General features: G+C 36.7%; 3 protein-coding genes, 3 long non-coding RNA genes and 1 pseudogene across 11 annotated transcripts; 5 read left to right on the top strand and 2 right to left on the bottom strand.

Annotated features, from left to right (window-relative positions):
- Window positions 1–19,713: 19,713 nt before the first annotated feature.
- Window positions 19,714–44,376, bottom strand: LOC144382539 (uncharacterized). Its single transcript, XR_013449608.1, has 3 exons — window positions 44,254–44,376; window positions 43,009–43,156; window positions 19,714–20,854 (listed from the first exon to the last, which is right to left on the bottom strand). It is a non-coding gene; the product is annotated as an uncharacterized LOC144382539 (long non-coding RNA).
- Window positions 44,377–44,812: 436 nt separating this feature from the next.
- FHIP2A (FHF complex subunit HOOK interacting protein 2A) lies at window positions 44,813–79,049 on the top strand. The gene is made up of 17 exons (XM_036075726.2): window positions 44,813–45,262; window positions 51,555–51,633; window positions 56,064–56,233; window positions 57,911–58,015; window positions 58,460–58,582; window positions 63,608–63,901; window positions 64,091–64,287; window positions 65,345–65,459; window positions 66,033–66,109; window positions 66,192–66,384; window positions 66,564–66,733; window positions 67,108–67,251; window positions 68,142–68,232; window positions 70,293–70,436; window positions 75,049–75,189; window positions 75,548–75,651; window positions 75,753–79,049. The coding sequence occupies exons 1-17, from the start codon at window positions 45,218–45,220 to the stop codon at window positions 75,856–75,858; spliced, it is 2,298 nt and encodes a 765-aa protein (XP_035931619.1). The 5' UTR covers window positions 44,813–45,217; the 3' UTR covers window positions 75,859–79,049.
- A 56,497-nt stretch (window positions 79,050–135,546) lies between these two features.
- On the top strand, window positions 135,547–178,557 carry TRUB1 (TruB pseudouridine synthase family member 1). Of its 2 annotated transcripts, XR_013449606.1 has the most exons (9): window positions 135,547–135,873; window positions 139,085–139,183; window positions 146,666–146,721; window positions 156,298–156,379; window positions 168,360–168,432; window positions 169,905–170,044; window positions 172,096–172,152; window positions 172,518–172,677; window positions 172,881–173,002. XR_013449606.1 is itself a non-coding variant. In XM_036075729.2 (8 exons), exons 1-8 carry the CDS (start codon window positions 135,588–135,590, stop codon window positions 173,138–173,140), a joined length of 1,053 nt encoding a protein of 350 aa, XP_035931622.1. In that variant the 5' UTR covers window positions 135,547–135,587; the 3' UTR covers window positions 173,141–178,557. The 2 variants fall into 2 exon arrangements, 1 of the variants encoding a protein (XP_035931622.1); XM_036075729.2 differs by lacking the exon at window positions 172,518–172,677 and having other exon boundaries at window positions 172,881–178,557.
- LOC144382538 (uncharacterized) lies at window positions 168,441–217,944 on the bottom strand. Its single transcript, XR_013449607.1, has 3 exons — window positions 217,269–217,944; window positions 175,085–175,231; window positions 168,441–168,887 (listed from the first exon to the last, which is right to left on the bottom strand). It is a non-coding gene; the product is annotated as an uncharacterized LOC144382538 (long non-coding RNA).
- A 2,590-nt stretch (window positions 217,945–220,534) lies between these two features.
- ATRNL1 (attractin like 1) lies at window positions 220,535–1,060,415 on the top strand. 5 transcript variants are annotated; one of them, XM_078077077.1, is made up of 29 exons: window positions 220,535–220,707; window positions 301,079–301,162; window positions 302,569–302,682; window positions 307,575–307,703; window positions 310,265–310,473; window positions 328,123–328,297; window positions 332,980–333,067; window positions 338,284–338,539; window positions 368,028–368,211; window positions 397,978–398,132; window positions 422,173–422,257; window positions 423,700–423,908; window positions 424,981–425,099; window positions 428,628–428,760; window positions 432,798–432,979; window positions 440,900–441,113; window positions 443,170–443,358; window positions 453,380–453,598; window positions 480,526–480,663; window positions 497,842–497,935; window positions 531,897–531,949; window positions 560,355–560,449; window positions 584,828–584,906; window positions 586,983–587,140; window positions 629,951–630,012; window positions 661,315–661,393; window positions 821,179–821,286; window positions 959,205–959,319; window positions 1,058,199–1,060,415. In XM_078077077.1, exons 1-29 carry the CDS (start codon window positions 220,586–220,588, stop codon window positions 1,058,321–1,058,323), a joined length of 3,972 nt encoding a protein of 1,323 aa, XP_077933203.1. In that variant the 5' UTR covers window positions 220,535–220,585; the 3' UTR covers window positions 1,058,324–1,060,415. The 5 variants fall into 5 exon arrangements, with proteins under 5 accessions (XP_077933203.1, XP_077933205.1, XP_077933204.1 ...); XM_078077076.1 differs by lacking the exon at window positions 220,535–220,707 and adding an exon at window positions 262,562–263,188; XM_078077079.1 differs by lacking the exons at window positions 220,535–220,707; window positions 821,179–821,286; window positions 959,205–959,319; window positions 1,058,199–1,060,415 and adding exons at window positions 262,561–263,188; window positions 737,257–737,583.
- Window positions 249,202–261,207, top strand: LOC118525170 (uncharacterized). Its single transcript, XR_004912009.2, has 3 exons — window positions 249,202–249,275; window positions 260,640–260,739; window positions 260,845–261,207. It is a non-coding gene; the product is annotated as an uncharacterized LOC118525170 (long non-coding RNA).
- Window positions 732,410–732,533, top strand: LOC118538393 (U4 spliceosomal RNA; annotated as a pseudogene).
- Window positions 1,060,416–1,083,719: the final 23,304 nt, after the last annotated feature.

The following is a 1,083,719-nucleotide window of genomic DNA, read 5'->3' as shown; positions in this document are numbered from 1 at the left end:
CCTTAACCCACACTGATCTCCTGGTTCTCTCAACTTCTGTAGCCTGTATTTTCAGAACCACCTATTTTTACTTAATACAATGCTATGTGTTGCTATTGAACGGTTTTGTTATATGTGTATCCTGTCTCCCCAACTATTGTAAGTTCCTTGAAATCAGAGACTAGGATAGTTTTTTTTTAAGATTTTATTTATTCATTTGACAGAGGGGGGGTTGGGGAGAGCACAAGCAGGGGGAGCAGCAGGCAGAGAGAGAGGGAGAAGTAGATTCCCCGCTGAGCAAGGAGTCCGATGCAGGGCTCGATCCCAGAACCCGGGGATCATGACCTGAGCCAAAGGCAGACGCTTAACCGACTGAGCCACCCAAGTGCCCCGAGAGACTTGGATAGTTTTGTTGAATTGTTCTGGAAGTATATTACAGAACATTTTGATACCAGACACCATACTCATAAGATAGGGAGGTCCCAAAATTGTGTGTTTTTCTATCTTCATCCTTTAGTTAATATCCAGTCCTTTTCTCCAACTGCCACAACAGCTCTGGTCCTTAGAACCTCACACCAGAAATACAGGTACAGTGCAAAAGCCTCATAATGAACAGATCTTACTCTTATCCTTAAGGTGCTTATAAAAGACTAACACACTCCTGTATATAATTATAAGTCTGAAATAAGACACCTTACACAATACTGTTAGACACACAGTTAGTACTCAGTACCAAATTGACTGGCAGCTTGGGAATTTGTAAGTTTGTTGTAAAAGATTATCTTTGACTAAAGAAAGTTTGCCCTATGAGTTTACCATTAGCCTTTGGGTTATGTATCAGTTCAGATTTTAAAATATATATGATGTGGGGCACCTGATGGCTCAGTCGGTCATGTCTGCTTTTGGCTCAGGTCATGATCCCAGGGTCCTGGGATCAAGTCCCGAGTCAGGCTCCCTGCTCAGTGGGGAGTCTGCTTCTTCCTCTCCCTCTACCCCTCTCCCTGCTCATGCTCTCTCTCTCTCTCTCAAATAAATAAATAAAATCTTAAAAAAATAAAATATATATGATTTGCTTATATTTTGGAGCTATGATACTTTGAAATGCAATCAATCATGTCATCCCAGAATCTCTTCCTATAATCTTAGAAATCTAAAACTAATTCATCCAACCATAGAGCAACCAAGTTCCTGTTAGTAGCTTAACATTCTGACAAATTTCTCATCTAAAATAACTGATAATACTTTACAAATCATTGTAAAAACAAAATGTAAGGTGCAAAGAATTTTAAAAGAAAAATCGAGCACTACTTTTTTTGAGAGAGAGAGAGTGTATGCACTTGCTTGAGAGAGTGCACTTGCTTGCACTTTTTTTTGAGAGAGTGTGCACCTGCACTTTGAGTAAGTGGGGGAGGGATGGGGGGAGGGAGAGAGAGAATCTTAAGCAGGCTTCCACACTCAGCATGGAGCCTGACACAGGGCTCAATCTTATGACCCTGAGATCATGACCTGAGCCAAAAGCAAGAGTTGGACACTTAACCACTCAGGTGCCCCTAAGTGTCAATTTTTAAAGTCAGAAAATAAAGTATATTCTATTGGTTGCAATTATAAAAAGGAGTTTATATAGACCAAAGGGAAAAAACACATTTCAGTCTGTGTTTGAAAAAAGATAAGTTACTATTTGACTCTTGCCAAAAATACCCTTTCAACTTCTAATGAAAGGAAATTCAGTGTACATTATCAGTAATTTCTATTCTCTATTGATTTTTTTTTAAGTTTTAAATTTTAATTCCAGTATAGTTAACATACAGTGTTATATTAGTTTCAGGTGTACAATATAGTGATTCAACACTTCTATACATTACTCAGTGCTCATCATGATAAGTGTACTCTTTAATCCCCATCACCTATTTCACCCATCCCCCACTCATCTCCCCCCTCCTAACCATCTTCCTTATTGATTTTTTGAATGACTGAATATGGATTCTTACTCCCACAGCTTCTTAACTGCTGACGCACCATCATTTCTCACTCTGAACCTAAACTTCTCATAAGCATCATGACAATAATTCTGCTTTTTGCATAACTTCAAGTTAAAAAAAAAAAGGTAGGCTGAGCTCCTCAATGACTTTTCAGCAAATACCTTTGTAATATATTCCATGTAATAGCCAATGAGGAAGGTATGGCAAACAATTAGATAAAGTCCCTGTCCTCATAGACATTTGCATTCTAGTAGACAAATACACAAGCTGGAGAGGCTAGACCTAAGACTCTTAATTAAGCCAGGCTACTAAAAGGGGTTAAAATGATCCCACATTAGTAGCATCCCTGGCTCCCAAGAGAAGCAAACAAAAATCCTATTTTGATAAAAGCATTCTCAATTTAGACCCCCTGGATTCCATATAGGGTCAACCAAAAATGAGGTCATAATCAAAAATTACCAAATACACAGGGCACCTGGGTGGCTCAGTTGGTTAAGCATCCGACTCTTGATTTCGGTTCAGGTTATGATATCAGGTTGTGAGATCAAGCCCTGCATCAGGCTTCATGCTGAGCATGGAGCCTGCTTAAGATTCTCTTTCTCCTCCCTTTGCCCTTCTCTGCTCACACGCTCTCTCTCTCTAAAAAAAATCTTTCTTAATTTAAAAATTAAAAAAATAAGGGATGAAATATATAAGGTAATAAAATAAAGTAATAAAAGATATAAATCACAAGAGACTATAAAAAATGACCAAGTAAATTTCAAAAAGAGCCAAATAGAAGTTTAAAATATCAACAGTTAGAATTTTAAAAAAATTCAATGGATAGGTAAAACAGAAAATTAGTTGGAAAAAAGAAAGAATTACTGAAACGGAAGGTAGATACTAAAAATTACTAAGAATACAGCTCTGTAATATAAGGAAATGAATAATACAAGAAAGGTTAAGATATATGGAGAACAGAATGAGGTCTAATGTATAATTATAATTAATAGGAGTCCTACAAGAGAATAAAAAACATAGAAGAGAGATACCATTTGAAGAAATAACAGCTGAAAACTTTATAAAAAGACAAATCCATAGATAAAGGAAATACAACATATATCAAGCAGGATGAACAAAAATCACATTGCCTTAAACTGAACAACACTAAAAACAAAGAGAAGACCTGAAAAGCAGACTAAGAGAAAAGACATAGCCTACAAAAAGATAACAGACTGACAACAGACTTCTTGATGGGAGTGATGAAAACCAGAAGACAATGAAATTCTGATTAGACTATAACTAGCCATTTAATAAACAACAAAAATACCTTTCAAAAATGAAGGCAAAATAAAGATACTTTCAGATTACACAATTAATGATTTTTCCACTAAAGTATTTATGAGGAAATGATCTCTGTTAATAGGGGGAGATGAACCGTGAGAGACAATGGACTCTGGAAAACAAACTGAGGGTTCTAGAGGGGAGGGGGGTGGGAGGATAGGTTAGCCTGGTGATGGGTATTAAAGAGGGCACGTTCTGGATGGAGTGAGGTGTTGTGAACTGAATTGTGTCCCCCCAAAATAAATGTTAAAGTTCTAGTCTCCAGTGTGATGGTATCTGGACAAGGAGCCTTTGGGAGATAATTAGGCTTATTTATTTATTTTTTAAAGATTTTTAAAAATTTATTTATGAGAGAGAGAGGGAGAGGGAGCAGGGAGGAGAGGGAAAAAGCAGTCTCCCCCCCTGAGCAAGGAGCCCAACACGGGGCTTGATCCCAGGACCTTAGGATCATGACTTGAGCTGAAGGCAGATGCTTAACTGACTGAGCCACCCAGGTGGCCTGATAATTAGGTTTAGATGAGTCATTAGGGTGGGCTCCTTACGATAGGATTAGTACTCTTATAATAAGAAACACCAGAGTTTGTTATCGCTCTTTCCTCCTACCATGTGAGGACACAGCAAGAAGACTCCCATGCATCAGCCAGGAAGAGAGCCCTCAGCAGAAATCAACCACGCTGGTACTTGACCTTGGACTTGGTCTCCAGAACTGTGAGAAAAATTCTGTGGCATAAGCCACCCAGTCTGTGGTATTTTGTTATGGCTGTCTGAGCTGACTAAAAAAGACCCACAACTCTGTGAACATACAAAAAGACAATGAATTTTACATTTTAAATGGGTGAATTGTATGGTATATGAATAAAGCTGTTTTGAAATAAATCACCAGAAGCTCTGGGCTCAATTCCAGTCCTAAACTTCCTGGATGGGAGACCCTGGGCAAGTCATTTAACTTCCAAACTTAATGATTAACTGCTTAGGATTTTTAAATCCTGGCTCTCTCACTTGCTGCTCTTGCATCCTTAGGCATAACCTCTGTAAGCCACAGATTTCCTCATCTGAAAAATAGTTGCTTCCTCTTTGGGATTTTTAATGAATTAAAAGAGGTAATGAATGTTAAATATATCACCATAATCAGACATATGGTAAATAGTCCATAAAATTAGCTATTATTTGCTGGGTTCACAATGGACATAATAGGGGCTGCTGGCTGGCTCAGTCAGTAGAGCATGACTCTTGATCTTGGGGTCATAAGTTTGAGCCCCACATTGGGTGTGGAGCCTACTTTAAAAAAATAAATTACGGGGCACCTGGGTGGCTCAGTCAGTTAAGCCACTGCCTTCGACTCAGGTCATGATCCCAGGGTCCTGGGATCGAGCCCCGCATCGGGCTCCCTGCTCAGCGGGGAGCCTGCTTCTCCCTCTGCCTCTGCCTCCCTCTCTGCCTACTTGTTCTCTCTCTCTCTCTCTGTCAAATAAATAAATAAAATCTTTTTAAAAAATTAACTAATTAATTGATTAATTAATTTAAAAAGGTTATTGGGAGAGGAAAGTGCAATCATGTATATGAAAGAACTTTTTAATATAGACTATTGGACAAATGGTAATTATTTATTTGGTTAATAATGAGCATTTCTTATGATTCCTACACCTCTACACTCCCAGTAGAGTCCTATTTTTCACCTAGGAAGCTCCTGAACTAATGAGTGAAGACATCAACCCGTCTACCACTTCCTTCTGGAATCTTTGTTCAATTCATCTCAGCCTCTAACTGTGCCCACGTTTCAGAAATTTAAGTGATCTCATGCTTAAAATGGCTATTGGGATGTGAAGCTTACTGCTGTGTTTGATGTCAGCCAGTTCCTTGGGAACTGTGTTCTGAATGGGATCTATTCTATCCTTCAGTAAATAGTAAATGCTTTACTTACCAGTATGTGGGGGGCCTAACATAATGAAACTGTTAGTTTGAAGCAGACGGTTAGAGGCTGGTCACGCAGCATGCTGGAAAAGTTACGCATAAGTTGGCAGTAACTGGGGGGAAGTTAAGAGAAAAATTGGACCAAAAATGGAGAGATAAAGTCAAAACAGAGGAATGAGTAATTGAGTCCAGATCCAGGCCAGAACGTGAAGCTTGAAGGGCCTTTAATTTAGACATGAGGGCCAGTGACAGAGTGGAGATGTTAACTATTTCAGATGTAAGCTCTCTCACTAAAAGAAATCAGTACAAGGGAATGAAGGCAGAGGTAAGAAAAGATTTTTATTCTCTAGCAGGAGTCAGGCAAAAAAGTACAAGTTCTCCAAAGGCACTCACTCCAGGGACTATTGCCCTTAAAGGGGGAAAAAAAAAAAAGCCCACAACAAGAAGCGGGGTATTCACACAGCCTAAGAAGGGATCTGGATGTTGAATGGGACATTTGAGGGATGGGGAGTGGCAACTGGCTAATTCTAACCACCAGGGATGACGCATCTGCTGCTGGCTAGTCTCTCCTTAGTTCCAGAAGAGAGGCGAGGCACCCAAACAATGTATAACCGGATGCTCCTTCTAAACACCACAGATAGGCCAGAAAGGACACCTTAGCCACAGGAAGTTCTCGCTGTTCTGCTTCACTTACGACAAATCTATGAGTGTTGAAGACACACATTGACAAACTCTCTCAGTCATTATTTAGATACATTAAATCACACCAAAGGGACCTACAGCCCAAGGATGGCACTGCTGCTTTTAACACTGAACTGACTGAACTGTTCCATCTCTCTTCACACAGCAAGTGCAGGAAACTCATAAGTGACATGAAAAAAAATGTCCTGGTCTATAGCTTGTAACTAAACTCCAAATCAGATGTGTTTTTTTGTTTTTGTTTTTGTTTTTTAATTTTCTTTCCTTTTTATCTTTTTTTTCTTCTTTTTTTAATATTAAAAAAATTTTTTTTTCTTTTTTTCTTTTAGTCTTCCCTTCTTTTCTTTTGTTTTTATCTTTTTACAAACCCTTGTGTCGAGGGCTGACTTTCAATAGATCGCAGCGAGGGAGCTGCTCTGCTACGTACGAAACCCCGCAAATCAGATGTTTTTAATGGCCTAAAAAATGTTCCTAGTCAGGGGCACCTGGGTGGCTCAGTCGGTTCAGCATCCAACTCTTCGTTTAGGCTCAGGTGGTGATCTCAGGTCATGAGATCCAGCCCTGTGTCGGGCTCAGTGCTGGGTGTGGAGCCCACTTGGGATTCTCTCTCTCTCCCTGTCCCTCTGCCCCTCCATCCCCCTGCTTGAGTGCATTCTCTCTCTCTCTCTCTCTCTCAAAAATGTTCCTAATCACTGAAAATCAACATCATATGTTACAAAAATTAGAGTAAAAGCTTGTAATACAAGTAATATTCCTGATATACAGGCAGAAAGTTCTTGCTAATAGGGTCAAAGCAATGTCAACTCCTGATGAGAAGATCACAGTGATTCTATGATTTGATTGCAGAGTCCAGCCCATGGAGTACAAAAGTGAACATCACCTTAAAGGAGTTTAGAGCTCCAGTTTATACAACCCGACATAGCTGATCTTAATGTCACATATTTGCAAAATCCCAAATTATGTAATATTCAGAGGGTGTAACTCAGAGTGCTGAAGAGAGTTTCAGAGGACCTATAAATAGTCGTAAGTATGAGATGGTGGACAATAAATCCATATTTGGTGCAGGTAAGATCATTAGTGACACCTTATGTAACATTTTTTTCTTTCACCAATTTAAAGATGTCATTCCATCATCTTTTTCCATAGTTTCTGTTGAGAAGGCTGCAATTAGTCTTACTGTTGTTTCTTTGAAGGTGAATGTCTTTTTTCCTATTTTTAAGATTTGTCTTTATCTTTCTCGGTTATCATCAGGTTGGCTATGACATACCTATGTGTGATTTTCTTTTCTTTTACCCTGTTTGGGGTTCAGTAGTCTTTTTTTTCAATCTTTGGGTTAATGGTTTTTGTTTTTGTTTTTGTTTTTTACAAATTTCTTCTGCTCTATTCTCTATTCTCTCTCTCTCAAGTAATAAGTAAGCTAGACTGTTTTTAGACCACTTGTGTTCCACAGGTCTCAATGCCCTGTTCTCTTTCTTTTGTAACTTTTCCTTTATAGATTTCAGTTTGCATGATTTCTGTTGACCTGTCCTCAAATTCACTAACTCTGCTTTGCTTTGTCCTGTCAAACTCATCTGAAGTGTGTTTTACTTCATGCAGTATATTTTTCATTTCTAGAATATGCATTTGATTGTTTTTTATAGATTCTAATTTTCTGCTGGACTTCTCTTTTTATTCATTTTTCCATATTTTTGTTAACTTGTTAATCATAAATATATTTATATTCATATAAATATAATCATAATTATATTTAAAGTTCTTGTCAGTTAACTGTAATACATAATCATCTGTGGCTTTGCTTGTATTGTCTATTTTTTCTCTTGATTATTGGCCATATTTTCCTACCTTTTCATACATTTTGTAATTTTTATTGTATGCCAGACTTTGTATACAGGAATCCAGAGGCTGCAGATGATGTCATCTTCCATTAAATAGGCAGATCACCTCAACCAAAACAGGGATATCTTTGTCCCTATTCCTCAGGTGTGGCCCTCCTGGCTTTTGATTGAGAGCCTCCTAGGTCTCTATCCCTTCAGTTCTTCAGAATCGGTTCTGTCATTTAGAGGTTTTGAGTTTAGCTTTTTGCCTTCTGACCCCATGCAGCTTCAATATTTAGCAAATGTTTTAAGGGGGTAACTGACTATATATTTGTGCCAGGATCTCTCCTTCTGGTGGGACTTTGTCTCCCACATTTTGTGAAACTAGGATACTTCATTCTGCCTTTTAGAAGCTCCTAGCCAAGTCCTCTAGCATCCAGGAATCCACAAATGCTCCTTTGTGTTCAGTTCTAAACTAGTTTACAATCTGTCAAGCCAGCCCCACACAATCACTAATAAAAGCTCCACTAGTTTCTCTTTTCCATGGAGAGGTCCCTCTTCCTAGGCCATGCCTAATTCTTAGTCCTCACCTAGAACTGACAAATATCTCCAGGGAAGAAAATGGCCAGAGATTATCAGCTCATTTAGGAAGGGCTCTTCCCTCTCTGGAATTTCAGTTCTTATAGTCTTACCGTGTCCACAGTTCTCCGATGTCTTTAAACTATGAATTTTGTAACTTACCCTTTTTTTTCCCTTACCTGTTGCAGCAGGAGCACTGGCTTTTCACGCCCTAATATACTCTCCCTAGAAGCAGAAGTCAGAAACCAACCTGCAGTTTTTCTTCAAAAGTTATTTGTCAACGTTGAGACCTCTTACATAGAATCCCTTGACCTGTCTGAATAGGCAGGTTGTTTTCAGTAATCTTTCCATGCAATACTACAGAATTAAGATCACCTTTCGTTGTCACTATCTTTCCAAACTGGTTACTCTTTACTTCTCCCAACACTTCTTCCCTTTCCCCATTCCATTAGCCACCCAAACACATACATACATAAAAACATACATACTACATTTCAGCAATACCAAACTACTGCAGTTCCCTCAGATAAACTGTGATGTCTCCTCTGCCTGGAATGCCCATTTCTTTCTTATTTTCATAGGTAACTCTTCCTCATCCTTCTAGAATCTTCATCTCTTACTGGAAGCTTTCCTTGTTTCCAGCCATTCCTTTCTTCTATAACTCCATTCATTGTTCTGTATTCCTATCACAGAACTAGGTTGTGTTGAAGTGACCTGTTTACTGATTGATCCTTCCCTCCACCACACCCCCTATCACACAAAATGGGATCCTTAAGAAAATTTGCCTCGTTGGGCTTTTTGTCTCCAGCACCCAGCGCAACGGGTGGGCATTAATGTTGATTGAGCTGTACTCTCTCCAGTGTGCCCTAATGCATTTTGATCAAGGATGACTAGATAACAGCAAAGCCATTAGAAACCTCATCTCCAAGGCTGTTTGAAATTGATTTTTTTAAAGGTACATTTCCTGAGGTCTCATCGGTGCCAAAATATGAAGAAAGTAATAATTTCTCTCTGACTAAAGTGGGACAACTACTGATTTATTCTTTACTTAATCAATAATACTAGCTAACATTTACATAACTCATACGAGGTACCAAGCATTTTACATACATCATCTTATTTCATCTTTACAACAACTTTCTGAGGTAGACACTATCGTTACCCCATTTTACAGAGGAAAAATCTGAAGCACAGAGAGGTTAAATAAGTAGCAGACTATACCCGAATATAGGTTCTCTGGCTCCAGGGGCCATAAAATTAACCACTATACCATAGATTATGTCTTCTTGCCCTCATTTCCCTCTTGTTTCTTTCTCTTAAATGTTCACTATAGAAATAGCACATTAGTACATTCATATGTGAAGAATTCAAAAACAAAGCAAAAGTCCACTTTAATTTCCACCCAAGTCCAGACTTCTTCTGCAGAGGTACTCACTGCTGTTTGTTTGGTGGGTATCCTTCTAGACCCATTTTTCTTTGCTTACATACAAATATATATTGTGTATACACGTACGTAAACACAGAAAAATATTTTTCTACAGATCGCCGCAAGTTTCCATATCAGTATTTGTAGATCTATTTTATTCTTTGAATGCTGCATAGTGTGGATATATTCCATAGTATGGATGCATTATAGTTTAGTTAACCATTTTCCTTTGTTTCTGATTTCACTGTTACAAATAATGCTGCAATTGAATATCCTTGAATGCATCTCTTTATGATATTTTGCAAATATATGTCTAGAAAAAACACTTAGAAATAAAAGTGCTGGGGAGGAAGATTGTGTCAACATCTTTTTTTTAATGGCAACACACAAGAGGCCTTCCAGTGAGATTGTAAATTTTATTTTTGTCATTCACAGATAAAAGGGGTTGAGGCTGCTGTGTTTCCAGGAAATCAGTTCTGTATATAAACACTGTCACTCTCTGACACATGAAGGAAAGCCCAGGTCTTACCTCTTAACCACTTCATCTTCAGGAAGAAAGGGTTTTGATGTAGGTTGTAGTACAAACAGAGTCCTTGAGAACACACAAGGGGTTTCCTGAAAAAGGAAGGGGCAGGCCAGAAGGAAGTGAATTTTCTGTGGGAAAAAATAAAGTGGGTCACAGCTTTCTTTCTCCTCTCGAGTTTCTCTTTTCTATATTTTATGACCTGTATGGTAAGACCAAGCCAAGGGCATGTCCCTTTACCCTTGAAAGGCCACATTGGACAGCACAGGGCTCAGGGTTTAGAGAGCACAGAGTGAACAGTTCTGGAAAATTCTGCTCTAATCCCCTAAGGAAGATGAGGGCAAGAGACCAGAGAGGATGAAGACTGAGAATTTAGCTAGAAGCAATATGCAATTGCCTGGAGGTTCCCCTGTCCACATATCCCTCACAACTCTAGAAAAGTCACAGAGGTAGTAGCTAGTGATTGTTATTGGCATCAGAATCACTTCTCATGAGACAAAACCAACAAGTATTTAAATGAATTTCTTTCTTGAAATGGCTTTAAAATTTGATGCAAGTACTGGTAATATTTTAAATGTTATTTATAATGTTATCTTAAACATTATTTATAATGTTATTTTAAATTTTATCTTACTTGAATTTACTCCTAGTAGAGGAAGTTGATAATCCTCTCTGAGGCGCTTTTTTAAAAAAAAGAATCAATGCAGTTCTATCCTTACACTCTGGCTGCACGCTGTAAGGATAAACAAGCTGTACTTTTAATGTAAGATCAAAGTTGCAGAACTCTCTGATAGCAAACTAACTGGCTAAATTTGTAACCATATAACTAGAGCATATTATTATCACAGTCTAACTTATCATATTGCCAAAATCCAAATATGCTCTTTCCATATGTGTTTGATCAGCAAAAAACAAAAGGTATTTGTGGCTTAATACTTTCATTGGTGCTTTTTTCCTCTTGTCCTATTCCTATCAGCAATTCTAGCTCTTTGTCTCATAAGTACGTATTAGTAATTCAAGGGCATAAATACCAGGGAGGCTCTGCTTAAGTAAGGCTACCCATCTGTGAAACTAGGAAGCGAGAATATCCTGAGTCTTCATACTTCAGGACATGGATCTTTATTCTGAACTCTGGAATGCTAAAAATGAAATGAAATGAAATTTTAAAATAGCTGTCCCCCTCCCCCCAAGAAAGTTGCCATTTATTTAAGCCATACTGTGCATGAGGCCTTACGCTAAGAACTTCTTAGTACTTCTTTCAGTATTTATTTCTAAAAGGTAAATCCTTACTTATGTAAGTTGATTCCTTCATTCATTCAACCAAGAAATAAGTAGGGGGCTGAGATAAAGATAAGAACAATCAAAGGGTAGATTTAAATTGATTTAGCATTAAAGGAACAGTAAGAGTTAACCATAAAGAGAGTGAGGAAAAGATCATTTTAGACAAGGGGTGCATATACAAAAGTTCTATATGGGGGAGGAGGGGGAGGGGACTTGACCTGTTCAAGGACTAGGAAACCAACCACAGTGAGCTTGAGCAGAACAGAGTGAACTTGAATGATCACATTTCAAGGTGGACAGGTAAGCAGGGACCAGTTCACAAAACTGAAATTTGATTTTTAAACTAAACATAATGAAAGACCACTTAAAGATTTTAAGCAGGAAAACGGTGATCAGATTTACAGTTCATGATTACTTGTTGCTGCTACATGGAGATGGACTGGGGGGTAGGGGGGGAATTGAAGTTCAGAGATCAGGTGGAGGCCGTTATAGGCATTGAGCTGAGAGATGAGGGCAGCCCCAGATGCAATGGCAGTAGAAGTGAGGGATAAAACCAAGAGCCAAAAGATATTTTGGAGGTAGAATTGATGGGATTTGCTGCTGGATTAGACATGAGGATGGACGTGGAAGAACCGTGGATGATGTCTGAGTCCTCAAGTACATGGTGGCTCCATTTCCTGAAATGGAGATTGTTGGGATAGAGAAGACAAGCAAGGGAAAGGTTTCTGGAATTCAATCTGGAACTTCACTTTGGCCATGAGTTTGAGATGTCTGTGAGACACCCAGGACTAGTTTAAATAAATAGCTTGATGTTTGAGTTCGGGCCTTAGACGGGAGGTCTGGGCTGCAATAATCTGACATCAATCAGCATAATGGTAGTATTTAAACACATGGAAATTAGTGAGATTATTTTCTGAAGGTAGTATATGAAAGGAAGAAGAGAGGGTCCAGGACTGACTCTTGAGGAATGCTAACATGTAGCCATGGGATAGAGGAAGAGCCAGCAAAGGAGAAGATAGAAAAGCTGAGATGGGAGAAAAACCAGGAAGAGTGGCATGGAGTAAACAAGAGAAAAGGCAATTCCGTGAAGGGAAAAATGAGCACATATATGCAGGCAGTGTGAGGGTAAATGTTTAACAAATGGCTATGGGGGGAAAGGCTCTGATTTGCGGCATTTGCTGATTTCTGTAAATGCTCCCATCATGGTGAATTTCAAGGTACCAACATGTCTTCACTGAACTTGGAATTGGAAAAGCCACACATAATTACTGGTCAGGTACCATTACTATTGGGCACCAGGACAACACTGCTGCTGAGAGGGGGCAAGAGATGAACACAGGAAAATGTGCGTTGACTTCGACAAAATGAAGGTCATTTGTAACCTTAATAAGGGTTGTTTTCAGACTCTGGGGGCAGAAGCGAGTTTTAAGCGGGTAGAGGAATGCAGTGAAGGTAAGAAAGGAAAGACAACGCATGACTTTGGTAAAGAAATGGATGGCAGCTAAAGAAGGAAAGGAGTCAAGATATATATATATAAAAAATTTAAACTCAACGAGATTAAGATTTTTGCCCTAAAAAGCATCAAATAAGTATAATTGGAAGGGATAGGATTTGAACCCAGCTTTGTTTGACTCCAAAGCTTATGCCTTATTTAGAGCTACCTGGACCTTAGAGAAAAAAATTGTGTCAGCTATCTAAATACATAGATGATTTTTAAAATACTTTTCTGTATTTTCCAATTTTTTATTAACAGAATAAATTACTCTTATAATCATTAAAATACTTATAAAACTATAATGGATTTTATATTTGCAGAGTAACTACTGAGATACAGCAAAGTACACGAAAACCATTAGCTAGTCGTTCAACATAAATAGCCTATTACCAAACAGTGCCACCTAGTGCAAAGCTTTCTTCTCAGATAAATATTTAAACTTTAATTCCATTTTACAGCTTATAAATCAACACACATTGAAATATCTGCGAACTAAAATACCTAAAGGTGCGACCTTCAAAACTCATGATTTCATAGATTCTAATTCTGAAATGGTTTCACAACATTAGATATGGGAAGGGTCCGTGTCCTGTGTTTTATATAGTAACCAGAAAGTGATGTGGCTTTCTGGAAAAAATTGAAGGCTCTCGCATTGAAATTCAAAATAAATTATAATTATTTTCCTCTAGAATACAGTATGTAATAATGGAGTAAGTTATTTGAGGACTTGGATTTCATGAGGATGTTTTTCCTTTGGCTTTGTAAGAAGACAGATCTCTGTGATCAGAGTAAGCATTCTTAGAACAGCTAGGGGGTTGGGGCATGGATGTAGATGCAATAGACAATTGTGGTGCCATTTTATAATTGTATATCATATCATTCACGGGTAAATACAAACTATAAGGTTATGTTGTATTTTTAGATTATAGTACTAAACTATGATAATAATAACTTTGAGTGAATATAAAATTTCATACTAATAAAAATAGTTTTTTTTCAGATTTATTTATTTACTTGAGAGAGAGAGAATGCACATGAGCATGCAGTGGGGGAGGGGGAACAGAGGGAGAAACATTAGCAGACTCCACACACGAGGAGCCCAATGTGGGGCTCAATCCCACCTCCCTGAGATCGTGACCTGAGCCGAAACCAAGAGTTGGATCAAGAATCAGACACAACTGACTGAGCCACCCAGGTGCCCCTAGAAATAGTTTTTTAAGAGCATCCATATAATCATTTCTTTTTCTTTTTAATATTACATTTAATAGAGTTACATTTAGTTTTTTTTTTAAAGATTTTATTTATTTATTTGAGAGAGAGAGTGAGAGACAGAGAGCACAAGAGGGGGGAGCGGGAGAGGGAGAAGCAGACTCCCTGCTGAGCAGGGAGCCCGATGCGGGACTCGATCCCGGGACTCCAGGATCATGACCTGAGCCGAAGGCAGTCGCTTAACCAACTGAGCCACCCAGGTGCCCCACATTTAGTTTCTTTATAGTAGAAAAAAGAAATTGATTGCTATTTTCTTAAAAGAGAGAAAAGTATATTACTTACAAGAGTATTTACAGTAACACTATTTGAACTATAGAGTATGGTCTAACACAAAAATAAACATACAGAAATCAATAGCTATCTTACACATCAGAAGTAGTGTGTTAGAAAATATAAGGGGAAAAGATCCTATTTACAGTATCATGAAAATCTACAAAATTCTCAAAATATCATTAGAAATACAAAAGGCACTGTTGCCCACTAGGATTGGCCCACATGTGCATTTAAATCTGATGGTGAGCTGTGGGAAAGTTGAGGATGGACTTATATTTAGTTTTGAGCACCTTCAAAATTTATCTTTCTTTGATGAAAACTTACTTTATATGAAAAATGAAGGCTAATTTTTTTTTTTTTACTTAAAAAATAGCCTTATTAATAGATGGATAGATAATACAGTATTACACTAGGATTTGCTAAGCGGCTCCCATGAAATTATTTGATCAGACTGCCACCTACCGGGCACAAGAAAAGCAGAGAGATGCTAAAATATCACCTACCATGTCTCAGGCATCCTATTAAGAAAAATGATAGGGTTGCGAGACAAATACAGAACTCTAACTTAATATTGCTTTCAGTTAATTACCAATACTTTCATAGTATAAGTGTGTCCCAAATATTGCCCGTGACATACTGATACTGAACATTTTTCATTGTTTATCTGAAATTCAAATTTAACTGGGCATCTATAGTTTTATTTGCTAAACCTGGTGACTTTTAAAATAAAGATAATAATGTTGACCACACTCTGCCGCGTAAAACCTTTCACTGGCCTCAGGGGAAGGTAGAAGCATCTTAACATGGTGTGCAAGAACCTTCAGGTCTCTGCTCCTCTCTCCGTAGTACCAGCTTCCCATCAACATCAAAATCTGTCTTTTGCTTAGGTACTTTGCTTGGCCTAGAATATGAAGTTCCCTGCTTTGTCTGTCTTTTAATATTGCTTATGATAATTTTATTATGTAATGACATCTTGCCTCATACTAAGGGAAAGTCACAATTATCACAGCAGATTATAATTAAATAATATATTACTTCAAGATAAAAACTAATGAGAACACGTAACTTACATAAAAACGTTACCTTGGAAAGACACACTGGAAAATGTTTTACCTCCCGAGAATTTTTGTGTTCTTATTTAAATGCTAATGAAACAAAAGTCCTATTGAACTTAAATTGTATGTTTGTGCGTATCTGGCTGTATAACTTGCAGGGTCCTGTGAGACATAAAAATGTGGAGCCTCGGGGCGCCTGGGTGGCTCAAAGCATCTGCCTTTGGCTCAGGTCACGTGGCTCAGTTGTTAAGCGACTGCCTTCGGCTCAGGTCGTGATCCCAGGGTCCTGAAATCGAGCCCTGCGTCGGGCTCCCTGCTCAGTGGGAGGCCTGCTTCTCCCTCTCCCACTCCCCCTGCTTGTGTTCCTGCTCTGTCTCTCTGTCAAATAAATAAATAAAATCTTTAAAAAAATGTGGAATCTCTTGTTCAAAAATTATTAAGAATTTCAATATGGTAACAGCACAACATTAACTCCAAGCATGCGACCCTTATAAGAGCAGGGTTCTGAGTGCTCAGGTCACCTGCTCTGCATACAATTTTGCCCCCAACTGACCATATTTAGAACTGAAATTTCTCTAAAGGGAGTTCCTTTTTGCTTAAACTAGAAGGATATGAATAATTTAAAACTCATAATGTTTTGAAGATCTTGTTCAATGGACCTACGAGACAATCAAGAAGAAAATTAAGCCTATAAGAATGTGGACTTTGCAGGTGCACCTGGCTGGCTCAGTCAGAGAAGCGTGCGACTCTTGATCTCCAGGTCATGAGTTCGAGCCCCGTGTTGGGTGTAGAAACTACTTAAAAAAATAAAATCTTTAAAAAAAAAAAAAAAGAATGTGGACTTGGCAGTCAATCCAAGGCCTGTTTTCATGGCTGCCTGGTGGGTTTACTGGTTGGCTTTAGGGATCCACAAACTCCCTCTAATTATAATCAAAATTGGGCGTGTGCATGTGTGTGTATGTGTGTGTGTTTACATGTGCATTTTTTAGGGGAGAGCTTTCATCCAATTCTCAAAGGGATCAACAACTCAAAAAGACTCACGAACCACTGTTCTACGAAATTATTTCTCTTTATTTTGATGTTATCTCTATGGCTAAACATGTTTTGCTTAAAGAAACCTCTGCTGGTAACTGGTTAAAAAAAAAAACAACTTTAAACAAAAGGGTTGGTGCAGATTTTTAAAACTATGTTTATTTTAAAATATAGAAAAAATATAAAAAGAGAAATATAAGGAATAAACAAGTACATCAGGATCCCAGTCAGAGAAATGAAATCTGCAAGGATCTACATTAAACCCTTATATCTTAGCTACTATCATCAGGAAACTTGAAAGATAGTAAAATTGATCTTTAGTTACAATATTTATTATGTAATAGTATGTAATACTTACTGAACACTTATCATGTCTTAGGCACTGTTCCAATTATTAGCTCACTCCATCCTCTTACCAACTTTATACTCCCCATTGTAGAAATGAGGAATCAAGCAAACAGAGGTTAAGAAGTGACACACAATGGATGGTAGAGACAGGTCTTGAATTGGCCACAAAGTCAATATTCTTTATAAGCTTCATTTTTTTTCTTCATTATTTAGTAGGCCCACTTAGCAAGATATCAATACTTCATAGAACTTTCAATTAGGAGGTATCAAGATTAAAGAATTAGAGCACTGAAAATGTACCCTTCCAGAAAACTTTTTTCACTCAGCTTCCAGGACACGACTTCTCAGTGGGTCTCCTCTTGTCTCTGCCTGGCCACTCCTTCTTCAGTATTTGTGTGGGATTTTCCCCTTCTCCCTATCAGGCCTTGAACCTCTTCTCTCCATCTATACACCCTCCTTAGGCAAAACTAATCTGGTCCCATGACTTTAAATGCTGTCCATATGTTGATGACTTTCAAATTTGTATTTCCAGGTTGGGACACTCCTTTGAACTCTAGATTCATATATTCAGCGGCCTTCTCAACCTCTCCACTTGGAGTCTAATCAACATCTCAAACTTAGCCTGGCCAAAACAAACTGCTGATTCCTTCCTTCAAGACTCTCAGTCTCCCTAATTCAGTAAATGGCAACCCCATTCTTCAGTTAGAACAAAAAACCTGGGAGCCATCTGTGTCCCCTCTGCCCCCCTCACACCCCATATCAAATCTATTGGCAAATGAGGTCAACTTAACCTTCAAAATACGTCCAGATGAATAGAAAGCAAAATCCATGTACTTTCTTAACCCAAACCACCATTATCTCTCTTATCTGGATTATGGCAAAGTCTCTGTGATGGGCATGAGAATATGCCTCTCAGAGCTCCCAGTGTGGAAGGATAATTGACTGGTGGTCCCATCCATCACTGAGTTCACATGGAGGCCGCACGTCCCATGGACTGCTTCTAGCTTCTGGCTGATTAGGAATACTGGGACAGGTCCATTCCTGGGAGACGAGTGCTTTGCTTGTGGGTGACTTTGGCTCAAGGACTCTCTGTTGGCCTTACGACATTTTCATAGAATTGCACTGTAGTTTCAGGCTGCCCCATCTGACCTTCCTGCCCCCCATTCTGTCCCTTATCTGGGTCAGACCTACATTACAGTCTGAGGGCTCTTAACATCTATTCTGGCCCCTTTCCATGTGCCCTCTCAGGTGTTCCTCTTAATGAATCTCTCACACATCTAATCCCAACATGGCTTCTCAGAGGACTCAGACTAGCACAGTCTGTTCATTGGTCTTCCTGCTTCCACAATTACACTCCTAAAGTCTCTTTCTACAGCAGCCAGAAGGGATCAGGTGAAAACCAAACTCTTCACCTCTGGCTCTGGGTTCTACACGATCTGGCCCTTGCTTTACCCATAGATCTCGTCTCCCTTCTGCTGACTCTGCTTCAGCCACACAAATCTCCTGGCTATTCTTAACCCTTTAGGTGTGGTTTGTTTGCCCTTGCACTTGTCTTTCTGTCTGGAATGTTTGTGCCCCAGACATGTACATATCTTGATCCTTCTCCTCATTCAGGTCTGTCACTCTCTATCCTCTTATCCTGCTTTATTTTTTCTTCATGGCGTTTACTCACCATTTGACATATTAGATATCTATTTTGTTCATTTGCTTGTTGACTCCTTCTCCCCACTACAACACAAGTGCCATGAAAACAAAGACTTTGTATTCACTCCCATATCCCCAACACAAATAAAAGTGTCTGGCACATAAGTACTTAATAAATTTTGTTGAATGAATAATAATTTTTTTTAGAAGGCAGGCAGGGGCAGAGGGAGAGGGAGAGAGAGAATCTTAAGCACACTCCATGCCCAGTGTGGAGCCTGACATGTGGCTCGATCTCACAACCCTAAGATCATGACCTGAACTGAAATCAAGAGTCAGAGGCTTAACTGACTCAGCCACCCAGCTGCCCTTGAATAATAAATTCTTACTAAAAATCATGTATAGGGTCATAAAAATCAAAGGAATTTACAAAGCTTAAGTTTGATTAGGAACATCGGAGTTTTCTGAAGAATGAAAACACAACTAGAAAAATTAGTACCATAAGTAATTAAGGACATACATTTTTGTTTTCTTTTTTTGCTGATTATTAAAAAAATGCAATTTTTTTTAAAAAACAAAACTCACATTTATCACTAATCTATTTAACATAAAATATGAAGTAGTATTTTATTGTAAGCAAGCTCAAGTCACACTTAATTAGCTGGATTATAACCAGGAAAGTGCTAAAATATCAAGGGAGTAAAAGCTGTCTTTCTATGACTTTTGAGAGAGTAAGTGATACCAAGGAATAGTTAGAAATCTATTTTTTTTTTCACGCTTAGAGAGAAAAATATATAGGAAAACATTCAAGAATCTCCCTAATGCTGGGAATATATGACAGCAAATTATCTTACTGACTGTAATGGGAAGTAATTGGAAATATATCTGAATTTCTGTGAGATTTAGTGAAATTGGAATCTTGAACACACTTGAGATTAATTTTTCAAAAAAATCCATGTTGTCATGAAACTCAAACCTACTTTTCTACTTTTCCCCTGTTTTTCTCCTTTTCCTCTACTTTTCTAGCTGTATTCTTAAAGGAAAAATAAAATCAAAACATTATTTAATCACACTTAGAAAATCTGAGTCCCAAACTGTAAGTCAACAGATCACGCAAAATTTCTCTGACATAATAGTTATGTGCATCCAAATGGCAGACTCCATGGCATGGAAACGGAAGCCACAAAGTGCCTTTTTTGCAATCTGCCCTTCTCTGAATATTACATTTAGGGACGACAGACAGAAATGCAGACGTAGATCCTGCCATTGATTCACTGTACAGGAAGGTCAGAATTCTTGAAGTATTTAAATGATAGAACTACTATCAGGAATCTATGCCATCTTTGTCAAGTGATTAGAAATTACAGTTCTGGTCTTACCACTCAGCTATTGCACACACTTGAATTAGTCCTCTCAATCCTTCCAGAAATTATGGCAAAAGATGTAAGCATGTTTTAGAAATGCTTATGTATTATTATGGGGACAAAGAAAATTTTTACCTTACTGAATTTTATTCTGCATTCCATGAGGAAGCATGATCCAGTTTTCTTTCTTTTCCTTTCTTTCTTTTTCTTTCTTTCTTTCTTTCTTTCTTTCTTTCTTTCTTTCTTTCTTTCTTTCTTTTCTTTTTCTTTCTTTCTTTCTTTCTTTCTTTTTCTTTTTCTTTCTTTCTTTCTTTCTTTCTTTCTTTCTTTCTTTCATTGATGAAAAAGCAAAACTGTGATCCATTGAATGTTTTTTAGGTAGTGCATGTGTTCAGTACAAAAGAAGTCCAAGATATATCAGAATACAGCATATCTAACAGAATATTGAGTTGAGAGCCTGCAGCTCTCTGTTCTCATTTTAAGTTGGACACTAGCTTTCTGACTATGAGTAAGTTTCAAAAAGTCTCAGAATTATTGATCTATTGTTAACAAGTTACAATGAACATGTATTATCTCCCAGGTTCTGGGAGTGGGTTCAGGGGTGGCTTAACTGCTTCTGGCTCAGGGATCCACATGAGCTTGCGACCAACATGTCAGCCAGAGCTGCAGTCATCTGACAACTCACCTGGAGCTAGAGGCTCTGCTTCTAGGCTTGCTCGCATGTCCAATGGCAAGAGGCTCCAGTTCCTCTCCATGTGGGCTCCTCCATGGGCTTGCTCATGAGATGGCAGCTGACTTCCTCCAAAGTGAGTGATCCAAGAGTGAGAGAGTAACAAGGCAGGTGCTGTGATATCCTTTGTCACCTAAACTCAGAAACAATTACCATCAGTTCTGCTGTATTCTACCGCTCACATAAGCTGACCTTAATGCACTATGGGAGAGGGAACGACACAAGGGTGTAAATAGCAGAAGATGGGAATCACTGGAGAACATCTTGAAGGCTGCCTACCACACTCTCTGACCTCATTTTCCTCATCTATAGAATGAGGTCTTTTAACTAGATGACCTTTAAGGCTGGGACCTCCTCTCTCCCCAGTGCCACTTCCAGACCTTGATTTTCACTCTCACGTAGAAAATCCTGTTCCTATCACTCAGCCATCAAAAAGAATGAAATCTTGCCATTTGCAATGATGTGAATGGAACTAGAGGGTATTATGCTGAGCTAAGTCAGTCAGAGAAAGACAAATACCATATGATTTCACTCATCTGTGGGATTTAAGAAACAAAACAGATGAACATAGGGGAAGGGAAGGAAAAATAAAATAAGATGAAAACAGAGAGGGAGGCAAACCATAAGAGACTCTTAACTACAGGAAACAAACTGAGGGTTGCTGGAGGGGAGGTCGGTGGGGGATAGGGTAATTAGGTAATGGGCATTAAGGAGGGCACTTGATGTAATGAGCACTTGGTGTTACATGCAACAGATGAATCACTAAATTCTATCCGTGAAACTAATAATAAAGTAAAATAGAAAGGAAATCCTATTCCTCTTAGCTTTAAGCCATATGGCTGTACCAACCTCCACCCATCCATGTTGCTGTCATTTATAGACTTCCTGGTCACCATCCTTCATCTCTGTAACTTAGCACCTGACCTACAGTTGTCCTTTTCACTCCAAGTCCTGCCATTATTCTAAGACTTCCATGTCCTCATGGGTGACCCATCCTTTACCATGGCCTTCAAGTTACTTAACCTCCTCATCTCCAATGCCCTTCCCAGCCACTTCATTTCAGAACCCATTCCATACTAATACCCTGAATTTGTCATCACCAAAACTGTTCAACTTTGTAAACAATAAATGCAATCACCTTACTCTCTCACTATAACTTCCTGTTTTTCTGATTCTCTAATCAATCGTCCCAAGATGGGTCCCCAGACCTGGATGGAACTTCCAGGAAACTGTCATATCTACTTTCTCTGTATCAGATCTCTCTTGTCTTCACTTCATATTGGATTTTAAAGTCCATCACTTGAAGAACCACTCTCTGGAGAGATTCCTCACCTCCTTTGTCTCATGATTTTTCTTTCACATCTGCCCGGGAAAGCCTTAGTCCTGATTGCTTTCAACTGACTATCTTACACCTTCTCTATCACCTACAACCAGGCAACTGAAGGCTGCTGGAGAAAAATCACATGACTGTTGGCTAGATAGATGGTCCTCACATTCACACAGGCTTCCATAGCTGTCCACCAGTTTCATAGTCAAGGTCCCCTAGTCAGCACTCTCTTCCAGTCCCACAGAGACTGTTTCGAATACTCCCCACCTTCCTCAATACTCCATATCTGCCCCTGCCACCTCTTCCTTCATCCTCATTTGCTCTTTTACTTTCCAAAGAAAATAAAATCCATTAGCTGAGACTCTTTGTATCCAGACCCATTCTTTCCTCCTTTCCTCTTACAATGAAAGAAGAGCTTCACTTCTGATCTGAAGTCTGCCTGTGCCTAAAATTCCATTCCCTCTCACCTCCTCAGAAATGCTGACATTTTTTTTAACCCAGTGCAATCTCACGCCCACCTTCCCATCTTCCCTGAAGTAGTCCCTTGTTTTATTCTGTTGCCTTCTTCTTTTGTCTGAAACTACTATCCACTATGAAACCATTAGCCCCATGTAGCTGTTTTGCACTTGAAATACAGCTAGTCCCAAATGATAAATCCTCACCAGGCTTCAAAAACTTAGTATTTAAAGAAAAGAATGTAAATTATCTCTTTTATCACTTTCCATATCGATTGCATATTGAATGTATAGCTTTCTGGAGGGCAGAACAGGATAGCTAGATTAGCCTCTAATTCCTAAATATTCTATTCTGTGACCTGGCATTATGAAGTTATCTGGTCCACTTTATCTGAATGACATAACACATTTTCCTCTGTATATATACAAAGTTAAATTCCTCACACTGTTGAGCCCATTATAAAAAAATGCTATCTCTATTCATGAAGTAAAAGAAATTAGTTATCTGTTACTTTAATATTAACTGTATTCATAAAGTAGATAACTATGTAATGACTATTTTTTTCCAGGAAAGTTAAATGTGACTATTTTCTCCTTTATCTCCTTTATATAATAATATACTATGATATGCTATATTACATACAGTGTATAGTCTCATACACTATACTATGTGTGGTATTTATATGTAAGATTAATAATGCTGCAGATGCTATTCATACTTGAATATAGGAGTTTTTTGAATTTTAGCCCACTGGAGCCCATTCCAGACCTCTGACCTCAGAACAATAAGATAATAATTTTTTATTGTTTTAAGCTACGAAGTTTGTAGTAAATTGTTAAAGCAGGAATAAGAAACTTATACACTAATTTTAGACTATAAAGTCCTTTTTTAAAAAAAAATGCTTTATTATTACATAGTTTCTGTGGACCAGGAGTTGGCAGAGGTTTAGATTGGTCCTCTGCTCAGGGTTTTACACAGAGTGCAATCCAGGCATGCGCCTAGCTATGCTTTCTTGCTGGTTTTCGGTCAGGGGCTGCTCTCAGCTGCTAGAGGCCCCCAAAGTTCTTTGCCAGATGACCCTCTCACAAATGGCTATTTGATTCTTCAAGGCTAGCATGAGAATCACTCTGACCTCCAAACGCTGCTTTTATTTTATTTTTTCATCATGATAAGTCCACTCTTTAATCCCCATCACCTATTTCACCCACCCCCAAACACATATCTCCCCTCTGGTAACCATCAGTTTGTTCTCTATAGTTATAAGTTTGTTTCTTGGTTTGTCTCTTTTTTTTTCCTTTACTCATTTGTTTTGTTTCTTAAATTCCATGTATGAGTGAGATCATACGGTATTTGTCTTTCTCTGACTTATTTCACTTAGCATTATACTCTCTAGCTCTATCTATGTCATTGCAAATTGTAAGATTTCATTCTTTTTTATGGCTGAATAAGATTCCACTGTGTATATATACACCACATCTTCTTTATCTATTCATCTATCAAGGGACACTTGGGCTGCATCCATAGTTTGGCTATTATAAATAATGCTTTTATACATATAGGGGTGCATGTATCCCTTTGAATTAGTGTTTTTGTATTTTTTTGGGTAAACACCCAGTAGTTCAATTACTGGGTTATAGGGTAGTTCTATTTTTAATTTTTTGAGGAAATTCCATATCGTTTTCCACAGTGGCTGCACCAGTTTGCATTCCCACCTACAGTGCAAGAGAGTTCCTTTTCTCCACATCCCTGCCAACACTGGTTGTTTCTTGTGTTTTCGATTTTAGCCATTCTGACAGGTGTGAGGTGATATCTCATTGCAGTTTTAATCTTTTAGTTTCTACATCATTTATTTCTGCCCTAATCTTTATTATTTCCTTCCTTTGCGGGGTTTGGGTTTTGTTTATTCTTCTTTTTCTAGCTCCTTCAGGTGTAAGGTTAGGTTGATTAGTTGAGATTTTTCTTGCTTCTTGAGATAGACTCTCAAGTCTTTTGACAGTTGTTACCTATCAATGAGTTTGTACATTATGTCTCTTGCTGAGCAGAAATACTTCATTTGATATGGTAAAATCCCTCAACGTTCCTCTTTACGGTTTGCCTTATGGAGTCTTGTTTAAGAAAATCTTCCCATTCTATAGTCTCTTACATTTTCTTCAATTTATTTATACAGATTTACCTTTCATTTTTACGTCTGTAAACCATTTGGTATTTGTTTTTATATATATTGTGAAGAGACCTAGCATAAATTTTTTCCTTATAGCAATCCAGATATTTTTCAATAGTCTAGATTGTTAAATTGGTTTATTAGTCTCTTCCTACATTATAACTGTGCTATTTTATTGCTTTGGCTTTACAATTGTTCTTTTTTTAATTGAGGTAAAATTCACATACCATAAAATCAAACATTTTAAAGTGAACAATTCAGTGGCATTCAGTACATTCACAGTGTTATGCAACCACCACCCCTATCTAGTTGCATAAGTTTACAGTTGCTTTTAATATTTGGTAGGATATGTTCAACTTTGCCTCAGTTTCCTCATCATTAAACAAAGACAACAACGTAACGTAAACTCAGAGTGGTTATTAGTATTTTTTTAAAACAGTATATATTAAGTCCTTAGAATAGTGGTTGGTAGGTGCAGTTGGTTAAGCGGCCCGACTGTTGGTTTTGCCTCAAGCCATGATCTCAGGGTTGTGAGATTGAGCCCCACATTGGGCTCCATGCTCGGTGCAGAGTCTGCTTAAGACTCTCTCCCTCTGCCCCTTCCCCCGTGTGCTCTCTCTCTCTAAAATAAATAAATAAATCTTTAAAAATAAAAGAATAGTGCTTGGTCTTAGCTAGTATAAATATTATATCATAGTATTGCATTATGGTAAACAAACACACACACACACACAGGCCAGGATGATTGATGTTAACATCCTTTGCAGGTACCTCTGCCTCTTCCCAGACTCTGTATCTTGATGAGCACTGGGCTTATTTCTTCAACCTCTTCTCTACCCTATCTACATTCATCCCATTGGTGATTGCAACCAGATTCGTGTACTTAAATTTGCATGTAAGCCTTGACCTCCCCACTGAGCTCTACACTGGTATATCCAACTGCCTATTCAGCACCTCCACTTGGAGGTCTACTAGACATCTTAGAGACTGAAAGCAGAACTCTTGATTCCCCCCTCTGAAAGTTCACTTCTCCTTGAGTATTTTTCATATTTAAAAATGACACCATCATTACAGTCATTCAGGCCAAAACCTTGGTGTCCTCCTTGATCTTGCTCTTCCCTCATTCATATCCAATTTTTCAGCAAATCTTGTCTGCTTTACCTGTGAAATGTATCTAGAGTCCAACTACTTCTCAACATTTCCTCCACCAACAAGCCACCATTGCCTCCTACTGGAATAACATGAGTCTCCCATCTGGACTCCCTGCTTCTATTCTTGCTTTCCCTTTATTTTCCACATAGCTACAGTCAGAGTGATCTTTTTAAAAATGTAAATTGAACATTTCTGTTCAAAACCGTCAAATAGTTTCCAGTTTCACTCAAAATAAAATCCCAAATCCCTATGCCTTTGCCCTGTGGTAAGATCCTCTGGCACTTGGTCTAATTGAGACAACCATAACCTAGCAGGTGTTTTGGAAATTCATGGAGGACTATAGCAGGGAACAGTACTAGACATCCTGCAATATATGGGATATTCCCATAAAAGAAAGAATTGTCTCTTGCTCTATAGGATTCTTGAATTTCTGGCTGGATATTTACGTAGGTGAAAAACCCATTTACTATTAGTTGAGAATTTAATATGTAACACAATGTCCAGGAAAGCACTACTCTGTAAATTAAGGGGAAGTGGCACACTATTTTGTTTGGAACATTACCAACAACTGCTCACCACTTTGAAATCACATTATTCTTGGCAACACCTTTGGCTATTTGCATTACTTGTATAATACACCTGAACAAATTTATAGCTATCATCTTCATGCTGATTCCACATGTAGATATAAACATCTTTTATCCTCCTCTATTGTAATTGAGTCTCTGCACTTATATGTTAAAACACACATAATTCTATTAAATTTGGTCCAAATCCACCCTCCTTAACTCCACTTTCTGGTGTAGGTCTAGAAAAGGGAAACTGTTATTTCCCTTTACCAGGTAACGCTGTGCTCACTTGTGCCAGCAGGGGGTGCTAGAGGGAGGGTATGAGGCAGAAGAAGAAAAGAGCCTCTTCTGTCCTGTGTGGTTCCTGCCATTGTGACTTAAACAACACTACTTTCCTCTGCTAATGGCAATTGGCTCCAGTCTTTAGCTTCTTTGGCACTTCCAAATGAGCCTTAAGGTGCCCCCCTTGCAGTACTGGTATGAGCAGGACAGCACCTCTTTCTCAGGGGACTAAGCCTTAGGTCTATGTGGTCCCTCTTCCAAGCCTCTAGTTTCTGAAAACACCAACCTCTTCTCTTTGTTCCTCTGGCAGGTTATTGTATATGGGCCTCAATGTTTGCTTTTTTAGTCCTTCAAGCTCCATTGCAACACATTTCTTATATTATTTTTTTAAGCTTTTATTTTATTTATTTGACAGAGAGAGACAGCGAGAGAGGGAACACAAGCAGGGGGAGTGGGAGAGGGAGAAGCAGGCTTTCTGCCAGGCAGGGAGCCCGATGCGGGGCTCGATCCCAGGACCCTGGGATCATGACATGAGCCGAAGGTAGCCACTTAAGCGACTGATCCACCCAGGCGCCCCAAGCCTCCCACTCTTGATATCAGCTCTGGTCATGATCTCGGAGTCATGAGATCGAGCTCTGTGTCAGGCTCCATGCTCGGGAGGAGTCTGCTTGAGATTCTCTCTCCCTCTCCCTCTGCGCCCCCCCCCCCCCGCCCCGCACACATGCTCGCTTGCTCTCTCTCTCTCAAATAAATAAATCAATCTTAAAAAATTCCTCTGCTGAGATGACTGGTGTGGTTTCTGTTTTCCTGACTTCATTCTAATGAGTACTTGGTGCCAGAGCGGTTCTGGGAAACAGACCCTTGAAGATGGGATTTGGGATTGTTTGGTTATATCCTTAACTTTGCAATCACCTGAGCTCTTTGCTAATAGAAAATTGTTATCTGGTTATCTGTGGCCATATAAGGCATCATGATTACCTAAAGTGTCACCTGTAGTTGATTGTGCCTACTGAAACAAGTGGTCTGGGGGACCAAGTGGTGGCTGCACTTGGTGATGAGTTATGGTAATAATGATGACTACAAGAACTGTGGGGTCAATGGCTGCTTCTGACCATGCTGGAGAGCTTATGGAAAGGAAAGAACAAGATCAGGGTTTTAAACTTTCATCTCAGGTCACAGCCAAGGGACTAGAGAGTATCTATGGCAGCCCTAAGATTATCTACTATTTCTCAGAGCAGCAGGGTCAAACTTACTGAAAATCATATCCAAAATTTAGTTGTCTGAGTTGTAAAATAATAATTTAAGTTGAATTCACAGACTATGCATGTCTCTTATGTTAAACTTATGGCATTAAGAAGGAGTAGGCTTGAATGGGGACTTCTGATGGAATTGAACAAAGATGAGAATTTGAACTCCCAGGTCTCTCTGAGCCCCCTCTTGCCAGGATAGCCTGCTCTCCCGTGTCTGAGGAGACTAGATTCACTTAAAGATCTCCTGTAACCTCACTTTAGGGAAGTCGCCTTGCAAAGACATGCCAATCATTCTCAAGACGCACCCTGACCATCCCTGAATGACTCTAAACTCAAAAGTAGAGTCCACTTGGCACACTCCAAGGAGATGAACACAAAGTTTGGCCCAGGACGACATAGCTATACTCTCAAAGAATTTCCAGATTTTTCTAACAAACAGAAAGATAAAAACTTATATATAAAGACTAAAATGTTGGAAATGGATTGAAGAGTATTACTCCAAGGAGGAAAGAATACAAAATAGGATCAGGGCAAATGTACTGATATAAATGCCCTTGCAAGAGATTCCGGAGATAATGTGTAAACTAGCAAACTTACCAGCTTCCCACCACACTGCCGGAACTGCTTGATGGCCTGATGATTTCAAGGCAGAAAAATCAAAACCCTTTATTACTGTTTAAGCCAAATGCAGGACTAAGATTATTACCTGACAGATGCTGTTTAACAGCTCCAAACTTCAGGCTGAGGTCCTTACTTTAAAAGGGACTTTTCTTAGGAAGACTTGTTTCACAGTTAAAGTCAGCGCTGTTAGTAGCAGACCTACTACTTCTATTATCCATACCACGGCTCCTTCCACAGTGTCAGCGCTGAGCCAACGGTTCATAGTGTAGATCCCACTTTTTCAGTTCACACTTGTCAAGTCAGTTCCTACAACTGCAGTTCTGATTAATCCACAAATGGATTAATCCACAATGTATGGGGACCCAAAACATTCTCATCACCACCAACATGGTTTCATGACAGCATGCAATGAATGAGCCAGACTCATTTGAAGAGAAAACAAGATGATGACCACTATAATACCATGTAAAAGAAATATAATCTAGCCTTGATGCATTTCCGGGTAATGAAACGAAGCACTGTAGACCCTCTCAAGTTGCATCTTAGAAACTTTAATGAAATTGCAAAAACCTATGAAATTGGTTTTATAGAGCATGAGTGGGGGGAAATAGGAGGATGATAAGGGAAGGAAAAATAACACTCCTTTAAATACCATTTTATATAGGTCTATATCAGTCAGGATTCAGTCAGAGATCCAGAACCATTAGGATCTCTCTCTCTCTCTCTTTCTCTCTCTCTCTCTCACACACACACACACACACACACAGATTTGTTACAAGGATTAGACCTTATGCTGTGGTGGGAGCTGATAAAAACAGTCTCTGTAAGGCTTTGTATCTGATGCTAGACCTTGAAATCTGCAGGCTGGCAGTTGAAAAGAGGGGTTGTCAAGTGGTGACTGGAGTCTGTGTCAGTCTCACTGTCTCCAGCTTTAATGATGTGGGTATCATGCAGGAGAAGCTGACGCCCTGTGTCCCAGAGATAAGTGCACATCTGCAGGAGTCAGAGAGCTGAGGGAAGATCCAGGGGAAGGTGAAGCAGCTGCGGGCTGGCTGCCCACACCACACCAAGGAGGTGAGTCAGCAGACAAACAACAATGTGCATGAGCTGCAGAAGCACCCAGAGACCCTTACCCAATCTTCTGAGCGTAAAAAGATTACATGTCTGCTGCTGCATGTTTGCGCTGCACATCTCACACAAAAATGTCTCTTGTGGCACACCCTAGCTGGAAACATATAGGGGAGGGAATTATGGGAGATGTAGTTCAGCCCAACCTATTCGACACACTACAAAGCCTCTGCAGTCGATGGATTCCCTGTCAACTTGGCACACATACACATCTCTTTAAATTACACTTAATTTCCAAATGAAGGCAATTAAAAGGTCAAGTTTCCACCTAATACGTACAATTATCCCATATATAACTAAAACCACATTAATCATATTCCCAAAAGAGGCTATGAAATCTCTTTCTCATCTTTGGGCGATGTTCATTCCTCTTTGAGCTAATTTATACTCTCTCTTTTGTACCCTATAATTTAACTACTGAGATGATAGGGGAATAAGAAGGGGAAGAAAACAGGTTTTTGGTATATATATAAAAAAACATAAATATAAACATATTCATATAAAATAAGAATTACTCATAACGGCTTTAGCCCTTATTTCTGCAACTGGTCATATGGTCATAACTTGTATATATACCACCTTCTACTACTAGTTTCATATTCCCCTTACCCTCAGCCAGTGCCTCAGCTGGGTGGTTTCTTTGGTGACTCAAATGTTTGTTCCAGGAGAGTCTGGGACATTAGCAATACAGCCTAAATTGGGTTGTTGTAGTTTTCCATTGACTGTGATCATAGGACCTGGAAGCAAGACTAAGAAGCAGCCCAGGGGATATCCTGCATTCTAGACATACTCCTCCTTGCTCCCACTGAGTAGTAGCAACCCAACTCTCCTTGATGTCCCCTCCATGATGAAAACAGTGCAGTGGAATCAAGCTGCCACAGGAAGCTGACTTATGCCCCTAGGGAATGGTTCCACATCGGGTGCTCAGTTGGTCTCTGCAGTTGGCAGGTTGGACACTCAACAGTGGCTTTGTTGTATTGGTCTTGGTGAGTGGAAGTCCATGTTTCTTATCCCATGCTTAACCTCCCATCCTTGCTGAGGTGGCCATCTTGTGAGCCCACTGGGCAATGATACGAGTGGTCGGGGAAAGAGGCTGATAGACATCCACAAAATGGGTCATCTTATCCAGCTGATTAAAATTCTGTACGTAGGTTGCCCTCTGAAGAGCATTTACATGGGATGCAAATATATTTATACTCTGTTCCCACTCAGAGGGCTCTATCCACATACTTCTTCTTCAGACCTCCTTGTCACCAATTTTCCAGTCACGTCTTTCCAAGTTCCTGACCATACAGCCAAACCATTAACCATATCTCAGGAATCAGTGGATACCCATATCTCTGGCTACCTCCACTTTCAGGAAAAGCAAACAACCTGGTGCACTGTTGTACATTCTGCTCCCCGGAGGCTTCTCTTCCCTGTTTTGCAGGGTCATCTTGGAACGGGGCCATAGTGCTGTCCACATCCAGGTGCTACCAGTAGATCATGCAAAACCATCTGGAAACCAAACCAGAATTTTTTTTTTCCTTAGCAAACTGGTCAGAGAATTCTTCATGAGGCCACAAGTGATAACCAGGGGAAAAACTGTTGTAGAAGTAGGGCCATGGTCATCTGGACCACTTCCTTATGCAACTTACTTGCATCTCCAGAATCTTCTTGAGCCCAGTCTCGCATATATGAAGTGCGGCTGGGCATGCCTGACTTAATGGATGACTTTACGAGTCACACAACACCAGGTCATTAAGCACAGCTTAGGTCTCATGGTAATGTGGTGGTCCACTGTCAAGCATTCAGTGTACACTAAGGCCACATGGTAAGTAAGAAGCTGCTTTACAAAAAAAAAAAGCATAGTTTTATATATAGAATTTTATATGGCTTTGCTCCAAAATCCTGAGAGTCTGTACTGCAGCTCTTGTTTAAGAGGTTTCCAGGTGCTCCAGACAGTAACGCTATCTTCCCCTCAACACGTCATACACCGTTGAGTCTGCTGGGTCATAGGGCCCAAGTGGCAGACCAGCGTATACCACAGCTGAACCTGCTACAAAACCTTCTATTGTTTGGAGACCCACTCAAAATTGGCAGCTTTTTGGGTCATTTAGTAAATGGGTCAGACTAGTGGACAAAAATGAGGTATATATTGCTTCCAAATTCCAAAGGGGTCTACTAGGTCTTCTACCCTTTATTGGTGGTAGCATGGGGCCAGATGTCACAACTTGTTCTTCACATGGAAAAGATATCTTGACGCGCCCCAGACCTCTGAATCCCTAGAAGTGTCTCCAAGATGGCAAGCCTCTACATTTTTGTGGGCCTTCTTTACCCCTCCTGGCCCATATGTCTCTTAATAACGTGCATAAAGATGTTAATACTTCCCGCTCAGCAATCAGCAGAATATCATTAAGGTATTAGACTAGCATGATGTGCTATGGAATGGAAGGGTAATCAAGATTTCTGCAACCAGATTATGACAGAGAGGTAGAGAGAGAGATCTTTCAGCTAAAACAGTGAAGGCATATTGCTGGCTCTGCCTGCTGAAAACAGACTGCGCTTGATAGTCTTTTCAAAAGATCAGCAAACCATGGCCCAAAATAAAAATCTGGCCCACCACCTGTTTTTATAAATAAAGTTTTATTGGAACGCAACCCTTTTCATTCATTTACATATTGTCTATAGATGCTTTTGCACTACAATGCAGATTTGAGTTGTTGTGACAGAGATCTATGGCCCACAAATCCTAAAATATTTACCATCTGGCCATTTACAGAAAAGTTGCTGATCTCTGATAATGAGGAAAATACATTTGCCTTATTAATAGCTATGAGCCAGGTGCAAGAGGATATGTTGATTTGCTTCAGCAATGAAAGCACATCTGGAACAATGGCTGCAATCAGAGTTACCACTTAATTAGGTTTACAAAAATCCACTGTGGTTATACAAGTTTCATCTGTTTTCTGTAAGGTAAATAAGCAAGCTGAATGGAGATGTGGTAGGATTCACCATGACTGCATCCTTTCGGTTCTTAATAGTGGCACGAATCTCGGGAATCCTTCCATTAATATGACATTACTTTACTGTTTTCATAAATAGATGCAGTTCTAGTAGCTTCCACTTGGTCTTTTCTGCCATACTAGCCTTCACTCTATGAGTCAGGGAATCAAGGTGGATTCTGCCAGTTGCTAAGTGTGTCTACTCCAGTTATGCATTATAAAACTGGGCACACACCCACAGGCTAGATTCAGGTACCCACTGGGACCACTATGAAAAGAACCTGAGCCAAAACTCCATTGATCACCTGACAGCAATTTTTTTAAGGCCCTACTCTGACTGTTGGGTTACAGTGACATTCTGGGTCTCTAAGAATTAGTTCAGTTCAGAGCTAGTATCTAGGAATCCCTTAAAAAGTCTGACTCTTTCTCTTTCCCCAGCACAGAGTCATCCTGGTAAATAACAACACATCCTTTGGAGGAAGGCTAAAAGGAAGACCAACAGTATAAATATTTGGCAGTATGGCATGGTCCTTTCTCAAGAGTACCTGGCTTCCCCTTTATTCAAGTGACCCCAGATCTGTGAAATGACTCAAGTCTGGGAAATGACTGAGTAACTGAGGCTGTCTACTTTGGTGATTCAAGTCAGACTTTTCTGTTCATTAGATCAAGTAAGACATTAGTGGTGACACGCATCTGCTTTAACTGTAGGGACACTATGATTAACTAGCTAATGCCAAAGATCTCTGCAGGTTAGGCTACTCTAATTACTGCTTTGCCTCTGTTGCCCATTATGGTAACTAAATTTACCTTGACTTTGGTAATTAAATGCTGCCACTTGGCCCCTGCCATCCTATGATCCCATCATCCCCATCCCCATTTAAGGATCCCAGTTCAGTGGTAGCAGTTCCCAACTGCAATTACTTGCCTAGAGAAGAGCCACCACAGAACTCTTCAAGGATGCTGGGACTTCCCTCGTGACTCTATTTCTCACTGCTTTGGTAAAGAGTGTATCCCGTGGGTCCTCCTGAATATAGTGGGAGGCTGGGTGAGCAGGTCTTATATGATTAATCCACTAATATTCCAATTTCCTTAAACCATACAATTTCCTGAATAGCTTCCTCTATAATGTATGAAAAAAGTTTGGCATTTCTACTTCATGTAATGAGAGGTGCCTTTGGGTCCAGATTTTGGGTCAACCAATCAAACAAACCATTAAATCTATTCCATGCTCATTCAACACACTGAATCTGGAGTCTCTGATTAGTGAGCCAATATTTGGCCCAATCCAACTTTATATTCCTTCCATCCTGATCTTGCATCCTTAAGATTTATTCCCAAACATATTCTCTAAGTTTCCTTATAAATGGGCAAAATCATGCTGGGGGACACATTACCTTTAAGAAAGCAATACTAAAACTGATAGCTGACTTCTCAAAAAAAAATGAAAGCCAGCAAAATGGAATAACATCTTTAGGGTACTGAAAGAAAAATACATACCAACCAAAAATTCCAGTGAAATATTATTCAACATTGAAAGTGAAATAAGTGAATAAAGAGATAAAGATAAAATAATACATAAAGGTAACAATATCTTTCAAAATAAAGGTGAAATAAGGATGTTTTCAGGCAAAAAAAACCAAAAAACAAAAAACAAACCCTAAAACCAAAAAAACAAAACTCAAGAGGCACCTGTGTGGCTCAGTCAGTTAAATGTCTGACTTTGGCTCAGGTCATGATCCCAGGGTCCTGGGATTGAGCCTCATGTGGAGCTCCCTGCTCAGCGGGGAGTCTGCTTGTCCCTCTCCCTCTCCCTTTGCCCCTCCTCCCACTTGGGCTCTCTCTGTCTCTCAAATAAATAAAATCTTTCAAAAAAAAACAAAACTCCAGGGAGTTCTTTAGGGCAGAAGGAAAATGACCTAGAAAGAAATCAGGAATTGAAGGGAGGAATGAAGAACAGAGGAAGTAAATATGTAATAAATATAAATGGATACTTGCTGCTCATAATAATAATAGTAATATCTTGTGGGGTTTAAACTATATATATATTCCATTTATATAAAGCATCTGATAATAATCCAAAGAGCAAAAGGCAATTAATCAAATTAAGATATTTTAAGGTCCTAGCATTATCAGAGAAGTGATAAAGGTAATAATTTGTATTAAACTATGTCAAGGATATATGTTATACTCTCTAAGCTAACTGTTAAAAAGAAAATAATGTACAGTTATCAATTTTTAATAAATATATAATAATATATAATAATAAATATAACAATATTAAATAATAATAATGAATTAACAAATAGAAAAAATGGAAATAAAAAAATCTTGATTAATCCAAGGAAGGTAAGATATGAATGAAAAGGAAACAAAAAACATAAAATAGAAAACAAATAATTAGATGGTAAACAAAACCAAATATATCAGCAATTACATTAAAAGGATTAAATATTCCAAAAAGAGAACTAAGACTGTCAGACTGGGCAGAAAAAAAAAACCAAAAAACAAAAAAAAACCCATATGTTGTTAACAGACATGTCTTATTTTTTAAGCACATAAAGTTGAAAAGTAAAAAGATGAAAAAATGTACTGTGCAAACAGCAACCAGCTATATTACAGGAGACACAGTAGAATTTAAGGCAAGAAGCATTATTCTCATAACAGGGACATGCCTAAAGATAAAGGAGTCAATCCATCAGTAAGTTACCAAAAGTCAAAATCTGAATATACACATAACATAGCTTCAAAATAGAACAAAAATTGGCATAATTAACAGTAAGAAAAAAAAAAAGCCATAATCCTAGCAGATGACTTCATCACATCTCTCAAAAGCTGACAGAACAAGCCAATCATCACTAGGGGTATAGAAGATCAGAACCACGAACTTGACTTTTAGAACACTGCATTTGAAGATGACAGAATACATATTACATCATTCCACGAATATGAAGTTCAAAATGAGGCAAAACTAATGTATGATGTTAGAAGTCAGAACAGCAAGAGCCCATGGCAAGGGTTGGGGACTGGGAATGGGCATGAAGAGGCTCCTTCAGAATGCTCTTTATTGATGTGAGTGCCCACTGTCCCTGCCATTCACTTTGTGATAAGTCACTATGCTTTACACATACGAGTTTTCTGTTTATTATACTTCTATTAACATTTTTACATGAAGAAAGGGGGAAACCTTTGGGTTTCATAGCATTGAGAATTACTGCTTTCCATGATCTGACTCCTGGCCACCTCCCTAACTGCATATGCATTCAACTGCTTTCCTCAATCACCTACCTACTCCAGCCACGCTGCCTTCCTCACATACGCCAACGTCTTTCCCATCAGAAGGTATACGCACTTGCTGTTGTCTCTGCCAGAAATGTTCTCTCTCCTCAGCGCAAAGCTAATTTCCTTGCTCTATTATGTGGCACCTCCTCAGAGAGGACTTCTTTGTCCACTTGATTTAAAATAAGACTTCCCCAAATCATCTTCTCTCCCCTTACTCTAGTTTACTCTTTATATAGTGGGCCTTTGGTCTTTCCCTAGGATGTAACGTGTGTGTGTGTGTGTGTGGGTGTGTTGCTCAATAAAGATTTTATTACAGAATGAATATTGAGTCTTTGGAATTTCCTTAGGCTTCCTTTGTGCCTTGGTACATAATCAAATTTTGTGAATGTTCCATGTATGCTTGAAAATGTGGTATCTTTGATTGGTATAAATTTCTACATAACTTTTAGTTCAAGCTTGTTAACCATGTTATTCAAATACCCTGTATCTTTTCTTATTTTCAGAGCTTGATGTATCTGTTCACGTTAGGGGTGAATTAAAACCTCCAAGTACTTCGGGCGCCTGGGTGGCTCAGTCGGCTAAGCGGCCGCCTTCGGCTCAGGTCATGATCCCAGGGTCCTGGGATCGAGCCCCGTGTCAGACTCCCTGCTCAGCAGGGAGCCTGCCTCTCCCTCTCCCTCTGCCCTTGCTGCCCCCCCTGCCTGTGCTCTCTCTCTGTCAAATAAATAAAATCTTAAAAAAAAACCCTCTAAGTACAACAGATTGTCACTTTATCTCTGTAGTTCTGTCAGCTATTGCTTTCTATATTTTGTGTCTATACCATATATTTTGTCTATATCAAGTATATTTACAAACATAAAAATTATGTCTTCTTGATCCATTATTATTTTGCCAATATATCTGTTTTTACCTCTTGTGGTGTTTTTCATCTTCATTCTATTTCGTCTATACTTGTTACCCTGGTTTTTCTTTGTTTCATATTTCTAAGGTACATTTTTTTCTATTCTTTATTAGAGCCTATCTTTACCCTTTTGTTTTAAACATGCCTTTTCTAGAAAATATGGTACTAGGTATTTTTAAAAATCCATTCTATGCATCTCTGGCTTTTAATTGGTGAGTTTAGTCCATTTCTGTTTATTATAATTAATACAAAAACCTATTTTGTTTTCTATTTTTCATGCTTCGATATATTTTTTACCATATTCCATTGGATTGAGCAAAATTTTTTGTACTGAACTTGAAAGTTATACTTTGTATTTTTATTTTTCTAGTGGCTATTCAGAATTAAACACTACATTTCCCAACCACCAGATGTGGTCATGTAAGTTCTGGCTGATGAAATGTTAGCAGAAGTGTGGAACTTTCAGAAAGAATTTGTTAAAAGGGAAGAAGTAGACCCTTTTCCCCTTGCTTCCTCTTGCTACTTTTCCCAAAATTGGAAACTGGACATGTAGCACCTATGTGGGACCACGAAGTGATTTTGAGTGTGGCAGTGATAGATGGTATACAGAAAGTTAAGAGTGTATCTCTATGATAATGTCCTAATACTAGTCCTGGCTACTGACCAGGCAAAATTCTTTTACCTGAAAGGGAAAGAAACTTTTTTAAGTCACTGTTATTTAGGATTTTTTTTGTCACGTGCAGCTGCCGGACCTAATATGGCATGGCTCAATTCCAGGAATTATTTCTTTTATTGTAATTAATCTCTTAGCCTATGAGATGAATGTGTATCTCCCTTGGTATACACCCAATTAATTTGTGGCACTTGGCCTTTCCGTCTGGACTTCTTCCACCCTAATTCCCACACACAGTGGGTTTCCTCAAAAGTAGAGCCTGAGATGAAGACTTGACTGTAAGTGGTTTACTTCAGATCCTGGGAAGTGAGGGTGTAGGGAGAATAAGAACGAAGGAACAAAGGCATAAGAGGGCTATTGAGGTCACTACTGTGGTCAGTAGGTACTTGATCCTACTGGGACCTCCCGAAAAGTGCTCAGAACACTTCCTAGAATTGTTTCCCACCACAGAGACAGGACACTGGAGTATTTACCCACTAGATTCCAAACCCTGTTGGCTAAGAGTTGTCCTCATGGGTTCAACTCCACCATGCTTTTGGAAGGAGCAGGCTCCCCATACAGAATTTTCAGGGGCAGAAATTCTAACGAGAGTAGCATGAGACTGAGATGAGAAGCTGTCACCATGAGGTGAGTCTGAACTTGCACAGAACTGCGCACCACAGCTGCAACCGCAATCAGAAATGGGCAAAGGGAATGCGGCAGCGGACACCAGTGGTACGTGCTATCCTGGCCAAGGAGTTTTCACAGTTGCTATGTAAGTTTCTGAAATCTATCGGCTTCCTCCTCATTTCTATGGCAGCTGTAGAGCTGAGTTCCGGAAATGAAGTGTGTAGCCTATGCAAATTCACCATTTTATCCTGAACCAAACTCCCAATTTTAGAAACTCACTTCTCCCTGAGCTTTTTCACAATATGTTTTCCTATCTCTTTGACTGCTTTTTTCCAGTGAATTCCTCTTCCCTATTCTGGCCCTTAAATGCAAGGAGTCCTCATGTTTATATTCATTCTTTTTTCTTTCACTATACTATCTCACTGAACTATCTCCCTCATTTCCGCATCTCATTTACCACCTATAAGAGATAACTTTTCCAATCTTTATTTCTAGCCCAGATCTCTCTCCTGATTTCTAATTCAAATTTATCACCCCATACTAGACATGGTCACACAGATTCATCATACAGGTAAGCAAATCTAACATATTAAAAAAAAAAGATCTTATCTTTCCACATCTCAATTAAAAGCAATCTCAGTCTTCACCTAACCTCATGCAAGCTAAAAACTCCACAACATCTTTGCTTTCTTCTTCTTTTCTCATATTTAATCATTTACAAAAGTTGGGTTGCTCTCACCACATCTTTCAAGACTACTCTCTCCTTTCTATTCCCATAGTAATTAACCTTTATAACCTTGTCTGAGTTTTTTTTTTTTTAAAGATTTTATTTATTTATTTGACAGAGAGAGACACAGCGAGAGAGGGAACACAAGCAGGGGGAGAGGCAGAGGGAGAAGCAGGCTTCCTGCTGAGCAGGGAACCCGATGTGGGGCTCGATCCCAGGACTCTGGGATCATGACCTGAGCTGAAGGCAGACGCTTTTAATGACTGAGCCACCCAGGTGCCCCTTGTCTGAGTTTTTAAAGAAGTACCAAAAATGGTTTCTTGCCTCTAGTTTCTCCCCTTGCCAAATAAAAGGCATAGTGTTTATACCAGTATATAATTTAATCAAGAAGTTTTACATGGTTTGTTATGAAAGCCCCTATCCTTCCTCCAAAACTCCCAATTTCCTGCTCCACAGAATCTCTTTCAACACCTTGAGCAAACTCTTATTTACTTCCTTTCTTTAAATAATATGCCCGTAATTTCACTTCATGATATTTCTGTTCTAACCAATATCTAATGTTTCCTCATGATAGATGATCAGGATTTAGCTTCTCTCTCTCTCTCTCTCTCTCACACACACACACACGCCCCGCCCCCACTTCCACCACATATCCATCCTTTCATCTTCCCAATATAGCAGCAATAACATAACTTTAATTAGATCAGTGTTTACATTACTACAGTTATATAGACATATTTGTAGTCGAGCCATGTATGTATTATGATTACTTGTTCCTACAGAATATTTTATTTTCCTTGGTGTTCATAATGATCTCATTTTTTTCTTTGCTTAGTTTTCTTTGTATTTATCACTAGTTCAACCTCAGACTCTCCTATCTTGTAAATCTCCTCAAACACATAGATAATCCATCTGTAAGTTTTATCTTCTTGAGGACATCTCTTCTGACCTGTTCCAGTCTGGACTGGTTGGTTGGCTGTCCCAACTTGCTGCATAGTTATCCTGGAATTCTGCTTCACCAACACCCTAGGAATTTCCTTCACCTCCTTCTGATGATGCGCCCTCTGATCTGATTCCTTTATCCCTTTTCCCTTTGGTTTACTCCCTGAGGTTTCATGGAGCATGTCTTCTGATAGCTTCTTGAGAGTGCAAGGTAGGAGAAATTTTCAATACCCTGCACAACTGAAATGATTTATTTTATCCTCATACTTGACAATTTCTTAGTATAGAATTTTAGATTAAAATTATTTTCAGAATTGTAAAGGCATTGCCCCAGTGCCTTCTTAGTTCCCATGCTGTTGTAATTCTTAATTCTCTGTATGGACTTTTCTTTTTTTCTCTCGTTGGAAACTGTGTAGGATCTTCTCTAAACTCAGTGTTCTGAATTTCACAGTAACATCCACTAGAGTGAGTCTATTTTCATTCATAGTTCTGGCATTTAATTGAAAATTCATGTCTTTCAGATCTGTAAAATTATATTGAATTTTTAGTTCAATGATTTCCTCCCTCTGTTCACTCCAATTATTCAGATGTTGGATCCTGGATCAGCACTCTAATTTTTGAAAAACTTTCCCATTTTTCATCCCTATATCATTTTTGTCCTAGTCTCAGAGAAAATATTTCAAATTTATTTTCTATCCTCTTTACATTGTTTTTCATTTCTGTTATCATATTCTTGATTTCTAAGATTTCCTTTTTGTACCCTAAATGCTTTTTAAAATAGCATACCATTCTTGTTTTAAAAGATGCTGTATCTTTTATCTGAGAATATTAATGATTGTTTTTAAGTTTTCTTCTCCACCTCTTCCTATCGACTGCCATTAATTGTTCCTTCCAAGTTTCTTTTTTGTCCTGACTTTTCTTTCGGTCTCTATCATTAACTTTTTTCAAATTGTTGATGACCCAGACTCTCTGATCCCATTTACGAGAGGTGCATGAAAAAACTCAGTGGACGCTCCAAGCATGCGTACAAGCTTGTCAACTATAGGCTGCACTGTAGTGTGGTATGGGTTCCCTCTTCAGTACCTTTAGGTCTTTTCCCTTAGACTCAGCAGATTCTCCAGAGAGGACCCTACCTATCTTCTTGTGGGGGAAGGGAGGGTGGTGGTCAGCCTGATGCTTTCATTCTGGGGGCCAAGAAGAGGATGAGGGTTGGGGATATGTTCAGTATACACAATTATCTACCTTCACTTTGATGTGATTTGAAGGTTGGGATCGAGAGCCAATGGCCAAGAAAGAATTCTTGAGATGTCTTCAGTGCAAAAAGGTGGTTTTATTAAAGCACAGGGACAGGACCTGTGGGCAGAAAAGAGCTACACTGGGGTTGTGAGGTGGGGCTTTGGAGGTGGGGGAAGTAAAGACAAAGGGAGGTTTCCAAAAGGACTTTCATATACTAAAGGAGACTCACAGGATCCTGGAGGTCTACCTATTGTTAGGAAAAGGTCATTTATTACTGTTTGGTAAACCCTCAGTCATGAGACCCTTCAGATGTATATCAGTGGGCCACATGCTTGGAGGATGATGGCTGTAACTTGGGGGTAGAGATAAAGGAAGTCTCCAAAGGAACTTTTGTATTTTAAAGAAGACTTACAGGATCCTCCAGGTCAGGCTAAGGTTGCCTTTTGCCCTTAGCAAAGTGTCAACATCGAGGCAGTTGAGCTCCCAGAGAAAGGTCACTCTACGGGTTTCAAGGACTTGCCAATGGGCTGTAGGCAGTAAGGAAATTTAATTTTTTCTTTTGCCTTTGATTCCCACATCAACTTTATCCTCCTCTTCCCTCCTGACAATATGAAGCCTCAGATCTTTCCTGGAATTAGTCTCTAATCTGAAACCAGGGTGGAGAAGGGGAAGTCAGCCAATCTTGTACCTCGGGGATGATCTATCTACTTCTAAACAAGCTTTCAATCCATCCTGCTATTTTCAGTCCCACTTTTACCTCTATTTCCAGAGGTACTTATTGCTACTGACTTCAAAGTCATTGAGAAGGTTCTGTAAATGTATTAATATATCACTTTGGATCTTAGTTTTCTTAATTGTTGCCTTAGGATTCAGCTTTCCTAAGGCACCATATCAGTTATTCCCTTTACCACTACTTTCCAATTCTCAAAAGTTTGTTGCCATTTCCTCTCTTAATTTGTTTGTTCTTTTGGGCTTATACTCTGAGAAATCCCTTTACTGTAATTGTAGTAGCATTTAGGGAGGAAATGTTGCTAAATTCAATCTTATCTATTTAACCAGAAGTCTGCCAAACTTTGGAAGTAGGTATCATCTAACTCTCTGTCCTCATCCAAACTGAGTTTCAGTTTTATGGATTTTTCTGTGACCTTGCTGATTAAACTTCATTCAGTAAAGGATTTAGCAAACTCATTCACTCTGAAGTGTAATGAATGATAGAATTTGATGTATTTTCTCTCTCAAGGGTATTTTAATTTTTAGTGGGGACTAAATTTCTCATTTGACTTAAGTCAAAGGAATAAAAAAATAAAGTGCTAATTGAGGAATTTCAGGTTCTCATATCTAAATGGCTTGGAGGCCAGGGAAGCCTGTATTATGCTTTCTCAAATCACACTTTGTTGTGGGAGGTCCAACCCTGCCCATGTGTCACTACAAACTTTCTAGGATGAGAAGAGTATCTGCTCAATTATAGTTCTAGCCCAACTTGTATGTCTTGGAACCTAGATATCAGGGAGATGAATCATCTTCCTAAATATTGATATTAATCTTGAGCAAAACATTTTTTATGATGTTCATAATAAGTATACAAAGACGGGCATCATCAAATGCAAACAACTCTCAATAAGCCTGCGTTAAACAGACCCTCTTTTACAATTAGTGGTTGTAAGGCATTATGAAAATACAAAATGCCACATAAATGTATTTATTAGGTCAGGAAAATAATTATGGTTAATAATATGACTAACCACCTCAAGCTGTGTGCATGATAAAAAATATGTCCTCTTGGTTGAAGCAGACACAATTAGCCAGAATTTGGTAGGGCACATTTCAATTTTTAAGCAAACAACAGAGGGTGCCTCCAGCATTCTGGAGACTAGTACACAGAAAATTAAAGTCACATTTATTTACCTGCATTGCGAGGATATAAGCAACAGAAACAGAGGAGAAAAGACAAAACTACAGACAGTTCCCAGTTTACAATGGTCTGACTTACGATTTTTTTGACTTTATGCTGGTGTGAGAGCGACAGGCATTGAGTAGACACCGTCCTTGGAACTGGATCTGTTCCCAGGCTAGTGATACGCCGAAGGGTGCTCTTGCGATGCCCGGCGGCAGCAGCTTCCACGGCTCCCCGTGGGCCGCTAGGGTAAACAACTGATGCACTTAAACTCATTGTCTGTCACTTTCAGTACAGTTTTCAATAAAGTACATGAGGTATTCAGCACCACTATGTAACAGGCTTTGTGTTAGATGATTCTGACCATCTGTACGTTAATGTTAAGTATTTGTCCTGAGCACATTTAGGTAGACAGGTAGACTAAGCTATGATGTTCTGTAGGTTAAGTGTATTAAATGCATTTCGACTTAAGATATTTTCAACTTATGGTGGAGTTATGGGGACATAACCCCACTGAAGGTCAGGGGAGATCTATAGTTAAAGTGTCCTCCTTGGGGCTCCTGGGTGGCTCAGTCGGTTGAGCATCTGCCTTCAGCTCAGGTCCTGAACCCAGGGTCCTGGGATGGAGCCCCGCACGGGGCTCTCTGCTCAGCAGGGAGTCTGCTTCTCCCTCTCCTTTTACCCCTGCTCCTGCTCTCTAATAAATAAATAAATACAATCTTTTTTTTTTTTTAAGTGTCCTCCTTAAACCTTGATTTCTGGCTCTACCATTTTGTTAAATACTACTATTACTACTAATAATAATGGTAATAACAAATGCCAATGTACTGCTTACTATGGACTGGACATGGTTAAAGTATTTTACATATGTTAATACATTTCCACACAACCTCTCACGGTAGGTGCTATTCTCCCCAATTTCACAGATGAAAAAACTAAAGCACAAAGAGATTAAAAAACTTGCCACGGTGAGTGGCAGAGGGATTTAAATTCAGACTACCCACCTCCAGAGACTAGCTCTTACCACTCCACACCGCTGCTACTTTTCTGCTTTTTTTCTGTTCAACAAACTCAATTACAAATCCGTATTTTCATCACCAGTTATGCAAAACTTACTCCACCCTCACCTTATCAAGAACTTAACGGTCCTTTTGATAAAATACCAATACTAGCAAAAACAAACACAAAGTTCTCCAGGATATGAACATTTTCATAACTTGTATCAACCCAACCTAAAATTTACCACCGCGCCCTGTGCTTCTTCAAAGTTTGGCGAATATACTGTTGCATAGTGTTTTTAAGAAGCCTCCGCCCAAGGACTTACAATGTAGCCCCACTCACCTGTCGTATGCGTTTAGCAGAATCCCTCCAGATTCTTTCCCTCACTGTTTTCCAGTATCATCTGATAAACAGAATAGAAAATACAATACTGAATGCCCTGCACCTATCAAACAAGTTACAAACTATTGACTGAACCATCTTACTATTTGTCCATTTGGGGCTTCCTGTTTTAATGGTGAATAATTAACAATTAATAATATACTTTCCAGTTAGCAAAGCCATTTCACCAACATTAATTGATTTGTTCTAATTCTTAGCATTTAAATGCACGGACCATTTTTGCCTTAGGAATACTGTACTGTTTCTTACGAGTCTCCCAAATCTGCCCTTAAAAGACGAACCTCGGAATATTATGTACAGATATGGCTACGTTTCCCTACAAAATCGGCCTGTTACTGCCCCCGCAGAAACAAAACTGGGAAGCCGGCTGAATTTTTCAAACGTGAGACGACAGTGTCCGAGGCGCGCGGGAGCAGGGAGAGGGCGGCGCCCGCACCCCTCCGGTTCCCGCCCCCCGCCCGCTGCGGCCTCTCCGCGCCGCTTCTCCCGCCCCCGCGGCATCCAGCCGCCCCGCCGCTGGGCAGGCCCGGTCGGGGCCTCCCCGGGCCGCGGCGGCGCCCCCTGCAGGCCGCGGCGGGCAGAGCGGGCGGAAGGAACACGAGCCGGGCTGCCACCGTGTCCGAACCGGAGTCTCAGCCGCCTTCGGAGCGTCGCGGGGTCCCGAGTCCGAGCCGAACGCCCTCCTCGCCGCCCGCCGCGTCCCAGCACCCGCCGGAGCCGCCGCGCCGCCCGCGCACCCCCGAAGCGGCCGGGCCCGAGCCCGCCTCGGCCCTCTGCTCGTCCTCCCCGCCCCGCACCGGCCTTCACTCTGGAGCCGCCCCGGCAGCCGCAACAGGGGCGGCGGCGGCGGATCGAGGAGCTCTCCAGGTCGTCCCGGGAGAGGCTGCTGCAGTCCCGGGACAAGATGTTCTCCAAGTTCACCTCCATCCTGCAGCACGCCGTGGAGGCGGTAAGGCCGCGGGCAGCGGGCTCACGACAGGCCGGGGATGGCGGCGGCCTACGCTCCCTGCGGCCTCGGCCTGGGCCTCGGCGGCCCGGTTCCCGCGGAGGGGCGAGGCCGGGGCGGGCGCTCCGGGGCGCGGCGGGGCCTCCGGGGCCTCGGGCCTGGCTCGGAGCAGGCCCCCTCCTCGCCGTCCTGCCCCGGGCCGGCGCGGGTCCCTGTGCGTCCGCGGGAGGGTGGGCGGGGGTGCCCCGGCAGGACAGGCGCTCCGGGCCGGCGCGGGGGTCGCCTGAGTCCTGGATGGGGACGGGGGGTCGGGAGCACCTGGCGGGGCCGCAGGGCGCACCCCCGGACTCCCGGACCGTTAAGCTGCTCCGGATAAAAGGTGGTCAGCGTGGAGCAGGACAAAAGAAATGGCCAGACTTGGCTGGGGCTTGGGTCTGGCTTGGTGTTGTGTTGACTTTGGAAGGTGGGGTGGGCAGGAAGGTGTGCCCCTGCTGGGGGTGGGGGGTGGGGGGTGGGGGCGACTCTGGGAGGAGGCAGCCCTCTAGACCCCGTTTCGTAATCCTGCTGGCTTTGCCTCCGCAGGCCTCACGGCCGAACTCGGCTGCACTGTATTGATTGTTGTGAGATGGGAGTTTGGAGGGGTCTGGTCGAGTATGGTCTAGACCCTTCCAAGCCCCCGGCAGAGCAGCGAGACCATCTGTTTCCTTTCTTGTCTTCTCTTCCTGGACACTCTCCTTTGAGGGTTTTAGACACCAGCACAGAGAGACATTCAAATACCCAAACAGACTAACAGAAGAGAAGTAAAAGAAAATGCCTTGCTCTGTTTTCATAATAAGAGGTCTAGTTTGCTTTACTTTGGTTGTTTCTCTTTACTCAGGGAGAGTTGCCCAAATTGGAAAACGCATCCTGTGGAAGAAACCAGTACTTTGCTAATTTAAAAAATGTCATTTTCTTTCTATGTTTAGACTGTGTGATATAGCACCTTGAAATCCACACACACACACACACACACACACAAAGCCAGCTGCGATAGAACCATTTTTATGGTCAGATAAAAATAAAATGGATTTTTAAAATTAAATATGAAAACAAAACTTTAGTACAATTGTTATTTTAAGTGATACGTGGGAAATGCTTAAAAATCATTTAAGCTCTACCACAAGTTCTTGGGAAAACGTGTATCAAATCAAAGAGAGGGTTTTCATGAATGAAGAGCAGTACTACACATGGAGATGACAGTTTTAGACTTTAGGACAATTTTTAATTTTCCCTTCTTATACACAATCTACAGCAACTTTATGTTAAAAGAATTTAACCGAAATTTATAAAAACAGCGGCATTTACATTTTATATTATTCTTTAACTTAAAATCCCTTAATTTTAACATTGAGTACAGGTTAATACTGAGGTAATTGGGAATAAAAAATATATTACATTATTTACATCCTTTACCTATCAGGTTGATATTTACCAAAGTAAGTACTTAGAAAAAGAAAGATAGCTTTCATACTCTCCCAGTAAAGACTAATTTTTATCCTGAGGCTTGTGTTTTCTGTCCTCATTATCTTTTTATAACTGTATATGCTAGCATCTGCCAAATTACCCATGTAAATTGTCTGACTCTGGCTCTGTAATATCCAGCTTCTTTACTTTGCTGAGGTGAGAAAAAATTAAGAGTGGATTATGTTCATCTAGTCCTAGTAACTGATCCATAGCATTTAGAAAACTAATGTTTTTATTTGATTAGAGTTAATGTTTTCAGCTGTGATACCTTCCAGTTTACCTTGATAGGTTAAATCAGAAAAAAATTTGGCAAACTTTTTCCTTTTTACATTCTCTCTTGGGGATGAACTCATACATAACGATAAATAAGCCATTCTTGTGGTATTTGAAGAATGTTTTTGCCTAGCCCAAGACTGGTTTCCATTTTTTCAGTTCTATTTATTTGCCTTGCATTTTCTTCTGTAAACTACTTTTATCATTCATCAGTTCATTTCATTAGCTTTTCTCTCTACTCCTTTTAATTTGTATGCCCAATTAGCATTTTCTGATAGAGTATTGCAATTAACATAATTATCTGGATTTTTCAGAGGTGGGACTTTATCCTGTGTGCAGGTGCTGACATGACCTGAAGTGTCACTGTTTTCAGCCACTTTGATACTATTACTTTATAGGTTTCTTTGTACAATTGTGGTTCAGCCTTCAAATCTTCCAATGTTTTTTTTAGGGTTGACCAGATAAACATTTTCATTTAAATGAGGTTTACATGTAGAGTTTTCCTTATTGTTTAATTAATAGTTTCTTCTTACTTCCTGTTAACTAGTAAAAGGAAAAAATGTATAAGATTTTCAAGATTAGTACTTGAAAATGTGTTACTGAGCTGACCGATTACATTTTGAGTTTAGAAGAGAAATTCATACCTTGATCAAAAACAAAAACTGTAAGGTAACTCTTGCTTCCCTTTTCAGAAGTGAGTCTTCCCTCAGAATAAAAATGATTGGCCAGTAAGTTTGCAGTGAATCCATTTTGTTAATCTGTTGCCACATGTCATAAGAGTGAAATCTTGTAGTTAGTTCCTAGGTCGGACTAGATCATGTTAGCACAGTTTCTCCAAAGTACGAGTAAAACACTTTCCATTTAGTACAATTAAATATTTGTTGAGGGCCTAGTCTGTCCTAGGTAATCTGCCAGGAGCTGGTTCTTTCTAAATTTCAGCCAGTTTCACCCTTTGAGGGCAGATTTATCCCAAGAGGATAAGGGAAGAAAGTTTTATCTACTTTAACTGGTTAATTCAGTGGAAGTCATCCTTCAGAATTTGAATCTTTTCTTTTCAAATTACAGTTAAGAGTTGATGATTGTTGGGACCGGCAGTTTTTTAAAAGCTCTTCTGTCCTGGGAATTAAAACCTCAAATCATACATATGTAGTGTCTTCTTAAGTGTATTCTTTTCTGATGGGATCTCAAACTTTTCATCCTTTAGTCATTCAGCTAATGTTTTATGAGCCCACCACGAAAGCGTGGCACAGTGTGGAGCAAACGGTATACCTGCGTCCTTGCTCACAATGCTTACAGTCTAATTTGGGAGACGAAACAAATACACAAGCTAAAAATTAAACAGTGCACAAGAGTGAGCCCTAGCCCCCAGAGCCATCCAGAATAAGGTTTCAGTCCTGCAGCCGTCCCTCCCTTCTACACGGGAAAATTACTTAATCTTTGTACATTTCAGTTTCCTCATTGTAAAATGGAAATAATTATACCAATCTTATAGGATTATTGTGAAAATTAAAATGAGATAATATATATGAAGTGCCTAGTGCAGTGCCTGGTACATAGTAAGTGCTTCATTAATGTGAACCATTGTTATTAATTTTTGGATGATTGTTCAGCCAGTGAGTTCTGTGGGGGCAAGCAGTTAGGATTGGAGGGCTTGGAGAAGGCTCCCTGGAGGAAGGGAGGCTTGAGCTGGACTTGGAAGAGGGTGGGGAGATAGGGGGGCCTTAGGGAAGTTGGAAGGAAGAAGCACATTTGAAGATCAGGGTGTGGACTGTTCATGAGACACGTGAGAGAGTGAGCAGATGGGGCTTATGTGGCAGATGTCTGGCTCTCCTCGGAGTTACTGCTGTAGGTCCTTCTGTGTGGTAGGCCTTCTGGAGAAAGACAGTCTGGGTTTCTAGTTACAAGCAGTGTTTCCCCTTGGGTGAGGCAGTTAACTGGCTTTGGCTCTTAATAGGAGTTTGGGGAAAATCGGAGTTTATTGTAAGATCATTTAAGACCATACAGGAATTGTCAACTTTGCAGCACTGTGCCTGGCACATAAGTACTCATTAAATGACAGCAACTGCTGTGTCATTGTATTAATCACTCAGTGAGTGTCACCGAATGCTTACTCTGTGCCATGACTGAGTTGAAAACCAACCGGGAAGTCAGTGATGAAAGAGACGACACGATCCCAGCCCCTTGTTGAGTTCGGGATCGAGTGGAGGAGATCAGCAATGACAAATGTGGGATAAGGGCTAAGAGAGCGAGCAGGCTGGGAGAGGGTGCCACAGAGTTTGTGGAAAGGACTGGATCCTCGGCAGGAAGTCTGGCAAGGCTTCTCAGAGAAAGCCATGCCCAAGGTAGGCACTCAGGTCCAGTTTTGGTTGAGAGTGTGATTGCATGAATTTTCAAAAATTTAATCTCTGTTTTGCAAAAAGTGAACTCAAGTGAGAATCCCCTCATGCTGATTCACACACCTCTTCCTTTTTTTATTTTTACCCATCACATGAGTGTTTATTTTATGCAATGATAAAACAGGTAATTTGCATGTTAGAATTAGTAATGAAAGACAAATTTTAGTAGGAAGTTTTATATAAATAAGGAAACTTACTCATGTTTGAACGAGATTGTTATTAAGTTGTTAGCAATTTGGAACTGTCTCCCTGTCTATTTAAATAGATTTCTTACTTAAATCAAACTCCTGGAAGAGAGGTATTCACAGGTAAGCAACACCATCCTGCTTTGAGTTGGACTAGAACAGCAAAGGTCCTAACACAAATCCTGTATGACCTCTGATCTAGTGACTTAACTTGGAAATGGAGTTAAGTCCCACAGGTAAAATAATCTGGAGCAAGGATGCTGTAATTCCTCACAGACCAAGGAGATACCCTCAGAAAAATTTAACAAATTGCAATATTTACACTTAAGAAATTAGGTAGTTTTTTCTGAAACGCCAAATTTCATTTGAGTTTATCCCAATTGTTAATACATTTAACTATAGAAAGATGGTGTATAAAAAACCAGGTCCAAAAAAAACAAGAGCATTTTGACATATTTTGAAGACGATCCTAAAAACAAGTAGCTGATTAAAACATTTTTTTAATCTGAAAGTTTTGGGAAGATAATCCATCTTTCCAAGGTAACACTTTCTAATTTTCTTTCTAATTTTTTTTCTCAGTGTCTCCCAAATAATTTCTCTGCCATGTTCTTCTTGAAGGATAGCAATCCCAAAGGCTTTAACTACTTTTAAAGATCTTAAAGCCTTTTTGGAAATTTCCTAGCACTCTATTTGGAAATGAGGTGGATACTTAGATCTCTTAACCCAGTGTGATTCAGAGCAGTGCACACAGGCAAGCACGAGAGCGAGCCTTAAAACATTGGCGATTGCCACGAAATGTTGAGGTCCACTTCTTCCCTAAGGACATTTCATCGGGATTGAAGGGCGTAATGTGTCTATGACCAGTGTTTATAATTTGTCCAATAGTTTTGAGATTGTTTTATTAGGATTTCAGACTTTGATCTCTGCTTGAGGACACAAAAAATCAAAATGGAACACGTAGAAGGACAGGAGTAACATGATTCCCGAGGTCATCAGTTTAGATGAAGTATCTGGGAATGAAAGATGACTGTGCCAGGCTTTAGGTTGCCAGAATAGAAACCTGGTTGTTTTTAAGTAAGCTGGATCCACTGTGAACTTTCTGACCAGTATTTATGGGAATAGTAGGACTGGGAGAGCATTCTCTCTCTCTCTCTCTGTTTAAGGAAAAGACAGTGTTGTGGAAGGTGCATCTAGGTCTTTTATCTGTTTAACACCACATTTGAAATACTTGGCAGGTTGGCTATGAGATGGCTGAAGGCATATAATTTTGGTCTTAAAATTTTTGAAGTAAATTTTGAATACTTTGAAGTGAAACATTTTTGGCTTTGTGGAATTTAAATTGGTAGTGTCTTGTTCACATAGGTATTTTGCTAAAAATATGCACTGCCTAATCCAGGCTTAAAAAGAAAAGGTTTACATCTGTATGTCACTGAAAGTAGGGAACAGTTTTAATCAGATTACGTGGTTGACTTTGGTATATGTTTTTGTAATGGTGACGTGTAACTAATTACATAGCAGCTTTTTACTGTTTTGCATTTCAAAGTCCTAGGTACAAAGATCCCTGGTTCCTGATAATTTCATTTTACTGATAATTTAAATAGGATTTTGCATCTTTTCACTCAACACCATTACTTTTGAAATCATGTATAGTTAACCAGTTTCGGGGAGGGAAAAAAAAGTCCCAGTCCTTGTAGTTTAATAATAATATTGATAAATACGTTTTTCCTCTTTCTTAATAAATCATTTTTACTTTCTTGATTTTGACTCCTTTTGTTTTTCTTTGATATTCTGACATAGAATCAAATTAAAGCTCATCCCTTATTTTTATGCTGCTTTTGTATTATTAGTAGACAAATACAGAGTTATACTTTATGGGAAACGTTTAATGCCATTTTCTTAATTGTTGTGGTCTTTTTGTGTGTGTGTGTGTTTGTGTAGCTTGCACCTTCTCTTCCTTTGCAAGAAGATTTTGTTTATCACTGGAAGGCAATTACCCATTACTACATAGAGACTTCGGGTAAGAAATAAAGCTAATGTTAATTAAACAAAATTTATGAAATACTAAAATATATTTCAAATTAGTTTTCAAAGTTATTTTATATTTAAATTTATAAACAAGTTATTTTACTTTTAATTCCTCTTTTAGATTCACTTTAAAAATGTATCTGTTGAGCACCTACTATGTGTAGGCATTGTTCTAGGCACTGAGCAATAGAACAGTAAATCAAACAGACAAAATCCCTGTCCTAATAGAGCTTATATATTGACGACGGAGACGCGAGCACAAAATAGACAAATACACATAGTGTGTCAGATGGCAAGGGCTGAGGGGGATATGAAGCGGGCTGAGGGGATAGAAGTATATACATGGGGGAAGGGGGGCAGTTGGCTTTTGTAGGTTAGAGAAAGCCTCATTGCCCGAGCAGACTTCTCAGTTGGAATCTGAAGGAAAGAGGAAGCAAGCCTGGGGGGTTGGTTTCAGGAAGAAGACCTAGTGTAGAAACTGTGCGGCTGGAGCATACAGCATGCTTGGCATACTCCAGGAACTGCAAGGAAGCCGGTTTGGCTAGAGTAATGTGAACAGGGAGAAAAGTGTGAGGAGGTGACATCAGATGGAGCCAGATGCAGTCACAAAGGGCCTTATAAGCTATTATAAGGGCTTTCACTCTTACTCCAAGGTGGGAAACCATCAGAGGGTTTTGGGCGGCATATAACATAATCTGTTTTAGCTTCTGTGAGAAAAAATTAGATTGGAAAGACGCAGAGGTGAAGCTATGGACCGTTAGGGGACTATTGCAGTGGTCTGAGCAATGATGGTGGCTTAAACCAGGGAGCTGGTAAGATGAGATTGTATTCTAGGTGTATTTTGCAGAAAGCTTTGTTGGCAGATTGGATGTTGGGTATGAGAGACTGAGTCAAGGAAACTCCAAAGTTTTGGGCTTAGGCAGTTGGAAAATAGAAAGGCCACTTCCCAGGACAGGGAGACTGCAGGAAGAACAGGTTTGTAAGAGTATTCTGGACATGTTAAATTCGAGATGCCAACTATATGTCCAATTGGATATGTCAAGTAGACAGTTGGAAATAGGAATCTGGAACTTAAGGTGGAGTTCTAAAGCAGAGATTGACATTGAAGTCATCACATGTAAGTAGGATTTAAAGCCATGAGACTGGATGAGATGTTGTAGGGAGTAAGGATAGATGGAAGAGAGATGTTCAGAAATGGAGCCCTCGGGCCCAATGCTCAGACATTGGGATGATGAAAACAATAGCAAAGAAAACCACTTTTGCTAGTGGGGTAGAAGACAGCCAAGAGAGAATGGTGTCCTAGAGGCTAGGAGAGGAGACAGGGATTGATTGTGTCAAATGACGCTGATGTCAGGTTAATGAAGACTAAGAAAGGATCTTTGGACTTAGCCGCAAGGAGCTCATTAGTGGACTTGATAAGAGCCCTTTTAATGGCAAGGAAGAGAGAGGAGACCTGATTGGATTATGTTTAAGAGAAAAGGACACAAAACCTTTATAGACAATGTGTATGGACTGCTCTCTCAGGTCAGTGGGAAGGGGAGCTGAGAAATGGAGCATCAGCCAAGGGGAGATGTGGTTTCAAGAGAGGGTTTTATTTTAAGTATCTATTTATCTATTTACTCTCTATAGCCAGTGTGGGGCTTGAATTCACAACCCTGAGATCAAGAGTCACATGCTCTTATGCCTGAGCCAGTCAGGTGCCCCTCAGGAGAGGGTTTTACTTTTTTTTTTTTCCCAAGATGGAAGATATTTTAGTTTGTACTTTGATGGAATGATCTAGTAGAGAGGGAGCGGTGGACAAGAGTCAGATGCAATCATTTCTGAGCAATACCCTTCAATAGGCAAGGGGAGTGGGGTCTAGTACACAAGTGAGGGCTGAGCCTTAATAGGCATGTGGACAGTCCATCCGTCAAAATAAGGTGTGGAAAGCAGAGCATATACGTATAGATGAAGAAGGAGGGTGGATGTGGTCTACAGAGTCTTCAAGAGTTCTTTTTCTGGTTGCTTCTATCTTTCTCAGTGAATAAGAAGTATGGAGAGTAAGGGGAATGTGAAATACATAGGTCAAAGGTTGACAAACTTTCTGTAAAGGGCCAGATAGTAAATATTTTAGGCTTTGTGGGTCCTGTGGCCTCTCTTGCAACTGCTCGGTTCTGTTGTGCAAAAGCCGCCATCCACAGTTTGTAAAAGAATAGTGTTTCTTTGTTCGAATCCAACAGAAACCTGTAGTAAGGCTGGATTTGCCCCATAGGCCAGAGTCTGGCACCTCCTGAAATAGAGTATTCAGGCAGTCTGATTGGGGAAGCTGATGGGGTCGTAGGTGATAATTCCTTAAAACAAAAAATCCTTTATAGTTGTATAATAAGTAAAAATTAGACACAAAATATATGTATACCTTTCCACATAAAATATAATTTCTACCTTAATTTGGATATTTAGACAGCAGATCTGTAGGAAAGTTTTTTGAGAGGAGCTGCCTTTTCAAATGACTATTCCTTAGCCCAGGTGAATTTTTCACTCCTCCATAGCTTTAAGGAAATACTTTAAGGGAAAGGCTTTAAGTTCTTGCTTTAAATGATTTTTTTTTTTGCAGTTTAGTAGAAACAAGTATGTACATTATAATAAAGTATGGGACGAATGTGTGTATATGTGTCAGGCACAGAGAGAACAAAGAAGGGAGAAATAGAAGAAGGCAGAGTCCATAACATGGGGTTTAAAGGATGATTAGGTGCAAGATCCAGGAGGAGGAAAAAGGCATTTCAGGTAGAAGGAAAAGCATATAGAGGCACAGAGACCTACATGCAGCTTAGGAGTGAAGGGGGTAGAGGGCAAAAACTACGTCTTGCCTTCTAGGGAGCTAGGATTTTAATCCTGTCAAGTCACATTTACAATTCATTTGTCTCTCAATTTACAAAGCCTTTCTGGTCATTTTTCTCCATTGATAACTGTAATCAAACCATACTTGAACATTCATTCTTTCCTGGAGTATTTATATAAAGTCTGCAATTAAAGAGGAAAAAACATAAAAAAAAACCCCAAATTTCAAATAAATTTACAAATTATCTTCTGTTAGTGGCTGGCCACTCGTTTTAGAAGAATACAAAATGAAACATCAAAAGTTAACATTTCTTGAATTCTTACTGTGTGCGAAGGCATTGAGCTTTACACACATGGTTTCATTGAAATCATATGACAACACTTCCTAGTGTTGATTACCCCCATTTTACAGGTGGTGGTGACGGAGGCTTAAATAGTTTGCCAAGGTCATCCAGCTACAAGCGACAGAGCCAAGATTTGAATGCAATTTGTCTTAACTCCAGGCCCCATGCTTTTAGTACCTGCCGCATTGTATATCAAATTTGGTACATGTGTCATCCTTGGAAACAAGGGTGACCCCTGTCTTTCCATTGTTCTCTCTATAGGGCTTAGTGTTACGGTTTACACTGTGCGTGTGTGTGCGTGTGTGTGTGTGTGTGTGTACGTACATACATGTGCACACATACAGGCAAAGCAACATCATCAAATATATAGCATACTAGGATTGTGTTGCACATAGTATGGAGTACTAAGGAAATTATAGTAGAGACATAAATAAGAACTTGGCATTTCCAAGTGTATTTTGTATTTAAACATTCTATTAAGAGCAATTTAGCCCTCGTACAGTAAGGGTAAGTTGATAAAACCATGTGATTTTTAAGTCCCAATTGTGAACTCGAAAAAGTATCAATGGATTTTTATCTTAAAAAATCAATAGTGCTTAATAAGAATTCTCCTGAGGAGAAGTTTTGGCTTTGGGAATAGTTGTCTGTTCATGAGAGATGCCAGAAATTGTTCTTTGGGCTCCTCATGTTTTCACAGATGGAGATGAATTAGGGGCTGTAAGTGTCTGACTTCCCAGTCTGATGACATGATTCAGTAGCAAACAAAAACAGAACCTGCCCTTTCTGTGTATCCTACCTAATTCAGCTTGATGTTTAAGGCCAACCTGTTTCTATATAAAGAGACTTAAAATTCAGATCTAAAAGTTCAGAACTTCTGAACTAGCTGTTTGAAAAAAAATTGTTTTTAATTGTAAGTGTATAAAAAATTTTGATGTTATGTGTATTTTTCTTGATCATGTCCCCATTTCTGTATAAATGGCTCTTATTTTGAATTATACATAGACATTAGTTAATAGAATATATTTCAGAATACTGATTCCATTTTTGAATAAGAACATGGCAAAAAGAATCACCTACATCCTGGCAAAGATAATTATATACCAAAGATAATTACATACCAATTATACACCACTTTAGTGTGTAGTTCAGATTTTTCTCTCATTTTGAATTGGAATAGAGAAATATCAAGGGCATTTTAGGTACAAATAGGCAGTTTTAAATTGTTTGAATGTTTGATGAACTTTTTTTTATTATTATTTAGATGATAAAGCCCCAGTGACAGATACAAATATTCCCTCTCATCTGGACCAGATGTTAGGTATTTTGCTACAGGAAGAACGGGAGCGAGAGTTCGGAGTGACAGGGCCGTGTATGGAATATTTGCTTCATCACAAGATCTTGGAAACGTTATATACCTTAGGAAAAGCTGATGTAAGTTCCTATCCACATGTTCTTGGCCATGTAATACATGCATTAATGTCTTAGAGGTAAAGAAGCTGCAAGTACTAAATTTAATTACAGAGGTATGTGTTAAGCATGGTGGGATCCAAGTCAGGACTGTGAGAAACAGAAAACGTGCAGCCTGCACAAATGTGACTGTCCAGAGAGCCAGCAAAGCCCCCAGATGCTCTAGGCGACAACTGGTCCTCAGGCTGCTGAGAATTACAGTGTAAACATTTATGAAAATACGCTCAAGGGCATGTACTCAGAATCAAAGGACGTGAGAAGGAACCCAGTGTAAATTGGGTTAGGAAAATAGGGCTTATTTTTCATAATCTAGAAAGAAAATGTCACTGATTATTCTGACGTTACTTCTACCGATGAGTGGAGCCACGTTAAGTTTTTAGGCCTCATGAATCCTGAGAAATCTTTGCAAAACTGGTATTTATGATATAAATAATATTCTGTACCAGGAAACTTTAAAACTACATAAAAAGGCAAGTTTCAAAGCCTGTGGGGGTGCGAGGGAAAGGGGAGAACTTTGGAGTGCGGTTGGGAGGCCTGGTTTTGCCACTAATACACTGTGACCTTGAACGTCCCTTTGGTTAACCTTTCTCTTTTTAACAATCGAACAGGTGATCACGAAGGGCCTCCCCCAAGTCTCAAAATCTGTGCTTTTGTTCTGTGAATTTCTATAATATATGTGAAAATCAAACTGGAAAAAAAACACGTTTGAACACCAAATAGAGTTATGAATAGTGGTATTACGGAAAGTTTCCTTTTAACTAAGTCTGTAGTACTCCCAATTCATTTTAAGTTAAATTCATGCAATTTATATTTTTGAGGCAGGGTATCTGCTCCCCTATTGTGTGGAGAGAGGGACGGTACAACACTAAGTTGAATACAGATTATTTTTGAGTGAAGGTCAATAATTGTAGCACCGGCAAATTAATTTTTATATGGTGATTGTAAATATTATGGGTTTATCTGAATAATGCAAAGTATTTGCTATCTAAAAAAAATACTGTGCATAAGATTATCGTTTATACCATTTCCAGATAGCATGTCTATGAGGATGCTGTGGAAATGCTCATTTTGTGACTGTATTTTAATTGCAAACAGTATAAGCAGGTTAGTGATAGAACATATAACCTTGTTAGCTTGTGCTCTCTTAACCCACAACGTAAGCAGTCATCAGGTTTACCTAGTTTTCAGCAAAGATTTAAAGCATGGCATGTTATAAAAACTTCTTTATTGAATATTCATTGTTTATAATAATCATAATGTAAATAATTTTGCAACTAATGCAGAACAGCCATGGAGTTAACCATAATAGTTCGGGGTTACCTTAGCATTTAGAATACAAACAGGTTGGTGTTGCCCAAACCAAACTCTGATTTCAACAGCGTGTCGTTACCATGCTGTCTGTCATTACATCGGCCTGCGGTTCCGTTGGCTGTATTATATAGTCCCAGATGTAATTTTATTTCTAGAATACCAGTCATTAATATTTGATGGAGAATTTTATATTGAAAGACTCATTAATTGGCTGGTTGCATTGACTTTTGAGGGTGAAATACATTCACATTCCTATTCTTTAAGCTTTTTGAGTAAGTGTGTTTGTATCGTCTGTTCTCCCTTGTTTGCTTTTCTGTTCTTTGCGCCCAGTGTCCCCCAGGGATGAAGCAGCAGGTGCTGGTGTTCTACACTAAACTCCTGGGGAGGATCCAGCAGCCGCTGCTCCCGCACGTTAACGTCCACAGGCCAGTGCAGGTATTTTCTTCTCCTTCTCCAAACAGCATTGGGTTCCGTTTCTTTTCGTGTATAAGTAATTTAATGTGATTGTTCTAAGATGAAAAATAATAAAGGAAATTATTCCGAAAATAACGTGTAAATTAGCAAATACTTGAGCTTCTGGTTATTATATGCTCTATTTTTCTCTTAAAGTTTTATACGTTAGTTTTTCCTTTAACTTATCTCTATGACATCTCAAGGGGTTTATTGTGTGCTTATGAATTTTCTAGGGTAATATATTTGAAAAACTTACCAGTAAATCTCTTTTGTTAGAGGTGATGGTAAATAGTGTTCTGTCTGCAGAATGCAAGGTATTTGCATTATATGAAAATTGTAAATACTCTTAAGGCAAACAGATGGCTATTTACATACCTGTAAAAAGTAACCCACGTTTGAAACATTAAAAAAAATTTTTTTTAACAGAAATTAATTCGACTATGTGGTGAAGTACTTGCAACACCAACGGAAAATGAAGAAATCCAGTTTCTCTGTATTGTATGTGCAAAGCTGAAACAAAATCCCTATTTGGTAAATTTTTTTCTGGAGGTATGGTACTTCTTCTCAACCTTCAAAGCATGCTTATATTAAAATTATTTTGAGAATTGAATTCTATAAATAATATTAGAAGGAATTACATTTTGTGGGTATCATATGGCTTGTTTCACTTCCCAGAATTATTTTTCGTTGACGATCACTGTTTTGTTTTAACCTGAAATATTTTGAGGAGGCCAGTTTTCAGAGAAAGTAGTTGAGCCAATCTACAGGGCAGTACAGGGCCTGGACAAATACAGAGTCAAGGCTTAGCAGGGATGCAGCTTGAAGGGGAAAATCAGGGAGAGCGAGTCACAGGAGCTTATAAACTATCATGTTATCAGCCAAGTCTGCTCTAGCGTGGAGCGCGGGTAATCTGGCCTGGGGTCCGTAGGGATGGTGTGTGCGGACTGGGACAGGATGCGCACAATCCCGAGTGACCTCTCCAGCCTGGTACAGCAGTCGCAGTCGCTCTAGTGTTCCGCCCTGTCTTTTCTTAGCCATAGTCACTGGATCATACTTTACGTATTCCATCAGTCGATATTTTGGGTTTTACTCCCAGTTTTAAATTAGAAAATACTTTATGTACTTTCTTCTGTCATTCACTTCTTTTTTTCCTGCAGTGAAGTCATTTAGGAATATAGTAGAAAAATTAGTTTGCAGGGGCGCCTGGGTGGCTCAGTTGGTTAAGTGTCTGCCTTCAGCTCAGGTCATGATCCCAGGGTCCTGGGATCGAATCCCTCATCGGGCTCCCTGCTCAGCAGGGAGTCTGCTTCTCCCTCTCTCTCTTCCCCTTTGCCCACTTACGCTCTCTCTCTCTCAAATAAATAAATTCTTTTAAAAAAAAAGAAAAGAAAAAATTAATTTTGCTAGGTTTTTAAAAAAATCTTTTTGGTTTTCTTTTTGTCTTTCTTTCCCTAGATTAGGTACAAGTGAGGTCCAGTGCAATTTGCTCTCTTTGGTCTGTAGTTCTCTGAGTTTAACAAACCCACAGTCATGTAGCCACCACCACCATCAAGCGACCCAGCAGGTCTGCCACCCTCCCGCGGGTGCCTTGTAGCCCTTCTCACTCCACCCCTGTCCCCAGCAATCACTGATGTGCTTCTGTCCTAGGTTTCCTCTTTTATAGAAAGTCACAAAAATGGGATCAGCTTTCAGGTCTGCCTTTTTTTTTTTCCTTAGCATAATGCATTTGAGATTCAGAGATGAGTTTGGTCCCTGATACTGTTGAGTAATATCCCGTGGCGTGGATGTATCGCAGTTGTTTATTCATCCATCCGTTGAGGGACGTGGGGTTGTTTCCAGTTTGGGCAATTATGAATAAAGCCACTATACACATTCACATGCGGTTTTTTTCTGTGGATTTAGGTTTTCACTTCACTTGGGTAAATACCTAAGAGTAGGATTGCTGGATCCTGTGGCAAGTATATATTTATTTTCATAAGAACCTGCCAAACTGTTTTACCCCTTACCATTTTGCATCCCATCAACAGCGTATGAGAGTTCCTGTTGTTCCCCATCCTGTCACAGTGAGTGTTGTCAGGGTCTTGTTTTTAAAAATTTTAGCCGTTCGAGTAGGTGGGTTTGTTTTCCGTTTCACTCTATTGACTAAGTCACCCAAGATCCTCTTCTACACTCTTACTGAAGGTAGGTGAGCAGCCAAGCTGCAAAATTGCATGCATTTAACTTTTTAGGTAGTGATAAAGATGCTGAATGCCAGTTTTTCATGATGGGCATCATATTTTGAAGGTTTGTTTCAAAATGGCTGGAATACACTTATGATTTCAGATTTTAAGGGTTTATTACAGGTTTTTTTAGGTTTTGATATAAATATATCAAATATCTCAATCTGGCTAAGTCTGAGATTTTTCCTCTCAAAGTTCACGTTAGTTACTTAAAGTTTTCTTAGATACCTAGTTACTTTCGATGCATGGATTTTTGCCCACGCTTGAGCTTTAAGGACTTTTTCTCAGAATCCCTGAAACTCGTTCAGAAGGACACAGCCATCGATCAGAAGCAGAGAAAATTTATGGGTGTACATACGCTGATGGAGAGATAGGTGTCCTCTGTTTCCCTGTCTTCACAGAGACAGTTACATTTAGACCTCACTACAAAGAACGCCCAGTTTTAAAACGCATACTTCTCCACAGCCTGAGGTAGTAGGCATCTCCGTTTTCTCAAGACTATTCATAAGCTTTTAATGTGGTTGTTACAGTCTCCCTGTCATTAGAGTTATTTAAATGTATTTTATTTTCTCCTGCTGGTCAATAAGCTCCTTGAGGACAAGGACTGTTTCATGAATCTTTGGGCTTCCACAACTTCTCTAGTATCCAGTATAATGTATAATAACTACTTAATTAACACTTAATGAATCTTCAGAGAAATGCAGCTATATTACTTGTAAGTACAGAGAGTAATAAAAGTACTTTGCAGTTCTCAGGCATGTATCCCCTGAAATCTAATCTCTCTTTTCATGTAAAGCAGCTACTCTGTGCATCTACTATGGTTTAAGTGCCTATGATAAATGAGTTAGGAACAGTCTTTGCCCTAAAGGAGTTCATAGTCTGGTGACAAGGGTAAGACTAATATTCAGGCTATAATCTGAGGTGGAGTAAGGTGAGTATCCTAAGAAGGGTACAAAGTTAATGTGCCTTAAGTCTTCCTAGGATGAAGGGATTACATCTGCTCTAGGTCGTTGGGAAAGGCTTCATAGAAGGGGTTATCTTTTATTTGAGCCCTGACAGATGTTCAGATAAGAATGGGTGAACATACGTAAGGGAATGAAGATACAGAAGTTTGTGGTGTGTTCATGAAACAGTATAAAATTAGGATATGTGATAAGAAAAGGGCCTGGAGAGATGGACTAGGATCAAAACCTTTGAATGGCAGGATGAAGAATTTGAACATACTTGAAGTCACTGGGGAGCCACCGAAGGTTTTTGAGCAGGGATGCTATTACATGATGGTGTCTGTACCTTAAGTCAGATTGATGGCAGCATCTTGTCCAGTGGATTCCTTTGAAAGGAAAAAGAAAAGCAGAGGAAACCAACTTGGAAGCTGAGGGAGTAACCCCGACGAGAAGGGGCAAGGACTATAAGTTGGAGGCAGTGAGATGGAACGAAGTGAATATATTCCAGAGAGGCCAGAGGTAGGTTCTGTGTGGTCTTGTGCAGGAAGTAAGAGAAAGGATGATGAGTGCTTGAGTTTCTGAACCAGGAAGGTTGTCGCTAACAGAAAGAAGGGAGCCCCGAGGGAGCTTATGTTGAGGGAAAGATGGTAGTTACAGTTCTGGATGTTTTGAGTCCTCCTGGTATCCTGATGGAGATAATTGGCAGGCCTTGATCTTGCAAATCTGTGATTTGGGAGGGAAGTCTGGGTTCAAGAGATTTGGGGGTTATGTATATGTGCTGTGGCTATCATTAAAACCCCTGAAGTAGAAAGGGAACAGTTTCGGTAAGAACCAAAGTGTAAGACAAGGCAGCAGTTCCTCATCACCTGGGAGCTTTTTAAAAATGCAGATTCCATCACGACATTGTACACCTGAAATCAATATCCAGAGATGACCGTGACTCGTTTGTCTTGAGTCACACTTTGAGAAACACTCGTCTGAGAAGTGAATGCTAGTCCAAGGTTATTCTTCCTTTGCCATTCTTATCTGAGGTACCATTTCCAACAATATTACTAGTATTTTAGATGGAATCGAGTGTTCACATTCGTAAGGACTGTGATATGCAACTGATTTTATAGGAAATTGGGAAGTTGTTTGGAGTAGTTGTTTTCTTTTAACATGTGCTGTGGGCTCAATTTCTCAAGAAGACTGGTCCAAACTATATCTTTTTTTTTTTTTTTTAAAGACTTTATTTATTTGAGAGAGAGAGAATGAGAGACAGAGAGCATGAGAGAGAGGAGGGTCAGAGGGAGAAGCAGACTCCTTGCTGAGCAGGGAGCCCGATGTGGGACTCGATCCCGGGACTCCAGGATCATGACCTGAGCCGAAGGCAGTCGCTTAACCAACTGAGCCACCCAGGCGCCCCGGTCCAAACTATATCTTTAACTGTAATAAAAGTGATTTATAGTAACTATAATATAACTTTGGAAATAGAACTCTGAATTCATTCAGTACTGAATGCACCTCTGTGATGGGTGAAGCACGGTGAGAGGCCCCTGAGGAGAAGCTGGTTTATGATGACTTCTAACCTGTGTGTGTGGTTTGATTTTCGCTCTTAGGTTCAAATGGAAAGCAAAACACTTTTCCCCTGAAACAAATGATTTGCTTTGGTTACAATTCCTTTTTTTTTTTAAAGACTTTATTTATTTATTTGAGAGAGAGAGCACACACGAGCCGGGGGGAGGGAGAGGGAGAAGCAGACTCCCCACTGAGCAGGGAGCCTGACGTGGGACTTGATCCCAGGACCCTGGAATCATGATCTGAGCCAAAGGCAGATGCTTAACCAACTGAGCCCCCAGGCGCCCTGCTTTGGTTAAGATTCTCTTTGTGTTTGTGTGTGTGTATTGGGGAGGTGGGACCGACATTTCAAGTAAATCTTTTCTCATCAAGAACACTAATAAAAAGGTCCTGAAAGTATTGAGTTCTTTTTATAAAGCAGAGGTACAGGGGAAACAGAAAAATCATCTTAGAAAACTGATCTTAGAAGAATCAACATCGAGGTTCTGTATTTTCAGTAGCCCAGTGATGAGAAGACGATTAATTCCAATTGAAACCTCCTGAATCTTTTTTCCCCACTAACATCAGTTGTTTTTAGCAGTAGTCATATAGTTATCACTAATATTGTTCATTGCTTTCGGTCATGGTAAACCGTTTTGTACTTAGTGTAAAGAGCGTTATAAATGCCTGGGCAATTTGAAAATACCTAAAACACAGCTTGTTGACGTCTGAGTATTTTCATTGGTCCTAACACTTTTATCTATTGCCACATTGGCTAGACACTGAACGTGAGTTATAGAAAAACCGATAAAAATATGATTTCTATTTTATAAGTCGTTTGATAGGAATCTTACAGAACATGTGTTCTTTTTCAGAATAAGTTGAAGTCATTGGCTTCCAGAGGCACACCAGATGTAATTTCAGAAGACTCCCTGAAAGGTCAGCACTCCTTGTCCACAGACACGGGCCAGTTGTGTCAGCCAGAGGAGCTGTCTGGTGCTGTGGGGCTGGAGCACGCAGAGGCGGAAGATGAGCCTCCTCAGCAGATGGATGAGCTGTCCGCCAGCTTGGAGAACCTCGCCGTCAGCCCGCTGCCTGAGGCCACGGCTGTTCATCCAAACCAGGATTACAACTTAGTGAATTCCTTGTTAAATCTCACTAGGAGTCCTGTGAGTCTTCCTCACTCTTGCCCGCTTACCTGATCACAGTTAACGTGCATTTGCAATAGAACAACAAAAAAAAGAAAGTCTATTCTTCTTTTAGTGTAAAACGTTACATCTTTTTAAGTTGAATTTTTTCCACACAACTTGACATAAATCTAATTCAAGAATTGAAGGGCTCCGTGTGTTTTCCCCCAGGATGGCCGGATCGCTGTGAAGGCCTGCGAGGGCCTGATGCTCTTAGTCAGTCTGCCGGAGCCCGCGGCTGCCAGGTGCCTCACGCAGAGCACGTGCTTGTGCCAACTGCTCACAGACAGACTCGCCTCCCTGTACAAGGCCCTGCCTCAGTCCGTGGACCCGTTAGATATTGAAACAGTGGAAGCGATTAACTGGGGGTAAGGACCATTACTTGTGTTTTCCCACAGAAGCGACTTCTTAACACCTATACCTGTAAATTCGCTTCTGTTTTGCGGGGATATAAATCTTTAGTTTTGGAAAATGTGACATTACTTGTGATCATTAAATGGGAGTATTTTCTGAGGCTTGTTTTAAATGTGTTACCAGTCAGGAGTGAACTGGTGTGGGAACAGTCCAGCTGTTACATAGTTAAGCTGTTTTTCCATTGTAATGAATAATTAAGACCTTAATTACATTAAAACCAGTAACTTTGATTTTTTTTTTTTTTTTTTTTTTTGATGCCTGAAAGAAGGAACATCCTTTTATAAATATGCCTCTCGGGCAGTCTCAGTGTTGTGGCCCGCGTGTATGGACTCTCCCCTCGTACCCATCTTTTGGGGGTCCCCTGATTCTCATAGGAAAATGTGATTATCGCAGAACATTTATAAGTTTATAAGCAGCATGAGGAAAAGTACCCCAAATCCTATCATCTATAAGCTGCCTAATGTTTTAGTGTAATAACCTGTTATAACTTTTCTGTGTATTTTTAACTCTTCCTTGGTTTTTACTAGTCTTTTTCCACCCGATATTCTGCCAACATCGGTAGGGCAGAGCCACAGGTTAACTTTACTGCTGTCCGGTGTTTTAAGGCAGGAAGAGAAGCAGGCCACTTGTTTCTTTCTGCACACCCTCCTTTACCCTTTCTTCCACCCCAGCAGCTGAGAACCTCCCACGCTTCATTCCTGCCACTTGGTCAGATTTACGACGGGAGCATCAGGAGCTGTCTGTGTGGTTTTTCTGCTGCAGTTCCATTCTGTGTTAGTCTCTCTCTTCCCACTTAATGAGTGGAAGTTATTTACAGCTTTAATTTGAAAGGTTTTCTCTAATCCTTGGCTTACTTTTATAAAACCTGCTTCTGGTGGTCATCCAGCACTGCCTATATACATGTATCTTACTGCATAAGTTCATTCACGGGCCTCCATTGTTCCATATGCACTGAACTGGATTAACGCTTTGGGATTACTTTGGACTAAGCATTTCTTCTACGTCCTACAGCTTGGACTCATATAGTCATAAAGAAGATGCTTCAGCATTTCCAGGAAAACGAGCCTTAATTTCATTTCTTTCCTGGTTTGATTATTGTGATCAACTTATAAAGGAAGCACAAAAGGTTTGATTATTTTTTTGTTACTTATTGATAATTTTAAAATGTAAATGTCTATTAAGTAAAATTTTCTCAGTTTATATCCCTGAATATGTCTTAATTATCTTAGGATAGCACAGTCAGTAAAATAAATACAACCAAATAAGACAAGAAAACGTGTGTGTGTGTGTGTGTGTGTGTGTGTGTGTGTGTGTGTGTGTGTGTGTAGTACAACTCTGGAATAAATCACAGTTCAAGTTCTGCAATAGAAAGTTGTATTTACAATATTACAACAGAAAGCTCCATAAGGTGACATTGGCCTCCCTCCATTTCTCCTCTTTGGGGAGATGTTAATACTATATGGGATTGGGATAATATTTTTGTCCTGTTCACCTTGTTCTTGGAAATGTAGATAAAATATAAAGGACCCAGTAGCTAGCATCTAATCTAGGTTTATATGCCATTGACAGTCTCAATAGGCAAGTTTGTTTTTCCACATTAATTCAAATGGAGAATGCAAACTGACTTATTGATGTTACAAATTAATTTCTCTTTTCCGTTAAAAAAGAAAAAGATAGCGATGCTCTTTCCGTATTCTAGACTGCTGCTATTACTCTTGCCAAAGCTGTCCATGAAAGGTTTTTTATCGGAGTTATGGAACCTCAGTTGATGCAAACGTGAGTGGCCTTTTCCCTTAAAAAACAGAAAGTTGCTATTTCATGTCATTTTCCCCACTAATGACCTGTTTGTTGTGCCCAGTTCTGAGATGGGTATTCTAACATCAACTGCTCTGCTCCATCGCATTGTTCGGCAAGTAACCTCTGATGTTTTGCTTCAAGAAATGGTATTTTTTATCCTTGGAGAACAGAGGGAACCGGAAACTCTGGCAGACGTTAGCAGACACCCTTTAAGACATAGGTTAATCGAGCATTGTGATCACATATCTGATGAGGTAAGCTATGTAAGATTTAGAATGGGGCTTTGAAGCGTAATTTTAATGTACTTGTGAGGTTTTGAATATAGCTTCTTTCTTGATGTGGCTTTAAAATCAAAAGCATGACTTACAGGATGGCAAGAAGAATCATTTATTCAGAGATGTTTTTCAGTTAGCCTTTATCATTTTGGTTTCAGATAAGCATAATGACGTTAAGAATGTTTGAACATCTTTTACAAAAACCCAACGAGCACATTCTTTACAACTTGGTCCTAAGGAATCTCGAAGAAAGAAATTATACCGAGTATAAGCCTGTGTGTCCAGAAGATAAAGATGTGGTGGAGAATGGATTGATAGCAGGAGCCGTGTAAGTCCCCACCGAGCCGTGCAAGCTTAGCATTTCCTACAGAACTGTCATCTTCTCTCTCCTTCTACTTCTGTCCCTTATTCATAAAAAAAAAATGCCTCTAAAGTTTACAAGATTTTTGAAAATAAAATTTAGATGCCATGATATCACCATACCTTTAAATCACAAGTGGTATTCATTAAACGGAACAAAATCAATATATTCTGGAGTTTGATGTTCGTATAAAATGTTAATTTCCCTATAAAATGTAATTCTTTAATTCTTTTATTAGCAAAACCATGTAATGTTTTCTAAGAACATGACAGAGAATCTCATTGGTTTAGAGAAATGTAATAAAATGTTGTCTTTTTTATACATCATTAAATTAAACGTAGAGATCTGGAAGAAGACCCATTATTTACTGACATTTCGCCGGATAATACTCTGTCAAATCAGGAGTGGCTTAGCTCTTCACCCCCTGCTACTCCAGACCACCCCAAAAATGATGGGAAAACTGAAGTCCATAAAATTGTAAATAGGTGAGTTGCCATATAAATTTGACTTACATCTCTTTTGCTGTTTTTATAACCCATAATAGTTCTGTTCTTAGATTGTTACAAAGATATATTGTAAATTCAATCTTCCCTTCTTTAATCTAAATTATATCTGCTTTTTGTCACGTTTATATAGCAAGTGACAGCCTCGGGGCAACAATCGATAGCAAAGAGGGAAAGCTCTACTTAACATAGAAACAAAAATGGGTCATAGTGGTTAGATGAACCTTTAGATGGCCCTGCTTTTTTTAACATAAATAATTTTAAGTCATTCTCAGTTGGAACAACATGGAGAATGTCCAGTTTGACAAATTGCACTTCTTAGTCATGTCTCACATGTGCTAAGCATGGGGCCATTCCCTTTTGATACTTGTGGTTTTACTTTTTTCTTTTTCTTTTTTTTAAGTGCCCTTTCTCTGGCAATATTCTCTTTCTCCCTTGATGTTCTCTTTCTTCCTTCACAGCGCTGTCACTGATGTGCCTGGTTCTGGCAGGTGACTTTAGAGAAATTGCATGTGGCTCAAGATGCAAAATTAGGGTGCATAAAAATCTTCAATTACTTAAAAGCCAGTTTCCTGACGTTAACAGATATCATGGCAGTCTGTCATTGTGCTGGAATGTAAAAGATCATTTTAGGCTTACTTCTACTTTAAGTGGAATGAGTGGTTATTAAATAAAACCTTTGAGATATGAAAGAGTAATCAGTCAGTAAAACTGATTCAAGATTAAGTACTTAAGAATGTATCATTTCATTTTTCAAGTTTCCATTTGCATCAACACTTGGCTAAACTGAAGATATCATTCGATAGTTTAAGGTATAAAGATACTGAATTGTGGGAGTATTTCTGTTATTGACTATGGCTTTCTCATTTAAGTTTTCTCTGTCTGGTACCCGATGAAGCAAAATCGTCCTACCATGTCGAGGGCACTGGATATGACACCTACCTCCGAGATGCTCATAGGCAGGTAAGTGAAGTAGTTAATTTTTGGAGATGAAATCTAATGAGTGCACATACACACTTTGTCCCATTGCCCACAGTCATTTCTCCAAAGGTTTCCCTCAACGAGACCCGAACTCCCTCTTGTTACTTTAACTTCAGGCAGGTGACCTTACTTTGCCTTTTACTGACTCTGTCTCAAAATTTCTTTATGCTTCTCCCCTTCCTTTTTCTCCTTCCCGTATGTCTCCCTCCCCACCTCTCCCCTTCCCCTGTGTCTCCCTCCCCACCACTCCCCTTCTCTTCTGTCTCCCTCTGTCCCTCTCTGTCTCCTTCTTCCCTTTCTTTCTATACTTTAAATTCTGTCTACCCCCCTATCCTTTTCCCTACTGATCCAAAACATAACTTCTAAATGATTCTACCCACCACTCACCCTTACTCCTAGTCCACAGGCATTGCCCTGTACCCTTCTCCACCTCTTTTCTCACCTGAACAGTTACGTACAAGTGCCTCGCTCCCTCACTCTGTGCGCTCACTACTCCCTGCCCCCACAGCTTGCTACCTCCCTGATAGGACTCTCTGAAAGGTCTCCTCTGAAGTAGTAACCTAAATGGCCTTCTCAAGGTCTTCTTTCCTCTCCCTAGCATTTTACAGAAGTCCTAATTTTAAAATGTCTCAAGTCAGAAAAATGCACATTTAATTTTCATTTAAATCCTTGAGATTGAAGTGTACAGTTCTGTATAATTAATTTGCATGGGCCTGTAGCATGAATGCGCACGTCCAGATGACTGCACGAGTGACTAGAGTAACTGTAGCTGGCGCCTTCAGGGACGAGAGAGTGAAGGCAAGACAAGTGGTACCGATCTCAGGAGTATCAACTGGATTTTTCGTTTATTCTTTCTGTAAAGTTCCATTTCCATTTTCTACAAATGCAGTTATTATGGATTGTTTCAGAAATATTAGAAGACAGACAAGAGGGATAAAAAATGTTTAATTTCTAGGTGAGAATTTCAGACATGTTAATGGAAAAATGCTTTATTAAATATTGGGGTGTGGTTTAGGATAGAAAACTGCTGAAAGCCAAATTAGTTAAAACTCACAAAATACTGAACAAGCTGGCTTTTTGATTGTTTTAAATATGTTTTTCTTTTAAAAGTTGAAGTTAGTGCTTCATGGTGAGAATATGATTTAATTTCAGGTAATTTCCAAACTAGAGAGGTCAGAGTAATGTCGCTTTATTGAATAAGGGGAATCTGAAAAGGGAAAGAATGGGGAAGAAAACTGTGTTCCAAATTTCTTTTGTTTAAACTCAGGTAAATTATGTGTTGGGGAGGACGGTTCAAATTTATTTTTATTACGTGAGGTCTTGCACTTATCAAAACCCATGTTGTTTGTCCCAGTGGTAAACTGTGTAGTGAAGGACCAGTTTCTTATTATTTCCAATCTGTCCCAGACAGATTACACTTGGGTAAAATATAATAAAAATGAATTACTAGAAAGATGAAAAAAAAATACCACCCCTGATTATTTTATTAGATTCAGCAGACATAAAATTTGCTCAGTTAAATGCAGTCAGGGTTCTAATGCTGACTCTCAGTTTTGCGCTCCTCTCACTGCGAGGGAAGCAAACCTTCTGCGGAGCACGCCCCATGCAGCACGGATTTCTCCCGCGCCGGGGCGTGGTGGAAGTGCGGGGGCGGCGAAGAGCCAAGCCCGCCTTCCTGACAACATGCATCTGTTCATCTATTTGCATGTAACGTTTTCAGATAGATTTGATAATGTGGCTAGGGCTTACTTTGCTTTTTAAATTTTCTCTGAATCTGTGATAAAAATAAATAGAGTTAAATTCCTCTAAAGGAAAACACATGCCTATGTTTTCATCAACATACGTTGGCACTGGTGATCATAAGCTTACCTGTCCCTCTCCTTAGCCTGTTCCCTGAGTCCCTTCCTCTCCCACGGGCGCCTCCCACGGAACAGACACTTGGCACTCATGTGCGTTCGTATATGCCTGTTGGAGGAAATCATTTCTGTTTGATCTCAATTTGTTCTGGTTTGTTCTTTAATGATGCAAATGCTTTTCCCTAGTTCCGGGACTACTGTGCTATCTGCTTAAGATGGGAGTGGCCTGGGTCTCCAAAAGCATTGGAAAAGTGCAATTTAGAAGCTACTTTCTTTGAAGGTCATTTTTTGAAAGTTTTATTTGACAGAATGGGAAGAATTCTTGATCAGGTAATAAGCTTTAAAATACTAATTTTCACATTATTTTGTTACCATTCACCATGGGTTCATCTCAAGTTTTAGTTTAGATCTTTAATAGTTTTGTTTTTTTAGTTTTTCCACTAGATGACTTTTTCGTAAAGCTTGATTGCCAGCGAGTGGTGCGTTTCTGATGCGTTTGTTATGTTCGAAACCTTTATTCGGCCTGATGGCTGTTACATAATCATATATTTTACTCTCATTATAGACCATTCTCTTAATAACCTTCACACATTTTGGAGGTGATTAGAATGCTTTCCTTGTATGACATAGAAAGCCTTTTCTTTTATTAGTACAGTTAGTAGAGATACAAGTCGAGTCAACCTTATAAAGTTCAATTCAGACGACCTTAAATGTCATTTCAAATTGAATCCTGAGCACTCTGGTCTCATTAAAATGACAGAACAGTATTAGATGAATCTGCTTCTTCAGATAAAGAACTTATGAAAGATACTCATTTTCATAAGGGGGAGGTGAAATGAAAAAGGTAAACTTACTTATTCCAAGGTAGATAAAAAGCACCATCAGCTGGTATGTTGCTGTGTATGTATGTGTGGCTGTCAGGAGAAATGAATTTGGGATTACAGAACCCCTCCCTCCCTCCCTCTCTCCTTGACAAATGAACAGAGTGAGGATAGAGCTTTGAAATGCTTTACACCATGGGATATACACTTGAAATAAAACCACCTGGCGTAATACTTGCCTCAACATAGAAATTTGACTTAACCAATTCGGAATTAATTTAAAATTGTATATTAAAGTACTTGTTCTTTTTTAGCATTTTAGTTAAATATTTATGTGAGCATAGGGAGTTGTAAAAGAAATTTACTCCCTAAGCAGGCTGTCTTCAATTCCCAGAAAACCAAATAAAGAAATTATAATTTAAGAAGTATTTCACAGGGTTAGACTTCAGTCAGTGCTGTTTCTGGTAGTAATCAGTAAAGAGAGAGAGTAAGTCCTTTTTTCTTTTAACCTCTTAATAGCAAGTGCTGTATTTCTCGTGTTTGGTTGGTTGGTTGGTTGGTAAATCCAGCTCTTGTAGGCATTATGCTGTATATACATCGTGCACATCTTGGCTGTGGAAGCCCCCTGGGTAGCGGGGTCCATCAGTTCACTGTGTTCTTTGTGCTGGTTTGCTAAGCTTCATTTGGATCGCGGGTATTTTTCCCTTTAGTTTGTGGAGTGCTGACATAAAAGGATCCTTGGAGGCAGAATATCCTGAAATGCTTTAAAGTTCTTTTTATTTTAGCAGCTAGCACGTCACAGTGCAGAGCTGATTCATGCACGCTGTCTCAACCATTCTTCTGTCACCCTCAGTGCTGGGCAAGACTGACTTCTGGTCATACTTTGTCAGGGAGGATCCCTAGTTGCAGTTAATGTGACTTACAGCTGGTTCACGACAGGCCCCAGCCTCAAACCTTTGGTCTTAAAACCCTTGATTTTCCAAGCCTTTTTTGGTAAGAACATTATGTAGTCAGATCTCAAAGACAGTCATGAGTCCTGGTGTGCTAAGCGTGCTTGGTTTAGTTTCATTTTCTCTTCTTTTCTAAATGTGTTTTGTTGAGGATCATGTTTGCCTGTGTTCTCTCAGTATAGAAATAGCGTCAGGGTAACCAGCCTGGGATTAAACATTTACTACAGATAATTTAGTGAAGTAGCTATTCTCCTGCATGTATAATTGAGAAATTATGAAATTATTATATATAATATATATGTATTATATATTATATGCATTATTATAAATGAGAAATTATTCATAATACTATTGTGTTGTCACAATGTTAATTTTCTGAAAATACCTTATAACACAAACATTTAGTAGTATTTGTGATGATTTTATAAAGATAGTAAAATGCTGAGGTCCATAGGCAGAATGTAAAGAACACCGTGAAAAATGTAGGGAGGTAGGTCCAGCTTCTCTCTGCCCCAACAGGGAAGAGTATGATCTTGGGCAACTGTGCCCCTTGTCACATTTTCTTCTTGTTAAGGTGAAGCTGATGTTACTTGCCGTAACGTCCTACTTAGATTTGCTTGTAAGCATTAAATGAAGAAAATGATTTAAAATACTTTAAAAAATACAAAATCTTGTTAAGTACAGGAGTTTTTAGAAATTTCAGAGGCTATCATAATTTTGACTTAATATCACTAAATCATATTATTTTGGCTCTCTGTAAATTTAGCCTTTTAGGACAAGGGTTGAGACTGGAGTTTGCTGGTGACATCAGTATGTATGTTTTTTTGTTTGTTTGTTTTGGGGTTTGTTTTTTTTTTGGTCATTAGTATGCTTTTAAGTCAAAGTTTATTGTCCTAAAATTCAGGCCTTATATTTAGTGTGAGCTCAAAGATGGGCCAAGTCCATTTGATATGTCAGAAAAATCTGGTTAGGTTTCGTTTCAGGTGAATACTGTATGTAAAAGTAGAAAATAAAGAAATCCAAAATAATAGATATAAGCACTTACTGTTAACCCAAGAAAGGGTTATTCATATTAAAAAAGGCCAACTTGTTTTAAAGTTATTACCATTATGAAGTAAAGACCATTTCAGAGAGAGAACAATTTCTGCGTAGCTGAGATTTGTTTTCATTTTCACATTAAAATATAATCTGAGTCAGCCTTAAACTTCTTAAACAACCAAGGACATAGATTCTTGCAGATAAAACTAAAAACCGAAGTAACACCCTATCAGGAAAATACAAAGTTTAAGGGGCAACTTATATCCCTGCTGAAAGCCAAATTCTGTTGACTTATTGAAGCTCCTATAAATGGCGAATTTAGTGACCTAAATATCTGAACTATCAGAAATCAAGTCACATACAAAACTGTACCAAAGTTGTATTTTAAGTGATTTTGTTCGCATGCTTTACCAAATGCATTCTTCTTAAAGATTTTTAAAAATGTTTCCTCTGTGCCTAAAATACAACTTCATGTGAATTCATTGTTTGTTATGAAGTGAGTCCTGGAGGCTATATTCTGTTGCACATATTATCAAGTTGGAAAATACGCTCTTCAAACTATCCTTCCGTAGGAATAGTATCTCCTTTCATTTGTCTTGCTTGAGGCTTGATTGTGAATAAGAGTGACTTAGGGATCGTTTTTCTTTGTTCAGAAAATCCATGTTCACAAATCTCATGGTAAAAAAAACCCAAAAAACAAACCAACCCGCTGCACTTGGACTTCTAACACAGGACTTGTGGTTTCTCCATGTAACAGCACTTTTGCTATCTTTTGGCACATGCCCTAGCATTTGTTGTCTTCCAAGTGCCAATGTTCACTTCTTAATTGGTGTTCATTGTATCAAGGGTTTATTTTTATTTTTTTAAAGATTTTCTTCATTTATTTGAGATAGAGCAAGAGAGAGAGCATGAGCAGGGCAGAGGGGCAGAGGGAGAGGGAGAAGCAGACTCCCCGCTGAGCAGGGAGCCCGACTCGGGGCTCCATCCCAGGACCCCGGGATCATGACCTGAGTCGAAGGCAGACCCTCAACCAACTGAGCCACCCAGGCCCCCCATATATCAAGGGTTTAGCAGCTGCTCAGTGAATGGAGTGAAGCAGGCAGAGTCTGTGGTTAACATTCACTCGTCCCGAATCCCTTTTCTCTTCCCCAGCCTCAGCGCGGGTTCCTCCCTTGCCCCCAGCCCTCCCACGGAAGTCAGTTTTGTCGGAGCCACTCGGTTTCCTTTGGCTGCTTAGAAGAAAGCTGGAAGGAATGAGATTTCTGTTGAAAGTTCTAGGCACGATGACAGCAACTGTTTTTGTACAGTGTGCCTTTTGCTTTGACTTTGATACAGTCTGTAAAGCATCTCCAAGCTGTTTTCTATGTGGAGTAAACAGATCAAAAATAAAAAAACTAGAATTCAAGTAAAATGTGATACAGTGTACAAAAAAATGTATGAGGAATTGTACCCAGATGTATAAGTGTTTTGGGAGAATTAATGCTCTTGTGTAAATGAAATGATCCTTGTCTGTAATCACCATTTTGAACCTTTTCATTCCCTGTGAGGCACGTGGTGGTCATTTCTATCCCCAGGTACTCTCCTTCTGCCGAGAAGGTTCTGTGGTGTATCTGACTTTATTTTATTGTATACATGCTCTTGATAATTGGCAGTAGTTGAATCATCTAAAAGATGAAAAATATCATTTCTAAAATTAGACTACCATATTTTGAAAGCTCTTAATAGTTCCCTTTCTATCTTTGGTCTTCTATTCAGTGTGTCCTATGTTGCTGTTATTCATGTTACATATGACACTTCAGTGAGTTTTGATGACCTCTTGAACACTCATTAATTAGAACAACCTGCGTAAAACAGAAGCATTATGACTATGTTATATATTAGTATTTTTCACGTATATATATGCATGCTTTTTTTTTCCTCCTAAGTTTTAGCACTGTGATATATGTACTTTGACTAAGACGGTGAGAGCCAACTTAGTTATCAATGTTTTCGTTGTAGAAGAGCGTGTGGAGGGAGGAATAAGATGGAATATTTTCCTTTCCTGAAAAGACACATTGAAATGGTAAATGAAGTGCTCAGGTATATACATTATAAATAATGTCAAATGTCTTTTTGTTTTTTACCTCTTCATAGCCATATGATGTAAATTTACAAGTCACCTCCGTGTTATCTAGACTTTCCCTCTTCCCTCATCCACACATACACGAGTACCTTTTGGATCCTTATGTAAACCTTGCTTCTGGCTGTAGATCCCTCTTCTCTGTCATCGTCAGGGTGAGTTCTTAGTTCTGTTTATGTTCTCTAGGATTGATGAAACCTGTGATACACATGTCCATTAACATCCTTACCATTGTATGTGCTTAGTGTCACATAATGGGAAATACTACTTGTATACTGTCAAGAAGTCATGATTTTACTCTAGCATGTGGAGAAAAAAAGAAAAATCCATTCTTTTAAATGGTAATGTTTATATTTTAAGGAACAGGTGTGAGTCCTCTGCCAAAGATCGTTATGTGAATAGCGAAGGGTGACATTCTTCATTTAGTAATAGGAAGTTGAGTGTCTTTTTTTAATCCTGGAAATCCCTGTGTAGTTGGTTTCAGGAATGCAGTTCCTTTTGTCTCTGATGCAGGTTGTCGGAGACCTGATGGTCCGAATCCAGCGTATTCCAGACTTTACTCCCAAGCTTCTGTTAGTCAGAAAGCGATTGCTTGGCTTGGAACCTGAAGGCCCTATGTAAGCCAGTGTTTTACATGTTTTTGATCTAAACAAGTCACCAAAACTTGATGAAATGGTAGTATCTTGAATTGACTTACTGCTTGCTTTCCTTTTACCAGCATTGACCACATCACTTTGCTAGAGGGTGTGATCGTGTTGGAAGAGTTCTGTAAGGAACTGGCGGCAATCGCGTTTGTGAAATACCACGCTTCCTCCACACCGTAATAGCGTCCTGCAAGGAACTAAGGGAGCAGAACTGTAGTGTACATTTCATCAAAAAAGACTCAGCTTCACCCAGCCGAGAGGATAAAAAGCCTTTTTAAATGAAGTACTGCTGTAAACTGGACAGGACCATTAAGAACCCATTGAGCGGACATTCTCAGTAAAATGTTGTATGATGTTGTTTTCATTGGCTTTACCGTAATGGTTCTATATGTAAGATTGCACGTCCTTGAATCCAGGATACAATCAAAGGAACTTCAGGAAAGAAGCATTTCTAATGCCTGTGTGAAAAGCTGCAAAATTTCTGATGTCATGACTTTGATGATATTTCTGTTATTTTAATATCCTTTTAGGTAGCAAGGCATTTTGACATTCTCTGGGACTCAAATGCTTATATTCTTTTGGATTAATAAGTAGCAAAGAAAAAAAAATGAACTAATTTTATAACTTTTTAAGGTCAATTCTTATCAAACAAAATATGGAAAAAAACTGTAAATGAGAAAAAATACAATTCAGAAACCATCAAATGAGTTAATAGATAAAAATGTGTAGAGCACCATTAACTTTCTTCAGCTTTTCTAAGAATAACAATTTAATATGATAAAGAAGTTCTTGATTAATATAATATATATTTTTTAAAAAAACGTTCTTTTACTCTTGGTGCACATAGCCATGTTAGTGATTGATTTTCACGTATGGGTCCCAGTATATTTAAACTGTCATTTTTGCAACAATGTTGAATTTGTGCTCACCATTGGTAATGTTTGCTGAAATAGTATTTTTTTAAGCTAATGAACTATATTGGGTTGAGAACCTTTTTTTTCCTTCTGTCCCTCTCTGAAAGTTGCTTTATAAAAATTGCTTTATAATTTGATTTCTTACTGAAATGCATGGTAGTGTCTAGGCGGGAACGGATAACCCTTTGGCAGCAATCAAAATGCCAGTGGGCCTCCTCAGTGTTTACAGTTGTTTGTTTTTTGTTTTTTGTTTTTTTTCCATTTTGTTCAGTCTTTTGTTTTAAATGATTCTAAGGAGATTTAAAAAGAAAACCAGTCTGTCCTGTTTACGTGTTAAGGAATTTGGGTAAATTGGGTCTATATGAAGGACTGTGTGTGGTAGTTCAACAGAACTGCGCTGTGCACGGCGTGCTTCTCCTAGATTTACAGAATGCTGTTTGCTGATCCACTTTCTACTCCTCCTTTAAGTGATGCTTGTCACTCAAATGTTGCTTTTAAGCTTTCTTCTTCCTCTCCTCCTCCTCTTCCCGTTGAAATGTTAAGCAGCAGCGCTTTGTGCTTTACCTCTCCATTTACTGAAATTTGCGGGGAGCGGACTATCAAAATTTCCAGCTTGGAAGGAGGTGTCGCTGCTCCTTGTAAGAAGTTGTTTTATGTAGCATGTTTGCGTTATGTACATCATGTGGCATGTGCATAGAAGCGCGTTTTACACCTTCTGCTAATTTTGTTGTATTTTTCTGATTTATAGTTAGTTTTGGCTATTTATTAAGAACAAAATAGCAAAAGATTATGAATATTCTTGTCTCTAGAATGCTTATCAATGTTAAGACTACGTTTCTAATTTAATGCAAATCTTTGTTAGCTCAGTCTAAGCACATTTATTAAGCGGAACAAGGAAAAAAACAAAAGTGGGAGATGGTTACTTTGTGCGTGATTTTCTTCAAATGATTTTTAATGATGGGAAAGCATTGTTCAGTGCTCTGTATTTATTGACCAGCCCACGCAAGAAACACTGCAACATTTCCATTTTTAGACATAGCTGTAGTCTACTTTGATGTAGGTTTATTTAAAATAGGGCATTAAGAGCTAGTAAATACTTCTTAATGTTTTCGTAGTGCTCAATGGGTGTATTAGCAATTACCTCTCAAGCCAAATACTATTTTATCCTTGATTTCGCAGTGGGACCTTATAGCTAATACATGACACCAAGCTCAGAAAAGCTTTAACTTTTATATTTGTGTGTGTGTATGCTGCTTCTTAAATTTCCTAAGTTATTGTAATGATTTTGATCTGTAGTCAGCTAAAGCTTAAGGTCTAAGTTGTTTCTCTTCTAAGCTTCTCTTTCTTTCTTCTCTCTGTTTAGTTCAGACAGACCTAGAGCCAGCACAAGTTCTCACAGTGAGTTGGATTTGTCAGTGAAACAATGTGCTACTAGTCTATTTCGTACTGTCTTGTGAAAGCTGAATATTTCTGTTACTCAGTACTTGCAAAACAGTGACTCAAATGCACTGTGTTGGGTGGAAAGTAGCACCTTAACAACCGATTGCCATAGCAAGTTCCAAGCTGAATGTTAGCCCTGCTTCACATCAGTATAAATAGGTATGCACATTTTTTTTTAACTTTCGAACAGTATAGTCTTTGACTTTATTTTTAGTAATGAGCCACATTCTTCACTTGCTAGAACTCAGATTTGTCCTCAGCCAATTATCATTGTAGTACTCACATTCTAACTATGTAATGTTCTCATAATGTATCTATCTGTGCAATATGGAAGCTATGAGAGGATTCATAGCCCTTTGGTTTAATTGTACATTATTATGTGTGTGTACATGTGTATATATGTGTGTATATATATATATGTATATATATATACACACACACACACAAAAGGACCAAAATCCTTAGCTTGCTTACACTGTTGCTAGTGTAAAGATTGTTACACTTAATTTTACGGGGCACAAATTATGGAATTCATAAGTCATGGTGACATATTGCCATAAATTATCACATTAATATACAATTCCCATTTAATTATGAAGTTCACAGGTGTTGACAGAAGTTGCAGTCAAGTGCTAAAACCACAAATTATATGGCCGTTATATTTTGGGTTGTATAATTAATCAAAATATGCATGTCATTGTGACACTTGATATGTTAAAACATGATAGATAATCATATTTCTGGGCCCTGTAAAATAGTGTTACTATAATACTCTGGCCTCCTGCCTTGTTTATATTAAACAAAGGATATTTGGTAAATTTTTCTATTGAACATTGTGTAGGTTCCTGACAGTATTACCAAGGCCGGAATTCTTGGGCCATCTGTGAAGAAAAACTCTTCAGATGGTGATTGTGTACCTATCTCTTCAAAAGGAGGTTGTGATTAAGTTCAACTTTTTGTGCTAATGATGCATGCAGGACTAAGAGGGATAATCTAAAAATAAATAATGTAATTTAAGCCAAGTGTCTTATATTTTTATAGAATTCTAATTGAAAACATTGTATTCACCGATAAGCCTAAAGCAGTAATTCATCATGCACAGCAGGGTATGGTACCCATTGGGGCGCCTGGCTGCCTCCGTGGGTGGAGCATGAGACTCTTGATCTCAAGGTCGTGAGTTCAAGCCCCCACATTGTGTATACAGCTCACTTTAAAAAAAAAAAAAAAAGGTGTGACACAAAACAGTTCATGGGTCACTATAGCACTGATTCCAGGGAGAGAACAAGAAGGAACAGAATCAGAATATTTGTGGCAGGGGAATGTATAGCTTGAAAAATCCCCCTGAGTGAGCCTCATTATATACCCTCCACCCCATTCCTTAATAACCACATCCTTAAAGGAAGGAGTGTGTATACAAGTCTTAGAAAAACAATTCATTATAAGCATTATTTCTTAATATATTTGTAACGCATATAAAAACTGTTTTCTTTAACTGACACGTAAGACAATTAGACTCTAGGCTTATTCCATTCATTTGAATATTTGCCAAAGTGCCCTGATTGGAAACTGGAAGAAACACGTAATACATAGCATAGCCAGGGAGAGAAAAAGCGTAATTATTAATCCCACCTACCCAGGATCTTTCAGCCACTGCTTTTCAGAATAGTTTTAGAAGGACTTAAAAGAGGAGAACAGGTTGAAAGGATGTAGGGAGGTAGGTTTAGACATTGAGGAGTTGAAATTACCCTTCTTGCCTTGAGCTGCTCTCAAAGAAAACTGCATTTTAGGGATGTATAATCAGATCCCGAGTCCAAAAACCTGGTTCAGACTGCTATTCATTAAGAAATTTGCAGTATTTCATCTGGAAAACTTGTTATCTCAAGGGAATTTAAAGAATTGACATAAAATTGTTAAAGTCAGAATTTTGGGAGAGTAACTCTCAAGTAAAAGTTACACCTCTTTCTCAAAGCAAAAAACGAGCCAGCAGAAGCACTGTATGACAGTTTGATGCCAAAGGATCCATGGATGGAAGAAGTGGAATCGGTTTCAGTTGGTCTTAAGCCAGTTAGGAAAGTTGTTGCTCATGGGCCCCGCTCTTAGGAGACTGGCTTTTAATTTTACTTGATCTATACCTGCCTGCCTATCAGGGAGATCCATCAAAGCCTGTTTCATGTACACTCACTGCTCACGGTTTGTTGTGTGCATCAGAGGTTTTTCTGTGTTATAATAGCATCTCTAAACATGTCAAAAATACGCTGTCGAAAACAAAACAGTAATTTGGTTATTCAACAAATAACTTATTGAGAACTTGGGATGAGCCAGGTTTTAAGGTGCTAGAAACACAAGCAATTTCTGTCCTCAAGAAGTCACAGTCACAGGTGAAGGAATTCTGGTGAATTCCAGCCCCCATTGGTGAATGCTGTGCCCAAGTGTTGTGAGAGCACAGGGAGAAAGAAGTAGTGTTAACCCTTGAACAACGCCAGGGTGTTAGGGATGCTGATCCCCCCCCCACCACCATGAAGTAAAATCTGCATATAATGTCACAAAAATTGTCAACAGATATTTTCTATGTTATGTGTATTATATACTGTATTCAGTATATAAAGTAAGCTAGAGAAAAGGAAATGTTACTAAGAAAAGCATAAGGAAGAGAAAGTATATTTTCAATACCGTACTACAGCCAAAAAATTCATAAGTGGATGTGTGCTGTTTAAGCCCGTGTTGTTCAAGGGTTTACTAGTGTTGGCGATCACCTAAACAGAACTAAAACTCAAGTCTTGACTGAACTACATTCTTACTCAGAACTAGAGATATGCTGGATATTGTGGGAAGTCATAACCATAAAGTCAAGTCAGCGAGAAATGGAACACGGTCCTCTGTCCTGTTACGTTTATCACAGTTAACTGTTTTGTTTGACCTTCTTCATTCTGAGATTGGTATAAAGCACCAGCCCAAACAGTTGTGCTTTGGGGCCCATATTTTCTCAGTTGGTGAATAGTAATAAACTGTTCTGATTTAAATGATATCTTTCTAGAACTATTACATAGAGAGAAGGCAAAAAGTCAACTGAAATCTTAAAACCAAAAGATTTAAGTAGGCTTAAAAAATGACCTGAACATTAGGCATAAAATTTGGTTTTGTAAAATATTTGTAGAACCAAACGTTTCTCCTTGCTTTAACTCAATGCTTCCTTGACCACCATTCTTTATTGGGGCACAAGATGGTTGCATATCCGGGTGAGGACCAGCTGGGGTTGACAGAGACAGGAGAGGTGAATTCAGAAGCCACAGGCTGGAGACAGGAGATGGATGAAATGTCTAAACCTCCGCTGGTTCTCATCTCATAACTCCCACTCCTGAAATTTAAGGCTGAGGTCAGGCTACAAGGCAGGACAACCTAAGGGTCATACCTGCCAGGGAGCAAAATGAAGAGACCCGACATGTTTCCCTTCCTACCCTCAGTCATCTGGAGGTAGCCTCAAGGAATTAGCTGGTCTCCCAAGGGTGAGTCTGAGGAATTGAAGGAAATTCAGCATGTTTTGTAGTTTTATATTTTGATCTTACTCTTTGCTCTAATTAGACTAGTCAGTATATCAACCAATAGAAATTTTCTTTTTAAAAGGGTAGAGGAGGGGGCATTTAGGTAATAATTCTCCTGACTTTTTTTTTTAAGATTTTATTTATTTGAGAGAGAGAGCGAGCGAGCATGAGTGGGGGAGGAGCAGAAGGAGAGGGACAAGTAGACTCCACGCTGAGCGCAGAGCCCAACGCAGGGCTCAATCCCACAACCCTGAGATCATGACCTGAGCTGAAATCAAGAATCAGATGTCAACCTACTGAGCCACCCAGGCGCCCCAAATTCTCTTGACTCTTGATGACTAACCAAATCCTGACATGAAAGGAGGACCCAGTAGGACTGCCAGAAACTCAAGCACTACCATAGTTACTTTGCTCTCATTTGAGGAGGTGAGGGCGGGGAAAGAAAGAAGACATCCATTGACGTTTGTAGTTGTTTCCTGATGGTACTCATGTTGTTAGGTGCATTCCTTTGCATGGTGATCATTCTATTAATCCTTAACAAAATGTTTAATTCCAATAATGTGCCAAGGGCTTCAGGGATAATATTCAGGTTAGAGAATCCAAACAAGCCAAGAACACATCCTGGGTCTAATAGACCACTGTTTTTCAAAACACATTTTTTAGGTTGAGAACTATAACCAGAATTGCAAAGCTTGAAGAGCTAGATGTGGTTCAGAAAAAAAGCAGGTGACACGCCCAGCCTGTGAGAGTAGGGAAGACAAAGCAAAGGCATCTCCAAGCCTGTTACTGCCTCAGGCCTGTAATTTATGAGTTAGGAATCATAAAATCAATTTCACGATAATGCAGACAGATGAGATGGCATACAAATTCACTATAGTCTGGATGAAGTTATATTTCAAAGCCCTGAAGATGAGACTCATTTATGTAATAACACGAGAAATGTATTTCTCATGCCACTCACAAATGGAATAGCATGTTGGGTTTTAATTGATTAGACTTCCCCAGAGAACCATGTACTACTGAAGATTTCTAGAGGGAAACAAATTAGCCATTCCTTAAACATTATTCTTCCATGTTTAAAACATGCTTTCTTTCTTAAATCTCTTTATCCTGTTGCTCTTATCAACAATGTAGCAAGTCCCAGAGCATTTGATGGCTCTCAAATCTTTGTTGGCTGCTTCAATTATTAATGTCCTGCAATCTTTATTTCCATTCTGTTTTAGAAATTATTAAACACTCAATGAGATACTACCTCACACCAGTCAGAATAGCTAAAATTAACAAGTCAGGAAATGACAGATGTTGGCGGGGATGTGGAGAAAGGGGAACCCTCCTACACTGTTGGTGGGAATGCAAGCTGGTGCAGCCACTCTGGAAAACAGTATGGAGGTTCCTCAAAAAGTTGAAAATAGAGCTACCATATGATCCAGCAATTGCACTACTGGGTATTTACCCCAAAGATACAAAAGTAGGGATCCAAAAGGGTACATGCACCCTGATGTTTATAGCAGCAATGTCCACAATAGCCAAACTGTGGAAAGAGCCAAGATGTCCATCGACAGATGAATGGATAAAGAAGATGTGGTATATATATACAATGGAATATTATGCAGCCATCAAAAGGAATGAGATCTTGCCATTTGCAACGACGTGGATGGAACTGGAGGGTATTATGCTGAGCGAGATAAGTCAAACAGAGAAAGACATGTATCATATGACCTCACTGATATGAGGAATTCTTAATCTCAGGAAACAAACTGAGGGTTGCTGGAGTGGGGGGTGGGGTGGGAGGGATGGGGTGACTGGGTGATAGACACTGGGGAGGAGGGTATGTGCTCTGGTAAGCGCTGTGAATTGTGCAAGACTGTTGAATCTCAGATCTGTACCTCTGAAACAAATAATGCAATATATGTTAAGAAAAAAAAAAAGAAGATAGCAGGAGGGGAAGAATGAAGGGGGGGAAATCGGAGGGGTAGACGAACCATGAGAGACGATGGACTCTGAAAAACAAACTGAGGGTTCTAGAGGGGAGGGGGGTGGGAGGATGGGTTAGCCTGGTGATGGGTATTGAGGAGGGCACGTTCTGCATGGAGCACTGGGTGTTATGCACAAACAATGAATCATGGAACACTACATCTAAAACTAATGATGTAATGTATGGGGATTAACATAACAATAAAAAAATTTAAAAAAAAATTATTAGACAATAGATCATCTTTTTCTTAAGTTGAATTGGTGGTGGGCTCCCACACAAATGGAAATTGAGGAGAAGACATGTACTTTTAAGATATAAATATTAACCCAATAGTTCATGTACCTTTGGACTCCTTGACAATAAACAGGTTCCATTTTATAAAGACTTGCATTCTCCCTAAAATGATCCAATGTGATGCAGCTACAAGTAAACTTTTCCGTGAAAATACTGTTGGCAAGAGCACATGACTCATTGGAAGTTGGGTTCAAAACCACATCCTAAAAATAATAAGAGCCATAAATGCAAATGTGCATAGCAATTTCTGAGTGTTTTTCTTTGGAATTTGACCTTGAAATAAAAATAATTTTGCATGATTCTTAATGGTTGGAGTTTTCATGCATAGCGTATAATACAATTGATAGTCATTGAGTTGGGTGTTTCAAAGAAAAAGCTGATATATATCTTGCCAAGTAGTGTTGCTCATTTATTATCATTTTTATTTCAATAGAAAGAAAAAGATGAGGGAAGTGTAATTAATTTGACATAGATAATTCTGGGCTGAGTATTTCACTATCAACACCATTCTGAGGCCATTATGAAAAGTTCTTTGTCCTCATACAGTATGCCACTGCTATACTTTGTGATACGAGCACATTGTATTTTGGTCTTTCCTCCAGTAAATTATGTGATCACGCATTCAGCTAATGCCGTTAACTCCTTAGAACAGAGATCCTCACTAGTGGCCTGTTTTGGTTAAGAAAGATGTTGGACAGATGTAAATGCTGAGTTTTTCTCCTGGTGTCCGGATTATATTTGGAAAGACCTTGCAAGTTTCTCAGACTCTGCATTATATATATATATTTTTTTTTATCTGCAAACACTTCAGAAATCCCCACATCACCATGGAAGCTGATCCCTGCCTCTTACCATGATTAAAAAAGGAGAAAGTATTTCGCAGGGGTAGGTAAGCTGCCCTCATTACTTCTACTCATCAGACCACTGACGGCAAGAGGCTACTCCATCTAGACAAAGGCAGAGCTCTGCCTTCCTGATAGAACTTTCCAGAATGATCCTGCTTGGCGTGGAAAAAACTTTCTAGCTAGATACATAAAACACTATAATCAGGTGCTATGTTTGTAAATATTGAGGTCTGAGGTCCAAAAGAGATTGTTTGTCCCAGGACTATAGTAACATCATCCACGGAGCTCAACCAGTGTTTATTAAAATCCTGCCTGGCTATGACAAGGAATTTCAAGAAAGTGCCTGTCTTTGAGAGGTTTGCTTTTCAAAGTAGAGGTTGATAAGGCAAGTTCTGTGCAGGTTATCAAGCTGTTGTCCCTCAGTTCCAAATCTACTCTTCTAATCCTTTTTATGATGCTGTGCTAGGATCCCACAAACTAGATTTCTCCTTTACCAGCCGGCTTTCTACTCGGTTTTGTCGATAAGGGTTTCTACAGGGAGAAGGGGAAACAGGAGGAGGGGGGGAGGAACTTTGAGTTTGCTTGCTGTTCCTGACCTGTCACCTCAGCACTGGGTTCAGCCTCTGTATTCTTTAAGCTCCCCTGGAGACAGCACGGCAGCGCTTCCCTCAGAGGCCCGATTCTCAGCTTTCTTTCCAGGGGCTTCCTCCACGCTACCAGGTGTGTAACCCCTGCCTCTTCCCTTTGCTGTCTCCACCCCGGGTTCCTGTTTCCTGGGTTAGTATTAATGGGTGAACTCAGTGAATGACCCTTTTTCCTCGTTCAGCCCTCCTAACCTTACCACCACTAATTCCCATATTAAATTCCCTCTACTGAAATGCCTATGACATAGTTTCTATCTTCCTGACAGGACCCATCTCAGTATCTTCCATTATCAACCCCAGCCTAGGGATGATAGTCTGCGCAGAGCTTTTCAAGGATCCTGATGCTTCCCTCATTAATAATCTTTCTTAATAGTTTAATGAAGACCTTGCCACCTGGACCCCATCAGGAGCTATGGTTGGGTTTTCGTGCCCTACATAAATCCACATCCCTATCTCCCCTAAGTCTTTGGATTAGTTTTCTACATGACACCAGGAAACTATGGCGTCTCAACTCGTTGAATGTAGGCCACTAATGAGAATACATTTCATTGAATCAACTGAGAAAACCCTTCGGGCCACTTGCGGCTGGGTGAACTAACACACTCAATCCAAATTCAGGTAAGTACATCCAAGTCCATACATTTGACCTGACTGAAAGTTCTATTTTATCTTTGTTTGACTCTGTTCCCAATAAAGCCATGCCCCACCTCTTTCCATACTGTCCTCTTCGGAAGCAAGTGCATAGCCCACACTTTTTTTTTAAGTAAACTCTACACCCGACTCTACAACCCTGAGATCAAGAGTCACAAGATCCTCTGACTGAGCCAGCCAGGTGCCCTTATAACCCACACTTAAGAAATGGGGAGATATATTCTATCTTCTTGAGGCTGGAGAGGCTACATAAATTATTTGGAATTCTCTAAGGAAAATTTGCATCCCCCCTCCCATTTATTTGTTCAATCATTTGTTCAATTTATTTAGAAAAGACTTTATTTATTTATTTTTGAGAGAGAGAGAGTGCCTGCATGCACACAAGTGGGGGGGAGGGGCAGAGGGGGAGGCAGAGAATCCCAAGCAGACTCTCCACCTAGTGCGGAGCCCGAAGTGGGACTCAATCTCAGGACCCTGAGATCATGACCTGAGCCAAAATCAAGAGTCAGACACTTAACCGACCGAGCCACCCAGGCACCCCTATTTGTTCATTTATATCAATATTGACTCATGGATATTTATTTTATACTTTGGGTTATCCAATACTGCTTCATTGGTTTGTTGCTCAAATTATCCTGGTCTGGCCATTGGGAACTCTTTCAATTGGCTCTTATGCCCCTTTGACATCCCCTATCCAGGAAAGGGCTTCTGTCTGTTTTTGAACATGTCCTTACTTACTGGCACTGCAAAATGCTCCAAGCTCATCTCACCCATTTCCTGCCCCAATCCTGAAATCAGCAGTTTCTTCAAGGAGCACCAAGGCCATTTAAAAAATTGAGTTCTGCAGCAATGCATTGACTTGGCATGGGGCTTTGGGTCCAAATAGCCTAAGAGAGGCTATTGGGCTAGATGCAGGGTATTTGTAAAACCCTTCCAACCTGAGAATTCTTAAGACAGGCTAGAGGACATTGATATACTATCAGAACTGTTTCAAATGGGTGACACAGTGGGATGAGCAGCAGAGTTTAAGAGTGTCCACGTTCACAGCACAGAGACCTCCACAGTCACCAATATTATTAGCTGGAACATGGCCACACAAAAGATTTCAATTTTAGACTTATGTTGTTTCCAAAAGAGTCATATACTGACGGGATCAAAAGAAGTTTTTCAAAATACGGCTTTCTACCTGTATCCCATTACCTATAGTGCCCTGTGAATTATTACTTCCTACAAATCCTGTCATAAGTTTGTCACTAGAACAATTACATTGCCTGATATCTTTTGTGTTAAAAATATTAAATTGCTAATGATAATCATTCACAATCAACTAAACTTTTATGACTTTATTTCTGCATTTCTTCATTTTACAACTTCTGGGAGACAACCTCGGCCTCTCTAGGCCATGGAGGCCTGTGTATATAGATTTTTCCGTTCTTCTGACAAAACTGGTTTGTTTCAATCTGTGCAGATGAGAACACAATTATTGTAAAATAGGAAAGCGCACATCAGCTTTGTATATTTGTGTTTGCTCTGTAAAGGGCAGCATTTATGTATCTTAAGCTGTATGTTGAAAGCTTTTCTGTCTCGGAAGCTCGCTTGCATTAAACATGAGACGCTGATAAGTGCTGTTGCCACAAGAATTACAGGTCGCTCTTGGCGGCCCGGGGATGATCTCAGCTCTGTGGGGAGGGCGCTGGCCGAGGAGGCTTGGGGTGGAGGCTGTGCGCACCACGGGAAGAAGAAAGGTGTGGGTTTTGACTGCAGACAGAGCTGATTTTGATGTTTTTCCTTACTTAAACGATTGATTGTTCTCCTTTACATCCTGTGAGAGAGTGTGACATGCTGTGCGGACATGCCTTGGATCTGTGATGGAAGATAAAACTCCTCCTCTGTGGGGTGCGGGGAAGAGAAGGAACAGGAAGAAAGGATGTGGGAGAAGAAAGGAACATGAAAAGACCCAGAAGAAAGAAGGGAGCTCAAGGGGAAGGGACTGTGGGAGGACGCGGAGGAGACCCGGTCCCCCATCCTCCCAGCTCAGCAGCGCCCTGCCTGGCCTGTGCTTTCTGCAGTGACTGCTGGTTTCTGGGCCCTGCCTTGTCTTCCGAAGCTCGACCTTCTGTTCCTCCCTCCCCCCATCTCCACTTTACCCCCAGCCTTTCCTTTCCCACCAGCATAGGTTTGGCATCATCCCAGAGTCTGGGGCCTTTCCTCAAGGAGAACAGAAGGTCCGAGTTCTGTAGACTTGGCGTGCAGGTCTGTCCTCTGTTGGTCTTGCTCTGACTTTAGGCACTGGGTGGAGCAGTTAAGGCTTTGACTTGTTCTTGTGACTTGTTCCTGTGATCTGGTCCCTCCCACCCCCACCTGGTAGTCCAGTCCTGGTTTCATCCCTGCCCAGCTATGAAGCTTCAGGCACCTAATGCCGCCTCCCTGAGCCTCAGTGTCCTCATCTGTAAAATGGGAGTGGTACCATCTAGCTCAGAGGATTGTTGTAAGGACTCAGTGAGGGAGTAATATTTTAGCACCACGCCTGGAACCCTCTACTGCGTCTCAAAATCCCCTGAGATCCCTAGGCCAATTGAGTCATAACTGGTGGAATGGGCCTTCACAGAAGCCTTCTGGACAAGCTTCCCAAGTGGTTCTGAGGTGCAATTAAGTTCTCTTCACACAGATTAGTCTTCCCCCACATGTCAGCTCCAGGACCTAGGTGTGTAGTCTGGCCCATTGTCCCTGTCCATCCTGGTGACACTTCCTCTCCTCAGCTGTCCCCTCCCTGCAGTGTACCCCACCTACCTCTAATTTCCAGCCCACACTAGGGAAAGAACTAAACTGAATATTCTTAAGAGTTCCATTTGCTAAATATTTACATTTTTCCTCCTTCCCATACCCTACAACGGTTGATGTGATTTTTTTTTTTTTTCTATAAAGTTACAGGAATAATTCTAGCTCAGCTCAGCAGAAAGCAACCCTGCAACTTTCCTCTGCAACTGCTAATCCTTAAAATTAAGGACTGGTCTGGAAACTCTGTCCCAGGTTTTATGGTTCCAAGTCTGTTGCTGACCTGTCAGAAAGGGGCAAACATATTACTAACTCGAGGGAGCTTTCAAAGGGAAGGCCCGTGCCCAGCCAGACATTGGTTGAAAGGAATGCAGACCCGATTGGAGGCTCTGCTAAGCAAGAAAGGTTCAGGAGAAGCCTTTGGGCCTGTTCACGGAGAAACCATCAACGGGAAGAAGGGTGAACCCAGGCCTGGCTAAACAATTACCAAGTACTGCCACTGGAGGGCGATGTCTCCAAACAGTCTCTCACCACCAGGAAAGGCACTGCTCAGGGGGTGGGTTCCAGCCCGAGTTTCCAATTCATTCAATTAGTAGGGCATTTGAAAATCATGAAGCTCCTTCTGAAATCCTAACAAATATGGATATATTAAGCTTTAGACAACGAAATAATTGAATATAGAATTTTGTATTCAACTAGGTATTCAATTAGCAGTTCCCAATCCTGCCTGAAGATTAGAATCACCTAAAAAGATTTTAAAGCTATAGCTATCTGGATCCCACAAAAGACCAATTAAATCAGAATCTCTGAAAGATGGAGCAATGGTATTTGCATATTGTAAAGCTCCTCAGTAATTCTAATGTTCACTCTACAAGATTCTAGTTGAGAGATTGGTAGCAGACATCAAGGAAAACTTTATGGGAGAAAAATTTAATTTTAGAAAATTCTATTATGTTTTCTCCTACAAATTGGGAAATCACTATAGATATTTGACTTTGGGGGTAGAACTGATTAGCCTAGTTCTGGAAGGAATCAATGGTTGAGAACAGCTGTATGAAGTCATCTTGCCTCTGGAAGCCCATTTTCAATAACACCGTTAAAGAGCTAACAAGTTATTAACACCTATGTGCAAATTAGCTTATCAGGTATCAAAAAAGCTAGGATTCTGATAGAAATGAGGCCAGAAGAGCTTAATCTTTTAAAGAAAAGGGGGAAGAAAATTTACATTGGCTTTTGCCCTCCATTATATAGACTTAACCTGAAAAGTCAGAAAGTATTAAAAAATAAATAAAATCATTCAGAACCCCTCTCTCACTATTGACATTTTTATGTATTTCCAGTATTTTATGCACATGTATTATTTTTTTTAACCTATGAGGACTACATAATTTTGTTTTATCCTTTTTACCTCAGCAATATAATAAAAACATTTTCTAATTCTTTAACAAATAAAAATAAATAAAAAAATTCTTTAGAAGCATTGTGAATAGTCGCGTAAAATCACACTGTATGAATACGGGTCAAATCCCCATGCAGCTACAGTGGGAGATGAGAGTGTCTGTTTTATACCCATACCTTGTTTTTATGCTTCTAGTAGGAAATAGCTGCACTCTCTTGTAGGTTTACATATTCTCTTCCCCAGAGTCCTGGAGACACTGGCTGGAATCCCTTGGCCCCAGTTACAAATTCCCAGGACAGGGACTCATTGGCCAAGCTTGGATTGGGTGTCCTCATTTAGTCTGACCAATTATGCCTGGGTAAGGGGGTGAGGGTAAGATCACACTGTTATGGGAGCTGCTGGAAGCCCACTTCTTCTTCTTTTTTTTTTTTTTTTTTTTAAGGCTTATTTATTTGAGAGAGAGCGAGAGCACAGGTGGGAGGGGCAGAGGGAGAGGGCGAAAGAAACTCAAGCGGACTCTGTGCTGAGCACGGAGTCGATGCCAGCACTCTATCCCCTGATCCTGAGATCATGACCTGAGCCGAAATCAAGAGTTGGACGCTTAACCAACTGAACCACCCAGGAACCCCAGGAAGGAAACTTTATAGATGGATGGTGGCACCAGGATAACCCTTAGGAAAGGAGAGCCTGGACAAGTGGCCCATGGGTGTCCTCTATAACCTGTCCTTCCTCCTTGACTCTCTTGGCTTTTGCTCATAAAAAACTATTATAGGAACTATGCAGGAATCAAAGGACTTTGCACAAAGGAGCTTAAAATCCAAATAAGGAAACATAACGTGTATGAAATGAGAAGTTAAATTACAGTAATATTTGCTACTTTTTACTGAGCAGATATTTTGTGCCATGTTTTATGCATTTATTATATCATTTACTCTTCAGAATCATCCTATGAGCAAAACACCAATATTCCAAAGCTACAGGCCAAGAGAGAGAAGGTGACATTTATTAAAGGTAGACCAGAACTTGAACCCAGACAGCCAATGCTCTCACGATTTCCACAATGCCAGGCAATCTCACGTAGCTCATAATTATGTAGTGACCTGTTCTTTATTCTCATTTTACCTCTTTCCCCTGGGATTTGGCTTAGGTAAACCCCAAAATCAGTTTACAGAGGGGAACTGATCTCATCTATAAAATACTAGAGCCAGACTAAAGCGTATGTGAATAAATTTTTATGGAAACACACACACACACACACACACACACACATACACACACACACACACACACTGGGATACTAACACTTTTCTAGAAAGGCAACGATGCGGGAAAAATCGCCTCTGAAATAGAGAATTGTATAGTGGTTCCCAAATACCTGTGTGTACATTCCCTAACATCAGAATCACCAGAAGCTCTTGCCCAGATATCTGGAGCCCACACAAGATTTACTGAATCTCTGGACCCCGAATATCAAGAGATGGTTCCTCAACTGCCTTGTAAGGAGCAGGAAACACGGTTAACTGTGGGGTTTTGGTTTCTCTGAGTCAAGTTTTGCTTGTCTCTAGTTTTCTGAAGATATAGTTCACATACCATACAATTCACCCATTTAAAGTGTATAATCCAATGGCTTTCAGTATCTTCACAGGGCTGTGCTTCCATTTCCACAGCTTTATAACATTTTCATTATCCCAGAAAGAAACCCCACTTCCCGGGGCTCCTGGGTGGCTCAGTCGGTTAAACATCTGCCTTCGGCTTAGGTCATGGTCCCAGGGTCCCGGGATCGAGCCCCACATCGGTCTCCCTGCTCAGCAGGGAGTCTGCTTCTCCCTCTCCTCCCTGCTCATGCTCCCTCTCGCTCTCTCTCTCTCTCAAATAAATAATCTTTAAAAAAAAAAAGAAACCCCACTTCCCTTGGCCATCACCCCTAACTCCCCCAACACCACCCCAGACAATCACAAATCTACTTTCTGTCTGTGTGGATTTGTCTATTCTGGACATTTCATATAAATGGACACACACACACACCATGTGGTTGCTGAGCAAAGTTTGCAGGTTTGGGGCAAGAGCAGATTCCCGGCAAGCAGTAGAGCCTGGACAAGGTGTCCACTTAACACCAGTTGTCTCTCCTCTAAATAAGTGTTGAATGCGGTATTTTAAAAACATTGGCTTGAGGGAGGCCAAACACTCGCCTTCCCAGGACCCCTGCCGATCTAGACCTGGATTACACCAAGCAGTGGCCAAGGGTCTTTTGCTCACTAAACATCCAAGGGAAAGCTCCCATCTGCTGTTTTTTCGAAACTAGCTGGGCAATTGAATCACCTGAAGAATCCTGGGCCTGTTCTTGGATTCAGTGTGTCCTGTATGGGATCCAGGTAGCTGTATTTTAAGGGAGTACTCTGGAGATTCTGCATGTGGGGCATCAGACAAGCATTCGGGAACCATCTATAAAAGGCTGTTTCAGTAAAAAGACAAAAGCTGCCTTTGCTCATACACGCCCCTTTGTCAATCTGTCTTTCTTTGCAATAGCTGCAACAAGGACTTTACTTCCACATGAGGCCATCTCAATTATTATATGGAAATTCCATTCTTATGGAGACCAGAGGAAACTTGCAAGTATAAAAACAACAGAAATCCCTGGAAACAATTGCAAACTGCTGACCCGCTGAATGTTACTGATTTGCTGGAAGATGGCTTAGGGACTTCAAACAATCATTGTGCCTGAACTGATGTGAGTGTTTGGGGAGCTTAATGTGCCTAAAAGTTCCCTTCAGCCTCCCAGTGCCCCTTCCTGGGCCTAAAACTCATTCTCCCAGTGAGCGGAAATGCTTCCTTAGCTGAGTCCCTTTTTATGACTTTGATTTACAAAAGCTTCCCAACAAATAAATACAAGTTGATTACTAGGTCACAGCCTCCAAAGAGCTTTCCAGAAGCCTTCAAGGGTAAGGAAGATAAACTGGAACAATGTTTGCAAAATAATCCCTTTTGTTTGTCTATCACTTCACCAGGGGCTGAGACACTGATTATATCAGGGCTCCTCATGATCATCTTATAAGGTAGATAGGGATTTTTAAAACTACTTTTTACAGATAAAGAAAGGAGATTCAGAGAAGAGATTTGGCCAAGATTACCCAGATGGCCCGTGGCAGCCTCATCCTGGGCCTTCATCCCAGATCTCCAAGCCCCTGGGCTTACCATGTTGCCTCCTCCCGTAAATATTATAGAGAAGCCTGCCAGGATGTAGGAGACTTCAAAGATTTTCGTCCCAGCTGTTGAGCCACAGAGGCTGGGTTTACAGAGCCACTAATTTAGTCTGGCAGTTCCTTGTGGTCTGCAGAGCCTCAGCAAGAAGAATGAGGAAGATCTGTACATTTCAAGCATGGCTAGCCCAGCGGTTCTCCCCAAATGCCCATTCTGGGGCATCTTACAGCTCTGCTAGACACACAGACACACACACACACAAAGAGACACACACACACACAGACACATATACACATACTTACACATGTACACACACAGAGACAGACACAAACTCTCTCTCTCTCTCCTGGAAAATCCAAATATGACCTGTTTTATTTGTAGGTTTACTTAGAAGCCCAACAGCCAATCCATTTCCCAAAGAGTCAAGACCTAATGAGTCAATCACATTCGTGAGCACATGCACACACATGTGTGTGTCTGTATGGGTAATTTATCTGTTTGCAACATCTTTTGTGTAATGAGGCTGTTTACAGCTCTTCCTGTTTGGCCTGAATGTGAGCAGCAAGCTAGGCTTCGCCCGGGAACAGAAGAGATGCTCAACGGCTTGTTCTGAGCAGCCGCAGGCGGGCAGCAACTGCTCATCACCTCCCGGGAACCAGCAAAGCTCCAGCAGCAACCTCAGGCATGCACCTCTAAGCAAAGGACTGGGCAGAACTCAGCCTCTAGCATTTCTGTTCCCTTCATAGGACAGGAAGAGCTCAAGTGTTTGAAGAGCCTACTACGCGCCATGCTCTTCACTTGCATTATTTCCTTCTGTCGTCATAACAACCTCACATGGTACACACTCCATCATGCAGATGAGGATGCAGGCTCCGAGAGAGGACATAGACACTAATTCCTACTGGTGCAGTAAGGAGGACAAAAGACATGCCAGGCGGTGCTGCAGTGGTGTTTAGAAAGAAGATTTGGTCTAACGGTCAGAAAACACCTCCTGAACAAGTCCCATTTAAGCTGGATCCAGAAGGATGACTAAGGGATGGTGAAAGTACAAGGGTTAGGGCAGGAAGGAATGGTCCGAGGGAAGGACGAGGGAGCACGAAGCTTTTGACAGAGCAGAGCGTTGGAGGCACAAAGAAGGCCAGGCTGATATAGTTGGTGGACAAAGTAAGGAGACCTGAGAGATTAGAAGGGAGAGCAGGATCCAGACTGGGGAAGGCCTTGGAGGCTAAGGATTTGGGATCATTTTGTGATATTACAGGGTTAAATCATTTTTTTAAATGATACCTGAAATAGCAGGACCTTTAGAACATTCTTCATATGGGGAAATAGTCCGAATTTTACACGATCTATTTTCCAAGAGACATTTGGAACATAACCAAGCAATTGCTAAGCTGTGGAGTGTCTCTACCAATGGTGCCAGTTCTCATCTTTTCTTATCTGTGCATCTTATCTTCTTATCTACAGTGTAATTCCTTGGTTTCAAAGACATCATGCTTTTTAGAACATTCTCCCCCCAACACACACCCCTACAGCCCTAATTATTTACTATTAGAGTAAGCAATTGTTGATAATGCCTCTCTTTGAGAGTAAAAGAGATAAGGCATCTGATTGGTCTGTATTGGATGAAAATAAAAGGAACATTCCATCCCAGCTCGACACATTACACAATAGATTTTCTAACTCTACAGGTCAACTTATACTTCCTCTGAAATGTGTGACAAGTTAGTGAAAAGATTGGTTTCCTTCACACACAGAGATTCACCTGATTACAATGGCATCACGTACAGAGTAATATGTTCATCTTACTTCATAATATGCCAAGAATGAATGAACGCCCTGCCCTATCATTAAAATTTCAGTGGGAATGAATTGGAATACATTAGGTTGCAAGTGTCAGAAACTCAACGTGAATTCACTTAAGAAAAAAGCCAATCTATGGGAAGGTTCCTGGTATGATGAGGAGGGCCAAGAAGGTAGGCTCTGAATAAAGATGGTAGCTCCCATGTGGTTAGAATGAGCCCTTCTCAAGAGAAAGGAGATATTGTCTTGACAAAAATTAATGGCAACTACATGTGTCTACTGTTTAAACTTTGGGGCTTGTTCTATAATATTATCAGAAGAACAAAGTACGGTAAAAAAAAGAGCGTGACTCTTTGGGGTCAGACAAAATGCGTTTGAAGCACTAATCTGCAACTTACTAGTACTGAGATCTTAGCAAATAACATGAACTCTTTGGACTTGCTTTTCTTCAGCTGAAAAAGAAAAGACCATTTAAAGATGTAAGGAGAGTGTGTATAAAAAAAACCCAGCACAGTGCCAGAGACTTACTGAGGGTTAATAGTGTTAGCACCATTCTTCTCTCTGTTCACTGGGGAATGAGGATTAACCACTGTGTGTGTATAAAGTGCTAGGACAGTACCTGACACATGGCAAGAGCTCAATAAATGTAGCTGCAATTATCATCATTTTGATGATTGTTTCCATTTCCCTATAAGAATACCCCTAAGTGAATCCGATGGCTTCCCATACTGTCCACCTTCCTGGGGGAAATCGACATGAGAAGATGTTGACCTTTTTTCTTGATCTTCTTTTCATCTTAATGCCAGGAATTTTTCTTGCTCTGCAGTGCCCAGCAGACTTTGGACACTTAGTCAATATTAATTAATGATGGTGGTGTTGGGTGCCAGCTCTTTGACACTAAAAATTTTTATGCCAACAGAGCTAAGGTAGAATCCAGCAGCTGTACTGCAATCTTGTCTCAGATGTAATCACCATGCACTTTGGTCCTATTCCCCATGCTGTTCGTGCCACTTAATTAGCCCAGTTTTATTGCCTTTATACTGATTGTCTTGATGTCCCTTCGGAAGCCCCTTCAGGAATAATCCTCCCTCATTCTTCTCTTTCTGTAGCTGTGGGGATTGCAAGACCCCACCTCTCCCTCCACTAGGGCTTGCATAAAATCTGTGGCAAAAAGAGTGTAGAGAAGGCACCAGGTTTTGCTACCATGGTGCATGGTGGGGGGGGGGTCTCAAGGCTTTGTTTATCCTGATAGTTTACCTGTCGTTATTGGTTGTCAAAGAAAACGTTCCTAGCAACATAAAAAGATGGCATGGACATGGTTCCATGAAAGGCGTTTCTCAGGTCGAAGACAACATCATCTTGATGTCCGTGATATTGCATAAAGCATCAGTATCTCCTCTAGTACTTAATTTAGGGCTTTGATCAAATACAATAATAATAACAACAGGAGGGAGAGCCAACACTTACTAAGTCCTTATGGATGCTAGGCATTATTCTATGCACTCCACATATTATAAATGGCTTAAATTTCAAAACAGCTCAATGACATAGTCACTGTTATCATTCCCACTTTACAGATGAGAAACTGAAACACAAAGAAGTTAAGTAACTCGCCAAAGGCCACCCAGCTTTCAGGTGGCAGTCCTGGCTCTCCAAGCCCCAGCAGCACACTTTGAATCTGTGATAGCAGACACTCAGGAGATACTTATAGATGGATTATTTTTATTTTCATTTTGTTTTATCTGTAAAATGTCCTTTAGGGGCTACTGGCTGGCTCAGTCGGTAGAGCGTGTGACTCTTGATCTCACGTTGGGTGTAGAGCCTACTAAAAAAATTTTTTTTAAACCCATGTAAAGTGTCCTTTAACATTTTCTCAGAAAAAAAGAAAGGAAACATTCATTGAATATCAATAGTGGATCAAATATGGCATTCAGTGTTAACTTTATCTCACTTCATTTTTTGAGTAACTCTACAAAGTAGTAACCCTGCAATTTTCTATTCTAACATAGGAGGACACCAAGGACCAGAGAAGTAAAGGGTGTTGTTAAGATTCTATAGCTAGTAAGGAAGGTAGGGATGGGATTTGAATACTCATAAGACTGTCTGGCCCAAAGGCCATGATTCCATGCGTTTCCTATAGCAGCTGGCTTTGCATCACAGATGGAATCCATGGAGTCATTTTCTGTAAATTTTTCACAAAACTGTCCATTTGACAGTTTATGCTCACCAGTTTATGTAGATACTTTTATATATATATGTACATTGCCACTGTGATTATACTGTGTGAATACCGGCCAAAATATCTAGAAACACCTCTAGAAGCACCTCAATACTAGAAAAGCAGCTCCTTTTCAAGATGGACCACAATTGTAGCCATAAATACAATACCAATAATTACGACATTTTACATGTTTATATTATAATTTCATTAATAATAAGCACCTTACGGGCGCCTGGGTGGCTCAGTTGATTAAGCGACTGCCTTCGGCTCAGGTCATGATCCTGGAGTCCCGGGATCGAGTCCCACATCAGGCTCCCTGCTCAGCAGGGAGTCTGCTTCTCCCTCTGACCCTCCTCCCTCTCATGCTCTCTGTCTCTCATTCTCTCTCTCACAAATAAATAAAATCTTAAAAAAAAATAATAAGCACCTTACTTTTTCATGATGCTTACTATATGCCTGATATTATTCCAAGCATTTCACATGTATTAAATCATTTAATCCTTACAAAAACCCATGAAGTAAGTCTAATATTACTTCCATTTCTGTAATGGGAGACTGAGGCACCAAAAGACAGAAAACTTGCCCAAGGTCACCCAGTTACAAAGTGGTGAAGCCAGACCTGAACCTAGGCAGTGTTGCTCCAAAGTCTGAGCTCTCAGCCATGCCCTACACTGCCCCTCATTAATTAATTATCTCAGAAATGGTAGTTCCATTCCTCTGTCCATACCTTAGGCAATGGGGATTAATATGAGAATTAATCATGTGTAGTACATGACCTAATTAAGTGTACTAAATGAGCTAAATGTTTGTTTAGCATAGTGCTAGGCCTGAGAATGCAACATCTGTCTTCCAGGAACTAAAATAAGGAAATCAGCAAACACAACACCATGTGATATAGGACTCCAGTAGGAATGTTGGCTGTTGTCTATTTTCCATCTATTCTCTGCACCTCTCTGTCAAATACAATGTCCCAGGAAGCTGACCCAGGCTTTGTTGCCCTCTGACTTCTGGTGAGGTACAGCTTATGGGAGGAGGACAGAGAAGACAGTATATTTATTCCCCAGCCTCCCAGCACTGCCCAACCTCAGTTCTGGCCGTGTTCTCATCCCCTGTGGCTGTACGTTCTGTTGGGTGACTACTCTTCCATGGCCCAGCTCTCACAGGGTAACACCTTTCTCTCTCTTTGTTCCTTCAGGTTTTTTTTTTTTTTTTTTAATTTTTCTCCTTCAGGCTTAAGGGTAGGAGCTTGGAAGTAGCTTTATGATCCCCCGTTGAATTCCTTAGCTCTTGAGTGCACATTTGTGTCTTGCAGGGAGGCTGATCGATACTAGATGTGAGCAGAGGATCATGGGAGGAACATACAGAAAGGTACCTGACCTAGACTTGGAGGGAAAGGGGAGGCTCCTCAGAAGAAGCGAAATCTAAGATGACTTCTAAGGAACGAGTAGGAATTATCCAGATTGGGAAAGAAGAGACAGGAAGAATACGCTACAGAGAAAGAATAGCAAGTGGAAAGAGAAGAAAGCTAGGGTGTAGACACTCCTAAGAGCCACAAGCGGCTGCTAGATACCGTTCACGATGAAAAGCAGTAAAAATTAAGCCTAAGTAAGCAGGTTTCAAATCACAAAGGTGGGGATTCCCGATGAAGTTTTGCTGTATTGTTCGTCATGTAACCATTCCTTGCATTTCCTTATGGAGCAGTCAGCAAAATCTCTATGACTTACCAAGAGCTCTAGAATTGGGTTTGAGGGAGCTGAGTGAGCTGAAGTGCTGAGTCTGGTTTCAAGGAGAGCATGAGGGTAATCTGGCAATAGGCTTTGGATCGCTCTGTCAGATTCTGAAATTTATGAGGCCACACATACCACTGCTGATGTGTACCTGTGGGCATGGATAATGGATGAGACCCACAAAGTTCATTTAGGACAAATGATTTGGACAGGAAGAATCAGCAAAGGAAAGTTCTGAGGAAAACAGGCAGTAAATGCTCAAATGTTAACAGAAGAAGCCTTGCTCTCTGCCTTTATTTGCATAATCCCTAGTGTAACATACCTGAATTATTGGTAAATACCATTTAAAACTAACACTGAGTTCTGATGAGGAGACATGAGACAGTCTCTTTCTCCTACTATCCCTCTATTCTTGCCTCTTTTTTGGTTACAAATGTTAAGCAACACCCTTGTTGGCATCTTGTTTATTTTATTTACCTACGGATACCATGCCCTATTAGTTATTTCCATAATTTTTCACAATCCAGCCGTCTTGGCTGCCCTTTCTACCTTGCTAGTTATGAGCGTAATTATGGCCTAGTCTTTGGTGGATAAGTGCTATCACCTAGCCTAAGTACCTTTGGGGCCCCATCGCCCCTATGAATATACACAAGCCCAACTTTGAGACCATCTTTTCTACCATCCGAGAAACACTGCCACTGAACTTGTTAGCAATGCTGGTGTCCCCTCACCAGCACATTCCTAATGGTTTTGGTAAATGACATGTCCTCTGGGCCCTCTGAGGATCACAATCCTCTGATGGGTCTTCTAGCCTTATACTTAACAGCCATTCCATCATGCCTACTTCTCTTAGCCTCTGTCTCTTAGCATCCCTTCCTCAAGCATTGGTCAGGGCAACTCTGGCATTTCCACTTTCTGAGTGTTGGTCATTGCTTTTGCCAGGCTTCCAAGAACCACCCAGCCGTGAGTTTGCCCCATCCCCTGAGGTTCTTGCTAGGTGTTGTGAAATAATAGAAAAATGTATGTTGGTCTCTGCCCTCAGCTCCTGGCAGAGCTCCTCAAACCCTAGTAATCTCCTAAGTGACAACAGCACTAGGAATATCTTCTGTTCTAATATTTGCCTTCAGTTCCTGCCATAGAGTGCCTAAATCCCTTGGAATTTCCTGGGTGATAGGGGCATCTTTTTTTCTAATGAGGCAACTCTTGCTGGGCTCCTGAATAGCTTCCAGATGGGGACAAGTCACCAGAAAGATTAAGCCATGATTAACCTGGAACTTGGAGCCCCACCCCTTGTCCTCCAAGAAGGAGAAAGTAGCTGGAGATTGAACTAATGATTGATCATGCCTACATGATGAAGCCTCCAAATTATTCCAAAAGCCCTGGGTTCTGATAGCTTCCAAGTTGGTGAACACGTCTATGTGCTGGAAGGGTGATGCATCCCAGTGCCCCAGGGACATAAGATCCTGTGCTCAGGATCCTTCCAAACCTCACCCAATGTATCTCTTTATCTGCCTGTTCATCTGTTTCCTTCATCATACCTTTTATTATATAATAAACTAAGAAATGTGTTTCCCTGAGTTCTGTGGAGCCATTCCAGCAAATTACTGACACAAAGAAAAAGTCACGGGAACCCCAATTTATAGCCAATCAGTCCCAAGTATATGTGACGACCTGAGGCTTATTGATTGGTGTCAAGAGGGGGGCAGTCTCGTGGGATCTGATGCGAACTCCAGGTAGATAGTGTCAGAACGGAATTGAACTGTAGGACACCTGCCTGGGCTCACAGAAGTGCTTCGTGTGGAAAACCTACATATCTAGTGTCAGAAGTGCTGTGAGCATCACAGTAGTGTCAGAGAAAAAGAAAACACTGTGTTTCCCCTCCAGAGGTGTTAAATCCCACGTGCTGGGAAAACGCCCCCAAACCAGTGAATTCTTGCTTTTCTAGTTTAACATTCTGTCCCCTCATCAGTCACTCTCAAAATTCATTCCTTCTCCCAGGACATTTTTCCAGGTCACCACAGTTGAAATCTTCAGCTCATGAGCTGCTGCCTTCCCAATAGATGGTGCATATCCCACCCCCCAGTGAGGGTGACGTGTTTATCCAAAGTCCTAAAACTTTGCCGTAATACTTGATTCGGAAATTCAACTTCCATGAATCGATCCTAAAACAATAAACAGAGATATATGCAAATATTTAGGTACAAATATGTGCAATAAGTCATTGTTTTTCATAGCATTAAAATATGTATAATAATATTAATTCTAATAAAATAAAAAGGAAAGCAGGGAGATAGGCAGGCAGGCAAGAACACCAAGAAGGAGGAAAGGGAAGCTGAGTATGTGACAATAGGAAAAAGTTAAAGAAATTGTGTTACACATACAGATACAGATAAACACAGTATTTTTCAGCCATTGAATGAGACTATATGATGGATGGCAAGGAAAGATATCCAGGACAATTAATTAGGTGAAGAAAGAAACTGAAAAAGACTACCAGGATTCTTATTTGTGTTTATTTGTATACTTTTACGGAAGCACAGAAAATGAGCTAAAAAGATAAGCACTAAACATTCAACAGCGATTATATAGTGGGGAGGTGGGTGGCTTATAGATGATTTTAATTTTCTTCTTTTTATGCATCTACATTTTCTAAATGTTTAGTAACGAACCTGTATTACTATTATAAAAATTTTCTTAAAATCTTCTATTGAATCAACAATCCACTTCTAAGACTGTTTCCTAAGAAAATAACCAGAAGTGTTCTCAAAGACTGGTTAGGATGATCATTGCAGCATTATTTATAAGAGAAGGAAAATTGTAAATAATACAATTATCGCCATTATTCCACAATAAGAAAATGATTAAACAAATTATCGTATTGAGAATACAAATATTTCTCCTGTTCCTAGAAAAGTGCTTTTCGTCCTGTACTCCTGGTACCGGGTACTGTTATAGCCATTTTAAAATCCCTTCTACGATTCTCCGCAACTTGGTTCAGCGACCCTGCTCTGGCAAACCAACCAGTAAGCGACAGTCAGCCAATCAGGAACGAAGTTAGGCCAATAAATATGCTTCTCAAAGCCAACCAATCAACAGTGGTCTCTCTAGAATAGCCATGTTTCCGGAGTTGATGTCAACCTATTTATGCTCCTGAAAAATCTGCCAGTCCCTGACCTCCACATTTCCCCAAAACCCTATATAAAGTCTTCACTCTGTTAGGATCCTCGAGCTTGTGGCTGGCCAGCACATTTGCCCCTTACCATACAGCAGGCAACAAATTCAACTTTGTGTTGTGCTGTGTTGTGTGTGTGTGTGTACTTTACTATAGTATTAAATTCAGCTGTGTGCATGTTTAAGTGCACGTACCTATGTGTCTGTGTCTGTGTATACACAACCCGAGGGAGCACACATACATACATACATACGTACATACAGACGTTTGATGGAATGCCATTCCCTGTTTAATGCATTTGTTAACAATTTTATTTTCAGGGCGCCTGGGTGGCTCAGTCGTTAAGCGTCTGCCTTCGGCTCAGGTCATGATCCCAGGGTCCTGAGATCCAGCCCCGCATCAGACTCCCTGCTCGGCGGGAAGCCTGCTTCTCCCTCTCCCACTCCCCCTGCTTGTGTTCCTTCTCTCACTGTCTCTCTCTCTGTCAAATAAATAAATAAAATCTAAAAAAAAAAAGCAAAACAAATTTATTTTCAAAGACTGTATACTGGCAAGTAAAACTGTTCAAAATACATTATGCAGAAAAGATGAAAACAAAACTGTGTATTGTATGACTCCAATCAGAGAGACAGAGATGGAGGGAGGGAGACAGAGAGAGAGAAAGAGAGAGAGAGAGGCTAGAAAGAAAATACGCCAAAGGTGATTATATCTGGGTCGTGAGACTCTGGGTGATTTTTATCTTCTTTATTTTTTTTTCTTTTATTTTCCAAAAAAATCTATGATGACCCTTTTGTCACCTTTACAGTGAAGGAGGAAGACGGTTTCTGAAAAAACATCTTGGTTTAGCATTAAAGTACGAAACCAGTTAATTTTATTTTATTTTTTATTTTTTTATTTTTTTTAAAGATTTTTATTTATTTATTTGACAGAGAGAGAGACACAGCGAGAGAGGGAACACAAGCAGGGGGAGTGGGAGAGGGAGAAGCAGGCTTCCCGCAGAGCAGGGAGCCCGATGCGGGGCTCGATCCCAGGACCTGGAATCATGACCTGAGCCGAAGGCAGACGCTTAACGACTGAGCCACCCAGGCGCCCCCGAAACCAGTTAATTTTAAACGCCATCTGGAAAGTTTAGGACCTCCTTATGCGCCCTTTTTATAAGATTCTTTCATTGATGAAGCAAGCCAAGTTATGAATGTAAAGGCTGCATTCAACAAATATGTATTGTTTGCCTCTGCACCTGATACCAAATTAGGCACTCAGGTACAAAGGGAGTACCCCACTTTGATGATGTAACACTTTAATGATGGAAAGGACATTTTCATAAATGGCACTAGCATCTGAAATTGTGCTTTTCCTTTTAGACACGTTCAGCTGCTTGTTACTAGTGCAGACCCTCAGTGTAGCAAGTGAAGGCAAGAAGAGAAGTGTTAGGCAGGATGGGGAATAATGATCTATGAAATGTGGAACAATTAAAAAATGTCAGTAGTATTAGAGAGTGCAAAATAAATTGTAATTTCTCCTACTGTCTTTTTCTTTATTTTGGAGGAAGAGAGCCCTAGCTTCTTAATAAAAACTGTGTCAATGTCCTAATTGCATTTAATTAAGCCATATGTCTAGTGCTGAGAATGTGGAAAGATGCACTAGAGCCTGCTGGTCTCCATCTCCTAATTCATGCAAGCAGCTCTTAAATGGGTAAGAAATGATGATTGAATATTGTGAGCAAGCACAATAGTTAATCTCGTATGAATAGGCAGTAGGAGGGGAATGTGTTTGTCTTGGGTTTGTTAGAAAGGTTTTCATGATCAAACACTGAAAGAGGATTTTCCCCATTTTCTGCCTGCTGACAATGCATCACTGATAGTTTGACTTAATGAGGTTCTTAGGTTTAATAAAATAGGAAAAGGCAATGAGCCATTTCCCAAAACGACTTGAAAGAAATATTTGGCAAAAATAATTGAGATTCAGAGATTACCAGTACAAAGAACTCTATCAGTTTCTCCCACACCAGACTATGTCCATTTGCTCTGTGTTTCCTGCTGATTTTAGAATTACCGCCATTTGCTGCCAGGGGGGCAGCAACTCCCCTTAACAGAGGCCATTCCTCATAAACTATGAAGTGCTAAGGGATTAATCAAACTTATCAGTGGGTAAGCAGTAAATGGAGAGTCTGTACAATCCTTTATAACGATACCCTACCCTACCTTTATAAAATCTGCTGGAGTTTACATAGTGCTTTCATAGACGGTTAACTCATTCAATTCTCGTTCTAACCCTGTGAGTTGGGGACTATTATCCAGGTTTTACAGCTGAGAAAATAGAGGCTCGGAATATGTAAGTGAGTTGCCAAGGTCTCACAGTGAGAAAATGTTAGAATTCAGACCTAGATCTTGTGTTTGATCCGGTCTACTTGAACTACCACACTTAAAGGAGCAGAAAGGAACAGTCAGATCTGAGGTCTGAGGACCTGGGACCCTGCTTCTTGTTAGCAGGTGACATGAGTCACGTCGATCAACCTCTCTGAACTCTACTTCTCTCACTCGAGAAACTGAGATAATCAGGCCAGTTACCAATTTATTATTATCTCTTGGCTCCAAATCCGCCCTTCATTACCATGCTAAAAGATGAGACTGCTATTTGGCCATTCAGGTCCTCTTACGCTACTGGTCCAATAGCAGATAAAGATGTTGCTTCACTGGCTGAATCATGGATCCCAATTGCCAAGGGGAAAGTGAGTTGTTGCTACAGAGTGTGGGTGAGGAGGCCTGTCTGGAACACAGAACTCTCTAGAGTTCTTCTTGATATCTCCATGCTCAATAGTAAAGGTTAATAGAAAACTATAGTACCCAACAAACAAAAAGCAGGAAGATTGAGGACGCAGACTCTGAAGGAATGAAGGTTTGGATCACTTCACCAGGTAGAGAACCCTGACCATCTAAGGTTCTTCCTGAGGGTAAAGGGCTGCGTCCATCTGGAGGCTCTAAGGGAGAATCTGCTTCCTTGTCTCTTCCATTTACTAAGAGCCACCCACACTCTTTAGCTCATGACCCCCTTCCAGAAATGTCATCATTCCAACCTCTGCTTTCGTCATCATATCTCCTTTTTTGAGTAATCTCTACGCCCAGTGTTGGGCTTGAACTCATGACTCCGAGATCAAGAGTCACATGTTATACCAACTAAGCCATCCAGACGTTCCCATATCTCCTTTTCTTGACTTTGACCTCCCTCTTTTAAGGATGCTTGTTATTACCCTGGGCTCACTCAGATAATCCAGGATAGCCTCCCCATCTCAAACTCCTTAAGTTCATCACATCTTCAAGATCCCTTTGCCATGTAAGGTTCAAGTTCACAGGTTTCAAGGATTAGGTCATGGACATTTTTAGGGGGGGCATCATTTAGCCTACCATTGAACATTAAAAAAAAAATGGTCGAGACACCTGGGTGGCTCAGTCAGATAAGCGTCTGCCTTCAGCTCAGGTCATGATCCCAGGGTACTAGGATGGAGCCATGTGTCAGGCTCCAGCAGAAACCCTGATTCTCCCTCTCCCTTTGCCCCTCCCCCTGCTTGTACTTTCTCTCTCTCTCAAATAAATAAAGTCTTTAAAAAAAAAAGGTCTTGCATTATTATTGTGTATATTGTATTACAATATTACAAATACTATTGTAATAACAATAATGAAAAATTTAAAGTTACCTATTTAATGGAAATGTTTGTCTTTTGAGCAAAAGTATCTCTAACTCAGAGTATCTCTATCTCTAATTCTGCTTTATCCTGGGCGAGGAAGGATACTGGGATCTCAAGCACATTTGTTTCTTCTGCCGAACTGATATTGCTCATTCTTTTCTTAAAATGTACTCACTTTGAGTTGTACATGGCCCTCCGAACAGTGTGGAAAAGTAAAAAAAAAAAAAAAGAACAAGGAAAAGAAAAATTTGAGCAAGATGCAGAATAGAAGGTAGACAAAAATTCAGAAGCAGTTTGTTAGCATGGCTTCGGAAAGGGAAGGGAAAAAAAGGGAAAATGCAAAGACATATCCAAAATATTTACCATTCTCATAGAATGGAAGGAACTTAAGTGAGAAGGTGTAACCTCTGACTTGGAGGGCTCCAGGGGCCAGGGAAAGCTTCTTTCATCTGACCACATTTCAAAACGATACAAAGCAAGTGAGTGTCTCTGAAAGTAAATGGCAAAGGGGATTGATTTTTAATTACTTTTAAATCATAAAATACCACAATTGTAACAGCATTTTGGGTAGTCATCCGGCAGTATACCAGGAACTTTGTTGGAGAAAAAAAATCCAGGAAGACATTTCACAAGAAGCACTCATTAATGCATGTCTCTGTTGGATTGGAGCGGTCTTTTGTCCTTAGTAACTGAGTTTTCACCGTTGAAAAGGATTATTTGTGAAAGGTGAGCATTTGAAAAGACCGCCATGAAAGTCTAGTGGAAAGCACGACATTTTATAAATGTTTAAAACCATATATAAAAGATGGCTGGCTGAGGGTAGACGTCAAGATTTTCTGCAACTTTGATAATTGGAAGCTTTAAAATATACCCATTTATTTCTCTAAGCAGGTTGTGTTTTTCTCAAAAGGTAGAGGCTTGAATTCATTATAAATTTTCAACATTTATGTCAGTGTTCTTTCTTCTTTAATGGAAATCGAATCACTTCTGGGTGAATTATCTGAAAATCCATTTGCCAAATGCCAGTTTATAGAAATCCAATACGCTCAATGACAATTTACCAAATGAACATCTCCAAATTTATTGAATTTACTGATTTGTAAAAGAAAAACTTAAAAATATTTCAATATTGTTTCTTATTTTTCAAACACTAAGTAAACATTAAATTATCCCAAACAAATGAGAAGGGGATTATACAATCCTGCCATATATTAAATGCTGCAAGTTTTTTTTTAAGAGTTTATTTATTTACTTGAGAGAGAGCAAGAACGAGAGAGAGCACAGAGGGAGAGGGAGAAGCAGAAGCAGTCTTCCCACTGAGCAGAGTCCGACGTAGGGCTCGATCTCAGGATCCCGAAATCATGACCTGAGCCGAAAGCACTTAACCCACTGAGCCACCCACGTGCCCCAAGTGCTGCAAGTTTTATTTCTAACCACCAAATTTGTATACATAGACACAGTAGCAGTTTGCAGAAAGACTCCCAGTGTGGTAAAAGGAAAATTATTCAACTGAGTGGAAAGAATGCTAACATAGTTAGCACAATGTACTGTATGATTAATATTTCAAACTTGAGTTACCTTAATCATAAACATGAAATTGTAAAAGAATTTAAAAAGAGGTTAAAAATCCTTAAGAGGCTAAAAATGGAGAAATAGACCAGAAAGTGACAAAAGCAAACACATCACATAATAATTTCAAGCTACAAATAGTTGAATATAATAAACATTGATCTGTTACTTGAAATAATGGAGAAAGTATCTTGAAAGTGCAAAAATATCAGAAAAATAAAATACTTTTAAAATCTCATTAACAAGATTAGAAATCAATGTAAACATAAAACATTGTTGAAGTATCAGCTATGGCTAATTTTTTACATTAAATGTATTCATAAAAGACTAAACCACTCAGGAGTGGTTGACCAGCTGACCATTCCATAACATGCTGCTAGGGAAACAAGACAGAACCAGTCAACCAAAACTTCAAGGAATCTTCAAAAGCTGTTAAAACTATCACATCTAATTTGAGATGCTACAAAGCTGGGCTGATAAAATCCACTACATATTGCTCTAAACTTTATAAATAATTTTTTTAAAACAAGGTTCTGGTAAATGGGTAAATTTATTGAATGGGTCACCTCAGTCAGACCATGATTGAAATCCCCCAGTGGTTTCTCATTGCCTTAGAGAAAACCAGACTCTTGACTTGAGTCTCCCTCAGTCTCCCAGGTCTTCCACAGTAAATTCCCATACTTCTCATTTCTCATCTAACTTCAGCCAGGCAGGCTGGCTTGTCATGTTCTAAAAATTTCACTTCTATTCTTCCTGGCTTCACGAACTTTGCTCTTGATAGTCAACCCCCCCCCCCCCCCCCCACCGCCTGGAAGACTCTTCTTTCACTTCTGACGACTGTCTCATCTTTCAGGTTACAGCAAAAATGTCATCTCCCCAGGTGATCCATGATCACCCTATATAAAGTTTCTTTCCCCAATTACCTTCCAATTACCCTCTTCACTTCTTTTTTAAAAAAACCTATCACTATTGGAAACAACTAGGCTTGTTTGTGTTTTGCTTGCTTATTATCCATGTTCCATAATAGAATGTAAACTCTATGAGGATTAAAGTTATACCTCAAACCTAGCACCTTTTCCTGACACACAGTAGGTACATTGTAAATATTTGTTGAATGAATCAAAGGATAAATATATATATACTTGAGAACATGCTTCTTTTTTATTTTAAAAAATCATTTGGCTGGGTCTTTTAGTAATGTGAAAATAGAGCAAGGAACTTTTGGAATAGAGACTTTTGAGACAAAGCATCTTGACCAATCATCCTTACCCACGTCCAAATGAATGGAAGATTCCCTTTCCCCTTGAGGACCGTTTCCCCATCTCGTGGAAAAGTACTCAACTCTTGAATGCACTGACTGCAGGGATTTGGAAGGATCTATAATAGGCTGTCTATGAAGGGTCCATGGAAGAATGACTCATCTTGAAGAGTTGTCACTGAAGACAAATCTGTGACAGTGTAGAAGCATGGATCAGCATAAATCAACCAATGGCTCATCTGGGAATTGTGTCTGCTTGTATATGTCAATACCTTCTTTGGGAGGTTTGGTTCCAAAGCATACTTTAAAGACAACAATATTAATCCTTGGAATTGCTTCAGAGGAAGAGATGAAAGGAGTCCCATTACTTTTGCAACTTGTGTGCCCCAGGCAACCTCTCTGACTGTTTTCCCTTCCCACTGAACTCTTGTTATTGAAGAAAAGCTAATTAGAAGTCAGAAGAAGGTTAAAGTTCCCCCAAAGACAGCATTTCAAACAGAAAATTGTGGAAAGTTTTCCAAGCTTGACAATAAGAAGGGTTTTGATAGCTATTAAGGTGACCTCAAGTTCACCTTCAAACAAAATTTTGAGGAAACTGGTGTAAGCCTCAATCTATTTTTACTCAATGAACTGAAAGAAAAAAGGGAAAGACTCTAGACAATGTGTTGCCTGTCCTGGGTAAATCAATAGGAATGCTGCTCTTTTTCGAAGGCTTGTGTGGGCTTAATGATCATCAAATCCTGAGCTCAGAATTCAAAATATATATGTATATAATTATTGCAAATGTCACTCAGAAGCACTAGTTTAAAATAAAAGACTCGATGAAAATGCATGTGGCAAGCTGACTACAAATTACCATACACATTATTATCATCTATTCACATATTTATCTTTTCTGGGGACTATAAGCCCATGGGGATTGGTAATGAGATATTGAGCCTTTTGCCATTAATATTCCATCTCAAATTGAGCCCAGCTTTACAAGGGAAAAAAAAAAAACACATTGTTGTCATCTCAGTTTTCACTGGCTGCTCTTTGTAAAGGGGTAGGAAGATACTGTCAGAACTGGCTCCGCGGGAAAATTGCAAAGATGAGGTCAGTTTCCACTCTCATTTCACTCTTATGTGCCTCTCATTTCCTTGGAGTCTTCCTATTATCCTCCCACATTCCCGAGAGTTTGCAGTGTACTGTACAAGATAGCCCCTTCTCTGGGACCTTTACCTTTCTTCCCTCTGACCCATCTGAATATACTCTCTCTGCTCTTGTGAAGGCAAAGACACTAAAGGAAAACAAAATCCCTGTAGTGTGGTGTCACTGTGTCCCTCAAAATCTTGGAAATAAAGTTACCCTCTCAGAGTTAAACTAAATGAATTCCTAATGGGTCAGTGCAGAGATTATTAAGTACCTTAACAGGACCAAATGGTTCCGAAGGCAGCAAGAATGGACATTAATCTGATTGAAAATCAGGACAGGGAAGGGTTTTGTCAGCCAAGGAGGTGGAAATCACTTGTCAAGAGATAAGAATAGCTGTGTCATCTAAACACAGATTATAGATGGGGTCCTTCTAATTGCCTTCTTATTGTTGTTTTGGGTGGATGCCACCAAATGCCCAAATTGTAAAATTTCTGCCTCCCACCCCCACCACCCAGCTTATTCCATTCTTTCCAAAAAGTGTCTGATAACTTGATTTCCACGCTTGATCTTAGCCAAAAGGCCGAAAAGCAATTGATAACTTGATTCCCCATGTAGCTTGCGTACATGGAAAAAATGCATTGATCAGGTCAATAAAAATATTCAATGTGTTTAATGATTATTTTTCATATTAAAAATATATAATCAGGTGCCCTGATTATATGATAGTGTGAAGCAAACTTTACAGGCACATCACCTCTGTATCTCCATGAAGTTTCTGAGGCTACCAGGCAAGTATGGAAGGAATGCCTCAATGGGACAACCCACTGTGGTCCACCATGCCTGGCAGGTGGAAAAATTCCAGAGAGAGATGTCGCACAGTCTGTACTCATAAGAAATGTAAATCGCACACTGTTATGGGTTGAATTGTGCCCCCCCAAAGGTATGTTGAAGCTCCACACCAGTACCTCAAAATGTGATCTTATTGGGAAATAGGGTCATTGTAGATGTTAAGTTAAAGGAGGCAATATTGAAATAGGGTGGGCCCTTAATCCAACATGACTGGTGTTCTTATAAGTAGAGGAAAATTTGGACATAGACAGAGATGCAGAGGGAAGACCACCATGTGAAGATGGAGGCAAGACTGGAGTGATGCTGTCACAAGCAGGGAACATCAGAAACCAGAAGAGGCAAAGAAGGATCCCTCCCCAGAGCCTGCTGACACCTTGATTTTGAACTTCTAGCACTGTCAGAGAATAAGTTTCCTTTTTGTAAAGCCACCCAGTTTGTGGTAACTTGCTATGGACCCTCTAGGTGATAATACACATATTTAAGAAAGAGTACCTAATGGCTTCAGAAGCCCATGGTGTCTGAAGTGAAGCATTCCAGGAGGAAACAGTCTATCAGAACTAAGGCTGGGTTCAAGGAGAACTTTGAGGACAAGAGGGTTTGAGATGGAGAAGTTGGTGAAGTCCCCTCTTAGAAGGAAAATCTCAGAGCGAGGAACTCATCTGGGCTTCCATTTATCATGACTGGATGGAAGAAGGGAACCAGGAATTGGAACTTAAAAATTCATAATACCTGTTGTGTGTGTGTGTAATTAGCAGGGAAATCCTTAAGAGCTACAGAAGTAGCAAGAGAGAGTAGATGGGAGGGGCTCTGGTCCTGAGATTTAGGAAACTGGAAAGACAGTTGCACACTGTAGCCTGGTTTGGGGAGAAGATTTCCAAAAGAAAGAGATCATGGAGATTGGAAGAGAAAACAGAGTATTGTCTCATAGTCTCCCACTTGGCTGGCTTCCTTAGAGGGAGTCCTGGAAAACTACTCGGGAATGCCTCAGTGGGATAGCCTACTGTCACTTCATTTACCTCATTGGCAACCTTCTCTTCCCTGCCCAAGTCTTACCCAGAGATGTAACTTATATAACTACTCCCTCCATTTCTCAAGCCAGAAATCTACGTATCATCCTCAATTTTTCCCCTTCCTTCACTGTCTCATCTCCACGTATCAGGAAATCCTGGATGGATTATCTCTAAATATATTTCCTTTACCATGTCTCTGTCCTTTACTCACCAGTTCTCTTAGTCCCTTGTACCATCATTTGCCTGGACAACACAAGGACCTTCTAATTAGTCTTCCTTCTCTAATCCATTCTTCACTTGATAGCAAAAGTGATCCTCTTAAAACAAAAATCTGATTATGTAATTCCCCTGCTTAAAATTATCCATTCGCTGAGAATAAAACCCCAACTTTTTACAATGGCTTACCAAGTATTTTACTGCTGTATCCTCTTTTTCTTTCTCTCTACTGTTCCTTGGTTCTAGCTGCACTATTCTTCCTTCAGTTTCTCTACCTGGTACTCTTGCCCACCACAGGGCCTTTGCCCTTACAACTTTTTAAAGCCAGAATCTCCTACCTACAGCAGCATGGCTAGCTAAGGCCTATCCTCAGTTTCAGCTTAAATGACTCCTTGGAGAGGCCTTTCTTGGCAACCACCCATTTCTATTAATCTTGATCTTAGCACCTCATTTTTTCTTTCATCATAGGTATTATAACTTGCAATTACTTGTTATCTCCTCCTCTGCACACACATATACCTCTTTCTCTCTTCTTTGTCTCTCTCAAAAATGTAAGCTCCAGGGGCACCTGGGTGGCTCAGTCGTTGGGCATCTGCCTTCGGCTCAGGTCATGATCCCGGGGTCCTGGGATCGAGCCCCGCATCGGGCTCCCTGCTCAGTGGGAAGCCTGCTTCTCCTTCTCCCACTCCCCCTGCTTGTGTCCCCTCTCTTGCTGTGTCTTTCTCTGTCAAATAAGTAAACAAAATCTTTAAAAAAAAAATGTAAGCTCCATAAAACTAGGGACCATAACTGGTCCTGTTTACCGCTGTATTCCTAGCTTCTAGCACAGAACTATAGAATCAATAAATACTGTTTGAGTGACTAAATACTTAGTGCAACCACAATCCAACAAGGCCCCAGGACTGGAAGTTGAGGGGATAGTTAGAACCATTTGCTGGGAATAGGAATTTTTTAAATGTGCATATGATCATTAATTTTATGTGTCTACCTGACTAGATCAGAGGATGCCCAGATATCTGGTCAAACATTATTTTTGGACATATCTAAGAGAGTGTTTCTGGATCAGTTTAGTATTTAAAAATTTTCTTTCTTTTAAGTGGGCTCCATAGCCAGCATGGCACTCAACGTGGGGTTTGAACTCATGACCCTGAGATCAAGACCTGAGCTGAGGTCAAGAATCGGATGCTCAACCAACTGAGCCACCCAGGTGCCCCCAGATCAGATTAATATTTGAATTGGGAGACTCAGTAAAGCAGATGACTTCCCTAATGTGGCTGGGCATCATCCACTCTGTTGAGGACCAGAATAGAACAAAAGTCAGAGGAAGGAGGAATTTTTCCCCTTTTTTCTGCCTTGTTTCTGCAGCTGAGCTATCTCATCTCATCTCCTGCCTGGGATTTACATCATCAGCTCCCCTGGTTCTCAAGCCTTCAACCTCAGATTGAATTACAGCACTGGCTTTCCTGGGTCTGCAGCTTGCGGATGGCAGATGGTGGGACTTCTCAGCCTCCATAATTGCATGAGCCGATTCCTCTTACTCAATCTCCTTTTATATCCTGTTGGTTCTGTTTCTCTGGAGAACCCAGGCTAATACAATGCATGAAGGATAATTTCACTCCGTGTGACAGTAGCTGTATTTGCAATCCAAAATGCTGGGGGGAAATATTATACTTAAATAACATTCATTGGGGCGTTATTTATAAGAGCAAGAAAGTTAAACAGTCTTTTGGCTACAAGTGGACAAAAGGGCATATTTACTAATAGTCACCATATGGAACTTTTAAAACAATCAAAAAAGATATGGAGAAACAAATCTCAATGTGATCTTTATCTGTGATGTTCATCTGTCAAATAGAAGGTCAAGTTGTGCATGTGCATTTGTGCGTGTTTTGTCTTTGCAATTTAATGGAATAACAAATTTGTCTTCGGTTAACGACAATATTGTACAAAAATCCTGATGAAACCTAAAGTTTGGAAATATCTTTCACAAAAAATACAACTGGATTCAGAGGTTTTCAGAGGATTTTAGTGGCCCAAACACATGCGACTGCCTTGCAGAAAGGGGAGCCTAGTGGCTCTAAGATGGCCTATAGCAGTGGTACTCAGAGTGTGCTCCCCAGACCAGCAGAAGCAGCAAACTCTCAAGCCCCTTCTCAGACCTAATAAATCAGAAACTCTGGAGTGGGCAATGGGAGCACAAAGACCAGCAATCTGGGTTTTAGCACTTTCTCTAAGTCATTCTGACGCATGCTAACTTTTGAGAATTAGTGGCTAAAGCCCCAGTCTGGTTACCAGTTCTGTTTCCAGAGATCTGCCAAAGGGATGAAGTTCTGTTCTTGAGCAAAGGAGCACGTCTCCTTGTGGATCCTGACCAAGTAGAACAGCCCCACATTCCCTTCACCTTGGGCATGCCCAAATCCTGCCAGGAGTGGTGAGATTCTGTACCCCATAAATCCCCAGATTTGGTCAGGGATCCCCTCCTTTCTTGCCCACTGGGTTTTAGGGGGATGAGAGTCAGTAATAAGTTTGCTTTGCTTTATCCTTGCTCTGTGAATATGTCTCTGGGTAAAAAGCCACTTATTTAGGGGGATGAGCTGCTTTTGACGCCTCCTCCGGAAGTAGAAAACTAGTTCCTAGTCTAATACACTCCCTGTATTAGGACTTGCATGAGATGGAACAAAATGGGCCCTAGAGTTCCTATAGCTGAAACAGAGAGTTCCTGTAGCTGAAACAGAGATTCAACACACTCCTGTTATACTTTGTAACAAAGGAGAGCACAGAATCCCAGAGGGCAGACTTCTCTGAGGTTATGGAGTTTGTAAGGGTTAGACCTCAGACTAGCCCCCCAGGGTTGCTGCTTCTAATTCAATACTTTAATGGCTGTCCTCAATTCAGTTCCCCCTCAATTTCCAGATTTCCTCAACTTGGGAACAGGGCCAATATGAATACTCAGGCAGCTTTATAATGATCAGAAAAGCGCTGCTGAGGGATGCAGGCGGAGAGCACAGCCTGAGCCAAGCCCTGACTCCTGGCTCTGGGCGGCGTTTACCAGGAGAGACTCCTTTACAAATTTGGAAGCCCTGCTGGGGACTCTTCCAATCCTGATGTCTGGGCCACACCTGAGATCAATTCAATCAAAACCTCTGAGAATGGGGACTGCCATCCATGTTTAGCTATTAGCATTCATCAGGTGATTCGAATGTGCAATCAGTGTTAAGAACCACTGTTCAAAATTATTTCCAAACTTCCTTTACCATGCTATTTCTTTTTAAGATTTTATTTATTTGAGAGAGAGAGAGTGTGAGTGAGCACAGAGGGAGAGAGAGAAGCAGGCTCCCTGCTGAGCAGAGGGCCCGACACGGGACTCGATCCAGGACCCTGAGATCATGACCTGAGCTGAAGGCAGATGCTTAACCAACTGAGCCACCCAGGTGGCTATTTTTTTAAATTGAGGTACAAGTGGCATATTGCATTATATCAGTTTCAGGTGTACAACATAATGATTCTTGCTATTTGTATATATTACAAAGCGGTCACCACAATAGTCTAGTGAACATCCATCACCATACGTAGTTACAAAGAATTTTTTTTTCTTGTCATGAGGACCACACTATTATTTAAGTATCTAATCTTAACCTTGTCATCAAGGAGACACTAGAGATTTGCTCAATAATTGAAGTTAATATAATGTGGTCATCTCCATACAAAACAGCACTGGTTGATGAAATTAAATATTTCATCCAACACTCAGCCATCAATTCCATAGTGTATTTATAGGATCTTAAAAGCAAACTCTCTTTTAAGGATAAAGACTATTTCTATTTCTCTACCTAAAGACGGGCTACTGGAAGCTGAAAGATTCAATCCCTGGTTTTGCAAAGCAATGAGATTTGGGGGTCATAGGGGATCATTTTCTCCTTGTCCTGGCTTTCCAGCCATGGCTCATAAAGTAAGAACTTCCAGGCTCTTGGAAGTATTGGATAGAAGCTTCTGCCTTCCTTCTTTTGCTGGCTCCTTCCACTGTGGGGTTGCTAGAAGAGTGTTGAGCTATTGGCATCCATCTTTTCTCAACTAGCCTTTCCAGGGTTACATACTCTTCACCTCAGATGACAAGCACAAGGGCATCCCTGGCCTGCTGAGGGTCCTCCCTCTGTGTGCAGCTCAGGAAAGAACAAGAAGTCTGACTTAGTCATAGGTGCTAGCAGCTTACTCTAATCCAGCTTTACTGGCAATAAATTTCATATTTTGATCTTCATTTGACTTCTGGGTCTATTTTTGAACTGAAAGAATAAAGACTAATTAGTCCACTGGAGCAAAAGAATAAGACTAATTATTCCACTGGAGCCCTAATACGTGAATCTCCATGACCAAAATGACCAGCATGACTGCCCTATTTGTGGTGTTACCACTAACATTGTCCTACAGAGTTGATATACTCGCTGCAACATTATCGCTCCAGCTTTCAATCAAACCAACTGGTTTTGGCTGAGAGAAATGTTGGTGGACTAGGAGAGTCTGAGAAGTATTGGTCATCCTCATTGTCCTCTTGTGTTGATGAGCTGAGGCTGATTAATTCAGTAGAAGGCTTCTTTTGTCATGTTTTGTAATGATTCTAGGATAAACACAGCCTGAATTGATTTGTAGCTGCCATGAATTGACAGCATTAGTTTGTGGTTGTTTTGGGATGGAGGAGTTAGGATCGGTAGAGTCAGGACTATATAGGAATCTTTGTAACATTTACAGGCTGAGTTTCAATGTTATTCTTGCTCTATTGGAAAGATGTATTTGCTACCGTTCTTAGAAAAGGGCTGGGTTACAGAAGTTTGGGGTTTATTGATAAAGACAACTAATTTAATCTTTTTTGTGCTAAGATGTTTCCAGTTGTCAAATAAACTTTTACTGGCTGAGTGATCTTATAATCATCGTTACCATGGGACTTAGGGTACTCACTAGCCGTAAAACTAGTAGAATATTAATGAAACTTTGTGTCCAAATCCATAAGGTGAGAATTTTAAAACCATATATAACAAGCCTAGGTGATCTAAGTACAAAAATAGATTTAATTAAAGATATTACCTTGATTCTGAAAGCCACAAATTGATATTTAAAATACCGATTCACTTTTCTTCTTGGGAAACTGATGTGACTGTAATGCTTAATAGTGGGCTCGAGTTTGGATCTTATGATGGAGCTCAATTTTTTTCAGATTTTGAATTCTGAGGACTTCACTCTGAAGAAAATTGAATGTTTTCAGCCACAATAATTGGTTAAAAGATATTTCTGGGAAGAGACTATATTGATAGAATTATGTAGTCAAAGATTTAGGTAAATTTATAGGCAAAAGACTCTTTAATGTCCTCAGCATATGATTAATAATTTAGAGTCAAATTTAGGGGCACTCCACCTAAAGAGAATTACATTATCCAATTTCTGTTAGGTTATCCTGAAGTGTAAGCAGCAAGCTCATTAAAAATAAATGAGATAATCAGACAAATTCTATGACTATGCATGAGCTCCTCATTAATGTTTCACTAGACAGCATTAAGAAAGGACTAAATAGACTGCACTAGATTTAGAAGTAATAAATGGACTTCAAAAGCAAAGCAACTTAATGACCTTCCAGTAAACACTAAAACTTGAAACAGAAAGGATGAAGGATTTTAGAAGCCTATCAGCTACACTTTTGGCTGCATCTACAATGGAAAACATGCAATAGAGTATGATCAATTAGCTGCTTAATTTGTTGAATCAAGAGGCCAGGTTTAAATACTACTTTGGAGCCAGAAATCACTGATTGGAGTGTCATTAACAGGTTAAAGTGCCTAGTTCTCCCTTCACTAAGTACTGTTTGACCACAGCTTGGTTTCTCAAGGGCAACACTATTGACATTTTGGCCTGGATAATTCTCCGTGCTAGGGCGTGTGTCCTGTGCCTTGGAGGTTTAGCAGCATCCCTGAACTCTATCCACTAGATGCCAGTAACATCGCTCAGGTGTGACAACCAAAAATGACTCCAGACATTGCCAAATGTCCCCAGACGTTTGTACTCCACGCTAGTGACAGGAGGCATACCTGTTACATAGAGGCAGAGGACTCCCAGAATACAAATAGCACCTTTCCAATCAGTGGGAGCTTCGACACAGCATTAAATGGGAGGATTAACTTGCAATTATTTGGTCAACTTGGATTTCACAGACAATTAAACTAGTTAATTCAGATAAAATTTCTTCTCCGAGATTTGACTTACCAGAATCAGCATCAACTCAGTTAGGGACCTAACTGCTAGGTATGTGTTTTATTTTGACTTCAGGTTTCGGGCCCAGAAATACCGCAAGTGCAAGGATCAGGACTAAAAAGCAGATGGGGCTGCGCTCATCAGCATGATTCTATTTCTTGGGCCTTGTTACTGTGCACACACACATCCGTCTGCTAGGATTCTGGTGACCTGGTTTTTGCTCTGGAGTCTGCACTGCCCCTCTCCCACCCCATCCCTGCCTAAGCAGATAGACCACCCCAGCTTGGCTCACCAGATAGCTGGATAATTAAACGTATGTACTTTAGGGCGAGATAAAACTGTGTTTGGATTTTGACCCCATGATTTATCAGTCTGTCATCATGAAAAAAAAATGAGATCAGTCATGATAATACCCCCAAGGTTGTTGAGGCAGTTACATGAACTGGTTAGGATATTAATGCTTCTGCCAAAAAGAGAGACCCGACCACAGTGCTAAAATAGAGAAGGGTTAATTTTTCATGTAGAAGTTGAGATGGAGGCAGGCCTGAGCTGGTATGGATGCTCCAGGTTGTCACCAGGAACCAACACACTTCCTTTATTTCTGCCCCGCAATCTTGGGTGAGTGGGTTCCAACCACCAGGTTAAAAGATGGCTGCTGGATGATTTCCTCACTCCCAGCAGAAGGGAAAGCCCAAAGAGTAAAGGAACTTTTTTGAAAGTGCTTCTCAGTACGTTATTTTTATTCTCATTGGCCACATGGGTGAGAGACAGGTACAGAGTTCCCCAGGAATTCAAGCCAAATATTTCCTCTTAGACCTAAGGAAATGCAAATCTTCAACACATAAGGTGGGCTGCTTTATCTGGAACAATGGGTGGAGACACATACAATAGGGCACACAAACAATGCTATTATTGGGGGGAAAATAAAAGAAAATGTTACATTCATTGATCAGTTAATGTCCTTAGCAGTTTAAGTGGAACATCCAATAAAAATGTATTTTCATCTATGTGGGATAGATGCAAATTATTTGATGATTATTTGAAGTTTAGAATAATTGGGACTTTTTTCTTTTCCCCAGTGCGATTGTAATGCTTAAAGTGTAACACTTAATGAGTACTGATAGTATTCATCAAAAAGTACCGTTCCTTTTATTTTTCTCCAACTAGAGAAAGAGAAATCCGTGCCTGTGTGTTAATGTTTAATGATTCATTGTCTGATATCAGGCTTGTATTTTGCCCTTTTGAAAGAAAATGCTAATTAAGTAATGAATGAGGTATCATGGAATTTCCTAAGTATGTACTGCTCAGAATAATTATAAATCTGTGTTTTATAAAACATAGAATAAGTGTGGCAGACATCTAGCCAAAAGTCATTCTCCCCACCGCCTTGACTTTCTTTCTTCTTTGGTAGCTGAGCCCTGATTTTGTTCAAGTATTTACCTTCTCACATACTCTGCCCCAGAAGGGAATCACTGATTCATTACCGTAAACCAGTTTTTGTAATTCCAGTACGCTTGCTAATGATTGGTGTAAGCATGGGCACGTGATGCCCAGTTAGTCAACTGGGAGGTTTCTTCCCTGAAGAGACACAGATGAGAACTTGCCCTTTTGAGGGTTTGGATGTTGTAATGTGAAGACACAATGCAGCCATTTTTTTTTTTTTTTGGCTACAGAGAAAGACATTGTTGATATATTTTTGAATGGCATAACAGAACGTTGGAAGGTGCCCAGACCTTGATAACATCCTTGAGCTTCTGAAACAACCCTGCACCATTCTAAGTTTTTAGGATAAAATTTACTACTTAAGCTCCTTGTTGGTAGGTGTTTTGTTATTTGCATCTTGACCATTGAATGACGTAAGAGAGACTTTGCTGTGGTCTCTTATGTGCTAGCTGCCTATACAATATCTGTTGCCCATTGTTTATTATTAACAGAACCATGATTGTATTCTTAGTAGCAACTGACCACATTTTCCAGCTTCCCTTGAAGCTAGGGCTCAACTGAGATGTAAACAAATGGATGGGCGTGTCTTCTAGGATTGCTCCCTAACAGGCACTAACTCAGTTCAGATGCTCTCTCTTTTCCCCTTTTCTCTTTCCTCCTTTTTCTTGCCAGGAATATGGATGTAAAGGGTGGTACTCTAATAGCCAAATTGGACTGTGGGTAGACTTTAAGGAGGAAAGACACATACAAACGATGGTAAAGAAGGAAGAAAGAAGGAGCTGTGGTCTCTCATAGACCATGGGAATGCCCTGCCAGCACCGGATTATTTACCTTTGGACTTTTTCTTGTTTAAAGCCATTTTTATTTGGGATCACTAATATATGCAACCAAACCTAATCCTGACTGTTGCAGCTGCTGAATGGAATTAGAAGCGATACTTTTTGGAAGAAATTAAGAGAGAAGCAGAGTCTTATTTCTTAGAAGACAGATTTTTTTTTCAAACTTAAAAATTGCCAGTGAGTAATTTTGAAAGATCAAAGAGTCACTCAAATTGTATTTGATAATTCTATTATGTATTTTTTTACACAATTATCCTAAAAAAATATTTTCTTTAGAAGCTGATTGAGAAAGCAAGGAATAGACACCATTATAATGTTTTGTTACTATGTTTCTGTGAATGCCCAGAAAGGAGTCCAAAACTGGGTCACCAAATTCATTCAGGCTGCACATATTTATTGAGCACATAAAATAGGAGAGGCTCTATGTTAGGCACTGTGTGTGTGTGTGTGTGTGTGTGTGTGTGTGTGTCAGAGAGAGAGAGAGAGAGAGGGAGGGAGGGAGGAGAAAGAGGGAGGGAGAGAGAGGGAGGGAGTTGGAGGGAGGGAGAGGGGGACAGAGAGAGAAAGAGAAAGAACTAGATGTAGACCATACATTCATAGAACAAAATGAAGGTTTACTGGCAGGAAAGAATATAAAAAAGATAAGACCAATTTTTTAAAAATCAAACATCAAAATGCAAATAATTGCCTAAAGAATGGAAGGAAATAAGCCAAAATGTTAAAAGTTCTATGTCTTATAGTTTTTATTTTCTTTCTCATATTCTTTTCATATTTCCTGTAAAGAACATCCAGGTTTTAGTCAGAAAAAAAAAACTTCATAAAATATTTTATTGTTAAAAAAAATGTAGTTGTTATAAGCAAGGAACTTGGAGCCAAAGTCCTCCACCCATTATGTCCTGGGAATTCTCTGCTTTCTGCATTTCTCTTTGGTGGCTGCTTAAAATTCTTTAGTTGATCAGAGTGGCTTTAGTTGCAGGTTTTGAACCCATTAAAATGCAGATTCAGGGGAAGGTCAGTAATTCTTAATCAGGAATACTCAAGGTCTTTTAAGAAATAAATATTCCTGTTCCCATTCCTAGCAATACTGATTCACTAAGTCTGGAGTAGAACCAAAGCAGGTGAATTTTTCCTCCCCGTGTGATGCTGATGGGCACCGTGGGCTGAGAACCATTGCTTTAGGTTGTGATCAGTTATTTGAACCTTCGTATAAATGGGGATCCTAAGACAAGTTTGCTAGGGAATGAGGGGACATACAAGGGTAGCAGCACCTAGCATACAAGGGGCAGTCAGCGTTGGAGAGAGCGCCAAAGCCTCCAACTTCACCCTTCTCCCAGCACCTTGCACTAAGATTACAAAGAAACAAAATGTATGAAAACATACCCTTTAAGTATTAACTTACTGAGACAATGAAACAGCGAAGCCTTTGTCTCAGAGCCACGAAAGGCAATGAAGAGAAAGAGAAATAGTTTGGATCTTCCGATACACAATACAAAATCAACTGGAATGTGTCTCATTTTTGAAGGCTTAAATCAGGACCAAAGGTCAGGAGACGGTCACTGGAGACAAATCCAGAGAGTGTGATTTGGGTGTCTCCAGATATCATTAAAAATTGGGAGATGATGTTAAACATAGGCCACTGCTTCCTTAGGCGATTTAAGGGACCCAGCTGGGGATCATCACAGCTTCAACACAGAGCCAAATTCTGCCCCAGGGTTTGCATAAATGACTCTCACTATGAATGGCATGTATACATGCCAGGATGGGTCTTGATCTCCATCTTTGTTTATCACCGACAAAGGAAAATAACTATAGGAATCATTTTTCTCTCTCATATCTTGCCAGAACAAAAGAAGATCCATCATCGACCCTAAATAGCCAGTTGTTTATACTGCTAATTTTTTGAAAGCTCTTAAAGCTCTGCATTCCATTGTGTTACAGTAATTTCTTCCTCAATTCTTAATTAGAGTATTACTACTTGAAAAATGAACATATTTTTATTGCAAGTAGAATGATAATAAATCTTATAAATTTAAACCAGGAATCAAAGACCCACTGAATTAGGAGGAAATCAAAGGACTATAAAATGTATCTCATCATTTTCCCCTGGGCAATCTGATTCTTCTAGTGTCAGGCTTTGCCTGCTTTCTTGTCCTGGTGGGCTGAAGGATGCAGCTATTCAAGATGAGGCATTACATTCTACATCGCTAATCATACACGTAGAATTTTGATGCTTACAAATGTTTAATGCATCAAAGAGGAAAAGACCTTTTTTTTTAAAAAAAGATTTATTTGAGCGAGAGAGAGAAGGAGAGAGAGAGCAGTGGGGAGGGGCAGAGGGAGAGAGAGTCTTAAGCTGACTCTGTGCTGAGTAGGGAGACCAACATGGGGCTGGATCCCACGACCCATGAGATCACGACCTGAGCTGAAACCAAGAGTTGGACACTTAAAACTCTGCCACCCAGACACCCCGAAAAGACTTTTATGAAGGCCTTCATTTTGTTTATTGAAATTCTAGGACTTATCCTCTTGGATTTAGTCGGAAAGGTTTATCCAACTGAAGAATTAATGTTTAAAAAAAATCAAAATTTGGGGCGCCTGGGTGGCTCAGTTGGTTAAGCGACTGCCTTCGGCTGAGGTCATGATCCTGGAGTCCCAGGATCGAGTCCCACATCGGGCTCCCTGCTCAGCAGGGAGTCTGCTTCTCCCTCTGACCCTCCCCCTCTCATGCTCTCTGTCTCTCATTCTCTCTCTCGCAAATAAATAAGATCTTAAAAAAAAAAAAAAATCAAAATTAAAGGCAACTAAAGAACTTCCTAAACTCAACATGATAAAAATCAGAATTTCTTGTAGGAATGGAGATGAATTCTTTAGTGCCCTGGAAGCCTATCTATTTTCCTTTACCTATCCCTGGAAATAAAAGAGAATCACTTCAGAGACAAGAGGCCATTGTCAATTCTATCCAGAGAAGTAAATACCATATTATGTATTCTTACAGCATAGAGCATTGCTGATAGGGAATATTTTACATTAGCTTCAGTAAAACTAAAATCTTCCTCTTACTGGAAGTACCAAGTTAAGTACTTAAAACAATCACAGGAACGCTTTTTTTGTTAAGCGCAAGAGAAAAAGACATTGTGTTATATACTTCCAGGGAATATTGGAAATGGTGATCCTTTCTTTGGAGGAATAAAATGTAGTTTCTCCAAAGGCAATTCTTCCCTACAAAAGAGGAGCAAAGAACTGGCTGTAGTCTTAAAATAAATCATTGAACACTAATACCCAGTTACAGGTTTTATTACTGTAATCATAAAAGGCCAAAGACCAATATCATTTCTATAACAGCTGCGGCCAGTTAACAACCATTTAGAAAAGACCACGTTCCAAGAACACACACCAAAATAATTGACGTCATCTGCAAAAAGAAATAGTACTCTGCAGTCTCCATCAGCAATCCTAAACTGTGGCGGTTATAAATAACCTCACTTAGCCCCCACTGCCACTTCTGTCTGTGAGGCAAGCTCTGTTCCACTAGATCGACCTTCTGAATAATGATACCCAACTTCAGTTACACATTAGAAACCACTGACACACTTTCTTTGTATTTGTTCACAAAAAACTGCCAAGCCTGGCTCTTTCTGAAGCTACGGATAATTTCTAGTTTTCAAGATGATATCAAGTTATGTCATCTTTCTCCCCCCCGCCCCAATTAAGTAGGTGTGTTCCAAAGTCACTCCACCTCATGCTCTGCATGCCTAGCACAACACTGGGTACATTGCTCAGTGGCACTGTGGATTAGCCAGAGTGGGTGTCCGATGCCAAATGAAAGGTAATGACCCTACTTTGAACCCTCATTGGCTACAAACCAAGGAATTTACGTCTCATCCATTCCAATTTCTGCATGTTATAATAAAGCACCTTCGGAAACTCATGAAAAGGAGAGAAATCTTGATCTACCTCTGCTGGCCGTGTCCTCCTCCTTTGCTTTCTTTTTTCTTCCCTTCCTTCTTTCTTTTATACTCACCCCCTCTGCCCCTTCCTTTCTATTTGACTCCCGTAAGCATTTATGGTTGGGTATTGAGCTAGTTGCTGAGGCATATGCATAGAAATGTGTTTTTTGCCCACAGCCTGCTCAGAGGAGCCCCCGGTTTAGTGAGTTACCATTCCTAATAATGATAGGTCCATCTGTTGCACGTGGACTTCATTCCTGGGGTGTTTTAGGCATCATTGTCTTCACACTGATCTTGAGAGGAGGTCATCTGACAACCCCATTTTACAGATAGGAAAAAAAGCTCAGAGTGGTTAATTAACTCACTAAAGGTCACACAGCTACGAAATGACTGGGTTGGTATTCAAGCTGGTCTGTTTGGATCCCAAGCCAATGTTGATTCCACAATTATATTCTGTTCCTAGGGAGGGGGTTGGGGGATATTTACCACTGCACTAGCGAATATGTGATCTTTCCTCTTCTGTGAAGAGATGTCTCTGAAAATATTTGCATCACAGTTTGCTTACAATTCAGAAAGCCACACACTTAAAGCATGTAAGGATATTTAAAGCGCAAAAGGCTATGATTTAGATCAGTGTTACTTCAAGCCTGATCTACAGACCAGCACGAGTAGGTGAACCATGTTATCAGTCTGTGATGAGATAAACCCAGAAACTGGGAGTAAGCATTTAAGAAATTTTATAGCAATTTGGTAGAGTCATGATAATAATTATATAATATAATAATATACAATAATATATCCTAATGATGATGATATAATAATAATAATACAATGTAGCATTCTATTTTGGGATCTTTTTAAGTTTGCTTTTTCTAGTACTTCATTTTTATTGTATTTTAACAAAGTTAGTCTGCATGAATTCAGCATTTTAAAAAACTGATCCTTTACCATAAATAGTTTGAGAAGCCCTGGTTTAGGTCACCGTGAGTATAAATAAGTGAAATTTAGCTGCTATTAATAAACAATCAAATGATTTTCCAGACACACCACTAGGATACCCAGAATAGATCTTTTCTGTTCCCTGCACAATAAACCACTAGCTGATTCCTGGGCCTGTTACTGTGGCCTTTGGGAGGATCATGCCACTCCAGGGCACATCTGCCCCAGAGGTCCTTGGCAGGTGCCTGGAACAAAGAGAGGTTTCGGGAGGTACTTGATAAATGTTGACTGGAACAATTAGTGACCGGTGACCCATGAGGTAAAAGTCTCTTCTGAGTTTTAACTCATATTTCTTGGTGAAGAAAGAATTGAGTGTTGACATAGTGGTGAACCTTCCAGTAATTTTGATCATGGGACTTAGTGACAGACATTGAAGATACTTTTAAGTGGTGCCATTTGCATATTATGTTGATTGGGAGTTGTGTTCTTTGCCTTACTTTGGTGGAGTATTTCAGGGAATAAAACAAGGCTACAAGATGATCTCAGGGCTCTTCTGTGGGCAGAATATAGACATATAATTTGGTACTTGGAAGAGACATCCTGGACAATTTATGTACCCAGGAATCAGAATTGGCTTATTCATGGCTTCTAAGGGAAGTCATGCATTTAAGGAGTTGGTTATTGCAACTGGTGATAAAATGATGCTGCTGGCAGAAAATGTTATTTTATGAAAGCTTTTAAAAGAAATCTTTCCCCACACCCTGAATGATAATATATTTAAGATTTCAATTGCATGTGTCACTTCCCTTATTTTCAGAGCTGTGTCCTGGCCATGAAAACATCTTCTGCTTATAGTGACACCTTAACTGAAGTTGATAGGGTTGCTTTTCTGCTGGTTGGTGATACGCATGAATCCTTCATGGAAAAATCTGAGCTATGGGGTTGTTGCATGGCTTCCCTGCCCCCAGAGACCAGCAGTGAGCGCACAAGACTGCTCTTGTATCTGTGACTAAGGAAGCTAACAGGATGACTCAGAGGCCAGGGGAAAACATGCTCTAGGGATTTCTTCTTTTAGACCCTGAAAATGGGAGGAAGATTAATGGCAGGCAAAGTCACACTGCAGATTATAATTCTCTCCAGGCAGGTTAGAAAGGTGTACTGACAAAGGTGCACTGTGAGATGGGGGGAGATGAGGAAAGGGAAAGTCTTAGAGCTGCTTCCAAAGCCATTTATCAGAAAAGAAAGCATCTCTTAATAAAATGACACTATCTCTAAAAATTCTTACCTGACATCGCTATCTGTTATATGCCACAGTGTCAACTAAATATGCCTTCATAGTAATCAGAAAATAGAATTTATGCACAGGATATATGTAAATGTTAGATACATGTTTAATAAAACTAGCTGGCTTGTTTTAAACACTGAAATGAAGAAAGGCTAAAATTTCATAGATGGGTGTGCTCATCTATTTGATGAATTACACAGACTGGCAGCTTTATGAATACTCTAAGTACCCTGGCTTTCTGATAAAATATGGAATATTTATTGTATAATATAGATAGCAGGATCTCAATATTATTCCAAAAACTATATGTAAGAGGGAGAGGGAGATGTTTCCCCTGGAATAGTTATTATCAAAAATAAATTTGCTGGTATGAGGGTGTTCAGGATACGCTACCCCCAAATATGGCACCTTGGCATATTGAATTTCTTAAGCTGAAGGAATTTGAGAAAATGGCAGGTGCAGAAATGTTGCTCTGACCTTCCCCTGCTCGTTCTCCTTTCCTGAAAGCTGGAGATAAATCTCCCATGTGAAAAGTGCCCTCCCTGAACCAAGAGGAAGGAAGACATTCTTATCACTAGAGACAGGGAATTTGGGGCTGAGAAATATGTACAAACAAGCCTTCTTAAACTAACCCTTATCTTTCTAGCTAGTTCTTCATTATTTACTACCTCTAGCCCAAATCCCTTTGTCTTGTCAATTTTTCACAAATTTTTTGTTTTTTTGTCTAAAAGGTATAAAAGCTTCCTGTTCTGGCCACTTCTTCAGGCATTTCTTCTCTTGTGAAGACCCCTCTGTACACGTAAAAATTCAATACACTTTGTAAGCTTTTTTCCTGTTACTTTGTGAGTTTAATTTTCAGATCCAGCCAGCAACCCTAAGAGGATCAAGGAAAACCTTTTCCTCCCCTACAGGAGGGATATAACCTTTAGCAGGATAAGCTAAACTAAGTCAATTCAACCACTGACAAGGTATCATGATCAATTCACAAACCAGGTATGAACTAGGCTCCTGTGTTACAGCTTAAGAAACAGATCAAAGCCCAGCAACACTGAGAATGATCTTAACTGTACTAAGAGAGAATTGCTTTATTTCCTTTCAGAAATTTTGTAAAAGAGACGTAAATTTTATTTTGGGGGAGAATGACCAGGGTGTTCATGGTTAATTAGTGTTTGTTCAAAGTAGAGGAGTAGAATAGGAAAAAATAACATTTATTGTTGCTAGAAGATGTGGATGCAGGTCAGAACTTATTTTTGAGGTTCCTACAATAAAGTTTATAGAGTAATGAAGGTATAATATATTATGTGTAATTCAATGTTAAATAGTAAAAGGTACTTTTAGAATTTCATACTCAAGCTTCACTTGTTCTGAAATGTTTTTTCCATACCTAAGACTAACCACAAGAGTCAAGAAATTTTTGGAGCTAGAGCATATCTGCATAATCAAGAAACGTAGGCAGATATGCCTTGGCTCCAAAAATGAGAACATATTTTTATTTTCTAACTTAGCCAAAACATTAAGATATTTTTTAAATTGTGGAATATATACCAAATCACAGATTAGGAGGAACATATCCAAACATTCTCCAGCCCCGCCCCCCCAAAAAGAAATCAATTGTACATTTAAAAACCTGTAAAATATTTAAAAGGAAGATCATGATTTTCTAAATTCAATTAAGTAGTAATAGGAAAGGTTGAAGCCTTCGGGAGTTTTCAGATAACAAATGACAGGGGGGTAAATCCTTCTTCCTCTGCTAGCTTCTAAGCATAGTCCGGGCTAAATAAGAGGCTCTTCATTTAACCTGTTAATGGGTAACATCCATCACCTCTGAGTCCAGCCTTAAAATGGTCCTCAAGTGGAGACCATTATTAAATGTTTAAAGAAAACTGAAGTCACAGAATGACATTTCTCCAGCTTATGATAGCATAGATTAATCAATGAAGACAATTTGTACATTATCTTTGGAATGTGAATATAGAATGGTTTTAAATATTCCAAATCCTCAGAGTCTACTTAAAAACTGATACTGATGATACTTTCTCCAAGCTGTTTATAAATGACATTATTTGCAGCAGTGGTCAATATGGACATTATTTCATGTGCCTATCACAGAGCAAATGCATAATAAACATCCGTCGTACAAACAAATGAACAAATGAATGTTAAGCAACATAAAAACAATCAGATCTACTGGGTTACTTTGGCGGCATTAAAAGGATAGCATTTGACCAATCCCAGAGTAGTTTATTCTATTGTGTTTGTAATTTACCTACTGTATATAATCACATACATTTTTTTACATTAGACTGTAAATATTTATATTATTAATGTCATTTGATACAAATTCAATATTTACAATTGTGTCTATTGGTTTAATTTGAGAATTTATTCAATGTCCTTAATGTATCTCGATATGGTTTAATTTGAGAATTTATTCAATGTCCTTAACGTACTTCGATAACATCATATACATTGTAGGGAATCAATTATGCCCTTTGAATGAATGTTCTGAGAGCTCAGGAGTAATTACAGGGATTTTTTGTGGACCTAAAAAGCAAGAAAATGTCAAGTACTTTTATTGTATACATTGTAACATATTTCTATCATCTCAAGTCTTTCTGTATCATGTCCTCTCTCTTCCATCTCTTTGCCCTTAAAATTTTTCACATTTGTTTAAACTGCTACATTGCAGGGAGGGAGGGCATGTGGCTTCTTTTTGCTTATTACTGTGAAAATGTGCTTTTTTGATAGAGAGGTCCTGTGAGCCAGCTAATGCACTGGCAGGTGAACTAACTTTTACTGCCAAATGAATCAGCTGACATGGGAACATTAATTTATTTGAATGGACATGAATTGACAATGCCATGAAGGGGTATTGGTATAGCTTAATGGAACAAACTGTCAGGAAAATGTAGGTTGGGTATGATGTGATTGGCAAGCATCAAGAACGTTTCCATATTCACAAGTATCTCCCTTTCCTAATCTGGACTGTTGTCTCTTGGATACCTCCACTAAATTGCAAATACCCCCAGAGGAATGACACCTTCAACTATCATCAGGTGTTAGTATTAGATTAAAATTGCTGATATTCAGATGTTCTGACCTACATAAGTAGTACTTCTATTTGATTCAACATCATACCTTCTTAGGGAGAGTTCATGAGATTACCTTGTTATTGAACTGAGAAGAGAGAGGACAAGAAATCTCTGAGAGAGGGAAAGATCTGGAGTATGAAGTATTGCCTAGAGTTGGCTGTGTTATCAGGACCCAGGACACCTCCCTCATTCTAGACATAATGATTCCGTTATTGCTTCCAAGAGTCTATGTCTTTTATGGCCATTTTATATTCATGTAAAGTTTATAGTGCACTCATGTAAGACTCGATGTAGACTGAAATCCCCCAAACTTTTTCATTTAGGTTGATTCAAAGCCATGTTTTCTACGACTTGTCGCTGAAAATTGGTTTTTAACATCTAGAATTTAATGTTCACCTCTATAAAAGTAATTTCAATTCAGCTTAGTTCTCTAGCTTCTATAGTCTGGTTAGTGGTTACTGAATACTGGTTAAAATTATGGACTTTGGAGTCAAGCAGACCTGGATTCTACTAAGTCTAACTGCCACTGTTAGTTGTTGGACTTTTGGCAAGCTGCTTACTCATTTTGAGCCTTAACTGACTCGCCTTTACATGCCACTCATACTTCTCAGAGTCGTTAGACGACTTACATGTGCATTAGATGAATTATTGTGCTAATACTGCACGTTCCAAAGAAAAGACTAGTCCTTGACTGGCTCCCGGGAGATAACCTCTCACCCCTTGGCATATCCTGCCTGAAAAGAATGTTTTAGGATGCCTGAGGTCTTGGGCTACACTGTACCAGGTGGACAAGATAGTTTATGCTAACAAGAAGACTTAGGGCGAATGCCTGTTCTTGTATACCTGAGGTCCTGGACCACATGTTAATTTGTTTTCTGGGGGCTAGAGACTGAGCAGCTAAGGTCAGTCATGCAGGTACTGTATGTCTACATGACAGATCCCCAGTTCAAACCCTGGATCCCAAAGCTCAGGAGAGCTCCCCTGACTGGCAACACTTCACACATGTTGTCACATTTTATTACTTGGAGATTCAAGTACTGTCCTTGTGACCCCACTAGGAGATGATAACTGGAAGCTTGTGCCTGGTTTCTCCTGGTGCTTTCATCCTAAGCGCCTTTTACTTTTGCTGACTTTAATCCGTATCCTTTCACTATAATCAGTGGTGACCATAAATATTATAGCTTTCTTGAATTCTATGAGTCCTTCTAGAGAGTCTATTCTGAGGTTGGTCTTAGGGACGCCCACACATCCGTTTATGCTCTGCTAGCTATATATCCTTGGTCAAATGCTCTAACCTCATTTAATTTCATTTTCTCATCCGTAAATGGGGATGATAATAATTATAGTAGCTACGTTGTAGTGAAGTTCCGGGACCCAGTCTATATTTTATTTTCTCCACAAGCATTACTTGAGAGTTACTATAGAAATTCCAGGAAAATGTAAAGTGCCAGCACATAACATAACACACACACATATATATATATATTCTCTTAAGCAATCTCTTTTGCAAGTGCTCATATCTTCCCTCTCCCCTGGCCCCAGATATCATTTCTGGGCTAGAAGATCTAACCTCAACTACTGCAGAAATGTCTTCTTCCAAACTCTTCACCGCTCATGGACCTAATTCTCCTCTTATCAGTGGCTGACTTTTCCCATTTTCATCCCCAAATCATCTCCTTGATGGAGAAGTCAGGCAAAATAGGAGCTTTGTCAACTGATTGGCCTCAAGCAGTAAATTGATCTTTCTTGATCTTCTTTAAAATTTCCTTTGATGTCTCTGGAATTTTTTCTTTTTTTTCCTAGTCCCAAATCTTTAAGACTTTAACTTCTCTAGCCTTACTCCTTCCTACATGTTTGTGATATTGTCTATCTCTTCTTTAAAAAAATTCTTTGCTTAATTAAAAATTTTACATTATTGCCACTATTTTTCCTTAATTATGAAACTTATGATCAAAATTAAAACATTAAAAATATTTATACCTTAGAAAATAAAACTTTGTTAAAGAAGTCTAACTCTAAAGAAACACAAATGTATTTCCTTTAAATAACTTGGTTCACAGCAGAGGTTCTTATGCAACCACTGGCTTCTTTAATTACCTTCCCTATGAGGATAATTTCCTTCTCAATTAGGATAATTTGAAATGGCAGAGACAGAAGATTTTTGGGGGAGGGGGAGAGTTTTTCAGCTCTCTCAAATTTCATGTAATGAAACATGCCCATCTGTTCCCTGAACTTTTAAAAAAATATGCCTTTCTCAAGGCCAGCTCTCCAGCTCTCTCTTCCTGGTTATCAGGAACACCCTTTTGTGCTTCAGTTTTAAAATGAGGGTCTTACAGTATATGGTCTAGAAGTTCTCATCAAGCACTATTTTCTTTTTTTTTTTTAAAGATTTTATTTATTTATTTGAGGGAGAGAGAGAGGGCATGAGTGCAGGGCAGAGGCAGAGGGAGAGGGAGAAGCAGACTCCCCGCTGAGCAGGGAGTCCAGAGCAGGGTTCATCCCAGGACTCCAAGATCATGACCTAAGCCGAAGGCAGATGCCTAACCAACTGAGCCACCCAGGCGCACCCAAGCACTATTTTCTATGCTTCTATTGTCTATAGGAAGCTATATAAATGAGCGACAATAGGAGAAGCCTTTGTAAAGAACAGCTTTCCAAGGCATACATGCCTATGGCAAGGATCAAAGAAGTGCCCCAAGAAGGCAACCATGGTAGAACCAGTGGCAGATTTGGAATCAAACCTGAGAGTATTATCAACTTTTAGGTCTCATTAATTAACAACCTTTGGAGATGACTGGGTAGTTGAGGGCAGCATGGAAGCTGGTCTAGAAAGTTGGGGCTTTATAATATAGCATGAAGTGATCATATTTTCTCTTTGCATCAGTTCCATACATACACAAAGATGGAGATAAAAGCATTGAGGCTGCACTTGGAATATACATCTGTTATTTTATGTATTCAGCACTCTACTTTTCTGGAAACTGTCACTAACTCTCCTGTATTTACATGGTTTCTGCTGGAGCTGCCATGTTTATTCATTCAGTTATTCAACAACTATTTATTGAGTGCTATGTGTGACACTCTTCCAGGCCCTGGAGACAGCCATGAATAAAATATACAAAAAATTCCTCATCCGGAGCTTACGTTCTGATGGAGGAAATAAGACATTAAACGAAATAAGTAAATATTTGGTATGTCACATAAAACGTGCTATGGAGAAAAATCAAGCAGGAAGGTGAAAAAAGATGAAGGGACAAAGTGAGAGGAGCACTATGTTCTGTAGTTGGCCAAGACAGACTTCATCCAGGATATTTTTGGAGTTAGATCAAAACAGGATGGTTTAAACCCAGACTGTGGAATGAGGAGTAGAAAAAAAAATCCTGTTAGATGCAAAAGAGAAGCACGAAGACACAATAGAGTAGCAGAAAAAGAGGATGTGGGTGGAGAGAGAGGACCTGAGAGAGAACTTTTCAGGTTCTGCCTAACATTCCAGTATACTTCTGATAAATCCTTTTTCTAAAATCCTTCTGATACATTTTAAACTGGATCAGTTACTGTCACTCCAAACAAAAGAATCCTAACTCATAGACATATTAAGTAAGATAACTTGTAAATTCAAGGCTTGATCGATGTGGGAGATGTTGGTTACCTCAGAAAATTAGAGCTCGATGCTTCTGACGCCAAGAGTACAGATTTGATAGCAGAGTAGAATTAATTTTTCTGTTCCCTAGCATTCCAGAAATAAAATGTGCAAGAAATATCAATTTTTCTGGGTTTTTTTCAAGTTTTTATTCATATCTAGTTGGTTAACATATATGGTAAAATTGGTTTCAAGTGTAGAATTTAGTGATTTTTCACTTCCATATGACACCCAGGGCTCTTCCATTTTCTTTTAATCAAATTAACTCTGATTCTGCACTGGCACTGTGGAAAATTCAAATGGAAGCATTATATTTCACCTCTATTTCTGTTCTCCCACCACTCTCTCCACCCTGGAGTCACAAAAGAATTAGGGAAGCTTACTGATGTCTAGACCCCTGGGAAAAGGCTCTCTAATCTCCAAGTCGCTATTGTTCAATCCTGCTTTAAACTTTCTCTTAAAGTCCCTGGCTCTCTGCTTCTCACCAAGAGGAGAGCACAGAAATCTGTGCTGAGGCTAACGGATGCTTTGCTTCACAGCGTGCAGTCCTCCCTTCTGAAGTTGTGGCACCTTCCTGGAAAAGGAAAAATCTTGAAACAGGCTCAAGTATCCGCTCAGGTAATCACGGGACTTGCAAATCATTCACTTTCTCTCACTTTATTCTCAAAACAATTCTATTCTCTTCTGGCCTTCAACACACCCCCATGCATAATATTTTTATTTAGCTTAGGCTTTTAGAATAGACTATAACATTAAGTGACTTCCATTTCCAATTCAGCTTTCCACCTTGCAAAAACTCCCCAAAGATTTTTTTGGCTTTTCTTTTTGTAGTATAATATACATAACATAAAATTTTCCATTGTAACCATTTTTAAGTGTATATTTCTCTGGCATTAAGTACATTTACACTGTTGTGTACCCTAAAGGTTTAATGAGAGTCTGGCGATCTGACTAAAATGGGGAAGGATGAAAATACAGAAATAAATACTATATTTGAAACACTGTTTTTTGGTGTATTTGTTGAATAAATGGGGAAAGTTCCATAATTGGGAATTTTGAGCAGCAAAGAGGCATCATTAGTATAGTAAGCTTTAAGGTGCAAGAGGATGATGAGGAGAAAGGGTGGCTGTAAGGAAACTTGGGGAAACAATGAAGCCAAACTTTATCTGTCCCACAATACTCATAATACCGTTTAATGTATCTGAAACAGAAGTAAAATGAAGACTTTTTCTCCACTCTGCCTTGTGTCAGGATCAGAACAATGTTCCTGAATTTTGATGGGGGTATAAATAACTTCCAGAGAGAAAGTCTCAAATCGAAAGTAAAGTTTAATTTCATGAATTGCAATAATGCCTTTTGATATGTAAGCAATGGGTTACTAAGGGATGCAATCCACAGAAGAGTTAGTATTAAAAATCTTTTAAGTATTAAAAATCTTAAGACTTATTAAGAATTATAGTGGGGGTAGTAGGGGGTGGGGTGTACAGGAATGCATCAAAATAAGCTCAAGTGATTTAGCATTGGCTTGGCCTAGAAGTTTCTTTTGGGAATTTGAAGAACTCGTATCCATTTATTCATTCTGAAATATTTAGTTAAACGCCTACTATGTGTAAGACGCTGGGAATACAGCAGTGAAGAGGTAGTTTCCTTTCTTTAAAGAGCTTACATTTGGGTGTATTGGAATTCTGAATCGTGAATCCAAGGGCACGATAAACCGAATAAAGCAGTGAACTGAGGGAGCCATGATTCTTCACAAACCGCAGCAAAATCAGTATTTTAAGTTTTCTATTTTTGGAAGCTGAGTGCTCTTTAGTTCTGGAAGGGGGGTGGGCAGGTGGGATGTAAAGAGATTGCCCGCCAAAGATATACACAGACTTCGTGTTTGGGTTCAGCAGTTTAGCACTGGAACTCCAAATTACACCTGCAGCATCGAACTAACCCGACCTAGGAGGCAGATAGGATTCCAGGAGAAAAACTACTCCATCAGAACCTTCAGAAGGTACAGCCATCTCAGCCTACAGCAGAAGGCCATGAACTACAATTCCCACACGCCCTTGCGACAGCCCCTCCCGCCAGCACAACTTCGAAGTATGAGAAAGATGGAGGGACGTCGGGCGCACTCCTGTTGCGTCATTAGAGTGCGACTCCAGATACAAAATAGGTCTGGGCTACTAAAGTATGGCAGCTGCTGAGGCGGCGGTGGTATCGTCGTCATCTTTGGAAACAGACACAGCCCTGGTCCCTGAAACTGCAGGAACAGCCGCAGCAACGGCCGGCGCCTCACCAGCGACGGCTGCAGCCGCGGCCGTCGCGGCCGCTGCCAGAACCGGATCCGAAGCCAGGGTCTCCAAGGCCGCTTTGGCTACTAAGCTGCTGTCCCTGAGCGGCGTGTTCGCCGTGCACAAGCCCAAAGGGCCCACTTCAGCCGAGCTGCTGAATCGGCTGAAGGAGAAGCTGTTAGCAGGTACTGCAGCCCGGGTGGGGACCAGGCTGAGGCGGTCGCCGCGAGAGCGGAAGCCGCGGAGAGCCAATGGGCTTTTTTTGCGCGCTTGTGGCTCGAGAAGTAAAAGGAGGGGAAAGGGAGGATGACCACTGAATTAGCTCTGAACAGAAATCTGGGGCATCTCGGGCTTGGACTTGCCCTGACGTGAACTCCTGTAGCCTAGTTGGCCGTTGTCGTTCTCAAGGGAAGAACAAAAAACAAAACACAAAATCCCCACACTTACACAAATAAACCTCTTCCCTTGGGCAGACAAACTAATATTCTGTAATCTGATCGCCCAGGAGCCTTTTGTTTGGCTCAGGTTGATAAACCCCGCCTGGAGGAAGCACTGGCTCTCTACCCCCAAAGTTGCATTCTTAAAATAGTTTGGAGATACAGATCTTACTCATTTAACCAAGACTTCAATGCAGTGATTTTCACATAGTGGACATAAGAATTATTTAGAGTCCCTTGTACAAATGCAGATTCCCGATCCCTGCCCTCCCAGAGATTGTGATTTTGAGGTTCTGGGGTATTTTTTAGGGAACCATTTTTAAACTGTTCCTCCACGTGATTCTGGTGTTAAGTGGCCTTTGGGCCACATTTTGAGGAACACTAAATATAATTTGAGAGCATTCTTTTTTGTTTGTTTCTTCATGTACACTGGGAGAGTATTAGAAAAGCCTGGAGGATCCCTCAGTTCGTCAGCCCAGTAGATTATTTCGCACAGTGGCATCAAGGAACCTTAGATTTATTGGTCACCTACAATAGCCAGATCTAGCCTATAGGGATGGGAAGATGAAAGATCCTGTCTTTTCTCTTAACTGAGCTCATAGCATAGAAATTTCTGCAGACTTTGGTGATAAAACTATTTGCTACATATTCAGGGCTCTCCTGAATTTGGCCCTGGCCTGTCTTTCCATTAAAAAACAGTCCAGGAACTTTTCTTCTCCACCTCCCCCTCCTCCTTCTTCTTTTTAAGATTTATTTATTTTATTTTATTTTATTTTATTTTTTTTAAAGATTTTTATTTATTTATTTGAGACAGAGAGAATGAGAGAGAGAGAGCACATGAGAGGGGGGAGGGTCAGAGAGAGAAGCAGGCTCCCCGCCGAGCAGGGAGCCCGATGCGGGACTCGATCCAGGGACTCCAGGATCATGACCTGAGCCGAAGGCAGTCGCTTAACCAACTGAGCCACCCAGGCGCCCAAGATTTATTTATTTTAGAGTGAGAGAGAGAGAGAGAGAGTACAAGCAGGGGGAAGAGGCAGAAGGAGAGGGAGAGACTCTCAAGCAGACTACCCCCGCTGAGCATGGCTTTCTTCTAGAAGCCTCTCACTCAGATGCAGATATTCTCATTACTCCATTTCTATGTTGCTTTGACTGGTCTAGTCTATATTTTATGTTAGCTAGACCAGGCTACCTGGGAAGGTTCTAAAAGATACGAATTTCAAGGCAGCACATTCTGATGCCAGCCAGGTTTGACACCCACTGGTTTATGCCACTGTTAATGGTCATAGCCTCTATTAACAATTCTGGCCTTTCCCTTTATTGATTCATGCTATACTAAAATCCTTGCTCTTCTTTGTCTATCTGAATCCTTCAAGGCCCAAAACATCAGAATTTTATAGCCAGAAAAGACCTTAAGAGATACTCTTCCATAAATGTTACCAATAGGATGAACCAAATTCCAATATAGTAGAGGTGGTATGTCTTCGAACTTGAAAGAGGTAAATTTGGACACAAAGGGAAGAAGCAGGTTTGTGGGCCTTCGTACTCCAAGGAGTGTCAAGTTGAAAAATACAGAGAGTTCTCCAAAAGTTTTCTATAAATTTATAGATGAGAGGTCCATAATGAATTACCAGTGAAGGGTGAAAGGTTTGAAGCCTGGGCCTGTCCTTATGGTTGCATTCTTTTTTTTTTTTTTCTTTAATTATTTTTATTATTTTTAAAAAAATTTTTTTATTGTTATGTTAATCCCCATACATTACATCATTAGTTTTAGATATAGTGTTCCATGATTCATTGTTTGTGCATAACACCCAGTGCTCCATGCAGAACGTGCCCTCCTCAATATATGGTTGCATTCTTAAAAATGGTTTGGAGAAAGCAGGCCCTTCCACGCACGGTGATATAATCAGAGAGTGGCATGAGGACTGTGTTCCAGACAGATGGTTTTCTGTAATTACGTGGTCAGGCCAGGCAACACAGCACATCCTTTTGGCCATCTATTCTGGCTTCTCCATTATTGCTCTGCTTCCTTTCTCTTCTTTTCTGTGTCCTCTCTTTTCATTTCTTTTGCTCTATTTTTTATCTTCTCCATGTCAGTGGTTATAAGGGAAGTTTGATGGGTTTGGGAGTTGTAGATCAATACAGCTGTTCTTTCCTTTCTCATTTGAAGTTCAGTAGCCAATATTCTGTCAATGTATTGATATATATAACAATAATAATGATAGTAATAACAATAACTTATTGAGTGCCATGTAGTTTCCAAAGCACTTTCAGATAACATTATTTCAATTTATCTTTACAATGGGAAAATGAGATGGCCCAGGTTGGCATTTTCTTTTTTTAAATCTAAATGCTTCAGAGTTTAAGAGGCAACTTAACTGTTACCTACTTCCCACATAACCTTTTGTTAAGATTAACTTCTTGAAGGAATTGAGGGTTTTGATTTGGAGAGAAGGGCAACAAAAATAGATAATTTGGGAAATTAGTGTTCTTAGAGGTAGCCTTTTGAAAGGTATGCTGGACATTAGGTAGCTGGGGGTACCAGCAAAGAATACCAGGAAACAAGAGAGAATTAGAAATTAAATCAAGAACTTTTAAAACTAGCTGCCTATGTAAAAACTAACTTCTTTTCATCATTCTCTAACAGCCCACTACTCCTGGGAATTTACTAGGTTTTTCAGGGTTAGCCTGGATATTTGCTCACGTTTAAAAAAAATTTTTTTTCCCCTTAGAAAATGAATTCTACTTTCTACACAACTAATTTTGGAATACTGTTTCTTTGTAGTTTAGGGAGTATCTGTATATTTTTAAGTCTGTTCTCTGCTAATAATGTTATCTTAATCTGTTAAGTTTGTACAGTCCTTTTTGTTTTGAGTACTCCATCCACCCTCCCCCCACCTTTATGTAGATCTTACTTCATTTGTCTTGCTAATTGCCATTTTTCATCCAATTACTCTCATAGAAGCTGGAATGCCTTCTCCAGAATGGACCAAAAGGAAAAAGCAGACTTTGAAAATTGGACATGGAGGGACGCTAGACAGTGCAGCCCGAGGAGTTCTGGGTAAGAGATATGAATGGAAGTTTGATGTAACTACCACATATTATAGAAAGAAATACTGATTGAGAGCAGATAAAGCCATGCCATTTTCAGTCTTTTGGAGTATTTCAGATCTACTGGATTTATAACGCCATCTTCAAAAGAAGCCCTTAAATGGTACGAGGTATACAAAGCTGTTAGAAATAGCCACTTTTTTGTGTGGATGGGGCTTTGAGACAGGATTTGTATCTGTGAAGAAAAGAGTTAACGTAGCAGGCCTGAAATTGCTATGTTTAGAAAGGCCTGCTTGCAAGGCTCGCCCTTGGCAGGTATCTGGGGGAACTTGGATTTGAGAATGTTCCCACCCTTCCATATCTGATAAGGGTGGTTTGCTGTGCCTCATCTGTTGGTGTGAACAGTGTGGTGTATGCTGAACACCTGCTTTCCTTTTGGAGTCTGGAATTTTGTCCTACCACTTGGGCAGATGTGTCTGGGTAACCATCCTCACCCCCCCTCCCCCAATTAAGAACTTTGGGCACCGAGTTTCTAATAGGCTTCCCTGAGTAGGAACATTGCACATGCTTTTTACATGTTGGAGAAAGGAGCATGCTCTAGTGTCCCCTGTCATAGGAGGAAGAGAGAATAAGGAAACCTATGTGTGGATTTCTCCAGTGTCTTTTTACCTTTATGATCCTACTATGTAACGTTACTATGTCACTGTAGTGAGTCTTAGCCATGTATGAATCTTCCAACGTGGAGTGTCGTGTTGGGGATTCCTGACAAAGTATTTGGCGCTCTTTTTTTTTTTCTTTTTTTTTGCCTGTCTCAGATTTCATTTCTGAGATCAGCTCTTTTGAGAAAGTGAGCCTTATGGTTCCTGAGAGGAAGTCACACTTTCTCTTGGAGGTACAGTGAGCATTATTGCTTGTGGAGGCGGATTGGTATAATTGACTGACAGGAGAAAAATCACTTATCCCTTTTTACTCTTTTTTTTTTTTTTTTTTTTTATGCCTCTGGTAGAGGTTCTAAAGTTTACAGACTGCTAAAGTATGTATCCACATACTTTACAAATGTTTTAGATGTTTAAATTGTTTTACAAACTTTTTGTATAATTCTGTCCATGGTCACAGAAATACATATGTTGGGATTCGTGTCCCCGTATCCTAGAAACATAGTTCTGTAGGACAATACTTACTTTTTTACGTGGTCTGGTGTTTTGTACTTTATTCTATTTCATTTTTTTTTAAGTGTTGATAATCCACTAATGATTTTTGTCATGCATTAATGGGTTGTGATTCACGGTTTATAAAATACTGTGCTACAGTGTCCAGTCCATTTTATTAGAGCTAAAAAATTAGTTACAAAGAACAAACCTGATCTAAGCTGTCCAAAGGAAATGAATGATTATTTAGAAGAAAAGGATAAAGTTGGTGAAGAAAATTCTATTTTTCAAGAAAGTTAGAAACAATGTATGATTGTGCACTTTCAAAAATTAGTTTTTAATTCATTTGGAAAAATAGCTTTACTGAGGGTTTAAATAGATTTATTATTATTATTTTTTAAGATTTTTATTTTTTTTTATTTATTTGAGAGAGAGAGAGAGCATAAGAGGGGGTGGGGTCAGAGGGAGAAGTAGACTCCCTGCCGAGCAGGGAGCCCGATGCAGGACTCCATCCCGGGACTCCGGGATCATGACCTGAGCTGAAGGCAGTCGCTTAACCAACTGAGCCACCTAGGTGCCAGAGGGTTTAAATAGATTTAAAAAAACACACGGAAATCCATTTTCCTGAGTTAGAGAACTTGAATAGGCAAATTCTGACCACTTAAAGTTACTGTTTCTTACCGTAACTAATGATAATCATTTAATGAGCAGCGTACTATGTGTGAAGTCTTCAGCTTAGGGCATACATAAATTATATACTTTAATCCTCTTGTAAACCTATAAGGTAGGTGTTATTATTCCTCATTTTACAGAAGAAGAAATGAAGACCCCGAGAGAGAGTGCACTGTCATGGTTTGTGGCAGAGTCAGAATTTTGAGCCAGATCTGCTCAGTTCCAGAGCTTCTGCCCTAACCTGGTATGGCAAATACTTGGGCCTCCTGCCTTCCTGCCACGCCCATTGCAGGGTTACCTAGCAGTCATAGCATTCTTTGTGACTGGTCCTGAAAGTGGCTTCACAGTTTTTATTAGTTCAGTGCTCCTGGAGTTGAAGCCTATTCGTTGTAACCATTCTGTTCTACTGTTTTCCACGGCACAGCACCAAGAATATGAGAAGAGATAGGATAAGGTCTGCTGTTTATTTATGAATAGACGAATTGTATTCATTTCTGGTGGTTTTTACTCACTGGTATGCAGAAAATAGTGATATTGAAGGCAGTGAATAAATAAGTTTATTTTTTACCCTAAAGCTAAGGGATCTTGTTGAAATTTCCATTTTAGTATTATGAAAGGCTGGCATTTGGCTAAGATTTGTATGAGTGGAAGAAATTGCATTGGAAATAATTTCCTATTTGGAGGCTTAATTTATATTTGATCACCCAGGAACTTTTATGATGATATAATCTGTGCATATGTCACATTTATTAATTTGTTTTCTATTACCTATAGTTCCCAAGGAGGAATAAGGTAAAAAAAAATGTAGGTATTTAGTCACAGAATAAAGGGTATTCATTGTTTAAATTAGTAATTCTGGAGACTTAGAAGTTGATTTTTGTTGTATGGTGGAATAAACACTGGGTTCTAGTCATCATGAGTTTGTGAACCTAGCAGCTTTACTAAGTACACACAGCCTGGGAAAAATCTATACCCTCTCTGAATTCCATTTGTTTATCTCTTGAAAGGGGTAAGTAACATCTACCATAACTTTCAGTAGATTTATTGAAATATCAAATGAAATATCTATAACCTACAGATGTATGCTATACTCTGTCAAGTGCTTTATAGAGGTCTTTTTTTTTTTTTAAACAAAACTGGACCTGTATGAAAAAATATACTTTTACTTTCAACATGTAGACTGTTTTTGCTGGGACTTTTTTCCTTTGTAATATTAATGGTACAGATTTAAGAATTTAGTTGACAATTTAAGATGTAATCTGAAATTTGGGTTTATAATTCTATTAACCTATATTATATATAATATATATGACATATAATTCTATAAAGAGGGCTTGTAAGATTCTTAAAAATCCTATGGTAAGTAGAATAATGGCCCCCTAAATATGCCTGTGTCGTAACCTCCAGAAGCTATGAAGATTCTATCACAATCTATGTTAGGTTCTATCACAAGAAGAAATTAAGGTTGCTAATGAGCTGCCTTTAAGATAAAGAGATTATCTTGGAATATCCAGGTAGACCCAGTGTAATCACAAGGGTCTTTAAAAGTGGAAGAGAGAGATGTGGCATTGGAAGCAGTGGTTGGAGTGTTGTGATTGCCGGCTTTGAATGAGGGAGTCACTGAGCCGAGGAATGTCAGCAGCCTCTAGAAGCTAGAAAAGGCAAGCAACCTCCCATAGAAAGACTCTAGAGAGATTCTTCCATAGGGCCTTTAGAAAAGACTGCAGCCATGTAGACACCCTGATCTTTAGCTTAGTAAAACTAATTTCAGACTTCTGATCTCCAGAACTGTAAGATAATGTTTGTTGTTTTAAACTACTAAGTTGGTAATTTGTTACAGCAGCAATAGGAAACAAATACACCCATTTATTATAAATCACCTGAAATGGAATCTCAGTTTCTGTCACTTCAAAAATTATTATTTTGGGGGGCGCCTGGGTGGCTCAGTAGATTAAGTGTCTGCCTTCAGCTCAGGTCATGATCCCAGGGTCCTGGGAACAAGTCCCACGGCGGGCTCCTTGCTCAGCGGGGAGCCTGCTTCTCCCTCTGCCTGCCACTCACCCTGCCTCTGCTCTCTCTCTCTGACAAATAAATAAATAAAATCTTCAAAAAAATTTTTTTAACTTTAGAGGTTATAAAATTACTGAAAAATTTTAGAAAATATAAAAAACAATAAAGTTAAAAATGATCTATTTTCCACCTTCAGCAGTAGTCACTGACATTTTTGTTATATTTTCTCCTAGCTTTATATCTCTGCAAAATTTTTAAAGTAAGCTGTTTTATTGTATGTACATTTGTATTCTTTTTTTTTTTTACTTAACATCATAACATAATCATTTTTATGTTAAAGAACTCTCGGTAAACATTTTTCTTTTTTTAACTTTATTGAAGAATAATTGACAAATATAATTGTGTATATTTAAAGTATTGAAATCATATCAGGTATATTCTCCACCACAGTAGTATGAAACTAAGAAATCAATTACAGTAGGAAAGCTAGAAAACTCACAAATATGTAGAAGTTAACACACTTTGAACAGCCAATGGGAAAGGGAAAATCAGAGAATGTCTTGAAACAAGGGAAAATAGAAACACAACATACCAAAACTTATGGGATGCAGGAAAAGCAGTTCCAAGAGGGAAATAAACATTATTTTTAAGGGTGACATAATGTTCTGTCCTATCAATTGTATCAAATACAATTATTTAACCATTTCCCTATTGAGATCATTGATCTTAGAGTTTTGTTAGTAGGACTGATTTTGTGAGGAACATCTTTATGAATAAAACTCTTTTTGGTTTTGGATTATTAAGATAGATTTCTAGAAGTGGAAAGATACAGGTCTTTTAAGATGGTTGCAAGGGTGTTAGAGAATTAGGTAAATGGCAATAGAAACTTCCAACTGCAAAAGCTTTGGAATTACATGTGTCATATCCTTGCCTGTTCTGAAGTGGCTTTCATCATTTAAAAAAGTCTATCTTTATGATTTGAGAATAGAATACTGGGACATTTGGATAGGTTTGGAGATAGTGGATTTTTTTACAGGGAGACATTTGAGCACAGAAAATTTGGGAGATGGAGAAAGAAAGTAGTCACTGTGAGAGTGCTTGGCAAACCCTGTTATTCATTCATTCTCCCAGTTCTTCCCACTTTTCAAACTGTTGTGTCTCTGTTCATGCCTTTCTTTTCAGACAAACTGCTCATCTCTGTCTTCTTTAGTATTAGAAATCCTACTGACCTTTCCAGATTTGGCTGAAATGCTCTCTCCTACATGGGTAGCCTGTCCACCTTTGCTCTTTTATGTTGCTAGTGTAAAATTTCATTCTATTCTAACATTAACTCACTAAGGGCTGAAACCAGGTCTTACTTATTTCTGTGCCTGTGTAATAAGTACTGAATAAAATGTTCAATGATTGAATGAGAAAAAGCTGAGTAAAAATTCTGTCTAGTAAACTGTCCCTTGAATGAAAAGCCACTGGTTGGTTGGGCCTCAACTCCAGATAATCTTTCTACATACCACTTTTGTAGTAGTCTTCCTAGAATTCCGCTTTCACTGATCACCTAACTTCAGTGGGCCTTGGTTTTCTTGGATATAAAATGAGAAGATTAAGCTGGATAACTTTAAAATGCCTTCTTGTTTCAAATTCTATCATTCTGGATCACTGACCTAGCAGTGAAATCAGTGTTTCAACCATGATAAAGTCAAACATGTCAGCCTCTTCTAAGACACCTGCACTCTGGTTGATAAACCCACTGTGCTCATTCTTGCATCTGAGTATTTGTGCAGTTTGTTCCTTTTTTAAAACATGCTTCTCTCTTCTCTGTATGTTCAAATTCTAAACATCCTTTAAGGCCTATCTCAAGCTCTGTTTGAAATGCTTGAATGAGCATTATCTGGCCTCTAGCAATTTAGAGTACTCCCTTCTTTGACCTCCTACAGCAATTATTCTGTGTTCATTTTGACTCTTACCCATATACTGTCTTATTGCTATTTAGCATTACTCACTCATTAATTCATGCACCATTTTTTTGAGCACTTGCCATTTCCCTTATCTGTATTTTATTTTCCCCATGAGGTTATAAACTCTTTCAAAGTCAGGAAATGTTCTGTTCATTAAAAGTATTGTTCCTGGGACTGTGTACATAGTAGCTGTTCCAGAAATATTGACTGGGGATTCTTGAATGGAACAAAATTGCGTTGAATCTTTGTTATTATTATATAAAGTTTTTTTCCTGGACAGTAGCAGCTATCATTTGAAAAGTATGTTGCTCATCCTAGGATACTAAAGGCAGACAGTTGTTTTTATCTTAGTCTTTGAACTAATATGACTCTATCATAGAAGCTTAGGGGGGGTTTGGGATGACTTAATGTGGGGGTTGAGATTTTGAGCTGGGTTTCGAAGGATGGATTTTGAACACTAGAGAGTTGGTACTATAGGCATTGGGCCCCTATTGAGGATTGTGGGGCTTTGTAGTGTGCTGTGCAGGTAATCAGAAATGGTTATAAAATGGTATGAATCGAAAGGGAAAGGGATCGAATGTAGAACAGTCAGGTTAGTAGTGGTTTAGGCTAATTTAGGCTTATGGCAGTGGGAAGAAAGCCTAGATGAGTAAGGTGGCAGAAGGATAAAAAGGAAGGGGGTCTACTGTTAGACTGGTCTGAATTTTGACTCCACCATATACTAGTTGTTAGATGCTGGGCAAAGTTCTTAGTCTCTCTCTGTCTCAGTTTCCTCATCTATAAAATAGGGATAATTGTATTATTTTTTAGGGTTGTTATAAGGATTAAATGAGCTAATGAATGGAAAGCATTTAGAGTGGAATTTGATACATGGTAAACTCAATGAATGATATCTGCTATAAATATTCATGATAATTCTTTTAGCTGGTCAGTCATTTCTTCTTGTTTTTTCTTGTAATTCTGAATTGTGGTGTTTATACTGTGTTCTTTTACGAAATCGTATCCATTGATGAGAAATACTTCAATTCTTATAAAAATTTGCTTTCTGTTAAGTGAAGAAATGATTGTAAACTCTCATTCTCGTCTGGTGAAATGTATTGTCATAAGGATAAAAAATGTTTGAAGTTGAAGAGATAGGCGGGGCATTGTTGTACTTAATATGTGGTGTATGTGAACATACGTTCTCCAAGCTCTCATTTTACCTTGTATTCTTCTTTGTGTTTGGTTGATCTGTTATGCTTCTGTTTTCTTGATTGTATACTGCTGGACACTAATCATTTTTAAATGGTTCATTAGTTATGATGATGGTTTTTGTTTTGTTTGATAATGAACTTTATCAAAAGGCTTTATCATACTGTGGTTAAATTGTACCGTGTATTTTTCACTTATCCATATATAAAATTCCAGTTAGTCCTCTGAGATTGTTCTAGAACTTTTCATTATGTAATTGTCTGGGTTGAGGTTTCTCTCATGTTTAACACTTTGAGAGAAAAAAAAAAGAAGTGTCCCTCCCATCCTCTCTTCAGAATTTCTAAGTTGCATGACAAGTTCAACTGATTGGAGTAATAGGAACCCTCTAGTTATGCTAAATATATGTTCTTTCCAACTTTATGTTACTTGTGCCAGGAAATTATGACCAAAATATATAGATATTTCAAAAATCTAGTTTTCATAATAGAGTGTCATAATATTTCTTTCTTTGATTTATAGTGGTTGGAATTGGAAGGGGAACAAAAATGTTGACCAGTATGTTGTCAGGGTCCAAGGTAAGAACACTGGAATACTTTTCTTTTTCTTTTCTCTTGAATGTTTTTCTTAGTGACCTATGTTCTGGATTTTAATCAATTAAAAAATTGTGTACATTGCATTTACAGGTGTTATTCCTGAGTATTAACTGCATTTGTCCTGATAGCTGAGATTCAAAATATTGAGACTATAAATTGGAAATGCTTCAACAAATTGATTTATAGAAGCAAAAACTCTGCAGTGCTTATCATTTTAAAAATTATATTGTCTTTTTATGTATTTCTTAGATGAACTAGAACTTACAGATCATAAATTCTATTGGCAGATTTTTTTAAACCTTGGAATTTTTATAGAAACAATGCCATTAAAAAGAAAAAGAAACAATACCATTTTATAACCCATACACTTTTCAGCAAAAAGACCTGCTATGTTCACTGGTTACAAAATGTTTACTAAAGACAAGTGAGGCTTCTTTAGGGATGATAAGTTACGTCATTCATCTGTGAGAGTAACCTTGGCTGAGTCAAAAAGCACTTTTTAAGGCACTTGAGGAGAGAGAGGAAGGTTTATGCAGGGGCAGGGAGAGCTGTGGATAGCTTCAGGCAGTCAGTGAGAACCCTCCTGCAAAACAGCAGGGTAGAAGGAGCATTGAAACAGAGGTCAGTGTGTCAAAGGGGTTAACCTCTGTGGGCCTGTCAGTTTTTCCTTAGGAAGAATGATTCGATCCCCTCTAGGATCTCTTGCAGCTCTAAGAGAGACAATCATATCTGAATTCTAATTGGCAGTGAGGTGCTGGTTATAGTATTTGTGGCTAGGGACCAGTGAAAATGCCTACGCAGGAGGTAGAGAAGGATTTCAGCAAGTTCCTGGACTAACTTTATTTATTTATTTAATGTTATGTTATGTTATGTTAATCACCATACATTACATAATTAGTTTGTTTTTTTTTTTTTAAAGATTTTATTTATTTATTTGACACAGAGAGACACAGCGAGAGGGGGAACACAAGCAGGGGGAGTGGGAGAAGGAGAAGCAGGCTTCCCACGGAGCAGGGAGCCCGATGCGGGGCTCGATTCCAGGACCCTGGGACCATGACCTGAGCCGAAGGCAGATGCCTAACGACTGAGCCACCCAGGCGCCCCACATCATTAGTTTTTGATGTAGTGTTCCATGATTCATTGTTTGCGTATAACACCCAGTGCTCCATGCAGAACGTGCCCTCTTTAATCCCATCACCAGGCTAACCCATCCCCCCACCCCCCTCCGCTCTAGAACCCTCAGTTTGTTTCTCAGAGTCCATCGTCTCTCATGGTTCGTCTCCCCCTCCGATTTCCCCCCCTTCATTTTACCCTTTCTACTATCTTCTTTTTTTTTTTTAACATATAATGTCTTATTTGTTTCAGAGGTACAGGTCTGTGATTCAACAGTCTTATACAATTCACAGCGCTCACCATAGCACATACCCTCCCCAGTGTCTATCACCCAGCCACCACATCCCTCCCACCCCCCACCACTCCAGCAACCCTCAGTTTGTTTCCTGAGATTGAGAATTCCTCATATCAGTGAGGTCATATGATACATGTTTTTCTCTGATTGACTTATTTCGCTCAGCGTAATTAAAACCCTTCCTCTAAGTGGGATATGAATAGTTGGTCAAGTGAACTTGTCTAAATTGTTTCTTAAAATGTATATATGGTCAAAGACCATTTAAAAAAAACTTCCAGCTTATTGCAGACTAATGACTTCTGTAAAATATAATTTAAATGCTATGGCAACATCAGATTGCTAACAAGTTTCTAAACACCCTCATTTTCTGAGCTTATCTCATCGCGGGTGCTGGCTCATGGAGCACACTTTGAGTGGCAATGGTCTGAGTACACTTTTCTTAAAATAAAAAGCCCCCGAGAACATACTGTCTTTGACATCCCATTTTAGTTATCAATTGGAATAGAAACCTGTATCTTTCAGTTGGAAAGGATCTTAATACCTTAGATAAATGGAAAAATTTCAGTGTGTCTTGCTGTGTAATCTTTAAAATGTTGGTGTTGAAAAATCACAGAATACAAGAATTGTGTTAGAATGGCAGGGTTGGACGTGTTTTGCTAAATTTGTACATTGTGCTTAAGTACTTACACATGGAGTTTAGAGTTTTTCTTTGATACAGGGTTTTGCCATTTGCTTAATATTTGTTTCTTCTTAATATTTGTTACTTCTTCCAAAGTATAGACAGTGGTTACATTGATGCAGAATTATGGATGATTTTTATTTTCTTTCTTCACATTATTTAGTATTTTCTAAAATCTTGACAATGAACAAATCACTCTTATAATAATAACCAACAAGATATGTTTGCATTAAGGATTTGTTCTTTTACTCCAAGATGAAAGATGTGACATTCATTGGAATATTCATTATTCACCTCTCCCCTCCTCCCAAAACCACAAATACACCACTCTATTGAAAGGTTTTACATATAAATTCCAGGCATATTTCCAGAAGTATGACCGGAAATGTAAATACATCATTGGCTGTAGTTTAAGCTTTATTTATCACGAACCATTTTGGTATTCAGCTCGGAAAGCTGAATGTCATACAGTGAAATCACTGATCCTCGGATGACTGTATCCTAAATAGAAAATCCCAGGTGCATCTTATTACAGAAACCTAGTTCTTGGATGCTTCACATTTCAAAAATAGGCATTTTTGTCTTGTTAGCCATTTGTTTTTTTTACACTTTTAATTTTAGATTATGTATCTTTAAAAAATTAAGTCATTTAAATTTAACTGTGGAATATTACATTTTTATCAAAAGTAGTTAAAAATTGTTAATGAATTTTTAAAAATAGATTTTGTCTTTAGCACTGGAAGGAATCTTAGAGACTGCTTCCAAAAATTTTTTGACCAAGACCCCTAGTAAGAAATTAATTTTACATTGTGACCCTATATACACATACAAAAACCAAAAATTTCAGGGGCGCCTGAGTGGTTCAGTTGGTTAAGCTTTTGGCTCAGGTCACGATCTCAGGGTCCTGGGATTGAGCCCTGGGTTGGACTCCCTGCTCAGCGGGGAGCCTGCTTCTCCCTCTCCCTCTGCCCCTCCCCAGTTTGTGCGGGCGCTTGGTCTCTCTCTCTCTCTCTCTCAAATAAATAAATAAAATCTTAAAAAAAACAAAAAGCAAAAATTTTGTCAAAGAGCCTTAACCCTATGTACAATGTACTCTTGATATTTTTCCGTCTACTTCATGAAAAAAAATTGGTGCCTGCAGCCTCCAAACTAGGCACGGACCTACCAGACCTACCATTGGACCTAATGTTTACTCCTTCTCCACTTTCTACTTTTACAGATGAATTTTATTTACATCACAATGCCACTAGAAAAATTCGTCTTATAGTATGTGTAGGGTAGAGTTACCTCAAGGGTAGAATTATTTTGTTCTTGGATGGCAGATATTCAGTGTTCCCATTACAGCCATATCACAGTGCATCCCTCCCTCACCATCCAGTTCTGATTAGAGACATTGCTAATTGAACATGGCCTAACACTCTTTCCTGCTGAACCAAGAAACATCCTTAGAATTCATTTCAACATAATGCCACTTCATACAGCCACTACCAATTAATGGGTGGAGTGCTGACCTTTTTAATAAAATCTTTATGCCATCAGATGATTTGGTTCCATTCTTTGAAGACCAGAGACCATTTAAACCACCCAGCTCCTTTCTTGCATTCCTTCTGATTGAGATCAGTGTGTGATCTAAGAGTCCCGCTCTCTGTTCTTCACTGCTTCTTCGCCTCTCTTATAGTACTCTTTGCTTTGCCAGTGATCATGTTTCTTTTGAGCCATTTTTTTTTCACTGCATGTTCTTTTGAGTTACATTTATAATGTGTATAAAAAGCATCTAGGTTTTCTATATAATGCCTTAAGTACAGAAGTTGATCGATAAATCCTATTAAGAGTTGACCCTTGAAAAATGCAGAAGTTAAGGGTACTAACCCCCTACACAGTCAAAAATCACCATATAACTTTGGCTCCCTAAAAATTTAACTTACTAATAGTCTGTTGTTAATCATAAACATTACTGATATCATATATAGTCAATTAACACATACTTTGTATGTTATTTGAATTTTATACTGTATTCTTAAAGTAAGCTAGAGAAAAGAGTGGTATTTAAGAAAATCATAAAGAAAACATGCACTTACAGTACTGTACTATAAAAAATTACATATAAGTGGACCCACACAGTTCAAACCCATGTTATTCAAGTATCAGTAATACTCCTATTCCCAAGTGTTTTGTGTATCCCCAGATCTCTCTGCTGAGTTCCAGGCCTATTGGATCTCTCTAACTACATGTTCCATAGACACTGGCATTTATATTATCTAGGCAAGTTCTGTTGGAAACCTTGAGTACAGTTAATTACATTCCTTTTTCCTATCTATTTTTTCTGGTAGCCTAGGCAAAACATGGCACTCATCAGAAACAGGAAGCATCACCTGCCAGTTCTTTAGGGAGAAACAGTTTCTCTGGGCGTTAAAGTGAGAAAGAAATTTCTTAGTGTGAGGGAAATTGCATGACAGACAGTGGTTCTCAAAAATAGTTTTATAACAGATACAGAAGTGGATCTATATAAAATACAACTTAGGTAAGATAATTCTGAGAGAAGTTAGGCTAATGTGTCCCTTTGGCCTAACTTGGTCTAAATACCTAGAAGAAGGCAGTGGTTGCATGGTCCCTCTACCAGCTTCCCTAAATTATACTTTCTTTGAGCCAATCACTAAGCAGATGTACTTAGAAGTAACAAACTTTGATGAGATTTTGTAGTACTACCTTTATTAGCTTCCTATATTGCTGAATAAAGTCAGTTACTTATATGTGCTTTAGAAACCACATGAGCAGATGGAAGGGTTGATGTCCGATTATGAAATCACTGATGCCATATAAAGACTAACTAGCGTTTTCCAAATGTAAGGCCACTCCCCTATCTCTGTGGAGATAAACCGAAGTGGTACCTATAGGCAAAGCCAGCATTTCTTCAGAAAGCAGCTTTGTGTGCCTCCAGCAATTGAACAAATATTATTGTTGGGGTATCCAAACTTTTCCACCCTGGATGTGTTCAAAAGACAGTAACCTTCCCCCAACTATACAGTAGCGTTTTGAGGGCAACCAGTCAATGGCAACTCTGAAGTGTGACTTGCATATCGCTCCTGTGCAATACAAGCCAACTCTCCAGGACTTGCGCGTTTCTGTTGTTTTCTCCAGAGGCTAGGCCAGTTTGTACCTTGTCTTTACGCTCTATTAATATTCATACATTTCATAAGTACTATATTGAAAATTTGAAGGGCTTACACTTATGATCTGTAAAGAGCTATTCCTTTTTTAATGAAGACATTTGAAGTCACATGTTCTTGGTTTGGTAGGTTTTTAAAAAAATGTTCTTCCTCATCGTAAATAATATTCCTCTGTTTGTGAAACTTTGATCACAAGCTTTCAAACCAAACCTCGGAAAAAGCAGTTGCCTAGTTGAGATGGAAATGGTTATGTATCCTTTCTGTAATATAAAAATATTTTCCTTTCTCCTGAAGAGTACAGAAGCCAGTTTGCTCTTAAAGCTGTCTAGCTAGTATCTTGCTGTGGGGTTCAGGGAACTTGAAGATGAGTAGAGAGTAGAGTGGTACTAGTAGCAGAGAGAAGCCATGAATCCCAAAGAGCACACAGTTCACTGGAAACTTCTTTAAGAATTCCATAGGCCTTCCATTTGTTTTGTTGTAGTCAAATTATGTTGTAATGAATACCTTAGTAGAATTCAGAATTACCAAGTATGCATCCTGTCTCTGTGTAGAATTTAGGGCAGTAAACAGAAATACTTTAGACCCCATAGGATAAAATGGTGGTGTGTGTATACACATTCCCATGTCTTTTTTCTTCTAACCCATATCTTCCTGGTGGTGAGGTTTTGTTTCTCTTGGAGGCTTACCTGTCTGGGCGGATTTTTCTAAGTAGCTTGTGGACCATTTTTTTTTTAAAGATTTTTATTTATTTATTTGACAGAGAGAGTGAGAGAGGGAACACAAGCAGGGGGAGTGGGAGAGGGAGAAGCAGGCTTCCCGCTGAGCAGGGAGCCCGAAGCGGGGCTCGATCCCAGGACCCTCGGATCATGACCTGAGCTGAAGGCAGATGCTCAACGACTGAACCACCCAGGCACCCTGCTTGTGGACCGTTGACTAGAATTAAAAGATTATTATCATTAGATGCCAAGACAAGGGAGAGCTAGAAAACAGCTATGATTTAGATCAGCAATTCACAAAATATGGTCCAGGGACTTCTGAGGCTTTTTCAGGGGTCTGTTGAAGTCAAAACTGTTTTCATAGCTTTGCAGTCTGATGAGCATATTGTGGAGTTTTTCAGAGGTTACCTGATTGATAGCATGGCTTTGATAGTTAATGGAATGTGTGCATGTATATCAGTGTTTTAAACATTTTTGTGTTTTAATTTCTAACACAATAAGTATCAACAGGTAGAACTCATATGGAAAAAAAATTGTGCTAAGATTTCTAAATAACTTTCAAGTGTATATAGGGGTTTAAAACCACAATGTTTGAGAATTGCTGATTTAGGTATTATTTCCCTTAAAAAAAAATCCAGCATGTAGCCAGATTTCAGCATAAGCACAGAACCTGGAAGGATTTGAAACTTGGCAGATACAATCTGGATGTTCCAAACTATGGTGAAATGTGAAGAATTGCACAGATAAGAACTTCTCCAGCATGTATATAATTCTATCAATTTTTTATTAAGTGGCTACCATGTTTCCATTTAGTAAGAAACACAATAGAACAGCAATGCAAAATCCAAGCTAGCAGTTTGTAATTGGAGAAGATAAGGATCAATATATATCTTTGTATTTCTCACAAGCACCTAGGAAAATAAGTTGCACATTCACAGTCCTTAAGAAACATGATTGAATGAAAGCACACACTAATGAATGAGTGAATACATGATGTGGGTTTGATATAGGCCTTCATTCTTATATAAGAAACTTGTATTGAGCACCTACTCTTAGCTTTGCTGCCAGCTAGGTGATTGGAAGTTGAGATGAATTAATAGGGTGGCTTTGAAAGAAGAACAGTGGGTAGGGTTTGATTCTTAGAAAAGAGAGGAAGCTCAAGGCTAGGGAGGTAGCATGTGCAAGAACCCCTGGAGTCCGGAGTGGAGAATGAACATTGCATACTTGGAAAGCATGTTCCAAGATTAAAAGATTCCTGGTTAAAACTTGTTACATAGGATAGTACAGACATTTTCAAGGCATAGTATACATGATTGCATGGTTTTTCTCATGCAACAAGATAGATGATTAAGGCAAAAATCAGAGTGTTTTCTTGCTTTACTGTTGCTTATGGGAACTCACTATAACCACTGTTACTGTAAATCATTCTGTATCTTTTTTTTTTTTTTAAATAATAAGGATGATAGTATTGTGCAGTGTTGCTTACCATGGCCAAGTATTGTTCTCGGCTCTGCCCTCCTGAGGTACTATTATCATCTCCATCTTAAGATAAGGATAACAAGGCTCCAGCAGGAAAGACTGCCTTAACCTACTTTACTCATGTGATGGAGTCAGGATTCAAACCTTTGAGTCCACACTCTTCCCATTCACCCTGCTGTATGTACTACTTCTCTCCATGGTACGCTTAATCCAGGTGGATTGTTCCAAAATATGCAAGCAGGAGTGGAGCATCTCAGGTGATGAGACTGAATGTTTAGTCACAAGAAACTAATTTTTATCAATACTAATGGAATTTTAATAGTTAACATACAGTGTTATATTAGTTTTGGATGTACAGTATAGTGATTCAGCAATTCTATATGTTACTTAGTGCTCATCACAAGTGTACTCTTTAAACCCCATCACCCGTTTCCCCCATCCCCCCACCCACCTCCCCTCTGGTTACCTTCAGTTTATTCTCTCTAGTTAAGGGTTTGTTTCTTGGTTTGTCTCTTTTTTCCTTTGTTCATTTGTTTTGTTTTCTTAAATTCCACATATGAGTGAAATCATATGGTATTTGTCTTTCTCTGACAATACTAGTGGAATTTTTAAAAGTTAATTCAAATACATTGGAACATTTCCTCCTGTATTCCATTGTTTTAAAAAATTACTTTGAGGGACACCTGGGTGGCTCAGTTGGTTGAGTGTCCAACTCTTAATTTCGGCTGAGGTCATGATTTCAGGGTCCTGAGATCGAGCCCCATGTTGGGCTCTGCGCTCAGTGCAGAACCTGCTGGAGAGTCTCTCCCTCTCCCTTTTTTTCCTCCCCCTGCTCGTTCTCTCTCTAAAAATAAATAAATCATAAAAAAATTATTTTGAGCTATATAAGAGAAGATGATTTCATCAGTGGGCACTTAAGCTGGTATAAAATGCTTGTTTATGGGAATATGAAGTTTTAATATTTTTCTCATTTTTGTCTCTGGTTCCTTCACTAGCGTAATAAACTTGTCATTAATAAACTTACGTTTCTGCAAAGTACTTTGAGCTTCCTCTTTAAAAAAATGTCCACATAACTACAGATTATTTTCAGTGGGAATTATATTCCTTGCATTTTTCTCACTGCTTCATGTGATGTTCCAAGTAAAACTTGAATTTAACCAAAAGAGAGCAGTATAAAGAATATATAATACAGGGGCACCTGGGTGTCTTAGTCAGTTGAGCGTCAGACTCTTGATTTCAGGCTAGGTCATGATCTCAGGGTCCTGAGATTGAGCTCCACGTCAAGATCTGCACTCAGCAGTGGGGAGTGTGCTTCTCTCTCTCTGCCCCTCTCCCCGCTTGTGCGCTCTCTCTCTCAAAAAAATAAATAAATCTTAAAAAAAAAAAAAATGCAATATAAGTGTGCCCTGAGGTGAGAAGTAAAATAGTCCTCAGTTAACTATGCATGCTCTAATTCTTCACTTATGAATAAATGATCAGTTCTTAAAAGTGACTTTTTTCCTTTCAGAGAACTCAAGAAGTAGCTATTTCTCTATTAAGAAAACACATGTAGTATTAAGTACAGTACCTCCACTTTACTAGTTTGGTCCACTTTCTACATATTTAGCTTTTGTTTAAATATCTAATCAAGTTACTGAGATTAGTCTTAGTATTTCATATAAGAAGTAGTAAACTGATTTTATTTTTAAATTAATTTTAATTGTATGTGTGGTAAAATTGTTGAGTCTTGTGATGGCCAGGTAGGAATTTATTGTACCATTCTCTCTACTCATATTTGAAATTTTTCCTTCAGAGTCAAAACTGCCTAGTATAAAACTGGTTTTAGAAATATGTTTGTAATAACTGTGTTTATAAGCCATAATTGTCAATAAAATCAGGCTTTTCTTTGTCATGTTGGCTTGTGTGGGAAGTTTGTGAATGCTCCTCAGTTTACACAAGCGCTTCCCACATATCAAAAATTAACAAAACAGCTGCAGTCTCTTATTTTTGCCTTTATTTTGTGTCAAGTTGGTAGCATTAGTGAAATTGTGTATAAAACTTTAAGACATACGTAACAGTTTTTTTCTTTACCTTATGGCCTATTTTTCTCCCTTGCTTCTCTTCCGCTAGAGGTATATTGCCATTGGAGAACTGGGGAAAGCCACGGACACGCTAGATTCTACTGGGAAAGTAACAGAAGAAAAACCTTACGGTATGATGTTCATCTAATGTAGTTGTCTTTTTTAACATGTAGAGAAAGTTTCTGTGAATTCAGAATTTTAAAATAAATCTCTCACTGGATATTACCGGTGATTATTACAGTTCTTAGTACATTTCCTTGGGTTAATAGGATTGAAAGTTGTTAATCACATTTTTACTTATTTGGTATGAGTTTGTTAATAAAGATTTATCATAATTGCCTCTTTTCCTGTAATCAATTTTTTTAATGTTCAGAGTTCTTCCAGATAATTCTCTTGCCAAAAAAACATTTATAGCTAAGAATTAGGGATTTTACCTGTGTCTTGTCATTGTTTATTGACTTATTTTTTTACCACTACTTCTTAGCTTTTGAAATGTACCAGGTTTAGTGCTTTACACCTAATCATGTTCCTCTGCTTCTGGAGTATGTAAAAAATGTGACGGAGGGAAAACTATTTCTCTGGAAGTAAAAAAGAACTCACGGGGGCCTACCTTAATTTTTGTACCATTCCTTCTTTTACTACTTTAAGTAAGGATGGATAAGTGAAATGGTTTCCTAGCAATTCTCAGGGTACGATGCTCTTCCCAGTACAGCCGTTGCCGTTCGGTACAGTTGGCTCGCCTACATGTTTATGTCATCAACTGTGAATTGTTTGTAGGCTTTCTGGTTGTTGTTGTTTTGTTGTTGTTGCTTGTTTTGTTTTTGCCTGTATTTAATGTTACCTTTTTATTTTTTAATTTTTTAATTTTTTATTATGTTAATCACCATACATTACATCATTAGTTTTAGATGTAGTGTTCCATGACTCATTGTTTGTGCATAACACCCCGTGCTCCATGCAGAACGTGCCCTCCTCAATACCCATCACCAGGCTAACCCATCCCCCCACCCCCCTCCCCTCTAGAACCCTCAGTTTGTTTCTCAGAGTCCATCGTCTCTCATAATGTTACCTCTTTTTAATTTAGCCAGTCCAGCATCTGGCTTTCCTATGTTTTTGTGTTGAGTGTCCTGAATATATATTACATACCAACCTTCTTCTTGGTCATAGTAGCTTCACTTGTCTTGTTAACATTTATATGTAACATAGTATCTTACTTGATTAATCAAGCAACATAATCAAAAGATAAATCATTGATTTATGTTGAGTTTAAAAAAAATAGATGTTGAATTATCTTTGAAATTATTGTTATTAGGAAATAGTAGCAGACCTCACTTAATAGAAACCCAACCATAATTTTCAACAGAAAGCTTTTAAGGGATTAAAGAGGCATAGGACAATAGAAGGATGTCAGAAATTTCCAGAGTATGCTAAAGTATATGCCAGTCCCTATATAATCAGAAGAATGGTGAGGAAGTAAAATTGGTAAGACTGCTCGATGGGATGGGGTGGTGAGGGAGAGGACGCTGTCAAACCTGACCCTAGGTTTCTAGGTTTTAAAGTTGGTTACGTGATGGTGCAATTCATTGAGTAGGGGATACTAGAAGAAGACCAAGGTGATGAAAATACAGTTGACCCTTGAACAGCACAAGTTTGTCTTGTGTGGGTCCACTTACACATGGAGTTTTAAAATAAATACAATGGAGTACTGTAAATATGTTTTCCTTATGTTTTTTTTTTTTTTTAAAGATTTTATTTAGAGAGAGAGTGTGTGCTTGTGAGCAGGGGGAGGAGAGGAAGGAGAGAGAGAATCTCAAGCAGACTCCGTGCTGAGTGCAGAGCCCCACGCAGGGCTCAGTCTCATGACTCTGAGATCATGACCTGAGGCGAAATCAAGAGTCAGTCTCTTAACCGACTTAGCCTCCCAGGTGCCCCTTCCTTATGATTTTCTTAGTAACATCTTTTTTCTAGCTTACTTTACTCTAAGAATGTAGAGTAATATATATAATATATATAACATATATATTATATATATAATGTAGAGTATATATATAATATACAAAATATGTGTTAATCAGCTGTTTATGTTATTGGCAAGGCTTTCGGTCAACAGCAGGCTATTAGTAGTTAAATTTTGGGGGAGTCAAGAGTTATACATGGATTTTTGACTTCATGGGGCTTCCGTGCCCCTTAACCCCTGTGTTGTTCAAGAGTCAACTGTACTTAAATATTCCCTTCCTTCCTGCCCTTAAGCATCTTGGAATTTTAAAAAACTCTACTTTGCATTGTGCAATTTGTAACATTACTTACTTACTTTAAAGGAAACTTAGTTTGTTAAAATCATCTCATTATATGTTGAAATAAGTCATGGAGAAACCAAGTAACTTTCTTCAGGCCGGAAAGGGAGACTTCCCTATAGTTTATTGAATAGTATTTATAGTCCCAGAAAATGAAAGCTCAGAGAATTTTGCTTATTGACATGAGTTTTCTGTGTGATTTTAGTAAATTAGCGGATGTTTGTCATCAATTTAAGCTGCTGTAGCAGGTACCAAAGGGAAGATAAATAAGTATGAGACCTACCCTGTGTCCTTAAGGAGCTTCTGTCTAATGAAGAAGTAGGGCCTATGTTCTCAACCCTCTGAGACCCAATACTGAGACCTGTAACCAGTATTTTATCATGCCTTCTTCACTGTCTTGAACTAAAATTCAGAGATACTCTCCCCTACCTACATGTTAGAAAAAAAGTCAATGTAATACAATAAACAGAATATGAAGAATAAATAAAAGTAATTTATAGTAAAATAGGTATGTTGCTATGTAAATTCACAGCTGTTACTGCACTAAAAGTTGTAATGAACTAGTCAGATGTTGACACAAATATGAATGCCGCAAGTATAAAGGCAGACTGATACAGGTAGGTTGTATTAATGACTCAGTATTGGAAAATTCAGTATGTGAAAAACAGTACAAAAAATACTTTGTGTTTCAGTGGAAAATGGACTTAGATTCTAGCCTCAGGTGATTATAAACAGGCTTTCATCCACATGGATATCTGGCAGACATCCAGAAGTTATGTGGTACACAGAACACTTGATCATGCTGTCCCATCCTGCATATTGTAGGACATCCAGTAACTGGGAAATGCTGCTGATGCTGCCACCCCGCCCAGTCACTGTAACAGTAAAAAAATGCAGTTCTTAATTGACCTGTTGCGGACAACTGACAATATGGGTAAGGCAATAAGGCAGGATGCAGTAAATGGCAAAGGGATGCTTTTCAGTCATTTTTGTTCTATCTAGACAAACACTATTTTTAGCTATTGTTTCAGATACCTGAAAGCTCAGAAGAATAAGAAAATGAGTCTGGCTCAGTAGACTCAAAGCTCAAACCATATTAATAGGACCCTTCCTTTTATTCTGTTTCATGGCACCTTCTTTTATTTCTAAATAGCTTTTCACCATTTATAAATACACATTTGCATGTTAATCCCTAAGCTATGGGGCTGAGACCATGTCGCTTTCGGTCCTCACTATATTCTTGATGTCTAGGACAATGTGTGGCATATAGAATAAAGCATGGCCTATGAATAAATAAGGCAGGAAATAAATAAGCATGTCAGAGATGACTGCAGCTAAGTCACACAAAAGGCAAAGCATCTTCCTACCTTCTGCTGCTCTTTTCTTGTCCACGTCTAGGTATTAAGTCTCAGGCACAGTTGCTGGCATCTCTGCGGACACTTGGCTTCATTGTGCTCAACTGCTCTTTGCTGAGCTCAGGACATGAGTGCCGTGGCGTCCCAGGCTGTCCTAGATGTGGGCCAAGCTTCTGGGAAGGCCTCACTGCTTCTGTGATAAGAATAGGTTCTCTCTCTTTTGTGGCTTTTTTATTGGGAGGCAAGAAATGTAAAAGGAAGGTGGTATCTCGTGCTAATCCTCTCTTCTAAACACTGCAACCCCCCGGTCCCAAGATAAGATGTTACCAAGGTCTTCTCGAGTGGATGTAGCTAATGTATCTGATGGGAGTGGCTCTTTGCGCTTTGGCTGCCCACACTTCCTGGAGGAAGCTGACGAGTTGAACTGGGTCTCGAATTGTGACTTAAACAAATAGGGCACACACTCTAGTAGGCCTGCTGTGTACCTGGGTATCAGTCATCTTATGGTGCATTTCATTTGTATTTAAACCTTTTTATTATAAAGTGTTACACAAATAAAAGTGAGGGAAACTTAAATTTACAGCTCAGTGAACTATCACAAAGCAAACCTCCTTGCAGCTACCAGTCTAGTCAAGAAATAGAAGATTCCTAGAGACATCTTTCAAGCCCCATCCCATATATAACAGTCTTATGTTGATACACATTTGGGTTGACCCCAGTTTGAGGCTTTATGAATAAAGCTGCTCTGTGTATTTTGTACCTGTTTTTTGGTAGACACATGTACTCATTTCTCTTGGATATACCCCCAGGTGGAATTGCTGGGTTATAGGGTAATCCTGCTGTACTGGGAATTGTCAACAGTTTTCAAAGTAATTGTATAACTTTGCATTTTCACCACCAGTAAATGAGTTCCCCTTGCTTGGACAACACATGGTATTAACAGTGTTTTTAATGTTGGCCATTCTGATAAGTGTGTAGTGGTATTTCGTTGTGATTTTCATTTGATTACTAATGAAATTCAGCATTTTATCATATGTGCTTTGGCTTCTTAGCCATATTCTTTTTTGTATTGTCCAGGTCTCTTGCCTCTTCTTTTGTTTTAGTTTTTGGTTTTTTTTTTTTCTTTCTGTATTGAGTTGCCTTTTTTGGGGGGGGGGGAGGTAGATCAGTATTTATTAAATATTGCACAATAAGCACGAACTACAAGAAAAACTGAAAATTGAAACGTTAATATTTTAAGTCTTTTGTTCATTGGATGTCATTTTTTTTAATTTGGTTGATTTTTATTAATACATTTAACTTTATTTTTTTAAATTTTATTATGTTATGTTAATCACCATACATTACATCATTAGTTTTTGATGTAGTGTTCCATGATTCATTGTTTGCGTATAACACCCAGTGCTCCATTCAGTATGTGCCCTCTTTAATACCCATCACCAGGCTAACCCCTCCCCCCACGCCCCTCCCCTCTAGAACCCTCAGTTTGTTTCTCAGAGTCCATAGTCTGTCATGGTTCATCTCCCCCTCCGATTTCCCCGCCTTCATTTTACCCTTCCCACTATCTTCTTTTTTTTAACATATAATGTATTATTTGTTTCAGAGGTACAGGTCTGTGATTCAACAGTCTTACACAATTCACAGTGCTCACCATAGCACATACCCTCCCCAATATCTCTCACCCAGCCACCCCATCCCTCCCACCCCCAACCACTCCAGCATTGAGTTGCCTTTTAAAAAATAGTGACTTGTAAGAGATCTTTGTATACTCTGGATATATGCTCTTTTGTTATATGTCTTATGGATATTTTCTCCTACTCCGTGGCTTATCTTTTACCTCTCTTAATTGTGTCTTGGAAAACAGAAGTTTTTAGTTTTAACTTAGTCTACTTTATCAAGTCATTTCCTTTCTGATTAGTCCAGTCGTTTTGGTGCCCAGTTAAAAAAAAAATTCCTACCCCAAAAGTATGAAGATATTTTCCTATATTCCAGAAGTTTTATTGCTTTGCCTTTCACATTACACCTACAATCCACCTTTTTTTTTTTTTTCCCCTATATGGATATCCTGTGTGGCCCAGCCCTTCTCCTGCTACATTGCCTCCTTAGTCACATCAAGCACCTTATAGACATGGGTTTGTTTGGAATCTGTTTTGTCACATTGGTCTGTCTGTTCTTGTGGTAACACCAAACTATCTTAGTTCCTATAGTTTTAGAATAGATCTTGATATCTGAAAGAGCAAGCCTTTCTTTTTTTTTAAGATTTTTTCTATAGGTTTTTTATAGCTTTCTTATCAGAGTAAGGAAGTTGCTTTCTGTACCTAATTTACTGTTTTTTGTTTGTTTGCTTGTTTTAAATAAGCTTTATCCTCAACGTGTGGCCTGAACTCATGACCCTGAGATCAAGAGTCGCGTGCTCTACTGACTAAGCCAGCCAGGCACTCCAACTGTTGTATTTTTTTTTTTTTTTTTAAAGATTTTATTTATTTGACAGAGAGAGACACAGCAAGAGAGGGAACACAAGCCGGGGGAGTGGGAGAGGGAGAAGCAGGCTTCCCGCGGAGCAGAGAGCCTGATGTGGGGCTCGATCCCAGGACCTTGGGATCATGACCTGAGCCGAAGGCAGACGCTTAACGACTGAGCCACCCAGGCGCCCCTCCAACTGTTGTATTTTTTTTAAAAAATCATGAGCAGACATTGAATTTCATCAAATACTTTTTCTGTATCTGTTGATTTTTCTCCTTACTCAAATATTAAACTAACTTTTACATTTCTAGAGTAAGCCCAAATTGATCACGATATGTTATCCTTTATATAAATTGTTGGAATTAGTTTGCCAAGATTTAGTTTAGGATTTTTGCATCTTTGTCTCTGAGTAAAGATTACCTTCTATTTTTCCTTCCTGTTAATGCCCTTGACTGGTTTTGATACCAAAGTTATGTGGACTTCATAAAATGGGTTGGGGACTATTCGCTCTCTTTTTTTTTATTCCCTAGAATTTGCGTAGATTGGCATTATTTCTTTTTTCTAATGTTTAGTAGAATTTACTGGTAGATATCTGGAGTTTTCTTTGTTAGGAAGGTTTTTAATTATGGATTGGGCTTCTTTATTAAATGTCAAACAATATTTTTTATTTCTTGTGTCATTCTAGATAATTTTTACCCTAGGAATTTGTTCATTTCATCTAAACTTATTAGTATAAAGTTGTTTATACTATTCCTTTATGACCTTTCTTTTTATTTTGAAATAATATCAAACCTATTTTTGTAGTTTTAAGTATGTAGATCTTTCACTTCTTTTGTATATGAAATCCCTAAGTCCTTAATATTTTTTGATGCTATTATGAATTGAATTTTAAAAATTTCAGTTTCTGATAATTCATTCTTAGTATAGAGAAATGGAGTTAATTTTTAAGTATTGGTCTTATGTCTTTTAGCCTTGCTAAACTCACTAATTTGAGTCGCTTTTATGTAGGTTCCTTGTTAGGGGGGTATCTAAAGGAGACAGTTTTCTAGGTCTACATTAGCCCTACTCCTCAGATGTGGCTTCTCTGAGGTCTCAGTCAAATGCCCTGGGTATTCAGCCAAGTTTCTTCATTCTGGATGGTTGTAAGAGCCCACCTTGTAAGAGCTGTGGTAGTAGTTCTTTGATTAATTTTGTGGCAACTCCCTGTATTATGTGCAGCTTGGAATGTAGCCAGTCTCCAGTGGACCCCTGTAGACATCTCTTTGTCTGTGTGGTTCTCTCAAATTCCAGCTGCTTCTTCTTCCCCAAGCTCGAATTTTTATTCAGTGAAATTGTTACCAGTTGGTGGATTGTAAAATTCCTTGGTTCTTGTCTTCTTGAAGGAAAGAATTTAGTTGAGAGACTTGAGAGAGAATTAAAGCAGCAAAGGTTTTATTTAGCAAAGGGGAAGTACACTCCAGAAATGTTGCAAAACAGGTTGCTCTATGGGAGATGGGGTGGTCTCTGGGTGGAGACTGGGTGGTCCCTGGCAGTTTCCTATCTACCATCCTCCTTTCTCCCCTCCTGCTCATGTCTGTCTATCTCCCTACTCTAGCAAGATCATAGTGCTTTTTTGGGATTCCCGTCCTTGCACTATGGTTCAGAAAGCATCTCCAAGTGAAAGCAAGTGATCCTCAGAAAGGCCTTCCCTGTTTCTTTCCCTTCTCTTAGAGATTACAGCCTTTGCTGTCTGTTGTCTTATGTTTGGAAACAGTTGTGTACTATATATTTTTTCCAATTAAACAACTGCTTATAGTGGTAATGCCTGTCTAGTACCATTTACTCTACCATGGTTGAATATTGCTTTTAACTCCATAGTTCAATTAAGTACCAGCTATCACGATATAAGTAGAGTCAACAAATTTTAAGCAAATAATAATGTGTGACATGATCTTGAATATATTAATTTTATGAGAATGACTTTTTAAAATCAATTTCAAATTAATACTGGCACATTGATGATTTATTAGTCCCTAAACAAATAATAATTACCCAAGTCCTATGACATTTTTATCATACCCATCTTCTTTTATCAAATTTACTTTTTTTGGATAGTTATTGGCTATAATTGCTTTAGAGATTTTATTCTCCATTTCTTTTTAAATCCTTTGTAGGTAGAGTCTGTATTCTTTTTTTTTTTTTTAAGATTTATTTATTTATTTGAGAGAGAAAACACAAATGGAGGGAGGGCCACAGGGAGAGAGAGGATCTCAAGCAAACTCTGCACTGAGCATGGAGCCTGAGATGAGGCTTGATATCACAACTGTGAGATCACGACCTGAGTTGAGACCAAGAGTCGGACACTTAACTGACTGCGCCACCCAGGTGCGCCTTGAGTCTTTATTCTTCTTATTAATTATTATTTGGGTTGGACTAATACCACATTTTAGAGATAGCCAGCATGCTTCACTACATACTCATGTAGTGAATATAATGATCATATGATAAAAAATAATCATGTTTTATTCTATTCTATTATATTCACTTTTATTGTAAAACAACTTGCTGCATAGGCTTTCTGTCCAGTGATCCAAACATCAGATGAATGATTGGCCTAGGTGACTTTTAAATGCCCTTTGACCTTGACATTCTATCATTCCTCAGCTAATTCAGCAGAAATGTCTTGAGTCCCACTGTAATTGTGTATATTACATAAGAACTGCCTTTGTCTTTAAGGAGCTTGGAGTTTCATTGGTAAGATAATATCTGCATACATATAGTAGGTAACAGTTAAAAATTGTGTATGATTAATTGCAGAATGAACAGCACAAACCAGAAATGCCTGAGATGTTAAGTCAGAGAAAGAGACACTGGCAGAAGTAGAATGACAAAGAGCACATCTTGTCATCTTGTGTTGGGGAGTGTCAGGAAAAAAGAGCCACTGAAGCAGGAAAAGGAGTATACATTGTCAGGAATGTTAGCAAAGAGACCAGCCTAGCAGAAGTAGAAAGCCGTTTGGTCTTGTCTTGAAAATGTATTGCTAAGTTATGAAGTATTGCAGTGTTCTCAGCAATGACATTTCTTTTTTTTTTATTTTTAAAAAGTATCAAATTTATAAACTGCTGCTGTGGGACTGAATTACACTGGTCAATATCCCCATGATTTCCTGGCGTCTTTTTTTTTTATTATGTTATGTTAATCACCATACATTACATCATTAGTTTTAGATGTAGTGTTCCATGATTCATTGTTTGCGTATGACACCCAGTGCTCCATGCAGTACCTGCCCTCCTCAATACCCATCACCAGGCTAACCAATCCCCCCACCCCCTCCCCTCTAGAACCCTCAGTTTGTTTCTTAGAGTCCATAGTCTGTCATGGTTCATCTCCCCCTCCGATTTCCCCCCCTTCATTTTTCCCTTCCTACTATCTTCTTTTTTTTTTTTAACATATAATGTATTATTTGTTTCAGAGGTACAGGTCTGTGATTCAACAGTCTTACACAATTCACAGCGCTCACCATAGCACATACCCTCCCCAGTGTCTATCACCCAGCCACCCCATCCCTCCCACCCCCCACCACTCCAGCAACCCTCAGTTTGTTTCCTGGAATTAAGAATTCCTCATATCAGTGAGGTCATATGAGCAATGACATTTCTTTAGCAGTGGTCAGCTTGGTGGTAGCATTGGCTGTCTAGATTTGGAAGTTTTGCATCACTAAGGTGCCACCAGTAATTGTTTTAATGTTGCAGTAGAATGAAAATTTTTCATGAAAAATCTCATCATATCATGAGCTACATCTGTTTGAAAAACAGTATGAAGAGAATACCCATCTGAGATCTGTCTTTATGGACTGCTAGATGTTGGAGAAATTCTGAGTCCTGTAGATCTTCTCTGTTTGAGTCTAGTAGATTCTAGTCTTTTGTTTGTGTTTAACTTGAGGATCCAGGTTACACTGAGGTTAAGACTCTTGTGTTGATATTGAAACCTGAATACAGTATTCCATGCTGTCTTTTAATCTCTATTCAGGTATTACAATGATAATTCAAAGCACATTAGTTTTTTAAAATATTTTTTAATAAAACCAAATGTAGCATGTATGTATTAGAATAAAAAGTTAACTAAATTTCCTACAAAGTGAAAAAGAAGCACTATGGGGCATCTGGGTGGCTCAGTCCATTAAGCATCTGCCCTCAGGTCATGATGTCAGGGCACTCTGCTCAGCAGGGAGTCTGCCTCTCCATCTCCCTCTGATCCTCCTCCCAGCTTGTGCTGTCTGTCTCGAATAAATAAATAAAATCTTAAAAAAAAAAGCACTGTAATTTCTTTCCATTGACTGTGACCTAAACAAGTTAGAGAATATTACTGTAATTATTGAATATGAAATATATATAGTCATCTATAAATACCCAAATATTGAATTCCAGTGTGTTACAGTTTTCACTTGCTAAAATTATGGAACTATACATTAATATTATAGTAATAATATTTTAGAGTTAATAATATAGTTAATATAGTTAATAATAATCTGTTGGAAAGAGTATTAAACAAAAGCTGAAAACATGACTAACAGACACTGAAAGCTTTATGTCTTCATTCAAATTTTCTAAAATCGTTGTTTAAAAAATGCTTAGTAATCATGGTATCCTTGCTATGTATATTCCTTTTTTGCACTAGTTTATTTTTAAACTCAGACTCCTGGGAGTGTTTGTTTAAAAGAACAGAGAAATTCTAAGAGCAGTGAAGGGATGGAAGGAGAGAAGTAAATACAACTTTACTTGGGGACAGAATTGAATGTGAATGTGTCAGTTTTATGCCATACCACAGAACAGTTTTGTAATCTAGCAGGTGAAGTTTTTAATGTGGTTAATACTTAATAATCTTTAATACTGCATTAAGTTGTTCATAGTATTTGATGCCTGGAGAAACTTGAGCAACTTACGGATATTTTTCTTTTCTTTTCTTTTTTTTTTTTAGATGTTATTTTTAAGTAATCTCTATACCCAAGGTGGGGCTTGAACTCAACCCCAAGATCAAGAGTCACACACTCTACCAACTGAACTAGCCAGGCGCCCTCCCCTTTTAAGAATTTTTTTAATTAAATATTTTAATTGATTTATTTTTTAATTGAAGTATAGTTGACAGTCAATATTACATTAGTTTCAGGTGGATAACAGATATTCAGTGCTTACCATCTGTCACCATACAAAGTTACCACACAATATTACTGACTGTATTCTCCTATGCTGTACTTTTCATTCTCATAATTTATTTATTTTACAGCTGGAAGCTTGTACCTCTTAATCCCCCTCACCTATTTTGCCCATCACCTCTTATCATGGTGAGCACTAGGTAATGCATATTGTCAGATCACTATGTTATACACCTGAAACTAATAATAACATTGTATGCCAACTATACTTAAATTTAAAAAAAAAGAACTGGGACGCCTGAGTGGCTCAGGTCATGATCCCGGGGTCCTGGGATTGAGCCCCATATCAGGCTCCCTGCTCTGCGGAAAGCCTGCTTCTCCCTCTCCCACTCCCCTGCTTGTGTTCCTGCTCTCGCTACCCCGTCTCTGTCAAATAAATAAATAAAATCTTAAAAAAAAGTTTTAAAAAAAAGAACTTATATTTCTCTACTTACTTTCCAATCTCCTCATTTTTGAATACTGCAGTACTATTTCTATAGCTAATGCAACATTTTTCTCAGGTCTTTTAAAGGCTGTAGTAAGAACTAACTAAATGTATATAAGATGACTGGATCAGTTTTGGAGAAAATTTGGAGAAGAATTGAAGCAAAAGAAATTTAGTCTTAATATTACACAATATAAGACTTTCTCCCCCTTTTATCTCGTTAATGTGTATTTTATTCATCTCAGCAAGGTAGAATTTGGCATACAAATATGTTTTGTTAGAAAATTTTTTAATTGACTTTTTGGAACTTTCAATGCTGTGAAAACAGCACGTATACTTCTGTGGTTGTTTTAGTGTTACATTTTTTTTATTCATTTTTGGCAGATAAAATAACACAAGAAGATATTGAAGGCATTCTACAGAAATTTACTGGGAATATAATGCAGGTACCTCCCCTGTAAGTTCAATTATTGAATTTGAATAAATGTTTAATTTTTATTTTTCAGTGTTTAACATCACTTTAATGAGAAAAAACGGGGGCTTCCTTTTATGTATGTTGTGAAGCACATTTTAATCTGACATAACATGTGATCAAGTGAAGGTGAGCCAGACTGAGACAGGTTGCAGAGCTTCCAGCAGTCTCTGGGGTAGTGGAATGTGGTTTCCTCTGTCTCTGGATGTGGTCACAGCCTGACCTCTATGCTACTCCAGTGTGGATCGGTTTTTCTGATTCCCTCTGTTTACCTCAGAGCAGTTCTGGAGTGCAGAGATGTCAGTTGTCCCGGAATTGCTATGAAGGGACCAGTCCAGGCTAGTATTGGTGTCAGAGCTGTGATTCATAGTCCAGTTGGTACTTTTTTTCAGGGGTGGGGACCATTTTTTTAGGCCTAGAATCTTACGCTTCACAATTCTCTGCAACAAATGAAACAGATGAGAGTTATAAATTATTAAAAGTATAAGAATATTGAGTACCACTTAACCGTATTTTTTGTGCACATTACCATTTCAAGCAGATTGCTTTTTATTTAAAAAAAATGGCTGAATCGTTACATGTCAGAAGTTACTGACAGTTCTTTTAGAGTTTAGTATTTATTTACTTATTTTAAGTAGGCTCCATGCCCAGCATGGAGCCCAATGTGGGGCTTGAACTCACGACCCTGAGATCAAGACCTGAGCAGAGATCAAGAGTCGGACACTTAACTGACTGAGCCAGCCAGGCATCCCTAGAATTTAGTATTTATGTTTTACTTTAAAATCTTGATTTTTTTTTTTCCAGGAACACTGAAATATCTATAGGGAAATGTGTCTTCATAATTTTGCCTCAAATGAAAGTTTTAAAAAATTTTGCAGGATATGAATAAATGTTATTTTTTGATCATTATTGTTAAAATAAATTACACATTTGTATCCATTTATAAGAGCAGTTTTAGAAATTTTTTCTGTTGATTATTCCAAGGATTTTGTGGTCTAATAAAATTTTATCACACAAAGCTTAAGATCTGTTAAGTAGATTTGCATTTTAGAAATATTTTGTTAACTTTTATGTGAAAATGAATATTATTGTAATGGAAGTTGTTTCAAGGAAATATAGTGGAGACCACTGTGACCAGAGGCCTTGTGCCCTTAACCCAGAACCAGGACCAGTGAACACATGAATAGACCATCTCCAGAGGGAAGGTTAAAGTGTAAAATTGACAATATTGTTCACTGGGAAGCAGATTGAGCTTTAGCTTCAAAGGTATTTAGGAACTCCATCCCTGGTACCATCATGGAGTAGATTAGAAGAAAAAAGTAATTCATGTTTTAGAAAGATTCAATTTAAGGGCTGCCTCCTTTCTTTCCATGATGTAATCTGAAGTTATTGTGTCTCATTCTTTCTTAATCTTTTCTCTCTCCTTCACTCCCTCTCTCCCTCTCTTATCTTGCAAGCTATTCTGCATTAAAGAAAGATGGACAGAGACTTTCAACCTTGATGAAGAGAGGTGAAGTGGTAGAAGCAAAACCTGCCAGGCCCGTTACCGTATACAGTCTCTCCCTTCAAAAATTCCAGCCACCATTTTTCACATTAGGTAAGGTGGAAAAATTTGAAATCATTTGTAGTTACATGTACCTTTATTCCGCATTTGGCTACTTTTGGGTAGTTTAGTGGATCCCTAGTATATTGGAGATGTTTAAAATTTGAATTTAAGTAAGGTTAGGATTTATTAATACTTTTTTGATAACACATTTAATGAAAATACTGATAGCTACATGGAAGTTCGGAAATACTTTTCTAAATAGACTGAGTTTTTTATATATCATATTATCTTCTAAAGTTGGAAGTAACATACCTTTGATTTCTAATGGCAAAGAGTAGATAAGGGGTATATACTTTCAAAATTTATATTTTGTGTTTTATTATCTTAGGGATGCTTGTTTTCCCCCTTTTTGGCTAGTACCTGGTAGTTTACATTCAGTTTTAAAATTTAAATTAATTTGTCCTTTTAAAAGAAAGTATTTTTAGTCTTTGGACAAGAAATTCTAATAGCAGAGTGATTATTTCTCCCCTTTCTATGTTACCTGCAAGTTACTGCCAAAGATCCTGACAATATGGAAATAATGGGTAAGGCAAAAATGTATTCTTGGACATGCGGTAAATTTTAATTCAGGTTATCAGTTTGAATTTATCTATAAATCTATATTTGAAATAAATTTAAAAACTAAAAAGTTTGTTTTTATGGTTTGGAAATTTTATGATCTCCTAGTTGCAGAAAGTAGTAGCTGAAGTCATGAACATATATACGAGCTGTGAAGAATCAAAAACTGTAGTTCTTCTAAATTCCCAGGCTTCCTTAAACTGATCCTGCTCTTAATTTCACAGTGCCTACTAGATAGGATTCCCTTGAGAAATAATTTCCTAAAACTTTTTTTCCCCTAACTTCTGTTGCTTTGACATACTGTTTAATGTATATAAAGCTCCTATAGAATGTGGTTTTTGTACAGTTAAAAAGTGAAGTCACTTCTTTCCTTTAGTGTCCTGACTCTAAAATGTTTTGACAAATAATGAGAAAAACAAACTAAAAAGTGCTTCATTCCATGAAAATGCAGCAGCTGGGTTGGCACAGTTGATACTATCTATGAGAGGAAGAGAAACTTGAATTTGTCCGATTGCATTTAAGTTGTAAATACTTATTTTGTTCACTTGGAGGTTGTAACAGGCCGAAAGAGCTGTGTTTTCACCAAAGTCAAATATAGTGCAAGAATGTTAATATACCTGCTTTGATCCCAGTGCTCATTTTTTTATCTCAGCAGTGGCCCCCAGCCTTGAGCTGATGGGGAAAAAAAAAGAACTAAAATCCCCAAGTAGTGAGTTTTGGTTAATTCCCTCAACTTTTTTTTGTATGATAAGACTATAAACAGCAGGAATATAGTCCTTTTGTGTGGAAATTCAGGATATCTTGTGGATGAATAAAAATAATCCAGAGTCTTGCTCTTAACCAATAAACATGTAAGATACTGTGTTAAGATGTTTAGATATGCGTTCACTCTGGAACATTGTGTAATTTTAGTTATTTTATGATTTCTTTAGGAATATTTCCAAGAGAACATTTAAATAGACTGAGCTCTCCATGTAGTATATTTGCCCAAACATAATTACTGTCCCTGATAAGGGGTTTTTGTTTGATGTATTTTTTGAGTGTGTAAATCTGAAATCTCTTAAAAATCTACAGCTCCTGATAGCAAAGCTGAGATATCCAACTATTTAAAACCAATTAAGTGAACAAGGTGTACAAATCAGAAAATATTTTTTAAATGTACAACTCATAATAGCAAAGCTGAGATTTCTTAACTATTTAAAACCTATTAAATGAACAAGGCTGAAGTATTAATGTTGGTGTGACTTGCCAGTTAATTTAAAATGTGTTCATGAATTTCTGCTGTTTGCTTTCTCCACACTCTGACTTTTCAATCTCACAAACACATATGCTGTTGGATGAATAATTTATGTTTTAGCGCATAAATATTTTATCACTCGATTGTTTGCATAGTGCATTTTTACATTTGTTTAGGGGCATCATTTCTATGTAAAGTGGATTTCATAGGAGGTTAGCAATTTACCATGTCACTGTTAACATTCCAGATGTTGAATGTGGAGGAGGTTTTTATATAAGAAGCTTGGTCAGTGACATTGGCAAAGGTAAGCATAAAGATGAATTAGGAATTATCATTTAGAGAGTAATATTCTTTTTTGATGGGAAGAGGGAATTTTCTATTTTTCATATCTCTGACTGCTGGCCTTAGGGAACTGTACTCTTGCTGCCTTCAGCTTCAGAAGCATTGAAGGTTTATAGCATACAATTATCAGCATCAGCAGCTGCCGTGAAATGCTTATAACAGGAGAGAAAGAGGAGCAGGAAATGAAGATGGGAATAATCAATGTAAGAACCAACATTATTTCAGATATAAAATATTTTAACTCAAAGGGATAAGATAAAAAGATTTATCCTTCTAAAAGTTACTTTCATTGATATAAGTAAAAAAAATTTTTTTTTAAACTGGAAGCCACAGTCTTACAAACAGAAAGTTGTTGGCAGCTCTGGCACCGGACAGGTCAGATTACCTCATCTGCAGATGAGGGTAATAGTTACCTCACGGGCTTGCTTCATGGCTAAATAAGAAAAGTATGTGCCGGTTCCTCATAGATTTTAAAGCAGTTTATAAGGTGAGTTACTAAATATTATTTTGCTGCTTCATCATTTCTTAATCTCAAGGCTCTTGGTTCTTAGATTAGACTATTATAGTTTTACATTTGGGGTAGTTTGGAGAGGTTTGAATCAGGATCTTCTGTCATTTGAACATGATCATGACTATGAAATAATGAATCATTTGTGCTGTGGATTTTCTTTTCCCCTTTTGTTGCTATAGAACTCTCTTCCTGTGCCAATGTCCTAGAACTGACCCGAACCAAACAGGGACCATTTACGCTAGAAGAGCATGCCCTTCCTGAAGACAGATGGACGATTGATGACATTGCACAGTCTCTGGAACATTGCTCATCTCTTCTCCCAGCAGAGTTGGCACTTAAAAAATCCAAACCTGAGGAGTCTAATGAACAAGTTTTGAGCTGTGAATATATAACTCTAAGTGAGACAAAGGGAGAAGATGATGTAATTAAGACATCTTAAGATTGGTTTGGGATTGTCATCATTTCTTGGTTGACATTTGAATCCTGTGTACAGAATGACAAGCTACGTGCAAAAGACAAACAACTATTTCATTTTTTTTTCCGCATGATTTTTGTGTGTGTGTGTGTGAAGAAAAATGTCCATCATTTACAGTTTCTATGGTGTACAGTTTATCTGCTCTACATTATAAATAGCCTTGCAGTTAGTTGTTCAGTTCTTTGCCTTACTATGAAATGTTCTTTTAGGATGTTATTATGTTGTTAGATTGGATTCAGGAAAATCAAATCTTCTGATTTTGATCTTTCTTCAAAGTCTTTTCCTTGAAAAAGTTGAACACATTTTCTAATCAAAGAATAAAGAAACACGAGCTACATGTTTCTTTGGTGTCACAAATGTGAATGTAAATTAGTGTTGCTTTGACTTTATTTTGGCTTCCTAGTGGCTCTATTGTATTGAAATTCTTTATGTTCGAAAAGGCCATTATTTAACTCATGTTTTGAAGTTTACAATTATTAAGAACATTTATTTGATAAGGCTGTACAACTCTGGTGATAGGTATGTTTGTTTAGATCTCGGAAACTAATAAACTTTTATAATAAATATTTGTAAATAAATTACTGCTGCTACCACTAACAGAATGTAAATAGAAGACTGAATATTTAATTAGCTTCACCTCTACCATGAGGGCAAAGGGCAGCTCTGTGGCTTATATTTTGGCAGCTATGTGAACTTTTCCTGATGATTTCATCAACACAGTCAACCACCCTGTACCAAGTTATTAAATAGCATAATTTTTAAAAAGTAAGCTAAAGAATGTATCTTCAATTTAGAATTTCTTTTCTCTATTTTTTAGTATTTATACCTCTACAGGGCATTAATCCCCATGACATTGTTTTTTTTTTATTTGTTTTGATTTTGGTTTTTTTTAGTTTGCTGTTTCAAATTCTATTTATAGATGTTGAGATAGCTGCCCTACATTTCTAGTTAATCTCTTCTGCTCTAAATATTTTAAAAGTTATTCTCAAACGTTTTCTTTTTTCTTTTTCTTTTTAAAGATCACTTTCATTTATTTGAGAGGGAGAGAGAGAGCACAAGCACAAGACGGGGGAGGCAGAGGGAGAAGCAGACTCCCTGCTGAGCAGGGAGCCCGATGCAATGTGGGGCTCAATCCCAGGACCCCCGGACCACGACCTGATCCGAAGGTAGAAGCTCAACCAACTGAGCCACCCAGGCGCCCCTCAAACGTTTTCATTCAAATAGCTTACCGAAAGTTCCAGGTCCCTTTTTAACATAATTTTGAAAATGTAGTCACGTTACAAAATGGCAAATTTCATATATAATGAGTGCTTCATATTTTTGTTATGGGAAAGCAATATACTATGTGGCCAATCTTTAGAAATGTCCAAATCCTGCTTTATTGATTCAGATCAATATAGTTTCTAAAGGAAGAATAGTTGAAAATTTCATAAATAGGGGTTTCTAGGTTTTTATGGATTGCTTTTCTTTTAAAAGTAGTTGTCTCAACCTCTAACTCAAAAATTTAAACATGTAAACTAATGTGATTTGGTTTGTAGTTAGCCTAATATAAATTCAATATAAAAAGTTATATGCTTCAGTAGAGCATTTTTATCATATTGACAACATATTTATTTATTTATTTTTATTTATTTATTTTTTAAGTAGGCTCCATGCCCAGCATGGAGCCGAACGCGGGGCTTGAACTCACGACCCTGAGATCAAGACCTGAGCTGAGGTCGAGAGTCGGACACTTCACTGACTGAGCCGCCCAGGTACCCCTCGGCAACGTATTTTAAATGAAAATATTAAAACTAATTCTAAGTATGACACACGAAACTGTAAGGAAAAGAGTTTGCTATCTTGATACAGTAACATATCATACCAAACACATGAAGTTATAAGTTGAAAGTTTACAATTTTACTTACTCGTATCTCGGTTCGTATCAGCTGGAAGTGGCGGCTCTGTCTCTGTCTGTCTCCTGGACCCGCCCGGCTTCTAGTGTGTCTTCCTGCACTTGCCCGATGAGATCCAAATGGAGGAAGACTCCGGGGCGTTTGTGCCCTCTTTCTCAGCTTAAAAATTGACATGTATAATTTGCTAATGGAGAAGAGTAGAGATTCTATCTTTTTTTATATTGAAAATACTGAAGGAAATTATGCCAAATGGAAAAATGACCCATAATCCTCACCATCCTGATTCAGTGACCTCAGAGCTTTAATTCTATGTTCCGGCTTTCCCGGTTTTTTGTTGACATGATTACAGTCTTGCCACCTAGATTTTCTAAAAATTGACTGTTTTTTCATTTCATGATGTCAGACTTTATTTTGTATTTAGTTTTGGTAGTTATTTTAATCATATTATTTCATATTCAGTTTATTTAAGCCAATTCCTTACTGCTGAACACTTAAGTTATTTTCAGTTTTATTAGGATCAGTTCCTGGGGGTGGGATTATTAAATGGAATAATAAGAACAGTTTTATGGCTCTTAATATGTTCGCCTTATTACTTTCCCAAAGAGTTACAACATTTTACATTGGCACCATTTGAGTTCATTAAGTTTACAGCTTTAGGTGGGGGTTTTATATGTTGTTGCAATTTAGTAAGTATAAGAGTTCAAAATTGCTCTTATTTGCTTTTGTGTGACTTTTTCGTATACTTTGTTCATTTATAGAAATAAATGTCTTAATGGTTTCTTTATACATTTGTATGAGTTATTTATGTAGTAAGTATTTGGTAGAAGTATTTTCATGGCCTGTTGTGTTTTTAATTTTCATTTCATTTTTCATTTTTGCTACATTTGCTAATTAATTTTAGTAACTATTCCCCTTTTATAGTTGTCAGATTTATGAATATGAATAGTTAAAATTTTTTAACTTTAAAATATTCTTAACTGTCATAAATAGCTGAAACTGATCAGGATGCTCTGAAAGGTTCAAGACTCATCGATAAAACAAATTCGTTTTCTTCCAAGAGTCTAGTATTTAAGTACCAACTGTTTTGTTTTTTTCATTATGTAGTTCTAGGCCTAAAGTTTAATCATATGATAAAGTTGTTTTGCTTGTAAGAAAAAGAACTTCCTGAAAATGTGTCAACCTGGAACATACCAAATTACTTAATTTTTACCGTTTAGGTTTTTTTATTTCTGAAAAATATTTTTGTCTTAAAAGTCATCAAAAGTGGTCCTAGGATTATTTTACTTATGATTTTTGAATTCACGAGCATTAAAATAATACAGATTTTCTCTCTGCTAATTCAAAATTATAAAATTTGAATAAGGGCTAAACTCACATTTTCCTATACTGACTGGATCTTTTCTTCTTAAATACTTGAATTAATACAGGCTACTAATCCATCATCAGAAATGATTAATTTTGTAAAATAAAATAAAATAAAGAATGCTTTATATCAGGTCTTCAGTACATTTTATACTCCTGACCAGTTTGAAATTTGTATCAGACTTAAAATGGGCACTTAGAGGTTCATTTCGATAGTGAGTTTTATTTTAAAGGAAGAAAGTAATTTACCTTCTGTCATTATGTATATAATAGAGAAAATGTAATTCAAAAAGCACTCTAAAATGTTGAAAAATTTAAATAGAGGAATATAATAGAAAGTTTATGTATTGAAATCATTATGATGGCCTTGTAGTCAAATCTGTAGAACACTTGTCTTAAAACTATTTCTTTACATTATGTGCGGGCAGCCCTAGTCTGGCCTAATCATTAAGTATCATTTGTTAAACACTTACTATGTGGCGTTTGAATCAGGAATGCCTTCATATTTTCAATTTGAATTAAATTCTATGAACAGGAATATTTCAGATTGCTGTTGTAAATGGTGATACCAGCAGGAAAGTTGAAGTCAGAAATAACTATTTTCTTCTTATCTGTGACTCTTAAAGTATAATATGTTAAGATCATTTTTGTCTCTACTATTAATCAGCTTTTTGATCCAGGCAAATCACTTCAATCTTTTGGGGCCTCAGTTTTCTTATCTTTGAAACAAAGGGGCGGACTAGTCTAAGAACTTTCCCAGCTCTGAAATAGTAGGCTTCTGAGTCCAAAATAAATGTGTATTTATTCTGGTCAGAAATTTATACCTTGTAACCTGAATTTTCATGTTGTTCATCAAATTCTCATCCTTCGTCTTTTTGAATATTGCATCTCTTCCATCCAGTTGTTGTATTAGATTACGTCTTATCTTCTCATTTTGTTTTATGTGTCTAATTACTCTTTCATATTTTCTCTCTATCCCTCTGTGCTGTAGCTTGGGGATTTCCTTGACTCTTTTCCAGATAATGAATTCCTTCTGCTATTTTAGTTTACTGTTTACCTATATATTCATTTTAATGATTATTCTGTTTTTAGAAAAGTTCTAGAATATCACCTTTTTTTCAAAATCCCTCTTGTGTGTTGTCTTGTTCTTTCATCAGATTTTAGTTTAATATACATATATATTTAAATATAGTTTCAATATGCATTTTTTTACTTTTACTGGTAATATCTATACAGAAAAGTGCATATACCATAAATGTATAGCCTGATGAATTTTCACAAAGCAAAAACATATGTAACCAGCAACCAAATCAAGAAACAGGACGTTACTAGTCCACCAAAAGCCCTCCAAAGTTCTCTTCCAGTCACTAGCCACGGACCTTCACCCTGCCACCAAGGGTAATCACTTCTAACATAGATTATTAATTTGCTTTCATGCTTTATATAAGTAGAAGTGTGCAATATATACTCTTTGATGTCTGACTTCTTTTGCTCAAAACTACATTTATGAGATTCTGCCACCTTGTAGCCTATGGTTGTAAGTTACTCATTCTCATTATTGTTTAGTATCCCATTGTGTGAATATACCACCCTTTATTGATTCTACTGAATGATGGACACTTGATTAGCTTTCAGCTTTGGGTTTTTTTTTTTTTTTTAGTATTACATTATATTTCACTCATTCTATCTCATTTTTGGCTTGTTCTAACTCTTTTAAAAATGTCTTAGTGTTTGCTGTAGGATTTATGATATACATCTTCAATTTACCGCAAATTACCTTCATTGTATCACCTCATGTATTATGTAGAAACTTTATAATAGTATGTTTCCATTTCCTATCTCCTATCTTTTGTGCTTTTTTCATATAACTTACTTTAACATATGATATAAACCCTATAATATATTGGGCTTTTGTTGTTGTTCTTTGTTTTTACTTTATTACTTTAAACCATGGTTCAGCAAATTTTTCTGTAAAAAATGCAATTGTAAATATTTTAGAGTTGGCAGGTATATGGTTTCTCTTGCAGCTACTCACTTTTGCCACTGTAACATGAAAGCAACCATAGACAGTACATATAAGTGAATGGATGTGGTTATGTTCCAATAAAATACATTTACCCTCATGCTGTAGCTTGCTGACCTCTGCTTTAGACTGACGGTTATCTTTAAGAGATTAAAAATTGTAACCAAAAAAAAATCTTTCATATTTCTCTATATCCTAGTGTTCTTCATTTTTCTTATATAAAACCAAATATTTACTGCTGTCATACTTCTTCCTCCTGAGTAACTTCCTTTAGTATCTCTTCTATTTTTTTAAAGACTTTATTTATTTATTGAGAGAGAGAGACAGCACGTGAACAGAGGGAGGGGTCAAGGGAGAGGGAGAAAGAATCCCAAGCAGATTCCCCACTGAGTGTGGAGCCCAATGCAGGACTCAATCTCAGGACCCTGAGATCATGACCTTAGCTGAAATCAAGAGTCGGACACTTAAAAGACTGAGCCACCCAGACGCCCCTAATACCTCTTTTAGCACAGGTCTGACAGCAATGAATTCTCTCGGCTTTTGTCTGAAAAATGTTTATTTCACCTGCATTTTTGAAAGCTATTTTTGCTGGATATATAAATCTGGGTTGGTTAACCATTTTTTTTCATTCAGCACTTCAATGATGTCATTTAATTATCTTCTGACTTGTGTAGTTTCTCTGGCTGACTACAAGGTTTTATTTTTTGGTGTTTAGCAGTTTGACTGATGTGTCTAGGTGTGTTTTTCTGTGTATTTACCTTTTGGGCCTCTGAATTTCTTGCATTTTCAGTTTGTTTTCTTTCATCAGTTTTTTTTTTTTTTAAAGATTTTATTTATTTATTTGACACAGAGAGAGAGAGAGAGAGAGAGCATAAGTGGGGGAGTAGCAGGCAGGCAGAGGGAGAGGGAGAAGCAGGCTCTCCACTGAGCAGGGAGCCCGATGCGGGGCTCGATCCCAGGACCCCAGGATCATGACCCGAGCCAAAGGCAGCCGCTTATCTGACTGAGCCACTCAGGCACCCTTCTTTCATCAGTTTTGGAAAATTCTCAGCCATTATCTTTTCAAATATTTATTCTACTCCATGCTCTCTTTTTTTCTCCTGGGACTCAAATTATTATATTCAACCATTTGGTATTGGCACACAGGTATTGGATGCTCTGCTCTTTCTTTAAATTTATATTTCAGTTTGGGTAATTCCTAATGACCTATTTTTAAGTTCACAGATTGTTTCCTCAGTCCAGTGTGCTGATAGACCTGTTAAAGAAATTCTTCATCACTGGTATGTTTTTAATTCTAGCATTTCGATTTAATTCTTTTTTTCTGGTTTTTATCTGTCTACTGAAATTCCCTATCTGTTCATGTATGTTGTCTACCTTTCCACTAGGTCCATTAACATATTAAAGTTATTTTAAAATCTTTGATAGTTCTAACATCTGGGCCATATCTAGTTCTGTTGATTGCTTTGTCACATAGTCTTTCCTCACTTGTGTATGTGTGTTTCATATTTCTTGATTGAATGCCAAATATTGTGCATAAAACAGACTGAGCTACATAGTATTTATATCCGGAAATGGGCACACATCTGCTCTCTAGCTGTTAGTGTGGGGCGTTGAGGCACTCTAGTCAGTAGTTGAGATAGGTTTGGGTTTGTTGTTAATCTTACTATCCACATACTAGCCTTCTAACTGCCGCTGCTACTTTGTTTAGTGGATGCGTGGATTATGGAAGGATTTTTCTGTTTTTCCCTGCATGCTCACATTTCAACAAGTCCTTCCTACCTATGCTACAGAAGGAAACTGACCCATGCTTTTCACCCCCCCGCCCCCGGCCCCCGCAGGGGGAAACTGCTATTGCTTGTTACTCGGTGGGCTTCAAGGAAGTGGTTCTTGGTTTCTCACTCCAGCCTCACAGTCTTAGGCCTTGTGCTCCTGGACTTCGGGGGTGGAGTTTTTCAGCAGTTCTGCCCCTTCACCAGTGGTAGCAGATCTCTGCTTTGTATTAGTGCAGGATCCTGAGCCAAGTTCATTTTTGACCCTTCCTGCAGAGGCAGGCAGCTTTTACTTCTGCCCTCCCCTCAAACGCAATGGATCTTTGTCTGGGCCTCTTCTCTCCCCCCAGAGTTTATGGCTTTTGCTTCACGTGAGGGAAGGGGTCATGTAGGGGGTGGGTTTCATGCCTTTGTGCCACCCACAGGGTCTCTCTCAGGTCTCTGCCCTGCCCCCAGTCTTGCTTATATATGGAAACCCATGGTAAAGAACTAGGAAGTGACTTCCTTTGTGTCAGGGACTCCCTATATTCCTAAGCTGTCACTCTTGGCCTTCAAGAATTTATTATAATTTCAGTTGTTTTTATCTTAACCTGCTTTTCTGATGACTGCCTCTTCTCTACCATGCCAAGAGTGAAGCAATTCATGTTTCCCATCTCTTGTCAGAGGAGCTTGTCACCCATTTGAATTCATTTTACCTCTCAGATGGGCTCAAAAAGTTGTCCAGCTTTTTCTCACTCTTAGGGTGGGATTGACACTCTTTTGAAGTTATCTGTGTCCTAAGTGCAAGCAGAACCTTAAATGATGCTTTTATATTTTTCCCAGCATATGTAGTTGCAAGGGTTTTGAGGCTATTTTGTTCCCTGTTTTTGCTAGAAACAGAACTCCCCATATCTAAAGAATAGTGAGGGAAATGAGAAATGAGCTGCAGTACTCTAACGTTATAGTTAATTTTATATGCTTAGAAAATAATCTGTCGATCCATTGACTCATGGCAAGGCATTTAATAAATTAGCATTCACGTGTAGAGGGTGCTTTGAAATTATTTGACTTTGGATTCTTCCATTGTAGGTGAGAAAATTAGGGCATAGAAAAGTAACTTTTCCCAACTCCAAATTAATGACTTAGTAAGAACAGAACTTAGAGGCCAGTTATCTTAATTCATTAATAATCTTTTGGCTCTTGGAATTGGCCATATGATCTAAAGGTGACGAAGAGGTATTTTGCTTTATATAATTTAAATATGTCACTTGTCAAATATGAGTACCTTTACATGGGGAAACAGTGTATAGCATACAGAAGAAGTCTTGAAGACATAATCTAGGCCTTTAAAAAGCTTTCACTTAATTACTCTGCTTACTGACTACATACAAAAAGATAAGTATGGTACAAGAGAGTACATGAGTATCCGTGAGTGGTATTGCCAGAAAGTGCTAGTGCTGTTTAATGGAGCAATAATTAGTTCTGCAAACATCTGTTAAGCTCCTAATGAGAACAGAGGAGGGAGAACACAGGATGTCCGGTGATCAGGATAGGTGCATAGAGGATGAGAGCCTTAAACAATAGATAATTTTCAAAGAGTTAAGAAAGGTGAGGAATTCGGGGAGGAGAGTAGTTCCAGCAAAGGGGGCAGTGTACAAGGCATATGCAGTGAGGAAAGAGAAAGTCCGGTGGAGAGGAGCATTTGCGTGAAGATGTGGTTGGCATTACATTGTTTGGAACCTTGAAAGCCAGAAATGAGTAAAGCTTCAGAGGATGGACTGGTTTATATGGAAGCTTTATTTTAAGGAGATTAATCCGGCAGTGATGTGTGGCAAGAACTGAAGAGGTTGAAACAGGAGGCAGAGAGCCCGATTAGAACTGAGTCTGGTGCACTGATCCAGGAGTGAGATGATAAAAATTTCCAAACCAGAGTATCATCAGATAATGGATGTTTGAGTGAACGGTTTAAAGGAAAATTGACATTATTCAATTTATTTATTAGATACTTGAGGGCCAGGGAATTAGAGGGCAAAATGATTAGCAATAGCCATCAAGTAGTTTATCTAAAGGGAATGAATCTGAATTTTTGTATAAGAGTAGTATTTTCTTGGGAGTTGAGTAGTTGGTATAATTGCCTATGCTAACAACAACCATTGTGCCTTGTTCCTTTTTAATCAGCCATGAGCTCCTCTGTGAGCAAACAGCCTCCTGGAAGAAGCCATGCCTTCTCACTTACTCTCCAGTGTCTGGCACTAGTAGGTTTGTTGAATTTCATCTATAGTTAAGGATTCGCAATAATTATGTGAAATATTTAATCATGCTCATGGTTGCAGGTTTTCCAAACTCTACTGCTTTTCACCAACTATTAACTTTAGGCAAGTTAATTAGCTTTTCTGAACCCCAGTTTCCTCATCTGTGAAGTGGGGATATTAATAGCGTCTACTTGATAGAATTGTGAAGTCTAAATTAGGCCATTCAGGTAAAGTGTTTAGCATGACTTAGAACTTAATAAACAGAAACAAATGCCATATACCTGATTTCTATGTAAGAGAAGGATAAACCTGAAATTCTCATGGCTTATGAATTCAAAGTATACATTTCAAAAAATGCTTTGTAAGATACTGTTTTGATAGGAAGAATTGAGCTGAAACAAAGAACTTCCAACAGTACAGATGATTAAATGATGCAATAGGCTATTGATGCAAGTAGAAAAAGTCTTTGGAGAATGTAGATGCTTACCTTTTGTATATTAAGTGTATATTAAAATCTATATATTTACACATACACACACAAACACACGTGCCATTCAAGTTAGTAAACCATTTGTATCATCTTATTGGACCCCCCAACAATCCTGGGAAGTAGGAAGGATCAGTTTTTACTTGTCATTTAGGTGAAGAACTTGAAGTGGCGCTGAGGGTGAAGTGACTTGCCAAGAGTCGCATACCCAGCGTGGCAGAGCTGGGTCTCTGTACTCTTCTGGTTCCAAAATACTGTTTATATTACATCTGGAGAAAAGTGATCTGAAGCACAGATGTTTAGTGGGAGGAATGAAACACATGCTGTAATGCCAAAAAATAACTGGGCATGAAAGCAGAAAACAAGACATTTGTTTCTGTTATAATGTGACAGAAAATAAGGCTCTTGTGGTTTGGGATTGAGCATTCAGAGAAGAAATGGGGAGCAGTTTGATTTGGGTGACACTGCTCTTGGAGCGCTGCATCTGGTTCTGGGCTACTCATTACCAGGCTTATGGAAACCAGCTGGATGAGGTTCAAAGCAAAGCTCCAAAATGATTAAGAGGTTGATGGCATTGATTAATAAGGAAAGATTAAAAGAATTAAATATGTATAGCTTAGCTAAGTAAAGACTAAGGAAAAACAAGCTAAATGTATACAAATATCTGAAATGTGTAAACATTAAAAAGGAAGATTAATTACTTAGCGTGATACAGGAGTATAATATGTAGTAATAGGATGAAAATTTAAGCTGAGTATAAAGAAAAATTGCTTGATAATCGATTAAGGCAGTCTGTGGCACAGCCTTTCTCTAGAGAAGCAACAGAAATCTCCAGCCTTAGGACTTCTGAAACTTTCCTGGAAATTGGGAATTAGATGATGTGAGAATATTATTATTCATTTGGTCAGGTGTAATAATAGTGTTGTGGTTATACAAGAACATCTTGCTTTTTAGAATTATTCTGAAATATAAAGGTAGAATCACATGATGTAAGAGATATGCTTAAAAATACTACAGCAAAGAAAAGAGGAGGGAAGAAAGAACAGGAAGGAAGGAAGAGAGGGAGGGGAAAAAAAAGATTAAAGGAAAAGAGTTGAAGCAAGCGTGTCAAAGTGCTGATAGTGTTGAATCTAAAGGAAGGCAACGTGTGAGCTCATTTTACTTTTTTTCTTTGCTTTTATGTATGTTTGAAAACTTTCATAATAAAAAAAAAAATTATATTTTCCTGAACAAAACTCAGTAGCATATTAATCCCTGGCCTCCCTGAATAGAAAAGCCTTCCTGCCACATAGGCAGACTTCTGGTTTACCAGGACCTGCAATGTAGGGGTAAATGCCTCCTGTTCACCATCTTGCTCTGGCATTGGAGATTGAGCTGCGCCGAAGGACTCTGCAACTGTAAATAGAAATCCAAGAAAATTATTCTACTTGTAGGCCTCTAGTGGTAACTTCAGGAGGTGGAATTTCTAAGGCACAAGAGCAGAGAGTAGGATTGTTGAACCATTAACAACTGACCTCTCTGGTCCCTTGTTCATGGAAAATACTGGCCATTGAGCAGAGGTCTAGGTGCCTTGGAATGGACAAATCTTGTTCTCTTCAATGAAGAAACACTTTTCCCTTTTGTTGGTTGAGTTTGAAAAATAAGAAGAGGGGTAATTCATAAAATGAAAGATTTCAAAACCTAGCAATCATCTATGAAGCTGAAGCATTAAAAAAAAAAAAATTTTTTTTTAAACCATCTTCTCTCCCGTAGCTTCTCCAGGCAGATCTGAATGTTTAGGGCAGGGAATTTAGGAAGCTTTTGGAATGTATGCCCTCACTCTGCTCTTTTGTTTATAGAGGAATATAAATATTTTATCTGAATTTCACTAGTAGCAATCAAGCATGAACACAGACCTGGCATTTGAGGACCTGTCATGTCTGAATTTTTCCAGAGTGCACAACTAGGCCAGCACATGGCAGTTGGAATGAGGCTGATCCCAGCTCAGCCTAAAGATGGATCCTGTAACCACTGGGGCTGTCTGAAAATGGTGGACATGTTTGGTTGAGTCCATCCCATGACCAGACATCCTTTCTCCATCCCAGGGTCACTGTCTGGCCCTTATCATGTCTTACTGGGGCCATTGCAGTTGCCATAATTGGGCTTCCTTACCTCCAGTCTCTTCCTTACACCTTTATCCTCCACCTTCCTATCCAGAGTGGCTGTTCTGAAACACAGCTGATTGTGTCGCTGCTCTGTTTAAACTTTTAGCACTTATAGGATAAAGTATGACAAGGACCATATTTTAGTTTTTACTGTTTGCCTGGTGCTTCACACCTTGCCTGGCATGTAGACATTCTTTAATGAAGATCTGATCCAATGCACGCAACCTCAATGCCTCTCCTCTCCCAGTTGCCTCTCTGTGCCTTTGTACTTAATCTCTGCCCAGAAGGTGGCTATTTCCCTTGTCCACCCAGCAATTTTAAGACTCAACCTAAAGTTTATAATAATGAAGCCTTTTTTGATGGCCCGGTCAGAATGAATCCATCCTCTTGATTGTCATAGCACCTCATATATACGTTCATTACCATACTTAGCACCCCATTTTAATCATACCCGCTTTCCCCACCAGAACTGTGGGCCCTTTGAGGGCAAATACTATGTTTTCATCTCTATTTTCCCACTGCCTGGTACATTCTAGGCACTCATTATCATCAGATAAACCTTGGGAGCTATGGTGTTCCAAGGATGGGAAGATGATGGGCACTCAACAAGTTTGAGTGACTAAAGTAAGGGGCATTTTTTCAGCACATATTTACTGACTGTTTACTTTTTATCCAGGCTGCTTTCCTGTCTGTAGTTCAAGGAGAGCATGATACACAGAACCAGAGATCTAGCTGACCTCTAAGTTAACCTTGAGCCTATTGCTGGTCCTTGAATGAAGAAATATTTCCCCCCCCTCCCCATTTCTGTGTCTTAGGGACAGAAGGATGATTAAGGATGAGCAGTGATACATGCTCGAGATATTTATTCCACTACCCTAAGCTGCCTCTCCTCTCAACTTTATGAATTTATGAAAGAAACAAGATGATATGTAAAAGTCCTTATCCTAATTGGTGGTAGCATTGTTTATTTGTTTCCTTTTTAAGGAGGAGGTGGAATTGGATTGTTTGTTTGGTTTATTCCTCAATAAGAGGCATCTTAATAAAACTAGTCTGGACATCTGTCCCATTTTCAAAAATTACAAGTTTTGATCATTGCTAAATTGTACAGATCCCAATCTGTCTGCTCTGCATACATTTGCATTTATAAAAGCAGAAACAGACTAAAAGTCCTTCTAATGCAGTTCCCTAAATGCATGAAGTATTAGATTGTTTGCCCCCATTGGTTCATGCATTGCTAAGGGCTTAAAAGGATCATTGATTTGAATTATTTAATGTGTACAGCAAGTTGAGTTTTTTTTTTTTAAAGAAGCTTTGGGGACATTGCTTTAGTTTTTTAATGTTAAATCTCATTTTTCTTCGAAAATAAGAAGTTAAAGCTGTATTCACATAAGCTCCCAAAGTGCCAGCTTTTCATTGTGTTTTTAAACCATCTAGGAAATGTTTGATTCTAATGAACATTTCTGCTGGAAATTGGACTGAAATTGCTGAGCTGAAAATATAGTTCTAACTCCATGTTATTTTAATGTTGTATTATTTTTCCTTTTCTGGAGCTGATGCAGATGAAATAAAAGAGGGAGAGATCCTGTGTCTAATAAAAAGCACCCCCTGGATTTTGTTGTTTTAAAATTTTAAGCTGGTTTTGACTTAAATTCAGCCAGCAGAGACCTGCACTTTCAATGCTGAACATTTTTACTGTGTAATTGAAGTTTTAGTTCCTACTGTTTGGGGTGGTTTACTCTTTCCCGGTGGGAAGGCAGTGGTGGTGTCGGCACAACTCGGGATGGTTACATCTGGGGGAACGGATTTATTTTAGTTTGTGTTACGTTGGGAAAGCTTGCCAGAAATGGAGCCTTGTTTGTGATGTCTAGCGTGGCTCCCTCACAACCAGAGGGTGTTATTTCACCCGTCTGTCAGGACATCACACAAATAAGAGAAATGGAAGTCCATCCACGTAAGGCAGTCAGGTGATGTGAAACGTTGAGGTGGAGAGATCAATAGGGTGACCATATAACTTATCATCTAAACCCAGGGAGTGAGAGGGGACTGCTAAATAATTAAGAGACTCACTTGATCTCCAGTAGTTTGGAAACTGGGACCGTCCAGGACAAACCCGATGCCACTGTCACCCAAACTGGGAAGCTTGCCACTCCCATTAAATTAAGGTCTCATTTACCGTGATATACAGCACATTCTTCTGGGATTTCTGGGGGTTTGGGTAAGTCATTGATGCAGCTCTGTGTCAAGGAGTGATTTGGTAGGAATTCTGACACATCAGGCAATACGATACTTCCTGGATTTGCAGCAGGTGAGAGACATGTTAGGGCAGAAGACAAAGCAACTGGGACTTAACAAAAGGTGTAAACATAGTCTAATAAACCTGCTACAGCTGATGGTAAATTATTGGGTAACCATCTTTCTTAATAAATCAGATGCACTTAGTATGGAGGAGGGCACAGAAATTGCCTGCCTACTGGGAGAGCTGGGATTTGGGTTGCCTATGGCTTTGATTCCAGAATCAGAAACATTAGCCAAGGACGTCAGCAAATGAAATATGTTTTCACTGTTATATGCCACAAGATGCAGCCACTGTCCTATTTTCACTTACAGTAATTCCTTCTGAATTCATATACCTTAAAATAGCTGCAGCTCCTCAAATCTGTAAGAATGGTATATGCTGCTTGCCACAAGTTCCTTTTTCCTGAAGGTTTCTAAGGTCTTTCAAGAACACAATTCAACTCAGCAAATATTTGGGGGACCTAATGTGTGTAAGTCACTGCGTAAGGTGCTTCTAAAATGCAAAGGGGAGAATGACCCCTGCCCTCAAGGTACTTTTCTATAATACAAGGAAATAAAGTGAATAAATAAAAGCATGGTACTACATGGCAGGTACCATTAAAAATGAACATACATTAAAGCCGGGTGTAGGAATAGAGATACCTATAACATTAGTCTATAATAATTAACTGCATGTTTGAAATATCTTATAATTTAAAAACATCTTGGGGGTGCCTGGTTGGCTCATTTGGAAGAGCACAGGTCTCTTGAGCTGGGGCTCATGAGTTTGAGCCCCATGTTGGGTATAGAGACTACTAAAAAAAAAAAAAAATCTCAAAAGGGATCTATGTCTATATAGTACCATGAAGATTTAGAGAACTGGGAGATCACATCTGGTTACAAGGATCTGTGATGACTTTCCCCTTTCTGCCACCTTCCCTGTAACTTGGCTTTCTTAAAACCTGTCTTATGAAAAGAGACTTCTTTCTCACACACCTATTCAATCATAGGCAGCCAAACACACATTCTTTGGGGTCCCCAGGACATTCCCTGTTGTTTTGTCCTTAACAGCCTTTGATGTCCTCTGCCGTTCTCTCTTAACCTTGCCTGTGTCACGTGCATTGTGTTTTGGCACTCGGCTCCAGGAGACCTTCCTCCTCACTCCATCACTTGCCAGGAGGATATGGGGATATGCCCACTGCTCATCTTTCCTTTGCACAACTCAGTCCAAGCCACACACGCCTCTTGACTCCTGCAGTGGGTTCCTTTCTCTCTCTTGTGCAAATCTGCTCTCCACACAACTGGCAGAGAGGAGACTGGAGGAGAAACAGGTGTGAAAATGTAGAGGAGAGCAAGACTGTTGTGCATAAGCTGGTTTGAGAAGTGTTAGACAGAAGTGTTAGATATCCATGAGTTGGCAGTCAGATGAGTCTCAAGGGAGTGATGGGGGCTGAAGAGCTGAGATTCTGGTGTATGACAGGTGTTTAAAACCATGGGATAGGATCAGGTTGTCAGTCTTGGGAGCGCATAGATGGAGAGGCTCAACCGCTTCCGAGTCCTTAGTCATTCCAAGTCAGTCCGATGCAGTAGGAGGAAAGCCCATGGACAATGGAATCCTGAGACTGGAGGGGTAAAGTTCTTCAAGGGGGGACTGGTCACCACTGCTGTGGGAACTAGTAAGACCGGACAGAGAGGTGGTCGTTGGACCTGGAGAACTTGAGTTTGTTAGCAATCTTGAAAACCCCTTAAAATTATATGCAAGATTTGTTGGATGTGTGCAAGAGAGACCAGAAAACCAACAAGTCCTTACTGAGTGGTTCCTACTTGCCTGGCACTGTATTACTCCCATTGAAGTTTCACAGAAACCCTCTGAGTTCAGTACCATCGTCCCCAGCTTACAGATGACGACACTGAGGCCCAGAAATTAAGTAGTTGGCCTAAGGTTACACCAGCTGATTAGTGCAGAGCTGGGATTTGAACCCAGGGAGCCTGACTCCAGAGCCCACGCTCTTAATTATTAGACTGACACAGAAGACAATGGCAGAGTGTGCGCACACCTCTGGACTGGAGAATTAGGATTTATTCACATGGGAGTAAAAGTGAAAGCTGTCAGAGCAGGTGAAATCAGAAAGTAAGAGTGAGGAAACCCCCCCCCCCCCACAGCAGAAGTAGTGAACTTTTCACTGGCTGGGGTTAAACCTTAAAATTATATACAAACAGAGACAGGTTTCTTAGACTCTTAAAAACTCACCTCCCCTTTGATGAGCACAAGACTTAATATCCCCCCTTGAATATTATTTATAATCCAAGTCATATTAAAGATTGTGACTGAAATCAAGGAAAGGGGACAAAGTCCTGCTTTGGTTTCAAATTCTATGTCCATTCCCAGATTCTGACATGTATCTATACACAGACTGAAAACACACACACACGAATGTCTCTGATGTGACCGGTGGGAGGAGAAAGTCAAACAGAATGAGCCATTAAAGAGAGAGGCAATCAGAGATGGAGAGAGACGAATGGGGAACAGGGATAGGACTTTGTCAGCAAAGCGCCAGAGGTGAGATGTCTTATCCAAGGAGAGAGTGGCCACACTGTTGGAGGCGGCAGGACGCGATTCCTTTGGGGGCTGCTAAGCCCATGCTCCCCTTACTACCACCACCAGAGCACATGCAGCAGTGTCAGGAAAAGAGTATTGTGACAAGCAGAAAACTTGGTGGGGGAAGCACATTTTCCATCCTCTAACGGATGATAGAACAACAACAAACCTCAACCCCCAAATCCATTTTCTTGCTTTCCTGAGAGAACTGATCATTAGAATTGCAGGTGACCTTGAGGAAGGAAGGGAAAAAGCTCCCCTGAAGCCAGGCTCATTTTCAGCTGTCAGCGGAAAAATACAGTTCTGCACTAGGCTCCACCAAACCTCTCAGGCTTGGCCCGTAGTTGTTTTCCAGCTCCTTTCTGTTACCTTTGTAATCCAAACATTTTTCGACCCATGGTTTTCTGCTGTGTCAGCACTGATCAAGCTAAGTGCGAGAGTTTGCACCATCAAGATGCCACAGTTACTCACTGTGTCCCTGTCTGTGCAGGTGGGGCATGTGCACAGCTACTGTAGACATTGGACCAGAGGGGGGTTTTGGAGGGATGTGATAATAGCCGCATTAAGTTGATCTGGCCTTAAACTAATGGGCAAAAAGAGGCATCTGACCCTCTACTTGTAAGGGATAGTAACAATATAATAAATCACCTTTTTTCTGTGTCAGTTTCCCACCTTGCCCTAATTTCATAGATGAAATCACATGTGTAGAGCCGACTTTGCAATTTAGCTCTGAAGTCCAGAATGGCTACACGGGAGAGCACCATGCCTTTTTATATACTCGTTCCCTGATGTGTTAAATCACCCAGAAAGCTGGAGGGAAATGCTCCCCTGCCTGAGCAAGTTCAAGAAGGGTGCCATCTGAAGGATATTCCAACATTTTACAGTTGAAAGGATGTGGAAGATCTAGGGGTATTATTAATAATAACTATTATCTTTTATTTTTAAGCTCAGATACAGGAAGTTGCATTAATTACACTCCTCAGTTTGTGGCACATTTGCACTGTTATGTTTTCCAGTCCCTGCTCTGCTTTCATGTATTTATTCCTCATGCCTGCTCTCTCACTGACTGTTCCCCTTGCTACCCTGTCTCCCCACAGGTAATTGTTCTAATGCACACGTATTTAGTTATTTGCATGTATTCTTACAAACTGTGCCAACCTGTATGATCAATCTATATAATAGCATTGCACTATAGATCTTTCTCTTTCTTTCTTCACTCAGCTAGGTTTTAAAGATTTATCCTTGTTGCTCTGTGTATTTCTAATCTATTGTTTCTACTTGCTGCAGAATGTTCCATGATTTTTCTCTCTTCACTGGGTGCTTATGACATGCCGGGTTTAGAATGCAGCACTTTAGGTGCATTATCTCATTTGATCTTACCAAGAACCCGGGAGCAGGGGAGCAGGGTACTGTAGTTTTGGCAGTAATCCCAAACTGAGTGAAACGAGTCAGAATGACAGCAGGGGATTCAACAGAGTGATACACGGATGTGCCAATAGCCAGGCAGTCTTTGCTCAGCATACTCAGGCTGTGCTGGGGCCTTCTTGCAGGTCTTTAAACACTGCTGATCTCAGCTCAATGGTAGTTCTTTTCTTCCCTCAGGCAGTCATGTTGCTTTGGGTCAAACAGCAAATGATTCTTTGGAATCACCTAGTACCCAAAGACAAAGGAGCTACAAGGCGCTGGGCATCTATGTCCATTCTCTGGAGAGACATTTTATGGAAGGCTTCAGTGCGTCTTGAACATTGTATGCTCAGCCCAGGCCCAAGCTTCGTGGTTCCAACAGGACATCAGAGGAACTCTGAGCTTCAGAGCAGGATCCACATCTTCAGTGGCCTAGGTGGGATGGAGAGACGCTGGGATTGTCAGTGGGTGCTGCCCACCCAAGCGTGCACCAGAGGCTGGAAGCTCTGACTGTGGGTCACAACTGTGCAAAACTTGATTCCTCTTCGTGCAGAATATAAACCCCTGTGTGGATATAGCTCAAGCGCTGGACTTTGTGTCTCTATTCCTGCACGAATCTGGTAGAATAAATGTGCTCTTGTTCTTAAAACTTTTTGTCAACAATTGCACTCATAGCACTATACCGGGGAAACTTGCAAATCATACTGCGTGAAAATGCTCCAAAACCCAACATAGGGAGATTTTTTCTTCCATGTGTGACAAGAGAGCTTGCTTCAGTGTTGATATTCTTTAGAGAAGTATTTGATTATGTTTTCTCAGATCTTATATTTTGTTTCTCAAGCCTCCATTTCTATCTATTCATTTTGGAAGTAGTACATTTAAGTAAGATTTTCAGCAATTGAGTATCTTCAAAATATTCTCTGGTTCCTTTCTTATTCTTGCAAAAATATATTCAGTACAGCTGATACTGTGTTTCTTTCAAGTTACTCATTTTTCTAACTTGGAATTTAGAGCCACAGATCTAATTTTTATTGACCAGTCTTCACTTCTTGTCATCAAGCTTCTGGTCTCCTATTACCTTGTAGGTCTATTGGCTATTCTAATAAAGAGCTTCTAACAGTTTCTTTTTCTAATATGTCTTATCTTTTGATGACATGCCAGTTACAACAGACTGTTAACTGTTTTGATCTTTTATAATATTCCACACTGCATGCTGACTACTCCTCTCTTCCTGAAAGTCGTAAAATCATGTAGTACCCAACCAACATGGACATAGCAAAAATTAGGAGGAAAGAGGCCCCACTGGACCTGAGCAATGGATGGAGACTGGACCTAGTCTCCAAAAGGTCCTGAGGTGAAATAGACCGAGTTGTGAGCGTGAAGCATAGAGGAGCAATGGGAAAGACATGCCTGCTGAAGCTTGATCCACATTGGGGTGGAGGAGGCTTCCTGTAGGAAGCAGCCTCTGAACTGCTAGCTGATGGAGAAATTCTAGGTCTGCTCTTCTGGCTCTCTGGGGCAGCTTTCCCACATCCATTCATTGGCATTGCAGTTTGACCCCCTTCAGGGACCCACAGATGTCAGATCCTCTTTGCAGAGGAAACCAACATGGAAACGGAATCCTAGGAAAGGGCTGTCACCATCACCTAGTCAGAGACTGGTTCACTGGAAGGACCCATGGGCCACTCAGTCCATCCTGACCATTTTTATGAGAAGGCCTTCTGACTCCAGGGGCCCATGGATGTTTCCATCTTTGCCAGGTCTACTTTTCTCTTTCTCTTTCTTAGAATCAGAGTTTGGAGCACACAGTGTACTGGAAAGTCATCCTATCCTTACAAGGCAAGACACAGGGGCCTTTCCTAGCAGGAGGGAGAGGGAGAGGGCAGATGAAAGTTCATCTTCTTCCTGCGGCAGATAGACTCTCTGACACCTGGAAGGATTTGACACCCTCCTGGCAACCAGCTTAACAGGAAAGGCATAAATACCTTCCTCATTCCCTCCTTCTGTCCATCTGTCCATCCGTCCATCCCTCACTCCCTTCCTTCTCTCCCTTTTTCTGGGCTCTGTACCTTCAGGACCTATTTTAATTATGCTATGATTTCTGTCTCTCCCTCTTCTCTGTTGGAAATGGAAAGACATGGAAATCACTTACCTTTTACTGAGTGAAGTAAAAGCTAAATATTGATCATAAAAATGAAACCATAAGTTAGGTAGGATACTAGCAGCAATGAAAAGATACTTAAAAACTGACAGGGGGAAAAAGGGAAAAAGAAGAAAGAGAAACAAAACAACCTAGACGACCTATTTTTAGAAAAGCAACATCAGAGAAAATAGATATTGTTTCTACTCATGTATATTTCTATGGAATAAAATTTATAGAGAGATGTTTTATGATCATTTCTGAGTAATCAGAGCTGTGAGTACAATTAAGAGGAGATTCAAAGAAACCATGGCAGGTGCTGAGCCCCCCTGGAGTGGTTGCCCAGCTCCTCCAAACTATGAAGAGTTTTTGGTTCAACTTTAATATAATGAAGATATTATGAAGACAGAATGGGGGGAAGAGCAGGCAAGCAGTTCACTGGCAGAACACTCGTGATTTCTTCCCATTCACTCCCCCAAATCACAACTGTCTTAGATAAAAAAGAACAAAACCACTCTGTTAAAGAGAAGCTTGGCGCTATAAAAAGTTTAAAATGTGCTCCTGAACCATCTCCACCATTCTAAATCCTTCCCAGTGTTGTACAGCAAAAGATCCCGATCCTAAGAAACATTAAATCAAATTTCTGTAATGGAAAATATAAAATATTAAAATGCATTATGAAGTGACTGACAGTAATTAAATCAGAACTGCTGCAGGAATATACCAGCAGACCAGTGAGGCAGACATCAAGTCCAGGAATAGACTCAAATGCATAGGGTAATTTAATGTATAATAAAGGTAACATGGCGAACCAGTGGGGGAAAATTGTTCATGCCATAATTGGTATTGAGATAACTGGCTGGTCACTGGGAAAGAAATAAGCTTATGCCCTACCTAAGTTCTTATACTAAATAGAGACGGATATAAGATTTCTGTGTATGCTAAATATACTGAAAAAATTTTTTTAGAATATCTGCTGGACCCAGCCATGCCACTAATCAAATAAAGATGCAGAACTGTAAAACAGACCCACTTTTCCAAAGCATATTTATTTTTTAAATAATTTTATTTTTAATAAATTCTGCATTGACTCTCTGAAGGAGCATTACCATGGGACTTGGCTTATCAAATGATGAACTCAACCTTCCCACTCAGTGTAGAAGGCTTTTATATTTAAAAAATAAGTGGACTAGTCCTTTTGGCTCCATGAAAACTAAACCTTACGTAAAGCATCAGGTGGAGGTAGTACTTTGCATAGGGGAACACGATTAAGGTTGAACGAATTCTGACATCCATTAACACAAAATAAAATTAGTAGAGTACACCTGTTTAGAGACTTTTATGATTAAACTTGTTTACTGAACCAACAGATGTGGTTTATATTGGGAATTTTGATTTTGATAAAGATGAACTATTTTATTCAACAGGCTGGTTTTAGTTTTTTAAAAAAATATGTACACAAACACATTTTCAAATTATATTAAAATTCAGTCCCAAATGTCAGGACACAAAACTATATCCTAACACCAGCCATATGTGTAACATTTGTACTTTCGTGTTTCAAAAATTACTAGTTAGGCGGTACCTGGCTGGCTCAGTTGGTAGAGCATGTGACACCTGATCTCAGGGTTGTGACTTCAAGCCCCATGTTGGGTGTAGAGATTACTTAAAAATAAAATCTTTTTAAAAAATTACTAATAATAGTTTGATAATAATTTCTTGGATATGAGACCAAAAGCCCAGGTGACAAAAGAAAAAAGAAGACAGCTTGGACTTCGTGAGAATTTAAAAGTTTTGTGCATCAAAGATACTATCAAGTGAAAAAGTCGACTCACAGAGTGAGAGAAAATGTTTGCAAGTCATGTATCCAATAAGGGATTAACAACCAGAATATATAGAGAAGTCCTAAAAGTCAACAACAAAAAACCCAATTCAAAGATGAGTAAAGGAGTGAATAGACATTTCTCCAAAGAAGACACACACATGGCCAGTAAGCACAGGAAAAGGGAAAAGCAAATCAAAACTACAATGAGGTACCATCTCATACCCAGTAGGATGGATACTATAAGAAAAAGAAAAAACAGAAAATAACAAGTGTTGGTGAGGATGTGGAGCAATTGGATCTCTTGTTCACTATTGGTGGGAATGTAAAACAGTAGAGCTGCTGTGGAAAAGAGTATGGTAGTTTCCAGCAAAATTGAGAATAGAATTACCATATGCATCTGCACACCCACATTCACAGCAGCATTATTCACAATAGCTGAAACGTGGAAGCCATCCAGGGGTCCATCGGCAGATAAGTAGATGAACGAAATGTTGTACATACAACGGAATACTATTTAACCTTAGAAAGTAAGAAAACGCTGACATTTGCTACCACATGACTGAAGCTTGAGGACATAAGCCAGTGAAATAAGCCAGTCACAAAAGACAAATACTGTATGATTCTACTTACTTGAGGAACTTAGCATAGTCAAAATCAGAGACAGAAAGTAGAACTGTGGTTGCCAGGGACGGGGAGCGGGAGGGGAGAATGGGGAGTTATTATTTATCAGGTACAGAGTTTCAGTTTTACAGATGAGAGCCTTCTAGAGATGGGTGGTGGTGATGATTGCACAAGATGAATGTACTCATGGCTACTGGAAAGTGGTTAAGTACATTTTATGCAATGTGTATTTTACTACAGTAAAAATATTGGAGAAAATTACTAATAAGAAAAATATCAACAGTTCCACAATCAGTCATCCCAATTACCTGAGGGAAGAATAACATGGTTAAAGACTCAAAGTGGCCTCCTGAAATATATACAAAAGGACAGAGTAAAGGGAATAGTCAATAAATAAGGACTTTGGGGTACAGGCAAGATGAAGGCTAGGAAATGAATAAAGCAAAGGATAAGACTAACACACAAAAAACCCACAAATTAATAGTTGACATTCACTGAGCTCTTATGAAGCACCTGGCCTAAGCACTTTACATATATTCACTCATTTAATCCTCCCAGCAACCTCTGAGGTAAGCACTATTTTTTTTTTTTTTTGAGGAGTACAAATTAATTCACTAGATGAAGCAGAAAAGACTATGCAGAGTGGGAAGAACAAGTATGAAAGCAAAAAAATATATAGCAGAATGTGACCATATAGGAAAAGCTGAATCTTGTTTCCTCTTCTGTTTTTGGCACAGGATGAAGGAAGGGTTCAAGTTGTACTTATTTCTATTTTGTTTTAATTTTCTCTCTTCTTTTTTACCACTGTCCATTCTCTGTTTGCTTATTTGCTCAATCCCAGGACACATGTATAGTGGTGTCAGAATGTTAACCTGTATTCTCATGGGAAACAACTTTATTAACTACCGTCCAGTGCTTCTATATAGTTCTTGTAGTCCTTAGTCTTATAGTCTCTACTCATTATCTAAGTTTTGTAGGCAAATTTTCCCCCACTCCCTTTAATGAAATTGTGTCATATATCTGTAACACAGTTGTTTTTTTTTTAATTTTTAAAAATAAATTTGTACCCCTCTCCCCATTTCTCCTCCTCCCACCCCCAGACCCTATTGTCATCCCATTTTACAGATGAGGAACTAACATGTGGTGGAGGTGGGATCTGAACCTAAGCATTGATCTGGAGTCCACGTTCTCCGTCGCTGCCCTAAGTGACTACAGGTGCTATCAACATTGACAGAGGTGGGCCACAAATCTGACTCTGTTTTCCAATAGCGAAAGAGAAAGTGTGATCAGACCTTACTTTAAAAAGAAAATCCCAAGGCAGAGAAATAGAGTGTCAGGATGAACATCTCTGCTCGTGTGTATTCATGTATAATAAAACTGGACTCATTTTCCAGGTGGCCCATGCATTTATGCTCTAATGTCTTACCGAACAAAAATAGCTAGAGTTAAGGTGTGGTTTCTAGGCCCTCCAGTTAGGACAGAGTTTCTTTGCTTTTTTAAAGTAAGTTTTCTTTTTTAGAACAGTTTTAGAGCTACAGAAAAATTGAGTAAACAGTACAGAGAGTTCCCATATACCCCACACCAATGTCCGCCATTATTAGCTTCTTACACGAGTGTGGTACATTTGTTATAATTAATGAACCAATACTGATACATTATTATTAACTAAAGCGCATCCCTTACTCAGGTTTCCTTAGTTTTTACCAACATCATTTTCTGCTCCAGGAAGCCACAGGACACCACGTTACTTTTGGTTTTCATGTCCTTTTGGCTCCTCTTGGCTAGGACTGGGTTTTAATCTGCTCTCTGGAGAGTCTGAGGACATTAGCACTTTCCTTGAAGCATTACAGCTCAATATTTTCAAGCGCTTGTACAAACAGCCTAATGTGATGATGGCTCATAACAGTGTTTCAAGGTAGTAAACAGCTCTGTTTTCTGTGCCAACCCAAAGAACTGCTGCTTGCTCTCCTACCAGATGACTAATTGGGTGCACGAGAGCAGTCTTCCAGGTAAAGCATATTTCATGGGATTTCTTAAGCTGCAGCCTCATATGCAATAATTGTCCAATTACGAGACTTATGTTCACAGTTCAGCCACTCTGTGTTCACTAACTATATCTCCAACTTTGAAAAGTAGGGCTTCAATCACTCAGAAAATTTAACATGACTATAATATTTTTCACCATCAATTTCGCCTCCATCAACTCTTTCCTCTTTGCCTATTTGCCTATAAACGTGCTCAGGATTCTCCCAGGCTTTAAAAAGTGAAGAAAACAGTTTCTTACAGTCTAGTTACTGTCTGATTCCCTGATTCCGTCCACTGCTGGAATTCTCGAAGGTTTGGACTCTGTCATTATTTCTACTTCTTCCTCATCCTTTTATTCCTTAATCCAGGATAATCAGGGCCCATTCATTGCTATTTAAAACGTCTCTCTGAGGGTGGCCAAGTACAGTGACCTTTTCTCAGTTCTTCTTAGGCTTTTGGAGTGTTTGACTGTGTTGGTGATTCCCTCCTTTAAAATGTCTCTCGGAGCACCTGGGTGGCTCAGTTGGTTAAACGTCTGACTCCTGGTTTCGGCTCAGGTCATAATCTGAGGGTCGTGAGATGGAGCCCTGCATCAGGCTCTGCGCTTAGCGCATGGTGGGGAGGGGAGTCCACTTGAGATTCTCTCTCTTTCTCCCTCAGCCCCTCCCACCACTTGCACGTGCATTCTCTCTCTCTCTCTCTCTCAGATAAATAAATAAATAAATGAAATCTTAAAAAAAATAATAAAGTGCCTCTCACTTGGCTTTTATGGTATAAAATAATGCTTTCCCTCTCCAACCATTTCATTATCTTTTTAGCTTTCCTCCTTCCTCCCCTCCCCTTAAATGTCATTGTTTCCCAGAATCTGCCTCACCTCTGACTTCTCGAAGCTATCTTGTCTACACTGGTCTCTATTACATTATTATATCTGTGTCAGTCCCTCTGGTCCTTCTCTTAAGCCCCACCCTCCTATTTCCAAATGTCCCTAGACATTTCCCCTTGAATATCTCTCCAATGTGTTTAACCTGCTAAAAATCTAATATATAATGTCTCCCATCAAATCGGTTCTTCTTAAGCTCTTCCTGTTTCCTGTTCATACTACCACACTTCTTCCAGGAGCTCAGACTTGAAACCTTGACGTTTTTCACCACAACTTCTCTCTGGTCCCCCTAATCAATCAGCACATGCTATCAATCATTCCTTCACAATATCTTTCTATAGGTCCTTCCCTGCTATTATCATTCATTCATTCATTCAGCAAATGTTTGTCCAATGCTTACTGCATGCCATTCTACCAGCACAGTTTTGTTTTGTTTTGTTTTCCTGTCTGATCCCTGCCGATTAATTTAAAGGTGAGCCAGGTATATATTCAGAATATTCTATTCCGATTTTGTCATCTCTATGCTTGCAAACATTTATGGCTGCCCTTTGCCTACTGCAAAATACAGGGTACTCTGTAGGGCCCTAAGGGTTCCATGGTGTTCCTTAAAGACACCAAAGTATGTGAGCGTAATGGGAGGAAGCCCTACAGCCTAACGAGCTTGGCTACCATTTCATAATAATTTTTTTTAAAACTAAAACAAGTTTTAAATTTTTAAAAAAATTTTTTTAAAAGCTAAAAACAAGTTTTTAAAAGTACTGTTTCAGGCTTAGCCTTACACTTAATGCCCTCTTCAATCAAACCTTAAATGATTCTCCAGCCTAATATGCTACTAGCCAGCTACAGGGAGTCCACTTTTTAACCAGACTGTCAGAAAGTGGAAATCAAGTACACCAGCTCTCCATGTCTCTGCTCACACCATTACCTCTTTCCGCAAAAGGTAGAATTTTCCCATGGACTCATCTTCTTATGTCGATTTCTATAACCAACTTTTAAAAGCTAGTTCATATTCCAAAAAAAGCTTTCCTTTTTCCTGAAAGTCTATGAACTTGGTTGCACGAATCTTTCAGGATCTTATTACAATATTTGCTTGATTTTGTTATTTGTATTCATGCCTTATATGCCCTGAAGGAGTTTTAGACTCCTTGAAGGCAATGAGGATGTTCTAAACAATTTTCTATTTGCCACAGTAGCTAACATAGTACCTTATCTATAGAAAGCAATGGATAGGCATGTGTGGAATAGCTGGGCAAATATGTTTTCCAGGGTCTTGTCCTGAAAGGGTCTGCATGAGTTCCTGTCAAAAAGAGAAAAAAAAATTGCACAGTCAGTTTTTTGTAAATATCCATGTAAAAGGATCAAGAGAAAAAAAAAAGGAGGGGGCGCCTGGGTGGCTCAGTCGTTAAGTGTCTGCCTTCGGCTCAGGTCATGATCCCAGGGTCCTGGGATCGAGCCCCGCATCGGGCTCCCTGCTCAGCGGGAAGCCTGCTTCTCCCTCTCCCACTCCCCCTGCTTGTGTTCCCTCTCTCACTGTGTCTCTCTCTGTCAAATAAATAAAATCTTTAAAAAAAAAAGAGAAAAGAAAAGAAAAGGAGGAACCAGGAAAAGGAAGGGCAAATAAGAATAATACATAGAAGGGCGCTTGTGTGGCTCAGTCTGTTAACTGTCCGACACTTGGCTTCAGCTCAGGTCATGATCTCAGGGTCATGAGATTGGGGCTCAACATGGAGTCTGCTTGAAATTCTCTCTCCTTCTACCTCTGCCCCTCCCGCTCATGTTCTCTCTCTCTGAAATAAATAAATCTTAAAAAAGAAAAAGAAAAAAGAATAATATGTAGACAAAGCATACTTTCTTACTTACTCAGTACGACCCAAGAAGGTAAAAAAGGTAAGTAATAATCTTTCTTCACTTGGCATTTAGTTCACTTTCTTTGCACCTTAGTTTTGATGAAGTCGCAAGAGAGACGTGAACTTGTTAACGCTTCCAGTAGCCCTGGAGATAGAAGGGCTGCCATGTTCATTGTATAAAAGGGGAAATTCGGATCATCAATGACTTAAACAGGATACATGACATAGAAATACAGTATAAACTGTGAGGTGCTAGTTACAGGATTCTGATTCCCGGCTTGTGACTCTTCACGTTTTGTCACTCTCCCCAAACTTATGATCTTTTTTTGTGTATAGGAAAGTCATTTTTATTCCCCGCCGTCCTTAGTATTATAATAGCTGCTTTAAAGCCCCCTTTATACACTCAGAAACATCAAGTTAGTGTTCTTTGAGCACTTACTGAGTGTGTATCATTATATACACACACAGCTCCCACTTTAATACAGAAAATCCACAGTGCCAATATTCTCAGCAGATGCCACCAAGAACCCAGCTGAAGCAGGTGGCATGAAGAGCTAAGCACTGTCATGCCAATCTTGAGTCCTCGGGGGATGCAAATGATTCTTTTAATCACTCTTTGCTGGCTTGTCTCTTTTGCTAATGGAGGAGTGGCTACTGCATCCATTTTATATCCATGTAGTGTTGTGCTGTTAACATCACTTGGCTTTTTCCAAGCAGAACTTATAGCTAATGACAAGCTATTGCTGAGAAAATGAATATTTTTCTGAATTCAGTTCTGCATGGGAACAGCTGACCAATTTCCACTGCTGTAATGTGGCTCTTTTGCTCTTGGTTGATTTTGAGTAATCGCTTCCCTTCTGTAGAAGAAAGATTCTATTTGAAGTCCATTGAGAGATTTGGTTCAACAAACTGGACTACAGGTCTCAGAAAAAAGTCTCTTTTGAACCTTCCAATAATAGATTTTCTCTTCTGTTATTTCTGGAACACTTTATCCTTCACAGTCAAGCATGTACATAGTTTTGTTGTTCGCTGTGTTCTGTGTTTGCCATTATGACCCACTTTTTCGACTTGAAGAACAGATAGAAGAAAATTCCTTTTTTATTTCTAATTAATTGTTTGAGTTCCACTTTCCCTCCTCAGTAGGAAGTCCAGTATCTTCTTGAGAACTTCCTCTTCCCAATCTGGGAGACTGAGTACGTGGTCTGTAAGGTGTCAGTCTTATATCTAAATATCAGGGAGAGAAAGATTGGAACCGTGGTCATCTGCATAAGATGTCACTTTCAAAAACTGGTCCTGGGTAGATCTGTGGACCTTGTCAAGCCAGCTTCTTGCTCAGGCTGCAATTATGTCCCGTTTAACTTACTCCTTACAGGGGAAGAATGAAGGGGGGGAAATCGGAGGGGGAGACGAACCATGAGAGACGATGGACTCTGAAAAACAAACTGAGGGTTCTAGAGGGGAGGGGGGTGGGAGGATGGGTTAGCCTGGTGATGGGTATTAAAGAGGGCATGTTCTGCATGGAGCACTGGGTGTTATACGCAAACACTGAATCATGGAACACTACATCTAAAACTAATGATGTAATGTATGGTGATTAACATAACAATAAAAAATTAAAAAAATAAATAAATAACTTACTCCTTACAGCAAGTGTGATAGCAAAATATTTAAATATTGGTAAAGCATGGGCATCAAACAATTAGTACAAATTCTAGCTATAAACATCTGGTGGACATATAGAGCGTCCCAGCTGACTTTTGGTCCTGGGAAACAGTCCTTTTGAGTTTCTGTGCCCACGGTCAGCCCTGTTCCCACAAAGTCCCCGCACAGTGTGGAAGTGGCTGCGCTAGAGGAGTTTCCAGCCTAGACCACATGCTGCTCCAGAGCTAGCCCCCCTCCGGAGCTGTGGATTATTGGCTTACATTTCTTGACACCTTCTTTCTTCAGTGGATGTTATTTCAGGGATATTTTTACTTTTATTAACTACAGGGATGATTTAGAATCTTGGGGAGCAGAGGTGGAGTTCCTTTCCTTCCAGAAGGCCCCTGTATTCATTTCCTAGGGCTGCTATAACAAAGTACTACGAACTGGGGGGCTTAAAACAACTGACACGTATTCTCTCACAGTTCTGGAAGCTGGAAGTCCAAAATCAATGTGTTGGCAGGGCCACGCTCTCTCTGAAATCTGTAGAGAGGAATCCTTCCCAGCCTCCTCCTAGCTTCTGGTGGTTGTGGCCAAGCTTGGAAGTCATTGGATTGCAACACTTTGGTCTCAGCCTCCACCATCTCCCCTTGTGTGTCCGTGTCTCTGTGTCTTATAAGGACACCAGTTATATTCGATTGAAGGCCCACCCTACTCCACTCTGACCTCATCTTAACTAATTATATCTGCAATGACCCTATTTCCAGATAAAGTCACATTCTGAGGTCCTGGGAGTTAGGACTTCAATGTGTCTTTTGGAGGGACACAGTGTACCCCCAAAACAGCTCCTATACTTGCTTACAAATAAGTACACCTCCCCTTCCCAAAGTTCTGCACAGCTGGAGGCAACTCTTTAACAAGAGGCAAAGTACCATGTTATGTAACCTTAACTTAGGATAATAGGTCCCCACTTGCCTACATTTTTATAAGCTACAGAACCACCCAGGAAACTCATTAACAAGACAAAAAAAAAAAGTCTTCTCCAAGGAGACCTTGTGTTACCGCCTATACAGGATTTCTCTTGGGAGAAAACAAACTAAAGCCTATCATATTTGGTTGACCAAAGAAATTAGCTACATGAAGGCAAGAACTCTGTGCTCCCATGTCATATGGGAGCTTTTCTGTTCCAAAAGAATCGAGGGAAATTGTCACAACTCTTGTTTTTAATTAAGAAAATTAAGATTTAGAGAAGTGAAGTGGCTGTCCAGTTTACTCAAATGGTAAGTGACAGAACTGTGATTAAGAATCTTCACATCTACATAGCTCTGACTACCGGACCAAGCTGAATTCCATCCGTCTTTCAAGACTCAGCTGTAGACCCACAACTTTGAAGACAGTATTTTTTTCCTTCCACTGATGGACCATTAATCTGGGAAAGTGAGATTAGAATGAGATCATACAAGGCTTGAATGAGAGCCAGAGGAGTTTAAATCTTATTTATCAGGCAGCAAAGACTTTTTTAAAAAGAAAAATGGCACAATCAGGATTGAACTTTTGGAAGATTAATCTGTAAGGTATATTCAAGGATGATAGAGGAGAATTGGGGACCCAGCAGGAAACCAGTAGGAAAGTCCAGGAGAGGATACAGCATGAGACAAGAACATTGGCAGAAGGCAAAGATGGTTCCAAGGTTTGAGCCTTTAGAAGATAGCACTTCTTTAAAAATAGGGGACACAAAAGGGGCTCATCTGGGAGGGAGGGTGAATTCAGCACTAGAAATACAGAGCATGACACCCTGGTTAGGTGTTCTAAAGGAGATGTCCCATTTATGCTATATGCCTTTTAAAATGAGAGGATTGAGTTTCTAAGTTTGGTCTTTAAAATGCAAAGCTGGTAGCATGTGTCCTGTGGCGCATGTACTCTTGTCAGATCTCTCTTGTGTTGGGATCTCTCCACTCATTGAGTAGCAGTTCACCAATTTTCAGGAGCTGGGGATTCAGAAATGACTGATAGCATCCTGGGTTTCAAAATAATTACAGACCATCTCCTGGCATGAGGGCAATGACAGAGATAAAACAGGAAGTGATGGAGATGGAGAGAAGGTGGTGGGACAAGGAGATCCAGAGAGGCTTTCAGCGAGGCATCTGTGAACTAGATTGTAAAGGAGGACTCAGAGTTGTGTTGGAGGAGAAATGAGTGAGGGTTTTCCCCAGTAAGGTCACAGCAAGAGCAAAAGCAGAGAGGGAAAGGATATGGATGCCTGGGTAATTGTAAGTGGGCCCACAAGTGTTCAGCACAGGGGATAGGGAGGAGGTGGAAAGGCCATTTTCACAATGAGAAAAAAACAAAACAAAACAAAACTGCTCCAGTCAGAGTGAGGAAGTGGGAGACCAGGAGGGAGGAGCGGGGATCAAAAATAGAATTTCAATCTTAGAGAATATGAAGTTTTCAGGCTTGTAGGAACCATCAGAGACCATTCTGCACCAGCCACCTCAATTTATGGATAAATAAATAAAGCCCAGAAAGCTTCGATGGCTTGCTCAAGGTCACACAGATAAGCTAGGACTTAAGCTCCCAGATCAATGTCCTGGCTCCTGTCTCCTCAGTGAAGACTCAGAACGGGAAAGTGGCTGCTCAAACCCAGACACAGCAATGCCAAGGCTTTGGATTCTTACGCCAGCGCTCCTTCCTCCACCCAGAGATCACTGCTGTGGACTCTGTCCCTCCAAACTTCATACGTTGACACCGAATCCCCAAAGCGATGGTATTTGGAGGTGGGGCACTCGGGAGGTGATTAGGACCTGGGGGAAGGGCCCTCGTGAGTGGATTAGCACCCTTACTGAGCACTCCTCGAGCTCCCTTGCCCCTTCCGTCACGTAAGGACACAGGGAGAAGACACTCTTCCATGAACCAGGAAGTAGGCTCTCGTCAGGCGCCGAGTTTGCAGGTACCTTGATCTTAAGGCTTTTTAGCCTCCAGAACGGCGAGGAATAAATTTCTTTTGTTTATAAGCCATCTAGTCTAGGTATCGTTGTAACAGCTGGAACAGACTAACACAATCACAGAGGTGAGGCGGCTGTGAGAAGCCACGACAGCCATGCTGTCATCATGGCAGTGATGTGACTGACAGGAGGCCAAGATAAAGGTGGTGAAAAGTGAAGAGTTTGACCCACTGTGAGCCAGGGTGTGGGAAACATGATTAGCAGGGATGCTGGAAGTCTTCCAAGGCACCAGCAGCGGAAAAGGCCAGGACCCAGGGTCTAGAATCATCCAAGAGGATGAGGTGTTCCAGAGGCAGAAGAGAGTGGGGGCTGGGTGGAACACGCTGACGATGAGGACTCACTCTCCAAGAGCAGTTGTTATTGCAAAACAGAGGTGGAAGCAGAGCCTGAGGGGGTGGCGAAAGTGCGTTCCCCTAGGGTCCCCTCTTCCCTACAGGGGTTTTGACAAAGTGGTCATGGACAGGACTTAGAAATCACAGTGATGGAAAAAGTGAATTCCTCAGGACATAGAGTATGAGATTAGAAGTTCTACCTAGGGTAGTGTGAGGGAAGGTGCTGTTGAGCCAAAAAGGAAGGAGAATGTGGGTGGCAGGGACAGGAGATGGGGGTTTGAGGGCAGGATGGTGATTTTCTAATGTACAGTTGAGGGAGCAGAATTTGGGGAGCCCCTGGAGGCCTGTGCTTATTATGGCCAGTGAGACATGATTAAGCACCTATTATAGGCCAGGCACTGGGCTAAGTGCCGGGGATGCCTGTCTGCCAACCCTTACCCGATCGCTCTGAGGTAAGTAGAGTTGTCCTCATTTTATTTTATTCTTTTATTTATTTATTTTTGTTTTTTATTATCTTTTTTTTTTTTTTTTTTTTAGAGAGACAGGGTGTGTGTGCACACACGTGCAAGCAGGGTAGGGGGCAGATAGATAGGGACAGAGAGAATCTTAAGCAGGCTCCACACCCAGCACAGAGCCCAACTCAGGGCTCAGTGTCCCGACCCTGAGAGCATGACCTGAGCCAAAATCGAGAGTCAGATGCTCAACTGACTGAGCCACCTAGGCGCCCCTGTCCTCATTTTATTTTATTTTTATTTTTTTTAAGTTTTTACTCAAATTCCAGTTAGTTAACACCAAGTGAGTTGTCCTCGTTTTATAGATGAGGAAATTGGGGCACAGAAAGTTAAGTGACATACCCAAGGTCATGTAGCTGATGAGTGGTAAAGGCAGAATTTGAAGTCCATCTGGCTCCAGAGTCCAACGATGCCTTACATCCTCCACAAAAGGGGACAGCAGCAGGAGAGGAACTGGGGTAAGGGCCCCTTCCAGCCCTGAAGTTATGGTAGGGTGTGGTTTCTGTAAAACTCATTCTCTTAGAAAAAGGTATCTTGAAAAAGAGAATGTGGGTTTGCATCCCGTCTCTGCCACTAGGAGCTTAGTGACTTAGGATAAATTACTTAACCTTACTGAGCCGACCTTTGCTTTTTATAGAGATGCTATAATGAAAGTAATAATCAAGGTACCAATTTTAGCAGAGCATCCAGGGTGTTCCTATTAAAACATAAATCATATCCTGTCATCGCTCGGCTCAAACCCATCCAATAGCTTCTGAACTTATGGTAAAAACTGGTCTTTACAGTGGCCTGCAAGACCCTAGACCATCTGGTCTTTGAACTCACCTGCTGTTCCTGGCTCCCTCCCTCCCTAGCTCCAGCGACAATCAGGTCTCCTGCTGTTCCTTGAAGACACCAGGCACACCTGCGCCCCAGATATCTTAGTTCACTCCCTCACTCCCCTAATTTGTTAATCAGAACTCTCCGTGAGGGCTTCTTTCTCCCTCACGTAAAATTGTTCTATTCTGCTTCTCCACTGCCCCAGTTATCTGTTGCTGTGTAACAAATCTCCCCCAAAACTTAGTGGGCTAAAACATCAACAAACATTTTATTTCTCATAGTCCCTGAGGGTCAGGAATTCTGCAAGGGCTCAGCTGGAAGGTTCTGGCTTCTGGATCTCTCTCATCTGGTCATAGTCAGATGGTGGCTAGAACTGGAAGAATGAAGGTTTCAAGAAGCTGGGGCTGGCCAGGTCTCTCTTTCTCTCTTCACAGTCTCAGGTCCCTGCAGGTGAACTCTCCATGTGGGCTCACTTGAACTACCTTACAGCAGGGGGGCCTCAGGGCAGTGGACTGTTAATGTGGTGGCTGAGCCTTCACAGGTGAACATTCCAGCAAGTGAGGTGGGAGCTGCATCTCATACAAGCCACATATTCTATTGGTTGAAGTCACAAAACTATCCCATTTCAAGGGAAGGAAAAAAAGAACCCACCTCTTAATTGGAGAAAGGTCAAAGCCAAACTGTAACAAGAGCCCATGGGATGGGAGATACTGTTGCCACCATATGGGAACAATTCAACCTGCCGCACCTCCTTCACTTCTTCCTCACCTCACGTGCCACTTACCTGACATTTCTTTTCTTTTCTTTTTTTTTTAAGACTTTATTTATTTATTTCTTAGAGAGAGTGCATGCATGAGCAGGGGGAGGGGCAGAGGGGGAGGGACAGAAGGAGGGAGAGGGACAGGTAGGCTGTGCTGAGTGCAGAGCCCGACACAGGGCTGCTTCATCCCATGACCCTGAGATCATAGCCTGAGCTGAAACAAAGAGTCGGACGCTCAACCTACCGAGCCACTGACATTTATTTTCTATGTTGTCTGTCTTCCTGCACTAAAATGTCAGCCTGATTTGTTCACTGCTGTGTTCCTAGGGCCTAGAACAGAGTCTGGCACACGGTATTCAATAAGTACTTGCCAAATGAATGAATTATGTCTTTTAATCCTAACTATAGGTCTTGAAGTTAGATATTAATATAACTATCTTATAGATGAGGAAAGCGAGGCCCAGGAGGGTTTGGTAACTTATGCGGGATCCTCAGCTGCAGAGTGGAAGAGCTGGGATTTTGACGTGTGTCTTGCCTTTTCCACTATTCCAGGCTGCTCACCATCAGCAGCCCCTCTCTGGACTCCCCTCTGCTCGGTACTCCCAGCCCTGCCCAGAGATACACACTGCCCCGCGCAGACCACAGTTCAATTTTGCCCCTAAGCCGAGAGCAAAGCAATTACACTTTAAATCCCCTTACGGCAGATATTTCTGAGCATGTTCAGGGGTAACCAGCACATTTTGCGTTCAGATTTTATTTCTGATTTGCTGGGAAAAGGCAATTAAATGAAAGGTTACGCAGCTTTTTTAAATGGCCAACTCAAACTTTTGGCTTATTTTTTGCCCTGCTGTCTTTATAGGCATTTTACCAATATTTATCACTACCTCCCTCAGGGAGCCCTCAGATCTGTGATATTTGAAATAACAAAGCCTCTCCGTTGTGGGCCCTTTAAAAGGTTCACGGTAAAACTGCACCATTAACATTCACAGTTCCTCATTTATGAGGCCGGATTGCACTTATTTCCATATTCCTCACTGTTTTGCCAATGAGGATTTCATATAATAGTGTTTGAAGGCTAAAGACTTCAAAGCAAATTCTTTACCATCTTTATCTTGAAAAATATTCAATATTTGTATAATTAAAGTGAAGTCTTCCTAGAGAAAATGACAATTCAAATAATCTTAAATGTACCTCCAAGAAAGAAGCTGTCAAAATGACATTTAGCTGTATGGTCACATTCTCCAAGACGGCTGCTTCTCCTCCTGATTTCTTGTAATCTTTGAAGGTTATGTCACGGCTGACTTCAGATCACTTTTTAAATTATTACGGTCTCCCTTCAGTGTGAGTTCTGAGGGTGAGGGGCTCTGTCTTCCCTTTGCTCCACATTTTGTCTCCTGCATTGTTACCAGCCTTTTAAAACAAAAGCCAAAACAACAAAATCTTCCTTGACCCAGGTTTTGCCCCTAGTTACTATCCTATTACTCTTTTCCCCTGTACCAAAGCTTTTCAGTAAATCTGCGTACCTGTCTTCATTTTCTCATCTCCTAAATACATGGCAAAGATTTGACAGTGACCTCCAAGCTCATTAGCAATTAATCTAAGGGAATTTCTCAAGTTCTTTTTTTAATTGACTGCCCCCCTGTCTGCCTCTCGGGTTTTCACTTCACACTCCTCACTTGGCGCCCTACTCAGTGTTCAAGCATCCCTTCATCTAGGATGTCTTCAGAGTAGCTCAAGAGTTGGTATCATAATCCATACATCCTTGTGCCTGGGGCTGGCGAGGACATTCAGGAAGAAGAGGAGGAAGCTGGAAGGAGCTCAGGAGAGGGCTGGGGAACTGGGTCCATCTTGGGGGGAGGGGGACCTCCCAGCTTTAAACTTGGTGTTCAGAGGGCCTTGGAGAACTTGACCTGGGCCAAAACTAATTCTTGAGGTCCAGTCCAGTGGTCAGTAGGGATTTCCAGACAGTGCCTCTACTCATTCAATGAAAATTCACCAAGTGTCAATTCTGCGTTACGCATTGTGCTAGGTGCGGAAGATGCTAAGGTCCTTAAGTTGCTCACTGGGGAAGCAGACAGACAGAAAAGTAAACCCACAAGTATGAAAAAAGAGTATAATTCAGCAATGGTGTTCATATCAATGGTCATAGAAACAAATGTCATTGTCTTTATTTCATCAATTGCTCTTTCGAGAGTTTGATATGGGATGTAGTATATTGGAGAAGCATGATAGTGATTGCTTTTCACAATCGGGCACATGAATAAATAAATACGATGCTTTGGTATTTTTATAAATAGCTGTTAAGAGCCACCAGAAAACCTGGAAACTCTTAAAGCTTTGCCATGCTACCTCCTCTAGAATCTTGCATTTTACACATTCTTTCCCCACGCAAACACCTGTTTTCTTCATTGCTTAGTCTGTTTAAACCTCACATCCCTCCACCATCTCTTATTTAGTCCCATCCATTAATTCTCCTGTCCCAAATGAAACAAAAATGACAGACTGTCTAACCAAGGAGAGTAGATTTTCAACAGGCAGTATTTCACAAGTAGGAGGAAAGAGTCAAGACAGGTATGATAAACAAAATAAGCTAATAATGTTATAGTGTAACAACTTTCAGCCATACATTCCAAAAAAATTTAAGACCTTAAGAGACATGTCTGCCATGGAAGAAATAAAAACTTTAAGAGACGATGTAGAAAATAACAGGAAGAGTGAATTTTTCAACTTATGGTATGTGGTCAAAGCTTGCTCATTGCCAAATTCATCATCATAAATGCTTTCTATTATTTAAAGCATAGGTTTTAGGTTTAGTTAGACCTGATCCAAATCCCGATGCTGCCACTTGCTGAATGACCTTCAATGACCTTGCCTCTCTCAGCATCTGTTTTTCTATAAGTAAGGTGGAATACTGATGGCTTGCAGTGAGGAATAAACGTACGGAAAATGTCAAGAATAGCATCTGGTATTGGAGTAGGTACTTGACAAGTCGTAGCTGCAAGTGAAGATTTATTTAAGAGTTCTAGTTTTGTCCTACAACTATTCAATGAATTTTTAAAAAAGGAATACATAGATTTTCTCAGCTATTCAAGAGCTTTGAAATGATAGAAATGTGTCATACCTGTCTTCATCTAAGAAATTCATCTTTGTTCACTTATTTTGACTTGCTGTGAGTGTTTCTGGCAATTTTTAATTAAGCCCTCACAGATTTTATACCATTAGTTATGTGGTAAGCCAATTATTTGTGAAAATAATATTCTTGCTTCCTTTGGGGGAATTTCCTCCATAGAAATATACAGCATCCAATTTGATGTGCTACAATTTCAGATATTGAAAAAGGACTTTAATTTGAGAAGGGGTCCGTTTGGATTATTGAGATTCTACGACCTGAAACTGCTCTGTTAGTTCTGTTGTTCTGGCTTCTGGGAGAGGAGGAGAGGAGGAGATATGAATTCAATTAGCACCTTGGTGTTTTCTTTATCCTTCATTTCAGTACGGGAGATGCTTCATATGCACAGTGGTGTCAGGTTACATCAAAAGAGGGGGAAACAGTTTCTTGATTTTTAATTTGCTACCAAAAAGGAAAGGCACCCATTTTGTTCCGCTCTAATTAGTATGGGAGCTGGTGCATGACTTTGAGGGCAGGCAGATGCTTCAAAGGCGGTGTAACCGAGATCTTTATTAATTTCCATGCAGGGTTTTTGCTTCTGCCGAGTCTAGGCCGAAGGTAACAGCCCAGGAAGATGAGCAATGCAGAGTGCTAACCAACCTAAGCCAGGTGTTATCAAGAACAAGTCACGGTGGTGAGAAAATGGCATGTTCACAGTCTCCCACTTCCTTCTCCATCAGAAATACAACGTTGATTATTTTATTTAGGGATTCGAAAAATTATTTTAAAGTCAGTAACAAGTCTAATTATAAAGACATTTGCTGTGAAGGTGCTGGGATTAAGGCTAGTTTGCCACCCCCTCTTTTGGAGAAAGCCAGAATGGAATCATGCAGAATGTTCACTCTGCCACCAAGTCCTGCTTTTCTAATGAGGAAACAGAGGCCCATGTGGCAAACTAAGGATTAAACGACTAGTTAGCGCTCTGGTCCTTTCATTAAGCACTGAAATCTTGATCCAGTAATAGATTTGTCCGGTAAAAGGAGCTTCCCTAACTAACTGGTTCTCACTCATGTTCTTCAAAGGGCCTCTGCGGTCCTCTACACACCTCCGGAGGGGACTTCGCCTCCACTGCTGAGAGACCAAAGCCTAACCTGTTACAAGTGACATTCTGCAGCTCATGTCCCAGAAACACTAGCATGCCTGAGCTCCAGCAAGGCTGCCTGGGTGGTCAATCCATTTAATTCAGTGAGCACTTCGTTCTAGTTAGCTGAGCATCTACTTTGTGGCAGGCACTGTGGAGGTTCATAGATGAGAGAAACACTGAGATCCTACCCTAGCCTATAAAAACATCATGTAGGGAAATGTTTAAAATGTAGGTAAGCTCCGGGGCTTCCTATAGGCTAGACGTCAAACTGAAATGCCTGCAGAGGCCCAGCTGACAACATAAATGAGTGATTTTGGCTGGATGTGAAACAATTTGGGTTTGGGGGGTGCAGTGCTGTGGGCTGTTTCCAGCTGGAGAGTGCACTCCTGTTTTAAAGGGACAGCCAATTGTGTTCCCATGCAGAAATGCAGGGCCAGTCTGGCCAATACTGAAGATTTCTCAGGAAAAGCCAGAAAGCTCAATTTTTGGGTAAAATCCCTCAAAAGGACTGTGCAGGCCAAATGGACCCAGCCCAGTTTGCTGTCTCCCACTTAGCCATGTGCAGAGCGGTCCCAGAGAGCAGGGCGCAGTGCCCTTCAGAATCCCCATTCTTTTTCATCCTCTGCCACAGCTTTCCTCGTCCTTTCTTCTCCCCCAGCCCCCTCTGGCCCAGGCTCGGGTTCAGCAGATGTTCCAGAGGAACACAGAGCATCGGTCATGGGCTCAGTATAAACAACCTTGAGCAACACTACTCTGGGGTAAGCACCTCACTGTAGACTTGCAATTTTTTTAAAAAGGCAATATTTATGATTTTCCTCTTTCAGGGAAGAGCTGTATCCATTTGGTAAGCACTTGGAGGCTGACACGGGTTAGCGCTGTACGAAGATGCACAGTAGAGACCTCCATTCTGCAATGAGTGAAAACGGTGTCAAATGCCACGTGAAAGTCACTGCCAGAAACATTACATTAGTGTTCAAACTGGGTTAAAAAGTTCTAAAGGGACCAATGGGCCAACCATTAAAAGACCTGCGTGTGACCCCTCTATCTTTCTCTCCTCTCTTTTTTTAAAGATTTTATTTAATTAAGGGTGCTTGGGTGGCTCAGATGGTTAAACATCTGCCTTAGGCTCAGGTGATCTCCTGGTCCTGGGATTGAGCTCCAGGAGCCCCATGTCTGGCTCCCGGCTCAGCAGGGAGCCTGCTTTTCTCTCTCCCTCTGCCCCTCCCCCCCCCACTCATGCTCACTCTGTCTCAAATGAATAAATAACATCTTTTTTTTTAAGATTTTATTTATTCATTTGACAGAGAAAGAAAGAGAGCAAAAGTAGGGGGAGCGGCAAGGAGAGGGCAGGGGAGAAGCAGGCTCCCTGCTGAGCAAGGGAGCCATGCAGGGCTGGGGCTTGATCCCAGGACTCAAATGACTGAGCCACCCAGGGACCCCTTCTCTCCTTCTCTTCAAGAGATAATGTGAATATCAGAACTATAAATGCAGACAGACAGTGCCTTACCATATTTAAAACACTGCCTATGATGCAGGCGTCAGGAGCTGAAGGTTAAGAATGTCAGCCGAGGGGAGCACATGAGGAGTTAATGAGAGATGGGTAACAGAAGGAATGAATGGGATCCGAGGAGAAGGTTCGAGTTACCCCCAAGGAGAGTCTAGAAAAGGGAAGGAACAGACCATCAGAGGACATGGCATGTGTATTGGAAGAGATGACCCTGGAATGCAAAATAGGAAAGTCAAAAGTCAATAGGGGATGATGGACAACAATGAGGTGGGAAAGGATCCGGGGTTATGCTATAGATATATGTAAACATGCACAATGTTATACTGGAAAATGGCTAACCACTGGCCCTCCTGGGGTGGGGGGAAGCCTTGATTTGTAGCATTTGCTTATCATGTGATATAAATACTCCCACAGTGACTAGTTTCAAGCTATCGACGTGAAGGCATTGAAAGCAGAGCCGGGAAGGGATGTGCACGGTTGGGCCCCCGCAAGGTGGAAGGTAAGGAAGGGGACATAACGAGGTCCAAGGAAACTCAAGATCCAGGGGTGCCTCAGCTATGAGAGGTAGCGAAGTCTAAAGAGTGGCTCGAGTAGTGACGGCAGAGGTCCTGAAGCCGGAGAGGTGCACACAGAGATTAGAAGGAGCCCTCCAGCTAGGAGGGTGACTGTGGAGAAGGGGTTGGAGGATAGAGTTTATGATCTAGGTCCTGAAGCCATGGAGGGCAGTGTGACATTGGCTCAAGGTCAGTGATAAAAGTCACGGGATGTTATGCTCCATCGTCCATTGCCAGTTATTGAGCATCTTCTATGGGCATGATGCTGTGTGGACACAGATAAGACAACATTCCTATCCATTTAGTAGGGAGATGAGGCCTGGACACAGGAAATACAGTGTCATGTGACTGGTACAGGTGAAGGACGCTATAGATTAAAAGATGAGGCTCTTAATATTAATAATAGATACCACTTATTTGAGCCCTTACAATGTCCCCAGCATTGTTAGGTACTTTACCTGCATTCCTTTTAATCTTCAGAACAATACATTTAATAGACGAAGAAATGGAATTAGAAATTTTAAATAACTTATCCAAGTTCACACATCTGGCAAGTGGCAGAGTCAGGCTTGAAACCCACATCTTTCTAATGCCAAAAAGCCTGTCCCCCAACCACTGTGCGTACTAGCCCCCTCCCCCTTAAAGACAAGGCTCTGATGGAGATGAAGGAGAGTGTAATAGGAGATTTGGAGTTTCTTTTTAAAAAATTACTCAGCTTGCATATTCCTAAAGAGTCAATTCATGTTAAGAAATAATTTCCCTTGTGCTCGCATGTGACATGTATTTTTAGGATCTGCTGTTAGCAAGTGTATTTTTGTGTGATTGAGTGGGAGAGTGGGAAAGTTTTGCAGAGCTGTTTAAACCAGAATGCAGGGGGCACAGCAGAGACTTTAAAATCTCTGTCATCTAATGTCTTGGAAAAACCACAAAGAGATGTGTTCTCAATTTATTATTCTATGTACATCCCCAGATGAATGACTAGTTAAAGGTATTGTTAAAGCATTTTAAATGACCCACTTCCAGCAGCGAACAAAATCACTTACTGTGCCAAGCCAACTGGCATTTCTGAGATTATAAAACCACAAAGTGAGGAAAACGTTAAAACTGCTAAAGCAAAAATGATACACAATAATGGAGAAGGATAAAAACTGAGCTTTATTGTCTGCATAGGCAGATGGCTGACCACTAGGTGGGCCTCAGTGTAATGTCCAGGGTAATTGGCTGCTGGGGTTTTTCTGGCGAGGAAGCTTCAGACTTCAGCTTGGTACACAAAATCCTGGCGCATTTCTTTCCTATGCCCTGCTCCCTGCCTTCTCCTCACGACTAGATCTGACAGTTGATCCCAGCAGGCAATTGAAAACAGAAAGCTACCTTTATCTTAAAATGCTATTCTGGAAATAACGACATGAAAAGTAATTAAGGACCGGATTTCCTATCCACCATTCTCTTCTGCATGTACAATTACCCGCAGATATAAAATTGCCTGCTTTGATAATTATACCCTCCAAATGAGGGGCAAGTGGCTAATTATGCCCACATGTGGCCGATTGCACTCTCCATTAGCCAATTATGTGCACGATTATTTGTGCACATAAATAATTGTACTCATGGAAAATAGCCGACCTCCTTTCAAATGCTCCTGCTTTGAGTGGCTGATGGAGCGACTGTCACACTGGAAATGTGTGTGAAAGAGTTGGGAGTGAAAGAGTATCTGATACCAGGAAACGCACAAGGGACCAGAGCTTGCGGGTGGCGCTGAAGCAAATGGCAGTGGGAGTCCAGGAGAGCAGGAAGGACCACAGGACGGAAGGGCTAGCCTGTGGGTGAGGAAGGTGCTTCCGATGTTGGCTGAGTGGCTCACGTGTGGTGACCTTGGGCAAGTCATTAACCTTCCCTCCGTCCTACTGGTTCTGCATACACAATGAGGATGATAATAATGCCCAAGTCTCAGCTCTATTGTAGGATGGATCCGACAATTCAAAAGGATTTGCAGTCTACTTCGGATAAAAGCACTACGTAATATGAGGCATTATGATGTGGATCAGCACGTTTCCAATTGCCAAGGAAAGGTAATGACCCTCCTTAGCAAACCAGGACCTCTGGCTTGGAGGGAAAGGAGGTGTGATAAGGACAGGAAGCTTGATCCCCCAGGGCACTGATGAGACACCAGAGAATGACGTAGTCATACAGAATTCATTCATTCATTCATTCATTCGCTCCTTCAACAGACAAGAGTCAGCCTTTCACATGGAGCTGCTCTGATTAGTAAATGAGGGGAACTTTTACTTCACGCCTAGGAAATCTGGCATGGGTTTTCGCAGTTTGATTGGCAGGCAAACTCAATGCCAATGAATGCTGTGAGGTAGGGTCACTTTTAACAACGCAAGAACTTTGGTTTTCATGCCAATACTAACAAGCAGTAGATGTCACAGTGTCAAGGGTAAGGCCAAGAGGCAAGATAGCAGCTTTGCTACCTGCCTGTGCTCCCATCTTCCCTTTCACACACAGTAGGAGGAAGTATTCTGTCTCATGGGGGGAAGGAAAAAGATTCGCAGAGGCAAAAATGCTAAGTTAGTTTTGAAAGAAGAGGTGTTTGCCAGATGGGTGGGACATAGGGGGATGTGGTCATATTATAGGAAACCAAGGTATAAAATTGCCTGGTCTAGGGTTAAATGTGTGGACTCTGAAACCAGACTCTGCCTGGGTTTGAATCCTGACTGTGTGATATTGAGCAACTTACTTAACCTCTCTGTGTTTCTGTCCACTCTTATAAAATGGGGATTATAATAGACTATGTCATAAAGTTTTGTAAGGGTCCAATTAATACATATATAAATAGAAGTATTTAGAGCAATGACTAATGCAGAAGAAGCACTATCTGGCATTATTTTAATTACTAGACTAAAAATAGACCAAAAAGTCCATCCAAGAAAAGCAGTACTAGTGGTTCTCAATCTTTAGTATATCTAAAAATCACATGCATAACTGAGCAAATAAAGCAAATTCCTGGGTTCCATCCTCAGAGATTCTCACTCACTAGGTTGGGCTAGAATCCAGGATAGCTTCACTTCAAACAAGCATCTCCCGAATCCCACCCCGTGTGATTCTGAGGCAGGTGATCTGCAGACCAGGCTTTGAGAAATAGAATCACACAGAAGTGGCTCTGACCACATCCCATTTCTTACCTGGCATATCTAACATGTGAGAAGGAGATTCTAAGGCCTTGTGTTGAAGGTCTTTTTCTGGGATTTCTGCTTACAAGAGCCTCTTCAGGAACAGGCAGTGAGAACCCAGAATGGCAATAACAAGTCTCCTCCAAAGCAGAACTGTGTCTGCGCTGTATGGTCAGATGGGCACACTGGCAGCTTCGTCCTCTAACTCTTCTGTGTTTTCAGGAGACGGGATTTTTTTAAAAAAAAATTAGTATTATTATTATGAGATGAATCTCATGTCTCTAATTCTATAAATAAGGAAACCAAAGCATAAACATCTGCACTTAGGGGAACAAGTTACCAAAGCCAGATTGCTCCCCTCTCCGGGTGATTCCCAGCAGTGGGAATGAAGGTGGACTTGCCCACAGTGCAAAATATTGACCTGTGGCTGGAGGCTCTGCATTTGCCAGAAAGAACTCGTTCTGCCTGCGGTGCGTCAATGCTTAAGGTAAGCGGTTCTTCAAGAAGCTGGTTTTGAAAGCCTGGCTTCCCTAAATAGGAACATTCTAATGGTAGCAAAAATGAAAACGTCTTCTGAGTTGAAAAGGGACCCGCGGCATAATGGTTATCACACACTCCTCTCCCTGGGCGATGAGCAGATGGCTGGCTGGCCTCCACCCCCAGGGGCCGAAGGCTGAAGCAATCGTAGACAAGATACCAGGGATACGGGACACTTTCCAGAAATATGTTGTTGGCATAAAAAGAAATAATTGATTCATGATAATAAAAATGTTGTACTTAAATCCTATCCCCCAAAAAGAAATTTGCTTTCCCCATATCTACATATTGAAACTTCATGAAGACACGTTCCCCTAAAAACCCACTAGTGCCGGAATGTGTGTTATACTTTGTGATGTATTCACACAGATCTCATAGACCCGGTCAGGAATCACAGATAGTAAAGGTCATCTGCTCCCTGCCTAAAGCCTGAACCCTCTGCATTTCATCCCTAAGAACAGCCTCTCCCCTCTGCTGGAGGGTGGATTTAGCGGCCCGCTGTCCTCAGCCCTGCTCTAGCTGACATTTTCATCCCCAGCTTCCAGATGAAAACATCGGAGGCATGCTTATCTGGAAAGAGCCCGTCAGGCCGGAGGGAGGGACTGAATCTAACAAGATGATATGTGATAATGATAATCGTGAAGCCGAACTCCAGACCGGAGGAATTGAGTAGCACATTTTTGAGAACAGTGGAGATGAACTCTGGTGGCTGGGCACTTCTCTGTCTCTCTGCCTGCCAGAGAAGCCCATTCCATCTGGATGGCTCAAACTGTTGGAAAGCTCTTCTCCACATGGTGCTCATGTACCTTCAATCCATTCTTACGGTCGTGGGGGCCTTGCTCGCCCCGGCTTCCCCTATCTCTCCCTTATGTGTTCCCCTTCTGCCTTACCCCCCTCCTCCTGACTAACGAGTGCCAGCCACCCCGGGGCCTTTTCTCTGGTCCTTAATGGACCAAACCCGTTCCTGCCTCCAAGTTCTTACACCTGCTGTCCCACCTCTTCGCAAAGCTGCCTCCTTCCCGTCCTTCAGACTCAGCCCAGATGTCTCCTCGCCCAGGGTCAAGTGAGGCCCCCCCTTCCTCTCACTCTCTGTACCCTGTTAACTCCCTTCTAGCACTCACCAACATTTATATTTGCTTAAAAATGTAGCTATTTGTACACTCTCTCTCCTGTCCCCCTCGTTCACTGCAAGTCTTCATAAGCTGATAATTTAAACTCAGTTCATAGATATCAGACCTGTTACTCCATTATATATCATTTATGGTCCATACTGTGTTGATAAGTTTATTTTAATTGTATTAGGTATGAAGAGAGCAAGGGTATTTGTTCACTTGTTCTTACCTAGGGATGTATCTAAAAAAGATTTAAAGTAGACATTTTGAGGGCCAAATATGTGTGATGACAAGGCGATCTTCTGTTCCTAGATATCTAGCTCTTCCAGCTCACTGTCCCGGCCTGGGCATGTCAGGCCTCGGGTCCCCTTCAGACCACGTGGTCTCTGGAGCTGTGGCTCTCCGTGGTTGGCAGGTGGTGCCTGAGTCGGCCACAGGGATGGGAGGCCGGTTGCACGGGACCGGGTCAGTCCTGACCTGGCCGGCGGGCCGGAGCTGTCGGGAGCCGAGGAGGTGGGTAGCTGCTGCTGTGAACTCCCTTCTCCCGAGACTGCCAAATGGCCATCAGACAGTGATAATGACTTTTGATTTAGGTTTGAACAGAGCAGTCCCTTGGGCCATTTACTGTGCTGTATCATCCTTTCTGGAAAGTGCTCTCTAAGTAACTGCCCAGCAGAATGAGGAAATAAAATGCTCACAGAGGGGGAAAGAAAAAAACAAAACACAGAAAGCCTGACTTTTCGTAACACGGTGTTTAGGTCTAGAACTGGATCGTGAAAGGGGCTTAAATTTTCTGTAATCATTGCAGAGAACACTCAGTTATCCCCTCCCTACCCTTCACACCTGCCTGCCTCTGTCTCTCCATCACATACACACACACACACAGTCATTGCCAATAGTAATAGAGTTGCTTCTTTACCTCTTGGAAAGAAACCTCATTCTGATGAAGACCGTGCTGACTAGCCTGGCTCGTAATTGTGGAGACAATGCTTTATGCCGATATCTTTGCACAGCTGAAGGGCCTGGTGGAAGCTGTCCTCTAAACAAAATAAGATAGAAAGATTCCTGCCAAGGGTTGGCAAAACTGCAGTCTTCTCTCCTCTCCCCAACGCTCACAGCTTCGGGCGGGGGGGTGGGGGGTGGTGACAAGCACGCGTGGGCAGGGTCCCCTGAAGGGAAGATGGGGGAAGAAATATATGTGGAAGTCAGGCTGGCTGACAGAAAGAATCTACCCCCGCTTTGGTAACTGCTCTGAAATAACTTGGCAGAAGTTCATAAGGACCTATTGCAGGGACTAGAGGAAGCCCTTAAGGCTGAGACATTTATCCCTACACAGACTCTTGAGAATGTACCCTGCACAGTGGTCCGTATTCTTACTCTGACAGTGCTAAAGAGAAGGACTGCAGGTCATGTCTCTCCTCCCACGATTATGACAGAAGGTGACATCTTCTGAGGGTTCACCATGTGCCAAGGGCTGATCGAAGCGCTTTACTGTATAATCACATCCAGTCCTCACAGTTATCAGAAGGGAGTGGGTATGGAGCAAAAACCAGTAAGGGTGTCCAGGAATTGCTACCCTCTCTGGGCCCCTGTAAACATAGTAATTGTGTTTTCTTCTCCAAATGCTATGCATTGCTTCTATTGCTGAAGTATTCACTGTAGAAAGAAGACAGAATAGTAATGATGTCAAAGGGTGCTGGTCAAGACAGCATCCAACTGCGGTGCTCACTGAAGGCTGAACCCAAAACTCCAGCTTCTCGACCATCCCAGGATGAAGATCGCTTGGTTCAAGGACAAGCCAGGTAAATGGCTACTCTTCCTTATGTAAATGAGCAGGCTTCAAGAAAAGTGTAAAGAGATCTTTGTATTTTCTGGGATTCAAAAATCTGCCTCACTCTTTGGGTAAAGGGTGGTGGGTAAAGGTCACCCAGATAAGGGAGCCCAGTACATCTGGTTCTGTAAGGTAGCAGACACTGAAATGAGATCCACACTTGGAGCCCATATGCCCCTGGCTCTGTTCATGAACTGCAAGAGCTAATCACGAACAGCTGTAACTTTGGAACAAGTGAAACATCCTTGGCTAAGGTTGGCCCCAACAGAGAGGGCTCTCGTCCTGTAGAAACCCATTGCATATGTGCTTTCCTCTAGGCTGGAAAAGGCATGAGCAGACTAGTAAAAAGGCATCATGAAAGGGACTGTGACCTCTTGTGGAAATGGCGGTCTAGGTAGCCTCCGTTTCCATTTGGCATTGGAAGAAAAAGGACCCATCTTTGTGCTCAGCAAAGCCTAAAAGGCCTTGGGAGAAGGAAGCCTTACAGAGGAATGGACTGCACTTTCTGGGGTGTTGACGAGGGAGAGAGGAAGGGCGAGTGCTGCTTCAGGCAGTCATTCAGGAACCTGGCTGATAGCACATCTGCCATTTTTAACATTTGGTTTCCAAGGTTATTCCGGTCATTGAAGTCTCTACTCCAGTCCACATGAAAGAGGCTGGCTTGGAGGAGCACAGATGGGAATTTTTATGGGCCAGACATGAAATGTGCATATACCATTTCTGATCATACCTAACTAGAACGGGGGCTGAGAAATAGAGCTCCAGGAAGCAGATTTTGTGGATAGCTAGCAGTTTCTGCCACCTAAGACAAGGGGGATCCAAAGCAATTAATTAGAAAAATATAATAAAAAATGGTGATAGCTAACATTTATTCAAAACTGACCATATACCAGGTAGCTCTCTAAGTGTTTTCATGGATCAACTCATTTAACCCTGACAATGGCCCTGTGAAGTCAGTGCTGTTATCATCCTCATTTTATAGATAAGGAAACTGAAGTCTGGAGGGGGTTGAGTAGAGAAGTGGTTGTAATTGTGCCCTCAGGCTTTGAGCAGTTCCTACAAGTATCACCTGGAATCTGATGTGAGAAATGCTCAAACAAGGTGGGAACAGGAGCAGAAGGGCACTGAGACTCAGTTGCCCAGTTGGGGATGGATGGATGAATGGGTTGGGCTTGAAGTTTGATAGAGAAGCTGATGCTTGACAACTTTTGTGGAGCCTTGAAGGGTAAGAGGTACATCACTGGAGAAACTGGTGGGTATGGCAGGCAGGAGGCAGAGGAAACCATACCACCACCACAGAGACACGGGAGATACCACAGCATTTTTAGGGTCTTAAAGGATAATTCTTTTAAAGGTAAAATCATGACCTCATGCAAATATGAAATGAACACATGTCAAAATTTTTTAAATTTATTAATTAATGAGGGAACCAGTAAGATGTTACAACTGGTTCAAAGGAGAACTCAAAGAACCACGCAGTAGGCAATGAGGAATGCTGAAGTGAGCTTACAAGTAGATGCAAAACGGGTTTATCCACAGAGTGAATCAGCTATATTCCACTAGACATGATTCTGGTGCATTTCCATGCATCATTATCAATTTTATAAAGCAGGCAGAGTTGTAAAAGAGCTCAATGACAATGAGAGGCATGACTAACCCACAGGGTATGCTAGACAAGATGCCCCCAATTTTTTTTTTTCTCATTTCAAAGTCTTTCACAGTTTTTTTCTGATAAGGACTATCAGTGATTCCGTGTGGCAGGAGGCGAGACTGTAAAGACAGTGGAGCCCAATTTTAAGGGGTAATAAAAGTCATGCAAAGGCATATGGACACCATCCTCCTGGTCAGTAAGCCTCACACTATTAATAGAGTGGATGAGACACCTGTCGAGCTTGTTCTCATGCAATTCTCAGGCCCAGCTCCTAAAGGGTCTGATACACTAGGTTTCAGGTGAAGCCTGATAAAGTACAGGTGTATAAAAAAGCCACCCAGGTGATTCTAATGCACTTTGAGAAACATTCATGGAACTAGTAGAGAGCCACTGAAGGTTTCTAAGCAGGGTAGAAACCTGAAGACATCTGTGTTGGAGCAGAGGAAATTTGATTAGGAGGAAGAGAAACTTGATGGTCCTAAAAGACTGCAAAGCAATAGCAAGAACAATTCACATTTTGAGTGCTGATGGTGGTCCCTGAATGTATAAGGCACGTGGCATGTTTTAGGTATGAGAGCAGACTGAACTAATTTAGTGTCAAGGGGAAGAAAGGAGGGAGCAGAATTAAGAGAGATTTTCACTACAGCCTGAAATCTCCACCTCCTCCCAAATTCAGACCCAATGCTGCACCCGTGGATGTGCGTCCAGCCTCTTCCTGGGCCCACAGGGACTGGCCTAGGCGCCTGATACATAGGGAGACTTCCCACCAATATAAAGTCTGGACTTTAGAACTCTCTGGATGTGATTCATGCTTTCTAATAATAATGGAGATCTGAACCATAAAAAGAATCCAAGTTCCTCAACTCATATAGCCGCTCATCATTTGGAAGGGGTAGAACACTGTCACTATTTTCAGTCATCCGTGAAATGAACATTCTGGGGAGATACAGTGAGTTGATGCACCACCCTTGAGCAGGGGGCAAAATGAATGCTCACCGGGGATACTTGGTATTTTAAGAGGATGGCAAAGGGAAGAATAGTGGGGGTGGGGCAAAAACTGAAATAGACTTCCCCCAATCATCTATTACAATAGAAGATAATTAAATTATAATCTTAATTGAGTACGCATTCATGGGTCCCCTATTATTTGAATTGCCTCCCAACTGTTCATGTACAAATATGATACTTTGAACCGAAGCTATTTTAATAAAACATCCATTTTCAGAAGCTGTAATAGGTTCTCCCAGGTCAGATTTGATAAGCTATAAAGAATAAATGCCAACTCATATTTTTCTGTGGTAATGGGAAGTAAAGAGAAATGAGTGGTTCAAACCAATAGTTTAATTTTAGACAAGAGTTTGACTCCTTCTCTCCTGTCCTTTCACCAAAGCTGTTACCAAGTAACCAAGCTGGTTGGCTTGAGTCTCCCTGTTCAGCGTTCACCCTTCCTCCCCCCGACCCTCTGTGCAGACACTTTTCATCTGTTAAATGAAAGAGTGGTTGTATAAGGGGCTATCCTGAGCTAGGATTCCTGAGGCCTACGTTCTGATTCTCTCTTGACTGCTAAATCTGTGAATGACCTTCAGCGAGACGCCTAAGGTCTGTGTAGGACGGCAGGCTTGTCATCTCAAAGGTGGAGTTGATGATCCCGTCTCTTTCTTGAGCTCACACTGAGAAAAAGATTACATGACAGCAGTTATTGGAGAGCCTCATGGAAAGATGTCTTGTAAATATTATAATTAATGTTATCGTGAAGTATTGCTTTAGTGCAGATCTCCCAAGTATAAATATCAGTGGAGTAAGAAGTCAGTTTTCCCCGAAGCAAAACTGAAATTTGAAAATGCAAGTTGGAGGAGCTTATTTTGCGATGGATGATTCCAGAGGTTCTGCAACACATGTGATTTTTTTCCTACATGGACTATTGATGACAAATTTTGACTTAAAATTTCTTGTTTCTAGGTCTGTCCAGAACCTTAATAATAAAGCCCCATGGGAGGGTTCTAAAATATTTTCATATAACAGTTTTCATGACCACTGAATTTTCCAGATAATATCAGTCTATACAAAAGCTCAGCACCACTATGTGTTTGTCAATTGATTAGAAGAAAATATACATTAATTATTATAAATGAGAACATTAATTTATTATATGTAATAAACATTTACAAATATATATACAGTATCATCCTTTGGCTAGTTTAGAGGTTAGAAGAAACTAGTGCAATGTATTGCAGTGGACAGAGGACAGGATTAGGAGTCAGGACACCCAGGTTCCTAGGAAGCACTTAATAAGGCTGCATGGTACAGCTTAGGGCTATTCCAACAGTGGACCAGCCTGGCATCATGGGTACCTACCCAAGGAGCTTGTTAGAAATACAAAATCTTGGGTCTGACCCTAAATCTACTGAATCAGAATCCCTGAGTGTGGGCTGTAAAATCTGTATTTTAGCAGGCTCCTGTGGCATTCTGATGTACGGTAGAGTTTGAGAAGTACTGTGTAGTTGATCCTGACTTAGACTTACCAGGGATGTGACCTTGAATAGTTACATAATCTCACTGAGTTCGATTTTTCTCATATTTAAAATCTGCTCAATAATGTCTACATTATAGGTTTGATTAGAGGATTAAACAAGAGGTTGATGTCTGGTCTAAGGCTGACATTTAATAAATGGTAGTTTCCTTGCTTCTCTGCTCTTCCGTAGACTAGCTGGTTAGGTGTGAGCAAATAATGAAGCTGTTCTCTGTTTAGTTTCTTCATTTGTAAAATGAGGGAGACATCCATTATATTCTGTTCACGAGGTGGTTACAAAAATCATTTGAAATTATGTGTGTGACAGCTCTTTGTACACTTTTTTTTTTTAAGACTTTATTTATTTATTTGACAGAGAGAGACACAGCGAGAGAGGGAACACAAGCAGGGGGAGTGGGAGAGGGAGAAGCAGGCTTCCCGCCAAGCAGGGAGCCCAATGCCGGGCTCGATCCCAGGACTCTGGGATCATGACCTGAGCTGAAGGCAGACACTTAACGACTGAGCCACCCAGGCGCCCCTCTTTGTACACTTTAAAAGGATTAGACACATCTAAGAGATTAATGGGCCTGGGTTGGTGATTTTTAAGCTCAAGAGGGTAGTAAGATTGACCCTGTTTTGTGTCCACATAGAAACTCTAAAGAATATGCACATTTGAAACAGAGGGGTCATCCAGGGAAGGTGATCTGTTCATCCAAACTAGTCCACACAGATTGGTCTTCCAGTGGTGGAATGCTGGAGCTGGCCTATACCAGCTCATGAGGGCCAACTGTTAAACCTTCAGGAATCTTGTAAATTGGTTGTTTCAACCAGTCATTGTTTAAAATTAAGTTATATAAATGAACTTGTAATAATATTAAATAAATTTAAAACAAAGGTAATAATTACTCCACACTCTTCCCTTCATAATTATTTTACTATCTATACCTTGAGTTTATTCACGTTGCTTGTATATATATGCAACAATACTTCATAATGTGTGCTGTCTCCTCACTCCAGAGAGACTGACACTGGGCCAGCAGCTTGAAATTGGCCATGGTGGAAGTGTATTTGCACCATGGAGATAGGCCAATGCTACAAATCCAGGTTGTTGGTTTTTTCTTTTTTCTTTTTCTGGAGAGCTGTCAAAAATTTACCAACACACCACTGGTCTTACCTTTGTTAATTTACCACAGCTCAAGTTCTGACTCCAGCCTTAGAAACTGAGATTTGTCAGTATGCTGAGAATAGAACCATTTCTATGGGAAGGACTCATTACCCAGGCTCACAGACTGATATATATGCAATCAGAATATCCATTTATTAATTTACAGCAAGGGGAGTTGCCATAGGACATACCCCAGGGAAGGCAAGAAGAGCTAGTTACACATTTTCTTTTTTTTTTTTTTTAAAGATTTTATTTATTTATTTGACAGAGAGAGACAGCGAGAGCAGGAACACAAGCAGGGGGAGTGGGAGAGGGAGAAGCGGGCTTCCTGCCGAGCAGGGAGCCCGATGTGGGACTCGATCCCAGGACCCTGGGATCATGACCTGAGCCAAAGGCAGACGCTTAACGACTGAGCCACCCAGGCGCCCTAGTTACACATTTTCAATGTTTAATGACTTTAGGCCAAGATGCCGTAGAACATCCTTCTCCACAACAGGGACACCGGTTGACTTAAGGGAGGGACAAGCTGAGTCCTTGGGCAGGGTCATCCTCTCCTTTGGACTTTAGATGGGCACTATCCACTTTGCCCAGGGACTCTCCTTCCTTGACATGACTATAGTTGACTTTGCCTTTCTGCCCTTACTGACGAATTCATCCTTTCTTAACACATGGCAATGATTCCAATCAGATCATAGTCAACACCTGGCAGCTATTTTTCATCTTCAAGGCACTGTCTTCCAAAGACAAGTTCAGGGACCATATGCATCAGGATCATTTGAATGTGTCTTAAAAATGCAGATACTCAGGCCTTCCCTACAGCGGCTACATCAGAATCTCTGCCCGCAGGGCCCAAGAATCTGTATTGTCAACAAGCTACTAGGCGATCTCTATACACACTACAAGTGTGACAACCACTCCTTGAAGTTTCTTTGCACATTTCCACTCAATACATAAAAATACTAATTTCTGAATTTTACTCCCAAGACACTTGTAGCTTCAAGTTCCTGGGGGCACCACATTGCAGTCCCCCATACCACTCCTACCACATCCGTCACGAGAGAGACTGCACCAGACAGTGTGGCTATATTAATACAAATTCACCCCCATTCAGGAAAACTAAGTTCTAATCCTGACTTCCGGCCAGTAGCCACCTTTTCAGTCCCTTTCATTAAGGCGCACCCATTATTATTACCTCCTGATGGCAGAGTGAGCCGTGCAGGAATGGAATTTGTTCTATGTGAAATCTAAATGGACACAGATGGAGGTGCATGGGTTTTGCTATCATCTCTAAGAAGCAAAAGGAATAAACTTTGGTGAGTAGCACATGATCAGAATCATTCTAGCTCAGTGGTTCTTAACCAGGAGTGAATTGGACTCCAGGCAACAGTGGCAATGTTTGGAGACATTTTTGGGTGTCACAAGTGGGGTTGGGGGTGGGTGAGGGGCTGCTACTGGCATCTAGTAGGTGGAGACCAGGGGTGCTGATAAACATCCTACAAAGCCCCGAACAGTCCCCCCAACAAAAAATTATCCAGCCCCGGATGTCAATAGCTCTAAAGTTGAAAAATCCTGCTCAAGCTTCCTTTTCTCTTTTACATTCTAGTCAATTGTCCTTTCAGCTTTAGGATTCATCCAACAGCTTCTTGCCCCTGCAGTTTCTGGAGAAGTTTTAAAGGGCTGAATCATTTTAATGTCACAAGAAAAAAAATAAATTCACAGTAAAGGATGGGTCATTTTGTTTAATGATGTTTTGCCTTTCACCTAGCAGGAGCTCAATAAATATTTTTTTTTAATTAAATGGATGAATAAATTAAAACATTACTTTCACATGTGTTTTAATAAATAACAGGAAGATGGCTTCATATACATATATAACTTGTCCTGGTATTTGAGTGGATCATCAAATGCAGGCTACGTGCTTTTCCCCTTTGAATGAATCCATAATAATGCTCTTCAAAAAAGAAAGCAAAGTGGCTGTGATTTCCTGAGAGTGTAATGCTAATAAAAGCCAGCCCTGAATCCAACCCCCTAGATCTATTTAAGGAATTCAAAGAATGTCAGAAAAGCATGTGGCTTCAAGGTTAATGTGTAAAATTCACAGAAACTTGAAAAATCACTATGACTAAAAAGAAAGTATGAGCACTCTGCATGTCTTTAAATTAGAATGACAGCCAAAGCCAGTTAATTATAAAAACAGCTAATTTAACAAGTTTTTAAATTTCCCTCCTGCCCCACCTCACATTTAATCAATACGCCTTAAAGAGAAATAATGAAGAAAGGGGAGCTCTAAACCAAATTTGCTTGATTGTACACACCCAGGTCAAACACTGGGTTTTCTATCTGCAACTTGGGTGCGTCCGTAGTTTACTTAGTCAGGAAGAAATGCGAAGAGAGGAAGAGCTATAACCCCAGAGTCGGACTTAGTTACAGAGCCTGACAACAGCAGTGAGTGATCTGGGAACTAGAGCAAGAAGGTAAAGGAAGAGCTAAAGGAACCTCATCATTGTCACACTATAAAATCATGGACTCTTGGAAGTTGACAGCCGATGTGATTAGAAATTTAGAAATACAGTTTTTTTAGTTTTCATCTGAAAAAACAGATGGCCAGAGAGGCTAAATAATTTGTTCAAGAACACAGCACACAGACCACCCTAGAATATAAACCCCTTAGCAGAGCATACCAGGCCTTTGATCTCCCCAGTCAGAATAACTAGTATTTTCCAGGGTCTCATGCCTGCCTCTCTTTAGCACACTTGCCAGTCTGACTAGTTTGGGAGTTGTTTCAATATCTATCCCTTCTATTGTACCATCATCTCCCCATTCCTCTTCATTTCACAATGCCTTGGACTCAATATATGTTGGTTAAATCAAACTGAGTTGAGCCCAGGTCTGCTGATCAGTCTGGTGCACCAGGAACTGGGATAGCATATGATTTGTCTTATTTTTTCTTTCTCTTTTTTTTGCTCATTTGCTTTTTCCACATGCAGACTTTCTACAAATGTTATTAAAGTCTGATACAATGCTACATCTGGACTCTTGTGATTAGATTTCTCAAATATAGCTTGGTAATCTCTACACATCAAGTTGTTTTGAATTTTTTTTTTTCATTCATTAATTTTTAAAGTAATCTCTACACCCAACATGGGGCTTGAACTCATGACCCAAAGATCAAGAGTTGGATGCTCCATGCACTAAGCCAGCCAATGTCCCTGTTTTGAATTTTAAAATATAATTGGGTGAAGCTTGGGGGTAGATAAGACCCCCAAATGTATTTTTGTTAATTTTTAATTTTTTTCTTTTGTTCTTTTTAAATAACTTTCTTCTTATTATAATTATAATTCCTGTTCATTATAGAAACCTGAGAAAATAGTAGATAAAGAAAGAAATAAGATAAAAATTACCCATAATTGTACCAGACATTTTTTTTAAGCCCTAGGTAAATGTTAGGAATACAGTATAGCCTCAAAGGTTAAAGTTTCTTAATTGACTTAAGAAATTATCTAGGCTGGACAATTCTTGCTGGGGTAATTTTACAGATGACATTATTGAGAGAATAAGTGACTAGCCAATCTCAGACAGCGAGGATGGGGCTTAGGAGGATATTGGAACTGAGATTTCTAGTTTCCAAGGATAGTCAAGGGGGAAGTGCTAGAAATCTAACAATATGCCTCCGGACGGACATTTATTCTATTACTACAGTAAGCCACATGGTAAGTCATAAGGGGCATTTCATACTTCTAATCTGTCTCTACTGTATTTAGAATCTGATAATACCACTATTAGAATTCATCTCTTTAAGAATAAAAGGAACCGAGGAACTAAAGAGAGGGTTGCAATAATCCATTAATTATATCCGTTAAGCTTCAGTTACAGCTAATAAGGAAGATCACATGATCACGATGCGTGCTTGTTCTGAACAATAAAGAACATGAGGAAAGATACGATTCAGGACAGAAATGTCCTTCAGCGCTATGTAGGTAGTGGCAATGAAAGTCATTAAAAGAAAAATTGATTGAGGTATTTTAGTAAACAAAAGAATTCACTGCTTACCGATCAGGAAGTGTATTATTAAGATAGTGCCGTTCAGCCTGTTGGAAGAAAATGTTTCTTCATGCTTCTCTCTTTAGCTAATTCTTATCCTGTCACATTTCAGGCAAAAAAAAAAAAGACAAGATTGAAAATGATGGCCCTATTTTATTTGCTTCAAAAGAAACAGGCTGTTGCATTGTGTTTGGAACAGTTTACTCTTGGCCTTGACATGTGAAAGGAAGACCATGTAATTGACTAGACTGTCTCTGGGGAGGCAGCAAATATAGTGTTAAGACGAACAGGCGTGAAAACAATGACTGTTTGATAAAAGTAAATAAATTCTGCAGTGAACATGTTCCCAACATATTTTCTTTGATACTGATTTGCTTAATAGGACAGTAACAGAACCGTAAGTAACTTGTGGGCATTGCCTTTCTGATATTTTTCTTTTGCATTCTTGAATTTATAATGACTCACATTTGTATTACCTTTGGGTTATACTGAGGACCTGTAACTTTTATTAAAATCTGGAGCATCCAATACCTGACATATATCTTTATTTCTTTGAAATCTTAGGATTGAACTAGAACATTCTTGTGAACATTGATATATTAAAATAGGAGTTTTTGTCAACTGAAGACATGAATGGCAGACCACCATACAGGATTTAAAAAAAGGTGTTGGGGGGGTTGGGGAGAGGAGAGGGGGAAAAACCCTTAAGTAATTCACCCATGATAAGAGTATATAAGGGTGGAAGTTGGAAATCAGGAAGAGAGCATTTTTGGAGAGGGGAGTTGGTTTGCTATGAATGAACCCTGCCCCTCCCCCAGTGGAGATAGCCTAGGGGAGGTCTGTCCATCCCTTTATGCGTGGTTGGAAAGGGCCCTCCACAAAACCACTTCAAGAACCTGCTATGGGAAAACTGTTGCTGGGGGGCATAGTCCTCAGGACTCTGACTCTCAGGCTAAAGGGGGAGAGACAGTTGGGCTGGCTGCTTTGATGGTGGAGTCAAGATTACCCGCACTGGACAGCCTTGTGGGGGTCACCGTAAGTCTTGTCTGAGAGGTGCCCCTGGAAGAAAGAACACAGAGCTACTGAGAAGATGGGGGTCGCTTTGGAGCTGAAGGAGAAGTAACCAACCAATTGGGATTCATTCATCCTGTGGAGAGAGTGACACAAAAAGATCCCCAGTGATGGGGGTTGGGGATGTCTCTATAAATGACAACCTCTGCCCCATAAACACCCCAAAAGCAGTCAGTTTTAAACACATGCTGAGTCTTAGAAAACTCATATACTAAATCACCACCAGGATATCTGGCAAGTAAGAACTTCCCCGCTCCCCTTATCTCTTCTTCCTCCTTGTCCTCTAACCCTGGGGACTCCAGCAAGATGAGCGGGAGAGGAGCAGAACCCCTGGGCGGGAAACCAGACCAGAAGTTTGCCCCCCTTCTGCAATTGCAGGTTCTCCCTTGCCACTGGCCCGAGCTGGGGGATGGAAGGAAATGTTCCTTTTAAATTGAGAATATAACGTTATTTCATTTAAAAGCATTTATATATTGGGACTGGATATTTTAATTATTAAACCAAGACTGTGTTTGGTAGCTTAAAGTGATAAGAGACTTCTTTTTATTACCTAAGAGCATCCAGAAAAGTCGGGGGCCTGCCTGAGTGTTCATGCAGTGACAGGGGAAGAATGAGGTCCTAGGGCAGATTTTATGAGGGTAACCAGAGCCGTTATGGACTTGTTTAATGTAGTGCTTCCATATGCAGGTTTGTGTACCATTGGTTGTGCAAGGGGGAGAAAAAAGGGCTGTCTTATATTTTTCCCATTCCTTTTTAGAGAGGAGAGCTCTGCAAGCGTAAAAGCCCAATTCAAAACCCGATGGGTATATTTGCATATTCAAGTCTAAGACAAATCACGTAAGAACTGAATTATGGCATTCATTATTTCAAGTGACAAGCTGTGGTTTTTTTTTTTTCCTTCTAATTTAACAAATTAATTTTCCTTGGAACCTTTTGGTTTGGATTTTAAGATTTTAAGCTTTCATCACGAAAAGATGACAGCGTTGAAGATTAAAGTATGTGGTTCTTCCCAAGATGTTCTCAGCCCCGCAAAGAACTCTGTGCATATTCAGGCTTCCTTCCTCTCCCATAACCTGTATTTCTTGATATTCTCTTTACATTCTGGAAGATTTTTTTAAAAGAAAAAATCTTCTGTGGCTGAAGGACATTTCAAAGAATAGAGGATACAGTTTTAAATCAAAGGAAGTTTTATGATATGACTTTAGTAGCTCATTTGACTTATGGTGCATCCTTTCCTCATGAAAGTGTTAAATAGTTCTGCACAGTGAGGCTGGTAATCTTTCTGCAAAATACAGGGTTGTTTTCTTTTTTTCCTGCCCTACAGAATGTATTTTTCAAAATATGAATATCAACAGTTAGAAAATAGTATATTATATATATATAATATATATATAATATGTATGTATTTTTTTTTTACTACTTTTTCAAGGTCCTTGAAAACCTATAATCATGAATATTTTCTCTCCTCAGTATTTTTCCCCTCCCAGAAACTTTGAAGTTTCTTTGCATGACAAATGTCTTTTTAAAAATTATTATTATTATTATTTTATAGACATGAAAGAGGGTGCTATATCCCCAACCAGGTATAGGAAATTCTGAAGCCCCCTATTTTTTACTTTGTTTTGCAAAGAGGCCCTTCTCTTTAAGAAAAGTAATTTCTTATTCACAGTTTCCTTGTCCTCATATTATCAAGGGAAAAATTGTAGAAATTTTAAAGAAAGCTCTAGGCAATGTTTTCATCCCTGAATCTTTGGGGAGTTATGAAAACAAACAATTACTGAACCTACAAGAGAAACAATTGTGAAGTCATTACTTTTAAGCATAAGCAAAATCTCCTCCTGGATCATTAAGTTATAGAAGAATAGAGAGATTGCATTTTGAGATTCTGATAAAGCTAGGTAACTTGTAAGTCAAACAAGTAAAATTTTACAATTCAGAAATATTGACAAAAGTTGAGTATGATATACTTCTCACATTCCAAACATAAAGCTTCCTTCACTGAGCTAATAGAGGTACCACCACAGTAGATATTTAAGAAAAAATAAATAGAATGAGTCAACAATTTAAGACTAAGATGTGTTTTTTATTCATTCTCACTCACATAAAATTTTTAAATCATCATAAGAACTTTGAAAGAAGGAGGTGGCAGAGAAATCACCCACTTTCCTTCTCCCCAACTGTCTCCTTCAAATGTGTGCCTTCTCCTCAGATTGAGGCACCCCAAAGAGGGAAGTCTGGGCAGCTCAGTACTGATCAGACCAAAACCACTGACCCTCCAGCTTCCTCAGCTCCAACCTGTTCTCAGCCCTTGACTTTTGGCTTTGTTTTGGTTCAAGTCCTATGACATGATTTGGCTTATCAGACTGAATAGGTTAATGCTCCTCCTTCCCTCGTAATTGGTCTAGCCCTATGGTGGGCCCAGATCATTCAGAAAACATAGCCATTCACAAGGACCTTGGTAAATTTCCTTCCAATGTTTTTCCAATATCTCTTTCTCCTTCGTACAGTAGTACACCCACGCACGTATTTGAATATCTTGTGTTTTTCTTTAAATTACTTTTTAAACATTTTATGTCGTGTCTGTAATTGTCACTTCTAAGATAATAAAATACTCTCCAATTGATATATAATAATTTATTTGGTCATTCTGCCACAGTAGTAGACATCTGTTGTTCTTCCTGCTCAGCATCATTCTTTCCTTTCAGGAAATGAATGCCACTCGCCCTTTGTGTGGGATCTGGATGAGACTGCTGATCACAGTGTTTTCATTCTGCATTTTATCTCAGCAAGGGGCAAGCAGATGACCCAAGCCAGGCCAGTTAGATATGACCTCCATATCATCTGCTTAGAGAGTCTTAAGCATGGTGTCACCCCACTCAAAGTTTGGTTGATAAGCAGAAGGTGACTGAAGCTGGGTCATTCTAACACAGTACCCCAAAGAAAGACTATCCATGTGACCATTATATGAAAGTCCCTGGAGTTACCCTGGTTCCCATCCTTCCTGATGTCATTGATTTGAAGAACTACCCAATCTTTCCAATGTTCTCTTTTGCTAGAGACAGTCAAAATTGCCGTCTGTTCTTTGCAACTAAGGAACTCTAAATGATAAACTTGTTGCTAGACATTTTGGTTATTTTTACTATTTTGGATACTTCTGTGATAAACATCTTTGTGTGTGTGCTTGTGTGTGTATAATGGCTTTTTATATATTTTAAATAATTTCCCAGAAGCATAATTACTTAGTCAAAAGATATGAACATTTTTCCGATTCTTAATATAAATTGCTCAAATGTTTTAAAGAGGATTATGTGAATTTACATTTTCTATATTACAGAAAGCATTTATACTAAAAAATACTACAAAAATCTGCCTCTCCGTTCCGAAGGACCTTGTAATAGATGCTGTGTTGAATGTACTTGATATAGGAACAGAGTGCTTTCAGTTTAGCTTTAAAATAATTTCACTGGGCTGTTCATAAGATCTTATGGAGTTACGGCAAAACAGGCATATTAACAGAGGTTAATTTGCACCAGACCTAGGCTAGTAAAGAGATTGTGTATTCAACAGCCTTAAATCTGTAATAAAAAGCTGATACTCAGTGGATATTGAATAAACACGTTGCTAGTGTGTTTGCATTATTCCATGAAATCCTCAAAATGACCCTACTGTTATCCCTATCTTATAGGGAAGGAAAAGAAGACTTCGAGAACTTGATTAACTTTCCCAAAGGCTGTACTGGGACTAGAACCCAAATCCACGTGCCCCTTAACCCTCATTGTAAAACTATATCCTAGTCATCTGTTCCTACAGAACTTGGGGTCAGAAAGCCAAGCTGGACTCCTGACTCCACCACATAGTAATTGGATAACCTTGGAAAATCCACTTAATTTCCTTGAAAATTAGTTTTCTAATCTATAAAACTAAAATAATAATACCTACTCTACCTGCCTCATAGGACTTCGTGAAACACATAGAGATAATGTGGGAAAGTGCTATACAAATGTAAAGTATTAGCATGATGACTTAGAGTTAGTGAACCCCATGGGTAAATATCTCTGACCTCTGTAAGAGGTCATAAAGAACACTGGGGCCTTGGGATACCCATTCCTCTCTTTCTGCCTTGAGTTCTGTCTGAGGTATTTGAGATACACACACAAGCCCAACAGATGAGCATGAAATATATCAGCTGGATTGGGAATGTGGTTTAAGTGTGTGGCCACAATGGGCTTCCTAATACTTCATGACTGAATAAGGAGATAGAGTTACCCACCCCTTGCTGACCGAGCTGGACCCTTCATGTCTCTCCCATAGGGCAATCTTTTAGTGCCTGACAGTGGAGGAGAAAGTTGGCTGAAGACAGGCTACTCCAAAACACAAGCATGAATGGCGCTGAGCCCACATGGTCAGGTCCTCCTTCCTAAGTAAACAATCACATCATTTGTCCTAGACAAAGGTACTGCGGTGGCATGGAGAAAAGGTCACAAGACTCCCAAGGTTTACTTCTCTGAGAATCTTTATGGGAATATGGAGATATGAGGTTTGAGAGAGTAAAGTTTCCCTAAGCAGTGAAGAAGCTCTATTGGTAACAGGAAAACAAGGACCACGGGGAGTCATTCTTCAACTCTACTGCCTCCCACTTGGCTGAACTGAAGGGAGCCATCTGTGGCCGCTACATACAATTTTGTCAACTTTGTAATTCCACACCCACTCTTTAATTTCTCACCATGTGGCCATAAAACTCCCTTCATATTATTCATTTAAAAAATAAAATGTGTTTCCTCTCCTATAAAATACAGCTCATTGTCAGCACTCTTGCATTGTTTGCTGTCTGATGTAACCCTTTCCCACCACTTGGGCTGCGTGCTCTCTGTGTCTCTGTGGGTTCTCTCCAGGTCCAAGTGTGTGCCAGCCTCATTTGGGCAGCAGAAGCCCCGTGGAAGGGCACCGGGAGACAAGAGCTAATTGGAGTTTTGTGATTAGCTGTCACGGATGCCTGGTCCTGTCAATAGTGCTCAATAAAGCCACAAGGCCAAACATTTCCTTCTGCATACTGATTGCTGAGTTGGATTTCTCTGTGCAGAAGCACTTTCCAGGCAGTCAATTTTAGAAAATTAGTCTTGGTTCTTAAGTGGTTAAAATCCAAGTCTGGAGAATTATTAATTATGGCTGAGATTCTGCTATGATATTTTTGTCTTAAAACCTTTCCCCAGTTTCTTAGATCCCTGAATCTTATATCTGATTAACTATCTCTTTCCAGGCTCCAAGAGTGATAAGTGCATATTCTACCAGACTTAGGGGATAGGACTTTTAAATGTCTTTCTCCTTGTCCCCTTTTCCTTATTGCCTCCCTGCTAGTCCAGGCCCTTATTCTTCATCTACGCTATTATGATGACCATGAAGGAGGTTTTCTGGGGCTACCCTAGTTCCTGTCCATCCAGAGTTCTGTTGGTCAGTTCTTTCTTCAGTCCAGTGAACTGCCTTGTCACTATATTTCTATTTTGACGTAAGTTGGCCAGAGTCTCCTTGTAACCAAAGGACCAATAAAACACCAGCTTGCAATGATCTGTGTTGGTTTCAAACTTCTCCAGTATTTCCTGTCTAATCCACCTACTGATTTTTAGTAGTTTCTTCCTTTTATTGGGTAATTATCTATTTGCGTGCATATCTTATCTCCTCAAATAGAATGTGGTCTTCTTAAGGGTGTTGGACCATGTTCTCTCCATCTGTAGATGCCTTATAGCACCTAGTGGTGCCTTTCACAAAGAAAGTCCACCATAGATATTGATTGATTAATTACTCCATTTTCTTCTTCTTTATCTCCAGCTCCTCCTCAGTCATATCAATCATCTCCATGGGGGTACCAGAGGAAGCACTTTGCTTTACCTGCAGCTATGGGGTTCTATCCCCACAGTAGCTATAAGAGGACCCAGAGAGGCAAATATAACCCTGCCCTGGTATCACATCCTCGGCCTTCTGGGGCCCATAGCAAATAGCAGAATGTAGGGGCTTACCGCTTGATCAGCTGCTCTCCATGGGGACTAAGTCTCTAAAGTAAAGGGGCCTGATTAGAGAAAATCATTATTTTATTAAATAGTACCAGTATAAATACTGAGTATTCTGGTGTGTGTTTTTGATAAACACATCTTTGTGTGTGAGAAAAAGAAGAGTAAAAACTAGATTATCATTATTATTATGTATTAGTTGTAACACATTAATGTATTATTCAGAACTCTTTGATTGCAAATGACGGACACTCAATTCAAACCAACCTGAGTCAAAAAGGAAAGTATATTGGCTTATGTAATCTTACCACAAACGTGTCAGGGTAGGTGGACTCTCGGGGACAAAGGAATGGGATATGAGGATTAATCCAGTGTGAGTCAACTGCCCATCCGAGAGGTGGTAGTGGTGATACGGAGTCTTAGTAGAGGAAGGGTGTGTGTTAGGGAGGGGGGAGTGCTGAGCAGATAAAGATAAGGGCCAAAAACCATTTTAAAAATGGTTTCCTTTGATGTCTTCCTAAATTTTGCAAATGCTTTCAACCAACAGGGGAAAGAACATGGAGACTATACTAGTGGGTGCTATGCTTGTATCATGAGCCCCATGCCTGCCTTGAAGAGCTTACTCATGCCTGTACCCGAGGCTGTAGGTGCCCTGTGAAAATCTTCTACAAGGCTGCTCCCAAGCTGGGCTCCTCAAGTGGTTCTGTTCCTTCCCTGATGCTCCACACCAGTGATCTCCCTCCTCTCCTGACCTCTGGGACTGATGGCTTGTTTGCATGGACTGCCTAGATTTTATTTATTTATTTGAGAGAGAGCACCTGCACACATGAGTGGGGGGAGGGGCAGAGGGAGAAGCAGACTCGCCCCTGAGCAGGGAGCCAGATGTGGGGCTTGATCCCAGGACCCTGAGATCATGACCCAAGCCGAAGGCAGGTGCTTAACGCTTAACTGGGGCTGAGCCACCCAGGTGCCCCATTGCTTTTGTTTTCATTCTGGTTGACAAAGTCTTCAGATTATCCTAAACCTGATAAACTGTAGCCTACTGTAGCCAATTGGAGGAGGGGCCAGTTTCCCCCTCCTCCCTCCAACTGGGCCATGCTCCTTCACCCTAGCTTAGGTCAAGCACTCCTGGAAAAAGAAAAGGCATGGTTCACAATAGACTTTCTAGAAATGGATTGTTTTTGACATGTTGTGAAATTTATTCACACTTTGGAACCAAAGCATTTTCCCACTGAAAGCAACACCAACCAGGCTGCCCCTGGAATGTAAGGAGGCCCAAATATGGGATATTCTGGAGAGCTGTATTTGGGGCATTTAACATATTCTCCAAGAGATTTGCTTAGGGCACAGCGCTGAAATTACCACCACTAGGTCTGTCATGTCCATGGAGTTGATCTCACGGAATGCAGCCTCAGAAGAGAAGCCAGCTCTTTGGTGTGGCCAGCCTTCCTTCCCTCAGAAGTCAGCTGTGTTTTCTGCTGATTCTCCCCAGGAAAGGCAGTGCCTGAATCCTCACACCATCACCAGGCGTAGTAAGTACTCCTGACAGTCCCAGAAAGCATCCAGCGCTGGAGCCCCAAAGCTTGTGATAGATTATGAGAGAGAAATGAGAAAGTGGAGTTCTTCAGATAAACCTTTCTTTTTACAAGTCCCCTAATTTTACTGCATAATTATTTTGAATCCACGGATAATTTGTACAATTTTCCTATAAGTCATTCACACACAATTCCCTCTCATGCCACACTTGGCTTTGTTAATACATATCTATTAATGAGAGCTGGGCTTCTCAAGTGCAAATGCTTTATAGATCTTACGGCTCTCAGCTTACATGTAAAGGGATACTGAGTACTACAGTACCAAGATCTTTTATTTACGTATGTAAAGAATTCACTGGATTGGCTGAAATAAACTCATCTGTCAGTTTCTGTACACACTTGTAACAAAGAAGTCATTAGCTAAGGAAAAAAAAATACAATCCGTGCAATTAAAAAAACAGACCGACTTTGCCCAACACAAAAATAAGACAAAAGAAATTGCGTGAAAGACAGTATTTCTTTAATCAGGTCATTGAGAGTCTATTACAAAGTATTTTTTTCTTTACGGCGAGCACTCTCTTGACTCAAGTGAGCAGTGATGAGCTCTTTGGCCTTTTGTGTCTACATAGGATGGGGGCATTGCCATAAAACTCTCACCTGGCACAGGTACTGAGAAAGTGCTCAGGCTTGCTTTTCAAAGCACTCCAGATTGCGTTTTAGTCCTTCAGTGAACGAACGGGAGTAAAAAAAAAAAAAAAAAAAAAAATCCCTCTGTTAGAACACCTCCTCCATTTTAGGGGAAGTCATTCTGCCGGGATTCTATCTGGTAGTTACCTTTTCCAGTTCATTTAAAGCTGTCCAAGACCCCAAAACTGCTAATTTTTCTCTCATTTGTGATCAGTTTAAGCACGGGGAATTACATATTCAACTTCTTGCCCTTCAGGAGATACTCAGCCTTATTGCGAAGACATCCTAGGGAAGGAACTTAGATTTTTGCAGAATCTGTATCCTCCCTGCCGTCACTCAAGTCCATTCAATTGTTCATTCTGTCCACGGACTCTGGGAAACGGGCATGAGGAAGGTGCAGCACCCTCCTCCATTCTCCGTGTGGGAGAAAAAGCATGTGTGGCCAGGCTGACCTTACAAAGGCACATTAACGCTCGATGACAATGAGGACCTTCTCTAGGTCATTCCTCTTAAGACAAACTACACACATGCGCACACACTCACACAACATCACTGCAAAGCAACTGTGATTGCAGTTTGCGTGCTGAGGCCGCTGTGCCCCTAGACTGTTTTATCCAACTTCCGCTCCCGACAGTGGATGCGGAAGACTTAGGTTGGAAAAGTGCATTAGCTTTTGATTAAAGGTTGGATGAGGGCCAGTTAAATTTTTAAATCTGAATGAGCTTGCTGACTCAGACTCCTTAGCAGCATAATGGACAGACAGTCCTCAAAGCTTTCATTAAAAGGGTTTCTGGTAACTGATGTCTAGAGAAATGAGTTGAAATATAACTCACTGAACGACTCCGCTTTCATCTGAAACAGAATATGTAATCTCAGAGAATCCAACTGGTCTCTTGAAATTTTCAGGTAAAATTAAATTGAAAGAAGCTCAAGCATAAATATTTTGAAGAAAAGAAACCTCCAGCAGCTTTGGGACTAAATCATTTTATCCTTTAGAATCCTGTATTTAATTCTGTTTATTGCATTTTAAGCGCTGCTGTAGTCACCAATCTGCTGATAATAAAGTCTGGAATGGTTTGTGGGAGGTTCTCAGGATGTATCAGAGACTGATTTGATTTGAGTTTTATTTTTAATTTTGGGTCCTCTCTGAACTCTGCCTTCTCATTTTTGTCTTTTTCTCCTTAGTGGTAGGAACAAACTGTATCTTTGCAGAAATCTCCCAGGAAGCCTGGCTATAACCTTGGAGGCAGTCTCATCAGGACCAATAACTCTCAACCTTTAGGCTGTGGCCCAAGATATGCCCACTGTCCTTTTGCAACGACCCTAGAGGTGAAGGTGCTCTCTCTCCTGTTTCTCATGAAAGGATGTAAATTATAGATTTTAGTTTCCTTTCCCAGTCCAGTAATACCTTGTTCAATGTATGAGATTGTATCAGCCCCTCCGGAAGGGGGCAGCAACAATGGCTACTTTAAAAAAATGGGTGCCGTCTCTGCAGTCAACTCTGGGTTGAATGCTTCATGTGTAACTTGTCTTCCCAATAAGATTGTGAGCTCCTTAAGGCAGGAATTCTATCTTTTATTCCTCCCAGATCTCCCCAGCCACTCCCATGCCACAAGATTCCAATAATCAGTTGCCAAGCCATTTGAATTCTTTTTTTGACATGTGTAGTAGACACCTTTTAGAGTGTCTGCCTCGTTCCCAAAGACCACTGTCCTCTCTTGAAATCAGCCCCAGCAGCCATATTTGTGCGATACGACTCTTTCAGAGATAGTAGCTGAATGGAATGGTGATAGACAATTGCCGCTAGCTGGACCAATCATATTCTCTTTATCTCTTTCTCTACCTCCCTCTCTGGAATTTCAAATTGAGATTCAGAAACAGCCATTTTAGTCTCTGCATGTGGCTAGAACTGTAACATATGAATTCAGGCTGTAGGGATGCAATATTCTACCAAGTGAAGAGAGACTCAGAGGAAGCCAGCCTGAACAGAGAATGGAAGAGCAGAGAAAAGCAGACATGAATTTAGAGAAGCCTGACACCTCTCTAGTTAGATTCCAGTCAGTTCAGAGGCCCAGATGCATCCCTATCCAGGAGCATCATGACCATCTTTTGTAAATCCATAATAAATCCCTTCCTACCCTTTTGCTAGCGTAAGTTCTTTTGCTCTTGAAACCAAAAGAGTTCTAAGTGATATAAAATGGCTGTCATACAGAAAGTAAAATGGTGGTTGCCAGAGGCTGTGGGGTGGGGGTCATGGGAGTTGTTTAATGGGTATAGTTTCTGTTTTTCAAGTTGAAAAAGTTCTGGAGATTGGCTTTACACTAATGTGAATGTTCTTAACACTACTGAACTATATGCTTAAATATGCTTAAGATGGTAAAATTGATGTGGTATGTATTTTACCACGATTTTAAAAAGAAAAAAGAAACAAAAAGTATCTGTTACGGTAGACTTCCTATGGTTTCCACTGCCCTATTCAGGTTCCATTGCCCCAGGTGTAGACAACTGTAGTTACCAAACTGGTCTTCCCACTTCCATCTCCTTGGAAGTTGGTCCCCAACTACCAAGCAATCTGCCTTGCATACATGGAGCCATTCATCTTCCTAGCATACAAACCTTTTCTTTCCATACAAACTTTCATGCCACCCACTGAATTCAGGATCAAGTACCACTCCCCAGCCTGGTATACAGAACCTAATAAACCTTTCCAACCTTCTGATCTACTGATTGCCAAAAGGAAGAAGACTCTGAAGAAGACCCTAGCCAGATTGTTCTACCTCATCCCCAGAAGGGTACTTACTAATGCTATTCTCCTACTTTGGATAACTTCCTTTTGCTCACCATATCTCATCTCTCTTTCAAAGTCCAGTTTTAGGTCCACCTCTCCCAAGGAACATTTTCTGACCACTCTAGTTCTCTAGGGACATTTATTATTTGAATTACACTTGTTGACATTTAAATATACACAGTTTCCCATGCAACTGTTTCTTATTTTGCTAGTTTACAAATTGCTTGATGATAGGGACCGGGTCTTATATTCTTTGATTTTTTTTCCCCCTAAATTGCCTACTAAGATACTATACTCTGAGGAGGCTCTTATTAATGCTTGTTGAATGAAATCAGAAACAAGGAGGGGTTGCTTCATCAGCTTGCCTCTTCAAGACAAACACTTGCAGAGAAGTAACAGAAACATATATTGAACATTTAGTATTTGCCAGCTACCATGCCAAGTGTTTTACATGGACTATATACCTCATTTAATCACCCCAACAGCCCTATTAAGTAGATATGACTATTACCGTCATTTTACAGATGAGGAAATTCAGGTACATACAGTTAAATAACTGGCCCAAGGTCATCTTGACAATAGGAGGTAGAGTCATAATTTTGAGCTATCTCTATTTGGCTCCCAAACCTTTGTTTTTTCTATTGTTTATCACCACACATTCCCTACTCTATTGATACTGCTGGCTTTCTTGCCTGGTTTTCCTGTGAATTCTAACTTCCCCAAGGGCAGGAATCTTGTCTTAATATGTGGTAGAGGCTCACTAAATATCTATTAAAGAAAGGGAAGACAAGCTCTCTTTCTGTCTCAAAAAGGAAGGGAAGGAAAAAAGGAGGGAGGGTGGGGGGGTGGGATGGGTAGAAGAGACTTTGGGGTAGAGCTTGTCCCGCTCCGAAGCTTGGCATGGTTCAATCCTGCAAGGGGCTTGGCTAGAAAACACTGGCTCATCTTTTGGAACCACATTCCCAATGTCATTGATCCCTTTCCTCTGGGGAGTTATTTAGTCACGTGTTCACTGTGTGGAGGAGAGTTGATGATGAATTTTCTCTTGCTCCAGTCTCTTCTGGCCAGGGTTCCTTGGCTCCCAGCCTGCTCCTTGCTTGTTTTGAACAGATAGTACATAACCTTCTTTTCTGTCTGGTAAATGCTGAACTCTGGCCTCTCTTAGCCATTAGGTCTCTAGATAAAAAAAAAAATATGGGGCTCCCTGCCCAGCTCTACCTATTTTGTACCCCTGCCTGGTTATGCATGGGGAACTACAGAATATTAGGTGGTGACATAGGTTTAAGGTTGGATAGACAGACAACCCCTAACTACAGTTCTTGAAATTATACTATTGGGGATTATTTCTTTGTGTTACAGAGTTTCCTCCTTCTCCTTTCCCACTGCCACCCTCCCCACCCCCATATCTCAGTTTCCTACCTATAAAATAGAGATATTAGGGTTGTTGTAGTAAATGAGTTAACACACGTATGTGCTTAGCACAGTACCCAACCCCATGAATAGTAGCTATTGTTGTTGTAATTATTATTAGTAGTAGCAATAGTATTAAGATGGATGATAACCTGGGAAAAGTAGCTCATTAAGCCAGGATTAGTCACGAACTACCTCAAGGGAATTAGTTTACTAGCATTTTTATGCTACTTCCCAAAAGAATGGTTCATTGAGATGAGAAACGTGTAGAGATAACTCCCTACAGATTTGGAGTCTGGAAATGAGGAATGCTGTGTATTCAGGTGCAGTGTGAGAAGATAGGAGGGAACTGGGGCAGGACACAGTAGTGTTTAGTGAAAACTCTTTGGTTTGCCAGGAACAGAAAGCTAACTCAAACTAGTTTAAGCTATAAGAGAACTTTTCAGAAGGGTACTGGGTAACTGCAGGGACCAGGAAGCAGGGTCCCCCGCCCCCCCTCTGTTCACTCCCAATTTTCCTGAATTCTACAAGGCTTTAAATTTTTTTTTTTATTTTTTAAAGATTTTCTTTTTATTTATTTGAGAGAGAAGAGCGAGCGAGCACACACACGTACACACACACACACACACACACACACACACACACAGGCGGGGATGGGTGGAGGAGGGGCAGAGGAAGAGGGATAAGCAGACCCCTGGCTGAGCAGGGAGCCTGACAGGGGGCTCCATCCCAGGACCTCAATCCCAGGAGCCTGGGATCATGACCTGAGCCAAAGGCAGACACTTAACCAACTGAGCCACCCAGGCGCCCCTGAATTCTACAAGGCTTTATTCTCTCTTTCTACAAACAGATTTTCTCTCCATGGTGGTGATAATAACTGACATTATCTCTTAGGTCTCTTTTCAGCTCTGTAACCAAAACTGCAAAGCTTCTTCCCCTCCAGCTTCAAATTTTTAAGAGAATCCCAGGGCAGAGCATGTATTAGCTAGGCCTGGGTTACATGTCTACCCCTGGTCTTCAAGTCGAGAATCAGAAGTAGCATTGGTCTCTGCACAAAACTCACAAGAATGGAGCAAAGTAGAAACTAGTCAAACAGAAAACAACAGATGTCCACTGATTTTATAGTATATGGGTCTGAGAAAATAGACATCCTGAGACTAGATGGCCTGAACATTTTCTTCTAGCTAAAATTTTTCCATTCTCTTTGTGAGGAGTTTCCATGGAGAGGCTAGCTTCATGGGATAGAGCTAGCAAGAAAACAGCTCATGCTGTTTCTCACTGGAGTACATCCTTATTGCTACTTCAGTCCAGTCCTTCCCATGGCTCACACGTTAGTCCATACTCTTGTGGCTTATGGGCTTTTTCTTTTTTCTTTACATGCTGCTCATATTCCCTTCCCTAAAAGCTACTCTATTAAGAGGGAGATTAGCCAAGTGGGCTGGTTTGATTATGTGCTGATTTAACTCGTAATCAAAGACCTGGAAAAGAAAATGTCAGACACACTTTAATAGCTCAGGATGTAAAACACAGAGTACAAAGCAAACTGCAGGCTTTCTCGTCGCTGGAACTGTGATTCTACTGGAGCAGGCAAGGAAAGAACATAGTGAAGAATAATATTTAACATCAATTGTGGCAATGTCCAGTTTTTGTTTGGGAAGACCATGGCAGTGGGGGATGGAAGGGGATGACATTAAGTCTTCAGAACAGTGAATATATGCTTAGAGCTAAGGTTAAATGATGAGAAAAAACAAATGAAATACAATTTCACTGGCTATCTGCTTAGGCCTAGCACGAACTGTATCTGTTGCGGCACTATTAATTTGGAAACATCGGACATCGTTCTTCCCTACTTGGTAAGGACCTGACTGAGATGGAGAGAAACAATCATGCTTTTGCAGTTTACAAAGCACTTTCCTATAAAATATACCATTTTAGGGTGCCTGGGTGGCTCAGTTGGTTAAGTATCTGCCTTCAGCTCAGGTCATGATCCCAGGGTCCTGGGACCGAGTCCTGCATCGGGCTCCCTGCTCAGTGGGGGGCCTGCTTCTCCCTCTCCCTCTGCCTGCCGCTCTGCCTACTTGTGCTCTCTCTCCATCTCTCTGTCAAATAAATAAATAAATTCTTTTAAAAAAATAAAATAAAATATACCATTTTAATCCAACTAGGCTGGGGGAAGTAAAGTTATTCCCATTTCACAGAGTGAGAAACTTGGGCTGGAGCCCAGAAACTTGGCTGATGAGTTTGAAAAGTTGAGCATCAGTGGTTTTTAATTTTAGGGCACAGAAGCAAGAGTCCATGTCCCAACGTCCTAGATGACACTGGCGTGCACTAGAGAACATGAATTAGAAGATGAGGCAGCACAGTGGAGTGGGGAACAGCATGGACCACACGGATTCACTAATCTAGGGGGAGAGATGATGGTGGTTTACACTTGGATGTCAGCAGCAGAGGAGATAAGAGGTGCGTTATGGATATGTCTGGCTGATTCACTCTTATATTCCCTATGCCTAGGTATAGAGCTTGGCACATAGTCGGGCCTCAATAAATATTTCTTGAGTGAATAAATGAGGGGAATTTGGGTAAATTTTTTTTTTTTAAGATTTTATTTATTTATTTATTTATTTTAAAGATTTTTATTTATTTATTTGACAGGGAGATAGAGAGAGAGCACAAGTAGGCAGAGCGGCAGGCAGAGGGAGAGGGAGAAGCAGGCTCCCCGCTGAGCAGGGAGCTGGATGTGGGGCTCGATCCCAGGACGCTGGGATCATGACCTGAGCCGAAGGCAGACACTTAACCGACTGAGCCACCCAGGTGCCCCTTTTTTAAAGATTTTATTTATCTGACAGAGAGAGACACAGTGAGTGAGAGAGGGAGCACAAGCAGAGGGAGAAGCAGGCTTCCCGCTGAGCAGGGAGCCCGATGCAGGGCTCGATCCCAGGACCGGGGGATCACGACCCGAGCCGAAGGCAGATGCTTAACAACTGAGCCACCCAGGTGCCCCAAATTTGGGTAAATTTTCTAAGGCTCGGTTTTCTCACCTCTGAAATGGGGGTGGGGGATGGAGATACTAATAGTATCTCTCTCTCAGGGTTATTGGAGGGATTAAATGAGAATAATTTCCATAAAGTGCTTAGCACAGTCACGGAAACATAATATAATGGTAAGATGTGTTTATGAAACACATAAATATAAAACGTTTTGCAAAGAGTTTATCTTTGGAGAGATGGGGGGGTAGACTTTCACTCTTCACTTTTTTTTAGAGTGGGGAGGGGCAGAGGCTCCACTCCCAACTTGGAGCCCCATGTGGGGCTCCATCTCACAACCCTGAGATCATGACCTGAGCTGAAATCGAGAGTCAGATGCTTAACCAACTGAGCTACCCAGGTGCCCCTTATTCTTCATTTTATACTCTAAAGAAAAGAATGTTGGAAGTGTGAGTCATTTTTTTACTTCCTTTTTGTGCTTTTCACTACTTTTTGAAATTTTTCTCTAATGAACTTGTGGAGTAAAGACAGAAATTAAAGGATAAGATCGCTCAGAATTTCAGGATTTTATAAAGCATCAGAAATGTGAGACTTTTTTCTGCTCTTTCAGCATGGCCCATTTCTCTGACTCTATGAATGTGGGTATTATGCTTATCATCCTCCTCTCCCCGTCTCTTTTAGGTTCAGAGTAAAGTGAGCTTTTGATATTACAAAACAAGAACAACAACCTAGTTCATCCCCAAGGTCCGGAGCCTCTTATTCCTTCAAAAGAATAAACACATCTATTTAGTGGTTAAGAATCCCTTGAGCTGAAACCATTCATCAGAGTAACTATACTCCATCTGTCTGAGGTATAAAGAAATGGGGCTCCTTGTTGGGATTTACAAATTGTGTATCCAAAGAAGGGATCTGATGCTTTTTAAGTGGGGGCACCAAAAGGTAAAAGTAAGATGTGCAGTTGGAAGCATAGGGAAGGGCAGAGGTCACCAGGAGATTTGACTGTTAAGGCTAACCTTAGCGTCACCTCAAGAAATAACTATACTAGGATGAGCTCTAAGATGCAAGCTCTTTAGCATGTCTCCTCCTGCCAAACACGGAGAGGTCCTCCTTCTTCAATTTCTCTGGTTCTGCTAGTCCTCAGCACCTCCTCCGTTTGCCTTTCTAGTGCTGGTGTGCTTTTACGTAAGGTTTGCTCCCTGCTCACCTTCAGCTGTTGTTGCTAAGATCAAGCGTTCAGTTGTTCTCAACCCTGGCTATACATTAGGAAACTCCTGGGGAACTTAAAAAAAAAAAAAAAAAAAGGGTGCCAGGGCCGTATTCAAGACCTGTTAACTTTAAATCTCTTCTTGATGGATCCTGGGTATTGCTTTTTTATTTTTATTTTTTCCCTTAAACTTTCCAGGTGATTCTAATGCGCAGCCTGCATTGAAAACCACACAGAGAATTAAAGCTCAAGGAGAGACACTTCCCAGGGAAAATTTACTTTTCTTAGAAATCTAGGAGACCAGGAAACTGTTAACACACAAAGGCATGTAATAACACTATTCACAATAACAACAATAATAGTAATGATGTTATTAATATTGATAGCTATTATTCATTGAGCTATAAGTGTGTTAATTTAATTCTCAACAACTCTATGAGGTAGTTACTACTATTAATATGCCCATTTTACAGATGAGCAATCCAAGGCGCCAATAATTTGCCAAGCAAGAGTGCTGAAGCTGGGATTCAAGCCCAGGCAGTCCAGCTTAGTGCCCACAGTCTTCATGACCACACTCTACTGCCCACTTGCACTGTTGAAATCACAGAGGGGATGGTATTGCAGACACAGTGCTAGCATTCTATCTCCTCCTTCTTAGGTAAATCCATTCATGTTCCAGGGGACTATACTTTAAAAGCAGGATATGGATAATATACGCAACTTCTCTGATATAATTTGAACTAACCAAGAGACTCCATCCTGTTTTTATAGCAATGTAAATTATTAACCAGCCTTCTGTGATTCCATTTGGAATCACAACTGATTGGCATCGGCTACTATCATAAGTTTTCTATAAATTGCTCATTAATCAGTATGTGATATAAGATAAAGCAGTAAGAGTTTTCCTCCAAAGAGTGGTCTTTCTGTTTGTGACAAATTATTCTTGGCAATATAATTAACCAGTGGGGTTATTGAAACAGATGGGAAATGTTTCTTCCAAAATTTGAGAACTGAAATGATTCTTATTCTATCTTGTGATAAATGCCAATTAAAATAGTTTTCCTTTCACAGGAAAAATTAAGAAAAAAATAGTTTAAGGAAATATCAACCCTGATTGCCAGGGGAAATTTGTTTCTGCAGTAAAACAAGCAAAACAAATCAAATCCCTTAAAATTAGGAACAGACTGTCTTCTGAAGTGAAGTTCACATCTGGAGATTTTTATAAAATTTATTGGAAAAGTTCCGGTTATCTCTATTTTTAACATAACAAAAAGATTCTTGTTTGTTGAATTTGATCTAAAATGTTACTTTTAAGGCAAGTCCTGACACAGCTTGTACATGGTTGGAAAATGTTCTCTGTGTGGACAAAGAGGCAAAGATCTTAGCTATTCAGGCCAAAGTGGACTGTTCATCAGCTGGATACTCAAATAGTCTTTCTAAATTATATCTAATGCCTATCACCAGCGGTGTGAGCAACAAGCAAAGAGCGACAGTAAGTAGCAAATTTAAAGAACTGTGTTTATTAATACTCTTCAAATACATGCATTTACAGGATGCTACTTATATTAGGCAGTTTGGCAAAGATGTTGTTTAACTATGGTATCGATTTTTAGAAATACTAGTTAGAATGTATTTAAAAGGACCCTGGTGGGGCCGTTCAGTCAGTGAAGCATCCTACTCTTGGTTTCGGCTCAGGTCATGATCTCATGGGTCATGAGCTCGAGCCCTCCATAGGGCTCTGTACTCAGCATGGTGTCTGCTTGAGATTCTCTCTCTCCCTCTGCCTCTCTCCCCACTAAATAAAATAAATAAATAAAATCTTAAAAAAAAAAAGAAAGAAAGAAAATGACCCTGGAATGACTAAATACTCACCTGTGTAAATTCAAAGTTCAAAAAATTGAAATGTCATCCTAAGCACAAGATATCTTTTGGTCATATAGGAGTTTTCATGCTAAATTTTGATTTTTTAAAAATCCATGAAAAATCTGTTATTTCACAAGTAAATTGCCTTTTTTCTCTTCATCTTGTTCTCTTTGTTACAGTTGCCATTTATAATTTTTCTTCCTCATAATTTCAACCTTCTCATAAATTGAGCTCTACCTTTTTTGCCCCTTCTCTACCCAGTAGTCTCACTCTTTCTGCACAAATTTTCAACTTGAATTTCTGCTCTTGATTGCTTAATTCTTTCTATATTTCCTTTTTTTTTTTTTTTAAAGATTTTTTATTTATTTATTTGACAGAGAGAAACACAGCGAGAGAGGGAACACAAGCAGGGGGAGTGGGAGAGGGAGAAGCAGGCTTCCTGCAGAGCAGGGAGCCCGATGCGGGGCTCGATCCCAGGACCCTGGGATCATGACCTGAGCCGAAGGCAGACGCTTAACGACTGAGCCACCCAGGCGCCCCTCTTTCTATATTTCCTAATTCAAATTCCCAAAAGTGAGAATTTGATTGCCCTAGTTCATTCCTGTTTGATTAGAGCTTTTGCGCCAAGTCACCTTGCAAAATTGTGGTGAGCCTAAGGTTTGGCTGCCCCCAGATTGGCATATGCCTCTGTGCTAATTATCTGTGGCAGAAGAGAGCAGAATCATGTGTACAAAACATGGCTGCCTAAGTAGGCTTTATCAGTGGAGGATATGGAAAGGATAATTTTCCTCAGAAGGAGTTACGGGCTTATCCCTCATAATTATGTAGTGCAGATGGTAAAGGGGTAGTGGATTATTCAAAATCCATAATCACGGAAATCTGTAAGTACTTAGACATTTTACTTAGGCATGTAGATGAACATACCAAAGGTAGAAATTTACCTTGAAATTCTATTATTTTATACACAAATAATGAATCATTGAACACTACATCAAAAATTAATGTTCAGTGGCTAACTGAACATAATAAAAAAAATAAATAAAATCAGAATTTTAAAAATCTCAAATAAAATAAAATAAAATAAAGTAGATAACTCCTAAAGACAAAAAAAAAAAAAAAAAAGAAATTCTATGATTCTAAGGCATCTCAGAAAGAAATAATTTAAACAATACACTGTGGGTATTGAATTAGGTCTAACCCTTTGGAAAATATGTAGACACCATCACAAATAGTTCAAAGAATACAGCTTAAAGAACAGTGGTAATCAATAATAAGAAACTAGCCTGGTTTGTCAAAAATATTGTGATCAATTTTTGTTCTTTTTTACAAAATGCACATTCTAATTTTGAGTGGCATGTTCCATGTACCTTCTTCATCTCAAAAATGAGACAGATAAACAATAATTTAGACAAGGTCAGATAAAATAATTATAGCCAATGGAGCAATCTAAAACCCAGGGGTGAATGAGTTTTTAGTTGGGGTAAAAAGAGTAGAAATCTGATAAGAGCTATAAAATAATACACGTTAAAGACAAGGATAATTGGACATTTTAATTTATATTTTCTAATAATTCAGGACTAAAAGGACACATGATAAAATGAAAAAGCAGAAAAAATTTAAACTAGTATAAAAGAGTCTTTTTTTTTTTAACTTAACAATTAACTTTAGAAACTTAAATCATAGGATAATTGCTACAGATAGTTTAAGATGATTCAGAAAGATTAGGTATTCATATGAATGAGGATAGCAGTTGCAGCAACAGACTTAGAATAAAAATAATGAGCACTAGGAAGTCCTGAGGCTTTAGGGCATATACTGATCATAAGCCAGGGGAAATGTTCCCACCTCATATAACATTGTAGACCCGCCAGAACTGTTGGGCATCTACAAACCTTGTGAGCATGTAGGGGGTTAGCACTGGTTTCTTTGGTGGTTTCCCTTGAGTTACTGCACCCTCAACGGCATCATACCACAATATTGCTGCTTTGCTGTTTATTCATACATATTTTTGGTGTCTGGCTAGCTCAGAATCGCCCATATTTTTTCCCTTTTAATGAGGTTGATTTTTTTCTTCTTTTGAGTGATCATTTCCAGTTTCACCCTTTCCAGTCTTTCTCTAATAAGTTTTCATTTTGACTAGTCTGCATGTTTAAAAGAAGATCAGTTGAGCCAAGAATCTGTCAGTAATGATATTATTATTTATGAGAAGAGTCTTGGAGTGATCTTAGTGATAGACATTTCCCTAAGCATCCTCCTAGCCATTAAAAATAGTCAGGGCTGTTGCTGATGATTCCTGCCAGACTTGGGTTTGGGGAGGGTGCTTCCTAGTGAAGACCTAACCTTTCATTCTAATTCTCCCCTTAAATTCATTCATCGTGTAGTCAGAGATGCCAAAGTCCCATTGTAGCCCAATCTCCACTTGGAAGTATGTAGCTATCCTCTATAATTGACTTGAGGTACATGTCAAATCTTTCATCCAGGAGCTACTCTGTCTAAAATCTCCCCATCAGTATTTAATTCCTTTGTGTTTGTTCCTTCATTGGCCTTCTTTGAAAAATAAAAACATTTCTTCCGTGGACATTATATTCTACTAAATCACTAAAGGGTGTTAGGACTTCTAAGATTCATTTTCCTTTGAACAGGCCAGGTAGTAGTCAAGGAATATTCATATTAGGTGTGTGCTGTGTGTGTCCTGGGGTGGGGGGCGGGTTGTTGGGGATGGCAATGGAGGTGATATATCTTTATACTTTTCTTATATTCCTTATCGATCAAAACTATTCTCAGGAAATAGGTACAGTCATTCATGTTAAGATGTTAATGACTGGTACAAACTAAGTGTGTTAGCTCTTTAAAAACATTTGCAATATAACAAATCCTTAAATTAAAGGACAAAACCACTGAGTTCCAAGTTTTCCCCAGAGTGCGGTGGTAGTGTGTTTTGTTCTCTGGTCGCCGTGGTCCCCCCACACGTTGGTCACTAACCTCATCTGGCATAAGGCAATGGGCTGTGAAGTTGCTGCCACCTGGGAAAAATGTGATGGGCATCAAGATGCAGAGGAATTACTAAGCTTGCTCTGTGGCTCTCTAGGATCACATGGCCCCTCTGGGTCCTACAACAGGGTTCTCCAGGAAGAAATAAAAGCAGGCACCATCCAGTAGAGCTTCACAGTTTTAAAAAATAACTTTAACATTTTACATCATTTGGCATTTTAATCCTCCCAACAGCATTCAAGGAGGGCCAATATTTCTTGCTATTTTACAAACGAAGGAACTGCGGGTGAGTGAGGCATATACTGTTTAGTTGTGGAGATTGGGTCTCCTGGCTCTGAGTTCTGTTCTCTTGGCACAGTCTTGTGCTACCTTCCTAAACTGAAGGACTATGTCCAGTGAGAAAAAACATGGCCATAAAATATTTTAAAAATGTCTGCTATCAAGTGGTTTAGGTAATTTAATAAACAAAATTCTTGCACATGCTTTCTTGTTGTGAATAAAACATTTTCTCTGTTTTTGGAAGAGCCAGTTTTCCTAGAAAAATAATATGTCCTCTTCATGTGCAAAAAGACTTTCAGACTACATTCTAATTTAAAAAAATGGAAAACTTGGGGGTCTTGCTTAAAATCAGCAATGTTCATGTTGACTTTTTTTCATTTAATTTAAAATTTCACATCAGCTTTGCAGAGGGACATGGGTGAGGGACTTACAATAAGAAGAATTGTAAGGCTGGTTTTAATTTACTTGTGTACATTTTCAAAATTACTGTGCCTGGAGTCTTCCAAGACTGATGTTTTTAATAAGTAGAATGTCGTGTTATCAGGATTTGTGGGGCCTGGCTATCATTTGTCAGATATTTTTCTTTTTCTATATATGTGCTGTTTTGCAGTTCTTCTTTGTCTCTGAGCTCTATTCAGGGAAACCTCGCTGCATCCTGATGCTTCGTTTCTCCTGATTAGAAGGTCCATAATTCTCTTTCATGCTCTTTTCCTTGTAAACATAAACATATTTTCCTGTGTCAGGACCCCAAGCAGCTTTCTAAAAGCTAGTATGTTGTTCTTATGAATTGTTTATTTTGCTCGGGAGCTTTTGTTTTTTAAGTACTTCCTGTTTCTCTTACTGTGCCTGCTTTTTCTTCAGAGGGAACATGAAACAAACCTCAGCTTCACCAAAGGTTTACAGAGATTCTACCTGTTTTATCTGTACGTGGGCGATGCCTTAGGAGTGTGATTGTAGCAGCTGGATTTTTTTCACAACTAAAAGAATCCTTTCTGTTACTCAAAATCACAAGTACCTCCCTGTGTTCAATGACACTACTTTCCAGGGTATGACCCCGTTTAAAGTTGGCTTGTCTGAATGTAAGATGCATGATGCAGCATAGTGGAGTGATTACTAATATTAGAGTCATCTTGAGAAATTAGAATTACCTATTTAGGGAAAAATTATGACTTCTGAAAATAAAAGAGTGTGATACTTCCTTTTTGTTATCTGATTCAAATTGGACTTTTGTTCATTTTTATTGATAGAATTGTATTTTTATTTTTTTTTAAAGATTTTTATTTATTGAGAGAGAGAGAGAATGATAGAGAGGGAGCATGAGAGGGAGGAGGTCAGAGGGAGAAGCAGACTCCCTGCTGAGCAGGGAGCCTGATGCGGGACTCGATCCTGGGACTCCAGGATCATGACCTGAGCCAAAGGCAGTTGCTTAACCAACTGAGCCACCCAGGCACCCCATCAGAATTGTATTTTTTAAAAAGAGTTTTGTTCTCCCTTCTCATGAAGGAAAGTGACAGCAAATGATTGCCTGGGCGTAGAAGAGAGAAAAGGTCTCTCACCTTTTTAATCTTCTGGGTGTCCTCATTCCTTTCAACATTACCCCAGTGAGGAGAGGATAGGGAAGCCTCGTAGGTGTCTTGCAATAAGTTGGAAAGTTCCAAATTTAGGCATCCCTTCTTGACACATTTTGTCAGGCATTGGGCCATGCCTTTTCTTCCTCTATTTTCTTTTTTCTTACATCCTCCTCCTGTTTGGTAAATCAAATTCTTACATCTCCATTTTCAAGAGGAATTTTGCTGCTGGTTTGGCTTGTCTAATTGCATTTTTTTTCAAAATATGCCTATTTTCTTTTTGGCTTTTCTCTCCATACTCAGGCAGGAAATTTAGTCAACAAGTTAACGGGTATTAATTGATAATTTTTATGTTGCAGACTCTGAGCTGAGCTTTCAATATATGCCATTAGCTCTGCCAGTTAACTTGCGCTTGGTTCCAGGTTTCAGGTTCAAGGTTCATTCTTTGGCTGTCTGTCCTTTGTTCAGTTTAGTTTTGCCTCTGCTGTCACTAACTTGTGTGACATTGGGCAAGTTACTTTGCAGAGCTTTGGAAGGCCTTTCTGGAACTAAGAATGGATGATAAATTAACCTGAACATGTCTCCCATTAGCCTGAATTATGAGGTATAGGACAAAGAAAACGGCATTGCATTCCAGAAGAACTAGGATTTTAGACTTAGCTCTGCCACTGTGTGAGTTTGGATAAGATACTTCAATTTTCTGGGTCCCAGCATCTCATTTGTAAAATGGACTAGATCCATCTTCAAAATAATGAGACTTTCTTATAGCTCTGACTGTTTCTTTATGTTTTTGTATTTTTTATTTTTGTGTTGTATCAAACTTAAATCTCTTTCAATTCAATTCCATGAATTCAATCCATGGATTAGAATGAATTCTGTTCCTAAGAGTAGTTCTTGATGAACGTTAAATATCAAAGTTTGTATAGTGCTTTACCATTTATTGTGTGCTTTCATATTGTCTGTTTGGACCTTCATGTGAGCTTGGAAATGGACATTGATGGGTAGTTTGATTTTCCCATCTTATAGGTGGGAAAACTGAGGCATAGAGGTTAATGGGTCATGCAAGAGTAATCTATATATAGGAGGCAGAATTAGAAATCAAACCCAAGTTTTTGTCTTAGGCCATATGCCACCTTTTAAATTTTTTATGAACCCACATTTTAATTAATTTATTATGATTTTTTTAGAAGTAAATTTTAATTTTCAATCAAAGAGTACTAAAAGCCTTATAATAAAATGCTGCATCTTCTGCCCCTATTCCCTATTTCCTAAGACAAAGCAGCTTTCAACTCTTCAGTGTAGTATGATTATACTGCTAGTTCTAGATTGATCAGTGTTGGACATGCAATTACTTCTTATTAAGTAATTAAGGATTTAACCCCACCCATCTTTACCCTTCTACCATTTTTAAAATGTAGACATATTATAAATTTTTGATAAATCAATAGTGTTTATATAGTAAATATTGTTTACTGATAAACCATCTTGTACAAGTTTCCTTTTTTTCTTAGTCAATGATTGCTTCATTTTGTTCATTTACTTGGTTTTCTGTGTGCTTATTCCATTTTCCTCCCAAATACTCCAAGAACTGTCACATATTATTAGTATTTTTTTTCCCCACAAAGCTCAAACTGTTCTAAGCACACATATCTATTATTTTCCTAGTTATACCTCCCTCTCCAGCTCTGATCCAGGTTGGACTGGTTGCTCTGTTGGTTTGAGGCACAGCTGTCTGTCATTCTAGGATATCTCTTTACAATTCTTTTATGTTCAGTCTCTTCTCTCTTTACCATTCTCCAGGAATTTTCTAAAGAAGGGTACCCTACAAGGTAAGTTTTACAAATGTTTGTGTGTCTGAAAATGTCTTTATCCTCATACTTGATCAATAGCTTGGCTGGGTATAAAATTCTAGGTTGACAATAATTTCCCTTCTGTCTCTGTTTACTTTAGCCTCTAATTTTGCTGTTGAGAATTTCAATGCTATATATAATTTCAATCTAATACATTCCATTTGCCTTTACCCCCTTTTTTTCCATTTGTGAATCTTTAAATTCAATGTTTTAGGCTATAGTGGGTCTTTCATATGCAGGCTCAGTTCAGTTCTGGGAAATCTTATGTTGAAGATGATACAAACAAATTTTGTTTTCTCCTACATAGGAGTTGTGCATTAATGTACTATCACATTAATAAACGTACTATATTATAAATTCTTAATTTAAGATAGAGTCTATTATGCATAATCATTAGTGAATTTTTTTCCTCTAGTTTTTCCCTCTTTGATAAGAGGAGAAACTTTGTCTTTTTATTCTAATTTCTAGATTTCCTAGACTTTATTTTCTAAACTTTCTTTTCTTGTATTTTAATTTTGGCTACCCTATTTTCATTTTTTATTTTTTGTTCTCTGAATGTCCTTTGTTTATTAAAGAGTATCCAGTTCTTTTTTTTTAAAAGGTTTTATTTATTTATTTAGGATAGAGAGAGGGAGAGAGAGAGAGCATGAGTTGGGGCAGGAGCAGAGGGAAAGGGAGAAGCAGGCTCCCCACTGAGCAGGGCTCGACCCCAGGAACCCCGAGATCATGACCTGAGCCAAAGGCAGATGCCCAACCATCTGAGCCACCCAGGTGCCCCTCAAGGTCTTGTTTTATGATTGCATAAATATTCCCTTGTCACTTGACTGTGTTTCCTCTAATTTCCTTTTCTGTTTGTTTTGGTTTCTTTTATATCTAATGATGAATCCTTACTGTTTGTATTTAAAAGAGAGTCATGAAACAAAAAAGATTGGGTGAGACTTATTGACTCAGCAGGCTTCACTATGGGGTGAGCTGGAGGTTGGCTTGCCATTTGGCTTGGAGACCCCCAATTGACAATATATTTTCTCTTGGACTACTCAATTTCTGCAGATAAGTATCCTTCAATTTTCTGCCTGGGGGTTATTCGGTTGGCTGCAGGTATTCTGGGAACAGGTAGGAAAAGGTGGTAGGGAAATCCCCCATTCAATATATAGATTTTTACCTAATTTCCCCATTTTCAGCTGTGTACCTCACTCCCACTCCTTCCTTCCATTATGGCTGGTGCTCTAAGTCTGGAGCCTCTAGGATTCAATTTCTTAAGAGATTTAACCTCCTGTCAAGGTTGGGTCTGGGGTCATCTTTGGCTGATTGGGGTGAGGAAGGGGACCATGGGCCCTTATATTTCCCTCAACTATTCTCCCTGTTTTCATCCTTGAGCCTTACCTCTACTTTTTATGGTACCTCTTACCTCTGAGTCCTGGGCTCTTCAGGCTTTTTTCTTACTGTTATTCATCTCTGTAGGCATAAATGCACTGACACTTTCAAGTGCATTGACACCTCTTATCAACTAATTGGTTCTTTTCTCATTTTCTCATTTTCTTTGTTATTGTGAGTTTATATCTTTAAAATTAATTTTTAATTTAAAAATAAAATTTTTAATTTAAAATTAAAAAAAAAAATCTTTCCTGTCAAGTTGGTAGAGTTTGGAGCAGAGGTAAATGCTCATACTTAGTCTACTATGTTTAACAGGAAGTCCTAGCCCATATTTTTATTGAATTAAATTTCATGAAAGACAAATTTCTGCAACTGACTACTAGCAATAATGTTTTTTGGGGTAATAAGTCTGAATATTTAGGATGAAAGTTGAAGTATGTTCATTTTATTTCCCAGTTTAAAAAAAATGTAATAGGGTGCCTGGGTGGCTCAGTCGTTAAGTGTCTGCCTTCGGCACAGGTCATGATCCCAGGGTCCTGGGATTGAGTTCCATGTCAGGCTCCCCACTCAGTGGGGAATCTGCTTCTCCCTCTGCCTCTGCCTGCCGCTCTGCCTACTTGTGCATGCTCTATCTCTCTGTCAAATAAATAAAATCTTAAAAAAAAATGTAATAGCCCTGCATTGTGAATTTAGAATCTTTGGAATTATTTCCTTGGATTTACTTATAACAATATGTTTGAAATGTGTTAAGTAGAAAAATTGGCAGGATCAGAGTGTATGTGTGTTTTTGCAAGTGTGACAGCAAGAGAAACTGATAGAATCCAAGAGAAGAAGAAAAGCAGAGTGTTAGGTTTTGGTGGGGAGAAGGTTGGTATTTCAGCACATAGCCACATGAATATTTTTAATACCATCAATAGTTTTTTAATGAGTACCTAAAGTTGATTTTTTCTTTACTGTCTAGTACCACAGACCATCCATGCTCTATCAGTGTCTTAAAAAAACTGTCCCAAGGGGCGCCTGAGTGGCCCGGTTGTTAAGCATCTGCCTTCGGCCCAGGTCATGGTCCCAGGGTCCTGGGATCGAGCCCCGCATCGGACTCCCTGCTTGGCGGGAAGCCTGCTTCTCCCTCTCCCACTCCCCCTGCTTGTGTTCCCTCTCTCGCTGTGTCTCTCTCTGTCAAATAAATAAATAAATCTTAAAAAAAAAATACTGTCCCAATTATACTAAGGATTCCTTTGAACGAATGCACTTCTGGCTCTTGTGGCCAGGCTATCTGCAGCTCTCATTATCTTGGCTGCTTTCAGAAGCCTCACATGAGCCAAATGGTGAACAATAGAGATCATTCTTTAGTCAAGCAACTGAGAAGGGGCTGCTTTGGTTCATTAGTCCAAATAGGATCTTTAACTTTTTGAGTTGCAATCAAAAGATCAGTGGAACTGTCATTTCTCTTGTTCTTATAAAATCATGTGAATTTCCTTCAATTTGGCAATGTGAAGTCTTAGCTTCTTGCCCATCATTTTATAGTACCATTGTTAGGTGGTATGAATGGAAATGAAACACATTCCCCAAATATCTAAAGGTCCTGATATAAGGCTAATTGTGGAGAAAACAAATACGTTTTTCTTATCTCTTCCCCTTGGAGAAATTGTAATAGGTAATTCCAATCTTAATAGTTTCATCCTACTTCAGTAAAACTGATTTTCCCTCCACTACCTCTTTGGAGTAAATTTTCACCTTTCTGCTGGATTTATGACTGCTATTACCAATACTATGAATTATTATAGTGTCGGATAGCACTACTAGGATGCTGACTCTACTTTTTTAGAAAAAAGAGATAACCATGTTGGAGCTTTAAAATTTCTTGATCATAGAAGACACTGAAACATTAGTCCAGATTCTAGGCAAGCTTTATCATTGACTTTTTGTGTGATTGTTGTAAATCACTTAAGTTTTCTGTGTCTACATTTGTAAAATACGTGACCCTTAACTGTATAAGGAACTCCCAATCTACTGAGCCTAATAGGTAATAGATAAGCTTATCCAGGGGTGAACCTCATGTTTTATTCATCTTTGTTTTCTCTTCCTTAAATTCATTAATAGTTACTCAGTAAATGTTGACTAAAAGAGTATATGAAAGAATAAAAATAGGATATAGGGCAAGTGGTAATCCTGTGAGATCCTCATGAGAGTAATTTTATATAGATTTAGCATATTCAGCTTGATTCTAAAGGCAAAGTTGAGAGGAAGACTGTGGGGTTGCATGTTCTTCAGTGTAACGTGAAGTACTGAACTGATTATAGTGGTTACGAGATTAAAAGATACATATTTTTAATGGGCAAATCTTTTGCTCGAATATAGGCTACAGTCAGTATGTGGCTGAGCAGTGATCTTTCTTGTTAGAGGGGTTCCAGTGTACCCTTTGAATTACCTTCACACTCACTGACTGTTTTAAGAGCTTGGCTACCTTCCACATTTCTGAAAGCAACTGTACATTAGATGTGAGAAAGATGTGGCTCACTTTAAACTTTGGCTGGCATGAGAGAAGAATGGAGAAGGCAGTAGAAATTGTTATGTATGGCCACTACTAGAAAGTGTTCTGGATTTTATAGTCATGGAAATTGAAAGGTGTGATCCAGAACAATATCGTCTTTTAATTGTCCCCCCCCCCCCCCAATGTTCTCTTCCTCTTCTTCCTTCATCCCAAGTAGTCTCTAAGGAACATCCTGATATAGAAAAGACGTGAAAGGAAGAAGGGTCTGTCCTCATTTTCAGGTTTGAAGATGACATTTCTAGTACTGATATTATGAGAAGGCAGCAGAAATTGTTCATGTATGGCCACTACTAGCAAGTGTTCTGGATTTTATAGTCATGGAAATTAAAAGGTGTGATCCAGAACAATATCATCCTTTTGTTTTTGTTTTTTCCCCCCAGAATGTTCTCCTCCTCTTCTTCCTTCATCCCAAGTAGTCTCTAAGGAACATCCTGATACAGAAAAGATGTGAAAGGAAGAAGGGGCTGTCCTCATTTTCAGGTTTGAGGATGACATTTCTAGTACTGATATTATGGGGGAATTGTGATTTGTTTGTTATATTAATGAAAATCATGTTTTTCTTTTTTTCCCCTTTTCCTTTCAAAGGAGCCACCTCTTTCTGGACCTTTGTTTTCCCTTCTTAAGTCACTGCTGAGGTATTTGCAAACCAAGCCAACACTTACATTTTATTCAACAAAGTAGAACAAAGCAACTGCTAATAGAAATAGCCTGGTAACTAGTGGAAAAAGACACAGGACTGACGGAAGTCACAGGACTTGTGTTTAAAGCTCCGTTCATTACTTACCCCCAACTTGCCATTGACAAATCTTTCAACATTTGAGTCCCTCTATCCTCATCTGCAAAATGGGGTTAATGGAGGATTTCATGGGCAAAGTGGGGATAAAAGAGATTAAAAGAGATGACGTGGGTACATTATGCCCAAAATAAACATGAGTTGAATCTTAATAATATGACTGTGTGATTACAACTAAAACTTTTTCTCCTTTTGCTGTCAGAAATGCCTTCGGTAGATTTCAAATTCTTTTTCATACTGTCTGCTCTTCTTTGGTGGGGATCCCATTACATTGCTTGTAACTCGAGTATACGTGGCTGCAATTTGTGTTCGGTTTCCTTTCTCAAGGGTTGAAATAGGCTTTTTAGAGAAGGCACAAAAGTACAAAGCAAAAATTTCAGCACATGCCATCAAATCTTGGAAAGTCATCTAAAGGAGGAAAGATTGCAGCTGAGAAAGGAAAACGGCTCTTTTCTGGGCATCATTTCTGCTCTTCTGAAAAAAAGCCCAGATGTTGCAATATTTTTCAAGGCAGAATATTGTCCCAGATGGAGGAGGAAACACTGACAAGCAGAAAAGGGAGAGATACCTGGGGTTCCGAGGCAGCCCGGGAAGGGGTGGCGCGCCCCAGGCTCAGAACCTCGTAGCTCTTTGTTGGGGGCGGCGGAGTCATCATTTCCGCGGAAATGGCTCCCCCTTGGAGAAGTCCCTCCTCTGCCACGGCTCCGCGACCCTCACGGCCCCTAACCCCCGCCCCTCCCAGTTCTTGCGGACCCCACAACGTGTCGGACTGCGGTGCCTTTAAGACTTTTGCCTGCTGCACATGCTCAGCTCTTTGTGTGTTGTTGGAGTTTTTCTAAGAAAAAAAGAAGAAATAGGCAGGAGGATGGGGCGGAGGAGGGGAAACGCGGGGGGGGAAAAGCGCTGCACTTTTGCAGCTGTAGACGGCCGACGGGAAAGGCTTCTTTTTGCTGAAGCTGCGAAGCCGGCCGGGTCAGCTCTCGTTGGTGGGGCTCAGGGGGCGCGTGGTGCGAGTGGGGCCGCGTCCCCCCCGCGCGCCGAGGGGAAGGGCACCGCGGGTACGCGGGCCACACCTGGGGGGCCAGTCTCCCCTCAGCTCGCGGGCCGGGCCGGGAGGGCGCGCGCGGGGGAGTCCCCGGTCCCTGTCAGGGCGGGGCGAGACCACGGCGCTGGGCCTGTGGGGGGGGGAGCGTGGGCAACGCGCGAGTGCGGGCAGGCGGCCCAACACACCGCGGGCTCCAGCTGCAGCCCTGGTTGCCCGGCTGACGGCACGGGAGAGAAGATGGCTGCTGGGGGGCCGCTGGCCGCCTGCCGGGCCGTGCGGGGCTGAACCCCGCTTCCCGAATTCCCCTCCCGCGTTGGGCGCGCCCACCTCGGGGCTCCCGCGGGCCCCCGCCCTCCCTGGCGCGCGGGGCTGGAGCCGAGGCAGTTGGCGCGAGCCGCGGGCGAGGCGGGGCCGCGCGCGGGGTCCCCTCCCCCTCCCGCAAGTCCCCTCTGGAGCGCTCCGCGCCGCCCGCGCCGCCCGCGCCGCCCGCGCCGCCCGCTCTCCGCCTCCGGCCCGGCCCGGGGCGCCGCGGCGGTGGGCTCGGCTCGCTAAGGACAAGGTCGAGAGACCGAGAGGCGATGCCCGAGTGCGACTGGAGGGAGCCGAACGGAGGCGACGGCGACCGGGATCTGTCCTTCCTGACCGGGGAGCGGGACTGGGGCAGGCGCCAGTGAGGAGGAGGAGGAGAAGCGGCGGCGGCGGCGGCGGCGAGGTTTTCTCCGGCCGAATACCGCCCCCCCGGAGCATCGCTGTCCGCGCTCGCGAGCGCAGCCCGGCTGGGCAGGGGCGCCGGAGAAGATGGAGCCGGGGGGCCGGGCCCGCATTGGCCCCCCGCAGCCGGCGGCCCCCGGGCTGTGGAGGGCTCGGCCGGCGGGCGGCGGCGGCGGTGGCGCCTCCTCCTGGCTGCTGTACGGGAACAGCTGGCTGCTGTGCTATGGCTTCCTCTACCTGGCCCTCTACGCGCAGGTGTCCCAGTCCAAGCCGTGCGAGAGGACCGGCTCCTGCTTCTCTGGCCGCTGTGTCAACTCCACCTGCCTCTGCGACCCGGGCTGGGTGGGGGACCAGTGCCAGCACTGCCAGGGCAGGTTCAAGTAAGTGTCTTCGCCGGACCGCGCACCTCAGCCCTGCCCCGCACCCGTCGCGCCCCCTCCCATCCTCCGCCCCCACCCGCCCTCACCCGCCCTCAACGCGGCCTCGGGTCCCCGGGGCTGGGAGCCGCCCGCAGCGCGCCGCCCCCCGCGCCCTGCAGCCCCGGCGCGGGGAGCACTCGGCCGCGCGCGGAGCCGGGACCGCCGGGCACGCGAAGCCGTCGCGATGGTCCAGGTGTCCGCAGCGGCTTCTGGTCCCCCGCTCTTGAGCATTTCCATACTCAGTTACGGTGCCAAACACCATTTTTGTTAGGTCATTGTTTTTTAATCAAAAATTATGCAAGTAACTCATGAAATACTGGAACATTGCAAAACATTCAAACAACGTAGAAGTGTAAAGGTTAAAAGTTACGGTCTAGCAGTACCTCCTTCTACTCCCATCCTACTCCTCTCTCTAGAGGTAACCGCTGCGAACATTTTAGTTTATTTAGTATTATAATAGTGATCCTAAAAGTTTATGATGGGTTTACTCTGTGCCAAACCCTGTTAAGCGCCCGACGTGGATTATCTCATTTGTTCCTCCCAACTCTGTGAGTTACTAGGCTTATTACGCTGGATTTACAGAGAGAACTCGAGGCAGTGAATTTAAGTCATTTGCCCAAGATTACACAGTACTAAGGGCTGAGTGTGATTCCAAATCAGCTAGCTTAACTGTAGAATGTTTACTTTTAGCCAATATACTATATTGAATTTCCTAGGACAATTTTAATTGAGAATACAAGAGTAACTTTGGGTAACGTAAAATGATGAAAATCTAGACTTTTTAATGCGGTGAAGATCATGGATTTTTCGAACTGTTTATTTCACTATCATTTGTTGTGTGAGAGCATCACTTTGGTTTTTCTCTGAAGCTCAAGGCCCTGAGGAGTTTTCTTTACAACAGTAAATTTTAGATACTCTCCCCCTATTGGCTGATGTTTATTACATTCCTGCCTGATATGAGAAGAAATGGGTGAGTTGGGGGGAGCAGCAAGTAAGATAGTTGAGGTAGCCATCTGACAACTTGCAGATAACAGTCATTAAGTAAGTCAACTTCTTAGATTTCTAGATAGTTACTGTGAAATTTGCTGGCTGTTTTGTGGCTCTGAAATTACACTACGTAGATTACTGATAGTTATTGTCAGGATGATAGCAAAATCTAAGTGAAATGTCTCAGGCTCTAAGGCAAAGGTAGGAAGTATGGTTCACCTTATTAATGGATTATAGGAAAATGTCCGGGGAGTTTTAAATACAGCATATTTTCCTTTTATTTTTTTTTTTAACTGTTGCTAGTTTAAACCATATCCCTTAAAACTCATTGTGAAACTGGTTTTTTTAAAGGGTACTTTTTTGTTTTAGGTAGATCCTACTATTTAAATTAATTTACAGCAGGTTTTTGGAAGTGAAATCTTACAATGAAGCTTCATGAAATTCATTTGTAGCAGTAGATTGAAATGTTTTCTCGCTTCCTACTGTCACAAATTAGTATAATCTGTAGTTTCTTTGGATACTTTTTTTTTTTTAAAGAGGTGCTAATTAAAAGTCTTAAAAAGTGTTTCAAGATAAGGAAAGATACCTTACTGAATTGTGCTTGTTAGTAGCCGTTTTTACTTAAGTGTTTTGCAACTTTGGCTATGCCCGTTGCAGCCAGCTTTTTTATCAAGCAAGAATTTTGACCATATAAACTGGCAGCCAACAATGAATAAAGCTGCATCATTTTTTTTTTTTACATCTTTCTATAAATAGGAAGATAACCCAATATATATGTGATTTAGGGATTTTGGCCTTTTTGTGGGTGGATTTGCTCCATTTATCTAAAGAGGACAGAGATTGCTATGGTCCTGAGAAGCTCCTGTCTACATTTTATAGTAGTGGAACTTGTTAATCAGGTAGATCAGCAGCCTGTAACCTCACTAGCAGATGTTGTCTCAGTTAGTAGGAAAGATCACAGATCAAGTTAAACTAACTTAAATAACATAGGGAGATGGTGTTCATAAACATAATACATTAGTGAGTAAAAGAGGAATAGCTTTTTTTTTTTTTTTTTAAGATTTTATTTATTTATTTGACAGAGAGAGAGAGACAGCGAGAGGGAACACAAGCAGGGGCAGAGGGCGAAGGAGAAGCAGGCTTCCCACTGAGCAGGGAGCCCGATGCGGGGCTTGATCCCAGGACCCTGGGATCATGACCAGAGCCAAACGCAGACACTTAACGACTGAGCCACCCAGGCGCCCCGAGGAATAGCTTCTTAAATATAGTTAAATAACAGTTAACCCTGAATTAATCATTGAATATGAATCATTTACTTGGAAACTGTTATTTCCTATGATTCATTGTACTCTATTGGTAAGTACTTTTTCATTTCACTATGGAATACAAGCTATTAATTGGAGTAAATATAACTGGTACTACTCTGTGTTTTAGGTATACTCTAATGGGTAAAACGTGGTATTTAATGTTAAAGGGAAGAATCAATTTAGAAGAAAAGAATTCTTCCTGGTAAAGTATATGCTAAGCTAAAAAAGGTTTATTTGAAGATGGTGGCTTGTTTTATTCAGCAGTTGAAGTAATAACATGGTGGGAAAGACTAACTGGAAATTCTCACTTCATTAATTATCTTGAAAATCTTTTACTAAGCTAAAGAATAGCAACCTAGCAAACAGATATCAAAAATGATCAATCTTGGTAAGCAGGTGTCAAAATTAATTGGCTGGTTCCATGGTAACTTAGTTTTTTTTCTACCGTGGGGATTTCACTAGGGAATAAGAGAATTCTTCAAATGGTTCTTTAGAATGGAAGATTGATGGTGGGCAGGGGGGGAATGCAGAAGCAAATATGGTACCAAAGTGGTGCTTTAGTTCTCTTAGCACTGATTCCAGCCTTCAGTTTCTATTTGAAAAGAATAAAACACTTAGAATTATAAGCCATTTCTCACATAGGTAAAAATGAATACTTATCTTTGGCTAAAACTAGGCTGAAAGATTTGGGATTGAGAATCAGAAAGGACAGTGCCAATATGAAATATAATAATTAAGGATATAATATATGCTAATTTGAATTCTATTTACTTGCATTAGGCTAGTATAACATTAGGCTAGAAAACATTTTACTACAAACTTTATTTAAATGAATGACATTTTCTTTTAGAAACTAGTTCTTTAGATTATTTCTGTAGAGTAGTTGAGATTTATATTTATATGAATTTATATTTTGTGTTCAGACTTGGACATTTTCTTGCTAATGTGACTTAAGAACCTATGACTTCTCATTTGTAAGCAAAATAAACTAAATTAATGCTCTGAGATTGGAAAATATCTCATATTGTGAATAATTTCTAAATGTAAGTTTATTAAAATGTTTATTGAATATTTTTCTAAAATCATTTTTACATCTTATTATATGTTTAATGTATATAGATTTTTTTTTAACTTCTTAGGTTAGTCAAATGTGGATACCAAAATTCTCACATTTGTAAAAGAAGTATTCTATTTCTGGTGACAGCAAAATGAGGATATAATAATCAGGAATTTTATTGCTATTATAAACAGAAAGGGGCAGGGTTAAATATGTAAATATGTTTCCTTAGCTACTAGTAAAAAAGCACACATTAGGAATCCTTTCTATTAACAGTAGAAAAACTGTCAGTAACTATAAAGTTGCATTGAATGTTCCTGACCTAAAGTCTGTCTTTCTTTCATTTAATTTTTCAATGATTTTACCCATAAGTTTTTTTTAAGTTTTTATTTAAATTCCAGTTCATTAACATACAGTGTAATATTAGTTTCAGGTATACAATATAGTGATTCAGCACTTCCATACAACACCTTGTGCTCATTGCAATAAGTGCACTGCTTAATCCCCATCACCTATTTAACCCACCCCCTTCTGGTAACAGTCTTCTTTATTTTATTTTAATTAATTTTTTTTTTTTTTAGAGAGAAAGTACATGGGGGGCAGAGGGAGGGGGGAGAGATAATTTTTTTTTGGAAGGTTTATTTATTTGAGAGAGAGCGAGCATGAATGAGTGGGTATGGGGGTGGGTGGGGAGGGGCAGAGGGAGAGGTTCAAGCAGACTCCTTGCTGAGCAGGGAGCCTGATGCTGGGCTCCATCCTAGGACCCCAGGATCATGACCCAAGCAGAAGGCAGATGCTTAGTCAACTGAGCCACCCAGGCACCCCAAAATAGAGAATCTTAAGCAGGCTCCATGCCCAGTGAGGAGCCCATCTTGGGGCTTGATCTCATGATCCTGAGATCTTGACCTGAGCCGAAATCAAGTCTGCTGCTTAACCCACTGAGCCATCCAGGTGCCGCAATCTTCTTTATTTTAAAATAGGATTATAATATGTAATTTATATCCATGGGTTCTTTTTATATTATTAAAACATAATTACACAGTAGAAATTTAAAATTAGAGTATTTCTTTTTTTTTTTTTAAAGATTTTATTTATTTGTCAGAGAGAGAGAGAGCATGAGCAGGGGGAGTGGCAGGCAGAGGGAGAAGCAGGCTCCCCGCTGAGCAGGGAGTCCGATGAGGGGCTCGATCCCAGGACCCTGGGATCATGACCTGGGCCGAAGGCAGGCGCTTAACCAGCTGAGCCGCCCAGGCATCCCCAAATTAGAGTATTTCTAAGATCTTAAATTGATAAAGTAAGTTACTTTTAGTAGCATGGTTTTCAAAGATGTTATTTATTTGAGAGAGAGAGAATGAGCATGAGCAGGGGGAGGGGCAGAGGGAGAGGGAGAGGGACAAGCGGACTCCCCGCTGAGCATGGAGCCCGTCCTGGGGCTTGAGATCCTGAGATCATGACCTGAGTTGAAATCAGACACTTAACTGAGCCACCCAAGCGTCCCAGTAGCATGGTTTTCAAGACCACCTATCCTTTAGCAGATTTGACTCTGCTCCTCCTTTTTTTCTGTACTGGTCTTTTAGGTTCTTGAAAGTGTCACATTTCTTTTGATTTTCGGGCATTTCATACATGCTGTACTTCCCTAAACCCTCTTTCCTATCTGGTCTTTTGCCTGACTGATTACTAAACATCTTTCAAATCTTTGCTTATACTAGTACCTAAAGGAGGCTTTTTTGACTTGTCGACTATGTTACCCCTTATTATGTACTCTTACAGCACTTTTTTCCTTTTTAGTACTTTCAAAAGGAATTACTCAGTCATTTTTTTTTCATTATTTTTAAGACCTTTATTGAGGTATTGTTGACATGCAATAAACTAAATTTAAAACATTTTATCATACATATACACCTCTGAAACTATCACCACAATCAAGATCATAAAAATATCCATCACACCCAAAAGTTCCATGTGTCCCTTTGTAATTCCTCCCTTTCCTTCCTGCTCCTCTTCCTGTCCCTAGGCAAATACGAGCTGCTTTCTGTCACTATAGATTTGTTGGATTTTCTAGAATTTTATGTAAGTGGAATCATATTCTATGTACTCTTTTTTGTCTGGCTTTATTCACACAGTTTATTCATTTTGAGATTCATTAATGATGTATCATGAGTTTATTCCTTTTAATTGCTGCACAGTATTCCTGTGTATGGATATACCACAATTTGTTTTTCACCCAGTGATTGATATTTGGGTTGTTTCCAATTTTTGGCTATTCTTTGTGAAGTTGGTATGAACTTTTATGCGGAGGTCTGTATATGGACATATGCTTTTATTTATCTTGGGTAAATATGGAAGAATGGAATGGCTGGATCACATAGCGGATATATGTTTACCTTTTCAACAAACTGACAAACTGTTTTCCACAGTGGTTGTATTCTTTACATTTCCACCAGCTGTGTATGAATGTTCTAGTTAATTCACATTCTCAGCAACACTTGGTATGTTCAGTCTTTAATTTTGGCAGTTCTAAGTGGTGTGTAGTAGTATCTCATGGTTTTAATTTGCATTTCTCTAATGATTAATGATGTTGAGCATCTTGTCATGTGCTTATTTGCCATCTGTTTTTCTTCTTGGTGAGGTATCTGTTCAGAACTTTTGCACATTAAAAACTTTTTTTTTTCTTTCTTGTTATTGGTTTTTATGAGTTCTTTACATGTGTGGATACCAGTTCCTTTTCAGATATATCATTTGCAAATCTTTTTTCCCAGGCTGGGGCTTGTCTTTTCATTCTCTGAACAGTGTTTTCAAAGAACACATGTTTTAAATTTGATGAAATCCAGTTTATCATTTTTTTTTTTTTTTTATGAATTTTACTTTTGGTGTTAGATCTAAGAAACCTTGGCCTAAGTCATAATTTCTCTTCAATTTTTTTTCTAGAAGTTTTGTAGTTTTAGATTTTACATTTAGGTTTATAGTCCATTTTGAGTTAATTTCTGCATATGTGAGAGGTATGGATCTCAATTCTTTTTCTTTTGCATATAGAAATTCAACTGTTCAGGGCCATTTTAAAAAGACTATCCTTGGGGCGCCTGGGTGGCTCAGTTGGTTAAGCGTCTGACTCTTGATTTTGGCTCAGGTCATGATCTCAGGGTCCTGGGATTGAGCCCCACACTGGGCTCTGCACTCAGCATGGAATCTGCTTGGGATTCTCTCTCTCCCTCTCCCTCTGCTCTTCTCCCTGCTTGCGCACTCTCTAAAATAAATAAAATCTTTTTTTTTTTTTTTAAAGATTTTATTATTTGACAGAGAGAGAGAGATAGCGAGAGCAGGAGCACAAGCAGGGGGAGTGGGAGAGGGAGAAGCAGGCTTCCTGCCGAACAGGGAGCCTGATGTGGGACTCAATCCCAGGACCCTGGGATCATGACCTGAGCCGAAGGCAGACGCTTAACGACTGAGCCACCCAGGTGCCCTAAAATAAATAAAATCTTAAAAAAAATAAAACAAATAAAAAGACTGTTCTTTCTCTGAGAAGTCACTTTGTATCTTTGCCAAAACCAGTTGTTCATGTATTTGTGAGTGTATTTCCGAACTCTGTTCTGTTCCATTGATCTCTTTGTCTATTTGTACATCAAGACAATAATGTCTTTATTATAGCTTTATAAGTCTTGAAGTCAGCAAGTAGTAATTCCTTTAATTTTGTTCTTTTTAAAATTTTTCTGGCTATTTGAGGTTCTTTGCATTTCCGTATGAATTTCAGAATCAGCTTGCCAATTTCTACAAAAAAGCCTGCTGGCATTTTACTTGGGATTGTGTTGAAGCTATGGATGAATTTGGGGGACAGTTGATGCCTTATTAACACTGAGTTTTCTGACTCATGAACATGATATATCTCCTTTTATTTAGGTCTTTTTTAATCTCTCAGCAGTATTTTAAAATTTTTTGTGAACAGATGTTATAATGCTTGTCAGATTTTTCCCTAAATATTTCACATTTTCTGATGCTGTTGTAAATTATATATTTTTTAATTTTAATTTCTGATTGTTGCTATTATATGGAAATACAACTGTTCTTTATTAGTCTTGTATCTTTCAGTCTTGCTAAACTCATTAGTTGTAGATTTCTGTAAATTTCTTATGAATTTTTTTGAATAGATGATTATGTTGTTTGCAAATAAAAATACCTTTACTCCTTTCTTTGCAATCTGGATGCCTTTTCTTTTTCTTGCCTTATTTCACTGGCTGGAACCTCCATTGCGGTGATCTATACATGTGATGACAGTGGTCAATTATATGCTATTCATGACTTAGGGGATAATATTTATATATCTTTAAGCCAAAATGATGTTATCTGTAAGTTTTTTGTAAATCCCTTTTATTACAGTGAGGATGCTTCCTTTCTGTTCCTAGTTTGGTAAGAGTTTTTATTGGAGATGGATATTGGATTGTGTTTTTGCATGTGTTGAGATCATCATATCATTTTTCTGATTGTTCATTGATATGAATTCTGTAGCATAGTTTTTATTTTATTTATTTTTATTTTTTTTATTTTTTTATTTTTTTAAATTTTTTTATTGTTATGTTAATCCCCATACATTACATCATTAGTTTTAGATATAGTGTTCCATGATTCATTGTTTGTGCATAACACCCAGTGCTCCATGCAGAACGTGCCCTCCTCAATACCCATCACCAGGCTAACCCATCCTCCCAACCCCCTCCCCTCTAGAACCCTCAGTTTGTTTTTCAGAGTCCATTGTCTCTCATGGTTCTTCTCCCCCTCCGATTTCCCCCCCTTCATTCTTTCCCTCCTGCTACATTCTTCTTCTTCTTTTTTTCTTTCTTAACATATATTGCATTATTTGTTTCAGAGGTACAGATCTGAGATTCAACAGTCTTGCACAATTCACAGCGTGTAGCATAGTTTTTAAATGTTAAACCAACATATTACATTCCTGAGATGAAGACCATCTGAAATGATATATTTTCTTTCTTTATATATTATTTGGATTTGATTTATTAAAATTTTGCTTAGAATTTTTGTATATATGTTCATGAAGGATATTGGCCTGTACTTTTCATATAATATCTTTGTGCAGTTTTAGAATCAGGGTAATGCCAGCCTCATAGAATGAGTTGGGACCTTCCTGTTTAGTTTGCTGGAAGAGTTTGTGTAGAATTGGCATTATTTCTTCATTATGTGTTTGGTAGAATTCACCAGTGAAGCCCTTGAGGCCTGGAATTTTCTTTAGCTCCAAGTTCAATTTATTTAATATAAATTCATTTGATTTAGCATGTTTAACTACAAGTTCAATCTATATACTATATATAGAATTTGTTAAAATTTATTGGCCAGAATATTGTCCATCTTGGTAAACATTGCTTGTGCATGTGAAAAGAATGTGTGTGATGGGTGGAATGGTCTATAAATTTCAGTTAGGTCAAGTCGATTCATAGTTTTGTTCGTTTTCTAAAACACTTTCTGATTTGTTCGTTTTCTAAAACCTTTCTGATTTTCTGTCTACTATCAGTTACTGAGAGAGAAGTATTAAAATCTTCAATTATAATTTTGCATTTATCTATTTCTCCCTGCAGTCTTAGCTGTTTTGCTTCATGTATTTTGAAGCTCTGTTATTAAGTGTGTGAAATTTTATATCCTCTTGATAAATTGGCCCCTTTTTTCATTATGAGATGACTATAGAAGATCCTTTTTTCATTCATGTCTTTGTACCTTTGTTGAAAATCAATTGGATATGTCTACCTCTATATTTGTTTCTTGATTCTGTTCTATTCCTTTGATCCATGTGTCCTTTTGAAAGTCTCTTTTTTGACTATTGTAGCTTTGTAGTAAGTCTTGAAATTAGATGGTGAGATTCCTATAACTCTATTTTTATTTTTGAAAATTCATTTAGTTATTCTAATCCATTTGCTTTTCCACATTTTATAATCAATTTGTCAGTTCAAAAAAAAAGATTCCTCCTGGGATTTTGGGTGGGATTTTGTTGACTAGAGATTGTTTTGGGAAGAACTGACATCTAAACAATACGGACTCGTCCAGTCTATCAGCATGTTTTTTTCTTCATTTATTTAGGTTTTAATGCATAAGAGTTTTGTAGATATATATATGGATCCTACATATATTTTGTTAGATTTATACAAAACTAAATAGTTTATGTTCTTTGATGCTATTGTAATTGATATTATTTCTTTTATTTTCAATTTCTATTTTTTCATCTTTATTTTGTGGAAATACAATTGATTTTTGTATATTGACTTTGTATCCTGCCTGCAGTGTCGCTAAACTCACTTAGTTTCAGTAGCTTTTCTTATAGATTCCTTGGGATTTTCTACATAGACAATTACGTTATCTGTGCATGGAGACAGTTACACTTCTTCCTTTGCAGTTATATGCCCTTTATTTTTCTTCTTGTTGTATAGTACTGGCTAGGACCTTTAGCTTGATGTTAAATAAGAAAATAAGAGTGGATATCATTGCCTTGTTTCCAATCTTAGGTGGAAACATTCAGTTTTTAAGCATTAAGTATTTTGCTAGCTGCAGGCTTTTTTGGTAAATGCCCTTTATTAGGTTAAGGACATTCCTTCCAGTTCCTTATTTTGAGAGTTTATCATGTATGGATGTTAAATTTTGTATCTTTTTTTCTGTATCTGTTGAGAGGACCATTTGGTTTTTCTTTTTTTAGTTTGTTGATATTGGTGAATTAAATTGATTTTCAAATGTTTAATCAGCCTTTCATGGGATAAACCCCACTTGGTCATAATATATTATACTTTTTATATATTGGTGTATTTTTTTTGCTATTATTTTGTTGAGGATTTTTGCTTCTGTGTTCTCAAAAGATACTACTTTGTAATTTTCTTTTCTTGTAATGGCTTTGGTTTTCTTATCATTATAACACTAGCCCTATAAAATGAGTTAGAAAGTGCCCCCTCTTCTGTTTTCTGGAAGAATTTATGTAGAATTGGTATTACTTTGTTCATCAATGTCAGTAAAATTCATCAGTGATGCCAACTGGGCCTGGCATTTTCTTTGTGGAAAGACTTGCAACTATGAATTCAATTTTTAAAATAGATATAAGGACATTCATTTCCTTGATTTCTTTTTGAGTGTGTTTTGGTAGATTGTCTTAGAGAGATTGGTCCATTTCATTTAAGTTTTTAAATTTGTGAGCATAACATTGTGTATAATATTCCCTTATTATCCTTTTAAAGTCTGTGGAGTCTTTTTTTTTTTTTTTTTGAAGAGTTTATTTATTTGACATAGAGACAGCGAGAGAGGGAACACAAGCAGGGGGAGTGGGAAAGGGAGAAGCAGGCTTCCTGCCGAGCAGAGAGCCTGATGCGGGGCTCGATCCCAGGACCCTGAGATCATGACCTGAGCCGAAGGCAGTCGCTTAACCAACTGAGCCACCCAGGTGCCCCAAGTCTGTGGAGTCTTAGAAGAATGTAGTAGGAAGGGAAAAATGAAGGGGGGGAATCGGAGGGGGAGACGAACCATGAGAGACTATGGACTTGAGAAACAGACTAAGGGTTCTAGAAGGGAGGGGGGTGGGGGAATGGGTTAGCCTGGTGTTGGGTATTAAAGAGGGCACGTATTGAATGGAGCACTGGGTGTTATATGCAAACAATGAATCATGGAACACTACATCAAAAACTAATGATGTAACGTATGGTGATTAATATAAAATAATAAAATAAAATTTAAAAAAAAGAACAGTAAAGTCTGTGGAGTCTTTAGTAATATTTCTTCCATTTCTGATATTGGTAGCTTACATTTTCTTCTTTCTTGCTTAGTCTGGCTAGATATTTATTGATGTTATTGATCTTTTCAAAGAATATGTTTGGTTTCATTGATTCCTGCTATTTTTTCTTTTGTTGTTGTTTTCAGTTTCATTGATTGCTGCTTCCTTTGGTTTTAATTTTCTTTTCTTATTCTAATTTCTTAAGATGAAAAGTTCACATCATTAATTTGAGATGTTTCTTTCTTTCTAATAAAAGTGTTTTAATGTTATATATGTTCTAAGCACTGCTTTAGCTGCATCTCACATATTGGTATGTACTTTCATTTTTATTCAGTTCAATATACTTTGTAATTTTCCTTTAGGCATTCTCTTTGGCTTATGTAGAACAATTTTGTTTAACTTTAAAATATTTGGGGATTTACCAAAGATTTTTCTGTTATTTATTCCTAAAGTCCATTATGTTCAAAGAACATACCCTGTATGATTTCAGTTCTTATAAATTTGTTAAGACTTGTTTCTGGAAGAAATATGGTGCATTGTAGTGAATATTAACATTTGCAATTGAAAATTATGTACTTCTGTTGAGTGGAAGGTTATAGAAATCTCAAGTCATGTGGGTTGTTGTAATTGTTCAGATATTCTTTATCCATACAATATTCTGTCTAGTTGTGTTGATTACTATGAGAGGAATGTTGAAGTCTCTCACTGTAACTATGGATTTGTCCGTCTCCTTCACTTTTTTAAAATTTTTTATTCTTTATTTATTTTTTTCCATCTCATTCACTTCTGTCAGTTTTGCTTATGTTTCAAAGGTTTTTTGGTGGGTGCATATACAATTAGAACTGCTATGTTTTTTGGTGAACTGACCCATTCATCATAATATCATTTCCTTCCTCTTTTTCTTTGGTAATTGTTTCTGCTTTAAAGTCTTCTTTGATATTAATAGCTACTCTAATATATATATATATATATATATATATATATACACACACACACACACACATACATATATATGTATATTTCAATCCAATCTAATCTCTTTTTATTGGTTTATTGAGACTATTTACATTTAATGTATTTGGATATATTTTGGCATTCTATTTTAATTTGCTATTGGCCCTTTGGGTATATTTCTTTTTTTTTAAATTTAAATTCAATTAGCCAACATATAATACATCATTAGTTTTTGATGTAATGTTCAGTGATTCATTAGTTGCGTATAACACCCAGTGCTCATCACATCACGTGCCCTCCTTAATGCTCATCACCCAGGTACCCCATCCCCCCACCCACCTCCCTTTCCACAATCCTCAGTTTGTTTCCCGGAGTCAAGAGTCTCTCATGGTTTGTCTTCCCATTCAGTTTTCCCTCCCTTCCCCTATTGTCCTCTGCACTATTCATTATATTCCACATGAGTGAAACCATATTATAATTCTTTCTCTGATTGAGTTATTTTGGATATATGTCTTTGTATTATTTTTTAGTGGTTATGCTAGTATGCTAGTGATTACAATATGCATACCTAACTTTCTGTAATCTATTCAGTGTTAATATTTTTTTTTTTTCAGGTAAAATTAAGGTTTAGAACTATATTTGTCCATTTATCCATCTCCACTGACCTTTGCTATAATTGTCATATATATCACATCTACTTGTATGGCAAACCCCATTAGATAAAGTTATAAATTTTGCTTTCTTATTTATTTATTTATGTATTTATTTATTTATTTATTTGACACAGAGAGAGGCAGCGAGAGGGAGCACAAGCAGGGGGAGTGGGGGAGGGAGAAGCAGACTCCCTGCTGAGCAGGGAGCCCGATGCAGGGCTTGATCCCAGGACCCTGGGATCGTGACCTGAGCCAAAGGCAGACGCTTAATGACTGAGCCACCCAGGTGCCCCTAAATTTTGCTTTCAACAATATACATATTTTGAAGAACTTATGAGGAGAAAAATTGTCTTTTATATTTTCTCAGATATGTACTCTTTCTTTTGCTCTTTGCTTATCTCTAGATAGAAATTTCCTTCTAGGGTCATTTCCCTTTAGTGTGAACCCCCCTTTTTTGGTCCATTTCTTTTCAAACATGACTGTTGCTGATGTATTTTCTTAAAATTTTTTGGCCTAACAATACCTTTATTTTGCCTTGTTTAGTGAGGGATATTTTTTACAGGTACAGAATCCTAGGTTTTCAATGCTTTTCTTTCAGCATTTTAAACAGGTTGCTCAATTTTTTTCTGGCCTTTCATGGTTCCTGATGGGAAGTCTACAGTCATTCTAATTGTTTTTCTCCTATATATAATGTCATTTTTCTCTACCTGCTTTCAAGATTTTTCTACATTTTTTGTTTTAAGCAGTTTGAATTATGATGTATCTGGATGTAGGTTTCTTTAAATCTACCATGGGTATTAGGGTTTGCTGAGCTTTTTGAATTTATATTTATGTCTTTCACCAAAATGGGATTTTAAAAAAAAACATTATTTCTTTTAATATATTTGTCTGCAGTAATCTTTTTTGTTTCTTCTGGGACTTCAGTGACACTAATGTTAGGTTTTTGATTTAGCTCCACAGGTTCTTGAAGTTCTAATCTTTTTTCTTTCTTATTTTAATCTTTTCTTTTTCTTCAGATTGTATTATTTCTTTTGAACTATCATTAACTTCACTGACTGTTGCCTCTGTCATCTCCATTCTGCTTTTGAACCCATCCAGTCATTTTAAAATTTAAGATGTATTTTTCATTCTTAACCTTTCCATTTTGTTCTTTTTGATGATTTTTCTTTCTTTGCTGAGAACTTCTCTCTTTTCATTTCATTTTATTGTCTTTATCTTTGTCTCATGGAGTCTAGTTTTAATAGTTAATGTCTGTCTGATGATGCAAATTTTTGGATCTTCTTAGGATTGACATCCATTGATTATCTTTTCTCTTGAGAATTGTGTATATTTTCCTAGTTCTTTGTATGTTGAGTGATTTTTGGATTTATTCTGGACATTGTGAAGGTTATCTTGCATAGGTTATGGGTCTTGTTATGTTCTGGGGAATGTTGATTTATTGATCTATCTGTTTGTTTATTTTTATTTAGTAAGCAACAAACCAGTTAGGTTCAAGTAGCAAATTGAACTCTGTCATGCTTTCTGAGGGCAGTGGTTCTAATCTCAGTTCTGTTTTCAAAGCCTTCGGATCTGAATGCACACATGACACTCAGGGATTATTCTGAGACTTGTGCAGTGTTTTAAGTTTTAATTCAGTTCTCAAAGCCTTCATTAAGCTGCTTTTGGGTCTGTTCCTCATATTAGCTGCTTGGATTGAGTCTGAGTCTTATGTGGGTTCATACACAGAATTAGGGTATTTCCATCTTCAGCTTTCTGTTACTTGGGACACCTTGCATACTCTGATATGCAGGAGTACTTTTTCCCAGCCATTCTTGCTGGAAAGACAGAATTTCTTCTTTAAGAGTCCATCTGTACATGTATGTGTTGCTGTCATTCTCAAGGTTTGCCATCCTTTTCATTTCTGTGGCTGTTGTTTTAGTAAAGTCCTGAATTTTTCTCTACTGGGTTGTTGTAGTAGCTCTTTAATTTATTTCTCTGCTTCTAATTTTCCCCTTGCTATTCTCTTCTTTACTGCTACCAAAATTTTCTTCCTAGAACACAAATTTGATCATCTCTTCTTTGCCTGAGAGCTAGAGTATTTAAAGCAGCAACTCTAAGTTTTCTGATGAATCTATTGTCATTCAAATTCTTGTTCTCTAGCTAATGTGTCATTTTCCTCTGGCTTTCTTTCTTTTTTTTCTTTTAAATTTTCAGGAATTTGATAATGATATGTATGGGTATGGAATTCTTTGAGTTTATCTTATTTGCTCTGCTTCTTGTTCTGTAGGTTTATATCTTTTTCAGAATTTGTAAATTTTCTGTTATCATTTTTTCAGTTCCACACTCTTCCTTCTTTCCCACGACTCCAAAGAGACAAATGTTAGATCTTTGTTACTGACTTCTACGTCACTAAAGCCCTATTCAGTCTGTTTTCTTTCTATTCAGGTTGGATAACTTTTATTTATCTATCTTTATGTTCACTGATTCTTTCCTCTCTTATCTCCATTCTGCTGTTGGGCCCATCTTATGAGTTGATATAAAAAGTTCATTTATCATATTTTCTGTTTCATTCTTTATGTCTTCTGTTTCTTTGCTTGAAACTTTTATTTTTATATTTGTTTTGAAAGTATCTGCAGTTGCTTGTTGTACTATTTTTTTGATAGCTGCTTTAAGATTCTTGACAGATAATTCCAGCATCTTTACCATATCAGTGATGGTAACTTCTGATTATCTTTTTTCATCTGCATTGAGATTTTCTTGTTTCTTGGTATGGCAAGTAATTTTGGATTATATCCTGGATATTTTGAGTATTGTGCATGAGATTATGGTTCCCGTTTAAAAATTCTGTTTTAGGAGGTAATCAACTTGTTTTGGTTCAGCATATATGATCTTCACATTTTTTTTTTTATATAGCAGCTTTATTGAGTTGTAACTTATATATCATAATATTCACCACTTTAAATGGCTTAGTTGTTTTTAGGATATTCAGAGAGTGGTGCAAACATCATCATATCTAATTTTAGAACTTTTTTTTTTATCACCCCACAAAGAAACCCCATTTCCATCAGCATTCACTCTATATTTCCCCCACCCAACAATTCCACTGGTCTAGGTAGCCACTAATTTACTTTCTGTCTCTGTGAACTTGCCTCTTGTGGACATGTTATATAAATGGAATCATATAATGATTCCAGTCTTTTGTCATGAGCTTCTTTCACTTAGTATGTTTTCAGGTTTCATTCATGTACCATGTGTCCATTCCTTTTTATTGCCAAATAATATTCCATTGTATGGATATTCTACATTTTGCTCAGAGACCATTCTGAAATGCAGATGATATCCATACCATAGTTAAATTCCAAAACTTTTTGCTTTGTTGATTGAGATCTATTTCACATATGGGCTGTCTGAGGGTGTACACAGGACTTCATACATGGATTTGAAGGATCTCCTTTTAAATCATCATCTTCTTTGTAATCCATTTCCATTCTCTAGTTAGGAGGATGAAGGGTGCTGACTGTTGTCATTTGCTTAGTGCAGGGCACAGATGGTCCACCCCAGGATCTCTGCATCTGCTGCAACCCCAGTGATGAGGGGCAGGGGTCCTGCCTCCTTGCTGGTACTTATGTAGTACAGGGCAGAGATCACTGAAGGGATCCCACCTCCACTTTCTCTCCCAGTGGGGAGGAGAAGGTACTTATTTTTTTTATAGGTAAAATGTAAGCATTTTTTTTAAAAGCGCTGTGTAAATTAGAAACTCTCAAGTTGATTCTCTGTGTCTCATAAAAGAATAGAAACTGTAAGAGTATTTTCCATGTTTTAATATATTAAGTTTAATGTCAGGCTTCATTTGTACTTTTTTGACAATATAATTATGCTAATGATGAATTTTTTCAAGAAAATAGAATTTATTCTAACTATTTTATATAAGAATAATATTAATAGCATTTAAATTAGCATTTCAAACTTAAATTATGAGTTTAGAGGAAAAGTAGTATAATGTGGTAGAAAACCGTTTAGATATATTGGTTTTTTTATTGCTGATGAAAATGCTGGGAGGCAGATATTGTTATTCTCATTTTATAGTGGTAAGAGAAAATGAAAGACCTAAAGTCATTATTTATGCAAAGTCTCATAGATATTAAGTGGCAGGTGAATTTGCGAAATCATGTCTGTCTGGTTCTTTATTCATATCAAGCCATCTTTTTCTCTTCAGTAAGTTTTTCCTTAATTATAAACTCATAATCTTCTGGATTTCCAGATATCATAGGGGTTACTTAAGATCATGAGTAGTACCAAATTAATATGTGTTTGAAATCTGGTTCTGCCAATGTGCCATGAACTTTACATGGATTTGTTTTGCTGCTTTACTGAACACTTGATAAATTTTATGTCATTGCATTTTTCAAAACAATCTTATGAAATAAATAGTATTGTTATAACTTTTTACACACAAGGAAGCTGAGGCTTAGGGAGGTTGAGTTACATACCCATTAAGGGACCAAGTTGAGATTCTTGTAGCTTTTCTAAAGTTTTGCGTATTTCTTTCAGTTTCTTGGTCATGTCTTTTTCCTTCTTCAGTGAAAAGAGGCTATGTTATAAGAGTTCTTACTTGTTCTTTACAAGGTTAATATGAATGGGTGCGTTTTATAGTAGAGATGCCAAAAGAAAAGTCTAAGCTTATCAAACAGTTCTCTATGATGTAATGATATTTTATTTGTCTCCAAGTTTCTTGAGTATTTGAATGTATATTATAATAGGAGTTGTAGATGACTGGTTCCCAGATGGGCTGTGAGTGGTTGGTGAATCCTCAAGTTTGTATACAAAATATTATTTATATGAATTTTTATAGGCAGGGGGTGGTTAGCTTTTACAAGATTCTCAAAAGTGATCTCAGACCTCGAAATGGTAAGAATCACTGTATTATAGGAAAGAAAATCGAATAATGTACCTATACATTGTATAGGTACAGCTTAAAAAGTTATTTTTTCAAGACATGGAATGATCTCAAAAGTAGTTTTTAAATTTATTTTTTAAAAAAGCTTAGGAAGATTATACAACAAAGATAAAAAATTCTTCCTGTTTTTATTTGCTCAAATAATCCAAACATTTACGACTATATTATACATAGAAACATATAGATACAATGTATATTTATATATGTTTATATACATACATATACCTGACATATTTCTATAAATATATATCAGAGTGATGGGGAATGCTCCATCTCTATGTATGTATCATCACTTTACATACTTATATTTATTTGCTATTTGTATATTGTCTTTTCTGTCTCTATAACCATGTTGTCCACTCTGGCAGTTACTAGCCACATATAGCTATTAAAATTAGTTAAAGTTAAATTTTAAAGGTTCAGTTCCTTTGTTGCACTGGCCATATTTCAAGTGCTTGATAGCCACATATGCTAAGTGGCTCCCATATTGAACAGTGAATATATAGAACTTTTCTATCATTGGAGGAACTCCTGGACAGCACTGTCCTGAAATGCAAGGTCCAGGAGGGCAAAGACAGTTTTTTTACTGTGTTTTTTTCCACTTTTTATACTAACAGCTTTATTGAGATATAATTTACATACCATAAATTTCACCAGCTTAAAGTACACGATTTAATGGTTTTAAAAATATACTTACAGTTGTGAAATTATAACCATAATTTTAAAACATTGTTATTCCATAAAATAAACTTTGTACCCACCAGCAGTCACTTTCTATTCTCTTCCCTACTCCCCAGCATGAGATTGCCACTAATTTTCTCTCTGGAGACCTTTTAAAGTTCACTGTTCTATCTCCCATGCCAGGAATATTGCCATATTCAATAAATATTTTTGAATCAGTGAATGAGTCTGTGTATATATTTTTTCTGTAGTCTACTTAGGGAGAAAGTCAAACTATATAAATAAATTTTTATCTGTGACTTCAATAATTTCCAGGGTATTTTATATAGGTAGTATAAAATCAAACTAATCTTACACTATAGATATATAAAAATTAACTTTCATAATGATGTTTCTGAGGTTTTTAACCATCCTGAGTTATGAAAGCACATTAGCTCATTGTGTTTCCAGAAACTTAGTAATATAGGAAGTGTGGTAAGCATAATTTTTTTTTGCATTTTTTTTGTTATATTAATAACCATACATTACATCATTAGTTCTTTTTTTTTTTTAATTTTTATTTATTTATTTGACAGAGAGAAAGACAGCGAGGGAGGGAACACAAGCAGGGGGAGCGGGAGAGGGAGAAGCAGGCTCCTGGCCGAGCAGGGAGCCTGATGTGGGGCTCGATCCCAGGACCCTAGGACCATGACCTGAGCCGAAGGCAGACGTTTAATGACTGAGCCACCCAGGTGCCCCTACATCATTAGTTCTTGATGCAGTGTTCCATGATTCATTGTTTGTGTATAACATCCAGTGCTCCATGCAATATGTGCCCTCTTTAATATCCATCACCAGGCTAACCCATCCCCCCACCCCCCTCCCCTCTAGAACCCTCAGTTTGTTTCTCAGAGTCCATAGTCTCTCATGGTTCGTCTCCCCCTCCGATTTCCCCCCCTTCATTCTTCCCTTCCTGCTATCTTTTTCTTTTTTTCTTTTTTTTTAACATATAATGTATTATTTGTTTCAGAGGTACAGGTCTGTGATTCAACAGTCTTACACAATTCACAGCGCTCACCATAACACATACCCTCCCCAATGTCTATCACCCAGCCACCCCATCCCTCCCACCCCCCACCACTCCAGCAACCCTCAGTTTGTTTCCTGAGATTAAGAATTCCTCATGTTAGTGAGGTCATATGATACATGTCTTTCTCTGATTGGCTTATTTCGCTCAGCATAACACCCTCCAGTTCCATCCACGTTGTTGCAAATGGCAAGATTTCATTCCTTTTGATGTCTGCATAATATTCCATTGTATATATATACCACATCTTCTTTATCCATTCATCTGTCGATGGACATCTTGGCTCTTTCCATAGTTTGGCTATTGTGGGCATTGCTGCCACAAACATCGGGGTGCATGTACCCCTTCGGATCACTACATTTGTATCTTTGGGGTAAATACCCAGTAGTGCAATTGCTGGATGGTATGGTAGCTCTATTTTCAACTTTTTGAAGAACCTCCATACTGTTTTCCAGAGTGACTGCACCAGCTTGCATTCCCACCAACAGTGTAGGAGGGTTCCCCTTTCTCCGCATCCCCGCCAACATCTGTCGTTTCCTGACTTGTTAATTTTAGCCATTCTGACTGGTGTGAGGTGGTATCTCATTGAGGTTTTGATTTGGATTTCCCTGATGCCGAGCGATGTTGAGCACTTTTTCATGTGCCTCTTGGCCATTTGGATGTCCTCTTTGGAAAAATGTCTGTTCCTGTCTTCTGCCCATTTGTTGATTGGATCATTTGTTCTTTGGGTGTTGAGTTTAGTAAGTTCTTTATAGATTTTTGGATACTAGCCCTTTATCTGATATGTCATTTGCAAATATCTTCTCCCATTCTGTTGGTTGTCTTTTGGTTTTGTTGACTGTTTCTTTTGCTGTGCAAAAGCTTTTTATCTTGATGAAGTGCCAATAGTTCATTTTTGCCCTTGCTTCCCTTGCCTTTGGCGATGTTTCTAGAAAGAAGTTGCTGCAGCTGAGGTCGAAGAGGTTGCTGCCTGAGTTCTCCTTTAGGATTTTGATGGACTCCTGTGTCACATTTAGGTCTTTCAACCATTTTGAGTCTATTTTTGTGTGTGGTGTAAGGAAATGGTCCAGTTTCATTTTTCTGCATGTGGCTGTCCAATATTCCCAACACCATTTGTTGAAGAGACTGTCTTTTTTCCATTGGACATTCTTTCCTGCTTTGTCAAAGATGAGTTGACCATAGAGTTGAGGGTCCATTTCAGGGCTCTCTCGTCTGTTCCACTGATCTATGTGTCTGCCTTTGTGCCAGTACCATACTGTTTTGTGATGATTACAGCTATGTAATAGAGCTTGAGTTCTGGAATTGTGATGCCACCAGTTTTGCTTTTCTTTTTCAACATTCCTCTAGCTATTTGGGGTCTTTTCTGGTTCCATACAATTTTTAGGATTATTTGCTCCATTTCTTTGAAAAAAGTGGTATTTTGATAGGGATTGCATTGAATGTGTAGATTGCTCTAGGTAGCATTGACATCTTCACAATATTTGTTCTCCCAATCCATGAGCATGGAATGTTTTTCCATTTCTTTGTATCTTCCTCAGTTTCTTTCATGAGTATTTTATAGTTTTCTGAGTACAGATTCTTTGCCTCTTTGGTTAGATTTATTCCTAGGTATCTTATGGTTTTGGGTGCAATTGTAAATGGGATTGACTCCTTAATTTCTCTTTCTTCTGTCTTGTTGTTGGTGTATAGGAATGCCACTGATTTCTGTGCATTGATTTTATATCTTGCCACTTTATTGAATTCCTGTATGAGTTCTAGCAGTTTTGGGGTGGAGTCTTTTGGGTTTTCCACATAAAGTATCATATCACCTGCAAAGAGTGAGAGTTTGACTTCTTCTTTGCCGATTTAGATGCCTTTGGTTTCTTTTTGTTGTCTGATTGCTGTGGCTAGGACTTCTAATACTATGTTGAATAGCAGTGGTGATAGTGGACATCCCTGCCACGTTCCTGACCTCAGGGGGAAAGCTCTCAGTTTTTCCCCATTGAGAATGATATTTGCTGTGCGTTTTTCATAGATGGCTTTTATGATATTGAGGTATGTACCCTCTATCCCTATACTCTGAAGAGTTTTGATCAAGAAAGGATGCTGTACTTTGTCAAATGCTTTTTCTGCATCTCTTGAGAGGATCATATGGTTCTTGTTCTTTTATTAATGTATTTTATCACATTGATTTATTTCGGATGTTGAACCGATCTTGCAGCCCAGGGATAAATATTACTTGGTCGTGGTGAATAATCCTTTTAATGTACTGTTGGATCCTATTGGCTAGTATTTTGGTGAGAATTTTTGCATCCATGTTCATCAAGGATATTGGTCTGTAATTCTCCTTTTTGATGGGGTCTTTGTCTGGTTTTGGGATCAAGGTAATGCTGGCCTCATAAAACGAGTTTGGAAGTTTTCCTTCCATTTCTATTTTTTGGAACAATTTCAGAAGAATAGATATTAATTCTTCTTTATTTTTTATTTTTTATTTTTTTTTAAGAGTTTATTTATTTATTCATGAGAGACAGAGAGAGAGAGAAGCAGAGGGAGAAGCAGGCTCCCAAGGAGCAGGGAGCCCGATGCGGCACTCGATCCCAGGACCCTGGGATCATGACCTGAGCCGAAGGCAGACGTTTAACCATCTGAGCCACCTAGGAGCCCCTTAATTCTTCTTTAAATGTTTGGTAGAATTCCCCTGGGAAGCCATCTGGCCCTGGGCTTTTGTTTGTTGGGAGATTTTTGATTACTGCTTCAATTTCCTTAGTGATTATAGGTCTGTTCAGGTTTTCTATTTCTTCCTGGTTCAGTTTTGGTAGTTGATACATCTCTAGGAATGCATCCATTTCTTCCAGATTATCTAATTTGCTGGTATATAGTTGCTCATAATATGTTCTTATAACTGTTTTTATTTCTTTGGTGTTGGTTGTGATTTCTCCTCTTTCATCCTCTTTCAGGATTTTCTCTTTGTCTCTGAGACTCGTAAGTTTTACTATTAGATGTCGGGTTGTTGACCTATTTTTATTTTATTTATTTGGGTCATTTCTCTTTTCTTTTTGCTAAGTCTGGCCAGGGATTTATCAATGTTGTTAAGTCTTTCAAAGAACCAGCTCCTAGTTTCGTTGATCTGTTCTACTGTTCTTTTGGTTTCTATTTCATTGATTTCTGCTCTGATCTTTATTATTTCTCTTCTCCTGCTGGGTTTAGGCTTTATTTGCTATTCTTTCTCCAGCTGCTTTATGTGTAGGGTTAGGTTGTGTATTTGAGATCTTTCTTGTTTCTTTTTTATTTTTTTAAAAGATTTTTATGTTTATTTTTTGACAGAGAGAGACAGTGAGAGAGGGAACACAAGCAGGGGGAGTGGGAGAGGGAGAAGCAGGCTTCCCTGCTGAGCAAGGAGCCTGATGTGGGGCTCGATCCCAGGACCCTGGGATCATGACCTGAGCCGAAGGCAGACGCTAAATGGCTGAGCCACCCAGGCACCCCTAGACCTTTCTTGTTTCTTGAGAAAGGTTTGTATTGCTATATACTTTCCTCTTAGGACTGCCTTTGCTGCATCCCAGAGATTTTGAACAGTTGTGTTTTCATTTTCATTTTGTTTCCACGAGTTTTTTTAATTCTTCTTTAATTTCCTGGTTGACCCATTCATTCTTTAGAAGGATGCTCTTTAGCCTCCGTGTATTTGAGTTCTTTCCGACTTTCCTCTTTTGATTGAGTTCTAGTTTCAAAGCATTGTGGTCTGAAAATATGCAGGGAGTGATCCCAATCTTTTGGTACCGGTTGAGACGTGATTTGTGACCCAGGATGTGATCTGTTCTGGAGAATGTTCCATGGGCACTAGAGAAGAATATGTATTCTGTTGCTTTGGGATATAATGTTCTGAATATATCTGTGAAGTCCATTTGGTCCAGTGTGTCATTTAAAGTCTTTATTTCCTTGTTGATCTTTTGCTTAGATGATCTGTCCATTTTAGTGAGGGGGGTGTTTAAGTCCCCCACTATTATTGTATTGCTGTTGATGTGTTTCTTTGCTTTTGTTATTAATTGGCTGCTCCCATGTTAGGGGCATAGATTTTTACAATTGTTAGATCTTCTTGTTGGATAGACCCTTTAAGTATGATATAGTGTCCTTCCTCATCTCTAATTATAGTCTTGGGTTTAAAATCTAATTTGTCTGATATAAGGATTCCCACCCCAGTTTTCTTTTAATGTCCATTAGCATGGTAAATGGTTTTCCACCCTCTCACTTTAAATCTGGAGGTGTCTTTGCATCTAAAATGAGTCTCTTGCAGACAGCATATCAAATTGACTTGTTTTTTTATCCAGTCTGATACCCTGTGTCTTTTGATTGGGGCATTTAGCCCATTTACATTCAGGGTAACTATTGAAAGATATGAATTTAGCACCATTGTATTGCCTGTAAGGTGACTGTTACTGTATATTGTCTGTGTTCCTTTCTGGTCTATGTTACTTTTAGGCTCTCTCTTTGCTTAGAGGACCCCTTCAGTATTTCTTGTAGGGCTGGTTTCGTGTTTGCAAATTCCTTTAGTTTTTGTTTGTCCTGGAAGCTTTTTATCTCTCCTTCTATTTTCAATGACAGCCTAGCTGGATATAGTATTCTTGGCTGCATATTTTTCTCATTTAGTTCTCTGAATATATCATGCCAGTCCTTTCTGGCCTGCCAGGTCTCTGTGGATAGGTCTGTTGCCAGTCTAATGTTTCTACCATTGTAGGTTACATATCTCTTCTCCTGAGCTGCTTTCAGGATTTTCTCTTTGTCTCTGAGACTCGTAAGTTTTACTATTAGATATCGGGTTGTTGACCTATTTTTATTGATTTTGAGAGGGGTTCTCTGTGCCTCCTGGATTTTGATGCCTGTTTCCTTCCCCAAATTAGGGAAGTTCTCTGGTATAATTTGCTCCAATATACCTTCTGCCCCTCTCTCTCTTTCTTCTTCTTTTGGGATCCCAATTATTCTAATATTGTTTTGTTTTATGGTATCACTTATCTTTCAAATTCTGCCCTCGTGATCCAGTAGTTGTTTATCTTTTTCTTAGCTTCTTTATTTTCCATCATTTGGTCTTCTGTATCACTAAATCTCTCTTCTGCCTCATTTATCCTAGTAGTTAGAGCCTCCATTTTTGATTGCACCTCATTAATAGCCTTTTTGATTTCGACTTGATTAGATTTTAGTTCTTTTATTCTCCAGAAAAGATTTCTCTAATATCTTCCAAGCTTTTTTCAAGCCCAGCTAGTATCTTTAAAATCGTCATTCTGAACTCTAGTTCCGACATCTTACTAATGTCCATATTGATTTGGTCCCTGGCAGTCGGTACTGCCTCTTGTTCTTTTTTTTGAGGTGATTTTTTCTGTCTTGTCATTTTGTCCAGAGGAGAATAGATGAATGAGAGAACAAAATACTAACAGAGTAATAATGTCCCCAGAAAAATATACACTAAACAAATCGGAAGAGACCTGAAACGGGGGGAAAAGAAAGGGAAAGAAAGAAAAAAGAAAAAAAGAAAAAGAAAAGATAAAAACAAAGAAACAAAAAAACAGAATATGATCAAATATGATCAGGCTGGTGCATAGATCAGTGCCACACACTAGATTTTGGGCATATTTTGGTCTGTTAGAAGAAAGTGCCTCCCAAAGTTTTAAAGAAAGAAAAACTTACATATATACAAAAATAAGGGTTAATACGATGAAGGGATGGAATATGACTGTAAAGATGAAAATTATAAAAGGTTTTATAAAAGGAATTGATAAGTAGGTTGAAAAAAGAAAGAAGAGGTTTTAAAAAAAAAAGGGAGAGAATGTGATCAGGCAGGAGACTAGAACAAAGTCATACACTAGAGATTTAGGGTATATTTTGGTCTGTTAGAAAAAACTGTATCCCAAAATTTTAAGGATAGAACAACTTATATATAAATATGAAAAATAAGGTTAACTACTATGAAGGGATAGAATATAACTCTAAAAATAAAAAAATAAAAATGATTTTTTAAAAAAGGGATTGATAAGATGTAGGTTGAAAAAGGGACAAAGAAAAATTAAAAAAAAAATTTAAAAAAAATTGACTTTGAAAGACTAATGAATCATGGGAAAAAAGCCATGAATTCTATGTGCAGTATTCCCCTAGCGCTGGAGTTCTGCCGTTCTCATTGATCGGTAAACTTGGTCTTGGCTGGCTGTTCTTGCTGATCTTCTGGGGTAGGGACCTGTTGCCGTGGTTCTTAAATGTCTTTGCCGGAAGTGGAATTGGCCCACCCTTGCTGGGTTCGGGCTGAGTAATCTGCTCGGGTTTGCTCTCCGTAGCTTTTGTTCCTTGCAAGCTTTCCATACAGCTCTGTAGGATAAGAGTGAAATAGTGGCCTCCCAATCTCCACCCCAGAGGAGCCGAGAACTCGGGGCCCCACTCCCCAGAGAAAAGCAGTCAATCACTCCCGTCTCCCTGGTCTCCGGCCGCACTCCGGGCTCACCCGGCCTGTGACCCAGCGTTTCTATCTCAGGCACACGACCCTGTGTGGAGTCTCCAAACCCAGCAGATCCCTGCAGTGCGCACCTGCGCTGCTCCTCCCCGGGGGAGGAAGGTGAGTCTCCCCGGATCTGCCGCTTGTTGGGTCCCTGCTGGAAGAGCAGTGGCCCGACTGTGCCGTGGTTCACGGTTTAGGGCAACCCTGAGCTGAGAGCCCACGCCTCGGCTCTGTCTCTGCAGCCGGCTTCCCTGCTTTGATACCTGGGAGCTCTGCCGCACTCAGGCACCCCCGGTCTTTCTGTGACCAGGACGGTCCTGAGACCACACTGTCCCGCGAGGGTTCCACCCCTGCTTAGCCACTGGATCGACGTCCCTCAGTGGAGCAGACTTCTAAAAGTTCCGATTTTGTGCTCCGCGGCTCTATCACTTGCCAGAAGCGGCAGATGGAGGCCCCCTCCCCCACCGTCTATCTTCCTGAATATCGCCTTGGATTCATTTCTCCGCACGTCCTACCTTCCAGAAAGGGGTCGCTTTTCTGTTCAGAGAGTTGCTGCTATTCTTTTCTTCCATTTCCTGTTGAGTTCGTAGGTGTTCAGAATGGTTTGATCCCTATCTAGCTGAATTCCTGTGACCAGACCTAATTTAGGTCTCCTACTCCTCTGCCATCTTGCTTCTCCTCCGTAAGCGTAATTTTAAGATGACCCTCTTGACCTTTGCCCCCTGGAGTTACTGTCCTAGTTATGTTATGTTATACGGCTAAAGGGAGGTTATTTGAATAGGCTTAATCAAGTCACATGAGCCCTTTAAAAGCAATTTTCTCAGGTTGCTAGTAAAAGGGGAAGTCGAAGATTTGAGGCACAAAGAGAATTTGACATACCATTGCTGGTTTGAAGATGAAGGGAACCACGTGGAAAGGACTGGAGAGTGTCCTCTGGAGCTGAGAGCATCCCTTGACCAATAGCGGTCAAGGAAATGGGAATCTCAGTGTTATAACCTCAAGGAACTGAATTCTGTCAACAAGCTGAATGAGTTTAGAAGTGGATTCTTTTCAAAGATTCCAGAGAAGAGTCTAGCTTAGCTAATACTCATCTGAGTCCACAGGGACTTCTGACCTATTGAACTGTGAAATAATAAATGTATGTTGTTAGAAGCTTCTAGGTTTGTGGCAATTTTTTAACATAGCAATAAAAAGAAACAAATTCAGGAACATATTTAGCAACAAATCATTGAAAAGTATTCTTCTTGAGTTTCAGTTAATCATTTTGTTTAGTTAACCAGAAAATTAAATTAAATTACTTCCTTAAGCATGGTGGTGAATTGAGTTTTGTTATTTTTAACAACAGTAATAATGCAGGATGATTTGTGAGTTTAGTTTTTTATCATGCTTTGTGAACTTCCCTCTCTTTCCTCTCTTTGGTCTACCATGAATGATGGTAATTAATACTCTGAATGGTTGGCATAAGTTTAGTAATTAATATTTGGGTCCTTGAAAATAAGATGCTCTTAAGGGCACCTGGGTGGCTCAGTTGGTTAAGCAACTGCCTTCGGCTCAGGTCATGATCCTGGAGTCCCAGGATCGAGTCCCGCATCGGGCTCCCTGCTCGGCAGGGAGTCTGCTTCTCCCTCTGACCCTCCTCCCTCTCATGCTGTCTCTCATTCTCTCTCAAATAAATAAATAAAATCTTTAAAAAAAAAAAAAAAAAAAAAAAAAAAAAAAAGAAAATAAGATGCTCTTAAATTTTAGCTGTCTGATCCATTTGGCCCTATTTGACCCACAGGATAATATTCATACTGTTCATTTCATTCTGAAATACTACTTGAGCCAAAGGTAACTATTTTACCTTTAAGACAGCTGAGCCATATTCCACCAAAAAGTGAATAGGAAAAATACAGACAGCTTAAGGTTTAAAAATGATTAGTAGATGTGAAGTTAGTTTAGCCAGAAGGGAAACAGGTTGTCCTTATCGTTAGATAGTAGATGAATTTGAGAAGAATGATACTGTGTGGAAGAGACTGTATGACTAAAAAAATGCTTGAGTTGCTTGGGTTGTATAGTCATCTCAGTGACTTAAGGCAGTGCTGAGGAAAAATGCTTAATGGGCTAGAATCCTCAGATTTGGGATTGTAATTGTTAGAATTTTAGAGTTCAGAATTAGTTGAGAAATAGGCCTAGGAGTCAGATAGCTAGCTGTTAAAATATCAGGTTTATTGGTGCTAATATGGAGAACATGATTTTTTTTTTTTAATTTAAAGATTGATTTATTTGAGAGAGAGCACGTGTGCACGTGGCGGGGGAGGGGCAGAGGGAGAGAAAGTCTTAAGCAGACTCTGCACTGAGTGTGAAGCCTGACACAGGGCCTGATCTCACAACCCTGAGATCGTGACCTGAGCCAAAACCAAGAGTTGGATGCTTAACTGACTGAGCCACCCAGGCGCCCCTGGAGAACATGACTTTCATGTGTGGCCATAATGGGCTATCTAATATTTCACTTCAAAATTAAATTTACGTGCAGGCAGAGGTAAGCAACTGCTGGTCCATATTTCTGGGCAGGGCCCTTATATGGCATGGAAGAAAGTAGGCATAATGCATTCTCTCAGCCTAGAGTTGGCCCAGCCTTCAGTACCTCAGAGTTTTCTCCTTACCTTACCAATCAGAAGCCACCCCTTCTCTACTGAGGAAGAAAGAAGGAGTGAGATATGGGCAGAGAGGCCAAGAGTGTCACTCTAATTAAAATCCCTCCCCATGGAAATATTAGGAGTGAATAATATATTCTGTCTTACAATCAGTAAAAAATGAATGAGTACAACTGAATCAGATCTTTTTAAAATGAAGTATCTTGCCTGGTAACTTAATTTCTTCCTCCTATGTCTGTAGCTTCCTTGCTCAGTATGAAGTCAACTTGACATTAGGCATATTTAACATGGCCAGAAATCTTGAAGTGAATGCCTAATTATAATACGTGGCCAAGAATCTGATGTTCAAATATTTGAGTGAATGACTTCTGAGTACCCTGCTATCACTTCCAATATAACTTATCCATAGATAAGTATTGACACACAGCAGCTAAAAGGTTAAAATGCTCAAACCTGTTTTGATACTGGTCTTAGTAACATCCATCCTGAAGGCACTGTTTGGTCTTGGCAATTATTTGAAGCCTGGTTGAGATTCGGAAAGATTTGCAGTGGAAATACAGTATTTTAAAGGATCATAGAAAAAGGTTTTATTTGCTGGAGGAGAAATGGTAATAGTCTTCCAGTGGCATTCTACCAGTAGTGAATTATATTTCACCCCAAATCATGCAAAGGGTGTGGTATAAATAGCTCAGTCCTCTTCTACTAGATGTGAGAGCTGACTAAACATACTATTTGTTACCACTGAGGCCAGTCTGTAGAGGAATTTTTGTTAGTGTGTGCTGGTGCCAGTCAACTACCATAGTCAGCGTGGTTAGTGTACTTAATGGGGTAATACCTATTTGGCTAAGATATGATTTGTACAAATCAGTGTTCTCTAAAGTGGGATGGTACCCAAGATGACTTACTGGAGTGTGGGAAGAAAATATTAGGACTTCTAGTAGTGTTATTTTTAATTTTGATTTTAAAAATTTATACTTTATAGTGCACAATATTTAATTTAATTTAAATTTTTTAAGTAGGCTCTATGCCCACCCAGCGTGGAGCCTAATGTGCTTGAACTCACGACACTGAGATCAAGAACTGAGCTGAAATCAAGAGCCAGACACTTAACTGACTGAGCCACCCAGGTGCTCCTAGTGCACAATATTTTAAATAGTACATGTTTATTTACATGTAAATATACACATATTTGAATTATGTAATAAAAACTTTTACTGACAAGGGAGCATGTAATTAAGGTTTAAAGACTACTGCTCTAGCAGGTGAGGTCACCTAAATTTTTATTAGGAGTCAGATGGATGGAGAATGCACACTTAGAAGTGGAGGATGCACAGTGCACTGTGAAGGAAACAAGAAGATATGCAAGCTCAACAGTGTAATACAATAATGTATCACTGTGCAGAAAGGAGAAAGAAAAGTTAATACCAATGAATATAATCTAGAGGTACTCTTTATTTTGTTTAGATGTATGAACTGTTAAATAATATTTTAATTAAAAACACTCTTTTAGGGGCACCTGGTTGGTTAAGTGGCTGCCTTCGGCTCAGGTCATGATCCCGGTGTCCTGGGATCGAGTCCCACATCGGGCTCCCTGCTCGGTGGAGAGCTTGCTTCTCCCTCTCCCTCTGCCTATCGCTCTGCCTACTTGTGCTCTATCTCTGTCAAATAAATAAATAAAATCTTAAAAAAAAATAAATAAAAACACTCTTTTAAAAAAGACTTGCATATGAGGATGGCTTGCAAGGGTGACTGCATAAAGATCCCCAAGTGGATTCAACTATTCCTTGAGTGGTTATTGTCAGCACTAAAACCATATTTTTTGATAAACAGGATTTATTGTCTCAGAGACTTTGTAGCATTAAAACTACTGATTTTTTTCTTTTTCTTTTTTTTTAAACTACTGATTTTTTCTTATTTTTGTGATGTTTTAATCAAATTTTGTATTCATAGACAGGATAGAGAACTCTACTTCAATTGATTTAATTTTAGTTTTACTTAATGTTTGTGCTGGTTTTCTCGCACTTAGTAGTTGCTGTTCCTGTATTTTAAACAGCCCAGCATGTTTATGTGATCAGGGACTCTAGATTGGGCAGTTTTAGCCAAATAAGACATTTGAAGGCATATGGGCATGTGACAGGCATCTGGACAGGGATTGGCAAACTTTTTCTGTAAAAGGCCAGATAATAGATATTTCAGACTTTGCAGGCCAGATGGTTTCTGTTGCCACTGTTCAACTGTGCTCTTGTAATGTGTTAGCAATCTTAGACATGTGTAAACAAATGGGTGTAGTGGAATTCCAGTAAATCTTCATTTACACAAACAGGCAATGGGCCAGTAGTTTGTGGAGCTCTGATCTAGATTAACATGTCAATATGGCTCTCAATTCAAGAACAGGAGTGCCACAATAACAAATACATTAGTTGTCTGAAACTTAGAATACACTGTAGAAACAACATTAGAAGTGGCACGTTCAGTGTCTGTTTCCATGGGGACAGTTTCTGCTAACCTCTGCAAATGGGCCATACTTTGTTTCTTTGCATGTTTGGTAATTTTTTGTTGATTATTGTAATGTGGTAAGTCTAGAAATTAGAGTCTTCTCTCTCTTCAGAGTTTGTTTTTCTTTTGCATATGTGGGTTATAGTTCATGATTTTTCTAAGCTACTTTTGTAATATCTGCATTCTTTGTTGCAGATGGTCTCTAAAAGTCTCTGTTCTTTTAGCTTGTGGTCAGCTAGTGTTTTGACATAGATTTCCTTGAATGCCTGGAGGCAAGGAAAAAATAAATAACTCTCCTAGTCTTTGCAGATTGATTCTTTTGGAACACTCCTTCAGTGCATAGCTAGGTTGTTTATGACTCTGCCTTAGCCTTCATTTCCTTTTTGCTTTCAGTCTAAAAGTTAGCCAGAGGTGAAAATGTAGAGTCTCCTCAGGTCTTTTCTGTGAACGTAGTCTTCCCTGAGGGTGCATGTGGCTTCCCCAATTCCCCTGTATGGGCTCACATACTGGATGGTTTTTCAGTACCCTAATTCTTCAAAGAATCTCTCCCCAGATTTCCTCTCAGGCTCTTGGTATATCTGTTGTTTGCTTCCACTATAACCTTTTGCCTCATACAGCAGGGTTGTTCGTATTTGCCTTTCAAAGTTTTTAAGGAATGCCTTCTGTATGACTGCTTTTTTGCTCTGAAGGGGTTTCATGCTAGGCATGGGATGATTTTCATACTATATCAGCAAATGATTTCATGAATTAAATGTAAAAATTTTAGGTAGATTTTAGTTGCTCAAAGGGTTAATGCAGTTAAATTTATGGTTCCTTTCTTGAACCAATCCGAGTAACCATTAAATCTATTTTCTCCAATTCTTGTAACCACTGTCATCTGGATTTCCCTATAGTCTCATCATTAGATATTCCTCATTGATTCACTGAATGAGTTGTAGTCCCCCAACATAGGAATGCTATTTCATGAGCCTCCAAGTCTTTATACATACCTCAGTCACCAATACTGTTACATATATTCCTTTTATAAAGTGCTAGATTAAATTTGATTATATTTTGTTTAGGATTTTCATGTGAAGGATATTTGTGTTTTTCATTTCTTCTTCTGTTGGTTTCATCAAGTTGTACTATTTAAAGAAGTATTCCTTTCATCTAAAATATCAATTTTATTGATAGGAAGTTGTTCTTAATGTCTTACTCTTTCTGTAGCATCAGTAGTGAGGTTTCTCTTTTCCTTTTTGATAATGGCAATTAATATTTTTTTATTGATAAGTTTTGCTAGAGAAATCTTAATTTTGTTAGTCTTCATTAAGCCAGCTTTTAATTTGTTGATTTCCTTTACTGTATGACTTTTCTATTTAAGAGTTTTCTGTTCTTTTTTTTTTTAAGATTTATTTATTTGAGAGAGAGAGAGCACATGCACCAGTGTGGGGAGGAGCAGAGGGAAAGGGAGAGAATCCCAGGGAGACTCCTTGCTGAGCACGGAACCCAATGCAGACCTCAATCTCGCAACCCTGAGATCATGACCTGAGCTGAAACCAAGAGTGGGATGCTCAACTGACTGAGCCACCGAGGCTTCCCAAGAGATTTCTGTTCTTTATTATTCCCTTCCATATACTTTCTTTTGATTTGTCTCACTATTCTTTTTCTAGCTTCTTGAGCTATAACCTTGGATAATTGATTTTCAGTTTTCTAATATACACATCAAGAGCTAAAATTTCTCTCTAAATACTGGCTTAGCAAGGTTCTCAAGTGCATCTACCCAGATGGCGCCCTCCTAGGTATTAGGGTTTTACTTCCTTTTAGGGGCACTATCTTTAGCACTGAAGTTTTGTCACAACTGTGAATTAAACTTTTTCTATAATTCTGCTCCTTTCCACAATCTGATCCTGGGCCGTTTTTCAGCTTGATCCTCCCTCTGGATTCAGGAGTAGAAATTCTGTTTAAATGTTATAGAGTCCCTTGGCTTTTACACTGTATCTAAAATTGGTGGTTGGTGAACTGGGTCTTACAGGATGTTGGGAAAAGCTGCTCATGAGCAGGTATCTCATAGAGGCGCTCTGCTGCAGTTTTCTTCCTTGGTGTATATCATGACTTTTTATTGCAATGAACTCATTCTACAGTCCTTATAATTACCCTTGCTACTGTACTTCTCAAATATTAGAGCTCTTGCATTGACTGTTGTCCATGCATAACCTTCTACTGGAATGCCATCGCAGCTCACAAGTGCAAGTCTTAGTCATTGTGATGCTGTAGCATGTCAGGAGTTATTATCACTGTGTCTACCATCTGCCTGGTGAGTGATCCAACTCTAGAATCCTGTCCCGAAGATATGCTTCCTCCTGGTAAGTGTTTGGTCACCCTCCCCTCCACCACCCTGAAGCAGAAGTATCTGCTTTCACACTGAGAATTGAGCACATGTAGTATACTTGGGAGATGCAGGGACGCTGACAGAGAAGTACGCAGAAGTAGCCAGCAAGAAATATGTTATCAAGTCCGCTACCACAGGGGGCGACCAGAGCTTAATCCCACAAGGAAGTACTGGGTGGAAAATGCACTGCAGTATTATTCCAACAAAGAGGTAAGGAAGCTTGGGGTATTTACACTCTTACCAAATCATTCATTGGCTAGGGGCTCCCTCTGGGACGATGTTGATTTATAAGCACTTTCAGCTCATCACATGCAGAGGAAGTGGGGTTCAACAGCCAGAGGGGAGTCCTCCAGCAATGATGCAGGTGCTTGCCTGGAGAAGTCAGGCTGAGTGTATGGAAATAGTAAGGCGGTCTGAGAGGATATAGGGGTAGGTAGTACAAACACCTTTGGCTACTTCAAAAGATATGTCTATTTTCAACTGTGCAACATAATGCCAAATTACTTTATGAAGTTGTACTGATTTATTCCTATGACAACTCTCTTTTCCACATCTTTGCCAGTATTTGATATTATTCTTTTTAATTTTCGTCATTTTTTTGTGTGCATAGTGGTGGTATGTTATTGTGATTTCATTTTGCATATCCTTGATTATTATTGATCGGCTTGGGTCCAGTCAGAAAAGAGAATCACAGTAGTTTTAGCAGGAAAATTTTAATGTAAAGAACTTTTGACTGTAACAGGGATTGGAAGAATGAGAAATTGGCTAGTAAGAAGTAAAGGGCTCTCCAAACAATGTAGAAATAGTGGGTATGAGGAGCAGCCATTACTACCCTTACGGTTGAGATAGAACACTTACATATAAGCCGCCACCTCCTGGCCTGAAATCCAGACCTTGTTGGGAGGGCATGGCTGTGGCTCACTGAAAGGTACCATTGCTGTGATGCTGCACTGGTAGAAATTGCTTGATATCTGCCCTTTGGCACTTGCCACGGTTATCTTATTGAAAGATGGGGAATGCTGTTCATGGGGCGGGGTCTCACTGAAGGCACTATGCTGCAAAATTGCCTGAGGGGAGGTGCTGAGAGAAGCTGGTGGTGGCCGGGTTGCTGGCCGTCACATTCTATAGGAGCTAGTCCTGGAGAAGCCAAGCTGCAGGAGATTGTTAAGTACACTGGAACCAGGAAGCAAAACTCCTCTCCTGTAGTCTCTCTAGTGCACTCTCTTGACAAAGCATGACCGCTTTAACATCATGCCATCTGACAAAGAAAAAATATTTAAAGGGCCCAGATCCATTTTCACAGAGTAGGCAAACTGGATTTTGAAGTGACAGGCAATGGATAATTGGCACAGTCTACCTTTTGATTATTCAGCTTTTTTTCTTTCTAAACATGTGAATTCCCCAGCAACCAAGCAACACTGTATTTCTTTCTAAGAAGATATACATCTTCCTACTGAAGTTCCCACCCTTTGTCCAAAATGAGGAAGTACACAGTTTGAAGAGTCATTATATCTATGATTGGTTGTATTAATTACTCTTCATATTCAGTCATAGTCATACTGAATATGTCATTATCTAAAGTCTAAATTGTAAAGTTAACTTACAACAACTTGTATGTAAAGTAAAAATGAGGAGAGAAGATATAAACATAACAAGCAAATAGAAACTATGCAAAACTGTTATGATCTTTGTTTCTGTAAATGTGTTACAAGATGATAATTGATATCTAAGGTTTTGTTCTTCCACCCCCTATTTTTATTTCCCCTGCTCTCAGCTAGAATCTCAGGTTGTTGGGAGTTTCACCTGGTGGAGTGACCCAAACCCAGTGGGTTGAGTTCTCAGTCATCCTGCTTTGGTTGGAAAATTTTTATGGGTCTATCTTCTGGATCTCTTATCCTGTTTTAGCTGTGTTTAAATGTGCTGTAAACCTGTGCCTCAAATTCTTAATTTTGATTATGGTAGTTTTCAGTATTAGTATGTCTGTTATTTTTTTCAAATATCTCTCTTACTTTTTACAGTTTTCAATTAACTGCCAAAATTTTAAATCTTGTCTTTTGTGTTTTTGAGCTTAGTAATTTATTTTATAGGACACATCTGACAATTTATGTAATTGAAGTATCTTCAGGTTTTTTCCTGTTGTCTTTTGGTTCTTATTTTGTTGTCTTGCATCTTCATATGTCTTAGTATCTTTAATCATGTTAGACACTTTACTTGAAAAATTATTGGTAGAAATAATTTGAGGCCTAGAATAATGTTATCTTTCTTTAGAGAGTATTTTTGTATCTTCCGTTAGGAGCTTTGGATACTGGCAGTTCTAGTATCACCTTAAGCCAATTGTAAGTCTTGAGGTTTTCTGCCATCCAGTTGACTCATAGCTAGGCTGCAGTCCACACAGGGGTGGTTTAATTCTGGTACCCCCTTACCCTAGTAACAGGTCACTGTGTCTGAATTCAGAGGGCCATATTGTTTGAGCCCCTACCTTTCATGGGCCATTGACTTCAACTTTTGTCTCCCTCCCTCTATCAGGCTGCCAAAAGCACTCAGTTTTTTGATATTGTCTTCTTAATAGGCAAGTCTCTCCAGAGCAAAAGCAGCTCTGAATGCCTGCCTCTTAAAGAATTTGCAACTTCTGCGTCTTGGGTTGGTAGATCTTACCATTCTGTTACTTGTAAGATGCTTTTAAGATTTTAAAAATTTTCCTTAGCTTTTTAAAGTTGTTTTCAGTGCAGGATTTGTCTAAATTACCTTATCTATTATTGTTGGAAGGGAAAAATCAGGACATGTTATTTAACTTGTTCTTTAAATTGTGCCTCAGTTTTCTCATCTGTAATACGGATTAGTAATTACTTTACTACCTTGTAAGGTTTTTGAGATTTTTAAAAAAAGATTTTATTTATTTATTTGAGAGAGGGAGAGAGTGAGCATGATCAGCGAGAACGGCAGAGGGAGAAGCAGACTCTTCACTGAGCAGGGAGCCCTATGCGGGGCTTGATCCCAGCACTCTGGGATCATGACCTGAGCCAAAGGCAGACACCTAACCGACTGCACCACCCAGGTGCCCTGGTTTTTGAGATTTTTAAGTGAGGTAACACATGTGCTTACAGTAGATCCTAACGCATAGAAAATGCTCAATTCATTATTACATTAATTTGAGAGTATTGGAATTTGTCTGTTCTTAAAAAACTTTCCCAAGCATGAATTAGCCTCTCTATTGCCTAAAATAATCTGCAGGGTTTATGAAAAGACTTATAAGTAACATTCTTATTGACTGACAGTTCTGTCACCCATGATTTAGATAAATGAAATGCTTTTTTCCTAGAGTACTTAAGACTAGTCTATACTATAAGGAAAATTTAATTTATCTAGAACAAATAATGACCCTGCGATCTATGTATGTATGTGTATATTATGTATAATATATGTGTTTGTGTATATGTGAATACATAAAGACTGATAAGCCCTTGCGTGTGTGTATGTGTTTGCATGTGTGGACATATATATATATATATATATACACACACTTATATATATTATATATAAAGGCTAAATGGGAATATATCTTAATTACCTAAAATATGTTTTTTTGTGGCAAAAAACAATTGAGCTGGAGCTAAGGAGAACAAAATGAAGTAGATTTGAGATTTTGTTAAATATTTTTAAATTCTAAAAACTGAAATTTTCTAATTGTCTTTTTTTATGTTTTAAATGGAAGATAATTATAAAACCTTTGATTTATCCTATTTTTAAAATTGATTGAGTTCTTGGACTAGGTATAAAGTAGATAAGAGAAAATGATAATAAAACAGGTAGCCGAACTCAGTGAAGTCTGTTGACAGCTACCTCAGCAGTCCTGGTTTGTGAAAAACAAACACAGTGATGTAATGGGACCGATGGGGGCTATACGTGTAGTGAACATAGCATAATGTACATACTTGGTAAATCACTGAGTTGTACACCTGAAACCAATTTAACATTATGTGTTAACTCAAACTAAAATAAGTGAATAGATAATTTATTACTTGAGAATAAATAACATGAGAACTAAAAAAAGCTAAGACCAAGACCAAAAGCAAGTATAGCTAACACTGTAACTTTGAAAGTGGTATGTACACACACTATTTCTCTATTTCATTGATCTGCATCTTTTAAAGTGCACTTGACCTTCCTTTTGCCTCCATCTTAGTTTTGTACAGAGGCAATTTAACTTCATCTATTTTTGCATTAAACATTAAACCCATCAGTACAATGTTCAGTCTTTCTGTGTGATTTTTCACTGTGCAAAGTGGAACAGTTAAAATATGTCAAGGTTTAGAGAAATCCAAAATAAATTCTTTTGAGATGTAGAGAGATATATGGCAATTTGAAAACTTTCCTAATTTGTAAATAAATTCTCCCTATTGGAAAATGCAACATTCCATCCCTTTGGTTAAATGTCTTTTTAATTTTCTCATGCTACTGTATGTTTTAAAGTTACTTTAAGGTAATTGTTTTCATGATTTTGTTTTCTAGGTTAACAGAACCTTCTGGATATTTAACAGATGGTCCAATTAACTATAAATATAAAACTAAATGCACATGGCTAATTGAAGGCTAGTAAGTATATAATTTGGATTAAATTAATTATTTTATTCTGAAATGATAAAGAAGATGATCATACCAGTGTTAAAGTATTAAAGTGTAATTTTAGAGGTATATAGCTTATTCAGTTGCTTATAGTTTATTCAGTCATTATTCATGATATTTTAAAATGAGATTTACAACTTTTAGATATCACATTTAATGTAAATTATAGTACCCCCTTAACTTGAGATAATAGTTTGTTACATATATTTTATTTTTGCGTTATGTTAGTGTGGCAGTAAATCAAGTAGGCATTTTTGGCTTGCTTTAAACATCTTGTTATGGAATTTGAAGATGCCATAGAAAGTTTAAAAATATTCCATGCTGAATTATGCCATTGGTTCATACTCTTCAGCATTTTAGTTTTAAGGGTGTTATAAAAAGAACATTTTGTAGGAGAGAGTTAATTATCCTTTTAGGAGTATTTTTCAGTAATTAGGGCTTGAGATTGAATTGATCTATTTAAACATATTGTGAATAGATCATAAATGAATTGATATAAGTTATTTTTAAACCATTTTATGATTTTTAAAGAGTGTATTTGGAAAATGTTTTTTTTTGTGGGGGTTATTTAGAAAGTTTTTTAGAACTTAAAAGTTATTAATTCTCTGTACACTTATGGTCTCAATTTGTTTTTTTGTGTGTGTTTATTGTTTTTTAAGTAATCTCTGTGCCCAGTGTGGGGCTTGAACTCATGACCCTGAGCTCCATGCTCCACTGACTGAGCCAGCCAGGCGCCCCCCCTTTTTTTCATTTTGTTTATTTATTAATAATATATACTATTGAAACCTTTTGATTAAAATTTCAAGACCATATTAGGGCCTTTAGTTAATAAACGTTTAGTAGAAATAAGAGTTGTTACTTTTTGAGTTTGAATTTTAAAAATCAACTTTATTCAAGTATAATATGCATACAATAAAATGCATATTAAGTGTACAGTTCCACATGGCTTTAATAATGTATACAATCTGTGTAATGTCCACCTTAATCAAAACATAGAACATTTACTGCTGACTAAATTTTTAGAAAATGGTGATTTCTATATACAGTCTGTTAATAGATTTTGAAGTTGTATGTCGTTTTTACAATTCATTTATTTATTTTTAAAGTTTTATTTATTTAAGTAATCTCTATACCCACATCGGGCTCGAACTCACAACCCTGAGATCAAGAGTCGCATGCTCTTCTGATTGAGCCAGTGAGGCGTCCCTCATTTTTACAATTTAGAGAAGACTCTTTATCAGTCTTTTACACTGGTAACTTAAGAATGTATAGAAAATTTTCTATAAATAGGTTTTTAATATAGTGTTCCTAAAATTTTTCAGACTGTGCTTTGAATGTTACATATTAATTTAAACATATTTTAATATTTTTTTCAGTCCAAATGCAGTGTTAAGATTAAGATTCAATCATTTTGCAACAGAATGTAGCTGGGATCATATGTATGTTTATGATGGAGATTCAATATATGCACCTTTAATAGCGGTTCTTAGGTGAGTAATTGCATTTAATTGGTGAACTTACAGTCAGTTGTAGAAGAGTAACTGTGATTTATTATTTTTAAATATATACTGCTCTGTGCTTTAAAATAAATTTAGCCAGAGATATTGATTGCTTAATTTCTTAGATGGTTATAATACAATGTTGCATACTGTGACTGTCAACTTTAGTGTATATATAATAGTGTAAATTTTGATTTAGTAAAGATAAGTAAGTATTCTTTCAGAAAGGTAGATTTCTTGATAAGTATCCTTTCTTTCCGCATATAGTTTATTCTTTTAAAGTGATTTGAATATGTTTTCAGAGCTACCTATTGGATAGATTAATGTGAGTTCTAGGTGACAAAGAAATAATAGACATATGTGTATGTCTTTTATAGTTGTCTTTTTATTTTGGTGAAATGATAAAATTTCCAATTCTGTAAAAAAAGGTTACGTTATACTTTATGTAATGGTTTAATAACAAATGTGTTTCTTTCAGTTCTCAAAATTTGGGAGTTTTGGTTGTTTCAAAATATTTACTGTTAGTAGACTTATTTTTAAAATTACAGCATTTTCACTATCAATTTAAAAATCTTTTTTATGTATGTAATGCAAATTATTATAAAATGTTTTATGAATAGGAGAAAATATATCAGACATAGGAAATATTAGGATCATGTAATGTTGATTTTATGTACAATTTAACTAAGATGATTGTTGACCAGAGTTACTGATTAAATTTTCCTTATATTTCTTATTTCCATAATACTGCTTACATGTTCTGTCATTGTTAAAAATTTGAATAAAGATAAAAGCTTACTGTTACCTTTAAATTTTAAAAATTTTCTTTTTTCTTTTTACTATTTGTGTTGCAAATATTCTGTTTACCAGGAATGTAAACTATTATTTTTTTGGATAGGCATGTAAGGACTTGTATTTCTGAATGAATATTTCACAGTGACTCTTCAGGATCTTAGACACAGTCTATAATATTGCTGTTGCTCTATATAATTCTAGAATTTGATTTTTGAGTTGTTTGAAAATTATTTAAAGGATTGCTACAAATGGCCCTTTATCCAAGGACAATGGATAGAAAATGGAAGAGAGTCTTATGAATAATTATATTGTAAGATAATTCATTGTGATAATTAACTAAGATTCTGGGTTCATACATTAATTTTTAGCAATTTAGATTTTACTCAGCTATCATTATTGTATTTTTATGACACTATTGACCATCATTTAGATGTGTGTCTTTCCATTTGTTTTCCTCATAGTTGTAATGACTGCATTAACAGTGATCCATTAACACTCTTACCAATGCTTTCTTGATATACTAAAGGAAACTTTTGTAAGATAATTAGTAGGATGGGATTTAGTATATGACTGTGAAGATGGAACCACTGACTTCATAAGCAAGTGTTCCTATTAGCTATCTTGAAGGAGATGGAAAGATGTTTATTGAGTATCAATTTGATGCTAATTAGTGTACTAGGCAGTTTAAATGTCATCTAATTCTCACAAGGATCTTGTCGAAGAAGTGCTGTTATCCCCATTTTATAGCTGAGAAAATTGAGACTCAGAGAAATTGTTTTACTTCTAATGGATGGTGGAGCCAGGATTAGGAAGTGATAGTCTCCTGACTTAAAAGCCTATATATAATACTACGAATTCAGAATCTAAGTGTTTGAGTGATTCCAGTTTTATAAATATACATTATTCAACAAACATGTGATAACTTCCTCAGTTCCAGAGACCATCATAAGCCTGGAGGATATAGTAAGGAATAAGATGCAGGCATTGCAATGAATTCACACACCAGCTACCTAGAGTTGGGCCAAACTTCATGGGTTGAGTGCACAGCCCTCCGTAGCACTGCTCTTAGTTCAGACACCAGCCGCACGTTCAGAGGTCCTCAGGCCCCACCCACCCTTCTGACCGCTGGCTGCAGATTTAGGGGTGCCATCTCCCCTTCAGGTTCAATAATTCACTAGAATGACTCAGAACTCAGGCAAACACTGTACTTATGATTATAGTTTTATGATAAAGGATAAAAATCAGGACCTGCCAAATGAAGAGACATATAGAATGAGGTCTGGGAGGATCACAAAGAACTTCTTTGTCCTTGGGATGTGTTATGTTCCCAGCACACCAGTGTGTATCATCATCCAGGAAGCTTACCTGAGCTACAAGTGTCCAGAGTTTTTGTTGGGGTTCCATTATATAGGCATGATTGATTGAATCATTGGCCACAAGGTTGAACTGTCTCTAGTCCTCCTCCTCTCTCTGGAAGTTGGATTGATTTCTTGTGGCTCAAAGCCTCAACCCTTTAATTGCATGTTGGTCTTTCTGGTGTGGCCAGCTCCCATCCTGAGTCACCTCATTAGCATAAACAGTCAGAGTTCCCCATGAATAACGGAGACACTCCTGTCACTTGGGAAATTCCAAGGATTTGGAGGCTACATCAGTACACAGCAGTTAGGCACTGTGGCAGCATGTACACAGATTTTTTTTTACCCAGCACAGTATTCTAATTAGGTTATGAAAGGAGTGCTATATGATTTTAGAAGTAACTAATTCTTCATGGTGAATTTCATCATGGGCAGAAGCATAATAGGCAAAGTATGGGGGCCAGATGGGACATTCTTGATAGAGAAAAACATATGTACAAAGGCATAGACACATTAAAGAACATTATGTTTTGGGCTAATATAAGTACTTACAGGTAATTTGATCATAGGAAATGTGAAGGGATTGGTAGGAGCCAGATTACCCAATAAACAGTAATTAGTACATCTGCTGAAGCTTATTATGTGCCAGGCAGTATGCAAGAGTTCTTTATATACATTAACTCATTTAATCTTCACAGTAACCCTTTAGTTAGGGATTATATTATTGCCATGGAGTTTATAAATTCTCCATTCATAAATGGAGAATTGAGGCACAAAGAGATTCAGTGAGTAGTTCAAAGTTGCCTAGCTAGTAAGTAATATAGTCAGAATAATAACTCTGGTTTTATAATCCCTTAATCATTAGTATTACTTTCTTGTATACCACACTAAGGAAATTGGACTTTATTCTATAGGCAAGACTTTAGAATGTGGAGAATGGATTGTAATAGAGAAGTGTTATTTTTTTATTGTGTGCTGGACATCATGTTTGTAAAATCACATGTAGTAATAATTTGAGTCCTAGAAAGATAATATATTCCTATAGAGACTGCCTAGAAACACTAACAATCCAGTCAACTGAATTTAGATATTGAGGTGATTCATGTCCAAGCTGCAGTGCAATCTTCTGGAGGGTTGATCTTTTACTAGTTCACTTTTACTCATAGTCTTTGGGGTCCCAGGTCAAAGCAAGTACCCTGGGTTCCACTTTTTGTTTTCCTAGCTCTGTAAAACAACCCAGTTTCTCAGCCCTTCAAACCTCACCTCCAACTTTGAAATCAGCAAATGCCCATAAGGAGAAATAGCCCCAGTTCCTGGGCTCACCATCTTCTTAGTTCTCCAGTACCTTCAAACTGATTTTTTTTTTTTTTAAATGTAATTTGTCATTTTTCTAGTTGACTTCAGTGGAAGGGTTAGTTGGTCCAAATTGCTTGATGTGGAAACCCTCTCTTTTAAAGTTTATTTTTAAAAATAAACATTTTAATTAAATTTCTCTTATTTATTTTTAAAATAAGTTATTCTTTTAAAAAAACATAAAAATAACCAGTAAACATATCTGTTCTTTGTTTCAGAGAGATTAATTATATCTATTATAAAGACCTGGGAATATTATTTTTAACAATGTACTTACTTCAATGTAATCTCACTATAGTGAAAAATATATGTAACTAAGACTGGTATTATAGAATTAGAATTCTTTTGACAGTCCCCTTTTAAAATTTTTTGTTCTTTCACAAACATAGGCTAGTAGATGCAGTAATAATTAGAAAAGCATTAAGGTTTGATTATTTTTTAATTTGTTTGCTTTGAGAATGTAAAGTAAATTATTTGATTATTATAGTTCATTTTGTTCTGTCAAGTATGATTTGAGTGAGAGAGTTCAGTTCCTGGTGATGCCTACACATAAATTTAACGTTGCCTAAAGGAATGGACTATTTTGAGTAATATAATTTGTTGTCAGCAACTTCTTTTCTCATATTGCATGTTTTCACAGATTTGGAGAGGGTAGTATGGTATAAGTAAAGGAAGATATGTAATTTTTCCTCATGCATAAGGAAATTGAAAAAGAGAAAAGTACCAGTTACTAACTGGTTACTGACTCAGAACTCTTGCACATTTATATCTGCCCCCTCCCACCGTTAGTTTTCTTTTGTGTGAATATGAGCTTAAATGTCTTTTGGAATATTACTATAATTTGTATAAGTATGCAAAATTTGAAAGAAATAGAAATAGTATATATTTTTAGATGACCTAAAATACCTAGATTAGTGTCCTGGAAGTGTACAGGTTTAACTAGAATTGTCACTGTAGTCACTTTGCTGGTGTGGAGTGTTCTCCTTTTAGCTTCATCAGAATTTGCAACCAGAGGGAGATAGGAAGGGTCTAAGATGGCTTTACGAGATGGTTTACACATGAGTTAAGAGACCACCCTATAGTATTACAACAGGATGGATCGCAGGATAAAGGGAGAAATGGACACTGCAGTCCAAACGGTGTGAAGGAAGAAAAGGAGGGTGGTGGCACAAGAATGCACGTTCGCTCATTGGCAGCAGTAGGAGGGCTAATTGGGTGAAAAATGGAGAGGTGCTTGTTTTAGACTTACCCTTCCTGTAGTTGCTTATTCCGTTATAGATATTTAGTGATTCTGACAAGAATATTTTTGAGTAAATTTTAATGTGATTAACAGTCATATGCATATTAATATATATTACATTCAATTTTGCTCTCTTACAGTGGTTTGATAGTCCCTGAAATCAGGGGAAATGAAACTGTGCCTGAAGTCGTCACGACGTCTGGCTATGCACTGTTACATTTTTTTAGTGATGCTGCATATAATCTAACTGGTTTCAACATTTTTTATTCGTAAGTATTTTTTTAAAAAAATTTGTATTATAATGATTCTTATAACTTCAAATAATTTATTGTTTTTATAAATGTCTTCTATATGAGGAGCAGGCTAGTGTGTTAAATTTCAAAATTATAGGATCTTTTCCTAGGTGACACAAAATCTTTTTTTTTTTTTTTTTTTTTGACTTTTTTTTAAATTTTTTTATTGTTATGTTAATCCCCATACATTACATCATTAGTTTTAGATATAGTGTTCCATGATTCATTGTTTGTGCATAACACCCAGTGCTCCATGCAGAACGTGCCCTCCTCAATACCCATCACCAGGCTAACCCATCCTCCCAACCCCCTCCCCTCTAGAACCCTCAGTTTGTTTTTCAGAGTCCATTGCTCTCATGGTTCTTCTCCCCCTCCGATTCCCCCCCTTCATTCTTCCCCTCCTGCTACATTCTTCTTCTTCTTTTTTTCTTTCTTAACATATATTGCATTATTTGTTTCAGAGGTACAGATCTGAGATTCAACAGTCTTGCACAATTCACAGCGCTTACCAGAACACATACCCTCCCCAGTGCCCATCACCCAGTCACCCCATCCCTCCCACCCCACCCCCCACTCCAGCAACCCTCAGTTTGTTTCCTGAGATTAAGAATTCCTCATATCAGTGAGGTCATATGATACATGTCTTTCTCTGTTTGACTTATTTCGCTCAGCATAATACCCTCCAGTTCCATCCACGTCGTTGCAAATGGCAAGATCTTATTCCTTTTGATGGCTGCATAATATTCCATTGTGTATATATACCACATCTTCTTTATCCATTCATCTGTTGATGGACATCTTGGCTCTTTCCACAGTTTGGCTATTGTGGACATTGCTGCTATAAACATCGGGGTGCACGTAGCCTTTCGGGTCCCTACTTTTGTATCTTTGGGGTAAATACCCAGTAGTGCAATTGCTGGATCATATGGTAGCTCTATTTTCAACTTTTTGAGGAACCTCCATACTGTTTTCCAGAGTGGCTGCGCCAGCTTGCATTCCCACCAACAGTGTAGGAGGGTTCCCCTTTCTCCGCATCCCCGCCAACATCTGTCATTTCCTGACTTGTTAATTTTAGCCATTCTGACTGGTGTGAGGTGGTATCTCATTGAGGTTTTGATTTGGATTTCCCTGATGCCGAGCGATATTGAACACTTTTTCATGTGTCTGTTGGCCATTTGGATGTCTTCTTTGGAAAAATGTCTGTTCATGTCTTCTGCCCATTTCTTGATTGGATTCTTTGTTCTTTTGGTGTTGAGTTTGATGAGTTCTTTATAGATTTTGGATACTAGCCCTTTATCTGATAGGTGACACAAAATCTTAATCATATGCCTCAAAGTACTGTTTGAGCTTGTATTCGAAGTCTCAGGACATTATGGTAGCAAGTTTAGTTGACAATTAATTATGAAATTTAAAATTGTTGGTAAATGATTAAAGAAACAAGTACAAAGTAGAGAAACTGGTAGCAGCAGGGGTGTGGGATTAGAGGGAGTCTTCATCTGTGTCTGTGCTTGAAGGTATTTTACTCCTAATTTGAAGATGGGTACGTGAACTAAGTTTGTGCAGTCCCTCCGCTTTCCAGAGACTGAACTGGATGCTCTATGTACGTTATGTTCTTGACTTTCTTTACAATTCTGTCAAATGGGTATTTTTCCCATTTTACATAGGAGGAAATTGAGGCTAAAGGTAAGGTAAGTGGATATATCACTGTCTCCTCTAAAATAAGAAAAATAATTTTAATTAGGGATCTATCATGTGTCTGACACTTTATATAAATTTTTATGGCTGGAAGTCTCCCTTCCAGTGAAGTGAAGGAGCCAGAGATGCTTTGAGACGCTTTCGCAGGAACGGCCACAGAGGAACTTGATACACTTCTCTTCTTCCTTTTCTTCAGGAATGTAGGATACAACCGGAGAATTTTCCACCATGAATAAAATATTCTAAATATCTTCAGACTATTAGAATTTAAAATCAGCAAGTTGTTATAGGATTTATTTATCTCAAGTATGTTTGCAAGGAAGAATAAATATATAGTAGAATATAATTGGTTAAAGGGCTTTAAAATAAAATTTGGTAAACATCCTTTCTCTTCCGTGACAGTGTGTAGGTGATAGCGTGCTATGTAAATATTATTATATGACCAGGTTAAGTCTTGGCTTTTCATGTAGTTTCAGGTCTTCATGAATTTAATTATTTTCTGTAAAATGTACATTCAAAACATTTGAGTACTTAATTCTTTACAAAACATTGTGTTTGGAACTGTATAGATCCTGCAAATGTTGAGTGTGTAGTCCTCAGGAGTTTGGAGCCTTGGAGGCAAAGTAAACTCACTGAATGAATGAAGGTCAATTGCAAATAAATATTAACTGAATTGCATTAGGGATAAAAGGGTACAGAGTAAAGAATTGAAGTCACACTGTGAAATTGTGTTTAACAGAGCGTATCAAACACAACATAAAAGTGATAAAGTTTACAAAATATCAACCAAAATCCTTTTTTAATTACTTTGAATTTGAATCTATATGGATTATATTTTACAGAATCAATTCTTGTCCTAACAATTGCTCTGGTCATGGGAAGTGTACAACTAGTATTTCTGTTCCAAGTCAAGTGTACTGTGAATGTGATAAATACTGGAAGGGTGAAGCTTGTGATATTCCTTACTGTAAAGCCAACTGCGGCAGTCCGGATCATGGTTACTGCGACCTCACCGGAGAAAAATTGTGTGTCTGCAATGACAGTTGGCAAGGTAAGCTTGTGTGGTGTGATGGCTTTTGAAACATCGATTCATGTATCTAATGAGATTAAAAGAAATCCTACACCCATTTGTTTTGTTACAGTTTGCACATCCAAATCTCATGTATTTTATTTTTAGAATTTTCAGATGAACGATCAACTTCTTGGTAAGTTTGTTTCTTCCCAACTAGAGTTGGTAAAGATGTTGTCTACACCCTGTTTTGAGAATCGAGTGAAGTTTATATATGGCGATCTTTTTAAATTGTGGGTTTGTGATCGGTATGATCTTCTGTAATTTTTTGTTGAATCCTGAAAGATTTGATGACTTGACTGAATTTAACGCAGGTTGCTTTCCAATCTGACTTGTAATGGCTAATAGTATACTGCAAAAATGCTTGTCTTCATGGTACTGCAGGATGTTAAACTTATGTCTTAGGAAAGACTGACCTCTTGTGGCTATTTTTAAAAGAACAGATTATTTTTTTAAAGTATTTAAAAGAAGATTTCATTAAGGATTAGTATTAAGGATTTCAGCTGCTTATTGCAAAAGTAAGATTCCTGGGGACGAATTTCTAAACAGTTTTTATAAGTATCTGTGATTAAATATTAATTTTAGACTACATTGAACAGTTTTAGCTTCCTTAAATATTTGGCTATAAAATCATAAATTTTGTCATTGTGGAATTAAATGAAGAGGAACATCTAGTTATCCATATAGTTACCTATCCAGCGCTTACTTTGTGCTAATTGTATTTACATGTTGCGAGGTTGCTTTGTGGGCATGCTAGTCCTGTTGATTGAGGTAGCGTTGACTCAAGAAGTAGGTAATCCAAAGTCACACGGTCACACGTTGTAGTGCAGGATAGCAGCAGTAGGTCGTGTCAGACCTAAGTAAAAACCAAAGAGAACGTGCGCCTTATATGGTTGTAGTCATCATTCTTTAGATGACTTTTAAAAAAAATGTCACTAAGTATGCTGAGTACTTGTTTAGAGGAATTATTTTAGGCTTTGTATAAATTATGCCCATCTTAAACCCATGTTATCTCATTAAAAAAATTAGTTACTCTAACACAGAATACCAGTGATTTCTTATTGAACTGAATTTGATTACCTATTATGATTATGACAGAGACAGATTTCTCTGTGTTCTTTAATTATAGGGGCATGTATTTTATCAAGTGGCTATTTTAATAGTTTGTGACCTTTCTTCTGCTAAAAAGTACCTCAATGCACCTTTTTTTTTTTTTTTTTTTATTTTAGTCTTGAGACTAAAATAATGTCTTTTTCTATGGAGAGAATGGTACATCAGGAATATATTTAAATTTATTTAAGTTAAGGCCTGAGAAATAGAAGTATAGCTCACACACACAGTGTTTTTCAAAGTGGTCTTCAACTGCTCTCAGTCTCCATCTCATTTCAACAGTCTTGAAAGCAAAGGAATACATTTGTATGCTATTCTCTATGAACATCTCTGTCCTTTTTTATTCTTTACTTTTTTTTTTTTTTTTTACTAGTTCTTCTTTAAAATGCTTTATTTTCTGGGAGTTTATAATATCTGACTCAAATGTTATCTTTCATTTTTTTAGCTTTTGTTGGCCTTTCACATTTTATTAATCTTGTCAGTAGTGCCTCAAGTCAAAGAAAATTGCTGACTCTTACATATGTCTATAAGCAATTGGAAATGGGGTAGCAAATACTGGGTATGTTCACTTTTAAAGCAAAGTGATAATATGAATAGTTCCATATATATACTCACAGAAACATGTATATATTTTTATACATACCTTTTTTATAAATATAAAATGTTGTACGGAAATCAGACACATTTTTATACCACTATTCTTAATAGTTAAAGAATTGATCTCTGAACTGATGTGAATGTTTTGAGGGTAGAGTGGTTGGTGGAAGTGATATTGTCCTGCTTTCCTGACAGATGGTGTGCAGTTTGGTTTCTTTGAGCTTCAGACCTGATCCTTGATTCTGTATTTAAGGAAGTGTAGCTTAAAGTAGCTGGAGTTATTACCGGAAGTGTTAGGGGGAAAATGATGTTTCTATTTAGATACGTAGAATGGGGAGGAATCATTGAGGGGAAAATGGGAAAGAGAAATTTGTTTCTAGGGCATCTGGGGAATGATCAAAGAACTTGAGATATTTAAAAATGAAAGCTGAGGAGGCAATCTGTGAGATTCAAAATCTGGCAGGTTTTTGTAATGTGTTATTTGGAATTGGATTCTTTGGGTTAAAAATAACAGATTATTGCTACCTCCATTATATTTTATTCTTTTATGTTGGTTTATTTTACTTACTTTGTTTGGTTCTATGCTAGTATACAAAAATAAGTGTTGCTTTCTAGAAACTGAGATTTTATTAAAGAGGACAAATGCGGATGGGAAGCCCAGCTTTATGTTAAGTTTTGGATTCCCTTCCTAACATTTCTGTAATGCTTGTCCCACCAAGTCTCCATGTCTCCTTTTCTAATTTAGTTTTTTATGGGCACCTCCGAAGACTTCTGCTCACCCATCACCATACTTTTTCCTCCCTTAACTTTCTCTTCTTTCTTCCTTAATCTTCTTTCTTCCTTAATCATCTGCTATCATCTTTTTATACTGTTTGAGGAATTTTTCCAAATTACACAGGAGTTTGTTTTAATGATAGATGGTACCATCAATGTCAACTGTCTCCCCTTTCGAAAGCACTTAGAAAACCCAAAAGCTGAAATAGTAAAGAATAAAGAAAATACAAAGTAGCATGTTGAAAAGCACACAAGTTCGTTGTATAATGTGTTATTTTGTCATAATGTATGGTTGTCAAAGATGACATATACATATTAGATTATTTAAAGCATAGGGGCCTCTGTTGGCTCATCTGCTTCTGTGATGATTTTCACTTAATAAAATTATTTAAGTTCTAATAAGTCACAGGAGGGGAAAAGGCAACTTTAAAAAGCAGTTTTCTTTTAAGATGGCTTCCAAACATTGAGACAGGTGAGGAATTTTTAAAAGACATCAAAATCATGATATAACAAATTGAGTTTATGTTCATATGTAGAGAATGCAGTAGAACATTAATTTTCAAAGCAGTCTCCAAGTTGTAGTGTTTCTCCCCTCCCCCAGGCCATCAATTCCATAATTAGAGTGGCTCCAGGTTTCTGTCTTTTACATAAATTAAACAAAATCTGAATCACTGGAAGTCTTTGATTATAAGCAGAAACAGTTCTGGCTTACTTGAGCAGAAAGGGCACTTATTGGAAAGTATGGCAGAGACAGTTGTTTCCCAGAGTTCATTCTTCCCTTGTTTTTAGCGCATGGCCTTCCAGCTACGTACCACATTTCTCAGCCTTCCTTGCAGCTGGTATGGCTGTTGTACTAAACTCACGTTCACAGGACACGAGTGGAAGTGCTGTGTGGAACTTTTAGATCATTGAGATCTTTCCAAATGGTGGTAGATGGCAATAACTTTAGTAACCAGTATTACTTGCCCATTTGCCTCTAGAATGTTTCATTAGGGAGAAATTAACTTTCAGCTTATTTAAGCAACTTAGTTTTGATTCTCCTAACCTGTACCCTAACAAAATACAGAAGGATCCCCAGTAGCTCTGAAGAGAGATGAAAGGCTGGGAGAACCTTGGTTGGAAAGGGTCAACAGAAAGATAGGTGAGTAGGTTCACAGCTACCTGAAAGCCACAGGAGTGTTTGATTAGGATATTCACGTCACCCCACTGGACGCTGGGATCGCACACTGGCATCCGTACTGTGCATACTACATGCTTCAGGCATGGCTGGAAAGAATTCTGAATGATTCCTACATCTTTGTATCACTTGTGAGGATTCAAAGTTCTGCTTAGTAGCATCTGTTTGGCTGAGGTCTAACTCATACCTTGCCGCCTAGAGATATATAAATAATTTAACTTTTCTGATTTATGTAGTGGGAACGGATCCTGTTTCTGAACAGAATTCACACAAGAGAGATTTTCCCAAATAGGAAGGGGGTTGAAATAATTGGAGTCTCTCAAACAAATATAAAATCCCAATAAAATATTTAAAAATATAGATTGTTGCTTTAATGGACAAGGAATGGGGTAAGTAGTTCTCTTATGTCTACTCAGAAAAACTTTGCAATGTGGAATAGATGGTGGGAGTAGACAGGTTAAAAAAAATAAACCCGTAGGTTTTAGTGTCTGATTTTTTTTTCTTAATCCATTACACAAGACATTTTCCCCTATTTTATAGAGATGAAAAATAAGTCACTGTCTTTATATACCAGACCATTACTTAACCATTTAAAAACTGTTCCTGTGATGTTCCTTTCCTATTCCAGAATGTCCTGCCTAATCCTATTGTTTAATCCTTTTAAATGTCTTCAAGATATTCTTTATGTTTTCAGTATTTCAGTTCAGTTCAGACATGATTCTCAAGGATTGGAGTTTGTTGTTTTAAGCCTTTAAATTATTGATTAAAAGATAATATCAAAATATATAAATCAGAGAATTTGATAGTTTTATATAGTGCCTCTGATTCTTTATTTAAACTCATACTTTATTTGAACTTATTTCAGTTTCTTTCATGCCTCTTTGTCCCTTACTATTTCACGGCCTTTCTTATTTCTGAGTAAGAATCCTGGAATACCTTACCCCATTAATATTCTAAGACCAGGTCAGATCCTCTTGTTTTATGCTTTTATAGGACCCTACCTTTTTAATTTATAGCATTTATCACATTTATGTATGTGTGATTTTTAATTTTCTTTCCTACTGGAGTATAAGCTTCATGAAGTGAAGAATGATTATGTTTTGATCATCTTTGTGTCCCCAGTACATATTATAGTGCTTGACATGTAGTAGGCATTCAAGTTTTCTGTTGTTGCTGAATGAATTATTATTATTATTATCTTTAATTTAAATTTTACTTAGTTAACATACAGTGCAATATTGGTTTCTGGAGTTGAATAAATGAATTAGACGTGTATTAGTTTGCTAGTTTAATGATATATAGACATTCAAGTATATATGTTTTGGAAGATGAGTACTATAGTAAGTTATGTTATATACTTAATTTATAAAAAATAATTTTAAATATTGAGAAAAACAACTGAATTTGAGCATGTGGTTCTTGGATTCTTTGTTTTGTATTTATTGCAATCCTTTGGTTTTAGATTTTAACATTTGCCAGTAGGTGGCAGTATTGACTACCAGAACATACACTTAACCTCTATGACTTCATTCAAGTTGTAAAAACTTGATAATTTTGTTTGTTTTAGAAAAATATAAAATGTTTTAATTTAAACTCATGAATATTTTATCCTGAAGTGTTTTTTTTTTCCTGGGTTAGTGATATAACATACTAGGACATGCTTAGTTACTTTAGTATGTAACTACACTCAGAGTATAGGTTGCACCTTGAAGAAATTCACTGGATAGATTACGTTTTCTCTATTTAACTATAATGACAGGTAATATACTAAATTAAATTCTTTTCTTTTAGTTCATCCTTCCCACTAGTAGAATCAGCAGATCTGACTTTTTGCAAGTCAATAAAATTAAGTTTTTATTCTTAACCTACTTGAATAATTGACTGTTTAAAGGTAGCATTGAAAATGTGTATATATATATATATATATATATACACACACACACATACATAAATATAACAAGATTTATTAACTAATTCATTCATTTATGTAACAAAATTTTTTGAGCATCTACCAAGTGTTAGTCACTATTCTATGCCTTTTGGATACATCGTGGAACAAAGAAGTCAAGGATCCTTGTGTAGCTTACTTACATTCAAGCTGGGAGAGACAGGTCATAGACAATAAACATAATATACATGTTATAGTATAGTATATTAGAAAGGGATAAGTGCTATGGAAAAATAGAGCTGGGAAAGATGGATAGATCTGGGGATGGGAGTTACAATTTAAAATAGAGTGGTCAGCTTAGGCCTTATTGAGAAGGTGACATTTGTGCAAGGACTTGGTACAAATGAGGGAATTAGCTATATAGTAACTTAGGAGAAGAATATTTCAGGCACTTGGAACAGTCAGTACAAAGGCCCTAAGGTAGAAACATGCCCATTGTTTGAGGACCAGCCAAAAGGCCAGTGTGCCTGGAATTGAATTACTGATGGGAGATTAGTCAGTTATGAGCTCAGAGAAGTTACAGAACAGGGGAGAGGATTGGGGATATGGGGTTAAGGGGTTGTTGGAGCAATGGAGGTATGTGAAGAATGGAGCCAGATCAGCTAAGCCTTAGCATTGGGGACCATTGTAAGGATTTTTGACTTTTACCCTAAGTGAAATGGGGAGCCATCGAAAAATTTTGAGAAGATTGATATAATCTGACTTAGTTTTAAGGTTCCTGTTGGCTTCTAATTGAGAAGACTGGAAGCATAGTACCAATGAAGAGGTTACTGCTATAATTATAATCCAGATGAGAGGTGATAGTAGTGTGGGCAGGCAGTGGAGGGGAAAAGAATGGCTTGAGTGATAAATGGAACTTTTAAGCAGGGTTAGTAAGATTTGCTGATGCATCGGATATGGAAGGGGGTGAGAGAAAGAAAAGAGTCAAAATGACTTTAAGATATTTTTAGACCACAGAGTAAGATGGAGTTGTTATCAACTGATAAGAAGAAGAGTTTAGGAGGAAAATTAGTTTGATTTTGGTATGTGAAGTTTGAGATGTCTTTTAGACATCTAGGAGGAGATGTTGAAGAGACAGTTGGGGCTTAGTGGAGGAGGTCTGTGCTGTAGCTATAAATTTGGGCCTTAAAAATATTAAATTGGAAACTATTGATGGCACTTAAAGCCATGAAATCAGATGAGACCACCAGGAAAGTGAGTGTAGAGAGAAAATAGAACAGACTGAGCTGTGAGTCACAACACAATTCACGGGATATTGTGCTAGACATACAAGTTCCTTCCTTATAGAAGCTTACCTGATGTTGAAATATTTACAAGCACTTATATTAGTGTCTCTGACTTAGATAAGTAGAATAAACAAATCCCACTCTCAATCCTAGCTAACTCTGTATCTATCATTTTCAACTAATCAGAACCAAAGTCCATAAAGCTTTGTTTTAAACCTCCCATGACTCAAAATAATACATTGGAAAACACTGTTCTTTGCTAAAAGGACAGTTCCTTTTTATATTATAATTGCGTCATTGACCTAAACTGAGAGAACCAAGTATTCTTGGAACAGAACAGTGTAATGATTACCACTCACACAATTCATTGTTCTATAAAATTAAAATATTGTCAAAACAGCTGTGAACATTTAATTTTAGTATATGTGCTGCCGAAGCGAGCACAGCTGTGAACATTTAAAACACTAAAATTCATGCCTGGCCTTTGGAGTTTAATGGGCCTAGAAAATGTTTAGAATACTGTGGATACTGAAACAAAATCAGATTTTTCAATGATGTTAGAAGATGACTCTTACACTCTTGTACCTTGTTTTGCCTTTTATTTGGAGAACTTCGGATTCAGTATACATACTAAGTCATAAAATTATTTCTGGAATGATTACAATAAGTCACATACACCTCTCTTAAAATCTCCCTTCTCAGCATATTTCCCCCTTTTCTATTAGCAATCCAATTTCTTTTTGGGAAATTGACTTTCACTTAGTGAGAGTAGCCTTGATGGGATGATAAATCCAGATACCTGCCTATTCTAAACTTGATTTTTTAGCCTCATTTTGAAATTCTCTGAATTTCTCCAATAATTCCCATTTTTTCCTTAAGGTAGCCAAAATTAGTTTCTGTGGCTTACAACCAAAGAAATCTAGCTGATACACTGTACCAGAGATACTATTAGAAGGCATATGTGTGTGTGTGTGTATGTGTTATATATTTCTGTTATTAGATTTAATTAAAATACCAAAAATGATATTTGCAGTATAGAGATATTGACAGAAATTTGGTTTAACAGTCTGCATTTGGTACAGTTCAAAGTTAGCATTTATTTAGTGTTTTTAATTGAGAACTGAAAAAAGAAAATAAATATAATTTGGCCCTTTAAATCTATACCACATTAGTAGTAAAATATTTTTTTCATGATGACTTAGATTAAATATGAATTAAAAGTATGAGCTAAAACTATATCAGGAAGTCCAAAATTCTAGAGAAAGATTAATTTTTCCCCTGGAAATCCCTTACTTGACTGGATAACTTTTTGGTTTCTTTTCTTGCTTTAAATGATACAGGGAGTATCAGAGGTAGTTCCTGTTTTTAGAAATCAAAGCCTGCTGTTAAGTTATTAATCAGTAAGGAACAATTCATGTCCCTCCTTGTTGGGGGAGATCAGATTTTACTGCTGGGTTTTCCTTTCTGCATCTTTGTACATAGCAATTACAGGTTTTCTAGTAACATTGAAAATTTGTATATAAATCTATTCATAATTTCGGGACCTTTGGGGAATTTCTGTTTCACCCATTGGAAGACTTTAAATTTTTATCTTTCTTTATATGGAAGCAAAGTTATTTTATAAATTTTATTTGTGTAAAACAAATATATTTTTAAATATTGATTTCCATTATAAAATCAGAGATAGATTCCTTTAGAAAAAGTTTTCCAGTGCAAAATAATTAGAATACTTTGGAAAGGAAGAAATGTAGTTTAGTAGTCTGGAATTACTTTGGAAGAACTTAAAAAAGTTTGCAGTTCTTTCTTTCTTCTAGGTTTTATCTTTGCAGTTTTTTCTCAATTTGATTTCCCTGCGATTAGAGGAACTTTTTTTTTTTTTTTGGAGAGAGAGTGGGGTTGAGGTGGGGAGGGCAGAGGGAGAATCTCAAGCAGACTCCCTGCCCAGTGTGGAGCCTGATGCAGGGCTAATCTTGAGACCCTGATTTCATGACCTTAGATCGTGGTCTGAGCCAAAATCAAGAGTCGGATGCCTAGCCCAGTGAGCCATCCAGGTGCCCCTGGGATTATGGGAATTTTTTACTTGTAATTTTCCTTTTTTCTTCGACATGTATATTTGTAATATCTGATGACACTAGGCTTTATTAACATAGATTGCCTCAAGTGTACTTAGTTTTCTTATATATGAAATGAAGGGATTGATTTAATAATAAGAATAGGATTACTATAAGGGAGCTTTTGTTGTACTATTGATTATTAAGTATAATCTCATTTTATCTTCTCAGAATCCTTTGCTCTTCTAGGGATAATCTGAAGCTTGAAGAAGTAACTTGTCCAAGGTTTCATATCTAATAAGTCGGAAAGCTAGGCTTACTTCACAGCTCATACTTTTAATCTTTTATAGCTCTAAGGTTATTTCCATTCATTCATTAAGTATATAGTGAGGCCACTCATATAGGGGTTGTATGCCATGTTAGGAATTTTTCATTTTGTTTGAAGTGTGATGGGAAACCATTGAAAGATTTTGAGTAGGAGAATGATAGGAGTGAATTTATATTTTTAATCACTCTGGTTGCGTTGTGGAGAGTTGAATGTGATGAGAAGGGAACCAGGATGGAAATAAGGAAACCAGTTTGGAGACTGTTGTTCCAAATAGTCCAGGTGAGTGCATGGTGGCTTGGACTAGGGTGGTGGTTGTAAAGGAAGGAATTGGTGGTTGGTGTCTAGTAGAAAGTGACCAAATTTAAAGATGTTTATAACTGGTAAGGTGCAGACACTCAGACACCAGCCAGTCAAAGTGGATGCTGGCCTTAGGACTGGAGCAAGATCCTGGGTGGGCCGTGCTATGCCAGGCATCACGCCTTTAGTTGTTGACTGGAGAGGTTTGGATTATCTCAGGAAGGGGCCAGGGGAACTGGGAGGGGAGGCCAGGTACTTGAGGCAGCACCTACTTACATGGAAATCTTTCCATATTTTAATAATCAGAAAGGCTGTATGCTTGCATACCTAATGAATGTCTGTCCAGGATTTGTTGATGGATTGGTTATGGGGTGTGGGGGAGAGATAGAACTCAGGAATAGCCCCATGGTCTGTGCCCTGAGCAGTGAAGTGAATGGAAGCGCCATTTACTGAGATGGTAAACACTGGTGAGGGAGCAGATTTGAAAGGGAAGAGTTAAGATTTTAGTTTTGGACATGTTAAGTTTGAGATGATTATTAGACATCCAAGTGGAGATGTCATGTAGGTAGTTTGTCTTTGAATCTGGAATTCAAGAGGGATTGTGGGGCTGGAGATACACATTTGGGAGGGATCAGAGTATAATTCTACTCTCTGTGATTGTAGAATAGCCTTTTTCCCTCAAAAATCTCTCAGCAGCCTTTACTAATGCCTAAAGTTACAGCATTAGAAATTCATTTATGCTCTTTGGATTATTAAACGACACATAACCTGTGGAAAAGGAAGCGTATTAAATCTTTATGAAATCCCCACAGTAATGTGAATTAGTTTATTACATCCTTTTCAAGACAGCTGAGGTCTGCATACCTTGAGGAGTTTCCCATATTGATAGAGAGATGTTATGCAGGGAGAGTTAATGCAGAGATGTTGCATAAGGGGCCACATTAGGAAATGGTAGATAGAGGATTTTTCATGGATATACTTTTATAAAAAGGGAATCTTCGGGTGCCTAGGTGACTCCGTTAGTTAAGGATCTGACTCTTGATTTCAGCTCAGGTCATGATCTCAGGGTCATGAGATTGAGTCCTGCCCAGAGTGCAGCCTGCTTAATTTTCTCTCTCTTCCTCTTCCTCTGCCCCTCCCCCACCCTCAAAAAATAAAAAATAAAAAGGGAGTCTTGGAGGGCCTTGAATGTAGATATCAATATTAGATTTTTAATGGATGGTGAAGCCTTTGTGTATAGTGTGTTCTTTATAGTTACTTGTGTTTTAAATTAATATTCAGTTTATGAAATTACATTTTTTTAAAGATTTCATTTATTTATTTGAGAGAGAGAGAATGAGCAGGGGGAGAGAGACAAGTAGACTCCCCACTGAGCAGGGAATCTGATGTGGGACTGGATCCCAGGACCCAAGATCATGACCTGAGCCGAAGTCAGATGCTTAACTGACTGAGCCACCCGGGCACCCTATAAAATGACATTTTTAATTACTTTAGTTATAGAATGCAGAAAGCTACAAATTAAGATATCTAATTATCCTTAAACTTTTAAGCCATATTCATAAATCTCATTCTATTTATAAACTTACTCATTTAGAACAAAATAAAGACAATCTATAGAGTTTGGCTATAGACCATTCCTTCTAATAATTCTAGAGGTTAGTATAAGATACAGTAGCAACAAAGATAAGAAGAATTTTGACTGCTGTTTTGTGTAGAAAATCAGGTATTTTAGATTACTGAGTAAAATTTGAAAAACCTCTAAAATCCTGTTTTTCTGTATTAATAACAATATGTAAATAAATTAATAAATGTAGTTATAAGTGTTAGTTTTTTGATGTCTTAAAACAATACACATTTATTAATCTTTTTCCATTCTGAGATAAGAAGTGGGAAGTCTGTTTCACTGGGCTAAAATCTCAGGGCTTGCAGGGTCACACTCCTTCTGGAGGCTCTAGGAAAATATCCTTGACTTCCAGCTCCTAGAGCTGCAGTTCCTAGGACTTTTCCCTTCCTTCATCTTCAAAGCTTACAGCACAGCTAACTTCAGTGGTCATATTGCTTTCTTCTTCTGTAATCAGATCTCCCTCTCTTGTAAGGACACTTGTAATTATATTTACAGCCTGTCTGGATAATCCAGGATAAACTTCCCAGCTCAATTCCTAATTTAGTCATACCTTCAAAGTTCCTTTTGCCAGATAAGGTAACATTACACAGGTTCCAGTGATTAGGACCTAGATTTCTTGGGGTGGGAGGGCATTATTTAGCCTACCACAAACCTGCTCTGAGATACTTTGCTTTAGCAAAAGAACAGATTTCATAAACATATTACTGCTTTAAATACAGTTCTGACTCTCAAGAGTTTTACATGCTGTTAATTCTCTATGAAGCTCTTTGTCAAGTAATACCCAGGTATTATATAATATATATATTACTTATATATATAAATATATATATTATTTATATATAATGGAGCACTGGGTGTTATACACAAACAATGAATCATGGAACACTACATCAAAAACTAATGATGTAATGTATGGTGATTAACATAACATAATTAAAAAAAACCTTCAAAGTTCCTTTTGCCAGATAAGGTAATATTACACAGGTTCCAGTATTTAGGACCTAGATTTCTTGGGGTGGGAGGGCATTATTTAGCCTACCACAAACCTGCTCAATAATAGCTGGGTATTACTTGACTGCTCCCGACTCTGTGCGTTTAGGTGGTAGACTGTTTTTAAGTTTTTATTTAGAAAGTTTTAAATTTATGGAAAAGTTGCAAGAATAAGAATAGTGCAAAGAATATCCAAGTGCCCTTTACCCAGCTTCACCTGTTGTTAACATTTTACCCTATTTGCTTTATTATTCCTGACTTACATGATTTAAAATAAATCTACATTTCCTTTTTAAGAAAACAAGATACAAACATTCATACCAATGGATATATTACTTATATATAACGTCCATATGATCTCATTTCTCTTCAGTTTATTTAGAAATTGGTGAACTTTGCAGGCCATATGATCTATGTTGCAAGTATTCAACTCTACTAGTATAAAAGCAGTCAGAGATGATACTTAAATGAATGAGCATGCTGTGTTCTAATAAAATTTTGTTTACAAAAACAGATAGTGGGCTGGAGTTTGCTCATGGGTTGTTGTTTGCCAACCTGAATTAAATGAATTCTAAGTGATTTAGAATTGGAATTAAAAAAATTTTCTTGACAACAGTATGTTTAAATTTCTTCAGTTACCAAGGAAAAGTTCAGAGTCTTTTCACTCAGAAATAGTAACATTTTCTGTATCTGATTTAAAGATTATGTCATTATCAAAGAGATAATCTAGAATGCTACCTAGTTTGTACCTGAAAAATACACTCATAGCATGTAAGCATTGAAAAGGACTTTGAAGATATATAAATGAATGCATGGGTGAGTGAACAAATAAACAAATGGAAACTGTATAGGTTAATGTTTCTCACATCAGGGTCTGTTTGGAAGTTTTCAAATTTTGTGATTCAAGATAATCTAAAACTTTTTTTTTTAAAAAGACATTCTTTAATTTTAATTATGTTATGTTAATCACCATACATTACATCATTAGTTTTTGATGTAGTGTTCCATGATTCATTGTTTGCGTATAACGCCCAGTGCTCCATTCAATACGTGCCCTCTTTAATACCCATCACCAGGCTAACTCATCCCCCCACCCCTGGCCCCTCTAGAACCCTCAGTTTGTTTCTCAGAGTCCATAGTCTCTCATGGTTCATCTCCCCCTCCGATTTCCCCCCCTTCATTTTTCCCTTCCTACTATCTTCTTTTTTTTTTTTTAACATATAATGTATTATTTGTTTCAGAGGTACAGGTCTGTGATTCAACAGTCTTACACAATTCACAGCGCTCACCATAGCACATACCCTCCCCAATGTCTTTCACCCAGTCACCCCATCCCTCCCACCCCCCACCACTCGAGCAACCCTCAGTTTGTTTCCTGAGATTAAGAATTCCTCATATCAGTGAGGTCATATGATACATGTCTTTCTCTGATTGACTTATTTCGCTCAGCATAATACCTTCCAGTTCCATCCACGTCATTGCAAATGGCAAGATCTCATTCCTTTTGATGGCTGCATAATATTCCATTGTATATATATATATATATATATATATATATATATATATATATATACCACATCTTCTTTATCCATTCATCTGTTGATGGACATCTTGGCTCTTTCCGTAGTTTGGCTATTGTGGACATTGCTGCTATAAACATCGGGGTGCACGTACCCCTTCGGATCACTACATTTGTATCTTTGGGGTAAATACCCAGTAGTGCAATTGCTGGGTCATATGGTAGCTCTGTTTTCAACTTTTTGAGGAACCTCCATACTGTTTTGCAGAGTGGCTGCACCAGCTTGCATTCCCACCAACAGTGTAGGAGGGTTCCCCTTTCTCCACGTCTCTGCCAACATCTGTCGTTTCCTGACTTGTTAATTTTAGCCATTCTGACTGGTGTGAGGTGGTATCTCATTGAGGTTTTGATTTGGATTTCCCTGATGCTGAGCGATGTTGAGCACTTTTTCATGTGTCTGTTGGCCATTTGGATGTCTTCTTCGGAAAAATGTCTGTTCCTGTCTTCTGCCCATTTGTTGATTGGATTATTTGTTCTTTGGGTGTTGAGTTTGATAAGTTCTTTATAGATTTTGGATACTAGCCCTTTATCTGATATGTCATTTGCAAATATCTTCTCTCATTCTGTTGTCTTTTGGTTTTGTTGACTGTTTCTTTTGCTGTGCAAAAGCTTTTTATCTTGATGAAGTCCCAATAGTTCATTTTTGCCCTTGCTTCCCTTGCCTTTGGCGATGTTTCTAGGAAGAAGTTGTTGTGGCTGAAGTCGAAGAGGTTGCTGCCTGAGTTCTCCTTTAGGATTTTGATGGACTCCTGTGTCACATTTAGGTCTTTCAACCATTTTGAGTCTATTTTTGTGTGTGGTGTAAGGAAATGGTCCAGTTTCATTCTTCTGCATGTGGCTGTCCAATTTTCCCAACACCATTTGTTGAAGAGACTGTCTTCTTTGCATTGGACGTTCTTTCCTGCTTTGTCAAAGATTAGTTGACCATAGAGTGAGGGTCCATTTCTGGGCACTCTGTTCTGTTCCATTGATCTATGTGTCTGTTTTTGTGCCAGTACCATCCTGTCTTGATGACTACAGCTTTGTAATAGAGCTTGAAGTCTGGAATTGTGATGCCGCCAGCTTTGCTTTTCTTTTTCAACATTCCTCTGGCTATTCGGGGTCTTTTCTGGTTCCATACAAATTTTAGGATTATTTGTTCCATTTCTTTGAAAAAAGTTGATGGTATTTTGATGGGGATTGCATTGAATGTGTAGATTGCTCTAGGTAGCATTGACATCTTCACAATATTTGTTCTCCCAATCCATGAGCATGGAACGTTTTTCCATTTCTTTGTGTCTTCCTCAATTTCTTTCATGAGTATTTTATAGTTTTCTGAGTACAGATTCTTTGCCTCTTTGGTTAGATTTATTCCTAGGTATCTTATGGTTTTGGGTGCAATTGTAAATGGGATCGACTCCTTAATTTCTTTTTCTTCTGTCTTGTTGTTGGTATATAGGAATGCCACTGATTTCTGTGCATTGATTTTATATCCTGCCACTTTACTGAATTCCTGTATGAGTTCTAGCAGTTTTGGGGTGGAGTTTTTTGGGTTTTCCACGTAAAGTATCATATCATCTGCAGAGAGTGAGAGTTTGACTTCTTCTTTGCCGATTTGGATGCCTTTGATTTCTTTTTGTTGTCTGATTGCTGTGGCTAGGACTTCTAGTACTGTGTTGAATAGCAGTGGTGATAGTGGACATCCCTGCCATGTTCCTGAATTCTTAATCTCAGGAAACAAACTGAGGGTTGCTCGAGTGGTGGGGGGGTGGGAGGGATGTGGTGGCTGGGTGAAAGACATTGGGGAGGGTACGTGCTATGGTGAGCGCTGTGAATTGTGTAAGACTGTTGAATCACAGACCTGTATCTCTGAAACAAATAATACATTATATGTTAAAAAAAAAAAGAAGATAGTAGGAAGGGAAAAATGAAGGGGGGGAAATCGGAGGGGGAGACGAACCATGAGAGACTATGGACTCTGAGAAACAAACTGAGGGTTCTAGAGGGGAGGGGAGTGGGGGGATGGGTTAGCCTGGTGATGGGTATTAAAGAGGGCACGTACTGCATGGAGCACTGGGTGTTATACGCAAACAATGAATCATGGAACACTACATCAGAAACTAATGATGTAATGTATGGTGATTAACATAACATAATAAAATTAAAAAAAGAACAAGAGCAAAGAACAAGAACCATATGATCCTCTCAATAGATGCAGAAAAAGCATTTGACAAAGGATAGCATCCTTTCTTGATCAAAACTCTTCAGAGTATAGGGATAGAGGGTACATACCTCAATATCATAAAAGCCATCTATGAAAAACCCACAGCGAATATCATTCTCAATGGGGAAGAACTGAGAGCTTTCCCCTTAAGGTAAAACTTTTTGATATTAACAAATTTAAGCCGAGTGATTGATCTCATAGTTGAGTCAAATGTCACTTGATTACAATGTCAGCATTCCTGTTGACTATCAATTTGGGACCAAGTAATATCACTTATTATAGGCTAAAAAGAATATTACTGAGGTGTTCTGATGCTTTTGTGACAAGTGAAGTTCAAATGATAATATGGCATATATTATGAATTTAAAATATTTATTAAAGGTAAAGGAGAGAAAAATGATGGGAGAATTATGTCAAGATAATACAGGTATGCTAAAGTTATGTTAAAAAGGTACTATAGTAATAACATTTTCAACTTGGGACCAATGATTTACTTTGAGCAAAAGAATGTCACCATTATATTAAGTAAACATTAATTTTATTGGTTTTATAAGTTTGTTCATATACAATTTATAAATTTTTGTTCATTTTATATTTATAAAAGAACTTCAAACATAAGGAATTTATATCTAGTTTTGTTTGAGTGTATTTTGGTTTCCTCAGAATTAAAATAATTTATGAACCTTAAAGTTTTGTGAAAATATATTTCCTTTAGGAGCATTCCTTCAATTAGTTAAGTTTGAGAAACCTGATCTAGGCTAGTCTTCTACATTTTACAGGTGAGGAAACCAAGTCTCATGAGCAACATGAATGATGGGTAGGTAAAGGCAGTATTTTAATTTTTTAAATTTTTTTATTTTATTTTTATTTTTATTTTTAAAGATTTCATTTATTTATTTGACAGAGAGATACACAGCAAGAGAGGGAACACAAGCAGAGGGAGTGGGAGAGGGAGAAGCAGGCTTCCCACTGAGCAGGAAGCCTGATGTGGGGCTCGATACCAGGACCCTGGGTCCATGACCTGAGCGGAAGGCAGATGTTTAATGACTGAGCCACCCAGGTGCCCCAAGGCAGTGTTTTTAACTTAAAGTTATTAAAGTTATCCTGCACTTATTAATACTTTTTATTTTATTATGCATAATAATTTTTTCTGTTTGAGGATAATAAGCCTCCCTATTAATGCCAATTTTGGTTTTTCTTAATAATAATGATACTAAGAAAAATATAATTTTTATTTTTATATTTGTTTAATAGTTTATAAATGCTTTCATTTCCACTGTCTTTTAAAAAATTATAATAACCTTTAGGGTATCGATTGTTATTTCTGTTTTATAGATGAAGGATTGATGACGGGAGAGGTAAACATACTTGCCCAAGGTCCCACTTGTTATCAGTGGCCAAACCAGGATTTGAGTACATTGATTTGCAGTCTAATATTCTAGTAGCATTCTAGTAGCATACTAAAGTAAATATGAAATTTTATATTATTTAAATGATTCTTTCAGGCTGTGGTATTTATGTCTGATTGGGTATATGAATTTTTCCCCCTGTAGGCATTATATTTGCTCTTAGAATTTTTCCTGTAAGTTATATTTCAGACCATTTGTTATGTATATTGCATTTATTAATATCATGAGCATTGAATCCTTAAATTCTCTTAATCCATATATTCTATTTCTAAAATAAGGTCTTTGTTTAATGCATTGTATTTGATTTTTTTTTAATAGGTCCTGATTGTTCTTTGAATGTTCCTTCTACTGAGTCTTACTGGATTCTGCCAAATGTTAAACCCTTCAGTCCTTCTGTAGGTCGGGCTTCCCATAAAGCAGTTTTACATGGGAAATTTATGTGGGTGATTGGTGGATATACTTTTAACTACAGTTCTTTCCAAATGGTCCTGAAGTAAGTTTTTTTTTCAAATGTTCATAATCTATTGGATTATTTTGGTAATAAGACTATACTAAATGTCTTATTTTATTGCTGTCCAAATTTATAAATGGTTATATCAGTGATAGTATCTACTTACTACATGGGACTGATTTGAGAATATATGAACTCAGTATATCCATAGTTAATTTTTTGTCATTATGTATCTAGGTTTGGTTTGTAGAAATTTTATTACCTCTCTAGAGAGTGCGTTTGGAAATTCTTAGTATGAAAATATTAACTTCAAAAAAGTAGGGGGCCATGCCTGTATGAGACATTAAAAATCCTGCCACCTTTTATTTTTTTAGGATGAAGTGTAATTGCTTATATAAAAATACTTTCAGTTTGTTCTATAAGTTTTAATTTACCTGAGCTTTTACTTTACAAGCTTTTGGGAACACAGGCCAATATTATAAAATAAATCATTCATTTGACGTTGGCACAATAGAGAATATCCTCTGCATGATTGGATGATATGAGATCACATGGGTGGTGGCTTTATCTGACTTTTTTTCAGCTGCTGATTGTATTTTATCAACCATCTATTAACAGAATAAAAGAGGAACTAGGAAGAGTAATTTGATTATCAGTGTTGTTTACAATATAATAATATAACTGGTATAACTTGGGCTCAACCAATCAGAACTGACCTTGTTAGTATTCATTGTAACATTGTGTATATTGCATGTAGGCTCCTTGAAAAATGCAATATACATATAATTTTTTAAATATGTATTTTTGCTTTTGTCCCAAATATTGCATGGGTCATACGTACACTAAAAATTTGTTGGTTGCTTATCTGAAGTTCAGATTTAACTGAGCATCCTATATTTTATCTGCAACTGAAAATATTAACCTTGTTAATTTGGAGAATATAAAAAAGTCTGTGTTTAAGAGGAGATTGCTTTAAAACTATGATTGAATATGATTGGAATTAAAGTCTAAAATAAATTCTGGAGAGGAAGAAAAGGAAGAGTTACAGGTAAATATTTAAGTGAAGAATTAGAATTATGCATCATAATATATGAAGGATAAAATATTCTAGAAAGAATTGAAGGAGAGTTGGTGGGATTAAACGAGTTTTTATGATATAAAAAGAACCTGAAGAAATAATAAGATTTAAATGTGGAAACAAGAGGGAAATTTACCTCTAGAACTCTCAGACAGAGGTGAGGGGGGTAGGGGGGTGGGTTAGCCTGGTGATGGGTATTAAAGAGGGCACGTACTGAATGGAGCACTGGGTGTTATATGCAAACAATGAATCATGGAACACTACATCAAAAACTAATGATGTAATGTATGGTGATTAACATAACATAATAAAATTAAAAAAAAAGAAGGAAATTTACTATGATTAATGAAAAGTCTATGAAAATAAAGTAAAACTTTGAATTAAATTGTGGTATTTGCAAAGTAGAGTTGTGAAGACGGAGTATAGTGTCAGGGAAACATGAGAATTTAAAAAATTTGTGTTCTGTATAAGTTTAATTGCATATTTAAAATTAAGTGGTGAATATCTTGATACTCTCTTAAACTTATATATTTCTCATTTGACTCAGTTTAACTTTTGTCTGCAACCTGGTTCTTTTGCTTATAGTGTTTAGTTTTGTAGTAAGCCTCGAGATGTCAGATTAGAAGTAACCTGGTTGCTGTTTTCACAGGTTAGAGAATTTTTTTTATTATTCTGAATGTAGTTCAATTGTAGGTAGGTAAGGATATTTACTAGCTTTTAGAAGTGATGTCAGTCATTAGTCAATTTATCTTCTATAGAATTTAATTGATGTGTAGATGTTACATTTTTTGAATCTTCTGCATCTTTAAGAAAGATTTTATTTATTTGAGAGAGAGAGAGAGAGAGAGAGAGCACAATCAAGGGGAGGGGCAGAGGGAGAAGCAGACTCCCTGCTGAGCAGGGAGCCCAGTGTGGAACTTGATCCTGGGACTCCGGGATCATGACCTGAGCTGAAGACAGATGCTTATCCGACTGAGCCACCCAGGTGCCCCCAGATGTTACATTTTAAGACAAAATTATTCAGTAAGATATAAAAGTTCTGTATTAGTGTATTAAATTAGAATATTTGGCAGAACATGTATATTGACATTAGTGAGAATTAACATGTATTTATGGGCATAGCAAACTGTTTTGAATATTTACTGTATGCTTGATACTTGGGATATATCAGTGGACATAATAAATGTCCCTATCTTTATGGAGTTAGTGAGGAAAGATAGGCAATTAGGAAAGCATAATTACCATAATAAATAAGTACATCGTAAGTAAATTATATATATGCACATATGTAGAGATAGATGCCAAGATAGATAGGATAAGCAAATCACAGAGTGCAAAGAGGAGAGTTACAAATGTAGTGGTCAACGTAGGCATCACGGAAAAGGTGATAACTGAACAAACTTAAAGGAGATTAAGCATTGGCAGTGCAGTTATCTGGAGGCAGGGAAAAGAGCCAGACAAGAGCCTTAATGTGGGAGCTACTTGGAGAGTTCAGGCAGCAGCAAGGAGGCCCTGTGACTTTCACGGAATACATGAGAGGGAAGCATGAAATTGTTGGGATGGTGGTGGAGGGACATCATGTAGGGTGTTGTAGATCTTTTGACAGTCATGGGAATCTTTGAGCATGCTTTGACTTAAATTTTAAAGGAGTCACTACTTTGTTAAGAATATACTGGGATTGGGAGGAAGAGTACAAACAGGGCTTGAGTTAGGATGAGATCATCAAGGGAATGAATTCTAGGTGGAGAAGAGGACCAGGAACTGAGCCTGAGGCACCATATCACTAGGAGGTCAGGGGAAAAGATGAGAAACCAGCAGAGGAGGCTGAAAAGGAGTGGCCAGTGAGGTAGGAAAACCAAGAGTGTGGTGTCTTTGAAGGTAAGGGAAGAGAGTATATGAGGAGGAAGGATTGATTAGCAGTGTCAAATGCTAATGATTAACCAGGTCAAGGAAAATGAGGACTGAGAAGTGGCCAGGGATTTAGCATGAGGAAGTTGATTTTAACAAAAACAGTTTTGCTGGAGCAGTGTTTTTAAAAGCTTGTTTGGAGTTAGTTGAGAGAGTGGAGAGGTGCAAGGAGGGGCAAGGAAGAAAGAGGGTAGTAAAGAAATGGGGTGATAGCTTGAAGGGGTAGTAGTGAGGTCAAGAGAAATTTTTCTTTTTTTTTTTTTTATAAGTGGGGAAAAATAACACCATGTTTTTATGCCGATGGGAATTAATCTAGTAAGACCAGAAAGTGGTGATGTAGGAAAGAGATGGGAGAACTGCTAGAATGTTGTGGGATCTAGTGCACCAGGAACACAACTATAGTTTATTCTGTCTTACCAACTGCCAAGTAGGGGCCTAGGACCTAGATGCCAAGAATGGTTTTGCATTTTTAATGGGCTGTAGAAAAGAACCGAAGAAGAATATATGAGACCAATGTGGTACACAAAGCCTAAAATATTTATTGTCTGGCCCTTTACAGAAATAGTTTGCTGGGCCCTAATTTATGGTAACTTGGTGGAAAGCAGTGTGTTGGGTGCAGATATGGTAGGTAGATGTAGGTATGATTTTGTGGAAGTTATGTTCTGGTTGATGATATTTCCTCATTTATGTCATACACATGTATTTTATAACTCCAAGGTAGGAAATAACTTAAACACAATACTGTAGACAATTTTTGGTAGCCCTTTCTTTCTCTTTCTCTCTCTTTCTCTTTTTTTTTTTTTTTTTTTTTTTTAGTGAAGGGAGTTCTCTTTCCTTTCTTGATCCCACAACATTACCTTTCTTGAAGAAAGAGAAGAGGGGAAATAATTGATAATGAGCTTCTTAAACAATGTTCTAGCCAATTCTTAGCTGGGTGTTACCCTTTTTATGTTTTGGCACATTGAGGAACTTTGAGTGTAGAGTATGATGGTGGAGTTCTGTTGGATAAGCACTGGAGATTCATAGTTTGGAACTTCTGTTTTCATATATGTATTTTTAGAACAAATATGAATTTTCTTTTTTTATCCTGTAATCCAATATGTACTTTATTTTTTTATTATGTTAATCACCATACATTACATCATTAGCTTTTGATGTAGTGTTTCATGATTCATTGTTTGTGTACTTAATTTTTACAGAAGCTTCTATCTTACTAGATTCATTTTATTTCGAAAAGTGATCTGTGAATGAGTTATATTTGGCATAGGAAATGCATACTTAGTTAATTTATATAATGCTTAGTCTGTGTAAAAGAATAAAAATGAATGCATAAAGCAAATGGCTGTTGTAAAAATGGAAAGAATTTTCATCTATTTTGAAAAGAAAAAGCTGGCTTTTAAAAAAAATGAAAAATGCAGACTAACTCACTTATTGTTTAGGCTAATCAGTTGGTTGAAATTGTTAAAGGTAATTGAACAAATTAATTCCAGTAATAAATAGCCTAGTCAAGTTAATGTATATTACACATTTAAGTGATTGAATTCTAATTTAGAGTAGGTATGTCTTGAATGAGTCTATTAAAAATTTCTAATATGGTACATGAAATTATGAGTTTATTAGTTATAATTGTTTTTGAATTTAATGAATACTTGAATACAAGTGAGGAAAGCATATGCAAATTAAAAAAACAAAAGTGAATCTTAGCTTATAAAGTATTTTTCTTTTATTTTGCTTTTAGTTACAATTTGGAAAGCAGTATATGGAATGTAGGAAGTCTATCAAGAGGTCCTCTCCAGAGATATGGACACTCTCTTGCTTTATATCAGGTATGGATCATGCTTTTTAAATTCTAATCATTGTTTTTTTTTTGTTTGTTTGCCTTTGGAGTTTACCTTTGAGAAAAAAAATACTAAATCTCAGTTTTATTTCAAATATTTAATGAGAATAGATCATAGATCACAATTACTTGAGATGTCACAAACTCATATAGTATTTTAGTAAAAAAATAGATTTTAGTACAATTCTCCATTGAACATGAGAAGAAATGAAGATTGAATTTTTGACCATGGCTTTATACCTAGTCATCAGGTTAATCACTTTTTTTTTTTAAGATTTTATTTATTTATTTGAAAGAGAGAGAGTGAGCTAGAGAGCAGGGGGAGGGGTAGAGGGAGAGGGAGAAGCAGACTCCCCTTCTGAGCAGGGAACCCATTGTGGGGCTCGATCCCAGGGATCCTGGGATCATGACCGAGCTGAAGGCAGTCGCTTAACCCACTGAGCCACCCAGGCTTTTAAAAAAATTGTAGTAAAGTACACATAACATAAAATTTACCATTTTAACCACTTTTTAAATGTAGTTTCAGTGACATTAAGTATATTCAAATTGTACAAACATTACCACCATTATTTCCAGACCTTTTTTCATCTTGCAAAAATGACACTCTATACCCCATTAAACAGTAACTCCCCATCTCCTTCCCCAGCCGCTGGCAACCACCATTCTACTTTCTGTCTCTGTAGTTTGACTACTCCATGTACCTCATATAAGTGGAATCATACAGTATTTGTCTTTTGACTGGCTTATTTCACTTAGCATAATGCCTTCAAGGTTCATCCATGTAGTATATGCTAGAATATCCTTCCTTTTTAAACCTGAATAATATTCCATTGTATGGATATATCGCATTCTGTTTATCTATTCATCTATTGATAGACCCTTGGGTTGCTTTCACCTTTTTGACTCTTGTGAATGATGCTGTTGTGAACATGGGTGTAAAACTACCTATTTAAGTCCCTGCTTTAAATTTTTTGGGTAGATAGCTAGAAGAGGAGCTGCAGGACTACATCATAATTCTGTTTTTAATTTTTTGAGGAATTGCCATATTGTTTTCCATAGCAGCTACACCATTTTACATTTTCACCAGCAGTGCACAGGGTTCTAATTCCTCCACATCCTTGTCAACACTTGTTATTTTGTTTTTGTTTTTGTTTTTTATAATAGTCACCTTGTGTGAAGTGGTATCTCATTGTGGTTTTGATTTGCATTTCTTTAATGTTGAACGTCTTTTCAAGTGCTTATTGGCTATTTGTATGCCTCCTCTAAAGAAACGTATATTCAAATCTTTCGCCCATTTTAAAAATCAAGTTGTTTCTTTGTTGTTGAGTTGTGAGGGTTCTTTATATATTCTGGATATTAACCCCTTATCAGATATGATTTGCAAATATTTTCTCCCATTCTGTGGGCTGTCTTTTCACTCTGTTGATATGTTCTTTGATGCACAAAAGTTTTTAATTTTGGCATAGTCCAGTTTATCTATTTTTTTCTTTTGTTCTGTGGGCTTTTGGTGTCATATCCAAGAAGTCATTGCCAATCCAATGTTATGAAGATTTTTCCCTGTGTTTTCTTTTAAGAGTTTTAAAGTTTTAGTTTTGATATTTAGATCTTTAATTCATTTTGAGTTAATTTTTTTGTTTATGGTGTAGGGTAAGTGTTCAATTTCATTTTTTTGCGTGTAGCTATTTTGTTTTCCCAGCACCATTTGTTGAAAAGACTGTCTTTTCCTCATTGAATGGTCTTGGTGCCCTTGTTGAAAATCATTTTACCATATGTGTGAGGGTTTACATCTGGGCTCTCTATTCTTTTGATCTGTGTCTGTGTACCAGTACCAGGATGACACAATTTCGATTATTGTAGTTTTATAGTAAGTTTTGAAATGAAGTGCGAGACTTCCAGCTTTGATCTTGTTTTTCAAGTTTGTTTTGCCTACTCAGGGTCACTTAAGATTCCTTCTGTTTCTCCAAAAATGTCATTGAGATTTTGATAGGGATTGCATTGTACTCAGTTACTCTTGTGTAATTCATGAATTTAGTATGATTGAAATGATAGACTATTTAACTGGTTTTTATTTTGAATCAACAAAGATTCATGTATTTTGTGGTTTGTGACCAGACCCTTCAAATAAAAACTTACGTATTTTCTGTGCTTATTTAAGAAAATTTGGAAAATACAGGAGTGATGTAAAGAATAAACTTCAACTCTTTTTTTCTATGCAGATGCATGTTTTAAAGATAAAACAAAAACCTCTCTATGTATATATGTTTGTGTGTATATAAATTCTTTCTTTTAATTTTGGTTTTTAGTTTTAGTGTTTTGATTTATTGTATTTTTTTGGTAACAGCTTTTGAGATGTAATTGATACACCATACAGTTCACTCATCTAGAGTGTGCATTTGGAATGGCTTTTAGTTTATTCACAGTTGTGCAACAATCTTTTGCAGATTTGCATAAAATCGCAGAGTTGTATAATCAATTTTAGAACGTTTTCGTTACCTCACAAAGAAACTTGTACCCTTTATTACTCCAAACCTCCTCATCCTCCCAGCTTTAAGCAATCATGAATTTATTTCCTGTCTCTATAGCTTTGTCTGTTCTGGACATTTCATATAAATGAAATTATTTACTATATGGTTTGTGACTAGCATGTTGTAGCATGTATTGATATTTCATTTTTATGGCTAAATAATATTCTATTATGGATATATTACATTTGCTTTATCCATTTATCAGTTGATGGGCATTTGGGTTGTTTTCACCTTTTGGCTATTATGATAATGCTGCTGTGAACATTCATGTATAAGTTTTTGTGTGGACATATGCTTATGTTTCTCTTGGGTATATATATAAGTAGGATTGAAATTGCTGGGTCAAATGGTAACTCTATATTTAAATTTTGAGGAACTGCCAGACTGTTTTCCAGAATGGCTGCATCATTTTCCATTTCTACCAGCTATATACAAAGGTCCAGTTATTCTACATCCTTGCCAACACTGGTTATTTGATATCATTTTGATTATAGCCATCCCTAGTGAAGTGGTATCACATTTTGTTTTGATTTGCATTTCCCTGTTGACTAATGATGTGAGTCATCTTTTCATGTGCTTATTCCTATTTGTATTTTCTTTGGAGAAATGTCTATTCTAGTCCTCTTCCCATTTTTAATTTTTTAATTTATTTTTATTTTATTTTATATTTTTTAAAGATTTTATTTATTTGAGAGAGAGAGCACGAGTGGTGGGGAGGGGAGGAGCAGATGGAGAGGAAGAAGCAGACTCCCCGCTGAGCGGAGAGCCTGAGGGGGTTGAGGGGGGGCTGGATCCCAGGGTCTTGGGATCATGACTGAAGGCAGCCGCTTCACTGACTGAACCACCCAGGTACTCCTTCTCATTTTTTAATTGGGTTATTTGTCTTTTTATTATTGAGAAGTAAGAGTTATTTATATATTCTAGATACAAGTCCCTTATCAGATACATGATTTGTAAATATTTTTTCCCATTCTGTGCGCTTTCTTGATAGTGTCTTTTGAAGCACAAGTTTTTTAATTTTGATGAAATCCAATTTATTGTTCTTTTGTTGCTTGTGTTTTGGTGTCATATTTAAGAATCCATTGCCAAATCCAGTGTTAGGAAGGTTTACCTCATGTTTCTTTCAAGAGTTTTATAGTTTGGCTCTTACATTTAGGTCTTTGATCCATTTTGAGTTAAGTTTTGTACATGGTATGCAGTAAGGGTTCAAGTTCATTCTTTTGCATGTTGACCACCTAGTTCTCTTTATACCATTTGTTGAAGAGGCTATTCTTTCCCCCCTGAGTGGTCCTGGCACTCTTCAGTTGGCCCTAGATGTGTGGATTTATTTCTGGACTCTCAGTTCTATTGATTTATATGCCTGACTTTATGCCTGTAGCATACTGTCTTGATTACTTTTCCTTTATAGTAAGTTTTGAAATCGAATAGTGTGAGTCTTCTATTTATATTCTTTTTCAAGATTGTTTGGATATTCCGGGTCCCTTGCAATTCCATGTAAATCTTGGAATCAACTTGTCAATTTCTACAAAGAAACCCTCCAAGAGATTGCATTGAATCTGTAGATCAATTTGGAGACTGTTGCCATCTTAACTATATTAAGTCTTTTGACCCATGAACATGGGATGTCTTTCTATTCATTTAGATCTTTTAAAATTTCTTTCAACAATGCTTTGTGGCTTTCAGAGTTAAAGTTTGTAATTTCTTTTTGTTAAATTTATTTCTAAGTATTATTTCCTTTTTGATGCTTTTGTGAATGAAATTTTTTACTTAGTTTCATTTTTGGATTGTTCATTTTAAGTGTATAGAAATATAATAGATTTTTTGTACATTAATTTTGTATTCTGCAATGTTACTGAATTCATTTATCTGCTCTATTTTTTTTATTTCTTAGGATTGTCTATGTACAACTTCATATAATCTATGGATAGAAATATATTACTTCTTTTCCAGTCTGGATGCCTTTATTCAGTTTTTGCTTTTTTGCTTTGGCCAAAACCTCCAATACAATGTTGAATATAAGTGGTAAAAGTGGGCATCTTTGTCTTGTTCCTAGTGGGAAAGCATCAGACTTTCACCATTAAGTGTAATATTAGGTCTGTGTTTTTCTTAGGTGCTCTTTATTTGGTTGATGGAATTCCTTTCTATTCTTAGGGTAGTAATGATGTATGTCATTTATGTATTATTCATTTCAATCATATGTAATTGAAATTATTTGTATAATTTATAAGTGCTATAAAATATCTGCCTATAGCCATGAAAAGTGGTAATAAAAATACACTCCACATAGTGTACCAATGTGGTCTACCTTTTTGGTGGACAGTGCTTGAAGAAAACAGTGAATGAGAATAGCACAAAGCAGTACACATAGATGGTAAAATTTAAGTGTAAGAAGTAGAGACTCAACAACTAAGATAATTAAAAATATAGTCAATTTAACTATATTAATGTAGCTGTTTTAAATAAAGTATCTTAATGCAACTTTTTGAAAGCACGAATTTTTTCCCCTTGTAAGTAAAAGCATTAATTCCCATTCCCATATAACTTTCTATAAATAAAAACTATGCCTTATGCATGTTGTGAGTGATTACTAAAGTTTAATGTTTAAACTGAGCCTTTATTTTTAATTATATTGCTAAGATACAACTATTTTGCCTATTAATATGTGTTTTTTAATTTACAGGAAAACATCTTTATGTATGGAGGCAGAATTGAAACAAATGATGGCAATGTCACAGACGAATTATGGGTTTTTAACATACATAGTCAGTCATGGAGTACCAAAACTCCTACTGTTCTTGGACATGGTCAGCAGTATGCTGTGGAGGGACATTCAGCACACATTATGGAGCTGGATAGTAGAGATGTTGTCATGATCATAATATTTGGATATTCTGCAATATATGGTTATACAAGCAGCATACAGGAATACCATATCTGTGAGTTACTTTGAAAATGTAACTATATACTCTTTTATTAGTTGAAAATATCTTTATCTTTAATAAAATCTTCATATGAATTTAGTCAAATGGTGAGTTATTTGAATCAGAATTATGAGCTAAGAATTAATACTTTTTAATATAAACCTTTTGATTTTGTGTTAGGTTTTGTCCTTTAATATTTATCTTCTTAGCTAAAAGTGGGGAAATGTTACATACCAGTTACACATTTTTCAAGAATTGAGAATATTTATAAATATGAGAAATTCCAACAGATGGTGCTATTTCTTTGGATTTTACTTAATGAACCAAGAACTAAAACTAACCTAGTCTCTTTACTATGCATTCCATGATTTCAGGATTTTTATTTTTCAGGGTTCTGTTTCTAATCTTACTGTAAGATCTCTATATATGTATGATTCTTTTAAAGTAAGTTTCCTGAAGATAGTCTGTTGGCTTTATAAGAGATTATTATCTGGTGGGTGAAGGTGACTGAGACAATCTACATATGACTTTTTGTACTGTACTCTTCAATACTCTTCTTTGTTTTTCTGGTACTTTATTATTATTTTTTTGAATTCTTTATGATATTTTCAAACACAAGATTTTTAAAAAAATTTGTCTACACAAACCATATGGTCCCTATTTAGATTGAAGACCATATTTCATTTCTGGCTCTGGCCAGTATTACGAACTCAAGTTTTTGGCTCCTTTGTGTACGGCTGTATCCAACTGTTCAGAGTCCTTGTCTGGCCTTAATGAGGAATCTCACTTGCAGAGCAACAAGAGAGTCCTTGATGTGCTCAGAAGACTCCCTTTCTAAAAATACTCCTCTCTTCCCCTTGCAGTCCTTTCAAGTGATCCGTTTTCTTTTCAAAATCCCCACTGCAGCTGAGTGGAAAGTGGGATATGTATCCTTCTTACTTCTTATTGCCATTTTACAGTATTTCCATTCCTTCCTCCTTTAAAGCACTCACCTTTGACTCTTACATCATCAGACTGTGTCATCTATTACTTCTTCACTCTTCTGTTGCTCCTCAGATCACATTACATTACAATACATTACAAAACAATATATTAGCCAAATATTTTTCTGATTTCACTATCCACTTAAATAGTTCTTCTAATACTTGGACTCTCATATTTTTTTTTTTTTTTAATCTCTCTTCAGGGATCTTGTTTTCCATCCTATTTGAGTCACTCTCTCCCACTGTCATACTCTTGACTGTGTACCTCAATGAATCCCATAATTTCCATTTTAGATATCTTACTCTTTGAGTGCCACTGATCTTTCCAACTTACTCCTTCTAGGACTCCAACTCTGACAATTCTCCAGCCTTACTAGAGCTGTAAGTCCATTGGGCCTCCTATCCGTTTTTCACTGTCACTCCCTTATCTGTACTTCTAACCTTACCCAGCTTGAAGCTCATAAGCACCAGTCTTTCCTCCAACTCTCCCAAGTTGACCATTTCATACCCTTTCCTCTCTTCAAACCTCTAGCACTTCCTTCTCCATGATTACTCTCAGCTGATGACCTTACTTCTTATTTTACTAGGAAAATAGAAAAAATCTAAAGAGAACTCCTGCTGATGGGAACATTTTGGAGTGTAATGGTTAATTAGCAGTGCTGTATTGAATAAACTGCTATGTACATACATTATTGGTGTAACAGACTCATGGTGGCGTTGAAGCAAATGTGGCTGTCATTGCATTTTTTTAGACAGGCCCAAGAGTTGTTTAAGCAACAGTTAGAAATGTTCTATGTAGAAAGGTGGTTTTGTTTTTTGATTTTGTTATTAATTTTTGGTTTTATTATGGTGTTCAGGGAATGTTGTAGGTATTATTTCTACTTTCTGTAATTTACTGAGATTTTCTTTGTGGGCCAATTTTCATATTTTATAGACCCTTGGAAAGGAGATAAATCTTGTTATATCAAGGTATGGCATTTGAGATATATATATGTGTGTGTATATATATATATACACACATCTAGCAAATCTACTTTGTTGGTCTGTTTATTCTTTCCTTTTTTTTTTGTACTTTGTCATGCTCTGAAAATTGAATTAAAGTCTAAAAATTTTAGTTTATTTTTGCCTATTTCTCCTTGTATATTCTGGAATTTATACTTTATGGAAGTTGCTGTTATGGATATTCATAACTGTTATATCTTTATTGCAAGTTTTATCTTTTAATATTATAAATTGCCTTGCTTGCTTAATGTTTTTGACTTGATTTCTACCTTGTCTGATATTTAATATTTTGGCTCTTGCTTTTTGTGGGAAAGGGTTTAGTATTTTCCTGGTATACTTTTGCCCTTCTCTTCATTGTTAACCTTTCAGAATCACTTTGTTTTAAATGTATCTCTTGTGTACAAGAAGGAATTGGATTTTGCTTCATGATTCCGTCTGGTTTTTGTACACTTTGTGTCACTCTGTTGTCTTCTTGTTTTTAATTATGGCTCTTCTTATGTTTAGGGAGAGAAGGCCATTTTTTTGTGCGAAGGAGCATGGTAGTTTCTGAGATCTGCTACTGTTAGGCTTCTTCCACACTCCTGTTTCTCATCTTCTTTTCTGCATTCTTGTGGCTTCTTCTATGTGACTCTCTTGGTTTCGCTTGCTTTTTGCATATTCGCACCTTATTTGGAGTTCGTAGTTTTTTTAAAAATTCCTAGTTTCTCTGAATATTTAATTTACTTTTTCCTTTACATTACCTTCATGTTTTCCTTACTGTTTTATATGTCTTCTCTGAAGAAAATGGGAAGATGCAGAATTAAACTATCACCAAGCTTTTAATTGAACCAGAGGTTTTGACTTTTGAAGTTTTTAAAAAAATGAAGTCTAAAGTTAACCAGTACTTTTACTCTGATCAACCTCCAATTTACAGGCTACTGTTTCCCCTGCTTTAATTTATCTTGTTTTGTTTTAAGTACATTTGACCGTATTACCAATATTTTATACTAAGCGTCACAGTCTTTTCTGTAAAGGGCCAGATAGTAAATATTTTAAGCTTTGTGGGCCATGTGGTCTTTATCATAACTAGTCAGCTCTGCTGGTATAGCATGAAGGCAGCCACAGATAATGCACACACATGAGCATGGCTTTGTTCCCGATTGGGCTCCCTTGGGTCTTAGATTGCCTGCTCTAGAGAGACTGTGTGCTTCTGGGGGCCTAGCAACCTTGGTCTCAATTAAATTAAAATTTTGGCATGTGGTTTTTTGGGACCTTATATGTAGGGTGAATTCATGCCTACAGTGGCATGATGTCTAGTCTTTGACCAAAAGTTTCCAAAGGAAGCACTTTTTTCCTTTCACATAGGGCCAAGGCTGAAATAGACATTTTCTGTCTGCCTCTGCTGAGCGGATTAAAACAAAACAAAAACAAAAACATTTTTCATTGAGGGTATAACCCTGACTTTATGTAGAAGCTCTCTGATTCAGTGCTTAATGGGCTCAGCTTCAGTATTGGCCATTAAAACCGAATTCCTAGGTTACCTGGTTGGTGCATGTCTTCCCTACTCTGCCTCCCAACTGAATAGAGTTTACAGTTCACAGAATACATTACTCTTTTCATATTTCCCTTTAGTTCCATTCAGTTATGAGACATGGTGTTGATGATGCTTTCCAGGGATAGCTAGGAAGGCTCATCAGATTTATTCTAATCTGTGAAGGTAAATGTTGATATAGATTGTTAACTGATAAATTCATTGGCTGGTAGGTTTTTGTTTTCATTTCGAATAATTTGATTATATAATTTAAATTGTAGTTTTGGTAAAATTTTAACTATTAGAGTTCTTTTGGTTTATTCTAGAACAAAAATACAGTTTATTTATTTATTAAAGACGTTTTAAAAAAGATTTTATTTATTTATTTGACAGAGAGAGACACAGCGAGAGAGGGAACACAAGCAGGGGGAGTGAGAGAGGGAAAAGCAGGCTCTGCACTGAGCAGAGAGCCCAATGTGGGGCTCGATCCCAGGACCGGGGGATCATGACCTGAGCTGAAGGCAGACGCTTAATGGCTGAGCCACCCAGGCACCCCCAAAAATACAATTTATAAATAAATTTATCCACAGGGTATTTTTGGTTTTACTTTTGTCTTATTAATTGTACTACTTTTTAGGCCCACTTATGAATGTGGTATAAGATAGACATGGGATGAATACATAGTTTATGAATTTTATAAGAATACTAGATGAATTTTGAGCAGTTTTCAAATTCTGTGAATTAAGTACAAAGTAAAACTCATCAATTTTTCTGTAAAATTATATCATAATAATAATAAAATTAACTTATTACTTTATTTACTCCTGTGCATTTTGAATTCACTGCTTATTGAAAGTATGTGGTATCAAAAAATAATTAAAGTACTTTTCACTTTGAAAAGTAATTACAAATAAAAGAATACAAAAACAATGGGTAAACATAAAGATGTTAGAATAATTAAGTTCTATATATCATAGAAAAGTGCTTCTTTAGGGGATGATATTATATTAAGTAGGGCTGCTTTGAACATGAGTAATGGGATAATTTATCATCTTAGTTATAAGTGAATACTTATTTCCACAGAGAGAGTATTTATTTATTTATTTATTTTGTCCTGTTCTTGGTGGGAATTACTACACTGTGATGTCAGTTTTGCCTCTTTTATCCTCACTGATTTTAATGGTATCAGGTACCCAAATGTAGGTTGGTTTTACTTTTACCATCCTTACATGTTTAAAGCTTCTAGACAACTAAGGAAAAAAATAAGTTTTTGTATTAAAGAAGGGACTATCTCTTTAACCAGCATTGTGGTGAGGGTAACTGAAAAGTAAGCTGACATTAAGCAGAGTAATTAATGAAAACAGGGTATTTTGCTAGATAAAAATTTACTCAGAAACATATGCTAAGGATATTGATCTCATCATTATGTAGAAATTTTAAAAACAGAAAAACTCCCAATTAACATACTTCAAAATGACCCTTATTCAACTTTTAATAATACTGCAAATCATTACAAAGTATTTCTGGTTCTTCATTTAGTACAATGACGCTTTTTTGAGATTTTTGTAATATAATTAAGAACAAAGTGACCATTTAAGTAACTTATCTTTAATTATCTTAATTGGAGAATTATAGATTAGCATTAAAAAAATCTAAGATACTAGAGAATATTTTTTAACTGCTGAGATTGTAGATATTGTCATTGCTATTTTATGAGTTTTAGAGTTTTGTTGAGCTAAGAAGTACCTCCAAGCACTGGGCTGACTTTGTAGCTTATATGAGCACATTTTGGTTCTACTTGGTTTCAGACATATGCAGTAATGTATATCAGCAAATGATGAATCAGGTATTTTCCTTTACCTTTGCAGAACTTATTTTGAGCAGGGCGATACAGACCATAAAAAATAAATATAATATGTATGCATGCTATATGATGTGTTAGAAGATAGTAAGTTTTATAAAAATAGAGCAACGTAAGGGGATTGAAGTGCTGAGGGTGGGAGGTGGTTACAAAATAGGAAGGAGAGGGTAGATCTCACTGAAAAGATGAGTTTTGAGCAAAGAGTGGAAGGACATGAAGGAGTTTGCTATGTGGATTTCTGGGGGAAGAGACTTCCCTGAAAGTGGGAGCAACTGTGTGAAGGCAAGAACATGCGGAACATGTTCAAGGAACAGCAAGGAGTCTGCAGAAGAGAGGCTGGAAAGTAAAAATGAATAGATGAGGCTAGAGAAGTAATAAGGAAGTAAGATTGTTGGGTTTTTGCCTTGCTTTTATTTATTTATTTATTTTTTTTACTGAGTTAAATGGAGAGACATTGCAAAATTTTGAGCAGAGCAATGACATAATTTTTAAATGCATCATTTTGTCTGTGTTGAAAATAAACTCTTGAAAGGAAAGAACAGAAGCAAGGAGGCTAGTTAGGGAGTTGTTACAGTAATCTGGACAGTGAGGTTGGTAATAATTGGAGATGATAAGATTTAGTCAATTTCTCATCAACATCTATATGTTTTTTTTAAATTTTATTTTATTATGTTATGTTAATCACCATACATTACATCATTAGTTTTTGATGTAGTGTTCCATGATTCATTGTTTGCATATAAAACCCAGTGCTTCATTCAATACGTGCCCTCTTTAATACCCAACACCAGGCTAACCCATCCCCCCACCGCCCTCCCCTCTAGAATGTTTTTAAAGTAGAACCAATAGTATTTGCTGAGGGTTTGGATGTAGAATCTGAGATAAAAGAGAGGAGTCAAGGATGGATGTAGAATCTGAGATAAAAGAGAGGAGTCAAGGATGATTTCAAGGTTTTTGGTCTGAGCAGTTGGAAAGATGAAGTTGCCATACTGAACGTAGAAGATTCTGAAACAGGTTTGAAGTGAAGGTGGTTTGAAGGTCAGGAGGTTAGTTTAGATATCTTATATGTGAGATATCCATTAGACATTAAAGTAGACTGGAGAGATATCTGGGCTGGAGATGTAAATTTGGGAACTCTTAGAATGTGGAAGGCACTTAAAGCCATGAGACTGGATCAGATCACTAAGGAAATGAGTGTAGATAAAAAGTAAAGTGTTGGGCCCCATGGTATTCCATAAGAAGGAGAAGAAGATGAGCAAGGAAGAGTAGTGTTGTGAACTAGAAGCCAAGTGAAGAAAAATTATTAAATAGAAAAGTAATCAATTGTGTGAAATGCTGCTCTGCTGATGGCTCAAGGAAAATGATTTTTTAAAAAAAATTTTTTTAGAGAGAGAGAGCGAGAGCACACGTGCACAAATACACATGCACGTGAATGGGGGGGATGGGCAGAGGGGGAGGGAATGAGAGAATCTTAAGCAGGCCTCACACCAAGCGTGAGCCTGTCTTGGGGCTCAATCTCACGACCCTGATATCATGACCTGAGCTGAAGTCAAGATGCTTAACTGACTGAGCCACCTCAAGGAAAATAATTTCTAAGGATTGGCCATTGAATTTAGTACTGTGCAGGGGATTGGTGATCTTGGCAAGAACACTTTTTGTGTAGTGGGGTAGGGTGGTAAAAGCCTGACTGGATTGGATTTAGAAGGGAGGGAGAGCGGAATTGGAAACAATGGGCAAGATCAATTCTTTCAAGAAAGTTTGCTTGTAACGGCAGCAAAGAAGGTAGTTGCAGTTGGCAGGAAATGCGGGTCTTTCTAAACTTGGGTTTTCCCAGAAGCAGACCATTAAACAAGGATTCAGGTGAAAGAATTTTATTTGGGAAAATGCAGGTAATGCTATTCGAGGAGTTGAGAAGTAATGCCAGCATGAGAAGGCGGCCACGAAAAGATCGACTGATAAAAGCCAACGACCACGGGAGTGATGGAGCTTAATGGGCCAGGCTTCAAATTAACACTTCATCTTTGAAATTTCCTTCTTTAACTTTTAATCTTCTTGTGAGTTGATGAATGGTGTAGGCTATGTCTCCAAAATCAATCCATTCTTTAGCTGAAGATATGTTTCATTCATTGTGGCATGATTTATAGGAAAATGTGTATAGATGTATAACAACAGAATACCTGAGGGGCGCCTGGGTGGCTCAGTTGTTTGGTGTCTGCCTTCAGCTCAGGTCATGACCCCAGGGTCCTGGGATCGAGCCCCACGTCGGGCTCCATGCTCGGCGGGAAGCCTGCTTCTCCCTCCCCCATTCCCCCTGCTGTGTTCCCTCTCTCGCTGTGTCTTTCTCTGTCAAAACATAAATAAAAATCTTTTTTTTTTTTTTTTTAAAGATTTTATTTATTTATTTGAGAGAGAGAGAATGAGAGACAGAGAGCATGAGAGGGAGGAGGGTCTGAGGGAGAAGCAGACTCCCTGCCGAGCAGGGAGCCCGATGCGGGACTCGATCCCGGGACTCCAAGATCATGACCTGAGCCGAAGGCAGTCGCTTAACCAACTGAGCCACCCAGGCGCCCAAAACATAAATAAAAATCTTAAAAAAAAAAAAAAGAACAGAATACTTGAGAAAATAGCTTATGTGGGACACACACAGGTAAGTCTGGCAGGGAATTTTCCAAGAGTGCGCCCCAGAGTACAACTTCTACAAGTGCTGTATGGCTGTCAGGTGCTTAGGAGTGACAATAATCAACGAGCTTCATGTGCAGAATTATTGGAACAATCAGGAAAATGCATAATGAAGAGATCAGCTTGCAGTAAAGGCTCCTTAACCTTTTGTTTAATTAACAAAGTCAAGGTGGCCTTCATAATTGTATAATGGTGAACAGACTCTTGTTAATCCAGAGCTATATTTGCTGCATTTTTCATTTTTTGGAAGTGGTTTAATTTTCCTCCAAATTCCTTTATCTCTTTGCTTATAAATGAATATGACACATATACTGCTTTATAAAGGTATTCTTCTTGTACTTATATGCTTCTAAGAAGTTAATTTTGGAGCAGGAATCCTGCAGTATGCCTCTCTGAATGTGTACTTTCTAGTAAAGTGCTGTGTATTAAATGCTTGATAAATACCTGGATGAATGCATAGGGTTTTGAGCACATATTCTTTAAAAGTTGAATCTATGTTTCCTTAGTGTTGTTTATTAAAGTACATTAGCCAAGTTTTAAAAATTGTACACTGTACCTCTTATTCTCTTTCTAGTGGTGACTCAAAAAGTATTGCACTTGATATTCTCCATGTGTCTCTCCAGATCCACACCGCACCATTTCTGCCTTGTTCCTGTGCCCTCTAGCTTTCATTGGGGGCACCCACAGTAGATCAGAGGGTGGAAAGGAGTGAGGCTGAGGTGTTTTATTTCCCCCACTCCCTCCGTGCTGGGTCATCTTGGGTTAGGTGGGTTGCCCTATGGAAGGCTGGACTGCCAGGTCTCTTTATCCATACAGCTACTCTCTAAGAGTTCTGGAAACCATTCCCTCCTCTTGCTTTTTTCAGGCTAAAGGATAAGAAAGACTTCCTGCTGTGTTATAGTTCCAGGATATTGCCCTGGCGATAGTTTTATTAATAGTCTTTTTATTAGACTCCTTATAATTACACATTTTTAGTGTATCATCTGTTTCCTCTCAAGACCCAATTGCAGCTACTCTTGGTTCTTTAGAGATTCAAATGTAGCTGTTTCTCTAAATGATCCTTTATATGTATTAGGTATTAGGATCCTGGAGGGTGGGAGAAAGAAGTGTTTTATAAGAGGACTTCATCATTTTAGTAGAGAAAAATGTCAGCAGAAATATAAACCTTTTGGAATAGCATGGAGCTAGGTTGGTCCATTTCTTTTACTGTTATTCTTGAGTTAAAATTTTAATACTATGTGGTCCTTTGTAGCATTTTATTTTCTCTTAATGTTAAAGGTTGTTATATTTATCTAACATTTTTAAGAGCATTAGCTATTCTAGTTTTTTCAATAAGCAGCACTCTTATGTGCCTACATATTGCCTTCTATTTATTTTAATTTTTTTTTTTAAAGATTATTTGGGAGAGGGAGAGGGAGAGAGCACACGAGTGTGCTAGCAGGGGGAGGGGAGGAGCAGAGGGAGAGGGACAAGCAGACTCTGTACTGAGTGCAGAGCCCGACGAGGGGCTCAATCCCAGGATCCTGAGATCATGATCTGAGCTGAAACCAAGAGTTGGATGCTCAATTGATTGAGCACCCAGGCGCCCCAACTTTCAATTTATTTTTTAAAAATAACCACTTGTTGGTTTATTATTATGTTTACTCAATCTCAACTTTATTTGGTTATTATGTCATCAGTGTAGAAGTAATCGTGTCTTACTGGCAAAAGCACCCCCAAAAGTATATTTCATAAGAGGATATTTATGAAAAAATGTAACCATTTATTGTAGCCCTTTGAGTTTTCTCTTTATAATCATATTCATTAAAAGAATTGTTGGGGGCGCCTGGGTGGCTCAGTCGTTAAGCGTCTGCCTTCGGCTCAGGTCATGATCCCAGGGTCCTGGGATCGAGCCCCGCATCGGGCTTCCTGCTCTGCAGGAAGCTTGCTTCTCCTTCTCCCACTCCCCCTGCTTGTGTTCTCTCTCTCACTGTGTCTCTCTCTGTTAAATAAATAAATAAAATCTTAAAAAAAAAAAAAAAGAATTGTTGGATTTTTTTAAAAAGTTTTCTGCCTCTCTACTATTCTAAAATCTAGAATTTCTTATGGATTTTTTTTTTTTTTAAGATTTTATTTGTTTATTTGACAGAGAGACAGCGAGAGAGGGAACACAGGCAGGGGGAGTGGGAGAGGGAGAAGCAGGCTTCCTGCTGAGCAGGGAGCCCGATGCGGAACTCGATCCCAGGATCCTGGGATCATGACCTGAGCTGAAGGCAGACTCTTAACGACTGAGCCACCCAGGTGCCCCATGGATTTGTTTTTTAAAGTAGCTTTTTATACATGTGTGCTTATATTGCATATTTTATTTACTTAGGTTTTGAGTTTTATAAAAAAGAAATAATATTTTATACAGTTTTCTGAGGTTTTCTTCTATTTCATTCACCACTATATTACTAAGATTCATCTATGTTATGTATTACTGTACTTAACTCCTTTGTATTACTGTGTTTCATTATATGACTCTACCACAATTCCTTTATCCATTCTCCTGTTCATGAGCCTTTGGGTTGGGTACTTGGTTAAATTCACACAGCAGCAATTTTGAGACATCTTGATAAAAATATGTATATTTTTTATATTGCCAAACTGTCTTTCAAGTGTCAAGGTTATAGAAAAAACAGTTTGAACATGGAAAAACTCAGGTAATTCTGTGTATATGTCCCCTTACCTGAGAAATCTAGTAGAGTAAAAATGTGCAGAATTTTTCGTAGAGGTCTGGATAGTCAATAACTTAGGCTTTGTAGGCCACACAGTCGTTATTGTCATGACTCAGTTCTGCTCTCGAGTGTGTACACGTGCAGTGGTATAGAATACATAAATGAATGAGTATGGCTGTGCTCCAGTAAAACTTGATTTACAGAAACAGTTGGTGGGCTGGATTTAGCCTGTGGACTGTAATTTGTCAACCCCTCTCCTAGAGAATAAGTGTCATCTAACAGAGATGAATGGGAACGCTTTAGGTAAAGACTGGTAGAGGACATGTGTTTAGTTTTAGAGCTAAGACTAAAACAAGGTAGAGATGTCAGTAGACAGCTAGTGTGCAGATATTATGTGTTCCTTCTAAGTAGAAAGAATGCAGCTGAAAATGGGAGAAGGGTGAGAGAAAAAGAAAAGCAGAAAAAGAACCTGGATTCTTGCATAGGTAATTGGTAGGAGTCAAAGGATGCCATTTAACTCTTTATACCATAAAGGTCAGTTGATCCCAATTTTAGTTTTTGAGCAGGCCTAACATTCTGTGAAGACTGTTATTTCATAAATCTCATTCTTTCTTAGAAGTCTTTCAAAGAACAAAGAGAACATTTTTTTACTTAAAAAATATAGAATAAAATATTCTGTCTGCAATTATAGATGCATCTATTGGATGATTTTAGAAATCTAAGATACACTGTAGGATCTTAGTGTTTTTTTATTATGTTTTAAAACATGTTGCTATTTCATCTTCCTAGAAATTAATTCATTGCTCATCAGTTATTACCAACCAATGCTAAAAAAATTAAAATAACAAGAAAAGAAGTTACTTCGGAGGGTGATACCAGAATGAAATATATGGTCACTTTCCATTTTCTTATTGCAGTGCCCAAAGTACTTTATTACATTTAAAGAAGGCATAGAAGAAGACTGGGGGCACCCTCATTGTAGCCTGCTTTTAGCTTTTATTGAACACAGTAATTGGATTCAATGAGGTAGCAGGGATTGTGATCGTAATGCCAGAGAAAGTAGAATTCAGGACACTGAAACATTGTACAAGTCAAGAATACCTTATTGTATTAAAAACCACAGTTTACCATGAAGATGATCTAAACAACACAATCAAGCAATGTTAAGAATATATATCAACACAAACCTGGATGGTTTATGGATGAAGTACCTATGGACTTCTTAAGTATGCATGGAAAACTCACAAAAAGTGAGTAGATTATATATTAGGGTATAAAGAAAACATCAGTAGATTCCCCAAAAATGGAGATATTAAATAAAACCTTTAGGGCAGATACAAGCTTAAGTTACAAAATAGCTAAAAAATAATGACAGTAAAAGCAATACATATAAGAATCTATCAGATAAGCTTAAAGCACCTTATCAGAAGAATATAGCATTAAATAACTATATTAATATGAATGAAAATAGATGAACCACATTCCCAACTCAAAAAGCAAGAAATAGAATAAACTACACACACACATAGAAGTGCTAGGAAGCAAATAATAAAAATAACATCTGAAATTATTGATGTAAGAACAGAAAGACAATCAACTTAATAGATTATATTTCTGTTTTTTAAAAATATTAAAATAGATAGCCTCTAGCTAGCTCATTTAATCAAGAAATAAGGGAGGAACCACAAATATACAAAATAAGATGATAAGGGGAGAATAATATTGGGAAAGAGGAAATTTTTTAAAAATGAGACTACTTTGTACATCTATGCAAATAAATTTGAAAATTTAGAAGAAATGGATAATTTCTTAGAAAATAACAGTTTTCTAAAATTGAACCCAGTAGAGATAGAAAGTTTATATAGATGAGTTTCCATAGAACAAAATAGAGAAAGCACCAGGCGTAGATGATGTTATAGGTTAACTTTAACAATGCTTGTAAATTCTTTTAGAGGATAAAAATGGAAGGAAAACTTACAAATTTATTTTCAAAAGCAAGTATAACATTGCCACCTACAGTTATCTCAGAAATAGGAGATTATAGACCTGTATGATTCAAAATGAGTTAACATGCTTTCCCTTAAATATCACCACAAAAATCTTAAATAAAATGAACAAACTTCAACACACACCGTGATCAAGTAGGATATAACTAGGATTCCAAGAATGATTCAATATTAAGAAATATATTAATAAAATTCACTATGTTTGTAGGTCTAGGGAAACCATGCTAAAAAGCCCATTCCTAATTAAAACTCTTGAAAAATTGAAATGGATGTTTGAACACAATAAATCTATCTATGTCAGTCCAAAAGCCAGCATCTTATATGGGGAATCAGGCATTTGTGTGAAGCTTAGGATCAAAACAAAGATGCCCACAATCTCCATTACTACTTAACATTTTTCTGAAGGTAGTAGAGAAAACAATTAGAGGAATAGGACTTTGATTTTTCTCTTATCACCTGCACTATTTGCAGGTGATAAGAGAATTCCTGGAAAACCTTACACAATTATAGGACTAACTGAAACAACAAAACAATAAAAGAACTCAGCAAGGTAACAGGTTATAAAATTAATATGCAAAAAGGACGCCTGGGTGGTGCCGTTCAACGTCCAACTCTTGGTTTTGGTTCAAGTAGTGATCTCAGTGAGATTGAGCCCCATGTTGGGCTCTGCTCAGCGGGAGTCTGCCTAAAAGACTCTCTGCCCCCCACCCCATAAATCTTTAAAAAATTAACATGCAAAAATCAATATCCTTCCTTTATACACTAGGCAATTAGAAGATAAAAGGAGGAGAAAAACACATTTAGAATAGCTACAGTGAAGCTAAATCACTTAGGTATAAATGGAACAAGAAATGTTCAAATCTTTTTAAAGAAAACTATAAACCATTCCTGAAAGTAACAAATGTAGGGAAAAAAAAACCCACCTAAATATGTAACAAAAATACATATCAATTCCATTTCAAGGAATTTATGCTTCAGTTTTATTTCCAGAGATATAAAAACACATTTTTTTTTTTTTTTTTGGTATGGACAGAGTTATTCATTGTAACGTTATTTAGAAACTACTTCAATTGCAAACATAAGGGAGAGGTGGATAAAGCATGGTATATCCATATTAGTGGAGTACTATGCAGTTGTAGAAAGAATGAAGAACTCTTTGAAATCACATGGAGTGATTTCCAGGATATATTAAGTGACCAAGTAAAAAATAGCATATATAACATACTACTTTTTGTGTAAGAAAGTAGGGGAAATCAGAAAATACTCTTAAGTCTGCTTATATGAGCAAAAATGAACACTGGAAGGATAAACTAGAAGATAGTGATGTTGGCTACTTATAAAAGATGGTGGAGAATGGTGTGGAAAGGACAGAAAATGAAAGTGTATTTGCCTTAAGTAGTTTTGACTTTTAGAAGCATATTGATGATCTACATATAAAAGAATCAACAAGGAAAGCAAGAAAACTCTAGAACAATGCAAATGGAAACAAATGAACTCAACCGGGTTTCAAATGAATAACACAAATCACACTGAAGAGGAAAAAAATAACCCACATGCCTTTTTAATACAGTATATGGTTACATGTCCTCAGTCTAGGCGTGGATGTGGGAAAGAACTGCAAACAATTTTTTTAAGTTTGTTTTTTGAAGGTTTTGGTGAAGCAATTCTACATTATTTTGGGTGTATTTGCAGATTGGAAAAATGGTAAATATGTTGTTGGGAGCTAAAATTCTCAACGTGGAAGATGGGAGATACAAATATGAAATGGGGAAGGCAAGGAAGAATCCTGCCTGATGGATTGGAATTGGAGGGATCAATGTGAGCTTGTGATTAGGTAGGTAGGTAGGTAGGTAGTAGGTAGACAGACATAAATAGGCAGGCAAGCCCATAGTTACAAGTGTAGATTCTTCTGAAAGGGCCTAGAAGCTAAGACACCCCAGTAGTAGTGAGCACAATGATCACCCATATTGCCAGATGTAATTTTTAATAACATTCCCAAGAAAAGAAAACAGAGCTCCTTGGAGAAGTGGCTGATTCTAGGGCTGTAGCAGGAAAAGTAAGGATGAACCTGGTATATCTTGTTATATCAAATTAAGGAAGTGTTCAAGAAAATGACGGGTCCTGTTAAAAGCACAGAGGAATCAGCTTGAAGGGGGTTCCTTTGGTAAAATATAGGATACTGTAAGCATCAGAATAATTTAGGAAAGTAATAAATTATAAACTTGAAACAACAGGAATCCATGAGCTTATACTGATAATGGACAGACTGACAGACAAATAGAGGCGGGGGAGGGGGATTTCTTTCTTTCTTTTATTATGTTGGTCACCATACAGTAGGGAAAACTACACAGAATGCTGACTGGCATTGCCGGAGTTGCGAAAAAATCATTTTGCGATAATTGTAGTAAAAAATGGTTTGGGAACGAATCATCAATAGTTGTTAAGTCTACAGGGTGGGAACAAATTTTTGATGAGATGTGCATGGTATTTAAGTGTCTTTCTCACAGATTGTTTATAGGGTGCAGAGAAAAATAGTACCTTTTCTGAGTGATCAAAATTCACATCACAAACCATGGGAAATTACATTGTGTGCCTCTGGATATGATAGCTGCTGAGAGAAATATCACTGAGAGCAGGGTTTGGCAAATTATCTGTACAGATTAAGACAGTAAATATTGTGGGCTTTGTAGATCATACAGTCTCTGTTTCATCTACTCAATTCTGTCATTGAAATTTGAAAGCAAGCCATAGATAATATGTAAATGAATAAATATGCCTATGTACCAATAAATATTTACTTACAAAAATGAGCCACTGGCTAGATTTGGTCTATGGGACACAGGTTTCCTACCCACTATTCTGAGTGGGACTGCAAAGCTAAATCTAATCGTTAAGCAGTATCATACAAACCTCAAATGAGGAACTTTTCGTTTAAGAAGGCCAAGAGCTTTATTCTTCCAAAATGTCAATGTTGGGGCGCTTGGGTGGCTCAGTCAGTTAAGCCTCCAACTCTTGATTTTGGCCCAGGTCATGATCTCAGAGACATGGGATTGAGCCCCATGTGGGGCTCCTCATTTAGCGAGAAGTTGGCTGGAGATTCTCTCTCCCTCCCTGCAGCCCCTCCGTCTCTGTGCCCCTCTCCTTCTCTCTAAAATAAATAAATCTTAAAAAAAAATGTCACTGTCATGGGAAACAAAGACTGAAAAATTGTTTCAGATTAAAGGAGGTTTAAGAAACATGACAACTGAATATGGTAGGTGATCCTTGACTGTATCTCTACACTGGATGAAAAAATACTATGAGGGATATTATTGGCCCAATTTACAAACTAAAATATTTATGTGGATTAAAGCATTCTATAAATGTTAAATTTCTTGACATTAATAGCTGTAATATAAAAATAAAGTCTGTTCTTAAAATATACACCATAATATATAGGGGTAAGAGAAATTATGTATACACAGTTATTGCACTTGTGTGTGTCCATGCATGCATGTGTGCGTGTGTGTGTGTATGTGTGTGTGTGTGAGAGAGAGAGAAAAATAGAGGGGGAGAGGGAGGGAGAGAGAAGGAGAAGGAGAAATAATAAAATGGAACAAAGTATTAACAATGAATCTGAGAAATGGGTATATGGGAATTCTTTGAATACTCTTGCAACTCGTTTGTACCTTTGAAATAATTTCCAAATAAAATGCTAAAAATAGATTACAGGAAGTGGATGTATGTTTTTTTATGTTTGTTTATATAGGATATATATTTGACCTGAACATTATAAAGAATTAAAGAATTCCTATGAACTTCCTCGGACAGCAAAGGAAACATCAGTTTGTCTTTTCTGTTATACTTAGAATTATGGCTTTTAGGGAATCTGTAAATCTCAGAGGGGACTTACGTGGATGGTTTTACTAACTTGGACCATAAAGCTATTCTGGGTTAGTCCTGAGGGAAATTTATTTCACTTTGGGTTAGCAATACTTCATAAGCTTTCTAAGGATCTCAATGTGAATCTCAAGGTTAGTATAATATTAATGTTTTGCTTTAGTATTGTTCATGCTTTTAGAATTTGGAAGGTGTAGTTGGGAAGCCAGTATTAATGCCATTTTATCTTAACTTTTTTCCTTTTGATTTAAAAACCATTAGATATGATATTTTCAGGGAGGTTTTTTTCCTGTGTAAGTGTAGTGATATGTGACTTTCTCTTCAGCTCTTAACATCACGTGTTTTTCAACACGTTTTCAACACATTTTGGTGGTGGATTTCAAGTGTAAATTGGACATTGCTTTTCAGCAAATTCGTGTCTGAAAATATAGTTCTACAGAACAGATGTATTAGGTGGTGGAAATTAGGAATTTTTAATAGAGGAAATCTCCCCTTTAAAAATAACTCAATCATAGGAATCATAAAATGCATACTTTTACTGTATTAAATTAGGCTTGGCATTTGATATGGAATTTCATTTGTGAAGAACTTTTCAGGACTAATTAGGTAAAGTAAAACAGTTTCAATGTAATAAGTAAAATATTGCTTTAATAAATTGTTCAGTCTGTATGACAAAGGCTGCTCAGATTATATATGTTTTCATATTTCTAAATGTTTCAGTAAATATCACAATAAAAAAACTTCAGTTTTGGTAAGTGAAATTATTATATCATATGTTTTTAAAACTGCTCATAGCTATATGAGTATTATATATTTAAAAATGTGCATTGGTTATATTAGAAAAATTCCACTATATATGTGTTCAGGATTCAGAAAACTCTGGTCTTTCTCTGTTTCACATTCTTTCATTGATGGAGATCTTAGTCCCTTACAAGGCAACCACTATATTATTGTATATATTTTAAAAATTCTATTTATATTTAGAAGAAATATGCACTTCTTATAAATTTGTACTTGATTTTTCATGACTATCTAGAACTGTACAAGTGCAAAGTAACTCACGCTTCCACATACTGGATCTACAAAAATTCTGAGATATCTTATTTTCCACTTGCCTTCTATTCTTCAGACAAGCATCTCTGGCTCCTTTAGTCTTTACTTAACAGGGCTTACATTCATAGCTTTCTGTTAAAGCTTTACATTAACACAAATGTTAATGATTTAAAGAATATTTTGTAATAATGATTATAGCAGCAACATTTATTTGCTGAGGACTTACTCTGTGCTAGGTGGTGTTGTAAGTACTTCATGCGTGTTAACTCAAAGTGAACATGTAAATATAAGCTATTCTTATCCCATTTTATAGGCAAAGGAACTGACACACAGATGTCTCACACAAGTGACCATGGTCACGCAGCTAGCAAACAGGAAGATCAAGATTATATAAATATAAGATGCACATTATCTTCCTTGACCTTTTGTTATCTTTATCACCCTCTCTGGACAAACCATACTTTGTAATAACCCATTCAGACTTAACAGGGTTTAACAGAGCGTGATGTGTTATCTAACGTGAGACCATTACTTTCCCTTGTTCTAGATAACGATATTTTCTTTTATACTGATATTACTGATATTACTTACAGTTAGCCTAAAGAAAGCAAAACTTCTTACTTAGTTCATTAGTTTTTGTTTTTTTGTATAATTGCTGTGAAGGGAGGTATACTCAGTCCTATACTTAATTTTAGAAACTCAGTGAAGGGCTTGACATTTATTATTAAAAGAGTTTCAGGCCATTATTGCTATAGGCTCATAATTCTAGTATCTAAAGACTTAGTTACCTTGTCCTTTTTTTGGGTCAGTGGTCATTTAATAAGTTCAACTTTGCCTTCATCCTAGGAATTGACAAAAAATGTTGAAGAGTAAACCATTGACAATAGAAAAAAGAGATGGAGAATGTATAGATTAAAAGAGATTTGATAGACATGTCAGAATATTGGACAACTGTAATGTATGGATCTCATTTAGATCCTGATGAACCAAACTTAAAAAAAAGCTTATAAAATAATTAGAAATTTGAACACTGACTGGAAACTTCCTGATATTAGATAATTATTAATTGCCTGGTTTGGTCTTGTTTTTGCTTTTTTTTTGAGAATTGCCGTGCAGACCTCTAGGGTTTTGGAGCAAAGCTATAGTCTCTTCTACAGATAACTTTTTGAGAAAGTTTCTGTTTTGCTAGACTTGCTGCCTATTATATAATTCTTTTTTCCCTTGGCTGGATGACTTTCAGTTGTTAATACTTTTCCCAAAAATGTTTGGTAGAAATTGGCAAAACCATCTGGGTTTGGGATTTTCTTTGTGGCAAGGTTTTAAAAGTACAGGTTCAATTAATCTCATAGTTATAAAGCTACTCAAGTTTTTTCTGTCTTCTTGTCAGAGTTGGCATTTGATTATTTTTTCAGAATTTGTCTGTTTTATTTAAATTTTCAAGTGTATCGACCTAAGTTCTTCATAATATGCTGTTAGTGAGGTTTAGAATATTTTATAGCTATGCTCCCCTTAAGTTCCTAATATTGGTTTATTTGGACCTTATTGTCTTGAGCAGATTGTCCAGAAGATTATAAGTATTAATACTTTTCAAAGTACCAACTTTGGAAGTTATTGATTTTTTGCTATGTTCATTTGTCTATTTAATTCTTATTTTTATTATTCCCTCCTTTTAATATATTTTGATTTGTTAAACTTTTTCCCTTTCTTTATGTTGGTATTCATTGTCTTTCAGGTTTTTTAAAAATGTTTTTAAAAAATATATGCATTTCTTCTTTACAGTATCTTTTTAAAAGATATTTTAAATTTGGATAAACTATATAATTTATTAATTTTTATAGTGTGTGGGTTTTGTATTCTGAGAGATCTTTGTCAAGGTCACAAAGGTTTTCTCTTACATTTTCTACTAGCTGTTTTATATTTTGGCTCTTATCCTCAGATCTATCATCTATTTGAGTTAATTTTCATATATGGTATGAAGTAAGGGCTGAGGTTTTGTTTGTTTGTTTAATAAATATCCAAATTTTCCAGTAACATTTGTTGAAAAGATTTTCCTTTCCCCATTGAACTACCTTGGTAAATGTGTTGAAATGTCAGTTGACCATATGAGTTAATGTTTGGACTCTATTTTGATCCACTTATGTATATTATGTTTACTCTGCAACCACACTTCATTGATTACTGTAGCTTTATAACTGAGGTAGTGTAAGTCCTGTGTTATTTTTTCTATTTTAAAAAAATTTTGGACTATTCAATGTACTTCACATTACCATATAAAATTTAGAATCAGCTGTCGATTTCTTAAAAAAAAAAGCTTGTAGGAATTTTAATTGAGGTCTAATTACATATACAAAAGGGAATATTGAGTCTTTAATAATATTGATTCTCCTAACTCATGGACATGGTATATTTCAGCATTTATTTAGGTCTTCTTTAAATTTTTCAACAGTGTTTTCTAGTTTCTAGTGTACTGTATTGCACATAGTTTGCTAAATTTATACCTAAATATTTAAAATTTTTGTTATTGTAAATGGTGTTTTGCAGCTATTTGTGTAGTGTAATGATTGTCATGTTTGCCTGTAAATGGCACTTAATTTCAATTTACAATTGTTGATTACAGTATATAGGAAAGCAATTGATTTTTCATATTGAACTGGTATCCTGCAACTTTGCTAATAAGCACACTTACTAATTCTTACAGCTTTTTGGTAGAGTCATTATTTTCTACATAGATGATCATGTGTTAAAACCATGATAATAAATTTTGTTTACTTCTTCCTTTTCAATCTGCATGCCTTTGACTTATTTCTTTGTATTATTGCAGTGGCAGTATCTCTGGAACAGTACTGAGTAGGAGTAGTGAAAGCAGCTATTTCTGCTTTTTTTTTCCTGTTTTAGGAGGGAATGTTCCAGTCTTTTAATTATTATGTTAGTGGTACGTTTTCTAGATGCTTCTTATGTGGTCAAGGAAATCCACTTTTATTCCTAGTTTGCCAAGAGTCTTTTTCATCAATGATGTTAAATTTTGTCAAATAATTTTTATGCATCTATTGAGAAGATCATTTGTTCTTTATTTTTTATTTCTTTTTTTTTTTAAAGATTATTTATTTATTTATTTGACCGAGAGAGACAGAGCAAGAGAGGGAACACAAGCAGAGGGAGTGGGAGAGGGAGAAGCAAGCTTCCCGCTGAGCAGGGAGCCCGATGCGGGCCTCGATCCCAGGACCCTGGGATCATGACCTGAGCTGAAGGCAGACGCTTAACGACTGAGCCACCCAGGCGCCCCTGTTTTTTTATTTCTTAATATGGTGAATGACATTGATTTTCAGATGTTAAATAACTTTTGCTTTGTTGGGTAAATCCCATTGGTCATAATGTATTTTCTTTTTCATATATTGCTGGAATTGATTTGCTAAAATGTTAAGGATTTTTATGTTTATGTTCATAAGAGATACTGGACTAGAGTTTTCTGTTTTTATAGTCTGTCTGGTTTTGCAATCTGGGTAATGATAAAGTGATTTGGGGAGTGTTTTACTCTATACTATCTTCTGTAAGAGTTTGTGTAGAATTGGTATTATTTCTCTCTTAAATTTTTGATGGAGCTCACCAGTGAAACTGTCTGATTCATGAACTTTCTTTGTCAGAAAGATTTTGACTATTGCATTTATTTTCTTTAATAAATGTTAGAGATACTCAAATTACCCATTTCTTTGTAAATGAGCTTTGGTAGTTTGTGTTTGAAGTTTGCCCATATCATTTAAAGGTGTTAAATTTATTGGCAAAGTCATTAATTATATTCTCTTATTATTTTTTTAATGTTTGTAAAATGTGTAGTGATATCTCCCTTTTATCTGATATGAATTGTGTCCTGTCTTGTCAGTTTGACTAGACATTAATAGTTTAAACAAATTTATTGATCTTCTCAAATAACTAGCTTTTGTTTCCCATTTTCTATTTTTATTGATTAGTGCTCTATTTGTCAAATTTCTTTCCTTATTTGGGTTTTATTTGCTCTGTTTAATTTCTTAAGGTGGGAGAATAGATCATTGAATTGATTGAAACTGTTTCCTTCTTTTTAAAAATATGTGTTTATTACTATAAATTTCTTTCTAAGCCAGTAGTTCTCAAACTTTAATATACATAAGAATCACCTGGATGGTTGTTAAAATAGATTGCTATGTCCTAAACCCCTGATTTTCTTATTCATTATGTGAGTATTGATGCCAGGAAACTTCCATTCTTAAAAAGTTTCTAGGTAATGCCATTTGCTGCTGTCTAGGAACCATCCTTGAGAATGATTGCTTAAGCTCTGCTTAAGCTGTCCCCTGCATATTTTGAAATGTATTTTTGTTTCCATTTAATTCAAAATATTTTCTAATTTTCTTTGTGATTTTTTTTCGCTGGCTCCTAGGTTGTTTATTAGTATTGAGTTTAATCCAAATAGATGAAGATTTTTCAGATATCTTTCTTGTCATTATTTCTTGTTTCATTTAGTTATTGTCAGAGACTATATTTTGCTATTAAAATTTTTGTGAGTCTTCTGACTGAGAATATGGTCTATCTTGGTGAATGTTAAGTGTCAGTTAAAAAGGATGTGTCTTCTGCTGCAGTTGGTTGGATGCCAAATGCATGATGATGGATGGAGTTGTTCAAGTCTTATATATCCTTACTGGTATTTAGTTTAGTGTTTTCCTTAGTTTCCTTAGTTACTGAAAGACTAATGTAGAAACCTCCATTTATGGTTGTGGATTTAAGTATTTAATTTTTTTGGTTCTATCAGTTTTTGCTTCATACATTTAGATGTTTTGTTATTAGGTATTTATACAATTAGAATTTCCAGGTCCCTGAAATAAATTGTCTGCCTTCATTCCAGGTTATCTTCTGTTACCATTTCTCTTATCATCTGTTTGAACGACTTCTTTAACATATCTTTTAGAGTAGGTCTGCTGGATATGGATTATCCTGGTTTATCTAAATCCGAGAATCTTTATTTCACAATCATCCCTGAAGGATGGTTTTGCTTGTCATGGAGTTCTGAGTTACAGTCATTTTTTGGCACTTTAAAAAGTGTTGGGGGGAAAAAAAAAAGTGTTGGGCACTTCTGGCCTTCATGGTTTCTTAGGATGAAAATCACAGTCATTCAAACTTGTAATTTGTTGTTTTTCTCTAACCACTTCTGAGATGTTTTGTTCATCTTTAGTTTTCAGCAGCTTGATTGTGATGTGTTTAGGTGTAGATTTCTTTCAGTTTATCCTGTTTGTGATTTCTTCAGCTTCTTGAATCTGTAGGACCATTAATTTGTTAACTATACCTTTTTGTTTTATTTTTGTTGAGGTTGCTCTAGGGGTTACAATATACATTGTCAATTTATCAGATTCTACCTTTACATAATGTTCTACCACTTCACATATAGTGTTAGAACCTCTGAACTTCCTACATTTCTCCTCTTTTCCTTTGTGCAGATATTATGTCTCATATGTTATGAACACCATCATAAATTGTTATGATTTTTGTTTTAGAAAGTAAGTTATCATTTTTAGGGAGACAAAAAAGGAGAAATTATGTCTTTTATATTTACCTACATATCAACCTTTCCTGTATCCTCCATTCATCTGTATAAATCCAAGTTCTATCTGGTGTTGACTGTTACTTTCATTCAGCTTGAAGAAATTCTTTGTCATCTCTTGTAGGGCAAATCTGGAGTAGTACATTATCTCTGTTTTATTTTATTTATTTATTTACTTATTTATTTATTTATTGTCTGACAAAGTTTTGTTTCATTATTGGAAAATATTTTGTTGGGTATAGAATTCTACCTTGATAGTTACTCTTTTTTTTGGTAGAGAATTCTTGGTTGACAGTTTTTTTCCCCCTTCTGAGTAGTTTAAGAATGTGAGACTTTATTGTCTTCTGACTTACATTCTTTCTGATAAGAAGTTAGTTCTAATTCTTATTTTTGTTCTTCAGCTTGTACATCTTTATTACTTCATGCTGTTCCTTGGTGTGGGTTTCTTTTCTTTCTTTCTTTCTTTCTTTCTTTCTTTCTTTCTTTCTTTCTTTCTTTCTTTCTCTCTCTCTTTTCTTTCTTTCTTTCTTTCTTTCTTTCTTTCTTTCTTTCTTTCTTTCTTTCTCTCTCTCTCTTTCTTTCTTTCTTTCTTTCTTTCTTTCTTTTTCTTTCTTTCTTTCCTTCCTTCCTTCCTTCCTTTCCTTTCCTTTCCTTTTGCTGCTTGTATTTCATTGATCTTCTTGTTTTTGTGAATTTATACATTTCTGTGAATTTGAGAATTATTTCTTCAAACATTATTTCTTTCCACTCATCACTACATCATTTCTGGAACTGTTATCACACTAGATTAGACTGCTTTAATATTTTTCTACAGGTCCCAGGTTCATTGTTTTTCAGGATTTTTTGTTTGTTTGTTTGTTTGTGTTGCTTCATTTTGGATAGCTTTTATTTCCATATCTTAAGTTCACTGTTCTTGTCTCCTAAAGTGTCTAAATTGTGTTAATTCTACTCAATGTATTTTACATTCAGATATTATAGTTTCCATTTCCAGGAGTTCTGTTTGTGTCTTTTTTATTTTTCATTTCTCTCTTATCATGTTCATGTTTTCTTCAACATTATTGAACGTATTTGAACATATTTGTGATAGCTTTTGAGACATTATTTTCAACTACTTTTATCTTCTGTGCTATTTCTGGGTCACCTTCTGTTGACTGATTTTTCTTCTTGTGGGTTATATTTCCTTTGCCCTCTGTGTTTGTTAATTTTTTTAAAAAGTATTTATTTTATTTATTCATGAGAGACAGAGAGAGAGGCAAAAATAATAAAAATATGAGAATGTGAATCATAATTAATTTTACATTTTGAGTTTTTCACCTGTATCTGAACAAGATTGTTTCCTTAATTTTTCATCTGAAACTACCATACCACCTGTGGGTTCTTTAATTGAACTGCTAGTGACTAACCCTTGAGAAATACTGCTGTAGTATTTAAGAATACAGCCTTTGGTATTAGACCTGTATCGTAGGTCTTATACTTTTAATTTTTTTTTTTAGTGTTTGATAAATAGTTGAGTGAAATACTGCATTTCATGATGAACTGCCCATTACTTGTAAGGTGAATATATATTTTTAATTGAACTTTTTATTTTGAGATCATGTAGATTCACATACACTTGTAAGAAATAACAGAGTGATCCTGTGTACACTTTATGAAGTTTTCCCAAATGGTATTCTTGCAAAAATATATTACAATATTGCAACCTGGATGTTGACACTGGTGCAATTCACCGATCTTATTCAGATTTCCTCAGTTTCATTTGTATTTATTTGTGTGTGCATGTGTGTGTATTGTGTACTTGTGTATGTGTTTAGTTCTGTGCAGTTTTATTGCATATTGTTTCATGTATCCACCACCACAGTCAAGATATAGAATAGTTATATCACCATAAGACTCCTTCACATTGCCCATTTAAACCACACCTACCACCCTTCCACTCTCACTCCCCTCCCATCTCTCACCCTTCATAATCATTGATCTGTCCTCCATTTCTAGAATTCTGTTATTTCAAGAATGTTATAAAAATGAACCATTTACATTTAAGTTAATTTTGATATATTAGTGCCTTGGTCTGTTATTATTTATTTCTTCTCTGTTTCCTATTTCTTGTGCCTCTTTCTCTCTTTACTTGTTTCTACTGGGTTACTTGAACAATTTTTAGAATTCCATCTTGATTTACTTAATAGTATTCTTGAATGTATCTCTGTATAATTTTCTTTGTGGTTGCTCTACATATTGACTGGGGTACCTGGGTGGCTCAGTTGGTTAAGCATCCAACTCTTGATCTCAGCTCAGGGCTTAATCTCAGGGTCATGAGTTCAAGCCCCACATTGGGCTCCACACTGGGCATGTAGTCTACTTATAAAATGTGTGTGTGTATATATATATATATGTATGCATACACATATTTATATTTATGTGTGTGTGACTTATCACAGTCTACTAGTATCAGCATTTTACCACTTCAGGTGAAGTGTGGCAACCTTGCTTTCATTTACATCCCCTTACCTTTTCCACTTTTAAATATCATTGCTTTCAGTATTAGATGATGTTATAATTTTTTCCTTCATCAGATATGATTTATAAACCTCATAGAGGAGAAGGATAGTCTATTGTATGTAATCATATTTCTGCTGTGTTGTTCTTTCCTGATGGTCTGAGATTCCTTCTTCTTCTTTTTTTTCTTTTTTTTAAGAGAGAGGTGCATGAGTGGGCGGATGGGAGGGGCTGAGGGAGAGGGAGAGGAGAGAATCCCAAGCATGGGGCTCAATCTTATGACCCTGAGATCATGACCTGAGCTGAGATCAGGAGTTAACCAACTGAGCCACCAAGGTGGCCCCTGAGATTCCTTCTTTAATTATTTCATTTCTGTTTAAATATTTTCCTTTAACCATTCTTTAAGGAGAGGGTCACATTTCAAAATTTTTTAGTTTTCTTTCTTTTCATCTAAGAGTCCTTTTTTCCATTTGATTCCTAAAGGATAGTTTTGCTAGAACAGAATTCATGCCTGACAGTTCTTGTTTTTCAGCACTTGAAAAATGTGCTACTTCCTTCAGGCTTTTATAGTTTCAGGTGAGAAATCCACAGTTATTCAGAATGATGTTGCCCTATAACTAATGTGTCATTTCTCTCTGGCTGCTTTCCAGATCTTTTTTTCTTTGTGTTTAGTTAATTACAAGTTTTCTTATGATGTATCATGGTGTGGATTTCTTTGAATTTATCTGATTTGGATTTCTCTAAGGTTCATGAATCCGTAAGTTCGTGTCTTGTACAAATTTGGATGTTTTTAGTCATTGTTTCTTCAAATACTCTTTCATTTCCATTCTCCTTTTCTTCTTTTGGGATTTTAATGATATGAATGTTGAATCAACTGTTATTGTCCCAAAGCTTTCTGAGATTCTGTTGACTTTTTTTTCAGGCTGTTTTCTCTATTATACAGATTGGGCACATTTTATTGATCTGTCCTCAAATTTACTGATTCTGTCTTCTGTCAGCTCCACTCTATTATTGAGTCTGTATATGTAGTTTTTGCTTATTATTGCATTTTTTCCCCCTAAATTTCTTTGTTTCTTTCTTTTTTTGCTGAGATTTGTTATTTCAAAAGAACTTGCAATTGCTTGTTGAAATGTTTTTATCATGGCTACTTAAAAATGCTTGTCAGGTAGTATCAGCATCTCAGTGTTACTGTCACTTGATTGTTTTTTTTCATTAAGTTGTGATTTTACTGGTTCTCAGTATGACAAGTGATTTTTTGTTTTTAATTGTAACCTGGACATTTGGCTATTGTATTGGGAGTCTTTGGGTCCCATTTAAATCTGTTTTAGCAGGCAGTCCCTGTTTAGGTTTATTCTTCAGGTCTTGTGGGATCTCTCCTTCCAGTCTCGATCTGGTGAGGAAGAGGAACTCTTTCGCTGTCTGCTTATTTTAAACGGTGTTTGCTGGGTCCCTCTTGCTGATGCTGCTAGGATCACCTGGGTTGTCCATAGGACTCCTGTTCAGTTTTGAGGCGGAATAAGGCTACTTGAGTTGCCTTTTCATTGCTTGGTTGAGCAGTTGAGAAATGTTGGGTTTGCATAGCCTTCTTCTGTTGGAGGGTAAGGAGACACCCATTCTCTAGTCCTGGAGTCTGTAACCAGTCAGTCTGCCTTTACACTTTTCAGATTTGTCTCTTGCACTATTTCCAGAGTCTGTTGTTGTACTTAGTGGGGAGGAGAGGAAGAAACGAGTCTATACCATTTTGTTCCACTTATCAACTTCTAAACTTTTAATGTGGTACTTTAGTTTTTCTAACTCTAGATTTCATCAGCTGTAAAGAAGAATATGCAATAGTAAACCTGTCAAAGGGTTATTATTAAATGAAATAATGAGGTGCTTCTTGAGACATAGTATATGTTCTATTAGATAATGATGCTACAGCTTATTGCAAAGTTGTTTATTGCATTATTGTTTTTAGGAACAAATTGAAACCCAAATGAGTCACGATGTAGAGTTATTTAAATAAGTTATGTATCATTAATAGAATGGAACTTAGGTGTTGAAAAATAATAAGTGGGTCATGGAAGAATGCCCCAGTTGTTTTAAGTGAAAAAATAGTTGTAAAATAGCATGATTTTTTGGTACAAGTATTTATAGGTGTAGATGCAGATGTTTGTAATTTAAATGTATTTTGTATATGTGTAATAAAATATTTAGAACAATATTCTGAAAATAGTCTGAACATAACAAATTGTGAAAAATACCTCTAGATAGTGGGTTGGGAGAGAAGGTAATATTCACTTTTACATTAAAGACCTCCTTTATTTTTTTGGTAAGAAGCATGTTCATCTTTATTAAAAAGAGAATGAATAAAAATATGAAAACTGTCAATTGGGCTATATGAGTAGAACTTTAATAAGTGGTTAAAGAGTATTAATCAAATTATTTCTGATAAGTTATTATTAATGTCATTTTTTAGAAATTACCTCTAAAATGTAATGCTCATTAGTTACAAGTGTGCTTTGAAATTTCTTCACATATGTTTAGTTTTATCAAAATAAAATTGGCTTAGTGACTCCTTTTGATACTTCTATATTTTATGACCATTGAAGTATCACTTTCTTCACTACTTTAGAATTATGTAAAAGTGAACAATTTTTAAGATCACTTTTATTTTCTGTTACTTGACTTGAGTATTTTCAGTTGAGCTGCCTACTATGCTAAAGTTTAGATGACTAGTTAGAGGGAAGATGGAGGTGTGGTTTGGGTGGATACCTAAAGACCAATGACAGATTTCTATATAGTTACTCTTTATAATCTAAATTTTCTAAGGCAAGGATCTGTGTTTTGTTCATCTGCATATTCTTAAAAGCATGTCTTGCATATGATTGATGGTCGTATCAATTTGAGTTTGCAGTAAGAAATGAGTCCCTTTTAGATATACCAAGCAGAATGGGATTTAATATAGGGAGTTAGTTACAAGAGTATTAGAGACAACAAAATGAGGGGATCACCCAGAAACCTGGAAGCTGCTACACACTCAGGCTGAAGCCCAAGACCACATTTGTCACTGAGCTACTCTAAGTGCCGCTGCTGTCACTGAGCAGGCACTAACCTGCTGCTGTTGCTGTGTGGTCATCGCTGCTCTTATCCACTGTAGTCCCCTGCATGGTCCTGCTGCTAGAGATGAAGGTAGAACATCTTCGTTACTCTCACCTTCTAATCTCTCACCAGTACTCCCCTTGGTGGAACCTATTAGTTGATACAGCTGTCAAGGAAGTCCTGAAAATTCAGTGTTTAGGTTTTCATTCTTCTCTGTAGAAGGGAAAGTGAGGCTTATAACCAAGAGTTGAAGGACCAGCACGGGCTAAAAATTGCTAAGGGTGGGGATCATATCTTTTTTAATCTTTGCTGTATCAGTGCCTAATTCAGAGCTTGTCACATAGTAGGCTTTCTTTAAACTATTTGTTAAGTCTTTTTCTCAGGGCTATTTACAAATACAGAAATGTATGTGAGAATAAAGTTTTCCTTTTTCTGTTGCACATCCAAAAATTTGGCATTTTCAATATTTCAGAGTTTAATCGACAGAAAGACCAGTCTTACTCAACTTCAATCTCTAACATCTAACATAGTAACTAGCATGTATTTAATAATTGTTTTTTGATTAAATGAATATTAATTATACTTAATTTACTCATAAAATGTGCTATTAGAATTTACTTATTGGTAGTTTGGTGATATATTAGTTATATTTTTAAATACTCTTTGAAGTTCATGATTTATCTTCTTTCTCTTACAGCATCAAACACTTGGCTTGTTCCAGAAACTAAAGGAGCTATTGTTCAAGGTGGATATGGCCATACCAGTGTGTATGATGAAATAACAAAGTCCATTTATGTTCATGGAGGCTATAAAGCATTACCAGGCAATAAATATGGATTGGTAGATGATCTTTATAAGTATGAAGTTAACACTAAGACTTGGTGAGTAGATTGGGTAAAAGTATGATGAGAAACTTTGTCACAGTTATATTTTATGTTCGTATAATAGTGGTGTTTATTAAATATTTTCAGGGAAACATTCTTGTCCTTTTCCCCTGTTTATTTCAACTAATGAAATTCTCTTGTACAGCAAAGGCACAAAATAACACATTTTCTATGTATTCATTATCACTGTAAGTGATTGACTTTAAAATGTTTTCTGATTACATAGATATACTTATTCTGTATGCATTACTTGTAAGTGCTGATCTCATGTTCAATTCAGATGAGCAAATTTGCTTACCAATGTAACTTTGAGCTTTGATATTTTCTGCTCTGTAATTTTTCTTTGCATTCATATTTTAATGTCATTTGTAAATTTTAAAAGCATTTCTTCAGTTTCATCATCTAATTTCCTATGAAATGCAAAGCTTGTGCATTTAGGTATTTTTTATTTTGTTGATTTTTATTGTTGTTATAAACAGTGTTACATTGTACATCTTGTACTGGTTTTCTCATGCAGATATGCAAGAGTTTTTGTAGGGCATATAGTTAAAAGTGAAATTGTTGTGTCTGAGGATATTTGTATCCTCAACTTTACTACGTGTTGCCCAATTGCACTCCAAGTCACTGTGGTAATGTATACTTCCACCAGCTAGATGTGAATGCCCCTGTTTCTTCATATTACCACCAACATTTGGTAATTGTGAGGCTATTTTCCTTTTGTACTTGCAATGGATTTGCTTGGTATCTTAATGATATTTATTGTGCATATCCAGATCACTATTGTGACTAGGCATCTTTTTATGTGTTCATTTGCCACTTGTGTTTCCTATTTAGTAAATTGCCTATTTATAACCAGAATGTTCTCTTTTATGTTTGAAATATCATTAATTTTTCACTTATTATTTTTTTTCTATATGTATGCGTTTTAAAATAGAATTTTTTTTTAATAGAATTTTTGTTGTACTCAAATATTTACCTTTGTAAAACCTGGGAAATGATTCTGTTGTTGTTTTAAGACATTACACATTCTTTTAAACTCTTATCATGAAATTACTTTATGCATTTGAATAAAATACAGTTTTTCACCAAATTCTGATTTGTTCTACCCCCTTCACTTTCAAACATACATTCTAATTTTTATTTTATTTGAAAAAGAAAGATGGATTAAAAAAAGATAAGACATTTCCTTTGGATGATTTGGTAATTTTTATTATTTTTTGTCTAATCAGTACATTATTATTCTTTATATTTTTATAAAAAAACCAGTATATCACTTTTTTCTTTTATATAATTTATGCATTGCATTTTATTTTCTATTTTAACATTTCTAACTTTTCCTCTTTGACTTTTTGTTCTGATAGCAGGAGGAGCTGTGATTTAGTGATTAAGGCACTGTAAATCTGCTTAACATATTTTTGAGATGTGAATGGATAAGAGAACTATGGGTATTATTTGAATGAATTCAAAATAAGAGTTACTTGTTGCTCACCACTTGAATGGGATTTGCTCAGATTTTAACACGTTTCCCTTCCTGAAAATTTCCCATAGTGAACTTTTGCGTAGAAGAATGTAATTATCATTCTTGGCAATTTTAGTATATGTGCAAATAACATTGGATACTTATCCCTTAGAATTTATTAAAATAATTTGCAAATTATTTTTAGTACCTTATTAGAAATATATTATAGATGCATGTGATACTTTACTGTTTTACTGGTTTCTGTGTTTTTAAAAAATATCAGTAAAATTATTAGTGAGTACTAAAATATTTTTCTATTATTCTTAAAGTTTTGATACTTCTTGTTAGCTTAATTTTAAAGTTTGCTATCCTATAGCAATTAAAGTATGTATAAGGTTTATTTGTCAAATGTGATGTAATTTAAAAATGTCACTAATATATATCCATTGTACAGATTGATTTTAAGTTTTTACCACCTCAGGACCGGTTTTATTTTTTAGTAGATACAGTTTAGTAGATAGGCTACTTCGTTGAAGATTAGTAAATGTGTGTTTGGAGGAATTCTTTTTCATTGGTGTAATGGATTATCTTGGAATATTATTTCCACTGAGAAAAATTAGGAATTACATCTTTTTAGGCATCTGAGAACTACTAAAGCAGTGAGAATCTGTGGGTCAAGATCTAGATAGGTGGAATGTCAAGGAAGGTAAAATTGGCATTTTGTGAAACTATTTTCCTTTAGAGGATAATAAATCCTGAAAGCTGTTTAAGAGCTTTTGTCAATTGGGGCGCCTGGGTGGCTCAGTCATTAAGCGTCTGCCTTCGGCTCAGGTCATGATCCCAGCGTCCTGGGATCGAGCCCCACATCCGGCTCCCTGCTCGGTGGGAAGCCTGCTTCTCTCTGTCCTGCTCCCCCTGCTTGTGTTCCCTCTCTCGCTGTGTCTCTCTCTGTCATATAAATAAATAAAATCTTAAAAAAAAAAAAAAAGAGCTTTTGTCAATTAATACGGAGGACCTAAATTGGATTTCCAAGTGTGCTAACGAAGATAGACTTTGCTACACACTTAAGGATTTGGTTTACTCCCTGAAGTTCTAAGCCTACTAGTGTGGATAAGTCCACTTTGAATCATTGGATTATGGTGATCTGCCCATAGACTAAGTAACTGGCAGAACAAAAGTAAATCCTCTCTTGAGGAAGGTAATATCACATAGAGCCTCAAATTATTTCTTCAGAAAACATATGCAATATCTGATACAAAATAAAACAATGATAAGTCTTAGAAAAAGACAAGGTATGAAAAAACAGCCATTAGAAGCATAGCTATAGGATAGTGGTGTTTTCAGACAGAAACTTTAAAATAAAAGGTAGAAAATATTAGGAGACAAGTGGAAACTTTTACTAAAGAATCAAATGGAAATTATAGAAATGAAGAATACATTAAATGAATTAAGAATTCCTTAGATGGGTTTAACAACCGGTTAGACACAGCTGAGGAGGGATTAATGAAATGGATGATCATACTGTATGGTGACAACATAATAAAATTAAAAAAAATAAAATGCAAAAAAATAAAGAAATATCATGGTAAAACTAATGAAAATCCAATAATGAAGAGAAAAATTTAAAAGCAGCCAAAGGGAAAAAAGTCATACTCTCTTTAAAGGAAAAACATTAAGACTGACAAAGATTCTTTTTTTCTTTTCATTCTTTCTTTCTTTCTCTCTTCTTTTTTTTTTTTTTTTAAGATTTTATTTATTTGACAGAGAGAGAGTGAGAGAGGGAACACAAGCAGGGGGCGTGGGAGAGGGAGAAGCAAGCTCTCTGTTGAGCAGAGAGCCTGATGCAGGGCTAGATCCCAGGATCCCCGGGATCATGACCTGAGCCAAAGGCAGATGCTTAACTGACTGAGCTACTAGACTAACAACTGATTTCTTAACTGAAAAAAATGAAATCTAGAAAACATTGTCTTCAAATTGCTGGAAGGAGATAGTCATCAACCTAAAATTTTGCACTCAGTGAAATATCTTTAAAAAATGAGAGCAGAATAAGGATATTTTTCAGAGAAACAAGAATTAAAAGAATTTGACAAGAACAGACCTCCAATAAAGGAGATACTAAATAAAGGAAATGCTATTAAAGTAAAAGAAAAATGTTCCCAGATACCGGAAGGAATAGAGAACGTAAGGGTAAATTTAAGTAATTATTTATTATATTAAACTATAAAAGTAATAGAGGCTTAAATGGATAAAAAATTTGAATGCATGATAATATCAGCTCATAAGTCAAGAAGAAGGGTAAATGATGTTCAAAATACTAAGGTTTTTGTTACATGTGGGAATTAATAAGAGAACTAATTCATAGTAGACATTAATAACTAAGGATTTCTATTGTAATCATTAGGCAACAAAAATAAAAGTAGAACTTCGTATCTAACAAGCTAATAGAAAGGAAAATAAGAATACTACGTAATGGATTTGGAAGAAGACAAGAAAAGAATGGAAAAGGACAAAGTCTAGTTGGGATACATATAAAGGAAGTAGGAAATGTATTTAACTCCAGATATGTCAATAATTACGCTAAATGTAAGAGAATAAATATTCTAAATTACACTAAATGTAAGAGACTAAATATTTCAATCAAAAGCTAAGGATTTTTTGGACTTGGTATAAAGCAAAACCATGCGCTGCTTAGAAGAGGTACAAAAGTCTAAAAATATTTGGAAAAACAGAAAGTAAAAGAATGGAAAAAAGATACACAATTGCTAAACAAAAGAAAGTTGGTATAGCTTTACTAATACCAGACATGTAAGAATTTAAGTCAGGTATCTACCTGGAAGATATAACAGTGAATTTATATGTACCTTATAATATGTGTTAAATAAAGCAAAAAAAAGACAGAATAAAAGGGGACAAATTATATTGGGATTTTTTAATCCAATTGTCTTGGGAACTGATAGCATAAGGAGACAAAAAAGCAAAAAACAGAAAAGATATGAATGATTTCAGCAGCATAATTAATAATTTTGTGTTCTTTGGTATTTGAGAGCATATTATCTTATGACTGCAGAATATACACTGTTTTCAAGTACATTTGGAACATTTTCCAAAATTTACCATATGCTGTGTTTTAATGCAAGTCTCAACAAATTTTTTAAAAAGGTTCAAATTATACAAAATAATTGAGCACAATGAAATGAACATAGAAGTAACTAGAAAAACCCTAAGATGTCTGGAACTAATAAATTTCTTAAAACTAATTGGTCAAAGAAATTATATTAAAAATTAGAAAATATTTTGTACTGAATGATGACAGATCAGAATGTGTATGATGCCACCAAGAGGGACAGTTACAACTTTAAGTGCATTTATTAGAAAAGATTTTTATTTTTATTTTATTTTATTTTTTTTAAAGATTTTATTTATTTGACAGAGAGAAACCCAGCGAGAGAGGGAACACAAGCAGGGGGAGTGGGAGAGGGAGAAGCAGGCTTCCCACTGAGCAGGGAGCCGGATGCGGGGCTTGATCCCAGGACCCTGGGATCATGACCTGAGCCGAAGGCAGACGCTTAACGACTGAGCCACCCAGGTGCCCCTAGAAAAGATTTTTAAAAAGCCTGAGAATCAGTGGTATAAACATAATCTCAAGAAATTAGAAAAAGGATAGCAGATTAGTCCCAAAAGTAGAAAATGTAAATAAAGATAGGAAAAAGGAAGAGAATATGAGATAACATAAATTAACAAAATACAAGAGAAACATGATAAAGATGATCCATATAATTACCAAAAGTCAACAAAGTTGGTGGTTTGGAAAACGGTAACTTTTTTAAAAGCAATACAATTTATGTTACCATAGGAATGTTAACACCTATGGAGTAAATGCAATGGCATGTATACAGGAATTTTACACAGAAAATTATAAAACCTTATTTAAGTGAGAAATAAGATAAATGGAAGTTACATTATGATAATTGTAATAAAAATTGAATAGTATATAGATGTCTATTTTTTTTTTAAGATTTTATTTATTTATTTGAGAGAGAGCATAGCATGCATGCGTGCACTTGCATGAGCTGGGGCCGGGCGGGGAGGGGGCGGGGATGCGAGGAGCAAAGGGAGAGGGAGAGAGACAAGCAGACTCCTTGCTGAGCGGGGAGGTGGATGCAGGGCTTGATCCCAGGACTCCAAGATCATGATGTGAGCCAAAGGCAGATGCTTAACTGCCTGAGCCACCCAGGCACCCCTGTAGAGATGTCTATTTTGCTCAAATTGATCTGTAAATTTAATGTAATCCCAAACAAAATTATAGCAAGTATTTTTTTAGAAGTTGACATGCATATTCCAAAATTTATATGAAAATGCAAATGACAACCATAGCTGAAACAAAGTTTAAGAAGAACAAAGCTAGAGGACTTCTCTACCAGATCTCATGATTTTGAAGCTATAGTAATTAAGTGTTGTTGCAAAGATAGGGAAGTAGACCAATGTGGCAAATAGGAGTTCCATAGGCAGACCTACACATTTGTGGACATTTAATTTATGACAAAGTTGAACTACAGAACTGTTTTTATGATAAATTATTGTGGGCCAGTAAGATATACAATTGAAAAAAATGAATATTGGGCCCTACTTCACGCCATACACAAAAATTAGTTTCAGATCAATTGTGTATCCAAATATGGAAGGTAAAATAGTAAGTATTGTACAAGATGACACAGGCAAATATCTTTATATCATTGGTAAAGAAAGACTTTTAAGGTAAATTTAAATACTTTCTTTTTTTTTTTTAAGATTTTATTTATTTATTTGACAGAGAGAGAGAGCACAAGCAGGGGGAGGTGCAGAGGCAGAGGGAGAAGCAGGCTCCCCACTGAGCAGGGAGCCCGATGCGGACTCAATCCAGGACCCTGGGATCATGACCTGAGTGAAGGCAGCCACTTAACTGACTGAGCCACCCAAGCGCCCCTTAAATACTTATTATTTAAATACTATTAATAAATGAGAAGTGATACACTGAACTATATATGTTTAAAAATATCTAAAAATAAGAAGGTGAAAAGGCAAGCTGCATTGGGGGAGGTATTTCCAACACAGGAAGCCAACAAAGGTCTCTCTCTTCCTGAAAATATAGGGAAGCACTACAAATCAATAAGAAAATGTCAGATAACTCAATAGAAAATGTGTAAGAGTCTTGAACAGGTACTTCACAAAAATAGATATTTGGGTGGCCAAAATACATATTAAAATGTGCTCAACTTTATTAGTCACTAGGACAATTTAAATTAAGACGACATTGACATACCACCACCACACATCCACTAAAATGGCTAAAATTTACCAGACTGCTAATATCAAATGTGTATAAACTGGTTTGAAGTACTCTGAAAAAATCTTTTGACAGCTTCTGCTAAATATGAATACACCCACACTCAGAATGTATGAATCCTCTGAAATAGTTATTCTAGTTATACATCCAACAAATGCATATATTGTGCACTGTAGTCATATAGAATAGTATTCATGACAGCTTATTTATAATAATCAATAATTGGAAACAGGTGAAATATCTGTCATCAGTTCAAATGGATAAGTTATATGTTCTTACAATGGAATGCTATGCAATAATGAAAATGAAAGAATCATCTCTGTATGCATTCATGCAGTTGTATCTCACTAAAATAATGTTGACCAAAAGAAGTCAGACACAAGAATATAATATGATTCCACTTAAATGAAGTTAACACTAAGAAAAATTAATCTATGGTCTTAGAAGTTGTAACTGGGATTGTCTTAGTCTAAGAAGAATTAAGTAGTGATTGGGATGAGCAACAGGGAAGCTTCTGGAGTGGTTACACATGTATGTTCACTTTGTGATAACTCATTGAACTTATACCCTTAAAATATGTATACTTTTTGGTATGTATGTTGTAGGTCATAAAAGTTTATTTAAAAATAGAAATCTGTATTTGATTTGACTTTGTAGGCTTAATATTATATGCTTATGGTTTATAATAACTGGAATAATAAAAGAGGGTCAATTAAAAAAAAAATTATTTATTTATTTGTCAGAGAGAGAGAGCCCAAGCAGGGGGAATGGCAAGCAGAGGGAGAAGCAGGCTCCCCGCCGAGTAAGGAGCCTGATGTGGGACTTGATCCTAGGGCCCTGGGATCACGACCTGAGTCAAGGCAGACGTTTAACTGACTGAGCCACCCAGGAGTCCCAAGAGGGTCAATTTTTAATATATAGTTACCAAAATACATTTTTTTTTGCCATTGTTAGAAGAGGATTGAGACATAAAAGTTCTGATACACCCAAAGCCATTGCTGCTACCCCACTACTTCAGAACTAGTTGAGTCTGGTTTCTTTACATTAAGAATAAAAGAGAACAAACATCCTGTATTTATAGGAATTCTCATTTCTCAAAAATGATTCCTTTTATGTTGTTGGAATGTACTATTCATTGGTATCATCATTTAAGAGATTTAAAACTTTGCTGTAATGATTTTGGGTACTAGGGCCATTGTGGTCTTGATTTCTTAGCCTTGTTAGATACGATATCTCATAACATTCTTTGCACATACATGTTTGTGGAACTTACAGGAGGAGGCTTTTCTGTGGTAGTGGAAACTTCAGATTTTCTAGACATCTTGTTGAGGTCGTTTCCTCTACTGCTGTGTTCTTTTAACCTGTGAAAAAACCCAATAAGTTTTAACACATAAGGAACATATTAAACATTATTATTTACAACTTACAGCTGTAATGATCAACTAAGTAATTTTTTTTCATTTTTTTCAAGTGGAAGAAAACAGATTTCAGCTATAATTCTAGAAATATTAAAAGGTTATGTATAAGTCTAATGATAATGCTTCTGTGGTACTATATTAATTCTGTACTTTAAAAAATCTTTGAAATTACGTTTACCTAAAATGTGTTTTTATAGTGATGCTACATCTGATTGCATAAAATGAGTTATTTTACATTCTTAAATTTGATATAATGTGAGTTATTTTTACATTGAAGGATTCAAAACTATTTTATTAAATTATTGAGTTTTTGTGATTTCTCTAAAATTTTAGCTGTCAGGTTTTGGAAAGTGATACAGGACAATTTTATAAATGTTATTAGTTAACTTTTAGTGAATATTGATGAACATGACATTCATGGTGTTCATCCTTGCTTATTTCTCTTCATGATGAGTATCTGAAATCTTTCCACAAAATTGTTGACTCTGTATCAAGTACTGTGTTGGGAATAATTTTAAGATATTCTCAGTAAGGAAGACAGATAGTTTAAAATTTTATGGTTCATGTATATTTGGGAAGTAATAGAAATACACATACATATGTATAAAGAAATAGTATAGCAGATTTATTAAAATGAACAAAATACATAGGCAAAAAGATTATTGTCTTTATAAACATCATGATATGTTATGGGATTTGGAATTTCCTTTTAAGGTAATTTTGAGATGTGTAGTACTTAGTTTTTTCCTAGTGCTCTTTTATAAACTGGGAAATATTGCATATGGTATCTGAAAGCATACGTTTATAGTTTTACAATAATAATGAAGTAAATACCTTCTCTACCTGAGCTACGTAAGAGGACATTACAATACCCCCATCATGTGTGACTCCATGATGGCATTCCCTTCATTATCCCTGAAAGAGATAAGCATTATTCTTAATATTGTGTTATTTCCTTGCTTTCCATTGTTTTTTTTATATGTATTTATAAACTCATTTAGTTTGTCTGTTTCTGAATTTTGCATCTATTGTTAAACATTCTATGCTTTCCTTAGAGATCTTTTTTTAAAATCAAATTTATGTGTTAGAGATATATTTTAATGGGGGGAGGTAGATAATAAAAATGGAAATAAATAAAATGTATTTAAATGGTAATAAGTTCTATGGAGGAAACAGAAAGAATGGAAAGAGGATGAGTTTTAGGTTGCTGCATTTAAATAGGGTAGTGAGAGAAGACATCACCAGGACCATATGTAAGGAAAGACCTGAAAGAGGTTAGAGAGGGATCCATGCCAGAATCTGAGGGGCAAGTGGAAAGGTAGTGCAAAAACCTTGAAATGGGAATATGCTTATCATTTGGAATAGCAAGGTGGCCAGTATAGCTGGAGTAAAGGGTCTTAGAGTGGGTTGGGTGAAATGGTGGAAAATGACCTTAAAGTGGTAATTGGGAACACTGTCGCATAGTCATTGAGCTCAGTATAAGGATTTTGACTTTAATACCAATATGGGAAGCCATTGGAGGGTTTTGAATAGAGATGTGAGATGTTCTGCCTTAGGTTTTTACGGGATCACTTTGGCTGCTGTGTTGTGATTATGATGCAAGAGCAGAAGCAAGAACACCATTTAGGAGGTTATTGTAGTAATCTAAGAAACAGATGATAGCATCTGGGACCAAGGAGGCAATGTGTAAGTGATGAGGATTGGTTGGATTCTGAATATATTTTGAAGGTAGAGCCAAGAGAGATTGCATAGACTAAGGGATTGGAAATAGATTGGAAGAGAGAACAAGTGAAAGAGGAATTAGGCTTTTGGCCTGAAGACCTGAAAGCATGGAGTCGGCATTAATGGAGATGATGAATTTTGTGAGAGGACTAAGTTCGGTGTAGAGGAAGATTAGAAGCTCAGTGTTAGATATATTTAATTTGAGATAGAGACTACACATCCTAGTGGATATGTTAAATAGGTGGCTAGATATTGGAGTTTGGGCACCTGGACACTAATTTTCTGGCCAGAGAAGTAAGGATAAATAATCAGAAAAGGAGACAGAATGAGCAGTTAATGACTCAGCAGGAAAACCAGGGAAGTATATGTTCTAGAAGCCAAGAGTGTGTTTCAAAGGAGGGAGAAAGTTTGTCACCCATCAGAAGCTGCTGATGGGTGAAGTAATATAAGAATTGAGAAATGTGCATGGGATCAGGCAAACTGGAGTTTTTTGGTGATATAAGTTCCACTGGAGTGGTAGAATGAAATTCTGATTAGCATGGATTCTAGGCAGGATGGAAGAGGATTTGGAGAAAAGTACTGGTAAATTTTCTGAGGAGTTTCGTTTAAAGGGAAAGAGAGAAATAGGGTAATGGTGGGTAAAGGAGGTAGGGACAAAAGAGTTTTTTTTTTTTTAAGCTTGGAGAAATATTTGTTTTTTGGCTTATAGGGAAGATCAATAAGGCATAAAACAAACAAACAAACAAAACAACCCAATTATGCCAGAGGGAAGAATTTGCTAGAGGGAAGTACTTAGAACAAGTAGCTGTGGGATCTAGTGAACACAAATAGTGAGGATAGCTTTTAGGAGCATAGACATTTTATCATAGGAATAGGAGAAAAGGCAGGTTATATGAATATGGTTGCAAGCAAATGGGTAGAGGTGGTGAGAACTTGTGAAGATTTTGATTCTTTTTTATTTTTAATGAAATAGAAAGTGAAGATATCAGTTGGGAGAGAATGGGGGATATTTAGGAGGGTGGAGGGATGGGCAAAATGGATGAGGGGAAGTGGGAGATACAGGCTTTCTGTTATGGAGTGTGTAAGTCTATGGAAATAAAAAGTACAGCATAGGGAATATAGTCAGTGGTATTGTAATAGTGTTGTTCAGTGACAAATGGTAGCTACACTTGTGGTGAGCATAGCATAAGGTATAGAGCTGTTGAACCACTGTGTTACACACCTGAAATGAATGTAATGTTTTGTGTTAATTATACTAAAAAAAAAGAATTGGGGATATTTATTAGAGGTTTGAGGAGAGAAGATGAAGTATGAAATGATCATTCAGGAGGAGAGTAGGGAAGTATGGTAGAATTGCTGGCAGAGTTGTAGTCTTGTGTGAGAGATACGTAATGTGTGAAAATAGATCATTTTTATATTTTCTCTTCTGTGGATGGTATTTGGAATGTACCAAATTTTGGTATTATGAACAATTATATATGTTCTTATTTAGTCTTCTCTTGTTTCATATACAGGTTTCTCTAAGCTATTTCCTCAGTATTATAAATGCTTGGTCATAGGCAATGTCATGCTCAATTTTACCCAACTATACTTCAACATCATTTTACTAATTTATACTCTTACCAGTCGTGAGTGGGAGTTTCCAGTTCTCTACAATTTCTCCAAAATGTGGTGTTTGAGTTTTAAAATAAATTTTGTCAAAATGATGGGTATGAAATGGTGTCCTCATTTGGTTTTCATTTGCATTTCCCTGATTACTAATGAGGTGGAACATCTTTTCATGTTTATTGTCTGTATATTTCTTCTTCTTGTTTTGTCATATTGGTTTTTTTGTGTATCCTTCTTTTTGATATTAATCCTTTGTTAGTTTTATACTTTGCAAACCTGCTCTCTCCCAGATTGTGGATTTTCATTCTGCTCTTTGTATGATGTTGTTTAATGAATGGAACTTTTTAATTTAAATATAGAAATGATCAATATTTTATGGGTTATATTTTGTGTTTGCATAAATAATACTTCCCTACCTGAATATTTTCTATATTTCCTACCATCATTTTATAGTTTTGTCCCTCACATTTAGTTTTAATCCAACTGGGTAGGGATCCATTTTTTTTTTTTTTTAATGTGGATATCTATTTGTCCCAGACCGTTCCTTTAATTGTCTGTAATACTAATAAATATTTGTTAGAATTATTGCTAGGTGTTTGATATTTTTTATACTTTTCTAAATGATATCTCTATTAGTTTTCGAAGGGTGAGATAACAAATTATCACAAATTTATCCTCTCACAATTCTGTAGGCTAGACGTCAGAATGGAAATCAAGGTGTCATCTGGGCCATACTTTCTCTCAAGGCTCTGGGGAAAAATCCTCTTACCTTTTCTAGCATCTGGTAACTCTGGGCAATCGTGGGTGTTCTTTGGTTCTAACTGCATTCATCCACTCTAATGTCTGCCTCTGTCTTCCCATTGCCTTCTCCTGTGTGTGTGTGTGTGTGTGTGTGTTTTCAAATGGCCTTCTTATAAAGACACCAATCACTGGACTTAGGGCCCACTCTAATCTAATGAGACCTCATTTTACTTAGCTAATTAAGTCTGTAAACACTATTTCCAAATAAGGTCTCATTCTGAGGTCGAGGTAGACATGAGTTTTGGGAGATGCTATTCAACCAGTATATTATCTTTTTATTTCTTCTTGGGCTGATATATGGAGATGCAGTTTTTTATATTACTTTTATGTCTAACAACTTGCTGTATTTTAATAACTTATGTGTAGATATTTTTCAGTTTTTTGTAATAGATGATCAGATTATATGCAAATAATGGTAGTTTTGTTTCTTCCTTTCTGGGTCTTACAGCTTTTAATTTTTCTTACCTTATCATTTCAGCAACAACCTCCAGTTCAGTGTTGAATAGAAGTTAACAGGCATCCATTATTAGTTCTGAGCTTTAATGAAATGTTTTTGGTGTTTCTCCAGTAAGAATGATGTTCACTGTGGGTTTTGTAGGTGTTGTTAAGAGCCTTTTTTTTCCTGGTTTGCTAAGGGTTTATATCATGAATGAATGGATTTTATCAAAGGTATTTTGGGGGGGATGATTATCTGATTTTTCTACTGAATAATTTACTGTGGGTAATTATTTTAATTATGTTATTATTAACCTAATTTGGGTTGAGTCAAATTTGGTCAATATGTATTGTTTTTTGGCTTGCTAACATTTTGATAAGCATTTTTGCACTGATATCAGTAGATTTGCATGTGGTTTTCTTGCATATTCTTGTCAGCTGTCTGGTGGTAAGGTTATGTGGGGTGCATAAAATGCTTGGGGACTATTCCTTTTTATACTTTGGAACAGTATGTGTAAGACTGGGAGTATTTTTTCCTGAATATTTTATGGTGATAACCTTCAAATCAAGTGTTAGAAAACAACTTTATGTTTAGAATTTAGGTACTAAGTCCAACATATGTAATGGTTATAAACCTATTTAGATGCTGTAATTAATTCTTAAGTTTTGACGAGATATATTTTTAGGAATTTATCCAAGAAATCAATGTCTTCTGTTGAATTGTTATAGAGGTGTTCATTATGTTCACTTAGAATCTTTAATATCAGCAGCATTTGTAGTTATGTTCCCTTTTAATTATTTTTAATCACTATCTGCAACTATCTACTTAATAACCATCTATTATCTATCATTTATTATTTTTTTCTCAACTAAGAGTGAGTTGTTGACATGATGCCCTTTAAATCTAAATATTTTTATATGTATTTACTAAAAAAACAAGGACATTCTCTCCCATAACCACAATGTAGGCATCAAATTTAGGAAATAACATTAATAGAATTTATAATCTAATCTACACATTTTATTTATCTTTCCCAATGGTCCTATTATCTTTTATTAAAAAGATAACACTTTTTTTATTGCTGAATTTGATTTCTTAATAAATTTTGCATGTATGTTCACATGTGAAATTGCCTGTGGTTTTCCCTTCTTACACTATCCTGCTTAGGTTTTGATGTTTTTTTCCTTGCCAGGTTTGGATATCCTTTCCCGATCCAGGATTATATCTAAAATCATACATGCATTTAGTGGTCATGCCTTTTTAGTCTTTTTAAATCTGGGACAATTTCAGTCTTTCTCTTGAAGAGTGTACCCAATCTGGGATGTTTCCTCGTGATTAGATTCAGGTTTTTAATTTTTGGTAGAATACCAAAATGTTTCCTTCTATGATTTTTTTTTAAACAATTTTTATTGACATAAAATTCATATAACAATATTCTCCATTTTAGCCTTTTTTAAAGTGTACAATTCAGTGGTTTTAGTATATTTATGTTTTACAACCATCATTACTAATTCCAGAATATTTCCATCACCCCAAAAGAAATCATATACCTCCCTAAACACTCTTCCTCCATCTCCTAGAAACCACTAATCTACTTTCTGTCTCTAGATTTGCCTATTTTTGATATTCATATAAAAGGAATATACAATATATGGCCTTTTGTGTCTGGTTTCTTTCACTTAGCATAATATTTTCAGACTTCATCCACACTGTGGTATGTTTTAATACTTCATTCTTTTTTATAGCTGAATAATATTTCACCGTATGAATATACCACATATTGCTTATCCACTCATGAGTTGATGGGACATTTGGGTTGTTTTCATGTTAGGATATCATGAATGAGGCTGCTATGAACATTCCTGTAGAGGTTAACTTTTATATATTGGTTAAAGTGGTGGTTAAAATGGTTCCAGTTTTCTCAACTGTAAAGACACAGTTTTTCCTTTAAACACCTGTGGAAAGATACTTTTAGACTATGTAAGTATTCTGTTTCTTATTAACTTTTACCTAATAGTTTTTTATTTTTTTAAATTAATTTATTTTTTTTTAAAGATTTTATTTATTTATTTGACAGAGCGAGACACAGCGAGAGAAGGAACACAAGCAGGGGGAGGGGGAGAGGGAGAAGGAGGCTTCCCGCTGAGCAGGGAGCCTGATGTGGGTCTCGATCCCAGGACCCTGGGATCATGACCTGAGCCGAAGGCAGACGCTTAACTGAGCCACCCAGGCGCCCCTACCTAATAGTTTTAACATCCACTGATCATTCTTGTGAGAACGTTATTAACGATGGTTACTGAATGGTGATATTTAATTTTATTATTCCTTCTAAATCACCCTGAATTTTTCTTTATTTTGTTAAATGTTTTATAATGAATTACTATTTTTCTTTATTTTGCTGCTCAAAGTGTCCCACATTTGGCCACTGTGAGCTCCTTTCAGCCAGGCTACTGTGTTCTTTAGATGTGTCCTTATTGTCTTTGTGCACTCCTACACTTTCTGGCACACATACAAAAAAAATTCCTTTCACATCTTGTTCTTTCCCTGCTGGAATAAGTAGTTTTCCCAAGGAACCCACATTCCTTTTAGTGGAGAATAGCGTTTAAAAACCAAGATTAGGGCACTAGGTTTGTTTTTTGCTTTTTTGATGTGTTTACAGATCCTCTCAGAAGATAGAGCCAGAAAATATGCAAACACACATCTATATCTATTTACAGAGACAGGTATATATCTCTGCCTCTATATATCTGTCGGTCACCTAAACCCTGTCTGTCTAAACTGCATAATGATGCAGTACAACATCACAGGATTTATTCTAGCCTTCCTCTCTTCCACATTTGTAAATGCCTTCTGACAGTGAGAAACCTGGATCAAAAGATATCTTTGATTTCTTTCATTGGAGTTTTGTAATTTTTGTTATATAGATCTTATACATATTTTGTTAGATTTATGCCTATTTTATTTTTTGGTGCCAATATAAATGGCGTGTGTCTTTAATTTCAAGTATTCATTATTCATTGCTGGTATATAAGAAAGCAATTGACTTTAGTTTATTAACCTTGTATTCCTCACCTTGCTATAATCACTTAGTTCCAGGGATTTTCTGGTTGATTCTTTGGGATTTTCTCCATAGACAATCATGTCATCTGTGAGCAAATACAGTTTTATTTATTCCTTTCCATTTTGTGCATCTTTTATTTCCTTTCCTTATCTTACTGCATTGGTTAGAACTGCCAGTACAATGTTGAATAGGGGTGGTTAGAGAATACTTTTTGCCTTATTCTTTTTCTTAGAAAGAAAACATCTAATTTCTCACTGTTATGTCTGATATATGTGTGTGTGTGTGTATTTTTTTTTTTTTTGGGTAGATTTTCTTTATCCAGCTGAGGAAGTTCCCATCTATTCCTAGTTTGCTGAGAGTTTTTATCATGAATAGATGCTGGATTTTATCAAGTGATTTTTCTGTATCTGTTGATATGATCATATGATTATTCTTTATCCTATTGATGTGATAGATTACATCACTTGACCTTCAAATGTTTAATCAGCCTTGCATACTTGGATAAATCTTATCTGTTTAATCATTAGATTAAAAATATTTTTAACTTAAATTTCTCTCTAGTAACTGAATATTTTTTCCTTGATCCATACATTTCCTTTATTATTTACTAGATAGTGTTTATTTTGTAAAAAGAGATCATAGACCACTAGAATTTAAAAAGGAAATGTGCTATATTTTGTTTGAAAACATTCAACTTGATTTCCCCCCCCTTCATTCTTCCTCTCCAATTGGAGGGGGAGACGAACCATGAGAGACGATGGACTCTGAAAAACAAACTGAGGGTTCTAGAGGGGAGGGGAGTGGGAGGATGGGTTAGCCTGGTGATGGGTATCAAAGAGGGCACGTTCTGCATGGAGCATGGGGTGTTATGCACAAACAATGAATCATGGAACACTGCATCAAAAACTAATGATGTAATGTATGGTGATTAACATAACAATAAAAATTAAAAAAAAATTCAACTTGAAAGTGCTCTGTATTTGACGGTGCTATAATTTTGTATATATGCTGCTGAAGTGAGCACAACAGTGGTATAATTTTGAATCTATAGATTTCTTTTGAAACCAGAAAGGCTTAGGAAAGAATGAGAGTCAAATTTCTAGATTAAGCCATCTGTAGTAGTTTATTACAAAAGCCCAATATTCTTTCTTTTACAGCCTTATTGAGATGTAATTCATATACCATAAAATTCACCCATTTAAAGTACACTATTCAGTGTTTTTTAGTGTAATTCACTGAGTTGTCCAGTCATCACCACAAATTTAGAACCATTTTATTCCCACAAAAGGAAACCCTATACTTATTAGTAGTCACTCCTCATTTCCCCTCAAACCCACAAAGCTCTAGGTAAGCACTATTCTACTTTCTGTCTCTATAGATTTTTCTTCTGGACTTATAAATGAATGATACAATATGTGTTTTTTTTTTTAATAGTGGGCTTCTTTAAGCATGAGAGCATGATTTCATATTGTAAAATGTATCAGCAGTATATTTCTTTTTTTTGTTAAAATATATTCCATTGTATGGATAAACCACATTTTATTTATCCACTTGTCAGCTGATGGAAATTGAGGATGTTTCTACTTTTTAGCTATTGCTAATAATACTTCTATGAACATTTGTGTAGACGTTTTTGCGTAGAATTTTGTTTTCATTGCTCTTGGGTATATATCTAGGAGTGAATTTGCCAGCCTACAGTTACTCTACATTTAAATTTTTAAGGAGGGGCGCCTGGGTGGCTCAGTCGTTAGGCGTCTGCCTTTGGCTCAGGTCATGATCCCAGGGTCCTGGGATCGAGCCCCGCATGGAGCCCCGCATCGGGCTCCCTGCTCCGCGGGAAGCCTGCTTCTCTCTCTGCCACTCCCCCTGCTTGTGTTCCTGTTCTCACTATCTCTCTCTCTCTGTCAAATAAATAAATAAAATCTTAAACCAAAAAAAAAATTTTTTTTTAAGGAATAGCCAGACTGTTTTCCAAAGTGGCCACACCGTTTTACATTTCCACCAGCAGTGAATGAGGATTCTAATTTCTCCATATCCTTGCCAAGACTTATTATTGTCAAACATTTTGATTACAGCTACCCTAGTGGGTATGAAGTGGTATCTTCATTATAGTTTTGATTTGCGTTGTTACAATGGCTGTTCAGATTAACCATCTTTTCATGTGCTTATTGGCCATTTATATAGCTGCCTTGGAGAAATGTCTATTAGAATCCTTTGCCCATTATTTAATTTGATTTTTGTCTGTTTTTTATTGAGTTAGGAGGTCTTTATATATTCTAGGTGTAAGTCCCTTTATCAATTATATGAGTTGCAAATATTTCTCCCATTATGTGTGTTATTTTTCACTTAGTTTATAGTGTTCTTTGAAGCTCAAAATTTTAAAATTTTGATGACATCCAGTTTGTTATATATTTTGTCACTTATGCTTTTGGTGTTAGATAATATCTAAGAATCTGTTGCCTAACCCAATGCCAGGAATATTTACTTCTGTATTTTCTTCTATGAGTTTTATACTTTTAGCTCTTAAATTTAGGCCTTTTATCCATTCTGAGTTAATTTTTGTCTATATTGTGAGAGAGGAGTTCTTTTTTCTTTTTTCATGTAGATATCCACTTGTCCTAGAAACATTTGTTGGAAAGAGTATTCTTTCCTTTACTTGAATTTATAATTCTTTGAATTGGCTATTATGGTCCCTTGAATTTCCATATGAAGTTTAAGATCAGCCTGTCAATTTCAAAATGAAACAAAACTCCAGCTGGGATTTTTATGGGGAATGAGTTGAATTTATAGATCAAATTATAGAGTATGGCCATCTTAACAGTATTTTGTTTTCCAATCCATGAAAATGGGCTGTCTTTCCATTTAGTTAGGCCATCTTTAATTTCTTTCCTTAATATTTTTTAAAATTTTTACAGTATAAGTTTTATACTTGCTTTGCTAAATTTATTCCAAAATATTTTATTCTTTTTGATACTATTGTCAATTGATTTTTAAATTATTTTTATCTTAGGATTTTGCATTGGTAGGTATAGAAGTTGGTAGGTAAGAAGCTCAACTGATTTTTCTATATTGTTCTTTTACCCCATAGACTTGCTAAACTCATTATTTTATTTTATTTTATTTTTTAAAAATTTTATTATGTTATGTTAGTCATCATACAGTACATCATTAGTTTTTGATGTAGTGATCCACGATCCATTGTTTTCGTATAACACCCAGTGCTCCATGCAGTACGTGCCCTCCTTAATACCCATCACCGGGCTAGCCAATCCCCTCTCCCCCCTCCACTCTAAAACCCTGTTTGTTTCTCAGGTCTATAGTCTCTCATGGTTCATCTCTCCCTCCAATTCCCCCCGCCCATTTTTCCCTTCCTTCTCCTAATGTCCTCCATGTTATTCTTTATGTTCCACAAATAAGTGAAACCATATGATAATTGACTTTCTCTGCTTGACTTATTTCACTTAGCATAATCTCCTCCAGTCCCATCCATGTTGATGTAAAAGTTGGGTATTCATCTTTTCTGATGGCTGAGTAATATTCCATTGTATATATGGACCATATCTTCTTTATCCATTCATCTGTTGAAGGGCATCTTGGCTCTTTCCACAGTTTGGCTATTGCGGACATTGCTGCTATGAACATTGGGGTGCATATGGCCCTTCTTTTCACTACATCTGTGTCTTTGGGGTAAATACCCAGTAGTGCAATTGCTGGGTCATAGGGTAGATCTATTTTTAAATTTTTGAGGAACCTCCACACTGTTTTCCAAAGTGGCTGTACCAACTTGCATTCCCACCAACAGTGTAAGAGGGTTCCCCTTTCTCCACGACCTCTCCAACATTTGTTGTTTCTTTCCCTGTCCATTTTTGCCATTCTAACTGGTGTAAGGTGGTATCTCAGTGTGGTTTTGATTTGGATTTCCCTGATGGCTAATGATGATGAACATTTTTTCATGTGTCTGTTAGCCATTTGTATGTCTTCTTCAGAGAAGTGTCTGTTCATCTCTTCTGCCCACTTTTTGACTTGATTATTTGTTTTTTGGGTGTTGAGTTTGAGAAGTTCTTTATAGATTTTGGATACCAGCCCTTTATCTGTAGTGTCATTTGCAAATATCTTCTCCCATTTTGTGGGTTGCCTCTTTGTTTTGTTGACTGTTTCCTTTGCTGTGCAGAAGCTTTTTATCTTGATGAAGTCCCAAAAGTTCATTTTTGCTTTTGTTTCACTACCTTTTGGAGATGTATCTTGAAAGAAGTTGCTGTGGCCGATGTCAAAGAGGTTACTGCCTATGTTCTCCTCTAGGATTTTGATGGATTCCTGTCTCACATTGAGGTCTTTCATCCACTTTGAGTTTATCTTTGTGAATGGTGTTAGAGAATGGTCGAGTTTCATTCTTCTGCATGTGGCTGTCCAATTTTCCCAGCACCATTTATTGAAGAGACTGTCTTTTTTCCATTGCATGTTTTTTCCTGCTTTGTCAAAGATTATTTGACCATAGAGTTGAGGGTCCATATCTGGGTTCTCTATTCTGTTCCATTGGTCTGTATGTCTGTTTTTGTGCCAGTACCATGCTGTCTTGGTGATCACAGCTTTGTAATATAGCTTGAAATTGGGCAACGTGATGCCCCCAGCTTTTAAACTCATTATTTTAAATAATTTTTTATGGATTCATTAAAATTTCTATATACAAGATCATGTCATCTGCAAATAGTGAGAGTTTTACTTCTTCCTTTCTAGTCTGGATGCCTTTTATTTCATTTCCTTGCTTCTTTCCCTTTCTATAACCTAGTATTCTGTAGTATTCTGTAACCTAGTATTCTAGTAGTATTCTACTATATAACCTGTAGTATAATGTTGAAAAGAATTGGCAAGAACAGACATCTATGTCTTGTTTCTGGTCTTGGGGGAAAACATTTAGTCTCTCACCATTAAGTATCATGTCAGCTGCGCGCTCTCTCTCTCTTTTTTTAATAGATGTCTTTTATATTTGATTTCTGTGGCTGCTATAACAAGTTACCACATGCTCTGTAGCTTAAAACAATGGAAATGTATTCTCTCACAGATCTGGAGGCCAGAAGTCTAAAATCACACTGTGAACAGGACCATGCCCTCTCCAGAGATGCTAGGGAAATTCCTTTCCTTTCCTTTTTCAGTGTTTGGTGGCTGTCAGTATTCCTGGAGTTGTGGATGAATTGTTCTGTTGTCTGTCTCCACATTATATTACCTGATCCTCTTATTTTGGTGTGTCTTTTATAAGGACACTTGTCATTGGATTCAGGTTAGCTGCATAATCCAGAATGATCTCATCTCAAGATCCTTAATTTAATTGCATTTTCAAAGACACTTTCACCAAATAAGGTAACATTCACAGGTTCTAGGGATTAAAACATGCCTTTATCTTTTTTTGGGGTGGAGTACCATTCAGTCTTTATCAGGTTGTGGAATTTCCTTTCTATACCTATTTTGGTGAATGTTTTTATCATGAAGGGGTGTTGGATTTTGTCAAAAACTTCTGCTGTATCTAATGAGATTATCTTTTTTTTTTCTTTATTAATATGGTGTGTTACATTGATTTTCAGATGTTAAGCCAATTATGAATTTTTGGGATAAACTCCACTTGGTCATAGTGTATAATCCTTTTTATGTATTACTGGTTTTGATTTGCTAGTATTTTGTGCAGGATTTTTGTGTCTCTCTTCTAAAAGAACATTAGTCTGTAATTTTCTTGTGATATTGTTGGTTTAGGTATCAGACTCATACTTTCTCATAGAATGAGGTGAATACTGTACCATCCTATTTTATATTTTTGAAGAGTTTGTGAAGAATTCACATTACTTTTTAGATATTTGTTAGAATTCACCAGTGAAGCCGTCTGGCCTTCCTTTTTTTTTTTTTTTTTTTTTTAGGGAAGTTTAAAAATTCCTAATTCAATCTCTTTATTTGTTATAGGTCTATTCAGATTTTCTATTTCTTCTTGTCTCAATTTTGGTAGTTCATATATTTTGAGGACTTTATTTCATATCGTTTTTTGTATAAATTTGTTTAGTATTGCATTATAATCTGACTTATTTCTGTCAGATTGGTAGTCATGTGCCTTCTTTCATTCTTGATTTTATATTTTAAAAGATTTTATTTATTTATTTGAGATAGAGGAAGCAAGAGAGAGCGAGCAATGAGCTGGCGGGAGGAGCAGAGGGAGTGGGAGAAACAGACTCCCTGATGAACAGAGAGCCTGACCTGGGCTCAATCCCAGGATCCGAGATCATGACCTGAGCCAAAGGCAGATGCTTAGCCAACTGAGCCACCCAGGCACTCCTCATTCTTGATTTTAATAATTTGAGTTTTCTGTCTCCTTTTATTCTTGTTCACTATACCTAAGGGTTTGTCAATTTTTTTTTTTTGTCTTTTAAAAGAAAGAACTTTTGGCTTCATTGATTTTCTCTATTGTTTTTCCAGTCTATTTTATATTATATTATTTCCTGTTCTAATCTTTATTATCTTAAAATTCTTTTTGGTATAGGTTTGGTTTTCCCTTTTGTCCAGTCTCTTTTGGTTGAAGTTTAAGTTATTGAATTCTCATTTTTTCTTCAAATACATATGTCTGCAAATGTAGATTTCCCTCTAAAGTATTGCTTTTGGTGTATTCCATGTTTCATTCATCTCAAAGTATTTTCTAAAATGCTTGGATTTTTTTCTTTTTTCTTTGACCCATTTATTATTTTGGAGTTTTTGTTTCATTTCCACATATATGTGATTTTCCCAAATAACTTCCTTTTTGTTTTAATTATTTTAATTCCAGTATAGTTAACATTCAGTGTTATTCAGGTTACAGTATAGTGATTCAGCAATTCCATACATCACCTGTGCCCATCATGACAAGTGCACTCCTTAATCCCCATCATCTAGTTAATCCATCCCTTCACACCTTCCCCTCTGGTAACCAACAGTTTCTTCTCTATAGTTAAGAGTCTGTTTTTTGGTTTGTTTCTTTCTTTCTCTCTCTCTCTCTTTTTTTCCTGTGCTTGTTTTGTTTCTTAAATTCCACATATGAGTGGAATCATATGGTATTTGTCTTTCTCTGACTTATTTCACTTAGCATTATACTCTGTAGCTCCATTAATGTCATTGCAAATGGCAAGATTTCATTTTTTTTTATGGCTGAATAATATTCCATTGTGTACATATACCACATCTTTATCTATTCATCTATTGGTAGACACTTGGGCTGCTTCCATAATTTGGCTATTGTATCCTAAATAATTTCTGTTATTTATTTTTAATATAATTCCATTGTGGTCAGAGAGCATACTTTGTATGATTTTAACACTTTTAAATTTATTTAGGCTTATTTTATGACCTAGCATTTGGTCAGTCCTAGAGAATGTTACATGTACACCTGCAAAGAATGTGTATATTGGTGTTGTTGGCTACAGTGTTCTCCATATGTCTGGAAGTTCTAGTTGGTTTGTGGTATTATTCAGGTATTCTATTTCCTTGTTTATCATATAGTTCAATCCATTTTTGAAAGTGAACATTGAAGTGTGCTACTATTACTGATTTATCTATTTCTTGTATTCTGTGCATTTTGCCTCATTTTGGGGGGGTTCTGTTGTAAAGTCATATATGTTTATAATTACCATATCTTCTTGATGGACTGATCCTTTTATCACTGTGAAATGTTACTATTGAAGTCTGGGAACATTTTTGTTTTAATGTCTATTTTGTTTGATGTTATTATAGCCATTCCAGCTTTCTTATGTTTATTGTCTGCATAGTATCTTTTTAAAAACTCTTTTCTTAATATAGTCGTACCTTTCCATCTAAAATATGTCTCCTAGAGAGAGCATATAGTTGGTACCCTTCTTTTTTTTTATCCTGTCTCACAGTCTCTGCCCTTTATTTGTATATTTAATAGCTTTAATTTAATGTTATTTTTGATATAGTTGAATTTGTCTGCCATTTTACTCCTTTTTAAATATCTCATTTGTTATTGTAGATAATGCTTTTTGTTACTCTTTTTTATTGCTCTTTTTGCATTAAGTAAATGTTTTCTAGTGTAACATTTTAATGCTTTAATAGTTTTTTAAAAAGTACAGTCATTTTAGTTACTTCTTTAGTGTTGGTTCTAGGGCTTATCATCTATACCTTAACTTATTAGAGTATACTTCACTTACCCTAACTTCACTCCAGTGAAATATAAAAATGTTACTCTTATAGAACTCTATTCCCTTTTTCATCTTTTTTTTGCACTATTATAATCATATGTAATATCTATATTTGTTGCAAGTTCAAAAATATATTGTTATTATACTAACAATATAATTTTGTCTCTCAAAGAGACAGACAGAGTAGAAGAGAAAATATATATTCTTATGTAAATTTGTTATTGAATATTTTTGCGTGCTTCTTTTTCATTTGTTCCTGTTGATTTGCATTACTATTTGGCATCTTACATCAACAGAATTTTGCTTTCATCTGTTACTTTGTGCTGTTATTGTCAAATATATCGCATTTCTATATGTTATTGGTCCAACAATACAATTATATATGTGTTGTTTTATAATAATTGTTTTTCAAATTTATTAGGAAAAGAAAGGAGAAGAAATATGCATTCATACTTTGTTTTATAATTACATAATTGCCTTTTCTAGCACTCTGGTTTGAAATAACTAATCTAAGACTGAAGAACTTCCTTTAATATCTTATAAAGCAGATCTTCCACCAACAAATTTATTAATTTTTATTCATCTGGTAATGTCTTTATCTTGTTTATTTTTGAGAGATAGTTTTATAAATACAAGATTCTTGGTTGACTTTTTTTTCCAGATTTCTTGAGCTTTAATTGACAGATAAAAATTGTGTATATTTAAGGTATATATGTGATATTTTGATACACATACACATTGGGAAATGATTACCATTGTCAAACTAGTTAACATGTTCATCATCTTACATAGTTCCCATTTTTTTTTGGTGTGTATGGTGAGAATACTTATGATATGCTATCTTAGCAAATTTCAAGTATACAATATATTCTTATTAAGTGTAGTAACCATGCTGTACACTAGATCTCCAGAGCTTATTTATCCTGCATAACTGAAATTTTTATGCTTTGACCTACATCTCACCTTTTCCCCCATTCTCAGCCCTTGCAAACCACCATTTTACTTTCTGCTTTTTTGAGTTTGACTTTTTTAGATTCCACATATAAGTGAGATCATGCAGTATTTGTCTTTCTGTGTCTGGCTTATTTCCCTTAGCATAATATTCTCCAGATTCATCTATGTTGTTGTAAATGGCAGGATTTCTTCCTTTTAAAAAGCTGAATAAACGAGATAAATATTTAAATATATAAATATTTATATTGCATTTTCTTTATTCATTCATCTATTGATGGACACTTAAGTTGTTTCCATATCTTGGCTACTATGAATAATGCTTCAGTGAAGGTGAAAGTAAAGATATATTTTTGAGATACTGATTTCATTTCCTTTGGCCATATACCCAGAAGTGGGATTGCTGAATAGTATGATTGCTCTTGGTAGTTCTATTTTTAATTTTTTGAGTAGGCTCTATACTATTTTCCAAATTGATTGTACCAATTTACTTTCCCACCAGTAGTGTACAAGAGTTCCTTTTACTCCACATCTTCAGCAACACTTCTTATTTCTTATCTTTTCTATTATAGACATTCTAACAGGTATGAGGTGATATCTCATTTTGTTTTTATTTGCATTTCCCTGATGATTAGGGATGTTGAGCACTTTTTCATTTACCTGATGATAATCTGTGTGTCTTCTTTGGAAAAATATCTATTCATATCATCTGTCCATTGTTTAATTGGATTGTTCCTTTTTTTATTGAGTTTTGCGAGTTTTTATATATTTTGGATATTATATTTTCTCCATTCTGCAAAGCTAGGTCCAGTACTGAGGGCCTCCCATTTTTTTCCCTTGGATAGCGCCTGAAGTGTTCAGGGTTATGCATCTTCTACCAGTGCAACAGAGTTGACCCAGCTATCTGTGCGTGCTCATGAACCATCTGCAGAAGCTCAAGTGTGCTACGTGGGGGAGGGATTTATGGATTGCTGGGGGCATATTTGTGCTATTTGGGGTATGTCTGCAGGTGATGTATCCTATGAAGTTCATGGGTGGGCCTCTTGGTAGAGTTCATGAGGTGGTTAGTAGAAATGTTGAGTCTTTGTTGAGTTCTGTGCCCCAGTTGCTGTGAACACCCTTTTTCTTCCTCTGCCAATTTTCTTATCTTTCTGGGTGGGGTAAGAAAGATGTGGTCCTCTTGGGCATAATCCTACTTGGCTGTGGAAGCCAGATACGCACTATGTTCTCACTTTCCCCATGGGAGTAATTGTAGGTTGAAGGGGTTTCTCTTGGGATTGAGTGGTGTTGCCTTGGGGGAGAGGTGATGTGGTAATATGATATTGTTCTTCTTACCCTCCTAGAGCCTCCTATTCTTGGAATTTTTGCTTGAAGTGGTCCTGGGACTTCTGGGCTCCCCTAAAAGTACTCTTACCTCTCCATAGTTGATAAAATCTGTTTATGTGGGAGGATGAGGTCAGAAAACTCTTATTCCATCATCATATGTCACTCCCTGTATTTTGACATTTTTTTTTCATTCATCACGTTGTATATGTCATTTCACTGCATTTTGACCTTTATTGTTTCTAATGTGAAGTCAGCTGTTTGTCCTATTGGGGTTCTCTTGTATGCAAAAAAATCTTCCTCTTGCTGCTTTTAAGATTTTCTCTTTCTCCGTGGTCTTCAATGTTTTTACTATTTTATGTCTGAATGTGGTTCTTTCTGTGTTTTTTCCTCCTTGGAGTTCATTGAGCTATTTGGATGTGTATATTAATGTTTTTCTCAAATTCAGGAAGTTGTCAGACATTATTTCTTGAAAATTTTTTACCGCTTTCCCCTCTGCACTAGTATTCTCAGTAAATGTATGTTGTTGTGGTTAGTGGTGTTCTACATTTCTTATGGGCTTTGTTCATTTTCTTCTCTTATTCTTCAGATGGAGGAATCTCTATTTTTCTATCTTCTACTTCATTGATTTTTTTCTTCTGCTTGCTGAAATTTACTATTAGACTTCTGTCATAAACTTAAAAATTTCAACTCTTATACTTTTGAATTCTAGATTTTCTTTTTCTTGGTAATTTCTGTATCTTTTGTTTTATATTTGATAAGACATTGTTATATTTTCCTTTACTTCTTTAAATCTGTTTTCTTTAAGACTGAACATTTATAATAGCTGCTTTGAAGTCTTTTTTGCTTCATCTGACATCTGGAGTCTCTCCAAGGCAATTCTGTTGCCTGCTTTTTTTTCCCTGTGTATAGGTTACTCTTTCCTGTTTCGTTGCCTGCCATAATTTCCCCTGAGCACTGAACATTTTAGATAACATACTATAGCAACTCTGGATCCCGGTTTTTCCTCCTTTTCTGGAACTGTTGTAATTTTATTTATTTAGTGACTTTGCTGAACTGTTTTAGTGAAGTTGCTCTCTTCCTCCAGTGGATCCTTTGATGTTGTTCCTCAAAGGAAGCAGCCTGGGGATGCGCAAAATCATCCCTGGATGACGGTAATTTTAGCAGGGTTCTCTGACTTTTTCCTCTGACCTCTCTGGTAAGCTATCTGACTCTGCATTACAACCACATGCTAGCCATCACTACTCTGCATTACAACCACATGCTAGCCACCACTACTCTGCATTACAACCACATGCTAGCCATCACTACTCTGCATTACAACCACATGCTAGCCATCACTACTCTGCATTACAACCACATGCTAGCCATCACTACTCTGCATTACAGCCACATGCTAGCCACCACTACTCTGCATTACAACCACATGCTAGCCACCACTAATCGCTGACTGATTGCTGTAGTATTCTCAGCAATGCTCTGGGGCATAAATTGCTCCTTAGTCTGTTTGAATTCAATTTCAACCCTTTTTCATGGGTAGTCTTTGAGGCCAGTCTTAGAGATTCTGACCCTAGTAGGGCTCTTATTAGCTGTCTTTTTCCCTGCTTTTCTCTGGTGAACTGTGTGTTCTATGTTTTAGCTGATTGTTCTCACGGAGTTGCCAACTTACAACTTAATTGCTTACAATGGAAACCTCCATAGTTTTTGAGAGTGCCCTTAGGCATGAAGTTTCCCACCTTTTGTTACAAATAAACTCAGTTCCCTTGGGAGATCTGTGGTGCTCTCTTTTTCTTAGCCTGCCTCTCCCGAGTGTGGGGTGGGGTGAGACTCTGTGCCACTACTTTGGAATTGTAGGTGGGGTTAGTAGTCTGTTCCTCCTGGAGTGATACCACTGTGTTCTGTGCAGGCAGTAGATGGGGACGGTGGCCTTTGCTCTTCTCAGCTTGCATAGAACTTCTGTCCTATGACGGATATGGGGTGAAGATTTGTTGGCCCTCAGCCTGCTAGGCCTGAGCGTATAGCTTATACCCTATGAATGGGGGGCTAGGTAGAGGATGAACGTTCAGACCTCTCATGCTTTCTCCTGGAATAGAGGTTTTGTCACCCAGAACTGGGGGCCATGAGAAGTATTGGCCGTCTGCTGTTCCTGGTTAGATGTCAGTGGCCTGGACTAGGAGCTGAGGAATGAAGGAGCTCTCTGTTCTTAGCTTTACCCACCAGGGGCTAAACTTCCTCCTTGCTGAACTGGTTGTGTGTGCGTGGTTGGGGAGGATGCTGATATGGGGAAGGATGGGACTAGACAATGTGTTAAATATCATGGACTGCTGCTGTTCTTACTGAAATTCAGTAGACATTCTTGAGTAAATATTTACTTGTTGCTCTCACTAAATTTTTCTGAGAACTTAAATGTCTTTTTTTTTTTTTTGGTAATTTTTACCAATTATAGTTCTCTCCCTATAGAGTTTGTGGAACTCCTTATCTTGCTATTCCGGAAGTCAGCTCCATATTCTTTAAGCATTAATTGCTATAGGTTTTTGAGATATATACTATATATACCTTACTCACTATACTATATGTACTGGGTTTACATTCTGATTCTTTTTTAGTAGCAGTGCTTTATTTAGGAATACTTAAGAAGTATTGATTCATATTGATTCATATTGAGTAATGCAGTTTATTATATATCAGTACATTAAGGTGAAATATAATTGTGAGCATATATTTATAGTACTTTCAGTTAAACTTCAATTAATTAAAAACATTTATATTAATTTGGTGTTTCTCAAAAATGCATTGTGATTTTACACAATATGGATCTATCTCAAAAATAATCTTGAGCAAAAGAATGTACATACAAATGAATACAAGCTTTATGATTCTATTTTATAAAGTACACCGACAACAATACAAATAAAACAAATAATCCTAAAATTGGTATGGAACCACAAAAGAATCAGAACAGTGGTAATCTTTTAAAAAAAATCTCAGTACTGTTTACTTAGTTGTGTTCATCTTGTGAAAATTCATTGAATTTTAGACTTATGTGCATTTTTATGTATGTTATATTTAAATAAAAACTTAGTGTATTATGAGATCCATATGAATTATTAGTTTTAACTGAATACAATTCAGAGTAAATTTATTATATTCAACTTTCTATTTACTTTTGTATTTAAAACTGATGGTACTTTGGTCCTCTAGTTTTAAGGACACATGTTTCCTACTTATAAAAGTTCAAAATATAAATTATTATAAAATCATGAACAATTATGTTTAATATTGTGCTTCCTCAAAATATTTTAAGATACTGTGAATCTCAAAATATTTTAAAAATACTGAAATTTAGAGGCCATTTATGAGTTGTTAAAAAAAATAAAGCATGTTATTTTCACAGTTCAAAGGAAAATTCTATATGCAAGTTAGACCCTTTATATAATATATATAAAATCAGGGAGGTCTCTTTATCCTTTGTAATACATTTTTAAATTTTATCCTGTAGGACTATTTTGAAAGAAAGTGGGTTTGCCAGATACCTTCATTCAGCTGTTCTTATCAATGGAGCTATGCTTATTTTTGGAGGAAATACCCATAATGACACTTCCTTGAGTAACGGTGCAAAATGTTTTTCTGCCGATTTCCTGGCATATGACATAGGTATGTATCTGTTAGGATTGTACAAAGTAGAGGAAATTATCAGAAATTTGTCATGTAGAGATTCTCAAATACATTAATTGACAGCATGTGTATATGTCATTTTAGAGATAAAGTCAGTGACAGATTATGAATGGAATTTTAATTTCAGCACACTAGTAGTATAGGGCCAGGAGAACAGACATTCTAGGTTCGAGCATCCCTTTTGAAGGCTTTTGTACATCGTATCCCTATGTGAGCACTTTATCAGTCTGTTGTGTTGCCATATTAGTTTTGACATATGTAGCACTGTCAAATTACGTAAATTACAAATAGGAATGCAAGCATTTTAGTATTAGTGGGTATGAGCAAAGATGCATTTAAATTAAACGTACAGATATAGTTACTTGGTGTAGGAAGATGATAGAAGTAAAGAAAGGAGTATAGAGACAGTAGAGCTAAAGATATAAGATGTGGGGACAAAATGGAAACCCAGAACATATCTAGGAATGGAAGTAACTGAATAAGAGTATTTTCCAGAGAACCAGAAATACAGTGCACTTACCCAGTTTGCTTAATTTTAATTACGCTATCTGTAGTCCTACCAATTCCTAAATATTAAATGAATGTATTTTTTGAAATACTAAATTTAGCTACCCAGTGGACCTTTATAGTGAAAATATTTCTTCTCTTTGTGTCATTTTATAGATGAAGCCTACTTGATACTTAAAATATATTTAACTGTAGTTCAGAGCACTTTTAATTGATCGTGTAAAGTAATATGCCAATTTTAAGCTATTATGAAACTTCCTGATAAATAAAAATAAAAGAAACCAGAGAATAACACATTTAATGGATTTAAGAGGTATACTTTTGCTCTTAAACATCATAAAGGCACATAGTCTACTTCGAAAAATTATTTCAAGTGGTGGCATATAAAGAAAATTATGCCTATTAATAAGAACTTTGGTTTTTATACTGTTACACATTTGGAAGGAAATTCCTAGTGATAACATTAAGCATACTTTTTGAGTCTAAACTGTGAGTATCTGTCTGTGATTAATCATTAAAAAGAATCCACTGCCTTTAGGATTTTTAGATACTAAATAGTTAAATCTTTGCCTTTTTGGACTAATAATTTGAAGTGATAACTCATTATCAAAATTGGATTGTCTTGGCTTATAAATTAGTGCTGAGATCCTGAAAAATGAGTTAAATGACGTACTGAATCTAGGCTCCTTTTTATGATTGTCATTGCCGGGCTGGGGGCTGTCAACATACTTTTTTGGCTGTGGTGATGAGACAGTAAGCTTACTTCTCTGGAGGTAGATGAAGGGATTTTGTTTTGTTTTGTTTTTCTTTTATGAATAAAAATCCTAGAAAAGTGTAGAATTTGTTGTTATTTTTAAAAATCCATGAAGTGAGATTTTGAACTTTTTCAGAAGATTCTTCAAGGAGTTTCCATCTATTCTCTATACTTTAATGAAGAAGTTAATGTTGAGCTATTTCGTAGCTAACATATTGGGAAATTATTTTTATTCCTTCCATATTGTTCAAGATTATTATATTTTAGAGTTTATGTATCAAAAAAGCTTACCTACATGAAAACTATTAGAGGTATTAGTTTGAGTGAGAGAGAGATCAGATTATCATTATTCTAATTACTATTTGTTAAGTGTTTCTAAGGATTAGATAGTATGCTAAGGGCTTTTTACACATATCTTAACCTCTCTAATAGTTTTGTAACAAGGTGTTAATAGACTCGTTTCCAGAATATTAAGCCCCAAACCATGTGGCATTCCTGGTACATCTAGCTTTTGTGACTCCTAAAACTTGTAGTAGTCTTCCCACTTGAGTACCACATGCTGCTGTTTGGTTGGGTCCATTTTATGTTCTTAATTTTGCAACAAATTATCAGACACTTATGTTTCATAATGTTTCTTAATGCTGTGGAAAGATAGAAGCAAATATCAGTTTCATTTTTCAAGCAAATTGTTCAGGTGGGAGAAAGAATAACATTTTAAACAGTTTTATACTTTAACATAACATTAACAATTAACAACAAAACATTAACAATATTAACAAAAACGTAAAGCAACCATATAATTCAACATAGGATAAAAGTATTCTGTTTTATCTCATTTGATTATTTTTGTGCAGTTCCCAATAAAGCTCTCCCCCCAAATCTGTTTTTATTCTCTTGAGTTTGTGGCATCAAATGTTGGAATATTTTCCTGGGAAAAGTATTTTTATATTTCAGAAAATGTCTTCCAAAATAATTGTTTTCCTTATGGAGTATATTTTTTGGGAATAAAATACAACCATTACATAATGAACCAACTGGAAAATAGGTCTGTTTTGAAAAAAAGGTCATCTTGCTAATTTTTCTCTTTAGTACATTACCCTTGGACTTTTATGGCATATTTAACTTGAGTGCACCTGAGGAGTTAGCTGATTGCTTTGTGTTTTATGATGTTTAAATAAATAGGAATATTTGTGTCAATACTAATTTCTTATTGCTCTAAAAAGTACTATTTCAATCTTATTGCCATAGTAAATTTTACATAGTAAATATTGTTAATCTTTGAGGATATAACCTTGCCTTCACAGTTCTCATTGTTATATTATAGATGATAGATGTGGAAGGCACATGCCAGTGATTTTTTAACATGGCTGTACCTTGGCAACCTCTTTGAAGGTTGTAGGAAAAAAACTTAGGTCTATATAAACTGATTCTCTTAGATTAGGCACTGAGCATCTATATTTTAAAAAAGAAACTCAAGTGCTATTGGTAATAGACCCAGGGCTGGTGAATGAGACTGAATCAACTATAACATATAGAATGATATTACTTAATGTTCTTGTCTGTAAATCTAGCTTGAAATCAGATAACTTTGTTATTTTTTTTTTGTTATTGTTAGTGGTATTATTATTGCTTTCAGAAAGTCACCATGACACCTTATTCAAGTTTAAAATGATCTTTGTGGTAAAGATAACCTTCTGCTAAAGATGTAATGGAATAACATGCCTCATGTTCATCTCATGTTATTAGACATTTATACTTTGAAACTATTTGGTTGTGCAAAGTACACATTGTCATAAAAGTTAGTTTTCTAGCGTTAGAAGGAAAAAAGGTATCAGGTTGTTTGTTTTTCATATCTCTAAAGTGTCATTAGGTAGTTTGAGGATTTCAACATTTATAAATGAGAGATTGTCATGAATTGAAACATTACCTTAAGATTGAACTGAATTTGGAGACAGTATTTCAGAATCATCTAATTAAGAGCTATTACAAGAATTTTTGGTAGGCCTAACGTAGAATTATGAGGCTTTTAATTACAAATGGTAGTTGTTATTCTCCAGTAAGAAAATTTGCCCAATGGTTAAGGTGATGTATAGAATTCTGAACAAACTGTTTAGGAGGATGTATAGAATTCCGAACAAGATGAAGGACAACTCGTAGATACAGTGATCATATATTTTTTTCTTCAAAAAGATAGTAGTAACATGAAAATGTGATTTCGTGAGTTAGAGTAGGGAGTAGGATTTATATTAGAAATATATCTTGCAGAAAGCAGATATATTGAAACTGAAGCTGAAACTTCAAATTAGATCAAAATAATAAGTTTCTAAAATTTTTTATTTTTTTCAAGATTTATTTATTTGAGAGAGAGAGAGTACTCAAGCAGGAGGAAGAGCAAAGGAAGAGAATCTCAAGCAGACCCCCACTCCCCCGAGCGTGGAGCCCCACATGAGGCTCGACCCCAGGACCCAGAGATGATGACCTGAGTCGAAATCAAGAGTTGGATACTTAACCAACTGAGCCACCCAGGCACCCCTACTTTATTTTTTTTAAGTGAGTTCTACCTCCAATGTGGAGTTTGAACTCATAACCCCGAGATCAGGAGTTGTGTGCTCTACCAAGTAAGCAAGCCAGGTGCTCTAATAATAACAGTTTTTAAAATAAATTTCTTGAACATGACAGTTTTACTTATGATGTTAATTTCTTGGTAGGTGATTATTTAAAAACAAACTCAGTAAACAAAGCTTAAAAGTAATTTCATATTTTGAGAAGTAATATTATTTTAATTGGTAATGTGTAATAATATATATAGTTAACCACACAGTTAAAACAGTGAAGTCATAGTTCACTATACCATTAAAAAATCACTTGACTAGTTATGAGGGATAGTATGCATGTTTTGTACACCCCCATAGAGTGTGTGTGTGTGTGTACAATGGGTACAATTTTATAAGGTATGTAATTTCATTAAAAATCATATTTAAATTAAAACATCTAATTATTTAATTTTTTGAACACTCCAGCAAAATTATAAAAATTCCAACCTACTTGCTCTTCATGTTTATAATTATTTTCATTTTCTGGAGGTTATTTTATTCCTTTCCTTGTTAATCAGTATTTCTCTATGCCCTTTGTTAAATTCTTAGGGTTCTTCCCTGGTGAAAGCAGCACCCCTTGTCTGGTCACCTGAAAGAATCTGTTTGTTTCTGTTTGTCATCAGAAAAACTCTTAAAATTATTCACACATTTTTTCACTGCATTTAGCCAGCTACCGTTTTTAGCTTTACTCTATTTTTTGCTCAAGGGGTTCTTTCTATAATATACCATTATATAGAAGAAATAGTAGCTTCTTCTTTTTAAAAAAGAGGCCAATAAGTAAAGGAAAAAGTGACCTTTCATTTTGAGAAAAGAGAGAACTAGCATTTGTCTAATGTTTCCTGTGGTGCTTGGCACTTAACACGTGCTTTATGATATAATGCCTCATAACCTCTAATAACACCTAACTAGTATGTATTATTATATTCATTTATAGGGGAAGAAACTGATTTAGCATGGTTAAACCCAAAGTCACATAGGTCATAAGATGGTATATTTAAAATTTGAACCCAAGCCTAAGTTCAGATTTTTTTTTTGATTCTACCACTATGCTATGATAATGATTTTTTCCCTGATTTAACAGGAAAATACTTGAATGATCTTTAATTGGGGAAAGGGCATATAATATTTGTTAATGTAGCAAGCCACTCAAGAAAATTAGCTTTATTGTAGATTTAGAGTTAATCAGATTTTTAAGGTATCTTTGAATTTTATTGTGCCTCCCCTCTCCCACAAATTAATCAGAAAATACTGATCTCAAGATAGAAAATCAAGGAGAAAGAATAATGAACAATAAATCTCTCTTTCTCTTAACAAATCTACTAGCATTTTGAGAGATTGTTTTGAATGCAAAAATTGCTGAATACAGATCTTGTAATAAAATGTAAAACTGAAAGAAAAATTTTCAAATGTCTTAACAAAACCCCAGGGGAAGAAGGTAGGGAAAGGCAGTCATAAATATAGAATCAAAAATTTAAAATAAATTGTTAGCAAATAGAACTCGACAATGTTTCAAAAATATAATAAACTATGACCAAGTAGGAGTTATTCTAGGAACTCATGTATGATTCATTATCAAGGAAACTATAAATATCATTTTTACATCAAGACTATGTACAGAAGCCAACAGGAAATATCATTGTATGTTAAAACTATAAAATCATTTCAATTAAGATTGAGAGTCGAATAGTGATACACACTTTTCCTGGCAGAGAGTAAGAAACTAAATAAATATTCATTGAGTGAATATCAGGGGACAAAATCCTGAGTGGAGCTGTGGTTAGATAACCTAGGAAAAGTGTGCACCTTTTTACACTATTAGGAGAAGGTTTGGCCTAGTGGGGGATAAACCCAGTGAAGCACCATCACTTAAGGGGCAGGTAGAAAAACATTTTGGCAACATCCAGAAATTTGGTTTTCTTTTACAAAATATACAAATCATTAATAGAAGTTTTTCTTTATATCCGTCTAATTTTGAGTCATATATATACGATCTGTGTGTTCTTTCTAGTAATATGAATACTGACTGACTTTTGAACTTGCATTTCAAGTAGATTATTAAAAGGATCTTTAAAATTTGTCCTTAAAGTAGCACAGATACATATTTTCATGAAAAATATGAATATTTATAGAAAAATTAGCCAATGAGTATGCATTTTCTACCTGCACTATTTTATGCATCATTGATAAAATAAACCAGTCTCTAAATTTCAGCATAAGTTCTTAATGTAATTATGTGGCCCTTCGTAGGGAGATAGTTCTGGCAGCACAGTATTCTGACTGCTGAAATTTGGGTTTGGGATAATGGTAACTCTAATTTCTTGATCTTATGTGTATTGAGTGTACGGTTTGTAAATTAATATTTAGTACCCTGCAGTGTAAGTGTTTTTTAAAATGTGTATTTCAGAGAGTATATTTTAGTTTGGTCATTAGTCCTGTGTGGTTTTTCTATTGTCATGGAATGGTATTTTTGTCAGTTTTCTTGACATCAGTAGGCCATGTGGGTTTTGCTCTCATTTGTGTAGCCTTGAACTGTTTGTTAAGTGATAATGACTTCAGTGCTCTGGAAATACATTGTCTTCTTCGCAAGAAATACAATTATAGATTGTAGTCAGATTAATAATATAACAGACTTTGTAATGTAATAATGGGAATAGACTATATGTAAATAAATTATATTAATTTAATATTGAGCTTTAAGGCATTTGATAACTTCTACATGTTATAGGAAAACCAATCTGTGTTTTATAATGAATCATGATCAAGACTGTGAAAATTCAGCTACAGAGTTTATCTAGCCCAACCTTCTGTTTTATAGTTATTGAAGAAATTGGAAGGGATAAATAGAAAGCCTATTTGTAACAACTGCTCTTATCTTTTTCTTTTCTAGTTCTGTTGAAAAATCCTGGCATGTTGGGCAAATATCAGCAAGCATCAAAAAGTGTTTATATCTGCAAAAGTTACTTACCTCCACAAGCTTTTCATAAGCTTGCAAGTTAAATTCTGTTCTTCCTAAACAACTTTTTAAAAATTTTATTGATTTATTTGAGAGAGAGAGAGAGAGAGCATGAGAGTGGGGAGGGGCAGAGGGAGAAGGAGAAGCAGACTCCCCACTGAGCAGGGAGCCCCACACGGGGCTTAATCCCAGGACCCTGGGATCATGACCTGAGCCAAAGGCAAATGCTTAACCAACTGAGCCACCCAGGCATCCTGTTTTCTAAGCAATTTTATGAATGAAAACAATTTGCCAGCAATTTTAAGAAACTGCAGAGGAAACTCACATTTATTGTATTGTATCAGTCAGTACAGGTTAGATTATAGTGTGGCAACAAACAATCCTGCCACAGTCTGGGTTCTCTGGAAAGCAAATTCTGAGACAGAGTTTAGTGTTTGGGGTACAAATTGGGTCATTGGGATAAATAGCTGTGATCAGGAGGTAGAAGAAGCAGGATCGGGCAGAGGGAAAAGTCAAGTAGACTTTAATAGCTGCAGCCAATCCCAAGGGAACTCTAGCTGAAATGTCCATCAGAATTATTCTTTGTTAGGATGAAACAGCCAGGCCTTGATTAGTCATTGTATGAGAGTCACTCCTAGGAGGGTAGGAACTTGGGTGAGGAAGCTCTGTGTATGTAGTTAAAGCAGTCTCCACAGGGGCTGGTAGCTGAATGATGTTAGGTGACAGCAATCCTAGCAGCAGCGGCAACAGGTTCTTCCTGAAGGTGTATTTAGGCAGTGCATGTCCATGTTCATCACAATTCATTCTTTGAACTACTCAGTCCACTTCAAATACATTTGTCAAGAGCTCCTCTAGGATTCCAGTGATCCGTTCTTCCTGGGAAAAACCTAGATTATTCCTTTGGCTTCTACAGCTGGTCTCAGGGCTACAACTGATACTCATCATGTCCCCCCCCCCCCCATTATTCTTTCTAAATATCACTTAACTCTCAGTTGGAACCTCTTCTGATCTCTGTGACTTACCTGGTAGCATGACCCAGACCCTTACCCTTAGGTATTTGAACCCCTGGTCATCATGTACCTCCTGCTCTGGGTATTGAACTTGCCCATTTACCATTACCCTTGGCAAGAGGATACCAAGGGACACTTAAGTGGATCATATGTGTACCAAACATATTCCCCTGCCCTTATTTTGTAACAGCAGTCCTACCTCCCTTTGATGGTCAGGGCCAATTATCCCTGCCAAGATGGTGACTCCTCTTTTGCCTGCTTGCTGGTACCTTGACAGAAGGAGCCTGAAGTGCCTAAGTGGTAGCTATTCCCTACCCTGGGAACTAAGCTAACTCTAGGTTATAGTTCAGTGGGACATTGCTATGGCCCGCCAGAGTATTTCCCCTTTGGGGAGTAAGATCTCTAATCCTGCAGAGCCCAGATTTCTGGGATAAGAAGCACAAATTACTCAACTGTATCACTGAAAGTGAGGCCACTAAGAGTGGCTTTTATTCCTTGGTACCTGGACTTTTATATTCTTCCTACTGGGGACAGACCACCATTTAAAAGTTGCTAAATTCCAAGGTGTATCCTGCATCCTGGTGTTTCATTTGTGCCTATCAAAAGGTTTATCACATTGTGTGTTACAGGATCCAGTGGATCCCATGGTTATGGGCTCATTCCTGTACTTCATTTGCTGTAGTGTGTCTTCTGATTACATAGGATCCTGTGCTGTTTGATCAAACACTTCATAATTTCTAAGGCAGTCATACTGGTTAAGACCCTATGGTTGGGAAAATCAAACTGATACTCAGAGTACGTATCTATTCTTGTCCTAATGAATTGTTGGTCAAATTAGAGTGGAGGGGGCCCAATTGTAGTCAGCTTGCCACTAAGTGTATATTTGGTGGCCTTGGGGGATAGTTTTATCAAGGGACCAGAGTTGATATCTTGCTGACAGGCTGGACAATTGCCAGTAACGGTAGCTAGAGCACCTTTGTTCAGAGGAGCCCCTGCTGCTACATTCCTAGATGACTTCCATCTCTCTATCATGGCTAGTTTGTTCATGTTCTCATTGTGCTAGCACTGGGGTGTCCTATAATAGAGACTAACTGATATTAGCTGTTTTAGTCATTTGTTTGCTTGTTGTTTACTGTCTCTTCCATGTTAGATGCACTCTGATGCCTTTAATTTGTGTCACAAAGATCTTTATATTTTGTGCTCATTCAAATATATCCATCCATGTGTCTCTACCCCAGGCCCTCCTTGTTTCTGATCTTCCAATATTTCTGTATAGCTGTAAGATGACAGGTGCAACAGTGTTGGGTAACCTGGGGTCTGAGCTACCTGTTCATGTAGATTGTTTGTGTATTATGTGATCTTGCTCATGCTTGATCTTGGGTGCCACTTCCATTTTATGTTCTTACGATTCTTGGTAACAGAACCAGCTCATGATATAAAACTCTGAACACATGGTCAGTTTTTAACCCAGGGTCTCTCTCTCTACCAGGGCCCAATAACATGGCAGGAATAGAGTATAAAATTTTCCACTGCAGATGGGATGGCCTTTGACATGTGTATGGGGTCGGCATTGGGATTCTTTCACTGGGACTTTCTGTATATTTCATGTGCTACTTTTTCCAACAATGCCACCACCAATAGCTATAATTCTACTGGGTCATGCAGCCCTAACTGCAGAGCTGCTTACAAGTGTAACCTGAACCTATAGCAGAGCTATTCCCTACCCTGGCATGTACTCACAGCTGGCAGCCTTTCATGTTGTTCAGTATGTGGGCTGGAGCAGTATTCCCAGGACTGAAATAAGCTACCTTCAGAATCCAAAGAGACCTACTGGATGGTTTGCTTTCTGCTTTTCATGGGCGTTGCAAGATGTAATAATTGGCCTTTCAATTCAGATGAGCTGTCTGAGAATGTTCTTGACCACTGGATCCCTAAATATTTTACTAATATGAAATCTGAATCTTTGTAGGTTTTATCTTCCACCCTTTGAAGCATATATGTCTTAACAAGACCTCCATCTCATAAGCCATTCTTACTCATCTGGCCACAGTTAGAATGATGTCATTAATGTAGTGGAACAATGTAATGTTCTACAAGATGTCCAATGGGACTAAATGTGTCCTATGTTATGACAAAAGGAGGGAGAGTTAATATGATCCTGAGGCAAAATTGTGAATGTATACTATTTTCTATTCCATATGAAAGCAAACTGTTTTTGATCCTCTTTTCTGAAAGGGTTAGCAAAAAACACATTTGCCAAAAATGGTCATGTTACTCTGCTCTAACAAAGATAGCATTTTGTATAGTGACTGCAATTTGAGCTACTATTTGGTAGTAGGCTCTTGTCATCCTCCAGGCTTTGTTTAGTTTGCAGGACCCAGACTGGTGATTTAAAAGGAGATTTGATGGGGTCCATCATCCCTGCATTCTTTAGATTCTTTAGGGTAATACTAATTCCTGCCACCCACACCCTCTGGAATGCAACATTTGTTTAAAATTTAATATATTATCCGGGGGTAGTTGTTTCAGAAGTTTCCACTTGATCTTTTCCACTGTGATAGCCAAGGACCCAATGTCAGTGTTGTGCCATTTGCCAGAAACATCCAGAGCATGACCACTGCATAGGTCTGCAGACCCAGTGGCTCATTTTGAACAGGACGTTGGCCAGGATGTCATTAATTACCTCATTGCCATATATCCCTCCTATAAAGAGAGGCCATGATGACACTTTATATCTGTGGGTGTCCGTGCTAACTCAGACCTGTGTCCAACTGTACTTGAAATGTTTTTGCTGCTTTTTCCCCTAGGTTAGAGTTATGCAATTAAATGACCATGGGTGACTTTGATAAAGAAATAGGGGAATTATTACCATGTATACTGACTGTGGTATTGCAGGGTCATTCCTCCAAGGCATCAGGATTTTAAATATATCAAATATGGACTTCAGAAATGGCTCAATTCTAAAAATTGAGCAATAAATTGTGACTTTTTATTGCAGCATCTACCATCAGCCTCCTGATCATCTGTCCTTGATTTCTTCTGATGATGTAAGTTAGGTAGTAGTGCTCTTGTTGGCTGCCTGTTTTGCTTCTAGGTGTGCTGTGGTCTGTTAAACATCTCTATAATTTTTAATAGGCTAGTCTCCTTGACTGACACTCCAGGCTTGCTGCATATTATAAATCTTGCCCACTACTTGGATTGGATTCCGATGGTTAAGTGTCACCAGTTGGGCTGTATTGTCCTATTGTCTCCGTCATTGAGCTCGTTCTGTTATGATTTCTCCTTCCATCAGCTTTGGCCTGTGGAGGAGAGCCAGCACATTCTTATTGATTCTAGTGCCCCTTCTCTATCCCGTTCTTCATGGCTTTGGTAAATGGCATACCCTCTGGCCCTTTCCACAGATATAATGAGTGACCTGGTAGGTTTCCTGGTGTTACATTAGTATATCCACTCCAGACTGCCCGTATTTCTAGACTTTTTACCCCTGCCTTTATTCTTTGCTATGGCAGTTCTAACATTTTGACTTTACTTAGCATGGGCTGTATTTTTTATGTTTCTAGGTGTCTTCTTTTTCTTTTTTAGCTTTATTGAGGTATAACTGGCAAATAAAATTATAAGGTATATGACATGTAGGGGTGCCTGGGTGGCTCAGTCATTAAGCATCTGCCTTCGGCTCAGGTCATGATCCCAGGGTCCTGGGATCGAGTCCCGCATCGGGCTCCCTGCTCTGCGGGGAGCCTGCTTCTCCCTCTCCCCCTGCTTGTGTTCCCTCTCTCGCTGGGTCTCTCTCTGTCAAATAAGTAAATAAAATCTTAAAAAAAAAAAAAGATCTATAACATGTACATTGTGATGATTTGGTATATGTATACGTTGTGATAGGATTCCCCCAGTATAGTTAATGCATCCATAAGATCACATATATTTCCTTTTTTTATTTTTTATTTTTTTTTTAAAGATTTTATTTATTTATTTGAGAGAGAGAATGAGAGAGAGCACATGAGAGGGGGGAGGGTCAGAGGGAGAAGCAGACTCCCTGCTCAGCAGGGAGCCTGATGCGGGACTCCAGGATCATGACCTGAGCCGAAGGCAGTCGCTTAACCAACTGAGCCACCCAGGCGCCCTATTTCCTTTTTTTAATTTGATGTTCTTTCTAGATTAAGTTCTACTCATTCAGCAAATTTCAATTATATAATACTGTGTTATCAACTACAGTAACCGTGTTATACATTAAATCCTCATACCTGGTTCATTTTATAACTGAAAGTTTGTATCCTTTTGCCAACCTCTCTTATTTCCCCTATTCTCAGTCCCTGGCAAACATTTTTTTAACTGTTTCTATTGAGCTTGACTTTTTTTTTTTAGATTCCACATATAAAGACAAATACTGTGTAGTATTTATCTTTCTTTATCTGACTTACTTCACTTAGTGTAATACCCCCAAGTCCATCCGTGTTTTCTTAAATGGCAGGATTTCTTTCTTACGGCTGAATAATATTCCATTGTGTATGTATATGTATACACACACACGTATATATACATATATAAATATATATAATACATATACATATAAATGTATATATGTCACATCTTTATCCATTCATCCATTGATGAATACTTTGGCTGTTTCCATATCTTGGCTTCTATGAATAATGCTGCAGTGAACATGGGAGTGCAGATATCTCTTTGATATCCTGTTTTCATTTTCTTTGGGTATATACCCAGAAGTGGGATTGCTGGATCCTATATGGTAGTTTGCTTTTTAATATTTTGAGGAACCTTCGTGTTTGAGGGACAGTGACTGAACCAATTTACATCCCCACCAACAGTGCACAGGGTTCCCTTTTCTTCATGTCCTTACCAACACATGATATCTCTTTTCTTTTTGATGTTAGCCATTCTAACATGTGTGAGGTGATAGCTTATTGTGGTTTTGATTTGCTTTTCCCTGATAACTAGTGATATTGAACACCTTTTTTGTTTTATTTATTTATTTATTTATTTATTTATTTATTTATTTGACACAGAGAGAGAGAGAGAGAGAGAGTGCACAAGTAGGGAGTCCTTGCTAAGCAGAGAGACTAATGCGGGGCTTGATCCCAGGACCCTGGGATCATGACCTGAGTTGAAAGCAGACACTTAACCGATGGAGCTTCCCAGGTGCCCCTGAATACCTTTTATTGTACCTGTTGTCCATTTGGATGTCTTCTTTAGAAAAATACCTCTTCATTTCCTCTATCCATTTTTTAATTGGATTATTTTTTTGTTTTGTTTTTGCTGTTGAGTTGTGTCAATTCTTTATATTTTTGTATATTAACCCCTTATCAGATATATGATTTGCAGATATTTTCTACCATTCTGTAGGTTGCCTTTTCATTTTGTTGATTGTTCCCTTTGCTGTAAATAGGAGTCATTTTAATAGTGAGCTCACACCATCTCCTGGGGTCCTTGTTAGGGCATAAATCCTGCATCTTGGGAGAGTGCTTTTAAGTCATTAAACTCTCCCTAATCCAATATAAGGTTCTGGCGCCCCTTGGATCAATCTCCCATTATTATCTAGTACAATGTGTACTCCCCCAACTTCTGCCAATATTTGCTCTCTAGGTCTTACAGTATCCCAGGACCCTGGAATCATGACTTGAGCTGAAGGCAGATGCTTAACCAACTGAGCCACCCAGGCGCCCTATTTATTTTATTTTTTTAAAAGATCTTATTTATTTGAGAGTGAGAGAGAGAGTGGGGGGAGGGGCAGAGGGTGAGAATTTCAAGCAGACTCCTCGCTGAGTGCAAAGCAGGGCTCGATCCCAAATCCCAAGATCACGGCCTGAGCTGAGATCAAGAGTTGGACACTTAGTCAACTGAGCCACCCAGGCATCCCTCATTATCTTTTTTCTAGAGCTCAGTGGGGCTAAGCAGTAGATACACAATTTTAGTGTATTAGGTAGTTACTATTATCAAACATCTGATACTTCACACCTGCTAGAATATTCCCTTTCTTTGGCATACATTCCTAATTTACCACTGGTATAAGTTTTAAGAGTTGATGACATCTTGTGCCAGGGGCTTTCTTTGTTATACCTAGCACCAATGATAGGTTCTTCATTGCTTCCTTAGTAGTATATGATTCAGCTCACAAACTCCATCTTATTTCCTGCTTTTCTTGTATCACTCCTGGTACCAGCTATCATAGTTTGGGTTCTCATGGAAGTAGACTCTGAGATAGAGTTTAGTGTTTATGATGTTCATTGAGAGTAGCCTTAAGATCAATGCCTTTGGAAGAGGTAGGGGGAGAAAGCAGGATTTGACAAAAGGAAAAGTTGAGTTGTGATGCTGGATAGATAACCTTAGTCAACCACACAAGGATCTCTGGAGGTAAAATGGTTGGTATGTTGGGACGAAGTGACAGGACCTTTAAAACCCCACGTTGATCAGCAATTGCATGTGGGTCATCCTTAAAAAGTTGTGGCCTTGGTGAAGTGGCCCAAACAAACTGAGGAACTTGCTGAAGTAGCTTGCAGCTGATGATTGCTCACCGATACCTCTCCCAGCAACAGAGACGACAGTTCCTTCCTTGAATGAGGTCTGGGCAGCACATATCCATGTCCACTGTAAATCTCCAAGTTTCAGAGGATTAAGACCAATTATGGCTAATTTCTCACTCATGCTACATGTCTAATGTTGGAGGTAAGGCAGATTAGCTTATTGTCATCACTTAGGGACCCAAGATGAATTGAATTGTCTTTCATTGGTAATTCAGTGGTTCCATCTAGAAATACAAGTGTCACTTTAACTTGCATTTTGTTGGCAGAAACAAGTCATATTGGGGGAGCCTGGGTGGCTCAGATGGTTAAGTGTCTGCTTTCGGCTCAGATCATGATCCCAGGTTTCTGGGATCAAGCCCCGCATCAGTCTCCCTGCTTGGCGGGGAGCCTGCTTCTCCCTCTCCCTCTACTGTTCCCTGTGCTTGTGCTCTCTTGCTCTGTCAAATAAATAAATGAAGTCTTTAAAAAAAAAAAAAGAAAAAAAAGAAACAAGTCATATTATCACATCCAACTTCTAGGAAGTGTGGGAGTTTAATTTTACCATGGGCTTGAAGGAAGAGAACTGGAATATCTGTTAAATAACACCAATATATATAACAAATGTTTGTAATTCTTTGTAAACTTCTAGTATAATTGAAGGTGATGTCTTGCAGATAGTAATAAAGCCTTCACCTCCTACCACCACATATGTTAAAAGGCAACCAGCTTCTACAAGTAGAATTGTGTTGTATTATTATTGGTCTGAATTAATCATTCTCATGAATAATTAAAATATTAATAGTGTACTGTACTGTTTCTCTGCAGGGACTTGTGTACTTTAAAAAATATATATACATATATATTTTTACTTTCCTGACATTACTGTTTATGTTGAAAGGATATTTTGGTGACATAGTGAGGCAGTATAATGTAGTAATTAATAAGATCTGGTTCTGAATGTGGACTCCACCATTTAATGACTTTAAGGAAGTGATCAAACCTCTAAATACTGTTTCCTTATCTATAACACGGTAACAAAAATATTTACTCCCCAAAGTTGTTTTCAGAATTGAATACTACATAGCATTGATAAGCAATTAGCATATTGTTTTTATTAGGTAAAAGGTTATGACAACTTATCTTAGGAAATTTTACCCATTTAAAAAGACTGTGAGGTTTTATGTATCCTTCAGTTAATCTTATATAATATAGTAATTTAAAAAAACATTTAACTTTTAGAAGCAACTATGTGCTTTCCTTTTTTTTTGGAGGGAGACTCCCATAGCACTCTTTATATATCTCTCTTAATACTTATCACATTCTATTGTTATTCCTTCAGGGCAGGAATTCAGTCTCATTCAGTTTTATGTCCATAATGTTGTTGTGTCATTGGATCTTCATTACATCTAATTTGAATTACTTAAATAGTGATGTCCTTTTTCCTCAGTCTTATCTAAATCTGTTAACCCAAATTTCACATATTTCTTCCTATTCTTAGTTAAGAGCAGTTGATGAATTCTCAGTCTTCCTTTCTTTAGAGTAAAACACCCAAGTTAATGTTTTAGTCTTGGTTCTATTTTTCAAGATTCACTATTATGAAAAAAAAATGTTTTGGAGAACATTCAGAAGACAACTCCCTGATCTTTAGCATTGTTACTAAATTGAGATGTTCAGTTTTTATTTTTTTTTAAGATTTTATTTATTTATTTGAGAGAGAGAGAGAGTGCGGGAGCGAGCACAAGCAGGGGGAGCAGCAGAGGGAGATGGAGAAGCAGGTTCCCCACTGAGCAAGGAGCCTGATGTAGGACTCGATCCCAGGACCCTGGGATCATGACCTGATCCAAAGGCAGACACTTAACCGACTGAGCCACCCAGGTGCTCCTGAGATGTTCAGTTTTTAAATGTGCAAACAACTATTACCTTAATAGGAATAAACTCAATGGATAAATTTGGAAACCCCATGCTTTTGAGTTTATGAGACTTGCTTACTTATGTTAGCTGTGTGATTTGATCAGTAGATATGTGGTCTGATCAGTTAAATCCCACTATTTCACTGTATGGATGACACACTCCCAGTATTCTTTCCATTTCTTTGGGATCTGAGTTGGAGTTGTTTATCTCTCATGTGCTTTTATTTATTTATTTATTTATTTAGAGTTTTCAAGTATTTCTGAAAATGGGGTGTGCTTGTGGGCCTGAAACAGAAAGTTTGATTAAAAACCTATACCATTAGCTATTAAATCCCTAAATCCCCTTCTTCAACTTGTGCTGGAAGAAAGAGGTTTACTCTCTGTGGATATTGATCCAGGTACCTGAGCATGGTTGAGGGTATCAGTACAATTTTGGAAACAGTGGGCTTAAGTGAAAGTATACATACTTATGAATGAAACCTCTAGCTTTTTTCTTCTACTTAGGTCCAGAATACTGTTACCCAGGTTTATAGCTTCTAGGCAGGAGATTGGAGGATTTACCTCAAAGAATCTGACTGGCCCAAGAGAAGGAGTGTGCAAAAACTAATATTTGGAGGTCTTCAACTAAAATGGTCCCAACTGATCAAAATCCCCACACTGCCATATAGTATATATGAAAGTTATTAAGAGAATAAATCTTAAGAATTCTTATAACAAGGAAAAAACCATTTTTTTTCTTTTTTTCCTTTTGGTGTTAAGTAAACTGTGTTTAATCTTTCACTAAATATATATGCGTGTGTGTGTGTGTGTATATACATATATATATATATACATATACATATATATATGTCAAGTCATGTTGTACACCTTAAACTTACACAGTGTTGTATATCAGTTATATTTCAAAAAACAAAGTATTCCAACAGTCAACAACATGTCTTGGCCAAGCACAGAATTTCTAAACAGTTTTGTTGTTCTTCGGTCTTAAATTTGAGAGGGCAGCTAGTTATCATAGACATTCACAAAAAGCCACTAAATCTGATGAAAATATCAAACAAATAGGAAAAAATAAGAAATCAAAGGAAATTGAGGTAATACTGGAAGAAGATTATAACTTCAATCTTTATGGACAGAAGATGTTACATTTATGAAGTAAAAATGTGACTTTTAAAAAATAGATCATTGAGAAAACAAAAAAATGGGGCTTTTGAAATTAAAATTAAGACAACAAATTAATAGATTTTAAGATATAATGAAGAATATGTTCCAAAAGTATTATGAACAAAGGACAGATGTAAAATAGGATAAAAGGTATGAAATTTAGATGATTATTCCGGAAAATTTGCTGTCTGAGTAATAGGAATGGCCAAAAAAAAGAACAGAAAATTTTAGATGAGGAAGAAATTATCAAATGAAAAATTCAAGAAAAATATCTGGGCTTGAAGTATATGAATTTTCAGAATAAAAGATTTCACTAAGCCCCAGAAGAGACTCGTAGCAAAATCCATCATGAAAAGTGGAGATAGAAAGAAGACCCTAAGAGCTTATATATAAAAAGAAATAGGATAGGACCTTGCAAAAGCAAAACCAGGAGCCAGAAGATTGCAGAGTAATACCTTCAATATCTGAAAATGTTTTCAAAGTTAGAGTTCTAAGCCCAATCAAATAATCATATAAAGTGGAATAGTCACTTTCAGAATTGCAACCTCTCAAAAATTTACTTCTAATGTACACTCTGTCTGGCAGCTATAGAATTATGTCTCCTACTGATACATTTGATTACATAAACAAATACAAATTGATAAAAATTAAAATCCAAGAAATAGAGTAAATAATAGGAGATGGGCAGAGAATCCTTAGGATGCTGCAGCAGGTCTAGAGACAAGTTTGTATTGCAGAAGAAAGATGGAGTTTTAGTAGGGATGTCTTCAAGAAGTAAATGAAACTGCTGGATAGCTTGATATGTTAGAAAATACTGCAAAAAGGTGTATACATTTGGTAAAGAGTCAGGGATGAATTAACAGCTGCTCTATAGAAACCTAAGCAAAAAAAAAAAAAAAATGATTTGCCGGGAAAATAAAAATTTGTTCAAGGATAAAAAGAATTATAATATGCTATGTGGCTCATCTGTATGTAGAATAATATATAGTAAATACTGCATATTGGCCTGAACAAAATTATAAGTACATGAGGAGGATGGAAGGAAGGGAAGTTGTGTGTGTATGTCTGCATAAGAGTTAAATCTTCATCTTTTATTATTTATTTATTTATTCTTTAAAAAGATTTTATTTATTTATTTGACAGAGAAAGACACAGCGAGAGAGGGAACACAAGCAGGGGGAGTGGGAGAGGGAGAAGCAGGCTTCCCACGGAGCAGAGAGCCCGATGCGGGGCTTGATCCCAGGACCCTGGGATCATGACCTGAGCCGAAGGCAGACGCTTAACGACTGAGCCACCCAGGCGCCCCAAATCTTCATCTTTTAAAGAGAAAGTCAGAGATATTATCTGAACCTAAGAACTAAGTATGCCATTTAGAATAAGGAGATAAATACAAAAACAAGCTTCTTCTAGTTTTTTATTTTAGAATTCAAAGTGCTTACCTCTGATTCAGGAGTAAGCATTGGGATGATAGGGAGCCAGGAGAGTTTTGTGATAAACGTTGTGGGATAATTTGACTGCTAAACTTTGCACATACATATCTTTGGTTAAAAACAAGCAAAGTAAGAACATACCAAAGCAGTACAGAAACCAAGTGAGGCACAAATTCGTGGGTCAGGCATAAATATTAAAATAATGGTCCTGGGAAGATTCGTATATGGTAATACACAGAAAGATCTGGGAAATATTATATATGGGAAAAATTAAATTAGATCCCTGGAATAGATGCAAAAATAAGTTCCAAATGGATTGAAGATCAAAATGGTTAAAGCCATCCTTTAGAAGAATATTGGAGATTATCTTTAAAATCTTGAGTTAAGAATAAAAAGAATAAGTCATGAAGAAAATGATAAGTTTGATCAGGTTTCTGTACAAACTTTTGTAAAATAATACTCCATAAACTACATGAAAAGGCAAATCACAGCATAGGAGAATATATGTTAATGCATATAATTAACAAAGGATTGATATTTAGGACATTTAATGAAGATTTCTTAAAATTATCAAAAAACTAAAATTCTGGGGGCACCTGGCTGGTTCAGTCAGAAGAGCACTCGGGGTTGTAAGTTCGAGCCCCACATTGGGTGTAGTGATTACTTAAAAATAAAATCTTTGTTAAAAAAGACAAAAAACAAAAATCAAATAGAAAAATGGGCAAGGACTTGAATAGTGATTTTACAGAAGGGTGAAAACAAATGACCTACTAATGTGAAAAGATGTTTAATCTTACCAGTAACTAGAAAAAAAAAAAAAAAACAACGTTCATCAGATTGGTAAAAATTTAAAAGTCTGAGAGAGCTACATAATGGAGAGGATGTGAAATAAGAGCCGTCATGCATGGCTAGTGTGAATTTAAGTCAGTGCAACTACTTCGGGGAGCAAATTGGTGAAATCTAGTAAAATTGAACTTGTGTCTTTCATTAAACCTAGTAATTTTCCTTTTAGAAATCCACCTGGAGAAACTCTCAAAACTTGCAAAAGAAGATGTGTGTAACAGTGAACAAACCAACATGACTTGTGTTAGAAAAAACCTTAAAAAAGTCTAAATGACCTTTAAAAGGATAGATGTGTTTTGGTAAAATCATAATATGGAATGCTGTAACATGATTAAAATGAAAACATCGCACCACATATGTGAATAAGTCTAAATGGGTTGTTTAATAGACATTTCTCCAAAGAAGATACATAAATGGCCAATAAGGACACAAAAAGATGCTCAACATGACAAATCATTTGGAAAATGCAGATCAAAACCACATTGAGATACTACTTCACATCCATTAGGATGGATATTATCAGGAAATAGAAAATAACAAGTGTCAGTAAGGATGTAGAGAAACTGGAACCCTTGTGCACTCCTTGATGGAATCAAGTAAAATGGTACAGCTGCAATGGAAAAGAGTATGGATGTTCCTCAAAAATTTAAACAATACTTAACCATATAATCCAGCAATTCCACTTCGGGTATATACCCAAAAGAATTGAAAGCAGGTACAAAAATAGATATTTGTGTCCCCATGTTCATAGCAGCATTATTCACATTAGCCAAAATTAGAAGCAACCCAGGTGTCCATTGATGGATGAATTAGTAAACAAAATGGGGTATATATGTACAATGGAATATTGTTCAGGCTTAAAAAGGGTGGAATTCTGACACATGGTACAACATGGATGAGCCTTAAAGACTTGGTAAGGGAAATAAGTCAAAGACTAAAGGACTAATAATGTGATTTCATTCATCCGAGGTACTTAAAATAGTCAAATTTATAGACAGAAAAGTAAAATGGTGATTGGCAGGGGCTGGGAGAGAGGGGAATGGGGAATTATTGTTTAACAGGTACAGAGTTTCAGTTTTGCAAAATAAGAAAGTACTGAGATGGATGGTCGTGATGTTTCCAAAATGTGAATGTACTTAATGTCATTGAACTGCACACATAAAAATGGTTAAAATGAAGAGAACAAAAAGCAAAAACTAATGGGCTGAAATTAAACAAGTTTCAGAGGGATCCATATTGTATAATATAATAAACATTTGTATTAATACAAAGCTTTCCCGCCTACGAAAATTACTATATATGTATCATATATAGAGAAACATGGATAAGCAAAAACAGAATAGTAGTTGCATCCAAAGAAGGAAGACCTAAAGAAGCTTGAATTGGAATGGGAGTACACAGGGAGCCTAAGTTATATCTGTAATAAGTTATTTATTTAAAAAATCTGTAGTAAACATGGTCAAGTACTAGGTTTACAGATCTGGTTAGTGGTACATAGGTGTTTGTAATGCCATTTTTGAGGCTGTTCTGTGCGCTGAAAAAATTTCATCATTTACCAAAAGAAATTGGCTTATGGAGTTAGAAAAATCTTCAGGAAGCCAAATTTTTAGTTAATGCTTGTCTTTATTCTTAGCTCTCTTTTTTTCCAACTCCTTAGTTTTTCTGAGCATTTCTATGGTTCTCATTTGGAAAATCTGCTTTCCTTCTGCCTGGTTTGTGTTGGATGCTGGGCCAAATTACTTACCTTTTAGTCCTAGGTTAGCTCAGATTGTTGGGTCACTTTCTTTTCTGGACTCCAGATTGCCCCCAAATGATCTTAAAGATTCTTCTTCTTTGGAGATTTTTGTAACAAATTGTTATCTGGCAGTCTTACTCTTTCATCTGACTTTTTTCTGTTTCATTTCTTTGAAGCATATTCAGGTTTCTAATTCTGTTGTTGGAATACTACAAACAACATAATTTGTAAATCACTGGCCCTGTGTGTGTGTTTGTGTGTGTTGGGGTTGGGTGGAATGATTGAAATCTATCTGCCCTAACTTATTTACTGTCTCTAACATTTCCATCTCTTTTTTTTTTCAAAGCCTGTGTCTTTTACAGGTCACCCTTTCTCTCCACATGGGAGTAATCTCTCAGAGTCTGCTACAAATATACTTTTAAATATCAAATATTTATAAACATAATTTATAGAAAAACAAAGGTAATCAAAAGGGCCCTAAGCAAATTGCTTAACTTCTCCTAGATCTAATTTTTCATTTTCTTTCTTTCTTTTTTTTTTTTTTTAAAGATTTTACTTATTTATTTGACAGAGAGAGAGGGAGAGAGACAGAGACAGAGAGAGCACAAGCAGGGGGTGCAGCAGAGGGAGAGAGAGAAGCAGGCTCCCCGCTGAGCAGGGAGCCCGATGTGGGGCTCGAACCCAGATCATGACCTGTGCCAAAGGCAGACACTTAACAACTGAGCCACCCAGGTGCCTCTAATTTTTCATTTTCAACATATGGTAATACCTGCTCAATCAACTTCATTGGATTCTTACAAAGACCATTTTAGATTATGTAGATGAATGCACTTTGGAAGCTTTATAGTACTATACACATGTAAACATACTTCTTTCATGAACTGTAACATGTAAAATTGACCAGACTGTTAATCCTATGTGTAGCCCTCTTTCATAGTATTTCCCAAAATGTGATATTCAGAGCATTGGCTCTTAGAAATGTTAATGTGAAAAGTATGACATGAAAAGTGCTTCTGCGGATAAAATATTGGGAGCACTGGGTTAGATATAGTTAGGCTTCTATACGTCTGTACTCTCTCTTTTGAGAGTATTTAATAGGCAGATATATTTTGTGAACTAAGGAGAGATAGGAATAACCTCTTTTGGGGGGATTTGTGTTCTTTGGAATAGACTTTAGGAGATATAATTCAAGATGTATTTTATTGCTGTTTTCTAATTTCATTTTCTAAACTATGATTTTGGTTTTTGTAATTTCTTTGATCTTCATTAGTAATGATATTGAATTAAAACCAAATTATTATTTTATTACTATCATTATAATTACATAAATGGGAAAACAGTAATTTATTACAACTTTAACTTTTACAACTAACTGTATTTTAGATTATTTTCTTGTTCCCAAAGGGCTTCTAAACTACCTAAAAATAAAATTTGTTTTTAAAATCTTGTTACTTCCCTGTGTTTTTATTAAATACCACTGCCTTCTTTAGATATGGCATGTTTAAGAAGATGAAATTTAAAACACTGTCCTGAGAATGTCCCTAGTTACTGAAAATTGAATCACTTGTCATCTCAAAATCTATGTTAGTATACGTGTCAATTTTGAGGCTAGGTTATATTGAAATGATACACGGTTTTCTTTTCTTTCCTTTTCTTTTCTTATGTTAATCGCCATACATTACATCATTAGTTTTTGATGTAGTGTTCCATGATTCGTTGTTTGCGTGTAACACCCAGTGCTCCATTCAATACATGCCCTCTTTAATACCCAGTTTTCTATTACCATTTTTCTTTCCATATTTTTTTATATAGCTCATGAATTATTTAGGTTTTTTATTTTTTCTAGATTTTTGCAACTGAAGTCCATTCTCTTTTACATAAAATGAACTCTATTATTTTGAAATATCAGATCATTAAAATGATTTAAATATTTTATTTCAGTGATGCCATTTTTAGGCATTATTTCACTGAATATTAAATATTCCATTTAATTTCATAAGCATGCATGTAAAATTTGGTTTGGTAATTTAATTTTCTAACAGGTTTGCCCAGTATTGGCGTTCATGCAGTTTACTATATGAACCTTGATTTATTTAATAAAGATATGTCTTTGGAATTATCCTCCAACATAAACTATACACCTATATTTTTTTTCATTTTCATTATCTCATATACTTACATTTATTTGTGGGAATTTTATGCAGAAGTTATTTTTATTTTAGGAATGATGCCAGTTGAGGGGCGCCTGGGTGGTTCAGTTGTTAAGTGTCTGCCTTCGGCTCAGGTCATGATCCCAGGGTCCTGGGATCGAGCCCCGCATCGGGCTCCCTGCTCCGCGGGGAGCCTGCTTCTCCCTCTCCCACTCCCCCTGCTTGTGTTCCCTCTCTCGCTGTCTCTCTCTCTGTCAAATAAATACATAAAATCTTTAAAAAAAAAAAAAAAGAATGATGCCAGTTGAGTAATGATACTAAATTGTAGGTCATGGCAAGTTAATGAAAGACTTCCTAATTTTAATGTATCTTTTATTTGACCAAAGATGGTTTTATAGTATTTGTCTTAATTTGTTTTATTTCATTTTTTGTTTTGCTGTTCTCTTTTTTCTAGCTTGTGATGAATGGAAAATATTACCGAAACCAAATCTTCATAGAGATGTCAACAGATTTGGACACTCTGCAGTCGTTATTAATGGGTAAAAACGTACATTTGTCAGTCATCCTATCCACATATTCTGTTACTCTTTTTGAAAATTATCATTTGTACTTAATGGCATTGGGTATACCTAGTCTACCGTGGAATACATTTTGGTTCGTTAACCATATCCTTCATTCTTTTGTGTTCAAATATATTTAAGAGAAAGAGGAGCAGTCAGAGTGCTGAGATAAAACTAAAATACTTAAAAAAAAAATCATCCTGCTTTCTTTTCTTTTTGTAGAGATCAGACAATGAATGACTTCTTTAAAAAAGATCAAACTGAAATGATAGATAGGCTAGCCCCATATTTCTATCAAGGAGAACAAGGAAAGTGAGAAGAATTAGATTCTCATTTTAGTTCTGTCATTAACCATGTGATTTTTGACAAGTCCCTTAACCTCTCGACTTTAATATCTTTATATCCCTTGGGATTTTGGATGGGATGATCATTAAGTTACCTTGTTCCTTTAAGTTAGTATCATTTTTCTATTTTTTTTTAAAGATTTTATTTATTTATTAAAGAGAGAGAAAGTGTGAGAGAGAGAGAGATCATGAGAAGGGGGGAGAGGTAGAGGGAGAAGCAGACTCCCCGCTGAGCAGGGAGCCTGAAGTGGGGCTCGATCCCAGCACCCTGGGTTCATGACCTGAGCCAAAGGCAGATGCTTAACTGACTGAACCACCCAAGCGCCCTCATTTTTGTATTTCTATAGCAAATTTTGGTAATGTGGCAGGAAACAATAGCTCATTCATTAGCTTTAAATTTATAATTCATAATGACATTTTTATAAGTTTATGTTATCACCACTTTATTCTAATTATGTAAAAATTCTTCAAAGTGATACTAAAAGTAGGTAGAAGTTAACCACAATGAAACTGTAATTGATATCAGTTAGCTTTCAAAACAGTAATAAATGAAATTCAGAGTTTATACATAAAACCTCTAGGTTTCTTTGTTGCAATACTGTGTTGGTTGACTTTCTCTTTTTAAATAATAAAAGATAATATTGAAGCATTTTCTGATCTTTTCCACTTATTAATAATATTGTTAGAAATAAAAATTATGCTCTTTTAGGGCATGTCAGACTTCTTTGGCACTGGTAATTGAATTAATTTAACAATTGTCTGGACTTTTCTTTCCAAATTGAAGTTTTGAATATCTTTTTGATATTTTACTCTTGATTTATTTCATTAGAGGATAGTAAAATACTGAAACACAGACTCTGTATCTAATATCTATATTCATTGTCAATATTCAAAAATTGTAATTCTAGATAGCTGTTCTAAAGTGTACCTTCTTATCCATGTACAGGTATTTTCTATTTCTAAAAAATTGTTTACTAACTTGATAAAATGTATTTAAACTTATTTTTAAAACTAATATGTTAGGCTTTTCTTAATATTGTTTCTTTAAGATTCTTGTTTTTTTTTTTTTTTTAATAGGTCCATGTATATATTTGGAGGATTTTCTAGTGTGCTCCTTAATGATATCCTTGTTTACAAGCCTCCAAACTGCAAGGCTTTCAGAGATGAAGAACTTTGTAAGAATGCTGGTCCAGGAATAAAATGTATTTGGAATAAAAATCACTGTGAATCTTGGGAATCTGGGCATACTAATAATATCCTTAGAGCAAAGTGCCCTCCTAAAACAGGTAGTTTTTCTTTTTTTCTCCCTCTCTGGCATAAAGCTTCTGTACATGGCTAGAAGTAGTAATACATTTTGCTTATAAGATTTACCTTAGTATAGCCTTTAGAAATTAAAAATTCATAATCCTCTAATTAGGAATTTTAATGTTTGAACTTATCAGTGATTAATAATTTACTATTTTTATTAGCTATTTTTTGTTTTCTCTTTTTAATTCTATATGTAATATTATGCATATTAATATTTTATGTGTAATATAGTCATATACATATATAGATATATATGAACTATTTTCCTATATAAGTAAAAAATGCTTTAAAGTATACTCTAAGAAATACTGTGTTTCTAAGAAATACAATGAAATAATTTATTCTGCATTTGGTAGATTTTTCCTTCTTTAATATTGCCAAGTGAACCACGGAGTTAAAAGATTTTCTAGAATTTTGATGACTAATGTTTTAGTTTAATACTTATTATAAGGTATTGAATAAGTAAATCAAACATGAAAAATTGCTAGTAAATATTTATTTATGAGTGAATGACTTGGATAAAAATTCTTCAATTTTCTTTAAATGGGTGGGGGTTTTATGCATTTTTGTATGCTACAATTAACAATGTATTTTCAAGTTTTGCTAGTCAATGATAACTCAGATGTCTCTAAATATCTTTATGAAGAATGATAACCAATGAGTATTTGTTTTAATGTTTCTTTTAGATGTGTAGTAATGCTTTTTTTTAGTAAAAAACTATAAGTCTTCCCGCCCCCCGCCATACTGGCTAAATTTTAAATGGCAGTAGGTTGCTGGTAGATTGAATAAGTAAAATGAGGGTAGAAGGTGTCTCAAAACCTGCAAACACAATGCAAATTCAATATGAAGTTAACTTCATATTGAAGATGTTGTTTTGATATTGTTTGTCGTATTTATGGTGTAAAAAGTCTCAGTGATTCTTAAACAGATGTTAAAAATGTGTGAACTAAGAAGCGTGACGTTGCCTTTCTCACCCTGACGCGTTCATGCCCCGCCCCCCCGCCCTCTCCCCGCCCCCCCCCCCCCCCCCCCCCCCCCCCGGTACCGCAGCTGCTCCTGACGACGGATGTTACAGATACGCGGACTGTGCCAGCTGTGCTGCCAATAGCAACGGGTGCCAGTGGTGTGATGACAAGAAATGCATCTCCGCAACCAGCAACTGCAGCGTGGTTAGTATCCGTGGGCCATCGGTGCTGTGGTCCGATCGTTAGCTTACCATCTCGTGCCGTTGTACAGAGAGCGCTTTACACATGGAGACACTTAGAAAATACGGAGGGAGTCCCTCCCTGTGTTGTAAGTTCTCTCCAGTTTCTTGCTCAGCTTTGTCAGTCTAGATTCCAGTAACTTTTACTTCCTCCCATGTCCTTTAAAAATGACTATAACTATAAATGTAGTCTTCTGGGCTGATAGACACTTTATATAGATAAGTATCAGAATGATTTGCATGGGGTTCTGGTCAGACATGCACATGCGCGGTAGTGCTGTGGCCCGATGTTTTGTTTACATGCTTTGTGTGTAAGTTTAACCTGAGGTTGGCAGTGCAGTTTCCCTTTATCTCTGTCCATCAGTGGTTCTCAACCAGAGGCAGTTTTGTGCCTTAAGGGACGTTTGGCAACGTGTGTCGACCTTTTTGGTTGTCACAACTGTGGGGCTGCTCCTGGCATCTAGAAGAGGCCAGGGATGCTGTTAGCATTCCGTAATGCATTAAGTGTCCCACAAAAAACAAGTATCTGCCTCAAAATGTCAATAGTGTTAAGTTTGAGAAACCTTATTCTAGGTAGACAATTAAAAAAAATTACAAATTAATATTTATGGTAGATGAAAATGGATTAAGAGCAGCAAAAATTAACCTTTTAAGTGGGTACTATCAAAATATCCCATGTTTTCAAGATGTCAACAATTTGAAAAAAATTTCAAAAAGTATTAATAAGTATAGCATTAAAAGGATTAAAAACTATAGTAGGACCAAACATTCTCTTACTGAGCTATAGCTTGAACAACTAAATGATGTGCTTACATATTTTCAACTAAATGTAACATACATTATTTCTTTTTTTGAATTTGTATTAATCACCGAAAGTACTTGTTTTTTAAGATTACTATGTGGAGGTAAAAGGTAAAGAAAAGGGAGTTTGAAAACTAAGTAAAAAATTTTTATTGTATCAAAAATTTTCTTCAGTAAACAGGCATATTTCAAAATATTTGTTTTATGGTTCTGTACTAAAATAATACTCAAAACTTAAAATGGAGGAAATTTTTCAGTTATTGACTCATCAGATTGAAACCTTTGCTTTCATACATATTGTGTTGGTATATACTTTCTGGCGATATAAGTTGCTTTAATAACAGATATACTTTAATTTTATATGAGTTTTAACGTTAATAGGACATGACTCTGCTTTAAAAATTTGAATTACTTTTTTATATTTGCATTAATATTTATCTAATAGGGGTTATTTTAGTGAGTAATGTGGAAATAGGAGTTAAGTAAAATAAAGCATGGGAATAGGGAGTAAAATGAATAATGTTATTAAATAAAAATTATAAGCAGATTGTGTTTAAAGCTTTGTTGGATAACCCTGAGTTTAGACATTGTGTTTAGACATTTATACTAAATGAAAATATGCGTACCTCAAAAATTGTGTTATGTAAATTGCTATCAAGGATTCATTTTATAAAGTGACCTTATACTCTGTATTTTATTTTTTATAATGATGTGTTAATAAGGAAGGCACTGGGTGAGATGGTGTAAGTGAGCAGATGGTACTCACTTGTAATTTAGACTTTGATGTAATGTCTTTTAGATGGTTTCATCAGAATGTCTGGTGATTAAGCTCAACTAAACGCTAATGGTTACAGAAAAGTCTGTGAGATTTTAGTGTAAATGATGTCCATTGATACCCTATTTTGTTATTTAGTCGTATTTACTCCAAGTTGCATATTTTGTGTTCTAACAGCTCAAATAACCTACTTACTTATCTGGTTCATTAGGCCAAAAAATATCAGCCATGTTTCGGAATAACAGTCAGCTTTCTTTCATCATTGATTAAATTGGCCCTGTGTGGGATTGAAATATAATTTCATCTATTGTACTGATTCAGTGTCAATAAATGACTCTACTGTTTGTAATGAAGAGCAGTGGAGTTATTTGGATGGCGACTATAATGACGTCATTGTTAGTCTAAAGACTGGCATTAAAACTGTTCTTCTTTCTTTTATCCTAACAAGTTGTTTAGCCATTCTCCTGTCATTTTTACGGGTTATTCTATTTATCAGATGATTCAAGTAAATTTATTCCTTTTCAGTTAGCTGACGAATGTTTGGAGTGTACTCTATTACATAGAGTAATGCTAAGATTTATATTCTATATGAAGACAGAAAGCTAAAATGAGAAAAAGTAACAATAAGTAAAAATGTTCTGAATGAAAACGTGGTGATTGAATAAGAGTCACAAAGTAATTTGAGATTTAAAAAATGTATCTTTTCTGATATTTTTAGGGTGAATAAAGACAAACATTAGTATCTATCTACTTTTTATCTGTTACCTTATAGTATATGTAATTTGCTCTAAAGAAATAAACATCTTTGGAATTGAGGTGATTGCAATGTATTTTATGTGGAAAAGTATAGTAGTTTATAAAAAAATAAAAAATATAGTAGCTTATAAAAAAATATAAAAAAATATGTAAATTATCTAAGAGGTTAAAAGTTGCTTCAACCATTTTTATATGTGGGATAGGTATAACTAAATTTTAACTGTTAACTTTATTGACTGAAAACAAATATTTAACTCCCTTAATTAAAGCCTGAGTTAAGCATTTGTATCTATAGAGAAAAAAGAAGATTGAAGTGGGGCTAAGCGTTCAGCATTAAGTTCTTTTTTTTTTCTCAAGAGTCATGGAAAGAATTGAGCCAAAAATTTTTATCATAGATATTGATGACATCATATGAAATATCTGAACCTTGATGTATATAAGGAACTCCCACCAAAGTTCCTATGTTGCCTATTTTTTTCCTTTTTTTTTTGACCTTTAATCTTTAATCTCTTAATACTGGAATTTAGTTGACATATGGTTATGTTGTATGGTAGGATTGATCAAAGTCTGACTTCTGTGGCTTCTTTGCAGCCACCATAAAGGAAATGTGACAAATGCAGGACAAATGTCAGTTAACCAAAATGATTATTTAGTGTCTGTGGAAATAAAATTAGAGTTATCACGAAAATAATTTATCTTTTTAGATTGTATTTGATTTTGATAAAGTATCTCTTTTTACTACTTACCATTTCTACTTCATTTCTAGGGGTTTGCATGATCGTTTTATTATGACTAGAATTCTTTCATGTGATCATGAAGAGAAATGACTCTACATTGGCTTTATTTGTTGAATTGGAAGCCTATTACCAGATTCAATAGAAAAGATTTTCATTAGATGGTTTCTGTTTCAAATTGCTGAATTTGTACATTTTTTCCAATAAACACATATTGTAGTTCCAACAACTATAGTTTAAAGAAATGAGTAAAAGAGATTCTGATTCAGTAGAACTGGATTTGGGGTTAGAAATCTGAACTTTAAAATTCATCTGGTGATTTATATATACAATATATATATATATATATATATATATATATATACAGTTTAAGAATTATTGCTATACAAAGGTAAAAAATAACATGCTTTATCTTTTAACTTTCTAGTCTGTGAAAAACTACACCAAATGTCATGTGAGAAATGAGCAGATTTGTAACAAACTTACCAGCTGTAAAAGCTGTTCACTAAACTTGAATTGCCAGTGGGATCAGCGACAACAAGAATGCCAGGCTTTACCAGGTAAAGATTTCAATTTGGTAAATGAATTTTATAGTCCACAGATGAATACCGTTATAGTAAAGAGCATTTAGTAAGAACATTCCAGTTTATAAAATTAAATCAATAGCAAATAAACAATAATATTGGAGTAATAATAGCATTGTTTCTATAAGAAAATTTGTATGTTTGCTTCCAATTCTTTTAAGATGTTCAGGATTTCTTGTATTTATTATACTAGTAATTATATCTTAAAAACAGAAAATAATAAGCACTCAGACTAATATCCAGATTTAATGAATGTTAACATTTCAACCTATTTGTTTTGTTTTTAAGTGCCCTTTATCTTTGAAATTCTGGGAACTATTTTTTACTGACTACTTTTTTATTATAAATTACAATCTTTGTAATAAGTTTTATATGATTTAATGAGAATCTAAGTTATGTAAACCAGAGAAAAGCCCATTTTGAAAAGCAATTTCAATTTATTTTTTACATATAATACTCTTCTTAGTAGACTCTAAGTACTCTTCCTTTTAAATATAAAAGGTAAAATCAGAAAATAGAAGAATAATGTAGGTATTTAACCAGTTCCATCTTCTTGTCATACAGGTAAACTGAGTCATACACTGGTAAAGCAACTTGCTCAAAGCTGCATGGCTTGTAAAATGGCAGATGTAACTACTAACTGGGTGTTCAGTTTTTGCCTTTGTCTATCCAGTGGTTTTGTTTGTTTTGTTACATTTTTTCAAAGAAAAGTTTCTGTGCCTGTGTAATTCTAAAAAGTCCTTGGAAATCCCATCAAAGGATTTATGTCATGCTTAGAAGTTCATGTAATAAAATAAAAATTAGAATGCCCTTAAAATACCATTCAGATTTTAGAATATTTAAATTTTGGGTTTTGTTTATATACTGACCTTTAAATTTTTTTATTTTTTTATTTTTTTTAAGATTTTATTTATTTATTTGACAGAGAGAGACACAGCGAGAGAAGGAACACAAGCAGGGGGAGTGGGAGAGGGAGAAGCAGGCTTCCCGCGGAGCAGGGATCCCGATGCGGGGCTCGATCCCAGGACCCTGGGACCATGACCTGAGCCGAAGGCAGATGCTTAACGACTGAGCCACCCAGGCGCCCCACTGACCTTTAAAATTTTTAAACAGTGATCTGTGCATGTGTGTTAACTTTGAAAAAATTAGAGAATATTAATGCAGTTCTAGATTTTGAGAAGCAATAGTGAGATGACACTAAACTTGAAAGTAATACTGATATCTAAATGTTAAATTCTAAAATCAACATGTAGATCAGTAAAAATACAAAGTTGTTTTAAAAATTTTGGACCAAAGGGCCCCTGGTGGTGCAGTCGGTTAAGTGTCATGATCTCAGGGTCGTGAGATAGAGCCCCGTGTAGGCTCCGCTCTGGGCATGGAGCCTGCTTAGGATTCTCTCTCTCCCTCTCCCTCTACCCCTCTTACCCCGTGTACACAAACACACTCTCTCTCTCTCAAATAAATAAATGTTTTAAAAAAAATCTTGGACCAAAATAAGCTTTGACTGAAGGAATATATATATTTAAAGGATGATTGCTGCAATAAGAAGGGAATTTGATTGCCAGTGGAAGTTTGGAAAAATAAGTGAAGTCACGTTTGGTAGTACCCATCTACTCATTGCCCAGGAAAGAATGTTAGTTTGGTATGAGGGCTCCATTTGGCCAGGCTATTTTGGAGAATAATAAATACCATACAGTAAATACAATAAAAATTACATTATAAACTAATTCCCCTTGTTCTATGTTCATATTTACTAAGCAGCAATTTGGGTATATGTAGTTTGTTTTCCACTCAGCTTGTCTTGAGGAAGTGAATGCTCCAGATGGAGGACCCTGTCTATCCAGAGTTGTGCTTTTCCATGAACATTTGTGAATCATTGATCTCATATAAACTTGGCAATTTGAATTTATCTCACTAAACTCATTTTAAAAATTTACTGCTCCCCATTTAACTCTGAAGCTGAGTTGATGGTCAATATTACAAAGCCTAAACCATCAAAACATTCGGGTCAGCGGTATACTTTAGCCCCAAAGACCCATACATTTGTTTTCCTTTGTGTGATTTGTCAACCAGGTGTTTTTGTCTCATAAAAAAATGAGACAGGCAAAAGTAATCTAAATTCTTCCTTGATTCAGTAAGGTCACAAAAGCCATAATTAAACAAAACTTTTGCCTTGTTTCCTTAAAGTGATTAGGTACTTCGGATTCCAGAAGACAAGGAAGATTGCTATAGGGATAGCCTGAAAAAGAACATAAAGTTGTTTTAAACAATCTTATTAAATGATAATTATACTTTATTGAGGTATTACTATGTTCTAGGTACTATTCATAGTACCCAATTCAGTAGGGCAGCAGTTATTAAAGAACAGGAGTCCCATGCTCATGGACTCTTTCAGAGGGTCCATGAGGTCAAAACTAGTAATACTAAGATATTATTTGCTTTTTAAATTCTGATTCTGTCATGGGTTTACTATGGAGTTTTCCAAAGTCTACATAATATATGATTCCAATAGATTGGAGACGTATATGAGACTACAGTTGTCTTATATTAAACCAACATTAAAGAGATTTGCAAAAATGCAAAATAATGTTACACTTTTCACTATTTTTTTTCTGTTTTGAAGACTATAATTCTTTTAAAATAAAATCTACTTTTAATTTTAAGTTGTAATGTTTTCCCCCCAACATTTTATTATGAAAATTTTCAAATGTACAGAAAACTGGAAAGAATCCTAGAGAGGACACCCACCCAATACCCTCACCCAGATTCTACACTGAACATTTTGCTCTGCTTTATCCCTGATCTATCTATCCCCCTATTCATTCATCAGTCTGTCTTAATTTTTTGATGCCAGTGGCCTGATTTGAATTGTCAGCTTCTCTTTCTCAGGGAGAGAATTTGATGACATGTCTCATTTGGGCCTGTATATAGCATAAAGGGGCAAGACACCCCAAAAGCTAGAAGAGTGTGTTTGTAATGAATTTTTAAATTATAATTTTAAGTGAATAAATAAATATATTTTTAAATGGTCAGTTTTAATTTTTAATATGGTCAAAGCCAATAGATAAAAAATGCATAAAGAAAAGATATGTGAGGTCCTCAATAATTTTTAAGAAATAAAAAGATCTCGAGACCAAAATGTTTGAGAATTGCAGCTTTAGAACATTTCCAGAAATTTTGCACTACTGCATCTAAAGCCAAAGGTCGGGGCAAAAGGCACCGGTACATTTAATGGGTATGGACACTAAAATGTAGGTAGACTTTATAGAACAGTGTATTAATGAAGCACTGCCTTATTAACTAGTACATACTAGAGCATAACTTTATAATGTATTTATAAATGAGTGTTTTAGAAAATAGGCACTTTTTTAAAGATCAACTTGTATTCTAAGGATAAACCACTGTTATTGAATAGTATGCTTAAATGTTAGAAAGACTTGAATACCTGTATAAAAATAAACATTAGAAAGCAAAAATTATAGCTTCTTTATTAAACATAAAAGAAATGAGACTTCTCTCCCCACAGTAATAATTAAAGAATCAAAGAACCCAACTTATATCAAAATAGTGCACCTGGGCTATGGAAATTAGATACGGAAAGGAGGAATAACTTTGAAATTGCTTTGGTTATGTGCAGGTTATTTTCCTTTTAAGTGATCTTGTATAATATAAATTGGATCTGGAGACGTAAATATAGTAGTGATTTTATTAGTTGAGATACCATATGCCAAGACACTAGAAAACCTAGCAGATAGTCAATACATTGTAACAGATTTTATAGCCATAGCTTATATTATGCTTAAGAATTAAAGAAAAAATTAGGATCTTCTGTTTTTATTCTTCACCAAACTATTAGATAAATTTTATTTAGTAAATTGTATTGATATCCTTAGAATTTTTATCATTGAAAGTTATTTAAACAAATACAGACATTGTATTTAGAATTCTAAAATACTGAAAAATATACATGCCTTTTGGTAATCTAAAAATAAGATATAATTTTTTTTGATTAGCTCATCTTTGTGGAGAAGGATGGAATCATATTGGTGATGCTTGTCTTAGAATCAATTCCAGTAGAGAAAGCTATGACAATGCAAAACTTTATTGCTATAATCTCAGTGGAAATCTTGCTTCATTAACAACCTCAAAAGAAGTAGAATTTGTTCTGGATGAAATACAGAAGTATACACAACAGGTAACACCTCTACTTGTTTATATCATGGAAATATGCAGAAAGTCCTATAATCGTTAGCAGTGGTTCATTCTTTTTGTTTTTAAATAAATTATTTTTACTAAATCTTGGAAGTAAAGTGGAACTGACTTCAAAAGTCAATTGGCATGAATTAATCTGTATATGTATTTGGGAATAAGATTTTCTAAATTACTCATCTTGTGTTTTGCATAGTAAACCACTATATTTCTTACCAAGAAATCATTTCATATGAATAAATACACTTAAAATACATGTGTATAAAATTTAAAAATTTGCTTTTTTTAAAGATTTTATTTATTTATTTGTCAGAGAGAGAGCATGAGCAGGGAGAGCGACAGGCAGAGCAGGCAGAGGGAGAAGCAGGCTCGCCCCTGAGCAAGGAGCCCAATACGGGACTCGATCCCAGGACTCTGGGATCATGACCTGAGCCGAAGGCAGATGTTTAACGACAGCCACCCAGGTGTCCCAAGAATTTGTTTTGAAGTGTAATGACTTCGTAACTTGAGATGTCCCTTATAATTAAAACATTAGAGGGACAGCTGGTTGGCTCAGTCAGTTGGGCGTCTGACTCTTGGTTTCAGCTCAGGTCATGATCTCATGGGTCCTGGGATTAAGCCTCTCTTGGTCTCTGTGCTGAAGCAGAGCCTGCTTGGGATTCTCTCCCTTTCCCTCTGTTCCTCCCCCTACTCAGGCTCTCTCTTTCTCTCTCTCAAATAAATAAATAATAAAAATAATTAAAACACTAGACCAACACATTGGTTACATTTGCGTATATATGTTTTTTGTGAGTGTGTGTGTCTGTTGTGAGTTGGGTTTTTGAATTATGCTACTTTTTTTAGGTGTAGATTTGCTTGAAATAATATACTAAGGGTTAGCAGAAATAAAACCAATTTTTAAAGTATGTAGAAGCTATTGGAACATACAGCACTTGGAAACTGTTTCACTATTTTAGGGGCTTTTATGGAAAGTATTTCCATAAAAAAATGGAATATTTCTTTGAAAACTGGGTGATAAGTATTAAGGAGGGCATGTGTGGTGATGAGCATTGGCTGTTACAGGCAACTAATGAATCGTTGAATACTGCATCAAAAATAATGATATACTATCTGTTGGCTAATTGAACATAATAAAAAATGAAAACTATCAAAATATTATTTTATAAGACATTTCTAAGGAATTTACAGTATTTTCCACTGTTGGATTGTTAAAATACAGTCAACTCTTAAGAGTAGATTATGTAAGGAAATTTGAAAATAATTTACTAAACCTAGTTTTGAAATACTTTATTTAGTTCATGTACTTACTTGAAATATACTAATATAAACTGTCGTAGCATCATAGCAGATTTTTGTATTTTGTTTCAAAAATAAAATTAGAACTCAAAATAGATCAGGTGATAAGACTAAACAATAATAAATGCCTCAAATCTGTAGTTTGTACTAGATTTGGCCTTATGTTTAAGATAAAAACACAACACACACATAGACACCCTATGGTCAATAATGCACAAAGTAGCATAATTTCTATACAAATAATGTAGGTGTATCTATAATTCAGCTGTTACTTTGAAAACTCTATTAGGCCAGATCTCAGCGACTTTATTTTGACTTTCAGTTATGATTTTTATTTGGACAAATAGTGTATTGGTACTTCAAAATTCCACTTCAAAAGAGACAATTTTGGCTTGAAAATATTTTAGAGAAAATATTACCAATTACTTGCTATAGAAATACTTAAGTAATGTTTTCTTGGTATAGCTGATTTTAAAGAAGCATGAGGACTGTATCATCAAAGTGATGGAGAGCATGCAATTGGACATACTGCTTATCTTTAAAACTTAATAGCAAGTTAATCTCTCCAACTCTATATTCTTCATCTGTAACAGGGATAATAATCATAGCTACCTTGTAGGTTTATTGTGAGAAAAAATAAGATAATGCATATAAAGAATATAATTTTTATTTTTGAGTGTTTACAGTAATTATTATTGTTTACATTTTAAGGTTGTTATTTTTGTATCAGTTTTCTTATTGCTGCTATTACTACTATTTCCAGGAATCATTATTTAGAATTCTTAGGTAACTAGATGAATTTATTTGATGAATAGTTAATACTGATATTAATTGTGGAAAAATATTTGCCCCAGACTACTATTTTAATTTTTCCATGGTGAATGAGAAATCTTCCCTGCTGCTCCCCTCCTCCTGCCCTCTGCTGACTGCCCTGGGTAGTTGTACTGGAACCTTTTATCTCTTAAGATCATTCCTGATTTTTGATGAAGAATAGGATACTGATTTTACTTTTATTACTAACAGAGGAATATGCATCTGGTGTTTAAAAAGTGATATAAGAACAGTTTTTATAAATGTTAAAAAAATTAGGGGGACTTATGCACACTCCCTTTTGAAAATTGTTTTTTTTTTTCTTAATTAAACTAGTTCTTTTATTTTATTTTTTTAATTATGTTATGTTAATCACCATACATTACATCATTAGTTTTTGATGTAGTGTTCCATGATTCATTGTTTGCGTATAACACCCAGTGCTCCATTCAGTACGTGCCCTCTTTAATACCCATCACCAGGCTAACCCATCCCCCCACCCCTCTCCCCTCTAGAACCCTCACCTAGCTAACTTTTGTAGGACTTTGAGTTGGCCAGCACATGAAGATATTTGCAGGGAGGCAATAGAAGCATCTATGGTTTTTTTTCTTTATTTGTCTTGTTTGACAGTTACTAGCCTGATGGCTGGAAGGCAAGATGTATGTCATTTCATGTAGGAGAGACACCAATTGATTTTTTCAAAAATATTTTAGAAAAATGTGAGAAGATATATTTGTAAAGTTTTATTTTTAATTACATGGTTATTATAAAACATAAATTAATCTCTGTTATATTCTTGTGATGCCAGGGGCTTCATTTCTTCATTTATAAAATTGGGAAACAGTTACCAATGAGCATTTAAAGATTAGTTCTGTTGAATATGTATCACTTATGAAGTATTATTATTGGTAGGTCCACATTCTTTGAGCTTTAGAAAGTACTAGTATTTGGCATTACAGCTCCCTTGCTTTTTTCCTTGTTCAAAATATAGTATTTTTAGTTTTTACACTATAATCTTGAAATGTGCTATTTTAGAAGTTGCATATTTCAAGGTTTCTTGTGTTCCTTATTTTTTCTTGCTTGTTATTATAGATCATAAAGACTGGACTAACAGTTATTTTGAATGTGTGAGGAAATTAGATTTGAGAGTTTGTGGACTAGCATGTCCTAGGAAAGAAAAATGTTTTATTTCATTAGAAAGCTGAGCTTTAGCAAAATTTCAAAGATAGGAGCTTCTGCAAGGTGACATTCCATTAAGCATACCTTTATGTAAAATGAATTATATCCCAAGTCATTCCAGTTGTATACACTTAAGATAACCCTTCCTTGGCAAATAAAGACAGGCAAATTCAGGCAATTTAAAGAGATATCCTGGGTCAAATAATCATTTACTTATCGGAAATGGCTAATGAAATGTTGTAATGATTTATGTTGTGCTGCAGTAAATTTTCATAATATAGTAATTTGTCTTTGATTTTCAACTGCCTGTCCAGTTCATTTACTGGGTAATAGTTACTTTAAATGTTTTATCAATGGCTTCATTTTTCTGTTTCTCTCCTCTTCCTCTCAGATCCTTATCATGATGAGTTAGGGAGTAATATTTCATTTTAAATGACTTGTCTTTACTATAGATAGTCAGAAATGTAGGCAGAGTCGCTGTAATGTGAAGCACAGTCATTAATCTGGAATATCTGTGTTGGATTGACTCCTGCTGTTATTATCAAGAACTATAAAAATCTTATAGTTTTTTGTTTTCAAAATATCTTGCAGAATAATGTATGAAATATGTGGTGATTACAAGACAAAGCAGCATGTGTATTTTTATAATTAGAAACATTTATTAAGTACTGTCTCTGTCTCAGGAATTGGATGGTGCAAAATAACCATATCTGTTCTAATGAACTTTGGTGCACGAACTTTATTGATTACCTACTATCTGTACAGTATTTTGCTAAGTGATATGAGATCTGTCATAATGAATATTCATAGGGTATTTTAATTGTATTTAAGAAATATTTGTTGAATGTTTACTATGCAGTTTATTGTAGTTTTACACCTTGCAAATTTCTAGGTCTATAGCTATCTTTAGAAGCTCGGTAGGACTATTTGTATAACATATTTAGAATAAACACTGGATATATCTGTCTTATATCTGAATGTTAAACACTCAAATAGAGAGACATATTTTTCTCTCTCCTGACAGTCCACAATGTAAAAAAGGTGATGTGGAGTTTTGAAATCACCTCGCATTATAATATTATTAACTTAGTAACTTAGAAAATAAATATATTATGTATATTAAGGCAGAAGTGTTTAGGAATCATGTCAGCAAGATGACAGGATGGAAATTTCCAGCTCTTGTTCCCTCACGGAAACATTGGTTTGAACAACCATTCATATACAAAAATATCTTTGCAAGAGCTAGGTAATCTATGTAAGAGATTATAGCACTTGGGAGAAGTGCAAAAATAAGAAAGGACAGTTTTACATTACCTGCATCATCCCTCTCACAAGCCCATGCAGGGCAGTGAAGCATGGTGAGAGATATCTTCTGCAAAGGGGAAGGAGAGTGAAATGAGCACCTGACATTGCTGTTGACCCCAGCTCCAGGGCTTCTCTAGTGAACCCCGGTGCCCGATTGGTTCCTACTGACCCAGACACCAGGCATGCTCCAGACTGATGACATGGCCTCACACTCTAGGCTGGCCTCCTATGGCCCTAGGCTGCAGGAGACCTGAGGTCCATGACCTTCCCAGTATACTCTAGTACTGGTTCCTGTGGACCCAAGACCAGGCTCACCCCTGGAAATTCAAGCTTCAGGCCCTTCCCTCCGTACCCAACCTTCAGGCTTACCCCCGTGCTCCCAGGTACCAGGCGCATCCTTCATGGACTCAGAACCAGGCCTGCCTCCATGGATCTGGTCACCAGGCCTACCCTAGAGACCCTGGCACCAGGCTAGCCCCCACAGACTCTGGACCAGGTCCATACCCATGAGTCCAGGTGCCAGGCTCACCCCAGCACTAAGCTGGCATCCATGGATTCAGGATCGAAAATTATCCCAGTGCCAGGTTAACCTCCATGTTTCCTTCAGTCTGTCCCAAGAAATTCAGGCTCCATATTGGCCCTCGTGGACCCAGCTGCAGGCCTGCCACCATGGACGCAGGTTCTAGGCTTGCCCTCATGGACCTAGTTACCATGCCTACTTCAGTGGACCCTTGTACCAGGTGGCCCCTGTGCACCCAGGATCCAGGTCTGTACCTACATAAACAGATTCTGGACCCACTCCCACGAATCCAGGCAGTTGGCCTGCTCATGTGGACACAATCTCCAGACCTACTGCAATGGTCCTAAGCTCCAGGCTTGTCCCTCTGAATCCAGGTACCAGGCAGGCCCCTGTGGACCCAGACTCTAGACCTGATCACTCACTGACCTAGCCACCAGGCTAGCCTAGCTGAGTACTCCAGCAGTAAACCCGCCTATGGACTCTACTACAGAGCCCTCTAGAATTTCTGGATAAGCTGAATGATGAAGAGTTTCCTTACTGAAGTCCATCTATAAAGATTGAAAGAAGTAGTTACTTTTTCAAATGAGACACCAGTACAAAGCCACAGGGATCACAAAAAATCAGGGAAATATGACACTACCAAAGCAACAGAGTAAAGTATCAGTAACTGACCCTAAATAATGGAAAACTAAAAACTGTCTGACAATTCAAAATAATCATCTAAAAGAAGCTTAGTGAGCTAAAAGAGATATAGATAGACAACTAAATTATATTAGGAAAATAATATGTAAACAAAATGAGAAATTTAACAGAGACATAGAAATCATAAAAAAGAACCAAACAGAATTATAGAGCTAAAGAGCACTGTGATTGAACTAAAAAAATTCATACAGCACTTCAATAGCAGACATTGTCAAGCAGAAGAAAAGAATCAGTGAGCTCAAAGACAAGTCATTTGAAATTATCCAGTCAGAAGTGGAAAAAGAAAAAAAGAATGAAAAAAAAGTGAAGAAAGCCTATGGGACTTATGATAGACCATCAAATGCATCCATACATGGATTATGGGACTGCCAGGAGGCATAGAGAAAGCAAAAAGGGGTAGAAAGCTCTTTAAAGAAATAATAACAGGAAACTTCTCAAATCTGAAACTTCTCAAATGAACATCCAGATCCATGAGACCCCAAATAGATTAAAAACATAAAGAGACCTTCACCAAGATACATTATAACAGAGAGCCCAGAAACAAATCCATGCTTTTATGATCAATTGATCATCAACAGAGGTGCCAAGAACACACAATGGGGAAAGGACAGTCTCTTCAGTAAATGGTGCTGGGAAAACTGGATATCTTCATGCAGAAGAATGAAAGTAGACCCTTATCTCATACCATACAAAATCTGAAAATGGATTAAAGACACAAATGGAAGACCTGAAACAGTAAAAATTCTAGAAGAAAACATGGAGAAAAGGCTTATTGACATTGGTCAGGGCAATGATTTTTTGGAAATGACCCTAAGAGTACAGGCAATGAGCAAAAATAGACAAATGGCATTGCATCAAGCTAATAAGCTTCTGCACAGCAAAGAAGGCAATCAGCACAGTAAAGAGACAACCTATGGAGTGGGAGAAAATGTTTGTAAACCATATGTCTGGTAATGAGTTAATGTCTAAAATATATAAGAACTCAAATAACTCAATAGCAAAGAAAAAAACCCACTGAAGAAATGGGCAAAGGATACGAATAGACATTTTTCCAAAGAGAATATATAAATCGCCAACAGGTATATGGTAAAAAGCTGGACATCACTAATCATCAGGGAAATACAAATCAAAATCAAAGTGACACATCATCTCACACCTGTTAGAATGGCTGTTAACAAAAAGAAAAGAGATAAGTTGGCAAAGATGTGGAGAAAAAGGAACCCTTGTACACTGTTGGTGGGAATGCAAATTGGTATAGTCAATTTGAAAAACAGTATGGGGGTTCCTCAAAAAATTAAAAGTAGAACTACCAAGTGATCCAGCAATCCCATGTCTGGGTATATATCCAAAGGGAATGTAAACAGGGTATCAGTGAGATATCTGCACTCCCATATTCATTGCAGCATTATTCACAATAGCCAAAGTATGGAAACAGCCTGTGTTCATTGATGGGCAAATGGATAAAGAAAATGAAATGTGATATGTGATATTATATATATGTATGTGTGATATATATATGAGATAGATAGATAGATAATGGCATATTACGTAGCCTTACAAAAGTGGAAAATCTTGCCATTTGCAACAACATGTATAAGCCTGGAGGACATTATGCTAGGTGAAATAAGCCAGATACAGAAAGACAAATACTGCATGATTGTACTTATATGTGAAATCTAAAAAAGTCAAACTCATAAAAGCGGATAGTAGAATGGTGGTTGCCAGGTGCAGGGGATGAGGGAAATGTAAGGATATAGGTCAAAAGGTACAAAGTTTCCGTTATACAGGATAAATAAGCTCTGGATATTTATAACTTCATTTTGTAGAAGAGGAAACTGAGGTTCACAAGGGCTAAATAACTGACCCCAATTATGTAGGATGAGTGCAAAAATCTATGTTTGAAAAATAGTGTTCTTTTCTACATCATTCTCCAAAACGTACTGGAATTGTTAATTATCCTTAGTACAGGAAGTCATTAGAAAGGCAGTTCTATATATCTTTAAATGTAATTTTTAATGATAATGAGCTATTTGCTAAGGAATATGACTTTTTATATCTAACTTTTTTTAATGCTCTGTTTGCTATTGTTTACAGAAAGTATCACCGTGGGTAGGCTTGCGCAAGATCAATATATCCTACTGGGGATGGGAAGACATGTCTCCTTTTACAAACACAACGCTGCAGTGGCTTCCTGGTGAACCGAATGATTCTGGGTTCTGTGCATATCTGGAAAAGGCTGCAGTGGCAGGCCTAAAAGCTAATCCTTGTACATCTATGGCAGATGGCCTTGTCTGTGAAAAACCTGTTGGTAAGTAGTAAACTAGTATTTCTTTAAAAATATTATGTTTCCAACTCCTCTTCTTACCACCCCCTTCGCTTGTGACAGTCTGTGTGCCTGAGGTAACTTTCACCATCTTTTTATGATGTTGATTCCCTGATAATTTTAGTAAGTATATCTTTATCCACATTCCCCACTTACTATTAGTGACCTTAGGGTTAACTTGTGAAAATACAAAAATTTTATTATTTTATGCAATCTTTATTTCTTGGTTGAATCTATTCTTAATTTTGTTAACATCTTTTGCTTTTATAATAATAGTATTTGGAAGAAAGATTTGTTTTTAAGATTAACAACTAATTTAGAATTATTTTCATCTTATAGATCTATTTCATTTGGCAAGTAAGAAGAAACTTTTCTGTTGTATCTTTTTTTTGCCTAATATGTCATTTTGTGGTGATTGACTTTTATTATTTTTTATATTGGCCATAATATTCAAACCCAAAACCTGTACTAATTATGTTGTAATTTTTTATTTGGTTTTATTAGCCCATATAAAATGTTAGACATGGACATTGTTTTTTTAAGTTTTTATTTTAATTCCAATTAGTTAACGTACAGTAATATTAGTTTCTGGTGTATAGGATAGTGACTCAACATTTCCATACAACACCCGGTGCTCATCACAACAAGTGCACTCCTTAATCCCCATCATCTATTTCACCCATCCCCCCAACCCCTCCCCTCTGGTCACCATCAGTTTGTTCTCTATAGTTGAAAGTCTCGTTTTTCATTTGTCTCTCTCTCTCTTTTCCCTTTGCTCATTTGTTTTGTTTCTTAAATTCCACATATGAGTGAAATCATATGGTATTTGTCTTGAAATGGATTTTTGTTAAGTGATAAAGGAATATTGAATTATTTTCTCTTTTTAAACATTTTTATTTTTGTGAAATATACATAATATAAAATTTACCATTTTCACCATTTTTAAATGTGAAGTTCAGTGTTATTAAGTGCATCTACATTATTGTGCATTAATCAACACCATGTATCTCCAGAACTTTCTCATCTCCCAAACTCTATACCCATTAAACAATAACTCTCCATACCTCCCTCCCCCAATCCCTGACAACCACCTTCTACTTTCTGTGTCTATGAGTTTGACTAATCCAATTACCTCATATAGATGGAATCATAAGGTGTATGAACTTTTATGGCTGGCTTATTTCCCTTAACATAATGTCTTCAAGGTTCATCCATATTGTAGCATATGTTAGAATTTTCTTCCATTTTTAGCCTGAATAATTATCCATTGTATGTACATCCAACATTTTGCTTATACATTCATCCATCAATGTACACCTGAGTTGCTTTTACTTATTGGCTGTTGTGAGTAATGATGTTATGAACATGGGTTTACAAATATCTTTTCCAGTTCCAGTTTCACATCTTTTGGGTATATAGGCAGAAGTGGAATTGCTGTATCATATGGTAATACTATGTTTAATTTTTGAGGAATTGCCATATTGTTTGCCATAGGGGTTGTACCATTTTACATTTCTACCAGCAATGAACAAAGGTTCACATCATTGCTAGCATTTAAAAAAAATATTTATTTAAAGGGTGTGATATTCTACTTCATGTAAAGATTTTATAGTTTTATTTTTATTGTTTGTTCATATCAGAGACATGTTAATTGACAGGGCATTTGTTTTGATAAGGTATGGAATGTTTATGGAAAACATTTTAGTGGGAAAGTAAATAATGATTGTGTAAGATTTAGCCAAAGATAGAAAACTAGGTCATGGGCTACATTTCTAAGTTTTAAATTATGTAACTTTATGTACTTTGTAAAGGATTAAAATTTTCCTAAGAAGTATAATTTTCAAATTTAATAGTAAATTTAAGAAGTGTTAACATCTCATCTTCATTTTCATTTACCTTATCCCATAGTTTTTGCTATAATTTTTATCCCACACTTGGCTTATTTGAAACATTCCCTAAACCACAAAACAAATGAAACCCATATATCTGTGTTAAAATACAGTTAACAAATAAAATAATTATATTTGTTGATTTATTCCAGTTAGTCCAAATCAAAACGCAAGGCCATGCAAAAAGCCCTGTTCCCTACGGACATCCTGCTCCAACTGCACCAGCAATGGCATGGAGTGTATGTGGTGCAGTAGTACGAGACGATGCGTTGACTCGAACGCTTACATAATTTCTTTTCCATATGGACAGTGTCTGGAGTGGCAAACTGCCACCTGCTCTCGTAAGTATTTATCTAGAGTGCCTTTTCATTTAAAGGCAACATAAATCAATTTCCTGTGATGGAAGGAGGAATTAAACATTTGAAAATGTTTTTAAAAGATGGGAAAAAGTGTTGCAGCTAGTTTTAAAAACTTTTAATGGTATAAGCCCCAGATTTATACCATTTTGCCACGTTTTTGCTCTCCCCGACTCTGAGTGTACGTTGCAGATAGTTTAACACTTCACGAAAGTGCTTATTATTGCAAAGATCACGTATTGCTTTGTTGTGCTTCTTTAGTGTCCTTTAATCTAGCACAGTTCCCATGTCTTACACAACTGATATTTTTAAAGAATCAACACCATTTGTTTTGTAAGTGTCCCAATTTGGATCTAATTCTTTCCTCATGATTAGATTCAAATTAAGCATTTTTTGGCAAGAATATCAATCATATCATGGTGGTGCATCTACTGCAAAGGCAGGATGCGGTCTTGGAATCACATGGAGAGTCATGTCAGCAGGGCGGTACTGGACTTGCTGTGGGTTGTACTTCAGGAGAAGATCTTATCCCTTGCTGGTCTCATGTTTTGTAAGGACTGGCGGACGAAGATGCACCTGGCTAAGTGTGTGATACTGGGTACTGTGTGGTTATGAGAGTGGACTTTCTTGCAAAGGCAAATTTCATCAGGATGCTCCTGCCAAGGGAATTGCGTAACACTACTGATAGCACCTGGTGTCCTTGTAGGAACTTGAAGCCACGTGCAGGGTTTTTTTGCTTGGGAAAATGTAGAAGCTGCTGGTCTCAGCTAGCTTTGTGCTAGCAGAAAATATGGTTTATCATTCCACAATCTACCCTTTGACACTGGGGCTCATCAAAAAATGCCTTTCCAACAGGGACATGAAGTAATTGGTCTGTTCAGATTTATAATAAGAAGGTAGGAACGATTATTTACTTCCATTGCTCCCACCACCTGCTTTTCAGTGTTGAATTGATTCATTCAGGCCACACTAATTGGGGCCTCTCCCTCCTGTGACTGATCCAGATTTTACGTCCTGTTCTTTCTTTTTTTTTTTTTTTAAAGTTGAAAATAGAGCTACCAGACTTTACGTCCTTTTTGGGACATATGGGGAATATACTCTGCCTGTGCCCGGGGTCACCATTCCACAACCACAGTTAGCTGCAGAATCACCTTAGATAAGTTGGAGTTCAAGTGTATGTTCATCCAGAAATCCTTTATTTATACAAAGCAAAACATCTATTCACTTGCTAATTCCAAACAGGCACAGATGAAATGAGAGGAATATTTTGTTCCTCTTCAGTTCCCCACTGCCCAACGCCTGACTGTCTAGGAAGCTCACTACGACAGAAGCACCAGGAATCCTTAGGTTTGTTTTGTTTTATTTTTCTTCCCAATACTTTTACCTGCAATAAGCTGGCTTCGCAATGAGCAAATCCAATTAACAGGTGCCAGGTCCCAGAGGGACTGCGGTGACAGTGTAGTGAAAGGAGACAAAATAGCAGCCACTTGAAGTCCCGTCTGGGTTAAGCTCAGGAATGTGTTGTAGTTGAAGAGTGTTCAATGGGATAAGGAAGGGACAGTTTTAATCTTTCTAAGGGAATACTCGTCAGGGGATCTTGTCATCCCAAGTCTAGTTTTTTTCTCCTAACAGTTGCTCTTAGTTATACACTATTATGCCTTCTCTCACCTGATCTTTGCAACTCTTGTAGGTCCAGTTCAGATTTTTGCATCAGTCCACTGGCTTTCTTCTGTTCCTTTCCGTCTCGCGAGCAGGCACTTGCAGGTTTCCTGGGAGTTTGGGCCATAACGCAGCTTGTTTCTGCAACTTTTTAAAGTTCCTTCTGGGCTTTCTCATCAGCCTGTTGGCTTCCTTACATTCCTTCCCTAGGAGCAGCCACTGACAACATGACTATGATGATGTATGGATAAGTATCCTAGCAGCAACATGCATTGTCTGCCCATCCATTCTTCCTTCCGTCCTTCCTCTGAGCTCTCTTGTTTCTACTCTAAGAGGAAGGAAGAGCTGCTTCTTTTAAGAGGAGCTTCCTAAGTCTGAGATACCTTTTGGTGGTGAATCTACTATTTTGAGGCTTGCCCCTGGGATCTTGTGGCCCACAGACAACATGGCCACCCAGTTATAAGCTCTTCTTGCTCGGATGAGTGACCTCCTCATTTAGAGGTAGCCAGCTGCTTAAGACAGTGCAGGTGGAGACTCACTGGCCTTTCCAGAGCTTACATCACTCCCAAAGATACCCCAATAGTCTACCAACCCAGCCAAACCTGTATTTGCTCCAGCACCACTGTTGCATGAAGAGCTGAGACAAAACAGTAAGTGCCACAATGTAGGGTAGAACTTCTAGGTTGTGGCTGTTGGATATATTTGTTTCCCCAGGCTCTTGGCATCAAGTGGAGAGGTGTTCCTGGGATGGGCATGGCTGGGTATATTAGGCATTGAGTTCCTTGTTGCTATCCTTTTTTAGGAATTTTGATAGGGAATGGGGATGGACCTCATTCAGTGCATGGCACTAGGGTTGTTGCAGACATAAAATGGTCTTACTCCCACAGAAAACATCTTATTAGGAGTCAGCTGCCCAGAGGAGCTGCATACCAGTGCTGGAGACTTGGGGGGAGCTGAGAGACAGTACTCAGGCTCTCCTGCCTTCATAATCATGTTTGTCTTTCCACAAACATTAATGTTTGGTGAAAGAAACCAGACACAAAAGATTACATACTGTGTGACTCCATTTAGATAAAGTTCAAAAATAGGCAAAACTAAGCTCTCTTGTTTAGGAATTAATATTTAGGTAAAACTGTAGAGTAAGGCAAAAATTAATGTAAATGACATAGTGGGTACTGCTGGGAGAAGATTGGTGTGCTGAGTAGGAGGGGGTACAAGGGGGGCAGCGTTCCACAGGCTGGGTGCAGGCCCAGAGCATCTCTGGACAATAATTTATTAATCTCACATTTTTCTTTATGGACTTCTCTCTGTGTGTTATAGGATAAAAGGGTAAAAGGTAGGGAAAATGAAGCTTGTAAAGTCTCCAAGCTCTTAGATGCTTAAGAACTTTCTTCTTTTTTTTTTTTTTTAAATATTTTATTTATTTATTTGATAGAGACACAGCGAGAGCAGGAACACAAGCAGGGGGAGTGGGAGAGGGAGAAGCAGGCTTCCCGCCGAGCAGGGAGCCTGATGTGGGGCTCGATCCCAGGACCCTGGGATCATGACCTGAGCCGAAGGCAGACGCTCAATGACTGAGCCACCCAGGCGCCCCAAGATTTGCTTAAGAACTTTCTAAAAATTGTTTAGAGTTAAATCTAAGTCGTCTTCACTACTCACAAATCTTTATTGTATTCCATATCTTCCATCTCATTTATTCACCTTTTGGAGAATAGTCTTCAGTAATTCTTTCAAATAAATCAGTGGATAGTAAACTTTTTGAGTTTTTGTATGTCTAAAGTGTACGGTTTTATGTTCACGTAATTGATAAAGTGGCTGGATGTGGGAGTTCTAAGTTATTCTTTCCTCAGACCCTGTAGTGTTTGGTGTTGTGAGTGAGAATTCTGGTGTGAATTTGATTTTCATTCCTCTGTGGGGCATCTTCTTAAAAAAATTCTTTAAGAAGTAAAAGATTTTAAGTTTTTTTTCCTCTTTATCCTTGGCATTCCAAATTCTGTAACTCATTTTAATTCAATTTTCCAGTAATTGAGTGGGATTTTCAAAATGGATTCTCATTGGCTCTTTGAATCTGAAGAGTAGTTTCTTTCGTTACCTGCTAAAAATGGTCTTTAATGCTTAGATTGTTTTCTTCTATTTACTCTTTTTTAGAAATCTTAAAATAGTGGTTGGAATTTCTAAATAAATCTCAATATGTCATAAATTCACTTGTATTTTCCATCTCTTAGTTACAATTCAGATGTTTTTTCTTCTTTATGGTTGTTTATTTGGGGATTTTTATCTGTTTTAAATTGATGTTTTTGATAACCTTGTTTTTGCACTATAAAAACTAGCTGCATTTTTTGAGAAGGTATATGAAACATGATTAAACACTGGTATGAAGTGCATCTTCACCACTGATGAACTAAATTAGGATACGTGTGGCTGGTAGGGCTGTCTGCTAGGGGTGTGTACATTAGTTGTTAAGTTCTGCCTTTATGTCTTTTGTTTTTAACTCTTTTCTTTTTTTGTTTTCTTGATTTTGATTTCTTGAGAGTTTTGTTTTCTACTTCAACCATTTGTTCTTGAGCAGTTAGTCTAGTCTGCTGGATTTTTCTTTTCTGTGGGTCTTTTCTTTGACTGTTTATGTCTCTTGTCATATTTACCTTCTCGGTGGTTATCTATAGCTCATTTGTCCTGATGATGTCCAATAACAGTTATTTTTATTCCACAGACTTTAAATTATATGCCCTTTGCATTCTAGTGGGAAAGAGGGCCATTGAACTTCTCTTCAAGGAGACCTCGTATTTTCTGGAAGTAGTATTTACCTGGTGGTGATCCACTCCTTGTGAGAAACAAACTCCTTGGTTATGTCATTCTTCCCTGTTTTTAACCAACAGGCTTTTAATGAGCAGTAAGGAAATGCCAGGAAATAAAATAAGGACTGAGAATAAAGGTGGCATCCTTGATCAAAATCCGAGTGCTAAAAGTAGCTGAGTTTTACTGTTTCAAAGATGTCTACTTTTGGGCAATATTTTTGTCATACTTTTGCCTTTAACGATATCTTGTTAGCATTAATTATTCATAATGGATTTACATGATCATTTCTACTATATGTATCTGGTCCTTCACTAAACATTTAACAGTAGTAAGTCTTTAAAAACATTCTTAGAGTTATAAATAAAACTGTATTAGAAATGGTATACATTTTATGCTGCTTTAAAAAGTTATTTAGTGATCATTTGAGGTTTCCTAGTAAATGGAACTTGAAGGAAACTTTTCTTTGCTAATGAGAAACAAATATGGATTATATAATATTCCCCATTTTTTTTAGTTGTAATATTGTGATATTAGTACTTAAAATTCACAAATTGAAGAAAAGAAATATATGTTAAGACAAATTTTGCCTAATGTTTTCTGAGAAAGCTTTGTTAATAACTGCAATTATTAATAATTGACATATTTTTACTTAAAACATTGGTTATTCTCTTTGTGAAAATGGACTTCAAAAGGATAATTTAATGCAATAATAGAAGGTTTAGTTCTTAATATATAAAAGTTCAAATAAAAATGTAATGTAATTAAATTGCTACAGTGAAAATGGAATAATAGGAAATATGAGAATATGGTACATATCTTACAAATCTGTATTTCTTCCGGTATTTTATAGGTTTATGTACATGCTTGATTTTTTCTTGGCAATTAGGGAAGGTAATCTTCTTAAAATTGATTAAAATTTATTTTTTAGAGCAGTTTTAGGTTCACAGCAATTTTGAGAGGAAGGTGCAGAGAGTTCTGTATCTCCTCTGCCCCCGCAGATGCACAGCTTCCCCCACTGTCAGCATCCCACCCCCGACTGGTGCATTTGCTACAGTGGATAAACCTACACTGGCACATCATCATTGCCCAAGTCCATAGTTTACATTAGGGTTCACTCCTGGTGTGATACGTTCTGTAGGGCTTGACAAATATATAATGGCATGCAGCCATCATTATGGTTTCATTCACACCAGTTTCACTGCCTAAAAATCCTCTGAGCTCCAACTATTCATCCTTCTTTCTTTCCTAACTCCGAGCGATCACTAATATTTTTACTGTCTATATAGTTTTTCCTTTTCCAGAATGTCGTGTAGTTGGAATCATATAGTATGTAGCTTCTCAGATTGGCTTCTTTCACGTAGTAATATGCATCTAAGTTTCCTTCATGTCTTTTCACGGCTTGGTAACTTATTTATTTTTAGAGCTGAATAATATCCCATTGTCTTGTACCACAATTTATCTGTTCACCTAATAAAATCTTGTTGCTTTTGGCAAGTTTTGGCAATTATGAATAAAGCTTCAGTAAACATCTGTGTGCGGGTTTTTGTGCGGACAATAAATTTTTAGTTCATTTGGGTAAATATCATGGAATGTTGTTGCTGGAATGTACGGTAAAAGTATGTTTAGTTTTGTAAGAAACCACCAAACTGTCTTTCAGAGTGGCTGTATTTTGCATTCCCACCAGCAATGAATGTTTCTGTTACTTTGCATTCTACACACTCACTGGCATTTGGTGTTGTCATTGTTTGGGATTTTGGCCATTTTAATAGGGGTATCTTATTGTTGTTTTAGTTTGTAGTTCTCCAGTGGTGTGGTGTGGAGCATCTTTTCATACTTGGCTGTGTATATCTTCTTTGGTGAGCTATCTGCTTAGGTCTTTTGCCCATTTTTAAAATTGGGTTGTTTGTTTTCTTATTATTGAGTTTTAAGAGTTTTTTGTGTATTTTAGGTCACAGCCCTTCATCAGGTGTGTCTCTTGTAAACATTTCCTTGCAGCGCACGGCACGTGCTTTCATTCTCTCGACAGCGTCTTCGCAGAGCAGAAATTTTAAATTTGAATTTAAATTTTAATGAAGTTTAGTTTATCATTTTTTTTTCTTTCATGGGATTGTGCCTTTGGTGTCAGAACTGGAACATCATCACGAAACTCAAGGTCATCTAGATCTTATATGCTAACTCCTGGGAGTTTTATAGTTTGCTTACAATGCTCATCTGTTCATGAATGTTACATTAGAACCTTTAGCATATTAATCATAGTTGTTTTAAATTCCTGGTCTGATAATTCTGACATTCCTGCCATGTCTGATCCGATGCCTGTTCTGTCTTTTCACATTGTGTTTTTTGCCCTTTGGAATGCCTTGTAATTTTTTTCCGGATAGCCAGATATGATTTACAGGTAAAAGAGACTGCAGTTAGTAGGCCTTCAGTAATGTAGTGGTAGGGTGTGGAAGGAGCAGAAGCGTTCTGTAACTGACTGATTAAGTCTCAGTCTTTTAGTGAGCTTGTGCTTCTTGCTGTGAGCTTCACTAGTGCTTCTCAGTGTTTTCCCCCCTCTCGGTTGGTACAGGATGGCCCACTGGATTAGTGTATTTCTTCCCACGTCCATGGAAGACCAGGGCAGGCTAGGGCTGGGTATTTCCGTTTTACAGGTCAGGTGAGCTCTGATAAAACCTCAGCAGCTTAGGCTCTGTTAAATAGTGTTTCCAGGACTTGTTAAGAACAATGGAATGTTCTGGCATGGTTTTTGTCTTCCCCTGCTGGAAGCAAAAGAAGGTTTTTCTTTGATGTTCACTGTGAAGACCTTGTAGAGCTCCTGGAGGTAAAACAAAAGTGTGGGAGTGCCCCCTGTGACTGGGTCCTTCTGGGAATTTTAACTGTCAGAGTTGTCCACACTGAGCTTCTAGCAGTTGATCAGCTCTGGTTCAGGGTCTCTTCCCCAGACACTGACTCCTGCAGAAGTTTCAAGTTTGGTGTATTACGATTCTCCGTATACTTCTGTCTGTCTCTCCAGTCTCGCAGGCAATGATTTGCTCTGTGACCTCGCTTCTCTGAGAGATCTAAGAAGAGTTGTTGACTTTTCATTTTGTGCTGCTTCTTACTTTTTGGTAGGATGGAGTGGTAACTTCTGAATTCCTGACATGCTGGATCAGAAACCAGAAGGCTCTAGTAATCATCTGATGACATAATTTCTTACAGATTGATTTTTCAAATTCTTACACATTTCAAAAACCATATTGAATGTTTTACGACTTAATTTTTCAAAAAGCCAAAAATAAAGAAAATAAAAATGATTGCTCTAATTACTTGTGATTTATACATAGTCTCTCTGCTATTTATAACTTAGGAAAAATAGCATAGCCTACAAAAGCTTTCCTGTATTATTGTCTAAAAAAACATTAGAATCTGTCAGGTTTTGAATCATTATTAAATACTAAAGGATAAATTTTCTGTTCATCTTTCAGCAATGCCTGTTGCTTTCCACTCTTGAGCAAAAGGAAAACCAACATTACTTTATGTAATAGTTTCATATGTAAAATAAAATCTGAGAATAAAATGTTGCTCTGAACATGACATTTTGTAACTTGTTATTAAAGCCTAAAATCAAATAGATAAATAGAACTAGAAGGTTAATAGTTTGTCATTCTGCCAGTGCAAGAAACCCAGCGTTCTTTCATCTAAGATTTCCTTAGTTGTTTGGAAAGCATTAGCAGGAATGCTGTACTTGAGAATAGTTTAGACTTACTTTGTATGTAATGCTTCTTCAAGACATTTTTTGGTTATATTTCCTTAAAAAGATAGTCCTAAAATAAAATTTACTTTCCTAGGAGATTTCCGTAGACTATAATTATAAAACTAGATTTATTCTGGGTGAGACCTAGTAAAGATCTACTTCAAATCATCACATGATAGTAAATAATTGGAATGTCAAGATAACATACCTAATTTGGTATTTTCCATTATTTCCTATTGATTTTGTAGCAACCCTGTACACTTTTGAAGACAGTTAGAATAACCCACTCAACAATACTGTGGGGAAGCTACAATCATATATGTAAGAGAACTGTTTCAAAGCATGAAGGCTAAGAAGGGGTATGGTAATACATGAAATGTTCAGTTGTCTAAGGATCTTTTAATACTGCTGAAAAAATATAAATTCCAAAAGGAAGTATGTTCATGTCAATGAATTATTTATCTACAGAAATAACATTAGTCAGTTGTATTCAATGATTCAAAGAGTGTTCTTCCTTTTTAATTATTATTAAGGAAATATAGGAGACAGTACTCATTTTCCACCTCCTTATATCCAATCTCTGAAATACTCAGCATGCAAAAAATTCTTGATAACAAGTCTTATTGTAATTGATGAATTCTTTAATCCAATACTCTGTTATGCCTGCACAGTTCACTATATTGAGTTCTTGATGTTCACTGAGAAGCTTATGCAGTTCTTGTTGGCAGCAATTTGAGGAACATTTCTGTTTCCAGTAATATTGAAACACTAAGTGGCAATTAAGTTATTACCACCATAACAATGAAATTTGGTCTGCCAGAAATTACAGTTTCTTCCCCCTCTAGGTTTTTACTAGCATGTGGCTAGATCATTCATGATGTCTTATACCACTGTCACTATCTTCTATGGATAAACAATTTCCAAGACAAAGAGTGCCTTTTCTAGCAAAATATCAGTAAAAGTAATTAAAGAAAATCTCAGTCCAGTGTAGGATACTCTGTGAATTAAAAGTTTAAAACATCACATAGCAACTATAGTGAATATAATGCGAACTATAATATGTTCACCCTTGGAAAAGCCATCACAGTATTTATAGGCTTTGTTGAAGCTCATAGATTGTACATCAATTAAACAAAACGTTGAGCTTCAGCCTGTGAGTCTTGGAGGGATATTCTGCAGCCCTGAAAGTCAGACAGAGCCTTTGCTGGTTGCCTGGCTGACATCGCGATCTGGTGCCCAAGTTCCCATTCAGTTTGGCTCTTTGGGTGAGATTGACTCATCACATGATAGCCAAATGCTCATATCCTGGACCCTTGGGAGGAGCATTGTCAATGAAAGGCAGCACGCATGGGGCTCAGCTGTCTCAGAATGGGCAGGCAGCAATTACACTGGACGTTCACAGGCAGGGCAGAGTTTTTCCTTAAAGGCCCTCACTAGGCACAAGAACAGCTAACATGGCTCTACATCATGGACAAGGGTAAATGTGATCTGTAGGCCCCGGATCAGCTTCCAAAAGGTCCTAAAAACAGGTAAAGTTCTCAGGAACCTTTAAGTGCTGACTTCATTTTTCTCCATGTCATGGTTACCACACCTTTTTTCGCCTTTAAGTCAGTCCATTTATCTCCTCTTTGCTCATGATATATGTTTTATTCCCTTTAAGTAATTGCTGTCTGTTAGATATTATTACAAAAACTGTTTACATTAACTATAGACAACTTTTTACAGTCTTTTTTTCAGATTGTATTTATTTTTCCATTAGCTTAGAATTCCATTTAAATTTAAAGTCATATAACATATTTTGTTAATGTTCCTGTAATGCAGCTCAAAATTGTTCTGGATTGAGAACCTGTGGACATTGTTTGGAACAACCTGGATGTGGCTGGTGCAATGATCCTAGTAATACGGGAAGAGGACACTGCATTGAAGGATCTTCACGGGGACCAATGAAGCTTGTTGGGATGCACAATAATGAGATGGTTCTTGATGCCAGTCTTTGTCCTAAAGAAAAGAACTATGAATGGTCCTTTATCCAGTGTCCAGGTAATAAAAACGTGATGAAAATAATTTCAGTTTGGAAACCAAGAATGAGTTGTTCTTTCTTATAATAAATATTTAGAAAAAAATAATGAGACTCAAATTTCACAGATGAAAAAATATTCTTCCCTATATCCATCTCTATTATGCAGATGGCATTCTGTTTGGAATCATTAAATATAGGCTAACCATATGCATGGTATGCAATTATTATATTTGGCTTCATATGAATTGCTAAGAGGAAAAATACTGGGTTCATGCCAATTTTCTACCTTGTATATAGTCTTTCATTGTTCATAGTATTATAATACCTTAGAATTCAAGGCAATTCAGAAGATCCAGTCAAACTTCATGCTAAGTGTGGGAATGTTTTAAATGATATTTGTGATGGAATCAGCAGGCCTCATTTTGAATACCATTAAATTTTGAAGGTCAATAGTTTTTAGGGTTTTGTTTTTTTTCATAGGCAGTCTGTTCTTATACTGAATAAAACCAATCTCCTGGAAAAATTAACTTATTCAATATATTTTTATTGAGTGCCTACTATGTGCCAAAGAGTGTTTCAAGTGCTAGAGACACAACAATTAACAAATTAGACTAAAATCACTGCATTCATGAAGCCTGTATTCTAACTGAAATTAACAAAATTAATTATATACACATACATATATGAAGTTACATGTTGTTGAATAAAGTGCTGTTAAATAAAGTAAGGAAGGGGGATAAGGCTTGCAATTTAAAAAGGGTAGTGAGAGAAGAGTTCACTGAGAAGTAGCAATAAACAATTTATGTAGATGAGGGAGTGAGTCATAGGGATATCTGGGGGAAGTATTCTAGAACAGAAAACAGTCTGACACAAGGACTTGGGTGAAAGAGTTTATTTTTTTAATTTTTTAATTTTTTTTTGAAGATTTTATTTATTTATTTGAGAGAGAGAGAGAGTGAGAGAGAGAGAGAGAGCCCAAGAAGGGGGGAGGGTCAGAGGGAGAAGCAGACTCCCTGCTGAGCAGGGAGCCCGATGTGGGACTCCATCCCGGGACTCCTGGATCATGACCTGGAAAGAGTTTATTTGGGAGGTGAACCCAGGAGGCACAACTGAAGGAACAGAGAGTTTCAAAGAAGGGAGAAAAACCAATAATATTATTAAGCTGGCTACTGTACTTGGAAATTTGGACTCACACCCACTAGGGACCTATGAAGAACCATGTAAAATGCTTTTCAGAATTGACCCCCTGAGGGATTGGGAGGGTGGGGCACTTATCTGTAGGTTCTCTTTGGTTGAGTGATACCTTTGCAGGTATTGTACTTCTGAGCTGTGCCAGCATGTATGATCAATAGCTTGCCCTGGCACTAGCGAAAATTCTGGGGCTGAAAAGTAGAGACACTGCAGAACTTGCTTTAGGTGAGTCACCGAGAGTGTGCCGTCCTGAAACCGGATGGATCGTGGGAATGTGGCACAGAGTGCAATGATACCTGCTACATAAACTCTGAAATATATGAAAAGTGAAAATGAACAAACTATGGGTTTGTACAACAACATGATTGAATCTTAAATTTTTTTGCTTAGTGAAAGAAACCAGACCCAAAGGCTACATGTTGTATTATTCAATTTATAAAATGATCTGGAACAGGCAGAACTGTGGGGATGGAAAACAGATCAGTTATTTGCCAGGAGTAACAAAGGTAGGGATTGATCTCAAGGGAGCCTCACAATGGAATTTTTTGTGTTATGGAACTGTTCTTTATGATACTGTGTTAGGTTGATACATGACTCCATGCATTTGTCAAAACCCATATTGTATATCACAAAGAACCAACTTGCCTGAATGCAAATTAAAAAGAAAAGGCAACTAGAATACCAGGGGATCCCAGGGTGTAAAGTAAGCTGTGACAAGTAAATTTAACTATATTACAAATGCCGTAACGTCATAAAAAATAAAAAAAGAAGAGCTGATCTAAGTAACGTTGGAAAACAGTTTGGATTCTGTAAAGCTAAGAAAAAAAACTGTATACAAGATTGTATTCTGGTTAGTAAATTTGTTTATCACGTGGTGTAAGTTAACATTTCTAACAATACTTTATGTGTTTACTAGGTTTGGACAAATAAATTGTGTTTAATTTAAGCCAGGTTTTCCACTGTCAGAGAAAGAAGCTAAAAATAAGCAAGGACTGAAGACTACAAAGAATCCCGTGGTGTTGGGTTAGGGTCTGAGATAATAGTGTGAATTCATGTTTATTTTAATATATATACCAAGAAGTAAATATAGATATGTGTGTATACATAGGTTAGTACATATACATGAATTTCCTAGTTCTGTTTGTCAAGAGGGTCTAGAAGCCATGACATCCCAGTAGCAATGAGCACATCTAGTGCCTGCATCTTGGTTTCTAAATACTGTTTTCCAGTGAAAGGAACCAGGGTGCCATGGAGAAATGGTTAATTCTAGTGCTGGGACAGGGAGAAAACATGATGAGCCTGGAGCATTGTTTGTTGTAAGAAGGAACTTTAAAAAAAAAGAGGATGGGATCATGATCATGCCAAAGGGACACAGCACCAACCTAAAAGAGTTCTCAATGGATAAAATATGAGCAAAAGATAATGATTGTATTGCATTATGAATCAAAAACCTAAATAATATCCTGATTCTATACTGATTAAATGATTTAATAAATAATAAATGGGTGAGAATGAACAAAAATTCCTTACAGAAAAATTCTAAATAATAAATGTAGAAGGAATGAGGGAAATAAAAAAAATCACTCTTAGAACGCGACAGTAATAATTGCTATAAGAATAATCCACTTAATATTGAAATTGGGGAATGAAACTTTAAGGAAAAGCAGGGTACTTGTGTAGCTTTAAAGCTTCTGGTCAGTAATCATTTCTTTTCTTTTTTTCAATGTTTCAAGTTTTTATTTAAATTCTAGTTAGCTAACATACATTGTAATACTTGTTTTGGGAACAGAATTTAGTGATTCATCATCAACACACAACACCCAGTGCTCATCACAAGTGCCCTCCTTTATACCAATCACCCATTTAGCCCATTCCCCTGCCCACTTCCCTTCCAGCAACCCTCAGCTTGTTCTCTATAGTTAAGAGTTTCTTTTATGGTTTGCCTCCCTCTCTCTTTTTTTCCCTTCCCATATGTTTATCTGTTTTGTTTCTTAAATTCCACGTATGACTGAAGTCATATGGTATTTGTCTTTCTCTGACAGGCTTATTTCCCTTAGCTTAATACACTCTAGCTCCATCCATGTTGTTGCAAATGGCAAGATTTCATTCTTTTTGATGGCTGAGTAATATTCCTGTGTGTGTGTGTGTGTGTGTGTGTGTGTGTGTGTGTGTACCACATCTTCTTTAGCCATTCATCAGTTGATGGACATTTGGGCTCTTTCCACAATTTGGCTGTTGCTGATAATGCTACTATAAACATCAGAGTGCATGTGCCCCTTCGAATCAGTATTTTTGTATCCTTTGGATAAATACCTAGTAGCGCAATTACTAGGTCATAGGGTAGCTCTATTTTAACTTTTTGAGGAACCTCCATACTGTTTTCCAGAGTGGTTGTACCAGTTTACATTCCCACCAACAGTGTAAGAGGGTTCCCCTTTCTCCTCATCCTCACCAAAATCTGTTGTTTCCTGTTTTGTTAATTTTGGCCATTCTGACTGGTATGAAGTGGTATCTCATTGTAGTTTTGATTGGTATTTCCCTGATGCTGAGTGATATTGAGCATCTTTTCATATGTCTTCTTTGGAAAAATACCTATTCATGTCTTCTGCCCATTTCTTAACTGGTTTATTTGTTTTTTGGGTTTTGAATTTGGTAAGTTCTTTATGAATTTTGGATACTAACACTTTATCAGATGTCATTTGCAAATATCTTTCTCCATTCCAAAGGTTGCCTTTTAGTTTTGTTGATTGTTTTTTTTTGCTGTGCAGAAGCTTTTTATCTTGAAGTCCCAATAGTTCATTTTGCTTTTGTTTCCCTTTCCTGTGGAGACGTGTCTAGTGTGAAGTTGCTATGGCTGATGTCAAATAGATTACTGCCTGTGTTCTCCTCTATGGTTCTGATGGTTTCCTGTCTCACATTTAGGTCTTTCATCCATTTTGAATTTATTTTTGTGTATGCCAAGAGAAAGTGGTCTAGTTTTATTCTTCTGCATGTTGCTGTCTAGTTTTCCCAAAACCATTTGTTGAAGAGGCTGTCTCTTTTCTATTGTATATTCTTCCCAGCTTTGTTGAAGATTAGTTGACCATATAGTTGTGGGTCCATTTCTAGGTTTTCTATTCTGTTCCATTGATCTAAGTGTCTGTTTCTGTGCCAGTACCATACTGTCTTGGTCACTATAGCTTTGTAATGTACCTTGAAGTCTGGAACTGTGATGCCTCCAGCTTTGGTTTTCTTTTTCAAGATTGCTTGGGCTATTTGGGGTCTTTTGTAATTCCATACAAATTTTAGGATTGTTTGTTGTAGCTCTGTGAAAAATGCTGTTGGTATTTTGATAGGGATTGCATTAAATGTGTAGATTGCTTTGGGAAGTATAGACATTTTAATATTTGTTCTTCCAATCCATGAACATAGAATGTTTTTCCATTTCTTTGTTTCCTCTTCAATTTCTTTCATAAGTATTGTATAGTTTTCAGAACACAGATCTTTTACCTCTTTGATTAAATGTATTCCTAGATATCTTATGATTTTTGGTATAATTGTAAATGGGATCGATTCCTTGATTTCTCTTTCTACTGTTTCATTATTGGTGTATAGAAATGCACCATCTTTCTGTACATTCATTTGGTATCCTGTAATTTTATTGAATTCATGTATCAGTTCTAGCAAATTTTTTTGGTGGGGTCTTTTGGGTTTTCTAAATAGGGTATCATCTTGTCTGTGAATAGTGCAAGTTTGACTTCCTTGCCAATCTGGATGCCTTTTACTTCTTTGTTGTCTGATTGCTGAGGCTAAGACTTCCAGTACTATGCTAAATAACAATGGTGAGAGTGGAAGTCCCCTGTCTTGTTCCTGACTGTAGAGGAAAAGCTCTCAGTTGTTCCCCATTGAGAATGATATTAGCTGTGGGTCTTTTGTATATGGCCTTTGTGATGTGGACTTCTCTCTTCTGTTTTATCTTGGTGAACACTTGCTAACCACAAACTCTTACAGTGGGATGGGAGCATATGAGATTGCTTCCATGGATTCTTTTTTTCTTCTTGTCAGTTTATGATGAAGTTGTACTTTTCGGATAATTTTTTTTCTCTTCTTGTACTTCTTTTGGAGGATGTTTTGGGAGACATAGTCCTAGGCAGCCTTCATTGTTTTCAGTTATCAAAAAGTTCTACAGTGTTTCCTCATGCTGGAACAAATGGGATTTTAAAGACATAATTTTCTAATAATTTGCTATTTTATTATTATTATTTTTTAAAGATTTATTTATGAGAGAGAGAGAGAGGAGCATGCGTGTACGGAATGGGGGGTGGGGTTGAGGAAGGGGAAGAGAGAATCTTAAGCAGACTCTGTGCTGAGCATAGAGCCTGACATGGGCTCAATCCCACAACCCTGGGATCATGACCTGGGCCGAAACCAAGAGTTGGACGCTTAACCGACTGTACCACCCAGGTGCCCCTAATTTGCTATTTTACAGAAATACAATGTATTTTCCTATATTATCCCTGTACTATGTGACCTGGTGACATCTTTTGTTCATCCTGGTACTTTTCTTATAGATGCCTTAGGATTTTCTTAAAGTTGCTTTTCAATAAACATAGCATTATTTTTTCCTTTCCAAATCATGCATGTTGTTTTTGTTCTTTCCTTATTGCGCTGTCTAGACCCACAGTGCAACATGGGATTGAATTAGTGAGTGTTAAATGGAAAGTATTTAGCCTTTAACCTTTAAGTATAATGTTAACTGTTGATTTTTCATAAATGTCCTTACAGACTGAAGAACTTCCCTTCTGTTCCTAGTTAGTTGAGGTTGTTTTTTTGTTTGTTTGTTTTAAATCATGACCAGATGTGTAATTCTCCCAAAGACATGCATCTATTGAGCTGACTGTATAATTATTTTTTGTTTTAGTTAATATCATTAATTCATATTGATTGATTTTCAAATGCCAAACCAATCTTGCATTTCGTGATATACACTTACGGTGTGTTATCCTTTTACTATATTGCTGGGTTCAATTTGTTTAAATCTTGTTAAGTATTTTTGCATTTATATTAATGAGAATATATGCCTGTAGTTTTCTTAGTGTCTGGTTTGGTATCAGTCTCGAGAGTTGAGAAATACTTTTTCCTCTTCCACTTTCTGGGAGAGTTTATGTAAAACTGGCATTATTTCTTAAATATTTGTTGGAATTTACCTATGAAGACATCTAGCCTAGAGTTTTCTTTGGGAGAGGAATTTTAACTACAAATTTTTTTTTTTTTTTTTTAAGTAGGTATGAGGCTATTCAGGTTCACTAACTTTTCTTGAGGGAGTTTAGCAGTTTGTGTCTTTCGAGGAATTTATTTCATTTAAGATGTTATTGACAGAAAGGTGTTCATAATAATTGCTATTATCCTTTTACTCTAAAGGATCTTTAGTGATAACCTCTCTTTAATTCTAAATATTGATAATTTGTGTTTTCCCTCTTGATCAGTCTATCCTGAGGTTTGTCAGTTTTCATTGATCCTATAAATAGCTTTTTGTTGTATTGATTTTCCTCTATTGTCCATTTGATATTTCATTAATTTCTGCTCTTAATTTTTCCTTCTTTTTGCTTGCATATAGTTTAATTTGTTTTCTTCTAGTTATATAAATTTGAAACTTAAATAATTGCGTTGATAACTTTTTTCTAATATAAGCCTTTGATGTTATTAATTTTCCTCTAGAAACTACTTCTCAGTAGTGGTTTTGTGATACTCTCTTTCCATATTTTTACTTTAAGCTACCTATGTTGTATTTAAAGTATGTTTTTTATAGACAACACATTGCTAGGCTCTTTCTTTTTAATACAATTTGATAGTGTCTGCCATTAAATTAACGTGTTTGGGTCTTTTAAATTAAATGTTTTATCAATATGGTTGACTTAAATTTCTATCTGGTTACTTGTTTTCTCTTTTTCCCATCTGTTCTTTGTATCTGTTTACCTCTTTTTCTGCCTTCCTTTGAATTAACTGAACATATTTTATGCTTCATTTTATTTATTGGTCTGTTGACTATATTACCTTCTTTTTATGCTTGCTCTTAGATTTCTATTCATCTTTAACTTGTCACAATCTACATTTAAGTGATATTATAACTTCACAGTAGTGTAAGAGCCTTATTACTTTTAAATATGTTCTAAGTCACATAGTATACTTTTATTACTTTTGCTTTAAATGGCAAGTTGTCTTTTAAATAGGTTTTTAAAATAAAAAAGAAACTTTATCATTAAGCAGAAATGGAGTAACAGTGAGTAGGGTGACCAGCTATCCTGGAATGTGTCCAGGACTGAGGGCTTTCTTGAGATGTGGGACTTACAGTACAAACACCAGGATAGTCCTGGGCAAACTGGGATGACTGGTTACTCTAAAAATGACCCAGTTTAACTGCTCCTACTTGAAACAATTAAGAAATGGGGCAAAATGGATGAAGAACACTTCTTAAGACATTGGACAGGCAGCAAAAGTTAATGATCCCTCAGAAATAGGAAAGAAATCAGGTGAGCCTTAGTGCTGGAAGAAAGTTTGCATGGGGGGGGGCAGTTAGGGGACACAAGTAGAATCTGGTTACCCTGAGTTGGAGAGATGGAACTGGGAATCTGGGGAGGGGAGGCCAAGGTGGCTAGCTGTTCAAAGAAGAGAGACTTGAACATAGAGAATTGTGGAAAACTGCAGAGGAGTATCCTCTGAATAGTCAGCTAAAAAATAAGTGCAACACTGTAGAAAATTTGAGTTCTGCAGGAAGGATTACTTGAGTGGAATAAAAGGAATAGTCACCAAATAGCACACAGGACTGGGAATTGCCTGGGCATTATTCACTGGACAATAGGTAGATAGAAGGATTTTATTTTACTTAATATGGCAAATTAGCACTAGACTAAATGCTGTAATGGTCCTGTGTAACATGGCCAGAAGGATCAAACTGTCTTCAATTACTTAGCTGAATTCCAGAACAAAGCTAAAGAATATTTACAGGAATACAAAAAGTTTCCAGCACCCAAAATGTAATATTTGAAATTTACTGTGTCTGGCTTCCAATAAAAAAATTATCATGTATGCAAAGAACAGGAAAACCTTGACCCCTACTGAAAAAGAAAAACCAATCAATAGAAACCAACCTAGAAATTAAATAGATGTGAAGAGTAGACAAGGATATTGAAACAATGATTTAAAGGTATTTCATATATTAAAAACTAAACTTTTGAGCATGTTAAGTAGAGTCACAGAAAACAAAACGAAACAAGCAGAATTTATAGAGATGAAAAATATTCTGAGATGAAAAATGAATGCGATTAATATCAGATTAGACATTGTAAAAGTAAAGATTGGTATACTCAAAGACAAACAATAGGAAGTACCCAAATGAAGCACAGAAGGAAGAATAACTGAAGCAAAATGAGCAGCACATCAACGAGCTGTGGGGCATGAGGCCTGGATAATCTGAATGAGGGGAGAGAGAAAGGGCTTAAAAAATCGGAAAAAAATAATGGCAAAATTTTTCTAAATTTGATAAATCCTGTAAATCCAAAGAGGCAAGAATGTCAATAAATGTTAAGCACAAGAAACATGAGGAAATCTATATCAATGCCCATAATAATAAAATTGCCTAAAGCCAGTGATAAAAAGATAAAAGCAGCCCAGAGAAATAAGACTCAGTATGTACAGAGGAACAAAAATAAGTCTGATACCAGATTTCTCATCAGAAAAAATAAAAGTCAGAAAACAGTGGAGCAACAGAAATGTAGCATCTTTAAAATAGTAAAAGAAAAAAGTTAACTTGGAATACTTTACGTAATGATATAGCTTAAAAAAAATAAGGGTCAAATACTCTTTCAAAGTTACAAAAACTCTAAAATTCATTACCAGTGGACCTGCTGTGTAAGAAGTGTTAAGAAATATTAAGTCCTTCACTCAGAAGGATAAGTTCCAGATGTAAATCTGACCTATACAAAGGAATGAAGAACAAAGGACATGGTAGCCCTGTGCGTAAAGACTTTTTTCTCTAAAATTTCCATATCTAAAAAAGGCAATCAGTGTTTTAAGGCAAATATGACAATAGTGTATTCGGAGTTTAATTTTTATGTGGAAGCAAACTGTATGACAATAATAGCTCAAAGTCCGAGGGAAGAATAATGGAAGTATACTGTTGTAAGATTTTTTTTTTTACAATATGTGAAGTGGTATATCACTTGAACTTAGACTTAATTTGTAGATGTATATTCTAAACTCTCAAAGAACTACTAAAATAACACAGTCATAGCCAAGAAAGTAGATAAAGTAATCCAAAAGAAGGCAAGATAAGGGAAAAAGAGCCATACAGAACAGATGGGACAAATAGTTAACTAATGGCAAAATGATAAATTTAACGTCAGCTATTTCAATAATCATGCTCAATGTAAATTATCTAATCACCCCAATAAAAAGGCTGAGATTTTCATATTAGCTAAAAAAGCAAGAACCAACTATACACTACCTCTAAGAAACCCATTTAAAATACAAAGACACACATATTTTAAAAGTGAAAGCATGGAAGTAGATATACTATGCTAACACAAGTCAAGAGAAAGCTGAATTGGTGACATTAATATCAGATATATAGATTTTAGAGCAAAAAATATTACGTAGAATAAAGAGGATCACTTCATAAAGATAATTAGGTGAATTCATCAAGAGGACATAACATTCCTAAACATTTCTACCTAGTAATAGACTTTCAAAATAGGTGAGGGTTCGACAGTGTATGACAAGGCTTATCTCTTGATTCCAGAGATATTGTAGGTTACTTTCTACTTTGAGAGAAGTAGCTGCCACCACATCAGTTCATTTTTCTCTCACTGCTTTATTTTGGAGAGTGTATTAGTTTTCTATTGCAGCATAACACATTACCACAAACTTAGAGGCCTAAATAATACACAATTATAGCTCATAGTTCTGTATGTCAGATGTTGGATGTGGCCTGGTTGTCTTCAGCTCCTAAAGTGTGGTCACATTCTTTCCCACATGTCCCCCTCCATCTCTAAAACTAGCAACATCATCTCAAGAGCTCAAATGGAATCTCTCACTTTGAATTCCTTACTTCCAGTAAAGACCAGTTCCTTTTAAGGGATCTTCTGATTGGGTTCAATCAGGATGAGTTTCCTTTCTTAAAGTCAACTATGCCATGTAATATAACCTAATCACCAGATTAAGTTGATGACTGTTCTATCATATGTACAGGTCCCTACCACACTCAAGAAGAGGCCATTAGTATTTGATTGAAAAACAGAGTACCGTAACCTAGTTTCATTGACATCCAAAGATTAACCACCATACCATACAATTTACCCATTTAAAGTATGTAACTCAATGAGTTTTTAGTATATTCAGAGTTATGCAACCATCAGCACAATAAATTTAAAAGAAATTTTATCATCCCCAGAAGAAACCTTATACTTATTAGCAGTCACTGACTGTTAAGCCTGCATCTACCCTTGTCAGCTGTAGGCAAAGATTAATCTTTATACCTCTATGGATTTACATATTCTGGACATTTTAAATAAATTGAATCATACAGTTGTAGTCTATTGAGACTGGTTTCTTTCACATTCCATAATGTTTTCAAGGTTTATCCATGTTGCAGCGTGTAGCAGTATTTTATTTCTTTATATTACCAGATAATACTCAATTTTACGGATATACCACATTTTGTTTATCCAATTATCACTTGATGGACATTTGGGTGTTCACAATTTGGGGCCTTTTGAATAATGCTTCTATGAACATTCATGTAAGAATTTATGTGTGGACCTATTTCCATTGCTTTTGGAATGGTGTGTCTTTACTAGATACAATTACTTTGGGTCGAACAGCGATTACATCAAAACTTTTGAAGAACTGCCAAACTGTTTCAGAGCTGCTGCGTTATTTTGCATTCCCATTGACAGTTCACAAGGGGTTCTAATTACTCTAGATCTTTGCCAACACCGCTTAGTTCATGTCATTTTGATTATAATTATCCTGGTGGGTGTGAAGTGGTATCTCATTGCAGTTTTGATATGCAGTTTCTTAGTGGGTATGATGTTGAGCATCTTTTCATATGCCTATTTGCTGTTTCCATTCTTCTTCAGAGAAATGTCCATAATATTCTTTGCCCATTGTTTAATTGGGGTGTTTGTCTTTTTATTATTGAACTGTAAGAGTTTTTTATATACTGTAAATACAAGTCCTTTACCAAAGACTGATTTGCAAATATATTTTCCACTCTGTGGATTGTCCTTTCATTTTCTTGATAGTATCCTTTGTTGCACAAAATTTTAATTTTTGATGATGGCCATTCTATTTTTTCTTTTTTCTTTTTGCATTTGGTGTCATATCTGGGAAACCATGCATGATATAAGATCCCAAAGATTTATTCCTATGTTTTCTTCTAAAAATTTAATAGTTTTAGCTATTACATTTAGGTTTTTGATCTATTTTGAGTTAATATTTGTGTGTGATATGAGATACGGATCAAACTTAATTCTTGAATATGTGTTTATCCAGGTGTCCTAGCACCATTTGTTGAAAGACTATTTTTTCCCGTTGAATTTATTTTTTATTTTATATATTTTATTTTTCATCTTTTAAAATTGTGTTTTAGTCATTTCTGTATTTTCCATTTCTCTCCTTTTTATGTTCATGTTTTATTCTATATTCTTGAACATATAAAGCTTATTTATTTATTTATAGAGAGAGTAAGACACTGGGGGTAAGGGCAAAAGGAGAGGGAGAGAGAATCTTAGGCTCCATGCCCAGTGCAGAGCTGATGTGGGGCTTGATCTCAAGGCCCTGAGATCATGACCTGAGCTGAAATGGAAAGTTGGACACTTACCTGACTGAGCTACTCAGGCACCCCAATAAAGCATACTTTTAATAGCTGTTTTAAAAATCATTCTCTGCTCATTCCATCGTGTGCAATGTTTTCTTGTTTGTTTGTTCTGTTGATTTTTTTGTTTGTTTCTTTTACTGATTATGGAGCAGATGTTCCAGCTTGGTTATTTTTTTGTGGTATTCTAGACATTGTGGATTTTTGCAGTTTTATTATATAATTTTGTTCTGTTTCTTTTAGTGTGTTGTACTTTATTCTGGCATGCACTTATGTTATTTAGAATCTGTATGATTTCAAGAATTGTTTTTAAGGTTTTTTTTTTTTAAAGTCCTGTACATAGCAGTCCTAAGTTCAGTGCTAATTTATTTCCACTGCTAAGTCAGTGTCTTTCTGTGGTGTCTATAGAGTGCTCTTTGTATTATGAGGTCTCTCCACTCTAGTGGGAATACAAAGTATTCCAATCCTATGTGAGCTACTGGCATTATTTGACTTACTGTTTATGGTGGTACTTTCTCTAGCTTCATGGAGTTTCACACTCTGTGTTCAATCATTATTCAGCCAAAGATTTAAGAAAACTCCTCAGCAGATAGATATGTGTAGTTCTCTTTTCTCTCATGTTTTGCCCCCAAATTCTAGCCACCATGGCCTCCCCAATCTTTGATCTTTGTTTTCTGAACTAAATGAACTCTCTGGCCTTTGTTTGGGTTTGCCTCCCTGGGCCACTTCCTTAAATCTGTCTCCAGGTAGTAAGCCAGGGGAGTCATAGGCTTATGTTTCCATTTTTCTCAGATGCCATTCTTGAGCTGCCTGTTATTTGAAAGTAGTTGTTTCATATATTCTGTTCCATGTTTTTGTTGTTTACAAGTGGAAGTCAGTTCTAAGAGTGGTTAATGCCTCATGGGTAGAAGTGAAAGTCTTCTGTCTGTTTTTATTTACAATAATCAATCTCTTATAAACAACATGTAGGTCTTGCTTTTTTTTTTTTTTTTAATCCAGTCTGACAATCTCTGCCTTTTATCAGAGTGTTTAGGCAATTTAGATTTAATATAATACTGGTATAATTGAGTTTTAGTCCTACCATCATGGTATTTGTTTTTAAAATTTCCTTTATTTTTTCTTCTGTTGTTGGTCCTTCCTTTTGCCTTTTTTGGATTAATTGAGTGTTTTGAAAGTCCATTTTTATCACTTTTATTGGATTTTTAGCTATACTTCTTTTGTGTTTTTTTTAGTGACTGCTGTAGTGATTGTAATAGTCATCTTTATCTTATCACAGTCTACCTTGAATCAATATTATACTACTTCATGTATAAGGTAAGAATATTACAATAGTGTAATTCCATTTGCTCTTTTTCTGTCCTTTGTGTAATTATTGCCATATATTTTACTTCTGTATATGTTATTAACCACACAATGCATTATTATGCTTTAAACAGATGCTTTTCTTATAAAGAAATCATGATTAAAAAATCCTTTTACTAACCCATGTAGTGTTCATTTCTGTGATCTTCATTTTTTCCTATAGATCTGAATTTACTTCTGCTATATTTCTTTAGCTTGATGACTTTATTTAACATTTATAAATACTGTTTCTCAATTGTGGCTATAAATGTTGTTTGCTTTCATATACCTGAAAAATGTTTTTATTGTATAGTTGCATGTCTTTATATTTGAAGGATATTTTTATTGGAAATAGTATTCTAAGTTGACAGATACACTTTTTTCCCAATAATTTGAAGATGTAATTTCCTTTTCATCTGGCTTCCACTGCTTCTCTTAAGAATTCCTTTATCAGTTTTATTGTTTCTTTTTTAAAAGTAGTATTTTTTTAAATCTCCCTCTGGCTTTTTAAAATAGATTTTCTCTTAGTATTTGAATATCAGCAATTTTAATATGATGTACCTAAGGATCAGTTTTATTTTTTATTGTGATTGTGAATTATATAAGCTCTGTAGCTTGATTTTTTTCATCATTTTTGTAAAGTTTTCTGCCATTATCTCTTCAAATATTGCATCTGTCCCATCATGTCACTCTTATATTTCTAGGAGTTTGCTTTACTTATGTTAGGCTTTTTCACTATGTCCATAATTTTTCTTACTGTTCTTTGTATTTTATATTGTAGAATCTCCTTTGATCTGTATTTCAATTCACTGATTCTTTCTCTAGATGTTTCCAGTTTTTTGTTAAACTTTTGTTTAAATTACTTGTTACTATTTAACATAGTAACCCAAGCTCACAGTATTAAAGCAGTTTTATTCATGATTTTGCATCATCTCTTTTCTTGTTGAATTCTGCTAGGCAGTTCTTCTGTCAGTCTCTTTTGGTTTATTTATTTATTTTTAATTTTTTTTTTCATTTTATTTAGCATCATTTCTTTTTTTAAAAATTTTTTATTGTTATGTTAATCACCATACATTACATCATTAGTTTTAGATGTAGTGTTCCATGATTCATTGTTTGTGCATAACACCCAGTGCTCCATGCAGAACGTGCCCTCTTTGATACCCATCACCAGGCTAACCCATCCTCCCACGCCCCTCCCCTCTAGAACCCTCAGTTTGTTTTTCAGAGTCCATCGTCTCTCATGGTTCGTCTCCCCCTCCGATTTCCCCCCTTCATTCTTCCCCTCCTGCTATCTTCTTCTTCTTCTTTTTTTTTCCTTAACATATATTGCATTATTTGTTTCAGAGTACAGATCTGAGATTCAACAGTCTTGCACAATTCACAGCGCTTACCAGAGCACATACCCTCCCCAGTGTCTATCACCCAGTCACCCCATCCCTCCCACCCCACCCCCCACTCCAGCAACCCTCAGTTTGTTTCCTGAGATTAAGAATTCCTCATATCAGTGAGGTCATATGATACATGTCTTTCTCTGTTTGACTTATTTTGCTCAGCATAATACCCTCCAGTTCCATCCACGTCGTTGCAAATGGCAAGATCTCATTCCTTTTGATGGCTGCATAATATTCCATTGTATATATATACCACTTCTTCTTTATCCATTCATCTGTCGATGGACATCTTGGCTCTTTCCATAGTTTGGCTATTGTGGACGTTGCTGCTATAAACATCGGGGTGCACATACCCCTTCGGATCCCTACATTTGTATCTTTGGGGTAAATACCCAGTAGTGCAATTGCTGGATTGTATGGTAGCTCTATTTTCAACTTTTTGAGGAACCTCCATACTGTTTTGCAGAGTGGCTGCACCAGCTTGCATTCCCACCAACAGTGTAGGAGGGTTCCCCTTTCTCCGCATCCCCGCCAACATCTGTCGTTTCCTGACTTGTTAATTTTAGCCATTCTGACTGGTGTGAGGTGGTATCTCATTGAGGTTTTGATTTGGATTTCCCTGATAATTTTTTTTTTTTTTTAATTTGACTACAGTTATCTGGCTCCTTGACTTGCTTTGGCTGGTCTCAAAATGTTTCCCTCACATGTATAGTAGTTTGAGCTGGCTGGTTGGTCTAGGGGTCCTCTGCTATGGATGACTTTTTTCTGCTCTCCTATCATCCTCCAGTTTTACAGACTGTGCTCTATACATGTTATTCTTAGAATTCTAAGGAGAGAGCAGAGTATGTATGCCTCTTGAGGCCTAAGCTTAGAATTTGTATATCATCACTTCTTCATTCTATTGGTTTGAGAAAGTCTTGATGCCAATCCATGTTCAAAGAGTGGGAAAAATCCCACTTTTTTGGTGAGAGCAAGGATAAAATAATGTTATGAAGTTTGCACATACAGATATGGGAAGAATTTGTGACAATTATTTTTCAGCTCATCTACTTCTAATTTTTTTGTATGTTTGTTTATTGATATATAACTCATATGGCATAAAATCCACCATGTTAAAGTATACAATTCAATGGTTTGTAGTATAATCAGTAGGTGTGTAACTATCACCAAAATATAGTTCCAGAATAATTTAATTACCCCCAAACAAAACCCCGTATCCTTTAATAGTCACTTCCCATTCTTCCTTCTCTTGGAACCCAAAAACCACTAATATACTTTATTTCTCTATGAATTTGTTTATTCTGGACATTTAAATGCAGTCATACAATATGTGGCCTTTTGTGTCTGGATTCTTTCCCTAAGCATAATTTTTTTAAGGTTCGTTAATATTGTAGCATATACTGTTGGTCCTTTGCTTCTTTTTATGGCTGAATAATAGTCATGCATACCACATGTTTATACATTCATCAGTTGATGGATCTTTGGCTTATTTCCACGCTTTTGCTATTATGAATAATGCTGCTGTGAACATTTTCATATATACATGTTTTAATTTTTTTGGTATATATGTAGGAGAGGAATTTTTAGTCATATAATAAATCTGTATTTAAGCTTTTAAGGAATTACCAGGCTGTTTTCTAGAGATACTGTACCGTTTTTTTTTTTACAGTACCACCAGCAATATTTGAGGGTACTATTTATTCTGTCCTCACCAAAACTAGTTTTTATCCATTATTTTGATTATTACTATCCAAGTGGATATTAAGTGGTAGCTCATTGTGGGTTTGATTTGCATTTCCCTTATGACTAATGATGCCCTTTTCATGTGCTTATTAGCCACTCATAAATCTTCTTTGGAAAATGCCTACTCAAATCCTTTGCCCATTTTCATTTTTTAAATTATAGTAATTTAAGTGTTACTTATGTATGTATGTATTATGATAATAGATCCTTATCAGAGATATGATTCTTAAATATTTTCTCCTATTCTGTGAGATGTCTTTTCACTTTCTTGATGGTTTTTTTTTTTTCTTTTTTGAGGAACAGAGGTTTTTTATTTTGATGATGTCCAATATATCTGTTTTTTTCTATTGGTTGCTTTTGCTTTTGGTGTCATATCTAAGAAACTATTGTCTAATTCAAAATCATGAAGGTTTACACTTACATTTTCTTCTAACATTTTTATAATTTAGCTCTTACATTTAGATCTTTGATCCATTTGGATTATTTTTTTATATATGGTATGAGGTACAGGTCCAAATTTGATCTTTCACATGTTGATATCAAGTTATCCCAACACCATTTGTTGAGAAGACTATTCTTTCCCTTTTTAATAGTTTTGGCACCCTTGTTGAAAATCAGTTAACTATAGATGTATGGGATTATTTCTGAACCTAATGCTATTTTATTGATCTATATGTCTCTCCTTATGCTAATACTACACTGGTTTGATTGCTGTAACTTTGTAGTAGATCTTGAAATTGGGAAGTGTCAGCAACACCCTAACTTTTTCTTTTTTCAGGATTGTTTTGGCTAGTTGGGATTCTTTGTTACTTCTTATGAATTTTAGAATATGCTTGTCTGTTCCTATAAAAAAGTCTTTCAGAATTTAATAGATACTGCATTTAATTCGCAGATCAGTTGGAATGAATTGCTATCTTAATATTAAGTCTAAAAATCTGTGAATAGAGGAAGTCTTTCAACTAATTTGTTTCAACAATGTTTTGTAGTTTTCAAAGTACAAGTCTTAACATTTCTTTGGTTAAATATACTCCCAAGTATTTTATTTTTTCTAATGCTACTGTCGATGGAGTTGTTTTCCTTTTCTTTTTTTTTTTTAATTATGTTCAATTAGTCAACATTTTCTTAATTTTATTTTCAAATTGTTCTTTGTAAGTATATAGAAAGTCAATGAAACTGATTTCTCTATAATTGATCTTTTATTCTACAATATTATCAAACTCATTTAGCTCAAATAATTTTTTTTTGTGGATTCCATAGTTTTCTGTGTGTAAGATCATCATGTCACCTGCAAATTGATTTAGTTTTAAACATTCTTTTAAAAATCTGGATGCCTTTCATTTCTTTTTCTGCCTAATTGCCCTATCCAGAACCTCCAGGACATGTTTGTCTTCTTCCTGATCTTAAAAGGAAAGCTTGCAATCTTTTGCCATTAAACATGATGTTAGTTTTGTATGTTTCATATGCCCTTTATCAGGTAGAGGCAATTCCCTTTTCTTCCTAGTTTGTTGAGTATTTTCCAAGTACTGAGAAGATCATGTTGTTTTTTTCCCCTCTTTCTCGATCTACTTGATTGTTTTATATGTGTTTAAACAATCTTGAATTCCTGGGATAAATTCTGCTTTGTCATGATATATAATCCTTTTCCTATGCTAGTGGATTCAGTTTGCTACTATTTTTTTGAGGATTTTACACCTATAAACCTAAGTGATATTGGACTGTCATCTTTTTTTCTTTTTTTTTAGATTTTATTTATTTATTTGACAGAGAGAGAGAGAGACAGCGAGAGAGGGAACACAAGCAGGGGGAGTCGGAGAGGGAGAAGCAGGCTCCCTGCTGAGCAGAGAGCCCGATGCAGGGCTCAATCCCAGGACCCTGGGATCATGACCTGAGCCAAAGGCAGATATTTAACGACTGAGCCACCCAGGTGCCCCTGGACTGGCATCTTTTTTTGTGATGACTTTGGTTTTTGTAGTCTAGAGTTGTGGTCTAACAGAATGAGTTAGGAAATTTTCCCTTTGCTTCTCTATTGTGGAAATCTTCTGAAATAATTAGTGTTGATTATTCCTTAACCATTTCATAGAATTCATGAGTAAAGCCAGTTGATCTTGGGCCATATTTTGCTGGTAATTTGTTGATTGTTAACTCTATTTATTTATTTATTTATTTATATTGAAGTGTAGTTGGCATACAATGTTACATTAACTTCAGGTGCACAATATCGTGACTTAACAACTCTTTACATTATGCTGTGTTCTCCAGAAGTGTAGCTACCATTTGTCACCATACAATGCTGCTGTTGTACCATTGACTATATTTTCTGTGCTGCACCTTTCATCCCCTTGACTTATTCATTCCCTGATTGGAACCCCATACCTCAATCTCTTTATTGTTAGACTTTATTCATATTTCCTGTTTCTTCTTTAGTCAGTTTGATTGTTAGTATCATTCCAAGAATTTGTTAATTTTATCTGAGTTATCTAATTTGTTGGGATACAGTTGTTCATAATGTTTTTTTATAATTCTTGTCTCCTACCTTTTGTCAGTAGTATGTCTCCTCTTCCATTCCCAATTTTAATGCCTTGTGTCTTTTCTCTTTTATTTCTTGGTCAGTCTAGCTGAAGTTTTGTCAGTTTTGTTGATCATTACAAGGAACAAACCTTTGGCTTTATTGATTTTCTTTATTGTTGTCTTTTTTTATTGAAGATTTTATTTATTTATTTGAGAGAGAGAGAAAGAGAGAGTGAGCACGAGTTGGGGAAGGGGCAGAGGGAGAAGGTGAGGGAGAAACACACTCCCTGCTGAGCAGGGAGCCTGACGTGGGGCTCCATCCCAGGACCCCGGGATCATGACCTGAGCCAAAGGCAGACACTTAATGGACTGAACCACCCCGGCTCCCCTATTGTTTTCTTACTCTGTATTTCATTTATTTCCCCTCTAATCTTTATGATTTCCTTTCTTTTGCTTGCTTTGGGTTTAGATTGCTGTTTATTTTTTACTTTGTTACGGTGAAAATTTAGGTTGATTTGAGGCTTTTTTTCTTTTTTAAGGTAGGCTTTTATAGCTATAAATTTCTTTTTGAGCAGTGTTTTTGCAGCATCCTTTAGGTTTGGGTATGTTATGTTTTCATTTTCATTCACCTGAAAATAATTTTTAATTTCCTTATGGTTTGATCTTTGACCCATTGGTTATTTAAGAATGTGTTACTTAATTTCACATATTCATGATTTTCTTAGACTTTATTCTGTAATTGATTTTCAATTTCATTTTATTGTGTTCAGAGAACATACTTTAAATGACTTCAGTTCTTTTATTATGTTTTTATTTTTTTAAAGAATGTATTTATTTATATTAGAGAGAGAAAAGGGGAGGAGAGGCAGAGGGAGAAAGAGAGAATCCCAAGCTGGCTCCACACTGAGTGTGGAGCCTGACTGGGGGCTTGATCCCATGATCCTGAGATCATGACCTAAGCTGAAACCAAGGGTTGGTCGCTTAACCATCTGAGCCACGCAGGTGTCCTGACTACAGTTCTTTTAAATTTTTTGAGGTCTGTTTTATGACCTAGTATGTAGTGTATCGTGGAGAATGTTTTAGATGCTCTTTAGACGAATGTATATTCTGCTGCTGTTGTGTGGATTCTTCTATTTATGTTTGTTTGGTCTAGTTGATTTATACTGTTCAAGTCTTCTCTTCCCTGCCAATCTTCTTTCTAGTTGTTATATTCATTGTCGAAAGTATTAAAGCCTCCAACTATTACTGTTGAATTGTGTATTTTAATTTCTGTCAGTGTTTCTTCATGCATTTTGAGGATCTGTTAGTAGGTGCATGTATATTTACACTTTTTATGTGTTCTTCATGGATTGTCCTTTATTGTTACAAAAGGTCCCTCTTTATCTCTATTCTTCTAAAATTTTTGGAAGTCTATCTGAAATTTGTAGAGCTATTGCAACTTTCTAATGGTTGCTGTTTGTATATCTTTTTTCATTCACTTACTTTCAATATATTTGCATCTTTAGGTGTGTCTCCTATACAAAGTACATAATTAGATCTTAATTTTAATTCAGTCTGTCAATCTCTGCCTTTTGATTGAATTGTTTACTACATTCACATTTAATGTTATTATTTATATAATTGGGTTTATGTATGCTACTATATTTTTACCCCTATATGTCTCATGATTTTTTTGTTCCTTTATTTATTTATTGGTAAGTGAATATTTTCTAATGTAGCATTTAAATTTATTTAATGATTTTCCACTATATTTTTGAGTTATTTCCTTAGTGATTGCTCCAGTGTTTGCCATATACAACTTAGCCTATTAACATGTGCTTCAGATTCATAATAACTTAATTTCAACGAGATGAAATAATGTTACTCACATAGGTCTATTCCTTTTCTTTTTTAGAATTGTTATATCGATTACTTCTATATATGTTGCAAACCCAACAATACATTCTTACAGTTAATACTTTATAATATTTTGTCTTTTAAAGAATCTGAGAGAAGGAAGGAGGGCAAGTATATATTTATAGCTTTCATTATATTAATTTTTATATTTACCAATTATGGTTTTTTCATTCATTCCTGTGCATTCAAGTTACCATCTGTTAATACCATGTCATGTCTGTTGCCCAATACGGATTTTGTTCCACCCACTTCCTTGGTGCTGTTATTGGGAAATATATTTTTATGTTATAAGCCCAACAATATCATTATATATGTCTTTTAAAATATAATTTAAAAATTAGGTAACAGAAGAAAGGAGAAAAAATATATCCTTTTATTGTTTTTTGTAATGGCATAATTACAGTTACCAGTGCTCTTTATCATATTGTGTGGAATTGAATTACTATTTGGGGTCATGTAGTTTCCCACTGAAGAACTTCCTATAGTATTCCTTATAAGGTAAATCTTCTAGCAACAAATCTTGTCAATTTTTGTTTATCTGTGAATGTCTTTATAAATTCATTTAAACTTTTTGAAAGTAGCTTTTCTGTATATGAAATTTTTGGTTGACAGTTTTTCTTTGACAACTTTAGATATATTATCCAGTGCCTACTGGCCTCCACTGCTCCTGATTAAAGGTCATTTGTTAATCTTATTGGGCTTCTTTGTAAGTGAGAAGTCATATTTTCTCTTGCTGCTTTCAAGATTTCCTCCTTGTTTTTGATTTCTATCTTTTTTATTATACTGTGTCTGTCAATCTCTTCATGTTTTTTGTACTTAGAGTTATGCTTCTTGAATGTGTAGATAACATTTTTATCAAATTAGGGAAGTTTTCAGAATTATTTCTTCAAGTAAATTTTAGCCTCCTCTCTCTCTCTCTCTCATCCTTTCAACACTCCCATTACACGTTGGCTTGAGTACTTGATGGTTTCCCACATTTATCTGAGGTTTTGTTCACTTTTCTCCATTCTTTTTTCTCTCTGTATGGACATAGTTTCTGTTGACCTATTAATTCTTTCTTCTGCCAGTAGTAATCTACTGTTGAGTCCCTCTAGTGTATTTTTTATTTTAGTTATTAAATTATTCTACTCATTAATTTTCATTCACTTTTTAAAAATTTGTTTTTATGGTTGTTCTCTATTTGGTCAGATATTGTCATACCTACTTTTACTTCTTTAAGCATAGTTTTATTTTTTCTGTCTTTAATTATTTTGAATATTTTCATTGTCTTCTAGTCGTCCTGTGAGTCCAGCTCTTGGTCTATCAATTCTCATTTTTATTATCTCTCTCTTTATTCTGAGTCTTCTTTTTGATGCTTTGTAAATTTTCTTTTTGAGGTTTAACTCTGTAAGTGTTTTTGTTTGTTTGCTTGCCCCCCATCTTCCTGCAAGTCAGAGGTTTGCAAAGCAAGGCCTGAAGGCCGGACCTGGTCCCTTGCCTATTTTTGTAGATTAAGTTTTACTGGAATGCAGATATGCTCAACTGTTCATGTATTATGTATGGTTGCTTTTGCACTATAATGCACTATAATATAGGCAGAGGTGAATAATTGTGGTAGAAGTTATATCATCAGCAAAGCCTAAAATACTTACCATCTAGCCCTTTACAGAGAAAAATTTTTTTTTCTCAGTGTATATTCTGTGTTGTATTTGTATGATCTGAGTTTTTAGAAGTATTTCAAGGGGCCATTTACATCTGATTTTGCAAGGTGTGTATGAGGCTTTTCTTGATTACAGAACAGATTTTACGTTAATGTTTGATGTTGGAGTTTCTCTACCATGTGGACAATGTGAATTTCACCCAACATATATGTCTGGCATAGGCTATAAGTTCTCACAAGTGACTTTTTTTCTTTCATACACCTACCACAGTGTCCTTAAGGTTCGTTTCAGCTACTTTGGGCTTGTGATGTGCTTTAGTACCTTTTTTCTCCCCCACAGATAGGGGCTGCAATTGAAGGCTTCAGGCATTATAAATATGGTTCAGTTTAGCTCTCTTCCTTGAGGATGCCAGAGATCATATCACCTGGCCATGCTGGGTTTTCAAATCCATGTCTCTTTATTCTTGCTTGTTTATCCTATGTATAGTGAAATTCTGTTACTACCTCAAAATTCTCTTTAACATTCTTGTTTTGAATCCCAGTTCTGATTTTTAGCATCTGATAATCCCTTTTGTTTTAAGATAGGGTATGTGTTAAAAAATGTTTTGAGTAAATTTTCTGTATATACTTTTTTTGAGTTTTATTGAGGATGTTAAGCAGATATTTTTAAATGTTTTACATCTGTTTTAGAGAGCACATATTTTTCAAAACTATGTACTTTATTTGCATATCAAATGCTGAGTTTTCCATAATGCTTGCTTGCTTGCTTTCTTTCTTTCTTTTCTTTCTTTCTTTCTTTCTTTCTTTTTCTTTCTTTCTTTCTTTTTTTTTTAATTTTTTTTTTTAATCTGTTTGTGTATCCAGAGATAAAGAACCATCTGGGCTGGTTTTAAAATTTAGACAAAACAGTATGGATAGCTTCTCTTTAGCTTTATTCATGTTCCTCAGCCAGGTTGTTATTAGAACCTTTCAAGTAACAATGTATCCTGGAAGAACTGTTAGATGCAAGCTTCTGTTACTCATTGCTCCAGCACCCTGATGCTAGTAGGAATAAAACATAATCATAGGCTTATTGTGTATCCTTTTCTTGTCTGTGTTTGCTACAGCCATTATGCCTGGGTTCCACTTTCTGTAACATGCTTTCTCTTTTGCCATTATTACCATGCTAGTTACAAGCTATGACAGTGACCACCCCCCTCTTCTTTTTTCCCTCGGAAATTCTGTCTGCAGTTAGGTCTAAATTGTACCAGCTTTTTGTGTGGTATATTCATTACCCCAAACATTTGACTTTCCTGTATCACACTTTCCATGAGCTGTATGGCATCATGCCAATAATATGCTTCATGATTGCCCTATGGCTCAGAACTGCCTTCTGAACTTCTCATTTTCAGGAAGAGACAGTGAGTGGAATTACACCAGGGATCCTCTTTTAATTTCCAGAGATATTGTAGTTTACTACTTTCTTTAATTTGTGTCATTGTCACCATACCCAAATTCCTGTAGTTGCTGGCAAGTTTCCTTCTTATTTTAGTGGTGAGCTAACGGGAGGATGTTAGATGTGATTGCTTCTTATTCAGAAGTTAAAGCATTTGTTTTTATGATGAAAATATATCGCCAGGAGGTTCATAAAATACATATAGTAACCCATTTGTTATTTTAATTTTTTCAGGTAATGCTTTACATGTAGTGGGCACTCAATAAATTTTGTTTTTACCTGACTGAATTAATTAGTGGTGTCACATAATAAAATTTCTATGAAACAGTAACTTACACTTTTAAACAAATGTTAAAAAATTAAAGTTCTTAACATTATTATTTCTTATTATGGAAGCAATATGAATTTATTATAGAAAATTGATGATGCAAAAAATCTTACTAAACTAAGATAACCTATATTAACTTTTCCATAGGCATACTTAAACATTTTGTTTTTTTAAACTTTGTTATTTTTATTTTTTATTTAGATTCAATTAATTAACATATAATGTATTATTTGTTTCAGGAGTACAGGTCTGTGATTCATTAGTCTTATATAATATCCAGTGCTCATTACAGCACATACCCTCCCCAATGTCCATCACCCAGTAAACCCATCCCCCCATGCCCTCCCCTCCAGTAACCCTCAGTTTGTTTCCTAAGATTAAGAGTCTCTTATGGTTTGTCTCCTTATTTTTATTTTTTTTAAATTAATTTGTTTATTTTAGAGAGAGAGAGAGAGCCCTTGAGAGAGCGAACAGGGGGAGGGGTAAAGGGTGAGGGAAGGAGAGGGAGAGAAGGAGACTCCCGCTGAGCATGGAGCCTGCTGCTGGGCTAGAGCTCACGATTTTGAGATCATGACCTGAGCTGAAATCAAGTCAGTAGGATGTTTAACCAACTGAGCCACCAAGGCATCCCATACTTACACATTTTAAAACAAAATTGTCATTCTAAATGTAATGTTTTGTATCTTGATTTCACTTAAATTATTGTGAACATGTTTCCTTGTTCTAAATTTCCTCATTGTTTCATAATGTAATATAAAATGTGAAAACTATGTTATAATTTTCCTCAGTTTTATAAAGAGGATGATGGAGATTATTTAGCATTTTCCCATGATGACTTTATGTTATTTCTGTACTGTCTTACAGTAGAGTTATGGCTCTGAAAATTTCTATAAGGTATAGGTGTTTAGTTTTTACTGTTCTTGCCTGTGTATTTCTTTACCCTTTGATGTTAGCTCTTGTGGATGAACCTATGTTACTCTCTTAGGATTTCCCTCTCACTTTCAAATTTTCTACATACAAGAGGTATGGTATTTAATGTCTGTCTTTTGATTCATACTTTCTGATTGTGTGTTTGTTTCTGCCATTGATTAGCTGTGTGACTTTGGGTGGTTGCTTAACCCAGGCTTCCTTATCTTAGAAACGGTCCCCGGTGTAGTGCCTTCCATATAGAATCATTGTGAGGATTAAATGATGTAATTTAGGTATACCACCTGGTATACTATCTGGCAATAGAGTGGTATTTATATATTCTAAGACTGATACAAAATGTACTCTAACCAATCAGAAGAGATGCTGGCCACAAACAATTGGAATTGACTGAATATTGGCTTCCCTGGCTAGAGTAAGAGAAAGCTCAATTAAATGCTATCTTAGTTGTAATAGTGATGAAAATGATTATGAGGGTGGCAATGATGATGGTGTTTGGGGAAGCAGTTATGAAACTAAGTCATTATGCTCCAAATAGGACGAAAGGCATGAGCTTTCATATATGAACTTTATCTCTCATCTGAAATGCTGCTGTAAAATTAATACCAGAACTTATTAAATCTTATATTACACATAAAACACATAAAAAAGTCTCATGCTTTAAATGTGATTCTGTTTAGTTCACATTCAAATAGAATTTTGATTAAGCTTTGAAGCTTTTCTTATCCAAAGAAAATAAGACGATAATTTGCTTTTATGCAAATTAATTTAAAAGTGCTATTTTTGTTAATCATACACGGAGCTTTTTGAAGGACCTGTAGCCACACAGTTTTCTATATTTATTGATCCTTTGTTATTATGTGTAAATATAATTAAGATGCATTTTAACATTCTTTACCAAAGCTATATTATTCATTCTTGTGTTTGTATAACTTCTAGACAAAATATTCACTTGAATCTTTAAGGAACGTGCTAAGTATTCCTTTTTGGGGTGCCAGGGTGGTTCAGTCACTTAAGTGTCTGACTCTTGATTTTATCTCGGGTCATGATGTCAAGGTCGTGAGATGGGGCCCCTTATTGGGCTCTGTGCTGGGCATGGAGCCTGCTTAAGATTCTCTCTTTCCCTCTCCCTCTGCCCCTCACCCCTGCTCATGTGCACTCTCTCTCTCCCACTCTCTCTCAAAAAAAATAAGTATTCCCTTTTTAGCTGTAACTGTTATGTTTTACTTTATCTCTTTCCCCTACATTTTATAGAACATATGACAAAATTTCAACACAATTTATTATATATATTGTCCTGCATTAATATTTTGAGCCACATATATTTTACATAAAAAAATAAAACTTGGGAAATGTTTGGACTTTGCTACCATTCAAATTTGTAAAATAAATTCTTTGTCTTTTTTTTTGTGTGTGTGTGTTTTTTTTTAAGATTTTATTTATTTGACAGAGAGAGACACAGTGAGAGAGGGAACACAAGCGAGGGGAGTGGAAGAGGGAGAAGCAGGCTTCCCGCCAAGCAGGGAGCCCGATGTGGGGCTCGATCCCAGGACCCTGGGACCATGACCTGAGCCGAAGGCAGATGCTTAACAACTGAGCCACCCAGGCGCCCCAATAAATTCTTTGTCTTGATAGCTATTATAGTTGCTGTGGTTTTGTAGGTATTTATAATATTTTTTACTCTTTTCTTTAGCTTGCCAGTGTAATGGACATAGCACTTGCATCAATAATAACGTGTGTGAACAGTGTAAAAATCTTACCACAGGAAAGCAGTGTCAAGACTGCATGCCAGGTTATTACGGGGATCCGACTAATGGAGGACAGTGCACAGGTAAGTATTTTTTCTTTTACTTCAGTGTATTTTTACCACAAAAAAGAAAATTGAGAAAGATACAACTCTTGTGGAAAATATATTTTATAAAAGAAAATTTTTTCCATTAGGTTTTTTTTTAAAGATTTTATTTATTTGACAGAGAGAGCATGAGCAGGGAGAGGATCAGAGGGAGAGGGAGAAGCAGGCTCCCTGCTCAGCAGGGAGCCCGATGCGGGGCTCGATCCCAGGACCCTGGGATCCTGACCTGAGCTGAAGGCAGACGCTTAACCGACTGAGCCACCCAGGTGCCCTCCATTAAGTTTCAGTATTTTTAGAAGGTAATATTTATTCATTAGGGGCAATATGAACTATAACAATTCTCTGATATACTTTAAAAAGTTTTTTTCTTATTTCAAAATGAATACATGGAAAATTAGCAAATGCAGATATATTAAAAATCGCCTATAGTCTCACTATTCAAAAAATTCACTGCTGATTGTTTTTTAATAATAATAAGTTACTGTTTTGAGTTCAGATATGAGAAATAATTAATGGTTTTGTGTATGCCTTACATCAGATAAGCTTTTTTGGGTTTGGAATCAATCCTGGGCTGAAATCCCCCCGCCACTGTTCACATGTGTGACCATAACCACTCAACTTCTCAGTGCCGCATTGTTCTCATATGTAAAAGGGAGATGATAAAGATCAAATGAGATCATATATATAGAGGCACACATAAGGGAATTGAAGTACATTAAAAGAGCATTTAAAGTGCTATTCTCATCACATTTTTTTGTTCACTAAACTCTACTTTTCTCTATCTTCCTCTCTATCCTCCTGCTTTTGTACCTCAACTTTTTAGAGAATTTTTACTTTTTAGAGAATTTTTAGGTTTTCCTTTTTTTTATTATTATTTTTTATTATGTTATAAACTTCCTTTTAAATTGTAATTTTATAGTAATCCTTTTTTATCTCTAGGTTGGTCCTTGTCCCTATGTTTTAATCTTCTATTTCTACTTGGAGGTTGCCCATACAGCACCCACAGAAAAGCCTCTATTGTTGGTTAGGAAAAGATGAAGACTATTAAACAGGGAGCTGGCCCAGGGCCTGGCCTATCAAAGAATGTTAACACTGCTTACATATTGTGAATAATGCTGCTGTGAACCTTACTGTACAAATCTTTGTTTGAATACTGATTTTCAGTTCTTTTGTGCATAAACTAGGAGAGGGATTGTGGTAATTCTACGTTTAGCTTTTTGAGGAATTGCCAAATTGTTCAAGTTCTTTTCCATAGTGGCTGCCTCATTCTACATTCCCACCAGAAATGTAGAGGATTCCAATTTCTCCACATCCTTGCCAACACTTGCTGTATTCCATTTTTAAAAAACTTTAATCATCCTAGTGGATATGAAATGATAACCCATTGTGGTTTTGATTTGCATTTCCCTAATGACTAGTGATGTTAACTGTCTTTTCATGTGGTTGTTGGCCATTGTATATTTTCTTTGGAAAATATCTGTTGAAGTCCTTTGCCCATTTTAGAACAATTTATTATTTTTTTAATTGTGGTAAAATATACATAACATAAAATTTACCATTTTTACCATGTTTTTGTGTATAGCACAAAGGCATTAAGTACATTTACTTTGTTGTGAAATCATCATTACCATCCATCTCCAGAACTCTTCTCATCTTGCAAAACTGAAACTCTGTACCCATTAAATAATAATTCTCCATTACCCTTACTCCAGCTCCTGGCAACCACCATTTTATTTTCTGTCACTATGAATATGATTTCTCTAGATAGCCTGAAATATGTGGAATTGTACAGTATTTGTCCTTTAATGACTGGCTTATTTCTCTTAGTGTAATTGTCTTCAAGTTTCTTTCATGTTGTAGCATGTGTCAGGTTGTCCTTCCTTTTAAAGGCCAAATAATATTCTGTTGTATGTGTATGTTATTGTATGTGTATATGCATACACATACATTATCCATTCATCCATTAATGGACCCCTGAGTTGCTTCCATCTATTGGTATTGTGAGTAATGCTGCGATGAACGTGGGCGTGCTATATTTGTTCAGGTTCCTGTGTCTTTTCATGTGTTTATTGGCCATTTGTACATCTTTGGAGAAATGTCTATTAAGTCCTTTGCCCATTTTTTATTTGGGTTGTTTGATGTTGTCATTGAACTGTAAGGGTTCTTTATGTATTCCAGATATGAAGCCCTTATCAGATATATATTTTGCAAATATTTTCTCCCATTCTGTAGGCTACCTTTTCACTTTCTTTATCATGTCCTTTGAAACACAAAAGTTTCCAATTTTGATGAAGTCCAGTTTATTTATTTATTTTTTTGTTGCTTGTGTTTTTGGTGCATATCTAAGAATCCACTGCCAAATGCAATGTCATGAGGATTACCAAAGTATTAATTTTTTGCCAATATAGGCAAAAGGAACATTTGAATAACTATCTTAGCTACAAAATGTTTTAAATTAGAATGGTAAGTTTTATCACTCCAATAGGCATAAGTGCTTTTAGAAATATGTTCCCCTTTGGGGATGATACTTCTCTGCTAGGTTTAAGACTAAGTTCAGTTATTCCATATTCATTTTTGTTGCTGACATTACACATCTGGCAAGCTGAGGCATAATGCAATGGAAAATTAAAGGGGATGAAAGATAAATGCTTATCTTATTCACTACTGCACATTCTCTGGTAGTTTATGGAGCTTTAAATAATTCCTTATAGTTTCCTTGTTTCCTAAAGTTGGCAAGATATTATTTTGCTGTCTCTGACTTCTCTATGGTGATGTAATATATGAAAGTCATTTTTATTTCTTAGGGCCACATTAGCTATCTAACTAAATCAACAGTATGTCACATTTGGTGAATTATTTTTAATGCAGCTGTGGCTAAAATCAATTTATAAAAAATGAGAAGTATAAATTTACTGCTGTTTCTTTATTTTTAGTTCACCTTATTGAGAAAAGTTCATTTTTCATTAGTATATGCATTTATTAAAATTCAGAGTCTGTTGATAGTAAGGGAAAGAAGGAAGTAGATTTATATTTGAATGGTGAGGCTTTAGAGGTCCTGCAGATTCAGAGATTATTTTTTAAATTCAGTCTACTAAAGTCAATTTAACATTGTTGTCGATATTAATAAATGTACTTGTAGATTTTCCTCAGATTGTTTTTAGACTATGGCATATTCATAGCTATTCTTTTATTACAATTAACTATTAAAAGTGGGTTATTAGTAACTGTCAGGGGTGCCTGGGTCCCTCAGTCAGTTAAGCAACTGACCCTTGATTTCGGCTCAGGTCATGATCTCAGGGTGGTGAGATTGAGCCCTGTGTTGGGCTCTGCACTCATCACGGAGTCTGCTTGAGATTCTCTCTCTCTCCCTTTCCCTCTGACCGTTCCCCTGCTCTCTCTCTCCCTCTCTCTCTCTCCAATAAATAAATAAATAAATACCTGTCAGAATGGCTAAAATTAACAACACACGTAACCACAGATGTTGGCAAGGATGCCAAGAAAGGGGAACTCTCTTACGTTGTTGGTGGGTACGCAAACTGGTGCAGCCACTCTGGAAAACAGCATGTAAGTTCCTCACAAAGTTAAAAATAGAACTATCCTATGATCCAGCGATTACACTACTGGGTATTTACCCAAAGGATACAAAAATACTGAATTGAAGGGGCACAGGCACCCTGATGTTTATAGCAACGTTATCAACAATAGCTAAATTATGGAAAGAGCTCAAGTGTCTTCAACTGATGGAAATGGATAAAGATGATGTGACATATGTATATAGACAATGTAATATTATTTAGCCATAAAAAAGAATGAAATCTTGCCATATGCAAGGATGTGGATGGAGCTGGATTGTATTATGCTAAGTGAAATAAGTCAGCCAGAGAATGACAAATTCCATATGATTTCACTCATATGTGGAATTTAAGAAATGAAACAGATGTACATAGAGAAAAAAAGAAAAGAGAGAGGGAAATTCCCATAAAGAGACTCTTAACTATAGAGAACAAACTGAGGGTTGCTATAGGGGAGATGGGTGGGGGAATAGGTTAAATGGGTGATGGGTATTAAGGAGGGCACTTGTGATGAGCATTGGGTATTATATTTGAGTGATGAATCAATAATTCTACTCCTGAAACTAATATTATACTGTATATTAACTAACTGGAGTTTAAATAAAAACTTGGAACAAACTTTTTAAAAAGTGGTTTATTATTAAAATTATTTTATTTCTCATTGATGTCCAAGAAGATTCTTTGATACAAATTTGCCCTGGAGCTGCTATCTATTTATTATCTATCTATCTATCTATCTATCATCTATCTATCATCTATCTATCATCTATCAGTCATCTTTGTAGCTATGGAAGAATATAACATTGTAAACAGCTTGGGTCCATATCCAGGCAATGCCACTGTGACCTTGGGTAATTTTTTAACCTTATTGTCTCAGTTTCCTCACTTAAAAATTATGTGACTAATTTAATTTATTGTGAGGCTTAAATGAGGTACTTTACATAAGAAATAATATGTGTTTCTGGCAAATGTTAACTCTAGAATGCTATTATTGCCATTATTGCTATTATTTTTATTATTACAATCTGTAACATCAGTAGACTTAAGTATGTTAATAAAAATGTGTGATTTAGACTTTGTAACAGTATTGTTTTTGTCATATAATCTCCAGTTTGACTTATAAATTTTAGTAAAAGAAAATAAGTGAAAGTTTCATTGACTAGAACGTCTCACTCAACAGTCTATACACTGCATTACTTTGCAATGAAGGATTATCCTCGAATTCACAAACAATTATTGAGTGCTAACTATATGCAAAAGACTGTGCTAGGGCTTGATTTCTCTACATTGTAAGGGTGCTATAATAGCGTTATGAAGAGGTTGAATGATAGAACCAGGGACAAATAGATTAATTCTGATGGAACGATCTGGGTAGGCCCTTTGGAGTTAAGTTCAATTTATAAGTTACAATTTTATAAGATTATCATTAATTGCATGCTTTATATTATACCTTGTTCTAAATGTAAGACAACTAAGCTGTAATGCTATTAATCCCCAAAATGTTTAAAAATACTTATATGTACTTGTTTTATTTGATTATTCATAAAAAGATGTACTATAAGAACAAAAAAAACTCTCCAAATCATGAAATATAGGCATTTTAAAAACTGCAGTCATATATGACCAATAGCTTTCTTCATCTAGGTCTTAACTCTTTTTGATTATTTTATTGCAAGATGTTTAATGGGTGAGTTGGTATTACCAATAAGATTTTTTTCTTTAACTTTGCATTCATAATTGGTTTTAGCAAAGTCTAATTTTGTATTTATTAAGTTATATCTTTTAGTTCATTTTCTTGTTCTTTTTCTAGGTTTTTGAATACTATACTCATCTGATTTTTTTCTTTCTACATTTTTAAATTTTAGTTTTTAGTTTTAATAGTGATAAAGAAACTTACTCTTTTCTAGTTTGGGGAAAAAAGAGTTCTTCCAACAAATGACAGTTCTAGTTTTGCCTTTGTTTCATATAAGCAAAACTTACTTATTATTTTTTTTTTTTAAAGATTTTATTTATTTATTTGACAGAGAGATAGACAGAAGAGCACAAGCAGAGGGAGTGGCAGAGGGAGAGGGAGAAGCAGGCTCTGCACTGAGCAGGGAACCCGATGCGGGACTCGATCCCAGGACCCTGAGATCATGACCTGAGCCGAAGGCAGCTGCTTAACCATCTGAGCCACCCAGGCGCCCCAAAACTTACTTATTTTTAAAATTTTTTGGTATATTGTGGATATCTACCCATAGCTGACTTTTACAGAAGTATTTAATACTTTAATAAATACATTGGGCTATGACACAACTATTCTCAGAGACAAGAGGGTAGTAAAAGGAATATGAATGAACTCTTCTTTCTCTCTACTAGGATTTTAAACCCGTCTCACAAAAATAAATAAATAAATAAACAAACAAACCCTTCTCACATATTAGAGATGTTTATAGAGGCTGAAAGTTTATAACCAAATGAACTGAGTATTTCTTGAAATAAGTGTAAGAAATTTAATTCTCTCAAACTGGGAACATTGACCTGAATAATCTAAAACTGCAGATGAATGAAAATCACTTGACATGGAAATCTTATTTCTATTAATTATTTTGACACAACAAAGTTAAAAGTTTGTATTTTCTTGGTATACATGATTTTCCTGTGTGGCAGAGAAAGGCCAACCTGAGACTTTAAATATCCCAAAGAGGGGCGCCTGGGTGGCTCAGTCATTAAGCGTCTGCCTTTGGCTCAGGTCATGATCCCAGGGTCCTGGGATCGAGCCCCACATCGAGCCCCACATTGGGCTCCCTGCTCAGCGGGAAGCCTGCTTCTTCCTCTCCCACTCCCCCTGCTTGTGTTCCCTCTCTCGCTGTGTCTCTCTCTGTCAAATAAATAAAGAAAAATCTTAAAAAAAATTAAAAAAAAAATCCCAAAGAGAGGCCATTACATGAATAATTATATAATTATATGTAGATATTTAGCATATGGCATGGGCATGAAGTTATACTTTGATTAAAGATTTGCTTCAGAATAACATTTTAAAAAAAATTTAAATACATTAAGAAAACCAAAAAAGGCTTTTTTAAATCATTCAGAGCTGCCTGTTTAAACTGAAGGATTTAAAAAAATCTTTATTTTATAGCTTCTATTTATCTTCTCTCTGTACTAATTATTTTGAAATACTTTGTTTTTCTGGGAGATGTGTTCCTCTAACTTCAAGTACTTATAGCCCTAAGCTTTCTTTATCCCATCTTTTTGAGTTCTCTTCATCCCTTTTATCCTCATAAAAGGAATCAAAACGACAAGAAGAACTGAGACTATGGAAGGTATTTGGACCTGATATTAAGTCAAGTGATTTCAGAATGACCTTGATTGTGGTTAGTAGAAGGTGCAGTTTTTACTAGTTTCTTGTATTAGATGCCTTTTCAGAAAGATGTCTGTGGGCTGAGCCTCATGAAACTGCTAGAGACATAGTCACTGAACTTTTGAGTGTTGGGGAACTTTGCTTGGCTTACTTCCGCATTTTTTTTTTTTTTTAAAGATTTTCTTTATTTATTTGACAGAAGAGACACAGCGAGAGAGGGAACACAAGCAGGGGGAGTGGGAGAGGGAGAAGCAGGCTTCCCGCTGAGCAGGGAGCCCCATGTGGGGCTCGATCCCACGACCCTGGGACCATGACCTGAGCCAAAGGCAGACGCCCAACGACTGAGCCACACAGGTGCCGCCTTCCGCACCTTTATTATACCTGCCCCTTTTCCTCAAGATCTCTCTCCCTGTTTTTTTTTTTTTTTTTTTAAAGATTTTATTTTTTTTACAGAGAGAGAGACAGTGAGAGAGGGAACACAAGCAAGGGGGAGTGGGAGAGGGAGAAGCAGGCTTCCCGCCGAGCAGGGAGCCCGATGCGGGGCTCGATGCCAGGACCCTGGGATCACGACCTGAGCGGAAGGCAGACACTTAACTGAGCCATCCAGGCGCCCCTCTCTCCCTGTTTTTCATTTGCACAAACTTTTACTTTCCACCCATCCTAACTTTAAATCTTCATTTCAACTTTTGGCATTTGGTTAGTGTTATTTAAGGTCCTAGACCTGATGCTACAGGTTATTTCCACCTCTGGTTTGCATGTTTTTGACAATGAAGTGTGTCACTTGCATGCTTTCTTTTCATTAATAAGTTCACTAATATATCTCATGGAATTAAAAAAATACTTAATGGTTTTAAATCTACAGTATAATACATATGTTTTGGGGACGAGATAGAAGCCATTATTTTATCGTAAGTGTTTAATATTTCTCTTTAATTTCATTTGATGTGATGCCTAGTCCCCTTATCATGTATTGCTTAAGGTTTTGTGTTATAAGGATCTGGCATTATCTGGTTGTTTAAAAAGTGATGTAAGATAGTATAATTTAATTTAACAATAAAAAGGCTTTTATACAAACCTACAAAAGTTAAGCTTTTGACAACTAAAAGGTAAATTTAAAATGGGTCATATTTCTCATATTCTCAAGCACAAAACATTTATTTTGTATACTCCAGAGAATTAGAGGTTAATCTAAGAAATTCTAAGCATTTATATGGTTTTAGTCTGATTTTATAGATTTTTTAAAGAGTAAAATTAAGCTAAATGCCAATTTGGATACATACTTTTTCATTGCTCAGATAATGCACAAAAACTAATTAGTGATGGTGGACAAGTTAATTATATATTAGAAATGCCTAGAGCAGGTGTAGGAAAGCATCAGCATAAATATTTTCTGTAAATATTTCATAAACATATTAAAATCCTTCTTAATATATTATCACCAAGAAACACCTTTCCTCTCAAAGATCCATTTTTATATACCATGGGATATGAATGCAAATACTTGCTTTTCTTTTAATCACAAATAATTTTATCTATACCTTTCATCTTGCTTTTTCTCTGTGGGTCCATCTACTGATTTTATAAGAATAATCTATATTTTTAGGCTTTAAAGGAAGTATATAAATATTTAATTGTGTATTTATTTTAATAAGCAATTTTAACTTGTTTTTTGACTTCCTGTATTGTTCATATTGATTAGTTCAAAAACTGAATTCAGCGACTTTATTATTTAAAAATATTCTCCTTTTCACCCCATCTTAGTTAATGATAATACCAGTTAAGCTCCCATGATCCTTCTTCTTAATCTCAGGAAACAAACTGAGGGTTGCTGGAGTGGTGGAGGGTGGGAGGGATGGGGTGACTGGGTGATAGACATTGGGGAGGGTATGTGCTATGGTGAGTGCTGTGAATTGTGTAAGACTGTTGAATCACAGACCTGTACCTCTGAAACAAATAATACATTATATGTTAAAAAAAAGAAGAAGAAGAACATAGCAGGAAGGGAAAAATGAAGGGGGAGAAATCGGAGGGGGAGATGAACCATGAGAGACTGTGGACTCTGAGAAACAAACGGAGGGTTCTAGAGGGGAGGGGGGTGGGGGGATGGGCTAGCCTGGTGATGGGTATTAAAGAGGGCACGTTCTGCATGGAGCACTGGGTGTTATACGCAAACAATGAATCATGGAACACTACATCAAAAACTAATGATGTGATATATGGTGATTAACATAATATAATAAAATAAAAAAAAAGCAAAAAAAAAGCTCCCATGATTCTTCTCTTCTTTTGCTGTTGGATGTTACAGGTTAGCTGAAATGGAATAGCTTCTTATTAAATATTTGTTGAATGAATGAATGAATACCCTCCCTACAATCTCTATACCCTCCATACAGTGTCTCCATTTGTTATCTACCTTTTTATTCCCTTTATAGGAAGAGAAATAATTAATGTTTTCTTGAGATATGGAACTGTTTACTTGACATATTGCTAACAACATCCCTTCTACTCAAAATGGAAAAAACAAAACCCTTAACACATAGGGAAAAAGAGAACACCTCAAAGTTGTTAAACATAATGTTGTTATTGACTTACAAGTCAAAAACATAAACATGTATTTTATTTATTTTTTTAGGTGTATAAATGTTTAATCTTTTCAGAATTGAAAAGGTCTATTTAATTTTTTTTGTTTTGACATAATTTAATACAGAAAAGTTGCAAGTAAATACACAGAGTTCCTTCAAGTCTCCTCTCTGTCTTGCTGTTTCAGTTAAACATTGCAGACTTGATGGGCCTTTATCCCTTAAATACTTTAGTGATATTTTCTAAAAACTGTGAATTTTCTTAATTACATTACAGTTACAGAAATCAGGAAATGAACCTTGGTGCATATTGTTATTAAATATAGACCTTATTTAGATTTTACTAATAGTCCCAGCGTTGTTCTTTAGAGAAAAGAAAATCCAAGATGACTGGTTGCATTCATTTTTATGTCTCTTTAGCCTTCTTGAATCTGGAACATTTCTTGAGTCTTTTTTTTAATAAGTGACATTGACATTGTTTAGGATTATAGCCCATTTTTTTGTGTGTGTATAGCATGTTATTTGTATGAAATATGTCTTTGTTTGACATTTCTTCATGATTATATTCTGATTGCATACTTTTGGCAGGAATACCACTGAAGTTATGCTAAATTCTTCTCACCATATCATGAGCCACATGCTATCATCCTTCCATTAATGGTAATGTTCAATAGGGACATTCGGATAAAGTATTGTCTGCCAGATTTCTTCACTCTAAAGTTACTATATTATCCTCTAATGAAAAAAATATCTTTTAGGAGATATTTTGAGACTGTGAGTATTACGTTAGTTCTTAAACTTTTACCTACTAATTTTATGATTTTTACCAAATGGTGATTTTCTATCATTCTTTCTATACTAATTATTTTGGCTTTCTTTTACAATGAAAAGCTTTCTCTTCTCTAGTTTGTGTATCTTATTTATGTATTTATTTATGTATCTGTGTATCTGTCTGTCTATCTTTGTATCATCTGTCTATCCATCCATTTTTCATATATCTACCTATATACTCTTTATCATTCTTTGAGCATTTTCTTGTATTTTTGCCACCATCTTGTACTTTTCCTGCCCAGACTGGAAGCTGGCATTTCTTAAGCAGCCTTGGTTCCTTTAGTGGGCTCTTTGCTACAAAGACAATTTTATTTCTAGATCATCTCAACAGACAGAACTGGAGAATAAATATCTGTGTACACATATGCTTACTTGTCTACCCATAGACACATATATTCTTATACATGTACGTAACTACACACATTGATACACATTCCTACATCTACCTATATTTTATACTAAAATCCATGAGTTTAGGGGCATCTGGGTGGCTCAGTCAGTTACGAGTCCAACTTTTGGTTTCGGCTCAGGTCATGATCTTGGGGTAGTGAGATTAAGCCCCACCTCGGGCTCTGTGCTCAGCTCAGAATCTGCTTGGGATTCTTTCCACCTCCCTCTCTCTCCCCCTCTGCTCTTCCCCATGTTTGCACTCTTTCTCCAAAATAAAATAAATAAAATCTTTAAAAAAAAATCCATGAGTTTACACTAATACCTCATTTTCTGTCCCTTACTACAGGGTTCATTCTATTCTTCCTATTGTCCAAATTTTTAAGCTGACTTTCATTATCCACAATATATATTTTTAAATTTCCTCAATCTTAAAATGCACAGAAAGTAGTTTTGGAATTGCTAAACCATACCTCTGTGAAAAGGAAGTCTACTAATTAGAGTTTAACATTTATTTATTTATTTTGTCTTCAGTATGAGGACATATAGTCTGTAACTGTGTTTCAAAAGTACTTGTGTTCATTCTTTTTCCCTCCTCAGTGTGGTTGTTAGTCATTTGAGTAGGGGCCATTCATTTATTTCTGTGTTTAGTCAGCTTTAGGGCCACCTGCACCCCACCAGTATTGTTGATGTAATTTTCTTTTTTGAGTACGTGAAATGTTAACACGGTCCTCAAAGTCACGAATGTACAAAAAGTCAATTTCCCCCTATTCTTTTCATGACATTCTCACTCATGCCCTGTAAGTAACCTATTTCAAACCAGTCTCTGGTTTATTCTCCCTATGTTATTTTTAAAAATTAAATATGCAGAAACATGCATATTTTCTCAATTTTTTACAACATGTTCTGTTGTACTGGTTTTTTTGTCATTTAATAATATAACTTGGAAATCATTCCACATTACAGAGATCTTCCTCATTGTTTTTATACCTACCTAGTACTACATTATGAAGATATACTATAGTTTATTCAACTATTCTCCAACTATGAATATTTAGGTGAATTCCAATAATTTCAAATATCAGTAGTGGTGTAGTGGAAACTTTTGTGTGCATATATATATCTGTACTGTAAGGGGTGTATCTTCAAGATAAATTCCAAGAATGGAGCATGTGGGGTTAAGAGATAAACACATACATTGTATTGCTAGTAATGATTGTACCAGTCTGTACTCCTACTAGCAGTGTATGAGAGAGTATCTGTTTCCATATAGCTTTGTGAACAGAAAATATTTTTATACTTTTTAACTTTTGTCTGACAGATGAAAATTTTAATTTTTAGTTCTCTTATGTGTGAAATTAATCTTATCTTCATACATTTAAGGACCATTTTTATATTTTATGTGAATTGTCTGTTTATGTTTTTTGCTCAATTTTCTGTTGAGATATTTTTATCCTCTTAATTTAATGAGAGTTCTTTACTTATTAGGAATATTATCCATCTGTTGAACAGTTTTCTCCAATATGTGTCCTTTGGCATTGCTTATGGTGATTTTTTGTTTGTTTGTTTTTGCCATGTTGAAGTCTTTATATTTTAATCTCATCAAAATTATCACTCTCGAGTTAGAATACTTTTTCTTACATCCAAGTTATCCAAGTTACCTATGAAATTCTTCTGTTACTTGTGTGGTTTTACTTTTTTACACTTAGATCACTAAGCTTTTGGAGTTTAATTTTGTGTATGGTGTGAGGTATAGGTCTAAATTTACCTTTTTCACCAGTTGTCCTATTGACATTTATTTTAAAATATTCATTTTGATCCCTGATTTAATATACAAGCTTTTTATATTCTAAAGTTTCGTATGTATTTGGTTCTATTTTTGGATTTTCTATTCTACTCTGCTGATCTGTTTGTCTCTTGATGTGCCAGTATTGCAGTGTTTTTATTGTAGAGGACTTATAAATGTTTTAATGTCTAGTAGGCTGGTTCTTTTTTTTTTTAAGCTTTTCTTTTTTAGTGTTTTCCTGGCTTTTCTTGCATGTTTATCTTTTTATATGATGACTGTTATCAATTTATCAAATCCCATAAAAAAGTTGGTATTTTTTTTTCATTTCTTTGAAGTTGTTCCTCTGTCAAATGGGTATGTGTGGCAAAAGATTAAAGAAGTAATGTGTATGAAAATACTTCAGAAATAGTACAGTCATATATAGATATAAAATATTGTTATTGTTATTATGTTACAAAATATGTTTTATATTTTTAACATAATACTCAACATTTTTTCAGATTCTTTGATTCATCATCTAATATCTATTCAAGGCAATCTTTTAAAGTAACCTCATTGAAAACAATACAGATTCGTTTTGGTACAATAAAAATTCAGTCAGTTGGAATTTAAGAATTTGAACTTGAGGCAAGTGGTAATCTTTGTGAATAGCTTCTAATAATGTGTCATTCTTAAATGTCTCATTTATAGCCCAGGATCTTAATATTTTGTTCTATTTTTTTAGATGAATGAAAACCAGACTAAATAAAGTATAAGAGGTCAATTTTAAAGGTTTTAAATACTTTTAATGGTAGTTATTAGCAGCAGTCAAGAAATCTACCCAGCTAGAGTAAGAAAATAAAATATGACTAAAGGTTTATTCTTTAATCAAAGATAATGAAACAAGATTAAAATTACTCTTTTATAAAAGTAAACAGAATATTAAGAATACAATTCTAGAAGTTGAGTTAAAATTTATTTTGGTGAAATTTTTAATATTTGAATGTTTTTGCTTAACCCTGTTCTGTTAGGAAAAAAAAAAACTAACTTGTTTTAAATATGGTTTCAGTTTTTAAAATTAAATCAGAATGGAAAACTGACAAATTATGTGATTCCAGGCTTTGTGATTATAGATCAGGGATTGGCATGCTTTTTTTCCTTTAAAGGGTTAAATAGTAAATTGTGTTTTTTGTGGGCCACTTATGGTTGCTGCCTCTGCCTCATCTGCCTCCTTCTCCTTCCCTCCTTTATCTCCACCTTTACCTCCTTCTCTTTCTTCACAATCCTTTAAAAATGTAAAAACCATTCTTAGCTTATGGGTTGTACAAAAATAGGAAATGGGCCAGATTTGGACCCAGGGATATAGTTAGAATAGATGGTTAGAGTTTCTTCTTTCAATTTTTGAATATGTTGGACAGCTTTGGAATATAAAATATAAATATTACAGCCCTCTTGGCACTTTATGACTTTCTAACCTTTACTGAAATCCTTGAAACAGTGCCATTTGCTTGAAGGTTCCAGTTACTTAAGTTCTAGATTCTTATTTGCCACTTTTTTTTTTTTTTAAGATTTATTTATTTATTTCAGAGAGAGAGCACACAAGCAGGGAGAGGCGTGGAGGGGCGGAGGGAGAGGGAGAGAGAATCCTCAAGCAGACTCCCTGCTGAGCACGGAGTCTGTCGAAGGGGCTCCATCCCACGACCCTGAGATCATGACCTGAGTTGAAATCAAGAGTTGGATGCTCAACTGACTGAGCCACCCAGGCGCTCCTTGTTTGCCATCTTAATTACAGTTCTAGAGCAGTGCCTTACACCCCAGACCATTTAGTAAATACTGGATATATGGCTGAATAACTGAGTTTTACTAGTCACTCTTCATTTAGGCAAGTACAGGTGTCAAATATCCTGACTAAAAGTAATCTCTGTATGTCCGATTGATGGCCTATTTTTAATTACGAGAACTATCACTTTTTCAGTAGAAAAAAAAATCACAGTCTCTCAACAACAGGTCCATAGCAATAGTTGTAATTTTTGCATTTTTAATGAGAAAATTCAGATTGGTAAGATATTGTTGGTATCAACATTTCATGTTTATATAAAAAAGAAACTGCTGTATTCAGTTTTCCCTTTTCATAAACCACACATTGATGAAAATTTGGGCTTAGAGTTGTAAATAAAAATGTAAGTTTGAAGAATAGAATTTTAGATCAGCTATTTGAACATTTGCCTTTGGTCAGAATTCTTATTCCTTTGAAATATAATGTATAGCAGATCTACTAAATATTAAGTATAATATGCTAGAAGTATACAAAGCATATTAAATCGACATGATTTCCTAACCTCCAGAAATTATTGTTATAGGTATTCAACAGATAGCAAGGATGTAGCAATGAAAGGGACTTTGGCACATAAACTGACTTAGAAACAAGTGCTGCCAATCATGCCTACTTTTTGGTTTCATGTTTCTAGGTATATTCTTCATGTACAACTTGTTAGAATAACCCTTATAGCATCTTTTTTTTTTCCTATCCTTATTGTTCAGTCTTGGTTATAAGTTGATATTGCAACTTTATACTGTAGGGGAACAGAAATAACATGTGACCACATAGTGTCCCTTTAGTGTATGTCTAGGCTATAAAATCATCATCATATAAAATTTGCCAAACAAGAGGCCACTGTATGATGATTTCATAGGTGCTTATTCAGCATAAAAAGATAACCTCAAATGCTGACAACAGAATAATTTCAACACTGTCATGAAGTTTAAATTTTAAACAATTGAATTTAAAATACATTTGTGACATTTTAGCTTGAAGTATAGAACCACAAGGGAATTCTTCCAAAATGAGCTCACATTAAAAGGTATTTTAACACAATTTTTTTTTTTGTCTCAGGAATTATTAAAGCTACTATACAATGATAATTCTTTTAAGAAACTCTGCAAACATAACTCTTATTCAGTTCTGCCATAAAGGGTAAATAAAAGGTTTATCTAAGTTTTAAAATATTAATGTGCATCATTATTTTTAGTAAAGTTCTGAATATAAGACAATACTAATATGAACCTCTGCAAATTAATATTAAGATATCATGGTATATTCATTTACTATTTATGAAATTACATGTTATCAATATATTTTAGGGTCCCATAATTGCTTGCTGTTCATTTATTTTATTCCTTGCAATACTATACCTTGTCATTCATTTCTGCAATTCTCACATCGTGGGTTTCTATAGTTAATTCTACAAACTTAAAGGAAAATTATGCTGATTTATTTAAATATTCTTTAGGAAGAAAAAAAGTCATACTTTTATGTGGAAATTTCTTCTAGCCAAAAAACCATGTTGTTAAGAATCTACCTAGTACCAAAACGTACTTTATATGTGTGTGTAGGGGTGTGTGTATTTACTTTATATTAATCATCTATATTTTTCAAAGCAAAAAATCATAAACAATTAGCAAGATACTTACTGTTCTAGAATATTTTATATTTTGATTAAAACCAGTAACTCACTAATTTTTATATATGTATGTAAATCAAGGAAAAGCCACATTGTTTCATTTATATCAGAGAGTGGTTTAACTAGCTGGAGGCTGCAGGGACACAGTTCTCACTGAAGGTTTTTGAAAGGGCTAGTAGCATGGTTGGCCTGGTCTCTTTAGATTGTCTCAGGATTGTAAAATGCATTGTGCCTAGAAATACCGATGGTAGAAAGATCAGATATGTCACTGTGTTAGTAAGAGAAGGTGAATGACAATGCTATGCCACCAATTACAGTGGTTACCACGTGAAAAGGAGGGGTCAGATATAGGAGAGATTGTGCATGCTGAAATAGAATCTACCAATTGTTGGGATGTTGGATACAATAAGTATGGAGTTTGTGTCCCAAATAATTGGAATGCTACTCTTTAACAAGGAGTGCAAAGTAAGAAAATGAAATGAGTTCATCTGAACCAAATTGACTGTGTGTAACTATTATGCCCTGGAATGTTTCCGTTAATATTCTGGAATGTTAAAACTGAGAATGATCTCAGAAGCCTAATAAGATGATTTGGGGGCAATAAAGAGGCATGCTTTTTTACATGATATATAATTATATTTTTATTTTTGTTGGCAGTGTAATAGTAGTAGAAGTAATAGCTGTATTTATTAAGTGCTTGATATGTGTTAGATATTTAAAAATACACAATCTCATTTAATCTTCACGTCAGTACTAAGAGCGAAGTATTATTATTTTTTGTTTTTTTTTTTTTTTTTTTTTTTTTGTTTGTTTGCAGATGAATAAACTAAAGCAGAGAAGTTAAATAAATTGCCCAAGGTGGCTGGGTGATTATATATGTACATTTTGAATCTAAGCTGTTTGACTCCAAAACTCTTGTGCTCTTTGAAATCATTTCATTAAATAGATGTACCAAATGAGAAATGGAAAGGAGCCCAAAGAAGAATGCGATAATACTTGGATCCATACTAAACTTCAGGATACCCCAAAGACTTTGAAGAGTTTCACAAAATTTTTAAATAAGTGAATTTACTTCCCTTTAATAAAAAATAACTTATGTGGTAACTCTAGTTTATGGATGGCCAGGGAAAATACACAGTATAAAAATAAAACCCTGAATGAAATGTGATGTATGTTTGTGATGGAGAATATTCAGTATCATTTTCATTTTGACTTACAGCTTGTACATGCAGTGGCCATGCAAATATTTGTCACATGCACACAGGAAAATGTTTCTGCACAACTAAAGGAATCAAAGGTGATCAATGCCAATTGTAAGTAAAAATGACTTTTTAGAACTTTTGTGGGTTGAACTTTTGCTGTAAACTAATTATTACAGGCTTTGCTTTTTAAGTTTAGTGTTGTGCTAGTTAAGCAACCAATATTATTTTAAACTAGGTTTACTTGCGTTTTATCAATTCTCATAAAAAGTTAAGCCTTTTAAAAATGGCAGTTTTGTGGAGGCTTTAACAGAACCCATAGAATATGTTTGTCTTTGGTATCTCTCTAAAAAAAGAAACATTCTTAATTTTTTTGGAAAACACATACATTAAATTTTTATTTTATTTTTATGATTATCCTCCATAGCTTGTTAAATAATAAATCATATGTTTCTTGCCCTTCTTTTGAATCTGTCATTATTATTTTATAACTGTAGTTATTTAAGCCTTTCAAGTGGTTCCTTATTTTTCTCTGTTTCACTAGACATGAACCCACTCTTTTTTTTTTTTTTAAAGATTTTATTTTATTTATTTGAGAGAGAGAATGAAAGAGAGAGAGCACAAGAGGGGGGGAGGGTCAGAGGGAGAAGCAGGGAGCCCGATGCGGGACTCGATCCTGGGACTCCAGGATCATGACCTGAGCCAAAGGCAGTCATTTAACCAACTGAGCCACCCAGGCGCCCCGACATGAACCCACTCTTGTTACTCAGCTTTCAATAGTTTTGTGATTGATTTTTGTCTTTTTATAATTTGTTATTCTCAAGATTTACCCTCCCCCTCAAAAAAATTAACCCCAAAATGCAGTTGTCTCATGGTATCTAAACATTCTTTTTTTTTCTCATTTATCTATGCCATATAATATTAAATTGATTTTTGTTTTGGAGTTGTATAAATGCACTTACATTAGGTATAAATGTACTGTATTTGACACAAATCCAGCAACTCTAATAACTGTAAAATTATGAAAAATTGATAAAGGATTCTCTAAAACTTTTATTTCCAAAGAAGTCTGTTAATCTTGGAAAATGATCATTTTGTTTCTTTTTATTTAAGACAAATATATTATTTGCTGTGGAATTATTTTAAACATTTAAAGCTAGATGGTCATGTCTTTGGCTCTGAGGTGTCATAAGGTTATAACTACAGAGAAGGTGAACAGAACCATTTTTTATTCCTTCTCCATAGTCTCTAAACTTAAAAAGGAGGTGAAAGGATAAAGATCTTAGGGAAATTCCTATTAAGGAAGGCTATTTTGGTCTCAATACCAATGCATTAAAATCAGAGTTCTGTGTTCTAAGACAGAGATACTACTAATATTTTGATGAATACAAAATTCATAAGCAGGGCCACCTTCCTGGGTGTGTGCCTAGAAGGGCATCATGCTTGGTCTAATGCACTGCTATCACCATCTTGAAATTCTTAATAAATTTTTAACAAGAGCCTTACATTTTTATTTGTACTGCTTCTTGCCTCCCTCTCCCCTACCACGAATTATGTATCAGGTTCTGGTCATAAACAAGAAATATTTAATTTTTGTTCTAAGATTCCATTATTTCATCAATGAAAACTGACAACTTTAATTTGTACTATATTTTTGCTTAAGTGATATAACCATCTATAATAATTATCTCTAATGTGATGTGGTACTTTCGTAAGATACTTTTATTTCTAGATAAGTGAGAGCAGTATTTTAATTCATTGAAATCATGCAATTATATGCTTAGAAATACAGAGTAACAGGGTTTGGCGTATGTATGAAATAGTAGAAAAATAAATTATATAGTTCTGAATGAGGAAAGTACATTTTGCCCTAGTTCTTATTTATGATTTTTGTAAGCAAGGGAAAAATTGGAATACTAATTTGTACAGTATTTTGTAGATAGCCTTTCTAGATAGAATTATATTCATTATCTTTTCTTTGTTTTATTTATTTGGCTTTTGAGTGCAGGGCAATGAAAATAGGATCATCATTCTTAAAGCAATTATTTTCTACAGTGTGCTTATACTGAAAAAAAAAAACATTCTTGTTAGGAAGCACAGCTAGTCATTCAAATCACTAAATAATTATTAAGTGAGTACTTGTACTATTTTTTTTATTATTATGTTATGTTCATCACCATACATTACATCATTAGTTTTTGATGTAGTGTTCCATGATTCATTGTTTGCGTATAACACCCAGTGCTCCATGCAGAATGTGCCCTCTTTAATACCCATCACCAGGCTCCCAACCCATCCTCCCACTCCCCTCCCCTCTAGAACCCTCAGTTTGTTTTTCAGAGTCCATCATCTCTCATGGTTCATCTCTCCCTCTGATTTCCCCCCCTTCATTCTTCCCCACCTGCTTTTTCTTTTTTTAATTTTTTTTTTAACATATAATGTCTTATTTGTTTCAGAGGTACAGATCTGTGATTCAACAGTCTTGCACAATTCACAGCGCTCACCATAGCACATACACATCCCAACGTCCAACACCCAGCCACCCCATCCCTCCCACCCCCCACCACTCCAGCAACCCTCAGTTTGTTTCCTGAGATTAAGAATTCCTCATATCAGTGAGGTCATATGATACATGTCTTTCTCTGATTGACTTATTTCGCTCAGCATAACACCCTCCAGTTCCATCCACGTCATTGCAAATGGCAAGATTTCATTCCTTTTGATGGCTACATAATATTCCTGTGTATATATATACCACATCTTCTTTATCCATCCATCTGTCGATGGACATCTTGGCTCTTTCCACAGTTTGACTATTGTGGACATTGCTGCTATAAACATTGGGGTGCACGTACCCCTTCGGATCCCTACATTTGTATCTTTGGGGTAGATACCCAGTAGTGCAATTGCTGGATCGTATGGTAGCTCTATTTTCAACTTTTTGAGGAACCTCCATACTGTTTTGCAGAGTGGCTGCACCAGCTTGCATTCCCACCAATAGTGTAGGAGGGTTCCCCTTTCTCCGCATCCCCGCCAATATCTGTCGTTTCCTGACTTGTTAATTTTAGCCATTCTGACTGGTGTGAGGTGATATCTCATTGAGGTTTTGATTTGGATTTCTCTGATGCCGAGCGATGTTGAGCACTTTTTCATATGTCTGTTGGCCATTTGGATGTCTCCTTTGGAAAAATGTCTGTTCATGTCTTCTGCCCATTTCTTGATTGGATCATTTGTTCTTTGGGTATTGAGTTGAAGAAATTCTTTATAGATTTTGGATACTAGCCCTTTATCTGATATGTCATTTGCAAATACCTTGTGCCATTCTGTCGGTTGTCTTTTGGTTTTGTTGACTGTTTCTTTTGCTATGCAAAAGCTTTTTATCTTGATGAAGTCCCAATAGTTCATTTTTGCTCTTGCTTCCCTTGCCTTTGGCGATGTTTCTAGGAAGAAGTTGCTGCGGCTGAGGTTGAAGAGGTTGCTGCCTGTGTTCTCCTTTAGGATTTTGATGAACTCCTGTCTCACATTTAGGTCTTTCAACCATTTTGCATCTAGTTTTGTGTGTGGTATTCCCCTAGCGCTGGAGTTCTGCCAGTCTCATTGATCGGTAAACTTGGTCTTGGCTGGCTGTTCTTGCTGATCTTCTGGGGGAGGGGCCTGTTGCGTGGTTCTCAGATGTCTTTGCTGGAGGCGGAATTGCCCCGCCCTTGCCGGGTTGGGCTGTCATCTGCTCGGGTTTGCTCTCGGGAGCTTTTATTCCCTGCAAGCTTTCGGTACAGCTTTGGAGGACGAGAGTGAAAATGGCGGCCTCCCACTCTCCACCCCGGAGGAGCTGAGAACTCCGGGCCCACTCCTCAGTGAGCCCCCAGAGAAAAGCAGTCAATCACTCCCATCTCCCCAGTCTCCAGCCGCACTCTGTGCTCACCCGGCCTGTGACCAAGCATTTCTATCTCTGGCACGTGACCCCATGTGGAGTCTCCAAACCCAGCAGATCCCTGCAGTGCGCTCCCGTGCCGCTCCTCCCGGGGGAAGAAGGGGAGTCTCCCCGGATCTGCCACTTGTTGGGTCCCTGCTGGAAGAGCAGTGGCCTGACTGTGCCATGGATCACAGTTTATGGCAACCCTGAGCTGAGAGCCCGCTCCTCGGCTCCGTCTCTGCAGCCAGCTTCCCCGCTCCGATACCTGGGAGCTCTGCCGCACTCAGGCACCCCTGGTCTTTCTCTGACCTCAAGGGTCCTGAGACCACATGGTCCCAGCGAGGGTTTCACCCCCCGCTTAGCCACTGGAGCGATGTCCCTCAGCGGAGCCGACTTCTAAAAGTTCCGATTTTGTGCTCTGCTGCTCTATCACTTGCCAGAAGTGGCCCATGGAGGCCCCCTCCCCCGCCATCTATCCTCCCGAATATCACCTTGGATTCACTTCTCTGCATGTCCTACCTTCCAGAAAGTGGTTGCTTTTCTGTTCAGAGAGTTGTTGCTATTCTTTTCTTTGATCTCCTGTTGAGTTTGTAGGTGTTCAGAATGGTTTGATCCCTATCCAGCTGAATTCCTGGGACCAGACGAAATTTAGGTCTCCTACTCCTCTGCCATCTTGCTCCGAGTGCTTGTACTATTAATGAAGATGAATATCACATAGTTTTTGCTGAAAGTATCTTTCAGGCTAACAGTGGAGACACTAGCCAAAATATAATATACTAATTTCCTGTATCAGTGATTTGAAATGCTTGGGAACTTTCCGTCTTCACAGGTCAATTTTTGTTTGGCTTTAAATATATAGTTGTACATCACATCTTGTGTGTTTTTCATAACCTTCTCAAACTAAAATTAGTTCTCTTCCTATATGCTAATTTTTCCTTGCATTATCTGTGCACTCGCCTGTATCCTTTGCTAGAATGAAATTCTTTGGGGCCCATGTCATCAGTACCACAATGTAAGTGTTCAATAAGTTTATAATGGTTTTGAATGAAGAAAATATTGACAGAGTACTGAAGAGGGCAGGATTAATTTACCTTGGAGGGATCAAGAAAGTTTGAGAAGAGGATACTTAAGCTGGAATGTGAAGGAGGAGGTAAAATTTTCTGGGTGGAGAATATAGTAAATAGAAGGAGAAACTGTATCAGTAGAACAAGGGAGTGAAAATGAAAAAGGTTATAGCATTTCAGGCTTTTGCTCAAGGACATAGAGAGCTGGCAAGAGCATTGCTCTCACCTTTACAATGAAAGAAACAAGAGCTGGGCAAACTGCAAATCCATGAGTTTTCTGGAAATCATTGGAGAATTGAGATTACAGGGTAAACAAATAGCCAAAAATCTAAAGGGAAACAAGAGCTTTCAGGGAGCGATGAGACAGGAACCCTGGCTTACCTGGAGTGAAACCAACTGGAAACATGGAAGACTTGAGAGAGGTGGTTGATAGATTGCTGCTCAAGTTTGGACAGTCCATAGAGTGTGGAGCTCCTGGGGGCCCCAGGAATTGGGGGGGGTCCACACCCTTTCTAGAGTTTTTTTTCCCATGCACCCCACCAATTGCTCAAGGAAGAAAATGGAGACCATTTTAAGAATGCATTTCCTATGGTGTAAGCTGGGAGAGGGGAGGAGCAGACACAGTGAACAGGGCTTCAGTAACAGGGCCAAAATGTTCATTCAAAGGGGTACTACATTATTTATCTTGCCAGGGTTCTGACTCTGACCTAAACCACAGCTGGAACTCAGAAATGGTCACTTAAAACATGATTTAATGGAGATATGAACTATACTATAAATATGTAATGAGTGAGGTGGTATTCTCTATGAAACTTGTTTACTTTTGAGGAGCAACATGCAGACTTCAAACAAAACACAGTGTATTATTTTTGTAAAATTTATCAGTTTTACAATGTGAAGGTAACACGTATTTGCATTCTGTGAAATACAGGGTCTCTCACTCCTTTTCAATTTAATAGTGTAAGGAAGGTCAGTAGTTACCTTTTTTTCCTTCAGCCTTCTAACAACCCTTGTGATAGAAACTAGTGTTCTTCAGTGGGAGATAATTTATTTTAATAAAATAAAAATAGGTAAAAGAAGTTTTGATAAAATGTTGTGGCAGATATCTTGCTAACTCCCTTGGCTGTCATAGTTTCACCAAAGCTATAGTGGACAGTTTCCTGTACTTTCCAGTATTCCACATAAAGTATGAGAATCTTTGTTCCTCTTTTAGTTCCAGAGGTACATATTTCTGCCCAGTATAACCAGGAAGGGTAAGATAGTTTATGCCAAAGTGGGTCGTCCTGAACCAATGAAGGGTGAGAGTTTGTCCTACATTTCCCACTGTGTCACAGTGCTTCCTGAGATAACTGCCCTTGTCAAGCACCCCCATCCTATCTTGACATCTGCTACTGAGGTAATTCCAACTAAGGCAGTTGCTACTGAAAGTGGCTCTTGGTAACAGACCTTCAGCAGGGGATGTTATAGTTAGATGACTTATCAGGTGGCAGTAAACACTATAATGCTAATGGTAAGTGGAATAGTGGTTATCCTGGTGTGCTATAGTATAATTATTGAGAATATTAACTGTGTTTGATAGGATGAAGTATAGGTTGGAGGAGAAGTGCTAGTTTGTGCAGCAGCTTTAGAACTTGAAAAGTCGTTGCGGGGGGGTGGTAACTATGATTGTGGACTTGGCTGGTTTTTGTTTACTGCCAGAAAGCCTTAAAGAAGGAGCCTTCCATCAACTCAGGGCATGCTGTGAACATCACATGGTCTTCATGACAGCATTTGAAGACCTTTACCTTCTACAGCTAGAGAGCAGAGTACGTTGAAAATTATGCCCAGGATTTAATCATAAGTTTGACTGGCTGCAAATGAAACTCAAAGATCAGCTGTGACAGTTCCCCCAGGCCAGAGTCACTGCCTGATGAGAAGGCATGAGAGATTGAGGCATACAGTGGGGACACTTATAAGTGTGATCTCAGAGCCCCGAATCCTAGATTCATTCCCTTGAAGACTCCTGGGTAGAAGTAGTAGTCTTCTGTCATTTGATAGAGTAAAGCAGCTTCCCATCCCCTGGCAACAATGCAAAGATTGCACCTGATGTTTATGTTTCATAAAAAGATGTTTGTCCTCCTCCAGAGTGCACCCTGCCTCCATTTATTGTCTCCATATCCGTAACAAGGGTCAGGTCTCAGTGTAGCATGACTGGGAGGACACAGTCTCTGCTGTAGGTAGGTAAGAGATAGCTTATCACTGAAAACGTTGCAGGGTCTGAGAAATACGCTGAGGCAGGAATCAGCAGTGTATATATGAGAGTGGACCTTGAGGGTTTTGGATCAGGGAGCATGAAATCTAAGACTGGAGAAGGGAGAATTTATTGATATGGTGTCACTCTCCTATGATCCAGGATTTCAGGTCTTAGTGATATACCTGTAGTTGCTGATGACTTTTTAAAATGTAGGCATGCTGATTGCCTCTAGTAAATAGGTGGGGAGATGCTGGAACTGTCTTGAGGAAATTTTGAGCATTGGAGTCAGAAAACTCAGGAAGCTGGATGTATTGGAACACATGTATTACATAATATCAGAGAGACCATTAATTGATTCTATTTTCTTGGAGGTTTTCCAGAACACTTTCTTCATTAAGACAATAAAGAGTACAATTGTAAGGGGAGCTCTGGAGTCTTTGAAACTCAGTGGTGGCTGTTGTCTATAGGCCATGGTAGACAAGAGAAAATATTACCAGTCAGCTGGGCTCCCTAGTGTCAATGGGTATGTTAGGATTCCAGAATAGTAAAGGACAAGTGGTTGCACCTAACTCTTAATTACTTTAACAGTTAGCAAGACCAGATGGCTAACAGGGTGTGTTGGTTGGCAGGAATTTGTGGTAATGCCTTAGTGAGTTCTGACAGCCAAGTAAATTATTGTTTGACTTATATTGCCAGCAAAAAATCATGAACCAGTAAGCAGAAGGTTGATGTTAGCTGTCCCAGTGGAAAATTGTGAATCTTCACTCTTATGATTCCAATCTGAATCTCTGGGTCCCAGCACCCATCAAATAAAGTTGAAGAAGCACCCAAACCATCTCATCGATAGACACAATAAATATTCCTCCACTGTTTCTTCAATGGGACCTCGAGTTATTTAGTAGATAATTGGTCATGGGAAAAGGAACACAGATACTTCTGAAGGGCTTTGGATAAGGTATTTGGACTGATATTAATCACCAAAATATCATTAATTTATTTGCTTAAAAAATCTTTTCAATATTGCTACTATGTATCTTAAGAAGTTGTGTTAATATTTCTGAAGACACCATTGACAAATTTTAACTGCAAATGAAGAAAAAAAAGGAAAACAAACAAAAAACATGTTTCCAGATTGGCCCTTATTAGACCTTTTCTAATCTACTTCTAATTACCAGGAAATATCTGAATTCCAACAAGTCAGTAAAGTGTTCTTCTGTCTCGTACACAGTAAATGTGAAGGTCAAAGTATTTTGGTTGGGCAGAAGAAAACATTATTAGGTCAATGATTCTCAATGGGATGGAATAATGTTCTCTAGAACTTTATGGTTTTTCATAATTAATTATCTTGAAAATTAGGGAGTGCTCCTGGCATTTAGAGATGAAGAGTCATAGCCCCTTTGTAAAAATGGCAACTTATGGGGACTAGGTAATAAATGGAATTTTGGTATAAATCTGTTTAATTGATTATATTGGGTCTGCAGACTCACTCTGTGGTAATTTTCCCTGTCTCTGAGTGCATAATTGGAATGAATATATGTAGTCTCTTGTGGACCCTCATATTAGCTTTTTGACCTGTGAGAAGTGAGCCATTAAGGTAGAAAGGGCCAAGTGGAACTCTGTTTCCCACTGTGAAACTCCTTTCATTCACTCTGGACCCAGTCAAGATGGTAAGTCAGAAACTGGAGATCTTATGCCAAGACAAATAACAGGCTGTTGAAATGGAGAAAATGAGGAAGTATTATATTTCAAATATGAGCTGGATCTCTGAGTGGTTAAAATATGGACAGGATTATGATGAAATGTCACAGAAAATATATTTTCTGTCTTGAAGCCCCACCACATGTCAAGGCATTCATTCAGTTTCTGATATTTTTTTTTTTTTTAATATTTTTATTTATTTATTTGAGAGAGAGAATGAGAGAGAGAGAGCATGAGAGGGGGAGGGTCAGAGGAAGAAGCAGACTCCCTGCCAAGCAGGGAGCCCGATGTGGGACTCGATCCCGGGACTCCAGGATCATGACCTGAGCCGAAGGCAGTCGCTTAACCAACTGAGCCACCCAGGCGTCCCCAGTTTCTGATATTTAAAAAGACTTTGGAAACTATGTCATTTCATAGATTTTAGGATATAGATGACAGATTGGAAAAAGATACAGTAATATTAGAGCCAATAGAATTGGATTGTAGGCTTCTGGGAGCATGTTAAGAGTCCCATGTTGCAAAACAATTTGCAACCCTCAAGTAAATAATTTTAATATGTAATTTCTACCACAAAGATTTTGTATTGTAGTGCTACAGATTTAAAAAAATTGTATATGGTGTATTTTCAAGTCACATATAGTTGCATTTCTAGAAAGTTCAGTGTTTGTTGTAAACATGCAAAGCTACTCTGTGTTTACACGTAAAATGGAGTTAAGTTCTAGGCTCAAATAATTATGAACAAAAACCTGTTCATTTGCCATGTTGTTCAAAAGTTACGTGGGTTTTGGATCAATTATTTTTTGTTGTTTTGTGGAGTTGCCTTGTGCACTCAGGATGTCTACTATCCTTGGCATCCTTTTTAGCCCTTTTAGTAAGTTCCATTAGAAATCCATAATTATTGGGGCACCTGGGTGGCTCAGTCGGTTAAGTGTCTGCTTTTGGCTCAGGTCATGATCCTGGGGTCCTGGGATCGAGTCCCACATCAGGCTCCTTGCTCAGCTGGGAGGCTGCTTCTCCCTCTGCCTGCCACTCCCCCTGCTTGTGCGCTCTCTCTCTCTGTGTCAAGTAAATAAATTTACAAAATCTTGAAGAAATCCATAATTATGGAGATAACTAATTGTTACACTTAACATTTATCTCCATTGAGAACCACTTACCTCATCAGTTTGTGTTTTTCTTTAGCCAAAGAACTTTTGTTGTTTCATTTATTGCACATAAGATCTTAGAGCAATTTACTGACTTCTTGAGAAAGTTATATATATTGATAGTATTGTTAGATATTATGTTGGTAGATTAATAAAAATTGATGGGTTGATCTAGAATCATATTTTACTTTTTTCCCACAATAAATTGAAGATTAAATTTCTCAAAGACATTTGGAATTATAAAATAATTATATGAGATATGGGTCACTAAGCAGGATCTTTTAATTCAGTAAATTCATAATTGAATATCCTTTTCTCTTCCTTATAACCTTTTTTCTTTACTGATTATGTCTTTTTCATAGCTACTTATGTTAGGCTCAAGACACTGGTTTTCAAAATTAGTGTGAAAAAAGTCTCTAGAAATATGGTGACTTAAATTCTAGCTTGGGACCAAAGTTTTTGCTTTCTTACAAGTATTCTAGGTGACTGTGAAATAATAGTCCTTGATGTACTTTGGGAAATATTGCCGTAGGGAGATAGTCTTCCTGAGTATTTTTTTTTCCTCCCCAGTTTACCTTTAGGCCAGCAATATCTAAGATTATTACCCATTTTTCCATTTTTTTCTATTTTGTTGTATCTAGTCTTTTTTTTTTTTTTTTTTTGATGGTAAGGAGGCAGAGGATGATGTCAATGCCTTTTCCATTTTAGGAAGATCAAACTTGTGCCTTCTTTTCTAGACTAGTTTCTGGCACATAGCAGGGGCTTTATAGAACAAATATCTGAGGATTTTTATTTTTCCCAATTTCTATTGTCATTTTTTAAAGGCTTCTATATTGGGAATGAGGAAATATAGTACCTGTTTCATCCCTGTGCCCTAATCTACATTAAGTTATTATACAAAAAATACAAAGCAATCATTTGCTGTACAACCTGTCTTTTTATACTCTATCTAATTTCCATATAGATTATCAGCTTCATAAACACAATTGGATAAACAGCTGGTGAATACAGTCTTCAAATACTAACGCTAAATATTGTTAAAATTTTCTAGCTCATTTTTGCCCACTGTAGTCACAACTACAGATAGTCCTAATGGTTTATTTGTGCTGATGAGCCAAGAAATAAGGTATTTGAGGAACACCTATGCTTGCTTTATTTCAAAAACATTTATTCAGTGAGATACCATAAAGCCATAAATCTCAACGTATCAGTTGAGCAAGCAGGTTACTAATTCACTTTAAGCTTGCCTCATGTGAAAACAGATTTAATACTATCTACCTCCAACTCTCCAGGAAGGTGCTCTCCTGGTAAGAAGTCCAACTTGAGTAAAAAATACCCCCCATGTCAAGAAAATGTGTGGGTTCTTTTGGAGTATGTCTTCCTGCATTTAAAACTTTTGGATTTTTAGGGACATACTTCCAAATCTATTAGCTTTGAAATAAGTCTTTCTAAGCCCCAGAACTGTACTGGATTGTATTTCATTTAGTTATCAATTGTGAAAACTTTCTGAACACAACTAGGCTATGTTTTCCAGTTACTATTGGTTAGGTTGGAGGTCGTGTACTTGCGTTCTGACCAATAAACATTAGGTAATGTTCATCACTCCAGGCCTGGTCCCTAAAAAGCTCTGTGCCTCACATCCTCTTTGCCCCCATTCAGTAGTGCAGTGGAAAGGAGGATGAAGACCTGAAAGATTGTGGAGCTCAGGAACAGCTCAGTCCTGGAAGACTGCATGGAGCAAGACGTCTTCCCCAACTCCACCTCTCTACACTGGACTGTGCCTTAAGCAATAATCAGACATTTATTGTGTAAAAGTACTGAGTTTTAGGGTGTTTTTTTTTTTACAGGAGTTAGCATACCCTTCCATGAGTAATTACTCTTCCTTTGGCACCTTGCGTGGCATCCTTAATTAAAGCACTTTCATTTGAATTACCTTAAATGAAAGGTATTGATTAAGTGTGTCTTCTGGTATTAGTTTAGTGAATTGTCTGTGGGGTGTTTGGGTCAATTTGTTCTTTTATCCACATTCATCTCTTAAAGGCTTTGCATACTTTCCATCTCTTTTATTAGAGCTATTCTCATTGGAGGCTGTCTCCTAGGAGACTAGTATAGTCCTTGATCTCCAGTTTGGTTATTACATTGATATAAGGCAATAGCAAAGTTAAGTGGTTTTAATTCTAGATGGTAAGAATAGGTCTCAACACCTTGTGCAGATGTGCATATGGTACAGAATTGTACAGATGTTAGTATAAAAGAAGTGCACAGTAAGGAGCAGAGTACCAGATTAATGTGTAGAATATACTAATTATAAGTTGGAAACAATTACAGAAAGAAACAGACTTAAATACCAAAGAAAGAAAATGTACTTTAAACTTTCAATTTGTTAAATTCTTCTATATTTATTATTAAAAATTATCTTAAAATATCAGAGGATGAAATAAATAGTCTAGTATGTTCCAACTTAACCTTCTGTGAAAAAATAAAGTACAGTAAATTTCAACATTTTAATGTAGAGCATAGATCTGGTATACGTGTAGATGTTTTATCAAAATATGGACACATTTCAAATGCATGTGCATTTTAAGATGAATTACTGCTATACAGTGCTATGCCAGTTTGATTCATTTCTGGTGGCCCCAGTGCAGCACTCTTACTTCTAGGAAGAAAGATAGATGATTGAAAATATTCCAGTGTAATCTGTTTCTCGAATCATTATCTTTTTGTCTTGCTTTGACATTTGCAGGTGCAAATATAATATCCTCTATTTTTTATGTTTTTACTCTTTTTCATTGCTGTCATTACTGTCATCATCATAGTTAACATATATTGAACTCTACCAAATGCCTATCTCTGGGCTAGGTACTCGTATTTAATTCCTACAATAATTTTGTATAGTAGGTAGTATTATTATCCCCATTTTACTCTTAAGGACGTGGAAACTTATAAAAGTTAGTTTGTCCAAGGTCACAATTTAATTAGTGTTCGAGCAGAACTTCCATCTAGGTTTCTATAACTAAAAAACCAGTGTTCTTTACTTACTGTGTACCCATCATTTCTTTATTTTTTAAAAAGATGTTAATTATTTATTTATTTTAGAGAGAGAAAGTGCATATGTGCATGCACGTGTGTGCTGGGGGAGGGGCAGAGAGCGAGGAGCTCAAGCAGATGCCCTGCTGAGCATGGAGCCCAGCACGGAGTGTGATCCCATGACCCTGAGATCATGACCTTAGCCAAAATCAAGAGTTGGTTGCTTAATCAACTGAGCCACCCAGGCGCCACCCCCCCATCTTTTCTTTATTAAGGTTACTTGGCAAATGAGAATTGAGGCACTATTTCTGGATTTGTTGGAAAATATATGAATAGTTTTTGTGAGCTATTAAATCCCAGTTTTAATATAAAATATTTAGTAATTATTAAAATTAAGTATTCTTTAGATACCAAAAATTATTAATACTGTTTTTTTTCCTAGGGTAAGAATTACATAATGTAGAGATTGATTTTATTTTTCAGAGACTTGTGCTCTAACTATACTAAGTTTCAGATTAATCACTCTTCAGTTTATATATTTTTAATGTGAAATACTTTCTAATTTATCAGTAATTTCAATTTTTATTTTATTTTAATCCATTATTTTTACTTTTTTTCTTAATTTTAAAGATACTGAATTACTAGTTTTTAATCTTTTCATTGACTTGTTTTGTCAATCTGGATTTTTTTTAATGGACTTTTTTTTTAAGATTTTATTTATTTAGTTAGTTAGTTTATTTGTCAGAGAGAGAGAGTGCACAAGCAGGGGGAGTGGCAGGCAGAGGGAGAAGCAGGCTCCCTGCTGAGCAAGGAGCATGTTGTGGGACTTGATCCCAGGATCCTGGCATCATGACCTGAGCTGAAGGCAGATGCTTAACCGACTGAGCCACCAAGGCGTCTTGAAATGAACTTTAGTTTTTTGAGCAGCTTTTGGTTCACAACAGTATTGAACAAAAGGTACAGACATTTCCCATATACCCCTTACATACGTGCATAGCTTTCTCCATTGTCAATACCTTTTACCAGGCTGGTACATTTATTATAATTTATGAACCTATGTTGACACATCATTAAAACCCAAAATCCCGGGGTGCCTGGGTAGCTCAGTTGAGTGTCCGACTCTTGATCTTGGCTCAGGTCACGGTCTCAGGGTCTTGGGATCAAGCCCCACATTGGGCTCCATGCTCAGTTTGGAGTCTGCTTGTCCCTCTCCCTCTGCTCCTCCCCACCTCCCACACACACTCTTTCTCTTAAATAAATAAATAAATAAATAAATAAATAAAACAAACAAACACACCCCAAATCCAAGTTTACCTTAGTGTTCACTCTTGGTTTTGTACGTTCTGTGGGCTTTGGCAAATGTATAAATGACTTGTACCCACCACTATAGTATTAAAACAGAGTAGTAGTTTCAGTGCCCTAAAAATTCCCTGTGCCTCTACTATTCATCTGTCTCCCCTAACTCCTTGCAAGCAGTGATCTTTTTACTGCTTCCATAATTTTGCCTTTTACAGAATGTTATGTAGGTGGACTCATACAGTATGTAGCCTTCTCAGATTGGTTTCTTTCACTTAATGATATACATTAAAGTTTCCTCCATGTATTTTCATGGCTTAATAGCTCATTTCTTTTTTTAAAAAATATTTTATTGTTATGTTAATCACCATACATTACATCATTAGTTTTTAATGTAGTGTTCCATGATTCATTGTTTTTGTATAACACCCAGTGCTCCATGCAGTACGTGCCCTCTTTAATACCCATCACCAGGCTAACCCATCCTCCCACCCCCCTCCCCTCTAGAACCCTCAGTTTGTTTTCAGAGTCCATAGTCTCTCATGGTTCGTCTCCCTCTCCAATTTCCCCCCCTTCATTCTTCCCCTCCTGCTATCTTCTTTTTTTTTTTTTTAACATGTATTATTTGTTTCAGAGGTATAGGTCTGTGATTCAACAGTCTTGCACAATTCACAGCGCTCACCATAGCACATACCCTCCCCAATGTCTATCACCCAGCCACCCCATCCATCCCAGCCCCCACCACTCCAGCAACCCCCAGTTTGTTTCCTGAGATTAAGAATTCCTTGTATCAATGAGGTCATATGATACATGTCTTTCTCTGATTGACTTATTTCGCTCAGCAAAACACCCTCCAGTTCTATCCACGTCGTTGCAAATGGCAAGATCTCATTCCTTTTGATGCCTGCATAATATTCCATTGTATATATATACCACATCTTCTTTATCCATTCATCTGTCGATGGACATCTTGGCTCTTTCCATAGTTTGGCTATTGTGGACATTGCTGCTATAAAGATCGGGGTGCATGTACCCCTTTGGATCCCTACATTTGTATCTTTGGGGAAAATACCCAGTAGTGCAATTGCTGGGTCGTATGGGAGCTCTATTTTCAACTTTTTGAGGAACCTCCATACTGTTTTGCAGAGTGGCTGCACCAGCTTGCATTCCCACCAACAGTGTAGGAGGGTTCCCCTCTCTCCGCATCCTCGCCAACATCTGTCGTTTCCTGACTTGTTAATTTTAGCCATTCTGACTGGTGTGAGGTGATATCTCATTGAGGTTTTGATTTGGATTTCCCTGATGCTGAGCAAGTTGAGCACTTTTTAATGTGTCTGTTGGCCATTTGGATGTCTTCTTTGCAGAAATGTCTGTTCATGTCTTATGCCCATTTTTTGATTGGATCATTTGTTTTTTGGGTGTTGAGTTGAAGAAATTCTTTATAGATTTTGGATACTAGCCCTTTATCTGATATGTCATTTGCAAATACCTTGTGCCATTCTGTCGGTTGTCTTTTGGTTTTGTTGACTATTTCTTTTGCTGTGCAAAAGCTTTTTATCTTGATGAAGTCCCAATAGTTCATTTTTGCCCTTGCTTCCCTTGCCTTTGGCAATGATTCTAGGAAGAAGTTGCTGCGGCTGAGGTCGAAGAGGTTGCTGCCTGTGTTCTCCTCTAGGATTTTGATGAACTCCTGTCTCACATTTAGGTCTTTCAACTATTTTGAGTCTATTTTTGTGTGTGGTGTAAGGAAATGGTCCAGTTTCATTCTTCTGCATGTGGCTGTCCAATTTTCCCAACACCATTTGTTGAAGAGACTGTCTTTTTTCCATTGGACATTCTTTCCTGCTTTGTCGAAGATTAGTTGACCATAGAGTTGAGGGTCCATTTCTGGGCTCTCTAGTCTGTTCCCTTGATCTATGTGTCTGTTTTTGTGCCAGTACCATACTGTCTTGATGATGACAGCTTTGTAATAGAGCTGGAAGTCTGGAATTGTGATGCTGCCAGCTTTGCTTTTCTTTTTCAACATTCCCCTGGCTATTTGGAGTCTTTTCTGGTTCAATACAAATTTTAGGATTATTTGTTCTATTTCTTTGAAAAAAGTGGATGGTATTTTGATGGGGATTGCATTGAATGTGTAGATTGCTCTAGGTAGCATTGACATCTTCACAATATTTGTTCTCCCAATCCATGAGCATGGAACGTTTTTCCATTTCTTTGTGTCTTCCTCAATTTCTTTCATGAGTATTTTATAGTTTTCTGAGTACAGATCCTTTGTCTCTTTGGTTAGATTTATGCCTAGGTATCTTATGGTTTTGGGTGCAATTGTAAATGGGATTGACTCCTTAATTTCTTTTCTTCTGACTTGTTGTTGGTGTATAGAAATGCCACTGATTTCGGTGCATTGATTTTATATCCTGCCACTTTACTGAATTCCTGTATGAGTTCTAGCAGTTTTGGGGTGGAGTCTTTGGGGTTTTCCACATAAAGTATCATATCATCTACAAAGAGTGAGAGTTTGACTTCTTTGCCGATTTGGATGCCTTTGGTTTCTTTTTGTTGTCTGACTGCTGTGGCTAGGACTTCTAATACTATGTTGAATAGCAGTGGTGATAGTGGACATCCCTGCTGTGTTCCTGACCTTAGGGGGAAAGCTCTCAGTTTTTCCCCATTGAGAATGATATTCGCTGTGGGTTTTTCATAGATGGCTTTTATGATATTGAGGAATGTACCCTCTATCCCTATATTCTGAAGAGTTTTGATCAAGAAGGGATGCTGTACTTTGTCAAATGCTTTTTCTGCATCTATTGAGAGGATCATATGATTCTTGTTCTTTCTTTTGTTAATGTATTGTATCACGTTGATTGATTTGCAGATGTTGAACCAACCTTGCAGCCCAGGGATAAATCCCACTTGGTCGTGGTGAATAATCCTTTTAATGTACTGTTGGATCCTATTGGCTAGTATTTTGGTGAGAATTTTTGCATGCATGTTCATCAAGGATATTGGTCTCTAATTCTCCTTTTTGATGGGGTCTTTGTCTGGTTTTGGGATCAAGGTAATGATGGCCTCATAAAACAAGTTTGGAAGTTTTCCTTCCATTTCTATTTTTTGGAACAGTTTCAGAAGAATAGGTATTAATTCTTCTTGAAATGTTTGGTAGAATTCCCCTGGGAAGCCATCTGGCCCTGGGCTTTTGTTTGTTGGGAGATTTTTGATGACTGCTTCAATTTCCTTAGTGGTTATAGGTCTGTTCAGGTTTTCTATTTCTTCCTGGTTCAGTTTTGGTAGTTAATACATCTCTAGGAAAGCATCCATTTCTTCCAGGTTATCTAATTTGCTGGCATAGAGTTGCTCATAATATGTTGTTATAATTGTTTGTATTTCTGTCGTGTTGGTTGTGATCTCTCCTCTTTCATTCATGATTTTGTTGATTTGGGTCATTTCTCTTTTCTTTTTGATAAGTCTGGCCAGGGGTTTATCAATCTTGTTAATTCTTTCAAAGAATCAGCTCCTAGTTTGTTGATCTGTTCTACTTTTGCTTTCTATTTTATTTTATTGATTTTTTTTATTTTCTATTTTATTGATTTCTGCTCTGATCTTTATTATTTCTCTTCTCCTGCTGGGTTTAGGCTTTATTTGCTGTTCTTTCTCCAGCTCCTTTAGGTGTAGGGTTAGGTTGTGTATTTGAGACCTGTCTTGTTTCTTGAGAAAGGCTTGTATTGCTATATACTTTCCTCTTAGGACTGCCTTTGCTGCATCCCAAAGATTTTGAACAGTTGTGTTTTCATTTTCATTGGTTTCCATGAATTTTTTTAATTCTTCTCTAATTTCTTGGTTGACCCATTCATTCTTTAGTAGGATGCTCTTTAGCCTCCATGTATTTGAGTTCTTTCTGACTTTCCTCTTGTGATTGAGTTCTAGTTTCAAAGCATTGTGGTCTGAAAATATTCAGGGAATGATCCCAATCTTTTGGTACTGGTTGAGACCTGATTTGTGACCTAGGATGTGATCGATTCTGGAGAATATTCCATGGGCACTAGAGAAGAATGTGTATTCTGTTGCTTTGGGATGGAATGTTCTGAATATATCTGTGAAGTCCATTTGGTCCAGTGTGTCATTTAAAGTCTTTATTTCCTTGTTCATCTTTTGCTTAGATGATCTGTCCATTTCAGTGAGGGGGGTGTTAAAGTCCCCCACTATTATTGTATTGTTGTCGATGTGTTTCTTTGCTTTTGTTATTAATTGGCTTATATAATTGGCTGCTCCCATGTTAGGGGCATAGATATTTACTATTGTTAGGTCTTCTTGTTGGATAGACCCTTTAAGTATGATATAGTGTCCTTCCTCATCTCTTATTACAGTCTTTCGTTTAAAATCTAATTTGTCTGATATAAGGATTGCCACCCCAACTTCCTTTTGGTGTCCATTAGCATGGTAAATTGTTTTTCACCCCTTCACTTTCAATCTGCGGTGTCTTTGGGTCTACATGAAATAGTTTTACACAATGTGTTCAGTACCTGTCTACATTTTTTGTATTCTGTATATGGAATTCCATAAGCTGTTTTTCCCTGTGATAGAGTGTGCTAATGTTCTCCTTTGATTTCTGATAGTAGACCTCCTTTATCTCTCTTGTTTTCATCCTTTAATCCTTTATCATCACATATCTTTTTAAAACATTTTTATTAGACATATAAAAGATTCTTTTTTCACAGACTTTCAGTATGTCATGACAACCACACATTCCAGGAAACAACAAATGTTGGTGAGGATGTGGAGCAAGGGGAACCCTCTTACACTGTTGGTGGGAATGCAAGTTGGTACAGCCACTCTGGAAAACAGTATGGAGGCTCCTCAGAAGGTTAAAAATAGAGCTACCCTATGACCCAGCAATTGCACTACTGGGTATTTACCCCAAAGATACAGATGTAGTGAAAAGAAGGGGCACATGCACCCCGATGTTTATAGCAGGATTGTCCACAATAGCCAAACTATGGAAGGAGCCTAGATGTTCATCGACAGATGAATGGATAAAGAAGATGTGGTTCATATATACAGTGGAATATTATTCAGCCATCAGAAAGGATGAATACCCAACACTTCCATGGACATGGATGGAACTGTAGGGGATTATGCTAAGTGAAATAAGTCAAGCATAGAAAGACAATTATCATATGGTTTCACTCATATGTGGAACATAAAGAAGAGCACAGAGGACATTAGGAGAAGGAAGGGAAAACTAAAAGGGCGGGGGGGAATCAGATGGGTAGACGAACCATGAGAGACTACGGACTCCAGGAAACATCTGAGGGTTTCACCTTGGTTTACATTTTTTTTTTCTTTTCAATTTGATTTTCAGACATGACAGTGCTAAAATGTTTGTTGTGGTCAGTTTTAATAGATAAGGCCCAAATTCTAGGTATCCATTTCTGTCTTGTGTAAAAAATAAAGTCATGCTATAGAGGAAAATAAAAGCTAAAGTATTTAATAAAAAAAAAAAATCCTTTCATTCATTTTGGAAAATGGTACCTTTGTTAATCCCCTATGAGACTATTTATTATATTCTGATTGTGTCTGAATAGTCAAAGAAAGTGTGATTTCTCAGTTTAAATTTATTTTTCCTGGCACAGTTTTTATTTTGTAAGACTTGTACCTTTAGGAAGAGGATGTTTTTCTCATGGGGAAGGGAAGAGGCTAGTGGACAGAGAAGGGTGAAGGGTGTTATTTCCTTGAATGTAGAGTGGTGTGTAATTTATACTTAAGGACATCTCCTAGAACAGCTAGTTTAGCAGCTTGGTTTTGTTAATTATAGAGAGCATGATTTGTTTTCATCTGGTCCATTCTGTCAAGTCCTATGCATTCCTTAGGGATATGGGGGAATTGGCTTTGGCTTAGGGTGAGGTACACAAGTGACATGTGTCATTTCTCTCCTAAGAGGGTAGAGATGACAGGCTTCTTTCAGATAATCACTGTTGGGGGCTGGGGCACAGGAGCCTTTGGCGTTCCCCTCAATTTAGTTGGTGGTGGCAAATTTGATGGAAAAGCGAGAAGGAACTAGTTTTTTAAAGCTATGATGTAGTCCCTATGTGATTAAGCCTTTGTTGGCCTTTTAAATACAGAAGAAACTTACATTAAGAACCTGGTATCCAGGAGTCTTTGATTTTATGAAGTCTGGAAACATGATGACCAGTTGTCAGTATTTTGGTCATATTCCATGAGTGTCCCCTCAGTCCTCTTGGCAGAGGAGTTTGAACATGACCCCAAAGAAACCTTCCTCTGAGGAGGTAGTAGTCAAGGCTATAACATCCACACCATTTAAAAAAGCATTTGGTAGCAAAAGAGAGCACCCTATTGGGGGTATTTCTTAAACAATGAGATGTTAACTTATTAAAAGTTTTGTTTTTTTGTTTCTGTTTTGTTTACAATGTCTGTGACTCTGCTGCATTGTGTAAATAGTACCCTGTAAAGAATGTGCTTCACAGATAAACTATGCTAGAATCCCTACTGCTGGTGTATTGTCCTTTTCTTGTCCAAATCAGCAAGGTGTTCCTAGACTTGGGCAATAGGGAGTCTCTCAACATCGAACATTGTTAAAACATGCTTCCTGCCATTTGTTTATCTTCTTTGGGGTTCCTTAGTAGCAAATCCCAAGCCACTCACCTTTTCCAGTAGTATTAATGTTCTAAGAGGGGCCATACATTATATTAAAATCAGATTGGTTCTCCATGGGAAGGCTGTTTTTTTTTTTTTAGTTTTTTTTATTATTATGTTACATTAATCACCATATATTACATCATTAGTTTTTGATGTAGTGTTCCATGATTCATTGTTTGCATATAACACCCAGTGCTCCATGCAGAACATGCCCTCCTTAATACCCGTCACCAGGCTAACCCATCCCCCCACCCCCCTCCCCTCTAGAACCCTCAGTTTGTTTTTCAGAGTCCATAGTCTCTCATGGTTTGTCTCCCCCTCTGATTTCCCCCCCTTCATTCTTCCCCTCCTGCTATCTTCTTCTTCTTCTTTTTTTTAAACATATAATGTATTATTTGTTTCAGAGGTACAGGTCTGTGATTCATCAGTCTTGCACAATTCACAGCGCTCACCATAGCACATACCCTCCCCAACGCCTATCACCCAGCCATCCCATCCCTCCCACCCCCTACCACTCCAGCAACCCTCAGTTTGTTTCCTGAGATTAAGAATCCCTCATATCAGTGAGATCATATGATACATATCTTTCTCTGATTGACTTATTTTGCGTAGCATAATACCCTCTAGTTCCATCCACGTCGTTGCAAAACGGCAAGATTTCGTTTTTTTTTTTTGATGGCTGAGTAATATTCTATTGTATATATATACACCACATCTTCGTATTCCATTCATCTGTTGATGGACATCTTGGCTCTTTCCATAGTATGGCTATTGTGGACATTGCTGCTATAAACCTTGGGGTACACGTACCCCTTTGGATCACTACATTTGTATGTTTAGGGTAAATACCCAGTAGTGCAATTGCTGGGTCGTATGGTAGCTCTGTTTTCCACTTTTTGAGGAACCTCCATATTGTTTTCCAGAGTGGCTGTACCAGCTTGCATTCCCACCAACAGTGTAGGAGGGTTCCCATTTCTCTGCATCCTTGCCAACATCTGTCATTTCCTGACTTGTTAATTTTAGCCATTCTGACTGGTGTGAGGTGGTATTTCATTGAGGTTTTGATTTGGATTTCCCTGATGCCAAACGATGTTGAGCACTTTTTCATGTGTCTGTTGGCCATTTGGATGTCTTCTTTGGAAAAATGTCTCTTCATGTCTTCTGCCCATTTCTTGATTGGATTATTCTTTGGGCGTTGAGTTTGATAAGTTCTTTATAACTTTATAGATATAAGTTCTTTATAGCCCTTTATCTGATATGTCACTTGCAAATATCTTCTCCCATTCTGTTGTCTTTTGGTTTTGTTGACTGTTTCTTTTGCTGTGCAAAAGCTTTTTATCTTGATGAAGTCCCAATAGTTCATTTTTGCCCTTGCTTCCCTTGCCTTTGGCAATGTTTCTAGGAAGAAGTTGCTGCGGCTGAGGTTGAAGAGGTTGCTACCTGTGTTCTTCTCTAGGATGCTTATGAGCATCTGGTGTTATTAGTGTTCTGGATTTTGCCTGTTCAAAATTGTGTGTAGTCGTTACACACAAAAGTTGATACACACAAAAGTGTGTGTATCTCGTTATTTTCGTTTGAATGGCCCTGATGACATATGATGTACAGCATCTTTTTGTGTGCGTATTTGCTATACCTTATTTGTATATATTCTTTGGTGTGGAGTCTTGGCCCATTTTTTAATTGGGTTGTTTGTTTTCTTATTGTTGAGTTTTAACAGTTTTTCATGTATTTTAGATAACAGCCCTTTATCAGATATATCTTTTGCAAAGATTTTCTTCTAGTCTGAGGCTATAGTGTTTTGTGTCACATTTTTCACCCAACATGTTTTGATATTCATCTAAGTTGTTGCATCCATGTAGTTGTAATTTGATCCTTTTCAATGATGTAGAATATTTCATTGCACTATTATTCCACCCTTCATTTATTCATTCTCCTATGTCTTATTTGATCTTAGTTTTGTTTTTGCTTTACATGAAATCTAATGCACTTATTGTTATTCTCATGTATATCTCCTGATTCACAACTGTGTACATTTTTGATGGGTATGTATTCGGTATCTATATTTTCAATTTCAGAGGATTAATTGTTTTGTAAAATTGTTACATCAAATTATATTCTTTCCAGGGCTGTAAAAGTTTTCTTAATGTCTATACACTTGACAATACATGGTATTAAGACATTTTAGTTTTAAGGATTCTGATGTTGCAAGTTGAATTTGGATTTTCTTAAGAGCTAAAGTTCTCAAATATCCATTTGTTTAATCTTTAAAAGATTTCATATGTTTAACACCAATTTTTTCTCTTTTATGAAATTGTGCTCTTTCAAATTTCTTGTGATTTTTTTTCTACTGGATTCTTAATCATTTGTAATAATGTTTTATACATTCTGGATGCATGTCTTTTGTTGGTGATATGTGTGGTAAATACCACTATGTGGTTTGGATTTACACATTATTTTGTATATCTTTGATGAAGAGAAGTTCTTAATTTTAATATAATCTGAAACATTAATCTTTTCCATGTGGTTAGTGATTTTTGGGGAGTTCTGTTTAAAACTTCCTTGTCTTCTCCATTATTAAGTAATATCCGTACGGTAGCAAAATGGCCCTAGATTTTTCTACATGGAAAAGTTCTAAGTATTTCTTTAAAATAAGATATAAACTATTCAATTCTTTAAAAGAATATAAAGTATTCAGATTTTTAATTTCTTTTTATGTCTGATTTTATTTTTATTCTTTGGTTTTTAAACAAAAATTTTTGATATGCTTAATCCTTCTTATAATTATTTTTTTCTTTTATAATGTCAGGAATTTTAGAAAGTTCAGCTACTACTCTTCAAATGTTTCTTCTTCTCTGTTTCCTCTGTCTTCTACTTTGGGCCTCTAGTAACCCCATATCGTTTATGTCTCTTTCATATTTTTCCCGTGTCTCCTGACCTGTTTTCAGTTCACTTTTCTCTTTTCTACTGTGTCTAATTTGCTGTTAATCTCGTCCATTCTGTTCTTAATTTTGATTACTGCATTTTCATTTTGTTCTTTTTATCGTTCCCACTTTTTCAGATTAAATTCTTAAACTTATCTATTATAGTTTCTAATTGTCTTTTATTGTTTCCATTTTTTAAGGCAAATTTCAAATTTTTTCTTTCATCTCATCCATTATAATAAAGATCATTATTTTAAGACCTGTGTCTTTTTCCTGATAATATCTGGATTCCTGTAGCCCTATTTCATCATCCTTTGTTTCTGATAGCTCCTGTTCTTGTTTCCTTATCTGTTTCCATGTCTGGTTATTTTTCATTTTGTCCTCAATACCACATTTGCAAAATCTAATTATAGATTGAGATCTTGGATGAAATCTTTTCCAAAGAGAATTTAATTCTGCTATGTGCATGAGAACAGTAGAGCCTTACTCATTTTTGTAGATAAGTTTGGTTCAAAGTAGATCTGCAGTCTCTGGAAGGCCTCACGATGCTCATTTCCTAAGATTACTCTTTAGGACATAGCTCACTAAACTTTGGTGGACCTAGACTCTAATCCATTTCCCTGTGAAATATTGTCCCCATCTGTAATTAGGGACAAAAGGATCCCCCAGATGATCCTGGGATTCCATCCTTTTCTGCATACAGTCATTTTTCACTCTTTTGCTCTCTAGCCTTTAAGCATAAGAAAGTAAACTCTACCTTTTTGAGTTGTCTTTAACTTACCTGGTTAGTTCTAGTTATCATTATTGGTCTCTGAAATCCATAAACAGCCTTATAATTTAAAAACCTGTACCTCCTGTACTATTTGAGGATTTATCTTACCTTTGTTTCTGATTTTTTTAAGTTAAATTGCCTTAGAAATGTGTTATTAATATTGATACTGTGCTACTCCTTAATATCATATTTTTGTTCATATTATATATCATTTTAATGGGTATTTTTAGAGGAAAAACAAAACAGAAGTAAGTGTGTTTTATCTTGTGTGTACTTTTTATAATTTCTCATGAAAAATGCAAATTTATTATCAGATTCCCAGCTGTTTTAAATCATCTGTCATGATATTTCAAAATTAATGCAATTAGATATCCACCCCCTGTTTTTTAGTTTCTGAGTAGAAAAAGTATATTTCATGATAAGATGTATATGTATATATATTTAAATATTTAAATTAATAGGGACAAGATGAAATGCTGTATTTTAGCACTTAGAATGTGGAATTATTTTATATTTTCTCTTTTAAAAGTTATATTTATAATGCAATGTGGTAATTCACAGAAGTGATAGTCATTATTTAGGTAACATGTAATGACAATATTTGCCCTTTCAAAATCCCTAATATATATTTCAGCCTAAATCTGTTTTCTTAAAAGGTCTGGCTGTTTGCTTAGTTTGCTTACTAGGAATAGAGGATGATTATCCCTTTGCTTTAGACAGAGAATACTTTGAAGTTATGTTTTTAATTAAACCATTCAGAAGACTTCTGAAGGCTTTTAATGTTTGTATCTAATCTTTATGCAGAAAGATTCTGAATTTAAAAATATTACTTGGCCTACATATTAGAAATATTAATGTAATTTATATAGTACAATATTAATATGCTTAAATAATTATTATTTATATCTATACTTTCCCTTCACATTCACTTTACCTCCTATAATCTGAGTTTGAATTTCATCAGGTAATTTAATTTCTCAAATTATTGTGTGAATTAGATTAGTATATGTTCATATCTCAAATAAATGTATTGCAATATTTTATAGTAAGAAATTTTACTTATAACAAAATTTTATAGTGGACAGACCTTAAGATGACTATCAATGATCTCTGCCTCCTGGTATTCACACTATTATATGGTGTGGGCAGGATCTTTGACTTCTAAACCAGAAAATATGGCAAGGATAATGGTATATCACTTCTATAATTATAACATGTCATTTCCGTATATATACTTTAAGTCTGTCCTTTTTTTAAAAAAGATTTTATTTATTTGAGAAAGCGAGAAAGAGAGACAGAGACAGAGCCCAGAGAGAAAGTGAGAGGGAGAAGCAGACTTCCTACTGAGCAGAGCCTGACACGGGGCTCAATCCCAGGACCTGAGATCATGACCTGAGCAAAAGGCAGACTCTTCAACGGACTGAGCCACCAGGCACCCATTTAAGTCTGTGTCTTTTTTTTTTTTTTTTAAGATTTTTATTTATTTATTTGAGAAAGAGAGAGAGAGCATGAGAGGGGGGAGGGTCAAAGGGAGAAGCAGACTCCACGCCAAGCAGGGAGCCCAATGTGGGACTCGATCCCTAGACTCCAGGATCATGACCTGAGCCGAAGGTAGTCGCTTAACCAACAGCCACCCAGGTGCCCCTAAGTCTGTGTCTTGCCAGAAGATTTGATCTAGAGAGTTTCTCCCTTTCTGGCTGCCTTTGAAGAATTAAGTGGAGCTGAAGGCATCCTCTGGGAGCTGAGGACAGCCTCCAGCCAATAATAAGTAAGAAACCAAGGCCTTTAGTTTTATAGTCACAAAGATATAAATTCTGCCAGCAACCTGAGGGAGCTCAGAAGCAGCCCAACCCCAGTCAAGCCTCTGAAGAGAACCCAACCCCAGCTGACACCTTCATTACAGCTATACAGCAGACCCCAGGTCCAGCCAATGCCTTGATTGTATCCTACCTCATCTCAGAATCAGAGAACCCAACTTTGCCCTATGTTCAGACTCCTGACCCACAAAAACTGTGAGATAATATATATGTGTTGATTAAAGTTGCTAAGCTTTTGTGATTTGTTACTTAGCAGTAGATAACTAGTGCAAATATATCCAATTGATCTTTTATTTTATTTAGTTGAATTATATATTTGTGTATTAAATATATAATACATACCTTACGTGCTTTTAGGGTTTTCAAACTATGAAGGGCATCTCAATCCTTGATAGAAAAAATATACTTTCCTGAATGGGCAAAATAATTTTAACAATGCAAATTAAGGCTTTTCTAAAAACAGACTATTTAAAAAGAAATTTTACTTATGTGTTACTTAACACAGTGGTTTGTTACCAAACAAAAGAGCTTGGGGCACCCGAGGGTGGTTGAGTTGGTTAAACATCCAACTCTTGATTTCAGCTCAAGTCATGACCTCAGGGTTGTGGGATCGAGCCCTGTGTTGGGTTCCACGCTCAGCACAGAGACTGCCTGCCCCTCTCCCTCTGCTCCTCCTCCCACTTGTGCTCTCTCTCTCTCAAATAAATAAATAAATAATCTTTAAAATAATAGAAAGTAAAACATGCCTTAAAACATTTTTTCTTAATCTGATTATTTCACATTCGTATATGTAAAATTTTAGTAAGGAAGAATTTAGAATTTTCTTTGTAATATTGCTCTATCCTTTGTTGAAAATAATTGTGAGGTACTCCATTCTGATATTTTAATTTCATTTATGTATGAGGTCTACAATGAAATTGATAGGTTATGATAATCTTGATTCCCAATCACATTATTATATAGGTTACATGAAAATCTATGATGACTGTGCCAAACATTTCAATATATCAGCTGATTATATTTGTAATAGATTTGCATAAATGGTTTTATCAATTGATTTTGATATGTGGGAAATGAGATGGGAAGATCATTCATTTGCATAGCACAGCATTAGGTATAGGTGATACGTTTATACATATATTTATAAATTTTTACACATATACATTTTTATATTTACTTGAGATTTCATTTATTTCATCCCTTGTAATGAATATATTTTTCCATGGGTGGTGACTCTGCTATTTGAATGCAAGATTTTGGATTTTGATTAGAGATATGATAAGTAGAACTGAATTCTTTCTTTTTTTTTTTTTTTTTTTTTTTTAAAGATTTTATTTATTTATTTGAGACAGACAGAATGAGAGAGAGAGAGCACATGAGAGGGGGGAGGGTCAGAGGGAGAAGCAGGCTCCCTGCCGAGCAGGGAGCCCGATGCGGGACTCGATCCAGGGACTCCAGGATCATGACCTGAGCCGAAGGCAGTCGCTTAACCAACTGAGCCACCCAGGCGCCCCCTGAATTCTTTCTTTTTTTTTCTTTTCTTTTTTCTTTTTTGAGTGAATTAGACATGAGGCAAATTTGTCTTATAGGATATGACATATTTATAAGAAGAAAAACTTTATTATTCTTCTCTGGTCTCTATCTTTACTATGATGATTACCAATTCCTATACTTCCTCTCCATTTACCAGTGAGTTCTTAAAATTGTACTTTTAGTAAGAGCTCTTCCTTCTCCACCATTTATTTATTATTGGTGATAATAAATGAATTCCTGTTTTCTCCAATAATTTATAAATCACTGTTATACTTAATCACTTAGCACTCATCTTGTTCCACATTTGGCCAGTGGGAGCTACTTAAAGCTCACTTGTATTTTTGTGACATATACCCATCATTTTGTGAATACTTCCTTACTTTCTCATATAAGAAGATGTTCCAGGCACATCTTATACCTGTCCTGCCTCAGATCAGCCATTTTAAAAATATTTTTAGGGCGCCTGGGTAGCTCAGATGGTTGGGTGTCTGCCTTCGGCTCGGGTTGTGATCCCAGGGTCCTAGGATCGAGTCCTGCGTTGGGATCCCTGCTCAGCGGGGAGCCTGCTTCTCCCTCTGCCTCTCTCTCTGTCTGTCTCTTATGAATAAATAAAATCTTAAAAAAAAAATAAAAAAAATATTTTTATAGAACTCTGATTCCTTGTAATGAAGAATTATATTAGAGGCTAATATCTTGGTGCTAACTATGCTCTTTGCTGTCTTAACTTAGTGGACTGTTCAGTGAACAGAACTAGGAAATATTTATTTATATGTACAAATAAGTACATATATACATGTACATGTGTACATATGCATGCATATACACACATATACATATTTTAGAAAACATTACTTCATACCCAGACTTCCAATTCCAATGTATCCCTCTAAGGTTCTTTTGGACCTTTTCCAGTTTAATATCTGTATGTCTCTTCTTCCTCAGTGAGAACACTGGCTTCCAATGACATTAATACATTCTTTATTTGCTCAATTCTGTAATATAAGAAATACTTTCAGAATTGCTTTGTCTATATCACTTTAATAAGCAAACCTAAAAAGATTTCAAAGTTTGACTCCTCCACCTTACTCTGCTCAGGCTTGAGGATATATAGTCAGATACTGCGTTAAGAAGTTATTTGGAATGGTCCCTCTTCTTTTTTCTGTCTTCCCTTCCTCCCTTCCTTCCTTTTCTGTTCCTCCTCGCCTCTCCCCTCCTACTCCCCTCCCTCCCTTCCTTCTTTTCCCTTCAGGATGGCTAAATAGTATTCATTTGAAATTCATTAGATTCATTTCTTTTAGTTTCTGTTTTAAGGTTTTTTTCCTCTTTCTCATTCTTATTGGTTTAATATGTATATATTTTGGAATATGTTGAACATTGACATTCTTTCAAAAGACAAAAGTACTTAAAAATATACTTAGAGAGATTAGTTCCCATTTCCTCCTTTTTCCTCCAGTAGGTAACTGACTTCATTGTTTTCTTGTTTATCCTTCCTGTGATTCACATCTCTATATATCTCTATATATCTATATATATGTTTTATATACATGCATATGTTTCTTACATATATGTGTGTGTGTATATATATATATACACACATATACACATACATTCATTCTTTTCCTTCTTACACAAAAGGTAACATATCAGAGATATGTATCTGTATTAAGTCATAAAGATCTTCATTATCTTTTTTGTTTGGTTTTATTTACAGATGTATGATATGCCATTGTGTTTATGTACTGTAGTTTATTTAACAAATCTTGTGTGCATGGACATTTAGATCATTTACAATATTTTGTAATTATAAATGATGCTGCAGTAAATAAACTTGTGCTCATATATTTTCATATTGCTGGTGGTTTACTTCCAAGTTCCTATAAGTGGGATTGTTGGGTTGAAGAATAAATGCTCGCGTAGATTTGTTAGATATTGCTAAATTTTCCTCCATAGGGATTTTCTCATTTTGTATTCCCACCAGCTCATAATTGTATAGGAGCACTGTTTGCCCAGTCTCATAAGCAGAGCATATTGCTATAATTTTGAAATTTTGACAATCTGATGAGGGAGAAGTGGCATCTTAGTATAGATTTAGCTCATATTTCCCTGTTTAAAAGTGAAGTTGAACATCTTTTCATATATTTAAGACCACTGTTATATAATTTTTTGTGAATTATCTATTTATGGCTTTTGCCAGTTTTTCTATGGAATTGTCCTTTCCTTATTATTAAAGAGTTCTTTATAAATTAAGGATTTTAGCCCTTTTAGCTCACATATATTGTCAGTGTTCTCACAATTTGTCCTATCTTTTGATTTTACTAATGGCATTTCTTTTTACCATGCCTTTAAGTATACCCATGTTATCATGCAATTTTTTCTTCTAATTGTTTAAAATTCTATTTTGTATGCTAGGATGTCTGATTCATTTAGAGTTTTTTGTATGTGTATGGTGTGAGGACTGGATCTGATTTTATATTTTTCCAAATGCCTATCCAGTTGTCTGAATACCATTTGTGAAAAAGACTTTACCTTGATCATTTAAAATACCACTTTTATCATATGATACGCTGGATTTTTAGTATATCGTAGTTGAGCCTGTTTCTGGAATTGCTATTCTGTACCTTTGGTCTTTCTATCAATGCACTGATACTACACTATTTTAATTGTATAGACCTTGAATATATTTTAATATCTTTTAAGTCTAGTTCCCCTCAAAGCTCTTCCTTTTCATTGTTTTTTTTAAATTAAATTTTTAATTTTAATTTCAGTATAGTTAACATACATTGTTATATTAGTTGCAGGTATACAATATAGTGATTCAACAATTCTGTACATTACTTAAGTGCTCATCATGATAAGTGCACTCTTTAATCACCATCACCTATTTCATCCATCCCCCTACATTCCTCCCCTCTGGTAACCATCAGTTTGTTCTCTGTAGTTAAAAGAGTTTATTTCTTGGTTTTTCTTTTTCCTTTGCTTGTTTGTTTTGTTTCTTAAATTCCACATCATATGATATTTTTTTTTTCTGAGTTATTTCACTTAGCATTATACTTTATAGGTCTATATATACATGTTGTTGAAAATGGTAAGATATTCTTTATGGCTGAATAATATTCCATTGTGTATACATACCATATCTTCCTTATACATTCATCTATCAATGACTGCTTGGGCTATTATATGTTTACCTCTGCATGTGAACATTAAGATCAACTTTTCTAACTCCTTTAAGGCGTATTGGAATTTTTATTTGGCATAATTGAAAATTACCTTTCAAATTAACTGCCGTCCTGATGATGTTGAGATGTCCCAATGAAAAATAAGGAATGTATTTGCATATATTTATGCCTACTTTTGTGTTTTGCAGGCTGAGTTTTATGCCTAACGTTTCATTATATTTCCTCTGGAACTATTTATTTCCTTAGTTATTTGCAGGCACTAATGATTTTTTAGATGATAGCTGAAATTAAATTACTAAAAATTGATGTTTAAACTCTGCTCATAATTATACATTTTGAAAATACTTTTAATACATTCAAAATTGTCTCAATACTTATTAATATAAAGATCTTTAGACAATATATTCTAATTTGCTTTTTTGAGTTTGAAAATTTAAAAGAGAATATAATTTTATATTGGACACCTTCAAGAACTCTATAAGGCCTCTCAGCTTAATTCTTTTTTTTTTAAGTAAGGTTTTATTTACTTATTTATTTTAGGGAGAGTGAGAGAGTGTGTGCAAGCACTTGAGCACATGAGCAAGGGGAGGTGCGGGGGAGAGGGAGAATCTGAAGCAGACTCCGAGCTGAGCACAGAGCCCGTCATGGGGCTCCATCTCACTACCCCAAGATTATGACCTGAGCTGAAACCAAGAGTCAGCCACTTAACCGCCCAGGTGCCCCTCAGCTTAGTTCTTAACAAGGTGGTATTAATTCCTTATTTCCGTTAAAATTCTGGGCTTGAGTAATGAAACGTAGCAAAAATTACTTCCTAAACAAAAGCATATAATTTCATCCTCCTGAGATAATTTGTAGCTTGGAGAAAATAAAATTTTAACCATGGCCTTTTAAAAATTACATTATGTTGAAGGTAACATATTACAATAACTTCTATTCCAATATGATATTAAATAATTTGAATAAACTTAATATTATCAATCAGAATAAATACTGTGTAACTTCCATATGGGGATATAGGTTTGTATCCAGAGCTCTTAAAGTCAACATATAGATTAATTAAAAAGTACTTGAAATCCTTAACATTTGTCAAAGTCACTTTAGATTGCTATGGTACTTTGAAAGCCATTTATTTAGACAAATATGATATGCAGGGAATATCATGCATAACAAGGCAGGCACTATTATTTTGAATATTTTCCTATTCTAAAAGTAGTACTGAGGGGCACCTGCATGGCTCAATCAGTTAAATATCTGCCTTTAACTCAGGTCATGATCCCAGGATCTTGAGACTGAGCCCCAGTTTGGGCTCCCTGCTCAGTGGGGAACCTGCTTCTCCCTCTCCCTCTGCTCATCTCCCTGCTTGTGTTCTCTCAAATAAATAAATAAACTCTTTAAAAAAATAAAATAAAAGTAGTATTGAGATATCCATTTGGCACAAGTCATATTTTTTGTGACAGAAAAAGGAATTATAATAGTATTGTGAATCAGTCCTTCAGTATATGTATAAATTTGGTACAGAGTGATGGGATTTATGGAGGTGAGCTTAAATGAAGGAACAAAATATAGAAATAGTAGAGAACCTGAAGTGCTTAACCTAGCAATAATGAGTATGATCATTTTCTACAGCTAGAAAACTATATATCACACATTTTGAAAGTCGATTGGGGAAGTTATAGGAAACTAACCCCCAAAGTTTCATTGTTTCACAGAGAATAAAGTTAGTGGTATAATTGACTATTATATTTCAACTTTAATTTTGCAGTTAGTGTGGAAAAAGATTTACTCTTCAACTCATGAATAAAAACACTAGCAACACATGGCTCAAAAATGCATTCAGAATGTAACCTGATTATAGCTTATTATTCTCAACTGTCTGGCCTTTTATTAATTAAAAAATATATATAAAAATTATTCCTCTGTTCTGACTAATGCTATTAAAACTAAAGACATTTTGGAAGGTCTTTCTCATCTTTTAAACTTTTACATATACTTTAAATATTAAGTCACTTTATGCAGTTAGCCTCGTGTATATCATTTTATAATAATTTATTTTGGAGGGTGTTCCAGTGAAAAAACATTATGTGAAATCAAGCTGTATCTCTGTTAGGCACTAATTCTCATTTTAATTGAATTCTGGAGACAGATATAAAAATGTGAACTTCAGAAATTTTGAGAACATTTATGATCTTCTCCCAGTGCTCTAATTAACCATAATTTTGAAGAATTTAATTTAACTTAGAATTCATGATTTGGAATGCTCTTATGTTCTTCCATTTTTTATAATCTGCTTACATAAATTCAGAGTTTGAGCTACTGAATTTAGAGTTGGACAATTCAGAAAAAACTTTATTACACAATTGGGGAGATCTTTTTTAAAATATAAAATCATTGTGTAGAAACTGGGGAAAAATATATTTCAAAGAATACCAGAAGTAAGAAAATGATGTAGATTTATAAATTCCCCAAATTTTCTTCCTTCACCTAGAAGTATCTCCATATCTTTATCAATACTTTCAATTTCTTTTCATAATATTAAGGAAGAATATATATCCCCAAATTCCTAGTCTTACCCCATCTGCCTTGTGACATTCCCCTTTATCATCTTGTGTGTGTGACTATTTGTCTTCACTGTTTCTTCTCTCTACTCATGCTCAAATATTGGCTTTCTACATTAATTATTTTGAAGATTTGTTTTTAAAAATTTGATTAATGGTATAGTTTTTAAGATGTTTTAATGTAGAGTTTAATTATTGTTTTGCTTGAAGAAAAAATATGAAGGTTTTGAATTTTGTTGCTCAGTAGTAAATGAGTTTTTTATTTCTACAGATGTGACTCTGAAAATCGCTATGTTGGTAATCCACTTAGAGGAACATGTTATTGTAAGTACTTTTGCTTTTTCATTTTAAATAGTTTATATTTTTAGTCTTAGGTGATTTTGCAGATAATAAAATTCATCTTGCATGCTGATGTTGTCATTCATATGTTACCATTTCTATTTCTTAAATCTTACAATACAATTCCATATATGTTGCTAAGAAAGGCAGTCTTTTGTTGTATTTTAAAAATTATATTTGGTGCATTTTTTTCTACTCTTGAAGAGTGACATAGAAATAGATCTTATTCTGGACATGGAAACAAAAATAGGAGTTGAATAATCTCAGCTGGATTTAATATGATCTTTTCATTTTGATTAAATTTTGAACAAATAGAATTTTGTGATAGATTTTTGCAGGGGGCAATTTTGGTCATCACTAAAAAGCTGTGTTGATTTTTTACTGAAAGATACATTCACTGGGTAGTGATCATACATTAGATGTATGTTTAACCTTTTAAGAGACAATTTTCAAATGGTTATATCATTTTACACCCACCAGGAGTGTATGAGTTTCAGTTCTTCAAATCTCTCAGTATTTCATATGGTTAGTCTTCTTAATTTTAGCTGTCCTAATAGGTGTGTAATGGTATCTAATTCTCTTTTTATTTACATTTCTCTAATGAGAAATGATGTTAAATATTTGTTCACGTGATTATTTGCTCTCTATTTTTTTTTACTTGACGAAGTGTGTTTAAATCTGTTGTCCACTTTTAAAAATTAGATTATTTTCATTATTGAGTTTTCAGAGTACTTTATGTATTACAGATACGAATATTTTAGGTGACATATGATTTGTAAGTATTTTTTTTTTTTAGTTTGTGACTTATCTTTTCACTCTATTAGGAGTATTTTTTTTTGAAGAGGAGTTTTTAATTAAGACAAAGTGCAATTTATCAATCTGTTCTTTTGAGAAATCTTAGCCTAACCTAAGATCACAAAGATTTTCCCATTTTCTTTTAGAAGTTTTCTATTTTTATGTTTTCTATTTAAGAATGCAGTTGATTTTGAGTTAATATTTGTATATATTTCAAGAGATGGATCAATTTTTTTCTCCATATGGGTATCCAAATGTTCTAGCGCAGTTTGTTTAAAGATTTTCTTTTAACCAATGAATTGCTTTTACATCTTTGTTGAAAATCAGTTGCCCATTTATAAGAGTGTAAAGGCTGGGGCATCTGGGTGGCTCAGTCAGTTAAGTGCCTGACTGTTGGTTTAGGCTCAGGGCATGATCTCACGGTCGTGAGATTGAGCCCTATATCAGGCTCTGCGCTCAGCATGGAGTCTGCTTGTCCCTCCCCCACCACCTTCCACTTGTTCTCTCTCTCTCAAATAAATAAAATCTTAAAAAAAAAAAGACTGTAAAGGCTATTTCTGGAATCTCTATTGTGTTCTGTTAATTAATTTGCCTAGTTTTATACCAAAATAGCACTGTTACAACCACTGTAGTTTCATAATAAGTCTTGGAATTATGTAGCATTTATTCTCCAATTTCATTCTTTTACAAACTTGTTTTGGCTTTGGGTTCCATTTCTTTTGTGTTTACATATGAATTTTAGAACCAGCTTGTCAGTTTTTACCAAAACACATGCTCGGATTTGGATTGAGATTGTGTTTAATTTGTAGAACAATTTGGGGGGGAATTGATATCTTAACCATAGTGAGTCTTCTGAGCCATGAATATATATCTCTTTTTTAACTTAATTATTTTAAAATTTATTCTCAACAATATTTGGTATTTTTCACTATGTAGGTCTTTCACAGTTTTTGTCAGATTTATCCCTACATATTTTATATTTTTGATGCTGGTGTAAATAGTATCTTTTAATATTTAATTTTTAATTGTGTCTGTATAATTTAATTATAAATATATATAAATATAATTTAATTGTGTCTGTATAGTAAAACTACAATTGATTTTTATGTTGATTTTATATCCTTCAGCTTCATTAAATTTAGTTATTAGTTGCAGTACCTTTTTTTTTTGTAGATTCCATTATATTTTTAATGCAGGCAATAATGTGTTTTGCAATTATGGAATTTGATTTTTTTTCTTTCTTCTAATGATGCCTTTTATTTCTTTTTCTTGTCTAATTGCATTGGCTACTACCTCTGGTACCATGTGAAAAGATGTGATGAGCATGGAAATGTTCTGCTGCTGTTGTTGATTTTAGAGGGAAAACATTCAGTCTTTCACTATTAAGTATGATGTAGGTTTTTCCTAGATGCCTTTATCAAGTTGAAGAAATTCTCCTCCAGTCCTATTAGAATGGGTGTTTGTGTATGTCATATAGTTTTTCTGTATCAATTAATATGATCACAAGGTGTTTCTATTTTACTTTTTTAGTATAGCAATTTTAGTTTTTAAATGTAATGAATGCTACAACATGTGGCTATACCACATTTTTGTTGTTCATCAGTAGATGAACATTTGGATTCTTTCTAGCCTTTGGCTGTTATGAAAAATGCTGATATGAACATTCGTATGGTCTTTGTATAGACATATGGTTCCATTTCCTTTGGGTAGATTCCTAGAAGTAGAATTGCTGGGTCGTATGATAAATGTATGTTTAACTTTTTAAGTAACTGCCAAATGATTTTACAATATGGCTGTGCCATTTTACATTCCTACTAGAAATTTATAGATGCTTCAATAATTCCACATCCTCACCAACTTAATATTGTCTGTCTTTTTGATTATAGCTATTCTAGAGTATGTGTAGTAGTAGCTTGTGGTCTTAATTTGTATTTTTCTTATGAATGATAATGTTGAGCTCAATTTCATGTCCTGCACATGTTTTGTTAGTTATGTAAAATACTAAATTTCCTGATACTTTTGTTGCTATTTAAATAGTATCTTTTTAAATTACATTTTCTACTTATGTTTGATATATAAAAATTAAATTCATTTTAGTACATTAATCTGATATTCATAAACCTTAATGAACTCTCTTATTAGGTCTAATTATTTATAGATATTTTTGGTTTTTAAATACAATTAATTTATATTACATACAAAAAAAAACAGTTTTATTCCCTTCTATCCAGTTTTTTTGTTGGGAGTTTTTTGATTACAGATTCAGTTTTTTGCTAGTAATCACTCTGCTCAAATTTTCTATTTCTCCTTGATTCAGTTTTGGAAGGTTATGTGTTTCTGGGAATTGATGTCTTCTAGGCTGTCCAATTTGTTTGTATATAATTTTTCTTAATATTCATAATCCTTTGTATTTCTGTGGTATTGATTATTTCTCCTCTTTAATTTCTTATTTTATTTATGAGCCCTCTCTTTTTCTTGATGAGTCTTGCTAAAGGTTTATCAATTTTGTTTATCTTTTCAAAGAACCAGCTCCTAATTTCATTCTTTTCTGTTGTTCTTTTAGTCTTTATTTCATTTGTTTCTGCTCTAATCTTTTTATTTCCTTCCTTCTACTGGCTTTAGCTTTGTTTGTTCTTTTTCTAGCTCCTTTGGTATAAGGTTAGGTCACTTATCTGAGATTTTTCTTGCTTCTTGAGGTAGGCTTGTATTGCTATAAACTTCCCTCTTAGAACAGCTTTTGTTACATCCCAAGGTTTTGGATTATTGTGTTTTTCTTTTCATTTGTCTTCATGTATTTTTTTTTTCCTCTTTGATTTCTTGGTTGATCCACTCATTGTTTAGTAGCATTATTTGGTCTCCATGTATTTCTGTTCTTTCCAGATTTTTTCTTGTGATTAATTTCTAGTTTCATACTCTTGTGTTTGGAAAGATGCATGATATGATTTCAATCTTTTTGAATTTATTGAGACTTGTTTTGTGGTCTAACGTGATCTATTCTGGATAATATTCCATGTACATTTGAAAAGAATGTGTATTCTACTGTTGTTGGATGGAATGTTCTGAATATATCTGTTAGGTTGATCTGATCTAATGAATCATTCAAAGCCACTGTTTCCTTACTGATTTTTTGTCTGGATGATCTATCCATTGATGTAAGTTGGGTGTTACAGTCCTCTACTATTATTGTATTGTTGTTAATTTCTTCCTTTATATCTGTTAATAGTTGCTTTATATATTTAAATCCTCCCATGTTGGGTACATAGATGTTTACAATTGGTATATACTCTTTTTGGATTGTTCTATGATTGTGTAGTGTCCCTCTTTGTCTCTTGTTACAGTCTTTGTTTTAAAGTCTATTTTGTTCAATATAGGTCTGTTCTGTTCAATATAAGTATTGTTACCTCCCCATCACCAAAATTAACCCAAGGAGGTCCACAACAAGATACATAAAATGACAAAAAGATTTAAAAGCAACAGAGAAAAACAGCTACATACAAGGAAGAACCCATAAGGCTATTAGCTGATTTTTCAGCAGTGACTTTAAAGGCCAGAAGGGAGTAGTGTGATATATTCTAAATATTGAAAGGGAAAAAAGCTGCAAACAAGAATGCTCTACCTATCAGGGCTATCATTCAGAATTGAAGGAGAGATAAAGAGTTTCCCAAACAAAACACAAAAACAAAAAACCAAAAAAGAGTTTCTCAAAGAAAAGCTAAAGGAGTTCATCACCAGTAAACTAGCCTTACAAAAAAGATTAAAGGAAATTTTTTAGGTGTAAAGAAAAGGCCATAATTTGGAGTAAGAAAATTATGAAAGAAAAAATTTCACAGGTAAATACAAACATATAATAAAAGTAGTAGATCAATAACTTACAATACCAGTATGAATGTTAAAGCACAGAAGCTGAAAAATCAATTGTGTTCACAAAAATCAGCCAAGGAATTCATAAAATTAAAAAAAAAATGTGAAGTATGACACCATATACATAAAACATGGGGAGGGGAGTAAAAATGTAGCATTTTTAGAATGGGTTCAAACTTAAGTGACCATCAATTTACTATAGACTGCTATATGCACAAGATGTTATATATGAACTTAATGATAACCACAAATCAAAAACCTATAACAGATACACAGGAAATAAAGAGAAAGGAATCCAAGCATAACACTAAAAACACTATCAAATCACAAGGGAAGAGAGTAAGAGAAGAAAGGAATAGAGAAGAACACAAAAACAACTGTAAAATGAGTAACAAATTGGCAATAAGTACATTATCTATCAATAATTACTTTAAATAGAAATGGACTAAATGCTCCAATCAAGACATAGGGTGACTAAATGGATGAAAAAGCCAAGCCCATTTATATGTTGCCTATAAGAGACTTCAGACCTAAAGACACATGAATATTGAATGTAAAGGGATGTAAAAACATTTACTATCGAAATGTAAGCGAAAGAATGCTGGGGTAACAATACTTATATCTTTCCAGTTTTTTTAGCCCCATACTGGGATGGTTGGGATCTCTATTTAAGTACTGAGTCGAAGTGATGGTATTAGACACCACCATCAAGTAGAGAGTTTGCTGTAACTTATAGAATATTTCCTTTATCAAGTTAAAAAATTATTATCTACATTAGTCTGCTACAAAATTTCATCATGAATGACTTTTTCCTTTACCTTGTTAAGTGTGAAGTTGTATTAATAGGTTTTCTAGGGGCACCTGGGTGGCTCAGTCCTTAAGCGTCTGCCTTTGGCTCAGGTCATGATCTTAGCATCCTGGGATCGAGCCCCGCATCGGGCTCCCTGCTCGGCGGGAAGCCTGCTTCTCCCTCTCCCACTCCCCCTGCTTGTGTTCCTCTCTCGCTGTGTCTCTCTCTGTCAAATAAATAAGTAAAATCTTTAAAGAAAAAAAAAACTTAAAAAAGATAGGTTTTCTAATGTTAAGTATCTTTTAATTCTAGGGTAAACCAAACCTGGGCATGGCACGTTATTATTTGGGACAGTGCTAACTGTTGCTTGTTTATATTATATTTAGGATTATTTTCAGTATGAATGAATGCAAACTATACTTTTACATTTTTTCTAATGAAATGACCTTTGACTGTAATGTTTTAGTTTTTCTTTTCTATTTTCATACTGCGTAACTATGGTGATAGCTTTTAAAAATAAGTTTGAGAAGATTGAAGACCTCTTTTAAAATAGGAATAGTTAAAAAATAGTAAGTGAACTTCAAAGATTAGCTAAATACAAACAAAATTTAGGGGTCTTGTGCTTTTTTATTGGTAGTTCTCTCTCTCTCTCTCTTTGCCATGTTATAACATGGCCTTTGGGTTTATTCATCCTTTCCACTGATTTTGTTTTCTAGTTCATCAATTTTAGGATTTGTCTTTAGTAATTTCCTTCTCTTATATACTTTTAATTGTTATTGTTTCTTATTAACATTATTTTCTACATAGTTCTTAGCAGATACTGATGCTCAGTGTTTAGATTATAATTGATTAGGGGTTGTAAAACTGTGATATTTTAATTCCTTATTTCTTGATTAGAGAACTTCTGTAAAAATAAATTTCCTCTCATCAGATATTTGGTTACTCATTGCTACAGTTTATATAGGAAAGGCATGATAAATGTGATATTAGTTGTTTTTATTTGCCAGTTTTCAAAGTAAAGAATTATTTGCTCAATATCTTTCAAACATGACAAGATTTCTTTTTATCATAAACTTATGGACTCATACATATTTATTATGTTTAAATTCATTTGCAATTATTAACCTTACTGATGCTCAAATTGTCTGTTTTTTATGTCTCATAAATTATCTTTATTCTCTAACTTTCCCACATTAATTTTGTTTTTCTTCTTTTAAACAATCTGGATTTTGGGGGGGGCATATTTTTGTGTGATTTTAAAAATTAGAAATTCCTCTTTGATCCTTTTTTAATCTTTAGCTTTTATTGTGTCCCAAAGGAGTAACTAGTTACAATTATGGGCGTGTCTAAGTTATATTCTACTTTTTTTAAAAAATAAGAAATATACTACTATTTAAATCTTTTATGTTTAAGACTAAGATAACTTTCCTTCTAGATCAGTGCTGTCCAATATAAATATAATGTGAACCACATATGTAATTTTAAATTTTCTACTAACTACATTAAAAAACTTAAAGGAAACAGGTAAAATTAATTTTAATAGTCTATTTTATTTTACTCAACATAGCTGAAATTTCAGTTTAATATGTAACAGGATAAAAATCATCAATGAGATATCTTTTTCTTAGTTTTTTTTTTTTTAAACTAAGTCCGAAATACAATTTGTATTCTAACCTTACAGCAATCTCAGTTCAAATCAGTCACATTTCAATAGCCACAGGTGTACAGCGGCTACTGTATTGGAGAACTCACCTCTAGATTATATAGGACTCCCACTCTCTTACAAATGTGAAAGGAATAGTCATAAAGCACTAGATGGCAGCCTTGTCATTTGCTACGAGACCTTTAAAACAATAGCATTTGAAAGAGACGGTGTTTTAAAAAAGAAAAGGTCAGTAGTTCTTGTAATAGTGTTAATGGAAACTATTCTGATTTTAAAGATTCAAGTGAAATGCAGGCGCACACTGTAGTTTAAAGCAATTGAGTGCAGTGTGGTGGTAATTGAAAGTAATATACCAGCATTGTATCCTATAGACCGTCTTCGTGGTTTTTTAAAGTTCAGTTTAAAACCAAAACCTTAATGTATCGGAAAGTGGTCATTCCTTAACTGGAACAAAAAATAAAGTTCCTAGCAGTGATTTGTCCTTTGGTCCTTGTAAACATTGAATTTCTCAATTTATTTTGGCAAATATGAAAAATAGTTGTCACAGTAGTGTAGTTTCTTTTTTTTCTTAAATGCTTTCTTTTTAATTATAACAGTTATAACAAAGAAAAATTTAAACACAAAATGAAAGACTGGACTATGAAATGTTATATAGATAATATGTTTCGGAGTACAGAAAGTCACTACCTACGGTCATCAACTTTATGCTACTACTGCATTAATTATTTAAGGACATGTAATGTCCAAACTACTAGTTATTATTGTTTTAGTATATTTCCAAGTAATCTAACATATTTTGGCTTATTTTACCTTTTATTCTTGAAAATTACTGTTTTTATTTTGAATTTCTTCTATTGCCATTTAGAGTTCAGGATACAATTTTGTGATGATAATAATACACTGTCTCCTTTAAGAGTAAGGAATTTAATTACTACTTTTATATTCAGTGCTCACTTCTACCACTCATCACATCTTACATTAGTTTATATTACTAAAAAAAAAAAATCCATTCATCCTACTATAAACTCTTTAGTTATTATTGATATATTTAATGTTTATTAATGTTTATATTTTGGACTGAAAGATTTTTTTATGCATATTATTTAAGGATTTGAATTTTTCTTTTGTTTGGTATATGAGATAATATTTCTAATAAATGTTATTATAGCTGTAAGTTACAAAAATCAATCTCAATTTAATTACTTAAAATGTTATGTCATACAAAGCAATGAAAGAAATTAAAATTTAAATTAACCTTGTACTTAGTGTAATTATTCTATGTTTTGTTCTAAAATGGGAATACCCATTTTAAGCTAAATATACTATATTTTGTTAGTATTTTCTATGACTTTTTAACCATTTAGTATAAATAGCTATTTGAACAGAATCTGGCTGGTCCATCTGCAAATAGAGAAGTGACCCTGATGAACACAGAGAATCTAAATTCTTTTGTTTCCAAGATTGAAGACATGTTGGATTGAGGATTATCTGACAAAACATAAATTAACCATATGGTTGGCATTTTAGCTTATTCTTTGATTCATCAGTATTTTTCTTAAATTTCCTTAAGCTTATAAACCAGTATTTTTAGATGTTTATTTCAGAATTATTAACATTTTAGCATATTTTAAAATAAAGGGCAATATAGCACAATTATGAAAAAGTTAAAAATAGCTGATAAAAATTACTATTGGGGACACCTGGTTGTCTCAGTCAGTTAAGTGTCTGCCTTCAGGTCAGGTTATCATCCCAGGGTCCTGGGATCAAGTAACGCATCGGACTCCTTGCTCAGCGGGGAGCTGCTTCTCCCTCTGCCTGCTGCTCCCCCTGCTTGTGCTCTCTCTCCCTCTTTCTCTCTCTGACAAAAAAATAAATAAAATATTTTTTAAAAATTAAAAAAATTAAAAAAAATTGTTATCGAATTAATCTAGAAGAGAGGTGAAAAATTTCTTTGGCAAAATATTTTATAATGAAAGTGTTGTTATTCTGGTTATATAAATAATACATACTCATTGTAAAAATAAATAAGGTAAAGCATAAGGAAGAACTAAAAATGCCTGAAAACCTCCCACCAGGGCTCCCAAGTGGAGTTGTGCCCTCTGCAAAGGTGCCTAGCTGCAGGAGAGAGTGGGCACTGATATCCTGTACTTACTTTTCTTACAAGCCACATAACCTGGTGTGGGGTTGTATCTGTTGTGAGCAAGGGTTAATAATAGTTCCTTATTTGTATAAAGATGAATGGGCAAATGAAGGCACTGCATGCTTTTCTAAATAAATCATGCCCTGAGATCGATTTTACATAAAAACTTATTTATAATATTCTCATTGTGAACAACTTTTTTTCTCACTGATATCTAGCTCATTATTAAGCATCATTTATTAAATAAAACATAGTTTTTGTCCAATCTGGAAAACAGCCACCTGACTGTAAAATAATGGTAATACCAGTTAACATTTATTGAGCATTTACTGTTCCAGGCTAGTCTAAGCTTTTTATATTTATTAGCTTATTTAATTCTCAAATAAGAAGGGTACACTAATTATCAACATTTTTTGTTTGAGGGAATAGAGGCAGGGAGAGTTTAGTTAATTTTCATAAAATCACATGGCTAGGAAATGACAAAGCCAGTTTCTCCAACATTCTGGGTCTATAGCCAGACCCATACTCTTGACTACGGGTAATAAAACTAGAGCGACAAAAATTAGTAATATATTTATCCCAAGTGTTTTTATATGAATAAAATAGAAACATCATGTTGAAAGAAATAAAAAGAGGGTCTAAACATTTAAAAATTCAAACCATTTTCTTAAATAAGTAGTCTTCATATGAAAATATCATATTTAACCAAAACTGATATATAACTTTTATGGAATTCCAATTAGAATTTCATTCAGTTCAGTTTTTTTGAAATGTATACATTAGAATAGATTACCTTAAAATTTATTTTAAATAATACACTTTTAGACTATTCAGTAAAATTATGAAAAGGAAAAATAGTGAGAAATTCCCACCTGATAGATTCCAGACATAGTATAACTTTAACTATACTGATTCCCATACTGACATAGGAATCAATGAACAAAGTAGAGTCCAAGATTAGATTCCTGAATATTTGGTAATTTATATGGCAGTCATTTTATTTTTGTAAAAGTTCTTAATGACTTTAATCTGTTTCTTTTTAAATATATTAAACTTTACCTTAGATTATGGCTTTTGCACTTAAACTATTTTTCTGCCTTAAATACTATGTCTCTAGCTATTATTCCACTCCCACCTAAAATGGACTCTTTCAGGTATCACAATAATTTTTTCCCCCATCCTAACACCTACATAGTATGAAATTATCTCACTTGTTTATTTGTTTATATAAATGTGGGTTTTCTTTATTCACTAGAGTAAAAGTTTATGAGCCCAGGACCTTCTCTTGTTGGAACCCATACTTAGAAAAGTGTGTGTCTTTTAGGCAGACTTTAAATAATACATAATGGTAGTACACATACAAATTATCAACAAATAAGTGAATATGCATATATTGTGGCTGTATGCGGAAGTATTTTTATTGGTGGGTGTTTGACGAAAAATATTTAGAGATCATGTTATATGTAATCAAGTAAAAGTTGCTTTATATTTATTTTTAAATTTATTTTCATTAAGTAGTACAATTCACCATTGGACAACTTTAAGCATCAGCCATTCATTTAAATAAAAATGAGTCTCAAGGTTTGTTTTTTCACTTAGTCTATAGAACATTTGTTTCAAATAAAATCTACGTAGATTCCCATACGTCATTGCAGAGTAATGACATAGTCTAGCTACTTGGAGATACTATGAATTAAAGGAAGGTGGCTTCTGAAGAAGTCATGGCATATTATATGGAGACCCCTAAATTAGAATCAGTGATGTGTAGGCATTGGGAATCATCATCAATCTTCTTTTTTTTTTTTCTCTAAATTAACACATAATGCATTATTTGTTTCAGGGGTACTCTCAATCTTCTTTTATTCATTGATGAAAAAAGTAAGAACCAACGAGTTTAAGTGTATATCCTAGGCCACAGAATCAGTCATTTTCAGAATTTGATTAATAACTAAATTTCTGTGTTTTTTCTCTGAAATTGTATCTAGCAAATGTTCAACTTTCAAATTTTACCTTTGGAATTATTCTAAATGTTCCAAGCTCAATAGAATATTTTAATTAATAATTGTAAGCATGGATAATGCTGTTCAGCAAGCAATGAAAAACTAGTATCTATTGAATATTTATTATGTAGAAAACAATTTAACATTAATTATTTCTTTTAATACTCACAAGAGTGGCAGCTTTTTTCTCCTTAATTTACTTACTGAAGAGTTACACTGTTAGAGCTTCGAGAGAATGTCAGTTATTGGAATTGACTCACTTTTGTTTATTCATTGAACATGTATTTATTGACTAACTACTTTGTTGGACTCTGGGGATATTACCGTGAACAAAATGGGTTCTGCTCCATTGATGCTTATTATTAACTAGCAGGGAAAATAGATATTATACCTGTTATACAATTACCTAGATATATAATTGTCATAAGAACTCTGAATGAGAATTATAGATGCCTTGGGAATATATTATAAGAGAACCTGACCTAATCTGTGGGATAGGGAGTAGGAATGGGTCAGGCAAGAGAAGAGGGAGCTTTGATGTGCAGATGACTTGATAGTGGAGTGGTGTGGATGTGAGAATGGAGGGCAATCAGAGGGGCAGAATGCACAAAAGTTGTCTGTGGCTGGAAAGAACATGGCATGTGGGAAACACATAGAACCAGGTGAAGAGAGGCAAGAGATGAGGTGTGTGAGATTTGCAGGATCCAAAGCATGCAGTGCTTTATAGAACATGAGAGGATTTTGGCCTTTATTGTAACAAAATGGGAGCCACTGAAGGGTGTTCTGAGGAGACTAAAATGTTAAATTTTAATTTTAAAATAATTGGTCTGCTTGCAATGTGTTAAACAGCTTGGTGAGGGCAAGAGAACATGAAAGAAAGCATTTTAGTTCATTTTCTGATACCTATTTCTGGAGCTACATGTAAAAATGTGAAACAGTAAGACTTATATTCACACAAATTCTATCATTTACTAAACTGATGTCTAAGTTGGCAAACATGTATTTATACAAATGCTATTGTTTAAGACATATTTCGAATCCTTAATATTTTTGTCCATCTATGTGCACCCTTTTCTGTCCCCTCAGGATGGCTGAATATATGTGTCTGATATTTTCCTCCTAAACATCTTTGCTCCAAGCATTTTCATCACGTAACTAATTGGCTGTAAGTCAATTTTGCCGTAAAAGATAAAATCACAAAAAATTAAAGAGGGTCATTCATTAAAAAGGACATAATGAAACATGAAAATGTTTAACAAAATTAAAAATTCTTTATTGTGAAATACAAAATATTTGAATACATTTAAAATGTGTGAGGATTCATGGCAATACTGTACAAATAACTGATTTTATTTTGATGGTTGTACCTAAGAACTTGTTTTCAAAATCTTTTATTCATTCATTCTATTATACATTTTTTTCTTGCTTGTTGATTTGTTTCCTCATTTAGCATCATATTTTTTCTTTTTTTGCTAAAATTTTTTCCTTCATTAGGAGGGATATCAGTTTCCAAATACTTGTATGCAACAGGGCTTTGTATTGAGTTGTGAAAGCATTCTGCACTGTTATTTGTTCTTGCCATCTTGTCACGTGTCCATTGATAGATAGACTTTCCAAAGTTCTGCGGGAAATGCAGGTTCAGAACTCTGTGCCACTGTGTGGACCATTACGAGGGCTAAGATTTATATAGTATAAAAATGGGAGCACTGCATCAATGGAGAAATAAAACCAAACATGTGATGAAACCAAAAATCTGTCAAACCAAACTTACCAGTTATTTTTTATCTTTTATGGCAAAATTGCCTTATGGCCAATTATTTGTGCAACAAATATGCTTGTGGCAAAGATGATTATAGTGAAACTATATAGAACCAAATATATATGATCATGAACTCATATATTTATTAACAAATATGTAATATATATAAATACACATATGAGAATCTGTTTGATTTTGAATTTTTTTAGAATTCATTCAGAGCCAATATAGTAAATAAGAAAAGTGAAATAACATTTATTGAATGTCTTTATTTTATGACAGTTTTCTCTAAGCCAAATACACACTGGCACAATTATGTTTAACCCATATAGTAATCCAATGAGATAGGCAGTTTTATCCCCACTGTGTCATTGAATGTCACTGAGGTTAGTTAACCGATGTAACATAACCCAGTCGGTGAATGGGAGTCTACAATTGTGATCTCCTTAAATATTGTGGGTAATGCTCAATTAAAAGTGAAATACAGTATTAATGGTGAAAAAGCAAATCATAAAGCCTCAGTTCCTTTCTCAAAATACTCAAATTAAAAATTTCTGAGACAATTCAAAATTTATATAATAATTATTCTGGTTCCCAAATGAGCTGAAATTTGTATGAACAGTATCATTGCTATATCATATACAAATCAAGATCAATTTCATTTGTGATCCTGATGTTTGCCTTCTTGCATCTCAAATATATAGATATTTCCAACATATATTTTGATGATTTTTATCACTGATTATTATTTTCTTAGAAAGTACATTATTGCATGTAGCTTTTGTTGAAAGACTACAACAGATACTCATTATTTGCTTTCATCACCTCGCATATATAATGTCCTCAGAAACTTTCTTTATAGTCCAAGTTCTGTTTCAAAGAGTCTTTTGTTGTAGCATTTACATTTTTAATCATCATTTCCAATTAATCATTAGTTTGGTGTAATATCTGACCTCTTTAAATATTTTGTACATGTTAAAGTCTTCACTTGATATTTTGTTTGCATAAACTTCTTTTATGGTGCTGTGTTTTATTCATTTTATTCAAACTTAATTTTGTATATAACATGTTATTCATTGTAGTAAATAGCAGCCACTTTTTTTCTTCCATGACTGCTAGTCCAGTACTGACTGAACTACCCAAAAAAATCTGCTGCTGCATGTTGCAACTCAACCCTTGGTTTGCTGTAGTCATAGAAGACTAACAAGAGAGACTGATTATTTTACATGTTTTTTTGGCCTATATCTAAGAAGTAAGTGAATTAGAAATGAGATATGCCATTTTTTGGACAGAAATATAACTATATAAATCTAATTACTTAATGCATAGTGTAAATCATTTGAAAAATGTGTTAAAGATCAAGGATCAAAAGAAAAAAGTCTTCTGAGCACCCCTTTTAAAAATCTTTTTTGGCCCAATTATGGAAGTGATGCATGTTCATTCTAGAACAGAGACAAAAAGACAAATTAAAATTGCTGATAATTCTTCTACCTAGGGAAAACTGTTGCTAACATTGTATTAGACATTTCCCCAGTCATTTACTTATGAACTGACACTGTGGTAGGCTGAATAATGCCCTCTTTCCCCCAAAGATGTACACATCCTAATCCCTAAAAGTTGTGAATATATTACCTTAAATGGCAAAAGGGAATTTGCAGATATGATTAAATTGACAGTTTTGAGATGGGGAGATTGTCCTTGTAGATCCAATAGAATCCCAAGTGTTCTTATGAAAGGGGGCCAAGGGAGATTTGACTACAGCAGTGGGAGATGTGATCATGGAAACAAGAGGTCGGATAGAGGACAAGGCCATGAGCCCAGGAATGAGCAATCTTTAGAAGCTGGAAAAGGCAAGGAAATGAATTCTCTTTGAGTGCCCCCAGAAGAAACCATACCTAACACCTTCCTTTTACTTTGTAAGGTTCATTTGGACTTCATTCAGACTTCCAGAACTGTGAGAATAGATTCATGTTGTTTTAAGCCACTGAGTTTGTGGTCAATGGTTACAACAGCAGTAGGAAACTAATATATCACAGAGGAAATATTTCTCAAAATTATTCTTTAATTATTGCTATTATTATTTTTTATTCTTTAATTTATCCTTAATATCTTTATGTATGCCATTATTTTGTTCTCTTGTAACTATCAGTGTACTATAGTTTTAAGATAATTTTATTCATCATTTTTTTCATATTGGCAGTTTTAAAAAATTAAATTTAAATTTATCTCATTTTATTTTTAACATGAAATCTACCCTCTTAAAAATATTTTAGGTGTACAACACCTACCTACTACTGGTAATTTTTATAGGGACAGTGCTGTAGAACAAATCTCTAGAACTTATTTATCTTGCATAATTGACACTTTATGTCTCTTATTTAGTTATCCTCTGCTAACCCCCCACCCCCGTCCCTGGCAACCACCATGCTACTCTCTGATTTATAAGTTTAACTATTTTAGAGACCTTACACAAGTAGAATCATGGACTATTTATCCTTCTGTGACTGGTTTATTTCACTTAAGTCCAGCAGTTTTACTTCTGAGTATTTATCCAAAAGAATTAAAATCAGGATCTCAAAGAGATAATAGCACGCCAATGTTCATTGCAGCACTATTCAAAATAGCCAATATGTGAAAACAGCTTAAATGTCCATTGACCGATGAATGGAAATCTTGCAATATGTGTCATGGATGAAACTGGAGGACATATATGCAGCTTTTTAAAAAGTTCTTTCAAAATTTTCAGTGTGAAATAATTACAGACTTACATATATTTACAAATATTTCTTTGTGACCTTGACCTTGGAAAGTGTTGGACAGATATTTATAGTATAGCCCCCACTTTGGATTTGTCTGATGTTTTTTCATGGTTAAATTCAGGTTGTGCATTTTTAGTAAGGATAGCGCAGAAGTGATGTGTGTTTTTCTCAGTGTATACTATCAGGAAGCATATGATACCAATTTTTTCCACCACTGACGTTATTATCTTTGATCAGCTCTTGCTCTGTGGTAGGTGCCACTTTGTTCACTCTAAAGTTACTGTTTCTTTTTATATTTAATGAGTATTTTAGAGGAAATTGTTTGAGATTGTGTAAATATCCTATTTATCATTCATACTGTCACCCACTATTTTTAATATACATTGATAATTCTTACCTGAAAGAGTTATTAATGTACTTGCCAAATGGTGATTTTCTATTCCGTTATTTCTTCTGCATTTATTAACTATAATGAAGAGTTGTTCCTTTCCCCTCATTTATTTGTTTATTCAGTTATTTGTTTATATCAGTATTGCCTCATGGATATATATTTTATAGCTTATAATAAATTACTATCTTTATCTATTTTATAACTGAAACTGCTCTAGATTTGGCTATTAGGAATACCCTCAAATCGGCTTGTTCTTTTTGGCATGACTCCATCATTTTCTGAGTATTTTCTTATTTTCTTGTACTACAAGATATTTCAGACTTACCTTGTACTTTTCCTGCCTTTGCTCTGGAATCAACCATTATTCCAGGAAGCCATGGTTTCTGATAATTGGAGAATGGTATTTAGAAACCAACATACGGGAGCTAAGTATGCTCATTTGGTTCTGGGGTGTTGTTCTTTCTTTCTTTCCTTTTTTTAAAAAAATATTTTAAAATTAAATCAGCAAGTATATTCTTCCTCCTCCTTCTTCCTCTTCTTCTTCTTCCTCCTCCTCGTCCCCTTCTTCTTCAACTCTACTATCTTTTTTTAAAATGCTTTTATTTAAATTCCAGTTAGTTAACACACAGTGTACAATATAGTGATTCAACACTTCCATAGAACACCTGGTGTTCATCCCAACAAATGCACTCCTTAATCTCCATCACCTATGTAACCCATCTCCCCACCCATCTCCGCTCTAGTAACTATCAATTTGTTCTCTGTAGTTAAGAGTCTATTTCTTGGTTTGCCTCTCTTTTTTTCCCCCCTTTGGTCATTTTTTGTTTCTTAAATTCTACATATGAGTGAAATCATATGGTATTTTTCTTTCTCTGACTTATTTAGCTTAGCATAATACTCTAGAGAGTATTATGGAATTTCACTATCTTGTTGTAACTGAAACTTACTGTATCCTGAAACCTAGCTGTCCCCTAAAGGAAGAGTTGACTGTTTTTTCTTTCCTAATGTTGACACCTTAGAATCTAGACATGGGAATAGCATCTGCCTTGGTCCCTTTGACATTGACAAATAATTGCTTTTCTATAACTGTTCAAAAATTTCATCTCCTCTGAAGCATTATTCCACCTTCCTTGTTCTGCCTTTCATGGAAATCCTGTGCACTCCATTTAAAATTTTATCCACTTTCTACTTTTTCACTTGCCTCATTGTCTTTCTGTTATTATCCCTCTTGACATGAGCCTTAGTTTCAATTTCCACACATACTTTAATTATGCATTAATTTTTTGTTTTCAACTTTTAAAAGGACTTATAGGACTCAAATGCTCTATACTCCCAGGACAGCTTTATTATAAGCAAAAAGTATGGATTTAAAAGAGTCTGGAGGGGTGCCTGGGTGGCTCAATCGTTAAGTGTCTACTTTCGGCTCAAGTCACGATCCCATGGTCCTGGGATTGAGCCACATATGGGGTTCCCTGATCTATGGGGAGCCTATTTCTCCCTCTCCCTCTGCCTTCTGCTTCCTCTGCTTGTGCTCTCTCTCTCTCTCTCTCTGACAAATAAAGAAATAAAATATTTAAAAAAAATCTTAAAAGAGTCTGGAGATCTCAAATATTAGGGCTAACTGTGTAGTTATTATTAATGCAATGTGGGGTTTTTTTTTTTTTTTGTGGAGAGATAAGCATAATCACCAATGTAGTATAGTAGCCCCAAAGTAAGAATTGTAGATGCTTATATATATATATTTTTTAAGATTTTACTTTTAAGTAATTTCTATATCCAGTTTGGGGCTTGAACTCACAACCCTGAGATCAAGAGTTGCATGTGCCTCTGACTGAGCCAGCCAGGCACCCTGGTGCTTATATTTTTATATTATATCTGACTATAGACTAAACTTGTTTATTATTTTAGTTGCTTTATATTTCTTGGTAAACGATCTGATTTTAGACGTAAAAAGATAACTTTGTTTTCTTCTTTTATTCTAACTTGAAATCTGTCATCTATTCACTGCCAGACCTTTTTTTAAAAAATTGTTTTATTATGTTAATCCCCATACATTACATCATTAGTTTTAGATGTAGTGTTCCATGATTCATTGTTTGTGCATAACACCCAGTGCTCCATGCAGAACGTGCCCTCTTTAATACCCATCACCAGGCTAACCCATCCTCCCAACCCCCTCCCCTCTAGAACCCTCTGTTTTTCAGAGTCCATCGTCTCTCATGGTTCATCTACCCCTCCGATTTCCCCCCTTCATTCTTCCCCTCCCACTATCTTCTTTTTTTTTTTCTTAACATATATTGCATTATTTGTTTCAGAGGTACAGATCTGAGATTCAACAGTCTTGCACAATTCACAGCGCTTAGCAGAGCACATATCCTCCCCAGTGTCTATCACCCAGTCACCCCATCCCTCCCACTCCCCCACTCCAGCAACCCTCAATTTGTTTCCTGAGATTAAGAATTCCTCATATCAGTGAGGTCATATGATACATGTCTTTCTCTGATTGACTTATTTCGCTCAGCATAATACCCTCCAGTTCCATCCACGTCATTGCAAATGGCAAGATCTCATTCCTTCTGATGGCTGCATAATATTCCATTGTATATATATACCACTTCTTCTTTATCCATTCATCTGTCGATGGACATCTTGGCTTTTTCCACAGTTTGGCTATTGTGGACATTGCTGCTATAAACATCGGGTGCATGTACCCTTTCGGATCCCTACTTTTGTATCTTTGGGGTAAATACCCAGTAGTGCAATTGCTGGATCGTATGGTAGCTCTATTTTCAACTTTTTGAGGAACCTCCATACTGTTTTCATGAGTGGCTGCACCAACTTGCATTCCCACCAACAGTGTAGGAGGGTTTCCCTTTCTCCGCATCCCCGCCAATATCTGTCATTTCCTGACTTGTTAATTTTAGCCATTCTGACTGGTGTGAGGTGGTATCTCATTGAGGTTTTGATTTGGATTTCCCTGACGCCGAGCGATGTTGAGCACTTTTTCATGTGTCTGTTGACCATTTGGATGTCTTCTTTGCAGAAATGTCTGTTCATGTCTTCTGCCCATTTCTTGATTGGATTATTTGTTCTTTGGGTGTTGAGTTTGACAAGTTCTTTATAGATTTTGGATACTAGCCCTTTATCTGATATGTCATTTGCAAGTATCTTCTCCCATTCTGTCGGTTGTCTTTTGGTTTTCTTGACTGTTTCCTTTGCTTTGCAAAAGCTTTTTATCTTGATGAAGTCCCAATAGTTCATTTTTGCCCTTGCTTCCCTTGCCTTTGGCGATGTTTCTAGGAAGAAGTTGCTGCGGCTGAGGTCGAAGAGGTTGCTGCCTATGTTCTCCTTTAGGATTTTGATGGACTCCTGTGTCACATTTAGGTCTTTGAACCATTTTGAGTCTATTTTTGTGTGTGGTGTAAGAAAATGGTCCAGTTTCATTCTTCTGCATGTGGCTGTCCAATTTTCCCAACACCATTTGTTGAAGAGACTGTCTTTTTTTCCATTGGACATTCTTTCCTGCTTTGTCGAAGATTAGTTGACCATAGAGTTGAGGGTCCATTTCTGGGCTCTCTAGTCTGTTCCCTTGATATATGTGTCTGTTTTTGTGCCAGTACCATACTGTCTTGATGATGACAGCTTTGTAATAGAGTTTGAAGTCCGGAATTGTGATGCCGCCAGCTTTGCTTTTCTTTTTCAACATTCCTCTAGCTATTCAGGGTCTTTTCTGGTTCCATACAAATTTTAGGATTATTTGTTCCATTTCTTTGAAAAAAGTTGATGGTATTTTGATGGGGATTGCATTGAATGTGTAGATTGCTCTAGGTAGCATTGACATCTTCATAATATTTGTTCTTCCAATCCATGAGCATGGAACATTTTTCCATTTCTTTGTGTCTTCCTCAATTTCTTTCATGAGTATTTTATAGTTTTCTGAGTACAGATCCTTTGCCTCTTTGGTTAGATTTATTCCTAGGTATCTTATGGTTTTGGGTGCAATTGTAACTGGGCTTGACTCCTTAATTTCTCTTTCTTCTGTCTTGTTGTTGGTGTACAGAAATGCCACTGATTTCAGTGCATTGATTTTATATCCTGCCACTTTACTGAATTCCTGTATGAGTTCTAGCAGTTTTGGGGTGGAGTCTTTTGGGTTTTCCACATAAAGTATCATATCATCTGCAAAGAGTGAGAGTTTGACTTTTTTGCGGATTTGGATCCCTTTGATTTCTTTTTGTTGTCTGATTGCTGTGGCTAGGACTTCTAATACTATGTTGAATAGCAGTGGTGATAGTGGACATCCCTGCCGTTTCCTGACCTTAGGGGGAAAGCTCTCAGTTTGTCCCCATTGAGAATGATATTCGCTGTGGGTTTTTCATAGATGGCTTTTATGATATTGAGGTATGTAATCTCTATGCCTATACTCTGAAGAGTTTTGATCAAGAAAGGATGCTGTACTTTGTCAAATGCTTTTTCTGCATCTATTGAGAGGATCATATGATTCTTGTTCTTTCATTTGTTAATGTATTGTATCACGTTGATTGATTTGCGGATGTTGAACCAACCTTGCAGCCCAGGGATAAATCCCACTTGGTCGTGGTGAATAATCCTTTTAATGTACTGTTGGATCCTATTGGCTAGTATTTTGGTGAGAATTTTTGCATCCATGTTCATTAGGGATATTGGTCTGTAATTCTTTTTGATGGGGTCTTTGTCTGGTTTTGGGATCAAGGTAATGGTGGCCTCATAAATGAGTTTGGAAGTTTTCCTTCCATTTCTATTTTTTGGAACAGTTTCAGAAGAATAGGTATTAATTCTTCTTGAAATATTTGGTAGAATTCCCCTGGGAAGCCATCTGGCCCTGGGCTTTTGTTTGTTGGGAGATTTTTGATGACTGCTTCAATTTCCTTAGTGGTTATAGGTCTGTTCAGGTTTTCTATTTCTTCCTGGTTCAGTTTTGGTAGTTGATACATCTCTAGGAATGCATCCATTTCTTCCAGGTTATCTAATTTGCTGGCATAGAGTTGCTCATAATATGTTGTTATAATTGTTTGTATTTCTGTCGTGTTGGTTGTGATCTCTCCTCTTTCATTCATGATTTTGTTGATTTGGGTCATTTCTCTTTTCTTTTTGATGAGTCTGTCAGGGGTTTATCAATCTTGTTAATTCTTTCAAAGAACCAGCTCCTAGTTTCGTTGATCTGTTCTACTGTTCTTTTAGTTTCTATTTCATTGATTTCTGCTCTGATCTTTATTATTTCTCTTCTCCTGCTGGGTTTAAGCTTTATTTGCTGTTCTTTCTCCAGCTCCTTTAGGTGTAGGGTTAGGTTGTGTATTTGAGACCTTTCTTGTTTCTTGAGAAAGGCTTGTATTGCTATATACTTTCCTCTTAGGACTGCCTTTGCTGCATCCCAAAGATTTTGAATAGTTGTGTTTTCATTTTCATTGGTTTCCATGAATTTTTAAAATTCTTCTTTAATTTCCTGATTGACGCATTCATTCTTTAGTAGGATGCTCTTTAGCCTCCATGTATTTGAGTTCTTTCCGACTTTCCTCTTGTGATTGAGTTCTAGTTTCAAAGCATTGTGGTCTGAAAATAGGCAGGGAATGATCCCAATCTTTTGGTACCGGTTGAGACCTGATTTATGACCTAGGATGTGATTGATTCTGGAGAATGTTCCATGGGCACTAGAGAAGAATGTGTATTCTGTTGCTTTGGGATGGAATGTTCTGAATATGTCTGTGAAGTCCATTTGGTCCAGTGTGTCATTTAAAGTCTTTATTTCTTTGTTGATCTTTTGCTTAGACGATCTGTCCATTTCAGTGAGGGGGGTGTTAATGTCCCCCACTATTATTGTATTGTTGTCGATGTATTTCTCGCTTTTGTTATTATTTGGCTTACATAATTGGCTGCTCCCATGTTAGGGGCATAGATATTTACAATTGTTAGATCTTCTTGTTGGATAGACCCTTTAAGTAGGATATAGTGTCCTTCCTCACTTCTTATTACAGTCTTTGGTTTAAAATCTAATTTGTCTGATATAAGGATTGCCACCCCAGCTTTCTTTTGATGTCCATTAGCATGGTAAATGGTTTTCCACCCCCTCACTTTCAATCTGGGGGTGTCTTTGGGTCTCAAATGAGTCTCTTGCAGACAGCATATCGATGGGTCTTGTTTTTTAATCCAATCTGATAGCCTGTGTCTTTTGATTGGGGCATTTAGCCCATTTACATTCAGGGTAACTATTGAAAGATATGAATTTAGTGCCATTGTATTGCCTGTAAGGTGACTGTTACTGTATATTGTCTGTGTTCCTTTCTGGTCTATGTTGCTTTTAGGCTCTCTCTTTGCTTAGAGGACCCCTTTCAAGATTTCTTGTAGGGCTGGTTTCGTGTTTGCAAATTCCTTTAGTTTTTGTTTGTCCTGGAAGCTCTTTATCTCTCCTTCTATTTTCAATGACAGCCTAGCTGGATATAGTATTCTTGGCTGCATATTTTTCTCATTTAGTGCTCTGAATATATCATGCCAGTCCTTTCTACCAGACCTTTTTTTTTATGCTGTTTCCTTATTTGTATTTGTCTCTTAGTTGTAGAATGTGATGAATAATTTTTTTTTCAGGAGAGTATATAGATCATGTCCTTCTAGGACATTTGCTCACCTGAAATGTATCACTATGTTGTTTTTCTGTGTAGACAGCATGGCTGAGTATACATATTCCATAAATATTGCTCCAGTTTCTTTTCTTTTGATATATATTGTTACTTAAGAACACTTGTCATCTTGCTTCATCTTCCTTTGTAAATAACTCATTTGCCCATGTGAATGTGTGTGTGCATGTGCCCATATGCCTGTACACAGGAACACGCTCAGATGTCAGTATATTTTTTAAATAACAGCTTTATTGGGATATAATTCATATACTTCAAATCTCACTCTTTTTAAAGTGTACAATTCAGTGTCTTTTAGTATATCTGGAAAGTTGTGTGACCATCACCATAATCTAATTTTAGAACATTTTCATCACTCCTAAGAGAAACCAGTACATATATAACAGTCAATCTTCCTTCCCCCAAACCCTAACAATCTTCTTTCTGTCTCTATGGATTTGTCTACTCTGATATATATATAAATGATATTGTGGAATGTATGGTCTTTTGTGACTGACTTCTTTTATTTATCATGTTTCAAGAGTCATTCATGTTATACTGAGTATCAGTACTTCATTCCTTTTAATGGCAAAATAATATTCCAATGTGTGGACATATTGCATTTTTTTTACCGTTTATCAACTGATGGACATTTGGGTTGTTTTTACTTTTGGGCTATTATGAATAATGATGGATTCTTTTTATTTTTTATACAAGGTATTTCAGTAATTAGGTTTCAGTCTTCAACAGATCTTTTCTGTCATATAACATATATGTATATAATAAGTATATATCATATGTACTTTTTCAATTTGTTATGATGTCTTCTTTAACAACATTAGTCATGCATATGTTGAACACTTCTATGCCTATTACTCCTCTTGAGTGATTTTCATCTCTGTTCTATTCTGGGAGGCTTTTTCAGATTTGACCTACATAGCACTGATTCAGTCTTACATTGTTTTAATTAGTTTATTTTCTGATTCTGTTATTATGTTTAATTTTACCATTATTTTATTACATTTTGTTTCTGTATTTTTTTACAATTTTAGTTTATTTAGCTCCATTTTATTGTGGTTTTCAGTGTTATTATCTCATCTTTCATCTTTAATTTTGTGGAGTTTTTTAGATTTTCCTTTTTCTTTGATGCATACCAAATAGATATTTTTAAATGATTAGACAGTTTACTCATGTTAAATTATTATATATACTTATATATATAATAATATATATACTCTATGTTCACAAATAGATATTTTTCTTTCTCATTATTCAAGTCAAACTAACAAGATAAAAGATGTCAACTTTTTTTCTCTTTGTTTTCACTTTTTAAAATCTATACAATTAGGGGCGCCTGGGTGGCTCAGTCAGTTAAGCGACTGCCTTCAGCTCAGGTCGTGATCCCGGGGTCCTGGGATAGAGTCCTGCATCGGGCTCCCTGCTCAGTGGGGAGCCTGCTTCTCCCTCTGACTACCGCTCCCCCTGCTTGTGCTCTCTCTCTCTGTCAAATAAATAAATGAAAAATAAATTAATTAACCACATTTCAAGTGCCCAATAGTTAATATGGGTAGTGGCTCGTACATTGGATGGACGCTGCAGGTCTTTTTTCTTTTTTTTCTATTTTATTATGTTATGTTAATCACCATACATTACATCATTAGTTTTTGATGTAGTGTTCCATGATTCATTGTTTGCGTATAACACCCAGTGCCCCATGCAATACGTGCCCTCCTTAATACCCATCACCAGGCTAATGCATCCCCCCACCCCCCTCCCCTCTAGAACCCTCAGTTTGTTTCTCAGAGTCCACAGTCTCTCATGGTTCGTCTCCCGTCCGATTTCCCCCCCTTCATTTTTCCCTTCCCGCTATCTTCTTCTTCTTCTTTTTTTTTTTAAACATATAATGTATTATTTGTTTCAGAGGTACAGGTCTGTGATTCAACAGTCTTACACAATTCACAGTGCTCTGTGACACTGCAGATCTTAATGCTTTTAAAAACAATCTATACAATTAGAATTTGCAGCCAGAATTATGAACAGTTTCATATTCACATTAAGTTCTACCAAGTTCATACAAAAAGTGAAAGAATTGTAAAGAAGAGTGACTATTTTTTACATCTGTTTTACCCATATTTGTAGGCTTCATTTTTAGGTACAGTTGTGAAATTAATTGCAAACTTCTAGTTTTCCCCGAATTATCAGAGATTGCTGATTGTTAGCCAAAATATTTAAGAGTTGGTTGTATCATTTACAGTTGTTCCAAACTTCAGGGCTTAGTCTGTAAAATCAGAGGATTCATTTATATAGGGTTTATGGTTTCTTCAAGTTGTGACATATATCCCTTTGTATTTTTCTATTCACAAATTTTTCAAATAATTGTTTCTAGCCAGTAATATATTTAAACATGCAGTGTACAGTTTACACTTTTTAAATTATGAAAATTTAAAATACGCTGAAAAGTATAGTGCATGTACTTTTATATATATATTATATATCCTTTTGTAGTATATATAATATCATTTGAAAGTTGTGTATGTTACTGAGGTTTAGTAAAACTTAACACTTTGCTGTATTTCCTGCAGCAATACAGTCTCCAACTCCGCTCACCTTAGTGCAAGATGAACATGTTTTACAGGGCTCCACCCTACATACAGTCTCAGCAGCAGGGTTTTCCTAGGACTTTCTTTTTTTTTTTTTTTGGTATGAACTTGTTGTTTCCAGATTGTAGCTGCTCTAGCACTGGGGTGGGGATACACAGGAAGCAAAAACAACCAACAAACAAAAACTTCACAAACCTAGGGAATGAACCACTGGGCCATCCCTTCAGTTCCGAGTTCATTGCCTTTTACCTACTCAAGGACATGCACTGTTGGTGTGAATGCAAACTAGTGTAGCCAATTGGAAAACAGTATGGAGGTACCTCAAAATATAAAAATTGAACTACCATATGATCCAGTAATTCTGCTTCTGGGTATTTACCCAAAGAATATGAAAGCACTAATTCAAAAAGATATATGCACCCCTCTATTTATTGCAGCATTATTTACAATAGCCAAAGTATGGAAGCAGCCCAAGTGTCCATTGATAGATGGATGGATAAAACTGTGGTATATGTGCACAATGGCATATTATGTGCACATATACCATAAAAAGGAATGAAATCTTGTCATTTGCAACAACATGGATGGATCTGGAGAGTATAATTCTAAGTGAAATAAGTCAGCAAAAGAAAGACAAATACCATATAATTTCACTCATGTGTGGAATTTGAGAAATAAAACAAATGAACAAAGGAAAAATAAAAAGAGACAAACTAAAAAAAAAAGGAGACAAACCAAGAAACAGACTCTTAACTATAGAGAACCAACAGACTGATTGTTACCAGTGGGGGGGTGATGGGGGGTGGAATAAGTATAACAGATTAAGAGTATGCTTAGCTTGATGAGCTAGGAAAAAGTAAATAGAATTATGCAGACAGATTCTTGAAACTAGTTTTGAAGTGCTTACATTTCCTCAGTCGTATTTTTCCTTCATTTTGAATAGGTACAACCTTTCCTCTGTTTTGCAGTCTTACCTCTGAACCCCTGCCAGCTGGAACTGACCACGGTGATCACTACTCTCTTTTTTAAACAACATATTTACCCAACTCCCATGACACTAAATTCTGGTTTTATTCCTATCTCATAGGTTGCTATCTCCGTCTCCTGAGGATCTGATTATTTACATTGGTATGCCTCAGGGCTTATCCCTTGCACCTCTTCTCTGTTTATAGCTGGTGATTTCCTGGCTTCAGGGTTTCAAATCTCATCTAAAATGTTGATGATTTGCAAATTGTTATCTACTAAACAAGCTCTTAAGCTCGATTCAACCTATCACTTGGAAATTCAATAAGTGACTCAACCTTTGCTTCTTCAAAACTAGGCTCCTAATGTGTCCTCCGATTCCCCCAAAATAAAACCTAGTCTTCTTACTCATCTCAGTTAATGCTGACATTTTGTGTGGTCTTGGGTCAAAAAAGCTTAACCTTTCTTTCTTTCAAATGTTACATCCAGTTATTCAGCTAATCCTGTGTGTTGAATCTACCAAGTACATTCCAAGTATCTGACCTCTTCTCGTAACCGCCACTGTTAGTACCGTCGCCACCATCACCTGTGGCCTATTTCTTGCAACATCGTTTTTTACAAGATTCATAGTTAAGACTTACTCTTTTTTTGAGAGTTTTATACTTGTTTCTTCTGCCTGGATTACATTTTCTTCAGTAAACTCCATGGCTTATATTCCTACTATCTTTCATCTTTAAATGTTCTGTCTCAAAATTGCAACCACATTCCTACCCTGACAGCAGTTTCCCTCCTTTTCACTGGTTTATTATTCTCCAAAACACTTATTGTCATCTGTTATTCTGTATACTTAAGTTATTTATTTATTTCTAATGTCCATCCAGTAGGATATAAGTTGCCTGAGGAGAGAAATTTTCATTATTTATTGTTGTGTCTCCAATGCCTAGAACATACTGGCCTATTGAATTAACCTCTGCAGTTTCTGGCAGTCAGATGAAAATCAGAAATATGACCAATTGCATAATTCTCATTATCTCATATAAATTCTGAGAAAGATGAAATGTTGTCTTACACTAAATTATATGAGAATTATATAAGGTGGATCTTATAAAGTATATATAGTAAGCAACATAAAGAATGATGCCTTGATAATTTTAACAATAATTTCAGTGCTACTATTCCTATCTTTACTTTTTATTTTAATAGTGTTTAATGGCTGAGGGCATAACATGAAAGGTATGTACCCGAAAAACAGAAGTCATCTCTATTTAAAATAATTTGAAATGTTTTTGTAAAGGTGGCAGTTTAACATTAATGAGTAATTCTTCACTCTTGTATACCATATGAAGCTACTCATGACATATAACACTCAAATGTTTCACCTTGGTTTCAACATTATACATGAACAAAATTAAAAATTATTTACCCTGATTTTTTTGTGAGTTGTTAATGAATTACTTCTGTAGAATGATGTTTATCACAGAGTCATTTTAAAATTGCTAAAGGTAAAAATTACCACAATAATAAAGGAACAAAGAAATGCATTATAGTATGTGATGAAACATTATATATCTATTAAAGTTCATGTTTTCAAGGAATTTTGGTTTTTTGAAAGTAGGGTACCAAAATGTCTGCCTGTCTATTTTTCTATCTACAGAATTTTAGCTGGAATCAAATGCACCAAAATGTTGCCTGTATTTTTCTCTAGTTGTGAGGTTATGGATGACTTTTTAGTTTCTTTTTACTTTTGTGTAGTTTCCAGAATACCTATTCTGTTTGTAGAACTTTTGTAATGACAACAGAAGTAATAAGTACAATTTTTAAAGAATTAGGACTTCTTCCATATCTGTATTTTGCTTTTTGTTGCTTGATGAGAAAGATACATATTTTGCCAGTCTTAAATGGGCCACTAATAATTAATTATAATTATTTTTAATACTCATATACAATATGTTTTCACCTAACTTTTGTTTATCAGTTTGTGAAAGTACATATCAGGATTGTATTTTTTTTCCCCCCCCACAGACAGCCTTTTGATTGACTATCAGTTTACCTTCAGCTTATTACAGGAAGATGATCGCCACCATACTGCCATAAACTTCATAGCGAACCCAGAACAGGTGAGAAGATAATTTAACTTTTATAATATAATTATATTAATATCATGGGATACAATTTTTTTGTCATTTTTTATTGTAATTTTAACTGCTTCTCAGAATTACCACACTATAGGGCTTTTGAAGAAAGACTAATCCTGTTAATTTTTTCTTTTCATAAAACTTATGTATCCTTGTGATTCAGGGAGTTTGTGTGTTTGATATTTCCGATTCTGCCAACAGTCCTACAACTTAAATTATATATTTTAATTATTTTTTCAGTCTCTTGACACTGTTTGTGCTTATAATTATGCTCTCAAACTGGGGGTAGCCTTATTTGAAAATAAAAACCATAAATTCAAAACATGCTGTATTAAATATGTTCTTTTTCTTATACATTGTTATACAGTAGTAGATTTTTCACTGTCTTTTTTTAAAACCACTGGTTTATCTAAGTTAGATGCCTGCTGGCTTCTTTTTAAATCATTTTTATTGAGATATAATTGACATATTACATTGTATAAGTTTAAAGTGTATATAACAAGTTGCTTTGATACATTTATATATTGCAATATTATTACTATGGTAGCATCAGCCAACACCTCTATTATGTCACATAATTATCATTTCTTTTTTGTGGTGGGAATAATTAAAATCTAGTCTCTTAGCAAATTTGAAGTATATAATACAGAATTGTTGTCTATGGTAACTATGCTGTGCATTTGATCTCTGGGACTTATTTATTTACTCGTTGCAAGTTTTTATCCTTAAACAACATTTCCCCAATTCCTTCCAGCCTCCAGCCCCAAGGGCTTTTATGAGTTTCGCTTTTCTAGATTCTACATATAAATGATATCATTACAAGTATTTGTCTTTCTTTGACTTATCTCATTTAGCATCATGGAATACTTGTTTCTTTGAGCAATTTACTGCATCAGTGATATAATTGTAAAACTTTATGAAGTTTAAAATGTATGAAAGATTAATTATAAGTCATCACAGGGAAAGGCTCAAAGTTTCTTCAAAAATAACACACATATATTCCTATCCATCTGAGACTTTATAAAGTTAAAAAGTCAAGGGAATGGAAATACCAACCATACAGTTTATTTGGGTGGAATTTTAGTTCTATTGAAACTGAAAATAACTCTTTCAAAGTGAAGATGTTAAAAGAAATGAAGATGGTAATATCTTTTTTGTTTATTGTGGTTAGAACACTTAATATGAGATCTACTCTCCTCACACATAGTTTTTAGGAGTATAATACAGTATTGTGAATTATAGGCACTGTGTTGTACAGAAGTAGACCTGATTCAGGGCGCCTGGGTGGCTCAGTCGGTTAAGCGTCTGCCTTCGGCTCAGGTCATGATCCCAGGGTCCTGGGATCGAGCCCCACATCGGGCTCCCTGCTCAGCGGGAAGCCCGCTTCTCCCTCTCCCACTCCCCCTTGCTTGTGTTCCCTCTCTCGCTGTGTCTCTCTCTGTCAAATAAATAAATAAAATCATTAAAAAAAAAAAAAAAAAAGAAGTAGACCTGATTCTTCTTGCATAGCTGAACCTTTATATCTTTTGAATAGTACCTCCTCATTACCCCACTCCCACCTCCACCCCCACCTCTGGCAATTACCAGTCTTTTCTCTATATCTATGAGATCAGGGTTTTGTTTTGTTTAGATTACACAAATAAGTGAGATCATACAATATTTGTCTTTCTCTGTCTGACCTATTTCACTTAGCATACTGCTCTCAAGATCTCTTCATGTTGTTGCAAGTAGCACGATTTTCTTCTTTTTTATGGCAGAATACTATTCCATTGTATATGCATACCACTGTTTCTTTGTGTTTTCATCCAGTGATGGACACTTATATTGCTTCCATATCTTGGGTATTGTATATTGTAATGAACATGGAGTACATGTATCTTTTTGAGGTAGTATTTTCATTTTCATTGGACAAATACCCAAAAATAGAATTGTTGGATCATATGGGAGTTTTATTTTTAAACTTTCATAAATTTCCTATTCTTTTCCACACTGTCTGCACTAATTTACCTTTCCACCAATAGTACATAAGGGTCTCCTTTTTTTCACATCCTCACCAACACTTGTTATTTCTTGTCTTTTGGGCGATAGCCATTCTAACCCGTATGAGGTGATATCATTATGGTTTTGATTTGCATTCCCTGATAAATAATGATGTTGAGTACCTGTTCTTGGCCATCAGTATGTTTTCATTAGAATAAGTCACAGGAATAAAAGATCCAACAGAGGGAACATAGTCAATGATCTTGTAATAGCATTGTACGGTGACAGAGGAAGCTGCACTTGTGAGCACAGCATATAGAGGTGTTGAATCACTATATCACACACCTAAAGCTAATGTAACATTGTTTGTCAAACTGTACTCAAAAATTTTTTTTCAAAGTCTATTCACTCCTTTGTCCATTCTTTATTTTTATTTTTTTAACTTTTTTCAAGTTTTAATTTAAATTCTGATTAGTTAACAAACAGTGTAGTGTTAGTTTCAGGTGTAGAATTTAGTGATTCAGCACTTACATACAACACCCAGTGCTCATCACAAGTGCCCTCCTAAGTACCCATCACCTATTTACTCCATCCTTCAGCCCACCTCCCCTCTAACAAACCTGTTTGTTCTCTATAGGTGAGAGTCTGTTTTCTGGTTTGCCTCTCTCTCTTCCTGCCCCCAACCCCAACCCCATGTTCATCTGTTTTGTTTCTTAAATTCCACATGTGAGTGAAATCATGTGGTATTTTTCTTTCTCTGACTTATTTCGCTTAATATAATAATCTCTAGCTCCATCCACGTCATGGCAAATGGCAAGATTTCATTCTCTTTTATGGTTGAGTAATAATTTCATTGTGTATATATATGTACCACAACTTTTTTTTTAATTCTAGTATAGTTAACATCAAACATAACTGTTTTTTTATTATGTTATGTTAATCACCATACATTATATCATTAGTTTTTGATGTAGTGTTCTACGATTCATTGTTTGCATATAACACCCCGTGCTCCATGCAGTACGTGCCCTCTATAATACCCATCACCAGGCTAACCCATCCCCCCACCCCCCTCCCCTCTAGAACCCTCAGTTTGTTTCTCAGAGTCCATAGTCTCTCATGGTTTGTCTCCCCCTCCGATTTCCCCTCCTTGTACCACAACTTCTTTATCATTCATCAGTTGATGGACATTTGGGCTCTTTCAATTATTTGGCTGTTGTTGATAATGCTGTTATAAACATTGGGGTGCATGTGCCCCTTCAAATCACTATTTTTGTATCCTTTGGGTAAATACCTGGTAGTGCAATTGTTGGGTTGTAGGGTAGCTCTATTTTTAACTTTCTGAGGCACCTCCATCCTGTTTTCCAGAGTGGCTGCACCAATTTCCATTACCGATAACAGTGTAAAAGTATTTCCTTTCTCTGCATTCTTGCCAACATCTGTTGTTTCCTGTATTGTTAATTTTAGCAATTCTGACAGGTATAAGGTGATATCTCTAGTTTTGATTTGTGTTTCACTGATGATGAGTGATACTGAACATCTTTTCATGTGTCTATTAGCCATCTATATGTCTTTTTTGGAAAAATATCTATTCATGTCTTCTGCTCATTTCGTGACTGGATTATTTGCTTTTTGGGTGTTGAGTTTGATAAGTTTGTTATGGATTTTAGATACTAACACTTTATCAGAGATGTCATTTGCAAATGTCTTCTCCCATGCAGTAAGTTGCTTTTAGTTCTGTTGATTGTTTCCTCTGCTATGCAGAAGCTTTTTATCTTTTTTTTATTAGCAACATTCACTTTTATTTTTTATTTATTAACATATAATGTATTATTTGTTTCAGGGGTACAGGTCTGTGATTCATCAGTATTACACAATTCGCAGCGCTCACCATAGTACATACCCTCCCCAATGTCCATCACACAGACACCCCATCCCTCTCACCCCCCTCCACTTCAACAACCCTCAGTTGTCAGGATTAAAAGTCTCTTATGGTTTGTGTCCCTCTCTGGTTTCGTCTTGTTTCATTTTTCCCTCGCTTCCCCTATGACCCTCTCTCTTGTTTCTCAAATTCCTCATATCAGTGAGATCATATGATACTTGTCTTTCTCTGATTGCCTTATTTCCCTTAGCCTAATACCCTCTAGTTCCATCCAAGTCATTGCAAATGGCAAGATTTCATTTTTTTGATGGCTGCATAATGTTCCATTGTATATATATACCACATCTTCTTTATCCATTCATCTGTTGATAGACATCTAGGCTCTTTCCATAGTTAAGCTATTGTGGACATTGCTGCTATAGACATCGGAGTGCACGTACCCCTTCGGATCACTACATTTGTATCTTTAGGGTAAATACCCAGTAGTGCAATTGCTGGGTCATAGGGTAGCTCTATTTTCAACTTTTTGAGGAACCTCCATACTGTTTTCCAGAGTGGCTGCACCAGCTCACATTCTCACCAACAGTGTAGGAGGGTTTCCCTTTCTCTGCATACTCACCAACATCTGTCATTTCCAGACTTGTTAATTTTAGCCATTCTGACTGGTGTGAGGTGGTATCTCACTGAGGTTTTGATTTGGATTTCCCTGATGCTGAGTGATGTTGAGCACTTTTTCATGTGTCTGTTGACCACTTGGATGTCTTCTTTGCAGAAATGTCTGTTCATGTCTTCTGCCCATTTCTTGATTGGATTATTTGTTCTTTGGGTGTTGAGCTTGATAAGTTCTTTACAGATTTTGGATACTAGCCCTTTTTCTGATATGTCACTTGCAAATATCTTCTCCCATTCTTTCGGTTGTCTTTTGGTTTTGTTGACTATTTCCTTTGCTGTGCAAAAGCTTTTTATCTTGATGAAGTCCCAATAGTTCATTTTGCCCTTGCTTCCCTTGCCTTTGGCGATGTTTCTAGGAAGAAGTTGGGGCAGCTGAGGTCAAAGAGGTTGCTACCTGTGTTCTCCTTTAGGATTTTGATGGGTTCCTGTCTCACATTTAGGTCTTTCATCCATTTTGAGTCTATTTTTGTGTGTGGTGTAAGGAAATGGTCCAGTTTCATTCTTCTGCATGTGGCTGTCCAATTTTCTCAACACCTTTTGTTGAAGAGACTGTCTTTTTTCCATTGGACATTCTTTTCCTGGTTTGTCGAAGATTAGTTGACCATAGTGTTGAGGGTCCATTTCTGGGCTCTCTATTCTGTTGCATTGATCTAAGAGTCTGTTTTTGTGCCAGTACCATACTGTCTTGATGATTACAGCTTTGTAATAGAGCTATATTAAATATTCAATAATATTTCAATATTCCTCTGGCTATTTGGGGTCTTTTCTGGTTCCATACAATTTTAGGATTATTTATTCCATTTTGTTGACAAAACTCAGTATTTTTATAGGGATTGCATTAAATGTGTAGATTGCTCTAGGTAGCATAGACATTTTCACAATATTTTTTCTTCTAATCCATGAGCATGGAACATTTTTCCATTTCTTTGTGCCTTCCTGAATTTCTTTCATGAGTATTCTATAGTTTTCTGAGTACAAATTCTTTGCCTCTTTGGTTAGATTTATTCCTAGGTATCTTATAGTTTTGGGTACAATTGTAAATGGGATCGACTCCCTAATTTCTCTTTCTTCTGTCTTATTGTTTGTGTATAGAAATGCCACTGATTTCTGTGTATTGATTTTATCTCCTGCCACTTTACTGAATTCCTGTATGAGTTCTAACAATTTTCAGGTGGAATCTTTTGGGTTTTCCACATAAAGTATATCATCTGCAAAAAATGAAAGTTTCACTTCTTTGCTGATTCAGATGCCTTTTATTTCTTTCTGTTGTCTGATTGCTGAGGCTAGGACTTCTAGTACTATGTTAAATAGCAGTGGTGATAGTGGACATCCCTGCCGTTTTCCTGACCTTGGGGGGAAAGCTCTCAGTTTTTCCCCATTGAGAATGATATTCACTGTGGGTTTTTCATAGATGGCTTTTATGATATTGAGATATGTCCCCTCTATCCCTACACTGTGAAGAATTTTAATCAAGAAAGGATGCTGTACTTTGTCAAATCCTTTTTCTGCATCTATTGAGAGGATCATATGGTGATTGTTCTTTCTTTTATTAATGTATTGTATCACATTGATTGATTTGCTGATGTTAAACCAACCTTGCAGCCCAGGAATAAATCCCACTTGGTCGTGGTGAATAATCCTTTTAATGTACTGTTGGATCCTATTGGCTAGTATTTTGGTGAGAATTTAAGCATCCATGTTCATTAGGGATATTGGTCTGTAGTTCTCCTTTTTGATGGAGTCTTTGTCTGGTTTTGGGATCAAGGTAATGCTGGCCTCATAAAATGAGTTTGGAAGTTTTCCTTCCATTTCTATTTTTTGGAACAGTTTCAGAAGTATTAATTCTTCTTTAAATGTTTGGTAGAATTCCCCTGGGAAGCCATCTGGCCCTGGGTTCTTGTTTGTTGGGAGATTTTTGATTACTGCTTCAATTTCCTTGCTGGTTATGGGTCTGTTCAGGTTTTCTATTTCTTCCTAGTTCAGTTTTGGTAGTTTATACTTCTCTAGAAATGCATCCATTTCTTCCAGATTGTCTAATTTGCTGGCATATAGTTGCTCATAATGTGTTCTTATAAGTGTTTGTATTTCTTTGGTGGTGGTTGTGATCCCTCCTCTTTCATTCATGATCTTATTTATTTGGGTCCTTTCTCTTTTCTTTTTGATAAGTCTGGCCAGGGGTTAATCAATCTTATTAATTCTTTTAAAGAACGAGCTCCTAGTTTTGTTGATCTGTTCTACTATTCTCTTCATTTCTGTTTCACTGATTTCTGCTCTGATCTTTATTATTTCTCTTCTCCTGCTGGGTTTAGGCTTTATTTGTTGTTCTTTCTCCATCTCCTTTATGTGTAGGGTTAGGTTGTGTATTTGAGACCTTTCTTGTTTCTTGAGAAAGGCTTGTATTGCTGTATACTTTCCTCTTAGGACCGCCTTTAGTGCATCCCAAAGATTTTGAACAGTTATGTTTTCATTTTCATTTGTTTCCATGAATTTTTTTAATTCTTCTCTAATTTCCTGGTTGACCCATTCATTCTTTAGTAGGATGCTCTTTAGCCTCCATGTATTTGAGTTCTTTCCAACTTTCCTCTTGTGATTGAGTTCTAGTTTCAAAGCACTGTGGTCCGAAAATAGGCAGGGAATGATCCCAATCTTTTGGTACTGGTTGAGACCTATTTGTGACCCAGGATGTGATCGATTCTGGAGAATGTTCCATGGGCACTAGAGAAGAATGTGTATTCTGTTGCTTTGGGATGGAATGTTCTGAATATATCTGTGAAGTTCATCTGGTCCAGTGTGTTATTTAAAGCCTTTATTTTCCTTTTGATCTTTTGCTTACATGATCTGTCCATTTCAGTGAGGGGGGTGTTAAAGTCCCGTGCTATTATTATTATTGTTGATGTGTGTCTTTGCTTTTGTTATTAATTGGCTTATATAATTCGCTGCTCCCATATTAGGGGCATAGATATTTACAGTTGTTAGATCTTCTTGTTGGATAGACCTTTTACATATAATGTAATGTCCCTCCTCATCTCTTATTTTAATCCTCGGTTTAAAATCTAATTTTTCTGGGCGCCTGTTTGGCTCAGTAGGTTAAGCATCTGCCTTCAGCTCAGGTCATAATCCCAGGGTCTTGGGATCGAGTCCTGCACTGGGCTCCCTGCTCTGCGGGGAGCCTGCTTTTCCCTATGCCTCTCTCTTTCTTTCTCTCTCATGAATAAATAAATAAAAAATAAAAAAAAATAAAATCTAATTTTTCTAATATAAGGATTGCCACCCCAGCTTTCTTTTGATGTCCATTAGCATGGTAAATGGTTTTCCACCCCCTCACTTTCAATCTGGAGGTGTCTTTGGGTCTCAAATGAGTCTCTTGCAGACAGCATATCGATGGGTCTTGTTTTTTAATCCAATCTGATAGCCTGTGTCTTTTGATTGGGGCATTTAGCCCATTTACATTCAGGGTAACTATTGAAAGATAGGAATTTAGTGCCATTGTATTGCCTGTAAGGTGACTGTTACTGTATATTGTCTGTGTTCCTTTCTGGTCTATGTTGCTTTTAGGCTCTCTCTTTGCTTAGAGGACCCCTTTCAAGATTTCTTGTAGGGCTGGTTTCGTGTTTGCAAATTCCTTTAGTTTTTGTTTGCCCTGGAAGCTTTTCATCTCTCCTTCTATTTTCAATGACAGCCTAGCTGGATATAGTATTCTTGGCTGCATATTTTTCTCATTTAGTGCTCTGAAGATATCATGCCAGTCCTTTCTGGCCTGCCAGGTCTCTGTGGATAGGTCTGTTGCCAATCTAATGTGTCTACCATTGTAGGTTACATATCTCTTCTCCCGAGCTGCTTTCAGGATTTTCTCTTTGTCTCTGAGACTCGTAAGTTTTACTATTAGATGTCGGGGTGTTGACCTATTTTTATTGATTTTGAGAGGGGTTCTCTTTTTTTTTAAGTTTAAATTCAATTAATTAATATATAGTGTATAATTTGTTTTAGAGGTAGAGGTCAGTGATTCATCAGTCTCATATAATACCCAGGGCTCATTACATGCTCTCCTTAATGCCCATAACCCAGTTACCCCATCCCCCTCCCCCTTCCCCTCTAGCAACCCTCAGTTTGTTTCCCATGATTAAGAGTCTCTTGGTTTGTCTCCCTCTCTGCTTTTATCTTATTTTATTTTTCCCTCCCTCCCCCCCATGATCATCTGTTTTGTTTCTTAAATCCCACATATGAATGAGATAATATGGTAATTGTCTTTCTCTGATTGATTTATTTCACTTAGCATTATATCCTCTAGTTCCATCTTCCTTGTTGCAAATGTCAAGATTTCATTTTTTTTTTTTTGACAGTTGAGTAATGTTCCATTGTGTATATCTATACCAAATCTTCTTTATCCATCAATCTGTTGATGGACATCTGGGATCTTTCCATAGTTTGGCTATTGTGGACATTGCTACTATAAACATTGGGGTGCAGGTGTCCCTTTGGATCACTACATTTGTATCTGTGGGGTAAATACCCAGTAGTGCAATTGCTGGGTTGTAGAGTAGCTCTATTTTCAACTTTTTGAGGAGCCTTCATACTGTTTTTCAGAGTGGCTGCACCAGCTTACATTCCCACCAACAGTGTAAGAGGGTTTCCCTTTCTCCGCATCCTCCCCAACATCTGTCACTTAATGAGTGGTTAATTTTAGCCATTCTGACTGGTGTGTAGTGGTATCTCACTGTGGTTTTGATTTGTATTTCCCTGATGCCAAGTGATGTTGAACACTTTTTCATGTGTGTGTTGGCCATTTGTATGTCTTCTTTGGAGAAATATCTGTTCATGTCTTCTCCCCATTTCTTGATTGGATTATTTGTTCTTTGGGTGTTGAGTTTGATAAATTCTTTATAGATTTTAGATACCAGCCCTTTATCTGATATGTCATTTGCAAATATCTTCTCCCATTCTGTCGGTTGTCTTTTGGTTTTGTTGACTGTTTCCTTTGCTGTGCAAAAGCTTTTTATCTTGATGAAGTCCAATAGTTCATTTCCATCAAGATATTAGCTAATAGGATCTAATAATACATTAAAAGGATTATTCACCATGACCGAGTGGGATATATTCCTGGGTTACAAGAGTGATTCAACATCCTCAAATTAATCAGTGTGATACTCTACATTAATAAAAGAAAGGACAAGAACCATATGATCTTCTCAATAGATGCATAAAAAGCATTTGACAAAGTACAGCATCCTTTCTTGATTAAAACTCCTCAAAGTGTAAGGATAGAGGGAACATATCTCAATATCATAAAAGCCATATACAAAAGGCTCACAGTGAATATTATTCTCAATGGGGAAAAACTGAGAGCTTTTCCCTTGAGGTCAGGAACGTGGGAGGGATGTCCACTCTCACCACTGTTGTTCAATATAGTACTAGAAGTCCTAGGCTCAGCAGTCAGACAACAGAAAGAAATAAAAGTCATCCGAATTGACAAGGAAGAAGTCAAACTCTCACTTTTTGCAGATGCCATGGTACTCTATGTGGAAAACCCAAAAGACTCCACCCCAAAATTGCTAGAACTCATACAGGAATTCAGCAAAGTGGCAGGAGATAAAATCAATGCACAGAAATCAGTTGCATTTCTATACACTAACAATGAGACAGAACAAAGAGAAATTAAAGAGTCGATCCCATTTATAATTGTACCCAAAACCATAAGATACCTAGGAATAAACCTAACCAAAAAGGCAAAGTATCCGTACTCTGAAAACTATAGAACATTCATGAAAGAAATTGAGAAAGACACAAAGAAATGGAAAAACGTTCCATGCTCATGGATTGGAAGAACAAATATTGTGAAAATGTCTATGCTACCTAGAGCAATCTATACATTCAATGCCATCCCTATCAAAATACCATCAACTTTTTTCACAGAGCTGTAACAAATAATCTTAAAATTTGTGTGAAACCAGAAAAGACCCCAAATAGCCAAAGGAATGGTGAAAAAAGAAAACCAAAGCTGGTAGCATCACAATTCCATATTTCAAGCTCTATTACAAAGCTGTAATTGTCAAGACAGTATGGTACTGGCACAAAAACAGATCCTTAGATCAATGGAACAGAACAGAGAACCCAGAAATGGACTCTCAACACTGTGGTCACTAATCTTTGACAAAACAGGGAAGAATATCCAGTGGAAAAAAGACAGTCTCTTCAACAAATGGTGTTGGGAAAATTGGACAGCCACATGCAGAAGAATGAAACTGGACCATTTTCTTACACCATATACACAAAAATAGACTCAAAATTGATGAAAGACCCAAGTGTGGAACAGGAGTCCATCAAAATCCTAAAGGACAACATAGGCAGCAACCTCTTTGACCTTGGCCACAGCAGCTTCTTGCTAGACATGTCTCCTACACAGTCTCTTTAATTCACTTAGTGTTCTGTTATATGTTTGTATCCCCCCAGAGTCATATGTTAAATCCTAATGCTCAATGTGATGGTATTTAGAGATGGGACATTTGCAAGATAATTAGGTCATGAGAGTGGAGCCCTCATTAATGGGATTAAAAGAGGCCCTTGAGAGTTCCCTCACCTCCTTTTGCCATGTGAGGACACAGCAAGAAGAGGCTTGTCCATTAAGTAGGAAGTTGACCTCAACAGATACCAACTTTTCCAGCTCCTTTATCTTGGAATTCCCAGCCTCCAATTATGTGAGAAGTAAAATTCTGGCCTTTATAGCCACTCCCCCTGCCCTAGTCTATGGTGTTTTTCTTTTCTTTTTTTTTTTTTTTTAAAGATTTTATTTATTTATTTGAGAGAGAGAATGAGATAGAGAGAGAGAGCATGAGGGGGGAGGGTCAGAGGGAGAAGCAGACTCCCTGCTCACAGCAGGGAGCCCGATGCGGGACTCGATCCCAGGACTCCAGGATCATGACCTGAGCCGAAGGCAGTCGCTTAACCAACTGAGCCACCCAGGCGCCCCTATGGTGTTTTTCTTATAGCAGTCCTAGTGGACTAAGAAAATAAGGATCCAATTTCATTCTTTTCATGTAGATATCCAGTTTTCCCAACATCATTTTTTGAAGAGACTATCCTTTCCTCATTGTGTATTCTTGGCATCCTTATTGAAGATTACTTAACCATATATGTGTGGTTTTATTTCTGGGCTCTCTATTTATTTTGCTAGACCATATGCCTATCTTTATGCAAGTACCCTATTTTTAATTACTATGACTTTGTAATGTATTTTGAAATCAGACAGTGTAATACCTCCAGCTTTGTTCTTCTTTCTCAGGATTGTTTTGGCTTTTTGAGGCCTTATATGATTCTATATGTATTTTAAGATAATTTTTTTTATTTCTGTAAAAAATGCCACTAGGAATTTGATGAGATAATATTGAATTTATAGATTTCTTTAAGTAACATGGACATTTAAACAATATTAAGTTTCCCAATCTGAGAACACAGGATATCTTTTCATTATTTGTGTCTTCTTTCTTTTATCAATGTTGTATAATTTTCAATGTATATCTTTCATCTCCTTGGTTAAGTTTATTCGTAAGTATTTTCTTCTTTTTGATACTATTATAAATGGGATTGTTTTCTTTTCTTTTCTTTTCTTTTTTAAAGATTTTTATTTATTTATTTGACAGAGAGAGAGAGAGACAGTGAGAGAGGGAATACAAGCAGGGGGAGTGAAAGAGGGAGAAGCAGGCTTCCCGCAGAGCAGGGAGCCCAATGTGGGGCTCGATCCCAGGACCCTGGGATCATGACCTGAGCCGAAGGCAGACGCTTAACGACTGAACCACCCAGGCGCCCCTGGGATTGTTTTCTTAACATTCTTTTAACATAATTTACTGTTAGTGTATAGAAATAAAATTGATTTTTTAATGTTCATTTTGTATCCTGAAACTTCAGTGAATTTATTAGTTCTAACAGGCTTGTGTGTGTGTGTGTGTGTATGTGTGAACACAGTGTTCAGGTTTTTCTACATATAAGATTATGTCATCTGCAAATACATATTAATGTACATCTTCCTTTTTGACTTGGATGCCTTTAATTTATTTCTCTTACTTTATTGTTTTTGCTATGATCTCCAATACTTTGTTAAATAGAAGTGAGAGTTGGCATCCTTATCTTATTCCTGATCATAGAGGAAAAGCTTTGAATATTTCTATATTGAGTATGATGTTTACTTGTCAATTATGGCCCTTAATTTATTGGGGTACATTCCTTTTATAGCTCATTTGTTGAGAGTTTTTATCGTGAAGGGTGATTAATTTTGCCAAATGCCTTTTCTGTATCGAGATGCTTATGATTTTTATTCTTCATTTTTTAAATGTAGTGTGTCATATTAGTTGATTTATGTATGTTGACCTATCTTTTCATGCCCAGGATAAATCTTACTTTATCATGGTGAATGATCCTTTTAACGTACTGTTGAATTCAATTTGCTAGTATTTGTTGAGGATTTTTGCAACTGTGTTCATCAGTGTTACTGGCCTAGAGTTTTTATTTCTTGTACTGTCATTGTCTGGCTTTGGTATCAGATTATTTCTGGCCTCATAAAATGAGCTGGGAAGTATTCCCTTCTCTGTAGTTTTTAGAAAGAATTTGAGAAGGATTGATATTAATTCTTTAAATGCTTGCTAGAATTAACCAGTGAAACCATTTGTTTTTGATTTTTTCTTTGTTGGGAGGTTTCTGATTACTGAATCTCCATGCATATTATTGGTCTGTTCATATTTTCTATTTCTTCATGATTCTGTCTTGGTAATTTGTATAATTTTAAGAATTATTGATTTCGCTCAACATCACTCGGCATCAGGGAAATCCAAATCAAAACCTCAATTAGATACCATCTCACACCAGTCAAAATGGCTAAAATTAACAAGTCAGGAAATGACAGATGTTGGCAAGGATGCAGAGAAAGGGAACCCTGCCTACACTGTTGGTAAGAATGCAAGTTGGTGCAGCCACTCTGGAAAATAATGTGGAGGTTCCTCAAAAGGTTGAAAATAGAGCTACCCTATGACCCGGCAATTGCACTACTGGGTATTTACCCCAAAGATACAAATGTAGTGATCTGAAGGGGTACGTGTACCCCAATGTTTATAGCAACAATGTCCACAATAGCCAAACTATGGAAATAGCCAAGATGTCCGTCAACAGATGAATGGATAAAGAAGATGTGGTATATATATTTAATGGAACATTATGCAGCCATCAAAAGGAATGAAATCTTGCCATTTGCAACAACGTGGATGGAACTGGAGGGTGTTATACTGAGCGAAATAAGTCAATCAGAGAAGGACATGTATCATATGACCTCACTGATATGAGGAATTCTTAATCTCAGGAAACAAACTGAGGGTTGCTGGAGTGGTGGGGGGTGTGAGGGATGGGGTGGCTGGGTGATAGACATTGGGGAGGGTATGTGCTATGGTGAGTGCTGTGAATTGTGTAAGACTGTTGAATCACAGACCTGTACCTCTGAAACAAATAATACATTATATGTGAAAAAAAAAAGAAAGAAGATAGTAGGAAGGGAAAAATGAAGGGGGGAAATCAGAGGGGGAGATGAACCATGAGAGACTATGGACTCTGAGAAACAAACTGAGGGTTCTAGAGGGGAGGGGGCTGCGGGGGTGCGTTAGCCTCGTGATGGGTATTAAAGAGGGTGCGTATTGAATGGAGCACTGGGTGTTATACGCAAACAATGAATCATGGAACACTACGTCAAAAACTAATGATGTAATGTATGGTGATTAACATAACATAATAAAATTAAAAAAAAAAAGAATTATTGATTTCGTTTAAGTTATCCAGTTTGTTGATATATAATTAGTCTTACTAGTGTCTCTCAATCCTTTTTTTTCTGTAGCATAGATTGTAATGTTTCATTTATGATTTTACATTTTAAGTCTTCTCTCTTGTCTTAGTCTTGCTAAAGGTTGTGTTGATTTTGATTACTTTTTAAAAAAACAACTCGTATTTTGTTGATTTTTCTCATTTTCTACTCTTTATTTTATTTATCTCTGCATTAATCTTTAATATTTACTTTTTGGTAGCTTTGAACATAGTTTGTTCTGTTTTGAATTGAGGTGTAAAGTGAGGTTGTTTAGTTTAGAACTCTGTTTTTTTTTAAGATTTTATTTATTTTTTTCAGACAGAGAGCATGGCGGGGAGGAGGGAGGAGCAGAGGGAGAGGGAGGAGCATACTGCCTGCTGAGCAGGGAGCCCAACGTGGGGCTGGATACCAGGACCCTGGGATCATGACCTGAGCAGAAGGCAGACGTTTAACCGACTGAGCCACCCAGGCACCCCTGAGAGCTCTCTTCTTTTTTAATGTAGGCATTTGTTAGTTTTAATTTTCTCTTTGTACTGGTTTTGTTGTATCCCATTAGTTTTGGTATATATTTTTTTCTTTTTATTTTGTCTCAAGATATTTTCTGATTTCCCCTTTGATTTCTTTTTTGATCCATTAGTTCAGAAATGTGTTGTTAAATTTCTACATATTTTTTAACTTTCAAATTTTCCTCCTGCTATTGATTCCTAGTTTCATTCCATTGTGGTCAGAAAAGATAACTTATATGTTTTCAGTCTTCTTAAATTTGTTAAGACTTGTTTTGTGTCCTAACATATGATATATTTTGGAGTCTATCCCACACACATATGAACAGAATGTGGATTCTGATGCTGTTATGTGGAATTTTGTTTCTATGTCTGTTAAGCACATGTGTTTTGTAGTGTTGTTCAAGTCTGTGTTTTCCTTATTGATTTTCTCTTTGAATATTTTACCCATTGTTGAAAGTGGGTATTGAAGTCCCTTACTATTATTCTTTTCCTTCTGTTCTTCCCTTCAGTTGTGTCAATGTTTGTTTCTATATTTAGGTGCTCTGATGGTGGGTACATATACATTTATCATAGGTATATCTTCCTGATTAATTGATCCACTTATCATTATATAATGTCCTTGTTTGTCTCTTGTTAAAGATTTTGACTTAAAGACTATTTTGTCTCATATAAGTGTAGCTACCTCTTCCTTCTTTTGTTTCTTATTTTCATGGAATATCTTTTTCAATACCTTCACTTTTAGTCTAAAGTATCCTTAAATCTGAAATGAGTCTCTTAGGATATTGTTGGGTATTGTTTTTGTTGTTCTCTTAATCCAGTTGTCCACTCTATGTATTTTGATTGGGGGTTTAATGGATTTATATTTAAAGTAATTATTGATAGGAGAGGACTTACTATTGCCATTTTGTTAATTGTTGTCTGTCTTATATTTTTTTGTTCCTCTTTTCTCCCTTGCTTTTATTGTGCTTTATTGATTTTTTTGTAGTGATATGCTTTGATTTCTTGCTCTTCTTCTTTTATCTTCTGTATGTATTTTCTTTGTAGTTATCATGAGATTTACATACAATATGTTATAGTTACAGCAGTCTTTTTTAAGCTAAGAAAACATAACTTCAATGACATGCCAAAAGTCTGTACTTTTACCTTTGTCTCCCCTCTCACTCTGTCATTGATGTTATAACAGTTTAGCTTTTTTTTTTTTTTTTAAATATGTAAAGCAGATCTAGTCGTGATGCGTTTCCTCAGCTTCTGTTTGTCTGGGAAAGTCTTTATCTCTCAATTTTTTAAAGAAGAGTTTTACCAGGAATTGTATTCCTGGTCGGTATATTTTTTCTTGCAAAACTTTTAATGTGTCATCTCAATCTCTTATGGCCTTCAAAATTTCTGCTGAGAAATCCACTCCATAACCTTATAGGGCTCACTTGTATGTGATAAGTCACTTTGCTATTGGTGCTTTCAGAATTCTATCTTTGACTTATAACAATTTGATTTGATTTCTTTGGGTTCATCTTCCTTCTGTTTTCTTCAGCTTCATAAATCTAGATTGCCTATACTTCTCAGATTTGGGACATTTTAGGCCATTATTTCTTTAAATAAGATTTCTGCCCCTTTCTTTCTCTTCTCTTACTGGGACTTTCATTATACACACACACACACGCGTGCGCACACACACACACACACACACATATGTTTTTCTTGAAGTATTCCTTAAGTCCCCTAGTCTTTCTTCACTTTTTTTCTTTCTCTTTTCTTTTGGCTTTCTTACTGTGTAACTTCAGATGATTTGCCTTTGAGTTCACTGATTCTTTCTTCTGCTCGGTCAGGTTTGTTGTTGAGACTCTATATTGATTTTTTTTTTTTTCACTTGCGTTATTGTATTCTTCTGTGGTTCTTGTTCATATATTGTTTTCTTGATTTCATTTACTTATCTTTCAGTGGTCTCTTATTACTCCCTTACTTCTTTAATATAATTATTTTGAATTACTTGCCAGGCAATTCTAGAGCTTCATTTATTTAGGGGTAGTTACTGGAGATTTATTTTGTTTCTATGGTTGTGTCATAGTTCTCTAATCCTTCATTTCCCTTGTAGCTTTGCATTGGTGTCTGTGCATTTGAAGAAACAACTGCTTCTCCTAGTCTTTATGGATCAGCTTCAAAGGGAAAGATAGTCATCAACCAGCCTCGCTAGAGATACTGGGAGCATCTGAAAATTTTTCTATGAATTATTATGTTCAACTCTTCCTTCTTCCCTAAGTTTGCATGTCTTCTCTGAATTTCAGAGAGTCATTTTGGGTATAGTGAGTTGTCTACATTTTCTCCTTGGAATGTGCACAGAAAATCCAGGGTGTTGAATGCACACCCCATTCTTTCTCCCTTCTGAAGGAGAAGTCTCAGGGTTGTGCACCTTCTCCCAATGTTTGGGAGCCATGACAGTGGCAGTAAGCCACCCACTTATTTTCTTTATTTTTAGCTGCTGTCAGATGTCTGAACTATGTTTGTTCTGTTAGTGCTCTGGGTGAGTGAAACAGAAACAGATCCTTTGTGCAGTGCAATGAAAGGCCAGGGATGTTGGATATATGCTACACTCTCCCTTTTCCCTGAGGGAGAAGTCATAAGCTGAGATGATCTCTGCAATGCTGAGTGCTGCCCTGGGGCAGGGTCTGAAATGGATAAAGTGAAACAGCACTTTTTACCCATTATAATGTGGCTATTGTTGGTTTTGTATTAATCTTTGGTACTGCAACTTTATAACTGGATTTTGATTTTCTCATAAAGGTATTTTGGTTCGTATAACATTGTTAAAACAGTGTTTTTATGGAGGATAAGGCTTGGCACTTCCTATTTCACCATCTTGCTTATGTCACTCCCTTTTGCTCTATTTTTTATTATATATTAAGCTACCTTTTAATCCATATCATATATTTTAATAGATTGACTACTGAGGTCTAGACAAGAAACATCATGGAAATATCTCCTAGTTCTGAGTTAGGGTGAGGAAAAGGAAACATTTTTAATTTAATTTAATTATGTTATGTTAGTCCCCATACAGTACATCATTAGTTTTTGTTGTAGTGTTCCATGATTCATTGTTTTAATATAACACCCAGTGCTCCATGCAGTACGTGCCCTCCTTAATACCCATCACCGGGCTAACCCATCTCCCCACCCTCCCTCCCCTCTAAAACCCTCAATTTGTTTCTCAGAGTCCATAGTCTCTCATGGTTCATCTCTCCCTCTGATTTCCCCCCTTTCATTTTTCCCTTTCTTCTCCTAATGTCCTCCATGCTATTCCTTATGTTCCACAAATAAGTGAAACCATATGATAATTGATTTTCTCTGCTTGACTTATTTCATTTCGCATAATCTCCTCCAGTCTCATCCATGTTGATGTAAAAGTTGGGTATTCATCCTTTCTGATGGCTGAGTAATATTCCATTGTATATATGGACCATATCTTCTTAACCATTCATCTGTTGAAGGGCATCTCAGTTCTTTCCACAGTTTGCCTATTGCAGACATTGGTGCTATGAGCATTGGGGTGCATATGGCCCTTCTTTTCACTATATCTGTGTCTGTGGGGTAAATACCCAATAGTGCAATTGCTGGGTCATAGGGTAGCTCTATTTTTAATTTTTTCAGGCACCTCCACACTGTTTTCCAAAGTGGCTGTACGAACTTGCATTCCCACCAACAGTGTAAGAGGGTTCCCCTTTCTCCACAACCTCTCCAACATTTGTTGTTTCTTGCCTTGTCAATTTTTGCCATTCTAACTGGTGTAAGGTGGTATCTCAGTGTGGTTTTGATTTGGATTTCCCTGATGGCTAATGATGATGAACATTTTTTCATGTGTCTGTTAGCCATTTGTATGTCTTCTTCGAGGAAGTGTCTATTCATGTCTTCCGCCCATTTTTTGACTTGATTATTTGTTTTTTGGATGTTGAGTTTGAGAAGTTCTTTATAGATCTTGGATACCAGCCCTTTATCTGTAGTGTCATTTGCAAATATCTTCTCCCATTCCGTGGGTTGCCTCTTTGTTTTGTTGACTGTTTCCTTTGCTGTGCAGAAGCTTTTTATCTTGATGAAGTCCCAAAAGTTCATTTTTGCTTTTGTTTCACTAGACTTTGGACATGTATCTTGAAAGAAGTTGCTGTGGCCGATGTCAAAGAGGTTACTGCCTATGTTCTACTTTAGGATTTTGATGGATTCCTGTCTCACATTGAGGTCTTTCATCCATTTTGAGTTTATCTTTGTGTATGGTGTTAGAGAATGGTCGAGTTTCGTTCTTCCGTATATGGCTGTCCAATTTTCCCAGCACCATTTTTTGAAGAGACTGTCTTTTTTCCATTGCATATTTTTTCCTGCTTTGTTGAAGATTATTTGACCATAGAGTTGAGGGTCCATATCTGGGCTCTCTATTCTGTTCCATTGGTCTATATGTCTGTTTTTGTGCCAGTACCATGCTATCTTGGTGATCACTGCTTTGTAATATAGCTTGAAATCAGGCAATGTGATACCCCCAGCTTTGTTTTTCTTTTTCAACATTTCCTTGGCGATTTGGGATCTTTTCTGATTCCATACAAATTTTCGGATTGTTTGTTCCAGCACTTTGAAAAATGTCATTGGAATTTTGATCGGGATGGCATTGAAGGTATAGATTGCTCTGGGTAGCATAGACGTTTTAACAATGTTTATTCTTCTGATCCATGGGCATGGAATGTTTTTCCATCTTTTTGTGTCTTCTTCAATTTCTTTCATGAGTGTTCTGTAGTTCCTAGAGTATAGATCCTTTACCTCTTTGGTTAGATTTATTCTGAGGTATCTTATAGTTTTTGGTGCTATTGTAAATGGAATTGATTCTCTAATTTCTCTTTCTACAGTTGCATTGTTAGTGTATAAAAAAGCAACTGATTTCTCTGCATTGATTTTGTATCCTGCCACATTACTGAATTGCTGTATGAGTTCTAGTAATTTGGGGGTGGAGTCTTTTGGGTTTTCCACATAAAGTATCATGTCATCTGCGAAAAGAGAAAGTGTGACTTTTTCTTTGCCAATTTGAATACCTTTTATTTCTTTTTGTTGTCTGATTGTTGTTGGTAGGACTTCTAGTACTATGTTGAACAGTAGTCGTGAGAGTGGGCATCCTTGACATGTTCCTGATCTTAAGGGAAAGGCTCTCACCTTTTCCCCATTGAGGATGATATTCACTGTGGGTTTTTCATAGATGGAGTTTATGAACTTGAGGAATGTTCCCTCTATCCTTATACTCTGAGGAGTTTTAATCAGGAAAGGATGCTGTATTTTGTCAAATGCTTTTTCTGCGTCAATTGAGAGGACGATATGGTTCTTCTTTCTCCTCTTATTAATGTGTTCTATCACACTGATTGATTTGTGAATGTTGAACCACCCTTGCATCCCAGGGATAAATCCCACTTGGTCCTGGTGAATGATCCTTTTAATGTATTGCTGGATCCTATTAGCTAGGATTTTGTTGAAGATTTTGGAATCCATATTCATCAGGGATATCAGTCTGAAATTCTCCTTTTTGATGGTTTGGGGATTAAGGTAATGCTGGCCTCATAGAATGAGTCTGGAAGCTTTCCTTCTGTTTCTGTTTTTTGAAACAGCTTCAGTAGAATAGGTATTATTTCTTCATTGAATGTTTGGTAGAATTCCCCAGGGAATCCATCAGGCCCTGGACTCTTGTTTTTTGGGAGGTTTTTGATCACTGCTTCAATCTCGTTACTGGTTATTGGCCTTTTCAGGTTGTCAATTTCTTCCTGTTTCAGCCTTGGGAGTTTATAGGTTTTCAGGAAAGCATCCATTTCTTCCAGGTTGCTCAGTTTATTGGCATAAGTTGTTGATAATAATTTCTAATAATTGTTTCTATTTCCTTGGTGGTAGTCATGATCTCTCCCCTTTCATTCATAATTTTATTAATGTGGGTCCTTTCTCTTTTCTTTTGGATAAGTCTGGGAAGTGGTTTATCGATCTTATTAATTCTTTCAAAGAACCAGCTTCTAGTTTCGTTGATTTGATCCACTGTGTTTCTGGTTTCTAATTCATTGATCTCTGCTCTAATCTTAATTATTTCTCTTCTAATGCATGGCTTAGGCATCGTTTGTTGCTTTTTCTGTATTCTTTAAGGTGTAGAGTTAGTCGGTGAATTTGGGATTTTTCTCTTTTTTTGAGTGAGGCTTGGATGGCTATATATTCCCCCTTAGGACTGCCTTTGCTGTGTCCTATAGGTTTTGGACTGATGTGTTTTCATTTTCGTTGGTTTCCATGAATTGTTTAAGTTCTTCTTTGATTTCCTGGTTGACCCAAACATTCTTGAACAGAGTGGTCTTTAGCTTCCAACTGTTTGAATTTCTTCCAAATTTTTTCTTGTGATTGAGTTCCAGTTTTAAAGCACTATGGTCTGAGAATATGCAGGGAATAATCTCAATCTTTTGGTATCGGTTGAGACCTGATTTGTGACCCAGTATATGGTCTATTCTGGAGAAAGTTCCATGTGCACTCGAGAAGAATGAGTATTCTGTTGTTTTAGGGTAGAATGTTCTGTATAGATCTATGAGGTCCATCTGGTCCAGTGTGTCATTCAAAGCTCTTGTTTCTTTGTTGATTTTCTGCTTAGATGATCTGTCTATTGCTGAGAATGGAGTATTGAGGTCTCCTACAATTAACGTATTGTTATCAATATGACTCTTTATTTTGGTTAACAGTTGGATTATGTAGATGGCTGCTCCCATGTTGGGCACGTAGATATTTACAATTGTTAGATCTTCTTGTTGGATAGACCCTTTAAGAATGATATAGTGTCCTTCTGTGTCTCTAACTACAGTCTTTAGTTTAAAATCTAATTTGTCTGATATAAGAATTGCTACCCCAGCTTTCTTTTGAGGTCCACCGGCATGGAAGATGGATCTCCATCCCTTCACTTTCAGTCTGGATGTATGTTTAGGTTCAAAATGAGTCTCTTGTAGACAGCATATGATGGGTCCTTTCTTTTTTATCCAATCTGCAACCCTGGGCTGGCTTAGTTGTCACATATTCTTTCAATTTTTGCCGGTCTTGGAAGCTCTGCATCTCTCCATCCATTCTAAATGACAACCTTGCTGGATAAATATTCTTGGCTGTGTGTTCTTCTTGTTTAGTACCCTGAATATGTCTTGCCAGGCCTTTCTGGCTTGCCAGGTCTCTGTGGATAGGTCTGATGTTATTCTGATGTTCCTCCCTCTGTACGTAAGGAATCTCTTCCCCCTAACTGCCCTGAAGATGGTTTCCTTGGTTCTAAGATTTGTGAGTTTTACTATTACATGCTGGAGTGTTGGCCTGTTTTCCTTGATCTTGGGAGGGGTCCTCTCTGTCTCTAGGACACGAATGTTTGTTTCATTCCCCAGATTAGGGAAATTCTCAGCTATGATTTGCTCAAATATATCTTCTAGTCCTCTCTCTCTCTCCACCTCCCCCCTCCCCCCAGGATTTCCAATATTTCTGGCATTGGAACGTTTCATGGTGTCACTTATTTCTCTGATTCTATTTTCATGGATTCTGAGTTGTTTTTCCCTAGCCTCCTCTTTTCCCTTTTTGCCTATTAATTGGTCTTCGAGGTTCCTAATTCATTCTTCTGCCTCGCTTACCCTAGCTGTTAGATTATCTAGATTAGATTGGATCTCATTGATAGCATTAAGTTCTGCCAATTCAGCTTTCATTTCTGCCCTTAGAGACTCTATGTTGCCATTAATTGATTTCTCCATTCTAGCTATTGTCTTCATAATTGCTAGCCTGAATTCCATCTCTGATATCTTGGTTGTATCTGAATCCATTTGTAAATCTGTGGCATAAGTCATAGTCTCTGAGTCTTTCCTATTTTGGGGGTTCTTCCTCCTAGTCATTCTGTTGATGGGTGTTTGAGGGAATGTATAGAGTCCAAATTATTGACCACAACCCAAGCAAGATGCACCTGTTTTCTAGGGACCTTAGGATTGCTGGCCTCTTGATTTCCCATCCTGTCTTCTGGCGGAGGGGCCTGCAGCGCTGTTACTCAGGCAACCCTGTTTGGGCAGAGTTGTCCTGCCCTCTGTGGCAGGGGATGGGCTCAGTGAAAATCGTTTTTTTGGGGCTTTTGTTCTCTGGCGGCTCTCCCTGTCAGAGCCGTGTCTCTTCCAAGAGTCAGAGCAGAAGAGACCGTTTCCAACCCTCTGCCTCAGAGCCCAGAGATTGCAGTCTGTTCTTCAGTGAGCTCTCCAGGACACACTATCTCCGTTTCTGTCTGTGCTGCTATAAACTGCAGGGTCCTGGGTTGTGCGCCCCTCAGCAGCGCTCCCAGTCCTCGCCTCCATGTGGGGGCATGTCTCTGCCCTTTATGCTTCTAAAACTGCCAGCCGCCCCCAGTTTGCACGTGCAGCCCTGCCACTCTGGGTTTCTCTCCAGGGGGCTGCCCTAAAGTCCTTTCCCCACCACTACCGGTCTGCGAGTCTGTGCTGAGTCCCCAGCACAGGAGGCTGTCACTCGCAGGTGGTGTAGGATCTCCATAGCCAGGCTCCCTCCCGCTCCCATTTATCCTCCCATATCTGCCCATGGAATCACGGCTCCCCGATTCGTACCTCGAAACCAACCACCTGCAATTTTCTGTTTGTAGAGATCCAGATCTATCTTCTTACATCTCAGGCTGATTTTGTGGGTGTTCAGAGTGGTTTGGTAGATATCCAGCTCAATTCTGGGGACCGTTTGGAATAGGGTCGGTAATCCTCTGCCATCTTCCACTCCCCCCACACACATTTTCTTTGAAAGTGTAGGATGCTAAACTATCATGAGAGGTGCCCCTAAGAATGCTTGTAACATCATTATATCTAATTATATAAATATAATTTATAACTAAAATGAAATTCAACTTGGAACAGTTACTGAAATTAATATAGATTAGTGATCAGGGCTTCCTACTTATCCTACATAAAAAAAAATAATAAATAGGTACCTTAATTATTTATACATTTCCTACAATTTGACAGTAGATTTAATTCTAACCCATTTTTACCTGAGAGTTCTAGTTTATGTATCATATATATATATTTTTTCAATACAGAAATGTTTGTATAATAATACTATATGCACCTAAGAAGAAATCTTTCAACAAAACAATAATCTCACATTGCTATAAAATTACTTTGGACTAACCTAAACCTGTATCATTTAACTATTAACTACAGGTAAGCAAAGAGAATCAAAATACAAATAATGAATTACAGCAACCTCTGGTTTACATACAGAAGGCTGGATTATAGTAGGGAGGATAAATGGGAACTTTAAACTACCTTTGAATTTATCACCTATATGTTTTCATTAAAAAAGTGTAACTGACATCTACACCTAGTTGAATATTGACAAAATGTATAGAGTCTGTGAAATATAGCATGGGCATAATTAAAACACAAAACATTATTTAGTGTAATTTGATTTTTTAACCCTAATATTTTCTTTCTTTGTAGTCAAACAAAAATTTGGATATTTCGATTAATGCATCAAACAACTTTAATCTCAACATTACATGGTCAGTTGGTTCAACAGGTAAGAGGATTTTGTTGTCACGTGTCTTTCACATGTTTGTTTATGGAATGTGTTCTAACATGGCCTTTTATTGTTAATTCAAATAATTGAAATTTTAAAAAAATGTCATTGTGCTGATTCAGGTAAAAATAATAAGTAGCATTGTTAATAAAGTTTCATTCCTTTGTCAACTTTGTCCCTTATTCAATTAAAATTAGATGCGTAACAAATACTGTACACCACATAATTTTTTAAAATGGTAATGTTATGAATTGCTATGATTTTAATTAAGATATTACTTCTTTAATGACTAGGGACTGAGATTTCAGTTATTTGATTCACTATTGAAGCTATAAATTTAATTATTAACCTTAATATTGATAGAAAACAATGAAATTCTGTGCATGCTGATAAATTAACATGTTTTCTATTACTTTCAAGCTTAGAAATATACTATTCCCTTTGTCAGCTTCAGTGCTGAGAGAAGGTTGGAAAAAGCCCCTATACTTAATATGTCTTCCATAATAAGGTTTTTAAGTTGAAGTTTTTGACTTTTAAAAAATGTAACCAAGATGAAAGCAAACTATGTTGGATTATGAAAAAGTGTGCTCACTTTTTTGTATTTACATCTTAGGAAATTCTGTTGGTTTTTATTTTCTATATCAAAGATATACTCTTGCATAAAAGTGTTGGAATCTTCTTTAAAGAAAATATGTGGATTCTTAGACATCCATATTTGATTTCTGAAAATCAAGTCATTATGCCATTTTAATATGTAGAATCGTGGAGATGTAGAATTCAAGAATGATGAGGTCTTTGCAGTTCTAGAACCTATATTCCATGTGTTAAAAAATGAGAAGTTTGGGCAACTATATAGATATTTTGTTAATATGGTGCCAAACATATAGTAAAATCTTGGCATTTTGAGCTTCATTAATTAAGAATTCATGATGGAACACTGGGCTGGCTCAGTTGGTAGAATATTTATTTCTTGATCTTAGGGTTGTAAGTTTGATTCCCATGTTGGGTGTAGAGATTACTTAAAAATAAAACCATTTTAAAGAAAGGAATTCATGAAAACTTGTACTATTAATTTGAAATTTACTTTGGCACAATAAATTAACTCTAGAAGATTTTTAAAATTTGTTAACAAAAATAAATAAAACCTTTGTAATTAGTTTAGAATGGTGATTTTTTTTTCAATGTAAGAAATTGCTTGTAACTTTTAGATTCCCATAACCCTAAATCTCAGAAATTTTGATTTATCAGGTTAGGAGATGGGGTCAGGAAGTCTGCCTTTTAAAACAGCATCCCATGTAATTTTGGAATAGGTGATGAATTAGAAATTAATTCAGTTGCTCAGTGTACTAATTCTAAATATTTTTACTGTTTTTTAAGGTGGAAGGCTTAGTAAGATTGTTGGAAATGTTTTGTTCCAGTTGGTCAATTTCAGTAAATATTTATTGAGTATGCAATATGTGTTTAACTAATTAAACATTTAGCTCATGTTTTAAATTGTGGCCTCCTTTCAATTTATTCAAAGTAGTGATGGTTCAATTTGTGGTTAAGACAAATTGATTCCTTTTCCATTTTTAAATTGGATTGAGACATGTGAAATATGTCCTGATTTGTTTTGAGAGGCTCTGTGGAGTAGTAAATAGAAGGAACTCAGTGTTTGGAGCTAATATATACCTGAGTTCCAAAGTGGAATTTACCATTCAGTAGCTATAAACTTAAGGCAAGTGTTTTAATCTTTCTGAGGGTCAGGTTTCAATTTGAAAAATAGAGATGGAATACCTCTGGGATAAAACTGTTATTAGAAAAGAATATAAAATCTCTACACCAGTGACTAGTACATAGCACTTAATCAGTGGTATCATTTAAAAAAAATAATTTTTATACTATTTCCATTAATTTTATGATGACTTTTATTTCTCCTTTGTTACTCTAAATAGTGAACAAGTTTGTTTTGATAATTATGTTTTTATACGTACAGTTCTAAAAATTAAGTAAATATAATATATATTTTTAAGTTCAAAAAGATCCTTTTTTCCTAATAGGAGTTTTAAAAATTTGTTATTATTATTTACATTTTAGCTGGAACAATATCCGGGGAGGAGACTCCTATAGTGTCCAAAACTAATATAAAGGAATACAGAGATAGTTTTTCCTATGAAAAATTTAACTTTAGAAGCAATCCTAACATCACATTCTATGTGTATGTCAGCAACTTTTCCTGGCCTATTAAAATACAGGTAAGTGTTAATAGTGTTTAACATAATGACCATTGAGTATTTTCTTTACAAAAACAATGCTGTTTTTGTTCGAAGTAATGATATGGATAAGATTTCTATGTTTTGAACAACATGAAACATGTATTGATCCTTGATAAAAAGGGTACATTGAATGTCTAATGATGAATGTGTTGTTTATTTTTTGACTGTTCAAAATCTATTGGTTTAATGTTAATTACAGTTTTCTTTTTGGGTAACAATGGAGTGCCAGAGGTGCAATATTATTTCGCCTAGTTTATACTCTGACTGAGAAGACTAGGAGAACAGAATCCAAGTTCAGAAGGTTTATCTATGTGGTCTTGAAGTTTAAGATCCAGCATAGATAGAAGATAGGTTAAAAGTAGATGGCTTTCTCCTTTGTTATATTAGCTCGAAGGGAGGGCTTTGGCCTGATTAAAGTACGGGTGGTAAGTTTGAGGCCTGGTATCCAGGAAAGGGGTGAAAACTGGCTATTTCTAGGGACTGGGCTTTGCACCAGACAGCAGATCTTCTCAGTCTCTATGCCCAGGTTTTGACTCCTCTCATAGTTATGAGAGCCATGGAAAAATGTGCTTGAGTATTCCCCAGGGACTCCAAAGGATGACACAACCAGATTCCAGGTTTAAAATATCACAGCTGCCCCCTGACCCATGACCCAGGCAGCATGTCTCTCCCTTTCTCCTTTAATTTTCCTTTTTTCGGGCAAAATCTAGCGAAGGGGGACACACTTGCTGCTTTAACACTTCGTTTCCCTATGCCCCAACAGTGAACACTGTCAGTCACACAGCCAACAGATTATCTGTCCTACATTCAGGTTGTGAAACTCGATTGACTTGTATTTCTAGTTTAGTAGTCCTCGAAGTGTGGTCCCTTGATCACGAGCAGCAACGATAATGAATGTCTTTATTAAAAATGTTCATACTAATGATATTGAATCAATCAAAAAATGTAATTTTTTAATGAAATTATATTCTAAGAAATGCATCAAAACTTCAGATAACCAGATTGTTTGGGTTTTCTGATCAACTGTATACTTCATCTGAGGGTTAGATACTCTGTTCTTACAGCTTTACTTGAAATTATTTGCTTTGTTTAGAATCTCATTTTTCCTTTATTATATACTGAACGTAATTTAAACTTCATTAAAAATTTAGGGTAATCAGTACTTAACAGTTGTTTAAGACCCACTACCTCTCACTGTTGATTTCTTTATGCTACATATAGATGTTGTATATTTCTTTCCTTTTTTTTATTAAAGTATATTTCATTTTTTATTGTGTTTAGTGATAGGCTAAAGGGTTTAGATTTACTGCTAGGAAACATTTAGGATGTTCTTTCTATCTTGAATTAGTCAGGGTTTGTGTTCTTAATTTATGCTTTTATGAAAGAAAAGCCTATATGTTGTAATGTTGGCATTTGTTCATATATTCATCTTTTATGACTGATTATTTGGGTTTAGATTTACTGCTAGGAAACATTTAGGATGTTCTTTCTATCTTGAATTAGTCAGGGTTTGTGTTCTTAATTTATGCTTTTATGAAAGAAAAGCCTGTATGTTGTAATGTTGGCATTTGTTCATATATTCATCTTTTATGACTGATTATTTGATTAGATTGAATTCAAATTAGTTTATGGAAATCTCCTATGTACCAAGCCCTGTGCTAGGTCATTATGTTTTAAAATCTTTAAGGGGTGCCTGGGTGGCTGTCAGTTAAGTGTCTGCCTTTGGCTTGGGTCATGATTTCTGGGTCCTGGGATCGAGCCCCGTGTCAGGCTTCCTTCTCAGTGGGGAGTCTTCTCCCTCTCCCTCCATCTCATTCTCTCTCTCTCTCTCTCTCTCCTGCTCTCAAATAAATAAATAAAATCTTTAAAAAAAAATCTTTAAAAAATGTACAGATTATTCTTTCCCCTTTCATATTAATGACAGCTTATGATCTATGACTAGAAATTATTTAATTTCTATGTGATTTGTGGGAAGATAGTGATTTTTAAAAATCATGTATTTATGGGAAAATTATTTTTATTTGTAAGGCTAATTCAGCATCTAAATTAAGGAAGTTAATTAACTAAGAAATATTATAATCACTACTCAGTAGTGAGAATTATTTTGATATTTTTATTTCTTCATTGTATAGTGATTGATTTAGATGCTATTATGGTCAGAAAATGCTGGAAATATTTTGACCTTGAGGATGTTGGATGCATCATTTTATTTTCTAGGATTTATACAGAAATATGAATCAGATTTTACTTGGTATATTCAAATTATGATTAAAGGCAACAAAAGGGTTCATCTATTGAGCTTATTAAGTAGTAATTAAAATTGATATAATTGTTACATTTTAAGTTTTTTCATGTCCTTCATGTGTGGTTATCTAATTATTTATTTTTAAGCAAATTACATCATTACTATAGAATGCTAATGAATATTTAATGGTTAAAAATTAAATTTTAAATTGAATTTTCTTTTGAGAACATACTAGCAATATGTTCTAGAAGCCACACCAGAATTTGTGTAATAAAGTTGAAATATTCTACTCTCCCCAAATAATAAAATTTAGAAAGTAACTGATGGTTAAGATAGGTAGAGCCTAATTCCTACTTTTTGATTAAAATAATTATATTAGTTCTGAGGAATATGTTATATTAAAGCATATGAGTATGTGTGTTTGTTTATAGGATTGTAAAATAACTTTACTATTTTAGATTTATTTGCTAATAGAATTGAAATACCCTGATTTTTTAATGCTTTTGAATGCTTAATCAACCTTGTTATACAGGGGTAAGCTCCAGTTGGTCATTTGTATTACTTTTTTATGTATTGTTGGATTTGATTTGTTAAAATTTTGTTAAGAATTTTTATACCTATGCTTATGAGAGGTTATTAGTCTATAGTCTTGTATTTGTTGTAATCTTGTTTGACTTTGTATCATGGTACTGCTGGCCTTATAAAATGAATTGGGAAACATTTCCTCTTAATTTTCTGAAAGATTTGTGTGGAATTGATATTTTTTTTCTTAAATTTGTGGTAGAATTCAACATTGAATGTATTTGGACTTCCAGGTTTCTTTGTGGGAAGGTTTCAACTAAAATTTCAATGTCTTTAATAAGATTTAGAGGTTTGTGTTTTCTATTTCTTCTTGAATGAGTTCTATCAGTTTGTGTTTCGCAGTTATATTTCTCCCATTTGATTTAACTTGTAGAATTTATTGGCAAAAGATTATTAATAATATTTACGTGTTATCCAGTGGATATCATCACTCTTACTTCTGATATTCATAATTTATTTCTCCTTTCTTTCTCTCTCTTTTTTTCCTTGATCAGCTGGAGAGTTATCAGTTTCATTAATTTTTCTTTGAGAAACAAATGGTTCATTTATTTTCTCTATTTTTTCCATTTCATTAATTTCTTCTCTTTATTCCCTTTCTTTTGCTTACTTCAACATTAATTTGCTCTTCTTTTTCTGGTTTCTTAAGGTGAATACTTTCCAATTTCCTTTTTGATTTCCTCCATTGTCAGTTGAGTATTTAGAAGTGGCATATTTTATTTACAGCTATTTGGAAAATGTCTAAAAATGTTTCTGTAATGTATTTCTAATTTAACTTTATTGTCACAAAAAATATTTTGAATGATTTAAATTCCTTAAATTTAGTGAGACTTATTTTATGACCCAGTGTGTTTTGCAGAATAATGACTCCACAGAAGTAACCACATCCTAATCCCTGGTGCCCGTGAATATATTATCTTACATGAAAAAGGGGAGTGTGAACATGTGATTAAGTTTAGGGCATTAAGATGCTTATCCAGGATTGCTAAGTAGACTCAACCTAATTAGCTGGGTCTTAAAGTAGCGTTTGCTGCCTGAAGTCAGGGTTAGAGAGAGATGTGCATACAGAAGAATAGTTAGAGAGAAGCAAATTGCTAGCTTTGAATATGGGAAAAAGGGGCATCTAGAAGCTGGAAAAGTGGAGGAAACAGATTCTTCTTTAGAGCCTCTAAAAAAAAAAACAAAACCACAGCCCTGCCAATACCTTGATTTTAGTCCATTGAAACCTCTATCAGACTGCTCACAACAGAATTGTAAGAGTAAATATGTCAGATTTCTAACATACAGAACTGTGATAGTAAATTTGTATTGTTATTTAAGCCACTAAGGTCATGGTAGTTGGTTGCCACAGCAATAGAAAATGAATAAATCTGGTGTTTTAGTACATTGGGCTACCATAACAAAATAACACTGACTGGGTAGCTTATAAACAATAGAACTTTTTTGCTCACCATTCTAGAGGCTGGAAAATCACTATCAAGGCACCAGCATAGTCAGGTATCCTCTTTCTCATTCATAAAGTAGCACCTTCTCACTGTATCCTCACATGGTGGAAGAGGATAGGGAACTCTGTGGGACCTTTTTTGTAGTAGCACTAATCCCTTTCATGAGGGATCCACCCTTGTGACCTATTCACCTCCCAAGGGTTTTGCCTATTAATACCATTGCCTTTAGGAGTTAGCATTTCAGCATATGAATTTGGGGGCAGGGGCATAAACATTCAGACCATAGCACCCAGTATATGATCTATTTTGGTAAATGTTCCTTGGATACTTGCAAAAAAAGGTACATTTTGCTGTCATTGGGTAGAGTGTTCTACAAATGTGAATTAGGTCAAGTTGGTTGATGGTTTTTTATGTCTTCTAATGTTCTCATTGATATTCTTTCAATTTGAGAAATGAGTGTTGAAATCTATGACTGTAATTGTGAATTAGTTTATTTGTTCTTGTAGTTCTTTCAATTTTTACTTCATGTATTTTGTAACTCTTTTAATTAAATACATAAATGTTTAGGGTTTTTATGTCTTCTTGATGAATTGATGACTTGACTTTATCATTAGGAAATCACCTTCTGTATTCCTGGTAATATTCTTTGCTCTTACTTTTCCAGATATTATTATAGCCTCTCCAGCTTACTGTTTATTATAGCTAGAACACTATATAATTTTTTTATGTTTCAAGTTTTTATTTAAATTCTAGTTAGTAATAGTGTAATATTGGTTTCAGGAGTAGAATTTAATGATTCATCACTTACATATAACACACAGTGCTCATTACAACAAGTGCCCTCCTTAATACCCATCACCTATTTATTTAGACCATCTCCCTAGCCACCTTCCCTCCATCAACTCTGTTCTCTATAGTTAGAGTCTTTATGGTTTGCCTCCCTCTCTTTTTTCTTCCTTTCCCATATGATAATCTGTTTTGTTTCTTAAATTCCACATATGAGTAAAATCATATGGTGTTTGTCTTTCTCTGATTGACTTACTTTGCTTAGCCTAATCTACTCTAGCTCCATCCACATCATTGCAAATGGTAAGATTTCATTCTTTTTTAAGGCTGAGTGATATTCCATTGTATATATATACACCACATCTTCTTTATCCATTCATCAGTTGATGGACATTTGGGCTCTTTCCATTCTTTGGCTGTTGTTGATAATGCTGCTATAAATGTCTGGGTGCATGTGCCCCTTCGAATCAGTATTTTTGTATCCTTTGAGTAAATACCTGGTAGTGCAATTACTGAGTCATAGGGCTGCTCTATTTTTAACTTTTTGAGAAGCATCCATACTATTTTTCAGAGTGGTTGGACCAGTTTGCATTCTCACCAGTAGCGTAAGAGGGTTCCCCATTCTCTTCATCCTTGCCAAAATCTGTTGTTTCCCGTATTGCTAATTTTAGCTGTTCTGACAGGTGTGAGGTGGTATCTCATAGTTTTGATTTGTATTTCACTGATGATGAGTGATACTGAGCATATTTTCATGTGTCTGTTAGCATCTGTATGTCTTTTTTTGAAAAATATCTATTCATGTCTTCTGCTCAATTCTTAACTGGATTATTTGTTTTTTGGGTGTTGAGTTAGATAAGTTCTTTATGGATTTTGGATACTAACCCTTTATCAGAGATGTCATTTGCAAATATCTTCTCCCATGCAGCAGGTTGCCTTTTAGTTTTGTTGATTGTTTCCTTTGCTGTGCAGAAGTTTTTATCTTGGTAAAGTCCTGATAGTTTATTTTTGCTTTTGTTTCCCTTGCCTCCAGAGACATATCTAGTAAGAAGTTGCTATGGCTGATGTCAAAGAGGTTACTGCTTGTGTTCTTCTCTAGGATTTTGACAGATTTCTGTCTCAAACTTAGGTCTTCCATCCATTTTGAATTTATTTTTGTGTGTGGTGTGAGAAAATGGTCCAGTTGCATTCTTCTGCATGTTGCTATCCAGTTTCCCCAACATCATTTGTTGAAGACTGTCTTTTTTCCATTGGATATTCTTTCCTGCTTTTGAAGATTAGTTGACCATATAGGTATGGGTTCATTTCTGGGTTTTCTCTTCTGTTCCATTGATCTAAGTATCTGTTTTTGTGCCTGTACCATACTGTCTTGATCATTAGAGCTTTGTAGTATAGCTTGAAGTCTGTAATTGTGATGCCTCCAGCTTTGCTTTTTTTTTTCAAGATTGCTTTGTTTATTTGGGGTCTTTTGTGGTTCTGTACAAATTTTAGGATTGTTTGTTGTAGCTCTGTGAAAAAGGCTGTTCATATTTCGTTTTTTTTGTTTTTAAGATTATTTATTTATTTGAGACAGACAGAGAGAGAACAAGCAGAGGGAGTGACAGGCAGAGGGATAGGGAGAAGCAGGAGCCTGATGCGGGGCTCAGTCCCAGGACCCTGGGATTCTGACCTGAGCTGAAGGCAGATGCTTAACTAACTGAGCCACCCAGCCACCCAGGCACCCATGCTGTTTGTATTTTGATAGGGATTGCATTAAATGTGTAGATTGCTTTGGGTAGTATAGATATTTTAACAATATTTGTTCTTCTAATCCATGAGCATGGAATGTTTTTCCATTTCTTTGTGTCCTCTTTAATTTCTTTCATAAGTGTTCTCTAGTTTTCAGAGTACAGATCTTTTACTTCTTTGGTCAGGTTTATTCCTAGGTATCTTATGGTTTTTGTGGTGCAATAGTCAATGGGATCGATTCCTTGATTTCTCTTTCTGCTCTTCATTATTGGTATATAGAAATACAACAGATTTCTGTATGTTCATTTTGTATCCTGAGAGTTTACTGAATTCTTGTATCAGTTTTAGCAATTTTTTGGTGGAGTCTTTTGGGTTTTCTACGTGGAGTATCGTGTCATCTGTGAATAGTGAAAGTTTGACTTCTTCCTTGCTTATTTGGATGCCTCATTTCTTTTTGTTGTCTGATTGCTGAGGCTAAGAGTTACAGTACTATGTTAAATAACAAAGATGAGTTGTATAAGACTGATGAATCATAGACCTGTACCCTGGAAACAAATAATACATTATATGTTAATTAATTGAATTTAAATTAAAAAAATAACAATGGTGAGACTGGACAATAAACCTGTCTTGTTCCTGACTGTAGAGGAAAAGCTCTCAGTTATTCCCTATTGAGGATATTAGCTGTAGGTCTGTTGTATATAGCCCCAATGATGTTGAGATATGTTCCCTTTATCCCTACTTTGTTGACGGTTTTTATCAAGAATTGATGTTGTACTTTTTCAAATACTTTCTCTGCATCTATGAGAAGATCATATGGTTTTTATCCTTTCTTTTATTAATGTGTATCACACTGATTAATTTACAGACATTGAACCACTCTTGCAGCCCTGGAATAAATCCTACTTGATTGTGTTGTACGATTCTTTTAATGTACTGTTGGATTTGTTTTGCTAGTATTTTGTTGAGAATTTCTGCATCCATGTTCATCAGGGATATTGGCCTGTAATTCTCCTTTTTAAGTAGGGTCTTTGGTTTTGGAATCCAGGTAATGATGGCCTCATAGAATGAGTTTGAAGCTTTCCTTCCATTTCTATTTTTTGGAGCAGTTTGAGAAGAGTAGGTATTAACTCTTATTTAAATATTTGGTAGAATTCCTTTGGGAAGCCATCTGGCCCTGGACTTTTGTTTGTTGGGAGTTTTTTTTTTTTTTATTGATTCAATTTTGTTGCTGGTATCTGCTCAAATTTTCTATTCTTCTTGTTTCAGTTTTGGTAGTTTATATCTCTCTAGGAATTTATGCATTTCTTCTAGATTGCCCAGTTTGCTGGCATATAATTTTTCATAATATTCTCTTACAGTTGTTTGTATTTCTGCGGTGTTGGTTGTGATCTCTCCTCTCTCATTCATGATTTTATTTATATGGGCCCTTTCTGTCTCTTTTTGAAAGTCTGGCTAGGGTTTTATCAATTTTAGTAATTCATTCAAAGAATGAGCTTTTATTTATTTATTTATTTATTTTAAGATTTTATTTATTTATTTGAGAGAGAATGAGAGACAGAGAGCATGAGAGGGAGGAGGGTCAGAGGGAGAAGCAGACTCCCTGCCGAGCAAGGAGCCCGATGCGGGACTCGATCCCGGGACTCCAGGATCATAACCTGAGCCGAAGGCAGTCGCTTAACCAACTGAGCCACCCAGGTGCCCTCAAAGAATGAGCTTTTAGTTTCACTTATCTGTTCTACTGTTTTTTATTGTTTCCATTTTGTTTATTTCTGCTCTGATCTTTATTATTTCCCTTCTTTTGCTGCATTTAAGCTTTATTTGCTGTTCCTTTTTTAGCTTCTTTAGGTGTAAGATTAGGTTATATATTTGGGATTTTTCTTGCTTCTTGAGGTAGGCCTGTATTGCTATATTCTTCCCTCTTAGGACTGCTTTTGCTGCATCCCAGAGGTTTTGGTCCATCATGTTTTTATTTTCATTTGTTTCCATGTATTTTTTTAAAAATTTATTCTTTAATTTCCTGGTTAACCCATTCATTGTTTAGTAGGATGTTCTTTAACCTCCATGTATTTGTGGTCTTTCCAAATTTTTTCTTGTGTTTGACTTCCAAATTTCAAAGCATTGTGGTCAGAAAATGTGCATGGTATGATCTCAATCTTTTTGTATTTGTTAAGGCCTAATTTGTGACCCAGTGTGTGATGTATTCTGGAGAATGTCCATGTGTACTCAAAAAGAATGGGTATTCTGCTGTTTTAGGATGAAATGTTCTGAATATTTCTGTTAAGACCATCTGGTACAGTGTGTCATTCAAAGCCCTTGTTTCCTTGTTGATTTTCTGCTTAAATGATCTGTTCATTGCTGTAAGTGTAGTGTTAAAGTCCCCTACTATTATTGTATTATGATAAATGAGTTTTTTTGTGTTTGTTATTAATTGATTTATATATTTGGATGCTCCCAAGTGGGTACATAAATATTTACAATTGTTAGATCTTCTTGTTGGATAGATTCCTTTATTATGATATATTGCTCTTCTTCATCTCTTGTTACAGTCTTTGTTTTAAAATCTAGTTGTCTGATATAAGTATGACTACTCTGGCTTTTTTTAATGTCCATTAGCATGATAAATTGTTCTCCATCCTCTCTCTTTCAATCTGCAGGTGTCTTTAGGTTTAAAATGAGTCTCCTGTAGGCAGCATATAGATGGGTCTTGTTTTTTCCATTCTGATACCCTATGTCTTTTGATTGGAGCATTTAGTCCATTTACATTCAGAGTAATTATTGATAGATACAAATTTAGTGCCCTTGTATTACCTGTTAAGTTGTTGCTTCTGGAGATTTTCTCTGTTCCTTTTTAGTCTTTGTTGATTTTGGCCTTTCTTTCCCACTCAAAGAGTCCCCTTTAATATTTCTTTCAGGGCTAGTTTAGTCGTCATGAACTCTGTTAGTTTTTATTTGGGAAATTCTTTATCTTTTCTTCTACTCTGAATGACAGCTTTGCTGGATAAAGTATCCTTGCTTGCATATTTTCCCCATTCAGCACATTGCATATATCATGCCACTCTCATCTGGCCTGCCAAGTTTCTGTGGAGAGATCTGTTGCTAACTTGCTTTGTCTTCCCTTGTTAAGTGAGGGATTTCTTTTCTTTTTTTTTTTTTTTTAAAGATTTTATTTATTTATTTGACAGAGACACAGCGAGAGAGGGAACACAAGCAGGGGAGTGGGAGAGGGAGAATCAGGCCTCCCACCGAGCAGGGAGCCTGATGTGGGGCTCGATCCCAGGACCCTGGGATCATGATCTGAGCCCAAGGCAGACGCTTAATAACTGAGCCACCCAGGTGCCCCAAAGTAAGGGATTTCTTTTCCCTTGCTGCTTTTGGAATTTTTTCCTTATCTCTATTTTGCAAATTTTACTATGATGTGTCTTGATGTTGGCCTGCTTTTTTTGAGTTTGATGGGCATTGTCTGTGCCTCGTGGATTTAGGTGTCTGTTTTTTCCCCCAGGTTAGGGATATTTTCAGCTATAATTTGCTCAAATAAACCTTCTGCCCTCTTTTCCCTTTCTTCTTCTTCTGGGACTCCTATGATGCAAATGTAATTACACTTTATGGAGTCTCTCAGTTCCCTAAGTCTACCTTTGTGATCCAATGTTTTTCTTCTCTCTTTTTTTCAGCTTCATTATGTTCCATTTTTATCTTTTTATTTTATCACTTATTTGTTCCTCTGCTTCTTCCACCCTTGTGGTCATTACATCCAGTCATTTTTGCATGTCTGTTATAGCATTTTTTATTTAAGCCTGAACTAGTTTTTAGGTCTTTTATTATCTCTGTGGTAAGAGACTCCCTGGTGTCTTCCATGCTTTTCTCAAGCGCAGCTAGGATCCTTCTGATTGTTGTTTAAAATTCCGGATGAGGCATATTACTTACATCTCTTTCAGTTAGATCTCTGTGACCTTTTTTGTTCTTTCTTTTGGGATGAATTCCTCCATCTTGGCATTTGTCTAGGTTTCTGTCTTTTGTTGTAAGGAAAGCCTATATTGTTTCCTGCTCCCTCTGGGGAGAGTCTCACTGCACTGGGACTGGTGCTGATATGTCTCAGAAGGGCAGTCAGACAAATGAACAGGAGCTAGTAGTTTAGAGTAAAGAGTAGCAAAAGGCCATAATCAGGTTAGCTGCCCTCAGTAGGTGTCTCTGCCCCTAGGCTAGTGAATGGGACAGGGTAATGGTGCTTCCTTGTCTCTTTTGTCTCCTGAGAGGCAGTGCCACCTCTCCCAAATGCATTCCAAGAAGGAACCGTCCCTCCCAGTCTGATCCAGGCGATCCTCAGACCATGCTTTCTGCTCCCAGGTCTCTACCCTCTTTCTCCACCGGGGCCCCACTACACCCACTGGGCTTAACATCACCTACAGCACGGGCTTCTATAACATCTGGTTGTAGAAACTCATGATAATCAGCCCCTTTCATTTTCCTAGTCAATGGTTTTGGGGAAATGTTTTTCTGTGCAATCCCCTGTGTGCTGCTCTCTCTCTCTCCCTCTCTTTACTCTGTCCATGATCAAGGCTCCCTCCCCTCCACAGCAACCCTGATACTTTTTCCCCCAAATCATGAATCTGCACTTCCTTCTTTCTACAATGTGGCCTCTTTTCTCATTCTACTTGTGCAGTGTGTTCTCTAAGTCCTCAGATCAATTTCTTGGGTGTTTAGACTTACTTGATATTTATCTAGCTGTGTTCTAGGGATGAGGCAAGCATAAGGTCCCCCTACTACTCCACCATCATGACTCCCTCTCTAGAAAGCTCTAGAATGCTGTATCATTTTTCATCCTTTTACTTTAATCTATTTTCGCTTTTATATTTAAAGTGGGTTTCTTTTAGGCGGCATGTAATTTATCCAATCTTAAACCATGTGCAGGTGATACACATATATTTATATCTTTGGGTTTAAATCTTACTATTTGTTTACTATTTTTTCATTTCTTCCTTTTCTGTCTTTTTAAAATTATTTTTTATGATTTCATTTTATTTTCTATGCTGGCTTATTAGCTACAATTCCTGTTGTGTTATTTTAGTCATTATTTTAGTTTATTATATTCCTCTTAAACTTTTTATTGTCTACTTTCAGGTAATATTGCATCACACATTTTTTTATATCTTAACCCTAAAACAATATACTTTCATTTTCATCCTGCTGGGCATTGAGCCATTGCTGAATATGTTTTACTGCTTCTTATATTAGAAAATTCACACTATACTGTTACTATTTTTGATATAGTCAGTCATATTTAAATATATTAAAAAGCAATAATCTTCTATCTAACGTTCGTATTTACTCTTTTCAGTATTCATCTTTCCTTTTTTCTTTTTCTAGATCCAGATTTCTATCTAGTATCATTTTCTGACTGTGTAAGGGACTTAGGCATTTAACACTCTAGCGTAGATCTGCTGGGAATGAAGTATATCAGTCTGTATTTTGAAAACATCTTTATTTTACTTTTTAGGAGGTTGAAGAATTCTAAATAGTAGCTTTTTTCTTTCTTTTGTTTAAAGATGTTTCTCCATTGTCTTTTGGTCTACAGTGTTCCTAGTGAGAAATCTGCTTTTAATCTTATTGTTTGTATGTAATGGGTCTTTTTCCTCTTTCTGCAATTTAAAATTTTTAACTTTTTCACTAGTTTTGGCCAATTTGATTATGGTTATGTAGGTTTGATTTTCTTCCTGTTTCTTGTGCATGGGTTTTACTGATTTATAAAATTATAGTTTTCAACACATTTGGAAAACTTATTTCTCAATTTTTTTCCCCACTCCTTTCTTCTACTTTGGGAATTGCAATTGTACATATATCAGACTGCCTGAAATTGTTCCTTGGCTCACTAATGCTCTGTTTTTTTGTTTTTTATTCAGTCTTTTTTTTTTTTTCTCTTTGTGTTTCATTTTGGATATTTTCTTTTCCTATATCTTTAAATTCACTAATCTTTTTTCTATAGTGTCCAATTTGATATTAATCCCATCTGGTGTATATTTCATTGCAGACATTATATTTTTTAATCTTTAGAATTTTGATAAGGTTTTTTAGAAAATATCTTCCATGTCTTTACTTAACATGTTCATTTTTTTCTGACTTATTTAATATATGGAATAGAGTTATTATAACTCTTCTGTAAATTGTCTACAAATTTGATCATTTGTGTCATTTCTGAATTTCTTTTTTCTTGTTTTATTTTGCTGCTCCTTATGGGTCATATTTTGATTAGATAGCAAACATTCTGAATTTTACCTTTTTGGGTGCTAGGTAATTATCAATTTTAATAAATAAGTTTTAGCTTTATTCTGGGATGGAGTTTTTCTTGGAAAAAAAAATTGATCTTTTCAAGGCTTATTTTTGTGTTTTGTTAGGCAGGAACAAAGCAGCATTTAGTCTGGGGCTAATCTTTTCATTGCTGAGGCATTGTTCTGGGTACTGTACTCTATGATGCATGAATTATAAAGTTTTCTACTCTGACTCTTGGGACCATGACATATTCCCAACTCTGTGTGGCTTTTGAGAATTTTTTTCTCTGCTCCTTTCAATTGACTTTTCCCTCCGCCTTGGATAGTTTCTTTACCAGTAAGTAGTATTCACCTGAAGACTCACAGGGACCCTTAGCAAATCTGTGTAGCAATCTGGGAAGCCCTCTCTTCTCCAGTATACTGTCCTATAAACTCTAGCCACGTTGGCCTCTACAGATGTCAGTTTCATCTCCTCAACTCCAGAAAATTTCTGTGATACACATGTGTTCACTCTCCTTTTGATACACCCTCAAAATCACAGTAATCTCTGACATTTAAGTGCTCACCTCATTTTTTTCTCCACTCAGGAACCATTGTCCTACATTGCTTGATATCCAATTTCTGAAAACAAGTGTTTCATTTATTTTATCTGTTTTACTAGTTGTTTTGGCAGGAGAATAAATTTGTTTCCTCCATTTTGGGAGGAAGTAGGGATCCTACATGTAATTTTGAGTCTAAATAGTAAATAGAATAAATATGCTAGCCATAGGTTTGCTCACTAAATGAGTGAACCACATATGTAGTTACTATATATATGTGGTTTTATGTTTTTACTTGTAATATGTTTTATTTAGTAGGTTAGATTTAAGCTTCCAAGTAATTTGTGGGTAAATGGTAGTCAGGTTGTAGACATATGTCTATGTATTTTAGATTTCATAAGCACATACTGTTGTGGATTCCAAGCTGCAAGTTATGAGAGAATTTATAGTCCATAGATGAAATTGTTCATAAATATTTACAGACTACACTCTATGGAAGCAGTTATTTTGAAAAGTGACTGAAATAAAAAAGTACAAAAACCTAATTCCTATTGAAAAATATCCATCAAACCAGGAGATACCAAGAAACATCCAAAAATAAATTTCACTGTTTTCTTTTCACAAAATTTTATCCAGGGTATTTCTAACAAGGAAACATGTTGTTTTTAAGATAAATTAACACTTAACTTTTATGATCATTTTTACTTAATTTATTTTAACACTTGTTTCAGTAGAGTTGCTACACCAGGGAGAGGACATTGTGAATGTAGTTGAAAGAAAGTGCTTCAGGTTACATTAGCCTTTCTATTTGTAATTTAATTCTTTGTATTCTTACATGCTATAGTATAAAAGATGTATAAAGAATTTAATATTTAAATATTTGTTGTTTGCATAACAAAATACCTTTTTATCATACCCTTTTGGTAAGCCAAACATTTCACATTGATTTTATGTGAATTAATATCAATAGTATTTTCATAATTTTATGTGGTACTTCATTTTTTTCTATCATGATTCTTTTGAGCAATTTCAGTTGTAATGTTTCTATATATATTTGAATAGATTGAACAGATGAATTTAAAAGGTATTATTTGAATGAGGAGAAGATTTCCCAATATGCAGGAAAGCAGAAAAATACTTCATTTGGCTTGATCCAAATTGGGTCTCATCTTGTTATTAATAAGATGAAACTTACTAGCATGATAATAGAACTTTGTACATTTCTACAAATAATAAACAAAATAAAAAGACATAGTAATGATTGTTGCTTACTTAGGATCTTCTGTATTTTGTCAAAGACTAATATAAAGTAGTGCTTCTTACAGAAATGGCAGATACTGAACATTTTTATAAAATTTTATCTACACTTTCAAGCAATTATTAAGTTTCAATCATATGTAAGAAATTTTGCTAGCATATAAAATAGAATACAAAGTAGTCTCTACCCTCATGTAGCTCACAAAATATATTAATAAGCATTTTTTTGTTGTAAATAAAGAAATCCAACTTTAAATTAGGTAGGCTTAGAAAATGGGGCATCCAGAGGAAATGCCTTTGGAGACTTCAAGAACCCAATTACACCTTCTCTGACCATCTTGCCTACAGCTGCATCCCTTAACATCCATTCATGATAAAAACTCTCAACAAAGGTTTAGAAGGAACATACCTCCACATAATAAAGGCCACATATGAAAAACCCACAGCTAACATCATCCTTAATGGAGAAGAACTGAGAGCTTTTCCCCGAAGGTCAGGAATAAGCAAGAATGTCCACTCTTACCACTTTTAATTCAACATAGTACTGGAAGTCCTAGCCACAGCAATCAGACAACAAAAAGAAATAAAAGGCATCCAAATCGGCAAAGAAGAAGTAAAACTTTCAGTCGACAACAAAAAGAAATAAAAGGCATCCACATCGGCAAAGAAGAAGTAAAACTTTAACTATGTGCAGATGACATGATACTATATAAAATTTCATCCCTTGAGAATCTTTATACTGTGCTATATAAATAATTATTGAATTAACTGAGTTTCAAAATGTATGTTGACTGTATTGTATTCTATTTAAGTTGCATTTATAGCATCCAAATTTAGCAAACCCAGAGAGAAAAAGGAAAGGACTCTTAATGTCTTTATATAGAGTCTCAGGGACATATTTTGGTTTTGTTTAGGTCATAAAATGTTCTCTGAGCCATTTGCTGTCACTGATATGGATGTGAAAGTTATTTGTGACTTGGAAAGTTCTAGATTATATGTCCATCTCTGTGACTGTTACAGAGGTGATATTGAAGCAAAAATGTTCTTAGAATTATAGTAAAGCAAGATTTAGAGGTGTAAGTAGGAGTTCAGCAATGGAACATGATACATGAGGGGGAATTCTAGATAAGAAGAATGGATTTTCAAAGTTATGATTAAATAATTTTCATCAGGGAGGAAACTGATTTTTAATAGTCGGAAAATAGGTTGTATGATAGAAAAGCATAGGGTGCGGGATTATACAAGTGTGGCTGAAAATAGAGAGGAAATGTGGCTGGAACAATTTTCTTGGAACAAAATGATGAAGTATTTGTAGAGTTAATAATGAAATGTGCATTTTATTTTTTTAGAAGATTGATTTATTTATTATAGAGTGAGAAAGAGAAAGTGCCCACAAGTGGGGGGGCGGGGCACAGGGAGAGAGAGAGACTCTCAAGCAGACTCCATACTAAGCGCAGAGCCTGATGCAGGACTTGATGTCACCACCCTGAGATTATAACCTGAGCTGAAACCCTGAAACCAAGAGTCGGATGCTTAACCAACTGAGCCATCCAGGGGTCCCTGAAATGTGCATTTTAGAAAGAAAATTCTGGGGGCGCCTGGGTGGCTCAGTCGTTAAGCATCTGCCTTCGGCTCAGGTCACGATCCCAAAGTCCTGGGATAGAGCCCCACATCGGGCTCCCTGCTTGGCGGGAAGCCTGCTTCTCCCTCTCCCACTCCCCCTGCTTGTGTTCCTGCTCTGTCTGTCTGTCAAATAAATAAATAAGGTCTAAAAAAAAAAAAGGAAAGAAAATTCTGACAATCATGTGGCTGAAGGGTTGGACTAGAATTTTTCTGAAAATTAAATCTAAGTTGTGTGTGTGTTTTTTTAAATATGACATTTAAAAAAGGAATTTTGTATATTCTGAATTGACAGCCAAAATAATAAGACTATCTCAACACCAATATTGACATATCCCAAAGGAGGATGTTCCTACTTAAGAAATTTCCTGTTATTTTGCGCACAATTTGATAGATCTGTCAAAATAATCAGAAGCATTTCAAAATGTCCACGCAAAGAGAGGAAATTTTTTTCTAGGAGTATTTCTGAGTTAAAATGTCTGTTTTTCAAAAGAGAATAAAACCAAGAAACAGACTCTTAACTATAGAGAACAAACTGATGTTTATCAGAGGGGAGGTGGGTGGGGGTGGGTGAAATAGGTGATGGGGATTAAGGAGGGCAATTTTTGTGATGAGCACCAGGTGTTGTACAGAAGTGTTGAATCAATAAATTCTACACCTAAAACTAATATTAACACTGTATGTTAACTAACTGGAATGTAAATAAAATTTAAAGTTTAAAAAATAATCAAATGTCTCTTTTTCTTTCCTTTATTCAAGTCAATAAATGATAATTGTATGCTTAGTATGGTGAGGCACTATACTACATATTAGGAGGAAATATATAATTGCTCTCCACACTGTCAATTTGTAATTTATAATTTATTTCTCATTCTACCTCAGTCTGATTTCTACCCATATTGCTCCTTTGAAACTACTAAAGCATAGGTCATAGACAACTTACAGACACTGACTTTTCAGTTTCTTGCTTCAGTCTTAATGGACCTATCAACAGCATTCTTAGAGCCTGTTTTTAAACATTCCTTCCTCTTGGTTTCCATGCCACTACATTATCCTACTTTTCTTTCCTCCTTTCTAAACCAAGTTTTATTTACTTTTAAATTATTTTCTTCTATCATCATTTAGATTCCTGGGTTCCTTGGGTCTATATTTTAGATATTCTGCCCTTAGATGATAAACTTTCTGTTTTGGTTTCATTTACCATATGGCTTCAATGGTCACTTATGTGCAGATTATTTATAAATCAGTATTACTAGTTCAGGCATTGCTTATATGTTCCAGTATATCTCATATGTCTTCTTATCCATTGCTGCTTGTCTCAGACACCCACACCTTTTTGCTTGAACCACAGACTTGGGTTTTAACTGTTGGCCTCAATCTATTCTTTAGTAGACAGGCATGTACCACACATTCAACTAATTGCACCGACAGTATTCCATTTTTTTCTTTTAAATGTCTTGTTAATCCATTTTTTTTTTTTCAAGCACCTACTGCCAAGCTAGTTTAGATCACTCTCATATCTTTCCTAGGCTCCTGCAGCAGCACGTATTTTTCTTGTTCTAAGTATTGCTTTCCTTCAATCATTTCTTCACACTGTAAACAGTATTATGTTTCTAATATACAAATTGAATTAGTTTACACCTACTTCTTAAAACCTTCAAAGGCATTTCATAACCCTCCTTAAAGTAGCTTATATGGTGCTACAAAATCTAGTAGTCACCTAGATTTGTTTAGCCACATTCTTATCACACTTTCCTCTGAGCTCCACAATCTAGTAATACTACACTTCCTTCAATTCTTTCAAAGTATTATGCTTCCTCTGGGCTTTAATCTGTGCTCTTTCTTTGCTCTTCTCCTTTTCACTTAATTTTTACTTCTCTTTCTTTCTGAGCTTGTAATATTCATTTATTCTTACGCTTCTGAGTCTGCAGGTCCACTGCAGTTCATTTGATTTAGGTTTAGCTCTGCTGGATGGCTCTGATTCAAGCTGCAGGTCAGCCAGTCTTAGTTTAAGCCTGTGGGTTAGGTTTGTATCTGCTCCATGTGTGATCCTGGCACCCAGACGAAGAGGTAGTGGTTACCCAGGAAATGGTCTCCTGATAGTGGATCACAAAAGACAAGACAAACAGTGCAAAAACATGCGTCCATATACTACATTGGCCAAAGCAAGTCGGATGACCATGCCCAATATACATGAGTGGGAAAATATATTCCACTCAAGGGAAAAGGGAGTACCTATTGGCTGAATACTAATCCAAGCCATCACATGTACTGTAGCCTATTTTTATTAAATATTTAACAAAGGATTCTTTGGCAGTCCTTTCCTTTAAACTAAAATGTTGAAGATTATGAAGTCTCTGGTACACTTTCACCTTTGTTCTGATTTTGGGAATACCGTTATGAAAGTCTCTATCAAATTGAAATTTGGAGAATATCTGTTCTTCTGTATTTCATATAATAGTATTTGATTATAATGGAGACCACTGTCAAAAGAGATGTGTTATAGTGATTTAGAATGCATTGTGTGGTATGTAAAATAATTCTTGGAATATTTTTCCCACACAGAAGTTTCTCTCTTTAGTAAGCCATATAACAGGATATTATTTCTTTGCTGTTTGTCTGTTATTTAGTATATCCATGTGATTACTTTTTGCGTGATGTATCTTTTCGTATTTTTTTATTTATACTTTCAACCTTTTGTATTTTCTGATCTAGGCTGTGTCTCATGTAGACAGCATGTAATTGGAGTCTGGGTTTGTTTTATTTTTGTTTTTTAAATCCAATCTCACAATCTCTGCCTTGATTCAATTGGATTTTTAGTCCACTGATATCTAAGGTTCTGATATAGTCGAATTTATTATGTCTACCATTTTATTTATTGTTTCTTGTACATCTCATATTATTTTTGTTCCTTTGTTTCTCCTTTACAGCTTTCTTTTGCATCAGTATTTTCTAGTGTAGCATTTTAATTCCTTTAACTGTTTTTCAGTAAATTTTTTATTTTCAAGTGGTTTTTTTTTTAGGGCTTACCATTTATATGTTAACTTACCAGAATCTACTTCAGATTTAAACTAACTTAATTCCAGTGAGGTATAGAAATTGTACTGTTAGATAGCTCTATTCCATATTTCTTCCTTTTGTGTTATAATTATTAAGCATATCATCCATATATGTTACAAACCCAATATACTAATAATTACTTTATATAATTTTCTCTCTGTTAAAAAAGCTGAGAAATGAAAAGAGAACAGATACATGTTTATAGGGTTTCTTATATTAACCTTCTTATTTGTCATTTCTGGTTTTCTTTATTTGTTCTTGTGGATTCAAGTTATGATCTGATATCATTTTCTTACTCCAATACATATTTTCTCCCATTTGCTTTTATTGTCAAGTAAATTATATTTCTATATGTTATAAGCCAAACATTATAGTTAAATACATAGTCTTATACAATTGCTTTTTAAATCATTTAAGAGAAGAAAGAAGAAATATGCCTCTGTATTTTATACATACCTACTTACATAATTACCTTTATTGGTGCTTTTTGTTTTTCCATTTGAATTGCCAGCTGGGGTCAATTTCTTTCAACCTGAAGAAAGTATTTTAGTATTTCCTGTAAGGTGAGTCTGCTAGCAACACATTTTCTAAGTTTTCATGTATATGGGAATGTCTGTTTTGCCTTTGTAAAAAAAAAATAGTTGACTAGATACAAGATTCTTAGTTGACAGTTTTTTCCTTTAAGTACGCTTAACTTGACATGCCTTCTGGCTTCCATTGTTTTGGATATGAAGTCAGATACTAACCTCATTGAGATCCCTTGTATATTCTAACTCATTTTTCTCTTGCTGCTTTCAAGATTTTTGTCTTTGTCTTTCTAAACTTTTACTGTAATATTTCCTGTTGAGATTCTCTTTGTGTTTATCCTATGTGGAGTTTATTGAATTTCTTGGATATATAGATTAATGTATTTCATCATTTTTGGGAAATTTCCAGCCATAATTCTTCAAATATTTTTTTTCTGCTACTTTCTCTCTCCTTTCTATCTGGTAACCCTATCATACCTGTGTTGGCATACTTAATAATATTCCACATTTTTCTGAGGTTCTGTTCATTTTCCTTCATTTTTTTTTTCTCTCTGTACTTAGGATTGCATAATATCTATTGAGCTACATGTTTGATAACTTTTTTAAAGATCAAATCTATTGAGCTTTGATAGTGAAATTTTCATTTCAGTTATTTTATTTTTAACTTCAGAATTTCCATTTGATTCTTTCTTTATAATTTCTATTTATTGATAGTCTTTATTCATGAAAGATTGTTATTACATCTTTCTTTTTTTTCCTTCTTTCAGCATGGCTTCCTTTAGCTATTTAAATATATTTATAATAGCTTCTTTGACATTTTCCTTAAATCAAATATCTGAGTCCCCTCACAGTTTTTGTCACCTGTTTTTTATTCTGTGGATGGGTTATGCTTTTCTGTTTCTTTGCATGTTTTGTATTTTATTGTTGTTTTTGTTGAAAACTGTACATTTTAGGATATTTATTATGCCAGCTTTGGTTACTGATTTTCCTTTGTTGTTTGCTTGTTTATTTGACTTGGCTAGACTATTTTAGTGAAGTCTATTTATTCTGCAATGGGAAGCCTGTGGCCTTATTCTCCAAAGGGTATTGCCTTGGCATGGGCAGTCACCATGAGATAATTGTGGTTTTTATATTGTTCTCTTTGAGTGTCTCACTCCCTAATCTCTCTGTTAAGATCTCTCCTACATATGGTATGACAACCTGTTAGTCTGTACTAATTTGCCACTGATTGCTGTGTTGTGTTCAACAGTGCCCCAGGGCATAAATTGCTCCACATTTCTGATCCAATTAAGTTTAGGCCTGAGTAGTTTTGGGGCTAGTCGTTATTTTTCTTCAACCCCAGGTAGGCTTTCATTATCTCTTTTTCCCTTGTTCTCTCTGATGAACCTGCTGGCCTATGTTGCTCTTAATGAAAAGAATCTGAAAAAAGAAAAAAAGAAATCTCAGCAAGTTAGGAATAGAAGGGAATTTCCTCAACTTAATAAAGAGAACATTTAAATAGTGTATCTCTAGACACTGTCAATGAACATGTGGAAATTGAAATTAAAAATACAGTAGTATTTATAGTTGCTCTAAAGAAAAAAAATGAAATTAAGTATACATTTAGTAAAACATGTACAGGATCTGCATGCTGAAAATTATACAACAATGATGAAAGATATCTAGGAAGACCTAAATAAATGGAGAGACATACTATATTTATGGATTGAAAGACTCATCATAACAACTACACCAGTTCTTTCCAAATTGACCTATAGGTGAAATGCAATTCCTATCAATATCCCAGGAAGATATTTTATAGATATAGGCAAGCTTATTCTAAAATTTATATGGAAAGGATCAGGCCCTAGAATAGCTAATACAATTTGACAAAGAAAACTAAAGTGGGAAGAATTATTCTTTTTTATATTGTCTTACTACATAAGTACAGCAATTAAGAGAGTTGTAGTTTTGGTGGAAAAACAGACATATAGTTCAGTAGAACAGAATGGAGAACCCAGAAACAGATCCCCCAAAATATATTTAACTGACTTTTTACAAAGGAGCAAAAGTATTTCAATGAAAAAGATAGTTTTTTCAGCAAATGATACTGGAACAATTGGAACAATATGCAAAAAATGAAGTGGAACCTAAACCTTACACCTTGTACAAAAGTCAACTCTAAATAAATCATATACTAAAATGTAAACTTAAAGCTATAAAAGCTATAAAAATTCTAGAAAAAATAAGAGAAAAATCTTCAGAATGTAGGGCTGAGCAAAGGGTTCTTAGGCTTGACACCAAAGGCCTGACTTAAAAGGAAAATATGATAAATTGGAGTTTCAGTATTATAAACCTGCCTTTCAAGGGCCCATATTGAATTAAAATACAAGCTATACACTGGGAGAAAATACTTATAAATCACATTTCCAAGAAAAGACTAGTGTGTGGAACACATGAAGAACTCTCAATACTCAGCCTTAAAGAAACCAAATATGCTGATTAGAAAATTGGCAAAGACATGAAGCAATGATCTAAAATCACCAAATGAGCCTATTAAGAGGAGTTCAAAATCATTAACTATCAGGGAAATGAAAAGTAAAAACCATAATTAAATATCACTACACACTTAATCAAATGGGTAAATAGTGATGTACTAAGTGCATTCAAGGATATGGAGAAACTAGATCATTCATACATTTCTTACAGCAATATAAGATGGTAGAGCTACTCAGGAAGATAATGCATTAGTGTCTTATAAAACTTAATATAAAATTATCATACTACAGCCATTGTACTCTTGGACATTTATCCCAGAGAAATGAAAACTTGTGTTTACACACTTGTGCACAAGTGTTCACAGCACCTTTATTTGTGATAGCCAAAAACTGCAATCATCTTTTAGCAGTGGAATAGTCAAGCAAATTGTGGTACATACATACCATGTAATACTTCTCAGCAATAAAAAGGAACAAACTATTGACTCACATAATACTTTAGATGAATCTTTTAGAAATTATACTGAGTGAAAAAAAAGCCAGTCTCAGTAAGTAACACATTGTATGATACCATTTAGTTAATATTTTTAAATGATATAATTTTAGAAATGGACAACCAGTTAATGATGCCTAGGAGTAGGAAGCATGGTGGGTAAGGCAAAGCAGGGATAGGAGAGAGGTAGATGTGAACTTTACATGGCATCACCAGAAATCCTTTTTAGTATTGGAGCTATTCAGTATGTTGACTGGTGCTGGATGTATGAACCTACACATGAGATAAAATTGTGTGGAACTTAATACACAGATAAATGAGTACAAGTATAATTAGGGAAATATGGGTAAGATAAGTGTTAATCTCTGGAGTATTATATCATAGTTTTGCAAAATACTACTTTTGGGGTAAACTGGGCAAAGTATAGAAGGCTTTCTTTGTATTATTTCTTAAAACATGTGAATCTATAATTATGTCAGTAGAATTTTCAATTAAAAATTTTTCTGCGTAAAGTGGTAAAAACCATTATCTGTAAATGGTCAAGGAGTTGATGTTTCAAAAAGGGCAAAACTGAAACAAATGTAAATATCTATTAGGATTTTGGTCCACTTTTCTATGAATAAGAGTTAATGGTATTTTATACCACAATTTGCTGTACTTTTTTGCCATGAGTATATATGAGCTGAACATAATTCCATGCCAGAGAAAGGTCTCAGTTACAAATGCATTTACCTGGTATGAAGATCCTATTGTACACTGGAATGTGAATTCTGAAGGGATATGGACAGTATCCAAATAGCAACTGCTACTCATGGTGCTAGGGAGATGAAAATTGGTTCGCAAATCCAATCTTCTTCTTCCCTCCGAGAAGAGACACTGGCAGATGCTCTAAGCTTTCAATTGTATCTCCTTAAGGGCTGTGTCCTATAAGTAAGGTCACAGCAGATAGCCTCAAATTACTTCATTCTCTGATTTGATCAAGGTGATCAGTCCTTCTTCACTTTCCTGAAAAAGAGAAGAACCTTTCTGGAAGAAACTAACATCCACTGCATCTGCCATTTTTGATACATCGTGTCAAGTAAAGGATTAAAAATTCCCAGTCATTAGGAGAAATGGGAATAAAAGATCAAATCCAAGAGGAAAAAGAAAAGACTACAGAAAAAGATCCCAATAATAAACAAGATTTTATCAGTTTTAAAATATCTGTGATTAATATCTTCAGGAAGAAGTTTAACTAAAATGAAAATTTCATTAAAGAAATATAATCTATAATAAGAATCAAATGGAAAAAAAGGATTAAAAATAAAATCAGCAGAATTAGTTTCTCCATATATGGGTTTTACAAATTAGACCAGAGGAAGAGAGAAATTAGAATGTAGTTGCGGTAGTTTGCGTTATTGTCCAAGATTCTTCACCTTTTCTGGTAATCACACCTTTTTTATTTTGTGTGGTTTTACAGTTTCTTGCATTAAATTTGTAGAGTGTATTTTCTCATTTTTGGCTTTGGGTTTAGACAATTGTCCTGCTTTTGTTAATTAACGAAGCTGAGGTAGGGTATATAAGTTTTAAGCCTAGAACTTAAGATGACTTGCATCATTTCTACTTGCTCTCCTCCCATCTCTGTGAGAAGTTCATGGTCAGACCAGCCTAATTGTCCCAGTGCTCACAGGTGACTTCTCAACAGAAACCATTAGCTAGGAGAAAATGAATGACATCTTAATGTGCTGAAGGCAAATATCTGCCAGCAATAAACAACAGAAATATTTTCCAATTCAAGCTCAAAAAAAGGTATTTTCAGTCAAAATCTGAAGGATTTTACTCACAGTAGATTGGTGCCAAAAGAAGTACCACATAGAGGACCTTAGGCCAAAGGAAAATGATCTCAGATATAAGCATATAAAAATGATAGTGAAGAATAACAGAATAGGCAAATTTAAATGAATACTGAATATAAAAAATAGCTCAGGGCGCCTGGGTGGCTCAGTCAGTTAAGCGGCCGACTCTTGGTTTCAGCTCAGGTCATGATTTCAGGGTCCTGGGATGGGAGCTCTGCATCAGGCTCCGTGCTCAGTGGGGAGTCTGCTTGAGGATTCTCTCCCTTTCTCTCTCTGCCCCTCCCCCTGCTCTCTCTCTCTTTCAAATAAATCAGCCTTTAAAAAAATAAATAAAAAATAGCTCATGAAGTTTAAAATATGTGTAGAACAAAAAATATATGACAACAATAATGCAAAGAGCAATGGGGTAAATAGAGCTAATGTAGTCTTAGTACCAATATCAGTGAAATTGTAAAAGGTAACAAATCTTAAGAGTCTTTAATTTTTATGATTTCTAAGGTAAATCTAAAGAAGAATAAAGGATAGAATGAACTAACAAGTTGATCAAGGAGTTAAATTGACTAATAAAAATATTTCATGAGCTCACAAGAAAGTATAAAAAAGAAAAAGAGGTACATAACAGAGGTGGTTCAAATAATTGTAAATAGTAAGATCATAAGTCTAAACTCAACTATATTAGTAATCACATTAAATTTCAATGGATAATGTACACCAAGTAAACACCTAAAACTGTCATATAGGATTAAAAAAAACTGCTTAAAAGAGACATACTTTAAATATAATGATTCAGGGGTGCCTGGGTTGCTCAGTCAGTTAAACGTCTGCCTTCTGCTCGGGTCATGAGCCCAGGGTCTGGGGATCGAGCCCCCATCGGGCTCCCTGCTCATCAGAGAGCCTGCTTCTCCTTCTCCCTCTGCCACTCACCCCTGCTTGTACTCTCTCTCTCTCTCTCTTTCTCTGTCAAATAAATAAAATCTTTAAAAAAACTACAGTGTTTCAAATGGTTGAAAGTAAAAGTATGCCAAAAATATTCTGTATAAACCTAATGAAAAGAAAGCTAAAATTTATAGCAAGATGCATTATTAGAGCTAAAGAGGGATGCTTTGTAATGCTAAAGAGGTAGTAGATCCACTAGATCTGAAGATGACACGATCCTGAATCTGTATGTGTCCAATGCTTAGCTTCACATTACTGTGGAAACAATACTGATCCACAATCCAATGGACTAATAATTACGTAGGACTCCATGAATTGATGAGAAAATTCAAAGTATGGAGTTATTTGTAGGGGAATATTGTGGTATTATTTTTAATATTCTGTTTTCTAATAGATATATGATGAAGACTTTTTGTTTTTTGATCTACAGAAATTAATTTTCTTGACTTAGTAGTGGCTTAATAACAATGGGCTTTAGATTTGCTGATGAGCCTACAAGGAGAGTGTATTTATGTTGATTAACAGTTCTTGCTGTGAAAACACCATGAAATCAACTCTTTGGGGACCAAGAATACTTTTTGGAGATTATTTATGATTTGAAAGGAGATGATTGGGGAAGATTGTACAAAACTTGGAAATAGGCAAAAGTGATTATTGTCTCACTTATCAGTATTATGCTAGGTGTTGTATAGTGGATTCCCGAAGGGGTTATCTGATTCTCTAGAGTGTATAACTTTGATTGATTTGCTATTATTTGGAATAATGTATAGTTTTTAAATGATTGATATTTATACCTCTAAAAGATCCAATAGAGATGTAAATGAGTTTTGTCTTATAATAGCACTGCAAAAGATTCTTGTCCAACAGTAGTGTGAATGAATTTACTCCAGTAGAAATACAAATGATTTCATCCTAGTAGACAATATAGCCCCTACAGTTTTATTGATGTAAGGGTATCACAAATTTCATATTTAAATTAGTATTATATTCAGGTGTTCTTCTAGCCACTATAAATGCTTCTTTCCATTTAATTTTCTCTTAACATGAATACTTCTCTTTCTGCAATTCCACTTCTGCATTGTTTGGACTATCCTTAATACCTTGTTATCTCTCTCTTTAATGACTTAAAGATGTCTATGAAGTCTACGGCATTTGCCTGTGTGTGTGTGTGTGTGTGTGTGTGTGTGTGTAGACAAATTCATTGTAGAGATTTTACCCCATTCTTAACTATTATTAGTTAATAGAATAAAAGAAATAAAGTATCTTAGTATCACAACCCTAAGATAAAAGAAGATCTACACAGCACAATAACATAATTGTGTGTGTATGTCTGTGTACATATACATGTGAGAGAGAGAACACAGCATATAATGACAGAATTGACATACTTCTGAAGTACACATGGAACGTTTAATACAAACTAATAAAAGGCAATTTACTGGACCACTCCTTGGAAGGATTCCTATTTCAAATAAGATGTAAGTTTGGGTAAATATATAGCAACCTTTTTCTCCCACTGAACACAACCAAAAATATCTGGGCCGAATGTGTGAGTTAGCCATTTGGGGTCTCTGAAAAGTAATTATCAACAGGTAGAGTAAAGAAGAATGTTAGAATTTAAAGACCACTGAACTGGTGAGATTACCATTTCCTGCCCCTCCCTCCCCCCACCCCGGAATTCACTGACCTGAACTCAAGACAGCCCCAGCCCCAAAAGTGAGCACTGTGGTGCAGAGAAAATGAGTTGCAGAAGAAACCCTCTACTTTTGGCTTAAAGTGCAAAAAAGGGAACTTCTAAAGGTCAGGAACAGTAGGGAAAAGCCACCATTTTTTTTCTAATCAAGGGACTGACCTTTTCAATCATTTTCAGATTTAAAGGAAGGGATATACTGGGTGTGTACATTAGGGACTGGGAATCTTGTGGGCCATCTTACAGTTCTGCCTAATACACTATCTTTGGGTAGTTTCACAAATTAAAAAGATAATACATGTCATACCAAATGTATAAAAGTGCTTAGTGTTAGCTATAATTAATATTATTTAACTGAAAAGCTCTTGATTGTCATTAAAAGCAATCATCTGAAACTGAAAAGGCCTTCAAATATGAAGAAGTTGTAATTTCTTGCTAGATTATAGACTATATATTTTATTAATAAGATGTCCACTCAGATTTAAATATTGAAATTAATGCCACATCATTCTGATTCTTATTACTGATTCTTTCTGAAACTTCCTCTCTTCTCTCCCTTAAGAATTTTTTAAAGATTTCATTTATTTAGTTGAGAGAGAGAGAGAGAGAGAGAGCATGAGTGGGGGGAGAAAAAGAGGGAGAGGGACAGGCAGACTCCGTGATGAGTGTGGAGCCCAGTGCCGGGCTCCATCCCACAACCCTGATCTCATGACCTGAGTGGAAATCAAGAGTCAGATGCCCAACTGACTGAGCCACCCAGGTGCCCCCAAATTTTTTGTTTTATATTTGATATTCTTTCATTTTACTCTAATGTGTCTAGTTGTGAGATTTTTAGTCATTCATTTTTTTTTTTTAATTCAAGGAAATGTATCTCCATTGTGTTTCGAATACTTCTTCCAGTCCATTTTCCTTTGCCATTATGAGATTCTTAATAATAATGTTAATAATGTTAATATTAATATCAGATCACATTTCTATTTCTCTCTCCCATATTTCTTAGCTTTTCTTTTAAATTTTCTATTTTTTCTCTCTCTGCCTCCTCTATCTGGTCTTCCAGTATGCTAATTTGTTCTACTCATATATCCATCTATTCTACATTTTATTTCATCTATTTTATTTCTAAATGTTATTTATTTACTTATTCATTTATAATTGAAGTATAGTTGACATTCAGTATCATATTAGTTTTAGGTGTACAACATAGTGATTTGACATTTATATACATTGTGAAATGCTCAGCCTAAGTGGAGTTTTCTCATTCTCTTTTCACATTGCTGATAATTTCTCTTATATGTTTAAAATATACTCTTGAAGATATTTTGAAATTCTTGGGCAAATTTTTGGGCCTAGGACTATTGGCTGTTCTGAAAAGTACTGCATATGGAGGATGGCCAGGGCCAAATGACTCCAGTGGAAGGGATGTTGGAAAATATCTAAGATGGAAATTTTCAGGTCACTAGAAAACTTATTTCTAAATTTATACCTAAATCCAGGCTTTTTTTAGAAATATATATATTTCTAAATATTTCCACTATATATATATATATATATATATATAGTCTATGATCTATTCACAAAAACCTGCTTGATATTATTGTACTATAAGCATATAGAAGACATCAGTTCTGGTTGCCTCATAGTAATAGGAACATTAACAAACTGGGATACATCCAGAAAAGGTAAACTATAGATGGAAATTATATCATATGAAGGAGATTTAATGAATTGTAACTTTTACATGGAATAGAATTTCTATGGAACCCTAGAAAGTAGAACTAAAATCAGTCAGTTAGATGTTATAGAGAACTATAAAGCAATTTAAGGCAAAATTTCTAATGAATAGAGTTGTCCAAAAGAATGGCTTGCCAGGCTTAATAGTAAGCATTCCACTTCCAAACCTGAGTAAAGGCTTTATTATAGTCATAATATTGTAGAGAAGATATATGTGGCTTTCTGACTATCTCTAATACTGTAAGATTCAATAATCTTATAATTATACTATAAGATTTTACTTTTTTTTTTTTAAAGATTTATTTATTTATTTGAGAGAGAGAGAGACAGAGAGAGCACAAGCAGGGGGAGAGGGAGAAGCAGACTCCCCGCTGAGCTGGGAGCCTGACATGGGGCTCGATCCCAGGACCCTGGGATCATGACCTGAGCTGAAGGCAGACGCTTAACCATCTGAGCCAGCCAGGTGCCCCAAGATTTTACTTTTAAAATTTTAAATAGATGAGGAAATTTTTATACTACTTAATTATTAGAATGTTTGTAGTAATTGATACATGTTTGATTTATGAAAAGTTTCTTTTTGGGGGATTAAACTTAAATGATAAAAACAGTGAAAATTATTTAATTTTAAAATGTTCTCATATGATTAGAAAATGAGATAAGTTAGACTTACATTTCAACTTGTCACACAGGGCATTCTTTTCTGACCAAACCATTTTATGTCCTCTTTTCTGGCTGTCATTTCATTCCATTAGTACTTTAGGAACAATGGTGGACAGAACGACGGACGTTATTCTGGAGGTAGCAGTACCTTGTTTGCAAACAAAAAGAGAATTGGATTGTTTTGTTTTGTTTTTTCAGCTTTCTCCTCAACATTATTGAGATATAATTGACATATAACTGTGTAAATTTAAGGTGTACTATATAATGTTTTGATACATGTATGTATTGAAAAATGTTTACCAAAATAAGGTTAGTTAACACATTCTTTACCTCAGATGATTAACCATTTTATTGTTGTTGTTAAGTGAGAATATTAACTACTCTCAAAGCAACTTTTACATCTGAAACATTTGTTCAAAACTGAATGCCTTAGCTGACAGCCAGGGCTCCTGCAAATCAAAGAAAAAGCTTCTAGGGGCGCCTGGGTGGCTCAGTCGTTAAGCGTCTGCCTTCGGCTCAGGTCGTGATCCCAGGGTCCCGGGATCGAGCCCCACATTGGGCTCCCTGCACCACGGGGAAGCCTGCTTCTCCCTCTCCTACTCCCCCTGCTTGTGTTCCCTCTCTCGCTATGTCTCTCTCTGTCAAATAAATAAATAAAATCTTTAAAAAAAGAAAAAGAAAAAGAAAAAGCTTCTATACTGCAAAAGAAACCATCAACAAGATAAAGAGGGAACCTACATATTGGGAGAACATATTTGCAAATCATTTATCTGATAAGGGGTTAAGAGCCAAAATATATCAAGAACTCATACAACTCAGTAGTAAAAACAAAAAAACATAACCCCAAACCACTAGTTCAGAGGAACTGAATAGATAATTTTCCAAAGAAGACTAACAAATAGCCAACAGGTATATGAAAGGTACTCAATGCCACTCATCATTAGGGAAATGCAAATCAAAACCATAATGAGATGTCAACTCACACCTGTTAGAATAGCTATTATCAAAAAGATAAGAGAGAACAAATGCTGGCAAGGATGTATTGTTGGTGGGAATGTAAATTAATAAAGCTACCGTGTACAATAGTATGGAAGTTCCTCAGAAATTTAAAATAAAACTACCATATGACTCAGCAGTTTCTTTTCTGAATGTATATCTGAAGAGAGAGCTGCATTGTCATGTTCATTGCAGCATCATTTACAGTAGCCAAAACATGGAAACAACCTAGTGTCCATCAACAGATTAATAGATGAAGAAAATGTGGTATACCTTCAATAATGTGTATTTTATTTCAAGTTGTATCAGATGTTTTTGTTTTTTACCTATCTCCTGTCTTTTTCCTCAATAATCCCATTAAATTTCAAAAACTTTTAAAAATTATTTTATTCTATAAAATATTTTAGATGAATTATATGACAAACAAGCAGTCCTTGTGGTGTGAAGACTGCATGTGGGTAAAGATTGTGATAATTGCTAAGTTAAAGGGCAAATTATGACTTCTCATTTTGAAAGCATTGTTACCGCCAAAATCCACTGGCTCGGTGACTTTTTTTTAATGTTTATGAAAGTGTTTGAGGAATGAAACATCTTTGTTTAGTACTTTTATTTTACTTTTTTGTAAGTATTGTACAATTTTTTTCTTTTACTTCCTGTTTCTGAGTTATATGTATTGTAAAAGTTTAATTCTTTCAGCATCATAAATCTTATACTTACTAGTGGAATTCTAGAAATCAAGAAAATGAATATTTCTCCTTCAGATCATTTACCAGAGTAGGAAATTTTGAGTAGGTGACTGCTTATATACAATTATTTAGACTTTAATTTGGCTATTGAGAGCCTTTGCCTTTTTAATATATTATTTGATCAATTTATATATTTAAGAAGGCTGTTTCAATTTAATGTAAATCATTCTAGTGTTAAATTTTTTTCATTGTCTTCAAAATTTTATAGATCATCAACCACTTTGACATTCAAATATCCTTAAAAATTCTGTAACTTTGATATATATGGCAGCAGTGTTATATGATAAATACGTCAATAATCTATTAATTAAATATGAAAAATTTTTTTCTTTTGGAATGCTAGTAATCATGCTACTGAGTTGATTTGCATCAGTTCCTAAAGTGAGATTTTATTTTGGTAACACTTATTCTTTATGACTTTTAATGCCATGCAATTGAATCTTGATAATAAAAAAAGGGAAAAAATTACTACTATAACTGCAATGCTAATAACTTGAAAAACAAAAAGGGTGCATTGAGCTTAAGTACTTTGTATTCTTCTACAATAATACATCACCACTTAAATTAAATTAAATTAGATTGAATCTAAATTACCTGTTTCTAGTAAATGGGATTTCGTAATTTACTATTAAGTCAATCTGCAAACTGATGTCATAATTTAGATTTGATTTTTTTTTTATGAGAATGATGCTAGGAATCATTCGTCAATTTGCAATTCTAATTTCCATAGTAGACTAGGTACATCCCCTCACTAATAATGGTTAACTTACACAGAACAAAACAGAAAAGAACAGAATCCTAATGCTGATGTCTGTAAATTTTTATCACAAGTGTATTAGCAGTTTTGAACACAGAAGATGAGTCATTTGAGCACAAAATAAGGTTGGAAAGCTACTGGATATGTAGATATTAAAGTAAAAGAGGAAGTTTTATCTTATGTGTGTAGTTTGAAAAGTGTTATCGTACAAATGTGCTGATCTAGATTCCCTTGTGTAATTTTTTTCTCAGATTATCCCAAAGGATTTATTGTTTTTTTCTCCTCTTTGTGTTATTGTTGTTTTATTTGTTATTGGTGTTTTCCAAATTTTTATAAGCTTGAGAAATTTATCATATATATTTTCAAATATGTTTTCCTTTCTATTTTTTAATTTTTTTTTAAAGATTTTATTTATTTATTTGACAGAGAGAGACATAGCGAGAGCAGGAACACAAGCAGGGGGAGTGGGAGAGGGAGAAGCAGGCTTCCCACAGAGCTCAATTTTACGACCCTGAGATAGTGACCTGAGCTGAAATCAAGAGTTGACTACTCAACTGACTGAGCCACCCCGGTACCCCTACACACAATTAAATTTATTCATTTTAAGTGTACAGTTTTATGAATTCTGGCAGTCATACACAATCACATAATCTCCACTACAATCAAGATTAAAAGTTTCATCAACCAAAAAGTTTCTTTGCATACCATTGCTATTAATCATCTCTCACTGACCCCAGGCCCTAGTTGAAAACTGATCTTCTTTCTATCATTATAGATTTGCCTTTCTGTAATTTTTATATAATGGAATTATATAGTATGTATTTGCTTTAAAATATATATTTGAGATTACTCAAGTTGATGTCTCTGTAAACATTTGATTCTTTTTTATTATTGAGTATATTCCATGGAATGGATATATAATAATTTGTTTATTCATTCACTAGTTGATGAATTATGTGGCTCTGTCCAGTTCGGGGCAATTTTTAATTAAACCACTCTAAATGTTCACATACAGGTTTTTTTGTGGGTATACGTTCTCATGGTATCTATGTGTAGGACAACTAGGTCATATAGTAATTGATGTTTACTTTTGTAAGAAACTGCCACATTATTTACTGAAATGATTGTACAATTTTGCATTTCCATTAGTAAAGTATTAGCATTCTAGTTGCACTCATCTTCAATGGTACTTGATATTGTCAATTTTGTTGTTTTGATTTTGGCTATTCTAAGTTATGTGAATGGTAATTTGTTGTTTTTAATTTGATTTTTTCCCTAAAGACTAATGGTGTTAACCATCTTTTCGTGTGTTTAGTTTGCATTCATATATTTTCTTTGGAGAAGTGTCTGTTCTAATCTTTGCCCAGGCTTTTATTGTTTTGAGAGTTCTTTATATATTCTGGATACAAGTCCTTTTAAGATGTGTGTTGCAGTATTTTCTCCCAGATTGTTTCTTGTTTTTTCGTTCTGTTAACACGCTTTCAAAGAACAGATGTTTTTAATTTTAATCAAGTCCAATTTATCAGCTTCTCTTTTTTAATGAACCATGTTTTTAATGTTGTATTTAAGAAATCCTGGCCTAAACCAGGAAACAAAGATTTTTTTCTCCTGAGATTTTATAATTTTTAAAATAATTTTATGTTTTACATTAAGGCCTATAAATCAGTTTGAATTTTTTTATATGTTTCAATGTATGAGCTGATAGTTACTCTTTGCATTTGGTTGTATAATAGTTTCATCACCATTTATTAAACAAGAGCATCCTTTCTTCATTGAATTGACTTCGAACCTTTGTCAAAAATCAGTTGGTTCTGTTTGTTTACATTGGTTTCTAGACTCTCTGTTATGCTCCATTCAGATATGTGTCTATCTTTTCATCAGTTCACATTGCCTTGGTTACAATAGCTTTTTTGTAAGTCTTGAATCAGATAGTGTGACTCAGTTTTGTTCTCTTTTCAAAAATCGTTTGGCTATTCTGTTTTCTTTGCCTTTCCACATAAATACTAGAATCTCCTTTTTTAATTTCTACAAGAAATCCTTCTGGGATTTTGATTACAATTACATTGAATTTATAGGTCAGTCTGTGGAAAATTGTCATCATAATTCTATTAAGCCTTGTAATTCATGACTACAGTATATCTATTTATCTAGGTCTAATTTGATTTCTGTTGTTAGTATTTTGTAGTATTCAGCATGTGTTTTGCACATATTTTATCAAACAATTAATTTCATAGTTTTTTGATACTATTATAAATTGTATTTTTTTCACTTCTATTTTCAGTCATTTATTGTTAGTATATAGAAATACAATCGAATTTTGTAACTTTGTATTCTGCAACGTTACTAAATTCATTTATTATTTATATTAGATTTGGGGATTAAAAATCATGCTGTCTGAAAATACAGTTTTATTTCTTCCTTTCCAATTCTTTCTAAATTTTTTTCTTGTTTTATTGCACTGGTGTAAGAGCTTCAGTGTGGTATTGAGAAGTTTTGAAAGCAGACATTCTTGCCTTGTTGCCAGTCTTAAAGGGAAAGCATTCCATTCTCCACCATTAATTATTATGTTAGCTAAAGGTTTTTCAAGAAGTTCTTTAGAGAAGTTTTCTTGTATATTATTTTACATAGTTTTTTTTTAATCAATAATTGATGTTGAATTCTTTCAGATACTTTTTCTGCGTCTGTTAGAATGATTTTCTGGTAATTTCACTTTTAGTCTTTAGGTTTGGTAAATTACATTGATTAATTTTGAATGTTGAACCAATTTTGCATTTCTGGGATAAAACACAGTTGGTATTGATTTATTATCCCTTTTATATATTGCTGTGTTCAATTTGCTAATATTTATTGAGATTTTATTCTGCTTTTATATTAATGAAAGATATTTGTGCCTAGATATTTTTTTTCTTATAATGCCTTTGTCTGGTTTTCTTATCAGGCTAGTGCTGATCTCACAAAATAAGTGTTAATAAAGGTGTTATTTCCTTTTCTGTGTTCTAAAAGAGAATGTGTAGAGGTGATACTACTTTTACTTAAATATTTAGAATTCTCCAATGAAGTCATATGCCTAGAGTTATTTTGTTGTTTTGGTTGTTGTTTCAAGGTTTTAAATGAGAAATCTAATGTGCTTGATAGTTATTTAGGTTACCTATTTTTTCTTAAGAGAGCTATATTATGTTGTGTATTGCAGTGAAGTTTTCCCTTTAATCAAGGATGTTGAATTTGTGGGCATTAGTTTATTTGAAAAATTATCTTATTATCCTTTTCATTTCTGTAGGTCTATAGTAATGTCCCCTCTTTCATTCCTGATATTGGTTATTTGTGACTTCTCTCTTTTTTACTTGATCTGACTAGAGACTTACTAACTTCGTTGATCTTTTAAAAGAATCAGCTTCTAGAAATGTATATTTCTAGATATATAAATATATATATTTTTTTCATATATAATATGTAATAGTCCTCTATCTGATGAAAGCCATCTTAAAAACATGTACAAATATCAATATGAATTCATGGTTAGCTTAATATAGATACAAATGATGATATGCATAGAAATATTTATAGATATGTGTTTATGCACAGATTAGTAAACATACATATATTTCCTTGTTCTGTAAGCCCAGAAGGCCTAGAAACAATGACAACATAGTATGAACAAGCAAACCCACTGCCTAGGGTTTGGTTTCTAATACCATTCTCCAGTAAAGAAACTACTTGGAGGAAATGGTTGATTCAAGGACTAGGGTAGCAAATTCCCAAACTGATCCTAGAGTATTTTATAGTGCCAGAAAGTAAGGAAGTGTTAAAACAAAAAACAAAACACAATTATGGGAATATTTCAAAAGGACACAAGAACCAAATGAAAGAACTCCCAATGGCTACACCTGGAACAGTTTCAGTAACAAAGTAAGGTAATATTGGACCATTCTGCAAAGTATAAAATAGGTATACATGATACTGTACTGATATAAATAAATAATTAAATAAATGGACAAATTTCACATGTTTCCAAGTAGTTTATGTAGATAACATGTGCCAAAGAAGATAGCCTATAATTTCCCACCTCTTAAATTTGTATGAGAAGAGCTTCCGAAGAATACAATATGGGAAAGTAGTAAAAAGAGTAATTTTACAGAGAGAAACCAAAACCTTGACAAACACTGTTTCAGCCAGGTCAACAAGGTTAACATCAACAGAAATAAGTCACATTGATAGTCTATACCTTTGGTATGAAGTGATAAAAATTGCACTTAATCTCTGTGGTCTTCCTTTCAAAACCCCATAACTTCAGCCTAATTATAAGAAAAACACTTTACAAATGCTGCTTGATGTGCATTTTACCAAATACCTTACTATTACTCCTCAAAACCGTGAAAATAATATAAAAGAAAGAAAGTTTGAGCAATTGTCATAGCCAAGAGGACCTACAGAGACATAATGGCTAAATGTTATTTGGTATCCTGGATGGAATCCTGGAATACAAAAAGGACATCTGAATACATTATGAACTTTGGTTAATCATGATGTATCTGTATTGGTCAGGAGAGTGTAGAATTGTGAAAAGGGGAATTACAGAAACGTTTTCAGTTTTAAAAAGAACATTTTGGGGGCGCCTGGGTGGCTCAGTTGGTTAAGCAACTGCCTTCGGCTCAGGTCATGATCCTGGAGTCCCGGGATCAAGTCCCGCATCGGGCTCCCTGCTCAGCGGGGAGTCTGCTTCTCCCTCTGACCCTCGTCCCTCTCGTGCTCTCTGTCTCTCATTCTCTCTCTCTCAAATAAATAAAATCTTTAAAAAAAAAAAAAATAAAAAAATAAAAAGAACATTTTGGGGACTCCTGGGTGGCTCAGTCAGTTAAGCATCTGCCTTCAGCTTAAGTCATGATCCCAGTGTCCTGGGATCGAGTCCTGCATCGGGCTCCTTGCTCAATGGGGAGCCTGCTTCTCCCTCTGCCTGCCACTCCCCCTGCTTGTGCTTGTTCTCTCTCGCTCTCTCTCTCTCTCTGACAAATAAATAAAAAAATCTTAAGAAAAAAAAAAAGAACATTTTGTCACCTAGGTGAGCAATGACCAGAGGGTTCTGAGAAGAAGACAGGGAAACCAGTTAAGTTTTTGCAGTAAACCCGGAGGAGAGTTATGAGGAAAGTTAAGCAATTATTTGCTCTAAAAAGAATTAAACCCATTAAATTTTTTAAACAATATTCAAGAATTTATAATCAGAAATTTGTGAAATATTTATGCAGAATTGGCTGGTATATTCATTCCACATGTTTTTTATCCAGAAATAGGTTTTATTCTTTTAAAAAATCATTCATTTTCCATCTAGCTCTATATTTTAAAATATTTATTTATCAGGAATGATACATGTTACTACATTATTAAGCACCATGTTAATTATCTATAGGAAGTTTATGCTTATCTGGAATAGATTATCATGGTTGATTTTATCCAGTCATAACTAACTTAAGCCCCAGTTTGCTTTTATTTATTTAAAAAATTGGATAAATAAATCCTCAAGATCTTGAATTGCTTGCCTGAAACATTTCTTGTCTCTGACATATCAATAACTGACTAATGTCCATTATGTAAGTATGCTTTTATGTCATCATTTTGAAAGACTATGATCTAAACAGTGGTTTGAAGAACTTCTCCTTTACTTTCAGTTTGTTAGATGAACTTGATAATTTCAGCACATCCCTTTATATTTTCATTTTGTTTATCTCATATTATATCAGAGTTTATTTATGGCAGGCTGACATTTTGCACAAACACACCAATTTGTCCTTCAAATTAACATTTTTTTCTCTCTTACAAATTCTGACATTTTGTGGTAAATAGCAAGCTATTAATCTACTTCCCTATCCAAAGGCATTTAATGCAGCTTTCTTCATCAAATCATAAACTCAAAATGTTGATCATTTGATTATTAATTATTATTAACAAAAAATATAGATCTTAAATTCAGGTTTTAGATTTTAGATACGTTTTCAAGATGAATTTGCATGTAAGATCAAATGGTCAAAATATATTATCATCATCACTGTTGCCATGGTTTCAGCTAACTTAATCTTTTAGCATGTCACTTAATTGTTTGGAGGTTTTTTAAAAACATGCAGAAAATTAGGATATTATGAAATTTTACCATTTTACCATAATTGGCCTCTTGATTTTGATTAATTTTCTTTGAATAATTACTGGATAACTTGAATAACATCATTATAGAAAAGGGAATTTCAGTGGTGCGTTTATGCTGGCTAAAGTTTAAAACTAACTTTAAATGCACCTTGAGTAAACTTCTCATATTTTTCATGGGAAAGACCACAGAACTAAAATGGAATATATTGATTATCTGTAAAGGGCCATGTTCTAGCAATGACATCAGCCAATAGAAATCTTTCCAATTAGACCATTATGGATTTTAGGGTTAGAAATGTTCTATATCCTCAGGAGATATACTCTCAGGGACACTACAAAGTTATGGTGTTGTTATTGTTATTGATTTGACTCACTGTTTTCTACATAAAATTGGCTAAATGATCATTTTTTTTAAAGCAGTCTTATTTGTTTTTTCAGTGGCTTAAAAAATAATATTTCAGGTAATGCCACCTATTTTAGATGAGAAGATTGCAAACGATGCAATTCACCCACTGAAAGAAATTTCTAGAAGCCAATAAGGTTAAAAAGGTTCATTGTTGAAATTAAGAAGCTGAGGTAAAAATACATATTAAGAAATCATTTCTGATATCCTGACTTCAAAATATTGTAGCTAAAATTGTAAATGGTAGATCTTATAAAATTTTTCTTTGACTAAAAATAAACAAAAACATTTTTTATACAAGGAACACACTTTCTATAACTTCTGAACTCCATAATAAATATAAATTTTATAAGGAAAAATAATATATTATGATCTGTAATTAGCAGATAATTATGGTCTATATGATTACTGATTTATGAAAGAAATTCAAATAAATAAAAAATTTAAAAATGTTTTTCAGAATAACATCTATACCTACTTCCTCTCATGGCTCTTAAGGATATATAAAGTCCTAAGAATACTCTCATGCTAAATTTTACTATTCACTATATTTATTTATTCAGCAAACTTTTATTAAATGCTTACTATGTACCAAATGCTGTTCTCGGTATTGGAACAGTGCTCTGAACAATTTGAACAAGGCTACTGTTCTCATGAAGCTTACATTTTAGTGGACAAAGACATTTTAACTAATGATCAAGCAATAAAATAAGGTAGTTTCAGATTGAAGTATAAAAAAAATAGGTTCACATAAGAGTATAGAATAAGGGAGACGGCACCTTACTTTAGAGAGTGTTTTAGAGAAGTGTGTAATTGGAGGTGAGATCTGGATAACAAGGAGTCAGCCAGCCATGTGAAGACCAATGCTCAGCATCACTGAAAATAGTTCTCCCTCTGTGTATTCTTATTCCTTTCCCTGTGGGCTTTCCAGCTTCATTGGTAAGGACCTGGAGCTGCTGGATTCTATTCTAAATAGAGAAAAACTGAGGACAGCCAGATACTTTAACCCTAATGCTATGCTTCATATTTTTCTGCTACCCCTACCTTTCCTCCTGTCTCTTCTCAGCACTTCTGCATACTTTTAGACACCAAGGAGTGATTTCTTGTCTTACATATGTTAATATAGAAAATATAATACTTTTTAAAATTATAGTTGACACACAATGTTACCAAAAAATAGGATAATGTTTTTTTCCCCATTAGCAATTACCAAGTTCTAACACACTGTATAATTTATTATTATGACTTTTTGTCTGCCATCACCACCACCATTAGGAATTTTGATGTTACTTTTCCCTAATACATCTAAGAACTTGATACGGTATTCAAAATGTAGTAGATATGAAGTGAAATATTTGATGGATGAATAAGTCGGCACTTTATATAAGGGAATTTGCTTGAATTAGTGTCTCCTGGGCCTTGTTCACCAATGATACCGAATCATCCTTGGATCTGCCTTCCATTTCTAGAATCAGTCCAATCTGATTATTAAGCCTGTGGCTGAGAATGAACTGTCTGACATAGCATTTTCCAGGGCTGTCTCCTGTGGACTTCTTCCAGATGACTATCCACTCAGATGGATAAACATTTTGAAAGATTTTCACAACACTTTGTAGTGCTGACTTTCCTTTTGAACAAACAAAATGGAATGCTTTTCAACTTGAGGCTCAAGCATCCAGATGATATGCTGAGTACGGAGATTGCTTATGCCAAGTCTGCATTTAATCTTGAGCACATTTATACTAACGGATAGTTACTTTAGGGCGTTACTTCTATTTTTAAGGCAGTTTGTATTTCAGATATAGTTTCTGACGGAGACCTCCCCCATCAATTTTTATCCCATCGTTATGCTCCTCATTGTGAAAGGTAGTAGAGTATTCTCTGTAACAAAATTTGGTCAAGGTCTGCAAACAGTACTTCATGTTCAAGCATCACATTGCAACTTAATTTGTGAAGAACTGCAGCTATCATTGTGACAAATTAGAAAATGTGTTAATTTAGAAAGTCTAGGTGTCTCATCACCCCGTGGTAGTGGACTCCTAGACTATCCTCTACATACAAGCTACAGTCAAAATATCATTCATATCTCTAATGAAAACTTTTTTTTCTTTTATAGTAATAGGTATAGTTAGATAATATTCTTGAAGTTTTAAAATGTTTTAATGCTTTCATTCATGGTTATAACTTGCAGACCTTTCTTTTAACTACTACTTTATTTATTCAGATATTCTTTGGGAAAAAGTAGAAAATTGTAGATATTTTCATGTGTCAGTGTTTTGCTTACTTGTCTCAAAACATGATTTTTGTTCCAAGGTACTTAGTTATATGGACCCAGAAAGGGCAAGATCTGTTTCTAACATACTCTCATGGATAGTCACTTGGGGAGAAAATTCATTTGTGTTTTTTCCATTTAAAAAGATATTTTTCCTTAAATCTTTTAAGACATTTTCACCTATAACCAATCTCCTACAGCAATTATCTTTCCTCAGTGTCTGTATAAGTGCTTTGTAGTTCTTCAAATGGTTAGAAGCTTTTTGGAAATTAATGTCACTATATTTAAGCTATCATGTATATGCCAAAAATTTAACCATCTTCTCACCTGACTATAATTCTTTATTTTATGTAAAAAATACTGATATTTCTTATCTAGAATGTCATTTAAATTCCTTAGTGTTATTTCTTTGCACTGAAAGCTGAATTATTGTAAGGCTCATCTCTTTTGTTTTCCTTTACTCATGGATTTTATCTTCCTCTACATTTTGTCCAGTGTCTAAAATTTTTTCTGTCATATACTTTGTATAGTTTTCTAGCTGTTTAAGGGAGGAGATATCTCTCATCCCTGTTAGTCTACTTGTACTGGAATTGGAAATTCAATTCCATGTTTTTGGATCATTTTTATAAAAGATTATTAAAGGAAAAAGAGATTTCAATACCTTAATGGTTTAACTTCAGCTGTCTGGGAAAATTCACTTATGTTGACCATCTCCTCTATACATGATGTAAAAGTATAATAATATTCATTATATTATACTTATTATATGCCAGGTATTATGGCAGGAATTTTTATTAATTCAGTTGATCTTTCCTCTAGCATTATGAAGTGTAGGTACTTTTATTATTACTTTTCACATATGGGACAGCTGAGACACAGATAAGTTAAATAGTTTTCCAAAATATTTACACCTCTTAAATGAAAAGGTGATTTCAAAATCAGAAATTCTCTATTCAGATACTACGTTATTGACTAATTTACTACATAGCACTTCCTGAAGAACTGTGTTACAGTATAATCTCTCTGTTAGCAGAAATGTAGAACAGCTTTAGCTTATTGGCTAGTTTCATCTCTCAAAATTCATTTCTTATTAACATGAAATTGTAAAATGAGATGACTTATTTTTTGAGTAGAGTATAACATAAAAAATTGTATGCATGCATGCAGCTTCTTTAGACAAAGATATATGGGAAAAAACAAATCCTCTGTTTAATAGAGTAGAATTTTTTTTTTTTGGCTAACAAGCAATTATTAGTTGTATTAATAGAAAATGTGATCATTATTAAATGAAGAAACTCATTTACATGTTTTAGTTAGGCACATTTAATGTCATAGGATTGTACATGAAACTTCACATACATTCTTGAAGTAATTTTGTAATAGTCTTTTAAAACCATTTAATGTAATAGCCTATATAAAAGTCATCGTTGGTTGTTGACTTTATTGGGTGTTCTAGAGGATGTTTTGATTTCAGCACATATTATTTATAATATAGTGATCCAAATCTTTTGATGATATAAAAATATTGTATTTACAAATGCCATGAAGCATCACCACAAATATTGGAAAAGAACATATATTAAGTTTCAAACTTTCCTTTATTTTGATTTTTCAGATTGCATTCTCACAACACAATACAATCATGGATCTTGTGCAGTTTTTTGTCACCTTCTTCAGGTAATTTGCTTTTACTGACTTTGAATTTATTAAACCTATATTCTGATAATGTTCTATCAACCTGTTAGGTAATTTATGAGATCTCTAACCTTAAAATATCAATGGTGTGTCTTGAATTGTTTTATATGCTTAAATATATACCACAGAGCAGAGGAAACATACTTGAAATGTACTTGTCAAGATTATTTTGCTATTGTACTATTTAATTGCTAATGGAGTCAGTGGAAAGAAAATGATAACTTTGTGTTCCTGTTACATGAGTAATTAAGGCCTGCTTTAGTTAATGAAATTAGCAGTATATTAACTATATGGATTGGGTATATCTTCTAGAGTTAAATCAGTTCAATTATTTTTTAGGAAATTATCACATTTAGCACAATGTACTAAAAATCTGTAGGGAATGTATTTATTGTCCTCAGTGAGCTTCTAATCTGGAAATACTAAATATGACTTTGAATAGAACATCATTCCCTAGAACATTAGTTATCTGAGGTATTAACAGTAAGTTAATAAAAAAGTTTCCATAATTAAACAACTTAGGAAAATAAGGCTCTTTTAGTTTGCTTATAACTGATATTACTTCTACTACTGATGTTACAGGAAGGTTTTTTTTTTCCCCCTTAGAGTTTTAATGTGCTAATTTGTGATGTATCTTTCTAAAAGAGAGGGTAGAGTTTGTAGCATTTCTCAAAACATGAAAACTCTTTTCAGGGAACATCTATTATTATTTCCATGGGATGTAAATAAAGAAACACTGGATTGGGAGAAGAAGTGAGTCAGTGATAGGATATCTGTGTTATGGCGTCTTAGATCATCTGGGTAGGAAGGGATGTTATTTTTGTTAATGTGATTATTGTATGTACAGGTTGTCCTGGTCCACTGGGTGCCTTCATGCAAATTAGACAAATGTGTGTCCTCCTTTTGGCAGATATAGCCCTATATCATGGCACACAGCTTTACAGTATGAATTTTGACCTCCACTCACCAAGTTGGCTGGGTTACTTTATACTAAGTGAAGAAACCTGTACAGCCCAATCCCTGACATAGATGATATGCCAAGCACTTTCTTAAATGTTACCTTGTCCAGACACCCATACAATACTTGAATTCCTATTACCTTCCCCACAGAGGTCAGCACACATTTTCTGTAAAGGGCCATATAGGAAATATTTCAGGATTTGTGGGCTATACCATCTCTGTTGCATGGACACAAACCAGCTGCCATAACGCTAGAGCAGAAAGAGCCAATAAGGAAACAAATGGGTGTGGCTCTGTTCCAATAAACCTTTATTACAAAAACAGCTGGTGGGCTGAGTCCTGCCTGTGGACATAATTTGCCCAACCCCTCATCTAGCTTATGCCCGAATGCCTTTAATGACGAAATCGCGCCATCTCCTGAGATAGCATTCTCTATCTTCAGATAACTAATGGTTCTTTGTAATTGAGATGAAATCTGTCTCCGCATAACACCACTTCTCATTCATCCATATGGTCCAACCCAGAGCAAGTCTCATCTCTCATCTCTATTTATAGCCCTTCAGTTTTCTAAATTCTTTTTTCCAATTTACATATTCCCTGTCTCTTTATCCTCTTCTGTTGTTGAAACCTTGGTCATGTTGGTCACTTTGCTCTGAAAGCGGTCATGTTTGTCTATGTCCCTTTAGAAGTTGTGATTTCCAGAATTTAATGCTACAAACAATTTATCACTAACATGTGTGCATACTTTAAATTTGTTCCTTAAAAATGAAATGAGGAAACATCTTAAATATATTTAATGTTTTATGACTTTGTATTTCTGAGTATAAAGAGATTTTAGGGCTACATATTAGGTTCCAGTATGTTTTTGGAATGTGTTAGAAGTTACAATCTAACAAGAATTATTAAAGCATCAAAATAAAACTGTTTTTCTTGATGGCAGAAGGTGTGGATGGAAATACACTGAGAAGTTCAACTCTGTATAAAAATTCACAAAGTTGAATATATACGTAAATTATTAAATGTTTAGGGTTTTATTTTAAGCTTTTGAATTTGTATGCATATTAAAGTTCAGTAGCTTTTTTTATTAAGTAAAAGAAAGCTAGTGTTAATGTGTCCCATGTCTTAGAGATGATCCTATTTATTATGTTGTCATCATGGACAAAGTGAAATAAAATATTCTACCTGTTGTGTGAGATAAAATATATTTGATGTGTTTTTTTGTCATTTAAATTTCTTTCAGTAGTGAAATGTAAATTAGTTTAAAAATTATCTCATTGTTAGAAAAAACATGGTTAGAATATTTTAAAAGTTTTTTTTTGTTTTTTGTTTTTTGTTTTTTTTAATAAAGCCACTGCTAAATTTTAAAAGAGAGTTTTAGACAGGTCAGCATTTATGGATATCCTTCAATCAAGCCACTATTACTGCTATTGTTTTTCTAACTGAGACACTGATGTAGCAGAGGTGAATGTGTCATCTTTTCAGTTTAGCCATGATTCGATGGAGGCCGATTCACAAACTCTGGAAGTTTTTGCCTCTATATTGGGCATAGTTCTGGGGTAAACATGATTGGGCAAGTATAAGGAAGATCATTTATAGGCATAGCCTGGCTCTGATCTTAGCTTTCTATACTATCATAAGTAGCTCATAGTTAGTAGGTGAAAATCTCAGTCCTTTCATTTATAGAATTAAAGGATTTTGTTGTTGTGAGAGTCTGTAGTATAACATAGTAAATGATTAGAAAATTGGAAGGGAATTATTTTAAAAATAAATGTTTTTGTCTGGTATGTAAAATGGAAAAGTAAGTCTGTGTGAATCTGAAAAGTTAAGCCTGGTAAATTAAATGGAGATATAGTAGGGACCACTGCCCTTGCACCTTATAGAATTTTAATGGTGGTACGTATTTTCACTATCCCACTGGGATGGCAGTGCTTTTAATTTACCATCTTAACCCGATGGAGGGTAGTTTTAGAGGTTGTCACTTGGTCTTTCCCACTGTGAAAAATCTTACCCCACAGGGAAGGGACACAATGTAGAGGTTACTCTAACCACTTGTACATAAATTCTAATTATATACTTAAGAACTGGGGAAATTATCACTGCTTGGATCTATAGACACAGTTGGTCCACAGTGAGCCAGAATTTAGCAAAAATTTGTTACATGACTCCTGAAGACACCCCAAATCTAACAAGGAGCCATTATGACATTTTAGTCCTTGAGTATCTGTATCATCTCTCATCCAGTGTCTAATATTAATTGAAATATCTACTTATTCCTCTTGTACTGTATATATAACCATGTATATGCCTGTGTGTGTGTATATATATATATATATATATATATATATATATATATAGCCCCAAATATACACAAATATGGACAGGGATCATACAAAGGTCCCCTTGAAGATCATTTTACATACTTTTCAAGATGTTTCAAGATGTCCTTTCTTCTGTGGATCCAGCCACCTGTTCAGTCAATGGGGTTCTGGATCTGTAAATTAGCTCATCTGGGAACTGGACAGAGGGTCATGATTTTTCTATTGGGACAAAAATTCTCAGTGTGTTGTTTCCACATTCTTACTTAAAGTAAAACTAAATGTTAAATAGCACCATTGTTGGCTGCCCACCTATTTGACCCCTGAGGATGCCATGCATTATTAATCATCTCCACAGCTCTTTGTGGGCAAGTAACCTTGTCAGCTCCAACAATCTTATTGATCATTATGGTAATTGTGGGCCCTGGATTTTGTCAGTTAAGCCCTTACACCTGGCATCTTTTACTTAGGGGTCCCTTACTTAATGTCTTCCCCTATAACTGCCTCTCCTCTTGTCAGCTCTGGTTGGCAGAAAAATGCCACCACTGACTCTTAGTGAAGCTGATGCCCCTCTCATCAGCGTATTCCTTCTCTAGTGGCCTTGGTGAATGATGTGTCCCATGGGACATAATCTACTGGTATAGTTCTTTTGGCCTTACAAAGTATACCCATTCTAGCACATTCCCTTTGTCGGCTTTTTTTTTTTAAATTTTTTATTGTTATGTTAATCACTATACATTACATCATTAGTTTTTGATGTAGTGTTCCATGATTCACTGTTTGTGCATAACACCCAGTGCTCCATGCAGAACGTGCCCTCCTTAATAGCCATCACTAGGCTAACCCATCCTCCCACCCCCCTCCCCTCTAGAACCCTCAGTTTGTTTTTCAGAGTCCATCGTCTCTCATGGTTCATCTCCCCCTCCGATTCCCCCCTTCATTCTTCCCCTCCTGCTATCTTCTTCTTTTTTTTTTTTCCTTAACATATATTGCATTATTTGTTTCAGATCTGTGATTCAACAGTCTTGCACAATTCACAGTGCTCACCATAGCACATACCCTCCCCAGTGTCTATCACCCAGCCACCCCATCCCTCCCACCCCACCCCCCACTCCAACAACCCTCAGTTTGTTTCCTGAGATTAAGAATTCCTCATATCAGTGAGGTCATATGATACATGTCTTTCTCTGATTGACTTATTTCGCTCAGAGTAACATCTTCCAGTTCCATCCACGTCGTTGCAAATGGCAAGATCTCATTCCTTTTGATGGCTGCATAATATTCCATTGTATATATATACCACTTCTTCTTTATCCATTCATCTGTCGATGGACATCTGGGCTCTTTCCACACTTTGGCTATTGTGGACATTGCTGCTGTAAACATCGGGGTGCACGTACCCTTTCGGATCCCTACTTTTGTATCTTTGGGGTAAATACCCAGTAGTGTAATTGCTGGATCATAAGGTAGCTCTATTTTCAACTTTTTGAGGAACCTGCATACTGTTTTCATGAGTGGTTGCACCAGCTTGCATTCCCACCAACAGTGTAGGAGGGTTCCCCTTTCTCCGCATTCCTGCCAACATCTGTCGTTTCCTGACTAGTTAATTTTAGCCATTCTGACTGGTGTGAGGTGGCATCTCATTGAGGTTTTGATTTGGATTTCCCTGATGCCGAGTGATGTTGAGCACTTTTTCATGTGTCTCTTGGCCATTTGGATGTCTTCTTTGGAGAAATGTCTGTTCATGTCTTCTGCCCATTTCTGGATTGGATTATTTGCTCTTTGGGTGTTGAGTTTGATAAGTTCTTTATAGATTTTGGACCATTTGCAAATATCTTCTCCTATTCTGTCGGTTGTCTTTTGGTTTTCTTGACTGTTTCTTTTGCTGTGCAAAAGCTTTTTATCTTGATGAAGTCCCAAGAGTTCATTTTTGCCCTTGCTTCCCTTGCCTTTGGCGATGTTTCTAGGAAGAAGTTGCTGCAGCTGAGGTCGAAGAGGTTGCTGCCTGTGTTCTCCTTTAGGATTTTGATGGACTCCTGTGTCACATTTAGGTCTTTCAACCATGTTGAGTCTATTTTTGTGTGTGGTGTAAGGAAATGGTCCAGTTTCATTCTTCTGCATGTGGCTGTCCAATTTTCCCAACACCATTTGTTGAAGAGACTGTCTTTTTTCCACTGGACATTCTTTCCTGCTTTGTCAAAGATGAGTTGACCATAGAGTTGAGGGTCCATTTCTGGGCTCTCTATTGTGTTCCATTGATCTATGTGTCTGTTTTTGTGCCAGTACCATACTGTCTTGGTGATGACAGCTTTGTAATAGAGCTGGAAGTCCAGAATTGTGATGCCTCCAGCTTTGCTTTTCTTTTTCAACATTCCTCTGGCTATTCGGGGTCTTTTCTGGTTCCATACAAATTTAGGATTATTTGTTCTATTTCTTTGAAAAAAAGTGAATGGTATTTTGATGGGGATTGCATTGAATGTGTAGATTGCTCTAGGTAGCATTGACATCTTCACAATATTTGTTCTTCCAATCCATGAGCATGGAACATTTTTCCATTTCTTTGTGTCTTCCTCAATTTCTTTTATGAGTATTTTATAGTTTTCTGAGTACAGATCCTTTGCCTCTTTGGTTAGATTTATTCCTAGGTATCTTATGGTTTTGGGTGCAATTGTAAATGGGATCGACTCCTTAATTTCTCTTTCTTCTGTCTTGTTGTTGGTGTATAGGAATGCCACTGACTTCTGTGCATTGATTTTATATCATGCCACTTTACTGAATTCCTATATGAGTTCTAGCAGTTTTGGGGTGGAGTCTTTTGGGTTTTCCACATAAAGTATCATATCATCTGCAAAGAGTGAGAGTTTGACTTCTTCTTTGCGTATTTGGATGCCTTTGATTTCTTTTTGTTGTCTGACTGCTGTGGCTAGGACTTCTAATACTATGTTGAATAGCAGTGGTGATAGTGAACATCCCGGCCGCGTTCCTGACCTTAGGGGGAAAGCTCTCAGTTTTCCCCATTGAGAATGATATTTGCTGTAGATTTTTCATAGATGGCTTTTATAATATTGAGGTATGTGCCCTCTATCCCTATACTCTGAAGAGTTTTGATCAAGAAAGGATGCTGTACTTTGTCAAATGCTTTTTCTACATCTATTGAGAGGATCATATGATTCTTGTTCTTTCTTTTGTTAATGTATTGTATCACGTTGATTGATTTGCGGATGTTGAACCAACCTTGCAGCCCAGGGATAAATCCCACTTGGTCGTGGTGAATAATCCTTTTAATGTACTGTTGGATCCTATTGGCTAGTATTTTGGTGAGAATTTTTGCATCCATGTTCATCAGGGATATTGGTCTGTAATTCTCCTTTTTGATGGGGTCTTTGTCTGGTTTTGGCATCAAGGTAATGGTGGCCTCATAAAATGAGTTTGGAAGTTTTCCTTCCATTTCTATTTTTTGGAACAATTTCAGAATAGGTATTAATTCTTCTTGAAATGTTTGGTAGAATTCCCCTGGGAAGCCATCTGGCCCTGGACTTTTGTTTGTTGGGAGATTTTGAATGACTGCTTCAATTTCCTTAGTGGTTATAGGTCTGTTCACATTTTCTATTTCTTCCTGGTTCAGTTTTGGTAGTTAATACATCTCTAGGAATGCATCCATTTCTTCCAGGTTATCTAATTTGCTGGCATAGAGTTGCTCATAATATGTTCTTATAATTGTTTGTATTTCTTTGGTGTTGGTTGTGATCTCTACCCTTTCATTCATGATTTTGTTGATTTGGGTCATTTCTCTTTTCTTTTTGATGAGTCTGGCCAGGGGTTTATCAATCTTGTTAATTCTTTCAAAGAACCAGCTCCTAGTTTCATTGATCTGTTCTACTGTTCTTTTGGTTTCTATTTCATTGATTTCTGCTCTGATCAATATTATTTCTCTTCTCCTGCTGGGTTTAGGCTTTATTTGCTGTTCTTTCTCCAGCTCCTTTAGGCGTAGGGTTAGGTTGTGTTTTGAGACCTTTCTTGTTTCTTGAGAAAGGCTTGTATTGCTATATACTTTCCTCTTAGGACTGCCTTTGATGTATCCCAAAGATTTTGAACAGTTGTGTTTTCATTTTCATTGGTTTCCATGAATTTTTTTAATTCTTCTTTAATTTCCTGGTTGACCCATTCATTCTTCAGTAGGATGCTCTTTAGCCTCCATGTATTTGAGTTCTTTCCAACTTTCCTCTTGTGATTGAGTTCTAGTTTCAAAGCACTGTGGTCTGAAAATAGGCAGGGAATGATCCCAATCTTTTGGTACTGGTTGAGACCTGATTTATGACCTAGGATTTGATCGATTCTGGAGAATGTTTCATGGGCACTAGAGAAGAATGTGTATTCCGTTGCTTTGGGATGGAATTTCTGAATATGTCTGTGAAGTCCATTTGGTCTAGTGTGTCATTTAAAGTCTTTATTTCCTTGTTGATCTTTTGCTTAGATGATCTGTCCATTTCAGTGAGGGGGGTGTTAAAGTCCCCCACTATTATTGTATTGTTGTCAATGTGTTTCTTTGCTTTTGTTATTAATTGCCTTATATAATTGGCTGCTCCCATATTAGGGGCATAGATATTTACAGTTGTTAGATCTTCTTGTTGGATAGACCCTTTAAGTAGGATATAGTGTCCTTCCTCATCTCTTATTGTAGTCTTTGGTTTAAAATCTGATTTGTCTTGTGTAAGGATTGCCACCCCAGCTTTCTTTTGGTGTCCATTAGCATGGTAAATGGTTTTCCACCCCCTCACTTTCAATCTGGGGGTGTCTTTGGGTCTAAAATGAGTCTCTTGCAGACAGCATATCGATGGGTCTTGTTTTTTAATCCAATCTGATAGCCTGTGTCTTTTGATTGGGGCATTTAGCCCATTTACATTCAGGGTAACTATTGAAAGATAGGAATTTAGTGCCATTGTATTGCCTGTAAGGTGACTGTTACTGTATATTGTCTGTGTTCCTTTCTGGTCTATGTTGCTTTTAGGCTCTCTCTTTGCTTAGAGGACCCCTTTCAAGATTTCTTGTAGGGCTGGTTTCGTGTTTGCAAATTCCTTTAGTTTTTGTTTGTCCTGGAAGCTCTTTATCTCTCCTTCTATTTTCAATGACAGCCTAGCTGGATATAGTATTGTTGGCTGCATATTTTTCTCATTTAGTGCTCTGAAGATATCATGCCAGTCCTTTCTGGCCTGCCAGGTCTCTGTGGATAGGTCTGTTGCCAATCTAATGTTTCTACCTTGTAGGTTACATATCTCTTCTCCTGAGCTGCTTTCAGGATTTTCTCTTTGTCTCTGAGACTCGTAAGTTTTACTATTAGATGTCGGGGTGTTGACCTATTTTTACTGATTTTGAGAGGGGTTCTCTGTGCCTCCTGGATTTTGATGCCTGTTTCCTTCCCCAAATTAGGGAAGTTCTCTGCTATAATTTGCTCCAATATACCTTCTGCCCCCCTCTCTCTTTCTTCTTCTTCTGGGATCCCAATTATTCTAATGTTGTTTCGTCTTATGGCATCGCTTATCTCTCGAATTCTGCCCTTGTGATCCAGTAGTTGTTTATCTCTCTTTTTCTCAGCTTCTTTATTCTCCATCATTTGGTCTTCTATCTCACTGATTCTCTCTTCTGCCTCATTTATCCTAGCAGTTAGAGCCCCCATTTTTGATTGCACCTCATTAATAGCCTTTTTGATTTCAACTTGGTTAGATTTTAGTTCTTTTATTTCTCCAGAAAGGGTTTCTCTAATAACTTCCATGCTTTTTTCAAGCTCAGCTAGTATCTTTAAAGTGATGATTCTGAACTCTAGATCCGACATCGTACTAATGTCCGTATTGAGTAGGTCCCTGGCAGTCGGTACTACCTCTTGTTCTTTTTGTTGAGGCGATTTTTTCTGTCTTGTCATTTTGTCCGGAGGAGAATAGATGAATGAGAGAGCAAAATGCTAACAGGGTAACAACGTCCCCAGAAAATATACTCTAAACAAATCAGAAAAGACCTGAAACCGGGGGAAAAGAAAGGGAAAGAAAGAAAAAAGAAAAAGAAAAAAAAAAAGAAAAAGAAAAAGATAAAAACAAACAAAAACAGAACAAAACAAAAAAAAAACCAGAATATGATCAAATATGATCAGGCTCGTGCATAGATTAGTGCCACACACTAGATTTTGGGTGTATTTTGGTCTGTTAGAAGAAAGTGCCTCCCAAAATTTTAAAGAAAGAAAAACTCATATATGTACAAAAATAAGGGTTGATATGATGAAGGAATGGAATATGACTGTAAAGATGAAAATTATAAAAAATTTTATAAAAGGAATTGATAAGAAGTTGTTTGAAAAAAGAAAGAAAAGGATTAAAAAAAAAAGGGAGAGAATATGATCAGGCAGGAGAGTAGAACAAAACCATACACTAGAGATTTAGGGTATATTTTGATCTGTTAGAGGAAACTATCTCAAAATTTTAAAGAGAGGACAACTTATATATATATGCCAAAATAAGGGTAACTACTATGAAGGGATAGAAAAAGACTCTAAAAATGAAAAATAAAAATGTTCTTTAAAAAAGGGATTGATAAGATGTTGGTTGAAAAAGGGAAAAAGAAAAATTTAAAAAAAAAAAAAGGACAGTTAAAAAAAAAAATTAACTTTGAAAGACTAAAGAATCATGGTAAAAAGCCATGGATTCTATGTGCAGTATTCCCCTAGCGCTGGAGTTCTGCCGTTCTCATTGAAGGGTAAACTTGGTCTTGGCTGGCTGTTCTCGCTGATCTTCTGGGGGAGGGGACTGTTGCCATGGTTCCCAAATATCTTTGCCGGAGGCAGAATTGCCCCACCCTTGCCCGGTCCGGGCTAAGTAATCTGCTCGGGTTTGCTCTCGGGAGCTTTTGTTCCCTGCAAGCTTTCTGTACAGCTTTGGAGGCCGAGAGTGAAAATGGTGGCCTCCCAATCTTGGCTCCAGAGGAGCCGAGAACTCGGGGCCCCACTCCTCAGTGAGCCCCCATAGAAAAGCAGTCAGTCACTCCCGTCTCCCTGGTCTCCGGCCACACTCCATGCTCACCCAGCCTGTGACCGAGCGTTTCTATCTCTGGCACCCGACCCCGTGTGGAGTCTCCAAACCCAGCAGATCCCTGCAGTGTGCTCCCGCGCCGCTCCTCCCAGGGGAGGAAGAGGAATCTCCCTGGATCTGCCTCTTGTCGGGTCCCTGCTGGAGGAGCAGTGGCCTGACTGATCCGCAGATCACAGTTTATGGCAACCCCGAGTTGAGAGCCCGCGCCTCGGCTCCGTCTCTGCAGCCGGCTTCCCTGCTCCGATACCTGGGAGCTCTGCCGCACTCAGGCACCCACGGTCTTTCTGTGACCCCGAGGGTCCTGAGACCACACTGTCCCACGAGGGTTCCTCCCCCGGCTTAGCCACTGGAGCGACGTCCCTCAGCGGAGCCGACTTCTAAAAGTTCCGATTTTGTGCTCCGCTGCTCTATCACTTGCCAGAAGTGGCCGAAGGAGGCCCCGTCCCCCACCATCTATCCTCCCGAATATCGCCTCAGATTCACTTCTCTGCACGTCCTACCTTCCAGAAAGTGGTCGCTTTTCTGTTCAGAGAGTTGTTGCTATTCTTTTCTTCGATCTCTTGTTGAGTTTGTAGGTGTTCTGAATGGTTTGATCCCTATCCAGCTGAATTCCTGAGACCAGACGAAATCCAGGTCTCCTACTCCTCCGCTATCTTGTTCTGCGCCCCCCCCCCCGTTTGCTTCTTTATTCCTTTTCCTTCCGTCTGCTTGGGCAACTCAGGCATTTCTGTTACTCTTTCAATTGGCCATTGCTTTTTCCAGGCTTCTATAAATCACTTCAGCAGCAAGTTTTCCCCATCCCATCCTCAGGAGTCCTCAGTAGGGCATTATCTCTCCTGTGGTCCTGAGAATATGCACCAAAATTCATGAATTCTTGCTCATTCATTCTTATCTGCCATCCTTTTTGATCAGACACCACCAAAATCCAATTCCTGTCGTACTCCCCTGGTTCCTGACAGTACATTCTAGCTTATTCTTACAGCTCTTTCAAGTATATAATATCTTCCCTTTCTTATGAGTCCAAGATTATGCTGTCATTAAACTGTAGTTATGGAGTGGCTGGTGGCTCAGTTGGTTAAGCATCCAACTTTATTTCCACTCAGGTCATGATCTTAGGGCCGTGAGATCGGGCCCCACTTGGCTCGCTGTGCTCAGTGTGGAGTCTGCTTGTCCCTCTCCCTCTGCTCCCCCCGCACTTGTGCACGTTCTCTGTCTCTCTCTCTGTCAAATAAATAAATACATAAAATATTAAAAAAGATTCAGGGTCTTTCACTGAACCTGAGATTTCAGTGCACTCCTCAAGCCAAATCACTCATCAGAGGAGTTCTGCATCTGCCAAGATCAGGCCTACTTTGCCATCCCTGCCATGCTCAGTCATTGACTAGAAACAACCCTTGGGAAGTGTGGCATTCACATGAACACAGCAATGGATTTCAGAGTGCAGTAGTTGGTGCCCTTGATTAATTGTGCTCTCTGTAGTCAGTGATCAGTGAGGCAAATTTTAATGGTTGGCATAATCGATTTGTCTGTTGCTTGAAGTTTTGGTAGAACTGCCCTATAAAACCACATGAGGGCAACCCTCTCAGATGCCCTTCCTCCTTGGGAGCTTTGTACTATCACTTAGCTATCGCTCAATAAACCTTGCTCTGCTGCCCACCAAATAAATAAATAAATAAATAAATAAAACCATATGAATTTGGTAAGGCTTTTTAATTTGTTTTTGCATGATTTGATTTTTTTGTGGGTAGATTTTCCAATTTCTCATGAAATTTCATTAATATTTACATCTCAGATTTTCTATTTTTTCTTGACAAAGGTGACAATTTTCTTTAGGAAATTGTCCATCTTATCTTATTTTTAAAACTTATTGTCATATATTTTCCAATATTAATATTCTAGAATTTTCTCTTATATTAAAATTATGTCTCCTTTTTCATCATGAATTTTGCCTCTTTTCCTATTTCATTTTTTTCTTGATAAGCTATGTAAGAGCTTTGACAGTATTGGGAGTCCTTTTAAAAACCAGGTTTCATGGCTTCATTCCATTGTTTTATTGTTTTCTAATTCATTATTTTCAGGTTTTACTTTACTTTTTTTGATTTGCTCTATTATTTTCCAAATTTTTGATTAAAAAATGTAATCAGCCTTATTAATTTCTAGTTATATGGCTCTAATATATGCATTTAGGGCTACGAATTAAAAAAAAAATTCTTCTTCAGCTGAATTCCATAGAGTTTAATATTTAGCACTTTATCATCCTGGAAGTCAAAATATTTTCTAATTCCTCTTATGATTTCCCCATGAATTATTTAGAAGTCTATTTTTGAATTTCTAAATGTGTAGGATTTCTTCAATGTGTCTTTTTTATTGGCTTTTTTTAGTCAGTAAAAGATCTTTATGATATTTTGGCATTATTGAATTTTTTTCTGTTGTCAAATATATGATCAACATTTATAAATGTTCCACCTACTTGATAAGAATAGAGTTTCTTAGATCATTGGATTCAGGATTTTATAGATGGCCTGTTAGATAAAACCTGTTAGTTTTTTCTGTATCTTCTTCTTCAGTGTTCATGTTCCATCTACATATTATTGAGTGAGACTTATTACCATGTCACTCTGTTACTTATGCATTTGTCAACTTTGTCTTTATATTTTTTCATTTAATATTATGGCTTTAAGTGCAAATAAGTTAGAATTATTAAATTTTTCTTATGAATTACTGTGTTTTTCCTTGAACTTTTTTATTATGATAAAACACATAAAACTTGCCATCTTAACCATTTTTAAGTGAACAGTTCAGTGATATTAAGTACATTCATATTATTATATAACCATCACCACTATCCGTCTCCAGAACTTTTTATCTTGCAAAACTGAAACTCTGTGCCATTAAATAATAATTTCCCATCTCCTTTCCCTCAACCCTTGAAAATTACCATTTAGCCTTCTGTCTCTGTAATTTTGAGTACTCTAGTATGTTATATAAATGGTGTCATATAGTATTTTTCCTTTTGTGACTGGCTTATTTCTCTTAGCATAATGTTCTCAAGATTCATCCCTATTGTAACATATATCAGAATTTCCCTCCTTTCCAAAGCTGAATAATATTCCATTGTATGTAAATACCACATTTCCTTTATCCATTTATCTGTTGATAGACACTGGAGTTATTTTTATTTATTTATTTATTTATTTATTTATTTATTTATTTTGATGTAGTATTCCATGATTCATTGTTTGCGTATAGCACCCAGTACTCCATTCAATACGTGCCCTCTTTAATACCCATCACCAGGCTAACCCATCCCCCCACCTCCCTCCCCTCTAGAACCCTCAATTTGTTTCTCAGAGTCCACAGTCTCTCATGGTTCGTCTCCCTCTCCAATTTCCCCCCCTTCATTTTTCCCTTCCTACTACCTTCTTTTTTTTTAACATATAATGTATTATTTGTTTCAGAGGTACAGGTCTGTGATTAATCAGTCTTACACAATTCACAGTGCTCACCATAGCACATACCTCCCCAATGTCTATCACCCAGCCACCCCATCCCTCCCACCCCTCACCACTCTAGCAATACTCAGTTTGTTTCCTGAGATTAAGAATTCCTCATCTTTTAGCTGTTGTGAATGATGCTGCTATGAACATGAATGTACAAATATGTATTCAAGACTTCACTTTCTGTTCCTTTCTGTATATACCCAGAAGTGGTATCCTGGGTATATGGCAATTCTGTTTTTAATTTTTTGAGGAACCTTCATAATATTTTCCACAGCAGTTGTACCATTTTACATTCTCACCAACAGTGCACAGAGGTTCCAGTTTTTCCATATCCTCATCTACATTTGTAATTTTTTTGTTCTTGATACTAGCCATCCTAATGAGTGTGAGGTAGTATCTTATTGTGGTTTTGACTTATTTTTCCCTAATGATTAGTGATGTTTAGCATCTTTTCATGTGCTTATTTGCCAATTGCATATCTTCTTTGTAGAAATGTCTATTCAAATCTTTTGCCCAGTTTTGAATCAGGTTCTTCGTTTTTTGTTGTTGAGTGGTAAGAGCTCTTTATATATCCTAGATATTAATCCCTGATAATTAGTCAGATACATGATTTTCAATTATTTTCTCCCACTAAGTATCTTGCTTTCACTCTAATTAATGACAGTGTCCTTTGATGAATAGAAGTTTTTAATTTTTATGAAGTCCATTTTGTCTATTTTTTCTGTTGTTGCCTGTGCCTTTGGTGTCATATCCAAGAAATCATTGCCAAATCAATGTCTTAAAGCTTTTGGCCTATATTTTCTTCTAAGGGTTTTATCATTTTAGCTATTGTGTTTAGGTTGTTGATCCATTTTGAGTTAATTTTTTGGTATGATATTGGGTAAGTGTCTAACTTTATTCTTTTGCATTTGGATATCCAGTTTTCCCAGCACCATTTGTTGAAAAGACTTTCCCCTCCTTATTGAATGGTATTGGCACCCTTGTCACAAGTCATTTGACTTAATATGTGAAGGTTTATTTCTGGGCTTTTTATTCTATTCCATTGGTTCTATATGTCTATCTTTATGCCAGTACCACACTGTTTTAATTATTATAGCTTTAGTAAGTTTTGAAATCAGGAAGTATGATTCCTCTAACTTTGTCCTTTTTCAAGATTTTATTTTATTTTATTTTATTTTATTTTATTTATTTGCTCTTTAGGGTCCTTGAGGTTCTGTATGAATTTTAGGATGAATTTTTCTATTTTTTAAAAAAACCCCCAAAACAAAAAAAAACATTGTTGGGATTTTGATAGGGTTTGTATTATATGTGTAGATTGCTTTGGATAATGTCAACATTATAATGGTATTAAGTCTTCAAATCCATGAACATGAGATGTCTTTCTATTATTTGTCTTTAATTTATTTTCATCAATATTTTGTACTTTCTAATGTACAGGTCTTTCAGCTCCTTGGTTAAGTGAATTCCCAAGTATTTTATCCTTTTTGATGATATTGTTAATGGAGGTATTTAGTTAATTTCTTTTTAGATTGTTTACTGTTAGTATATAGAAATGTAGCAGGTTTTTGTGTTAACTTTGTATCCTGCTACTTTGCTGAATTCGTTTATTAATTCTAAGTTTTTTTGTGTGTGGAGTTTTTAGAGTTTTCTATATATATGTGCATTTCATTTGCAAACAGATACAATTTTACTTCTTTTCCAGTTTGGATGCCTTTAATTTCTTTTTCTTGTCAATTGTTCTATCTAGGACTTTTACTACTGATAGTCTAATGTGTGGCTTGATCTCATTACCCTGAGATCATGACCTGAGCTGAAATCAAGAGTCGGATGCTTAACCAACTGAGCCACCCAGGCACCCCTCTTGTTTCTGATTTTATTTTTATTTTTTAAAATTTTTATTTATTTTTGAGAGAGAGAGAGTGCATAAGCAGAGGGAGGGGCAGAGGAAGAAGCAGACTCCCCACTGAGCAGGGAGCCCAGTGCATGACTCAATCCTAGGACCCTGGGATCATGACCTGAGCCAAAGGCAGATGCTTAACCACCTGAGCCACCCAGGTTCCCCTGTTTCTGATTCTAGATGAAAAGCTTTTAGTCTTTCACCATTGAGTATGATGTAGAAGCTGCAGCAAGTTATCCAGAAGATCTAGCTAAGATAATTTAACAAAGGTGGCTACACTAAACAACAGATTTTCAATGTAGGTGAAACAGCCTTATTTGGATGAAGATGCACTCTAGGACCTCCATAACTGGAAAGGAGACGTCAATCAGTGCCTGGCTTCAAAGATTCAAAAGAAAGGCTGACTCTCTTTTTAAGGCTAATGCAGCCAATGACTTTAAGTTGAAGCCAGTACTTATTTACCATAGGGCTTCCAATTCCAGGCAACAATGAGAAAACATACATCTCTTTTTATCTCCCACTGATTTCAACTATGAAACTTGGATAAAATGCGTGGGTAGCTATCTGATAATTCTGAAAAGTAAGTATCAGTAGGGAAATCAGGGAAGACCAAAACTCAAAGTGCCACAGAACCTTTTGGGAATTTACCAATATTCTCCTCTGGTATCCCCTGATTTGAAACTTAATGCAGGCTGTAACCTGAGAGTGACTACTGAGGTCTAGACAAGAAACATCATGGAAACATCCCCTAGTTCTGAGTTAGGGTGAGGAAAAGGAAACTTTTTTTTTAAATTTAATTTAATTTTATTATGTTATGTTAGTCCCCATACATTACATCATTAGTTTTTGATGTAGTGTTCCATGATTCATTGTTTGTGCATAACACCCAGTGCTCCATGCAGAACGTGCCCTCTTTAATACCCATCACCAGGCGAACCCATCCCCCCACCCCCTCCCCTCTAAAACCCTCAGTTTGTTTCTCGGAGTTCATAGTCTCTCATGGTTCATCTCCCCCTTCGATTTCCACCCCCTTCATTTTTCCTTTCTTCTCCTAATGTCCTCCATGCTATTCCTTATGTACCACAAATAAGTGAAACCATATGATAATTGACTTTCTCTGCTTGACTTATTTCACTTAGTGTAATCTCCTCCAGTCCCATCCATGTTGATGTAAAAGTTGGGTATTCATTCTTTCTGATGGCTGAGTAATATTCCATTGTATATATGGACCACATCTTCTTTATCCATTCATCTGTTGAAGGGCATCTTGGCTCTTTCCACAGTTTGGCTATTGTGGACATTGCTGCTATGAACATTGGGGTGTATATGGCCCTTCGGAAAAGGAAACTCTTAAAGCTGAGAGCGAGCAGTAGAGAGCCTCCCCATTTTTTCTCTCTTTCCCCAATTCACTCACCCCCCAATCCTCAAGCAGTCCTACAGCAGTAACATGGCTGGAATGAGAAGTTGCAAGAGCCAAATCTCCAAGGGAGGGGAATCTTCCTTTACGTACAGTGGAGCAGTGGTTACAAGAGGGCCAAGACAAACACCATTGCTTTTTCCTTTTCTCTGTCTTCCCAGCACAGAACATGGCACAATCATGGAAGTGGGCAGTTTCTGGCCAGAGGATGAAAAGTGGAGCCCAGGGAACCAGAAAGGATCTGGGAAGTAACAGAGAGAAAAAGCCATCCCATAAAGTTGTTTATGAACTTCTGGGGTCACTCTTGAGCTGCACAAGTGAGGATCTGATCCTAATTAGCATACCAAAGCATCTGAGACCTGAGCTAATGGTTAGAACTCTGCCCAGACCCCAGCCTGAACCTGAAGGTCAACACTCAAATAGTACTGAAAAAGTTTTGGGTGAATTGTAACCACAGCCTACAGATGGCTAAAACAAAATTTTGGTATGGGGAGTATCAGCATTCTCTATAGAATATAAACAAGACAACGGTCCCTCAGGAAAGTTGATGTAGCAGGAGAGAATTCTGGAGTAAAGGGAGCAGTAGAGAGGGCTGGGATGGAAGTGGACCATTCTTAAGTTTTGTTAGCAAAGTCCACGACTGTCAATGTTTATCGCTTTATGAAAAAAACCTTTTCATAAAGTTTTGGTGCTGTATCTATTGACCATGCACATGGGAGAAAAATAACATTTGACTCCTAACTCATGCTAAACATAAAAATAAATTCCAGGAGGAAAGGAAAGACAAGGAAATATCTAGAAGATGATATAGGAATTCTTCTTCATAGCTTTAGAATAGGGAAAATTATACACAAAGCACTACAATAAAATTAAACTACAGTAAACTAAAAATTTTTGTCATCAGAAGATATCCTTAGTATTATAAAAAGTCAGGCTACACAGTGGTATAAAATATTTATAACCTGCATAAAGGACAAAGATCTTATATTCACAATTCATATAAATCAGTGAAAACAGTCTGAAACTGTAACCCTTCCCTGCAAAAATGGCGAGAGACTTGGAAAGGCATGTCACAAAAGAGGAGATCTAAGTGACTAACAAAACATAAAAATGTGCTCAATTTAATTTTTATCAGGGAATGCAAATTAAAACCACAATATAATACAACTTAACATATATCCATCATAGTGGCTAAAAATTAAAAAAAAACAACAAATGTTGGAGAGGATGTGGATCTCTCAAAACTTCTGATCGTCTAGAAACTGGAGCAACAACTTTGAAAACACTTTGACATTATATTCTAAAGTTGAATTGACACATATTCTGTGATCCAACAATTCCATTCCACCAAAAGCCATGTAAAAATAGTTAGAGCAGCATGTTTTATGTAGCAAAAGCCTTAGAATATCCCAAATACTCAAAAATAATGGAATAGAGAATATAGCCATATAATGGAAAAAAAGGGGTAATGAAAAAGAACAAATGAATCCTACAAGAACAATATAGAAGTCACTCACAAACATAGTGTTGAACAAAAGAAGCCAGAAACACAAGACTAAATACTGTAGGGTTTCATTTGTATGAAGTTCAGAAATATCCAGAACCAAACTATGGTGTTAAAAATCAACATGATAGCTACACTTATGAGGAGGAAGGAATGGGTAAATTGCTTTTTCTTTATTGGGGTGTTAGTTACATGGATATATTATCTTTGTGATAATTCATTGAGCTGTATGCTTGTGATTTCTCTGTGTTATGTATTGATGTTCTGGGAAAGGTTTTTAAAAAGAGCATTTCCTACTTTAAAATATTAAGAAAATTTTATAATTAAAACATTTATTCTAACTACATTTCAAAAAGGTATGCATTAAATAAAAATTGAGTGTAGAACCGAGCATCGTATACATTGATCTTTATCATTTTTGTTGCAAATTTGGAAGACTAAGGTATTATATAGGAGGTTATTTATAACAGGAGGAGTTAACCAGGAAGATCTTCCATACTAGATGTTGTTTGTCCTGTTAATATCTTGCCAGGGAGGCTTGAGAGCACTCTACTTTCTGTAAAATATTTCAAGGAAGGATTGAAGAGTTATCAAAGATGCTTTGTAGATTTTTAAATGTGTTAGCAGTTTGGGGGAGATTTATTTGGTTTTTTTCCTATGAATTTTACATAAATGATATCTGAAATTGGTTTTATGGATTATTTTTAACTCCTTACATATGGCTATACAGTGATTTTATTTGGGTGGAATTGATCCCTCACCAGCTTTAGGAATGGGTTAAAGCCAGTTAGTGCATAACCTTCAATAGCCAAGTGCTAGGTGAAGAGTGGGCATGTGTGATGGTATGTAATGTGAGTCCTGGAATTCCTGCATCCATTTTGTTCCTAAGAGGGAAACAAGCCTGAGGATAGAGTTGATGCACAGCCGAGTATATGGTTCAGAGAATCAGAGAACAATGTAGCTAGGGCGCTGATCAGTCCAAACCTGGGAGTTATTCTTCCTTTTGGCTTTGGGGAGTGTCTTAGTCTGCTTGGGCTGTCATTCCACAGACTGAATGGCTTTAACAACAGAAATTTTTAATCTTACAGTCCTGCAGGCTGGGGAATCCAAGATTTGAGTGCTAGCATTGTTGGTTTCTGGTGTGAGAATTCTTGATTTGCAGATGGCTGCTTTTTTGCTGTGTGTTCACATCATCTTTCCTCAGTGCATGTACATGGAGAGAGAGTACAAGCTCTCTGAAGTCTCTTTTTATAAGGACACTAATTCTGTTGGCTCAGGGTTCCACCTTTATGACCTCATTTAACCTTAGTTACAACCCCACGTCCCAATTTTCAAATATAATTGCATTTGGGCTTAAGGTTTCAACATACAAATTTTGAGGAACATAATTCATCCATTGCATTCTGCCTCTGGCCTCCCATAATCATGTCCTTTTTTCCATGCAATGTGCATTCATTCTATCTCAACAATCTCAAAAACCTTAACTCATTCCAACACAACGCTAAAGTTTCGAGTCTCATCTAAACACCATCTGGATCAGATATGGGTGAGATTTAGGATACAATTCATCCTGAGGCAACATTTTTCTCTACCTGTGAAATGTGAAACGAGAGGACTTATATGATTCCAAAATACCATGGTGGTCCAGGCATAGGATAGACATTTTCAATTCATAAGGGGGATATCTGAAGAAGAAAGAGGTAACGTCCCAAGCAAGTCTAAAACCTAGCAAGCAAATTCCGTCATATCTTAAAGATTTGAAAATAATCCTCTTTGGTTCAGTGCCCTACCTCCAGGTCCACTGGGGTGGCAGCATCACCACACAGCTCTACAGAGTGACCCTGCCCTTTTAGCATGGCGAGGTGACCCTGACCTTGCAGCACTGTGCTGCAGCTTTGTCCCCAAAACACTGGGTGGTGGCATCTTAGTCCCCCCAAACCATAGGTAGAACCAGTCTTGCCCTGATGATCTCTGACATAACTTCAGGGTCACTCCCTTTTCTTAAAGGATAAAGCATGTTCCTAACTGAATAGTTCTATGATCCCATCCCGTAGAATCCAAGAAGCCTGATAGCGTTTTTTTTCATTTTGTCTTGCTTTCTCTGTGCCCTGTAATTTAAACTCACAGTGTCTCTGCTGGTATAATCCTATCTCTATTCCTGGTTCTCCGGAGATGGCTGATTAAGTCGCTACATCATACCCATGATGTCCTCCTTATAAATCATTGTTCAGCCACACCCTTTGTGTTATCTTCAGAACACGATTTCTCAGCTTTTGCGATATGGTTTGGCTGAGAATTTTCCAAACCTCCAGTTCTGTTTCCTTTTTTCTAAACAATTCCTTCTTCAACTCATCTCTCCTCTTGCATTTAGCTATAAGCAGGAATGAGGTCCAAAGCTACATCTTCAATACTTTGCTTAGAAATATTCTCGGCTAAATTTACAGTTTTATAGCTTGCAAGTTCTACCTTCCACAAAACACTAGAACACAATTCAGCCAAGTTCTTTGCCATTTTATAACAGGGATAGCCACAGGGCACCTGGGTGGCTCAGTTGGTTGAGTGTCTGACTCTTGATTTCGGCTCAGGTCATGATTTCAAGGTCCTGGGATTCGGCCCCACCTGGGGCTCTGTGCTCAGTGGGGAGTCTGCTGGAGATTCTCTCTCTTCTCTCTCTTCTCTCTCCCTTTACCCGCCCCACCCGGGTCATGTGCATTCTCTTGCACTTTCTCTTTCTCTTAAACAAATAAATCTTAAAAAAAAAAAAACAAACAGCAACAGGGATGGCCTTTCTTCCAGTTTCCATTAACCTGTTTCTCATTTCCATCTGAGACTTCATCAGAATGGTTTTTAACATCCATATGTATATCAACATTCTGTTTGTGATTATTTATGCATTATCTAAAAAGATAGAGACTTTCTCTCTAGCTGTTCTTGATTTTTTCTGTGCTCTCACCAGAATTGCCTTTAATATCCCTGTTTCTTCAGTCTCTTCACAGCAATCTAGTCTTTCTTTAGCTCCTCAAAATTCCCCCAGGCTCTACCCATTACTCAGTTCCAAAGCTGTTTCCACATTTATAGGTTTTTGTTACAGCAGCACCTACTTCATGGTACTGAAATCTGCCTCTGTTCATGCTGCCATAACAAAATACAACAGACTAGTGGCTTAAACAACAAATTCATTATCTCACTATTCTGGAGGCTGGAAAATCCAAGATCAGGGTGCTGGCATGGTTGGTTTCTGATGTAGGCTCCTGCTTAGCTTGCAGATGGCCGCTTTCTTGCTGGGTGCTCACATGGCCTTTCCTCAGTTTGTGCCCACTGGAAGAAGAGAGAGAGGGAGGGCGGGAGGGAAGGGAAGAGAGAAAGAATAGGAAAGAAGGAAGGAAGGAAGGAAGGAAGGAAAAGGAAGGAAGGAAGGAAGAAGGGAGAAAGAAAGAGAGAAAAAGGAAGGAAGAAAAATAGAGAGCCCTCTGGGATCTCTTCTTATAGAACACTAATCCTGTAGGATCAGGGTCCCACCCTTATGACCTCATTTAACCTGATTACCTCCTAAATTACCTATCTCTAAATATAGTCACATTGGATGTTGGGCTTCTGCATAGGAATTTTGGGGGAATACAATTTATTTCATAGCAGGGAGTATGAAATCCATTTAGCCCCAATTTGTTCATACCATTTTGTGATAGAGTTCTCTCTTGCCTTTGAAATCATTTTAATTGACAGTGCATCCTAAGGTATAGTTAACTCTTGCTTTAACAATCCTCAAAAAAAGTGTACCAATTTATGGCAATGAACATAGTGCTTTTCCACTTTTACCCACTAGGCTTTGTTGATTTTTCATCATTGCCAACCTAATAACTGAAACAAATAAACTTTTTTTAAATATGCAGTTTTTATTGCATTCTAAGTTGGCAGTTTATTTTGTTAATATTTTAGTTGGTAAGAAAAAAGACATCCCTAAGTGTTAGGAAGGTATTTTTAAAACCCTTGAAAGATACGAAAACAATGGATCATGGATCACCACATCAAAAACTAATGATGTATTGTATGGTGACTAACATAATAAAATTTAAAAGAGTTCAAAAAAAAAAAAAGATACTTTCTGGGATAGCAATTATTAGGAGGTAAATTACTTTTTAAAATAATACGTTTCTATATTTCAATATAATTCCCTAGTTTGTAACATTCTTCAGTGAAATAAAATATTAATATGCCCAAACCATCTTTTAAAATATGTATTTAAGACTTGAATTTTATGATCAATTAACCTCAAATTGCTATAAAATAGTGACAATATTATCTCTTTTTGCATTTGGCCAACTAGATTACCACCAGAGGATATTTCTTTGTCACTAGAAACCTGCTTTACAATATAACCTTATACTACACTGTGTTACTTTTATTGAATTCTTTTTAATTTTCGCTAAATGAGAATACCTAATGAGTTCCATGGTTTTTCACATTAAGAGTCCTTTCCATAATGACCATTTTATGAAGGTTAAAATCAAATTATTGAAATATCTCTCCCTAAGTTCCTATGCTTTCCTATTTTTATCCCTGTAGCTCATGTACTTGCTTTTTTTTTACATTTATTTTCTGTTTTTTTCTATTTCCATTAGGAGGATTTTACTAAAGGGTGTTGAACCTTTCAGATCTTCTGTCATTATTATACAGCAGACTTTATTAAAAAATGAAAGCCCGATTATTCCTGCATGCCCCCCCACCCATATCTGTACCAAGGAGCAATAGGAGCTTTTGTATAATATGATATAAAAAAATATGAAAGAAAGCGGTGAAACTAGTTTTTCTCTGACAAAAGTGCCACATAGTGGATTAAAGTATGCTAATGCTTGATGTTGCCTATTAAGACCTTTGACTTAAGAAATATGTTAGGGAAAAGCTTATTAAACAGATAAACCCAGAAATCTTAGTCACTTTATTGAATAACAGTTTATTTCTCACTCTACATCCATTGGGCGTAATGGGAACCAGTGGAAAGACAGGGTGGCGTGCAGACACTGCTTTGCAGGATTGTCAGTAGGAACTGGGATTTTCTGATAGTCACAGAAGGATGAGTTTTCAACAATGCTGGGTAAATTTGTCAGGTGTTTTTAGTTTTTTACTGTTTAATAAAGCAAGTGTTCTTAATAAACTTGTTTTATGTAGACTTTAAAAGAAGAACTGTAACTTTTATTTGCAGTTTGGCTTATTAGAAATCAAAAGCATTTATAAACATTACCTTGATACAAAGATAAAATTGCCAAATAGGACATCTAATGTCAGAAACAATTAATACATTTTTTTTTTTTTTTTTAATTTTATTTATTTATTTGAGAGAGAGAATGAGACAGAGAGAGAGCATGAGAGGGTCAGAGGGAGAAGCAGACTCCCTGCCGAGCAGGGAGCCCGATGTGGGACTCGATCCCAGGACTCCAGGATCATGACCTGAGCTGAAGGCAGTCGCTTAACCAACTGAGCCACCCAGGCGCCCCAATTAATACATTTTTAAATCAGTTAAAGAACCAGTTCCATTCATTTAACAAAGCTTAATGACAACTACTATATGCCAGGAACTGAGATAATATTTTACTGGGTTTTTAATATTTATTGGAGATTATTAAAATTTTATTAGAAGAATATTTAAACTATTTATTGATTTTGCCTATTTGTTTACATCATCATGGTTTCTCTTTACTTTTACTGATAACCTAATATGAATTAACATAGAGAGCATTTGCTGCAAACCCCTAAAGTATATATCTCCTCTTCACAAAAAGGTGAAATTATAAACGAAATTTTATACTGGCATTCTGCACCATTATAAAGATGACACTTTTTACTCGAGTCATGAAATTTAGATCACAAAGAATTTAGATTCCTCATGGAGAAATTAAACCAGTCTTCACCATCTTGAACTGAATCGCTATCACATAACTATTTTGGGGGATATACTGTGAATTACAGATTATTAAATAAAAATGTATTTTGGTGCTTAAGCTGTATTTAATTATTAAATGTAAATGAATTTTGATGTGTGTAGTATCGTCTATTATTGCACATATTCCGAAAGAAACAGTTGGTAAGATTTGTTGTTGGATTCAGTACAGGGATTTTAAAGTTGAATGTGTTTTTACATTTTACCTGAAAAGTAATGGTAAATCAAAGAAGTTAGGAGAAAGGGAGGACTTGCAATTTAAGACTTTTGTCACTTAAGTGACTTACTGAAATTCTCCATGACTCAGCTCTCTTATCTTTTAAATAAGTACATAACAGTATACATGGTAAATCATGTGTGATTGTGGTAATTAAATAATGTGGGTAAAACACATAACATAGTGCTTGGTACATATTACTGGATGGATGTTAGTTTTTTTTAATCATTATGAATGGTTTTCATGAGTTCTGATTGGGCACAGTAGATTGGAGGTGATATATCTCTTATGTTAAAATACTTTAGTATATTGATAGGACTGAAATTCAGATAAATGGATCCTTGGTCTTTATCTGAAGTATTAATTCCTAGTACCATATTTTAACAGTTAAAATTTTAATCTGGAATATAACAAGGGAAGTGTACCCAAATGATAATAATTCAGACTGGAGCAGGGTTTCAAGCCATGATTGGCATATTGAGCTGGGAAAATCTTTGTTACCAGCAGGGGGCTGGGCTTCTGTATTGAAAGGTATTTACCAGCATTCCACTAGATGTCCACCAAATGGTGAAACCAGACTACTGAATATTTTGGAGCACAAAACTCTCCTGATTGAGAACCAGTGAACTAGGGGGAATCATGTAGGCTTTTTAAAATATATAAAAAGCTTTAGCATATAGAAGAGGAATTGACTGATTCAGTGTAAACCAGAAGACAGAAGGGAGCATTGATTGATAAATTTAGAAAGAGCTTAATAGAAGAACATTGTTATAGATTGAGCTAGCTAAAAATAGAATGTAGAATGCAGTGACTAGTGAGTCAGCATCTTCTCAGCTTAGACGAGTGATCAGAGGCAGGATCACAGAGTTGTGCTGGATATTTCTTTCCTGGGAGGGTGTCTGAAATCTCTTAGATCACCTTTAATGATAAGATGCTCTCATTTTGGAAGGTATAATGATATAGTTTGGGAAATCATTCCAATTGAGGTTATAGTTGAGGCCATGAGGATAACTGAGCTCATTCTCTCTGAGAGCAAGAGAAGGTAACAGCATGGTGTGAACTGGGTTTTAGGGAATGTCCATAATTTAAAAGAGGGAACCTGGAATGCAGCGTACCTCATTGACCCTATAGTGTGTCAGGAAGGATGAAGGGAAACCAAGAAAGTCAAGGAATTTCTTTGAAAAAAATTAATAAAATTGATAACCCCCCTAGCGAGTCTTATCAAAAAGAAAACAGGAAGTACCCAAATAAATAAAATCACAAATGACAGAGGAGAAATAACAACCAACATCACAGATACAAACAATTATGAGAGAATATTATGAAAAACTATATGTTAACAAACTGAACAACCTGGAAGAAGTGGATTATTCCTAGATGATATAAATTTTCAAAACTGAAATAGAAAGAAATAGAAAACTTGAACAGACCAATAACCAGCAAAGAAATTGAATCAGTAATAAAAAATCTTCCAACAATCAAAAGTCCAGGGCCAGATGGCTTCACAGGCAAATTTAACCAGACATTTAAAAAAGAGTTAATACTTAGTCTTCTCAAACTATTCCAAGAAATAGAAAAGGAAAATTTCCAGATTCATTCTATGAGGCCAGCATTACCCTGATACCAAAACCACCCAAAGACACCACAAAAAAAGAGAACTATAAGCCAGTATCTCTGATGAACATGGATGCCAAAATTCTCAATAAAATACTAGCAAACCAAATCCAAAAAGTACATTTAAAGAAACATTCACCATGATCGAGTGGGATTTACTCCTGGGCTGAAGATGTGGTTCAGTATTCGCAAATCAATCAGTGTGATACGCCACATTAATAAAAGAAAGGATAAGAACCCTGTGATCTTTTCTGGGGCGGCTGGGTGGCTCAGTCGTTAAGCATCTGCCTTCATCTCAGGTCATGATCCCGGGGTCCTGGGATCGAGCCCCGCATCGGACTCCCTGCTCAGCGGGAAGCCTGCTTCTCCCTCTCCCACTCCCGCTGCTTGTGTTCCCTCTCTCGCTGTGTCTCTCTCTGTCAAATAAATAAATAAAATCTTAAAAAAAAAAAAAACCCTTTAAAAAAAAAAAAAGAATGATCCTTTCAATAGATGCAGAAAAAGCATTTGACTAAGTACAGCATCCATTCATGATAAAAACCCTCAACAAAGTAGGGGTAGAGGGAACATACCTCGACATCACAAAGGCTGTATCTGAAAAACCCATAGTTAATATCATGCTCAGTGGGGAAAAACTGAGAGCTTTGCCTCCACAGTCAGCAACAAAACAATAATGTTCACTCTCACGATTGTTATTTAATATAGTACTGGAAGTCCTAGCCACAGCAATCAGACAACAAAAAGAAATAAAAAACATCCACATCAACAAGGAAGAAGTCAGTCTTCCACTATTTGCAGATGACATGATATTCTATATAGAAAACCCTAAAGATGCCACCAAAAAACTTCTAGAACTGATATTCAATAAAGTTATAGGATGCAAAAACAACATACAGAAATCTGTTGCATTTCTATACATCAAAATAAAGCACAGAAAGAGAAATCAAAGAATCCATCCCATTTACAATTGTTCCAAAACTGTAAGATACCTAGGAATAAACCTAACCAAAGAGGTAATAAACCTGTCCTCTGAAAACTATAAAACATTTATGAAAGAAATTGAAGATGACACAAAAACGGAAAAACATTCCATGCTCATGGATTGGAAGAACAAATATTGTTAAAGTGTCTGTATTACCCAAAGCAATCTACACATTTAATGCAATTCCTATCAAAATACCAACAGCATTTTTCATAGAGCTACAACAAACTGTCCTAAAATTTGCATGGAACCACAAAAGACCTCAAATAGCCAAAGCAACCTTGAAAAAGAAAAGCACAGCTGGAGGCATCACAATTCCAGACTTCAAGCTATATTACAAAGTGTAGTATATGGCACAAAAATAAACTCCTGGATCAGTGGAACAGAATAGAAACCCCAGAAATGAACCCACCACTATATGGTCAGTTAATCTTTGACAAAACAGGAAAGAATATCCGAAGGAAAAAGGGCCTCTTTAACAAATGGTGCTGGGAAAACTGGACAGCAACATGCAGAAGAATGAAACTGAACCACTTTCATACAGAAACACAAAAGTAAATTCAAAATGGAATATAGACCTAAATGTGAGACAGGAAACCATCAAAATCCTAGAGGACAACACAGGCAGTAACCTCTTTGACATTGGCCATAGCAGTCTCCTACTAGATATGTCTCCTGAGGCAAGGGAAACAAAAATAAAAATAAACTACTGGGATTTCATCAAAATAAAAAGCTTCTGCACAGCGAAGGAATTAATCAAAAACCTACTGCATAGGAGAAGATATTTGCAAATGATATATCTGATAAAGGGCTAGTATCCAAAATATATAAAGATCTAATAAGGTGGCGCCTGGGTGGCTCAGTCGTTAAGCGTCTGCCTTCGGCTCAGGTCATGATCCCAGGGTCCTGGGATCGAGCCCCGCATCCGGCTCCCCGCTCTGCAGGAAGCCTGCTTTTCCCTCACCCACTCCCCCTGCTTGTGTTCCCTCTCTCACTGTGTCTCTCTCTGTCAAATAAAAAAACAAAATCTTAAAAAAAAAAAAAAAAGATCTAATATAACTCAACACCCAAACAACAAATAATTGAATTAAAAAATGGGCAGAAGGCGTGAATGGATATTTTTCCAAAGAAGATATACAGGTGGTCAACAGACACATGAAAAGATGCTCAACAGCCCTCATCATCAGGGAAATACAAATCAAAACTACAATGAGATATCACCTCACACCAATGAGATTGGCTAAAATTAACAACACAAGAAACAAGTGTTGGTGAGGGTGTGGAGAGATGGGAACTCTCTTACACTGTTGGTGGGAATGCAAAGTGGTACAAGCGCTGTGGAAAACAGTATGGAGGTTCCTCAGAAAGTTAAAAAATAGAACTACCCTATGAACAAGCAATTGCACTACTAGGTATTTACCCAAAGAATATGAAAATATTAATTTGAAGGGATACATGCACTGATGTTTACAGCAACATTGTCTACAATAGCCAAATTATGGAAAGAGCCCAAATGTCCATCGATTGATGAATGGATAAAGAGGATGTGGTATATGTATGTATAGATACATACATACAAAATATAATGGAATATTACTTAGCAATAAAAAAGAATGAAATCTTGCCATTTGCAATGATGTGGATGGAGCTAGAAAGTATTATGCTAAGGGTAATAACTCAATCAGAGAATGACAAATACCATATGATTTCATTCATATGTGGAATTTAAGAAACAAAACAAATAATCATAGGGAAAAAAAGAGAGAGGCAAATCCAAGAACAGACTCTTAACAATAGAGAACAAACTATGGTGACCAGAGGGGAGGTGGGCGGAGGGGGAGAAGGGTTAAATAGGTGATGGGGATTAAGGAGTGCACTTGCTAGGATGAGCACCAGGTGTTGTATGTAAGTATTGAATTAATAAATTGTACACCTGAAACTAATATTACACTATATGTTAACTAACCAGAATTTAAATAAAAATTTTTTAAAAAGGAAATAAAGTATTAAAAAAGTTTTAAAGAATGGATGGCTAGTATTGTCAATTGAAAAGTGAAAGTCTGTTAATAGAGAAAAGACCAGTTTATTTAATATGTAGAAAGTCACGGTGAGAAAAGTATCCTCTAAAATGCTGAATGTTTTGTAAACATTGATCATTATTAATACTAACAACTTTATGAGTGTATAAGCCAGATGCCACATTGTGAGGAGTTAAATAGGACTAGGTTATGAGGAAATTGACATGAAGGTGGCTGCATTGATTATGTGCTTGATAAGCTAGAGGGAGCAATAGGGTCAATAAAATAAGGTGGTTGTTTTTATTTTTCAGGAGATATGGGGCTTGGGCACTTTTGGAAATCTAAATTAAGATGAAATAAAAAAAATATTAGGGGGGAGATAATTATTAAAAAACAAAAGGCACCTTAGTGGTTAAAAAGGTTAGGATCATAGGCTTTCTTCTTTTTTTACCCACTTTATTTCATACTGGATAACAGATTAGGGAATGCAAATGGAAATACAACTATTGTGAGATTACGTGCAAGATCAGAGTTCCTAACAGTTGGGGAGGAGAGAGTTTGAGGCTTACAGCGCTGGATTTGAATTTTGACTCTACCATTTATTCCCTTTGTGACTATCAGCAATTTATTTTGAACTTTCTGAGCATTGGATTTTTCTTTTTTATTCCGTCTAGGAGTGTTCTTAAAAACCAAACCCATGCACCAATGTGAAGGAAGTATTTAGCACATTATCTGAAATGTGTTCAGCACTCATTGGATAGGTGCTAGAATTGCCATTGTCATCATCACCGAAGGATATTCTAAGATATTCTCTTCTAGTGAGACAAGGAGAAAAAGTATATTAAAGAATCAACAAGAGTAGAAAGTGCTAAAATTTGCACAGCTTATGAGTGAATCAATGAAAGAATACAGGGATTATCAGTTAAGGATGAAGACCAGGTTTTTTGTAGTGACCAGTGACTAATGAATTTGCTCATCTCTGGGTCTTTTCATAGCATAATGTTTGACCACAGAGCAAAGGGAGAGAAAACAGTGATACATGGTTGGAACCAATTAATCGGATTCACGTGATTCTGTTATTTTGAGATTTGTTAGTCTCAAATCACTACTAACAAAGTATCCTGGATTTTTATAGCTTATTGCATATTTTACCTAATACGTATAGACCATATGTATAAACACTGTAACTGAATTATTTCTTAGTGTAAACATTAGTGTATACCAGGTGTTCTCAGCTTCAACATGGCTGGTATGTTGGACTGGATAATTCTTTGTCACTGGGGACAGTCCTCTGCACTGCAGAATGTTTAGCAGCATCCCTGGCTCTCCTCATCTGATGCAAGTTGCACCCCTATCAATGTTGTAATAATCGCACGTGTCTTCAGACATTGCCAAATGTGCCCTGGGGGAGTGGGGAACAAAACTGTCTTCTGTTGAGAACCACTGGAATATTCTCATATCTAAAATAGTTGCTAATACAGATAAAATGAATAAACCTGTGTGAAATTTAAATTTATAAAATTGCCAGCTTTTATGTCTCAGTAGCAATTCTAAATAGATTTCCGTTGCTGTATAAGACCAACAGAGCTGTAAATTTACATTCTTTCTGACAGGGAAAATCTTAAAGATAGGCTATACTGTATAACAAGAATATAAATAATTATCCTACCTGTATACTTTGTTTTTACTTGAGGACATTTTAAACACTGCTAATTTATCCATTTTTGCTTTAATTATTTACCAAGGCAGAGTGGTTAGTTCTATATATTTTTAAATTCTATAAATATTCTTGAATATTTCATTACATATTTCCAATGTGTTAAGCAAAAATTATTTGTGTTTTATTTTCCAGTTGTTTTTTATCCTTATTGCTGGTAGCTGCAGTGGTGTGGAAGATCAAACAAACATGCTGGGCTTCTCGGCGGAGAGAGGTATCAGTAATATTACTTAATCTTTTGTTTAAAGATCTGAGTAAACATGAATCTGTATTGCTTAATTAACATGTGCCACTCATGTACAGAGTTTCAAATCAGCTTTACTTATTAAGATTGAACAAATCGATCTAGAATTTTTAAGCTTTAGAACAAACTTTACTACTGTCATTTTAAGTCAGTATCTGTAGAAACATTGGTTAATTGCAATGTTAATTGCAAACAGTTACTTTAAATAGTGTTAGAATTCATATTGAATATATGTATTAATACTGTTGATTAAGTGATTTGCAATCTCTTTAGGTAGTTATAAAAACTATTTTTATAAGTATCTCTGTTGTAATTTAAAAGAAAATTCTCACTGATAAATATTTATTTTTGGTTTTTATCGCCTAGATTTTTTTAAGTAATTAAATCTTTACCATTTCATGATTATCTGATAATTCAAGTATGTTTGAAGTGCACCTCAATTTGATACATTTCTGTGTCAGAATTAATCATTTATGTTCCCTCTAATCCTAAAATTGATAAAAACAGTAGTACTCTTGCAGAATAACTAAGGATATAAATATACTAGATAGTTTCTTAACTTTGTATGTATTAGTTAATTGAAAGGAACAAAGCAATATAATAATCTGGGAATAAAAATGTGCAATAGATTTATTGTTCTATACTTACATAATAAAAAAGCAAGTTTCTGTTTTTATTAATATTATAGTCTATTAGTATTAATATTAGCATGCTGTTATTAGCATTATTACTATTCTATTTGCTGATGCATTTCCCAGTATATTTATATATATATAATTTTGTGCAACAATATAAAGCAGTAGTATAATTGCTTACCATCTTTTTCTCCACATAGAAAATATTATATTTGAAGATTTAAAACTAATCCAGAGTATTCTAAGCTATATAATTAGTGAATGAGAATGAGTTCTTCTTAATTATTCTTCAGTTTTCAAACATCCATTAAAACTCAGTGCTGCCTATAATATGTTTGCAAACTTGACAGCCCTCCCCTAGAAATAAATAATTCATCTTGATCATCTCTGTCTCTCTGATTTTCAGTATATGGCCAAGGCAATATCAATGAGAATATACTTGGTATGACCCTATGATAAAAGTACTCCAATTAAAAAAGATCTTATTAAATATAAATACATAAATATTTGGCAAGAAGTGGAATTCTGTGTGGAGATAAGCAGTCTTCTACACATGTTAAACCATCTGTTAGATGAAATTATGGATTCAGGAAAGTAAAAACAATCAGTAGGCAGGCAATGGGAAGGCCTTCCATAATGGGATAGGCCAAATGACAATTTATGCTTCTAATCATTAGAAAAGAAGTCAAGATCAATCAGGGAGCCTGGGTTCTGACCTCAATATGACTAACACTGTTTAAATATCTGGTTTCTAAAGTTTATAAAATGGAACTATGTGAATGTAGCATTGTGAAAAGATCAGTGTACGACTATGTCATTAACTAATTTTTGAAAATGGGTAAGTGTCCTAATTGAATTTCCTTCCCTCTAAAGAGAAGGGATTGTACTATATAACTAATTCCTCAAGCTCTAGGAATATTTATATATAATAACTAAAGTTTAGAAATAGTGTTAAATATTTGAGAAAACTAATGTGAATAGTTCATTTACCTATAAAACTTTCATACTTCTCAAGATGAGAAATTGCTTTTGGTTAGGATTATATCAATTCAAGGAAATAATGTTGTTTTGCATATTAGAAGTTCTGACAAGCTGATATTAAACTTTAACTTTTAAAATACAAATTTAATTTATCTTTTTATTGGAAGTCAAAATCTTCAAAATATGTGTTGCACATGGACAGAACAAGGGAGAAATAGGAAGGGAGAACTAGATTAGGACCACTGGGCCATTTCTAATCTGTGCTCCTAAATATTACCATGTCCTCTTGATATTCCCTCAATACAATGCCCCTCTTTCTAGAGCTCATCTAGGTAGTGAGTCTTATAATAATGATTGAATTTAATTTGCTACCTCTACTGAAGTACAAAATTTATCTTACTGAGAGGTCATGTGATGTTTATAATATGTTAAAAATATTGTGAGGTGTTTTCTCAAATATAATTTTACTAATCTTTTGAATACAGAATTCTAAATGTTTGGAAACCATTCATATGTGGATGCCCAAGTAAAGATGCCATTTTGGTGACTCACAGATCTGTTATTAGATAATAATTTTATATTATTAAAAGATTGTCATTTTGGTCTTAAAGACCCAAAGACTTTTATCTACTATTATATTAGTTGTAGGTAATATAATAACTCCATTTATAGACTTTATTTGGATGGAGGTTAAAATGTGTTTTTATTTGATCCTCCCTTTATTTAGTTTTACCTATTAGGTTAACACAAATATTACCAAAAGGGAAAGATCCCAGTATGTTTTCTTTATGTGATATGTCACTTTCTCTAACATTAAGACATCAACTATTGTAAGCCTCAGAGGACGCCTATGATTAGTACAATGGCAATTTATTTGTAACAATAAATGAAAATTATTTAAAGGATTCTCCCTTCTTAATATTTCTGTGATTTTGTTAGAGGAATTGTACTATTTGCTTTTCTAAATATTAGGACTGGGTTAAAATGAAAAAAAAATCTTTGGGTTTTTAAAATATATTGTTTAATTCAGCCAGGGATGTTGCTTTTTTAAAAAGAAACTATTTCAAGCTTTGGTTTCTTTATTGTTTTTGTGGTATAATTTTAGTAACAGAAGCCTGTTATTGATGTAACACTTTTTGAATAACACTCCTGACAATTCAGGGGCTCTTAAAAACGCAAAAACACAACTACAAAGGATTTTCATTTTAATATACCTCTTCATATAGGAACTTCACATTCATTTCTATGATAACCCTATTAAGAATATGAACATTTTATTGTGGATGAGGTGCTGTGCTAATGAATGGAAACAATTGATCAGTGAAAATATTTTTAATACACTAGAAGGATGAGTTTTTTTTTAATAGTTTGTGCTTATTACAGAGGTATTAAAACATTTAATTTCAATGTTATATTCAATTTTAGATAAATAGTCCTTACATTACAAAAATATTTGTTAGGAGCAAGTATGTGTTAAAAGAAGTCTCTTGAAATATTGTCATGCTTAATAATCTTCATTTTTAAACTGAAATTTGAGTTTTTAGTAAGTACCATAAGGCACAAACCCATCAAAATATTTTAATTACTGCTTGCATTGAATATATTTAATCTTATATTTGACTAAGGTGAGTGAAAATATCCTGCATATCTTAATAGTTACAAGAATTTATTTATTTTTTTTGGTTGAAAACATTTTTTCCCACATTTTGAGTAGTTTAATTATAGTTTGCCTCAGTGAAAATCTAACATCAGGGGTACCTTAGTGGCTTGGTTGGTTAAGGGTCCAACACTTGAATCTGGCTCAGGTCATGATCTCAGGGTCATGAGATCCAGCCTGGGATTGAGCCCTGCCTCAGGCTCCTCACCGGGTGCAGAGCCTGCTTAAGATTCTCTCTCTCCCTCTCCCTCTGTTTCTCCCCGCCTCAATACCTCCCACTACTTGTGCAGGAGTGCACATACTTTTCTCTCTCTTTAAAAAAGAAAAGTCTGGGTGGCTCAGTTGGTTAAGCACCCAACTCTTGATTTTGGCTCAGGTTATGATCTCAGGGTCCTGGGATTGAGCCTGTGTTGGGCTCTGTGGTCAACAGGGAGTCTACTTGCCTCCCTTTCTGCCCCCCCATTTGCGTATGCACACATGTGTGCGCACACTTGCGCTTTCTCTCTAAAATAAATAAATCTTTTAAAAAAATCTAACTGCAAAATCCATATAATAATAGATTCCATTGGCAAATGTGAGGTTATTTATTTTTTTAAGAAAATATTTATTTATTTATATATTTGAGAGAGCAATCATGGTGGGGGTGGGGCAGGACGAGCCAAGGGAGAGAGAGCATCTCAAGCAGACTCCCCACTGAGTGCCAGGCTGGAGTGGGGCTCCACCCAGGGCTCAACCTAATGACCCTGATGTCATGACCTGAGCCAAATCCAAGAGTCAGTGGCTTAACTGACTGAGCCACGCAGGGCCCTTAAGGTTATTTCTAATCAACTTCTTGTTACTAGTGGGTTTGTGTGTTTGAATGATTATTGCATTTCCTATATCAGCAACTTTTCCTTCTTTAATTCTCTTAAACTTGCAGTCTTTAAAAGTTTAAAAAATATATTAATATGGAGCTTTACCACATTATTTGCTTCTTTCATAATCAGGTATGCTTTTCTAATGCTTAAAAATCAATAAAAACAACATTGCCTGAGATAAGACAATGTCCACTGAGCGACTGACCTTGTGTTTATGATGCGCTACTTTCATGCACATTTCATAATCATACTGCATGAAACCTAAATTTGAATTTAGCGTTATCAGCCTGAAAGTTGAGTTAAAAATAAACTAAAACCCAGAGATAGGATTCTAGTAGCTCTGAGTAGCAAACTCTTCTAGAGGCAAATACATTGCTTTTCCATCTATATCTAATTGTTTTATGGGCATAAAAATAGAAGAAGTAATAATATCATTAAGTTATACTTTACTGAGGTCATGTCATGGGTAAATAATTGATAGAATATTCTCTGAGAATATTCTAAATTTGTGGTAAATGGGTTCTTACTATTAATGCAGTGTCGCAGTGTTTTATGAAATGAGTTGCTCTACCTCCTTAGACACCCAGCTTATTTAGAGAGAGAGGAGTGAGCACAGTGAAGAGAATAATGAGAAAATGTTATTTTGGGTGGAGAAATTAAACTTAATTATATACTATATATGCAACTTCTTATAGAATTTCTTAGTACTTTAACAATCTATTTTATATAATGTTTAAACATTTTAATATCTAGATAAAGATTTCCATAAAACATGTTCTTTTGTCAAAACAAGATTTTTTTAAACCATAAATAATGCACTCAAATCTCTCTCTTTGCATTTAATGGTCTTAGTGTTAATTTATTTTTTCTTATCATTTTCTCTTATTGGATTTCAAAATGTAATGATTCCCTTGCTTTAATTTTTTTTCACTTTATCCTGTAAGACTACAAATTACAGATGTTCATCATGCCTATTTATATTATCATAGTTTTAAAAATTATCCTAAATCTACTTAAAAATGACTTGAATGGAGAAGTCAGATATGTATGGGGGCATATGATTTGAAAGTTAACTGATTCTTGCCTTCTATACCTGTTGCCAAAATCTTATTGTAGATACAGTGCTTTCATTTTGTTCAATTTAGTAAAGATGTATTAATCTCTTGCAATATTCCAGACAGATTGATAAATACTGCAGGTTTAAAGAAAAAGACACAGACCCTTTTTTTTTTTGGAAATTCATAATTTTAGCAATTTCAATAAGATACACACACATACATGTACACAATCGCTCAGGAACACTTCAATTTACTTTGTTGTGGTGTCATCCATAGGGGGAGATATAGTATATTAAGAAGTTTTCTGGAAGTGGGATTAGTAATGGAAGTAAATGTAAACTGTTGCATAACTGTACGTAGAGTTAATTTCTAAAAAAAATAAGATAAAAACTTTTAGCATTGTTTGTACTATACATTTATTAATACAATTATAAAAATTGCCTAAAATTATAATATTTATTATTTGTTATCTTTAATTTAGACCCAATTTTTTATATAGCTTAATAAATGGCCCAGAATATTGAATTTCTGTCAATAAATTTTAATCCAATTCAACATAATATGTTGTATATTTGATACATACACACAAATGTATCTCCTTATATATGTCTCCAATGTATTTGTGTTTTTATACTAAAAAATTCATTGCTTTAAAATCCCAATTTAACTGAACATCCTGTATTTTCATTTGCTCTGTCTGGCAACCCTGTTTCCAATACAAATGCTCACTCTGGAGCTGAGGGGTAGCTTCAATGCTGCAAAATCCACATGGACTGAGAGAGAGAGAAAGGACCAATTCTCCAAAGTTAAATGTTGATTTGTTTTCAAAACAAGGGGGAGTTACACTGGACAAAGAAAAAATAGAAAATGTTTGCTTTGCATATTACTTATTAAAATTAAAAGAAAAACTCTTTGACTTAACAACTATATTTATAGGAATATAAAACATAAGCCTGCCTACTTTTTCAAAATATATTCATACAGAGATACTTATAGAGGGTTTTTTTGTAGATCAACAAGTTTATGTCATTCAAAAAGCTTCTTGAAATAAGTATATTTTCTTATAATGGGATATTATGTAGCTGGAAACTAAGAATACGGTAGATAGGTATGTGTAAAATGAAACATTATTCCTTCATTCAACAGATATTTACTGAACAATTAGTATTGTTCCAAGCACATTTTTCAAGGAATATAGCAGCAAACAAACAGGAATCATAGTTCTCGAAAACTACAGGTCTTAAAAATATGTTATTAACTGGGAGATGCTGATATGTAGTATTATAATGTTTCCATTTGTGTAAATCACACACATAAACACCCACACATGCATTGTATTCATGGAGATTTTGAGAGAATTGCCAAGATTATCTCTGGATTGTGGGATTGGTATTTGGTAAAAAAGAATGATTATGTTATTTCATAATTGTAACACAAACAACCAAATTTCAGGAAAGTAGAGGGCACAATCTAACATTTTGGAGTTGGGTATTTAACAAAAATAGTATTTCATCCTCACTCTAGAAGATATATATTATTTCCCTTTTAGCTATATAAGGAATTTGAGGGGAGTTGTGTGCAATGATCAAAGCTCATAAGTAGTAAATGAAAGAGCAATGATTTTTAATTAAGTTTGTCAGATTCCAAAACTCAAGCTCTCTGAACCATACAAAGAACATTAAAGATAGCCTGAGTTTGAAGAGGTTTGATTTACTGCTTATAGTCATAGTTGACCACTTATAATAACCTATAAATCTGTTGTGGGGGAATATGCTATATTTCAGCTAATATTATGATAACTCAATCATTATTTGATATACTACTTAGAAGGAATATACAGTGATAATTAAACTATCCCATAGTACTCTCACCACTAAGAATATTTATTTTATACTTACTGAAACAGCTCTTATAGACTTACTTAGATAGAGATTTTATTATATATCATTCACCTAACATACATCGAAAGGAAAGTAGAAGCAGTAAATTGGTAAGGTATTGCTAAAACTTATTCACATTCATAGTCCCAATTTTTTATAAATCATTTTTGATTCAGGTAAAAACGTTTTGTATCACATAGTATCATTGACTACAAGAATTTAATTTGTGTCTGTGCAGGGCATGGCATATATATCGTAAATGCCCTCTGGGCCAGTTGTGGTTGTGTGATTTCACTGATTATAAGACACATGATGGGAAAACAAGGGATGCCTGGGTGGCTCAGTAGTTAAGCGTCTGCCTTCGGCTCAGGTCATGATCCCAGGGTCCTGGGATCGAGCCCCACATCGGGCTCCCTGCTCAGCGGGAAGCTGCTTCTCCCTCTCCCACTCCCCCTGCTTGTGTTCCCTCTCTCGCTGTCTCTCTCTCTCTCTCTGTCAAATAAATGAATAAAATCTTTAAAAAAAAAAAAAGATGGGAAAACAAAATGTCTTAGAATCAAAATATGGTAGGGCCTACTTTATAAGGTTTTTAGTACTAAGTGAGTTAATGCACACTAAGTGCTCACCTCTCTGCCTTTTCCTTACCAGACTTCAACAAATCTTAGCTGTTATTTTTGTTGATATGTAATATAAATAATGATTAACATTATATTTTTCATTAATATTAGTAACAGCAACTCCGGTATATCTTGGATTCTTCTGCTCCATGTATACTCTAACACAGTTGTTTTCAATTCAGTAGACCCTTTAGAATCACCTGTTGATCTTAAAAAAAATTATATTTATATATCCTTGAGCGCCACGCCACTGTTCTACCCCCACCAGACCTATAAATCAGAATTCTGTGAGGCTCAGCTTTATGAGTCTATTTTTATTTTTTTTTAATTTTTTAAAAAGATTTTATTTATTTATTTGACAGAGAGAGAGATAGTGAGGCAGGAACACAAGCAGGGGGAGTGGGAGAGGGAGAAGCAGGCTTCCTGCAGAGCAGGGAGCCCGACAAGGGGCTCAATCCCAAGACCCTGGTATCATGACCCAAGCCGAAGGCAGACGTTTAATGACTGAGCCACCCAGGCGCCCCATGAGTCTATTTTTAAAGCCCACAATCGATTCTAATGTACACCATTGACACTGAAACTTTACTTTGGCTTTTGCTCTTAGAGAGATGGAAAACCACTGAAGGGTTTTCAATAGAGGAGGTAAGTGATTTGAGTTAAAAAAGATATGATTTTTAAACTGATAATTCTGCTGCTGTGTTGAGACTAGACTAAGATAGACAACTGTGGACATAGGGAGACTAGTAAGGAGGTTACTCCTCTAATGGTGAGAGAGAATGATTGCTCAAATCAAAAGGTGGCAGTGGATATGGCAAGAAGTGATCAGATTATGGATATGTTTTGAAGATAACAAAATTGGATGGATGGGGAGGTGTGAGAAAGTATTAAACCAATCATGACTTCAAAAGAGTATAAACCAAGCATGACTTAAGGTTTTGCCTGAATAACTATAAAGATAAAATTGCCATCAACTGAAATGGAGTTGATTGCAAGTAAAATTGGTTTGGGGAAAGGAGTTCAATTTTTACATGTTAAGTTTGAGATATCTATTGGACATCCAATTAGATAAGTCAAAGAAGCAGGAGTTGGCTCTGGCATAAGGAAAAAGATTTGAGCAGGAGAGGTAAATTTGGAGTCTCAATATATCAATGGTATTTAAAGGCATGGGCCTGGTGATATCCCCAAAAGAGGAGGATTAAGCCCTAAGGCATTCATACTTAATGTAATGGGTTGAATATGTCCCCTCCCAAAGCCATATGTTGAGGCCCTAAACCCCAATGTTATGGTATCTGGAACTGAGGCCTTTAGGAGGTCTTTAGGCTTACGTGATGTTGATATTCTCATGATGGAATTAGTGCCCTTTACAAAGAGGAACAGGGAAAGAATGCTTTCTCTCTGACAGTACACAAAGAAGAGGTCATGTGAGCACACAATGAGATGGAAGCTGTCTGAAAGCCAGGAAGATGGCCGTCTCCAACAACCAAATCTGCCAGCACCTTGATCTTGGACTTCCTAGCCTTTAGAACTGTGAGAAACAATTGTCTCCTGTTTAAGTCATTCAGTTTATGGTATTTTGTTATAGGAGCCTAAGCTAAGACATTCAAGATATCAGAGAGAAGACAAAATCAGCAAAGAATACTATGAAGTTGGAGAAAAGCTAAGTGAATGTGGACTCCTGGAAGCTGAGGAAACACTGTAGAAGAGAAAAGCGTTTTCAACTGTCTCAGAGGCTGCTGATGGGCAAAGCAAAATTATAACTGAAAATTGATCCTTGGATTTAACCATTTGGAAGTCATTTGTGACCCTGGCAAGAACAATTTTAATGGATCAATAGCTATGAAAGCTCAATTGAAGTGTGATTAAAAGAGAACAGGAGGCAATGACTTCTGGAGTACCAGTAAGAGGAGCTCCACGGACTTACAACCATAGCTGACAAACAATTAATAACTGGTGAAAATTATTTTTAAAACAAATAAACATCCATTTTAAATCTCTGGAATCTGTCTTAAGTGCATACAGTAAATAAAAAACCAATTATTCAAGAAAATCTAAATCTTAGTTAAAAAAAAAAAAAAAAAGCCTGTGGCATTTGAGCCATGACCTGCTCTCTTCTTCTCCCCTCTCAGCTCAGTATAACCAGCATTTCTCATCTCCCACCCGACCCTTGCCCAGTTATATATTGCAGAGGTTCTATTTCGGTAAAAGCAACTGAGATCTAAGACTCTCTTCCTTCACCAAGCCTTGTCTTGTAGGTCAGAGTTCTTCCTCAGGGAGAGTAGGCTGAGAATTCCAGGGTCCCAATTGCCCTCATCACACTTTGCTCAAGGGGTAGAGATTTCATGCCAATAAAGAATCCGATTAGGAAGCAATTTAAACATCAGAGCATTGTCAAAAACAGTAATCAGTTCTCAGTTCACGGAGGCTAACAGCTGGGTGTGATACCAAAGGAGGCAGGGGGCTTAATAGAAAGATCTTGGATAGACAGAAATAGAGCCCTGATAAAACCAGTTATCCCACACGACCATGCACATGGCCAAAGCTGCACCCTCTGAGGAACAACATCACAGGCTGCACTGCAGAGAAAACAGACTTTACTAAAATAGCCCCACCAAGTCACTAAACAAATAGGCATGTAAAAACAAAACTTGTGTGTGGGGGGCGGGAAGAGAATCACTACACAGAATTGTTGTAATCTATTACCTAAAATGTCAGTGTTTTTCAACAAAAAATTATGGGACATGCCAAAAACGGGAATTGTGGCTATAGGACAAATAGCAGCAGGCAACAGAACATGCTTGTCAGAGGGCTCAGCTGTCAGAATTAACTGACCAAGACTTCAGAGCAGCTGTTGTAAACATGTCCACAGAACTAAAGGAAACCATGATTGAGGTAGGATAGAAATATCTCATAAAACAGATAATATCAATAAAGATAAAATTATAAAAAAGGAGAAGCTAATGGAAAATCAGGAATTGAGAAGTACAAAACCATGATAAAAATTTTACTAGAAAGACTCAGTGAGAGATTTGAACTTGCAGAATAAAGAATTTATGAGCTTGAAAACGGATCAGTAGAGGTTATGAAACAAGAACAGAGAGAAAAAAGAATGAAGGAAAATAAACAAAGCCTAAGAGAAATACAGAATACCAGTAAGTGCACCAATATATGCATAAGAAGAGTACCACAAGGAAAAAAAAAAAAAAGAGTACCACAAGGAAAGAAGAAAGAGAGGAGCAGAAAAAAATATTTGAAGAAAGGCTGGCTGAAATTTAAAAATACATAGAGATGGATGAAAATGAAAACACAATATACCAGAACTCATGGGATGAAGCTACAGCAGTGCTCAGTGGGAAGTAAATAACTGTGCATGCCAGTATTTAAAAGGAAAAATATCTTCAATCAGTAGCCTATTTTTTTACATTTTTATTTAAATTCCAGTTAGTTAACATACAGTGTAATATTAGTTTCAGGTGTACAATATAGTGATTGAACACTAGCATACAACACCTGGTACTCATCACAAGTGTACTCCTTAATCCCCATCACCTGTTTCACCCATCCCTCTACCCACTACCACTCTGGTCACCATCAGTGTGTTCTCTAGAGTCAAGAGTCTGTGTCTTGGTTTGCCTCTCTCTCTCTCTTTTTTCCCCTTTGCTTGTTTGTTTTGTTTCTTAAATTCCACATATGAGTGAAATCATATGGTATTTGTCTTTCTCCGATTGTTATTTTGCTTAGCATAATACTCTCTAGTTCCATCCTAACCTTTCACCTTAAGAAACTTGGAAAAGAAGAACAAATTAAATCTACAGGAAACAGAAAAGGAAGGAAATAATAAAGATTAGAGAAGAAATTAATGAAACAGAACAGGAAAACAACAGAGAAAACCAATGAAAACAAAAGTTGGTTCTTTGAAAAGATCAATAAATTAACAAAATAGATTGACCGAGAATAAAAGAGAGAAGACTCAAAATACTAAAATCAATAATAAAAGAAGAGATATTATTACTGAAATTTCAGAAATAAAAAGTATTCTAAGGGTACATTTTGAACATCAGTATGCCAACAAACTGAAAAATTTAGATGAAATGGAAAATTCCTAGAAAGGCATAAAACTGCGAACACTGATTCAAGAAGAAATAGAAAGTCTGAATAGATCTATAAAAAGCAAAAAGATTGCATTAGAAATTTTAAAACTTCCACTAGATGCATCAACAACCTGTCGGCAACAAGCACAAGTAATTGAATAAATAAATAGATGGAGGAGAATTGATGTTCTCACATGCAGAGACATTCCAAATAATTGGTGTAGATATTTTGCCCTTAGGAAAGTAGAGCGTAACTTCATGCTCCTTAACGTGAGCTGAACATAGTGACTTCCTTGAGTCGCAGCTGTACTAGAAATAATGCTAAATTGGACTTGACACATACTGTCATTATCTAAAACTTACCTGGCATTCTTGTCACATGGTACATTGTGTTTATTTTTTGAAGTTTTTTTATATCAATATAATCTTAGTTTAATTTGGTTTATTGCCATTTACTGAAATGATTCATATACTTTAACTGTGATATTTAGGTGAACGACTATTGGAGTATGTTGAATGAACATGGTATTAGATTCACTGATGAATCTAATATTGAAATGTTAGTCATTTTAGTGTATTAATTATTCTGAGTCTAAATTCCACTGTTGTATTATAACCAATACTTTGAACAAGGACAGACAATCAAAGGATTTTTTTTTTATTCCCACAGACCATTCAAACTCATTTTGCTCAGCCAATTTGTTCCTGTTCCTTGAGTAGCTAGGGACAGGCATGATTTTTTTTTCCTCCTTTCTTTTCTAGACACATGTTTTTCCATTTCCTGGATAATTTGATATAACAAAATTTTATTCTAATGGTGGAAGAGCTTTTTAGAAGTCATTCTCTCTATTGGAAGTAAACATGGGCAGATTGCTATCAAATTAAGCATCAGTTTTGTTCTTTTTACTTTTTGCATTTTGTCTTAAAATCTACTTTTATAGGTGATGTATCTGTGTTTCAGAATTTAAAATGTGCATCCATGTTACCTAGTCACACACTTCTTCCCTCCTCAGAATCAATGTAATCAGGTTTTGTGTGTGTATGTTTGTGTATATTCTTTTGAAGTTATTTGATACATACACCAGTAAATGTGAACATTCTTTTTCCACATTACTTACTCTAATGGTAGCATGTTATATACACCCCGTTTGGTAGATTTTTACATAACTTTTAAGGTCTAATAAATCCTTGACTTCTAAATTATTACTAACTTAAAAGTAATATTTCTCATCTATTAATGAGCAGTCAAGATGTATAAATTAATACTTTCATGATACATCACATTTTGACTATTTTTTAATCTTTTTTTTTCTATTCTATTTATTTCTACAGTGGAGTCATACACTTAGAATATTCTTTCAAAGAGATGTTTTAAAGAGTTCCAGGATACCAGTCTAGCTATGTAATTCTGAGAAATAATTCTTAAAACTACATTCCAATGGAGTACTTCTCAAAAACTCATGGCTCTTGTTCAAATGTATAATAGTTGTATAAGAAAAATTAAGTATTTCAGTAAGAAATTTAAGGCACAGCAAGCTAAATCATAACATTAGAGAGTTAAATTAAAATATTGGCAAATTACTTTAGACCTTGTAAATTGTTTGAAATATGACAAATATTTCCATTTGTGGAAATGAAAAATAATGGAAATGGAAAATAATAATAAAATTTGGCTTTTGCTACATTTTCCTTCATTAAATTAAAAGAACCAATTATATATAAATAACTGGTTTTTGTGTTGGTGTGGAAAGACTTTCTAAGTGTATAGTCATCACATCATGCAATTATAAATTTGTACCATTATCACTGTGTGAAAGAATGGTACACACTTAACGGCACTCAAGTACTGGTCTTCAGTCTAGTACATTTAGAGCAACTTGTGTTTATTTACCTTGGACCAAATTCCTTGCTTAGGAAGTTGACTTACAATGATTTTGCAACACAAACTCTCCACCTGCTAATAATTTTAAATATATCCAAATTTAAAATCTACACATAGTATTTTCAAATAAAATATGTAAGATTATAATTAAAAATCCAGAAGTCATCATTTATTTGGACAGTTTCCCTTTCACTATGTGTAATTATTGCTGTCAATTTTTTCTACTGGTATAAAATCATATTTTTCTTAAAAATACCAAGTTATTCAGCATTATTTACAATAGCTAAAATATGGAAGCAAACCAAGTGTCCATTGATAGATGAATGGATATAGATGTGGTGTGTGTGTATGTATGTATGTATATGTATATATACACACACATAATTTACATATATATTTGTTTATAATGGAGTATTACTCAGCCACAAAAAGGACGAAATCTTGCCATTTGAAACAACATGGATGGAGTTAAAGAGTATAATGCTAAGTGAAATAAGTCAGTCAGAGAAAGACAAATACCATATGATTTCACTCATATGAGGAATTTAAGAAACAAAACAACCAAAGGAAAAAAGAGACAAATAAACCAGATTCTTAAATATAGAGAACGAACTGATGGTTACCAAAAATGAGGTGGATGGGGGGAAGGGTAAAATAGGTGAAGGGGATAAAGAGTGCACTTATCGTGATGAACACAGAGTCATGTATTGAATTGTTGAATCACTGTATTGTATACCTGAAGCTAATATAACACTATCCTTAATTATACTGGAATTTTAAAAAATAAAACTGAATGCCAAGTTATTTCTGTAAAAGAACATCAATTTCAATAAAGTGTAGGTCAACAAGATCCTACTTAGTCTATTTTAAAGTACCTCACTAAAAATATTAACTTCTTATTTCTTCTTAATACATCCTGAAGTTCTGACATTGTGGACTTCAATGAGGTTTATAATTGGAATACTGACTTTGACTTTCAAAAACCATTCATAATTGTTTAAACAATTCTATATAAGGCTCATAATTAAATCATAATGAGAGATATACACCGTTCTCAGAAGCTGGTTGCATATTATATCATCGATATAAAACATTTATCTCAAATAGATATAGACAATGTATTATTGCTTTCAGAATAGTTATTTGCCTAACACAAGAACTAACATGAATTAAGCAGTAAATCAGTTTTGCTTCCTTTAGATAATTAGTAATTATAACCTTTGGCTATTCTTTTATCTTAGGATACTGATACAAGTTGCATAAAATTATTTTCTATATAGAAAATGCTTTAAAATGTACCATCTAATTAAAACGCACTATTATTTTAGGGTAGTTGTGTTCTAAATGATACTATAGAGACTACTATGGATATTTAAGGAGTCTGAATGGAATGTATAAGGAAGCTAAATTATAACATTTATGGATGATGCAGGTCATTTTATCAATTAGTTGGAACAAGTGAAAAATGCCAAAGTATTTAGAGTATTGCATTTTTTATATATCCTGTACTAGAAATTATACTATTTTTTGCCATAAGAGCCTATTTCATATGAAGGTATACATTAAAAGGATAAGTTCATAAAATACACTAGATAAGTAGGTAAGGCTGATTGTGAATGCAGGAATCCTACCCAGGAGCTCTAACATAGACCTCTGGAGGCTTCCCAAGAAGTGAGGGCATCAATACATTAATAACCAATTATCACACACTAGTTTGTGAACCAAACCCCAGTTACTGGCAGCTAAAATCCAGTGTTGGAGAAGACACGGTAAATGGTGTTTTAAATTGCCTGTCAGATAGGTCATGCAAAATGCATTAGCCCAGAGCACCTTATTTGCTTAACATATTGCTTAGCAACTATCCAGTATTGGGTAAATAATTCTGTTGTCTTTCATTTTAAAACTTTGAAAATTTCATAGGTTTTTATTGAGTATAGAATCTTGTGGTGGCTAGAAACTTAAGTGGCTGGATGATGATTGTTCAGAATATTAGTATCTTGGATCATAGCTTTTTAATCTTAATATTTTACAAATTAGAATTAATAAATGTTTTAGACTGCTATCCTGTTTTTTCTTTAGTTTGTATGGTAAAGTGGATTACTCTGTTTTAATATATCACTGAGATGTATTGGGGTAATTTTTTTTCCAGAAGAAAACATCTCATTTTGTTTTAGAGATTAATTCATAATTAGGGTTTGCCTAACTAAATTTGTTTTCCATTTAATTTTGATGGATCTGTTTTATCAAGAAAAATATAAACTAACTGAAAGTATATATCAGATGAACCAGTCAGGGATGCCTTACATGCCAATAACCTATTAAAAGATGAAAAATTTTTAAGATTCATTTCACTTTGATGTCTCTGTTGATAGTTTTAGTCTATTTTTAATTTAAAAAAGTATAATCATATACTGATTCAAATTCTGTGTTAAGGTGTAACTTTAGATCAATATAGGAACATATTTTTTCCTTATTTTGTTAAGACTTACTCATTTTTTATATCTCTTAATTAGCAAATTACCCGCTCATTAGTGAAAAAACTAGAAGGTATTTTAATAACAGTAAGTTTAATTAGGATGGTGAAAACCAAATGAATTCTCCAGAAAGTTCTTGCAAGGAGAATAATGCATACATAATAAGTAACAATCACAATGTCTATGATTCCTTTTTGTTTAACCTTTATAAAACCTTTATCGTCTTGCTAACTGATGAGTGAAATATTTGGTGGCGGCTTGAGTTCTATCATCTTTTATCTAGTTGTTACTCTACTTAATATGCCTCATTATTGTGCCTAGAATTACTTTTTATTTTTCTTAAGATAAATGTTTGATTTCAAATGAAGGTGACTTTGATGCTCAAAGCTGGCAGTTAACGATAACAGTGAAATAACTTTTTATGTGTGTGGTACATAGACTCACGTCTGGCAGAGGTTATTGTCATACATAGTAAGTGGCCGGCATATTTTGTGCAGGCTATTAAATCTTGGTGATATGTGTTATTTCAGCTACAAGAAAAAGGATATAATGGTAAGTCCTTCTCAATATTAAAGTTTACAAGAAATGGAACAAATTCTAATTGGCTTCACCTTTTTTTTTTTTAATGCCAAAAATTTAATATTGAAAGTGAACTTAATAATCTGAGTACAGGAGCATTAAACAAAATAAACCATATCCATTGAAGGTTGGATATCCAATTACTAAAGTCATGTTCTAGCTTTTTATTGTATTAAAGATTTTAAATTCCAGAAATATCATTTTGGTAACAATATTTTCAGTTAGTATTGACCATAAAGACATACTGATCATATCTACAAGGTATTACCCTAAATTTCTTTGCCAGAATTTAGATCTTAAATATAAAGCCCTCAGCACGTTCTCAATGTTTGGTCAAAACTCAGATTTTATCTTAGCAAGAATATGATGTGGTGAGTAAAAAGCAAATGTAGGCTCTTTTGAACAATATTTTTAAATTGATTTTATAGTACAAGTTTTTATTTTAATTAAATTTAATTTTGGGATAAGCAATACATTCACATAGTTTAAAAATTAGAACAAAATAGACTTCTGAGGAAGATGGCAGAGTAGGAGGACCCTAACCTCACCTTATCCCATGGGTACAACTAGATAACACTCACATTAGTGCAAATAACCCAGAATACATCTCAAAGACTGGCAGAACAAACTCCACAATGAAATGTACAGAAGACGCTGCACAGAGGAGGTTATGAAATAGGGCAGAGAGGGGTAGGTAGCTAAACCCCTATGGTACTCTCCACTGGAGGGAGGGAGCCTCTGGCATGGAGAGGGTTGAGAAACAGACGATCACACTGGGAGCTGGCATAGGAAAGACAAAGACCCATAGCATTTGGCTTTGAAAATCAGAGGGGCTGAATTTCCTGAGTTCTTACAACCAGGGTGCCTTAAAGCCAGGAACTTTAAAAATCAGCAGGCTCAGCTCTGGGAGAGCCCAGAGAGTGATAGGAAGTTGAGTCTTCATCCTAAAGAGACAGCACAACAAACAGCCTGCAGAAATACAGCTTGAAAGGCAGTTTGAAAGGTGCCAGGGACATACTGGAGGGAAAGTTAGTTACAAATCTCAGAATTCCCTGAGCGACTTCTGCAAGAACAAAGGAGCTGGCAGGCACCATTTCCCTCCTCTGCCCCCCAGCATAATCATATAGCCACCTGCTGGAATCAGTGCTTTCACTGCTTAACTTGCTTACACTGGGCTCTGTCCCCTGCAGCCAGGTCAGCCTCAGTCCCAGTGCTGCGGGTACTCTCCCCCAGAAGGCCCCACAAAACTTCCCAATACTGAGTCTTCTGACCTCTTTCAGAGGACACATGCACCTTGTTAAAACTGCACTACCTACACTTTGTGGAGCAGCCCCAGCTGGACAAATCTCAGTCTTGAGGGCAGTTGCACGTCCCTTGTGGAAGAGGATCAGTGCCACCTTGTTAAAAGTGTGTCCCCCACCCACTACTTTCAAGAGACATAACTGACTTTCTTAACACACATAAACAGACGCATGATAGGCAAAATGAGGAGATAAAGGAGTATGTCCCAAATGAAAGAATAGGACAATATTACAGCAAGAGACATAAGCAAAATGGAAGACAAGTAGTATTCCTGGTAGAGAATCTAAAGTAATGATCATAAAGATACTTAATGGACTTGAGAAAAGAGTGGAGGACATCAGTGAGACCCTTAACACAGAAAAGAACCAATCAGACATGAAGAATACAATAATTGAAATTAAAAATACACTTGGTAGAATAAATAGCAGGCTAGAAGAAGCAGAGGAATGAGTGCATAACCTGAAAGAAAGAGTAATGAAAGCTGAGCAAGTGAGAGAAAAAAATATGCCAAATGAAAACAGACTTAAAGAACTCAGTGACTCCATCAAACACAATAACATTTGCATTATAGGGATCACAGAAGAAGAGAGGGAAAGAGGGGCAGAAAATTAATTTGAAGAAATAATAGCCAAAAACTTTCCTAATCTGGAGGAAGAAACAGAAATCCAGAAGGTACCAATCCCCCAACAAAATCAACCCAAGGAGCCCCATGCTAAGACACATAGCAATTAAAATGGCAAAAATTAGTGATAAAAAAGTTTAAAAGGAGCAAGAGAAAAGAAGACAGTTACGTAGAATGGAATCCCCATAAGGCTATCAGCTGATTTTTCAGCAGATACTTTGAAGGCCAGAGGGAGTGGCACTATATATTCAAAGCACTGAAAAGGAAAAATCTGCAGCCAAGAATACTCTATTTAGCAAGGCTATCATTCAGAATAGAAAGAGAGATAAAGAGTTTCCCAGACAAATGGAAAATAAAGGAGTTCATGACCACTGAAACAGTCCTACAAGAAATATTAAAGGGGACTCTTTGAGTGGAAAGGAAAGACCATAAATGAGAGTATGAAAAATAGAGAAAACAAAAGCGGTAAAAATAAGTAAATCTGTAAAAATCAGTCAAGGGACTCACAAAATAAAAGGATGTGAAATATGACAGCATATATCTAAAACATGGGGTGGGAGGAAAGGAGTAAAGAATGGATTCAAACTTACATGACCATCAACTTTATATAGACTGCTACCTGAAGATATTATATACTAATCAAATAGTAATCACAAATAAAAAACCAGTAATGGATATGCAAAGAATAAAGAGAAAGGAATCCAAGTATATCACTAAAGAAAGCCAGCAAACCATGAAAGAGAGCAAGAGAAGAAAAGATCAGAGAAAAACTACAAAAATAACCTCAAAACAAATAACAAAATGGTAATAAATATGTATCTCTTAGTAATTACCCTGAATGTAAATGAACTAAATGCTGCAATCAAAAGACATTAGGTGACAGAGTGGATAATAAAACAAGACCCATCTATGTGTTGTCTAAAAGAGAGAGACTCATTTCAGACCTCAAAATGCCTGCAGATTGAAAGCAAGAGGATGGAGAAATATTTATCATGCAAATGGATGTCAAAAGAAAGCCAAGATGGCAATACTTATATTGGACAAAGTAGACTATTTTTTAAAGATTTTATTTATTTATTTGAAAGAGAGAGAGAGCATAAGCATGGGGAGTGGCAGAGGGAGAGGGAGAAGCGGACTCCCTTCTGAGCAGGGAGCCCAATGTGGGGCTCCATCCCAGGACCATGACCGGAGCTGAAGGCAGACGCTTAACCAACTGAGCCACCCAGCTGCCCTAACAAAGTAGACTTTAAAACAAAAACTGTTGGGGCACCTGGGTGGCGCAGTTGGTTAAGCATCTGACTCTTGATTTCAGCTCAGGTCTTAATCTCAGGGTCATGAATTCAAGCTCCACGTTGGCCTCCACACTGGGCATGGAGCCTACTTAAAAAACAAAACAAAAACAAAAACAAAAACTGTTACAAGAGATAAAGAAGGACACTATATAATAATAAAGGTGACAATTCATCATAAAGATATAACAATTCTAAATATTTATGAGCCCATCATGGGAGCACCCAAATATATAAAATGATTAATAACAAACATAAAGGAACTAATTAATAGTGATGCAATAATAGTAGGGAATTTTAACACCCCTCTTATATCAATGGATCATCCAACAGATCATCCAAACAGAAAGTCAACAAGGAAACAATGGCTTTGAATGACACACTGGACCAGATGGACTTAACAGATATATTCAGAACATTCCATCTTAAAACAGTAGAATACACATTCTCTTCAAGTACACATGGAACATTCTTCAGAATGGATCACATAATAGGCCACAAAACAAGTCTCAACAAATTCCAAAAGACCTAAATCATACCATACATCTATTCTGACCATACATTATGAAACTAGAAATCAACCACAAGAAAAAATTTGGAAAGAGCACAAATACATGGAGGTTAAATAACATGCTACTAAAAAATGAATGAGTCAATGAGGAAATCAAAGGAGAAATAAAAAAATACACAGAAACAAATGAAAATGAAAACACAATGGTCCAAAATCTTTGGAATGCAGCAAAAGCAGTTCTAAAATGGAAGTTTGTAGCAATACAGGTCTACCTCAAGATGCAAGAAAAATGTCAAATAAACAACCTAAACTTATATCTAAAGGAACTGGAAAAATAAGAACAAACAAAACCCCAAACCAGCAGAAGGAAGGAATAAGCTTTATTATTATAAAGATTACAGAAATAAATGATATAGAAACTAAAACAAAACAAACAGTAGAACAGATCAATGAAACCAGGAGCTGGTTCTTTGAAAAGATAACAAAATGGATAAAACTCTAGCCAAACTTATCAAAAAAAAAAAAAAAAAAAGGAGAGGACTTAAATAAACAAAATCACAAACAAGAGGAGAAATAACAACCAATACCACAGTAATACAAACAATTGTAAGAGAATATTATGAAAAATTATATGACAACAAATTGGACAACCTAGAAAAAAAGGACAAATTCCTAGAAACATGTAACTTCACAAAATTGAATCAGTATGAAACAGAACATTTGCACACACTGATTACCAAAAATAAAATAGAATCAGTAATAAAAAAATTTTTTTCCAAACAATCAAAGTCCAAAATCAGATGGCTTCCCAGGTGAATTTTGCCAATCATTTAAAAAAGGAGTCAATACCTATTCTTCTCAAAGTACTCCAAAAAGATAGAAAAGGAAGAAAAACTTCCAAATTCATTCTATGAGGCCAGCATTACTCTGATACCAAAACCAGAAAAAGACACCACAAAAAGAGAACTATAGGCCAATATCTCTGATGAACATAGATGCAAAAATCTTCAACAAAATACTAGCAAACCAAATCTAACAATACATTAAAAAAAATCATTCACCATGATCAAGTGGGATTTATTCCTGGGATGCAAGGGGGGGTTCAGTATTTGAAAATCAATCAACATGATACATCACATCAAAAAGAGAAAAGAATAAAAACCATATGATCATTTCAATAGATGCAGAAAAAGCATTTGACAAAGTACCATATCCATTCATGATTAAAACCCTCAACAAAGTAGGTGTAAAGGAAACATACCTTAAAAATAAAGACCATATATGAAAAATCCACAGCTAATATCATTCTCAATGGGGACATACTGAGAGCTCTTCCCCTAAGATCAGGAACAAGATAAGGATGTCCACTCTTACCATTTACATAGTACTGGAAGTCCTAGCCACAGCAATCAGATAACAAAAAGAAAAAGCATCCAAATTGGCAAGGAAGAAGTAAAACTTTCACTGTTTGCAGATGACATGATATTCTATATAGAAAACCCTAAAGACTCAAACAAAAAACTACTAGAACTGATAAACTCAGTTAAGTTGCAGGGTACAAAATCATTGCAAACAAAATCTGTTGCATTCCTGTACACTAATATTGAAGCAGCAAAAGAGAAAGTAAGAAAACGATCCCATTTACAATTGCACCAAAAAGAATAAAATACCTAAGAATAAACTTAACCTAGGAGGTTAAAGACCTGTACTCCGAAAACTATAAAACTTTGGTGAAAGAAATTAGAGATAACACAAAGAAACAGAGAGACATTCCTTGCTCATGGATTGGAAGAACAAATATTGTTAAAATGTCTCTTCTACCCAAAGCAATCTACACATTTAATGCAATCCCTATCAAAATACCAACAGCATTTTTCACAGAACTAGAACAAGCAATCCTAAAATTTGTGTGGAACCATAAAAGACCCCGAATAGTTAAGGCAATCTTGAAAGAGAACAACAAAACCAGAGGTATCACGATTCCAGAGTTCAAGTTATATTACAAAGCTGTAGTAATCAAAACAGTACGGTACTGGCACAAAAGCAGACACATAGATCAAAGGATAGAATAGAAAATCCAGAAATAAACCCACAATTATATGGTCCATTACTCTTCAACAAAGCAGGAAAGAATATCAATGAGGAAAAGACAGTCTCTTTAATAAATGGTGGGAAAGCTGGACAGCAACATGCCAAAGAATGAAACTGGACCACTTTCTTACACTATACACAAAAATAAAATTCAAAATGGATTAAAGACCTAAATGTGAGACCTGAAACCATAAAAATCCTAGATGAGAGCACAAGCATTAGTATCTCTGACATCAGTCATAGTAACATTATTCTAGATAGGTCTGAGGCAAAGGGAAATAAAAAGCAAATAAATAAATACTGTTGGGACTACATCAAAATAAAAGCTTCTGCTCAATGAAGGAAATAACAAAACTAAAAGACAACCTACTGCATGGGAGAAGATATTTGCAAATGACATATCTGATAAATGATTAGTCTCCAAAATAAACAAAGATCTGATATAACTCAAAACCCAAAAAACAAATAATCCATTTATAAAATGGGCAGAAGTCATAAACAGACATTTCTCCAAAGAAGACATACAGATGGCCAGCAGGCACATGAAAAGATGCTCAACATCACTGATCATCAGGGAAATGCAAATCGAAACCACAATGAGATACCACTTCACACCTGTCAGAATGGCTAAAAATCAAAAACACAAGAGACAACAAGGATATGGAGAAAATGGAACCCTCATGCACTGTTGGTGGGAAAGCAAACTGGTCCAGCCACTGTGGCAGTTTGGAAATTCCTCAAAAAGTTAAAAATAGAACTACCCTATGGTCCACCAGTTGCACTTCTGGGCATTTACCCCCCAAATATAAAAATACTAATTCAAAGGGATACATGCACCACTGTGTTTATTGCATCATTATTTAAATAGCCAAAGTGTAGAAGCAGCCTAATTGTCCATTGATAAATGAATAGATAAAGAAAATGTGGTATATATATACAATGGAATATTATTCAGCTACAAAAAAAAGAGTGAAATCTTGGCCATTTGCAATAACATGGGTGGAACTGAGGAGTAACATGCTAAATGAAATAAGTTAGTCAAAGACTAATACCATAAAATTTCAGTCATATGTGGAATTTAAGAAAAAACAGATGAACAAAGGAAAAGAAAGAGAGAGAAACCAAGAAACAGACTCTTAACTATAGAGAACAAACTGATGGTTAGCAGATGGGAGATGGGTGGGGGGATGGGTGAAAAAGGTGAAGGGGATTGAGTACAGTTGTGAGGAGCACTGAATAATGTATAGCATTGTTGAATCACTATATTATACACATGAAACTAATATAACACTATATGTTATTTATACTGGAATTAAAAAACTTAAAAAAAAAGTGGAAACTAGTCCTTCAGCACACCAGTAGGGTAGCCTATTACTCAAACATAGGAGCTGCACAAATGTCATTCTTATATCCTAATAGCAAAATTAAAGTCAAGGTTTTTATAATTTAATAAACTATGGTTAACCCCTGGGGAGAAAAGAGAAGAGTTCTGATTTAGTCTTATTTCAAAAAAAAATTAGAACAAAATAAAAATATATGACTTGAGAAGTTTTACATCTAACTATAACTTTGTCCACTCGTTTACCCCCTGTTCCCATAGAGCACTGTTTCTTATGTATCCTTCTGTTTTTTAATGCAAATATCAACAAATGCAATTATATCATCTTATTTATCTCATTTCTTACACAAAATAATATATTTCCATATTTTTTCAGACCTGAGATATCATGCAATGTAATGTATAACATTCTTAATGTATCACCAAGTAAGAAAAAAATGCTGGCAATTAAAATGTGACATGGCATTGATTATACAGTGCATCACAATGCCAGAAATATTAAATTGAGAATAAATTCATATCTTAGAATAAAGAAATATGGTATGTATCCTCGGCTATACATCACTCTTGTCATTTAAGAACATAACTTGAATATCTTTGCATTGCAGGTCTTCTTTATTACTTTTTTTACAGGTACATAATATTTCATAGCATGATTGTAGCCTGGTTTTATTTAACTCCTATAAATGGACACTTGGTATTTTTTTCCTGTCTTTGAAACTTTGTGCATAGGTCATTTTTTATGCATTGCAGGTAAAACTACAATATAAATTCCAAATGAGATTGCTGGCTTAATGGTAATCACATTTGTAATTTTTATAGCTTTTACCAGAAAGTACAGTTTTAGCACTGTGTTTTCCAACCAACTGGATGAAGAGTATGTTGTCAGACTGGATTTTTGCCAATTGAGAATTGAAAAATGGTATTTCAGAATGGTTCTAATTTGTACTTCTTGAATAAGGTCAAGAATATTTTCTCATGTTTAAGGGCCATTTGTTTTTCTTTTTCTGCAAACTGTTCATGTTCTCTGCCCATGTTTCTAATAGATTGTTCATTTTTTTATTATTTCTAGAAACTCTTTATATATAAGGAGATTAGCCTTTTTCTCTGGTATGAGTTGGAATTTTTTTCTCAGCTTGTTATTGATTCTTTACCTACTTTTTTAAAATATGAAGATGTTATTCATATTTAATGTCAAATTTTTCAAACTTCTCTTTTTGGCTTCCAGAATTTGAGTCATAGATTATAAAGGAGTTTTCCCTGTTTTCTTCAAGAAATGTTATGGCTTTTTTTTTTTTTTTTTTTTTTTTTTACATTTTGTTTAGACTTGTACTTTGGTAACACCCCAATGACCCATATATCCAGATATTCACACCCTTGTGTAAGCCCTTCGTATACTGACTCTAGACTGGGGCTCTGACTGCTTCGACTATTCAGTTATGTTTGGAGTGGTGCATTGTCAGTTTGACACCTAGTCCTTAATTCAGTGGGCATTTCTTTTATCTTGGAAGCTTACCAATTAAACATTCCTTGGTACCCAACCACCATGTAATAAGGCCGCCCCAGTTGAGAGGCCCATTTCAATGAGAATCGGCACCAGCAGACACTAGCCTCAACTGAGGTCCGAGTCAGGTCTCCAGATGAGAAAGGGTATCCAGGTGCTGGACCTTTCATCCCACCTGGGTTCTCAGTTGAGACTCCAGTTGACTGCAGTCATCCCAACACACCAACTGACCAAGCAGGGCAGAACTTTCTACTTAACATACAGAATTGTGAGAGATAATGCATTGTTGCTTTAGGCCAACAAACTGTTTCACCTCAAATCTTAGTGGCTTAACATAACAAAAATCATGTTTGCTTATAATCTGGGCAGGGCTCAGGAAAGAGAGAGAGAGATAGCAGGGAGTTAGCATATCTCTCCCCCACGTGGCATCAAGGGAGGCAGCTACAAGGTGGGCTGGAGAATCCTCTTGAAAGAAGACTTAATGACAGAATGGCCATTGGCTAAGGACTCAGCGGGGGATATTGGCTAAGGGCTTTGTGGCTGCTAGTTTTCCTGATATATGGTAGCTGAATTTTGAGAGGGAGGAAGTGGCTGCTGCAGTTTCTCTTAAAGGCTAAGCCTATTATTTCCACAGCATCACCTCCACTGTATTATGTGGGCAGAAGCAGTCATAGGATCAGCTCAGATTCAAGGGTATTAAGAAATAGATTGTCCCATCTCTTTGTGGAAGAAGTCATAAAGAATTTTTGAATATCTTTAATCCATCACATATTTAAATATTTGATCCAACTTTATCTTTTCCCTGATGGCTTTCAGGTTATTCCATCACCATTTCTTGGTAAATTCTTCTTTCTTTCAGTATTTTGAGATGTTTTCATTACCACATTCTAAATTCTTATAATTTCTGTGCTGTTTGCTTTCATAGGTCTGTCTGTCCATGTACCACTACCACTTGTTATAAATATTATATATTACAAATAATATATTTTCTCTCTGGTACACTGGCTACTTCTCATTTTTGTTTTCATAATTTTATTGTGTATTCTTACAAAATTATCTTTATAAATAAATTTTATAATCAGTTTGTCACATTCGGGAGAAAAAAAGACTATTGGTCTAAATACTGAGATTGAATTAAAATTATAAATTAATTTAGGTAGAACTGGTACCTTTATGATTTTCAGTCTTCCTAATCAAGAATATAGTGTGTCTTACCATCTACTTTTGTGTCTTTAAGTAATGTTTTAAATCTTTTTTCAAATAGGTTTTGTATATTTTCCTTTAAGTTTATAAATAGACACATGTATACAGAGACATGCACATAAATAAAGATTTATTTATATTTAGTATTTTAACATGCTGTATGCTGTACTGAATTCTCTTGTTTGTAATAGTATTTCAGTTCATATTTATGGGTTTTCCAGGAATACAGTCACATTAACTAAAAATAAATTTATTTCTTCTTTTTCTAATATTTATACTTCAGATTTATTTCTTTTGTCTAATTATATTGGCTAATATCTACAATACAGTGTTATTAGTGGTAGTGGTAATGGTGGACATCCTTGTCTTGTTTCTGACTTTGGTGGAAATGTCTTTAGTGATTTCCCATTAAGTAAAATGCTTTGGGGCTTACGGCTTGATTGATTATCTATCCATGAAATCATATTAACTTATATTTTCATTGTATTGAATGTTTTTACTAAGAGTTTATGTTGAATTTGTATCAAAACCTTTTTATTATCTGTGGAAATACATCATTTTCTTCTTAAATCAAGCAATATATTATATAGTAATAACATATTTTCTAGTATTTAACCATCCCTATAATCTTGTAATAAATACCCATGATCATGATCAATTATTATTTTAATGTGTTGCTGGAATCTGGAACATTGCATCAATATCTAAAGTGAAATTGATCTATAGTGTTCTTTTTGTGCGTGTAATCTTTCTCAGCCTTTAGTATTTATATGCTACTCACTTCACAAATAAGATTTGGAAGTATTCCTTCTAGTTCTCCGCCCTTAAACCATCTAAATATCATTGGAATTTCTGTTACTTAATGGTTTGGTAGGATTCTTTGTGAAAATGAGTGGATTGTGCTTTTTGGGGAGCTAACTCTGACAATTTCTTAACTACTTCTGTGGAAATTGTCAGTATAGACTTTTTATCTTTGAGAATTATCTAGATTATTAAAATTATTTGCATACTATGATAAATATATAGAAACTCATAAAGAATTTGTTCTTTTACCAAAGTGAAATTAAGCTAGAGCTAAATAACAGGAATATAAATAGGAATTTCTATATATTTAGAAACTAAGGAATCCGTTCTAAGTAACCCAGGGTCCTAGATAACATTATAATAGAAATTAAAGAATATTTTGGATTGAATGATAAATAAAATGCAAATATTAAAATTTTGTGACATGCAGTAACACAATGCTTACCAAAAAAGTGGTAGTTTTAAATGCTTACATCAGAAAAGATAAAAGTCTGAAATCAGTGATATAATTATCCATATCAAAAGCTAGGAAAAGGACAAAATTAAATCCAAGTAAAGTGGATGGAATGAAATTAAAAAAATAATGGATGTAATGGAATAATAATAAAGAGAAAAGCAGGAATTAATGAAATAGAAAATAAAATATAATAAGGAGATCAATGAATCCCTAAGTAGATTCTTTGAAAAAATTAATCAAATTGATAACCTCCAAGGAAGACCAATCTATGAGTCCTCAGGGTCTTCATATATGTTGTTCTCTCCACCAGAAATGCTGACCTTACTCTGTTTTTTATTTTTTTCATCTGTCAATACTTACTCATTTCTCAGATCACAGTTCAAATGTCACTTTCTTAATGAAGATTTACCTCACCCTCCCACATGAATTTAGTGTCCTGTTGAATTCATTCATTCAGTAAATTTGGGTTTCACTTTAAGTAAGCAAGGAAGTTATTAGATTTTATGCAGGAATTACGTTATATGATTTATACTTTTAAAAGATTGCTCTGTACTCCCCAACGTGATCTATAGATTCAATCTATAACAGAATCCCAGCTGACTTGTGGAATAAATTGGAAAGCTGATCTTAAAATTCACATGAAAATGCAAAGGACCCAAAATAGCCAAAGTAGTCTTGAAAAGAACAAGTTTGAGGACACACACTGGCTGATTTCAAAATTTACTGGTAAGCTACAGTAATCAAAATCATGTGGTAGTATCATAATGATATAGACCCAGATAGATCAGTGAAATAAAACTGAGAGTTGAGAAATAAAGTCTTACATATATGGTCAATTGGTTTTTGACAAAGGTGCCAAGACAATTGAGTTGTGGAAAATGTCTTTCAACAAGTTGTGCTGGGACAGCTGGATTTCTAGATGCAAGAGCGTAAATTTGGGTCCTCATAATACAAAAATCTAAAAATGCATCTTAGACATTAATGTAAGGGCTAAAACCATAAAACTCTTTGAAGAAAACATAGGAATGGATCTTAATTACCTTGGGTTAGGCAATGATTTTTTAGATATATCACCAAAAGCTCAAGCAACAAAAGAAAAAAGTAATAAATTGGACTCCATCAGAATGAAAAATTTTTGCACTTCAAAGGACACTATCAAGAAAGTGAAAAGGCAACCCACAGAATGGAAGAAAATTTTGTAAATCATGTATTTCATCAGAATCTAGTGTCCAGAATATATAAAGAACCTTTACAACTTAATAATAAGACAAATAACTCAATTTAGAAATAGGCAAAGTATTTGACTACACATTTCTCCTAAGAATATATATGAATGACCATTGAGCACTTTAAAAGATGCTCACCATCTTTGTCATTAGGGAAATGCAAGTCAAAATCACAATGAGACTGGGAGCAGGGCATGGAATTTATTGCTAAATGGGTATTGGGCCTCTGTTGGGGTGGTGAGACATATTGGAAATAGATAGTGATAAATGTCACACAACATTGTGAATATAATTAATGCCATTAAATTGTATGCTTAAAATAGTTAAGATGGCAAGTTTTGGTGTGTATATATCTTTTCACAATGAAAAAATAGTAAACATACATACAATGAGATACCATTTCATATCCACTGGGATGGTACAATAAAAAAGACAGACAATAATAAGTATTGACAAGGATGTGGAGAAATTGGAGGTCTCATGCATTGTTGATGGGAGTTTAAAGTGGTGGAGCTATTTTGGAAAAAATTTTGTTACTTTCTCAAAATGTTAATCATAGAGTCACCACATGACCCTGCAATTCCATTTCTAGGTATTTGCCCAAGGGAAATGAGAAAAACTGTCCACACAAAGATGTGTGTGTAGTGTATAAGCAGCATTATTCATAATAGCCAAAAAGGTGGAAATGGTCCAATTATCCATCTACTGGTTAAGGAAGAAACAAAATGTAAATGAATGAAGGCAGACACAAAGTATCAATATTGTATGATTATGTTTACATGAAATGTGCAGAAAAGGCAAATATATAGGACTACCTAGGGCTGGATGGGGGAATGAAGATTGACAGCAAGTAGGCAAAAGATTGCTTTTGGCATGATGGAAATACTCATTAGATGGTGTGATGATGGTTGCACAACTCTTCAAATATACTAAAATTCACTGGACTCTATATTATGGTGAGTTTTATGGTATGTATATTATATTGCAGTAAAATTGTTAAAATAAAAGAAAACCAGATAGCTCTGGCTACTGTGTGGATAGTAGAGGTAGGGAGACCAATTTAGAGGCTAGGGTGGTAGTCCACGAAGAGATGGCAGTGATTTGAACAGTAGATGGTATTGAAGATGGAGAGACAGAGGTAAATTTAGGGTTTGTTTTAGAGGTAGAGTATATAGTACTTGAAGATTGCATATGATGTGTGAAGAAAAGAGAAAAACTGGGTCTCACTATATGACTCATGGTTTTGTCTTCAATAACTGGGTATATGGTGGTAGCACAACCTGAGATGATAAGAACAAGGACAAAAAAAGTGCTGGGAGGGGAGTTAGGCAGCAATCCAAAACACTAATTGGTCTTAAGTTTGAGATGTCTATTAGCTGGACATAAAGTCAGTTGGATATACAAGTCTGGATTTCCAGACTGGTCTAGACTGAATATATAAGTTTGCAAACTCTTGCCATAAAAACCATACTTAAGACCTAAGTCTTAAGTATGAATGTTAAATGTTTGCCAGGAATTGTTTTAAGGGTAGAGGTCACAATGTCTTTGGGGACCTCACAATTCAGTGAGAAAGTATACTCAAAGAAGTGGTTATATGCAAACTGTGCTAAATTTCACCACTAGGTGGAGGGTAGGTGGTTAGAAATAGGCCTAACCACGTGTGATGATGGGCACTTGGGTGTTATACGCAACTGATGAATTGTTGAACACTACATCAAAAACTAATCATGTATTATATGTTGGCTAAATGAACATAAAAAAAAATCCAAAAAAAATAAATCCAAAAAATAAAAAATAAAAAATAATAAAATACATGCTACTTAGGCATTGGAAAAAAAAAAAAAAAAGAAAGAGAAAAAAATAGGCCTGATCAAATAGGAACCATTTGAGCTATCATGATAGGAGTACACATTTGTTTAATGGAGAAATTGGTTAGGATGTTATTCAGTGTCAATATGGGTGGAGAAAACACTATGGGAAAATCTGGAAGATATGAAAGTACCCATTGTTTACAAAATACTGAATAATCCAATGTGGATGTGTAAGTTGAAAGATGAAGCAAAAAAAAGGGGGGGGCATTTGTGTCTGATTATAGGAGAAATTATGACAGGCAAGAAAAAAAATGGAAACAGACAACTGGATAAATTATATAAAGCAGTGTATTCTTTTAGAAGTGGTTATCTCAATTATTCCTTACTAAATCATGATGCCTTTTCTCCTACTTTTGATAAACTATAGCCTCCATATATGTATATAACATCCATATATACATGAAGTATTAGTATACCATGCTTTTACATTTTTCCAAAAAAAGCTTATAGTTGCCAATATTATTCCATTGAAATATTTTTTTCAAATTTACATTGCCTGTTTTTATGAACTTACATCAAGAGACTGTATTTGGTATATCATTAACTATTAAGAGTATTTCAGTATAAATCTACCTTCTCAATCTTTTATATTTTTTCTGCAACTTATTTTGAACATTTAGCTAAAATTCCTTGCTAAATGCATTATATCATTTTCTTCTGTCTCAATTACATTTAAATTCTATGTTCTTTGGACACCAAATATTTTTTAGTTGATTTTTGTGTGAAGATTTCCGGTAGCCCTAGAAACTCCCTGGCCAATGTGCACATCAAAGCCAGTTGAAGTTTCTCAACCCTGTTCTTGACATAATTTTTCTACTCATAGCAGGATGCTAAAACAAAAATTTCTTTCTCTTTCTTCCTTGCTTATGCATTTTAGACATAGCCTGTTTTCTTTGTAAATACTTAGACGCATCTCTTAATTAAATAAAATTACTAAGTAAGCAGATATAAATCATTTTGAAATGCTATAACTTGTGGAAACTTAAGGTAATATTTCAAAACAATATACAGCACTGTAGGTCTGATGCTTAATTTTAAAGACAAAAATTTAGTGTAACTCATAGATACCATTTAAAAATAGAATTTTAGTAAATATTGATACTTTTTTCCTTGAACCTACTAAACTCATTGTTTAAAAGGAAAAATTTTAAATACTCTATCTCAAGAATTTATAAATCATAGTATTTTAAAACATCATATTTTGGAGATTTAGGTAGAGTATATAACATATATTCATCTTTTTCCACTTAATGTTGAGTTTTAGAAAATATATATTGTTAATGGGCCATGCACTTTCAAGTCATTTTGTTTACTAAGCTAGAACTGAGATCTGAGCAATTACGTGTGTAGTAAAACCTTTAAAACCAGAATGCATTGCATTAGAGAATGCTCATGTTCATTTGCAGTGAAGTAGAGAATAGTGTAAGTAAGAATTTTGTCCTAACTAGGATTAAGTTGAGAAGCAAACTCTGTGTACATTGTTGCATTTATTATTATAAATAATAATCTGAAGGTTTAACGTTTACATCTGGAGCGTTTTCCAACATGCTTCATAATGTGTTTTACTCTCTTCATTGTTAACCACAGAACCATTTTCAGTTCCTCTTAGTGTTTTTTCAAGTGTTAGAACCTTTTTACTTTTTGCATGTTAATGAAATCTCATTGCCACAACTATATTTTTGCAAACATCCTAGATTTAGAATTCAGGTAGACTTAAAACAATTATAAGTGATTTCCTTACATTTCTAGTACTTTCCATGTAGGGGATTTTTGCAGATGATTAGACCATTAATATTGAGTGCTAAGGAGTTATGACTCTATCATTTCAGCTGATAGTAAAGTGAACAGTAGTAGTCATGGGAAATGATGAACAAAATAATAAAAAAGTGCATATCTCTATGGGTTGTGATGATGGATACTGGGAAAAATGAATAATTTAAGATAAAATTAGTCCATGACTATAACATAAAAGTAAAATATACTTAAAAATTATCAACACGTTTATTATCTATAAAGCATAAGCTAAAATCTAATAATGTCAAGGAATTATGTGCAATGATTATTAGTTGTATAAAGCTGGAGGAATATTTAAATGATCTGTTTTAAATCAATTACTCTTTTAGCAATAATCTTGGACAAACAGTCCTCACCATCTTTCAAAAGGGCTACCTAGATCAGTATGGGGATTATCATATTTATTCACAGTCTTTTATCATTATACCCTTGCTTTGTCATTGGATTCTCATTTGCTTAATGAAGAAAACACTTTGAATTGTCATAGGGACTATATTTCAATATTTGGCCCTTTGACAGTAATTGTGTAAGAGCTCCAGACCTCACACAGCTGTTCTTAAATTCTTATTTTATAAAGACCACTTTCAAATGCTTTCAGAAAGACAAATGAAGTTTCCTTCTCCCCTTTATTATTTGAGTGTTTAGGATAAGAGATTTCCTGGACCCAGTTAATCTATACACACTTGTGGCTATCTTTTTGGCAATATTTTTTGACAAAAATTTAACAGCTCTCATTAATTTTGATTTTAACTTTGAGTGACATTGTTTTGAATTAAATTTGCTTATGTAACACATAATTCCCCTCCCCCAAAGTCTTTTGAATCAAAAGTGTCAGAGTGGGTATTGATGAGGGATGAGCCTGTTAACCTTCCAGTACGAAGGTCAGGAGTCCACGGTCAGTAATAGTCAGCCAACACTCCATTTGGCAACAGGCCATCTTCTTTGCTGCTTTTATCATTTTCTTTGTGAAGCTAAATTATAGCTGACACAGCTCAATGTTGGTTCTCAGTAAAAGTGCCCTAATGTAGTAGCTTACTCTAGGGCTGTGAAATTCCCAGTATAGAATATACTGTAGCAAAATAAATGAATTCATTGTTGTGCTAGTTAAATTGAAAGTATTGACTCTAGCAGCCTGAAGAATAAATTTGAATTGTAAAGACTCTGATTGTTAAATGAATACAATCATTTACTGCCATAGGCCACAAAAATTAAAAAGGTCTAAGTGCTTCTTTTAGACAGAGATGCAGAGATTAATTTTACATGAATGCGTATCCTAACAAGATTGGGAGGCTTATTCCGGCACATGAATTGTACTTTTGTTCATCGCGTGCAACACGCTTGCATCTTCAGTTTCACCCTGTTTTTATCATGATCTTAAGTTCTTTGCTTTAGCACTTTGCTTTCTTTGTGTGTTTTAACCTTGTCTTATTATTGTTTCCTTTGGTAGATATTTAGTATTTTGTTTTTGCTTTCCATTATTTATGTTCTAAATTCATTGCTTATCTAGTCAGTAAGCAAATATAAAAAGAGAAAGGGGGAGCGGAGTGGGAGAAGAAGAATATTTGTGAACAATAATAAAAATCTACTGTAGTACATTTCCCACACGTACAAACTTCCCTTCTTTTTATTTATGAAATTCACTCATTGCCTAGCTACCTCCTCCAGGAAGAAACTCAGAAGTCCCCTCTAATTGTTTAATAACCTTGAAGTAAAAATGCAAGTTATCTAGCTCTCTCTCCTTCCACATTCAATATTCAGTGGTGAGATGGGACAGGATAACCGGAATAAAGCCTTTCACCGGAAAGGACAGAAAGCATACGGCAGTCCCTGAACACAGCATTTCTAAACTGTTATTGGTCAAGTGTGTACCATCCCACTTCCTATGACTAGGATATCTGTGCCTAGGTTTTCTGGGAGCAGTTCCCCAGCTTGTTGTGCATATCTCTTGGCTCTGCCCTCTGGGAAATCCTTGTTTTCATTATTTTGCTTGGTCATATCTAAAGAGAGTATGCAGAATCTACTTTCTTGAGAGTCTGAGTGTTGAATCTGAAACTATGAAGGATTTGAAGTCACTATACTTGCACAAACATACATATATGTGTGTGTGTGTATGTCTATGTATATCCACACACACACACACACACACACACACACACACACACACACCGATTCAGAGACAGACTGTTCACACAGCAGCTATATCATGTCCCTATGCCTCATTTTTTCCACAGGGTGACACAGTGAAAACCAGGTGTATTCTGCATATGCAGTGGGGTTTGTACCACAAGAGAAATTATGAATCTTGGAGCTTCCACAGAGCAACTGGCACATGTGACCTTGCCCTCCAGATATGGAGAGAGGGCCCTTTGCTCTGGATTGTGAATGAAGATCTCTGAGGGAGATAATCCTAAATCTTCTTGGAGGTCTCTGTCTTGAACGGATAAGATTCGTTTAGTGTTCAGTCACCCTTTAATCAAGGTTGCCAGTAATATTTTTTTTTTTTTTCCAAAAGCCTTGACTGTGCAGAAACATGAAAATATTCAAGGAGCACTATCTCCTGACATTGAAAAGTTTTCTCAACTTGTCTCCCTCCTGGAAGGTTGGGATTCCAAAGATGGTCCTCTTTTTCTAACTACTTTCTTTAAATGTGATTCATAAACTATACATTTCACCCATTTAAAGTGTGCAGTTCAATGGTGTTTATATACTCACAAAATTGTGCAACCATCATTATAATTCTAGCACATTTTTATCACCCCCCCAAAACCCCATATTCATTAGCAGTCACTCCCCATTTTTCTCACTCCTTCCTCACACCATGCTCTAGGCAATCACCTGTACTCTCTGTCTCTGTGGGTTTACCCATTCTGGACATTTCATGTAAATGACTCATACCTTATGTGGTCCTTGTGATGGGTGTCTTTCACTTGGTGTAGTATTTTCAGCATTCATCTGTCTTGTGGCATGTATCAGTACTTCATTCCCATTTATTGTTGAGTCTTTTGGTCTTTTCATTTCTCCAGCAGTCATAGTCACTTTTCATCCAGGATGGTGGTACTTGTGATAGCACAAAGTCCTCAAAAACATTTGTTTTCATTGTTACTACAGTCTGTGTATTTGACGACAGTCATGGGCCTACTCACAGTTCTATACAGGAAACACCAGTGTCTGTCAGTCTTTTTTTTTTTTTTAAGTTATTTACGAGAGAGAGAGAGAGAAACGAGCACAGAGGGAGAGGGAGAAGCAGACACCCACTGAGCAAGGAGCCCGATGCAGGACTTGATCCAGGGACCCTGCGATCATGACTTGAGCCGAAGGCAATACTTAACTGACTGAGCCACCCAGGCGCCCCTCTCTCTATCTTTCTATCTGTCTAATTACATGTATTTCTTTGAGGTTATCAGTCTTCTTTGGCATGTTTTTGATCTGTCTTACCTTAGGCATTTTGTCCAAGTGAATGGATTTACTAAGGACTAACTTATCCAGCCAGAGACTGTAATAAAGGCATGCCATGTCACTGAATTTCTGACATTTCTATTCTTTCTTTCATCTCTTCCTGAAAACAAGACAGTTCTTTCCTGAGCTCAATTTTATATTATATTAACTTATTTTTAGCAGTAATAACTAATTCACATTAGTAATATTGTCCTTTGAAAATTGGTTGTCCATTACCACACATTGATTTTACATGAAACAGTTTGTTATCATTAAAAGGTTACAGCTTTACCAATTGTTTTCATGCTGCATGACAAGGGTTCCTTGTGTCTAGCCTCCAGTAATAAACTCTTACCTACCTCCTACCCTTTAAGTTAGCGCCACATATTTTAGTTTGATGTAACAGTACCCACTTCTATGTACCACTTTTTTTATCATCTTTTTTTTTTAATAGTAACAACTCTCAAATCATAGTAGCTAACAAAAGCCACTCAATGTTATATGATGACATGGCGGTTAGCTGTGGTCCTACTTCACGTAGCAGATTGAGTGTGAGTCTATCCCACATTCTTCTCATCCTGAGTCTCTGATGGCAGGAGTACCCACATACCTGAGAGGACATGCTTCCTTGGGCAGATGGTAGTAGTACCAGAGATGTCAAGCCAAACCATGCAATTGCATTTAAAGCTCTGCCAGGACACTGCATATATCATGGCACCACACATTTCACTGGCCAAAGCAAGCAACATGATCAAGGCCCAAATTAATAGAAGAGGAAGATTACTTCCAGGGCACACGAGGGGAGGAGTGGGTGATGAGTATTTATGATCAATAATTCTATTTTCTAGAGAAAGAAATAATGATCCTTTTTCCTTTGTGTCAATTAGCAACTCTCAGTTTTTAAGAAAATGAATTAAATGATTAGTGTCCATCAACTGATGAATGGTTAAAGGAGATGTGGTATGTATACACAATGGGATATTACTCAGCCATAAAAAAGAATGGAATCTTTTCCATTTGCAATGACATGGATGGAGCTAAAGAGTATTATACTAGGTGAAATAAGTCAGAGAAAGACAAATACCATATGATTTCACTCATATGTGGAATTTAAGAAACAAAACAAACAAGCAAAGGTTGGGGGGGGAAGAGAGAGGCAAACCGAGAAACAGACAAAACAGACTCTTTTAACTATAGAGAACAAACTGATGGTTACCAGAGGGGAGGTGGCTGGGGCGATGAGTTAAATAGGTAATGGGGTTAAGGAGTACACTTAGTGTGATGAGCACTGGGTGATGTATCTAAATAGCTTTTTCATGGTTTCAGAATATTCTGTGTGGTTTACTGCTACATTTGATAGTCTTATAAGAAAAATAATTCCTTTTCTATCATGGAATTAAAGGTTTATTTCAAATATGGGCTGATATATTGATGATTAAACACTGAAAATGACTAGATTATTGGGAATCTGAAAACTCAGTATTGAAATTTTGGCTTCTAAACACAAAATGATTTTATTTTATAAAATAGTTTATCTGAATCCCATAGAAACATTAGCTCAAAATGCCATTTTTTAAATTAATTAATTTGTTTATTTATTTTTAAAGATTTTATTTATTTATTTGACAGAGAAAGACACAGTGAGAGAGGGAACACAGGCAGGGGGAGTGAGAGAGGGAGAAGCAGGCTTCCCGCAGAGCAAGGAGCCCGATGCGCGGCTCAATCCCAGGACCCTGGGATCATGACCTGAGCTGAAGGCAGACGTTTAACGACTGAGCCACCCAGGCGCCCCATTAATTTGTTTATTTAGTAAGATTTTATTTTTTTAACTAATCTCTACACCCAGTGTGGCACTTGAACTCACAACCCTGAGATTGAGAGTTGCATGCTCTACTAACTGAGCCAGCCAGGCAACCAGGCTGGCTTTATTTATTTATTTATTTATTTTTATTTATTTATTTATTTATTTATTTATTTTTATTTATTTATTTATTTATTTATTTATTTTTATTCATTCATTTATTTCAGTTAGTTAACATACAGTGTAACAGTTCCAGGTGTACAATATAGTGATTCAACACTTCCATATAACACCTGGTGCTCATCACTACAAGTGTACTCCTTAATCCCCATCACCTATTTCAGCCTTCCATATGCCATTTTAAAATATTACAAATATTTGGATGTGTGCTAGCCCATAAATTTCTTTGAGCAAAGAGTTTGATTTGGGGACACAAAATTAATCTGAATTTTATTTTTATTCTAGAAGGCTTCTCATAAAATCAAGTGATTCTAAACTTGATTTCAACAGATTTCTAACATTTATTTTAGTCTCCTATCTGTATGCACTAAGATAATAAACCATGTATCAATTTTCTAATTTTAAAAGTTTTTCCTTTTTATTAAAAAGTGACATATCATTCAAGTAAAATTTGAAAGTAACACAAAACAAATCATCATAATCACATCATCTTATCACAAATGTCCACTTACATACACATCTAATATGTTGTTAGGATCATTGTATATGTGGAAATTTATATTATTTTTTAAATCAACATCATATAATAAACATTTCCAACACATCTGTATTTTAATGATAGAGTTTTCACAATCATATCTAAGATTTACATGGAAACAAAATTGGTGTCGGCACTTTTTAAAATCATTCTGATATTATTGTTAAATGGGTAATTTTGTCCTACAAAAGAAATATTTTGGGGGCACCTGTGTGGCACATTGGTTAAATATCTGACTCTTGGTTTTGGCTCAGGTCATGATCTCAGGGTTGTGAGACCCCACATTGGGCTCCATGCTCAATGTGGAGTCTGCTTGAGATTCTCTCTCCCTCTCCCTCTTCCTCTCCCACTCATGCTCTCTCTCTCTCTCAAATAAATAAATGAATCTTTAAAAAAAATTTTGCTTATACTTATTATTGTTATCTTGTTTTATAGTGAAGATTTAATTGATTGTCTTACCTCTTCTCCATGTAGTATGTGATTATTTTGTTTAAAAAATATATATACTTGGGGCGCCTGGGTGGCTCAGTCATTAAGCATCTGCCTTCAGCTCAGGTCATGATCCCAGGGTCCTAGGATCGAGCTCCGCATCGGGCTCCCTGCTCGGCGGGAAGCCTCCTTCTCCCTCTCCCACTCCCCCTGCTTGTGTTCCGTCTCTCACTGTCTCTCTCTGTCAAATAAATAAATAAAATCTTTAAAAAATAAAAATAAAAAATATATATACTTTCCATGCTGCTACAAATGGCAAGATTCATTCTTCTTTAGGGCTGAGTAATATCCCATAGTATAAATATAACATATCTTCTTTATCCATTTATCTATTGATGGATCCTTAGGTTACTTCCTTATCTTGGCTACTATAAATAATGCTGTAGTAAACATAGAGGTGCATAGATCTTTTTGAGATAGTGTTTTTTTTCCCCTTTGGAAAAATGTCTATTCAGGTTCTCTGCCCATTTTTTAATTGGATTGTTTGGTTTTTTGGTGTTAAGTTGGTTCTTTATATAATTTGAATATTAACCCCTTATCAGATATATCATTTGCGTACATCTTCTCCCATTCACTCTCCCATGTCTTACATGGATGAACCTGGAGGGTATTATGCTAAGTGAAATAAGTCAGAGAGAAAAAGACAAGTACTATGTGATTTCACTTATACATGGAATCTAAAACAAAAGAAAATAAACAAATCAAAAACCCAGACTCTTAAATACAGTGAACAGACTGGTGGTTGCTGGAGGGGAAGTGAGTGGGGGAGGGAACAGCAAAGTACATGAAGAGATTAAGAGGGACAAATTTCCAGTTATAAATAAGTCATGGAGATGAAAGGTATAGCATAAGGAATATAGTCAATAATATTGTAATAACATTGTATGGTGACAGATGGTGACTACACTTACTGTGGTTAACACTGAGTAATGTATAGAATTGTTGAATCAATATGTTGTACACCTGAAACTAATATAACATTGTATGTCAATTATATTTCAATAATGAATTAAAAAAACTGTTAGCAGCCAAATATCACACATAAAATATGGAGTTCTTATAGAGTATTTATAAATAGTTCAAATCAAGGGAATTAATTGCCCTTTATTTGCATAAAATAAAGTACATTTGACTGCTAAAATTTATATATATATATAAAATTTAATCTATTTAAATGACCCAGGAGAGATGAGGTTTCATACCTTGCTATGGAATAAACTCTAAAACGTATAATTTAGTCAATAAGATTCCAGATATCTTTGTTTTTAATCTATTTATATCAGCTGTAACATCATTCGTATTTACTTTTACTGGTTCTAAAGGAATAAAACTATACTTTTATATAACTATGAATGATTTATAATTATTTCTGGAAGAGGAAGAATCACTTAACCCATCCTTGATATCTGAAAGCAATAAATGCTTCAAGATTCTAAATACTATTATATATATATCATATATGAATTATATATTATAAATAAGATATTACCTAATATTTCTTATCCCCCTTAAATGTTACATATTATATAATTGATATATTTTTGTTATATACATTTTAAACTAAATTTTACCGGATTTTAGGGTCTTTTTTTCCCCTCTGGGGAAATTTCACCTTTACTTCAATAAACTTGCTTAAGGACTCTGAAGTTTTGAATTAGATGAAGAGGCTTGCGTAGTGTGAATCCATATGGCCTTAATTTACATTTCCTCACCAGGGACTCTAGAATAAGAAAGTAATTCTTCAATAACCCTATTTCCCTGAAATCCTCCAGGTCCCCAAAGAGGTCCCAGGCCATGTATGGCTCCAAATCAAAGCAGAGTCCTTAGAAATTACATGTTATCCTTCTTGGGTCATCTCCCCTTTTCAAGTCTCCAGTCTTGGGTGCTTAGTAATTCTTTCTTTGATTTTTCTTTTTAACTCTTTTCTTTATTAGTTCTTTATTGGGTCGACTTTCTGTTTAGGTATAATCTGTATACAGAACAGGAAGCAAATTGGAAGCTTATAGCTTGTTCACAGAATCAACACTCCTGTGTGACCACATTCCATCTACAGCCATGGAAGGAAATGAAGTGCCACAGAAGGTCCACTCAGCTCCCTCCCAGTCACAGTCTTTTGCAAAGCAACTATTCTGATTTTTAAACTAAAATCATCTATGGTTATTCTGGGTGTTTGAAATTTTTTTCCCTTTCTTTCTTTATTCCTTCCATCTTTTTTTCCTTTTTTAACTTTAAAAGGAGTCAAATATGAGATGCTGATAATATAATCTATATAATATTCATTTTTAAGTGGAAAACATCAAGTATAAATGAAATATGTAGTGTTCCATGGTTCATTGTTTGCGTATAACACCCAGTGCTCCATGCAGTACGTGCCCTCTTTAATACCCATCACCAGGCGAAACCATCCCCCCACCCCCCTCCCCTCTAGAACCCTCAGTTTGTTTCTCAGAGTCCATAGTCTCTCATGGTTCATCTCCCCCACCGATTTCCCCCCCTTCATTTCTCCCTTCCTACTATCTTCTTTTTATTGTGATTAACATAACATAATGAAATAAAATTTTAAAAAAAGAAAAAAAATTAAAAAAAAATCAAGGCCATGAAAGACAAAGGAAAACTGACAAGTAATTCCAGATTAAAAGAAACAAAAAAAAACTTAACGGCTAAATGCAACATGTCATTCTGAATTGGATCCTAGAGGAGAAAATAACATTTTTTTCTTCTTCTACTGTAAATGACAATAACTAGTAAGACAATTTGAGAAATTTGAGTAAGATATATTACTTTTATACTGTATTGATGATCATATAAATGATTATATATAAAATCCATTGATTTTAATAATTTTACAGGGCTTATATGAGATAATGTCCTTGTTTTAGGAAATAAATACTGAAGCATTTAGTGGTGAAGAGACATTATGTCTGTAACTAATTCTCAATTGGTTCATAAAAAGAATAACAAGCATGTGTACAGGTAAAAAAAAAGTATAAATGAAATATGTTTTTACTTTGTCTGAATATAGACCTCCATGAGATATGTAATATTACATTTTATCTAGTCGAAATAGCTATTAAAAGCTGCTGTACTATCTTTCATTTCGTATTTCATTCATTTTTGAATTTAAATTGTTATTTGGCTAATATGTTAAGAAAATTGTTAAGGCAATAGTTAAGAACTCAATTTTTATGCAAAAAGAAATAAACAGTTTTTTTTTCCTTGAGTATTTGTATATTACACTCCCACTTATTTTATTAAGCAGGTAGAGCTATTTTTTCTTTAAGACTCAGCTATCATGATAACATTTGATTCATTTCAATCTTTTTAGACATGAAAATAGCAAATGTTACAATTTGCTCTCATTTTGAAAGGTTATAATTAATTATGATAAAGTACTAAAGATTGATAATTAGAATTTGAAATCAAAATGTCAGTATATTTATTTTTTTTTTAGATTTTTTTTTATTTATTTATTTGAGAGAGAGAGAATGAGAGACAGAGAGCATGAGAGGGAGGAGGGTCAGAGGGAGAAGCAGACTCCCTGCCAAGCAGGGAGCCCGATGCGGGACTCGATCCTGGGACTCCAGGATCATGACCTGAGCCGAAGGCAGTCGCTTAACCAACTGAGCCACCCAGGTGCCCTGTCAGTATATTTATTATAAACCTACTTGAATGGGCTGAGAATTTTACTAATATATGACAATCACCAATCATAAATACCCCAACACAATTCTAAAGATAACACTGTCTTTAAGTTATCTTTCAATTTTTTCTCTCTGTGATCTTGTAAGTAGAAAACAGGTATGAGTTGTAATAAGTGCAATTAGTAACACTGGAAATATTTTATATGTCTGTTGTGTTTGTATTTGGAAATGAGTCATACCTGAATTGCCTCGTTATTCTTATTTGAGTCAATAGGCATAGATTACCATTTAAATATATGTCCACATACTCTTTTCAACTCATGCTAAACACAGTGACATTCATAGATAAATAAAGTTAGTAACGAGTGGAAAGGAAGATCTTTATGCTTTCTTCTGTCTTAGTAATTTTACAGAACATTTTATAGGAGAGAAAATGGGGTGATATAAAGGAGTAGAAGCAGTAGTCATGTTCAGTGAGTGGGCAGATTTACCTGACTTAAATTGAAGATGTTTTTGCAAGCTGGTTTGGTTGGAATTGGGTTAAAGAGCTAGGACAGTACTGGAGACCTGTGAATGTCAGATGAATTGAGAAACAAGATTGTATGTGAAAAGTTACTTTGTCAAGCTTTAAGGTAATATGAAATTATTAGTTATTAATAACCCATTTATTTTTAATAATATCAGTTTAAAATATTATTTCTAATATTTAACATTTGAAATAAAGCTCAGAGATCAATCATTCTTTGTTTATAGGATCACACTATTGGTATCTTAAATTCAAGTTAAATATGTTACACACCATAACTGATATATAATGTTACATTTATTTTTTATTTATCTATTTAGTTGACAACAAATATGAACCAACAACAGCAAAAATTTTTTAAAAAAGAACCAGTGAGCCGCCTGGGTGGCTCAGTCGTTAAGCGTCTGCCTTCGGCTCAGGTCATGATCCCAGGGTCCTGGGATCGAGCCCCGCATCGGGCTCCCTGCTCAGCGGGAAGCTTGCTTCTCCTTCTCCAACTCCCCCTGCTTGTGTTCCCTCTCTCGCTGTGTCTCTCTCTGTCAAATAAATAAAAAATCTTAAAAAAATAAAAAAATAAAAAATAAAAAAGAACCAGTATCCTTTTCAACCCTAAATCAGTTTAATTTAGCTTACATGATCTATTTAAATTATTTATTTAAGCTAAATTAAATTGTATAATTAAATTGATTTAAGATTGAAATATTGGGTTAATATGTTAATATATTTATATGATGTGTTTTAGAACTTATGCAATTCACTAGCTTTATTGAGAGCCTTAAGTAATTTTGGTAAAACAAGAAAAGTAAGAATTCCATCTTTTCTAAATTGAGGAAAAATTTTCCAGCAAACACGGAGGAAAAATTTGGTCTTTTAAAATAATTTAATAATCTGTCCTTTGGGGTAAATGTACTCAAAATGTTTTACTAAAGGATAGATCATTAAATTATTTTAAAAGTAAGATCAGGGGTGCTAGGTGGCTCAGTTGGTTAAGTGTCTGACTCTTGATTTCAGCTCGGGTCATGATCTCAGGGTCATGGGATCGAGTCTTGCATTTGGTTCCATGCTATGTGCAGAGTCTGCTTGAGATTCTCTCCCTCTGCCTCTGACCCTCCCTTCCCCACTGCATGTGTGCTCCATCCCTCTCTCTTCCTCAAAGAAAGAAGGAAAGAAGGAAGGAAGGAAGGAAGGAAGAAAAGAAAAGAAAAGTAATATCATATTTTTCCTCTATGTTTGCTGTATAATTAAGCTACTGAATCACAGAAGTCCTACAACACAAATATTATTCAAATGTAAATTTCAAAATTAGTTAAATAGTAATAGAGCCATAGTTATAAAAAGTCTTCTTTGAGTGGTTTAAAAATAAGGTGATGTGATGCAATGTACAGTAATTTTTCTCTTTATGCCCACCTGTCTATTTTATGACATAATTTTGGAAAAAGATATTTTAGTTTTACTGAATACTTACCTATCATGTGAATTAAAATAGTCATTAAATACAAGTGTAGTTTAATTATGTTTAAATTTTATTATAAAATATTAAATATTTTGAGAACATGATCTGAAACATTTTATTTATGCAAGTTCTTTTTTTAAATTTTTATTTAAATTCCAGTAGTTAACATTTATTATAATATTAATTTCAGGTGTACAATTTAGTGATTCAACAATTACGTAGAACTCCCAGTGCTCATCACAAGCGCAAGTTCTTTAAACAAAAATCAACATTATTGTCTGATTTCTGTATTGGGACGAAGTGTATTCATATAACTGAACTTGCAGCCTAAGTGGTGTATACATTACATTCAGCCTGTAAACATGTTTTATTGGCCTAAACAGGGTTTTAAAAATTAAACTTTACATAAAAATTTAAATTTCCAGCTTCTATGACAAAAATGTAATAGCAATAAACTTAATCCAAAATGACAAATTAACTAGAGATGAATAATGCCCATTCTACTTAAACAGGCTGCACAGTATTATTTTTCACTCCTGGCCTTGTCCCTTTTAGTATTCACTGGAAATTTAAAAAGATATTTGGAGCTCTTTTTCTTCCTCGCATATGTCCCTCCTCTCTAGAATGGAGTCTTACAATTGCCAACTATGCTAGACTCAGAACTTAGAGTGTTTACTCCTAAGTCAGCTCTCATTTAGGATATCCTTTTGCTTCATAGATTACAATATGCTGATAGACAGAAAACCAGGGCAAATGTTGGCATATTTCATTTGTTTCTCTCTCTCTCTCTTTTTTTTTTTTTTTTTGGAATAACAGTGCTATTCCGACTCTTTCCCAATACCCAGAAGCAATTCTTTCATATATTCTATCCATTTTTTCAAATTGTTTCTGGCAGAAGCATGAATCTGTTCTCTATTAATCAAAAGCAGATGTGGAAGTCTTAATTTATTTATTTTTAAAATGTTTGTATTTCCAATTTGATTTCTAAATGATTCAAAGATATTTCTCCTAAACTGTGAACTTTGTGTAGAAAGAGTCTAGGTAATAAAGAATTCTAAAATTTTGAACTATTATAAAATATGAACATTTTTACATGAAGTAATGTGGATGCTATGTTAGGAGATGGCTAAGTATGCATGAAAACTATTCACCAAATATGATATGTATATTTAGTGCCATTTTATGCAATTTTATAAGCATACATACATTTAAATGTTTATTTACTACAGTTACTATCTCTTTATAATGTCTTGGCTCACAGAGATTGTCTAAGTCCAGCATTGCTATCATGTTTTTTATTCACCAGAAAACATAGCTCTTACCCCTGGAAATAAACAGAGTTGTTGGTTTCTTTCTCCATTTGATGGTAGTATTTGCCTTACTTATAAATAATGTGCTAGGTCTTGATGATGGATTAGGCTTACCTCTACAGGGATATACAAATATAACTACTAATAATAGGAACACTCTGTAGCTACAGTTAGAGAAAGAATTATTTAATGATACACCTTTATGAAGAATAAAAACATTTATTCTTATCTTTATATTTCAAACAACTTTTATGGTAGAACAGTGAATAATTAAATAAGATGTCCTTTAATATGTATTTTATATATATATATATATATATATATATATATATATATACACTTACACACACATACCTAAATACACACACACACACACAGAAATACACAGGCAAAATATCAGTGGCTCTCATTCATCAAAATATTTAATCCTTTTATATTATGGTAACTATTTCTAAATTAGTTTTATCTTAATTTCTATAGACTATAACTCAGCTTTCTTAAATAAAAATTTGTTATGATTTCTACTACACTAGCTAGCAAGAAATTTACATACATAATGGTTTGAACAAAAAAAGGGAGAAAAAGAAGTTAACTGAGGATATTTTTATCTGAGTTTTTCATATGCCCATGTGTTGAAGTCCAAGATTCACTCTTTGACATTGACTGTTCTGGAATAAATAATTGAAGTGTATTAGAGATGATTTTGATTGTCATTTTGCAAATGTACGATGTTGTATTTTTCAGAAATATTTTTTGCACAGACCCTTTAATTGAGAGGCAAACGTTCAGGTAGCAGTTATATAGATTAGGCTTTCATATTTGATTCTAGGAATGTACATTTTCAGCATGGTACTCAGCATTAAATGCACAGCTGCCAAAACTGTTTAATGGGAACTGCATGCTTAATTTAGTACTATACTGAAAACATATCCCTTCCTGTTCAATATATTCAATCAAAAAAATTCATTAAGAAGTGTTCTTATCTACTTTTCATTTTCAAGGTACAACAAAAGACTGTTACACCCCATTAAAAATGAATGTTTAAGTAACGAATTTCAGAAATAAAATATTGACTTTTTGAAGTGCTTTTGGGAAAATTTAATTTATGAAAAAGAAAACTCCTGGAATATGGTTGTAGCATTTCAAGGTTTTTTTTTTTTTTCTGTGCTTGCAATTATTATGCAAATATTATTGCTGTTTCAAAAGACCTTTGTCATGAATTGCTTTGTAATAGAGCAAAGCTACTGAACACTATTTTTCAAATAGATGTGTCTATGACAGTATTAATACATAAGACCTAAGATAAATTGCTGGTGGTAAGATACTAAACAAATGCACCCACCTCTTTTTTCCTAAAGTGCCAGAATTAAAGATGTTTCTCCAAATATTTTAAATTAATGTATTTTTATATTTTCTAGCTATGCCTGTGGTAGTAAATATGAAATAATGATTGCATTCAGCTTTCTTCTTTATCTGTCACTAAGACTGTATCATAATGTTTAGAGATAGGCTCTCTAACTGTCAGCGTTTGTTACAGTTCAGTGATGCATGACAAAGTGTGAGGGACATTGTCTTCCCACACTGCTAAATGTATTAATACAGTAATGATATTTCCCAGTGACTTCTTACTCAAGGTCAAAATAATGAGATTCATCTGTATTTTGCAACAATTTGTTTATTAATCTATAGGTTTTCCATCTTAGCCTATTTCCTCAAGTTTATTAGGTACTTCCTAAATTTTGAGGCAAATATATGTTACAACTTAAAGAAGCGCTTGTCATTTTTAACCTTTAATTTTGTTTTAAATGATCAACTATGACTTCTCAATTTATCTTTTAAAATAAATAAGCAGCGCTCTCATTTGTTCCTTTTGTTGCTATCTATGAAGAGAGAACTTGAGGCAGAATTCTAGATTTCTCTATTGAAATTCTGTTCCTTTTTATGGTTTTAATAAATATAAAAATTATTTTATAAAATAATAATTGCTGAATGATAGCCAAGTATTCATTCTGTTCATTCAGTAATCCTCCCTTATTCATATAATGCTTTAAAGTTTGCAACTTGTCTTCACAGGTAATATTTATTTTCATCCTGACAGCAATTATATGTGGTAGATATTTCAGAAAATATTACCCCCATTTTACAGATGAGGAAGTTGAGTTCAAGGATGTTAGAACCCGAAGTTCACACACTTTAAACTTAAAGTTAGGCTTTTTGACTCCAATTTTACTATCTTTCCTTCTATTCCATTCTTATTTGTTTATATTTATTGAAAATCTGAAGATTGCATTGGTATAAATATTACCATGTGCTTTTATAAAATAACAAAGTTACTACTGCAATTAAATATTCACTGCTTCTGGATTAATCTTTCTTAACCATCACTTTCAGTGATGTCACGTTTTACTTAAACTTCAGTCGCTCATTGCCAACCCTATTCCGTCTTCATATATCCATATAACCATTTTCCAAGAGAAACATTTACTCAGGTAAGAGATGTCATTGTTTGTAGATTTTCATTTACTGTAGTTGGTCTCATTTCACTGAGTAGATTACGTATTGATTACAAATGTTTGCATGGGATAATTTCATTTTACTGGTTTAATAGGAACCCAGTGTATGCTATTGGCTTATTAGGAGCTATCTTTCCAATTCCAATCTACCTATATGTCATAAATGACCTTTAATTTTTCCCCATAGTATATTTAGACATTTTGAGGACTCAGTTTGCATTGAAATTTACACCATCCAATGGTATCTTTCCAAGCCAGCTCTGTAAATCTTTTAAATTCTGTATTATTAGCAATGTTATATGCGTCAATTAACTTCCATTACTTATAACTACCCTTCTGCAATGAAGAGTTTTAAAGAGTAAAATATATCATTCAGATATCTGAACTCTGCTGTTCAAAAGTATTCAAGATCAGTAGAAGTAGTACCCACAGGTAATCTGAAAAGCAGATCTGAACTGTAAAGTTCTATGTCAGAATTTTCATTTTGAAAACTCCCTTTAGGTCAAATAATAAGGATCATGAACACTATGTACTCATGTAGATACTTTTGGACAAAAGTTTATTATAGTCATATACTGTAGTAGCCCAATATGTGACAATGGATTCACAGTTATTGCTAAAAGCATGCATTCAAATTTTCAGCCATTTTAATTATGATGTATGGACAGTAACTAGATTTTTTATTAAAGGTCTATAAAGTAAAAATGCATAACATATCAAAATATATATTATAGTTACTAAATAGAATTTCCATTGCTGGAAGTTTGAAGTTATTTTGCTTTTGTGAGAACTTAAGTTCTTAAAAGGATTAAGTTCAGGAAGAATGCCCACAGGTTAAAGCTACTTTAGTTTTTCTCAGCTTTCACTTTCAAAAGAATATGATTTGAACTTTTGATTGGCAGTAATGAGTTCCTCAATAGTTTAAAATCTCAGTAAACAAGATGGAAAAATTGCTTTAAGCTTTTCGGTAATAGTTACTAGGGATTTAAATTTTTAATTGTTTGGATAATGTAAGTTTACTGATTATGTATAAGTGTAAATAAGTACTTCTATTAATATAAAATACTTTATAGCTAATATATATATATAGATTCTTTTTTCTTCTTTGTTTTTTTTTTTAATTCCAGTATAATTAACATATAGTGTTATATTAGTTTCAGGTGTATGGTGTAGTGATTCAATAATTTTATACATTACTCAGTGCTCATCACTATAAGTGTAAGTCCTTTTACCTTTTTGCCCATTCCCCCCTCCCACTTTCCCTCTGGTAACCAATAGTTTGTTCTCTATATTTAAGAGTCTATTTTTTTTGTCTCTTTCCATTTTTCAATTGTTTGATGAAATCTTGTAGTATTTGTCTTTCTCTGACTGACTTATTTCACTTAGCATTATATCCTCTAGGTCCATCCATGTTGTTGCTAATGGCAAGGTTTCATTCTTTTTTATGGCTGAGTAATATTTCATTATATATAAATATATACGTATATATGTGTATATATATATATACACACCACATCTTTTTTATCCATTCATCTATCAGTGGGCTGCTTCCATATTTTGGCTATTGTAAATAATGTTGCAGTAAACATAAGGGTGCATATATATTTTCAAATTCATATTCTTTGGATACTCAATAGTGGAATTACTGGATCATATGATAATTCTACTTTTAATTTTTTGAGGACCCTCCATATGTTTTCAACAGTGGTTGCACCAGTTTGCATTCCCACCAACAGTGCAAAAGGGGTCCTTTTTTCCCCCATTCTCATCAGCACTTGTTGTTTCTTGTGTTTATTTTAGCCATTCTGACAGGTGTGAGGTGATATCTCATAGTTTTGATTTGCATTTCGCTGATGATGAGTGATGTTGAGCATCTTTTCATGTGGCTGTTGGCCATTTGTATGTCTTCTTTGGAGAAATGTCTGTTCATGTCTTCTGCCCATTTTTAATTGGATTATTTGTTTTTTGACTGTTGAGTTGTATATATATTTCAGATATTCATCCTTTATTGGATATATCATTTGCAAATATCTTCTCCCATGAAGCAGGCCGCCTCTTAGTTTTGTTGACTGTTTACTTCACTGTGCAGAGCTTTTATTTTGATGTAGTCCCAATAGTTTTTTGTTGTTGTTTTTGCTTTTATTTCCCTTGCCTCAGGAGACATATCTAGAAAAATGTTGCTACAGCTGATGTCAGAGAAATTACTGCCTGTGTTCTCTTCTAGGATTCTTATGGTTTCAGGTCTTACATTTAGATATTTAATCCATTTTGAATTTATTTTTGTATATGGTGTAAGAAAGTGGTCCAGTTTCATTCTTTTGCATGTTGGTGTCCAGTTTTCCCAACACCATTTGTTGAAGAGACTGTCTTTTTCTCATTGATATTCTTTCCTGCTTTGTCAAAGATTAATTGACCATATAATTGTGGGTTTATTTCTGGGTTTTCTGTCTGTTCCCTTGATCAGTGTGTCTATTTTTATGCTAGTACCATACTGTTTTGATTATTGCAGCTTTGTAGTATATCTTGAAATCTGGAATTGTGATATTTTCGTCTTTGTTCTTCTTTTTCAAGATTGTTTTTTCTATCTGGGGCCTTTCATGATTAGATATATTTAAATATAGAAATTAAGTTAAAATATTATTTTAATGTTATTAAAATAGAATATCAATAATTTATATGTATTATGTTTGGTGAAAATTCTGAATTTTTTTAAAAAGGCATATGATTTTAATAAGATTGTAGAGGCTTCACTGTATCAAAATTATATAGTTTTCTCCACAAGCATCACTGCTTCCTTCGTTTCCTTGTACCCTGTTGGTATGATGTGGAGCTCAGAGTTTCTGACAGTAGACTCGCCAGAATGTGTCTTGTAGAAAGCGCTGTTTCAGAGCACAGTGAAATCCAAAGAAAGAAACTCTTCTCTGACCTGTCGGGAGTTACATCCCCAAGTTATCTTATCCCAACTTCTGAGTTGAGGTAATATAGCTATAATTATAAATTAAGAGTGTTTAATTTAGAGTTTTAGAAAAATGACTGATTAAATCTTTGTGTTGTGAATCACTGTTTTATAATCATCATCAAAATTGTGTCAGTCCTTTAGGAACTCACATTTTAAAAGAGAGAAGATTATTTCCTATGTTTACAAGTATACGCAGATATATTTTATTATGCCTTCTAAGCACAAGAATGATTGTTTTGTTTACTTTCTCCTGTTCATTTTTTGGCACATTGCCTAAAAACAGGGAAATGAGCAATGTGGGGTGGGTTAGGGAAAAAAGCAAGGGATTGAATCTCAAATTTTGGCACCTATAATACAAGGCAGAAAGGGACCTATCTGATAGTCAAATATTTGGTTACACTGAGCAGAGGTGGATGATGAAAGATCTGGGGCCTATAGTGCCTACAAAAGTGGTTGAAGGAGTATAAGTTCCCCTTAAGAGAACCATGGTTTCCTCTGTCTCTGCTTCTGGGACAAGAGGACATGCATATGCTGATCTTGATGAGGTGTTAGAAGTCTAATCAGGTGGACATAAGATAATTGACGAAAGTAATAAAATTGTTTACCATTTATTATGCTGGGTTCTGTGCTAAGTGCCCTCTAAAACATCTTTTTCATTTTTTTTTTTTACAACTTGTGAGGTAGACAAAATCATTACCCTCACTTTGTAAATCAAGCTTGTAGAGGTTATGTAACTACCCAAGATGGCACAGCTAGTAATGGAGAAACCAGAATGCAAACCCAGGGTGTCATTATTCTAGAAAATATGCTCTTAACCACCACTTTCTGGTGCATTCTGTGGCCTTTCCAAACTTGCAATAAAACCAAATTTGAGTGGTAAGTAGAATAAATTTAATAAACAACTGAAAGCAATTGAATTCTATGAAAATTGTTTTATATTATAGAATCTGTATGACTACAAAAGACTTCCATTTTCTCTTGTTGGCTTTATTTCTATAGAAATGATGATCCAAAACTTCATCAAGAACTGTTCATTTTTTTTCTGAGGACTCTGCAAAGTAATAGTTATAACTGTTTATAATTTTTTATAAGTAAATTAATTTTGGTTATGATTAATCTTTAATAGACTTAGAATAACTTGGCTGCTCAAACATCTATGTTCAAATCTTGGTCATGTTATTAAATTTCTGTGTGCCTCAGTTTTCTTATCTGTGAGTTAAGGAAAATAACAGTATGTGCATCATGGAATTGTTGTGAACAATAAATAAATTGCTACATGTGAAGTTCTTAGAACGGTTGTTGCCTTGTCTAAGCACTTAGGTTATTTAATTAGCAATTATTATAAAAGAGGATTGCATGTCAAAATTATGGAATTCAAGGTTAATTCTTTTTAACAAAGTTCAACTAAATATCATCGATTTTTATTATATATGTAAGTAATATTCAAAATGACAGAATGAAAACTTTCTCTTGTCAGATTTTGAGTTAATGAGATTACCATGAAAAGCAAATAACAAATATAATAATTTACCTTTGTTTTACATTTTCAAATATATAGATGATATATTATACAAATGTAGAGTTTCAAGATATAAATCCTCTCCAAACAACACAGTAGTTTTCAAAGGACTTTTTTTATTATATACTTCATGATACAATGAAACAATGAAAGAGAGCTTAATAAGGTGGAACTGATTGGATTGGACATTTGTATACCTCTGTGGGTATTTTTTAATTGTCCATGAGATTGAGTTGTTAAATAAGCAGATTAATATGAGTAACACATAAAGAAAGAAAATAATAAGAACATTGGAAAAATAACTTTATTTCTAATTATAGGTAGAACTTTTGGGCTTATAAAATATGTTCATTTCATTGGGAGAGAAATTTTTACTTATATCAGGTTATTTAGATTCTATTTCATATACTACTTGTTAGATATTTTCAAGATAAAGCATTTACAGTTAAACAGAAGTAGACATATTAGAAAGTATAAATTGATAGATGACTACTATTAGGATTATATAGTTCAATAGATTTAGCTTACATCTTAATAAGTATACTTATGAAGGATTTTAGTCTACTGTCTTTCGAGTGTTTCTCATTATTCTAATGTAAACATTTTTGTAATGGGGCAAGAAGTATATTTATAACATCTTTTTTATTGATTTCAAAAAATACAATTTAAATAGTTAAATAGTGTGAAGTATTTAATTAAATACCATCAGTTATCATCTAATGCGTATAGACAGAGTTTTTGGTTAATATTAGCTTGATTAATATTATTTGAATCATATCTTATAATTTAGGATATTTTATAATTTATCCAAAAACTAGGGCCTATGGTATAGGGACTTCCATTCACAGGATAGGTTAATCAGATCAGCCTTTCCACTGGATTTTAAAACACTTGATATAATTTTTACAATTTCCTAAAAGCATCAGTGAGCCCAGTTGAAAAATAGATAATAATGACAAGACAAAAAACTAGGGGAAAGGAGAATTGAGAAGTAAGAAGAGTATTGCAGAAGTTTTGCTTTGTTGACATTTAGGTTGTTGACCTCAGAGTGTAAGGGAGAACAAGGAAAAGCCCTACCCAGCACTGGGAATTTGATAGAAAATGCTCACCATACTAAAGTGGAACCTCAAAGAGATGCACATTCAGGGTGTGAATTGGATTTCAATCTGCAACACTCCCATTTTGTAGCCACAAGCTGTTCCTTAAATACCTGCAAGATCCAAAAATATCTTGAACCTTTAGTTTAGTTAAAAGTAGCTTCTGGCAGAAGAAGAAGGAAATCTCTGAAGGAGCACATGTTATCCAACTCCAAAGAATTTCCCAACATATTTTTTTTAAAGGCAAATAAACAGTATACAACCAAAAGTTACCAAACACATGGGAAATAAAGTACCATGAGCAAGAACCGCAAGAAATGGTACATAAGTAGAACAGACCTGAAGATTTTATTTATTTAGTTAGTTTCAAGTTTTTATTTAAACTCTAGTTAGTTAACATGTAGTATAATATTGGTTTCAGGAGTAGAAATTAGTGAGTCATCATTTACATATAACACCCAGTGCTCATCACAACAAGTGCCCTTCTTAACACCCATCACCCATTTAGCCCATCCCCCACCCACCTTCCCTCCATCAACCCTCTGTTCTCTATAGTTAAGAGTCTTTTATGGTTTGCCTCCGTCTATTTTCCCCCCTTCTGTGTTCATCTGTTGTTTCTTAAATTCCACATATGAGTGAAATCATATGGTATTTGTCTTTCTCTGACTTGTTTCACTTAGCATAATACATTCTAGCTCCATTTTGATGATTGAGTAATATTACATTGTGTGTGTGTGTGTATATATATATGACATTTTTCCAAAGACATACTGGCTAACAAACACATAATAGACATGTATATAAAGCCTACATCTTCTTTATCCATTTCTTTATCCATTCATCAGTTGATGGACGTTTGGGCTCTTTCCATAATTTGGTACTGTAGATAATGCTGCTATAAACATTGGGGTGCATGTGTCCCTTCAAATCAGTATTTTTGTATCCTCTGGATAGATATCTAGTAGTGCAATTGCTGAGTCATAAGGTAGTTCTGCTGAGCAGAGAGCCCGACATGGGGCTTGATCCCAGGACCCTAGGATCATGACCCGAGCCGAAGGCAGATGCCCAACCGACTGAGCCACCCAGGCGCCCCTGTGCAGAAGTTTTTTTATCTTGATGAAGTCCCAATAGTTCATGTTCCCCTTGCCTCAGGAGAAGTATCTAGTAAGAAGTTGCTTCAGCTGATGTCAAAGAGTTTACTGCCTGTGTTCTCCTCTACGATTTTGATGGTTTCCTGTCTCACATTTAGGTCTTTCATCTGTTTTGAATTGATTTTTGTGTACAGTGTAAGAAAGTGGTCCAGTCTACCCAAATGAGAAATTTGTGTTGTTTCTCATTTGGGTAGATTGTAAATAGAGCTCTTATAAACATATTTGCATAGGTTTTTGTATGAATGTAAGTTTTCATTTCTTTAGTGTAAATGCCTAGAAGTAAGATTACTAGATCATATGGTAAGTGTATGCTTTATATAGTTAGTAATTGTTGAGATACACCCACATACTACATTTTTATGCATATTAGACCTTCTCCCTTCTATCCCTTTTATTTTCCCTGATGTTTACAGCCTTTAGAATTTCAATTGATGAATAATCTGTTGGTGTCAAACTCTCTTAGTTCTTAAGCATGTCTACTTTGTCTTTGTTTTATAAAGATATTTTCACTGGGGGTATAGAGTTTTAATTTTAAATTAATTTAGTTTTCAGTTTTACAAGATCTATTTGGTTATATTTCAAGTCTGCTATGTTACTTTTTATAGTTCTCAGTTATTTCTAGATTTTTTTCAAACTCCTTTTTATTTCTTTCAGTATAGTAGGCATGGATATCTTGTAGTATGTATACAGTATGTAGGGTAGGTTGGAGTGGAGATAACTTTCTGCAGGCTCAATTGTAAGTGGTTATTTTAAAAGGTGCCTTGGAAAAAGCGAAGTGGAAGCTCGGGATGGTTATTCTAAGCTCAGGTCCTTGTCTGAGTGTCTAGACTTTAGGTGTGAGCAGGGTTGTTATACTGTAAAATGCCCAGGCAGCTATTGAAAATAGTTGTTTTTCTCATCACCGGATAAATGGAAATGGAAGGAATTCAGTAAGATCATGGGTTTCATGAGATTGATCTATGTGATATTTTAGTTTTAGTGGACATTGCATTTAATGAGAAAAATAGTAATATATTTGAAACAGTACATTTTTGTTCTTCAAGCCAAATGCCTTCTGTAGCCCCATATACTGATGATTTGGAATGTAGCTAGAAGTTGTGTAGATAATTTGAAAATAAAGGAACTGTCAGTGCAAATTTTTGAGCTGAGAGAAATTTGGGATTGCCTGAATTTTTTGTTTTGGCAATTTAAAAAATATATATAATAAATCACAAAGAAACAAATAATCATTCATCTTCCCACCACCCTGAATGAAATGAAGCATATTTTCTTGTAGTTTTGTTCCCTTTTTTAAATGAAGAAAAATCACTATTGTTGCTAAAAAATATTTTACATGTTTATTGAAAATATTCTTAAAAAGAAAAGTATAAGAATGACAGAAAAAAGAAACCAAAATATCTCTGTCTAGAACTCATCATCCATAACATTCTGGAAATAACTTTCTATATATATAGAGAGAGAAAAATGCGGGATGAAAGGAAGGAAGGCCAACAGGTAGGAAGAAAGATTTATGGTAAATGTAGGTGCCACTTTTATGAAAAGAATTTTATTTCATTTGACTTTAATTCAGTAGAAGAAATGACAACTAAAGTTAAACCAAAATAATTCTTGAATGTCAAAAATTTTATTACCAAAGGAAGTATTAATTCCTAAAATATTCCTCTAGGATTAAAATAAGAAATTATGAAAAATATTGAGAATTTAGAATCAAATGGATTTTTAAACTGCATGATTTTAGCTTTAGAGAATTTTTTGATAACATGCTTTGATAAAAGAGATTAGTGCTTTCATCTGCATTGTACATCTCCCCTCCCCCACCCTCCCAATTTTGTTAATTGTATATTTCTTAGATTGTCCTAATTTGTAAGATTCACTTTCTGTTCTATGAATTCCTAGGGTTGGTTAGTATTAGTTACATATTTGATGGATATGATACACACTACCAATTTTTTACCACAGCTAACTCTTATATTTTGATTTATCTCTTCATTGACTGGGTTTTATTGTCAAGTAGTTTTTTTTTTTTTTAAAGATTTTATTTATTTATTTGAGAGAGAGAGAATGAAAGAGAGAGCACATGAGAGGGGGGAGGGTCAGAGGGAGAAGCAGACTCCCCGCCGAGCAGGGAGCCTGATGCGGGACTCGATCCCGGGACTCCAGGATCATGACCTGAGCCGAAGGCAGTCGCTTAACCAACTGAGCCACCCAGGCGCCCTGTCAAGTAGTTTTTTTGTTTGAGTTTTTATTTTAGGAAGCTTTCATGAGAGCTCCATTTTCCAAACATAAAGTTCTAAAATTTTTTGTGTTCCAGCACCTTTAGAGTATCAGTCAGTTAGGCCCAAAGAAATACCTAACAGTTTTATTTATGAAGGGGTTAGAGTCAAATGGTTCAACAAGTATTTGTAGCCTGATGATTTACTAGTTATTTTAAAAATGCACACAAATTAAGAGAAAAAATAGTATTTTATTTCATTCTTAAATAACGTTCATCATCTACTAATAAGATGTAAGACACTACAGAGCTTCTCAAATCTTGGAATCAGATTATGCTATACACATTTACTGTCACATATTTATTTTCATGTGGTTCTTGCTTTTTGTTATAGCAACTGCTGAAAATTCAGTCTCACAAAAATGTGACATTATCTAAAGGAAAGTAGCACATTCTGTTGAAATTGGTGTCTACTTCAAGCAATAATCTATGCAATGTGCCTATAAGTAATATCACTATATATGGAATGTAGCTAGAAGTTGTGTAGATAATTTGAAATTTCAATTGATGAATAATCTGTTGGTGTCAATTTTATCCATTAATGGACAAACAAGTTGTGGTATATACATACAATGAAGTAATGATACATGCTATAACATGAATGAACTTTAATATATTGTGTGAAATCAAAGAAGCCAGATGCAAAAATGTGTGGTCCCATTTATATGAAATATTGTGTAGATAATTTGAAATTTCAATTGATGAATAATCTGTTGGTGTCAATTTTATCCATTAATGGACAAACAAGTTGTGGTATATACATACAATGAAGTAATGATACATGCTATAACATGAATGAACCCTACTTCACACTTTATACAGAAATTAACTCAAAGTGAATCAATCACTTGACTGTAAGAGCTAAGACCATAAAACACTTAGAAGAAAACATAGGAGTAAAACGTCATAACCTTGGATTTGGCACTAAATTCTCAGATATGACACCAAAAACACAAACAACAAAAGAAAAAAAACATGCAAATTAGATTTCATCAAAATTTAAAACTTTTGTGCATCAAACAAGTATATATTTAAAACTTTTGTGCATCAAACAAGTATATATTTAAAACTTTTGTGCATCAAACAAGTATATATATATATATCACTATATATACATTTAGTGTTTGATGAAAGTTTTGCCTATTGCATTAATATTATAACAATCATCATTTACTCTATAATTTGTGGTATTTTCCTATTTGTGTACCAAAATTGAGCCTGGGAGGATAATTGCTATGTCCCTGACTGAGTTCCCAGGACTCCATTCTTGCTTCTGAGAGCAATTTAATCAAGGACAATGCTGAAGGAGAGATGGGTGACCCTGTATGTTTATATATTTTCTACCTCAATGAACAATCTCTTTTCTCTCCAGAGGAAACTTCAGCACCCTTAAATCAAAGCCCTCAAGCAACCCCAGCTTTCCCCTTTGTTAGTATAAATATTATGCTCAACTGTGCATCCTTACTCAACTGATCCCCACATCTTCTCTCTCACCTCCTGAATTTGCCCCAGTCTACCTTGCAGAGCAAATATCGAATTAATTATAATTCTTACCACTTGGTATGTGTCCTCACCATCTGAGGCTGGTACTGACTTAAAACAAGATATCCAGTAGTAATAAACCTTTCTTAAATAGGTTGGATATATATCATCATTTATACAGACACATGCACACACATACTAGTTTTGTTAAGAATATATTAATTATAACTAAAGAAAACTCTTAAACATGATGACATATATAACCTATAAATTGTGGGATGAATAGTTTGTATTCCTGTGTCAATTGTTATAGAGTGGGGAAAAAGGATTAAGAATAATTACATTTTATAAATTGCTCGGTAGCCAAAGCAGCATAGGTTCATTTGAAACATCAGCTGTCCTGGTAATTATCATACTTAGAGTTAACAGTAATTTGGCTCAAATAATTTATTTTTGGTCTCTATATTGCTTAAGCATCTGTTCATGAATTAGTTTTTGTAATGTTTCATATGTTTTGGTTCATGTTTGGCATTTTTGGTTCTGCTACAAAAATGAGATAAAACCATAGATTTTCTAAGTAGTCCTTGGACAATATTTAATATGTTCTCTTAGACAGGAAGCAAATTAAGTTATTTTAAGTTGTTCTTCATAGATTTTTTTCATCTTATTCATATTTGATATTAGTAATGAACTTGCAAATCAGTTTCTCAGAGTACACAAACTAAATTCATTCTGATATAAAAGAAAAATAAACAATTTGTCCAGAGGAAGGTATTCTATTACTGATTTATGGATAGATAAAATATAAAATATATTTTATCTAAATCAATTTATGACATTGTTTTGGTCTTACATATGAATAAGATGGAATCGATCATCTAACACCTGTGTAAGAGTCATTTCCTCATATAGAAATCATCAGTAAATATGGTGTACTCTCGATTAGCCACTCTTAAAAATCTTTGGCATATATATATTTCCAAATAGTGAGGTTTAACATATTTCTGCCCCCATATAAACTCCATATTTCATGCTTTGATGATAGAAATAAAATTAGGCAGGTAAGTGAGTAAATTTTTTAAAGTATTTTTTGAATGAAGTGAAATTCACAAAACAAAATTAAACATTTTAAAGTAAACAATTCAATGTCATTTAGAGCATTTACAGTGATGTGGAACCACCACCTATATCTAGTTCCAAAACTTTTTCATCACCGCAAAATAAAATGCTATATCCATTAAGCAGCTGTCCCCCATACTCCTCTCCCCTTGCTAGATACCTGGCAATGACCAACCTAAGTTGTCTCTATGGATGTACCTATTATGAATATTTCATATAAATGGGACCACACATTTTTGCATCTGGCTTCTTTGATTTCACACAATATATTAAAGTTCATTCATGTTATAGCATGTATCATTACTTCATTGTATGTATATACCACAACTTGTTTGTCCATTAATGGATATTTGGACTGTTTCTACCTTTTGGGTATTGTATTGTATCTATCTATAAATCATAGTGCTCCTATGAACATTAGTGTGTGTATATGTATTTGTTTGAGTACCAGTTTTCAATTATTTTGGGTATATTCCTAGGAGTAGAATTTCTGATTAATATAGTTTATTCTATGTTTAACTTTTTGAGGAACCACCAACATGTATTCCATAGTCCAAAATGAACCATTTTATATCCCTACCAGCAATGTATAAGGGTTCCAGTTTCTGCATATTTTTGCCATTTGCTATTTTCTACTTTTTAAAAATTATAACTATCCTTGTAGGTGTGAAGTGGTATCTCATTGTGATTTGGATTTGCATCCCTAATGACTAAAATTTTTGAGCATCTTTTGATGAGCATTTTGGCCATTTTTTTGTTGTTGTAATATATTCAGTATAGTAGACCCTTAATGTATATATTATATATTATTTGCAAATATTTTCTCCCATATATTGTCTTTTCACTTTCTTGAAAATCTTGTTTGATGCACAAAAGTTTTAAATTTTGATGAAATCTAATTTGCATGTTTTTTTTCTTTTGTTGTTTGTGTTTTTGGTGTCATATCTGAGAATTTAGTGCCAAATCCAAGGTTATGACGTTTTACTCCTATGTTTTCTTCTAAGTGTTTTATGGTCTTAGCTCTTACAGTCAAGTGATTGATTCACTTTGAGTTAATTTCTGTATAAAGTGTGAAGTAGGGTTCTGACTTCTTTTTCTTTTTTTTAAAATCCAGTTGCCATAGTACCATTTCTTGAAAACGTATCTTTTTCCCTCATTGAATGGTTCTGGTCCCCAAATCAATTGGCCATAGACATGTGGGTTTATCTCTGAACTCTCATTTCTATTCCATTGGTTAATATGTTTATCTTTACAAATATTTTAAGGCTAAATAAAATAGGAATTGTGAATTATCCACACATTTAAAAAATTATTTGCTTGTAATTTTTAATTAAGTCACAATTATGTAGATACTGTGTTGTAGGCATTCTGTTAGGCAGAAGGAGCATAAAGTTGAATACACACTACCCCTACTCTCAAGAATGAGTTTAATGTTTAGTGTGGAGCCAACATAAGTAAATCAACAATTTAATTTTAGTCTGGTAAGGACTAATATTTAGATGGGCACATGATGCTATAGGAGTGTAGGGACATAATGAGTATTCACCTACATTCATTCAACAGGTAATTAGTCTAAATTAATCATAGAACCCTATTCCCCTTGCCAGGGATTTTTCTTTTTCAATGATGGGTTGCTAAGTCACTTTAAGCTAAGAGAGGCCCCAGTAAAGTTTACTAAGGGATTTGTGAAGGGAAATTTTATCACTCTTAAGAGAAAGTCACAAGAAGTTGATCTCTTTCCATTGGAAATTAATGAGGAAAAAATATATTCCCCAAATGTTACCAGCAGTCTTCCATGAAGCCACAATGGAGACTACAGAGCAGAGAGTCAAAACTGAACTGAGTCCTTGATGGCATGATTGAATCACTGCCTTAACCAACCCTGAAGACTCACCCATCTTTATGTGAATTCATAAATTTTCTTACTATTTATGGCAGTCTGAAAATGGAGTTATGTTTCTTGAAAGTGAAATATCCATATTTTGGGGAGCATAGTGCCAGTGGTATATATAAGTGTGATTAAGGTTCAGATACAGCTTCCCCAAAACAGTGGTATTTGAATTGAATGTTAAAGACTCAGTAAGTTAGCTAAGCAAAAAAGGAGGATGGTATTGCAAGAAGGAACATGAAATGTGAATTACAAAGTAGAAAACATGAGCCCTGATAATAAATAATTTACAATATAATTAGGATAATAGAATATGGATGTAAAAAAACAATACATACTCTCATATGTATTATGTTTCTTAGTTTTCACATCAACACTGTTAAGAAGGTAAATGAGTAGGCGCTCCTGGGTGGCTCAGTTGGTTAAGCATCTGACTCTTGTTTTCAGCTCAAATCATGATCTCAGGGTTGTGAGATTGAGCCTTGTGTCCAACTCCTTGTAGGGTGTGGAGCCTGCTTAAGATTCTTTCTCTCCCTTCTCCCTATGCTCCTCCCCACCCCTGCTCTTGCATGTTCCGTCTCTCTCTTTAAAAAAAAAAAAGAAGAAGAAGAAGAAGGTAAATGAGTGTAAAAGAATAGATAGGAGAGACACTCAGGAATGCCAGACCTCAACAGTAACACAATTAAGTAAACAAATAATTGTTGAGGCCACATTTGCTGATACCACTTACCTGAGGAGTTTTCAAAGCGTAAAAGTTATAATCAGAAGATCATGATATGTTCTAGTTAATGTCTGCCTATAATAGTTTGTTAAATCTGTGACATACAGTGCTGTTACCAAATCCAAGATGGTGATACCTTCTGATATGATCAAGACTGCATTTTGAAGGGAGGAGACCACCTAGTGGACATTTTCAGTGGGGGTTTCTAGGACTGAGCATGGGTAGTGATATCCTGACAAAATGGCAGTCTAGTCTGCTTAGCAAGAGGGAAGAATATCTTCAACTGTTGTGGGAACTTTGTTTATTCCAATGGAAATGCTTATTACCCCATGACATTTTCATTGTGATTTAATTTCCCAAATAGAGTGGGGTCAGTGAAAGAATCCCCTGCTGACAAAACTGCTACTTGTGTCTGACATTAATTTTTATTAATATAAATTAAGTTGAATTTTATTTCTTAGGGTTTTTTGAGTCTTGATTCTGATAAAGCAGTATGATACATTGGTTAAGACTGCATACTCTGAGATTAAGAATTCCTCATATCAGTGAGGTCATATGATACATGTCTTTCTCTGATTGACTTATTTCGCTCAGCATAACACTCTCCAGTTCCATCCACGTCGTTGCAAATGGCAAGATAGCAGCAGGGGAAGAATGAATGGGGGAAATCGGAGGGGGAGATGAACCATGAGAGACAATGGACTCTGAAAAACAACCTGAGGGTTCTAGAGGGGGAGTGGGGTGGGAGAATGGGTTAGCCTGGTGATGGGTATTAAGGAGGGCACGTATTGCAATGAGCACTGGGTGTTATATGCAAATAATGAATCAGGGAACACTACATCAAAAACTAATGATGTAATGTATGGTGATTAACATAACATAATTAAAAAAAAAGAGTGCATACTCTGGGGGCACCTGGGTGGCTCGGTTGGTTAAGTATCTGCCTTTGGCTCAGGTCATGATTTCAGGGTTCTGGGATGGAGTCCCATGTTGGGCTCCCTGCTCAGCAGGGAGTCTGCTTCTCCCTCTCCCTCTCCCTCTGCCCCTTTCCCCTGCCCGTGCTCTCTCTTTCTCTCTCTCTCTCCAATAAATAAATAAATAAATAAATAAATAAAATCCTTAAAAAAAAAAAAAGACTACATACTCTTGAGCCAGACTGACTATTGGGTTCAGATACCAACTTAGTGACATAGTAGCTGTATAATTGAGAGTTACTTAAGTTCTCTGCCTGTTTCCTGAACCTTTCTTATTTAGTTGTTATGAGAATTAAATGTTATCCATGTTTAGTGTACTGGAATAGTGTTTGGCATAAAATCGGTAGTCAATAAATTTTATTCTAATAGCTATTTTATTAATGTTCAGTTATTATGGTACTAATTCCTTCTAAGTCATCGATAAAAACAACTTCCCAGGTCTATGAGACTGAGGGCCAGGAGTTGCGCTGTACTGGGGAAGCCAAGTTATCCCTACTAAAGGATACGCTTCAGCAAATAGCCAGTGTCCTTGGGCTACATCATTTTCATCCATGACATGTGTAGTATCATTGTTTCCCATGACAGAATAAATGAGTAGCCATCTGATACTGGCAATGGACCTCTGGAGTGAGAATGATTTTCCCAATGTCACAGAGCAAGTAATTTTTGGGCTTCTGGCCTGAATCCTAGTCACCTGACTCCATAATCCTGTGATCATTTCATTGTCTAATGAAAATATAAAATTTTCTAGCCCTCCTGCTTCTTTTGTTCTCGGGTTAATAGGATTTATTTAAGCAAATACAGTTAAATGTTCCCCAAAGTGGTTAAAAGCAACGTATTTCCTGCAAAAATCATACCTCTTGTTATGTGGCTGCATCTCATTTTAGAGCAAGTTCAGTTAAAAGATAATGCAGCAAGATCTTCTAGAAAATAGCACTTAGGTAATGGTGTATATTTATTCTTTAAACATTAGTTTCCTTAACAAATTTTGATTTCTCTCATTAAAATATGAATCATGCATTATATAATTATTTTTTAAAGATTTATTTATTCTAGAGAGAGAGTGCACATGAGTGGGGGGAGGGGTAGAGGGAGAGAATCTTCAAGCAGACTCCCAACTGAGCATGGAGCCAGATGTGGGGCTTGATCCCATGACCCATGAAATCATGACCTGAGCTGAAACCAAGAGTCAGATGATTGACTGAGCCATCCAGGTGCCCCATGTATTATATAACTGCATCACAAAACTATAGTAAACACATCTTAATTTTTCATAGGATACACATATAATTTATATGATTTAGATTATTTGCATTTAGAGTGCAGGCTTAGTGCTGCAATGGAGAAATAAACCAAGATGGTCGACAAGTGTTTGTCTACCATAGTATCCCAGGGCTGGGGAGTGGCTCAGGGCAGGCAGGCAACTCTGTTCCACAAGTCCACAAATGAACGGAGGTTCATTTTTATTCTCTGCTGTGCTCTAGGATGTTGTCCTTGTTTACATGCCAGAGCTGGCTCTCAAGCACTACATCCTTATATTCCAGCCCATGTGACCATGAGAAATGAGAAATCAGAACTTTTTCAGATTCATTTTTAAAGAGTATATGTGGTAGTTGCCTTCATCACTCTGTTCACATTCCACTGTTCAAAATTTAAATTACTAGCTGCAGAAGATTATGGGAAATATGGTCTTTAACTATGTGGCCTGTACTTGTATAAAATTCACTGTTACCAATGAACAGTGTTAAATAAACCCACATGGATAAGTGACTTTTAGGGAGTAGGTGAAGGTAAGGAGATCATATGGGTGAGTAATCATCCAGTTATATGAATGTGAAGTAATAAATGATCCTATCAGGCTTGTGAGGTTGGAAGTGAGTCAGATTGTGTGAATCCAATACTGTGGAAGAAGCACAATATCTTTATGACTAGGATAGAAAGAAAAGAAAAAGATTAATGCTTGATTATTTTTTATTATCTTCAGGGAATAAGCAAGTTGGCTATAAGTAAGAACTCCTTATCTATTATATTCAAAGTAAAACTAGAGACAGAAGTAGGATGTTTCTTTCTTTAAATAAGGGTTTTATAATTTTTAAAGAATCTATTTGGCTCAGGACATCAACTGTCTCTCTCTTATTTTACTCAAATATGTAGCCAATTTTATTTATCTGAGCAAGCTACCTAATTTTACATGTTGTGATATTTTGGTATTCCTTTAGAGTTCTCAGAAATCATTAATATAAAGAGAATATGCATCTGGTGATGGAATATACTCCATTATTTATTTGTTATTTACCATACTGGAAAATTCTAGTAGGTAGAAAATAGTGAGATTATCGCATATACACACAATTTTTTGATGAGCCACAATACATGAATAATATAAAGCCAAGTTTTAAAATCCTCAGTCAATATTTTAAATACAAATCCTAAGCCCTTAAGCTAAAATTTCACGAGACAGTCTTCTTGTCCATTATTCATTACAAAAATGCACATATCTCTAATGGGAAAGCGACTTCTATCATGAAATACAGAAGATGTGTGAGTCTTAGTTCTGTCCATGCTAATGTAAGTATTTTTATCACTACAGGTTTGTAGGTTTGGTTGTTTTGGGATTCATCTGTGACAGTTTCTTTCTGTGTGTTTGAATTTGATGTATAGATGTATGCTATGAGGACACAAGCTTATTCTTTTCTTTTGTAGGACTTCAGAGTCATTTCAAAGGCATGAGTTGAAATGTTTTAGTAGCAGACCGATAGCCATGGGTTTTTAAGATATTTTTTCAAGTTTTTTTATTATTATTATATTATGTTAATCACCATACATTACATCATTAGTTTTTGATATAGTGTTCCATGATTCATTGTTTGCGTATAACACCCAGTGCTCCATGCAGAACGTGCCCTCTTTAATACCCATCACCAGGCTAACCCATCCCCCACCCCCCTCCCCTCTAGAACCCTCAGTTTGTTTTTCAGAGTCCGTCGTCTCTCATGTTCATCTCCCCCTCCAATTTCCCCCCTTCATTCTTCCCCTCCTGCTATCTTTTTCTTTCTTTCTTTTTTTTTTTTAACTTATAATGTATTATTTGTTTCAGAGGTACAGATGGGTGATTCAACAGTCTTGCACAATTCACAGTGCTCACCATAGCACATACCCTCCCCAATGTCTATCACCCAGCCACCCCATCCCTCCCACCCCCCCCACTCCAGCAACCCTCAGTTTGTTTCCTGGGATTAAGAATTCCTCATATCAGTGAGGTCATATGATACATATCTTTCTCTGGTTGACTTATTTCGCTCAGCATAACACTCTCCAGTTCCATCCACGTCGTTGCAAACGGCAAGATTTCATTCCTTTTGATGGCTGCATAATATTCCATTGTATATATATACCACATCTTCTTTATCCATTCATCTGTCGATGAATGTCAATGGCTCTTTCCACAGTTTGGCTATTGTGGACATTGCTGGATAGCCATGGGTTTTAATTCAAAAATAAGTGTAGGCAATAATACTAACACATGCCTACTTGCATTTGTTTCCAATTGTTTCCAAGACAAATAGAATGAATAGTAGTTTATTAGCACTGACTCCCCATGATACCCTATTGAGTGTGTGACATGTGCTTTTTAAAAGTTGTAAATACTGCAAGCATAACCTAATAACGCCTTTTTTTTTTAACTCATTAGCAGTTTTAGCAACAAGTCCTTTATACCTTAGAAATAATCAAAGATAGAGATTCTAAAGTAATTTGACACTACTGAAGCCTTAGAAAGTGGGCCTTTTCAAATTTCCCATGGTAAGCATGAGGCAAGGTCTATATTTGGTATTAGCTGTGAGTAAAGAGTTTTTAATTTATAAAATAAATTTACCTTTATTATCTTTATTTTTTATTATCCTCAAATCTGTCATCATTCCTATAATAGAGAAAAGAGGGAGAAAAGCAAGTGTTATATGTAATATCCTCTAATGAAATATTAATACCATGATCTGAAAATTAAAATTAGTATCTATGAGAAAAGTCAGCTAAACTAATTTTAACCATTAAAACATTTTAAATCACTTCAGATTTTGATATATACAACACACCATGATTATTATGCACTTTTATTATCTTTGGCAAATTATCCTTACCATTTTCTATGTCACTACAATGAAATGGATTTTCCATTTCATGCTACACAGTAGCAATTCATTAGTGTCTATAATGGCACTTGAATTCAGTCAACCATATTAAACACTGACCTAGTTTCAGAATGGTTCAAAGAATAGTGATACATATATTTGGATTTTGATAGTCTTAGATTCTGGTAAAAGGTAACATATTTAAGCACTGATAAAATTCATACTGGAACAATGAGTTTAATTGGCCACCAGACAGTAAGGAAATAAGATGTCAAAAATCTGTGTAATGTAGTAATCCATTAAGCCTAATGTAGCTGCATATGCCAAAGGATTTGACAAAATTGTATTTTAGATAATCATTGTCATCCTTTACTATTTGAATAAAATTTAGAAAAAAATGCTTAATCTGAAAGATTTTAAATTATATATATATTTTTACTACACGGAAGTAAATATTATGCTCAAGTATTTAAAAAGTAGATGCAATTTATTAGTTCCAGAGGAATAAGCTACAGAGTAGGAATAAATATTTTCAATGCATAAACCTGGCAAATGATTCATACTCATAAAAACCAGTTTTACAAATCAATAAAAGAAGATAGATAAACCAGTAGAAAAAGGGTAAAGATTTGAACAGACACTTCATAAAAGAAGATATCCAAATACCCAATAAACATATGTAAAAATTTTCAGTTTCATTAGTCATTAGAAAAATGTAAAATAAAACTACAGTGAGATAACATTATATCACTATCAAATGGCTAAAATGAAAAAGAGCCAATTCTAAGTGTTGTCAAAAATGTGTAGCAATTGAAACTCATTCAATACTGTAAAGAGTGTAAGTTGATACAACCCCTTTAGATAACTGTTTGGCAATGTCTATTAAAGCAAAGCATATGCATACCTTATGACTGATACATTCTGTTCCTAGGTACCTGATAGGAATGCATATATCAGTTCACTAAATCACATGCAAGAATGTTCATAATAGCATTATTAGTAGTAGCCAGAACCTGGTATACTCAAATGCTCATCAACAGTTGGAATTTTTTAAAAGTTAATAATGGTATATACCCTCAGTGTCACACATAGGAAAGAAAATGAGTGAACTTCTACAATTGCATGTAACAATATAGATGAATCTCACAAGCATAATGACTACCAAAGGGGAAGAAAAAGACCAGAAACATAAGAATAAATACTGTCTGACTCAGTTTATTTAAAGTTTAAAAACATGCAAAACTAACCAGTATGTTGTTTCAGGTTAGTACTTACCCATGTGAGGGGTAGTATTTACTGGGAGTAGTATAAGGACACCTTCTAGGGTGCTGCTGCTAATAGGATTTCTTATTCTGGATCCTCTTTATACAGATATATCTAATTTTTGAAAGATAATTGAGCTATCAACTTATGATTTATAGACTTATGTGTGTTTTCTACTTCAATAAAATTTTAAAAATATATTTGGTGACTGAGAACCAAACTGAGGGGTTCTAGAGGGGAGGGGGTTAGGGGCATGGGTTAGCCTGGTGATGGGTATTAAAGAGGGCACGTACTGAATGGAGCACTGGGTGTTATATGCAAACAATGAATCATGGAACACTACATCAAAAACTAATGGTGTAATGTATGGTGATTAACATAATAAAATAAAAAAATATAAATATATACATATATATGTGTGTGTGTGTGTGTGTGTGTATTTGGTGTGGGAGGTGAATAGCAGAAGGGACCCAATCATAACAAGGAGACCGGTCCTAGAAGCCTCTTTGTCATCTAGGGTCTAAGACTCTCCTCCCTCATGCTAGAGACATGGAGGCAGCCTAGAGACACCAACAGAGGGATCTCACCATGTCCTTATCCCACAGCGGTAGCCTAGGGCAGGCCTGGGAAATCCCTTCTACCTCCTCAGGTAATACTAGCAGTTACTAGCTAACTGGGAGGCCCAGAAGCACCAAATATATAGACCAAAATAAGCCTGCTAAGACTCTGAAAAACTACTAGTAGAACCACAGCCCACAAAAGTATGCCAAGATCTGAGTACTAAAACTAAACAGAGTTAATGTCTGCTACAATAAGATATTTAATAGAATCCAGAGTCTTCTATCATAATAGAACAAATGTCTAGCATGCAATAAAAAAAAAAAAATCACCCTTCTTATCAAGAACCAAGCAAATCACAATGTATATGAGAAAAGATAATCAACTGATGCCAACATAGATGAATGAGATACTGGAATTTTCAAATAAGGATTTTAAAGCAGCCATCATAAAAATTTTCAACAATGAAATACAAATTCTCTTTAAAAATTAAAAGAGTAGGAAAGCTCAGCAAAAAAAAAAAATAGAAATTATAAAAAACCAGTATACCAAAACAATTGTATATCTGTACACTAGGAATGAATAATCTGTAACTGAAATTAAATGTAATTCCATTTACAAGAGCATAAAATAGAATAAGATGGGAACAAATTTAACAAGTAATTTTAAGACTTGTACACTGGCAACTACAAAATGTAGTTGAAAGAAATTAAAGAAGCCCTAAATAAAGAGAAAGATACCTCATGTTTATGAATTAGAAGACTTTCTATTGTTAAGATGGCAATACTCCCCAGTTGGTATGTAGATTTCATGCAATTCCTATCAAAATCATAGCTGCCTTCCTTGCAGATGTTAAAAACCTGGTCCAAAAATTCATATGGAAATGCAAGAGATCCATGATTGCAAAACCACTCTTGAAAAGCACAGAGCTAGAGGACTCACACTTTCTGATTTCAAAATTTATTGTAAAGCTATAGCGATAAAGACAATGTGGTTCTGGCACAAAAGTAGAAATATAGATTAGTGGAATATAATTGCGAATCCAGAATAAACCTTAACATTTATGGCTAATTGGTTGGTTAGACAATTATGGCTAATTGTCTTGGCACCTGCTAAGGGTGCCAAGACAATTCAGTGGAGGAAAGAATAGTCTTTTTAACAAATGGTGCTGGGATGACTTGCTGCACACATGCAAAATCATGAGGTTGATCACTCTACCTCACACCATGTACAAAAATTAACTCAAAATAGCTTTGCGCAGTGGCAGTATCATAGCCAATGAGGTTTATCTGAGGCGCGATTATTGCTAATTCAAAATAAAGCATACACCTAAATATAAAACTAAAACTATAAAATTCTTAGAAGAAAACATAGGGGTAGATATTCATGACATTGGATTAGGTGGCAGTTTCATAGATTACTCAAAAATCACAACAACAGAAGAAAAAATACTTAAATTGGACCTCATGAAATGAAAAACTTTTATACTTCAAGAGACACCATGAAAAAAGTAAAAAGACAGCCTGCAGAATGGGAGAAAATATTTGCAAATCTGATATTCTGTATCAGGATAGGGACTTGTACTCAAAATATGGAGAATTCATTCAACTTAATATAATAAACAAAATCAATTTAAGTACAGAAAATAAGCAAATAAATTGAACTGATATTTTTTCCAAAGAAAATAAATAAATGGCTAATAAGTACATGAAAAGTTACTTAACATCATTAGTGGTTAGGACAATGCAAATCAAAACCAGGGTGAGATACCACTTGACATCCACAAGTATACCTTTAATCTGAAAGACAGACAGTAACAAGTGTTGGTGAGGATGTGGAGCAGTTGAACTTCCATAAACTGCTGTGGGAATGTAAAATTGGGAAACCTCTTTGGAAAATAGTTTGGCTGCACCTCAAAAGTTAAACATAGAATTACCATGGGACCAAGCAATTTCACTCCTATGTATATACCCAGGAGAAATTTAAAAATAGGCCCATACAAAACTTGTTTGAAATATTCATAGCAATATTATTTGCAATAGCCAAGAAATGGAAACAACCCAAATGTCTATCAACTGATGAATGAAAAACAAAATGTGGTACATACATAACAATGGAATACTATTTGGTAATTAAAAAGAATGAAGTATTAATACATGCTATAACATGGATGAACCTTGAAAGCATTATGCTAAGTGAAAGAAGTCAGACACAGAAGCCACGTAATGTATGATTCCGTTTATATGAAATGTCCAAATAGTCAAATCCATAGAGACAGAAAATAGTGGTTTTGAGAGACTAGGGACACAGGAAATGGGGAGTGACTGCTAATCAGTATGGGGCATTTTTTGGAGGTGATGAAAACATTCTGGAATTAGATAGCAATGATAATTGTAAAACTGTGAATAAATTAAAAACCACTAATTTTGACTCCTTAAGAGGATGAATGTTTTTTATATGTATTTATATATTAGAAAAACTGTATTTAAGAAAAAAGAAAAAATTATAAAACCTAAAAATTCAGTAACAGAAATTTTTTAAAATCCTTGCTGTATGGACTCCATAGTAGAGTGGAGATGACAGAATAGGACAATTGAACTTGAGGACAGAACAATGGAATTCACTCAGCGGACAAAATGGACTAAAATAATGAACAGAACACTAGGGACCTGTGGGATAAGAACTTTAGAGCCAACATTCCTGTCATCTGAGTCTCAGAAGTGGTGGAGAAAGAGAGTGGGGCTGAAATGGTATTTGAAGAAATAATGGCTAAGAACTTATTAAGCGTGGCAAAGGACACAAACCTACAGATCCAGGAAGCTGATTGAACCCCAGCAGGATATACCCAAAATTATTCCCACCAAGAAACATCATAATTAAATTTAAAAAATAAAGACGAAGAAAATTGCAATCAGAGAGAGATACTGTGCTACATATACAACACCAGTTTTTATGTCAGTGAATTTCTCTTCTGAAATCATGGAAGCCTGAAAGGAGCGGCACAATATTTTTTAAATGATGAAAGAAAAGAGCTTTCAACTGTGAATTCTATATTTGGAGGAACTATCTATCCTTAAGGAGTGAAGGGGAAACAAAACATTCTCAGATGAAAGAAAACTGAAAGCATCTATGTCCTACAGACCTACCTTTAAGAGTTATGAAATGGAAATTCTTCAAACTGAAAGGAAATGATAAAGGCAAGAAATCTGGGGCATCAAGAAGAAGGATCAATAAGAATAGAAATATAGGTATGTACCATAGACTATCCTCTTACTCATGAGATTTATAAATCTTTGATGATTGAAAAGAAACATAATGCAGTCTGATACTCAATACAATGATATGTATTTTTTAAAGATTATTTATTTATTTATTTGAGAGAGAGAGCGAGAGAGACAGAGCAAGAGAGCACAAGCTGGGGGAGTGGCAGAAGGAGGGGGAGAAGCAGGTTCCCTGCAGAGCAGGGAGACCCACAGGGGGCTCAGTCCCAGGACCCTGAGATCATGACCTGAGCCAAAGGCAGATGCTTAACTGACTGCACCACCCAAGTATCCCTCAATACAATGATATTTTTTTCTTTTCTTTTTTTATTATTATGTTCAATTAGCCAGCATATAGTGCATCGTTAGTTTTTGATGTAGTGTTCACCGATTCATTAGTTGCATATAACACCCAGTGCTCATCACCAAAGTGGGGAAGGTAGAGGTCAAAATTGGCAGTGAGGTTCCACACGTCACTGTAAGTGGTAAAATGTAGATTCCAGTGGACTATTTTAAGTCACATGTGCATGTAATAATACCCAGAGCAATCACCATGAAGACTATACAAACAGATATACTCAAATAACAATAAATAAATCAAGCCAGATTCCTTAAATCTGTTCACATAACTTAAAGGAAAGTAAGAAAAGAGAAAGAGAGGAAAGAAAACCAATGAAAACAAAGAAAATAAGTACAAAAATGCAGACTTAAATGCTAACATATTAATAATTAATATAAATAAACTTTGATTAAGGAGAGAGATTAAAGGACAGATTGGCAGAGTGGATAAAACAACAAAACTATCTGCTACCTACAAGAAAAACAACTTCAAATTCATCTACATAGGTAGGTTGAAAGTAAAAGGATGGAAATATATATATCATGCAAATATTAAAAACAGTAGTATATTAATATCTGATAAAATAGACTTGAAAGGAAAGAAAATTACTAGAGACAAAGAAGGACATTATATAATGATAAAAGGCTCAATCCACCAGGAAGACAAAATAATCCTAAGTGTGTATGTACCGAACAACAGATCTTCAAATTACGTGAAGCAAAACCTGATAGAACTAAAAGGAAAAATAACAAAATCAACGGTTATACTTGGGTCTTGTACATGCCCCTTACCCCAGGAACTGATAGAGCTACTAGACTAAAAATCACCAAGGGTATAGAAGGTTTGAATAACACCATCAATTTACAAGATGAAGTTAACATGTTAAGAATATTCTACCCAACAACAACAGAATACACATATTTTTCAAGTGCCCATGGGACATTAACGAAGACAGAAATTCTCCTAGGCCATAAAGATAACTTAACAAATTTAAGAGAAAGCATACAGAGTGTGTATTCAGACCATAATGAAATCAAATTAGAAATCAGTAACAGAAAAAAAACAAGAAAAAAATTTTTAAACATTTGAAATTACACAACAAACTTCTAAATAACCCATTAGTGTCAAAGAAAATTTTTTTAAAATTTTAGAACTGAAGGAAACTGGAGGAAAACAGAAACACAGCGTATCAAAATATTTGGGATGTAGCTAAAGCAGTGCTGAGAGGGAAATTTATAGCACTAAATGCTTATGTTAGAAAGAAGGGTCTCAAATCAATAATCTAAGTTCCTACATAAAGAAACTAGAAAAGAAAGAGTAAAAGATAAACACAAATCAGGCAGAAAGAAGCAAACAATAAAGATTAAAACAGAAATCCAGGAAGCTTGACATAGGAAAACAAGAGAGGGTCAGTGAAACTTAAACCTAGTTCTTAAAAAAATCAGTGGAATTTGTAAATCTCTAGAATCTAATTTGAAAGAGAGAATCTAGGAAAAATAGGGAGAAGAAATAAATGGTATCAGATATGAAGTTATTACTACAGATTCTGCAGCTATTTAGGGAATACAATGGACAGCTTTATGCCCATAAATTTAACAACTACGATGAAATGGAACAATTCCTCAAAAATAACAAATTACTGAAACTCAACCAGGATGAAAGAGATAATCCATGGGGCGCCTGGGTGGCTCAGTCGTTAAGTGTCTGCCTTCGACCCAGGTCATGGTCCCAGGGTCCTGGAATTGAGCCCCGCGTTGGGCTCCCTGCTCAGCGGGAAGCCTGCTTCTCCTTCTCTCACTCCCTCTGCTTGTGTTCCTGCTCCCACTGTCTCTCTCTCTGTCAAATAAATACATAAAATCTTTAAAAAAAGATGAAATAGATAATCCAAATGGTCCTATAACCATTAAAGAAATCAAATTTATAATTTTATTTTACTTTTTAATTTTTTAAAGATGTTATTTATTTTAAAGAGAGAGAGAGACAGCAGGAGTGTGAGGGGCAGAGGGAGAGGGAGAGAGAGAGAATCTCAAGCACATTCCATGCTGAGTAGGGAGCCTGATGAGGGGCTCGATCCCAGGAGCCTGATGAGGGGCTCGATCCCAGAACCCTGGGATCATGAGCTGAAACCAAGAGTCAGATGCTTAACCAACTGCACCACCCAGGCACCCCAAATTTATAATTTTAAATCATTCCTTAAAATTAATTTCTAGGTGCAATTGGTTTCAATGCTGAATTCAACCAAACATTTAAAGAAGAATTAACAGAACTTTTACATAATTTCTTTTCAAATACAGAAAAGAAAGGAGCACTTCCTAGCTCACTTTAGTTTGTTATTACTCTCATACCTAAAACCAGACAAAGATATTACAAAAAAAAAAATTACAGTCCCATACCTCTCGTGAACTTAGAAAGAAAAATCTGTAATAAAATATTAGAAAGCTGAATTCATCAGTATAAAAATAATTATGCACCGTGACCAACTGTGATTTATTACAGATCTACAATGCTGGTTCATCATTTGGAAATCAGTGTAATCTGCCATTTGAACCTATAAAGAAAAAATATATATTCATATGATGGAAAAAAGCATTTCACAAAATCCAACACCCATTCATGATTAAAAAAACAAAAACTACTATCAGCAGTTTGGGAGTAAAGGGGAATTTCCTGAGCCTAATAAAGAGCGTCTACAAAAAAACAAAAACAAAACCATGGTTAACATCATACTTAGTGGTGAAAGACTGAATGCTTTCCCTGTAAGATCAAGAACAAGGTAAGGATTTCCATTTTCAACACTTTAGGTTTGGTTATTTTCCCATAGACCTTAGAATTTAATTTGAACTACTTTCTTCACTGACTTCCCCTCTGTAGTTTCGGCATTGACATTATTTAAAGCGTACTCACATACAATGAAATATGATGAAATGTGAAAAGTGTGCTTTAGAGGGGTAGAAACAAAATGCAGTTACAGTTGATCCTTGAACAATGCGGAGATTAGGGGCACTGACCCCCTGCACAGTTGAAGATCAGTGTATATCTTTGATGCCCCAAAACTTAACTACTAATCGCCTACTGTTGCCTGGAAGCCTTATCAATAACACAAATAGTCAACACGTATTTTGTGTTTTATATATTACACACTCTATTCTTACAGGTAAGCTATAGAAAAGAAAATGTTATTAAGTAAATCATAAGGAAGAGAAAACATATTGGCAGTACAGTACTGTATTTATTGAAAAAAATCTGCAAATACATGGACCTGCACAAGTCAAACCTGTATTGTTCAAGGGTCAACTGTACTTACAACCACTGTTATTTTACATTGTTCTAGAAGATGTACCAAAGTTACTATATAAGAAACGTGTATTAAAATGCAATAGAATCTACTGAAAAGTTAGCAGAAACAATAAGATAATTCATTATTGTGAATAATTACAAAATGAATATAAAAGCTTTTTTTTGCCCATATAAAATTACAGCCTGCTTTTGAAATCTGATTTTAACTTGATCATATAATCATTTGATGAACTGTGTATTATCTTCTGAGTTGGAATTTAAGAGGCTGGAATTTACTTATTTTGGAAACTTGTCAACTGAATAGAGAGCCCAGAAATAAACCCATGTTATATAGGGTCAACTAAGCTTTGACAAGGACCAAACACTCAATGTGGAAAGAATGGCCTCTCTAATAAATGATGTTGGAAAAATTGATATCCACATGAAAAAGAATGAAATTTGACCCCTATCTTACAACACTCACAAAAATTAGCTCAAAATGGATTTAAGACTTGAATATATAAAACTCCCACGAGCAGGGGTGCCTGGGTGGCTCAGTCATTGGGCGTCTGCCTTTGGCTCATGTCATGATCCCAGGGTCCCGGGATTGAGCCCCGCGGGAAGCCTGCTTCTCCCTCTCCCACTCCCCCTGCTTGTGTTCCCTCTCTCACTGTGTCTCTCTCTGTCAAATAAATAAATAAAATCGTAAAACAAAAAAAAGACAACTCCTACAAGTAAACATAAGGGAAAAGCTCCTTGACATTGGTCTTGACAATGAATTTTTTGATATGGCACCTAAAACAGAAGCAACAAAATGAAAAACAAGTGAGAGTACATCAAAGTAAAATGTTCTGCACAGCAAAGGAAACAATCAACAAAATGAAAAGGCAACATACAGAATAGGAAGAAATATTTTCAAACCATCTCTCTGTTATGGGGTAAATATCTAAGATATATAAGAAAATCTTATAACTCAATACCAAAAAAAAAAATCTAATTAAAATATGGGCAGAGGTCCTGAATAAATATATTTCAAAAGAAGACATCCAAATAGCCAACAGGTACATGAAAAGGTGTCGCCATCACTAATCACCAGGAAAATACAAATCCAAACCACAATAAGATACCACCTCACACCTGTTAGGATGGGTAACAGAAAGACAAGTGAAAACAAGTGTTGGCAAGGTGGTGGAGAAATGGAAATCCTTGTATTCTGTTGGTGAGAATGTAGAATGGTGCAGCCACTTTGGAAAACAGTATGGACTTTCCTCAAAAAATTAAAAATAGAACTACCATATGATTCGGCAATCCCATTTCTGGGTATATATCTGAAAGAAATGAAATCTATCTCAAAGAGATATCTGCACCCTCACGTTCATTATAGCATTTTTCACAATAGCCAAGATACGGAGAAGCCCAATATTCACCAATGGATGAATCGATTAAGAAAACGTGGTATATACATAAAATGAAATATTCAGCTTTAAAAAAAGAAGGAAATCCTGCCATTTGCAACAACACGAATGTAACTAAAGGACATTATGCTAAGTGAAATAAGCCAATTACAGAATGACAAATATTTCATGATTCCACTTAGATGCAGTATCTAAAATAATCAAACTCTTAGAAGCAGAGAATAGAATGATGGATGCCAGAAGCTTGGAGGCGGAAAAAAGGGTATTGTTTTTCAAAGAGTATAAAATTTCTCTTATGCAAGATAAATAATTTCTAGAGATGTGCTGTACAACATAGTATCTACATTTTTAAATGTGATATTGTACACTTTAAAATATGTTAAGAGGATTGGTCTGGATGGATCTAAAGGTAAGTATTCTTACCAACACACACACACACACACACACACACACACACAAGTAAATTATTAGAGATGCTGGATATATTTAACACCTTGGTTGTGGTGATGGTATTGTGGGTATATGCCTATGTCCAAACTCACCAAGATGTATACATTAAATGTGTGTACTTTCTTTGTGTATCAATTATAACTCAATACAACTAAAAACCTAAAAAAATGTAAAAAAATACATTAATATAATACTAAAAGGTTTCAAAATCAGTGAGTTTTGCAAGGACAAAGGATACAAAGCCAATACATAAAAGCATGGGTATTTCTACATACTGTCAATGAACAGTGAGAAATTGAAATAAATAAGAGTGACATTTACAATATCTCCAAAAAACATGAAATATTTAAAGTTTAACAAAATATGTGCTGAAGACTATGAAACACTGATGAAAGAAATCAAAGAAGACCTAACTAAATGGAGAAATATACTTTTTCTCATGGCTTGGAAAAATCAATATTGTTAAGATTGCAGTAGTCCTCAAATTGATCTATAAATTTAACATAATCCTGATAAAAATTCCAGTATATTTTTAATATAAATCAATAAGCTGATTTTAAAAATTATACAAAATGCAAAGGAATTACAGTTACCTAAACAAATTTGAGAAAGAACCAAGTTGGAGGATTCACAACACTTGGTTTCAAGGCTTATTCTGAAGTGATTTTTCTTTTTTTTTTTTTAATTTTTTAATTTAAATTCAATTTAGTTACATATAGTGTCTTTATAGTGTATTAGTAGTTTCAGGGGTAGAAGTTAGTGATTCATCAGTTGCATATAACACCCAGTGCTTATTACATCAAGTGCCCTCCTTAATGCACATTACCCAATTACCCCATTCCCCGCCCACTTCCCCTCTAGCAACCCTCAGTCTCCTATAGTTAAGAGTTTCTTATGGTTTGCCTCCCTCTCTGTTTTTATCTTATTTTATTTTTCCTTCCCTTCCCCTCTGTTCATCTGTTTTTCTTAAATTCCACATATGAGTGAAAGAAGTGATTGTTCTTAACAGGGGACTGTTTTGCACCCTTGGGAACATTTGGCAATGGTCTGGGGACATTTTGGCTCTCATAACCTGGAGGCTGCTAGTGGCATTGAGTGGATAGAGGCTAGAGATGCTGGTAAATATTTACAATGCACAGTTTACCCCCAAACAAAGAATTATCCAGCCCAAAATATCAATAATGGTAAGGTTGAGAAATCCTCCTCTAAAACTATGTGATGAGCACTGGGTGTTATACGCATGCAACTGATAAATTATTGAACACTACATCTGAAACTAATGATGTACTATATGTTGGCCAATTGAATTTGAACAAAAAAATTTTTAAAAAGGGGAAAAAACTATAGTAATCAAGACAATGCAGCATTGGTGAGAAGGTAAATGTGTAGATTAATGGAACAAAAGCATACCAACATATATAGTCAATCAGTTTCAGCCAAAATTAAACGTATTTCAATAGAGAATGTTTAGACCCTTTCTTTATCAAATGGTGTTGGAACAACTGGATATCAATATGCAAAAAAATAAATAAACCTCAATTCATACTTCACATTAATATGCAAAAATTAACTCAAAATAGATTATAAAATCAAATTTAAAACCTAAGATCATTAAATATCTAAAAGAAAACATGGAAAAATCATTGTGATCCTCGTTAGGCAAAGATTTTTTAGATATATCAAAATTGTGACCTATGGAAGGAAACACTGGTAAATTGGACTTACTAAATGAATCTGAAAAACAAACCATAGACTGGGAGAAAATAGTTTCAAAGCTCATGTCTGACCAAGAACTTAGATCTAAAATGTATGAAGAATTCTCAAAACACAACAAAATAAACAATACAATTTTTAAAATATGCAAAAGATTTGAACATACATTTCAACAAAGAAGATGCATGAATGCCCAATAAGCACTTGAAAAGATTTTCACTATCATTAGTCTTAGCATAAATTAAAACAGCAATATGGTACTCCTACTACTATTACTGTAATACTAGGACTACACACACACACACACACACACTAAACAACGAAAAGAAAACACAGTAGCAGAGAAGGATGCATAACAACTGAACTCTCAAATACTGCTTTGTCATATGGTCACTTTGGAAAAACAGGCAGATTTTTATATAGTTGAACAGATACACACCATATATCATAACAATCCCATTCCTTCATATTTACCCAAAAGAAATAAGAACTTACGTGCACACAGAAGTCATATATGGACATTTATAGTGGCTTTATTAATAAACATGAAAACCTGGAAGTAATTCCAAGGTTTATCACTTGGTAAATGAACAAAGTGTGGTATATCCACATAATGGAATGCTACCTGGCACTGAGAAAAAACAAAACTACTGAGAGAACAACATGGATGAATCTCAAATGCATTATGCTGAGTGAAAGAAGTGAAACTCAATAAATTCAAAACGTCCTATTTGATTCCATTTGTATGAAATTTGAAAAACACAAAATTATAGGGGGAAAAATGGATCAGTGGTTAACAAGGGCTCATCATAGGAGGAGGAATTAGCTTAAAAAGGGCCAGAAGAGAATATTTTGATATGATGGAGCTGTTTTATTTCTTGATTATAGTGGTTGTTACACAATTTTATAACAAAACTCATAAAACTATAATTTAAAAGGTGAATCTTACATTATGTAAGTTATACTTCAGAACACCTGACTTCAAAATTTTAAAAAATAAAACTAGATGCAATGTCTTCTGTTTAATAAAAATAAATATATGCTTGCTCCTATTTTCAACTACGTATGTATGTACATATGGATTTTCTTCATGTATTTCAACTCAAACGTGTCATAACAGTGAAAGCAGAAGCATATATGAGAATTTGATCATCCTCTATTAAGCTGGATATTAAAGAGATTTGCAAACATATAAAATAATGCCACTCTTCTCACAAAGTTTTAGTTCTTTTAAATATTTTTCTTTGTAAAAATGCATTGTTGCTGTTCTAAAAATGTGGTAAGTTTTGATAGCAATAATTGACAAAAACAAAAGCTCTTTGGGATCCACAACATCTTTTAAGAGGGAAAAGAGTCTTGACACCAAAAAGTTTGAAAAGACCAATGACTTGCAAGGAAACTGGTGTCTGAATGACCAGGAGGAGCAGAGCTGCTCTGGAAGTCTGAATCAATAACATTAGGATTGTTTTGTGATACAGAAATAAATTCCTTTGTTCTTTATAATCAGTCTGTTGTTGGATTCCTTTGTGACAAAAACCAACCACACCTTAACTAAATATTCACTATATGAAACACTGCTACATTCTCACATTTAATTTCCACAATAATATTGTATATAGGCATTTAATTTATTTTTTAAAAGATTATTTATTTGTTTGTTTGAGAGAGAGAGCTGGGGGAAGAACAGAGGGAGAGAGACAAGCCCACTCAGCGCTGGGCTTGGAGCCTGTCGTGAGGCTCAGTCCCACAACTCCGAGATCGTGACTTGAGCCCAAACCAAGAGGCAGACACTTAATTGACTGAGCCATCCAGGCACCCGATATGCAGGCATTTTATATTCATTTCTACACATGAAGAAAGTGAGTCTCAGAGAGGAAGTAACTTCCCCAAGGTCATACAGCTAATAAGTTTCTTATTCAGACCTTATTCCAAAACCTAAATATTTTGATCATATAGTATACAGACATGGAGGCAGACAGAGCTGGATTCATATTCTTGTTTAATCATTTAGCACTGTTAAGATTTGATAGCTATTAAATGGAAATTTGGATAGTACCTATTTCACAGTGCTGTGAGAATTTTAAAAAAATGAGTAAATGTAAAATTTAGTCCGAGATATATACTAAATAAATGTTAACTATTATTAAATCTCAGTGCCTCTCTTCATCTGGTAGCAGGGGGTTTCATGGTGTTTTGAAAACTATATGTAAAGTGCTCAGAGCAACATATTTGGCATGTTATTAACAAAAAGTAAGTGTTAGCTATAATTATTATTCCTGCATTTGTTGTTTGAGGAAACCTCTGTTCTAGTAGGCTTATTCTTAAAATCATTTCAAGTATCTTGTATTTCATATAAAATTTCTGGTGAAGCGCTCACAGCTCTGAACTAGTAATTTACAAGACAGAATCAGATATTACCACTTCTGACATTATTTCTCAGTTGAGTTTAGAGAATATATGGTCCGGGACATTATCTGAGATATCAAGACTTTGCCTCATCACTCAAGCCTAATGGACAGGCTGAATAGTTTTTTTCTTTTAAGAGACTGAAATGCATTTAGCAAGATTTTCATCACTTACTGTGTTTTTCTGTGTTGAACAATAGGAGGGTATATATCCAGCTTGTCTAGTCCATACACACTTACATGAGATTTTATAGCATAAATGAAAAACTATGTAGGATACTTCTCTATTTAAACTCATGACTTGCTCATGAGAGAAAAAAAAAAAAAGACATTCTTTCAATTTAAATACACTGTCCTTCTTGAAGAAAGTCATCAAAAACATAAAACTGAAAATTTTCCTCTCTCCCTTCCTCTTCATCCAATACAGTTCCCACCTCATTCCTAATGGTTTCCACTTTTATTAGTTTCATATATATCCTTCCAGAGATTTCCCTTTTAAATGCAGATACAAGCACCACAGAATTTGCTAAGAATTTTGGCATTTAACCAAACTGGGTTCTTGCCGTAAACATTAAGATGAAAAGATCTACGTCATATCATGTGGATCCATAGTATGCCTGCTGGGAGACTTGACAACAGCAGACACTAGAAACATACTCTGAATGTTTATCTAGTGGTTTTATTTCTTCTTTTTGTCTCTGGCAGTGATTTAGGGTGGAGTTTGCCTGGAGTTGTTATTGAACTCTTCTTAAAGCCCTACCCATTTCCTGCCACCCCAACCCAATTGTGTTTTAAGTAGAAAGCTGAAACGTGAAGATGGTGAAGATGAACACGGACATGTTTTAGTCCTTGGCATCTCAAGGCAAAATTGGTACTTGAAACCAAATCTCTGCCTTCAGATCCCATAGTCTTTGTCTATACTATGCTCCAGTCCATTCTATCCTTGTTTTTGCAGATTTTTAAAATTTGCATTATATATGCACTTAAGCCGAGGAAATATCAGAAGTTATGGGAGATTTATATAAAAAAAGATGATCTTTATTGAAAGGGACTTAAAGTTATACTGATTTTAAGAAGTAGGTGTAATTCTTGGGGTGCCTGGGTGGTTCAGTCATTAAGCGTCTGCCTTTGGCTCAGGTCGTGATCCTTGGGTCCTGGGATCGAGCCCCGCATCGGGCTACCTACTCAGCGGGAAGCCTGCTTCTCCCTCTCCCACTCCCCCTGCTTGTGTTCCCTCTCTCGCTGTGTCTCTGTCAAATAAATAAAATCTTAAAAAAAAAAAAAAGAAGTAGCTGTAATTCTTTTCTAATGTTCCTTTATTTTCTTCTCATCTTCCTTTAAAATGATACTTTGGTATTTTGTGATAATGGTTGCTGTTGCATGAAAGTTAGTGTCCATCAGGTCTGTGTTGGATCCTTTATTAGTTGGATAATGTAGTAATGCTAATTTTAGTAACCAAAGGAATTTATTTCTCTCTCATGGGCCAGTTTAATGTATCTATTCCTGCCAATAAGCTACTTTCTCCCATGGAGCGAGTCAAGGAGCCCTTTCCCTTTCATCTGTGGCCCCCTCATTCCCGAGGTATTCCAGTGCACAGAATGGTAAATAGACTGCAGGAGGCACACTTACTTCTTAAAAACCATGGCCTTGAAGTTATACACATACACATCTGATGCATCCCTTTAGGATGAAATTGTAATAAACTACCTTAAAAGAGTAATTTTATCCATTGCTGGATAACAAGTCATCTCTGGCACAGACTCTTTCCGGGTAGTTTATCACTTTAGGTATTGTCTCATTGTGTGGCCTGTAATTTTGTACATTAGCAGCATGTTGTGAAATTTTGTTTTAATTCAGTAAAGTGACAAAATAACAAGCACCACACTTGGTGTCGAATATTTGGGTATAAGTGCTCACAGTCAGTGCAAAGAGTATTTCTAGAATGAGGATCAGGTCTGTGTTTGCCTCTAGTCTCTACTTGTCTTTAGGTGTGTGACCTTGGGAAAATCATTTAATCTCTCAGAGCCTGTGTTTCCTCATCCATAAATTGAGGAGGTCTTATGATCTCCAAAGGTCTTTTCAATGTTAAAATTCTGTGAAATTAGAGCTATGTAAATTTTTAAAGTTTGTAGTGTCATTTTTTCCACTTGTTTATTTGTTGCTTACGTTTTAATGAAATATAATTTCATCATCATTTTAAGGCAATAGTCCTCACTGAAAGAGTAAAAAATTGTTATTTATATTTATTCATGCCTAGTTAAATTTAACAGCAACATGAAATAAATGATTACCTGTTTGGATATAATTTCATAATAAGGCCTCTGAAGGTCGTTTGAAATACTGCACTAATTAATGTTTTATTTCCAGCCTTCCTTAATTATTCTAGCCAGATGGTCCTTTATTTATGTTATTGCTAGAGGTTTCCAGCTGAGGTTGTTTGATTGTTGAAGAAAAATATGTGATGGCACCATAAGATAACTATAATTGAATTGTTAGGTATGTTAGAGCATTTGAGCCTTCTGTCCCTGTTCTATCCACATCTGGGAAATAAGTTTGTTAACAAAGCACTTTGACACCTCATCTGACGCTTGAGTGAAATTCTGAACTGTGTGGAAGGAATTCAAATGGGAAAATGACACTGCATTTTATTGTAAAAGGAGACACTTTGCAAATTTCTCTCTGTGCAAAATTCATTTTGTGAATGATTAAAGAAAACTTTAAAATAAGTGTACTTTTAAGGACATGATCTGTTTTCCAATGTCCTAATAACTTCAGGAATAAGCTGTTCCATTAAGGTCAAATTTAAAATTTGTGCAGATTAGCCACTATTTAGGAAGCAGTTAAATGGAATTTTTATGGCATAGAACTTCAAAAGTCTAAATGAATTATCAGCTGAATAGATAGTCCAATAAAAGAAACAGACTTAAAGTGGAAGATAAAAGTGATAAAGTGACAGTAAATTAGAGAATAGAACTAAAAGCTCCATTGTTATGAAGAACAACAATAGACCTGAATTATCTATGTTTCTTTAGAAAGTATCTCTTCTTCTTTCACTTGTGAGTTTTAGAATTACTAAATAAATTAACAGCATTTGAGCTGGAAGCTTCTATCAGCCAAGTTAGGTAGGAAGCCTTATTAACATGGCCGTTGGCAACTTAACACTGGACAATTTTCTTCCAAGTGAACGTGATTTCATTATTATAGTACTTAAGCTGTGCACATGCAGAATAAATCAGTTCAATGACCTTCTTCCCAATATGTTCAAAGACTTTGAAACCTTAGCATATGCAGAGCTGATGCAATTGGACATTATTGTCCAAACATTTTGTGATTTAGTCTATATGCTCTTTGTTTCTTAGAGGCTTTGTCTTGTCTTTGCTTATCATGATGTATATGTAAATAAAATTTTATTGATAAGAAGATTATTTTCTTTAAATCATGTTACTGCTTGAATGTAATATACTTAATAGATATTTATTATTAATAATTAAAGAGGTAACAAGTCTGGGAGATAATTTGATACTTAATGAAATGAGCAAAGCAAAACAAATAAGTGACTCCCAACAGAATGTACCTACATACACACACACATGTATATTCATTTGAATAGAAAAATTGACCATGTGGGTTTAGAAAAAATTTTTAAGGAACCAAAGAGGAAGGTATAATGTAAGAGGATTGTATTTTTGTTTTTTCTTCTTTTTATATTTTTCTATCATTTTGCTTGCTTTTGGCAATAAATATTCAACAGCATACTTAAGTTAGCCATCTTTTTTTTTTTTTTTTTTGACGGGGAGAGAGAGAGAGAGAGAGGGAGAGAGAGAGCACAAGCAGGGGAAGTGGCAGGCAGAGGCAGAGGGAGAAGCAGGCTCCCCGCAGAGCAGGGGGATCCCGATGCGGAACTCGATCCCAGGACCCCGGGATCATGACTTGAGCCAAAGGCAGTCGTTTAACCAACTGAGCCACCCAGGCGCCCTTAAGTTAGCCATCTTAAAAGCACTGAATGATGCTTCATAAAAGAAAAAGCTTAATAGAGTGTTGTTTGTGTGTTTTTCTTTATTAACTTGTCCCCATTTCTGCCATTATTTAATTGACTATTTCAATCTGAATAATTTCTCTCTGCAGTAGGCTTTTTGGACCAATTGCTGAAGTAAATCTCCGAATTTATATAGCCTTGAACATATTTTAATTTGATCTTGTGGAACATATACTAAGAACATCCACATGTGCATCATTAAGTGTACTTAGTTCTGGGCAGAATGAGAGTCAGTTCGAGTGTTTTTTGGCTTGCCATGGAAAAACACATAATGATGCCCTTACTTCAGCTATTGGCCACCACCTAGTTTATAAACTAGGGGAAGATCAATGTTCTCAAAGTTGGCATGAATTAAAAGAAAAGTTATGTTTGAAAAGACAACTGAGGTTTTTGTGAAAGTCAAAAAGATTATGAGAAATTAGATGGGAGACTTTTATATAAGTATCTTGCTAGGAATTATTAAATGTGCTTCTATTCAGATTCATAAAATGATTAAATAGTACCTTTGACCAATTTGCTTTGATTATTTGCTTTGAAGTTGACTTTTCTAGTTCTCGTCATTTACCAATGGTTGGTTCATGCTGAATTATCCCCCTTTTATATGGCAACAGTGTATAAATACTGTATATGGAACTTAACATTGGCCCACGAAATGATACAGTAATACACACTAGAATAATCTCTTTAGTTACCTCCCATTGTAATTATGAAGACTACTGTAGTTTTCTTGTTTAAAGGCTCTACAAAATAAGTTATAGGGGGTGCCTGGGTGGCTAAGTCTTTAAGCGTCTGTCTTCAGCTCAGGTCACGATCCCAGAGTCCTGGGATCGAGCCCCGCCTCAGGCTCCCTTGCTGAGGCAATACTAAATATTGTAGTAACTGCTTCTTCCTCTCCTTCTGCCTGCCACTGTGTACATTCTCTCTCTCTCTCTCTCTACCAAATAAATAAAATCTTAAAAAAAAAAAGTTATAGGAATTTATTTTTTCTATGCACTTAGGGCCATCTTGTTAACAAATGTGGTCGTAGATTTTAATAAATTTATGCAACATAGTAGAATCCTAAATAATTGTTAGTAAAGAATTATTCTTTGCAGTTCTAGCCTTTCATATAATTTTGCACATTTTCATAGCTTTAAAGAGCATTTCTCTATCCAGAAGTACCTACCTGATCACTGTTTGTTTGTTTGTTTTACCTTTAGACTAATACAGTCTAAGGGGAGTTGGAACTTTTTCTGTTTTGTATTTTTCTCATACATTTGAGGTGGTAAAATCATTCATCATTTTCAATTACTAGAAAAGAATTCACTGATTGTGATATGAGTGAAAAGCCAGATGCATAGAAAACCCCTTCACTGACCAATAATAAATAGGTACTGATATACATTTTGTCTGTACCACCTCAATAACATATGCTTTCCTGGTGATTTGTGAAATATACCTGGCCAGTGCAAGTGAACATGGACAGAGGGCTTGCAGAAGAGAGAAAACATTTAGGAGAACCAGAATAATGGAAACATGTATATAGCCATTCCTGTTAATTGATGATAAATTGTCATTGATTTTTTTTAAGGACAAAACCTTAATGAAGGAGTATACTCAGAGTCTCAGATAGTCTCAAAGCATCTCAATAGAATCAGAGCATACTATTCTGCATACATCTTATTTTTAAGAGACGTAGGGCACCTAAAGATTAAATATTTGCTTGTAATGGTTACACTGTCATATAATAACTGACTATGACATTATGTGGTATTAAGCTTAAAAACCACTAGATAAGAAATTTTTGCTAGTTGTCTAAATTTTATTTTGATAAAGATGGACCTTTTTCTGAGTTTGCCTTATTTTCTAAATCATTATTGGTCATTTATTATAGATGAATTATTGGAAGTCTATAGTGCATGTAGATTTCCTTTCAGTTTAGTAAAATGGGAAGTCTATTATTACCAATTTAAATATTGTAGTTTCTAGTTAAAAATTAGGCAGAGCTTTTGTATTAGTCACTTTTTAAGTAATAGTTTATATTTGTCACTGCATAAAATAATTATAACACTAAAACTGTAAACACTAAATCAATAGGCAATCTAATAAATGCCAGCAATTGAAAAACACATTTGGCTCATAAATAAAACCCTTCAGATTTATGACATTGTGTTTAAAAGCTTTCACATGCTTTTTTTTTGAGCTCTGATATGTGCATTTTCAAAAATTTACTGGCTGTTTACAAATATGTTTTTATATATGTGGCTATGCATGTGTAAGTCGCCATCTGAAATTATTGTGTTCATTTATTTTGTCCGTTAGTCCCTCCTCATGTCTTTCAGTATGAAATCCACGCTCATCAGCATCAAATAAAAGGCACTGAGTGATGTGATCATAGTTTTCTCCCCCAGGCTTATCTTTCAATATGTCTTTCTGCCCCAGATTCTTAGAAAGCCACACTGGCTTTGCCCTGAATCCACCACGATTTTTCTTTTCCAAATCTGTTAGCAATCTTTGACCCCCTGTTTAAGATGTTCGCTAACTCCTTCGTTACTCAAAACTGTCCACCATTCTCAAACAATAACAGCAATATCCTTCCAATGGACTTTCAGCTGTCAGGTTACCATTGTCCTCTGGAGGGTCTTCCCAGGCAATCAGCCCTCACTCTGAGCTAAGCATTTCACCTTTGTCCCTTTATAGCAGCCTGCATTTACCCCCATTGTGGGACTTGTCATACTGTCACGGAGTTGCCTGCTTACTCATCTCTCCCTCCCAATACTCTAAGCTCCTTATTTGCAGAAATGATGTCTTCTTTAATCTTTATATCTTCAAAACAGTACAGCACAATGCCCTGGCACATGGCAGGCACTCAATAAATGCTTGTTTATGAAACAAAATCATTCATGAGGTCCACCTATTAATGCAATCTTAAATTGCCTGTGATTACATCTTTTTATATGCAACGTTTCTGGGTTTAGATAATGTATCTTGAATACTAATATTAAATATGATCATTTCTGGTTTCTCTTGTGGGACAATGAAATAGCCCTCCCTATTGTCTCTGAAAATGTGTTTATCCTCAGAATTGAATGCAGTGTAAGCAGGCTAATAATGTTCTTTTTAATTATTGACATTTTGTCAAAACAGGGAATGTTTTCCAGTTATTTGCACATGGGAGAGATTGGCATTGCTGTTGTAGATAGAATGAAAATTTGTGAATTTCTAACAAGTCTCTTCTTCCTGCTGTTATTCTCCTTTTCTCCTTGACTAGTTTAAAATGTTACCTGGAAAACTGTTTATTTAACTATTTTTACTTGCATTTTCCTTTTTTTTTTTTTTTTGGAATGAAATTTTTAATTCCTTCAAGTAAGAGACTGTTCAATATATCTCTTAGCATGATGCTTTATGTGTAGTTGGTGTTCATTGTTAGCTGAGTATGATAATTACTGACAGGAAATAGAAAAATTTTCGTTATTGCTTCAAACAGATGTGGTAGATTTAAGAAGACTACAAATTCTTTGGTATCACTCAAAAGAAAGGTGACATTATATTCCCTTCTCTTGGATCTGGGTGGACTCTATGCTGGCTTCCTCTACTTGTATCCTGTGTATGTGACACTATGGTAACACTGCCTTGAAAATTGGCAGCGTTCACTTCTTGTCTCCCAGAACACTTGCTCTAGAAGATTTGCTCAGGGTAAGCCAGCAGGTCTGCCTCCTTTGAGACCACCAAGTTGTGAAAAGCTCAAAGCATGTGGATAGAAGAATTGGGGGGGGGGGAGGAAGAGACAGAGAGAGAGGAAGAGAGGAATGAGGGAAGGGAGGGAGCGAGTTAGGCACTAAGAAGCATCGACATACCAGATATGTGACTGAAGAAACCATTTTGGAAGTGGACATTCCAGTCCCATTACCCAAAGCTGACACATGAATCAGAGATGATCCACCTCTCCAAGTTCTTCCAAAATTCCTGACTCACAAAATTATGAATCAAGTGTTAGTATAATTTGTTAAGCTACAATGGATTATCAGAACAAAGAGTGATAGCTTTATACAAGACCTAGAAGCTTAACATAGTTTAATCTCTACCTCATGAATAATAAGTATGAAAGTATATTATCAAGGCTATTATTTTATTTGAAAGCTGTTAAGGGAAATGTCTTTATTATACAACTTAAAGAAGAGTGCATCATGACTTGTACCTTTCTCATTCTTGACAACCATCACATGTCGCCAGGTTTCTTTTTATACTTCTTATTAATGAATAAATTATTTAATTTTTGCTTTTTTTCTTTAAATATTGGCACAAAGAAAGTCTGAGGTACTCTAAATAATAGAATTTTAGGGGATAAAGTGGTAACTCAAGATGATTATCTCATTCTGTAGTAACTGCCTCTTCTGAATTTTGTAAACACTTTCTTTGATTTGCTTGTTATTATTTTGAGGCTTCATTTTACACCTTTAGGGCAAGCCCAACCCACTTAGGTGGCAACAAGTAAAGGGAGAGAAATTAAAGTAGCAAACTGCTGGAAATTGCTAGTAATCCAAATCAACTTGAGCTCTTTCCATATATTAATGCTTAAAACTTCACATGATGATGGCCTGTGAATTAATGAAAACACGTTTATTGTCATAGTGATTGTGTCAGTAGAAGGAATAAGAACATTTTGAGCTGTTAGACTTGCTACATTTTCTTTTATTTTTAACTAAAGTCCTTCACCTTATGATTTTATCCTTTGTCTACTGTAAAATTCCTCCCCCAGTTCCTCCTTAGACCTTTCACTAAGGGGGAAGTAAGCTTGATCATATGTACTGGTACTGCTAAATATTCCTTATTTGCACATAGGTTTTCTCATTACGATGTTTTCAGCATCAGTCAGGGACTTTGTGACCAGAAGAACAGAGAATAGCACCTCCACTGTTTGGTATTAGCCAGGCCTCCTGCTGTACTTGTTGATCTCCCAACAGTGCTGTTGGTTCCTCTCACCCTTGTCCTTCCAAGAATTTAATTCAGTGATTTTCAACTCCGTGCCATTTTAACAAATATTTTGCAGTGTCCCTTTTATTAACATAGAATGAAACTTATTACCAATATAACTTACATAAATACATGATTTTAAAAAGCAGTAAGATGTCCTAATGTAAAAGAGGCAAAGGAAAGTGATCTATGAAAACTAATGTATATTTTAATATCCAAATATTTGTATATATTTGTGCTTTAAGGTATCCCGAAGTAGTCAGATGCTTTCATTAATTCAGAGAATTACCACAAATATGACAGCTGCAGACGCTGACCAACAGGTCTGTCATATTGGTGACTCATCCGTAAGAGCAGCATTGCAGTATAGTCCCGTGATTTTTCTGAAAGTGTGAACGACTCATGGTGATGTTAGGAACAAAGCAAAGAATAGTATTCTCTTAAAATACATGGTGGTTGCATCCCTTAAACAGTCATTGTTAATAAAAACTGTGCAGAACATACTTAGTGTTTATGTAACAATGTAGTTAGGTGTTGGGCTTAAATAGTTACAAACAGATGAATGCCTGATAAGGCTTTTGAATGTCGTGCAGGAATCATGACAGTTTGTGATGTGGGAAGTGTCTTGTGCATTGAAGGACCTTTAGAGTCTTTCGCTTCTCCTATTAAATGTTGGCCCAGCCATTTCTCTCATTCAGTTTAACAGTTCTCGTAACAACACACACTTGGCAGTTTTCTGTAATGCCCCTTCAAGATGGCACTTCCACCAAGTATGAACTTCTGCTTCCAACGCTCTCTTTTCTCTTTCATCCTGTGTGTTTATACCCCAGAATCTTGCTGATGGTACATGCTTCCTGAATTCTCTGGATTAACACATAATAATTTCTCCTGACTAAACATAATATGAAATGTTACCAAACTTACGTGATAACGTAACTTTTTTTAATGACATCTCTTACTTAAATAAATTCTATATACATAAATCTTGACATCTAAATTTCATACTTTTAATACTGTATCGTTTAACTAATGTTACTCATTATAGCCTATACTTCTTAATTTATTTTCTTAGTAGATGTATGTATACATATACACACATGCACACACATATATTCATTTTTGTCATAACCCCATTAGAGCAAGATCATATTTTATGGGAAAGACGAGGATGGGTAAGATGGTTTTGAAGTCTTCAGTATAAGGTGAGTCACTGAAGTGCAGGAGATTAAGATGGAGCAGCCAGGGAAGCAAATTAGGACATCACTGTATCACATGCCAAGGAAAGGACATTGTAGGAATGCTTTGAGAAGACAAAATAAGGACTGAGAAGGGCTCAGAGAAAGAAACGGGCAAGTCGACAAAGCAACCTTGGCTAAGGCAGTTTTGTTGGAGAGGTGGGGATGGAAGCCAGATTAGAGAAGTAAGATGTGAGAAAGTAAAGGGAATAAGTATAGACAAGTATATTTCAAATACTTTTTTTTTCTCTGCAAAGGAGCAGTTATGGCTGTAGTTGGGTAGATATGGTGGTGGCTTGGGGACATGGATTATGTTTTTGTATGTACATGTTTAAGGGCATGTATAAATTTGTGTGCGTGTGTGTACATTAATGGAGCTATCTTAAAGAGGTTTAAATGCTAGTAGAAATAGGCAATGGAGAGTAGATTAAAGGTTTAGGGAAAGGAGAATAATCAATAGACTTAGATTCATGGGAAGGCAGGAGAGGAACAATATTGTTATCAATTTATATTGTGCTCTCCTATTAGCCCTTAAAAGCAGAAGCTATGGCATTTCTTTGTATGCTCAGCACATAAATTATTACCTAGGGAAACTAGGATCTTCTATATTCTATCTGAGGGAGAGGAGGAACTGTAGCCTGCTAAAAGTGTTAATTTACCTCAGAACTTGAATTCCAAGATCCTGTACCGATATTTTCATTATACCCCACCTTCAAAAATTGTCAAACTTATGTTCCTTATATATTTTGTCTATAGAAACCTTTTAAATGATCTATTTCAGACATTGAATAATGTTTTTAATAATTTTGAATTAGCATTAAGTATATAATTTTAGTGCTCTTCTAGCATGCACTAAATTTTAAAAAGTAATAAATGTGAGAAATGAATTAAATCAATATGGTTAAATTTAATAAAATACAAATTTAAGAACCTACATTATTTCTAGAGTAATATCTGTAAGATAGGTGACAAAGACTTCTTCATATATATACAGGCTCCACTAGTAAGTGGAAGATGATTATGTGCAGACAGCTTTTGTTTTCTTGGTCCTGTACCTCACCTGTTCTTTTTTATTGATTGATCCGATTTCGGGAGACTCAAGTCTGTTTACATTAGATTAGACTGCATACCAGCCACATGGTTTTCTGTCATACTAAAATTTCAAATTCAATAAATGATCAGAAGTAATCTAGATTCTATAATAATAAATCATAATATAGTTCATGGGGCTTGGCTAGGTGGCTCAATTAAAATGAAATTTCACCTAATTATATTGGTGGGAGTGGGATGTTATTTGGTGCAAGTGTCCTGTGTAGTCTTTGATCAGTTGCATGCAGCTTTATTGTGATTCTCTGAAGTGTATTGAATAATTATATACTGTTAGAAATACTTTATATTTTTAGGATTTTCAGTAAAATACTTATTTGGGAATACCTTCTACTTTAAGACTTTAGATGCTATCCCTCATAATAGAGTTTCAAAACATCAGAAATAGTTACTTTTTAAATGATAGGAATAGATAAATTCCAACTACCTAATCTTTCCAAGGGTAGAATTATTGACTTGATGGTAAATTGATCCTCATGTATCATAAAAAAGGATGCTCCAAATAAGATAAATCATTTTACTGAAAATCTTATTTATTTAAGAGAAAAAGAGAACAGTTGATGTATCCCTGACATTAGCTGCTGAAAATCAGATTACTTTGTGTTAACATTTAAAGTAAATAAGGTTAAACGTGGGAAATGTTAAGTGAAGTAATATATACTATCTCTTCTGAAAAGTGATTCAAATTTTTATTATAATATAAACTAAAATTTAGTGTAATTTTTAAAACTGGTTGTCTCTTTGTTGCCTTTTAGTATATGTCAGGGTCTGTGCCAAGTGCTTTCCATACATTATCTAATTTAATTTACACAACAACCCTATAACTATTATTATTTCTATTTTACCAATGAGTAAACAAAGGTTCAGAGAGTTTACATAACTTAATTTGGTCATAAACTAATAACTAGACAAAACAGGATTTAAATCTGGGTTAGTCTGACTTGGATGCCAATGTTAACCACTCTGATGTGCTGTCTACATAATCTTGGCAATTTGTAACATTTTACTTATACTTTAAGTATAATATTTATATATGCATAATATAATTGGCTGTATTTGTTTATATTTTAAATGCATTAAAAGAATATTTATGTAGTACCTATTATTATTATTTTTTAAAGATTTTATTTATTTATTTGACAGAGACACAGGAGAGAGTGAACACAAGCAGGGGGAGTGGGAGAGGGAGAAGCAGGCTTCCCGCAGAGCAGGGAGCCCAGTGCAGGGCTCAATCCCAGGACCCTGGGACCATGACCTGAGCCGAAGGCAGACGCTTAACAGTCGTTAAGGGCCACCCAGGTGCCCCTGTGTAGTACCTATTATTATGCCTAGAACAGCACTAGGCATTATGAGTTTCAAAATGTATAACAAGCTATCTACTCAAGGGATATTCAATCTAGCTAGAAAAGGGTGCTATATATAAATAAAGCAGTTAGTGATGGTATAGTTCTAATTGTATTGTATATATTATTATGTAATGGTATAATATGCAAAAAATATTTTTGCTAGAGTTGGTAAGTCCTAAGAGAGTTCAATGTCATATGTCTTCAGGAGAGCTTTTTGGAGGAGGTAAGAACTAAGCATTTAATGGATATAAAATACTTGAATTGATTTGGATACACAAAGTGGACTTGCTGAGATACATCTACTTTAGAATTAAGGTTCTTTTTAAACTGAATAAGACCAAGCATTTTCTGGTTCTGAAGGTACTCATAACACAATGGCCCCGTATATTTCTCTGATGCAGCCATGGCAGTTTATTTAGAATCCTGGCACATATCTTGGCTAATTGACAGTCTCTCTGCTTGGTCCATACCATTTCCCTACCACTCCTGCCTTTCCTGAGTTTCATTCTGGAAGATCTGGTCTACCATATTCCCATCTAAAGGCAGCCTTCTTACCATAGCACTCTTCCCTGGTTTCTACTCTCATTGAGCATAACTTCCTGGTCCCTCTACCAACGTTCTCCACTGAAGGGATGACCAGGTGCTTGACAGCTCCAGGGTCTAACTGCCCCAGCCCTTGCTGACTCCTTATGCTAATCTAGAGCAAGCCTCACAGTCAGTAACATGCTGGTCTCCATGACCGAGAAAAACATCCTGTGTTTTAGTAGCAGGGACAATGGCATGGCAAAGAAAACCAGTGAATCATCACACCATTTAAAATCCCAAATATTGGGGTGCCTGGGTGGCTCAGTCAGTTTAGTATCTGCCTTCAGCTCAGGTCATTGATCCCGAGGTCCTGGGATCCAGCGCCGTATCATTGGGCTCCCTGCTCAGTGGGGGGCCTGCTTCTCCCTCTCCCTCTGCTGCTCCCTCTGCTTGTACTCTCTCTTTCTCTCTCAAATAAATAAATAAAATCTTTTTTTAAAAAAAGCCCAAATGTCATTTTTCTTGCTGTGCCTATATTAGGTATGAGCAATTATAATTTATGAGGCTAGTATGTAGATTTTGGATAATTTCTATTTCTAATTTTCTGCATATATATATATATATATATATATATATATATATACACACAAATATTTTTGCTCAAGATAGTCATTATTTTGCTTATTAATTTTTTATGTCCTGTCATCATGTATAAATAGCATACAGCTTTGAAACAATTTAATGTTTTCTAGTAAAAAAAATTCAGACATAAAATAGTTGTGCATTTTTCAAGTTAATCTGTTTTTATCTTCAAGGTTTACAATCACTTTCCAATATATGAAAATTACCATATGAATAATTTGACATAAAATTTTGTTCTCTTCACATTTCAGGGTTTATTTCTAGATGTAGAAAAAGATGTGTGTTTTTTTTTTTCTCCTTTCTACTCCTGGAATTAGAATCCAAACCATTTGCAGATATTTTACTGCTTCTTTTTTTATTTACCTCACTATAATTGTATCCAGTGGTGAAGCCTACAGGATCAAGGTTACCTTGCTCTATGTCAAGCTACTCCACTTCTTCACCGTTTCTGCATTTTAAAATATATACTATTAGATACTAAATTCTGAGTTTTTGTTCATTTAATTTTAAACTCATGGCTGAATTGGTTCAGTTTAGGAACATTATCCCAGGAATGTTCTGTGTACTTGGTCATTTGACTACTGATTCTGGAGACCAGATGGGAAAACATCTGATGGTTTCTTGTTAGTGCAGAGGATGCAGCGATAGAAACAATACGTTTGTTTTGGTGGCCAGCATTAAAAGAATAGTTATCAAGAAGCTAAAGACTGCTGATGTGGATGGAGGGACAGGAGTTGGGAAGAGGAATTGAGGCATTATTTCTATTAGAAACATATTACAGAGTCATGGGTTATTAAAATTGTGAAGATACTTAAAGGTCCTCTAGTAAAAACTAATTTTCCTAGGGGAAACTGAGGCATAGAGAAAATAGGTGACCTGCTCAAAGCACCTAACCAGTTAGTAATTAACCAAGACTAGAACTCCATCTCATTACTCTCAGACAGTACTTTTTGGTCTCAAAAAACACACACACACAAACATACCTTTGTGTTTATATACACCAACTTTTGGGGGAAAATATACAAGAAACTCTTAACATTGTTACCTTTGGAGAAAAAGATGAGTTCATTCTGTACTCTGTTTTTTACAACTTTATATAAAATATATGTGTTTATAATTTTAAATGAATAAATTAAACTTTAGTACATATAACTAGGATTCAACATTTTTAGAATGTTGAATCTTAGATTCAACATTTTTATTTCTCACTTTGAGGTTTGATTGGAAATACTGAATCCAATTCTGTTGCGCTATTTGACTATTCTCTGAACGTTAGATACCCTTTGAGGAACTCAAGGAAACAATGTTGTTCTGTAGAGCAGTAATTTATGTCCAGGTACATTTTCAATGTGAAATTAGCAATATTATTTTGAAAAATAATTATCTGTACTTTGAGTATTATATATAATTATTACATTATTTGTGTATTATATTAAGATTATTATTTGTGTATTAGTATTTATATGTTATAATTATATATAATTATATATGTACTATATAATTATGTATAATACCTTGCCTTTGGTGGTGTCATGTTTCCTTGATTTTTTTATGTTCTTTCCAGTCTTGTGTTGCTTTCTTTGCATTTGCAGAAATAGTCACCTCCTCTGGTCTTTAGTATCTGGTTTCCAGAGAGAAACATCTTTACCAGTCAGTCCAGCCAGGGATTCTGATGCTTTCTCAGGCCCTTCTTATGGATGTGCTCCTTATACATTTCCTGTTCCCTCTTGGGGGTGGGGCAGAGAAGAATTCTTAAACTTAAGATTGTGTGTTTCCTCTTGATACTACAAAATCAGGTCAGGGGCTGAGAGCCTCCTGTTTGCTTTCCTTAGCGTGGTGCCCGGAAATACTCAAAATGGGTGCTTTCTTCTAATCCAGCACAGTTGGGCCACTATCTATCTGCAAAGATATGAATTTGCTGCCAGTGGGTACCCACACAAGGGCTGGCCATGTGATGGCATGTGGGTGGTGTCTACGGGCCCGTGGGGAAGGCCCACAGATGACGCATGCCCGGTGGCTCATGGGCAGGTTTCCTGATGCAATCTGTGAAATCTTTAGTAGGATCTGCATCCTTTTTATGAATTGTGAGCCCTGGCTGCTGTGTTCCCAGCTCTCTCAGCCCCTCAGTTTTATAGATCACCTCAGCATTTTAAGTATGGTGAGCAAGAAGAAGGCCTCTTAAGTAGCATCCTGTCCAGCTGGAGAAGCTGGGCACTGTCTACATATTCAATGTCATGGTTAATTTATAAAATTTATATTCAGTTCACTTTGAACCAAATTTTAATCAGTTTGTTGTTGCTTTTTTGTTGTTTTTACTTTGTATTTGGATTATTCATGGCTTCCTTAAATCTCATTACTCTGGCTTATTGAAAGTTGTGCTGGTTGCTTTGGAAAGCTGTCTTTCTACAATTCCACAACTCTATCATTCTTCAGTTAAAATATATCTCAAACTTATTATTTGGAACTACCTTCAAAAATAATTGGTAAATCACATAAAGAACCAACCTCACTGCTTATAGCTATTCTTTATATTTTTCCCTGAAAAGATAAAGATATCTGAGCTATCCAATATGGTAGCCACTAGTCACATATGGCTACTTAATTTATACTTAATTAAAATTAAATAGAATTAAAAATCTAGTTCCTTAGTCACACTAGCCTTATGTCAGGTGCTCAATAGCCACGTGTTATTAGAAGCTATTGTATTAAACAGGGCAAAAATAGAATATTTCCATCGTCATAGCAAGTTCTATTGGATAACACTTAGACTGACCATCTACCTTCCTCTCAGGTCTTGTCACCAGAGCTTTTAAATATCTGCAGTATTCACATCCAGTTTTAAAGGGTAAAAATATTTATCAACACTAAAGATATGGCAGGAATTTTGCTGTAGGCTCTAAAGGAAAGTTCATTGTTCAAAAGTATTTTGAGCAATATCTTAAATACATGCAGTTCAGGGACTATAGATGAATACTATGAGTGTTTCACTGTGTATATTTTGGTAGGTGTGCTGGGTGTAATCTTTATGCTCCTTCAGGTCCACTCTTCATCCCTTTCTATCCCACTCTCTGCCCAGGAGCTGACCTATATATACCATGCCAATGGACTCCTTTGCCCCCTTTTTTCCAGTAGGTTTCATGTGAAGTATGAGATCACGGTATTTATGTCACCAGTTCCCACCTTGCAAGGTTCTGTAGGCTGACGTATCCTGCATCCCAAGCCATATCTGCCCCCTACTGTTGTATAATAAACAATCCCAAATTCTAATGGCTTAAGACAACAATTTATTTATTTTCCACAATTCTGTGGATTTTCTGGATTCTCTCTGGGGAGTTCCTCTTTTCCATGTTGTGTTGGCTGGGATCACTTATGGGAGGTCATCTAGAGCTGGAACATGTCTGGCATTTCAGCTGGAGTGGCTAGAACAGCTGGGAGTGGTTGGTCCTCTCTTTCAAGTAAGGTAGTCAGGTGCCTTTACATGATGGGTCAGGCATTCAAGAGGTTGAAAACAGAAGTTTTTAGACCTCTTAAGGCCAAGGCCAGGAACTAGTACGACATTACATCCATTGCATCTTATTAGTCAAAGCAAGTTATGGAATCAGCCCAGTTTCAAGGGACAGAGGGGAAACTCTGGATTGGAGAAGCAACATAGCATACACAGAGATGGGAAGAGTGTCCACCAGTCATAGACCTTTCAAGGGACTCTTTACAAAGGCTCTCTTTGTTTCCCAATAACCACTTGTTCCCTTTATCCCTCCAAGCCCAGGGGTGTGTGGCTCCCCAGTTCTTACTAATCCCAAGATACTAAATGATACCTTGTGAATTTCTTAAACATGTCCACCTCTTGATCAATATTCGGTTTTATTTTCCCCCAGCTTCCTTTTATAAACTTTACTCAGGTGACCCAATTAGAGAGTTCTTTTTCCTGCATGATCCTGTTTCAGCACATTTATTAAATGTTAGTTATACTACTTACACCTGGATTTGTTTATAACATTCTATTAATTTTATTTTTTAGCAATCAGAGGTATTTAGGAATTTCCTCTACCCAATTTGCTTTACATTTAATTATTATTATTTTTTTATATAAAGATTTAATCTTGAGAATGAATATTAAGTTTAATGAGGTATTCTTCAGACTTCTCACATCTCACAATTTGGGAATATCTACAATCTTTAGTGACAAAACTGGCAATTTCTAATTGCATGACTCAGTTCTGTGTTGAGTTTCAATGTCAGTACATTAAAATGTCTACTTTTTTCTAGGATTACATAAATCTTTACTTTTGTGTCTTAAGCAATTCTAAAGCATCTCACTTTAACCTACTAGATTGTCTGTGTTCTATAGAATTCATTCCCTTCACTATTTCCATCAATATTTCTTTTGTTTCTGTTCTCACTTAATTGATTTCTGTTTGAACAATTGAAGTTTAAAACAGGTGATCACATGACCACTCAGGCTTTTAAGAATCCAGGAGTTTCAAAACTAAATTTCAATGTTTCCTTCAGACATACTGATTTCTAGGTATTAATTTTGTTAGAGTTTTTTGAACTAGCTTCCTATGCAAAAAGGAAGAAGGCTATCCCCTTCTGAATTTACATAAAAAGGATTTTCAAATGATTACTTTATAAATATTTGATGTCATATTACAGTCCTTTAAAATTTGTTTTTGATTCTGATTAAAGAAAATAAAGTCTTTAACATCCTTAAATAAATTGGACCACTACCCTGAGACTTAAGGAAGCATTTGCACTAAACTATTTAAAGATATTTATGTCATGTCTTTGAAAGTCTGAATTTTTATTTCTTTTTTGTACTTCTGGTAGAATGTAAGAGTAGTCTGGAGAATATATGATGTTTATAAATGGGGATGTAGCAGATACACACCAGAATTTGAGTGTATCTAGATATAGGAATACTAGATTTCTTTATTGCGATCATATCACTATGGTATTTCATTGCAGCTATAAGAAATTTTTATGACTTACCATAAGGTAAATGCTAACTTTGCAACATGTATCACTTTTGTAACTGACATTTTGTGTTCAGGTTCATTGTGTTCCTGACATATTCCCATCATTTCCTTTCATGAGAGAATCTCTTCGTTGTGAACTACAGTGACTTTTTTATTGACATGATACAAGTGCAGAAGCTTTCCAGTAAAGCATCACTTTATAACAATAGGCCAGACACATTCTGCCAAGCACTAAATCATCTCTATGGTCACTGGAGCACAAAAATATTTCAGTGATACACCAGGTAAAATTGATATTCGAGTAGGGAGATTTTGATTAAATGCTCTTTCTTCTGCAGCTTTGGTAAAATTTCAGGTATTTAATTTCCATATATAATTATGTTTCCAAACTCCATATATACATTGTTATGCTTTTCAACTGAATTCCCAGCTGAATATAAAAACTGAGAACAAGAAGAGGTGTTATTACTTAGAGGTGTTTTTAACAGTTCTCCAATTTCATAACTTGTCATTTCCTTTTTCTTTAACTTAGAAATATATTATACTCCTGGAAGTTTTCATATTTGCTATATGCAAAAAATAATTTGAGAGGAATTATGCTAATACAGTAGTTAAAAACTCGGATTCTGAAGCCAGACAGCCTGGGTTTTTAATCTCAGTTCTGACCCTTACTTGCTTTCTAACTTTGTGCCTATTACTTTCCCTCTCTATAGTTCAGTTCCTTCATCTTTAAAAATGGGAATAATAGGATAATACCTCATAGGGTTGTTATGAGGATTAAGAGTTAATATATGTGAAGTGCTTAAAATTGTGGATGTCATATAGTAAACTTGATGTGTTTGCTACCATTATTGCTATTGAAAAAAGTGAAAACACATTTGCTTCAATCAATGAACATAATTAGTTTCATCCATTGTTGTTAATTTATTTCAATTTCCCTACAGTGAAAAAGAATGCAATGGATTCCTTTGCCATTATTTGATATTTTCAGTTGTATTTTTCATGTTTATATATGAAATGTCCCATGCTGTTTCACAATATGGTAGATATTGGGAATTTAATAATAATTTGTTTGAGTAATGTTTCCACTCACAGAGACTTTACACCATCCTAACCAGGGAAAGCAAATTATTGTCTTAACTAATAATAAGCAAGTAGTCTCTTTAAAATCACCCCATTCTGTGGGTGCCATAGATATATTACTCTTTAAGCATGTTAATAGTTGATATTTTTCTATTTCTCATCTTATGAGAGATTAAGTCCTTGCAAAGATATATTTCTTTAAGAGGGAGAGGAAGACAGTGCCCTTGCATTTCTTGAGTGAGGCAAAGAGGTATAGTAAAATGAGCAATGGAGTAGAAGGCAGAACACCCACGTTTTGGCCCTGGCTCTGCCATTAGCAGCTGTATGATCCTGAGTTGATCTCTTACTTTTGTGACTCATAGTTTCTTTACTAGCTAACTCTGTGATTATTGTAAGAATCAAATATGAGGATTAGTCAAAACATTTTGGATACCAAAAATATCATGCAAATAGAAAGCAGTATTATTGTTAATTTTTTTTTAAAGATTTTATTTATTTATTTGACAGAGAGAGAGAGAGAGAACAAGCAGGCAGAGAGGCAGGCAGTGGGAGAGGGAGAAGCAGGCTCCCCACCGAGCAGGGAGCCCAATGCAGGGCTCGATCCCAGGACCCTGGGATCATGACCCGAGCCGAAGGCAGACGCTTAACCGACTGAGCCACCCAGGCGCCCCTATTGTTAATTTTAATTAGAAGCAACTCTACCCTTACCCTCATGAAGAGGTTAAGGATTAAGCTGATTTTTAATATGCATTATGTAGAAGTGAGGTTAGGGAGGCCTGCAGACCCTGCTGATGTTCATGCTTTGGGAGAGGGACAATAATTATTTCCAGCCAATTCTTAGAGTGGGACAGCAATTCTCAGAACTGTGTAGTGGTGAAGCACAGGCTGTATTTGGCAGAAGTGATAGTTTCTTAATCCCCGCTAGAGGGCAAATTAATGGTGTCTAAAAGATGATTTAGAAGCCTAATTTTTGTCCAAAAGCTTTTGAGAAATAGCCTATCAAATGTTTTTCTAAGGATTATTAATACATGACAAAATTAACAGACTTCAGTCATTTCTCCTTTTCATCCTTATTCATCATGGTAGAGATGTTAATGGCTCTAGATAATAGCCAAAAAGAAAGAAAGAAAAAATAATGGAGAGACTAGGTGTTTATAATATGAAACAATTACCAACTAGCTGAATGCTGTATAAGAAAAAGGAAAATATTTACATTATTTTGACAAGTATTTATTGTGCTACACATTTGATAGAGTTACAAAGATGATCCTTGTCCTCAAGAGCTTTCTGGTCTACTTGAGGAGCTAGGTACCAAGAAAAATATCTAAACTACTCCTTCCCAAGCTAACTAAAAGACAGCCATTGTTTTCCTCATCAGGATGTTGGGTAAAGACAAAGATGAGAGCATGGGTAGGTGAGTGTGGGGAGGGGAGAACACAGAAAACCACTGACTCAATTAGGGAGAGAGAGAGCGATTGGGACAGTGGTCCTTTGGAGCAAAAGGTTTAAAGAAAATTGTTTATGAAGTTTGTTTTTAAGTAATATAACTCTTTCTTCTTATCCCAAAGAAACTGTCACTGAACTTTTATATTTTACTGTAAGTTTTTTGACTTGGATTTGTGGGTACTTGAAGTTGTTTTTGGATGTGATATTATGCTGAGAGTAGCCATAAGGTAAGAGGACAAGATGGCCCAATAAATGTCACATACAGATTTATTTTAAAAAATATGTAAACAATGCCACCAGATTTTTACATAATGTTAACTTTAACTACAAGTCAATGATTGACAGATTTATAAACAATATAATTGAATGACATATACTGTTCTTATTATGATAAAAACTACTACCACGTATGAGTGTGACGGCCAGGAATTACTCTAGGTGTTTTTATGTCATCTGATGTTAACAGTAACTTGAAACATAGTAAATGTTGATATCCTCATTTTATTTATTTTTTTTTTAAATTGGGACTTCATCATGATATCCTCATTTTAAAGATGAGAAAAAGGGGGTGCAGTGGTTAAGTGATATGCCCCAGATCACAACCCAGAAAGTTTCAGAGCTCAAATTTCATGTGAAGTTGACTCCAAAAGCCTATTCTTTTTCCAGCTTACTCTGTTCCTTTGGGAAGAATACAACTTATTTTAGGAATTACTGGTAGAAGCATCTCCCATTAATTCTATATTTGTAATCTCATAAATCAAACCTTAAATTACAGCACTTTAGAATATAGTATATAAAAAAGTGGAACATATTTGGACTGGAACAAAGAAAATGATTAAGAGGATAAAAATAACCCAGAGCAATAATACAATTTAAGCAAACTTAAGCTGAACATTGAGATGTTAAGAATATAAACATCTTAGGGCGCCTGGGTGGCTCAGTTGGTTAAGCGACTGCCTTCGGCTCAGGTCATGATCCTGCAGTCCCTGGATCGAGTCCCGCATCGGGCTCCCTGCTCGGCAGGGAGTCTGCTTCTCCCTCTGACCCTCCCCCCTCTCATGTGCTCTCTCTCATTCTCTCTCTCTCAAATAAATAAATAAAATCTTTAAAAAAAAAAAAAAAAAGAATATAAACATCTTAGATTTTCAAAGCAATAACCTTTCTTATTGGAGACTTCATTTTATGTAAGGCCTTGATTACTAAAAAACAACAAGAACAAAAATAGTCATTTGTTATTATTATCCCCAACTTATTGAATTAGTTATTTGGCCAATTTTTGTACTTGTTAAATTATTTTTGATCCAGTGTTCCTATCTCATTTTGTGGTGGGGGCGGGGAAAAGAAAGAAAAAGAGAAGAAATCCCTTTCTAGACCTTCAACGTGTTTAAGTTTTGTGTTCATAGTAAATTAAGTAGTCTTACTTGTTCCGTTTATGATGCTTTCGTATCTTTTTCGACCATTCACACCGCATCTTGTTTCAGCAACTTTGTTTATTGCCAAATCCTGCCACTTCTCACTTTACTTCACTCCCATTTTCAACTGATATTTTATTTTCTGATTTGGAGACAACAGTGACTATGATCTTCTTACTGACTGAAAGGTGCCCCAGACATTTGTATTAACTGTTTCCCAGTGTTGAATAAAGCATATAAATACTGAAATATTATGGGACATTCTAATGGAGTTACCTAGCAGGTATTTGGGATGATACAAGAGAAGTCAGAGTTTAGGATGCTCATTTGAAACAATAGTTTCAAACTTGAGTGATATAATGGCCTACCTTTAAAGGGAGTAAAAAAGGGCGCCTGGGTGGCTCAGTTGGTTAAGTGACTGCCTTCGGCTCAGGTCATGATCCTGGAGTCCCTGGATCAAGTCCCGCGTCGGGGCTCCCTGCTCGGCGGGGAGTCTGCTTCTCCCTCTGACCCTCTCCCCTCTCATGTGCTCTCTCTCTTAAATAAATAAATAAATAAATCTTTAAAAAAAAAAAGGAAGTAAAAAAGAAATCTCACCAACCTTGTGGTGGACTTAGATTTATTTTTTATTCTTACTTTATGGTTATAAACGTTAAATTAGATATAATAAATTGCTACCCTTATAAAGTTATGAAAACAAAACTAAAATGTCTTTAAAATTTAACAAAATGAATACCCCAAATTAAAAATTCTGATGAAGAAATTGAAGACTTTCTATACTCCTCAGCTCTGTTACTATGTGTCCATTCCTCAGGATTTGAATACAATGCTATCTCTTCCAAGAAGTCTTTCTTTCTTTCTTTCTTTTTAATTTAAGTATAGTTGACATACAATATTATATTAGTTTCAGGTACAAGAAGTCTTTCTTAATCATTCTGAATATAATAAGTGATACCACTTCCCTAAGTCCCTATAAAAATCACACATCTTTCTCTTATGGTACTTACCAAATAGCATGTTAATTATACTGCAATAAAAAATTTTTAATAAAATATTTTATTAAAATGTTATTAATGCATAACCTCATTTTATTTTTATATACATTTGTGTAGATTAGTATCTTCTACATAAGTATTTGTTGAATAAATAACTTGAGTTATATTATAAGGCTATGTGTCTGTGTAAGCATTTGTATGTATGTTTGTATTGTTTTTATCATTCAGCCAATACTTTTGGAGATCTGATTGGGTCAAATGATGCAGATGATCTACTCTGACTTCAAAATCCAATCAAACTTGGAAATTAAAATATGTTAACGTTTGGCATGAACCAAAGACAATGCAATGTTCATAAGTTTCAGACTGAAAGTCTTATTTTGTGTCCTAGGCCTATTATTTATTTGCCTAAGCCAAACAAACTGTTTAAGAGATTTTATCTTGCCTTATGTTCTTGTTCCTCTGGAAATACACAGTAATGAAGGTACTTTTAACAGATGTTCCTCTAGACATACTAACTTCCAATGTTCACTGTTCATTTTATTTACTACAGCTATTTTTATTACAGTAAATGAGAATGGGAAAATGCAGAAGGTCAAAGGATTTCTATTCCAGTACCCACTGTGGTTATACACCTAGCTAGATGTCATTAATAATGCTCTACTAGCTCACACTTATTGATTGCTCACTATGTGCCAGTCAGCCTTGTAAGTGCTTTACATATATTACTCAATTTAATTCTCATAAAAACCTTATGAAATATGTTATTGTTATCACCATCTTATAGATGAAGAAACTCTGGCACAGAAAGGTTAAATAACTTGCCCAAGGTTAAAAAGCTAGCAAGCTGATACAGTGAGTCAGGATCCTGGTATCCTAAGCTATCTGTCTCCAGAGCCAGCACCTCTGGCAATGTTCTAAGCAAGGAAGGAAATTCTAAATCATACGTAGTTGTTCCTAAATAACATGGGTCAAAATTTTGCAAATCAGTCTTTCGGAAAAGAAAATGTAATAGCCATTTCAGTGATTGTTAACCAATAACAACAAGTTCACAGAGCATTTAATTAATTTCCTAAGGATAATTCTTAACTTAGATGAAATTTACTCTGGCATGTGAAGCCATCCACAGTGACAATAAGGGAAGGTTGTTGTGATGTGCTGATATTACAAAAGCTAAAGAAAGCAAGTTTTCCAAGTAATCATGGCTGGAACCCAAAACTGAAAGATATTGTACATTTTGTTAGGGTAGAACACAGTTAATCTATTAAAGAGATAGTAAAAAATATTTCTGTAGAAGTATATATTTATTGAGCAATAGCTTGGCTTAATCATTTATGCAAATTTCAGTAGAATTATTTATCAGTTAACTAACCCTACTTTTTTGGTAACTTAACTTCTCAGACAAGGATGATATGGTAGGTTAATTATATATGATCTGGAGTGAGTAATGCAGAGCTCTGTCTCTATCTTTATCTCTATCTCATCTGTATTTATACTGTTTATAATTCAGTAAGCATGAAGATGAGAACACACCCTGAATGTTCTAACTTATAATGTGCCAGTTTATATCATGTCAAATATATATATATTTAAAGGTTTTATTTATTTATTTATTTGACAGAGAAAGACACAGCGAGAGAGGGAACACGAGCAGGGGGAGTGGGAGAGGGAGAAGCAGGATTCCTGCTGAGCAGGGAGCCCGATGCGGGGCTCGATCCCAGGACCCTGGGATCATGACCTTAGCCGAAGGCAGATGCTTAATGACTGAGCCACCCAGGCACCCTCAAATATATTTTTAAAAAGAAAGGTGTTATGATGTGTCAATGTTGGTCCATCAGTTGCAACAAATGTACCACTCTGTTAGGGGATATTGATAATGGAAGAGGCTATGTATATGTGGGGACTGAGAGTATGTGGGAAATCTCTGTACCATCCCCTCAACTTTTCTATGAACCTTTAGGCTCTAAAATACAAAGTATTCAAAAAAAGGCAAAATAAACCCATGCTTTTACAGTCACTTACTCTATGATAAAGGAAGCAAGAATATATAATGGGAGAAGAGTCTCTTCAACAAATGGTATTGGGAAAACAGGGCAGCTACATACATAAGAATGAAACTGGACCACTTTCTTACATTATACACAAAAATAAACTAAAAATGGATTAAAGACCTAAATGTGAGACCTGAAACCATAAAATTCCCAGTAGAAAACCGGCAGTAATCTCTTTCACATCAGCCATAGAAGGATTTTTTCTAGGTATCTCCTTTGGCAAGAGAAATAAAAGCAAAATTAAACTATTGGAGCTATACCAAATAAAAAACTTTTGCACAGTGAAGAAAACCATCAACAAAACAAAAAGACAACCTACTGAACGGAAGAAGAAATTCACAAATGAAGAATCCGATAAAGGATTAGTATCCGAAATATATAAAGAACATATACAACTCAACACCAAAAAAACCAAATAATTGAATTTAAAAATGGGCAGAGGCCAACAGACACACGAAAAGATGCTCAACATCAAAAAAATGCAAATAAAAACCACAATGAGATATCACCTCACACCTATCAGAATGGCTATAATCAAAAACACAAGAAATAACAAGTGTTGGTGAGGATGTCAAGAAAAAGAAACCCTCAAAAAAAAAAAAAAAAGGAAAAGGAACCTTCATGCACTGTTGGTGGGAATGCAAGCTGGCACAGTCACTGTAGAAAACAGTGTGGAGTTTCCTAAAAATTAAAAATAGAAATACCATATGATCCAATTCCACTACTGGATAGTTACTCAAAGAAAATGCAAACACTAATTCAAAAAGATATATGTACGCCTATGTTTATTGCAGCATTATTTACAGTATCCAAGGTATGGAAGCCAAGTGTCCAAGCATAGATGAATGGATAGAGAAGAGGTCGTGTACACACACGCACACACGGGAATATTACTCACCCATAAAAAAGGATGGAATCTTGCCATTTGTAACTACATGGTTGGACCTAGAGGGTATTATGCTAAGTGAATAAGTCAATCAGAGAAAAACAAATACCATATGATTTCACTCATATGTGGAATTTAAGAAAAAAATCAAAGAAAAAAGAGACAAACAAAAAAACAGATTCTTAAATATAGAGAACAAACTGGTGGTTGCCATTGGGGATGTGGGTGGGGGGATGGGTGAAATAGGTACAGAGAATTAAGGGTATATTTATCATGATGAACACTGAATAGTGTTTAGAATTGTTGAATCATTATATTCTATACCTGAAACTAATAGAACATTGTATATTAATTATACTTGAATAAAATAATACATTTGACCCTGAACAACATGAGTTTGAACTGTGTGGGTCCACTTATATGCAGATTTTTTTTACAGTACAGTACTATAAATGTATTTTCTCCTCCTTATGATTTTTTTTTAAAGATTTTATTTATTTATTTGACAGAAAGAGAGATAGCGAGAGCAGGAACACAAGCAGGGGGAGTGGGAGAGGGAGAAGCAGGCTTCCTGCCGAGCAGGGAGTCCGATGCGGGGCTCGATCCCAGGACCCTGAGATCATGACCTGAGCCAAAGGCAGACGCTTAACGACTGAGCCACCCAGGCGCCCTCTTCCTTATGATTTTAATAACAGTTTTCTCTAAATTAGTTTATTGTAAGAATACAGTGTATATACAAAAAAACATACAAAAATATGTATTAATCAACTATTTATGTTGTTTATTAGGCTTCCTGTCAGCATCAGTCTTTTAGTTTGTTAGTAGTTGGGGGAGTCAAAAGCTGTGCATGGATTTTTGACTGTGCGGGAGGTTGGCAGCCCTAATCCCTACGTTGTTCAAGGGTCAGCTGTAGTACTCCAGGCAGCCAGCACTAACTGATCAGAGGTAGCACAGGGTAGCACACCTGTTTGCCGTCCCTGACCCAGAGTGCAGCTCCATGGGAGTCCTTTCCACTCCATGCTGTAACTATGTGGTTGGCTTCTATATTCAATATATTCTTTTTTTTTTTTACATTTTTTTATTCTATTATGTTATGTTAATCATCATACATTACATCATTAGTTTTTGATGTAGTGTTCCGTGATTCATTGTTTGTGTGTAACACCCAGTGCTCCATGCAGAACGTGCCCTCTTTAATACCCATCACCAGGCTAGCCCATCCCCCCACCCCCTCCCCTCTAGAACCCTCAGTTTGTTTCTCAGAGTCCATCGTCTCTCATGGTTTGTCTCCCCCTCCAATTCCCCCCCTTCATTTTTCCTATATTGTAATCTCTTAGGAAGGAGGGATTTTTTTTTATTACTTATGCTTGGCAGAAAAATGTTGAATAAAATTGAATTAATGGAATCTTTTTTTTTTTTAAAGCAAACGTAAGTCAAGGGGAAAGGACATACAGAAGAGAGAGAAGGAATTAATATAAGGGACAACCGTGGGGAAATAAGGGGAAAGGAAAAGGGTAGATAAGCCAAGTGGGATATTAAGTAACTTTTACCAACAGCTGAATGGACATACCCCCTAAGAACATCCATGTCAGATATATGTAAATACTGAACTCATTTCCAGGTTCCTGTTTTTTCTGGTGGTCTATGACCAATATTTCAGTTACAGAAAGTAGAAACAAAGATAAATGAACCATTTAGTTCCTGTTATGTACCTTTTCTTTGGTACTTATTCCACTGCTGCCCGTTACTTGCTTTTGTATCTGGCTGCCTTACTAGCATATATAAGCGTACATGAGAATTGATCGTGCTCTATTTATTTTCATTTTCTCAATACCCAGCACAGTGTCTTACATGTAGCAGGCATTTGGATAATATCTGTTGAATAAATACGTGTATGCGTAAGTAGATAAAAGAAAATAAGTTGATAAAGGATCACCAATATGCATAATTTAATCTCATGGCATAAATGTTATGAATGTAAGTGTAGGGGATCCCAGGAATTTAGGGGCTGGTCAAGGATAAAGACACGATCACAAGGTGGTAGCAGCACACACAAGCTTTATTTGGGTACTACTTTGACAAGTTTGCATGCAGGGAGAAGTCCCTCAAGATAGGAGACTGTCTAAAAACTACCACGTGGGGGCCACTACCAGAAGGGGAAGAAGACCAGGAAACTCCCAGGGGATAAGGGGGAAAAAGAAGGAGGCTATATGTCTAGGTGGTGTTGCTCGGCAGCACCTAGGGGAGTCTCTGGGTCAGAAAGCTCCAAAGGGCATCAGTGGCTTAGGGTCTTTATAGCCTGGGGTTTATCACTAGCTCGGGGGTAAAAGATGTGTGGCACAGTTTCATGTGGTATACAAAACAGGCAGGCTCTAACTGACTAAAAATCTGCTTATTTGGGCTATGTTTAAAACAATTGGATGGGTAGAAATTTGAGTTTGGAGCTGGTGGGCCTTTGAGCTTATGGGTCTCAGCCTGCTGTGAAGAAATAAACAACCAGGTACTAATATACAGAAAGAGTCTTTGGCTCATTTATGTAACAATAAGTAACCATGATATAAAATATAATAAGGGAGGTGGGCAGGGAATGAGTGAAACAGATAAAGGGGATTAAGAGGTACTCCATAATCAATAGATAACGGTAGAAGAGAGACAGGGTAAACAGAGTAAACACTCCCTCCTGCCCAAGAATGGGAGGAATTGAAGCTGAGCAGCTGGTCCGCTCTGTAAGCATTCTGAAAACTACAGTGACTGCGAGGGTGAGGAATCCTGGTTGGCTGTTTCTCCCCAGTACCTAGATAGACTCTCAGGAAGGTACCTCCTTCCTGTATACTCCTTGGCTATATCTGAAATAGGGGTTGTAGAATATCCCTTGGGGCTATAAAGGTTTTTCTTCCTACTTCCTGTTCAAAGAAAGTTGGAACCTAACTGTAATTTTAAGGCTTGAACGGTAATATTATTTTTTTATTACAGGTTTGTGGTTCCTTTGGCAGTACAACTCTCTCAGAAACTCATGGGGCTTCTTCTCTATTTGATTACAGTGAGCTCCATGTACCAGTAACCCTGCCCACAGTTTTTTTAGAGATGTAATTCTCAGATCTGCTACATGGCCTTTTTTCTTTCCCTGTGCCCCACTCTGTGGGACTTAATGGGGGTTGCATTGAGGCTATCTGACTTCTGTAAAAAGGCAAAGCTTTCCATCTGATATTTGCTCTGAGTTATTTTATCCAGCTGAAATGTTTTAGGGTGCATCACCCCAAGCTAAAATTTGTCTGAGGTATCATAATCAACTCAACAATTTTAAAAATGGGCATAAGACTCTACCTGTAATGTGATCTTTGACACAAGATTAAATTTTAATGAGCATTTATCACTCAGAGTCCTTCTCAGCTATATTTTTTACTGTTTAAGGTCTATAGCAGTTAGTTTTCCAATATTGCAAGGCCTCAAATTTTTGGACATTCTATTTCATTTTATGTCTCTTTGCAAACTAATTCTTTCCTGATTAAAGGTGTTTTCTTAATATCTTGCCAAATGCAAGTCAACATAATCTACTAATGCTGTTTTCCAATTTCTTCCTGTAATGCTTAAAGTTTAGTAGGTACATGATTTATTGCCCAAGTTATCAAAGACAGTATTTAACCAAATGTTTTTCCACCAGATACCATGGATTGCTACCTGTTCAACTTCCAATATCAGTTTTCTCATCACCTGACTACTGATCAATGCCACATAGTTTAGGTTTTTGTTACAGTGGTGCCCTACCCCTCGTACCAATTTCTGAATTAATCAAGATAGGCTTTGTAATGCTGTGATAATAAATAAACCTTGAAATCTTGAGCTTTATGTAGCAAAGGCTTATTTCTCAAACCTGTAACATGTCTAAAAGTAATCAGCAAGGGATCTCTCTTCTACATTGTCACTCAGAGACCTAGGCTAACAGATCAACCTCTAGATTCTCACTGGTCAATCAAAACAGATGTAACAAGTGTATGGAGAATTTACATCTTTGCTTTGGCCCAGAATAGATGTCAATTGCACTCACAGCTCATAAGACAGAATTAGTCACATGGCCTGCCTAATTGCAAGATGTCTAGGAAATATAAGGAATCATATGAAATATTTGGTAAGCATTGCCATTTCTCCTACAAAGAAAAATTATTCAATATATAAAATTATGAAAAATATAGATAAATTAAAGGATCCACGTATTTGCCAAATTTGTAGTTTCAGAGCTACTAGGAATTGGTCTCTGTAACCTTGGAATGTATTTTCAGATAAATAAAACTAAGTCTCTTTCAGTGGGTTAATAATACACTTATTAAACTCTCTAAGGAATGATACGGGCAAAAATTATAGAGTAGGTCAAGAAAGAGATGTGTTCAAAATAGTAGCTCTGTATATAAAATGTAAATTGTAGGAAACAAGTGGTGTTTGAAGTGTATCCTTCGAAAGGCAGTCATGTAAATGCCATACTCTCCAACAGGCAGATCCTTTGTTGGACTAGAGCGACCACTTGTCTGAGCGAATATAGCACTTTTGTGTGTGTTTCAGAAGAAATGATTTACACTTACAGTATATCCAGATTTGAAGTCAGATGTGGTTCTCTGACTCAGTTGCAGTCTATGAATGATGAGCCTTTGTACATTATAAAAATTTACATTACATACCTCTTTCCAGACATGTAATGAGATTCTACAAGTACTAGGATTATGATGAAGCTACCTTTCTCACATATGAAATTGCAGTATTTAATATATAGCTTTGAATGTCAATTAATAGGATTATTAAAGAGACTAGATTTGTTTGGTCCTTTATGCCATTTGTTAGTTATAGGCTGAGACCTAAAGTTAACATTAAAATGTATACAAAATAAATATTGGAAAAACTATAATATTATGTTATTCATTGAAGTATCATGCTAAGGATTTTTATGTGCATTATCACATTTATTTCTCATAATCTGAGATAGTAAAATGATGGCAGTAAGGTTCAGCAACTGATCCAAGGTCACACAAGTAGCGGGACTGGTATCCAAACTAAGCAGTCTGACCCAAAGCACCACATTCTCAGTTACTGCTGTACACCGCCCCTCTCTGTGTGGTAGGAGGTACTGCGTCATTGACTGAACCATCTTGAGAGTTTGTGATGGTAGATTTCAATTCAACGGTTACCATGTCATAGTTGGCTAAGGGGAATTTTTCAGGTTGCATAAATCTTTTTCCTACTCTTTCCACCTACCCTCCTGTCACCCATTCAATATGTTTACTAGGTGAATGTACCTTTAAAAAATACTTTGTTATTTTAATACACCTCTCCAACCACCACCCCTTTGAGAACCATTGCTCTAGTTTGTATTAGTAACTCTTTTTTTCCGTGTAAGGGTAAAGGTGACGTTTAAAAGAAATACAGGTATTTCTAATCTCAGGAAGGCTTACCATAAATTGGTCCTAAGATGTAATATAATAGTTAAGACAAAGTGTGATCAAAGTGTGAACTTTGTGTGCAACCTTTCATTGTTGCAATATTTTTTAGAGAGTCTAGGACTCTGTGTCTTACACTGGTTCTTACTCCAGCTGTGAGAATAAAAGTCTCTTGGGCATTGCTTTCTGTTCTCTTTGATAGCTAGATGGATAAATTAAATATAGGACTAGCTGCACAACTTAATCACTGTGTAAATGTAGGCAAGTTACTTTTTGATTCTGTGTCTCTGCTTCTTAATGTGTTAAATAGAAAAATAATAATGTGTGCTTCATATGTTGTTGTAAGAATCAAGAGTTACTTGCAAACTGCTTGGAAATGTACCTATTACATAGTAAGCACTCAATGTATAATAATAGATATAGTGGTGAAAATTATTATTATGTAAGACGAGCTAGCTAATTCACTACCTTTATGTTTTTATGCCTCCACTAGTGGAAATCTCCCACCAACAGAACAAAACAGTTGGCAGCTTTAAGACTTCTAAGTCACACTGTTTCTTAAAAGAATCTATAAAATAGGAACTCGGTTTTTCTTAAATATCACATCGGAGGCACTATTAGAATAGAGTTTAAAAGTACAGAATCTGGAATGAGATTGCTCAGATTTGAATCCTTACTCTGCCTTTTACTAACTATGTAATCTTTCACAAGTTATATATCCTCTTAGGAGATAATTTCCTCTTCTATAAAATAATGAATGAAGGAGCAATCATAGTTCTTTTCTCCTAGGGTTATAATTAGGTCCAGAGGAGCATCACTTAAAGTGTTTATAAAATAAATGAACAAAGTTTTAAACATACTTTAGGAACACATATATTACTCCATGTTAAAATATTTTTTCTATTGGGGGTGCCTGGGTGGTACAGTTGGTTAAGCATCCAACTTGATTTTGGCTCAGGTTGTGATCTCAGGGTCATGAGATCAAGCGCCACGTGGGGCTCTGCACTCAGCACAGAGTATGCTTGGGATTCTCTCTCCCTCTCCTTCTTCCCCTCCCGCTCGTGCTCATGCTTTCTCTCTCTCTCTCTCTGTAAAAATAAATAAATCTGAAACATACATATTTTTTTCTATTATTTCATGGAATTCTGACCAACAGTGGTGCAAATACTAAACTTTAGATTTAACTCTGAGCTAGAAGACAAAGCAAAAAGAAAGACACTGTCACTTATATAATTATTATTATGAAAAGAATGAAACTTTTCCTTCTCTCAAATTTATTGTCACTTAACCTCTCTGAGACTTAACTTCGTTATGTATAAGGAAATTATTATTTCTAACACCTCTACCTACAGTTTCTGGGAAGATCCTCTGACAATGAATATGAATGTGCTTTCTATATTGAAAAGAATCTTACAAGGAAGCAAGATATATGGGAGAAAAATAGAGCTAGCAATTTTCGCATGCCTAATATATTAAACACTTTTTGATATATTTACTCATTTAACTTCACAATAACCCCACTAATAAGATCACTTACCAATACAAATACTTGACTAAGATTACATAATGAATAAGTGGTAATGCTACAAAATTCAACTCAGATTTACCTCTAATATCCAGAGAGTACAAATAATTCAAATTCAGATGAATCACAGAGAATTGTATAAACTAGTAACCAAATTCCTAGGTTGAAATTTGATTAAGCAGCAATATTCTGTAAAGACTTACTATAGATTTCAAAAACATTGATAAAACATCTAACATAGGAATAGCATATAAATAAGTCCTGCCCAAGAAAATTTTCGTTGGACACTCTGTATCTTAACTTAGCCCAATTAGAGTCTGAGAGAGTTAAGTGATATTTGATACACACTTTTTGCCTAATAATGTGTTAAAAGCTATTCTAAGAATAATATCAATACAGTCCTCATGATAGTTGTTTCCATATTTATATATTATTGCTCATCTATATTAATAATTATACTATAGTTAAACTGAGTGAAAAGTTTTTTTTAGAAACCTAGTAATTGCTGTAAAACATTTTTATTGGTTAAAAAGGGTTTTAATTTAAACTCCCTACTGCTTGGCAATATATTGTTTCTTTAGTATATTTTACAAAATATTTATGTACTTAATAAGATATTTCTAAGAAAGTAATTTATCTTGGGCCCTCCAAAATCAGTGCATTTTAAAAGTGTGCTATAACTTGAATATGAAGCATAGCAGGGACTATTTTTCTGTTTTTCTAGTGACTCACTGTGAGGATTTTGTGTTGTCTATGTGTATGTATAATGTTACTGCAAGTAAACATTTTTTAAAAATTATACCTTTTGTTTTCATTTTTCCCAAACAAATTTATATCTCTAAAGTTAATTTTTAATCTTTAGGCCAGAATATTTATAATAAATAATATCACTTGCCTTCATTCAAATAGAATTGAGTGTTGGTCATAAGAATGAATAATTTAAAATATGAGCCTCTGAGTAAAACTTCCCTAAGAAAGACTCCTCTATGTACTATATCAGTGACCTTCGGTTAATTATCTAACCTCACTGAATCTTCGTTTTCTCATCTATAGAAATGGGAATGTCAGTATGTTCATTCCAGAGTTGTTGGGTGAACTGGATACTCTAAGTATCAGTGTCTAGCATGTAATGGCATTTGAATTTTAGTCTTCTTCCTCATTTTTTCTCAGTAATTTAATTGATTTGTCACTTCTATTGCAGAGTACTGTATATTCTACAATATTTTTTTACAATAATTTTCAAAACATGAGAAATGGATAGCTATCAATCAATAGGACTAATGACTTGAAATGTGTCAGTGATTTCCAGTCTTGAATTCATGGTGGGTACTGGTTCATGGCTACATTTTCACTCTATAACTAGAAAAATAAGGACAATTTTAAGTTTTTCATAAAGCTAAATGAATCCCATTGAAATCTTACATTCTTTCCAATTGTGTGGTGATTAAGGTATCTTATATTAAATTTTGGTAAAAATAGTGATGTTTGGGGTTTTTAAAAAAAATATCCTTTATAGCAAAAGAAAGAAGTTGGAACTCTTAATCAGTGACCCAAACTTCTTTTAAACTTTATTTTAAATATCAACTCTGCCGCTCATTACCTATGTGATTTAGGGCAAGCTATTCAACCTCTCTCATGCATTGTTTTCTCATCTGTAGAATAGGAATACCAATAGTAATTATCTCATGGGTCTTTATTAAAATAAAATTAGATAATACATCAAGCCTCGTAGAACAGCACTGGAACGTAATAAGCATTCCACAACAAGCTAAAGTTACTGTCATTATCACTGGTCTGAATCCAAATTGTGGGGAACCCTGCATTTAGATCATTTGTCTTATGTCAAGATCACTTTTGAAATAAAGAAAGCTTATGTTGGTAGATGATATAATACCTGTAAGTCAGAGATAGTCTTTGTAGACATATGAGATTGTTATTGTAGTGAAAGTATTTTACAAAATATCCCTATTTTCTGCAGTAAATTAAATACCATCATTGAACACCACCCATAATTATTTTATTATTTTTAAAGACCTGTCTTTATTTTTATATTAGATTAGGCTTTGATGCTTTTGTTCAGCCCAAGAAAACAATTTTTGGGTGTATTATATTTTGCATTTAATTATCAAATTTTCCTCCCTTGGTTTCTCAACATTTCTTAGAGCAAAGCTTTTCTATACACCAATTGCACAATTCTGAAGGTCTACATAGTTTTATTGCAAATAAAAATAAATAATTGTGAAATATGAAGCATAATTTTTCATTTTTTTCACATTGAGTTACTTTATATAATTTATTTCCTGAAGTTTAGGGAAATTAGGATGGTGTTTGTTATTTACTCTTTCTGTTATTCTTATAAGTCATCACAAGGAGAAAAACAATAATTAGGTAATTTTTTTTTAAAAAAAGCTTAGCATTTCCTTTAATTTGCATAGTATTTATTCTGTTTTCTCAGAAGAAAGTGTTACTGTGTTAATTTTGAGTTATTAATGCCATACCACACCATAGGAAAAAAACCTACAACCACATGTTTGAATGGATGAAGTTAAAGAATTTCCTTTTGAGGAAAAATACAGTCCTGCAAATGGTTCCTTTGAAGCAAAGACACTGCTCCCTTACAGGCTTTGTTTTAGAACATTCTGGTCTGACTGTTTCTTGAGATATCTCAATTTAGAACCTCAGTTACATTTTCCTAAAAATGAAAGCTTTGCCCTTTGTCCTTATAAGAGAATGGGAGGGTTTGGGAGGAACTGCAAGCATCCTCATTAATCTGTATTTCTGCAGCAATAACAAAATTCTGTTCCTGGGATGTAAGGTCTAGGTGGCAGGGATTCTACCTTTTTTTTTTTTTTTTAAAGATTTTATTTATTTATTTGACAGAGTGAGAGCAACAGAGAGAGGGTGAGAGAGCGAGCACAAGCAGGGGGAGGGGCAGAGGCAGAGGGAGAAGCAGGCCCCCCACTGAGCAGGGAGCCCCACGCGAGGCTGGATCCCAGGACCCTGAGAACATGACCTGAGCTGAAGGCAGACGCTTAACCAACTGAGCCACTCGGGTGCCCCTACCTTTTCTTTTTAATATTTTATTTATTTATTTATTTGAGAGGGAGAGAGAGAGTGTGAGCATGGGGAAGGGCAGAAGGAGAGAGAGAATTTCAAGGGGACTCCACGCTGAGCACGGAGCCTGATGCGGGGCTCAGTCTCACAACCGTAAGATCATGACCTAAGCTGAAACAAGAGTCAGTTGCTCAACCCACTGAGCCACCCTGGCGCCCTGGGACTTTACCTTGTCTACCTTTCATCCCTAGTACCTAGTATGATGCTTGCTTGACAGATCAGTAGGTGCTCAGTGAGTATTTATAAAATGAATATACGTTAAGCCAACTGACCAAAGCAGCACATATCAAATATGAGATTAATTGTGAAGTTACTTGCAAGTGAGTCATTTAATACCACATTCACACTCATGGGCTTGATATCCAAATTATCTTCTGGTTTTCACTGGACCTATCACAGAACTGAGAGGAAATCTGACTACTACATTTGGAACAAAACTTGGCCAAGCATCTTAACTGAATGATGAATATAAAATCCTAAACTTCACTAATGAAGCCTTTTTTGATTCATGATATTCTGAGACTCTTCCCTAGAGTGGAATAAAATAATATATTTTAAGTTCCTAATTCCTGAACAATTAAAGAAACCACGATTCTCCTCAACTACAGTAAAACCAAGTTTTGGCTATTAACAGCTGGTTGAGGTCTTGTTAATAATATGCGGAGCTGATAGGTGTCTGATGGGACCTCATTGCTTTAGGGATCCCATTGAAACCAGAACTGTTCTTCCATTATGAGACTCCTGAAGCAGAAGTTCAGGAGTAATTGTCAGTAAGCAAGACAGTGCAATAACTTGTGGAATAAAATGCCATATGATGTTGGCAGTGTACAAAGTTTCAGTCAAGAGCCATGAACCCTAAGCACATGTTGTACTAGATACGTTACAGGTGAAGGCCATTCTATTACCCTTATGAATCAATGGGTCCCAGAGGGCTTTACTTGACATCAGATGTTAGATTTTTAAAGCACTTTCAAAAAATAGCTTCATAAGAGATTTGTAGAATGGATTTGATAGTTATGAAACAAAATAATAGTTGCAGGAAAGGTGGATATCTTAGAAAATAATATTTGACTCGTTGTTCATTCTGTGTATGCCTAATGCTTAGGCCACTGTCATTTGACCATAGATATAATCAATGAGTAAGGCAGAGTCTTTGTTTTTCCATAGCCTCTTTTATATGCAATGTACCTCTTTAAATATAGGCATTATTGCTTCCAAGCTGCCATATCCTTTAAAAGGCACTTAGCAAAACCATTGAAATTTGATACATTTATGTACTGAGGAGTAATTTCTGTGGAAAATTCTTTCCTAACTTAGTTGGATTTTTTTTATAAGTAATAAAGTAAAAAGGGAAGGTTTTATTCAAATAAGGGTATATCACCAACCTTTGTTTTTATGAAAGATAGCAATACTTTCGTGACTTATTTAAGTAGCAGAGAGGTAACTTCTTATTTCAAAATGTTTTTTACACCTATTTCTTTTTAAATATCCTATTACAGGCAAAAGTGAAACTGGACTTAAATTCAGGTTATTACCAATACTCTAATAGCTATAAATGCATCACTATTTCATGTGAGTGAACATTGGCTGAGATTTAGCAAAGCTATTGGACTAGAAAAATCTATTTATCCAATGGCTGGTTTATAGCTTTTCAATAGAACATTGAAATAGAACATTTTTACATTTTTTATTAACTTCAGTATCCTTTGTCTGAACCAAATTACTCTCAAGTCTAAATGTAAAATACATACAAGAAAAATTGCTATTTTTGGTGGGGAGGATGGAAAGAAAGGGCCAGAGCCTTGCCAGCTTTTATACTCCCATTTCCCCAGCCGCATATCTCTGCCACCAAAGTACAATTCAGAAAAGGATACTTGAATGGAAAAAATAACATGTAGATTAGATGACTATCAATATTTCTGATAATCTAATTATAAATCCTAAACTAATCATAATACTGGTTTCTGATCTGCCTCTTTTTTCCACTTGCCATTTTTCTTTCCTAGATAACACTTTCCTATTTCTCACTTCCACCCCTGTTATCATCCCCAATCCCACAGTATGCATGCACACGCGTGCGCGTGCACACACACACACACACACAGACACCACTCACTCATCCTATGGTGGCCAAAGATCAGGTTGAAAGTAAAATTTTAAAGTAGCTGTAGAAGATGCATTTTCTATCACTACTCTATCTTCTCTCGGTAATCTCTCCTTAATTGAACTTGGCCCCTGCTTTTTTTCTGGATGTGTAGCATTCAGCTCTCCATTGCTCTCCATTGAAGTCAACCTATCCTAAGCTAAGGTTCATTCTCTCAAAGCCCTGATAAATGACATGCATCTGTTAAAAAGATAGCATCTTAATTAGTAATATACAATGAATTTATTTAGTTTCTTCTTCCTCATCATATTTAACACCCTAATAGTTATATTCAGTTGTGTAATACAAAGAATTAAGTTTTATGGAACTCTCATAGTAGGATTGATTAAATATTTTTATGAATATCATACAGTTGGGTGACCACTTAGTAATGATAATGTCTTAGATTTGTATAGTGCTTATAATCTAAATTCTTGAAATATATTAGCTGAGTGTTTCCCAAAATATGTAAACCAGACCACCACTGATGTGGAATATGATTTTAAGTAGTGGCCAACACAGTTTTATGTGATACATAAACACCTGGAATTAAACAATACCGAATTTTGTGTTCATTTGTAAGTTACTGTTTTATCTTTTGAAATCCCAAGCAAAAAGCCTCATTTTGGTGCTAGTTTTATTTTGAAATAAATTTGCTTAGTAAAAAGGTGAGCAGATTTAAGTTAAAAGTCTAGGTATGAGAGACTATGGACTCTGAAAAACAAACTGAGGGTTCTAGAAGGGAGGGGGTGGGAGGATGGGTTAGCCTGGTGATGGGTATTAAAGAGGGCACGTTCTCCATGGAGCACTGGGTGTTATACGCAAACAATGAATCATGGAGCACTACGTCAAAAACTAATGATGTAATGTATGGTGATTAACATAACATAATAAAAAATATTTTCTAAAAAAAAGTCTAGGTAAATAATAGCACAAGTGGTATTAGGGAAAGACAAAATTTATAAAGGCAGTTCTGGAATTATTTGAATTTGGGAAACTCCATTAACTCATTTGCTCTTCATAAAAAACTCCTGGGTGGGTAGTGTAGCTATTCTATATCCATTTTTCAGCTAAAGAAACCAAAGCTGAAAGGTAGGCTTAGTGATTTGCCATGTCCACACAACAGCAAACCTGAACCCTCACTTCTGACAGTGTCAAATGCTAGTTATTCTATATATCAGAGTATAAAACCAGACTTGTCTTATGATTGGTTATGTTTGTAAATATGTATGCATTTATTATAATAAATTACTTAGAGATACATACATAGATATATACAAAGATTAAAATGTATTATTATGAAGGTTTGTTTTGAATATATAAAATTAATTATATAGAGACTGTGTGTGTTCTAAAATTGTGGAACTAATTTGGATAAAGTTATTAGGGAGGAAATATTAAACAGATACCTTGCTTAAAGTAAAATGCAATAAAAAAGTAAAACCCATTTTTTGTAGTGAGACTCCTTGAAACCTACTCTCTTACCAAATTTCAAGTATACAATATATTATTATTAACTATAGTCACAATGGTGATACATTAGGTTTTCAGAACTTATTCATCTTATAACTGAAAGTTTATACCTTTTGACTGATATCTTCCCTTTACCCTCTCCAGCGTCTGGTAACCACCATTCTACTCTGTGTTATTATGACATTGATTTTTTTTTTTTTTTTTTTTTTTTTTAGATTCCACATGTAAGTGAGATCATGTAATATTTGTCTGTGTCTGGTTTTATTTCACTTAGCATAATGCCCTACAAGTTCATCCATGTTGTTGCAAATTAGGTGTAGATATGTTAATTAGCTTGATCATGGTAACCATTTCACAATGTATACATATATCAAAGCATACTACTTAAATATATACAATTTTTATTTGTCAATCATACTTCAATAAGCCAGAAAAAAAATCCAACACCAACAAAAAAAATAAAAATAAATGAAACCACAAAATGTAAATATGATTTGTATTTTAATGTACATTTTGTAGCATACATATACATGGTGTTGATAACCCTATATGTATATTAGAACTATGTCATAATTTTTATAACATAAACAATGAAAAGATTAATGATATTAAATTAAGTACAAAAGAAAACACTTATCTATTCATGTGTTGGTAGTGAGAAAAATCATAAAATAAGAAATTAGTTAACTAAATATATCCAGCCACCTAGTAGTAACACAATAATAGTTGAAGAATGAATGTCACGATAGAATTTTTCAAAATTCCTAAAAGGCAGGAATTGTGTCTTATTTACCTTTTTTAGCTCCAGCACCTAGCACAATACCAGGTTTATAAGAGGATGTTCAGCTAATGTTTGTTAAATCAATATACTATTTTTAAGTATGCAAAAGCTTATCATCTTACAGTCTTTCTAGGATTGTAACTATCTTTCCCCTGAATGTTCTTATTTTCTGCCGCGCATAAACTCATGTCTTACTGTATTCCGTATTCTATTTCTTTACCTCTGGGAGTGGCCAGTAACATGATCATGTCCACCTGCTATACCTGCCTTTAATATTGAACTTCAAAGCCAAGAACTCCATGACAAATCAGCACAAACTGCCTTGGCTATTGTTTACATTTTCCTTAATTCCAGTTAACTGAAATAAAAATGTTTTAGTCTTCCTGTTTGGTGTCATAGGTAGACTAATACCTCATCCAATAATGTATGTAAAATATTGTTCCTATTATGTGAGAAATATGTGTCTCTGAAGGAACAGAATGGTGAATAATGTAAAGAACTGGTTGTGTTCTGGCGTGTTAACAGCATGTCACCGTTGGAACTTGTACTTTATAATATGAGAATATCATATATTTTTTAAATTAATTAAAAATTTCTGTGTGTTAGGGCGCCTGGGTGGCTCAGTTGGTTAAGCGACTGCCTTCGGCTCAGGTCATGGTCCTGGAGACCCAGGATCGAGTCCCGCATCGGGCTCCCTGCTCAGCGGGAAGTCTGCTTCTCCCTCTGACCCTCCCCCCTCTCATGTGCTCTCTCTCTCTCAAATAAATAAATAAAATCTTTAAAAAAAAAAAAAAAAATTTCTGTGTGTTAGATATAGGATTCCACTATAAATCAATGTTTACGAATAAAATATTATGGGACGTACCATATTTTATGCTACTTTTATACTTCCTTTGACTTAGAGGTCTTTAGTAATATGTTAATGGTACGAAAGCAGAGCATTTTTTATAGCTAAGAAGACAAAGCCTCTCTTTGACCGTGTCATTGCTACTATCCTGTACTTGGCTGTCCTTTTTGTTGTAAATTAAAATAGATGAAAGCTGTCGAGCCAAGTCAATGATGGAGGCTAATTTAATGTGATATAATTGATGAACTCCAAATTGTCCCACTTTTCCTTTTTGAAACACACTGAGTAGAGCTTAAACTTTCAGACAGAGTATTTTGATTTATGCTCTTTGTCACATTGATGTTGAACAACTCATTGTAGTGATAGGGAAACAGGAATTAACTCTTTTTATGGATACTTCCATAGTTTCTGTATATTTGGCAGTATAACAGTCAGAGAAATGGACCCAGCTTAAACATACTATCAGAGTAACCCTCAAAAAAAAGCAAAGAAGAGAAGTGTCCCCAAGATAGAAGGGAGGGGGGATGAAGAGGTTACCAACTTAATGCTAAAACAATTAATTAAATGCTATGAAAACAATCAATTATTGTAAAAGGAAAAAAATGAAGTAAAAAAAAGTCCAAGTAAAATATTGGGCTTGTATCACCATGAATTTCATAAATTTTAGTGAATCTGAATGCCTTTGAAGCAGAATACATGCCAAAATTTACAAGAGGAGAAATCATATAGGCATCTCACATGATTAATCTTCCCAGCATATGGCAGGCAGATAGAGTTCAGTAGAACTGGAAAGGTGCTATAGTTGTTTCTAAGTATCCAGAAGAAACGTAAGAAGGCAAAAAAGAGCGACTATCCAGAAATTATCATTACCAGCAATATTCTGTTCAGTGTTTTTTCCAGGGGTTATGTCAAAAAGACCATCAACAGTGCACATCCACAGAACAGTGCTTTGTGCTTGCACAATCTGTGTAGGATAGCTAACAGAGAGAAACAAGAAAAAAAAAATCAAGACTTCTTTAAACAATATCCCCATACCTTTTACTATTTGGCAGCAGTGTTAGGGACTACATTAAGGTTGCTAATCATTAAATTTGGCAGTTCGTGAATTGAGAGAGTGGAGCTTTTCTGTAATCATTGATCAAACAGTGGCAGTCTCATGGTAGACTGAGGTACACTAAGAAAGTGACAAGTTAAAAATAAAATTTCAACCAAAAAGCCAAAAGCAGAAACATCACACAGCTGCCCAATGTGAATAGAATCGCAAATCCAAACCATAGTCTCATTTGTGCAGTATCTGCTTTCTTTTTAATTTTTGTTTGTTTGTATTTTGTTTTTGTTTTCTTTTGTTTTGTCTTGTTAATGAAGAATTATAATGGTCCTAAATCACATGGGCAACAAGAAGAGTTCTTTTGGACCATCCAGTGCTGTTGATGGGCTGAGAAGTACATCTTGTAAGTAGTAGTCAGCTACAACCTACTGAAATTTTAGTTTCCTGTTAGTGAAAAATTATTATCAGAAGAAGAGAGCCAAGTCCTTCCTATTAAACTTCTAATAGAAACAGTTTGGTGCCAAGAAAACTAAAGGGCCAATAAAAATAAAGAGAATTATGGAGTAAATTCTTAAGAAATGGAAACCTCTTGCCAAACTCAGTTCAAAAATACTGGTGCATGAACTCTATCAAGCAGATATATTAAAAATAGTGTTGTTGATACCAGGTCAGGACAATATCAAGAAGAATAAAAAGCACTGTGATCAAGTCAAACAGTCTGTTAAAGGACAGAGACAAAAATCAGGAGTAGAATATTTCTGCTACATTTGAACACTCTTACTGTTTGGGAGTTTTCCCTTTCTTTAGCACTTGTAACTTCATGCAGTCTTGGTTCTTTAATGACCTTTGTGATTAATCCTTCTTATTATTTGTCCACTATCCAACTTCTGAATATTGGTTTTTATCGTATTTATAGAAGAGAGTCATATGGTCATCACAGTAGATACAGAAAATTCAACATCATTCATGATTAAAAGAATAATTTTAGCAAACTAGAAATACAAAGAAATTTTCTTTAACTGATTAAAAATTATAGAAGTCCAACATAGAGCAAACATGGAACTCAGTGGAGAAATGTACAAAGCACACCTTTTAAAATTATAAACAGGGAAAGGATACCCTCCATCTCCACTTATATTTAAAATTGTGCTGGTGCCTTTAGCCAGTGCAGTTAGTCAAGAAAAAAGTAAAAATTATACTAAGATCACAAATAAATATACTTTTCATTATTTATAGATTGTATAATTATCTACATAGAAAATATAAATGAATACATTAAAAAATTATTGTATATATTAAAAAGTTAGCAAGTAACCAGAAGTACATACACTAAATACACAAAAGAAAAATTTATATAAAAAGCAACAAATAGCAATTGTGATTTTTAAAAAATTATTTATAGTAGCAATAAAAATATAAGCTATTTAGGAAGAATTTTAACAGATATGCAAATTTTTTATGTAGATAAATATAAAGTTATAAAATAATGAACTTGTATAAAGCTGTATTGAGAAATTTTAATGAAGATCCAACTAAATGGAGAGAAATTTCTTCATGGATAGGAGGATTCCATGTAGTGAAGTTACCAATTCTACTCACACTGATCTATAGATTTAATGAAATTTTCATTGAAAACGATTTCTATAGAAGATAAAAGATAACCTTAAAATTTACACAGAAGAGCAAGTATCTATGTCAGTGCAAATCACTGGGGATGAAATAAATTATAGCCTCACACAACAACATGGATGAATGTTAGAAACATAAGCTTACGTGAAAAAAGCAAGTTGTAAAGTATTATTCATAGCTAGAGGACATTTTTATAAACATCAGAAAGAGCCAAAACTATTTACAGTAGTGATTACCTTTAGAGTGGGGAAGCAGGGGAATGAAATAGGAAAAGAGCACATAGGTGGATGGAAGTTTTAGTAATGGTCTAGTTCTTGAGTTGGGTGATGGGCTCATGGGTGTTCATTATATTATGCTTTTAACCTAATGGGGTATGTGTAATGTACACATTAACTTATAAAAATAGGTCAACACATACTTTAAAATAATTGATATTAAATAAATAAATAAAAGACGGAAGCAGCCCAAGTGTTTATCGACAGATGAATAGACAAGGAAGATTTAGTATATATATACAGTGGAATATTATTCAGCCAAAGAAAAGAATGAACTCTTGCCATTTGTAACAACATGGATGGAACTAGAGAGTATAATGCTAAGCGAAATAAGTCAGAGAAAGACAAATATATGATTTCACTCATATGTGGAATTTAAGAAACAAAACAATCAAAGGGGAAAAAAAAAAGAGAGAGAGAGACAGCCAAGAAACAGACTCTTAACTAAAGAGAACAGACTGTTGGTTACCAGAGGGAAGGTGGGTGGGGGGATAGGTGAAATAGGTGATGGCGATTAAAGAGTGCACTTGTCGTGATGAACACTGTGTAATGCACAGAATATTTGAATCACTACATTGTACACCTGAAAGTAATATAACACTGTTAACTATACTGGAGTTAAAATAAAAAATTTAATAAAATTAAGATAAATAAATAAAGAAAACCAAAATACTCTAGAAAAAAAGATGAAAAAGTTTGAGGGAATTGCCTTTCCAGATATCAAAATTCACTGTGGTGCTTGCTTAAAGGTACGTCACTTATGGAATTGAATAGAAAGTCCAGAAATAGACCCCACATGAATGTATGGAAAAAAATGTGAATTTGATTTATGGCTTGATTTGCATATTGGTGGGGAAAGAATATAATATTTAATAAATGATGGTGGGACAGTTGATTATCCATATGGAGAAAAGGAAATAGGAGTCCAGTTTGTTCATGTACAAAGATTAATCTCAGATGGGTTAAAGGTAATCAAATTTCATTTAAAGTAAAAAGCCAAAACTTTCATTTGAAAAAATTATAGGACAATATTTTAGCAAAGTTGAAGATACATATCATGAATTCGTGGGTGAATATCCTAAAGAAACTTGCACATGTGCACTAGGAGATATGTATAAAATTTTTCTTGGCAGTATTATTTGTGATAGCAAAAACTAGAACTAACAGGTGTCCATTTATAAATAAATTATGCTAGATTCATATATGAGACAGTATGAGTAAAAATGAGAATTACCTACATAGAGAGGCATCAACATCAGTAGTCCTCAAAAACATAACACAGGTATCCCCCACTTTTTGAAAGTTCACATTGTGCCACTTTGCTTTTATGGAAGAACTTACATTAATACCTGTTTTTGCAAACCAAAAGAAATCTGAAGAGGATTTTCACTTTTATGAAAAAAAGGTGAAACTCAAAAATAGCACTCAGTGTTTTGCAGCCATTCCTTGTAGGGTCAGCACACACTCTGAGGCAGGAGAGTAGTCCCGCTTCTTCCCACGGAAGTACATTCAGCTCCTTCGCTGGGAACGACACTCAGCATCTCAGCATCAGGCTGCCGGAGTTCTGAACTGTGTTGGTGAGCATCTGGGCTTTATCTCCATTTATTTTGTGCATCTGTTAGCAAGATGCCTCTTAAGGTATCAGAAAGGCCTTAAGAGAGGTTATTTTGGGGTCTGGGAACACTAAAATTTTTTTTTTCCATTTAAATTAATGGTAATTGCTTCTTTGCTTTAAGGCCATTTTGGCTTATGAAAGGCTTCATAGGAACAGTCTACTTTCAGATAGTGGGGGAACCTGTAGTTTGCAGGAAGAGAAAACTGAAGGCTATATACAGCACGGAAAGAATGAAAACAGCTGTATCTCAGTGTTTTATTGTTTAGCAATACACACATATGTGGGAAACTATTTAAAATAAAGAGAATAATTAATACAATATTCAGGATATGGTATCATCTGAAAGGATAGAGATATCATCTGGAAAGGAACATAGGAGCCTCAAAGATACTGACCATTTTCTTCCTTAAGCAATTTTAAGTACATGGATGATCGTTATGGAACTGCTGGTTTTCTAGGGCTGCTTCAGCAAATTACCACAAACTGAATAACTTAAAAACACAAATTTATTGTCTTACAGTTCTAGAGGCTGTAAGTCCAAGATCAAGATATTGGCAGGGCTGCTTCCTTTGAAGGCTGTGAGGGAGAGTCTGTTCCTGCCTCTCTCCTGGCTTCTGGTGTGTGCTGGCTATCTGTGACTTCCCGTGGCTTGCAGTCGCATCACGCTGATCTCTGCCTTCATCCTCACATGGCCTTTTCCCGTTGTCTCTGCCTCTTTGCTTTACATACTTTTCTTTCTTTTTTTTTTTAAGGACACCAGTCATATTGGATTAAGGGCCCAGACTACTCCAGTGTGACCTCATCTTAACCACTTACATCCGGAACCACCCTATTTCCAAATAAGGTCACATTCTGAGGCCCTGAGGGTAGGACTTCAACATATTTTTTTGGTTGGTGGGGCCTTGATTCAAGCCATAACAATGATTATTCTTCAGGTTATACACATGAGTTATATATACTATTTTAAGAAACATTTCATAATTTAATTTTTAAGAAAAATATTAGCCAGGATAAATTTTTAAGCAATTATAACTTATGAACAATAAAGTTTTTGTGTCTTGCACTAAAAACTTTAAATTAAAAAACAAAAGCTACCATACCTAGATTCCCCATCTCCTATAGAACACTTTGTGATATGGGTTTCAAAGGCTTGCCTACCTGGCTACCTTCATTTCCACTGCTTTCCCATATGTTCTAAGGAAAGCAAAATGTTGACTGTTCCATGGTATTTTATTTTATTTCGTTTTATTTTATCATTTTATTTTATTCCTTGCCTTACATTTCTTATTCTAGTCTTTCTGCTTAATGTACTCTCATTTTTCTTCTCTCTCTCTTTACCCTCCTTCCTTCTCCCCTTAACCCTCCTCTCTTTGATAACCCTAGTTATCACCTTCTTTTTCAAAACTCGTCTGGAAGACTTCGTAGCCCACCATTCACTTACTCCTAGTATGAGTTAAATGACCCTTCTCTTTTGCTCCCATAGCTGGTATGGATTTCTCTTTCATGGCATATTTAAACTATGTGTTCTGAAGACAGTCATGTCTCTTTTCTCACTGCCTAGCACAATCCACAGAATCTGGTCTGTAATCAATAAATGCTTGTTGAACTAAACCAATCACCTTAAATATATGCGTTTATGTTTCCCTTGTTCTTCACTATGACCTTGACTATCAGACTATCTGTTTCCCTCTGAATCCTAAGAACTGAAAAACTAAGTCTGTACACTTCTATTTCTCAAGCATAAGTACACTTTATAGTCATTCAAATACTAATAGATATTTTTATTTTTAGTATCACAAGTAGAAATTTTCTTCTTTACTTCCCAGAAAACAGGATTGGTTAAAATCATGAGGTTTTGATAAAAATAATAAAGGGAAGGAATATGTTGCATATTACTTCTCAGACCAGTGCTATCTTTTCATTTTGTTGAATTTATTGAATTTTATCCCAAGCTTCATTTTACTCTAAATCTGTCCTTCACCACAGGCTAGCTCCTTGCTTTGGTTATTATTTAACATTTTAAATATTTTATATCACATTACATTGGTTAGTGAAATGTGTGCACACTTTAAGATTTCTGCCACGCTTTAAGGAAGAGCTTAAAAACACCTGTAGAGTAAAATACATTCACTCTTCTATTCTTCTAAATTACCTAGTCATGTCACAGGGATTATGACAGAAAAGAGTCTGTGTGTGCATTCTGTTAGGTTTCTTTCTGAATAATTTTGACAACTTTTCCCAGGCGGGAAAAAATTAGTTTGAGTAATAATGCAGTTTATTGACAGACATGGTCATACTGAGGATCAATCAGTGCAGAATGTTAACTTTCCACACCTCATCTTAATGTACTTGTATCACTCCAGGCTCAGGCCTTCTTCCACTTAGCTATTGTATTAATTTTCTATGAATACTGTAACAAATTACCACAATTCTACTGAAAACGATACACATTTATCCCTGTACAATTCTGGAGGCCAAAATTCTGAAATCCACTTTACTGTGCCAGAATCAAGGTGTCAGGGCATACCCCCTCCAAGGAATCTGGGAGAAAAGCCCTTTTCTTGCCTTTTCTAGCTTTTAAAGCTACATTCTTTACATTCCTCGGCTCCTGGCACCTTTCTTCCATCTTCAAAGCCTGCAGTGTCTCCTCTTGCTTTAGAAGTTTCCTTGCCTTCACTTCTATAATCAAACCTTTCTCTGCTTCCCTCTTATAAGAACACTGTGATTACATTTAGGGTACCAAAATTGTCTTCACATTGTAGGCCCAGTTCAAAATCCTGACATAGAAACATTAAGTGAAGACATCTGATTTGTTTCCCTCCAAAGTTTGTCATAGTATTCCTAATCCTAATCTAATCTAATTTTGAAAGCTAAAGAGTTAAATATGCCAATTTAAAATCAGTCATAGTACCATGCAGTTTTGGATCAATGGAACTTGAATTATCTAGATCATTTCTTTTGAGAATAACTACACACAATCAGATCTTTAAAATTGTCCTCTGAGCTATTTCAGTGGCCTCTGAAATAGATAACTACTTCTCTAGTTCCAACACCAACAATTATATTTCCATTTAATGAAAGATTCTTCTAATTCTGTATTTGCTTATTTTTCCAGTAACTCCTTGTAAGTTTCCTAAATTTTATTAAGAGTATATATAGTACCTGGGCACCTGGGTGGCTCAGTTGGTTGAGCCTCCGACTCTTGATCTCAGCTCAGGTCACGATCTCAGGGTCCTGAGATTGAGGCCTGGCCCAGGCTCTGTGCTGGGCATGGAGCTTGCTTAAGATTCTCTCCCTCTCCTTCTGCCCCTCCCCTCATTCTCTCTCTCTCTCCCTCTCTCTCAAAAAAAAAAAAAAAAAAGTATATATAGTACCAGTTAAGATAAATAATTGACTACTGACTATTATTTATCTTAATTGTAATTATTTACATACAGGATTTCTCCCAGAATTTGTTTCATTAGTACTTTTATCTCAGGCAAGTATTAATCCTTGCCATGACTTTTATCCTGTAGTATTGTGTAATATATATTATAAATAATAAGCACAAATACACCAGCTTTTGAAAATACCAAAAGTTGTTACTCTATTACTTTATTGGCTTTGTTTTTCAAATCATACATTCTTATGGTAACAGTTTCAACAATTCAGAGGCTTCAAAAGAATGATGAATATTCTCCTTTCTTTGTTATAGAAACTTCTATAGAAAAGTTGGGAAAAATATAAATTTAAATGAATTAAAATTCATGTTCTGAAAATAAAACTTTCTTGTATTTCCTCCCAGGCATAAAGATATAGGTATAGATGATATAGATGTATAAGTGAGATCATACTTAACAGTGATCTTTTTCTTTTGTACTTCATGCAAAATATGAGATTAGTTATACTGGTCTTCCCCCATTCCTTCATCCCCAAACCCAAAGGAAGCATTTCAAATCTTATTTTATCATATATAATTTTACATATGATTTTTGTATATGTGTGTATATATATTATCCTGATTTTTCATGTAATTATATCCTGGACATTTTCCAATCTCATTAAAAATTCTTTGAAAACATAATTTAATGGTCATATAATATTTTACCTTTTTGATATTCCAGTTTATTTAACCAAATTGTCTCCAATTTTTCATTATTATAAATTATACTTTGGCAGGAATTTGTAAATGTTGCTCTTTGACAGGAATTTGAAAATCTTGCTCTTGTCTCTGATTATTTCATTAATAGGGAGTCATAAAGTGGAATTACAGAGTCAAAGGATATGTGCACTTTTGATGTTCTTGGTATCTATTAGCAAATAACTTTCCAAAAAAGCCAACCAATTATATTCTTTTAATATAATTACTGAAGTTCTTCATTAATCTTTGTTAGTTAAAAATATTCCTTGATGTTTTCTTGTTATCAATTTTTATCTTATTAATCTTTTCCTTTCAAATTATTTTAGTTTGAATATATGTTAAAATTAAGATATATTTTTATTATATTTATATATAATTATATTATGTTATATATAATTATATATATTATAATTATATTATATATTATTTTATATATAATAAAATTGGGATAAAAGTCATCATTCATCCTGCTGTACTAATATTGGGGAAAGACATAAACATTTGGGAGGATAAATATGATTTCTAAAGATGGCGGGAATTACAGGGTGGAACTGAAAACACTCTACCAATTTGCTGAGGGTTCTCTAGCTTCTAATTTTGTGTAGATCAGAGTTGTCAATACTGCAATAGAGAGACAAGGAGAATAGAAGTATATCTCTTAACTAGAGTTGTTTTGTGCCCTTTTAGCAAATTCTAGATATGCTTTGTGACGTACTGTTCCCTAAGGAAATTGGAGCCTGGCATCACAAGGTTCTTGTGAGACACAATTATTTTCAAAGTATAATATTCCTCAAAGGAATTATTGCTATAATAAAAGGATGTCAATAGATAATAATAAAAATGCATTTGAAAATTCATAAACTCGTTCACTTTTTTCAATACTCTTTATCTGAAAGGGTTAAGAGATCTTTTTATAGAAAGAAGACATCATTTCTAGTGACATTATACTCGTTCTTCCTCTCTTTTTGTTTGCACTAAAGAAGATCTTGCCAAATTTGATACATTATTCTCTGAAGGTATATTTGCATCATTTCCAATTAAATGTTTTAAGTCAGCAGTGTATGGTATATTATCATAAATGTTATTGTAAGTTCAAGATGAAATGTTAGGAAGAGAATTGCTAACAGGCAGCATTTAAACTCTTATTGGCTCTGTATTTTCTAATGTCTGTGGTATATATTACTTAGACTGATGAGTTTACAGTAGCTTCTAACTTGAATTAATATATGGTGTTGGTCTCTCTTTTTTTATTTTGAGGTCAATACAACATTTAAATTGGAATAACATTTGCTTATTCATCTCACTTTTTTTGAAGCAAGTAGGCAGTGATTTGGGAAAATAAATTATAATTTTTTCCTTGGGATTCTTAGAAAGGAAACATGCATGTGTTTTGTTGAAAACTATGCATTCAGTGGATTGAGTAATAATTTATGCTATTTTTTTTACTTTTATTACTGATAAAAACTCTTCTCTAGAAGAGTTGTTTGAAAAGTAGCAGAGACCAATTAAATTTTCAGGTGTATTTTAATAGTATTTTTAAAAATTCATTTACTCTCTAATAATCTATATATTTTTTTGACTCTTGACCCACTTGGCCTTCAAACTGTTGATGTATATAAAGTGATTTCTTAATTAACAAAGCCTAAAACATCCAGATCAGTGGTAGAATTCTTCTGACATTTGTTGGCACGTGATGCACGTGGATCCCATACTTGTCCAGCTACTCTATACTGCAGTGTCTGTTGAACAAAGCTTATGTCACGAAATGATGGATGCAAATGTAGTTATGTTTTTCAAATCTTGGTATCACAAACTTTGTGTGTGTTTAAAGGGCAAACCAGTGTGTTTAAAGGGCAAAAACTTATTTCCTGTGGTTAAATGTAACTAAAAAGGAATAGAAAAGGCAGGGTGATTTATGGATTTCAGAGTTGACATAGTTTAAGTGATTCCAAGAGAAAGAAAGCAGGAAAGAGAAACATGTATAGTGTTTGACAAATGAAAAGGAATGATATGCAGGAATTTGTAGTATAAAAAAAGAGAAAGGGTTCTGTTTATTCTTATAAAACATAATTATGAAATGAAAGATTTATTCATACCCAAATCATTGTTTAAGTCTCCTAATATGGTTCATCAAATTCAGCGATTCCTTTAAGTATCAGCTTTGCCTCACAGACTTCTTGAAGCCTTTCGTACTGGTCCAGTCCATGGAGATACTGTCTTTTTCTGAGATCATAGCATTTGTTTATGCCACTAACTTAACAAGTGATCACACATTTACATTTCTGATTTGTTTTATCATTAAAATCTTCTATTGTTAAGTTAACATTTCATTATTTAAATCTCAGTCTCCCAAGGATAATATAAATCTGGAAGACAAGCACTCTGTCCTATTTCTTGCTAGTCTCTAAAACCTTAGCAAAGTATCTTGCATTGTGCAGGACTCTAAGTTTTCTAATGATTGAGTATAATATATACCACTTTTCACCAAAGGAAGTCACTCACCCAGTATTAAGAGAAAAGATAAAATATCACTGAAAGCATTCAAAGACTTGGGTGAAATTTAGAAGCTTTAAAACATGTAGATCATCAGTAAGTTATTTTGGTCATGGTATAGATCTGAGATGGAAGATTGGTGTTCATGAGCCAAGACAGTATTAATAAAAGGGGGTAGTAAATGGGAAAGGAGTACATGAATGAGATTTTTACATTTTAGAGATGGTGGTTCTAATGAGTACTGAACTTGAATTAATTCCAAAATATATCCCTTGAGCTGAAAGTGTGTGTAGTCATAATTGTCTGACCTGTGATAAAATGTCTTTGTCCCAAGACAGGTTACGAAACTGGCACTGTATCAAGATAGAGTAATTGTAGGAGAATAGAAACTGTCTGGACATCTGCTAAAAGGCACATTCCACAGAAAGCTGAAGATATGATCAATTCTTGAGTTGTTTTGCTGACAGCTTCAACTCTCAGAAGGGAGACAGAATAGTGAAAGAAGCTACCAACCATGTTGGGGGTGTAGAAGTCCTAAGGAAAAGAAAACTGACCATGTCATTTTAGTATAGCAGTAAGGAAAATGAATATAGGAGGTAGGCGTATATGTATTACACATTTTAGCAAGATAGATTTCAAAATGTTTAAAGAAAAGCTATGTTCAATCAAATGGAAAGAGATGCTAAAATAAGGTCTCCTAATTAACATTTATTTATTCATTTACTTATTAAGTAAAAGCAATGGTGTTAGAAGGTCCAGAGCTGCCAGTCAGTTAAGACTTCAAAACTGAACTGTTTTTCTTTTTTGTTAGGATAACTTGGCTGATATAGCAAGGATAGTCTACAGATAGGATCAGCAAGGGATTTAATAATGTCAGATGTTCTTTTGTTTTTTGGTTTTTGTGGGTTTTTTTTTAAAGATTTTATTTATGTATTTGACAGAAAGAGACACAGCGAGAGAGGGAACACAAGCAGGGGAGAGTGGGAGAGGGAGAAGCAGGCTTCCCGCCGAGCAGGGAGCCCGATGTGGGGCTCGATCCCAGGACCCTGGGATCATGACCTGAGCCAAAGGCAGACGCTTCACGACTGAGCCACCCAGGTGCCCCTCAGATGTTCTTTTGAAGAAGATAGAGAAATGAACACTTGGGTAACAATATAGTTATTATTGGTGCTTTCTAGGGGGTAGGGACCAATTATTAGCACTCTCTTCTCTGAATTCTAAGCAAATGTGAGCTGAACAATTAAATGGCTTTGGGTATATAAACCTAATGAGTTTGCAAATTCTGAACCTCAAATTTAGTCACCTGCCATGGATAATACTAGACTAGGGCATGGTTTGCCTCGTGGGGATCTTCCCAGATAAGAAGTTATGAGATGAAGGATCAGAGTATAATTCACATCATCTGTAGGCAGATTAGCCTCTAAGAGGAAGAGAGGCAGACCTAAGTTGAACATACCCCCATTCATCAATAGAATAAGTCACTCCACCTGCAATGGTCAACCTTGGGAGTGGTTATACACCCTGGGAAATAAATCAGCAACCTGTAAGGATAACTCTGTGCCCACCTTCAGGAGGAAAGGTGCCAATTCCAATCACTGCTTCTCTGGGTGTTCTCCTGGCACCCATGGTGGTCAGTTTTGATTTCATAGCCAGAAAGCTCTGAAATGGGTTGGAACAGTACATATATCAAATCAACTTCCATGACACTCCTGGAAATTTATCTGCAATCTATTCTCAAATCATGTCTAACTAGTTATATGATCACATTAAATAACTCATTAAATACTAAATGCTAAAATAAATGCTAATTGCATTAAATACTAAAATGCATAGAGATACATCAATAATAAAATTTCAACACGGTAGAAATGCCCTAAATTGAATAGTCACCTGGCTTTAGCAAATTTCGAGGAGAAATTATTAAAGTTTAAAAGATTTTATTTGCTTTCAAGTTGAAATCATAAGTCCAAAGTAACATTATTTTGCCTTTGTGAGTTAAAAATTCTTCAAATAAATTCCAAAAACTATCCTTCAATATTATTTATTCTGTGTAGTCTTTGCCAGAAGCATTCTCCATTCACATGTAGAGGTGGGATTGTCTGTTTCTCACTGGGATGCCTGAAAGTTCTTTCAGTTGTATTAGTTCAGTAGCAAGTCTTTCATAGGCCTTATTTTTAAAGAATACAAATCCTTACTAACACACAGAACATTTTCACAGCACTGGCCCCACAATTACCAAATTTAGAAAATAGGCCAATCTTTAGCCTCTACTGGAATTACCTCAAGCAAATTGTGTTGCCCAGGGATGCCTGGATGGCTCAGTCGGTTAAGCGTCTGCCTTCAGCTCAGGTCATGATCCTGGGGTCCTGGGATGGAGCCCCACATCGGGCTCCTTGCTCAGCGGGGAGCCTGTTTCTCCCTCTGCCTCTGCTGCTCCCCCTGCTTGTGCTCTCTCTCTCTGTCGAATAAATAAATAAAATCTTTAAAAAATTGTATTGCCCAAACCTAGGACTTAGTGTTGTCAAAAACCATAGCAGAAACTCAGTGGTATCTGAATTAAAAGAGTTTCTGCAAGTTGTCCAAAATCCATGACCTCCAAGTTTAAGTATGAGAAATCTCTAAGCAAAATGTTGATTTTGGTCTTATGCATACTTACCCCTTAGACAGTGTTGCCTTCTTGCAAAGTTTAGAAATTTGTAGTGGTATCAGCCCCAAGCACCTTAATTCAAATGCCTTTTTTTCCCCAGACTGTCTATTCAAAAACCTCTTTGTCTCCATTCACCTCAATACCAAGTTGAGAGTGCCTGTTTTGGCAGGTAGCACTCACGCTAAGCAGGCACGAACAGGCATGTTCATCCTACTTCACTGTGGCTGTTGCCAGAGCACGTCATTATGGCATTGCTCCTGAGGAAAACCTTGTCTCTCATATGTTCTTAGAGACAACCTGAGACCACATGGTGAAGAGTGACCTTGAGCGTGTATTCATACCACATGATTCTAAGATTCACCCATAGGTTCTTCCTTGGTCCTAAATTAATTCTTTAATTCAACAAATATTTAGTGAACATCTGCAAGGTACCAAATACTTTTTGATGCTGAGTTTTGTTTTTGTTTTTGTTTTTTTTAAAGATTTATTAATTTGACAGAGACACAGCGAGAGAGGGAACACAAGCAGGGGGAGTGGGAGAGGGAGAAGCAGGCTTCCCGTGGAGCAGGGAGCCCGATGCGGGGCTCGATTCCAGGACCCTGGGATCATGACCTGAGCCGAAGGCAGACGCTTAACGACTGAGCCCCCCAGGTGCTCCTGATGCTGAGATTTTAACATAGATAAAACCTTATTATACTCTCAATGGGGAGACCCTCTATAAACAAATAATAAGCAAAGACATAGCATGACAGATGGTAGAGAATGCTATGGAGAAAAAAAAAGCCCGGTTGAGGGGTAGTGGCTCTATGTGTGTGTGTGTGTGCGCGTGTATGTGTGTGTGTGCGCGTGCATGTGTGTATGTGCGTGTGTGTGCACGCGCGTGTGTGTGCACGCGTGTGTATATGTATGTGCGTGTATGTGCGTGCATGTGTGTATGTGCGCGCGTGTGTGCGCGCGTATATGTGCATGTGTGCGCGCGTATGTGTGTGCGTATGTGCGTGTGTGTGCATGCATGTGTGTATGTGCGTGTGTGCGTGTGTGTGTGTGTGTGGCAGTGACTGGCATTTTAAGTGAAATGGTTAGGAAAGAAGTATAGAACAGAATTCCAGGCAAAGTAACTAGTGCTGGCTCCCTCGGCCTAACACTAACCATTTAAAGCTCACCTAGGCTCAATAGTATGTACATGGGACTTCTTTGTAGTGTAAAAACAGCAAATATCCTTCTGCCCACCAATTTCTAAAGGCTTTTCTTGTCCATACAGTTAAATCATTGCCTCAGCTTACCTGCTTAGGAAGAGGCACACTGAATAATTAGTTGCACCTGAAGGCTTTGGCCCTAGTTGAGGCCCAATGATCTGCGTCTTTGTTTCTTAGGTTCTCTCAATACTTCTTCTGCCCTTAAGGAAGCAGAGTGACTTATTTAATTTGTAAAGGAAGGTGAAATAAAGAGCATCATTAATAAAGATATTATGTCCTTTATCTTTACTTTCTATTTTTCAAATTGTTCAGAATCCCAAGTAGGTAAGAAAGGGCTACTTTTGGAAACCTTATCAGAGACCCCACCAGCTGAATAGATTCATTCTCAAATGCTAGGTAAGTGTCCACTTTTAGAGAAAGAGCTCCTAATAAGGTAATAAGGGGGCGCCTGGGTGGCTCAGTTGGTTAAGCAACTGCCTTCAGCTCAGGTCATGATCCTGGAGTCCCGGGATCGAGTCCCACATCGGGCTCCCTGCTCAGCAGGGAGTCTGCTTCTCCCTCTGACCCTCCTCCCTCTCATGCTCTCTGTCTCTCATTGTCTCTCACAAATAAATAAAATCTTAAAAAAAAAAAAAGGTAATAAGGGTTCATTTCTTTTCCCTGATCAATTTAAAATTTTCATCAACCAGGAAATAAATAGCTTGATTATAAAATTTAGAGATTTATGGACAAATTGGTAGAAGGAAATATTGTAGTAGAATAAAGGGAATCTGTATGTTATAGAATATATTTGGTAAGAGTTAAAATATATTTGGTATAGGGAGAACAATTATATGGTTTTGTAGACTTTATTGGTAGGAATATACCATAAGCCAATAAATTCAGGAAGACATGTACCAGTTGATAGGTGAAGCAGATAAGATACACAGGAAGAAATAATCAAGTTCTTGGGAACGTTCTTGGACCATAAGATGGTAATTCGAGCCAAGAAAGCTGTTTAGTCATCCTTAATGAGGGACTGGCTAAGACTGAAGTAGGCAAGGACCTCTCTCAGTTGCCCCACTTTTGGGACCCATTCCTCATATGATATGTATACAAAGTATGAAAATTAGGATTCAACAACATATGATCCAAAAAGCTGTACTTTAGGAAAAGGTCTAGGGAGGATATGTTTTGGATAAATTTTTACAGTGGGCAGAGGATGATTTCACACAGTTTGAAAATAAAACAGAGTGTATACCAGCTGTGGAGCTTCTTAGATATCAAATACCTATTTTCTCCCAGAGTGGATATTTGGATATGACCCATGAAAATAAACCTGATATTTCTAAATCCATACACTTTATCTGTTCTATCTTTTGACATCACTATAAGGAGGAAACCCCACAACATAAAAAGCAAAAGTCATTCTCTTGATGGCTTTTATGATTTACCTTGTGTTACTATCAAGTAAGGCAACTCACTGTTTTGATATCCTCTTCATCAAATCTTGCTGACCTGGTCAGAGAGAGTGGAGTAGAGGCTCAACACAGGTGATATTATGGGGATAACTGTTAGTTATGTTAGTTGGAAGTTCAAAATATCAAAGTCAATTCTGCACTCAAGGAAAAATAGGTTAAAAACAATAACAACACTAACACATGAAAAATTAAACACAATGTAAAGTTCTGAATTTAGATTAAAAAACTCGGTTGTAGAAATGTTAAGTAGGAACACTTATTTTGATCAAAGTTCATGTGAGAAAGACCTGGAATTGTTGATTGGGTCCAACAGCAGAGTAGTTGTAAAAATAAAAAATAAAACTATTTTAAAGTGCATGTGAATGTGGAATACATTAAGAGAAATACTTATACCATATTCTATACTAGTCAGATCACATCTAAAATATGTGTTCACTTTACATTTTAAGAGGAACATCGAAAAATGAAATGCTGAAAACCATGTTAAATGAGAAACAGTTTTGTCCTTTTTATGAAACTATGAGTAAACTCCTTGAGGACAGGACTATATTTCATATCTCTTAAATGGCAGTGTCTGGCCTTCTTCCCAGAGCATTGCCATAAATGTTTGTTGCATGAATAATGAATGCAAAGTTTAAGATATTGGAATTGTTTAATTTGAACATGTAAGAAAAGTTTCAAATAATATATATTTAAAGGAATTTTAAGGGGATTAAAAGTATCCTATTTAACTTTAATGATCCAAAAAGATCCCAAGAATGTAAGTTTTTGTTCAGTATAATGAATTCTAACTGTGTTATAAACCTTTTGGGGAAAAAAACTGCCTTGATAAAAAGTGATTCTTTTGTTAGATCTATCTGAGGATGCTAGATGACCATTTGTCAGAAAATTCAGAGCACTTGGGAACATTGGACTAGGTAACCTCTAGGATTCCTTCCAACTCTGAGAATGAGTTATTTCAGTGAGTCTGCTATGACCACTGATTTTTCTTACAATTTGATTTTTATGGTTTAACATACCATTCCAAGTACATAAGAAAGGCAATTTATATCAGTCATGAGAAATCTATGCTGCATCTAACTGCCCTTGACATTTAAAAATTCAAATGATTGAAATTAGTTTTAAAAATATTTATATCCTATCTCCTTTCACAAAAGATTAAAAACAAATAACTGCATATTAATCTATCATATTGATTAGTCCATGAACAAAGTAGGTATCTTTCAATAGACTTTAGAAAATTGTAATTAGCAGATGTCTTATTTCACAAAGAAACATTTTACAGAAAAACCATTTTTACAGTTTCTCAATATTGAACCAAAAATGACTCCATTTGCTAATAGCAAAATAATCACATTTTCCTTAAAGGGAAAAAAATATTTTTATAGTATCGATTAAGAGGAAAATGTCAGTGTTTGAGTCATTTATGTCTCCAGGAAGATTTAAGTACCTCTTCTAGGTCTTTAAAATTATTGTCACAAACTACTTAAATGTTTGACATGAACTTCTTATACACTAAATGTAAAAGCTAACTGGATTATGTTGCATTTAGAATTTCTTAACCTAGAAGCTAGCATATTGTGGTTCAAAAATGAATCTTGAGCTTTGTATTGATTCCCAGAATCAGGGAGAAAAAAAAATACTTCTTTAGTAAATTAATTCTTAAGAGGGGGGAAATGCTACTGAAGGATTGATCTGAGCTTTATTGTAACAAGAGCCTCCAGTCATAAATTACCGGCACACAGGCAGGAGTCGATGTGTCGTTTCTATTGTAATCAGCTGCTTTTATATTTCCACTCGTCAAGGTTGACTTGATCATATTGTGCATGTCTGGTATGTCAAAGGCATTCATTTGCTCTTCTTCTTGAAAGCAGGACAAGTATTTCTCTGACAACTTAGACCTCTAACTTGAGGAAGTAATGTATTCCACAATATGACTGTGAGGGTATTCTATGGCGGGAGCATTTTTTTTCTAGTGCATGTTTCAAAATTTGAAATTATCCAGTTTCCCATTTTCACTCTTTGAGGAGTAATATGTATTAAATATCCATTCTGGGGATCCAGCTTTTAAATGACCTTTTCAGTACTCATCCTTTTGCTCATTTTGATTTGCTCAGATAAATTACAACCACCTGGCCTTTTGTATTAAAGAAGGTTACATACAAAATTGACCTTTTGATACTTACTGGGAGAGCTAGGTTCATTGTATTTGAGATTAACTGCTGTTGCTGTTTTCTTGGTTATGTCTTAAATAACTTTATATGAGGATGGTAAGGCCTATTTTTTTTGCCTGTTTGTTTTGAGCTATTTCTAACACCATAAGAATGGACTCTGAACAATACAAAAAGAAATTATGTTTTAAAAAATAATAAATATGATTTCCTTAGATCATATGGTGTCTGATGATTTATATATGTTACTGCAATTTCTCTTAACCTTGATAAAGCCAAAATTATCCTTTGACCATTCTGCTCCTTGCCATGTCGCTTAATAAGACTTAGCCGTCTGTTTCTTGAGTACTTTAAGCTCAGACTTGGCTCCAGAACTTTGCAGGTGCTGTTCCCTCTGCCTGAAATGACCTTTTCTGGCTTCCTTTGTTCCATTCACTTAGTATTCTACTTCTTCGCCTACATGTTCTTGGCCTCCGCATAGTGAGGGTGGGCCATGCGACTATTTATGGACTGTGATGTATGTCACTTCTCGTCTGAGGCACTGTAAAGTCCATACAGGATCCACTAGTCTTTCTGCCTTTACACTCAAGGAATCCTTGGGTTGTGATGCAGAACCTCAAGACTGAAGCAGTCTCTATTACTGGGTTACCAGATGGGAAGTTACCTAGATCTGTAGAAGATTTTGTGTGAAAAAGAAATAGACTTTTCTAAACTACTGAGGTTTTGGGTATGCATGCATATCCTGAGTATTCAAGGTTTTAGGTTAAATGATGACATTTCTTAGGACACCTTCTGTAATCACCCTACTTAAAGCACTTTCTCCCTCTGCTATCTCTTTCTCCCAATCATTATATGTTTTCTGCAGTGATTTTCTGGTAATATTTTATTTAAGTATATGTTGAACAAACAAGACTTCTATATGCTGTTAGTAATGACTTTTAAGTGCCTAGAGTAATCTTTAAAATTGGCTATCAGCATTTTATTTTTGACTTTTAGTTTTAATGTCAAGAAATGCAAACAAACCAAAACAAAATACTGCCTTGCAAAGGTCCATTGTATTTCCTATTGATCACTGGAAAGGATGGTCTGATACCAAGCAATAGCTGAGTTTTTAACTCTTCTACAGAAAACCATTCTGTATGATTTCTTTCATTCAGAAGTGAGGTCATCTTTGGCAAAGTCTAAATCAATGATGCCACCTATGTCACGAAGAATGGATTAAGAATCCAAATTTTAGAATTTCCTGAAGTAACCTTCAAAATTCTGCAATATTTTTACGTATCTTAAAGTTTTTGCCCACTAAGAAATAGGTAAGGCTTTGTTACTTTTAAATCCAGGCTACATAAGTACTTCATCCAACATCAGAATATTACCCAATTGTCTGCCTCCAGTCTCCTGGTAGATGGTCTAGAAGAGTCCCTGATATGGTTTTTTAATATCATATAAAAGCTTGCTGAATAGAATCAAAAGAGGCACCTTTTATATATCTATTCCTAGAAAAGTGTCTGGTACACAGTAGGAGCTGAGTAAAAATTCTTTTTTAATGAATGAATGATCACAGCCAAAGTTATTCACTAAGTAGATGAGGATATGAATGAACTCTCTATCAAATGGTTCTAAGAATGGCCTTTTACAAAGGAAGGAAGGAAGGAAGGAAGGGAGGGAGGAGGGAAAAGAAAGAAAGGGGAATGGAGGGGAGGGGAAGGGAAGGAAAGAAAAAAATTCTGATCAGAATTTTAGTTCAAACTCTTTAAGATTCATCTTTTGGAATACCAAATAAAAAAGAACTTCAGAATCTGCTTTTGTGCCTTAATGAAATTTCTTGACAAGGCAGGAAGACTTTACTGAGAATTATTTTCTTATTGCTGATGCATGAAGAGATGACAGACAGTCATACTTCTTTTTTTTTTAATTTTATTTTATTACGTTATGATAATCACCATACATTACATCATTAGTTTTTGATGTAGTGTTCCATGATTCATTTTTGCATATAACACCCAGTGCGCCATTCAATATGTGTCCTCTTTAATACCATCACCAGGCTAACCCATCCCCCCACCCCCATCCCCTCTAGAACCCTCAATTTGTTTCCCAGAGTCCATAGTCTCTCATGGTTCGTCTCCCCGTCCGATTTCCCCCCATTCATTCTTCCCTTCCTGCTATCTTTTTCTTTTTTCTTTTTTTTTTTAACATATAATGTATTATTTGTTTCAGAGGTACAGCCTATGATTCATCAGTCTTACACAATTCACAGTGCTCACCATAGCACATACCCTCCCCAATGTCTATCACCAAGCCACCCATCCCTCCCACCCACACCACGCCAGCAACCCTCAGTTTGTTTCCTGAGATTAAGAATTCCTCATATCAGTGAGATCATATGATACATGTCTTTCTCTGATTGACTTATTTTGCTCAGCATAATACCCTCCAGTTCTATCCATGTTGTTGCAAACGGCAAGATTTTGGTTTTTTTGATGGCTGCATAATATTTCATTGTAGATATATACCATGTCTTCTTTATCCATTCATCTGTTGATGGACATCCTGGCTTTTTCCATAGTTTGGCTATTGTGGACATTACTGCTATAAATATTGGGGTGCACATACCCCTTCAGATCACTACATTTGTATCTTTGGGGTAAATACCCAGTAGTGCAATTGCTGGGTCATAGGATAGCTCTACTTTAAACTTTTTGAGGAACCTCCATACTGTTTTCCAGAGTGGCTGCACCAGCTTGCATTCCCACCAATGGTGTAGGAGGGTTCCCCTTTTTCTGCGTCCCCGCCAACATCTGTTGTTTCCTGACTTCTTAATTTTAGCCATTCTGACTGGCATGATGTGGTATCTCATTGAGGTTTTGATTTGTATTTCCCTGATGCCGGGCAATGTTAAGCACTTTTTCATATGTCTGTTGGCCATTTGGATGTCTTCTTTGGAAAAATGTCTGTTCATGTCTTCTGCCCATTTCTTGATTGGATTCTTTGTTCCTTGGGTGTTGAGTCTGATAAGTTCTTTATAGATTTTGGATACTAGCCCTTTATCTGATATGTCATTTGCAAATAGCTTCTCCCATTCTGTCGGTTGTCTTTTGGTTTTGTTGACTGTTTCCTTTGCTGTGCAAAAGCTTTTTATCTTGATGATGTCCCAATAGTTCATTTTTGCCCTTGCTTCCCTTGCCTTTGGCGATGTTTCTAGGAAGAAGTTGCTGCGGCTAAGTTCGAAGAGGTTGCTGCCTGTGTTCTCCTCTAGGATTTTGATGGGTTCCTGTCTCACATTTAGGTCTTTTATCCATTTTGAGTCTATTTCTGTGTGTGGTGTGAGGAAATGGTCCAGTTTCATTCTTCTGCATGTGGCTGTCCAATTTTCCCAACACCATTTGTTGAAGAGACTGTCTTTTTTCCATTAGACGTTCTTTCCTCCTTTGTCAAAGATTAGTTGACCATAGAGTTGAGGGTCCCTTTCTGGTCTCTTTTTTCTGTTCCATTGATCTATGTATCTGTTTTTGTGCCAGTACCATACTGTCTTGATGATTACAGCTTTGTAATAGAGCTTGAAGTCCGGAATTGTGATGCCACCAGCTTTGCTTTTCTTTTTCAACATTCCTCTAGCTATTCGGGGTCTTTTCTGGTTCCATACAAATTTTAGGATTATTTCTTCCAATTCTTTGAAAAAAGTGGATGGTATTTTGATAGGGACTGCTTTAAATGTGTAGATTGCTCTAGGTAGCATTGAGATCTTCACAATATTTGTTCTTCCAATCCATGGGCATAGAACGTTTTTCCATTTCTTTGTGTCTTCCTCAATTTCTTTCATGAGTATTTTATAGTTTTCTGAGTACAGATCCTTTGCCTCTTTGGTTAGATTTATTCCTAGGTATCTTATGGTTTTGGGTGCAGTTGTAAATGGGATTGACTCCCTAATTTCTCTTTCTTCTGTCTTATTGTTGGTGTATAGAAATGCCACTGATTTCTGTGCATTGATTTATCTCCTGCCAATTTACTGAATTCCTGTATGAGTTCTAGAAATTTTGAGGTGGAGTCTTTTGGGTTTTTCACATAAAGTATCATATCATCTGCAAAGAGTGAGAGTTTTACTTCTTCTTTGCCGATTCGGATGCCTTTTATTTCTTTTTGTTGTCTGATTGCTGTGGCTAGGACTTTTAGTACTATGTTGAATAGCAGTCATGATAGTGGACACCCCTGCCGTGGGTTCCTGACCTTAGGGGGAAAGCTCTCAGTTTTTCCCCATTGAGAATGATATTCGCTGTGGGTTTTTCATAGATGGCTTTTATGATATTGAGATATGTACCCTCTATCCCTACACTCTGAAGAGTTTTAATCAAGAAAGGATGCTGTACTTTGTCAAATGCTTTTTCTGCATCTATTGAGAATATCATATGGTTCTTGTTCTTCTTTTATTAATGTATTGTATCACATTGATTGATTTGCAGATATTGAACCAACCTTGCAGCCCAGGAATAAATCCCACTTGGTCGTGGTGAATAATCCTTTTAATGTACTGCTGGATCCTACTGGCTAGTATTTTGGTGAGAATTTTTCCATCCATGTTCATCAGAGATATTGGTCCATAATTCTCCTTTTTGATGGGGTCTTTGCCTGGTTTTGGGATCAAGGTAATGCTGGCCTCATAAAACGAGTTTGGAAGTTTTCCTTCCATTTCTATTTTTTGGAACAGTTTCAGAAGAATAGGTTTTAATTCTTCTTTAAATGTTTGGTAGAATTCCCCTGGGAAGCCATCTGGCCCTGGGCTCTTGCTTGTTGGGAGATTTTTGATTACTGCTTCAATTTCCTTACTGGCTATGGGTCTGTTCAGGTTTCCTAGTTCTTCCTGGTTCAGTTTTGGTAGTTTATACGTCTCTAGGAATGCATCCATTTCTTCCAGATTGTCTGATTTGCTGGCATATAGTTGCTCATAATATGTTCTTATAATTGTTTGTATTTCTTTGGTGTTGGTTGTGATCTCTCCTCTTTCATTCATGATTTTATTTATTTGGGTCCTTTCTCTTTTCTTTCTGATAAGTCTGGCCAGGGGTTTATCAATCTTATTAATTCTTTCAAAGAACCAGCTCCTAGTTTCATTGATCTGTTCTACTGTTCTTTTGGTTTCTATTTCATTGATTTCTGCTCTGATCTTTATTATTTCTCTTCTCCTGCTGGGTTTAGGCTTTATTTGCTGTTCTTTCTCCAGCTCCTTTAGGTGTAGGATTAGGTTGTGTACTTGAGACCTTTCTTGTTTCTTGAGAAAGGCTTGTATTGCTATATACTTGCCTCTTAGGACTGCTTTTGCTGCATCCCAAAGATTTTGAACAGTTGTGTTTTCATTTTCATTGGTTTCCATGAATTTTTTTAATTCTTCTTTAATTTCCTGCTCGACCCATTCATTCTTTAGTAGGATGCTCTTTAGCCTCCATGTATTTAAGTTCTTTCCAACTTTCCTCTTGTGATTGAGTTCTAGTTTAAAGCACTGTGGTCCGAAAATATGCAGAGAATGATCCCAATCTTTTGGTACTGGTTGAGACCTGATCTGTGACCCAGGATGTGATCGATTCTGGAGAATGTTCCATGGGCACTAGAGAAGAATGTGTATTCTGTTGCTTTGGGATGGAATGTTCTGAATATATCTGTGAAGTCCATCTGGTCCAGTGTGTCATTTAAAGTCTTTATTTCCTTGTTGATCTTTTGCTTAGATGATCTGTCCATTTCAGTGAGGGGGGTGTTAAAGTCCCCCACTATTGTTGTATCGTTGTCGATGTGTTTCTTTGCTTTTGTTATTAATTGGCTTATATAATTGGCTGCTCCCATGTTAGGGCCATAGATATTTACAATTGTTAGTTCTTCTTGTTGGATAGACCCTTTAAGTATGATATAGTGCCCTTCCTCATCTCTTATTATAGTCTTTGGTTTAAAATCTAATTTGTTTGATAGAAGGATTGCCACCCCAGCTTTCTTTTGATGTCCATTAGCATGATAAATGGTTTTCTACCCCCTCACTTTCAATCTGGGGGTGTCTTTGGGTCTCAAATGAGTCTCTTGCAGAAAGCATATCGACGGGTCTTGTTTTTTTATCCATTCTGATACCCTGTGTCTTTTGATTGGGGCATCTAGCCCATTTACATTCAGGGTAACTATTGAAAGATATGAATTTAGTGCTATTATATTGCTTGTAAGGTGACTGTTACTGTATATTGTCTGTGTTCCTTTCTGGTCTATGTTACTTTTAGGCTCTCTCTTTGCTTAGAGGACCCCTTTCAAGATTTCTTGTAGGGCTGTTTTCGTGTTTGCAAATTCTTTTAGTTTTTGTTTGTCCTGGAAGCTTCTTATCTCTCCTATTTTCAATGACAGCCTAGGTGGCTATAGTATTCTTGGCTGCATATTTTTCTCATTTAGTGCTCTGAATATATCATTCCAGTCCTTTCTGGCCTGCCAGGTCTATGTGGATAGGTCTGTTGCCAATCTAATGTTTCTACCATTGTAGGTTACATGTCTCTTGTCCTGAACTGCTTTCAGGATTTTCTCTTTGTCTCTGAGACTTGTAAGTTTTACTATTAGATGTTGGGGTGTTGACCTAATTTTATTGATTTTGAGGGGGGTTCTCTGTGCCTCCAGGATTTTGATGCCTGTTTCCTTCCCCAAATTAGGGAAGTTCTCTTCTATAATTTGCTCCAATATACCTTCTGCCCCTCTCTCTCTTTCTTTTCCTTCTAGGATCCCAATTATTCTAATATTGTTTCATTTTATGGTATCACTTATCTCTCGAATTCTGCCATCTAGATCCAGTAGTTTATCTCTTTTTTTCTCAGCTTCTTTATTCTCCATCATTTGGTCTTCTATATCACTAATTCTGTCTTCTGTCTCATTTATCCTAGCAGTTAGCGCCTCCATTTTTGATTGCACCTCATTAATAGACTTTTTGATTTTGACTTGGTTAGATTTTAGTTCTTTTATTTCTCCAGAAAGGATTTCTCTAGTATCTTCTATGCTTTTTTCAAGCCCAGCTAGTATCTTTATAATCGTCATTCTGAACTGTAGTTCTGACGTCTTACTAATGTCTATATTGATTAGGTCCCTAGCAGTCGGTACTGCCTCTTGTTCTTTTTTTTTGAGGTTAGTTTTTCCATCTTGTCATTTTGTCCAGAGGAGAATAGATGAATGAGAGAACAAAATGCTAAAAGGGAACGGCCCCAGAAAAATATACTCTAAACAAATCAGAAGAGATCTGAAACCAGAGGAAAAGAAAGAAAAAAGAGAAAAAAAACCAATATGACCAAATATAATCAGGCTGGTGTATAGATCAGTACCACACGCTAGATTTTGGGCATATTTTGGTCTGTTAGAATAAATTGCCTCCCAAAATTTTAAAGAAAGAAAAACTTATAAATGTACAAAAATAAGGGTAAATACCATGAAGGGATGGAATATGACTGTAAAGATGAAAATTATAAAAGGTTTTATAAAAGGAATTGATAAGATAAGAAGTTGTTTGAAAAAAGAAAGAAGAGAAATTTAAAGGAAAAAAAGGAGAGAATGTGATCAAGCGGGAGACTAGAACAAAGACATACACTCAAGATTTAGGGTATATTTTGGTCAGTTAGAAGAAACTGTATCCCAAAATTTTAAAGGGAGAACAACTTATATATATATATATATATATATATATATACCAAACATAAGGTTAACTACAATGAAGGGATAGAAAATGACTCTAAAAATGAAAAATAAAAAAGATTTTTAAAAAAAGGATTGATAAGATGTAGGTTGAAAAAGGGAAAAAGAAAAATTAAAAAAAATAGAAAAAGAAAACTAAAAAAATTAACTTTGAAAGACTAAAGAATCATGGGGAAAAAAGCCATGAATTCTATGTGTTTTACTACCCTAGCGCTGGAGTTCTGCAGTTCTCATTGATCGGTAAACTTGGTCTTGGCTGGCTGTTCTTGCTGATCTTCTGTGGTAGGGGCCTGTTGCTGTGGTTCTCAAATGTCTTTGCCTCGGGTGGAATTGCACTTTCCTTGCCAGGAGCCGGGCTATGAAACCTGCTCAGGTTTGCTCTTGGTAGCTTTTGTTCCCTGCAGGGTTTCTGTGCAGCTTTGGAGGACGAGAGTGAAAATGGTGGACTCCCAATCTCTGCTCTGGAGGAGCCGAGAACTCAGGGCCCCACTCCTCAGTGAGCCCCCAGAGAAAAGCAGTCAATTACTCCTGTCTCCCTGGTCTCTGGCCGCACTCCATGCTCACTCGGCCTATGACCGAGCGTTTCTATCTCTGGCACATGACCTGATTGGAGTCTCCAAACCCAGCAGATTCCTGCGGTGCACTCCTGCGCCGCTCCTCCTGGGGGAGGAAGAGGAGTCTCCCTGGATCTGCCGCTTGTTGGGTCCCTGCTGGAAGAGCAGTGGCCCGACTGTGCCCTGATTATGGTTTATGGCAACCCCAAGCTGAGAGCCCACTCCTCGGCTCTGTCTTTGCAACCGGCTTCCCTGCTCCGATACCTGGGAGCTCTGCCACACTCAGGCACCCCTGGTCTTTCTGTGACCCCGAGGGTCCTGAGACCATAGTGTCCCAGCGAGGGTTCCACCCCCCGCTTACCCACTGGAGCGACGTCCCTCAGCAGAGCAGACTTCTAAAAGTTCTGATTTTGTGCTCCGCTGCTCTGTCACTTGCTGGTAGTGGTCTATGGAGGCCCCCTCCCCTGCCGTCTATCCTCCTGAATATTGCCTCGGATTCACTTCTCCCCACGTCCTACCTTCCAGAAAGTGGTCACTTTTCTGTTCAGAGAGTTGCTGCTGTTCTTTTCTTCAATCTCCTCTTGAGTTCGTAGGTGTTCAGAATGGTTTAATACTTATCTAGCTGAATTCCTGGGACCAGACTGAATTTAGGTCTCCTATTCCTCTGCTATCTTGCCCCTCCCCCCTATGTCATACTTCATTTTTCATTGGTGAATTAAATAAAATATGTCGCTCACTATAAGATAAAAAGAAATATACAAAGGCATATCATCTGCATTATCTAAGTGTTGATTTTCTTTTGATAAAGTGTTCACAAGATAGAATTCTTTATTCATGTAGTCAACAGGCACACACAATTATGAAAACCAGGAATTGGCTATGCTGGGACATGTTAGTATTTCACTTAGACTATAGAGAAATGATGAAGCTACCAATTCTATCCTAACTTACTTCAAAATGTTAAAAGAAATGTTAGCAAATATTAGCAGTTTCTGGAGTGGATGTGATAATTGGATAGAAATATTGTTTCAGTTTTCTTTGTTTTCTCCACACCAACACCAGCTTGATCTTTCTAAACAGAATGGTTCTCCCAAGGTCTATCCAATGATACAAAGCTTAACTGATTTGATGAGCAACCTTGTGGGTGCTTTAAGATATAACTTTTGTAGTAAGAAAAAAAATCAAATTTTGGTAAAGGTCCAACCCTTTTAGGTTAAACCTACTTTCCATGCAGACTTACAGTGATTGATATATAGAGACTGTTGTCAGGTGCTCTTTCCATTTTCTTGGCTTCAAACTTCAATTGGGAAGATTTGTGCCATGTAAGAAGTACAGTTTTGGCTCCCATGATGTTAAATTAAGAATGCATAACGATGGATACATAAGGATAAGGAAGATCTGTCATACTGTCTTTTCTTTGACATTGCCTAAATTAACCTAAACCAAGACAGTCCATACTTAAATGCCCCTACTTGTAAAAGTGAGACATATTTTCTTTAACTCCTGTTAGTAGAGAGCTTTTAAGACCTTATTATACGCAAGTGATAGTGATACTGTCAGACCATACAGTTGGGGCCACTCTGCTCCTGATAATATGGACTATTTTTAGAGTTCCATGAGAGTTACACTACATGGAAGCTATCTAAAATCAGTATGTGAGGGGGCACCTGGGTGGCTCGGTCAGTTAAGTGTCCGACTCTTGATTTCAGTGCAGGTCATGATCCCAGGGTCGTGAGATCAAGCCCCGCGTTGGGCTCTGTGCTGGGTGCGGAGCCTGCTTAAGATTCTCTCTCTCTCTGCCCCTCCCCCCTCAAAAAACAAAATAAAATAAAGTAAAATATAGTAAGTATGTAAGGCTGATACGGAGACAAAATTATGCAGTCTAGAATATAGATGATTTTGTGCATACAACCTCATAAACACCAAAGCTTAAGAACCACTAAGCTAGATGAAGAAATAAAAGGAAACTTTAGAAATAGATGTTTGAGCTTTTGAACCCATTCTGCTTTTAAGAAATATATCAAAGTTCTTATTTAACAAATAGGGATGTGCAGAGAATTCTAAAGTAGTCTTGCTTGCTTTCATTATTCTGTTTTATTTTTAAGCATTAATATATGTTGAGAGATATGTCTGTTGAAAGAATTTAAGAAAATAGTGGAGTTACATTCTGGTTCTGGATGAGGGGCAATTAGCTTCTAAAGAAGGTAGTAAGTTAAATTATTGAATCCATTGAAATTGCAAAGAAAAAACTTTTTTGAAGAAAAGTGTCATCTATTAGTACATAGATTTTCTGGTACTCACCTGTGTATCGTTTGGAGGTCTGTTGTCTACAGATTGAGGAATTTGTGGCCTAGAGGATCTCTAAGTTCCTTTTCAGGTCTAAGAATCTATGAAGACTATGCCTTAGTCGTACCAATTATATGCACAGTGTTATCAAAGTGACAACAAAGACCTTTATTTGTTGGCATTATTTAATCCTTATCTTGGCCCTTTATGTATGAGTTTTAGCTGTCATTTAAGTGTAAGTTATGACGTATTTACTCTGAATTATCGTAGGTATAATTATGCATATTCACATATACACTTTCACGCAGACATCGACATGTATATTTATAAACATGTGTATATTTATAAGCCGATATAACCTATTAGCATTGTAGAGGAAATATTGAACTTTATATTTGGGAACACTTAGAAACATTTTCCATTTTTGTTCTCTTCTTCCTCTGTCTGGTCACAGGTTTGATGATAGTAAAGGTAGGTTTTATTTTTGTCACCTTATTACTCAAACAACCCTGTGTACCTGAACAATCTACCTGAAAAATCTGCTATGGCCACTTGACAACTGAGGACATTTTGCCTAAAATAATGAAGAAAATCTGAGTAAACTTAAGGTTTAGTGGGATCTTCTGAATGATGAAATCCCTTCTGGATGGTCACTGAAGTTTATTTTGCAAGTTAATACAAATTTGCAAAAATACCAATTCAAAAATCACTGGAAGTGAACACTTTCAGTAAACTAGGTGAATACCTGTTAAGAAGCTCTTGGAAAATTTTTATTTTTAAATAAACAACTATTTCAAGAGTAACATAGTCCCAATAGGTCAAAGATTGCAGAAGCCTAGAGAAAAGTAATTAAAGTAATCTGAACAAAGATGTTATGCCAGGTCACTCCCATAAAATGCTAATACCAGTTTCAAACCAGAAGACTGGGAAGCCAAAGATTCCCAGCATTCTGAATAAGAGTTTGAGACTTGTGCCTTGCAGATTCAGTTTGATAAAATGCTAGAATATCATACTTTCCTAATTTCAGGATACGAAAAGTTATTTGCCACTTCTTTTTACTTTCTTGCACCATTCTAATACCAAAAGAACAAAATTGATTGTTCACTTCTATTGCTCTATGTTAACTGTGTTTGTGTCAATAACAGAAATACTCTTTTTCATGCAATGTTGCTTAATCTCTAATTCAAACACTTTGTTCATTTTAGTATGTAAGTTCAAGAGTAATGACTAAATCATTTTGATTGTTCCTTTTATGCCTTTCCAAAATCTTAGGAATGTAATGCTATTAAAAATACGAATGCATTATGATGAATTTATGGCAGTTTTTTTTTTCATAATTTTTGCAGTATTGCAATAAGGTTAATGAAAAGCAACATGAAACCTGACATTGATTTGTTGGGTCCACAAAATTGCCCTATTCTAAAAAAATAAATATCTATCTAGTTTGGAGGATGAAACTTCTAGAATATCAGGGGACACATACTTTTAAAGGCTTAATCTTAATTAAAATTAGTTTTATCATAACTTGCCTTCTCACATTTGTATGATACAGATTTTTATATTTTAAGTCACTCATTAATTGTTCATTCATCAAATACTACTGACTACCAACTAGCACTGTAGGTAATAAAAAACAAATAAAAATAGATTTTTTTTCCTTAAGGAAGATTTCAGAAAAGCCTAAAGATATAAAGAGATAGTACCATACTAATTAGTAAATAATTCATAGGTGAGATGATCACTTCAAACTTGGGGTGGGGTAGAAGGACCTTTGGAAGTGGGGGAGAAGGATGGATAGAACCTAGACATAGGAGGAAGGAGACATGAAGACAATTGGGGACAGTTAGTTACTGTTCTGTTCTGTGTATGTGTGTTTAAGGATTATTATCCTAAAATCTATTAGAGAGTTGTATGCTTTTTGCTGGGAAGGTGGTTAGCATGAACGCTGAAGAATGATACAGTATTTGAAGTAGTAGTATTGAGTGGAAAATTATCATATATACATTTGATAGAATCAATGATTATTCCTGGTTGCCATATTTAAACCAGGATTTTCATACTATTTTTAATTTCATGGTTTGTTTTGTAAGACATTTTGAATAATAAAATAGTTATTATAGGCAACAAACATGACATGAAGAACATCTCTTTTAATTTTTAAATTTTCTTCACAACAGTGTTTATGGCAGCATGATTATAATCTATTGTGTTATGGACAATTTGTTCTTTTGGCTTTATCTTTATGCTGAATAATTGGCAATAGCAGATTAGTTATAAAACAGCTCATCTGTTTTATGGCTTCTTATTGCTGTACAAAATGTTAAACTTCATTTAATATAAAAATCACAATCACAAAATTAATTAAATTTCAAAAGTTCTTAAGAAAGTACTTTATATTTCCCCCTAATTTGTAGGTTGAGGTTTTATCATTCTTAGTCACAAATAGCAGAAAGCATTTCCAAGTCTAATTTCATTTTACCACAATCATGACATTTTCCAACCGTCTCATAAATTTGCAACATTTGTTAAAAAGGAGAGTAGTGGAGCAAAATGTGTCACTAGTGCTGAAGAAAATGGGCCTGTGGTAATTAGTGTGCCACCTTCAAAGACAAAATTAGTGCTTGAAATTTAACATAGTAATTGTACCAGTGAACAGTTCCTGAGTGCTCACCATGGGCCAGCGTCTGTGTTGAGCTGTCCAAGGGCATTATCTCTTCAGCGCCTCATCCCTTATGATATTATTGTTATTCCCATTTTATGGAGAGAAATAATGAGTGTTAGAAAGGTCTGAGTAATTTGATTATGGTCTAAGAGTTTGTGGATGGAGTAGCTGGGATTTAAAACGAGTCCTCTGAGGTATAAGTGTAGGTATTAATATCCCAACTATATAAATGAGAAAAATTGAGGCTTAGAGAGGTCTAAATAATTTGGTTAAGCTCAAACAGTTAATAACTGAAAAAACTGGTCCTTTTCATTCCAGCATCTGGCTATATTGCCTATCAGATAAACTTTGACAAAATTTAACTCACAAGCATGTCATTTACATCTTCTTTGTTCTGACACAGAGGGGACTAAATTCAGGAAGGAATGCATAAAGATGTTACCTGGGAAGAGGGGGGACAATTGGTAAGGATATGGCTGAGAGCCAGAAATTAGTAGCAAAGAGAATCTCACTTTATTCCACTTTATTATTTTAGGGCCATCATACTGAAGCAAGAGTGTTTCAGGACGTTTTCTGAGTTTCAGTCAGGATATTTGCATTCATTTTCTAAAGTCAGAAACTCAGTGTGTCAGCCAGAGTCCTCGAACTAGTCCTCTACTAAGTGGCCCGGAGTTAATTCGCTTGGCTAATTCCCTATCTGTATCATTTACTGTACACTACCTTGTGCCCTAATTATTTTTACATTACTATGTCTCGTTTTACAAACTATAGTATTATGGTCTTGGGCAAGAACAGTGTTTTTCTTCTGATTTGCAAACAGTACTGTGGTAGGCATTCGATTCTTAAAAAGTGATGGAAATTCAAAGCTCAGAAGACAGATTGGAATGTTTAAAAATACCTGTGTATTTTTTTAAATGAACAAAAGTATTAGATACTCACTGATTTTTCTTTATTACAAGTGTTGGGTGTCACAATAATACATTATAGTCCAGAGAAATCTATTCTTTATCAATTTGGAGTATTTATAGACATACTACAATTTGTGGTATTGAGTATTCATGTTTTATATTTTGTAGACCTTTTACTTTTAGATCTAGGGAAAAGGTAAGATAAGGAAACAGAAGCTGTTCTTTTTGTGAAAAATCACTTAACTATAGAGAACAAACTGAGGGTTGCTGGAGGGGGAGGTGGGTGAGGGATGGGCTAAATCGGTGATGGGGCCCTTGTGATGAGCACTGGGTGTTATATGTAAGTGATGAATCACTAAATTGTACTCCTGAAACCAATACTACACTATATGTTAACTTACTTGAATTTAAATAAAAATGTGGAAGAAAAAAATCTCTTAATTATATGAGATGCCATTTGTAATTTGTGGAGAACTAGTACAAATGAAGAAAAAAAATTTTTTTTTGAGGGAGGGAGAGAGAGAGGGGTGGGGAGGGGCAGAGGGAGAGGGAGAGAGAAAATCTTAAGCAGGCTCCACACCTAGCATGGAGCCCAATGCTGGGCTCGATCTCACAACCCTGAGATCATGACCTGAGCCAAAATCAAGAGTTGGACGCTTAACCAACTGAGCCACCCAGGCTCCCCCAGATGAAGAAACTTTTTAATATAAATGTTAGAAAATTGTGTTTAAACTCAAACTGGAATTTACAATTTTCTCATGGTAATTTGTACATTACCATAGAAAGGGTAGTTTGTATATTTGTATGTGTGTGTCTGTGTCTATGTGTGCGTCTGTGTGTATATTTTTATCTGAGAGACAAAGAGCATTGTGTCTTCTACACTTAGTATCCCTTGGCATTTGAAGTAACATTATGTTTGCATTTTGTATAGACAAAATGTTCAGATCTATTGGCCACTCCTAAGAGAGGCACAAACAAGATTCTATTTATTTTCTAGCAGCTGTATTTTTAATAATATAATTTTGAGGTTATATTAAGTGAATAATTTGGGTAGTTTATATCATTTACTTTTTACTTTGAATATATTTTTAGCGTGTCTTCATTGCTTCTAAATATACATATAATTTAAGGACTTAAACTATTACTCAGTAATAATTGTATTATTTCTATCCCATCCATATTGGCATGTGAATGTTCTTTTTTTAATAATGACAAAGCAAGACCTTAAATTATATTTTAGATGCTCATTTCATGAACACTGTCACTGCTGTTACAAGTGTTAAAATAAAAATGTTAAATAATAAACTGCCATCAGGTATTGGCTTTTGTTCCTTCATCATCTAAGAGTGAATTTTATGAATGATGCATCACAGCACGACATACATTTACATTCAAATACCAGTTGTTAACGTTTTAAGTTTAATGCCAGTGAATCTTTAAAAATCTCTGTGAATAATGAAGCTATTCATTGTGTTCAAGGATTTTGCCTTTTTCAATGATAGGAATTTCTTCTCATTTGAAAGAGTATTTAATTGCATCGCTCATCCACTTTTAATATTTAATAATAATTTTATTAGCTGTGTAGAATGAGAAGGGCAAGATTTGCAATATCTACTGCTGGTCATCAATTTTTTCTTATCATGACTTAATGAATATTATAATTACAAGGAAAGGCAGAAATATAAATTAGATTGGTAGTTGGCTGGGACTTGCTAGTTTATTGCTTTTAGCTTGGGCAAAGCCCAGAGTAGGCACAAGGAAAAAGAAACAAATATCTGGGGGTGCTGTAGAAGCCCTGGCACAAAATTTTTGCAACCTACTAATCATTCTTCATTTAAAATAATGAACACAGGTGGTTTGAATCAAGCTGCAAACACTGTCGGTAGCAATTCCTGCTGTTTCCACAGCAGTTGATGGGATCTTGACGACTTCCAAAACTTAGTCTTGGCAAGTGTATTTTTCTTTAATCTTTATCAATGCATTTTGAGACTTTTAATTATCTTTTCTTTAACAGGTTTACTGGTATTAACTTTCAGCTGCGACAAAAGCTGCATTACTTTGAGTGGGAACACTTGACATTAACCATCGTCACAGTAGCGCCTTTTACTGAAGTAGCACCTCCCACCTTAGGTTTTCAAGATGCTTTTGAGGAGGTTTCATTAGGTCTGTGGATAGAGGTCAGGGGAAAAGTTCTTTGCAGGTACCATGCGTTCAAAGCCTCTGTGGATTTATGACCCAGGCCATGGGGAAAAAACAATTTTCATGTTAGTGATCTAGCTATAGATATGTGTATCCGATGATTCCTAAGTTTTGAGTACCATTTGTTCAAAATGGAACCAGGTCTTGATGAATTTCATGTGTTTTTTAAACCTATTTTAAACAAATCATTTTTAACCCCCTCCAGCAACTGCTTCGAGAAAGACAGCAGATGGCCAGCCGTCCGTTTGCTTCTGTTGATGTTGCACTGGAAGTAGGAGCTGAACAAACAGAGTTTCTGCGAGGGCCATTAGAGGTAGGAACTGTGGTGCCGAAAGGGGACCACTGTGATTTGCGTGTTTATATTGCTTTTCTAATCTGCATCTGCTTGTGCAGCCAAATAAAGTCTGATTATGTAGAGTTGACAAGATTCAGCTACATATGTGATGCCACTTCCAAGGCACATAGTTTTAATAGTGTGACATGAGCTGTAACAAAAGCCACTGGAGAATCTATTAGTCGAGGCAAGAGTGACAGACTGCTCACCTGGCAGCCTGGAGCTGACAGATAGGAGCTGAAGGAATTTAAGATACAGGTATGATGGAAAAAACAAAGCACCTATATTTAGTCCTTGGAGTGCCCAGCACCTTTTAGTTAACAATTAACTTTTATCTTTATTAACGAAGTTGACTGTAACAGGTGGGTGGAGATGAGTTGCATTTTAATTACATTGTTTCATTTTTGAATGTTGAGAATTATAGAATATTGTGAATATTTTTATTTGTGGTAATGGATATATTAGTATATTTTATTGCACATGCAGAAATAGAGTATGGCGAAGGCGAAATCATTATATGCAAGTAAATGTGGTAATGGATTCCTGAAATAATGCCTGGAATGGTTTCTGAAAATAATAACCCACAGAGAGGAAAAATCCACAGATTGTGATTAACAACTAATCAAAGCATTTTAAGGCATAGTAATTTAGTTGTATGCTTATTATTTTTTATTTCTATTTCATGGATGGTAAGACGTTTAAGTAGGAAGATTAAGAAACACTGTAGAGTTGAAAATTGTTTTCCCTTTTTTAAAAAATGCCCTTATATGACTAATTTCATGTTGCTATTTTCAAATCTTGCTTTTCTTCAAGGAAAGCAAGGAATATAAAAATAGACTCCTCCGAAAACCTAGGTACAAATAGAATTGATTCTGTCTCTAGCATTTTGGTTATTTTGGAAAAAAAATTAAACAACTGAATCAGGCCTTGTAGATGCTATCCAAAGAGCCAGTTTTTAAAGGACATTTCTCTGAATCTTTGTGTACTTGAATTTTTACTATTCTAGATCACAGGTTGCCATGGAAGCTTAGAACATTAGGAAATTTTATGTATATCTTCCATTACTCAGGGAGAAATTAGAAGACAGAATGATTAAATGGAGGTTACAGGAAGTGCTCTGATTTCATGTTGGCCGTTTGCCTCACATCACTTTAGTACAAAATCTTTAACAAATAGGAAACCTGCAGTATTTGAATGCAAATTCTTTTTCTCCTCATCTGTTAAAATCATCAAAAACTGCGAAAACACAAGTCACAGGAGAGAAATGAATGTAAACGATGCATACATAGTCCACAGGGGAAAGGGACCAATCAAAGAACTAGAAAACTCACAAACGTAAGGAGCAGATGTAACTCACATATAAATGCACCTCCACAGTGTGTCCGTTGCTGCTTATTAGTGTTCAAGAATGTATTGTTAGGTGTGTGTGTTCCTAATCATTCCATTTCTTTATTTCTTCCAAATTTTATTTCCTTCTTTATCATTGTCATTTTTTAACATTAAATTTTATTTTGTAGAGTTTAAAGATTTCTACCTCTACTTATTTTTGTTCATGTTGGCCTACTAGTCCTTTTATTCCTTTACTTCCAACTTCTCTGTATCCTTTTGTTTTCTACCTATCCCTTGTAGAAATAACTATTCACTTTATTCTCCTATTCTGTAGTCTGTCTTTTGATTAATTGCCTGAATCTATCTACATTGACAATAATTACTGTACTCCCAAGGATTATTTTAGCTACTCCATTGTGTGTGCAGGTGTTTGTGCGTGTGTGTGTGTGTGTGTGTGTGTGTGTGTCTGTGTGTGTGTGTTGTTCTTGTTGTTACTACCCTTCTTTTTGGTTCTTTTTCCCTGTTTCTCTTGGATAAATTGATTTCCTTCTACTAAACAGAGTTACATATTCTGTTTCTCTGTTTCTGATGGTTACCCATTACTTACCAAGGTTCATAGTGATGGTTATTTTCTCTATCACTTTCTAAAAACTTATTGATACACATTCCTACTCTGCCTGTCTCAAACAAAATTAATATTTTAGTATGCTCTCAACTCCCTCTGTTCCTCCTACCCTATGTTAATACTGCTTGGAAATTTTAATCCAGATATTATGGGTGTACTTTTTTTATTATGGCATATTTAAGTAACAATGAACTATCTTTACCCTTCTTTACTCTTTATATCTAGTTGCTTAATCATGCATTTCTTTCATTTTTCACCATAGTAGATCCTCCAAGATACTTTTCAAAGAGAAATTTTATGTGGCATGCTCTTTGAGACCTCAGATGCCTATGAATATGTTTATTTTGTCCTCACATCTAATAACAGTTTAATTAGATATAAAATTCAAAGTTTTCTTCAAAACTTCAAAGGTTTTAATTACTCCCTTGTCTCAAGTCTGATGTCAGTTTTATTCTTTGTCCTTTGTAAATGATCTCCATTTCGGTTTTATAATCTTTCAGAATGTTCTCATTTCTCAGTGTTCTTAAATTTCTCTCTGATATGTATACATTATTTCATATTTGGCACTCTGTACCCCCTTTAAATCTGCAGCCCTATAACTTTGTATAATTCTGGATAATCTTTGGTTACTATTTCTTTTAATATTTCTTACTGTATTCTATCTTGGAATTCCCATTAAATACTCTTGATACTTCTTCTATCATCTATATTTCTTAACTTGTCTCTCGTTATTTGTACTCTTTCATCTCTTCCTGATGCGTCTGGGAACATTCCTCAACCTGCCATTCCAGTATACTGATTTTTTCTTAGAGTGTATCCTTTCTGTTATTTAACCTATTCACTGACTTCATATCAACAATGATATATTTTGTTTTCAATAGCTGCAATTGTTTTCATAACTGCTTGTGGGTGCCTCATATTTCAAATACCCTCCCTGATCTTTCTGAAGCCATTCATATTTATTTATTTATTTATTTGTTTATGTATTTATTTATTTATTAAAGATTTTATTTATTTATTTGACAGAGAGACAGCGAGAGCAGGAACACAAGCAGGGGGAGTGGGAGAGGGAGAAGCAGGCTTCCCGCGGAGCAGGGATCCTGATGCGGGGCTCAATCCCAGAACTCTGGGATCATGACCTGAGCCGAAGGCAGATGCTTAGTGACTCAGCCACCCAGGTGCCCTTGAAGCCATTCATATTTAATTTAAATACTGTTATGGGCTTTCCTTTATATTTGACTTCCTCTGGTATAGATCATCCCATTTTTCTACTTCTTTCGTGGTGCTTACACTCTTCAGAGGTCTCCTTTCTTTTTTTCTATGTACACATATTTTATTTTAGTTACTAAGATCCGCTTAGGAAGAGGGATAAAACCTTAACTCTTAATTGTACTCTTTCAAGAAATTTAGTGGTTGGGGGGTGAGGAACTTGCCTGTAGTGTATAATCTGGGTTCAGTCACCACTGCTCATTTGTCATGGATGTCCCTTTTACTAGCAAAAACTTTAAAGTACTTCCTTCTGAAGTATTTTTCCTATCAGACGGTAGCCTCTCTCTGATGCAATTGGAGGTCCGCAGTTGAGGTGGGGAGAAGTGAATGCTTAGGGGTTGTCTAGGGCCCCGTACATCTGTGACTCTGGGATTCCACACCCCAGCTGAGCTCTAAGCTACTCTATCATTAGTTTGCAGCCTTGGCCTGACACTGGGCTGTTTCTGCTGCGTTCCCTCCCCCAGCAGGTGGGGTAGGCATCACCCATCCAGACAGTGTGGACTCTGGCCTTCTCCTAATGCAGGCCACCATTTACTTCCTAAAGAGGCCTAACCACTTTCTATCTTTCCAACTGTTTCTTCAAGATTTTGTATGAATTGCTGAGTGTGTTCTGACAATCAGCAACATTCTTATATCTTATATTTTATCGCTATGTTTGAACTCAGGGGAGTAGACAAGTAAGTCATTTTGGTTTATCATTTGTTGGCTGCAGGACCATGTGTGCAAGTGCTTTGTATCCTTTAAAGCCTTCTATTAATGTTGGTGGTCTTGTTATTTTTCTCATTTTATTGCTTAGTTGTATAAGTAATTGGGATGCCTCTATTTCTTTTGTACCACTTGTTTTTAGTGAAATGTCAAAGAAGAAAAATATCTACCTGCATACTTTCCTTTAGCAAGCCCTTTTTATCTGAAAATCAAGTTCTACTTATTAATGTATAGTATTATGGGGTTTTTTTGGAAACAGCTTTAAGAAAATGTACCATACAATTCACCCAATTAAATTGTACAGCTTGGTGTGTTTTAGTACATACAGAGTTGTGTAACCATCACCAAAATCAATTTTAGAACATTTTCATCATCCCCAAGACAAACCCCATACCGCTTAGCAGTTACTTCCCCTCTATCCCTTAGCGCTCTTCCTCAGCCCTAGGTATTTAATCTACGTTTTGTCCTTATAGATTTCCCTAATCTATGTTTTCTTTTCATTTCATGTAAATGGACTCATACAGTATGTGCATTTTCGGACTAGTTTCTTTCCCATAGCATAATATTTTTAAGGTTCATTCATGTTGTGGCATGTGATCAGTACTTTCCTTCTTATTGCCAAATACTATTCTATTGTATGGATAGAGCACATTTTGTTTATACATTTATCTGTTGATAGATATCTGACTTGTTTCCACATTTTAGATATTCTGAAAAATGCTCTTATGAATGTTTGTGTACAAGTGTCATTTCTTGGCCTTGTAATTAAGAATGGAAATGCTGGGTCATATGATAATTTTTTTTATTATTTATTGAAAAGAATTTCTTTCCCAGTGAATGATCTTGGGACCTTTGTAGAAAATCAATTGACCATAGATGTAGGGATTTATTTCTGGACACTCAATACTATTCCATTATTTGATAGGTCTATCATATGTCAGTACCACACTGTCTTGATTATTGTAGTTTGTAGTAAGTTTTGGAATTGGAAAATATGAGTCTTCCAACTTTGTTCTTTTTGAAGATTGTTTTGGTTCTTCTGGGTCTCTTGAATTTCCACATTAATTTTAGGATAAGTTTGTCAATTGTTACAATGAAGCCCACTAGTATTTCGATAGGACTTGTATTGAATCTGTAGATAATTTGGGGGAATACGTAATATTTTAACATTTACTTTATTAAGGTAGCAATTTCATTAATTGAGTACCTTCATGCTCCATGCCTAAGATCCTAAATTCAAAAATAGATTTCATCCCTCTTGGTAAATAATTATGATTTCTGATATTTGAAATTCCCTATAGCTACATATGTCTAACCATTTCAAATAAATCTGCAACGTAGATTAAAAAAAATACAAGCTGAAAACATTGTTCAGTAGATTGTTTTAGAGCTTAAATTGTTTATTTCTTCCTGTAAAATTAAACATCAGAAGTAAATCTGAGCAGCTGCTAGTATCTCCCTTTGACATACTTTAGAAAATAAGAGCAGTAGTAGAATGTTTAAAATTTTATTTTCTTTTCTCCTTTGCTAAGCATTTTGTGATAATTACTTTTAAGTGGGAGTTATCTATCTGAAATGTATACACATACATACACATATATATGTGAGATTTGTTTTCCATTTTTACAGTACTGGGAACTGGTCCAAGTCTCTCTTTTTTTATATGCATAACAGTACAGTGTGGCTTATTGATTTGCTTACACAGTGAATTCCGAAGCTTAGGCTCTGAAATCACATTAAGGATTTTATTTAAACCTAAAAATCAAAGTAATTTTAAAGTTCCTCTGCTGGGTTTTTCTTAAAATTCGGCGTTTAACTTCAACACAAAGCCATAGGTTAGCTGGCTGTTACTGTTCTGTAAATATTTTTTGAGTGTTCATAATGTAGTAAGTTAAGAAATGGATTTCTTTTCAATTAAATTTGACTCATGTGCCGCTGAGTTCCGCATCTGTGCGCTCAGGGGAAAACGTAAGGTACAATATGAAATAATTACTTTTGATGCATCTCCGGGTAACTGTGTGCTACTAAACACCAAGTTGCCTATTCCATGAAGTAGATGTGTTCCTGAAAATTTTTACATATATATTAATTACATTTTTTAACCAGTGAGGAGTGTTGAAACTTTATAGGACCTTTGTGTAAAGCCCTAGGTGTAAAACCATTTGTGACTGAAAAAATATATATGTAGTATGAATAATCACACTCTAAATTATCTGTTAGCAAGTATAAATCATTATATTTTGTTATAGTGACAAATTAAAATACATTATTAAAATTTAATAAATGCACTTAGAATGTGAATTTATATACAAACACAATGTATTAGTTAGTTTTAAACTTATCTTAAAAAGAGGATTATTTTTACAGTAGTAGTGTGGCCTATAGTATATATGTGTTGTTTTTCTTCCCCCCAGCAATAACATGAAAATTTATGGTAATTGTTCAGTGGATTTTTATGGAATACTTCCCATATGTCGGGCACTGTTCTCAGTACTTGAGAAACATCAGAGAATACAACAAAAAACTCTATCCTCATGTTTATAGTATAGCAGGGGAAAGGAAATTATTTAATATGTTAGGAGGTGGTAAGAGCAATGGAAAAAGAAAAAATAAAGCAAGATAAGGATTTTGGGAATGCTTTGTTGGAAGTGGAGGAGAGTGTGAAGTATTGAATAGGGTGGCAGTCAGGGTGACCTCATTTAGAAGGTGAGATTTGAGTAAGTCTTGAAAGAGGTGAAGGAGGTAAGCAGGCAGGAGATTCCCAGGGAAAAAAGTGTTCCAGGCTAAGGGAATAGCTGGAACAGAAGTCCTAAGGTGGGGCATTCCTATCAAGTTCATGGAACAGGAAGCATGGAGTGGGAGTAGGCAGATGATAATAGGGCCTCCTAGACCTTTGTGAAGACTTTGACATTCAATTCTGAGTGAAGAGAAGGGCCAATTACAGGGTTTTACTGGAGGGCTGACATAATTTGATGGTTTTTAAAAGGATCATTCTGCCTTTTGGGTTGAGAATAGTTTGAAGAGAAATATTTTCATATAGTTCTCTGAGAAATAGACACCGTGAAGAAGAATATGTTCATCTGGGATTGAAGAATATGCTGGTAGCAAAGTAGAGCCATGAAAAAGGAAATGGAAGGCCACCAATACCACCAACACTTAATCTCCTTGGGAATCACACATCAGACTATGGACACTTGAGGCAATAGGGCCAGAGTATTTATTCCCCAGCTCCTTTCAGTTACTGGTTGAGGGCTACTTCCTGAGAGGCCAGAGAAAGCCCTCAGGCAAGGAAATGCAGACTCTAGCATTGGCAGTCAGCAGGAAAACGGACATAGTAACTGAGGGATATTGGAAATCAACCTATACTCCCCGCTATTGGGAGAGAATAGAAGGAGAAAGACTTGTTAGCAGACTACTGTAGGAATCCAGGTCACAGATAATGGTGGCAAGACCAGCTGAAGTGATAGGAAATGATCACATTCTGGACTATATTTTTAAGGTTCCTATGAGTATAATATTCTCATCTTGAAAGTTTTTCCAGTGACATTGTTTGTAAAGTCTAAATAGAAAGATAAAAAAAAATGATTTTTCAGTTCTACTTCAAGATGGAAATGTAGAAAGATCCTGAACTAACCTCCTCCCACAGACACACTGAATCTACAGCTATATATGGAACAACTTCCTCTAAAAAAACCCCTAAAAACTGGTGGAGCAACCCCTTCACATCAAGTATATGAGAGGGATACTGCATTGAAGCAGGTAGGAAAAGGTGAGACATTGTCTTGCCATAACCCCACCCAGCACAGCAACTCACACTCAGGAGGAAACTCAAAACCCAGAGCTTCTCCCTAAGGAATAAAGGGTTTGTACCTCACATCAGGCATACCAACTTTTAAGACCATTACCTGGGAAATGATCCCCCAAAACATCTGACTTTGAAGACCAATGGGACTGTGCCTGAGGGGCAGGCTTCTGGTTTGGCATACTTAAAAGGGGCCCCAGAGGTGTTCTCAGGTAATGTGGGCTGGTGGACACAATCTTTGCACTCTCCCTCTTCTTTGCTCCAGCTTGCTGGTATCTTCTGGAATAGAGTTTATACCCTTGTCTGGTGCCCTGATTTTTGCAGCTGCTGCCAAGGGACACCTCTTCATTGCTTGGCTCTGGTAACTAGCGGGGCTTATGCTCAGGTCCCACAGGACTGTAACCAAAAGAAAAAGACTTAACTAGCTAGCACCCGCAGGGCACAGAAAGAGTCAACAAACTCAGGAGCTCGATCTTTCTGTGAAAGAGGCCTATTAGTCTTAGCTAATCATAGCTGCAGCCTGAGGGCCAGGCTTTTCTAAAGGCTGACTGCAAATCATATATATATCTGATAAGTGGTTAATACTCAACATACATATAAAGAACTCATACACTTCATCAACAACAAAACAATCAGATTAAAAAATGGCAGAGGATCTGAATAGACATTTCTAGAGGTGACACAGTTGACCAATGAAAAAATGCTCAGTTATCAAAAAGACAAGAAATAGTAAGTGTTGGCAAGGATGTGGAGAAACAGGATTTCTTATGCACTGTTGGTGGGAATGTAAATTGGTGTAGCCACTGTGGAAAACTGTATGGAGTTTCCTTAAAAAAATTAAAAATAGAACTATAATATGATCCAGTAATTCTACCTCTGGGTATTTATCCAAAGAAAATGAAAACACTAATTTGAAAAGATATCTGCACCCCCCCCCCCGTATTTATTGCAGAAATAGCCAAGATATGGCAACAACATAAGTGTCCATGGATAGAGGAATAGATAAAGAAGATGTGATATATATACTGATATGTATGTGTGTATATATAGACATATATATACATACATATACATATATACCCCCTATATATATACATATATTTCCCATATTTATATACTCTTCAGCTATAAAGAAGAATGAAATCTTGCCATTTGCAACAGTATGGATGGACCTTGAGGGCATTATGGTAAGTGAAATTAAGTCAAACAGAGAAAGACAAATACCATATGATCTCACTTATATGTGGAATCTAAACAAAAAAAAAAAAAAGAAAAAAGAAAAAGTGAGCTTATAGACACAGAGAATAGATTGATGATTGCCAGAGGCAAGGGTGGAGGGCTGTGCAAAATGGGTAAAGGGAATCAAAGGTATAAACTTCTAGTTATAAAATAAATAATCATGGGGCTATAATGTACAGTATGGTGACTATGGTTAATAATACTGAATTGTATGTTTGAAAGTTGCTAAGAGAATAAATCTTAAAAGTTCTCATCACAAGAAAAAATTCTATAACTATGTATGGTGACAGATGTTAATTAGACTTATTGTGGTGATCATTTTGCAATATATACAAATATCGAATCATTATGTTGGCTCATTATGTTGTACACTTGAAACGAATATAGTTTTGTTTGTCAATTATACCTCAAAAAATTCAGAAAGAGAAAATTATTTTCTCTTTTTAAATGGCACTATAATAGCTCTAGAACTTCTGATGCTGTTGTATTTATTCATTGAGATACATAATAGGTGCATTCTGTCTTAGTATAGTCTCTCAAACAACAAAATATGTGCTTTTCTTCAGTAACTGATAGAAACCATGAGAAATGGAAGCAAAAACATCTATTGCCCCTTAAGTGACTGACTGGGTTTGTTAGATCTGGGGTCACACTATGACCACAGCATACAATTGGATCACAAACAAGTGAATGTATAGCCCTTTGGCTGAAATGATGATGATGTTAAAAATGTACATTCCCTAATCATGTTTTTTGTTTTTGTTTTTGTTTTTTTGCTGGGAGTATAAACTTGTATGAATCCTTAAGTATCATTGACGGTTTTTGCTGAGATATTATTCTTTGTTTCTATTTTTATTTCTAATTATTTTTTAACAAATTATTTTTACCATTACTTATAACACTGAACAAAACCACTTACTGGCCAACAATAAAGGATTTGTTAATTCACTTTATGTTACACAATAGTATATACATTGTGATCTAATTTTGATAAACATGGAAAAGAGTAAATTCTTAATAATAGTTCTATCTAGATGGGTGGTATATATGGGCTACTCTTCTTGCATAGTTGTACTGTCCTTTCTGTGATGCCATGCACTGCTTTTTTTTTTTTAACAAATAATTAATAAAAGTATCAATCTAATGGAAGTATAAAATGTTAGCTATTTTTTCCCAATTTCTAGACTCTTATATTCACTCCGCACATATTTGGGTTTGAAATTTTTCCAGTTATTTAAAATGAATATTTCTGGTAATCATTTCTATTTTAGGGGGGAAAAACCTTATTTATATTATACATATTCTGGGCTGCTCTGTTACCTCTTAACCCATTGTAATTTATCTACATTTCAATTTTTGATAATGTAGATGACAATTGGGTATATTCTACAAGATTAGCACTTAGGTGTTCATCAAGCATGTACTAGAGAGAGCTTTCCAGACAGTAGAAATGACGATTCATGTGCCAAGGTAAGGAGCCTGAACTTGATCTTCCTAGGTCATGGGAACAACTGAAATGTTTATACTGAGTTTAAGATAGTATTTTTCAACATTCTTTTACATACACTATCTCAGCCTCATTTGAGCTTTACATTAATCTTAGAAAAAAGACACAGCAATCTCTTTTGTTCTGTTTTACCACTGAGCAAACTGAGGCTCTGTGAACTTAAGACCTTTGTTCAAGATCACAGATTCATTCACCAGTAGGGCAAGGACCACGGTCTGAATCTCAGATTGGCCCAGAAGTTTCTCGCTTACACTACACCATTCTTTAAACACGCTGATTTTAGTTCAAATTGAGAATACATCTTAGGCACTAACGTATCAGTGGAGTATTTTCTTGTAAAGCTGTCTGTGAACATGGAGTTACTTGAAGTTTATGTAGTATTCTTTGATTCCAGGTGCTCAAATAGACATGAAGAATTGAGACAGTTCAGCCTAGTACTGTGTAGAAACCTCTTGTCCAAGGTGACAGGCACATTGTCCAGGCCAGACAAAATGAGCAGCTGTGTGCTAAGAGCATGCTGGCTTCGTCGCAGGAGTGGCATGAGCTGCCGGGCACAGCCGTGGCCCCCCAGCACTTCATTCCTGTTTGCCATCTTCATGGACCACAGTTCCTGTGGTTGGCTTCAGTGGCTTATTTACTCTTCCCTGGGTTTCAAATTTTTCAAAGTGTTACAGCCATCTTGTGATATTTGAATTTTAATGATTTTATTAACATTTACCATTCATTTTTTAATTATGTAAATAATAAACCCTTACCATAGAAAAAATAGTGCAGAAATAATCGAAGTTAAAACTAAAAATCTTCCATAATCCCACCACCCATAAATATTCACTGCCAGAACTTTTATTTCCTTCCAGTAACATTTTCCTTTTGCACATACATATTTTTACAAAATTGAAAGTATATTCTATATTTGATTTTACATTCTGTTTTTCTCACTTAGTGTTAATAAGAACATTTTCTTTTACATCTAGGTTTGATTTTAAAATGTCATGTTAATTATTTTGTAGTATAACATAATTTATTTCCCTATTTTATTTTCAATTAGCTTGATTCCAATTTCATACTATTATAAATAAGACTATAATTAATTTTTGTATGTAACTTGTGATCCTAATCTATAAAAGATAAACTATTAGATCAAAAATTATAATCTTTTTTGGATCTTGAGGTATACTGCTTATTTACTTCCCCAAATACCTCTATTCATACTACCTTTAGTAAAGCATGAGAATTTCGGTTTTCCAGCATCCTTGTCAAAAATGATTTTTTAAAAGATTTATTTATTTATTAATTTGAGAGAGAGCAGAGGGCAGAGGGAGAGGGAGAGAGAGATTTAAGCAGACTATGCCTGAGCACGGGGTCAAGATGAGGCTCAATCTCACCACCCTGAGGTCATGACCTGAGCCGAAACCAAGAGTCGGACACTTAACGGACTATGCCACCCAGGTGTCCCTCAAAAATGATTTTAAAAGCATTTTAAAAACAGTGTTGCTAATTTTGATACATGAAATTTTGTCTCTTCTTAATCAGATTTCTCATTACTAGTGAAACTGAATATTTTAATATTGTCTTTGACAATGTGTTTCTCCTCATTCATTTCATTGACCACTATTCCCTTGTCCTTTATTTTAATAGCATTTATTATGTAATCTGTTTACACAAGATGTTATACATCAATTAAAGAAAATTTGAAAATATTAGAACAGCTTTCAGTTTTTTCTTCATTTTTGTTTTGGAACATTCTTTGTTTCTTATTTATAAATCAAATATATAAAATGTATATTTTCTGTTATAAATATTTTTCCTTCTGGATATTGCTATTAAATTTTTATATTTTATTTTTTTTCTATTAATCAGACTGTCTTAGTAATATTTTCACACATTACCCTTGCTTTCTGTTTCTCCTGAATTTTCTATTATTTTCCCCTCTTTGCTGGCCTTCTTTTGAATTGAAGATTTTTTTTTAAAAAATCAATATTTCTCAACTTTTTCCTCAAATTCCCTCAATTTTTTTCCTCAATGAATTTGTATATTATACACTCTTGCTCTTCTTCTAGTAATTACTCTTAAAAGTTTAACAAGCATAGTTTAAGTCTGAAATTAGTGAACATTTCTACTTCTTTGCAAACAATGTAAGAACCTAAAACAATTTGAATCTTATAGGACATAGTTCTCTTTTTTATAGCTCTGAGTTGTGCTACTAGTTGAATTAAACATTATTATTGCTGTTGCTTTACATGATCAATATGTGGTTTTTTTTAAGATTTTATTTATTTATTTGAGAGAGACAGAGAGAGCATGAGTGGGGGGGAGGGGCAAAGGGAGAGGGAGAAGCAGACTCCTGGCTGAGCAGGGAGCCTGACTTGTGCTCTATCCCAGGACCCTGAGATCATGACCTGAGCCAAAGGCAGACGCTTAACCCACTGAGCCACCCAGGGACTTCGATCAGTATGTGTTTAAATTTACTTACATATTTACTATTTCTTTTCTCACTGTTTTTCTTTGCATTCAGAGCTTTCTTCCAGAATGTTTCCTTTGTCCCATGACTTATCGTTAGAAATTCCTTTACCATATGTCTTTTGATAATAAACTAATCTAGCTTGTTGCTTACAGCTCCCCTTTTCAGTTTTACCAGTGACATGGAACATCCTTTCATTGCTTACAATCTAGGAAATGTTTTAAAATATACTTTATCAAGCATCTAGTTATTTTGCAAAGGGAGGGACATACTTGCACACTTCGTTTATTTGAAAATTGTTCTCGCATTTGGCTTCTAGTGTCACAACTGAGAAATCTTCTAACAGAATAATTGCTGTTCCTTTGCAGCTAATCTAGTCTTTCTTTCCAATGGCTTCTGTCTCTGGTGTTCTGCAGTTTTACCATGATTTTTCTAAGCATGAATTTGTTTGTATTTATGTTGCTTGGCCTATTTTGTGCTTCTATGTCTGAGGATTCAAGTCTTTGTTTACTTCTACAAATTCGCACTTATTATCCCTTTGAGGTTCTTGCACCCCATTTTCTCTGTTCTCCTTCTGAGATTCTGATTATATGCATATTGAACCTTCTCGTCCTATCTTCAAAATTTCTTAACCTTTCAGGTATATTTTCTATCACCTTCTCTCTCTGTGTTTCTTCTGACTTATTTCCTCACAGTCTTATTCCAATTCACTAATTTTTGTTGAATAGTATATAATCTGCTTTTTACCCTGTTCACTGAATTACTGTCAACACTTTTTTTTTTCATTTTTAAAAGTTCTATTTTGTTCTTTTTCAAATCTGCTTAGCAGTTTTTGAAAGTCTCTTTCCTTGTTGGTTTTTATTATTTCATGTCATTCCAAACGTAGCTATTTTTATTTTATATTTGATCATTCCAATATCTGAAATCCTTGGAAATCTAAATCTATTGCTTATTTCTGTTGGATCTCGTTTGTTGTGGCATATATCCTTGTGTATTTGGTGAGCTTTGTGAGCTCCTATTTCTTTGATCTTAATCTGTTGTTTTTCTATTGGCCTAAATAAAGAATGCTTTCCTCCAAAAAGGATTGCTTCTTCCAGAAACCAAGGGCCTGCCATAATTCTTTAACCACTTCTTTGAGGGTCCCTGGCATAGTGCAGGAATCTCAAGCTCAGCTTTCTTATCTTTTGGGTTACTTATATTGGCTTTTGTCCTAAGGGCTGTTCTGCTTTATTGTTTGCTTGCTGTTTTCTACTCCCCTCTCCAGTTTTGGCTGGTTGCCTTGGAGCATTCCCTTATTGCCTGTGATGTCAGGATTGCATTAAAAAGCATTAAGAATTTGGTTATTTTAGTGGGAGGATCCTACTGACAATTGCAGTTTGTCTTCCATAGCAGCTCTATTTTACTGGGCAGAGGTTCTTTTGGGACTGCTGTTTCTCTCCCTGGCATTGTCTTGCTAGTTTCATCAACTAGAATCCAGTTCTGGCAACCTCTGATGGGAGAGGTCTCACTACTTGTTTGTGGGCTGGTCGTATAGAAGCAGTCAAGCCATCAATCCCTATTGACAGTCTTGTACTTCTTTTTTTTTTTTTTTCCAGGGGCCCCTAGTATTTTATTTATTTATTTATTTATTTATTTATTTATTTATTTATTTATTTATTTTTTATGTTATGTTAATCACCATACATTACATCATTAGTTTTTGATGTAGTGATGTTCTGCTTTTTCTTAGCCTCCTGGGGCCAGACAGTCCAAGGATATTCTTTTAGGGACTATACTTACTTTCCTCTTGGTATTTATAGATCTCTCCAGACCAAACCTCTGTAAAATCCTTACCTTGATGCTAGTTTCTATGAACTTGCTCAGTCCAAAGAGGTCAACATGAGGCACAAGTTCCCTCAGCCAGAACTTATACAGGACACAAGCCCTATTTGCACATAGCTACCCATAGGCCCCAGGAGACATTTGCCTTAAAGATGGAGATGATTTTCAGTTCGTAATAGAGAGAAGGAAACTGTTAAGGTCACATCTTCTCAAATTCCTCATAATAAATGTTTTAGAGAATAAAGAATTTCTTATTTTAAGAAAAATATTTAGAATGAATAGGAGATTTTTATAGGCACACTTTTGGTTCTTGAAATATGGAAAGATCTGGATTCCCAGTTGCATTTTCAAATTTTCTTTATCTTTATTTTAAAATTATAAAACATCTTTCATCACCAAGACCATAGCAGACAATATTTTCAAAAAAAATTTTTAGGAATATAAAATTTGGAATTATAATGGCGTATCATAAATTTCATGAATGAATGGAGCATGAATTAAGAATTAAAGCTGATTCTTCAGAATTAACATGATATGAATAGAACCTAGCAACATGGTATGAATATATACGTAAATTATTGGAATCTCCGCAGTCCTAAATTAATGTAATCAGAAGTCATAATACATTTAAGCATGAAAAAAGTCATTTGTTTCTAATTTTTAGTAAATAGCTTTTTAATGTCATAGGTAAACTACATATAAGTAAAATACTGCTAGCATATTTCATACAGAATTCAGTGAGTTCAAAGCTAAATGTATACATTTATATTTCTCATATATTTTCAAAATTAAAATTTTTTAAAAGGAAGTTTTCATTGAGATATTAAAACCTTATGGTTGTCTTACCTCAATCATTTAAAATGAATATAAACTATGATGAAGCAGAATATAAAGATAAAAATGAACAACAAAAAGATAAACCCATTTTCACTTCTCATTGGCTGATATGATAAACAGAAAAATGGGCAAATGCAAAGTCTTATAACCCTGACCACCCATATTCATACTGGCTATCATTCAGCAGAACATTACACTACTTAAGGGTATGGTCATATCACAGTTGAAGCAATGCTAGCATAAATTATTTATATAGCAGCCTTACAAGTAAGAAGTGGCTATGTAAAGTAAGGCTGTAATATAATTTATTGGAAAGTTATAAGTTCAGTTTAGCAATTCTTGGGGACAGTGTTCCAGCTCTGAGTAAAAAAAAAACTGAATTTGAATTGTGTAGGACTGTTGAATCACAGACCTGTACCTCTGAAAAAAATAATATGTTATATGTTAAAAAAAAAAGAAGAAGAAGATAGTAGGAAGGGAAAAATGAAGGGGGGAAATCGGAGGGGGAGATGAACCATGAGAGACTATGGACTCTGAGAAACAAACTGACGGTTCTAGAGGGGAGGGGGTAGGGGGATGGGCTAGCCTGGTGATGGGTATTAAAGAGAGCACGTACTGCATGGAGCACTGGGTGTTATACGCAAACAATGAATCATGGAACACTACATCAAAAATAATGATGTGATGTATAGTGATTAACATAACATAATAAAAAAAAAAAAGCAAACACTGAATTTCCAACCCAATCCCCATCCTTCACCTACTCTCAGATAAAACAGATAATGTATTGGACCCATCAAAAACAACAACAACAAAAAAACCTGTGCTCATCAGATTGGGCAGATCACACATGCTGCAACCAAGAACATTCCACAATCTGTGGAACACAGTAGGGTGTTTCTAAGTACTGTCAAACATTTTTAATACTCATTTTTATATGCGTGTTAAACTATTAATGTTTGATACATTAACATAAAACTAATATTAATATCTTAATACTGGTTGCTCATAACAACAACAAAAAGCTTATTATAGTGTTTTTGTCTCCCTATTCTAAACTTTTAGATTGCTTTGAAGCACTTTTTGTGTGTCTAGTAGTCTGCAATAGTTATTTTCTGATTATTGTTTAAATATTTTATTAGGATGTAGTTCTCTATGACAGCTGCTATTACATTAAATTTATGTTTCTGTTTAATATATTTTTTGCTTACATTTCATGTAAAATCAGTTACTAATTTAACCTTTATTTCTTCTTCCTTTCCATTGATAGATAATCTGATGAGGTTTATATCCTTAAGGGAATAACTGACTGTAAGAATTCTATAAAATGCTGTTAAATCAAATGGAAATCTTATAAAGTGAAATCTCAGATATTAGAAGTGTAGTGCTAGATATTATTTATGTAGAATCAAAGAAACTAATAATGTTATACTTTGGCTCAGTAAGTAATTTTGTATTTTGCTTTCTTAAAAAATAAAATAGCAACTAGATAAAATTTAGGGTATTTAATCTTAAAATTTACCCCATATCTTAATATACATTTTCCTTTTACACAGAGTCATAGTTCTATGCTATTCATACTAAAAGCCTTTGTTCATATTTATACCTTATAATTTCACTCATGTTTATTGTAAGCCCCTTTTAATTTTTGGTTCATGAAGAAAGGCTCTGCATTAACCATTCATGGCATATAAAAATAGGCAGACTAAATATCATATAGGTAAATTGTATGTGCAATTTTTCATGAAGAAAAAGTCATGATTTTTAATGCCTTTCTTATCTCCAACATGTCTTAGAAAACGAAAGCAAAATTAACCCAATTTCATTTTTCCATATTTCATAATGGAAAATCTATCTTAAAAAGAAAATCTCTATACTATGAAAAATTGGTTCAACAAATGTTTACCAAACTTACTATGTGCAAAGCAGTTGAGAAGATGGATATAGACATTGTCTCTATCTTCCAGAAACTTGCAGACTAAGAGGAAAGATAAGGCACGTAAAAATACCTCTAATAAAAAATATAGTGTGATTAATGCTAAAAGAAAAACAAACACAAAGAAGAGGGAAAAAGAGAATTTAAAAACTCAGGGTATTGATGAATGTTTTATGAGGGATTATAACAGATGTTGGCCTTTAAAAGTAGATAAAATGTCAAGAGAGCTAGGAGTAGTGTTGGGATGGAAAGAGTAAAGAGACATGCCAAGCTGAAGGAGCAATATGAGCAAAAGGGAGAGACAGAAAAGAGTGGTGTGTGTGTGAAACAGTAAGAAGGCAGGATTGGTGAGCTGGGGAAGGAATTGTGGAAATCAAGATATAAGATATAGACGATATTATGAAAGTCGATTTTATTGAGATGACAGGATCACATAGAAGATTTTTTGAGCAGAACAATTTTATGATTGACTTTAGACAAATGATATTAGCAGCATTTTGTAGCATCCACTGTTTTGAAGAACAATTGGGAAGAAGAAACATGGGCAAGTTAAGTCCTGAACTAGTGACTGTCAAAAGGTAAAGAAGTAAATATATTAAAACTGTGAAGAAGCAGAATTTATAGAACTAAATAACGGATTCAATACGGAGATGGAGACTGGGGCAAAAGGGAGGGTCAGAATGCTAGGTATTCTTCATACATACCTGAAGTCATAGGAGTGAGAAGGGAAAGGAGAATCAAAGACAGAATGTAGGAAAATTGCTATAATTAAAATGTTGGAGGCACATTGAACAAAAGATAGTATCAAATGACAGGTTGAGAAAGAAGCAAATTGAGAAGTTTAGGACCATTAGAATTAAGAAAAAGAAGGTATGCCAAAAAGGATGAAGTGATAAAAGATGCCATGCATTTCATAAGCAATCAAGGAAGAGGGGAACCAAGGAAGGAAGGTGGACTCTGGTAATTATGCAGTCATCAGTGACTATTGAGGAAGTCGATTGAATGGCAGAAACCAGACAAAAAAGGCTGCGTTGAAGATGAGAAGGTGGATGCAACAAGGCTAGACTACCATTTTGAAACTGATAATGTCAAAAGAAGGAAGGAATTGGATGGTAATTTACGAAATTGGCAGATCCAAGAGAAGTTCCTCTGGGAGAAGAAATATTGAAGGGGAAAAAATGTACATTAGGATAGAGAAGAGGTGAAAGCAAAGAGGATCAAGGAAACAAGTAAGAAGATTAATTTTGGGAAGACAAGAAAGGACAAGAAAATGGTGAGTAAAGGCGCCTGGGTGGCTCAGTTGGTTAAGCAACTGTCTTCAGCTCAGGTTATGATCCCAGGGTCCTGGGATCGAGCCCCACATTGGGCTCCCTGCTCAGCAGGGGGCCTGCTTCTCCCTCTCCCTCTGCCTGCCGCTCCCCCTGCCTGTTCTGCTCTCTCTCTGTCAAATAAATAAATAAAATCTTTAAAAAAAAAAAAGAAAGAAAAAAATGGTGCGTAAAGATTAAAGAGAATTTGAGCAGTTTCACCTGATAGTTTACCCTTGATGGTGATCTTTTGTGTGTGTGGCAATATTAGAAGGAAGGTCACCTGCAGAGAGTAAGCTATGAGTATAAGTTTGAGACTTAAGAATTATAGAAGAGATATAGAACACTGGTGGGAGAGGCTTGATAACAGGTTCAGAGAGAAAACTGGGAGTTATCCAAGATTTCTCCTTCTACTCTGTTCTTCATTTTCTATCATTGAGCAATGCCAGTTGTATAGCCAAAATATGTTTTAAATCCCTCACTTCATCCCACTACTACTGCTATAATTTCAAGCCTTCAAGACCTTTTTCCTGAGTGTACTCTATTACTCTCCTTACTGGTCTCCCTGCCTTTCTCTACCTCCTTCTTCCAGGCTTTTTTTCCACATTGCTACCGAAGTGATCTTTCTAGGGTACAAATCTGCTCATATCACCCTGCTCAAAATTCCCCAAGGGCTCCTCATCTCTTACAGTAAAAATTCAAATTTGTCTGCATAATGTACCAAAGCCTACAGCAATCTAGTCCCTTCCTTCCTATCTGGTCATTTCTTGCTATCTCCCCCTAACAACCTGATCCCCTCCCAACATCCCTTGCCTCTATTCTTGTTTCTGTCATTCCCTTGTCCTGGAAGAACTTGCATATTTGGTAGAATTTGACTAATCCTTCTAGGATGAAGAAGAAGAAAAGTAGAAGGAAGAGGAGGAGGAGAAGAAGAAAGGAGGAGGAAGAGAAGGAGAAGAAAAGCACAAATAAAGGAAGAATTGAATGAAATACATTATCTTAAGGTGTCTAAAAGGATTGCTGAGCAGCAGGAAAAACCCAAAGGAAATTAGCATGCAGTAAGGATAATGACTTTGTCTTACAATGACTTTAAAGCTAGACTCAGAAGTGAGGAAGGCAGAGAGTAGGGTTTACTCAGGGTTAGATATTGGTGAAGTGAATAAAGATAGAGAGTCAAGTTTATGAGAGATTCTGGGATTTTAGTATGAGTAACCCTTTTAAATAAGCTGGAGGTGGGAGTGAAAAGGTTGATGGTGAAGGCAAAAGTCTGTGTCTGGCAATATGGATAGCTCAAGGGATAGAGAATTGAGATTAATTAGTTAATTAATTCATTATTTTTTTGCTAATCTAACCTTTCCCGTGTATCTTCTATATGTCAAGCTTGGAGAATATGGAAATGAATATAGGGGCACGGTCCCTACTCTTGTGAATAACAATTTATTTAGGAAGGTGGGGGGGAATTCATTGTTTAAGATCTTAAAGAGATCTGAGGTATAAAGTAGTTGGAACTGCCTGATTTTGCCTTAGTCAGTCATTATTCTCAATCAAATAGATCTGCGTTCTGATTACTCAGTTTTGCAACTTCCTTCTTTTACTTTAATGCACAGAAACACACAAATGATATCCCACACTTAAGAAAAAAAAATCACTTTGTTTAGAAAAGATGGTGATTTTGAGTAAACAGGCAAAATCTTTTGGTAACCACAATGGAAAGTGTTGTCCCACCAGTATTTTGTATACATACACATATTTTGTATATGCATATTTTTGTCCTGGGGGAAAAGTAAATGTAAATTGTTCTGTACTCTATGTGAATAAATACTGAGTATTACTAAACCTACATACTTCTAAAAATATGTTTTTTCGAGCAGTTTTAGGTTCACAGCAAAATTCAGAGGAAGGTGCAGAGATTTCCCATATGCCTACCCACTACCCCCACACAGGCTCTGTATAAGTTTTTTGCTTATGGTTTCATGTTATAATATTCACTTCAAAATTATAGTATTTTTCAGGTATGTGAATATATACGTCGCCCTTGAATCTCTCTTTGAAGTGATATGTTATGACTTCTGTGTATATGCTTTTGGGAATTTTTAGAAAGTACATTTACAAAATAGAATAATTTTGTCTTACATAAACTGAATTTCAAGCAGTTCCATGTAACTTTTAACGAAGTACTTTTAATAAAGTACATTAAATTTTGATGGCTTCATTCAACAAAATAAATAATTTAAAATTTTGAAAATGTACCATGCACAATGTGAGGCACTCCAGACCACAGAAAAATGTTTATGCTGCAGTCAGTGCTCTAGAATGTCCTAGAATCTGCTGTGGGGGATGACATGAATTACCTCACTCTTCCGTTATTTCATTACCCCTCCTGCTGCTGCTGTTCCTTCTTCCTCTTTCAGGCTGGTTCTCTTACCCCACACTCCCCTGCATCATACTAACTGGTGTGTATAGGATGGCAGACCTGAGGCACTGTAAGATCCCAGAATACTGTTGAATCATCAAAGAAAGCTTACTTTTGGTATAATTAGTTGTAAAACTATTTTATTATGGTTACACATTTATACATAATCACTCCCTCCACCATATTTGATTAAGTAAATACCTCCAGTCTCCCCCTGTATTGAATGAAGTATGTGTACGTACATAAATGCACATGCACAGTTTTCGTCAACTACTGAGAGAAAATGTGATTGACATATTATTTCATTATTTTCCTATGTATTATTGAATTGTCAAGGCAATATAGCTGTCATAACACCCGTTATTACTTTTTTTTTAAGAGAGGGAGGGAGGGGGGGAGGGGCACAAGGAGAGGGAGAGAGAGAACCCGAAGCAAGCTCCACACCCAGTGCAGAGCCCGATGTGGGGTTCCATCTTACAACCCTGAGATCATGACCTCAGCCGAAACCAAGAGTCCAACACCCAACCAATTGAGCTATCCAACCTCCCCTGTTACTACTTTTAAAATAATGTTAGTTTCTTCCTGTGATTAGAAAATTAAAAATTCTAATTTTGGAAACTTTGGAAAATACAGGAAAAGCCTCATCCATACTCCATCAGCTCTAACAAACGTATACAGTCACATAGGGACCACCTCTATCTAGATGTAGAGTGTTTCCACCACCGCAGAAAGTTCCCTCATGCCCTTCTGCAGTCAGTCCCATCCATCTACCTCAAAGCCCTGGCAACCTCTCATTTGATTTATGTTATTGTGGTTTTGTTTTTTCCAGAAAGTCATATAAATGGAAACCTGTACAATGTAGCCTTTGATATCTGGCTTCTTTCACTTGACATGATGCTTTCCAGATCTATCCATGTCATTATAGGTCTCAGTAGTTTGTCCTATTGCTGAGTAACATTCCATTGTATGGATGCACTACGATTGACTTATCCAATCACCAGGGTATGGATATTTGGATTATTTCCAATATGGAGCTATTGTGAATAAAGCTGCCATTAACATTTGCATACAGATCTATCTATCTATGGAAATACATTTTTATTTTTCTTGGGCAAATATCTATCAGTAAGATTGCTGGGTCATATGGTAAAAATATGTTTACATTTAAAAATTTTCCAAAGTTGCTGTACCATTTGTATTCCTGTCAGCAATATATGAAAGTTCCCATTGTTCTGCATCCTCATCAGCACCAGGTATTGATATTTTGTATTTTGTTTTGGCATTCTAATAGGTGTGTGGTGGTATATCATTGTTGTATTTGGTTTTGAGGAGACCTGAATTTCTTTCAATATAGATGGGGCCTGCCTACCCATTTATAGGTGTGCATACCTTAAATGTTTACTTTTCCATAGACATATGCATAGACATCAACTGAGGGATATTCTGAAATAAAAGGCAGGGAGCAGGGAATATCTAATATGTGCCTATAAAACAAGAATTCAGAAAGTAACTTTGAGAAAAATATAAAATAGTTCTAATTTTCTAGCTTCCTACGAGACCCTCTTCAGTGAAATAACTCTATTAACTACAAAATAAAATATTAATATCAAAGATTAATTTTTAACTTTTATAATAAAAAAATTAAGCATACATAGACATAGAAAAATGAATCATATCATCTAGCCTTAGCAAGTGGTGACTCATGGCCAATCTTGTTTCATCTCTATCCCCACTTCCCCCTAACCCCACCAGTGATTATTTTGAAGCCAAATCCCAGGCATCAAAGATTAAATTTTAATTGAACCTCAGAGTTCTTGATTTATCATATTAGCATTTGAAAATAACTATTTAAAAATATTTAAATTTTAAAAATTAATTTCTAGCATTTATCTCTTAGGTATTACTAGTTTTCTGGTTTGACCTATTTATATGTAAAGTATTTTCTAGGTATATTATTCCAGGCATTTATCCAATAATAATGGGAATTCATCACACCTAAATAGAAATAAAAACTCATTAAGTGAGATTGTTTTGTTTTATTGGTATATCCTATATGTAGTTTCTTTAGTAGCATTGTATAGACATCAAATTAAAACAACTACAAATTTTGCTTATTAAAGGTGTTACTTAACAATAGAGGTCATTTGATCTATTTTCTATATATTATATTATATTTTTAAAATTACACATTGAGTATAATATATAGGATACTTTCTTAATTCTTATTACAGTACTGATCTAGTTTTTGTCACTGGGTAGCTCAACTGAAGTACATAACCAGTTTTAATTAAGAATAAAAAAGAAAAAAAAACTTTGCATCGTTAGAAATTCTGATTTTTCCCACTCTAACAAAAAAGACCGTGAGCAGTATGAGATGAGTCAGATGTGAGGAATGATAAGCAACCATGTTAGGGACCACTTATGACTAACTACAATAATTGGGGAAGTAACCTTGACATTTTTCAGTCCAAGTATGAGTATCTATAGTTTATCAGATCCCAGACAGTATCCATTACCAAATATGTAGGGCTAAATTAACTTTAATGTTGCTCTCTTCACAAGATATTCCATAGCTAGCAATAAAATTAAGATAATGCTGTTAAAATAAGAATTTCAATTATAAGGCAGATGAGACTGTGGAAAACACGACAGCCTTAGCAGTAGGAGTTGGTATTCACTTTGATAAGGAACGTAGTTCTCATAGATAGAAAGGAAAGAAAATACAGCCTACAGCCTTTTCTTATTGTATCATGTCATCCTCTATTGATAACGGCTTTGGGTTCATATTCATTTTTATTCATTTTCCCAGACTGGTCCTAGAATTATGATCCTGTGAGTCTTTCAGTTGCAGCTAGAATGCCTTCAATTTCTGTAGTGCTTCATCCTTCCAAATAGTTGAAAGCGTTTTCTCTTCTTTGTTCTTAGCACATCTTTGTTAAGAATGGAAGAGAACCAAGGTAGTGGTCCCTTCTTGCAGGTGGGAAAACTGGATCAGTAACTCAGTGCTAACATTGGAAGTAGATTCAAATTACGTGAAAGATCACCCAGTGCTAATCAGGGGCCTGATTTGAACCAAGACATGTCATGAATATGACTCAAGTACAGTATCATTGTTTGTGTTGTATTACATATACCCTTGTTTTTGACTTTACAGTGGTAGAGAGAGAAGGAACTAGTGCATGTCTCTGGTGGGAATAGTAAAATCAGAAGAGAAAAAGGCTGCCATGATGGCTATTTATTTTATCGGTTTACTGATAGCTGGCCCCTAAGCATGGAACCACTCCTACACTGGCTGTCTTACTAGCTTTGTTGGCCAAACCTGTGAATCATGTACAGTACAGTGTTATCATGGTTCTCCTGGTGTGGTTTAATGCAGAATCCCATGCCTAGGGCAGCTGCGTGGAAGCACAGTTATCTATCCTGAAGCTTCAAGGCTGTTTTATACAATTAAGGAAAGCAGGGAATCCTGCTCGTCTGACTTATAATCCATTTGCTTAGTGTCAGTCATCAGCTGTGCCATTTTTGCCTCTCTGTTGTAAATTGTTAGGGACTGTAGTTTTTCTTTTTTTTTTTTTTTTTTTTAATTTTTTTTTATTGTTATGTTAATCCCCATACATTACATCATTAGTTTTAGATACAGTGTTCCATGATTCATTGTTTGTGCATAACACCCAGTGCTCCATGCAGAACGTGCCCTCCTCAATACCCATCACCAGGCTAACCCATCCTCCCAACCCCCTCCCCTCTAGAACCCCCAGTTTGTTTTTCAGAGTCCATCATCTCTCATGGTTCTTCTCCCCCTCCGATTTCCCCCCCTTCATTCTTCCCCTCCTGCTACATTCTTCTTCTTCTTTTTTTCTTTCTTAACATATATTGCATTATTTGTTTCAGAGGTACAGATCTGAGTTTTTCTTGTTCACTTTAAAATTTTCACATTTCATGAGCAAATGCAGATTTTTCTTTGCATAAAGAATAAACCTATATGATAATTTGGGCTATTTTTAGAGGTTTGAAAAAGCCTAAAGACTATTTTGGTTTTAATTCGTCCTATATATCACTATTTATTCACCACTTATATAATTAATATAAACATTTTTTTCTCAATTTCCTTATAAATATATTTCTTGTGGAGCATTTTCATCCATATTGCTTGCTCTAGAGCATGACCAGTTTTCATAGTCTTTACTACAATATGCTGTAAAATACTCATAATGTTTGTGCTGTCTCCTCTCATATTTACTTAATCTATCATCACAGGGAGCATGGCTGATGCCTTTAAGTGAACCAATCAATTATACAGCATTATGTTTAGCTTCCACAAGCAGAAATTTCATTTTCTCCCCTAGGAACCTTAATTCTGGAAATGAGCATTCCATGCAGATTCAGAATGTTCATTTATTAAATGCAAATTTATTTTAGCTTACATAATACATATTTAAATGATAGACTTATAGTGTAACAATAAAATGTATAAGGTGATTTATTAGCATCTATGATGATTTTAAATATAATAAAAAGTGAAACTGATTTGAATTACAAATATTGCAGAAAATTTTTCAAGATGAATCACAGAGCTCAAATGCAAAGTTGATGTTCTTAAATTAATCAGTTAGTTAATATGTTGTCTAACAAACTAAAATATAACACCATATTAGTGGAGAAACTTTGCTAAACAGATCTTATGCTTTTTAAATATAAGACCATAGTGAATTTCAGCCATATTCTTACAATCATTTCATATGTTTTTTTATCCTATCCATTTTATTTTCTTTCCTCCTTTATCACTAGAAACAATGACCCAGCGATTCCAAAATAAGGAAAACTCACTGTTTTTCTTCTTGTTCATTTCTTTTTGTCCTGTTAATTGTACTTAGAAACACCGCATTATCATTTACTGGGTTTCTTTTGTGTATAGCCTTGAGGTAGTATCTGAATCTACAGATTAATATATAAATTTTAAAATTAATAAAAATTAGTCTTCATGGGGTGCCTGGGTGGCTCAGTCGTTAAGCATCTGCCTTCGGCTCAGGTCATGATCCCGGGATCCTGGGATCGAGCCCCGCATTGGGCTCCCTGCTCAGCGGGAAGCCTGCTTCTCCCTCTCCCACTCCTCCTGCTTGTGGTCCCTCTCTTGCTGTGTCTCTGTCAAATAAATAAATAAAATCTTGAAAAAAAATTTAGTCTTCATACTCTTTGAGTAAAAAAGCAGAGTATAAAAACAGTGAAAGACATAAACAGTAGCAATGTTGAACAAATAATTATGTTTTTTAAATCTAATATCACCTTTAAACTTGTAATTAATATTATCACTCTTAGAATATGTTTAAAACTGATATTTTAAAAATGTTATTTCAGCTCTCATGCATTCCTTTTGGTGGTTCATCAAATTATTAATCAGGTTTAGACCTTAGTAATATGTACATCTCTCGGATGAATGTTATTTCAGAATTTCAGAATATTTATTCAGAATGTTATCTCAGAAAGAGAAATAAAGAGGAATGAAATCAAGACCAAAATGTAGTCATTTTACCTCTGACATTAAGAACATTAAGTTTGAAGTCAGAAAACTTAATTTCAGTTTTAGTTCTACTTTTTACATATGTGTATGTGACCTTCAGAAAGTAATTTAAACATTTCTGAGCTTCAGGTTCCTCATCTACAAAATAGAGGTTAGAAATACCTTCTATGCCTATCATTTAGAGTTCTTTTGGATCAAATAAGGTTTGTTGCATTTAGATCGCATACTCAACATTGCTATTTAAACATACAGTATTCTTGGGGCTCCTGGGTAGCTCAGTTGTTAAGCATCTGCCTTTGGCTCAGGTCATGATCCCAGGTTCCTGGGATCAAGCCCTGCATCGGGCTACCTGATCAACGGGAAGCCTGCTTCTCCTTCTCCCACTCCCCCTGCTTGTGTTCCCTCTCTCGCTGTGTCTCTCTCTGTCAAATAAATAAATAAAATCTTAAAAATTAATAAATAAATAAATAAACATACAGTGTTCTAGCAGATTTACTGTTCAACATTTTCATTTATACATTTTTAACAATGATTTATTGATTATCCTCAGTGTGCAAGGAACACTGCCAGACACTAGGGAAATAAAAGTGGGTAATATAATACCCAACCACCTGAAATTCTAGTGGGGAAAACATATGAATACATAATAAAATACTTTAATTTCAGTCATTGACTTTAATTGACTTGTTGTTGGTTGAGTGTTTTCCAGGTACAAATAATTATTTTATTGGCAAGAGATACCATAAATGTTGAAAAGAAAGATCAAAAGGGAAATAGAATTAAAAATCTAGACTTAGATCAAATTACGTATGGAAATTTAGCATATAAAAAGTGGCATATCAATCAGTGGGGAGAAAAATGGGCTTCTCAGTAAATGGTATATGTGACTAGAAAAAAAGACAAAAACAAAGGTGAATTTCTCTTTAACCTCAGAATGGCCAAAAGTTTCCTAACTATGATTCAAAATCTAAAAGCAATAAGGGAAAAGATTAATAAAGCTAACCTTATAAGAAATACTAAAATTTTCCATGGCCTCAAAATTTAAAAGGTAAACTGAAAAATGTGAAAATATTTGCAGTTTATATCATGGACAAAGGGTTGATATACTTAGAATATGAAGATCTTTTAAAATTAGAAACAAAAAACCAACAACTCTATAAAAAATGGACAAGAGTTATAAATGGTTCACAGGAAAAGAAATGCAAAAGACATAGGATATGGGACTATATGTTCAAAATTACTCTTATTAAAAAATGTTATTAAAATGAACTAACATTGCCATTGCTTGTCAATGTGATTGTAAAAAATCTGAAAGCTTGACAACATACTTGTGGTAGGTAGAATATTGACTCCCAAAGGTGTCTATATCCTAATCCCCAGAACTTCACATGGCAAAAGGGACTTTGTAGATATGATTAAATTGAGGATGATGAGATGTGAAGATGATTCTGGATTATCCAGATAGGCTTAATGTAATTACAAAGATCCTTACCTTATTAGTGAAAGAGGAGGCAGGAGAGTCAGTCAGAAGAGACATGATGAGGAAAAGAGAAATCAGAGATGTGATTGCTGGCTTTGAAGACAGAAGGGGGCCACAAGCTGAGGAATATGGGCAAGCCTCTAGAAGATGGAAAAGACAAGGAAACAGATTCTCCCCTAGAGCCTCTGAAAGGAAAAGAGTCCTGCTGACATCTTGATTTTAGCCCAGTGAGACCTATTTTTTGACTTCTGATTTCTAGAACCATAAGATAACAAATTTGTATTGTTTCAATCTATTAAATTTGTGGTAACTTGTTACCATATCAATAGCTAACTAATACCATTCTCTAAGAGGAAGGTTGTGAACAAACGGGCACTTTCATATCTTGTTGGGAATGAAAATTGTACAGTGGCGTTGGAGGAGAATTTTACTGTATTTACATATATACTTACCTTAGATCCCACAAACCTTCTCTGCCACTGTCAAAAATCTGAAAGATATGCAGAAGGCTATTGTAGCACTATTTGTAATAACAAAAAAGACTGGTAACAGCCCAAATATCCATCAATAGTGGACTGGTTGAATTAAGTGTGATACAACATTGTACTATTCAGTTATTAAAAATAGTATTTCTGTATTTTGCTATGAAATGATCTCAAGCATTCTTGTTAAGTGAAAGTGTCAAGGTGAAACAAAAGTATGTTTGTATCTGACTATTTAGCTAATAAGGGGATAATATAAATATAAATAAATACACATATTTTCTTTTAAAAATTAAAGGGTGTGTGTGTATTTGGTGGTTATTGATAGGTTATCAATAGGTTATTGATTCCCTGAAAAGGGAATAGCATGAAGGGAAAAAGGATGGATGGTATACCCAAGTTTACTTTATTTTGTAGATCTAGCCCTGGAACCATACAAATGCCTTAAAATTATAAAACAGAATTAAATAAAATTGAGAAAGAGCATAATCTACCCCCCCATATACCTCTCCCCATTAACCTAAATAGAGATAGAGTGAGCGGCAAAACCAGAGAGAACCTATTTCAAGTGATTTTTTAATACACAGTATTTGACTATATATATCCTTAATGGGATATATCCTTATGACAAAAAAGAACAAAGAAATCAATTTAGGGGTGCCTGGCTGGCTTGGTCAGAAGAGCATAAGACTCTTGGTCTCAGGGTTGTGAGTTCAAGCCCCATGTTGAGTGTAGAGATTACTTAAATAAGTAAAACTTAAAAAAAGAAATCAATTTTTATTAATTGTATTTTCAGATAGAATATATAATATATTTAAATTGTACTGTAGCATAAAAGTAATTATCACTATCATTAGGTATCAAGATTTTCAATGTAGGAGAAAAGAGATACAAAAACTCAAAGAAGTTAAGTAAAACAACTTAATTTGAATTGGTAACATCACTGTGAATTTATGGTATATTTTTTCTCTTTAAAAAAATTCTCAGTAGGGAGGGCACATTGATATTTTACACAGATCCCCCTGTAAAGATGTGTCGCCCTGCTTCTGGGAATGCTGTTGGCTATTTTCAGATGTCAGCCTGTTCAGGGATTACCATAACAGAAGAGAGCTGCCTTCCCCAAGATCATGACCATTCCCAGGGCAACCAGTATGTAGTGCCCAACTAGATTACTGAAAGATCATTCTAGCTCCAGATCTCTACATGGGTCTGTATCACAGTTTAACCCTTTTCCTCTGTCCAGTGAGGGTTCTTTTCTTTCCCTTCTACTTTTTTTTTTTTTTTTAAGTTCATAAGAACTCCATCTCCCAGGGAGTCTGCTTCTTTGGGAATAAATCTATGACACTGAGCTATGTTACCTAAAATTTCCTAGGACAGTGACCAACCCAGTAGTAGTAAATACCTCTTATGTTTAGAATGAGATCTCTACATACCAGTCCCCAGCAGGCATCCTTAGAGAAATATCTGATTACAGATCTGTGACAGGCAAAAACAAGGAAGCCATCAAGGGCTTTTGTGGACATGTTAGAAGAACTCAGGAGCCAATTTGAAGACATTCTCATAGTTCAAAGATAGTACAATTTGAACAATTAACAAAACTCATGTTAACAAAAGTTATTACTACTAATTGAAACACATCAGAAATGTTAAAAGTTATGAATTTGTAAGGATAATAAAAAATCATCATATATGGAGAATGCTAGTAAATAATTATTCTGAAAAATGATAAATAAAGGGAAATAATCAAGTATTTAGCCTACTTTTCTAATAAAAACTGTATAAAAACTCTTAGTAAACTAAGAATAGAAGGGAACTTCCTCAACTTGATGAAGAATATCTGCAAAAAACCTATAACTAACATCAGGCTTAATAGTGAGAAACCTGAAGCATTCCCACTAAGATCAAGTACAAGGTAAGGATGTCCCCTTATCACCAATCCTTTCAGCATTGTACTGGGAGTTGTAGCTAATGCAGTATGACAAGAAAAGGAAATAAAAGGTATATAGATTAGGAAGGAAGAAATGAAACTCTCTTTATTTACACATGACATGGTTGTCTATGTAGAAAATCCAAAAGAGGGGTGCCTGGGTAGTTCAGTCGGTTGAGCATCCAACTCTGATTTTGGCTCAGGTCATGATCTCAGGGTCATGAGATTGAACCCTATATCAGGCTCCATGCTGGGTGTGTGGAGCCTGCTTGGGATTCCCTCTCTCCCTCTCCTTCTGCCCCTCCTCCACCCTGTTCATGCTCTTTCTCTCTCTCTCTCTCTCACAGAAAAAATAATAAATACATAAAATAAAAAAACAAGAAATCCAAAACAATCAACAAAAATACTTCTGAAATAATACGCAATTATAGCAGGATTTAAAGATACAAGGTTAATATGCAAAAATCAGTTGCTTTCCTATATGCCAGCCAAGAACAAGTGGAATCTGAAATTAAAGATACGATAGCATTTATACTACTACCGTCAAAGTGAAATACTTAGGTATAAATCTAACAAAATATGTATAAGATCTACATGACAAAAACTACAAAACTCTGAGGAACAAAATAAAAAAAGAATTAAATATGTGGATGGATATTCTGTGTCCATGGATAAGAAGAATCAATATGTCAAGATGTCAGTTTTCCCCAACCTAATCTATAGATTCAAATCAATCCCAATCAAAATTCTAGGAGGTTATTTTATGGATATTGACAGACTGATTCTGAAGCTTGTGTGGAGAGGCAAAAGACCCGGAATAGCCAACAGAATATTGAAGAATAAAGTTGGAGGCCTGACATTACACAGTTTCAAGACTTACTACAAATCTACAGTAACCAAGACAGTGTGTTTGAGCAAAAGAATAGACAGTTATATCAATAGAATGTAATAAAGAGTCCAGAAGTAGATCCACATGAATATAGTCAATTGATCTTTAACAAAGGAGCAAAGGTAATGCAAAGAAGCAAAGATAGTCTTTTCAATAAATGGTGCTGGAACAACTGGACATCCACATGCAAAAAAAGTGAATCAAGGCATAAAGGATATTTGTGAGAACAATTTAGTGAGAGTGAGCAAAAACCAGTGAGAATCACTGCTTTAAATGTTAGCATAGTGAAGTTCTAATTAGTAAGGTTCTGATTAGTGTGTTTTGTTTCATACTAAAAGTAAAGATAATGATTTTTAAGGTGTTTTATAATATAATCAGTAATATTTGAGTAAATAGAATTTTCTAATTGTGAACATATGAAATCATTCTGATAAAAATTTAAAGAAATAAAAATGTGAATGTTAGTCATAATAAATGTAAATATATATGATATTTTTCCATTTACCCATTACGTATGATTTATTCTATTAATGCTTCTCACAAACACTGCTCCCCACCCTACCCTTTTTACAAAAAAAAAAAAAGGCTAAATTTGTACTAAATACGTTTGCAGTTTGGTTTTCATTGTTTTTTTTTTAATATTTATTTATTTATTTGAAAGAGAGAGAGCAGGGGGAGGGACAGAGGGAGAAGGAGAAAGAGAATTCTCAAGCAGACTCCCTGCTGAGCATGGAGCCCCATGCAGGGCTCTATCCCAGGACCCTGAGATCATGACCTGAACCAAAATCAAGTCAGACACTTAACCAACTGAGCCACCCAGGCACCCCATATTGGTTTTGATTTTGATTTTACAAATACTCTGAGAAACAAACAGGGTTTTAGAGGGGAGGGGGGAGGGGGGATTGTTAGCCCAGTGATGGGTATTAAGGAGGGCACGTACTGAATGGAGCACTGGGTGTTAGACGAAAACAATGGATCGTGGATCACCACATCAAAAACTAATGATGTAATGTATGGTGACTAACATAACATAATAAAAAAAAAAGCAAAAAAACAGAGCTTCCAGAGTAACTTAACATACCAAAAAAAAAAAAAAAAAGGTCAATGTTCTGCCATATGATGTCACAAGAGAACTGTGTAGTGGCAACAACAATAAAAGTTTATATTTACTAAAAAAAAAAAAACCAAAAAAAAACCAAATACTAAATTTTTGGAGGAAAGAAGCTTACTTTTATTTTTTGCTCTAGTATATGTAGTATTATCTCATAGATGTTTTTTATTTTTTTTTTAAGATTTTATTTATTTTGAGAGAGAGAGAGAGCACAGGCAGGGGGAGGGGCAAAGGGAGAAGGAGAAGCAGACTCCCACTGAGCAGAGAGCCTGACGTGGGGCTCGATCCCAGGACCCTAAGACCATGACCTGGGCCAAAGGCAGACACTTAACGACTGAGCCACCCAGGCGCCCCACATAGATGTTTTTTATAATTACATGACATTTCCTCTTTCTAAAATGCAGTTGAATTTTAAAGTAAAATAATTCCAAGCTATTTGTCAACACTCCTAAATAATGTCTAGAAGACTTTAAAATATTGAATAAAATAATTTGCAATTTAATTATATTACTTTTTAGGGCATATCATTTTCTGTTATCCTATTATCCTTGATTAAAAAAAGATAAATACAAATGTTGTGTTATCATTAGTGTAATGAAGACATTGAATTTTAAACACCTTTGTTTTGAAACAAAACATGTATTTAATATATATAACATTACAGTTTCTTATTAGCTATTGATAAAGGAAATGCATGTTTTATATACTAGATAAAAGATAACAAAAACAGAAGATAGCTGAAATTTTTTGCTCTACTTGTCTGAAAGGTTATCAAGTAGTAAGTAATGGCAGTAGAGCATGAAAATGACCAGTACGAGAATAAATTGGACAAGGTATAGTTTGTTGTATTTTTAACTACAGAAGGCTGGTCAATAGCTGTACTCAATTTGCTGTTGTTTCCCCCCTGGAAAGCTCAGTTTGTTAGCTTTAGGATAGGCTCAGTCAATGGATTCTTTTTTACTAAGAGAAATGATCCATGGGAGGTCCCCTAAGGAGTAAAGTCATGAGAAAGCACAGGCAGCCTTTCATGCCATACAGCACAACTAAGGAAGTTAAGACTCTGACCTATTTGAGATAGAGTTTCAACGACCCGGTGTTTGGAGCTCTTTAAAAAAAAAAAATCAATTCACATTATCAAAAGAAAGCTGAAAATGATAGCAAAAGGCTGTTTTTATTAGAAAAGCTTTTATTATAATCATACATTATTTGAAGTGCTTGAAATGGACCTCAAATAATACTAAAATACATATTAAAGAAGACAATAATTACACTTTTTTAGTTTGCCTCTTTGTAGGTACCTTTTGCCATCTCCTAGTAGAACAATTTGAGGGGTGGGGAAGACACACAGACTTGGGTGAGATAAGCAGAAACATGCATTCATTAATAGTATGTGACTTGACTTAGAAAAAAGGATGCGGCACCTGGTGAGCTTTATCTATCTATATATTTATATATGTGTGTATATTGATAAGACACAAATACAATAAATAATTTATCATGTTAAATACTGCTGACAATTAAATTCTCCATTTGCACAAATAAGACTGAAGAGCAATGTCCTTTTTGAAAGTATTGTTGCTGTTGTTGTTATTATTATTATTATTATTTTCTCTCCTATTTCCAAAAAAGAATTGAAGTGTCTAAGAATGAAAGGGATAGACAAAATAAAAGCAAAGTTTTTGTTGTTGTTGTTGTTGCTGCTCCTGCTTCTGCTGCTGGGTTTTGTTTTTGTAGTTTTTTGGGGTTGGTTTGTTTGTTCTTAGAAAAGAGTGGTATAGTATAATAAACTTTGGAGTTAGACAGGCTTGGGTATAAATCCTAGCTTTTTTCTCTTATGTCCGTCTTGGATAGGTTAATTCAGTTCTTTGAACTTTGCTTCCCGAAACTGAAACAGGCACAGTAGTGACTACCTCAGGATTGTTGTGAGGATTAAATGAGCTAAAATTGGTAAAATACCTAGCAGAATACCTGGAACAAAGTGCAGGCTTTGTTAATGAACGTGTCTTTCCTTCTAGTTTTCCCTTCCCTAAGGAGATGGAGATTTCAAGGAAGCTTGCCCAAAAGGGCTCTTTTCTCCCTCTCCCATCAAAGCACTATCTTTTAAGTATATAAGAACCCAGTAATGAAAGAGTATCCAAGTTTTATATGAAGAAATCAGAAGCACTCATTTATTCATCAAACTGTTTTTTGAGCACCTACTCTGTGTAAGAAACCTGGCTGTGAACTGTGGAGGATAGGAGAAGCAGTTGAAGTGCCCCAACCCCAGCAAGAAGGACTTTTGCTTTTCGGAAAACAATTTAAAAACAGGGTGGGGGGTACTGAGTGGCTCAGTTGATTAGGCCTCCGGCTCTTGGTTTCAGCTCAGGCCATGATGTCATGGGTCTTGGGATGGAGCCCTGCATCAGGCTCCGTGCTCAGTGGGGAGTTAGCTTGATTCTCTCCATCTGCCCTTCCTGCCACTTGTACTCTCTCTCTCTCTCAAATAAATAAATAAATCTTTAAAAAAAATACCTCAATTTTCTTTTTCCCTCCTGTTTTAAAAACCCTTAGTAGATATGTCATTAGATCTGAGAGTTGTATTCAACCTGGTTCAGACCGCAGTGATGACTTCTTCAAAAAGCCTGCCTAGTCTTTTGGCAGATTTGCTGGGATTTGTATGACTTCATCCATGAGGATTGAAAATATGTAGATGAGACAGAGTAATTGAATGCAGAAAATCTAGTACTTCCTAAGTAATAATGAAAGTTCAAGATTAAGGATTCATTGATAGAATAGTCAATGTGAAAACAAATGACGTCAATGTGAAAACAAATGACACAGTGGTATAGAGCTCAAAATCTGAAAAAAAAAAGGATTTATAAGTTTTATTTTTAAGGATCAACTTGGGGGACTGAAACTTACTATTTAATTTCTCTTGATTATAACATGAGTTGGGGAAAGCCTTCAACTCCTGCTCGTGTCAAGTTCAAAGATCAGTCCAAGGTATAAGTCAAGGGTCCTCTCAGGTGTTTTTTGAGCACAGGTCTGACCCTGGGCATGCACACTGCCCTCCAGATTCCCCTGTGAGCTCTGGAGCCTTCACAGCACTCCTCCCGAGAATCTTCCTCAGCCTCCTCATACTCAGGCTTTTGGGTCGGTCTGCTGTTTGCCTCATCCTTTATTCCTTGCCCCAGGAAGCAATGGGTAGCATATATCTTTAAATGTTTCCATCAGATGTCACTCAGAAAGCCACTCCACCTGAAGGGGGCAAAATAAAGGTCGGTCTCTGTGCTAGTCCCTTAGGGAATCATCTGACCAGTTTTTGAGAACAAGGTCTATGTTGCTTTTCCTGGCACCAGGAACACAGGCCATTGTCCACAAGGCTGGGGACTAGGGGATGCTAGGCAGGTAAGCAAAAACCACACAATGCCTCTTACCAAAATTCAGTGGCCTCTTTCTTTACTAAGCACTCCTTGATTGACATGGTTGTTTGATTAGATTCTAGAGTTTCAAAAAAGTTGACTCCGTCAGTTTTTATCAGCTGATTCTTGCTGGAGAGACCATTTCTTACAAGAGACCCATTCTTGGAGCTCCTTATTATGCTAATTCCATGATGTCATTTCTGTTGCAAGTACTTTGGAGAATAGTAGTAAATCAAAAGATACACAAACCAGCAATTCTACTCCTCGTTATTTACCCTAGAACAGTGATTCTCAACTGGGGCAATTCTGCCTCTTCAGCAACATTTGGGAGTGTCTGGAGGCATTTTTGATTTTCACAACAGTGGGCGTACCACTGGCATCTACTGAGTAAAAGCCATGGATGCTGCTAAATGTCCTGCAGCACACAGAATAGTCCCCTCCCCACCTACATCAAAGAATGATCTAGAAAAATTTACCAAAGGTTGAGAAACCCTAATTTAGAGAAATGAGTACTCATATGCACAACCAGAATGCCCCTAACCGCCTTGTTTATAATAGCTCTAAATAGGAAATTATTCAAACAACCTAAATAGCTATCAACAATGGAATAGATATATTCTTAAACATTTGGTAGAATATTTCATAGCAATGAAAATGAATGAACTATAAAAGTTATATAAAGAAAAGCAAGAAAATGTTTTCCCTAGATATTAAGATAGTGGTCACTTGGAAAAGGGGGAGTACTTAAGATTGGGAAAGGACACGAGATCTGGGATTCTGGCAATGTTCTGTTTCTTGAACTGGGTTGTGTTTATATCAGTGTTCAGTTTTTAAAAACTATACATTAATATTTTATCAGTTTCATGTATATTTTATTATAAAATAGACAAAAGCTGTCAGTAACTACAATCTTTCTTCTATTACACTCCCTATTCTGATAGATCATGTTATTTTTTCTAATTGAGTTATAACTTATATACAATATTATATTACCTACAGGTATACAACAGAGTGACTTGACGTTTGTATACATTGTGAAATGATCACCACAATAAATCTACTTATATCTATCACCATACAAAGTTAATATAATATTATCGACTATATTCCCCAGTTGTACATTATATTTCCATGACTTATTTATTTTATAAATGGAAGTTTGTACTTCTTGATCCCATTCACCCATTTCACCCCTACAAAACCACTCCATCTGGCAACCACCAATCTGTTCTCTTTCTTTATGAGTCTGGGTTTTGTTTTATTTTGCTTATTTTGTTTGTTTGTTTGTTTTTCAGAGAGAACTATAAGAGAAATCCAGTGGTATTAGTCTTCCTCTGACTTATTTCATAGCATAATACTCTCTAGGTTTAGGTCTATCTATGTTGTCACAAATGGCAAGATTTCATTCTTTTTTTTTTTTTTTTTTTTTTTAAAGATTTTATTTATTTGAGAGAGAGAATGAGAGAGATAGAGAGAGAGCATGAGAGGGGGAGGGTCAGAGGGAGAAGCAGACTCCCTGCCGAGCAGGGAGCCCGATGCGGGACTCGATCCCGGGACTCCAGGATCGTGACCTGAGCCGAAGGCAGTCGCTTAACCAACTGAGCCACCCAGGCACCCCCGATTTCATTCTTTTTTATGATTGAGTAGTATTCCATCATATATGTGTGTGTGTGTGTGTATATACACATATATATATGTATATATACAGTTTTTTAAAAACTGAACTTATGTAACACTTATGATGGATATAAATAGATAGAGAGAGAGAGAGAGAGAGGGAGGGGCACCTGGGTGGCTCAGTCACTTAAGCATCTGCCTTCGGCTTAGGTCATGATCCCAGGGTCCTTGAATTGAGCCCCATGTGAGCCCCACCTCATAGGGCTCCCTGCCCATCGGGGAGCCTGCTTCTCCTTCTCCCTGCCACTCCCCCTGCTTGTGCTCTCTCTTTCTGTCTCTGTCAAATAAATAAATAAAATCTTAAAAAAAAAAAAATAGAGAGGGGCACCTGGGTGGCTCAGTCGTTAAGCGTCTGCCTTCGGCTCAGGTCATGATCCCAGGGTCCTGGGATCGAGCCCCGCATCGGGCTCCCTGTTCATGGGAGGCCTGCTTCTCCCTCTCCCACTCCCCATGCTTGTGTTCCTGCTCTGTGTGTGTCTCTCTCTGTCAAATAAATAAATAAAATCTTAAAAAAAATTAAAAAAATAGAGAAGGAGGGAGTGAGAGAGATAATCATTTATTCATTTATCCATCAATGGTCCCTTGAGTTGTTTCCATATCTTGGTTATTGTAAATAATGCTGCATTGAGCATGGAGGTACATATATCGTTCTTTGTTTTTTTTTGTTTGTTTGTTTTTTTGTTTTTTTGATAGAGAGAGAGGAACACACACAGGTGGAGGAGCAGAGGGGGAAGCAGAGGGAGAGGGAGAGACTCTCAAGCAGAGTCCATGCTGAGCTCAGAGCTTGATGCAGGGCCTGACCCCATGATCCTGAGATCATGACCTGAGCCGAAACCAAGAGTCAGATGCTTAACCTACTGAGCCACTCAGGCGCCCCTATATAGATATTTTTGATTTAGTATTTTTGTTTTATTCAGATAGATACCCATTAGTAGAATTGCTGGATCATATGGCAGTTCTATTTTAATTTTTTTTTTTGAGGAAACTTAATACTGTTTTCCATACTGGCTGCACAAATTTATATTCTCACTAATGGTGCATGATTCCTTTTTTTCCATATTCTCACCAACACTTTTATTTTGTTTTGTTCTGTTTGTAATAGCCATTCTGACAGGCATATGGTGATATCTCATTTTGGTTTTGATTCACATTTCCCTGGTGATTAGTGTTGTTGAACATCTGTTCATGTGCCTGTTGGCCAATTGTATATCTTCTTTGGAAAAAAATATCTCTTCAGAGCCTCTGTCCATTTTTAAGTTGGATTGTTGGCTTTTTTGTTATTGAGTTGTAGGAGTTCCTTATATATTTTGGATATGAACCCCCATGTTGGATATATGATTTCCATATATGATTTATCTTCTCTCATTCAGTGGATGGCCTTTTCATTTTGTTGATCATTTCCTTCATTGTACAGAAGCTTTTTAGTTTGATGTAGTCCCTATCCTTATTTTTGTTTTTGTTTCCCTTGCCTTTGAAGTCAGATCTAAAAAGAAAACTTTGCTAAGACCATTGTCAAGGAACTTACTACTTATGTTTTCTTCTAGGATTTTCGTGGTTTTAGGCCTTACATTCAAGGCTTCAACCCATTTTGAGTTAATTTTTGTATATAGTGTAAAATGGTGTCCAGTTTCATTCTTTTGTATTTTTTCCAGTTTCCTTCTTTTGTATGTACCTGTCCAGTTTTCCAAACACTATTTGTTGAAAATAATGTGTTTTCCTCCTTGTATATTCTTGGCCCCTTTGACATAAATTAACTGATGATATATGAGTGGATTTATTTCTGGATTCTTTATTCTGCTCCATTGATCTGTATGTCTGTTTTTATGACAATACCATACTGTTTTGATTACTATAACTTTATAATATAGTTTGAAACCAGGGAGTGTGATACCTCCAGCTTTGTTCTTTTTTCTCAAGATTGTTTTGGCTGTTCAGGGTCTTTCATGGTTTTATATAAATTTTAGAATTATTTGTTTTAGTTCTGTGAAAAAAGCCATTGGAATTTTGATAGGGATTTCATTGAATCTGTAGATTGCTTTGGGTAATATGGATATTTTAACAATATTAATTCTTCTAATCCATTAGCATGCAATATCTTTCCATTTATTTGTGTCATCTTCAGTTTCTTTCATTAATGTCATAGTTTTCAGTGTACAGATCTTTCACCTCTTTGGCTAAATTTATTCCTAGGTATTTTTCTCTTTGATGTGATTGTAAATCAGATTGTTTTCTTGATTTCTCTTTCTGATAGTTCATTATTAGTGTATATAAACATAACAGATTTTTATATATTAATTTTGTAACCTGAAACTTTACTCAATTTATTTATTAGTTCTAGCAATTTTTTGGTGGAATGTTTTATGATTTTGTATTTATAGTATCTTGCCATCTACAAAAAGGGACAGTTTTACTTCTTCTTTCCGAATTTGGATATCTTTTTATTTTTTTCTTGGCTAATTGCTCTGGCTAGGACTTCAGATATTATGTTGAATAAAAGTGGTGAAAGTGTGCATCCTTGTCTTATTCCTGATCTTAGAGGAAAAGCTTACAGCTTTTCACTGTTGACTATGATATCAGCATTGGTTTGTCATATATGGTTTTATTATGTTGAGGTGCATTCCCTCTATACCCACTTTGTTGTTGTTTTAAATCATAAATTTATGTTGAACTTTGTCAAATGCTTTTTCTGCATCTATTGAGGTGATAATATAATTTTATATTTCATTTTGTTAATGTGGTGTATAAGGTAGATTGATTTGAAGATGTTGAATTATCCTTGCATCCCTGGAATAAATCCCCTTGACTATGGTGTATAATGTATTGTTGAATTCAGTTACTAATATTTTGTTGAGGATTTTTGCATGTATGTTCATCAAGGATATTAGCCTGTAGTTTGTTTTTTGTTTTGTTTTGTTTTTTATGGTGTCCTTGTCTATTTCTGGCATTAGGGAAATGCTGGCCTTGTAAAATGAGTTTGGAAGCATTCCCTTCTCTTCAATTTTTTGGAAGGGCTTGAAAAGGCTAGGTATTAAATCTTTTTGAATGTCTGATAGAATTCACCAGTGAAGCCATCTGGTCCTGGACTTCCATTTGTTGGGAGGTTTTTGATTACTGATTCAATTTTTTTTACTAGTAAGTAATCTGTTCAGATTTTTTTTTTCTTTTCATGATTTAGTCTTGGAAGATTAAAAGTTCCTAGGAATTTATCCATTTTTTCTAGGTTGTCCAAATTGTTAGTGTATAAAATTGTTCACAGTATTCTCTTATAATCTTGTATTTTTGTGGTATCAGTTGTAATTTCTCTTTCATTTCTGATTTTATTTGGGCCCTCTTTTTTTGGTGACACTAGCTAAAGGTTTGTCAATTTTGTTTATCTTCTCAAACAACTTTTAGTTGTTTTAGTTTTTAGTTTCACTGATCTTTTATATCATCTTTTTAGTCTCTAATTTGTTTCCACTTGATCTTTATTATTTCCTTTCTTCTACTAACTTTGAGCTTTGTTCTTCTTTTTTCTAGTTCCTTTAGGTGTAAAGTGTTTGTTTGATATTTCTCTTGTTCCTTGAGGTAGGCCCAAATTGCTATGAAGTTTGCTCTTAGAACCACATTTGCTGCATTCCATAGATTTTGGTATGTTGTGTTTCTCTTTTCATTTGTCTCTAGGTATTTTTTAATTTTTCCTTTGATTTTTTGTGACCCTAGAGTTGTGCAGTAACATGTTATTTGTCATTATTTTTGGGTTTTTTTCTTGTAATTGTTTTCTAGTTTCATACTGGTGTGGTCAGAAAAGATGTTTGATGTGATTTCAGTCTTCTTAAATTTGTTGAGAATTGTTTTGTAATCTAACATGTGATCTGTCCTGGAGAATGTTTCATGTGTGCTTAAGAAGAATGTGAATTTTCTTTCGGGGCTGGAATGGTCTACACATATCTACTAAGTCCATCTGGTCTAATGTATTACTTAAGGCCAATGTTTTCTTATTGATTTTCTGTCTCGATGATTTATCCATTGATGTGAGGTGTTAAAGTCCCCTACTATTATTATAGTGCTATTAATGTCTCCCTTTAGGTCTGTTAATATTTGTTGTTGTTGTTGTTGTTGTTGTTGTTTTTAAATATAATTTGGTACTCCTATGTTGGGTGCGTATATATTTATAAATATATCCTCTTGCTGGATTGACCCCATTATCATTACATAGTGCCCCTCTTTTGTCTTTTATTAAAGTGTTTGTTTTAAACTATATTTTATTGATATGAATATAGTGATACCAGCTTTATTTTTGTTTCCATTTGCATGGAATAGCTTTTTCATCCCTTCACTTTCAGTCTGTGTGTGTTCTTACTTCTGAAGTGAGTCTCTTATATGCAGTAAAAAGATGTGTCTTGTTTTTCTTTTTTTTTTTTTTTTATCCATTCAGCCACTCTGTGTCTTTTGATTGGAGAAATTATACCCTTTACATTTAAGGAAATTATTGATTGGAATATACTTATTGACATTTTGTTGATGGTTTTCTGGCTGTTTTTGTAGTTCCTCTCTTTCTTCTTCTTCTCTCTCTCTTCCGTGTAGTTTGATGGCTTTCTCTATTGTTATGTTTAGATTTCTTTATCATTTTCTTCTGTATTTAATATAAGTTTTTGCTTTGTGTTACATATATCATCCTATGTATATAACAGTCTATTTTAAATTGGTAACAACTTAAATTTGAATCTATTCCAAACCCCCCTCACATTTTGTTTTTGATATCATAATTTACATCTTTTAATTTATGTATTCCTTAACTAATTATTATAGTTTTAGTTAATTTTACTACTTTTGTCTTTTAACCTTTATAGTGAGTTATAAGTGATCAATCCACTACCTTTACAATAAATTTACCTTTTTCAGTGAGATTTTTACTTTTTGTCTTCCTGTTATTAATTAGTGCCATTTCTTTACAGCTTACAGATATGCCTTTACTATTCTTGTAAGATTGGTTTACTAGTGATGAGCTCCTTTAGCTTTTACTTGTCTAGAAAACTCTTTTTCTTCTCTTTAATTCTGAATGATAACCTTGCTGGGTAGAGTATGCTTGTTTCAAAGTCTTTTCCTTTCAGTACTTTGAATCATGACACTCTGTTCTGGCCTGCAAATTGTCTTCTGAGAAATCTGTTGATAGCCTTATGGGGTTTCCCTTATATATAACGATTTGTTTTCCTTTTGCTGCTTTTAAGATTCTCTAACTTTTGACATTTTAATTATAATGTGTCTTGGTGTGGATCTCTGGGTTCATATTATTTGGAACTTTCTGGGCTTCCTGGACCTGGATGTCTGTTTCCTTCCCTGGATTGGGAAAATAATCAGCTATTATTTCTTCAAATAAGCCATCTGCCCCTTTCTCTCTTTTCTCCATCTAGAACCTCTATAACATGAATGTTATTCTACTTGTTGTTCCATAGGTTCTGTGAGTATCTTCATTTAAAATTTTTTTTTTGTTGCTGCTTTGTCCAAGTAAGTTCCATTGCTTTGTCTTCCAGCTTGCTGATCTGTTCTTCTTCTTCATCTAGTCTACTGAATATTTTTCACTTCAGTTATTGTATTCTTCAGTTTTGTGACTTCCATTTCCCATATTTTCTCTCTTCGTTGAAGTTTTTACCATATTCATACATTCTTCTCCTGAGTTCAGTGAGCATCTTTATGACCATGACATTGAATTCTTTATTAGGTAGATTACTTATCTCAATATAATTAAGGTCATCTTGTGAGATTTTATCTTATTCTTTTATTTGGAAAATACTTCTCCATTTCCTCATTTTGCTGGACTCTGAATTTGTTTCTATGTATTAGGTGAAACAGCTACCTCTCAGTCTTGAAGGGGTGGCCTTGTGTAGGTGATGAACCTTGTTATTCAACCTTCTTCTAGTTCTTGGTTGTCTCTCAAACCTTCATGATTGTCTAAACTGCTTGATTTATTCTTGATATGTCCTCGTTGTCAAGGGTGTACCAAGACCTGTCAGTGTTCCACAGGAAGGAATCTCATTTACATTCTAGTTTCAGGCTGATTGGAAGCCAGACACTCAAGCAGCAGCTTTTAAAGTATGTAAATATATACAGTCCTGTGGGGCTGCAATTGTAATCCCTGCTGGCCTACAGACCAGGAGATCTGGGGATGTCCTCTGGGTGACAGTTGCAAAATTCTGGGCTCTAGATGAGTGTATAAGCCCCCTTCTGCTAGGTCTCATCAAGCTGTAGTAAGGCCAGTGGGGTGTTTAAGGCTGGTGTCTCTCTGTTTATGTTCTTTGTGAGCATCTTCTTGGCCTCTAGATGGGTGGGAAACATGAAGCCTGTCCCTCAGGCTGAAGATCCAGGCTAAGTAAATAGGCCTATTTTCACAGGAAGACTGGTTGTGTTTCAGTCTGTTGTCTGTGCAGTGCCCTGGGGTAGTAGTCTGCCAAGAACTTTCTTTCTAATTGTTATATTCCTGTGAAGCTAAAGAACCCCAGCCCCTTAGCCACCAGGCCCAGGTGATCAAGGGACACTCCCTGTGTGGATTGTGAGCATTCACTGGTTTTAGCTAGGCAGCTGGAATATATAAGGTGTGGGGCCCACTCAGCACTATAGAAAGGCAGCAGGGGAAAATGTCTTGACTCTGGGCATCCATGGGCTTCAATAATGCAGGGGGAGAGTGTCTTGTCATTGTGTGGTGCTAGCTTTAAGCTAGGAATAGGAGAATGCCATGACTGCTCATGCTAGGAGGGAGTGGGGGAATGTCAAAACCATCCACACTAGCCAATTTCATCTAGAAAGCAAGAGAACGCTGAGACCATTGGTGCTTGCCAGTCCCAGTGAGGAGTAGGGGAGTGCTGCCGATGCCTACACTGTCCAGCTTCAGGAAGGCAGTGGGATGGTGCCATGACCTCTCATACCCACATGTCTTAGCAAGGCAGTGAGAGGGTGTCCTGTCTGAGCCTATCCACTATGCTAGCAGGGTAGGCAGAGAGTTATAAAATGGTGTCCTTCACCACTTCCAACTCCAGGGAGAGATTCAACTGTCCCCTGCCTCCCCTGCATATTCTTTTAAATTAGCAAATAAATCTCCTTAGATAGTCTAGGTATTTTGGGAGCTTGCCTCTCCAGTGCAGATCCCAGGGGTTGGGGTCCCTGTTGTGGGGCACCCACCTCTCACTCCTCTGGGAGAAGTAGGGGACTGGCGAGATGCAGAGGAGTAGAAGGAAATGGCGAGATTACGTCTTTGCCTCTCCTACCTGTCCTGATGTGTTTTTTTTTTATCCTTTATTGTGGAGAAGTCATTCATCTAGTTTCAGATCTTTTTCAGAAGAAATTGATCCATATGTAGCTGAGATTTGGTGTGTCTGTGGGAGGAGGTGCATTCAGGATCTTCCTACCCTGCCATCTTGTAGAAATTTTTATAGGCTCATAATTTTCAAATTGTATTTGAAATATTTTTACCCACTTTTGTTTAAATTATTGAAATTGTCCTTCTCAACTTAAGTAAAAATTAGGTCTGTAGAAACACTAATGCTTAAATTATAAAGGGATTGTATTAAAATTTGCTCTTTACTTCTTTTTATGGCATTTGTATAATATTGGATAACATTTCAGGTAGATTGTGAAAGTTTAAATAATTTATACAGGTTATTACAAAAATTATAATACAATAAATATAATGTACTCAAATTCTTACCAATCAAGGTTTTTTTGGTTTTGTTTTGTGGTATGCTTTAATCATATTACTGTATGCAGTTTGTATCAAAGGTTAAGATTTATCCATGAATTAATGTATTTATTCATTATTCAAGAATCCTTATTGAGCAATTATCATAGACCTGCCATTACGGTAAGGTTGCATATGCAAAGATGAATAAAATTCAGGTCTCACCCTTTAGGCACTCATAGTCTATTGAGAGAGAGACAGACACTTGACTGTGTGACATAACAATGAAGAGATGTACATATTCTCCAGGAACAGAGAGAAAGAAGAAACTAATTATGATCATAGGAGAAGTGGAGTAATTGTTCCAATGAGAGCAAGATTATTTCAAAATTGTTTCAATATTTGAGGAAGAGCTTAGGGGAAATAAAGGTAAGAGTTCCCTTGACAAGAGAGGGCATTCCAGGAAGGTAGTAAAGTGGGAGCATGGTATAGTTGGCCTAGCTGCAAAAGGACTCCAAGAAAAATGGTGAGAGGCAGAAAAGGGAGCAGTGGAGGGTCACAAGGAGGCTTACTCCTGTAAGCAGTGGGAAGCTGGAGAAGATATTAAAGCACAATAAATTTGAATTCTCGATAAATCCTTCTGGTGGTATTATGGGGAATAAATTGAAAGAAAAAGACTGAAGGCAGAGAAAGATATTAGGAGTCTATCAGTTGATGAGAAAAGAAATGCAAGTAAAGTAAGGCTATTTATTCATTCCGTCAACAAATATTTGATTTCCAACTATTTGCCAGGCACTGTTCTAAGCACTAGTAATTAAGCACTGAAAAAAACCAGACAAAATTCCTGTACTTGTGAATTTTATATCCCAGGCAGGAAAGGATTCAGGGACTCTTTTCCCACCCTTACCTAGTTGTTTATCCAGGACAAAGGTGATTTCTAGGTAAACCTTTGATTCATGTTGTATTTTTAATAAATTAAGAAAATGTGTTCATGTGTGTGGAGTATGAGTATACATAGATGGATGGATGGATAGATAATATATGCATGCACACACACACACATATACGTAAGTATGTATATTTTTTAAACCTTCCTTAGCATGAAGATACTTTTAGAAAAAATATTGAATTATATAGCATTCATCTTCAAAAATCAAAAGATACAGAAGAGGATATAGTAAAATGAGAATTAAACCATTCTCTCACCTTGATCCCCTACCCACCTAGAGGTAACCAGTATTTTCAGGATTTTTGTGTTTCTTTACAGAAATATTTCATATCAGTGCTAATATCAATGTTCTTTTCTTTTTTTTTTTTTAAAGATTTTATTTATTTACTTGAGAGAGAGAATGAGAGAGAGAGAGAGAGCACATGAAAGGAGGGAGGGTCAGAGGGAGAAGCAGACTCCCTGCTGAGCAGGGAGCCCGACGCGGGACTCGATCCTGGGACTCCAGGATCATGACCTGAGCCGAAGGCAGTCGCTTAACCAACTGAGCCACCCAGGCGCCCAATGTTCTTTTCTTTATAGATGCAGTGCTCTTCACTTTGAGAGATAATTACATATTAGCACTTATGGATAACTACTTTTTAAATGGCTGCATAGTGTTCCAAAACTCCATAATTTATTTAACTATTCCCTCATTGATGTACTTTTCCCAACATTTAGCTATTTCAAACCATGTTGCAGTAAATATTCTTGTCCAGATCTTCTTATTAACCTTCCTTTGCCCCCTCTCTCTAAAGCTCTTATCCTCTAATATACTATGTATTTTCCTTACTTGTTTCATTTGCAATTCCTACACCCACCCTGCACTAGCATATTAACTCCAAAAGGCAAAGAGTTTTCTCAGGTTTGTTCCCTGATATAATCCTAGCTCCTAGAGTAAATATACAGTGAATATTTATTGAATGAATGGATTTGCACATGTATAACTATATGTAGGGAAAAAAAACAGTAGAAGTAAAATTTCTAGGTCAAGAGGAACATTCATGTATAATTTTGAAAGAGATTGCCAAGTTGATCTTTATACAGCAGGATATCTCAGCCTCAGCACTGTTGACATTTTGTGCCTGATAATTCTTTCTTTGGAGGACTGTGCATTGTACGCTGTTTAGCAGCATCTCTGGCCTCTAACCACCAGATGCTACTAGATATGACAACCAAAAATTGTTTCCAGACATTGCAAATGTCCTTGGTTAAAAAAATACTGCTGTAGTGTCTTATACTATCTTAGACTCCCACCAACAGTTATGACAATGACTGTTTCCTACAGCCTTGCCAATACCCTAAACATTTTGCTCTTTGAAATCTGATGGTGAAAACTAGTACCTCATAGTTTAAGCTGCCATATGAATTCACATTTTAATAGAAATTTGATATAATGAATCCCTGGCATTGTGCACTGCAGTGATGAAGGTCAGTTAGACTTTACATTGTAGAAAGAAAGAGAGGGAATATATGAAATCTAGAATCATTTGGGAAAAAATGTTTATGTGCCCTTGTTTTTCTTTATTAAAATATCTAAGTTTTACAAATATTCTCTTATCTTCAGACTATTATGACTTCATGGACTGAATCTTGTCTAGAATTATATAAATTGCCCTTAATTAATGAACAAAATTTGTAGTCAAAAGACTTGGATTTGAGTGCAGGTTTCCTAATTACTAGTTGTGTTACCTTGGGGAGGTCACATAAACTCTGAGCTGCAATTTACTCATATGAAAATTGTAGATAATAACATTTGCTCTCTACATCACTGAGTTATTATGAGAATTATTAATATTTTTTAGATTGTGAAGCTTTTCACAATTGCAAGGGCTTAGAATAATTATTATGAAGGCTTTATGACCCACTGCTTTATCTTATGACTCATAGTGTCCCGAGAGTTTATCACTTCTCAGTGCTTCAGTAATCCCTTCTAACTGTTCTCACTCATTTATTTATTAAACACAGACATTTTGTACCTTACCATACCTTTACTCCAGCTCTGTAGTCTTAAATCATTATAGTACAATTTTCCTCATAACTGAGCAAGTCCCAGACAGACTCATCATTCATTGATTCATTCAGTGAACATTAAATAAGCCCCATTGTCTCCCCTCCCCCCAGCTGACTTTCCTTTTGAACAGCTCCATTTTTGTCAATGCTGTTATTAATCTAGTCTTAAGGGTAGGAGCTTTGGAGTATTCTACCTTGCTTGTGTTCCTTGTTTTATTGATCCTGCTTGCCATTACCAGACTTATTATGATAGAGTACCACCTTTTTCAGTTCCCTCCCACCGGTTTTTAAGCTTATGAGAGCTGCCTGTTGGCTACCACATCAAATACAAGTTATTTTTTACTAGCACTCGTTATTACTCTTACCCGTTCAATCTCATAACTACTTTCCCTTTCATTGCACCAGGCCCATTCCTGCACCTACACTTTTGTTCATGATCTTCTCCTTTATCTGTTCTTTCACCTACCAACCAGCACTATCTTTCAACGTCTCTATCATTCCCATTACTCCATATTCTTCTTTTCTTCATAGTTCACCCTACTCTGGTCTTTTTATCATTTAATTCTTATTCTTCTTGGCCAGTTTCACTTAGTGTATCATAGAGGATCTCAATCCTGGCTGCACATCAGAATCACTTTATAAGAGTTTTGTTTGTTATCTTGGTACATAATCCCAGGGCCACCCTCCAAAGACTTTAGTTATGAGGGAGCTTAGTCATTGTAGTTTTGACACTGAGTGGCTTGAACATTCTTGTGGATATTGTAATTATTTAATTTTTCTCTTCCCAACCAAGAAGTGTAAGTGGTGGTAAGAATGCTAAAGGTACATGGTCAATAATTGATTGTTTGATCAGTAGTTTGAATACTAAAATGTTTCTTATTCACTTTCTGCAAAGCCTATGATTTGCCTCCTACCTCTTCAATTTCTGGCTCTGTGACTTAAATAAATTGCTTGCTTGCTTTTAGCCTCATGTATCTCCATATGTAAAATGACAATAATAACATCTATGTTTCTAAGTGTTATGAGAACATGGTATGTGCATATAAATCATCCATCATAGCTAATAGTTGATAAATAGTGAACACTTTTATTAGTATTAACATTATAGGGCACCTGGGTGGCTCAGTAGGTTAAGCATCTGCCTTCAGCTCGGATCATGATCCGGGGGTTCTGTGGTCAAGCTCCATGTCCGGCTCTCTGCTCAGTGGGGAGTCTGCTTCTCCTCCTCCCTCTTCATTTTGCATTATGCTATAGTGCCAGTAATTAAAAATTTGTATTATAGCTTTAACATTAGGGTTGACTTTTTTTAAAGATATGTTTACAATAAACTGGAGAACTGTAATGCCCTTTTGTGGAAGGATTTCGAGGTAATAGAATTATTAAAGCTATTCATCACATTTAAGAAAGAAAGAAAAAGAAAGAAAGAAAGAGAGAAAGAAAGAAAGAAAGAAAGAAAGAAAGAAAGAAAGAAAGAAAGAAGGAAGGAAAGAAAGAAAGAAAGAAAGAAAGAAAGAAAGAAAGAAAGAAAGAAAGAAAGAAAGAGGAGGGAAGGAAGGAAGGAGAAAGAAAGGACTCTTTTGTTCAATTAGTCTTGATTATCTATGAATTTGAGTTATTCACACCTGATTTCATATTTCAGATGTATCACCTGATAGTTGGTTGATTTAGTTCATATTACCTAACTTATCTGAGCTCAGTTTCCTCATCAATAAAATAAAAATAAGTAATAGCAGCCTCATAAGGTGGTTTTTAGGATTTAATGAGAACATATATAGAAAGGATTTCCTGTGCCTAGTACATTTTATAAGCACTTTTTAAGTAGTAGCTGTTATTACTCTTATTTTTACTACTAAACACAGTGTCTTGGGTTCTAGATTTGTTTGCATGCATGTCTTAGAACAATATGGAAGAGTCAAACAGCTATTTCCCAAGAATAGATTGACTTGGAAGCTAATGAAGCTTAAGCCTAAAGGCCCTTCATAATGGCCCTTTGACCATAAGGCCCTTTGTAGGATGCTTGCAAAGACTGTTATTTAATACTGCATTCTTAATTTTATATTCTTTGTCTTAATGACGGTTTCAACAACTCCAAAAGTTTTGGGTTCCACAAAACGTGGATCTAGATTGTACTGCCCTGAAAGTTCTTTTTTTTTTTTAATTGAAAAGTCAAAGGTAAATCTGTATAAGGAGGTCTAAAAATTTATGCCATCTAATGAACACATTGATAGCAGTATTTGTATTAAATTACTATTTTAAGCCCAAATCCCATCAATTCGTAAAATCTTCAAAATAATGCTGCAAGTAAAAATGGCATATTAGAAGCAATGAAGATCAGAGGTCACTAGAGCATGGCAGTAAAATTCTAAAGATAAGTAATCAATGTATGAAATTGTCTCATTTTTTATCCTCAATATTTTCTAAGCTGTTTTTCATAAAGAAAGGTTTTAGTTTTAACAGATCAGTGAGAAAGTTAACTGATTAAACTTACTTAAAATAAATATCAGTCCTCTTTAAGTTAAAGTATGTCAGAAGCATATTGAGGCATAGATCTTCCAACAAATTAGCAATTAAATGTCTATTACTCACACATACAATAATTGAAGCTGAGAAAATTATATATTTGAAGTCAATAAAAAGAGCCCTGGCATTGTAAAAATAAGCTGCAATCTTACAGAAAATAGATTCCTATTTAAAACAGTTAGTTTCCAAAATTTGAGAAAAAAAAATAGAGTTTTTCTGGTGACATTAGTGAGTTTGAATAAAGCATTAATAAAACCACTGAAAACTCCTTGGAATTTATATTGTTAATCTTGGTCTTTTAAAGAATTTATTGATGGATTTTCGTAATATACCTACATGCTCAGTAGGTGTGAAATATGAAAAATATAATGTAAAGCAGTTGAGAAAAATATTCTTGATTTACAAGTCAGGTGTTTTAAAAATATGTGCTCTACCTTTAAAAAGTATATATCTACTTCAAGTAAATAAAGTGTATTAAAAATGTTGTACCTAAGAAACAAAAATTAAAAAAAATTTTTGATCTTATGGAACAAATGATATTAACTTTTTAGGAAGCTAGATCTTACAGGAATTCAAGTACATTTACTAACAGAAAAGATCCATTATTTATCAGATATGTTACTTTAGCACTATGGTAAGAAACATCATCCCCATTTTACAGAGAAAGAAATATAAGAATAACCAGGATTAAATAATTTTCCCAAAGTGATTGATGCAACCAAGACAAGCATTCACAGGCTCCTTGCTTACAGTCTGTCTCTTAATCTTGTTAGCTCACATCATCTCTGAGCATTTTTAGAAAATGCCTTTTTTTTTGTTATGTTTTCAGCAGACTGTTAATCTAATATACCAGCTTTACTCTTTTCTATGCTTTCCTTTCTTGAGTATATTTTCAGGAGTGAAATCAGTTCTAGTTTCCTGTCTCTTCCAAATAGTTAAAAACATATAAGATCATAGATGTAGTAAATCAGTTTAGAAGCTCGATGACTTGATTGGGATGTTCAATTTTACTATAATAGCCTAATCTGAAATGTTATCTGAAATGCTTACTCCTTCACAATTTTTTTCTATGCTACAAAAATTGTTCATAACAAGAACAATCTTGGGGAAAAAATAAGAAGAGATGATTCAGACAGCTTAATGGGGCTGCCACTGTACTAGATAACCATTGTTTAGAGGAGTCTTGGATTAGCTGAAGGCTAGTATAGACTGAACATATTGAGCAATGTCTTAAGTTGCACTTTAGAAGTCAGGATAGACAGTTCTCAAAAGAAATGAAAGCTCCTTTGACCATTATAGGTGTTCTGTGGCTAAGATGAAGTGCCGTACTAACATAACAGAGCTTGCAATTTGTAGAATTGGATTCCAAGGTGAAAAAGAAGGTTAACAATTTTTTGTAAAATTTTTCTTTCCTAAGAACAGAAATCCCAAGATCATAGGATACAATATTCACAAAACCATTTTATACTGTGCTTGTAAGTAGGAGTTAGGGAAAATATCATATTGCTCAATATTTTGGCAACTAATTTTAAAAGTCTTCCTAACCAAGTCTAACTGAATTGCTCCCTTACAAAAATTTGAACCTTATTAAATATCTAACTCATTGATATGGTCCATTTGAAGAAGCAATTTATTAGTCTAATGGTTAACACCTGTTAGTTGAAGCTGAAAAATGAAAAGATTTTAATTGAAAGCAAATGCAGTAAATTCTGGTTCTTTTTTTCCGGTTTCATAAAAGATTCACACACACACACACACACACACACACACACACACACACAAAATCCCCTTTCCCCTGGACGATTTTAGTACATTTTCCCTGTGAGTTAAAAGCCGTAAGTATCCCCACAGATATTTTTTTGCAAGTGAAATTGCTTTTCATTTGGCAAAAACTAAACCTATGATTCAGAGCAGCTTAGAGCACTCAAGGCCAAAGAGTACATCTTGCTTGCTTTGACTGACATTTTTGCAGGCTAAATCAGACCTGCATGATTCAGCTGCATTGAGATTCATTATGCTGTGAGGGGAGGTTTGGGGGTGGTGTAAAAGAGCATAAAGGGAAATTGTCTTGGAAATTGTGGCTAGTGACTGAGGTAAAAATCATCCACAACCAATAGGCAGTTTCAATTGGTATTTGATTGGGGAGGCAATGTTTTCCTGCTACCCCCTTTATACAAAGAGCTAACAAAGAACATTGAAGAAGAGTTAGTAAAGAAAATTATTGAGAGGTGCCTGGGTAGCTCAGTCGGTTAAGTGTCTGCCTTTGGCTCAGGTCATGATCCTGGGGTCCTGGGATCGAGCCCCTCATTGGGCTCTCTGCTCAGTGGGGAGTCTGCTTCTCCCTCTCCCTCTGCCCCTCCTATGCTCTCTCTCTCACTCACTCTGTCTCTCAAATAAATAAAATCTTTTAAAAAAAGGAAAGAAAATTTTTGAGGGGAAGCAGGAAAAGGGATTATCCTTTGCTATGGGAAATGAATTCAAGGTAAGGAGCAAGAGAGTAGAGTAAATGGCTTTTTTTCTCAGCTCATGCATTAAAAGTAAATCAAGTTCATATTTTGTGTAAAAGGAAAAGTGGAGAAAAATCCATCGTCAGAAACATTTACCCTAAACATCCATCATTAATAATTTATTCCTTTTAGATTTCTTCATTATGTTTGTCCACCAGTTCCTTTTAAATTTCCTATGCCCAGAAGGAGTTAAAATCTTCCTACATCAGGTACTTCCTTATCCAGCCTTAGTAGAAGGAGAACACAAGAAAATTGATTTAGGAAGTTGGGGCATCAGGAGAGAAGAGTGTTTACAAAGGATTATTGTAGCCAACACTCCATTTTTGCTTAATATTTGGTTTATCCTCTCTCAGTATTGATATATAACCCAGTCATAACAGATTTTATTCAAGACCAAGTATATAATATATGGTGCAAAATGAATATACAGAGCATTTTGTTCAAATATTGTCAAGAATTTCAAGATGGAGAATCTCAAGAATTTCAGCACAGTGTTTAACCAAGTGTGGGGCACCCCTAACCACAGGGCCCTGTGCAGCTGCCCAGACCACAAGCCCGTGAACTCAGTCCTCAGTTTATTCACTATAGTAGAAATGGTGAACTCTAAGCTTAGTTAATAAAAACATTTCATTAAAGATATTCAAATACTTTGACTTGTGAATTCTCAACACCAATACCAAAACTTTGAAACCAAATTCTTTTCAAGTTAATGTGGGGGTGTAGAAATCACTAAATTTAACTTTTTAAATTCTATATGAGTGATCGATCTTATCTGCCCATCTATCTTTCCTTATTTGTCTGACCTTCTTCTGGAATGTATAGGATTCATGAGTTCCCACCTTATTATTTCAGGTTTGGACCCTGCGCCCTTACCCTTAAACCTGAGATTCTAAAGCATGGTCTCCATTTACCCTTCCTAACTCATGAGCCATCCAAGTGCATAAAATCAAGGATTGCTCCCTAGAGTCTCCCCAAATAAGCACTCATCTAGAACAACCAGCCATTTTTCCAGCCCCAGGTTTGAGGTTGGAATGTGTATGGATGATACCTGGCTATGCCAAATCCTGAAGTAGATTAATGAAAGCTAGGGATGATTTAGGGTAAGGTTCTCTAAAATCCCAGGTAATAGGGAAATTAGGCCTACAAGAGTCTTGGTCTTGGAAGCCATAAAAAGTACTCTTAGGGGGTGCTTGGCTGGCTCAGTCAGTAGAGCATGCACCTCTTGATCCCAGGGTCATGAGTTCAAGCCCCACTTTGGGTGTAGAAATTACTAAATAAATAAATAGATAGATAGATGTCATCTCTTGGTAGAATAGGTTTCACATTCCTATCCAAATTCGAGTTAACTGCTTTCTAAGCCAATATTCCTTTCCTTTCTAGTACGTTTCCAAAAATAGGATGCTTTTTAATTCTTCTATTAAGTTCTGTCTCTTCATCTTTTGTTGACACATCACTATAATTAATATTACATTAATTCCACCACTAACAGAATGCCCCAGGATTTTTATTTTATTTTATTTTTCAAGATCAGGTGTCACTGATAACACTTCTGACTTTTTAATCTTTTATTCAATTGTGTTTAGAGTAAATGAGTTCATTCTTTTGATGTGAGGCTTTTTTTCTCTTCTCCCAGCCCCATCTCACAGGCATCAACAAAAGTTAAATGAAATAATGGCATTTTTATGATGTTGACTAATAGTCATAAGACATTAGCTGAGAAATGAATAGCATTGAGGTTTTGAATAATCTGTTGTTAATTTTTAATGTTGTAACTTAGAAAATAATAGTAAATCCTCTTTTTGATCAGAGTTGACGATTAAAACTCTTTTTTAGTAATATATGTTGAGTAAGTATGTCTAATGCAATTCTAAGTACATACTTCTAAAATATTTGTCTCTAAATTTTCTCTTCTAAAATATACAACCATAGCTTGTCAATTTATTAGCAAGTGAATGTGAGTAGTTTAGTTAAAAAATGTTGACTCATCTTTGCAATACTTTACTGGGTTTTTAAAAATAGTATGATTATTTTGTCTTTTTAAAAGAAAACACTTGTATAAAATAGTACTCCTTTTTTATTCTATGTATTGTATGCAAAGTGTTCCACTATCAATAGATTACTTTGACTTTAGGAAACAGAATTGACAGTATTTTCTCTTCAATCAGAAAATGTTTACCCACTAAGTATCATTTTATAGTGTTGGATTATTCTTCTGAAAGGAAGCTTTTAAAGATTTTATAGGCTTCCAGTTATAATCCAATATAACACAATGAACATGAAGCCAAGGCTCTGTAACAAAATATGAAAAGTTATGATGTTTGAACTTAAAAAGACAAATGTAGTATGTAGACTTCAAAATATGTATGAAATCTGGGAGAATCAGCACAATAATTTGTTTGAGGCAAAGTGTTTAAGAGAGAAGAGAAAGTGAATCTCCAGAAAAGTCAAATACTGTTTTATTGAAGGAACTTTAGTATGCTGGAGGTAACATTTAAACAGTGTTAATAGGCTTTATGCTTTCTTGATGGCATTGCCAATTAGTCTGTGATCTAGTCAGTTAACCAAGCTTAATCATGAATGCAGGATAACACATCTTTAAAATAAATGAGATAGTTCAAGAGTAAGTAGTATGTTATCTAGAAAGTAAGTTCAGTACCAAAATCAGATATGAGGACCTTACTTCAAAGTAGATCTTTGCTTCCAATTATATAAGGCATATGTTAATCCTGACATGGCGTGTCTATAGCTAGATGTTATATATTACTACACAAGTACCATTTGTCCTCCCTGGAAAAATATGAACTGGTAAAGGGTAAGGAAGCTTTCATAATTATATACAGTTGCTAAATAATCTTACCTTTTTGATAAAAATGTCTTTGAATTCTTTAACATTCCTTTTGTCAAGGGGTGGGGATCTGGGTTTCCTCTTCTTGAATCTGGGTATGTTCTGTGACTGTTGGACCAACAGAATATAGGGAAAGTGAAGCTTTCTAGTCTTAAGGTTTATGCTTTAAGAGTCTGGAAGCTTCCACATTCTGTGTCTTGGAATATTCACTCTTGAAACCAAGCTGTCATGCTATAAGGTAGCTTATACATCCCAATGTATGGAAAGGGCCATGTAGAAAGGAACAAAAGCCTCTGCTGACAGCACATGCTGAGCTGACAGCTAAATGCCAGCACTACCTTGCTAGGCATATGGGTGAGTCATCTTGAAAGAGATCCTTAGAGATAAGCTACCCCCTCCAAGCCCTGCCCAAATTACAGATTCGATTGCACCAGGGAATTCTGGGATTGGCTCCTATATTTGCAGCAGTTAAGTATCATAAGAATGCATGAGAAGAAAGAGCCAAGGTTGTGGTTCCTTCGATAGCTCAGTTGGTAGAGCGGAGGACTGTAGAAAGAGCCAAGGTATGATAGAGGACTGGAGGAGACAGAGTATGTTTTTGGCTTTCTTTCATCTTTTATTTAGACATTTCCCCCAATATCTCTTTAGATTGGGAAACAGGATAATATCCCTTTTCACAAAGGCAAGAGACATGTGTTATCCTTAGCCTTTAGAATCTTTGGTGATGGTAAGCTTGTGCACATGCATGTACACTAAGTATTCAAAACAGGTCTTGCCCACATCAAGAACAATGCTAAATCCATAATTATCAGAGTGTGCCAATGGATAGTTAGGATAATTAGGGTACTGTTGTGTTTTTTTTAATTAGAACAACTTCTCTAAGTAGAGGTTTCTTTTTTTCAGTTACATATTCCTAAAGATATGAAACCATTTGTCATGCCATTCAATCATTATCTTTTTTTTTTCCTAGGAAGATGTAGTCAATGAATACATCAACCTATAATATTACTTGGTTTGCAACCCAGTTCTTTGACGAATTGAAAAGAGCTTTCCTTTTCTTTTGTTTTTAAGTTTTTATTTAAATTCCAGTTAGTTAACATACAGTATAATAGTATTAATTTCAGGTGTACAATATAGTTATTCAACACTTCCATACATCACCTGGTGCTCATCACAAGTGCCCTCCTTAATACCCATCACCTATTTAACCCATTCCCCACTCACATTCAATCATTATCTTAATCCAAACCTCCCAAAGGGCTCATCAGAACCTCCTAGTAAAATTCAAACTCCTTAGCCTGGCATTGCATCTGAAATCAAGTACCATTTACACTTTTCAATCTTGTCTCCCTCTGTGATTCCAGACCAAACCTCTGTACTTAGCCATATTTAAACTGGATGTGTCTCTCAGCCTTGACTTTTTCTTACTCTCCTGAAAGTCTTACTTACCTCTAAAGACCAACTTCAAACTTTTGTGAAACCACTCTCAGTCATAGCAGCTGGTATTCCTTTCCCCATCTCCCATACTTCTATGTAGCACTGGTAGAACATATGGACTTCTTTGTTTTATATTTCTTTCTAGCCACATCACACCTCTCTCAAAAGCCTGTGATATTCTGAAAGGCTGTTAACAAGTCTTATGTTTCTGTGCAATTTTCTGTGGAGCCTAGCAATACATTGAACAAAGTAGTTGAATTTGTCCATTGATTAAATATTCACTCTTTAACGAAGGTACCATCTAGATGCTGTTTACATTACAGATAAGAAAGGATTACATTACTCCTTTTTCTTTTACCATCAAATAGAAATGACTGTAAGATTCTAGTCCTTTTCATCTCTGATCACCTTTGCCAGAAACTTCTCAGGTGTACCTACCAGAAAAAGCAAAAGCAAAGCAAAACAAAACAAAAAACCCATTATCACAATGCAGAAGAACAACTCTCTAGGAATGTTATAAAAATTAAGTAGGTTTGAAAATGTGGTATGTTTCTCCTATTGAGATCAGAGCACTTGTAGATATGGAGAGAAAATTTACTCCATAGTGTTAAGGTCACGTTTTGCAAACTGGAAATTTTATTACGAACAAAATTTAAACATTTCCAAACAGCTTAGTTATCCTCTGGATTTTGTTCAAATAAGATTTGACCTGCAGTCATTCAGTTGTCTGTGTTTTTATTACATTATAACTGGAGTTTACCTGTAAGATTTTTCTCTCTAGGAGAAACCTGTTCTAATCAGTGGTTCTCAAATTATAGTTGTTTCACATTCACCAGGGAAATGCTTGTTAAAAGGAAGATTCTCAGGCCCAGTCCCCTCTGACACTTTGAATTAGCTAATCTCAGTAAGGTCCTGAATTCTTCAGTTTAATAAGCACTCCTATCAGGTCTCTTGAGTCTCTAACCACTGTTAGAGTCTCTAATCACTGAGAACTAATACTCTAAATGACACTTTTTTGTTTTCTGTAACTTTTGCTGAAATGGCAAGAGTATAAAAGAGAAAGATTGGGGATGGTGAATCAACAAGACTCCGAATGTCCTAATCTGAGCTACTCAGTCAATACTGGTGGGATTGTCTTCTGTGACCCATCTTATAAAAAAAGTAATTAAGGATTTGCCCACTGTAACCTTAAGTGAGCAGAGCAACTGGGAAATGCCCTATCCCAGCAGGCGTTAGTGTCAGAGCAGAAACCCTGAAACAGGTAGTTACCTAGGAAACCTAAGGAATAAAACCAACAACAACAGCATTTTAGAAAAGTACCAATCTCTCACAGCTACTACCACCATTATCTTCACAGTTTCATAGAGACTACCAAAAACCCAGGTCCTGGTAGGAATCAGCACTGAGGAAGAGCTTTATGAATATGTGGATCACTTTTGTTTATGTCAACACTACCATAAAACTCCAAGACAACTCTCAGGAGACCTTAAGAGGCTAACAGCTTAAATATGACTTCACTCGCAAATATCATTAAGCAAATAAGTTACCACAGCGGTATGGAATGGGTACAAGGTGTAATGAGCATATGTGCGTAATAGAGACATAGGAAAACTTTAGAGCACGTGAATTGTTTTATTACTTAGGATCTTGAATTATAACTGCCAGAGGAAACATTATAGACATCACTGACCTTTTTTTTTCATATATATGTATATCAAAGGAACTAGCTAGAGACAACATAAAGGAACTATTATTTTCAGACTTGACCTACCAGCTTAAAATTGACATAGTGGAATGCTTGCCTCATTTAAAGAAACGTGAGAACCAGCACTTTCACATCACATTCCCTATGACACAGATACAGATTTTTGAAAGACATGGTAGAGGAAGTTTGAAGATTTGAATTGCCACATGAAGAAAAATGTTTCTAATGAATTTTCGGAAGTCTATGTGATTAAGAAAAAGTCCATTTGATTGAATTAAAACTCAGAACAAATAAGCATGAACATTGATTAATAATATATACTGAAAGTTTTAACAATGAAATCTGTTTATGTCTGCACCTTATTTTGAAATGTTTCAAAAGAAATGGATTGATAAATGGACAAATGGATAGATCCATTTGATAAAGCTGTGATAAAGCAAATAAAGCAAAAAGTTAAGATTTGTAGAATTGGACTGCAAATATATGGTGGTTACTACACAATTCCTCCAACTTTTCTGCATGTTTGAATATTTTCATAATGAATTGTTGTTGGGAAAAGCATTTATCAGTAGAAAAGGGAAACAATCCTTTTTCTTGTGGGAAAGGCAGTCAACCTACCGATTTGAACACAAGATTTATAGTCAGACAGATCAAGAGTAGAATCCCTATTTTTACACATAGTGTCTGTGTGGCCCTGGCCATGTTAAATTAATCACTAAAGTCTCATTTTATCATCTATAACAAGAGTGTAATAATACTTATCATCTACTGTATGTGTAAGAATTAAATATATGCCAAGACAATATATGTGTCTGACAACCAGTAAATAGTCAAAGAGCAGAAGCTACTGTTTTTTTAATTGTTGCTAGTTTTTATATCTGCTATTAACTGTATAACAAAATAATTTATACATCTTAATTTCCTTTAGAACACTTTCTAAATTCAAAAGATTAATTTCAGTATAGGAATTGTGACTTTAATGTTATGTAAAGAAATGTAGAGTTCTTGCTAAGTAAATAATATAATTTCTATAATTCCAAATTCAGCAATAATCCTATAAGATTAAGGAAAATTAATTGACATTAATTCCATGGCATCTGATGTATTTCAACATTAATTTTACCAAATTTAAATTTAACTCTATTAACAAGAGAGGGGATACCCAGTATAAATTTCTAGCCAATATATTTTCAACAAAACAATTCATTCATTCAAAAAAAAAAAATAGTCCTGTGTTAGATGTTGGGGAGGAAAATGGAGCTTAATACAAGGCTCTCATCCACAAAAGTATTTCATTATGGTTAGGGAGAAATATCTAGCCCTTGGGGAAAAAGAACAATGCATGAGTTAAAAATATAAGGCATGTAACAAAGAAATATGATTAAGAACCAAATGAATAATATAAATAATATGTGCTGAGAGATCAAAAAAGGGAAAAATTCATAATGGCCTTGAAGTAAAAGTTTTGGGGATTCTGTGCCTATTTAAACCCTTTGGAATATGAAAGAAACTTATTGAGAACATGTGGTTTTGATGGGAGGCAAATGCAATTGAATAGATAGTATTGTTCAGGCAGGCCTTTCCTTGAGAATTATAAACAGGAGGGAAGAACAAGAACAGAATATTTAACAACAATCACAAGATTAGTAACTGAATATTATATACTTCCTCCATTTCAATAAGTATTTATTTAGAATCTAGTTCATGTAAAGAACTGGGATGGTGGCTGGGGGCTCATATGAATGAAATTTAGCCCTAACTCCAAGGAGTTTATAAGTGACAATAAGTAGAAGTATCTATTAAATGCCAAGTGTATGTCAGGCTAGTTGAAGCTTATAGTCTATAAGAACTAAGAAAAAATAATCTGTGATATATGAAGGATAAAATAGCAAACACCATAAAAGATACCAGATAAAATGCTAGGCAAACTCAGAGAAAAGTTTTCTTGAAATTGACATAAGGGAGATACTCATGCAGGAGGTTAACAGTTAGTTGGTCTTTGAAGAGGAACAAATAGAATATAGACATAGATGCCATGAAAGAGTAAGGAAAAGAAGAGGAGTGAACTAAGTCCCAGAAGTAAAGCATATTCATGAAATAAAGTATGTGGTTCTTTCTGGAAACTGTATGGAGAGAAGGGTGGTTGAAAGGGAGGGAGACCGCCAAGGCCTTGAATACCAAGCTAAGTTTTGAACTTTATTTTGTTGGCAATAGGGAGCTATTAAGGGATTATGTGCTGAGGAATGAAATGTTCAGAAATTGTTTATTTGTTTTTACTCTGGTAGCTTGTATAAGATGAATTGGAAGAAGAAAAGTCTAAGTGCAAAATGACCATAAGGCAATGAGAGCCTGAGTCTAGGGACATAGAAAGAGCTATCTTAGAGGATAAAAGGACATAACTTTACAACTAATTCAACTTTAAGAGCACAGGGACAGCAGAGTGTACCAAAATGGGATGTGGTGGGAGACTAACATGGTTGCAATTGCCAATAATTGGTCATAATAAAAACCCTATCCATTTTTAGTCAGTTTTATTGTTGCTCTCAATTCTCTACAGACAATGCCCTCTTAATTGCCTGCACCCAGAGCAGATTGCTCCCACTGCCTCCCATCTTTGTATACCACAGCATGGGATGGAAGCAATTAAAGAACTTTCTCAGATCTAAGCTTAACACCTGGGGTTTTGAGGATTCTTTTAATAGAAATAGAAATTAGGAAGATAAAAGAGCACATTTGAGAGGAGTTTAATTTCATACATGTTAAATATGAGTTACTGGTAGAGCAGCCAAATAATTACATCAGCATTGTGGAAATGCAAAAGTGGATGTAGCTCCACTGAGAAGTTAGGGTAAAGATCTAGGCTGGGGTGTCATCTGCTGAGAGGTATCAACTAAGACTAGTGGAATGCCTGAGCTTAGAGGGCTACAATATTTATAATTGAGTATCTACAATATCAGCCATGTATTTGGTCTCTAAGTCATAAGGATCTTAAGCCAAATAATACTCAGAATATGTACCATCACGGGTGTCTGCCAGAAATCTCCAACTTGATTTGTCTTTCTTTAAGCTCCTGCCAATATTACAGTTGAGATTATTGATACTTGAAAGCAAAGTATAAGAAGAATTTTAAACAGATTCCTTTTATTTTTTTAAAAATAATATCACTGCAACTTAATTGTTTATACTAAATAAATTCAAATATCAGAAAATAGTTTAGATTGAGTACATTAGGACTTAACTTCCTAAAGAAATATACTCATGATTTACAGAGTAATGTTCTACTTTGGCATTCCTTCAGGGTTGGTACAATACAGAAAGAAAATGTCAAAGTAGTCGTAAAACTAGCATTAAATACGTTGTCTTTTATACACACGATAGGTCTTTTTTGTAACTGAGATCCTGGAAAACAGTTATCTTTTTCCCAAGAATTTTTATGCTTTCTTCTGTCTGGCAGTGAAGATCCCTTTTGATCTTGGTTACTAGGAATTTCAGAACTATATTTAACAATCAAGTGCATTAACCATCTTACCTTAAAATCTTAGGAGAATGATAGCCCTACTTTACCTATTTGGGTGTGGATTTCTCTTTTAGGCTTTATTCTTAAATGGTATACCTGTGAGTTTTATCATTAGTTATTTCAAATATATTAGGGAATAAGTCAGGTTATAAATAACATACAATAATAATTAGTAGTTGAAAGTGTGATGCTAGATGATATTTTTAAAAATTTTTGGTTGAGGAGGTAGCCAAAAAGGAAGAGCCAGAAAGAATAGCACAGTATATTGGAAAAAAAAAAAAAAAGAGCACCATCCCTATGATCTGAGTAACAACAACTGCCATTTTTTACACATACATAGTTCTAGGTACTTTACATAATTATATATAGTAACCATAATAACACCATATTACAGGGAAGAAAATTAAGACTCAGAGAGCCACTGATTTTCTCTAGTAGTGAAGCTGGAAACTAAACAAAGATCTCATCAACTTCTAGAGGATGTATTTTGTCCACTCATTAAGGCTCTATCCTTAGAACATATGCCCTAAATATGTCACTTATTAGCTATTTTCTCTTGGCCTATAAAGGACATTTCAAGTCTAATCCTCTATGATTTTAGAATGAAATTGAGATAGTAATGAACACAATATGAAGTATAAAAATTTTACCATTTACAATAACATCAAAACTATTAAATACCTAGGAATAAATATCACACAAGAAGTGTGTAAGGCCTCTACACTGAAAACTAAAAACAGTATTGAGAGAACTGAAGATATCATAGTAAATGGACTGATATACCATATTCAAGAATCAGAAGACTTGGTATTACAATGATGTCATTTCTCCCCAAACTGAAAATAGATTCAGTGTATTTCCAATAAAAATTCCAGAGACATTTTTTTGTAGAAATTGACAAACTGATTCTAAAATATTTATGGAAATCAAAAGACAAAGAATATCCAAAGAAGAAAACTTTATGCTACCAGATATCAAGACCTATTATAAAGCTGTATTAACTAAGAGAGTTGGAATTGGTGCAAGGATAGACAAAGAGACCAGATAGTGGATAGTGTAGTATGATACATGACAAAAGTGACATTGCATTACAGTAGAAAAAGAATGGTCTTTTCAATATATCATGCTGGATCAATTGGATATCCATATAAGAAAAAAAAATTATTGGGATTCCCATCTCACAAAAATCAAAATCAGATGGACTGCAGATCTACAATGTAAATATAAAACAGTTTTTAAAGAAAAACAAAATAGCTTCATGACTTGGAGATATTTCATGATTTCTTATACATGCCATAAAAGTAGTAGCCATAATGGAAAATTTGGTATATTAAACTACATTAAGAACCTCTTTCATCCAACGATACTGTTGAGAGAGTGAAAATATAACCCATGCAATGGGACAAGGTATTTCCTACAAAAATATCTTTAAAAAGGACTCATTCTTCATTATATGTAAAGAACTCCTCCAAATTAATAAGAAAAGATGCTATCAACTCAGTAGAAAAAAAGAGCAAAACATTTGAGCAGGCACTTCATAAGAGGATATCCAAATGGCTAATAAACTTATGTAAAGGTGCTCAACTTCATTAGTCATTGGATAAATGCAAATTAAAACCCCAGTGCAACACCATTACATATCCACACAAATGGCTAGAATTAAACAAAGGCATCACCAAATCTTGGCTAGGATATGAAAACAACCATAACTGTCATACATTTCTTTGGGAGTGTAAATTGGTACAACCATTTGGAAAAATGGGTCATACATTTTAAAGATAAACATGTACATACCCTTGACCAAGCAATTCTCTCAGATACAAGCCCAACAGGAACAAATATAGGTGTTCATCAAAAACACATGTAAAAAATTGTTCATGGCAGTACCATTCATGATAACCAAATGTCAATCAAAATTAAAATAGATAATCTTGACTTTTTTATCATATATTGACCATATACGTGTGGGTTTATTTCTGGGCTCTCCATTGTATTCCATTGCTCTATACGCCTGTTTTTATGCCAATACCATACTGTTTTGATTACTATAGCTTTAAAATATAGTTTGAAGTCAGGAAGTGTGGTGCCTCAAGCTTTGCTGTTTATCAAGATTGTTTTCAGTACTTAAGTAAAATCTTTTGTGATTCCATATGAATTTAAGGATTGTTTTTTTCTGTTTCTGTGAGAAATGCCATTGGAATTTGCATAGGGATTGCATTCCATCTGTAGATTACCTTGGGTAGTATGGACATTTTAATAATATTAATTCTTCTAATCCATGAGCATGGAATATCTTTCCATTTATTTGTGTCATCTTCAGGATCTATATCTTATTGTTTTCAGTGTGCAGATCATCATAACCCTCCTTGGTTAAATTTATTCCTAAGTATTTTATTCTTTTTGATGTAATTATAAATGGATTGTTAAAGAATAGTCTTTTCCACAAATAATATTGGAAAAACTGGACAGCCACATGCAAAAGAATGGAACTGGACCCCTATCTTACACCTTACACAAAATCAATTCAAAGTAGACTAAAAACTTGAATATAAGACCTGAGGCCATAAAACTCCTAGAAGAAAACATAGGGGGTAAGCTCCTTAGCATTAGTTTTGGCAATATATTTTTTTTTTATTTGACACCAAAGCAAAGGCAAAAAAGCAAAAATAAACTAAGTGGGACTACATCAAAATAAAAAGCTTCTGCACAGTGAAGGAAACCATCACCAAAATGAAAAGAGCCTATGAAATGGGAGAAAATGTTTGCAAATCATATATCTGATAAGTAAGGTTTTATATATAACTAATATACATAAAGAATTTATATTAAATATATATAAGGAACTCACAGAACTCAACATCAAAATAACCTCCCCTCCCCACCCCCCAAAAAACTATCTGGTTAAAAATTGGAAAGAGGAACTGAATAAACATCTTTCCAAGGAAGACATATAAATGCCAACAGGTACCTGAAAGGGTACTCAACATCACTAATCCTCAGGGAAATGCAAATCAAAACCATAGTGAGATATCACCTCACTCCAGTTAGCATGGCTATCATCAAAAAGACAAGAGATAAGTCTTGGCAAGGATGTGGACAAAAGGGAATCCTTGTTCACTGGTGGTAGGAATGTAAACTGGTGCAGCCACTTTGGAAAACAGTATGGAGGTTTCTCAAAAAATTAAAAATACAACTACTATATGATCCAGTAATCCCAATCCTGGATCCAAAGGAAAAGAAAACATTAACTTGAAAAGATATATGCACCACGACCACCATTGCCTCCCCTCCCAGCTCAGTGCAGCATTACTTACAATAGCCGAGATATGGAAATAACTACGTGTCCTTCAATGAATGAATGCATAAAGAAGATGTGAAATATTGTATTATATTATATTATATTATATGGAATATTTTCAACAATGAGAAAGGAAACCCTGCCATTTGAGACAGCATGGATGAACCTTGAGGGCATTATGATAAGTCAGAAAGAGAAAGACAATACTACATGCTATCATTATGTGTGGAATCAAAAAAATAAAGTAAGTAAAATAAAACTCATAGAAACAGTAAAAAAGTGGTTGCCAAGGGCTAGGGGGTAAGGGAAATAGGGAGAAATTGGTAGCAAAGTCCTAACTTTCATCTATAAGATAAATAAGTTCTGAGGACCTAATGTAAAACATGGTGATTATAGTTGATAACACTGTACTCTATAACTGAAACTTGCTAAGTGTTTTGTAGAACTCTCTCTCACACACAAAAATATTAGAATAGATAAGTTTTGGTATATTCACATGATGGAATACCAGCATGAACAAGTCACAACTAGATGCAACCATATGGATGAACCTTACAAACATAATGTTGAGCAAAAGAAGCCAGATACTAAAAGAGTATCACACTTATAAAAGTTCAGTAACAGGCAGAACTCATCTATGACAGTACAAGTCAGCATAATGGTTATCCTTGTGGGGGAAGAAGGCAATGACTGGAAGAGGGAATAAGACAAAATTCTGAGATGCTGGAAATGTTTTGTTTTGGTTTTTATTAGTATGCTTAATCATCACACAAGTCTGTTCACATCATGAAAATTAATCATGGTATATATTTAAGAGTTTTTGTAGTTTTCTATCTGTATGTTACATTTCAGTAACAACACTTTCCCCTCAAAAAAAAGTAAGTCGTTTTCTACTGGTTCAAATCTAGGTTGGGTAGTTATGGTTAGCTGATAGCAACTCTTTTTATCCACATTTTTTTATTCTGTTCCCTTTCTGCCCTAAATGCCAATTCCATGGATCCATGGATATATTTAGATAACATGAAATAATTGTGCCAAACAAGGATTCATGAACCCAAAAAAGGGCCAAAGAAAGAGTTAATATCACTGTGGTTCTGAAAATGGAAGGGCTGCAAGTGTCTGAGTTTAAGTGCCTTCATACTGATTTAACACATAGAAAGTGGTATATGAGGAAGATATACGCCATAGAGCTAAATGTAATGTCTCCACTTAATGGCTTATTTAACCAGACTTCTTAGAGAATTTTAGTAGATCCATCAAAGGATGTTTTCAAGCACCCATATTAAATTTTGGATCAAAGGAATAAACCAGGGGAAATTACTACTCCTTTAGTTTCAATTAACATTATTTTACCCCTAATATTGACTATTCTTCCAGTTCAAAGAAGAATGGTGAAAAGAAAAAATGTTGATATATCACATTTTACTATTTTGTTAATTATTGAGGTCACCTGACAGCATCTGATTCTACTCACCTGTTTATTACATCTGATTCCACTTACATGCCTATAGACCATTTGTAAAATGACTGTGCTCATCCTGTAGAACGACCCTTCAGAGCTTGGGAAAGAGCAAAGGGCTGTGAAGTTGAAACCAAGAGCCTTAGTCCTGATTCCATGGGTCACTCTATAGGTCTTTAGGGGAAATCATTTTCCTCTCTGATCTTCATATTTTCATTCTATAATTAAACAATAACCTTGGCAATGAAATATTCTTAAACGGTGACTTTTAACATAACAGTAGTTATAAAAAATATGACTATAACTACATAAAGAGTTTCAAGGATGTTGCTATTGGGGCAAATCTTTTTGTGACACATTCGTTTTAAATTGACAGGCTAGTGATGATAAGTTCTGGAGAGTGCCAGCATGTTAATTGAGCAAATATATTTGTTGGGGTAGTTTTATTAATCAGTATACATGACTTGTCCTTTTATAATAAAAGTCTCCAAATCTTAAATACTGCACTTGAGGATACAAAAAATGCTTTGTGGTTTGCTTGGAATTGTTCATCACGGATTCATATTTCTCCTAACAGTAAAAAGTGAAAGTAATGGCTCTGTAGAGGTGATAGTGAATTGTTCGCCCGTCAGTAATGAATAGGATGGAAAATTAGAGGACCTGGATGCCTTTTGCCAGTAGGAGACTTAATACACACAAATGCACAGACACACACACACACACACACACAAACACATGTGCAAGTGTGTGTGGATGGCATGTAATAAAGACAGAGATAAATGCATTTAAAGTTCTAAATTAGAATGATAGAGATATGAAGCTCAGTTGTGATCTAATTAAAAGAGTTCAGATTTAGGGACAGAGGTAGAGGTTCAAGTTCCATAGACTTACTAGCTTAGTACCCATGAACATATTATTTAACCTCTATTCACCTCAGCAGTCTCATTTCAAAAAAATAGGACAATAATTCCTAAGTTTGTTCTGATTATTAAATATAATAATAAATGTTAAAATATGTATAAATTTCAAAGAACCTACAAATGAAAGATATTAAGACAACCTTTGAGTTATCTTTGGGTTTTAACATTCACATACAGTTTTATTTCAGCTCATAGAGTAGTTACTCTTCCTCTAGTTATTATAAGTGAATCACTTACAGGTGACAGGTGGTAAGCAGGATTTCCTTAGGTCAGATAGTATCAAGAGAGAAGTATGAAGTGATTTAGAGTCAGAACTGTGTTGAAGACCTAGCTTTGTCACTTATTTGCCTTGTGAGCTAAAGCAAGAAATTAACTTCCCTGAATCTCAGTTTCCTTTTCTGTAAAATCAGAAAAGTATACTTTATGCAGTTGTGTGGAACTTATAGGAGACTATATAATCACACACCACCTATTAGCTGTTAGAATTGTTAAGATTTTTATTTGTGCCAGGCATAGTCCTAGATGATGGGGATACAAATAGGGAAAGACGTGAGCCCTGCCTTCAAATCCATAGATCACTGTGCAAGAAATATCATATGAAGAGATTATGTCAACACAGCGTGATAAGTCCTGTGATAAAGGTATGCCCAAGGTTCATGGAACAGTAGAATTAGACAAGACTTCTTACAGGAGATGGTCCTAAACTCAGGACTGACAAATGAGTAAGATATATGTTAGTTGCAAGGTGGGTTCTGGATTAGTTTCCTATGACTTCCATGACAAATTACCACAAACTGGGTGACTTAAAACAATTGAAATGTATTACCTGCCAGCTCTGGAAGCTTGAAGAATTGGTTCCTTCTGGAGGCTCTGAAAGAGAAACCATTTCATTCCTTTTACCCAGCTTCCAGTGGTTGCCAGGAATCTTTGTGTTCCTGGACTTACAGCTGCATTACTCCAATTTCTGCCGTGGTCTTCACATGGCCTTCTGACAAAGATACCAGTCACTGGATTTTTAAAAAAAAATTTTTTATTAACATATAATGTATTATTTGTTTCAGGGGTACAGGTCTGTGATTCATCAGTCTTACACAATTCACAGCGCTCACCATAGTACATACCCTCCCCAATGTCCATCACCCAGCCATCCCATCCCTCACACCCCCCTCCACTCCAGCATCCCTTAGTTTGTTTATTCTTACTAATTCTTTACCCATTCACCCGTTGATGGACATCTAGGCTCCTTCCGTAGTTTGGCTATTGTGGACATTGCTCTATAAACATTGGGATGCACATGCCCTTTCAGATCACTATATTTGTATCTTTGGAGTAAATACCCAGTAGTGCAATTGCTGGGTCGTATGGTAGCTCTATTTTCAACTTTTTGAGGAACCTCCATACTGTTTTCCAGAGTGGCTGCACCAGCTTGCATTCCCACCAACAGTGTAGGAGGGTTCCCCTTTCTCCGCATCCTTGCTAACATCTGTTGTTTCCTGCCTTGTCAATTTTAGCCATTCTGACTTCTGTGAGGTGGTATCTCATTGAGGTTTTGATTTGTATTTCCCTGATGCTGAGTGATGTTGAGCACTCTTTCATGTGTCTGTTGGCCATTTGGATGTCTTCTTTGGAAAAATGTCTGTTCATGTCTTCTGCCCATTTCTTGATTGGATCATTTGTTCTCTGGGTGTTGAGTTTGATAAGTTCTTTATAGATTTTGGATACTAGCCCTTTATCTGATATGTCACTTGCAAATAGCTTCTCCCATTCTGTCAGTTGTCTTTTGGTTTTGTTGACTGTTTCCTTTACTGTGCAAAAACTTTTTATCTTGATGAAGCCCCAATAGTTCATTTTTGCCCTTACTTCCCTTGCCTTTGGCGATGTTTCTAGGAAGAAGTTGCTGCAGCTGAGGTCAAAGAAGTTGCTGCCTGTGTTCTCTAGGATTTTGATGGATTCCTCTCTCCACTTAGGTCTTTCATCCATTTTGAGTCTATTTTTATGTGTGGTGTGAGGAAATGGTCCAGTTTCATTCTTCAACATGTGGCTGTCCAATTTTCCCAACACCATTTGTTGAAGAGACTGTCTTTTTTCCATTGGACATTCTTTCCTGCTTTGTCAAAGATTAGTTGACCATAGAGTTGAGGGTCCATTTCTGGGCTCTCTATTCTGTTCCATTGATCTATGTATCTGTTTTTGTGCCAGTACCATACTGTCTTGATGATGACACCTTTGTAATAGAGCTTGAAGTCCAGAATTGTGATGCCACCAGCTTTGCTTTTCTTTTTCAACCTTCCTCTGACTATTCGGGATCTTTTCTGGTTCCATACAATTTTTAGGATTATTTGTTCCATTTCTTTGAAAAAACTTGATGGTATTTTGATAGAGATTGCATTAAATGTGTAGATTGCTCTAGGTTGCATAGACATTTTCATGGTATTTGTTCTTCCAACCCATGAGCATGGAACGTTTTTCCATTTCTTTGTGTCTTCCTCAATTTTTTTCATGAGTATTTTATAGTTTTCTAAGTACAGATCCTTTGCCTCTTTGGTTAGATTTATTCCTAGGTATCTTATGATTTTGGGTGCAATTGTAAATGGGATCAACTCCTCAATTTCTCTTTCTTCTGTCTTGTTGTTGGTGTATAAGAATACCACTGATTTCTGTGCACTGATTTTATATCCTGCCACTTTACTGAATTCCTGTATGAGTTCTAGCAGTTTTGGGGTGGAGTGTTTCGGGTTTTACACATAAAGTGTCATATCATCTGCAAAGAGTGAGAGTTTGACTTCTTCTTTGCTGATTCAGATGCCTTTTATTTCTTTTTGTTGTCTGATTGCTGTGGCTAGGACTTCTGGTACTATGTTGAATAGCAGTGGTGATGGTGGACATCCCTGCCATGTTCCTCACCTTAGGGGGAAAGCTCTCAGTTTTTCCCCATTGAGAATGATATTTGCTGTGGGTTTTTCATAGATGGCTTTTATGATGTTGAGGTATGTACCCTCTATCCCTATGCTCTGAAGCGTTTTGATCAAGAAAGGATGCTGTACTTTGTCAGATGCTTTTTCTGCATCTATTGAGAGGATCATATGGTTCTTGTTCTTTCTTTTATTAATGTATTGTATCACATTGATTGATTTGCAGATGTTGAACCAACCTTGCAGCTGAGGAATAAATCCCACTTGGTCATGGTGAACAATCCTTTTAATGTACTGTTGGATCCTATTGGCTAGGATTTTGGTGAGAATTTTTGCATCCATGTTTATGAGGGATATTGGCCTGTAGTTCTCCTTTTTGATAGGGTCTTTGTCTGGTTTTGGGATCAAGGTAATGTTGGCCTCGTAAAATGAGTTTGGACGTTTTCTTTCCATTTCTATTTTTTGGAACAGTTTCAGACGAATAGGTATTAATTCTTCTTTAAATGTTTGGTAGAATTCCCCTGGGAAACCATCTGGCCCTGGGCTCTTGCTTGTTGGGAGATTTTTTGATTACTGCTTCAATTTCCTTGCTGGTTATGGGTCTGTTCAGGTTTTCTATTTCTTCCTGGTTCAGTTTTGGTAGTTTATATGTCTCTAGGAATGCATCCATTTCTTCCAGATTGTCTGATTTGCTGGCATATAGTTGCTCATAATATGTTCTTATAATTGTATTTCTTTGGTGTTGGTTGTGATCTCTCCTCTTTCATTCATGATTTTATTTATCTGGGTCCTTTCTCTTTTCTTTCTGATAAGTCTGGCCAGGGGTTTATCAATCTTGTTAATTCTTTGAAAGAACCAGCTCCTAGTTTCATTGATCTGTTCTACTGTTCTTTTGGTTTCTATTTCATTGATTTCTGCTCTGATCTTTATTATTTCTCTTCTCCTGCTGGGTTTAGGCTTTATTTGCTGTTCTTTCTCCAGCTCCTTTAGTTGTTGGGTTAGGTTGTGTATTTGAGACCTTTCTTGTTTCTTGAGAAAGGCTTGTATTGCTATATACTTTCCTCTTAGGACCTCCTTTGCTGCGTCTGAAAGATTTTAAACAGTTGTGTTTTCATTTTTGTTTGTTTCCATGAATTTCTTAAATTCTTCTTTAATTTCCTGATTGACCCATTCATTCTTTAGTAGGATGCTCTTTAGCCTCCATGTATTCGAGTTCTTTCCAACTTTCCTCTTGTGATTGAGTTCTAGTTTCAAAGTATTGTGGTCCGAAAATATGCCGGGAATGATCCCAATCTTTTGGTACCAGTTAAGGCCTGATTTGTGACCCAGGATGTGATCTCTTCTGGAGAATGTTCCATGGACACTAGAGAAGAATGTGTATTCTGTTGCTTTGGGATGGAATGTTCTGAATATATCTGTGAAGTCCATCTGGTCCAGTGTGTCATTTAAAGCCTTTATTTCCTTGTTGATCTTTTGCTTAGATGATCTGTCCATTTCAGTGAGGGGGGTTTTAAAGTCCCCTACTATTATTGTATCGTTGTCGGTGTGTTTCTTTGCTTTTGTTATTAATTGGCTTATAGAATTGGCTGCTCCCATGTTAGGGACATAGATATTTACAATTGTTAGATCTTCTTGTTGGATAGACCCTTTAAGTAGGATATAGTATCCCTCCTCATCTCTTATTATAGTCTTTGGTTTATAATCTAATTTGTCTGATATAAGGATTCCCACCCCAGCTTTCTTTTAACGTCCATTAGCATGGTAAATGGTTTTCCACCCTCTCACTTTAAATCTGGAGGTGTCTTTGCATCTAAAATGAGTCTCTTGCAGACAGCATATTGAATTGACTTGTTTTTTTTATCTAGTCTGATACCCTGTGTCTTTTGATTGGGGCATTTAGCCCATTTACATTCAGGGTAACTATTTAAAGGCATGAATTTAGTGCCATTGTATTGCCTGTAAGGTGACTGTTACTGTATATTGTCTGTGTTCCTTCCTTGTCTATGTTGCTTTTAGGCTCTCTCTTTGCTTAGAGGACCCCTTTCAAGATTTCTTGTAGGGCTGTTTTCGTGTTAGCAAATTCTTTTAGTTTTTGTTTGTCCTGGAAGCTTTTTATCTCTCCTTCTATTTTCAATGACAGCCTAGCTGGATATAGCATTCTTGGCTGCATGTTTTTCTTGTTTAGTGCTCTGAATATATCATTCCAGTCCTTTCTGGCCTGCCAGGTCTCTGTGGATAGGTCTGCTGCCATCTAATGTTTCTACCATTGTAGGTTACATACTTCTTGTCCTAAGCTGCTTTTAGGATTTTCTGTTTGTCTCTGAGACTTGTGAGTTTTACTATTAGATGTCGGGGTGTTGACCTAATTTTATTGATTTTGAGGGTTGTTCTCCATTGCCTCCTGGATTTTGATGCCTGTTTCCTTCCCCAAATTAGGGAAGTTCTCTGCTATAATTTGCTCCAATATACCTTCTGCCCCCTCTCTCTTTCTTCTTCTTCTAGGATCCCAATTATTCTAATATTGTTTCATTTTATGGTATCACTTATCTCTTGAATTCTGCCATCTAGATCCAGTAGTTGTTTATCTCTCTTTTTCTCAGCTTCTTTATTCTCCATCATTTGGTCTTCTATATCACTAATTCTGTCTTCTGTCTCATTTATCCTAGCAGTTAGCGCCTCCATTTTTGATTGCCCCTCATTAATAGACTTTTTGATTTTGACTTGGTTAGATTTTAATTCTTTTATTTCTCCAGAAAGGGATTCTCTAGTATCTTCTATGCTTTTTTCAAGCCCAGCTAGTATCTTTATAATCGTCATTCTGAACTCTAGTTCTGACATCTTACTGATGTCTGTATTGATTAGGTCCCTGGCAGTTGGTACTGCCTCTTGTTCTTTATTTTTTTGAGGTGAGTTTTTCTGTCTTGTCATTTTGTCCAGAGGAGAATAGATGAATGAGAGAACAAAATGCTAAAAGGGTCACAACAACCCTAGAAAAATATACACTAAACAAATCAGAAGAGACCTGAAAATGGAGGGAAAAGAAAGGAAAAAAAAAAAAAAAGAATATGATCAGGCTGGTGAATAGAACAGAGCCACACACTAGATTTGGGTTGTATTTTGGTCTGTTAGAAGAAATGCCTCCCAAAATTTTAAAGAAAGAAAAACTTATATATATAAGGGTAAATACAATGAAGGGATGGAATATGACTGTACAGATGAAAATCAAAAAAGATTTTAAAAAAGGAATTGATAAGAAGTTGGATGAAAATTAAAAAAGATTTTAAAAAAGGAATTGATAAGAAGTTGGTTGAAAAAGAATGAAAAAAAAATAAAAATAAATTTAAAAAAAGAGAGAAGGTGATCAGGTGGGAGACTAGGACAAAGTCATACACTAGATTTAGGGTATATTTTGGTCAGTTAGAAGAAACTGTATCCCAAATTTTTAACGAAAGAAAAAAATATATATATATATACACACACACACAAAATAAGGTTAAATACAATGAAGGGATAGAATATGACTGTAAAAATGAAAATAAAAAAAGATTTTAAATATTTTTATTTATTTATTTGACAGAGAGAGACAGAGCGAGTGAGGGAACACAAGCAGGGGGAGTGGGAGAGGGAGAAGCCAGCTTCCTGCTGAGCAGGGAGCTAGATACCAGGCTCGATCCCAGGATCCTGGGATTATGACCTGAGCTGAAGGCAGATGCTTAACCAACTGAGCCACCCAGGCACCCCTAAAAAAGATTTTAAAAAAGGAATTGATAAGATGTTGGTTGAAAAAGGAAAGAAGAAATATTCAACTAAAAAGATAGAAAAAAAATAAAGAAAATTTAAAAAATTAACTTTGAAAGACTAAAGAATCATGGGGAAAAAGCCATGAATTCTATGTGCTGTATTTCCCTAGCACTGGGGTTTTGCCTTTCTCATTGATCGGTAAACTTGGTCTTGGCTGGATGTTCTTGCTGATCTTCTGAGGGAGGGGTCTGTTGCAGTGATTCTCAAATGTCTTTGCCTGAGGTGGAATTGCACTACCCTTGCCGGGGGCCAGGCTAAGTAATCTGCTTGGGTTTGCTCTCAGTAGCTTTTGTTCCCTGAAAGCTTTTCGTACAGCTTTGGAGGACGAAAGTGAAAATGGCGGCCTCCCAATCTCTGGTCCTGGAGGAGCCGAGAACTTGGAGACCGATTCCTCAGTGAGCCCCCAGAGAAAAGCCGTCACTCATTCCTGTCTCCCTGGTTTTCAGCTGCACTTCGTGCTCACCCAGGCTGTGACTGAGCTTTTCCATCTCTGGCACATGTCCCCGTTTGGAGTCTCCAAACCCAGCAGATTCCTGTGGCGGGCTCCCACGCCATTCCTCCTGGGGGAGAAAGGGGAATCTCCCCGATCTGCCACTTGTTGGGTTCCTGCTGGAAGAGCAGTGGCCCGACCATGCTGCGGATCATGGTTTATGGCAACCCCGAACTGAGAACCCACTCCTCGGCTCTGTCTTTGCAGCTGGCTTTCCCTCTCCAATACCTGGGAGCTTTGCCACCCTCAGGCACCCCCAGTCTTTATATGACCCCTAGGGTCCTGAGATGACACTGTTCCAGTGAGGGTTCCACCCCCTGCTTAGCCACTGGAGTGATGTCCCTCAGTGGAGCAGGCTTTACTTGCCGGTAGCCGCTGATGGAGGCTCCCTCCCCCCAGGTCTATCTTCCCAAATATCGCCTCAGATTCACTTCTCCACACGTCCTACCTTCCAGAAAGTGGTCGCTTTTCTGTTCAGAGTTGCTATTCTTTTTTTTTTTTTTTTTTTTTTTGATCTCCTGTTGAGTTTGTAGGTGTTCTGAATGGTTTGATTGATCTAGCTGAATTCCTGGGACCAGACGAAATTTAGGTCTCCTACTGCTCTGCCATCTTGCTTCTCCTCACAGTCACTGGATTTAATAAGGCCCACATCTTAATCCAGTATATCTCCTCTTAACTAATTATATCTGTAAAGACCCTCTTTCCAAGAAAGGTCACATTCTGAGCTTTTGGGAGGACATGAATTTGGTGGGACACTATTCAACCCAGTACAATTACCCTATGGTCCCCTGAAATTCACATCATCCTGTGTGAAAAATACATTCACCCCATCTCAACATCCCCAAAAGTCTTAACTCATTCCAGCATTAACTTTAAATCCAAGTTCTCATCTAAATATCAACTTGAAAAGTTTCAAATCTCAGCATGTAAATCAGGTATAGGTGGGCATGATCTATCTTAGAGCAAAATTCCTCTCTATCTGTGGATTTGTGAAACTGGAAAACAAGTTATCTAATTCCAGAATACAATGGTGGGACAGGGATAAGATAGATATTCCCATTCTGAAAGGAAGAAAATGGAAAGAATAAATGGATCATTGGTCCAAACAAATCTAAAACCCAGAAAAGCAAGTTCTATTAGATTTTAAGGCCTGAGAATAATCACTGGCTCACTGCTCTATCATTGGGATCCATGGTGGCCCCTTCTGGCTTCTGCATCTGTGGCTCTGCCCTCAGAGTCATTCTTCATTTCCTCCCACCTCAGTACATTTCCATCCAAGCTGTGGCAGTGTTTCTGTTGGTACAAATTTCTCAAAAATCTTGTTGGTCTCATGTACAATATAAGGAATTCACCCCCTCACACAAGAGGGTCTCCACACATCTTTCTTAGATTACCCCATCAATCCCATCTCTGCTGGCTTCTGCTGAGGTTGGTTGATTGGCTCCACAAGTCAGATATCTAATTTCTTCAACAAAATGTGGTCTAGCTGTAACATTTGTGCTTTCTGCATAGTTCTGGTTCCTTTTTGTTTATCACAGTTTTTGCCCTAATTTATCTCTTTCTTCTCACTCTTTACTATAAGCAGCATGAAGAAAACAGGCATAATTTCTACACTTTGCCTTTCTTCCATTTTTTTTATTTTCCCTATTTTCATCTGAGACCTCACTAGAAACACCTTTAACGTTAAGATTTTTTTTATTATGTTCAGTTAGCCAACATATAGTACATCATTAGTTTTTGATGTAGTGTTCAATGATTCATTAGTTGTGTATAACACCCAGTGCTCAACACAACAAGTGCCCTCCTTAATACCCATCACCCTGTTACCCCATCCCCCACCCCCCTCCCTTCTGTAACCCTCAGTTTGTTTCCCAGAGTCCAGAGTCTCTCATGGTTTGTCTCCCTCTCTGATTTCTTCCCATTCAGTTTTCCCTCCCTTCCCCTAGGGTCCCCCGCATGATTCCTTATGTTCCACATATGAGTGAAACCATACGATAATTATCTTTCTCTGCTTGACTTATTTCACTTAGCATAATCCCCTCCAGTTCTATCCATGTCAATGGAAATGGTAGGTATTCATCCTTTCTGATGGCTGAGTTAATATTCCATTGTATATATGAACCACATCTTCTTTATCCATTCATCTGTTGAAGGACATCTTGGCTCCTTCCACAGTTTGGCTATTATGGACATGTAGCAACATTCTGTTAATGACAATATATGTTATTCTCTAAGGCAATAGAAGTTTCCTCTACAGCTCCCTTCAGTTCTTTCTGAGCTCTCATGGGAATCACTTTTAGTATCCATCTTTCTACCAACAGTCTTTTCAAGGAAATCTAGTCTCTTTCTATCAAGTGCCTCAAAATTCTTCCAACTTCTACCCATTACCCGGTACCAAAATCATTTGCAGATTTTTAGGTGTATGTTACAGAAGCACTTCACTTCCTGGTGCCAAAATCTGTATCGGTTTCCTAGGGCTGCCATTAACAAATTACCATAGACTGGATGGTTTAAAACAAAAGAAATTTAACCTCTCTTTATCACAGTTCTGGAAGCCAGAAGTCCAAAATTAAGGTGCTGGCAGGACCGGGCTCACTGTCAAGGCTCTAGAGAAGGATCCTTCCCTGCTTCTCTCCTAGCTTCTGGTGGTTTCCAATAATCCTCACCATTTCTTGATTTGTAGCTTTATCAATCCCATCTCTGCCTTTGCCATCACATGAATTTCTTTCTTTCCTGTGTGTCTTCATATGGCCTTTAAGGACACTGTTCATTGGATTTAGAGCCCATCCTAATCCAATATGAACTCATTTTAACTAATTGCACCTGCAAAGACCCTCTTCCCAAATAAGGTCACATTCTGAGGTTCTTGGTGGACATGAATTTTGGAGAGACACTATTCATCTCATTACAGTTCTTATAGATCCCTGAGTCTCCTTCAGCTCTCTTATGGTTGACCATGCTAATATTAAGTTGCTATGGTGACAGTTTATTCATCTGACCTACTGTCTGCATCCTAATCCCCTGTTTCTTTTCAAACTGTGTTTCTTAAATGTTAAACCTTTAAACTGACAGATGCACTGATGGCAGTATCTTCAGAAATCTGAACGTTATGTTTACCTGGAAATGGGAATTTTGCCAAGGTGAGGTCAGAAACAGTGAAACATTGTTTTTAATTCATTGGATTAATATGTCTGCTACTTACTGTGGTTAAGTAATAATCTTTGTTTTTGTTCATAATTAATTACTTGTTCAAGTTGAAAATATCAAGGGTTTTTTAACTGATTCTATGAATTGATATTTAAAACATGATCTGCCATGGTTACCCAGCCTAGAATTTGTTACTTTAACATATCAATCAATGGCAAAGTCAATGTGTAAGCTGCTAGTGATTTTGAAAGTGTCTTTGTATTCAGTAGTCTTGTACCTTGTTTGTAATTGAAGGTCATTCTTTAAGAAAATAATGATATCTAAGACTATGAATTCATTGTACTTTCTAAGCTCTTGAGAGTAGAGATTTACAGCATCAGTATATAGTGAGCTTTACCCATTCAGGCTATTAAGACTGATGCTTATAGCTTTAATTATTTTCACATGATGCAGCTAATTCCAAGAATGTTATTCTTTACTTACTTGGCTCTTAGAAAATATATGTCTATTTTATCATTTGATGCCTATTTAACAATACCCTTCTTTTTGTTTTAGGGAAGCCCCTTCTTTCACCAAAACACTTGTTAGGTTTTTGTCTTATCTTCATAGCAATCCATGTACTAGGGATATTATATTTAGAAATTATATCTCATACTAGTTATAAACTGGAATGTTGTTTCTTGAAGTTCGTGATGAACATGTGCTCCAATCACCTGTTTTATAGGGGTATTGTAGGCTAAAGCCATTCCCCACCACCTCCAAATATTTGCATCCTAATCCCAGAAACCTGTGAATGTGATTTTATTTGGGAAAAGAGCCTTTCACACGTGATTAGGTTAAGGATCTTGGGAGGGGAGATTATCCAGGGTTATCCTTGTGGGCTCTGAATGTGATCGCCAGTGTCTGAATAGAAAAGAAGGAAAGAAAAGGGAGATTTGACACCAGAAGAGGAAAAAGCAATGAGACCCTAAAGGCAGAAATTGGAGAAAGGCAGACACAAACTGAGGGATGTCAGAAGCTGAAAGAGGCAAGGAGTGTATTCGCCCATAATGTCCCTAGCCTTGCCCACACCTTGATTTCAGCCCAGGAAAACTGATTTTGGACTCCGGTCTCCATAACTGTGAGAGAATAAATTTCTGTTGTGTTAAGCCATCAAATTTGGGTAATTTGTTACAGCCACCTCAGGAAACTAATACAGGTATGTAACATTTTCCCTTGGGAGATATGAGATACACCATACCCCATCAAAAACAGGATTACTTACTAGATTTATTTATAGTAATTATGTTTCTTAGTAGTTCTATGGAGTAAGCTCATCTTCTGAGTTGATACTGAATTTTGAGGAACGTATCTTCCTTTGACTTTAGGTGTAATACCTAATCTAGCTGTCAAAATCAACTCCGAACTTTCCTATAGAATTGTTTCTTAAACTGGGAGACTATTTCAGTGATGTCTTCTAAAAAGAGGCACATCTTTCCCTACCTGAATAGTATGTTTCAGATTTCCTCCTTCTGTAAACATTCATATTCCTTTATAAAGTCTCAAGTTCTGTTCAGTTTTCATTTCACACTATAATTACAAATTAAACCAAAGCTTCTTTCCTTTATGGGTGCAAAATTGATGGTACAACTAATTGTTCTCTCAAATGGCTAATTATATTTCTAGTTGCCTACTTGAAGGTCTAATTAGCCAATTGCATCTGCTTATGTGGGGGCAAGGAGATAATTGGCATTCTCAAGCAGGTAATTAGAAAAGCAATTAGTATTGCCCACAACTAATTACAAGAATGAAAACTGTACCCCTCAAGATGGTACCAGTGTCTACTGGGGAGAAAACCAGTCTCCGGAAAGTGATAGGAGACTTTCTGTGTCTGGCAATATCTTAATGAGAAGCAGTAAAACCAACCAGGAACTAGCTCTTCCTGATCTATAAGCCACCTTGACCCAGGGCTGCCAGAGTCTTTCCTCCTCTGGCAAAGGGCTGCCTTTGGGGCAATTTTCCTATTGCCAATAATAACTTGTCAAAAACAACTTGCACCTACACTTCTAAGCACATCAGGAGCACTATGATCTTCAAAGTTCTTTGATTTGTGGAACTAATATATTGTGAAATCAATCTGGGCTGGTGATTTTTGATGATGTTGTGTTATCAGCATCTCCTTTTCACGTGTTGTAATATAAAGGGTCCTATGAGGAACATCATTTGGTTTTGGTTGTTTTTCCACTGTACCTGACCAGCTCTTGACTTAACAGAACTTCAGTCAAAAGTTTCAGCAAATTCACCTTGAGCAGAAAGCTTCCTGTGGTTAACAGGTTTTATTGTTGAAATCCCTGCAGGTTTTATGCCCCATTAAGCTTCTGATTGTGCTCTTTGTTCTTTGTTAACCAAATGTAAACTCCTGATTCCATGTTAATGAGAAGGGGTAGAAATAGGGAAATTTGTTTTCTCTGACAGCAAAGTCAAAAATTTAGTTCTCAGGTAACAAGAAAATAAAACTTGAGAGTTTGGTGCTCTAAATACCTGAAAATATTAAATCTGCTGTCAAGAAAAATGAAGAATGAAAAAGCCTGAGTCACTACCTGTCCTGACACATTAAAAATGGGTGTACCCAGCACAAATTATAGCGCGCTCGCTGGTGGTCACAGCGCTCCGGAGCTGCTCCCACAGCACCCAGCAAGGGTACTTGAACGCGCCCAGGGGTGGGGGTTGTGGCCTGGAAGAGCTAAGGAGGTTAAGGTCAAGGTTATTCCAAAAATAGAACAAGTATGCCGGAAAAACTAATGATTTAACTGTGAAAAATGCCCTTGTCTTTTTTTCTTTTTCCTATTTTTTAAAGTTATTTGCCCTACTCTCTATTTTCCTGTCAGTCCTCTTGTCGGTCTCAGCCATTTACTTTAGTCAGGACCTCCTGCCTAGTGCACCAGGGCAAAATGTCTAGGACTGGGGAAAAAATTTACCTTGAAGTAAAAGTCAAAACAAATGCAAATCTGCTATTATGGTTGAACAATTTAAACACTGCAGCACAGTTGAGTATTAAAATCTGGAAAAGAATATCCAAAATAAATACACAACCAGGAGGTTATTTTTTAAATCAGCAATGATGGAGGGGTAATACAGAAGAGAGGTTAGAGGCATTAATTACACAACAGATATAGAAGAAGCAGACCTTGCTTAAAATGTAGTGTAAGACAGTCTTGTTAACTATCTGTTCTTAAACAGTGGCAAAACAATAGCTCAATTAAACGTATATTCAGCCAGAGATACGTTATTTCAAATTGGCGCCAGGGTGGAAAGAGGGAGGGAAAATGAAATATTCTGCCTCATTTAGCTGTAAAAACTTGTAACTTGACTTTTTTTAACTGAATATGTTGCTTCAGAGAGACCTAACCTGGATATGTATTTTGAAGTTCTGTGCTTAAGGTAATATTTCATTTACTTTTCTAGCTATAGTCTCTTTCTCCTATCTTCTATGTTATTTTAATAAGCTTAAAGTGGAAAAAAATTAAAAGACACCTATTTTCTTTACTCTGTTTCTCACCTCATATATATTTCAGGCATCATGTAGAAACTTCATTAGTATTAAAGGAAGGAATGTTCAGGGGTTTTCAAATGGACACATTTTCTCTTACTCTGGCCATCCCCCAACAGAACACAGTCTCAGCATGATTTATATGAAGCAACCCAAAGGAGTCAAAGACATCAGTGAAAGCTAAGAATCTGTTAGGTAATTACTAGTAACCATGGTAATTTTAGGGAAACTACAGTGTGACATGTTCCTGTCTGAGTGCCTTTACACTTCCTGTTGCCTCTTCCTGGAAATCCTTCCCCACCCCCAAAGATCCACACAGCACACTCCTTCACCTGCTTCAGATTTTGCTCAGTTGTCACCTTTTCAGTGAGGCCTTCCCAAGTCTGCCTACTTAAAACTGTATTTTCCCTTTCTTTAAGCCCACACACTCCTAGTCACCTCCCCTCCCTGCTTTAATTTTCTCTATAACACTCATCATCATCTTCCATGTGCTTTTTTCTCATTTCATTTGTGAAAGATATCATTTATACAGGAGAGTGTTTAAAACATATGTAAGTTTAGAGAAAACACCTGGATAAACAAACACCTATGTATCTACCATCCAGGTTAAGAAATAAGAAGCTCCCACGTGTTCTCCCAGGAGGTAGCCACTCTCCTGACTTTTTTGATAATCATTCCCTTGAATTTCTTCATTATACGTATGCATACAGTACTAATAATACATAATTTACTTATTAGTTATAGTTAAAACAATAGATTAAGATACCTGGCATTCTTTGTACAGATGAATTTTTAGACCTATTCCAGAGCATCCCCAGGGCCATCCTTAGCCCAACCAACTTGGCTCTTTCTTCACCAGCTTTCTTGGCTTTACGTATTTCACCCCAACTTTCCACCCCCTCCCAGATTTTATTCCCTAGTTTAGTGTTCATTTCAACCTCTGATATTTACCCTTGCTAGATTTTCACATTCTTTTCCAATTCCCTTAACAGGACAGTGTTCGCTTTTGACTTAAGTCAGAATCAACTGACCAAAATAATGTAATTTTACTGAAAATAAAAAATTCACCCCTCAGATATTGGGCACATGACATGTAATTTCTTTCATTTCTTTCATGCCTGAAACAAACTTAAATGGTTATAGAGTTTCTGATACCTGTTACCCATTCTAATAGCAGGAAAGCTCAGGCTTGTCTTGATCGCCAAACTTCTCTTTGTTCTCTGGCCCGATCCTCAGAGTGACTTTGCTCTGTTTAGGCGTATCGCATGTACAAACCACAATTTCCATTCTGATTGATCCCAAGGATTCTAGCAAACATCCTGCTTCACAGATGATCTCATTTTGTTTTGATAATGTGCCCAATCATTTCGTATACAATCAAAATGTGTAATCAGAGGTGATGCAAATGAAACTTTATCATTATTGGGACCTCTGCCTGTTTGCAAGTGTCCTTCCTCTTCATCTGGTTGAAGTTAGCCATTATTCTCTTCATAGCATTTTCAGCTGAACAATGTCCACCTTTCTATTGTACACTTTAGAGTCTAGAGAACAGTGCTCACTTTCTTTTAATGTTGTTAGAATTAGATATACCATTCATCCATAATCTGGGTTCTACAATAGCAGCAATCACTGTGTCACTGTCCCCTGAAACGAATTCTTAGATTCTGCAATCACTACACTATCAACATAAATTAGGTGTAGCATCTAAATCTTTGATGGAGAATATTGCCATTTTACTTATCCAAAGCAGTCTGCAGTAAGTGTAACAGTATATATCTAAATTTACTTCGCTTGAGGCATTTATCAGTGTTCTGCCTTCTCACTCCATTGGCTGCATTTTACTGGAAACAAAAGTTGTGGAGCAATAGATTATCCATACATAGTCTAGGAATTCCCTTGGTAAAGGAGAAATATGGAAAATTCTATAAGAAAATAATGTAATGTTTTCATTTAGTTTTCTTCTTTATTAGCTTCAGTATTTTTTGCATTTCTTTCTACATTTAAAAAACAGATTTTTAAGTGATGGTTGAGATTATTATACCCTCTGCTCGATAAATTGAAGTTTAAATAGACTAAAACACACACAGAACAGTACTTCAAAAAATATAACTGAAGTATCTTTTTTCAGTTTGAGAAACTTACTTTATATGAAAATCATTCTTTCTAGAGATAGTATCTATTTTCTGTAGCAGATTAATCCAGTTCTTTGAAAGATTTATTACTGTCAAACATTTACAAATAAGAAGAATGCAATTACATAAATGGTTGTATCCATATAAATACTAAAATTTTAAGGAGATACTTTAAAGTAGAGGCTTAAACACTTTTTCACCATTACCACAAAATAAAAATTTGACCATTTTCAAGGGTTCTGCATTGATTTGTTCATGAAAAGGAGGTCTTGGTGAGTCTTCAATGAAAATAAAATGTAGTTTATAAAAAGAACAATTCTATGGTTATGTATAATCTGTACTCTATTACTTTTTTGTCATAAGGTTATGTTGGAGGAAATATCTTCTTTTATATGTTTGTCTCTAGTTCAGTCATGTAATAAAGTTATCCTGCATTTGAAGAATTTTATTTAGTCTATCATCATAGAAATTTATGGTAGGTTGCCAATTTGGCAAAGATTGTAAGTTCAAGTATGCTGATTATTTGTATCTATGTTAAAGTGACCTCAACACTTTCCAACACATATTGATATAATAGTAGCTCATTATCTATATTCTGTTAGACCACAATAAAGATAATACTACTACCATTGATTTTATAAAATAACTTTGAATAAGCTGAAAGCTTAATTTATTTTAGTACAAGATGCTTTAGGACTACTTTTTAAAATTAAATATGGAAAATAGCAAATGGGAGATAACTATAAAGATGCAAATCATAAATAGATGTATTATCAATCAGTTATTGGAAATTCATTCATCAAATATCTATTCACTACCTACTATGTGCCCCTATATCCTGCACCAGTAGAAAGTGAAATAATTTTTAAAAATAAAATTAGCAATGGTGGAAATGAGGAATGACTGCTAATGGGTATGTGTTTTGGGAGGGACATGGTAAAAAAGTCCTAAATTTAGATTGTAATGATGGGTGCACAACTTTGAATATACTAAAAACCACTGAACTGTGCACATGCACTTTAAAAGAGTGGATTTTATGGTATGTGAATTATATCTCAATAAAGATATTTAGGAAAAAAAAGCTTTATTGATGGAAGACAAGACAAAATCATAATGAGATTCATTATAATACTGGCTTAGGGCCAGAGTTGACCAACTAGGCAAGTACGTACAGTTTATGAGGCAGTCCGGCAGAAGGTGGGCCACTTGAATTTGGTAGTAGTGTTCGCTCTCCCCTGGATGTGCAAGAAAACTCAGGCCCTGTGGCATATTATGCTTAAAAAAAAAAAAAGAACAATAAAAATTCACATAAAGTTTACATGTCAGAACTTTTTTTCTTGCACCATTTGAGAGTAAGTTGCCACCTGAAACCCCTCCAATACTTCAGTGTCTATTTCCTGAAAATAAGAACATTTTCCTGCACAACTACAGTGTAGTTGTCAGTCAGGGGAACTCCCATCACCACATTAGCGCCATCCAGCCCTCTGAACCCATTCAGGTTTCGTCAATTGTCTCAGTCCCGTACAGCAAAATTATTGCAAGAGAATCGAGTCTAGAATCATGCGTTGTGTCTGGTCTTTCTCAGTCTAAAATAGTTTCTCAGTCTTTCCTTGACTTTTATGAGCTTGACACTTTTGAAGAATTATTTTATAGTGGATTTTCAGATGTCCCTCAATTGGGATTTTCTCACGTTTCCTCATGATTACATTCAGGTAGTGTAATCTTTAGCAGCGATATTACAGAAGGGATCCTGTGTTCTTCTCATTGCATCCCATCAAGATGTGCACAATTTCAATTTGTTCCATTACTGATGATGTTCACTTTAATTATTAAGGTGGTATCTCCAGGGCTTCTCCAATATACCATTATTCTTCTCCTTTTTATAATTAATAAGTATTTTATGGAAAGTACTCTGAAACTCTGTACATTTCACGTTATCCATCAGACCGTCTATTTGTTATTTAATTATTTTTGTAACACAGTTTCCTATTTTATTCCTTAATAATAATCCATTACTACTATGATGTTGATGCTCAAATTGCCTGAGATCTGGGCATCCAGAGACTCTTCAGGATGGCTTCTGTGTCCTTCTGATGAGTTTCCATATTCTTTGAGGACTCCCTTGCTTTCTGGCACAAGCTGTTCTGGTCTCATCTTATTCTTTCTCTGCCCCAGTCATTGCTCCATGAAGTCCTCATGCCTTGTGGTAGAGAATGGTATGTGGAAGTTAAGATCTGGCATTAGACATGCCCTTGCTGTTGAGGTGTTGCTGCTACCAGACCTCTGGGTGGACAGAGCTAGAAAATATATGTACATGTATATACATTTACAGGTATCTTCTTTTCTCTCTATATTGAAAACCATGAGTTTGTACTAATAGCTATAATTCCAATTCAGTATCATAGGGTTTAATTCTCTTTACATATTTATAACTCCTTTCTCTAACCAGGTGAAGAACTTGTCTTCCATTATCCTTAATATATTTACTTTTTAAAAAATAACAATCCATTTTATATAACCAGCTTTCCATCTTAGTGGCTGTTCCCTCCCCAGTGCGTAATCCCTTGTCCCCCAGATCAGACCCTAGCACCCCATGCCGGGCTGGTCCGTGCCCCGCATGGATGCCTTCTTCACCCTGCTAAGGCTCTCATTGTATTCTGACCACTCTTAAATCTGGATTCCCTCCTCACTCTGTCTGTGTACCAGGACTCCAAGTCCATGACCTCCCTCCCTGCCCACCCCCCCATGCATACACTTCTCAACCCACTCAGCACCTAAATCCCCATGCTTGGCCATACCCTCCCCTCCCCTCCCTTCTGGGGTACTGACACCGCATGCTAGGCTGTCTCTCCGTGGAGATGCCTGCATCACTCTGCTTGGGACAGCTCAGGCCATGCTGACTTGTGGATAGCTGCCTCACCACACTCAAGTTCCCACTCCACATCTGCCCTCCTTCACAGGTGCCTCCTCACCACTGGGACTCTGACAGCCTGTTCTAGCACACTGTGACTTCCCTTTTCCCCCTGGTATGGGCACTTCCCATTCTCTGCCCCACCTAACGGCTTTAGGACTGAATTGTTCAGAAAGGACTGAATTGCTCACATTATATTTTTAACTTGACATGTCTTTCTTACCTGTTAGACTGAAGTCTGTGGGGGAGGGACCACACTTTTTACATCTTTTAATTCTCTGCTCTTAACAAAGTATCTGACACATTGAGGTAGGAACTCAATAAATGCTTGTTAAATCAACCTTATCCAAGTTGAAAGCTGAGAATTTATATAATTCCAGGTTTTAGCTATTATCAGTGATCTTGGCAAAATCTTCTGACCATTATCATAGAGAGGAAGGTGAGTCTTAAACAGGTTTGCCAGTTGTCCTTCAAAGGGTATTTCTGGAAAAGTACAACAAAATAAACTTGTTTTTTTTCACAAGGGTTGAAACTTCTATGTACAATTTGCTGATAACATGAACCAAATCTATTGATTTATTTTGAAATCATACATTTAATAACAAGAATGTTAATTAGATACACAACTTTGTTCTTATTTCATAGGAAAAAATTATCAGTGGTCAAAATTATGCCTATTTCCTTCATTTTCATAATATAGATAAGTGGATTAGCTTCTATATATGCTCAATCTTATAGCTAATCCAAAAACATAGCACATTGAAAGAAAATTGAAATAAATGATGTTTGGAATGAAGCATTACGTAAGAATAATAAAAACTGACATTTTATTCTTTTAGTCATATTTCAATATTGACTTTTAGTTTCCTGTTATTAGCAGGAACAAGCTTTTATTTGTTTGTATCATTCCTGAGAAATTTGTTCATTCATTCATTTATTCTCACAAAAATGTAACACTTTTCCCTTTCTTCTGTGATCTCTCTTTTGACCTGTATGGTGTTTTTATTTCTATTTAATTGTACACTTGGAATACTCATCAGGCAAGTGTGGCTCTTTATAGGCTCCAGGAGGCTCATGGGGGCAGGAGGTGGGGGTGGTGGGGATGCAGACACACTTGGCCACTATGTGCCTTGCCAGTTGCTAGTCTGACACTGAGGACAGTAGAGTGAACAAAACAAGCAAAACGTCCCTGCATCATGAAACTTACATTCTAGCAGAAGACACATTAAAAAATGAGTGTGAATGTGTATGTGTGTATGCAATATCAGTTAGAGAGTGATAAGTCTTATAGACCATAAATTAATAAAACAAAAGAGTGGGGTTTGGAGTATTCATTGTAGGATAGGAAGATGGGTTGCAACTTAAAATGGGGAAGTTCAGAAAGCTCTATTAAGATGGCACTCAAGCAAAGACCTGGCCGTGAGGGAGCCAGCCTTGTGAGTAGTCTGGGGTGACATTGTTGCAGGCAGAAGAAAGAGCAAATGCCAATTCTCTTCAGTCAATGCTACAAATATTTCCATTTATAAAGTCAATTTTTCCAGGTCATCGTCCACTTCTCCCCCTCATTCTCTGCCTTCCTCCACATCACCAACCTTGTTTCTGGAATCCGTTCCATCTCCTTTCCCAGTTTAGTTATCCCCGTTGATATTCCTGCCATCTCTCACTGATCACAAGGGATGTCTGACTCCTGGCTTGAGATCTCTCTGCCTCCCACCTTTTGCTGCCCATCTTCCTTACACAGCTGACTGTGTTCTCTCACTCAGAAGCCCAGCCATGTGGTTTTCACTCATCATACCAAAATATGGATGTGTAGGACCATATGTTATCTCTAAAATACCATAAGAGGATCTGATTATTTTCTGGAATGGAACACCAGCAGCACATTGACACCTCCCAGCTTTTACTCATTCTGGAATATGTTCTTCCAGTTTCACACTGTTGAAAACTTACTCATAATTAAAACCTCAGTTCCAGTGCCACCCTCTTCCTGAAATGTTTCCCGACTTACCCGGTGGGAATGAAGTGCAGGCATACCTCGTTTTCCTGTGCTTTGCAGATACTGCGTTTCTTACAAAGTAAAGTTTTGTGGCATCAAAATCTACAGGCACCATTTTTCCAACAGCATTTGCTCATTTGTGTCGCTGTCACATTGTGATAATTCTCACAATATTTCAAACTTTTTCATTATATGATGGTCATCTATGATCCATGATATTTGATGTTACCATTATCATTGTATTGAGGTGCCTTGAACTGCATGCAGATAAGATGGTGAACTTGATAAACATGTGTTCTGACTGCTCCATCGACTGGCTGCTCCCCATCTCTCTCCCTCTTCCTGGACTTCTCTGTTCCCTGAGACACAACAATACTGAAAGCAGGCCAGTTAATAACCCTACAGTGGCCTCTAAGTGTTCAAGTAAAAGGAAGAGTTACATGTCTGTCACTTTAAATCAAAAGCAAGAAATGATTAAGCCTAGTAAAGAAAGCCTGTCAAAAGAGATGGGCCAAAAGCAAGGCCTCTTGTGTGAAACAGTTAGTGAAGTTGTGAATGAAAAGGAAAAGTTCTTGTAGGAAATTAAAAGTGCTGCTCCAGTGAACACATATATAATGAGAAAAACAACCTTATTGCTGATATTATGGAAGTTTTAGTGGTCTGGATAGAAGATCAAACCAGCCCCAACATTCTATTAAGCCAAAGTTGAGTTGAAAGCAAGGCCCTAACACTCTCCAATTTTATGAAGGCTCAGAGAGGTAAGGAAGCTGTAGAAGAAAAGTTGGAAGCTAGCAGAGGTTGGTTCATGTGGCTTAAGGAAAGAAGCTATCTCCGTAACATAATAATGCAAGGTGAAGCACCAAGTGCTGATGTAGAAGCTGCAGCAAGTTTTCCAGAAGATCTAGCTAAGATAATGAATGAAGGTGGCTACACTAAACAACAGCTTTTCTATGTAGATGAAATAGCCTTATATTGGAAGAAGATGCCACAGAGGAGAAGTCAATGCCTGGCCTCAAGCTTCAAAAGACAGGTTGACTTTCTTGTTAGGGGCTAACATAGCTGGTGACTTTAAGTTAAGATTAATGCTCATTTACCATTTTGAAAATCCTAGAGCCCTTAAGAATTAGGCTAAATGTACTCTGGGCTCTATAAATGGAACAACAAAGCCCATATCTGTTTACAACATGGTTTACTGAATTTTTGTTTTGTTTTGTTTTGTTTTTTTGTTTGTTTACTAAGTATTTTAAACCTACTGTTGAAACCTACTGCTCAGGAAAAAAGATTCCTTCAAAATATTATTGTTCATTGGGGTACCTGGGTGGCTCAGTCAGTTAAGCATCTGCCTTTGGCTCAGGTCATGGTCCCAGGGTCCTGGGATCGAGCCCCACTTGGGGCTCCCTGCTCAGCAGGGAGTCGCTTCTGCCCCTCTCTCTGCCTCACACCCCCCCCCACTTGTGTTCTCTCACATGTGTGCTCTCTATCTCAAATAAATAAAATCTTAAAAAATATATATATATATTATTGTTCATTGACAGTGTACCTGGTCACCCAAGAGCTCTGATGGAGATGTACAATGAGATTAATGTTGTTTTCATGTCTGCTAACACAACATCCAGTGGTATTAGCCTATGGATAAAGGAATAGTTTTGATTTTCAAGTTTTATTATTTAAGAAATACATTTTGTAAGGCTATAGCTGCCATAGATAGCAACTCTTCTGATAAATCTGGGCAAAGTCGATTGAGAACCTTCTGGAAAGGATTCACCATTCTAGATGCCATTAAGAACATTTGTGATTCATGGGAAGAGGTCAAAATATCAACATTAATAAATGTTTAGAAAAAGTTGATTCAAACCGTCATGGATGACTTTAAGGGGTTGAAAACTTCAGTGGAGGAAGTAACTGCAGATGTAGTAGAAATAGAAAGAGAACTAGAATTAGAAGTGGAGCATGAAAATGGGACTGAATTGCTGCAATCTCATGATAAAACTTTAATGGATGAGGAGTTGCTTCTTAGGGATGAGCAAAGAAAGTGGTTTCTTGAGATAGAATCTACCCCTGATGAAGATACTGTGAAGATTGTTGAAATGACAACAAAAGATTTAGAATATTACATAAACTTAGTTGATAAAGCAGCTGCAGGGTTTGAGAGGATTGACTCCAATTTTGAAACAAGTTCTATACTGTGGGTAAAATGCTATCAACCAGCATCACAAAGTACAGAGAACTCCTTCTTGAAAGTACAGAGCCAATCAATGTGGCAAACTTCAGTCATTTTAAGAAATTGCCACAGACATCCCAACCTTCAATAACCACGACATACCATCTACATCAAGGCCAGACCCTCGACCAGCAAAGAGATTATGACTTGCTGAAGACTCAGATGATGGTTAGCATTTTTTAGTAATAATTAGTATTTTTAATTAATATATGTAACTTATTTTATAGATCTAATGCTATTGCATACTTAATAGGTTCCAATATAGTACAAACATAACTTTATATGTGCTGGAAAAAATTTATTTGATTCACTTTAGTATGATATTCACTTTTTTTTTTTTTTTTTGCCATATTCACTTTAGTATGATGATCTGGAAATAAACCCACAATATCCCTGAGGTATGCCTGTACTTACCTGGCTTCAATTTTATTTAAATATCTCTCTACCCACTGGATATTAAGCTTTCTTTAAGTCAGAGATTCTGTCTTATCCGTCTTTACATTCATGCTACCTATCTGTTTGCTTTGCACAAAACATGTGATTAATACATATTTGTTGAATTTAATATCAATACAATTGATATCACTTGTAAAGCAGTAATCCTGCTATAATGCATCTAGCAATAATATGAATTAGAATAACTTGAATTCAAACATCAAATGATTGGCAAGTGACTATTGTCCTCTATCTGATCCCTTTACTCAAAGTTCCCCAGGAAGGAGAGTGGGAACACGGAATCTAAGATGATGCTAGACAGGGAAAATTTAGGATAATCCTATCTCAGGAAGCAGGGAGGTGGGGAGTAGGTCCTCAGTATTCTGCCAATCCAGTCTCTCTGCATCAGGCCAATAAGATGTGTATCAACTAACCAGGAGCTTTCTGGAATCACTGCTGCTATCTTGGAAGTCCCAATGTCCCCATCAATTTTTTTAGCTAGCGCTATTACCACTAGGTGGCACCAAACTTCAGCCCAGAGTAGGAGGAGTTTGGATCTAATAGACACTGAATTCCCAGATGGCCTGTTGCACAAGCTCATCTCTGTCACTTAATCAGTCAGTCATTTAAATCTTGTAACAACACGACCTCATATTGTACACAGCTCAGTTTTTTGAACACTGTCTTGGTCCATTTGAGCAGCTATAACAGAATACCACAGACTGAGCGGCTTATCAACAACAGAAATTTATTTCTTATAGTTTTGATATCTGGTGAGTCCAAGATCAAGGCACAGGTTGATTCCACCTGTGGCGAGGGCCCACTTCCTGGTTCATAGACAGTCATTTACTCACATGGCAGAAGGGGCAAAAGAGATCTCTGGGGTCTCTTTTATAAAGTCATTAATCCTCTTCATGAGGGCTCCACCCCTCACCTCCTAAAACTTAATATCACTTTGGGAGTTAGGATTTCAACATATGAATTTGGAGGGGGACACATACATTCGAACTATAGCAGACATGCCTGATTGCATTAGGCAAGGTCCTACTGTACCATTTTTTAAGATCAGATACTGTACCAGCCAGGTTACATGCTTTATCTCTAATCCTTATAGTAACCTATAAGGTTAGGTACTGATATTTTTATTCTGTTGTTAAAGACTCAGATGCTAAGAGAAGAAAAGTCCCTGTCCTAAGATTGAGCAGCTAAGTATGTGCTTTTAGACCTAAGTAAGAATTAAAGACTGTCTGACTCCCCTGCCATACTCTTCATAATTTCACTGGTGAAGGAAGGAAGGAAATTGGGGGAGGTAGGGGGAAAAGTGGAGAGAGAAAGAGAAGGGAGAGACAGACATTTTTGAAACAAAGAAGAAAAATAATGATAAATGTTGCCATCTCTGTTTCCTTAGCCCCAGAGGTCTGATTCTGCCCAGGAAAGAGAAGCTTCCAACTTTGTCCTTTATCTCTGTTCCTTCCCTGCTCACCTCTCACACCAAAGACTCCCACTATGGCTCTCAAGGACTGAATGTATTTCTCGAGTGTTGAAGCCCTAACTCCTTGTGTGATGGTATTAGTAGATGTGACCTTTGGGGGTTAATTAGGTTCAGATGAGGTCATGAGGTTGAAGTCCTCATGGTGGGATTATTGCCTGTAGAAGAAGAAATCAGAGATCAGAGAGCCCCAGCCCTCTCTACCCCTCCATGTAGGACATTGCAAGAAGGCAGCCTCCTAGAAGCCAGGAAGAGAGTTCTCACCAGAGCCCAACTATGCTGGCATGCTGATCTCAGACTTCCCAACCTCCAGAGCTGTGATAAATAAATGTCTGTTGTTTGAACCATCTAATCTGTGGTATTTTGTTATAGCAGCTGAACTAAGACAATGACTTTTTAATTTTCTTTAATTATGAAAGTGAAAGGCCTTTTGCTGACCCATACCTGCCTCAGAGGCCAGTTCACGTCCCCATTTTCCAGCTCTTGATCAAGATGGCAGACTTTTTGTCTTTCTGGTCATTGTCTGCACCCAAACCTGAGGATTTCCCATCTATCTAGTCTTACTCTAGTCTTTCTTTCTGGTAAGGAAGGGTAAGCCCTTTCTCTCTTGTTTTAATGCTCTGAGTTTTCCATTAGTTAATGGCTCAGACTTCTGGTAATGGTAGTCTAGTTAATTCTTGTCTGACTTTAAATGATTGCCTGTTTTGACCTTGAGGAAATACATATCCTTTAGGGACTACAGTCTTTATGGCAACTTAGAAAACCTTAAGATGAGGTAGGGTGCTTTGCCATGGAGAGAACAAATGAGGGAGAACAAGAATAAAGGCCAGTAAGAGAAAGAGAGAATAAAACTTGGATGCAGAAGGTTCTGAAATTTCAGTGAATTATTATGCTTCCAATTGTGTTTAATAAATCATTCTGCCCTTTATTTGCAATAAGAGTATTGGAATATTATTATATTTGAAATGCAAATTATGTGGTTAACCATTGTTCACTTTCTAAACTCTTAAATTATTTAATTTGTGGATGGAGGGTCTTCTTCTTGGACTATATTAGTTAAGAACCAAGATGACCTCTACCCACATAGCTCTGAGTTTACATCAATGTGACCACTTTTCAGTTGCCTTCATTAATATGGCTTTATTCTGAAGACATGACTTTGCCATTCCAAGAAGCTCTTGCCCAGAAAGATAAAATTGGCAAATAATATTCTTGTTCCTTTCAGGAACTTTTTGAAAATCCATTTAAAGGAATATTAAACTACTCAACTTTCAATAAATAGCATCAGATGATTGCTTAATCTCCAAGATTCACTTTGAACCCTTACCCTGTGTGTCCACCAATTCTAAATTATTATATAGTAATCCTTAGGCAACCCCAGTCAAACCTCCCCTGGAGGACCTGCCTGAAACCAGAACTTCCACCTTCAATTCCACCCTAAGGAAACCTCTTAAATACCCCACCTTGCTCTCCCTGTTCTGGGAGGTTTCTAAAAGTGTGTTAAGGAAGTGGTCTCTCTTGTGGTGGTAAGCAGTGAACTCAACTTTGTCTTATGAACAGGCTTTAAAAAAGCCAATTTTGTCGCTATTTTAGGGGAGTCACCATTCAACATGGAAGTGATAGAAGCCATTCCTCTCAGGCTTATGAAATGAAACTAAAAGTCTAATTCTGTCCAGGAAAGAGAAGCCTCTCATCCTTATCCTATAGAATCTATAAATTCATCATACTTTTCCTTGAAAAAATATACTAATTGTCAAAAGTTTATAATAGTAGGCACAGGAAGAAAAAAAAGAATTAATCATGATTGTTAGAGAAAACAGTGGAAAAAAATACAAAATCATTATAAAAACAATTCATATGAAGTTATATTTTGAGATTACATTATTTTCTCTCTGGCATTCATACACCTGAAATTCATTTTAAAATAGTTGGTGAACAATTCTCATTCTCCAGAAGTACGTTTTTAAAAAAGCAGTATTTCATAATAGCAGTATAAAATGAAAATAATTGACTATCTCTTGCCTTGTGGGACTTGGCTTTTAATCTAAACAGAGATGAAAATAATGACATTCATCTATATGAGACATTGGTAGACTTAAGAGAAACTAAGTCACAAGCCTATAAGACTAGTTGATAAATCAACAAATCAGAAAATTGGTAAAACTTTTCTAAAGCGCTATCCAGGGACTCCTTACCCCTTTGCAATTTGTTACCTGTTTATGCATCTTTTTAGGAAGGGCTCATCTCTCATTAAAGTTTGGCAAAAAGAATGTATAAAATTAGAATTTACAAGAGCTTACAACTATTTTGTCATTTTTGATTTAACAATTTTTTTAAGACTTGTGCAAAAATTACTCCTGATTTTAGTTTTTGTTGTAGTTCTCTAAAATGCTACTGCTCTCAGGACATAAATGCCATACAGCCAGTGGTAGAAATGCTGTCATGTAACCATTAAGACTGCACTAAAAGGCAAAATGTTGCAGCTAAAAGTATTTTTAATGACTTGAAATTGCTTGGAGTGCTTTCTAGAAGTAAAAAGATGCTGATTTATTTACCTAGTATACTTACCTAAATTAATTTGGCAGGATTACTTGGGTCCTAATCCTCTTACAATGAAATTTATATGTTAATATTTTTAAATGGTGCATCATTTTTCCCCCGAAGGATCCAATATATTGCAATGACATGAATCTACCAACAGTTATTAAAGAAAGAAGTAAATTAACCCATTGTTGAAATATGAGCAAGGACTACATTTTTTACACAGACTACATTTATGGTTTTCTGTGATCTTGCAGATAAAACATCACTATATAAACTGTTAATAAGAATAAATAAAATTACATTCTATTTTTAGATTCCCCTTATGTATAATTTCCACTTAGAAATATGGAAGGGGCTTTACTCTGGCATGATTTCTTTTTGCCACAGGTTTTTTTTTCTTTTTTTAAATTTTAAGTGAATGGCTTTTTGTATATCTTTTTGATTAAGCACAATCTTTACTACAGATTGAATCCCAAGAAGATTTCTGTATAGACCATTTTTTCCATGTATTTTTCCTCTTCTATGGAAATAATAACCATAATTATTTACACATAAATAGACTCTTCCAAAAGTAAAGTCAGAACACAGGTATACTTTGTTATATACATATTCACTTATTCCTTTTACATCTTATCTTGTATTTTTCTTTAGTTATGGACATCTCCTTGGTACTTAGGGTTGTGGCCTTGCCAATAGGTACAAATATAATGAGATGTGTATGAACTAGGAAATACATTTTTTATATAATTAACAATTGATGTGCATTTTAAATGAATGTGTCAGGTTCGTATAGCTGAAATTCAGTTTGTTTTTACTACGTGCCAGGTACTGTGGTGAGCATGTACTATGGACTAAACATTTGTGCCCACCCTCATCCATTCATATGTTGGAGCCCTAATCCCCGTTTGTGATGATATTTGAAGGTGGGGCCTTTGGGAGGTAATTAGGTCATGAGGGTGGAGTGTCCTTAAGAGATAGGGGAGAGGTGAGCTTTCTGGGCTGTTCGAAGACACAGGGAGAAACTGGCCACCTGCAAACCAGGAAGAGGGTCCTCACCCACAGTCTGACCATGTTGGCACCCTGATATAAGACTTCCAGCCTCCAGAGATTTTGTGAGAAATAAATGTCAATTGTTTAGGCCATTCAGTTGATGGTATTCTGTTGTAGCAGCCTGAAATGACTAAAATGGCATGTTGGATAGTCATCTTTGTAATTCTTATAGGAGCCATTGCTATCATGACTTCAGGAAAGAACAGAATGAAAGTTAGAACATTAAATGGCTTGTCCAAGACTCACAGCAACTAAAAAGGGGTCCAGAACCTGAATCCAGGTTTGCCTACTACTCCCTACATGGCTCTTACCGACTTTATGCACTGTCTTTCAAACTAACCTGTCTTGATTGTGCATTTTACTAACATCTCCCCAACACATGCAAAATACTTGAATTCATGCATGCTACAAACGTCAAAGGCACAGGAACCCGAAAATGAAAACCACAATTTTTTTAGTGAATTGTGATATTATGTAGTAGAGGTGGTTTCCTCCCTCCTACATATGCCACCAGTGGGAAACGTACTAAAATTATAGGAGAGTCAACTTGAAAATATTATTTAATATGCAAAGAATTTATTTTCTACAACTCCTTGGGAACATATCTCAGTTCATGTTAAAGAAGGTTAATGTAACCATAGGTTAGTTTATAGGTTAGTCTATCAAAGTATAGGTTAAATCTAAAGAATAATTTGCAAACTGCATGTTTATATGTGGGTTGGGTGGATGAAGATGGATTTCAGTGCAGTATGCATCTTAGGAAAACAAGGAGGTATTTTTTTTGAGGGGGCACACATTCACACTCAAAGATTCCCCATCGTCCTACTAATGGTGGAAAAGGATGTTCCTTTGTTATTCAGCCCAACAACCCACGGTGGTCTTATCTACAATCCTTTTAGTCCTTCCTAGTCCCTTGACTATGGGAAACTCTACCAGTCCCAGAAGAGGGCATCTAAAGTCATTTTTGGATGCTTTACTCTCCTGTGAAAGCAACTTGTAGTGGTTTCAAGATAACACATTTTTTTTTTTAACAGTGTCTTTACATCTTGAAGTTATCTACTTCCACGGGTCCGTTTTCTGTTCACCATTTCCAATTCTGTAAGGTGATTTTCATAAATGCATAAAACAATGGTTAGATAATCTGCAACTTCATACCACTCATGTTTTAGCTGTTCTAAATCAAACATTTACTACTCACTATTTTTCCCATCTATTTCACTCCACTGCGGCATCACCTATTTACCTCTGCTTTGCTAGAGGCGTGTTGAGAGATTATCAGGGAGCTTAGTAGTACATATTCTGATAGAACCAAAAGGCAACTTTAACTTGACAGGATGCTGGTTTCTTCAGCAGCAGGAGGATGCGTGTACATACAAGCAGCCTGTGGCTTAAAGACATAGCTGGCATGTTTGTCAGTTAGGGACTTTTAAAGACCTACATTCTAAAAATCAACCCAATAATAACCTTATATTGTGTAAGAAAACTCTACAGTAGAATGGATTTTCACATTCAGAAATTATGTGCATTTTCCCAGCATGATATCTACTTACCTAACACTTTATGCCACATAAAACAATAGATTATCCAGTGTGATCTAAAACCATCCGAAACATTTAAAAGTTTTATAGTACAGTATTTTAAAGTTTACTAACCATTATATAAAATTAATAAGATAGTTTATGCAGTTTCTTGCTTTATTGGTTGTGGGTAATAACCTGTAGATGGGAATATAGTAGAATGATGTGACTAACTGCCTTTAAAAGAAACTTATTTAAACTTGAATAATTTATCTCGGGTTTCTCGGATTCCTTTCACTTCTGAAGTCTTAGAGAGGAACGGTCAGATATTGAGTTGCTTTATTCTCTGAAAATTTTGTGGAGAATTTCTTTAAGGGAAGATGTTGATTTTAATGCATAAATTTTTTAGACAGACTATTGAAGTTGAAATTTCATTTCAAGAGGCAGTCAACTTTGTTTAACTCTATATTTTTAGTATCCAAAATTACTGAGCCAGATTTTGCTTTAATTAATAACTATAGGATGTGAGGCAGTTCCAGTGCTGCTTTTTCTATTAACTTGCAATTTCCTGTAGGAAATTAATAAAATGAAAGAGGGGGGTGGCCAGCAAGAACAAATACATGCTACAATTGCAAGTTACTAAAATTCATCAGAATACATTAAGCTGCACAGTTGTGTGTGTGTGTGTTTTTTTTTTTTTTGATTCCATAGAGTTTCTTAATTCTTAAGGCGAATTTGACAAAGAAACAGGGCCATTCAAAAGTGGTCAACTTTAATATAAAGGACATTATTAAATTAAGATATAAAACTTTACTAAACAATGTAGCTTAATGTTTAAGAAAACAGATTCTAGAAGCAGACTGCCTAAGTTTGACTTCCGCTTCTGCCGTTTACTAGAGATGGTAATGTGGGCAATTTACCCTAAATTTTTATATCTCTTTTTTGTTTAAAAAGGGGACCATAGTAACACCTGTCTCATAGGGTTGATGTGAAGCTTGAATGAGCTAATCTGTATGGTATCTCGTACACAGTATATGGTACATTTGACTGCACTTAGCATTTTTTTCTTCGATATTAAATTTTTTAAAAAATCTTTTAATTTAGCTCTCTCTTCCTACAACTACTAGAGCCAAATTTTTAGAAGAGAACTTTAAGTTTTTAAGATATTCCCAAAGTTTGTTTCGCTTTTCTATGTCTTTCACTGTTAACTTGCCTAGTTTTTAATTGATTTACCCAGGAATCCATAGGGGGTCCATAGTTATGCATACATAACTTTTAAGTCAGTATTATGGGTACCAAATTCCAAGTGTCTGATAATTTTTTCCAGTAAAAGAATTCCTCTAGCTGAGATTCCAGAAATTCTTGAAAAAAAATTGGAAGAATATTGCCAATTGACTAGAATACACAAAGAGACACAGCAGCTGGGTCCTTTAATTACTAGTGTTTAGATCTGCAATTCAATCACATTGGTAAGGGCAGCAGGCTTTTCCGAGTGTGGTTGCCTTTTCATAGTTATGCTTGTGCTCATTCTACAATCAATATGTATTGCAATTTAAATAAAAACATAATAAAATGTAGAATTAACACTGTATTGTTTATCTAGTTAATAGCATTAACAAATCTTAATTTTGGCTTCATTTGAACTGCATGTAAATGCCTAGTCAGTGACATACCTGAAATAACTTCTTGTTCTTTTTTATTATGTGCTTATGTGCTCATCTGAGCATGTCTTGTTACTAGGATTGCCTTATAAAAGTTGCTTTTAGTTTCCCAAGTTAGTTAAAGGTTTCTCTTACATTTACAGGCTCCCTAGTTTTGAGAGTTTCTTTTCTGGGAGGGGGGACGTTGGAGGAGTGGTACCTTTTATCATTCCATCTTATATGATTTATCTTTGCTTTGTGAATTATTAAACTATTACTTTTTATGAAGTAATAATGAGTAATTGAAACAAATGTTAATAAAATGACTGAAATATATATGCTAACACATTCATCTGTTGTTTTTTTTCTTCCTAACACTGGCTTAGGTGGATTACACTTGAGAAGGATGTTATTTGAAAAATGTTGCTAATTTGCTGTTTTCATGTTGGTAATGACATTCGCAAAATTTTCAAAATGATGTCTTTTTCAGTGTAGCACATTTAAACTGGTGCTAGGAAGAAATTTTTCCTTTTTAGTGTAAGTAAATAGAATTCCTTAGTATGGACATTTCATAATCTATTTATCAGTTTATGGATTTTTGTTTTGTTTCCGGTTTGAAGCTGTTATGTATAAAGCTTCTGTGACCATTTGTATACAGTTCTTTTTGTAGACACAATTTTTCATTTCTCTTGGTTAAATACCTAAGAGTGATACTCTGCTGGTAGATTATATAATAAATATATATTTAATTTCCTGAGAAACTGCCAGGTGCCTTTTGAAGAACAGATGTTTTTAATTTTGATGATGTGCAATTTACTTTTTTCTTCTGATGGATCATACTTTTGATACCAAAGTAAGAAATCTTTGTCTAACTCAAGGTCACAAAGATTTTCTCATGTTTCCTTCTAGAAATTGCATGATTTAGCTCTTATATGTGGATCTGTTTGCACTCTGAGGTTTTGTTCTGTTGGGTTTTGTTTTGTTTTTCCTTCAAACCATGTAGGTAAGGGTGTAAGTTTTGTTGTTGTTGTTTTTCATATGGATACATAATCATTCCAGCACTTTCCTTGCCCCCACTTTATTACCTTGGTTGCTTCATTGCAAATCAATTGACTATATATGTGTGGTTCAATGTATTGATTTTGTTTATATATGTGTTTATCTTTATGCCAGTGCTATAAGGTCCTGATTATTGTGGCTTTATAGTAAGTCTTAGAATAAAGTAGAGTGAATCCTACAATCTGTGCTTCTTTTTCAAATTTGTTTTGGCTATTCTAGGTCTTTTGCATTCCCATATAAATTTTAGAATCAACTTTTCATTTTCTCGAAAAAAACCCACCCAAAACCAGCTGGGATTATGATTGGAATTGGGTTGAATCTATGGATTAATATGGAGAGAATTGACATTTTAACAGTCCTGTGTCTTCTAATCTGTAAACAGGGTAATATATTTTCATTTGTTTAAGTTTTCTTTAACTTCTCTCAGCAATGTTTCATAGTGAAGTATTTTGTTAAATTTGAACTTATTTCATTTTTTGATGCTGTTGTAAATGATACTTTTTCATTTTCCTTCCCAATTGTTTGTGGCCATTGAATGCTGAAATACAGTTAATTTTTGCATGTTGAACTTTTACCTTGTGGTCTTACTAAACTCAAGTTATCAATTTCAATAGAATTTTTGAAGATTCCTTAGGATTTTCTATGTAGAAAGTCATCATTTGCAAATAAATAGTTTGACTTCTTCCTTTCTCATCTGTATGCCTACTATTTCTTTTACTTGCCTTATTGCTTTGGCTAGAACTTATTTATTTTTTTTATTAACATATAATGCATTATTTGTTTCAGGGGTACAGGTCTAATACACCATTGAATTGAAATGTTGGCAGCCAATATCTTTGCTTTATCTCAGGTATTAGGAAAAAAAATTCAGTCTTTTACCAACCATTAAGTGTGATGTTAAATTTAAGATTTTCTGAAATGTTCTTTATTAGGTTTAGGAAATCTTTGCTGAGAATTTTTGTCTGGATTATGCTGACTTTTGACAATGGTTTTCTGAATTTTTAAGATAATCTTATGGTTTTGCTTTTTTCGATTGTTCATATGGTAAATTAAGTTGATTGGTTTTCTAATCTCAAACTGACATTGCCTTTTTGGGATTGATTTCACTTAGTCATGACTCACTATCTTTTTTATATATGGCTAAATTCAATTTTCTATTTTAAAGGGTTTTGGTTTTTTTTCTTTTTTTCTTTTTTTCTTTTTTTTTGCCTCTATGTTCAGTAGGTATATTGGTCTTTAATTTTCATTATTTATCAAGACTTTGTGCAACTTTGATATCAGAGTAATGCTGACTTTTTAAAAAATGGGTGAGGACATGTTCCCTCCTCATCTATTTTATGGAAGACTTTGTATAGAATTGGTATTATATCATCCTCAAATGTTTGTTAAAAATTACCAAGTAAAGCCATCTGGTCCCTGGGGATGTTTTGTGGGATAATTTTAACTAATTCTTTAATAAATTGGATTTCTTTAATAGATTATAGGAATGTTCAGGTTATATAATTCTTCTTGAGTGAGTTTTGATAGTTTGTATTTTTCCAGGAATTTGTCATTTCATCTAAGTTGTCAAATTAATTGGCATTCCTTTTTTATCTTTTTAATGTTCTCTTATTATTTTCTTGATGTCTGTAGAATCTATTGTGATGTCTTCTCTCATTCCTGTTATATGTCTTCTCTTTTCCTTGATCAGTCTGGCTACAGATTTATCAAATTTATTGGTATTTTCCAAGAAACAACTTTTGGTTTTATGGATTTTCCTTTCATTTTTCTGTTTTGTATGTTATGGATATTTGTATCTTTACTATTTCTTCCTATCTGTTTGGGTTTACTATTTATTTCCTAATATCCTAATAGCGAAGCTTGGCTCATTGATTTAAGACCTTTCTTCTTCTTAGTATAAACATCTGAAAGTATACATTGCCCCCTAAACTCTCCTTGGGCTATATTGCACAAATTTTGTTAGGTTGTATTTTCATTTTCATTCAATTCAAAACATTTTCTAATTTTCCGTGTGAATTCCTTCTTGAATTTTGTGTTATTTAGAAATAAGTTGTTTAATTTTCAGGTATTTGGGGATTTTTCAGATATCTTTCTGTGATTTATTTCTAGTTTAATATTGTGGTCAGGGAATATTTTTGTATGATTTCTATCCTCTTAAATTTGTTGATGTATCTTTTATGGCTCAGAGTATGACCTATCTTGGTGAATGATCCATATACACTTGAATAGATAGTATATTTTGTTCTTGTGTGGAGTTTTAGAATTGTCAATTAGGTTAACTTCACCAATAATATTAGTCAAGTCTCCTACATTCTTAATTCTGTAGTCTTACGGGTTTGTCCTTAGTTCCTGTTCTTTCTGAGAGAGAAGTGTTAAAATGTCCAATTATTAATATGGTCTTGTCTATTTCTCCTTTAAATTGTCAGTTTGTACTTCATGTATTTTGAAATTGTTATTAAGCCTGTACACATTTAGGGTCATTATGTTATCTTGATGAACTGATTTTTTTTTATCATCATATAATGCTCTTCCTTGTTCCTGGTAATATCTTTTGGTCTGAGATTTATTCTTTCTGCTATTAATATAGCCAACCCAGCTTTCTTTTAACTAGTGGTGCATGGAATATCTTTTTTCATCTTTTTACTTTTAATCCTTCTGTGTTTATATTTAAAATGAGTCTGTTGTAGACAGCTATAATTAGTTATTGCTTTTTTTAATCCAATATGATGATTCTACCTTTTAATTCATTTATTTAGACCACATATGTTTAATATAATTATCAATATGGTTAGGTTAAAATCTATTATCTTCTTATTTGTTTACAAGGTCCTTGTTTAGGTCTTGCTCTACCAATACATTCTCATACATATTTCACAACATTTCTTTTCTCCTACTCTACATGTAGGCATTGTAAGTTTATTCTAATTCCTTCAGTGGGCCATATTTTCACAGCCTCCCAATATTTCCACAAGCTATTCTCTCTGCCTGATGTATCCTGCCTTTTCTTCCCCTGTTTCTCAACCTTTTTTAACTAATTCTTGCTCATCCTTCAGGCTGCAGCAAAGACTGCATCCCTCTAAGAAGCTTTTCTTTTATTTCAAGCCTGGGGTAAGTGCATTTCCCTATCTTTGCTTCACTACCCTAGAGTTTGTTATATTAGCATTGGTTGTCTAATTTAAGCTCTGTATAGGAGTATGCTGGAGTGAATGAGAATGTCTTCTTCTTCAAAAAGAGAACCCATTAACCAGATTGCCATGAGAGTCTGCCACTCTGTCACACTCTTGGAATCTCATTTTGGAGTATTTCTATAGAGCTCTTTTGCCCATCCTGCCTGATATCATCTCAGTTGAAGTAATAGAAGAGTCCCCTAACATCTCTGCAGGGATGTCTTTTCCTTATGTATAATCTGTTTAACTACAGTGTAGTTAGGCATTTTTATATCATTATTTTTTAGAGCGCCAAAGGAAGTTTCTTTTAGATAATTTCTATTTTTATCAAAATAAAAAATCATGTGTATATGTCTAGAAAACTGAAGCTGAGTCACCGAAAATTCATTGCTGTTGTTTTTCACTAATAATGGTCTGAATTGGTTCACTGGCAGAGTACCAAAATCTGATTTTATGCTATTGCAATAGGATAGCTGCTGGTTGTACTTGGTACCCTTATGAAACTGCATTCTTTTTCTATTAGATTATTATGAAACATTTAAATAACCTTTTCTAAATTGATTTTTAAAATTTCTACAACAAAATTCATCACCATTAATACATCAAGATAGCAGCAATTGTAAAATGGTACTAAATAATAGATGGATGTCTAAGGAACAATATGTAGGGTTTTTTTTTAATCCCTACAGGACAAATTATGGTAATAAGTAGTGATGAGAAATATGGTTTCTCTATTTATAGAAAACATAATTGTAGCAGATATTTTCAAGTATATTTTTTCTTACTCCCTTAATTAACTTTAATCAGACATTCTTAGAACATCTTGTACCTATAAAAAGTATTCTTTGACAACCAACTGCAATCTGAAAAGGAGAATCTTATAGGAGTTATTTATATTTTCATGTGACCCATAATGGTGAATCTCATTTTCATTATGTTGGTGGTAGGAAGCTTAAGTTATGTTTTGTTTTATGTAAAGAGTAGAAAATTAGATCCTATCTGAATAAAATAGGTCAAAACCCAGTTTATTCTCTGAACAGCACATAAATATAAGATCAAGTAACTGAATGATCTAATTCAGCCTTCTAAATATTCCTATACCTTAATTTAGGGAGCAAACATGAAAGTATAATTAGTGAACAGTTAATTTTAAAAATTCTACTTGAGTCATCATAATATCAGCCATAGTGGGGAAAATATTGTGATGTTGATTTGGCCAGCAATGGTAACTTACCTCCCCCAAAATATGTTTTTTTTCTTTTTTAATTAAAAATTTTTTTCTAAAGGGATTTTTTAGAACTTGCTATTGGCAGAAGATCAGAATGTGGTAGTGGTTCCCTTTTTAATTATATCTACATAGACTCATTTTAACCATTTTAGTTATCTTAATCTACCCAAAAGATCTTATTAAAATCAAAATACAGGTTTAGTCTTTAAAAATAAGTTGCTATTTTGCAGGAAGCATTCCAGGTATGTGCACATATGTGATAGTGAGCTACTAGCCATGTTGAGATTCAAGTGTTAAAAAGAACAGTCGGCTAACTAGACTAGGCAATCGGATTATTTTCTTACTTCAGCATGATTGTGTATAGTGTTGTTTCAAATGCCCTTGAAGTTAGTACAGAGCCTTAACCCTCAGAACTCAGAAAGAGTTTTAGCCAAGAGCTAAGGCAGAAAGAAGAGGGGGGTGCAGCTTTGGTGTGGTTGTAAGAAAAATATTTTCATTTTTACAATGCCTATATAAATGTCCAGCTTAGTCAAAAATCACACAGGAATTAGTCATGAGACCTGGGTGTGAGATCTAGCTCTTACACCTAGTAGGTATAAAATCAGAGGCAAGCTATCCAGCCTCTGTGTGCCTAAGTTTTTTTATCTATTAAAAATTCCTATGCTTCCTAAATCCCATAATCATGCTGCAAAAATCATTTTCAAATGCAAAGCATGGTACATATATTAATTACAACTCCCATACATGATCAGATTAGAAAAAAAAATATGAGAAGCACATTTCCAAAATTACCCACCTACATAATTTTGGTATGAATAGGCAGTAGCCATTAAACAAACTAACAAACACCAAAATATCGGTCCCATGGTAGTATGAAATCCACAATCCATTTCTATACTTCTTTCAGGCTTATCTTAACCTCACTTCAAATTGAATATAATAAAGACTCATGAGCTAAGACTGGGGGATGAGAACCTCCTCCTAAATTGTGAGAACCCTGTATTGTAGAAAAGTATACTTTTATTACTTGAAAGTAGTAAAATTACTCTGCTCATGTATTTTCATTTTAGGCGTCTAAAAATAAAGTTGCTATTGAATTACCTCACCACACATCCAGACACTCATTGGTATGTGTGTATGACATGTGTGTATATATAGAATAGAATACCCTGAATTCATGATTTTTTAATTGTGTTTTCTTTAGTGCTTTTCTTAAATTACAGATTATATGAAGCTTGGTAAATATCCAAAAGACTTAGTAATCTAGTTGCAAAACAGCCTACTATCTCCAGGTCAATATTAGTGGATATCTTTAAGTGGAGAGTGACTTCAAAACAGAGATTTTTTTCTTTAACTTATCTTTTCTCTTTGTCCCCTTATCAGGCAGTATTTAACAAAGCAAAAATGTGTGTATATGTGTACACGCCAAGAATAAGTGAACATAACGGGAGAAGCCTCTAGACCCACATTTATTTCGGAAAGGCTAGAAAATGAGAAAGTAGTAGCACTCTGAATAGATGTACATTTTATCTTCTCAGTGATTTCCTGCCTTATAATTCTTTTAAAAATCATATTTCAATCTCAAACTGCTGGGTAAGAGCAGAATAAATAGGAAGACAAGCTGATTCCATGAACCTTCAGCACTGTCCCACATGCAGTATGGGACTAATTATATTCTCTGGGAACACTCTCTAGAAACAGGTTCAGTGAATTACAATCTTGGGATTAACCAAGACAATTTTAAGCAAAGAGAAACCCCTCTTCAATGTGACAGTGGGAAACAAGAAACATTCTTATTATCACTATAATTCATTGAGCACAAACTTTAATCACTCACATCTAGCTCTACCTGCCAAATTACTTGGATTCTTTGTGCCTGTGGTCACACAACCTGATCTGCGAATTGCAGTTTCTCACAGTCTGATACTTTGTTCTTCAAGGGAACCCTGGCTACATTGTACCACTAGGTTCTTTTGACTGTTGCCTGACATGAGTGCTGCTAAACAATGGGAAATTCATTCAAACACTGGCTTAAGAATCAGATGTATTATATCATTCATTCATTCATCCATTCATTCAACACTTAGTGAGCATCTTCTGTGTGCCAGACACTAGGGCATGTATTGTAAGAATTTTTATTTGAAATCTGAAAAAATCAAGTGCATAGAAACAGATAGTAGAGTCGTAGTTATATCAGGTGGGGAGGTGGAGAAAATGGGGAGATTATGGTCAAAGGGTAAAAAACTGTAGTTATGCAGAATGAATAAGTTGAGAGATCTACTATATAGGATGATGACTATTGTATGACTATAGTATGATGACTATACTGTATTGAATATGAAATTTCCTAAGAGAGTCAATTTCAGATGCTCTCATCACATAAACCAAAAAAAAAAAAAAAAAAAAAGTCATTATGTGTGGAAATGATACCTTAATTACCTTGATGGTAGTAATCATTTCACTCTGTATATATACATCAACTCATCATATTGTACACCTTAAATACACAGAAGTTTTATTTTTAAAACAAAACAAATAAACATTTCACATCCAGGCATTTCTGGCTGTAAGGTGTGTTCTCTTTCATCTATATTATATACACTCATGTGAAGAGTAGAGGGAAGGAAATGAGCATCTTCAATCTATAGTATCTCTCTCAACTCTTTTCTTGGCAATTAGAATAGAACCATGTCTAGAGTTACATGTGGGTTATAGCCAGTATTACCCAAATCTTATTTTCCTATTAATATCAAATGGAAACTCTTTTCCTTTACCTAACTTTTCCTTTTCCTACTACATTTTTGGATAATTTGCAAGGAAATTGATTCTCTAAACACAAATCCCAGGACAGATTGGAAATGAAGAGCTCATAGTCCACTTGTAGGGGCTGTGTATCATCCTACTGCCCTTTGGGAACACCCGTGTCTTCATTTGCATGTTTACTCGTACTCTAAGGACATCTTCTTTAAAGCCAAGAATTTAAACTCTACCTCCCAGTCTAACTTAAATAACCAAAATTATAAGGTTTTCTTTGACTCTTTGAATTGAGGAGTAAATATGATTATCCTGGATCATTACTATTTTTTAAAATTTCAGAAAAAATTATAAAATTATTTATGAGGCAATAAAAAACATGATTTAGTTTCCTAGTGTGGATTTCATGAGACTAAATTATCTGAGGGCACCTGAAAGATCATCATTTGTTTATCTAACCAATATTTATTGAGCACTAAGTATAAAATATAGTGCTAGGGCTCAGGCAAAAATGAATGAGATACAGCCCTTGACCTCAAAGTTATTTACAGTCTAATAAAGATAGACCCCTACACATAGGGTAGAAGAGTATGAAAGAGGAGTGAGCTGCATGTGTACCCACTGATAAATATTGAAGAGTAACTGTGTTGAGGTAGACCTTATTAATCTTAGTTTTCCTTCTACCTTTTTTGTTTAACTAGAAAAATAAAACCCCCTCTTATATAAGAAGGAAAAGAAAAAAAAGAAACTGTCAAGATGTTTCATGGGTTGAATTAGCACTTAGCATTAAATGTCTAAGCTAAATGGCTCATAAAAAGTGTTTTTTGTTGTTGTTGTTTTATTTTGTTTTTGATTGGGAGATACTTATCCCTGTGACATAGGCTACTTCTCTAACTACAAAATTTTAGTATATGGTTTATATTTTATGTTGCATTGTTTTCTGTTTTAATGTTCAGTTATACAAACTTGAAGTTATGGCTCCAACAGAAAGTTCTAGATGTCATTAGCTAATGTTTTATCATCAGGGAGAGACTATTTTACAACAAAATTCCAAAACAAAACTTTTCCTCCATTACGCAGTGTCCATTCTCCACTCCCTCCTCCTTTTGCTGCTCCATTAGTCTGTGCAAATTGCCTTTCATTTTATTACTTTCCAGGGCTTTTAAGTGCTTGTTTAGAAACAAATTTTCTTAAATCCAAGTTAAAGTCCAGGATTTATTTGATTCTTTTTTTTTTTTTTTTTTTTTTTTGATAATCAGCCAATCCTTTACTCATTAGTTTCAGTTTCTGTGAATAAGAACCAGAGACATGTTGCTGCTGAAGCTTTATGGAAGAAATGTCCATTTGGTCCATGAAGCCACATCGTAAGCAAGTTTATTATGTTCCTAAACTAGTTTCAGGTTAAGCAACAGTTGGAACTTATTTGCTTTATTGTGTTATTTAGGATGTAAATATGATCTGGCATTATATTGATAACTGAACACCCTGTGTTTTTTAATACTTTTATTATAATTATTTTATTTTGTATTATATTTTCCTATTAGTCCAGCAGTCAGCCAAGTAATATAATGCAATTCCATTTTAGTTAAACTGTTGTTAAAAAAAAAAAAAAAAGCATTATGGCCTGGAAACTATGCGTTTGCTATGCCCTCCATAACAGGTTTTTACATTTCTAACATTTTAAAAGCCAATATTATTATATTATGTTTCTTTCTTTCCAGCCACTTAAACTGTTCTTTCCTTATATTACCAAGAATTTCCTGGTTGGCAAATGCAGTAGATGCTTTCTAGTCTTTGACTTACTTGACATGGTATAGCATGTTAGTTAATAGATTAATAATAATTAAGCTCTTTTAATAGACACTAATTCAACAATAGATATTAAGGACCACACTTGTGTCACATGCTGGGCTAGTTACTGGGAAGAGCTTTTCGTCCAGCAAAGGATTTGAAGACAAGAGCAATTGCAGAAAACAAAACTCTCTTCAAATTTCATGACTTCATTCAATCCTAATTTTTATCTCTTTTCAGACCTCTCCATCACATCATTTACTGGATGCACTTCCTATATGTAAACATTGTTGTTACTCAGGCTTCCTTCCCAGCCCCCTTTTTGCTCTACCTGTTTTCTAAAGGTGATCTTTTCTCCTTATCAGACGTTGACCACCTTCTATTTGCTTGTGATCCCAGTTCTCTTGAGCTGCAAACCCAATAGCCAACAACTTGCTAGACATCTCCACCTGAGGGTCCTTGTGGCAACTCAAACTCACATTCAAAATTGACCTCATCAGCTTTAATATCTTTTCTTCAGACCTTTCTCCCCCTCTCCACTCATGCTCTTTTTCTTAGTTAATAGTATCACTGTCCACCTAGAATATTTTCACTACTGTTTCCTATGAGGACAGAGAACTTTTCTGACCAGGTCTGTATCTCTAGTTCTTAATAAATCCAGGTGTTCAAAACATGTGCTGAGTAAATTAAGAGGTTTTCTTGACTCTTCTGTCTCCCTCACCACTAATAAATTTATTTAAGTAATTCTTTAGTTCTGAAAACTGTACCACCATCTTTCTAGAATTCATCCCTTGTCATCATCTTCACAATGTTTTACCTAGTTCAAGCCCCTTCTTGTATAGTTCTAAAACACTGTTTTTGTCTCTCTGTCTCTATCTTTGCTTCTCAATAGCACCCACACCCATGTCCTTTATATGCCAAATCAAATTTTATTTTATAAAATACCGAGCCCAGATGCAGTAGCTTGAGGTGTGCAGACTCTGCCGCCCCAAGTCGCTGGCCCTTGCCACTAAACACTGACCATCACCTCATCTCAAAAACAACTCTCTTTCTCCTCTTCTTCCATTTATAAGATAGAGTTCTCTTTCCGGGAAATACATTTCTTAAAATCCTAGCCTCTAGGTAAAATGGACGGGTAGTACTAGCTCGGGGAGGTGGCGGTGAGGTTGTTTACCAGGAGATGAAATCAGAAGGTGCTCTAACAGTGCTCTGTTACTATAGCCCTAATCCACATGTGCAAATGGCCCCCAGAACATGGCCCAATAGAGGCCACTCTCTTGTTACCATTTATGTAAATCCCTTTTTAAGTATGGGTAAGCTGTAATTCTTTCTCTGATCCTAATACTCTGAAAATCACTGTGGCTTTAACAATGACAGAAATTCTATAAATTATCAAGTAAATGTCATCTTCATCCCCATCAAATTCACTCTAGTACTGATTAGTACATTTTTGTTACCATAAAATATCTTGATTGTGTGCATCTCCACCTTTCCACAGTGTTCATTGCAGGGAGTCCCATTACCCGAGTGCCCCAGAACTATCATGCTTCCTTCATCCGGATCCAGAAAGGAGATAGAGCCATCTTTTGGAAAAATCACCGAGTGCTTTTTGCTAAACATGTCAAGGCCTTGGATTTTCATGAGTTAACAACTGACTTCTGAAAGTTTGGGTTTTCTCTGACGATGGCAGATAAGCCAGAGCTATATCACAGCCACTTGCTGTAGTCTGTCAGAGGCTGAGTGCTGTGGTTCCCATGTTTCTTCTCTCCAGTGTCATCGTCTTCGTCTCTAGAGCTCCTCCTCCACAGCCTCATCTGAGGGGCAGTGCAGGGTTGTGGTAAGGAGCGTGTGCTCAGCAGTTAAACTGTTCTGGCTCTACCCAGTAATATTTTTGTCATCCCTGTCTCACCTCTCTGTGCCCCAGTCTCCTCATTTTCTAAGTGGAGGATAAAAGCATTTACCTCATTGGTAGTCATAAAGATTAAATACGTTATACATGCCATGTGCTTAGAAAAGTATCTGGCATATAGTAACCTTTCTGTATGTTTGGCAATATTAACCTATACCCATGCCTAAAATTGTCCTTAGCTTTCACCCCCACCCCTTGCCCAATCACGGCTTCAATTACCTAAAACATATTTAAAGTTTTAAATCCTTGGCCTACAAATGTCATAGAAGTCTTTTTGATGTCTGTCCATACTCTGCCTTTCCAGCCTTATCTCCCACCTTTTCCCTATTTATGACCCCTGTGTTTTAATCATATCATGCTTCATACCAAGCTCTCTCAGGCCTCACACATACTAATGTAAATTAAGACCCAGCTCTCAAGCCAAATGCTACCTTGTCAGGGAAGGTCCCTGGCCCTAGCCGTTAGTCTTGAATGGCTGGGCAAGCTGTGTAAGCTTGTAGTGCATTGTATCACGACCGTTTTAAGTATCTTTCGTGCCGTGAAAGACTTTCCACCTGGTGAGCTCAGTGCTCAGTGTCTAGCACACAAATGCTGTTCAGTAAGTTTGCTGAACAAGTGAGTGCTGTACACAGAAATTAGTATATGTGGACATGAGGTTTTAACTTTTATTGATTTAACTTTTGGTTTGTTGTTAAACATCTTGAAGCCTTTTACAAGGTTGAACTAACATGAAATATACACATCTCCTAAAAACTAGCTTCTTGGATGGCTGTTGCCTGGGAGATACCATAGATGATCATGTTAGCCATGATTGTGGCCCCACCGCATTTTCAGAAATGGATCAACCAATATACTATCCCATTTTTTTCAGATCTGTTTGTCTCTGAATTTCTCTCAAGTTGCTGGACACTGGCGTCCTCTATTCAGGTATCATACATCATGGAGCAGTACTTTATCAAAGTGAACATACCCACAGGCAGATTCATTTGTGAAACTGGGTGGAGGTGGGCATCGTGTCTGCCTCACTCTTGTGCCATGTGATGGGACATGGACATGCCCAAAGTCAGAGCTCCAGAAGACAATGTCCCTGCCTTAGAGCAACCCCCAAAGTCTGCAAATCTGATAACAGGACTCCTACTCATTGATTTACTGAAGGTAAACAACTAAACCCATGAGGGAAGAAATAAAGTATTGCAGCTCAGGCTGCCAATTGTAGAGGCTTATACCCCTGTGAACTGTTTCAGGATAGAAAACTTGTAACATGGGCCTGTGCTCTGGGATTTCAGAATTTAAAATATGCTTGATTAGTGCCTACAGTTAATGTGTTATCTGAGCACACACACACACACCAGTTCAGCAAAGAATGCTGGCAGGCCCCAAGCTGTCCCAGACACTGTGTTTCCTGTTGGGTTGCATCAGTCTGAAGCCTTCTGAGGTCAGAGGCAGGGTATTGGTTGATGTTATTGTTGATGATTATCCAAAGGAATGAGCACATCATGAACATATTGCACAACGTGGTGTGGGTTTCACTTTTCTTATGGACAAAAGAATTCTGACATCATCCTCACAGCTGTACCAAACGGCTGCCCAGGATAGATCTTAAATCAGAGAAGGGATGACAACTCCCTTGTCAACAGAATGGCTTCCATGTGCCACATGCTGGCATAGGTAAGAGATGACATAAGAGCAAAGACAGTTGTCCAATCCTGACACGAGGGAACTACCCTGGATTCAGTGAGCATGCAGGTGGTCAAACATGAAACCCAGACTAGCCATAAGCAGTGGTCACGGTGAAATCATGACTAAAGAATGTTCCCATGGGGCTGCCTCTGCCGCAGTCCCACCAGGGCTGACTCTCACTCGGCACCCAGGAGAAGTGGGCCGTGGGGAACTGCAGCAGCCCAAACGAGGTAGAGGGCAGAGATGTTCACAGAGGCCCTCACACATGCGGAATGGAGTGAATGCTTCAAGAAACACGAAGCCTGGCGCGAGGCTCGGAAGAGCAGACTGCGCAGCTGTTAAGGCTGTGTGGAAAGGCGCTGTGGAAAATGGAAATCAAGGAAATAAAGCGGAGATTCTTCATGGCTTGTCAATTATTTTACTCTAAAGGACATTTCAATTGCAATGAAAGGTTTGAATAGACGGGTAGCTACAGTTCCAGTGTTTGCTCACCCTGTGGCAGAGCGTGGTGGTCGTTGTCTATGTATTTTTGTTGTTGTTTGCTTTCCAACTTCTCAGGGTTTTATTAATGTTTTACGTCTCTGCATTCTTTGGGCGAGCTCAATTGTTAGTCATTATATTTACCTCCTTAAATTTTACTACTATTTCACAAGTCCGTTTGTGGGGGGAGTTATTTGCTAATCTAACCTTCACAGTCGTCTATTAAATGGCTGCCAGGCTTCACCTCAGTCCAGTCTGGGCGAGTAGTGAAACGCGTACGCACTCATCAGCTTCTATAGAAGACGTCCGCGACTTTCTGCATAAATTTAAAAGAGCATTACTAAATTCTTGTTTTAAAAACATATGATGTCATATTGTTGGCCCTCTCCAAATTCCTAATGTTATTAGTGACAGCATATTTAGGGGAGAGGAGCTTGTATTAAAAAGAGAGTTCTAACTTCTGCACATGGGCTGTATTTTATAATCATCCTTTCTTCAGTCTTCCTATCTGGAGAATTTTCCTCCATAAATATCACATGAGGACCAGAAGCAAAAGGTGATGATTTATAAAGTATTTTGAGCACAAGAGTGATATGCTACATAGCATTTGAGGGGGGAAAAATGGAAGGAAAGACCAGACCTACAGCAAGATGATACTTTGTCCCTACACATTTTCCCTACTTTAGGAAAAAAAGGAACATTTTTGGCAAACCCTAGTTGAGGGTATCAGACTGGTGGGGCAGCATGTGAAGAGACTAGCTCCCGCCTGGGTGAGGGGTTAACAGGAACCAGCAGAAAGAGAGGTGGTTGCAGTGAGACACACAGGTGGATAGAGAGGAATTTTAGGAAAGTTTATTTGTATTATATGATCAAGTTTATATTGATTTCCACGTTTGCAGTCTCTTCTTCGGGAGATTTCAGTGAGAGGAATTTTAGGAAAGTTTATTTGTGTTACATGATCAAGTTTATATTGATTTCCACGTTTGCAGTCTCTTCTTCAGGAGATTTCAGTGAGCTCCCTTTTTAAAAATTAAAAAAAAAATGTAGGAAGTGAAGTACTGCTGCTTGCGTTGAGAACCCAGCAGCCCAGGGCTCCCTGGTATATATTATGCCTTTTCCTGAGCTAGCATATTCTTTCAAGCTAAAAAAAGATGTCCTTTCCCAAGACCCTATATCTTATGGCACAAGAAATTCCCTTCGGGAACGCAGGGACAGGGAATATTTTCTTCTCTTTCTGGTTCTGGGGACTCTCCAAGAGCTAAAGCAGAAAAACAGTCAACACTAGATGGCCCTAGAAGATATACTGTTAATAGTTCAGCCTCTTGTCCGATTACCCTGGGAATAGTTCCGTAGGCATTTCCCAACATACAGTGATGCCACCTCAGCCCCAGTGTTTTTTGAACTTTCCACGACTAATGCTCCATAATTTTAGTTACATGATAGGAATTCATCTTGGTCTGGGTAAAACCCTTAACATAAGGGCTGACCCTATTTTACAGCTAGTGCAATAAGCGTTCGCTTCTACTACTTAATGAGTGGACCTGCGACAAGATAATCCATTGTTACTGCAAAATTCTCCTGCCCTAACTCTGAGAAAGGCTGGCAGCATATGCGTAGTGCCTGATGCATTGCAGCCTCTCAATAAATATGGGGTGTGTGGATGTACAAATGAACAAAGAAAAGGGTTTTGGGTTTTTTTTGTTTTTGTTTTTGTTTTTAGCAAAAATGAATTTATCTGGCCAGGTGACCTAAGAATGTACAGAGATAGAGTTACAACCCGAATAAATTCTTGTTTGCTCCTTATGCTGTTGGAAGTGGTGGAGGTAAGATTTGAGGTGTCTCTTCATTAGGAATTCAGCAAGACCAGCCTTCTCATTATATGGAGCAGCACACTGAGTAATAAGAAATCTGGAGTGGCTACAGTATCTTGCACATAGGCTATGCTCAATAAACATTTATTGAATGACTGTCTTGTTACCAAGACTTTGCAGCGATAAGCTTTAGAGGTTTTAGTCTGACCATCTGCTTGAGTGGGATGAGTTGTGATGATGATAGTTCAAATTGGGTTTGTCCTCACAAATTCCTAAACTCCAAGTAAGATAGATGCAGACCCTCTGTCAGAAAATATTGCAGTATCTGGAAATCTATTGCTCTTCAAATGAATGGCACAGAGGTGGGGCTATTTTACACTGATGGTTTCAGATGGAACCAGGAGCCCTTGGGCACATACTGAAGAAGCTTCCAAAATGGAACTTTTCCTTTCGGAGCACCTCCACCAAGCTTCCTGGTCATTTTCGTGGAAAACAAATCGCCTCTGGCCAGTCGTGCTAAAATGGCTTCTTGACAGCTCTTCAGATGTCAGCTAATTTCTGTCCATCAGTCCTCACTGCCTGAGTGACTTTTCTCTAATTCATATGAAAAATATGCAGACGGAAAACTGTAAAACACAGTTCAGGACATGCCTTCTTTTTCCATGGCTGTGAACTCACACTTAGCCACATACTCTGTCTACTGCTCCCTTCCGTGCCGTATCCCTGCAGATTTCCTACATGCATATTTTGTGGAAAATATCAAGAAAAGCCATTTTCTTGAATAAATACCCTCACCTTTCCCTTGTTCACTAAGAAACACCCCCAGATTGGTTGTTTGTTGATGTTTGCTTACTTGTTTCCCTTTTCTTACTGTGGTCCCACAGCCCATGGGAGGTTTCCCTAAGGGCCGTTACTAACTGCTTGCTGCTGCAGAGACAGTGTGATGACAAAGGATGCTTATTTTTGATCCTCTCCCTTCCCAGCGCCTCTCGTCCTCCTTCCTTTTATGTGTCTCCCTTCACCTCTCAATATTGCATCTTCCATATTTACGGTAGTGTACAGAATTGTTAGAGGAGAGACAACGTGAGATCTACATTTTTTTCCAACAAATTAGATTTGTCAGTATTCTTTAATAAATAGGAACAAATATCTCATAGATGAGTACAAGTGGATGGGCCTGATACGGCCCAGAGATCACCTGATATCATAAGAAAATTCCTCCAGTGGGAAGAGCCTTGGGTTGGGGTAGAGTGGGTGTGGAAAGCAGATCAGTGGGGAAGGTGTGCGTCTGTACTATGAAGAGTCCAAGAGGCATTGCTCACACTTTCCCTTCTTGCACCCGCCAGCATAATGTGGCAACTTTCTGTCCCCCAAGTCTTAACTCTCAAAGTCCCAGTTGTGTCATATGTCAAGTATGGATGGTAAATACTCCCCTAACCACCCCCATGGAGTAGCTATAAGAGTCAAGTGAGATTTTAAAGAGTTTTTTTAACCATTAGGTACTTGAAAAAAAAGGGTTAGTAGTAGAGATTGTTATCCAAAGAGACAATTTAAAATTACTGTAACACCAAGAAAAATAATATGATTAAATTCTCTGACAAGGGATAATTTCATCTTATTCAAATAGTCTTTTTCTGAGGTGATCTCAGAAAATATAGAGCTATTTACAGAGATTAACAGGTCCTAACTTTGCTTATTTGAGGCAAATAAAGGGGAAAAAGCTGAAGTCGTGGAAAACTTGAGGGCTGTGTTTGCTAGAATTGGAGAAATTAGTTTATGTTTTCAAAAATGTTTAGATTTGGGGTGCCTGGGTGACTCAGTCGTTAAGCGTCTGCCTTCGGCTCAGGTCATGATCCCAGGATCCTGGGATCGAGCCCCGCATCGGGCTCCCTGCTCCGCGGGAAGCCTGCTTCTCCCTCTCCTACTCCCCCTGCTTGTGTTCCCTCTCTCGCTGTGTTTCTCTCTGTCAAATAAATAAATAAAATTAAAAAAAAAAAAGTTTAGATTCATGGAAAAGGGGCATGGTCCTTTTGAAAATAAAACTAGTCAGAGAGCTGTCTCGGCGCCGATGTAAAATAGAGAATTTTCTCACAACTAGTCGGTGCTGATGGCTTCTGTGGGGTGAGCTCATCTTGGTGAGGAGCGGCCAACGGCCTCTTGCCTCCACCAACACAGTTGGGAAGGTTGACTCCTATCACCAGGAACCAGAAGACAGTGCTAAAGGAGGGATAGAAGTTTGGACATTCTTTCTACATTTCTTCATAATTTGACATTCTTTCTATTCTCGTCTCATTCCTTCAAATCTCATAGAAGCTCTGGGTTTTCAGCCTTGGACTTTAAATGGTCATGCATCTCCTGTGGCATCTCAGAACTTCTAGATGAGATGGAGATAATTGTGAAAAAGCCAGACATTAGAATCATGACAGGCCTGGGTTTGAGTACTGATGCTTCCACTTACATTGCACAAGCAAGGGAAGCTCTGGGTACTCAAAAAATGGCCACCATAATCATGTATACCTCTTCTAAACTATCTATTCTCTGACTCTCCTTACTTATGCTGTCCTTGTTTGCTTCAAATCCCTGCCTCTGAAACTTGTCTCTGACTGACCCCTGGCTGCCCCTGCCCCAGCTCTGACAGTAACATGAATTATCTTTGATCTTTGATCTTTGTCTATGGTTGCAAGATGCAGTTAAGTAGCAAGGTAATTCCCTTCTAAATCGAAAATGACCATCACAGGTATTTTCATGATGCGGTATTTCATTTTTGTGCATTTAAAAAAAATTCTTTCAGGACATATAAGAAAGGAGAAAAAAGGGAAATTGAAATAGCAAACTAAGAATTTATGGTGTTCGAGTATAAGTAGGCAAGTTAAAGGTACCTCTACTTAAGAAGAAAAAAGCTAAATAATATAGCTGCCATTTACTGAATGCTTACCTTATGCCACACAATATACTAAGTACTTATGAATAAGTTATCTGGTTTACTCATTGCTAAAAACCCCTGAGTTACTGGCACTGTTATTATTCCCTTTGTACAGCTGAAGACACTTGGGCCTAACGTCACATGGTCTGTAAGTGGTAGAGCAAGGATTCAAACTCAGTTTTGCTTTTCATAGTACAATATACCTGCTTGCAAGAGGGTCCTCAAAGTCTGTGTCACATCAGAACCACATATAACGCTGAATGTTCTATCATAAATTAGAATATTTAAGCTGAGTTATAAGAATAAGTTATTTTTGTAGTAAAAATGTACGGTAAGTTTGGGGCACCTGGGCGGCTCAGTCAGTTAAGCGTCCAACTCTTGATTTTGGCTCAGGTCATGATCTCAGGGCAATGAGGTTGAGCCCCGCATTGGGCTCCGGGCTCAGTGGGGAGTCTGCTCGAGATTCTCTGTCTCCCTCTCCCTCTGTCTCTCCCCACTGCTCTCTAAAATAAACAAATAAATATTTTTTTTTTTTTTTTTTTTAAGATTCCATCCATTTATTTGACAGAGAGAGACACAGCGAGAGAGGGAACACAAGCAGGGGGAATGGGAGAGGGAGAAGCAGGCTCCCCGCAGAGCAGAGAGCCCAACGCGGGGCTCGATCCCAGGACCCCGGGATCATGACCTGAGCCCAAGGCAGACGCTTAACGACTGAGCCACCCAGGCGCTCCAAACAAATAAATATTTTAATAAAATGTATAAGTTAAACAGACCGTTAAAGAATAACAAAACAGGGGTGCCTGGGTGGCCCAGTCGGTTAAGCGTCTGCCTTGGGCTCAGGTCATGATCCCGGGGTCCTGGGATCGAGTCCCGCGTCGGGCTCTCTGCTCTGCGGGGAGCCTGCTTCTCCCTCTCCCCCTGCTCTTCTCTCTCTCTCTCTCTCTGTGTCAAATAAATAAAATCTTAAAAAAAAAAAATAACAAAACAAAATAACAATACTAGCATTTGCTGAACACTTGCCCTATGTCAGGCAAACTCTGTCCTACTGTGACCTTGCTCTGAAATCTCAGTGTATTGTCTTTTAAAGCTGTAGTGGGAAGCTCTGCCTCATTGGCAGCAGTGACCTACCCTTCACCACTTGGGTTTAATACCTGGCTGATTCTCGGTGAAGAAATGCAAGGAAGCAAATATTTCTTAGAAAACGATTCTTCATGCCTTTACCCGGTGCAGCTGCTGGAGCACATCACTTGTCCACCATAATGGACGTGCCTATAACTGACCTCTTTTCTCTCTAGAGTAAAATCAGTGGTTCTCAGGGGTCAGCTGTCTATCGCATCCTTCAGAACACTCAGTACCGCTTGTTTTGTGACCTAATTGCCCACTTCTCCCTTGCCCCTCACAGTCTTCCACTTTGCCTCCAGGAACTCACAGTGTCATTAGGCAAAACCCTATATTTTCAGCCTCTTCAGCCAATTAGAATGTTTTCTTTACCTTGTTGCTCGAATTCAAGCCTGGCTGTCCCCCGAGGAAACGATTTCCCCTGCAGATCTCTCAGGGGGTTTCCCGTGGCCCTTCCCCCACTAGACCTGAAAGCAGGGCACATGCTTCTCTACCTTTTTGGAAGTTACGCCATCACCACCTCCAAATACTGGGTTTCGTACATCCTGTTCTCTGACCCCTACCCTCTGTAGTTCCAGCTCACTTACTCTATTAACCTCTACTTCCAAGAGTCTTTGATCTCCACTGGGACCTCCAATCCATAAACCTGAGCACTTTCTTAGTTGTGAACACTCCTTCCCTCATCATTGTACTCTTCTCCTCACCCTACTTTACATTTCCTTCTATACACTGAACGACCTGGCCTCTCTCCCTTGCTCCTATCTCCTCTCAGACTTCCTCTAGCCTTGGTCAAACTTAATTTGCCCAGTTCTCTGTCAACTCCAGTCCTGTCCCCAAGCAGCAAAAAGAGGCTGGAAGAAACCCACAACAAAACTTTTTGTATTTTAACCTTATGACCACAACTTTGACAAATCCTACGTTGCCTGGGTCCATTTCTTGGTCTTTTTGCTGGTGCTTGAATGCACCATTTCCACTCCTCCCTGGGGACCTTTTCCTTTAATGCTACTTCTCCTTGGCTTCTAGCTCTTCACATGGCTTCACCCCCCATTGCCCCCACTTCATTCAGATCATGCTTACATTTCAGTTCCTCTGAGAGGCCTTCCCTGATCACCCTCTTTAATGTACTCCTCATCACTCTTGGTCTCCCTTAACCTGCTCTAATCATTTATTTTTCTATGATTTTATGTTAAATATTTATTTGTTTTTTAATCATCCTCTTCCCTTCTGTAAAGGGAAAGATCCTGTCTGTCTTGTTCACTGTTCTTTGCTTAGTATCTGCAACAGTCCTATTCAAAGTATGTGCTTAAAAAGTATCTGTAGGATGAATGAATTATTTTTGCCCAGTATTTTAAATTCTAAAAGAACATGGTCATGCTCTTGAAAGTTCTTGTTGCATTCCTGCTTAGTTCTCTGCTAATCAGGACCAGACCAGAATATCCACTTCTTTATCCTTTTAGCCTAAGAAATGAAACTGTCAATTGCTTAAGTTATATAATACCATTAATTTCTACTTGCTTTGAACAGAATGAGACTGCCAGCAGCCATATATCTAGTGTTAGGTTTGGAATCCGTATTAGGAAGCATCATCCTAGTTTTTTCTCTAATTGGATGTCTGCACTGTGGTACTACATTTACATTACCTCATACCCCACCCTAGTTCCTTCTATCAGGCATCCATCCTTAAGGTGAGGCATTCTACCCTGGTATGTATCTTCTTGCCCTGCTGTGAGAGGACACAATCTTTATAGAAAAGTATTGATGGAAATGGTCCCCCCAAAGGGTTTAGTTTATTTGTAGCAGTAGATTTCACAACCACATAAGACTTAATGATGTTCTGGGTTCAAAAAATCTGTAATCTTGCTAATACTTAGAGCATATATTAGTATTTAGCATAGTGTTCAGTAACTGCTCTTTAGTTCACCCACTCCTTCTGCCCAAGAGAGTCTCAATACATAATTAGTGCTCAAGGAATAAGAGTTGCTATTCTTCTTCTTACTATTATTATTGTTAGAGAAAAGTCATATAAATTTGTAGCTTACTGAAAGCATATGACTTAGCAGGCAAAAAAAAAAAAAGAAGAAGAAGAAATCGGTATTTTTCTCTACCATTCCTTTTGACACCTTATAAAACCTCAGTGATATTAATTAATTTCCCATCTTCTACTGTGCCTGCATGCAAAATAAGGATGACCTCTTTCTCTGGAAGCTTCATGACTTAACAAAAAATAAGATACATTGAGTCATTTGAAAACTAATAGTGAAGAGTAAGCAATGCTTGCTCAGTTCTTTAGACTATTGACCTAGCCGTGGAGTTAGTACTGAGATAATAATTTTTGCCCTTTTCTGAGGGGAAAAATAACCATCAGAGTTCGCTAGCCAAGATAGGAAAAATTAAAAGGAAAGCCATGGTCCTGAAGAGCAAGCATTCTTATGGAAAGATTAGTGACGGCAATAACAGGAGCTTGACAAAACACCATGAAAAACAAAAGTGTACATGTCTAACAAACTTACCTATATCATAACATATTGTATATGGATCTGGCCAAAGTCACTTTCTCAGCTAATAAGGACATTTTTTGTTAGAACCATGAATACTGTGGTAGGGCTGGGAGTACTGCCCAGGGCCCCCTTCAGGATAGAGCTTGTTATTTTCACAGCTCACAGCTGTGGGTCCGTCTCCAGGAATTGCCCTCTGCTGAAAGAAGCTGCCTCACCAACACGATGCCCCCTCCCTGTATCCATGGGGGTGTTTGAGGTCTCGGTCTCTTGCCTGCGTTGGATACAACTCTGAAGGACCACCCCACTCATCACAAATTAACTTCTCCCTCTGCACATCTCCACTTCCAACACCCCACACAGATGTTCCTGAGGGTACTTATCAAAAAACTTCCTACACATAAGTCTCGGAGTCTTGGAATCTGTTTCCTAGGAAACCTGACATACAACATATACTATGTCTACAGTCTAAGGAATAGTTATTATGAGCATTTCCAATTTTATGAATGTCATCAATTTTATGATGATCACAAAACTCCCGTAACTAAGTGAATTTCCCCATTGACATTTGCCATGCTATGTGATATGGGGCTTATTTCTCAAATGAAAGTAGCTTGAATGACCCTAAAATAGGGGAAATGCCCTGAAGGATTGGTATTAGTCACAGTTTCAGTATTATACTTCATGATCATTTCCAAAACAGCAGAAAAAGATGGCAACCAATCAATACTGTCTGTTAAAGGTCAGATTGTGACCAGGGAGACTATGTTTCCCATGGCTGGCATAACAAATTACCACAAAAGTGGTGGCTTAAAATGATAGAAACTTATCCTCCCACAGTTCTGGGGGCCAGAAGTCTGAAATGAAGGTTTTGGTAGGTTTGGCTCCTTCAGGACGCCCTGAGGGAGAAGCTGTTCCAAGACGCTCTCCTGCTTCTCGTGGCTGCCGGCAAACCCGGGCATCTCCTGGCGTGCGACTGCGTCACGCCACCGCCTCTGGTCTCCACGTGGAGCTTTCACCTCTGTCTGGTCTCCTCTTCTAAAAGGCCATCAGGCCCACCTTAATCCAGCATGACCTCCCCTTAACGAATTACATCTGCGAAGGCCCTATTTTCAGATATGGTCACATTTTGAGGTTCTGGGTAGGCATGACCTTTTGGGGGGATACTGTTCAACCTGCTACAGAGACCATGTGAGGAAACAAACCAGACTTCCTTCCCTGTGGGCACTTTTATTTGTGCTATGAATCTTTTAATTAACCTGCTGTCCTTTTTAAAGACAACACAGTGAGCCAGATGTGTGCAGTGGGCCACGCCCAATGACAGAAGGCTCCTCAAAAGTTTAATCAATCAGATAATTAGTAGGACCAAGAGGGAGCAGCATGAGTGAAACCAGAGGAAGGATCATTACACAGACTCTGACCATTAATTTTTAGTCATACTGAAAAAGGAGCTTTGGGAAAAAAAAAAAAAAGATTTGGAGAGATATTTTATTCACTGCCGCATACTTCATCTTTTAAAGCAAGCTCTGATGAGGTATTTGAGTTCACACAATCAAATCATTTACAGGAAAGGCCAAGAGGAATGCTATACAAATATATTCAGTTCGGTCATGTAAGGAGTCTACATGTCTCAGGTCTTGGCAGGGCAGCAAGCCTGCCCCATGCATTCCAGAGACCCTGAGAATGACCAGGGTGACTGAGTGACTAAAAGCATCCTCCGCCTACTGTTCACTTTCATTTTTCCCCTCTCAGCCCTTTTGATTATAAAATTAAGGATATTTAATCTAGCAAATAATGGTGAGAGAGCTGATGGGCAAAGAGGCTTCCCAGGCCACACAGAGACACATAAAAGCACACTTAGGAACCTATCCGTCCATAAGAGTTTTCTTTTTGCTGTATAAGCCAAAAGGTTTCAGTGGAATATTTATCTTTTTAATAGCTTCCCCCCACCCCTGAACTTTCTACCACTTGCACTGATCAATTATCATCCCCTGCAAACTTGGAGCTTCATTCCAACTTTAATGTACAGACACTGCAGTAACAGTTCCACACTTTGGAACCAAGTCTGAGCGAATGAAAGTGCCCAGGAGGGAAAGATGAGAAAAGATCTGGACACATTAACCTCCCTTTCTGCCATGAATCACCAGAAAAAAGGTACAGGGGGGTATTAATGTGGAACAGATAACATAGCTGGTATTCAGGTGGATTTGACTTAAAAAATTGTGTTTGCAAATGATTTGACCTAATATAAAAATATAAACACCTGTTTTTTTGCCGGACACTACGCTAAATACCTTACTCATATGTTGTCCTTTATCATCCTCAGAGTGACTTTGCAGGATTAGTGTTATAAATTCTATTCTCCATATAAAGAGCATGAGGCATAGTAAAGTTAAATGATTTGCCTAAGATCCCACAAGATTTGAATCCAAGTCTGCTTTACATGCAGTAAAGGCACTTGGGCCTGAGGAATATATCTAGACTTTATAATAAACTTACTCCCAAACCTTATGCCAAAATTATTGAGCTACCCTGCCCACAAACTTCAAGGGACCTAAGAAGATTGTTATAGACTGTCAAGAAGATGTCCAGGGTCTGGTGGTATAGAAATGCATCGAGGCTTTGAATAATGCTGACAGGTCATGACATACAGATAGCAACGGGGTATAGATATTGGGGAGGATGAGAAAACTCCTTGAGAAGAAGGTCACTTCAGTGTTTGCATCACTGATGAGCTTTACAGAAAAGGGGTTGTGTTAGCCAGGAGCAGCCATGCAGTCTTCAGGCTGCCTTATATAGAGACATAAGCAAAAAGGAAGTTGGCATGGGTGGCTTTTTAGGAAAAAAAGAAAAAAAAGAAGAAGAAAAGAAACCCCTGGAGCTGTAGCTATTGTGTATATTCATGCATACGTCTGCAACTCCATGTATCTCCAGCACATTGTGAAAGCTGATATTCAAAATGGTGATAATGGGACAGCAAGACAATGTTAAATTATGTTTAGTCTATTCTAGTCTGGTTGAAAAGAAGGGAAATGGATATTTATTTTGAGATTTCATACTTACTAAAAGAAAAATACCCTAAAATAGCAAAGTCTTGGTCCTTACAGAGTTAATGTTCAGCTTTCTGGGAAAACTGTCAGCCATAATGGCTCTTTGTCTAAGGAATCCAGGTAGGTTTTACTGTATCGTAATTGCATACATGTTTTCGTAACAAGTCTAATAAGCTCTCCCATTCAGAATTTTGTCCATGCTTTTGTTACTTATAATAGGCTGTGATTGGTTTAATAATCATAGTAGAAAGTCATTTATTATGCTGGATCTATTAACATTTGATTCTTCATTAAGAATATTGCCTTGTCTGCACTTTTATTCTTTCTGCTGACAGTTTTCAGTGCTTCTTGATTTAGTTTTATGATTGAAGTTTCAGGAATAAATGTTTTAATTTAATGTTCACTTGGTATAACAGATTTGACCAATAGTTTAATAAAAGAGCACTGCAAGTTCCTGATAGGGAAAGGTTTGCTGCTATCCATTTAGGATGATTTGCACCATGTCTTAATGAAGGTCACACAGACCCACTATGTGCTGCCCTTGTCAGGTCCCATCTGAGCATCCAAGCATGACTTTCTAGGCAAGTAGTGATGATCTCAGTCATCCCAGCCAGGAAGTGTGCTGAGGGACTGATGAGGGACCAGTTTCACAGAGGGTCCCAGTGTTTCTATCTGGTCTCTTCTCATCCCTGCCTCCTGAACATTTCCTAGGCTCTATCCTCAATGAACTTCTAGCAATTTCCAAAACAAGCTTTGTGCCTTTTACTTCTGTGTTCATGCTTTTCCTTCTGCTAGAAATCTCCATCCTTCTTCATTCTCCTAATGAACTCCTAGTCATCCCTCCTAGGTGCCAGGGAAAGTCTACTCTGTGTAACACATAATGCTCTCAGTCAGATTAGACACCTTGATCAAAGCAGGGGAAAAGAGGCAGATTTTCAGTGGCAGTGTTGATGTGACATGATAGGAAATTTGGCATTGAGATCAGATTTTCTCCACTCTATAAGCCGTCAATAAAATTCTCTCCTGGAGATTGAATTCCTTAATAAATCTGTTTCAAACTATTAACAGAGATTTAAAAAAATATTTTCTCTGCCCTAAGATATATAGATACAGATACAGAAAGAGAGAGAGAAATTTTTTTAATCCTCATAACAACACTATGAGGAAGGTATAGTTACTTCCATTTTCTAGATGAGAAACTTGAGGCACAGAGAGGTTGTGATTTGACCAATGTCACATTTAGATGGATGAGAGAGTAGGACCTTGAACTAGGCAGGGGTTGCTAAAGGTTGTTCTCTTAACCACATTACACTTCCCTTCAGTGGTTATGATAGGAAAAATGATTTACTCCCAGTTATTATTTTTTAAAGATTTTATTTATTTATTTGAGAGAGAGAGAGCGGGAGCGGGAGCGCATGGGGGGAGGGACAGAGGGAGAGAATCTCAAGCAGACTTTGCGCTGAGCATGGAGCCTGGTGAGGGCCTCGATCCCATGACCCTGAGACCATGACCATAGCAGAAATCAAGAGTCAGATGCTTAAACGACTGAGCCCCTCAGGTGCCCCAACTCCTACTTATTGAGAGAAAGTAGAGTGAGGAGGTCTTGGAGTGGCCTAGGATGACCTGGGATGGGTTCTTGCAGATGAGTTTTGCGCCAGATCTTGCAGAAATGGTAGATGTTGGCCAGCAGTGTGGGTGGATAGAGTGGCCTGACAGAAGCACAGGTACGGGCTTAAGCAAGACAGGAAGTCAGTTGATTCGGCAGGCACATCTGTCTCTCACACTTAATACTTCTTGAGGTCAAAAAGGATGGTCCCAGTTTTGAAATAAATATATGAAGTGCAGTGGATAGGTTGCTTTTTGCACTAGAGAAAAGTGCAGTTTGGCAACTGTTTAATAAATAATCTATTTCAAATTTTTAAAAATACTGTCAGGAATCAACTTTTAAAGATAGTATGTTCAAAGTCACCTCCTATTAGCATTCATGTTTATTGACCAACTCAGGGCAAAGCATGATTATCTAATATCTCCAAAGGAGATAATACCCTCATTTTCTGGGATCTAACTACATGTTTAAAAATCAGCAGTAAAGGGGTGCCTGGGTGGCTCAGTTGGTTAAGCATCTACCTTCGGCTCAGGTCATGATCTCAGGGTCCTGGGATCAAGCCCCACATCAGGCTCCCTGATCAGCGGGGAGTCTGCTTCTCCCTCTCCCTCTGCCTCTGCCCTTCTCTCCTGCTCGTGCTTTCTCTCTCGATCTCTCTCAAATAAATAAATGAAATAAAATAAAATAATCAGTAGTAAAACTGCTGCGATCACAAGCAGCCTCTTCACTCCCCAAGTCAGTCCCACACAATTAAAATAACTGAAAATCTCAGTTAAACCAGATATTATACTATAGATATAAACCTCTGTGTGTGTGTGTGTGTGTGTGTGTGTGTGTAGTGAGAAATTTTGAACAGAGATCAAACATGGAGGCATTTCAACAAAGGAAAAAATATTTGGTACAATATGAAAATTAAGCTTACAATTGGAATACCTTTGGAATCTCAAGAGCAGCATACTGATTCTGTGAATATTATGTTTTATTCCTTAACCCATTCCCACATGTAATACTTTATTCTCTTTGAGTTTGCTTCTAATGCAGTTTAACCCTGGTTTTGACAGTGTCCATCAACTTAATTTCTTTTATTAATATGAATTCTTCTCTTAGTGAGTAAAGCTAGCTAATGTGTTTTTTTTCTTTATCATTTCATGCAGAGCAAATAGTAAATTAGGAAGGAATATGATTTTCACTTTCATTTTTCCCAAGTGTAAACAATGAAATCAGAGAATCTGTGCTGGAGATCTGGAGTCTTGGTATTTGTTGATCCTATGGAATCAACGCCCTTGATTAGCTGTAAGCCAAGCCATTAGGCTGACTTAATTCTATGCTCAGTAAATTAATTCTATTTTCCTAATGTGACTAAAAACTAAATTTCATATCAATATAAACACTCATTAAACTGCAAATACCCAGTTGTGCAAGCTGTTGAAAAGACTCATTTTTATTTATAGATGGATTTTGATAAGAATAGCATTAAAAGTAGTTTAGTAGGGAAATGTTAGAGTGATTAATGTGCAGTTGTTTGCATTTTTAATATTTCACTCATATATCAGATTAGTATTTGTGCATACTGTCAGACTTTATTCTGTCCTTGTCAAAACACTTATTACTGCTGACAGGTATAACATATCCACATTAATCCTTAATTCCTTGATTCAATTTTCTAATTGCTTTTTTGGCATGCGATGATGGCCATTTAGTCTTATGTGATGTGTTCATTATATGGTATAATAATGTGCTTTAAAAATTAGCCGTGTCATTTAAAGTAACTGAACAAGAAAAAATGACTAAAGATTGGAAATTTCAAATTTCACTGTACTTAGATATTGGTATGTTACACATACTGGAGCTTGTCCATAAATCATAGTCACAGAATGTTAAAGGGACCCTAAAAATCATACAACCTATTTGTTCACTTTTCAGTTGGGGAAATTGACTTAGCAACATACCCAGTATCACACAAATACATGGTAGCAGAGTTGGTCCAAGAACTCAAATGTTCTGAACCCTGAATCCCTGCCTCACGAATGAGGCAGGTGCATGCATATGACTTTTAGAGTGATATCTTAAGTTCATTCCTACATTAATAGCCAGGCTGAAAGAATGAGATATTCTTAGTCTTCTTAAGCTGTATTTTTAGCAGTATCCTAAGGTGGTTAAAAACCAAGATATTAGAATCAGACAGATCTGAGTTTCAGTCTGTCCCTGGATCTGCCCCTCCCTCACTGTGTCACCCTGAGAATATTATCTGACCTTTCTGAATTTTAATTTCTTCGTCTTATAGAAAATAATGTAATAATGCATGTAAAATGCTTAGCATAGCACTTGAAACCTAGTTAAGTACTCAACAAATGTTAGTTAATATTATTTTTCCATGTTTTATTATCCCCTTAGTATCCATAATTTGGAGAAACTGAGTCATGCCTACCATGTGACAATTTCATTTATTCTTTAATTCACTCACTTATCATGTGAAAAATATACTCTCTTAGATGGTATAGGTAAAGCAAAGAGGAATCCAACATGGTATCTGGCTTGGTGGAGCAGAAATCTAACAGAGACATATGACATATACATCAATAGCTAGAGTAAAAGACTAGGAGACATAAGTCCCCAAAGGTGGCATAGGCACCATGCTTAGGCATTTCAAAGAGAGAGATGAGTGCAGGGACAAGAGGGATGAATAAGAAACTGGGCCTATCCTCAAAGAGATTGTTCAGTGGATAATAGGGTATTTGTGAGTGTCATTCAAGGTGAAAAATGAGGAGGACCATAAAAGGTACAATTAAAGAACTAAAGGGAGAGAGACTCAATACCTCAGACCAAGGAAGGATTCATGGATGAGTTGGATTTGGGGGGTGAATGATTTTAGAAAAATTAGAGGCCTATAGGAAAGATCTCCTAGACAGTAGGGATATTATGAGTGAAGACCGCACACATTCCGGAAACCCTGGGCACAGCTGTTGAATAGTGAACACTTACATTGACTAAAACACAGAGCTTGTGCAGAATAAAAGATGACATTTGACAAGAGCATGGCAATCCTGAAATGCCATTTTGGACTTCACAATACAAAGATCACAAAGTGCCAGCCATCAACCATTTTGGCCCATAGATGTCTTCTTTTGACAGCAACAATTTTGAGATCTAATGTCTTTAAAGAGATCTTATACTTTCCAGTTCACTGTAGTACCCACTACTTTTTGTTGTCTTATTCTAGAAGTTGAGACAGTCTTCTTACCTACTGTAGGCATTGTGCATAACGGTTAGGCATACAAGCTCAGAAGATAGGTGACACTGCTCCAGACCATGGCTTTGTCATCTATTGTGTCTACAACTCTAATTATGTTAAACTCTCTGAGCCTCAGTTTCATTATCTGTAAAATGGGAATAGTTCCTAGCTCATGGAGTAAGGTTAAACTCACGTAAGCATGTAGCACAGCACAAGGCATATTGTGAGCATTGAAGAAATGTTAGCTATTATTAAATTACCCACCTGGGCCTTGAAGGAATTTGAGTTTGCAAACTTACTTTGAAAATAGTGAATGTTTTTGAGAAAGGAAACATCTTTTATTATTATTATTATTATTATTATTATTATTATTATTATTTTTAATCTTCTGAGGCCTAGTCCAAGGACATCAAATAATTCTGTTAAGTCCTCAGCTGCTGGGGTGAGGGTTTTCAGTGATGGGGCTTCAGTGTGATTTCTGGAAGTGAATCACTCACTCATTTACTCTTTGAGCGGGCCAATGGAGGAAGGAACAAGTATGTAGCCCACTTTGCCCATTGGTATCTTCCAAGCACCCCGTGATTCTTGCAGTAGCATTTTCCTAAGCTATGTCAAATGGTGGCCTCACTTTCAGAGTATTTCTTTTTCAGTCATTATAAATTTTAAGAACTGTCATCTTGAAAATCCTTATGATTCCAGAAGCTTCTCTGGTAACTTGCTTGTCTTTAATAGCTGATAAATGGAAAGAGATAACACAGAATTTTTGCCTCTAAAAACAAGAACTTGAAAGTATGAGTACAATAGTTTCAAAAACACTAGAGTGAACAAAACAAGTCTTTTTCACTCTAAAAGTGCTGTGTGCTTAATAAACAAGGACTACTAATTATATAACTGTCAATGATATTTTCTGGCACGGTCTAACACCAGCTTCTTGCAGTACAACAAATATGAAACTGCCTGGAAGTAAATCACAGTCTCTAAGTGCTATGGGCAAACAAACCCATGCCTTATCTCTTTCAAAGGCAGCCATGGAAAATGCATGATAAATTGCACAGTTCAGTGAACATGTTATGTCATTGTGAAATGATTTTGATTCATGGTTATGTATCTATTGCTGAACAACTGGCAAACCTCAAGGTATCAGAAATATCATTCATGGGGTTTTGCTATTTTCTGCTGCAAAAATCAAGTGCTATAAAGTGGGTTTTTTTCCCTTTTTTATTTAAAATTCTTTATTGAAAGTGAGATTTCCTACAAATTCTTCGGAAATAATTTTTTAAATTATGTGAATTCTTGCCAGAAAAGTCAAAGAGCTGTGCTAGTCATTAATATTTTTAACAAAATGAGTAATTCATATTTTTGCTAATAACCTTTTATTAAAATTTTATAGCCAAAATAGAAAAAGTTATAAGCCAGTTTGATTTTAAAACAGAATTATAAGCTTTTTTCATATAGTTTATCAATATAAAGAAATTTCTGAATGTTTTCTGTACAATAGCAGCAGAATTAAGAGTAAGGAATTATTGAGGACGCTTTCACAGAAGTGGCTCTTATACAAGCATAATTCCTTTTCCATGGTCAAGATATTTTACTACACTCTACATCTGTTGCTGATTCTCTGACGTTAAATAATTAAGTCATTTTCCACCCGAAATTAACAGTTCTTTTTTTACTAATTTTTCTCTCAGTTGGTGCTTTTGGCATTAGCATTTGATGTTTAAAACCTTATCTTCCAGTGTTAAAAACAGCAGAAAGGAAGCCTGACAACACAGTCAACTGATGTACTCTCAGATTGTTTCCTGTTTTTCTATATCCCCTAAACCAAGAACCACTGTTTCTCAACTATTTTTTGTTGTTGTTTTGTTTTATTTTGTTGTAATCATAAACTTATTTTCTCCTCATTTTTGTAATCAAGTATTTTAACATGAATTTGGATATTTTGAATAGTTCCAAGTATTGCATTGAGAGCTTGAAAACAAAACAACAAAGAAAACCTTACCTGATGGTAGAGAGGAGAAGTATTTCTTAAGTATATTAAAGAGGATTTTAATATTTCTGATATATCACCATTATTTTAGCCTGAATTCATTTTATTTTCTCTTAGTATATTTTAACCAATTGACCTTTACATATACTTTGCATTTATTAAATTAGAATAAATTTCAGAAGCCTAGAAATATGGTTCAAAACATTCATAGTATTTTTCTGTTAGCCTTGGAATATGACAAGCCTATTCTCTAAATATTTACATCATTGGAGAATATCTATGTACTTATGCTGATTTTGACTTAACATTTTCAAAAATAAGTCTGTTAAATTAAATGTAAGCTTTAAAGTGTAAAACCGTAGATCATGTAACTTGATACAAGTATTGCAACATGGCTTACAGCATATTCCTGGAAGAATTTTATGCCCTTTACTTCTGCCATCATGGCCACTTTCACCTTTATATTGAAAACTCCCAAAATGTATCTGTATGAGGAAAATTTTTAAACATGAGATTTATGTTGCTATAAAGGAGGAATCCTTTATAATCATATAAAACTGTTGTCACCAGAAATTTCAGTCTAAGTTTTACATGAAAGGGGACATATTTTATCTTTAATGCCTCGTTAAACTTTCTGGAAACGGCAGTATTCTAAAATATTCTTGGTGAATGACTGCATATGTCTGTATTTCTTCTGAAAAGTTCAAATATGATCAACAAAAAAACCCCGAACAAATCATTTGTTCTAATAATTAAACCAGTGGCATTTTTTTCTTCTATTTTGTCTTCATGCATAGATGTTGCTTTGACCTGTCAGCCATGTCTCACTTGCAGTTTTTTCAGTGAGGTAGCCAAAATCACCTTTCCTATGCTAAAATGATATCCTCACTGTTTCAGAGGTGACATTGTATTTACACCTAAATTCCTTGTGCATGTTTGTGTCCACACGTGTGTGCATGGAATGTGTGTGTTTGCACACCTGTGTGCTTGCACATGTATTTATGTACATGTGTGTGGGTGCATGTTTGTTTGTATATGCACACATATGATAAACTACATTGTGTGGTTAAGAGAATGGACTCAGGAGGCAGCCTGCCTGAGTATAAATCTCAGCCCTGCTCCTTCCTAGTTATATACATTTAAATAGGTAATTTTAACTTTGCTTCAGTGTTCTCACTGTAAGATTTAAATGAGTTAATATATGTAAAGAATTTTGACTATCTAATTCATAGTATAGTACTTAATACAATACTAGCTATTACTACTGTAATTATTATCATATTTTCATTTACTCTATTCCTAAGGTCATATTGTTTATACAAGTGTCTTAGTTGGTGATTATGACACACGTATTTCAAAGAACTGATCTTTGAGGGAGTATAAAGGCCAGGCCCTCTTGGCCCAACTTGATTGTTGAAAGATTATTCTGGCTCTAGGTCTCCTCTTGGCCCTGCATCTTAGTTCAGCCTTTTCCCTCTGTCTAATGAGGCTTCCTTCTTTTTCCTTCTACATTTTTTTTTTTTAAAGATTTTATTTATTTGACAGAGAGAGACACAGCGAGAGAGGGAACACAAGCAGGGGGAGTGGGAGAGGGAGAAGCAGGCTCCCCACCGAGCAGGGAGCCTGATGTGGGGCTCGATCCCAGGACCCTGGGATCGTGACCTGAGCCGAAGGCAGACGCTTAACGAATGAGCCACCCAGGCGCCCTCCTTCTACATTTTTTTTCGACCATAAGAACCTCTGCTTGCTAACTCTATCTCCCACGGAGTCTGCTTCTTTGGAAATCCAATTTATGACACTGAGCTCTGTTGCCTAAAACTTCCTAGAAAAATGGCCAGCCCAGTAGCAATAAATACCTCTTATGTCTGGAATTAATACCACTTCCCAGCAAGCTTCCTTAGAGAAATGTCTGATTATAGGTCTGGGACAGGCAAAAGACAAGGAAGCTATCAAAGGCTTTTGTGGTTATGTCAGCACTCAGGAGCCAATTTGAAGATATTCTCATTGTTCAAAGATAGTACAATTTGAACAATTAATAAAACTAAAAACAAAATTATAACAGCTATCAATTGAAACACATCAGAAATATTAAAAGTTATAAATTTATAATGATAATATAAATTTTCATGTTTGGAGAATGCTAGCAAATAGTTATTTTGAAAATTGATAAATAAAAGGAAATCAAGTATTTAGCCTACTTTTCCTATAAAAGCTGTATAAAAACTCTCAGTAAACTAAGAATAGAGGGGAACCTCCTTAACTTGATGAAGAATATCTGCAAAAATCTTACAGCTAACATCATGCTTAATGGTGAGAAACTTGAAGCATTCCCACTAAAATCAAGTACAAGGTAAGGATATCCCCTTCTCACCACTCCTTTTCAACACTGTACTGGAAGTTGTAGCTAATGCATTATGACAAGAAAAAGAAATAAAAGGTATGCAGATTGGGATGCAAGAAATGAAACTATCTTTATTCACACATGACATGATTTTCTATGTAGAAAAATCCAAAAGAATCAACCAAAATACTCCTGGAATGATAAGCAATTATAGCAAGTTTGCAAGATACAAGGTTAAAATACAAGTCCGTTTCTTTCCTACATACCAGCAATGAACAAGTAGAATTTAAAATTAAAGATACAATAGTATTTATACTACTACTCCTCAAAATGAAATACTTAGGTATAAATCTAACAAATATGTACAAGATCTGCATGAGGAAAACTATAAAACTCTGATGAATAAAATAAAAAAGAACTAAATAAAGATATTCTGTGTTCATGAATATGAATAATCAACATTGTCAAGATGTCAGTTCTTCCCAACCTGGTCTATAGATTCAAAGCAGTCCCAATCAAAATACCAGCAGGTTATTTTATGAATATCTACAAACTGACTCTAAATTTTTATGGAGAGGCAAAAGACCCAGAATAGCCAACACAGTATTGAAGTCAGGAGGCCAGACCCTACCCAACTTCAAGACTTACTATAAACCTACAGTAATCATGACAGTGTAGTATTGGTGAAAGAATAGACAATTAGATCAATGGAACAGAATAAAGTGCAGAAATAGATCCACATAAATATAGGCAATTGATCCTTGTCAAAGGATCAAATGCAATGCAATGAAGTAAAGATAGACTTTTTAAGAAACAGTTCTGGAACAATAGGACATCCAATGCAAAAAAATGAATCTAGATAGATACCTTATACCCTTCACAAAAATTAACTCAAAATGGATCATAGACATAAATGTAAACTGCAAAACTATAAAAGTCCTAGACGATAACCTGGAAGAAAACCTGGATGACCTGGCATATGGCAATGAATTTTGGATGCAACACCAAAAGCACAATCTGTGAAAGAAATAATTACTAAGCTGGAATTCATCAAAAGCAAAAACTTCTGCTCTTCAGAAGACAATATCAAGAGAATGGGAAGACAAACCACAAAGTGGGAGAAAATATTTGCAAGAGAGACATCTGATAAAAAACTGCTTTCCAAAATACACAAAGAACTCTTAAATCTCAACAATAAGAAACAAGAAAATTAAAAGTGGGCCAAAGACCTTAACAGATACCTCACCAAAGGAGACATGCAGAATAGCGAATAAGCGTATGAAAAGATGCTTCATTATCACATATCATCAGAGGAAGTTCAAATTAAAACAGCAACAAGATGCCACTGCACACCTATTAGAATGGCCCAAATCTGGAACACTGACACCACCAAATGCTGGTGAAGAGGCAGAGCAAGAGGAGCTCTTATTCATTGCTGGTGGTAATGCAATGGTACAGCCACTTTGGAAGACAGTTGATGGTTTCTTAAAGAACTAAACGTGCTTCTACTATATGATCCAGCAGTCACACTCCTTGATATTTACCCAGTGGAGTTGAAAACTTATATTCACACAAAAGCCTCCACATGTATGTTTATAGTAGCTTTGTTTATTTTATTTATTTATATTTTTAAAGAAAACACATGCAAGTGGTGGGGAGGGGCAGAGAGAGAGAATCTTAAGCAGGCTCCATGCCCAGTGTGGGACCCGATGTGGGGCTCAATCTTATGACCCTGAGATCATGACCTGAGCCAAAGTCAAGAGTTGGACACTTCACTGACTGAGCCACCCAGGTGTTCCATATAGTAGCTTTATTTTTAATTGTGGAAATTTGGAAGCATCCAGGATGTCCTTCAGAAGGTGAATGGATAAATAAACTGTGGTACATCCAGACAATGGAGTGTTATTCAGCACTAAAAAGGAATGAAAAGATATGGAGGAACCTTAAGTGCATATTTATTACTAAGTGAAAGAAGTCAACGTGAAAACGCTAAACTCTGTGATTCCAACTACATGACATTCTGGGAAAGGCAAAACTATAGAGCCAGTAAGAAGATCAGTGGTTGCCAGGGTTTGGGGTAGTGAGGAAGGGATGAATAGGTGGAGCACAGAGGATTTTTAGGCAGTGAATATACTTTGTATGATACTATGATGGTGGATATGTGTCATTTACATTTGTCCAAACCCATAGACTATAACACAAGAGTGAACCCTAATGTAAACTATGGACCTCTGATAAGTATGATGTGTCACTGAAGGTTCATCAGTTGTAACAAATATACCTCTCAGGTGGGGGCAATTGATGATGTGGGAGGCTATACATATGTTAGGGCAAAGTGTGTAGGGGAAATCTTGTACCTCCCTCTCACTTTTACTGTGAACCTAGAACTGCTCTAAAAAATAAAGTCTACATCACATGCATGTGATGTAATGAGCACTGGGTATTATATAAGACTGATGAATCGCAGACCTGTACCTCTGAAACCAATAATACATTATATGTGAGTTAAAAAAATAATCCTATAACAATTATTAAAAAAATAAAGTCTAAAAATTTTAAAAAATAAAGTCTATTAAAGAAATAAAACAAGCTAAAAATAGAACAGAGTACTTTTCAAAAATATGTACCAATTTTTAACTCCCCAAGAAAAAAAAATGTCTTCTAAATGTTAATGACCACCACTACAAAAATACTATATTACTATGAGAAAATATTCAATTGAACTATTAAAAAATGAGACATTGTGTGTCCCCATACACCTAGGAGTGTACAGTTTAGCTGACTGAAGCATGGGTAGGAGAAAAGTAAAATAGCAATGTCCTGTCAATTATGTGAATTTAAAATTGGGTTTTCTTTTTCAGGGAGCACCCAAACCCATAGCCATTGAACCATGTGCTGGGAACAGAGCTGCTGTTCTGACTGTTTTCCTTTGTCTACCACGAGGATCATCAGGTGCCCCTCCTCCTGGACAGTCAGGTAAGATGAATGTGGAGCCATCAGCAGTTAGGCAAAACATGTAGACTAAACAGAAGAAATAAACAATACTACCAAGCAGCACAGTGAGGATATTTACATGGTTCTAATGTAAAGCATGGTAGAATTTATTAGAATGCAAACTTCTACCAAAATATCTAGAAATCTGCATTGCTATAAATTCAGATTTGCCAGTGTTTCTCTTAAAACTACATGTTAAATATGTATGTATGGTTGTGTAATATACGTGTGTATGTATATTCAAACACACCCCAATTTGTTGTAACTACAGTGAGAAATCTCACTAGCATGGCAAGTTTTTGACCCTTTCGGGCTGCTTATTTTTTCCCAGTATGTGTGTCATATAGGATGCCAAAATTATAAATGTGATTAGAAGTTTGCTTCATAATTATGGAACCAAATTAAGGAGTTTACTTGCATGTTTGGAATGTGTAGTATGTCAGAGGATAATAGCTTGATGCCACCATCTCAGTATATTTAATATATGCTCTTGTTATCAGACCAGACAGCTGGAGCTCATGGGCCAGGGAATCCTCCCCCTCAGATGGCACAACCAACCTTTGCCTCTGATTCTCCTTTTCCTACATGAAAATCATATTTTGAATTTGGGGGTAACTGTATGTGTCCTATTAGAGGTCTTCTCATTGCTGTGATGTTGTCCACATTGTACACACACACAATGTTGACTATAACTTGTAATTAAATCACAAACCATGCTTATTTCTCTCTTTTTACATATTCCATTCCATTTACTTACAATGTGTAATTTTTCCATCTCCGATTATTTGCTCTATCCAACTCTTATGAAATGGATGCTTTTTGAGGGTAAGGGTAATTTCAAATCTGTCTTTCTTTTCAATTCCCCTTAAGCAAAATGTGCCAGAAATCTGGCAAGTTCTCAATAACAGTAGTTGATACTGAACTCACCTCCCTGATTATTTTATCTTCTCTTGGTTCCCTAGCTAGCTTTGACCTTGCTCCTCACTTTCTTGATTTGTATCCATCCTGACACAAAAATGGAAGCTACATTACTTTATACCCTATAAATTTTAGATATTCATGTAACAGAGTTTTTCCTATATGGAGACAGAGGGTTTCCACCACTTAAAAATGATTTGTCATTTATGGTACCTGATGATATCTTGTTGCAGGAATTTCTACACAAAGTTTATTTGTAGATGTTTATTCAAAGAAATAAACATTCTCTACTTCCGCATATGTTGAGTGAATGCCTTGCTCTCCTTTCAGAACCACCAAGGTAAATATAAATGGGATGCAGCAAGTAGAATAGTTTGGCACAGGTCAGATAAGATGGATAATTATAGGTACTGTGCCCAGCTAATGGAAGTATTGTTTTAGGGCTGGGATGATTTCCAAAACAAACACTTCACTAATGAAAACAAGTCTGTATGATATACACCAAGGTTCTTCTAGATCCTTGACAAGATGACGTACAGATGGGCAGAGTGAAGGCAACTGCCAATACTCTGTCCCTTTAACCTCTGAAATCTTTTTGACTGATTTGAAAGAACCAAGTAGCAGTGTGGACAATTACCTCAGCTGTGTTCGATTGCAGATGCATTATGATGACTAACGATAATGCTATCTTAGATGTGCATAGTGCTTTACTCTTTACAAAGTGTTTTCTTATTTTTCACATTTGATTCTCATGACAAGCCTGTGCAATCAGTATTATAAAACTCACTTTGTAAATGAGGGAATTGAGGCATAGAAATCTCTATTTCTACACTCAAGGAATAATTAGGAAACTACTAGAGTATAGAGGAAAAAAAAATACTGATAGCTAACATGCCAGGTAATTTTTCCTGATGATCTGTAGCAGAGAGCTTATTTGTCTATGATCCATAGCCCATGTCTTCACAAAGCCCAACATTTGGGGGAGTCCTGAAAATGTCTATAGAGTCGATAAAGGTAGACAAAACCTTGAGTTAACTTACCATACTTTTTCAGAGCCTGTAGATTGAACTATGTTGAATATGTGTGTGCATAATTCAGGATGAGCTTGTTCTTTGTTTTTTAAAAAAAACTAATAAATGTTTTCTAGGTATTTTTCTAGGATTAAGAGTCTTTGAGTCTACTTCAAAATACAATATTATCTGCTGTCTGCAGTCTACTTTGAAATGCATCAAAAACATCGTATTGATGTATGGATAGTAGGATGGGGTGGATGGACAGATATATTATAAAGCAAGTAAAGTAATGTTAATGGTAGAATCTAGGTGGTGGGAATACTGTCGTTAAAATTCTTTCCACTTTGCTGCATGTTTGAAATTTTTATAGTAAGATGTTGGGAAATAAAAAAAAAAAAAACAAACAAAAACCTCCTGACTTCACTGCAACCAAACAAAAAATAAATTTAAAAAAACAGGTACTGTTTGTAGAGAGAAATTTTCTAACGTTCACGTCTCAGTTTTCCCTGAATAAGGCAAATACTGACACCAACATACAAATTAAACAACTTATTTTTTTACTCTTCATCAGGATACTTGGTATGTATACAGCCAATTAAAACTTAACATAGTACCATCCACTACTTGAGAAGAAATGCATTCCAGTGATCATTCGAGAACCATATTGGCTCTTGGAAAGGAAATTTTGACATTGGTTATCTCATTTCTAGAGTTTGGTTTATCTCATATCTTTGCAAGAAGTCCATATATGTGCCTGTGCTTATCCCAGTGCCTACACACAGAAAGCAGTTCAAAAACACTTTTCATGATGATGGTGATAGAGAAGGAGCTTCATGGATCAACTCCTGACCCCATCCCTACTATGGGATGAACATGGTGCTGGGAGCCTTCTCCTGGCTCTTGAGCGACTTATGCTCCAGATATTAGCATATCTATTCAATGACTAATAAGTCTTATTTATTAGATTAAAATTTCTCTTGCAGTCCTTAGCCCAGTCCCAACATTTTTTACAAGGCCCTTTTTTGAAATGTAGCTTTCCAAATGTTCAGTGATGCTTTTCCTAAGGCACTCTTCATTACCATGAATAAAAGCCCTGAAGACAAGGATAAGTTTGGGGATAAAGGGAAGGTGGAAGCATCTGAGGAGCATGGTGGTCTCTCTGAAACTGAATGTCAGCACTGACAAATAGATACACAGTGCTAGTTTTTTAGCCATCTCTTTTGAGCAGCAGCTAGTAATTTTTTTAATTTAAAATATGACGTTGTCTTTGGAGTTTCTTCTCTTTCCACCAGAAAGTGTTTTAGGAATTCTTAGCAAGTAATAAGGGTCTAAAATGTGTGAAGTCCTTTCCATGGCTTTCATCTTAACAGAGGTCAAAAGAAAAACTGCAGATTCATCCATCAGATTACCCCATGCACTAATCTTTTTTTTTTTTTTTTTTTTAATGTAATGCATTTAGGTGTTTGTGAGAAATTCTCCCTCTTGATGGCTTAGAAGAGTAAAAGCAAAAGATATTAAATAGGTTTTTTGGCATTCCTGAAGCTGGACTAATTAGGTTCCCAGCTCCCCCACCCCGTAAACCTGTTGCTTCATTACTCTATCCTTTGTGAGAAACTCCCGCCAACCATGCCAGACTGTTCGGGTTAATGTGGGATTTCTGCTGTTGACATTTGTACACTCTACACCACTTTCTCTACTGACCTCAAAATGGTTGAAAGACTGACATTCCCATGAAAACAGGGCCCATCAAGTAATTGCTGCATGAAACTAAACAACCAGGCATGTCTCCAATCACCTTGGATGGCAAGGTCCTCAAGCATTTCAGAGTCACATTAAGATGAAATGTGGACAAAGTAAATAGAGCTCTTCAAAAGCCTAAATTGAAAATGATAATGATTGCTGTAACTTTGTGATGGAAGATTATGGATTTCGTAGTTTATGGATTCTCACTAATAAGAAGCAAATTAAGTCTTCTCACTGGATTAAAAATCCCAGGGACCCAGATGTCCACAGCCAAAAACGGAGCTATGTGCTTCAACTAAAAGTAGAATTTTGCCCTGATCTTGCCCCACATTTGATTGAGTCTAACATTACCAAAAAGAATACTGTAGAAAGTCTAAGGTTTTGAATCTTCTTTTCTTTAGGCTTAGAAGTTTTGGCAGGATGACCAGATTATTTTGAAAAATCTATAATATTGTATAATGTTTAAAATGATAGTCTACTCACAGTGTCATGGATAATGATGACACAAAAGAGACCTTCGTTTAATTAAATGAAAAAGAGGTGGGAGAAAGGGAACTAGTAATTCTGAGCATTGTATCGGGTGCTTTCCATACAGTCATTGGTTTAACCTTCTTAATGATTCTGGAAAGTAGCTATTACTATCCCACAGCACCAGTGAAAAGTAGGTCTTTGCAGTCCCAGAGATAGATTGGGTCTCCAGGTTCTCATTGTGGGACTCTTTTCCTCTGAAGCCAGTTTTTAAAGCTAATTCACATTTTCCAGAAGCTTCTGAGTTTTCCTGTCCCTTAGGACTCTATTTTCCTTCCATAACTTTGCCACTGTATCTTCACACTTGTTGAAAAACACCTGTTGATCTAATCTTAGCACTCTCTCTGTTAGAGGTGGCTGGAAAAAGAAATTAAACTACTGAACCATATCAAGACTTCGTTATCAAAAATCTGGCATGGTAGTTACTTTTAACCTCAAATCCAAATATTATTTACATGCACCATATGTATCTTCATAAAGAAGAAGCAAGGAAGGGGCATTTCATGGCAAAATAAACTATAAAATTAGGCAGAGAACCCAGGCAACCACAAAGAACAAATACCTGAGATTATTGTTAATAAATATGACTCTGTCAAAAACACACCTACTATTAAAAAGGCCCACAGATCAATAGTAGGAAATAATTTTATCCTCTATCCAAAATATCGTTATATAGTTATTGTGAATCTTCTTGTACTACCTTTATTAATTTGAGAAATATTTAAACGCGTCTGCTACATGCCAGGCACTGTATGTACAGTAGTGAAAAAAACAGGAAGTTCCTGTCCCTGTAGGGGTTACAGCCTACGTGGAGATAAACACAAAATAAATAGTCACGCAAATAAACCCATAATGACAAATTGTGTTAGGTGCTATGGACATAGAGTAGACAGTGCTTAAAGAGAGAGTTATACGGTTACTAAGCTTAATATCATTCTAAGGGAGTAACAAAATGACAAACAGTCATTCAAATGCCCTTTCCTCCGTTCTCACTTACCACCATGTCTCCGTCCTGCTTGACAGTTGAATAGTCCCCACCTCGCCTCTCCAGCTTCTGGAAACTCTCCCCTCTGGTGTGCCTTGATCTACCTCAGGCACCTACTTAGAGATGATGGACGTAGAGCACCTCCCCTCTGTTCTTGGTCTGCCTCATCTGCCTGGAATCCTTTAGCCAACCTCTCATCCTTCTCCACCCAGTCCCTCGAGGGTTGTGCCCTCTCCACTCACAGGGGAGCTGACTCCTAACTCTGGATCTCCAGCCAACCCTGCTCACCTATTAAGCACCAGCATCACAACCTGGATTTGCTGCTCTTTAAGCATAATGTCACTCTTCCTTGACTCTCTCCCTGTTACCACCGCCTACTTCCCTACTGTTTTTGTACAGTTCATTTCAGAGTGGCTCAAGTTTGAAATCCTGGAGTTGCTTGTCTTCTCTCTTTCTCCCATTTTACATGCAAATAATCACAGAGCTCTGTAGATTTTACCCCTTTTGGCAGATAGAGCGGACATCTTGTTTTTGCCATTCTTCCTGTCTCCAGTTTTCATCTGGGCACTGGCCGCTGTCACTGGACTTCTGCCAAAAGAGAGCACAATTCTAATCATATCATTCTCTTCCTCATAAGCCTTTGCTGGCATTTTATTGCTTATTGAAGTGAGTCCAGACATTTAGTCTGGAGTGTGAGGTCCTCCTCAACCTCTCTTCAGCATTCTTTCGGGTTTGGCGTCCACCCACAGAATCCTTGCCAACGCCCACCTGCAGAGCACCACAAACGAGCCCACCCTTGGGCAGTTATTTTAACCTTTTGGACCCTCAGTTCTCTCATCTATAAAATAAGGAAGGTGACCACACGGTATATTTTTATGATGGCTGCCAGGCCTGTAATTCCACATGTATGTTTCTTCCTATGACTCCGTGAGTGTATGTGTGTTGTTTGGCATATGCACTGTTGTTCCTCATACTTGAGATGTGCTCTCCCTCTTAGCTGCCTGTTTCCAAAGCCCAGTTCAAAAGCCAGTTCCTTTTCCATGAAGCCTTCAGTTTCCTCCACTCTCCTTGAAGTCCCATAGGATTTACTGGTTCAATTCTTTACCACCTCCTAAAATGTATCAGAGTCACTGTGTACTTCCCTTAACTTTCTTCCCAGGTAGTAAGCTCTCGGAGGACAGTGGCTGGGTCTTATTTTGTCTTTGAATTCCCAGCTGCTAACAAGGTTTTGGTACTTAGTAGTTGCTTGATAAATATTTAATTGATGAATAAAATTAATTATCCTTAAGTGATAGAACTTCCTCACCAAAAAATATGTAGAAAGAATGTGTATATATATATATATATATATATATATATATATTATACAAATGCACAATTTACTAGTTATAATTTTACTTCAGGCCCATAATCTCTGATAGACTGGATTTTGTGTATTTATGATTCATGTAGGATTCACGTTACCTATCTTGGGGACTAAAATCAAGCTCAACATTGTACCTTTGATGAAAAATATTAAAACTTAGGTTGCTTAGATTTAAGGTTCAAGGAAAATCAGAATATTAGGGGAATATGACATAAACAGTAAGGCACTTTATATTTCCAATGTAGCATGTACTAAACCTATCATAAACTTATTTTATTTTTATGATTTGAACGTTGATTCCTTTTGTGGATAATAATTTTTACAAAACTGTGTTATTTCAGTTTCAAAGAGCACAACTAGGTTCCACCCTTTATGACAAGAAAAATAATTTTGAATCTTATGGAATAAGATATTACATATTAATTAAGATATATAAGATACAACATATTAGTTATAGTCAGGACAGATAACTTCACAAAATATATCTGGCAAATAAAAAGTATCAATTGCTGTTGTATTTATTATTAACACATATCATTTGTTGTGACTCTGCTCTATGTTCATTACCATTCTTTGAATTATCATATAATATAATAAATATATATATAATATGATCTTTCTTTCACAGATGAGAAAAATAAACTCCTGGAGGTTAAGTCACTTTCCTATAATCACAGAGTAAATAAGTTATTGAGCCAGAATTTAAAACCAGAAAATCTCACACTATAATGCTCTATCCAAATCCTTTTTTCCCCCCATGAGGATAGCAGAGAGTGGGGTTGGTTATGGTCAAAGGCCATTAGCTATATGCTTTGAGGGATAGTGCAAGCTTTTTCTTTCCCTGCCCAGTGTCTCTGTGAAGTGACATGGCCATGGTCCTCCCATTTGAGATTTTAATTTTTATCTTGTGCCATTAATTGAGAGAAATTGATTAATGTGCAAAAGGAACAAAGAAGAAAATAAGGACAAGAAACATGAAGAATAGTGAACATGGCTAATTAAACATGCTGTAGAAGTGAGTGAAACAGCCTGGAAGTTAACTCAAATACTCTCAAGATAGAGCAATTAGAAACAAACTCACATGGAAAGTCAGAATTTATGGACATGAAAAATGAGACCCCCATCGCTTCTCGGCCTTTTGGCTAAGATCAAGTGAAAAATGAGACCCCCAGCACTGAAAGCATGGCCAACACATTTTCTTTTCTTTTCTCCCCACCTGCCACTCTGTTCAGGTATTTCTAGAATTGACTGGTAAATAATCACTGTGGTCAAAGAGAAAAATAGGAAAAAGTAAGCAACTCAACAAATCAACTTACAAAGCCGAAGGGGAAAATCAAAATTTGTCTGGAGTAAGTAAGCTGCCTTCAAAGCAACAAAACAACAAAATATGAATTTTGCAGGTATGAATAAAATTTAAAGCCTAAGTCAGCCTGCTAGTATTTCCTACGCTGGCCGACACCATGGTCTCTATATAAAACTTCCAATTAGTAAGATGTTTCACTTTTAATTGGCCATGAATTAAATAGTCCTGCTTTACATACATTTAGGGGAATTTAGCAGAAGGCCACCTGCCTTTAACAAAGATAGATGGGTAATCCTGAATGTCAGAGAATTTTAGAAGTTTTGGAGCTTTAGAAATGGACTTAGAAACCATCTACTTCTATCCTGCCTATTGAAAAAAAAGAAAGAAAGAAAGAAAGAGAGAGAGAGAGAAAGAAAGAAAGAAAGAAAGAAAGAAAGAAAGAAAGAAAGAAGGAAGGAAGGAAGAAAGAAAGAAAGAAAGAAAGAAAGAAAGAAAGAAAGAAAGAAAGAAAGAAAGAAAGAAAGAAAGAAAGAAAAGAACCTTGGAGACCCAGAGATAGGTAGAGATTTGTGAAGCTTGTAGCTCAGTGGGAACTAGAACCAAGGTCTCTGGATCTCTCGTGGAAGGAGAGAATTTACCCCGACCTCATGTTTACTATGCCATGTTGTAAAGTCTGATAAGAAAAGACCACAATAATAATCCCCTTTTGCCAGAAGGCAGGACTGCGTACCTTTTACCAGGGCCCAGAAATGGCAGACAGATATGAATTCCCTAGATCCAAAAAGGAAAATTAAATGGCTTGAGAAAATATGTCTCCTTACCAGCAAACTGATAAACTGCTAAGAAAATGTGGGTCGAGGGCCCTGGGAATTTCTTCTTTGCACATAAACATTTTTCTGGTGACCACTCCAAAGGGCCAATCGTTCCTTAGCAAATTCATTTGGAAGGAGTATATTCAAGTTTTGATTAAAAATTCCATGTTATACTGATAGCTGATGTAATCTCCTATCATTTACTATAAAATGGTGCCACAAGACCTACCAAAGGCATCTTTGAGTGTGACTTCCCCTTCATTCTTAATGAACAGCCCAGTGGAGGAGCCAGAACCAATGGTAGTAGTGTTGTAACTCTAAAAAAGGTAAACATTGATTATAACAACATTAACCACTTAAGGCCAGAATCATCTTTCTTCAAGGACTTGAAAGAGTTAATGGTCCTCTGCAAAGTGAATAAGTTGCCTCCTTTTATCCACAGTATTACTTGCCAAGGAGCATAGCCCATGTAAGTTGCGTCTACATCCATAACTGATGGGCAGCAAGTTCAGGGTGGTCATGCAGATAAAGCACTGGCAAAACTTAAGAAAGAGCTCATCCTCTTCTTTAAGAGCATGACTCCAAAGAAGTAGTTTGAGGAGTTCTACTTGACGCCTGGAGTTATCATTTAGAAGCCTTGGAGGAATAAATGAATTCTTGCCGCATGAACCTGCTGACATAATTTGAACTGAACGTTGAAGGCCTTAAAAGTCTGGATGCAGTGACCATACATTCAGTTCCATTTATTCAACAAACCAGGCAAGGATCATCAAATCAATAACATGACTGTGCCATCTGCTTTCTCCTTGCTCACCATCATAATGAAAAATGACTCCTTAAGTGTTCTGCGAGGCAATTAGCTCTGAATGTAGAGCTGTAATGGAGAGAGGCTGAGTCACATTTGTATTCAAAACTTTACTGGTAAAATGGAAAGGAAACTGTTGTCCATATTAATAGATACATAAAATGTATAAGTGGGGTAATTCGGTATTACTCTATTTATGCATAATATTATACAATTGCAGAAACACAGAGATAGGAAGGGCACTGAAATGACATCTGGCTCATCCAATGGCTTGCAGCCACAGCTGGTGACCCTGTCCAGAATCATCTTGGACAGACAGACTGTTTCTAAAGACTTTCCCAAAAGGCATGCCCATAACTTCTGGGACTAATTCGTTCTGTTATTTAGCAGTCTTCACTGCAATTTGATCCCATTTTCTTTTGTTCTCTCTCTCTCTCTCTTTTTTTTTTTTTGTTCTCATCCCTCCAGAAATAGAGAACAGCTGATCGCATTCCTTATAATAATCCATCACATGGTAGAAGGCAGTTTTGAGATCACCTCCCAGGTCAGGTTCAACACACTGCTCCCAGTCCTCTATCTGTGCCCTGTAAAGCCTGTGTCTTCCAGCTTGGGTCACCTCGTGGCTCTCAGAATGTCCTTCAACCTTCCCAAAGGTCATTGGCTTGAGAATTGTGGAATAGAAAGAGATTCTAGAGATGGTTCTGTCCCTTTGTTCAAAAGATGAGGAAACTGAAGTTCACCTGAACAGACTTCCTTTGTGCCCATCGTTCTAGAGCTCAGGCGGCTCTCTCTGGCTTTAGTTTCATTGTGCCTTAGTGCTAACATCTTTTTTAAAATCAGCTGCCTTGCCTTGCTGGTTACTTTCCCTGCGCAGTTCAGTAGGACCTCTCTGTCCCTTCCTGATCCTTTCTGCCATTCTGCATCTTGCATTTATACCTACTGTTTTTCTTGCACAAGAAAAGGGAGCCGTTCATTTCAGTTAGTTTCTCTGATGTTTCAAGGTCATTTTTGAAGTTTAATCCCATTATTCTAAGCTCCATTCTCATGCCCTATGCCCATTTGTGTTATCTACAAATATGAGATTTTAGGGAGATATGAAATACTTCACATTGCTGGATGCTAAAGTGATTTTCAAAATACACTTTGATGTTATAGATACACCACACCCCTGTCCTGAGCATGTACTAGTCCTTCTGCCTGAACTATCCTCCAACACACACCAACACCCACACCTCCCTTTCCAATAAGAGAATGTCATTTCAAGGGTCACCTCCTCTGTGAAACCTGTTTCCATCCTCAGTCCACTCCTTTGTTTTTTATTTATTACTATAACATTTTTATTACAGTGTCTCTATTTTACCCAGACAAGCTAAGGGCAGGGGTTTTCCCCTTATTTATCATTATATCTCCAGGGGCTAAGTGGTGCCTAGAACATAATAGAAACTCAGTACATGTGCTTAATTATTTTACTCCTTTCTCTTACTAATCTGTCCTTATTGGTGCTAACTTCCCAGAGTCCACCTCTTAAGCTCACTGCAAATTTTTAACTGCATTTTCTCATGTACTTGTTATAGACGCCTTACTATAAATTAATTCTATATGTTTCTCGTTTTAAAAAATGAAAAAAAAAAAAACCTCCCTAATCTCTGGCCTAAAATTTGGTTTTTTGAAATAGGATCAAAAAATTTACTGAGGTTCAATCACCTGTTTCTTCATTGCTGACTAGGGCTATTGTTTCAGCCCCTTCTAGAGGGCTATTTGTCTCAAGTCATGTTAGTCATTTTGCAATATGTGGTCTTTTCCCCTACATTTAACAGGTTTCTTTGGGTCTTTGAGTATTTTTTTTTCATATATAAAAATCTTACTTTGATGATTTGGTCATTCACAAGACCATTGTTTAACCATTTCTAAGACCATCCTTTCTTCTTTTCTTAAAAATGAATGTTTCCTAGGCTTCTCTTCGTTCTGGGTGCTTTAAGCAGGATCAGAGTCCCTACTCCTTTTCTTGGTGGCCTAGGAGTAAGTCACCAGACCCTGCTTCTGCTGCTTGACCATCCTTTACAGTCTGCTCTGATTCTTGCTTGGCTACGTGGCCTCTATGTCCTTTGTTGTGGGTTTTTAGATCACAGCTGTTCTTTAAGCCTGAGATTTTTCAAACACTTTGAGTCTCTCTATTTTTATATTTGTTACTAGCCTTTTCTCTTACATGTTAAAACAAGTCAATCTTTTTAAACCTGTCTTACGCTTACTGCATTACAGATTATGTTCTATTTCCCTTTATATCTCCAGGGGTCACTTTAGTCTTTGCATTAATGTTTTTCACTTTCCCCAACACTTCAAAATCATCCTTGTTTCCTAGTCTCCTTAGGTGACTGAAAGTCTTGTCAGGACACTCCAGAGTCCCATTTTAGCTTTTTGTACACCTCTTTTCTGTCCATCTGAGCTTTACCTCAACTTCCTTTTTCCTCTGCTTTACAAGTATTTCTAAGATTACAAGTATTCTCATGTGGTGAGAATTAGAAAGTATGACAACACATTGCTCATGAAAATGCAAACTGGTACAGCCCCCTTGGAGGGGAATTTGGCAATAAATATCTAACAAAACTACACTTGCACTCTTTTGACCCAGCAATCCCATTCATAGGAATATACCCTAAAATATACTTCCAGTAATATGACAATACATGGGCATTCATTTCAGCATTGTTTTTAATCACATAATATTGGGAACAACTTAAATGAGAATACATAGGAAAGTAATAAAAATAAATTATAGTACATCCACAAATAGAGTACAATGCATCTGTGAAAAAAAAAGATGAGAAAGATCTCTATAAACTGATATGAAATTATTTCCAGGATATGTTATTAAGTGAGAAACATAAGTGCAAAATACTATCTAGAGTATGCTATCTTTCATATAAGAAATAAGGAAATTTTTAAAAATATACAGATATCTACTCAATTTTTAGGATTACAAGAAACATAAAACAAAAACTAATGAGATTATTTACCTACAGGGAGTGGGATGGAAATGGAATATGAAAATGGAGGCATAGGAGAGGAGGTATAGGGATGAGGGATGAGGGGGGAGTGACAGTTCTTTGAGTACCTTTTTATATACTGTTAGAAACATTGTAGTGTTTCACATACCCAATAAATGAACAAAGAAAATCAAGATATGGGGAACCCAAAATGGAAGACAAACCATAAAAAATGAACCTAAATGTATTCCAAGTGAATAACATACCTGCACAGAGGGGATAGGAAAGAAAAGAACAGCCTAAGTAACTTGACAAAATAATATTTGGACTGTGTGCCATAAGGCTAAAGCAAACAGAACTATATGCAAACATTACACTGTAGTTAGTACATTTGCTTCTTTGGAAATGGTGGTGGGGGGCATGGGTTTGCAATGCTGACACTAGGTCTATCCTAGTGTTAAACAGGTTAAATACATTATGGATCATCAGAATTGGGTTTCTCACTATCAGAGAAAAAAAGATACATCTAGGGAGATAGTGAGAAGAGTAGAATGAGTTCTATGGTACTGGACTGGAATGAGAAGCATCAGCCAGAGCTTATTCACATATATGTAGATATATATAGAAATGCAGATGTGTGTATGTGGGTTCGCGTACGTATGTATGTTTCTTCACTGTGTCCCCTGAGAGGGCCTGGAGGCAGGATAACCTCAGTAGCAATGAACACTCTTAGTTCGCATCTCTGGGTCTCCTAACAACATTCTAAATAAAAGGAACCAGAGCTTTCCAGAGAAATGGTTGACTCCAAGGCCAGGAAAGGAAAATGCAAGATGAGCTTGGGACAGCTTATGGTTTCAGTGTTCAAAAGTTAAGTGTTCAAAAAGTTATGAAGACATGTTGGAAAGAAATAGAAGCCCACTTGCAGGAACAACCATCTGCCAAACCTGGAACAACGAACAACAGAATAAATACATATACCACTGGATTATGACTCAAAGAATAAATTAAATGCCCATGAGTCCATACTAACATACGTAAAACATTGAATAAGTTAATATGTGGCAGAGAAAGGCCGGCTCTTCCTTACAGTAGAATTCTAGTTAATGGATATGTAAAGAATAAGGAAGATAGAAAAGTCATCTTAGACAAATACCACAGTGGTAATTACTGCAGGCAAGAACAATTGATGGAGTCTAAAATTAATGGGAGAAAATATAATGTAAAACAGCACATTCGCAAAGTCTCAAAAGTATCTTCCCACAAGACATTTATTAATTACAAAGGGGGAAATAGTAAGTTTATAGTAGAAAAATGTAGCAGACATGACCTTATCCAAATGATCAGGATTATAATACCATCAGTAATAAAACATGAAGAAATCGTACACCCCCGATATGTTGCCCTAAAAGACCAAAACATCACTTCTGTTCTTGTAAATGCATAAGACTAATGTAATTATGAGGAAAGATCAGAACAAATCCAAATTGAGGAAGAGTCTACAAAACAAACTGACAAAACTCTTCAAAAGTGTCAAGGTCATGAAAGACAAAGAAGGACTGAAGAATTAACACTAATTAGAGGCTAATGACATCTGCATGCAATCAGATCCTGAATTAAATCCTGGAGCAGAAATAAAACATTAGTGGGAAAACTAGTGAAATTCAAATAAAGCCTATAGATGACTCAATAATACTATATCAGTGTTCATTGTCTGGTTCTGATAATTATACTGTGATTGTATAAAATAGTATCAGTGGAAGCCAGGTAAAGGGCAAATGAGAACTCTGTACTCCTTTGTAACTTTTCTGTAAGTCTAAAATTATTTTAACGTGAAAAGTTAGTAAAATGTATTTTTCAGGACTCTTCTGCACATGGGTCATATTCCAGAAGTTAACCCATAGACATGCCACTCATTCAAGTTGGAATATCTGTCCTTGTGACTTTCAGTTTGGGGCTCAAATTTTGAAAGTACTGTTTTCCCTGTCCGTGGTCTCTCCCAATCAGCAACCACGTGGGTTTTCTGTGCCTCAGTTTCAGCTGCTCAGGGGAATGGCTGCCACAGTCTTTGAAGTTATTCCTCAGAATTTCCAAAGTGAATCTTTATGTAACACGTAGTTTATATTAAGGCATACCATCCCAAACATGCCTCCAAATTTGGTGAAAAAATATCTAGCCATTATTATGCGACATGTTAACGTATAAATAAAAACATATATCTTAACTTATAATAACTAAATAACAACATTAGATATAACCACAACTTACTGAGCACCTGCCATGTATAGTCACTATCCCAGGTGCTTTATGTATATGAAACCATTTAATTTTCTGACCATAACCCATGGGTGAAATTATCTCTATTTTACAGCTAAAGAAACCATGCTTCAGAAAGGTTATTTTACTTGACAAAAATGTTTTACTTGCTGAAGATTTTAGAGCAAGCAAGTTGTAGAGCTGGTTTTAAAGCCTGGTCTATGTGCCTCGTATGCTGAGCTGTCTTATTGTTGAAGTCTCTGAGGCCACATCTGCCAGGCCACTTGTTCACATATTAAAGGCGTTGAAAAAGAGCAAATCTTACAAATGCCTTGATGCTATCCTTTTGAATTTCCTCCTTGATTCTTGAGCTACATGTTCATTTTTATTTTGTTCATTAGAATGCTATAGTTTGTGGATTTTTTTTTTCGAATTCTGTTTTCCATCTTTAAATCATATTTAATGGGTAAATCAGAAAGTGTAGGACTTCTAATGCAACATGGAAAGCAAGACCAATAAAAGCTTAAAACAAGATGACACACATTTACTGAATTATTTGTATGTTTTATCGTATTTTTTTAAGAGAGAGAGAGAGTGGAGGAGGGGCAAAGGGAGAGAGAGAGAATCTTAAGCAGACTCCACCCCCAGCACAGAGCCTGACATGGGGCTCGATTTCATGACCCTGAGATCATGACCTGAGCTGAAATCAAGAGTCAGACACTTAACCGACTGAACCACCCAGGCACCCTATTTTACCATATTTTTTGTTAAAGTTTTGAAAATGTTTAAAGAAATTAGTCATCCCATGAAAAGGCTAAGCTCTTTCTATTAAAAATATTCTTAAATTATTTTGACCTGGACATGTTGTGCTGAACAGTTTCAGAGGGGAGGGGAAGACTCCTAATGCAAATATCATTTCTCTTATTGATTTTTCTCAATTTAGAAAATATATTCAGTAGGCTGTGCAAATGTCTGAAATGAGCAAAGATATACACACACAAATACACACAAACACAAACCCAAACATAAAATTTATTGGGTATTTACTATGAGTCCATTGCTATAATAATATTTTTTGTATTTTCTCATTTAATATTGTAATAATCCTATAAGTTGGATCCTACTATTTGTATTTAGCAGGCAAGGAAAACTGAGGTTCAAAAACTTGTAATAACTGATAGACTCAGGATTTCACCCCCTTTTTTTTTTCCTGACTCTAAAGTGTATGCCATTAGTTCCTATACTCTAATGTTTCCCCAGTTGGAAAATATTAAAAACAGCATGGAAAAGTATGAAGGAAAAAAGGCACTTACATGAAATATGTTAAGCTTACATCTAATTTGCTCTATTTTGTGATTTGGAAAAAAAAAAAAGTAGAGCAAAAAGAAAGAAGGGATTTTAAAGAGTGATTCAGAGATCAAACATTATTTTATCTTTTGTCCCAGAGCACTTCAGATTCAAACCCAAGTCTTCGCTGCTGCTGATGCGCATCCATCTCTGTCTTGTAATTGGTAAATTTACATCATATATGTCACCAGCAGCTTAAGAAAGGCATAGATGTCAGTTTTGGAAATCCTGGGAATTTCAGGCTTGCTCAGACTAATTGGTCCAATCGATAAAATGCTAATGAAAAAATAAATCCAAACCTTTACCATAGTAACTGAGTTCTGGCCACAAAGATTATTGTAACTGCCTTTCTGGAATCCCTATATTTTCACACCATAGAAATATATAAATATAAATATTAGTATAATTTTACATAATAATTTAGTTACATATATGGTTAGTGTAATGAGTGGTTTAGGGATATATCTACTCGAATAAGTATATTTAACCTTCCAAGGAAACAGCCTTGAAGGGGGCAGCAACCAATTCAATATGTATATATATCTATATTTATATATTTATAGATATTTCCTTTAAAAAATAAAAACATATCTATTTAAAAAATTATTACTATGTTAAACTGGTAATGTAAAGATCACCAGAAGTCCTAATTACAAATGTTAGCTGTTTAATAAAACTAAATTCCACTGTTACATTTTCTTAGAACCACAGTATTCCATGTGTCACCTGTTGGCTTTAAAGTCATCTTGGTAACGCATCTAGGAATTTCAAGCAACCAACTAACTGCTTAAGCATTAGTGTCTCTCTAAAGTCATATAATCAGAGAAAGCTCCCATTTGTTTACACTGTCTTTAGAAGCAGAAGAATGGTACGGGACAAGGTCAAAGCCTGCTTCCTGGAAGCTGCAGCCTGCTAGGCTGTCTAGGGTTCCTGGTATGTTTTTTGCTCCCTGCACCAGCCCTCTTTCCTCTCTTTCAATCTCAGGATCATTAGCATAACAGGATCAGACAACTAGAGTTCCTCTTGTTCAGCCCCCTGTCTTGTGCAGCCTCCATCTCATATTTTTAAACATATCCACAGAATGAGACTACACAGATTCTCACTGTAATAATTTCCAGATCTTAATTTCCTTTTAGTATTTGGAATGTTGCCACTGCATGATTGATTTTTATACAAACATACTAGAGCTTATACATTGAATTGGTTGCTGCCCCCTTCAAGGCTGTTACCTTGGAAGGTTAAATATACTTACATGAGTAGATATATCCCTAAACCACTCATTACACTAAACATTAACTGTCTGCCTCCCTAACTACACTGTGAGCTCCACGCTAGTAAGGACCGTCTTTATCAGTGTCCTCCGTGTCCAGCATGATGCCTGACACAACAGGCCAGTACTTAGCTGAGTGAATGAATGCACGAATTCGTATATTCTCTCCCTGTAATTTTATACATATGAAAACAGAAGCCCTAAAGAAGGCATATAGTTTGCCCCAGGTCATACAGCTGATTATCAGCAGGACAAGCAGGTGACCCCAGGTCTTCTATCTCCCAGGCCAGTTCATTTCACACGGTACTGACATTGCTCAAAAGAAGTTTTGGCTTCTTCTTTCTAATTGCTCTCAAAACCCACAGTATATTCTCTTGGATATACTTGGTGGCAAATCTTTATTCTCTTGAGTGGTAACTTTGATGTTTGGAATCATCCTAATGTTACCAGGAGCCTCTGTGATCGGGCCTTAAACCACCTTTCTCCACTACTACCACCTGTAGATCCTTCCCTCACAGAAAGAGAATACTCACTGTTTGTCATTCACAGCCTGATGTGCCCAGCTCCGTAGGCCCAGTGTATGCTGTGCCCTCTGCCAAGAATGTCCATCTTCTTTCACTCCTCAAATGTCCGAATTCTACTCATCTTGGTTCATTTCATGTTCTTTCCAAAACAAGGATTTGAGCTGTAGTGGCAGAGGGAGGAAGGAGGTGAGCGCTGATTGAGCTAATGTTTTCGTATTTCTTGTATCATTTTATCTCACTAAATGGAAGCCAGAACATGTACAGAAACTTGGCATTCAGTAAAAAGAAAGGAGGAAAAGCCAATGAGTGTCACAATCTATATAATGCATTACAAAGATCTCTGAAGGTATATGTAAAAGGATACTCCAGCCTCGTTTCAGCCTGAAGAATTTAAGGCCCCATATGGGAAAATTATCAGAGTCAGGCTTCAGAGCAATTTGCCTAAAAATATGCATTGGGATGATTTGACTCTGTTTATATTTCTAGTAACCAGGACTTTAGATATATTTATATTTTTTTCTTTTTACTTAAGGAGCATCATTTTTTAATGAAGTTCTGTGTTCTGCTTTTCCACTGAATGTTATATAATGAGTATTTCTCTGTGTCATTAAAAATTCTTCAGAAACATAATTTTAATGACTGCATAATATTGCATTTTATAGATGTGTCATAAACTTAATTATTCTCCTCTTCTTGCCTATTTATGTTGTTTCCTGGCTTCTTCTTCCATTCTTTTTTTGGTGTTGTAAATAATGCTGCGATAAAGATTCTTATGTAAAACTTTTGTCCACATCTCTGATAATTTTTTTTAGGATACAATACTAGTTCTGAAACAGGTAAGACTGAACCTTTTTTTTTTTTTTTTTAAGGTTTTCAATACATGTTAAGTTGCTTTTCAGGAACATTTTACCAATTTATATTTAGTCAACTGAGGCATTTTGAACATCATGAAAAGACCATTGTAGTAAATTATGGCCACATTCCCCCCCTCATGAAAATACCCATGGGACATAGGGAGACAGTCGGATTTCATAATAAAGGGATTAATTGCAATTGACTAGTGACAAATCTCTGCACTCGGCCTACCAGAAGCATCCGCAGAGGCCTAGTAGAGGAAAAGTATAGTAGAAAACGTCTGAAATTAAGACAAGAACATCCATTAGCATGTGGAGAAGCTGGTAGTAAGGTTGCCAATATATAGCTGGTACATTTGGTAGGACGTACTTTATTATTTACAGCCCGCCTGTATCCCGAAAGCATTTGAGGTGAGCACTGGTCATCTGAGACTGTTGCTGATGTGGTGTTTGTTCTCTGAGCTCCCAAACCTGCATAACTGAGTAACCAGACCCCAAAGCAGAGACTATTATCCCTGTGTTCAGTGGGGCCTAACCAATCAATCTCTACTTGATCACTGATAATATCATGAATATCTTTATACATCAATCAAGCTTTTTATGAAAGACAGTAAAACATTAAGATGGTTAAAAACATAAACTGTGGAGCCAGACTGCCTAAGGTCTAATTCCTAACTCTATCATTTAATAGCTGTGTGATCCTGGGCAGGTTACTCAATATATCTGTGCCTTAATTTTCTCATCTATAAATTGAGGATACTCACAGTCCTTTCCTTTAGGATTGTCATGAAGAGTAAATAGGTTAATATGTGTAATGTGCTAGGAACTTACTACTTAGCAAGTGTCCACAGTAAGTGCTACATAAAAATCTCCTATTATTTCAAATTGCTATGAACTAACTTCAACACATGAGCTAATGTCATCTAATAAAAATATTTCAAAGCACTTGCTTAGGGGCGCCTGGGTGGCTCAGTTGGTTAAGCATCTGCCTTTGGCTCAGGTCATGATTCCAGAGTCCTGGGAGTCCCAGGATCGAGCCATGTGTAGGGCTCCCCACTCAGCAGGGCTCCCTGCTCAGCAGGGAGTCTGCTTCTCCCTCTGCCCTTCACACTCATGCGCGCACTCTCTCTCAAATAATAAAATCTTAAAAAAAAATAAAACACTTGCTTAGACTCTGTGGATAAAAGGAAAACATTTTTTTTAAGTAGGTTCCCAGGAATATTCTGGGTCTGTCTTTGAAAAGTTTTTCTATGGTAACTCTACTAAGTAAATTTTTACATCTCTCAGAAATATTGAAAGCAGTATCCTATACTAAAGATAAAGACCATTAGCATTATCACCTCAACTGATACTTTTCTCTCCAACATGAAATTATATACTTTATCATCAGACATTTAAAAAATTTAGCCCTCTATCTTGTCTAAGGTAAAGAATTCCCTATACTCACACTTAAAAACCGTAGCGCTTTCCCATAATTTCACAACCCAAATATATAACAATGGCAGTGAAAATAAAAGGTTTATTTCCATGGGGCGCCTGGGTGGCTCAGATGGTTAAGCGTCTGCCTTCAGCTCAGGTCATGATCCCAGGGTCCTGGGATCGAGTCCCGCTTCGGGCTCCCTGCTTAAGTGGGGAGCCTGCTTCTCCCTCTCCCTCTGCCATTCTCTCCACTTGTGCTCTCTGGCTTTATCTCTCTGTCAAATAAATAAATAAAGTCTTTAAAAAAAAATAAATAAAAGGTTTATTTCCTTTCAGAACATTTGTTATCCATACCCTTTCTCCTAGATTCAACTGCACAAATCTCACTAAGGTTATACATGTGTGTTTAGAATTTGACAGGCCCAGCCCTGGAAAGATTTGGTCAGACTATATGTGTATATACATATATATATATATATATATATATATATATATATATATATATATATATATATATATATCTTCCAACCATGAACTGTTTTAAATCTAATTCCACTGAGTGATCCTGATGAACAAGTGAACTAAATGAAAAAAGCATTCAAGTAAAGGGACTGTTCAAAGAACCAGAAACTGCTTGACCAGCAGAAATTAGGCCATAGACTTAAGAATATATCCACTGTAGGCCATCATGGATAATTGAAAGTCATAATCTTCCAAAGGGCTTTAATTGACTATTTGGAAATCTGTATGAAAATAAACTGAGTCAACTAAATAAGAATAAGCACAGCTCGACTAAACAGTATAAATCTTCAAAAGAAGAACCCTAATTAAAAAGATATATTGCACTTCCTACACTTTGCCATTCTGGTTGTTTTCAATATTATGCCACTGGGAAAATACAACTGTTTCTAATCAAATAATTTAAACTCTCATGCTGGGACTTAAGGGTGGGTTTTCCCATTTTTCTCTTCCTACTTGTTTTGGGGATAAAGCAGTGCAAATTATTCAGACACCAATCAGATTTATCATCCTGTGCCTTTTGATGACATCCATCTGTTTATCTAAGAAGCCATTAAAGACTTATTGAGTTACAGCCCTATGGAGAAAATTGGGTTATCATCTATGGTTAAATCCAATTCTTGCATCTGCCATCTTTTCAGCTTATGTGGTATATTCTGAAATTACCCTGACTTGCAGACCTGCACTACAAGAATACATTTGCTTCATAGCCTTTTTATGTCATTTCTAGAGAATTTCTAATGCATGAGCAATTTGTGGTTCAGGAAAATGTTGACAGAAAGATGTCAGAGCTTTCTCTTGTTAAAAGTTCAAAAGCCTAATAGGGACTGTGCCAGCTTAAAAGTCTTATTCAAATGTGGGTGCTGTTCAGTTCTGAGGTTTGTATTTAGAAGAGCCTATTCAAAGAAAAATTTGACTCTAGGTCACAAAGGTAGAATTGTGTTAATCAGAAGATAAAGATAAATTAATATCAAGTCAAAATTCAAATGAACATAAAAAAAGTGAGAGCTCATCACAAATGGTGTTAGATAAATACCAGCAGGTAAACTGATAAGACACAAAGGACCCAATCTTCCTAGGGAATGACTAGGTAGGAGTTCAGTGCTTATCTCACCAGTCAAGCAGCTTAAGCAATACTAAAAGTCATGTTTTCTGAGCTGGCTGAAGAGGCAGTGGACTGTGTGGAGAAAACTAATTGAAATAAAGTGAATATTTGCCGTTTCCTGGAGATACTGTTATATCCTGACTGCAGGAGCTCCAGAGAAAGAGCAACTGTGAATCAGGCAGATGCTTCAGCTTGCCAGTTTTTCTAGCATTTGTCAGAGAAATAATGAAGAATCCACGAGGAAAACATTTCCTTGATTTGTTTATGTAAATCAGGCCAGATTTCTGGGAAACCTCGATTTTCCGGGAATCTTCGAAGATTACAGCATAGCTGCTCTTCCTTAAAATCTAGCTGTACCAACTATTTATCGGCCATTTAAGGAGATCCTTCCGATCATATTTCACTGTGTCCTTTCATTGTTTTCCTCATTATAAGATAAGTACCCTGAAATGGGAGACAATAGCAGTGCAACAGCTGAGCATGATCAGTTGAGACCTACACCCCGAATATGGCTGGTTTCAGAAAGCTCTTGCTTTGTCTCCCTACCTGTTTGCTTGTCTGTGACCTTCATACAGTACTGATCGTGCTGTCAGCACAGAAACCGTTTTTATAAGTCACTAGTGATGCCACAATGAGAGAAAGCTGTCACCAAGCCAAGGATGACCGGGAACCAAGACTTAGACCCCAGGGTAGCAAATAGGAGGCAGAAGAGTCTTCGGGAGTATTTCATATCCCACTAAATTCATACAAAAGGTGAATTTGGGGACAACCAAAAAAGCTCCTGTTTAGAGTGAGAAATTGTATACTTTATGACTTGAGAGCTGTGGCCTTTCTCTCATCACCACCCTACTCCACCCATAAAATACTTCCCCTAACTTGCTCAGGTCTGAAATTCTATGACTTAATGTAGTTTCTGGTTGGGGAAAGGAAGGAGTGAGGGGGGCCCTTTGAGCCAAGAGAAAACACTTTGTTGCTCCAAAGCCTTAGTCTGGGATCTACTCCACTGATTATCTATTAGTAAAATATACTGGCAACTTTTCATTCATTTATTCAAAGATTAGTTTCTGAACACCTACAGACTATTTCATAATATTAATTAATTTTAGTGTTCAGGTAGGAAAAATGATACTGCGAATTCTTTAAGAAAGTTTTCAGTAGTTCCATTGATTAATCAGTTAAGGATGTCAACCCAGATACAAATAACTGCTGGAATGGCTAAAAGAAAGTTTCTGAATATTTAGTGGGAATTGTTGGAAGCAATAGGTCTGGGAGAACCAAAATGAGAGCACACAATAATGCCCAAATGTAGTACCACCATTCTCCTCTCTTGTATCTTTCCCATCCCCTTATCTCCTACACAGCTCACCATGCTTCTCAATCTGGGAGCAGGTGTGATTGCTGTCTCTCTGACAACCTGCTGGAGAAGATCTGTTGCCTTTTTGCCTGTCAGTGACATCCCCCTCCACATCTTATCTTTACCCTATGGCTTCTTAGAATGCAGGGTCCTCAGCCAGAGATGCCTTGTACTTGCTGGACTGAGTTCTTCGACCTTGAAGATTACCTCCCTGATTGACCTACCTTTCAACTGAAGTTTCCGTTCTCACACTGACCAGTACTGATTGAAGCAGATAGCATCGCCTATCAGCAATCAGGTCTCTGCCTGATTTTAGGTTCCCCTCCATTACTGACTTAAGACATGAAGATGTTTACCTTTACAGGTATTTCTTAAGAGTCAATTTCTCAAGTGGGCCCTGTTGAAGAAGGAAATTACTGTAATACTAATTAATGCACAAACTTTAAGAATGGAAAATTTCAGTAATTACTTTCTTGAAGGAGACTATAATTTCCTTGAGCAGACAGTAAATAAATATATAAAACTTCCATTTCTACAAAAGAAAAATGAGAAAAAAAATTTCCTAAATGTTATGGACTGAGTTATGTTCTCCCAAATTCATAAGATGCAGCTTTAACCCCTAGTGTGACTATATTTAGAGATAGGGCCTTTAAAGAGGTAATTGAGGTTAAATGAGGTCATAGGGTGGGGCCTTAATGCTATAGGACTGGTGTCCTTATAAGAAGAGGAAGAGATGCCAGGAAGGTACACACACAGAGGAAAGACCGTATGAGGACAGGGTGAGAAGGCAGCCATGTGCAAGCCAAGAAGAGAGGGAGGCCTCAGGAGAAACCAAACCTGCCAAGACCTTGATCTTGGATTTCTAGTCTCCAGAACTGTGTTCTGTTGTATAAGCTACTCAGTCAGTAATATTTTGTTATGGCAACCCTAACAGACTAATACACTAAAAGTTCAATAGAGTCAGCAGAACTTGAGATCTTCGTGATGGGCAGGACTTTGGTAAGTAATATAGAAGGAGAAGGTCAATCTAAACCAAGGGACTCACGAGCAAAGAAGAGTCAGAAGTCAGAGTGATGTGGAACTGAAGGGTTGCTAAGGCAGATGGAAGATGGTAGGTGGGCCCTCACTCCCCAGATGAATTTAAATTTGATCTGGTGGGAATTGGAAAAAAAGAACAGAGACTGATCTTAAAATGAAGAGTTTTAAGAAAATTAACTTTGCTGCGGTTTATACAAACTCAGTTGTACAAGATTAAGACTAAAAGTTGAAGACCAATTAGGAAAAAATTACAGTAATCCAAGCATGTAAGGGCCCAGATAGGGGTAGAAAAGGAGAGTATCTGATAAATTTGAAAGTTATTGCAAAGTAGGAATTGATAGGACTTGGTGACAAAATTGAATTATGTTGACTAATAAATCATTTATTCTTTTGTGCATCTCAGCATTATACATCTCTACTAGTAAACTCATTAAAGATATTTTTATGTTAATAGCAAAGTTCTTAACATAAGTTAATTTGAGAACTTTTATTCAGTTGAATAAAGTTGTTGAGCTGTTGGAATTACCCTGAAGATCTTAGTAAGCAAAGAATCATTTAAAATTATGTAATCTATATAAATAAAACATTCAGACAACTGAAACTTACTGCCATTACCCAATTTGGGGAGGAAGAAGGCAGATAGCACTTGGGATTAGGTAATCCTGAGGGACAGATTGAGGAACCAGTTCAGGGCCAATTTTTCTAAGAATAGTCAAGAAAGGGATTTTGAGGGCGCCTGGGTGGCTCAGTTGGTTAAGCGACTGCCTTCGGCTCAGGTCATGATCCTGGAGTCCCGGGATCGAGTCCCGCATCGGGCTCCCTGCTCAGCAGGGAGTCTGCTTCTCCCTCTGACCCTCCCCCCTCTCATGTGCTCTCTCTCTCTCTCTCTCTCAAATAAATAATAAATAAAATCTTAAAAAAAAAAAAAAAAAAGAAAGGGATTTTGAAAGAAATCCCTCTATACCAAGATATCAGTCCTTGAGACAAACATGGAATTGATGTAAATATCCAAGGATCTAAGTAAAGTTCAGTCATTTATAATTACTATAATTATATTCCTAATGTGTATTGAGTACCTGCTATGTGCTAAGAGTTTTGCATAGTTTGTTCTATTTATATGCATTGAGCACTTAACTAGGTATTAGTTCAGACATGGTCCCTGCCCTTGTGGGGCTTACAGTTGGGTGTGGGTGATAGGCATCAACAAATTACTGCACAAGTACATACCTGATTAAAAATTGTGATGGCCTCCCTGAGTAGATGACATAGCGTGGAAACTTTGCAGGATGACCAGGAATTAGCCAGGCAAAGACTGGAAAAAAGAGATTTGGGGCAGAAGTGAGGCCAGTGATTCACAGGAAGCCAGAGGACTGGCTGTTGGCATTCCAAAGATACAACAGCATGGGTTGAGATCTAGTCATCAAGAGACTTGAATTCATTTGCAGAGAGTATATCTCAGTCCAGGGTTTAGATAAAACCAACCGTTAAAGACCAGGGGCTTCTTAGTGCAACATTCAGTCGTAGGGACATTGAAAGGCAAAGTAGAAAACAAAATACTGGGAATCTTGGATACAAAGTGAACTGGAACAGAGGTAAGTATAAGCTGGTGAACCGGGTCCCCATATTACCCAGCCCAGAACCTACAGGCCTGAACTAAGTAGAAAGGGTAGTGTGGTTTAGTGGTCAGTACATCAGAATTATAGTCAGATACCTGTGGATCACTTCCTAGGTGTTTTATCCTGGGAAGTCATTTAGTCTTTTCAGATTTAGTTTTTCATTCTGTAAAATGGGGGTAATACTATCTATTTCTTAGAAACAGTATAAGGCTTAAAAGAGATAATGTCCATAACATGCTTAATTCAGTGCCTGACAGACGATATATGCTCTTCCTTCCTTCACATGTCACCAATATTTTTGCTATTCTTTTTGGCTCATACTTATTTGGTTAATAACATGAACATACCTATAAAAATGTATGAACTTTATAACTGACGTTTTCTTTGTTATTCAGAAGCTTGTATGACTCTTCCACTTTTTAAAAATTTTATTGTTTTTAATTTTAATTACAGTATAGTTAACATACAGTGTTATGTTAGTTTCAGGTGTACAAGATAGTGATTTAACAATTCTATATATTGCTCAGTGTGCATCATGATAAATATACTCTTTAATCCCCACCACCTATTTCACCCATCCCCCCACCCACTTCCCCTCAGTTTGGTAACCATCAGTTTATTCTCTATAGTTAAGAGTCTGTTTCTTGGTTTGTACCATCAGTTTGTTCTGTATAGTTAAGTGTCTGTTTCTTGGTTTATCTCTCTTTTTTTTCCCTTTGTTCCCTTGTTTTGTTTCTTAAATTCCACATATGAGTGAAATAATATAGTATTTGTCTTTCTCTGACTGACTTATTTCACTTAACATTATACTCTAGAATTCCATCCATGTTGTCTTCAAATGGCAAGATTTCATTATTTTTTTATGGCTGAATAATATTCCATTGTATATATACCACACTTTCCTTATCCATTCATCTATCAATGGACAAATGGGTTGCTTCCATAATTTGGCTATTATAAATAATGCTGCAATAAACATGGGGAACATATATCCTTTCAAATTAGTGTTTTTTGTATTTTTTGTGTAAGTATCCTGTAGGGCAATTACTGGATCACATGGTAGTCCTATTTTTAAATTTTTGAGGAATCTCCATACTGTTTTCCACAGTGGCTGCACCAGTTTGCATTCCCACCAACTGCACGAAGGTTCCTTTTTCTCCACATCCTCGCCAACACTTGTTGTTTCTTGTGTTTTTTATTTTAGCCATTCCGACAGCTATGAGGTGATATATCATAGTAGTTTCGATTTGCATTTCTCTGATGATGAATGATGTTGAGCATCTCTTCATGTGCCTGTTGGCCATCTGTATGTCTTCTTTGAGGAAATGTCTATTCATGTCTTCTGCCCATTTTTAATTGGATTATTTTTTGGCTGTTGAATTGTGTAAGTTCTTTATATATTTTGGATACTAACCCTTTATTGGATATGTCATTTGCAAATATCTTCTCCCACTTAGTTGGTTGTCTTTTAGTTTTATTGATTATTTCCTTCACTGTGCAGAAGCTTTTTATGTTGATGTAGTTTCAATAGTTTATTTTTACTTTTATTTCCCTTGCCTCAGAAGACATATCTAGAAAAATGTTGCTACAATGTCAGAGAAAATTTGATCTGGTGGGAATTGGAAAAAAAATTGTGTATGGGGTAAGAAAGTGGTCCAGTTTCATTCTTGTGTAGGTTGCTGTCCAGTTTTCCCAACACCATTTGTTGAAGAGACTTGTCTTTTTCCCACTGCATATTCTTGCCTCTCTTGTCGAAGATTGATTAACCATATAATCATAGGTTTGTTTCTGGACTTTCTATCCTGTTCTGTTGATCTATGTGTTTATTTTTGGGCCAGTACCATACTGTTTTGATTACTACAGCTTTGTAGTATAATTTGAAATCTGGAATTGTGATATCTCCAGCTTTGTTTTTCTTTTTCAGTTCCATACAAACTTTAGGATCATTTGTTCTAGTTCCATGAGAAACACCGTTGGTATTTTGATAGGGATTGCGTTAAATCTATAGTTTGCTTTGGGCAGGATGGACATTTGAACAATATTTGTTCTTCCAATCCATGAGCATGGAATATCTTTCCATTTGTTTGTGTCATCTCCAATTTCTTTCATCAGTGTTTTATATCTTTATGGTACAGGTCTTTCACCTCCTTGATTAAGTTTATTCCTAGGTATTTTATTATTTTTGGTGCAATTGTAGATGGGATTGCTTTCTTAATTTCTCTTTCTGGTGCTTCATTATTAGTGTATAGAAATGCAATGGATTTCTGTACATTGATTTTGTAACTTGCAACCTTACTGAATTCATTTATCAGTTCTCATAGTTTCTTGGTGGAGTCTTTAGGGTTTTCTGTATAGAGTATCATGTCATCTGCAAATAGTGAAATTTACTTCTTCCTTACCAATTTGGATGTCTTTTATACCTTTTTCTTGTCTGATTGCTGTGGCTAGGACTTCTAGCACTATTTTGAATAAAAGTGGTGAGAGTGGACATCCTTGTTTTTTTCCTGATCTTAGGGGGAAACCTCTCAGTTTTTCCCCAATGAGTATTATGCTAGCTGTAAGTTCTTTATATATACCCTTTTTTATGTTGAGCTATGTTCCCTCTGAACCTACTTTGTTGAGTTGTTGAGGGCTTTTATCATGAATGGATGTTGTACTTTGTCAAATGCTTTTTCTGCATCCTTTGAAATGATCATATATTTTTATCCTTTCTCTTATGGATGTGATGTATCACATTGATTGATTTGCAAATATTGAACCACCCTTGCATCCCAGGAATAAGTCTCGCTTGATCACGATGAATGATTTTTTTTAATGTGTTGTTGGATTCTGTTTGTTAATATTTTGCTGAGGATTTTTGTGTCTACATTCATCAGAGCTATTGGCCTGTAGTTCTCTTTGTTCATAGTGTCTTTGGTATCAGGGTTTGGTATCAGGGTAATGCATGCCTCATACAATGAATTTGGAAGTTTTTCTTCCTCTTCTATTTTTTGGAATGGTTTGAGAAGAATGGGTATTAACTGTTCTTTAAATATTTTGTAGAATTCACCTGTGAAGCCATCTGATCCTGGTCTTTTGTTTGTTGGGAGGTTTTTTTGTTTGTTTGCTTGCTTTCGTTTTTTTTGTTTTTTGTTTTTTGGTTGGTTTTTTTTTTATCACTGATTCAATTTCATTGCTGGTAATTGGTCTGTTCAAATTTTCTATTTCCTCCAGATTCAGTTTTGTGAGGTGTATGTTTCTAGGAATTTATCCATTTCTTCCAGGTTGTCCAACTTGTTGGCATATAATTTTTCATAATATTCTCTTCTAATCCTTTGTATTTCTGTAGTATCAGTTGTTATTTCTCTTATTTCATTTCTGATTTTGTTTATTTGAGTCCTCTCTTTTTTTGAGGAGTCTGGCTAAAGGTTTATCAATTTTGTTAACCTTTTCAAAGAACCAGCTCCTGGTTTCATTGATCTGCTCTTGTGTTTTTTTAGTTTCTATTTCATTTATTTCTGCTCTAATCTTTATTATTTATTTCTTCTATTGGTTTTGGGTTTTATTTGTTCTTCTTTTTCTAGCTTCTTTGGATGTAAGGTTAGGTTGTTTGAGATTTTTTTTTTTCTTCTTGAGGTAGTACTATATTGCTGTAAACTTCCCTCTTAGAACAGTATTTGTTGTATCCCAAAGATTTTGGACCATTGTGTTTTCATTTGTCTCCATGTATTTTTTTATTTCCTCTTTGATTTCTTGGTTGACCCATTCATTGTTTAGTAGCATATTATTTATCTTCCATGTATTTGTGCTCTTTCCAGATTTTTTCTTGTGGTTGATTTCTAGTTTCATAGTGTTGTGCCCAGAAAAGATGCATGGTATGACTTTGATCTTTTTGAATTTGTTAAGATTTGCTCTGTGGCCTAATATGTGATCTATTCTGGAGAATGTTCCATTTGCACTTGAATGTGTAGTCTGCTATTTTAGGATGAAATGTTCTGAATATATCTGTTAAATACATTTGGCCCAATGTCATTCAAAGCCACTGTTCCCTTGTTGATTTTCTGTTTGGATGGTCTGTTCATTGATGTAAGTGTGATGTCAAAGTCCCCTACTATTATTGTATTACTAATAATTGCTTCCTTTGTGTTTACTATTAACTGCTTTGAGTATTTGGGTGCTCCCATGTTGTGTGCATAAATATTTATAATCGTTATATCTTCTTGTTGGATTGTCCCTCTTATGATTATGTAGTGTCCTTCTTTGTCTCTTGTTACAGTCTTTGTTTTAAAGTCCATTTTGTCCAACATAAGTATTGCTACCCCAGTGTTCTTTTCATATCCATTTGCATGATAAATGCTCCTTCATCCCTTCACTTTCAATCTGCATGTGTCTTTAGGTCTGAAATGAGTCTCTTGTAGACAGCATATAGACGGATCTTGCTTATTTTATCCATTCTGTCACCCTGTGTCTTTTGATTGGAGCATTTAGTCCATTTACATTCAAAGTAATTATTGATAGATATGTATTTATTGCCATTTTGTTACTTATTTTATGGTTGTTTTTGTAGTTTTTCACCATTCCTTTCTTCTCTTGCTCTCTTTTCTCATGATTAGTTGGCTTTCTTTAGTGATATATTTGGATTCCTTTCTGTTTATTTTTTGCATATCTATCACTGGTCTTTGATTTGTGGTTACCATTCAGTTTATATATAACATTTTCTGTATATAACAGTGTATATTAAGTTGATGGTTGCTTAAGTTTGAACCCATTCTTTACTCCTCTCCTCCTCACATTTTAGGTATATGGTGTCACACTTTATATTCTTTTATTTTTATAGTCTCTTGACTGATTTTGACAGGTATAATTATTTTTACTGCTTTTGTGCTTCCTATTTTCCTTACTCTTCCTTATGGTCTCTCCTTTCCACTCAAAGAGTCCCGTTTAATATTTCTTGTAGGGCTGGTTTAGTGGTCATGAATTCCTTTAACTTTTGTTTGTCTGGGTAACTCTATCTCTCCTTCTATTCTGAATGATAGTCTTGCTGGACAGAGTATTCCTGGCTGCAGATTTTTTCTTTTCAGCACTTTGACTATATCACACCACTCCCTTCTGGCCTGCAAAGTTTCTGCTAAGAAATCAGCTGATAGCCTTATGGGGTTTCCCTTGTATATAACTGCTTTCTTTTCTCTTTCTGCTTTTAAAATTCTTTATCACAACTTTTTGCTCTCTTAATTAGTATATGTCTTGGGTGTGGAATTCCTTAGGTTGATTTTGTTGGTGGATCTCTGTACCTGCTGGATCTGGATTTCTGTTTCTTTTCCCAGATTTGGGAAGTTTTCAGCTATAATTTCTTCAAATAATTTTTTGCTCCCCCCCTTTTTTTTTCTCTTTTCCTTCTGGGATCCCTATAATGTGAATGTTATTACACTTGATGGAGTTGCTGAATTCCCTAAGTCTGTTCTCATTTTGCATAATTTTTTCTCTCACCTGCTCAGCTTTATTACTTTCCATTATTCTGTCCTCCAGGTCGGTAATTTGTTCTTCTGCTTCATCTAACCTAGTATTTATTCCAGCTAGTGTATTTTTAATTTCATTTATTGTGTTCTTCATCTTTGATTGGTTCTTTTCTTATATCATGGTTAAGGGTCTTGCTGATGTCCTCCACTCTTTTCTCAAATTAGTGAGTATCTTTATGACCATTACTCTGAATTCTCTATCAGGCATATTACTTAAGTCTGTTTCATTTAGGTCTCTTGCTGTGATTTTGTTCTGTTCTTTCATTTGGGACATATTCCTCTGTCTCTTCAGTTCATCTAACTCTCTGTGTCTGTTTCTGTGTGTTAGGAAAGATAGCTATATCTCCTGCACTTGAAAGTAATGGCCTTATGAAGCAGAGGTCCTGTAGCGCCCTGCTGTACAGTATCCCCTAGTCACTAGAACCTGGTGCTCCAGGGATGTCTGCTGGGTGTGTTGTGTGCACTCTGCTGTTATGGCTGAGCTGCTTTTTCCTTCAGTCCAGTTGTCTGCAGTGGCTCTCTTTGCCTGTTGTGGGCAGTGTTTGGTCCCTGTGGTGTTAATGGGCCTGTCTAGGGGATGCCTTGGGCTTGAGTTGAGTCAGACTGGGTGTTTGTAAGAGATGCAGTAGCACCAAACTTCAGGGTGCTTTCCCTGCATTGTCCCCTGAGAAGCTTTTGTTGGTGAGCAAGGCCTGCAGTCAGACTACTCGTCTCCTCTAGCCCACTGCTGGGGCCTCTGTCTGACTGGTGTGTGTGGTTATGTTTCCCTCTCTCCAAGGCAGGAGTCACTTTGGAGTGGTGCTGGCCACTGGAGGGGCTGCTTGTACACTGGCCAGCTACGCTGTATGGGCTCTGGATAAAAGAGTATTAGAGAGGGTGGATCCACCAAAACACAGCACAGGGCATGGTGCAGTGGGGAAGCAGGGCTAGCAAGCTTTGTATGCCTCAGTCCTCTATGGGAGGGGCCCTGCAGCACCCGGACTGAGGCAAGCTGTCTGGATGGATTGGTAGAAGGACAGCACAGGGAGCAGGGCAGCAGTGCTAGCAAGCTAGGTAACGAGTCCTGCAGGTGGCTATGTGTTTATGCTGTGCAGCAGGGGACAGAAATGGTGCCTGCCAGTTCTTTTGTTCCCAGAGGAGTTCTCCAGCAATTTCCATCCCTCTGATAAATAACTGTCCTTCCCTTATTCCTCAAGCGCCTTTCATACCGCTGCTTCTATGCTGTATCTTTGGGGGCTGTTTGTTGTGCTGTCTAAGGATGGGGACTTAGGTTCCTCTCGCCTCCCAGCTCTCCCAGAGCCACACCTGCTGATTTTTTAAAACTCCAGGTTTTGAGTACTGCTGGTTGTAAGAACTCATGAAATTAGGCCCTTCTGGTTTTTCAAAGACAAATGTTGTGGGGCTTCATCTTCCCTGTGGGGGCTTCCAGGTGTGGAGGTCTGTTTCTCTCCCCTTTCCATGCCTACAGTGTCCCTCCCCCCCCGCAGACAGTCCTGTGAGTCCCTTTGGTTCCCAACCATGTCTCCACCCTTCCTACCCTCTTCAATGTGGCCTCTCCTGTTCATTTAGTTGTGGAGTTTATTCTGCCAGTCGTTGGGTTCTTTTCTGGGTTATTTATACTGATGTGAGTGTTATCTTGTTGTATCCGTGGTATGAGGTGAGCCTAGGGTCCTCCTACTCTGCCATCTTCCCCTCTTTTCCATTTTTTTCTTGATTTGTAATCATGTTTCATACTTTGAGGCTCTTTGAAATGAAATCTCCAGATTGGGGTAGGGTCAAGGGATTAGTATGTAAATTTACTCATTTAGAGATAGAATTCAGCCTGTGCTCAATTAAGACTGTATGAATGAATGATTGCTGTATAATTACAGAGATTTGACAGTGATAAGCATAGTTAATTAGTTGTGAAGATAGTATATATTAAAAATAATTTTAAAGCATTTTTTTGTAACTTGTGTTCTTAAGTGATTAGTAAACTGAATTCTAACCTCTTGCTCTCTGAATATTCTCTTAGCTATAAGCCTACCATGTTTTAATTAGAGAACTGTTCTGACAGTTCCGGGAAAGGAAACATTTTTTCTGTTTAAAACATTCCTAGCATTTCAGCTACACAATTTATCTAGAATAATATTCCCTTTAAAAGGAATAGTAGACAATTAGAAGCACAGCACTGTAAATTTTCTGCCTTATGGATCCAAGCCAAGAACCATACAACTTTTGTGCTTTAGAAGCAATTGCAAACTAAAATGAGTAACTGGTATATTGAAATAGAGCTGCTTTGAGCTGCTATTACCATAGAATACTTTTCCGGCTTTCTTAGAAGCATGAGAACAGAACTGAGAAGAAGGCATTTATCTGATTGAAGCTAGAATGTTGCTTGCATTGTACTTCCCTTTAGGCAGAATGGTAGTCATTTTATTCGCTATTAATATGAATAAAGAGATCACTTCTTTTCAGAATGTAGCCTGCAAAAAAGATCTGTAGCCAATACACATGGCTAGAAATGAAGCTGCCTGTGTAGACTTAAACATTCCTGAGTTTGGTCAGACCCTAGAAACTGTTCTGAAAATCACAGTGCGAAGACTGTACACTTGTTCAAATCAACAATGTCTGTGGGGGAGTTACCAAAACCTCCCCTGAGCTCTTCCTTCAGAATATGGGAGTGCAGGTTGGGCCAATCCAAATAGTCCCTATTCATGTGAACAGTTTTATCAGGATTAGGTTAGTGACAAGCCAGTAAGGTACACGGGTGTTTGGGTATTTCCTTTATGATAATACCTGGATGAAATTATTTTATTTGGACTTAAAATAAATATGGACTTAAAAATAAAAAATGCTTTGGAAATAAAAGCATTGCTTGAGTATATTTAAATCCTGCTAAATATAAATAGTAAACGAAATGTACACAGTTAACTTTATATATTTCAGCCAACCACATATCGATACAAATGCTATGTTGGTTCAAAGGCTTAGGGACTTGGCAATATTTTTTCTTGGGCAAGTAGATTTCACCATTTTATTCATTTACTCAAAAGTATTTACTGAGTATAGGCAAAATCCTAAGCACTGTGTTAGGTACTAGGTATACAGCACTAAGTAAAATGAACACCAATTCCCAGCCTTTCAGATACTTACAGTCTACTCTGGGAGACAGAGAGGAATCACATGGTGCCACAGGATCCTTTCTTCAAGTGAAATCTTTGGAGGAACACTAACGGATAAAAGTGGAACAGCTCTGGTAGAAATGGAACAGGGCAAGAACCCCGCCGTTCCCCTCCTCCTCACTGCCTTCTTGGCAAAGCTCTTTAGGGCTCTGTGGACTTAGTCTGAAAATCATTGTAATCATTTACATGCGATCAAATGTACAGAAAGAAGGGGAGCCTCTGCTCTGCAGGACATCATCCTGGCTAAATCTACTTCAGATGGTGCTGGCCAGCGTCACCACACTAGCCACACACCATGGACACAGAACTTCCTTCTACCCAGCCTAATGCTCTTTGCAATGAGAAATACAACATATTTATTGCCATGGGTTAGGCAGGAAAGAGTGCCATTATAAGACTCTTCTCCCGGGACATAGACAACTATAGAAGCTATAATTATATGAAAGACATAGATATGTAGAACTGATGAGAAACCTCAGTATACCTATACACACATGCATGTGTACACACACACACACACTCACACTCACACTCATGTCAGCCAAATGCTTTGAACGTGCCGAAGAGGTCTAACTTGCAGAGTATCAGATAATTAGATCAGGGTGTCTCCATTTGGGCCAGATTAATCTGGGGCAGGGAACATGTACCCTACAAGCCATTCTCTTTTGCTTTTTCTCTGTCCAAGGGGGACCTGGGGATGTGCTTCATTTATACTGAGAGTCAGATCCTATTCAACATTAGGCTACGGCTCTGTAGTCTCTAGATTCTCCACTCTCTGATGCATAGTGTGTGTGCTCTGTTAACACCCATCCCATTTAATAATGGTGCCCCTACTCTTGGGTATACATGAATAGTGCAAGGAGCTCCTTGGCCTAGCAGCAACATGGTCTGCACATGTAGAAAAATTTCCCTTCTAACTCCTCAAATATTAATTGTTTGATTGAAGGATTGAGAGATTCCAGTTGTGAGAATGAGGGAACATGAAAATGTGGAGTTTTAGGCATAAAAATAATATAAGGAAGAGAAAAATTATAAATGGCTATCATATATGTTACATATTCTGTGCCAGATATTATTCAAAAGGCTTATGTACATGCGTTCACATACTCACTTAAACATTACAGCAGCCCCATGGGATAAGCCCCACACTTACTGCTGAAATTTATAGATGGGGAAGCCAAGGTAAAGCACCTCATACAAGATCACGCAGAGTCAGGATTTGAACCCAGACAATCTGGCTGCCAAGTCAGTGCTCTTTGCATAACCCTGTGCAGTCACGGTGCTAGGAGGGCCTTCTGCTGAACATGCTGGTAGAGGGCAGATTTCTTTCAGCAAAAAAGTGGGTGTGAGCTCTGTGAGGCTATATAATAAGGTAAAGAGAATTGAGAGGAAGGGAATTAAGGACTTTGAAAGGAATAGAGAACAGGTTAACTGGACCCTGACTATGATGACTAGAACTGAACATAAAAATAATAGTTACTGGGGCGCCTGGGTGGCTCAGTCGTCAAGCATCTGCCTTTGGCTCAGGTCATGATCCCAGGGTCCTGGGATCGAGCCCCGCATCGGGCTCCCCACTCAGCGGGAAACCTGCTTCTCCCTCTCCCACTCCCCCCTGCTTGTGTTCCCTCTCTCATTGTCTCTCTCTCTGTAAATAAATAAAATCTTAAAAAAAAATAATAGTTACTTAGCTACTTTAAATCCTTTTCTGGAAATAGTAGATAAATTCTAAATAAAAAATTGTTACCACGAGGTGTTTTTTTGTTTGTTTGTTTTTTGAGAGAAATACTAGAGATTCTGGCCCTGTTGTGGTTCAAGTGGCTGCAAGCAGAGCATCTTCAACCTGAAACTGAGGTTGTGCTCACTGATGGGCATCCGTAAGGTGGGGAGTCAAGCAGAGGCTGTGGATGATGGATGGCAACTCATTGAAAGAATAGTGCAGAGAAGCCTGAGGTCACAATGGAGCAATAAAAGCTGAATTCAGGAGCCAGGAACATTTTTCAGAAACTAGAAATCAAACTTCACCAGATGGTAAAAACCAGCACGGCAGAGATGATGCCAACAAGTGTCTGGAACTGAGGTAAAGCCTGCCTCAGACAGGAGGCAGCTTATATGCTGGACCTGCAGCCAAACTTACTTCAGGATAGTCTTCTTGCTCAAGCCTTCAAGTAGGGTGCTTTACCTAGACTGGCTGCCCCTGGCAGCCCAGGAGGTAGATCTGTAGCCCACCCTGAAAAGCTCCCTTTTCGAAGGACCCAGGGATGGGAGACACCAGCTTCAACCTGAGCCTGGCCATGGGAATCGGTGGTGTGAGGAGAAACACGAGGAATCTCGGGCTCTGGCCTGAGAAGACCTGCGATAATTAAAATGGCCATGGGCCTGGAAGGACCCAGAAGCCTGTGATTAATGTGGTAAAACACCTTGGCCAGCTGTGTCCCTGTCCCTAGCCTAACTCGTATTGAATTTTCATCCTGCCTCTCCGGTGCTCTGGAGTGTGGTCAAGCCCTTTGCTCTCTGAAGTATTTACTATGCACAGTACTGAAAGGCTGCCTTACAAGAGAGAGGGAAGCACTTAATCACAAGACAAGGTGTTGTTTTTTTTTTTCCCTTGAGGAAACAAAAAAGAACAAGTTTTGGATGGGCAATTGTGAGGCGTTTCCTACTTTGATATTCTTGGAGTCTCTGAATGGCCTGGCGCCCCTAGAGCATTACTCAGAGATGCGGGGGCGCCCCACCCATGTGTTTGTGGGGCTGCACGGGGCGTGTGCCCTCAGGGCCTGCCCTGTCTTTTTTTTTTTTTTTTTTAAGATTTTATTTATTTATTTGAGAGACAGAGAATGAGAGACAGAAGCATGAGAGGGAGGAGGGTCAGAGGGAGAAGCAGACTCCCCGCTGAGCGGGGAGCCCGATGCGGGACTCGATCCCGGAACTCCAGGATCATGACCTGAGCCGAAGGCAGTCGCTCAACCAACTGAGCCACCCAGGCGCCCCTCAGGGCCTGCCCTGTCTTGTCAGGGGCTGCGGGCTCCCCCGACCAAGGGCTGTCTGAGCTGTGCACTGAGGGCGATGCCGGGCTGGAGCGAGGCTTGGGCTCTCCCATCTCTGAGCGCTCCCTGCGGCCTGCGCTGCTCACTTCTCCGCTGTGGATGGAGTGTTTTCTCGCCAGGGCCGCCACTGGCTCAGGTACTGCGTCTGGGCCAGCGCAGGTCCGCGCCGGAGTTCACGGATCGGCGCACAGAGCAGGAGCTGCGTGTCAGCCCGCGCCCACACTTCCCCGGGGGCTCTCGTACACGGCGGGCACACGCATTCGCAGCGCCCCGGGGACTGCCTGTCTCCGCCCCGACGCCCACGCCCGGGACGCCGGTGCACCGAGGCCGTACCCTAACTCAGTAGCTTTCTCCCCCCAATCTTTCTTTCCTGTGTTCTCTCTGTGTGCCGAACGCAAGTGTTCAAGTCCTCCTCAACCCCCGTCAACCTCTGCACGTAGTCAAACAGGAGTGTTGATCCCACCCCTGATTTCTGAGACTGTTTCTGTAGTTGACAAACCCAGGTACCCGACTATGCCATCACTCGCTCTAGGTTGGTATAAATGTGGGAACTGATCTTACACAGTTTGAGTATTTTGGCCTCAAGTGCGTGCTCCCTCCCCAGGTCTGTGTGCTCCGAATCCCATGGCTTTTCCCCAGCTTTGCAGATGCTCAGCAGAGGCTCCATGGCCTCCACGTGGCCTCCCTGCCTCCTGATGAGGTCCAATTCACACCTCTCTGCAGGCAGCCCTCCCTCTCTTCCCAGACTCGTTTTCTAGCACTCAGGCCCCGTCTCCAACCCCACCAGACTGAGACCGGCACAGCCGAGGTCCCAGGTACAAATGGTACCTGGGAGAGGTGCCTGGGTGGCTCAGTTGGTTAAGCGACTGCCTTCCGCTCAGGTCATGATCCTGGAGTCCCGGGATCGAGTCCCACATCAGGCTCCCTGCTCAGCGGGGAGTCTGCTTCTCCCTCTGACCCTCCTCCCTCTCATGCTCTCTGTCTCTCATTCTCTCTCTCGCAAATAAATAAAAAAAAAAATCTTAAAAAAAAAAAACAAAAAAAACAAATGGTACCTGGGAGACGCTGCAGGCTCAGCGCCCGCCATTCACAAGGTGTTGTCTCTGGGGAAGCGACTTACGGGGTGGGGAAGGTGAGCCACCCAGAGGCCTTGAATGAAGACAGAGCTGAGCAAAGAAGCACGTACATTGGAATGCATGCAGGGTGCCCAGACTAGCTGGTTGTGTGGTGAGCATGGGGATGAAACCAGCCATCAGGTTCTCTCCTTTCAGGGCTGCTGGGGCAATATTGACTCCCTGACCAAATCAGTGGCCTTAAAAACACCACTCAGGCTCTGACATCCAACATTCAATTTTCTGGGTTTCCGGCAGGCACCCTGTATGTTCATACTTCTATGCCTTCACCCATGATATGCCTTCAGCCAGTAAGGCATTTTGTCACCTGGAAAAATCCTGTCACTCTCCAGGGTCACACATTACTGTCACCTCCTCTGTGAAGCCTTCCAGAGTCCTCTTAGGCACTCTTTGCCAGTTTTGTCACACAGAGGTAGAGAGAAAGTTTTGGCGAAGAAGGGGTCAGAGTTGGGGTGAGAAGCAGAGCAGGGAATAGAATAGCGTCTATTCCCCACTGGCCCTTGGGCGTTTGCTCATCATCCTGCTAATAGCACTAACCACTCCGAGTGTTGGCTGGCTTTATAATTAACCAGATGTCTACAAATACCTCAACCCTTGCCAGATAGAGAGCCGTTAGTGTTTCCTGCCTCCCAATGGGCGGCTAGTTATTTCTGGCAGTCCCCAGATGAATGAACCATGGTTATCATGTGACTTCAGTGTTGTTTGAACCCTCTGACTCCAGCTGTCCCTTGTCCTTGTCCCCTGCCCATGAAGTCTTTAGATGCCTTCCAGTGCTGTGGCCTATCATGGGGAACAGATGCCAGGAGCTTCCAAGGCTGCAGCCTCTTGATAATCTCAAACTCCTATATTCTAAGGCAAAAGACCTGAGCTCACTCTGTGGAGGTGGTGGGAATGTTCTCTCTGGTTCCTGGACACTTTTCTTCAGGCCCATTGAAATGTACAAGCACCGCTTTACCCCTCCCACACTGGGGACTCACATCCAGCCCACAGGCCCTAGAGGAAAAGTAGATGTCATTTCTTTCTGCACTTCTCACTCCATCTCAGACCCACTCCTCAACAAAACTCTCTTCTCTTCTAGAGAATTCTAGAGAATTCTCATGCATATGAGTGAGTGAGTTTTAGCTGTTAAGAGTCAGCAGGGCAATTATATCTTTAAGTCTAAGCCCAAATGAAATGGGTATATATGTATACCAAAGGACATAAATAGGAATGTTCATAGCAGCATAATTATAATAGCGAGGCGCTGAGAACAAGCCAAACAGCCATCATCAGGAGGGTGGATAAAGTGTAGCATATTCACACAGGACTAGTATATAACAATGGAATAAACTATTTCTACATGCCACATTGCAGATGAATCTCACTTACGTAAGGTTGAGCAAAAGAAGCCAGCCACAAAAGAATACTTATTATATGATTCCACTAATATAAAGTTGGGGTTTTTTTGTTTTTTTGTGTTTTTTAAAAAAGATTTATTTATTTGAGAGAGCGAGCACAGAGAGAGGGGAGGGGCAGAAGGAAAGGAAGAGAGAGACTCTCAAGCAGACTCTCTGCTGAGCACAGAGCCAGATGTGGGGCTCAATCTCACGACCCTGAGATCATGGCCTGAGCCGAAATCAAATATCAGATGCTTAACCAATGAAGCCACCCAGGCGGTGATAAAGTTTTGTTTTGTTTTGTTTTGTTTTAATAACAACTAACCAGTGGTGATTAGATTCAATTTGGTAGTTACCTCTGGAGAGGAGGGAGCAGAAGGAATCTTCTGGGATTTGGGTATAGAGAGAACTATGACTCTGCAGATGAATGTTCTGACTAAGTTTGGGCCTTCTGCTGGGGTAAGGGTCTCAGCCCTGTTCGGAAATAGCTTGCATCCTTCAGCTATACATACCCTCTTCTTGTACTCTTCGCTCCGCCTGTGGTGAGGCATTTGAGGTCAATGTGGGGAATGACATTTTTCAGTAGCGTCATGTCCACTCTGTTCATAGAAAGGAACCTGGTAGTTGATTCTGTAAATATAATTCTAGGAAAAACAATATGCACTCAGATATGTGCTCTGATAGCAGCAATTCTAGAGCCCAGGAAAAAGGGAACCAGCCATCATAAACAAGCAAAAGAAAATAGCACTTTCCATCTGGACCTTACCTTTGCAGGGCTGTTTTAGCCATCATCATTCCAAAACAGATTTGAAACTGTATTTTACCTCATTGCTCTTTATATCTGGCCCAATATTTCTTTTGATAATCCATGCTATGAAGCACTTATAAACAGAATCCTGGCCTATTTTCAAGGATGGGAGATATGACACACCAATTAACTATAGAAAGGTTTGAATTTAGGATGGCCTTATTTCACAATGCAGAGTGTGTAAGCCGTTTCTCCATAGAGCCGGCTACGGCAAATTCCAATAACAGAATCACATTGCTCCCACAGTGGATCCCCTGGCTGTCAGGAGATTCTCTGCAAACAACAACAACAACAACAAAAAGCACTAAGCCGCTTCTTCCTAATTATGGTGCTCTCTAAATATCTAATTATCATTGAGAACAAATTGCATGTTGCAGAGATAATATTATGGGGAATCGTTCATCTGTTGGGCTTCTGCTTTTGAATTCCTGAGTCGGTGCGGCAGCTGCTGGAGCAAAAAATTTTTCCACCTGGACACTTTGTTATGATTTCATATTTAAATGCAAAAACTGCTGAAGAGGGCCCCTATTTGATGGACTTGGCTTCCTCGGGCGTTTTGTACATAGATGTGCGTCACATGTACAGCTTTTCCAGGCTTCCCAGGTAGCTGGGAATATTGAATAATTGAACATTTAGAGGAACAGGAATACATGGGAGCAATGGGAATAGAGTAATACCAATAAGGTGACAGTGGAATCAACTTCTCTAATTATTCTGTGCACAAAGGTCTGCGGCTCTTTATGACATTCCTCAGTAACTACATGGGATTTTCTTAATAAATGCTGATCCAAAAAGTACACATTCCCAAAGATTACCTGATAATTACACCTACTGTAATATGCTTAAAGCTAATTAACATTCAGTCTTCACTTCAGAGAATAGAAATTACCAGGTACTTATCCTATAATTACATCTTTGTGCACTCACTATTGTAATCCGTGGCATTAACTATATAATTAAATGATGAACAGTGACGGTATAGTAGAGAGTACTTATGTAAAATTTGTGCCTTATCCAAAAAAATAAAAAATAAACAGACTCAAAGAATCACGTCTCATTTTAAATTCCATTGTTCTCATGGAGATTGTATAGTATGTCAAGAATTAATAATAATATTGTTAGCTCCTTGGAAGTGGGACAAGGATGATACTGCCCCACTGTCAGGAAGATGTCCGCAGCAGTTCATTTCACTGCTAAGGATGAGTTGCACCAAGCAATTCTCACTGTTTTTTTTCTAGGTGCACATTAAATAACAAATACATAGAAATTGTCTTACCAAATATGACCTGTCTCTAAGCAATTAATTCCAGTAGTTTTGTGTCAGATGCTTTGTGTAAGAATTCCTTTAAAAAGTAATGTTTTTATCTGATTTTAAATGCTAATATACATTATTATAGAAAGTTTTTAAAATATTGAAAAAATACACAGAAGAAAATAGAAATCACATACAATACCATATCATGTTAACTTTTTATTTTTCCAGTCTCTTTTCTAGAAGAATCTTTCCTTCTTTCTCTCTCCTTCTCCCTCCATATATATAATATATATTAAATATTATAACCTGGTTTTTTAAAGCAGTGTATTATGACCATTCTAATGAAGTATTATTTCTCATCATATTGACCATGATCCCATAATATTCTATAATACTGACAGTCCTGAAATAATTTAACCATTTTTAATGGACATTTGGGTTATTTCCAGTTTTTCACCATTAATCATTACTTTCCTCATCAATGTGTAAGTGTTCTCTAAACATTGTGTTTCCATGAAAGCATATTCTACACCATCCATTCTAAATAATTGCCTTGGGACAAACTCAGTGCCTGAGTCTGCCTCTGGATTCACATCATCCTGGAGCCATGGTGTGTCACATCCAACACTATATGGACTGGCAGAGGTCAACTTAATGAACAAATGATCCGCCAAGTGAAACCAAAAGACTTCATAGTGTACAGGACAAATGTAAGTTCAAATAGAGAACAGTAGTGACAAGATTGTCATCCCATAGCAGTAGCATAGATACATCAAACTCAAAAAATCCACAAGAAGTTGATATCATATTTACATAGCAAGCAGTAATCCAGGTTCCAATAAGTATCATCAGACACTTGGGGCACCTTGGTGGTTCAGTCGGTTAAATGTACAACTCTTTCTTTTTTTTTTAAAGATTTTTTTTTTACTAATTTATTTGAGAGAGAGAATGAGATAGAGAGAGAGCATGAGACGGGGGAGGGTCAGAGGGAGAAGCAGACTCCCCGCTGAGCAGGGAGCCCGATGCGGGACTCGATCCTGGGACTCCAGGATCACGACCTGAGCCGAAGGCAGCCGCTTAACCAACTGAGCCACCCAGGCGCCCCTGTACAACTCTTGATTTTAGCTCAGGTCATGATCCCAGGGTCCTGGAATTGAGCCCCATGTCAGGCTCCATGCTGAGCATGGAGTCTGCTTGTCTCTCTCCCTCTCCCTCTACCCCTCCCCTATTCATAGTCTTTCTCTCTCTCTCTCTCAAATAAAATCTTAAAACATATATATGTCATCAGGCACCCTAATTTAGGTGTTGTTGGTTTGAAAAGTATTGTTTGTATGTATTGTATTTAACTTGCAAATTTGTTTTAAATTTGTTTGGGGGTATAGTTTAAGACCTATAATTATAAAGAGTTACTATGTAATTCATATTTTCACACGTTTAAGTAACATAGTAAAAATAATTTAACATGGGGGGTTCTGTAAGAGGTTTTCTTCTAATGTGAATCCATACATTTTCTCAGTTTGGGTTGTACTGTTCTCATAGCCACTTCTTTATGCATAGCCTTAGAATAAATGACTTCCTTAGGGAAATTTCCTAGACATAAAATTACTGTCAAATGTTGTAAACATTCAAAGGCTTTTGATGTTCCTGTCAAATGTGAGTACAAATTCTTCAGGTTACTTTTTCTCCCTTTAGTTTCACCTTTATTTTTAATATTTTCCACAGTAGTCCATTCATTTGAGTTTGCCAAATATTTATTGAGTGCTTACTTCACAGAGGCATCATGCTTGCCATTGGACCTTCAAAGATGGAAAGGACTAGTCCCTGCCCTGAAGGAGCCCACCCACTAATGGGAAGACAATGACATAAGACAGCAGTTCTCAAATGTTTGTTTTCACTTTTAAAAATGATTGAGGACCCAAAGAGCTTTTTTTTATGGGTTATATTATGGCTATTTACTATACTAGAAAATGGATAAATTTGTCAATGCCTTAATTCTTATTTTCACTTTGAAGCTTATATTTTATCACTGGTCACACATACTGTCCCTTGTTTTTCCTTAAAATAACAGCCTTATGTGGTTCATCTTTGAGAAAATGTCTGCCATATACTCAAGTCTGAATAACTGTAATTTGTCAGTCCTTTGTTTAAGAAAAAAATGGCATTCATTTAAAAAAAAAAAGTGCAGCTAGTTCAGCGGGCAATTCAGTCATGTGAGTGCTTTCCTTGAGACACCTGTCACGTGCTGGTCCACAGCAGGAGGGCTTCTGTGTGCTTCCCATATCATCACACAAAATATTTAAAAGACATGTCTATGACAGTCAAGACTTAATGGATTAAAACATTCTTAGGGTGAAACTGGTATTATTTTTGGCTGGGAGTATGTGGCAGATGAAGAATATCTATCTAGCTGCTCCTGACCTTTGGTGCCACTGCTTAGATTCATGCTGAAACTCCCACCATTTTATCCACCATACACATTTGCACCATGACACAGCAAAAAAGGGCAACTAATGCCTGCTGTGATTTTGGCAAATGATGGCTTAATATTATGAAAATTGTTTTGGCCTCATGACCCCCCTGAAAGAGCCTCAAGGCCCCCCCGCCCCCCCGGGGTGTGCAGAGCATACTTTGAGAAACACAGTTATGGAGTAGGGTTATTCTGTGCTGGGTACATGCTCCCTGGGCTGTGACAGCACAAGAAAAGGAGGGCCTGAGTCTGCAGGGAAATCAGGGAAGGGTTGATCAAGCTGAGCTCAAGAACAGGAAACTGGCTGAAGGAGATATCACTAAAAACAAAAAGTCTAGGATCCCACATTTGCCTCCCACTGCTGCTTCATCTCTTATCCTCTTCACATTAAACTTCTCTGAAGAGTTTACTATACACCCTGACTTGTTCCGGGCCAGGTTCCCTGAGATTCCTGTTCCCTCACACCTGGCTCTCTCGCCACCAACATAATTTATCTAGTGAACTCCTGTTCCCTTAGGTCTTAGCTCAATCATCTCTTCCTCAGGGAACCTTCTTCTCCGGCCTCCCTAATTGAATCTGTTCCTCTTATTCTGTGATCTCATTACACCACTTATTTGCCTGCATATTTGTTGCAGTTGTAACTCAACATTCATTTTTTGTAATTCTTTGATTAATATCTGACTCCCTCATGAGCCTGCTCACTCCATTAGGGCGGGAACCACGCATGTTCTCTCCGGCTATTGTAACCTAGCTCTTGCCTGGCAGATAATCAGCAAGCCCTACAGGTTCTTACCTCTCTACCTTTGTTCGTAATTCCGCCATGTGGAATTCCTTTCTTCCTTGTCATCAGATAGCTATATAATACCTGTCTTTTAGATTAGACTACAATGGCATCTCCTATATGTGGTCTTCACAGCAGAAGTGCTCTTCAAGTCCTCTAGTATGGTACTTATTACCTTCTACAATAATTACTATGCATTTTTTTCTCTCTCTTTATTAATTAGTGTAAGTAGCCACCAGTCACTGTAAAGATAAAAGTTTAATTTTCACTCACATCCAGTCCAATGGGCTGACCGAAGCAGTTCTCCATCCAGCAACTTGGGGTTTCCTTCATCTTATCATGCTGTTTTCCTAGCATATGGCTTTTTCCACATACCTTACTTCAATGAATGGCATATACTGTCACAGGGCATGGACATGCCTCAGTCTCTTAAATGTCCTAGCCCAGAAATGGCATGTTACTTCTACTAGAACTAGTAATCTGACCCTCCTAAATGGATAGGACAATGGAGTAGAGTCTTCCCATATGCCAGGAAAGTGCATAGTATCAGATATGAGAGAAAACTAGTCATCTCCACCAAGCCACAAACTCCTCAAAGAGAACAAGATCTAAGTCTGAGTCACCTTTACAAAACATGGATGTATTTGATATTTCACAGGTTTGACAATTAATACAAATTACTGGTTCAATAAATAATTGATGATTTCAGAAGACAAAAATGAAGAGGGAGACAAAAACCAGCAAGAAGCAGAGTGGCAGATATGGGATAAAACTAGCAGACATTTCTTTCATAACCCAACACTATTCGTTTCCAGCCCTGACACACATTTGGGCATTGCTAACTAATCCGGTCAACGACCTGAGTCCCTCTCCCCACCACAAAAAGTCAGTTTTTGATGAAACATTGTGGCTTCCTGTGCCATGATGATATGAATGAAAATGTTCAGAATAACATTTATGTGCTGGATAAGGGGCTTTATATATGCCGCCATACGGTGATTCTTTCAACAATTCTGCAATGTAGTCATTCCTATCTCAGAGCTGAAGTGTCTTGTTCTAGACCACACAGCTCACAATTAACTGCCTCGGGAGGTGGGCTCCGATGTGCCTGACTCTAAAACCTGCATGCTTAACCACGATGTCACACTGCAGAGGTTATTAAACAGCTGAGTATTTATCAACCTCGAGAATGAGTATATATAAGTAGTAGAATTAATCAACCCATTGTAATCCCCATGACCTAACTTGGATAATAGACGCTGAGGGATCACTTGTAGAGTTTTGCCAAGACTGTAGGCACATTCTAAAGAATCTAAGTGTCTGTATTTAAGTAAGTGACATATTCTAAAGCCAAGGTGATATTCTCACAATTGGTCAGGATTGTTTGGGATAATATGTTTCTGGTGTGTGTGGAGGGCAGGGGGTTTCCAGAGGAGACAATGGCCCTAAAATGTCTTGTCTTTTTTCCCTCTGATATATATACCCAACTGTGTTTGCAGAAGTAAGACTAGCTTTTGGCTTTCTGCTTGGCTTAATGTACAGTCAAAACAGTGGATCATGAAGGTGTTCATCACAGGAAGGCCAGAGAAGCCCTCTCAGTCCTTCTATCACTGTTTGTCACCCCTATCGCCATGGGTTGTGGCCATAAAAACACACCAGGAAGAGTGGTAGTCGGTGTAGTGTGAAGAATGTGGAACCCACGAAGTACAGACTGGGAAGTTGAGGGATTCCATTTTTCACCAGCTATAATACAGTTAATTTTTAAAGCTATTTATTGAACACAAAGACTTCTGATTGAGCACTTGGTAGTATGAATCTTTCTCTGTTATTCTCATTCACCACCTATTTTCATGGTATCTTTGTTAAAATTTGCAGTAATGGTACTGTATAAAAGGCCTTTATGTGACTCACAGTACCTATAATATAAGATTTTTTTCTCAGATCATCTTTTGAAAGTTGCTGTTTCTTGTTACTTCACATTATTTTTTTTCCAAGTACACTAGGTTTACATGCTACAGGAAAAGATTATTTAAAGAAAGGTACACTTTTTATTTTCTTTAATAGCTTGTGTTATGATATGTTTGACAGTTCATGAAGGACACTGTCAGGTTTGGAGAAGGAGCCAGTAAACTTTAGGTGCTAAGAAATATAGCCCCATAATATGCCTACTCATATGCAGAGATATTTTATCAGCTTAATGGTACCTTTTAGTATCTGACACCTTTAGTTTACAGATTTGCTCAATGGCCTATTTGCCTCTGTGTCAAATTAGTGTTGAAGGAGGTTTCTGATGAGAATATTCAGTTTGGATGTTAGATTTATGGTTGTCAACTTGGAGACAGTCAGGTTTATCTCAGATGGCACTCTTTACTGTTGATGCCAACTGGGAACTCATGAAATGCCAGAGAAACTCTTGTTTGGCTTTAAAGTTGTAAATCAAGGTGTGTGGGCATGAGGGCACCTCCAGCCATGGCGTTAATAGGTGTTTTCTTTGGTAAAATGTGTTCTATCTTCCCTGGGGTAAAAATGAAAAAAACAAAATCATATGTTCATCGTATCTTAAACATATTCTTTTAATGGTAAATGAAATCTTGCATTATGTGAAATAGCACCATTATTATATTAAAAATATGGGTGGCCAAGGAAGAGAATTGGGAGTAAGGACATTTATGGAAGGGGAAATTCAGGTCATGAAGCAAAGAATGTAAGGTGTAGTGTCCCAGAAGCCAGGGCAAGTGGGAAGCCAGCTGTTATCTTTAAACTGCCTGAGCCTGTGAACTTCATCCAAGAACAGAATTGGGACTCGGCTTGAGGGCTTTGTCTTTCTCTTTTGAAATGCAGAGTTTGGCAAATAAATGAAAGGATACATAACTATTTTCATGCAGAATCTTTCCTGTGGACAATATATCAAATTAAATTGTACATAGAACTATGCCATGTTTGGAGCAAATGACTTAGTTTTAAAGTGAATTATCATGGATCTCCTATCAGTTACTACTCTATCCTTGGATCCATTGTTAGATATTTATTCCTCAATTTCTTCTGTTTCAAATGCATCTTCTCCAAATACTATAACTCACTTAGTTCCTTGTAGAGAATTTTTGTCCTCAAAATGGACAGGAACTTTCAAGTATCATAAGAAATGATAACTTCACTTTTCTTTTATTTTGGCAATTAGGTGATCTGGATGAGATTCATTTAACTTGGCCAAGTAAGCAAGTAAAAATTTGTTTTTTCTTAGTAAAACATACTGTTGTGTTACATTGATCAGATAATTTTATGTATTCTAAATGTGCTACAGTTTAAATGGGACTTAATTATTCCTCATTATTAATTCAGCTAATCAACTTATTACAAAGATGTGGTACAGATGCTCACATATTTACTGACTGAATGATAGAGGCAGGGTAGGGAAAACAGCCCCATCCTTATGTGGGTGACAGCAAAACTTGTGAACCAAGACTCATGTGGATGTGAAGAGGGATGTGTCTACTGAGTCTGTTGAAATGCTATCTTTTTGTTCTCTCAGAAGCATATTTCTTAAATTTCAAGACATGGTAGTTTTCATTAAAGCAAAATTTTATGTTTTTTTTTTTTTTTTAAGAAACCTGCTAGACCATGCTAACACAGCCAGTGACCATTCCCTCCTGAAGGAGTAGGGTGAAGTTTCACATAAGGGATCATTTACCCAATAAAAAGAAATTTACACTTTCCAAAAGTATGATGTAGAAATTTGCTAATTTCGCCTCATATACTATTTACATCTAGTAATACATTTTCTGTCCTATTTAGCCACCAGAAATTTCAATATGTTACAGAAACCATTAAAAACTTTTATGTGACTCAGAGTCATTCAAAGTAATACTGCTTTTCTTACTGCCTTATAGTAAGAATAGTGGATTCTATACTAGCAATATTTCATGCTGATAATATATATCTTGTCAGACTAAAAACTCTTTGAAAGCAGGCGTAGCAAGTATATCATTTAAACTATACTGTGTGCTTATTTGGGGAGGAAGCAGATAGAGATTACAGAGGACTTAAAGCCCCCTCAAGCCACCCATACTAATAAGTCATAGCACTGCATATTATACAACGGATTTGAAGTCTGATAGAAATCTTTCATGATCCGGGAGTATTTAGATAGAGGAAATTCAGACAACAGGGAAAGAAGAGGGATTGAGTTGTTTCATAAGCCTGCTTATGCCCTTGTGCTTGTAATTGTAACTCTAATTATATTTGTACTATATTATAATTAAGTGATCTAATTAAATATTCCTTATACTGATAAAATGTTCACTCAAAAAGGGTTTCTATTAAAATTGCTTCAGAAACACTTAATCAAGACAAGTTGCTTTAAAAAAATTGCTGTTGGATATGTGGACATGTATGTCATGGAAACCCAGAGAGCAAAGGGTTTCAAGAAGAATATGCTCAATTGTGTCAAATGCCTCAACAATAGAAGAATAAAGAATATGGAAAGACTTGGATTTGTCAACTCAGGAGCCATTGCTGACCATGCGATTTAGAGTTTCATTATATGGGTGAAAGCAAAAGCTGAATTTGAAGATGATAAGCATAAGATGGAGGGAGAAGGGCATAGGACATGGAGACTGATTACGGGGATCATTCAGCAGCCAGGTGGAGTGGGGGAAAAAGAAGGTACAGAGAAAATGACAGTCTACAGCTGGGAAGGAGTTCATTAAAGGGTTGGTGCTGAAGAGAAGAGCGAGCTTTTGGCTTTGCAAACTATGTGCCTTCTAGCAATATATTTAACTCCTTGAGCAAATATCTGTTCTTTCTATAAAACTGAAATAATTATCCCTAATTAAAAGATTGTTGGGTAGGGGTGCCTGGGTGGCTCAGTCAGTTAAGCATTTGCCTTTGGCTCAGGTCACGATCCCAGCGTCCTGAGATTGAGCCCCGAGTGGGGCTCCCTACTCAGTGGGGAGTCTGCTTCTCTCTTTCCCTCTGCCCCTCCCCCCATTTACGTGCTCTCTCTCTCTCTCTCTCTCACACTCTCACACTCTCTCCTTCAAATAAAAAAAAAAAAGATGGCTGGGTGGATAAATTAAATGTGATTATGTATATTATATAGCAGAATTTTTTTTTCTTCTTTATATTTCAACTTTCTTCTAGGAAGGGTGAATCCTGTCCAATTGGAAGACTGTGTTCTGCTGAGCGTATTGATAGATTAGCATAAGCACTTTGGGAACAGGCCTGAGGAAAGCTGAGTTGCTCTGCATTTAGAGCACAGAGCCTTGGCTACTCCCACAGGAGATTCAAGGCAGGGGCTGGGCAGCTGGGAAGGGAGTGAGAAGGGAAAGCCAGCCATAGGACAGGCAGCTGACATGGTTTGAAATGTGACTCCTTCCTTAGGAACCCCTTCCAAAAATAATATTTGTAATGTCTATTGGACTCACAAATGCTCAATGTGGATATTTTTGTGGTGTTAACCAAATAAAGACTTTTGTTTCATACCTGGGTCAACAGGACAAAGGAAAGTTTCTCAAGGAAGCCAGAATTCAAGGAAACTCAAAAGACCACTATAACCCCATATTCAAGAATGAACAAAAAATCTTTGGAAGGACTTTATATTTCCACAGGATGAGCAAAGAGGCAAGAGGACTAGAGGGAACTTCCAACAAGACTTTAGGGGACAAGGAAGCCCTGAGCTGACTCCTTTGTTACATATAAAACCTAGTGCCTTGAACAAAATTGATACAGAATCAGTGATGCTAATTAGCATAACCTTTGAAGATGCACCAGAAGGAATTCTAGATGGCCCACTGTCCAGAGTAGTTGGAGGAGTGGGACTGAGATGATGGCTGGATTTCTCTACTTTATAGACAATGAAATTAATGACTGGAACAGCACTTTAGCATCATGTTGCTTTTCCTTAATTTTGCTGTTCTTTGGGAAGTCACACTGAGCTTTGTTCAGGACCTTGCTGGCCTTGTCACTGTTTATCCAGTAAACTGTACTTTAGTCTCACCTCCACAAAAATCTGAGATATTTGAAATTGGCTACAGACAGGTGCAATAGATGTAAAGTAGTAGTACCAAGGGAATTTTTATTCCTTTTCTAAAATTACAAAGCATTTACCAAGCCTCTGCAAAATGCTGGAATTGTAATATAAATGTTCTGGCAATCTCTAAAATACCTCAAGGAAAATTAGTTTTTGAAGTAGCTACCAAGATATTGACCATTGTTGCATTGTTATAATGGTTAAGAATATGTTCTTATAAAAGGAATATTTATCCTATTTGTTAAAGTTAACAGCAAATTTGTGGCTGTCTATCATGCTACCACATAACACTCCTGGACAGTGAGAGTGGCAATATGATTTCTTTTAAAATCCACCACAAATATCTACCTCCTTCTGTTTACACAAAGGCAACCATAATGACTTTTGCTTCTGGCAGACTGAAATAACATGTGGGGCCTGTGTAGAAACACTTGGAGCCTACAAAATGAGCTTTTAGTTTATCCCCTGGTAGTTAATTACTATACCTCTAGGTCAATTAGATGGCTCCTAATCGCTCGGTTGTAACTGTGGTTTCACTCACAAGCTGTGTGTGGTAATTCTAGTTTACTTGTTTTCTTAAGTAAAACTCAAATTGCCATGTGCATGAGATCCAAAATAATGATCAAAACTGAAGTATGCCAAAGTGGGATCCATAATTAAAACAATTTCATCAAAAGCTTCTTATTTTGAATTGCTGTTATACTGTTAATGTTCTCTCGGTTCCTCCAAAGATCATTTCTAGAAAAATAAAATAAAATAGAAGGAGCATTTGCACCTTCATTACTTTAGCACAAATGATTAGAGATTTGCATGACCTGAAATTAAACAAGAGGCACTGAGTCCAAGGTGGTTGTGTGTATTCAAGGAACAATGCCACATTGGTCCCCTAGGGATACAGCTGAATCACCTAGAGGTATTTGTTGTAATTCAGTATTTCTCTAGTGCAATACAGCCCAGCTGCTAAAAGGTTACTGCTCCAGCAGCATATTGCACAGTCTATGCTCATCCTGCTGCTCTAATATGAATGCACTATTTCCAACTCTGGGACACACCAGCAAGAGTTTATGGTTCCTTCCTTCTCCTTTTGGCCTATGACTTCTCTATTTGAGAAATGCCCAGTGAAACATCTCCTGCCTGCCTCTGCCACCCCACTCCCACCCCAAGAAACCACTACCCCTGCTTTGTGCATTCAACGGACACACAATGAACATCTACTAATACCAGACATTGCCAAATACCAGGCAGATAGAAGGTGAATAAGACCTAGACTGTGCTCAAAAACGTTAATGTTCTATGAAGGAGACAGACATTTAGACAAGTAATTACAATAAAGTATTATAAGGACTCTTAATTGAGATGCCCACAAAGTGACACAGACAAGAAGAAGAAACACCTAATTGTATCCAAGGGTGATGTACAGAAGAGTAATCATAGAGGCCTTCATGAAGGAGCTGGTGCTTAAACTGGGTCTAGAAAGATGTGAGAAAGTTGTCAAGTAGATCAAATAGGAAGTGAAGATGTTACCGGACAGAGGAAAGAACATCAATTAAAGGCAAAAAGGTTGGCTTCATGTTTGCTAACTTGACCAGCCAGGTGGGTGAGGATGTCATAAACCAAGAAAAGAAATATAAAAGGAGAAAATGGAGTGCATGTAGGAGCCCAGTTCATTTTCTCTATATTGTTGTCACCATCACTGTCATCTTCACCATCATTGAACCATATTTCCCTAATTCATTCCCCTAACACATTAATGGATTGATAAAAAAAAAAAAAAGGCCATATTGCCCATTCTGTGTGGAACCAGTGGTTTGTTGTCTTCCTAATATATAACATATACTTGTTGATTATTGTCTGCCTGTACTGTACTTTTAAATTATAAAGTAACTCATAACCCCAAGTTGGAAAGCTTAAATTGACCAATAACCACAAAATAACTTTGGAAAGCTATTTTAAAGGTACTCCCTAAAACATGCTAGATCCACATGGTTTTATAGGAAAATTGTTTTAAAACTTCAAGAAATAAGTAATTCCAATGCTAATTAAATAAACTATTTCAGAGCATAGAGAAATAAGTTAACTTTTTCTGAAGCAAGTATAACCATAATGCAAAACATGACAGGGAAGGCAAAGTAAAAGGATACCTTGACAAAATGGTTATACGGTTTATTTAAGATGATAAAGATATAAAAATATCTACTAAAAGTCTGGAAAAATAATAATGAATATAATAATGGAAAAGGAATTATTATTCTAGATATTAAAACATAGAGCTGTAGAATTAAAACAATATCGGGCTTAGACTGAATACAAAAATCAGTAGAATAAAGAATACAGAAATAGTCACAAATATATAAGGTAATTTAGTGCAATAATAAATAAAGAATATCAAATAAGTGGTGGAAGGATGATTTTTCAATAATAGTATCAAGACAGTTGGCTACATACTATTCAAAAAATATGAATTCAAGCATCACTCCTTCCATGAAAATAAGTTCCAGTGGGTAAAATAACATACTATAAAAAGATGCACATAACTAAATTAAAATATAAGTAAACATTTTTACAAATCTAATTGGGAGGACCCATAAAGAAAAAGACTGATGGGTGTGACTGCAGTATTGACACATAAATTCTATAACCAAACCCACAATGAAAAACTAAAATGCACTGGCAAACTTTAGGACATTTATTACAGAGTCAATATTCTTAACATAAAGAGTCCCAATCAGTTAATTTTTAAAAATAAATATGCCAATAGGAAACTAGGCAAAGGAAGTAACAGGCAACTGACATGCATGCATACATACCAATGAAAGAAATAGGAAAAGCCTGTAAGAATATTAAAATATATTCAACTTTGCTTATAATTTAAAAATGTAAGTTGTGACTATTAGAAATGATCACTTATGACCTATTAGATAAGCAAAGAAGAAACAACTTCATAATATCCAGTGTTGGCAGTGTGCAAAGAAAGGAGCATGCTCGTGCATTGTTGGAGGGATGGTCTGGCAATATTTATCAAAATGCCGAATGTATTTTATCAATCTCTCATAAGAATTAGATATTTGAATGAGTATTCAAAGGTAGATTCAAGGCTAGTGATTTCAGCACTGAACTGTTGGGGTTGATATTGCAGCAAAGCTGACTAATAAACTATTTTAACAAGTATGACAATTTTCATTGACATGGAAAGATCTTTGCAATGTGTTGTTGAATGAAAAAAAGCGAGCAATAAAACAGAATGTATAATATGAAACTTTTTATGTAAAAACTTGTCTGTAAATATATCTCCATATAGGTATATGTATTAAAGAAAAGTCTGGAAGGTATATAAAAATTGTTGATGGCAAATGTTTTGAGAGGTAGAACTTAGGAAAATTTTTAGTTTTGTTTTTGTATTTTCCTGTATTTTTTTATCAAACAAATCATTTTTGTAAAAAGAAAATAATATTTTTACATGATTGATGATTTGAAAAAACCCCAAAAGCCACATAGAACATCATAAAATAATCCCATTTGGAGAATTCTACCCCTCCCCCCCCAAAAAAGTATATATCTGTCTTCTCATAAAAATTTGATTGTAAAGACAAACTAGTTAAGGCACTCCCATAGAAAATCAAAGTGCAGAGATTTGCTTTCAGGATTTCAAGAATTATTATAAAGCTATAGTAATTAAGACAATGTGGTATTGGCACAATGCAGGTATGTGAAACAATAAAAAGAGAAGTTGAGAGTCTACTCATATCCAGAAACTTGATTTGTGGCAAAGTTGGCATTGTGGACAAGTCGGAAAGGAATGGATTTTCCAATAAGTGGTATTGAAAAATTGGTTGTCCATATTAAAAAAATGAAATTGGACACCTACCTCACATCGTAGCTCAAAATTAATACCACATGTCTTAAAATTTTTAATATAAAAGGTAATATAAGTCATTTAGAAGACATTCTACAGAAGATTTTAATGAATTTGGAAGAGAGGAATTCCTTAATATAAAGTTCAAACCATGAAAAAAATTGATTAATTCAACTACATTAGAGAACTTCTGTTTGTTGAAAGATGTCATTAAAAAATGAAAATATAAACTACCAAACAGGAGATATTTTAAAAACCTGTAACTGGCAAATAATAATATTTGGTGATTTTTGAGTGCTCACGATGTGCCAGATACTGTATGCAGTACTTTACATATATGAATGAATTTTATTTTCACAACTACCCTGTGAGACAAGTAGTATCATCCCCACATCTAGATAGTACTGAGGCACAGAGAAGTCAGGAAACTTACTCAAGTCCCCACTGTAAGTGGTAGAGCTGGAATTTGAACCCAGGCAGACTGACTCCAAAGTCTGTTCTTTTAACCACTTCAGTTCTGCATTATACTGCTTTAGCTATATTAAATAAAGGAAGATAATCCAAAATTTATAAAGAATACCTACAAATCAATAACAAAAAGACAACTCAATGAAAATAGGACAAAAGATTTAACAGTTACTTCACAGAAGAGGAAATATTAATGGTCAATAAACCTATCAATAGTGCTCAATTTCACTAACAATCAATGAAATGCAAATTAGAGCTACAAAGGAGTACAATTGCACAACCTGATTGATGAGGATTGGGAAGTTTGCCAGTATAAATAATGGCAGGGAAAGAGAGAGAGAGAGCAGGGGGAGGAGCAGAGGAAGAGGGAGAGAGAGAATCTCCAGCAGACTCCGCATTGAACGCAGAGCCTGACCAGGGGCTCCATCCCAGGACCCTGAGACCATGCCCCAAGCCAAAATCAAGAGTGGGACATTTAACGACTGAACCACCCAGGCGCCCCCTACTATGTAAAGTTTTTGTGAAAAAAAAATCTTTTCTCTTTCTAAGCCGCATTTTTCTTTGTTTGACACAACAGTTTATCTAACATGGACACCTGGAATAGTCCCACTAAAAATAGAAGCAGATATTTTTCAATTTATAAAATATGCGTAGAGAGTTTATTAAATGGCTTGTAAAATATAAAATTAGTCTTTAAGAATAGATGGAAAAATTGAGCCTCATTGAAGTCTATGTTAATTAAAAAGATGTTACATATTTGAGTGAAAAAAATTATTTAACTTGTTCTTTGGAGTTTATTTAAGAAGAATTTTTATATCAACTGGGAGGGGTTGACAAACCAAAATGCTAACTTAGTCAATTACAGGTGTAGGGGAGGAAAATTTTTCCTTTCTTCCCTTCTAGGTTCTTTGGCTGGTCTAATAATTAAATTGACATAAAACAGATTACAGGAGAAAAACAAATTTAATTTCACAATATAGGAACTCATAAAAATATGAGACTCGAAGGACCAAAGCAGGCAGCTTTTACATCTTTTAGAAAAAGAGACAATAAATTTGTGAAGAATTGACAAGACAAAATTTGGGCTTGGGGTAGCAAATTAATGAAGAAGTAACAAGATTTGTTTACAAAGCCTTCTCAGCTCTAAATTCCCTATCCACCCTCCAGGTGTAGGGCGGGTACTGGCGCGTGGAGAATATATTTCCTGCTTTCCAGGGGACAGAGGAGAGTCAGAGTGTCCTTCTTGTTCTGGCTGTTTCTTAAGTAACTTTAATTCAAAATAATCAATATGTCAAAGTGGCATATTTTGGGGCAGCCTGGCTTAAATCCCGTCACAGGTTTTTAGGCTGTGTTTTTTTTTTTTCATTATTTAATCTGGTGTCTCATTTCTCACTGTTCTTATATGATATTTATCTTAAAATATTGAATCAGCAAGGGAAGTGTCAGAAGATTACAGCTCAGTTCATCTCAAACCACTGCTTACTTTATACTGACCTGCAAAACAGTCTTAGTGATGTTATAAAAAGGCCAGAGAGGAAAAGAATTAAAAAAAAAAAAAAAAAACCTCAAAGCCTCCCTCCAAAAAATCCTGCTGTTCTAGAAAGGTTCCTAACATCAGTGCTAAAAATCATCATGCTTTGAACCATCATTTTTGACTAGGTAGTAGTAATAGAGAGAATGCCCCTTGATCCCTCAGTGCAGTCCTACAGAATTAAGTCCTGGAGGCAGCTTCTGCCCAGTTTGTTTGAGATATTGATCTGGGAAAGATCCCAACACTGTCAGCAGCGTAGGGGCCCAAAGTATAATAATAGAGTAAATTATGTTTTCTTTTCCACATCTGCACGCCGAGATTGTTTTGGAGATCTTTCGACTTAACTCATTAAAATCAAGTTGTACCAGCCTTTGTTTTAATAAGATTGTAATCTCCAGGTCTATCCTTCTCATCAATGACTTTACACTGTTAATTGCTTTCTTGTCCTCCATTAAACTGTGGTTGCAATTGCTTCATCTTAACAGGCGCTTTGTGCTTTGTATTCTGCCCCATGCTCTGCAGACACACTTAGTAACATCATCTTCCTAAAGAACAAAATTACCTATTATCCCTTTAATCTTGATGCACTTTTTAATGTATATTTGGTTCCTAGCTAGTGTCCAATCAGGAAGCTACATATTATCTTCTCTTAAAAAATGTTTTTTTAAAAGCAACATAGTATGGATGACCAGAATTTATTTCTAGATAGAACTCACACAGTGCATTCATTTATTGTTTTATAGGACCAATTAAAAAGACAAAGGGGTCTATTCTCCCCCTGATACACAAGAGTGACTTCCATTAACATTAATGGAAGGCAAACACTTGCATGGAGATGAGTGGAGTCATCATATTAGAAAGTGGAAAAAAAAAAAGCAGAATCTGGAATGAATGTCTCCATGTATTTCACTAGAAAAGCTACACAAAAAGCAAACAGCTTAATTCACAAATGTGTTTTTCCCCTACACTTTCTGCTTGTTTGTATATTAAAGAAAATCAGTGAATAATTTTGAGGCAGTTCCTTCCTTCACAAATCAATCAGATGTGAATTTGTTATTTTAACACAAATCGCACAACTTGCAGGAGGAATTCAGTAATGAAAAGCAGTCGGGGGATTTGACAGGTTTTAGCTGAAGTGGAGTCCTGTGAGACCTGCTTTTGGAGGCAGAGGTGAAAGTAGAAATTGGTTACCTGAACAACTCTGTACACAGAAGCTTAATTTTCAAGGGAAACAGGCTGTCCGTGTCAAGCTTATCTTTTGACACATCTTGCCTGAAATCTATCAAAATCTGGGAACTGATTATGACTTCAGTGGAGCCTCTGAATCTTTGATCCTCTTGGCCTTCTTGCGTGCCTTCTGAAAATTTAAAATTTGAGACTAGCATAACCTGACACAAATTGGGGACGTTTCCTTTCTATCATTTCATTTTTTTGATTAATTGTTTGGGAGTTAAGTTATTTAAAGCATGACCAGCTCCCCATGCTAACATCTTTTCTTTAAAAATATGCACACATTCATTTTGTATCTGGTGGATGTTAGTTCAAATTAGATTTTAACCTTTGAAAATGTGCTTCAAACATATAAGCAGTCTGCTGAGTGACAGCCCTGTCTTTGGTATCCCTCCGTCTGTCCTCAGCTTCCCTAGCCCGGACTTTCATCTACTACACAAACCAGGCTCAGCAGTATTTCTCTGCCTCCAATCTGTCCCTTCCCATGCCTGCTTAGCACTATCTCTGGAATGTTGTTACTATTCATACTGACCTGGAAAATGCTTCTGAGGTGTTTCCTACTTTAATTGCTTCCTTTCTTAACTATGACAAATTCCCTGCTTCAGAGCATTACCTGCAACTTTCTTTGGAGCCAAGAGATTCAACTTTTTAGCCAGAGTTCCTTTTCTTAGCTTAAAATGTGACTGTATCCCTGTCCTCCACTTCTCACCTTTAATATCCTCCCTTTTGTCTTGGGATCCAGTTCAACCTGATCCGCTCTGGTCAGAATTCCCTAAAGAATCATCTTTATATTCTTCTCACAGCAAAACCCTGTTTTTTCCATACTTGGTATTCCGACGTGGTTTGTGGAATGCATCCAGTGGAACCTGGGGCAGGGGAAGTGGGAGTGGCAAGAAGGAAGTCTCGTAAGCATTTCATTTTAACTTCACATCTTAAAAATGCTTTCATTCTCCCTAACATTCCTCAGTGTGTTCGTTCAGGTCCTCGGAGAAAGTGACACCAAGATGAGATTAGATGTGCAAGGTCTTTGTTGGGGGAAATGCCTGTGAAGGATACATGGAGGAAGCAGGAGTAAGTAAGGAGAGCCTCACATCAGGATGTATCCGCGGAAGGGCACCTGTTGGGGGGGTGGCGAAGAAGGAAGAATTGGTAGGCGTGGCACCATTCTAAGTTTTGGACAGCCAGTGGGAAGGTCCTGAAGCCAGTCACGTGTTAGAGAAGTCATGTATCAGGCAGGAATGGGGCTGCCCAAGTGCTCCCACCATGCTCAGCAATGGCTGGGAACCACCCGGAAGAAGCCTGGCCTCAGTGTACATGGCGTTGGACCCAGAGGGATGGCAGCAGATCTGATACCTTTTTAGTCCACCGCACCCAGCTATTTGTTTTCCCACTTGCAGTGTGGCTGTTGCCATGAGAGAGGATATCAGCACACTATCAGGACAGCTCTGCTCCTGCCGGCCATTCTTCCAATGCCAACTACTACCCTTTTGGGAATTATTATGGGATCACTGATGGACACTGTAGATTTTTTTCCTTGAAATTGATGAGAACCATATATCAATTAAATTAGCTCCAAGGCTATGCTGTAGCCAAGGCTGAAAATCCATTTCCTCTTCCCTATTCCAGATTATGTACAGCTAGGCTTCCAAGAGAGCACATAGCAGGTTGTAGAGATCAAACACAATTAAGATACTTTGACACTAGACCGCCAACAGGAAGATGCCCTAAGTTTGCATATAAACCCATTATCATTTTCAAGTTCCTGGGGAAAAATTTAAGTCCAAATATTTAATTACTCCACAAATCTAAGTCCAAAGAAAATAAAGTCTTCAATCTTAGGTCCTCTTGTCCTACTGAATTAATTTTTTTTTAAGTCCAAAGGTTATTTTCTCCAGTTTTCTTAATGTTGCTCAGTGGCAACTGGTGGAGTTCTTGATACCAAGGGGGAGTTAGGGTTTCTTTTTTTTTAATTTTATTTTATTATGTTATGTTAATCACAATACATTACATCATTAGTTTTTGATGTAGTGTTCCATGATTCCTTGTTTGTGTATAACACCCAGTGCTCCATTCAATACGTACCTTCTTTAATACCCATCAACAGGCTAACCCATCCCCCCACCCCCTCCCCTCTAGAACCCTGTTTGTTTCTCAGAGTCCATCGTCTCTCATGGTTCGTCTCCCCTTCTGATTCCCCCCTCTTCATTTTTCCCTTCCTACTATCTTCTTCTTCTTCTTTTTTTTTTTAAAGATTTTATTTATTTATTTGACAGAGAGACACAGCGAGAGAGGGAACACAAGCAGGGGGAGCAGGAGAGGGAGAAGCAGGCTTCCTGCTGAGCAGGGAGCCCAATGCGGGGCTCGATCCCAGGACCCTGGGATCATGACCTGAGCCAAAGGCAGACGCTTAACGACTGAGCCACCCAGGCTCCCCTCTTCTTTTTTTTTTTTTTTTAACATATAATATATTATTTGTTTCAGAGGTACAGGTCTGTGATTCAACAGTCTTACACAATTCACAGCGCTCACCATAGCACATACCCTCCCCAATGTCTATCACCCAGCCACCCCATCCCTCCCACCCCCCACCACTCCAGCAAACCTCAGTTTGTTTCCTGAGATTAAGAGGAGTTAGGGTTTCTTTAGCAGATTCATCCTGGACTATCCATCACTGGAGTGGACGTAGTTCCTTCAGTACTTCATAAATTACAGTCTAATTTCCAAAGAGTCCAAAAAAGTTCATAGGAACCTCAAAATCCTTACAACCCCAGCCTCACACTTACCCAAACTAGAAAAGGAGCTGGTCCCCAGCCCCTAAAGTAATTATCCCAGTACTCAGGGTTACCAAAACCAGAGCAGAGGTTCAGTGGTGAGTGAGTGAAGGAAGGTAGATAAGGAAAATCTTGGTTTTACTCTTCCAAGGATGCCAGTCAATCTATGCCTGATGCCCAGAATCCATGACCTGTGAGTATAAATTCTACTGGGAAAAACCTCTCCATGAGAGGTTAATTAGACCCTATATATTTATATCTGTGGGGAAAAATCCATCTGTGTAAATGTTCCACTCCAGTAAATGTTCTCAACCTTTTCAAAACACTTATCCTGAGGCCAAGAACTATGTCTGTCATGTGCACCATGGAATCCCTGGCATCCAGCACCTTGCCTAACATATAGAAGGGGCTTGATAAATCATTGTAATTAAAAATAGAATTTAATAGAAATTAATTCCTTCTCCTGTCATTCAAGCTTCTATATTGTCTTAGTTGAAGAATCGCCTGGTTACAAGGTGACCTGTTAAAAAATCTGTTAAAATTTACAACAATGTGTTGCAGGATTTTCTAAATACTGTGCAACAAAAAGAAAAACAGAAATAAATTAGGCTCAGAGACCAGTATGACTGTGGCCATCATCCATAACCTCTGATTTCAAGTTTTTATGTTCATCAGGATAGCCACACTATTTCATTGATTGACTTTATGACAAATATTTGCTGTTATAACTATAGCTGTTAAAAAAGTTATAAACGTAACATATTTATACTAATAAAATAATGCATTTAACAATGTACGATTTTTTAAAGCTAGGTTTCTACAAAGTTTGAAATCTACTGGTTCAGCAGTAGTAAAATTGGCTTTGAGCCTGAGAGTTTTACCTGGATTCAGATTCCTTTCGGCCTTAATATAGTTGAGACTCAGGTAATTCTTTTGTAAAATGAGAGTGATTATACACGTCTCAAAGTTTGTTGGGAGGTTGAGAGAGTTAAATAAGACATTCTGAAAAGTTCTGGCACCGAGTAGGCTGTCTGTGTGCTGTTACACAGAGCAATCACAGTGGACTACAGTACATAGGACAGCAAACAAAATAGGCATTATTATGATTCGATTAATTTTATTTTCAATATTTGGAGATCCTTAAGATGTTTTAAATAACTTCAATTATAACTGGGTAAAACAGTTCTCATCATTAAAATAAGAACTTTCTTACAAATTGTCAAATGACTTTGTTCATACCTGTGTCCCAGCACATGCTTCCCACTATAGTTAGTGCCTTGAGGATATGGATTGTGTCCTAGTCTCCATCTTGGGGGCCATACAGTTGAACAGAGTATATTCTGAATAAACACCTTTTTTTTTTTTAACTCAGGAAACACATATATAGAACATATGTGCCAGTCTTTGTTGTAAATGCTTTGTAAATATCAACCCACTTAATCCGCAGAATCCTCTGGGGTGGCTGCTATTATTACCTCCATATTACAGATGGGGAATCTAGGCTTCGGGGCTTAAGGTCACACAGCTGAGTAAGCAGGGGAGCCCAGAACTGGAGCCCAGTGGCCTGAAAGTCCACGCTCTTGATCCCGCAGTCGGGTGTCCCCGCTCCATGAAAATGATGATCACATCACCGAAAAGGGAGTTGCAGTAGCAGGCTGATTGAATTAGTAATAATTTAGTGCTAGAATTTGTATTATAGTTTCCATAGTAACCTTAATTCTTCCCGCTTGGTGTGTGTACATTATAAAAGAAGCATTCATAGTTGAAAGTGTGGTGTTGATCTGCAGGACCATTTCATCCATTAGCACTATGAGCGCAGTGCCTTGGGCCTATGAAAATGTGGAAGAAATGAAACAAAAATTTTATTCTAAAATAAGGAAACTACAAAATTGAAATTAAGAGATATCAATAAAATGTAATATAATGTCAACTTTATTGTTAAATTTAGTATTCATAAATATTTCAGTGTACTTGCAAACAACCCGTAGGTTTAATTTGCTCACTTCATTAGAATTCCTAAGCAGGATCATTACTGAATAATCATAACCAATCATAGGTTACACAAGATACTCATAGTAAATATTTTAAAAATAAAAATTATGAAAAACTTTTCAAATATTTTATAATAAAAATTATATTTCATGTGAGTACATTTTACTGTGCTTGATATAACATGTAGAGGGGTCTATGAGGATCTTCAAGTGGTCTTTTTATGACTCACTTCATTTCAGCTCTTGACAAAGTACCCAGCAAGCTGCCCGCTTCTCTGTACACAGGTAACCACCCTGAACGAGGCAGAGAAGAAGGTGTACAATTTTATTGTAAGTTTCATAAGTAACCAATTTTTAATAGTATTTTTCCTATACATTACCATACAAATACTTGAATTTTTCCTCCTCCATTTTCTGACTTTGTAGTTCTGAGAATATTTCCTACAAGAAGCAGCAGAGAATGGCATTATAAGGAAAAAGGGAAAGTGCTTGCTTGGGGGGGGGGTGGTACTGGGAATGACTGATGAACTCTCCCCACCCCATTAATAATCTCCCAGAGGACGATGGCACATCTGGGGCCCAGAAAACTCCCATGCTGTAAATATGTATCCCAGAGCCCTGGGCCTATTTGCATTAGTTTAAATGTCCCATGACTCCCTGTCAGCACCTAGCACAGTTCTGAGCATATAGGGAGACTCCTTAGCTTCCTAATGCTGCTATAACAAATTACCACAGATGAGGTGGCGTACAACGGCACAGATATATTATCTTACAGTTGTGGAAGTCAGAAGTCTAATATGGGTCAGAAGGGGCGCATTCCTTTAGCAGGGTCTAGGGGAGAATCTGTTTCCTTGCCTTCTCTAGCTTCTAGAAGTTTTGGCATTACTCAGTTTATGGCCTCCTGCCTCCATCTTCAAAGCCAGCAATATCTGCTGGAGTATTTCTCACTTTCCATCACTCGGGCCAACTCTTCTGCCTTCCTCTTCCACTTGGCAGGAACTTTGTGATGGTGTTGGGCCACCCAGATAATCCAGGATTGTCTCCCCTTTGCCTTCAAGTTCAGTCACATCTGTAAAGTCCCTTTTGCCATTTAAGATAGATTCCAGGGATTAGGACGTGGGCGTGGGCATCTTTGGTGAGGGGACATTATTGTGCCCACCACAGAAGCCCTTGGCAAACTCTAAGTGAGCAGATGCTGCGGGGCACCTGGGCACATACTAGTCTCCTGCTTTGAGTGACTCTCAGAGGCTTGTCCGGTTTCTCTTGCTGTTTTCCTGCTACGACTTCCCTAATGCACTTTAATTCCACCTATGAAGTTACTACTGCCTCCCATCCCACTCATTACCTTCCCCTTAAACCTAATGATAGGGAGTGGTATGATCCACTCTCTTCCTTTTATTCTCTCGGTAATAATACTCTGTGTGAGAGAGACCCCTGAGGGGAGGGGGAGCCGTGTTCGCAGATTCGAGAGTCAGATGTCCACAGATCCATATGGGGATTCTTCTTCCCCATATTTATCTCCAGGTTTGCACTACTTTATATTAAGAACATTTTTTGTTGCTGTTTAGAAAATTGCCACGTGGGAGGAATCCTTTCAAGACACCGTGGGAATTGATAATGCACGCGGCTAATGGTGAACTTGTTCTCTGCTTCTCCCTGCCCTGGCCCCCACTCCCCTTCTTCCTCCTTCTCTGTCAGCTCCAGGTGTCAGAGGCAGGCGCCCAGGAACCCTGGCCGCATCACATCTGCCACTTGGCCGTGGTATCCTCAGCAAATGCCTCGTTTCCTTAGATATAACCTGTGAATAACAGCTTTTCCACTTCATACCACACTCAGGAGCTAATGTTTCATCTTTGTCTTTATTAAAACACATCTGATTTCTAAAATAGCCATCAGGCTGCCAAAGACTAACACCTGCAGGGTAAAGGCCAAACGCTTCAGCATAGAGGTTCTTCAGACTCTGATCCCACTGGAAATTTCCAGCTTCAACTCCCATTGCTTCCACTGCACACAACTTTCCCACAAAGCCCATCTGCTTGTCATGCCCCAGTGTACCAAAGAGAGGACATGGCTTAAAGTTCTCTCTCTTTCTCTGTGGATTTTGTTTTTTGGTTTTTTGTTGGTTGGTTTTTCATTTCAGTAGATAGGAAAAAGGGATGGGGGTGGGGAGAGCAAGTGTTAATCATTGCTAGAAGGATTTTCTAAAATATTACAATGTTTATCTTGCTTTGAAAAAAGAGAAGAGTGAATGTGTTTAAATTTAGATAAAATGTATGTTTCAGTTTCCAACGTACAGCTAATCAGAGCTAACTGCGTGGTGGTGAGTGATTCCTGGCCAGAAAGCTGTTTTAAGCATTATTAAATTTTATCTGCCCTAAATAAAGTAGATGGTAGAGCCAAGGTAGAGCCAAGGATAACTGAGCTCCTGCTTCGCTCAGTGGGCATTTGGAGTAAGTAAATACATGGAAAGTCAGCTTCTACTTGGGATGTTGCAACCTGACTTGGGGAGGGGTGGGCATGGAGACTGTGAGAAGTCTCACCTCTAGGCAGGGCGTGGTATTCCTGAAGGATACTTCTTATTCAGCTAATGCCTTGGCACCACTTACCTGGAGAAAAGCAACCACAGACAATTCAAGGAGGGCCAGTGACGTCACATCCTCCACCAGTCACTTTCATATGGAGGAAGAATGCCTAAACCACGAAAATATTCTACAGAGGGATCAGGGTCTTGAGAACAGAGGAAAGGGGTTGTTCCTACATTGTCGGCCTCATTCTTTGTCCCTATACCATTTACACGGACCTCTTTTACTTTTAAGAGCCATGTTAAGGGTGCTCAATTTGATTGTTCTGGGTGGCTGAAATTATGACAGGTTGTTTTCCACAGCAGCCATCTCTGTCTCCAGGACCCGTGCCGTGCCCTTTCATACCTCGAGAACTTCCTACGTGCTCTTCCAGTAAAACTACCCTCTTACCCTCCTCACTTGCACACCAGGCGGTTCCTGCCCATTGCCAGTACTCAGCATCCTATCTAATGAAGCCCTTCCTAATGACCAGCACAACCCGACACACACAGCAAAGAAAGGTCATTAATTAATATTGTATGCTAACCTTTAATATTTTATATAGGCTCTATGCGTGTATGACAGAATTTTCCTGCAGATTTTTCATCGAGACATTTTGTTCATCAGGCTATGCTGGCTACCATAGAGATCAAGTTAACTAACTTTAGAGCTTGTGTTTTAGGGACATTTAAACATATATCATGGGGCAGGGAGCAAGAGAGGGAGGGAGAATGAAAAGAAACCAGAATTGTCATCTGAAAATAATCATGGCTCCTTGTCTTGCTTGTCAATGAGTTTTTCCTTTAAGATACTAAGTAACAGCAAATCTTCCATGAAAATGCTGACTTACAGTTTCTTTTTGCTGCACAGTTCACGGGTTGTTTTCATATTAATTCTCTCACTTGGTCTTGGCAACAGCCCTGTGCAATACCCATTTTAGATGGTGAATTGGGGGCACCTGGGTGACTCAGTCGGTTAAGCATCCAGCTCTTGATTTTGGCTCAGGTCATGATCACAGGGTTGTGAGATTGAGCCCCGCATCAGGGGCTTAAGATTCTCTCTCTCTCCTTCTGCCCCTCCTCCCGCGCACATGCTCTCTAAATCAAGCAATCAATCAATAAAATCTTAAAAAAAAAATAGATGGTGAAATGGAGGCTCAGCAAGGACAATTGGCTTATCCAAAGTAGCGAAGCCCGTGAGTGGCAGTCTGGAGAGGAGGGGATGGTCATCCTGTGCCCGTCCTTCAATAAGCCCTTGCAGACAGCTGCTATGGGCCGAGAACTAATGAGGGCACCAGGGAAATGCGGGTAAAAGAGATAGAGTTCCTCCCCTCCAGGTGCTGCCCCCTTGCTTTTCCCACACACCACCCTGTGTTTCTCCCTCTTACTCCTCATTTGAGTGCTTTTATTTCAGTAACTGTTCCCTGCTCAGCTGGGAAGTTTGGAGCCTGGAAATTCATAATTTGTGATTCATTTCCTATGTCTGCATATCTTAATAGAGCTCTGTATGATGCGCTCCCTTGATGTACTGTTTTTCCGACCACCACACCATGTGCTAACATCAGACTATTAAATGATTTAACCCCATGCTTCTGACATAAGGAGCTTTCCATCCCCTGGGGTGACAGGAAGAACTTGGTGGGAGGAACTACAGAGACAGAGGCACCCCGTCTCTGATAATGAAGACATGGAATGGCAGCTAAGTAAGGGGGCATCTGGGGAAATATTACCAACAAATATGGTAAAACACTATTTATTATTGGGGAAGCTCATACAAATAAGGAAAATTTAACATCAGTACAAAAAGGGGCAAAATATATAAATAATCGATAAAGAGACTAATGACTAATAAAAAATATGAAAAACCTACAGTCTAACTAGTAGTTAATAAAAAGATATTAAAATGATAATCCTTACCTGCAAATTAGCAAAAAATTAAACATATAAGTATATATGATGAAATAGGCAGAGGGAGAGGTACAGCATAAGTCTTTCCATAAAATAAACTGGGACTATGTATCAAGAGCTTTAAAATGGTTCATATGCCTGCATTTAGTAATTTCACTTTTAAAAAGAATCTACTTGAGGGAAACAATCAGAAATTTGGTCAGATAATCAAAAGCAGAGAAAAGTCAACCCAATATAATAGTGGAAAATTAAGAATTTAAATAAACAACAGTAAAAAAATGTACAGAAATTAGATAGCTGCGTGTTATATCATAATAATGCAGAGAATATTTCATGACATGGAGAAATGTCAGGTTGTCAAATGTCCGGGTTTGTTCACCTAAAATCTTGGAAGAAGGTAGTTGTTCTCATACTGTGGCAGCAGTGAGGAAGGGGGGTCTGCAAGGCAGGGAGGGAACCCTGGGCTGAGCGCCGGCTGCCCCAGCTACAGCCACTGACTCACCGTGGGGCCTGGGCAGAGTCACCAGACTCCCCGGTTCCCCAATTCCTGCTGGTGCCCGCTGCTTCTGCCTCAGCAAGAGAACTGTGAGACGGCGTGCATTAAAACGGCCTTGTGGGGAGGCGGCGGGCTCCTCTTAGCACAGAGAGGAAAAAATTATTAGTGGGATAGAGAATAAACTGTGAAAGTACTTTACAAACGAAATTGCAGTATAAGTAGTATTTATTTATTTATTTTTAAGATTTTATTTATTTATTTGATAGAGAGAGACACAGCGAGAGAGGGAACAGAAGCAGCGGGGAGTGGGAGAGGGAGAAGCAGGCTTCGGGCTGAGCAGGGAGCCCCATGCGGGGCTCGATCCCAGGACCCTGGGATCAATACCTGAGCCGAAGGCAGGCACCCCCCAGTATAAGTAATATTTAAACTGATTCCTAATTTTTGTATTTCCCACATCTAGAACATTCATCCCCCCAGTTGTCATCAGTACCTTGAACACGATCCTAATTGCCTAATTACACGATGCCCTGCACAAACAGTCCTGAATCTTTTGATCACCCCCACTGCGGCCTCACGGGGAGCCCTGCGGGGTGGCCCCGGGGTTAAGAATCCCCGCTTAGGGGTCAGGACACCGGCCCCGTCTCAGTTTTGTCGCATACCGGTGGCAAAACTCGGCCAAGGTGCCTCCGTGCTGTAAAGCCACAGTGCCCTCAACTCCCGATGACGGGGACAGCAGGCTTACTGAGGCAGTGGGGGGATTAAATGAAATGATCCGGGTAAAGGGCTTGGCCAAAGCAACACCTGGCACAGAGTCAACAATGACTGGTCAGGTTTATTATTACTACCGCCCCCAAGTCCCAGACAGCTTTCAGCTCCCAGTTAGGGAACGGACAGTGCGCCTGCCCCACCCGCACACCCCCACGCTCCCAACACAGGAAGGAGGCCTGCAGCAGCCTCCAGAGCCCAAGACCATGTCAGCCAGTGCAGAAAACACAGAGGATGTCACAGAACTGGCGGAAAACCCTCATGGATGTCCACACTGCTCATGGGTACCCCCAAACTGCGATCCCCGAACCCTGGGCCCCTATTCTGAGGTGGGGTTTGAGTATGAGCGCTAACTGGGAATGGTGAGCATTTGAAAACCCTTCCTGCTGTGTCGGGGGGAACAGGATCTGCACGGAGAGGAAGAAATCCGGTTTGGTCCATAAAACCCGTGGAAGGCACGGAATTCCGAGGTAGTCTGACCAAAGAGCAGGGACTTGGGGGCCCTACAAAGGCCACAAGTGAGTCAAAGCAGATGGAAATATGTTTGTATCCCCTGTGCACCCAGCTAGAGTGGTCATGCTGTCAGCGAGCAAGCGAGCGAACAAGTGAGGGGCACAGCCTCGAGGGGTGTCACTGATTTCGGTGGGAAGGCCAGTCCCGGGCCTTTTCCTTCCTGTCCGTTCACGCTCCTTCAGCTTCTCTGTGCACCTACTTGGTCCTTTTCCACACTGGTGGTCATGTAATCCTCACCCTTTCTTCCCATTGACCCGTGGAGACCCTTTCCATTTTAGAAATACCTTTCCTCTCCTTATTTTGCAAATGTTAAGCTGTGAGATAGATAATTATGGGCTTTGGAGTCAGCAGAGGATTCACACCTCAGCTCTGCCACTTCCTTTGATTTCGCTAAGCCTCCATTTCTTTATTTGTAACATAAATATAAAAATTACTGTGTCCCACCCCACTGTTGTGAGAATTCATTGAAAAAAAAAAGTGTTTATGGAGAAACTAGCATAGAGTTGGCAATTAGTAAATACCTTCTTTCCCTTTAGTGGAAAAATATTTAAATGCAAATATGCATTTTATACATTTGCGATGTTTACCGACAAACATTATGCTTGTGGTTTTATGAGTATCTAATCAAATATGCTTGTAAGTGTTTTGATGATTAAAAATATTTGACAATTACTGGGGCGCCTGGGTGGCTCAGTCGGTTAAGCGGCTGCCTTCAGCTCAGGTCATGATCCCAGGGTCCTGGGATCGAGTCCCGCATCGGGCTCCCTGCTCTGCGGGGAGCCTGCTTCTCCCTCTCCCTCTGCCTACTTGTGTTCTCTCTCTATCTCTCTGTCAAATAAATAAATAAAATCTTTAAAAAAAAAAAAAAAAATCTAAAAAAAAAAAAAAATATTTGACAATTACAACCAGGTCAAGTGCTAAGGAAATAACGATAAATAAGAAAAAATTCTTGCCAGCTGGAGCTCTCATTCTAGTTGGGAAAGACAGCAGATAATTAACATGGATATAAATAATGCATAGACAAATATTTTTATAGAAAAATAAGATATCCATATTTGCTTAGTTTGCATGACTTTTTAAGTGGAGATTTTGCCCATTGATTGATTGATGATCTTAGCTGGTGATGAGGGCATGTGAATGAAATCCCACACATTGAGGTTATCCGGTCCTACAGAGATTAGAGTGAGGAGGTAGATTTTGAGCTGAGAAGGATCACGTGCTGATGTCTAAGTAAACGCATTCTATAAATTGTGACACCTCCGAAAACCAAGTCAGCTGGCTTTCCTAGGCCAGCAAATTGCTGGTGACCCTAGAGAATTGTGTGAGGCCACAATTTAATTGCACAAGCTTTAAGAGATCTGCAGTCTTTTATCCCATTAATTCAACCTGCAACTTTGTTCTCCCGTCCTTTTGAATATGCAATTCTCATTGATTTCAATGGGAGTTAGAGACACAGAGAAAGGGAAGAATTGGGCCAATTATCTGTTCAAAGCAGAGCATCACTTAAAGTACAGTCTTAAAATGTTTGCAGGCACAATAGTGAGTCAGTTCCTTCTCCCTCATTTGTCCAGAAGGCTTTCCAGTTTGAATGGACCCTTTTAAAGGGTGGTCTCCTTCCCTAAAATCTGTGTCAAACTCATGCACCGGTAATCTGATGTGACTGCTGGGAGGCAATGACCTCACATTTTAGTCTCGATTTTACTGCTGAATTGTTTTAGATTTAAGCTGCAGCCTAATCATAATTACCAATCCCAAATAACATTATAAAATTCCTACAATGCCTATTGGGCTCTGACCAGTGCTGCATACAGCAAATCGGCACAGCCTCGGCCCTCAAGAGACCTTTTGTCTGAAATAGTCTCAGTCCACTGGTCATACGCTAGCCTAGAGCAAAGAGGAAAAATGGTTGCAAATATAACATTCAAAGCAACTGAACTTGCACAGACGGTGAGCACAGCATTGTGATCTCAGCTCTCCCTCACCTTATGGACTATGTGTTGCAGCATTTGGCTGCACCGTACATTTCTGTAAAGCAAATCTATTTTTCTACTGATTTCCATTCTGTAATTCCATGTTATGAGACCTCCTGAGAGTCTTATTTGAAAACTCCTGTGGTGGAGAGATCTAGGTGATATGGACTGCCAGACACCCCAGCTCCACAACCAGTCTATGTCTTTGAGGACTTCTCAACGCAGGATAGGTTACAGCCTTGGGAGCTCAGGATCGTCTCTTTGCTGGGAGCTCTTTCTCTGACCCAGAGAGGTATTTCTCTCTGGATATTTCTCCTTCCACACTTTGAGACATCCTGCCTTCATGCTGCAACACCCTTCTGTCCCTCTGGCTAGGTATTTATAATGCTTTGTAGGACCAGGCTCCGAAGTGGTCTCCAGCAGTAATTGTCTCTAGGTGTGGCACAGAAATTGAGTTCAAAGTTTGCAATACAAGTGAAGAGGGTGCCGTGCACAATCACGCAGGTTGTGTAGTCCACCCTGTCCATGGCAAAGCCGTCACCTTACAGCATGGTAATCGCAGGAATATTGTAGGGGCTTTAGGATGCACTCCAATTCTGCCTTCAAGCTTAGGAGCTATGAGACCTTGGGAAATCTCTGGGATGCTTCTTCTTCGGGAAGGTGAGGCCATACTATCCACCTTCTAGAGCACTTGTGGACTACTATGAGAAAGTATGCAAGAAGTCTGCCCAGTGTGTAGTGGTTTTCTGTTTGGTGTGTTTTGTTTTCAATGAGAAGGGTTATTGAAATGTATTATAGATTTTCTGTGGAGTAAAAAGTCCATATGTGATTAATATTTTAAAGAAAAAAACTCTTATTTTTCTCAAATGCTATTTCATAGGGAAGAAAGACCCTGTGAAGTGGCTCACCAAATAGTTTTGATAATCATGTTTTGTCCATAATAATGCATTTTAAATGAAAATTCGCTGCAGACCTTGATTACTATTTCAGGTTTGCTCAGTGGTTACTCACCTGGTATTCTCCCTGTAAACAAGGAACAGCAAAATAAGTGGGGGCAACAAAAATCACTGCTATTATATTTATTACAAACAAGTATTCTTTGGTTGATTGACTTTTCTTATATGAAATCCTATTTCTAATAATTGTTAAAATAGTAAATAATAGGTTCCAGAAATAATAATTACTATCATTTTAAAATCTTTTTAAAAATGTTTCTTGCATTGCATAAAATGAAGAATCTGAGATTCGAGGGAAACGTGTCCTAGCTGACAGCCATTTATTTTCCAGCATCTTCTCCTTGCCTTCTGAGTAGTTCTGCAGATCAACACAGAGTGCTAGCGACATTCCTTGTGTAATATACAGTTACAAAACTCTTAGGAAAAGTTTAAATAATTTAAAGAGAATTACCTCAATAAATTTTAAGAAATAACTAGATTTAAAAAAATTAACAAATGAGTATTTCCATTGTAGAGGTGTAGTGGGGTTAGGGGTTTGAGGAACCACTTTAGCCTTAGCTGAGAAAACAACAATAAACAATATAACCATCAGGGGTTATGTAATGGAGGCTTCAGGTGCTCAAGAAGTTCAGGAGAGAAATTTTAGTGAAGTCCATGGTAAGTAACCAGAAGAGCTCGGTCTTCGGCTGGGTCTTGAGGGGTAGAGGAACAGAATTTGGAGAGGCAGAGGAAACGTGTTCCTTATGGGTTTTATACCTCTCATCTGCAGTAGGAATCTGCGAATTCCTTCGCAATCTGAATGTATGAGATATTTCCTGGTAATTAGCAAACATAAGAACCTGACTGTGAGCCCTTACTCAGTGACTGAGTAAGCGCTTGGCCCTTACTCAGCAGAACTTCACAGCAGTGCCCCCATGAGAAAAGGAAATAGGAGGCCCACCCTGCCAGGTGGCATCCAACGTTGCCCTGAATTTTTGCATGTGGATCTTCAAAAGATAAGGGGTCAACAGATTGTGTTTATGCAAATGAGACGTTGAGATTCTTCTTGGAAGCACAAGTAAATAGTAAACAAGGGAACCTGAAAGTTAGCTAAATTGGAATGCTGGCTGAAATGCTAAATAGAACATATTTGATAAGAAATGATGGGTTCATTCAGCCTGGAGGAAGTGCAGCAGAATGGAGAATGTGTTCTAATACAGCTCTACTCATTATGATCTCAGCTCGAAGTTCTCCAGTGATAGGTACAGGAGGCATTCTGAAAGCTTTCCCCATGTCTAATTATTTCCTGTTAAGTCTGTCATCAAAAAGTGGAAACATTTAAAAATCCAGTGAATTTTGTCTATTTTCCATGAGATAAAATGAGGCTGCGGGTATTGGAGTTCTGGGCTATAGACGAGGGATATAGATACAGAGGCAGAGATGTTGTTCAGATGAAACTTACGGTTGCCCTGAGAGTCTGCTCACCTGCCCATGTCCCTCAGTATCTTCTCAACTCAGTGCAACCCCATCCATTCCTGACTCCCCTCAAACCCAGTCCCACTGCTGACCATTCTTCTCACACTGTTTCCCGGTACTCCATGCCCACGTTAGATTAGATTCATGGGAATTCTGTTAATTTCTAGGTCTTTTCTATTACAAGCAGGGATAGCTTGTCCTTGGCTTTGATGACTATGGTGGTTTTCAAGTATATCCACAAACTTTTTGATACTCTTCCCTTCAACAGGTAGTACCTAAATCTCCTATCCCTGGGGATGGTCTGGACTCAGTGACTCCCTTCTAACAAACAGAGGAATACAAAGTTACAGGGTCCAACTTTCAATGCCGGGTTATGAAGGGTACTTCAGCTTTCCCTCACTCTTCCTCTTGGATCACTTGCTGTGAGAAATGACAGCTGCCATCCTGAGGACGCTTGCCATGGAGAGGCCTCTGTGGTAAGAAATGGAGGCCTCTGGTCAGCAGCCAGGAAACAACTGAGGCCTTTTCCTGATTGCCACATGCATGAGCTTTGAGTGGGTCCTCCAGTCCCAGTCAGGCCTTCAGGCGGTTGTCCCCACGGCCAACATCGTAGTTGCAATCTCAGCAGAGGCCTTGAGCTCAGCTCAGCTACTTCAAAATTTTGACTCACAGAAACTGTGAGCTAATAAATACTTGTTGTCTTGGGCATATAACTTTGGGGGTAATTTGTTAATAGTAATGATACCTAATACAGTGACCTAACAGAGTAATGTGCTATCCCAACACAAAAAAAATCTCACAAAGAATTAGGTGAAAATTCCTCATTTTTTGATAGGCCTTGAAAAGGAAGAATCAGCTTTGGTCCACCACTAAGATTTTTCACATCTTAGCCAAAGGAACACACCTACAACAGTGATTCTCAGCAGGGGCAATACTACCCTGTAAAACTTTTTCAGAAATTTGCAGAACATTCTGGGTTTTCATCATGACTGGGGCCACTTTACAGGCAGTTAGTAGGCAAGGTGCAGCGGTCTTAGATGCCCTGTGGGGCACGGGACAGGACCACACAGTGTAGAGTGCCCCGCCGGCCACTCATGAAGGGAAAGACAAAAAAACCTGTTTAAAGCTGTCTGAACTTAGAATTTTTGTTTCACGTTAAACTCATTTTTAATGCTTTTAATATATACTGAATTTTCCAGAAATATCAACTGTGTAAGTTGATAGATTATACCTTTTTCTTAGAACCTTTCTAGAGTTGTTCAAAACCACCTCAATGGCAACAGTGATCCTCACATATTAAGTTACCAATAAGACACTCACATCGGTCTGCATTTATACCTGAAGAATTCCTGGTGACTCTACTGATAGGTAAAAAGTATCTGACTACCCATAATATAGCCACATGTGAATTACGTATGGAGAACCATTGCTCTTGATCATTACAGATGTGTTGGAGGCAGTATGGCAGAGTAGGGTTCAAATCCTGATTCTCCCATTCGCTGTGAGTTAGTCACTTTTCACTTTTTTCAGGATTAAGTTTTCCCCTCTCTGTAATAAGGTAATAATAACTACATTGCAGATTTTTGGAAGGGCTAGAGTTAATGTTTTAAAGTGTTCATGGTAGGGCACCTGGGTGGCTCAGCTGGTTAAGCACCTGCCTTCGGCTCGGGTCACGATCCCAGGGTCCTGGGATGGAGTCCCGCACCGGGCTCCCCGCTCTATGGGGAGCCTGCTTCTCCCTCTGCCCCTCCCCCTGCTTTCTCTCTCTCTCTCTCAAATAAATAAATAAAAATCCTTAAAAAAACTAAAGAGTTCAGGGTAGTACCGGGCCCATTGTGGGTGTGTAATAATGACACATATCATGGTAAATAATAGTACATGCTTTGATCCATTCTGTAATGGCAAATCAGTGTGCTTATTCCTCCCAGGTGTTCTAGATAGGCTGCCAGCTTGCTTCTGAAACCTAACAATAGTCATGATTTAAAATAATAACAGAGAAACCCAATGAGATACAAGGTATTATTTAGCTTAAGAGTAGAGACAGAGCTTCTTCAGTCAGTGGTGAGAGTGGAAGTACGTGTTAGAAATTATTCGGAAGCCAAGCGATCTCCAGTTTTTTCAATATGGATTAGCATTTTCAGTTATACTTTTGATGCAGAGAGTAACAGTCCCCCATGCCCCAAAGGTTAGAAAAAGCTACAATAAAACACAGGGAATCTGAGATTTGCACTTCCTGCAGAGTGACCAGACTCCACCGTCCACACCCTCCTCTCCCTGCAGAGACGACGACTGGGTTACATGTGGTGAGAGTCGGTGTGTTTGGGTGTGTGCTGTCTTCTGATCTCTCCTCTGTGCTCATTAGTGGGTGGAACCTCCCTCTGACTCTAGCACACATGTGGAGGTGTGCCAAAATGTGTTCTGTCCTCGACTCAGTCATTGCTGCTGCTCATGGAGCTCAAGCCAAAAAAAGCCAAATATCCCAAGCCCTCCAAAGAAATGGGAAAAGCCAGACTGTGGGCAAGAGGGGGTCATATTAAGACTATAATTCTGAGACACTCAACTGTCCCCTGCTGGGGAGTAATCTGTTTGTTTATCTGCCTTGTGTCTGCAAGGGGCACAAGAACCCAGCTCGCCAGGTCTGGCAGGAGATTCATTTGCTAGAGATCCCATAGGGAGCACTTAGAAGGGGCCAAGCAGCCCCAAAGTGCATGGAATGGATGTAAGCAGTCCTTTAAAGTGACCTTGCATTATTAACCAAAATCTGGATTAATTTTCACTGTGCTTTAAAAAAAATCACCTTCATAACCTCAGATGGAAGCATTAATAAAAGAGGGAAGCCTTCTAGTCAGTATCATAAAAAGAAGTCATATAAACTCAATTATTTTATAGATAGGGGTACTAAAATTGCAAAAAAAAAGTTTTAAGAGAAAAAATGAATATGTTAGGAATAGAGAGAGCACAACGGGGGGGGGGGCAAAGGGGACAGAGGGAGAGGGAGAAGAAGGCTCCCTGCTGAGCAGAGAGCCAATGCAGGGCTCCATCCCTCTGAGGACCCTGGGATCATGACCTGAGCAGAAGGCGGATGCATACCGACTGAGCCACCCAGGTGCCCCTCAATATGTTTTAAGTTAAAGTTCTTTCATTCGTTTCCCTCCTCCTCCCATGTTTCCAGGTTTCACTGGACTGCAGTTTGAGAATACATTCCTCATTTACCTTTATGTTTTCCTTTATGGTTAGAGAGCATCAAGTAGCAGGTGCCTCATAAGTATACCTAGCATTGATACCAGAAGAAATAGAAGGTAAATAATCTTCACACAATGGCTGATTTCCTAAAAAGTGGTGTCAATATAAAATATTGGTGAATTCCCTGATTTTGAAATGGAATTACCTTAAATTTAGTAACCTTTTTATAACTCTGTTTTCAAACATCGTAAAATTAAAACAGATTAACTGAATATTGTGGAAATTTAGGGTTAATCAAAACTTTCTGTGTTTCAAACCTATGAGTGAAAATGTTTCTCAAACACTAGTCGGCTTCCCTACCCCAGTGATGTTGACTCACCCAGCGCAGTAGGCGCAGGTTTGCTCCGCTGATGGGGCGGCTGCCAGCCCCCTTACCCAGGGCTACCAGTCAAGACGGTGCTGAACAAGGGCCTGAAACATCTCTGAACCCAGCCCCACGTGCTCACAAAAATTTTGGCACTAAGATTTGCTTGAAATGAAAAAAGTCTGTGGATATACATAAGCAGTTAAGCATTGCCTGTCTTTGGGAAAATATTTTTATTTTAATCCTTATTTTTTAGAGAAACACCGTAATTTGTCAACTCGGATTTGTATGTTTTACTAAGGAAACCAGAATTGGAAGTGGTTTGTCTGTCTGCAATCACTTAGCTAAAATTTAATTTAATATAAGGGGCGCCAGGGTGGTGCAGTTGGTTGAGCGATGGCTGTTGATTTTGGCTCAGGTCTTGATCTCAGGGTGGTGACATTTAGCCGCTGTGTTGGGCTCTGCGCTCAGCATGGAGTCTGCTTAAGTTTCTCTCTCCCTCTTCCTCTGTCCCTTCGCCCAAGTGCTCTCTCTCTCTCTCTAAAATAAATAAATAAATCTTTAAAATTTAATGTTAAAAATTTCTGAAGATAAATAGCCAATCAAAATTAAATATACTTTAAAATAACATGGCCCCTTTACATATATAAATAATCTAGATAATATTCTTTTTTTTTTTTTAAGATTTTACTTATTTATTTTGACAGAGAGAGACACAGCGAGAGAGGGAACACAAGCAGGGGGAGTGGGAGAGGGAGAAGCAGGCTTCCCCCCAAGCAGGGAGCCCGTTGCGGGGCTCGATCCCAGGACCCTGGGATCATGACCTGAGCCGAAGACAGATGCTTAACCGACTGAGCCACCCAGGCGCCCCAATAATATTCTTTTTTTTTTTTTTAAGATTTATTTATTTATTTTAGAGAGCGTGAGAGAGCAGTGTTGGGGGCGGGGGAAGCAGAGGGAGAGGTAGAGAAAGAATCTGACTGACCACCCAGGCACTCCGATAATATTCTTTCTTAATAGTAAGGATTACCTCTAGCAAAAAAATACTCCTTTCCATGCTGGCATATGTGGTAATTTAAGAACAGATTTTAAAATTTAAAAATTAATAAGAAAATAAGAAGTAAGGCAATATCTTTCATATAAAGAATAACATATAGAAAAGAATTGTAAGTTAAGAGAAGAAATCAGATTTACTTCTATAGACACAAAGACCTAAAAGAGCGAAACTAATTTAGTATTTTTAGCACAAGGAAAATACAGCTCATGTGTAGTTAGTGGGCACTTGGGTTATTTTCTTCCTATCCTTAAGATATTCGTGTTTCTTTGCCCCGCAGTAAAGGGAGAATATGAATCATTTTCATAATTTAGTGTAATGTGTGAATTACAAAGAGCTATTCAATTTTTTGTTAAGATCATTCTGTAGGCACTTACAGTCTTTTTTGTCCAGAGCCTTTATTTAAGGATTAAAATCCTTGTAATGATGATGAAGTGGTCCCATGATTTAAATTATGTAAATTATTATATGCACATCTTCATGCAACCCAGCAATTAATGTATATGTATTCATACATACATATACCCACATGTATTATATGTATGTGGTAGATGAAAAATTAGAATTACATTTCATTCAAAAGTGATTAATAAAGTTTAAACATTTGCTACGAATACTGTGATTGCTGTTGCCTTCAGCAACTTCTTTTGTATTTTCTTAATAATACCAAAATTTAAATTAAAAAAAAACAATTGGGGTGCCTGGGTGGCTCAGTCAGTTGAACGTCCTGCTCTTGATTTTGGCTCAGGTCATGATCTCAGGGTCATGGGATCCAGCAGCAGCCCTGCATCAGGCTCCGCTCTGCAGGGAGTCTGCTTCTCTCCCTCTCTCTCCCTTTGTGCCTTCCTCTGCTTGTGCATGAGTGCTCTCTCTCTTTCTCTAAAAATAAAAAAAAAATTAAAAATAATAATAAGAAAAAATTAAAAAATAAAGCAATAGGAGACAACATAGGAACATCTTATTATGGTCTAAGTAGGGAAGGCTCTTCCAAGTAGCATATAAACATAGGAGTCATAAAGATGATCTGTAACTTGAACTACATATGAAAGCAAGTTTGATGCTAAGAGAAAAAATAAAACAAAGTAAAAAGACAAATAGCAAAATTAGAGAAATATTTGCAACACAGGAGACTGCTGTTGAATGTTTCTTTATCCAAACCTTTTCACAGTGATACAAATTTGTAAATGTATTTGACAGTATTTCATTGACTTGTCAAAAACATCAATGCACAATGGAGCTGTCAGGAACAGTTTGAGTGCTATTTTCTTGCTGTTGCTTAAAAATCTAAATTCTGCAGTAAGTGTTTCATGTTATGATTCAGCATCATCTCTGAGCTCAAACTGTAGTCTCAAACTTCAGGGACAAGAAGCAGCAGGGTTCAGCAGGAACCGAAGTTATTAAACACCAAATTAGTCCTTAAATAATTCTAACTTTTCGGTGTTTTCCAATGGAGAAAATGAAATGATCCCCCTTCACTACTCTGCCTTCCTCCCTCCAGACAGTTTGAGATACTGAATTGTTCTTTCCCCATGTGTTAAACCAGGAAATTTCTAAGATTCCTTCCACCTCTAAAATTCCCTGGTTCTCTGAATATCCCCATTATTATCATGACATCTCATTTTGCTGAAAGAAGGTTAAATCAGTAGTCTCTTATCTTACATCCATCTTTGTGAGAAAGAGTAAAGAAAACCGAATTCAGTTTCTTCATGATTAATGCATTTGTCAAATTCTTTCCAAGTAGCAAATTAATTTATTGTGTTTTTTCATGAATGCAAATTAAAGCTGTTCAAACTATTGTAAAACTTAGCAGTCCTTTTTCATAGATTAAAGCTAACTGATTTAATGTTAATGAAAGGAACTATATTCAAATACAAATTTTAATAACTTGGGTGGAAAGAAAATCTTAGACTTCATAAGCCTTTCCTTACATAAAATTCATGTAACTTGAACAGAAAGTCATTAAAAAGTAATTTTCTATATTGAAGCCTGTATTAATTACCTTGAATGAAACTCTGAAAAGTTCCTTAGTAAATGTCTGGTCCTATGTGTCCCTGAGAAGGAGAATTGTCTATTGATTAGTTAATTATCCCAAATGAAGGGCCCCAAATTCAGTTTCTCATGATCACTGTCTTACCTTTTTCCTTGTTTGAAATTCTCAACAAAACCAGAAGTAAAATAGTTTTGTTTTGTTTTTTTAGTAAGGGAGTATTTTGCTTCTTCTGTTCATATGGATAACACAAAGAGTACCAGTATAAATGTAATAGAGTATTTTGCAATTTGTTGGTTCTTAGGACTTAATCTAATACTCCATACATGTGTGTGTGTGTGTGTGTGTGTGTGTGTGTGTGTGTGTAAAGCATCTTTATTGGAAGGATCAGATTTTAAGAATGACTTTAGAGATATGTCCTGTAAGCTTGATTCTTTCATACTTGTAACAATGTCTAAATTCGCTTCAAAAGGATTATAAGAAACAAAGGTCATTACCAAACTCACTGAATCCTTGTGTTCTTCAACATAACTATCCAGAGAACCCCATTTTGTCGAAAACTTCTCTGAAGAACATGAGAGAATCAAAATCAGTATTTTCCTTTGCATTTCTATTGTACCTGCATTTGTGCTTGATTTTCACTCAGTTCAGCAAGGAGAAATTTCAACTTCTGTATTGACTAATAAACCCTTATAGGGGTTAATTTATGCTCACATTTTTAAAAAGGAAAATTTTGTTAATGCCAAGTGTGATTACATATATTTCATACTAGGATTTAGGAATTTTTTGTATAATAATAAAAGTACCTTTTTTTAATATTAAAGTTTGCAACATTTACTGAATTCAAAAGGCAGTGCCAGATTAGATTCAATGTTCACTAATTCTAGGGTTAATCATTTAAATTGAGAAAGAAAAATCTAAAACGTAAATCTTTGACACATTCTATCTGATTTTTATGTTACACTAAAGTTATAAGAATCTATAAAACAATGAGATTAAAGCTGAAATACATCCAAAATCCTTTTGGCTCATCGTCTAGGAACCGGAGAAGTACCAAGAATGAAGGAGTCTGCACTTGAGTAGGTCAGACCATCAATTATTCTACCCTGCTTGCAATAGTCGTCCCTGTTGGGTTTTACTTTAAGAGAAAATGAACTCACAGAGAAGCATCATAGGCTTCCTGTGATGAACACATGTAATATTTTCACCCACTTTTTAAGTGTATCTTGGCTGCCTTACCATCTTTCAAAATGTCAGCAGTGATTAGACTACATTATGGGATAATTAATATGAACTTTTATCTCAAAGCTAATTTTGAGTTAATACTAGAACAAAACACATGTCAATATATTAAAGATGGAAAGTGGAACAGACTGCTTTTGTATATAAAAATATATTTTTTTCTCTTTTCAAATGTCAGTCTAACATAAATGTTTGAGAAAGGTTAAATAATCTGTGAAAGAGCATCTTGTGAAGTTTGTGGTATAGTTCCTAAAGTCCTTTCACAGAATATGGTATAGATCCTTTTGTATTAAAATATTGGTCATTTTAAGAAGTTACGGAAGTATCTCCCCATGTACCCGGATTCAGGAGATGTAGCTGTGGTTGATTAACTATGTCCAATTTACACTCTAATACCAGTGCTCCATATTTTAAAATTATCTTCAGGAGGCATCCTGCACCCTGTTTCCTTCTTCTAAACCCGTCTTTTCCCAAATTAGCTAAAATGACTGAATAATTTATTTCATCCCACAGTAGTTCTAGAGATATATTAGACTTTTCCCCTAAGGTGCTTCTGCATGTTTAATTGCACATCTAAATATAGGTCATGTTCAGGATTGGAGTGTATCAACTCTGCATGTTTGATCATAAAGTTCAAGACATGATCTAGACATGCCATGGAGGCCACCATAACTGAATACCAATCTGAACAGCTCAACGCAACAACCAGGCAATTCCACCACCTACAATTTAATTGTTGTTTTTATTTGAATTAAAGTTAAATTTTGGGTATAATTGGTTTAGCTCCTGATTCAACTGGGTCAGTTCTGGCCATACAAGTAGTTTCTGTACCAAAAAAAGCCATATTTTATCTTAGGCAGCTCACCCAATATTTTTTACAGATAGCACTGTTTATAATCTCCTTCAAAGAAGGCTCTACGTATGCAGCTGGGAGTAATGCTGATGAACTTTTGACATCTAGTCCCTGAGCCTTGGGATCTGCTATTTTGTACACTGACTTTCCATCCTTTGCAGATTCTCCTAGCTTTCTACAAATAGTGGATAGCCCTTTGGCATTGTGGCTTATTGACTCAAGGTCAGTACTTTTAGCTCTACCTTCTCTTCTCTCAACTAGTACTTGACCAAAGAAATAAAAACAGCTGGTTGGCCATTTGCACCTCTGGAAAGTGAAATGGGAATGAAATGTAATTCATTAAAATCTGCACTTATTCATAGGGCACATGTGTTTGTTCTGATTATTGCAATCCTTGTTTGTCAAAATGTGTTTAAAAGGTAGACTTTTACAAAAATAAAAAATAAAAATTGTAAAAGCAAGGGAGACTCATTGTACTTAATTATAAATAAGTCACTTATAGTTTGCCTTTCAATATCTCCTTTACATCGTTTAAGGGCAAGTCTTAAGTACCTTTGTAAATAAAAATTTTAATCTGCATTCTCCAGCTTTAATAAGTGAGGGTTTGGAGTAAGCAATATAAAACCAAATCTGATTTTGTATATATACTTGTGTGTGTGTGAACATTTTTAAATTTTTTATTATTGAAGTGTAGTTGACATACAAAATTATGTTAGTTTCAGGTGTACAAAATAGTGATTTGACGATTCTGTACATTACTCAGTGCTCATCACAGAGGGTGCAGTTACCATCTGTCACTATACATCACTGCAGTATTATTTACTATATTCTCTATGCTGTCTTGTTCATCCTCGTGTCCTATTTATTTTATAACTGGAAGATTGTCCCTCTTAATCCCCTTCATCTATTTTACACCTCCCCTGGCAACCACCAGTTTGTTCTCTGTCTTTATGAGTCCATTTCTGGTATTTGTTTATTTTGTTTTTTAGATTCCACGTGTAAGTGAAATCATACGGTATTTGTCTTTGTCTGACTTATTTCAACTTAATGTATCACCGCTGAGGTCCATCCGTGTTGTCACAAGTGGCAAGATCTCATTCTTTTTTTATGGCTGAGTAACATTCCATTATATTCCAATATTCCAGTATATAGTTTCATATCATCTTTATCCATTCACTTATCAATGGATACTTAGGGTGTTTCCTTATCTTAGGTATTGTAAATAATACTGCAGTAAACATAGGGGTGCTTATATCTTTTGGGGTTAGTGTTTTCTTCTCCTTTGGATAAACACCTCAGAATTGGGATTGCTGGATCATATGGTATTTCTATTTTTAATTTTTTGAGGAATCTTCATACTGTTTTCCATAGAAGCTGCACCAATTTACATTCCTACCGACAGTGCACAAGGGTTCCCTTTTCTCCACATCCTGGCCAACATCTGTTGTTTTTTGTCTTTTTGATACTAACATTCTGACTGGTGTGAGGTGTGGTTTTGGGTTTGCATTTGTCTGATAATGAGTGATTTGAGTGTCTTCTCATGTGTCTGCTGGCTATCTGTATGTCTTCCTTGGAAAAATTTCTATTCATATACTTTGCCCATTTTTTAATCAGATTATGTTTCTGTTGTTGGTTTTGGTGTTGAACTGTATAAGTTCTTTATGTATTTTGGATATTAGCCCTGTATCAGATATATCATTTGCAAACATCTTCTCCCGTTCAGTAGGTTACCTTTTTGTTTTGTTGGTGGTTTCCTTTGCTGTGCAAAACCTTTTCATTTTGGTGTAGTCCCAATAGTTGATTTTTGTTTTTGTTCCCCTTGCCTGAGAAGACATATCCATAGGTATGTTACGAAGGCCAATGTCCAAGTGATTACTGCCTATGTTTTCTGTTAGGGGTTTTATGGTTTCAGGTCTCAACGTTTAGATCTTTAATCCATTTTGAGTTTATTTTTGTGTATGGTATAAGAAAGTGCTCCACTTTCATTTTTTGCATGTAGCTGTTGAGTTTTCCCAACACCATTTATTAAAGAGACTGTCTCTTCCCATTGTATATTCTCCTGCCCTTTGTCATAGATTAATTGACCATATACGCATGGGTTTATTTCTGGGCTCTCTATCCTGTTCCATTGATCTATGTGTCTTGAAACATACATTTTTAAAAACCTGATAGTACCATACTTCTGCTGTACTTCTATACTTTCTTAGATTTAAGTCCTCTAAAATATAAGTTTCTTTTCTTTGTTAAAAAAAAATATTTTCCTCTAATTATGGGAACTCATCAACTATTGGGCTGAAAGTCAGCGGCAGCTGGATGGTGAACTGGCCCCTTGCCCAGACCTCAGAGTAAGACTAATTTGAAAACCCTTTACAGAATGCAGCCCAGAGCCTGCTGCTCAGAAGAGCCTGCTCTAATCAACCATTGATCGTAAGAGATTTCCTTTATTGACCTGAAAGCAAGTTTTTTCATCTTCCTGCCAGCTAAGGCACTTACTGAAAGTAGGTAGATAAAATCCAAAGTGAATATGCCTAATAAAGAAGGCAAAGTCTTCCATCTCTCCCACAAATGACATTCTGATTCTCTCTCCAGTGGGCCCTCTATAATGACATGTATGAATAAGAATTTCTGTCTCCATCCATCTCTTAACCCCTTTCATTGCCACCCTGTGAAGAAGCTATGATTAGCAAGATATCCCTTCTATAAATACATTTGGAAATTTAGGAAACTATGGTCATTTAGGAAACTATAGTCAGGGATTGTAGAACAATGTATGGGAATTTTTGTGTCTGCAGATACCTTGGAATGAATGCAGGGCCATATTTATCCCCGTGGATATAACATCAGAAAGTTCCAGATCATTCTGAAGTCTGCTCCCTCTATGATTTACCTGCCTGTAGAGTTTGAAAGGTTCCCACTAGTGCTGACTCTCTGTGACACTTCTCAATTTACAGTAGCTCACAGGACACTTTGATTGTTTCCAAAGGCAAAGTGGGGCAAAATGATCCTTTTTTCACTCAGAAGGGTCAGCATTTATGGGACATGCTCGGTCAGATTCTCAAAATTGCTTCAGCGAATGAAGGTTTCTTTTATACTATTTTCTGTTAGATTAAAGGAGGTCATTTAAACAAACTACTTCCCCAAAGTCCCTGTTTTGAATTACTGGAGAGAATGTGTACTATCTGGGGTCTTGGATCACTTAGCAAACATCAGAGGAATGGTTTGGAGTCTGTTTTGGGAAATACACTGTCCAACTGTACTGCCTTTTCCTTCAGCAAAGGAGATTTATCAAGGATCAATTTGGTTACAGACCCATCTGTTTTTGTTAAAATGCCTTTGGCCATTAAGTTATCTGTAATAACTTTTGGTAAGGTCTAAGCAATTTATAATAATATTAATGGAAAAATCATGATTCTGTATAGCATTTTTCTCTTCCATTTTATCTAAATGGCTAGCAGTGAGGATTTGCATAATTTTATCTTGCTTTTTTCCCTCCCATTTTTGCTATGATCTAAGAGTTTTAAATGGAAGGCATAAATTGACTGCTATGAACTTAGGGGAGCAGAAACATCACCTTGGACAATACTAAACTTCATTTTTTTTAAGTTGATAGCTTGTCTTTTAATAGTCAACGTGGTCTATATGCACTACGTGGTATTTTAAGCTTGAGTCTGTCTACTGTACTCTCATGTATTCTTATATAAATGCTGTGGAAAACAGTGATTCACAACACACCAACACTGTTTAACCTTGACTGAAAATTATAATCTAGTTTCTTATAAATAGGTATCAGAGCTCAAAAAAATTATTTGTGTTTTTGTGTTGACTCTAACTTTGCACAAATCTCCAGAGAGAGATCAGAACTTGAAAGGTGAACTGATTTTTCCTTTTGGGAAGTGGTTCTTTCGGCAACTGAAAGAAGCTTATGATGGGACTTACAGAGTTGATTGAAAATACTCAGTCTCTCCAAAGACATTTAGGGAGAGCTGAATTGCTAATGCTTTGCTGCCAAGCAAGTGTTGCAGCTGTTTCAATTTTTCATCAATATTGTACACACAGCCGCAGATATTAAAACCTGTTTATAGACCAGGTTGACCAAGATACCGAGCCAGATGCTCGCTAGTGTTGCTCTCACTCTCTGGGCATAAGCATGTTCAGGCCTTAGGGGGAGCACAATGGCCCCAGGCAGGAGATTCTCCCCTAGGTCAGCTTCTTGGACAAGAGACTATTTATAGGTACCCTGGTGCTGTGGTGGTCCCTCCCTGCCCTGCACTATTCCTATGCTCCACTCACTGTCTTCTTTGCATGTAAGTACAGGAATAGAGAAAATAAGGAGACCAGCCTCTATTTCTGAATATCTTTAAGATAAAATAACACTGAGACCTCTAATCAGAATTCACTTCCTTAGCAGCACACAGAATCATGATACCACATTTAATCCTCATTCAAGTAGTATTTATTGACTACCTATTTTAGACTAAGCATTGGGATAGAAAGGTGAGTAAAAACACAGCTCTTACATTTATTTTTTTATTTTTATTTTTTTTAAAGATTTTATTTATTTATTTGAGACAGAGAGAGAGAGCACATGAGAGGGGTGAGGGTCATAGGGAGAAGCAGGCTCCCTGCCGAGCAGGGAGCCCGATGCGGGACTCGATCCAGGGACTCCAGGATCATGACCTGAGCCGAAGGCAGTCGCTTAACCAACTGAGCCACCCAGGCGCCCACAGCTCTTACATTTAAAGTGCTCCCGGTCTTGGGGGTAGGCAGAGTTAAAATACAAAATTCTATTGTAACATAAAGAGTTAGAAAATTAATTTTTTTAAGGAAAAAACTATTTGGTTGTCCAGACATTGCTAGACAAAAGGTTAATCCCAGACTGATCTTGGACACCGTCCATCCTCCTTACTTCTCGGATATGAAACTTGGAGTCAGTTCTTGATTAGTGTTATCGGCATCATGGAAACCACATCCACCAGTAAGTACAAACCATACCTACTGTTACCGGTGTGGTTCTCACTCTGGTAGAAGTATGTGCAGGCTTTCATAAGTCCTTAGGCAGCAAGAACAAATGCACGTCTCTAGCAAGGGAGTCCTTGGACCCAGCCAGTCCCCTGACTTCGCAGTCATGCTTGTCGCGGCCTGCTCTGCGGCCCCTCGGGAGCGTGTACAAGAGAGGAGGCGCACAGTGGCATCTGGGTCCTTGCCGCAGGCCTGCTGAAGAAAGGGAGCTGTAGTCATAAATCTGTAGAGCCAGAGAGACCTCAGGAACCACCTACTCCAACTTCCTTCCAAGAGACATCTCTCAAGGGACATTCTGAATTTCAGATCAGGAAAAGCTTGAAAGCCACACACTCAGCTGGCTTAGAGTTGTCATGGAATTTGGTGGCTATTTGTTATAAACAGAAACAGGATCCACAGGTTAGAACCAGCCCATGACTAGTCTTCTTACAGAGTCTGTGGACAGTCTTGCTTTTGCCTTTCTCCTACCTCTCTGGGTGGTCTGTCTTCTCCTGGGCTCCCCTCCACCATTGCCAGCCCTCTCTTCTCGGTCTTATCTCCTTCTTACTCTGTTCTTTCTACCAAGGGCAGCCGCATCCACCCTGGTGGCAGAGGCTGCTGGCTCTCCACCCAACATTTGCACATCCCTCCTTTAGTGGAGAGCTGTTTCTGCAGAGTAGTACTTGCTAATGGCATGGGGCAGAGTGTCATGAGCTTTTCTACCCTCTCGTCTCCCACCTGCCACCTAGATGTCAATGCTCAAGGCACCCATGGAAACCCAGCTGAAGATGGCAGAACCACCATCAGCCAGGTCCCTGAGTAACTACAGAGGACAGGCACTGCACTCACTCTCTCCTCTTTCCCCCACACGTGTCCTGACACCAGTCAGCACACTCATCTTGGACTTTACATGGTGAGAAATAAACTAACATGTTGAGCTACTGAGATGTCAGGCTTCAACTATTATAACAGCTAGTGTTACTTAACTTATACTTACAAAGCCTTCAGATTCCATCCATGCAAAACACCCTGGGTATCTCTGGGCTAAACTTTATTCCTGAGCTTCCCACCCACATATCCAGCTAGACAGCTCCACTAAGATGTCCGACAGGTCATTGAACTCAGTACGTCTAGAACTGAACAAATGATCCACCACCTTCCTTGGCTGTTCTGTTCCTCCTTCATATGCCAGTGAATAGCATTTGTACGCACTTGGCCACTCAAGCCAGCAAGCTGGGAGTCGTGCTAGATTTCTCCGTTTTTCATCTCCCACATTAATCTCTCCTAAAATATCTGTCCTGCTCATCATTTTTCTCTCTCTTTATCACCATTTTCTTGTTATAATTATCTTAGCCTTACCCCCAACTCCCATCCGTCTGAGCTACCACTAGGAGTGTGTCTTTGAAATAAAGATCTGGCGATGCCTCTCTGCTCCTTAAAATCATCCCGTGGCTCTTCCTGGCTTGCAGATGAAACATCTATTTCCAGGTTTGGCACCTGGGGCTGTCTCATGGACTCCCTTCTGTTTCCCTCTCTCCCTTCTTTCTCACTCTTCTCCTCTTCCCACCTATGCTCCACCCAGAGCAAATGTCCAGAAGTTTCAAATGCCCTTACCCTCCGTGCTGGTGAAGTGTTAGTTCCTTGCCACCCAGAACATGCTGCGCTGCTCAGCCCAGGCCTCGTCTGAGTAGTCCTTTCTCATCTTTCAAACCTCAGCTCAGAAATCACCTCCCCTGGGAATCTTTGACCTCCACACCCACCCCAGAGGTCTCCCCTCTACATTTTTTCCCCTCATGCCTTGGGCCTACTTCGTAGAATTTGTCTCCGTGTGGTTATTAGCAAATCTAGGCGCGCTTGTATTGTTGCCCTAGCTTCATGCTATTTGATAATGACTTTTTTTTTTAAGATTTTATTTATTTATTTGATAGAGAGAGAGAGAGAGCAAGAGAGCACAAGCAGGGGGAGTTGTAGAGGGAGAAGCAGACTCCGCGCTGAGCAGGGAGCCCGATGCAGGGCTCGATCCCAGGACCCTGGGATCATGACTTGAGCCGAAGGCAGACGCTTAACCGACTGAGCCTCCCAGGCGCCCCGATAACGACTCTTTGACAACAACCCACCTCAACCATGCCAGCTGTATATGCCCTCAACACATTTTTTTGATTGAACCTGTGCTGTCATCTACTCCTATCTGCATAAATGGATAGAATAATGCACATCAAGTGCTGAGGGCAATGTCTGGCCTATAGGAAGCTTTCAGTCAATGTTAACAGAATAGAGCTTTTTAAAAAAATATTACTGTTATTGTTTTTATTGCCATCAGCATTAATTAATGCCTTTGGCCTTAACTGATTTCACACCTCTACCAGTTTTTGAGTTTTGCTTTTTTTCCCCCATTTGGTTCAAAATCATGGGCTACTCATTTGTACGAAAGTAGCAATCTCCTTCTAATGGTATAAAGCGAGCAGAGTTCAAGTCAAAGGATCTGAAGGCTTGGGCTCACATGCCGCCCCAGCACCAACTGTGTGAGCCTGGACTACGCACTTCATTACTCTGTGCCTCATTTGGGCCATTAGTGAAGCGGGGATAGAAAGAACTTCCTGACCCACTTCAGCACAATTGTCTTGAGAAACAACCTAGATTATCAATGGGAAAGCATTTTTTTAACTCTAAAAAGTGGATAAAAGTTAATTAGTAGTAGTATTTCCAATAATACAAGCACTATTAATATAAACAGTGCTTTCTCTGTTGAATGTTGCCTTTCCTCTATTTGCCGTTACCACTTTCAATTATTTTCATATTCTATAATGAGTGGAAACACACATAAGTCATCTGTATCTCTATGAGCAAGTTCTCAATTTGGTTATCCAAGGCATCAAAATAATTCTGGTTTGAGGACTGAACACCGTACCACCTCACTGACAATGTTGTTCTAAATTGATGCTGTCCTCGAGTCTTTGAATTCACCTTTCTATCCAATTTTGTTCCTTATTTGGCATCCCACACAGTAGGCACAGCAGCTGTTGGATAAATGAATGAGTGCTATTAAAGGATAGAAGCAAAGTTTTGAGTGCCCTGTGTTTTGTCAACTGCTCCCTACTTGACTTCAAACTTCGCACTTGGTAATGACGATGATGGTGATGATGATGGTGATGATGATTGACGTTTTCGAGCACTTAGGTGCCAGGTGCTTTCCTAAGCCCTTCACATTTAAGCTTCACAATAACTTGGTCAAACGAATGCAAGAACTTGGCCCACTATAAAGGAAGCTCCATGGAATATAGAATCTCTTATCTTGTCTGTCTTACACGGCTACATTCTTAGGGACTCAGGGAAGTGCCTGGCATATATGGTAGGCACTCAGGAAATAATAGTTGAGTGAAGTGATCTGCTCTTCAGACACTTTCTTGATACTTAGGACTTTGGAGTTTTCTGTACATTTGTAATTTGATTGTGATTTCTTACTAGTAGTGGTAGTAACTGATTGTTTTATTATTAAAATTATTAATTAGCTTTATAAAATACTTATAGTTATAAATACTATAATTTATAAATTAAATTCATTTAATTTAAAGCAACCAATGACATTTTACTAGTAGAAATGCTAAAATACAATGTCTCTACCTAATGGAAAATAAAATATTGCCATTATTACAATATTGCCATAGTTTGATTTTTCCAGTGAATGATCAGCAAGCACTTTAATTAATTTAAAGATGATTGGGGCTTAAAATAATTATCATATATCAGATTTCTTTAATTGAAGGAAGAAAATACCAGGAAATATTTCCCCAGGTGGCTTAGGATGAGGGAATTCTCAATTGGAAATTTACTTAACAATGTGGAAGGGTAGCTGCAAGGCTGATTCTGGTAATGTTGGTGGCTCTAAAAAAAAAATATCAGAATATTTTAAATGAATTAGTAAAATCTTTTGCTATGTAATTAAAATTAGAACTGGTAAGATCCAGAGTGCCTGGGTGGCTCAGTAGGTTAAGCATCTGTCTTCCGCTGAGGTCACGCTCCCAGCGTCCTGGGGTAGAGCCCCACATCAGGCTCCCTGTTCAGCGGGGAGTCTGCTTCTCCCTCTTCTTCTGTGTGCTCGCTCTCTCTCTCTCTCTCTCAAATAAATAAATCTAAAAAAGAATTAAAAAGAAAAAAGAACTGGTAAGATCCAAAAGAAGCTTTACATGTTAAAAAAGCATGAGGATTTGCATGATACAATGACTTGAGACAGTAATGACCATTATTTACTCAGCATATTCTAACCAATCAGAGAATAGTCCATATACAATTTAGGGAACACTTGGCAATGCTACAGAAAGTGGCATCTGTGGTGCTAGAGTAGGATTAAATTTCATAAAACTTGTACGGTGTGTCTTTCAATGAAATTTTAAAATATTATGATGTGTTAAAGACCGAACAAAATTGTATAAGCAGAATACAGTTATAATTTGTACTTAAACACTGACATCTGTAGTTGTCATTGGTTCTTAGTAGGTGAAGGGAAACATTTCTTTAAACTCTCAGACAAATATGACTAGTCCATTTGTCATTCCAGTGTTTTCAGTACTTGAAGTATTTCAATTTTGGTTCAACAATGTAACCTTTGGAGTTTTGCCTAATAATGACTTCAGTTGCACTGGCCTTCCAACGGATAAATTAAAATGGAAATGCATATTTTCTAATTATGTATCCAGCCCTAGTTGCATATTGGCAAGGGTGGCCACACTGAATGTTAAATTAAGTCTGCACAATAGCTAGAGTCTAGGTAACATCAGTTTCCCAAAGTCACTTTCTTAATCACGTGAAGGATAGCCAGGACTCTGATCAGTAGTATGTGGCTATATACAATCAGAAGGAAAACATTTAAACATCCCAGCATGGTATTTCCATTTAAATCTGATTACAGTGAAATAAAACTGTAGCCATTAAAGGTTTAGAAGAACTACAAATACAAGCTGTAAAAGAAGACAGATAGTAAATGAGGTAGTAAAACATTTCAGCAGGGCAAACAGTTTACAGCATTCATTCAAGTCGTCCTAAAGCAGACTGTGTAATTCACCGCAGACCCTGCACTGTTCCCTGAGCTCCACTTAAACCTGCAATTAACCTTTCACGCCTAATGAAGCTGTTTTCCTAGAAAATTAAAATATATAGTGGTGCCTGCTTTTACACAGACTTGGGAGGAGAGCATTTCAAAATGAATGACTTTTCTGAGGCTTTGTTCAAATGTAAAATGGAAGTGCTATGTTTGTATATAAAGTGAGGATGTTCTTTCCAAGGCAATTTCACTTGATGTGCAGTATTTTATTACTGTACTTATTAATTGTTCTGCGTAATTGTAAAAAAACACAAATCAGTAGTTTTATGATTACACTGTTACCGCTGGAGTCTACTAACACCACTTCGCTTTAGTAGAACTAGAGTTTTCCTAAAGATAACTCAGTTTCTAATGTTTCTCCTTGATGGTTTTCATTGCAAATTTAGTGGTTTAAAAAGATATATTTACCATGTAAATATGTAGCTCTTAGTCATTTCTATTGCTTTCTTTTTAGGGCATGTCTGCACGTGTTTTTTGAGAAACAAAGTTCTTAATTTTAGGAAGAAATGCTGGGGGTTTTTTTCCCCAAGAATCTGGGTAAAGGTCTGATTTTGGTGTATCTTCTACTTATTTCCTAAATATCTGTGGTAGCTCTTGGCGTCCAAACCAGTAACTACTAAATTGTGCCCCTGTTCTGAAGGAAATCTGCGTGGTCCCAAAGGAGTCCGCTTCCTTCCCAGCTCGCCCAGCCCTGAGTGGTCCACAACAGCCACGGGTGACGTTCCACATTAGCGAGGGCTAGTTTGCAACACCACAAGGCCACGGCAAATGGAATAGGGAACAGAAGAGGGTACTTTCTTTCTTATGAGGTTTATAATCCATATTTAAATAATCTAAATGTCATAGTGCCTGTTATTTAAAAACTAAAAGTGCAAGAAGGTAAAGCTTATAATAAATATTTAAACCCCAGCATTTTTATTGAATGTGCCGGCATATTTTGATGTAAATTCTGCTAGCTTGCGGCATCTGTGCATCATCTTGACATGGTAAATGCAATTCCTTTAGACCACCAGTCTAAAATAATGAATTGTTGCCCTGGTTAATTGTATTGCTTTGATAACAAGGAACTATGCTAGGCCTAGAGAATACAATAAGTGGATTTCATCAGATGATTTGTGTGATGTTTTGAAAAATGATCTTCTAGAGTGATGCAACTCAAACCACGGGCAGCATGTACCACTGAATGGCGTCCTGTTGGCAGGAAGCGCTTCCTCTATGGCCCGGGGAGTGTGGGGTCAGCACCAGAAAACCTCTCCCCAGGGGACAAATTTCCCAGGGAAATCTAAACAAGGAGGAAGTGTTTGCCTCAAAGGGCAACATGGATAAATTATTTTTAAGTTGTTTTTATTTAATTGATGCATTTAAAAAAAAAACAACCCAGGAAAGATCTCAAGCTACCTTTATCTCTTCATCACCAGTGTGAAAGTAAACCAAGACCAATGAAATAACAAGCAAGGCTATTTATTCAGAACTTGCTTCAGCAAGGGAGCCACCCGCCATTGCTGGCTTACGTTTCAGCAGACACTTAAAAATAGGCAAATATGTGGAATATAGTGGAAAAAAGAGAAGTCTTCAAGTATGCACCGACTGGAAGCTATTGGCACAGGAAAGCTAGAGTCAGGTTAACTAGAAATGGGGTATCCTATATGATTGGTTAGGGGTGCATATTTGCCTTTCTCTGGTTGGTCCTAAGTTGGAAGCTGGGACAAAAATTAGGGAAGTTGTCAGTTATTAATCAAGTTGGGTAGGTGGGACCCATTGTTACGGAGGTAATTGTTTGACTTCCTGGATTGTTATTAGAGATAGCAGTCTGACTTCGCACAAACCTGACATGGCAGGCTGGCTTCCTAGTCTGGTTATTGCAGATATAGGGGCTGGATTCCTGAGCAGGTGGCTGCATCTGTGGGATGGAGTTATGTTGTCATCTGGCTATTGCCTGTTTATATAGTCAGTCTCTCCCATCAACATACACATGTTACATGCAGGGAGAGGGGAGTAATATTGGTTTTCTTAAAGAGCTACTGTCCACTTTTCTTTTTTATCAATTAAGATTCCCTACAATAAAGTATACTGAAGGGCAAGGATAGAAACTACTTTGATTTCTCAATCTTTCTCTCTTTTTTAAAGAGTCTTCCACACACTAGACACTTTGGGAAGTCTGGGACCTGCTTCCTCTTATTTATTCTTCTGTCCAGGGCTTCTTGTAGGTTGAATGAGGACCTAGCAATTTCTGGGTTGTTGTGTTAGAGTTCTCCATACAGTACAATATGAAGAAATGCAATAATAGTAATAAAAACTTATACCCAACAATTTGACATAAACACGCATGCAGTTATGATCATTATGCTGTTCATAATTAAATTACAAGATTATAAAAAAAAGTAACTCATGGGGTGCTACAAGCTGTGTAGTAGTATAAAGGACCCAAGCTTAAATCTAAGCGAAAATATCATTTGGCCCCTCCAGAGAATGAGAGTGGGCACGTGGCCCTTGGAGCGTCCTCTAGGAGGACACGTGGGGGACACTAAACATCACTGCCTGCAGGAATCCAAGGTTCCCACATACATGTGGCCATTTATGCAGAATCTGTAAATGTAGTTGGTAGCTCCATTTCCACAGGAAAGAACAAAAATTTGTCAAATTAAAAATAAGCATGATAATGCGATTTTATTTGTAAATTAAGGACTGAAGTCTGGCTTATAGATTTACTATTTTCAACGGAATGTGTTTCCAAGCTTACAAATCATTAGCAAACCCAGGATATTTGTGAGACACTACTTTAATTAGGCTTCAGAATTCCAATACCCTGAAATACAAAGGTACGTTGGCAGTTTCAGATTAGATGGAATTGCTTGTTTGGGCAACTCAAATGGTTTGCTCCTCTCCTGACATTATAGCTTCTGTAAGGGAAACAACATTTGTAGCCACATGTAAATGCAAAAGTATTGTTTTTCAGAGCTCCTTTGGACTGGGTCATGCAGTAGTTTAATGAATAACATGATTTCATACTTAGAAGCTGTGATCATTGCAATTAGTGGAAGTGGTCTCTGTCTACATTAAAGGAGACATATATTCTTTGTCATATTTGGCTGTCTCTGGATAAGAGGGTGCCAGGAATGAAATAACAGAAGGTTGTGAATTATGACAGAAGGATGCCAAGAGATCTGGGGAAACTTTAGGTCTGCCTGTACTGAATTTTTTGTTAGCACAACCGGGGCCTGTTAGTCTTTTTTTAAAAAAACATGTACTTCAGCTCCCTCCCTTGAAGAAAAAACAAAGTAACTATTTCCTACAGCAGAATAATGGTTGAAACATCTATGTGGGACACTTCCAGAAGTTCATATGTGCTCTTCAGAGGTCAAGAAAGCAATATTTATTTAAACTTTGAACCTTTGAACTTGTGTTATCTCTAAGCAATTCAGAATAATTATTCAATATCCTAAAAGAGCAGGTTATTTAACAGCAACCCTTAAAAGGTAAATATCTAAGATTATCAGCCTAGCCAGTGATTACTGTAACTTTTTAATCCTTTCCCTCCCTAGCATCGTTAATTTCTCCTTCTCCAAAAATACCTTCTCTTCTGTTCTCACATGTACATAAAACTCCTTTTTCCTTTAAAAATTATATGTACTCAGATGATCCTAGGTATTCACATATATCTCCTCTGACCTGTTACTTCCCCTGTGTACCAGCTCACTTACCTCTTTCCAGTGCCAAATAGCTTGAACATGGGATTTATATGTGTTGTCACATTGCCTCTCACCCCATTCCCTACTTAACTTTCAGACTTCCTTCCTCAGTTAGGTATGGAAATGACTCAAAGATCATCCAAATCTTCTTTGAGGAACTCTAATGGGCTCTGCACCCAGCCTCACTGCTGGCCCATTTGGTACTCTCCGCAGACTCCTTGAACCCTGACGTCCCTTGACTTCTACAATACTGCACCAGGCTTGTTGACCCTCCTCTTAACACTGTTTCCCTCCATTGACATTTCTTTCTGTTCATAAACCTCTGGAGTTCTGTTCTTGCCAGGTCATATTTGAGGCTTACCTAGAAAAAATTGACCTACAGAAGTAAAATAATTCAATGGCATCTTGCATAGCTTAAGATCCAAAAGTGAGGCCTTCTTCTAAGAGCAGCACATTGAGGAGATGTCTGTAGGGCTCAGGGCTTGGTTCAGCTCAACCCCGGGTCAAGTCTCCAAGACCCGGGAGATGGGAAAATGAACCAAAAGTCCTTTAGTCACCTCCTTAAAGCAAGCAGGCTGGTCTCTTGGTTTAGTATGGTGACTTGGCACATTTTGTTTTACTCAAGAATTATATGAGACTCAGGGCACCTGGGTGGCTCCATCGTTAAGCATCTGCCTTCGGCTCAGGTCATGATCCCAGGGTCCTGGGATCGAGCTCTGCATCAGGCTCCCTGCTCAGCAGGAGGCCTGCTTCTCCCTCTCCCACTCCCCCCTGCTTGTGTTCCCTCTCTTGCTGTGTCTCTCTCTGTCAAATAAATAAATAAAATCTTGAAAAAAAAAAAAGAATTATATGAGACTCAACAGAAACTAAAATGCTTCATGTATAGCTATGATAAACCAGAGTATCTGGCTGGGCCATTGCTTCTACAAATTTAGGAACGTCTTTACTATCCATGAACACTTTACCAAATGTTCTTGTCAATCAATAGACAAAATGATGCAACAAAACAGTATTCTTTAAATTACCTATGATAGCTAGAGATCCACTTTTGTGCTAATAGTCTGCTGATAATACTCAAGGTTTTTTTCTTATGTTTAAGAAATATCAAGCTGTCTTTCTTCCATGTCTGCTTGTGCATAACACAACTCTGCACCTGGGTGTTTTCTTACTTAAAAACACTTGAAAAAAAAAGAGAATGAAAAGACAGGCCACAGATTTGGAGAAGATACTTGCAAAACACATATCTGATAAAGGACTGGTATATAAAATGTAAATGAAATCTCTTAAAACTCAACAATAAGAAAACAAACAGTTCAATTAAAAATGGGCAAAAGATCTGAACAGATACCTTACCAAAAAAAAATATACATCTGACAAATAAGCATATGAAAAAGATGCTTTTATTATGGAATTGCAGATGAAAACAACCATGAGATTTAGTTACATACCTATTAGAATGGCTAAAATCCCACACACCAACACCACCAAATGCTGACAAAGATGTGGTACAATGAATGAGGAACTCTCATTCATTGCTGGTGGGAATGCAAAATAGCACAGCTCCCACGGAAGATAGTTGGGTAGTTTCTTTCAGAAAGCTAAAACCAGGTTTACCATGTGGTCCAATGATCATGTTCCCAGGTATTTGTGAATTGGAAACTTATGTCTACATAAAAACTTGCACATAGATATTTATAGCTGCCTTATTTATAATTGCCAAAAATTGGAAGTAGTCAAGCTATCCTTCAATAGGGGAATGGATAAACAAACTGTGGTACATCCATACAATGGAATATTATTCCAAAAAGAAATGAGCCATTGAACCAAAAAAGATATGATGGAACTTAAAGGCATATTCTTAAGTGAAATAAGACCGTCTGAAAAGGCTAGGTACAATGATTCCAACTATATGACTCCAACTATATGCCGTTTTGGAAAAGGCAAAACTATAGAGACTTTTAATAAAGATCAGTGATTACCGGAGGCTCAGGGGAAGGGGAGGAATAAGTTGGTAAAGCACAGGGGATTTTTAAGGCAGTGAGACTTCTCTGTGTGATACTCTAATGTTGAATATATGACATTATACATTTGTCCAAATCCATAGAATGTACAATACAAAGAGAGAACCCTAATGTAAACTATGGACTTTGGTTGGTAATCATGTATCGATGTTGGCTCAATTTTTCTTTAAACCTAAAACTGCTCAAAATTTTTAGAAAAATCTTAATACAATGGCTTTTTGTTCTACACACACAAAAATAATGGTAACGCTGAAAATTCTGTGTACAGCTAGAACAAACTTGTGTTCAGACATGGGAACTAAGGTGTGGGGTCATATCCACAGCTGGTTGTGATGTTTTTGTCACACACTGAATTTGATCATCCACAGTCAGAGTCAATTAACTGCTAGGTCCTTGTTCTTCTTCATGTGTGACATTCGTATGTCTCAGTTGTAGAAACATTTTAAGTAAAGGGCAAACTACATGATAACTTCCAATAAACAGCTAAATGTTTGATGACTAAATATAAAACAATAAAAAGTAGGATGCCAAGACACCACTGTCACTGTCCTGGAGATGTCTCACCAAATATTTGAATGATTTTCTCCTCTTCTTGCAGGCCTTGCAATTGCCAGTGCCCTAATAGATATTTCACAACAGAAGCCTTCAGATAGTAAAGACAAGACTTCAGGAGTCCGAAATCGAAAACACCACCTCTCAACACGTCAAGGAACTTGTGTCTGAGAAACAGAAACTGCTCCTGGATATTCTGAAGTGTTTTGATTTTGTAAATGGCTTCCATTAAGGCTGGTCTATGGCCTCAGTTTTTATGGAGGCAAATCTCTGTGTGGTCCCAGGGCTCAAGTACAGTTCCCTCCAAAAGGGCAATGACCCGAGTGGCCAGAGAATGTTCGTGACTTTTATGAAAGTAACAGTATTGATGGTCACGGGCGATAAAGTCAGTTTTTACGACTCTCTTAGGCTTATCATAGATAACATTAAATTACGCTGGAAAAGATGTATATTGTTTCTTAATGCAGATGAAAATATGTAATTCATATAAACCAAACTGTTTATATCCCAAGACTTTAAAGAAAGACATTTTATAATGCCTGGATGATGAGAATTGTACAGTTTTTGCCTCATAAGCAAACTTAAATCACTTGTATATGAACAGGAAATGAACAAATTGCAATGGCTTTAAATGTTGTTTTATCTCACTGTAAATGTAAAAGCAAGATTGGGGTTTAGTGGGATGTAGGGTAGTGTATTTAAATATTCCACATGACCATATCATGTCCACACTCAGTTTGAGAATGTGACTCTTTTCCACCTAACTGGAATGCAGACCAAAATGAGTCCATTTGGATGGATGGTATGTGCAACTTCACAGGAGGTTTATTAGAATTCTGAGTGAAAAGGACATTCCTGTCATCCTTGCCAACTGCCTAACTCATTATCAGAGCTGATAGAGCATGGAAAAACCTGTCCAGCAATCAGTTTTTCCCCTCCTTCCAAAAACCCTCCAATACCAAACCTGAAGAGAGCTGAAATGGTCATTTTACTGTGTGTAAGGTTCAGCTCTACTGTGGTAGTTTTTTTTAATTGCCTCGGAATCATTGGATCAGACCTAAATGATCCATCTGCATTTCTGTAAAAACAGATCATCTTCTGTTGGCCTTCCTCTCCTAGCTGCTAGATTTTTATCTACCTTTTACAAATATCATGAAAAGTATTTTAGAGGTGACACCTCCCAAGTTTTAATATGATCCAGGTTCCTTCTTGCCAACTATCCACTTAGAATACAAGTAGAGAAGAGCTGGCAAGGGTCTACAGTATTCTTATTTCTAAGCTGAACACACTGATGTCACAAGAGTAAGTCTTCAATTTAAAAAATAAGTTGATCGTCGCCTACATTGAGCATATTCTTAACAATTCACAAATCCGAATCATGGCAGAAAGGAGAAATGATTTAAAAGAGCTTTCACACTGGGACATAGAATCCTATGTGGCCTCATTTTGACAACAGTTCCCTAGAACTCAGTAGCATTAACAGATCTTGTTTGAAACTCTTTTCTTCCCTTCAGGGTGACTACAGGATATATGTAGAAAGCAGTGACAGAGACATCCAGAGCTGCCTCATACAATACAGCTTCGTTCACTATGAAAGTCATTTAAATATAATTGATGTTTAGTACTATCTATGTACTTTTCATGTTCTTTGGATTTCTGGAAGGTAATGACACTTTACTGTTTACAGCTAATGCATAGTTCCTTGCATGCTGTGATCGTGCCGTAGTGGAATATGACCCTATTGTGATATTCAATGTTATTTCATGATGCCATTTATACATAGTCAGCTTCATTTGATGAGGATCGAATGTAATATATAACAGGAATGATCATACAATAGGTAGTTGCATCATATATAAGATTGCTAGGTTGCATCGAGCCATGACTATCATTGTTTTGATAATTAGGCACTTGTTAACTATAGTATATATTCCTTATGTTGGCATGATCATTTTGCTATTTTCTATGCATTAAAAATAAGACTAATTCTTAGAATAATTTTATCTATAGCCTGTGGGTTTTTTGGGAGAGGGGGCGGGAGTGGAGCTGGTTGTTTTTGCCTCCCTGTGATATTTTACCTCTCAAAAAAAAAAAAAAAAAAAAGTGAGCAAAGGTTGTAAATGTCTCCTAAAAACAATCAAGTAATTTTATTAGCTTCTTTTTGGACCCTTTAAATGTTGATTTTCCTCCTGGAGAAATAAATTGATAAAACCAGTGACTACAAAAATATAATCATTTAAAAATAAAATGATTGCCCTATTTGTTTTAATTGTCTAACGTTTGTCATGAGAGAAGCCTTGTATAACAAAAACACAAAAAGCGTACAGAGTTGTAGGTAAAGTCCATTTCAGCCATCCTTTTGGAGAGGCCAAGCAAACAGTATTACTCTGAAAAAATTGCCAAGCTTCATCCACCTCAAATCCCGCTGGGTTCCTAACACTTGAAAATTTGAATTTTAGAGAATTACAGGACATCATGCAATGTGAAGTTAAAGTCATACTACATCTTTCTGGGCCAAATATTGCTAACTCGGTGACTGATTATGCTCGGTAACTATTATCTTCTCAACTTATCAAAGCTTTTTACTGGCAATAAAATTCTTCACCCTCGGGTGAAGTGGATTGAAAAGACCTTAGGGATTATCACTTTGAATCTGTGTCACGTTCTTTTTGTCCCCATATCCCAAACACTTTAAATTTAGATGCTCCTTTTTTTAATTAACTTTTTAAAATCAATCCACAAATATATGCAGATACTCTTCCAGAAGTATACAGTTAAATGACTGATTCTCTTGAAAACTTTATCTTAATGGAATTGTGTACCTTTCAGTTTAGGATAACTTTGAAAAGTCCTTTAGATTTTAGGATTTCTTATTCTTCCAAGAATGAAAAGTTTTTGTTAAATAGAATGGAGTTTTAAAAATGTACCTGAGGGGGGCTCCTGGGTGGCTCAGTTGGTTAGGTGTCTGACTCTTGGTTTCAGCTCAGGTCATGATCTCAGGGTCGTGAGATTGAGCCCTTGTCCAGCTCCATGCTCAGTGCAGATTCTGCTTGAGGTTCTCTCTCCCTCTGCCCCTCTCGTTCGTGCTGTCTCTGAAATAAATAAATAAATTTAAAAATTTACCTACGGACAATATTTGGGCAACTAGAGAATTCTTGTTGAAAGAGATACACATACTTACAGATCAATTTAATAAATTTTAAGAGGATTGGGATTTTCATAATTGCTTTTAAGTGGAAATTTATTTTAGTGATATATATAGAAGGAGAGAGTATGCCACATACTATTGTGTTATGCTCAGCAGGAAAACTTCAACTAGGACATATTTCAATGTGGAATCAATTCTTGCTGTACTCCCCAAGATCTCATTTTGGGGGGGTTCTGTCGGACAGAAGTCACTGTATGGCTATTGTCCTGCTGCAGAGTCATTTAGAGTGTAGACCAGCGGACAGGCCTGAGAACAGATGCTGGAACCAGCTTCGAGCTTCATGGTGCTAGGCAAGTTTTGACCTCTAGACGCGTCCAGACTTTGCATCTGTGAGGGGAGGGTGGTGCCCACCTTGCAGAGCTGCTGCGAGCCCGTAAGGTAATAAGCATAAAGCAGATCCTCCATGCAGTGTAGCTGGTCTTGACTATCCTGGGGCTACCAGGCCACTCTTTTTCTACCAACAGTTTTATGAATCCATCTATTAATTTTTCATCCATAGCTGAAGGTCAAGTAGGTTTTTGCAGGTAAAAGTTTCATGACAATCTTTAGTTCCTATATTTCTAGGATATAGAGATTTCTAAAAATCTACTTTGATGGTCGAGTCATTAGAAGCTTTGACTCTTCCAAATATATACAGCTTTAGGAGACTATTTTTTAAATGACTGCTTGATGACCTTTAGACGGGAACATTAATTATCACTTTCACATTCAAATTAGCCCAGAAGAAACCAGTCCTTACATTTGGTCAGCATTCACTGTACATCTTTTTGTCATTAAACATAAAACTATGACTTGAGGAATGTTTTATATAAAAGGTTTTAAAAAATTAAAATTGATCAAATGAATGAATTCTCCCACATACACTTAAGAACAAGTCAAATTCCAAAACCCATTTGCCATTTTACTAGAGTGAGTTTGGAACATACTTGATCATAAGAACTCCCCGGGTTTGTACAGATTCCTACTCTTGCCTCTAGAGATTAAGATTCAGAAGGACTGGATTAGACCCTGAAGATGAATATGTTCAAATAAGCACCTCAGTGATTCTTACCATTAGGCAAATGAGGGAGACACTGTGCTGGGCCAAAGAGCTGCCTTTATCTACAGTTAGAAGAATTTCTTTAAATAACAAAGTTATCGCTCTAATTCAAAATGCTTTGATTTTCCAGTGAATATAAGCCATTGGGTTAGTGTTATAGCAATCTTCTCACCCTAGTACACCTTTAACAGAGTAGTTTTATCAAATTTCTAAAATTAAGACTTATAACCATATCAGTATACACGTACACAGGTGTGAATGCCAATGTTAGGACAGATTGTGTAAAGGTTCCAACCTGCTTTAAAAAGTCCACATTTTCTGCTACAGTGTGCTATGAATCAGGAGTTTACTGAAATAAAAACACTTTATCTTCCAGCCCCCACTGCTAAATATAGTTTTGTTTTGTTTTGTTTCTACCCTTCCAAAATCACACAGGAAAAGCACTCAACACCCGAAAAAGCCCCTCTGCCATCGAAGACTTGTTTGTAACATTTGTGTTATTGAATTCCACATGCAAAACACATTTTTCTCTCTTTCTCTCTTCACCTGATTTTCACTGGCCTTTTCTACACGTTTTCTCTGAATGGCATGCTGAACACTTGGAATGTTCCTGAGGATGGAAGCAAAACCCACAAGAGCCTGAGTGGCCAGGATTCCAGCTCGAACTGAGGGTCTCGGCCCCAGCCCTGTGTGCTGTGTTTACAAACATTGTTCTTACAGTAACAGTCCTCCTTCTGAGACTGGTACAGCCAGGGCCTAGCTGAGCAGTTTTCTAAGAAGTCTGCTTGTTCTTTGGCAGGCTTTGGGTTTCGTCCCCCTGTGGCCATCTGGGTCCTCGCTTTACATTAGTGCCACTGCTCTGCTGGGTCTCAGAACGGAATTACTGAAAAGGAGCTACCAAGGAGGATCCAAACATCTCTCCTTTCTGCAGCCCCCACACGAGGACCAAGCACCCATGACCGTTCTTGGGCTCGGGGTCTTGGGCCTAACCCTGATTTAGGCCCCCACCTGCGCCCTACAGGATGGAATGGTGCTCTCCTTCCTGGTAGCCTTCCACCACACCTCCCAGAGCTCAGGCCAGGGAAGAGGCTGAGATCAGGAAGCCCACTCCACCCTGATAAACATGCCCAGCCTGGCTGGCATCTCCCAGAAGCTTTAGAAGAGAGGGAGGAGATTTGATATGGACCCTGCTGAAGATGTCCCCAAAGTGGGTAGAGCACCAAGTGGATCCTGGAGCCCCTTTCTTTTACAACAAAAAGCAGCAGGTTCTCTGAACATCTGAGCCTCGCACATGCTCTTCTTCAGCTTTTTGATGGTGAGTCAGTGGCTATCAGGAGATTTGAAGATTTCAGCTCGATACTGATCCTTCTCTGTCCTGACGAAGTTTCCTTGCAGGAGTCGCCTGTGAGTGGCTGAAGAGAGGGGTGGACACTCCTTCAGTGCTAACCCACAGCCTTTTCTCCCTCTCCAAAATTGAATGGGTTTCTCTGCTTGTTTAGCAATATGGTGGCTACCATAGCTAGAGCAGCCAAGATTTTGTTGAGCTTTACTCTCTCCAGCCCTACAAATGAAAAGAGCAACTATTATTATTTTCCTTTCCAAATAGGATGAGCTTTTGTAAACTGCACCACCCCCCACCCACCTGCCCCCTGAGTCTGACCTGCCTGCTTCCCACCCTTACTCCAGGAAATAGTTCTGCCCCATACAAGGATTAGTTTAGGAGCAGTCCTAATTGAGCACAAAACCAAACCCCTCCAAGAGTGCTGCAGAAACGCTGTCTTCTGCTAACCATCAAAAGGTTTCACCACTTTTATTTTTGGCAGAAGTGAAATTTTCACTCAGGCAAGATAGCTGTTTAAGCATAAGCTTCTTTAAACGGGTCTGTGTCTGGTCAGATAGGAGATCCCGCTCCCGAAAATCCACCTAGGAAAATAGCATTAGTGAGCAAATTCTTGTTAACAGTTCTTTGTGCGTCTATAGCCCCAGTTGCCGAAAGATATCTCAAATGTTGTGCTTTCCAGTTTTGAGTTATCTTAGAGAATCCTGTGTGGGGACACCCTTGAGTTTTAATGTAAACTCAAACCACAACTTATTTTATTTATTTACTTATTTATTTATTTATTTATTTATTTATTTATTTATTTATTGTTACTGCCTTGGGCCAGTTGTCTTAACCATTTCTAAGTAACCTGGGATAAAAATGCTTGCCTACCTCATCTAGGTTTTGTGATGGGTTTTTGTTGTTGAAGTGGATCAGAGTTACATGTGTTCAACTTTTACTGTGAAAAGGCTCAGGTTAAATTCAGTATATCACAAGCAACGGTTTTCCCTTGAGGTTTTTCTGGTAACACTAAAGCACACATATGTACCAAAGTTCCCAAATAATCAAATTGCAGTGGAAACCAATGATATATGTTACCTGGTGATTCGGATTTGTGCTTTTCAGGATTTTTTTTTACAAGGTCTATCATATATTTCAAATATTATCTTCCTCAACTTTAAGTGGTAATTTTGCAGCAAATGCTAACAGATTGTGTTAGATTTTCTTTCCCATTATCACACATCCTTCCTGACCCTTCATTGACTAGTCAGCTCCTTTCCTCCCAGCAGTAAAAGAACGTCTCAGACCTCTCAATGCTTAAAAAATAAAGAAATAACCTAAAATAGGTCTTGCACATCTTTGTTCCCTTGTGACGATCCACACAGGCAGCAGTGGTCTTTTCCTTCAGATCAGCTTGTTTGAAATACGATGGCACTTAAAAGGAAGGCCGGCTGGAAGGACACCAATAAAATACCAGCTCAGCTTAAAACAATTTGATTTCAACCCAAAATGGATTACCTTGCAACACAAATAGATAATGGCAAGCAGGATATTCTACTTATCAAGACTCTTCCCTGATCCAGTCAGAACTCCGGGTTTATCAGAAGCTTGTTGCCTCATGGGGGTGGAAGAATATGGTCTCCCAGACATTTATGTGCAGATGGACCCATTGGAAGAAGGAACCAAATCTAGGTATGCAGTGTCCACTCCCTGCTGATTTCCCAAGTGACAGCTCCAATTTGACCTTCGAATGCAAAAATGCAATGAGTGTTGGCTGTTAAGGGAAACGGCCTTTCAGTGAGGGAAAACTATCCGATAGCATCACCTTATTTCTCAGTCCTTACATTTGGTCGGCATTTCTTATTTCTATGATGAGCTCTACGAACTAGAAATTTGTAAAGACATATAAGGATGTGTTGTTCGTGCTTTTACCCATAACGTGCAATGTTTTAGTGACAAGATTTTCCTTTTCTAAACCATATCCAGAGGATGGTTGTGCGGTAGACCTTTTATGAGTAATTCTTATTTTGGCAGTATATATAAACCACTTACATTTTGCACATCAGTGAATGGTGAATTATTTTGTCCTGAAGGGGAATGTCCAAAGAAAGAATATACTTTCATCAAAACCCCTTGGGAAAAAAAACAACAACAACAATTTTCCTCCTCTATCAAAATGTTATAACCATGTTTATATCCTTTCATACTCCATGAATACAATTAATGATAGCCTTCTCCCTCTCCTTCTTCCCATTCTCCTTCTTCTGTTTCCTGCCCCTCCTCCTCCTGCTGCTGAGGCGTCTTCTTCTTTCTGGTCTTTCTCCTCTTCTTCTTGTGCAAATTAATTTGTATAGATATTCTCTTTTGTTCTGATTATTTTTTGTATAGATATTCTTAATGTAGTCTTGATAATTGCCCTTATACTTTACTCTCTAAGGGGTTATTTACAATATTTGCAAAAATTATGGCAATATCAGGTTTATGATCTTGATGGAGTATAGGACAAAGAATAATGATTAATAACTTCTACAGAGTTTGAGACCTATTACGACTGTTGGTATAAAGTTTAATTCCACTCATAATACAAGTCACTTCGTGTCACTAAAAGTGAAGTGCAAATTTCCAAAATTGGGTCTTAACTGCATTAAGATCAAGCCCAAATGGCAGCCCCGTTTGGGTGTTTTGTGCTTTATGTTATATGAACTTGTCTGTATAAATTATACATGAACCAAAAATATCCAAGGAAACGGAGGTAGATGAGTCAATTTTGTCAACTTTTTCTTTCAAAGTCTGTTGAGGACGGGGTTAAAGTGGAGGCCTGGAAAAACTAGAATAAAACCAAGATCCTATCCTTAGCTGAATGACCAAGCCTCACCATGCTTTATTTATCCCATGTAGGAAAATGAGGACACTGCTTCCTTCCTTCCAGGGTGCTTGTGAGAACTACACTGAGAGTTTTCAGAACCTCAGATCCAGTCCCATACATACCACTGTCATTATCAGAAGGCTGTGCACATGGCATTGTGTATAAGCCTTGGGTAATACTCTACACTGTGATAGCACTTGATTTCCTAGCACTGTTGCCATGGGCTATTATGCTGTGTTTTCTAGATTTTAAAGGTGGAGGGGTACATCGTATTTCACTGGCCTGCCGAAGCTATTGTAACTGTTGTATCAGTATACAAAGGAATGAATGAGCAGGGTGCCATATCATGGTTTGAATTTCCATTTGTAGCTGCATTTTCTGAAGTTCAATACTTTGGTGCTTTCTGTTCCAGCATTAAATGATAAAGTTACTCATCCGTATAGAAGTATCTGAAGTTTTATCGGGTAATTACATAAATGAAATATTTTACACAAAGCATTAAAATTTGTATCAGAAAGAACAGCTCACATTATTCCTCAATCAATATTGGTATATGTAAAACACTTTCAACGCTCTCAACAAAATAATAAAATAAAACATGCTCCTCTCTTCCTGTTAGTCATTATCTATATATTTTTCTTTTAGATAAACAATCTACAGTGTGTTTACTGAAGCTTGAATTGATATTCCCCAATAGTGTTTGCAACTGGAGTTTTATTCCAGCAGCTACACGAAATGAGTCCACAGTGCAGAGCAGGCAGGCCCCTCTGGAACCTGAGATTATTTGTTCTCTCACTGTTCTAAAGGTAATTAAGGAGCATTGCATGTTTCTCAATTAATGACTTCTCATTCAACAGGGGATCTTTGATGCTAATTTGTTTTAATCAGGGCAGAGGCTGCTCAAAAACTCTAAACAATTCAATGAAGAGGAACTAGGAATTTTTAATCAAGTGGAAGAGATTTAAATGCTATGAGGGACACATCCATCATGCGCTTTCAATTCTTGTTCATTTGACTATGTTCTTTTACGTTTTATAAACCAATGTGAGAATTATTAAATAGAGTTTATTGTATTACGTATCACTATTTTCCTTATGTATTTGTGCACATGTATAATGGATGTCTCCCATTGAAAGCCTACTTATATACAACTTTCATTTCTCTCCCTGTCTAGAATGTATTTATACATCTATTTTACACTCTTATTTATTATATGTACGTGTAAATGTAGAATATGGATATGTAAGGGTATATTCACATATCTGTACCCAAAGAATAATGGAAGATATGTTATGAATGAGCATTAGGTTTAAGACATTCTTTCACCTCTTGGACAACTGTCCTGAGTGGCCATTCATAACCTGAGGTGCTAAATCAAATTGCATCATGCACATGAAACATTTAAAATCTTTGTGGCCGTTGCACCTGAAAGAGGCAAGACAGTATGATTAGACCTCAGTTTGTGGAAAAGATGACTTCACCAGGTGACTATCTCCTATGAAAGTAAATGCTCAAAGTAGTGAAGTCAGAATCCTGCTTTTTTCCCAATGATCAGTTTCTGATCATCTCATTCTGATGACTTTAAATCAAGTCTACTTTGCAGGAATGTCAATCATGTGAAAATGAGGTTTGCTTGGTTTTTCTCCTTCCTCTAACTGAATATAGAAAAAAAAAAGAATCTCGAGAAATGCTCGAGAGGCCTAACTAGTTAAATACTTATTGGTTCACTGTATTGAAATAGGTGGGAAAATGAACTTTTATTTTTATTTTTTTGAAACTAGTGGTTCTCAAACTTTAGAATAAATCGGAATCACCTGGAGGGCTTGTTAAACTGGATTCCTGGGGCCCACTCCTAGAACTTCTGATTCAGTAGGTCTGGAATGGGGCTTGAGAATTTTCGTTTCTAAGAAGTTTTCAGGTAATGTTGAGGCGGGGGCTGTTGTCCCCACTTGGAGAACTCTGGTTATAAACAAATCAGCATGAGGTGGCCATGGTTTGAATGCAACACTGAGCAATGACTCTGCATATTTCATAAATTCCAGTGTATTTTTCACATGTTCTCTGCCAGGAAGCAAGCAGGCCTTGTGTGTCTCTGAAGTGGCCTCTGGGTGAATTTTTGGACCAGTTGGGCAGGGGCTAAGTGCTGCACTTTGATGACATTCATGCCTACATTTTAATTCACGGAGATACCCTGGAGGTTTGCTGGAGTTACAAACATCTGAAAACAAACTTTTGAATGGAAATAACTATCTAGTACACCTGTGCTAATGGGCGATGCCAGACGCCAAACCAGCTTGTGCAAAGATAGACCAGGAGGCCATGTGTTCCAACCCTGCCGATAATAAGAATGATCTGGGGCTCTGTCAGGCACCTGGGTTTTTAATAAGGGCTCCAATTAACCCAACAGACAAGTTTGGGGAACTCTACTTAAAGACCCAGTTCTTTTCCCTTACAACTATTCTTCATAAAATTGCCTAGATAGAGCTTTGGAGAGCAGCCCATTCACAAAGCCTCTGTCTAGGGCACCCCATGCACAGGCTGATCTCGTTGGCTTAGCTTTCCCTGACACGGGGCATGACTGTGTTGGTAGGCAGTGAATTAGCCCACGTGTCTCTCAGTTGTATAATTACCACCCATAGTATGATCAGTTCAATTGTGTTTTTTTTTTTCATTCTGTCAATGCCTTTTTTTTCTTTCTTTTTTTTGACTCCTGTATCATTAAGGCAGTTTGGGGGTAAGGGGACTAGGTTCCCATGTTTAAGTATGAATAGTTATTTAATTTCATTTACACTTGCTCTTATAATTAAGTAATGGGCACAGAATTAAATGCCTGAAGATGATCCTGTTTTGAAATCTATCTTCTGCAAGTTCAAATAGTTAATATCACCTACTATGTACCAGACACTATGCACGTTATTTAATCCTTCTACAACCGTTAAGGAATATTAGAATCCCTGTTTTACAGATGAGAAAACAGGCTTACAGCATGAACCTGACTGAGCTCAAGTGGCAGATGTGGGAGAGAACATGGCACAGCGCGCTGCTCCCCCGAACCTGCCTGTGACTAATGCACAACCTTCAGACAATGGTAGGAAGAATGATGTCAGAAATTCCCATGATCTTTCCCTTACCATACTACCTGATGACAGAAACATTTCTAACTGAAGGGACATAGCCCCTATTCTAATGAGCAATCGAATCTTTTGGAGTTATCATGGTGCTCCCATGTAAAGAAAAGGAGCTCTGCTCTCCGCTCTGCTCCGAGCAATCTCAGACTTTCCGATGCCCACGACCCGCTGTGCCCGTGAGTCAGCCCAGTTAATCACACAATCGTCCTGTGCATTCATGGGCTGGCTTCAGACCTAATCATGTCATATCATTGGGTCACAGAAGTGCTCGTGATCTAATCGAAAGTGACTTTGCAATTACAAGTTACATCTTGATGTGATCATATTGTCAGTATTCCACTTTGCTGGGACTTAAAAATCTCCAGACTGAAGTTGGAATGCTTGTCTAAGCCCAGTGCAAAAAGTCATGAAAGAGGTGGTCAGGGCCCTCGCGGTGACTGGCTTGCTTACATTACTACTTAGTTTGGAGAGTGTTATGCACACCACCCTCCCCTACTCACTCTGTGCCCTTTACAGAGCCATCCTCCTGTGCTGGATTCTGCCTTGCACCCTTGCTTACCAAGATCGGTCCGGGATTCTAAGTTCTCGAAGAATAAAGCACAGGTTATCACGGGTGCTCCAGATTTGCATCGGCTCAAATCACATTACAGGTTGCAGTGAAGGGCCCTCAAATCTTTTCCTGGCCCTGTAGTGCTGCTTCCATAAGTACATTCTAAGTTGGGAAGTCTTTTTTTTACCCAGGTCCCACAGTAACAGAAAGCAACACACTGAAGCATGTCCGTGGGACTAGTCAGGTTCCTTCTGTTTTTCTGTCTCAGTTTTCTCATCTGTCTGGTGAAGGCCCATCTTGGGACGTGTTGGCTGGTTCTCTCTGAATTCCTACTGGTAACAATGCTACTGTGCTTACCTGGATTGCCGTGCCTTAGATTTTCATGAAATCAGCCCTAAGAAGGCTGATTAGAACCCATCAGGTGACCTCAACTTCACAAGAAACATGTCCTTAAAATGGCACACAAATCTTCATAGGCATTTACAAGGTCAAAGTTTTCATTTGGTGATTTTGGATTGCTTTGATTACACTTTGGATTGGCAAGACAGCATATTGAGAGAAATGGGTATGTAGCCTTCTCGCCTATTTCCTTAGTCTTTTCTAACAGAGATCCTTTGAACTATACATTCTTCAGATATTCTTTATTCCCCACCACCAAAACACTAAATTCTTGTTTTATTCCTTGGTGAACCTTAATTTCTACCCAAAGGACAGTGTATTGTGACTCCATTGTTCCGGCTGTGTGTAGAAACTTCATTGCCTCTAAAGGGACCTTATGAAATACATTCTTTCTACTCAGGAGAGAAAATGAGAAAACAGAGAATTAATAAATTATTCGGGCATCGAAAGATTCTATATAAAGAACTGCTAGTTAACAGAAACAGGAAAGTTCATGTTTTTTAGTCTCCTAAAAAGATCTTTGGAAATGTTTTTGCGGCAGCCAGCTTTCAGAAAGAACATCACAATTATTTTATGGTTGTATCAAAGGGGAACGATCATTCTTCATTCAGGGCCAAAACAAACGGAAATTCTCCATCCAGCGTGGCCCTAAGAGTTTAGGAAGAAACCAACACCAGGTAACTAGCTGGAGTGTTTATGCAACATGCAGATGTATGACCTAGATACATCTCTAAAAATTAATTTAATGGCGCTGCACTGGGCCCGGCTAATACTCTAACAAGTTTTTTTTTCTTTTCTTTTCTTTAATGATGAGCATAAACCCTGAGGGCATTGTGTTTGATAGAAGTGACAGCTCTGCAAGATGCAGCGTCCTCTAAGAGTGAGTGTGCTGACTCAGAAAATAGAGGGACAGGGCTGGATGGGAGGGGAGTTGTCAGACAAATCAGTAACCTTCTAGATTAAAAGTTATGTAGCTAATCAGTGCTACAGGCATACTTTATCCATATCCCAAAGGAGGGGGTGATTTCCTTAGGATTTATTTCTTAAAAGAAAAATCAGTATAGAACTTAAAAACTGCATTATGAAATGTCCTGGGTCCTTCTCCTTCGGTTGTTGGACATATTTTGAATTCCATTATCGTCTGAATAAAGGAGTTTATTTTTTCCTTCTTTCTTTCTCCCTTCCCACCCGCCAGAAGGAGATCCATCGTGTTCCTGAAACCACACAGGACATTGAAATCTTTGTCTTTCAAATATGCTTAGAAATAAAATCGCAGTTGTTTGTGTTACTTCTAAGATATTGCATAATTAAGTCTGATATCAATGAGGGAGTTGAAACAATTCAGCGAGAAAAACAGGTATTTATATCTATTTGCCTGGGATTTTTCTTTAAAGTAGCTTAAGTCACATCCAGGATTAATTAATCTGGTAGCTGACTGCTGTGATGTACGGAGCCCAGGGAGCCCTGGCTGATTTGGAAAGTGTGTGCCTGAGATGTGCTCGCGCCCAGATGGAATAAGCATACTGAGAAGGACATGCATGGAGAAGCGAGAACAGCACTTTTAGATATTTCAGATAAAAGGGGAAGTGAGACTCAAATGATTAGCAGCTCAGGGTCGGCATCAGAATCCCAATTATTATAGGGAGGATTTACCCCACTCAGGTATCATTATGCTTCAAGAGAATTTTGAGTTTGTGGCTTATAAAGATGATTAAGTGTTCTTGCGACTCTGTTACAAACTCAGGAATGAGAACGGTGGGCGCCCTTACCATACAGTCGACTCTGCACGGAGATGCCTAGCTGTGCTAAGGTGCCACGTGGTGGCTTCAGACCACCATTTAAAGTTGCTCCTTGCTATGAAGAATTGGGGGGCCTGAGTCTCCTTCTGGTGGTTGCATCTGGACTCCAGTTCTCTGGGCTTTGTCTTTGTTGTGTTGGTTTCTGTTTGTTTTCCATCCGTTGGATGTATTCAACTATGAATAATGGACAACCTGAAACCAGTGGATTAAACCATAAGGAGTTCATATTTCATTTAACAAGAAAATCTGTCAGTACGAGTCTTAGGGTTTTGATGGCTCAAAGATGGTCCTCTCCTCCCCATCCTCAATGGATAAGCTTTTATCCTCAAGTGTGTCCCTTGGTCATAAGATAGCTGCCACTGCTCAGGATCTCACCTCCTCACGGGGCATTGAATAAAGCAGGAACAATTCCTTATGATTCTCTTTTCTTTCATCAGGAAGGAAATCTTCCTCAGAAGCCTACCCTCCCTCTTAGCTTTCTCTGGCTAAGACTGGGTCACATGATTACTCTGAACTAATCCCTGGCAAGGGGCAATGGAATTGCTGTCATTGGTTTAGACCCTCTCCACTCCAGGTGTGATCCAAGGGGAAGCACATCCATACCTTTTGGGACCTTGTTAGGATTGCAGGGTCTCAGACCCACCCAGACCTACTAAGTCTGAGTCTTCATTGAACAAGAGCCCCACTAGTGATCAGAGGACCTGAAATTGTGAGAAGCCCCAACGTGAGACTAATGACAATTCATCCACTGGGGCTGGGCATGTTGCAACTTAGGAAAATTAGGATTATGCTAGCAAGAAAGGTGGGAATGGCTTTTGGGTAGGCAACCATCAGTGTCTACCACATTCTTGTATTCCCTCATTGCTTAGACAGGGATTGTCACTTATTTTGGTGACTATTACATTCTCTCCAAAAAGCTCTGCAAATTTCTGTCTGCTAACATTACATGCTACCCCCAGGGAATGGTTTTGGCCCACTTGAGTTGGCCCTGCCTCTCTACTTTGTCTTCTGGTCCTTGGATCATGTCAATATTCTCCTTGAGTGCTGAGGCAAGGGGTATACGTGTCATCCCACTTCCCTTCGGCAAGATCACTTCCTGAGTAGGGTCCAAGCTCAAAGTGGTCCTCTGTTATGGTAGGCTGAATGGCTCCCAAAGGTATCCAGGTCCTAATCCCTGAAACCTGTACATATTATCTTATATGATAAAAGAGACTTGGCGGATTTGATTAAGGTAAGGATCTTGAGATGGGAAGATGATCTGGATTATCCAGTTGGACCCTAACTGTGATTGTAAGTGTCCTGATAAGAGTAAGGCAGGGCGAGCATTGACTTCAGAGAAAGGAGACATGGCAGCAGAAGCAAGGAGAGGAGGGATGCATGTACACACTATGGAATGGCACCAGCCACAGAGCTGAGAGAGGCAAGGAACAGGTCCTCCCCCGGAGCTTCCAGAAGGAACCAGCATTGCCAATGACTTCATTTTAGCCCTAGAAGACTCATTTTGGACTTCTGGCCTCTGGAGCTATAAAAAAATTCATGTCTGCTGTCTTAGGCCACTAGGTTTGTGGTAGTTTTTTCTAGCAGCCACAGGAAGTGAATACACCCATCTCACAGCCCCTGGCATTCCGTGAGTCACAACTTTAAATCCAGACATGTTATCTTTTCATTGTTTTAATATAGCTTACAGATGGAATTACAGATTAATTTATAAAACACACTCAAATACTGCTAAACTAAGACCCTAGTTGGGTTAGGATAAGAAATTAGACCCTTAGAAGCCTAGAGAGGCAATTTCCTGCCCATGATAATTTCAGGTCCTTGGTCACCATCATCATCTTGTCCCCAGCAACAGGGTGACAGGAGGGAGGGAGGGAGGGAGGGAGGGCTTGAGATTCACCCTGCCCCTCTCCCCCACACCCCCAACACATGCACAGCTTGGCAGCTCATAGAGCAGAAAAAAAAGCACCATTGGAAAACTAACTTCACATAGCTTTTGCAGATTCCGTTCTATAGTGAGCCCAGTCAATTGCCCTTCTCTCCACCAAAACCATTTGACAGAACAATAAAGACAGAGAAAGGTCAAAATCTAAGGCTGTGAGGAGACTAAACATGCCACTGAAATGACTAAAAGGTGGTCACTCATAGCTGTGAAGATGCATGAGATGGATCTGGAAAAGACTTAGAGGGGACAGGGAGGTCTCATGCAAAGCAGGCACCCGATGGGCAAAGGCCACAGCTCAGGCCTGTGGGGGTGGCTGCAATCCTGCAGATGGTGGGGCCTGACCTCCAGCAGGGAGAAAGAGCCGTTCCTGGCGTTGGTACGTCTGTGCTGAGGGAGGCTTTTAAATATGCTCTTTGGCCGGTGTTCATCTCAAGCCATTGGGATGGAGATGGATGAGGGTCTGAAGCGAGGCAGACTAATGTGAAGAATCATTGTTTTCACTGCGGGAAGGAGGGGGAAGAGGCTGTCACAATCCTGCAAGCACAGCTTTTTCTCAGAAATGAGCTCTCAGCCCCAAAGTCCGTCTGCTCCTGAACTCCGCGTACTGCTCAATGGTGCTAATAATGCATGGTCCACCCTGGCCACCGTTCCACTGCCTGTGAGTCACGAGGCTCTGCAGCCATCTTGCCCACCACCGGTTCTGCTGGGCACAGAGCCTCACCGAGCCCCCACCCCACCCCTCCCTAGTCCTGACTCCTCTGTTTGGAAAGAGACAGCTTACTTTTTAGTGCTGGCTCCCTTGCAGCCATGGCTGAGCCTTATGGTATAAATTTATGGTATAAATTTTCATCAGTAGAAAGGGTTCATATGTGAAGTTTATTGGGTAGGTTTCTGTGTTTGTTGTTTTTTGGACTTTGTCCTTGAAATTCCTCTGTGGATATCATCTTACTGGGGCATCTCCCTAAATAAAACAGTTCATCAAGAAAAGCAGACCTTGGCTCTTGGCTTCCAAAAAAAAGAAGAATTGAGTGAAATACAAAAAGAAATAAAATACATTAGCATTCAGTTCTGGATTTTGAGATTCCTATGGCCCAAGGCCTAGCACTCAATAGGTTTGACAGAATATTTAGCCAATAGGCCCCTGCCCTCAGCCATCCCAAGCCACAGAGAGGGGCCATGATCAATGCCTACGTGGAAGACAGGGAGAACCTATAGAAGAAGAGAGTTAGATACGGAGTTGAAGCCTTTGCCCTTCTAGATTAAAGCCAATGGTGTGCAGGAGCGCATGTTCACACATGTGGAAGGTCTTGGCTTCTGGCAGCTGCCTGTGGGTCATGCAAGTCCAAGGCCAGTGGAAGACCAGCTGCTGCCTCAGCAGATACCAGTGGGGATAGATGCTGATGGTCAGAGCAAAACAGGGTGGTGGCCACCACCAGAGAGGCCAGCATGGACAGAAGGTGGCGGGGGAAATCTTACCCATTGACAAGGAGGTACATCCACCCATCATTCTACCCCACAAAAGTGTAGCCATGGCATGAGGGACTAAAATGACTGGAAACCCTAAGAGAAAATTCAAGTAGCTGCATTTCCTTAACTTGCCTAAAATTTGACCATAGTTGGAATGGAAGCTTGAGGAAAAAAAATAGGTTGAATTAGAAGGGAATAGTTACCCATTTTACACATGTGTGGATATGGCTTATGAAGTAATATACCCGATATGCCAAATTTATTACACTTACAATGAATTTAAAAGTTACCTTAAGCTCCAGATTTCCACTCCCTATTGGAAGAGAATTTGGTTGGAGGCATTTCATCCGCCTTTGCTTCCTTCTCTGTCTTTCCCAGGAGAGCTGATCTGCACAGATGACAGCTTCCTCTGAGTGGTTTCATTCACCCTGTGAATTCACTGAATGCAGTTTATGCATTCCTAAAAATATTCGTGATACAAGCAAATAGCCACCCAAATGGGACTAACATTTATTAAGTACTTGTTATGATGCCATTGTTCCCGAAACATGATGAATAGTACCTTATTCCATTCAGTCCCACCAATTACCTGTGATGTGGCTGCCATTATTCTCCAGTTACAGAGGAGGAAGAAGAGCTCCGGTGGCCTACCCAAGGATGTGTGACTTGTACAAATACACTGGAAGCACACTGAATTAAGATCCACAGAAGGTGAAAGCGTTAGAAGGCAAGAAATGCCAGCTGAGAACAAATTTAAGGCTTGAGCATCATTTTCCCTCTGCCTCAGTTTCCTTCTGAAAATACAGCCCTAAAAGTGCTTTGGCAAAGGTGGACAGCTTGTGAAGAAAAGGCATGTGGGTCACAACCCTGGAGGGAGCAGGGGACACGACAATCGGTCGCAGGCCACCATTCTCTCTGGGACAGAGAAGAGGGTCCAGGTGCCTTTTTCCCTGGCATTGGCAGCATCCTTGTGCAGATCCTGGTGATGAGCCCGACCTGGCTTACCTGACCTGTGCCCTTGACGCATGGACAGGTAGTGTAGCACAGAGACCTACCATGTAGGCTCTGGAGCCCCAGCAGCTTGGGTCCATATCCTGGATGGGTCCTGGGCAAGTCATTTGACCTCTCTGTGCCTCAGCTTCTTCATCTGCAAAGCAGAGATAACAGCACCATCTACTTCAAGGCAGCATGCAGATGAGTGAGTGCATAACCTGTGTTAAGATAGTTAGGACAGCGCCTGGCACGTGGTTAGTGCTGTGAAGACATTGGCGGTTATTATTAAGTGGTCTTGGGATCAGCTGACAGGATTCACCAGCTCAGGAGCTGGGAAAGTCTCCCCAGGGAGCTGGTTCAGAATCTAACTCACAAACTGGTCTCCTTGTTCCTCTGTAATGTCTAGTTGTGTAAGAAGGCTTCTTGCATTAAGTGGGACCTCTAATGCATCCTTGTTTTACATCTTTGGAAATTGGCAATGGCAAGACTCGTTTGCTCTGACATAGCCTGTAAGATAATTACCCAACAGGCTTCAGAGAACTGAGGCATTTTCTGGGCAATCAATCTGACTTCCAGCCTAATACAATCAAGCATGGAAAATAATACCATCTACTTGAAGGAAGAAAGGGGGCAGCCAAGGCGGTGGAGATCCTACTATGGCCAGGCCCTGATTGCCCACTCATTCTCCTGACATGTCTGTGTGAGGTATCTCTGGCCTCTTTGTATAAGCAAGAAAAGAAACCCCAGAGGAGCTAAGTTACTCCCAAAGGCCAAGGGCTAATGGGTGGAGCAGGATTCATACTCAGGATGGCCTGATGGCAAATCCTTGGGCCTTTCCCCCACCCCACCGGCTTTATCCTTTGTTTAAAAAAAAAAAAAAAATTTTTTTTTTAGTCTTTCTTGGTCCTGCCTTTCAGGGAGATACTGTCCTCAGCCACTCTATATACTTCACTGCTGGCTCCTACCTTCTTCCACTCAGGACAGCAACTCCTTCGGTTTGGTGGTACTCGAGCCCCTCCCATTAGCCAGGCTCTCTCCTCAGCTCCCTCCCCAGTGAGCTGCTTCAGCAAAAGCTAAGAAAGTCACTCCCAACAGTGAATGTGAGGGGGTGAAATCTTAGACCCCCTGGGGACATTAGCTACACTTCAACCCAGGGGACTGCCTCTCCAGAGACTGGGATTCAGTCTGGTAGATGATGGTTGAAAAAATAAATTCAAAATGAGGCATCATCAGTAAATACTGGGTTCTAGACCACTGAACAGTCTGATTAAATGGAGGTCACATGGAAAATCCTAAACCCACGGGTCGCCGATAGTAAGATCTCATATAACCACGGCTTCCAACACAGAACCTAGAAATCCATGAAGTGTCCTTTGCAAGCGAAAGAGCCAGGCATGTCCCAAGGGACTCTGGCTGCCTTCTACCCTACCCACATCAGTAATGAGGTGGGGGGGTGTTGGCTCTAGAGAAATCTTTTGGTGCGGGACTGCTTTTCATCATCTCCTCAAATGACTCTGCCCTCACCCCAGTGGACATCATTTGCACACACAGGTGCTCTCCTCAAGGTGCCAGCAGCTAGCTCTGTGACTGTGGATCAGTTACTTTTGCTGAATGAGTAGCTGTGTGATTAGGGATCAGTTACCTCTCCTCCTATGTTCTCTGCAAGATGAGAGTACTGGGGCCAGCTGGGGCGGGTCCCAGTTCCTGCACACTGTTGTTCTGTAATTACAGTAAAGTGGGTTTAGCCCCAATGTCTTCTTCCATTCTGGTTGCTGTAACAGAATGCCATAAACTGGGTGTCTTAGAAACAATAGAAATTTATTTCTTATAGTTCTGGAAGCTGGTAAGTCCAAGATCATGGCACCAGTGGATTCAGTATTTGGTGAGGGTCTGCTTCCTAGATTGTCATCTTTTTACTGTGTCTTCACATGGCAGAAGGGACTAGCTAGCTATCTGAGTCTCTTTTATAAGGATACTAATCCCAATCACAAGGGCTTCACCCTCATGACCTAACCGTCCCCCAAAGGCCCCACCTCCTAACACCATCACCTTTTGGGTTAGGATTTCAACATAAGAATTTTGGGGGGACACAAACATTCAGACCATAGCACCCAACAAGGAGAAATTGTGGCTATAGCCCCAAATAAATGCAATCCGTCCAAAGTATTCATTAGAGCCAGGGCTGCTTAGGAGAAAGCTCACAGTCCATTTCTGTGTCCTTTCTGTGATCTCCCCTCCCTGGGGCATCCTAAGAAGGAAAGCTGAAATTTATTGAATAGTTGCTATGCTCCAGACCCTTTTTACGCCCATGTCAGTCTCTGGAAAGCTTTATTATTGCACTCATGCTGTGAGGTGAGTATCAGGGAAGCTCCTTGGGTTGCTTTCACCCAGGATTGCCCCGTGTGGGTCCCATGTGCTCAGGCTCTTTCTTCCTTGATTCTATACCCACTCCTCCTCACTTCCCTTCCCTGTCTGCTGAAATGTTGTTGGTCTTTGAGGTCCCCTGAAAAACCTCCACAAATGCATTTCTTGACCACCTCCCCATGACCAGTGCTTTGGTTTTTGGGTCTGTGTGCCTCTATGATTGGATCTGACCTTGTACTACAACACCTAGCTGTGTCCACATTCATCTCCCCCAAAGCTCTTGGAGGGGTTCCCAGAACTCAACTGAAGCCACCTTTCTCCACAGAGAGCAGGAGTCACAGTTAAGGACAGGTCAGAGCCAAGCTGGCTGATTCAAACTCCAGCACTGCCATTTCCTAGCCATGGGACAGGGGGCAGGCCCCTTAACCTTCTGTAACTCTTTGTCATATTAGGATACAAAATCAGTAGGTAATGGTCTCTCCAATGGTGTGTGTGATGATGTTATGAGATAATGTCAGTAATACATAAGCTTTAGTAACGATTATCATCATCTGTCAGCAAGCAGCTTTCATCCACCTGCTCAGTTAGCTGGGATCAGGTGCCCAGCACAGTGCTGGCAAATAGTGGGCACGCCAATATCGTTTTGCATGAATGATGGAGTGACCTGGGGTACCCAAAATAAGAACTCTAGGAGACTGGGATCAGGGTGTATGCAAGGATATACACATTTTCCCCTTTCTTTAGTTCCAATCTGATTCTAACTTGGCTTGAGGAATTCCTACAATGCAGTTCTGTTGACCAGGATGTCATGTAAATTACTACTTTGCTCCATGCCGTATTGGATTCAAAGGCATTCTGAACATCTACTAATCCCTTCACCCATTCATGCGTGGCATGTTCACTGAGTTTCTACTATGTGCCAAGTCCAAGGCACTGAGGATATAGTAGTGAACACAATAGACAAAAATCACTTCACTTACAAAGCTTACATTCTGGTAGGAGGAGACGGACAATAAATATAAGTAACTAAATAATGTAGTGTAATAGTAGGTGCTAGGGGCTATAGAGAAAAACAAAGGGAGGTGTGGAGAGGGCTGTTAACTGAGAAGGTGGCATTTAAGCAAAAATCCCCCAAAAAAGTAAGGAAGCAAGGCTTGCCTAAATCTGAAAGAAGAATGTTCCAGGAAGAGGAGCACCCAGCCCAAAGGCCCTACAGTAACAGTGTGCCTGGCTTGCTGGTGGAGGCCAGTTCATATGGAATCCAGTGAATAAGGCAAGAGAGTAAGAGAGGCCACATCAGGAAAAGCTGAGTGGGCCCAGTGGTACTTTAACTCTGACTCTGAGGGACATGGAACTGTTGGAAGGTCTTGAACCTAACAGTGATTCAATATGACTTGCTTTTCACTGTATCTGTGATATTTATCAACTCTTGTAAAACAGTTGGCCTCAAAAACTACCATTAAAGTATCAGGTAGAGGGACGCCTGGGTGGCTCAGTCGGTTGAGTGTCTGCCTTCAGCTCAGGTCATGATCTCAGGGTCCTGGGATCAAGCCCCGCATTGGGATCCCTGCTCAGTGGGGAGCCTGCTTCTCCCTCTGCCTGCCATCCCCCTGCTTGTACTCTCTCTCTCTCTGACAAATAAATTTAAAAAATCTTTTTAAAAAGTTTTTTTTTTTTAAGTATCAGGTAGAGTAAAAATACCAAACATATACAGAAAAGAATTGTGTAGAAATAATATTATTGTAACCTAACTCAAGGGGTTTGCTGCTTGGGGTGCATCAAACTGAACACGACCCAAAAAACTTTTAATTGCTTGTCACAAGTAAGGAGACAAGGAGATAGCTCCCAAAGTGCTCTCTCCCATGGGGTTAGTAGAGGAAGCTCTTATTCAGTGTACTAGGGGGCGGGGGCAGGGAGCTGGCATAGACACTTTGGGTTCAATTGCGCATGCCCAGTGTGTCAACATGCTAGAGCATATGTACATTCAAAAAACGGTGGAAAAGTCCTCCCATAGGAAGAAATCTTAGTATAATAATGAGCTATAGGTAACTTCAGGACAACCTGGGGGGGTTCTGCACAGGTCCTCAGCTTTAATCCAACTCAAACTGGCTCACATAAGGGTTATCAGGTGAGACACACCTAGCAAGGGGCCACCAGGGAAACACCTAATTGGGCATCTCCTTGGCTGGAACTATTGGTTCTGCAAAACAAAACACATTTCTTCCCTGCTTCTATCTCTTCCCTCTTATTTGAGGGAATAGCTTTCAGCCCTCTTATTTGAGTAACTTTCCCATTGCATCCTAGCTAACTAACACTATTAGTACCAATTTTCTTTTACAACCCTGCACTCCTTTAATTTAAAAATACTTGTTTCATATACACAGATCCAGAGAACTCAAAATTTGCAGCAAATATTATATCACCATTGCCTATTATCTCAAAGGTTTGATACTTTATTGAAGTGTAGCATACATATATAAAAGCACAGAAATCATAAGGATACAGCTTGATGAAATTTCTCAGAGCGAGTATCCTCTTTAACCAGAACTAGATGGAGAACCACATTCCAGCATCCCCCAAGCTTGCCTTGTGGCTTCTTCCTGTTGCTACTCTGCCCCCCACCCAAGGGTAGTTTCTTTCTTGACTGCCACCACCATAGACTAGCTTGGTCTCACTTCAAACTTTGTCCAGGTGGAGGATGAGGTATGTTCTCTCTTGTGTCTTCTTCTGCTCAGAGATGTTGGTGAGATTCATCCGTGTGTAGGAGTGGTTGTAGTTGCTTAGTTCTTCCTGTTGTGTCATTGTGTGGATGGACCATGATGCATTTCTCTATTCTGTTGCTCATGGTTCATTCAGACTCTTCCAAATAGTCCTGCTATGACCATTCTCACAGATGCTCTCTGGGGAACATATGTCCATATTTTGAAGTGACATCATAAGGTACACTATCCGCTTCAGTAGTGAAGTATGTTTTAAGGGAATTACTCTGGCCTGTTGGGTCAAGAACAGACTCAAAGATGTCAAAAATGGACATAAAGAAACCAGTGAGAAGGCTTAGAGGATGGCCTGGGAGGTATGAGTGTTGCTTGGACTGGGACAGAAGCAGTCTGGATGGTGAAAGCTGGTTGAGGTCTGCATGTATTTTGAAGATCCCTCCTTAGAGAGCTGTGATCTTGTTGATGTTTGGTAGCCCAACATTGTCTAGTGACCTCAGCAGAGGTGCCATATCAGGAGGGCACAGAAAAGCATTTCATGGTGTCACCTTGTTGGCCCTCTGGGGTTTAATGCCTTGTGCAAGCCCCGCTCCTTGACATGGTAGCCACAGTAACTACTACTACCATCATTGGGGCCAAACAGGAAATCTCAGCAAGCTCTAGATGGCCAGTGATAGAAGATAAAGCAATAGTAGAGGATAGCTTTTTAAGTGGTTTTCTTCTGAGAGAGCTTGCTGCCCTTGGTCACGTGACTGCCATTAAAAGTTACCCAGATTTGCTTATAAGATTCTTCCTTCATGTCTCAAAGGGACCAACTTACAACTTGGTCCATGGATAGCTTGTTTTCCAAAAGCTTTTTAAGCAACCAGAAATTCACTGTTGTCTAAAATGCCTGGCCCTTTACAAGACTCCAGTGAGTGTCCTCCAGCACACTTCCTCCTTCACACAGACTAACATTTCACTTTGCTGTCTCTACGGTTGAGCCTCCAATGCTATTTGCGCTCCTCACAGGAATTCAAGTCTGTAGGCACCCAGGATGAAACATGGGGAACAATCTCTCTTGAGCTCCCCCATCTGCACCCTGCTTCCAGGCCCTTTGGTTCATTTCTCACCCCTTCTGAGTTTTATGAGAAAGATTCCCCGCTTTTTGCAGATCATTATTTTCATATAACTTTCTGGGTTCTCCTGAATTGTTTGAGAGCTTAGACTGTGTTTGATTTTGTTCAACTTTCTCTCTTTTTTTATATTGACAGAACTCTGGGAGCTTCTCTTTCACATAGTAGAAGACCTCTTTTTCTTCCAAGGAAACAGGTTTACACACACCTGCTTAACTCAATCAATAAGCAAATAGATTATCAAGTATCCTTCAAATAAATAGCCTATACCGCTTGACTGCCAATGTGAGTGACATCTTTGAGCTAAATCTGATAAAGACTGGGATAACTGATTCCTATGTGGGTTTTGTTGTTGTTGTTGTTGTTGTTGTTTCTTGAGATAAGATGAAACTTGAGTCTTCAGACAACCCTGTCATTGATTTTTAGTCTTTTATCCTCTACAAAAGAAGCTCCCTTGTTCCAGCTTCAGCAAAATAGCAAACAGCTTTTGCTTCTTTTTAGAGTGTCCTGCCTTCTCTCCCTTTCTCACCTCCCTTGGATTAGCAGGTCCTACAGTCCGTGGTGACACAGGATGGGTAAGGAAAGGCCTCTGGATGGGCCTCATCCACCGAGCCCCTTGTCACCTGTTAGAACACAGTTGGGGGGTGGGGGTTAGGCAGCAG

The sequence above is a fragment of the Halichoerus grypus genome, chromosome 7, assembly GCF_964656455.1.
Source record: "Halichoerus grypus chromosome 7, mHalGry1.hap1.1, whole genome shotgun sequence".
NCBI classification, from domain to species: Eukaryota; Metazoa; Chordata; class Mammalia; order Carnivora; family Phocidae; genus Halichoerus; species Halichoerus grypus.
This window is presented reverse-complemented; position numbering and strand designations above follow the sequence as displayed.

Excerpts from the sequence above, each read along its gene's own strand:
- FHIP2A (XM_036075726.2), top strand. The coding sequence starts at position 45,218 with ATGTTCTCCAAGTTCACCTCCATCCTGCAGCACGCCGTGGAGGCG. Across the intron at positions 66,110-66,191 it reads GAACCTCAGTTGATGCAAAC|TTCTGAGATGGGTATTCTAA; the intron begins GTGAGTGGCCTT and ends TGTTGTGCCCAG. Across the intron at positions 75,652-75,752 it reads TTGGAACCTGAAGGCCCTAT|CATTGACCACATCACTTTGC; the intron begins GTAAGCCAGTGT and ends TCCTTTTACCAG.
- ATRNL1 (XM_078077076.1), top strand. The coding sequence starts at position 262,896 with ATGGAGCCGGGGGGCCGGGCCCGCATTGGCCCCCCGCAGCCGGCGGCC. Across the intron at positions 328,298-332,979 it reads TCTTTCCAAATGGTCCTGAA|TTACAATTTGGAAAGCAGTA; the intron begins GTAAGTTTTTTT and ends TTTTGCTTTTAG. Across the intron at positions 959,320-1,058,198 it reads CCCTCCTCCTGGACAGTCAG|GCCTTGCAATTGCCAGTGCC; the intron begins GTAAGATGAATG and ends CTCTTCTTGCAG.
- TRUB1 (XM_036075729.2), top strand. The coding sequence starts at position 135,588 with ATGGCAGCTGCTGAGGCGGCGGTGGTATCGTCGTCATCTTTGGAAACA. Across the intron at positions 139,184-146,665 it reads TGCAGCCCGAGGAGTTCTGG|TGGTTGGAATTGGAAGGGGA; the intron begins GTAAGAGATATG and ends TTTGATTTATAG. Across the intron at positions 172,153-172,880 it reads GGTCAGTGACATTGGCAAAG|AACTCTCTTCCTGTGCCAAT; the intron begins GTAAGCATAAAG and ends TTGTTGCTATAG.